Source organism: Rhinatrema bivittatum, chromosome 7 (assembly GCF_901001135.1).
Source record: "Rhinatrema bivittatum chromosome 7, aRhiBiv1.1, whole genome shotgun sequence".
Lineage (NCBI taxonomy): Eukaryota > Metazoa > Chordata > Amphibia > Gymnophiona > Rhinatrematidae > Rhinatrema > Rhinatrema bivittatum.
The window spans coordinates 37413356-38316855 of NC_042621.1; the positions used below are offsets into that span (position 1 = coordinate 37413356).

The following is a 903500-nucleotide window of genomic DNA, read 5'->3' on the forward strand; positions in this document are numbered from 1 at the left end:
GGTGTTTAAAATCATGAGAGGTCTAGAACGGGTAGATGTGAATCGGTTATTTACTCTTTCGGATAGTAGAAGGACTAGGGGACACTCCATGAAGTTAGCATGGGGCACATTTAAAACTAATCGGAGAAAGTTCTTTTTTACTCAACGCACAATTAAACTCTGGAATTTGTTGCCAGAGAATGTGGTTCGTGCAGTTAATATAGCTGTGTTTAAAAAAGGATTGGATAAGTTCTTGGAGGAGAAGTCCATTACCTGCTATTAAGTTCACTTAGAGAATAGCCACTGCCATTAGCAATGGTTACATGGAATAGACCTAGTTTTTGGGTACTTGCCAGGTTCTTATGGCCTGGATTGGCCACTGTTGGAAACAGGATGCTGGGCTTGATGGACCCTTGGTCTGACCCAGTATGGCATTTTCTTATGTTCTTATGTTCTTAGGGTGTCGCAGCTGCCTGTTTGCCAGTAATGAAAACTGCCCCCAAGTTTAACGGCGGCCGTTTCATTACTGGCAGACAGCTCCAGGCAGGCATTAATATCTGAGTGTATTGGGACTTGTATTGGGAGTGAATGAGTAATAGGCTCATTCTCATGCATTTGCATGTGATGAGTGCTATCTCATTCACTCCACGTTAGACGCATGTTAAATAGGCGCTAATCCCCTTATTGCATTGGGGGATTGATTAGCGCCTACTTTATCTGCGTCTAACTGCTCGTTAAGGTGCGCTCGGGATATTGCATCGGCCCCTTAGGGTGTTGTTACTTGCTCACTATCATGCCTGGGTAGTTAGGATATAGTTACCTGCTCACTATCATATTGCAGTACTTGGAGTTTGGTTACCTGTTCACTCTTCTTCTGGGGTTCTTATGGTTTTGATACCTAGTCACTCAAGGTTTGTTACCTGCTCACTAGTGTGCTGGAAGTAGCAAAGGACACATTCACAAGCTGTGCCCTGTCGGTGCCGTACAATAATGCAGTGCCTATGTGCATCAGGGCTTCCAGGGATTCTTCTAGCACCTGCTCTGTCTGGAAGACAATCACAGAATTTAGGTTACACAGATACCCTGTTGCTTCTCTCCCTCAACCCTTTTGAAGCCATATGACATTGAGAATCCTTCTCACCTGGAATATCCTTTCTATGCCCTCTGCTTTCCAAGCTTTCCTCTCTATCCTTCTCCACCCTCTCCCATGTTCTTCCCCCTGGAATGATTGATAGAGTTGAGCCCAGAGTGGTGCCTCTTCTACCTGAGTGGAGTCTGTGTTCTTGTTGGTGTCCTTCACACCCCTCATCAGATTGCTGAATGCACGGAAGAGATTAGTAGCTGCAGGAAGTCCCGGCTCAGACAGACTGTTGTTCTGGGATTGCATCACCAGTAACTGTTTGCTCAAGTGCAAGAGAATACTGCTGGCGTTCACCTGTAAAGCATACATACACATTGCCACACTTCCCACCATAGACCTTCAGGCACCTCCGATGTGCCTTTTGCACTTACAGAAAAGTAGACAGAAGAGCTCACTTACAACAGGTGATGCTATACACCCCCTTGAGCAATGTGGCACTGTGCCCATAGCCCAGGGAAAACCACCCCAGTCACCATTCACCAGCTGACGCTCAGTGTGACACTGTGTCCCCAGACACCAGGGCAAGCCCACAGTCACCATTCATCAACTGATGCTCAGTGTGGCACTGTGCCTGGAATCCAGGGCAAATCCCTCAGTCACCATTCACCACTGAAATATAGAAAGATGATGGCAGAAAAAGACTGTATGGCCTATCTAGTCTGCCCATCTGCCCAACTAATATAGCTTTACAATTACCATCTCTCCCTCAGAGATCTCTGGAGTTTGTCCCACACTTTCTTGAATTCAAATACCATTTTTGTCTCCATCATCTCCACCAGGAAGCTAGCTATTCCATGCATCCACTACCCTCTCTGTAAAGAAATATTTCCTTAGAATACTCCTGAGTCCATCCCCTTTCACCTTCATGCCATGTCTCCTCATTCTGGAGCCTCCTTTCGTTTGCATGAAAATATTGGAGGAATTTAAATGCCTTTGTCATATTTCCCCTATCTCACCTTTTCTCCAGGGTATACATGTTTAGATCTTTAAGTCATTCCCCATATGCTTTGGAACGAAGACCACTAACCATTTTAGTAATCACTGTATGGACAGACTCCAACCAGTTTATATCCTTTTGAAAGTACAGTTCATTCACCAGCTGATCCCACAGTGTGGCACTATGTCCAAAGCATAGTATAATCCCCCAATTACCATGCAATGCTTACGTATGTGACTTAGAATCTCTTCCCTCATGGGGGGTGTCTGGTGTTGAGGAAGATAGAGCTGGTGGGAGTTTTCTTTCCTCCCCCCCCCCCCTCCTATTCCAGCTGAGTGCCTGCCTGATGTCTTCATATGTTGACTGCAGGGGCTATTTAACATAACAAATGTGGCATGCAGCCACTGGAGAGCAGCCAGCTGTGCACCAAAGGGGCACACTCCTGGGAGGAGTTTTGGAAGTTTGTGCAGATATGGCAGATATGTTCATCTTCATGGGAAGAAAAAGGAAGGGTAAGAGGACTACTTTTTCCTCTGCTTCTCCTTGGGTTACCGTGCATCAACATGTCCGTCAGTTATTGGCATCTACCCTTGTGGACAAGAGTGGGAAGGCTTCTATGGGCTCAGGAGACTCCTGAGTCCAGGTTTAGTTTTACCCCCACCCTAGCCTATGGGAACCAATGAAGTGTTTGATGCATCCAGTGAAGATGGGGATGCTGTTAATGCTTCAGTGATAAATGGGAGGGAGCCCTTGGACATTCGCATTGGCTCTTTGGATGTTTCCCTCCCTCGAGCCTCTTCTCTTTTGACTTCTTCTGGAAGGCTGCCCTTTAATGCTCCTGAGGTGACTGATGAGCCATTAAACATTTCTTTGTCTGACATGTGTGGTCACTAAACTAGATCAAACTATGTCTTCTTCTATGCTGCAACTGTGTAAATTTACAAAGGATACTAAATCTAAACTACAGGAACAGGATATGCAGTTGAATGCTCTTGAGACTACATTTTGTAATGTTAGGGGCGGATTTTAAGAGCCCTGCTCGCCTAAATCCGCCCATATCCGGGCGGATTTAGGCGAGCAGGGCCCTGCGCACCGGTGCGCCTATGTTCAATAGGCCTACCGGCGCGCGCAGACCCCGGAACTCGCGTAAGTCCCGGGGTTTGGCGAGGGGGGCGTGTTGGGGGCGGGCCCAGTCGGCGCGGCGTTTTGGGGGCGTGTCGGCAGCGTTTTGGGGGCAGGCCCGGGGGCGTGGTTACGGCCTGGGGCGGTCCGGGGGCGTGGCCGCGCCCTCCGTACCCGCCCCCAGGTTGCGTCCCGGCGTGCTAGCGGCCCGCTGGCGCGCGGGGATTTACGTCTCCCTCCGGGAGGCGTAAATCCCCCGACAAAGGTAAGGGGGGGGTTTAGACAGGGCCGGGCAGGTGGGTTAGGTAGGGGAAGGGAGGGGAAGGAGAGGGGAGGGCAAAAGAAAGTTCCCTCAGAGGCCACTCCGATTTCGGAGCGGCCTCGGAGAGAACGGGGGTAGGCTGCGCGGCTCGGTGCGCGCCGGCTATACAGAATCGATAGCCTTGCGCGCGCCGATCCAGGATTTTAGCGGATACGCGCGGCTACACGCGTATCTGCTAAAATCCCGCGTACTTTTGCTGGCGCCTGATGCGCCAGCAAAAGTACACGGGATTTTACAAAATGTAGTCTCAAGAGCATTCAACTGCATATCCTGTTCCTGTAGTTTAGATTTAGTATCCTTTCTAAACGGGACCTGCGGTGAACTGGGCCTGCGCAGCCGGCGCTGAAAGCCCGTCGGGGTAAGGCCTTTCTGTTCCGCCTTCCCCAATCGGGCTCCCACGCCGGCCACCAGCCTCCTCTTACTCCGGCCCGACTTACCTGCACGCCCTGAACCCTCGCCGCGATCCGGCCTCCTCCACATCGACTCGGCCTGCCTCCAACACGATCCGGCCTCCTCCGCCCGCACGGCTGCGAACCCCCACCCCCACCAGACACGCCGCAACGAGGTACGCCCCGCCGGGCGCAGGGGTGACGTCATCGAGCCGGGACTTGCAGGATTTAAAAGGCCCTGCACTTCCCGGCGTCTTCCTCTTCTAAACGGGACCTGCGGTGAACTGGGCCTGCGCAGCCGGCGCTGAAAGCCCGTCGGGGTAAGGCCTTTCTTTTCCGCCTTCCCCAATCGGGCTCCCACGCCGGCCACCAGCCTCCTCTTACTCCGGCCCGACTTACCTGCACGCCCTGAACCCTCGCCGCGATCCGGCCTCCTCCACATCGACTCGGCCTGCCTCCAACACGATCCGGCCTCCTCCGCCCGCACGGCTGCGAACCCCCACCCCCACCAGACACGCCGCAACAAGGTACGCCCCGCCGGGCGCAGGGGTGACGTCATCGAGCCGGGACCTGCAGGATTTAAAAGGCCCTGCACTCCACGGCGTTGCGCGCCGAAGGAGCGCGACAAAGGGGCCTGCCCCTTTGTCGCGCTCCTTCGTGCAGCCCCCGAAGTGCCAGAGTCCTACATCACACCGCCCGCAGCATCCACAAGACACCAAACTAACTACTAGAACCAGCACAAGTGATCATTGAAGACAAGCAACCTCAACCAACCTGGACCTCCATACCTCCACCGGCACCAACATCCCCACACCTTGACACCACGACAGAGACTAGAACGGGTGACACTTCCTCAACCAACGCTGAGGCCATCCCAACTATACAACCCTAAAGCTCACCCAGCTGCAACAGACAGGAGAACGCTGGTAAGCATTGTTAATGCAGTCCTACTCAAGCACTTTACCACTCCTCTGACACCAAACCAACACAATCTCTTCACACCGCTTCCACCGCTCAGACGGCCATGACCCTTTGGGATACCTGGAGGCCCACCTTAAGGCATACCTGGAGATTGTCTTGAACCACGCGACAAAGACTTCACTTATCTCTAGACGCTCCCACATTACTCCTCCACCCTCCACCCCACTCCTCATCCCCATTCCTCATCCCTAGCTCACCCAATATCTCTATAGCATCCTATCTACCCCCACACACTCACACACTCACCATCTCTATAGCATCCTATCTACCCCCACACACTCACCACACCACCAGCCATGCACACATACCCCATTGCATCTATCAAACACTACCCCCTCCCACCGAGACCCCCTTACCCCAAAACACATCACATACACCACAGAAACCTCATCCCTATCATGGCCACACCACTCACCCAAATACTAGGCCTCACCACATTTACCATACTCCTAATCAATGCCCAATCCATCATCAAAAAAACCCCCCTCATCAATGACATTCTACTAGACGATAACCCCGACATCCTAGCCATCACAGAAACTTGGCTAAAGGACACAGACACAACACTACTCAACCAACTCCCACTCGAAAAATATGACATTTTCTCCATACCACGACTTAAGAAACGAGGAGGAGGCCTCCTCCTCGCATCCAAAAAGAGTTTTAAACTCACCAGAAAACCCATCCCCACACCCCCCAGACTCAAAATCAGCACCTTTCTCTCGCACAACCTACAAATCTGCCTAGTGTATGCCCCACCAGGCCTCCTCGAGGCTAACCCCTCCCCCCTAATTGAATACATTTCCAAAAACATAAACATACAAATGCCAGCAATCATCCTTGGAGACTTCAATCTCCATGTAGATAATGTCCCCACATCTCCTGCCTGCGACTCCCTACTAACAGCATTAGACGCCCTCGGTTTCTCACAAACTATCACCCAACCTACTCACAAAGCAGGCCACACCCTCGATCTCTTATTCACCAACTCACAGATCCAAACCAACACCCCCTCTTGTACACCCATCCCCTGGTCCGACCACTATCGCATCGATGTGACATGCTCTGTTATTAAAACCCATCAGCCCACTCAAGGTAAAAAAGTCATACAGTTCAGACGTAACTGTAAACAAGAAGAATTAATATCAGCCATGTCCACTGATATCAACTCACTTGATTTGACAGACGTCGATACTGCTCTCACATCCTGGAACCATATCACCAACACGATTGCCAACAAGATCTGCCCCATACAAGAACACACAATTGACATGTCTCAAAAACACAAACAACCCTGGTATACACCAGAACTAAAAAGCATGAAATCCAATTTAAAAAAGCTCGAAAGAGCGTGGCTCAAAGACCCTACCGCCACCCAACTAAATAAATTTAAATCCTACATGCACTCCTACCGAATTAACATCGACAAAACCAAAAGAGACTTCCACTCACAGCGCATACACCACCTGCAATTCAATCCTAGAGCCCTATTCCAACTAGTAAACAATTTAACTAAACCTTGCACTCCATCCATACCAGACATAGACAACCAGACAAAATGTGAAGAACTAGCCCTATTCTTCCACAATAAAATCAGCAATATCATGTCACGCTTCCCCCCCAAGCAAACATCCATAGATACTACACAACACCAATCTAATACTAATCTTTCATCATTTGACACCACCTCATCCCTAGAAATAGAATCTATCCTTATAAAAATCAGACCCTCTACACACCCTACAGATACCATTCCCACAAAACACCTCCTCACCATCCCCGGCATCATCGCCAAACCTATCTCAAACATTATAAACAAGTCTATTGAACTTGGCAGTATCCCTAAAAAACCTCAAGCATGCTATTGTGAAACCTATACTGAAGAAGCCATCCCTTGACCCCTCTGATCTCACCAATTTCCGTCCTATTTCCAACCTCCCACTTATCACAAAAGTTCTTGAGAAAGCTATAAACAAACAGCTATCAGACTACTTGGATGAAAACAATATTCTCGCCCCCTCACAGTTTGGCTTTCGCAAACATCATAGCACAGAGACCTTACTCATTTCACTCTCCGACCAAATATTGAAAGGTCTTGACAAAGGTCATTCACACATACTCATTCTCCTAGACATATCCGCTGCATTTGACACCATAAAGCATCAAATCCTATTAGAACGTCTCAGCAGCATTGGTATCTCAGGCCTGGCTCTACAATGGTTCCACTCATATCTAGCTGAAAGACAATTTAGCGTACAAATGGGAAACTCCACCTCCAAGCCCCACAACCTCTCTCAAGGAGTACCACAAGGTTCATCGCTATCGTCCACACTTTTCAATATATATCTCCTCCCCCTCTGCCATCTCCTTGCTAAACTTGACCTTCCGCACTTCATATATGCCGATGACGTGCAGATACTTATTCCGATTAAAGACTCAATACACAAAGCCATTGAAACCTGGAAATCCGCCCTCTCTGATATTAGCAGCCTCTTATCTAACAACTTTCTCGCCCTCAACACTACTAAAACAGAACTTATCCTAATATCACCCCCCAACATATCCCCCACCCTCCTTATGACCCCCACACAAACACACAACAATGGCCCTGCCACTGACCACACCTTCCCCACCCATGTACGAAGCCTCGGCGTACTCATTGACTGTCATCTTAACTACAAGAAATTCATTAATAACACCCTTAAAGACTGCTTCTACAAACTGCACACCCTAAAAAGACTCAAACCTCTCTTACATCTCAGCGACTTCCGCACCATATTACAAGCCCTCATATTATCGAAAATAGATTACTGCAACTCCTTGCTACTAGGTTTGCCTAAAAACACCATCCAACCTTTACAACTACTCCAAAATGCAGCTGCCAGGATTCTCACCAACACTCACAAATATGATCACATAACCCCTGTACTCAAACATCTACATTGGTTACCCGTCGCATCTAGAATTACCTTCAAAGCCCTCACCCTAATACACAAATCCCTTCATAACAACAACATGCACTGGTTCAAAGAACACTTCTCCTTTCACAACAGTAGTAGACCCACCAGAAAACAATATCTAGCCACACTACACACCCCCTCACCTAAGCTTACTAAACTCCGCACCACTAACGAAAGAGCCCTCTCCCTAGCAGGACCGATAATTTGGAATAAACTACCCACTTCCCTCCGCCAAGAAACCTGCCCAAAAATATTCAGGCAAAACCTGAAGACTTGGTTCTTTAGACACTCATACACCTAACATTCACACATTCACTAGCCCCCCCGCTCCCTAACTCCTAACCTCCCTCCTCCCTTCTCCCCCCCCCCACCCCTTTTTCCTTCCCACCCCTAACCACCCCTTTCCATCTTGCCTAACAATTAGCTTTCTACTATGCTTCCCGGAAAGCAAATTTATCAAGACAGCTTACTGTAAATAAGACATTTTTACTCACAAACGTGTATATATTCCTCGACAACCATTGTATATACAAATTTATTCCTCCTACAAATGTTGATATCAATCATATCTAGCAGAATCTCCCTGCCCCTCTTCTGACTAACCACTATCATGTATCCCACTTAGTTAATTATTACTTGTATAACTTCCATATTATTCGTATGTTATTGTTTTTGTTATTATTGTTATTTCTACTATTCCTATTATAATCATGTGACAAATGTAAAGCCTGTTGCTAAGTTCTGTTCTCTGTAAACCGATGAGATGTTCCCAACGTTCGTCGGTATATAAAAGATATTAAATAAAATAAATAATAAATAAATTTGCGCTGTTTGTAAATCTACCCCAGTGTGACTTAAGCGGCTAGAATTTAGGCACATAATTCGGGGGCATTCTAGGGGCTGGTGGGGGCATTTTGGGGAGGAGCAGTGTTAGCCACATACGTTAAGCGGCAATTAACTTATGCGGCTAACTTTAAGATAGGTATATTCAGCAGCATGACTGTTCTGCTGAATATACCTATCTGGCTAACTAACTGAGCTGCTTAGCGACTGAATATTGCCCCCAGAGAGTCCTTCTCTATCTGATTTCCTTGAGGCTTCTTTCGATAATATTCCTGTGACAGCACCTCTCCTGATTTTCTTTTTGTTCAGAGCAGGATAAAGACAGGTGTTTCAGAAGTTCTGTAGGAATAAGGATATTCAATTCTGTGGTAGGATGATGCAAGGCTTCCCAGATGTTTCCCACGTGACACGATTTCAAAGGAAGCAATTTTTGCAGTTGAGCTATGAATTTCTGGAGTTAAGGGCCACTTTCTTTCTTAAATTTCCATGCAAATTTGTATTTACTGACCCTCTTCACCTAGAGACCTTAATTAGAGTTAAGGGTTTGAGATGAATTGTCACTTAGTCGGTAAAATGTTTTAGATTTGTCTCTTCCTGTTATTACCTCATTTCCTTTTAATATATTCCTCCCCCTGTTGGAAATGACAACTAGTTTATGGTAATGTTCAAAATTGTATTTTCTTAAAGAAATTACTTTGAGTATATTGTCATTAGCATTTACATGATTTTATTTTTATTTCACTGATTATAAATGGAATAAATAAAATTCAATCAAATGGAAATGGAAAAAAAAAATAATTTTCTCCCTCATGTCAGTAGACCTCCACATTATGACAACTGGATCCATAACAGGTAAACATTTCTAATGTTGCTGCCGACCTCATATTGTATTGTATATTCCAGTGGCTGCTACCTGAAATGATAGCTCATTTTTGATCTCATGTTGTATGTCTACTGTGAGACAGTGGTTGACACACAACAAATTAGCACTTAAACTAGGGAGAGGAATAGTCAGCAGAAAAAGAGAAATGATATCACCCCTGTCTATATAGATCCCTGGTAAGACCTCACTTGGAATACTGTGTATAATTCTGGAGACTACATCTTCCAATGGATATAAACAAGATGGAGTTGATCCAGAGGGACGCTACCAAAATGGTTAGTGGTCTTCATTCTCAATCATATGGGAATAGATTTAAAGATCTAAACATGTGTACCCTACAGAAAAGATGAGATAGGGGAGAAATGATAGAGACATTTAAATACCTCCAAGATTTCTATGCACAGGAGGCTAGCCTCTTTCAACAGAAAGGAAGCTCTAAAACAAGGGGTCTTGGGATGAAGGTGAAAGAGGATTGACTCAGGAGTAATCTTAGGATACAGATGGATGCATAGAAATGGCCTCCCAGTGGAGGTGGTGCAGACAAAACAGTATCAGAATTCAAGAAAGCATGGGATAAACACAGGGGATCTCTGAGGGAGTGATGGGAATTGTAAAGCTAAATTAGATGGGCCATACAGTTTTTTTTTTCTGTAAATATTTTAAATCAACTATCATCACATCTGAAAAGTCTGGGAGTACTGATTGATACTAATTTAACTTTTAAGAATCAGATTGGGAGATCACGTGATGCAGTGAGGGGAGCGGATGTAATTCTCCCTTCTCGGCTCCCTATTCGGACATCCAGCCCCATCCACTGCAGCAAATGCCACTTTTTGGGTCAGTGAGGATATTTTTTAATTTCTCCTGCGCTGCTGTTCTCCCCAACAGCCATTATGTCGACCCGCACTGCCAAAAAGGACAAAGAGAAAGACAGGGAAAGGCTGTGGCCTTCAGATATGCCATCCAATGATGATGCTGTGGCAGCAGAGCCACATGTGCCCATAAGTTGGGCTGACAAAAAACCACCGCAATGGAAGCCCTGGAGCCAGAATTCAAAAAAATCTCTAGCCAACTAACTGACCTTACCACTTCCATCGCAGGCTATGAGAGGCATTTTACTGATCTTGAACAGAGGATTTCGGATGTTCAAGATGGCCGTACCTCGCAATCTGAGCTGGCTGCACTGAAAACTGTCATCGCCCAACACACAGACTGTCTGAGGACCTAGAGAACAGGCCCGATGGTCGAACCTCTGCTTTGTGGGCCTACTTGAAACGCTGGATGACAAGGAGCTCCCTAGCATGTTGGAAGCTTGGATTACCCGGGAACTTAATATCTCACAAACGGGACCTCTGCGAATCGAACGCGCCCACAGGTTAGGTCCCAAAAGAGCCCAGCAGGATCGACCATGAGTTGTAATCGTCAAGCATAAATCTGAAATTTTGCAAGCGTTACGATCAAGGAAGTCCCTCACGTACAACAACAACAAAAATCCTTGTATTTCAAGATTTCTCTGCGACCCTATCTGCGCAACGGTGTGTGCTTTCCCCATACAGCGCCAAACTACACACATTGGGCCTGCATGCTGCAGCTAGAATTCAAGTGTCGGCTCCTGGAGGCCCGCGCTGGTTTACGGATGTAGTGGAGATCCAGAACTATATCAATATGTTGGATGGACCCTCGGCAAGCTATTGCGAGGCAGATGGTGACCACGGCAGATGAACATGGGCTGGAGGCCCTTGGTAAACTTGGATTCACTGCAGCAGGGAGGAGGCTGCGATCCCTACAGTTTCTTGTTTCTTGCCAGTTGGTTTTTTTCTGAGCTACTGCACTGTTTATGGGTGCCATCACCAGATTTGTTGTACTATTGGGAACATGTACATAACTGGCTGCCCCAATTTTGTGATTTGTTTTTATTAAGAGGCTAGCTGTTATGGTTAAGCGGTGTTTGGGTGGATTCTTGGGTACTGTGGCAGATGACCACTCCCACGGGGAGGGGCCCCGTGGGGAGCCACAGTACTGGGCTAGACTCAGGACGCACAAACACAGAGTTAGTTCTTTATTTATACAGCTTGAAGTATACCACCAGAGGTGGCAGTAGTGAGGTAGTCTGGATGTAGCAGTCTCAGGACCCTCGGCAGAGGGGACCCTTCTCACCCCATTGGTAAAGAGAGATTCCGGTGTGGGTTTCCCAGCAAGGCAGTACTGTGGATGAGATAGACTGAGAGTTAGATTACTCACTAGATGGTTGCTGTAGGTATGCGATTCCACCAGGTTGAAGTAAATGGTACAGGCACTGAGGCAGGGAGAGCAGGCCCTCAAGGAGCGAGGAGTAAGGCACCTGAAATAAAACAGAGGGCCCCAGAGGAGCAGGTACCCAAGTTGGCAATTACCCCAAAGGGCAGAGAGAGAGCTTTCAGCGGCAGCACGGAAGCGGCAGAGTAGCTTAGACCAGCCAAAACCAATCCTTTGCTAACTCAGGGCCTCATTTTCCAAAAGCATCGCACGCGGTAAGGGACGTTTCGCACGCAAAATGTCCCTTTTCGCGTGCAATACCAAATGGGGGCGGAGTCGGGGCAGAGTCGGCCCCGGAAGAGGAGGAGTCAGGGTGTCACCGGGGCCGACTCTGCGCCAACGCCGCGGACAGCAAAAAGGTAAGTGTCTTTCGCGTCAGCTTTCGCTCCCAATAGCTACACACCTCCTATGGTGGCGCATTGGGTGCGAAACCGGCAGCGATCGCACCACGACGGTGCGATCACTGCTGGCTAGCGCAGGCCCTCCCCCCGTTTCGGCTCCCCGCCCCTCATCTTCTAAAGTATCGCAGGCCTGTGATACTTTAGAAAATGAGGCCCTCAGTGAGCTAGCAATAAAGTACTGGCTATATACCCGGATGGCGTGACGTCAGTAGAGGGGAACGCCCCCGAGGTTTGCGCCAATGTTGGAATAAAAACATGGGTGGCGCGCGCGCGAGCACCCTAGTAGGTCCTTGGGAGGAGCATGGCGGGAGGCAGCACCATAGCCATTCCGGGGATGCCGGAGAGGGAGGCTAGTAGACGCGGTGGTAGCCATTTTCCCAAGGTAAGCAGGAGGAGCCATGAACAAGGTGAAGCAAACAGGGCGAAGCCGTCTAGCACTGACGGACGCAACAGTACCCCCCTTCCATGCTTCCTACCTGGTCTTGGTTTCTGAGGATGCATTCTGTGGAAGTCTTGAAGCATCTCTTTATCCAATATATTAGCCAAATGTGTCCAAGAATTATCTTCAGGTCCATAACTTTCCCATGACAGGAAGTATTCCCATACTCTACCTCTTTTTCTTACATCAAAGATAGTGTCTACCTTGTATTCAATGTCTTCTTCTGCATCTATTGGTGTAGGTTCAGGTGTCTTGTTAGAGAACTCACTAAGTATCAATGGCTTCATTAGTGAGACGTGGAACGCATTATGAATCTTCAATGTTGGTGGTAGCTTTAGACTATAGGTGAGATTGCCTAATTGTCGGAGAATGGGAAAGGGTCCAACAAAGCGCGGAGCAAAGCAAGCTGAAGGTAATTTAAGTCTTAAGTGCTTAGTGGATAGCCAGACTTTGTCACCAGGCTGGAAATCTGGAGCCTTGCAGTGGTGAGCATCGTATCTTTTCTTAGCTCGTAGTCCTGCTTTGAGAAGCATCTCTTTGGTCTGAATCCAAAGTTGTTGAATATCTTTGGCAGTAGATTGAGCTGCCGGGGACGACACTGACAGTGGAAGTGGCAGTGGTGGCAATGGTAGTCGTCCATACACCACTTCGAATGGTGATGATCCAGTGGATGTTGCTGGATGAGAGTTGATGGCGAATTCCGCCCAGGGCAACAGATCAGCCCAATCATTCTGGCAAGTGTTCACATAGGCATGAATGAACTGCTTGAGTGTCCTGTTCATTCTCTCTGTCCATTAGATTGTGGATGGTATGCTGAGGTGAAGTCGAGAGAAATATCAAACTTCTTGCCAAATGCCTTCCAGAAAGCTATGAATTGGGCTCCTCGATCAGAGAGCTATGTGCTTAGGCATGCCGTGATGAAGAGCTTAGCAGGCTCCATGGCTGTGGGGTAAGCCAGGGAGAGCCACAAAGTGAGCCATCTTTGAGAACCGATCTACAGTTACCCAATCGTGTTGTTTCCTCCTGAGAGTGGGAAGTCTACCACGAAGTCCGTAGCAATATTGTGTCCATGGCTCATCTGGAACTGGCAAGGCTTGGAGTAGACCCCAAGGATGACCGGGTGGCGTCTTCTGTCTGGCACAATTAGCACAGGAAGCAACTTAGGAGAATATGTCTTCTTTCATGGTGGGCCACCAGTAAAACTTTTGCAGTTTAGACAGAGTTCTGCGTTGACCAGGATGTCGCAGCAGTTTGGAGTCGTGAGCCCATGCTAGCAAACTTTTTTCTGTGGTTCTTGGGTACAAATGGTTTTTTCCCACAGATACTGTGATTAGCTGCCAAAATTAACTCTTTTCGGGTCAATGATATGTTGCGGGTTCCTCTGGGATGTCCTCAGAGAGGAATGAGCGAGATGGGCATCTGCTCTGATGTTCTTATCACCAGGGCGGTATTTCAGCACAAAGTTGAAGTTGTTGAAAAACAGAGACCATCTCGCTTGGTTTAGGCACTGTGCGTGGCGGAGGTACTCCAGATTCTTATGGTCTGTAAAGACTGTGACCTGATGTTGCACTCCTTCGAGCCAAGGGCGCTACTCCTCGTAATGCCATCTTTATAACCAGGAGCTCTTTATCTCCTATTCCATAATTTTTCTCTGCTGGTGAGAAGTGACGGGAGAAGAATGAGCATGGGTGTAAGGTCTTGGAATCACCGGCCTGGCTTAGTATGTCCCCTACACCAGACGTCTGAGGCATCGACCTCAACGATGAAGAGCTTAGTGGGGTCCCGGGTGCCGGAGACATGGCTTGCTCGAAAAGGCATCTTTTAGTTTCTGGAATGCAGTTATTGCCTCCGTAGAACCAATTAGTGACATTGGCACCTGTCTTCATCATAGCTGTAAGTGGAACAGTGAGTGGGGAGTAATTCTTGATGAAAGTTCTGTAATAATTGGTGAAACCTAAGAAAACGTCTGAGAGCCTTTAGACCAGTGGGTTGTACCCAATTCTTAATGCTCTCCAGATTCTTGTGAATCCATCTGGAAACCTTGGTTGGAAACAATGTAGCCCAGGAAAGGCACCGATTCCTTGTGAATTCAAACTAGACAACTTGGCGTATAGATGATTCTCACGGAGTCCTTTGCAGCACTCTTTTGACATCCTCCAGATGAGTTGGCATGTCTTGGAGAGAATATCAAGATGTCATCTAAGTATATAACGACACATTAGGAGGTCGTTATATCTAAGTATATAACGACACATTAGGAGGGTCCCGGAAAATGTCGTTCATTAAATTTTGGAAGACAGCCGGGGCGTTGCATAGGCCAAAGGGCATCACTAAATATTCAAAGTGACCGTCCCGGGTGTTGAAGGCCGTCTTCCACTCATCGCCAGAGCGAATCGAGAGTATGGTTGTAGGCTCCCTTAAGATCAAGCTTGGAGAATATCTTGGCTCTCTGTAGTCTGTCAAATAGCTCTGAGATAAGGAGCAAGGAGTAACTATACTTTCACAGTTATCTTGTTGAGACCCCTTGTAATCTATATATGAGACGTAACGTTCCGTCCTTCTTCCCCATAAAAAAAGAAGCCTGCACCAGCTGGAGACTTGGAGGTATTATGAAGCCCTTTTGGAGGTTTTCCTGAATATATTCGGACATGGCTTTGTTCTCTGCTACGGAGAGAGGGTATACCAGTCCCTTGGGTGGTTCAGTGTTAGGCTTCAGATTAATAGCGCAGTCATAGGATCTGAGAGGCGGCAGTACGTCTGCAGTTTCTTTAGAAAAGACATCTTGAAATGATGCATATTGAGGCGGCAACCCCAGCATCACTGGGGTAGTTGGCATGCAGGATATAGGAGCGACCTCCTTCAGGCATTTACCATGGCATTCTGGACCCCAACGTGAAAGCTCCAAAGTGGCCCAATTGAATTGAGGCATATGCTGCTGCAGCCACGGTAGCCCCAGTACTATAGGGTGCATGGCCTTCTCTAAAACAAAGAAGGAGATAGTTTCAGAATGGAGAGCACCGGTCCGTAGACATACTGGTTCGGTGAGTTGGATTACTTCACCCGGAAAGGGCTCTCCATGAATTGAAGATAGGAGTAGCGGAGACGTCAATAGTGGGTAGTGGGAATCCGCAAGTGCTCCACTAATCGTTGTAGAATGAATTGCCTCTTGCCCCTGAGTCCCACTAGGGTAAGAGTCTGATACTCTAAGGGTCCGTAGATCAAGAATAGAGGAAGAGAGAGTGGAGGAGAGGGGGCAGTAAGACCTAAGAAGAGTCCTCCCACAGGACTTAGGTCTGCCAGTTTCCCAGACATATAGGGCATGTTTGAACAGCATGGCCAGCTTGTCCACAATACATGCAGAGGCCCAATTTCTTCCGTGTTTTTCTCTCTTTTGATGTCAGATGGCTGCGGCCTAATTGCATTGGTTCTTCTTTGCCAGCAACTGGACCCGGAACAGGAACAGGCCTGGGTGTGGACTTAACTCGAGCTTCACCCTGAAAGGGTCTTCTGGGAGTCTTGGTCTCATGAACCTTGTCACGAAGTCGGCGATCAATCCTTATTGCCAACTTCACTAGTTCAGCCAAGGTCTCAGGCATTTCACGAGCAGAGAGCTCGTCCTTCAGACGAGAGCTCAGTCCTTCAAAGAAGAGGGTCCTCAGTCATTTAGGGTCCCAATGTAATTCAGACGCCAGTATCTTGAATTCGATAGCGAAGTCAGCTAAAGGTTTAGTACCTTGCTTCAGGTGAACCAATGAAGATCCTGCAGTGGTATACTGGGCAGGGTCATCAAAAACTGATTTGAATAGCTCGAGGAATCCTTCAAGGTCATGTAGAATAGGATCCTCGCACTCCCACAGCGAAGAGGTCCAAGTCAAAGCTCTTCCGTCCAGATAAGACAGGATATAGGTGGTCTTGGCATAAGCTGTGGGGAAATGGCTAGGTTGCAAGGAAAAGTGCATGCAACACTGGTTAATAAAACCTCTGCATCTCAAACTTCCCCCGAGAAGCGTGTAGGAGCAGATAGAGGTACAATAGTCTTAACCGTCACTTCAGACGGTGTACTTCTTTACCTGTGGTGGTGGGTAAGTTCATCTGTGTGTGCAGCAGGTTGAATGCAGCAGTTAAACGCTCCAATGCATTCTGCTGTTCAGAGGTTCACTGGGCCAGGCCTGGAATGGCCTGCAATGCGGTGAGCTGAGCCGAATCCATGGAGTTAGCAATCTGTTATGGTTAAGCGATGTTTGGGTGTATTCTTGGGTACTGTGGCAGATGACCATGCCCACGGGGAGGGGCCCCGTAGGGAGCCACAGTACTGGGCTAGACTCAGGATGCACAAACACAAGGTTAGTTCTGTATTTATACAGCTTGAAGTATACCACCCCTAGAGGGCCCCATATATTTGGGGAGCTCAGGGATGTGTATACGGAAGGTGTGGACTCTGAGGAGGATCTCGGGGAATGGATCATGTATTTGAGGGACTCAGGGTGGGATGAGTATGGGGTGAGTCTATGGAGGCTCTCTGGGGGATTGATCATGTGATTTGGAGGTGCTTAGGGATGTATATGGGGCCTCTGGATGGGTGAAGGATCCCCTGGAGCAAAGCTTCTCAACCCGTGTGCCATAGCAAAATCCTCAATGCACTATGGCAGTCGCATTCATCATCAACTCTCTCCCTCCCTCTGCAGGGCTGGCAGAGGGAACTTCAGGCACTGGCACAGAAGTACCTTCAGCACTCCTATTGCTCCTGCCAGCAAACGAGGGGCCCAGATTGCCACTGCTCCAGCTGGTGAAAAGATAGCCCCGCAATGCTGCTACCTTTGCCAGTGAAAGAAGGCCCAGACTGTCACTGTCAGTGCCTGTACTGTACAGTGCTGCCCGTGTTATTACTGGAGTCGACTGAGAACCACACACATTTCTCATGCAGCCAGCAGCCAAAGAGGTCCTGCAGGGTTGCCAGTGTTTCCCCTGCAACTGGTGGCTGACGAAATTCTGCAGCCAGCTGAAGAAGAGAGGGAGAGGCCAGAGCAAGCCTGTGTGTCAGCCTGTGTGTCTGTGTGAGAGTGAGAGAGCCTTTTGTGTGAGAGAAAGAGAAAGTGCCTGTGAGTGTGTGTTATGGTTATTGATGTTTGGGTGGATCCTTGGACACTGTGGCAGCTGACCACACCCACGGGGGCAGTCCCGTGAGGGACCATGGTGTCAGACTAGACTCGACACACAAACACAGATTGAATCTTTATTTAAACAGTTTTGAAAACCACCAGAGGTGGCAGTAGTGAGTAGTAGATGTTGAGCCCGGCTGGGCGAGTATCCCACAGGACGCTGGAACAGCGAATCCTCTGCTTGGCTGTGCTGTAGTGGAAAGAGACTGAGAGTTATGAGGTCACAGTGAGAAACCTAGAGTCCCAGGTAGAATAGGAGAAGCTCCGAGACAGGGAGAGCAGGCCCTTGAGGAGCGAGTACCTGATCCCTTTAGAGCAGGGAGACTCAGTGATATTGTACTCACACAGCGATTCCACTAGATGAGAGGTCTGGCACTGGAACAGAGGGCAGGCCCTTGAGGAGTGAGTACCTGATCCCTTTAGAGCAGGGAGACTCAGTGATATTGTACTCACACAGCGATTCCACTAGATGAGAGGTCTGGCACTGGAACAGAGGGCAGGCCCTTGAGGAGCGAGTACCTGGTTCCAGGGAAGCAGTACTGTGGAATAGATGGTAGTTGTACTCACAGATGGAAACTGTTAGTGAAGTGTTCCAAGTAGAAAAGGTTGTAGATGCAGGCAGCGACTCAGGGAACATGGGCCCTCGAGTAGCGAGTACCAGTTTCCTGATAGCACCTGAAAGAAGCAGAAGAGGCCTCCGAGGAGCTGGTACCCCATTAGCAGTAAGAGTTCCAGATAAACGCTGGAGTGGCAGAGTAGCTTCGGTACGGAGAGCGAATCCCATCCGTAGAATTCCGGGAGAGTTGCTAACTCGATTAGCTAGCAAAAGTGGTAGGCTTAAATATCCTGCCAGCGTGACGTCATCTCAGGGGGACGCCCCTGAGGTTTGCGCCAACAAGGAAATAAAGATGAAGGTGGCATGCGCCCTATGGTACCTTGGAGGAGCATGGCGGGAAACAGCACCAAATCCGGTCCGGAGACGCCGGAGAGGTCAGCAGAGAGACGCCGCAGCAGCCAGTAGTCCGAGGTGAGCGAGAGGAGCCGCAAGAAGAATAAGGTAAGCGGGGCGAAGCCGTCGTAGACCGACGGTCGCAACAGTGCGTAATAGTCTAAGTGTGAGAGAGAGCCTGTTTGTGTACATGTATGAGAGTGCTTATAAGAATGTCAGACAGCCTATTTGTGTGTGTGCGTGAGAGAGAGTGTTTGTGTGTCAGAGGGCCGGTTTGTGTGTTAGAAAGCCTATTTGTGCATGTGGGTGAGAGAGAGAGGCTGTGAGTGTGTCAGAGAGCTTGTTTGTGTATGTGAGAAATAATGAGAGAGTCTGTATGTGTGATAGTGAGAGAAAGGCAGAGTGCTTGTCAGTATGTTAGAAAATGAATGTGTGTGTGTGTCAGAGGAAGGATAAGGCTTGTGTGCCCCCTAGCAATCCATGACAATTTCAGGGTGACAGGAAATCTAAAATTCCAAGGTATGGAGCACAAGGGATATTTTAAATCCTTATCTGTTTTAATTATTGGATGTTATTAGATGTATCTGCTCTTTTGAAATATTTTATTGGTGTTTGGTAAATTTGTAAACATTTTTATATGCATTATTAATTGCTAAGTCTTATTCTATTTGTCAGCTGATTTGAAATATCTTTATTAGTATGGTTGATGTTTTATATTTCTTGATTAGGTGACACCAGTATTTGATGTTTAGGTGATATTTCTGTTTTTTCCATTGTTGCACTGCATATAGAGTCTGGCTTGTTGCAGTGTCTAGTTCAGTTTTTGTCTGCATGTTTCTATTCATATTTTATGCTCTCTTTATTCTGTATTTGGCGAGTATCTGTCTTTGTTCCGCAATTGTGATTGAGGTGAGGGATTCTGCTAGCATGTAGGGATCTGTTTTCCTAATAGAAGGTGTAATGGGTATTAGGACCTGGTGTAATATTTGCAGTGTTGCCTTTTCATGGGTAGAATTATTACCATGAGTCTGACAGTTAGTGTGTTTTGGTAGGTTTGCTGTAGGTTCTGAGTACATTTTTTGCAGGGCATTGAATTGTTATACAGTGCTATTGAAGTTTACTAATTATTACAGTGTTACAATAAGATGACACCAGTATTTGAATATTATTTTTCTATGATGAGTGGTAAGGGGAAGTGTCCTAGTTCTGCGCTGCACCCTTTATTGACGGAGCTTCTGTGAACGCAGGGTATTGTAGAACTTGAGGTGCAGGGTTTATATTGGGATTCTGTGCTATCCTATATAGACCCTAGACTTCATTCCCAGAGAGAAAAACTTTATTGATTGATACTCTTGCATAATTTTAGTGGAAGTTTTACTAGATGGTTGAAACTGGACAGGGGGTTTTTTGTTGCATAGAAGATCCACTGGCATACATGGCCAGCATTTTGTGACAAAAGTTTGTAATGGTGCCTCCTCTCTCTGCATGGACAATTTGGCAAGAGGCGAGCACGGGAGAGAGCCATGGGACCCCCACTAGGATTAAACTAATTAACTACATTTTTTGGTGTACCACCAACTTCAATATTCATTCTACGCCCCTGGCTGGCACAATATAAGATAGAGAATCGGGGCTTTGTAACAAGGATGTAAATAAATAAAGGTCAAATGAGGCTTTCCAACTGCATAATCTGTGAAAGAGAGTACATCTCGTTTTTTAAAACAGTGCAGTGATGTTCTTGTATCTTTTTGCAGAAATGAAAAATGTTGTAGATGTTTGAAGTGACCCAAGACATATTTTGAAATAACAACGATGCTATATATAGAATTCAATAATTTATGTGTGTATTTTGAAATTATACGTAATAAAGAATGATATAAATAATTTTAATAAAATCTATGGGCGGCATGCTCTCTGCTTTTTTTTTTTTTTTTTTGTAAAAGATGTGAATACAAAACAAATCACAGACTTTTTGTTGACCCTCTATTGGCCAACTCCAGTCCTCAAGAGCCACCAACAGGCCAGGTTTTCAGGAAATCCGCAATGAATATGCATGAGATAGATTTGCATACGATGAAGGAAGGCAGCGCATTCAAATCCATCTCATCAAACCAGTAGGGTCACTTTCTAAGGTGCACGCGATAATGCCCTAACACACGCGATAATGGGCTTATCGTGGCAGTAGAATTAAAAATAAGGGGAAGAGGTGGAGTTAGGGAGGAGTTTGGAAGGGGCTTAGGGAAATGGGGTGGTGGCATTGCTGCCGGCGGTAATGTTTTGGACATTTTCGCCAGCAGTAGCAAGGGAAATAGCACCACTTTTTAGCGTGGTGCTATGGGGCGATAGTGTACTACACAGCCACACCACAGTAGGTGAAACCACACCACTGTGATGTGGCCGGCTATACACTAGTGCTCCCCGCCCCTTTTTTGCTCCCCGCCCCCTATACCGCAGCAGCTCATCATTTCATGGGACTGATAAATGTAGGCCCAGGTTTGTGGCTCTCAAAGTCTGGAGTTCTCTTTTACTAAAGACAAAACAAAGCATGCTGAAAGATGGAAAAATAGACTAATAGACTCTATGTGCTTCTTTATAAAAGATGTGCATTTTATGTGATAAACAATAAAACATAATTAAATTCTCAGATTATGTAACAAAATTATTTTAATCTGACTCTCTGTTTTATACACTTCAGTTTGTTGTAAAAGATGTGAATAGAAAATGAATCACAGCTTCCAATTCTCTTTTTCCAAGAAGTTCTTGCATCTATTTTTTCAGAAATGAAATGTATTTGAAATAACAACACTACATGTATGGGGAAACCGTAATCTGTTTTTGCAATATGTGTAATTTTGAAACTAACTGTAATAAAAATGATATAAACACATTATAATCAAAATATATTCTGGCTTGGAGGAGGGGTTAGTGGACAGGGCTTAACTCTAAGTGAATGCTGATTGGCTGAGCCGCCTCTCACTCGCCTGTCAAAATAAAGTTTGACAAGTAGTGTAGCCCTAGACTATTGAGGGGCAATAAAGAAAGTCTGATTATTGCACTCCCTCTAAGCAACTCAACAAACTTTATTTTTTAATATCAGGAAGGCAGGAGAGAGAAGGGGAGATTATGTGATGGACTGGCTTTATTGTTTAATATTGGGAGGGTGGACTGGATGCCCGTTGCTGTGAACAGTTTTTATACTTTTAATCAAGGGGAAAAATGGGCAGGATTAGGTCTAGGGAGGGAAATTACACACCAAGTTTCTGCTATGCACTTTATGTCAGCTTCAGTGTAGATTCAAAGTGTGTGAATCCCTTGTACCTGCATGTGTGTGCCAGCAGGACTTTCGAAGGAGTTTGCCTAGCCATGTGTATAAACACCCATGTAGAACTCCAAAATTGCTCTTTATAAATGTGCTAGTGAACATACGATGCAAAATTATCAACTGGTCTCCCATTTTTGTACGGTTATTGCTGTGTAATTATTTCTTTATTGTGTAAAAAAAAAAAAATCAAACATATTTGTAAAAATATCACAACTGATGGTCATGTATTATTAGCAGTGTTCCAATCTAGCTACAATTGTCGCCTGATTGAAATCTTTCTGCCATGCAGTGGGCAGTAGGTCAGATGCTGCAGATTGCAGTTCTGACTGACACTGACCTGGGCTCCCAGGGATAGCTGCGAGGTGAAGTTTGTCAGCTGCATCAGAATCTCGCTGGATCTCAGTACTGATGGATAATCTCGTATCCTTTTTGCAGCATCTTTAAATCTTCCAATCAGGTCTTCTGTGGCCTATTGGGAGAAAATTAAGAACATAAGAAATTGCCATGCTGGGTCAGACCAAGGGTCCATCAAGCCCAGCATCCTGTTTCCAACAGTGGCCAATCCAGGCCACAAGAACCTGGCAATTACCCAAACACTAAGAAGATCCCATGCTACTGATGCAATTAATAGCAGTGGCTATTCCCTAAGCCCAGCATCCTGTTCATACATTTTAACAGGCGCTGCATCTACAACGGCATTTTGATGACAGGAAAGAGGCAATGCTTAAGGCTTCCATTCCCAGACTCTCTCATACGCTGGACTCTTATCCTGTGTTGGATCCTCAGCCTATGCTGTCAAATGCTTATTCCCAGAGCACTGTCTTACACTGGATATTTACCGTTCTTTGGACCCTCACCCTATAGTGTCACACGCTGATTCCCAGAGCACTCTCGTATGCTGGTGTCATTCTCCCATTTGCAGCATGCACTCATATGCTGGACCCTCACCCTTGGACATGTGCCCATAACTAGCATGGCCTTGCACACTGGACTCTCAATCCATCGTTTTAGGCACCCATTCCAAGAGCATCCTCATATTCTGGACCTGCTCTCCTTGATTTTGTATGCCCATTCTTGACGTGCTCTTGTACACTATCCATCTTCCATCTCTATTTCACTTTCACTACTCCTAACCCTCCTCTCCATCTTCTTCCCTTTCACATCCCCCACTCCTCTCTTCTCCTTCCCTTTCATATCCCCCACCCTCTCGTCTCTCCTCCTTCCCGTCCCCATTCTTCTTCCCTTCTTTCCTCTTTACATAAGAACTTGCTATACTGAGTAAGACTGATGGTTCATCAAGCCCAGTATCCTGTTTCCAAAAGTGGCTAATCCAGATCACAAATACCTGGCAAGATCCCAAACAGTAAATAGCCTCTACTTATCACTGCTATTGCGTAGTGATAAGTAGTGGCTATTTCTTAAGTCTACTTGGAGGCTATTTAGTGCTACTTAACCAGGTAAGTCTCTATTTATACGGCTAAGTGTGGCAGCCACTGACCATTCAGCTATGTTTAGTGGCCGCCACTTAGCCAGATAAGTATTTATCCAGCTAAGCAGATAGCTGGATATCTTGGGGGCGGGCAATGGGTGGATCAAGGTGGGGCAAGTTATCCAATTATCTTAACTGGATAAGTGCCTATATTCAGCCTTATCCAGTTGAGTTAACTGAATAAGTTAGACTAAAGATATCCTGATATTACTTATCCGGAAATCACTTATCCAGCTAACTAGAACTTATCCAGTTATATTCAGCAGCAGCCACTGAATATCCCTTCTACGTTAGCTGGAAAAGTTATATCCAATAACTTAGATAACCAGCTATCTTTGAATATTGGACCATAGCAGACTGCTGCCCCACTTCTGATGCCTATCTGAAAAATGGACTCCCTAGGTGCCCATTTTGTTTTTCCCCCTTCCTGATTAATTATGTTATTCTCCTCTTTTAGTAAGAATGATGCAATGTTGTTCTCTCCTTTCATTTGACTGTGTATATTCATATTGTACCTTGCTCTGAATGCAGGAAGGGTGAGTAATAAATGCCTTTAAATAAATAAATAACAGTTTATTGATTTCTCCTCCAGGAATTTGTCCAAACGTTTTGCAAACCCAGATACGCTAACTGCCTTAACTACATCCTCCAATAATGAATTCCAGAGCTTAATTGTGCATTGTTTGGCTTTCAGTATGTTTCCTGATATATCTTTCTTTATCTGTCTATGTCTACTTTTCTCTTTATTACCCATTTGGGAATACTCTCCAGTAATACCAAGTGAAACTAGGGTGAAAGAATGTGGCTCCCACCTTGATGTGGTCTTGCAAGGAAATGTTCTGGGCTGAGGCTTGAGGATTGACTGTGAACAGATCCATATTAAATGCTGTAGTCCTGGAAGGTAGAGAATTGCTGACTGGGTCTCCGGTTTCCACTGGAAGCTCAGTGAAAGGATTGTGTGTACTTTGATCAGGTTTTCTGGTTACATGCGGAGTTTTGTTTTTACAAACATTACAAGACTTCCCCTAAAAGACATAAAAAGGGTAAAAGAAATTTACAATATGTTCCAATTTGCTACACTGCAAGCATAAGAGAGGATCCCATACTACCTAAGTCCTCCTCTTATGTACAACAGCCCTATGAGAGGGTCTCACACCCTCTGTAGTGCCTCACTGTACTACAGCCCTATGTGAAGATCTCACACATGCTATAGTGCCTTGCTTAACTACAGCCCTATGAGAGGGTCCTCCACTCCCTGCCATGCTCCTCAGTACTTCAGCCCTTTATAAGGGCACCTCCCCTCAGTGCCATATTGAAAAACATTTAGGTGCTGGAACTGACTGTGGGATGCAACTTTCTGTTATCAAAAAAATAGCATTTGAACTTATTTATGCTTTTCAAATACACTGAAGAGGTTGAATCTTGAAAAGAATCTAAGAATTGAACAAGAAAATTAATAAGAATTGAACAATCAAAATGTTGAGATTACTTACCTGATAATCTCCTTTTCCTTAGTGTAGACAGATGGACCCAGAACGAATGGGTATAGTATGCTCGTGCTAGCAGTTGGAGACGGATCTGATGTCAGCACCGGTATATATACCCCCACAGGAAGCGTAGCAACTTAGTAATCTTCCTTGCAAAAGCTGTTATGGATGTGTGTACTGACGCTCAGTGAAATAGTGGAAATAGGATTCCCCTGACCGATTGATAGTAGCTGGAGATCGCCAGCAGTCACAACCGGAAGGCGTTGACACCTGGTAGAGTGTACGCTCTTATGTAAACAAATGACATGGCTTACCTTGAATCGGTGAAACCCATGTACACAGGCAGCTGGGCGGGATGCTGAGTCCATCTGTCTACACTAAGGAAAAGGAGATTATCAGGTAAGTAATCTCAACATTTCCTGGCATGTAGCCAGATGGACTCAGAACGAATGGGATGTACAAAAGCTTTACTCCCAGCCTGGGCGGGAGGCTACCTGAGGACCATGTAGTACCGCCCTCGCAAATGCTGAGTCCTCCCTGGCCTGGACACCCAGACGGTAGAATCTGGAGAAGGTATGGAGGGAGGACCATGTCGCCGCTTTACATATTTCTGCAGGCGACAGCATCCTGGATTCCGCCCAGGATGCCGCTTGTGCTCTGGTAGAATGGGCCCTTGACTTGTAGAGGCGGAGACTTCCCAGCCTCCACGTAAGCTGCTCTGATAACTTCTTTAATCCAGCGGGCGATGGTGGGCCGCTTCTTCCCGCTGTGCAGGACGAACAGATGGTCTGTCTTTCGGACGTCTTCTGTCATTTCCAGATATCTGGGCAGTATTCTGCCTATGTCGAGATGGCGTAGCAGACGCCCTTCTTCAGATTTCTTCAAACCCGCCGTAGTAGGCAAGGATATAGTTTGGTTAAGGTGAAACTGTGAGACCACTTTAGGTAGAAAGGAGGGAACCGTGCGAAGATGGATAGCCTCTGGAGTGATTCTCAGAAAGGGATCACGGCAGGACAGTGCTTGTAGCTCTGAGACGCGGCGTGCTGAACACACCGCCAATAGGAACACCACCTGGCTGTACTGCGGTCTTGACGGAGCGCAGAGTTTCCATGCGAAACCTCGGGACCCTTAAGTATCGATTGACTGACTTGAGGTCCAGTACAGGCCGAAAGGTGCCCCCTTTCTTGGGTACCATGAAATAAATGGAATAGTGTCCAGAATTCACTTCCCAGGCAGGTACTGGGATGATGGCTTTCAAGGACAGGAGCCTCGCCAGGGTAGCTTCCAATGCTGCCTTCTTGTGTGTGGGACAGGAAGATTCCACAAACTTGTCCGGAGGGAGGTGATGAAAGTCCAGATAATACCCCTCTCGGATGATGGCGAGGACCCACTGGTCCGACATAATCTCGACCCATCTGGGGTAGAAGAGGGTTAACCTGCCCCCTATGGCTCCGTCCCCCAGATGGATCGGCGGATTCTCATTGTGAGGTGCGGCCGGGACCTGAGCCCGGACCTGCTCCCCTCTTGCGCTGCTTGGTCCGAAAGGACTGATTCCGGGCCTGAGGACGAGGTGGCTGGTAGCGACTCCTGTAGGGAACGAAGCGCTGGGAGCTTCTACCCCTGGAGGGCCTTGGAAAGGCGCGCTGGTTCCTCCTGAACCGATCTTCCGGCAGTCGAGGTATTGGAGAGGCGCCCCATGTGCTGGCCAGTTTATCAAGGTCGCTGCCAAACAGGAAAGAGCCCTTAAAGGGCAATCTGGTGAGGCGTGTCTTTGAAGGCGCATCGGCTGACCATTTCCGGATCCAGAGCTGCCTCCTGGCAGCTATGGAGGATGAGATCCCCTTGGCTGTTGTTTGGACTAGGTCTGATGCAGCATCCGTGAGGAACGAGAGAGAGGACTCCATGTCTGCTGCTGGAGCGTTGTTCCTGACCTGTGACAAACAGGCACGCGTCACCACTGTGCAGCAGGTTGCGATCCGCAAAGATAGAGCTGCCATCTCAAAGGTCTGTTTCAGAATGGCGTCCAGTCGCCGGTCATGAGGCTCCTTGAGGGCCGTCCCCCCTTCAAGTGGAATGGCAGTGCACTTGACCACAGCGCTAATCAAGGCGTCCACCTGAGGGCACGCCAGCAGGTCCTGGATAGCCGGTGCCAGTGGGTACATGCCCGTCAGGGCCCGGCCCCCTTTGAAGGAAGCCGCTGGTGCAGCCCATTCTAAATCTATCAGTTGTTGTGCTGCTTGCAAGAATGGAAAATGGCGGGCTGTAGGACGAAGACCTTCCAGCAGGGGGTTCTGCGCAGAGGGTACTGTAATGCTGGGACCTGTAATATCCAACTCCGCCAGACACTGAGACACCAGGTCGGAGAGATCCTCCTTAGGGAAGAACCGCCTCATGGTTCTATATGGCTCAATCCCTGGGGGAAGTTCCCCCTCGTCCGGGAGTTCGGACTCATCCGGTGAAACCTCCTGGTCTGACTGATCTGGACTGTCCAGCGGCGGGAGATCCCGCTCACGATAAGGGCGTGAGGGTCCAGGAACAGGATCCGCAGGAGCCGCCCCCACAGCGGCAGCCGCAACAGCCGCCGCAGTCGCCGCCACCGCAGGAACCGCAGAAACAGCAGGAACCAATGGAACAGCAGGAACCGCAGGGCCTGGATGGGAAGCCGTTTGCATCTGTACAAAAGGCATGAATCCCCTTAAAGAGATCCACCCAGGAAATTGAAGCAGCCTCTAATCGCCGGGGTACAAGATCCCCCGGGATTCCCGATTGGTCGAGACTGACCGCTAAATCCGGGGTAGCCCCTGGGGAACTGTCAGCAAATCGTGGCTGAGACTGGTCCTGGCCCGAGGGTCCCACGGCCTCCTCACATTGGGCACATAGGGAGTCTGGCTCTTCACTGTGCGTGGCTCTAAGCTGGCATGCGGAGCAGAGGCCGAGGGCTTTAATGCCGGAGGCAGGCGGTGCCCCCGCTGAAGACGCTGAGGCGTTCTGTTCCATTGAAAAGTATGTGCTGAATGATAAGCGGCAACAATATACGCTTAATAGAACAGGCGCACAATAATAATATGCGGCAGCAATATGCGCTTAGTACAACAGGCGCTTAATAATAATATGCGACAGCAACATGCGCTTAATACAACAGACGCTCAATAATAATAAGAAGAAGAAGCGGCAGCAATATGCACTTAATACAACAGGCGCACAAAAATAATATGCGGCAGCAATATGCGCTTAGTACAACAGGCGCTTAATAATAATATGCGGCAGCTATATACGCTTAAGACAACAGGCGCTCAGCCAGATGCGGTTAACAATATACGCTCAATGATGTGCAATATGCTTTCAGCAATATGTGGCCATGAATACACGCTCAATTGTATGCAGTATGCTCTTAGCAATAGGCAGTTAGCAATACACGCTCAATGGTATTCAATAGGCTCACAGCAATAAGCGGGTAACCACACACGCTCAATGGTATTCAATATGCTCTCAGCAATAAGTGGTTAGCAATACACGCTCAATGGTATTCAATAGGCTCTCAGCAATAAGCGGGTAACCACACACGCTCAATGGTGTTCAATATGCTCTCAGCAATAAGCGGTTAGCAATACACGCTCAATGGTATGCAATATACGCACAATGAGGAATATAATATGCGCTTAGTCATAGAGCTGCGCCTATTACGGGCGCTCAATACCTGAACAAGGCCCACAAAATGGCACCCTCCACGGCGTGCCACGCCGCCGATCCTCTGTTCCTCAGAGACCAGAAGTAAAAGACGTACGCCTTACCTGATCCTCGGCGCTTCCCGGCTGGAACCCGGGCGGTCTCCGGCTGCGGGGAAAGAGGGCAAGTACCTTCACCGCCCCGTTTGAGGATATGCACCCGCTGCCTCGTCCACACCGGGACCGAGGCGCCTCGTATGCCTCACCCGAACCTCGCCCGGGGGCTACGTCCCTGCCGCGATTCGGCCACCGGACCGAGGACTTAAACCTCCGGGGGATCACGGAAATCACCCCAGGAAACTCTACTGGGGGAGGGACCTTAGGGTATCACCGCAGGAGTGCGGGGCTCGATGCTGTAGAAGTTTTAGTTGAAATAAAGTAGAATGTAGAAAATAGAAAGTAGATTTGGAAAACACGCTCAGCGGGCGTGCAGGCTCTCCAAACTGCTCTGGAGACGGAAATTACTAAGTTGCTACGCTTCCTGTGGGGGTATATATACCCGTGCTGACATCAGATCCGTCTCCAACTGCTAGCACGAGCATACTATACCCATTCGTTCTGAGTCCATCTGGCTACACGCCAGGAAAAAATAAATTCCCTCTCTACGCTATATAAAATCGTGAAGAATCTTTCAAATATCCCTGCAATTAAGTCAGCCTGATTCTGAAAGCATGCAGATACTATTCTAAACACTGTTCTTCTAGCTATAAATAAAACAAAAAGTCAAGAAATATTTAAACCTCACGTTCTTTTGCCTCACTATAAAATAACAAACCACTGCGTACTCAGCACTACTGTATAATTACTATTCTACAGGATATGGCTATGAGGAACACTTCCATCTACCTGCAACTGCTCTTTCCTTTGTGGCTGGGACAGAAACCTCACCTCATTGCTACATCCTTCTGTCTTTTCCTCGCTCTGCCTGTCTGACTTTAAACAAAAGACAACCTTTCCTTTATATCTAATTTAAAAAAAATCATTAGCAATAGATCTCCTGCTCCTCATTGGCTCTAGGCAGGGATTACACACCCCAAGTTCTGATTCCAAGAACTGCCATAGGTCCGTTCAGCTCAAAATGTTCCTTCTGTGGAAATATCCATTGAATCCTAGCAATTGTAGCCAGGTCCACTTGGCATTACTGCAATCCAGGGGATATTGCTACTGGCTTCCAGCCTTAGCACACCCCTCCACCCGGCATTGTAGTGGAGACAGAGGGTAATTTAACATTTGCATAGGTGAGGATGTTTCGGGCCGATACAGTAAAGTCCGCAGAAGAGCGGGTGAACACCTGCTCTCCAGGCACGCACACAGGCCACGCTCCTGTGTGCGCGATTCAGTATTCAAATTAGGCTCGGAGGTAAAAAGAGGTGCTAGGAACACCAGCGCGTCCCTAGCGCCTCTTTTTGGACAGGAGCGGCGGCTGTCAGCGGGTTTGACAGCCGACGCTCAATTTTGCTGGCATCGGTTCTCGAGCCCGCTGACAACTACGGGTTCGGAAACCGGACACCAGCAAAATTGAGCGTCGGGTTTTCCACCCGCGGGCCGCGGCCCGACTTCAAAGTAAAATGTGCGGCTTGGCCGCACATTTTCCTTTCTGAATTGCGCGGGAATACCTAATAGGGCCATCAACATGCATTTGCATGTTGCGGGCACTATTAGGTTCGGGGGGGTTGGACACACGTTTTCGACCCTTTACTGAATAAAGGGTAACGCTAGCGCGTCAAAAATGCGCGTCCAATCGCGGGTTAACAGTGCGCTCCACCGGAGCGCACTATACTGTATCGGCCTGTATGTAGGCGTCAAAGGAAATAATTTACATTGGCATCTCTGCTTCAGCCAACAAAAGTACTGTCAAGAAGGTCACCATTTGTTTTTACAGTTCTTCCCTGGCATTTTAGACTTCAAACAGGAAGTGAACAGGGGCTCTCTCCTTTTCAATTTAATTCACCTTTGCTAGGCAGAGCAATAACAATATCTTAAGCTTCTGGCTTACAACAGAACTCTTATCATATCACTTCTCAGTCATCTCTTCTCCAAGCTGAAGAACCCTAAACACTTTAGCTTTGCTTCGTAAGACAGGAATAAATGCAGGAGTAAGAATAGAATGGCTCTTCAGGAAACAGATCCATGTTGCTCATTGCACCAGCAGGGAGCCAGGGCTGCAGAGGGGTTGGCAACTGGCGAGCCAATGAGCTGGCGGCTGACTGGAGCATTGACAACCATCAGAGAAGGTAAATTTACCAGGAAACTCTGCAGCCTGCTCTTGAAATTGTGGCTCCCTACTTTTTGCTTCAAGGATTGCTGCTTCAAAACCAGTTGGGCCTGACAAAATGACAAGTAGTGCTGGCAATCCACAGCTTATGCTTGGGAGTGGTCTGTAGTTGGGGTTTTAGATTCATCTCACAAGGTTTTTAGTGCTGACAAAATCTTAATAGAGTTTGCGGACTGGAAAGAGAGATTTATGCACTAGCGGTCTATTTTTCCGTGCATGTACACAGACTGGCAGGTCTCAGCTGCTCTTAAGATTACTCACATTCTTTTCTTTTTGGACATCAGTGTCTCTTCGATATTTAGGAAGCCCTGTTAAGCAAAAGAAAACACGCCTGAGCTGACTTTAGACAGAACTATCCACTTTCCGTTTTCAAACAGCCTGCATAGGCTGACGTCTGTGGATGCTTTACACCCGGAGCTGCCACACGCAGGAAAGTACACGTGCTCAGGAGCAGGTGAAACTTTGTGCACGTAGATTTGTGCACATAATTTTGAAAATTAAAAGTATGCACAGAAAATGTCTCTCCGCCCTGACTCCACCCACCTGGAACTCCTCTCTCTAGCACGCATAAAAGGATGCACAAAATGGCTTTTACATGCATCCCCCTTCCTCAGGGAATTATTAAAAGGCCATTTATGCACTTAAAACCAGGTTGTATTCACATAAATCCTTTTGAATATTACACTCCCGAAAACATTGCCTATTGTAGGAATGACCAGGCAAGATAAAAGAATAGAGTCCAAGCAAAGCACCATGGCAGTCTCAGCTCCCGCCCCAGTCCAGCTCATCCTGTAAATGTTACTAGACAATGTCTCTGTCAGCCTTGACATATAAACTGGAGATTATGTATGCAAGAACAATGAACTCTGGAAGTCTTCTTAGGTCTACAGAAACTCCCAGCGACCATAAATTTCTGTTATCAATATAAAGTTGTGTAATTGCCATGTTATTCCACATGAATGCATGGAAATAAAGTTCAGCAAACAAAAAAAAAAAATAATAATAAATAAATATATATATATATATATATATGGTGATACTTTATTGGATTAACTTAATACATTTCTTGACTAGCTTTCAGGAGTTAATCTTCCATCTTCAGGTCCAAACAGAATGAGTAGTTCTTTTACTCTGACTTGCTCATTCTGTTTGGACCTAAGGAAGAGAGCTTTATCTTCCAAAAACTAGTCAAGAAATGTATTGTTAATCCAAGAAAAATGCATTACCTTATTTTTTTGTTTGTTGACCTTTATTTTCTATTGCAAATACAATGGAAGGTTCTACTGGCCAATATGGTGCCTATACCAGGATCTCGAATGCACTATGGAAGGCAAAAGTAATTTTGTCCTGTTAAACTGAAAAACAGAATCATAAATTGGAGGGAATTACGTGGAGTGCAGGGAGGGTGAGAGTGGTATGAATGTTAGAGGTGACCCGCACCCCTACTAATTTGTTTTGGTCATCTTCTGGGGTCATGTGAATTTTCAAGTGCTTAAATGGAGTCACATTAGCTAAAAGTTTAGAACGTCCTGATCTATATCCTTATGGAAGTACATGCTCCAGAATTGGACACAATACTCCAGCACCTTCTTCTCCTCCTAATTCGACCTTTCTCTATGCATCCTAGTATTCCTCTGAAACCAAGCAACAACCAAGGTCTATGTCCTTTTGCAAAACAAGCAAGAGAGAAGAAGAAACAAATCCATGCCAAGAGTGAACCAAAAAAAGTGAAAAATCCAGCACCAATAGAGAACTGAGAGAAAAATTCAGCATCTAGAGCAAAGCTTCCAAACTTTTCATGATGGTGACACACTTTTTAGTCAAACATAATTTCACGACACAGTAATTCAGTCTACTAGCAAACCAGAGGTTAAAGGTTAAACGAACGAAACGTATTTCGACAATTTATGTATGTTTCCTTAAATATATTCATAAAATGTTTCACCACACAACCTATCTCATGAAAACCTTTCATTTATATTAAAAATATATAATATTCCAAGATTAATGTTATTGTTATAAATTATGAGCAACAATAATAAAACAAATTGTCTGTCCCCCACACACTCATCTCTCTCCCTCCAGCACATGTCTGTCCCCCACACACTCATCCCTCTCCCCCAACATGTCTGTCCCCCACACACCTCTCTCTCCCTTCAAGCACATGTCTGTCCCCCACACACTCATCTCTCTCCCCCCAAGCACATTTCTGTCCCTCACACACCTATCTCTCCCCCAAGCACATGTCTGTCCCCCACACACTCATCTCTCCCCCCCCCAGCACATGTCTGTCCCCCACACACTCATCTCTCTCCCCCAAGCACATCTGTCACCCACACACTCATCTCTCTCCCCCCAAGCACATCTGTCCCCCACACACTCATCTCTCTCCCCCAAGCACATCTGTCCCCCACACACTCATCTCTCTTCCCCCCCCCCCCAAGCACATGTCTGGCCCCCACACACGCATCTCATCTCGCCCCCAAGCACATCTGTCCCCCACACACTCATCTCTCTCCCCCCCAGCACATGTCTGGCCCCCACACACTCATCTCTCTCCCCCAAGCACATCTGTCCCCCACACACTCATCTCTCTCCCCCAAGCACATCTGTCCCGCACACACTCATCTCTCTCCCCCCAAGCACATCTGTCCCCCACACACTCATCTCTCTTCCCCCCCAAGCACATGTCTGTCCCCCACACACTCATCTCTCTCCCCCCAAAGCACATCTGTCCCCCACACACTCATCTCTCTCCCCCCAAGCACATCTGTCCCCCACACACTCATCTCTCTTCCCCCCCCAAGCACATCTGTCCCCCACACACTCATCTCTCTTCCCCCCCCCAAGCACATGTCTGTCCCCCACACACTCATCTCTCCCCCCAGCACATGTCTGTCCCCCACACACTCATCTCTCCCCCCCAGCACATGTCTGTCCCCCACACACTCATCTCTCTCCCCCAAGCACATCTGTCCCCCACACACTCATCTCTCTCCCCCCAAGCACATCTGTCCCGCACACACTCATCTCTCTCCCCCCAGCACATGTCTGGCCCCCACACACTCATCTCTCTCCCCCAAGCACATCTGTCCCCCACACACTCATCTCTCTCCCCCCAAGTACATCTGTCACCCACACACTCATCTCTCTTCCCCCCCCCAAGCACATGTCTGGCCCCCACACTCATGTACCTCTTCTTTTTGATTGTTGCCAGTGCTTCACTCCCTTCAGGGTTCAAGCCTGCCGTGGTGCATAACACTTTCCATGATCACCAGACACTGTTGCTTGCAGTCATGGCCAGGCCTCATCGGCAGCAGCAGCCAATGACAGGGACAGCTGGGCTCAAGTCCCACCCACCCAAGCCCAAAAAAAACCGCGATTGACAGCAAAAATCACCAATAATAAGCAACCCACGAATTGAAAAAAAAAAAAGTGAATCGCTAGAATAAGAAGCCCAAACTCGCATTGGAGTTGACCGGGATAGCGCGACACACCTGCACACTGCAAGCGACACACTAACGTGTCACGACACACAGTTTGGAAAGCTCTGATCTAGAGACTAGAAAACGACATTCAGTGTGAGAGAGAACAAGAAAATACAAAGGTAGACAGAGAACCTCACTGAAAGAATAGAAATCAGAACCAGCTTTGGAGAGAGGAGCTAGCACCAAAACCCAGAGAGAAGATCAAGAAAGAATTCCAACACTAAGAGAAAGGCAAAGAGAGAGGAAAGAAAACTGAAAAGCAGAGAAAGTGTGTGAGCTGAAATGAAAGACGCATACAGGCGCATTTTCCAAGGGTTTAGGAGCCTAACTTTGGGGACGACGCAATAAGGTACACATTAAAATGGGCGCTTGTATTGAGCGCCCATTTTCCTAATGAGCGCACAGCCACATCTCCTGGGCGCCCAATGCAATATTTAAAGGAGCTGCTGAGGTAAAAAGGACGTGCAGGGAAGAATTGTGTATCCCTAGCGCTCAAATGCATCGGGCACCACAATTGCAATGGGTGCTCAATACGAGTATCCGTTTTAGCCCACTTCAAGTCGTTTTCATCCAATATACACATACAATAGCAAGGGGCGAAATCGGCCTGGAGTGTGTCTATTGTGCGTGTATATTGTGCATCCAGAATTTTCTTTTTCATAAAGCCGTTGCATTATACCACTATTCTTATACACTGAAAGCAATAGATTTAAGTGTATCGCAATGATACTAAGTAGGAGGAACCACAGAGGTCAGTATTTTTTAAATTTTTCCTGAGCCCTTGATTCGTGGATTGACTTAACGCCAGCTCCAGGCGTTAAGTCAATCCGCTGGGTTAAAAAGTGTATGTTGGACGCCCAGTGATTTTCGGCATCAGGGGGGTAATCCTCATCTACATGGAATTTACATGTAATGAGCGTTATCAGCTATGCGTTTGTTTGGGTGTGCGCTTTGGATGCATTAATCTCCTTATTGCATCGGGTGCTAGTCTAGTGCGTCCAATCCAACCGTGCATAAATCTGTGTGCTAGGCTGGGTGCACTTTATTGCATCGGCCTGCAAGAGAGATAGGAAGCTAAACTGGCCCCTATGAAAATAGATCAGGGCTGCATCCTTAAATTTAGGTGCTTAGTTTCACTAAGAGCCTACATTTAGGGTGCTAAACAGTAGGTGGCTACAGGGGCAGAGATAAGGCAAGGACACAAAGGAGCTTAGCACTGATTTTCAGCACTTAGGAGCCTAAATCTCGGCAAATGAATAGCAGAAGCCCAAATTTAAAGGAATTTTCAGCTGAATACTTAAATTCTGCTGAAAATAGGCACCTAACTTATGTACATAACTTAGGTTCCTAAATTTAGGGGCTCGGCTTTGTTTGAATATTGGCCTCTAGCGAGGAGCAGTTCAGAGAGACATGCAGAGAGATTTTCTTACTTGACAGTTTTCTGTTCTGTCCTTCAGAGATTTCTCCTGGGTCTATCTTACTATTCCTGGCTCCGTGATTAAGTTGCAAATCTTGTTTCTCTTCTGTAGGTTTCTCCTGCAAGAGAGCTGAAGTAGAACAAAGGATGGCCATCTGTGCAGTGCAGAGCTTCATTACATGTGCAGCGCAGACTTTAGCTACCCAAGCAGTGTAGAGCATGGCCACCTGTGCAATGCAGAGCTTCATTGTAAGTGCAGTGTAGACTTTAGCTACCATGCAACTCAGACCTTAGATACCCATGTAGTGCAGAGTTTCATTACATGCGCAGCCCAGACCTTAACTACCCATGCAGTGCAGAACTTCATTACATTTGCAGCGCAGACCCGTGCAGGGCAGAACTTGGTCACTCGTGCAGTACAGACTTCATTACATGTGCCGTGCAGACCTTAGCTACCTGTGCAGTGTGGAGCTTCTTTACGTGTACAGTGCAGATCTTAATAGTTACCCATGTAGTGCAGAGCTTCATTACACGTGCAGCGCAGACCTTAGCTACCCATGCAGGGCAGAGCTTGGCCACGCGTGCGCTGCAGACTTCATTACATGTGCAGCGCAGACCTTAGCTACCCATGTAGTGCAAAGCTTGGCTACCCATGCAGTGTGGTGGAGCTTCATTACATGTGCAGTGCAGACCTTAACTATCCAAGCACTGCAGAGTTTGGCTACCCAAACTGCAGAGAGGTTCTCACTTCCTGAATAACATAATACAGCTCTCTATACATTGTATTAAAATGTATCTAATCTCCTGTTTCTTGTCATGTTCTTGGCTTGTCACACAAAGATCTCCAGCATTCCCTTCTCACTGCACCAGAATCAGCGGGATGATCATCAGACATTACAGAAAATTTATCAGAATGCCAGAACACCTTCAGTTTATCACTTACCAAATTCGCAGATGAAATAGAATTCCTGTGAGCACTCTTCTGTCACAGACCATAAAAAAGGGGAGTTACTGAAGATATAAGTGCATGGAGCAGAGAGGGAAGCCAGAGAGCTGACATACCAGGCAGAACTTCCTGTGGGGAAAAAAAAAGAAAACAATAGGAAATTCCTCCTTGGTTTAGAAAATTGCTTATAGTTGTTCCTGAAAGGTGACTATTGTAACTGCTATGCTCATCCACTTACAGTAACAGAGAGGCAGGCAAAGTCCTGCCTCCATTCTATGCAAGTCTATCTCATGCATATTCATTGCAGATATCCTAAGAACCAGACCTGTTTGTGGTACTCCAAGACAGAAATTGCCTACCAATGACTTAATACATATAAATAAAGATGAACAAATTAAGCCAGTGGCTTGTAGAAGCAATTTATTAAACTATCGGGGAGATTTTCAACTGCCTGCGTGCATAAAATCTGGGCTTTACACACATGGCTTGGCCTTGCGGGCGCCAAGTCAATTTTCGAAGGGGCCCAGCCACACGTGTAAAGCCCGGTACGTGCACAAATGCCGGGCTTCTTCGAAGGGGCGGGCCAGGAAGTGGGGAGGGGCAAGGTGGGGGCTGGGCTGGGACATCACCACCTGGCTGCTGGCGCACGCAAATTACTTCAGGAGCTGAAACAAAAATATAAAAAAAGAAAAAGGTAAGGTTTAGGTGGTAGGGAGGAGAGGGGAAGGGAGTTTAGGTGGGGATAGGGAAGGCCAGAATACATCACTGCGCAGAAATTGCAAAAATCCCCTCCCCCCCTTGGGCACTCCGCCCGCACATATGCGCACGGATTATAAAATCCGGCACGTGGCTCACAAATTTTCCACCATGCATGCACCAGTGCAAAGTGGAAAATCTACCCCTAAATATTTCCACCTCTGCCAGCAAATCCTAAGTTCAGAAGAGAAACGGTGATATGGAAACTCTTTGCAATCTTTCTGTTTGTCAGTCACAGAAGAAATGCCTTAGCCTTGAAGCTAGTAGATATTCATGTTTTAATTAAAAAAAAATAGTATAATCACCTTATTATGACGGGTACTTGAGTGTTGTATTTCCCTTTAAATTGTTAGTAAGTGAGGGTAAGTGTAATATAATTGCAAGTTAAGAAGCATGTGTTCCTTTTGGCAAAGTCATCCATTGGCCAACAGAGGCACCAAGTGGACATTACTCAACAGGGGAAGATATTAGAATCTTATTATTCTTACCTTTTCTTGACCAGCCTATAGTACACTATTTTAATTCAAAATGATCAATTGTAGGCTTTTGCATCAGAGCTTGCGATACCTGCCTGGAACCAATGAGAGGCAGCAAACTGAATGCTGATACCGATCTCTACTTCCCCTTTGAAAAAGTGATGTTTGTATAGAAGCAAAGAAAGGAACTTAGGCAGAGAGAGGGAGATATACAGTGATATGGCTAATTTATGTTTAGGAAAGTGTTTATAGAGGGCATGGGGTAATCTGCATGGACTAGCAGACTGCAATTGCAACCCAATAGGATTGGATTCCATGTGGGAATTTGATCTACTTTGAGTAGATGCACATAATGTCACTACTGGGAAGACAAGGTAGGCCTTTTAGGTCTTTATCTATCATCATTCAGCATAGTACTATGTTACAATGTAGTTATGAGGTGAGATTTTAAGTGCAAATTCCAGCAGTTAATTATTCTGAAGAAAATTACTTATTTAGTGGTACTGAGACAGATAGGGGGTTATTTTCCAATCTGCATTATGGGCTTTTCGTAAGTGTTAAGGCATTTTTTGCATGCAAAAAATACCATAATGCATGGTGCGATGCTAATTTTGAAAGGGGGTGGAATTTCTGGCCAAGTGGGCAGGCTTAGCAAATTGCGAAGCCATATCGCACAACGGCAAGCTGTGCGACGTGGCTTTATCACATTTTGCAATGTTTTCTCACATAGCATTGTTAGTCTTTTAAGCTACCTACCACCACTGGGAGAGAGAGAAAAAAAGAAAGAAAGAGATGAGATGAGAGAGAGAGAGATTGTACAAATCTCATCTTTGGTTGCGTTTCCTCACTGTGAAGGACATCAAATCTTCACAAGAGTGCACTATTCTGTTCGTACATCTGTCTCTGAATGTCAAAGTGGCTCCTAACCCCTACACTAATACCTAAACCTCACCTCGAGTAACTAGGTAGGCCTCCTATAGAGGTATAAATACCTTACTACTATAGCGAGGTGCTCTATCTCTCTCTCTCTCTCGTGGTTGTAGGTAAGAATTACAATTGTGGCACTTACCACAAAGTGCGAAAATAACTATGTGAAGCGCTAAGATAGCTTATTTATCACAAAGTGTGCTATTACCATACAACATGCCCCTCTTCCTATTGCATGCAATAGTTTGATGAACCTAGCCCATAGTTGGTTATTTTGTGGAAAGTTAAATGAATTTTTTTAGATAAACTGCCGTTTATTTTCAAGTTAGCTGAACTGTGTCTACATTCGGCTTCATAGCATTTTCTAGTATTATCTGGTGTAAAGGAAATCCATCTTCAAGAGGTCTGCAGCTGTACCATCTCCATAATTGGCCCTCTCTCCCCAATGAGATTAAGTCTATAACTCATTTAAAGGATTTCTGAAAAAAATTAAAAGCAATACTTTTTCAGGAAGTTTTTTCTGTTACAGTAGAATGATGTCATTGTCTAATTTTAGGATGTTTTATTGTTATTTTATTGTTTGATGTATTTTAAATATGAACCTGTAATCCACTTAGCAAGTGCCATTATGGTTGGAATATAAATATTTTAAATAAATAAATATTGTATTTATTTGGCAATATGCAAGATGTTATCATGCTGACTACCATAATTACTGGCATTTCTTTTCATGTTATTTCTACTTTGGGCGTTCAAATTGACTCAGTTCTTTCTCTAATCATATTTCACATTTATTATAGAGCTTGTATTTCTTTTTGCATTTTATTCATTGTCTTAAACCTTTTCTTTATTCTTCTGATCTTAAAACACTAACTCATCATCTCATTTTATCACTTTTTTGGTTATTGCAATGCCCTTTTCATAGTTTAACTTCGGCTCAAGTGAGGAGATTGCAAACAGTACAGAATACTACAACCAAACTAATTTTTGGAAAAAAGAAATATGATCATGCTACCCCTTTATTATTTGAACTACATTGGCTTCCAATATCTCTTATTTTAAAATAGGATGCTTGATTTTCAAGGTCTTGCATTGGGGAACTCCGTCGTACCTTTTTAGTTTGATCATTCCTTACAAACTGGGTCAGTTATTGCGTTCTTCTCAACAAGAATTGCTTGTTTTACTGTCTACTAGAGATATTAGGTTAGAGAGTACCAGAGAAATAAGTTTTTCTTATCTTGCTCCTAGTCTTTGTAATTCTTTTCCTTTGGATCTATGTCTAGAGAAGAATTATTTGAAATTCAAGAAAACTCTGAAGACTTCTTTTTCTACAAGCTTTTCCATCCAATTAACTGTTTTATGTTTTAGCCAGTTCACTTGATGATTGCTATTAGAGTTTGTTTTAATTCACTTATTATGTATATTATCACTATTTTACTGTTATTAATAATTTATAGGATTGTGATTTATGATTTACTTCTTTTTAATGCATTATTTTATAAATTTACTTTCTGGTTTTATTTATTTAGTTTTAAATTTCATGATGTATGATTAATAATTATTATTCTATTATTTTATTTAACATTGTGTTTGAAATTGTATTTTGTTTTATTGCACATCACTTAGGTTACAATTGTAAGACAGGTGATCAATCAAGTGTGTAAAAAGAAAAAATAAATAAATTCAAAACTGTTGCTACCTTGCTGCTTGACCAGGATGGTATAAAGTTTCACTATCCCAGTTCTGATTTCAATCTCATAATCACTTTGCACAGCATTCCAGGTTTAACAAAATTGTCCAAGAGTCAATTCACAACATTTGCAGACTTTCTTGTTAGTACTCACATAAATGTATTCCTCAGCAGAGATTCCTCTACCTGGAAATTCATATAATGTTGTGCATGATCCTCTCTGAAGGCAGTTGGAATCTCTATCAGAGAGCTGGGTCTGATTTACTCAGCTTCCTTCCTCCCCAGTTCTGTTTCACAGTCTGCTCTCATTCCATGCAGGAGCATGCCCAGTTCCCTCAGACTTGACCACATTTGTCTTCCATCTTGAGATGACTGGATTATACCAAAGGGGTATAGTAACAGTGGGTTACATTTTCATTTATTTAGTGTTAGGCAAATTTATTTTCAGAAGATTTGTTGCAAGGTTATTCAGCATAGAGAGGGTTTGTTTTTAATTCAATGTGATAAGATTTTGCTGACATCTCTGCAAGCTGATCCTGTTGGACAGATTCCCCGAGCATCGGTAACTGCCTTTCTCACCCATCTGGATTGCAGAGTTCATCTAAAGTATTCAATAATCATGTGAGACTGAACCACAAACTTATGCTAATATTGAGATCAGAATTTACATGGGAATTTTGAAAACTTATTTTTTTAAATTTGAACTGAACTGAAAACTGAGGTACAGGGCAGTGTGGAAACGTGAACAGTCTTAGAGTGAACAGAGGACAGATTCAGGCTGTCAGAAATTTTGCATAAAATTCTTTATTAGTGACAAGAAAACAAACAAAAGCAGCTCTGCTATTCGATGCAGTTCAGCCACACAAAGGTAATATTACCACTGACTAGTTCAGCGTGGTGGCGACACTGAGAGGGCGAATGGTCTACCTGGCCATCTCAACTGGATCCATCGACTGGCACCAGGGGTAGCGCTCAGGATGTGCTGAGGGTCCTCCCCCCCCCCCCCTCAGAACAATAATTCCCAACATTCTGTTTGCTTTTTTGACTGCCACAGCACACTGAACCGATGATTTCAATGTGTTCTCCACTATGACGCCTAGATCTCTTTCTTGGGTGGTAGCACCTAATATGGAACCTAACATTGTGTAACTATAGCATGGGTTATTTTTCCCTATATGCATCACCTTGCACTTATCCACTTCTGTTTACGCTGCCCCTATTAAATGTTCAATCTCTGTAAAAAAAAATCCCTTTGATTAATGATCTGCAGCTAGAGGATTTGCATCCCACTATTTTTTTCATCTCTGAAACCTGGCTGATTGACAAAGATAATGTACTCTTAAACCAAATTTCCCATCCTAACTATGAGGTATTCTACTTTCTAAGACCTAAACGAAGAGGTGATGGTTTATTAACAATATGTAAAAAAGAATTTAAGCTAGTATCTTACACAGTAGAGATAAACCCTCCCTATGAAGTAGCAATTCTAAAATCTCCTCAACTAAATATAGGACTGGTCTATTGTCCTCCAGGTTTACTACAAAAAGATTGCTCACCATTGATTGAACTATTTCCTATATGTTTCCATCACCAGATTCCACCTTAATTGTTAGGAGACTTTTCTTAATCCGGTTTTTCTTAAAGAACAACTTAGGCAGTCTTCTTACAAGTAAAGAACTTTATTATCGAGAGGAGTAAAGGAAAAGAAACTCCGAAAAGTAAATTTAAAACACTGCACAGTCATTTTCTGAGGTACTGGAATCAGATCTCCACCAGCTGCTTGTAAAGTAGCCGTTAGGGAATGTCAGTTTAGTGGACCCTTGGGCCGACCTACAGGAGACTGGGAAAGGTATTCTAAAGTCTCTAGTATACCACAGGCCGGGAGGCAGATGTTCAGGCAGGACGTAAAGGTGCTCTTTACCCTGGAATCTGGTACTCCCCCGGGAGGAGCCCGTAGGAGCCCAACCGCTTGGACTTAGGTGGCTTCACCCTTGGAAGCCGAAGCCCCCCCCGGGAGGAGCCCGTAGGGGCCCGGCCACTGGGACTTAAGCGGTAGTGGATCAGGACTGGGAACTGGAACCAGACTAGGACAGTAGGTCAGTACTGTAACGGGGCTCGGGTTCTGGAACCAGGCAGGAACTGTAGCAAGACTTGGGTATGGGAACCAGGCAGGAACTGTAGCAAGACTCAGGTACTGGAACCAGGCAGGAACTGTAGCAGGTAAACAGGAACCAGGCAGGTACTGTAGCTGGCAAGCAGGAACCAAGCAGGCACTGTAGCTAGCAAGCAGGAACCAAGCAGGTACTGTAGCAGGCAAGCAGGAACGGAGCGATTAGCAAAGCAGGACGCTCCGGGGCACAGCGTAACAGAGATCCGGTAGGTAAGCCCGTTGCAAGGCAAAGACTGGGTGGTCGCGGCCAGCTTATCAAGGCCGCGGCATCTGACGTCAGGATTTGGGCGGAGTCACCACTGGCCGGAAACGGCCTAGAAAAGCGCCCAAGTGGCGCGCGTGCGCGCCTAGAGACAGGGCATCCATGGAAGGCTTCCCGGCGGCGCGGCCCTCGCCGGGACGCCGCTGAACAAGACAGGACTTAGGCCGGTGAAAGCGGGAACAGGTCCAGAAACACGGAGGTAAGGGTCTGGTCGCGGCGCTCACGGCCAGAACCGCAACAGTAGCAGAGAAAAGATGCCAGTCAAATCTTCTTTGTTCTAACCAAAACTTTATGCTGTTCTTATCTCTGTCATGTCCATTTCCCCTTTGCCCTTATTTGGTATTACTTCTCATAGCTGCTCTGGTATCTATAACATTCCTGAGCCTGAGCACACCTCACCACAGTGCTTTGGTATTTATGTGTTACTTAGCATACACTTTAACCTCCATGTTGATAAAACACCAAGAACCGCAGCCTGTGAAAAGTTTCTGGAGACAATGGAAGCTTTGAGATGGACACAATTTGTTCAAAAGCTACTCATAAAGCAGGCCATATTTTAGACATAATATTTGCCAATACCAGTAACTGTCTAATCAATACTTCTCACACCAGATTGCCATGGTCTGATCATCAATTAATAAAGGCAGAAATAACCTTCCTCAATCCAACTCATAAAAGTATATAGAATAATCATACTTTTACCCTCAGGAATAAGATATATGCAGGTATACTTGCAGAATCAATTGAAAATAAGCTCCTTGAACTAAATCAATGCAATGCCTCCTTGGCATTTGATTCTTAGGATCGGATTATCAATGACTTAGCTGAAAACCTCAGTCCTTTCCAGATGAAAACTATCAATAAAGAAAGGAATATCACTAAAGAAATGAAGCCCTGGTACAATGAATGTTTTTAGGCATGCACAGCCCCCTCACTTTCTTACAAGGACTCCAGCTTCTGGTTCCTCCTCACTAGTGGCGGTAGGCCACCAGCTCCGACCTCAGTCACCCCTGAAGCCTCTGGCTCCGCCATAGTCCCCAGCATTTCAGGTCAGGACACCATTGCTCATCAGGCCTCTCTGCGTGGTCCGCGGAGAGATGCCACTACCCGCGCCGCGCCCCTCCCTAGGCGCGTGCGAGCACATCACTGATCCCTATGAAGGGCTCGCAGCGGGAACCTGGCCGCAGCCCCGGATGATGACATCAACCTCTTCTTAGTATTTAAGCTCATGCCCCGCTCCATAGCATTGCCTTTGCAACAGGTCTCCTCGCTACTCGAGTACTCGTTGCTGCTTGAGATTCATCTCTACTCTACGTTCCTGATCCTCGTTGTTCCTGTTTCCTCGTTTCTGCCCTGCCTATGCTTCGGATTGATTACACGAACTTTGACTTCGCTTCACCTGACTACGCTACAGCCTATCTCCAGACCCAGACCTCCGCTTTGCCTGACTGACCTTCGCTTTATCCGACTACGCTACTAACTTCTCTGTGATCAGACCTCAGCTTTGATTGACTACGCCTTTGACTATCTCAGTGATCAGACCTCAGCTTTGATTGACTACGTTATTGACTATCTCCGTGTTCAATCCTCAGCATCGCTTGCCACAGCCCTTGGATTGCCACCGGCCCTGACTCATGCCTACCATTGGACGCCTCTTCAGCCTACTCCTTGGACGTGGACTTAGGCTTCAGCCTACCTTTGCTCAAGCATCCTCAGTCTGCCTTTGTTTCATTGGTGCCCAAGTTTCCAGAACTTATGTTATGTTTCTATATATATATGTTTCATACCCAGTCCAGAGAGGGACTACACCATCCCTTGCCTCTGTCTCTGGGCTGAACCAACCTTTCTTGCTATTCTATCTCGAGCCTTTGGGTGCCAGCCCCGGCACCCAAAGGCTCAACCCGCGGGAAATGAGGGCTGGTATAGGTGAAGCTTCAGCCTATCAGCCCACTCCAGGTGAAGCTTCAGCCTATCAGCCCACTCCACCTGCGGACAGTGGGGACCCTTGGTTCCTTACCTATGGGTTAAGTCAACCCCACCACGGCCCAAGGGTTCACCTCTGATGCAACAATCATCTTCCATTTCAAGAAACTTTAACTTCTCAAAGATCGTGAGCAATGAATATGCAACATCCTTTTTAGATAAAATCAATAGGTTAAAATCTCAATTCCATATCTGTTCTCCGACCATAGAACCTAAAAATTCACATGGCCGGGTTAAGTGGTCCACATTCACAGAGTAATTAATCTTGAAATCAGTCAAATCTTTGCTAAAATTATGCCTGCTACCCACTCACGTGACCCAATTCCAGCGTGTTATCACTCCGACAATCACAACCTTAATTAATCTTTCTCTTTCAGAAGGAATTGTACCAAATGTGGATAACAGTGAGGCAATGGTAGTGAGGCAGACTTAATTACATCACAGAGGTTGGAAAACATTGAGAATATTCTGAGGAGCTGTAATTTGCGTGTTGTAAACTTTCCAGTTATAAAATCTTTGCCTACTATTGATTTATTCAAAAGCTACCTCTTTCATGTTCTGAAAATTCCTGAATCAGCTTTGTTGGTGATTACCAAATCATATTTTCTTCTCAAGTCCGATGGATTGGCATTGACTGACTATCCTGAAGAAGCCTCACTGAACTTAACTCAACTTTTGGAACAGTCGCATGAGATGGTAGTTTCTCGAAGAGGAACTTTATTGGTCTCATTTACCTTTCTTGCTGATCGAAATACTATTCTTCGATTTTTCTTCCGAAACCGTGAATCCATGTTTTATGGCCAGAAGTTATGGATTTTCCCAGATGTTACAAGGCCAACACAACTTCGGAGGAAAACATTTCTATCAATGCGAGTAGAAGTTCTTTCAAGGGGGGGCTTACTTTTTAGTACAATATCCATGTAAATGTCATGTCAAATTTGGGAATGCTAATTATCTCTTTTTTGAGCCTTCGCAACTTTGGGTATTTTTAGACATGCACACCTAATAAGGCTTTGAATGTTAGGCAATAGTGATAAACGGGGTGTTTCCTCATCTATTTTTTTTAAAATATTTCAGTGTTTATTGCTCTTTATAATCCTCCCCTCCCCCTCTTTATTTTCCTAAATCTGGCACAGATTACAAATTTTTTTTTTACTGCTGAATATTATTCCCTGGTGAAATACGTATATTCAATAGTAAAGCAAATGTTGCTTACCTGTAACAGGTGTTCTCACAGGACAGCAGGATGTTAGTCCTCACATATGGGTGACATCATCAGGATGGAGCCCAATCACGGAAAACTTCTATCAAAGTTTCTAGAACTTTGACTGGCCCCTACTGGGCATGCCCAGCATGGCACTAACCCTGCAGCCAGCAGGGGTCCCCCTTCAGTCTTATTTGATAGCTACAGGCAGTGCCGAAAAAATAAAACAACAAAACATTACAAATCCAACACCGCGGGGCGGTGGGCGGGTTTCGTGAGGACTACCATCCTGCTGTCCTGTGAGAACACCTTTTACAGGTAAGCAACATTTGCTTTCTCACAGGACAAGCAGGATGGTAGTCCTCATATATGGGTGAGTACTGAGCTGAGGATGTCTGAACATGCACAACAACTGGGGTGGAATTTGGTAGAGGGCATCCTGAACCCCACTGGGCAGATGCGGATCCGTTCCCAAGGGAATGTGCCTGTGGATGGAGAGATCCTGAAGTATGGGAAACCACACTTGGCATGGCTAGTGAGGTGCTATCAGGATCATGGTTCCCTTGTCCTGACGTAGCTTCACGAGAGTCTTCGAGAGAAGAGGAAGTGGAGGGAATGCATAGAGCAGACCGGTTGCCCACGAGAGTGAGAATGCATCTCTGGGCGGAGAGCGCTCGCTCCGAATGAGGGAGCAGAAATTGTCGACTTTGTGGTTCTGAGGGGGCGCAAAGAGGTCTGTCTGGGGGTATCCCCATTGTCAGAAGATTGAGGTTGCTACCGAGGGGTTGAGAGACAACTCGTGTGGTTGGAAGACGCGGCTCAGTTTGTCTGCCAAAACATTGTCCACTCCCGGCAAGTAGGTGGCCCTGAGGTACATCGAGTGGGAGAGCGCTTCCGTCCAAATCTGCGCAGCTTCCTGACACAGAAGGAAGGAGCCTGTGCCTCCCTGCTTGTTGATGTACCATATGGCCACCTGGTTGTCCGTCTGAATCAGGATGACGTGATTTGATAGGCGTTCCTGAAAAGCCCTGAGAGCATATCGCATTGTTCGAAGTTCTAGGAAGTTTATTTGATGTTTGGCTTCCCCTGGAGACCAAGACCCTTATGTCTGTAGATTGTCCACGTGGGCTCCCCACCCGAGGTTGGAAGCATCGGTGGTGAGAATAAGTTGAGGATCTGGCACTTGAAAGGGCAGTCCCTGGAGGAGATTGTTCTGATCTTTCCACCAGGCGAGAGACAGACAGAGTGAGTCAGTGATGTGGACAATGGTCGACAGAGGCTGAACAGCTTGAATCCATTGTGATCTCAGAGTCCAATGCATGAGTCTCATGGCCAAGCTGGCCATTGGTGTGACATGGACTGAGGATGCCATGTGTCCCAGAAGGACGAGGAATTGGCGAGCCGTTGCTGTATGTTGAGACTGCAACTGGTGAGCGAGAGACACGAGTGTTAGCGCTCGTTGTTGAGGTAGAAAGGCTTTTGCCTGCAAGGTGTCCAAGTCTGCCCCAATGAACGACAAGGTTTGAGATGGGATTAAATAGGATTTTCCGTAATTGACGAGAAATCCTAATGAAATTAGAGTGTGTAGGGTGAAATCGAGGGACATCCAAGCGGCTTGCTGGGTTGGAGCCCTGATTAACCAGTCATCCAGATAGGGGAAGACGTGAACACCTTGTTTTCTGAGGAAAGCTGCGACAACCACGAGGCATTTGATGAAGACTCGTGGTGCAGATGCTACGCCGAACGGAAAGCACTTGGTATTGATAGTGCATGGGGCCTGCTAAAAGCCCGAGGTATTTGCGATGAGTAGGAGTTATCGCAATGTGTGTGTATGCATCCTGGAGGTCCAGAGAGCAGAGCCAGTCTCCTCTTTGTGGAAGAGGTAGAAGCGACCCCAAGGTTACCATCTTGAACTTTTCCCGCTGGAGGTACTTGTTGAGAGCACGTAGGTCCAGAATTGGACGAACTCCCCCGGATTTTTGGGGGATCAGAAAGTACCGGGAATAGAACCCTAGGCCTTGCTGTGAGAGTGGGACCAGTTCTATTGCTTTTGCCTGGAGAAGGAGGGAAACCTCCTGATCCAGAAGGATAGAGTGGTCAGATGTCTCCCACGTCCACAGAGGTGGTGAGTCTGGTGGCAGAGCGAGAAAGTTCAGGTGGTAACCCTGAGCAATGATTGCTAGCACCCATTGGTTGGTTGTGATGGATTGCCACATGTTGTGAAAGTGGCATAATCGACCTCCTACTGGCATGCTTGGCAAAGGAATAAGGCTGCTGCTCTCCAAGTGGAAGTCAAAAACCTGAAGCAGGCTCTGGCTGAGGAGCTGCTTGTGATTTTTGCTTTCGGGCTTGGCGAGGCTAAGGCTTTTGATAAGGTCCCGTAGTTCGTGACCTTGCTGGTGGAGGATAGGCCTTCCTCGGACGGTAGAATGACTTCTTAGGGTCCTTCCTGAAGGGCTGTCTTAAGGAGAAGTTGGAAGGTATTGATGAAAGCTGTTTAAAGGTCTCATGATGGTCCTTTAATTCAGCCACCATTCGCTGGATCTGTTCACCGAACAGATTGTCTCCTACACATGGTAGGTCAGCTAGCCAGTCTTATACTTCTGGGTGAAGGTCAGAAGATTTGAGCCAGGCCCATCGTCTTGCCGAAATAGCAGCTGCAGACACTTTAGTAGAGGTATCGAAGATATCATAAGATGTCCTAATCTCATGTTTTCCTGCCTCAAAACCCTTGTTTACAAGGGTTTGAAGCTGGTATTGGAATTGTTCAGGCAGGGTTTCAAAGAAGTCCTGTATCTGCTTGAAGATGACCCTACTATATTGGGTCATATAAAGTTGGTAAGCCGCAATTCGGGAGATGAGCATGACCCCTTGGAACACTCATCGACCAATATTGTCTAGGAACTTCTGTTCCTTAACAGGTGGGGTAGATGAGTGAGGCTTCGACCTTTTTGCCTTCTTTTGAGCCGACTCTACCACAACTGAGTGGTGGTCAAGCTGAGATTTTTGAAAGCCAGGGGCTGACTGCACTAAATAGGTAGTGTCAGCCTTTCTGTGTACTGGAGCAATGGATCCAGGGTTCTCCCAGTTCTTTTTGAGGAGGTCAAGAAGAACCTGATGAATGGGAATAGAAGAGATCACTTTGGGGGCATCCAGGAGTTGGAGCAACTCCATCATCTGGTGCCTATCATCCTGTTCCGTCTGAAGTTGAAAAGGGACCAACTCAGACATTTCCTTCACAAAATTAATGAAAGAAAGGTCCTCTGGAGGAGAACGCTTTCTACTTTCAGTAGGAGAAGGAGGTAAAGGTAAGTCATCGGTGTCTGTGGAAGTATCATCACCCCAGGTGTCATAAGAGAATCCCTACAAGTACCTCACTTCAAAACCACTTGACACATATCCGCCAGAGATAGGGCTTTCTCCACGGCAAGACCAACACTATGGAACTCCATCCCACCAGATTTGCGACAGGAACCCTGCCTTCCCACATTTAGGAAAAGACTCAAAACGTGGCTATTTTTGAAAGCCTTTCCAGACCTAATCTGAACCTCAATTCATCATTAACTAATCACTTAGAATTTACCATAACACAGTAATTAACAACTTCACCTCACTCGGGTAATTCATTAATGCCATAAATGCCGCTATTGGCACAGATGTTCTCTCTGTTAAAATCCTATCTTCTTTTCTCTGTTCCAAGTTGTATAACTCCCTTGTCTTATTGTAACTGCAAACTTTCGCCTTCACTTGTTTAATGTTTACTATTATTAATTATTATAATCATTATATTTATTATCTTCTTGTTCCCTCTACACTTGGTTAATTGTAAACCGATATGATACAATATTCATTGCGAATGCCGGTATAGAAAAACATAAAATAAATAAAAAAATAAATAAGGATCAGCAGACTGACCTGTAGGACGAGAAGGGGGTTGGATACCTGAAAGCCCCGGTCGAGGCTCCAAGAAAATCGGAGGAATCACCGGGTGCACTGAAGATGGCGCAGAAGGCATCGGTGCCAGCATCAACAGCATCGATGGCGCCGATGGACGTATCGGCACCGAGGGATGAATCGGTGGCAAGGGATGAATTGGCATCGATGGCTGAGGCAGAACTCCCGATGGAGGGATGTGGAACGGTGTTTCTCCTCCCGATGAAGTTGTCAACGGGGAGGGCACCAGAGCCATCGGAGACCCAGGAACCACCAGTGGAAGGGCGGACATGAGCGCCTCCATCCAGGATAGCAGCGGTGCCAGCGCTGCTGCAATCGGGTCGGTGACCGGTTCCACCCTCGGTGCCGGTGTCAGTGCCGGAGGAACCTGGAGCTGTTGCATCGCCTTGTCGATGGCCTCCTGAACCAGCCGGTCCAGTTCTTCTCGGAGACCTGGAGCAAGCAGCCCCGGCTCCGGAACAGAAGAGGGAGACAGAGCAGGAGGGATCACCTTTACAGGCGGAATCGTGACTCCAAAACCCCGATTGGGTGAGGGTGGCCTCGGTGACCCGGTCGCAGGAATGGTCGGTACCTTTCCTGGACGGGGCTTCTTCGACGGTAGCTCGGACGGTGGCGAGGTCGATGATTTCGCTCCCTCGACGGTCTGAGTCCTACGATGTCGATGGCGATGTTTCTCCCTGCAATCCCCTTGATCCTGAGGGGGAGTAGCGGGCGTCTATGGCGGATGGTCACCGGATGGTGGACAATACTGGCGTGACATTGACGGTGCCGGTTCCGATGACATCTATGCAATGGATGGCATCGGGATCTGAGCACGAAAGAGGAGTTTCATCTTCTCCATTCTGGCTTTGTGACCTTTTGGTGTCATGAGGGCACATTTGGTGCAAGTCAGGACATCATGCTCACGGCCTAAACACATTACACAAACTCCATGAGGGTCTGTGATAGACATGGTGCGAGTACAGTCCGGGCACCGATGGAACCCTGACGCCATGGCCATAGAAAAAAATCGAGCCGCAGTCCGGTTGACGGCCAGTAGGCCGCGAGGGCCAAACCCGACAGTAATCGACAGAAGACGGTCAAAAAACTTACCGGAGTACTGCGGCATGAGAAAAGTTAGAGGAGGGACCCCTGTGGGGCAATTTAAGTTTAATTAATTCCGTGAGGAAAATTCCTGTCAGGAATCTCTTCAGAGCTCCTAAACCGCGAGCCTACTGCTGGGCGGAATAAAGAAGACTGAAGGGGGACCCCTGCTGGCTGCAGGGTTAGTGCCATGCTAGGCATGCCCAGTAGGGGCCAGTCAAAGTTCTAGAAACTTTGATAGAAGTTTTCCGTGATTGGGCTCCATCCTGATGATGTCACCCATATGTGAGGACTACCATCCTGCTTGTCCTGTGAGAACAGCAGATACCAGTCCATCTGTAGCACCCCCTGCACAGCTCTTAAACCACCCCAGCTCTCAGAAAAAGTTCATGGTTAACCAGCAACTTAGCTTCAGGTAAGCTCCAGGGAGCTTGCACAGCCATCCTTAGTGACCCTGTCACAAATATACTTTCAAAGCCTGGAATGTAGCTGCCGCAACAAGAGACCCCTAGACGCCCCTGAGTTTGGATTCTGCCCAGAAGAGCCCCTTCTTCACAGCCCCGTTCGGGTTGTGAAGGCCCTGGAGTTCCCCTGATGGCCAGGGCCAGTGCAAGGGGATTGGGTGCCCTAGGCACCTTCAGCTTTGCACTGCCCTCAGCCCCACCCCCAGTTGCAGCCCCGACTCCAGGGGCAGGGACCACATGCCGCCACTCCCCCACCCTCCCAACCTCCCCCTCCACCCCAAAAAAACCTCTCACAAAACACCTGGTCCAGCGGGGAGCCCGGGAGCAATCTGCTGCTCCCGGGTCATCGGCTGCCACTAATCAAAATGGCATTGGTGGCCTTCAGCCCTTACCATGTGACAGGGGCTACCGGTGCCATTGGTTGGCCCCTGTCACATGGTAGGGGCTAAAGACCACCGGCGGCATTTTGGTTAGTGGCAGCTGAGGCCCTGGGAGTGGCAGATCATTCCCGGGCCCTCTGCTGGACCACCAGGGGGGCGTCGGGAGGGTGGCACGATGGGGGGGGAGGGGGGGCAAGCAGGGTGAGGTGGGGGCTGGGCAGAATTTTGAAGGGGCACATTTGGCTCTTTCAAAATTCTGCTGCCTGAAGTGGCCGCGAGCGGCGGCGGCGCCCCCTAAATCTCGGCGTCCTAGGCACAGGCCTAGTTTGCCTAGTGGTTCCTCTGGCCCTGCCGATGGCTCATAAGAGTCCGAGACCACACAGGTCGGCAATGACCAGCGGCATTCGATGCCCTCTGAAGTGCTAGCCTGGCGAATGGGCATGAGGTAACCACATGTGGCCCGTCGAGTGCTCAGAGATACTGGGCCCTTTTTTTACCACCCATCTCCTCCAACTTGCTCGAGGAAGTCCTGCAGGCTGAGAAAAGCCACCTCTGGCCGCCCTCACTCCCTCCTTTCTCTCAGACCTAGTTCTCGGTCCCCACAAATTCCCCATAGCCTGAGCAAACCGAGGTCATTCGAATCGGTGCATTTCTGCACTGCACCGAGGAAGGTGATCGCCAATCTCATACACCATTCAGCACATTGATTCACCCTCACTTCCCCGATAGATACACCTTGGCAAGGAGAGTTAGGCAGTGAGAAGAATCCCTGGTGGAAATATTCTATTCGGCAGCCTTCTAAACCATATAAATCAGACCAGAAAAGAGTGCAAGTTTTGCATGGTGAAGAACACTGTATCACATTTCCCTTTATTGCCTCGCCTCACTACTTTCTTTTCATTTCTTAAAACCCCTTTTTTTTTTGCATTTTTGGTTACACTTCAGTCCACACACTTTCATTCTTGGATGCAATATATTAAGAAACCCCAGAAGACTTGCCCGGGACCTCCTCATGAACTTCCTCATAGCCACTGCAAAGCTGGTTATCCACTGAACCAGGGTGGAGAGACTTGAAGGAGGTAACCAGGGGGAGTGTGGGGTTCTTTTTAGGTCATTGGTGCATTCTCATCACCAAGCAGCACAGGGGTCTGCAATGTTCATTGACTGCACCGAGGAATTCACAAGCAAATGGGCAATAGAAGAGGTGCTCATCTCAGTACCCTCTCTACCAACCTCTCTCTTATATTCATTTAAATACTGATTAGCATAGCTGGGAGCTCTCAGGATTTCACCCTGAGACTCAGGGAATTTGCATTAATTGCAGAGTCTCAGGGGAAACACTACAAATCTCAGGGCCTGGCTGTATACAGCTCAGCCCCTCCTCTTCCTCAGTAAGCCTGCAGAGAACGGGAGAAGTGGGTGAATCTGGAGTACACACTGCAAGCAGCATGTGGGGAGAAACTGGAGAGGGGCTGAAACACACACAAAATTACACAAAAAACTCAGTCTGCAGCTGTGATTCCAGGACTTGGGACTCACTCAGCTAAAGGTAGAGTGAAGATGCATAAATCATGGAGCAGAGACTTATAGAGGGAGGGAGCAAAGAGAGTGCTGGGGAAATATGCTGGGATAATCTCTGGAGGAGGAACAGGTTATGGTTGTGGGTAGAAGAGAGAAACTGGGGGGGAGGGTGGAAGAGAGAAAGCTGGGGGGGGGGGCAGCAGAGAGTGGAAGAGAGAAAGATGATACATATTATTCCATGCCTACCGCCCCCCCCCCCCCCGCCATCTTCTATCAACAGAAATCTCAGGGTGACCACAACTCAAAAGTTCCCAGGCATGCTGATTAGGTAAATGTTTTTATATTCACGGCAGTAGCCATGTAGAATGGGCATGTACAGGAAGTGTGAGATGCTCCCACCCTTAGTTGCCTTAGCCTTGGGTTCATGCCTTGAGCAGGCGGGAGAGACCCCAAAGCCTCCCTACCAGGGTTTTGGCCTTTAACCCTCTTCTCTGGCCCATGAAGACGGCCACTCCCTCCCTCCTGATGCCAACTCAATTAGGCATTACAAGGAAGGCCTAACAGTGGCGTAACTTATCCCTCTCCCCTTTACAGCCAAGTGCTCAGGAGATGAAAGGGTTATTCCCCTTCCAGTTACCCATCCTGTCTGAGTCACGGAGTCACAATAAGCACTGTTACTACAGTTAGAGGCATTTTTAGCGTGTGCAACCTGCGGGATACAGTGGCCGCAATGTTGAGATTACTTACCTGATAATCTCCTTTTCCTTAGTGTAGACAGATGGACTCAGAACGAATGGGTATAGTATGCTCGTGCTAGCTGTTGGAGACGGATCTGACGTCAGCATGGGTATATATGCCCCCACAGGAAGCGTAGCAACTCAGTAATCTTCCTTGCAAAAGCTGTTAAGGATGTGTGTACTGACGCTCAGTAAAATAGTGAAACAGGATTCCCCTGACCGATTGATAGTAGCTGGAGACCACCAGCAGTCACAACCGGAAGGCATTGACACCAGGTAGAGTGCACGCTCTTATGTAAACAAATGACATGGAGTACCTTGAATCGGTGAAACCCATGTACACAGGCAGCTGGGCGGGATGCTGAGTCCATCTGTCTACACTAAGGAAAAGGAGATTATCAGGTAAGTAATCTCAACATTTCCTGGCGTGTAGCCAGATGGACTCAGAACGAATGGGATGTACAAAAGCTTTACTCCCAGCCTTGGCGGGAGGCTGCCTGAGGACCATGTAGGACCGCCCTCGCAAATGCTGAGTCCTCCCTAGCCTGGACATCCAGACGGTAGAACCTGGAGAAGGTATGGAGGGAGGACCATGTCGCCGCTTTACATATTTCTGCAGGCGACAGCATCCTGGATTCCGCTCAGGATGCCGCTTGTGCTCTGGTAGAATGAGCCTTGACTTGTAGAGGTGGAGACTTCCCAGCCTCCACGTAAGCTGCTCTGATAACTTCTTTAATCCAGCGGGCGATGGTGGGCCGCGAGGCCGCTTCACCTTGCTTCTTCCCGCTGTGCAGGACGAACAGATGGTCCGTCTTTCGTACTTCTTGTGTCACTTCCAGATATCTGGGCAGCAATCTGCCAATGTCGAGATGGCGTAATAAACGCCCTTCTTCAGATTTCTTCAAACCCGCCGTGGTAGGCAAGGATATGGTTTGGTTAAGATGAAACTGTGAAACTACTTTAGGTAGAAAGGAGGGAACCGTACCAAGATGGATAGCCTCAGGAGTGATTCTGAGAAAGGGATCACGGCAGGACAGTGCTTGTAGCTCTGAGATGCGGCGTGCCGAGCACACCGCCAGCAAGAACACCACCTTCAAGATTAGAGAATGGAGAGACAAGCCTCGAAGTGGTCTGAAGGTGGATCCCGCGAGGAAATCCAAAACAAGGTTGAGGTTCCATAAGGGCACAGGCCACTTCAGTGGCGGACGAATATGCTTGACTCCTTTCAGGAAGCGAGAGACATCTGGGTGTTTGGCAATGGTCTTGCCATCCCTCCTGGGACCATAGCAAGACAGCACAGCCACCTGAACCTTGATGGAGCTGAGGGAGAGACCCTTCTGAAGTCCATCCTGCAGGAAATCCAACACAATAGGGATTGTGTTCGCATGTGGATTGGTGCCATGAGTGTCGCACCATGCTTCAAATATTCTCCAGATCCTTACGTAGGTGAGGGATGTGGGATTTGCGAGCTCGGAGGAGTGTATCTATCACGGGTTCCGAGTAACCTCTTTTCTTCAGTCTAGCCCTCTCAATGGCCAGACCGTAAGAGAGAATTGAGCCGGATCCTCGTGAAGGATGGGACCTTGACGTAGAAGGTCCCTGAGAGGAGGCAGGGGAAGAGGCTCCCCTGCCAGTAGTCTACTCATGTCTGCGTACCAGGGTCTTCTTGGCCAGTCTGGTGCCACCAGAAGAACTAGGCCCCGGTGCTTCCAAATCTTGTGGATGATGGCGCCCAGCAGAGGCCACGGAGGAAAGGCATATAGCAGAGTCCCTGGAGGCCATGGCTGAACAAGGGCATCAATTCCGTGTGAGAACGGGTTGCGCTTTCGGCTGAAGTATCTGGGTACTTGAGCATTGGACTTGTCCGCGAGTAAATCCATGTCCGGAATCCCCCAGTGATCCACAATCATCTGGAAGGCTGTGGGTGACAGCTGCCACTCTCCCGGATTTAGGCTTTCTCTGCTGAGGAAGTCTGCCGTGGTGTTCTCTTTCCCGGCAATGTGGACGGCGGAGATGTCCTGAAGATTCACCTCTGCCCAAGCCATCAGTGGGGCGATCTCCAGAGATACCTGCCGGCTTCTGGTTCCGCCCTGACGGTTGATGTATGCCACCGTGGTGGTGTTGTCGGACATCACTCTGACTGCTCTGTTCTTCAGTCTGTGAGCAAATCGAAGACGTGCCAATCGGACTGCCCGAGCCTCTAGACGGTTGATGTTCCACGCGGACTCTTCTCTGTTCCACCGCCCTTGTGCGGTGAGTCCTTCGCAGTGTGCTCCCCAGCCGCTCAGGCTGGCATCTGTGGTGAGCAGAGTCCACGTGGGGGAGGACATCTTCAACCCCCTGCTCATGTGGTTGGACTGCAACCACCACTGTAACTGGGTCCGTACTCTGGCTGGCAGAGGTAGGTGCGTGGAATAGTTCCGTAGACGGGGGCTCCAGCGAGAGAGCAGGGAGCGTTGTAGAGGTCTCATATGGACCCTTGCCCAAGGTACCACTTCCAGGGTGGATGCCATGACACCGAGAACCTGCAGATAATCCCAAGCTATGGGCCGACTGGCTCCCATCAGGTACTGGATACGCGTCTGAAGTTTCAACCTTCTCTTGGCAGTGAGACTGACTGTGTCTGCCTGGGTGTCGAACTGTACTCCCAGGTATTCCAGTGACTGGGAAGGCTGTAGACAACCCTTGCTTAGGTTGATTACCCAGCCCAAGCTTTCCAGAAGGGTGATCACTCTGTCGGTTGTCCGATGGCTCTCCTCTCGAGATTTCGCCCTGATCAGCCAGTCGTCTAGGTAGGGATGGACCAGAATTCCTTCCCGTCTGAGTGCCGCCGCTACCACTACGACCACCTTGGTAAAGGTCCGCGGTGACGTGGCCAACCCGAAGGGCAGAGCCCGGAATTGGAAGTGGCATCCTAGAACCTTGAAGCGTAGGTAGCGCTGATGATCTGGATGGATCGGGATATGCAGGTAGGCTTCCGACAAGTCTAATGCCGTGAGGAATTCCCCTGGCTGTACTGCGGTCTTGACGGAGTGCAGAGTTTCCATGCGAAACCTCGGGACCCTTAAGTATCGATTGACTGACTTGAGGTCCAGTACAGGCTGAAAGGTGCCCCCTTTCTTGGGTACCATGAAATAAATGGAATAGTGTCCAGAATTCACTTCCCAGGCAGGTACTGGGATGATGGCTTTCAAGGACAGGAGCCTCGCCAGGGTAGCTTCCAATGCTGCCTTCTTGTGTGTGGGACAGGAAGATTCCACAAACTTGTCTGGAGGGAGGTGATGAAAGTCCAGATAATACCCTTCTCGGATGATGGCGAGGACCCACTGGTCCGACGTAATCTCGACCCATCTGGGGTAGAAGAGGGTTAACCTGCCCCCTATGGCTCCGTCCCCCAGATGGATCGGCGGATTCTCATTGTGAGGTGCAGCCAGGACCTGAGCCCGGGCCTGCTCCCCTCTTGCGCTGCTTGGTCCGAAAGGACTGATTCCGGGCCTGAGGACGAGGTGCCTGGTAGCGACCCCTGTAGGGAACGAAGTGCTGGGAGCTTCTACCCCTGGAGGGCCTTGGAAAGGCGCGCTGGCTCCTTCTGAACCGATCTTCCGGCAGTCTAGGCACTGGAGAGGCGACCCATGTGCTGGCCAGTTTATCAAGGTCGCTGCCAAATAGGAAAGAGCCCTTAAAGGGCAATCTGGTGAGGCGTGTCTTTGAAGGCGCATCGGCTGACCATTTCCGGATCCAGAGCTGCCTCCTAGCAGCTATGGAGGATGAGATCCCCTTGGCTGTTGTTCGGACTAAGTCTGATGCAGCATCCGTGAGGAATGTTCCTGACCTGTGACAAACATGCACGCATCACCACTGTGCAGCAGGTTGCGATCCGCAAAGATAGAGCTGCCACCTCAAAAGTCTGTTTCAGAATGGCGTCCAGTCGCCGGTCATGAGGCTCCTTGAGGGCCGTCCCCCCTTCAAGTGGAATGGTAGTGCGCTTGACCACAGCGCTAATCAAGGCGTCCACCTGAGGGCACGCCAGCAGGTCCTGGATAGCTGGTGCCAGTGGGTACATGCCCGTCAGGGCCCGGCCCCTTTGAAGGAAGCCGCTGGTGCAGCCCATTCTAAATCAATCAGTTGTTGTGCTGCTTGCAAGAATGGAAAATGGCGGGCTGTAGGACGAAGACCTTCCAGCAGGGGGTTCTGCGCAGAGGGTACCATAGCGCTGGGACCTGTAATATCCAACTCCGCCAGACACTGAGACACCAGGTCGGAGAGATCCTCCTTAGGGAAGAACCGCCTCATGGTTCTATATGGCTCAATCCCTGGGGGAAGTTTCCCCTCGTCCGGGAGTTCGGACTCGTTCGGTGAAACCTCCTGGTCTGACTGATATGGACTGTCCAGCGGCGGGATGTCCCGCTCACGATAAGGGCGTGAGGGTCCAGGAACAGGATCCGCAGGAGCCGCCACCGCAGTGGCAGCCGCAGCAGCCGCCGCAGTCGCAGCCACCGCAGGAACCGCAGAAACAGCAGGAACAACAGGAACAACAGGAACCGCAGGACCTGGACGGGAAGCCGTTTGCATCTGTACAAAGGCATGAATCCCCTTAAAGAGATCCACCCAGGAAATTGAAGCAGCCTCTAATCGCCGGGGTATAAGATCCCCCGGGATTCCCGATTGGTCGAGACTGCCCGCTAAATCCGGGGTAGCCCCTGGGGAACTGTCAGCAAATCGTGGCTGAGACTGGTCCTGGCCCAAGGGTCCCACGGCCTCCTCACATTGGGCACATAGGGAGTCTGGCTCTTCACTGTGCGTGGCTCGAAGCTGGCATGCGGAGCAGAGGCCAAGGGCCGAGGGCTTTAATGGCATGCGGATCAGAGGCCGAGGCCGAGGGCTTTAATGCTTATTATTATTATTGTGCGCCTGTTGTATGAAGCGCATATTGTTCCCGCATATTATTATTGTGCGCCTGTTCTATTAAGCGTATATTGTTGCCGCTTTTTATTCAGCGCATACTTTTCAATGGAACAGAACGCCTCAGCGTCTTCAGCTGAAGGCGCTGAGGCGTTCTGACGTCAGATCCGTCTCCAACTGCTAGCACGAGCATACTATACCCATTCGTTCTGAGTCCATCTGACTACATGCCAGGAAATGGAAACGTTTGTTCATGCAAGAGAGACCGCCTTGCGGATTTTTGGAACAATGCCTTTAAATGGGTGATTTCTGGACACGTTTATAAAGAGAAGAAAAAAACCCCAAAACCTCCTTCACAATTATGTGCACCACTTCCCAAAGCTGTCTGTTGTGCAGAAACTAATAGTAATACCCCTAAATCATCATACACATAAATCTGCTTTGAAAATTTGGGTTAAAGTCTTTGAGTAGAAAGTACCTGCAAGACTTTGGTCCTATGCACGCGGTTATAAAATTACTCTCCCTGTCGGCTCTGTTAACCTCTGAGTTTATGTATTTCAGGAAGTTTATCATCATTTCTTTATGTCAGGCTATTCCCCCAGAAAGTTCATAGCCTGTTACATCGGCATTAGAAGAGACAGATATTTATCCAGTTGCGAGAACAGCATGCAATCAAAAGTAAACACATATAGAAAAAATCTGGTGGGAAGCAGAGTGAGGGAACAAGAGGCAATACTAATTATAGATATAAAAAAAATTATAAAAACACAAGTAAGGCATAGCAGACAATTTTCAGAGGGCTGAGACTGAACATTAAGGGAGATCTGGTAGGGTAGCAACTTATAGTCCTCTGGTCTGGGTAGAGAGCAGGATCTAGTCAGGAGTCCGGGGCTCAGGCTGTGTTTATGCAACAACTATTTATCTTTTTTTTTTTTTTTTTTATTGTAAGGTTTATTTTTATCAACAAATAAAGCAATGTTCATCATCATTTACATATTACGCTATACAACAAAAAGGCATTAAAAGCAATTAATCCCTTGCCCCTCTCCCAAATAAACATAATTGTAGCTAGTGGGAAATTTCTAATCAAAATATAATTCAACTATCTATAATAAATTTGTTAGGCGTATATACCATTAACAGAGACAAGCACAGCCAGCTTACAAAGTTTGTGTACAATAAGCATTCTTTGCCTGCCATTTACAGAAAGGATTCCAGATCTTATAAAACTTAGTTAGCTGGTGATTTTTAACCGCTGTAGGTTTGCATAGAAAATATGTCTTATCAGTTCTATTATCTATAACATTGTCCAAGGTTGGGATATCGCTTGATTTCCAAAACAAGGCTAATTCACAACGAGCAGATAATATGATTTGGTGAGTAAGTGACCACACGTGAACGGGTAAATCTGGAGGTAAATTTAATAAAACATTAATCGGAGTTGGTAGCACTTGCCGGTCCATGACCTCTTTTATAAAGGCAAACACTGCCTTCCAGAAGAAGCCCCACCATAAATGCCAGAAAGTGCCCCCTCTCCACACAATTTCTAACAAAGATCATTCGTATTAGGGTGAAACTTATGTATGCGGACTGGCGTAAGATGCCACCGAAAAGAATCTTGTAGCTAGTTTCAGATAGAGTAGCAGAAATGGAGCATCGTTTTGCAGATTGAAAAATTAAATCCCACTCCTCAGTCAAAAGTTGTCTTTCCAAGTCTTTTTCCCAGGCTTCAATAAAAATTGCTCGGGATCGCAGGGCATGACATAGAAACCGTATAGATTGGAAATCACACTGCCCCCTTTATCCACTGAGTTGCACCAGTGTTCAAATTGAGTTTTCCCTTGACTCAAATCCTCTATCACTTTTTCCGCTGCCAGAATATGTCATACTTGTAGATAATAAAATAGGTCTCCATCTCGCAAATTATATTTCACTTTCAAGTCCAGGAATGATAGGGGCCACTCCTTTCACCATATATTTTCTAATTTTATTATTCCTTTAACACTCCAAGACCGTGAAGAGTGCTGGGAGATCCCCGGAGGAAATCTAATATTATGATTGATTGCCGAGCTATAAAAATACCGGCGAGTGCCTACAAAATGCACCCCCATTTCTTCCATAACAATAGGGTATGTTTAGTAGTTGGGGCAGCATTCCCCAGTGGTCTCCATGAATTTCGTGGCTGCTAAACCATTGCCCACAAGGGCATATGTCCCACTAATCTCTGTTCTGTTTGGACCCAGCTTGCTGCCCAGCAAGTTTTGCACTTTTTTTTTTCTCTCATACTTATCTGTTACTCATGGCTCTTAGTAACCTTTTGGTTCTATTTCCCTTCCACCCCCACCATTAATGTAGACAGCAGTGATGGAGCTGCATCTAAGTGAAATATCAAGCTTAATTAGTTAGGGGTAGTAACCGCTGCAATAAGTAAGCTACACCCATGCTTATTTGTTTACCCAAATTCATGCCTACCAAATTCCATGCAAATGAATTTACATGGCTTTCCAAAAATAACACAAGCCTTGTTAATTACCAAAAAGTTACCTACAATTCAGGAGCTGTAGCTAACTTTTCTCTGGAGCACTGGGACAATAACGCACGTCCCAATGCTCTGGCGCTGATATTTAAAGGGACAGCAGCAGCCCAAAACAGTCCCACCCCACCGTGTAAAATCCCCTCTCCCCAGTGGTCTGGGTAGAACCCTGCCTAGCAACCTGCTATCTATAGAGGTGGCCCAAGGGTATAAAAAAAATAGTTCAAACCCCTCCTGTTGAACCAAAGTCACCCACTCCCCTGATCAAACCCTTCCCAGTACTGACCCTCCCCTGTTCCACTCCCCCACCCTAGCTCATCCTCTGAAACCCCAGCCCCACCACCACATACCTTTCAATAGTACCCTGGTGATAGGTCAATGGCCAATCATCAGCATTTTGGTAAATGGAGGTGACTGGCTCAGAGACCAGGGGGTGCTCCGGGCCCCACCAGACACCAGGGATGCCCACTACACCACCAGAGCACTACTGAAAGGTATGAGGGGGTCCGGAGGGTGCACTAAGGTGGGACAGTTGGAATGGGGGGTTGATAGGGAGAGGGCTGGATTGGGGGAGCAGGTGATTTTGGTTCAAAGGGAGGGATTTGGGAAGGGCCGTGACGTCGTTGTGTGACTTACAAAATTAATTTTTTTTCATTCTTATACTTGTGGGCTGCCTCTACAGGCAGGAAGGGGGAATTTTACACGGTCGGGGGAGATGTTTTGTGCCGCTGCCAGCACTTTGACATAATGGCAACCCCCAGGGAAAGGAGGCCAGCCATCGTGTGTTTTTGATGTTTCCCCACAATCATTTTTTTCTTGCAGAGTTTTTCCATGAGAAAAAATATTGCAAGAGACACCATGATATTTTTCTTTGGGAGGGGAAAAATACAGCGGGAACGCCTCCTCACGATATTTGTCCCCTCCTGCGTTGAAATATCTTGGCTTAGGAAATGACCCCCTTTGCCAGCTAAATGGCACTGAATATCAGCCCCCCGTTTCTGAAAATGTAGGTCCTTGTAACTCAGTCTCTTACCTTGGTTCTGTGGTCTTTGAACACTTGCTGGTGCCAATCTGATCCACCAGTTCACTCCCACATCCAGGTGGGTCCACAAAAAATCTTGAGCCTCTATAGTCCATATCAGTGCAAGGGTCCCTCCTTGAGCTTTGCACCAGCTCTCTGCCCTCCAGAAGCTAAAATGAAGTCTGACAAACTCATAGCAGGAATGTTCCACCTGCTGCTGGTGCTCTAAGCACTGCGGTCTGGCTTTTCTTGCAACGATACTCTGACTACTGCAGAAGAGGAGCAGGAAAATCACTCGGAGTTTCATCCTGTCCTTGTTCAGCATCTGTTGAGTTCTGCTTCTCCCACCTGTCCCTCTTCTTTTAATGCAACCTCGGTGCTTTGTATTCACATGCAACCCAGCTCCAGCTCGCAGGACTGCAGGGTGGCAGCTGCACAGAGGACAAAGCAGGGCGGAGGGGTCCCTGTGCTCTTATGTAATGCCATACACTACACCAGCCAGCCTGGAAAACTGAATCCGTGTTTACACTGTCTATTCAGTGAAAATAGCTATTCAAAAATATTCTTATTAATTGAAAGCATATTTAATTTCTCGATTGCCTTATTCTTCCCTTGCCTTCCCTATGCTGTTGCTAACTGAATTGTAGCAATGCGTTATCAAGTCCATGAGCCTTTTGCTGGGGTACTTTCACCCTACCCAGGTGTGTCTCATAGCAATTTATTGGATCTGGTTTTTGGATTACCTTTCCAAACCCATGCTCAAGGCATTGCAGTTCAGGTACAGTAGGTATCTTGTCCCAGAAGGCTTACAATCTAATTTCGCACCCGAGGCAATGGAGGGCAAAGTGATTTGCCTAAGCTCACAAGGATCGTCAGTGGAGAAGCAGAATTCAAACCCTGGCTTCCCTAGTCCTCAGCCCAGTGCTCTCACCACTAGTCCACTCCTCCACACCTATTTGGACAGTAAGTTTTACAAACAGTTTTTTAGTTAACTTATTTTGAAGAAGTTGTTAATGATCAGTGCACCTCTGGGCTCCAAAGCATCAAAGGGTGTCCGTATGTATCTAAGTCACATGAGATCACTGCTAACATTGTTGTGTATATATAGGGCCCTTCATTTTCTGTTTATATATTATCTATCAGCATTCCTGCTTCCTGCTCTACCCTATAGAATTGTGAGACATGTTTGTGCAAAATGTGCTCATCTGAAGCAGTTTCCATAGGACAATTAAATTTAGAAAGGCTATGAGTATTTAATTTGTTATCAGGAAAGGATATATAGCTTTTCCTTGATTCTGAATTAAAAAGTATTCCTAGGGGAATTAATTATTGATTGTTTCTAGTGTATTAAGCATATTCAGAAAATGACAAAAAGAATAGGTGTCCTTTTGATTTTAATGCTGGGATCTTGTGTAAGTCTAGCACTACTCCCGGTGACCAGGCTTTTGATAGCATGTCTGGCTGGACTAGTTACGAAGACTTTAATGTTCCAGCACAATTACTGAACCAAATAGACACTGCAGATTTAAGGGACCTTATAGCATTAGGACAAAAACTCTGATTTGATTTCAGAGATTGCTAACTGACTGTCAGGCCGATACAGTATAGTGCATTCCTGCGGAGCCCACTGTTAGCCCGTGTTTGGCCGCGCGTTTTCGACACGCTATTTTTACCCCTTATACAGTAAGGGGTAATAGCGCGTCGAAAACGCGCGGCCAACCCCCCCCCCCCCCCCGAAACTCAATAGCGCCCGCAACATGCAAATGTATGTTGATGACCCTATTAGTTATTCCCACGCGATACAGAAAGTAAAATGTGCAGCCAAGCCACACATTTTACTTTCAGAAATTAATGCCTGCCCAAAGGCTGGCGTTAATTTCGGCCGGCACCGGGAAAGTATACATAGCGATATTAAGTTGGAGGCCCCAAAAGTAAAAAAAAAAGTAAAAATTAAAAAAAAAAAATTTTAAAAATCTGCCCGTGGCCCGGAAGATGGACGCTCAATTTTGCCGGGGTCCGTTTTCCGAACCCATAGCTGTCAGCGGGTTCGAGAACCGATGCCAGTAAAATTGAGTGTCGGCTGTCAAACCCGCTGACAGCCATTGCTTCTGTCAAAAAGGAGGCACTAGGGACGCGCTAATGTCCCTAGCGCCTCCTTTTACTGCGGGCCCTCATTTGCATGTTGTTCTCTTCTGAATCACGCACACAGGAGAGTGGCCTGTGCGTGCGTCGGGAGAGCGGGCTCTCGCCGGCTCTCCCTCGACTTTTACTGAATCGGCCTGATTGTCAGCAAAAGTTGGCAAATGTCAGGAACTGTTTGGAATCAAGTCTGATTATCCCTGCAGTGAAAAACTACTGTCTGCCCAAATTCTGGAGCAGGGAATGGCTCCAGATCCAGGAATCACAGCCCAGTCTCAATTTATACTTATAGTAGACATGCACAATTGTATAGGGATTCAGAATTGGGTCATGGGGGAACTCGGGGGCTCCTCTATTGGGGATATTGACAATTTGATTGCTGTAGAAGAATTACTAGTGTTAAGTTTTAGAACTTGAAAGGACACAGCAGTTAAGTGGTTAGCAGCAGAGAGAAAGGAGGGCAGGAAAGTGTTTCCTGTACAAAGATACAACCGGAGGGGAAAACTCCTTTCAATGAATTGATCTTTCTGTTTAAAAGTTATGAACAGACTGGTGGGGAATTAAAGATATATGCAGAAAATGAACTTGATTTAGCAAGAATGTTTAATTTTGTTTACAGTGAATTGAAATCTGTATCTTGTCAGACCAGGGAGTGTATAAGAACATAAACATAAGAACATAGGAAGTTACTATACTGGGTCAGACCAAGGGTCCATGAAGCCCAGTATCCCATTTCCAACAGTGGCCAATCCAAGTCACAAGTACCTGGCAAGTATCCAAACATTAGATAGATCAAAAGTTACTAGTGCTTATTAATTACTGTAATAGCAGTTTCTGAATTTAACCTGTAGGAACGTATCCAAACCTTTTTTAAACCCAGTTACAATAACTGCTGAAACCACATCCCCTGGCAATGAATTCCAGAGCTTAACTATGCGCTGAGTGAAAAAGAATTTTTCTTCAATTTGTTTTACATGAGCTACTTGCTAACTTCATGGAGTGCCCCCTGGTCCTTCTATTATCTGAGAGGAAATAACCAATTTACATTAACTTGTTCAAGAATTCCAGAGTACACCCCTCTTAATGACTAGCATTGAATTTGTACAGAAACTATTAATAAGGTTTGGTTTCTTTAAGCGTTGGGTAACTGTACTTGTGTGAACAGGATCATCATTGCTTTATGGTTCTGATCTGGAAATAGAGAGAGAGAGAGCCCAGCTCTCTTGTTTTTTCAAACCTTCTTTTTAATTTCTGTATCAGGCATATGGGCAATGTAGTCTGTATGCCTGATAGCAAGGATCCCGCTACAAGAAAGGGAAACAAGATTAAAAGAAAATTCTTTTGGTCCTGAATCAACAGACCGGAATGCCTTTCACGCAACTATATGTGTTCTTAAGTTTTTATATTATCCCTATTATATGTAATGAAATATTATTTAGAGAACAAATTTGTATGGCAGAATGAGATGAAACATGCAATTAGTTTTCTGAGTGCCTTGATCTTTGAACAAAGCAGATGTTTGTAGCTGTTTATACAGAGATCTGATATAAAAGATGAGATAAGCTTCCTCCTTGTCTTATTGCCTTTTGCTTTGGAAATTATAGAGGGGGATTTCTTCCTATTATAGAGTTTCTTTTATTTAATCTGAATGTTTATTTATCTTATATGCACCCATTTAAAATTACTGTTTGTTACCCTGTCCAGTAAAATGTCAGACATCTTGGTAGACTTCAAAATGAACAGTTTGATATTGTTATGACCGTCGGCTGCGGCCTTCCACGGCTGACCCAACTCACATCATGTCATGCCTGGCTCTCCACTCCTGCCGCCGCATTCCTCCTGGCTCTCCGTGCCCCACATGGCGGCTGGGATGCCGCCGACCTACGCTCCGACTTTGAGCCTCCTTAGGCCCAATGGCGGGAACATCCCCGGCTGATGACATCACTAGCCTGAGATATTTAAGCACCTCCTTTGGCCTACGCTAACCGACTTGGCAACGAGTTCCCTGAGCTCCTCTGGTGCTTGTTCCTGTTTCTCCGGACCTGCGGTTCCTGCCTTGGATCTCTGCTCTCTGATTGAGGACTCTGGCTCTGGGTACCCGCTCCTAGGGGGCCTGCTCTGCGCTTCCATTCCTGGAACTCTGTCTCCATGCTACCCCGCTCCTCGGGGTAGTCGCTGCACTACTTCGCCAGAGATCCTGCCTCTACACTTCCCCGCTCCTCGAGGTAGCCTCAGCGCTACTATGCCAGAGATCCTGTCTCCACGTTTCCCCACTCCTCGGGGTAACCTCAGCATTACTACACCAGAGATCCTGTCTCTACACTTCCCTGCTCCTTGAAGTAGCCTCAGTGCTACTACACCAGAGATCATGTCTCTACGCTTCCCCGTTCCTTGAAGTAGCCTCAGCACTACTATACCAGAGATCCTGTCTCTATGCTTCCCCGCTCCTTGAAGTAGCCTCATGAGAGGTCTAGAACGGGTAGATGTGAATCGGTTATTTACTCTTTCGGATAATAGAAAGACTAGGGGGGCCCTCCATGAAGTTAGCATGTGGCACATTTAAAACTAATCAGAGAAAGTTCTTCTTCACTCAATGCACAATTAAACTCTGGAATTTGTTGCCAGAGGATGTGATTAGTGCAGTTAGTATAGGTGTGTTTAAAAAAGGATTGGATAAGTTCTTGGAGGAGAAGTCCATTACCTGCTATTAATTAAGTTGACTTAGAAAATAGCCACTGCTATTACTAGCAACGGTAACATGGAATAGACTTAGTTTTTGGGTACTTGCCAGATTCTTATGGCCTGGATTGGCCACTGTTGGAAACAGGATGCTGGGCTTGATGGACCCTTGGTCTGATCCAGTATGGCATGTTCTTATGTTCTTAACCTAAATCTTCATTTCCCTATTAATGATTGTGGACAATCATCACACTCAGGGCCATGCGACTGTCTTAGGTTGTCAGAGGGCATACTCTGATCTTACCTGTCATTGTCAACATGACTCATCCTGAGGAGGTCCCTTTCCAGGGAGGCTGCTGTATCAAGGGAAGCATAGAGGTTCTGTGTCATACTTGACCTCTGAATGTTGTCTGTATTCAAGGTGATAGGAGACATTGTTTAGGCCCATAAAACAATAAACAGGTAGGCAAACACATTCACACTGCTATCACACCTATAAGTTGAAAAGAGCAAACCACAAGAAAACCCCTGCAATTTCTCCTAAGGATGTGAGCCAGTTTACCAGTTGTTCCCAGCAAGTAGACCAAATCCATTACTATTTCAAAATTATCAATGGAAACACAACCTTGTCCTTTTACAATAAAACAATCATTTGGTTCTGCATATGGCTGTGATAATTCATTAATAGTATAGTTAACGTATACTCATACTCATAAACCATAACTTCTACAATGGTTTGTAAGCGCTGTATTTTTGTACCATAAATTGAAAAAGGAATCCGTGTAATTAATGGAATGACACCTGTAATGGCTAAACCTACATTTTGGCCTTCAGTAAGTAGGGAGGTTTTTTGTTAGAATTAAGGAGATCTAATGACTGTTGCAATTCTCTCTTCAGTCAGGAATAATTAGAGTAAACATTTGGAATTACAGACAAAATCGGATAAATGTGTGGTAGGATAAAACACTTGCACTGAAGTGCTTGGTATGCTTTGCGTCCACATACAAAATAATGTCCTTGTAGGGCTACCAAACCAGAAAGGAAAGAAAGTCAGGAAAATAAAAACAAGAAATAAGGGAGAAAGAATTATATATCTCTCTTGAGCCCTCTTGAACCTTGAATGTGATCAGACTAGCTTCCATAGATAAAGGTAAAGGAGAACATATCAAGCAATCATTTATCTGACTCAGTAGGACTGGAAAAATGCTACAAAACACTTGGAATGTAGGGACTAATAAAAACTGCATTAAATTCAAACCGTATAATTAATTTGAAAATCTAAATAATGGCATCTGCAAATAGGTACCTAACCAGGTATTGACTAGGTATATCATAAAAATATTTTTGTTATAACAATTAGAGATGTGAATCGGAACCGGTATCGGTTCGGATTCCGTTTCCGATTCACATCATGAAATTTTTATCTTGCAGTCTGATTGGGTTTTTTTTTTATTGGCTGCGCCCAAGCCGATAACCAAAAAATACAGCCGACTCTTTAAAATGAGATTGTTAGTATCCGCCCAACCTCCGGACCCCCAAAAACATTTTTAAATACCTGGTGGTCCAGTGGGGGTCCCGGGAGCATTCTCCTGCGCTCGGGCCATCGGCTGCCAGTAAACAAAATGGCGCTGATGGCCCTTTGCCCTTAGCATGTGTCAGGGTATCTGTGCCATTGGCCAGTCCCTGTCACATGGTAGGAGCAATGGACGGCCGGCGCCATCTTTAAAAATGGCGCGGGCCATCCAGTTTTTAGGTTGTGTCCTTTCTTCCCGCCCCCCCTCATAACGATAAGAAAACCCACTAAATTAATCGTGGGGTTTCCTATCGCTATCAAGGACCCCCTGATATCTGACGATATTGAAAATATCGGACAATATTTTCAATCGTCAGATAAACGATTCACATCCCTAATAACAATCAGTTATCACATGTCAAATAAGGGTACATTGACTCATAAAACAAAAGAAACAGCATCTAAGTAAGGTATAGAACAAAACAAACAAAGAGAAAATCAGGCAAGAAGTATGAATATTTCAGTTCATATAATGAAGCGTTCAAGATGGCTTCTGTGGCAAAGGATGGCATGATTTCTGAAATCAATGACACATGGTGTATTCAGTTCTCTCAGTATGGTGCATTTCTTTGACATCGAAGCATAGCCTCTTAATTCATTAGTAAGTGAGATGTGTATGTTACGAATCAAAACCTAATATAAAATCAAAACAATTTCAAATTAATCAGTGAGAAGATCCCATCATGCCCATAACTCCCTACACATAGTAATCTCTACATATATACTATTACATAGTATTCCGACTTTATTATTAGGTAGCATGCAATAGTCAGAACCACTTACAACTTAAGTGTTCAGACAACACATAGAAACATATATTTCACTGAACTTACACATAAATTCTTCAGATGTCATGACACACAAATAACTCAAAAGACAAACAACAATTAACACATATTTGAGCTCAGAAATTAGACCAAAACTTGTTTGGGAAGTGTTTGGAAATGTTTGGATCAATCCAGGGTAAAACAAAAGTCAGAATTAAAATAGATCTGTTTAAAAATGAAAAGAAATTAAACTGGGAAAAATGTCATCTTCAAACGTTACATCTCCTATGGCAGGATGGCTGTCAATCTGGAAAATATAAAATCTGGCATACGACATGATTAATGTAATGGTTAAAGTGAAATTTTAAAGTGACATTACAGTTTTCCTTGAAACTAAACATTCTGATATGCCCTAATTCAGCAAATAGCAGTCATAAAGCTACTTTCTTGTTTCTATTGTTATGCCTCTAGGAGGCACTACCACAAGTTGTGGTGGAATAATACCAGTTTTAGTTTTTAATCTTGGAATAAATTCTCTCAGCAGAATCTTAGCAACAGAGATATCGGTCTTCACTACTGAGAAAGCCTCCTCCACCCTGAGGAACAGCAAATCATTGTTAGTGCGTACTTGTAATTTTGACATAAAGGCATTTCATAAACAATTTGATAAAAACAATTTGGATTTGCAAGAAAGGGCCTAGGGGGTGCTTTAAGTGTACCGGTGTGATAACCAAATTTTTGGAAACTTTATAATAGCCAGAACCCTGACTGCTGAGACAATTCCCCACCAATGATACCATGTCATTATGAACTTACCATTGTTTCCACATATAACCGACATGACTTTTTTGGTTCCCAGTTACATTTAATTGACTTTATGAAAGTTCTCTTTAATAGTTTTCCTGTATACTTGTGTTAATGTATTCTGCCTTGAGGCGACTGTTTTAATGTATTTCCGCCCTGGAGGCGACTGTTCAGTTCCTTGTAAACCGATGCGATATGTATTCTTTACAGGAACATCGGTATATAAAAATTAAAAATAAATAAATAAATAAATGCACTAATTCTTCAAGGGGGGAATGAGAATAACCTGGATTAAATAATGAAATAATAGAACTGCTTTGCACAAGAAAAGAATGTATTTTGACTTTATGAGCAAGCAAAACAACCTTGGGTGAGAAACAGAAGCAGTTTGTGTAGAAACTTGCCGACACCTCAAGGCCTAGCTACAGAACAGGGAAAGAAGGAAGTGTACTAGATAACGGTACTTGACATCATTAGTTTTAGTAAAGGTTTTAGTAACTTTCCACTCCAAATAAGGGAGCCATCCCAGAAAGAAAAAAAAAACAAAAAAGTTGTCAGCCATACATGTATATAAGACAATAATGTACTATTTGCCTTTATTTTGGGTATTATCTATTGGCATTCCTACTTCTTGCTCTGCACTATATAATTGTGAGACATGTTTGTGCAAAATGTGCTCATTTGAAGTTATGTTCATATAATAATTAGATTTAGAAAGGCTATGAGTATTTAATTTAATATCAGAAGAAGATATATTGTTTTTCCTTGTTTCAGAATTAAAAAGCAATCTAGAGGAGTTAACTACTAGTGTTAAAGTTTAGAACTTGAAAGGACACCGCCAGTTAAAGGTTAACAACAGAAATGAAGGGGAGTGAGTGAGGGAATGCAGGGAAAGTGTTTTTCAAGAGAAGAAAACATAAATGGAGGAGAAAACTCCATTCAATGAATTAATCTTTTAGTTTAAATTGCAGATTGGTGAAGAATTTAAAGGTATTAAGAATAATAATAACCTTGATTTAGCAAGAATGTTTAATTTCATTTACAGTGAATAAAAATCTGCATCTTGTCAGTACAGGGAATACAAAATTGAATGAACTTTTCCTTTTTGGAAAGAGTTTTGTTTGTTTAAACAGAGCGTTATTACTGTAAGTTGTTTTGAAGGTGTGCATAAGTGAATCTTATAGAATGAGTTGTGACATGGTAATGTTAATTAAAAGGAAAATGATTACTAAGAGAATTGAGGCTGTTTTGAAAATACAGGTTCCTATGACATTGAAAAAGTTACGAGCATTCCTTGGCATGGTATCATTGGTGGGGAATGGTCTCAGCAGTCAGGGTTCTGGCTATTATAAAGTTTCCAAAGATTTGGTTATCACACTGGTACACCTAAAGCACCCCCTAGGCCCTTTCTTGTAAATCCAAATTGATGTTATCAAATTGTTTATGAATTGCCTTTATGTCAAAATTACAAGTACGCACTAACAATGATTTGCTGTTCCTCAGGGTGGAGGAGGCTTTCCCAGTAGTGAAGGCTGATATCTCTGTAGCTAAGATTCTGCTGAGCGAACTTATTCCAAGATTAAAAACTAAAACTGGTATTATTCCACCACAACTTGTGGTAGTGCCTCCTAGAGGCATAACATGACCGCTATTTGCTGAATTAAGGCATATCAGAATGTTTAGTTTCAAGGAAAACTGTAATGTCACTTTAAAATTTCACTTTAACCATTACATTAATCATGTCGTATGCCAGATTTTATATTTTCCAGATTGACAGCTTTCCTGCCATCGGAGATGTAACATTTGAAGACGACATTTTTCCCAGTTAAATTTCTTTTCATTTTTAAACAGATCTATTTTAATTCTGACTTTTGTTTTATCCTGGATTGATCCAAACACTTCCAAATACTTCCCAAACAAGTTTTGGTCTAATTTCTGAGCTCAAATATGTGTTAATTGTTGTTTGTCTTTTGTGTTATTTGTGTGTCATGACATCCGAAGAATTAATGTGTAAGTTCAGTGAAATATATGTTTCTATGTAATGTCTGAACACTTAAGTTGTATGTGGTTCTGACTATTGTATGTTACCTAATAATAAAGTCGGAATACTATGTAATAGTATATATGTAGGGATTACTATGTGTAGGGAGTTATGGGCATGATGGAATCTTCTCACTGATTAATTTGAAATTGTTTTGATTTTATATTAGGTTTTGATTCGTAACATACACATCTCACTTACTAATGAATTAAGAGGCTATGCTTCGATGTCAAAGAAATGCACCATACTGAGAGAACTGAATACACCATGTGTCATTGATTTCAGAAATCATCCCATCCTTTGCCACAGAAACATCTTGCACCCTTCATTATATGAACTGAAATATTCACACTTCTTGCCTGATTTTCTCTTTATGTTTGTTTTGTTCTATACCTTACTTAGATGCTGTTTCTTTTGTTTTATGAGTCAATGTACCCTTATTTGACATGTGATAACTGATTGTTATAACAAAAATATTTTTATGATATACCTAGTCAATACCTGGTTAGGTACCTATTTGCAGATGCCATTATTTAGATTTTCAAATTAATTATACAGTCTGAATTAATGCAGTTTTTATTAGTCCCTACATTCCAAGTGTTTTGTAGCATTTTCCAGTCCTACTGAGTCAAATAAATGATTGCTTGATATGTTCTCCTTTACCTTTATCTATGGAGGCTAGTCTGTTCACATTCAAGGTTCAAAAGGGATTATATAATTCTTTCTCCCTTATTTCTTGTTTTTATTTTCCTGACTTTCTTCTCTTTCTGGTTTGGTAGCCTTACAAGGACATTATTTTGTATGTGGATGCAAAGCATACTGAGCACTTCAGTGCAAGTGTTTTATCCTACACACACATTTATCCGATTTTGTCTGTAATTCCAAATGTTTACTCTAATTATTCCCGACTGAAGAGAGAATTGCAACAGTCGTAGATCTCCTTCATTCTAACAAAAAACCTGTTATTATTTAGGAGAGTTGTGGGTGGATCCTTGGACCGGTGGTAGATGACCACGCCCCCAGGGGAAGTCCCGAGAGGGATCACCGGTTAGGCTCAGAGTTAGGAGACAGCACACACTAGTTCTTTTATTAGACAGTATACTGAACCACCAGAGGTGGCAGTAGTGAGCTGGAATCCCTGGAGGCTGAGCTGTAGAGAAAATGAAATATAGAGAGTAGGCAGGGTATGCAGGGTTCATGGACAGAACCTGATGGTAACACTCACACAATGTCTCATAGAAGCCCAGGAGCTGGAATGAAGTAGGGCCTCGAGGGGTGAGTACCTGGTTCCAGGGAAAGCTCTGATAGAGCGATGGTAACTCACAGATGTAGTAGGCACCGATGACTTCCAGGCAGAAGTGAATTCTGAAGAAGTCCGGGAACAAGGGCCCTCGAGGAGCGAGTACCGGTTCCAGACTGCAATCTACAGAGTAAGAGAGAATGAGGCCCCCGAGAAGTTGGAACCCCTGGTTAGTCCGAGGAGGCAGAGTAGCATAGATAGAACGAATCCTTATCCTTGCTAACTCGAGTTGTTAGCAATTCAGAGACCTTTAAATATCTGAAATGGATGATGTCATCTCAGGGGGGGCGCCCCTGAGGTTCACGCAATTCTGGTACTTGAGACGGGGCTGCGCATGCACCCCTAGGCATCAGATCAACATGGTGGATTGCAGCATCGGGCCAGTCCGGGGATGCCGGACAAAGATGGCCGAAAGACGCCATGGCAGCCAGCCTTCCATCAACCCCGGAGGGAGTCACGAATGCAGTAAGGTGGGCAGAGTGGAGACGTCGGGCAGCGACAGTCGCAACACCTCCCTACTTACTGAAGGCCAAAATATAGTTTTAGCCATTACAGGTGTCATTCCATTAGTTACAGGGATTCCTTTTTCAATTTATGGTACAAAAATACAGCACTTACAAGCCATTGTAGAAGTTATGGTTTATGAGCCAAGATGGCCGACTCATAAGACACGCAGGAGGAGCTCTCTCTCAGCGTTCCTTTGAAATTTCCTTAAATATTGCTTTAACTACTCGCTTTGTAGGATGCCACATACAAAGCGTAAAGCTAAATTGAAGAACATTTTACCTCCGAAATTCGATGACATCCAACAAAGTAGAATCGAGAGTTTTTTCGATACCAACACGAGGACGCCGGAAACGAGGGCCGCGACGAGCGAGGGTCAGGAGCTCGGCTCTACCTCAATGGCCGAATTGATCTCGTTGAGCCCGGGGGCGCCGAATACTCCCTCCCAGCCGCGGATACAAACGGAGGTTGGAATTGAAGATCTATCGCAGTCCCCGGAGGTGGGTGAGAAGGAGCTGGTGACCTCCGGTTTGGATGAGGCGAGTGAGGAAGGAGTAGACGAGGGGGATGTGAATGTCCTGGTTAGAGGAATCACATCGACACCCAGAACCCCAACGGCTCCACCGGCAATAAACATCGAAGGACCCGACTTGCCCCACATGGTGGAAGGATTAATGTCAGGTAAAACTTTTTCTTTGAATAAACCCGCGATTGTGACATTAGACACTGGTCAGCCTTAGTGTCTATTGAATCAGCGATAATAACTTTGACTCGGGCGTGTATGGAAACAAATAAGAGAGGGCAAAAAATGGAAAAAACCGTGAAGCAACAACAAGAAAAATTAGAGAAAGTACAAGAGAAGATAGTATCGATGGAGCAGATTCAGACAAATCTGATTAAATCAAGTATTGTGACTGAGCAAAAACTTGAGAATGTTGAAAACTCTCTACGTATATTAAATCTTCGGGTGGTGAATTTTCCTGAGTTAAAAAAAGTATCACCTATAGATATGTTTAAGAATTATATGAAAGAGTGTCTTAAGATGCCACAAGAGATTTTTCCTGTGATAACAAAAGCTTATTTTACATCAAGGAAAATTGGACTACAAAAGAGCCCAGGAAATCAAGAACAAGCTACAATGAATATAACTCAGCTATTGGAGATATCAGTTCAAGATCAGATTACTACACGAGGAACGTTGTTGATATCATTTGCTTTGGAATATGACAGAAATTTAGTACTGAAAAATGTCTTTAGGAATAGATTAGCCTGCTTCCATGGCCAACAGGTCTGGATTTACCCAGACATTGTACGTACTACACAAGAACGTAGGAAAAAATTTATAATGATGAGAGCAGAGGTCATGGAAAGAGGGGCTAGCATGATACTCAGATATCCCTCCAGATGTGTGATAAAATATAATAATGAAAAATATATTTTTCTTGAACCAGAACAATTAAGGGGATTTTTGGATGGGAAACCTAGTGGGGTATAATGGGCGGTAATAATGTTGGTACTGTCTTATGAGTGGTAATACTTGTAATTGTATTGTAAATGAGCTCCTATTTTCCTGTAATAGTTCTTGGCTCTCACATTTCCTTGAACTTGAGATCTTGATTTTTGAATATTCCAGTTTGGTTTGCCTTGTATGTGTTGAAAAACAGAAATGATGTATGATCTCTTATTTCCTTTTATTGTGATATTGTGTTATATCTGAAAATGCAAAATTAAAAATTAAAAAAAAAAAAAAAAAGAAGTTATGGTTTATGAGTATGAGTATACTTTAACTATACTATTAATGAATTATCACAGCCATATGCAGAACCAAATGATTGTTTTATTGTAAAAGGACAAGGTTGTGTTTCCGTTGATAATTTTGAATTAGTAATGGATTTGGTCTACTTGATGGGAACAACTGGTAAACTGGCTCACATTCTTAGGAGAAATTGCAGGGGTTTTCTTGTGGTTTGCTCTGGTTCATCTTATAGGTGTGATAGCAGTGTGAATGTGTTTGCCTACCTGTTTATTGTTTTTTGGGCCTAAACAATGTCTCCTATCACCTTGAATACAGACAACATTCAGAGGTCAAGTATGACACAGAACCTCTATGCTTCCCTTAATATAGCAGCTTCCCTGGAAAGGGACCTCCTCAGGTTGAGTCATGTTGACAATGACAGGTAAGATCAGAGTATGTCCTCTGACAACCTAAGCATGTCCCTGAGTGTGATGATTGTCCACAATCATCAAGAGGGAAATGAAGATTTAGGTTAATTAATGCTTTAAGAAAAATGCCTCATGTTGACTAGTAATTGGAATAACAAGGCCTAGAAGAGGGAAAAAAATGTAATTGTCAGCCCAAGGCTGGGAATGGCGTGAGAGTGCAGAAATGAATGTGAGATAAGGAAGGTACAAGAAACAAAGTACTGAGAAGCAGAATGTATGATGTCTGAGAGGCACATGAAGGAAAAGTACCAGCAAATGTAGGGGATGAGCGAGGGGAGGGGTAGAAGATTATGAGAGCCATGTTTAACAGTATATAAAAGGGTAATGCAAATTTACAACGAAGAGCAAACAGCATAGCACAAGAAGCAGTATATTCTGTAATCGTCTCTGTTTACTCCCTGAAGGAAACACAATCTCGTTCCTTCGGTTTCCACTATCTTGATTTTTGTATGCATGCATGAAATAAACAGATACTGCCAATTCTTATAAGATCTCTAAGCTACTTAATAAAAGATATTCTTTTAAAACTGAAAGTCTATTTCATTACTGGTAACTCTGGGGAGGAGAAGGCGGGGAAAGTTTCAAGGTATTTTAACATTTTTAGTAGTAGAGGATGGTTGAAACAAGCCACTGTTAGGCAGATAGTGAACTCCCTGAAAGCTCAGGTAATGATTCTTTGAACTCCCTGAGTGACGCAGCCCTCAGGTAATGAACACCCCTTAGCCGTCTCTTCTCCAAGCTGAACAGCCCTAACCTCTTTAGTCCTTCGTCATAGGGGAGCTGTTCCATCCCCTTTATCATTTTGGTCGCCCTTCTCTGAACCTTCTCTATCACAACTATATCTTTCTTGAGATGCGGCGAACAGAATTGTACACAATATTCAAGGTGCAGTCTCACCATGGAGCAATACAGAGGCATTATGACATTTTCCGTTTTATTCACCAATCCCTTCCTAATAATTCCTAATTTTTGTTTGGTACTGAATTGGTAATTATACTCATGATGAGTACACCCCTTCCCCCATGTTCCTGCTTGCCAAGGCTTAAATTGAAGCACAGGGCTGCTCGGTATTGGGCCTTCCTGTTGTCACCGGAGGAAGCATTTCAAAGGTTACTTTGTTACCTCTGAATTAAGAGGAAATGACAGCAGGCTATATATGTTTATAACACTTCAGGACTGTAGTTCTTTGCACCATGGGGAGCAGTAAAGACTATTTCCTTTAACACTACTGCTCAATTTTTCTTCAGATACATTGTCCCATTTATTTTCCCTGGATAAATACCACCAGAACTGATTTACTTCTAAGAGGAGATGAATGTTGCGATGCTGTTCACAGGGGGCTGTGTAGGGCGCCCTGAGGGGCAGTGCCTGCCTAAGTCTCCAAGTATCTCGTCTTGTCCAAATCTCCAAGTATCCTCGTCTTGACCAAGTTTCCAAGTGTCCACGTCTTATTTCAGTGCCATCGCCTGTCCTTGTCCTCTGTCCGTCCTGTCGCATCTGCTGTTTCCAGGCGGCAGGTCTGAAAGGGCTATTGAGTGGCCGGAGGGCTACCCCAGAGACCAGCATTGTGTTGTTGGGTCTCTTCCGGTGCGTTTGGGTTCAGCAGAGGTCAGGGCTCCTGGTCTTCAGTCTGTCCACCTGTGCTTGGACATGTCTTGCCTGCCTCGGTACTTCCTCGGAGCTCCTCTGCAGTCAATCCGTGATCCAAGGGCACACTAACCTCCCCAGAATTGGGACCACTCCCTAGCGCTCCCACAACAATGAAGGTCCTTATTTGATTTCCAGTTGGACAATGATCCCTTTTATCATGTTTTAAGAACCTTTTTCCCTGGTTTAGGAGTTTTTGAATTTGAAAGTATTTTAAAAAATCTTTCTGCCTCTGTGGAAGTCATGATGAATGAGACCATGAAGATTATGGGACTAATGCAACAAGAGATAGTCTCTTAAAGAAATAGTTTTAGATAATCATATGGCATTGGATATGTTACTTGCTGACAAAGGAGGGGTTTGCCAATTCATTAATTCTCCTTGCTGTTCTTATATCAATAATGCACGCCATAGGGATGTGAATCGTGTCCTCGATCGTCTTAACGATCGATTTCGGCTGGGAGGGGGAGGGAATCGTATTGTTGCCGTTTGGGGGGGTAAAATATCGTGAAAAATCGTTAAAAATCATGAAAAATCGAAAAATCGAAAAACCGGCACATTAAAACCCCTAAAACCCACCCCCGACCCTTTAAATTAAATCCCCCACCCTCCCGAACCCCCCCCCAAATAACTTAAATAACCTGCGGGTCCAGCGGCGGTCCGGAACGGCAGCGGTCCGGAACGGGCTCCTGCTCCTGAATCTTGTCGTCTTCAGCCGGCGCCATTTTCCAAAATGGCGCCGAAAAATGGCGGCGGCCATAGACGAAAAAGATTGGACGGCAGGAGGTCCTTCCGGACCCCCGCTGGACTTTTGGCAAGTCTCGTGGGGGTCAGGAGGCCCCCCACAAGCTGGCCAAAAGTTCCTGGAGGTCCAGCGGGGGTCAGGGAGCGATTTCCCGCCGCGAATCGTTTTCGTACGGAAAATGGCGCCGGCAGGAGATCGACTGCAGGAGGTCGTTCAGCGAGGCGCCGGAACCCTCGCTGAACGACCTCCTGCAGTCGATCTCCTGCCGGCGCCATTTTCTGTACGGAAAATGGCGCCGGCCATACGCGTATGGCCGGCGCCATTTTCCGTACGAAAACGATTCGCGGCGGGAAATCGCTCCCTGACCCCCGCTGGACCTCCAGGAACTTTTGGCCAGCTTGTGGGGGGCCTCCTGACCCCCACGAGACTTGCCAAAAGTCCAGCGGGGGTCCGGAAGGACCTCCTGCCGTCCAATCTTTTTCGTCTATGGCCGCAGCCATTTTTCGGCGCCATTTTGGAAAATGGCGCCGGCTGAAGACGACAAGATTCAGGAGCAGGAGCCCGTTCCGGACCACTGCCGTTCCGGACCGCCGCTGGACCCGCAGGTTATTTAAGTTATTTGGGGGGGGTTCGGGAGGGTGGGGGATTTAATTTAAAGGGTCGGGGGTGGGTTTTAGGGGGTTTTAGTGTGCCGGCTCACGATTCTAACGATTTATAACGATAAATCGTTAGAATCTGTATTGTATTGTGTTCCATAACGGTTTAAGACGATATTAAAATTATCGGACGATAATTTTAATCGTCCTAAAACGATTCACATCCCTATACACTGCTATCATGCATCACCCACTTCAGTAACACAGAAAACCCCTCCTGGGATATCATGGTTTTGGGGAATATACTAGGGATTTGGGGGTCAAAGGTTACCAATGATGCTTATTACCGTAATAGTATTTCTTCTTATATTGTGTGCATCAGATCAATGTATCTTGAAACTATGTAAAAGAAGAATTCCTAAGATAATGTTCTTAGCGACACTTGCAGTACCTCAGAATATCTCCCCAGTTGAAGAAGTTAGTAAGTTATGTGCTATGAGTGATTGTATATTAGAAGTCCCTTAGCTTAAGCTTTCCCTCTGTTCCTGGGCTACAAGTGGACAATACTGATAATTTAAAGTTGCAAATGAGGCCCAAGAAACAGAAAGAATTGTTTCTTACAAGATGAGGATAGACAAATGTTTCATTGCTTCCCTTGTGATTAAAAAGGTAATCTCCCTCAGGATTTTTTCAAGGAAATGAGCTTTCACAGAGTAGTTAGAAATGCAGATGCCTTCACCCTTTCATCTTCAAACAAAAAGTGCTTATCTCAACATTTCATCTTGTAAAATAAATATATTTAAGTATGGCACATCCTATGTGTAGACAAGTCAGTCCTGCAATTTCAGCAGCTGGTTTCTTTATGTGCAAGAAAGAGAAATAAAAGCTTTTAATTGGCGAGGAACATCAAGTGTCTGTTGGTTTCTGTGTCCTTGGTATAACTTTTACATTTCAAATTATAAAAAGCCCTGCACACAAAGCAGGTCACACTCTGGACCTTATTTTCATCAATCAGTGCATCTCGCTCCCAACTACAATCTCTTGTTCACCTGTGCCTTGGAAGGATCATCAAATCATCAACACGACCCTCAAGATATCAAAACACCCTCCTCTTTCGTTTCCAAAAACCACTATTCAATACAGGAAACCTTGTTCTACAGACCTTCTCATCAACCAGCTCTCTAATGAATTATCTCAACTCGATCTTTCCAATGCAACTACCGCCACCACCTCATGGTGCAACATTACCAAAAAGATTGCTGACCTAACCTGCCCTTCCATTACAAAAGTAGTACAACCCTCGCCAGACAACAGGAAACCCTGGTTCACCCCAGAACTGAAGCTGCTTAAACAAGAGCTAAGAAATAAAAAACACACATGGAGGAAAAACCCATCTCCCACAACATTAGCTATTTATAAAACCTCCCTCAATGCCTACAGGATCACCATACTTAGAACAAAGAGAGATTTCTTCTCGAAAAAAATACATCATTTCATTTTTTATTCGAAAGCACTATTCTCCTACGTTTCAGCCCTCACTAAACCATCCCCTCCTACTATCCCTGATGATCAAGCGCTCAACAAAGCCTCTGAACTAGCTGATTATTTCAAGGAAAAAATTGATAAATTGATTGGCCCCTTTGCATCATCTAGTTCATCTCCCCCACTTCCGCTCTCTACCCCACCTCAATTAAATACGACTCTGGAATCTTTCGAGACCACATCAGCTCTTGAGATAGAAAACATTCTCAAGAAAATGAAACCATCCTCTCATCCATTAGACACAATTCCAACTAACCTCCTCATCGCAATAAGGAACACCATATCAAAGCCAATTGCAGACACCATTAATTGTTCTCTTTCCCAAGGTCTAGTTCCTGACCAACTTAAACTAGCTATTCTCAAACCTTTACTAAAAAAACCGAATCTACCGACCACAGATCCAGCCAACTTCCGCCCAATAGCCAATTTGCCAATGATCACCAAACTTATGGAAAAGATAGTCAATAAACAGCTATCCGAGTATCTGGAAGAAAACTATATTCTTGCACCATCCCAATACGGCTTTCGTAAATCATTAAGTACGGAATCCCTACTTATCTCTCTTACCGACACTATTCTAGCTAACATGGACAAAAAACAACCACATCTCTTGATACTTTTAGATCTCTCTGCGGCCTTTGACACTGTCAACCACTCATCTCTATTAACAGGTCTGGCAGACATAGGCATTAAGGGTACAGTTCTCAGCTGGTTCAAGTCCTTCCTGGCAAATAGACAATTTAAGGTAAAGATAAACAACAAAGAATCTCATCCGGTCCCATCCAACCAGGGGGTCCCTCAAGGTTCCTCACTCTCCCCAACCCTTTTCAACATTTACCTCTTACCTCTCTGTCGATTACTTTCTAAACTAAATCTAACCCACTACCTCTATGCGGATGACATCCAAATACTCATCCCAATCACAGAATCTCTACACAAAACCCTGATTCATTGGAACAATTGCTTGCAACAGATCAATCATCTTCTTGCTAGCCTTAACCTTATTCTTAACAACAACAAAACCGAGATCCTAATCATCAATCAGGACATCAACAACAAGTTGCTAAACCCAGCTAACCCACTCACTGCAACCATTCCTTTATTAAATCACTCACCACATGTACGAGACCTAGGAGTCATTCTAGACGATCAGCTTAACCTTAAAAAATTTATAAGCACCACCACTAAAGACTGTTTCTACAAGCTACAAGTCCTGAGAAAGCTGAAACCTCTTCTTCATTTCAATGATTTCCGGTTGGTTCTTCAAGCCATTATACTATCAAAAACCGACTATTGCAATTCGCTCCTCTTCGGCCTCCCAATCTCATCCATCAAACCCCTCCAAATGTTACAAAACTCTGCAGCTAGAATCCTTACAAATACGAATAAAAGAGATCACATCACCCCCCATTCTCAAACTCCTCCATTGGCTTCCAATTAAGCAAAGGATTATTTATAAAGTGCACACAGTAATTCATAAATCAATTCACAATATCTCCCCACTTCACCTAAGCACCCAACTACGTCCTCACTCTTCAGCTAGACCCATCAGAGGAGCATATAAAGGCACACTCCATGTACCCTCAACAAAATCTTCGCTTCAGAAACGTGCCATATCTACTGCTGGCCCCAGTCAATGGAATGCGCTCCCGCCAGATATCCGGCTAGAGATCTGCCATTCCACATTCAAAAAGAAACTTAAAACCTGGCTCTTTAAACAAGCTTTTGCAGGACCATAAGCACTTTTTTCCCCTACAGCCAGTAAGAGTTCCTCACCATCGCATTCCCCAGGCTCTATACTTCTTCTTGACTCTTTATCCAATCTCTTGCTGCAGGACTCATGTGACATTTACTGTTTTGCTTTTATGTTTTTGTTTTTTTTACTGCTCAATGAGACTTGTTAGCCAATATGTTTTCATCACAATGTTAATTTTGATCTAGTTTACCCTGTTCCAAGTTCCATAACCTTGTTCTATGTAATGCCTCTAGGCAAAAATTTATGTTCTGTTTCAATGTAAACCGATGTGATCTGTATTTCAAACAGGAACACCGGTATAAAAAAAATCTAAAAATAAATAAATAATATCATTGTGTCTTTAAATAGATAAAAAGAGTTGTCTGAAGTTGATGTATTTTTTCAACTTTTGCTATATATCTAACTATACAAAGCAGACTCATAAAAAGATAAATCAACAAATCTGAATGGCTGGATAGCTGGATAAGCCTGGCTGGCTGATGACTCTTGATCCTGTCAGAGAGATGAGTTAGGCAGCATAGGAAATAGACAATGAATTGATTGTAAGCATGGATAGAGAAGGCTTGAATTATCAAAACTCTTTTTCCTATTCTGCATTTATGGACAAAGTCAATTAGTGGTGAACAGAGTTGGGGCCTGGCCCAGTGGCTCAGTGCTATGCATTGCTACATAGAGGAACTGAGGTTAATTCATGGCTCAGGCCTTCTTGTTCCCTAAGCTGGGGATACTGCAAAGGCAGCATTCCCAGCCCTTTGAGGGAAGGGAGGACCAGACATCAAGTAACGGCTGGATATGGGGGTCCATGTTTGCAGGGCACTGGAAAGAGCCCCTAGTCAAGAACTGACACCACAATGACTGTGCAGTGTGGCCTGGGAGGAAAAGCTCCCCAGGTAGTTGTAAAGGAAAGCTCATCTGGATCCCAGCCCTGGTTCTGATTCAACTGGAAACCAAAAGGAATAGAAGGAAATTGCCACACCCCTCAAAAAAAAAAGCTGAAAGACAGAGCTGGATATTTGGATAATGATTACTTCTCATGAGTGAAATAGTTTTCTTGGTTGTACACTCTATTAAATGTCACAATGAAAACTTTAGAGGTGATTGATGGAGATTCCTTTTTCTTTCCAAATGTTCTGTGAGATCATAAGAAAGACTGATTACTTCATTATCTGTTGGTTAAAGTCTTGATTCGTTGATGTGCTGCTCTCTTAGTACTGCCAAATCTGAAACAATTAAAGAGTTGAATTGCTATTGTCTGCTATGTTAGGAGAGCAACCTCTCTATTCACAATAAAAGGGGAAGGAGAGGAGAGAGAATTATTTCTCGAGGAGATCTGCAGTAAGAAAGGGGTCAGGGATGAAGCTGGGGAATCATTACATCATTACTCATTACATCATTACTGGAGTAGTGATGGAGAAGCTTTGTTAATAATGAAAACAAGGCTTAGGGCAGCATTGCTACTACAGACATGGAATTCTTTGCTGCTCGTGGTGCTGTTTATTAATGAACGAATAATGCAAACATGTGGTAGGACTTTCATTTCTGAGACCACATAGGTCTCTTTTTTCAGATGTGAATGCAAGACTGAAGGGATGAAGCAAATCTATCTTGAAAGGGTGCCAGAGAATGGAAATTCTCACTATAAAGGTCTTCTAGAGATGTTACTAGATGATTGAATTAGCTTCAACCACTGGAAATGCTATAAACAGTAGAGAAAGGGGAAGGTGTTAAAAATTAATACATCCCCAGAGTTATGAGGAAATGATCTTGAAGGCTATCCTCTACAGTGTTATACGACCAGCTCTCAAGATCTATTGCAGTCACATCTGAAGAACAAAAGAAGCTATGTGGTTTCAGAAGCCAGTGAAAGGTATCACGACGTGAAGACTTTTTTTTTTCCTCAGGACTCTATGGTATCTCGAGCTCTGACCAGCTTGAGGGAGCCGAGGTTCATTTCTGATCAGGGCAGGGTTACTGTTCTGACAGTTTTTGCTTGAATATGAAAGGAAGAGCATTTGCAAAGGTTCAGTCCACACTAACCTGCCAACATTGGCTCAATCTCCAGTTCCTCTTCTTCATCTACTTTTTTCAGTACTAAAGCAAAAAAGATGGCAAATCCCATAACCTGATGATAAAAAAAAAGAGAGAGTGAGGGAATCAGAGATACGGAAAGATGGTAAGTGAGAAAATGTAGCAGCAGAGAAAGACAGAAATAAACTTGCAAATTGCTATTGTAGTCCTCGTGTTTAATATTCTGTCAATTTTTATTTGTTATTTGGATTTAATTCAGGCCTTTTCATTGGTAGCTCAAGGTGGGTTATATTATGATACAGTAGGCATTTCTCCATTCTCATAGAGCATTTTTCCCATAGACACAGCATGGATGTATGTGAGGAATGACGTGCGTTGACTTTAACTGATTTGAAGGAGACAGAAGTACAAAACTGTCAGGGCATTTATGTACTGGTATTTAAATTTGAATCCTTAGTTTTTTGTTATGCTTCCTTCCCTGGAAAACATTCTGCAGGATGATGCAATGGAAGTGAAGGTATCCCCCAGAACCCGCTCCTCGCGTTCCTACCTTGAGTGGCTGCAGGATGAAAATGCTCTGCAAGAGGGAAAGCGTCATGGAGATAATCCAGCGAATGGAGCTCTGACGTCCATACATGAAGCCATACAACATGGTGAAATAGACTGAAATGCCACTAATGGACAAGAGCAGAAACCAGCCAATGAAGATAAACCACCAGGGCAGGAACTTCTGCACTTTCACTTTCTGCTTGGGCACAGAGCTAGAGCTAGAACGGGAGCAGAGAAACCAGAGCAGAGAATTAATATGATCCAACTGCAGGAGAAAGTCAGTTCGGTTTTATGTACTGTGTTCTCCCTCTTGCAATTATAAAGGAAAGATAAGAACACCACAAACAAAAAGGAACAGACCTGGTGGGGTTTGAGATACTCTTGTGTGCGCGCTGCTCACGGTGCTGATCTGGCAGGCCTCTGATATCTGTGTGTGTGTACACAGCATAAGGTGCTGACCTGGCAGAGGCTTTCATACCTGTGTCTGTACTGCACAGAGCGCTGCTCATGGTACTGACCTGGTGGAGCTCTCATAACCGTGGGCACTGCACATGGTGCTGATCTGGCCTGGGCTCTGGTACCCACACATATGAAGTACAAAGTTGCACTGTGGCCCTGACTGTATAGCCTTTACAATTTGTAGAAACCAAAGACAGAGTGGTGGAACTATTTTAGTTGCAAGTGAACCCGACCACCTTCTTGTTAGAATTGCTAGAGGAAGGGCTGCCCTGGGAGGACGTGCATAATAAGGGTGTGATATAAAGAATGCCAGCATTGGTGAGATATTACATATTCATGATGACATGGAATGCACTTCACGTGTGTGCTGAAATGGGACATTAAAATGTCTGATACAAGACTTTATTACACACATTTACATGGCAAAGTCTACCTGGCATGGGTCTGAGAGCATTACATACAATTGCGAAAGGTATTTATTTGGGTAAAGTGGCCTGACTGGTAACCACTCTCCTCAAATGCACTTAAGAGATATGTGGTTTCCATAGCATGTGTGCTCTTATGCAGGCTAAAGAGATGTTTTCTTGTGGGGATATTTAGGTCAGGACAGGAAAACAGTGTGCGACCATTCATTTTCCCAATTTTCAGATGTGTTATTTTGCCCTTCCTCTGTCATCTGCATGAACAACATATGGCTGATTTTAACACATAAACTCTGCACATGCTCCCTTCACATGGAAACCATGTGAGAACTGTTGCTTGAAACATCTGATTAATATGTTACAACTGTCCATGTAATTTGCAAACTATGCATGTTGTTGAAATGTTGCTCCCTTTGCTGCATGGTACGGGACCACATACCAACACTGGAGGAAGATACCTCTGTGTAGACACGTGGAGCAGGGGGATGGTTTTTTCCAGTGTGTGTATCAGTGTCTGTAGCTGTATCAAGGCTTGGTCATATTCGGCCACATTAGGAAATCCCTCTGGCCCCAGCTGGTGGATGTCTTTTGACACCTGCTGCAGCTTTTGGTAGATGTAGTGTCCACAGTACAAACGATGCAGGTTCTCTAGTGAGGTTTTTTCAGAAGCCAATGTTACTTGTAACTCTGAAGAAAAGATGAGTGGATTGCAACAGAATGAGAAAGCTATATGCAGTCACATGTGAGCACATCAAACAAACTAAGTGTTCACTCATGCAGAGTCCCATGCACATCACAGTCCAATAGTACTATGCAACCTCAATAACACAGAGTCACATACAACAAATTCCCAGAGTTATATACTACTGCAGAATTTGACACTAACACACAACTGCTTTGTTTAGGGGTTTTTTGGGGTTTGTTTTTTTTTACATATTAAGGAAATTATGACCTTGACAAATATATAAATTGATCACTAGCATTTGCATATACAATGTACAACCACACAGTGACAAACTTGATTCTTATCAACATATATTCTTATCAACATATATTCTTATCAACATGGAATGCGCTCCCACCGGACCTACGACTAGAACCATGTCCTTCGGCTTTCAAAAAAAAACTAAAAACTTGGCTCTTTATCCAAGCTTTCCCTGACCCTTAACTTTACTTGGACTGCCCGCGGACTTCCCCTGGACTTACTTCTCTGCCTTATTTTTTATGATAATCTTTCAATGCATGTTAATCAATATTCAAGGGTTGCAGGCTCCCCGCAGTCTACCTTAATCTAAATTCAACAATATTTTCTCTCTCATGTTCGGGTTTCTTATGTTACCTCTCATGCGCTATTATATTGCTCTTCTGTCTTCACTCACCTAGTGTCTTTCCTCATCCTATAGCTCTATGGAGGTAACTATTTCCCGCACTCTATACCCGTTTTATTTTTTGATTGCATATATCCTCCCTTTAATTCACTGTTCGCGGTCTTCTAGACCGTTTCATATTATAGATTACTTTAGTTTCAGTTCCTTGTTCTAGTTCTTGTATTCTCTTGTTTTATGTACTGCCTATTGGGTGAATTTGCAGTTTTATGTAAACCGGAGTGATTTGTATCGCCTACAGGAACCTCAGTATATAAAAATAAAAAATAAATAAATAAATACATAAATATAATCATACAATAGCACACACCAACATAAAACCACACAGCAGTAAACTAGAAAGTAAAATGGAAAGAAGACAAAAGCAGGAGAAGCAGTGGTTGATGCAAAAGAAGTTAAAGGGGAAATGATCAGAAGAATATGTGAAATAATGGAGAAAGATGATAAAAAATATATGGAAAATGAGGGATGATGGTGATAAGAGAAGTAATCAAAATTCAGAATGTCATGGGGAAAACAGTCCTGGATTCTGTATGTAACACTAACTATCTGTGTCTCCGTGGTTGTGAACCATCTGCGTCACCAACTGCAAGAAGCTGTTTACGCTGTTCGCAGACTCCAGCCAGTCTTCCATGTCTGGAAATTTATTCATTTCAGCTTTGCTCAGAGAGTGCACCATCCCCTCCAAGTTCTATGGATGATGAAAAATGGGAAAGAAAGAAAAGAGAATGTATCAGACTAAATACAATGAAAACTGTTATGATCTTGTGAAGTTCACGTGGAATGACGATATATAAAACATTTAAATAAATAAATAAATAAATAAATAAATAGATAGATAGATAGATAATGTTAAGTTCACATACTATGGTGAATTGACATCAATATGGGATCTTTTCTATGTTCAGCCGAACAACTTCATGGACAGACAACTTATCAATGGATATGGAGGGTTTTACAGTGACATTGATAGTTGCAGTGGTACATTATAGGGATAGTACTTGGTTTTTTGCACAAGCTTTCCCAGGAATCTAAAAGCCGGAAGAAAACAATATCAGCCTGGCCTCTGACCCAACTCACCTTATGTACATTGTTTACTGTATTTTGTATATTTAGTTACCTCTATTTAGCTATTTATGCTTAATCTCTGTATCCTTTGCCAAGTTCCGCTGCCCCCCCCCCCATATTATCTGTTATCTTGTTATCTTGTTGCAATGTAAACTGCCCACTGAGGCGTCAGTTTGAGTTCCTTGTAAACCGGTGTGATATGTATATTATACAGGAACATCGGTATATAAAAACTAAAAATAAATAAATAAATAAATAAATAGTAATGGATATGATGCACAAAGATATACTCCTTTGGTTGCTTTAATTACCTTCAGTCATCAGCCAAAGGTTTGTTTCAAAGAGCACAGGATACTCACTCACCAGAATACTGCATAATGCAAAATATATCAGGTGAGGTCTTCACTCGTGCAATTAGTTTTTAAAAAAATGTTTACATTTTAGTCATGTGGAGTGATATCAAGGACAAACATTTATAATGTCTTTTCCTGTCTCTGCCCTTGAGGAGGGACAATGTATCTGTCACTTTATCAACAAAATACTGTTACAGCTGTTATGATCAGGAGGTTCGTGAACCCTTGGACTGACGGGAGGTTGAATTACCTTAGGAGATGGTTCGTTAGGTTCCCTGTAGGGTGGCGAGGCGGAACAGGAGATGGGACTGGCTGATCCTTCTATGCTGAAGACTGAGATGGCCATTGAGAGGACGAAGAGATGAGACGTCGGGGTAGAGCCAACTGAATCTTCGCGACTGGAAGCCCGTGGCCCCCCCAGGAGGAGCCCGTAGGGTCCCGGGCCGCTGGGACTTAGGTGGACCTTTGAGAGGTCGAGGAGTTGTGAGGTCGATGCAAGGGCCAACTGGATCTTCACCACTGGAAGCCCGTGGCTCCCCCAGGAGGAGCCCGTAGGAGTCCGGATCGCTGGGACTTAGGGCCCTTGGAGGCGGTGGTCCGGAAGAAGTCCGAGGTCGAGTACCAGAGGGTCATCGTTTACCAGTCCGAAGTCACACACCAAAGAATCACCGCTTGCCAGTCCGAAGTCACACACCAAGGAATCACCAAGAAGAAGCAGGAACCAGGAATCAGGAACCCGAGGCACCAGAAGACTCACCGAAGCAAGCAGACTCGTAGCAAACAAGTTGCCGAGGAGTGACCGGAGAAAGTCTCCTTTTCTACTTCCCCTGGTCTAGTCCATTGGAAACAGGTGCAGGCAATTTGGAGGATGAGGCCCCTTTAAATCAGCCAAGGAGGCGCGGCCTCACGCCTAAGGACAGAGTGGCCATCTTGGATCCTGGAAGCCCTGCAGAATGGCCCGACACCGCGAGGGGAAGCCTGGGGCATCTCCCCCGCCGGCCATCACCGTGGGGAGGTGCGGCAAGGTGCGGGGATGAAGGGCTTGGGTTCCCCAGCACTGCCGCGGCGGGCCAACGCCATGGCTCAGGTAGGGGGTTGCAGCCGTGGGCGGCCGCGGCACACAATATCTTCAGCTTTTGATCTAGTAGATTACACTATTCTATTGGATAGATGTTCAGACACTGTTCTGTGATGGTTGACTTCTTTTTACAGAATAAAACTTTTATGGTCTGTATGGAAGGTGCTTTTTCTGCTCCCGAAGTGTGGGGGTTCCACAGGGATCTCTAATATTCCCCTTTTGTTTAATCTTTTTATACGGCCATTGGGTATGTTGTTTCATTCTTAAAGCTACAAGAATATATGTATACAGATTGTATTCAAATTGTGGCTCCATTGAGTGGGAGTAGATCAAAGGACATGCTGGAGTTAGAATCCAAGTTGACAATAATATCAAATTGTTTTTTGAAGAATAAATTGAAATTAAATATAAAGAATACCTAATTGTTGGGAATTGGAAGGGGTTAGTAGAGATTTCCAACCTTTCACCATGGTGACTGGATCTGAAAAGGTAATCTCAGTTGTAGAGGTATGGGATTTAGGTATTAGATTAGATTCTAATTTTTTAATGTAATCTCATATTTTGCAATTAATACGAGGACTTTATTATAAGTTGAAAATCGTAAAGAGGCTTCACCATTTTTAGAAACATCTGTGTTTAAGACAGTGATTCAAACTCTGATTACTTCTTAGTTGTATTATTGCAATAGCCTCTACGTGGCCTTCCAGTTAGGCTCACTAGTAGGCTTCAAGTTGTTCAAAATATCATGGCCTGGCTGGTGATGGGGACATATCATAGGACTGCCATTCTGCCAGTCTTGTTCAAATTGCATTGGTTGCCAATAAAACTATGATTACAGTTTAAGATCTTTATCGCGGGATGTGAGCCCTTCTGCTGTGGTGGGATTGGTGCTGCCTTGCAGTAAACCAACTAGGCCCCCACTAATAATAGGCAGACTCGCTAGAACTGGGACTGGAGCAAGGCTTCACCTTTACCAGCCTCTTCCCACACAGTTTGAGCCCTTGGGTTCTGAGGCCAGCAGGACTTAAGATGAAGGTCCCGTGGTCAGGCAAAGTCAGCAACCAGACCAAGATCATGGCAGGTGGAGATCAGGCAGCATCGGTATCCAGTCATAGACCAGGGCAGGCAAAGATTAGGCAATGTCAGAATTCAAGCAGTGATCAAGACCAAGAAGCAGTCAGAGAAGAAGGAAAGAAGGGAACGAAGGAGAACGGAGAAAGACGGAGAAGAAAAGGAACAAGGTAAGGCAGACAGGAGATGGACTGGAGCAGGTTAGGCAGGACTTGAACAAGGCATAAGTTCTTGGAGGAGAAGTTCTTGGAGGAGAAGTCCATTACCTGCTATTAATTAAGTTGACTTAGAAAATAGCCACTGCTATTACTAGCAACAGTAACATGGAATAGACTTAGTTTTGGGGTACTTGCCAGGTTCTTATGGCCTGGATTGGCCACTATTGGAAACAGGATGCTGGGCTTGATAGACCCTTGGTCTGACCCAGTATGGCATGTTCTTATGTTCTAAGGCAGGCAGGAGCTGGAAACAACATATACTGCAGGATGTTGGGCATGGCAAGCTACCTGTTCCTGAGGCACCAACTGAGAGCGCTGCTGGGGTGTTTAAAACCCTGCCAAGTGGTGTCATCAAAGAGCACCACTGCTCCTGTTTCCACGGCGGGGCCTTTATTTTCTGGTCAGCAGTGCACGTGTGTGCCTAAGGAACAGCACACGAGGTGAATGGCGTCAGGGGAACTCGATGGCAGTGTCTTTGCCACAGGTGGAGCTGACAGTGCCTTGGGATGAGTGAGGCTGGTCATAGGGCATCCCGCAACCAGCCAAGCATTACAGTACCTCCTTTCTAAGCCTCCTCCCCAGGCCTCCAAGCTTAGGCTGTGAGGAAGGAGACAGTCGAAGTCTGCAGCAAGGAGGAAGGCTTAGACATTCAAGGCTGGCTCCAATGTGTCTTCTCGTGTCCGAATCCCTTCCAGGCAATAAGGTAACACATTTTGCCCTGGATGCTTTTGGAGTCCAAGATGGTTTCCTCTTCATATTCTGTATCCTTCTCCACAACAACATTGGGAGGCTTAGGGATAGGTCGAGACAGCCAAGACAAGATCAATGGTTACAGCAAAGAGACATGGAAGACATCATGAATCCTGAGGTTAGAAGGCAGCCTAAGTTGATAGCTGACAGGTCCCATTTGGCAGATGAGTGGAAATGGGCCAATGAAGCATGAAGAGAACTTCATATAAGGGGATTTCAATCAAAGGTTTCAAGTGCTAAGCCACATCTTATCAACTGGTTTGAACAATGGTGCTAGATGGCGGGGGGTTTTTTCAGCCTGATTCTTGTATTTCTCAGCAACTGCAACAAGGAGTCATTGAGTCTTCTGCTAAAGTTCTAGAGACGCAGAACTGTCAGGGGAATAAGAAATGGCAGTTGGGGATGCCTGCCATTTATTTATTTATTTAAGCATTTTTATATACCGAGATACGTTGGGAACATCATCTCAGTTTACAGTTAAATTAATACAGCAAGAAGCTTTACAAAGAACAGATAAAAATATGTAACATCAGGATACTGAATATAGTATTGATTAACTGTGTATGAGGGTGGTATTTACAAGGAGGATTTACAAGGCGTATTTACAAGGGGGGCAGTGAGAGAAGAGAGGGGGTACATCGAGAGAGGGTTTAGTTGTAGGCCTGTTAAAGAGCCAGGTCTTGAGGTTCTGTTTGAATCTTTTTGGGCAAGACTCCTGGCGAAGACTAGGGGGCATCTTGTTCCAAAGGGCGGGCCCGGCAATAGACTATATAGAAGGGCGAGGTGCCTGCGGATTCCCCAGCGTGGTTGTTATGACAGAATTTTGCCCATGGTAGTAGGTCATTTACTTATGCCTTCAAGAAGGCCATGAGAATCTGGTTAGTCTGCTCCATCTGGCCTTTAGTCTGTGGATGGTAAGTAGATGAGAAATCCAAGGTTACCTTAAATTTATTGCAGAGGTTGTTTCAGAATTTTGTGTTGAACTGGACTCCCCGATCTGAGAGCACATATTCAGGTAGGCCGTGGATAGAAGAGACGGGCCAGCTCTGGAGCAGACGGCAACCCAGGAAGAGGAGCAAAATGGGCCATTTTTGAGAATTGGTCTACTACCACCCATGCTGAGAAAGAGAGCCCAAAAAATTGAGAAAAAACATCTAGGTAGACAAGTACATGGGACTGGAGGAGGTCTCGAAAAATGTCATTTATCATGTCCTGAAAAACTGTGGAGGCGTTACATAGGCCAATTGGCATCACTAAGAACTTGTAGTGGCCATCTTGTGTGTTAAGGCCAACTTCCACTCATCTCCATCATGTTTACAGATAAGGTTATAGGGCCCCCCAGAGGTCCAGCTTGGTAAATATCTTTGCACACTGCAGGTGGTCAAAGAGCTCCATAATCAATGGTAAGGAGTACTGATTCTTATTTGTGATGACATCTAGCCCTCTGTAATCTATATATGATCTAAGTGGCCCATCCCAATGAAGAAGAAACCAGCTCCTGCTGGCAAGGATGAGGGTCGAATGAAGCCATGCTCCAGATTTTCCTTAATATATGACATCATGGCCTTGATCTCCATAACATAACACGTGGACGTGGCCTTGGGGGGGGGGAAAGCTTCCCTAATAGAAGATCGATAGAGCAGTCATATGACCTATGAGATGGCAGCATTTCAGCATGTTTCTTACTAAACACATCAGAGAAGAAGGCATACTAAGGAGGAAGTCCAGGAAGAGTTGGCACAGTTGTTCGGGCAGCAGACACCAGTGGCGATACTGATAAAAGACACTCCTGTTGGCATGAGGACCCCTAGCGTGAGATTTCAAGACCTTGCCAGTCAATGATGGGATTGTGTTTAATCAGCCCGGGTAGGCCTAGAATAACCAGATTCACTGCCCTGGGTAGAACAAAGAAGGAAATTTTGTTCTTTATGCACTTCCCCAACCTGCAAGGTCAGAGGAGCCATCGTTGTTGCCAGATGGCTGGGGAGAGGTTCTCCATACACCATGGAAATTTGTAACATAGGAACTAGAGGAAAGAGGTATATTGTATTGTCGCATGAAGACCTCTTCAATTAAATTGCCCACGGCTCCAGAATTGAGGAAGGTCTCTGTGGTGACCTCCATCTAGGTAGTTACAAGGAGGACAGGAACAAGTAATTGGGGAGAGGAAGAGCTATGACCTAGGACTGCCTCCCCAACCAGCCCTAGGCTCAGAAGTTTCCCGACTTCTCAGGACATTGTCTAGCATAGTGCTCTTGACAGGCACAGTAGAAACACAGATTGAGGCGTTGACATCTCACATTCTCCTTATCGGTTAACCTGGCTCTCCCAAGCTACATGGGTTCCTCAGGTGTGGAGACAGAAGCAGATTCCTTGACTGGGGTCACCAGAGATTGCTGGAACCTGGGAGCCAGTCTTAATTGGCAACAATAAACATCTCACTCCTTTGTTTGCTTCTGAAACCAGACATCAATTTTGATGCTGAAGGTGATAAGGTTGTCTAGACCAGCTGGTACCTCTTGTCCCACAAGCTTTTCTTTAATATAGTCCAACAATCCCTGCCAGAAGATGGCTGTAAAGCTCTCTTTGTTCCATCTAAGCTCAGAAGCCAGAGTCCAAAATTGTATGGCGTAGTCACTGACAGTTTTAGTCTTCTGTTTGAGGCAGAGCAAATCTGAGGCTGCGGACGAAGATGAGGTAGAATTTCTTCAGGAATTCATCCAGGTTCCTGATGAGGCATTTGTTATGCTTTCAGAGAGGAGATGTCCATTTGAGAATCAGACTGACCAGCAAAGACAGGATGAAAGTTACCTTGGTCCGGTCGGAAGGGAAACTAGTGGCTTGCAGTTCAAAATACATGAGGCACTGATTGATAAATCCTCTGCAGGATCGAGGGTCTTTGTCATACCTGGGAGGCAGAGCCAGATGAGTCATGGGTGCAAGAGCATCATATGGAGCTGGCAAAGGGATGGAGGAGACACCTGTACCAAGTGGCATGGCATCCAAGTGGACAGCCAGGTCTGGGAATAGGCCTGCAATATGATTCAGCTCCTCTTTTGTTGTTGGATGCGGTGGCCAAATCAGGGATGGCCTGAGCCGAGGACAATTCCACTAAGCTTTTGGCCTCAGTAAACTGTCATGGAGTGTGAGCCCTTCAGCTGTGGTGGGATTGGTGCTTCCAGGCTAGTGAACCAACTAGGCCCCCCACCAACAGTAGAGAGATTCACTGGAACTGGCACAGGCTAGACTTCACTTTTACCAGCCTCTTCCCCCACAGATTGAGCCCTTGAGTTCTGAAGCAGGTAGGGCTTAGGGGAGGATCCTGTGGACAGCAATCAGAGGATGCCAGCAACTAGACAAGATCAAGTTAGGCAAAATTGTTATCCAGGCAAGGGTCAGGACAGGTGGAGATCAGGCAGAGTCAGTATCTAAACAGGAGTCAAGACCAAAAAACAGTCAGAGAAGAAGGAAAGCAGAGAACTGATTAAAGAGAAGAATGGAGAAGCGGAGAAGAACAGGAGCAAGGTAAGGCAGGACTAGGACAAGGCAGGCAGGAGCTGAAAGCAACTCATACTGCTGGCAGCTGGGCACAGCAGGAGGACCTGTTGCTGAGGTGCTGACTGGGATTTAAATACCCCACCACATGGTAATCCAAAGGGTGCCACTGCTCCTATTCTCATGGTGGAACCTTTATATTCTGGCCAGCAGCAAGTGCATGTGCATACCTAAGGAGCAGTATACAGGAATAAAGTAAATGGCATCAGGAGAACTCAATGGCAGCATCTCTGCCTTAAGTGGAGCTGGCGATGACTTGAGGTGAATGAGGCCTGTCGAAGGGCCATCCTGCAAATAGCCAAATGTTATAATCTTAGCAATGAACTTTTGGGTATTGAGAGGATCAGGGCCTGGTTATTTGTTGAAAAAACTCCAGTGGTATATATCTGTATGATTGCTGCAGTCTAGTCAAGAGGTCTTACTGGTTATACCAACTTTTAAAGATCTAAGACATTTATTTATTTAGATTTATATTCTGCTTTTTGCACTTTTTTTTCAGTACTTCAAAGCAGATTACATTCAGGTACTGGAGGTATTTCCCTATCCCCAGAGGGCTTACAATCTAAGTTTGTACCTGAGGCAATAGAGAGTAAAGTGACTTACCCAAGGTCACAAGGAGCAATGGTGGGACTTGAACCCTGGTATCCTGGTTTATAGCCCACTGCTCTAATCACTAGGCTACTCCTCCACTCCTATATTTGCTTGCAGACCAGGGCCTTTCCACTTTTGCCCCTGTATTATGGAATTCCCTCCCAGTTGATGTTAGATTGGAGAGAAATTATATGACCTTTTGTAAAAAAAAGTATAAACATGGTGTTGCACCAGAGGTGGACCCTTGGGCCGAGGTGGGGTTGACGCTACCCATAGAAGGGAGTCTACTGGTCCCCACCATCAGCAGGCGGAGTGGGCTGAAGGACGGAGGCCGGCTGGCACTTCACCAATACCAGCCCTCGTTCCCCACGAGTTGAGCCTTTGGGGATGCCGGGGCTGGCTGGAAGGTGGGCCTCTGTATATCATCGTCGATGGAGAGATCGAGAGGTCAGCCCAGAGGCAGCAACAATGGAGATAAGAAGTCTGTACTGGACGAGGCAGAGTCCCGGAGACCCAAGCGCCAATAGAACCAAAGTCAGACAGGGGGCACCCGAGCAAGAGCAGGCCGAAGCCTGAATAGGCCAGGTTCAGGACGTAGACTAAAGAGGCATCGTAAGGCAAGCTGGAGTCAGGGCCGGCGGCAAGCTGGAAGCAGTGGCAAGCAAGGCTGAGGTCTGGATGAGGAGAGAGTCAAGAGCGTAGTCAGGCAATACAGAGGTCTGGGCTTGGAGAGAGGCAATAGTCAGGCAATGCAGAGGTCTGGGCTTGGAGAGAGGCAATAGAGTAGTCAAGAAATGCAGAGGTCTGGGCTTCAAGAGAGTCAATGGCGTGGTCAGGCAAAACAGAAGTCCGGGCTTGGAGAGAGTCAACGTCATGGTCAGGCAAAGCAGAGGGCTGGGCTTGGAGAGAGTCAACAGCGTGGTCAGGCAAAGCAGAGGTCCAGGCTTGGAGAAAGTCATCGGCGTGGTCAGGCAAAGCAGAAGTCAAAATGCGAGGAGGCAATCCAAGAATAGGTTAGGGATCAGGAACACATTAACGAGGAAACCAGGAACAGGAGTCAGCGAGAATTTATGTTGAGCGCCCTCTAGCCATGGGCACCATTCTTCTAGAGCCAATTTGATGGCAAGTAACTCACAATCTCCAATGCTATAGTTTTGTTCCGCTGAAGAGAACTTGCGAGAGTAGAATGAGCACAGGACTAAGGATCCAGAAGCAGAATGTTGGCTCAAGACCGCCCCAGCCCCAATAGCAGAGGCATCCACCTTGACCAAAAAGGGGCAGTTTGGGTCTGGATGGTGAAGGCAGGATCCAGCTAGGAAAGCCTCTTTGAGGCGATGAAAGGCTGTAATGGCTTCCAGGGTCCAGTTTCGGGTATCTTGGCCCTTACGGGTCAATGCAGTAAGAGGAGCCACCAGTGTAGAGTAATGTGTAATGAAATGGCAGTAATAATTCATGAATCCTAGAAACCGTTGTAGCACTTTAAGACCCACGGGCCGTGGCCAATCTTGGATTCCTTTGAGCTTTTAAGGATCCATAGAGAATCCCTGCTGAGAAATTATGTACCCAAGAAAGGGAAGACTGGACTTTTCAAACAAGCACTTATTCAGTTTCGCGAACAGATGGTTTTCATGGAGACGTTGAAGAACTGTGCGAAAATCGGTGCAGTGCGTAGCCAGATCCTTGGAGAAGACAAGGATGTCAACGAGGTATGCCACAACCTTAACGTATAATAGGTCTCTGAAAAGATCATTAATCATTCGTTGGAATACTGTTGGCACGTTACAGAGGCCAAAGGGCATCACCTGATATTTGTAATGCCCATCTCTGGTGTTGAAAGTTGTCTTCCAGATGTCATCAGGGCGAATACACACCAAGTTGTAAGCTCTGCGTAGATCCAACTTGGTAAATAAAGACACTCCGTGTAGTTGGTCAAATAACTCAGAGATTAAGAGCAATGGGTATTTGTCTTTGTGGGTGATAGCTTTTAAGCTGCGGTAATCAATACACGGCCTTAGAGATAAGTCTTTCTTCATAACGAAGAAGAATCCTGCACCGGCAGGAGTTGTAAAGGGACGAATTAACCCTTTCGCAAGGTTCTCTTGGATGTACTCTGTAATGGCCTTGGTCTCAGGAAGGGACAGAGGATAAGTACGCCCTCGAGGAGGTGTGGTCCCAGGCAGGAGTTCGATGGGACAGTTAAACCTCCAAAGAGGTGGTAGAAGGTCCACCTTTTGCTTTGAAAAAACATCTTCACAGTCTGCATAGGGAGCTGGTATGCCTGAGGAAGTAGTCGCCAAAGGAATCACAGGGAGTGGCACCACTCTTTGTAGATAAGTCTGATGGAAGGTGGAACCCCTTTCCACCAGCTGGAGCGACCCCCAATCAAATTGGGGGGGGGGGGGGTTGATGTTGGAACCAGGGTAGTCATAAGACTACCGGGTGAATAGATTTCTCTAGTACCAACAGTTCGATTTCTTCGGATTGAAGGGCGCCAGTAAGAAGTTGAACTGGCTCAGTGGTCAGGGAAATTCAACCAGGTAACGGTTCTCCATAAATAGAAGCAATGCACAAGGAGGTCTCCAAAGGACAGGTATTTATACCCAGAAATTGAAGTAGATCCTAGAGATAAAATTGCCTTCTGCTCCGGAATCCACCAGAGCAAGAACCGGAAAAGACCGGGAGTTCCAATTCAAGGTGACAGGCACAGATAACTGAGGGGCCGGTGACCTTGCGCCCAAGTTCAGGACCCCAACTGAACTTAGGCCGGGTAGTTTCCTGGACAGACTGGGCAGACCTGTAGGTGATGGCCAGGCGTTCCACAATACAGATACAGGCCTGTTTGTCTCCGCCAGAAGCGCTCTTCCGGGGACAGCCGCCCATGGCCCAACTGCATAGGTTCTTCCATCTTGGCCACGATAAAGACCCTACCAGAGGCAGGGCTGGTGGATGGTGGCGAGCGGGAGCAAACCAGAGAGGGCTTCTTGGGCATCTGATTCTCCCGATGATCAATTCGGCCAGTGAGATCGATAAGATCCTCAAGAGAGGAGTGGAGCTCCCAAGCTGCCAATTCATTCTTCAGCTGCGGGAAGAGTCCATCCAGATAGATAGCTCGCAGGCAGTCTTCCTGCCAGGAGAGTTCTGTGGCTAGGGCCTGGAATTCAATCGTATAATCAAATAGGCTTCTTTGGCCTTGTCGAAAGTGTAGCAAATTAGTGCTTGCCACGGCATGCTGCCCAGGATTGTCAAAGGTTCCTGTAGGAGAGAATTTGATCGCTCCCACAAGGGCGAAGCCCAAGCCAGTGCTTTCCCTTCTAGATGAGACAAAATAAAGGTGACTTTCGTGAGTTCATCTTGATAGATGGATGGCTGCAGAGCAAACTGCATGTAGCATTGGTTGATAAACCTTCTTCAGAGCTTGCTGTCACCATTGAAATGAGGTGGAGCTGGTAGGGCCAACAAGGCTCTAGGAGTGGAGGGAGACGGCTGTTGATGAGAGGAAGCAGGTACTGGAACTGAGTTGCTGGATAGGGCATCAAGCTAGGCATGTAGATGCTCCAGGGAGGAGGCCAGTGCCTCAAGAAACTGTTGCTGTTCTTGAACCTTTGAAGCCAGGCCAGGGATAGCCTGGAGGGTACGAGGCTCCGAGTCCATGGCCTTTGCAACCTGTTGCGCCAGAGGTGGACCCTTGAGCTGAGGTAGGGTTGATGGTACCCGAAGGAGGGATCCTATGGGTCCGCACTGTCGACAGGCGGAGTAGGCTGAAGGACAGAGGCCAGCTGGCGCTTCACCAATTCCAGTCCCCGTTCCCCGCGGGTTGAGCCTTTGGGTGCCGGGGCCGGCTGGACTTAGGTGGGCCTCCATATGTCACTGTCGATGGAGAGATCGAGAGGTCAGCCCAGAGGCAGCAACAAAGTCTGTACTGGATGAGGCGGAGTCCCGGAGACCCAGGCACCAACAGAACCAGTCAGACAGGGGGCGCCCGAGCAAGAGCAAGCCAAAGCCTGAATAGGCCAGGTCCAGGACGTAGACTAAAGAGGCCTCGTAAGGCAAGCTGGAGTCAGGGCCGGCGGCAATCTGGAAGCAGTGGCAAGCAAGGTTGAGGTCTGGATGAGGAGAGAGTCAAGAGCGTAGTCAGGCAATTCAGAGGTCTGGGCTTGGAGAGAGGCATTAGAGTAGTCAGGTAATGCAGAGGTCTGGGCTTGGAGAGAGTCAACGGTGTGGTCAGGCAAAGCAGAGGTCCAGGCTTGGAGAGAGTCAACAGTGTGGTTAGGCAAAGCAGAGGTCCAGGCTTGGAGAGAGTCAGGCATGGTCAGGCAAAGCAGAGGTCCGGGCTTGGAGAGAGTCAACGGCATGGTCAGGCAAAGCAGAAGTCAAAAACCAAGGAGGCAATCCGAGAGTAGGTTAGGGATCAGGAACACAGGAACAAGGAAACCAGGAACAGGAGTCAGTGAGGATTAGGAACCAGGAACGAAGGAGGCAACGAGCACACAATTAAGCATAGACACAAATCAAATCATTACTGCTCTGTTCAAATCCCTCTCTCCTCACTCACTATCATCCACTAAAAAACATTATACCTGTGAAAACAACCATGTGTTACGAGTGCCAGCCCCCTCACCTCTCTCAGACGCATCCAGTGCCTGGTTCCTCATCCCTGGCGGCGGTGGGAACCTAGCCGCGGCCCCGGATGATGACGTGAGCGGAGCTCTGGTGCTTAAGGCCGGGCTCCACTCCTAAGGATTACCTTTGCAACAGGTCTCCATGTTCCCACTGCGGTCCCTACTTAAGACTAAATGATGCCGCATGCGCGCCTAGGGAGGGGCGTGGCACTGAGTGGCAGCGTCTCTCCGCGGGCCACCGGAGAGGCCCAACACGGAGCATAGGGATCAGTAGCTGAGCCGGAGGCACCAGGGGCAGCCCGAGGACGGAGCCGGCGGCCCACCGCCGCCAGGGACGAGGAACCAGGCACTGGATGCGTCTGAGAGAGGTGAGGGGGCTGGCATGCGTAACACATGGTTGTTTTCACAAGTATAATGTTTTTTAGTGGATGATAGTAAGTGAGGAGAGAGGGATTTGAACAGAGCAGTAATGATTTGATTTGTGTCTATGCTTGTGTTATATTATTTTATTATCTTTTTTTAATTAATTATGCATGTTATTTTGTATACCATCTTGGTCAAATTTTTTTAAATTGGGGAGGCAGGCAATAAATAAATAAATAAAAAGTGTTAATTTAATTTTCCTGTCGTGTAGCCAGATGGACTCAGAACAAGTGGGTATAGTGTGCTCGTGCTAGCAATTGGAGACGGATCTGACGTCAGCACGGGTACATATACCCCCACAGGAAGTGAAGCTCTTCAGTAATTTCCGTCTCCAAAGCAGTTTGGAGAGCCTGCACGCTCGCTGAGCGTGTTTCCAATCTACTTTCTATTTTCTACTTACTAAATTTCTACAGTAACATCGAGCCCCGCACTCCTGCGGTGATACCATTCGGTCCCTCCCCCAGTTGAGTTTCCCGAGGTGATTTCCGTGATCCCTCGGAGGTTTAGGCCTCGGTCCGGTGGCCGAATCGCGGCAGGGACCAAGCCTCCGAGCAGGAAGGACTTGGGTCGGGCTAAGAGGTGCCTCGGTCCCGGCGTGGACTTGGGAGGCAGCGAGTGCATTCCTCAAGCACGGCGGAGAAGGTATTTCCCCTCTCCCCCCGCAGCCGGAGACCGCCCGGGTTTCAGCCGGGAAGCGCCGAGGATCAGGTAAGGCGCATAACTTTTACTTTTGGTCTCCGAAGTTAGAGGATTGACGGCGTTGCCTGTATGCGGCATGCCGCGGAGGTCGCCATTTTGTCGGCCCTGTTCAGGTATTGAGCGCCCATGATAGGTGCCTGTATCGTATTAAGCGCTTCTTATTTGAGCGTATATTGCATATTGTTGAGCATATATTGTATTGAGCGTATATTGCTGACCGCATATTATTGAGCGCATATTGTATTTAGCGTCTATTGCTGTCCGTATATTATTGAGCGCATATTGTTTTGAGCGTATATTGCTGACCGCATATTATTGAGCGCATATTGTATTAAGCGTATATAAGCTTCTGCTTACTATTGAGCGCATATTATTAAGCGCATATTGCTGCCGCATATTATTCAGCGCATATTCTTCAGCGCGCAATGGAACAATCGAATGCCCCGGTGTCCCCGGCGGCGGCGCCTCCTGATTCCGGCGTGAAAGCTCTCGGCCTCTGCTCAGCATGCCAGCTCAGAGCTACGCACAGCGAGGAGCCAGACTCCCTTTGTGCCCAATGTGAGGAGGCAGTGGGAGCCTCGGGCCAGGACCAGTCTCAACCGAGGTTTGTTGACAGTTCCCCAGGGGCCACCCCGGATCTCGCGGGTAGTCTTGAACAACCTGGGATACCGGGGAACCTGGTTCCCCGTAGACTTGAGACCACCTCCATTTCCTGGGTGGATCTCTTTAAGGGGATCCATGCCTTTGTACAGATGCAATCAGCTTCCCGTCCAGGCCCTGCTGTTGCTGCTGCTCCTGTGGCTGCTCCAGCGGATCCTGCCCCTGGACCTTCGCGCCCTTCTCGTGGGCAAGCACACCCGCCTCCGGGCAGTCCGGTTCAGGCGGACCCTGATGTCTCGGAAACCGAATCAGAACCCTCCGAGGAGGGGGAACTTCCCTCGGGGACTGAGCCATATCGAACCATGAGGCGGTTCTTCCCCAAGGAAGATCTCTCCGACCTAGTATCTCAGTGCCTGGCGGAGTTGGATATTTCAGGCCCCAGCACTACGGTGCCATCTACACAGAACCCTCTGCTGGAAGGTCTTCGTCCTACAGCCCGCCATTTTCCTTTCTTGCAAGCCGCACAACAACTAATAGATCTGGAATGGACTGCACCTGCGGCCTCATTCAAAGGGGGTCGGGGCCTGATAGGCATGTACCCCTTGGATCCGGCAATCAAGGAGATGCTGGCGTGCCCTCAGGTGGACGCCTTGGTTAGCGCAGTGGTCAAGCGCACTACCATTCCAGTTGAGGGGGGGGCGGCCCTCAAGGATCCTCACGACCGGCGACTGGACGCCATCCTGAAACAGACATTTGAGGTGGCAGCTCTGTCTTTGCGAATCGCAACCTGCTGCACAGTGGTGACACGTTCCTGTTTGTCACAGGTCAGGAACAATGCTCCGGTGGCAGACATGGAGTCCGCTCTCTCGTTCCTCACGGATGCTGCATCCGACCTAGTCCGTACAACAGCCAAGGGGATCTCATCCTCTGTAGCTGCCAGGAGGCAGCTCTGGATACGGAACTGGTCAGCCGATGCTCCTTCGAAGACACGCCTCACCAGAATGCCCTTTAGGGGTTCTTTCCTGTTCGGCAGCGACCTTGATAAACTGGCCAGCACATGGGGTGCCTCTCCTATACCTCGACTGCCGGAAGACAGGTTCAAAAGGAACCAGTGCGCCTTTCCAAGACCTTCCAGAGGCAGAAGCTCCCAACGCTTCACTCCCTATAGGAGTCGCTACCAGGCACCTCGTCCTCAGGCCAGGAACCAGTCCTTTCGGCCCAAGCAGCAGAAGAGGGGAGCCGGCTCGGGTTCAGGGCCCGGCCGCGCCTCCCAATGAGATTCAGCCGATCCATCTGAGGGACGGGGCCATAGGGGGCAGGTTAACCCTCTTCTACCCCAGATGGGTCGAGATTACGTCGGACCAGTGGGTCCTCGCCATCATCCGAGAGGGTTATTTTCTGGACTTCCATCATCTACCTCTGGACAGGTTTGTGGAATCTTCGTGTCCTGTCCACAAGAAGGCAGCATTGGAAGCTACCTTGGCGAGGCTCCTGTCCTTGAAAGCCATAATCCCGGTACCTGCACGGGAAATGAATTCTGGGCATTATTCCATTTATTTCATGGTACCCAAGAAAGAGGGCACTTTCCGGCCCGTATTGGACCTCAAGTCAGTCAATCGATACTTACAGGTCCCGGGTTTCGCATGGAAACTCTGCGCTCAGTCAAGAACGCAGTACAGCCAGGAGAATTCCTCACGGCCTTAGATTTATCAGAAGCCTACCTGCATATCTCGATTCACCAGGATCATCAGCGCTACCTACGCTTCAAGGTGCTGGGACGCCACTTCCAGTTCCGGGCTTTGCCCTTCGGGCTGGCCACGTCGCCGCGGACCTTCACCAAGGTGAACGTAGTGGTAGCAGCAGCGCTCAGACGGGAAGGAATCCTGGTCCATCCCTACCTAGACGATTGGCTGATCAGGGCGAAATCGCGAGAGGAGAGCCATCGGGCAACCAACAGAGTGATTGCCCTTCTGGATAACCTGGGATGGGTAGTCAACCTCAAGAAGAGTTGCCTACAGCCTTCCCAATCTCTGGAATATCTGGGAGTCCAGTTCAACACCCAGGCAGACACAGTCAGTCTCACCACCAAGAGAAGATTAAAACTTCAGACGCGTCTTCGGTCCTTGATGGGAGCCAGTCGGCCCACAGCTTGGGATTACCTGCAGGTTCTTGGTCTCATGGCATCCACCCTGGAAGTGGTACCCTGGGCAAAGGCCCATATGAGACCTCTACAACGCTCCCTGCTCTCTCGCTGGAGCCCCCGCTTCCGGAATTATTCCGCGCACCTACCTCTGCCAGCCAGAGTGAGGACCCAGTTACGGTGGTGGTTGCAGTCCAACCACACGAGCAGGGGGTCGAAGATGTCCTCCCCCACATGGACTCTGCTCACCACAGATGCCAGCCTGAGCGGCTGGGGAGCACACTGCGAAGAGCTCACCGCCCAAGGACGGTGGAACAGAGAAGAGTCAGGATGGAATATCAACCGTCTAGAGGCACGGGCAGTCCGGTTAGCCTGCCTACAATTTGCTTACAGACTGAGGAACAGAGCAGTCAGAGTGATGTCAGACAATGCCACCACGGTGGCATACATCAACCGACAGGGTGGAACCAGAAGCCAACAGGTGTCCCGCGAGATAGCCCCGCTGATGGCTTGGGCAGAGGCGAATCTTCAGGACATCTCTGCCGTCCACATTGCCGGAAGGGACAACACCACGGCAGACTTCCTCAGCAGAGAAAGCCTAAATCCGGGGGAATGGCAGCTGTCCCCCACAGCCTTCCAGATGATTGTGGATCACTGGGGGATTCCGGACATGGACCTACTAGCGGACAGGTCCAATGCTCAAGTACCCAGATACTTCAGCCGCAAGCGAGATCCGTTCTCTCAAGGGATCGACGCCCTGGGTCAGCCATGGCCCCCAGGGGCCCTGCTATACACCTTTCCTCCGTGGACCCTGCTGGGCACCCTTATCCACAAGATTCGGAAGTACCGGGGCCTAGTTCTTCTAGTGGCACCAGACTGGCCAAGAAGACCCTGGTACGCGGACATGAGAAGACTACTGGCAGGGGAGCCCCTTCCCCTGCCTCCTCTCAGGGACCTGCTACGTCAAGGTCCCATCCTTCACAAGGATCCGGCTCAATTCTCTCTTACGGTCTGGCCATTGAGAGGGCTAGACTGAAGAAAAGAGGTTACTCGGAGCCAGTGATAGATACACTCCTCTGAGCGCGCAAGTTCTCCACATCCCTCACCTACGTCAGGATTTGGAGAGTGTTTGAAGCCTGGTGCGACACTCATGGCACCAATTCACATGCGACTGCTATCCCTATTGTTCTAGATTTCCTGCAGGATGGGCTTCAGAAGGGTCTCTTCCTCAGCTCCATCAAGGTTCAGGTGGCTGCGCTGTCTTGCTATGGTCCCAGGAGGGATGGCAAGACCATTGCCACGCATCCAGATGTTTCTCGCTTCCTGAAAGGAGTCAAACACATTCGTCCGCCACTGAAGTGGCCAGTGCCTTTGTGGAACCTCAATATAGTTTTGGATTTCCTCGCGGGATCCATCTTCAGACCCCTTTGGGGCCTGTATCTCTGTTCTCTCACATTGAAGATGGTGTTCTTGCTGGCTGTATATTCAGCACGCCGCATCTCAGAGTTACAAGCACTGTCTTGCCGTGATCCTTTTCTCAGAATCACTCCAGAGGCTATCCATCTTCGCACGGTTCCATCCTTCTTGCCTCAGGTAGTCTCACAATTTCACCTCAACCAGACCATATCTTTGCCAACCACGACAGGTCTGAAGAAATCAGAAGAAGGGCGTTTGCTACGCCATCTCAACATTGGCAGATTGCTGCCCAGATATCTGGACATGACAGAAACAGTACGAAAGACTGACCATCTGTTCGTCCTTCACAGCGGGAAGAAACAAGGTGAAGCGGCCTCTCGGCCCACCATCGCCCGCTGGATTAAAGAAGTTATCAGAGCGGCCTACATAGAGGCCGGGAAGTCACCGCCTCTTCATGTCAAGGCTCATTCTACCAGAGCCCAGGCGGCATCTTGGGCTGAATCTAGGATGCTGTCGCCTGCAGAAATATGTAAAGCAGTGACGTGGTCCTCCCTCCATACCTTCTCCAGGTTCTACCGGCTAGATGTCCAGGCCAGGGAGGACACAGCATTTGCGAGGGCAGTGTTACACGGTCCTCAGGCAGCCTCCCGCCCAGTCCGGGAGTAAAGCTTTTGTACATCCCACTTGTTCTGAGTCCATCTGGCTACACGACAGGAAATGGTGAGATTACTTACCTGATAATCTCGTTTTCCTTAGAGTAGACAGATGGACTCAGCATCCCGCCCAGCTGCCTGTCTACATTGGTTTCACCGATTCAAGGTAAGCCTTACCACTTCTTACATGAGTGCGTCCACTCTGCCAGGTGTCGACGCCTTCCAGTTGGGAATGCTGGCGGTCTCCAGCTACTATCAATCGGGCAGGGGACTCCTGTTTTCACTATTTCATTGATCGTCAGTACACATATATCCATAACAGCTTTTGCAAGGAAGATTACTGAAGAGCTTCACTTCCTGTGGGGGTATATGTACCCGTGCTGATGTCAGATCCGTCTCCAACTGCTAGCACGAGCACACTATACCCACTTGTTCTGAGTCCATCTGTCTACACTAAGGAAAACGAGATTATCAGGTAAGTAATCTCACCATTAATCATCTTTGATACTCAAATCATGTTTGAAATGTTAAGTGACATTAAAATGATGACATTTCCAGAAGCAAATATGTCTTCTATACAAATATTTATTAATCATGAACCTTTATAGATCTTATTTTTACCAATTAACTTCTTAAGAACGATGTTTGGATCATGAAATTCTCATGTTAGTAGCACTGGCACTAGGGCTGGTCTTCTTCATCCATAATGCAAACTCCAGAATGACCAACTTGGGAAGGATCTACAAGCCTTAGAATAATTCCTGAAAGTTGGGCCATATCTGTCCTATTCTCCCTAAAATCTGCTCTCAGATTTCTTCCCTTATTTTCTCTATTTTTTAAATTTATAACAAATCTTGATATTGAATGATTCCATGAAACATTTTACTGGAGTTAGACAAGGCATCCAAGAGCTAAGAGACTTTGGCGAACAGAGGCCTTTGTAGAGAGAGATGGAGCATCACCTTTACCATGGAGCAGGGCGTGGGACTCTGTGTACAAGGGGACTTGCTGGCCTCAGCAGTGACCTGGGAGTTGAGGCAAGGCTTGGCAGGTCGTGACTTGGTATTACGGAAGATAAAAATGATGAGAAGATTTACAGGGAACATCAGCAGTGCACTTTCAAAGCCAATCATAATGTCTTTCCAGGTGATGCTGAAAGTGCCTGTGAGTAGAAGGAAAGGGTTAGAAAAAGCAGCACAGGGCAAGAAAAGAATAACTTAGTAAGAATGAGCCCTCACCAGTAATACAACTTCATTGAACCCACACTCACTGTCACCAGTCGGAGCCCTTCCAAATACTACAGCCTCATGAGTCCCACACTCACTGCCACCAAGCTGAGCCCTCACAGTACTACATCCCATGGGTCCCACACTGAGCCCTCCTCAGTACTACAACCTCATGGGTCCCACACTCACTGTCACTAAGCTAAGCCCTTCCTAGTGCTACAGCTGAGTCCTTCCCAGGTCCCACAATCTCATTTTTTCAACAGAAGAAAGATAAAAATTGAAAATTTCAAGCTTTAAACCAAAACTTTATTACTGCACTAATATCTAGCTCAGTTAGCGGGGGATCTCTGTATCTTATCCAGATTGCCCATTCTTTCTCCATTCCTTCTCTTTTCCACAAAGCAGAAAAATTTGTCAATCTATGATAATGGAGCAACACACAAGACAGAGGATTTTCTCTTGGCTTATAGCTATATTTGATTCATAGCTATGGGGAATTCTCAACATAGAAGCTCATATGTAGTATTAGATCCTCTTACCAACATGGATAAGATCAGGATAGGAACCCTGGGGGAGTTCCCAGAACATGAGGTTGATCACTATGGTACAGAGAAGGAGGCACATGCAGCAGGACACTCGCTGCACCCGTGTGAAAGGACTGCGTATTGGATGGTTAAGTATAGAAATCCAAACATGTTCATCCCGTAGTCCATTCATAGTCTTTTTCATGAAGATATTTCTGAAAAAAAGAATGTACTGTGTGGACAAACATTGAGCAGAGAAAATGACTGCACCTCACATGATCAAAAGCAAAGCCTGACGAAAGAGCATGATGATTCCTCACACAGGATAAAGGAATGAGAAGTTTATTTATTTATTATTTATTTATTTACTATTTTTATTATACCGCGTTTCATGATATGAATCACATCAACCCGGTTTACAATTAACAATGTGAATAACTGCAGAGAGTAACATGGTAGAAACATTTCCCAATTCGACATCAAATATAATAAGAAACTTAACAAATAAAAACATTGTAACAATATTTAGGATGTGAGAAAGTTACAAAAAAACAAGGAAAAATAACTAGGATCTGAAAGGGGAGGAAATTAAAGAAAGAATATTAACATTTTAGCAAACTGTATCAATTAATAAATATGTATAAAATTATAAAATATAGATGGGTAGGAAAGATTGACAAAATATGAATTGTTGTGAAGTATAATAATATGTTGTTGTCACTGCGTGTGAAGTTAGTGGGTTTTTGTTACAGTTCACTAACTTTTGTTTTATGCTGATGGGTGGACAATTTAATCCAGTTCTGGGAATGCTTTTTTAAAAAGCCAAGTTTTTAGTCTTTTCTTAAATGTTAGAGCGCATGGTTCTTGTCTTAAGTCCGGGGGGATGGAGTTCCAAAGGATTGGACCTGCAGATGAGAGAGCTCTTGAACTGTAGGATTTGTGTTGGTAGGTTTTGGCATGTGGAACCTGTAGTGATTCTTTGTAGTGTTCCCTGATGGGTCTGGCAGATGTGAGTTTTTTAAAAGGGATTTGTAGGTCGAGTTGAGTGTGTTGATGGATGTTTTTGTAGATAATCATAATGGTTTTGTACATAATTCTGAAGTGGATCGGTAACCAATGAAGGTCTTTGAGGATGGGGGAGATGTGGTCAATTTTCCTGGAGTTTGTGAGGATTCTGGCTGCAGTGTTCTGTACCATTTGTAGAGGTTTGGTGTAGGAAGCTGGGAGGCCTAGTAGTAAAGAATTGCAATAATCTAGTTTGGAGAAGATTATTGCTTGTAGGATTGATCTAAAGTCATGCGCGTGGAAAAGTGGCTTTATTCTTTTCAGAATATGTAATTTGTGGAAGCAGTCTTTGGTAGTTTTGTTAATGAATGGTTTGAGGCTAAGACGGTTGTCTAAGATGGCTCCTAGATCTCTTACATGTGTGGTTTGTAGAATGGTTGGAGGCTTTGAAAGTGTGTTGTTGTTTTCAGGTGAAATAATTCTAAACAGATACAAATGGTTTTTTTGCACAGTACATTTAGAAGTTAGTTTTAACTGTCTTCTAGTCTGGCCAGACTCTGTCTAATGTCTGTGTGCACACACGTATCTTTAGTTCTTATGGCTTGAGTGTGTCGTTTGCTGTCCTCGTTTCACTGTCAAATCCAGTCTTCTTTGTTTGTAGCTTTCCTACTATGCTAATTTTAACCAAAATAATAAAAGAGGCTAACTCCCTAGGACCACCAAGCTTCTGAAATGTAAAAACGTACCATGGTGAGTGTATCCAACATCTAATTGAATTTAGAAATGAACTAATTAGAAATGAACAGATAATTAAGTTTCCCTGACTTTTCAGCAAAGGGGAAAGAGTTCACTTCGACTGTATCTCTCACAATACCACTGACAGCTAGTATCTTAATGTTATTTCATCTTCTCAGAATTTTGAAAAAAAAAAGAGTATCTTGGTTTAAATGTGAGACAGTTTAATGGCTTTTCTCTCTTTTCCTTTAGAAGTAACATAGCAACTTTCTTATGGTATTTATTTTTACTCCACTGACTTTTTTTTAAGGTATAATGTCTGAACTTTTTCAGACTTTTATCAAAAACAGTAAGATAGACATGGTTTCTTTAAAAGATGTTATCATCCTTCTAGAGCTGGCACATGCCATCGGGTTTTTTTTGTTTTCTATCTGGCTGGCAAAGCTGTGCACAACAGGATCAAGACTGGGTTTGGTTCCTTCACTTATTATGGGCAGATTTTCATTGTGATTAAGCAATTTAGGGATGATATTGTCCTCTTAAGTGCAGAATGTGCATGCTTTCTCAGGGACTTACAAGGGATAATACAGAACTGACATTTGGTAAAGATTTCATTTTTCACTTCTTTAGAGTTCATATTCTAAAAATGAACAGGAGTAATGTCCATGTCTTCAAATACTTTTAGATATTGTCTCTCTTAGCTTTTACAGAGAATAATAAAACTCTGAATGAAATCTCATTCACATATATGTGAATATAATGTTGTGTCTTATCACTGTTTCCCCCAATTTGGTTGGTATATTAGAGAACTTTTAAACTCTCTCCAACAGAGTGTTCAGCTGTACCTCTGCTCACTTCATTCACCAATATCACCTTTTAACTGCCCTAAAAGTGTAACTCTCACTTACTGACAGTAGATCCCTATGCTGATGATGATACTGTACAAGCAATTCCTTTCAAAAGTTCTTTCTTCTTAAGTCTCATTATCCTTTCCTAGATGGCTAACCCTTCTAGTTTAATCTAATGACCTTAAAAGCGATCAAACTGCCTTTATTTATTTATTTTTATATACCGACATTCATTGGAGTATATCACATCGGTTTACATTATAACTGTTGGAAATAGTAAGACAAAGGTGTCTTACTATTGATACATTTTAACATTGAAAAACATAATAACTTACAAACTAAGGTGACTTATTAATACATTATAACATATAGGCATTTAACTAAAGATTAAGGTGACTTATTATTGATACATAGTAACATTGAAACATCAAAACATAGTAACATTGAAATATCGAAAAAGTATGAGTTGATGACTTTGATTGCTGAGAGGATAGAATACTTGGATCTGCTATGGGGCATGGGAGGAGAGGAAAGATTATTCTGTGTGTTGGTAGGCATTTTGGAATAGTCAGGTTTTCAGGTATTTTTTGAATGATTGGGTGGAGAGTTCCATTCTTAGTTGGGTGGGCAGCTTATTCCAGAGGGATGGGCCCGCTACTCAGATGGTGCGTTTTCTGGTGGAGGTGGGGTGGGCTAGTTTTGTGTGAGGGATGGCTAGCAGGCCTGTGTTTTGAGACCACAGGTTTCTCTGGGAGTTATGATGGTAAGAACATAAGAACATAAGAAAATGCCATACCGGGTCAGACCAAGGGTCCATCAAGCCCAGCATCCTGTTTCCAACAGTGGCCAATCCAGGCCAAAAGAACCTGGCAAGTACCCAAAAACTAAGTCTATTCCATGTTACCATTGCTAATGGCAGTGGCTATTCTCTAAGTGAACTTAATAGCAGGTAATGGACTTCTCATCCAAGAACTTATCCAATCCTTTTTTAAACACAGCTATACTAACTGCACTAACCACATCCTCTGGCAACAAATTCCAGAGTTTAATTGTGCGTTGAGTAAAAAAGAACTTTCTCCGATTAGTTTTAAATGTGCCCCATGCTAACTTCATGGAGTGCCCCCTAGTCTTTCTACTATCCGAAAGAGTAAATAACCGATTCACATCTACCCGTTCTAGACCTCTCATGATTTTAAACATCTCTATCATATCCCCCTTCAGTCGTCTCTTCTCCAAGCTGAAAAGTCCTAACCTCTTTAGTCTTTCCTCACAGGGGAGTTGTTCCATTCCCCTTATCATTTTGGTAGCCCTTCTCTGTACCTTCTCCATCGCAATTATATCTTTTTTGAGATGCGGCGACCAGAATTGTACACAGTATTCAAGGTGCGGCCTCACCATGGAGCGATACAGAGGCATTATGACATTTTCCGTTTTATTCACCATTCCCTTTCTAATAATTCCCAACATTCTGTTTGCTTTTTTGACTGCCGCAGCACACTGAACCGACGATTTCAATGTGTTATCCACTATGACACCTAGATCTCTTTCTTGGGTTGTAGCACCTAATTTGGAACCCAACATTGTGTAATTATAGCATGGGTTATTTTTCCCAATATGCATCACCTTGCTCTTAACCACATTAAATTTCATCTGCCATTTGGATGCCCAATTTTCCAGTCTCACAAGGTCTTCCTGCAATTTATCACAATCTGTTTGTGTCATCTGCAATTTTGTGTCATCTGCAACAATTTTGTGTCATCTGCAACAATTTTGTGTCATCTGCAACAATTTTGTGTCATCTGCAAATTTGATTATCTCACTCATCGTATTTCTTTCCAGATCATTTATAAATATATTGAAAAGTAAGGGTCCCAATACAGATCCCTGAGGCACTCCACTGTCCACTCCCTTCCACTGAGAAAATTGTCCATTTAATCCTACTCTCTGTTTCCTGTCTTTTAGCCAGTTTGCAATCCACGAAAGGACATCGCCACCTATCCCATGACTTTTTACTTTTCTTAGAAGCCTCTCATGGTGAGGAGAGACCTTTAGCCATTTGAGGATTTTATTGTTAATGGTTTTGTGCAGGAGTTTTAGGATTTTGTATTGTGACCTGTAGGTTACGGGAAGCCAATGGCGTTCTTTTAGTATGGGGGTGATGTGTGAGGAGCGATTGCTGTTTGCGAGAGATCTGGTTACTGCATTTTGCAGAAGCTGGAGGGGTTTGGTGGAGGAGGCTGGGAGTCCGAGGAGGAGGGAGTTACAGTAGTCAAGTTTGGAAAGTATGAGGGACTGTAGTACAGTGCGGTAGTCGTGGTTGAATAGTAGGGTTTTGAGTTTTTTGAGGACTTGGAGCTTGTAATAGCCCTCTTTGTTTGTTATGTTTATGTGTTTCTTCAGGTTGAGTTCAGAGTCCAGTGTAATACCAAGGTCTTTTACTTCATTGGAGAATTTAATGTTTGCTTGCGTGGACGTGATGTCTTGGGTGATCTTTGTGGTGGGTTTGTTGGAAATGTGTAGTATTTCTGTTTTTTTGTGGTTGAGTGTGAGTGATATCTGAGTAAGAAGGTTTTTTATTTGGATGTAGAGGGATTCCCATAAAGAAATGGTGTTTGGTATGTTTTCTTTGATGGGGAGAAGAATCTGGATGTCGTCTGCGTAGATTTAATAGAGGTCCAGGCTGGAGAGGAGTTTGCAAAGGGGGAGCATATATATATTGTACAGAGTGGAGGAGAGTGAGGATCCTTGAGGTACGCCGTGGGGGAGCGGGAATTGTTTTGATTCGGAGTTATTGAGGTGAACTTTGTAGGATCTGTTAGTTAGGTAGGAGCCAAACCATTTAAGGGTGTTTTCTCCTAGCCCAATCTCCATTAGTCGGGTTAGTAGTATGTCGTGATTTACGGTATTGAAAGCGGCAGAGATGTCCAGTAGAATCAGAAGGTAGGAGTGACCAGTGTTGATGCCTCTTAGTGCTGTGTCTGTGAGGGATAAGAGGACAGTCTCGGTGCTGAGAGATTTCCTGAATCCGTGTTGGGAGGGGTACAGTAGAAGCCCCAAAGGAGTTGATCCCTCTAGTTCTCTGGTGTCCTTTTGTCTGTAAATCACCATTTAAAAGAAAAACAAAACAAAACATGGACATGGACATCACAAGCAGAAACAGTGCACTGATGCAGTGCAGCCCTGCTTCCATAGCCAATTTCCTTTCTCTTTTTAAAAGAATTAGCTCTCCTCCATAGCCCTGAAGCTATGAAAACCCCCTTTTTCTTTACTTCCTCTAGCTCTGGACATTGCTGTGGCACTAACAGCACTCTTCTCAACCACGTGCTGGCCCACCTAGGTATTGGGCATAAATGGGGCATTCCAGGTATGACCACATTCATTTTCTTACATTTGTTTACTCCTTTGCATTAGTGAGCTACCCAGACAAACCTGGTTACGTGACCACCTGCATTTCCACTAGGACTTCTAGTTAATTACAGAACTTGCAGCCTGCCAGACAGAGCTAAATGCTAGTTTGATTCTACTATTGTAGGATGTCAGAAAACCCAGCCATGTGGACACCTGTATTATTGCTAAGTCTTCTTACATTTCACATTAATCTCTTGGCCATTCACAATGACAAGCGAGTACGGCACTATGAACACTTAAAAATGTGTTGCTAGACTGCATTTTCTGATCTCTAGATGTCAATATTAAAAAAAAAACATACAAAAGATAAATTACCTGATATTAGCTAGATAGGTTATTTGGCATATTCAGTGCGATAAACATCCTACTGAATATCCCTAATTACAGTTAGCCAGATAAAGTCATTATCCAGTTAACTTTAAACCCAACCGGATATCTTCTAAACATCACCAGTTAGGTTTAAAGTTATCCGGCCCTGTGTGGCCATATAACATTAGCCTTAACCTATATTCAAAAGAATATAGCTGGTTAAGTGCCAAGCTGAAGATAAAGAAAAAAGAAATTCATGGGCCTAGTTGCCCATTCACAGCCCCTGCCCACCTAACTTCGAAATACATGGCCTTGCCAGGCCACACATACAGCACAGACCCCTCCAGTGCCTCTCAAAGTCAACTCAATGTAACCCCATCCCCGGGTGTGGATTGCTACCCAAAGTGGCCATAAAAGTATTTGTTGTGCTGTTTGAGGCAGGGATCTTCCCAGGCTAGCTATACACGGTCTCTGTTTCAGGGCCTGCATCATTTAGCAAGGGACTACTCCCATGGCCCCGGGTGCTAAGGGTGACTGCTTGTGTCTTTGTCCCAATGTGTGCTGGATATGCCAAATAAACGACTGCAGTCACTGTGCTAGGGCCCAAAAACAATACTTTACTGATAACAACGTTTGAAAATGGCACAAATCTTGATCCACAGTGGCACAATGTATTGGTTTAATCTGTGCAGAAATGTCAAAGGCCAGCCAGGGCATTTCCTACCTTCTAGGGTTTGGAAAAATAGGGTCCCCAGGTAGGCAGGGTATCCTTTAGATCAGGGGTGGGCAGTTCCAGTCCTTGAGGGCCACAAACCAGTCTGGTTTTCAGGATATCCCTAATGAATATGCATGACATAGATTTGCATACAACTGAGGCAGAGTGCATGCAAATCTCTCTCATGCATATTCATTAGGGATATCCTGAAAACGACTGGTTTGTGGCCCTCGAGGACCGGAACTGCCCACCCCTGCTTTAGATGGACAGAGCCACCTCTCCCAACTAGCAAGGATACAAAGTTATTGTCTCTGCACAGAGAGAGAAACTCTCTCTCCCCAGGGTTCGCAGAAACACTGGTAGGGTGCCCTCAAGATTGTTAGGCTTGGCTTTTACTCACAGTTTGTTGATTTGAACTTTCTTTTCTCTAATACAGTCCTTTGTTCTTCTTTTTTAATCCCTTATGGAAGGGATCCCCCTGAAGCCGTTTTCTCTGTGCTTCAGTTAGGAAGGAGGGGCAGTCAGAACCTCCTCCTGAATCTTGAACTTAATTTCTTCAAAACTGAGAATCACACCAGAGTGTATCCTTACAGCAGGTCACCACCACTTCTGGGGCAAGTCTTCCCTAATCTGCCCAGGCCCAGACCCAGACCCAGGGTTCCCTATTCCCTTGGCCCATGAGCTGAGCAGGCTCAAGTAAGGCTCCTACTAAAAAGTTCAAATTAAAAAAAAAAAGCACCCAGAGGGAAAAATCCAGACCAGCCAGGTTATGGACTGGAACAGATAGATCCCTCCTGATCCTGGTCAGGACCACCAAACTGGGCTTGTTCGGCTCCTCTGACTGGGCCTGCAAAATAACTAAAGTTAAACACCTATCTGCCTCTGAACTCTTGGTCAACCTAAAAGGAGTACCTCCCTAGCTGTAGCCAGGGAGCGGTTATATAGCACTACCAGGGGGGGGGGGGGGGGGGGGGTGGCCATTCCAGATCCCACAGAAGGAGGGGCTGTATTGGAATGGAATCGCTCCACACTTCACCCTGCACTAACTGGCTGACAATAAACACAGGGCTTACTGGTAACAGAACTGAGTGCCTGTTATATTAATAAAGAACATTTAAAGGGCCTGGTGCCAGCCTCCCCCACTTCCCCTGCCCATGCTCCAGTCCTACAAAAAGTATTCTTCTTAGGACCCTCTCCCTCCCCTCCCCCACTCCCGGTATCTTTAGTCTTCTTATCTTCAGCCCTGGTCACAGCAGCAGCAGCTTTACAACAACTGCTTCAATTGTTGCCAAGGAGCTATTCTGGAAGAAAGTTAAAGCTAACGTTATCCGGCGGCACAAAGCCAGATAACTTTAGACCTGCTAGCCAGCAATCTTGAGTTAGCCAATTCATTCATTCATTCATTTGGCTAACTCCGAATATCAGTGTTAGCCGAAAAGGTTATACAGCTAACTCAACCCCACCTCAGATCGACCCCAAAACACCTCTTTCTTATTCAGCTAAATCTTAGCTGGATAATGACTTATCCAGCTACTCTTTAAGCAGATAAGCAAAAGGAATATTCAAAACTTGCCATTCAGATGAGTTATGCATCCAAATGGCTTTTAATATTGACCTCTCAGCAATTAAGGATCCTCTGTGTTTATCCCATGCCATCTTACACTCTTATACTGTTTTAGCTGCCACCATTCACCCTAGAAAAGCATTTTACACTTCCACCAGCTTTCTGTGCAAAAAATGTTTCCTGATGTTTCTCATATCATGACCGGCTTGTTCTAGATCATTCTTGTCCTTGAAACAGGTTTGCTTCTTGTTTTCAGCTTTTTAAATGCCTCTATCATATGGAAACATGATGGCAGAAAAAGACCATGCGATCTATCTGGTCTGCCTATCCACACTAGTTATTCAGCTTTGTAATCCCCCTCCATTCTCTCAGAGATTCTTTGTGTTTATCCCATGATTTCTTGAATTCAGGTATTATCTTGCCTTTCCGCTAATGGATACATGTTTAGATTTCTAAGTCTCATCTCGAAGGACTTCTATCATTTTCTAGACCTCCTCAGTTCTATCTATATTCTTCCAGAGGTAAGGCCTCCAGAACTCATATTGAGGTTTATATTCAGTGCCTTTTATTTGACTAAGTTAGGACTTAGCTGGACAAATGGCAGGATTTTAAAATCTTGCAGCACTATCTGTGTTATTCAGCAAAAAAGTTATTTGGCTAGCTTGGGGGCAGAGCAGATCATTCTAGGATAGAGCCAGTTATCCTGCCAAGTTAGCCAGATAAGTGCCGATTTTCAGCACTATCCAACTAACGTAGCTGAATGGATTTAGGAATACTGAATAGCAGTCCTAAAATTAGCTAGATAAACTTATCTTGCTAGCTTTAAGATAGATTGGGATATTCAGTGGCACAGGCATGCCACTGAATATCCTGACAAAGTTAGCAGGATATGTTGCTGGCTGGACATTGGCTGAGAATGGACCACTTCTTCTATTCTACTAGTTATACCCTTACTTATGCATCCTAGCATCCCTCCAGCTCTGGCCACTGCTTTCTCATACTATTCCCCTTCCTTGAAAAAGAAAATTATTCCTTACCTGCTAATTTTCGTTCCTGTAGTACCATGGATCATTCCAGACTGTGGGTTATGTTCCCTGTCCAGCAGATGGAGTTAAAACCAAAAATTCCCAGGGGAGGACCTATATAGCCACGCCTCCCTCGCCTCAATCCTCAGTAACTGGACTAGCAAAGCCAAGACGAGAAGAGACAGAACCAGAGGAATCAATTAATCTCAAAAATATAGAGAAAAAATAACAGCTGTAAGTGACAGCAACTAACTTGCACTCAAAAAACTGTAACTGAGAACTTGCAAACAGCACTGTGTTCAAAGACACAGCTCGCAATAACTAGAGATACAGAGTGAAAATATTGTGAAGACAGGAAAGCAGGGATGGCCCACAAAGAACCCCCAAAACCAGGGAGGGGTCTGGAATGATCCATGGTACTACAGGAACGAAAATTAGCAGGTAAGGAATAATTTTCTTTTCCCTGTACGTACCAGGATCATTCCAGACTGTGGGATGTACCAAAGCTTCCCCATCATGGGTAGGTCGCGAACAGCCCTGCCCGTATGACCCTGTCTCCAAGCTGACCGTGAGACGGCGCGCGAATGTCTAGACGATAATGTCTTGCGAAAGTGTGGAGAGACTTCCATGTGGCCGCCCTACAGATTTCCTGAGAAGAAACTGCAGAACTTTCCGCCCACGACGTTGCTTGAGCGCGGAGAGAATGCGCCTTAACAGCTAAAGGTGGAGACTTACCCACTCCGATGTATGTGGCTATAATCGCTCCTTTCAGCCAGCGAGCGATTGATTGTTTGGATGCCATGCAACCCTTCCTGGGTCCCGACCAAAGGACAAACAAATGATCGGAGAGTCGAAATTCATTAGTGACCTCCAAATAATGTATCAAAGAACGTCGGACATCCAACCGACGCAGGTCAGAAGAATCAGAGGATAAAAATGACAGAAGCTCTATCGATTGGTTGAGATGGAAAGTCGAGACCACCTTCGGCAGAAAAGATGTAACTGTCCGCAGGGATACTCCCCCTGGCGTGAAACGAAGGTATGGCTCCCTACATGATAGAGCTTGTAGTTCAGAGATTCGACGTGCTGAGCTGATCGTCACCAGGAAGATGGTCTTAAGGGTGACATCCTTGAGTGTGGCCGAAGTCAGAGGCTCAAAAGGCGGTGCACATAGAGCCCGGACTACCAAATTGAGATTCCAAGAAGGACAAGGTGGTCTAATTGGAGGCTTCAAGTGTTTTACCCCTTTAGAAAACGTAGGATATCTGGATGTGAGGCCAGGAGCTCCCTGTCATTACTACGTAGGAAGGCTCCCAACGCTGCCACCTGCACACGAAGAGAATTATAGGCAAGGCCCAAATCCAGACCAGCCTGTAGGAAGGAAAGCACATGCGTCACCGAGGCCTGCGTTGGTAGAATCGATTTTGACTCGCACCATTCCTCAAAAACCTTCAATACCCTGACATAAGTAACCGACGTGGATGTCTTCCTAGCTTTCAGGAGCGTGGAGATGACAGATTCTGGATATCCGCGCCGTCTCAATTGACGCCTCTCAAAAGCCAAGCCGCAAGACAGAAGCAATCTGCCTCCTTGAAAAATATTGGTCCTTGGCGAAGAAGACGTGGCAGATGACTGAGCCGAAGAGGGCCGTCTACTGCCAGATTGAGAAGATCTGCAAACCATGGTCGACGAGGCCACTCTGGTGCAACTAGGATCACCGGACCTTGATGCGTCTATGCCCACTAGATAACCTTGCCCACTAGATAACCTTGCCCACTAGATAACCTTGCCCACTAGAGGCCACAGAGGAAAGACATACAGGAGACACTGTCGAGGCCAGGGAAGAACCAGCGCGTCGACTCCTTCCGCGCCGCACTCTCGCCTGCGGCTGAAGAACCGGGCGGCCTTTGCATTTGTTGCGGTTGCCATTAGAATCACATCGGGTCTCCCCCAATGCTGTACTATCCTTCGCATTGCGTCCTCCGAGAGTTCCCACTCTCCGGGATCCAGGTGTTGTCGACTGAGAAAATCTGCCTGAACGTTGTCCACGCCCGCTATGTGCGAAGCCGCTAGCCGCTGTAAGTGTAGCTCCGCCCATGTCATCAACTCGTCGGTCTCCAACGAGACTAGATGGCTTCTGGTGCCCCCCTGGCGATTGATGTACGCCACTGTGGTTGCATTGTCCGAAAGAATCTGAACCGCTCGACTGCGTACCAGTGGGTAGAACCCCTGCAGCGCTAGACGGACTGCTCTGGTCTCCAGCCGATTGATGGGCCAAGTGGACTGTTCCATCGTCCATCGGCCTTGGAGAGACCTGTCCTGACAGACCGCCCCCCAGCCGGTGAGACTGGCATCCATGGTGACGACCACCCAATCCGGGTTCTGTAGAGACACTCCCTAAGCTAACTGTTGAGGGTCCAGCCACCACTGTAAGCTGAGCAAGACAACATCCGGGATGGGCAGTACTGCTTGAAAATCTCTCGACACTGGGTTCCATCGTGAAAGCAGAGACCTCTGGAGAGGCCTGAGATGAGCAAAAGCCCACGGAACCAAATCAATTGTTGAGGCCATGGTTCCCAGTACCTGGAGATAATCCCACGCCGTGGGAGCAACTAGTGCCATGAACCGTGTTACCTGAGCACGCAGAGCCCGAGCTCTGTCCGGGTGCAGAAATACCTTGGCTCGGCTGGTGTCGAAGTGTACTCCCAGAAAATCCAGCGATTGGGACGGTATCAGTTTGCTCTTTGAGAAATTGACAATCCATCCCAGAGACTGAAGAAGCTGTACTACCCTGTCTACAGCACGGTAACCCTGCGTCCTCGACTTTGCCCGAATGAGCCAGTCGTCTAGATAGGGATGTACAAGGATACCCTCCTTGCGGAGCGCCGCTGCCACCACTACCATGATCTTGGTGAAGACACGCGGAGCCGTCGCCAGACCAAAAGGGAGAGCACGGAACTGAAAATGCTGTCCCAAAATCTTGAAGCGTAAGAAGCGCTGATGATGGTGATGGATCGGGATGTGAAGGTATGCCTCTGTAAGGTCCAAAGAGGCCAAGAATTCTCCCGGATGCACGGCTGCTAACACTGAACGGAGCGTTTCTATACGAAAACGAGGAACTCTGAGACACTTGTTGACCGTCTTGAGATCCAGGATAGGTCGAAAAGTGCCCTCTTTCTTGGGAACCACGAAGTAGATTGAATAATGACCTTTTCCCAGTTCGGAGGCCGCTACCGGTACTATCGCCCCCAGCTGTAGCAGACGATCGAGAGTCTGTCGGACTGCTAATTGTTTGAGACGGGAACCGCAAGGAGAAAACAGAAAACGATCTCGGGATTCGTGTACAAAATCTAATACGTAGCTTTGTCTTAAGATGTCCAGCACCCATTGATCCGACGTAATTTGGGCCCACTCCTTGCAAAAGAGAGTAAGGCAACCCCCCAGGTGGGGGATCCCCTCTTGGGTCCTTCTGGCATCATTGTGAAGCCTTCAAGGAAGGACCTGCCCCTTGAGTATCCTTACCGTGGCGGCGCCCTCGAAAGGACCGGTTCCAGGTGTGTGATCGTGTAGAAGGAGCCCGAGGTGTCTGCTGTCTAGTAGGACGGGACCTCCGTTGATTCCGGTACCTATTTCTGGAGGAATAAAAAGATCTAGAAGAACGTGGACGATCTTCTGGTAGCTTGTGCACTGCGTTCTCATTAAGAGATTTGATGATCTGATCCAAATCTTCCCCAAATAGGCACCTACCCTTGAAAGGAAGGGAACTCAGGCGCGTCTTAGAGGAAGCATCTGCCGCCCAGTTGCGTAGCCACAAAAGACGACGAGCGGACACCGCCGCCACCATGGAACGAGCAAGGACCCTTAACAGATCATAAAAAGCATCAGCTCCATAGGCAACCACCGCTTCAAGTCTATCAGCCTGAATAGTCTCTGCCTGTGGCAAAGATTGGGAAGTGAGAAGCTGTTGTACCCAACGCAGAGCTGCTCGCTGTGCTAGGGAACTGCAGATAGCAGCCCTCATCCCCAACGCTGAGACTTCGAAGATACGCTTGAGGTAAACCTCGAGTTTGCGATCCTGGACATCCTTCAACGCCGTCCCGCCCATGACCGGGATGGTAGTATGTTTCGTGACCGCGGATACCGCTGAATCAACAGCAGGAACCTTAAGAATCTCCAAGAAATCAGTGGGGAGAGGGTATAACTTTTCCATGGCTTGACCGACTCGAAGATTGGCCTCAGGAGTATCCCACTCCCTTCAAATCAATTGCAAGATGTTGTGATGCATGGGAAAAGCTTTCACTAGAGGTCATAAGCCCGCTAGGAGAGGATCCCCTTTCTTAATCTTCGGATCCTGAGCCACAGGATCCGGAGGAGGGTCAATGTCCATTTCCTGGAGGATGTGGGGGATGAGATCATCCAATTCCGCTGCTTGAAAAATACGGAGGACCCTCGGGTCGTCACCTTCTACCTGGGCCGCCAGGGAGGGATCATCCGCATCTGGATCTTGCCATGGATCCCCCGACGGTTGTTGCAGTGGTATAGGAACCACGGGGGGGGGGGGGGGCTGAGTGGACCCCGCACCCCCTGTGGGCAAAGAAGCCCTCCCTAAGGGAGGGTCTGCCGTCGAAAGCTGTGTCAAGCAGGCCAGTTTGGGGGGAGGGGGACCCCAAATTCCAAGATTCGGATCCCTGCTCTGTAAAAATGCCTTGTGCATTAAAACAATGAATTCTGGCGAAAAAGCGGGAAGTGCTGATGAGGGGCCCCCCGAGACGTCGTCCCCTTGCCTGCCCTGGTCCATTGCGCTCCGAAACTCCATACTGTTAGAGGAAACCTGGAGAGGAGCGTCGACGTCCTCCTCAGAGAGAGCTGCCTCCGAGTCAGCTGAGAAAATGGCCGCCGTTCCCGCGCTGAGGGGAAACGGGGCATGCCGCTTCCTGCCAGCGCGGTCCGACTCTCCTCCAAGCTGCCTACCAGGTAAGCTATACTCCCCCTCAGGAAAAGCTGAAGAAAATCCCTCTGAGGTCTGCTGAACCCCGTGCCGAGCTCCGGAGCCGTTCGGCGATTTCTGCATCGTGGCGGGAGGGAGGGGGAGGGGCAGCTGCGGCGCGCGGCAACAACTGAAGCGGCGAATTAATAAAACTCTTCGGCCTCCGGACCCCTCACCGTCCCCAAGAGACCGTCGGGGAAAAACGCCGTCCCAACAGTGAGCAGCTCCGGGGAATGGGTCGTCGCAGAGCTGCAGGGCGGGAACTCCAATCACTCCCTGAAAGGGAGGAGGGGAAAAGGAAAACTCTGGGGCTAGGGGGAGCGGTCAGCACTACAGACTTCCACCCCTCAAATTCCTGTTCCTACCAATGACTGTAAATGAAATAAAAATAACACTTACCACACTCTAGCCAGGCAAGGAAGAGGAAAAAAACAAAGAGATAGGAAGAGAGAAATAAAGTGACAGGCAAAAAACACAGCCTGTCAGCAAGTTCCTGACTGGAAAACAGTGTCTCTCTTTGAACGGAGTGGTCCTGTCAGAACACTACAGAACCTATTCCTTAGAAGAAAACCTTTATCTAATATTATTTAATTGATTCCTCAAAGAGAAAATAAAACTAGAAAAGTGCTGGGGACCACCGTGTCCCCTGCTCAATCTGCTGGAGTTAGAACTATACTGAGGATTGAGGCGAGGGAGGCATGGCTATATAGGTCCTCCCCTGGGAAGTTTTGGTTCTAACTCCATCTGCTGGACAGGGAACATAACCCACAGTCTGGAATGATCCTGGTACGTACAGGGAATCATCAGATATAGGGAAGTACCTGAATGGAATCCGCTCTGATGTAGACTTTGAAGTGTCGAAAGGAGAATGCAAAAATCAAAACAAATACATAAATAAATATAATCAAAGTCTCTTTTCTGCTTCACAGACATTAGTATTGCACCCCTTGATGTGTACCACTCCCTTGGATTTCTACACACAAAATGCACAACTGTCTTTTTGTATTGGAGCTCAGCTGCCAAGCAGATGACCAGTCTTCAAGCTTCATCAAATCACTTATTATTCGATTTATGCCCTCATGTGTTCCCACTATGTTACATATCTTAGCACCTTTCGCAAAAGACATATTTTTCTCCTATTCTCTTCACAATATCACTCAAAGATATTGAACAATATAGCCACAGAACAAGACCCTAAGGTTGTATCTCTCTATCAAGGCCTCTGAAAGAGAAGCTAGTTCTACTGCTTTGATGGATTGGTAGTATTTGTAGTAATCCCTGCACAAATAATATACTGGTAGACAGGATTTAACTATCTGTCAAAATAAAGGAACACTAAGATTGCTGCTAATGAGACTACAATTCCCAGATTCCCTGGTACCCAGTCTCTGGGAGAGCATGAGCAAGAGTAGGCAGAGTCAGAATGGCTCAGTAGGTTTCCCATAATTGATGGTCAGGTGCTATAAATGAGGAAGTTCTCTGACAAGAAGGAGTTCCAGTTCAAAGACTGAGAGCCTGATCCAGAGCCAGCAGCAATCCCACTACCAAAAATCAATAGAAGGAGAGAAGGAAGCAGAGGTGGAGGGGGGGGGGGCTATCTTTAGGCAGAGCCCTCACACAGAGTTAAGTTAGAATGGTCTGCTTCTCTATAATTTATTATAGCTTAAAGGGATCTGGAAAAGGAATAAAATATAGGTGGGGGTGTTTAATGTTTTCCCTTGTTAGGTATTTTGATTTGGGAATGTTAAGAGATGTAGAAAACTGCCTTGAATTTTCTAAGAATTAATTTAAAGTTACAAAGTTCAATCTGCCACCGCTTGAATGTTTGTTTGTAGTAATTGATTCCCTGTAAACTTTAAGCTGCTGAAAAGTATCAGTCCCTGATTAGAATGGTTGAGGAGCCAGGTTAATCAGTGCTTAGATGTTGCCTGTATTAACCAATCCCCTGTAGGTCTTAAATGAGTTGAGAGGGGAAGAAGACTTAGTGGTTAAGATTGCTTAAGCACCATTAGCAGTTGAGCTAATAAAAGCTTCAGATAAAGTATCTGTACTTGTTGTCAAGCCAGTTTAAACCATTGATATCTGTTGGCAGTTAAAGCTGGGAAGAATTATTCAGCCTGTAGGTTAAACCAGGAACCTTTCATAAGAATTTGTCTGTAGCTAGCAGAGACTTAAGGATCAGGCACCCAAAACTGTCACCAGTTAGTCAGTCCTAAGGATCTCCTTATACAGGCTCTGGGTACCAAGGTGAAATATTGAAAGTAGCAGGAATCACACTTTAGGGCTGGTTTGAAGATGGAAAAGAGAAAATTATTAGGAGCTAAGCAAAGTGGTGTTTTGGTTGCACATTTGTTATTGTTTCTCAACCCGTGGAAAATTGCATTTTTTTAAATGTAATTTTTATTGAAGCAACAGGAGAAAAACCAATACAATAAGTGGCAAAACAATAGACAACGCAACAGAGAGTACAAGCAAGAAATACAAAATACCAGCAAATTATGTGTCGCTTCTTCATTTTCCAGTTTTCCCACCCCACACCCCCCAAAAACCACAGTCACACATTCATCCACCATTTACACCAATGAATTAAAGCTATAAATGCCATTCCCCATTGTGATGTACAAGGTCAAGGGATCAAAGAAACAACTAAGCGATCTTCTATCTGGAGACTTTTTCCCAAAGCATGAAATAACGCCCCAGGTATAAAACACAACATTTATTACCAAGCTCTTTCCTTCTCATTTGATCAAATATGGCAATTTGGATCATGGCTTGTTGCCAGTCGCAAAAAGCCGGACCAGCTGCAGTATTCCAAGTAACCAAGGTTAAGGAGACCACAATAAACCTCTGACCTCCTCCAGGTAATACATGAGCCTCTTCAAACAGATATAAATAGAGGAGGACACCATCCCATGTAATGGAGCTGCCCAATACATGCTAAATAGCCGAACAAACGTTTTGCCAAAAAGGTTGTAGCATTGGGCTTTCTGTGAACATGTAGCAGAAGTCCCAATGATGGGAACATTTCAAACATTCATCAGATGACCAGCGACGCGTTCCAGCTGGAAACTTGCATTTTGAAACTATAAAATATTGTATTAAACTACAGCTTGCTGGTCATATTGTTTTTTCTTTTCTCTTTTGCAAGAGAGAGCCTATTTTAGGCCTATCAAAAGGGTTAGGCAATTAGAGTGAGAATCTTTGTCAGAACTCTAGTGAAGCTGCAAATGAGGAATGAGATTAGGGCCTGACTCTACAACACCCCTTTATTGACAGCCCCAGCCTGGTCAACATTAACCTACAGCCCCTGCATTTTATAAGCAGGCAGGAACAGCACCACTCACTGGCCAAGAGACAGCGTCCATCGCTACAACGTCACAACTGCATAGATATCCCCAAAAAGTGTTTTATGCCCATCGGTCGCAGACGACTGTGACCGTGCTTACTTACATCCTGCACCGTTCTCCAGCCCTCCCCAGGTCTGCTCACGGCACAGGCCAATCTCTACCGCCGTGTTCCCCATGGCTTCTCGTGGCGGCCGAGACACCGCCGCCATCTACGTCGACTGCGGGCCTTCCTAGGCGTGCTTGCGTGCCACCGGGCCCTCCTTTGAAGTCTCTTTGGCGGAAACCTCGGGGGCGTCCCTGTTTGATGATGTCATCGGATCAAGGTACTTAAGCTCTACCTTCGCCCTCAGCTAGCGGACTTGGTAACAAGTTCCATCCGTCTCTACTAGCTCCTTCTCGGTGTTCCTGTGGCTACGCTATTGGACTCTGTTGGACTTTGGACTCTGTCTGGTACCCACTCCTCAGGGGCCAGTGGGCGCTCTCTATGGGGACCTTGTCTCCTGGCCTCCCCTGCTCCTCGGGCTGGCCCTGCGCTTCCTGAAGTCCTACTCTGCAAGGTTCCCCACTCCTCGGGGCTGCCCCCTGGAACACCTTTACCACTCAGGAGTTTACTCTAGTGCTTCCCCGCTCCTCAGGGTTGTGCCTACATGCTGTGTTGGACTGTCAGCGCTTCCCCGCTCCTCAGGGCTGCGTCCTCCTACTTTACAAGAGTCTCTCAGCACCGTCCTGCTCCTTGGGGCAGTGTCCTTGTCCTTTACTGTGACTGTCCACGCCTCCCCGCTCCTCTGGGTCGCGCTTACATGCTACTAGACTGTCAGCATTTCCCTGCCCTTCGGGGCTGTGCTTCTCTATCATACAGAGACTGTCTGAGCTCCCCGCTCCTCGGGTTTCTACCTACATTATCCTCAGAGACCTGACTTGGGCTTCCCTACTCCGCAGGTTGGCCTACATCACTACAGCTGCAACTCCCCCGCTTCGCAACTCTGCCCCTCGGGGGTGTCTCTCTGGTATACCTCCTGCACGCCAGTCTCAAGCCTTCCCACTCTGTGGCCTGCCTGGCGCCTTCCCCCTCAGGGGTCTCAGTCCAGATATTATCTTCAGCCTTCTTGTCAACTGGGGAATTCCTCCTGACTCCTCGGGACCTCTCCCCAGTCTCACTCAGAGCTCCCTGTCATTCCTGACCTTGCCTTCCGACAGTGTGGGCTTGTGGGCCTCCTCCCCACAGCTGGTAACAACTCATACCTCGGGCCAAGGGTCCACATACCCACAAACCATAACAAAGTGGATGATGTTTCCTTGAACAGAAACCACTAGACAGGGGAGACTGACTCTTGGATGACTGTCAGGAAAGGTCCCCATGAAAGGAAAAGCAAATACTCTGCTTACCTGAAGCTTGTCAACTCCTGTTTCTCAGTTGCAAGGAAGGACTTCCTGAGTGAGTCTCCCTTCGGATGCAGAGCTAACCATGTTTTACACATGAAATGCCAGTGCTGTCGCTGCTCTAGGTCCTGTATAGTGACTTGCAGAACATACCTTGGTGAAAGAACACAAGAGACAATCAACCAGAACAACTTAATAAGAGTTGGTATGATCTGTTCATTTTTAAAAACTTGCTGGAGGTTAGATTTCAATCTAACAGTGATCAAACAGAAACTTTTCTACATGGTATGAGGGGTCCAGTGGTGTGCATAAAGGAGTGAATAATAGTGAGCCATGTAAGCTTTAAGAACTGGTATTCAGAATACAGACTGTTAACAACCCCATCCACCACCTGCAAACAAGGCATGTTATAAACTTCCCAGCGCAGAGAGAGCAGAGTTGGTAGAATCCTGGAGCACTGTCAGCCTGCAGGAGTTGTATGTGCAGAGTATTACCCTAGAGAGCAGGGCCCTCAGCCCTGATAAGTGGTTTATTATTTTTCCCTAATAGATGTAATTAAACATCCACTAACTATTGGTGGTTGCTCAATAAGGAGAACTTTTAAACAATTGTTAGTGCCCAAGTGTGGTCTGACAGTTTTCTCAGAAATTTTGCAGCAGAGAAAGGATATATGAAGATCATCTCCTCTTCTGACAGGAATCTGTTGGCCTTCATGAAGAGGATAACTCCATTCATTCAGTGACTATGAAGTAACTGCTGAAATTAAAAGAAGTTGTCTTGAGGACTGGAAGTCAGAAGCAGATGAATCTGTTGCTGTTCTGTGAGAGCTGTAATAGGTCCTTCCTTGCCTATGTTTCCTTTTTCAAATTACCTTTATCCTGATGAGCAAGTAGGCAGGAAAGGGGAAGATCTATCCCTTGGAGATTCAGCCTTCTTCTCCCAGACTGATGACTGTATTCACTCGTGAGGACCTCTGTACCCTCAGCCCCATCAGTGAGCGAGGCATCCCTGAACCTGGAAGTGAGGTCCCTGCTGCCACTGTTGTCTGGAATAGCTGCACCACCAGCATCTGCTGACCTGCTTGGGGCCTTCTTTTTATTTCTGTTGGCATTTGTGGCATCTTTGCTATTGCTGGACTCAGATATGGCCTCAGCTGCTTTGGCATCAGTGACTACTGAGTGCTCCCCCCAGAAGGACCAGCAATGCAAGGAAGTGAAAGAGGAGCTGTGGGATTGGGGGGGTCTGCTGCTGGTGGAACCCCACCCCTACCCCCGTCCCGAGATTGTTTGCTGTTGTTTGAATGTTTTCAGTGGCTTTCCTGAGCCAAGGTGATTTAGAACCTTCCGGGTGGTCCATTTCTCCTCTGCGCCTGCAGGAAGCTGCTCATTCACTCTGATACTCAAGCTAATGTAAAGAGTTTTACTATAAATATGGAAGGATGTAGTTCTTAAAAGTATTATTTATTTACCGGATCATACTCTGTTCAAAAATATCTGATCTGACAAGATAAAACTAATCGGAGAAAGTTCTTTTTTACTCAACGCACAATTAAACTCTGGAATTTGTTGCCAGCGAATGTGGTTAGTGCAGTTAGTATAGCTGTGTTTAAAAAAGGTTTGGATAAGTTCTTGGAGGAGAAGTCCATTACCTGCTATTAAGTTCACTTAGAGAATAGCCACTGCCATTAGCAATGGTTACATGGAATAGACTTAGTTTTTGGGTACTTGCCAGGTTCTTATGGCCTGGATTGGCCACTGTTGGAAACAGGATGCTGGGCTTGATGGACCCTTGGTCTGACCCAGTATGGCATTTTCTTATGTTCTTATGTTCTTAAGATTTAATGTAATTTATTAAAAGTTTTACCTATGAAGCATAATTAGCTAATACATACAGATATATATATATTTATTTATTTATTTAGAATTTTTATATACCGACATTCTTGAAATAATATCAAATCATATCGGTTTCCATTATAACAGAATAGGAGGGAGATCACGTGAGCCAGCGGGAGAAACGGATGTGGGTTCCCTAGCTCCTGGGCCCGATCCCCGATCCAGTCCCATCCCGGCCCCGCTGTTAAATCTGGCGTGCTAAAATCATCTCTTTGATTACTACTGCTTCCTTCAGCATCCTTCGTGAGAGCGCACATGGCTACTAGAATGATTCGCAAGGAGAAAGACCGGGAGAAGGTGAAGTGCACCGAGCCGCCATCTTCTCCAGATCGCCAGCAACAAGGCTTGGTGGGGGTAGGCCCAGATATTGAGCAGATAAAGTCGGCGGTCACCGCGGCAATTGGACCCGAACTCAAAGCTATAGCCGAGCAGTTGGCGGAGCTTAAGCAATCATTAAGTGGCTATGAGGTGCGATTCAGCGATTTAGAGGCGAGAGTGTCTGAGACGCATGATGACCTCGTGGCGGCCCGAAACGATATTGCCGTGCTCCAAAACTCCGTCGGTCAACAAGCACAGAGGTTAGAGGACCTCGAAAATAGATCCAGGCGCTCTAATGTTCGTCTGATCGGCGTCCCGGAGTCGTTCAAAGATGTAGACTTACCTGCAATGCTAGAGAAATGGCTCTCGGAGCAACTGAATATCTCTGCTCAAAATGGCCCGCTACGTGTGGAGCGTGCACACCGTCTTGGCCAGCGATCGTCGGAGAACACCCGTCCGAGACCGGTGATAGCTAAGTTATTAAATTATGCGCATAAAATTGAAATTCTTCGGCCCTTCGTGGGGGCCGTAGTCTGTTACTAGACGGCCAGAAGATTTTACTTTTTCAGGACTTCTCATCCGGGGTCTCCCAGCGTCGGCGTGCCATGGCCCCGTACTGCTCTCAATTAATTAACCGGGGGCTTCGCGCTACATTGATTTACCCGGCGAGGATGCGGGTGGTGGCTGCCGAGGGGGTTCGTTGGCTGGAGACCCCCGACCAAGCTAAGGAATTTGTGGAGGCATTGGCACCAAGCGGCGCCGCGAAAACCTGAGTGGGTGGTGTGAAAATGGAGCGCCATTGTGGAGGTTCATGGCATGGCGTGGCGTGGCACCATGCAGGAGAAGCGGCGTTTCCGCAATTTTCCAACTGCTTCATTTTTTTTTTTTTTTTTTAATTCTCTTTTTTTTTTTTTCTCCCTTCGACGAGAGACTTGAGTTGGGTCTCCCCGATTCACTGACTGGTGGGACAGGAACCAGTGAGATCGCCAAGTAGCACTTGCTCAGTTTTCCCGACTTCAATATCGCGTCCATTTTATTATTAATTATCGTTTCATTACATTATTTACAAGGTTTTGGGGGCTCACTTTGAAGCTCGGGGAGCCGAGTCTGGGGACTCCTGTCCAGGTGTCCCTCTACTGATTTTTTTTCTCTTTCATTATTTGGGGGAAATTACTCTCAGAGCCCCGCGTGCAGACTTATGCAGAACGTGGCGTGCGCAGTTAAGCATGGCAGGATTTTTCTTTTTTGTTTTTCTTTTTCATTCTAGTTTTTTCTTATTTTCTTTTCCTCTTTAGGGTGCCCGGGGATCCTGGTGACCTGTATCAAATAGTTTTTTGTTTTTTTTTTCTTTCTCTCCTTCTTCTTTCTTTCTCTCTTATCCTTTTTTATCTCCTTTCTTTTTCATTCTATCTCTCTGTCATTTGCTACCTGTTGTTGTGTGTACCCACTGGGACTTACGATGACCCCCCTTGTCTGCGACAGGGGGATTTCTTGTGGGTGGCTAGGCCGCATTTGCTGACACCTCCAGCCCAGTTCTGAATATTTTTGCCTCACAGTTGCTATGATGTTTTCGCTGGTATTTTGTTTTAACCTGTGTTTATAGCCAAATATGGGCTTGACCCCACGTTGTAATGTATCCCTGTTGATCCTGTTCAGGATGCTGTTACTATACTGCTGATTTGTATTGTATGTGGTAACTACCGTTGTTTGATTTGGCGGGGGTTGGGGGGTGGGGGGGAGGGGGGACGGTAGGGAAGGGAACCCACCCGGGCCAGGAGGAGGCTCCGTGATCTCCTAATCGCAGCACCCGGGAGCCTTAAGTATGAGTGCTGTGTGTATACAGGCGGGGGATTCTATGGGGATGGGGGTACGGAAGTTGGGTGGTTGGGGGGAGGGGGATGGGTGGAAAGGGGGGAAGGGGGGTGGGGGGGAGGGGTTCTTCGTTGACCAGTTCTTGATGGGGTTTAGTCCTGAACTACAAGGTTGTGATACCTCTAGTATATCTTATGTTACTGTGACTCGAGCCTGGGCTCCGGCTGGGAGAGTTCAGGCTTGCTTTGTTCTGTATTTTCTGCTCTGTATGGTCGGCTCCCTTCGGCCTCCCTAATAATCTCACTCGTGTAATATCCTGGAATGTCGGAGGACTACATTCCCCTATCAAGCGTACCAAGGTTTTGTCCCATTTGAATAAGAAGGAAGTCCAAATTGGATTTCTGCAAGAAACACATCTTACTGATAGTGAACACTTGAAACTCCGTAGACACTGGGTGGGCCACGTGGCCTATGCATCGGCGACAACCCGGTCGGCTGGAGTGGCGATACTGTTTCATAAAAACTTACCATTGCACATTATCCGTGAAATTAAGGACCCGGGCGGCCGTTTTATTCTTGTCATAGCGGATGTTTATCAACGACGAGTAGTGCTGTGTAATATCTATGCCCATAATACCTACAATGCTAAGTTCTATCAGACACTCGTACGGCATCTGATGCCATATTCCACAGAGGTAATTCTAGTAGGCGGTGATTTTAATACTGTCAAGGATCCTCAGGTAGATGCTTCGCAAGCGAATAGGCGGGAGTCGGGGTTGGGTAAAGGTCTTGAGACGTTAGAATCTTCCTTTCAGATGGTGGATGTCTGGAGGGCACTTAACCCAGGGGTCAAGGAATTCACACATTTATCTAGAGCGCATGCGACCTTTGCCCGTATAGATTATCTGTTACTTAGTGGTCAGGCCTTTCATATGGTCAGTGAGGCGGGTATAGAAAATATTTTATCTCTGACCATGCCCTGATATGGGTAGACTTGCAGTTAGCGTCATTAACAGAGGGGGGTAGGTCCTGGCGCTTTCCCTATTTCCTGGCGGATGACCCTAAATTTCAACAGTATCTGCTGGAGAGATGGTCGGATTATGCTACCCTTAACCACGAGCATATGACGGATCCCTCTCTTTTCTGGTACGCGGCTAAAGCGGTGCTACGTGGGGATATTATTTCTTATGTTGCGCGTCGACGGCGACTTCTCAATGCTCAAGTATTACAGCTTAATGACCAATTGCGCCGTCTTAAGGGGCAACTCCTTCGCAACAATACTCGCTCTCTCCGGGATCAATACCACTCAGTGCAATGTAAATTGAATAGTGTACTTCATTCTCGTGTTAAACGTAGTATATTATATTATCAATTTCAGCTATATAGACATGGGAATAAAGCGGGTAAAATGATGTCCCATCTCATTCAGGTCTCTAAAGGGCCGCGATATGTGGCGGGCTTAAAGAATCCATCTGGTCAGGTGGAAACCCAGACTTCGACTATTTTAAATCTGTTTAGAGCCTATTATGTTCGGTTATATGATGCTGGGGATTGGAATGAGGAGCGGTGTGAGCAGTTTTGTAACACGCTCTCACTACCGGAGCTTACTGTGGAACAAAAACAGGCGCTTAATGCTCCAATATCTGATTTGGAAATTAAAGGAGGGATTATGCATGCGAAGCGGCTGAAAGCTCCGGGGCCCGATGGGTTTACCGCAGAATTTTACCGTTGTGTATTGGATAAAGTCTGTGGACCCCTGAAGGCTTTCTTTTCTGCTTTAATCACGAGGGGCAGTTACCCCCCACAGATGAATCTAGCTCATATTACTTTGATTCCAAAGTCCGGGAAAGACCCCCAGAGGGTGGAATCATATCGGCCGATTTCCTTGATCAATTACGACCAGAAGTTGTTGGCTAAGATACTAGCAGATAGATTAGCGAAGGTCCTCCCTGAATTAGTGGGGGAACATCAGGTGGGGTTTGTACGGAAGAGGTATGTACTGTCTAACATTAGAAAGATACTCGCGGCATTGGAAATTGGTCACTGGCAGCACACTCCATCCCTCACGATCAGCTTTGATGCGGAAAAGGCGTTTGATCGGGTGGAGTGGCCGTATCTCTTCTTTGTTTTACGAAGAATGGGCTTCGAGGGTTTTTTTCTGCGGGCTGTTCAGCTGCTCTATGCAGATCCTCAGGCGGTGATACTGGCGAATGGAGGACGTTCTGCTCCTTTCTCGATTTTGCGGGGCACGAGACAGGGGTGTCCCCTTTCCCCCCTGTTATTTGTCTTACAATTAGAACCCCTTCTTTTGACGATACACCGGACGCCAGGCATACGAGGGGTGCGACTGTCTCAAACCATTTTTAAATGCGTGGCATTCGCAGATGACTTGCTGGTCTATCTCACTAATCCGCATACTTCCCTCCCTAAACTGCTAGAGGTCATGGCTGTTTTCGGGGAATTTTCGGGCCTTCGACTTAATTGGGGGAAGTCTTTGGCGCTCGCGTATCCGTCGGCCCTGCAGGAGACGTGGCCGGGTTCCTTTCCCTTACAGTGGGCAACGAATGAATTCCACTACTTGGGGATTAATCTCCCTGTGAATCCCGCCCGGGTATATTCGGTAAATATTCCTCCGCTTCTCAAGCAGACACGGGATACCATGACAAGGTGGGGACACTTACCTCTCTCTCTTAGTGGGCGGGTACACCTTTATAAAATGGTGATTCTACCTAAGTGGCTCTACATTATGCAAAACTTGCCTATTCACCTTACACGTACTGACGGGCGCCAGTTGGATGGAGCCTTACGGCGCTTTCTTTGGAAGGGGGGGAAGGCGAGGTTACCCCTGGTTTGGCTGCGGAGGAGATGGGGACATGGGGGCCTGGGAGTGCCGGATATGAAGCTCTACAATTTGGCTTGTAATATGCGTCTTATCCGAGACTGGTTGTTGGGGGAGGCCACTTATACAGCCCTGGAGGCGGATGGGGCGGTTACGTATCCCATAGCGCTCACTTGTGCGCTGCAGGAGGAAGGCCACTCCTTACCTTGTGTGTTCCTCCAATCGGTGTTTGTCTCGCCTCTTCGGAAGGCATGGGTTGCTCTTACAAAATTATTACAGCTCCCCCGGGTCTGTGCATACCTATTGGCGGTAAAAGGGAACCCGGCATTTACGCCGGGCAGCCAGTCTCGGGCCTTTCAGAGGTGGCACAATCTTGGTATTACTTACTTGGGACACATTTACCACGCGGAGGGTCACAGACTTTCCTGGTCAGAGATACGGGAACTTTATGGGGTGGACCGTAAGGATTTCTTCCCTTATCTGCAACTCGACCACTATGTAAGGTCGCTACCGCCTGCCTTTCTGCAACATAGAGTGTTTCAGACCTTGGAGGAGAGGTTACATCTATCGCAGTCTAGGGCCCCGTCCCTCTCTTTTTATTACAAAAGTTTCACTAAAACCATTGCCAGTGATTTTTTTGAGGTTATGGCTGCTAGATGGAATGTGGATGGGGAATTTCTGATAACAGCGGAGGTGTTACGCACTTGCTACCGGGGAATATCTCAGATCTCGCATAGTAGCTCCTATCGGGAGATGTTATTTAAATTCTTGGGACGGGCCTATATTTCGCCTATACGGGCCTATCAGCAGCAGATTGCGAATTCCCCCTGCTGTCTCCGATGCCCCGGCCATACTGGCACTTTTACCCATGTGTTTTGGTCATGTCCCCTGGTCCTGCGCTTTTGGACCCGTATTGCCAAATACCTAGCCGGGCTCCTGGGGATTTCGATTCCTATTGCGCCTCGGTGGTTGCTGTTTGGGTACATCCCGGATTCCCGGCTTCGAGATCTGGGAGTTCGTCTTTTTCTCCAGAAGGCAAGTGCGGTGGGGAAACAAGTAATCCTCCTACAGTGGAGGGAGGTGGATCCACCCTCCTTTTGGGTGTGGAGAAACCTCTTATACAAAATGATGCACATGGAGTCTTTTTCCGCCAAGGGACCTCCTCACTTACGGAAGAGATTCTTAGACGTCTGGGAGCCATATCTACAATCGCTTTCTCATCAGGCTCGGAGTCGTATTTTCAACAATTGACATTACCATACCTCAAGATTGGTACGACATTCTTATGGATTTCTTCACTTTTTCTTTTTACATCCCACGCTGGGTATGAACTTACGAACATTTGAGATGTACTGGGATTCCTTCAGAGTGGCAATTGGACATGAGTCAACGAAGGAGGGGGGGTGGGTGGGGAGGGTGGGTTGGGGGTTCCTGGTTTGATTCTATCATTGTTGTATGTGTTGTCAGTATTGCTGGGGGTAGAGGCAGAACAACCTGCGCCCAGACGAATGTAACCTGATCCTTTGTAAACCCTTAATAAAAATGTTTGAACATAACAGAACGATCGCGGGTATGGCGTTACATTAAACAAGGCGTCTGATAAAATAAAATAAAATAAATAGAACAGCAAAACAGTGGTAATAGGCGTTACATAAAAATAAAACGTCTAGTAGGATATCACTAAGAACCTGTGAACCGTCCAAATCGGGCGTAAACGGGGCCCTAGTGGATGTAAGTACATTGAAACTTATATGTATAGCAATTGCTTTAGTGATTAAAGACATGCACTTTTCACAGTTTCTAAAGTAGCACAACAGATCATTAACTAAAAGTCTGCCACGATTAGTTAATTATGGGCTAACAAACCCTTGATTAATTAGGATAAACTCTCTGACCTTCTTAATACAATTGGGAGTCACAGTTTATTTCTCTTACTACAGCGGTAAACAACCAGTGATGAAGTGCGATCAGCGATGAAGTGCTGCCTCTGTGCTGGTCAGGAAGGTTCAGTGGCTCAGTGAGGGCATCTCAAGCCAGCGTCCGTAGACTGGTCGCAGGAGATCAACAGAGATGCGGCAGCTTCTGTGTCAGAATCTAAGCGATGTTGAGGCTGGTCCTCAGGCTGTTCATGGCCATTGGTAACTGTGGCTGCTCTTAAGGATGGTGAGTTCCTGATAATGGAGGGGTTGTTTTTTCTTTGTCTGCCCTGGCTTATCTAGTAGCCAAACTGGCATAGTCAGTGCATATAGATGAGTGCCAGGGATAACTATGATTGGAAGATTCCCATTTTTTTTCCCTAAAAGTGAATAGTTCATCTTTTCATAGAGATGTCTGCTTATCTCAGGAATGCTTAAAGATATGCAGTGTCCAATCAGTGTCTAAGTTCTTCATTTCAGGAAAAGCTTGAATGTCTGGCAACACTGTGAAATAAGGTTTTATAACCTAGGTATATTTCTACAATGTTTGTATTTTTTTAGTCTTAAAACATGCAGAAGAATATCATAAGAACTTAAGATATGCCATGCTGGGTCAGACCAAGGGTCCATCAAGCCCAGTATCCTGTTTCCAACAGTGGCCAATCCAAGTCACAAGTACCTGGCAAGTACACAAACATTAGATAAACCACAAGCTACTATTGCTTATTAATGTTGCATGTGCTGGCCGCGGCAGGCCCGCAGCCAGGCCCTCTTACCCTCTTTTGCCTGCTCCACCGTCTGGCTCTACTTCTCTCACGGCCATGGGCCATCGCCTACGACCTTGGGCCACCCCTGGTGCTCCTTTCTCCGTGATGGACGTCCATGCTCCGCGGCAGGCCTCCACGCACGGTCCTCGGGGAGACGCCGCCATCCCGCGCCACGCCCCTACTTAGGCGCACGCGCGCGCATCTTCTCTCCCTTTAAAGGGGCCGCGGTGGGAATCCAACTCGCAGCCCCAGATGATGACATCACTGGGTCCTGGTATATAAGGCCGGGCCCAGCCACAGTTAGTTGCCTTTACAACAGGTCTCTACACTGGACATGTACTTCGTTGCTTCCTCTGATGATTCCTTCATGTTCCTGGTTCCTGTCTTGTTCATGTTCCGATCCTAGTTCTGGTGTTCTCCCTTGTTCCTGTGTTCCTGTGATACTCTATTTGTTCTACGGACTGACTCCTGGACTCGACCTCTGCTTTGCCTGACTATGCTATTGATCATCTCCTGGACCGACCTCTGCTTTACCTGACTATGCTATTGATCATCTCCTGGACCCGACCTTTGCTTTGCCTGACCACGCTATTGACCATCTCCTGGACCAGACCTCTGCTTTGCCTGACCACGCTATTGACCATCTCCTGGACCAGACCTCTGCTTTGCCTGACCATGCTATTGATCATCTCCTGGACCCGACCTCTGCTTTGCCTGACCACGCTACTGATCATCTCCTGGACCTGACCATTGCCTTGCCTTACCATTCTACTTTGCCTGCCACCTGCCCTGACTTCAGCCTGTTCAGTGATGCCTCAACTGTATTTTTTCCTGACTTGGCTTCTCAGGCTTCAGCCTGTCTTACTTGGGCGCCCCCTGTCTGCCTCTTATTCCAATTGGTGTCCGGTTCTTTGGGACTCTGCCCAGTCCAGATCAGACTCTCTACCCTCACCGCTGCTGGCCCCTGGCTAACCTCCTCCTCGTCCATCAGAAGACCTCGGACGGCGGCTCACCTAACTCCAGCCGGCCCCGGTATCCAAGGGCTCAACCTGCGGGAACGAGGGCTGGTATTGGCGAAGCTCCAGCTGGCCTCCGTCAGTCAGTCAGCCAGCTCCGCCTACCTATGGTGGGGACCAGTAGGGCTTTCCCTGCAGGTAGCATCAACACCACCTCGGCTCAAGGGTCCAACAATTAATTAATTACCATAATAGCAGTTATGGATTTTTCCTCTAGGAACTTATCCAAACCTTTTATAAACCCAGTTACACTAACTGCTGTAACCACATCCTCTGGCAATGAATTCCAAAGCGTAACTATGCACTGAGTGAAAAAGAATTTTTTTCAATTTGTTTTAAATGAGTTACTTGCTAACTTCATGGAGTGCCCCCGGGTCCTTGTATTATATGAGAGAGTAAATAACCGATTTACATTAACTTGTTCAAGTCCTTTCATGATTTTGTAGGCTTCTATCAAATCTCCCCTCAGTCATCCCTTCTCCAAACTGAATAGATCTAACTTCTTTAGCCTTTCCTTATGGGCAGCCATTCCATGCCCCTTATCATTTTGGTTACCCTTCTCTGCACTTTCTCCAGTGCAGCTATATCCTTTTTAGATGTGGTGAGCAGAATTGTACACAGTGTTCAAGGTGCAGTCTCACCATGGAGCAATAAAGAGGCATTATGACATCCTCTGTTTTATTTTCCAATCCCTTCCTAATAATTCCTAACATTTTGTTTGCTCTCCTTTCTTCCATCTGGTTCAGAGAGAAGAAGCTCCTTTAAGATATGCTTAGAAAATGGTGACCTGAATTGTCCCGACCAGCAGCAAGATCTCCTACTAATGCCTGCCCTACCACATCGCTTCATAGGCAGTCACAAATGCAGTATTAATTACTTATGTTGTCATGAGGAAGCTCCTGAACAACTTCGAACATGTTCTTCCTGCTATGATTTGGTGGTACAGAGGGCATTTTAATGACAGCCCCCCCCCCCCCCACACACACACACACACACACAGGGCCCCCTTGGATTTGCTCTAGCCACCACCTTGAAGGCTGCATGATGCAGCACGGCCAGCCCTATAAGGACCTCCATCACAGAATTCTCTCTGCCTCAGTGTGGAATCTCCTTTTTGCCTTTGGTCTCATCTTTGTACTTTTGCCTGCATAACCTTGCCCTTGTTCTGTGCCTAAGTCTTCCTCTGTTTAGACTTTTCTAGCCTTTCTGTCCTGCCTTTGCTTTGGCTCTTGGCCTGTGCTCTTTGTCTTGTCCTTGCCTTGTTTTGGACTTATCTTGTCTGTGTGTATTTCCTGTCTTGTCTGGGCATTCCTGTGACCTCCCTTGTCTGTGTGTTTCGTGAGTACCCTGTTACTGATCCAGTGCATCACCCTTTAGAAGACCTGCCAACCATCAGCACCAGAGGGCCCAACCCGAAAGAAAGGTGGCTGGTCAGCTGAAGATCTACGCTGGCCCTGCCTGCTCCTGATCCCAGTAGAAAACCACACTCCTGACCTGCCTGCTATCCCCAAATCATCACCCATGACCATAACAAGTGTCTAGTGTTGCCTTCTTACTCATTTGCATATGAGCTGACCAAATATTTCTGTGTTGATGAAAGGTACAGCATAAGGCTAAGGATCTGTGGAACTATGTTTTTTACTCATGTCCCCTTAGTGGGTGCGAGTTACCATGATTGCATGTAAAAGTGGCTACACCTGACATTTGCCTGCTGACCATCCATTGCTGCACAGTTCAAAGAATGTGCCTTTGACGTTTCTCTCAGACTACATCACCTGCACTCTTTCCAAGTATTTTAGCTGATCACATTTATTTATTTAAAACATTTAGAATCTACTGCATTCAAGGTTCTACATGGAATACAAAAAAAATCATAAAATAAATAAACATGCAAACAATATCATCTAGTAATACATGAGCCACTGCTGTAGGTCCCATTAAAGCGATATTCTTTTTGAACACAGTGCCAGCATCATAGACTTGAATTTTCATCAACTCAGCAAGGACCAGTAGGGTCAGCTTATCACAACAGTCCAAAGTTCCAACTGTAGCCTCATAAACTTACTATCTGGGAGACAGATACCTATCATTCCCAGAACTGTCCTTACAATTCAGAAGATGGTCACCCACTAATCCCAGAATGCCTTCTCTTGGCTTCTGATAGCTATTTAGGTTCAACCATAGAAATTAAGGAACCAAATACAGCTAAAATCTTTCAGTCATGAGGGATTACATTTAAAAACCTTTGCACTTGATCCTGTATTTCTTATACCTGTTTGGTCAATGCAATCTGGAAACATGCTAAAGGATCTTCTTTTATGATAGAGGGGATTTAGATAATACCGTTGAAACTATAATTTCTTCACAATTAATCTTTTGTGCCTCTTCTTCTCTAATTTCTCTCAAAAATTCAGAAAGTAAGAGTATTTTTTAATTCTGTCTTAGCATGCTTTATGAATAAAGAACAATGTTATCATAGTCAATATCTTATAGAATATGTTCAATATGCACCATGTTCATTAGAACATGTCCAATTCCTTCTTTGAGCATCATTCTAGATCAGGGGTGGGCAATTCCGGTCCTCGAGGGCTGCAAACCAGTCGGGTTTTCAGGATATCCTTAATGAATATGCATGAGAGAGACCTACATACACACTGCCTCAGTTGTATGCAAATCTATTTCATGCATATTCATTAAGGGGTATCCTGAAAACCCGACTGGTTTGCAGCCCTTGAGGACTGGACTTGCCCACCCCTGTTCTAGATGCTAGATGTTGTAAATGAAAAAAAAGAGCGCATGGGGGTAACCTGCACAGAGCGGCAGTTACTACCCTTAACAGAAGGCATGGGGATAACCTGCATGGAGTGGCAGTTACTATCTTAACAGAAAGCATGGGGATAACCTGCATGGAGTGGCAGTTACTATCTTAACAGAAGGCATGGGGATAACCTGCATGGAGTGGCAGTTACTACCCTTAACAGAAGGCATGGGGATAACCTGCATGGAGTGCAGTTACTATCTTAACTGAAGGCATGGGGGTTACCTAAATGTAATGGCAATTACTACCATTAACTAACAGAAGGCATGGGGATAACCTGCATGGAGTGGCAGTTACTATCTTAACAGAAGGCATGGGGGTTACCTAAACGTAATGGCAGTTACTACCCTTAACAGAAGGCATGGGGATAACCTGCATGGAGTGCAGTTACTATCTTAACTGAAGGCATGGGGGTTACCTAAATGTAATGGCAATTACTACCATTAACTAACAGAAGGCATGGGGATAACCTGCATGGAGTGGCAGTTACTATCTTAACAGAAGGCATGGGGGTTACCTAAACGTAATGGCAGTTACTACCCTTAACAGAAGGCATGGGGATAACCTGCATGGTGTGGCAGTTACTATCTTAACAGAAGGCATGGGGGTAACCTGCACAGAGCGGCAGTTACTACCCTTAACAAAAAGGCATGAGGGTAACTTGCATGAAGCAGAAATTACTACTATGAGCAACTTGTAATCTATACCACCCAACTTGTAATCTATACCACCCATATGTTTATTGTTGTGCCCCTATGTAAACCGTTGTGATGGTTAACCAACTTAACGACGGTATAGAAAAGTTTTTAAATAAATAAAATAAATAAATAAACTTGCTGGGCAGATAGGATGGATCATTTGGCCTTCATCTGCCATCATTACTATGTTACTATGACAATGTATAACTCACCTTATCAAAGGAGTGTCAAGGGCAAGGATCAATAAATGGGTGATTAAAATAACTTCTAAACAATAATATCAATAATATATCATTACAAAAACATCTTTAAATACATAATAACATAACCTCTAAACAATAATATTAATAAATACAGCTTTATAAAACATCCTTAAGTACAGGTTCAACCCATCATATATTAGAGAATTTTTTTAAAAAGAAGACATACATATTATAATACAAAAACCTAAATATAAAACAGGAAAACAAAGCTAACAAAGTAGAACAAAATCACAAAAAAAATAAGTAAAAATATTTTCATACATCTCCCTCAGCCCCCTCAAGCTACAAACTTAATGAACCCTTTAAAACTAAATAGTTCCTCAAAGAAAAATATGCATCTCCTAGATTATGAAATCAGAATTAGGTATGGTTAGATATGCCATATTGTTCTTTCTCGATTTGATGATATTGGCATATCAGGATCCATAATAAGTTGGTTTGGTTCTTTTCTCCCTGACAACACCCAGCAAGTAAGAATGTCCTTAAAGGTGAATTTTAAAAGCCCAATGCTCACCAGAATTAGGAATCCACGAATATGTCGGGCTCGCAAGCAGCAAGGGATTTTAAAAGCCTCCCAGATATATGCATCAATGCTACTGTGCGCACATCTCGAAACTCCTCAAAAAGGGGTGGGGCATGGTTGATACATGGGCGTTTTGGGACTTTTAACAAGAAATCTGCGTGTAAATACTTATGTGATCTGGTACATGCCGAGGCTCCTTGCCACGTAACTTTACTTCTGTTATGGATGGTGTATAAGTAAAAAAAAACCAAGCCATTTCTGAGAGGTTTAAAGAGTCTGGGGGTAATTGGGGGGTCTACAGGATATCAAACCAGGGGGATTGAAGAATCTATCTGGTAAATGGGCGAACTGGGAACGAACTGGTAAAACTAGCAAATGCATCGGCGCGCATCCCCTATATAATCCCCCCGCTTATGTTGTAAACATGGGATTTGTGTGTACAGGTGCATGCCCACTTAAAATTCAGGACACATGTGCGCACAGCCAGGCTATTTTACAACATGTCCATATATACGCGCTTATGTTATAAAATAGCTGCTTCCCTGGGCGTGAGCTGACAAACATGCACACGGGTGCCCACACACCGGCTTAAAAGTTGCTGTCCCAGTATTTTCATGGAAACGTATTCCTACTGGTGTCCATCAGGGCTCAGGTATGTCTGCTGTCTTATTTAACATCTGCCTTACGCCACTTTGTTGACTGCTTGCTGGAGTAGGGATTTATTATAAAATAGAGTATGCCAACAACATCCAGTTTTGTGTACCAGTAACTTCTTCATGCTCTACTACTTTTGGGTTCATTTCAATCTGTTTATCAATCAATGGTTACATTGTAACAAATTCACCCTTAATGTTAAAAAAAAAAACAACAAGATTCTCCAACTGATTCTCCAGCTGTGACTACAAAGAGTCTCTTTCCATTTTGTTGGTTGCTGGCCTAGAACTGTAAGTAGGGGTAGGGATCATCTGTTTTCTGTGGTTTGAAGCCATTATCCCATGCCTGAAGATAATAAGTAATGGCAAAATTTGGGTTACTAATTTAGAGAGGTAGAAGAAATTGTTAAATGTATCCAGTCTTTAAATTCTTTCATCAGTTACTCATATACAATTTTTATGTATTTTAAACAAGGAACTATAGGTCAGATCTACTAGAAGACTTTCCCATTTTGTTTCTATGGGAGAGTACATAGGCCCCAGTAATAAACAGGGACCAAAGATCTTCAAGCAGCAAGAAAGGCAATTTATTGTTATTGTGTTACAAATATCTGCTCAACTGTAAAAGTCCACATACTCGGAAATAATAAGGGACTTTTGGAATATAAAGCTACAAACTAAGTTGAATGTAACATATACAAATGTATGGAAACAAATGCATTTGCAATGGATAGCAGATTAAGAGACAATGTAAGATGATAATTGATTGTGAGAAGTTTTAAAATGTATTATCTTCGGATGGCAGAATGCTCAAAGAAGCCAATATTGAAAGGATTTATGCGGGTGTGATGGGAGGCCCAGCTTTAGCGCCCTTTACAAACATGGAGTCAGAGGATTCAGCTGGTCTAAATGCCCTCAGAGGGACAGAGGCCTCATTAGACCTTGCCTTCATGTGATGTCACTGTAGTGTCAGTGTAATAGGGAGGAACATCGCGCCTCATTGGGAGCGGTTCTAAGAGGGTATAAAACCCCTGCACACACACACTGAGATCCGGAGTCATGGATATGTGTGTGTGGTTGGAACTCTCTCCTCATGGAGTGGCGGCATCTTGGCCTATCTCTTCACAAAGAAGTTTCAGAGGAGATTGAGGGAGAAGGATTCCAGGAGTGGAGGACCTGAGGGTTCAGAAGGAGTGAAAAAGAAAAGAGTCCTGAAGGGCATTAGATCCTGGGGAATTCTGAGAAGGAAGGGATTTCCTGGAAGCTGGGGATGAGTGTACTGGGAGGTACCAAAGGGGAGGTATCCAGCCTAGGAAAGTCCACCAGTCAAAGGCTGATTCAACCAAAAATCAGCCAGACACTCAAGAGAGAAAAGAAAAGGAAAGGAACCCTCGAGGAAAAAGATTTCAGCTATCCATCAGGTACTGGAAGGGCCCAGGATGGATCCAGGAATTTGTGATTAGAAATGAGATCTGTTAAGGCCTTATTTTAATCATATTGTACGGGGAGACCACCTGAACTGGCTATACCGGGATGAATGCAGGTGTTTCTGCTCCCTCAAGTAACAAAGCAATATCATTTGCCTCTTAATATCCTTTCCAAATTATTATTATTCCATGTTTGGACTATGCACATTTACTAGTGTAAACTAGACTGAGTAAACAGAGCACAGCATAATAAAGCACCTGCCTTTCTTGTCCTTAGTGATGCTATGTACACACCTCTCTGCTCTTAGAATTAAAAGTGGACTATAACACATGAGCCATCCACCTTAACTTCAATTTCTGATGTACAATGCCACTTAACTGAATCTCCTGCAGCATGACAATCTGAGCTGAATTTTTTTCCTTTTAACAGGCGAAGACATACCTCAAGCATTCTGCGAGAGTATTTATTTATTTATTTCCACAATTTCTATTACACTGATCCACCAATCTCAGCAGATTACAGTCAACAGAGTATTCCCAACCAGTTCTGACCAGGGACCCCAGGTACTCTCATCCAGTGCTGGTCATAAGCCTTGACACTTGCAAACAAGGGACCCGAGTATTCCCCACTAGATCTTATTTTTGCACTTCACTGAAAGCAAGAAGGGAAACTCACCAGGATTTCGCATTTCCTGAAGCGTCATGCCACAATGTAATGCTCTTGAGATCCCCTAGAGGGAAGGGTGTGGTCAGTAGAAAGACGTCCACACTGCCACCTTGGAAGACCTTCCTCTTTGATTCTGACAGATGATGAGTTTCACTCTGTCCCATGGACCCATGGAGGATAATGAAAACCTGTAAAACAGCAGGGCGTAAACTTTCACCCAGATGTACCAAGACAGACATAGAAGCCTAGAACCTTTTACATGATACATTAAATCTAACCCCATCTAATAAAGGGAATATTGGAAGAAGCATCGTAACATGAGTAAAAGGTAAAAGAAGCATAGAACCTGCACAGAACCGGGCTCCATTTCCCCAGCACTGGTGGACTACCCGAAAACTATGCTAGCCACTTACTTTGGAGGATGTAGCTGCTCTTCTGTGATGCCCAGTACAAACCGTGACTAGATAACGGTAAAGGGCGCAGGGGTCATTGTCTGAGAGGATAGTCACACTGCTCTGAGAAAATGATATAAAACACGTCTTAAGAAACAAAAAAAGGAGAGATACTTAAACCAAATTTCTTTCTTTGACCCCAGAAATTATCAGGGATAGGAGAAGCAGGAGAGGAGGGTCAGAGTCACCCTTAGACGTTTCAGGGCTTTATGCTGATATTCTTGGTTTTCCCTTAGTAATGGTACAACTGCTTTATGCTTCCAATGCACTCAGGTAATCCATATGGAGCAGCAATTACAGCCCTAAACAGCACTGAGCAGACTGCACGGACCATTTTGATCTTTATCTGCCATCATTTAATGCATTAGCTGTAAAGTGGTGAGACATAGTTAGACATGTATACAAAAGTCTTCCCAGACTTTTGTATACATGTCTAACTATGACAGAAGGCACTGATCCCTGCGTGACATTCCCAGAATATACTAATCCCTGCATACCACTATGAGAAAACACTAATCCCTGCGTGACACGCCCAGAACACATCTCCCTGTGTGACAGTTTCAGAATGCATTGATCCCTGCGTGACACTTTCAAAATACACTCATCCCTGCATAACAGTGCTCCCAGAATACACTGATCCCTGCATGATACTCTGAGAATGCAATGATCTCTGCGTGACAATCCCAGAATACACTGATCCCTGCACGACACTCTCATAATCCAATGATCCCTGAGTGACACTCCCAGAATACACTGTGTCTGGAGAGCAGCAATGTTCCCAGAATGCACAGCACCCAGGGTAGAGAGGCATTCTCTAAATGAGCATGAGGATATGCCCAATATATATTGCACAAAGAAGGACACCTTTGAAGCATCTGTCTTGTCCAGTTTTCTTGCCCAGATCACGACCACAATATAAATTCCAAAGAAACAGGAGACCAGAATCACAATCACAGGGTTTTCAGTGATACGGGAGAAATACTCTGCTGTCTTTGTGACGTCCACCTGTGCAGGTAACACAAAGAAGGAGCTCCCGAAGAAAGAGAGATGATTGCAGAGACAGTGCACCTGCAGCAAGTGCGTCTGTGGCCCCACCTGAAACCCAAAACAAGAAAATTATGAGTGCCGCTTGTGAAAAATGTTTTAATTTGATCATCAACCAAACCTCAGCATTCCAAAGTTGTTTGTGTGCTGCAGGAGGGACTCACCCTGCACCCATCAGCATCCATGTTCGGGCACTGTGTATGTGTATTTCATCAGGGACTCATCCTGCACCCATCGGTCATCCAAGCTTGGGCATTTTGTGTGTGTGTGTGTGTGTGTTTTTGTGCTATAGGAGGGACACACCCTCCACCCATCTACCTCCATGCTTGGACACTATGCATGCATGTGTGTTTGTGTGGGTGTGTGTGAGGCAGGAAGGACTCACCCTGCACCCATTAGTCACCCAAGCTTGGGCACTCTCATTCCAGTAAGCGCAGCGTGCACTATATGTGGATATGTTGAACATCACCTTCTGAGACCCAGATATATTTATAGGTTTCACGAGGAACTGATGACATCTGGTTGGATCTTTGAGGGTTTCAGGATAAATAATCCATGTATAATCATCTACAGGCAGAAAGAGGATGGCACTCAAACTTTAATTTTTCAAAAAATCAAACACTGGGAATTTGGCTCCAGATCACTCTAAACACAAAACACAAGATTTTGCCGCTCACACAGTGGTGGTTCGTGAGTGTATACGTTATCTGTGCTTGTTCTGACAATATCCTTCTTGTTATTGTGTATCATGCAATTGTGATGATGATAATACCTTGGTTGTTACTGAGTGTGTAAGATGTGTAATAGGGCCAGTCACATGCTGATTGTATGAGAGGGGTATATTTATGAAGATCATACCTTGGTTGTTACTGAGTGTGTAAGATGTGTAATAGGGCCAGTCACATGCTGATTGTATAAGAGGGGTATATTTATGAAGGTCACACCTTGGTTGTTACTGAGTGTGTAAGGTGTGTAATAGGGCCAGTCACATGCTGATTGTATGAGAGGGGTATATTTATGAAGATCACACCTTGGTTGTTACTGATTGTGTAAGGTGTGTAATAGGGCCAGTCACATGCTGATTGTATGAGAGGGGTATATTTATGAAGATCACACCTTGGTTGTTACTGAGTGTGTAAGATGTGTAATAGGGCCAGTCACATGCTGATTGTATGAGAGGGGTATATTTATGAAGATCATACCTTGCTTGTTACTGAGTGTGTAAGATGTGTAATAGGGCCAGTCACATGCTGATTGTATAAGAGGGGTATATTTATGAAGATCACACCTTGGTTGTTACTGAGTGTGTAAGATGTGTAATAGGGCCAGTCACATGCTGATTGTATGAGAAGGGTATATTTATGAAGATCACACCTTGGTTGTTACTGAGTGTGTAAGGTGTGTAATAGGGCCAGTCACATGCTGATTGTATGAGAGGGGTATATTTATGAAGGTCACACCTTGGTTGTTACTGAGTGTGTAAGGTGTGTAATAGGGCCAGTCACATGCTGATTGTATGAGAGGGGTATATTTATGAAGGTCACACCTTGGTTGTTACTGAGTGTGTAAGATGTGTAATAGGGCCAGTCACATGCTGATTGTATGAGAGGTGCGTATTTATAAAGGCCACACCTTGCTCTATGCTGAGTGTATAAGGGGTGTGTGACTGTGCATTTTGTACCTTGGTTATTTCCATGTCTAGTAGACGTTTGATTATTTTCTCTTACACTGGGGATATATCTGGGCCCCAGGAAGAGGTGGAGCACGATGTTGTAACTGCTTCTTGCAGTTATCACCAGGGTACTGTCTGATGAGGGGGCAGTGACAGTCAGGAGCATGGAGTTCTCATGGGACCAGGAAGTGCTGCTTATGGATGCTCTGCCCTCAGTGGCAAAGGTCTCTCTGGGTAGAAAAATCTGTGGAGATAAGAAAGAGCGGTGAGATCCTGGAATGCTTCCCTTGCATTATATTTCTCTGCAAAATCCTGGCTTTCACTCATTTTGCTGTGGTAAGACTATTTTAAAAAAGAATTGGTATGCCTTCGCCTTCATAATTCCTCTTGCCAAATTTAAAGGGGTTTTTGGGGGGTTTTTTTGCATTTTTCAGTATTTTGTACTCTTCGTAGCTGAATGCTGCTAAATTTGCAACAGGTTAACTCCCAGCTTGGACATTTGCATGTTGAAATGTATCAATTTATTTCCAGTTCTTGTATGGTGCTTTCACCAGCAAGAGAAATCAAGGCAAAGCACATAACGACAAAGTCATGGAACCAATATACAAAGAAGTGTAATGATCTGAGGCCAAGGAAGGCGCGGTGGATTTCTCTTACTGGTTAAGTCCTGGAAATAAATGAATGCATTTGAACATACAGAAGTCCCAGCTTCGGGTCAACCTATTCCAAATTTGGTGGCATTGATCTATAATAAGTACAAAATGCTTCTGAAAAAATATAAAAAGGTTTCTTGTACAACATTTCTTCTTCTAATTTGTCCTGTGCATCATAATTGGTAAGAGGCAGAATATCAAATGAATATAAATACGACATTACAGCTCTTGCCTGCACCTGCATTTTAAAAGAACTTGCACTGCATGCTCTTTGAACTGATTGCTGCTATGGGTGGTATAGTGGTGTTCCCGGGGTTCTGCGAGACCCGCCCCTTCCTGGAACAATGTCAGATCAGTGTGTGACACCTCACCCCCCGAAAAGGGCCACACTGATGGTGGGCCTTTGCTCACCCCTTCGCTCGGATGTTCGAGAAGATTTTCGGGATTATGTATTATAATTGTTTAAGTATAGTTTGTTTTTTTTTTTTAATGTTAAATGTAGCTATGGTCTCAACAGATAATAACCATATTTCAGAAGTTAATGGAATGGGAATGCATAGCTCATTATCCACGTCTGGGTCTAAGTAGCTCCTGCCCTAGATATTCTGTGCTATCAAATTTGGTACTGGCTAGTCTTAAAAATGAATTCTATTTTTTCAGCCCCTTTTCAGTTGCCTACGTTAATGCTTGTTCTATTGGTAATAAGATTGATGTGCTGTTTAGTTTGATAGTCGATTCTAAGTTAGATCTGCTCTTGATAAGTGAGTCATGGCATTCTGACTCAGCTCTGCCCACCAGGCTATGTTTATTTTGAGCATGCAAGATCAGGCCAGAAAGGTGGTGGTGGTGGTGGGTGGGTGGAGGTTTTAATTTATTGAAGCTCTTTACTTATACAATGTTCTCCACACCACTTAGGAAGAGGAAGTGAGAGCTTAGTTAGGAGGATGGGCAATTGGTAAAGGAGGAATATCTATAATTGGTGATTTATCATATACATAGATAATAGCTCCTCTGGTCAAGGTAAGGAATTCCTGGATGCCATTAATGCAGTTGGTTTAGTCCACCGTAGGGGACATTTATTTTATTTATTTAAAGGCTTTTATATACCGGAGTTCATGCACTAGTGCATACCACTTCGGTTTACACAGAACAAGGAACAGAAAATTACATCAAACAGACATACTTTAGATCTTGTTTTAGTCCCTAAGGATTTAGCGGAAAATAATGCCATAATTAATTTACAATTTGAACACGTATTATGGACTGATGATTTTATAATATATTTTGATTTTTCCTTAGAACGAACAGTACTAGCTTGATCAAAGAATAATAGGCAGATTAGAGGGAGTATTGACTTAGTTAAGTTAAATGATTTATGGGAAGATATGAAAGATATTCTAATTAATAATTCAACTGAAGCCATCACTAATTCATTTACAGCTGCCTTAGAAATTATTATAAATAAGGACATCCCCTTCATGAAAATTGTATGTAAAAAGGCATTGTGTGACTTAGCTCAATACCTCTTTGATTCTAATGAAGTGAGAAATGTGTTGTGCCAAGTGGCAGTGGCAGTGGCAGAAAAAGTGCAATGTAACTAGTGAACAGAATTTTTAATCATTAAGGCACTGTATAAAAAGGAATTTGTAGACACTAGAAAAGCATATTATAACAATTATTTGAAGACAGGTATTCATAGCACAAGAGTTCTGTATGATTTGGTCTCCAGACTAACTAACCCACCCAGAATCTGAGGCGATCACAATATGTTAATTGAGGAGCAATTTCTGGGTTACCAGCAGAATAAAATAGCATAGATCTGTTGGATGGGAAAAAAAATGAGGAAATATCGTATGATAATGTAGAGTTGGGCTGGAACCTTTCTGAACTGGAATAATAGAATTTTTTCTCACTACTCTGGCTGAGGAAGTATTTAGAGGTAAGGCTGTATGGATTCAGAGTTCTCACCCAGACACAGACTAGTTTGAAGGTCACAGGCCAACCTCTTAGTGAACTCATATTTATTGTTTTGCACTGTAAAATGCTCACGAACAGGCAAGAATCTGTTTACTATAATTATGCCAGTAATTCTATGGTGAGAAAGTAAGTAATTAACTGATACTAAAGCCTAAGAGAGTGAAGGCCACACAACTGCACCTTAAATTGATAAGAACTCCGAGGGAGGGAACATCACTGATTTTCCCCAGTATATAGGGGTATATTTTAAAAAACAGCGCGCACATACTTTTGTTCACGCACCAGGTGCAAACAAAAGTACGCCAGGGTCGGCACGCGCAAGTGGGTGCAAGTGGGTGCACATTTGTGCAACTTGCGCGCGCTGCCCGTTCCCTCCGCGGCCTCGGAAGGAACTTTCCTTCCGCCTCCCCCCACTTTCCCCTTCCTTTCCCCTATCTAACCCACCCCCCAGCCCTACCTAAATCCCCCTACTAACCTTTATCCGCGAAGTTACGCCTGCCTCTGGCCAGTTGTAACTTACGCGCGCCGGCTGTCTGCTGCTGCGGCAGGCCCCGACACAGGCCGCTGTGTCGGAGCACTCAGCCACGCCCCCGGACCGCCCCCAAGCTCCCGAACATGCCCCCAAGCCGACACCACGTCCCCTGGCCACACCCCCGACCGCCCCTTTTTGCAAGCCCGTAACTTATGCGCGTAACCCTTTTAAAATCCGGCCCATAGTGTATAAGAAGATTTAGGATAAAAGGGGAGGATAATAATAATTCTTGAGCAAGCGAGAAAGCAAAACGTCCCTTCTACTCTATAGGATGGTATACTGTGGGGCCAACAACCCCAAACTGCCAAATAATAAATGTTCTTGCTATCTTGTAGAAATATATATAGTTGCATGGCCTGAGACTACTAACCATGAGTAGATTATTGTGCTTGTTGGCATCCTATTACAAATGGAAATAGTCATGTAGAAATGTATATACTTGTATGGTCTAATAAACCTGTATATATTTGTACATACTGCCAGCCTTGTTCACACAGTCTCATTTGTTTTCCTGGGGTGAAGGGAGGGAAATCCCACCCACTGACACCTTCTCCCCAGGTGGAGGCACCAGACACCAAGAACATGAAGACCGATGGAGTCTGCCCTAGGGGGCTTCCAACAGGTCGGTCCCGAACCCAGGAATGCCCCGCAAGGTAAGCGGTAAAAGGGGCATTACAGAAACACGTAAGCTTTAAATATATGTGCCAATTGTTATCTGCATCTCATTTTTTTCTGTATGATCTGATTCAATCCTCTTATTGCTCAAATAAACTTACTTTCCTAAATACCTGGAACCATTTCTGTGTGGCTATTTGTGTGGGGAATAAACTCTTGGCTTCAAGCTCCCAGGTATATTCACAGTAATTGTGTGTGTTTATATTGGGTAAGCCCCTGAGGCAGTCCTCTGTGCATGCAGGTGACAAGCCCCTCTGGTAACTCCCAGTGTAGATCCCAGCGAGATTAGTCCCCAGGTCAGAGCCCTGGGAAGCATGGCAGTGTGCATGGTCTGAACCCAGAACAGCTGGTTGCTTTGTCTGAAGTTGGAATGGTTTAAGGTCAGGTTAAATCTTTGTTTAGCTGCTTAGATGGTTGTCCTCTGTGGGTATTACATGCATTGCAAGATAACTTTCTGGGGTGCTTGACTTAATTAGTAAATTCCTCTTTAATAGAGGGTAAATTGCTGGAGAAATTTTAAAAAGTAATTGTTCAGCCAATTCTGAAGAATCCAGCTTTACTAAAGTCAGAACCATCTATTCCTTCTTTGTCCAAGTTCTTAGAAAAATTGTTTTTTTGCTCAATTAGTTGATTTTTTAAAGGAAAAGCAACTCCTTAATATATACCAGTGTGGATTTCAGGCTTGACGTAGAACAGAAACATTATTGGTTTCCGTGATGGATTTTATATTAAAAGCTATGGACCAGGGCCATGCTGTTATAGCAGTGATGCTCGAGGTGTCTGGAGCATTCGATTCTGTATCTCATTCTGTTTTGCTTCAACATTTAATAGAAATGGGTATTGAGGGAACAGTTGGTTTCCATCTTTTCTATTAGGACGACCCGACAATTCTCTTTTTGGGCACCGATTGAGAGGGGTGTCCCGCAAAGGTCTTGTTTATTCGCAACATTATTTAATAACTACTTGCACCCCCTCTGTGATAGGTTGCAAGCTTTAGGCATACATTTTAAAATATATGCAAATGGCGTGCATTAATTGTTTTCTGTTGGGCCAAATATATCCGATATGTTTTCTCATTTCTCTAATATCTTAGATATGACAAACTCCTAGATAAAGCAAAATAACCTTTTGGTGAATTTCTCTAAAACAGAGGCAATGTGTATTTCCCTTCTCTCTATGATAGCTCCTATGTCTGCAATTGTACTTGATGGTGTAATTATCCCATTTACTGAAGTATTCAGAAATTTGGGCATTCAATTTCATGCCAACTTCTCCTTATGTTCACAGGTGAAAAGTAGTTAGGAATGTTTTTTTGTTTTTTTAGACTGAGAAAACTGCAGAAGTTAAAATATATATGAGATAGGAATAATTTTAGGAGTGTTGCACAGTCCTTTGTGATATCAATGATAGATTATGTTTCAACAATTTTTATTGCATAAGTAACAACACCGCCGGCTGAGGGATATTCAGCCCCCAGCAGGTGATCACAACACCAAAGCAATTTGCAGTTTACAATATGTAGTGATCCTACAATGTAAACAAACCCTCCCCCTCCCACCCCCCACCCACTCCCACACTCTTGCAGTTAAATGAGTACTCTTCAGTTAAGAAAACTGTGAAACACAGCATCAGTCCACTGTAGAAGAGGGGTCAGGCATTCATAATAAGACTCCAGGAACGATGTGGCAATGAGTGAAGACAGCAGTCCCAAATCAACAGGAATTGCGGCCGATGAGATGGAGTCGCTCCGGACGCCATATGTTCCATGAGCACTAAATGATGCAACGAATTCCTCCTCATCCAAAATGTAGGGACTTCAGATCCCTTCCAGAGCACTAGAATGAAGCGTTTCCCAACCAAACAGGCCTCCCGAACTAGCTGATGGAGCTCCCACCCCCATAGAATTGAAAGGGGGATACAGTCAAATAAGAGTGCCTCCGGGGTAACAGGAACATCCATGTCCAGTAGGTCCACCAGATATTGTGTTATACGGCCCCAAAAGGTTTTAATCGGGGGGGTAGCCCCAAAATATATGGAACAGGGACCCAAGGGCCATGTTACATTTGGCACACAGCGCTGTCCTTGATAACTTGGTGAGATGCATGACATGGGGAGGAATTTAAACTGCATTTCTTGGTAATATTGTACATATTTGTAGTTGCCACAGATATACACCGGAAGCCTGACTGGAAAATAGAGGGGGCAAGAGCCACTGACCCTCCTTGATCCATCTCTCGGCCAAAGTGGTACCAACATCTACTCTTACAAGGTTCCTTAGGCCTTTGTAATAGGTTGACCAGGAGACGGTACTAGATCGATCAAAAAAGAAGAGCGAGTCCAACGCCTGAAACACGGTTGGTTGACGTGCCTCAGAGGGTATGGATTGAATATAGTGTTGGACCTGTAAGTACGAAAATACCTGGGAGCAGTGGATATCATCTAGATCCTTTAAATGCTGAAAGGTAAGGGTCTTTCCCTCCCCATTTAGCATGTGACCCAACTGTACCAAACCCTTTGCGGCCCAAAGGGCAAAAACCCGTGAATGCAACCCCGGTGTAAAGGCAGCATTACCCTGTATAGGCAGAAAGTAGGCACACTGACAAGGGTTCCCCATCCTCTTGGTTAAGTGGACCGAAGTCTGGCAGATCGGTTCCACCAACACGTGGTGCTGTAGGGATTCCGGAAGACCGCCGGTAGATGTCTGCAAAACATACCGCAAGTCCAACGGGGCCACTAATGCCTCTTCTGCCGAGACATTAACATATGCGGAGCTGCCTACTATCCACCCCCTTATAAGCTGCAAGCTCCCTGCCAGATTATAAGTGGTCAAATTCGGGATGCCCAATCCTCCTCGCTCCCAGCGTTCTTTCAACCGAGTCAAAGGTATACGAGCTTTCCTGCCATGCCAAATAAAGGAGCGTAAAGCCCTATCAAGGGCCATCAGGTCCCTATATTTCAGCTGTATTGGCAGATTTTGGATGACATAGAACCATTTGGGGAGGAGGATCATTTTAAAAAGGTTAATATGCCCCCCTAATGAAAGTGGTAAATCCCGCCAAGCCTGTAACTTGCTCAGCGTATGCTGTAATACTCGGGGTATATTGAGCCAATAAAGTTGGTCCAGTCGAGGGGAGATATATATCCCACGAAAGCATATAGATTCATTGGCCCACTGTAATGGAAAATCGGGGCCCCAGTCCTGTTTCAATCCCTCTGGAAAGGCTAGCGCCTCTGACTTATCCCAATTCAATCTAAGGCCCGAGATTGTCCCAAATGCTTGAAACAATGTTAGCAAGGGTGGAAGGAATGTAAGGGCTCTGTCAGAAAGACCAAAACGTCATCAGCAAATGCTGCATATTTGAATATAGTCTCTTGGAATTAAATCCCTCTGATCTCTTTGGTAGCTTGAATCAATAGGAGGAGAGGCTTTAGGGAGAGAATAAAAAGCAGTGGCGATAGAGGGTAACCCGGTCTGGTCCCCTATAAATCAAAAAGGGTTCAGACTTTTGACCATTCACAATAATAGATGCCATCAGTCCCATGTATAATAAGGCCACTGCCCTGTAAAACAGCCCATCAAATCCCATATCTTGCAGGCATTGGAATAAGTAATTCCATTCGACCCTGTCGAATGCCTTTTCAGGGTCAAAGCTAACAACCAAATAGGACGCTGCCACCTGGTTACAAAGAGCCATTGCATTTACAACTAGCTTAATATTAATTATTGCGTAACAATGCCACACGAAACCCACTTGACCTTAAGCAAAAGAGGCATAATAGTAGCCAAACAGTCTGCCATAATCTTGGCCAGTAGCTTTTGGTCAAAATTCAATAATGAAATGGGTCGGTATGAGGCAGGAGAGACGGGGTCTTTGCTGGGCTTGGGAATGAGGGTAATATGAGCCAAATTAGAATGTGGAGGATATGCACCCCTCTGAATCAGGTCATTGAAGGCCCGTGCTAAAGGTGAACTAAAGAGGTCAATCAGGGTCTTGTAAAATTCCGCTGTATAGCCATCTGGGCCTGGAGCTTTTAGGCGTGGTGCACAGTGAATTGCTCCCCTAACTTCCTCAACGGAGATGGGTTCATTTAAATAGTCCTGCTATGCAGCAGAAAGCTGAGGGAGTGGCGCCTGCGGTTGAAAACTGCCAAGGCACACTTTCTGACCCCCCTCCGAGGTATAAAGAGCCACATAATAGTGCCTAAACTGGCCATAATTGTTGGAGTATCATTAATAATTCACCCCGAGGTATCACGGAGGGCTGTAACATGTCTGGAGCCACGCGCCGATTTGACCAAATTCGCCAGTAATTTCCCGGCCTTATTGCTGTACTGAAAAAGCTTGAATTGGTAATAGCCCAGACTTTTTTTTGTCCTTTGATGTATTAAGGGCAATTTGGATCGACATATACCTTTCCCTGTTTGTTCTGGTGTGAGCGATCAAAAGCTCCCGTTTTGCCCTTTGCAGCAGGGCGCTAAGCGCTAATAGGCGTTTGTCCAGTGTCTTTCGTCTGTGCGCCAAATAGGAGATAATATCTCCTCATAAAACATCTTTGGCCACATACCAAAACAAGGTGGGAGAGTCGGCTGACTAACTATTGAACGACACATATTCGTGCCACTTAGTACGCAGATGGTCTTGGAATTGGGTATCTTCAACCACATAATATGGATATCGCCAGGGCGGTCGCACTGAAGAGGAATGAGAGTCCATAAATTCCACCCAGACTGGGGCATGGTCGGAAATAATAATATCTTCAACGCCCATGGCCATAATAGAAGAAAAAGTGTGTACACTGACCAACAAATTGTCCAGTCGGGCATGGGAAGAGTGAGCTCGGGAGATATGTGTAAAGGCTCTATCAGTGGGATTCAGAGTCCTCCAGGCATCCACCAAATGAAGGGACTGCTCAAGAAACAGGATCCCCCTACCCGGCTTCCGCCCCAAGGAAAGAGACTGGGAAACATCTAATAAGGGTTCCTTACCAGCGTTAAAGTCATCCCCTATCACCAAAGTATTGTTATGTGAGAGGTGTCACCGCCCACAGGGAGTAGCCCTGTGAGCCTCACCATCGGGAGGTGTGGTCCCAGCAGACGTCAGAGATAGCTGTGGAATAGAGTCTTTATTAGATAGATAGAAGAACACAGCCCGCGGAGCGGGAGTGCAGAAGTGGTGATGTCAGAGTAGAGGGGTACACCCAGAGGAATACCTCAGAGAAAGAGATCCGGTAGTGGCCTGCAGGGCGGGGTAGGCTGAGGAAGTCTCTTCGTAGTGCTGATAGGTCATGACCTGCAGCACAGGTACACTGAAGGAGTCTCTCAGTAGTGACGATATGGTAGTGACCTGTAGCACAGGAGATTCCCAGATAGTCTCTCCGTAGTGATGTATTGGTAGTGGCCTGCAGCGCAGGGTACACCAAGGATTCCCCACAGAGATGGTATGGTGGAGGTCAGAGGCACAGGAACATGGAGAGAGTCCTGGAGATGAAGCGGTAGTGGCCTGCAGTGCAGGGTACACCGGTGTAGCTCCTACTAGAGAGATTACGGTAGTGGCCTGAGGAACGGGGTACACCGGAGAGGATCCCACAAGAGTTGGTAGAGTAGATCCATGGAGATAGGTACTCACTAAAGGGAAGGATCCCGAGGAGCGGGACAGGCAGCAGTCCAAGGCAGAGGGCCCTCCGAGAAGCAGATAGCCAGAGACGAGGAAGGGCCCATGGAGTGGGTACCCAAAGCATCTCACGCCGAATGCAGGAACAGGAAGTCAGTGAGTGAGAGCGGATTCAGCAACAAGGGAACTCCTTGCTAACTCGTCGATAGGCAGGGCCAGTCAGGTTAAGTACAGCAGAGCGAAGACGTCATCAGGAGGGGACGCCCCTGAGGTTCCCGCCATGACGTGTACAAGAGTGGCCTTGCGTGCGCGCCTATGTGATTCCTGGGGCAAGATGGCGGTTGGCAGCGCCCACGCTGTCCCGGAAACGCCAGGCAGGTCGGCAATCGCTGGCAGAGGTTGCCATTCTTCCCAATACTGACAAGGCACCAAAGAAAGAGGTGAGCATTAGTGGTTGCAGCAGTCTGCGACCAACGGGTGTAACAAGTATGAATGATATAGGGTAACAATATACCATAAAGGTTCTTAAAGAAAGAGTGATCGTAGGTATTGGAGGCATACAAATTACATAAAAATACCGGGACTTTATCTAGGTCTGCTATCAACACGATGTAGCGACCGAAGGGATCCTTTATTTCTTTCTGGACCGTAAAAGACAAGTTTTTATGAACCAGGACTGCGACTCCTGCAGACCTAGAGGTCGCTGAAGCGAAGTGCACAGCTCCTACCCAACTTTGCCTTCATTTTTTATGCTCCATGTCCATGAGATGTGCTGCTTGTAAGAATACTATGTCCACATGCTTCCTTTTTAAGGTACCTAAAATCTTAGCTCGCTTAATGGGAGAGTGAATGCCACCAACATTCCAAGAGACTATTCGAGTTCCGTTCCAAATCATCTATTTGCCTGAAACCACATGGGCATCCACAAAAAAAGAATTGACAATGGAAGAGCGGGCCCACCCAGCTGAGGCCCACCCTTCAATCAGGTGAAGAGATGAGGACAAGAACCCTGACCACAGAAAGTAAACATGAAGGCTACTCAGCATAGCAAAGCACACATGAGCGTTACCCCCTCCCTCGCCTCCCCTCCACTCCCCCCCACCCTATCCCCTTTTCCCACGTTCAAGTTCCCCAACAATACCCCGAGGGGTATTTGAGATCACCACCAGACATGCTGGATACTAATCCGAGCCCCAGCCTCATCCTTACTGTACATACCCAGCACTGCCTCCAACAAGGAGGGCAGGTATTTGTACCACTGATTTGGCTCCTCTGAGAGGGGGATTTAAAACAGCAAACAGGGCTCATCGCACCAAATCAGGACAGAGAGAAAGAAAACTGGGATATACCCTGCGGATAAGCACAGGGAACCATTATCCACCCCAGCAACATTAACAATGAGTAACCAAGTTAACCTAACGGAAAAGTCCAATGTCCCAGCTGAAAAATACCAGGAACATGTGTCCAACCTGAGGACTTAAGGCAAACACAAAACCGAAGCTCCAAGCCAGTTAGTAGGAAGGCGGCTATGACATGCTGGCGGGTCTAAGGTCCAACTCTTGACTGGGCTCCCACGCTGCAAGCTGTATCCATTGTAAGGCGCCCAATCAAGCAGCAAAGAGATTAGGATAGGGAAAAAAACCTCCCATCCCTCTACAGAGACTCTCTCGGTTGCTGAGTCAAGCGTGAGTTGGTGTTTTCCTGTTCTGACACAAAGCGCTGCAGGGTTTCAGGGTCAGTGAACCAGCACACACCACCGAGGGTCTGTATCCTCACCTTAGCTGGGTAGACCAAGACAGCCCGCTTCCCCAGATTGAATAGTTTGCTGCAATAGGGTGCGAGGGCACCCCGCTGGGCCACCAGTGCGGCAGAATAGTCTTGGAAGACTAGTATTTTTTTATTATTGTATACCAGTGACTTCCCAGAGCGGGCACTGTGAAGAATTTCTGCATTATGGGTGAAATTAAGTATTTTAGCAATGACCACTCTTGGCTTGTCTGCCAGCGCTCTGCTAGGCCCCAGCCAGTGCGCCCACTTCACGCGGAGAGGGCCATGCTTCAGGGAAAGGCTCAGTTCTCGAGACAGTCATGTCTCCAAAAAAATCAGTGAGGTCCCACTCAGCCGTCCTCCGGCAGTCCTACAAAACATAAGTTGGACTGGCGGGAGTGATTTTCAAGATCTTCGAGCCGCTCCTGCTTCTGCATGGACGCTTTAAGCTGCAATATTTCTGCCTGGGCTGCGGCAAGGCCATCTTGGGTGTCCAACACCCTCTGCTCCACTTCCCCGAAGCGCTTCTCGTAGCCGGCCAAAGCCCCGGAGAGCTCGAGCAACTGCGCTGAAATCTTTTGCAGCTCAGGGGCCAGCGCTTCCACCACGGCCGTTTTGATTTTGAGCACCACCGGCGCCACATCCGGGGAGCCACCATCTTCCTCTGGTGCGGCCTCCGCGAAGTGGGCCTTGTCTCGCTCCCTTTCTTTTTTAGCCTGCCGAGCTGCCATGTGAGCCCCAGAATTAAACTGTGCGGTGTACTCACTTGCACAGAAGTGCCCAGAAATTGCAAAAGAGTTGGTAGACCAACTTGGATGGGGCTGGATGCACGGATCAGGACCCGAGAGGGGAATCTACATACATTCCCCTCAGTGCATCACGTGATCTCCTCAATGATAGATTATTACAATACATTATGTATAGAGTTACCTGCTTGTCGGGTGAAGGCATTGCAATTATTACTAAATGCAGCTGCCAGATTCGTTTCTGGATGCCCACTTAGAGAACATATCTCTCCAGTTTTACAAGCCTTACATTGGCTATCTGTTTTACAATGGATCCAATTTAAGGTTTTGGCGTTAGCTCATCGCACACTATATAGAGAGGCCCCTATATATTTAAGACAACTGTTACAGTGGCATCAGCTGCATGAGTTTTGTGCTCTTCAGATTCTGAGTTATTGGCAATACCCAGTTTTAAAACCAGAGACCAATAAACATGCATTTTCAATAGTAGTTCCACATTTCTGGAATAAGTTTCCGCAGTATTTTCTTCAGATTCAATAGCACAAACCTTATAGAAGGGCATTAGAGGCCCATTTGTTTTCCAAAGCATTTAACCTGTAATTTGTAACTTTTAAATTTTTATAATCCTGAATTATTTTAGTATTATGTTGTAGCAGTATTTTTGGATGGACTGTTTGTGAGTTTTATGTTTATGTTTATCTGTAATCCGCCAAGAATGGATGTCTAGTGATTTGGCGGAATAGAAATCTTTAAATAAATATATAAATAAACAAATAGATATTTTCAATTTAGCTGTAAAGATAAAAAAGTGGCATGTTGGACATGAATACACACACTTTAAAGAAGTTCAAATGTCACAAATTGTGTTTTTTACCTATCAGACAATACAAAAAGCAAGATTTCTTCTTACTGCAAAAATATTTTAAAGTTATTTTGGGCAAGATGTGCTAAAGGGATTTCCCATTGTGTTTCTATGGGAAAAGACGTGTATATGGAAAAATGTTTAGGACATTTGGCCTCTTGCTTATAAGGCTTAGGATCAACATGCTCACAGCCATCTTGCCACCTTCTCTTTGCTGGTGCCGAGATGTATCCCATAATGCACCTCCATGACAACATGCAGTCAGTGAACTACACTGTTCATCAACTGCCTCCAGCCACCACTCCTAGCCTCCTCTCCCCTCCTCTGGTTGCCACTTCTCTTAAGCTTCAAAGCCTCCAAACAAAGCCTGTTCCATTCCTACATCCCCCTCACCTCCAGATCAGACAACAGATGCCTATTTTAAGATACTAGAGTGTCTCTTGCCAGGACTGTTTTGCTCAAGGTTGAGCAAAGTGATAGAGTATGGAGTACATAAATCAGTTAGAGTCAAGAGTCATATGGCTATCATTACTCCATTTTCAGTCAATGATTAGTAAGTTTACTACACAATTATGAATCAGCAGTAGCATACATAAACAAGAGAGTACCCAAAGAGAATTTTGGAGGAAGCGGAGCTACTATTCACATGGTCGGAGAAAAATCTCCTACAGTTTTCAGCATTACACATTGCAGGTCAGGAGAATGGGCACCAGAATGGCCACGAAGACCATGGTATGCTGATCTAAGCAGACCATTGAATTTTCAAGGCATAGGAGGTCTTCTTCACAAGGGATCAATAGTAATGGGAAGCACATCATCATTCTCGCTTATGGCATGGCTATTGAGAGGGCAAGATTAGCCAAGAAGGGATACAAAACATCAGATATTAGAGCAAGGTTAAGTTCTAAGAAGGATTCCACAAAAAGAGCTTATGTGAAGGTGTGGTGAGTTTTTGCAGTACATTGTAGACAGATTAACTATTTGCCATAGTGTTACAAATAGGAGATTTTCTGACATTCTTACAGAAGAGACTGAACAAGGTCTTGGCTTTGAATTCTTTAAGAGTACAGGCTGCAGTGATTTTTTTTGCATTAAAGGGAAAGTTTAAGGGGTCATCTCCAGTACCTGAATGTAATCCACTTTGAAGCGCTGAAAAAAGTGTGAAAAGCAGAATATAAATCTAAAATAAATAAAATAAAATAAAAGCATCTATATTGTCTCACAAAGAGGTGTCACGTTTGTCATCAAGGAGTTAAACGCATTAATCCTACATTATGGTCTATGATACTGTTATGGAATTTGAATTTGGTAGTAAGTGCATTAGCAAGCCCTTCTTATGAGCCATTACAATAAGCAACTGAAGGACTTGACATTGAAAACTGCATTTTTATTGCCAGTTACCTCAGCAAGGTGTATTTTGAAGTTGAAAGGCTCCCATTTTAAGGTTTAGTAAAGATTCTGTATTGCTGAGATTATTACATAAGGTAGCTTCAGCGTTCCATTTAAATCAGCACATATTATTATTTTATTTTATTTATTTAGCAAGTTTTATATTTCAGTCTCCGTAACAAGATTGACACAGAGTGTAGTATTTCAGACATAAAACAGTAATAAAAACATTAAAACAATGCATCTTTTGACGAGAAAGATTGCAGGGCCCTGCAGTTTTTAAACTTATTTATTTATTTGTTTATATAAAACTTTTTATATACATTATAATAAATGAATTTGAACAAAACAGTTTACAATTATTTCAAAATAATCAAAAGAAAATAAAAGAAATTAAAATAAGAAATTAAAATAACTAAAACTTCAGATAGTAATAAAAAGTGGAAAATAAAATAGTAAATTCAGAATAAAAATACATTGATATCAATCAATATAATATAAACTCTGCATATTTTAATTTATATTTACTTTAATAAAAATGAACAGATAGAAATAAAAGTAGTTAAATCTACTAAAGAAGAATAGTAGAAAAAATATTTAAAGATGAGAAGTGAATTTCGTAATTCTGATAGAGTGTGTTATTCAGTGGCATACGTAAGGGGGAGGCCGCCTCAAAGGCGACCATCTCAAGATGAATTAAGAAAACCATAGGACCGGATCTTAAAAGGGTTACGCGCTTAACTTAAGCGTGTAACCCTTAAAACCCCCCCTGCGCGCGCCAAGCCTATTTTACATAGGCTTGGTGGCGCGCGCAAGCCCCGGGACACGCGTAAGTCCCGGGGCTTTGCTAGGGGGGCGTGTCCGGGGGCAGTGTGATGTTCGGGTCGTTCCGGGGGGCGTGACCGAGGCCTCCGGACCAGCCCCTGGGTCAGGTGATGGCGCGGCAGCGGGCCATCTGCCCGCACGAGTTACGCCTGCTTCGAGCAGGCGTAACTTGTGCGATAATGGTGGGGGGGGTTTAGATAGGGCTGGGGGGGTGGGTTAGGTAGGGGAAGGGAGGGGAAGGTGTGGGGTGGGGGTGGAAGGAAAGTTCCCTCCGAGGCCGCTCCGATTTCGGAGCGGCCTCGGAGGGAACAGGCAGAGCGCGCAGGGCTCGGCGCGTGCAAGTTGCACAAATGTGCACCCCCTTGCGCGCGACGACCCCGGATTTTATAAGATACGCGCGGCTACACACGTATTTTATAAAATCCAGCATACTTTTGTTCGTGCTTGGTGTGCAAACAAAAGTACGCATGCGAGCTGTTTTTTAAAATGTACCCCATAGTGTCTGCATATTTACTACAGGTACTACAAATGCTGGAGGGCATCAGGGCCCAATCGACTAGAGCACAGTCTCCATTGTGAGCAGAAATACCCACAGTAAATCTGATTGATATGGGTAAAGCTGCAACTTATAGGTTGGATGTTCTTGTGAGATAAGATGCTAATTTTAGGACAGCTGTCTTAAGATCAAGTTTGCAATCTACCCACCCGATATAATGGGGCTTTGATACATCCCACATGTTCTTGACTGTGGAGCAGAAGGACAAGGAAGGTGAAATTAAAACTTATCTGATAATTTATTTTCCTTTACTTCTCCTATGCCAGTCAAGAAGCTCACCCTGGGATATGCAAATTGGGCTACTTCTATGAGAATGAGATCTGATTGACTAAATGTTATAAAATGTAATAAGAAAAGAAAAAGATTAATAAAATGGGGAAATGGTTTGAGGAGATTTTTCATTCTTCCAAAGATTTTTAAGACTAGATTTCTTAGTTAAAGTGCTTCTCATAGTGTAAGCTGATAATTTATCTCAAAGAGAGTATAGACATTATGTTTTCATGTGTTTTTGTTGAGCTTAGGTCAAAGTTTTAGATTTCAGTTATTACATTTTGTGTTTGCTAGTTGGTATAATTTAAATTTAGCTGACCAACCTGTCTTGTAAGGGAGCTCCCATGAAGGACTGGCCGGTTGTGTTACGATCCCCCCTGTTGCTGCGCTACAGGTGGTCTCTCACCTTCCACCGGAGGCCACTCCGAAGCCAGGGTCTCGCCTGTGTTCCATCCGGGACTTGCTCCAAGGCCTGAGAGGCCTAGCTGTGCCTGTGGCTTGCATGCCTCTGCGTTTGGACTTCCTGTTGGGCGACGCCCTTCCCTAGGGGCCGGCCCGCAGCTCTCCTCCTTATTTATAGGGCCAGCGGTGGGCGGTCCTGGCAAGCTCCTCCCAGGGAGTTGCCTTCTACCTCCAGTATATAAGGACTTCCTTGTCATTTGCAACTTGCCTTCGGATTGAGCATTACAGTCGCCTGTAACCTTGCTGATCCAGGTCCTCCATGTTTTGATGGCTCCTTGTCCTGTCTCTGTCCGGATATCCGCTGCCTGATGTTACCTGATGTCTGCCTTGATGTGTTCCTGATGTCCTGATCCAGTTCCGCTCGCTTCTGTCCTACGTCCTGTCTGGTTCCTGAGCCTTCTGTCCTGTTGGGCCCTGGAGTGGCCAACAGGAGGGATTCGTCCCACGGGCTCTTGAGCTTCCCTGCCTGCCAGCCGATGGGGCTTCGGATGTCAGTATCCCAGCATCGGAGTCCCTGCTCGCCTGGATCTTCCGCTTCAGCCTTGCCCTGATGTCTCCAACGTCTTGCTTCAGCCTGTCTTAGATGTCTGCTTCAGCCCCGTCTGACGTCTTCTATGTAAGGACTCTGTCTGCCCTCGCCTCTGTCCGGCCTGCTGCCCATTGCCGTTCCCAGCGGCAGGTCCGAAAGGGCCAGGAACAGTCGGAGGACCGTTCATCAATCAACTTCCAGTGTTGGTTGCCATGGGCGTGCAGGTCCGGCTGAGGGTCAGACTCTGTGCCTGCTTCTGTACCCGCCTGGCTCACCATGCCTGCCCAGCTCACCTCCCACGGTGTGGCTGGGGCTCCTCCCTAGCTTTCGCCGTGGCCCAAGGGCTCACCACCAGCTCGAGACGACCGCGCCCGTAACAGGTTGAAGCCGAAGATCATTCCAGACTTTAAAACGCGAATTCCTGCACCGTTCCTGCCTTCACCACTCGGATCCCTGGCTCCCCTTCGTCACTGAAGTAGATGCCTCCTCTGAAGGAGTCGGGGCAGGCCTAAGCCAATTTAACCAGGCCGGGTCTTTACGTCCAAATGCATTCTTTTCTAAGAAATTCACCCCAACTCAACAGAACTACACCATTGGCGACCAAGAACTCCTGGCGTTTGAAGAGTGGCACCAGTGGCTCGAGGGTGCTCAGCACCACATAATGGTCTATACAGACCATAAGAACTTAGAGCATCTACAACAAGCCCAACGTCTCAAACCCCGCCAGGCTCGCTGAGCCCTCTTCTTCACATGCTTCGATTTTGAGCTACGCTACCATTCAGCGTTCAAAAACCAGCGCGCAGATGCCCTCTCTCGTTCCTTCTCCTCTGAAGAGTTACCTGAAGCAGCGAGACATATAATTGACCCTGCCTGGGTGATCGTCGCAGGAACCCAAACAGCCCAGCAGGGAAGACAGTGGTACCCCATAGGATCCGAAATCGAGTTTTGACTTGGGGGCACGATTCCCCTTCTTCCGGCCACCCGGGACGGGCAAGGACATTGGCTCGACTACAGCAGTACTACTGGTGGCCCGGTATGCGCCCGGATGTCAACACATATGTGGCCTCTTGTCTGACTTGTGCCTAACAAAAACTGCCTACGGGCAAACCTTGGGGCCTGCTGCAACCTCTACCACCTCCTAGCAAACCTCGGACATATCTTTCTATGGACTTCCTGGTGGATCTACCACCCTCCAGAGGGAACACTGTCATTTGGGTCACTGTTGATCGTTTTTCCAAGATGGCTCAGTTTGTGGCTCTACCCAGCCTCCCATCAGCTCCTCGACTAGCACAGCTCTTCACTTAGCACGTTTTTCGACTCCATGGACTGCCGCAGCATATTACCTAGGATCATGGCCCTCAATTTACTGCCAAGTATTGGCAAGGTCTCTGTAAGAAGTTCAATATTACCTTGGACCTTACTTCAGCCTACCACCCACAAGCAAATGGCCAAGCAGAACAGACCAACCGGTCTTTCAAACAGTTTCTTCAAATGTATACCAACACTCGCCAGTACGACTGGGCCGATTTGCTCCCATGGGCCGAATTCTCTCACAACTTTCATCCCTGCACAGCCATGGGGGCCTCCCCATTCCAGATTGTCTATGGCAAACAACCACTTCCCCCTTTGCCGCTGCCTCTTTCTGTTCCTTCTCCCGCTGCCCAGATGACAGCTGAGAATTTGAAGAGTCTGTGGTCCCAGGTACGCAAGATGCTTCTGAAAGCAAGCAGCTCAGCCAAAAAATTTGTGGATCGCCATAGTTGACCTGGTCTCCAATACCGAACGGGCCAGAAAGTCTGGCTCAACACCCGCTTTATCCGGCTGAGGGTGCCATACATGCTGCTTGTGCCCCGCTATATTGGGCCTTTTCCCATTCTCCAGCAACTGGGGACAGTGACCTACCAACTCTGCTTACCGTCCTCCCTTAAGATCCACAATGCCTTCCACACCTGCTTGCTGAAACCTTTGAGCTGACGTAGCCCTCCAGGAAGACACCCGAGACTCCACTAGTTGCTGCCGAAGAGGAAACCACTTATCAAGTACGAGAGATCCTCGATGTGTGGAAGCGAGGTCGAAAGTGGGAATACCTGCTTGCTTGGGAGGGTTTTGGCCTAGAAGAGAACTCCTGGGAGCCCTCTACCAATATCTTCGATAAGAGCTTGATCACTCAATTCCACAAGGATCACCCCAAGAAACCCAGACCCCCTAGGATGGGGCTTAGAGGAGGGAGTACTGTTGCGAGAGCCAGCCGCGGAGACCTGCGGCTGGACTCCCTCATCTACCCACGCGGCCGGTCCTGCCTCCTTGGTCCTGGAAGTCTCACCGCGGCCGGGAGCCACAGCAGGGGCACTCTGCCGGCGGTCTCCCTCCCAGGCCTCCACGCCGACGCTGCGTGCAGGCCGGCATGCTGTCGGCTCCTGCACTGGCCTTCCTCCTGACCCCCGATTTCCCAGGCACACACGCACATCACCTGACCCCTTTTCAGGGGTCACTGCTGGAGGGGCCAGGACTCCTCCCAGTCCTTCAGCTATTTAAGGCAAGGTCTGCTCCTCAGGCCTTGCCTTGGCTACTCCTGGCTCCTGTTCCTGCTTGGACTCTCTATCGCCTGGTTTCTTGGTTCCTGTCTTCTGCTTGCTCTGTGCCAAGACCCTTGCTTCATCTGACTATGACTTCGCCTGCCTGCTCCGTGCCAAGACCCTTGCTGCCTGACTATGAGATACGCCGCCTGCCAAAACCCTTGCCTGCCTATGAGATACGCCGCCTGCCAAGACCCTTGCCTGCCTGACTACGAGGTTCACCGCTTGCCTGAGACCCCATGTAAGTCCAACCAGCCCCAGTACACAAGGGCTCAACCTGAGGGGAATGAGGGCTGGTAGTGGTGAAGCCCCAGTGGAGTCTCAGGTCACTCCAGCTTTGCCTGCCGACGGAGGGTACCTCTGGGGCTCCTCCCCATTGGCTTTCACTCCCGTCGGCCCAAGGATCCACTCTCGTAATACGTACGGCTGCTGCGGGTACCACCGGACCATCGGATATGCCAGCTGGAATCAGGAACAGCAGCACTGCAAACATAGGTGAGCGGAGCTGATGCCGATGATGAGAATGCTAATGCCAATCCAGCGCTGCCAGGTAGTGCAGAACCCAAGGGGGGCTCGGAGAGGTTAGAGCAGGCCGCGCCAGTAGCCAGCTCAGAGGAAAGTGGGAAAGTCAGGAGGCAGGACAAGGCTAAGCGCAAGCGCTATAGATCTAGCTCTCGGATTCTTCAGCATCCTCTTCCACCTCGTCACAGTTTTCTTCCGGATCATCCTCTTCTGATGGGGCGGGAAAAAGGTCTAGGAGTCAGGATAGAGCTGCGCCAGCATTAGTTACATCCTCTGAACTTTGGGAGGAAGTGCCCAGGGCCCTGCGCAAGAAAATCAGGCAGAGAAAATACATAGACATATTTTGGCTGCTCGAAGGTAGGAGAGGTAGGAGAAAGGAATTAAAGAAGAGAGGGATTGAGCGCTTTCCCAGCACACAAAAGAAGGTCGCCCGGAATGTTTTAAATTGGATCCGCTCCTTCCTGCGACTCACGAGCGTGATAGGGCATCGTGACAGTTCCCAGTATGGCCCGATGTTAGCATATGCTGACGCCATATTGTCCAGCAGTAAGGAATATGAAGGCTGGTCCTGGCTAAATTACAATGAGCATTTCCGGGACCGTATGGAAGAGAATAAATTTATGTCCTGGGGCACGCGGGATGTCGGATTGTGGCTTACGCAGATGAATGCGAAGATTCCTTCCTCTGTGTCGGGCGGTTCCCTGGGTTCAACTCCGGGGCAGGGCGACGTTCCTTTCACGCTACCGGTCCAGGACCAGCAGGAGCAGATTTGTCGGACATATGTTGGAGCTTCAACTGATCGGCATGTAACTTTCCCGATTGTAAATTTTGCCACAGCTGTTCCAATTGTGGAGCGGGGCACCCGGCGTCCAAATTTATTTATTTATTTATTTTTCTAAACCGATGTTGGTATAAACCTTCACACCGGTGTACAATGTTTCTTTATAATAAAATCAACATAAAATACAATAGTACATAACGATGAGGAAAACAATCATAAAAATCTAAAACTAACTTAAAATTAATTGTACAAAGGAATTTGATTAAGAACTAAACTGTAGGTATGCCAAATAAAATAACACATTAAAAATTTAAAATAAAAATGTTAAACATCATTAGTAAAATAACAAGGACAATTTCTAACTGGCTTCAACTTGAAATGCTTCTTAAAAAGCTTTCTCAAAATCTTTCATATCACTCTGGAGTCTTAATTCAGTAGGTAAAGCATTCCAAAGGCCTGGGCCTGCCAATGAGAGAGCCCTATCCCTGACAGAAGTAAGTCTGGCCGTATTAACGGAGGGAATGGTAAGAAGTCCTTTTCCGGCTGAGCGTAAATTTCGTTGTGGCGTATGTATGCGTATAACAGCATTCATCCAGTCTACTTGATCTGCGTATATTGCTTTATGTAGAAGGCATAAAGCCTTAAATTTAACTCTGTATTCTACTGAAAGCCAGTGTAGAGCAGCCAAAACGGGAGTAATATGATCTCTTTTATTTGTGCCTGAGAGTAGCCTGGCAGCCGAATTTTGCAGAACCTGCAACGGTCTAGTAGAAGCCTTTGGGAGACCAAGCAATAAGGAATTGCAATAATCTATATTCGTAAATATACAGCTCTAAACTCATCATGGTGTAGTAATGGTTTCAAATGCCTCAGAATTGATAATTTATAATAGCCTTCCTTTATCTTAGTTGAGATATGTTTTTTTAACGTAAATTCAGGATCCAGCCATACGCCCAAATCTCTTATTTTATTTTCTAAAGGGATGGATACACTTTCCATATTAAAAGTTTTTGATTGATCAATTGATGAAATTTTCCGCTCTAACAACATCATTTCAGTTTTCTCACAGTTGAGACTTAATTTCATTTGTTTTAATAATTGACTAATAATGTTTAAATACATCTTAGCAAATTTAAAAGTGTTTTCTATGGAATCATTAATTGGCAAAACGATCTGGATATCATCGGCATAGATATAGCGGAAAGCGCTCTGGAGAAGGGAGTACAGGCACGGGAACCATCTCAGGAAGGGCACCTACGCCCGAACAAGTTGAGGCATTGAGGCCTTAGCTGCTCAGATATCCGAACGCAGAGATGTCCTTGTTCTTGTTGCAGGGATTTTCGGAAGGTTTCGTCATTCCATTTATGGGTCCTTCGGCAGTCGGGGGAGAAGACAATTGTTCCTCGGTACGCAGTATGTCCAAGATTGTAAAGGATAAATTAGTGTCCAAAATTGGTTTAGGTCACAGCGTGGGGCCATTCAATGAGCCACCTTTTCCGGACCTGGTCTTATCCCCACTAGCAGTGATCCCTAAAAAAAGAACCAGGAAAGTTTAGGCTCAACCATAATTTGTCTTTTCCAGAGGGAGGATCAGTCAATGACTTCATCCCTTATGAGCTTTGCACAGTCAGATACGCTTCATTCAGCTCAGCCGTGCATTTAGTTCAGCTCTGTGGTCCGGGGGCCTTGATGGCCAAAGTAGACATCAAATTTGCATTCTGTCTTCTGTAAATCCATCCGGAGAGCTTTCCTTTATTGGGGTTTCGCTTTCAGGGTTGCTATTTAGTGGACAAATGTCTACCAATGGGTTGTTCTATCGCGTGCACCTTTTTCGAAGCTTTCAGTTCGTTTGTGCACTGGGTGATCAAGCAGGAGTCTAGGTCATCTAATGTGGAACATTATTTAGATGATTTCCTGTTCATTGGTCGCCCTGATCCGGGTGCTTGTGAGGATCTTTTGTGCTGTTTTTACTATGTCGCGGGCAATTTTGGCATCCCTATTGCCAAAGACAAAACGGTTGGGCCTTCTACACGCCTGGTATTCCTCGGCATAGAATTAGATCCAATAGCCATGATGTCAGCGGTTAACCGGAGGAGAAAGTGAATGAGCTCAAAAGACTGGTGTCCCAGGCTCTAAGTGCAAAAAAGCTGACATTGCAGCAGGTGCAAACACTGGTAGGCAGTCTGAACTTCGCGTGTAGGGTCATCCCAATCGGAAGGGCCTTTTTGCATAGATTGTCGGCCGCAATGTCCAGCATCAAAAAAGGTTTCCATCATATCAGGATATCATGGGGAATGCAAGATGACCTGCTTCTCTGGCACAGGTTTCTGTCCAATTTTAATGGCTCATTGTTGTGGCAGACAGGAACAGTCTCTAGTTATGATCTTGATTTGTTTACCGATGCACGGGAACAGACTGCAGTCCAAGGCAGAAGGCCCTCCGAGGAGCGGATAGCCAGAGACGAGGAAGGGCCCCCAGGGAGCGGGTACCCAGAGTGTCTCACGTCGAAGTGCAGGAACTGGAACAGGAAGTCCGTACGAGAGAAGCGGATTCAGCAATGAGGGAACTCCTTGCTAACTCGTTGATAGGCAGGGCCAGGGAACTTAAGTACAGCAGAGTGTAGATGTCATCTGGAGAGGACGTCCCCGAGGTTCCCGCCATGACGTGCTTAATACTGGCTCGTGCGCGCCTAAGTGATCCCATGAGAAAGATGGCGGTCGGCAGCACCTACGCTGTCCCAGGAATGCCAGGGTGGTCGACGGTAGCTGGCAGAGGCCTCCACTTTCCACAATGATGTCAGGGCTGCATAAAAAGAGGTGAGCATTAATGGTCGTAGCTGTCTCCAACTGACGGGCATAACAGTACCCCCCCTTTTTAGGGCTCCCTCCAGGGGGTTTTGGTTTCTGAGGATGAGAAGTGTGGAACTGTCTGATTAGTTCCTTGTCAAGGATGTTGGCTGCAGGCTCCCAACTATTCTCCTTGGGACCAAATCCTTCCCATGATATGAGATATTTCAAATGCCTTTCGTGCTTCCTTACATCTAAGATGTCTTCTGCCTAATAGGTGATATCCTCTTCAGCCAATAGATGTTGGGGTTCAGGTGGTTTTTTTGAAAATTCAGACAGGATGAGCGGTTTTAAGAGAGAGATATGGAAGGCATTGTGAATCTTAAGTGAAGTGGGTAATTGAAGGCTGTAAGTAACTGGACCCAGGCGGCGAAGTACTGGAAAAGGCCCAATGTATCTGGGCACAAAGCGAGCTGAAGACAGTTTTAGGCAGATGAAGCGGGTACTGAGCCACACTTTATCTCCAGGGTTCAACTGCGGAGCTGCCCAATGATGAGCATCGTAGAACCTTTTAGCCTTTTGACCGGCTTGTTGGAGAAGTTGTTTGGTGTGCTCCCAGAGTTGATGTAGTTCTTACGCCGAGACCTGACTGCAGGAGATGACACAGACAGAGGCACTGGAAGAGGAGGCAGAGGCTGGCATCCGTAGACAATTTGGAAGGGCAAACATCCAGTAGAAGCAGACTGGTGAGAGTTTAAAGCAAACTCGGCCCAGGGAAGCAAATCGGACCAGTCACTTTGCCTTGAGTTTACGTATGCCCGGAGAAACTGTTTTAAAGTACAGTTCATCCTCTCTGTCTGTCCATTGTCTTGTGGATGGTAGGGTGATGTGAGGTCCAGAGCATAATGACCTCCAAAATTTTGCCGTAAATCGTACGCCTCAATCAGAGAGGATGTGTTTTGGGAGGCCATGGAGGGGAAAGATGTGGCGGATGAATAGTTTCGCTAATTCTGGAGCTGAAGGTAGACCAGGTAGCGCCACGAAATGTGCCATCTATGAAAAGCGGTCCATGGTGACCCAGATGGTGTTGTTGCCACAGGAAAGAGGTAGATCAACAATGAAATCCGTGGCTATGTGTGTCCATGGTTCGCTGAGTGCAGGGAGTGGTTGAAAAAGCCCCCAAGGACGGCCTGCCGGTGGCTTTTGACAGGCGCAGGTAGGACACGATTCCACGTATGCATGAACGTCTTTCTGCATGATTGACCACCAACAGAATCTTTGCAGAGTAGAAAGTGTTCTAGCTTGTCCGGGATGGCTTGCGAGCAGAGAATTGTGTGCCCATCTAAGGATCTTTCTTCTGAGTGGTCGGGGAACCACTGTCTTCTCAGCTGGGACCGTGTGTGTAGCAGAGAGGAGCACCCTCGTAAGGTCAATGATATGGCGTGGAGTATCTGGAACATTTTCCATGGTAAAAGAACAGGAGAGGGCATCGGCTCGGGTGTTTTTATCAGCTGGCCGGTATCGCAAAAGGAAATTAAACCAGGTAAAAAGTAGAGACCAGTGGGCCTGTCTGTGATTCAGGCGTTGAGCATGATGTAAGTACTCAAGGTTCTTGTGATCAGTATAAACCATGATTTGGTGCTGCGCTCCCTCGCGCCATGGACGCCATTCTTCGAAGGCTAATTTAATCGCCAGCAATTCCTTATCTCTATTCTGTAATTATGCTCCGCAGGGAAGAAGCATCAGGAGAAGAATGAGCATGGGTGCAAGATATAATTGGCTGAGTGTTGACTGAGGACTGCACCAATGCAGACGTCAGAAGTGTCCACTTCGACGATGAATGGTCGTCGGGGATCTGGGTGGCGCAAGCACAGCTCTTGTAGGAATGCCTCCTTGAGCTCTTGGAAGGCGGTCACTGCTTCAGGAGACCACTGTGAGGGATTGGCTCCTTTTCGAGTCATGGCTGTGAGTGGGGTGGTCAGTGTAGAGTAATGGTGGATGAATGAACTGTAGTAGTTAGTGAAATCCAAGAATCTTCGCAGTGCCTTAAGACCTGTGGGTTGCGGCCAATCCCGGATACTCTTGGTTTTTTGTGGATCCATTTGGAACCCTCAGCTGGAGACCACATAGCCTAAGAAGGGAACAGACTCCTAGTGAAAGGAGAATTTTTCCAGTTTGGCATATCTCAATTTTTGTAAGACGCTGGCGACGTCCAAATGAAGGCTCTGTAGGTCTTGCGAGAAAACCAGAATGTCATCCAAGTATACCACCGTACAGCTGTAAAGCATGTCCCTGAAGATTTCGTTCATCATACTTTGAAATGCTGCTGGGGCATTGCAGAGGCCAAATGGCATTACTAAATATTCAAAATGACGTCACAGGTGTTAAATGTGGTTTTCCATTCGTCGCCCCGGCGTATCCTGACCAAATTATATGCTCCTCTGAGGTCCAATTTAGTGAATATTTTGGCCCCCTTGGAGCCTGTCAAAAAGCTCAGAGATTAATGGCAATGGGTAGCGGTCCTTCAGGGTGATCTCATTTAAGCGCGGTAATCTATGCACGGCCGAAGGGAACCATCCTTCTTTCCCACAAAAAAGAACCTGGTTCCAGTGGGAGATTTAGAAGGCTCGATAAGCCTTTCGCCAAATTCTCTTGTATATACTCAGACATTGCTTTGGTTTCCATCAGAAAAAGTGGGTACACCCTTCCTCTGGGAGGTTCAGTATTGGGTAACAAGTTTATGGTGCAATCAAATGAGCGATGAGGTGGTAGAGTGTCTGCCGCTTTTGAGAGCATGTCACTAAAAGAGGAATACTGCCGGGGGAGACCCAGAAGAGAAGTGGTTGTCAGTAGACAAGGCATAGGAGTTACGACTTCTAAGCACTTCCCATGGCAGGATTTGCCCCATTGGGATAGTTGTAAGGTGATCCAATCGAATTGTGGTGTGTGCATTTGTAGCCATGGCAGTCCAAGCACCACAGGATGTATAGCCTTATATAAGATCAAAAAGGAAATGGTCTTCGTGTGTAGCGACCCTGTGCGAAGTTGAATTGGTGAGTTGGAGAAAGTAACTTCTCCTGGTAACAGCTCACCATGAATTGAGGACAGTAGCAAAGGTGTAGGCATCTGGATGGTGGGGATTAGTAGGTGTTCCACTAGTTGTCCGAGTATAATGTTTCCACCGGCCCCGGAGTCGACCAGAGCTAGAGTATGAAACTCTAAGGTGTCCGCATTAATGAAGACAGGTAGTGTTAGTGGAGGAGATGGTGTGGAGGAGTACTCCGGTGGGTCCTAGGCCTGGGAGTTTCCCGGACAGAGTGGACAGGAGGGTACCGCATTACCTGGCTGGCCATAATACATGCAAAGACCTGATCTTTGCCGATGAGGTCTTTCTTTTGCAGATAGATGACTGCAACCTATTTTCATAGGTTCCTCCTCTTCGGTGCTGGGTGATGGAGCTGTCTGAGGGGTAGGTATTTGGGGAATGCGTGGAACACCTGACGACATCCTCTTGGATCCTCTAGTCTCGTGCGATTGCTCACACAGACGATGATCAATGCGACTGGCCAGGTCGATAAGGGAGTCCAATGCCTCAGGAAGTTCACGTGTGGCTAGTTTGTCTTTAATGCGAGAACTTAGCCCTTCCATGAATATGGCACGCAGGCAGCCCAGATCCCAGTGTAATTCTGAAGAAAGAGTCCTAAACTCAATGACATATTCGGTCAGTGACCTGGAACCTTGTTGCAAATGCAGGAGTGCAGATCCAGCAACGGTCCTGTGAGCGGGGTCATCAAATACAGAATGAAACAGGGCAAGAAAGCCTGGCAAGTGATTGAGAATTGGAACTATTCGTTCCCAGAGGGGTAACGCGCAGGCCAAGACTTTTCCATCCTGGAGGGATAAGATATACTTAGTTTTGGACACTACGTCGGGAAAATATGCAGGCTGCAAAGAGAAGTACATGCTGCACTGGTTTGAAAAGCCCCTGCATAACAAGGGGTCACCTGCGAAGCGAGGGGGTGCCGGCAAGGGCACAGGAAGCCAAAATGGTGGTGCAGGTGAAGCAGGACTTGGCTTGGCAGGCATCGAGGCAGGGTTCAGCCAACTAATTGATTGATGGCGTTAGCCAAAGTCTCTAATACCTTTTGCTGCTCTGAAATTCGCTGGGCCAGGCCTGAACCGCTGAGACCTGTGCTAGGTCCATGGAGTTAGCAATCTGTTATGACTTGTAGGTGTGTGGGCCCTGGGCCGAGGTGAGAGATGGTACCGAGGCGGTTCCTCACTAGAGCTGGCACAGTATTGGCCCGAGACCCAGGGTACACCGGAGAGGTTTCGGTAGCGATGACGTGGGAATGGCCTGTAGCACAGGGTACACCGAGGTGGCTCCTCACTAGTGCTGGCATGGTAGTGGCCCAAGGTACGGGGTACACCGGATAGGATCTCACAATAAAGCTGGTTCATTAGTAGTCCGTGGAGTCAAGGGACTCACAGAGTGATAGTTCCAGGAGAGGTCCCGGGGCACGGGAACAGACCACAGTCCAAGGCAGAAGGTCCTCCGAGGAGCGAATAGCCAGAGACGAGGAACAGCCCCCAAGTAGTGGATACCCATAGCGTCTCACGTCAAAGTGCAGGAACTGGAACAGGAAGTCCATACAAGAGAAGCGGATTCAGCAATGAGGGAATTCCTTGCTAACTCATTGTTAGGCAGGGCCAGGCAGCTTAAGTACAGCAGAGTGTAGACGTCATCCGGAGGGGACGCCCCCGAGGTTCCCGCCATGACATGCTTTACTGGCCCGTGCGTACACGCCTAAGTGATCCCATGAGCAAGATGGCGGTCAGCAGCGCCCACGCTGTCCTGGGAACTCCAGAGAGGTTGGCGGTAGCTGGCGGAGGCTGCCACTTTCCCCAATGATGTCGGGGCTGCAGGTGAGCATTAGTGATCGCAGCCATCTGCAACCGATGGTGTAACACCCGGGTCATCAATAACCAATGCAGTATACTAACGCTACTCTCTTTGCGAGTCCTACAAGTCAGATGAGGTGAGTCTGGATCATGGGACACTCCTACGTCGCATGGGCTTTCAAGCATGCCCGGGAGCTTCCTCATGGGGTTCACTTGGACTTCTTGTGGCATAATGTGACCATTCGTTGGTTGGGACGCAGGAGTATGCGTTGGGATGAATTAATTCCCTGCCTACAGCGCAGTGTCTCATGTTTTGGGCATCCGCATATTCTAATTATCCATTTGGGAGGAAATGATTGGGGTGCAATGTCCGGACACAAATTCATCGGTATGGCTTGGAAGGACTTGATATCTGTTTCAGTTTTGCTACCTACTGCTGTAATTTGTTGGTCCGACATCATTCCGAGGCCTGCTGAAATGAATAGAAGAATTTGGCAGCATTAAGAACGTAAGAACATAAGAAAATGCCATACTGGGTCAGACCAAGGGTCCATCAAGCCCAGCATCCTGTTTCCAACAGTGGCCAATCCAGGCCATAAGAACCTGGCAAGTACCCAAAAACTAAGTCTATTCCATGTTACCATTGCTAATGGCAGTGGCTATTCTCTAAGTGAACTTAATAGCAGGTAATGGACTTCTCCTCCAAGAACTTATCCAATCCTTTTTTAAACACCACTATACTAACTGCACTAACCACATCCTCTGGCAACAAATTCCAGAGTTTAATTGTGCATTGAGTAAAAAAGAACTTTTTCCGATTAGTTTTAAATGTGCCCCATGCTAACTTCATGGAGTCCCCCTAGTCTTTCTACTATCCGAAAGAGTAAATAACCTATTCACATCTACCCGTTCTAGACCTCTCATAATTTTAAATATCTCTATCATATCCCCTCTCAGCCGTCTCTTCTCCAAGCTGAAAAGTCCTAACCTCTGTAGTCTTTCCTCATAGGGGAGCTGTTCCATTCCCCTTATCATTTTGGTAGCCCTTCTCTGTAGCTTTTCCATCGCAATTATATCTTTTTTGAGATGCGGCGACAAGAATTGTACACAGTATTCAAGGTGCGGTCTCACCATGGAGCGATACAGAGGCATTATGACATTTTCCGTTTTATTCACCATTCCCTTTCTAATAATTCCCAACATTCTGTTTGCTTTTTTGACTGCCGCAGCACACTGAACCGACGATTTCAATGTGTTATCCACTATGACTCCTAGATCTCTTTCTTGGGTTGTAGCACCTAATATGGAACCCAACATTGTGTAATTATAGCATGGGTTATTTTTCCCTATATGCATCACCTTGCAATTATCATCTGCCATTTGGATGCCCAATTTTCCAGTCTCACAAGGTCTTCCTGCAATTTATCACAATCTGCTTGTGATTTAACTACTCTGAACAATTTTGTATCATCTGCAAATTTGATTATCTCACTCGTCGTATTTCTTTCCAGATCATTTATAAATATTGAAAAATAAGGGTCCCAATACAGATCCCTGATGCACTCCACTGTCCACTCCCTTCCACTGAGAAAATTGTGCATTTAATCCTACTCTCTGTTTCCTGTCTTTTAGCCAGTTTGCAATCCACGAAAGGACATTGCCACCTATCCCATGGCTTTTTACTTTTCCTAGAAGCCTCTCATGAGGAACTTTGTCAAACGCCTTCTGAAAATCCAAGTATACTACATCTACCGGTTCACCTTTATCCACGTGTTTATTAACTCCTTCAAAAAAGTGAAGCAGATTAGTGAGGCAAGACTTACCCTGGGTAAAGCCATGCTGACTTTGCTCCATTAAACCATGTCTTTCTATATGTTCTGTGATTTTGATGTTTAGAACACTTTCCACTATTTTTCCTGGCACTGAAGTCAGGCTAACTGGTCTGTAGTTTCCCGGATTGCCCCTGGAGCCCTTTTTAAATATTGGGGTTACATTTGCTATCCTCCAGTCTTCAGGTACAATGGATGATTTTAATGATAGGTTACAAATTTTTACTAATAGGTCTGAAATTTCATTTTTTAGTTTCTTCAGAACTCTGGGGTGTATACCATCCAGTTCAGGTGATTTACTACTCTTCAGTTTGTCAATCAGGCCTACCACATCTTCTAGGTTCACCGTGATTTGATTCAGTCCATCTGAATCATTACCCATGAAAACCTTCTCCATTACGGGTACCTCCCCAACATCCTCTTCAGTAAACACCGAAGCAAAGAAATCATTTAATCTTTCTGCAATGGCCTTATCTTCTCTAAGTGCCCCTTTAACCCCTTGATCACCTAACGGTCCAACTGACTCCCTCACAGGCTTTCTGCTTCGGATATATTTTTAAAAGTTTTTACTGGGAGTTTTTGCCTCTACAGCCAACTTCTTTTCAAATTCTCTCTTAGCCTGTCTTATAAATGTCTTACATTTAACTTGCCAACGTTTATGCTTTATCCTATTTTCTTCTGTTGGATCCTTCTTCCAATTTTTGAATGAAGATCTTTTGGCTAAAATAGCTTCTTTCACCTCCCTTTTAACCATGCCGGGTAATCGTTTTTGCCTTCTTTCCACCTTTCTTAATGTGTGGAATACATCTAGACTGTACTTCTAGAATGGTATTTTTTAACTATGACCACGCATCTTGGACATTTTTTACTTTTGTAGCTGCTCCTTTCAGTTTTTTCTAACAATTTTTCTCATTTTATCAAAGTTTCCCTTTTGAAAGTTTAGCACGAGAGCCTTGGATTTGCACACTGTTCCTCTTCCAGTCATTAAATCAAATTTGATCATATTATGATCACTATTGCCAAGCGGCCCCACCACCGTTACCTCTCTCACCAAGTCCTGTGTTCCACTGAGAATTAGATCTAAAATTGCTCCCTCTCTTGTCGGTTCCTGAACCAATTGCTCCATAAAGCTATCATTTATTCCATCCAGGAACGTTATCTCTCTAGTGTGTCCCGATTGCCGGGCTAAAGCGAATAGACAAATTGGCTCGTGGTTAACTTTGTTCGGGGGACATCTTGTTACGAGCGCACGTGGAGCGTGGTCGTCTCGAGCGGGTGGTGAGCCCTTGGGCCACGGCAGGACTCAAGGAGGAGCCCCAAGCCACACCGTGGTAGGTGAGCAGGGCAGGCATGGTGAGCCAGGCGGGTACAGAAGCAGGGGAGCAGGCACGGAGTCTGACCCTCAGCCGGACCTGCACACCCCATGGTAGCCAACACTGGGAAGTTGACTGATGAACGGTCCTCCGACTGTTCCCGGCCCTTTCGGACCTGCCGCTGGGAACGGCAATGGGCAGCAGGCCGGACAGAGGCGAGGGCAGGCAGAGTCCTTACACAGAAGACGTCAGACGGGGCTGAAGCAGACATCCAAGACAGGCTGAAGCAAGACGTTGAAGAGGAGGGCTGGAAGGAGACATGGCACTGTCCAACAGGGCGCCCTACTCAGCCCACCCACGGGACTGAGTCGCGGACCACCCCGGCCCAGACGCGCCCTACACAGCCCAGAAAGGCTGGTCGCGGACCACGCTGAGGAAAGGAGGGGTGCAGGAAAGGTCCAGACGAGCAGGAACTCCGATGCTGGGATACTGACATCCGAAGCCCCTTCAGCTGGCAGGCAGGGAAGCTCAAGAGCCCGGGGGACGAATCCCTCCTGTTGGCCACTCCAGGGCCCAACAGGACAGAAGGCTCAGGAGCCAGACGAGGACATCAAGGAAAAGCAGGAACTGGATCAGGCACAGGATCAGACATCAGGTAACACATCAAGGCACGGACATCCGGACAGAGACAGGACAAGGAACCATCAATACATGGAGGACCTGTATCAGCAAGGTTACAGGCGACTGTAATGCTCAATCTGCAGGCAAGTTGCAAGTGACAAGAAAGTCCTTATATACTGGAGGTTGTAGGCAACTCCCTGGGAGGAGTTTGCCAGGACCGCCCCTCGCTGGCCCTATAAGTGGGGTAGAGAGCTGCGGGCCGGCCCCTAGGAGAAGGGCGTCGCCAAACAGGAAGTCCAAACGCCGGCATGCAAGCCACAGGCACAGCTAGGTCTCTCAGGCCCTGGAGCAAGTCCCGGATGGTGCACAGGAGAGGCCCTGGCTTCGAAGCGGCCTCTGGGAGGAAGGTAAGATACCTCCTGTAGCGCAGCAACAGGGGGGATCGCAACACATCTCATTCATCACAAGTGGTCTTGGGACTGCGAGCAAAGGCTCTTTCACCCTGATAGGGTACATCTATCTTTTATAGGAATGGATCTATTCTTAAATATATTTCAGGACGCCTTGGAAGAGCTGTTACAATAGGGATCTAGGCTTCATCTTTGGGGGGGTCACAGGATGGGTCCATTCTGTGCCTGTGGCAGGTGGCCCAAGCCGATTGAGATGCAACTTGGTGTTTAACAGTGTGATAACCCGACAGGAATGACGGTAGGACAATTGGGCGCAGTTGTCCCATGTGTGGCTCTTTGCTGGAGGGTGGCGGGGGCTTAGTGTCGTGACTCCTTGCTGGATGATGGCGGATGTGAACATTGCAAATACCCTGGATCGGTGCACCGTGCTGGCAGATGGCGGGTGCACAGTGCAGACTATGTACATTACTTGAGCTCGGGCACCTGATTGTTGATAATAAAACTGCGTCCTGTTTGATCCCCTTGACTGAGTTTTCATTGCTACTAATTGTGAGAGGGTGGGTGCTGTGAGAGGAGTTAGTCCTGGCTACCCATATTACACTGGTTCCTCAGTAAGACAGAGGAAGTTCCCTGCTCTACCCTGAAACTAAAGAAATTGTATGTTTATAATTAAGGTAAGAAATCATTCATATCTGCATTCATGTGAATTGTGCTGGAGTTGGCTATGTTTATTCAGGAGCCTTGTAATGGAGTTTCATCATTATTTTGCCTTATAGTACAAGTTGTTATGATTTAAAAATGTGCAAACTATTGTTATTAGCTGAATTACTACAAGCAATGTATTTGCCCTTGAAAAAATATTACATTTAAATGTTGATTATGTGATAACAAAGAGATGTACATATGAAAGAGGCGTGGTCAGGCAGATCACTGTTTCCTCAGCAAGACAGAGGAAGTTCCCTGCTCTGCCCTGAAACTAAAGAAATTGTCTGTTTATAATTAAGGATCCATGCTGTGAAGGACTTAGAGTCATTTGAATTGCCTGAGACTGAGGGTTCCCGTGGCTGGAGGCTACTGTAAGGAGGGATCAGCAGAAGAAACGCTGACATCATAGAAACATAGAAACATAGAAATGACGGCAGAAGAAGACCAAACGGCCCATCAAGTCTGCCCAGCAAGCTACGCACTTTATCCATTTTTTTTTCCCTTCTTCTCTCTCCCACCTGTTACTATTGGCTTCCAGTACCCTCCAGCCCTAATTCCCCTCCACCCAATTTAGAGAGCAGCTCTGTATCTGCATCCAACTGACATCCAGCTCAATTAGGGTAGCAACCGCTGTAACAAGCAGGCCACCCCCTTGCCCCATACTCTTACCCACCCCTGTTTTTATTTTTTGTTTTATTTTTTTTTTTTTTTAAATAGCAGCCCTCCATCCTTCCGCTCCGTGAAGGTGGAACACCAACTACTGGCCACTGGCATCCCGCTCCGTGAATGCCTCTGTGGCTACTGCCGCTCCGTGCAGTGTTTGAATGCCTCCACTTTATTCACGCCCTCTAGACTTGATGGATCCACAGTGTTTATCCCACGCCCCCTTTGAAGTCGTTCACAGTTTTAGACTTCACCACTTCCTCCGGAAGGGCATTCCAGGCATCCACCACCCTTTCCGTGAAGAAATACTTCCTGACATTGGTTCTTAGTCTTCCTCCCTGGAGCCTCAGCTCGTGACCTCTGGTTCTGCTGATTTTTTTCTGACGGAAAAGGTTTGTCGTTGTCTTTGGATCATTAAAGTTTTTCAAGTATCTGAAAGTCTGAATCATATCACCCCTGCTCCTCCTTTCCTCCAGGGAGTACATATTTAGATTCTTCAATCTCTCCTCGTACGTCATCCTATGAAGACCCTCCACCTTCCTGGTCGCCCTTCTCTGTACCGCTTCCATCTTGTCCTTGTCTCTTTGTAGATACGGTCTCCAGAACTGAACACAGTACTCCAGGTGTGGCCTCACCAAGGACCTGTACAAGGGGATAATCACTTCCCTTTTCTTACTCGATATTCCTCTCTCTATGCATCCCAGCATTCTTCTGGCTTTTGCTATCGCCTTGTCGCATTGTTTCGCAGACTTCATATCGTTAGACACTATCACCCCAAGGTCTCTCTCCTGCTCCGTGCACATCAGCCTTCCCCCCCCCCCCCCCATCGAATATAGTTCATTCGGATTTCCACTCCCCATATGCATGACTTTGCACTTCTTGGCATTGAATCTCAGCTGCCATATCTTCGACCACTCTTCCAGTTTCCTTAAATCCCGTCTCATTCTCTCCACTCCTTCCGGCGTGTCCACTCTGTTGCAGATCTTAGTGTCATCCGCAAAAAGACTATCTATCTATCCCGTCCGCAATGTCGCTCACAAAGATATTGAACAGGACCGGTCCCAACACCGATCCTTGCGGTACACCACTTAAAACCGCTCTCTCTTCAGAGAAAGTTCCATTTACCATCACGCATTGTTTTCTGTCCGTCAACCAGTTTTCAATCCAGGTCACCACCTCAGCACTCACTCCTAAGCTTCTCGTTTTCTTCACCAGTCTCCTGTGCGGAACCGTATCAAGAGCATCTCCCGCCCTTCAGCATTCAAAGGGCTCCACAGAAGAACACAAGCTGGGATTTTGTTATCAGTGCACAGACTGTGTAAAGATTGGTGTTAGCTGCTGATTTAAGAAATCTTTGAGCAGGATTTAATTTCTAAGCCTCTACAGTATTCATGTGTTTGGGGAGTGAGCAGATTGATCAAGTTTGCTAATCACTCAGTAAAGTTTAATGCTTTTACATGCTAATGAGGTGTGTAGTTTCATTACTGTCATGTTGCCGGTCCTGCGCTCCTACCTCGGGTCGAGTCGGCCCTCCCCGCGCGGTCGGCGTTGGCCCATCGGGGCCAGGGGAGGTGGACTCGGGACAAGCCTCCCGCGAGGCCTCCGAGGTGGTCCCTTAAAAAAATTAAATCCAGCGCCACTGAAAGAGAAAAAAAAAACAAAAAACGGCACGGCGGCAAATAGAAACTAAGGAACCTAAAGAAAAAAAGAAAAGGAACCGGTAAGCCCGCCCCGGAAGCCCCGACGGCTCTCGCTGCTCCCTAGAGCCCCATAAAGGACTCAGGCGGATCCAGGCGTCGCGCGCCTAAGGAGCCCCTTTGTGCGCCCCTTAGTGCGCACCAGATCTTTGAAGCAGAAGCCACCCACGCTAACATCGTCGGGTTTTCCACCCACTCTTAACCTAAGCGCTCCATTCAACAGCTCTCCTCAAACACTCGCCCAGTCACTCCAGCATTCATCCAGCCTCATCCAGCATTCATCCAGCCTCATCCATTCATCCAGCCTCATCCATTCATCCATCATTTATCCAGCCTCAGCGAGCCTCATCCAGCATTCATCCAGCCTCATCCAGCATTCATCCAGCCTCATCCAGCATTCATTCAGCCTCATCAGCAGTCCATCCTCTCACCTCTACCTTCCCCCAACCTACCCCCTGCTGGCTCTATCCTCCCAACTCTTACAACAATCAACATGCTACAAACCTTCCCAATCCCTATTATCCCTCACCAGAGTTAATTCACCTTTATTCAAGCTTCAACGTTCTAAGAGATCCCTGATCCCCCATCATGATTTCCCCTCTAACCCATTTCCTAGGCCCATCCTTAATCACACTAACCCCCCTCAATTCCCAATCCCTGTCTAAAAAATCTCACTTGCTCAATGACTACCTACTGGACACCCAACCGGATCTATGTGCTATTACTGAAACATGGTTGAAAAACACAGATACACCCCTAATCAACCAATTACCAACACAATTATACGACTTTTTCTCTATCCCCAGAACTAAAAAAAGAGGGGGAGGTTTACTGCCTGCCGCAAAAAAAGAACTAAGACTAGCCAAGCACGCAATTAAAACTTCGACCAAACTTGAAATCGGACTATTCAAATCCACCCAGCTCCAAATCTGCCTCATCTACGCCCCGCCTGGCTCCTAGACTCCGACCCTTCACCTCTCATAGAACTTGTAGTGAAACACATCAATACCAACTCACCAGCGATCCTGCTAGGAGACTTCAACATTCATGTTGACTCCCCATCTCCCTCCGCCAACTGCGAAGCCCTCCTCTCTTCCTTCCTGGCCATGGGCTTCAAACAAATTATTAACAAACCCACGCACCAAGCAGGACACATGCTAGACCTAATATTCACAAATGATCCAATCTCGCCCACTTCTCTTCCTTCCTGTACCCCCATCCCATGGTCAGATCACTCGATGATAGAAACGGAACTATCCATAAAGAAAAAAACGACCACCAACATACCTAAATCCTCTATCCATTTCAGAAAACCATGCTCCATGGAAACCCTCAGCAACACTCTCACCAAGGACCTAACTAACCTGGACCTCACAAATGCGGACACCACCATGAACTCTTGGCTAACTATCACCCACTCAGCAGCTGATAAAATATGCCCCTTGACATCCAAAAATATCAATCCTGCCCGTACTAACAAAAAACCCTGGTTCTCATCAGAATTAAGAAAACTCAAACAAGACCTACAACATAAAGAACAACACTGGCGGAAGGATCCCACCTCCACCGCTCCGGCCTCCTACAAAACCGCTATGAGCTACTATAGAGCCACCATTCTTCGTACCAAAAGGGACTTCTACACCAAAAAAATACACGGCTTCCTATACGACCCAAAAACACTTTTCTCATATGTTGCAGCACTCACCACCCCTATTCCTCCTATCATCCCGGAAGAAGAAGCACAAAACAAATCCTCGGAGCTGGCAGTTTTCTTTAACAACAAAATCAAAAATTTACTTATTCCGTTGACATCTTTCAACCCCACTCCAAACTCCCAGCCCCCACCTGACCAAAACCACGCCCCATCGATACACAAACGGTCTCTAGAATCTTTTGATCCTACATCTTCCTTGGAAATCGAATCTATCATCAAGAAAATGAAGCCCTCATCGCACCCAATAGACCAAATCCCGACCAAATTCCTTCTCACAATTCCAAATATCATCGCCAAACCTCTGGCCAACATCATAAACTGTTCCCTCACTCACGGAACAGTCCCAGACGCTTTAAAAACAACATCTCTGAAACCATTACTAAGAAAACCTAACTTGGACCCATCCAACCCCACAAATTTCCGCCCCATTGCCAACCTACCTTTCATAGCCAAGCTAATGGAAAAACTGGTCAATACTCGACTCACAGACTACCTCGACTCCCACGACATTCTATACCCATCTCAATTCGGTTTCAGGAAACGCAGAAATACAGAATCTCTCCTACTCTCATTAACGGACAACATCCTGATGGGCCTCGACAAAGGTCAATCATACTTGCTAGCTCTGCTAGACATCTCGGCAGCATTCGACACAGTTAACCACACAATCCTCATCAACCGTCTGATGGAAATAGGCATCTCAGGTTCTGCACTCCTCTGGTTAAAATCCTTTCTAAGCGACAGATATTACAAAGTAAAAATAATCAACAAAGAGTCTCACCCGGTAACAGCCAAGCAGGGAGTTCCCCAGGGTTCCTCGCTCTCGCCGACCCTATTCAACATATATCTTCTCCCCATATGCCAACTACTCAATAACCTCAACCTCATCTACTTCATTTATGCGAACGACGTGCAGATCGCAGATCCTAATCCCCATCAAGGATCCCGTTTCCGACACTCTAAACTATTGGAATAGCTACCTGCACGCCATTAACCTCCTTCTCACAAGCCTCAGCCTTGTTCTCAATATGTCCAAGACTGAACTGATGGTCATTTCCCCCAATGATAATAACCCACTAACCAACACTACTAATACTCCATTAGTAAATCAAGTGAGAGACCTTGGAGCCATCCTAGACTCCAGAATGAACCTTAAAAAATTCATTAACAACACCACTAAGGAAGGTTTTTACAAACTGCAGGTCCTAAAACAGTTAAGACCTCTCCTACACTTCTATGACTACCGCTCGGTCCTTCAAGTCATACTATTCTCAAAGATTGATTATTGTAATACGCTGCTGCTTGGTCTCCCGTCCTCTGCTACCAAACCTCTTCAAATGCTGCAAAACGCTGCAGCCAGGATCCTCACAAACTCTCGCCGTATGGACCACATAGGAAAATTGGTTCTTATCTGCTAATTTTCGTTCCTGTAGTACCACGGATCAGTCCAGGACAGCTGGTTTTGCCTCCCCACCAGCAGATGGAGACAGAAGAAGACTTTGTGGACTCTGTCCTATACCCCTGAGGTGCCACCTAGTGTCTGCCAGTATTCTTCTGTCTCCAGCAGATGATGGAGGTGCAAAGCCTAGTGTCTCTCGGTGGTACTAAGTTAGGGAGTTGGTTCTTTAGCTTAGTGCTGCTGTTGTTCTTCAGGTTAGGGATCTTGGTAGGGTTCCTTCCATTTGGAAAAAAAAAAAAAAAAAAGGCAGTGCAGCATTTAGCCTCCCAGGGGTTTGTCAGGTCCTGGTGGGACCATCCCCCCTGGTATTTGAGGCTGCAGAGCAGAGGGTTGGGGACCCTACTTCTGCCGTGGTTTGAGGTGATGCCGGGGGTCTCGGCCACTCATCCTCGCCCAGCCTGCCGTTTTCTTCAGTTTAAGGTAAAGTTTCAATTTTTTAAAATTCGTTTTTTGTACTTGCCTGGAGTTAGGGCCTCCGCCGACCGGGCGTTCGTGCCGTTTTTTGCCACTTTTTTGCCGTTTTTTTGGCCCGGGGGACCGGGAAATCGCGCCGAACGCCGCGGTTCTTTTTTCGGATACGCAAAAATCGAGCCCTGGGATTTGCCGTGTGGTGTGGCCTACTTACCGGGAAATCGCGCCGAACTCCGTGGTTCTTTTTTCGGGTACTCATAAAATCAAGCCCGGGGCTTTGCTGCATGGTGCGGCCTACTTACTGGGAAATCGCTCCGAACTCCGCAGTTCTTTTTTCGGGTACTCAAAAAATCGAGCCCGGGGCTTTGCCGCATGGTGCGGCCTACTTACCGGGAAATCGCTCCGAACTCCGCGGTTCTTTTTTCGGGTACTCAACAAATCGAGCCTGGGGCTATGCCACGTGGTGCGGCCTGCTCTGCCGGTGGCAGTGCGCGCGCAGCTGAGCTGTATACAGCCAGGCCCTGAGATTTGTAGTGTTTCCCCTGAGACCCTGCAATTGATGCAAATTCCCTGAATCTCAGAGTGAAAACCTGAGAGCTCCCAGCTATGCTAATCTGGACGCAGACAGCCTGTTCACTAGATGGGGCAGTTAAAGCTGCACCTGAACACAGGTCTGTCTGTGAGTACAGATCTGCTTAGACACAGGACTTTTAATAAGTAGCAAGTTAACATAGACTAACATGCTGATTGCTTGGTGAGTAAAACCCTAACAGAACAGTTGTGCTCAGGTTTGCAAACTTTTGAGTGTATAAGCTGATTGTCCTCCCCTTATCTGGTGCACCAAAGAAGTTGGGCAAACAGTTGTGAATTATCTAGCCTGGAAGAACTCCAGGCATTATAGAGCGGGAAGACTGCAATTATTTTGACATTTGGAACTCAGTTAAAGAGACTATGTTTTGTGTGGAAAGAAAACCTGGCTTTGTACCTGAGAACCGTGTCCTTTTTTTTTTTTTTTTGAGCTTAGAAATAACACTCGTGAACAGTAAGAAATAAAACCCATTGGAACCTGCTCTTTTGTCCTGCTTACATTTTGACTACCTGATGGCAGTTACCTTGTGAAATCCCTTAAAGACTCTAGACTGCTGGAAAAAGGGAGCAGCTGAGGTTTGCACTGTATGTCTGAGAAACTCCACTGCAGGGAGTTTCTGCAGGCTAAAGAGGTTGCAGTGAAGGACAGCAGTGTCTAATAGCCCAAGACGGTGTGATTGGGACAGCTCTAAGCTCTCCCACTGCATCTGGCACTGTACAGGAGGTTATGGATCCCCACACTAAGAGGGGGAGGTAGATCTTCAGAAGAAGAGAGTGTGGTGCCCATGAGCCATGCAGGCACTGATATCTAGCCACTGAATTACTATGAGGAGGCACCATATACTCAGGTGTAAAGGGGAGCGCTCCATCCCACAAGTGTAAGGACAGGGAAGCTTCTCCATACCAGAGGTAGTTTTGAAACTCCCTGCTCTCCCACTTTTATATTGTACCAGCATTAGCCTACATTCGAGCCTTAGGCCAGCACGATCACCAGCCTGGGGCACTGGAACATGACCAAGGCCTCACCCGCCGCACAACAATGAATAAGAGTAGGCCTATCAATGAGATAACAAGTGGAGGCATTTGGAGGTTAATAAGTGAGACTGCCTGAAAAGCTAGAAAGTCAGTACCTGGAAATCATTGGTCAAGTTGTAGAGGTTCAATTCTTGGTTACCAGAGAAGAGGCTCAACTGTAGTACGGCTCCACTAATGTTCAAGGAGCTGCGGGAAGGAAAAGGGTTCTGTACAAAGCTGAGCATCTACAGAGAGAGAGAGAGAGAGATAATCACTGCCATGGTGATACAGAATACTCACCATTGTAAACCGGTATGATATTTTAGCGAGAAGTACTTCCATCAAGACCATATTCTGCCAAAAATCTCCCTGCTGCCACCCAGTAACTCCATGTGTCAAGTAGAGATGAGATCTCGGGATGCCATGGGATACCTGACAGCTCGATGCGGGCACTATCAGTACATGGTGGCAGTCTCCCTAAGATCCCTGCACCAGCTCACAGGACAGACCACAAACTACATTCCCTCTAGAGTTTTCTACTGGAAGCCACAGAAATGTAGCAAATGTTAGGACGGGTAACACTACCTTGAACTGGAGCCAATGTAAGCTTAAATCTTCATAATGGTCAGAGGGTGATGTGGTTTCTACTCAGAAAATGCTATCCCATTTAAGAAGAACGTAAAAATTTTTTATTTTTTTTTAGCTATTCTCCCTAGTTCAGAGAATAAAACACCCTTAAGCAGCAGTGTGAAGGTCTAGTACCTGGATGCTACTCACCCGTATTTGAACCATTTCTTGCTCCTGAGCCTTCTCCTGGAAGGTCTCCTGTGCTGGAAAGACCACACCAGCTGCCTGCGTGTTGGGGGAAAAGTGGATCGTCCTACTGCCCAGCTCTGTCCACTTCACACTACAAAATTCAATAGAACAAGCAGATGAGGACAGAGGCCGTGAGAAAGGGAAATGGGGAGGGGTGGAGGGAGGAAAAGTAAGGAAATAAAGGAGGCAATCTTCATACTGTCAGCTTTGGACACTATAAATATGAAATCCAGGCAAGTACCCGAGATCTCAGGTATCCCATGGGATTAGGATATCTCAGTTCCTATCTCTTACATGGGTCGTGTTGTCTTCTTTCTACTATAGCCTGCTGGCATCTGGGATGATATACAACATGGGTAATAATGTGCTGCTTCACTGTTTTTTTATCTTGTTTCATCTGCAGGCAAGCAGTCTTTGTATGGAGGTCTCTGCTTTTAGGTTATTTATCACATATTACTCTATGTAAGGCTAATACGTACTCTGGGTCATTATATCTCTATGTCCATGCTCATGTATTGCTATTTAATTTGCTGTACACACCTCAGGTGAGTTTCTTTCAAAAAAGGTAGGTAAAGAATTACAATAAATAAATAGATGATGATGATATCCTGCTCCTCATTCATTTGATACTTGAGAATGTTGGGAAGCCATAAAAGCTATCTTGAGAGGTAATATTTCTTGTATTAAGTTTTAAGAAAATGCAAAGTCTATTTCTAACAAAACTCATGGATGGCTAAAATTAAAAAACTGGAAGCGCAGCGTAAAGTGAGAGCTGTTTTAGGCATGTTTACAAACCTCTGTTGCTGACTTATTAGGAATTAAACTCCTCAGACTTCCCATATAACAAGTTCAATGAGAAACATGAGACCATTCTACCAACATGGCAATAAAGTTGTTTCTTTCTTGGCTACAGCCATTTTACTCTGTGTGGTATCTATGATAGATCTGGGGCAGTTAGAAATTACTCCAAGGAGATCAGTGCTGTCTTTTAAAAAAAAAATTTCTTCAATCTGTGCTGTTGGGCAATTGCCAACAGAGACAGAGCTGCAGTCTTTTTTTTTTTCATTGATCTCTCCCTGCTTAGTCTTTTTCTGCCATCATCTACTAAGCAATGAGGTTCATTATCTGGTTGCATTACTGTGACTGAGACCATTTAATGCAACCAAGCTTTTTTCAAAAGGTAAATTAATGCTGTTGCCAGATGTTTTTTATGCATATTTTTATAATATCTTAATAAATGTTCTTGCCACAATTCTTAGTGAGTTATATAACTTTGTTAACCTACCCACTATGGGGCCGATTTTTAATTCCTACGCGCGCGGGGTACATTTGTGCTCGCTACCACAGCAATGGTTTCACCCATTATGGGGGGGGGGGGGGGACAGAATGCAGTAAATATGAGATGTGGTAGCCTAAGATGGTGGATTCCAGCATATCACAAACAATAAGCCCAGTTTCCAAAAACCAGGAGTACGCATACACAACAATATAGAATGGTTTTTGGACCTATTTTTTCAATTTTTTCACGCCATAAGTCAAAGACACATTCTTAAGATCATTGTTATAGTTTGTAGGACCGCTACCAAAGGGATCTGTATAGCAATCAGACCCAGCACAGGAGAGGTCACTTTACTTTATTATTAATATCAAATTTTCAAAAACTTCTTCAAAAGCACTGTTTGCCACGGGAAAATGTATTCATAGATGCAAGCAAAAATTATAGAAACTTTCGTCTCAAAAAATAATCATTAGCAAAAACATTGCAGTACTTAGCTTCAAGCCGAGAAACCACGATGAAGTCCCGACGTGATCACGTTTCGGACCACCCAGGGTCCTGCTTCAGGGGTCAATTCTTGATAATCCTTTAAACTAGATCTCATTCCCAGAACGGCAAGAACTGGCGTTATTCCATCTCAAATCTTCATTGGCGGTCCGTCTTCGAACCCGCTTAATTTAAAATGGCGAACTGCCAGGGTATATATACACATTTCCTGCGGAGGTGACGTCAATCAGATGTCAATCAATATTGTGGGTAAATGGAAAGTCCTCTACCAGGTCGTCTGCTCCGTGTCTTCTACCAGGTCGTCTACTCCATGTTGTGATCATCCATGTTGTAAATACTATCAAGAAATCCTTTTATTAAATTAAATGTATACTATCCGGTAGTCTTTTAATTGTATTTTACCCTTCTCCATAAAAAACCACGTCTTAAATCTGTCATGTAATCCCGTCAGTTAACACTAGTAACAATACCTCTGAAAGGCCATTCGATGCATATTTCCATCTTACACATTCAAGTATCCTATCAGGTCATTCCAATTCTTTTTTCTGACAAAGTCCACAAACTCTGTCAGGTAATCTGTTTTCACCTTCTCTATAATCAAACTCATCCTCAATACACCATACAATCCCACAGATTGACACACTGCTGTCTTTTATGCCATGAAATTTTTTAAGTTAAAGTATACCAATTAATTTTCTCGTTCAATCCTCCTGGATCTACTGTCTGCAAAGTAAAGATCCAATACTGTTCCCGCTGATTGAGGCGCTGTTGTATATCACCCCCTCTTGTGCCCAGATGTAGTTGCTCAATAATAGACCATTTAAGATCTACAAAATCATTATTATTTGGATTTTTTTCTAAAACCATATGTGAAAGAGGCTCCTTCCTTTCTTCAGGATACATCGCATGCTTTGCGACTAATTCAAGATCTCCCGGATCTACCAGAACAATGTTTTATTGTGACATTGGACATCACCGCTTTATATACCAATATCCCTCAGGGTGAAGTATTTGATCTTTTGAAAAGTATATTTCAATCCCGTCCACGTCCACACAGGGTACCTACAGGTTTTCTGCTGCAACTCCTCGAATTGGTACTATACAAAAAAAATTTCAAATTTGATAATAAGTTTTACCTTCAAACTCAGGGAGTAGCAATGGGGGCCACAGTGGCCCCTGATATTGCTAATATTTATGTGGCACACTTTGAAGCAACCTGTCTATATACGTCTCAATGGTATAATAAAATGATCCTGTGGAAACGTTATATAGACGACGTATTATGCATTTGGTCTGCTTCTGAATTGGAACTTGTACGATTTTTGGACTGGTTAAATGGACAAAATTCGCATTTAAAATTTACTGCACAGTACCATCAGATGAGAGCTTCTTTTCTGGATATCAATTTGATTCGTGATGGGGGTAGGATTGATACCACATTGTACAGAAAAGAAACAGACAAAAATCATTACCTTAGAGACACCAGTTATCTTACCAAAAGACTGAAAGATGGTCTGCCGGTGTCTCAGTTTTTGCGTCTACGACGGATATGCACTAATGTTGAAGAATATCGCCATCAAGCTATGGACTTAAAAACTAGATTCACACATAAAGGATATCCGCGTTCCGTCATCAACAAAGCTTTCAAAAGAGCACTATATGCTAATAGAGATCTATTACTTCAATACAAACAACCGTTGAAGACTCAAGATGTGACATGTGTTTTGAAATTTTCTGCCCATTCTCATAATGTGGTTCAAATAATAAAATCTCACTGGCATGTCTTAACATTACATCAAGTTTTTGATGCCTTGCCTAAATTTGCGTTTTCTCGAGCCCAGAACATTAGAGATATGGTAGTAAAATCTGCCTTTAATTCTTCTCCTCCGATTTCAAAGGGAGGAGGCCACCAAGCGTGTGGGAAATGTGATTTCTGCAGTCAAACGCTTACGGGCCAACATTGGACATCCCCCACCTCACAAACTATCATTAAATTAACAGCTACGACTTCGTGTGAGTCTGAAGGGGTTATATATGTTCTACAATGTCCCTGTGACCTTGTATATGTGGGCCGAACAAAAATAAAAATAAAAACGAGGCTCATAGAACATCGTAGCTGCATTAAAAATGCCAAGATCACAGCTCCTGTGGTACAACATTGTATGACAGCCAAACATGATTTTGTAGATCTTAAATGGTCTATTATTGAGCAACTACATCTGGGCACAAGAGGGGGTGATATACAACAGCGCCTCAATCAGCAGGAACAGTATTGGATCTTTACTTTGCAGACAGTAGATCCAGGAGGATTGAACGAGAAAATTAATTGGTATACTTTAACTTAAAAAATTTCATGGCATAAAAGACAGCAGTGTGTCAATCTGTGGGATTGTATGGTGTATTGAGGATGAGTTTGATTATAGAGAAGGTGAAAACAGATTACCTGACAGAGTTTGTGGACTTTGTCAGAAAAAAGAATTGGAATGACCTGATAGGATACTTGAATGTGTAAGATGAAAATATGCATCGAATGGCCTTTCAGAGGTATTGTTACTAGTGTTAACTGACGGGATTACATGACAGATTTAAGATGTGGTTTTTTATAGAGAAGGGTAAAATACAATTAAAAGACTACCGGATAGTATACATTTAATTTAATAAAAGGATTTCTTGATAGTATTTACAACATGGATGATCACAACATGGAGTAGACGACCTGGTAGAAGACACGGAGCAGACGACCTGGTAGAGGACTTTCCATTTACCCGCAATATTGATTGACATCTGATTGACGTCACCTCCGCAGGAAATGTGTATATATACCCTGGCAGTTCGCCATTTTAAATTAAGCGGGTTCGAAGACGGACCGCCAATGAAGATTTGAGATGGAATAACGCCAGTTCTTGCCGTTCTGGGAATGAGTTCTAGTAACCGCATTTAAAGGATTATCAAGAATTGACCCCTGAAGCAGGACCCTGGGTGGTCCGAAACGTGATCACATCGGGACTTCATCGTGGTTTCTCGGCTTGAAGCTAAGTACTGCAATGTTTTTGCTAATGATTATTTTTTGAGACAAAAGCTTCTATAATTTTTGCTTGCATCTATGAATACATTTTCCCGTGGCAAACAGTGCTTTTGAAGAAGTTTTTGAAAATTTGATATTAATAATAAAGTAAAGTGACCTCTCCTGTGCTGGTCTGATTGCTATACAGATCCCTTTGGTAGCGGTCCTACAAACTATAACAATGATCTTAAGAATGTGTCTTTGACTTATGGCGTGAAAAAATTGAAAAAATAGGTCCAAAAACCATTCTATATTGTTGTGTATGCGGATTCCAGCATATAACATCCTAGCTACCATTATAATGTGTGGAAGCTGGAGTTGACCCTTTAAGGCCCAGCATATTCATTCTCTATTTTTCTTTTACTAAGAGAGAACCATTAGATCACCAGACACCAACGTCATCTATGGGAAGAAGGAGAGAAATGGGAAGGAGAGTTTGTGGACTCACTTTAAGGTTCACTTCCATATCAATATGATAATGGCACTGATACCCCTCTGATACCATGATCAGGATGAAGGAGAAAGGAGCAATACTACAGGAAAAGTAGGGAAGACTGGTACATTTAAGACTGTGTTTGAGGTATGGTTCCTGGGACCCTATCCTGGACTATCAGCCCCGGTGTTACATGTGTATAAAGTGTGTTCAGGAAAATGGAGGTTTGAATGAATTTCTATATGTCTATAATATCTGTTAAGGAAAATAGAGGGTTGAATTCTTTTCCATATTGCTATAAAGTTTGTTAAGAAATAGTTATAGCAGATTTAATTTTTGTATGTCTATACAGTGCATTAAGAAAAACAGAAGGTTGAATTAATTCTCTGAGTGTTAAGAGTTTGTAAAAGTAAATTTTTTTGCTGTGGGAAGGTGTGAGAGCTATTTCCTGAAGAAGAAATTAGCAGTGATTGATCTTCCCACCCACCCCAGTCACATAGTTTCATACATAAACTGCTACCCAAACTAAAAGGTTAGAAAATAAATTTTCATAATAATTCAATTAGGGATTTATATCAATGAATAATTAACTTTGATCTTAGCAATTGACTAATTTAAGTCCTATAGCAAGTAACTGACAAACTGATTAATACAGTCCCTTAAATTCATGAGGGTATTTTAAATTGGTTTAAGTGGTAATGGCCTGCTATAAAATTGATCACCCAATATATGGGTAAACTTACTCTTGTAGGTCAGGCATGCACATAAATTTACCCAGATTTAGTGAAGACATTCCCAGGAGTGGTGGGGGGAGGGGTTTGGCTTAAGTGCAAACTTTGGGATTTTCAAAAGCATTACTTGTAAATTTCCTGCACACATATTAACAGATGTTATTGGTGGGATACGTCTCCGAGTTTCACGGGGGTTGTGTGCATAAAAATTGTACATAAACATGTTAGCATTTACATACTACAACAGTGGGTCGACCACAGGGCCATCCTGCAGCTGGCCTCACTAACCCTTGAGCTCACCTGCATCGTAGCAGTAAGACACCACCATAGACAAACCCAACGCTGACCCCTAGTGCTGTGGCCAAAGGCCACTTTAGGCACACAAGCTCACACAAGACCATCTGAAGAAGACCCCATGGCGGGAACATGGCCGAGGTGCCTACAAATGACGTTAGCCTGACTGGGCAATTTAAACCTCTTCACGCTGCTCAACTGATGCCTCAGCAATAGGTCCTCCTGCCGTGCCTTTCTGCCTGCAGTGTGTTGCTTCTTCATTCCAGTCCAGCTCCTGCCTGCCTTATTCCAGTCCTGCTCCTTGCCTTCCCCTTGCTCCTGCCCTGCTCCCTGCTTTGTCTCTCTCTGACCTCTCCTTGTCCACTTCTTTGCCTTCCTTTCTCTCTCTGTCTGCCTCTTGACCAGTGCCTGGACACCAACACTATCTGATCTCTGCCTTCCCTGACCTGTGCCTGGATACTGACGTGCCTGCTTTCTGCCCACCCTGACCTTGGCCTCATTACTGACACTGCATGGCCGCTCTCTAAGGGACTCTCACCTAAGTCCCGCTGGCCTCAGAAACCAAGGGCTCACCTGTGGGGGAAGAGGCTGGTACAGGTGAAACCTAGTCCTAGTTCCAGTGTGAGCATGTCTGGTACAGCCAGCTGGAAAAACAGCTAGGCCCCCGCCAACAGCAGGCAAACTTGACACATATGTATATTGTATTTCTTAAACCTTCAGAATCATGTGTGCTTGCAGTATTGCACATAAATTTTAACAGGGGCGAAAAGGAATGGTCTAGGGACATTCTGGGGCGAGGTTCAGAAGTATATGCGCAAGTTGCTGTTTTGTAAGAGATATATGCCTGTACATTACCAAACATGTATGAACAATTTTACAGCAGCTTATTGACTCAAGCAATTAAAACTGGACTTGTCTTTCATCTGCAGATTTTAGGGAGGGAATTCTGAGTGAACTGGTGGGGGTTCAGGGTGAAGTCCTAGAGGATCTAAGTGAACTGGACAAGGACTGGATGAACTGGTGGAGGTATTGGAAAACTAATGATTCCAAGTATGCGCGTAACTAAGTATTATCAGAACGTTGTATGTGCATACCTTATAAAATACCTACCTCCGCGTATAATTCGGGGTTATAATGTGTATTGTTACTATTTTTTCACATATAAAATATACATACATATCTTTAAAAAATGGGTACAGAAAGTATGCATGTTCCTACATTACAAATGTATGCGTGCATTGAAACATATTCATGAAACATTTGTACTTTTGGGGAAAAAATATGTGGTATTTTATAAACTCTGCGGCTCCTGTAAACATGGTCATCTGTACCTGCTTTTTTCTGCAGGTAGAATATTGTGGAAAAGTTTGTGTGAAGATTTGAAAATACAAATCTAGGTGAGTGTCTTTCCTCCCCTACCTATACTAAACACGCACCCTCTTACTGAGGGAGTGCAGTTTTCAGGCAGCCAATTAACATGGGGGAAATGCTTAGAAAATTGATCTCTAGGAGGGTATTCATTTATTTATTTAGTGTATTTAGGTCTCGCCTTTTCATTGTAGCGCAAGTGAGTTACATTCGGGTACACTAGGGTAAGTCTGTAATTGCCTGCACTCGTGTAAAATCTAAAACTAGTTTTTGCCCGCAGACTTTAAAACAGTTTTCAAAGGGAAAGTATGCAAGCATTTTTCTTTGTGAAAATTATCCTGTCAGCAGTACCCACGCACATTGGACACCTGCTAATGTGTGTGCAGGTGTGCAGAATAGTTTTTTTGGTGGTGGGGGAGGGGGGATTCCTTCATATTTTTGATAACACAAAAGTATGCATGTAAGCACAAACCCCTCCTCAGCCTCACTCCCAAGAACACTGTTTTCTTGCTGCAGGTGAAAGTACAAAAATACAGACCCTACCTGCATACTTTTATCCACATAACGGGAGAGCAACTTTATAAAAGTTCATTTCCATGCTTGTCCTATGCCCTCTTAAACTCCATTACTACTTTAGCCTCCACCAGCAATCCTGGGCAGGCATTCCATGCATGCATCACCCTTTCCATGAAAACATATTTCCGACGATGCTCCTCAGCCTCCCTCTTACAAGCATTATCAGGCCGATACAGTACAATGCGCGGAAGAGCCGGCGCTCCGAGGCGAGTGCCCGCTCTCCCAACGCACGCCCAGGCCACTCTCCTGGCCGTGCGATTTAGTATTCAAGTGAGGGCCCGCGGTAATAAGGAGGCGGCTGTCAGCAGGTTTGACAGCCGACGCTTAATTTTACCGGTGACGGTTGTCGAAACCGCTGACAGCCACGGGTTCAGAAAACGGACGCCGGCAAACTTGAGCGTCCATCTTCCAACCCGCGAGCCGCGGTTTGATTTTTTTATTTTTTTTTATTTTTAGGCCTCCAACTTAATATCGCTATGATATTAAGTAAGGAGAGTGTACAGAAAAGCGCGTCGAAAACGTGCGGCCAAACGGGGGCTAACGGTGCGCTCAGTCGAGCGCACCATACTGCATTGGCCCGTATATCATAACTCCTTATTACCTCCTTAAGACTCGTACAGGATGGATTTGTGCTTCAGTTTCTTTCTCCCCTACCCACCTGGGGTCTGTTTGTTTCTTTCCTTTACCTTTGTTGTCTCGAAAGGTAATGTGTAAAATCAAGTTTGGATAGCTGTTTGACATTAGAACTAGTTACCTGCTCAGGTGAACAGAGAACATCGGAGTATCCATAATAACTGGGGAGTCACTTGTAGCTGCAAATGCTGTTGCTTGTTCCAGGTTGTGAAGGATCATCATTGAGGAGTTAGCAATATTCTGTATCTAGAATAAAAAATCTCCACAAGAGCAAAATATTAACAGAATGTGAAGGAAGAGGAGCAAAAACAAAAAGCAAGTCAGGCAGAAGACTACGATGGAGATCAACAGATCAGCAGCCAAAAGGACAGCAGACAGACACAGCACCTAAAGAGGGGAATTAACTAAAGCAAGCTGGAAACTGTCCCTCCCCTCCTCCTGTATTAATTAGGGGCAGGAGATAGCTGTATGCAGGGAACCCACCTCTTCTATGCTCCTGTTCTTCCCATAACAGGTGGACATCACAGACTGCAGGATGCTGCTGGTTCCAAAGAAGGCAATTCTAGTCAGGTTCTCAAAATATAGGGAACTCCTCACTCTTTTGTCCTGTAAGCTCTCACTCAACTCCAGCAGGCGAGAAACATCTTCCACCTACAGCATATACCAGAAAAATCATCCTTGTGCGATTAATCTTACCTTCTCACAATCTCCTCCTACCCACCGCCTTCCCCATCATCTCTGCTTACAACACCTGCCATGCTTTTCTAGATAATTCCCCATCTCCCTCTACCGCCACTGAACGTGTATAATTCCTCCATGGCAGAGTCATGTACATTGAGCTTGCATTGCGTCTGTATGGGGGAAGGGATCTGCTGAGAGCATGGTTTGCTTACATTAAGCTTATAGTCCGCATGTATGGATGGGGGGAGGGAGACGGGGTGTTTCACCCAATGGCAGGGGTCAGTTACACCAAATTTGCAGAAAGTTGCCATTATTTTTTACTGTTGGAACCTTTGAACATGCTGCATGCAGTGAGGCCATACCAACTGTGCAGATGTGCTGTCCTCTTCCTCCTCCTGCAGCATGTCTGTGATGTCACTCACCAAGTTCTAGAAGAAAACTTTTCTCAGTTACTTTGCCAGTAAAATGTACTCCCCCAATCTGTGCCTGAAGTTCACCAAAAAGGAGAAGGAAGCTCTTTGCAAATTTTCATACAAAAAACAGTATCAGATACAGTTATGTGGCATTAACTAGAACCCTGGAGGAATACCTAGACTGAAGTCTAGAGGGGCAGCCGTGTTAGTCTGTAGTAGCAAAATAACACAGAGGCTGGTGGCACCTTATTGATTAACAGATTAATTGAGATATTAACTGGGCAGCCCCGACACCTTGGGTTCCATCATACACCTGCTCAGCCGAGCCGGCCACCCCATATTACACAGACACAATGAAAGCCTCAGTCATAACTGGGATACAAAATAGCCACAGCAGTTTATTAGAGGACCCTAACAGGGGAATCTAATTTAGGCACCGACTCCCAATATTAACCGCAGGGGAGATGCCGATGACGCCACCCCTTCCGCTCTAGCGGAACTGGAAGGGGCGGGAGGGAGTATTATGCTCCCTGTGAGCCGCCTGTTCGGTGGCGGAGTGCCGCTACCAGAGGGGGTACCGTCAGGCCGCCATGCAGCAGGCCCTGCTGGAACCCCTTGCAAATGTGCCCTCAGGGTTACATTAATCTTCCAGTACTCGGTCGCCGCCGCCATCGGGATCCCATCATGTGCAGGCTAGGAAGTGCCCCCTGGCCACCATAGGACGGGCTCCCCCCATGCTAAACGGCTACAGCTCCTGCATTACACCAGTGAATACCTTTTGCAAAGCCTGCAAGAACAAATCATTTCCCATGTCAGACAGATGCACTCCGTCCAGAGCATACAGTTCTGCACAATGCGCGTCCACCCACACATGCCTCAGATAATGACCGCCCAGGCACTCCATGGCCTTGGCTATCTACCGGTTGAACTTGGCGAGGTATCTTCCCCACCATCCAATGCCCAAAAGTTTCCGCTGGGATATGATTTCTGACCAGCAGATTCTGGAGGACGGCCATGCTGACACAATGCGGCTCAAGTCATCTCTGATTGTATTCAGCAGTGCGAGGCCACCGCTGCTCCCAGGTTTTTACTACCAAGGTGTATGATAACGAGGACTGGTGGTGTAAAACTGGCTCTCTCAGACTGCAGCATGGGCCAGAGTTGGTGCCAACACATACCACTCTGACTCAGCCATTTGATGGTCCAGCCTCATCCAGATGTTACATTCTGTGTGACTTGAACTATAGTGGGCCCCTGGGTTGTGGTAGTGTAGACTCCACCGACAGGGAGGAGTCCTGTGGGCACTCACCACAACAGGCAAGGTCTCAGCAGTGATGGACAACAGAGGAGAATAATCTTTTTTGTACAGCCAATAGTGATCCGAGGAGCAGATCAACAGAATGAGTCCATAGAGTATGACCTGAAGTCTAAGGCTGACTTAAAAACTTGGCTTTTTAAATGTGCATATTCCGAAAATAATCAAACATCGCAAGGCTAGCTACAGGTATTAAGACAAACGCTCCAAAATTCCAATTTTAAAGGCAGAACTAACTTTTATGTTTTATGAGTGTAATATTTAATGTATGTTTTATTACTTTGTCTTAATTGTCTTAATTTTACCCTTGAAAACCACACTGAGGAATAGCAATCTATAATTTTTATCGTTACTTGTACAGCTATAATATTTCTGTGTGCTTTTAATTAATTTTAGCTGTCATCTTTTATTGAATTGTTTTACTGTATTATCTCTAATTTGTATATTGTAAACCGCTGTGAAGGCTAACGCCAATACGGTGGTATAAAAAATCTAATAAACTATAACTATAAACTATAATGCACAGGGTGTCGAAGAATGTAAAGGTGACTCAGAAGAGTGCAGTCTCAAACTCACTCGACGCTACCAAGAGCAAGATGTTACACAGTGGCATCAGGAGGTCATGAGTTAGCGGTCTTTGAATGTTGTGCTGAGGTACGGACTCCCTTGCCCCGCCTAGCATCACTCTTTTCACCGCAAAGTACTGCTCTGCTCGGCCTGTTTCCAACTTTGCGAAGAATACCAAGGTGGCTAGGTGCGAACAAACCATGTTCCTGCGCAATCCCCGCTGCTTGACATGCACAATGTAGCTAATCAATAGATCCTCAGGAACCCGGCGACCAGACCAATCGCTCACAGTAGGAATGCCTTCACATTGTAATAGTTGCGAATATAGGCATTCCAGGTGGATGGAGTGAGTGATCTTTGCAGCATCTCGTACACTGCCCAGTTCCGAAGGACCATAGCTGCTCTGGGACCTCTCTGCCAATCAGGTCCACTTGTGGCGCCAGCTTCCTGAACAAGGACCACTTGCAATGAGAGAGAGAATATGCAGTCTCATTGCGCATACCAGGAACGTGCTTCGCCCGCACCACAATGTTCATTTGCAAGCAGCATAATACAAGCTCCTCAGCAGCTCTAACACCAGGAGGCATTTGGAGGTCTGCTTGTTATTGACTGGATTCCTGATGCGTTGTTGCACCATAGCACCACCCGTTGGCAACTGAGGACCTCGCCCCAGATGCGTAAGGTAACCGCTATAGGGAACAGTTCAAGGAATGTGATACTCCTGGTTAAGCCAGTCGCTGCCCATTGGTCGGTCATTGCACTGTGCACCAAGTGCCTTTGAAATACACACCAAAGCAGATACCACCTGATGCGTCAGAGAAAAGCTGAAGGTCATCACTGCTAATTGGCCTAGGAAGCTGTGCTGAAACACCATTGAAGTCCCTGAAGAACTTGGACCACAGGGCTAAGTATTCTTTGATTGACTTGCTTATATGCAAGCGGTGGTAATCCCAAACCAGGCCCATCTTAGCCCAGATTAATCGGTGCAGAAAGATCCTGCCTATGGGAATAACTCGCACTGCGAAGGCCAGACTGCCTATGAGGGACCTCAAGTGCTTCAGTGTGACTTTCCTACTTCTCATGATGACATGCACACCATATCGGCCAGTTTTGCCAGCTTGTTGCTGGGGAGTCTAGATTCCATCCGTGTGGAATCAAGCTCGATCCCCCAGGAAAGTAAGGAGTAGAAGAGGACCGGAAGGCTCATCTGCATACTGCTCCCAGCATCCCCCGGGAGAGGTCCAGAGGTCACCGCAAGCGATCCAGGGATTGAATTCCATAGTCCCAGCTTCCAGAGGCCCCACACCCTTTGCAGTAGAAGAGGACCGGAAGGCTCATCTGCATACTGCTCTCAGCATCCCCTGGGAAAGGAGTCGAAAGGTCACCGCAAGCGATCCAGGGATTGAATTCCTCAACCCCAGCTTCCAGAGGCCCCGCACCCTTTACAATAGAAGAGGACTGGAAGCACGTGCCTACTGCCGCGCAAATCCCAAACCCTTCAATTAACTGAGTGAAGACCAATTTAATGGTGGTTAAAGAGGATTGGTAAGTATAGCTTTGGGAAATCTTTGGACTTATAAAAGTTTGGTGAAAGGTGAAATAGAGGGATATATTCTTTAGAGTTTGTAATTCTAGTGTCTATCTTTCCCACCCACTCAACCCTTGATTTTTAGGCAAGAGACACTTTCTCATTAAAAATCAATCAGGGTCTTATCTATATCATACTATTGTACCAGCCCTTATTGAAAGTTTAATCATCCCCTTGTAAGACACTAGCTGATTAATTAGTAGGGATGTGAATCGTTTTTTGACGATTTAAAATATCGTCCGATATATTTTAAATTGTAAAAAATCGTTAGGGCCACGATACAATACCAATTCCCCCGATTTATCGTCAAAAAATCGTAAATCGGGGGAAGGGGGAGGGCAGGAAAACCGGCACACTAAAACCCCCTAAAACCCACCCCCGACCCTTTAAATTAAATCCCCCACCCTCCCGAACCCCCCCCCCCAAATGCCTTAAATTACCTGGGGGTCCAGCGGTGGTCCAGATCGGCAGCGGTCCGGAATGGCCTCCTGCAATTGAATCGTGTTGTCTTCAGCCGGCGCCATTTTTCAAAATGGCGGCGGCCATAGACCAACACGATTCGACTGCAGGAGGTCGTTCCGGACCCCCGCTGGACTTTTGGCAAGACTTGTGGGGGTCAGGAGGCCCCCCCAAGCTGGCCAAAAGTCCCTGGGGGTCCAGCGGGGGTCCGGAAAACGATCTCCTGCCGCGAATCGTTTTCCGTACGGAAAATGGCGCCGGCAGGAGATCGACTGCAGGAGGTCGTTCAGCGGGGGTTCCGGACCACCGCTGAACGACCTCCTGCAGTCGATCTCCTGCCAGGCGCCATTTTCCGTACGGAAAACGATTCGCGGCAGGAGATCGTTTTCCGGACCCCCGCTGGACCCCCAGGGACTTTTGGCCAGCTTGGGGGGGCCTCCTGACCCCCACAAGACTTGCCAAAAGTCCAGCGGGGGTCCGGAACGACCTCCTGCAGTCGAATCGTGTTGGTCTATGGCCGCCGCCATTTTGCGCCGCCATTTTGAAAAATGGTGCCGGCTGAAGACAACACGATTCAATTGCAGGAGGCCGTTCCGGACCGCTGCCGTTCCGGACCGCCGCTGGACCCCCAGGTCATTTAAGGTATTTGGGGGGGTTCAGGAGGGTGGGGGATTTAATTTAAAGGGTCGGGGGTGGGTTTTAGGGGGTTTTAGTGTGCCGGCTCACGATTTTCACGATTTTCACGATACTTTAAACACCCAAACGGCAACAATACGATTCCCTCCCCCTCCCAGCCGAAATCGATCGTTAAGACGATCGAGGACACGATTCACATCTCTATTAATTAGTAAATTCACCAGCAAATTTAAAGTACTCTAATTCCAGCTCCCTTAGTATCCTAAATGTAACTAGGAACTCAATAAAACTAAGATGAAGGCAGCAGTCCAGCAGCAAGATGTTGCGTTCGTGCCTCTTCTTGCCCCTCGCTCCACCCTCTCTACCTTGGGAGCGACTCCCTTCGGCTCTGATGGACAGTTACAGCCGCAGCTTCTCTCTGCCTCTTGGTCCCGGTGTCCCCGGGCTGGCTTGACGCTACGGATCTGCCATGTTCCTGATGACGTAAGGGCGTGCATGCGCGCTCCAGACTTTGTACCAGCAAGTGTGCGAACCTCGGGGGCATCCCCCCGTAGTGACATCATCCATTTCCACTTTAAAAGGTCTTTGTTTGCTAACCTCTAACGAGTTAGCAAGGAACTCCAACAGGACTTACTTCAGCAGTCCACAATACTTGCAACAACTATCCGAGTCAGCCAGTGGAATCCTTCCCCACTGCTCGACCTTTTCAAACTTACCAGGAGTACCCGCTCCATGGGGGCTCCGCTCTCTCTTCTTGATTTCAGATTGCCAGAATCCTCAGAAGACTCCTCATTGCCTGGAGGCGATCGCAGACGTGAACACAGTGAGTTCTATTGCAGATAGGAATCGGTACTCTCTCCACAAGGGCCTACATTCCTATAGCTCTGAAGACTCCCTTCTGTCCTAGATGTTGTCACAGGTATAGGAGATCGTGAGTTACATTGGCAAGATTACAGATAGGAACCGGTACTCGCTCCACGAGGGCCCATGTTCCTGGAATCCTTTACAGACTCTCTTCTACTCTAGAAGCCATTCCATATACAGCTATTGTGAGTTCTTATTACCGACTGTTTGCAGGAACCAGCGCTCGCTTACGGCTCCTGTTCCTATATATACTGAAGACTTTCTGTGGCATAGACACCATTGCAGACATCTACTATTGTGAGTGTACCATCTTGTATCCAGTATACTCTGTCTACTCACTACTTCTAGTCTCTCTCTAAAGCTCAGCGACCCAGAGATTATATTCCAGTATCAGAGGGACTTCAGCCTGCCGAACACATCATCTCACTACTGCCACCTCTGGTGATCCAGCTTCCCGCATAATAAAGAACTATTGTGTTTATCTCATATTCTAGCCTAGCCGGTGGTTCCTCTCAGGATCTCCTCCTGGGGGCGCTGTCATCTGCCATCGACCCAGGGATTCACCATTTCCTCTACGTGGTCATTCCTTACACTACTATCACTCTGTGGGAGCCAACCACTACAGACCATGGAAGTATTATGTAGAATAGCTAACTCCTCTTTCTATGGGATTGCCAGCAGCCTATATATAACAGATTACTACTCCATAGCGGAGGCATGATAGATTGCTATCTCAGTAACGAAGTACAATATATCTATTGTTAGCACCTCTCCTTAGAAGAGAACAGATTGCCAACACCTCTGGGGAGTTGACCCATAACAGATTGCCACCTCCTTTCCTTATAGGAGAATCTAACAGCAGTTCGCTAACAGATTACTAACTCCGACTCCCTGCCAGGGTAAGCATTACAGATAGCTAACTCCTCCCTTCTAGAGGAGTAGATCATGCCAGATCACTAACTCCTCCTCCTTTCAAGAGTAAAGCAGAACAAGATTGCTAACTCTGTCCTCCTGGCAGGGTAAGTGATGACAGATTGCTAACTCCTCCCCTCTGGAGGAGGAGAGCGTTATACAAGAAGGGGGCTTTCCAGTCTTTTGCATTGAGTGTCACATGTATGATTTTTTACCCACTGGTGAGATATTATATGTGTGCACTCGATGCAAAGAGCTCCTGGCTCTCAGGGAATGAGTCCAATCTCTGGAGGCTAGAGTAGCAGACTTGGAGGAGCTGAGGCAGACAGAGAGGTACATTGATGAGACCTTCAGGGACATAGTAGCCAAGTCCCAAATCCAGTTTGGCAGCCCCAGTGCTGCCTTGGATCAGAAAGGTCTCCCAGTAGGAGAACATCACCCTAGTATAGAAGGAAGTGATCCTGAGCAAGGACCTGCTCTCCAGGTGATGTTTTGTCCTCTCGCACCGAGGACAAGTCTCCCAGGGCTACTGCCCAGGAGGGAAGGGTTAGGCCGGCCATCATAATTGGTGATTCAATTATTAGAAATGTAGATAGCAGGGTGGCTGGTGGATGTGAGAACCGCCTGGTAACTTGCCTGCCTGGTGCGAAGGTGGCAGACCTCAAGCGTCACCTAGATAGGATTATAGACAGTGCTGGAGAGGAGCCAACTGTCATGCTACATGTGGGCACCAACAACATAGGAAAATGTGGGAAAGAGGTTCTGGAAGCCAAATTTAGGTTTTTAGGTAGAAAGCTGAAATCCAGAACCTCCAGGGTAGCATTCTCTGAAATGCTTCCTGTTACACGTGCAGGTCCCCAGAGGCAGGCAGAGCTCCAGAATTTCAATGCATGAATGAGACGATGGTGCAAGGAAGAGGGATTCAGTTTTGTAAGGAACTGTGGAAACTTTTGGGGAAGGGGGAGACTTTTTCAAAAGGATGGGCTCCACCTTAACCAGAGTGGAACCAAGCTGCTGGCACTAACTTTCAAAAAGGAGATAGAGCAGCTTTTAAACTAGAACAAGGGGGAAAGCCGACAGTCACTCAGCAGAGCATGGTTCGGAGAAATGTATCCTTGAAGGATACTAATAAAACAGGAGAGTTAGGGCATATCTTCCCTTAACTCCTTTTCCCCTGACATTTGCAGTGGCTACATGACGACACCTGATTATTGTTTTGATATGTTTGATTTAATCATTGATTATTGTTTTTGATATGTTTAGTTTTTTGATAAATTATTAAATTTATTTTATTATTATGAGATCTATGTAAATTTTTAGCTATTACTTTATTTTATGATTTATATTTATGTAAACCATTTTGACTGAACTTTGTAAAAGCGGTATAAAAATACTTTTAAATAAATAAATAAATCCCAACAGAGAGGGTCCAATAAAAGCAAACATAGTCCATGTGCCTATTTGTAAAAAATCACCAAAGCTAATGATTTCCAAATTATCCCTAACAACTGAAAAGCAGGTTGTTAATACAAACAAAAAACACACTTTGAAATGTCTGTATGCCAATGCAGAAGTCTAAGAAGTAAGATGGAAGTGTTAGAGTGTATAGCAGTAAATGATAAGATTGACATAATTGGCATCACAGAGACTTGGTGGAAGGAGGTTAACCAATGGGACAGTGCTATATCATAGAAACATAGAAACATAGAAATGACGGCAGAAGAAGACCAAATGGCCCATCCAGTCTGCCCAGCAAGCTTCACTCATTTTTTCTCTCATACTTATCTGTTTCTCTTAGCTCTTGGTTCTATTTCCCTTCCACCCCGACCATTAATGTAGAGAGCGGTGATGGAGCTACATCCAAGTGAAATACCTAGCTTGATTAGTTAGAGGTAGTAGAGGTAGTAACCGCCGCAATAAGCAAGCTACACCCATGCTTATTTGTTTTTACCCAGATTATGTTATACAGCCCTTATTGGTTGTTTATCTTCTCCCCTGCCATTGAAGCAGGGAGCTATGCTGGATTTGCGTGAAGTATCAGTTTTTTTCTTCTCCCCTGCCGTTGAAGCAGAGAGCTATGCTGGATATGCATCGAAAGTGAAGTATCAGGCACATTTGGTTTGGGGTAGTAACCGCCGTAACAAGCCAGCTACTCCCCGCTTTGTGAGTGTGAATCCTTTTTTCTTCTCCCCTGCCGTTGAAGTTATGCTGGATATGCGTGAAGTATCAGTTTTTCTTTTCCCCTGCCGTTGAAGTAGAGAGCTATGCTGGAAATTCGTGATGTATCAGTCTTTCTCCCATGCCGTTGAAGCAGAGAGCCATGCTGGATATGCGTCGAGAGTGAAGTATCAGGTACATTTGGTTTGGGGTAGTAACCGCCGTAACAAGCCAGCTACTCCCCTGCTTTGTGAGTGCGAACCCTTTTTTCTTCTCCCCTGCCGTTGAAGCAGAGAACTATGCTGGATATGCATTGAAAGTGAAGTATAAGAATGGAGTGATCAAGCTAGTTGAAAGGCATCAGGAATAGAGGAAGGTGGAGGTAGTAATTTGGTTATTTGGTTTGGGGTAGTAACCGCCGTAACAAGCCAGCTACTCCCGTCTTTGTGAGTGCAAATCCTTTTTTCCACATTTCTTCTTGCTGTTGAAGCTTAGAGTGATGTTGGAGTCACAGTAACCATGTGTATGTTTATTGAATAAGGGTATTGTCTCCAGGCAGTAGCCATCATTCTGGCGAGTCACCTACTCTTCATTGGCGGCCTCTTGACTTTATGGATCCACAGTGTTTATCCCACGCCCCTTTGAAGTCCTTCACAGTTCTGGTCTTCACCACTTCCTCCGGAAGGGCATTCCAGGCATCCACCACCCTCTCCGTGAAGAAATACTTCCTGACATTGGTTCTGAATCTTCCTCCCTGGAGCTTCAAATTGTGACCCCTGGTTCTGCTGATTTTTTTCTTATGGTAAAGGTTTGTTGTTGCCTTTGGATCATTAAAACCTTTCAAGTATCTGAAAGTCTGTATCATATCACCTCTGCTCCTCCTTTCCTCCAGGGTGTACATATTTAGATTCTTCAATCTCTCCTCGTACGTCATCCGATGAAGATCCTCCTCCTTCCTGGTCGCCCTTCTCTGTACCGCTTCCATCTTGTCTTTGTCTTTTTGTAGAATCGGTCTCCAGAACTGAACACAGTACTCCAGGTGAGGCCTCACCAAGGACCTGTACAAGGGAATAATCACTTCCCTTTTCTTACTCGATATTCCTCTCTCTATGCAGCCCAGCATTCTTCTGGCTTTTGCTATCGCCTTGTCGCATTGTTTCGCAGACTTCATATCATTAGACACTATCACCCCAAGGTCCCTCTCCTGCTCCGTGCACATCAGCCTTCCCCCCCCCCATCGAATACAGTTCATTCGGATTTCCACTCCCCATATGCATGACTTTGCACTTCTTGGCATTGAATCTCAGCTGCCATATCTTCGACCACTCTTCCAGTTTCCTTAGATCTCGTCTCATTCTCTCCACTCCTTCCGGCGTGTCCACTCTGTTGCAGATCTTAGTGTCATCCACAAAAAGACAAACCTTACCTTCTATCCCGTCCGCAATGTCGCTCACAAAGATATTGAACAGGGTACAAATTATATCGCAATGATAGGGAGGATCAACTTGTCTGGCTAAGGTGAATTAAACTACAAAGAAGATAGGTAGCCCCAGTTCTCTTCCCTTTTTTTAAGCATGAAATGCCAGAGGAGAATATTAAAACAACCTAGCAACAGTAACATGGAATAGTCTTAGTTTTTGGGTACTTGCCAGGTTCTTATGGCCTGGATTGAGCACTGATGGAAACAGGATGCTGGGCTTGATGGACCCTTGGTCTGATCCAGCATGGCATCTTCTTATGTTCTTAAGGTATAGAGTCCAACAGGATAAAGATCATACAAGAGACTAAATACTTAATAGAATCTATATGGGTAGAAATCCAATGTTTGTTGGGTAAGAGTATAGTGATAGGAGTATACCACCGTCCACCTGGACAAAATGGTCAGACAGATGATGAAACGCTAAGAGAAATCAGGGAAGCTAACCAATTTGGCAGTGCAATAATAATGGGAGATTTCAATTACCCCAATATTGACTTGGCAAATGTAACATCAGGACTTGCTAGAGAAATAAAGTTCTTGGATGTAATAAATGACTGTTTCATGGAGCAATTGGTTCAGGAACCAACAAGAGAGGGAGCTATTTTAGATTTAATTCTTAGTGGAATGCAGGATTTGGTGAGAGAGGTAATGGTGGTGGGACACTTGGCAATAGTGATCATAACATGATCAAATTTAAACTAATAACTGGAAGGGGGACAATAAGTAAATCTACAGCTCTAACACTAAACTTTCAAAAGGGAAACTTTGATAAAATGAGGAAAATAGTTAGAAAACAACTGAAAGGTGCAGCTGCAAAGATTAAAAGTGTTCAACAGGCATGGACATTGTTTAAAAATACAGTCCTAGAGGCGCAGTACAGATGTATTCCACGAATTAAGAAAGGTGGAAAGAAGGCAAAACGATTACCGTCATGGTTAAAAGGTGAAGTGAAAGAGGCTATTTTAGCCAAAAAAAACATCCTTCAAAAATTGGAAGAAGGATCCATCTGAAGAAAATAGGATAAAACATAAGCATTGTCAAGTTAAGTGTAAAACATTGATAAGACAGGTGAAGAGAGAATTTGAAATAAAGTTAGCCATAGAGGCAAAAACTCATAATAAAAACTTTAAAAAATATATACGAAGCAAGAAAGCTGTGAGGGAGTCGGTTGGACCATTAGATGACTGAGGGGTTAAAGGGGCTCTTAGGGAAGATAAGGCCATTGCAGAAAAACTAAATGAATTCTTTGCTTCCTTGTTTAGTAATGAGGATGTTGGGGAGATACCAGTTCCGGAGGTGGTTTTCAAGGGTGATGAGTCAGATGAACTAAACCAAATCACTGTGAACCTGGAAAATGTAGTAAGCTAAATTGACAAACTAAAGAGTAGCAAATCACCTGGACTGGATGGTATGCATCCTAGGGAACTGAAGGAACTCAAAAATGAAATTTCTGATCTATTAGTTGAAATTTGTAACCTATCATTAAAATCATCCATTGTACCTGAAGACTGGAGGGTGGCCAATGCCCCAATATTTAAAAAAGGCTCCAGGGGCGATCCGGGTAACTATAGACCAGGGAGCCTGACTTCAGTGCTGGGAAAAATAGTGGAAACTATTCTAAAGATCAAAATCGTAGAGCATATAGAAAGACATGGTTTAATGGAACAAAGTCAACATGGATTTACCCAAGGGAAGTCTTGCCTAACAAATCTGCTTCATGTTTTTGAAGGGGTCAATAAACATGTGGATAAAGGTGAACCGGTATTTAGATTTTCAGAAGGCATTTGACAAAGTCCCTCATGAGAGGCTTTTAAGAAAACTAAAATTGTTGCGATCTCCCCTGCTGCTGCGCTACAGGAGGTCTCTTACCTTCCTCCAGAGGCCGCTTTGAAGCCAGGGCCTCGCCTGTGTTCCATCCGGGACTTGCTCCAGGGCCTGAGAGGCCTAGCTGTGCCTGTGGCTTGCATGCCTCAGCGTTTGGACTTCCTGGTGGGCGACGCCCTTCCCTAGGGGCTGGCCCGCAGCTCTCTACCCTAGTTATAGGACCAGCGGTGGGCGGTCCTGGCAAGCTCCTCCCAGGGAGTTGCCTTCTACCTCCAGTATTTAAGGACTTTCTGTTCACTTGCAAAGGGCCTTCGGATTGTGCATTACAGTTGTCTGTAACCTTGCCGATCCAGGTCCTCCATGTTTCCTGATGTCTGCCTTGACGTGTTTCCTGATGTCTGCCTGCGGATCAGGTCCTACAGTTGTCTGTAACCGTGCTGATCCAGGTCTTCCGTGATCATCTTATGCTTTGATGGATCCCTGTCCAGTGTCTCTGCCTAGATGTTTGTTCCTGTGCCTGCCAGCCGTAAGGACTTCGGATGTGAGTATCCCAGCATCGGAGTTCCTGTTCGCCTGGAGTTTCCCTGCACCCTCCTTCTCAGCGTGGTCCGCGACCAGCCTTCCTGGGCTGTGTAGGGCGCGTCTGGGACAGGGTGGTTCGCGACTCAGTCCCACGGGTAGGCTGAGTAGGGCGCCCTGATGGACAGTGCCATGTTTCCGTCCAGCGTTGTCTACAGTGTCTGCTTCAGTCCTTGCCCGGATGTCTTCCTGTCTCTGCCTTGACCTACGTCCTCGTCTGGTTCCTGAGCCTTCTGTCCTGTTGGGCCCTGGAGTGGCCAACAGGAGGGATTCGTCCCACGGGCTCTTGAGCTTCTGCCAGCCGAGGGGGCTTTGGATGTGAGTATCCCAGCATCAGAGTTCCTGCTCGCCTGGATCTTTCCTGTGTCTCACTTCAGCCCTTGTCCTGATGTCTCCGTCTTGCTTCAGCCTGCTTCTGCCCCGTCTGATGTCTTCTGTTTAAGGACTCTGTCTGCCCTCGCCTCTGTCCGGCCTGCTGCCCATTGCCGTTCCCTGCGGCAGGTCCGAAAGGGCCGGGAACAGTCGGAGGACCGTTCATTAGTCAACTTCCCCGTGTTGGCTACCATGGGCATGCAGGTCCGGCTGAGGGTCGGACTCCCTGCTTCTGTTCCTGCCTGCCTGGCTCACCATGCCTGCTCAGCTCACCTCCCACGGTGTGGCCTTGGGCTCCTCCTGGGGTCCTGCCGTGGCCCAAGGGCTCACCACCCGCCCGAGACGACCGCGCCCGCGCGCGCTCGTAACATAAAATGTCATGGGATAGGAGGCGATGTCCTTTCGTGGATTACAAACTGGTTAAAAGACAGGAAACAGAGAGTAGGATTAAATGGTCAATTTTCTCAATGGTCAATTTTCTCAGTGGAAAAGGGTAAACAGTGGAGTGCCTCAGAGATCTGTACTTGGACCGGTGCTTTTCAATATATATATAAATGATCTGGAAAGGAATACGACGAGTGAGGTTATCAAATTTGCGGACGATTCTTCTTATGATCTTTTCTTATGCTCTTATTCAGAATAGTTAAATCACAAGCGGATTGTGATACATTACAGGAGGACCTTGGAAGACTGGGAATCCAAATGGCAGATGAAATTTAATGTGGATAAGTGCAAGGTGCTGCATATAGGGAAAAATAACCCTTGTTGTAGTTACACAATGTTAGGTTCCATATTAGGAGCTACTACCCAGGAAAAAGGCATCATAGTGGATAATACTTTAAAATCGTTGGCTCACTGTGCTGCAGCAGTCAAAAAAGCAAACAGAATGTTAGGAATTATTAGGAAGGGAATGGTTAATATAACGGAAAATGTCATAATGTCTCTGTATCGCTCCATGGTGAGACCGCACCTTGAATACTGTGTACAATTCTGGTCGCTGCATCTAAAAAAAGATGTAATTGCGATGGAGAAGGTACAGAGGAGGGCAACCAAAATGATAAAGGGGATGGAACATCTCCCCTATGAGGAAAGGGTAAAAAGGTTGGGGCTGTTCAGCTTGGAGAAGAGACGGCTGAGGGGGGATATGATAGAGGTCTTTAAGATCATGAGAGGTCTTGAATGAGTAGATGTGAATCGGTTATTTACACTTTTGGATAATAGAAGGACTAGGGGACATTCCATGAAGTTAGCAAGTAGCACATTTAAGACTAATCAGAGAAAATTATTTTTTACTCAACACACAATTAAGCTCTGGAATTTGTTGCCAGAGGATGTGGTTAGTGCAGTTAGTGTAGCTGGATTCAAAAAAGGTTTGGATAAGTTCTTGGAGGAGAAGTCCATTAACTTCTATTAATCAAGTTTAATTTGGGAATAGCCCCAGCTATTAATTGCATCAGTGGCATGGGATCTTCTTGGTGTTTGGGTAATTGCCAGGTTCTTGTGGCCTGGTTTGGCCTCTGTTGGAAACAGGATGCTGGGCTTGATGGACCCTTGGTCTGACCCAGCATGGCATGTTCTTATGAATGTTACCAGGCCTTGTGACTGACTTGTTTCCTGCCAGTGGGACATGAAAGCTCCATGCCAGCCTGCGAAACATGTCAAACAACTTGATGCATTCAGCCATACCTCCTCTTCCTATGAACAGGAAATCATCAAGGTAATGGACTAGCGACACCAGCCCAGCAGCCTCTGCAGTATCCCAATGTAGGAAGGTACTGAATGTTTCAAAGTAGGCGCAAGAGATTGAGCATCCCGTTGGCAGATACTTGTCATAATAGAAGTCCTCTTTGAAACTGAAGCCAAGTAGTGGGAATCTGCTCTGGTTGAACTGGAGTAACTGAATAGTGGACTCAATATCTGCCTCTGCCATAAGGGAGCCCTGTTCACATGACCTCAGCAGCTCTAATGCAGTGTCAAAGGATGAATACCGTATCAAGCAGTATTCCAAGGGGATATGGTCATTTACGGAAGCCCCCACCGGATACGATAGATTGTGTATCAGCCTGTATTTTCCCAGCTCCTTCTTTGGGATGACTGCCAGGGGAGACAAGACAAGATGGTCCAATATGGGCTCAGTGAAGGGACCGGAAATCCGCCCGAGCTGAACCTCCTTCCCGAGTTTCTCCCTGATGATGCTGGCCAAACTGCGCGCCGAAGGGGCATTAACAATCCTGCCGGTTTGTGGCTGGCCTGTGTGGGGGATGGGGAAACTATCTTGGAAACCATTCAGCAAAGTATTCGCCTCAACTCTGTCTGGGTAGCTCATTAACCATGGGAGCATGGCCTGCCACTTTATGGGGGTAGGGACGATAACCTGTGTCCACCCTCTACTTATCCTTGCGCGGGCATTTGTTCCCCTGATGAGGTATCGCGCAACGATTGCAGATGTGCTTATACCTGCGATCGGTGGCAGAGCAGGCTATCCGGTTGAATCTCCAGCAGATATTGTTGGGGATTTGCGAGTGCTTGGCTTGTCTGCCAGGCGCTTATTTGCTGCGAAAGGACCATGTGGCCAGTTTGGCATTGGGGGTGCGTGCGGTCATTTTTGTGAGCCAAAAGCTGACATCCTGTTTTCCCCAAGACATGGCAAACTTGCTGGCCATTCTCTCCCGAAAGGCTTTGTCATAATTCAGCCATTCGAACTTGCTGTACTCTTTGTAAACCCCCAAAATGGTGTCAAGATACGTGAACAAGGGCTGAACAGTGGTAGGCTCCACATGCACAACCATGGAAGCCATTTGAGTGAATGCCCAAACCCTGTTTACAATTTCCCTTTGTGAGGGCTTGGCTGCTTCCAACTGCTTCTTTCTTTCCTGCTTGGTCTACCCCACTTTCTATGCCCTTCCAGCAATCGGAACAGGTTGATATAATGCCTGTGCCTGATTTGATGCCAGATAGTTTTGGGTACAGATTTCCAAAGTTTGTGCTCCCCTTCGGGCAGTTCCAAGAGGAGTTGGAACAGTTGCCACAGAGGAGGAACATGAAGTTCCTGAAGTAGAGGAGACTGTGCTGGGAGACCCGCTGCTTGGGGAAGATGTCGACCTCCTGCGCCTTGCTCGCTTTTGTCTATCCCTTCCTCTGTGCTCTCCCCACGAAATCTTATCTGCGCTCAACGAAGCAGACTTACCAAGCTCCTTGGTTGGTGGTAACACCGGATCGGGGATATCTGATGGTGGCTTCGGTGTTTGGGATCTGCTATCAGCATTGCTGCCACGGAATTCGTCTCTGCGCCCAGGTGACAAACAGCAGCGTTGACTGTGTGTCTTCTCGCCGCCAGATGGATGCAGGCTGGGTAGAAGTGCCACAGGGCCCCCACCCACCCCATGCTCCCTGTGCCCACACCTGCACTTGTTGCGGCCAGCACAGTATTGACTGCACGCTTTTGATTCCCCATCACTATCGGGGAATGGTGAGAATTCCCAATAGGAGTAAGGGGAGTAGTGGAACCATCTCTTCCACATAGACCACTCAAAAGGCTTGTCCCTCCAATATTGCGTAAAGCTATCCGGATCCCTTGGGGTGTAAAAATAATTGGTGGGCTTCCGGAATGACCTGCGTCAAGGACCAGGACTTTCGTGGAGGCGCTCAGAAGATGAGCGTGAAGCAGGCCAGGATGGAGACCTATTCTGCAGATCCTCCCATGGGTTGCACCCTCTCGTAATGCTGGGCTCACAAGGAGGTACCGAAGCATGTTCCACACAGCCCACCAAGTTTTGCGCACCTGCTTTGGATACCAGATCTGGGGGGGGGGAGGCATAACCACTTCGGTCGAGAGACCCACTTGGTCATTGGTTTCCTCAACTCTGGGCTGCGGCATCTCGGTGTTGAGCTCACCAGAACTTCCGCTTCCACTCGCTTGTGCTTTTCTTCCTTGGCCCTTTTCCTGTGCAGAACTATCTGGATTCTGCTTGCTTTTCCAAGCCCTTCCCACCTTTGAATAATCTTTCCCAGCCTTAACGCACCTGCCATCGCTCCCTGAGGCAGCCCAGATGCCCTACTTCCTCCCTGTTGGCTTCTGGCTCCCCTCTGGTCAGAAACACCAGTGGGCAAAAGGGCCATGGGATGGGGACCTGAAGGTCCTGGTCTGATGGGCACCTCGATGAAGGAGGTACCTAGAAACTCCACAGCGCACTGTGCTGGGGCCTGCAGAGCTACAGCCGAGGAGTTGGACCTCAGGAACATCTGTAACAAACACTGGCAGCACCTCTAGTCACAGAGTGCTGGATTTCGTTTAATTGATTATTCATAGCCAAAAATTTTGGGAAGTATAATAGGTGGGACCACACGGACTCAAAAACGTGACAAAGTGCGGGGGCCAGGGCATGATTCAGCACATGGCATGTCACGTCTGCTGACCACGTGGTCCAGTAAAGACCAGGATTTAAATTATTTTGGAAAAAAAAAAAAAAAATATATATATATATATATATATATATAAATAATAATAATTTTTTAATCCTACTTTAAGCCAGAAGAATGCTTCAGCACTACTCACCTGGGTGATTGCGGCAGAACAAGGCCTGGGTCACCTTGCAATAAAGAAATCCATTTTTTTTGGACATTGGCTGCTAATCCTGTTTTGTTGCCCTCACGGCTTTGTTAGACAGCCTTCCTTGCTGTTTCTTCAGTCCTGGGTCTCACTGGGACACTGCAACAAGACTGTGAACGGAACAAAATGTGCAGCGCCAGGGCCAAGGAGGAAGAGGCCGAGGGGAGCAGGTGGATTTTAAATTTCCTGCCGGTCGCTCCCCCCCCCCAGCCAACGTCACTGCATCACTCCCCCCAGCCAATCATGTGGCCCTGCATCGGGGCGAGTTCTAATGGTCCATCAAGCCCAGCAGAGGTGGCCTCTGCTGGGCTTGATGGACCCTTGGTCTGATCCAGCATGGCAATTTCTTATGTTCTTATTTCACTTATGTTCTTATTTGTACCCAACATCTGACCAATACAAGGGCCCAATGTCACTGGCACCGCCCACTAACACTCTAGAAAGGCACCGCACATGTCGTCGGTCGCACACAGCTGGCGCCATCACCGACAGCTGCTGACACTTTGTGTCAGTGTGTAAAGGCTCTCACCCTGGCTTTCAAGTTGCCAGACTCCCTCGCAGTATGCGACCTTTGCAGATGTATTTAGCAAAAAAGAGACACCGAGACCTTGCTGCCCCACCAGGCGTATGATTGCCTAATTGACTTCCTCCCTGGGAAGATGCCTCCCAGGGGTCAAGTTTATCCCTTGTCTGCTCCAGAAACTCAGGTATTGATGTCTTCATTAAAGAAAATCTAGAGCAGGGTTTCATTCGTCCATCCTCTTTACTGGCCAGAGCTGGCTTCTTCTTCATTGGGAAGAAGGATAGGTTTCTCAAGCCCTGCATTGATTATCGAGGACTCAATGTGATTACCCAAAAGAACAGGTATCCATTACTTTTAATCTCTGAACTATTTGACAGGCTCTAGGGAGGATGAATCTTCACCAAATTAGATCTGCAAGGTGCCTTCAATCTGATCCATATATTTGAAGGGGATGAGTGGAAGATGGCATTTAATATCCAAGACAGGCACTACAAGTACCTTGTGATGCCTTTCAGATTATGGAGCGCACCTGAAGTCTTCCAGTCCATGGTCAGCAAAATCCTTCATGATCTACTATATTCTCACGTCATCTAGTTGCTTATCTAGATGATATCTTCATCTTCTCATGCTCCTTGGCTCAATATTGGGCACATGTCAAACTGGTGCACCATCTTTACCCTTTCTTGGCTATATTGCCTCATATCAAGGCCTGCACATGGACCCTGAGAAGGGCCATCCAGGAATGTCCAAAATCCAGAGGACTCAAGACCTTACAATGATTTATAGGATTCATTAATTATTACCGACAGTTTATTCATGGCTATTCTATATTAGCCATACCACACACTTCCCTCATCAAGAAGGGCGCGGACCAAAACTGGTCAGAAGAGGTCACTCAAGTGTTTACCTCAAAGAGGCCTTTCTCAAGGTTCTGTGTCTCCAGTATCCTGATCCCCACAAACCCTTCATCGTCTAGGTAGAAGCCTCTGCCACTAGCATGGGGGCTGTCCTCTCTCAAAATAATGATAAGGGATTGTTCAATATGCTTCTTTTATTCTAGGAAGTTTACAGCTACAGAGAGAAATTACACCATTGGTGATAGAGAACGTCTGGTGATTAAATTCATGCTCATTATAACAAAAATAACTGTTTAAAATAATGAGGCTGAGAGAAGAGAAAAAGGATAGAGGAGGGCAGAGAGGCATAGAGGGTGAAGTTAAAGGAATTTGTAACTGGTTTTTATTTAAGGAAGAAATCAAAACAATTGAAGAATAAAGACCAATGTGCTTGTCAGGGGTTCAATCAATGGGCCTGTGGAAGGTATGGTAGGTACTTGTGATCTGTGTAGATTGTAATGGGATGGGCTGCACCTTCCAACAAGTGGTGTTATTCTTCTATGGTGATTAAATTCTTCTATGAATTTAATCACCAGACATTCTCTATCACCAATGCTGTAATTTCTCTCTGTAGGTGTAAACTTCTTAGAATAAAAGAAGCATAGCTTGAACAATCCCTTATCATTGTTTTGAGAGAGGACAGCTATATTATTTTGAGCATTTAATAAAAGAAGTTTCTCTCCACAGCTGTTGCTCTAAGTGTCTATTTCCTTGAACCAAATCATAGCAGTGGTCGGGAAATAGGGCAATCAGGCAAGTTCAGCTTCAGGCAGTGTCAGAGAGGCAGCAATCAAGCGAGGTCAGGTCCAGGAACCAGGAAGACAAGCTGAGGACAGACAGGACCAAACAAGGAACACAGACCAGGCAAGGAGGACAAGGACTGGAACAACGGGAAGCACAGGCAGGAACAGAGAATACACCGGCAGGAGCAACGGGAAGATGGAGAAAGGCAACAAGCACTACAGGCAAGACTCACAAGAGGACCTATTGCAGAGGTAGTGACAGGATTGCAGCTGAGGTTTAAATCTCCAGTGTGTGACATCATTAGGAGGCGCCAGTAGAGAGGTTTCCCGCTGTGGGGCCTTTATTGTGTAGTGTGCTGTGTGCGCGTGCCTAAGGAGGCGCAAGTCAGGAGCAGCATAGCAACGTTACGGCCACATCAGCTTGGGGGTGACCTGGCCGGTTGCAGGAGTGGCCCGTGACCAGCCCGTCATTACAAAAGGCTACCCAGATTAGACAACTGAGAGGGGATATGACAGAGGTTTGTAAAATCATGAGCAGTGAAGAACAAGTTAATAGGGAACAGTTATCTGTCCTTTCAAATGGCACAAGGACTAGGGGACATTCCATAAAACTACCTAGTAGCAGATTTAAGAAAATATGTTTTCAGTCCAAGCACAATTAAGTTGTGGAATTTGTTGCCAGAGGATTTCAAGAAAGATAGTAGTATAGCTGCTTTTTAAAAAAAAGGAGGACAAGTCCAGGAACGATTATTACTCAGGTAAACTTGGGGTTAGCTAATTCTTACTTTTGGGAGTGAGCAGGGACTGGATATGATTTCTGAAATCGATCGGGTACTGCCAGGAGATCTGGACTGGCCATTGTCAGAGACAGGATGCTGGGCTCTCAACCCAGCCTGGCATTCCCAGGAGCCACAAGTAGCTCTTACTGCTTTGGATGTGTGCTGTGCTGGATGCTGGCACTTACTGTTAGATTGTTCTCAGCCACAATTATAGAGGAGTTGCCCAGGACACGTCCTACGTTCAGGAGATCTGTTGGAACATGACATGATAAACTTAGAGTCGCTGTGCCATCCTGAAATAACTGATGTCACTTTCCCCTTACCAAATTATAAATACATTCTGAGTTTTATTTGTATTTTCTGATCTGTCAGCTCCCTTGCGCTCCTTTCAACTTCCAGCTCAGCTGCAACAAGGACATCCTCCCCTGTCTGATTACCAGCATGCCTCCTCTGTTCCCTTATCGCCATGCTCCTCTCCTCCATCACCACCACTACCCATACTTTCCACTCTTTCCCCTCACAATCAGCACTCCTCTCCCTACCCTCCATCCCTCAGCAGTAGTGCTCCTTCCCTCCCTGCTAGTGCTCCTTTCCCCTCTATCTCTCGCTGCCTACATTCCTTCCCCCTCCCGCCATCTCTCACTGCCAGTGTCCCTTCATCTCCTCTCCACCCCACCCGGAAGGAAAGAACTTCTAGTGAAAATCCCAAGTCACAAACCTGTGAAAGGATCGTTTTCTGCTAAAAACCTTTTGCTTCTCAATAGGCCTGATTCCTGTGGAGAAGGGTGTTTTATTCCTTCCATCTAAAGAAAAATCAGAATTTACAGAGCAAGAAAGCAAAACATCTGCAGTAAAAGGAACTTTGGATAATACAGATAGAATTGGGGGAAGAAGGGAATGGATGAGGTACATACACTAAGCATGAAAGAGGAGAAGGAGATGCACGAGGTACCCAGAGAGAGTGAAAACTTAATGGCTTCCTCTTTCCTCTCATTTTATTATATTCCACTCTTCAGACACTTCAAAGCAGATTCCATTCAGGTATTGTAGGTATTTCCCTATCCCCAGAGGGCTTACAGTCTGACCCCTAGATGCATCAAGCCACGATGTTTTATCACAGGAAAGGTACCACTATCGCAGGGGGAGGGGGGGTTATCGCCACAAAAGTAGGGCCCCTCCCCCGAAAAAGCATCACGACTTTTTGGCGCGTTCTTTTGTCTCGCAGTCAAACACTGTGAGAGAAAAGAATGTACGCGCGGCCCCCCAACCTCACGGGAACGCCATCACAGTAAAGGGCCACTGGCCAGAGAAAAAAAAGTCACTTGCAAACGGCAAGGTTGAGAGGGGGTCAGCGCCAGTTGAGGTAGTCCCCACTCTCCAAAATGTAAAAAAATCAAAAAAAGACCCACATGGCGTCGGCTCTGGCCCCCCTTCTCTCCTCCCCCCTCCCCAAAGCACAAAAGTAAAATGTGACCCCTGATCCCGATCCCCCTACCTCCCAAGTGACATCTCAATCCCAATCCCCCCCCCCCCCGAGAGACAGCGATGGCCCCCATCTCCCCTAGCGATGACGGTCCCCCGATATGTGTAAAATAAAAAAGGATCCAGGGCCCTTGTCATCCTCTCGCCGTACTTAAAAATGGATTCCATGTCGGGGTTGGGTGCACCCTCACACCCAGCCCGGTCTGTGCCATTTTAAAAAATGGTGCTGATCTGACTTTGCCTCAGCCATGTGTCTGGGGTAGGGTCTGGAGATCGGATCCAGGGCACATGGAAAATGTCACCGACTGGGATGGCTTCAAGGTTGCACCCGGCCCCAACGTAGGGTTTGTTTTTAGGTATGAGGGGGTTGGGTGGGGCCCAGGACTTTTTTTTTTTTTTTTTAATAATCAGGGAGGCTGTCGTCTTCACTTGGGTGTGGGGGGAAGGGGAGGTCTCTGTCACTTGGGGGGAGTGGGGAGATCGGGATCGAAATGTCATTTGGGGGGCAGGGGCACTGGGAACAGAAGCCAGGGCCACATTTTACTTTTGTGCTTTGGGGAGGGGGGAAATGGGGCTGGGGGCGCCATCAATGGGTCTTTCTTTTATATTTTACGTTTTGGGAGAGTTTGCCGTGGTTTTTTTTTCCTACCGCTTTAAATGTGCAGCAGAAGCCTCACGATCCATGTTAAGGACTCGGGCCTCCCGCCACACATTTAACGTATTTCCAATAGGTGTTTTTATTTTACTAGGGCTGACCACCTTCTTGGTTGGCCGCAATAAAATATTTACATCAAATTGACTAGTAATGACGTGCTTTGCATGCATTTGCATTATTCATGCATTCAGTTTGCATGCAAAGAAGGTTATTGTAATAGGGGAGAGTATCTGAGCAGGAAGATGCAAAATATTGTGTATATCACACAATGTATGTGTATTAGAGCACTACTGCAGCTTAATGAATCCCCCCCTAAGATTTTATCTGAGGCAATGAGGGGTGAAGTGACTTGCCCAAGCTCACAAGGGGCAGCAGTGGGATTTGAACGCTGCTTTCTGTGGTGCTCAGCCCACTACTCTAACCACTAGAAAACTACTCCACATGAGGGAGCAGGGGAAGGGGAAGGCAATACACAAGATACCCAGAGGGAAGACACCCAAAGGGGGAGAGAGGAGCACACAAGGTATCCAAAGGGAGCCAGAGGGAGGGGTGGGGACTGGAAGGGGTACCCAGAGGGAGAGAGCATTAGGGGGAATACATGAACTACCCAGAGAGAGATCCTAAGGGGGAGTACTGACTCTTGTTTGTCTTGACTTGACTGCAGAGTCCATGGAGCAGGGACGGTCTCTTATGTGAATCTGTACAATGCTGGGGGGGAGGGGGGTAGCAGAGCTTTATAAATGATAAAGAGCAGAAGCAGTAGGGTGGATGTGGAGGACACACAGGAAAAGAGCCCAAGAAAGGAGTGAGGAATGAATGAAGTACCAGATGAAAAGATTGTGAGGGGGGAAAGCATGGGATACCCAGAGGGAGAGCTTGAGAGTGTTGGGGAAAACAGCACAAGGAAGGGAGTGGAAAAATGCTTGAGGAACGCAAAAGGAGAGAGACTGGAGGGTGGGGGAGGTGGGATACACAAGTTTCCCAGACGGAGACAGCCTGAGGAAGAAGAAATGCATGAGGCACCCAAAGGGTGAGACCCTGGAGGAGAGGTACTCATGTATAGGGAGATAACTTGAGGGGAGAATGGATGGGCAACACAGATGAAGACAGCCTGAGGGAGCAGCAGGGAATGTATCAGGTACACAGAGGGTGACAGGTACACAGAGGGCAAGAGCCTCGGGCAGCAGCCAGAGAATGAGGGCCTGAGGAAACAGGGGCAGAATGGGTGAGGTGGAGAGAAAGTTATGCTAAAGCAGGAAGATGAACAGTAGAAAAGAAAGAGAGACTTACCTCCCTGCTTGTCCTGGGAGACATTTCTTTCCAGCCTGGGCAGTTCTTCCCCTCCCATAAATCTGTAGACCAGATAGATCCAAGAGCCAATGAGTCAATTCTTTAGTAAGAGAGATTATGGCATTCCACTGTAATGCCCCTTGTCTATGATCAGTGTGCTGGCACAGTAACATTTTCACCATTTATTGGTAGTATAGTATACTTTAGGACCAATTTTTTAAGTCATTTTACCTGTATAAAATGTAGAGATTACTTACCTGATAATCTCCTTTTCCTTAGTGTATGCAGATGGACTCAAAACAAGTGGGTATAGTGTGCTCGTGCTAGCAGTTGGAGACGGATCTGACGTCAGCATGGGTACATATACCCCCACAGGAAGTGCAGCAATTCAGTAATCTTCCTTGCAAAAGCTTTATGGATATATGTGTGACTGACCGATCGATTAAATGAACAGGATTACCCTGACCAATTGATGGTAGCTGGAGACCGCCAGTGTTCTCAACCGGAAGGCGTCGACACCCGGCAGGGTGGATGCCCTATATAGAAAACATGGCTTACAGTGAGTCGGCGAATCCCCATGTATACCGGCAGCCGGGCGGGATGCTGAGTCCATCTGCATACACTAAGGAAAAGGAGATTATCAGGTAAGTAATCTCTACATTTCCTAGCGTGTAGCAGATGGACTCAAAACAAGTGGGATGTACAAAAGCTACTCCCGGACTGGGCAGGAGGCTGCCCGAGGACCGTTTAGGATTGCCCTCGCAAATGCTGTGGCCTCCCTGGCCTGGACGTCCAGACCGTAGAATCTGGAGAAGGTATGGAGGGAGGACCACGTCGCCGCTTTACATATCTCTGCCGGCGACAGCATCCTAGTTTCTGCCCAAGAGGCCGATTGCGCTCTGGTAGAATGAGCCTTGACCTGTAGAGGTGGTGGTTTTCCTGCCTCTACGTAGGCCGCCTTGATAACTTCTTTGATCCAGCGGGCGATGGTTGGCCTTGAGGCCGCTTCCCCTTGCTTCTTCCCGCTGTGAAGGACGAACAGGTGGTCCGTCTTTCGTACTGCTTCTGACATTTCCAGGTATCTGGACAGCAGTCTGCCAATGTCGAGATGGCGTAGTATTCGACCTTCTTCCGACTTCTTCAAACCTTCCGTGGTTGGCAAGGATATGGTTTGGTTGAGGTGAAATTGTGAGACTACTTTGCGTAAGAAGGAAGGAACCGTGCGAAGATGAATAGCCTCTGGAGTGATTCTGAGAAAAGGATCACGGCAGGACAGTGCTTGTAGCTCTGAGATGCGGCGTGCTGAACACACAACCAGCAAGAACACCATCTTCAAGGTTAACAACCGGAGAGACAGGCCTCGAAGGGGCCGGAAGGCGGGTCCCGCTAGAAATTCCAACACTAGGTTGAGGTTCCACAGGGGCACTGGCCACTTCAGTGGCGGGCGAATGTGTTTGACTCTTTTCAGGAAACGTGAAACATCTGGGTGTGTGGCAATGGTGTTGCCATCCCTCCTGGGACCGTAGCAAGACAGCGCTGCCACCTGAACCTTGATGGAGTTGAGGGATAGACCCTTCTGAAGTCCATCTTGCAGGAAATCCAAAACTATAGGGATTTTTGCAGCATGTGGATTGGTGCAGTGAGTGTCGCACCAGGCTTCAAATACTCTCCAGATCCTTATATAGGTTAGTGATGTGGAGAACTTGCAGGCTCGGAGGAGTGTATCTATTACCGGGTCCGAGTATCCTCTTTTCTTCAGTCTAGCCCTCTCAATGGCTAGACCGTAAGAGAGAATTGAGCTGGATCCTCGTGGAGGATGGGACCTTGCCGCAGCAGGTCCCTGTGTGGAGGTAGGGGTAATGGATTCCCTGCCAGTAGTCTTCTCATGTCTGCGTACCAGGGTCTTCTTGGCCAGTCCGGGGCCACTAGAAGAACTAGGCCTCTGTGCCGCCGATTCTTGTGTATAATGGCGCCCAGCAGGGGCCATGCAGGAAAGGCATATAGCAGGATCCCCTGAGGCCATGGCTGTACCAAGGCATCGATCCCCTGGGATAGAGGATCCCGCCTGCGGCTGAAATATCTGGGTACTTGAGCATTGGACCTGTCCGCTAGTAGGTCCATGCCAGGCGTCCCCCACCGGTCCACAATCATCTGGAAGGCTGTGGGCGACAGCTGCCATTCCCCCGGATTTAGGCTTTCTCTGCTGAGGAAGTCTGCCGTGGCGTTGTCCTTCCCGGCGATGTGGACGGCGGAGATGTCCTGGAGATGTGCTTCCGCCCAAGTCATTAGGGGGGATATTTCTAGAGATACCTGTCGGCTTCTGGTTCCACCTTGACGGTTGATGTATGCCACTGTGGTGGCGTTGTCCGACATCACTCTGACTGCTCTGTTTCGGAGTCTGTGGGCAAATCGCAGGCAAGCTAGCCTGACTGCCCGTGCCTCTAGTCGGTTGATGTTCCACCCCGACTCTTCTCTGTTCCACCGCCCTTGGGCGGTAAGTTCCTCGCAGTGTGCTCCCCATCCGTTCAGGCTGGCATCTGTAGTGAGCAGGGTCCAGGTTGGAGAGGACATTCTTGACCCCCGGCTCATGTGGCCGGGCTGCAACCACCACCGTATCCGATTCCGCACTCTGGCTGGTAGAGGTAGGTGTACGGTGTAGTTCTGTGATCGTGAGCTCCACCGAGATAGGAGGGCACGTTGTAATGGTCTCATATGAGCCCGCGCCCATGGTATCACCTCCAGAGTGGATGCCATAAGGCCGAGGACCTGTAGGTAATCCCAAGCTGTTGGTCGGGTGGCGCTCAGCAGGGCCTGCAGACGATTCCAGAGCTTTGCTCTCCTCTTGGATGTCAGACTGACCTTGTCTTCCTGGGTGTCGAATCGGACTCCTAGGTATTCCAGTGACTGAGAAGGCTGCAGGGAACTCTTGTTCAAGTTTACTACCCATCCTAGGCTTTCCAGAAGAGCTATAACTCTGTTGGTTGCCTAGTGGCTCTCCTCCGGTGACTTTGCCCTGATCAGCCAATCGTCCAGGTAGAGATGGACGAGAATTCCTTCCTTCCTGAGTGCCGCCGCCACTGCTACTATGACCTTGGTAAAGATCCGCGGCGCAGTAGCTAACCCGAAGGGTAAAGCTCGGAACTGGAAGTGTTGGCTCAGGACTTTGAAGCGTAAATAGCGCTGGTGATCCCGATGGATCGGGATATGCAAGTAGGCTTCCAACAGATCTAGGGAGGTAAGAAACTCCCCTGGCTGTACTGCATTCTTGACAGACCGCAGAGTTTCCATGCGAAAGCTGGGGACCCGTAGGTGTCGGTTGACTGACTTGAGGTCCAGGACGGGCCTGAAAGTGCCCTCCTTCTTGGGTACTATGAAATAAATGGAATAATGCCCAGAATTTATCTCCCCTGCAGACACTGGGGTTATGGCTTTTAGGGACAGGAGCCTCCGCAAGGTAACTTCTAGTGCCGCCTTCTTGAGGGGTGAACAAGGAGATTCCACAAATTCGTCCAGTGGGAGCCGAAGAAAATCCAGGTAATACCCTTCTCGGATGATGGCGAGGACCCACTGGTTCGAGGTAATCTCGACCCACCTGCGGTAGAAGAGGGTTAGCCTGCTCCCTATGGCTGCTACCCCCGGATGGGTCGGCTGATTGTCATTGTGGATTGCGGCCGGGGCCAGAACCCGAGCCGGTTCTCCTATTGTTGTGCTTAGCCCGAAAGGGCTGGTTCCTGGCCTGAGAACGAGGTGCTTGGTAGCGAGTCCTGTAGGGGTTGGAGCGCTGAGAGTTTCTGCTTCTAGATGGCCTAGAAAAAGAACGCTGGCTCCCCCTCGACCTGTCTTCTGGTAGACGGGGCAATGGAGAGGCGCCCCATTTATTGGCCAGTTTCTCGAGATCGCTGCCGAACAGTAGGGATCCCTTAAAGAGCATTCTTGTGAGGCGTGTCTTGGAGGAAGAGTCGGCCGCCCAATTACGTAGCCAAAGCTGCCTCCTGGCTGCCTCTGAGGATGACACTCCCTTGGCTGCCGTACGGACTAGGTCGGAGGCTGCGTCAGTGAGGAACGAGAGAGCTGATTCCATGTCTTCTCCCAGGGTGTTGTTCCTAGCTTGTGATAAACAGGAACGCGTCACCACGGTGCAGCAGGTCACAATTCGTAGGGACATGGCTGCCACCTCGAAGGCTTCTTTCAAAATGGCGTCCATGCGCCGGTCATGCGTATCCTTGAGGGCCGCTCCCCCCTCCACCGGAATGGTGGTGCGCTTCACAATTGCGCTAACTATGGCGTCTACCTTGGGGCACACCAGCAGCTCCTTGGACGCCGGGTCCAGAGAGTACATATCCGAGAAGGCCCGAACCCCTTTGAATGAGGCCTCCGGCGCATTCCATTCCAGATCGATTAGCTGCTGTGCTGCTTGTAGGAGGGGAAAATGGTGAGCCGTTTGGCGCAGGCCCTCTAACGGGGTTCATTTTAGGGTCCCCTGGGGTGTCCTGGCCCGGAATAGCCAGTTCTGATAGGCATTGTGAGACCAGGCCTGGAAGATCCTCTTTCCGAAAGAAGCGTCTCATGGTCCGATATTGTTCTATCTCCGAGGGAAGTTCTCCCTCCTCGGGGGGCTTCTCATCTTCCTCGGAGCAATCTGAATCCCCATAAGTGGGGCTTCCGGGTGGCGAGTGGCCGTGCCTAGGTCTCGAGGGTCCAGGGGCCAGATCATCCGGAACGGAAAGACCCCTTCGAGGAGCAGACTGCATCTGGACAAAGGCGTGGATCCCCTTAAAGAATTCCACCCAGGAAAGCGAAGCCGGATCTGGCCTTAGGGGCACCAGGTCTCTCGGGTTCCCTGGCTGCTCACCACGGCCTGCTAAGTCCGGAGTGTTCCCTGAGGAACCGCTGGGCTGGGACCGGTCCTGGCCTGGAACTCCCATGCCCTCCTCACATTGGGCACATAGTGAGTCTGCTTCCTCGCTCTATGTGGCTCTGAGGTTGCATGCTGAGCAGAGGCTTAGAGCTCTTATGCCTGAGTCTGGAGGTGCCGGCTCTGCGGACGTATGGGCTCTCTTATGCTCTATTTCGTCTGTTATTTCCTCCCAGCTGGAGTATGCGCCTTGTAATATGTGTCGCCTACTAATATGCGCTTACCAATGTGCGCTTATCAACGTGCGCCTATGAATGCGCGCTTATCAGCCTGCGCTTAGCAGCATGCGCCTAGGAACGGGCGTCTTATGAACATGCGCCTATCAAGGGGCGTCTTATGAACATGCGCCTATGAAAGTGCACCTACCAACAGGCGTCATATGAACGTGCGCCTATGAATGTGCGCCTACCAACAGGCGTCTTAGGAACGGGCGCCTATGAACATGCGTCTATCAACAGGCGTCTTATGAACGTGCGCCTATGAACGTGCGCCTACCCACCGGCGGCTAGTAACGGGCGCCTATCCGCGTGCGCTCAGCAACGTGTGCTCAGGTGGCGAAGGTGAGTAGACAGGCAAGATGGAGACCTCTCTCGCGGGCTGCCACGTAGGCAAACCCCGCTAATCCTCACTTCCTCTGAGACCACAAGTAAAGATGTACGCCTTACCTTGTCTTCGGCGCTTCCCGACTGCGACCCGGGCGGTCTCCGGCTGTGGGGGGAGAGGGTAAATACCGTCACCGCCGCGCTCGAGGAAGTGCACCCGCTGCCTCTAGGCCGCGCCCGGACTCGTCTCGCTCGGGGGCCAAGTCCTCGCCGGGACCGAGGCTGCCTCTATGCCACGCCCGAGCCCTTCTCACTCGGGGGCTAGGTCCCTGCCGCGAATTGGCCACCGGACCGAGGCTCTTACCTCTGAGGGACCACGGAAGTCAGCTCGGGAAACTCAACTGGGGGAGGGACCGAATGGTATCACCGCAGGAGTGCGGGGCTCGTCTTCAGGTAGGTTTCTTCTATGAATTTAGTCGTTAGAATTTGGAAACACGCTCAGTGAGCGTGAGGTAGCTCCAAACTGCTTTGGAGACGGAAATTACTGAATTGCTGCACTTCCTGTGGGGGTATATGTACCCGTGCTGACGTCAGATCCGTCTCCAACTGCTAGCATGAGCACACTATACCTACTTGTTTTGAGTCCATCTGCTACACGCTAGGAAAATATGGTTTATGTATGTAAATGTATCATTAGAGAATTTGCTGGTGTCTCCATGCAAATAGTATGCGTATAATTCAATTTTGGTCATAACTCAGTTTTGCACATACCTGGGACTAAGTCCCTGCACCCAGTCACAAGTCCAAAACAGCCCAGGCGTTGATTCTCTGATAGGGGGAAGGACAACCTCCAGAGTCCAAGGCACGGAGGAAGGGGGAGGGGGGGGGAGAGATGAACCTTCTCTCTGGGGGTACTCACAGTTCTTTGGACATTCTCTGTTCCTGTGCCAATAACCATGCTGGACACTCGGCCGACATGCTCCAAAAATTATGTTTGTTGTAGCAAGTCTTCAACGCTTAGCATCTGGCATCTGGCATCAAATTCACTATTACATCTGGAATTTGTGCACAATCTCCACTCTGCTTTCTCTGGTATGTGTTCCTCAGGGTGTCTGGCAGTGGGACAACCTTTTCCGCCAGGATTTGGAAGTATGGCTCCTAGTATGGAATGGGTCCCCTTTCTTGCAATGGGTCTCCCTTCCCAAGGTGGGAAAAAATACCTTAAGTACCAGATATTCACACGGACTCCAAACCTCGCAGTCCTTTTCTATTCCTTTTCTATTCCTTTTCTATTCCTGGCGTAAATCTCCAGTGGAGGTCTCCAGAGGAGCTCCTTTGCACTCTCTTTGATGTTAGACTGGATCTTTCTGGTTGAAAGTCCCAAAGATTAACACAGTAGCAAAAACTCCTTTTTTTCACACTCCTGGGCAGGAAGGGTTGGCAAAACTTCCTCCCAAAACCACAAAGGACAAAGATTTTCTCAAAGTGTCCCTCCAGTGTTTGTGAGATGGGAACAGCAGGTCTTCTCTACCCCAGTCCCTCCCAAGGCGGGCTCCTCCCTCCCTGAGGCAGGACCAGGGAGTCACAAAAGGGAAGAGAAACTCCAAAACATGGCTTTCAAAAAACGACTTTACTCAAATTGAGTGAATTGGAAGCAGACGGATTATGTACTGGAGGAATACATTGCTCACTGCTTTACTATGCCTTTCACCGATGTGCGTAAATCCGCAGACACGTTCTGCCATGCCAGAAGCCAGCATAACTTTGCATGGGGGAGTATGTGAGCATAATTTCTGAGGCTTTTCTAAGCAAACTGTGTGCGTACCTTTGCTTTGAAAATTTGTGTGTGGCAAGGTCACCATAAATAAATGTCCCGAACCCCAGGAGCTTACTTGGTTTTGGAGCTTTGCAGTGTAACCAAGGACATGGGATAAACACTGGGGTGGTTTTTTCTGTGTTTCAGAGAATGCAATAATAAAACTATTAGGCACTGTCTTCTCCCTTTCTCTGCTACTTGATGACTATGTTGTAACTAGACCAGTGTGGGACTAGTCACTAGATAGCCCTAGGTCCCTGTTTAGAATCTTCATTTCTGTGAGCCTTCCATCCTTTTCAGCCCCTCCCAACCTGGAGGACTGGGATTGGTTGCCCCAACCTATTTAGTGCAGCTAGTTCAGTATCAGGTGTGGTCAGTTTCAGTTCATCTCAGAGCAGTGAGGATGCAGTTTTTATACTCCCCGGTGAGGCCTCATCAGGAAATTTAGTTTGGAGGAGATTTCTCACTACCTGCCAGAGGATCTCCCTCATATCTTTCACAGTGAGAGAGATTTTTGCCGGATACCCCTTTCAGGACTCCCGTGAAGGGGCTGAAGACCTGCGAGCCTCACCATAGGTGAGGCAAGCACCAGTGACAGTACCCAACAGCATGAGATTTTTGATGACCAAGATGTATCCTAATTTTTCCAGAAGGAATGGCTGCTTAAACCATGCACCCTTTGGAAAAGGCTTCCGCGGACACAAAGGACAAGGGCTGAAGATCTCTGAACCCTAATCTACTTCCTAGATGGGGCAAGCACCAGTGACAGTATAGCAGCAGTCACTGAGAGACTTTTGAGGCAAGCAAGTATTCAGATATTGTTTTGTAGGGAAAAGTTATCTGTCTAAATGGCTAGTCAGGGATATTCAGTGCCATATGTGCCTAAATTCCAGGCACACATAGAACATAAGAAATTGCCATGCTGGGTCAGATCAAGGGTCCATCCTGTTTCCAACAGAGGACAAACCAGGCCACAAGAACCTGGCAAGTACCCAAACACCAAGAAGATCCCATGCTACTGATGCCAGTAATAGAAGTGGCTATTACCTAAGTAAACTTGATTAATAGCAGTTAATGGACGTCTCCTCCCAAAAGGTTTGGATAAAGAACTTATCCAAACATTTTTTGAATCCAGCTACACTAACTGCACTAACCACATCCTCCAGCAACAAATTCCAGAGCTTAATTGTGCATTGAGTGAAAAAGAATTTTCTCCGATTAGTCTTAAATGTGCTACTTGCTAACTTCATGGAATGCTCTCTGGTCCTTCTATTATCCAAAAGTGTAAATAACCGATTCACATCTACTCATTCAAGACCTCTCATGATCTTAAAGACCTCTATCATATCCCCCCTCAGTAGTCTCTTCTCCAAGCTGAACAGCCCTAACCTCTTCAGCCTTTCCTCATAGGGAATCTGTTCCATTCCCTTTATCATTTTGGTTGCCCTTCTCTGTACCTTCTCTATCACAACTATATCTTTTTTGAGATGCAGAGACCAGAATTGTACACAATATTTAAGGTGCGGTCTCACCATGGAGCGATACAAAGGCATTGACATTTTCCGTTTTATTCACCATTCCCTTCCTAACAACTCCTAACATTCTGTTTGCTTTTTTTGACTGCTGCAGCACACTGAGCTGACGATTTTAAAGTATTATCCACTATGATGCCTTGATCTTTTTCCTGGGTGGTAGTTCCTAATATGGAAGCTAACATTGTGTAACTACAGCAAGGGTTATTTTTCCCTATATGCATCACCTTGCACTTGTCCACATTAAATTTCATCTGCCATTTGGATGCCCAATCTTCCAGTCTTGCAAGGTCCTCCTGTAATCTATCACAATCTGCTTGTGATTTAACTATTCTGAATAATTCTGTATCATTTGCAAATTTGATAACCTCGCTCATCGTATTCCTTTCCAGATCATTTATAAATATATTGAAAAGCACCGATCCAAATTACCCTGAGGCACTCCACTGTGCTCCTTTTCCACTGAGAAAAATGAAGCAGATTTGTTAGGCAAGACTTCCCTTAAATTCTGCACCTAGAATTTAAGAACGTATGTTAGAGGCGTTCTGGGGGCAGGTGAGTCAGAGTTAACCAAATAAATTGAAGATAACTCCAAATATTGGCGTTAGCCACTTAACCAATGTGGCTAACTCTTATCGGCCCATAGAGCTGTCCTAAAGTTAGCCGGTTTGACATAACTGGCTACAAGCAAGGGGTTCTTAAATGTGGCATTGGGTTGGGGATGTAGTCTTACACTCTTAAAGATGAGCAAACTCAGGATTTATCATAATAATTTTATTCTATGGTTAACTGCCCCTCCCTTAGCCAGGGTAAATTAAACTACCTCATGTGTGTGTGTGTGTAGGGGGGGGGGGGGGGGTCACATGTGGAAAGGCTGTGGGTAAATAATACCTGCAGACTTTTCCATCTCTAAAATTACCCTTCCTGTGGCTGAGCTGCAGAAGTTTCACTGTTATCTTCAGAAGAAGTTTCTGCTTTCGGAAGAGGTTTTCTAACAGACAGCGGATGTGCCTGGAGTCTGAGACTCTTTTCTTACTGTGATGAATCAGGGGCACACAGGCAGAAGCAGCCTGAAGTGACAAGACCGTGAGAGTGTTCAGAAGAGGATGGGCATTCCAGAGGAATATTGCCTTAAGGCAAAAAGAAAACGTGAACAAGTGTTGACTAGGGGATTGTGAAGCCAGAAGGTGCAGGAAGCACAGGGCCCCTGGGAAATGTAGTTTAGAGCTCCTTCACAGAGATGCCATTTAGATCAACTGCTTGGAAGGCAGCCCTGCTCACCACTAGACCACCAAAGCTGGTTGGGGCTGTAGCCAAAGAAGGCTGTGGTAATAATTGTAAGACACCGTCAGAGCTAATTACCCACTTATTCTTGACAGTCTGCTATTTAGATCCACAGTCTCACAAAGTCCTCCTAAATCCTCATAATTTGCTTGTGTTTTAACTACCTTGAATAATTATGTGTCATCAGCAAATCTAATCCCTCTGCCCTGGGACTACCTCTTAGGAAAATAAATAAATTGCTCCCTTTCCCAGATCAGTAATAAATGTGTTAGACAACACTGGCACCAGTAAAGATCTCTGGGGAATGGTGATATTCCCAGTTTTATTCTCTGTTCCTTTCTCATTAATTCCTATCGTTCTGTTTGCATTTTGACTGCTGCTGCACCCTGAGCTGAGATTTTCAATTCATATATCATTTAAACATTTAGGGGTCCATATTCAGTAGGACATTTAGTGACAAGTTATGCAGCTACAGGAAGCTGAATAACTTGTCCCATATATTCAGTGGGATAAACGTCCCGCTGAATATACTTGCTTAAAGTTATCTGACTAACCATAGCCGGATAACGTTACGCAAAACCGGATATTATATTTGAATATCGCCGGTTATGTTAATTTTATTCAGCTACGGTTAGCCTTATAACTTGAGACTTAACTGGATATATTCAAAAAAGAATATATCTGGTTGGCCTCAACAGATTGATCCACCAGATAATTATAGAAGCTCGATGTACCATGGCAGCTCAATGGAAAAACTCCCACCCCCCCTAATATCAATGATATTGTTTTAAAGCTGGATAAGATGTGTGAGTTATATAAACTGACAGCCAGGAAACACCACAACGTGACTAGATTTAGTTCCGTATGGGACCCCTACAAGGAATGGCGGCGGAAGGTCTCACTACCATAAGCGTATATGACCTGACATAATGATATATTTGTTCAACCATCGACTATGCTTATTCTGTCTTTGCTACATCAATGAATACACCAGATTCAAATATTGTTAGAAATGATGTTTTATTATGCATTGTAACCTGAAGCATATTGATGCGATTTTCGAACCATTGTTGTACTGTTTATGAATACCTTAATAAAATATTAAATAAAAAAAAAATATATATATATCTGGTTAAGTTATGCTCAAGAAAAAAAAAATCCCAATGCGGGCCTCACACCCGAGTTGCAAAGGCCCTCGGGGGCCGCCCTTTCCACCCCCCAAAAACAGCCCATTTAAATAAAATAATTTAATAGCACTGGGAGAACGCCTCCCTTTCTTTTCTCCCACCCACCCACCCACCTCAATCCGTTCCTTTCTCCTACCCACCCTCCACCCACCCAGTACCTTTATTTAAAGGTGATGGCCAGGATCGCGGTAGCCTCCATCGTAGTTGTCTGCTTCTAGTAGGTCTAACGTTATGTGGCTAACTTGACCGGATATACCCGATATTCGGCCAAGTTAGACGGTAACGGGACCCCTCCCTGGAACGCCCCAAAACGCCACTTTTATATCCAACTAAATTATAGCCAGATAACAACATATCCAGATAAGAGGCTTAATATGCCGTTTAAGCCATTTACACGGATAGCTTGTGAGTTATCTGTTTAAATGGCTTTTAAATATCTACCCCTTATTTTCTACCAAGTGCAATAGAAGTTATTCAAAGCTGGCCTGAAGAAAAGAGTATTAGCTCTCAAAAACTGGTTGAGAAATGTATATAAATTTTATTTTTATTTGTTAACCTTTCTTTCTGTGCAACAGAAACATAGACATTGAAATATACATATATGACAAAGATATGACATTGCAAATAAAAGAAAATAATATGCAATTGAGAAATTCATATCTAATTAATCAATGGTTGCATCTAGGAAAATAAACCCTAAGGGGTAGATTTTTAAAGAAGCACGTGGGGTACATTTGTGCGCACTACCCGGCACGCACAAATGTACACCCGATTTTATAACATGCGTGCACTGCCGCGCACATGTTATAAAATCCAGGGCCGGCACGCACAAGGGGGTGTACACTTGTGCACCTTGCGCGCGCTGAGATCTAGGGGAGCCTCGATGGCTTTCCCCATTCCCTCCAAGGCCGCTCCAATTTCGGAGCGGCCTTGGAGGGAACATTTCTTCCGCTCCCCCCACCTTCCCCTCCCTTCCCCTATCTAACCCACTCCCCACCCCTACCTAAATCTCCCCACCTTATTTTAAGTATTTACGCCTGCCTCTGGCAGGCGTATCTTGCGCACACCGGCTAGCTGCCTCAGAAGCCTCAGTCCCGCCCCCGGACCTGCACCACGCCCCGCCCCCTTCCCACCCTTTTTTCAAAGCCCCGGGACATGCGCACGTCCTGGGGCTTCCGTGCGCCGCCAAGCCTATGCAAAATAGGCTCGGCGCGCAGGAGGGTTTTTAAAGGGTTACGCGCGTATATTATGCGCGTAACCCTTTGAAAATCTACCCCTAAGTGTCTGTAAATAAAAGATTGTATCTGTTTCTTAAAGAACATCACTTCCAATTCACCATTTGAGCATTCCACAAAGTTGTGGCAGATGCTGGAAAGTTTTAAAGGATGGAATAGTTAGTAGCAATTTTTCAGCTGAATAGAGTGATCTGGAAGGCATATTGTGAGGGTGGATTGGGGCTGGCAGTGGCTCTTGAGCTTGAACCATAGACCCTGGTAGTAAGAGGCAGGATTTCTGGAAAGAGAGCCATTTGTACCTGTGAGGAATGGGGAAAGCTGTAATGTTGGTATCATCCCCAGTATGCGGGGTTGGGCACCACCCCACCCAGAGTTCACTGGTGGAAGGTAAACCCTCCCTGTTTTGAAGCTGCTTCTAAGATGTGACCAGCATTAGGTCCCTTGCTGGTACAATGTGTCCCTGGGAGCGGTATTTTTTATAGGGGTCTGAAAAGACTGCAGTATTTCAACCTGGTATTGGGTCTCCTCTATCAGATTCCTGGTATGGGGCAACAGCATTGATACTTATTTTGGCAGCACTATCCTGCAAGTGTAAGCTAGAAAGGATTTATTTTTGTGAACTTACTATTTTTCTTACATTAAACTCTCTGTTGGCAAAGAAATACACAGACATTGTGTTGTTTAATGAGAGACCCCTGCCACATATATGCATGTATTGTCCACAAGGTCCTCCTAATGTGGAACCCACATGCTTAGAATTATTTTCCCCATATACATCACTTTGCATTTGTTTATATTAAATTTGCTATTTAGATTCCCAATTTCCCAGTTTGGGAAGGTCCTTCTGCAATTCCTCACAGTCTGCGTGTGTTTTAACTACTTTGAATAATTTTGTGTGAAATATAAATTTAATAGGACACAGCCGGCATGGATTTACATAAAGAAAGTTTTGCCTCACCACCCTGCCTCATTTTTTTGAAGGGGTTAATAAAAATAAGGATAATGGTGAGCCGGTGGATATAGTGTATCTGTTTTTTCCGAGGGCAGTGTGTCCCTGTCACTGGCCCTTCTTCACACTAAGGATGGGAGACTGGACATCCAAAATGGCAGATTAAATTTCATGTAGACAATTACAAAGTGATGCACCTAGAGAAAAGTAACCCACACTGTAGTTATACAATGTTAGGTTCCATACTAGGAGTCACCCTCCAAGAAAAGGATCTAGCATTCCTTATGGCAAATATGTTGAAATCCTTGGTGCAGTGTGTGGTGGCAGTAAAAAAAAAAGAATGGAAAATAAAACGGAAAATGTCCTAATGTCTTTGTATTGCTCCATGGTGAAACCACATCTAGAGTACTGTGTGCAATTCTGGTTGCTGCATCTCAAAAAGATATAGCAGATCTAGAAAAGGTTCAGGAAAGGGCGACCAAAATGATAAGGGCAATGGAACAATTCCCCCTAAAAGGAAAGGCTAAGGCTATTCAACTTGGAGAAGAGATTGCTGACAGGCGATATGATAGAAGTCCATAAAATAATGAGTAGAGTGGAACGGGTAAGTGTGACTCTGTTTTCTCTTTCAAAAAATTAACAAGACAGGGGACATGCAATGAAGTTACTAAGAAGCACATTTAGAACAAATTGGAGAAAATTCTTTTTCACTCAATGCACACTTAAGCTCTGGAATTCATTGCCTGAGGATGTGATAAAGACAGTTGATAGGGCTAGATTTAAAAAAGATTTGAACAAGTTCCTGGAGGAGAAGTAAATAAACCATTAGACCAGGTAGACTTGAGGAAAGCCACTACTTGTCCCTCGGATAGTAGCATGAGATCTATCTATCTTTTGGGATCCTGTTATGTACTTGTGACCTGGATTGGCCACTGTTGGAAACAGGATTCTGGGCTGACATGTTCTTATGATGTTCCCCTGTCCCATTGCCTTGAGAAAGTGCATTGCTCTCTCTTACCATATTCACAGATGAAGGCCTTCCTGCGCAGACAAGCTGCTCCAGTGAGCTGCTGTACTTCTGCCCTGCTAGAGATGTACGTGCATGATGGCTGAGAAAGGGCAGCCTCCGGGAACTTCATCCTACCTCTCTGCTGTGTCTGAGAACCTGTATGAAATAAATGAAATAAAACTACAGTGACAGAATAAAAGCCTACATCTTATGCAGACAGCAACCCTCAGCTCAGGTCAGAATGCAGGAGCACTCTCAGGATCCCTGTAATTCTTGGGCCATGTTTACGAATCGGGCAAAGAAACACAAAAGCATGCAAGCAAAGTCTTGTGCAAGTGGAAAGAAAAAAAGCACAGATAGAATCCTGCAAGCAAACCTTGTGCAAAAAGGACCAGACATCCTATTACACCAAAATGTTCAGCCTGGGCCTCCAAGCTCATCTGCAAAAGGAAACTCCCTGTGGAAATTTCGGCTGGTGGGGGAATACGGGTGCATAGATGTCCTCACCTGACCAAACCCTCCCACATTTTCCTCCCGGGTGAATAGTGCCTGTTACCCACATTAAGGAGAAAGAGAACATTGAGAAACTGATTTTAGCCACATAAAAAGGGTAGAATTTACTCTCAATAAATGCAGGAACTGAGTCCCTGGGGATGCCTTCTGTACAATAAGGGGCAGATCTTCAAACCTGAGCACGGGCGTAGATTTGTTCGCGCAACCTGGCACGAACAAATCTATGCCCAATTTTATAACATGTGCGTGCTGCTGCGCGCATGTTATGAAATCCAGGGTCGGCATGCACAAGGGGGTGCGCAATTGTGCAACTTGCGCGCACCAAGCCGCGCAGGCTTCCTCCATTCCCTCCACCCCTCCCACCTTCCCCTCCCTTCCCCTATCTAACCCACCCCCCAGCCCTATCTAAATCCCCCCTACCGTTATCGTTGAAGTTACGCCTGCCTCTGGGCAGGCGTAACTTGCGCGCGCTGGAAAGCTACCGGCGCACCATCCTCTGGTACGGTGGCTGTTCCGGAGGCCTTGGTCCCACCCTCGGAACGCCCCTTTTTCGGAGTCCCAGGACATACGCGCGTCCTGGGGCTTGCGCTCACCGCCGAGCCTATGCAAAATAGGCTCGGCACGCACAGGGGCAGATTTTCTCGGGTGCAGGGACGGGGCTCCTGATGAATAAATGCAGAGTTATCTCCTCAGTCCCTGGGAGATTCTGCCGTATAAATAAGTGCAGGGACGGGGCTCCTCGGGGCTCCTGCTTTCCTGTAAATGTAGGGAATTCGTCCTCTGAGATCCTGAGAGCTCTTGCAGTATAATAAGTGCAGGACTGAGTCCCTGGGGATGCCTTCTGCATAATAAGTGCGGGTACTGGGCTCCACAAGGCTCCTGTTATTTAAAAACTTAGGGACCTGGTCCTATAAGGTTGCCGGTTATTTTTATTTGTTTCCAAACTGTACAGATTTCTGGAGCACTGTCCGAAAAAAATGAGTATGGGGAAAATGTTGGGGAAAGGCTCTGATTCTAGCTCTCCAGATGCAGCTTAGCATCTGACCTTCCCTTATGATTATACAATGCATACTCCTGGGGGAATTCTCTGCATAACATTTTACCATTCTGCATACTGTATTTATCAAAATAAAAATAACACAATATAATCACTGCCTGACTAGTAATTTAATTTAAAGTTCAAAACAGGACAATAAGTTCTAACTCAAAGATGAAAAACTTTTAAGATTTTGGTGCAAAATTCTCTCTAGAGGACTTTAATAGTGCACCAGAACCAGAACTTCTGATTTGGGGAGATTATATTAGCAGTGCATGGAGTCGCCTACAACTAGGAGCTGAACCTGGACTCCATGCACTGCTAATATAATCTCCGACTTCTTGCAGCTGTCAATATTTGCAGCAACACAGCAGTGTCCATAGTCTAAAAATGTCATCAGTTGAAGAATACCAGTGCTGCCAGCAGCTCCTCTTGGTCTCTGTGGATTGCCAAATTAAAATCCCTGAAAATTAAAAGCCCTAAGCATAAAGCCATAGGGCCGTATTTTAAAACCTACATGTGTGGGATACATTTGTGCACGCTACCCGACGCGCACAAATATATGCCCCCCTTTATAACATGCGTGCGGCTTTCCTTCTGCGCCCCCCCCCCCACCTTCCCCTCCCTTCCCCTACCTAACCCGCCCCCCAGCCCTATCTAAACCCCCCAACCTTTGTTTATTAAGTTGTGCTTGCCTCTGGGCTGTGCCAGAGGCCTCGTTCCCACCCCGCCCCTTTCACAAAGCCCCGGGATATACGCGCGTCCCGGGGCTTGCGTGCGTCGCCGGGCCTATGCAGGAGCATTTACGCGCGTAACCCTTTGAAAATCTGGCCCATAAAGCACTCTTCTCCTCCCTCATTTCATTGCCTCCAATGCTTTCTCCCTCTCTGCCCCAGCTCTTCTCCCTCCAGTGCTCTCTTCCCCCCCCAACAGGTTCCTTTCCAGCTCATCCCAACATGTCCCTCCTCTCCAAACCTCAACCTGCCTCTTTCACCTGCTCATTGCCCTGGAACAGCTGCTTTTCTTCCTCAATCACGTGGCTTTCAGCCCCAGGTTGTGCTTTGTTTTTCTGCCCAGCACATGAAACTTCTGCTGGTTTAACTTCACCTCAGAAGGGTTGCTTTGGATATCAGCTGCCTTGTTGGTGTCACCTTGTCGCCCCCTTTCCACTTGTCCCACAGCTGCTGTCCATGGCCCCTTAACAGATGAGATGCCACCCAGTGCCTGAAATCCCACATCGTTGAAAGTTTCATGAGAACAGGCTGGAGGTAGCACCAGCACTGCAGCTGTCGGCCGATTGTCCAAAGCAACCTGTTGGAGGTGAAGGTGAACCAGCAAAATAAATTCACATTCTGGGGGCAGGGAAACTAAGCATGATGTGGGGCTTCCTGAGCCATCAGGAAGGTAAGTGGGAGGACACTGGTCTTTTTCTGCCATTACATTTCTATGTTTTACACTAACACAGATATAACGCAGGGTATCTGACAGACAGTTTTGAGTTGGGAAACCTTTGACCTCAGGTGTCTACAGACATACCCACTGAAAGGAAGACAAGTGTGACTAACTGAACTCTGCTGCTGTGGCTATTGGTGGATGGTAAGTTCTTGTGTCTATGGTCTATTGCATTTATAACCTGCTTTATCATCCCAATGGTTTGCCCAAAGCAGTTTACAACAAAATTTAAAATTTGTTGTATTTAATAAGCCTTAAATACAACACATAATGCATTTCAAAGAGACAGTAAATAATACAAAGTCAATAAATGAAAAAATTCATTCAATACAATCAACATAAATACATACATGATAACAGCACATGGTAGGTTCCTGTTTCCTATAAGGAAAGTAACTAAGTAAATGATTTTCTCTTACCTCTTCTATGCGAGTCCCCACTCCACCAGCCAGGCATTCTGTGCAGGTAACGTTTCAGAACGTTCCGTGTTTTGTTGTCCTGGATATACACCAGGTGCCCTTCACATGCTGCACAGATATTCTGAGCACTCCAAAAATCCACTCTCTTCAGTATAAATTCATGGCAGGAAGTATTAAGACCTGGCCATCCTCTCAGGCAGGGCACTCTGCCAGACCAGGCCAGTGGACACCACAGCAGAACCATGCAGGCAAGCATTTCTAGACATGAACCCATTCTCTGACACGTTTGCAAAGCACAGCCTCATGAACCGAGGTTTGGGAGGGGGTTGAATGAATGATGTACTCACTCAGAGCATCGCAGCTGAGGCCTCCCTGTATGTTGGGAGATGAGCATCGTATCAGGAAGTGGAGGCACCAAAAATATTAGCAAATGTATGCTGGTGTAAATAGGAAAATAAGGAGAATGGAAAGGGCTGACTCTGCTTCTTACCTCACACATCTGCCCTCCGAGCACCAGGGCTGACTCCTCATGGGATAGGAGGCAGGGTCTTGTTGTGGACTGAGAACTGGTTAAAAGACAGGAGACAGAGAGTAGGTGCAAATGGTCAGTTTTAACAGTGGAGTGCCCCAGAGATCTGTGCCCCAATGGAGTGCCCCAGGGATCTAGAAAAAGGAGCAATTGTGTTTGTGGCATTGTGGACCCTTGGTCGCTGTGGAGATGACTCCGCCCATGGGGAGGGGCCCCGTGAGGAACCACAGCGATAGGCTAAACTCAGATAGCAGACAAGGAATGAATGGAAGGCTTTATTGTACTACTGTAGATAGATCGTATGAAGCAGGAAGGTAAGGCACTGAGGTCCGTGAGGTGCCAAAACGTTCAACAGTCTCAAATGTAGAATCTCACCCAGATGTTCAAGAGAGGTGGGGACCCGCGGTGCGGGCAACGCCGAGCCTGGTGGGTGGAGTTGGAGTACTGGATCGCAGAGGTACTCACAGGAGTGTAGGCGTCTTCCTGGTAGTGAGATGGTGGGACCGAAGGTCCGTGGTACAGGATACATAGACTGAAAGGCCCTCAAGGAGCAAGTTCCTGATAGTCCGGAGATCCTGAGAAGAATAAGAGAGAGAGACCCCCGAGGAGCGGTTGTCTCAGTTAGTAGAGGCCCCGAAGGGTGATGGAAGCGAGAGACCCCCGAGGAGCGAGTGTCTTGAGCTTCTACAGGAGCGAAGTCCTTGGAGTGTAGAGCGGCGTCTAAGCGTGCAGCTTAGAGCAGTCAGAGTAGCTTAAACCGAAGTCCTTGCTAACTCAAAGGAGGTAGCGAAGCAGAGGCTTTAAATACCCGGAGGTATTGACGTCATGTGGTGGGGACGCCCCCGAGGTTCCTGCCATGACGTGTATTTGAGCATAGGAGATGTGCGCGCGCGCGCCCTAGGAGGCCACAGGAGTGAGAATGGTGGACTGGAACGCCCATGCTACATTGGAGACGCAGAGGCCCTCGGCCCTCGGCACTGGAGGCAGCCATCCTGCCCAAGGAGAAGGAAAATGGAAGAAAAGAGGTAAGGCAGAGCGGTCGCAGCTGTCTGTGACCAAAGGACGCAACAGTACCCCCTTCAAAGGGCCCCCTCCAAGACCTCTTCCAGGTGGTCTGGGTTTTTGTGGGTGTGCCAGATGGAATTGACATACCAGCTCTTTATCTGTAATGTTGGCCAGTGGTTCCCAGGAGTTCTCTTCTGGGCCATAGTTCTCCCATGAGATGAGATATTCCCATGTCTTGCCTCTTTTGGGTACATCAAGGATGTCGTCTACGACATATTCAATGTCATTTTCAGTATCCAGACTGGTAGGTTCTGGGGTTTTCCTAGAGAATTCGGAGAGCATCACTGGCTTTAATAGAGATACATGAAATGCATTATGTATCTTCATTGATGGAGGCAGTTTTAGACTGTACATCAGGTTCCCTAATCGCTGAAGGATGGCAAAGGGTCCCACATAGCGAGGTGCAAATCTTGCGGAAGGAAGCTTAAGTCGAAGGTACTTGGTGCTTAACCAGACTTTGTCTTCGGGCTGAAACTGTGGTGCCTTTTGATGATGAGCATCATAGGTTCTTTTTGCCCTTTGTCCTGCTTTGAGGAGAAGCTCCTTCGTTTGTCTCCATAGTTGGGATAATTCTGCTGCAGTAGACTGGGCAGCAGGAAAGGTCACTGTCAATGGAATTGCCAGAGGACGTAATGGTTGTCTTCCGTAAACAAGCTGGAAGGAGGAAGGCCCAGTCACGGGAGCAGGATGCGAATTAATGGCAAATTCTGCCCAAGGCAGTAATTCAGCCCAGTCGTTCTGTCTAGAATTGACATAGGATCGCAAAAATTGTTTCAGCGTTCTATTCATTCTCTCAGTCTGACTGATAGACTGAGGATAATAGGCAGAGGTTAAATCCAAGGCGATGTCAAATTTTTGACATAATGCTCTCCAAAACTTTGCAGTAAATTGTACTCCTCTTTCAGATAGGATATGCTTGTACATCCTTTTTCATGGTTGGGTACGACTCTGTCCCTGATGACCTGCCAGATGGGAATCATGTGCCCACTTCAACAGCTTTTTCCTTAAATTTCTGGTGACCACCATCCTCCCGGTGGGTACTGTGTGAGTGACTGCGAGGACCACTCTTTCGGGATCAATGATATGACGGGGTTCATCCGGCACATCTGAGGGGAGAAGGATCGTGAAAGGGCATCAGCTCGAGTGTTCTTCTCTCCTGGACGATACTTCAGAAGGAAGTCAAATCTGTTGAAAAACAGAGACCATCTTGCTTGATGGTGATTGAGTCATTGAGCATGTTGAAGGTACTCCAGATTCTTGTGATCGGTGTACACTACAATTTGGTGTTGTGCGCCTTCTAGCCAAGGACGCCATTCTTCAAAAGCCAGCTTGATTGCAAGTAACTCCTTGGGTTGCGAAATTATGGGATAGGAGTATCCCATAATTTCTCTTGGCAGGCGAGAATCGCCTTGAGAAGAAGGAGCAAGGATAGAGCACATTGGATTCACTGTACTGACTTAGAGCCACCCCCACACCAACGTCTGATGCGTCGACCTCCATGATGAAAGGGCGGTGTGGGTCAGGGTGGCGGAGACACAGCTTCTTCTGAAAAGCCTCTTTGAGCGACCGAAAGGCTGATATGGCTTCTGGAGACCAATTGGCAGGGTTGGCTCCCTTCTTGGTCATAGCGGTTAGAGGGACTGTTAATGAAGAGTAGTTTTTAATAAAAGACCGGTAATAATTGGTGAAGCCCAAGAAGCAATGCAGTGCCTTCAGGCCTGTAGGTTGAGGCCAGTCCTGGATACTTTCTAATTTCTTAGGGTCCATTTGAAAACCGTTCTTAGAAACAATGTATCCCAGGAAGGGTACAGACTTTGTGGAATTTGCACTTTTCAAGCTTTGCGTATAAGTGGTACTCATGCAGGCGTCTTAGGATTTTCTTGTCATCCTCCTGTTAAGTTTGCAGATCTTGAGAAAAAAATCAGTATATCATCGAGATATACTACCACACATTGATAAAGTAAGCCCATTAAGATGTCGTTCATCATATTTTGAAAGACTGCAGGTGCGTTACTTAATCCGAAGGGCATGACGAGGTATTCAAAAGTGTTAATCACGGGTGTTAAAAGCAGTCTTCCATTCATCTCCTTCTCGAATATGCACCAAGTTGTAAGCTCCCTTAAGGTCTAATTTGGTGAATATTTTGACTCCTTGGAGCCTATCGAACAGTTCAGAAATTAAGGGCAGGGGGTACCTGTCCTTGATGGTAATCTCATTCAGACCCCTGTAGTCGATGCAGGGGCGTAAGGTGCCATCTTTCTTCCCTACGAAAAAGAAGCCTACACCGACAGGAGATTTATTTATTTATTTATTTATTTAAAATCTTTTCTATACCGTCGTTAAGCGGGCGCCATCACAACGGTTCACAAAAAGGCACAAAAACTATGTTGTATAAAGTGTTTAGAATTCTAACTCTTAAACAGGTGCCATCAAAAATACTGTAATATAATATCATACGGGCCAATCCAGTACCGAGCGGTAGGAAGAGCTGCGTTAGTGCCTACGGCACCCGCGGTTACCGCCCGCACAGTGCAGCTCACCTACCGCTCGATCCTGAACCCTAATTATATGTAAATGTAAACCGCGTCCGAAAAGCCTTAGGCCCGCGCAACCCAGGATACTGGATAGAGCGCCTATACAGTATCCTGGGTGCGCGGGCCTAAGGCTTCACGCCACGCTGGTATCTGTCATTTCAAATGTCATTTGAAATGACAGATACCAGGAAGCAACGATGAAGACAGCGCAGAAGCAACGGCGAAACGACTTTTCAGTGTCCCCCCTCCTCTCGGAGCAGGGCGCGAAAAGCCGCCTTGCTCCGGGAGGAGGGAGGACACTAGCAACGGTGAAGCAACGCCGAAGACAGCAGCGAAGCAACGGCGAGCGACTTTTCGTTTTTTTTTTTGCTTCGCCGCTGTCAGTGTCCCCCCTCCTCTCGGAGCAGGGCGCGAAAAGCAGCCTTGCTCCGGGAGGAGGGGGGACACTGACAGCGGGGAAGCAACGGCGAAGCAAAAAAAAACCACGTCTTCAGCGGCCAATTGTACGCTTCCCCGTGCAGGCGGCCATCTTTGTCTTCGTCGGGAGGAGCTACGATCGCATGGGTTCCTGATGATGGCTTCAGAAAAGTAAGTTGGTAGGCGTCCAAAAGCGACTTACTTTTGAGATCTTGACAGATCCCAAAAGTAAGTCGCTTTTGGAAAAAAAAAAAATTGTCGCTTTTGAAAAAAAAAAAAACCAAAATTGCTTTTGGTTTTTTTTTGCTTCCCCACTGTCAGTGTCCCCCCTCCTCCCGGAGCAAGGCTGCTTTTCGCGCCCTGCTCCGAGAGGAGGGGGGACACTGACAGCGGCGAAGCAAAAAAAAAAACGAAAAGTCGCTTTGCCGTTGCAGTCTCCGTGGCAGCCCCAGTCCGGACATCGGAGGGGGGCTGCAACGTTTTTTTTGCTTTTTTTTTGGCTTCGGGAGCAGGGGAGAGGACTGGGGCTGCCACGGAGACCGGCACCCATGATCGCGGCCGGGGCAGGTGAGCGGGGGCTGGGGGAAAGCTTGCCACCTAGCCTTACCCCTGCCTCTACCGCCTGGGTCAGGGTAGGCGGTAAGTTTGCAGGTTAAACGCGCGACAAAACGGCGCGGAAAGATAGCGATAGTCGGGGCGCGGGTTACGGGATGCTAGGGAATAGCTAATTGGCTCGTTTGCATGCAATATCGAGCTAATTCGCTCGTTTGCATGCAATATACATGCCGCGGGCGGAAGGGGTTGCCCGGGGAATTTAGGACACGGTAGGAGTAGGTTAAAGGGGATTCGGGATCGCAGGAAGGGCTAACGCAGCCGAAAATGGAGTAAAAAGCGGCTTAGGAGCAGGGTAAACGCGGCCGCACTTTACAGGATTGGCCTGATAGTAAATACTATTTGGTGAGTGTTATAAGTCATGTCCAGTTTTTTTAACTCTGTTATAAGATTTGTGTTGCTTAACTCTAGTTTTTTTTGTATAAGGTAAAAAGAAGAATTTAGAATGTAGGAGAGAAGACACACTATAAGAAGAAAGGTGTGTGTGTGTGTGGGAGTTTGCCTGACTGCGACTAACATTTCCCTGGGTTCTACTCTCGATTCTCTTTGTGGTATGCTTGCTTAAATAGCCATGTTTTTACATTTTTTCTGAATGTTTTGATGTCTTTCCAATCTGATTTCTACCGGCATGGTGTTCCATATTATAGGTCCTGCTAGGGATAGGGCCCTGTCCCTTACTTGTGTTAATCTGGCCGTTTTGACTGACGGAATAGTTAGCAGTGCTTTGTTTGCTGACCTTAGATTTCTGTGGGGGGTATGTACGCGGAGGGCTGTGTTCAGCCACTCTGCTTTTTCGTCGTGTGTTAATTTATGAATGGTGCATAAAGTTTTGTATTGTATTCTTTGTTCAATGGGTAACCAGTGTAATTCTATTAAGGTTTCCGTGATATGGTCTCTTTTACTTTTCCCAGTTAGAATTCTTGCCGCTGTGTTTTTGTTAGATTCGTGGACCCTTGGGCCGATCGGAACCAGAGGGTGAGCCGCTGAGCGAGGTGGCAACGGTGGTCCCAACCGGGAGGCGGCAAGGACGGAGTTGTGGGTGGCCGGAGGAAGATCCTAGGAAGCCCTATGCGACCAAGGGCCTTGGCAAGGAAGGATGAAACGGTGGAGCTGGCACAGTGGTGAGAAGATCTTCGCCCTGGAAGCCGATCCTCCCCCGAGAGGAGCTCGTAGGAGTTCGGCCGCTGGGACTTAGGAGATTCACCCTGGAAGCCGGAGTCCCCCCAGGAGGAGCCCGTAGGGACCCGGCAGCTGGGACTTAGGAGGGCCCGCGGGGGCTGAGTCAGACGGAGTCCAAGGTCGTCGCTCACCAGTCCAGAGTCATGTACCAGAGAATCGTCGCTTGCCAGTCCAGGATCAGAAGCCAAGGGATCGCTGTAAGCCAAACCGGGGTCAGAGACCAGAGAGTCGTCGTAAGCCAGTCCGGGGTCAGAAGCCAGAGGAATCACCGTAAGCCGCACCGGGGTCAGAAGCCAGAGAGTCGTCGTAAGCCAGTCCGGGGTCAGAAGCCAAGGGAACACCGTAAGCCAGTCCGGGATCAGGAACCACAGGAGATCGAGACGACACAGGAACGCAGCAACTGGAGACAGGTAAACCTGGGAACCTCGTTGCAAGGCACTGAAGGGGAGCAGCTGCAGGGCTTAAATAGCCCTGCAGCGTCTGACATCATCGGAGGCAGACCTAAGCATTTCCCGCGCTGGCCCCTTTAAATTAGTGGCTGAGACGCGCGCGCGTCTAGGGGGCGGGGCCAGCCGCCGAGGGACGCCGGCTGCTCCGGCGGGGCGGAAACGCGGTGGTAGAGGGGCCTGCAGGCCCGGGTGAGATAGGCCGACGTCGGGGCTGTGATGGTGGAGGTCCCTGGAGGCCCGGGAAGCGCGGGCTGGTGCCGGAGCTGCGACCGGGTAGGCGCCGATCCAGGGGGCCGACCCGGGATCGCAACAGTTTTATAGAATTGGAGGGTCTGATGAACCCCCTTTGTAGATTTTCTTGTATGTAAGTAGACATCGCTTTAGTTTCAGCTACTGACAGAGGATAAACTCTTCCTTTGGGAGGTTCTGAATTAGGTTTCAGATTTATGGCGCAGTCAAACACTCTAAGCAGTGGAAGAACGTCAGCTGCTTGTTTTGAGAAAACATCCTGGAAGGAGGTGTATTAAAATCATGAGAGGTCTAGAACAGGTAGATGTGAATCGGTTATTTAGTCTTTCAGATAATAGAAAGACTAGGGGGCACTCCATGAAGTTAGCATCTGGCACATTTAAAACTAATTGGAGAAAGTTCTTCTTCACTCAACGCACAATTAAACTCTGGAATTTGTTGCCAGAGGATGTGGTTAGTGCAGTTAGTATAGCTGTATTTAAAAAAGGATTGGATAAGTTCTTGGAGGAGAAATCCATTACCTGCTAATAATTAAGTTGACTTAGAAAATAGCCACTGCTATTACTAGCAACGGTAACATGAAATAGACTTAGTTTTTGGGTACTTGCCAGGTTCTTATGGCCTGGATTGGCCACTGTTGGAAACAGGATGCTGGGATTGATGGATCCTTGGTCTGACCCAGTATGGCATGTTCTTATGTTCTTATGTATTGTGAAGGTAAGCCAGGTAATGATGGAGTGGTGGGCATGCAAATGAGCAGTGAACCTTTCGCAAGACATCGACCATGACAGTCTGGTCCCCACTGGGACAGTTCCAACGTGGCCCAATTAAATTGCGGCATATGGTCTTGAAGCCAAGGCAGACCTAATGCCACCGGATGCATGGCGTTTTCCAATACTAGAAATGGATTCTGAATATAGAGCTTCAGTGTGCAGGCCAATGGCCTGGGTGGTCAATGAAACTTCTCCAGGAAGTGGTTCTCCATGGATAGAGGACAATAGCAGCGGCTTAGCTATTGGTGTGGTAGGAATCCATAGATGTTCACTATGCGCTTCAGAATAAAATTACCTCCTGCGCCGGAGTCAATGAGAGCGATAGTCTGAAATTCAAGACCTCCACAGAGCAGCAATACTGGTAAGAATAATGGAGGCGTAGGAGAGGTGAGGCCCAGGAGAAGTCCTCCTGTAGATCCTAGACCCATCAGTTTTCCGGACAGATGGGACAGGTTTGGACTGCGTGGCCTTACCTTTCTGCGTGGCCTTACTGAAGATTGAGCAAAGCAGATCCAGTGACAGTCTAGCGAGCCGGGTCATCAAAAACAGACTTAAAAAGTTTTAGGAATCCTGGTAAGTCATTCAGGATAGGATCTTCACATTTCCATAACGGTGAACCCCAGGCCAGGGCTCGTCCTAGGAACGATAGGATGTAGGTGGAAGCTTCAGTGGAAAAGAGGATAGGCTGTAATGAAAAATGCATGTTGCATTGATTAACAAACCCTATGCACATCTTGGCTTCACCCGTAAAGCGGGTAGGTGTGGATAAAGGTACAGTGGTCTTGAGGGTTACCACTGGGGACAGCAATTCCTTCACAGGAGGAGCTGAAGAATTCAGTTGAGCATGTAACTGATTGAAAGCAGTAGCTAGGCTCTCCAAAGACTTTTGTTGTTCCCTGATCCGCTGGGCTAGGCCAGGGATGGCCTGCAGGGCTGTGAGCTGAGCCGAGTCCATGGAGTTAGCAATCTGTTGTTTGTGGCATTGTGGACCCTTGGTCGCTGTGGAGATGACTCCGCCCATGGGGAGGTGCCCCGTGGGGAACCACAGCAATAGGCTAAACTCAGATAGCAGACACGGAATGAATGGAAGGCTTTATTATACTGCTGTAGATAGATGGTATGAAGCAGGAATGTAAGGCATGAGGTCTGCGAGGTGCCAATACGTTCAACAGTCTCAGATGTAGAATCTCACCCAGATGTTCAAGAGAGATGGGGACCCGCAGTGAGGGCAACGCCGAGCCTGGTGGGTGAAGTTGGAGCACTGGATCCTAGAGGTACTCACAGGAGTGTAGGCGTCTTCCTGGTAGTGAGATGGTGGGACTGAAGGTCCCTGGTATAGGATACATAGACTGGTAGGCTCTCGAGGAGCGAGTACTTGATAGTCTGGAGATCCTGAAAAGAATAAGAGAGACCCACGAGGAGTGGTTGTCTCAGTTAGTAGAGACCCCAAAGGGTGATGGAAGCGAGATACCCCCGAGGAGCGGGTGTCTTGAGCTTCTAAAGGAGCGAGGCCCTTAAAGAGTAGAGCAGCATCTAAGCGTGCAGCTTAGAGCAGTCAGAGAGCTTAAACCAAAGTCCTTGCTAATTCAAAGATGGTAGCAAAGCGGAAGCTTTAAATACCAGGCGGTATTGACATCATACGGTGGGGACATCCCCGAGGTTCCCACCATGATGTGTATTTGAGCGTAGGAGATGTGCGTGCACGCGCCCTAGGAGGCCACGGGAGTGAGCATGGCGGACTGGAACGCCTATGCTACGCTGGAGACACCGAGGCCCTCAGCACTCAACACCGGAGGTAGCCATCCTGCCCAAGGAAGAGGAAAATGGAAGAAAAGAGGTAAGGCAGAGCGGTTGCAGCCATCTGCAACCGACTGACGCAACAATTCACAAAACCCTGTCATGTTTTTGGATCCCCAGAAAATTAGAAGGTTGCGGAGGGGGTGTTCCACACGAGGTTCTGCAGCTGCAAGGGGATTAGGATCAGAAAGAGGTGCTTGCTACGATGGTGTTCCAGCAACCTCAGGGAGAGAGTTTTGAGTAAGCACAATAACTTGCTGCTGCACACATTCCAGACATTTGTTCAGCTCCCCCAGGAACTTATCCTGATCTGCCAAACATGCAGCCTGTTCAGTGGGGTCCATATTGGCCAGAGCTTAATGTCATCTGTGGGCTGCCCCAGAAACGAATGGTCTAGTGGCAGGAGAGCCAAATTCGGGCAGTCTTTTGCCTATGCCAGCCACCTTCCCTTCAGATTGAGTCCTATGATGCTGGTGGCCAGTGAGGCATGAGAAACTGAGGTAGCCTCTCCCCACCTGATATAAACAGGGAGGGAGAATCCTGCAATGAAGTGATAAACTGGACAAACAAGGGATCCAGGAATACAGGGAGGATAACAGGCAAGAGCACTGAATGAAGAATCTACAGATGAAGTCTTTTCGAGAGAGGAACATAGCCAGAATACAAGGACCAGAAGGTAGGATCAAGCTTTGGCAACTGACTGATTTATTGATTTATTTAGAAACTTTTATATACCGGTATTAGTGGGGACATCATACCGGTTCACATATTAACTGAAAGCTTGGAAAATACATTTCAACAGGGAGAGTGTAAAACTGGGCGGGGGTTAACCAAAATGCAGTAGGAAGAATAGAAAAACAAGAAGTCATAACAAGAAAATAACAATTTACAATTGTTGACTGATGAAAACTGATGAAACTTCTTCAGTATAAATACAAGTCTATACAGGAAACAACATGGCCACCAGTAGGTAGTGAGGGCACTGGGTTCGGAGGACTGGATCGGTAGCCCACAACAACTCACAGTGCCACCTGCAGACCGGAGGAGAATCCAGCAACAGATTCTTACAGTACAAGAAGGCTAGTTCTATCAGTTTTCCTTACTCGACCTTTCCAACAAAGTTAACATATTTTAACTCTCCAAAAAAATTGGGGAGACACTGAATTCTTCCCTGTGATTTCTTCCACTTCCTCTCCTGGGAAAGAAAAATAATTTATTAACAGGTGGATAGGCCGCATGAACAATGCAATAGTAGTTCCCGAACATGTCTTGGGGAATCCAGTGTATGCAAATCTCTCTCAAGCATATTAATTACAGATATCCTGAAAACCCGACTGGTTAGGTGTGCCTCCAGGAGAGGGTTGGGAAACACTGTGCTGGGCAACTCCAGCCAGTCGGGTTTTCAGGCTTTCTGCAATTAACAGGCATGAGATAAATTTGCTTGCAATGGAGGCAGTTCATGCAAATCTATATCATGCATATATCCTGAAAACTTGACTGGCTGGGAGTCCATCAGGACATGTTTGGGAATCATTGTACTAGAATTATTATTTGGATGTGTTTTGATAAGAACATAAAAGAAATGCCATGCTGGATCAGTCTAAGGTCCATCAAGCCAAGCATCCTGTCTCTGATAGTGGCTAGTCCAGGTCACAAGTATCTGGCAGATCCCCCAGTAGTTGATCTATTTATTATCTCACTCCCAAGGTTAAAATCTGGCATTCCTAAGTCTACCTGGCTAATAACTGTTTATGGACTTTTCTTTCAGAAATGTGTCCAATCCTCTTTTGAACTCCACTATGTTAGTTGCTTTGACCACATCCTCTGGCTTTATAATGTGCTGTTAAAAAATACTTCCTACGACTTGCTTTAAATCTGCTGGTTGCTAATTTCATTGAATATCCCCTAGATGGATATATTTATTTATTTAGTTAGTTAGTTAGTTCTAGCATTGTTTGAATGATAAATAACCGTTCCCTATTTTCCCATTCCACTCCACTCATGATTTTATAAATTTCAATCACATCCCCTCTCAAACTGAAGAGCCCTAATCTGTTTAGCCTGTCCCCATAAGGGAGCTTTTCCATTCCCTTTATTATTTTTGTTGCCCTTCTTTTCTATGTCCGCTATGTCTTTTATTGAAATGGGGCGAGCAAAACTGCATACAATACTCAACGCAGTAAAACCATGGATCTATACAAGGGCACTATGATATTCTCAGTTTTGTTCTCTAGAAACATAGAATTATGATGGTAGAAAAAGAACATATGACCCATCTAGTCTTCCCATCCATCCAATTAATTTGGCATTATAATTCCCAATCACCTCCTTATTATTCCCATGCTTTCTTGAATTCAGATACTCTTTTGTTGCGGTCCGGTCCGTGAAGCTCACGTCCCGGCCCTTACCTCAAGGGTTCCTACCGGCTGGGAACAAAGCAGAGTCAGGATCTGGGCGTCCCCACGGGGGAGACGCCATTACAGGTCTGCCCCTAGACGTGCATGCGCGAGCGCCCCGCGTTTTTCTAGACAGTTTCCCACCGGAGGGTGGCTCCGCCCCGAGTCTGACGTCAGACGCCGCGACCTACTTAGGGCCACCGTGGACACCCGACCAGTGCCTTGCAACAGGGTTCCTTCGGTCCCCCGTTGCCTTGAGCTCCAGAGTCAGCCAGCGGTTTGACTACTCCATTCCTGCCTGCCTGCCTGCCTTCAGCCCAAGCCGGGTTTTTGCTAGCCAGCCCAAGCCAGGTTCTTGCCAGCCAGCCCAAGCCGGGTTCCAGCCTGTCTTCAGCCCAAGCCGGGTTCTTGCCAACCAGCCCAAGCCGGGTTCCTGCCAGCCTACAGCCCAAGCCGGGTTCCAGCCTGTCTACAGCCCAAGTCGGGTTCCAGCCTGTCTATAGCCCAAACCGGGTTCCAGCCTGTCTATAGCCCAAACCGGGTTCCAGCCTGTCTACAGCCCAAAGCCTGGTTCCAGCCTGTCTACAGCCCAAGCCGGGTTCCAGCCTGTCTACAGCCCAAGCCGGCTTCCTGCCTGCCTACAGCCTAAGTCGGATTACTGCCCGCTTCCTCTCCATTGACCGCCTCGCCTAAGTCCCAGCGGTTGGGCCCCTACGGGCTCCTCCTGGGGGGGCTCCGACTTCCAGGGTGAATCTCCTAAGTCCCAAGTATCCTGCAGGTCGGCCCAAGGGTCCACTAGCCCCGTTTTCACAACACTTTTTGTCTCCAACACCTCCACTGGGAGGCTGTTTCATGTATCCGCCACCCTCTCTGTAAAGACATTTTCCCTAAGATTACTCCTGAGCCTACCTCCTTTCAACCTCAATGTATACCCCTCGTTCTAGAGCCTCCTTTCCATTGAAAGAGGCTTACCTCCTATGCATTGAAGCCTTTAAGATATTTTAATTTTCTATCATATCTCCCCTGTCTCACCTTTCCTCCAGGATGTACATGTTTAGATTTTTAGCCCCATGTGCTTTAGAACAAAGATTGTTGACCATTTTAGTAGCCACCCTCTGGACCGACTCCAACCAGTTCAAACCTTTTTAAGGTGCGGTCTCCAGAATTAGTATTCCAAGTGAGGCCTCTCTCCAGGGACCTATATAGGGACAGTATCACCTCCTTTTTTCTGCTGATCATTTCTCTCCCTATGCAGCCAAGCATCTTTCTGGCTTTTAACATCACTTTATCCATCTGTTTGGCCAACTTAAGATCATCAGATAGTTACCCCCAGATCCCACTCTTCCTTTGTGCTTAGAAGAATTTCACGTCCAATATTGTTCCTTTCCCTTATTTTTTGCATCCTAAATGCATTACTCTGCAATTTTTAGCATTAAATCTTAGCTGCCAGACCTTAGACCATTCCTCGAGCTTCACCAGATCCCTCATGTTCTCCACACAGATTTTAGTATCATTGGCAAAAAGACAAACCTTCCCCAACAATCCTTCAGTTATGTTGCTCAGAAAAATGTTGAAAAGTATCAGTCCCGTTGCACACTGCTAATAACAACCCCCTCCTCAGAGAAAACTCCATTTACCACTATCCTTTGTTGCCTCCCATTCAGCCAATTTCTAACCCAGTCAGTCATTCTAGATTCCATACCAAGGTTGCTCAATTTATTTATGTCTTCTGCGCGGAACCGTATCCAAGTCCTTGCTGAAATCCAAGTACACTACATCTAGTGTTCTCCGTTTATCCAACTCTCTGGTCACCCAATCAAAGAAATTGATCAGATTCATCTGACAATATTTACCTCTGGTAAAACCATGCAGCCTCAGATCTTGCAATCCATTGGATTCCAAAAATTGCTCTATCCTCTGTTTTAGCGGCAATTCCATTAGTTTGCTCACCGCAGAGGTCAGACTAACCGGTCTATAGTTCATAGCTTTCTCCTTCCACTTTTATGAACCACAACTGCCCTTTTCCAATCCTCTGGGTCTACTCCAGACTCTAAAGAAGCATTGAAAAGGTCAGTCAGCGAAGCTGTAAGGACATCTCTAAGTTCCCTTAATACCCTTGGATGTATCCCATTGCCTTACCTACTTTTTTAGTTAGTGCCTCATGAATACACTTTTCTGAAAACAGATTGAGATTTACTTCACTTCCAATATTATTTGTGTTCATTTTATGTGGTCCTGCTCCAGGCCCTTCCACAGTGAACACCAACAAAAATATTAAGTAATTTTGATTTTTCCTCATATTCGTCTAGATATTCCTTCTCGTTACCTTTGAGTCTCACAACGCCACTTTTGCACTTCCTTCTATCCTTCTTCCTCTTTCTCCGATCTCTTGTAGTTTATGAATGCTAATGTTTTCTCCCTTAGCTTTTCAGCTGCTTATTTAGAAAACCATAACAACTTCTTTTTTCTCTTCCCTTTATTTATTTTCCTAACAAAAATATTAGTTGCCCTTATGATATCTCCTTTTAGTTTTGCCCACTTCCCTTCTACTTCCCCTAGATTATCTCATCTATTCCGTTCCAAATAATTCCAAACATTCTATTTGCCTTTTTGACTGCTAGAGATGTGAATCGTGTGATCGATCGTCTTAACGATCGATTTTGGCTGGGGGGGAGGGAATCGGATCGTTGCGGTTTTGTTTTTTTTTAAATCATGTAAATCGTAAATTGGGGGAGGGCGGGAAAACCGGCACACTAAAACAACCCTAAAACCCACCCCGACCCTTTAAAATAAATCCCCCACCCTCCCAAACCCCCCCAAAATGTCTTAAATTACCTGGGGTCCAGTGGGGGTGTCCCGGTGTGATCTTCCACTCTCGGGTCACGGGTACATTAATAGAAATGGCGCCAGCGCCATTTTGGTTCCTGTCCCCTGACGTCACGAGCGCAGGAGATCGCTCCCAGACCCCCGCTGGACCCCCAGGGATTTTTGGCCAGCTTGGGGGAGCCTCCTGACCCCCACAAGACTTGCCAAAAGTCCAGCAGGGGTCCGGGAGCGACCTCCTGCACTCGAATCGTATTGCCGTATTGCAAAATGGCGCCGGCCGTATGGCCGTATTGCAAAATGGCGCTCGTGACGTCGGGGGACAGGAACCAAAATGGCGCCGGCGCTACCTTTGCCCTGTCAGGGCAAAGGTAGCGCCGGCGCCATTTCTATTAACGCACCCGTGGCCCGAGAGTGGAAGATCACACCGGGACCCCCCCACTGGACCCCAGGTAATTTAAGACATTTTGGGAGGGTTCGGGAGGGTGGGGGATTTATTTTAAAGGGTCGGGGTGGGTTTTAGGGTTGTTTTAGTGTGCCGGTTTTCCCGCCCTCCCCCTTCCCCCGATTTACGATTTTTGACGATAAATCGGGGGAATTCCTATTGTATCGCGCCTCTAACGATTTTTGACGATTTAAAATATATCGGACGATATTTTAAATCGTCAAAAAACAATTCACATCCCTATTGACTGCTGCTGCACACTGAGCCAAAGATTTCAAGGTATTGTCCATAAGATCTCCAGCATTCTTTTCCTGGGTGGAGACTCCTAACACAGAACCCAGTATCATGATCATTGTTGTGTACCTTATTTGTCTTTTTAATTCTATGACAAGGTTTTGTTTTTGTTCACTAATATAGTAGAATGGTGACTTTCAAATCGGCATATGAGCCTGACTTCTTTGCACATCCCTTAATTGATACACAGGCCGGGCTTTTAAAATTCACCTGTATATGTTTTCTTTGTACATCGCCCTGCATTCCTGGGAAGACTGGGTGGCTTATAAATATATATAAATTCCTGTCCCATAACATCCTCTAGATACAAAGAGTTTTTTCTTGCAGCATTACGGTCATATCTTAAGAAAGGACCTGTGAGGCTTTCACAGTTCATACACTACAACATCTTTCTTGTGGTTTCCTTAGAAGGTTTCACAATGTATTAAAAATCTAGTACAAATAAGGCTACTCTACAATGGCACTCCAAAATCCCTCTGAAACAAATATGTAGAGCCAAGTCACTTCCATTCCTGCAACACATCAAGAGCCATGGGACTTGCTTTCAAACACAAAGGCTGACTGCACTTGGGACCACTGTGTGAATCCTTTCTGCTCCCTTCTAGCAAGAAAGAAATAGAAGCCAGAAATCTAAACCAGTTTTTCATGTGACCATTTGCAAATCTCTGGACTGATTTATTCAAATAGGAGCTAGCGTGTCCTATTACATAGGTAATGCAGCAGCTACAAATATTTACTCTTTCCCAAGCTGAAAAAAAATACAAATACATATTTTACAACAGCTGTCAGTCTCAGTCAAATTTTTTTTCAGCTAAGAAGACTCCAATGTCACGACATTATAGTATAAGATTTGCCGTACTGGGTCAGACCAAAGGTCCATCAAGCCCAGTATCCTGTTTCCAACAGTGGCCAATCCAGGTCACAGATACCTGGCAAGATCCCAAGGGGTAGACAGATTCTAAATTGCTTATCCCATGAATAAGCAGTGAATTTCTACAACCTCACCTTAATAATGGTTAATGGACTTTTCCTCCAGGAACTTGTCCAAAACTATTTTAAATGTAGTTACAGTAATAGCTTTCACTACTCATTATTTTATAGACCTCTATCGTATCGCCCCTCAGCCTTCTCTTCTCCAGGCTGAAGAGTCCTAACCTCTTTAGCCTTTCCTCATAGGAGGTCTTGAAGACTCCTCTGGTTCTTCATCCTGTAAGCCCCCCACTTGATCCCGAACCTTCACACTGTGCTGAAAGCCCTAAAACTCAAGATCTCTAGACTTGCTCCTCATCAGGACTAGCAGGAAAGTTGTGCGGATAACACGCAGATGCACACCATGGTCAGCTTTTTTTTAAATTTGGAGTTACACGACTAAGTCTTGTCCCCTCCCAGGAATGCCCATGCCCAGTCCCTTTTCTGCCCGCTTATTCTTCACATACTCATGGGTATGTACGCGCGTACTTCACGCTTCTTAAAATTTGCTTTGCTCGTATGAGACCTGCAAATGCGCGTGCGGCCATTTTTGTGCGAGCAACGCTTTTAAAATCTACCTCTTAGATTGTAAGCCCTCTGGGGATAGGGAAAAACCTAAAGTACATGAACGTAATCCCCTCTCCAATGTAGAGGCCAGGAGGGCAGGGGCACATGAGGGTCCCAGGACCAATCCTTCACCTTTCTCCCACTCTGATACAGTCCAAGGGCCCCAGGGCAGGGTTCTTTTTCCAATGGGGGGGGGGGGGGGGGGACTAAATCCTCCAGGGCCCATTATGGCCGGGCTGACTCTCGGTTTGTTGCCCTGGAGAGATTACCGATCTTTATCAGCCTTAATGGATATAAGTACCACAAAAGACTATAGAGGCTCTGACTGAGTGTCCAAAATGAAATCTTTACTATCAGAGTTATTAAATATCAAATGGCACTTTCACAACAGTTCTTGTCTTGATAAGATGAAATTTACAGTTCTCCAGTTTATCTGTGGATGCATCTCTGAGTATTAGGCAGGGAAACTCTCACCTTGTATGGTTTAGACAAGCAGGATTCCCAGTCGGGCAGGGTATTCTTAGATAGGATGGAAAACCCCTTCCAAAAATACTGATTGGCAAAAACAATTCAGTCTATGCACAGCATCCCCTAAGTGTTTCTCTCCCAGGGTGAAGACTCGGTTGGGTGTCCTCAGACTAGAAATGTAGGTTTTACTCACAGTTCTCTTCTTCAGTTGTCTCAATAAGATTTTTCTTAGGAAAAAGTCCAGTACCAGGGAATATGGAATTTCTATATAGATGTTTCCCCCTCAAGCAGGAAGGATGGCCAAAAACTTTCTCCTGGGAACTTAGAAAAAATCTTCACACAAAGATAGAAAATCTGGAATCCTCCTGCAGTGGGTCATCATTCAGAATCTTCCCCTACCTCCTGATCTAAACTAACTGGCAGATGCTCCAAATTCCTCCAGCTAGGGATACCAGGGCTCTCACAGGAGAAAACCCAAAAAGGCAAAAACATCCAAAAATCAAAAGCAGAACCAGCACCTGTTGCGGTCGTGGACCCTTGGGCCGGTTGGGACAGTGGATGGTATGCTATGGAAGACCACAGCAAGCGTCCCAGCCGGGAGGCGGCACAGTAGAGACTCGGAAGAGACTTCACCACTGGAAGTCCGAGGTCCCCCCAGGAGGAGCCCGTGAGGACCCGGACCTCTTGGACTTAGGTGGGATCCTATGCAACCAAGGATCCAGGCAGTGGCTGAAGAGATGGACAAAAGCTGGGCCCAGGTAGCTGAAGAGTCTTCACCCTCGGAAGCTCGCAGCTCCCCCGGGAGGAGCCCGTGAGAGCCCGAGCCACTGGGACTTAGGAGAATCCTCTGGGCCAGCAAGTACCGGATACCTGAGGTGAGGAAGAAGCCGAAGTCGGAGTCCAGGAGTGAAGCTGGGTCAGAAGCCAGGAGTCAGAGATCCAAACCAAAGCCAGGGACGAAGCAGAAGATGGAGACGTGGATGGAGCCGGATCGGAAGCCAGAGGTCAGAAGTCAATACCAAACCCGGAACAGAAGCTGGAACGAAGTCGTGGGATGGAGCCTGGTCGGAAGCCAGAAGTCAGACGTCGATACCAAAAGCAAGGGGCGGAAGCTGAAGACGAGTCAGGAAATCAGAAGTAATCCAAGGATACAGCGGCAACTTGAGACTCAGACAACTGAGGAACCTCGTTGCAAGGCAAAGGCTTGATCAAGCTGCAGGGTTTAAATACCCTGCAGCATGTGACGTCATCCGGAGGCCGTCCTAGGATTTCCAGCGCTGGCCCCTTTAAGGGTTGAGCACCCGCACCTAGGGGGTGGGGCCCAGCGCGTCGGGTTGGCGGCGTCTCCCTTGAGTAGGGAGAGATGCGGCAGGCTGAAGATTGGGCTTATGTGGCCAAGAAGAGCTTCGTGCAGGCCGGGCCCAAGGTAGGAGGAGGGACCGGGGCACGGCCTGGTCCCGTAACAGTACCCTCTCCTCCTACGCCCCCTCCCTGGCGGCCTAGGTTTACCCAGATGATCCAGATGGGTTCAAAAAAGGTTTGGATAAGTTCTTGGAGGAGAAGTCCATTAATGGCTATTAATCAATTTTACTTAGGGAATAGCCACTGCTATTAATTGCATGAGTAGCATGGGATCTTCTTAGTTTTGGGGTAATTACCAGGTTTTTGTGGCCTGGTTTTGGCCTCTGTTGGAAACAGGATGCTGGGCTTGATGGACCCTTGGTCTGACCCAGCATGGCAATTTCTTATGTTCTTATGGAACTGGTGGAGGAGGCCTTTGTCCAAGATATTGGCGGCTGGCTCCCAGGAATTCTCTTCAGGGCCATAACCCTCCCAGGAGAGGAGGTACTCCCAACGCCTGAGACGGAACCGTACATAAAGTACATAAAGTACCTCTGGCTTCCGATCCGGCTCCATCCACGTCTCCATCTTCTGCTTCGTCCCTGATAGTGTCCTCCTGCGCCTCAGGCGTGGCTGGTGTAGGTGACTTCTTGTGGTAGGGAGAGAGAACCAGGGGTTTCAACAAGGAAACGTGGAAGACGTTGTGGACCCTAAGTGCGGGAGATGGAGGCAGTAGGAGACTGCCCCTATCCTATCTTTGACCACGAAGGGGCCAATGTACCTAGGGGGCCAAACGCATTGAAGGAAGCTGTATGTTGCGATTCCGGGTCGGCCCCGGAATCGCCGCTCACCTCGGGGCAGTCCCGGTTCCTGGCCGCCTTCCCCGCGCCTCCGGGGGCCTCTGCCGCCGCAGGCCTGGCGCGTTTCCATCTCGCCCGGGCCTGCAGGCTCCCCTGCCGTCGCGTCCTCGCTTCAGCGGAGCAGCCGGCGTCTCTCCACGGCTGGCTCCGCCCCCTAGACACACGCGCGGCTGAGCTCCCTTCTTAAAGGGGCCAGCGCGGGAGAAGCTGGGGACGGCCTCCGATGACGTCAGACACTGCAGGGCTATTTAAGCCCTGCAGTAGCTCCTCTTCTCTGCCTTGCAACGAGGTTCTCAGGTCCTGCCTGCTCCCAGTTGCTCCGTTCCCTGTTTCTTCTCTTCGTCTCCTGGTTCCTGACTCGGATCGGCTTCGGTGACTCCCTGGTTCCTGACTCGGCTTTGGCTTTCAACGATCCTCTGCTTCTGACCCCGGACTGGCTTACGGTGACCCTCTGGCTTCTGACCCCGGACCGGCTTCCGTTGACTCTTCGGCTATCGACCTCGGACTGGCTTAAGGTGATCCTTGGTTCCTGACTCTGGACTGGCGAGCGACGACCCCTCGGTACTCAACCTTGGACTCCATCAGATTCGACCCCCGCGGGTCCTCCTAAGTCCCAGCGGCCGGGTTCCTACGGGCTCCTCCTGGGGGGACTCCGGCTTCCAGGGTGAATCTCCTAAGTCCCAGCGGCCGAACTCCTACGAGCTCCTCTCGGGGGAGGATCGGCTTCCAGGGCGAAGACCTTCCCGCTACTGGACCAGCTCCGTCGTCTCCACTCTCCTCGCCAGAGCCCTTGGTCGCATAGGGCTTTCCGCAGTTCCATCCGCCAGCCACCCTCGAGTCCGCTTCTGCCGCCTTCCGATCGGCACCAGTGCTGAGTACCGCTCAGCCACCTTCCATCCTTCGGTTCCGATCGGTCCAAGGGTCCACGAAGTTAACACTGTAAGCGGAGGTGTTTGGTACTTAACCACACCTTCTCCCCGGGAAGGAACACTGGAGCTGGCCGTCGCAAGCGGTCCGCAACTCTTTTCATAGTAACCGCCGTGTGCTGGAGTCTCTCCCGGGTGGATTTCCAGATCTGGTGCAACAGTCGGGCGGTGGTCTGTACTGCTGGAGACAGCACTTCTACTGGTAGTGGCAAAGGAGGCCGTAGGCATCTGCTGTAAACCGTGTAAAAGGGAGACTTGCCGGTGGCGGAGTGCTTGTGGTGATTGTAAGAGAACTCTTCCCATGGGAGCAGAGCCACCCAGTCATTTTGCAGGTCTCCTACGAATGAACAGAGGAATGTCTTCAAGGTCTGGTTTACACGTTCTACTTGACCATTGGAAGGCGGTTGTGAAGCCTAGTTGGACCCCAAACTTTTCACAAAGTGCCCGCCAATACTTTGCCGTAAACTGAGAGCCCCTATCCAAGGCTAAGTGTAGGGGGAGCCCATGAAGGCGAAAGATATGCTGCATAAACAAGTTCGCCAGTTCTGGAGCTGAGGGCAGTTTGGCGAGGGGCACAAAGTGAGCCATCTTTGAGAATCTGTCTATGGTAACCCATATCACTGTTTTCCCCTCTGAAGCAGGCAGATCTACGATGAAGTCCATGGATAAGTGGGTCCATGGTTCTGTGGGAACAGGCAGAGGCTGAAGAAGACCCCAGGGGTAGCCGGTGGGAGTCTTCTGTCGGGCAGGAGTTAACGTAGAGACAGACATCCCTCTTAAACTGAGGCCACCAGTAATACTCCAAGAGTAACTCCTGGGTTCTGGCTACTCCCGGATGGCCAGCAGTTAGGGGGTCGTGGGCCCAGGAGAGGTCCTTCTTCCGCAGTCGGAGGGGCACTACAGTCTTCCCCATCGGGACCGTGTCGGAGGCCGCGAGGAGCACCTTGGCCGGGTCAAGGATGTACTGTGGTGAATTAGGGATGTCCTCCATCTCCGCTGTACAGGAGAGGGCGTCTGCCCGGACGTTCTTGTCTGCCGGCCGGTAGCGGAGAAGGAAGTCGAAGCGGCTGAAGAAAAGAGACCACCGAGCCTGCTGGGGATTAAGGCGCTGAGCACGGCATAGGTATTCTAGGTTTTTATGATCTGTGTACACAACCACTGGTTGTTGGGCCCCCTCCAACCACTGATGCCACTCTTCGAATGCCAGCTTGATGGCCAGCAATTCTTTATCCCCTATGCCATAGTTCTTTTCTGCAGGTGAGACTTTTCATGAGAAGTAGGAGCAGGGCAGGAGCTTACCTCCTGGGGATAATTGGCTTAGGACGGCCCCGACAGCAATGTCGGAGGCGTCGACTTCCACGACGAACTGTCATTGGGGATCGGGGTGCCGGAGGCATGTGTCCTGGAGAAACGCCTCCTTCAGTTTCTGAAAGGCTCATATGGCTGTCGCCGGCCAGTTTTTGGTGTCTGACCCCTTCTTGGTAAGGGCCGTCAGTGGTGCCACCATCTGGGAATAATGTGGGATAAACTGCCGGTAGAAGATGGCAAACCCGAGGAACCTCTGAAGCGCCTTGACCCCCACAGGCTGAGGCCAATCTTTGATGGCGGTGACCTTCTCTGGGTCCATATGGAACCTTGTGGAGGAAACGATGTACCCTAGGAAGGGTAATGATTCCTGTTCGAATAAGCATTTCTCGAACTTGGCGTAAAGCCGATTATCTCGTAGCTTCTGTAACACTCGACGGACATCATGGCGGTGTGTCTGCAGGTCCTTGGAGAAGATAAGCACGTCATCTAGGTAAACGATTACCGAGGTATGTAACATCTCTCGTAGAACCTCGTTCATGAGGTTCTGAAACACTGCCGGGGCATTGCAGAGATCGAAGGGTATGACCTGGTATTCATAGTGGTCATCCCTTGTGTTGAAAGCAGTCTTCCACTCGTCTCCTGGCCGAATTCTCACTAGGTTTTATGCCCCACAAAGGTCCCCTGTAGGCCCCCTGTAGTCTGTCCAAAAGTTCCGGGATCAAGGGCAGAGGGTACCGGTCCCGCCAGGTAATACTGTTCAAGCCATGGTAATCTATGCAGGGTCTGAGGGATCCGTCCTTCTTCGCCACGAGGAAGAAGCCTGCTCCAGCCGGAGAGTTAGATGGTTGAATGAACCCATGGTCCAGGTTCTCCCGGATGAACGCAGACATGGCTTGTGTCTCGGGAAGGGACAATGGGTAGACCTATCCTCGTGGCAGGGTGGTACCCGGGAGCAAGTTGATTGCACAGTCGAACGGGCGATGCTCCGGGAGAATCTCGGCTCTCTCCTTGGAGAAAACATCGCTGTAGTCCTGATACTGGGGCGGCAACGCCAATGATGTCAACAGAAGGGGTATCTGTGTTCGCAGAACAGCTGTCAAGCAAGATCCGAAGCACAAAGGCCCCCAGGACGCCAACTGGAGGGTTTCCCAGCAGATTACGGGAGAGTGCTTCCGCAGCCAAGGTAGTCCCAGAATGACTGGGTGCATAGACCTCTCCAGGATGAGGAACGAAATCTCCTCTACATGCAAAATACCAGTGCTTAGCGTGAGAGGCCTGGTACAAGTATCGATGGTCCCTGGAAGAAGTCTCCCCTGGATAGAGGAGACACGAAGCGGGGGTCGTTGGGGTTGAACTGCGATCTGGAGTTGCTGGACCAAATCCTTGAGGATGAAGTTTCCCCCGGCTCCTGAGTCAATCAGGGCCAGCATCTCGAACTCTCCCTCGGGAAGGAGTAATGTCACCGGGATGGTACACGGGGAGGCAGACGGGGTGTTACCTAGGGTTAGCTCCCCGGACGCGTTTCCCAGACGCTCGCTACAGTGGGCAAGGAAATGGCCCTTGCCAGCGCAATACAGGCATTGGCCCAGGGATCGACATCTTCTCCTTTCCTCCTGAGAGATAGGCCCCCGGCCCACCTGCTTGGGTTCGGGATCTGAAGACCCTGGCGGAGCAGAAGGAGGCTGCCCGCTTCGGGATGAAATGACTCCGGCACTCCCAGGTCTGTGAGCAGGCCTCCTTTCTCGAAAGTGACGCTGGATCCGGCGGTCCATACGGCCCGCAAGATCAATTAGCTCGTTCAAGTCGTCCGGGAGATCTCTAGCCGCCAATTCATCCTGGAGTCTTGGAGAAAGACTCTCCAAAAAGATACCGTGCAAGCTGTCACTTCCCCACTTCAACTCGGCGGCAAGAGTCTGGAAGTCCACGGCGTGTTCTGCCAAAGGGCGGTTACCCTGACGCAGCTGGAGTAGTTCTGATGCAGCAGTGGGCTTGCGGGTGGACTAATCGAAGACTCGTCTGAAGGCAGTGATGAATTGCACCAAGTTGTCCAGGCGGGAATCCTGGAGCTCCCAGAGGTTGGAGGCCTACTCCAGGGGTCTCCCATCCAACAAAAAGATGATGAAACTTGTCTTGACCCGGTCTGTCGGAAACGGAAGTGGAAGAAGATTGAATCGAATATAACACTGGTTCGGGAACCCTCTGCAAAGCTTTGCGTCTCCCGAAAACCGCGAAGGTACTGGCATTTGTATGGGTGCGGTAGGCCCGGAATTCGTTCCAGCCCTGGGTACCGGGGAACTGGCAGCCGTGGCTCCACCGACGCAGTTGGCTAGTCCCTGTACTGTCGCCATCAGGGTGTCAAGCAGTGTTGCCAACCTCGCTTATTTACCGCGAGATTGGGCTTCTTTTCCTAGTCATTCGCGTTTTTTTTTTCCGATTCGCGGGTTGCTTTTAATTGGGCTATTTTTTCTGCCAGTCGCGGTTTTTTGGGCTTGTTGGGCGGGACTTGTGCTCTGATGTTACAGTGATTGGCTGCTGCTGCTGCTGCGATGAAGCCTGTCCATAGCAGGCACACCCTATCCCTATATTGCAGCAGTAAGCCAATCAGAGCAGGATTCAAAGAGTGAGCTGCAAGCCTTGTTGATGGATACCTCGCCAACACATTTTTGTTGGCAGACCTGGAACAGGAAGGCCAGCAGCACGGCATTGAAGGGCAACAGCAAAGGAATCTTCAGACTGTGCAGCTACAGCCAGGTATCAGGAGGGGAGGAATTAGTATGTTGGGAGGGGGGAATGAGAGTGTGGGGGGCCAGAGATGTGCTTGGAGGGGGTGAGGAGAGGGGAATGAATGAGAGTGTGGGGGCCAGAGATGTGCTTGGAGGGGGGGGGGGAGAGGGGAATGAATGAGAGTGTGGGGGCCAGAGATGTGCTTGGAGGGGGGTGGGGAGAGGGGAATGAATGAGAGTGTGGGGGCCAGAGATGTGCTGGGAGGGGGGTGGGGAGAGGGGAATGAGTGAGAGTGTGGGGGCCAGAGATGTCCTGGGAGGGGGGGGGGTGGGGAGAGGGGAGTGAGTGTGTGGGGGGGGGAGAGGGGAATGAATGAGAGTGTGGGGGCCAGGGATGTGCTCGGAGGGGGGTGGGGCGAGGGGAATGAGTGTGTGTGTGTGGGGGCCAGGGATGTGCTCGGAGGGGGGTGGGGCGAGGGGAATGAGTGAGTGTGTGGGGGGCCAGGGATGTGCTCAGAGAGGGGAATGAGTGAGTGTGTGGGGTGCCAGGGATGTGCTCGGAGAGGGGAATGAGTGAGTGTGTGTGGGGGGCCAGGGATGTGCTCGGAGAGGGGAATGAGTGTGTGTGTGGGGGCCAGGGATGTGCTCGGAGAGGGGAATGAGTTAGTGTGTGGGGGCCAGGGATGTGCTCGGAGGGGGGTGGGGAGAGGGGAATGAGTGAGTGTGTGGGAGTCAGGGATGTGCTCGGAGGGGGGAATGAGTGAGTGTGTGGGAGCCAGGGATGTGCTCGGAGGGGGGTGGGGAGATGGGAATGAGTGAGTGTGTGGGGGGCCAGGGATGTGCTCGGAGAGGGGAATGAGTGAGTGTGTGGGGGGCCAGGGATGTGCTCGGAGAGGGGAATAAGTGTGAGGGGTTGGTATCTTTTATTTCCTAGCGTGTAGCAGATGGACTCAGGACCAATGGGTATAGTGTACTCCTGTTAGTAGTTGGAGACAGATCAGATTTCAATCTGACGTCAGCCCCTAGTACATATACCCCTGCAGGAAGTGCAGCTCCTCAGTATTTTCCGTCTCCAAAGCAGTTAGGGACTATCTGCATGCTCTCTGAGCGTTAGAACCAAAATTCAAGGAAAAACCCAAATTTAAGAAGAAAAGTTTACCTGAAGACTAGCCCCGCTCTCCTGCGGTGATACCCTCGGGTCCCTCCCCCAGTTGAAATTCCTGAGGTGATTTCCGTGGTCCCTCAGAGGTGAGCCTCGGTCCGGTGGCCAAATCTCAGCAGGGACTTAGCCCCTGATTTCGGGCACGGTTGAGAGGCAGCGGGTGCATTCCTCGAGCGCGGCGATGAAGGTATTTGCCCTCTCCCCCCGCAGCCGGAGACCGCCCAGGACGAAACCGGGAAGCGCCGAAGACAAGGTAAGGTAGAAATCTTCTATGTAAACAGTCTCCGAGGATCGAAGAGGAGCACAGGCTGCTGATCGGAGCCAGTGCCGCTGGGTTGATCCACCCTAGCAGGGCTAGGCCCCGGCTGTTCCCGAGGGTCTACCCACGTGGAGACCCTCCGAGGAGGTCGCCATCTTGACCCGCCTCGCCGTTCAACTCGAGCGCACAAGTCCCTTGTGCGCATAAACTTAGGCACACATAATACCTCACGAGCATAAGTTGCGCGCACGGAACAAGGCGCATATCTGCGGCTAGGCGCACATCTCAGCGCATATCTGAGGCGCACTGGAGCGCACAAGAGCTCACGCGGCCACAGTCATGGCAGCTCCAGAGTCGGGCATAAAAGCGCAAGGCCTCTGCCAAGCATGCCACGTCAGAGCCGCACAGAGCAAGGAGGCCGACGCCCTGTCCGTACATTGGAGGAGGCCCTGGGAGATCCAGGCCAGGGCCATTCCAGCCAGGGCCCAATGCTAGCTCTTCAGGGGGCACCCCGGACCTAGCAGGCCCCAGGGAGTCCACCCCGCACTCGGGGACTCCCAGAGAACCAGCGCCCCTCAACTTAGACCCAGCTTCGATATCGTGGGTGGAGCTGTTCAAGGGGATTCACGCCTTTGTCAGGATGCAAACTGAACCCCGGGAGGTCCAGCCACAGGTGCCTCCAGAGGACCCTCATGCCCCAGGACCCTCTAGGCCTAGGCACAGGTCCACACCGTCCAGAAGTTCCGCCTACGAGGACACAGACCACTCTGAAGAGGAAATTGAGCCCCTGGAAGAAGGGGAACTCCCCCCGGGGACAGAGCCACACCGAACCATGAGACGCTTCTTCACAAAGGATGAGCTCCCGGACCTAGTATCCCAATGTCTAACGGAACTCGCTATCCCGGGCCAAGGGCCCTCAAGGGAACCTAGAATGAACCCCCTGCTGGAGGGCCTTCGTCAGACGTCTCGCTATTTTCCTCTCTTACAGGCGGCACAACAGCTAATTGACCTAGAGTGGAATGCTCCAGAGTCCTCATTCAAAGGGGGTCGAGCATTGTCGGCCATGTATCCCCTGGACCCAGCGACCAAAGAACTGGCGTGCCCTAGCGTGGACGCCATGGTCTGCGCGGTCGCTAAGCGCACTACCATCCCAGTGGAGGGAGGAGCGGCGCTCAAGGACGCTCATGACCGGCGCCTAGAAGCCTTGCTAAAGCAGTCATTCGAGGTTGCAGCTCTGTCCCTTCAGATTGCGGCCTGCTGCACCGTGGTGACGTGTGCCTGCCTATCTCAAGCCAGGAACAGCACCCCGGGAGAGGACATGGAATCAACTCTGTCCTTTCTCACCGACGCGGCTTCCGATCTAGTGCGTACAACAGCCAGAGGAGTCTCGTCCACTGTGGCAGCCAGAAGACAGCTCTGGCTCCGAAATTGGTCGGCAGACGCCTCTTCCAAGACGAGTCTATCAAAGATGCCCTTCAAAGGATCCCTCCTCTTCGGCAGCGAACTAGAGAAACTGGCCAAACAAATGGGGTGACTCCCCATTTACCGCGCCCTGCCGGAAGACAAGACGAAAGAGAAACCAGCGTCCCTTCCACAGATCCGCCAGAGGCAGAAGCTCACAGCGCTTCAACCCTTTCAAAAGCAACTATCGAGCACCCCACCCTACGAAGCAGGAGCCAGTCCTTTCGGGAACAAGCACACCAAGAGAGGAACCAGTGCGGTGCAGGCTCCGGCCGCACCCACAATGAGAATCAGCCGACCCATCCACGGGAAGATGCTATAGGGGCAGACTAGCCTTATTCTACCGCATATGGGTCGAGATACTACGGACAAATGGGTCCTGGCCATCATCCGGGAGGGGTACTACCTGGACTTCATTCGAACTTCCCCCGACAAATTCGTGAATACCCTGCCACGACCCCCTCAAGCGGGCGGCAGTGGAAGCTACACTGAACAGGCTTCTGACCCTCGAGGCCATAACCCCAGTGCCTATACGGGAAATGAATACTGGACATTACTCCATTTACTTCATCGTACCCAAGAAAGAGGGCATATTCAGGCCCATCCTGGACCTCAAGTCGGTCAACCGCCACCTAAGGGTTCCCCGCTTCCGCATGGAAACCTTACGATCCGTCATACGGGCAGTACAACCAGGAGAGTTCCTCACATCCCTGGATCTGTCGGAGGCCTACTTACACATCCCAATGCATCAGGAACACCAGCGCTTCCTACACTTCAAGGTCCTGAATCGTCACTATCAGTTCCGGGCACTACCCTTCGGGTTAGCCACAGCACCCCGGACGTTCACCAAGGTAATAGTAATAGTGGCGGCAACACTCAGGAAGGAGGGAATCCTCGTTCATCCCTACCTGGACGATTGGCTGATCAGGGCGAAGTCACCGGAGGAAAGCCACCAAGCAACCAGCAGAGTCATAGCACTACTGGAAAGCCTAGGATGGGTAGTCAACATAAACAAAAGCTCCCTACAGCCCGCACAGTCGCTGGAATACCTAGGCGTCCAATTCGACATCAAGGAAGACAAGGTCAGCCTGACCCCCGCGAGGAGGTCAAAGCTGCGGGGCCGGCTTCAGACCTTGCTGAGCGTTCCTCGTCCCACAGCATGGGATTACCTGCAAGTCCTCGGACTGATGGCGTCCACGCTGGAAGTAGTGCCATGGGCGCGAGCACAAATGAGACCTCTACAGCGCTCACTTCTAACGCGGTGGAGTCCACGGTCCCAGAACTACACCGTACGCCTTCCACTCCCGGGCAGCGTCTGGACCCAGCTACGGTGGTGGCTGCAGAACAGCCACCTGAGCAGGGGATCAAGCCTATCCTCCCCAACCTGGACCCTGCTCACCACAGATGCCAGCCTACACGGATGGGGAGCACACTGCGAAGAGCTGACCACCCAAGGGCAGTGGAACGCAGAAGAGGCGGGATGGAACATCAACCACCTAGAAGCGCGGGCAGCCAGATTAGCCTGTCTGCGGTTTGCCCACAGACTACGAGGCAAAGCGGTCTGACTGATGTCGGACGACGCCACGACGGTGGCCTACATCAACCGACAGGGCGGAACCAGAAGCCAACAGGTGTCCCTAGAAATAGACCTCCTGATGGCGTGGGTGGAAGCAAATCTTCAGGAGATCTCGGCCGTCCACATTGCCGGGAAAGACAACATCGCGGCAGACTTCCTCAGCAGAGAAAGTCTAAACCCAGGAGAATGGAAACTGTCATCCACAGCCTTCCAAATGATAGTGAATCGGTGGGGGATCCCAAACATGGACCTTCTGGCAAGCAGATCCAACGCTCAAGTACCCAGATACTTCAGCTGCAGACGGGACCCGCAGTCCCAGGGGATCGATGCCCTGGCCTCCGGGGACCCTTCTATACACCTTCCCGCCGTGGCCCTTGCTGGGCGCAATCATTCACAAGATACAGCGACACAGGGGACTAGTTCTCCTGGTGGCCCCGGATTGGCCAAGAAGACCTGGTACGCAGACATGAGAAGACTGCTGGCAGGGAACCCACTACCCCTGCCGCCGCACAGAGACCTGCTCCAACAAGGCCCGATCCTTCACGAGGACCCGACTCAATTCTCGCTTACGGTCTGGCCATTGAGAGGGCTCGACTGAGGAAGAGCGGATACTCGGAGGCAGTAATAGATACTCTCCTCCGAGCACGCAAGTTCTCCACATCTCTAACGTACATAAGGATTTGGAGAGTCTTCAAGGCCTGGTGCGAAGACCACAACATCAAGCCACGCCCCTCCAGAGTTCCCGTAATCCTGGAATTCTTACAGAATGGGCTACAGCAGTGTCTGTCCCTCAATTCCATCAAGGTACAGATAGCAGCATTGTCATGCTATGGCTCCAGGAGCGAGGGCAACAGCATAGCCTCGTACCCGGATGTATCACGCTTCCTGAAAGGAGTCAAACACATTCGCCCACCTCTAAGATGGACGGTACCTCTGTGGAACCTCAACCTCGTCTTGGAGTTCCTAGCGGGATCCGCCTTCAGACCCCTCCGAGGCCTATCTCTCCGTCTGTTAACCTTAAAGACAGTGTTCTTGCTGGCCGTGTGTTCGGCCCGCCGCATCTCGGAGCTACAAGCACTGTCCTGCCGTGAACCATTCTTCAGATTCACCCCGGGGTTCATCCAACTACGCACAGTTCCCTCCTTCCTCCCTAAAGTAGTCTCACACTTCCACCTCAATCAAACCATCGCACTACCAACGATGGACGGCGTGAAGAACTCGGGAAAAGACCGTAGCCTACGTCATCTCGACATCGGCAGACTCCTAGCCAGATATTTGGAAAGGTCGGAACCGGTACGAAAGACAGACCACCTTTTTGTCCTTCACAGTGAAAAGAAGCAAGGGGAAGCGGCCTTGCGGACAACCATTGCCCGCTGGATCAAAGAAGTCATTAAGGCGGCCTATGTAGAAGCAGGAAAACCACCACCTCTACAAGTCAAGGCCCATTCAACCAGAGCCTAGGCGGTGTCCTGGGCAGAGACTAGAATGCTGTCACCTGCGGACATCTGCAGAGCGGCAACGTGGTCCTCTATCCACACTTTCTCCAGATTCTACCGTCTGGACGTACAGGCTCAGGAGGACACGGCATTTGCAAGGACAATTCTAAGTGGACCCCGGGCAGCCTCCCACCCGATTCGGGAGTAGCTTTTATACATCCCATTGGTCCTGAGTCCATCTGCTACATGCTAGGAAATGGAGAAATTACTTACCTGATAATTTCGTTTTCCTTAGTGTAGACAGATGGACTCAGCATCCCACCCTGGGCTGCCCTGAGGCACTGTGCCAATGAGTTACGGGTAAGCCATGTCTTTATTTACCTAAGACGTCCACCCTGCCCGGTGTCGACGCTTTCCGGTTGAGTACACTGGCGGTCTCCAGCTATAGTCAACCAATCAGTTCAAGTTAATCAAGTTTAATCGAGTTTAAACGTTCTAACAAGTTAGTTAAGTTTAACCATAATATGAAGTTAATCAGTCAGTCACATATATATCCACAACGCTTTTCAAGGAAGAATACTGAGGAGCTGCACTTCCTGCAGGGGTATGTGTACTAGGGCAGTGATGGCTAACCTATGACACGCGTGTCAGAGGTGACACACCGAGATTTTTTGCTGACACACGCAGCCTTTCGTGGACTATCGGGAATTTTTTTTAATCGGCTGCGCCGAGCCTTTAAAACTAGTTTTTTAGTGTCCCCTCCACCTCCCCAATGCCCCCGGGCGCAGCGACAGGCAGATAGGCAGGGCCACGGCCCGAAGAAAAAGATCACGTTTAAACGCGCTGATGTTCCTCCTCCTTCCTGCCTGTGCAGCCCCGGAACTAAACGTTGCCGGAGCCACGTGGGCTGGAAGGAGGTGAAGCATCGGCGTGTGCAGAAGAGGAGCAGCACTTGCGTTTACGGGCAGCCGCGAATCCCAAGTCGCAGCGGCCCGAGAAGAGAAAGAGGCCTGGTAGCAGGGCTGCCGCAGAGCCCATCCTGTGACTACCCGCAAAGAGGAGTCCCAGAGGTGAGTGAGAGGCTGAGGGTCTGTAGAGGGTGTGTGTGTGTGTGTGCGTGTATGAGATGAGTTGAGAGATTGTGTGTGAGAGTGAGGACTTGAATGTTTGCAGAGACAGCATGTGGGAGTGAGAGAGAGCCTGTGTGTGTGAGTCAGACAGCATGTGCCAGTGAGAGACTGTGTGTATGAATGATTGTATGAGAGAGAGCATGTGCCAGTGAGAGCCTGTGTGTGTGTGTGTGAGAGAGAGAAGAGCATGTGAGAATGAGAACCTGTGTGTTTGAGGGAAGAAGATGGAGAGAAAAGAAAGAAAAAAAAGACAATATAAAAGGAATTGGCAAAAAAAAATAAGAAAGGAAAGGTGGGGGAAAAAAAGCCTGTGACCAACCAATTAGAAAATGAAGATCAGACAGCAAAGGTAAAAAAACAAAATAAATTACTTTTTAGTGATTGGCACATGTAATCTTTGGGAATGTGCAAGAATAGCACTTTCTCTATGCGGATCTCACAATGTACGAGATCAGCATGGAGAAAATGGAAGCCCACGGGGCCTGCACAGAGGCGGCAGCAGAATGGGCATCAGTGTCAGTAGCAGCAATCGGCACCTCCCCAATAGCCATGTGGCAGCAGTGACAGTGGCAGCAGAGGAATGAGAGAGGTTCTGAGGTTGCTGGCAAAAGAGAGGGGGGTCTGCCTTTAGTGTGTGCATGTGAATGAATGGGACTCTGCATGGGGGTGTATGTGTGTGAATGAATTGGTGCCTGCCTGGAGGATGGAGTGGGAGTGGTGTGAGAGTGACTGGGAGCCTGCATGGGGTTCTGTGTGTATGAGAAAATCCAGGGGAGTGAGAGTTTGGTGGAGGGGGAGAGAGTGTTTTAATTGAAGATTTAGCCAATGAAATTCAGCAGAAAAAAGTCACTAAGCAGGTAAGGCAAATAATTATTTGTTTTTGCTTTATTAATAAATACAGAACATATATTAAAATTATAACTTTGTTATTAATATTAGAACATAAGAACATAAGAAAATACCATACTGGGTCAGAACAAGGGTCCATCAAGCCCAGCATCCTGTTTCCAACAGTGGCCAATCCAGGCCATAAGAACCTGGCAAGTACCCAAAAACTAAGTCTATTCCTTGTAACCATTGCTAATGGCAGTGGCTATTCTCTAAGTGAACTTAATAGCAGGTAATGGACTTCTCCTCCAAGAACTTATCCAATCCTTTTTTAAACACAGCTATACTAACTGCACTAACCACATTCTCTGGCAACAAATTCCAGAGTTTAATTGTGCGTTGAGTAAAAAAGAACTTTCTCCGATTAGTTTTAAATGTGCCCCATGCTAACTTCATGGAGTGCCCCCTAGTCTTTCTACTATCTGAAAGAGTAAATAATCGATTCACATCTACCCGTTCTAGACCTCTCATGATTTTAAACACCTCTATCATATCCCCCCTCAGTCGTCTCTTCTCCAAGCTGAAAAGTCCTAACCTCTTTAGTCTTTCCTCATAGGGGAGTTGTTCCATTCCCCTTATCATTTTGGTAGCCCTTCTCTGTACCTTCTCCATCGCAATTATATCTTTTTTGAGATGCGGCAACCAGAATTGTACACAGTATTCAAGGTGCGGTCTCACCATGGAGTGATACAGAGGCATTATGACATTTTCCGTTTTATTAGAGCTACAAATATCACAAAATTATGGATTTTTCTAGAAGTGACACACCACCCGAGTTATGCTCTGTCTTTTTATGAATTTTGACACAGAGCGCAAAAGGTTAGCCATCACTGTACTAGGGGCTGACGTCAGATTGAAATCTGATCCGTCTCCAGCTGCTATCAGGAGTACACTATACCCATTGGTCCTGAGTCCATCTGTCTACACTAAGGAAAACGAAATTATCAGGTAAGTAATTTCTCCAATTTGTTCTACTCCACTTGATTTCATCTATTTTTTTTTCTCATTTCTTCCCTGTAGCTGATCACCTTTTATTAAAAAAAAAAAACAAAACCCTTATTTTGACAAAAAGAAAGCTTGTCCATACCTGCTGACTACAGGTAAAAAAAGTGTGACATGGAAACTTGTAATGCTATTTTTCTACACCACTTTTGCTTTCCTCTAATTTTGCCTTTTTTTTTTTCTCTTTCGTTTCTTCTCCCTGCAGAAGATCATCTCTGTAAGAAAGCCAGTCTATACCTACTGTTTCTGTCCTTGGCTGCTACACTACTAAATGGTTTTGATCTACTATGGCTACAGTAAAGAACTGGGCTAAATACAGTAAAGTACTGCAAAGCATGGGAAGAGGAACGTGAACTAAAAGCATGGATTCAGCCTGTTTTCAGCAATGAGAATAAGGCTACGTGCAAATTTTGCAAGTGTGACATTCGTGCACATCATGCAGACCTTCTGCAACATGCTAAAACAGAGAAACATGCAAAAAGCTAAGCTCCTTTGTCATCTATGCGACTCACAGACATTGGTGTTTCAATTTCACGTGTTTTGGGCTTTTTTTGGGCTTGTTTTTTTGGAAAAAAGTGCTTGTTCTTTCATGAAAACCTGGCAACCCTGTTGCCGTAGCATCCGGTCGTCTGATGACGATGCTTTTGGGTGCCACTTGCTGTACACGGCCCGCGATTTATGATCGCGGAGTTGCAGGAGTGGTTTGATCGAGCTGGAGGCGCATATCGGCTAGAGAAGCACCATGTGATAAAGGGGTGAGAAATAAGAAGGGAACCAGTGCCGGAGGGCGAAGAGACCCGGATGCTGGGGATTGATGTAATAAAACCTGTGCTAAAATCAGTTAGAGTTTAGCGCAAGTTCTATTTTACCCCGCGGGATGCAGGAAGCTAACAACATGCAAATGGGCCAGGAGTAAAAAAAAAAAAAATGCACAGAAGTGAAAAAACAAAAACCAGCTTTTTGTCAATCAGTGCTTTAAAACTCTCACCTTAAAAAAACCCAACCTAAAAATTGATCTGTATAGAACTCCAACAGGAGAGTATTGATCCTTTTACTGACAGTGGAGAGACCAATGGGCAAACAGTGAAGGCCTAAATATATTCTCTTTGCCAATTGGTCACTGAATGGACCAATCCCGTTTCAGAAGACTGTCCTTTCAGTGAAAGCGCCAATCAGCTGTCAATCCTGCCGGAGGAAGAACCTGGAGTATGACACTGGGAGGAAAGAGCACTCCATATTCTGAGTTGGGCCAGGAAGGTTATGGAGGAACTCTGTGCTTCCCTCCCAACAAGCTAATTCTCCTTGGACAAACTAGGCAATACACCCATAATCTTGGCCATGTGATCTAATGAATAAGACATCTGACTTCGGATCAGAAGCTTAAGAATTCAAGTCCCTTCATGGTCGATTGAACAGCCACACATTTGGTTGATATCATCCAATGACACAAAGTCAAAACTGCTTCTCGTGCCAACACTGCCATATGAGCCTATCTCTGTCTACTTTTGTCTACTGCCCGAACAGTCAGAAAAATGTTGCTCTTTCCAAAATTTACTTTGTTTTTCTTTTAGTTTCAGTTTAGTTCTTCAGTAGTTCAACTACTAGATTCCATTACTTTCACTTCTCAAGAACCGCAGTGAACAGAAAAGACCATTTCCAAGTTAAACAATCAACTGATCTCTACTTTCTCCAGCATTTCGAAGCTGCAATGGAACTCTGACAGCATTAATTACACCAAAAAGGAGACAGTGTGGGAAAAATTATTTAAGGAGCTATTTAGTTAATGTTAAGAATTTTGTAACACTATAGAAATTAGTGGAACAAAAATAATTACTAATATAGCTGGTGTAATTGCTTGACATAAGGCCTATAAGTTCTGAGAATAAATATGCCATTTTTCTTAATTTGCTTGTAACAAGAAATAAGTCATGAGATCAGAAATATTAATGAGCAGCTACTCATGAGGCTAACTGCAGATATCAGGGAAAACAGGGCATCGATAACCTGACCACACCAACTGTTGCTAATGTGCTCAGCACAGATAGCGAGGTCTCAATAAATGGCAAGAACATATAACAACATAAGATACGCCATACTGTGTCAGAGTAAGATTCCATCAAGCCCAGTATCCTGTGTTCAACTGTGGCCAACCAAGTCACAAGTACCTGGCAAGTACCCAAAACATTAAATAAATAGTTCCCAAGCTACTAGTCCTTATTGGTTAATAGCAGTTTATGGACTTCTGCTCTAGGAACTTATCCAAACCTTTTTTAAACCCAGTTACATTAACTGCTGTAACCACATCCTCTGGTAATGAATTCAGAGCTTAATTATGCATTGAATGAAAAAGATTATCTCTGATTTGTTTTAAATGTGCTACTTGTAACTTCATGGAGTGCACCCTAGTCCTTGTATTATCCAAAAGAGTAAATAACCGATTCACATTTCCTAGTCCCAGAGAAGAAATTGGGACATTGATCTTTTATGCTAATTTTCTTGACCTAAGTCGTCAAAGGAAAAGCTTGGTGGATATTACAGTGGTTAATTAATTGACTGATGAACTGTTCATGATCTCCAGCGCTATGTTTCCGATTTAGCAAGATATATAAGACTCACACTGGAAACTGTGAGGGAAAGCATCTTTGTATGTATGTGTGTATATATATATCAGTGTGTTGTGTATTCTATGACATAACCACCATTCAGCCTACCCACTAAATTGACTGTGCCATGGACAGATTCATATGCATTTTATAAAATGCCGTACCACTGCCAGCACACAAGGTTCAGTTTTGTAAGGGCACAAAAGCCATGCGGTTAACAGATATTTATATAGCATTTCATGTCTACACTATAGGATGTGTGAGCACTCTTATCAAGGCTGACAGATGGCTTAAATATCAGGTGATGCCGAGAGTCAGCTAATTCAGTGACGTATTTATACCGCCTCTTGGTACAGTATAAGCAGTTGGCCCCAAAATACGGCATGGCCAACATCATCAGCACTGACACACAGCGCAACCAAAATTATCAGCGCCAGACCTCAGCGTGGCTGAAAGTCCCAGCACTGAAGCATGGTGCAGCCATAAGTACTGCCACCGAGACATGACATGGACAAAATCACAGTGCCAAACGAAAATTATCGGCACTGAAAGTCACATGCCAGAGAGCGCCAAAGCACAGTGCAACAGGCATATTGGCTCCAATCAGCAACTGAGGTTTTAGCGCAGAGACATTTTCACCATAGAGCTATTGTCACACCAACAGGCAGGAAACAGCCTTCCTTTCTCCCATTTCAGTGTGTTACTCCTTTCTGAAGGAACATAGAACTCAAGTTGTATCTCCATAAATGTTGCACAAAAAAAAAACAAAAACCAGCAACTTCATTTCTCTCCTCGTTATACATTCACAGCGAAGTTACTGCCATTCAAAGTGTTGCTCGCATAATCTGTTATAAAACTAAATATAGAGCAGAATCACAGGGATTTTAGCCTCTTGATTATTTCATAGCTGATATCATTACTTAAATATTAGCTAGCTTTCCTTTTCTTAATGCTTCAAGAGGCACAGGATCAAGGTAACATCTAAACAAAAGATAACTTGCTTAAACAGACAGCTTTTTCCTCTTGTTAATCTGGTTTCATTTCAACAATTTTATAGGAGCTCCAGGAACCATGATTCGAATAGACGAAATTCACTGCTTATCCACTGAATGACAAGCACATATATTTTCAGTCTTTGTGATCTTCCCAGGTGCTTGTGTTCTACATAGGCCATGGCGGAAATAAGGATGCTGGAGTTGATGGAGGAATTGCTTTAACCCAGTATGGCATATCTTGACTTCTTGTTCTACCTCTATCTCTGTTTACAGATTATAACTGTATTTTAATACTTAAGGTATTATCATGGCCTCATAAGAACATAAGAACATTTATTTTATTTATTTAAATTCTTTTACTATACCGGTACTCCAGACGAGGTCTTATCGTACCGGTTTACAATAGAACATGGGGGAAACCAATTAACAACTATATAGAAGGTAAAGTTACATTAAACAGGGAGCGAAAAACATGGGAGCTGGAAGACAGGAAAGAATTTAAAACTATAACTTGAGTGATAAAATAGTGATAAAAGATAAAATAGTGGATAACACATGAGAGTGATAAAATAGTGATAAAAGAACATGCCATACTGGGTCAGACCAAGGGTCCATCAAGCCCAGCATCCTTTTTCCAACAGTGGCCAATCCAGGCCATAAGAACCTGGAAAGTACCCAAAAACTAAGTCTATTCCATGTTACCGTTGCTAGTAATAGCGGTGGTTATTATCTAAGTCAACTTAATAGCAGGTAATGGACTTCTCGTCCAAGAACTTATCCAATCCTTTTTTAAACACAGCTATACTAACCACTAACCACATTCTTTGGCAACAAATTCCAGAGTTTAATTGTGCATTGAGTGAAAAAGAACTTTCTCCGATTAGTTTTAAATGTGCCACATGCTAACTTCATGGAGTGCCCCCTAGTCTTTCTATTATCCGAAAGAGTAAAAAAACGATTCACATCTACTCGTTCTAGACCTCTCATGACTTTAAACACCTCTATCATATTCCCCCTCAGCCGTCTCTTCTCCAAGCTGAAAAGTCCTAACCCCTTTAGTCTTTCCTCATTGGGGAGCTGTTCCATTCCCTTTATCATTTTGGTAGCCCTTCTCTGTACCTTCTCCATTGCAATTATATCTTTTTTGAGATGCGGCGACCAGAATTATACACAATATTCAAGGTGCGGTCTAACCATGGAGCGATACAGAGGCATTATGACATTTTCCGTTTTATTCACCATTCCCTTTCTAATAATTCCCAACATTCTGTTTGCTTTTTTGACTGCCGCAGCACACTGAACGATGATTTCAATGTGTTATCCACTATGACGCCTAGATCTCTTTCTTGGGTAGTAGCACCTAATATGGAACCTAACATTGTGTAACTATAGCATGGGTTATTTTTCCCTATATGCATCACCTTGCATTTGTCCACATTTAATTTCATCTGCCATTTAGATGCCCAATTTTCCAGCCTCACAAGGTCTTCCTGCAATTTATCACAATCTGCTTGTGATTTAACTACTCTGAACAATTTTGTATCATCTGCAAATCTGATTACCTCACTCGTCGTATTTCTTTCCAGAACATTTATAAATATATTGAAAAGTAAGGGTCCCAGTACAGATCCCTGAGGCACTCCACTGCCCACTCCCTTCCACTGAGAAAATTGTTCATTTAATCCTACTCTCTGTTTCCTGTCTTTTAGCCAGTTTGTAATCCATGAAAGGACATCGCCACCTATCCCATGACTTTTTACTTTTCCTAGAAGCCTCTCATGAGGAACTTTGTCAAATGCCATCTGAAAATCCAAGTGCATTACATCTACCGGTTCACCTTTATTCACATGTTTATTAACTCCTTCAAAAAAGTGAAGCAGATTTGTGAGGCAATACTTGCCTTGGGTAAAGCCATGCTGACTTTGTTCCTAGATGTATTTGCAATCTGCCATGATGATGTTCCATTTCATGTGCTTTCAGCCAGAAGCACCAGTGGTTATTATGTTCCTGTTTCTGTTTCTTCCATAAGCCATACTTCTCTATTATGCTTGGTCCATGAGCGATTATTCTTTTAGACTGGCATAGAAGATGATACCCGATTCAGACCTGACATTGGAAACCTGACAATCTTCGGGATTGTTCAGGGTGAAACTAAATTTCTCTTCATCCACCTTACAAGAACAGATTTCTAAAGTGACAACTATGATGGTGCCACATAATTTTAAAGAATGAGCACTACCCGTTGTCGTGAGCAGCGCCTGCTTTTGCCTCTGGTTCCTACTCCTCCTGCCGCCGGTTCTCCCTTGGAACCTATATAGTTGGGCCACAGCCTCCTAGCCCCTGAAGAGAGGCTCCACCGCAGGCAACTAGGCTTGTGCTTGTATTGTGCGGGTAGAAGCCATCTCCTAGCCCAATGCTGTTATGGTTAAGCGGTGTTTGGGTGGATCCTTGGGTACTGTGGCAGATGACTACGCCCATGGAAAGGAGTCCCATGAGGAGCCACGGTACTAGGCTAGACTCAGAATGCACAAACACAGTTAGATCTTTATTATACAGCTTGAAGAGTACCACCAGAGCTAGCAGGAGTGAGGCAGTCTGTTGTAGCAGTCTCAGGGACCTCGGCAGAGGGAGCCCTTCTCACTCCGTTGGTATAAGAAGGTTCCGAAGCAGGTTTCCCAGTAAGGAAGTACTGTGGATGAGATAGGCTGAGAGTTAGAGTACTCACTAGGTGTTTGCTGTAGGTATTAGGGATGTGAATCTTTTTTGACGATTTAAAAAATCGTCTGATGTTTTTTAAATCGTCAAAAATGGTTAGAGTGCGCGATACAATAGAAATTCCCCCGATTTATCGTGAAAAATCGTAAATCGGGGATTTGGGGGGAGGGCGGGAAAACCGGCACCCCTAAACCTACCCCGACCCTTTAAAACTAAACCCTTACCTTCCCCCACCCTCCCGAACCCCCCCAAAACTTTTTACGAGTACCTGGTGATCCAGTGGAAGCCCCGGGACCGATCTCCCGCTCTCGGGCCATCGGCCCCATTTTGATGCCACTAATAAAAATGGCGCCGATAGCCCGATAAAAAAAAAACCCGACCCTTTAAAAATCAACCCCTTAGCTTCCCCCACCCTCCCGACCCCCCCCCAAAAAATGTTTTAAAATTACCTGGTGGTCCAGTGGGGGCGCGGGGAGCGATCTCCCGCTCTCAGGCCATCGACTGTGCTAATAAAAATGGCGCTGATGACCCTTTGCCCTTTCCATGTGACAGGGTATCCATGCCATTGGCCGGCTCCTGTCACATGGTAGGAGCACTGGATGGCCGGTGCCATCTTTAAAGATGGGCCATGGCCCGCACCATTTTTAAAGATGGCGCCGGCCATCCAGTGCTCCTACCATGTGACAGGGGCCGGCCAATGGCATGGATACCCTGTCACATGGAAAGGGCAAAGGGTCATCAGCGCCATTTTTATTAGCACAGTCGATGGCCTGAGAGCGGGAGATCGCTCCCCGCGCCCCCACTGGACCACCAGGTAATTTTAAAACGTTTTTGGGGGGGTCGGCAGGGTGGGGGAAGCTAAGGGGTCAGTTTTTAAGGGTCGGGGTGGGTTTTTTGTTTATCGGATCGAGCACAGCCAATAAACAAAAACCCAATCGGGCCAGACGATAAAAATTTTAAGATTTGAATCGGAACCGGAACCGATCAGATTCCGGTTCCGATTCATATCTCTAGTAGGTATGCGATTCCACTAGGTTGAAGAAAGTAATGCAGGCACCGAGAGCAGGCTCTCTAGGAGCGAGTACCTGTTCCCTGTAAGGCACCTGAAATAAAGCAGAGGGCCCCCGAGGAGCGGGTACCCAGATTAGCAGTTACCCCGAAGGGCAGAGAGAGAGCTTCCAGTGGCAGAGTAGCGTAGACAGGAACGGATTCGAGTCCTTGCTAACTCGACGAGCTAGCAAATTAGAATAGGTTATATACCTGGATGGCGTGACGTCAGCAAGGGGAAACGCCCCAGAGGTTCGCGCCAAGGTTGGAATAAAGACGTGGGTGATGCACGCGCACCCTAGTAGGTACCTGGGAGGAGCATGGCGGGAGGCTGCACCATAGCCGTTCCGTGGATGCCGGAGAGATCGGCTTGTAGTCGCGGCAGTAGCCATCTTTCCTGGGTAAGCGGGAGGAGCCGTGAACAAGGTGAGGCAAACGGGGCGAAGCCGTCTAGCACTGACGGATGCAACAGTACCCCCCTTCAAAGGGCGTCCACGCTGTTTCCTACCAGGTCTTGGTTTCTGAGGATGCAATCTATGGAAGACCTGTAGCATCTCTTTATTAGCCAAAGGAGTCCAAGAGTTTTCCTCAGGTCCATAACCCTCCCATGATAGGAGGTATTCCCATACTCTGCCTCTTTTTCTCACATCGGGAATAGCGTCTACCTTGTATTCGATGTCTTCTTCTGCATCTATAGTGTAACTTTGGGTGTCTTGTTGGAGAACTCACTAAGGACCAATGGCTTCAATAGTGAGACGTGGAATGTATTGTGGATCTTCAGTGTAGATGGTAGCTTCAGACTATAGGTGAGATTGCCTAATCATCGGAGAATGGGAAATGGTCCAACGAAGCATGGAGTGAAGCAAGCTGAAGGTTGTTTAAGTCTTAAGTGCTTAATGGATAGCCTGTCTTTGTCACCAGGCTTGAAATCTGGAGCTTTGCAGTGGTGAGCATCGTATCCCTTTTTAGCTCGAAGTCCAGCTTTAAGAAGCATCTCTTTTGTCTGAGTCCAAAGTTGTTGAATATCTTTGGCAGTAGATTGAGCTGCCGGGGACGACACTGATAGTGGAAGTGGCAGTGGTAGTCATCCGTAAACCACTTCGAATGGTGTTGATCCAGTGGATGTTGCTGGATTAGAATTGATGGCAAATTCAGCCCATCATTCATTCACTATGCCTATGCCTATGTGAACACTCACCAATCATTCTGGTGAGTGTTCACATAGGCACAAATTAACTGCTTGAGTATCCTGTTCATTCTCTCAGTTTGCCCGTTAGATTGTGGATGATATGCTGAGGTGAAGTTGAGAGAAATATCAAACTTCTTGCAATAGTGCCTTCCAGAACTTAGCTGTGAATTGAGCTCCTCGATTGGAGACTATGTGATTAGGCATTCCGTGTAGGCGGAAGATGTGCATGATGAAGAGCTTGGCGAGCTCCATGGCGGTGGGGTAAGCCAGGGAGAGCCACAAAGTGAGTTATCTTTGAGAACCGATCTACAGTTACCCAAATCATGTTGTTTCCTCCTGAAGGTGGTAAGTCTACCACAAAGTCAGTGGCGATATGTGTCCATGACTCATCTGGTACTGGCAAGGGTTGGAGTAGACCCCAAGGACGACCGGGTGGTGTCTTCTGTCTGGCATAATTTGCGCAGGAAGCAACGTAGGCGAATGTGTCTTCCTTCATGGTGGGCCACCAATAAAGGTTTTGTAGCTTAGACAGAGTTCTGCATTGGCCAGGGTGTCCTGCCAGTTTAGAGTCGTGAGCCCATGCTAACAACTTCTTTTTGAGATTCTTGGGTACGATGGTCTTTCCTGCAGGTACTGAGTGAGTAGCTGCCAAAATAACCCTTTTCCTGGCGTGCAGCCAGAAGGACTCAGAACAAATGGGTATAGTATGCTCGTGCTAGCAGTTGGAGACGGATCTGACGTCAGCACGGGTATATATACCCCCACAGGAAGCGTAGCAACTTAGTAATTTCCGTCTCCAAAGCAGTTTGGAGAGCCTGCACGCTCGCTGAGCGTGTTTCCAATCTACTTTCTACTTTCTTCTTACTAAACTTCTACAGCACCATTGAGCCCCGCGCTCCTGCGGTGATACCCTTGGGGTCCCTCCCCCAATTGAGTTTCCCGGGGTGATTTCCGTGATCCCCCGGAGGTTTAAGTCCTCGGTCCGGTGGCCGAATCGCGGCAGGGACGTAGCCCCCGGGCGAGGCTCGGGCGGGACTAACGAGGCGCCTCGGTCCCGGCGTGGACGAGGCAGCGGGTGCATTTCCTCAAAGCGCGGCGGTGAAGGTACTTGCCGTCTCCCCCCGCAGCCGGAGACCCCCCGGGTTCCAGCCGGGAAGCGCCGAGGATCAGGTAAGGCGTACATCTCTTACTTTTTGGTCTCCGAGGAACGAGGATCGGTGGAGTGGCCTGTAGGCGGCATGCCGTGGAAGGGCGCCATTTTGTTGGCCTTGCTCAGGTATTGAGCGCCCATGATAGGCGCCTGTCTATGACTACGCGCATATATATATATTATTAAGCGTACATTGCTAAGCCGCATATTGCTGAGAGCATATTGGATAACATTGAGCGTATATTGCTAGCCGCATATTGCTGAGAGCATATTGGATAACATTGAGCGTATATTGCTAGCCGCATATTGGATGTCATTGAGCGTATATTGCTAGCCGCATATTGCTGAGAGCATATTGCATATTATTAAGCGTACATTGCTCAGCCGCATATTGCTGAGAGCATATTGCTTTCAGAACTATTCCACGCACCTTCCTCTGCCAGCCAGAGTACGGACCCAGTTACGGTGGTGGTTGCAGTCCAACCACACGAGCAGGGGGTCGAAGATGTCCTCCCCCACGTGGACTCTGCTCACCACAGATGCCAGCCTGAGCGGCTGGGGAGCACACTGCGCAGAACCCACCGCACAAGGGCGGTGGAACAGAGAAGAGTCAGCGTGGAACATCAACCGTCTAGAGGCCCGGGCAGTCCAATTGGCATGCCTACGATTTGCTCACAAACTGAAGAACAGAGCAGTCAGAGTGATGTCCGACAACGCCACCACGGTGGCATACATCAACCATCAGGGCGGAACCAGAAGCCAACAGGTATCTCTGGAGATAGCCCCGCTGATGGCTTGGGCAGAGGCGAATCTTCAGGACATCTCCGCCGTCCACATTGCCAGGAAGGACAACACCGCGTCAGACTTCCTCAGCAGAGAAAGCCTAGATCTGGGAGAGTGGCAGCTGTCACCCACAGCCTTCCAGATGATTGTGGATCACTGGGGGATTCCGGACATGGACTTACTAGCGGACAGGTCCAATGCTCAAGTACCCAGCTACTTCAGCCGCAAGCGCGACCCGTTCTCACACAGAATCGATGCCCTGGTTCAGCCATGGCCTCCAGGGACTCTGCTATACGCCTTCCCTCCGTGGCCTCTGCTGGGCGCCGTCATCCACAAGATTCAGAAACACCAGGGCCTAGTTCTTCTATTGGCACCAGACTGGCCAAGTAGATCCTGGTACGCAGACATGAGAAGACTGCTGGCAGGGGAGCCTCTTCCCCTGCCTCCTCTCCGGGACCTTCTGCATCAAGGTCCCATCCTACACGAGGATCCGGCTCAATTCTCTCTTACGGTCTGGCCATTGAGAGGGCTAGACTGAAGAAAAGAGGTTACTCGGAGCCCGTGATAGATACACTCCTCCGAGCTCGCAAGTTTTCCACATCCCTCACCTACGTAAGGATCTGGAGAGTATAAGAACATAAGAACATAAGAAAATGCCATACTGGGTCAGACCAAGGGTCCATCAAGCCCAGCATCCCGTTTCCAACAGTGGCCAATCCAGGTCATAAGAACCTGGCAAGTACCCAAAAACTGAGTAGAATGAGACGGGATTTAAGGAAGCTGGAAGAGTGGTCGAAGATATGGCAGCTGAAATTCAATGCCAAGAAGTGCAAAGTCATGCATTTGGGGAGTGGAAATCCGAATGAACTGTATTCGATGGGGGGGGGAAAGGCTGATGTGCACGGAGCAGGAGAGAGACCTTGGGGTGATAGTGTCTAATGATATGAAGTCGGCGAAACAATGCGACAAGGCGATAGCAAAAGCCAGAAGAATGCTGGGATGCATAGAGAGAGGAATATCGAGTAAGAAAAGGGAAGTGATAATCCCCTTGTACAGGTCCTTGGTGAGGCCTCACCTGGAGTACTGTGTTCAATTCTGGAGACCGTATCTACAAAGAGACAAGGACAAGTTGGAAGCGGTACAGAGAAGGGCGACCAGGAAGGTGGAGGGTCTTCATCGGTTGACATACGAGGAGAGATTGAAGAATCTAAATATGTACACCCTGGAGGAAAGGAGGAGCAGGGGTGATATGATTCAAACTTTCAGATACTTGAAAAACTTTAACGATCCAAAGACAACGACAAACCGTTTCCAATAGAAAAAAATCAGCAGAACCAGAGGTCACGAGCTGAGGCTCCAAGGAGGAAGACTAAGAACCAATGTCAGGAAGAATTTCTTCACGGAGAGAGTGGTGGATGCCTGGAATGCCCTTCCAGAGGAAGTGGTGAAGTCCAAAACTGTGAAGCACTTCAAAGGGGCGTGGGATAAACATTGTGGATCCATCAGGTCCAGAGGACACGTATAAAAGAGCAGGTAGCAAAACACTGCACGGAGCGGCAGTAGCCACAGAGGCATTCACGGAGCGGGATGCCAGTGGCCAGTGGTAGGTGTTCCACCTTCACGGAGCGGAAGGATGGAGGGCTGTCATCTCCCAATTAAATAAAAAAAAACAAAAAACAAAAGAGGGATGGGATCCATCAGGTCTTGGGACCCTCAAGTATCGATTGACTGACTTTTGAAGTCCAGTACGGGCCGAAAGGTCTTGATGGATCCCATCCCTGTTTTGTTTTTTGTTTTTTTTTATTTAATTGGGAGATGACAGCCCTCCATCCTTCCGCTCCGTGAAGGTGGAACACCTACCACTGGCCACTGGCATCCCACTCCGTGAATGCCTCTGTGGCTACTGCCGCTCCGTGCAGTATTTTACTACCTGCTCTTTATATGCGTGCACGGAGCGGCAGTAGCCACAGAGGCATTCACGGAGCGGGATGCCAGTGGCCAGTGGTAGGTGTCCTTATAAAGAGCAGGAAGTAAAATACTGCACGGAGCGGCAGTAGCCACAGAGGCATTCACGGAGCGGGATGCCAGTGGCCAGTGGTAGGTGTCCACCTTCACGGAGCGGAAGGATGGAGGGCTGTCATCTCCCAATTAAATAAATAATAAAAAAAACAAAACCCAGGGATGGGATCCATCAGTTCTAGAGGACGCATATAAAGAGCAGGTAGTAAAACACTGCATGGAGCGGCAGTAGCCACAGAGGCATTCACGGAGCGGGATGCCAGTGGCCAGTGGTAGGTGTCCACCTTCACAGAGTAGAAGGATGAAGGGCATCCATCAACCCAATTAAAAAAAAGAAAAAAACAGGGATGGGTTCATGGGCTAAAGGTATTACCAATTATTAGGCTTTTCAATATTTGATGATAGTTAATGTGACTTTCAAGGCATGCTTCACTTTCGGTGCATGTTCGGCATGACTCCCTGCTTCAATGACAGGGGAAAAGAAAAACTGATACTTCACACATTTCCAGCATTGCCCTCTGCTTCATTGCAAAGAGCTATGCTGCCACTTACCCAACTAATCAAACTTAATATTTCACTTGGAAGCAGCTCCATCACTGCTCTCTACATTAATAGTGGGGGTGAAAAGGGAATTAGAACATTATTTATTTATTTATTTTTATTTATTTATTTAAATTCTTTTATATACCGAAGTATAGCCGAAAGCCTTCACCCCGGTTTACATTGTAACAATTCATACATGTAACAGCGATTAAACTTGAAAGTAAGTAAGGTTACTAAGAGCCAAGAGAAACATAAGGTTACTAAGAGCCAAGAGAAACAGTTAAGTATGAGAAAAAATAAGTGTAAAGCTTGCTGGGCAGACTGGATGGACCGGTTGGTCTTCTTCTGCCATCATTTCTATGTTTCTATTCCATGTTACCATTGCTAATGGCAGTGGCTATTCTCTAAGTGAACTTAATAGCAGGTAATGGACTTCTCCTCCAAGAACTTATCCAATCCTTTTTTAAACACAGCTATACTAACTGCACTAACCACATCCTCTGGCAACAAATTCCAGAGTTTACTTTTGCGTTGAGTAAAAAAGAACTTTCTCCGATTAGTTTTAAATGTGCCCCATGCTAACTTCATGGAGTGCCCCCTAGTCTTTCTACTATCCGAAAGAGTAAATAACCGATTCACATCTCCCCGTTCTAGACCTCTCATGATTTTAAACACCTCTATCATATCCCCCCTCAGTCGTCTCTTCTCCAAGCTGAAAAGTCCTAACCTCTTTAGTCTTTCCTCATAGGGGAGTTGTTCCATTCCCCTTATCATTTTGGTAGCCCTTCTCTGTACCTTCTCCATCGCAATTATATCTTTTTTGAGATGCGGCGACCAGAATTGTACACAGTATTCAAGGTGCGGTCTCACCATGGAGCGATAAAGAGGCATTATGACATTTTCCGTTTTATTCACCATTCCTTTTCTAATAATTCCCAACATTCTGTTTGCTTTTTTGACTGCCGCAGCACACTGTACCGACTATTTCAATGTGTTATCCACTATGACACCTAGATCTCTTTCTTGGGTTGTAGCACCTAATATGGAACCCAACATTGTGTAATTATAGCATGGGTTATTTTTCCCTATATGCATCACCTTGCACTTATCCACATTAAATTTCATCTGCCATTTGGATGCCCAATTTTCCAGTCTCACAAGGTCTTCCTGCAATTTATCACAATCTGCTTGTGATTTAACTACTCTAAACAATTTTGTGTCATCTGCAAATTTGATTATCTCACTCGTCGTATTTCTTTCCAGATCATTTATAAATATACAAGCCGTTAAGCCCGTAACAACGGGCTACATTAAAATTTTTTTTTTGGTCCATTTCCTTTCCACTCCCTCCCCCCACCTCTCTCTCTCTCACCTCCCCCCACATCTCCCTCTCTCTCTCCTCCCTCCCTCCCTCTCACCTCCCCCCACCTCCCTCTCTCTCTTCTCCCTCCCACCCCCCACCTCTCTCTCTCCTCCCTCCCTCTCTCCTCCCTCCCACCTCCCTCTCTCCCCACATCACTCTCTCCCTCCCCTCCCATCTCACTCTCTCCCACCTCCCCTCAGCTCACTCTCCTCCCAGCTCATCCACAACCGGCAGACAGGGGGTGTCCCTCCCGCGCGCGCGCCGCCGCCGTTACTGCTCCTCCCTGCCTCTCGCATGCTGCCGCCGCTACTGCTCCTCCCTGCCTCTCTCTCTCGTACGCGCGCGCGTCGCCGCCACTATTGCTCCTCCCTGCCTGCTCCTCCCTGCCTCTCGTCGTCGCCACCGCCGCCGGTCCCGCTCGCTGCCGGTCCTGCTCCTAAGGAGCAGGCGCCATTTTTTTTCCTGACACGCTGCGCTCTGGCCGATGTGCGTGCATGCGCAGTAGAGCTGCTCTCTACTGCGCATTTGCGGCACCTCGGTCAAGCTTCGTTTATTAGTATTTATAAATATATTGAACAGTAAGGGTCCCAATACAGATCCCTGAGGCACTCCACTGTCCACTCCCTTCCACTGAGAAAATTGCCCATTTAATCCTATTCTCTGTTTCCTGTCTTTTAGCCAGTTTGCAATCCACGAAAGGACATCGCCACCTATCCCATGACTTTTTACTTTTCCTAGAAGCCTCTCATGAGGAACTTTGAAGCCTGGTGCGACACTCATGGCACCAACCCACATGCCACCACAATTCCGATGGTTTTAGATTTCCTGCAGGATAGGCTTCAGAAGGGTCTCTCCCTCAGCTCTATCAAGGTTCAGGTGGCTGCGCTGTCTTGCTATGGTCCCAGGAGGGACGGCAAGACCATTGCCAAGCACCCAGATGTTTCTCGCTTCCTGAAAGGAGTCAAGCATATTCGTCCACCACTGAAGTGGCCTGTGCCCTTATGGAACCTCAACCTTGTTTTGGATTTCCTCGCGGGATCCACCTTCAGACCCCTTCGGGGCCTGTCTCTCCGTTCTCTAACCTTGAAGATGGTGTTCTTATTGGCGGTGTGTTCAGCACGCCGCATCTCAGAGCTACAAGCACTGTCCTGCCGTGATCCCTTTCTCAGACTCACTCCGGAGGCTATCCATCTTCGCACGGTTCCCTCCTTTCTACCTAAAGTAGTCTCACAATTTCACCTTAACCAAACTATATCCTTGCCTACCACGGCGGGTTTGAAGAAATCTGAAGAAGGGCGTTTACTACGCCATCTCGACATAGGCAGAATGCTACCCAGATATCTGGAAATGACACAAGAAGTACGAAAGACGGACCATCTGTTCGTCCTGCACAGTGGGAAAAGACAAGGGGAAGCGGCCTCTAGGCCCACCATCGTCCGCTGGATTAAAGAAGTTATCAGAGCAGCTTACGTGGAGGCCGGGAAGTCTCCGCCTCTACAAGTCAAGGCTCATTCTACCAGAGCACAAGCGGCATCTTGGGCAGAATCCAGGATGCTGTTGCCTGCAGAAATATGTAAAGCGGCGACGTGGTCCTCCCTCCATACCTTCTCCAGGTTCTACCGTCTGGATGTCCAGGCCAGGGAGGACACAGCATTTGCGAGGGCGGTCCTACATGGTCCTCAGGAAGCCTCCCGCCCAGGCTGGGAGTAAAGCTTTTGTACATCCCATTTGTTCTGAGTCCATCTGGCTACACGCCAGGAAATGTTGAGATTACTTACCTGATAATCTCCTTTTCCTTAGTGTAGACAGATGGACTCAGCATCCCGCCCAGCTGCCTGTGTACATGGGTTTCACTGATTCAAGGTAAGCCATGTCATCTGTTTCCATAAGAGTGTCCCCTTTGCCAGGTGTCGACGCCTTCCGGTTGGGAATGCTGGCGGTCTCCAGCTACTATCAATTGGTCAGGGGAATCCTGTTTCACTGAGCGTCAGTACACACATCCATAACAGCTTTTGCAAGGAAGATTACTAAGTTGCTACGCTTCCTGTGGGGGTATATATACCCGTGCTGACGTCAGATCCGTCTCCAACTGCTAGCACGAGCATACTATACCCATTTGTTCTGAGTCCATCTGTCTACACTAAGGAAAAGGAGATTATCAGGTAAGTAATCTCAACATTCTGGGTCAATGATGTGTTGCGGTTCTTCTGGAATGAGCGAGATAGGGCATCTGCTCTGATATTCTTATCTCCAGGGCGGTACTTTAGCACAAAGTTGAATCTGTTGAAAAACAGAGACCATCTCGCTTGTCTATGATTTAGGCGCTGTGTGTGGCGGAGGTACTCCAGATTCTTATGGTCTGTAAAGACAGTGACTTGATGTTGCGCTCCGAGCCAAGAGCGTCATTCTTCAAATGCCATCTTTATAGCCAGGAGCTCTTTATCTCCTATTCCGTAATTTTTCTCTGCTGGAGAGAAGCAACAGGAGAAGAATGAGCATGGTTGTAAAGCCTTTGAATCACCGGCCTGGCTTAGTATGGCCCCTACGCCAACGTCTTGGGCATCAACCTCAACAATGAAGGGCTTGGTGGGATCCGGGTGTTGGAAACACGGTTTGCTCGAAAAGGCATCTTTTAATTTCTGGAATGCAGCTATTGCCTCCGGAGACCAATTTGCAACATTGGCACCTTTCTTTGTCATAGCTGTAAGCGGAACTGTAAGTGAGGAGTAGTTCTTGATGAAAGTCTTGTAATAGTTGGTGAAACCTAAGAAACGTCTGAGAGCCTTTAGACCGGTGGGTTGTGCCCATTTCTTAATACTCTCCAGCTTCTGTGGATCCATTTGAAAGCCTTAGTTGGAAACTATGTAGCCCAAAAAAGGCACTGATTCCTTGTGGAATTCGCACCTGGATAGCTTAGCGTATAGATGATTCTCACGGAGTCTTTGCAGCACTCTTTTGACATCCTCAAAATGAGTGGACACGTCCTGAGAGAATATCAAGATGTCATCTAGGTAGATAACGACACTCTTATAGAGGAGATCCCGGAAGATGTCGTTCATTAAATTTTGAAAGACAGCCGGGTCGTTGCACAGGCCGAAGGGCATCACTAAATATTCAAAGTGACTGACCCGGGTGTTGAAGGCCGTTTTCCACTCTTCGCCAGCGCGAATGCGAAGTAAGTTGTAGGCTCCTTTCAGATCAAGCTTGGAGAATATCTTGGCTCTCTGTAGTCTGTCGAATAGCTCTGAGATCAGAGGCATGGGATAACGATCTTTCACTGTTGTCTCGTTGAGACCCCTGTAATCTATAGATGGACGCAATGTTCTGTCCTTCTTCCCTACAAAGAAGAAACCTGCGCCAGCAGGAGACTTGGAGGGTCTTATGAAGCCCTTTTGAAGATTTTCCTGAATATATTCAGACATGGCTTTATTCTCTGCCACAGAGAGGGGGTACACCCGTCCCTTGGGTGGTTCATTGCCAGGCTTCAGATTAATAGCGCAGTCATAGGGTCTGTGAGGCGGTAGCATGTCTGCAGCTTTTTTTGAAAAGATATCTTGGAAAGATGCATATTGAGGCAGCAACCCCGGCATTACTGGGGTGGTTGGCATGCAGGGAAAAGGAGAGACCTCCATCAGGCATTTACCATGGAAGTCTGGACCCCAATGTGAAAGTTCCATTGTAGCCCAATTGAATTGAGGCATATGCTGCTGCAGCCACGGTAATCCCAGTACTATAGGGTGCATGGCCTTCTCTAAAACAGAGAAGGTGATAGTTTCAGAATGGAGAGCACCGGTCCGTAGACATACTGGTTCGGTGAGTTGGGTTAATTCACCCGGTAAGGGCTCTCTGTGAATGGATGACAGAAGTAGTGGAGACTTCATAGTGGTAGTGGGGATCCATAGGTGCTCCACTAATCGTTGTAGAATGAAATTGCCTCCTGCCCCCGATTCCACTAGGGGAAGAGTCTGATACTCTAAGGGTCCGCAGATCAAGGATACAGGAAGAGAGAGCGGAGGAGAAGGAGCAGGAAGACCTAAGAAGAGTCCTCCCGCAGGTCTTAGGTCTGCCAGTTTCCCGGACATATAGGGCATGTTTGAACAGCATGGCCAGCTTGTCCACAGTACATGCACAGCCCTAATTTCTTCTGTGTTCTTCTCTCTTTTGATGTCAGATGGCTGCGGCCTAATTGCACAGATTCTTCTTCGCCAGCAACTGGGACCATGGGAACAGGCCTGGGTGTGGACTTAACTCGAGCTTCACCCTGAAAGGGTTTCCTGGGAGCCTTGGTCTCTTGAACCTTGTCACGAAGTTGGCAATCAATCCTTGTTGCCAATTTCACTAGTTCAGCCAAGGTGTCAGGCATCTCACGAGTGGCGAGCTCGTTCAGTCGAGAGTTCAGTCCTTCAAAGAAGAAGGTCTTCAGGCATTTCGGGTCCCAGGATAATTCAGACACCAGTGTATTGAATTTGATAGCGAAGTCAGCTAATGGTTTATTACCTTGTGTAGGTATGCACTGTCTGTCTGACATCCATTTGTGCTGTATTCCTGTATACCAGTGTTAGACAAAGAATGCAGAGGACTCTGACTATGTGCTGGAATACAGCCAGCCAACACTGCAGACCCATTAGCGGATTGGTCTAATACATTCCCAGATCAGATGCCCTGCACTTATCTACAAAACAACACTCTGAATATGCTCTGATTGGTCAGTATGAAGGGTATATAAGGTTATGCATATTACTGGAACATTGAGTGAGTGGGTGATTATACAGTTGTATAGACCTGTTACTCCCTGGAACAAACTATTTTCCTCGTACTTTGTTCCGGTCCTTGTCTCTATCCCCTTTGTCTCTGTCTCATTAAAGTTTTATATTACATATTGCTGCAGTGATTTCTTTAGAATTAACATTTGCTTCAGGTGAACCAAGGAAGATCCTGCAGTGGTATACTAGGCAGGTTCATCGAAAACCGATTTAAACAGTTTGAGAAATCCTTCAAGGTCATGAAGAATCGGATCCTCGCGCTCCCACAGCGAAGAGGCCCAAGACAATGGTCGTCCATCTAGATAAAACAAGATATAGGTGGTCTTGGCATAAGCTGTGGGAAAATGGCTGGGTTGCAGGGAAAAATGCATGCAGCACTGGTTAATGAAACCCCTGCATTTCCAAACTTCCTCCGAGAAGCGGGTAGGAGCAGATAGAGGTACAATGGTCTTGACCGTCACTTCAGATGGTGTAGCTTCTTTACCTGTGGTAATTTCATCTGTGTGTGCATTAGGTTGAATGCAGCAGTCAAACCCTCCACCGCATTCTGCTGTTTGGAGATTCGTTGGGCCAGGACTGGAATGGCCTGCAATGCAGTAAGCTGAGCCAGATCCATGGAGTTAGCAATTTGTTATGGTTAAGCGGTGTTTGGGTGGATCCTTGGGTACTGTGGCAGATGACCACGCCCATGGGGAGGAGCCCCATGAGGAGCCACAGTAGTAGGCTAGACTCAGAACGCACAAACACAGTTAGATCTTTATTATACAGCTTGAAGAGTACCACCAGAGATGGCAGTAGTGAGGCAGTCTGGTAATAGCAGTCTCAGGGACCTCGGCAGAGAGAGCCCTTCTCACTCCATTGGTATAGGAAGATTCCGAAGCAGGTTTCCCAGCAAGGAAGTACTGTGGATGAGATAGACTGAGAGTTAGAGTACTCAGTAGGTGTTTGCTGTAGGTATGCGTTTCCACTAGGTTGAAGAAGGTAATGCAGGCACCGAGGCAGAGAGAACAGGCTCTCTAGGAGCGAGTACCTGTTCCCTGTAAGGCACCTGAAATAAAGCAGAGGGCCCCCGAGGAGCGGGTACCCATTCACCTCTATTTCTACAGAGCTGTTAGATTCAAACTTCAGTATGGCCCCCACAAATGTCTTTCACGATCTGTCCACAATCAGTGAAACCTTCAAGTACTCCTCTGATCTTTATGTTATTTCTTTGGGATCTCTTTTCAAGATCCTCCAATTTATTGATAATCTCAGCATTCAATAGCTTTAGCTGCTGCATTTCCTTTGCTTGCTGTGTCACATATTCGGCATGTTCATCTGCCCTTTGCTCCAAGTTAGAGCACTCTCTGCCCCAGATCATTCACTTCCCACTGGAGCTCCTCCACCTTTTGATTATGAAGATAAGCAAATCAAGAGAAGAAAGCTGGAAAGTTTGTTTAAGCATGGAACGTAGTGCTGATTGATTTTGTTATTATATACGCTCACTTCCTATATTGCTTGGGGATGGCATTCCAATTTCATTGGCCACCTTCTGCCACTTCCATCCTGAAGATTAAATGCCTGATGATGGATGACCGGCATTTTTCACTTGGGATCTTCTTTCCTGCCACTGTCAAATGTAGGCCATCTTTAGTGTGGTCTTTTACTGCTCCATACACAACCCCTGCCTCCAATGTAGCCAAATCCACTTTCTTTACACCTTATTTTGAGCCATGTATTGCAATTACATGTATGTAATTTCTACTTGTATGTTGTCTTGTGCTAACTTAAAAGTGAATTTTTAAAGCCCGGCACATGCCAAAATTGGGAGTTACATGCGTATGTAGGACTTACACACTCCCACCATATTTTAAAAGCCATCTACATGTACATGCATCTCCTGCTGTGTGCACATCTCATTCAGAATCAAAAAGGCGCATGGTGTGGGTGGGGCATGGGCGTTCTGAGACAGGGCCGAGATATGCACACAAATACTTGCACGCCTGGACACACACTCATGTCTAGTTCCTCATAACTTTACTTCTATGTAGGAGATGCAAGTTTTAAAAACAAAAACACAGCCATTCCTAAGGCGTTTAAAGGATCTGGGGTAACTAGGGGGAGTGCAGGCTATGAAACCAGGGGATTTTGGAGGACCTAGCTCTACACTTGGTGAACTGGTGGATGAACTGGCGAAACTGCTTAGTGTGGACGTGTGCCAGTTATATAATTCCCTGACTTACACAGCTGAAACCCAATGTGCACGGTTGGGAGTGCCTACATACAAAATTAGGCGCATACATATGCTCGCCTAGGCGATTTTGTAGCATATGCGCATATGTTCACTTATGTTATAAAATTGCTGCATCCCTGGGTGCATGCCAACGCACCCGCATCTATGTGAGCCCCTTTGAAAGTTACCATCCCTGATTGTACACCATTTTAGAATTTTCTTTGAAAATCAGTATAAGAAATAAACATTATCATTACAATTACTAGATTAATTAACAAAGCAGATATGACTAATGTCGTAGTGGACTTTTCTGTTTTTCTCTGTATGTATTAACTAGAATTCGAAAGTTTATTTTCATTTTGCAGAATAAGAGAGCGAAAGTTACGTAGCTAGAAGAGAAATTTTAATTCCCTATTCTATCAAAACTATATGAAAAGTAATTTATTAGAAGATAAGAGAAAGAATAAGAAGTGCCAGATAGATTAGCTAAAAGAAAACTGAGCCTTGCTGGAAAAGAGTAAGGTGCGATACTGACTTAAAACTGAATTAACTTTTTATGTGAGAATTTATGCTACAGAAAGAAAAAAAAAAAAAAGCATTTCTCCAACATTCTTCTATGAAAGTGGCAAGAATGAAGAAGCGCTCCCTCCTTTCTCTTTACACAGAACTTGAGATGAGAAAAATTATTGTTTTGTTTTATTTTTCTTTCACAGATAGTTATTTAATAAATGAATACAGAGGTGGAATGGAATGGAATTACTTAGCCTAAGTCTGACAACCTTGACAGAGGATGTGTTCAACAGTTAGGCCTTTAGTGGACTCGGGGTTCTCACACTAATAAACATCACGTGACTGTAACAAATGAAGAGGTAAACAGCAGATGTGCAGAATCACAAGAAAAAGCTAGTTGTTTTCTCACTCTGGACCATTTTTGAGAAAACTGCATGCAGGCTCTCAAAACATACTTTCAAATGCGCAGACAGAAAGGGGATGTAAATGAAAGCGAGAAGATTTTTCAGTGATGAACTACTAGAAGTAGCAGAGCCGTGTTGCTCTTTTGGGCTCTTGTGACAACAAAGAGGGAAGTATGGCATTGCTTTATTATTATAACTATTGTCTTTGATCTGTCTGTGTAATATCTTTGCTGCATTATTTCTGCTAAGTATATAATAAAACACTGAAATTCTGAAATCTACCAGGTGCTGAAAAAGCATGAGTAAGTACTGGTTTGGGTTTTATGTGCAGGGCAGGAGGTCTTAACAGGGAGGAACTGCTTGGGGATACAGGCTCTGTTTGTGTTTCAGAGTAAAGTATCTTCCCAGGGAAGGGGACTGGTGGTTCCGGCCTTATATTTTGCTTTACATACACAGAAAACCTGTACGCTTGTCCTGAGACTATATGCTAGCGAAATATACTTATGATGCTTTATAAATAATCATTGTTCTGAAAGCGTTTTATAAATAGTCACTGTTAAGGGACTGTTCGCTGGGTTTGCTTATGGTGCTTTATAAATAATCATTCAGTGACTGTACACTGAGCATGTTAATAGCCCTTTATAAAAGATCGTTGTTCTGTGACTGTACACTGGGTATGCTTACAGTGCTTTATAAATAATCATTGTTCAGTGACTGTATGCTGTGTTTGCTTATGGTACTTTATAAATAATCATTGTTCTACAACTATACTAGCTGAGTACGCTTATGGTGCTTTATAAATCATTGTTCTGTAACTATACTGGCTGAGAATGATTTTTCCAATGCTTAAAATTTATGATTTAGTGTAGCTATAAGATTTATCGGGTTGCCTCTCACCCGTTCCTTGAGCCTCCCCACAGATTCTGTCCCAGAACTCCAGCCATACCTGACCTCGCCACCCGCAGGTGTGGACCTGTGGGGCTTCTCCCCACAGGCAGTAACAACTCTCACCTCGGGCCAAGGGTCCATGAAACCCACAAACCATAACAATTCCATACATTGGAAAAATTGGAAGGAAGGCTAAATGACTCCCGGCATGGTTAAAAGGTGAGGTGAGAGAGGCTTTAATAACTAAAAGAACTTCTTTCAAGAAATGGAAAAGGAATCCAAATGAAGAAAACAGGAAACAGCATAAGCACTGACAAGTTAGAAGCAAATAATTGATAAGGAAGGCAAAGAGAGAATTTGAAAAGAAACTTGCCATGGAAGCAAAAACTCATAATAAAATCATTTTCAGGTACATTCGAAGAAGAAAACCTGCGAGGGAATTAGTTGGACCATTAGACGATTAATGGGTAAAAGGGGCACTTAGGGATGACAAAAGCTATAGCAGAGAGACTAAATTAATTCTTTGCTTAAATCGTCACTGAGGAAGATTTAAGAGATACCTATGCCAGAAATGATATTCAAAGATAATGATTCAGCAGAACTGAATCAAATCTCAGTGTGCCTTGAGGATATAATAGGGCAACTGACAAATGAAAGAGTAGCAAATCACCTGGACTAGATGGTATACATCGCAGAGTGCTTGAAAAATGAAATTGCAGACCTGCAATTAGTAATTTGTAAACTATCATTAAAATTGCCTATGGTACCTGAAGACTGGAGGGTTGTCAATAAAACAATTTTTAAAAAGGGAACTAGGGGTGATCCAGGAAACTACAGACCAGACAAAATGGTAGAAAATATCATAAAGAACAAAACTGAATATATAAATAGGCATAGTTTAATCGGACAAAGCCAACATGGATTTAGCCAAGGGATGTCTTGCCTCACCAATCTGCTACATTTTTTTTGAGGGCATAAATAAACATGTGGATAAAGCTGAGACAGTTGCTATAGTGTATTTGGATTTCCAGAACATGTTTGGCAAATTCTCACACGGAAAGACTTAGGAAATTAAAAAGTCATGGGATAAGGGATAGTGTCCTGTTGTGGTTTGAGAACTAGTTAAAAGACAGAAAACAGAAAGTAGGGCAAACTTGTAATTTTTCCCAGTGGAGAAAGGTAAATAGTGGAGTGCCTCAGGGAGCACTGCTTTTTAATCAACCTAATAAATGAAGGTTGACCGACGTGCCGCAAATGCGCAGTAGAGAGCAGCTCTACTGCGCATGTGCGGGCGAGCACGTCGGTCTTAGGCAGCGTAAAGAAAAAAAAACCGGGCGGCGGCGGCAGCGGCCAGTAGCAAGGGAGGGAGGGAGGAGAGAGAGAGAGGGAGGGACGGACTGAGTGGGAGGGACGGAGAGAGGGAGGGAGGGATTGAGTGAGGGGGAGGGACTGGGAGGGAGGGACTGAGTGAGGGAGAGGGAGGAGTGGGTGAGTGTGTGGGAGGGAGGTGGGGGTGGGGAAGAGTGAGGGGAGAGGGAGAATGAGGGAGAGGTGAGAGACAGGGATGTGAGTAAGTGGAAGGGGGAGAGGGAGAGGTGAGAGACAGGGATGTGAGTAAGTGGAAGGGAGAGAGGGAGAATTGAGAGACAGGGATGTGAGTAAGTGGAAGGGTAAGAAGTTGTGGAGCAGAGAAAAAGGGAGTGGAGGAGGGCTGAGGGGGAGGGGATGGGATTGAGAGAGGGTGGGGAGTGACTGAGGGAAGGGGAGAGAGGTGGGAGTGACTGAGGGAAGGGGAGGGAGGTGAGAGTGAGGGGAAGAAGGCAGTGGGAGACAGAGGGTGAGTAAGACTGAGTGGAGGAAAGGGGAGGAGTGAACGAGGGGAAGGGGGAGAGAGGGAGAAAAAGTGTAGATGGGTGCTGTGTTAGAAAATGGACTGAAAACAAAATGTAATGTAGCCCGTTTTAACGGGCTTAACAGCTTGTATATTTATAAATGACCTGGAAATGACCCATTTTTTTTGCTGCCCTGTGCGAACAATGGCTTTTCTGCCCCTACCCCTCACCCTTGTTCATTCATTGTCTGTATCATAGCTCCCTTCAGTGATATAAACTTTAAAAACTGACACTTACCCTGGTAAACCTTATAGCCTTGCACAACACCCTCCTCCAACCCCCCTCCTTTGGCCCGCTTCTCATACACAGTTAAGCGTTTTGTTATCAAAATTCTGTATTCTGAGGTAAAAATATAAAAAACTATATATACATGCAGTACTGTGATGCCAACCTGAAATCCCTGCAAACATACACTTGGAACCCATATTGTATTAGACCTGTTGTAACATGTGTTGTAATGTGGGCTTGACCCTCGAAAGCCCTAAAACACTAATACACTTCCTATTTAGGAGAATACCTCACCCTCAGTTACAAAAGCAGAATATAAACAGATCCACAGCAGATATAGAATAGAGCAACCATGAAGTAGAAATATAAAAGTCACAACACCTGAACTGGAAACCATAAGAAGCCAGACTCTCTATGCAGTACAACAAAAAAACAAAACAAACAAAACAGGACCATCACCATTCCTCAAACATCAAACAATAAAATCAAGAAATACATAATTATAGTAAAAATATACTAATAATAACATTCCAAAAACAGAATGCAAATAAAAGATTGAATAATTAAAAACTCACATACGATTTTTTTTTCTTAAATGCCCCAAGCTCCAATAAAATATTTCAAAACAGCAGACACATTAAATAACACCTGAAAAATAAAAAAAAGGATTTTAAAAAATTCATGCTCTCCTTTCCTGGGAACTTTTGATTTCCAGTCATCCTGAGATTGTTGTGGATTAGTGGGAGTGGGATGCACAAACATCTCCTCTCTTTCTTACACACACACACTCAACCATCCGTACGCTCCCTCTCAGACAAACCCCCAGGTATCTCCAGATCTTCTTTGGTTGGAATCTACCAGCAGCCCCGGGCCCTCCTCTTCATTTTAGCTGCTGGCAGGTTGGGATCCATCTGCAGTCCATTCTCTCTCTCTCTCTCATACACACACACACACACACATACATACACTGCTTGTTCCAGGAAGGCTCCCATGCATGCATATGCACACACCACACCCATCCCAGGCAGCCTCCCACTCACTCTCACACACACACACACCCATATCCATCCCAGGCAGCCTCCCATTCACACACACAGACCCACACCCATCCCAGGCAGGCACCCATTCACTCACACACACACACACACAGGAACCCATACACATGCACATACCCATCCCAGGCAGGCACCCATACACACACACATGCACACACCCATCTCAGGCAGGCAACCATTCACACACACATACCCAGATCAGTCCAGACTCCTGAGTTTTGCATCACTGCCAGAAGATGGAGACAGAAAACGTTTCACGTACTGTACATAACCGAGTGTACCACCTGCTGTCCTTCAGTATTGACCTATACCTAAGCCAAGATGATTGTAGCAATAACAACTTTGTAAACAAATTCCTTCCCCTCACAAGCAGGAGGAAGGTAAAGTAACCTAAACAAAGGAAACCTCATTTCCCAGAAGTAAAGTAAGTGAACAACATTGGAAATCTCCATGGATTATGTGCAGTGTCAGAGAAACTATTTGTCTCCATCTGCTGGCAGGGATGCAAAACCCAGGAGTCTGCATTGATCTGTGGTACTACAGGAAAGAAAATTAGCAGGTAAGAACCAATTTTCCTTTACTTTTCCCTAAATGTATCACTATGCACTTGTCCACATTAAATTTAATTTTCCATTTGCATACCCAGACTCCCCATTTTGCAAGGTGGTCTTGCAATTTCTCACAATTCTCATGATTTAAAAACTTTGAATAATTTGGTGTCAGCAAATCTGATCACCTCATTTGTTCCCATTTCCAGGCATGGTGCCACTGGGTGTGCAAACCGTGCAATTGCACAAGGCAGCACACCATGGGGGGTGGGGGGGGGGAAGGCATCAAGAGTAGGTAGAGGCCCAATCTACCGCAGTGGATCCAATCCCACCAGTAGTGGAAGAAGCAGGCCCATGTGGCTGCTGGTTAACTCCATCCCACTGGTGGCAAAAGAAGCAGGAAGCCCATGGGGCCACTGGTGGACCCCATCCCATTGGTAGCAGAAGAAACAAGGCCCATACAGCTGCCAATGGGCTCCATTCCGCTGGTGGCAGAAGAAACCTGTCCTGCAGCTCCTCCTCGGGTGCTGGTCCCGTGGTAATTCACGGCGCTAGCCCTTCCTGTATTCTCACCTCATGAGAGATGAGAATGCAGGGAGAGCTACTGCCGAGAGTGTTGAATTACTGCAGGCCAGCATGCAGGAAGAGCTGCAGAATGGCTGCTCCTCAACAAAGATGGCATAGGCTGGTGGGCACCCATACTCCCCCCATTCCAGGCAGGCACCCATTTACATACACACACCCCTACATCCCAGGCAGGCACCCATTCACACACACATACTCCTCCATCCCAGGCAGGTACCCATTCTCACACACACACACACACACTAGTGTATAGCCTGCAAAGCATTGAGTTGTGCTGGATCCATATAATTACCCGAACTCTGGAGTCAAGCCGAATCCTTGGAGTTAAGCCGGAACCTTGGAGCCAAGCCGGATCCCTGGAGTTAAGCCGGAATCATGTAGTCAAGCCGGATCCATAGAGTTAGCAATCTGTTATTAAAACTGTTAACAGAGCTCTGTAGAGGAGTAGCACTCTGTCAATAAAGCTCTGCTGAGAGATAGCAATCTGATGTCAGAGAGCTCTGTTGATAAAGCTGTTGTATTTAGAATAGTTGTGGGTGGATCCTTGGACCAGTGGCAGGTGACCACGCCCTCGGGGGAAATCCCAAGAGGGACCACTGGTCAGATTTAGTGTAGGAGACAGACACACGCTAGTTCTTTTATTAGACAATATAGTAAACCACCAGAGGTGGCAGTAGTGAGCTGGAAGCGCCCGGCTGGGCTGTAGTCCCTCAGGTACTGGAACAGCGATCCCCAGATGGCTAAGCTGTAGAGAAACTAAAAAAGTGAGTAGGCAGTATATGCAGAGTTCTGGAACAAGTCCTTGATGGTAACACTCACCAATAGTCTCTTAAGGCAGCCCAGAAGGTATGCATTAGGCCCTCGAGGAGCGAGTACCTGATCCCAGGGAAAGCTCTGAGAGATAGATGGAAACTCACTAGTGTTGTAAGCAGCTATGACTTCTTAGCAGAAGTGGTATTCAGGAGCAAGTCTGGGACGTGGGCCCTCGAGGAGCGAGAACCGGTTCCGGACTGCGACCTGTAAAGAAAAAGAGAGAGCGAGGCCCCCGAGGAGCAGGTACCTCTAGTGAAGTCCGAGGAGGTAGAGTAGCTAGGGTTGTGGAGAGCGAATCCCATCTGCAGCAACCAGGAGGAAGCTAGGTAATCCAATCCCTTGCTAACTCATCTTGTTAACAAAAACTGAGACCTTAAATATCTGGAGCTGGTGACGTCATCTCAGGGGGACGCCCCTAAGGATCGCGCCAACGCTGGTACATCAGTCGGGTCGCGTGCGCGCCCTTAGGCATCTGGTCAACATGGCGGCTTGCAGCGTCAAGCCGGTCCGGGAACGCTGGAGGAGGACGGCATAGAGATGCCGCAGCAGCTAGCCTTCCAGCAACCCCGATGAGAGTTGCCAACGAGGTAAGGTGGGTGGACCAGAGACGTCGGACAGAGATGGACACAAGTATTAAGGAATAAAGTGTAAAATGCTGAAGAAGCAACCCCTCTGTGAACCCCCCTTGCTTGCTTAAGTTTTGTGCAGAAACAGCAAATTAGAGAGCCTGCCACCGTGGCAAGAAATAGGATAGAGCTAAAATGCTGACCACAGGGATTAGCAGAAGGGTATATAATCTGTGAGCTGATCAATGTTTTGTGGTCACCCAGCTTGCAAGTTCGTAACAATAATAAATAATAATTGTTTCACCAAACTTTTGTGTTCACTATAAATTTTCTAAGAAGGTGCAATACCGTTTCTTACAATCTAGGCCAGCAGTTGAAGACAGAGCAAAGCTGACATCACAGTACATATACCCCCCGCAGTCATATCGGCCCGCCAGTATTCTCTGCAAAAGCCAACTGTGGACCGACTAACAAAAACTTGACATTATTAATCAGAACCCACGTGGTTTCCTGAAGGATTACATTTCATTTTGGGATAAAGTCATCTTGGTCCAGTGATCTCTACCTTTTGGGTGGGGATGGGGGGGGGGGGGGGGGGGGGGAACTCCTGTGATCCGTGTACTATATTATAGTAACGGCAAAGACAAGCGCATCCACCTTCTGAAAATGCAGTTGCTCTTCTGCAAAGGGATCCAGGGGGTACAGTCCATCTAAGACTCATCCCCCTTTAAAATTTGCTTCCTGGGTGCCCAATTAATTCTTGAATAGCCTCCATAATAGAAAAGAAACATGAGGTTTTAAGCAAGGAAATCTGAATGGCTCAGACATGGATTCAGCTCCAGGTACTCCCTGCATCTTCAATGTTTAGTTAATGAGATCCGGTAATTCATCTCTATGTAAGAATTGCAACATAGTTCTATAAAGTTCCAATCCCGGAGGAATCACCCCATCTTCCAGGGTGTAAGGATTAGTCTCATCATCCATGTCATGTGGATCCCTATCGGGAAAACCAACTTCAGGCTACTCCAACATTTACCCTCAGTTCCAGGCATGAGGAACTGGATAAGGTTGGCAGGGGCCGAGGACTGTGCTTGAAAAAAAAGACTACAGCCCTTGCACAAATTCCAGCCAAGAAAAGGCTGAAGGATCCATGCCAAAATCCAGGGACAGATGTCCTGTGCCCACTGAACTACCTTCCCCTGCTAACGAACCAGTTAGGGGAACCCCAAGCTCAGGTGACCCTTCTGCTCTCTCTTTCTTGATTCCCACATCAGGCTGGGAAGAACCTGGCTTAGTAAAATCAGAGGGGGGCAATTCCCCCTGAGCTTCCAAACAGCGCTGACACAAGTTAGAAGGATCGATGCCCGAATATAACATGCCAAACATAATGCAAGGTGCTTAGGTTTCTTTGCTATAGGCGCCATCAGATAAGGTGCACAACTTGAGCTCATGTGTGCATGTAAAAAAGGCGCAATGCATGCGTGCTCAAATAGGCACCCTGGTAGACACTCCTATGCCCCTAACTAGGCGTCCAACTAAGCACACAACCAAATGCACAACAGGTCACACAGTCCGGCACCCAAGGCACAATCCGACAGAACTGAAGAGGGCAGTATACGGCACACAAAAAGTGTGTGAAGGTGCCGCTGCGGCCTACCATGCGGCAAACCATCCGAGCTGCAGAGGGCTGCTCAACCTGCCAGACTGCCCCCCGATCCCCTGACCACCAGAGGTGGGAACAGCCATCAGATCACTCGTTGAGCACAGAGACCGGGGAGGAAGGGTGAGAAATTCCTAGTCAACCCCCCTTCTCAAGAAATTTTAAATTTATTTTTCTTTTATCTTCACCTGAGCTCAGCCCGTCCTGGCTGAGTACAAGCACGGTCTCTAGGAGTGGTAGGAGAGGGTATATACCTTCACTGCCACGCTCTGCTTCCTGCACCCGCTTGCCTTTCAGCTGTTTATTTTTTCTTTTTTTTTAAACAGCTAAGTCCATGCCCACTAAAAAGCCAGCTACCTGACCATGGAAATCATCTCAGGAATTTTCAACTGAGGGAGAGACCTTAAGTTATCACCACAGGACAGCAGGACAAATTAATTTCCTTCTTTTCTCCTAAACTTTAAAGCAATCTCCAGTAGGAAGATGTACATCCACCATCTACTGGAGACGGAGAATACTGACGGGTTGATGTCACTGTAGGGGTATATGTTCTGTGATGTCAGCTTTGCTCCATCTCCATATGCTGGTAGAGGTACATAACCCACTAGCTCTGGATTCATCTGTCTGGATGCTAAGAAATTCCACATTAGGAGTTGTCATTCTGGAAAAGGATCTTTGCTCAGTGTGCAGCAGCAGTCAAGAAAGCAAATAGAATGCTAGGGATTATTAGGAAAGGAATGGAGAATAAAATAGAGAATATCATAATGCCTCTGTATTGCTCCATGGTGCTACCTCATCTTGAGTATTATATGCAGTTCTTGTCACCACATCTCAAAAAAGATACAGCAGAATTAGAAAAGTTATAAAGAAAAAGCGACCAAAATGATAAAGGGGATGGAACAAGTCCCCAATGAGGAAAAGTTAAAGAGGTTAGGACTCTTTAGCTTGGAAAGAGATGGCTGAGGGGAGATATGTTAGAGATCTATAAAATAATGCATGGAGTGGAACAAGTAAACATTAATCGGTGGTTTACTCTTTCAAAAAGTACAAAGACCAGGGGACACACAATGAAGTTACTAGTTGATGCACTTAAAACTAATAAGAGAAAATATTTTTGTTTTACTCAATGCATAATTAACCTCTGGAATTCGTTACCAGATGATGTAGTGAAAGCTATTAGAGTAGCTGTGTTTCCTGGAGGAAAAATCCATAGACTTTTAAGACAGAGTTGCAGAAATCCACTTCTTTTCCCTGGGATAAGCAGCATAAAATCTATCTACCCCTTGGGATCCTGCCAGGTACTTCTGACCTGGATTGGCCAACACTGGAAACAGGATACTGGGCTTGATGGACCTTTGGTTTGACCCAGTTTTTCATGTTCTTATGACAACCGTAACTCCTGCCAGCGTTTGTTCATTAAATCCAATATCCCTGATTTTCACATCAGAGAAGCTCCATCGGTGTTTATTGGTTTTAACCACTCATCAGAAGCTCTGTTTATAAATCATTAGTTTACCACTGAACAGAGCTTTATAAATCATTTATATGTATACATTGCTTCTGCATTAACAAAGCTTCAGAAATGATTGCTATGGGATAGTATAGGGCTGTGTACAATACTGGTACCAAATACCTTTTATTATAATAATGTGGTATTAATCACAATGATTTCAAACACTGCTGTAAGGTGCCAGATAAGAACAATATTGATTCATCAGTATCATCCACTGGAGTTCTACAGAGGGTTGTCGTTTTTAATATTAGGTAGAGCAGTTCCATGATTCTGGAATAGTCTGGGATCTGGATTTTCACAATTGATTTATATGGTCAGCATCTGTAGTGATGTTTTGAGCTGCTGGCACAGAAAACACAGCAAGTCTCTTGAGTTGCAGGAATAAAACAGAGTGTGACATCTCTTTCCAACTGCAGTCAGACAGAAAGATGAAATAGTCTCAGTGCTCGGTCCTTCACTTTCTGTGATCTGCCCCAACAGCTTCACCAACACTGTTAAACCCTTGTTTTCTGCAGAGAGGAAAAAAGGATTAAATCATCAAACTGTTAAAAAACAAACAAACAAAACCTCAGACAAAGCAAACAGGTCCCTAGCACCCATGACTCTGTCTTTTATTGTTCAGTATTTTTCATCACTTATGTATGTTTTTACTGTAAGCCGCTTAGGACCTCAGATAAAATAAAGGTAGCAGATTAGTAGGTACAAGCACAAAACCTAATCTAGGAGCCTGCACTGGCCTTTAACAGCTATGGACTGTCTTTAACCTTCTCTTTCACCACAGCCCTGAGATACTTCATGCCTTGCACTTACTTCAGCAGTTCTTGTAGTTCTCGCTTGACTCTACCCACCACAGGAGGTCCCTGATAAGCAAGAGCAGCATAGAGCTGGACAAGTGATGCACCAGCCCGAATCTTATCCAATGCATCCTGTCCACTACTAATTCCCCCAACACCAATGATCAGAATCTTCCCTGAAACAAGAATGGAAAAAAATAAGTTCTTATGAGTCATACAGACATATTTCAGGAATCAAAGTAGGTTACTCAAGACTTGTAAAGAGCAGGTATATTCCCTATACTGAAAAAGGCATCCAACAAATTAGCTTCACGTATTTTCCCCAGAACTGACATAAGGCTAGGAAAAAAAAAAAGCTGATAATTCTTTTTAATGGAGAAGAAAAGAATGGTTAGCAAGAATCAACTTTGCTTCAGGAGGAATAGGTCCGGCCAGACAATCCTAAGTTTCCTTGAGCAATATTTAAGTAAAGTGCATATGGAAAACTTCATTAATATAGGTTATCTGAATGTGTTCAAGCTTTTAAATCAATATCACATGAGTAAGAAGGAAGATGGAGTTTAGAATAACAATTGTGATAAGAACTGATTTGCCTGAAAGGAAGTGACATCACGGCTGGATATGGCGGCCTGATTCCACAGCTCCTGACCAAATCCACCTTCATCCATGATCTATCTACCCCAATTGATTGCCTTTTGGTCAGATATAAAAAAGGAGGGTTCCGAGAGCCGGCCAATGGCCTCTCAAAAGAAAAAGGTGGACTTGAAGCAATATTATGTGAGCACATTGATGCATGACGTGGAAGGCTCTGATGGCTATGCGTATGTGGAGCACGATGATGCTGACTGCAGGGCAGGCTCTCTCGCGTCAGTTGTAGGTGATGTGCCGTCTAGAAGTGAATTTAAGACATGGTTCTGGGACCTTAGAAACAAGCTGCCAGCTGCTTACAAAATTAAAATTAATCCACTACCTCTATGCAGACGACGTACAGATTCTGATCCCCATAACAGAATCGCTCTCTAAAACGCTCTCATACTGGGAAAGCTGCTTTGAAGCTATTAACTGCCTACTCTCAGGTCTAAACCTAGTCCTCAATGCATCCAAGACAGAACTCCTTCTCATCTCCTCTGACCACTCAGCCCTAACCCATCTGACATCATCCAACACCCAGATCTCACAAGTAAGGGACCTAGGAGTCATCCTCGATAACCACCTGAATCTAAAGAAATCCATCAACAACACCTCCAAGGATGGTTTTTATAGACTCCAAGTTATGAAAAGGCTCAAACCTCTCCTCGATTTCAGAACCGTGCTCCAAACCATGCTCTTTTCCAAAACAGATTACTGCAACGCTCTCCTTCTCTGACTCCCTTTCTCCTCTATCAAACCATTACAGATGCTCCAGAATTCGGCAGCCAGAATCCTAACCAACACCAACAGAGGTTCGCACATCACTCCCATACTACGGAACCTTCACTGGCTGCCAATAAAATATAGAATAATGCACAAGGCCCTCACCACAATTCATAAATCCATATACAATCAACAACAACTAGACCTCCAGATTCCTCTCAAATTATATTCATCCTCAAGACCTATAAGAGAAGCGTACAAAGGTACCCTGCAAGTTCCCCCAACAAAAGCCACGCGACTATCATCCACCAAAGAACGAGCATTCTCTACAGCGGGTCCTACCATCTGGAACAATATGCCCACTGACCTCAGACTAGAACCTTGCCCTCGAACTTTCTGAAAAAAACGTAAGACCTGGCTCTTCCTCCAGGCCTTCCCCTAACTTTCTAAGCCATTAATTGTCAACCGGACAGGACTCTGCTTTACCGGCTAATGCCTCGCCATGTTTAGACACTATAATTAAGCCGCCGTTTCTTTTGTTTCATTGCCTTTTCTAGTTCTCCTCAGTTACACTGTCCTTTACCTCTGACTAGCCTAGCCCCAAGTTATCTACCCTGTTATATGTAACTTTTGCTTCAAGTGAATTGTTCTTGTTTAAGTTATACCCTTTGTTACATGTAAACCGATCTGATATGAAATTTTTCATGAAGGTCGGTATAGAAAAATGTTAAATAAATAAATAAATAAATAAATATGTTAATGATCAAACAAGAAATCATTGATATTGTTACTGAAAAGCGATTTACTCGACCTGGGACACAGGTAGAGGAGGCCAAGACTAGGCTCAATGATCATGCTGCAGAGATGATGCAGTTACATTCTACATGCAACAAGTTCACCCTCTCATACTCAGAACGTAATGGCTGCTTAGAAGATCTTGAAAACCGCTCAAGGAGAGCGAATTTGAGATTCCGGGGAGGGGGGGGGGGGGGGGGTGTACCAAAAGAGATGGACTTTGGAGACTGTTTTCATTTTGTGGCCAGTATCTCGATCGCAGTTCTGGGCCTTGACAGTCAGGAAGCTGAGTTACTGCAAGTGAAACTGGAACGAGCTCACCATTCACTGGGTACTCCCCGGGGAAATTTACCAAGGAATATTGTGGTTTGTTTCTATAGCTTTCCTATTAAGGAACTGATAATAGCGAAAGTATGGAAATATGATCCTGTCACCTGGAGAGGTCAAAAAGTTGAAATCCTTCAAGATCTTTCTTTCATCACAATCCGTAAGGGGACAGAGTTCTTTCAGCATTACACAACCAGGCTGTAAAATACAGGTGGCTATTCTCTTTCAGCCTCAGTTTCATCACTGAGGGAATTACAAGCTGCATGAGGACAGTCCCGGAAGCGATTGAGATCCTGAGCGCAGCAGGGATGAAAGTGTCAAAAGTAATGGGTAGAGCCAGATAATCAACCATTGTCCATCCAGGATTGACACCTTCCAGATGGCAGCGAGTTTCCAATGGAGGAAAGAGACTGAGGCAAGTAAGGTCTAAAATGTGATACATGTGGTGGGTTCTCTTTCTGCAGCAATATTGGATGGCAAAGTAAAAGGGTATTCCCTGTACGTACCCGGATCAGTCCAGACAGTGGGTTGAGCCTCCTTTCCAGCAGATGGAGAGAGAGAAAAACTCAAAGGATATCCTGTATTAGAACAGAGCCCACCTGCATCCCTTCAGTATTTCTGTCTCCAGCAGATGAATATTTAGCTGTTTTTTCTCTCTGTGAGGGTTTTTCCCTTCCTACCTCTTGTTTCTCAGCAAGCCACATCCACCCCAGGAAACATCTTATGCAACTTAACCGGTGTTAAGTTCCATCTATAAAGCACTTTGTAGCTGTTTTCCATTAACCTAGCAGAAACAGACACTTTTTCATACTTATAATGCGCTGAGACACCCGATTCCGAACAGGCATTCTCAAAAACTTTCCAAATGCGAACATAAGCCAAGGAAGTAGAGGACTTGCGCGCCCGCAGGAGAGTGGTAATCACCTCCTCTTTATAGCCTTTCCGTCTCAGACGTCTCCGTTCAAAAGCCAGGCCGCTAGACAAAAGCGATCTGCCTGGTCGAAGCAGACGAGGAAGATGGCTGAGTCGAAGAGGGCCGTCCGACGCCAGGTTGATCAGATCCGCGAACCACGGCCTGCGGGGCCACTCTGGAGCTACCAGGATGACCAACCCCCTCGTGAAGTTCTATTCTTTGGAGCACTTTGCCCACGAGAGGCCACGGAGGAAACACATAGAGGAGGACGTCCGAGGGCCAGAGGAGTGCTAGAGCATCCACTCCCTCCTAACAGTGTTCCCTCCAGCGGCTGAAGAACCTGTTGGCTTTGGAATTGCCCAAGGTCGCCATGAGGTCCAGCTGATGATCAAATCCATGGCTTCGTCCGAAAGCTCCCACTCTCCTGGATCAAGACGCTGGCAACTGAGAAAATCGGCTTGCACATTCTCCTTGCCCGCTATGTGGGAGGCCACCAGGCAATCCAGGTGACGCTCCGCCCAAGCAAGGAGCTGGCTGGCTTCCAGGGCCATCAGGCGACTCAGAGTGCCCCCCTGCCGGTTGATATATGCTACCGTAGTGGAGTTGTCGGAGAGGACCCTCACTGCCTTGCTTTGGAGCAGGGGCAAAAAATCCTGGAGGGCCAAGCGAACCGCCCGGGCTTCCAGCCAATTGATGTGCCAATGGGAATGGACTGGGGACCAGTATCCCTGAGTGGTCTGGGACTGACAGACTGCTCCCCAGCCGGAGAGACTGGCATCCGTAGTGACTATGATCCACTGTGGGATCATAGTCACTATGATCCCACAGTGGATCATAGTGACTATGATCCGAAGAGGCATTCCCTTCAGAAGATGTGGGAGCGAAAGCCACCATTGTATGTCAGCGATGATAGAGTCCGAAAGCGGAAGAACCGTTTGAAACTGTTCCGACACCAGCTACCAACGGGATAGCAAAGCTCTCTGTAACGGTCGCATAGGCGCAAAGGCCCAGGGGACGAGGTCGATGGTGGAGGCCATAGTCTCCAGTACCTGGAGGTAGTCCCACGCCGTTGGGAGCGGAAGCGACATGAGGTTGCTTACCTGGCCGATGAGCTTGAGCGCCCGGGAACGGGGCAGAAACACTTTGCCGACCCGGGTATCGAACCAGGCCCCAGAAACTCCAACTCCTGGGAAGGCTGGAGATGGCTTTTGGGGAAGTTGACTATCCACCTGAGAGAGGTAAGAAGAGCTAGAACCCGGTCGACTGCCTACCAGCAAAGAGCCTCCGATTTGGCCCTCACGAGCCAATCGTCCAGATAAGGATGGACCAAGACTACTTCCCGGAGAGCCGCCACCACCACCACCATAACCTTGGTGAAGGTGCGCGGCGCAGTTGCGAGACCGAAAGGAAGCGCCTGGAACTGAAAATGCTGGCCCAAGATGTGGAAGCAGAGGAACTTCTGGTGGTCGGGGTGAATCGGGATGTGTAAGTAAGCCTCCGTCAGGTCGAGAGAGGCTAAGTATTCGCCAGGATGCACTGCCGCTATGACCGCCCTCAGGGTCTCCATCCGGAAATGAGGCACCTTGAGGGCCCAGTTGACCCTCTTGAGATCCATGGAATACTGGCCTGCGCCAAGCTCCTCCTCTGGGACCAGTACAATGGCTCCCAGCAGCTGGAGCCTGGTAAGGGTTTGGGCTACCGCATCCCGCTTAGATGTCCACAAGGAGAGACTACATAAAGGTCCGGCAGATCTCGAGAAAACTCAAAAGCGTAACTGTCTCGGATAATCTCAAGAACCCACTGGTCCAATGTGAACTTGACCCATTCCTTGAAGAATCAGGAGAGGCGACCCCCTAGATTGGGAACGGAGGAATGGGTCGACCGAATCTCATTGGGAAGTGGACTTTGGGGTGGAACGCTGGGAGGCCCTCTCGCGGAAGGGGCGGCGACCTCGAAAAGGCTGAGACCAAGACTGAGACCTGGAAGGATAACCCCAAGAAGTAGCACCACGTCCTCTAGCCATATACAGACGCTGGACCTGCAACCGGGACCGGGAAGGCACAAAAGCTCGGGATTGTTTCGGTCGGTCCTCCGGCAGCTTATGCATCTTGTTCTCACCCAAGGAATCAATGAGCTGCTCAAGGTCCTCACCAAAAAGCAACTTACCTTTAAAAGGCAGAGTGCCTAAACGCATCTTGGATGCCGAATCCGCCGACCAATTGCGTAACCAGAGGAGCCATCTGGCAGAGAATGCCAAGGCCATCGCTTTCGCCTGGACGCAGAGAAGATCATATAGAGCGTCCGCTCCATAGGCAATAACACCTTCCAACCTTTCAGCCTGCTCTGCCTCAGCAGCCGGGAGGTCTTGGGTGCCGAGTAACTGTTGGACACACCTAAGGCCTGCCCGCTGCATGAGACTGCTGCAAATAGTCGCCCGAACTCCCAATGCCAGCACCTCGAAGATACGCTTGAGGTGGAATTCGAGTTTGCGATCCTGTACATCCTTTAAAGCGGTAGCACCCACTACCGGAATAGTGGTGTGCTTGGTCACCGTGGAAACTGACGAATCCACTGTGGGAATTTTCAGCATTTCCAGACAGTCCTCTGGGAGAGGGTAAAGTTTGTCCATTGCCCTCCCGACGTGAAGCCCTGCTTCGGGAGCCTCCCATTCCCGAAGGAGTAGCAATTTGTGCATAGGATGAAAAGGAAAAGCGGCCGCCGGAGCTCTGAGTCCCGCCAGGACCGGGTCCATGTGCTTTGGTAGCGCAGCAGTAAGAGTGTCAGCCGGGGGACCCTCAATCCCTAACTCCTGAAGGACAAAAGGGATGATGGGATCCAACTCCTCTTTCTGAAACAGGTGGAGAACTCTGGAATCATCCCCTTCCAGAGGAGGAAGCGTCTCCGTCAAATCCAAATTCGGATCCGGATCAGGGGTCCCCAAAGGTGCCGGAGGATCCAGGAAGGGAGGGGCCCCTTGGACCACCTGGACAGACCCTTGCGCATCAGGAGCCGCAGGAACGAGTGGAGGGTCCAACCGCAGGAGTTTAGCTGGCAGGGAACCAGGCGAGGGGTCCTCCTCCTCCTGCAAGCTGGCCAGATAAGATTTGTGCATGAGGAGCACAAATTCCGATGAAAAACGAGGCCTAGGGGGGTCACGTGATGTGGTGAGCGGAGGCGGTTGTGTGCAGGAGAGCTCCGGGTGCCTCGATCCGTTTTGCGTATAATCTGCTACTAAATCGGCACAAAAACCCCTCCCAATCAACATTTTCTTACTTGCTAACTTCCTCTATGTCTATAACTACTTATATGCAGCGCTCACCTACGGGTATGCCGATACGCTCAGGGAGACGAGACAAGGACAAGGCAAGTGCGGGGGATCCTAAAATGGCGACGGCTCCGTCGACCACAGCGGCGAGGGGCCTTGAGCCAGATCTCACGGAAAACTTTAAGGCGATTTTGATGGAAGCCCTGGATTCTAAACTCGGGGCCATCTCTACACAGATCGCGGACGTGAGAGCCGCGCTGGACCAAATAAACCCCCGTTTTGACCGCTTGGAGGGCAGAGTGAACCTCGTGGAGGACGATACACTTGCGCTCACGGGTAAAATCGCTACTCTGGAAAAAATTGTGGAAGCGCACTCCTCTAAACTTGAAGATCTGGAAAATAGGGCAAGAAGATCTAACATTCGAGTCATGGGTTTGCCGGAATCCCTGGTAGAAAGTAACTTGGGTAATTTCCTGGAGAGCTGGCTCCCTGAGGCCCTCCATCTCCCGGAGCTCGCCTCAGCCTTTCAAGTAGAAAGAGCGCATAGGCTGGGTCAACGTAAAGATGGGGATAGCAGACCGCGGATGGTAATATTAAAAGTACTTAACTTTGCCCACAAACAAATTCTGCTGCAAGCATATCGTAAAGTTCCGGACTTGGCTTATGATGGCGCCAAGATTCGTTTATTCCAAGACTATTCAGCGAAAGTATCTGGTCTCAGGAGGGGTTTCTCCCCTATTTGCTCTACCCTTTTTGAAAAACAGATCAGATTCACGTTGCAGTTCCCTGCCCGATTAAAAATTTGGCATGAGAACAAGATCTCCTTCTTCGAATCACCGGAGGAAGCTCAGAAGTTTTTGACAACAAACCTGAAATAGGGATGCAAAGAGTTCGGCGGCCATTTTGGAGGGTTGGCAGACAACTGCCAGGTTTAATTCAATTTTTTCATCGCAGCGTGGTGGACTGAGTTCTGAAGAGGTGAAGACAGCGAGACAGTAACTTTTATTAACTGTTGCTTCAGATCATACCGCTTGGGCTCATCTGGATGCGAGGAACAGATGACTGAGACACGCAGCATTATTGGACTTTCGGACCGGTTGAACGGGACCATCAGAGTTCTGGGCTGCAAAAGTCTGTTTTGTTCTCCTTCGCCTTCCTGCCCATTTCTTTCCCTTTTTTACTTTTGCTTTATTTTCATTATGTGCTTTTGGGGCAGAGTTACAGAGCAGCTAATTTTTCATTTTTACTTTTTCATGTTGCATACGCTGCTAAGCGCCGTTTTGGGGGAGCCCAGGGAGCATTAGTCATTGTTTTCATAGTTTCTCTGAGAAACTGCTGCTTACAGGGCTCTCTTTACTTTTGTCCTTTCTTTTATTAATTTTTTATGGCGTACAATTCTATACTTTTCTATTTGTGCTGTAGATAGGGAGGGGGGTAGGAAAGGGGCACCTGATCACATGCAGAAGTGATCTCTTCCCCATTTTCAAGGGGATATATACATGAGGAATACTACTTTCCCGAGGATGGGGAATGTAGTTAGGACTATGGAGTGTTGTTTTGGGTTTTTGGGTTTTTACGGGGTTGTGGGATGGGGGGGTAAAGGGGGGTGGGTTGGGAAATGGAGGGGGACAGGGGGGCTTGGGGGACCCTGTGTGAGGTTATTGTGGTTTCTTTGTCAAAGCATTTTACTGAAGTGTGTGGGTGACAAGGGTGGTGGACGGGAAGGCATGTTTGATCTGCATAGTATGGCTCAAGGTTGGTTTCTTTTAGAATCTTTCTCATTTGGTTATAGGGTTGTGGGGAATTCACATATTTCTTTGACATGTGGGTGTGCGGGGAGCTTCCGGCCCACTGGCGCCATAGTATGGTTTATTTATCCCAGCTCATGTCAGCCACTCCAGCCTGATGATGGATAATACCAGAATAATTTCATGGAATGTAAATGGGCTGGGGTCACCAGTCAAACGATATAAAATACTTCAACAACTTAAATCTCACAAACCTACGGTTGCCTGTATTCAGGAGACCCACCTCACGGCCATAGAGAGTGGCAAACTTAAACGGGACTGGGTGGGAGAATGTTATTATACTCCTGCGCTGGGGAAAAAAGGTGGCGTAGCCATACTGGTCAATAAAACTGCCTCCTTCACAGCCGCCAATATAGTGAAAGATGAGGACGGCAGATTCCTTATGGTGACTGGTTTTCTTAATGGCCAGGAAGTGTCGGTGTGCAGCATGTATGCGCCAAATGCCTACTCTCACTCTTTTTTCACCTATGTTTTGGAGCAGCTGGTTGAACATGCGAAGGGATACGTGTTTCTGGCTGGGGACTTTAATTTACCGGCTGATCCGAGCATTGATAGGACTCCCCAAGGGTCCGTGGTCCCAGGTAGACGGGGGAAGGGAGTTTCTTTTCTGTGTTCGGAGCTTTCTCTCCTGGATGCCTGGCGCACGCTTCATCCGTCAGAGAAAGACTATACACACATTTCTAGGGCCCATGCATCACTCTCACGTATCGACTATATACTAGTGCCCAGAGAGGGGCTGCATCTGGTAGCAGATGCGGTGATTGGGCCGCAGGGGGCGTCGGACCATGCGATGATTTGGGTGGATGTAAGTTTTCATGCCCAGGATAGGGGGGAGCGGTTGTGGAGATTCCCAGGTTTTCTTAGCTCTGATCTGCCTTTTAAAACTTTCTTGCAACAAAAATGGACGGAGTTTGCCCATAATAATTGTCAACACACATCGAACCCAGAGTTATTTTGGGAAACGGCGAAGGCCGTTTTAAGAGGTGAGATTATCTCATTTGTGGCAGCACGATCGAGGAATCTTAGTAAGCAAATTCTGGAATTAGAAGCTAAATTGGGTACCCTAAAGCGGGACTTGGTTCTCAACCCTACTCCAACAGCCCAAAGGGAATACTTTGCAGTTTTGCGGGATCTGAATAATGTCTTACACCAGAGGGCACAGAGGGTGTTCCAGGTGGCGGAGCGGAACTTCTTCCGCTATGGAAATAAGGCGGGGAAACACCTAGCCAATCTGGTAAGGGCCCATAGGGGAAAAACTTTCATCCCGGCCATGAGAACTCGATCAGGCACTAAGGTTACCACTCGCACAGATATCTGTGAAGTGTTCCGCCAATTCTAGGAACAGCTCTACACTGATGATGTGAAGGGAGGGGCGAGGGAAGAGGATTCCTTCTTCGAGGGTCTCTCTTTACCCAGTCTGACTAGGGCTCAACTATAGTTCATTAACAGACCCATTATATACCTTTGGAGGTCATCACCGCCATCTCCACAAGTAAAAGGGTGAAGGCGCCTGGCCCAGATGGCTTCTCTTTTGATTTCTATAAGGTCTTACAAAATCAACTTGTTGACCACCTGACGGATTTCTATAATGACGCTATCACTAGAGGGGGGTTCCCTAGTCGCTTTAATACGGCCTATATCACTGTTCTCCCCAAACCTGGTAAAGACCCGCTTTATCCGGCCTCTTATCGCCCAATATCACTGTTAAACTGTGATTTAAAGTTGTTGGCGAAGATTCTAGCCAACAGATTAAACTTGTTGTTGCCACATCTCATTTCTGTCCATCAGGTTGGGTTCGTTAAAAATAGGCCAGCTTGCACGCATATCATTAAATTGCTGACTGCAATGGCATCCTCCCTAGCTCGAGGTTCACCAGCTTTAGTGATAGGTCTCGATTCAGAAAAGGCCTTTGATCGTGTTTCCTGGCCGTACCTTTTCTCGGTTCTGCAGAGATATGGTTTCGAGGGAAATTTCTTGGCCTATCTCCATATGTTGTATGCTCAACCCAAATCCCACATTACGGCTAACGGTACCAAATCAGGGGAGGTGCTAATTCAGAGAGGTGTAAGGCAGGGATGCCCGCTATCCCCGCTTCTGTATATCTTGGCCATTGATCCCCTCCTAAGAAAAATTGCTTCCTCACCACTCATTCGCGGTTATGGGACGGACTCCCAGGTGTTCTCGATCGCCGCATTTGCGGACGACATATTAATCTACCTCACGAATCCACAACAGTCTCTAATTCCTCTGTTGACTGTCTTGGAGCATTATGGTGAATTTGCCGGGCTAAGGATCAAAGACAAATCAGAGGCCCTTGATGTGGGGAGTCGGGTTCAGCCGAATTGGCGGGGTCCTTTCCCTCTCAAATGGGTGACCACCACCATGAAATACCTAGGTATATGGATATCTCCAGATGTGCGAGATTTTCATAGATTAAATATAGACCCACTTATGGAAAAGACGTCCTTACTATTAAAGAAATGGCAGGGGCTTCCCTTATCATTATCCGGACGTATTCAGCTGATCAAAATGATGATCCTACCTAGATGGCTTTATGTTCTGCAGATGTCCCCACTTTGGTTAACGGGTAAGGAGTGCAAGGGGATCAACGCCTTATTTAGGAAGTTTATTTGGAATGGGCGCAAAGCTCGTCTTTCATTTACTATTCTCACGCAACCCTTACACAAAGGGGGCCTGGGTTGTCCTAATCTGCGTAGATATAATTTAGCCTGCCTATTAAGGCATGTAAAAGACATGTTAGGAGACACATCACATTATACTCCCCATCAAATTCTCTGCTCATGGTGGAATCAGCAAACTTTAAACCCGTTACTTCAACTCCCTAGCACGTATTTACCAATTGGGCTTGGGACACAACCTCTCTTACGGGCCTGCCGTCAGGCTTGGGCTTACTTATGCACGCAGGCGAAGCTACCCTCAAGGCTTACTCTATTTTTACCGATTTGCGGCAACCCTTTGTTTATGCCGGCAATGACGCCCTCCTCATTCCACAAGTGGAAGGAGAAGGGATTGATATGGCTATATCAATGCTTCTCTATGGAACAGAACCAACTCTATTCCTTCCCTGAACTACAACAACTTTATAGTTTATCCCCCTTAGACCATTTTGCTTATCGGCAACTCCGAGGTTTTTGTCAGGGGCACAAGCTGATACCAGGGGGATCTATTTCATTTGAGGTAATTCACAAAGTCCTCCCAATACATAAACCACAAAGGACCACCGTTGCAGCTTTTACTCAATCTTTATTATTGCATTTTCCGATAGACACTACAGTTCAGGGTTGGCGGCAGTGGTCCAAGTGGTCTGAGTTCACGCTCACTTGCCAGGAATATGTGAAATGTTATGAGCGGCTGCATGACTGGTCAGGGAGTGTCTTATACAGGGAGATTCAATTTAAGTTTTTATGCCATTATTATGTAGCCTCTGATAGAGCTTTTATGGCTCATATAACGGACTTGTCGGTCTGCCCGAAGTGTAAAATGGAGACAGGAACTTATGTCCATCAATTTTGGACTTGCAATGTAATCCTGCTTTTTTGGAGGGAGCTTATTGCAACTTGTGGTTCCCTGCTCTCGTTGAATCTCCCTGTTGACCCACTTCTTTGGTTATTTGGTGTTGATCGAAACCCTATACCGGGTTTGGGAAAATCAGAGCTGCAGTTTATCCGTCGAGCGAGCCTGACAGGCAAGAAGGCCATCCTGGCCTGTTGGATATCGGATGAAGCCCCACAACATGAACTGTGGTTCAAGAGTCTGATTAAATTGTTTACCTTAGAACATCTCTGTATGCAGGAGGCTTCAGCTACAAAAATGAAACTTATGGGAAAAGTGTGGAATCCTCTAGAGACTTATTTACAGCCCTCCACAATTGCTTGAGGGGGGTTTGGGTCCTGGAGTGTGTTCCCAGGCTCTGGGTTGATGAGTTAATGGGGAGACAGTTCCTAACCTCATCCTTCTGCCTTACCTACTTTCTAATTATTGACATGCCTAACCTCATGGTCTTTGTGTACCTCATGGTCTTTATGTACCGGCTAGTTTCACTCTCACTTCATACTGCACTCACACAGTTTCTCACGGGGGGGAGGGAGGGATGGGGGGGAGGTAGAGAGGGGAGTAAGGGGAACAGTTCGCTGGTTGTTCTATTGTTCCAATGTTCTATTATTTCATTGTTCTGTGGTCCTGTTAGGTGAGGACGAGTTTGCAGGTTCTCACTGGGAACTACGAGGGAGTGGGGTTTGCTCTGCCTAGCTGAATAGATCATATTGGGGATTTTCTCCTGAATCTTGATTAGGTATGGAGCTACCCGAACTTCTGTCATGAGGATTGTACTTGAACTTTTTTCTGACTTTGGGTGACCAGACGCCTCTGACGATATGTGGACCAATTGTGGGTTCAGCTGTCATCTGATTGGGTGGTCAATTCTGTGCCCATAACTGTACAATCGTGATTTATTGCATGTTTTGTTATATGTTCCTAAAATTCAATAAAAACAAGTTACAAAAAAAAACAAAAACGAGGCCTAGACTTGCCAGAGAGGGGAGGGAAGGGGGTCAGGGACCACGTTGAGGGGCCGCACGGGGCTCAATCAGGGGGAGATCCCAAACAATGACTCTTCTGCGCCCAGCAGCTCCGAAACGGGAGCTGCTGAAATCCCCAAGATGGCCGCCATTCCCGCAGTTTGCCAACCTGAGAACGGCCTGGCCATACGTTGAGAAGAGCGACCCCGGGCTTGCTTTGCAGGCGCTGCCTGGGAGGGACCTTCCCCACCTGGCAAACAGGAGGAGCAGAGCCCCTTGTGCAAAAAACACGTCGAGAGCTCCCCACAAGCGAGACAGCAATTGGATCGCGGCATAGGCGATGCAGGGAAGCCGCGATGTGAAATCAGCTGAGAGAGGTAAAACTTGCTGTCGGGAGGCGTGGAGGCAGAGGAATGAACCCTGCACGCTCTTCTGTCAATCAGACCGTGGCTGCCGGCTGAGAAATAGGTTTTTCTCCCTCTGTTGGGTTTTTTTTTTTTTTTTTCAACAAGTTAAAGACAGGGGAATGTGCATCCCTGAGGGCACTGCTGGGGAAGCAGCGTCCCGGTCCAAAGGCAGCCAGGCAAGGGGGGAGTGACTGGACCACCAGTTTCACCCCACAACAGGACCACCGGGAAAAAGGGGCTTAGGCTATGAAACACAAGGAGCCAAGCCCCCCTAAGTCCCACAAGTGCGAGGAGACAGATCTGTCTCCTAAGAGAAAAAAATCATCAGAGCCAATACCCTTATTTTTTTTTTTTGGATAAAGAACACAGACAATTTAAAAGTACTTGCTTGATCCTGTCAAGGGGAAGAAACCCAACCGGGAAAAGAAAAAAGGCTAGCTAGCCCAGATCAGGGAACCGCAGGGTGAGCTGTACCATCTGCTGGAGACAGACAAATACTGAAGGGCTGCAGGGCAGGCTCTGTCGTGATATAGGATACCCTTTTCAGTTTTAGTCTGTCTCCATTTGCTGGGCAGGAGGCTCAACCCACGGTCTGGACTGATCTGGGTAAGTACAGGGAAACTTTCATTTAGCAAAAGATTGGGTTAAGTATTTTGGGATGCGCATAGGTCCGGAAAAAGATCAGCTTTTCAAGTGGAACTATGCATGCCTTACTAAAAATATTGATAGAGATCTGTTTAAATGGAATAGATTAGCATTATCCTGGTTGCGCTGTACTGCTGTGGTAAAGATGAATGCACTGCCTAGATTTGAGAGTGAGATGGTGAGAGTCTGAAACAAGTAACAGACTTGTTTCAGACTCTCACCATCTCAATCCCTGATCAAGTCCTGATACTTTGGCAGAGGAAGATGTTTAGCCTTATTTGGAAAAGGAGACAGCCTAGAGTGGCTAGAGGGTTTCTATATTAAACTAAATTGAGAGGGGTCTGGGAGTATCCCATTTAGCATGGTATTATGCTGCCTCTCAACTAAGAGCCATATTTGATTGGCATAGAACTAAAACTGTCAAGCCCTGGGCTACTCTGGAACAATACCAGGCAGGGAAGGTGCCTTTGGACATGAAAGTGTGTGGAGAACTGGATTTGGGCCTCTTGTCTCCTTGCTCTCAAGTTACCTTGGAGGTTTGGAAAAAACGGCGATCTGTGTTGATGGGAAAGTGGAGTTTCTATTACCGATCCACCTTGGAGATTCAGTAGTAGCTAGTTCTATATGGAAGGCATGGGGAGTGACCCGGTGGGACAAGCATGGGGTGGTCAGGGGTTAGTCTCATTTTCAGAACATAAGGAATGGTATTTGATTGAGGAGAAAGACAGATTCACATTTGTTCAGCTGTTTCATTTTGTCAACCAGAAGAAAGTTCTGTCCAATCTTAGAAAGGGCAAGACAATATTTGAAAATTTTTGTGAGCAAGCTGACAAAATACAAAAACCTATTTTAAAAATGTATGCATTGTTGAATGCAGAATGGGATTTCAAACCAGTCCACTTGTGTGCATGTGGGAGGAATTGGAAGATGAGATTTGGGAACAGTGCATTATTAGTACGAAAAAGTGTCTGTTTCTGCTAAGTTAATGGAAAACAGCTACAAAGTGCTTTATAGGTGGTACTTAACACCGGTTAAGTTGCATAAGATGTTTCCTGGGGTGGATGCAGCTTGCTGGTGGGGCTGTGGGGGGAGAGGGTCATATTTTCATCTGTGGTGGGTCTGCCTGGAGGTTAGGAAAATTGGGACAGAGTTTCTCAATTATTCAAGTTGATCTAGGGGTCGACGGCGCCACAAGATCCCAAAAGTTATTTGTTTAGGGATTCCAAACCAACGGATTCCTGAGGTTTTCCAAAAGCTGTTTCTGCAGGTAGTATTGGCAACTAAATGTGAAATGTTTTTTAAGTGGCGTAACTCTGAGGGGCTGAGTATCCATTCTATTGTGGTCAGACTGGGCAGAATTTATTATTTGGAGAAATTAATAGCACTTTATTTATTTAAGCAATTTTATATACCGTTGTATGGAATAATCTGTCTCAACGGTTCACAAGATTCAAATATAATAAAAACAAAAGAATAGTTAGAAGAATGAAACAATACATAGTATAATATTATAAATAACTAAAAACTATAATCTAAAAAATATAAAATTACCATCATTAGGAATAAAATGCTACCCTTAAAAAGATTAAGAAAGTGAAGAATAAAAGTTAGAAATATTTGAAGTCTCTCAAGATCTATCTATGCCTAAGGATTCTTTTGTGTCCTCTATTCATCTGTATACGCTTGCCGGAATAACCAGGTTTTTAAATCCTTCCGAAATTATTTTTCATCAAGTTGCACTCTCAGACCCGGTGGTAATTTGTTCCAAAGCTTCGGACCCGCAATTGATATGGTTCGTTCCCTGACTTCGCATAAGTGGGCCGATTTAATATTTGGAATTGTAAGGAGTCCCTTATTAGATGATCTCAAATCTCGTTGCGGGACATGCACTCTTATTGTCGCATTAAACCAATCAGTTATATCGCCATATAGAATTTTGTGGATAAAACAGAGCACCGTAAAGATTATTCTCTGTTCAGTTGGTAACCAGTGTAATTTATTTAGTACTGGAGTTATGTGCTCTTTCTTTTTCGTACCTGTCAGTATATGTGCTGCCGTATTTTGTAAGATCTGTAAAGGTCTAAGTCCAACTTTTGGTAGACCTAGAAACATTGCGTTGCAGTAGTCCAATCCTGTGAATAACATTGACTGTAATACTAATCTAAAATTCTCTTGTGATAACAATGGTTTGAGGCGTTTCAGCATCATTAACTTCCCATATCCTTCTTTAACTATCTTTGAAATGTGTTTCTGGCAATTAAATTCAGTATTGATCTGAAAACCTAAATTCCTTGTTACATTTTCAAATTTCACATCCTTAATATCAGTGGTCAAACAGTTTTTGTTCATCATAAAACCTTTTCCTATCTAAAATAATAAATACAGTTTTATCAAGATTTAAAATTAATTTCAATTGTGTCAGTAGTTGTCTGATAATTTTTAAATACATTTTGATAAGTTTGATAGTCTTGTCCACATCATTCTCAATCGGAAACAAAATCTGGATATCATCAGCATAAACAAAATATATTAGATTAAGACCAGCTAATAAATGGCACAGGGGCAGCAGATACACATTGAACAGTGTTGCCGACAACGCTGACCCCTGTGGGACTCCTGTTAATTGAACACTGATATATTCTCATTTATTTTAACAGCGAATGTTCTATTTCTTAAAAAGGAACTAAACCATTTTAATGTTAAGTCTGTTAAACCAATTTCCTCAAGTCTAGTTAACAGTATCTTATGGTCTACCGTGTCGAACGCCGCCGATAGATTGATAAGATCTGGGGCCCCTTTTCTCAATGGATGAGAGTCTATAAGGACAAAGACCTTGGTGATGTTCATACAGTGGGATGATGACTTTAATGGCCCTAATATTATATCTCATAATAAATTTTGCTGCTGTACTGGTTTAGCTTATGAGGGGGGATTTAGATGTAAAGATCACTTGACTTCTGAGTTCATAGACTCTGAATATCTTATTCTATGTTAGTGTGGGGGGGGGGGTGAGGGGAAGGGTTGGGGGGGCGGAATGTAGGAGGGTATATGATTTCTGAAAATAAGGACGGGGTGTTAGGGGGATATATGAGTAATTGCAATTGTATGATATACTCAGACAATTGTTTACCTTTGGTTGGTTGTGTCTTTTGCATTTGTGATTTGTATTGTATGGATACTTTGCCAATAAAACATTTAAATGTAAAAAAAAGTGATCTACCTAAAGGGGAAGAACCAATTAGATTAAGGAAGAGTCCTATCTCTCCCTCATCCCTTTTTCACTGTTTAACTTGTTCCCCATGACAGGGAATTTACAAAATAAACATTAAAACTGTGTCATAGTGAAATGGAAGAGAATGGGAAGGGCCCATCCCTCCAGGAATCAAAGCCTGGCCTCTCGCTAGGAAAAAGGAGACACCCCCTTCCCATCTAATAACAAAACTAGGCCTTTCCCAAGGGAAAAGGATACCCCTCCCAATTCCCAAAACCTTAAGGACAATGGTGCTCAAACTGGTCCTTTAGCCTCCATAGGCATTCTGGTTTTCAGGATACCCAAAACAAATATGTATCAGAAATATATTGTACTGCAGATGTAGATATGCATCTGTAAACACATCCATGCATATTCATTCTGGATAAAATGCAAACCTGATAAGATGAGGAGCTAAAGATTGATTTGAAAACCACAGTTTCAAAGACCAAATACTGGCCCCAGGCCAGGGAGATATAGTAAAAATGGTTGAGGGTACCTTTAGTGAGCAAGTACATGTCTTGGATAGTCTGCGTTGCTATGTCTCGGAGGGGCCTACCACTCAGACCTCCATACTCAGATTTTAGGGAACTCTGAAGATCATCTGGACGTCTGACTGTGGAGTTGGTAACGATAATTCCATCAACACCTAACTGGAGGTGGAAGGATGTTCATCAGGTTATTAGGATTTATAGTGTGGTTGCCAGGTTAATTCAGTTAAATGCATAGAAATAAAGGTCAAGAAACAAAATTAAAAAAAAAAAAAAAAAAAGGTGATACATTTTTATTAATTAGAGTAACTAGCTTTCAAGAGCTAATTTTCTTCAACACGTCTGAATAAGAGAGTTCTATATAGATGCTGAACGAGGGCTGCCTGTAGCTGAGCCCAAGCAGGTCATATGATCAAATAGCTCTTCCACTTTTCACCCAAGAGAAGTCAAAGGATAAAATCTAGCTGTGTTGAATTCCTCTTTCCTGCACATCTGCAAATAATAGAATCCCTACTCTCTATCAAATGACTATTCTGCTAATACACCTGTCAGCTCAACATCATCTCCTGTGCCTCCAGCAATCATCAAGCTCTTTCTTTACCTCAAGCACAGCACTGGCAATATCCTGCTTGTCCTGGTCCGTAAGGTCCGGGGCAATCTTCACAAGTATAGCTGGCTTATGGTCACAGTTCAACGCCTCCCTCTCCTTCAGCACCTGCCAAAAGAAAGCCAAAATCTCTACAGCACAAACCACCAACAGGGAAAAGCAGAGCTCAAATCATTCAAATCTCAGCCCCTGCAGCTTTCCATAAAAGAGGTCAACATTAAAAGCCTTTCTAAGCGGTTAACTTTTTGAGTTTTGCATTCAAAAACTGAGCTTTGAATATTTTCCTCCATCAAAAGCATACATTTTGTGTGCATCAAAAGGAATGTGAATGGAGACATTCTAGGGATGAGTTTAACTTTACCCGGTGAGTGTGCCTATTCAGCGCTATCCAGGCACAAGTCTGGTTAGAAAAATCACAGTCCTAAATTCACCTGGAAAAGTTATGCATCTCACTTTAGCAGGAGTCCCGCTAAATATACTTGCATAAAGATGCAGCACAAGTTATGCACATAACTTACCTGCTTGCTGGCTCTGAATACTGATCTCAAGATTTCTGGGAGGGATTAATGGATCTACATTCTGTCTGTTATTAGAGGAGCTTTACATCTGCCATAATAAAAAGGAGTGAGTGCGATGAGATATAGATCTGATTTGGTTTACTTGTTTTTGGTGTTCATTACCTGTTAAGAAGTGTTCCCCCCTTTTGAAGGCTTATTACATATAGGAAAATTAGGTTCTTACCTTTGCTAATTTTCGTTCCTGTAGTACCAAGGATCAGTCCAGACAGCTGGGTTGTGCCTCCCCTCCAGCAGATGGAGTCAGAGAGAAAACTGAAGACACCCCCTAGATATACGGGTGTGCCACCTACGATCCTTCAGTATATGTGATATCAAAGCAGAAATAACGACAGGACCACTGTAGCCACTGTCAAATTTTATCGATATATTTTAGAACTCATTGACCAGAACAAGCAAAAACTTCCCTGAGGAATAACAAGGAACAAGTATGACAACAGCCATGACAACCTAAATTGTGTAGAACACCACAAAACAATGACAACTTACCGCCGAACCTTGGCAAGTCGCTTGAAAAATTAGCTTGAAAAAGAATCAGTCATCGAGAAATCGAAATATGAGCGGACTCCCAGACACCATGGGCGGGCGTCTGGACTGATCCTTGGTACTACAGGAACGAAAATTAGCAAAGGTAAGAACCTAATTTTCCTTTCCCTGTACGTACCAGGATCAGTCCAGACAGCTGGGATGTACCCAAGCCGCCTTATCTGGGGTGGGACCCCGAGAGTCCCGCTCGAATGACACTGCTCCCAAAGGACTCCGCAGGCGGACCGTGAACGTCCAAGCGATAATGCCTGGCAAACGTATGCCGAGATTTCCAAGTGGCCGCCCTGCATATCTCTTGGCAAGACACCAACTGATTCTCTGCCCACGAAGTCGCCTGAGAACGCAACGAATGAGCCTTAAGTCCCTCAGGAACAGGCTTACCACAGGCAATATACGTTGACTCAATCGCGCCCTTCAACCAGCGAGCGATAGTAGTCTTTGAAGCCTGAAGCCCCTTCTTGGGACCATTCCACAACACAAATAGATGATCGGACCTGCGAAACTCGTTAGTAATCTCCAAGTACCGCAGGAGAACCCGACGGACGTCCAAACGCCTCAATTCTCGACCTTGAGAAGACTGCAGCTCCTCCTCCGAAAAGGAAGGCAATTCCACTGTTTGATTAACATGAAACGCTGAAACCACCTTTGGCAAGAAGGAGACTCCCGACGACGAAATCCGCAAGAATGGTTCCCTGCACGAAAGAGCTTGCAGTTCCGAAACCCGACGAGCTGACGAAATGGCCACCAGAAAAACCGTCTTGAAAGTTAGGTCCTTCAGCGAAGCCGACTTAATAGGCTCAAAGGGAGCCGAACACAGACCACGGAGAACCAGGTTCAAGCTCCAGGTAGGACAGGGAGCTCTCACCGGAGGACGCAAGTTCCTAATGCCTCGCAAGAAACGAGCAACATCAGGATGACATGCAAGAGAGAACCCCTCGACCTTACCTCTCAAGCACCCCAGTGCTGCCACTTGAACCCTAAGCGAATTGTATGCCAAACCTTTCTTCAGACCGTCCTGAAGGAACGTAAGAATATGCCCCACAGAGGTACGCCGGGGCGCAATACCTAGAGTACCACACCAGGTGTGAAAAACTTTCCAAACCCTAGCGTAAGCAAGCGTAGTAGAAGATCTGCGCGCCCGCAGAAGAGTGGAAACCACCGCGTCCGGATAACCTTTCTTCCTTAGCTGCCGCCGCTCATAAGCCAAGCCGCCAGACAAAAGCGATCCGCCAGATCGAAAAATACCGAACCCTGACGGAGAAGATTTGGAAGATGGCCCAGACGCAGTGGACCGTCCACTGCTAGATTGACGAGATCCGCGAACCACGGGCGACGCGGCCACTCCGGAGCTACTAGAATAACCAGACCTTGATGGGACTCTATGCGCCTTAACACCTTCCCCACTAGGGGCCACGGAGGAAACACATAAAGGAGTATACGACGAGGCCACGGAAGTGCTAAGGCATCTACGCCCTCCGATCCGTGGTCCCGCCTGCGACTGAAGAAACGCGCCGCTTTCGCATTTAGCCGAGTCGCCATCAAATCCAATCGCGGAACCCCCCCCAACGCTGAACGATGAGGTTCATTGCTTCCGCCGACAGCTCCCACTCTCCGGGATCTAGATGCTGCCGACTGAGGTAGTCTGCCTGCACGTTGTCTACCCCTGCGATGTGGGTGGCCGCGATGGGTGATAAATGACGTTCCGCCCAGGCCATCAACAACGCCGCCTCTATCGCCACTGCCCGGCTTTTTGTGCCGCCTTGTTGATTTATGTACGCCACCGTGGTCGCGTTGTCTGACAGAATGCGTACTGCTTGACCGCGCACAATCGGTAGGAGGAGACGTAAGGCCAGACGTACCGCCCTGGTCTCCAAACGATTGATGGACCAGGTGGATTGGAGGGCAGACCATGTCCCCTGAACCGCTGGGACTGGCACACTGCTCCCCAGCCATACAGGCTGGCATCCGTTGTCACCACCCTCCAAGACGGAGGCTCCAAGTCCACTCCTTGCAGAAGATGGTCCGGGGTTAGCCACCAATAGAGACTGGCACGGGCCGGTTCCGGCAAAGGTAACTCCAGTCCGTAATCCTCGGATGTGGGATCCCAGCGAGAGAGGAGAGCCCTTTGTAACGGTCGCATATGCGCAAAAGCCCACGGTACCATCTCCAGAGTAGACACCATATGACCAATGACCTGTAAATAATCCCATGCCGTAGGAATCTTCTGCCGGTCCATCAGGTTCCGCACTTGTGTCATTAGATTGACCATGCGTTGATGAGATAGAAACACCCTGCCTAACAAGGTATCGAATCGGGCGCCCAAAAACTCCAACTGTTGGGTCGGTTCCAGTCGGCTCTTTGCAAAATTGACTACCCAACCCAACGCCTGGAGCTGCTGCACCACCAAGCCGATCGCCTGTTTGCACGCTGCTTCCGACTTCGCCCGAATGAGCCAGTCGTCGAGATAGGGATGTACCAGGATGCCTTGACGACGCAAGGAAGCCGCCACCACTACGAGAACCTTGGTAAACACCCGTGGAGCGGTCGCCAATCCGAACGGAAGGGCACAAAACTGGTAATGGTCCCCCATTACCATGAACCTCAAGTATTTCTGATGACCTTCTCGGATGCCAATGTGGAGGTATGCCTCGGTTAGATCCAAAGAAGCCAAAAACTCTCCCTTGTGGACGGCCGCAATAACAGACCGGAGCGTCTCCATATGAAATCGAGGCACTCTGAGAGCCTTGTTCACCGCCTTGAGATCCAAGATTGGTCGAAACGTGCCCTCCTTCTTCGGAACCAGGAAGTAGATGGAATACCGTCCCGTCCCTTGCTGGGCCGGCGGGACCGGCACCACCGCCCCCAGAGCCTGCAAACGGTCTAGTGTTTGAGCGATTGCCAGCCGCTTCTCCAGGGGACCGCATGGCGAAATCATAAAGAGATCCCGGAGGGGACGTACAAAATCCAACTCGTAACCGTGGCGCACCACATCGAGGACCCATTGATCCGAAGTTATTTTGACCCACTCCTCCCAAAACCGGGACAACCGACCTCCGATAAACTGAACCGAGGAGTGGGCCTGCGCGCCTTCATTGAGCTGGCTTGGTGGAGGCGAAACTCTGCGAAGCTCCCCCTCGGGGAGGCTGCCTGCCACGAAAGGAAGAAGACCAAGAAGACCAAGACTGGGACCTCGCCGGTTGCTTCTGGGAAAAGGAGCCACCTCTCCCCATTCGGAACCGTCGCTGACCCCGAAAACGAGCTCTGGCACCTCCAAAAGCCCGAGACTGACACGGTTTGTCCTCTGGCAACTTGTAAACCTTATTATCTCCCAGGTCCTTAATGAGCTGATCCAACTCGTCACCAAACAATAGCTTACCCTTAAAAGGAAAAGAACCCAGGCGCGCCTTGGAAGAAGCGTCCGCCAACCAACGATGGAGCCACAATAATCGTCTCGCGGAAACTGCGGAGGACATAACACGAGCCGAGGTCCGCAACAAATCATATAAAGCATCCGCTGTATAGGCCACTGCCGCCTCCACGCAGTTGGCTTGCTCCACCTCGCCGGGCGGTAGCTCTTGCGAAGTAAGCAGCTGCTGAACCCAGCTCAGGTTGGCCCTCTGCACCAGGCTGCTGCATGCCGCTGCCCGGACCCCTAGGGCTGCCACGTCAAAGATGCGCTTTAGCAAAACCTCCAGCTTGCGATCCTGAAGATCTTTAAGAACTATCCCCCCCGTGACGTGGATGGTGGTATGTTTGACTACGGCCGTCACCGCCGAATCCACCGAGGGGGTCTTTAGGAGATCCAGGGAGTCCGCCGGTAGGGGATACAGCTTTTCCATTGCCCTGCTCACTCGCAGCGAAGCTTCTGGGACCTCCCACTCCTTGGAAACAAGTTGTAACACCTTATGATGAAAAGGAAACGTCTGAGGGGGGGCTTTCAGGCCCGCCATAGCCACGTCCCCCGTGGAGGTGTCCGCTTCCTGATGCGGGGTCGGAAGCTCCAACTCCTTCAGCACATGAAGGATTAAAAATCCTAACTCCTCTTTGCCGAACAAGCGGCGCACCTGGGGGTCGTCCCCCTCAACTAAACCCGGATCGCTCCCTACGAACGAATCCGGGTCCCCCGGAGGATCTGGCAAGAAACTTTGGTCTCCATGACCTGTGGCCCCCCCCCCCCCCCGTGGGCTGGGGCTCCCAGCCCCCGCGTTTCCTGTAGCCGGCGGACGGGGGTCATGAGCCCCCTGGTCCCCGTGATCCCGCGGACGAGGGTCACTAGCCCTCACGCTCCCCTGATCCCCCACGATCCTGGGAAGTTTGGGAGAGGGGGCCTTCAGCTTCCCATCCTGCCTCTGCCTGCAAGAAAGCTTTGTGCATTAAAAGCACAAAATCAGCCGAAAAAGGCACCGATCTTTTTAAATCTGCCCTACCTGCACCAGAAGGGGGAGGGGCTGCATCCTCCTCCAAAACAGGCGACGTTAGTTCGGGCAGAGAGGGAGGAGGGTAAGAATCCTCCTCCGATCCAGATAGCTCCGACCGCCGCGTGGCCAAGATGGCTGCCACCCTCCTCCCCGAGGGAGGAGGGGCAGAAGATCGCAAGCCCGGCGGCTTGCTCTGCCACGAAGAGGAAGGAGGAGAGAGACAGCTGCGGGCAGCGCTCGGCCCCCCCGAGGGTCCCTCGCCCCCGGGAAGACATCTGGAGCAGAGACCCTCGTAGGAGAGTCGCGCCCCCGCCCCCCCGCAGGCCGTGCAGGCCGAAGATCGCGGCATCCCGGGCCAAAAACGAGGCAGACAGCAAAAACGCGCCAAAATGCAGGTAATAGAAAAACGTGGCTTGCAATGCGCGCCGGGTGACACAGCCACCCCCTCCGGAGTCCACAAAGGCACGGCAGGCCGGGGCTACAAAAAAGAGCTCACTGCCTGTCACCAACGGGTCTTAAGTGGCTCGAAGGCAGGAAAGAAAAAAAAAAAAAAAAAAAAATTTAAAGTTTAACACAAAAACCCCCTTCAGGGCAAAGGGACCCTGGTAAATAGGGGGGAGGGTGACCGGCCCACCGGTAATCTCTCCCCCAACCTACTGGGACACAGCAATCCGGGAATTCAAGGAGGGCAATGCCCTCTGTGCCTGCCCTGCCACTTTGCTCTCGCCGTCGCTCTGCGCTGTCGCTGCGCCAAATAAAACCGACAAACCTGACGGACAACACTGAACAACAACGACCAGAAGGTAAGTAACCACTTGTTCCAGCCAAAAGAGTAATTCCCAGCACAAACAACCTGACCAGGACAGGACCGCAGGTTATGCCTCTCAATCTGCTAGAGTCAGAGAAAATACTGAAGGATCGCAGGTGGCACACCCGTATATCTAGGGGGTGTCTTCAGTTTTCTCTCTGACTCCATCTGCTGGAGGGGAGGCACAACCCAGCTGTCTGGACTGATCCTAGAGACTTCTAGGAAAATTAAAAAGTCATGGGATAGGTGGCGATGTCCTTTCGTGGATTGCAAACTGGCTAAAAGACAGGAAACAGAGAGTAGGATTAAATGGGCAATTTTCTCAGTGGAAGGGAGTGGACAGTGGAGTGCCTCAGGGATCTGTATTGGGACCCTTACTGTTCAATATATTTATATCTATATATATATATATATTTATATTTATAAATGATCTGGAAAGAAATACGACGAGTGAGATAATCAAATTTGCAGATGACACAAAATTGTTCAGAGTAGTTAAATCACAAGCAGATTGTGATAAATTGCAGGAAGACCTTGTGAGACTGGAAAATTGGGCATCCAAATGGCAGATGAAATTTAATGTGGATAAGTGCAAGGTGATGCATATAGGGAAAAATAACCCATGCTATAATTACACGATGTTGGGTTCCATATTAGGTGCTACAACCCAAGAAAGAGATCTAGGTGTCATAGTGGATAACACATTGAAATCGTCGGTTCAGTGTGCTGCGGCAGTCAAAAAAGCAAACAGAATGTTGGGAATTATTAGAAAAGGAATGATGAATAAAACGGAAAATGTCATAATGCCTCTGTATCGCTCCATGGTGAGACCGCACCTTGAATACTGTGTACAATTCTGGTCGCCGCATCTCAAAAAAGATATAATTGCGATGGAGAAGGTACAGAGAAGGGCTACCAAAATGATAAGGGGAATGGAACAACTCCCCTATGAGGAAAGACTAAAGAGGTTAGGACTTTTCAGCTTGGAGAAGAGACGACTGAGGGGGGGGGATATGATAGAAGTGTTTAAAATCAAGAGAGGTCTAGAACGGGTAGATGTGAATCGGTTATTTACTCTATCGGATAGTAGAAAGACTAGGGGACACTCCATGAAGTTAGCATGGGGCACATTTAAAACTAATCGGAGAAAGTTCTTTTTTACTCAACGCACAATTAAACTCTGGAATTTGTTGCCAGAGAATGTGGTTCGTGCAGTTAGTATAGCTGTGTTTAAAAAAGGATTGGATAAGTTCTTGGAGAAGTCCATTACCTGCTATTAAGTTCACTTAGAGAATAGCCACTGCCATTAGCAATGGTAACATGGAATAGGCTTAGTTTTTGGGTACTTGCCAGGTTCTTATGGCCTGGATTGGCCACTGTTGGAAACAGGATGCTGGGCTTGATGGACCCTTGGTCTGACCCAGTATGGCATTTTCTTATGTTCTTATGATATTCATTTCTATTGTTATACTGTTTTTCCTGTTTTGTTACTTAGGACAATCCATTTATTTTATTTTTTTTCAGTATATGCATACACTTGAAATGAATGATAAAAAAGTCTTTGAATCCAACTCTGACATCTTTCTTTCAGCCTAGGTCTCTGTCTCTCTCCTAGCCTCACCATCTCTTCTGCTTTCTCCCACTGCAGCATAGCTTTCCCTCAACCTCAGCATGACCAAACAGAAAGTGGGATAATGGTGCAATGTCCTACCTTTGACAGGAGGTGGCGCAATTGCTCTTTTCCCTGTAGATCTCGTAGTCCTGGGGTATTGGGGCTGGAAACATTTATTACCAAGTAGTCAGCCAGCAATCCCAGCGTCCTAACACCCTTTGTATAATCAGCAGCAGCATCCTCCGATGTCTTGTTCTTCCCCAGGTTTATTCCAAGAGGCATCCCAGCTGAGACAAATGGATACCGAGCATGTCAAGGGGCTACAGCACATAATCCCTGCTAAGTCAAGCACAGCTTCTCTGTTTCCTCCCACCCTGGAAATGGCAGAGAAGGGGCTGTGAACAGTGGTATTCAGCCACCCTCATTTTCCCTCCGGTGGTCCCTCATCTTCCTCCCACATGGTTTTCCTTTCTAAATAGAAAGCCTACTGGAGGAGAAGCCATCACCAGTACAGGGACTTTGAACAGTAAATAGTTCCTGTGCTTGGTAACATACTGCTCCTTCTGTGATTCACTCACTGACAGGATTCCTTGTATTCTCTGCTATGATCAGGTCTAGCCATTCAGGACATGGAGCTGCAGTATTGCTGTCTTTTCAGACCTCCCCGCAAGTCTTATCAGGTACACAGCCAGAGCCAAACAGCCACAGCCCTTTCCTTCCTCTATTCCACCACCACTGGTACAGCTTCTGAATTTCCCAGCAGTACTTCCTAGCCTAGCTCCAACTTTCAGAGCTGGAATCCGCCCTGGTCCACCCCATTCTACCCCCCAAAAAACTGGCATGGCTTGTCCTCTCCCAAGCCAGTTGCCAGAATTCGACTTGCCAGAAACTGCATTGTGGCTAGAAGTGAGTCTGATTTTCATTGCTTCTGCCTGGCAGAAGTAGGTCCACTGGGGCAGTCTATCATGCAGGCAGAAGAAAATTAGTTTCTTACCTGATAATTTTCGTTCCTGTAGTACCAAGGATCAGTCCAGGACACCTGGGTTGTGACTCCGCACCAGTAGATGGAGACAGACTAAAACTTGTGGGCGGAGCCATATATGCCCCTGTGCCAGTCACAGCCCCTCAGTCATACGGAATGTCAAAGTAGAACATAACCAGAGAACCAAACTAGCTATTAACCACTAATAAAACGGGGAAAGAACACCCCTTCTGGAAACAGACTCCCCAACCGAGAGAGCGAACAAGCGGAACAGAGTAATTTAGAACAACGAGCGGACTCTCCATTACTTCAGCGCAGCACTGCGGGCGGGATCCTGGACTGATCCTTGGTACTACAGGAACGAAAATTATCAGGAAGAAACTAATTTTCCTTTCCCTGTACGTAGATCAGTCCAGGACACCTGGGATGTACCAGAGCAAACCTACTGAGGGTGGGAAGCAGAGAGTCCCGCTCGGAGTACCCTCTCTCCAAAACCCCCGGAATCGGTAGCCCTGACATCCAACCGGTAATGCCTGATAAAGGTATGCAACGACTTCCAGGTAGCCGCCCTGCAAATCTCTTGAGGCGACACCTGCGAAGCTTCCGCCCAAGACGTTGCTTGAGATCGAGTCGAGTGAGCCCTCAGGCCGACGGGAAGTGGCTTTCCACGCAACAAGTACGCCGAACCAATGGCCTCCTTGAGCCATTGGCCTCCTTGAGCCAATGGCCTCCTTGAGCCATTGGTTCGATCGGGCGATCGTGGTGCGTGACGCTGCGGCCCCTTTCTTTGGACCAGAGAACAGGACAAACAGATGATCCGTGATCCGAAACGGATTAGTGACCTCCAGATATCGAAGGAGGGATCTCCGCACGTCAAGCTTCCATAAGTCCCTTGCTTCTGGAACGGAGGACTCCCCACCCGCAAAAGCGGGGAGCTCCACCGATTGATTCACGTAAAAAGACGACACAACTTTCGGAAGAAAGGAAGGAACCGTCCGCAGAGAAACACTGGAATCTGAAATACGCAAGAAAGGTTCCCTACAGGACAGGGCCTGTAGTTCGGAAACACGCCGTGCCGAGGCAATCGCCACCAAGAACGCCGTTTTTAAAGTGAGATCCTTAAGAGTTACGCGTTTCAAGGGCTCAAACGGCGCCGCACATAGAGCGGAGAGAACCCAATTGAGGTTCCAAGCCGGACAAGGGAAACGTAAGGGAGGGCGAAGGTGCTTAGCCCCCCGAAGGAAACGAGAAATATCCGGGTGAAGCGCCAAGGACGCACCACGGACCTTACCTCGCAAACAACCAAGCGCCGCTACTTGAACCTGTAGAGAACTGCACGCCAGACCTGCCTGGAGGAACGCCAGAATGTCGGAAACTGAAGCCGAAGTGGGGTCCACCCCACGCTGCACGCACCATTCCTCAAAGACCACCCAGACACGGACATAAGCCAGAGACGTCGACTGTTTCCTGGAACGCAGCAACGTAGCCACCACCGCATCCGAGTAACCTTTACTCTTCAGGCGCCTCCTCTCAAAAGCCATGCCGGGAGACAGAAGTGATCCGCATCCTCCAAACAGACGGGGCCCTGATGGAGTAGGCCCGCCATTCCTTGGAGCCGAAGGGGTGCAGTTACTGCCAGCTGGACGATGTCTGCGAACCACGGCCGGCGCGGCCACTCCGGTGCCACCAAGATCACCTTGGCCGGGTGCAACTCTATGCGCCGTAGAATCTTGCCAATCATCGGCCACGGGGGAAACACGTAGAGCAACACATCCGTCGGCCAGGGAAGCACCAACGCATCGACGCCTTCTGCCCCCCGTTCTCGACGTCGACTGAAAAATCGCGGAGACTTCGCATTGTGCCACGTGGCCATCAGATCCATGTGGGGCACCCCCCACGTTTCGCAAACGAGAAGGAACGCTTCGTCCCCCAGCTCCCACTCTCCGGGATCTAGACGATGACGGCTGAGAAAATCCGCCTGAACGTTGTCAACTCCCGCAATGTGAGATGCTGCTATGTTGCTGAGATGCAGCTCCGACCAGGCCATCAAGCGGTGAGCCTCCTCCGCCACCTGGGGGCTCCTTGTCCCGCCCTGGCGGTTGATGTATGCCACGGTGGTCGCATTGTCCGACAACACCCGGACTGCCTTTCCCCGCAGCAACGGTAGGAAGTGTTGTAGGGCCAGACGGACCGCTCTGGTCTCTAGGCGATTGATAGACCATTGGGCTTGCGACACTGACCATTGGCCTTGGACCGAGCTCCCTAGGCAGACCGCTCCCCAACCGGAGAGGCTGGCATCCGTGGTTACCACTGTCCAATTGGGGACTCCAGAAGACAGATGACTGGGATCCAGCCACCAGAGCAGGCTGGACCTCGCGTGTCCCGCTAGAGGAAGCGGTAGATGGAAATCCTCCGAGACCGGCTTCCAGCGGGCCAGTAAGGAAGACTGTAATGGTCGCAGATGAGCGAACGCCCAGGGGACCAGCGCCAGCGTGGAAACCATAGATCCGAGGACCGTAAGGTAGTCGCAGACCCGCGGTCGGCGGAGCGACAGTAAACGCCGTATCTGAGATTGCAGTTTGCATACCCGGTCGTGCGACAGGAACACCTTGCCTTGCTTCGTGTCGAACACCGCTCCTAGATATTCCAAGGTCTGCGTGGGTGCCAGATGACTTTTGCTGAAGTTGACCACCCATCCTAGGGACTGCAGGAGATGGAGGACCCTGTCCACTGCCATTCGACACTGATTCTCGGACTTCGCCCGAATCAGCCAATCGTCCAGATAAGGATGGACCAGGAGACCTTCCCGGCGCAACTGCGCTGCCACCACAACCATCACCTTCGTGAATGTACGGGGAGCCGTTGCGAGCCCAAACGGGAGCGCCCGAAACTGGTAATGCCGTCCTAGAATGCAGAACCTGAGGTAGCGTTGGAACGCCAGCTGAATGCCTATGTGAAGATACGCCTCCGTGAGATCCAGGGAGGCCAGGAACTCGCCGGGCTGTACCGCAGCGATGACCGACCGAATAGTTTCCATTTTGAAGTGAGGAACACGCAGGCATCGGTTTACCCCCTTGAGATCCAGAATTGGTCTGGACGTGCCGTCTTTCTTTGGGACGATGAAGTAAATGGAGTAACGGCCCTTGCCGTGTTGGCTGACCGGGACGGGGGAAATGGCTCCCAATGCTTCTAAGCGTCGGATGGTGTCTAGCACCGCCGCCTTCTTTTCGGGGGCCTTGCAGGGCGAGACAAGAAACTTGTCCGCTGGAGTGCGAGCAAAATCTAACGCGTAGCCGTGTCTTATCACGCTGAGGACCCACTGGTCCGACGTTACACCGGCCCATCTCCCGAAAAAGGACATCAATCGCGCCCCGACGTTGGGAACGGAGTGCTGGGGCTGCGGCGGGAGATGGGCCGACCGCTCTTCATTGCGACGACTTGGCCACCATAATCGCCAGGGGTCCTCCTTGCCTTCCGAAGCGCTTTCCCCGAAAGGACTGCTGCTGCCACTGCGGAGTACGGGAGGAAGCAGACCTATATGCGTGCCCGGACGACCTTTGAGGACGCGACTTCCGGGGACCCCGAAAGCGGGACCTAGCCGAAAAAGAAGACTGCGCCCTGGATCTATCCTCGGGCAGCCTGAAGCCCTGTTTTCCCCCAGGGAAATCATCAAGTCATCTAACTCCTTGCCAAACAGCAACTTACCTTTGAACGGTAGCGCCCCGAGGTGAGCCTTGGAGGAGCCGTCTGCCGCCCAGTTGCGTAGCCACAGGAGTCGGCGCGCCGAAACAGCAGCCACCATGGATCTCGACGAAGTGCGCAGCAGATCGTGGAGCGCATCTCCGCCATATGCTATTGCTGCTTCCAACCTATCCGCCTGCGCTGCCTCGTCTGCAGAAAGATCCGCATTGGCCTGGAGAACTTGAGCCCAGCGCAAGCTAGCTCTCATAGCGAAATTCGTACAGATGGCGGCTCGAATACCGAGCGCGGACACCTCGAAAATCTTCTTAAGTTGCAGTTCCAGCTTCCTGTCCTGAAGATCTCTGAGGGCTGTCGCACCTGTGACTGGAATAGTGGATCTCTTTGTTACCGCAGACACCACCGAATCCACCTTGGGAAGCTTAAGAAGGTCCAGCGCATCCTCCGGGAGCGGGTAAAGCTTGTCCATGGCTTTGCTGACCTTCAGACCCAATTCTGGGGTGTCCCATTCCCGGAACAGGATGTCCGTGGAAGAAAAATGAAACTGAAAAGCCACTGCCGGGCCCGTGAGGCCTAACAGGACCGGATCCATGTTCGCCTCCTGCCGAACCGCTACCGGAGGTGCTTCTATTCCCAGTTCCTGGAGAATGGCCGGAATTAAGGGTGGCAGTTCCTCCCTGCGGAAAAGCCGGACCACCTTGGGATCGTCTCCCTCCGCTGCCTGTGATGCCTTTCCTACGCCGGACGGAGCGGATCCGTCCGCTGCCACCTCATCGGCCCCCTTTAGGGGCTCTTCAGGGGAATCAGTGTCCGCCCCCGTGGAGGAATCTGAGTCCGCCTCCTGTGGGACGCCACGTGGAGGCCGTTTCCCCCTGGAAGCACTCGGGGGCACATCCGTAACCCCCGATGGCCTGTTGGACTTCTTTGGCGGTGGAGCCCCGCGGGATTCCCTCCGGCCACGCTTGCTCTTGCTTTTCTTACATTTCAGGACTTTGCGCAGCAAAAGCGCAAAGTCCTCAGAAAACGAGCCGGAATCGGAAGAAGCCTCAGCGGGGCTCCCCGGGGACCCCGGGTCCCCCGAGGGACCCCCCGCCGGGACGCGTTGAGGAGACAGCGCGGGAGGCAAGGCCGCAGGCCCTGCCGTTTCCCGCGCCATTTCGCGGCCCGTGGCTAAAATGGCCGCCACTCCCGCACTGAGCGGGAAAAACTCCTGGGGCCTCTCTATCGCGCCCCCCCCCCGCTCGGCGGTGGACGCGCGGGCTGCACCCGAGCCCCCCGAGACGCCCCGGACGACCCTTCATCGCCCGGGATGCAGGCAGCGCACAGGCCATTGCGCGAGAGGCGCGCGCGCGCCGAGCCGCAGGCCCGTCAAACGGAGCCGCGAGGCATGCCGGCAAAACGGCGCGAAGACGGCAGCAAAGGAAAATAAAAAATTAATAAAAATCGCGCGAACGGCCTCCCCCCTGTCAGCGGCGCCCCCCCCCCCCGAGAGCGGCGACGCAAAGGAACAGAGAGCCAGCACAAAATAAAAGACAAACTTTTTTTTTTTTTTTTTACAAAAAACGCCTGTCGCTGTCCGCGGTCCTGGAGCCCTAATCCAGCAGGGGTGAGTGAACCGGGCTCCCCGGTGTCACCCCTGACGCTGCTACTAGCAAAGCCGGGTCCTCAACCCTAGCAGCGGCCTCAACCGGGGGGGGGGGGGGGGGGGTAGTCCCCTCAGGACCTCTCAACCCCCCTGGGAGGCAGGGCGGACGGACGTCAGTGACAATTTGGCAAAAATTCCAATTAAAAAACACCGTAGCCTAAACTGGCCTAAAACCAAAAAGAAAGAACCGACCCTGACGGAGTACCAGAACCAGGGCAGGAAGGAGCTGTGACCGCACCTGCACCATCTACTGGAGACAGAGTAAGACTGAGGGGCTGTGACTGGCACAGGGGCATATATGGCTCCGCCCACAAGTTTTAGTCTGTCTCCATCTACTGCTGCGGAGTCACAACCCAGGTGTCCTGGACTGATCCTGGTACGTACAGGGAACATATGATATTTGGAATTCAGGCATCAATGTGGATTTGGGCACTTTTTACTGCCAATGGTCACCCTTGCCAGCCCTGGGAAAAAGGCTGCTATTCCAGAATTCCCTTTTGCATATAGGTGCTCCAGCTTGGAGGTACTATGTGTTCCTTTCATTCTTTGTTTGAAGCTTTTAGAGACCAATGTTTACTCATCTACCTTTTGTAAGTCGCATTTGTCTCTCATGTCGTGCCCGAAGCCTTTCTGCAACTGCTGCATGACCCTGGCTGTTAAATCCATATCTAAGCAGGGAGAAGGAGCACAAGAGATGGAGGTAAGAGCACAATGGAAATGGAACAAGAGAGAGATAGGCCATAGGAAGGAGGGGGAGAGAAAGAGATAGGAGACCGGGCATTCACTGTGTAAATAATCCGTAATTTTTTACTGAAGGACAGAGGCTTTTCTAGTTTACATAACAGAGCAATTTAAGTTCCTGTAACCAAAAGGAAGGATATTGAGAAACCCTCCTGGGGCAAATGGAATATGCAGGGCATTTGAAGGGGGCCATCCCACTTCCCAGGACACTGGGGGCCCAACCTCCTCTTCAGTACTGCCAGATTTGCATTTTCCAAAAGCCTGACTTGTTTGCTCTCCCCTCTCCTTGTTTATCCACATCCACACATTTACATTTTCTTCCAACACAAGCAAACAAATCATAAACAAGTAACTGCCTGCCTGCCTCCCCACCACCAAATTCATGCTCTATCCTGATGGCAGAGCCTATAACCACTGTGCCCTCCACTTCACCTCTCCCCTACCAGTCCAATCCTGGGATCTGTCCCCAGTGCGCCTAATCTTGCTAACTGCTGAACAACATCTTTCGTCCTGGCATTTAGTTTCCAAATAAATCCATGATCCCAGCGACGCCAGGGTGCCTCAGAGGTGCAGATGCTATAGAACTGCAAATACTCCAATATTCATCCACCTGGCTATGAGGATCAGTAAGAATCAAGTCTAACACTGCGGCAAAAAAATCCCAGAGAAGTAAATTCTGCAAGGAATGGGTTTAATATATTCATTAATGATTTGGAAAAGGAACAGAGAATAAAATGGAGATTATAATAATGGCTCTATATCAATCCATCACACCTTCAGTATTGTGCACCATTCTGGTCATTCCATCTTAGAAAGATAAAAAAGGTACAGAAAGGGCAACAAAAAGATAAAGGGGATGGAACGGTGCACTAGGAGGCCTTACTTCTAGTCCTTCCTTATTCTACTATTAGACCCCTGCAAATGTTATAGAATACTATGGCAAGAATCCTTACAAATACACGCAAAGCCGACCACATCACCCCTATTCTTAAGGAACACCATTGGCTTCCCATCTCCTCCCGCATCAGATACAAAACCCTCACCATTATTCACAACTCCCTGCACAACCACAATCACTCCTGGCTTGAGGATGCTCTTCGATTCCACTCCTCCAAACTTCCTATTAGAACCGCACTTTCAGGAACCCTCTACACCCGTTCCCTTAAATGTGCTCACCACACCTCCACCAGAGAAAGAGCCCTATCCATTGCAGGCCCCTCCCTCTGAGACACTATGCCACTTCAGCTCAGACTAGAACCATGGATTCGGAAATTCAAAACAGGGGTTAAAACATGGCTCTTTAAAATGGCCTACCCTGATCAGGATCCTACGTAGTCCCCCTGCTCCTCCTTCAGAGAAAGAGCCCTTCTCATTAACATACTCATAGCCTTCTCCTTTATTCCTTTAATTATACTCTGTTTTGTCTCCCATTTCTCTGCACCTCCTTATATACCCCATTTATACCCCTTTCCCCCTTCCCCTGTCCTTAAACCCTACGTTTTCCCCTATAGTAACCCTTTTATACCCCTTTTATTTACCCCCTCCGCTATCCTTTAAATCTTACTTTTCCCTACAGCAACCCTGCTAGTCTATATATAGTTGCCTTTCTGAATGCATAATTTGTAATGTCATATATAGTGTCTCCTGTATGTACTAGTTAAAGATAATGTATATTATTGTATATAATACTTTTTGGAGTGTATAATTTATATAAGGTTATTCACAGTGTATAAGGTTATACACAGTCCCTTACTGAGTGTATAATTTGCAATGCTACTTATGTTCTTCTGTTGTTTTTCCATCAGGTACTGTTCCTTTTCTCCTCTTCCTGTTTTTCCCTCTCTTCTCTCGCCCCTTCTCTCTTCCTATCTGCTCCCTCTCCCCCCACCCTGGTTTTTTGTAATTTCCTCCTTCAGTTATATTGTAAACCGGCATGATGTACCCATGAATGTCGATATATAAAAGCTAATAAATAAATAAAATAAATAATAAATAAAATAAAGCTGAACAGGGTAGGCCTCTTCAGCTGGAGAAAAGATGGCTGAGGTCTATAAAGGAGTGAGTGGAATGGGTAAATAGGGGACAGTTATTTACCTTTTCAAATAGTAGGGATGGGCAATTCGGGTGCTCAAGGGCTGCAAACCAGTCAGGTTTTCTCTTTGTTTATTGGTTGAGTTATTAATTATGAATGTTACTTTGTAAACAGTTGTGATCTACATATGGAATGACGGTATCTGAAATGTCCACATAAATATATAAATAAATCAATATTTATTTATACCGACATTTGATCTGAGATATCACATCGGTTTACATTCAGGTACTGTAGTTGAGTCCCTATCCCCAGAGGGCTTACAATCTAAGTTTTGTACCTCAGGCAATGAACATAAGAACATAAGAAAATGCCATACTGGGTCAGACCAAGGGTCCATCAAGCCCAGCATCCTGTTTCCAACAGTGGCCATAAGTCCATTCCATGTAACCATTGCTAATGGCAGTGGCTATTCTCTAAGTGAACTTAATAGCAGGTAATGGACTTCTCCTCCAAGAACTTATCCAATCCTTTTTTAAACACAGCTATACTAACTGCACTAACCACATTCGCTGGCAACAAATTCCAGAGTTTAATTGTGCGTTGAGTAAAAAAGAACTTTCTCCGATTAGTTTTAAATGTGCCCCATGCTAACTTCATGGAGTGCCCCCTAGTCTTTCTACTATCCGAAAGAGTAAATAACCGATTCACATCTACCCGTTCTAGACCTCTCATGATTTTAAACACCTCTATCATATCCCCCCTCAGTCGTCTCTTCTCCAAGCTGAAAAGTCCTAACCTTTTTAGTCTTTCTTCATAGGGGAGGTGTTCCATTCCCCTTATCATTTTGGTAGCCCTTCTCCATCGCAATTATATCTTTTTTGAGATGCAGCGACCAGAATTGTACACAGTATTCAAGGTGCGGTCTCACCATGGAGCGATACAGAGGCATTATGACATTTTCTGTTTTATTCACCATTCCTTTTCTAATAATTCCCAACATTCTGTTTGCTTTTTTGACTGCCGCAGCACACTGCACCGACGATTTCAGTGTGTTATCCACTATGACACCTAGATCTCTTTCTTGGGTTGTAGCACCTAATATGGAACCCAACATTGTGTAATTATAGCACGGGTTATTTTTCCCTATATATGGAGGGTAAAGTGACTTGCCCAAGGTCACAAGGAGCAACAGCGGGACTTGAACCCTGGTCTCGTGGTTCGTAGCCCACTGCTCTAACCTCTAGGCTATTCCTCCTCATGAGAGAGATTTGTACTCTGCCTCAGATGTACACAAATCTATTTTATGCATATTCATTACCCCTGGACTAGGGAACACTCTATGAAACTAACTGGTAGCAGATTTAAAACAAATGTAAGATATTTTTCCAGTTAGTACCCAACTAAAGTGTGGAATCTGTTGCCAGAGTCTCTGGAGGAAAGGTCTATTAACAATTATTAGTAAGGCAGACATCAGGATTGCCACCTCCAACTTTTTGGAGTGGGCAACACGGACTAACTCTCCTCCTTGGTACCTGTTGGGTACTTCCAAGTGATCTGGGCTGGCCACTGTTGGAGAGACAGGATGCTGGTCTCAATGGACCTTGGTATTGCCTAGCATGGCACTTCTTATGACTCAATAAATCCTGGCAATATTCATAGGATTTTAATTCCAGTGGCCCTGACATCAATCACCACCCACCTGTTAATAATCGCCTGGTCCTCCGTTAGACGAAAGACTCTAGGTTTGGGGTTGCCCTCCTGGGGTTCTGGGGTGATGCTCCCCACCTCCACAAAGCCAAAGCCCATGCGCAAGAGGCCATCCACCGCTTCACCATGTTTATCAAATCCAGCTGCTACCCCTACAGGGTTCCGGAAGGTCTTCCCAAGAGCGCACACTTCCTAAGGATAAGGCCCGCACCCCATGGCAGAGATTAACTGCATGCTTCCAACATCTGTATCAAAGAAGCACAGCTGGCAGAAGCAGCACACATGGAAAACATTACATACATCTCTCTAAATAAAACTAGCCATGGCTTCTGACAGGGCACTGCCAGATCCCATCCTGTCCCTTTCAGTAACACACAGCATCGTAGGCAATGCTGCCCCCAATATGTAGCACATTGAATCTATCAAGTTATCACCCCAAATTTCTCTTAGCACTGGAAGGGATACTGCACTAGGGAGGAATATATTCAAAACAATACATACCAATGCCTTTGAATCCTTCTGCCTGGAGCGCGGCACCAAGCCCCAGGAAATCATCTTAATGGAAAGAAAATGTGCCAGCTCAGGGTCCACAAGACGCTGTAAGGTGGGCATCAGATGATCTGCATAGAACCGTTCATCCCCAGCTGCGGTTAGATAGGACACAAAGAACACACCCCCTCCGCCCAGCACCAGCAAAGCATCCTTCAGTCGCTTCTGCCAACAATAACAAACAATCAGCATTCTGGAAAACGGGGAGATGGAAGTAACACAGAAAAAAGATGCTGTATGTTGTGAACATCACCTTTCCAACAAACTTAATCTGGGTCAAAAATATCACTAAGGGGGCTGTTGCAATATTTCTGCGCAGAAAACGGGTGCTTAGTGTTGGATGCCCGTTTTCTTATTGTTCGCCCAACCAATTCTCTTGGGCACATGATGCAATATTTAAAGTAGGTGTTGCGCAAAAAAGGAGACACTAGGGAAGTTTTGTGCGTCCCTAGCGCCTCCTCAGCATCGGGCGCCCAAGAAAGGTAGCTGCTAAGCGGGTTGGGAAAACGGACGTTCAATCTACGAGTGTCTGTTTTCTCCCGCTACCGGCATAGACACGCACAAGATGCACAGCCTGGACCATGTATTTTGTATTTGTATATTGGGCGTCCAGAATTTTTTTTTCATAAACATTTATTTAATTTTTCAACTAAATCTGCTTTATTTGGTTCCTCCTACTTAGTATTGCTACAATACTATTAGGAGGAATCACAGAAAGCATGATTTTTTTTTCAACGTGCCCTTGAGTGTGGTGTACCTTTACGCCAGCCATTTGCAGCATTGCAATGGGCATATTGGCTGCATGGGAAATTGTTTGCATCATGGGGATTAGCTAATAACCTCATCTACATGGAATTTACATGTGATGAGCTCTATTAGCTACACAGTGATTTGGACACGCTTTTTGGATGTGCTAATCCCCATATTGCATCAGGGGTTATGGACATGCGTCCAAAATGTGCATCCAATTGCATGTTAAACCGTGCACTGCCCACTGCCAAGGTATTGCATCGGTCCCTTAGTGACTAAGGAATAGAGAATTAATAATTGCCCATTAGATACAATATATTCTGCTGAAATTAATGAGCCAGGCAACGAGGCTTTCTGGACACGTACACAATCCATGGACAGGACGCCAAGCTCAGTTTCTTAAGAGTTAAGCTCTGGAATTCATTGTCAGAAGATGTGGTTAAGGCACTTAGTGTAACTGGGATTAAAAAAGTGGATAAGTTCCTAGAGGAAAATCCATAAACGGCTATTCATTAATAAGCAATAGTAGCTTGAGATCTATTTAATGTTTAGGTACTTGTGACTTAGATTGGCCACAGTAGAAAACAGGATGCTGGGCTTGATAGTATGGCATATCTTAATGTTCTTATGACCATGAGAAATCAAGACAGGAGCACGGTCACTGTCGTGTGTGGGAAGGAATCAGTTGCAGTATTAATGTGAATCATTCTGTGGCATGCTGGGAACAGGCTCTTAATTACCTGTGCTGCGGGGTGGTGGGTGAGGGTACAAGGCAGTGGTCATGCTGGAGGTGAAAGGAGGATAGAATAGGATATCCACTATCCGTGCGGGAGGGGAACAGCCTTTGGCGATTCAGTAAGGGTTTCTCAGTGGAAACAGGGAGCTTTGTCAGTGGCAGTGCTGAAAGTCTTGGGAGGAGGACGGGAATTAGTAAGTGGAAGAACCGGGAATATGGAGGAGGTAGGAGGAAAAAAATAAATCAGTAGCAGTTTCCAATTTATGTACTTCTGCCGCCTGCGCGGTATCGGAGATCCCGTGTTCCTCACCTTCAGCCCCGCCATGCGGCTGCTTTAATCCAGAACCACCTTCTCCCCTTCCTATGCCAGAAACTGCGTTCCAAGCCTCGCTCTGACGAGAAGTCCACTTCCGTTATGTCACTGGTGGAGTGCATTAGGTGACCTCACTTTGCAGAGTTTACCAGTTGGGCGAATCGTGTGTGGGAAATTTGGGGCTTTTGTGGGTTGCGGGTTTTTGGGCGAAATATTAGGTCTCCTTGCTCACTTTCCTTTTTTTATCCTTCCACCCGTGCTTGCTTTAATCTTTTGAGCACCCCTCTTCTGTTCTTTGCACCTCGACTGTCTCTTTTTCCCCTCATCTCTCTCCCTCCTGTCTCCTGTGCTCTCCCGTCTCTTTTCCAGGCCCTGTGCACCCTCTGTCTCTCCCCTCATCTTCTGTGCATTTCTGTCTCTTCATCTTTAGCCCCGTGCCTACACTCTCTTCCTCCAACATTTCCTGTGCCCTATTCTCTCTCCCTCTTAAGAACATCTACTAGATTCTATTAGATAAGGGAGCCCGGACCGACGTGCCGCAAATGCGCAGTAGAGAGCAACTCTACCGCGCATGCGCGGGCGAGCACGTCGGCCAGAGCTTGCCCATAACAAAAATGGCGCTGGGAGTAGCGGCGGCAAGGCGCAGTAGCGGCAGGCGCGCGCGAGGGACCTCCCCCGAAGATCTTCCATTTGTGCTATCTGGAAGGGGAGGGGAGAGAGGAGGAGGGAGTGACTGGGGGGGAGGAGAATGAGGGAGGTGGGAGGGATAATAAAGGGTGAGGGGAGAATGAGGTGGGAGGGAGGAGAAGGGGGGGAGGAGGAAATGGACCGAAATTTTTTTTTTCATGTAGCCCGTTGTTACGGGCTTAACGTCTAGTAAGAACATAAGAAAATGCCATACTGGGTCAGACCAAGGGTCCATCAAGCCCAGCATCCTGCTTCCAACAGTGACCAATTCCATCCCCTGTGCCATCCTTTGTGTCTCTGTCCCTCCAGCCCCTGCACCCTCTTCTTTTTCTCTCTCAACTTCATTTCCTGTGTCCCGTCTCTCCTCTGGCATTTTCATCCAGCCTGTGCACCTCCTTCTCTACCTACCCCCTCCATCTCCCTTCTCCATTCCCTGTATCCTCTTCCAATCCTTCCTTTTTGCCTCCTCTGTGCCTCTCTTGGGCATTCCTGAGATGTGCAAGAAGCACTGCTAGAGCAGCTGGGAGGAGGGAGAGACTAAGTTGTGTTCTCATCTCCTCTTCCCACAGCTTCCAGTCACACAGGCTGATGCAATATTGGGCGCTCAGGTTAGTGTGCCGCTTAACATGCGGTTGGACGTGCGTTTTGGACACGCTAGATTTATACCTAATACTAGACGTTAAGCCCGTAACAACAGGACACGTTTTCAGGAAACGGTAGCTCAACTGAAGGAGCAGTCAGTGACCGTACAATCTCTAGCCACCCCTCAAACTTACACTGCTTCACGCCAATATTCTACGCTACCCCGCAGACAAATATTCCAACGCCGACCTTATCGACCATATGCCTCATACCGTCCCCCGTCCTATCAGCAGACTCCCCGTCCGCAGAATCAACAGAACCAAAACCGCAGGGGATGACTGCGGGGCCAGCGTCCACAGGCTCAGCAACCTACTGCCCCCGCCAAGCCGAACAATCCCTGCCACCACTGCAGCCGGTGCTAGCGGGAGGAATCACGACACACATCCAGGAATGGGAGAAGATCACAACCGACCAATGGGTACTGGACATTGTTCGTCATGGTTACAAAATTCATTTCCAATCCCCTCCACCACTCCCTCACTCAACACTACAGGGATCCAGACCCCACCAAACCTGATTGGAACAGGAGGTGACAGCGTTATTACAACAGCAAGCAATTCACCGCATTCCTCCGACCAACCATCTTACGGGATTCCACTACCCCTACTTCCTAATTCCAAAGAAGTCCGGTGACCTTTGTCCAATATTAGACCTCAGAGAACTGAACAAATTCATAGTCAAGGAAAAGTTCAAAATGATCTCTCTCAAATCTTTACTATCCTTGATCCAGCCTCATGCTTGGATGTGCTCCATAGACCTCAAGGATGCGTACACTCACATTCCTATGCATCCTTCCTCCTGGCGATACCTGTCTTTCCAAGTGCATGGCCAACACTTCCAATACAAAGTCCTTCCTTTTGGCCTGTCAACAGCGCCCAGAGTGTTCACCAAGTGTATGGCAGTGGTGGTGGCATTTCTCCGTCAACGGGGGATGATGATTTTTCCTTACCTCGACGACTGGCTGCTGATGGCCGCCAGTCCGGACATTCTTCAACAACATCTCCGGGATCCAATTCAGTGCCTAGACAAGTTGGGGTTGATCATCAACTATCAAAAATCCAATTTATGTCCTACACAAATAATACATTTCATAGGGGCTCATCTGGATACAATCAGATGCAGGGTTTTTCTGCCAGAAGACAGGAGACACAACATGCCTCCTCTTTCGCCAATTAAAATCGACTGTATCGCCGACGGCGCATCGAGTTTTGCAAGTGTTGGGACATATGGCAGCCTCAATCCACGCGGTCTCCAACACGAGACTCCGCATGCAGCACATACAATGGGGTCTCAAGCGGCAGTGGAAACAACATTCTCAGCCACTACACTGGAGAGTGTCCTTGACAAAAACCATGATACCAGACTTAGACTGGTGGTTACGCAAACCGACACTCACCAAGGGAGCTCCTTTCACTCTTCTACCACACAATGCAATCCTTACCACAGATGCCTCCCACAAAGGATGGGGGGGCCCACCTCAATCACCTCCAGACGCAAGGCCTCTGGACTCAGCGGGAGCAGTCTCTCCACATCAATCTCCTGAAATTGAGAGCAATCTGCTACGCCCTGCGTACCTTTGTCTCTCACCTCCAGGGCCACAGAGTCATGGTTTACACAGACAACCAAGTAGCCATGTTTTATATCAACAAACAGGGAGGCTCGGGCTCCTGGAGCCTGTGCCACGAAGCCCTCACCATCCTGAAGTGGGCAACCCACCACTCCATTCAATTGCAAGCCACTTACCTGCCGGGAATTGCCAATACTCAAGCGGGCAGGCTAAGTCGGATATTCCATCCCCACGAATGGTCCGTCGATAATGACGTAGCAGAAACCAGCTTCCAACGGTGGGGATACCCATTCATAGACCTTTTCGCCAGGGAGTCCAACCGGAAGGTAACTTGCTTCTGCTCTGTATGGCCGACCCCACACAGAATCGCTCAGGATGCCTTTCTCATTCCATGGATGGAACCCCTGATGTACGCGTTCCCTCCAATTCCCCTCATCACAAAAATGCTACAAAAATGTATGCGAGATGAGGCACAATTAATCCTAGTGGCGCCGGCGTGGCCACGCCAACCATGGTATGCACACCTCCTACAACTGTCGGACACACCGTTTCGATTACCCAATCAAGAAAACTTGCTGTCACAAGAGGAAGGAATTCTCCTCCACCCATTGCATTCCTCATCTCACAGCTTGGAGGTTGAATGATGCCTTCTGTCAGAACAAGGGTTTTCCATCACAGTACAAGACGTAATCTTGGCATCCCGCAAGCCTTCCACAAGGAAAAACTATAACTTCAAGTGGAAGCGTTATGCCACATGGTGCGAATCCATTAAAGTTGACTCACTCACCTGTACACCAGAGACGTTGCTGGACTACCTTCACATGTTGTATGTAGCCGGCCTCGCTACAGCTTCAGTCTGGGTCCACCTCAGTGCAATAACGGCCTTTTACCAGTTACACAACGGCCAACCCATCTCTATCCATCCGATAGTCTCTCGATTCATAAAGGGGCTCACACACCTTCACCCTCCGGTCTCAAAACCACCAATGCCGTGGAATCTAAACCTAGTTCTCGAGCAACTGATGGTCTCACCAGTCGAGCCAATGGAATCCTCCCATCCAAAATACCTCACCTGGAAAGTCGTCTTCCTTTCCTCAGTGACCTTGGCATGATGAGTTAGCGAGTTGCAGGCCTTAGTACATTATAGCCCATACCTTCAATTCTATCACCACAAGAGGCTCCTACGTACACACCCCTCGTTCCTGCCGAAGGTGATCTCCCAATTTCATCTCAACTAATCAATTGAGTTACCGACTTTTTGTCCAAATCCTCACAAGAACGAAAGAGAGAAGTTACTACATACCCTGGACTGTAAAAGAGCATTAGCCTACTATAAACAAAAGACCCACTCGCCCCACAGGGCATCGCAGCTGTTTGTATCTTTCAACCCGAATGCCCCAGGCCTTCCAGTAACTAACTGCACCATATCTAGCTGGATTACATAGTGTATACAATTCTGTCATGACAAACGTCATTCCACATTACCGTCTCGCCCCATGGCTCGAGTGGTGGCAACCTCCATGGCACGAGTGGTGGCAACCTCCATGGCCCACCTAAGACATATTCTACCAGTAGACATTTGCAAAGCAGCCACGTGAGCTTTTCTTCACACATTCACTTCCCATTACTGTCTTGATCAACAAATGGCGGATGATGCAAAGTTTGGTAAAACACTTCTACAGTCATTCTCATTGTCCACGGACTACACGGGGTCGACTGTCACTTAACCTTCATCATGCTGTATTAGACACTGACTACTACTTTTCGGTCAGCTCAATGGGAGCTTTGGACTCCCATGACAGCATGGCTAATTCAGCCCTGCTATCGACGGGAAAATGCAAGTTTGCTTACCGTAAACGGTGTTTCCGTAGATAGCAGGATGAATTAGCTATGCTGACTCACCCACCTCCCTGATCAGTTGACTAACTCTACAACCATACTTGCTTTATCACAGACTGAGGAGAGTCGTTAGCAGCGCGGGAAACCACGCGCAGTCTCAGAGCAAAGCTCTGACATCACTTAGGAAGCTTCGCCTCCCGAGCCTGATGGACAGTTCCCATGACAGCATGGCTAATTCATCCTGCTATTTATGGAAACACCTTTTACGGTAAGCAAACTTGCTTTTCTTGCAGCATTCACCACCATCTGGCAACACTATTTCATTCAGAAAGAGGCTTGAAACGCAGTCGTCCTGGGTGCAGATGCCTCTGTGCTTTACGTTTGCGGAAGGCCCAGGGTTTTGTGATTGAGGTTATTTTATTATTAATAATGGGATGATAATGACTTAAGGAATCTTCAGCTGCAGAGATTCAAATGCCCTTCTTTTTGGCTAAAAGTTATTTCAAGGCTTGCCAGTGAATGTCTTTGTATGTTTTTCAGCACAGTTCTACTACTACTTAACATTTCTATAGCGCTACATGACATGCAATGCTGTACAAACACAAAAAAGACTGTCCCTGCTCATTGAGCTTACAGTCTAATAAGATAAACACACAGGACAAGCAACTTGGGGCATTTCATAAAGCAAAGTGATGGTTGAAAAAGAAAAGCAGACACAGGCCTAAGATTTAAAAGCAGCTTCAAAAAGGTGAGTCTTTAGATGGGATTTAAACATGGCGAGAGAGGGAGCATGATGTACCAATGCAGGAAGAATATTCCAAGCACTTGGCGCAGCCAAGTAGAAAACACAGAGTCGGGAATTGGAAATAGAAGAGAAGGGCACAGATAGGAGTGACTTGTTCAATGAGCAGTGTGCACAAGGAGGGGTGTAGAGAGAAGAGAGGAGAGGTAGTGAAATGCTGTAGTGTGAAAGCATTTGTAGGTGAGAAAGAGGAGCTTAAACTGTATGCAGGAGCAGAAAGGGAACCAATGCAGTGACTTCAGAAGAGTGGTTCCTCTGCATTCAGGTAGGCCAATCCACATGAGTGGATTATGCACCTCTGTCAGCAGATGGAGACAGAGTAAAGCCAACATCACAGACACATAGCCCTGCCCCATCATCAGCCTGTCAGTATTCTCCAACTCCAGCAGATGGTGGACATGCATCTCCCTACTGGGCATTGCTTGCAGTAAAGAAAAAAAAAAAATTAATTAAGAAGAAAGAAGTTTGGAAGCACCGCTTGAGCTCCTGAGGTGACAACAATGGGTCGTTCCCCCCCCCCCCCCCCTCAGTAAAGCATCTGGAATCCAGCAGCCTAGTCAGGCGTGGACTTAAAAAAAAAAAAGGAACACAAGAGAGGCTCGGTGGTGAAGGCTTTTGTCTTTTCCCCCTGAAGCTGGAGACCTGTTTGTGCTCTCAGCCAGGAAGGGCTGAGCTCAGGTAATGGAAAATTAAAAAGAAAAAAAAAGAAGAAGAGTAAGGACATTTTATTTCCCCTATTCCTTTCCTTACCAGGTCTTCTTCCGGCTGCCGGTTATGAAGACCGACGGTTACTGGCAGAGCGCCAGTTATGAAAACCAATGCCGAGTTTACCAGCGTCGGTCTTCATAACTCGGCAGTCTGCCGATGTTTTTTTTTGTTTGGTTGGTTTTTTACTAAACAAATACAGAAAAGCAGTTTTTTCTGCTTTTCTGTACTTCTTTTTCCTGTTGATAGCAGGGCTGAATTAGCCATGCTGTCTGGGGAAATGTCCATCAGGGCCCAGGAGGCAGAGCTTCTAAGTAGAATACAGAGCTTTGCTCTGTGCGGCTGCGCGTGCCTTCCTGCGCAGAAGAAACAGTTTCTCCTCAGTCTGTTTTTTCCGCGCACAGGAGCACACGCGGAGCTAGTTTATCCTCAGGCTAGTTTTCAAAAACAGAGAGAAAATGTCCCAAAAACAAGCGCCCAGGCTTCCGGGTTTTAAACCTTGCGGTTGCGGCAAAATCATGTCCATCACCGACATGGAGCCCTCCATGTGCAGACCGGAAAAATGGAGGGTGGAGATAGAGCTCGGAGTCTAGGCCTTCATAGCCATGACTCGATGAGGCATACCAGACAGTGGCACTCAAAGGAGTCGAGGCCGCAAGACACCAGGGACACTATTAAATCTGCATCGTCAGCGTCGACGCTAATTCGCCGTGAGTCGGGGACCCGACCGAACCAGGCTGCCCCATCAGCGCCTAAACCGGCGCACTCCGGCGCATGTGATGAGTGCTATCTCATTCACTCTGCGTTAGATGCGGGTTAAATAGGCGCTAATACTCCTATTGCATTAGGGGGTGGATTAGCGCCTATTTAACCCATGTCTGACAGCGGGTTAAACAGTGTGCTTGTGTGAGCGCACTGTATTGCATCGGCCCATAGGTGTGGCACTTTGGTTAAGAGTAGAGAGAGTAGGAGTGTTTTCCTTGAATTGTTCTCCTGCTTGGGTACTGGGTTTCTCAGCCTGGACCAAGATCCTAGTGGGAAGGGTATTGGCCTCAGTGTCTGTCAGGGTGCTGTTATGGGACCAGGCCATGCCCCGGTCCCTCCTCCTACCTCGGGGCCGGCCCGGCCCGCACGGAGCTCTTCTCGGCCGCATAGGCCCAATCTTCAGCCTGCCGCAGTTCTCCCTGCTCGAGGGAGATGCCGCCAACCCGACCCGCTGGGCCCCGCCCCCCTAGGCGCGGGGGCTCAACCCTTAAAGGGGCCAGCGCTGGAAATCCTAGGACGGTCTCCGGATGACGTCACATGCTGCAGGGTATTTAAACCCTGCAGCTCGATCAAGCCTTTGCCTTGCAATGAGGTTCCTCAGTTGTCTGAGTCTCAAGTTGCTGCTGTATCCTTGGATTGCTTCTGATTTCCGACCCGGCTTGCTTCCTGACTCGTCTTCAGCTTCCGCCCCTTGGTTTTGGTATCGACGTCTGACTTCTGGCTTCCGACCCGGCTCCGTCCCACGACTTCGTTCCAGCTTCTGTTCCTGATTTGGTATTGTCTTTTGACCTCTGGCTTCCGATCCGGCTCCGTCCACGTCTCCGTCTTCTGCTTCGTCCCTGGCTTTGGTTTGGATCTCTGACTCCTGGTTTCTGACCCGGCTTCACTCCTTGACTCCGACTTCGGGTTCTTCCTCACCTCAGGTATCCGGTACTTGCTGGGCCAGAGGATTCTCCTAAGTCCCAGTGGCTCGGGATCTCACGGGCTCCTCCCGGGGGAGCTGTGGGCTTCCAAGGGTGAAGACTCTTCAGCTACCTGGGCCCAGCCTTCATCCATCTCTTCAGCCGCTGCCTGGATCCTTGGTCGCATAGGATCCCACCTAAGACCAAGAGGTCTGGATCCCCACGGGCTCCTCCTGGGGGGACCTCAGACTTCCAGTGGTGAAGTCTCTTCCAAGTCTCTTCCATGCCGCCTCCCGGCTGGGACGCTTGCTGTGGTCTTCCATAGCATACCATCCACTGTCCCAACTGGCCCAAGGGTGCACGAACCGTAAAATGTTATGTTTTTTACTAATACTTTAATACAGTTCCTATATATATTTTTTCTCCCTATTGTATTACAACCTTTGTCCTTCACGCTACCTATGCGCTTGCTATCACCTGCTCCCCCCTCTCTCCATTTTCCTACTCCTGCTCCCCTTCCCCTCCCCCTGTTATTTGTAATTTCTCTTTCTGTACCACAAAGTTGATTGTAAACCAGCATGATATGTCCTGTGAATGTCGGTATATTAAAAGCTCATAAATAAATAAATAAATAAATAAAGGTGCTGATTCTGTTTTTGATGTTGGATGTTTTTGCCTTTTTGGGTTTTCTCCTGTGAGAGCCCTGGTATCCGTAGCTGGAGGAATTTGGAGCATCTGCCAGTTAGTTTAGATCAGGAGGTAGGGGAAGATTCTGAATGATGACCCACTGCAGGAGGATTCCAGATTTTCTATCTTTGTGTGAAGATTTTTTCTAAGTTCCCAGGAGAAAGTTTTTGGCCATCATTCTTGCTTGAGGAGGAAACATCTATATAGAAATTCTGTATTCCCTGGTATTGGAGTTTTTCCTAAGAAAAATCTTATTGAGACAACTGAAGAACTGTGAGTAAAACCTACATTTCTAGTCTGAGGACACCCAACCGAGTCTTCACCCTGGGAGAGAAACACTTAGGGGATGCTGTGCATAGACTGAATTGTTTTTGCCAATCAGTATTTTTGGAAGGGGTTTTCCATCCCATCTAAGGAGTCCTTGCCCGCCTGGGAATCCTGCTTGTCTAAACCATACAAGGTGAGAGTTTCCCTGCCTAATACTCAGAGATGCATCCACAGATAAATTGGAGAACTGTAAATTTCATCTTATCAAGACAAGAACTGTTGTGAAAGTGCCATTTGATATTTAATAACTCTGACAGTAAACATTTCATTTTGGACACTCAGTCAGAGCCTCTACAGTCTTTCATGGTTGCTTGCTTTGGTCTTCCATAGAATACCATCCAATGTCCCAACCGGCCCAAGGGTCCACGACCGCAACAGTTTGCAAGGCCATGGACCCGGCGGATCTTGCTGGCTTGAAAGCTATTCTGGGTATTGCCCAGAGACTGCAACAGCAGCAAACTTGCCTTGACACCAGGGTTGCCAGGTTTTCATGAAAGAACAAGCACTTTTTTCCAAAAAAACAAGCCCAAAAAAAGCCCAAAACACGTGAAATTGAAACACCAATGTCTGTGAGTCGCATAGATGACAAAGGAGCTTAGCTTTTTGCATGTTTCTCTGTTTTAGCATGTTGCAGAAGGTCTGCATGATGTGCACGAATGTCACACTTGCAAAATTTGCACGTAGCCTTATTCTCATTGCTGAAAACAGGCTGAATCCATGCTTTTAGTTCACGTTCCTCTTCCCATGCTTTGCAGTACTTTACTGTATTTAGCCCAGTTCTTTACTGTAGCCATAGTAGATCAAAACCATTTAGTAGTGTAGCAGCCAAGGACAGAAACAGTAGGTATAGACTGGCTTTCTTACAGAGATGATCTTCTGCAGGGAGAAGAAACAAAAGAGAAAAAAAAAAGGCAAAATTAGAGGAAAGCAAAAGTGGTGTAGAAAAATAGCATTACAAGTTTCCATGTCACACTTTTTTTACCTGTAGTCAGCAGGTATGGACAAGCTTTCTTTTTGTCAAAATAAGGGTTTTGTTTTTTTTTTTTTAATAAAAGGTGATCAGCTACAGGGAAGAAATGAGAAAAAAAAATAGATGAAATCAAGTGGAGTAGAACAAATTGGAGAAATTACTTACCTGATAATTTCGTTTTCCTTAGTGTAGACAGATGGACTCAGGACCAATGGGTATAGTGTACTCCTGATAGCAGCTGGAGACGGATCAGATTTCAATCTGACATCAGCCCCTAGTACAGTGATGGCTAACCTTTTGCGCTCTGTGTCAAAATTCATAAAAAGACAGAGCATAACTCGGGTGGTGTGTCACTTCTAGAAAAATCCATAATTTTGTGATATTTGTAGCTCTAATAAAACGGAAAATGTCATAATGCCTCTGTATCACTCCATGGTGAGACCGCACCTTGAATACTGTGTACAATTCTGGTTGCCGCATCTCAAAAAAGATATAATTGCGATGGAGAAGGTACAGAGAAGGGCTACCAAAATGATAAGGGGAATGGAACAACTCCCCTATGAGGAAAGACTAAAGAGGTTAGGACTTTTCAGCTTGGAGAAGAGACGACTGAGGGGGGATATGATAGAGGTGTTTAAAATCATGAGAGGTCTAGAACGGGTAGATGTGAATCGATTATTTACTCTTTCAGATAGTAGAAAGACTAGGGGGCACTCCATGAAGTTAGCATGGGGCACATTTAAAACTAATCGGAGAAAGTTCTATTTTACTCAACGCACAATTAAACTCTGGAATTTGTTGCCAGAGAATGTGGTTAGTGCAGTTAGTATAGCTGTGTTTAAAAAAGGATTGGATAAGTTCTTGGAGGAGAAGTCCATTACCTGCTATTAAGTTCACTTAGAGAATAGCCACTGCCATTAGCAATGGTTACAAGGAATAGACTTAGTTTTTGGGTACTTGCCAGGTTCTTATGGCCTGGATTGGCCACTGTTGGAAACAGGATGCTGGGCTTGATGGACCCTTGTTCTGACCCAGTATGGCATTTTCTTATGTTCTTATGTTCTAATATTAATAACAAAGTTATAATTTTAATATATGTTCTGTATTTATTAATAAAGCAAAAACAAATAATTATTTGCCTTACCTGCTTAGTGACTTTTTTCTGCTGAATTTCATTGGCTAAATCTTCAATTAAAACACTCTCTCCCCCTCCACCAAACTCTCACTCCCCTGGATTTTCTCATACACACAGAACCCCATGCAGGCTCCCAGTCACTCTCACACCACTCCCACTCCATCCTCCAGGCAGGCACCAATTCATTCACACACATACACCCCCATGCAGAGTCCCATTCATTCACATGCACACACTAAAGGCAGACCCCCCTCTCTTTTGCCAGCAACCTCAGAACCTCTCTCATTCCTCTGCTGCCACTGTCACTGCTGCCGCATGGCTATTGGGGAGGTGCCGATTGCTGCTACTGACACTGATGCCCATTCTGCTGCCTCCTCTGTGCAGGCCCCGTGGGCTTCCATTTTCTCCATGCTGATCTCGTACATTGTGAGATCCGCATAGAGAAAGTGCTATTCTTGCACATTCCCAAAGATTACATGTGCCAATCACTAAAAAGTAATTTATTTTGTTTTTTTACCTTTGCTGTCTGATCTTCATTTTCTAATTGGTTGGTCACAGGCTTTTTTTCCCCCACCTTTCCTTTCTTATTTTTTTTTGCCAATTCCTTTTATATTGTCTTTTTTTTCTTTCTTTTCTCTCCATCTTCTTCCCTCAAACACACAGGTTCTCATTCTCACATGCTCTTCTCTCTCTCACACACACACACACAGGCTCTCACTAGCACATGCTCTCTCTCATACAATCATTCATATACACAGTCTCTCACTGGCACATGCTGTCTGACACACACACAGGCTCTCTCTCACTCCCACATGCTGTCTCTGCAAACATTCAAGTCCTCACTCTCACACACAATCTCTCAACTCATCTCATACACGCACACACACACACACACACACCCTCTACAGACCCTCAGCCTCTCTCTCACCTCTGGGACTCCTCTTCGCGGGTAGTCACAGGATGGGCTCTGCGGCAGCCCTGCTACCAGGCCTCTTTCTCTTCTCGGGCCGCTGCGACTTGGGATTCGCGGCTGCCCGTAAACGCAAGTGCTGCTCCTCTTCTGCACACGCCGATGCTTCACCTCCTTCCAGCCCACGTGGCTCCGGCAACGTTTAGTTCCGGGGCTGCACAGGCAGGAAGGAGGAGGAACATCAGCGCGTTTAAACGTGATCTTTTTCTTCGGGCCGTGGCCCTGCCTATCTGCCTGTCGCTGCGCCCGGGGGCATTGGGGAGGTGGAGGGGACACTAAAAAACTAGTTTTAAAGGCTCGGCGCAGCCGATTAAAAAAAAATTCCCGATAGTCCACGAAAGGCTGCGTGTGTCAGCAAAAAATCTCGGTGTGTCACCTCTGACACGCGTGTCATAGGTTAGCCATCACTGCCCTAGTACACATACCCCTGCAGGAAGTGCAGCTCCTCAGTATTCTTCCTTGAAAAGCGTTGTGGATATATATGTGACTGACTGATTAACTTCATATTATGGTTAAACTTAACTAACTTGTTAGAACGTTTAAACTCGATTAAACTTGATTAACTTGAACTGATTGGTTGACTATAGCTGGAGACCGCCAGTGTACTCAACCGGAAAGCGTCGACACCGGGCAGGGTGGACGTCTTAGGTAAATAAAGACATGGCTTACCCGTAACTCATTGGCACAGTGCCTCAGGGCAGCCCAGGGTGGGATGCTGAGTCCATCTGTCTACACTAAGGAAAACGAAATTATCAGGTAAGTAATTTCTCCATTTCCTAGCATGTAGCAGATGGACTCAGGACCAATGGGATGTATAAAAGCTACTCCCGAATCGGGTGGGAGGCTGCCCGGGGTCCACTTAGAATTGTCCTTGCAAATGCCGTGTCCTCCTGAGCCTGTACGTCCAGACGGTAGAATCTGGAGAAAGTGTGGATAGAGGACCACGTTGCCGCTCTGCAGATGTCCGCAGGTGACAGCATTCTAGTCTCTGCCCAGGACACCGCCTAGGCTCTGGTTGAATGGGCCTTGACTTGTAGAGGTGGTGGTTTTCCTGCTTCTACATAGGCCGCCTTAATGACTTCTTTGATCCAGCGGGCAATGGTTGTCCGCAAGGCCGCTTCCCCTTGCTTCTTTTCACTGTGAAGGACAAAAAGGTGGTCTGTCTTTCGTACCGGTTCCGACCTTTCCAAATATCTGGCTAGGAGTCTGCCGATGTCGAGATGACGTAGGCTACGGTCTTTTCCCGAGTTCTTCACGCCGTCCATCGTTGGTAGTGCGATGGTTTGATTGAGGTGGAAGTGTGAGACTACTTTAGGGAGGAAGGAGGGAACTGTGCGTAGTTGGATGAACCCCGGGGTGAATCTGAAGAATGGTTCACGGCAGGACAGTGCTTGTAGCTCCGAGATGCGGCGGGCCGAACACACGGCCAGCAAGAACACTGTCTTTAAGGTTAACAGACGGAGAGATAGGCCTCGGAGGGGTCTGAAGGCGGATCCCGCTAGGAACTCCAAGACGAGGTTGAGGTTCCACAGAGGTACCGTCCATCTTAGAGGTGGGCGAATGTGTTTGACTCCTTTCAGGAAGCGTGATACATCCGGGTACGAGGCTATGCTGTTGCCCTCGCTCCTGGAGCCATAGCATGACAATGCTGCTATCTGTACCTTGATGGAATTGAGGGACAGACACTGCTGTAGCCCATTCTGTAAGAATTCCAGGATTACGGGAACTCTGGAGGGGCGTGGCTTGATGTTGTGGTCTTCGCACCAGGCCTTGAAGACTCTCCAAATCCTTATGTACGTTAGAGATGTGGAGAACTTGCGTGCTCGGAGGAGAGTATCTATTACTGCCTCCGAGTATCCGCTCTTCCTCAGTCGAGCCCTCTCAATGGCCAGACCGTAAGCGAGAATTGAGTCGGGTCCTCGTGAAGGATCGGGCCTTGTTGGAGCAGGTCTCTGTGCGGCGGCAGGGGTAGTGGGTTCCCTGCCAGCAGTCTTCTCATGTCTGCGTACCAGGTCTTCTTGGCCAATCCGGGGCCACCAGGAGAACTAGTCCCCTGTGTCGCTATATCTTGTGAATGATTGCGCCCAGCAAGGGCCACGGCGGGAAGGCGTATAGAAGGGTCCCCGGAGGCCAGGGCATCGATCCCCTGGGACTGCGGGTCCCGTCTGCAGCTGAAGTATCTGGGTACTTGAGCGTTGGATCTGCTTGCCAGAAGGTCCATGTTTGGGATCCCCCACCGATTCACTATCATTTGGAAGGCTGTGGATGACAGTTTCCATTCTCCTGGGTTTAGACTTTCTCTGCTGAGGAAGTCTGCCGCGATGTTGTCTTTCCCGGCAATGTGGACGGCCGAGATCTCCTGAAGATTTGCTTCCACCCACGCCATCAGGAGGTCTATTTCTAGGGACACCTGTTGGCTTCTGGTTCCGCCCTGTCGGTTGATGTAGGCCACCGTCGTGGCGTCGTCCGACATCAGTCAGACCGCTTTGCCTCGAAGTCTGTGGGCAAACCGCAGACAGGCTAATCTGGCTGCCCGCGCTTCTAGGTGGTTGATGTTCCATCCCGCCTCTTCTGCGTTCCACTGCCCTTGGGTGGTCAGCTCTTCGCAGTGTGCTCCCCATCCGTGTAGGCTGGCATCTGTGGTGAGCAGGGTCCAGGTTGGGGAGGATAGGCTTGATCCCCTGCTCAGGTGGCTGTTCTGCAGCCACCACCGTAGCTGGGTCCAGACGCTGCCCGGGAGTGGAAGGCGTACGGTGTAGTTCTGGGACCGTGGACTCCACCGCGTTAGAAGTGAGCGCTGTAGAGGTCTCATTTGTGCTCGCGCCCATGGCACTACTTCCAGCGTGGACGCCATCAGTCCGAGGACTTGCAGGTAATCCCATGCTGTGGGACGAGGAACGCTCAGCAAGGTCTGAAGCCGGCCCCGCAGCTTTGACCTCCTCGCGGGGGTCAGGCTGACCTTGTCTTCCTTGATGTCGAATTGGACGCCTAGGTATTCCAGCGACTGTGCGGGCTGTAGGGAGCTTTTGTTTATGTTGACTACCCATCCTAGGCTTTCCAGTAGTGCTATGACTCTGCTGGTTGCTTGGTGGCTTTCCTCCGGTGACTTCGCCCTGATCAGCCAATCGTCCAGGTAGGGATGAACGAGGATTCCCTCCTTCCTGAGTGTTGCCGCCACTATTACTATTACCTTGGTGAACGTCCGGGGTGCTGTGGCTAACCCGAAGGGTAGTGCCCGGAACTGATAGTGACGATTCAGGACCTTGAAGTGTAGGAAGCGCTGGTGTTCCTGATGCATTGGGATGTGTAAGTAGGCCTCCGACAGATCCAGGGATGTGAGGAACTCTCCTGGTTGTACTGCCCGTATGACGGATCGTAAGGTTTCCATGCGGAAGCGGGGAACCCTTAGGTGGCGGTTGACCGACTTGAGGTCCAGGATGGGCCTGAATATGCCCTCTTTCTTGGGTACGATGAAGTAAATGGAGTAATGTCCAGTATTCATTTCCCGTATAGGCACTGGGGTTATGGCCTCGAGGGTCAGAAGCCTGTTCAGTGTAGCTTCCACTGCCGCCCTCTTGAGGGGGTCGTGGCAGGGAGATTCCACGAATTTGTCGGGGGAAGTTCGAATGAAGTCCAGGTAGTACCCCTCCCGGATGATGGCCAGGACCCATTTGTCCGTAGTTATCTCGACCCATATGCGGTAGAATAAGGCTAGTCTGCCCCTATAGCATCTTCCCTTGGATGGGTCGGCTGATTCTCATTGTGGGGTGCGGCCGGAGCCTGCACCCGCACTGGTTCCTCTCTTGGTGTGCTTGTTCCGAAAGGACTGGCTCCTGCTCGTAGGGTGGGGTGCTCGATAGTTGCTTTTGAAAGGGTTGAAGCGCTGTGAGCTTCTGCCTCTGGCGGATCTGTGGAAGGGACGCTGGTTTCTCTTCGTCTTGTCTTCCGGCAGGCGCGGTAATGGGGAGTCACCCCATTTGTTGGCCAGTTTCTCTAGTTCGCTGCCGAAGAGGAGGGATCCTTTGAAGGGCATCTTTGATAGACTCGTCTTGGAAGAGGCGTCTGCCGACCAATTTCGGAGCCAGAGCTGTCTTCTGGCTGCCACAGTGGACGAGACTCCTCTGGCTGTTGTACGCACTAGATCGGAAGCCGCGTCGGTGAGAAAGGACAGAGTTGATTCCATGTCCTCTCCCGGGGTGCTGTTCCTGGCTTGAGATAGGCAGGCACACGTCACCACGGTGCAGCAGGCCGCAATCTGAAGGGACAGAGCTGCAACCTCGAATGACTGCTTTAGCAAGGCTTCTAGGCGCCGGTCATGAGCGTCCTTGAGCGCCGCTCCTCCCTCCACTGGGATGGTAGTGCGCTTAGCGACCGCGCAGACCATGGCGTCCACGCTAGGGCACGCCAGTTCTTTGGTCGCTGGGTCCAGGGGATACATGGCCGACAATGCTCGACCCCCTTTGAATGAGGACTCTGGAGCATTCCACTCTAGGTCAATTAGCTGTTGTGCCGCCTGTAAGAGAGGAAAATAGCGAGACGTCTGACGAAGGCCCTCCAGCAGGGGGTTCATTCTAGGTTCCCTTGAGGGCCCTTGGCCCGGGATAGCGAGTTCCGTTAGACATTGGGATACTAGGTCCGGGAGCTCATCCTTTGTGAAGAAGCGTCTCATGGTTCGGTGTGGCTCTGTCCCCGGGGGGAGTTCCCCTTCTTCCAGGGGCTCAATTTCCTCTTCAGAGTGGTCTGTGTCCTCGTAGGCGGAACTTCTGGACGGTGTGGACCTGTGCCTAGGCCTAGAGGGTCCTGGGGCATGAGGGTCCTCTGGAGGCACCTGTGGCTGGACCTCCCGGGGTTCAGTTTGCATCCTGACAAAGGCGTGAATCCCCTTGAACAGCTCCACCCACGATATCGAAGCTGGGTCTAAGTTGAGGGGCGCTGGTTCTCTGGGAGTCCCCGAGTGCGGGGTGGACTCCCTGGGGCCTGCTAGGTCCGGGGTGCCCCCTGAAGAGCTAGCATTGGGCCCTGGCTGGAATGGCCCTGGCCTGGATCTCCCAGGGCCTCCTCCAATGTACGGACAGGGCGTCGGCCTCCTCGCTCTGTGCGGCTCTGACGTGGCATGCTTCGCAGAGGCCTTGCGCTTTTATGCCCGACTCTGGAGCTGCCATGACTGTGGCCGCGTGAGCTCTTGTGCGCTCCAGTGCGCCTCAGATATGCGCTGAGATGTGCGCCTAGCCGCAGATATGCGCCTTGTTCCGTGCGCGCAACTTATGCTCGTGAGGTATTATGTGCGCCTAAGTTTATGCGCACAAGGGACTTGTGCGCTCGAGTTGAACGGCGAGGCGGGTCAAGATGGCGACCTCCTCGGAGGGTCTCCACGTGGGTAGACCCTCGGGAACAGCCGGGGCCTAGCCCTGCTAGGGTGGATCAACCCAGCGGCACTGGCTCCGATCAGCAGCCTGTGCTCCTCTTCGATCCTCGGAGACTGTTTACATAGAAGATTTCTACCTTACCTTGTCTTCGGCGCTTCCCGGTTTCGTCCTGGGCGGTCTCCGGCTGCGGGGGGAGAGGGCAAATACCTTCATCGCCGCGCTCGAGGAATGCACCCGCTGCCTCTCAACCGTGCCCGAAATCAGGGGCTAAGTCCCTGCTGAGATTTGGCCACCGGACCGAGGCTCACCTCTGAGGGACCACGGAAATCACCTCAGGAATTTCAACTGGGGGAGGGACCCGAGGGTATCACCGCAGGAGAGCGGGGCTAGTCTTCAGGTAAACTTTTCTTCTTAAATTTGGGTTTTTCCTTGAATTTTGGTTCTAACGCTCAGAGAGCATGCAGATAGTCCCTAACTGCTTTGGAGACGGAAAATACTGAGGAGCTGCACTTCCTGCAGGGGTATATGTACTAGGGGCTGACGTCAGATTGAAATCTGATCTGTCTCCAACTACTAACAGGAGTACACTATACCCATTGGTCCTGAGTCCATCTGCTACACGCTAGGAAATAAAAGATACCAACCCCTCACACTTATTCCCCTCTCCGAGCACATCCCTGGCCCCCACACACTCACTCATTCCCCTCTCAGAGCACATCCCTGGCCCCCACACACTCACTCATTCCCATCTCCCCACCCCCCTCCGAGCACATCCCTGGCTCCCACACACTCACTCATTCCCCCCTCCGAGCACATCCCTGACTCCCACACACTCACTCATTCCCCTCTCCCCACCCCCCTCCGAGCACATCCCTGGCCCCCACACACTAACTCATTCCCCTCTCCGAGCACATCCCTGGCCCCCACACACACACTCATTCCCCTCTCCGAGCACATCCCTGGCCCCCCACACACTCACTCATTCCCCCCTCCGAGCACATCCCTGGCCCCCCACACACTCACTCATTCCCCTCGCCCCACCCCCCTCACACTCACTCATTCCCCTCGCCCCACCCCCCTCACACTCACTCATTCCCCTCGCCCCACCCCCCTCCGAGCACATCCCTGGCCCCCCACACACTCACTCATTCCCCTCGCCCCACCCCCCTCCGAGCACATCCCTGGCCCCCACACACACACACTCATTCCCCTCGCCCCACCCCCCTCCGAGCACATCCCTGGCCCCCACACTCATTCATTCCCCTCTCCCCCCCCCCACACACTCACTCCCCTCTCCCCACCCCCCCTCCCAGGACATCTCTGGCCCCCACACTCTCACTCATTCCCCTCTCCCCACCCCCCTCCCAGCACATCTCTGGCCCCCACACTCTCATTCATTCCCCTCTCCCCACCCCCCTCCAAGCACATCTCTGGCCCCCACACTCTCATTCATTCCCCTCTCCCCACCCCCCTCCAAGCACATCTCTGGCCCCCACACTCTCATTCATTCCCCTCTCCTCACCCCCTCCAAGCACATCTCTGGCCCCCCACACTCATTCCCCCCTCCCAACATACTAATTCCTCCCCTCCTGATACCTGGCTGTAGCTGCACAGTCTGAAGATTCCTTTGCTGTTGCCCTTCAATGCCGTGCTGCTGGCCTTCCCGTTCCAGGTCTGCCAACAAAAATGTGTTGGCGAGGTATCCATCAACAAGGCTTGCAGCTCACTCTTTGAATCCTGCTCTGATTGGCTTACTGCTGCAATATAGGGATAGGGTGTGCCTGCTATGGACAGGCTTCATCGCAGCAGCAGCCAATCACTGTAACATCAGAGCACAAGTCCCGCCCAACAAGCCCAAAAAACCGCGACTGGCAGAAAAAATAGCCCAATTAAAAGCAACCCGCGAATCGGAAAAAAAAAACGCGAATGACTAGGAAAAGAAGCCCAATCTCGCGGTAAATAAGCGAGGTTGGCAACACTGTACGGCAACCCTGGTGTTGTGTTAGCTTCTTCGTCGCTGATTGGGTGACGCGGCGTGCGTGGCAGCCATCTTTGATGTGGGGAAAAGAACTTGGAGCGCAGGGAAAGTTTGTTACGAGGCGGCCTGGGGTGGCCGCGCGGCTGAGGCTTGACGTTCCTCTCAGAACGGGCCGCTTGGAGCAGCGCAAGGTGGGACGGTGAGTCCGTTGGGCGGATGGTAGGGCCTGTGTTCCCGAACTGCTGGGGGAGGAGCGGAGCCTAAGAGCGTCCGTCTGTCTGCCGCTACTCCTGCATATACGGAAGCGAGATCCAGGAGTGTTTCCCGGAGTACTCTCTTCCCCGCCTCCTCCCACACCTGCACTAATCCGCAGGAAGCTCCCCTCGGAATACTCTACACTAAATATCTCGAGATCTTTCACCTTAATAATAACAAAAAGTCTCCCCCCTAGAATAGCCAGAAACGTCCCAGGACCCCGCACTCCAGCACAATATCCAGCACTGTTAGTAATTTCTAACTTTTCATCATATTGGCCAGGATTCCTGAAGATGGAAGGTGGCCAATATGAGGCCAGGTCTTAAAAAAAGGTTCCACGGGTGATCTGGGAAATTACACACCGATGAACCTGATGTCGGTGCTGGGCAAAATGGTAGAAGCCATTCTTATAAACAAAATCACTGGCTGTATAGATAGATCTGTCATGGTTTTAGCAAGTGGAAGTCTTATCAGTTTTTTAGAATTATTTGAAGGTGTAAATAAGCATGTAGATAAATGTGAGTCGGTTAAAATAGTGTGTTTGGATTTTCAGAAGGCATTTGACAAAGTCCTGCATGAGAGACTCCTCAGGAAATTACAAAGTCATGTGATAGAAAGCACTGTCTTTTTGGTAATGGGTAACTGGTTAAAAGGCCAGAAGCAGAGAGTAGGACTAAATGGTCAGTTTTCCAAATGGCGAAAGTTTGCTAGTGGAGTGCTACAGGCATTGATATTTGGACCTGTGTTGTTTAACATTCATAAATGATCTAGAAAAGGGAGCCTTTAAGTGAGGCGATCAAATTTGAGGATGACACATTTTTCAAAGTTTGTTTAAAACATCAGTAGATTGTGAGGTAACGCAGAGGGACCTTGTGAGTCTATTTATTTATATTCTACCTTTTAGACACTTCAAAACAGGTTATTTTCAGGTACTGTAGGTATTTCCCTGTCCCCATAAGGCTCACAATCTAACAGGCCGATACAGTACAGTACTGTTAGCTGGCATTTGGACGCGTGTTTTCGACGTGCTAGCTTTACCCCTTATTCAGTAAGGGGGTAATAGCGCATCCAAAACATGCGTCCAACCCCCCCCCCCCGAACCTAATAGCGCCCGCAACATGCAAATGCATGTTGATGGCCCTATTAGGTATTCCCGCGCGACTCAGTAAGTAAAATGTGCAGCCAAGTCGCACATTTTACTTTCAGAAATTAGCGCCTACCGGGAAAGTGCACAGAAAAGCAGTAAAAACTGTTTTTTTGTGCACCCTCTGACTTGATATCATGGCGATATTAAGTCGGAGGTCCTGAAAGTTTAAAAAAGTTAAAAAAAAAATAAAATAAAATTTGAAATAGGCCCGCGGGTTGAAAACCGGATGCTCAATTTTGCCAGCGTCCGGTTTCCGAACCTGTGGCTGTCAGCGGGCTTGAGAACCGACGCCGGCAAAATTGAGCATCGGCTGTCAAACCCGCCGACAACTGCCACTCCTGTCCGAAAAGAGGCGCTAGGGACGCGCTAGGGTCTCTAGCGCGTCCCCTGCTCTCCCGTGATTTTTACTGTATCGACACGTAAGTTGTACCTGAAGCAATGGAGGATAAAGTGACTTGGCCAAGGCCACAAGGAGCAGCAGTAGGATTTGAACCCTGGCTTCTCTGGTTCGCTCTAACTCACTTCTAGGACTAGGAGACTGGGCAACTGAATAGCAGATGAATGTAATGTGAAAAGTGCAAAGTGATGCACGTAGGGAAAAATAATCCCAACTACAGAGGTACACAATGTTGGGGTCTGTTTTGGGAGTTCCCACCCAGGAAAAGGACCTTGGAGTCCTTGTGGATAATACATTTGAAATCTATGTTTGGTTTGTGGTGGCAGTCATAAAAGCAAATAGAATGTTTGAAATAATCTGAAAAGAAATGGAGCCATGGTCTGATTGCAACTGGAGTATTGTGTGCAGTTCTGGTTGCTGCATCCCAAAAAAAGACAGTGAAAGTAGAAAAGGTGCAGTGCAGAGGATGGTGGCAAAAATGATAAAATGGGTTGGAGCATCCCTCCAATGATGAGAGGTTACACAGGCTAGGGATCTTCAGCTTGGCTGAGAGGGGACACAGTAGAAACTTCTAAATCATGAGTGGAATGGATAAATAGGCAATCTTATTATTTTTAAGTACAATTTTAGATGCTTTTCTAATTCTTAAAATTCGTTTTAATAGATGCTCTTAGATGTTTTAGATGTTTCACTCTTTTAAGAATTATTTTATCTTATTGTTTTGACATGATAGTATTTTTATTTAAATGTTTTATTAAGTATCTTATGTAATTTATTTTTCTTAACCTTTTGGAAGTCCAACATTTTAATTACATTTGACGATCCTTTGTAAACCGATGTGATGTCTGTTTCGAACGTCGGTATAGAAAATGATTAAATAAAAAAAATAAATGGTAATTTACACTTTCAAAAAATACTAAAATAGGGGGACACTCCATGAAACTAACAATCAACAGATGTAAAGCAAATTACAGAAAGTACTTTTTCACTCTGCACACTATCAAGCTGTGGAATCTGTTGTCAGAAGATGTGATCAAAGTGACTAGCATACGGGCCGATTCAGTATGGTGCGCTCGGCTGAGCGCACCGTTAACCCCCGTTTGGCCGTGCATTTTCGACGTGCTCTTTTTACTCCTTATACAGTAAGGGGTAACTGTGTCGAAAATGCGCGGCCAACCCCCCGAAACTAATAGCGCCCGCAACATGCAAATGCATGTTGATGAGCCTATTAGTCCCGCGTGATACAGAAAGAAAAATGTGCAGCCAAGCTGCACATTTTACTCTCAGAAATTAACGCCTACCCAAAGGCAGGAGTTAATTTCGGCCGGTACCAGGAAAGTGAACAGAAAAGCAGAAAAAACTGCTTTTCTGTACACCCTCCGACTTAATATCATAGCGATATTAAGTCGGAGGCCCCAAAAATAAAAAAAAAATAAAAAATCTTAAAAAAAAAACAAACGGAAGCTCAATTTTGTCGGCATCTGTTTTCCGAACCTGTGGCTATCAGCGGGTTCAACAACCGACGCCGGTAAAATTAAGCATCTGCTGTCAAACCCGCTGACAGCTGCCGCTTCTGTCAAAAAGGAGGTGCTAGGGACGCGCTAGAGTCCCTAGCGCATCCTTTTTACCGCTGGCCCTAATTTGCATACCTTTCCTTAGTGAATTGCGCGCCCAGGAGAGTGGCCTGGGCACACGTTGGGAGAGAGGGCTCTCGCCTGCTCTCCCACGTGGTTTACTGTATCAGCCCATGTGTGAGGTTTAGACAAGTTTCTGGAGGCAAAGTCCATAAAATATCATGAGCCAAGTAGAGTAAAGAAAGATATTGTGATCCCTGTCCATGAGTAACAGGAAATAAATCTACTTTATGGGATCTGCTGGGTGCTTGTGACCCAGACTGGCCACTGTTGGAGTCAGGCTCAATGAACCTTGGTCTGACCCAGCACGGCATTTATGTTCTTATGGTCCTGGATCTTCCAGCCCTGCAGTCCCCTTCTGCCAGCCAAAATCCTAATTAAGTAGGCCACAAAAATAAGCCCTTAGATGAATTTATAAGCCTAAGAAATGAATGTATGATCTAGGATTCACATCTCCAGTCCTTAGGGCTGCAAATGCATCTGGTTTTCAGTATTACCAAAATGTACTAATTACTTGGGTTTAGACCATTCCTATGTAAATGCTTCTCATGAATATTCAGTGTGGACAGCCTGGAACCAGGCTTGTTTGTAACTCACAGAACTCCTAAACCTAGGATGCCTGACTTTAAATGCTGTTGACAGTAATAGGTCTTTATTTTTATGTTTTTGATTTATATTCCATCTTTTTTGACATTTCAAAGCAGATTACTTTTAGGTACTGTAGTATTTCCCTTTCTCTAGAGGGCTTATGATCTGACTCTGTAGAGGAGACAATGGAGGGGAAAGCGACTTGCCAAAGGTCACGAGTTTTGGTGCAGTTTGAACCCTGGCTTTCCTGGTTGGCCAACCACTAGGCTACTCTTCCTCATCACTCTGCTTTCATAATTATAACGTGCACAATAAAATAGATGACAGGAAGAAGAATACTAATTGGCCTTTACAGTCTGTCCAGTTATTCTTGTCCACACTGCTAAGGATTTTTTTTTATCCAAAACAGTTTGTCATCTTCCTTATTGGTGCTCTACAACCTCAGGCAGATGGGTGTACAAGGTGACACCCAGCACCCCTTCCTCCTGTGTGTCTTCACAAACCTTAACTTGGGCATACTTTAGCTTCTTGGAATCCCACTCCTGTCCCTACCCTCGTTACCAACAATGACACAATACAATTCCCATAATGCTCTTTATTAAGTGGATAAAAATGGCCACAGCCATACAAGCGAGAACTTAAACACAACAATACAGAAATACTTTATGCTAACTTAACATTAACCTTTTATAAGAGACTGACCTACACTTTGCCCCACTGGCAAAGATTTCATGCTGTTATCCTCTCCTTGCTGCCGCTATCCCAGTGAGGTGGCAGCCCTCCAACCTTCCGCTCCTTGAAGGTGATACCCACTGGCATCCCACTCTGTGAATGCCACCATGGCCACTGCTGCTCCGTGCAGTGTACTGCCACCTCACCAACCCCCTGGCTGTCCTTGCAAGCCATGCCTATTTATTTACGCCAGGCCTCCATTTGGCCACCCCCAGACCGGCCACCATCTGTCTGCTCCATGATTCCAATGCCTCTGCCTATTAATAGGCTGAACAATAACACCCTACTTCATGCAAGCTTCTCCCTATGCATAATCCTTGGTGTCTGGACCCTTCCCCCGCCAACAAACACCAAAGCATCTCCCTTTGGGCCGGTGAGGGTCCTGTTGCTGTAAGCTTAAGGCTGTGACAAAGTCCCGCCCACAACCTGTGCTCTGTAGCGCCATGGGGTGGAGGGAGGGTTGCTTCCTTGTCCCTCTGCCGGTAAATGTGCTGCACTCCTTGCCTTACCCTGTATTGCTTCTGAGCCCTTGCTGCTTCTCCCCTTCTCATTGGCTCCTGTCTTATTTACAAATCAGCCAGGAAGCCCTGTTGGCCACTTGCTCCCCACCCTTCCCCCTTTCGAGCTGGCTGTCATACACCTGCTCAGTTATGAGGCCCCTGCCTCAATCAGCTGGCCTCATTTATAATAATCAAATTAGTTGTCTCAGTTTTTGGCTTTCTGTGTAGCCCGCTAGACAGACCCAGCTACATGAGCCCCTGCTGTTACCTTAATAGGATCTTTTACTTCTGGGACAATTCTGTATAAAAAAAAATTTGCAAATTCTATGCCCAATATTTTAAAGTTCTGCACATATTTTATTTGTTCAGATAATATAATCATTGTCTTTGAGTAATTACTTTTTCTATATTGCATTATACCATATTTTTCGCTCCACGTCGACGCAGGATTAACAAAACAAAAACAATCGACGCAGTTGATGCACCCGAAGCATCCTGCGCCCAAAAAACATATTTCTGGTCACAAAAAGGCCTAGGGAGCACTTTCTTTTCCCCCAAAAGTGGGAGGGAAATGTCTGTGCATCTTATGGCGCGAATATTAAAAAAAAAACAAAAAACTAACTAACTACAACCAATGTTTTTTTGGTCCCCATCCCAACCCTTTAAATTTAATTAACTACAACTCCCCACCCTCCTGACGACACCCCCCCCCCAAGACTTGCCAAAAGTCCCTGGTTGTCCAGCGGGGGTCCGGATTGATCTCCTGCACTCGGGCCGTCGGCTGCCAGTATTCAAAATGGCGCCGATAGCCTTTGCCCTTATTATGTCACAGGGGCTACCGGTGCCATTTGTTGACCCCTGTCACATGGTAGGAGCACAAGATGGCGCCACAACCTCTGCCGTCTACACCATCAACATCTAGACTGGCTTCACAAGCTATGACACAGATAATAGACATCCTATCGCATTTCTTGAAATCGATAGAACAACAACAAATCCTGCCTTCACTACCTTCTGCAGTGGAAGTGCCTTCTGTACCGGAAGACCCATCTGTTCCAGGGCCTTCACCAAAAGAACAATCAAAACAGCCGTCAACACCCCTAGAAGAATTTACTTTGACATCTTCCTCAGATGATTTTTCCACAGGATATCCTTCAGACCCAGCTGAGGTCCCACCTGAATGGCATACCCACCGGTGGTTTTAACCTACTCCCAGTTTATAGAAAAAGTAGGTCTATTTCTAAATGTGGAGACAAGAAAACTCCAAGACCCTAGGCAGGAGATGATGGGCTTTTTAAAAATATTTGAAAATCCAAGCGAACCAGTTGCACTGCCCCAACACCAAGTGCTCAATGCCCTCATGGAGAAGTCTTGGGACACACCTCTAACCACGCCATCCACTTCATGAAAAACAGATATTAAATATCGCATGAGGGACTTCCCCTATTATGCGACCATACAATTACCACATCAATCAGTTGTGGTAGAATCAGCAATGCAAAAGGCAAAGAAGTCTAGATTGCATTCTAATACACCACCATCCAAAGATGCCAAATTATTAGACGACTTTGCGAGAAGATCGTATCAATCCAGTATGATCAACATCAAAATTCAAAACCATTAGTTTTTTTTTATTGCCCAGTACCTCTTCGAAAATTTACAAAATCTTAGAACATACCTGATGCAGGCCTCTTTAGATTCTACCCTGCCTCCTGAATTCCATAACATAGAGGAAGGTTTATGATATCTGTTAAGATCCATATATGAAGGGTTCGAGATGTCTTCTAAAACATCTGCAAATTCTATAGCTGCGAGATGCTTAGCATGGTTCCGGTCGAGCGCAATAAGGGACTACATCCACGATAAACTGGCTAACCTCCCATGTTGACCGGATAATTTATTTGGTGACAGATTGACTGAAACGGTCACAAAACTGAAAGAGCAGAAGACTGCTGTATTGTCCCTAACATCTCCACATCAACCTAGATCGTTTAGGGGACAATACCCAACATACAGGAAACAAAATTATCACCACAACTACAGGCCATATTCTTATTACAGGCCTCAGCCAACTCGACAACAACCTTACCAGCAACAGGGTTCCCATCCTTGGCCAAGAGCCCTTAGACAACCACGTCCAACCACAGAATCACAACCAGCAAAAACACAACAATCTTTTTGAGGATGTTTTTGCCACCGGCTTTGACATTAGCAGTAGGATGAAGATTGACCAAATTCCTTCCAGCATGGTCTATAATCACATCCGATCAATGGGTTCTAACAATAATAAAAGAAGTTTATTCTCTTCATTTTACTTCTATTCCAACCATACCACACTTAGTTCCACAGAAACATCGAACAGCACACAAAGACCCTCTCCTACGGGAAGTAAACTCTCTTCTACAGCAGAACTGCGTTCGGAAACTATCTTCCACGACACAGCACATCGGTTTCTATTTCCAATACTTCTCATTCCCAAAAAATCGTGAGGTCTATACCCAATTCTAGACCTATGTGTGCTCAACAAATACATTCACAAAGAGAAATTCAAGATGACTTCTCAAGTCCATCCTACCTTTTCGTCATCCCAAAGATTGGATGTGTTCACTGGACTTGAAGGATGCATATGCCCACATACCAATGCATCCCAATTCCTGGTGTTACCTCTGTTTCCAGATGGACATCGGGCATTTCCAATACCAGGTACTACCATTTGGCCTCTCCTCTGCCCCCAGGGTATTCACCAAATGTCTAGTAGTAGCAGTGGCACACCTTCGTTGTCAAGAAATTCAAATATTCCCTTACCTAGACAACTGGCTCCTAGTAACACCCAACCAGTCTCTCCTGCACAAGAACTTACTTTGCACGATTTCTTGCCTCGACAATCTAGGTCTCCTGATCAACTACGAGAAGTCAAACCTTCAACTGACGCAAACCTTGCAGTTCATTGGGGCCTATATAGACACCATTCAGGACAAAGCGTTTCTACCTCACCCAAGGGCACTAGCTATTCACACATTATCTTCAACCCTGCTACACAACACAACTGTCCCAGCCCGCCAAATTATGACAATTCTGGGACACATGGCAGCTTCTATTTATGTAATTCCACATACCCGTTTACACATACGCCGATTTCAATGGGGCCTCAAACATCAATGGACTCAGTTCCTGCATCTATTATCGACCCCTGTACAAATAACAGTCAGCATGAAGAAAGATCTACAATGGTGGCTATTACCATCAACACTATCTACAGGATCGCCTCCCCCACGGGATGGGGAGCTCACCTAAACCATCTTCAGACTCAGGGGTTATGGTCCACGATAGAGCACAGCCATCATTATAAACCTATTGGAGCTTTGAGTGGTACGAAATGCCCTTCGAGCCTTCGAACACTTCTTAAAAGGACGAACGATAATGATCCACACAGACAATCAAGTCACAATGTTCTACATAAACAAACAAGGAGGGTCTGGTTCCTGGAACCTTTGCAAAGAAACAATACAGATCCTGGAATGGGCACACAACAGATCCATTCACCTACAAGCAACTTACTTGCCAGGAATCAACAGCTCCAGAGCAGACAAACTGAGCAGAATATTTCACCCCCACGAATGGGAGCTACATCAGGAGACAGCAGATCACGTATTCTCCATATGGGGCCTCCCATGCACCGATTTGTTCGCAACAGGAAAGTAGATGCCTTTTGCTCAGTGTACCCAAGCGCTTCCCGACTAGCTCTGGACGCTTTCCTAATAGACTGGTCGCAAGGCCTTCTATACGCGTTTCCTCCAATACCACTAATTTCTCGCACGATTCAACGATGCATCGAGGACAAAGCACAGTTGATTCTCATAGCAACAGCTTGGCCAAAATAACCCTGGTACACCTATCTCATACAACTATCAATAATGGACCCTGTTCCTCTGGGCAACAACCCCCAACTACTTACACAGGAGAAGGGATCACTCCTTCACCCTCTACATTCCTCCCTGCGACCTCACAGCATGGAGACTGAGTGCTCGCTTTCAAAAACCTAAATATTGCTCCTCCAGTGCAGGACATTTTAGTCTCCTCTAGAAAACTGTCCACTAGACTCAACTACAAAAGAAAGTGGTCACGCTGTACTTAATGGTGCGCAACGATGGGTATTGACCCATTTACCTGCCCTCCAGAAAGCCTTCTCTCCTACCTTCATCTACTCTACACAGAAGGCTTAGCGATAGCCTCTCTATGAGTACACTTAAGTGCCATAGCAGCTTATCATAATCCTTTGAATGATGAACCCACATCCTGTCATTCTCTCGTATTGCACTTACGTCCACCAATTCAAAAACTGCCAGTGCCCTGGGACATCAACATAGTCCTAGAACAACTAATGCTACCGCCCTTCGAACCAATGGACACTTCTCACTTGAGATACCTCTCCTGGAAAGTTCTCTTCTTGACTGCCTTAACTGTCAGCCAGACGGGTTAGCGAACTTCAAACCTTAGTTCACTACCCTCCTTATCTACAATGTTATCATGACAAGGTAACATTACGTACACATCCAGATTTTCTGCCAAAGGAGGTTTCCAGTTTTCATTTAAACCAAACCATCACATTACCCACTTTTTCTCCAAAACCTCACGCCAATAATAATGAACGAAAATGCCACACCCTTGACTGTAAACGTGTGCTTGCCTATTATAAACAGCGCACCCTCACAACGCTTCCTTTCCTTTAATCCAAATGTATCAGGACTTCCAGTCACAAAGCTAACATTATCTGCCTGGATATCAACGGAGGAGGAATAGCCTAGTGGTTAGAGCAGTGGGCTACGAACCAGGAGACCACGGTTCAAGTCCCACTCTTGCTCCTTGTGACCTTGGGCAAGTCACTTTACCCTCCATTGCCTCAGATACAAAACTTAGTTTGTAAGCCCTCTGGGGATAGGGAAATACCTATAGTACCTGAATGTAATCCGATCTGATATCTCAGATCGAATGTTGGTATATAAAAATAATAAATAAATAAATATCCAATTGCATACAGTTCTGCTACCAGAAACGTTCAGAACATCTATCATCAACGCTTAAGGCACATCAAGTTCGTGCAATGGCTGCATCGATCGCTCACATCCATGAAGTGCCTCTTATAGATATCTGCAGAGCGGCGCTAATGGTTACATGGAATGGACTTGGTTTTTGGGTGCTTGCCAGGTTCTTGTGGCCTGGATTGGCCACTGTTGGAAACAGGATGCTGGGCTTGATGGACCCTTGGTCTGACCCAGTATGGCATTTTCTTATGTTCTTATGTGGTCATCTCTGCATACTTTCACATTCCCATTACTGTTTAGACAAACAGACAAAGGACGATGAGTAGGGAGAGCTGCTGGAGGGGGTAAGTAAAGGTGGCTTTTAAAGTTTATTTTTCTTGATTGACTGCCATTTTAATTATTTAATATTATGTGATGTCTGCTTTTTTTGAAATATTTTATTGATGTTTGGAGAATTTTTAATAGTTTTTATGAGTTTTTAATTGTTGGATGTTATTCTGTTCATAGTTGTTGTGAAACATTTATTCTGCTTATTAGTATAGTTTTACAATTATTTCTGTGTGGGGATCTATAGCTGCTTGCTAGTTCTGTTTTCCTAATAAGAGGTGTATTGGTTTTTAGGGCCTGATTTAATATTTGTAGTGTGGCCTTTTCATAGATAGGGTTGCTCCTGTTTGAGTGTATTCCATAATACAGGTGTAACTGTGTGCGGATTAGTTTATGTGCATTACTACAGATCCTGGGAGTATGTTAGGTCGGTTCTGTGTCTGTTACAGAGATATTTTACTAGCATGTAAGCGTTTTATCAGTCTTATTTGTTGTGTTTTCTCAAGAGGACATGCATTGGTGGTAAACTGCTGTCTTTTCATAAGTAGGGCTATTGAGCCTGGAAGTAGAAGGAGTTTGAGTTGCTGTTACTGAGATGACACCAGAACATCTTTTTTGTAGGGTGAGTTGTATGGGGAATGTCATAATTCTGCTTTACACCCATTATTGTGGGTCAGGGGGGTTCCCGTGGATGCAAACTGTACTTTTACATCTAGCCCTGTGACGATCATGGGTCAGTGTGTCATGCATGTGAGAACCATCTGTCAGGTGTGTCCCGACAGAAAAAAGGTTGAGAACCACTGGCTTAACGCTTCTTCTTCTAAACTTCCAGGTTACTTAGTTGTTTATTGTACACCCCTGTTTATATGTAAACCAGCATGATGTGATTGTATCATGAATGCCGGTATATAAAAATCTTAAATAAATAAATAAATAAATAAATTGAAAGAGGTGTTATCATTTTCGGTGTTTAAAACTGTGCGATATTGTGCGTTATGGCTTCGCAAAGGGCAAAGCCAGCCCGCTTTTTCGGAAATCCTGCCCCAGACCCCCAGTCCCTCCCCCTTTAAAAATTTGCATCACTCCATGCGTTATGGTCCTTATCACGTGGTGCTTATCGCATGCGAAAACGCCTTAACGCAAGTGAAAATTTCATAACGTGATTTGATAAATGACCCTGTTAGATTGTAATCCTCTGAGGGGAGGGATATACCTACAGTACCTGAATGCAATCTGCTTTGAAGTGCTGAAAAGCGAATTATAAATCAAATAGCTAAATAAAATCTTGCTCTTTATTTTCCGTACACAAATAAGTTCTGCCATTTCTATCCTCTGAACACGTTATAGCTCCATATGACCTTTTCTCATTCAGGAGACTCACTGAGCCATGTCTTCATGATGGCAGTCATTTTATAGGTCTTCCTATAGGGCTTGCAGATTTGTCATTTTATTCCTTAGACTATGAGCATTTGTGCTCATATCTTTCCAGATCTTTCTTTTTGGTTTGGTTAAATTCTCCATAGTTTCATACCTGTTCCCCTGTCTTTCCCCCACAGTCTCTGTTTGTTAGCTGGGAGTGGCACCTCTGATCTATTGGCTTCCATTTGCTATCCCGCTTTACTAATTTAAACACCTGTCAGCAAATGAATTTCTCCCTTGGAATCCTTTTTCCTCTCACAGAAAAATGTAGATCATCATTACAGTATAGCTTTTTATTTTTTCCTTGAATGGTCCCAGTTCCTAATATTTCTAAATCCTTTTTTTCCTCTTCATCTTGACGGACCATTCTTCACAGTGGGTTTTGTCCTCGTACCAGCAGATGGCAGAATTCTAGACTTCTCTGACATCTCTCCCTTCGTCATGCCAGGTGGTAGTGAACCCTTGTGCTGCTATTAGGTTTGCTCTACCTATCTTTTGCGAACACCAGATAGGCCTTAATAGGCAGTGATTATCACACCACAGTCTTCTGCCTGGCTAACCACCTTCCCCTTGGGTTGAGCCCTCGGGTTCTGGTGGCCAGCAGGACTTTCCTTTTGTGATCCAAAGGTGGTGGCAGAGATTAGACAGCTGGCTGAGCTGAGTGAGACTGGAGTCTGGTCCAAGGCTGAGGCGAGAAACACAGGAATAGGCACCAGGGCAGACAAGAACAATGGAGTGTGCAACAGGTAACCACAAGATTAATAAAGAGGACACCAGGAGCAAAGCAGGAACAGCAGCAGGAGCACACAAGAACACACTACAAAAGGAAGCAGGAGACCTGTTGTGAAGGCCCTGGGAATAGTTCGTTTTTTTTTTTTTTTTATTTGCATATTAAACAAATTAACAAGAATCTTTCTTGCATTAGGAAACATGAGGTTTACAGAAAAAGAAATAGCATATAATAAACTTTCACTACAAATCCAAAGTTAAACCTAACCCCATTCATATAGGAAACTTGGGGGAGAGACATTAAGAAAATGGAGCAATCCAATGCATATTCAAAAAGAAAATACTGGACCCCCTGCATTTTAATTATCAGAGATTTGTACTGTTGTTCCCCAAAGCCCCTTTAGTTGTTCCGGGTCTGTGAAAACATACTTTTCATTCAAATAATTTACCATACATCTGCATGGATATTTCAAGGTAAAACTACCCCCCTTCGATAACAGATCCTGTCTAAGAGCAATAAATTTCCTTCTACGCAATTGCATACTCCTTGCGAGGTCAGGATACAACCATACTTTTTGTCCATAGAATGTAGATAGTCTCGATCGAAAAAAGAATCGCATTACAGTATCTCTTTCAGAAATAAAGGCAAAAGTTATCAAGAGTGTTTCTCTCTCTTACTTCTAAATCGATAGAGCTTTGTAATATTTTGAAAATATTCAGTGGTGCTAAATCTTTGGGATTCTGTTCTTCTAGATTTTCCTGCTTACTCCTAAGATCTTTTTTTGCCCCAAGATAGTATGCCTTGACAATAACTGGAAGACAGGTTGATGGTATTTTAAGAGTATGCGTCATACATTCTTTGAATAATTCCACTGGCGAGAGTTGATCCATCACAGGAAAGTTGAGTGCTCTTAAATTCATTGCACATGCTGTCTTCTATAAGTTTTTTTTCAATTTTTTTCAACATTTCTCCTTCTGTTTGAATTTGATGCTGTATCTTCTCTGCTTTATTCAATCGCTCATCCATACTCAATATTTTCTTTTCCTATTCTTCCAATTTCTCAGTATTATCTTTTAAAGATTTGTTTGTCTCCACCACAGCTTCTGTTAATGAAGTTATAGAAGCCTCTGATTTCACGATTACATTCCATATGGTGTCCAAAGTAATTTATCATGGGTTTAATAATTATGTTTTTACTGATCTTGGGCTTTGCTCCCTGGTCATGCTGGATTTTCCGGCCTAAGTCCTCAGCAGTTGGTGTGCTGGCTTCGAAGGGCACTTTAATAGCATTCCCAGCCGACCCTTGCTTTAGGTCTGCCGGTTTTCTCTGCTGTTCGATTTCCCTTCTCTGCACGGAGCTCTGGCTCCTTCATCGTCTTCCACTGAGCTTCTGGTTCACTTGCAGCTCCCAGGAGTTCCTCCGATATGTCCCCTGGTCTCAACAGACCAGTTCTCGATGGCGACGGTGTTTCCGGCGCCCCGGGACTTAGTGATATTTCGTCGACCAGGACTGGAGAGATCTGCTCCTGTCCCTTGCCCATCAGCGGTCCTCTCAATGGCAGGAGGTAAGCCAAAACACTCGGTAATGCTTCTTTGCGACGCTTCTATTGTTAAGGCAACAGGCAGGCTCTTCAGCTTTGCTTTTCTCTTTGTGTGGGGCATTCTCCGTCAGCATGAAGCAAAGTTTTCACCGAGGAAACTTGAAAAAGGTAAGAGCAGAGTGTTTGCCGTGCTCTCAGTAGGCAGCCATTGGCCCTGGGAATAGTTCTGATGTGATATCGCCTGAGCATGTTGCAGGGAGTCCTGCCAGCAGAACCTATAAAAGGGCTTGAGCGGCAGGAAATTCAGTAGTTTCTTGGATGCAGCATGATGCCAGAGGCGCTTCAGACCAGATGGTGAGAGGTGTTACACCCTATACAAGCTATGCAGTGGGCAAGGATTCAGTAATTCTCTCCCTCTAGCAGATGGTAGGTGAAACTAGTTCAGGAAGAGGAGGAAGCAGGGAAGAGTGATGGCCTCCCAGAGGTCATTTTCCCTAGGGAGCACTACAGCCAGGTTAGGGGGTCCTTCCACAGGATGACAGCCCTCCTAGAATTGCTTTTCCTCCCCCCCGGGCGATCAGGCCTCTCATTTCTCCTTGGAATTGCAGAGCTGCATGCAAAACAAAGAGAGAGACACAGAAGTGGTAAACAGGTGGGAAATAAACTGCAAGATCTGGCCTGAAGGGCTTCCCCCCCCCCCCCCCCCCCTTTGAAGTGGCAAGAGTGGGATAGATCGAGGTAGAAAGTGCCTGAGCTGTGGGGCTCTGTGTGTCATGGGTGTCGCAGGCTCTTTTTGCCACAGCTATGATGGCCCAGAGAAGGAAGTTGTGGTGAAGGCCTTCCCTGCGATTCTGGAGGAGGGAAATGCATCTGATAATCTCCCCATTCATGTGCAGATAATGCACAAAGCATACTGGCAGATGAAGGGCAAGATTGCTCAGGCAGGGAGTCCTCCTGCAGGATGCCCCATTGCAAGAGCCTCTGCAGGTAAAAAGCGGAAGCTAGATATTGAAAGGGGGGCGCTCTGAGGGAAACAGAGGAGCTAGCCTTGGAAATAGTGAGGGACTCTTCCCAGAAAGACTCCCAAGAAGAGGGAGGTGCTGGAAGGCTCGGCAGTGAGACTATTTAGGTCAGAGGAGCTAGGGGCCCTCATTGCCAAAGTCTCACAAATCTTAAGACTAGCGGAGGAGCACCCTAATGAGCAACCTCATCCTCGCAGGGATTAAGAAGCCAGTGAAAGCTTTCCCAATCCATTCTGTTATCCAGGATATGATATCAGCAGTCTCCCCAGAATCAAGATTAAGAAGCAGGAATAATATGGAAAAGATGTATGTGATGGAACAGGCAAGGAAAGGCAAGTTTCTGTCCCTGCCTAAGGTGGATGTGTGTGGATGGCGGGAAGGTAGCCCTAGAGGACCTTCAAGATAGAAAAATAGAAGTGCTGCTCAAAAGAAATTCTGAGCTGGCTAGTTTAGCATTGCGGACTGCGGTTTGGGGTGTGTGTGTGCGGCAAGGGCTTTGCTTTGTGCAGTGCAGCAGGCCCCACAGGGAGGAAATGGAGAGAGCTCCCAGTCCAGTAGTACAGAAGTGCCATAGTCATAATCACTAGTAGTATATGTGGCCAGTGCACTGCATGATTTAATATGAATAGCAGCAAAGCAAGCAGCAACAGGTATGATAGCCAGGAGAATGCTATGGTTTAAAGAACTGGGCAGCGGACTCAGCCTCAAAGGCAAAATTGAGCAAGCTTCTGTTCAAAGGAAAGCTACTCTTTGGAGAGGATCTGGAAAAATTAATGCAAAATTTGGGGGAGTCCAAGCCACAAAGGTTACTGGAGGATAGGGAGGCAGTGGGCCAGGGATAACTGTCAGTACCCCAGGGCAGCAAGGGGGCAGTCCTTTTGAGGAGCTAGGTCATGGTACCAGAGATGCAAGTAATAGAAACCAAAATGCAATTAAAGGGACCCAGCGATGGTATGCTGGCCCACTTGGCACTCCCACCAGTGGGGAGGAAGTTACAGAAGTTTTTTCAGGAATGGGCCAGATGAGAAACCAGTATTACCCAGAGCTAAAAGGAGGAATTCATCCTATCACCATATAGTAAGGGAAAAAGGGCAGTACAGGAGACAATCAGTAGGTTACTCAGCCTACCAGCAATACCGGTAGTACTGGTCCCCCCCACAAAAAAGAGGCAAAGGAGCCTACTCCATATTTTGTGGTACCAAAGACCTCAAGAGGATAAATCTGGCTTTAAGGATACCATATTCAGAATGGTATTTCTGGGGATGGTGAAAGCAGCAGTAAGAAAAGGTGAGTTCCTGTCATCACTAGATTTGATGGAAGCCTATTTACATATATCGATGAAGGAAAGTTTTCAAAAGTATCTATGTTTTGAGGTACTAGGACAACACTACTAGTTCCAGGTGTTGCCCTTCAGCTTGGCAACGGCACCAAGAACTTTCAGAAAGGTGGTGGTTGTGACAGCCGCCTTGCGCAAAGAGGGGATCAGGGTGCATCCCTACCTAGAAGACTGGCTAATAAGAGCGAATTCCTTCTAGGAAGGGCCACAATCAACAGCAAGAGTAATGCAGCTATTGGAGGAATTGGGGTGGGTGGTGAACAGAAACAAAAGCTGTCTTTAACCATCCCAATCAATGATTTATTTGGGAGCACACTTCAACACGAGAAAAGGAATGAACAAGCTGCAGCAGCATATGAACGCGTTATTGACCACCACAGATCCCAGCGTGAGAAGGTACTTACAGGTATTAAGGTACATGGCAGTAGCCATCGAAACAATACTGTGGGCAAGAGCCCATATGGGCTCATTCCTTTTTTGTCTGCCAGACCAGTCCATTACAATAGGGATTTCTCCCCTCCACGGCTTGATGGAGACAGAGGACATGCCTCTTTCATGACCTCACTCTGGGCTATAAAGGGGGTGTGGTCTTGGTCCAATATCAGTAGTTTCTGTCTCCATGGTTGCAGATACACAAAGAGGATGTAGCTTCCAGAGACATGACCTGGTTGAGCCCCTAATGCTCCTGGGACAATAACTTTGAGGGGTTGATTTTCCCTGCCCTGGATGAGCTTCTGGAAGTCTGTTCCAGTACCCTTAGAGGCCTGTGGAACCTCCAGAGAAAGGTGCTGGAGCCAGTACCCTTAGGGTTCTGTACAGCCTACACAGCATAATGGTGGTCATAGTACCTTTTTGTTATGGATTTGATAGTGGAACCAAGGTAGAGAACAGCCTTACCTTATTTTGTGAGATGATCAGGGTTGTCCGAGAGGCAGTCCGGGTCAGGGCAGGCAGCAGATGAGTTCTGAGACAAACAGATCCGAAGGCAGGCAGCAAGGCAGGTCCGAGAGGCAATCTGGGTCAGGACAAGCAGCAGACAAGAATCCAGGCAGGAAACCACCGAAGCTTCAGCACAAGCAAGCCTGTAGCCGAGGCAATGCTGTGCTGGAGAGCTACCTTTAAATACAGCTTTTTCCCGCGCTACTGCGGGAACTTCCGGCCAGGCTGCTGATTGACAAAAAGGGGGCGGAGTCAAGCTGCAGGTTGCCACGCCGAGCCTGCCAGACTCTCTGTCTTTACCCCTTGCTCCCCCCCCCCTTCCTCTCTTTCACAGGTGGAGTAGCAGAAGTAAGTAGAAGCTGGGCCTGCTAACAGCAGGCGGTGGCTCTCTAGAGGTGGTGAGTAGCAGCTGTGCTGTGTTTAAGCTGGAGATATGCATATGGCTGGGATAAAGAGAGAGAGAAAAGAAAACATAAGAGCTGACCAGGCTCATTTACCACATAGGATGACCAATGCCCAGTTTTGATTTGACAGTCCGGTTTTTCTGTAAATTGTACAGTGTCTGGTTCTGAGTGGAAGAATAGCCTAGTGGTTAGAACAGTTGGCTGCAAACCAGGGTAACTAGGGTTCAAATCCTGCAACTTCTCCTTGTGACCTTGAGTAAGTTACTTCACCTTCTATTGCTTCAGTTACAGACTTAGGGGTCAATGCAAAAAAAAGAAAGTTCAGTGCTTGCTTTCCTAGCGTGTCTCCAGGTACTTCTCCTGGGTGCGCCATGCAATATTTAAATTAGGGATCTCATTGTGAAGGAGGTATGAGGGTTGCACATCCCTAGCGCCTCCTTGACAGCAGGAGCCTGCGTGCGGTAGGCTGTCAGCTGCTGTCCACCGGTTAAGAAAACGGAAGCTGAATTTATCGGCATCCGTTTTCCTAATCGGCACACAGCCACAGGTTTGGGAAATGGTTGCTTGTTAACTGAGTGTCCATTTCCCGAATCTGTCTGCCAGCACCGTTTAAAAAATTATTTTTTTTTTTTTTTACTTTTTTAATGTTTTCCCTCCTCCTACTTAAGGGTGTACAGAAAAGCAGTATTTTCTGCTTTTTTGTACAACTTTTGGGAGTGCTCAGAAATTAACGCCTGCTCTAGGCTGAGCGCACTGTATTGCATCAGCCGCTTAGATTGTGAGTCCACTGGGGACATGTAAATATGCAGAATACCTGAATGTAATCAGCTTTTCAGGCACTTTAGAACAGAATATAAATAAAATAAAAGTGTATCCAGACACTGTAAAAATCCAGTTAAAGGCAGCTGGCAGGACACAACAGAGAGAGGATGAGCTGCACATGCTCAGAAGAGGGCTGAGTGCTCTGATCCACCCCCTTTCCTGCAACTTGGCAGCAAGTTTAAAAAAAACCAGCAGCTCAACGTGGTAGCCCTTTTTGCCACCAGACCTCTTCTTGTCTGCTGGCTTCCACTGCTGCTAAAGCTTCTGCTGCTGGCTTCCTGCTGGTGCCTGCCAACACCTGAGTAGTTGTTGTTCACCCTGTGCTTCTTTCACCTTTTCCCCAATCCCCTTCCATGTCCCAGTGCATCTCCATGGGAATGGGGAACGCTTCTCCTCGGGTGCTTAGTAATAAAGCAGAGCTAAGCCAGGAACCTCGGAGAGGGTGAGGAGAGGTTGTCAGTGTTGCGCTATCTGTGTAGTGTGTGGGAGTTTGGGGGGCACCTGCAGCTGTTGCTCTGTCAGTACCACTTTCTCCAGATAAAGAGAGATCTAGGCATCATAGTGGATAACACATTGAAATCGTCAGTTCAGTGTGCTGCGGCAGTAAAAAAGCAAACAGAATGTTGGAAATTATTAGAAAGGGAATGGTAAATAAAATGGAAAATGTCATCATGCCTCTGTATCGCTCCATGGTGAGACTGCACCTTGAATACTGTGTACAATTCTGGTCACTGCATCTCAAAAAAGATATAATTGCGATGGAGAAGGTACAGAGAAGGGCGACCAAAATGATAAAGGGAATGGAACAGCTCCCCTGTGAGGAAAGACTAAAGAGGTTAGGACTTTTCAGCTTGGAGAAGAGACGGCTGAGGGGGGATATGATAGAGGTGTTTAAAATCACGAGAGATCTAGAATGGGTTAATGTGAATCAGTTATTTACTCTTTCGGATAATAGACTAGGGGGCACTCCATGAAGTTAGCATGTGGCACATTTAAAACTAATCAGTAAGTGGAGCGAATTCCCAGTTCCTCGATTGCCGGAGGATAAGAAGCAGTTGCTGCGTCCCTTTGGTATGAGGGGACATCTCAGGGGTTCCAAGCGATTTCATTCCTACAGAGGGGGGCAACCTTTCAGAGGGCTTGGCCTTTCAGTAGGTCTCAGTCCTTTCATCCCAGACAGCCCAGGTGGGGTGTGGACTCGGGTAGTGGAGCCTCCCAATGAAGGTTTACCGACCCACCCCTGGGAACAAGGAGGTAGGTGGATGTCTCTCTTTCTCTTATCAGAGGTGGGTCGTAATCACATCTGATCAGTGTGTCCTGAAGGTGATGCGAGAGGGATATGCGCTGGAGTTTGCAGTGTTCCTTGGGATGTGTTAATGGTTTTTCCCTGCCAATCCCTGCAGAAGAAGCAGGCAGTGCAATGTACACTGTCAAGACACCTCAGTTTGAGGGCTGTGGTTCCAGTACCCACATCTCAAGAAAATACGGGTCGATATTCCATTTATTTTATTGTGCCCAAGAAGGAGGGCATTTGCAGGTGACACATTTTCGCATGGAAACATTGCACTCAGTGATAATGGCCATGCAGTTGGGGGAATTTCTAACATCCTTGGATCTGTTCAAGGCATACCTCCATATTCCCAACTGATTGGAGTACCAATGTTTTCTGCATTTCGCGGTGTTGGGGTGCCATTATCAGTTTCGGGTGCTGCCTTTGGGTTTGGCCACAGCTCCCAGAACGTTTTCCAAGGTTGTGGTGGTGACAGCAAAGTTGAGAGAAGATGGGATCCTAGTACACCCATATTTGGACGACTGGCTGATTCAGACCAAGTCCGTGGAAGAAAGCTGCCTGGTGGACCTAGCCAAGAGCAGTCTTCAGCCATCTCAGTTGTTAGAGTATATGGGTATTTGGTTTGACATGAAGCAGGGCAAAGTTTTTTCTGCAAGAATCACCTGTGTAATCAACTTTTGAATACGAGCATCTCTTGTTGAACACTATATGCCTGACAGCTTAGTCCTATTTACAGGTACTCTGGCGGTAACCTAGGAAGTGGTGCCATGGGCGAGAGTGCATATGCGTCCTCTTCAGCACTCCCTGCTGTCTCAGGACTATGATTCGGCTCCACCTGCCGATGGAAGTCTGCTCTCAACTCCAGTATTGGTTGTAAAGTGGATAATCTGAGAAAGATAGTTTCCCTGACATTGCCGTACTGGTTGGTACTCATGACTGTGAGCTCCTCCAGGGTTGGGGAGCTCCCTGTCAGGAACTTGAGGCACTAGAATACAGAAGAGTGTCTCTGGAACATCAATTGGTTGGAAGCCCGTGCAGGCCGGTTGGTGTGCTTGCAGTTCAGCGGCAACCTGCAGGTTCAAGTGGTCTGGGTAATGTTGGACATCACAATGACTATGGCTTACATCGGTAGGGAGGAACCAAGAATCAGCAGGTGTCACAGAAGATAGACCAACTTTTAGAATGGGCGGAAGTGCATCTTCAGTTCTCGGCCTCGTACATTGCAGGCAAAGACCATGTAAGAGCAGACTTTCTCAGCAAAATAAGTCTGGACCCAGGAGAATGGGTTTTGTCAGACGAGGTATTTCAGTGGATCGCTGGGGCCTTCTGTTTCTAGACCTGCTGGCGACTTCTTGCAATGCAAAGGTTCCTCAATTCTTCAGTCGCAGGAGAGATCCAAAGTCCTTGGGTATCGATGCTCTTGTGCAGGTCTAGCTGAATGCCTTTCCCCCATGGCCCGTGTTAGACAGAATAGGTTGGAATATCGAAGGTCACAGGGGGATGATTTTGGTGCCACCGGATTGGCCCAGGAGACCATAGTCACATCCCTCTACCTTCCAGCACACAGGAATCTGTTGCAGCAGAGACCTGTCCATGAAGATCCAACTCAGTTTTGTCTTACAGTATGGCCCTTGAGAGGGCTAGCTTGCTGAAGCATGGATATTCTGCTGTGGTGATTGTCACCTTGCTATAAGCACGAAAGTTCTCCACTTCCTTAGCTTATGTGCGGGTTTGGCGAATGTTTTAAGCTTGGTGTGAAGATCAAGCATGCTTCCTTGTTCAGTTAAGATCCCATTCATTTTGCAATTTTTGCAGGATGGGTTGAATAAAGGGTTGGTCCTTAATTCCTTGAAGGTACAGGTAGCGGCTCTTGCCTGTTTCAGGGGCCAGGTGAATGGTGAGTCCTTATTGGTTCATCCAGATGTGGCCTGTTTCTTGAGGGGAGTGAAACATCTTTATCCTCAATTGCGGTTACAGGTACCCTTGTGGAGTCTTAATCTGGTGTTGGATTTCTTGGTGTGCTCTACGTTTCGACTGTTTCAAAGCATTTCTTTGTGGTTACTGATCTTGAAAACGGTGTTTCTGGTGGCAGTGTGTTCTGCGCATCGAATTTCCAAGCTGCAGGCCTTGTCTTGCTGGGAGCCGTTCCTTCAGGTGACTCCAGGGGTGATACAGCTGCGGACTGTTCCTTCTTTTTTGCTTTAAGTGGTCTCAGATTTTCACTTGAATCAGTCCATGTCCCTGCTGTTTCTGAATAGGGAAAGAGATGTGAAAGAATATCGCCTGTTGTGTCCTTTGGATATCAAAAGACATGTCGTGAGGTATCTGGAGGTTTCTAAACCTTTACGAAAGACAGATAGCTTGTTTGTCCTTCATGGTGGAGGTATACAGGGTGAGCTGGCTTCGCGGGCTACAATAGCTCACTGGATTAAGGAGGTAGTCATGGCCAAGTATGTGGCTGCTGAAAAGCTGTTGCCTACTCAGGTTAGGGCTCATTCACTAGGACTCAGGCAGTGTCATAGACGGAGGTTAGATTTTTGTTTGTCGACATTTGCTGAGCTGCGACGTAGTCCTTAATGTTTCAGATTAAACTGTTATGTATCACAGATAGGACAATCATTTAAGCAAAGCATAGCAATAAATGAAATAAAAAAAAAATGGTCCTGTTCAAAAGTTTGCATTCCCTTAATTCTTAATATCGTGTATTGCCCCCATTTGCATTAATGACGACTTGCGGTCTTTTGTGATGGTTGTGAATGAGGCCCTTTATTTTCTCATGTGGTAAAGCTGCCCATTCCTCTTGGCTAAAAGTTTCCAGATCCTGTAAATTTTTTGGTTGTCTAGTATGAACAGCATGTTTGAGTTCTACCCAAATTAGCTCAATGATGTTGAGGTAAGGAGGCTGTGATGGCCACTCCAGAATCTTCACTTTCTTCTGCTGCAGCAAATTAAGGGTTGACTTGGCATTATGTTCAGATCATTGTCATGTTGGAAAGTCCAAGTGCGCCTCATGCGCAGCTTCCTGGCTGCTAAATGCAACTTCTCCTCCATTTTCTGATTAGATGCTGCATTCATCCTGCCATCAATTTTGACTAAATTCCCTGTACTGCTGTAGCTTACATCCTCTCGAAACAGCAGAGATCCTCCTCCATGCTTCACGGTAGGGATGGAGTGCTTTTCTTCATAGGGCATTGTTGACTCATTTCCGAACAGTGTTAATGGTTGTGATCATAAAGTTAAATTTTGGTCTCATCACTCCAAATTATTTTGTTCAGGAAGTTTTGAGGCTTCTCTAGGTGCTTTTTGGCCTATTGTAAGTGGGCTGTTTTGTGGTGTTGGTGCAGCAATGGCTTTTTTCTGGCAACTCTACCATGCAGCCCATTTTTGTTCAAGTACCTCCTTATTGTGTGTCTGTATGCCAGTGCCAGAAGTCTAAGTAAGATGGGAGAGTTAGTGTATAGCAGCAAATGATGAGATTGACATAATTGGCATCACAGAGACTTGGTGGAAGGAGGATAACCAATGGGACCGTGCTATATCAGGGTACAAATTATTTCGCAATGATAGGGAGGATCAACTTGGTGGGGGTGTGGCACTTTATGTCTGGGAGGGTATAGAGTCCAACAGGATAAAGATTATACAAGAGACTAAATGCTCAATAGAATCTATATGTGTTATGCTCCAGCTTGTGGACCCTTGGGCCGACGAGGGGATGTTACACCTTGCGGAGAATCCGTAGGTTCTCTCGTCGGGTGGCGAGGCAGGACAGAGGAGGAGAGCAGCTGACCCTTGGCACTGAAGACAGAAGCTACTGAGGAGACGGACAAGGAGATGAGCAGAAGGACGGTCTTCACCACTGGTGGTCTGCGGTCCCCCCGGGAGGAGCCCGTAGGGACCCGACCTCTGGGACTTAGGTGGACCTCGAGAGGTCAGGGTAACGGTGCAAAGGCCAACTGGAGCTTCGCCCTGGAAGCCCGCGGTCCCCCCGGGAGGAGCCCATAGGGACCCAACCGCTGGGACTTAGGTGGGCCCTAGGTCGAGTGCCAGAGGATCAACGCTCACCAGTCCAAGGTTGTGTACCAGAGAGTCACCGCTTGCCGATCCGAAGTCAGGAACCAGAGAATCACCACTTGCCTATCCGAAGTCAGGAACCAGAGAATCACCACTTGCCGATCCGAAGTCAGGAACCAGAGAATCACCACTTGCCGATCCGAAGTCAGGAACGAGAATCAGCACTTGCCAATCCGAAGTCAGGAACCAGGAACACCAAGACGAAACAGGAACCAGAGTCCAAGCGCAGGGAACTCACCGAAGCAAGCAGACTAGACAGCATAGAAGGACGTTGCCAAGTCGAGGAATGGTCAGAGGAAGTCTCCTTATATACTTCCTCTGGCCCTAGAAGTAAGAACCAGCTGCAGGCAATTAAAGGGGTGAGGTCACTTTAACTCTGGACTAGGGGGCATTCCATGAAGTTAGCAAGTAGCACATTTAAGACTAATCGGGGAAAATTATTTTTCACTCAACGCACAATAAAGCTCTGGAATTTGTTGCCAGAGGATGTGGTTAGTGCAGTTAGTGTAGCTGGGTTCAAAAAAGGTTTGGATAAGTTCTTGGAGAAGCCCATTAACGGCTATTAATCAAGTTTACTTAGGGAATAGCCACTGCTATTAATTGCATCAGTAGCATGGGATCTTCTTAGTGTTTTGGGTAATTGCCAGGTTCTTGTGGCCTGGTTTGGCCTCTGTTGGAAACAGGATGCTGGGCTTGATGGACCCTTGGTCTGACCCAGCAAGGCATGTTCTTATGTTCTTAAGTTGTGCATGCTGAAATACCCACACCACTTTGTTTCAGAGAAGCCTGTATTTCAGTAGAAGTTGCGTGTGGGTTTTTCTTTGCATCCTGACAAATTTTCCTGGCAGTTGTGTCTGAAATCTTTCTCAGTCTACCTAACCGTGGCTTGGTATTAACAGAACCCATAATTTTCCACTTCTTGATTAGAGTTTGAACAGTAACTGGTTGGCATTTTCAAATCTTTGGATATCTTTGCATATCCTTTTACTGATTCATAAAATTGAACTACTTTTGCTTGCTGATCTTTGACAATTCTCTTACTTTCCCCATGCTTCAGTAACCACTAAAGTCAGAGCAGCCCTGGATGAAATGCACAAGGGTTTCTCAAGAGCTAAGAAACGCGTAGGCTATTTACACACAAACTCTAATTACAATCAAACAAGGTACAGGTATGAATACCTACTGTTCATTGCCATGTCAACCTGTGTGTGTCAACTTGAGTGTATATTATCAGCCCAAACAATAAAGGGTATGCAAACTTTTGAACAGGACCATTTTATTATTTCCTTTATTATTATCGTTTGTTTAATAATTGTGCGGTTCTGTGTGTAGGGTAGTAAGTTGGTGAAGGTTTCTTTGCATAGACCTAATGGAAGTACAGAGAGCATCAAAGCAGATATTCTGCAGTTGTAGGGCAGAACCATGGGCAGACATGTATTCATGTATCCATGGCCAAAGCTCAACCTGCTCTGGGCCCCACCATTGGCAGTTACATGGTGGACCATCCATGTTTATCTGGCTGGAAAAAAAACCACGCTGGTTCATGAATCTGATAATTCCAGTATGGAACCCTGTCGTACTTGCCTAAGGAATAGAGCCTTGTTTGGCAGTACCCAAGGCTGATAGAGGATCCACCTGATTTTGCTGATAGTGTGGTCTGTGAAAGGGGACACTGGCAAAAGATGGTATAATTTACCTCAGTACTACCAACTAGATTAAAAGCGCAGATGTTGCATCCCTAATGAATGATAGGTATGAGGGAATTTCTTGGTGGATGACTACTCTCAACAGGATATTCCCTTCAAGGAAGCAGTGTCCCACAGACTTCCTACAAACAGGCCTGAATGAAGGGCTGGCAATTGTTCTCAGACTGCTCAGATAGCAGCCTTTGCATGGATGGATGTTTAGTTAAAGGCCCTCAAGTAGTGGTGCACCTGGTTACAGGTGGTCTCCTGTGAGGGATAGACCATATTCCCTGTACGTACCCGGATCAGGCCAGACTCCTGTGTTCAGAGAGTCTCTTCCCGCCCGAAACTCAGACCACACAAAGACCACAGTAATTCAGCTGCGTGGGAGCCGCTCCACATGTGCAGCAGGCCGACCCCCCCCCCCCCCCCCCCCCCACCACCACCACCATCGAAACCCCAACCGAAACAAGTCCCCCCAAGAAGAAAAAATGCAGACATCCGGGGTGGGGGAGAGAGCTGTCCTCTCTGCTGCTCCTTTCTTTCTTTTTTTTTTTTTTTTCTTTGAACAAACTTAAAACAGCCTCACTGTAGTTTTCTGCTCCTAGCACTGAAGAGAGCTGTCCAGCTCAATTCAGCAAGTTAAGAAAAGGAGAGGAAAAGTGAGCAGAGAGAGCCAAAAGCTCAGTCACCTAAGTGACCTCGTGAAATGGAGGGATCTGGACCACCAGATGTGCACACCACAGCTATCCCTGGACTGGGCATACAAAAGGTTTGCCAACCCCCAGCCCGTCTGCCTCAACCAAACAGGGTAGGGATCCCTCACAAGGAACCTTGACCCTGGGAGGAAGGCTCAAAGCAACAAAAAGTTAGAAAAAATTATTGGGTACACTGAACAAACTGCAGGTTTATGCATCAGCCACCGTCTGCTGGAGACATAGAAATACTGAGTGGCATCAGTGTATATGAAGCAGTGTCAGTTTTACTTTCTCTGTCTCCATCTGCTGTCACGGATGAATAAACCCAGGAGTCGGGACTCCGTGGTACTACAGGAACAAAAATTAGCAGGTAAGAACCAATTTTCCTTTATACCATTAATCGGGCCATTCGTGGCCTAGCGGGATCTGAGTCAGGCGCTAAAAGCCTTGGGCAGGTGGTCTTGTTGAGCCACTAAAACAGACTGCCATTAAGGGCGTATTTCTGAGGATTTGATTCCTCAAAGAAGTTGGTGGATTCAACATCTATCCCAGGGCTTTAGGCTGTGCTCTGCAGAAAGCCTTATCTAAGAGCTCCACAAGGTTTGGGGCCATCATTTTTGCCCAAACTGGTATAGCCGTCTGGGGGAAGTAATCAGAATCCCCTCTAGTCCTTTGCAGTTGTGATATAAAAAAAAAATGTGTATATATATATGGGGGCGTTTACAGACGCGAGCAGGAGGTGAACTGCAAACTCGGAAGAACTTGTTGCTGGTGCCTGTCCTTCCCCCTGCTTGCGGCATGACTGACTCATCCCCGAGTGCTGAGAGAGACAACATAAGCAGCAGACCTGTGGCATGCCACCACCGGTGCGCTGAAGCCTAGGGTCTAAGTGGGTGTATCCCTTAGAGAGGATTTTTGATCATTGAGCCTTTCCTCAGTGGTTGTTGGAATTTGGACCATTGAATGGGGAAGAAGCGGAAGGGTAAGATCCTGGCATACGCAGTTGCATCTGTTGGACCCATGGATAACCACGTTGTGTGGACACTTAATTTAGCCAATAGGGGCAGTGATTTAGAAGATTCAGTTCTGTTGGGAGCCTCTCTTGGCCCTAGCTGTAATCTACCTCCCATTCAGCCCTATATTTCTGGGGGAGATCAGTCACCCCCGCAATGTTGATGGAGGGGTACAGGCTATCTTCTCAATTCCTAGAATGGTCTCTTCTGCGACTCTTTCTAATTTAGCCGAAGGTGTGGACTCACTCACTGAAGGGAATGTTGACCCCTCACAAGTGGAGCAGGTGGGAAAAGAGACGCCAGTAAAAGGAATTTCCTTAGAACCTAGTGTAGTGTTTCTATCAATCTCTTGCGATTCTGAGCTAATGTTGGGATTATAGGAATTTAGTAATATTTCGTTGAGACTTATGGAGGATAATGACTAGGATGGAACAAATGCTGACCAATTACTGAACAATTTGTTTGGTAATGAGTGTTGAAAATTAAGATTTTCTAAATAAATAAATTGACAGAGGATACTAAAGAAAAGTTTAACTGTGAAAGTCAAATAGGAAGTATTGAAAAGGATTTAGGTGAAATTAAGAAGCAGCCACTGATTTAGTTGTTAGAACATATATTAAAAATAGCTTGCTTATGCATACTAGATTGGAGAATATCGAGAATTTTCAGCGAGGAAAAAATCTGCACTTTATTAATTTCCCCAAGACTCAACTACTCTCTCCCTTTGAGTTGATTAAAAAATATTTAATTGAAATATTGGGATATCCAGTTGATAAAATTCCTGTTATCGCCAATATATATTATGTTCCAACTAGGAAGAAGCTTGTGCAAGAAGAGGTGGGGGAGGGGCCTGGATTCTCTTTAGTTGAACCTAATCTTTCTACTTTTCTTCAGTCATCTGTTGATGACACTTTCTTGAGAGCAACATTATTGGTTTTGTTTTTCTTCGAGAGAGACAAAAGAGATCTTTCGTAAATATTTTCTTAATAAAGATTCCCTGTTCTGTGGGAAGAAAGTCTGGGTTTTTCCAGATATCTATGTCACTCAAACTCGAAGAAAGCACTTTCTTTTGTTAAGTCAGGTTTTAGCACTTGGGGCTACCTTCTTCCTAAAATATCCTTGTAAATGCTTAGTCACTTGTCAAAAGAATAAGTTTGTTTTATCTGATTCCATGCATTTGGAAACCTTTTTGAATGCTAAGACATATAATATTTGTCTAGGGGGCTTGTGGGACATGTTCCTTTTGTAGATTAGAATGTAAATGGACACTCCTCCTTTCGCTATATTGATGTGTTCTTTATGACTATATTTTTATAATGTGCTCTTGTGTGGGTTAGAAAATGAAATGTTATTGAAGTGATTGTGTATGTGGGTGATTATCCTTTTGTATTCATATTTCCTTTAGTTTTTCTTGACATTCCTGAAGGTGGTAGCCCACGATTTTAGTAGAACAGACAGACTGTTCGTGGTGTGTAGGGGTGACTGGAAAAGGGTCACTGAGGCTACTATAGCTATAGGGTTCAAGCCAACATTATTGGTCTACCTAATTGTCAGATCAGCAGCCCCGGTAGTGTTCAGAATTCACTCTATAAGGACACTAGTCTTATCCTGGGCAGAGGCAGGTTGGCCTCGCAGGAAGGAATTAGAAAGGAAGTGGCTTAGTCACCCTTATCACCCTCCTGGTTAGCACTGTATATTGGGCACATGGTCAAAGGCAGGTGCTGCCTTCGAGGCAAGGTCTGGGATTGCTTTTGTATCTTTGAAGGATACTAATGAAATAGTTAGAGCATTCCCAATAGAGAGGTTCCAATAAAAGCAAAAGTAATCCATGTGCTTACAAGTAAAGAATTGCCTGAGCTAAAGGATTCTAAATTAAGAACATAAGAAAATGCCATACTGGGTCAGACCAAGGGTCCATCAAGCCCAGCATCCTGTTTCCAACAGTGGCCAATCCAGGCCATAAGAACCTGGCAAGTACCCAAAAACTAAGTCTATTCCATGTTACCATTGCTAATGGCAGTGGCTATTCTCTAAGTGAACTTAATAGCAGGTAATGGACTTCTCCCCCAAGAACTTATCCAATCCTTTTTTAAACACAGCTATACTATCTGCACTAACCACATCCTCTGGCAACAAATTCCAGAGTTTAATTGTGCGTTGAGTAAAAAAGAACTTTCTCTGATTTAGTTTTAAATGTGCCCCATGCTAACTTCATGGAGTGTCCCCTAGCCTTTCTATTATCCGAAAGAGTAAATAAGCTTCTCACAGGACAAGCAGGATGGTTGTCCTCACAAATGGGTGACATCAAGGATGGAGCCCACCACGGAAAACTTCTGTCAAAGTTTAACAGAACTTTGACTGGCCCCTACTGGGCATGCCCAGCAAGGCACTGACCCTGCAGCCAGCAGGGGTCTCCCTTCAGTCTTCTTTTTTCCACGCAGCAGTTGCCACGCGGTGAAAGGAGCTCTCGTACCACGTTCCTGACAGGAATTTGGAAATTAATTTCCTAAGAAAATTTGCCCCTCAGGGGTCTCCTTTCGACAAATTTTTGTCATCTTTACGGAATCCGGTAAGTTTTTTGCCATTTTCCATCGACTACCGTCGATTTTGGCCCTCGAGACCTGTTGGCACTTACCGATCCCCAGGCTAAATTTTGGCTTACAGCCATGGCAACGGGGTTCCGTCGTTGTCCGGATTGCACCCGGACTATGTCAATCACAGACCCCCACAGGGTTTGTGTTATGTGTTTGGGTAGTGAGCATGATGTCCTGACTTGCACCAAATGTGCCTTAATGACACCCAAAGGTCGCAAAGCCAGGATGGAGAAGATGGGGCTCCTCTTCCATGCACCCACCCCAACGCCATCGATAGCATCGACGTCATCGGAACCGGCACCGTCGAAGTTGCACCATCACAGTCAACCCTCAGGTGACCGTCCGCCATCGATCGCTTCTCGGCCGTCGACTCCCGTCCCTTCCCCGGATGGGCGAGGGGATCGGAAACAAAAGCATCGCCATCGACGGCACCAGTCTCGGCCTGTCGAGGATCCACAGCCATCGACCTCCGCTCAAGCCGAGCCACCGACTAAGAAGCCGCGATCAGACCGGACACCCTCCACGTCTCGTTCGCAGGCACCGAGGAAACCCTCACCCTCTCGGGGTGTGGGGGCCGTGATCCCACCGGTTACGGTGGTCCCTCCGGCCTTGCCTCAGCCTCCCTCTCCCGTCGAGCCGGGTATTGTTACCCCTGGTCTCCGGGCAGAACTGGACCGGCTGGTCCAGGAGGCCATCGAGAAAGCGATGAAGAAACTACAACCCCCATTGGCGCCGTCTCCAGCACCGCTTCCGGCACCGATGCCGGCACCGACTTCGCCACCGAGGAGGGAATCGACCACCGAGCCGTTGGTGCAAGCTCTAGCACCTCTACTGCACCGCATGGAGGCACTTATGACGGCCCTTCCATCGGTAATTCCAGTACCTTCGACAACACCACCGTCTCCGACTGGATTCTCATCGGCAGGAGAAACACCGTTCCGGATTCCCCCTTCCGGGGTGGTTCCATCGGTACCTTCTGGTATATCTCCACCGATTTATCCTTCGGCTCCATCGATTCCGCGTCCGGCACAGATTCCATCGGCAGCGCCGAAGCCCTCGATGCCATTCCTAGTTCCACCTACAGCACCGATTCCATCTAGATTTCCATCGATGCCTTCAGAGCCTCAACCAGGTCCTTCAGGGCTTCAAGTCCCACATGATCCCTACGATACCTGGGGTGATGATGATGATACATCTTCTGACACAGATTTGCCTTCACCACCATCTCCTACAGAGAGTAGAAAAAGATCTCCTCCTGAGGATCTCTCTTTCATTAATTTTGTAAAAGAGATGTCAGAAGTTGTACCTTTTCAGTTACAATCTGAAGCCGATGACAGACACCAGATGATGGAACTACTCCAATTTCTGGATGCTCCAAAAATCATCGCTTCCATCCCTATTCACCAGGTGTTTTTGGATCTGCTAAAGAAAAACTGGGAATCTCCGTCATCTATTTCACCAGTTAACAAAAAAGCTGACTCCACATATCTTGTCCAGTCAGCACCAGGTTTTCAAAAGCCTCAACTGGATCATCGTTCTGTTGTGGTTGAGTCTGCGCAGAAGAAGGCCAAACGTCTTAAGCCACACTCTTCCACTCCACCTACCAAGGACAATAAATTCCTGGATAGTGTGGGGCGAAAAGTATATCATGGAGCTATGTTGATTTCACGCATAGCTTCATATCAACTTTACATGACTCAATACAACAGAGCCATCCTTAAGCAGATGCAAGACTATGCTGACACGTTGCCGGACCAATACCAACCACAGCTTCAAGCCCTTCTTCATAAAGGATTTGAGGCAGGGAAGCACGAGATTAGAACTGCCTACGACATATTCGATGCTTCCACAAAAGTTTCAGCCACAGCCATCTCAGCCAGACGTTGGGCTTGGTTAAAGGCGTCTAACCTTCGCCCAGAGGTCCAGGATCGTCTTGCTGATCTACCCTGCTTAGGCGACAATTTGTTTGGAGAACAAATTCAACAGATTGTGGCAGAGTTAAAAGATCACCATGAGACGTTGAAACAACTCTCGTCTGTCCCACCTGACGTGTCCTCCAAGCAACCACCAAAGAAGGACTCTAAGAAGTCGTTCTTTCGACCACGTCGCTATTATCCTCCATCAGCTAGGCCTCGTCCTGCACGGTCCTCCAACAGGCCTCAGCCTCGCCAGCCAAGAAAGCAAAGACCTACTGTAGCCCCACCTCCTGGGCCTGCGGCGGGCCTTTGACTTCCCTGTACTGAGCACATGCCAGATCCCTCTTCCATACATCCCTGTGGGGGGTCGACTGTTCCACTTCTTACACCGTTGGAAACAAATCACCTCAGATCACTGGGTGTTAGCAATTATCGCACAGGGTTACCACCTCAATTTCATGGCTCTCCCGCCAGATTCCCCGCCCCTTCAGGCATGGAGTCTAACCAGACAGTTGGTTCAATTACAACAAGAAGTATCCCTTCTTCTACAATCAAATGCTATAGAACCCGTCCCTCCCTGTCAACAAGGGACAGGATTCTATTCCAGATACTTCCTAATACCAAAGAAATCAGGGGGGCTACGTCCCATTCTGGACCTTCGGGCCCTCAACAAGTACCTTCAAAAAGAAAAGTTCAAGATGGTAACCCTGGGCGCGCTGCTCCCTCTGCTGCAAAAGGGGGATTGGCTGTGCTCTCTCGACCTCAAGGACGCTTATACCCACATTGCCATAACACCATCTCATCGCAAGTATCTGCGTTTTCTGGTAGGCCGCGACCATTATCAGTACCGGGTACTACCTTTCGGTCTGGCATCTGCTCCACGAGTCTTTACCAAATGTCTCGTAGTGGTAGCAACATTCCTCAGGAAGGAAGGTGTCCACGTCTACCCCTACCTGGACGATTGGCTAATCAGGGCCTCTACCCCTCAGATTGCTCAATCCTCCCTAAAATTGACAATTCACACACTCCTTTCCTTAGGGTTTCTTGTCAATTACGAGAAATCTTGCTTAGTCCCATCTCAAACCTTATCCTTCATTGGGGCAGACTTGGACACCTTACAGGCAAAGGCCTACCTTCCACTTCAACGGGTCCAAACTCTCATGTCCCTAGCTCGCCAGCTCCAGTCTCAACACACTGCCACAGCTCGCCAATTCCTCATTCTCCTAGGACACATGGCATCCTCGGTTCAAGTCACTCCCATGACCCGACTAGCCATGAGAGTAACACAATGGACTCTGCGACACCAATGGATTCAAGCTTTTCAGCCTCTGTCCTCCATAGTCACAGTTTCACAAGCGCTACGCCTGTCTTTAACCTGGTGGACGACTCAAGTCAACCTCCTTCAGGGTTTACCTTTTCTCCTACCAGATCCACAAGTAATCCTAACCACCGACGCTTCCCACATCGGTTGGGGGGCCCATGTGGACGATTTCCAAACCCAAGGGTTATGGTCACCACAGGAAGCCGAACACCAGATAAATTTCTTGGATCTTCGAGCAATCCGCTACGCGCTCAGAACTTTCAAAGATCATCTATCCAATCAAATAATCTTAATCCAGACGGACAACCAAGTGGCCATGTGGTACATAAACAAGCAGGGAGGCACAGGCTCCTTCCTTCTGTGTCAGGAAGCTGCGCAGATTTGGGCGGAAGCCCTCTCCCACTCCATGTACCTCAGGGCCACTTACCTGCCGGGAGTAGACAATGTATTGGCAGACCAGCTGAGCCGTGTCTTCCAACCACACGAGTGGTCACTCGATCCTCTGGTAGCGACCTCTCTGTTTCACAAGTGGGGTTCTCCCCGCATAGACCTCTTTGCGTCCCCTCAGAACCACAAAGTGGACGATTACTGCTCTCTCATTCGGAGCCAGCACTCTCGGCCGAGGGATGCCTTCTCCCTCAAGTGGACGACAGGTCTGCTCTATGCATTCCCTCCACTTCCTCTTCTGTCAAGGACTCTCGTGAAGCTTCGCCAGGACAGAGGAACCATGATCCTGATAGCACCCCACTGGCCACGCCAGGTGTGGTTTCCCATACTCCAGGATCTCTCCATCCGCAGGCACATCTCTCTGGGAACGGATCCGCATCTGCTCACTCAAAACGGCGGATGCCTCCTCCATCCCAACCTCCAAGCCTTGTCCCTGACGGCATGGATGTTGAAAGGTTAGTCCTTCAGCCTTTCAACCTTTCAGATTCGGTTTCTCGTGTCCTGATAGCTTCACGAAAGCCCTCCACCAGAAGATCCTATTCATATAAATGGAAAAGGTACACATCATGGTGCACTTCTCAGTCCCTTGATCCCCTTTCCTGTCCAATCTCTAAGTTCTTGGACTATTTATGGCATCTATCGGAATCAGGTCTTAAAACCTCTTCCATTAGGATGCATGTCAGTGCGGTAGCCGCTTTCCATAAAGGTATAGAGGGTGTCCCTATTTCAGTACAACCCCTGGTAACACGCTTTCTTAAAGGCTTGCTCCATCTGAAGCCACCCTTACGTCCTCCGGCCCCATCTTGGGACCTTAATCTGGTTCTTGGTCGTCTAATAAAACCGCCTTTCGAACCTCTGCACTCCTGTGAATTGAAGTATCTCACATGGAAAGTATTATTCCTGTTGGCTATCACTTCAGCTCGCAGGGTTAGTGAGTTACAGGCCTTAGTCACCTATCCGCCTTACACTAAACTCCTGCAAGACAGGGCGGTACTCCGCACTCATCCTAAATTTTTACCTAAGGTAGTTTCTGAGTTTCATATCAATCAATCCATAATACTACCTATCTTTTTTCCCAGGCCCCACTCCAACTCCGGAGAACAGACTCTGCATACCCTAGACTGCAAACGGGCTCTAGCTTTTTATCTAGACCGTACAGTTGCTCACAGGAAGAGCACTCAATTATTTGTCTCCTTCCATCCTAACAAGTTAGGACAACCTGTGGGTAAGCAGGCTCTTTCCTCCTGGCTGGCGGACTGCATCTCCTTCTGCTATCAGCAAGCTGGCATTCCTTTTCAAGACCGTGTGAAAGCGCACACTGTGAGGGCCATGGCGACTTCGGTAGCACACCTTCGATCGGTGCCGCTTCCTGACATCTGCAGGGCTGCAACCTGGAGTTCTCTCCATACTTTTGCAGCCCACTATTGTTTGGACAAAGCTGGAAGACAGGACTCCATCTTCGGCCAATCTGTCTTGCGTAACCTTTTTCCAACCTGATGTACCAACACCCTTCCACCTTCCCGGTAGGGTGCGGATGCCCTTCCCCAAATTCCACCCCAGTTGTTGTGCCTGTTGCACGTCGTTGGGTGCATTTGGTGCAAGTCAGGACATCCTCAGCTCGGTACTCACCCATTTGTGAGGACAACCATCCTGCTTGTCCTGTGAGAAAGCAAATGTTGCTTACCTGATGTAACAGGTGTTCTCACAGGACAGCAGGATGTTAGTCCTCACGAAACCCGCCCGCCACCCCGCGGTGTTGGGTTCGTTTTAGTTTTTACTTTTTTAGGCACTGCCTGTAGCTTTGAAAATCAGACTGAAGGGAGACCCCTGCTGGCTGCAGGGTCAGTGCCTTGCTGGGCATGCCCAGTAGGGGCCAGTCAAAGTTCTGTTAAACTTTGACAGAAGTTTTCCGTGGTGGGCTCCATCCTCGATGTCACCCATTTGTGAGGACTAACATCCTGCTGTCCTGTGAGAACACCTGTTACATCAGGTAAGCAACATTTGCTGATTCACATCTACCCATTCTAGACCTCTCATAATTTTAAACATCTCTATCATATCTCCCCTCAGCCGTCTCTTCTCCAAGCTGAAAAGTCCTAACCTCTTTAGTCTTTCCTCATAGGGGAACTGTTCCATTCCCCTTATCATTTTGGTAGCCCTTCTCTGTACCTTCTCCATCGCAATTATATCTTTTTTGAGATGCGGCGACCAGAATTGTATACAGTATTCAAGGTGCAGTCTCACCATGGAGCGATACAGAGGCATTATGGCATTTTCCATTTTATTCACCATTCCCTTTCTAATAATTCACAACATTCTGTTTGCTTTTTTGACTGCTGCAGCACACTGAACCGACGATTTCAATGTGTTATCCACTTGGACGCCTAGATCTCTTTCTTGGGTTGTAGCACCATCAACTGAAAAGTAGATTAATACAAACAAAAAACACACTTTGAAACGTCTATATGCCAATGTTAGAAATCTAAGTAGTAAGATAAGAGAGTGTATAGCAGTGAATGATGAGAGAGTCATAATTGACATCTCAGAGACCTGGTGAAAGGATGATAACCATGGGACGATGCTATACCAGGGTACAAATTATAACGTAGTGATAGGGAGATCAACTTGGTGGAGGGGTGTCGCTTTATGTCTAGGAGAGCATAGAGTCCAACGGGATAAAGATCACACGAGAGACTAAATGCACAGTAGAATCTTTATGGGTAGAAATCCCATGTGTGTGTGTGACTGTGTGTGTGAGTTGGGTGAGAGTATAGTGATAGAAGTATGCTACTGTCCATCTGGCCAAAATAGTGAGATGGATGGTGAAATGCTAAGAAATTGGGGAAACTTACCAATTTGGTAGTGCAGTAATAATGGGAGATTTCAATTACCAACAACATGATAGTGCAAGGAAACATCAAAGTTCCACAAACAGTTCATCAAAAGGTGTATATTTATTCACAAAGATTCATCCGGCAACTCCACTTTCACATAGCATGCATCTTATAGAAGGGGCACTGTCGTGTTGTTGATTACTTGCTTAAGTGCAGGTTTATTGCTTCTTGTGGCTTTAGATTTCAATTACCCCAATATTGACTGGGTAAATGCAACATCAGGACATGCTAGAGAGGTAAAATTCTTGGATGGAATAAATGACTGCTTCATGTAGCAATTGGTTCAGGACACTATGAGAGAGGGAGTATTTTAGATCTAATTCTTAGTGGAACACAGGATTTGATGAGTAAGGTTATGGTGGTGGTGGGGGGCCACTTGGCAATAGTGATCATAACATGATCAGATTTGTACTAATGACTGGAAGGGAGACAATATGTAAATCTACAGCTCTAACACTAAACTTTCAAAAGGGAAACTTTGATAAAATGAGGAAAATAAGTGGGAAAAAAAACCCTGAAAGTTGCAGCTGCAAAAGTTGTGTGTACAATAGGTGTAGACATTTTTAAAAATACCATCTTAGAAGCACAGTCTAGATGTATTCTATGCAATAAGAAAGGTAGAAGGAAGGCCAAACGACTGCCAGCTTGGTTAAAAGGTGAAGTGAAAGAGACTATTTTAGCCCCCCAAAAAAAAAGTCCTTCAAAAATTGGAAGAAAGATCCATCTGAAGAAAATAGGAAAAAGCATAAGTATTGACAAGTTAAATGTAAAATATTGATAAGACAGGCTAAGAGAAAATTTGAAAAGAAGTTGGCCATAGAGGCAAAAACTCATAATAAAAACTTTAAAAAATATATCCAAAGCAGGAAACCTGCAAGGAAGTCGGTTGGACTGTTAGATGATCGAGGGATTAAAGGGGCTCTTAGGGAAGATAAGGCCATTGTGGAAAGACTAAATTAATTTTTTGCTTCTGTGTTTACTAATGCAGATGTTGGGAAGATACCAGTTTTGTTGACGGTTTTCAAGGGTGATGATTCGGATGAACTGAACCAAATCACAATGAACCTGGAAGTTGTAGTAGGCTAGATTGACAAACTAAAGAGTAGCAAGTCACCTGGACAAGATGGTGTACAGCCCAGGGTTCTAAAAGAACTCAAAAATGAAAATTCTGATCTATTAGTAAAAATTTGTATCCTATCTTTAAAATCATCCTTTGTACCTGAAAACTGGAGGGTGGCCAATGTAACCTCAATATTTAAAAAGGGCTCCAGGGGAGATCCGGTGAGTTAGACTTCAGTGCTGGAAAAAATAGTGGAAACTATTGTAAAGAACAAAATCACAGATCATATAGAAAAACATGGTTTAATGGAACACAGCCAGTATGAATTTACCTGAGGGAAGTCTTGCCTCATGATTCTGATACATTTTTTTGAAGGGGTTAATAAACATGTGGATACAGGTGAACTGGTAGATGTGGATTTTCAGAAGGCGTTTGACAGAGTCCCTCATGAGAGGCTTTTAAGAAAACTAAAGTCATGGGTTAGTCTGTGATGTCCTTGTGGATTGCAAACTGGTTAAATAACAGGAAACAGACAGTAGGATTAAATGGTCAGTTTTCTCAGTGGAAAAGGTTAAATAATGGAGTGCCTCAGGGATCTGTACTTGGTCTGGTGCTTTTTAGTATATTTATAAATGATTTGGAAAGGGATACGACAAGTGTGGTGATCAAATTTGCAGATGAGACAAAATTATTCAGAGTAGTTAAATCAGATGCACATTGTGATAAATTACAGGAGAACCTTGTGAGACAGGAAGATTGAGTGTCGAAATGGCAGATGAAATTTAATGTGGACAAGTGCAAAGTGATAATATAGGGAAAAATACCTCATGCTGTAGTTACACGATGTCAGGTTCCATATTAGGAGTTACCACCCAGGAAAAATTCTAGGCGTCATAGTAGATATTATATTGAAATCATTGGCTCGGTGTGCTGCGGTGGTCAAAAAAGCAAACAATGTTGGGATTTATTAGAAATGGAATGGTGAATAAAATGGAGAATATTATAATTCCTCTGTATCGCTCCTTGAAAAGACCGCACCTAGAGTACTGTGTGCAATTCTGGTTTCCACATCTCAAAAAAGATACAGTTGAACTGGAGAAGGTACAGGGAAGGGTGACCAAAATGATAAACGGTATGTAACACACCCCTATGAGGAAAGGCCAAAGAGGTTATGGCTGTTCAGCTTGGAGAAGAGATGGCTGAGGATAGAGGTCTATAAAATCATGAGAGGACTAGAATGGGTAGATGTGAATAAAGGAAGGACTAGGGGACACTCATGATGTTACAAGTAGCACATTTAAAACAAATCAGAATTTTCTCTTTCACTCAATGTATAAATAAGCTCTGGAATTCGTTGTCGGAGGATGTGGTTAGGGCAGTTAGTTTAGCTAGGTTTAAAAAAGGTTTGGATAAATTCCTGGGGAGAAGACCATAAACTGCTATTAAGTTGACTTAGGGAGTAGCCACTGCTCTTACTGGCATTAGTAGCATAGGATTTATTTAATGTTTGGATATTTGCCAGGTAATTGTAACCTGGATTGGCCACTGTTGGAAACAGGATGCTGGGCTTGATGGACCCTCGGTCTGACCCAGTATGGTACCTTCTTATGTTGTCTCCCTGTTGTAATGGAGTAGTCTAGCACAGTGGTCCCCAACCCTGTCCTGGGGACCCACCAGCCAGTCGGGTTTTCAGGATATCCACAATGAATATGCATGAGAGAAAATTTGCATTTTATGGAGGCAGTGCATGCAAATTTTCTCTCATGCATATTCATTGTGGATATCCTGAAAACCCGACTGGCTGGTGGGCTTCCAGGACAGGGTTGGGGACCACTGATCTAGCAAATGAAGAGGAAGGTGAAATTACTTACTTTATTTTCTTTCCTTAAGCAATGCTAGACCAGTCAAGACCCTGCCCAGGAAGATCAAGGCAAGGACTATCGTGGGAACTATGGGAAGCTTTGGAGGGATGCCTGAACGCATACTCCCTGTTCAGCCTCTTGCTCTCCTTTGAGTCCGCCTATCTTTGGTCTTAACTCGGTGGTCATAGTACCTGGTAGCAGATATTGTTTTATTAAAAAAACAAAAATGAGAGCATGGTGTGGTGGGGAATTTCTGGTGGTTGCCTCGCTTTGTCAATAGGTTTCTGGTATTGGACCAGGATCACACCCCCTTTATAGCCCAGAGTGAGGTCATGAAAGAGGCTTGTCCTCTGTCTCCATCAAGCTGTAGAGAGGGGAAATCTCTATTGTAATGGACTGGTCTAGCAGTACTCAAGGAAAGAAAATGATCAAGTAAGCAATTTCACCTCTGAGGGCTTCCTGCTAGCTAGCAGGGCCCCTCGGGCCAAGATTTTGAGGAAATTACTGTTATGCTCGCAAGTGAGAGAGCCTCAAGCGGTGGTTGGAAAAGAACAACCTAGCCCTCAACCCCCTTGGATACTGCTATTCACAGATGCCAGCAGCAGAGGGTGGGAGGTGCCCTTGGAAGTGCAGGTGATGCAAGGCTCATTTTCAAGGAATTTAAGAGTGTACTCTTTAAACAGGTTGGAAACCAGATCAGTCAATCTAGCACTGAGGCACTTCAGACTAAAAGTAGAAGGGAAAGTAGTCAGGATTCTATCAGAAAGTGCCACAATAGTAGCCTATGTGAACAATTAAGGGGGAACACAGAGTTTGCAGGTGAAGGAGGTGACTAGAAAATTGGCCTGGGCGGAGAAACATCTCCAAGAGATTTCTGCAGCTCATATAACAGGGACAGACAATGAACAAGCAGACTTCCTTAGCCGCCAGGAGTTGGACCCAGGGGAGTAGAAATTGGTGAAGGAAGCATTTCAGCAAATACTCTGGTGAGGATATCACCAATGGGTCCTGATGGCGACAAGGAGCAATACCAAGGCAAACAATTTCTTCAGCTGGAAGAGAGAATGGGTCTCCAATGCGCCAACTCAGAGATGGCCCAGACAGGCATTGCTTTATGTGTTCCTTCCATGGCCTATGATAGGAAAACTCCTGAGAAGGATAGCAGACCATCAGGGCCAGCTAATTCTAGTAGCCCCGGATTGGCCAAGAAATTCCTGGTATGCAGACCTGATGAAACTAAAAATAGAAGAACTGGTCAGTTTCAGAGCACAGCTGGGCCTCTTAAGGCATGAGCCATTCATGATGTGAAATCCAACTCAATTCTCACCTATGGCATGGCTATTGAAAGGGATATGAGTAATTATAACTCTGCTTAGATCAAGAAAGAGGTCTACATCAATGGCTTACACCAGAATTTGGAAAATCTTCGAGACCTGATGCAAGCAGAGAAAGATACGCCTAAGGAGACCAGAAGTGACGTCTATCCTGCATTTCCTGTAGGATGGCTTAGATAAGGGACTGGCAGTAAATTCAGTAAGAGTCCAGGTTGCTGTGATTGTGTTACATGGTGCAGGTGAAAGGAATCTTTAAAGGGGCATGGGATAAACACTGTCGATCCCTAAAAGCCAGAGGATGGGAATAAATAAAAAATAAAAAGCTTAACCGGCACGGAATGGCAGTTACTACCCTTAAGAGAAACATGGGGGCAACCTGCATGGAGTAGTAGTGGCTGCCTTGGGAAGCTTGCTGGGCAGACTAGATTGACCATTTTGGTCTTTTTCTGCTGTCATTACTATGTTACTATAGCAACACCACTAGACACAAAACACCTACGTCCTTCCTAGAGACCCCTGATACTTACATGGTATTTGAATTTAGTCTTGAATTTTCTATCTAGTGTACCTTTTGAACCCCTTAATCAAATTCAGTTAAAGGACTTAATGCTGAAAATGGCCTTTTTGGTATGAATTTGCTCAGCAAGGAGAATCTCAAAATTATAGGACCTCTCATGTCGCAAGCCTTTTCTCTCTTTTTTTTAAGGGAAAGGTAACAATCAGGCCAATACCTTCATTCCTTCCGATGGTGGTAACGGAGTATCATCTTAACCATGCAATTTCTGGACCAGGTTTCAGGAAGGCAGAATGTATCAACAAGAGAAGAGAGCTGCATTATTTAGATATTAGGAGAGCCATTTTAAGATACTTGAAGGTTACCAATGACTTCAGGAAATCAAGCACATTTTGTACTCCGGGAAGCATAAAAGGCAGGCAACCTCAAAGGCTTCCATTGCAAGGCGGATCAAGGAGACCACAGTTTCAGCCTATTGCTAATAAATGGAAACGCAGTGCCTCGAACTAAGGGCATAAGTCAATAGCACCAATTGTCATCTGTAGAGCAGCTACATGGGCATCTGTGCATACATTCACGAAACAAAATTTTCTACGGGAGTCCTGGAAACAGCTCTGGGGCTTTCCCACCTGGGATGAATACAGCTCAGGTACATCCCACTGTGAAGACTAGTCTGGCAGGATGAAGAAGAAGATTCAGTTAGATCTAATTTTCTTTTCTCAAGTCCTGACAGACCAGTCCAGATCCCACCCTGAGAATAAAGAAAGGGGTGGAAAATGTACAAGAATAGCAGATCCTATAAAGGTGTTCTCTTGTTTAAGAGAGCATGAATACTGCCACCCCACAGGGGTAATTTCAGCTAATGTGGACATATCCATTTATTTTGTATTGAGTTCTCAAAAAAAAAAAAAAAAAAATTTTGAGTACAAATAAGCGCTCAGAGGGGATGCAAAAGCAGAAGGGCTGCTTGATCAAAAAGTCGTTCCCCCCCCTGCCTAGAGGTATTACTTTGTTAAATGAATAAAAAAGGGGTGGGGGTGGGGGGGGATTACATGCTATAACAATAGAAGAAATTGGAAAATCCTGGGAAGAGAAGGGGACCAGCTTAGGTAGGAACTACTGATTCCTTCCCTGCTGAGCAGCCTATATAGGAATGGACATCAGAGGAGAAGTCTATAACTCTGCCTCCAAAACCCACTGTGAAGAGTGGTCTGCTAGGACTCCAGGAAAGAAAATTAGCAGTAAAATTTGCACTAGGCTTTGAGCACTAGTCTTTGAGCCACGTATTGAAGTTGTCATATGATCTAGCCTTTCCTCGTCCTTAACATGAACAGGTAATACCAGGTTCCTAAGTCCATCTCCTAAATTCTGGAACTCTGCACAACATTGACTCTTTCTAGTCAGTTCGCTGGTCTCAAGTGGACTTCCACCCACCTTATTGCTAGATATCCTCCCTATACTATGACCTATCAACATCAGAAACCTATCTTTTCTAATAGTACTAAAAAAAAGCTGGTTTGTATTCCTGCTAGCTGATGATCCTGGAAGGCATTCAGTCTTTTCGTTTCCTTTGAAAAATGTCCTCAATGTTTTACCAGTCTATTACCTATTCCCATAATATTAAGTAAGTACTTATCTGCTCTTTATTTATTTTAAAATCTTTAGCCCGAATCTTCCACAACATACTCAGTGTGGGATACACATGAAAACTCATTTAGCTAAAACAAACAAAATATGCATATTGGTTGCCCAGGGTCCCCTAATCCCATAATACTTTCCTGTCAGAAAAAAAACTGCCACTAGCCCCTCTCTTGACTACCTGTGAATTTTCCAGCCCTGAAATACTCCTGATAATACTCAAAACTAATTCTTCCTAATAATCAGAGGCTTCTTATCCCAATAACACCTGAGAATCTCTTTCCAATACTCAGAAGTTTCCCTCACTCAAATAAAAAGCCAGAAGTCTCTCATAATAATCAGAAGCTCCATCCTGATAACCTAGGATCACCCTACCTCAGTAACACACAAGAGACTCCTTTTGGAAAACTTAACTGCTCTCCCAATACATAGAAATTTACCAGCTTTTTAATACACAAGGTTCCATAATAATAGATTTGATATCTCAAATATTCTAAGCTCCTGTGAGGAGTCTCATCAGAAATTGCACTGCTCTGCTCTTCAGAGTGCTCAGGGATTTGCACAGGAAATACCCTTTTCTGTTTATAAGCCTGAATTAGTGATGTTCTGTGGTAGTGAGCCCCCAGGCATCACTGGATGGAACGCTTTCTTCAAACTATTAGAGCTTTTAGCTCTACTGGGTACCCACGGGAGTTCCCATGTGGATGTTATCAGACTTTTTTTTGTCCATGCTCCACATCAGTGATATTACTTGTCTTTCTATTTTTTTCAATGTCATCGCACCTATTTTCTACAGCACTTTTCAAAAAAAAAAAAAAAAAAGTCAGAGCCACCAGCAGGTTTAAGGCCTGCTCATGTGGCTAGATCATGCCCCTCACTGATGGGCATGACATCTGCTACTTATGCTTGGGGCCGGATCACGACAAAGCTAATTGCCAACCCTGCAGCCAGATGTCGTTGTGGTTGCAATGGACAACAGTGGCGAAGACTGAGTTTCTTCGACCCAGCTCTCCTGCCACCTTTGGTAGCAGCAATAATAAGTCATCTGGTGTTAGTGACTCTGAGTCATGAAGGCAGAGTTGTCTCGACATCGCACCGGTGTGTTTTTGTTTTTTTAAACATGCCATACTGGTCAGACCAAGGGTCCATCAAGCCCAGCATCCTGTTTCCAACAGTGGCCAGTCCAGGCCATAAGAACCTGGCAAGTACCCAAAAATTTAGTCTCTCCCATTTTACTGTTGCTAGTAATAGCAGTGGCTATTTTCTAAGTCAACTTAATAGCAGGTAATGGACTTCTCCTCCAAGAACTTATCCAATCCTTTTTTTAAACCCAGTTACACTAACTGTGCTAACCACATCCCCTGGTAACAAATTCTAGAGTTTAATTGTGCGTTGAGTAAAAAAAAATTTCTCGGATTAGTTTTAAATGTGGTACATGCTAACTTCATGGAGTGCCCACTAGTCCTTCTATTATCCAAAAGAATAAATAACTGATTCACATTAACCCGTTCTAGACCTCTCATGATTTTAAACACCTCTATCATATCCTCCTTCAGCTGTCTCTTCTCCAAGCTGAACAGTCCTAACCTCTTTAGTCTTTCATCATACGGGAGCTGTTCCATCCCCTTTATCATTTTGGTCGCTCTTCTCTGTACCTTCTCCATTGCAACTATATCTTTTTTGAGATGTGGCGACCAGAATTGTACACAGTATTCAAGGTGCGGTCTCACCGTGGAGCAATACAGAGGCGTTATGACATTTTCGGCTTTATTCACCATTCCCTTTCTAATAATTCCCAACATTCTGTTTGCTTTTTTGACTGCCGCAGCACACTGAACAGACGATTTCAATGTGTGTTGGAGGAAACAGGCCAGAAGCCCCCAAAATCCAAACATTGGGATGGGTTGACACATTCAACGCGTGTTGCTTCTGTGTCACCAAAAAAAAGGCTAAACCAATGACGCAACATCAACCAAAGGATGCATCAAAGCATTCTGTGTCGAGTCACCCGATGCCTCGCCCGCTGCACTCTGCGTCAAAGAGGCCAAAACAAGATGTGCTGACTGAGTCGATGCATGATCTGCTGAGACCAGCCGGTGTATTGGTGCACTGTGGTGAGACATGCCAAATCACCTTGAAGGTGACACCTTCACATGCTCTGGAGCATTTGACTCTTCTCTCAAAGCAATCAAAATCAGTCTCAAAGTCCTTAATTTTCCCCACTCCAGTTTCTACATTGACCCAGGTGTAGTCACTGGAACCTGCCTTTCTGATTTCTACCAGCTCTAACAATGACCCTGAGCTGTATCTGCCTTCTCCCAGGGAGTCGCAGTGACAGGATGTGCACTTTCCAGGAGTAGAGGCTGCAAGAGAGATCCTGTGAGCTGCATTACCTACACAAAGTTGCACAGCTCCTCGGGGTGACCCATTCCTGCATCTACCCCCACCCATCACCAAGGCTCTGCCAGTACAACAATTCCTAACTCAAGGTCTGACTCCAAACTTTGGATCTACTGTGTTTGCTTCTTCCTCTATCATCTCGTGAAGGTGAGCCCATTCTGGTTTCGGAGGAAGATGCCCTGCCTTTAACTCTGGAGCAACTCTCCCAATAGGCGATGGAGCAAATCACCGATATTGTCTGCTCTGTCTACTCCTTGCTTTTTTCCTTACTGGAACCTCCAGTTTTTCCTCCAACTTACCCGCTCATCCCATCCTCACCAGAGAAGATTGGACTGGGTGCACCACCTTGGTCTCCTTCACCCTGCCCGGTTCACCATTCCTCCTCATCGGGGGCATTGAAACAGATCATGTCTCCACTTCCACCTCCGTGAAGCCATCGTAGATCTCCTTTGGCAACATGATTGGCACTGGTCTCACCTGGGGAGTCCTCTTCTAGTTCTACAGGCATTTCTTCCGATCCTGTCCTGGAACTGTCGGACCACTCTTCCTTGCTGGAGGATTTAACATTCTCATTGAAAAGATGTGAATGGTGCTCAAAGTGGAAGATCAGAAGGATCAGGACCCTTGAGCTCAAGTCCTGAGTATACTCAAAATCCTCCACATTCCATCAGAACCCAAAGCCTTTCCCAGCCATAAGGTACTAGAATCCATCTTGCTTAAGATGTGGGAAACCCCCTTCTAGGGACCTACGGTGACTCAGAAGCTGGACCTCAAATTTGGAATGAAAAATGCACCTGGGTATGGAATCGTCCAACTTTCCCCACAACTCTGTCATTGTAGAATTGGCCATGAAGAGAGCTAAAGAGGCCCATCTTCACTCCAGCACACCGCCTGGAAAAGATAACAGGTTACTGGAAGATTTCGAGAAAAAGGTATTCCAAGAAAAAAAACCCTCCAAGGAATAATTTTTTAGATACTATCTAAACACTGGTGACCATAATATTTATATAATTTCTAAACATTATTTAACACATTGAATCCCGCTCCCAGCAGAATATTAATTTATAGATCCAGAAATCTTTTAAGGAACAAATTTAAAGAAACATGTCATAATTAACAAACCGCTCATAACAACACATCCATTTTTATCACTTTAGGTTAAGATGTTAATTTTCCTAGCCTCGATAAACTCCCTTAATTGCTCAGGAATAAAAAAAACATTACGTTCATTTTCTTTCATGAGAAAGCATTTGCAAGGAAACTGAATTTTAACAGTATAACCCAACGCTACAGCCTCTTGTCTTAGGGTTAAAAACCCCCGATGCCTGGCCTGTGTAGCGGGAGCTAAATCAGGAAAAATTTTAACTACAGCCTCATGAAAGTTAAGCGGATATTTCCGAAAATATGCTCTCATAACAAGACGGATATCTTTAACAGTAATAAATGACACCAAAAGTGTTCCCCTATTTATAACTTCTAATGTAGAGTCCTCAAGGAACCCAGTTAAGTTCCCTGCGAAGGGAACATTTGCAGGGTCTCCTATACGCGATGATGTAGGTAGAAAAAAAAAGGAGTTTATAGATGGTGAATTTTCTTCAGTTATCTCCAGATTCGTTTGTAGGAATCTCTTCAAAGTTGTGTATGGGATTTCCCCCACAACTTTGGGAAAGTTGGTAAAACGTAGATTCAAATGTCTAAATTTATTTTCTATAAATTCCATACGTCTGGAAATAGCTTGAGAATCTTTAATCGCTGTAATTTTATACTGGTGAAACTGTTTATTTTCTTCTTCCAGTTCACTTATTTTCCCTTTTAAACAGTCTAGTTGTGTTTGCACAGCAACAGTCTTATGAACGCTCTGTGTATTAGAAATCTCCATTTTTTCATTCATGGAGTTTATTGCCGAGGCCATTCCAACCATAAACTCCCAGAGGGAGTCTAAAGTCACCTGCGCAGGCCTCTCAGGAATGGCAATTAGATCTTTCTTTGTGCTATTGTCTGTGGACATACCTTCTCCCAGGGTTATGCTGGTTACGGTTAACCCCTCAGACCTTAGCTTCTCCGCCGGGCTCGATGTAAAAGGACCGGCTGTTGCCCCGTCTGAAATCAGTGAGGTGAGCTCTGGAGTTTGGCTGGCTTGAATTGCTGCCGCGCCACCGCTCCCCGTCTCCTTGACTGCGCTCTGCGTAGGTGGCTCCCTCTGCTCTGGGCTTAGAGACACCTCCCCCGTCAGCAAGGTTAGCTGTTCCACGCTCTCCTGCACATCGGTTTCCTCAGTTCTCTGTTGAGGTGTTGGACTCACAAAGTGGGTAATCTCTGTCTGAATAGTTAAGGAAGGGTTTGTTTCGGTCGGGTAAGTCCGAACTTTGCCCTTCCTCTTAGCAGGCATTTTTTCGTCCAAGAATAACAGCAAAGGCAGAGCACTCCCGCTTAGGTCTTAATACGAGCAGCCATCTTGGATCTGATCTCTCTAAGTGAACTTAATAGCAGGTAACGGACTACTCCTCCAAGAACTTATCCAATCCTTTTTTAAACACCGCTATACTAACTGCACTAACCACATCCTCTGGCAACAAATTCCAGAGTTTAATTGTGCGTTGAGTAAAAAAGAACTTTCTCCGATTAGTTTTAAATGTGCCCAATGCCCGTTTTATTCACCATTCCCTTTCTAATAATTCCCAACATTCTGTTTGCTTTTTTGACTGTCGCAGCACACTGAACCGACGATTTCAATGTGTTATCCACTATGACGCCTAGATCTCTTTCTTGGGTTGTGCACCTAATATGGAACCCAACATTGTGTAATTATAGCATGGGTTATTTTTCCCTAAATGCATCACCTTGCACTTATCCACATTAAATTTCATCTGCCAATTGGATGCCCAATTTTCCAGTCTCACAAGGTCTTCCTGCAATTTATCACAGTCTGCTTGTGATTTAACTACTCGTGCTTGTGAAGCCCAGTGCCTGAAGGAGCTCAATGGTGGAGTGTGTGCATTTTCTGCATTGGAAAATGAAGAAGCCTCAGCAACAGAATATGAAGTGATGTCTGAAAAGGAAGTACTTACTCAATATATCCAGAAACCAACATGATCAAATGTCATAAAAGAAAGCTGCTTCTGCTGGGAAACTGTCATTAGAGAAACCAAATTAGGAACTCATTTTGAAGGAGGACACTTCCAGGAATCCTCACTAATAGAAATCTAAATCAGGTGGTCCGTGCAATTATAGAAGAAAATAAGAACTCTGAAATCAATGTTATCTATCTGGGGACCAATGACTTCACTAGAAATAGTGTCCACAAAGTACAGGAAGATTTCCAAAATCTAGGGAAGAAGATTAGTCAATAGCAAAAACTATTGCCTTTTCAGAAATATTGCCTGTTATTGGAAAGAAAAAGGGAAGGTTGTGCTATGTAGATAACTTCAATGTCTGGCTCAAAACTTGGTGTAAAGAAAGTGATTTTGGATACATTGGAAGCTGGGTATGGAGCAATAAAAGATGATATGGTAAGATGTCCTACTTTTGTCTGTGGCCTGAAAGAGGATGCTCAGTAGAAAAATTCAGATCATATATTATTGGGCATTTAAACTAGGGAGCGGTGGTGACAGGAGGTGGTCAGTGAATTTGGCATGTCACCCCCAAGCAAAATGGAAGAGGGAAAAGAAAGTAATAAAATCAATCAGTTCAAAAAGGCAGAAAAGATACTAGGAAAAGCATCTGGAAAGCTGGGATTACAACAGAATCCCAGACCTGCAGGCCCTAATGGTAGAGGTGGACTTGGACATTGTTGCTGTTACAGAGACATGATTCATGGATTCTCATGATTTGTATATGGCCATCCTGGACTATAACTTGTTAAGTTATAACAAGTTATAACAAGTCTTCTGCTCTTCAATCCTCGCTGGATCCTCGTTGGAGCGCTGCATCGGGGGAAGGCCTGCGCGATCGGCGCCAAGCCCCGTCGGGGGAAGGTCAGTAAAATTAACCCCCACCCGGACGGGCTCTGCCCCGATCGCGCGACCGCTCCGGCTCCGGCAGAACCTACAAAATTAAAACCTGAAAAAAAGAAAAAAAACCGCGCCGAGGCCCGCCCACCACCCAGCGGCCACCAATCAGAGCCAGCCCCGCTGGGATTTAAACGGGGCTCTGCGGGCGCCATTCCTCCTCTTCTGCTCTTCAATCCTCGCTGGATCCTCGTTGGAGCGCTGCATCGGGGGAAGGCCTGCGCGATCGGCGCCAAGCCCCGTCGGGGGAAGGTCAGTAAAATTAACCCCCACCCGGACGGGCTCTGCCCCGATCGCGCGACCGCTCCGGCTCCGGCAGAACCTACAAAATTAAAACCTGAAAAAAAGAAAAAAACCGCGCCGAGGCCCGCCCACCACCCAGCGGCCACCAATCAGAGCCAGCCCCGCTGGGATTTAAACGGGGCTCTGCGGGCGCCATTCCTCCTCTTCTGCTCTTCAATCCTCGCTGGATCCTCGTTGGAGCGCTGCATCGGGGGAAGGCCTGCGCGATCGGCGCCAAGCCCCGTCGGGGGAAGGTCAGTAAAATTAACCCCCACCCGGACGGGCTCTGCCCCGATCGCGCGACCGCTCCGGCTCCGGCAGAACCTACAAAATTAAAACCTGAAAAAAAGAAAAAAACCGCGCCGAGGCCCGCCCACCACCCAGCGGCCACCAATCAGAGCCAGCCCCGCTGGGATTTAAACAACCCTCTGCTAGGCGCCGCGCGCCGAGCGTCGCGCACCGAAGGAGCACGACAAAGGGGCCTGCCCCTTTGTGCGCCCCTTAGTGCAGCCCCGCAGGGCAGCACCTCCAACTTTAAATCGAATCCAGAGATCTTACCCTCTCTCCTAGAGCCAGAGCTCAGGCCCCCTGGTAGGAGCTTTAGGTCCTCACTCAACGTCCCCACATTTCAGGCCTGCACATCTCATCCGTCCTCCGTCTGTGGAAGCACATATCCCGGGACATCCAATCACATTGGATACAACCTCTTTCAAGACACAACCACAAGGAGCCATCCGCATACACATACGACGTCTCCAGCCACAATGCAACTCCGTACAATTCCCATTATCCATAAACACATGTGGAGAGCACCTAAGCCCCCTCCCCCACCTCCCATCCGACAACAGAGGCTCAGGCCCATCTTACTGACACCCGTAACACAACTACTGGGCATGTCTTTGATTTCGCTTACCCTATTCAATGCACAATCCATCTCCAAGAAAACCCATATCCTCAATGATTTCCTATCAGATTCAAAACCAGACATCTGTGCCATCACAGAAACCTGGCTAAAAGCCTCAGACACTGTCCTAATAAACCAGCTACCCACTCAGGTCTACGACTTCCTATCTATCCCTAGACTCAAAAAAAGAGGAGGAGGTCTTCTCCTCGCAGCTAGAAAAGGCCTAGGTCTAACCTTGCAGACTTCCAACAACCTAGGAAATATAGAATTTGCCCTATTCAATTCAAAACACCTGACAATCGGACTAATTTACGCTCCTCCTGGAGCACTAGAAGAAGACCCATCACCGATCATAGAACATGCAGCAAAACACCTTAACACCGGTAAACCAGCAATACTGATGGGAGACTTCAACCTTCACGTCGATGTACAACCACACTCTTCTAATTGCAAAACACTAATCTCCTCCCTCAGCCATATGGGCTTTAGACAAATTGTGAAAGAGCCCACTCACAAAGCAGGTCATACCTTAGACCTTATCTTCATTAACGAAGGAATACTACCCCACACCACTCCCTCCTGCTTACCGGTTCCGTGGACAGACCACCAAATCATCTCCTCCATACTAGAGATCAAGGAGCACCCTCCACAAACAACTCAAACAATTACTATCTCCAGCAGGAAACCGTGCACCGGAGATCGCCTCAGTGAATACCTCTCCAAAGAACTAGAGCATCTGGACCTATCGGACGCCAACACGGCCACGTCATCTTGGATCAACATCACCAACAAAACTGCAGATCAAGCGTGCCCCTTGATGACAAAATCACATAATCCAGAAAAAGACAACAGGAAACCATGGTTCACTCAGGAACTGAAAGCACGCAAACAGGAACTCAGAAGCAAGGAAAACAAATGGCGGAAAAACCCCTCTAAGACAGCCCTACTTACATTTAAATGCTTATAGAAAAGACATCAACAAAACCAAGAAAGAATTCTTCTCCAAAAAGATACATCACTTCATTTTCGACTCAAGAGCACTTTTCTCCTACGTATCAGCCCTCACCAAACCATCCACACCCATTATACCAGATGATCAAGCGCTCAACAAAGCCAACGAACTGGCTGTCTTCTTTGACAAAAAAATCTCCACTCTGGTCGCCCCCCTCAAGGTTCCTAATCACTCTAATCACTCAGCTTCCTACAGTACCCAACCATCGGACCCATCCAACCAACAACCTAATACTACCCAAGTCACACTCGATACATTCGAACACACTTCCACCATAGAAATAGAAAACATACTCAAGAAGATCAAGCCTTCATCCCATCCTTTGGATCACATCCCCTCCAATCTGCTGAGCTCCATCCCCAACATCATTGCCAAACCATTGGCAGACATCATCAACTGCTCCCTCACTGAAGGCCATGTCCCTAATCAACTCAAGCTGGCAATGCTCAAGCCTCTCCTCAAAAAACCTAACCTTCCCACTACTAACCCAGCCAACTTCAGACCTATAGCAAACCTACCAATGATTGCCAAAATTATGGAGAAAATTGTAAATAGACAACTTTCAGAATTCCTCGATGATAACAACATCCTCACCACAAACCAATTCGGTTTTCGTAAAACCCGGAACACCGAATCCCTACTAGCTTCACTATCAGACACCATTATATTCAATCTGGAGAAAGGTCAACCCTGCCTCCTCGCTCTACTGGATCTATCCGCAGCGTTTGATACAGTGAGCCACCCATGCCTACTTCAGCGTCTTTCAGATATAGGCATTACAGGATCAGCGTTCAAATGGTTCAAATCATTTCTAGACAACAGGTTCTACAAGGTCAAAGTGAACAACAAAGAGTCTCACCCCATAGAATCCAAGATGGGAGTACCGCAAGGATCCTCATTGTCACCCACACTTTTCAATATCTATCTTCTCCCACTCTGTCACCTACTTACCAATCTCAAGCTAACACATTTCCTTTATGCGGATGACATTCAAATACTCATTCCTATAGCTGAATCTCTTCACATAACTATGGCGTACTGGAATAAATGCCTCACAGCAATCAATAACCTACTCGCCAGCCTCAACCTGGTACTAAACACGAACAAAACAGAAATCCTACTCATAGCTCCTGAAAATCACTCTCCACCCATCGCTCCAACGGCTAGCCAAGGTCCAGTCACTTCTTCCGCCCCACAAGTAAGAGACCTGGGTGTACTGCTGGACAACAGATTCAACCTCAACAAATTCGTAAATAACACCACGAAAGAATGCTTCTTTAAATTGCAGACACTAAAGAAACTAAAACCACTACTAAACTACAGAGACTTCCGCCTGGTCCTACAGGCCATCATACTCCCAAAACTGGACTACTGCAATTCTCTCCTTCTGGGACTTCCCGCCTGCACCACCAAACCACTCCAGATGGTAATGAACGCCACGGCCAGAATTCTCTCAAACACCAAAAAAAGGGAACATATCACCCCCATCCTTCAGCAGCTCCATTGGCTACCGATTAAATATAGGATTCACTTCAAAACCATTATGATGATACACAAAGCCCTTCACAACATCGCGCCTCTCAACTTAACTTACCAACTCCAACTACATACTTCCAAGAAACCGACCAGAAGCGCATACAAGAACCTGCTAACCACCCAGCCGGCAAAAACCGCTCTAAGGAAACGCGCAATATCCACAGCGGGCCCCACACTCTGGAATTCACTCCCTACAGACCTTCGCCTTGAATCCTGCCATAATACATTCAAAAAGAAATTAAAGACTTGGTTCTTCACACAAGCTTTCCCGGAGAACTAAGAGCAGGATGAGCTAATACTATTTCAGTTTAGCCTTTGACCAGACTCACTTGTTGCCCATAGTCCTTGAAGAGCATCATTGAATCTTAATCAACCCCGATGGTTTACTGTAACCTCTCCTCTAATCTTTATGTTATCTGTTAAAAATGTTAAATGTATTTATAATGTTATTTAAATGTTAATTGTTATTTGTTATAATGTAAGCCGCCCACGTGGCGACAGTTTTTTACTTCACTGTACACCGGTGTGATATGTATTTTATACAGGAACGTCGGTTTATAAAAACGAAAAATAAATAAATAAATAAATAAGAAAGGACAGAAAAGAGGGAGAAATAGCTTTTTATGTCAAAAACAATATTCAAGCAACTGAATTGCAAGGGACGTGGGGTCAAGAAGCATTATGGACTGTCCTAAAAGATGATGGTGCTTCCATTTTTACTGGTGTGATCTACAGGCCATCGACTCAAACTGAAGAACTGGACAGAGATCTAATGGAAGACATCCAAATGAAGGAAGAAGTCTTGCTCTTTGGATATTTTAATATGCCAGATGTGGATTGGAGTATCCCTTCTGCTGAATCTACGAGAAGTAGAGAGATAATGGTCGGTTAGACCATTAGATGACAGAGGGGTTAAAGGGGCTCTTAGGGAAGATAATGGTCGGTTGGACCATTAGATGACAGAGAGGTTAAAGGGGCTCTTAGGGAAGGTAAGGCCATTGCAGAAAGACTAAATTAATTCTTTGCCTCCGTGTTTACAAATGAGGATGTTGGGGAGATACCAGTTCCGGAGATGGTTTTCAGGGGTGATGAGTCAGACGACCTGAACGAAATCACTGTGAACCTGGAAGATGTAGTAGGCCAGATTGACAAACCAAAGAGTAGCACATCACCTGGACCGGATGGTATGCATCCTAGGGTTCTGAAGGAACTAAAAAATGAAATTTCTGATTTATTAGTTAAAATTTGTAACCTATCATTAAAATCATCCACTGTACCTGAAGACTGGAGAGTGGCAAATGTAACCCCAATATTTACAAAAGGCTCCAGGGGCGATTCAGGTAACTATAGACCAGTGAGCCTGACTTCAATGCCGGGAAAAATAGTGGAAACTATTCTCAAGAACAAAATTGTAAAGCATATAGAAAGACATGATTTAATGGAACATAGTCAACATGGATTTACCTAAGGGAAGTCTTACCTAACAAATCTGCTTCATTTTTTTGAAGGGGTTAATAAACATGTGGATAAAGGTGAACCGGTAGATGTAGTGTATTTGGATTTTCAGAAGGCGTTTGACAAAGTCCCTCATGAGAGGCTTCTACGAAAACTAAAAAGTCATGGGATAGGAGGCGATGTCCTTTCGTGGATTACAAGCTGGTTAAAAGACAGGAAACAGAGAGTAGGATTAAATGGTCAATTTTCTCAGTGGAAAAGGGTAAACAGTGGAGTGCCTCAGGGATCTGTACTTGGACCGGTGCTTTTCAATATATATATAAATGATCTGGAAAGGAATACGACTAGTGAGGTTATCAAATTTGCAGATGATACAAAATTATTCAGAGTAGTTAAATCACAAGCAGACTGTGATACATTGCAGGAGGACCTTGCAAGACTTGAAGATTGGGCATCCAAATGGCAGATGAAATTTAATGTGGACTAGTGCAAGGTGTTGCATATAGGGAAAAATAACCGTTGCTGTAGTTACACGATGTTAGGTTCCATATTAGGAGCTACCACCCAGGAAAAAGATCTAGGCATCATAGTGGATAATACTTTAAAATCGTCAGCTCAGTGTGCTGCAGCAGTCAAAAAAGCAAATAGAATGTTAGGAATTATTAGGAAGGGAATGGTTAATAGAACGGAAAATGTCATAATGCCTCTATATCGCTCCATGGTGAGACCACACCTTGAATACTGTGTACAATTCTGGTCGCCGCATCTCAAAAAAGATATAGTTGCGATGGAGAAGGTACAGAGAAGGGCAACCAAAATGATAAGGGGAATGGAACAGCTTCCCCATGAGGAAAGGCTGAAGAGATTAGGGCTGTTCAGCTTGGAGAAGAGACGGCTGAGGGGGGATATGATAGAGGTCTTTAAGATCATGAGAGGTCTTGAACGAGTAGATGTGACTCGGTTATTTTCACTTTCGAATAATAGAAGGACTAGGGGGCATTCCATGAAGTTAGCAAGTAGCACATTTAAGACTAATCGGAGAAAATTCTTTTTCTCTCAACGCACAATAAAGCTCTGGAATTTGTTGCCAGAGGATGTGGTTAGTGCAGTTAGTGTAGCTGGGTTCAAAATAGGTTTGGATAAGTTCTTGGAGGAGAAGTCCATTAATGGCTATTAATCAATTTTACTTAGGGAATAGCCACTGCTATTAATTGCATCAGTAGCATGGGATCTTCTTAGTGTTTGGGTAATTGCCAGGTTCTTGTGGCCTGGTTTTGGCCTCTGTTGGAAACAGGATGCTGGGCTTGATGGACCCTTGGTCTGACCCAGCATGGCAATTTCTTATGTTTTTATGTTCTTATGGATGCCCTTCAAGGGGCTCTGAACAAACACATGGTAATGGAACCATGAGGGAGGGTACAATACCCGATCTGGTGCTCACTAATGTTTCTAATATTCAGTTAGGGGCTCTCCTGAGCACCCGTGATCATCAGATGGTATGGTTCGATATCTCAAATAAAATACAGAAAAGTCACACGAAGACCTAAGTTTTGAATTTCACAAATACGGACTTTGTCAAAATGGGGATGTATCTGGAGGAAGAACTAGAAGACTGGGAAAAAATGGGTGAGGTGGAACAAAAGTGGGCCAAACTAAAAGGAGTTTTTACAATGGCAACAAATCTATATTTAGGAAAAATAAACAAGTAAGAGGAAAAAAACAGATCCGGTTCTCTAAGGAAGTGGCTGAAAACATAAAAGCAAAAAAAACAGCATTCAAGAAGTATAAAGGATCATAAAGGGGAACACAGGGAAGAATATCTGTTAAAACTGAAGGAGACTAAGATAGATACAAGGAAAGCAAAAGGTTAAGTGGAAGAGAGCATTGCCAAAAAGGTAAAGCGAGGTGACAAATCCTTTTTCAGAAATATCAGAGAAAGGAGGCCGGAAGTAGTATAGTGAAATTGAAAGGTGACACGGAGCAATGTGTGGAGAGAAGTACATATTTAATATTTCCGTCAGAAATGGTGGAAATATTAAACAAATACTTTAGTTCGGTGTTCACTAAAGCAGACCCTGGAGATGGACCGTTGCTGGTGGACAAAACCATAAATAGGGATGGGATAAACTAGTTTTTGTTTACAGAAGAGAATGTATGGGAAGAGTTAGCAAACTGAATGTGGACAAGGCCATGGGGCCGGATGAGATACATCCCAGGATATTGAGGGAGCTCAGATGTTCTTGCTGGTCTGCTGAAAGACCTGTTTAATAGATCCTTGGAAACAGGTTGTGATGCTGCAGGATAAGAGATGAGCAGTGGTGGACCCCCTTCAGAAGAGGAGGCCACTACAGGCTGGTTAGCTTTACCTTGGTGGTGGGAAAATGAATGGAGACTCTGCTAAAAGAAAGGATAGTGAACTATCTAAAATCTGGTGGGTAGGAGATGTTCCTGTCAGACAAAACTGATTGACTTTTTTGATTCGGTAACTAGAGAATTGGATTGAGGAAGAGCGCGCGATGTGATCTACCTGGATTTCAGCAAAGTTTTTGATATGGTCTCGCACACGAGGTTTGTAAATAAAATGAGAAGCTTGAGAGTGATTGCCAAGGTGGTGGTGTGGATTACAAACTGGTTGACTGATAGGAGACAGCGTGTAATGGTAAATGGGACCTACTCTGAAGAGAGAACAGTGTTAAGTGGAGTGCCATAGAGATCGGTGTTGGGACTGGTTCTGTTCAGTATCTTTGTGAGAGACATTGGAGAAAGGATAGAAGATAAAAAAAAGTCTACTTGAGGATGATACTAAGATCTGCAACAGAGTGGACACCCCTGAAGGAGTAGAATGAATGAAATGTGATTTAAGAAAGCTTGAAGAGTGTTCGAAAATTTGGCAGCTGGAATTCAATGCCAAGAAGTGCAGAGTCATGCATCTGGGGTGTGGTAATCCAAAAGAGCTTTATGTGATGGGGGATGAAAGACTGATGTGCACAGATTAAGGGAGTGATCATGGGGTGATAGTTTCTAGTAATTTGAAGATGGTGAAGCATTGTGACACGGAGATAGCTAAAGCTAGAAGAATGCTGGGCTGCATAGAGAAAAGAATAACCAGTAAGAAAAATGTGTTGATACCCTTGTACAGGTCTTTGATGAGGCCTCACTTGGACTACTGTGTTCAGTTCTAGAGCCCATATCTCAGAAAAGATAGAGACAGGATGGAGCCGGTCCAGAGAAAGGCGACCAAAATAGTGTGGGTTCAGTATCGAAAAACTGAAGGATCTGAATATGTGTACCATGGAAGAGAGGAAGTGCAGCGGAAATAAGATACTTAAAGGAGTGGGGTTTTTCTGTTTTTTTTTTTTTATATTGAAATGTTTTTATTGTGGTTCTCTCAGGAAAAAGCCAAGTATCAGAATACAAAAATGACAATCATTATTAACATTACAATCCATCCTCAATGGTACAGAAATGCCGCAGAGCAGAACAATAAGGACATGCAAAATAACCAGGGGATAATAGCAATCAAAGAAAATGAAGAGCATATATATACCACATACCATCGTCACAAATATATCAATTGTGTAGAAGAATGCCAAAAAAGGTACTCTGCCAGCACAAACCAAACCTAAAAGGATTTAATATGTATAACATATCCCAAACCAAATAAAACTACCCAACCCTCCCCACCCACCTATCTAATACGGATCAACAGTCACCACCAAAATAGTAATGCAAAAGACCCTTCAGACATTGAAAAGGGAGAAAAGTGTTCATTGGGTATCAGCCGTAGACTGCCTCCATAGAACATAAGGAGATTATCTATACCTGCTCAAATTTGTGCATACATTTATTTTAGCAGCCGTGATCCTATTTAGGAAATATACCTGCTCAAGTCTATTTTTTTTTTTTAATTCTTTATTTCTCGTTTTCAATAATACAAACAAATCAAAAACATTTGCAGTAGAAATACATGAACAGAATATATATTTATAATACATCCAGAAATTCCTTATTTTCTTCAGATATCTGAAGTAAATGAAACAAACCATAAGAAAAAGAAATCATACTCCATTTCATTCAGCATTAATCATTATTAAGGGCATATGCTAGTAAAGAAAAACATGGGGAGTTTTTTATAACATAACATACCATATAATAAAACATCATATTGCTGCTATTTCCCTATTCTCCCCTAACTCGTAATTGGGGATGATGCCGGGATTTTTTTCTGTTGTAGAAATTCTTTAAGTTGTTCAGGTAGGAAAAAAATATATACATCGTTTTGTTTTCTTAGTACACATTTGCACGGAAACCTTAAAGTAAATGTATAAGCCAAATCTATAGCCTCCTGGCGCAAGGCTAGGAAGGCTTTTCTCCTTATTTGTGTTGAGTATGCAAGATCGGGAAATATCTTGATTGGCTTTTCCATAAATTGGACAGGATACTTTTGGAAGTAATTCTTCATTTTGTGAAAGAAAATTAACCAAGAGAGTTCCCCAATCTATAATTTGAGCACTTGTCTCGAGAAAGTTTGTAAGGTCTCCCTGAAATGGTTGCTCTAATCTATCATTTTCATCACTCTTTTTAGGTATAAAATAGCAATTGATTATATTTATTTTGTCTCCGAGTTCAGTGCCAAGAATTTCTCTTAGGAAATTTTTTAAGGTGGTCAGGGATAATTCCCCAATCACCCTTGGAAAATTTAAAAATCTCAAATTATGTTTCTTGGCCTTGTTCTCTAAAGACTCTAATCTTTTTGAAATTACTTCTCTGTCTTTAGCAACTGCTGCATGAAACTCTAGATTTTTCTTTTGCTGTTTTTCTAAATCTTTAGTCCTGTCTGTTAAGTCTTTTATCTGTTTCTGTGTGTGTAATGTGTCTTGCTGGTAAACATTTATTAAGGTATCAACTTTCTTTTCCAACCCTTTTATATTTCCACACATACCCTCCATCATTCCCCAAAGTGCCTCGAGTGTTACCACTGCCGGACGGGTGGGTAAGCCAGGGCTACTAATCTGAGTTATAGATTCTTTATTCCCATTCAAGGGATTTGTTATTTCCAAAACCTCTCTCCTTACTCCACTTTTTGGAATAGCACCCAGAATATTAGAAGCACCTTCACTGATAGTCTCTGCTTCAGCTCCTTCAGAGCTTATTTCCACCGGTCTTTGTGCAGGAGGCCTATCGACATTGGGGCTTAAAGACGCCTCGTCTAGGAGCACACTCATCCCTCCCTGGATGGGTGGTTCATCAGAGTCTTTAGCTTTTCTTTCATTTGTAGCTGGAGAGAGTAAGAATCTGCTAATTTCTTGCTGAATTGGAGAAGGCAAGGGTAGTGTGGGAAACACCCGCACTTTACCCTTGCGCTTTGGAGGCATAATAAGTCAATTGGAAACAACAGCAGATTCCCTCTACGATATGATGAAAACAATTACTAGCAAGATGGTCAGCAGAGACTAGATTAAAGTTATAAGGAAAAACTATAACAGTACCTGGAAGTCCACCATTCGATATTCCGGTCGACTCTCGATGATTCCGGGCGAAGCCGGGCAAAGCCGGTACTGCGCGCGCACCTTGAGCGCGCGCGGCTTTAGCGGCGCGCCGGCTCTGCAGCGCGCCGCTAGGCGCCCCGTTTAAATGGGGCACTTCCGGGTTCTGCCCCTGGGACCGCCCCTCACGTCTCGGCGTCGGCAAGCACGGCTGGAGCACCTCCGCGGGTAGGCAGACTTCCACCCCGGTTCCTCCACAGCGGCAGGATGGTGGTTAGTGTCTCCTCTCTGCGCCCTCCCAAGTCTATTTTTTATGTCACTTAACTGTGGAACCCTAATATCATGAATTGGCCTAGCTATTTCACGTTGAGCAGCCACACAAATGTGATGAACCAACAATCGCACATAGTTATTCCCTTGAGAGATGGGAACATTAAGTAAGGCATGTTGAGGAAGTACAATTATATAAATTAGAGGTACTACTGTAATGCACTGCTACTAGGCTTACCAAAAACCACACTACAACCATTGCAAATGTTACAAAATGCAGCGGCCCGCATTATTACTGACACACGTCGTCACGAACACATCACTCCTGCACTTCAGTTTCTACACTGGCTTCCCGTTTCATCCAGAATAATATACAAAACCGTAACACTAATGCATAAAGCCATCCACAACAGTAATATGCTTTGGTTCTCTGAACACCTACACTTCAAAGAGTCAAACCGACCAACCAGACCCCAGCATCTAGCCAGACTGCCGATCCCCTCTCCTAAAATGACCAAACTTGCCTCTACAAAAGATCGATCTTTCATCATAGCTGGTTCTACAATATGGAACAGCATGCCCTCGGATCTACGCCAGGAAGAGTGCCACAAAAAATTTAAGCAAAACCTAAAAACTTGGTTGTTTCAAAAAGCATACTATTAACTAACTGAGTCTTCTACAACCCAACTATGTCGCCATCACCCCCTTCCCTCCTCCCCCCCCCCTCTCTCCCGGAAATTCTCCCTCTTGTTAATTTATTACTCTATGTATTTTTTTATTTACCTAGTTTACAGGTAAACCTTGTTGCCTATTATATCAGTTAACATGTTGTATTGTAAAGCGCCTCGCTGAATTATTGTTATCTGTAAACCGAGGTGATGTGACACACGTGCCTCTGTATATAAAAATCTTTAAATAAATAAATAAGTAACAAAGCACCCTCGTTCCTCAAGGAGTTGAACATCCTAGTCGGGGGTGGTATTAAAAATTTAACAAATTTCTGATAGAATCGTGATGTGTAACCATCAAGCCCTGGTGACTTCCCTGGTTTTAAGGACTTGATTGATTTATTTATTTATTTATTTATTTATTTAAGGGTTTTTATATACCGCGGTTCGTTAGCAAACATCACCTCGGTTTACAATGAACATAAATTAGCAACAAGCTTTACAATCCAAACATAATTAAATAGGGATACATCGCTGATAACATTAAATTATAATATAATTTAAATAAATTAACGTAAACTCAATTGACGGGTGTAAGGAACCGGAGTATCAACTTAATGGTATATTATTAACAGTACAGATCTCACAAGGTCAGAATTAGATAATAGCTAAATAACAATATTAACAATAACAATTAAATAATTAAATAACTTAAATAAATAAATTAAATTTATTTTGTATATAGCCTATGTACATATCATTTCCCCATTGATTCCCTGTACATATTTTTTCCTCATGTATCTGTTCTCACCCCCCCCTACCCCCTCCTTTGTCGCAATCACCCCCACCCCTCCCTCCCTTAGTTATCAACTTATTTACTCTGTTACTATTGTTTGTTACACACTGTTCCTTGTAAAGGCTTTGCCTATATATTTTTTGGTTTGTAAGTTATCTGTAAACCGGCACGATGTGCAAACGGCTGTCGGTATATAAAATTAAATAAATAAAATAAAATAAAAAAAAAAATAAAGGAGTGATGGAGAAAGGAGGGTGAGAAAGAGGAGAAATAGTTTAGAAATGAGATGGAGTAAAGGATTGGAGAAAGTAGAAGTTAGGAGAGTGAGAGGAGTATTTATATAGTAGTGTATATTGGATATTAAAAGTAAAATTATAAATTATATTTTTATAAAATGATATTTTATAAATTATTTATAAATTATTTATAAATTATTATAAATATATTATTTAAATTTATTTAAGTTAAACAAATTAAATAAATTAATTAAACAAATTAAATAAATAAATTAATTAAAAATTAAATTAATAAATAAATTAATTATAATAACAATTAAATAACAATAACCTATCCAAATTGGACCTCGCAGATGCTGATACCGCAATTAATTCCTGGCAAACAATCACACACGCAGTAGCAAACACAATATGCCCATTATCCTCAAAAACTATCAACCCAGCACGCACGAACAAAAAACCCTGGTTCTCTACGGAATTAAGAAAACTCAAACAAGACCTACAACACAAGGAACTACGCTGGCGGAAAGACCCCTCCTCCACATCATTGGCTTCTTACAAAACAGCAATGAGCTTCTACAGAACATCGATCACCTGCACCAAACGAGATTTTTATGCCAAAAAAATACACGGTTTCTTATACGACCCTAAAACGCTTTTCTCATATGTGGCAGCCCTCACCACTCCCACTTCCCCTACCTTCTCAGAAGAAGAAGCCCAAAACAAATCCACAGAGTTGGCGATTTTCTTTGACAACAAAGTCAAAAACCTACTTGGCCCACTGGCAACATCCAACACTTCATCCATAGCATTACAACCCCCCAGCCAAACTCCTAGCCAAAATCCATCATCTACTATCCTTAAACAGACGCTAGTATCTCTTGAACCTACATCATCACTGGAAATAGAATCAATTATCAAGAAAATGAAACCCTCGTCTCACCCTTGGGACCAAATACCAACCAAACTTCTCCTCACCATTCCTAACACCATTGCCAGATCTCTGGCAGACATCATAAATTGTTCCCTCAATCAAGGATCTGTCCCTGACTCCTTAAAAATTGCTTCGCTGAAACCCTTACTAAAAAAACCCAATCTGGACCCAGCCAACCCAGCAAATTTCCGCCCCATCGCAAGCCTACCTTTTATAGCTAAAATAATGGAAAAACTTGTCAACTTCCGTCTCACCGACTACTTGGACTCCCACAATATCTTATACCCTTCTCAATTCGGATTCAGGAAACGCCTAAACACAGAATCCCTCCTTCTTTCTTTAACGGACACCATCCTGATGGGCCTTGACAAGGGACAATCATACCTTCTAGCCCTACTCGATATTTCTGCGGCGTTTGACACAGTAAATCACGACATCCTCATCAGCCGTCTAATGGAAATAGGCATCTCTGGCTCCGCACTGCTCTGGTTTAAATCCTTTCTGAACAACAGGCACTACAAAGTTAAAATAAACGACAAAGAATCCCACCCCATCCCGTCAAAACAAGGAGTACCACAGGGCTCTTCTCTTTCCCCTACCCTGTTTAACATATATCTACTTCCATTATGCCAGCTGCTCAATAGCCTCAACCTCACCCACTTTATATACGCAGAAGATGTGCAAATCATAATCCCCATCTCAGACCCCATCTCCTCAACTCTAAATTTCTGGAACGACTGCCTACAAGCCATCAACCAGCTTCTCTCGAGTCTCAACCTGGTCCTAAATACGTCCAAAACGGAACTCCTGGTTATCTCCCCTAGCGATAACCACCCCTTCACCAATAACACAATAACCCCACTAGCAAGCCATGTCAGAGACCTTGGGGCCACCCTTGACTCTAGAATGAATTTCAAAAAATTCATTAACGCGACAACTAAAGAATGTTTCTTCAAACTACAGGTCCTGAAGCATCTAAGACTGCTCTTACACTTCCAGGATTTCCGTTCTGTGCTTCAAGCAATACTGTTTTCAAAGATAGACTATTGCAACGCTCTTCTACTCGGTCTCCCCGCCTCTTCGACCAAACCTCTACAGATGCTGCAAAACGCAGCGGTCAGGATCCTTACAAACACACGGCGCAAGGACCACATCACACCTATCCTAAAAATCTTACATTGGCTTCCTATTCAATATAGAATACTTTTCAAAGCTCTCACTATCATCCACAAATCGGTCTACCAACAATCCACTCTCCAACTCACCTTCCCTCTGGAACTACATACATCCTCAAGACCAATAAGAACTGCCTACAAAAGTAAGCTCAAGGCCCCTCCCAACAAATCATCAGTCCACAACTCCATTCACAAGCGAGCACTTTCGACAGCAGGTCCGCTACATTGGAATTCGCTTCCTCAAGACTTACGCCAGGAACAATGCCATTTAACCTTCAGAAAAAAACTTAAAACCTGGCTGTTCACACAAGCCTACCGTTGAAGGAATCCATTTCAACCAACTCTGTCTCTCACCCTTCAACCCACCCTTTATCCCTCCCCCCACTCCCCCCGCCACCTCCCATCTGACATACCAAGTATATATCCGCTGATTATAATCCATGTTTCTGTATTACTAATTTATTGTTTTTTGTTTTTTTTTGTTTTTTTTTTTTTTAATTTTTAATTTTGAATTTTCAAACATTACATGATAGCAATACACGCATATCAAGAGATTGGGATAAAGGTATACATATATGTTTGTGAAAGAAAAACATCAAATTCCTACTGGAATATCTTTTTTAAATTTACACAAAAGAAATTTAGCAAAAATTCCCAACTATTAATCATCCCTTTATAAGGAAATAAGAGAGAGAATCCTATTTCTTTGGGAGTAAATGAGGAAATCACCATTATCAAATAAAAAGTAAAAAGAGAGGCACAGCAATATAATATTTCTAGATCCCAAAAACGGAAATTTAGTTAGAGCTTTGTTTAGTCAAGGAATGCGTATCTAGAAATATTCTTAACTGAGACGGGTCAAGAAAAATATATCTCATATCATTTAGTCTAAGAATACATTTACACGGATAACGTATGGTAATCTGTGCACCTATACCCCTGGCCTCCTGACACATTGCCAGAAAGATTTTTCTTCTTTGCTGGGTCGTTCTAGTCAAGTCTGGAAACATCCACAACTTATATCCCAGGTACTTTTTTTCTCTATTCCTAAGAAAGAGTTTCAAAATCATATCTCTTTCTGTTACCAATGAAAAACTTATTAACAACGTCCCACAATAATCAATCTGTTCTTCCGACGGTTGTTCAAGGAATTCTGTCAGGTTTTCGATTCCTGGGTTTGGAAGCTGGTCACCTTGTGTATCCTTCCTCTCCATTTTTATGAAGTATATTTTTGTGATTGATGGCATTAAATCTCTTGAAAGCTGCAAAGTCTCCAAAAGATACTTCTTAAATTGCTCCAGTGGTGAAATTAGAGCAGTATGAGGAAAGTTTAACACTCTTAGGTTTTTGGCTCTAAGTTCATTTTCTAAGTTTTCAATTTTCTTAGAGTTTATCAGATCCCCTTGAATCAAAGCATTTTGTGTAGTTTGTATCTGGGTAACTTGTTTTTCCAGTGTTTGTATTTTACTTGACTGGGAAGTTAATAAAGGTTCAATATGGCAAACTCGTTGTTGTGTGTCCATCATTATTTTAGATAAATTCCCTATGGCTGATACCAGGGAGGTGAGAGTTTTCCATACGAGGTCTAAGGTCACGTTTTGAGGATTAGTCTCAGTTATAGCAAAAGAAATAGCTCTTACCATTCCTTCTTGTTGGCTTTCCTTCCCTTTTCCTGGGTCAGCCAACAGTCCTTCTTCCCCAAGATGTAGCACTGCTGCGTGATTAATTTCAGGATCTCCTCCTGCTGCACTCGTTTCCAGCCGTGGCTGGCCTCCGTGCTGCACTGAACTTCCAATCCCCGCAGCATTGGCGAGCAGCTCTGCCTCTGCCGGTTCCCTCCCGAGGGACAGAAAATCGCTCGGCAACTCTGGTCGAGCTTTCGTACCCGGATCCTGCAGCGGGTCTGTTCGCGGGGGTGGAGGCGTTTTGGGAGCCCCGGGGCTCAATGATGTCATCTCATCCATAGGCGTTAGGCCTAGCTCCCCGCCTAACGCCTCCGCGGATCTCCCCTCCGGGGTTGAAATTGCCGTTGGTGCAAAGAAGTGTTCTATATTCTGTTGCGAAAGGGCCTGTATCGGGGTGGTCGGGATATCCACCCGGAGCTTGCCCTTTCGCTTCGTATGCGGCATATCTGATAAGGTAAATCGACAACGCAGGAGCTCCTCTGCACACGTCCTCTCTCACTAATTTATTGTTTTGTGTTAATTTATAGTTTGTAATTTTGTTAACTTGTTGTTTGATTCTTGATCTCCCATTTCTGTTATAGTTTAATTCTGTCCTATCTTCCGACATCCATGTTTTTACTCTCCCTGTTTTAATGTAACTTCTCATTTCTACTTATACGTTAATTGGTTTCCCCATGTTTTAATGTAAACCGGTACGATAAGACCTGGTCTTGAGTGTCTGTATAGTAAAAGAAGTTAAATAAAATAAAATAAAAATAATAATATTGCAAGAAAATATATCGCCAAAGTGTGTTTAATGTTATTATACAATAGATAGACTGGAATGGGAAGATAAATTATATAAATGTCATATTATAATTTTTACAGAAGGGACAGGATCACAGATTGTAGTCTTGTATAAACAGCCATGTTTTTAAGTTCTGTTTAAATTTTTTGTGGCAGTGTTCCAGGCGCAGATCAGTGGGCAGTTTGTTCCACAAGTTGATTCTAGCTATTGTGAATGTTCGTTCTCTCGTTGAGACATATTTTATCTGTTTAAGCGTTGGAGTAGTTAGCTTAGCCTGGTGCGTTTTTCTAATTGGTCTGTCTGAAGTATGGAATGTAAAGAACTCGGATAACCAATGCAAGTATTGGTTATATAATGTCTTGTGAATAAGGGTGAGTGCTTTGAATGTTATCCTAGATAGGATTGGAAGCCAGTGCAGGAATTGTAGAGCTGGAGTAATGTGTTCGTAGCGGTGCGTGTTAGTTAGCAAGCATGCAGCTGCATTTTGTAGCATCTGTAATGGTTGTATTGAGTTCTTTGGTAGACCTAGTAATAAGGAATTACAGTAGTCCAGTTTAGATAATATAGTAGCCTGTAGTACTGTCCGAAAGTCGTTTGGGTGTAGTAGTGGTTTTATCCTTTTCAAAGTATGAAGTTTGTGGAAACCATTTTTAATGGTGGAATTGATGAATTTTCTTAATGTAAGATGATTGTCAATTATGACGCCAAGACTACGGACTTGTTGTATCGTGTGATGGTCAGATATTGATAGTATAGTCGGGCTAGTATGGTTGTTGTTTTGTGAAGAGATAATGAGAAGCTCTGTTTTGTTGGTATTTATTGCCAGTGAGTTTTCGGTTAATAAACTCTCGATTTCCATCAGTGCAGTATTCCAGGTTTTGAGTGCATTGGGTAGGGTGTCATTGATAGTGATTAGGATCTGCACATCATCTGCATATATAAAGTGCGGGAGACCCAGTTTTATTAACAGTCGACAGAGAGGAGTGAGGTATATATTGAAGAGTGTGGAGGATAGGGAGGAGCCTTGGGGTACTCCCTGTAGCAGATTTTTGGGTTTGGGTTATTATTATAACCATAGACACCTCTGACTCAGATATCTCCTTATCAAGAGTACCCCTCTGCGAATCAGATAAAATGGGGAGGGGAACACTTTCCAGGAAATGATCTATCTCCTCAGAGAAAATTGCAGGATTTGGGCTATACAGTTCCGAATAAATTTGTAAAAAAAAGTCTTCATATATATTTATTCTCAGTCAAGATTTTCCCTGAAGCATTCTAAGTTTGACCACATTGTTTTGCACCATACGCTTTTTCAGTTGGCCAACAGTTTCCTGGCCTTGTTGTCACTCTCAAAAAATGTTTGGCACACCAATTCCAGAGAATGCAGAGTCCAAGCTGGCTAGGCAGGTCCGGCACTCTACCAATTGCTGGTATTCTGAGGAGGATAACGCTCGCTTATGTGAAGACTCTAAATACATAATTTAGGCCATTAACACCCGCCTCTCACCCTCATTTAATTTCTTTACATAAGAAGCTCTTGATACAAGTTTTCCTTGCGCTACAGCTTTTAAGCAGTCCCAGACCACCACCGGGGACACCTCGCTATTATCGTTAAGGGCTAAATAATCTTGAATATCGGCATTAGGTTTTTCAGTGAAAGCTTCATCCTCTAAGAGAGATTAATTTAACCGCCAATACCTGTGACCCTGGTCATAGCTCCAGAAAGAAATTTTGAGCCACACAGGAGCATGATCAGACCACGTTACAGACTCTATATTAGTCTCCAGAGCCCTATTAACAACCCCTTATCAACCAATGAAAAGTCTAAGCGCAAGTAAGATTGATGGGGGACATGAGAAAAAAGTTAAACTCCTGGATTTAGAATTACAGGATCTCTATAGACATCTACCACATTCCCCTGGGACATTAATAATTTTAAGGCATCTCTGGAATGCTTGGGCTCATGGCTGCAGCTCGAGGATTTGTCCAAAGCAGGGTTCAGGGTAACATTGAAATCTCACACTATATAAGTAAAACCCCTTCAGCCTTTTCCTGTAAAACAACCCTAAGGGAGTCAAAAAATATCTCCTGTTGAGAATTAGAGCATATATACTAACTAAAGTTCCCCACCTATTATAAGAACAAGAATAATATATTCCCCCCCCCCCCCCCCCCAGGATTGGAATAACAGGATTTATACTCGAAGATGATATCCTTACTGATCAAAATACCTACCCCAATATCTGGATGGAAATTTATCAGAGTACATCAAAGATTCATACCTACATTTTAGATGCATCTCTTGCAAAAACACTATTGCAGCTTGGAGCCTGTCTTATTCTTTATAAAGGAGGTGTCACTTTCTGAAAGTATTTAGACCCTTACATTCAATGATACAACCTTAAATGAAGCCATGAGAGACAGAAGAAAAAAACATAAACTACAGCTCCAAGTCAATGACTCCTATTGCCCTACATCCGCAAAGAGAACATCCTCTTCCCCCTTCCCCAGGAGAAAAAAGACCACAGTGAGTACTCTCCCCACACCAACCCGACTAGGAATCTGTGTGATGACAAGGCCCATAGAAAAGTTGCACCAATAGATCCATATTATAGAAAAGGAAAAAACATAACCCAACTTCCTCCCCCCACTAAGATTTGCAGATGGAAAGCCGCAAATCCAGAGTAACCATAGGAGGAATTGTCACGAGAAGCTAACAGCTTCCCCGCCAAACGAGTTTTGTATATACATCAGATAATGCTACAATGCAATACATTATAAGCTTAGACAAAAACTTACTCTGAAAACAAAAAAAAAAAGAGGCCCAAGACCCATAACAGAGAATGTTAGCAGAAAAAGCAAAACACAAAGTAACAACACCAGCCTCTCATCCAAAGTCATACGAGGCTGTGCCACGATCTGAAAGGATGTCTATAATAGATATAGCAATAATAGGTCCCTCTGCTATTCAAGTTGCGTCCTTAGATAAAGTCGATCCCTCAGAGTTGCGCCTCAGCCGCCTGCCATCTTTCTCGACATGTTGCCAATGGGGGAAGTCCTCTCGGGGCTGCAGTGGCATTTTCGATTTAGGCCAGATGGTGGTAACAGAAAAGCCCATGTCCTGTAGAAACACTGAGGCTTCCTTCAGTGTCTTCACCCAATGTGAAATTCCATGTAGAGTGGACCGAAGACCAAAAGGGTGAAGCCATCATTATCACACGTTTTCTTTGTGCAGCAAGCTCGTGATTTCGTGGAGCTTTTGGTGTTTTCGCAATATAATGGGAGAAATATCGGCAAAAATGGCAATTTCTTGCCCATCCCACTGCCAAGAGATTTGCTTCAGTGAGATGTTGTAAATTTGCTCTTTAATAGCATAAGAATGAAACATGCTGTTATGTCCCTGGGTTTATTAGCCATTTTGGGACCTAATGAACGGTGCGCGCTCTCCAACTTGACAGGTGGTGGCTGGTCATCATTCGAGCCATCTCCAGAGGAGAGCAAGCTTTGGCAGATCTTAGTAACCACAGTGTCACAGTTGGAGTAATCTGAAGACTTGGGCATGCCACAAAAGCAAAGAATGCTCCGGCAAGACTGGTTTTCAAGGTCTTTCGATTTTTTAGTCAGGAGCATGCATTCTGTTTGTGTGATGGCTTGCTCTTTTTGTAAATGCTTCCAATCTTCTGCCTGCGAATCGACTCTGAGATCTGTTTCATCAATCCTTCGTTCTAGGTCTGAAATTTCTTCTTTCATCTCAGATATCAAAGCCGTTATTTCCTGTTTATGTGCTGTGATATCTTGCTGGAGGTTGCAAAATCAGCCACAACTCCTCACGAGTTGGTAAGTCAGACCCTGTAATAGGAGACGCAGTATCCTATTTCTAACTCTGTTCCATCGCCAGCCGCCATGTTCTCAGGGTCAGCCTCGTGGCTCTCCTGTAGTTCCGCATAGGAAAATTTGCAAAACTAGATGTCTTCACTGACATTTTCAAATAACAGAGGTCAGTTCTGGAAGTAAAGCGAATGATTGCAGAAAGATGCCTAAGATATCATCTAGATTAGCCCGCTTGACGGAGGAGCTAGATTTCGAGCTGCTGACCACCATGAGGATGACATTCCTCCTCCCTGAAAGGTTTTAATGATGCACGATCTTTGAACCTTTTCTTTTGGAAAGTGCTTTGGAAAAAAGTTACTAACATAGCAGCATACAGGAGACTGGTATTTCTTTATTAGTTAACTCTTTATTGACATTCGCACGGTAAATCAATAAGTCACTGATTTCAAATTGACATGGCATATGCAAGCTTTAAATATACCTTCTTACAAAGATAAACTATGATAACATGTTTAAAGATGAAAGGGTGGTAACTTGTACATTCCTAAACCCCCTCTGGGAAAACTAAATTAACCTTGAAAATATTTACAGGGAGGTTAGTTTTGCAGCTTTATTTAATCACACAGAGGAAATGATACATTTGCTCTTATCTTTGTACCAGACTCTCCCGCTGTTTGGGCCTCAGTCAGCAATATATTTTACCCTAACATTTTTGCTTGAACAAAGGCTTTAAACCATTTTTAACTATACAGTACCTTCTTGAGGCCCAGAGTCACGAGAAGGGGACCGTAGGACTAAGAAGCTTCTATTATATATTTACTCATGGCACATAATTTATCAAGCTCTTCATCCATGTAGGTATTCTGGGGCACTGCAAGAGTTGCCTGAAGCATTACTTTAGGGATGCTTCTTTTACATAGCTTTAATATACATTGACCTGATACACAAGATGAGAAGAAATACAATCATAGTAATAAGCATCAATAATAACCTTTGACCCCAGAGTCTCCTAAGTCCCAGGAGGGGTTTTCAGTGTCAGTAAAGTGAGTTAAATGTGATAGTAAAGAATCTATGGCCTGCATGTGATTTCTAATGCTCTCATCATTATTAATATAGTAGCAGCAAGAAGAGTTGTTAAATTGACTGACCCCTCCTTTGTCAGCAAATAACATATCTAAAGCCATACAATTATCTAAAACTACTTTGAGACTTGATTTCTTGTTGCATTAATCCTACAGTTTTCATTGACTCATACTGTGGCAGAAAGATTTTTAAAAAATATTTTCAAGTTAAAAAAAACCTTCCAAACCAGGAAAAAAGATCCTCAAAATGTGATGAAAGGGATCGTCATCCAATTGAAAGTCAAGCAAAGCCCGCTGTCTTCTCTTAGAAATAAGCCAGTTCAGATGATGCTGGTTCAGGGAAAACAGAGGAACATCATATCAAAAAGAAAATTGAGCAGTAGTATTAAAGGAAATAGTTTTTATTGCTCCCCATGGTGCCCTAACTCTCCTGTTTCATTAGTATGCTTCAAGGATACAATTCTCTGAACCATGCACTGCTGAGTGACTGTCTGTTTTCACCCTTGTTCTAGTTTAAAAGCTGCTCTATCTCCTTTTTAAAAGTTAGCGCCAGGAGCTTGGTTCCACTCTGGTTAAGGTGGAGCCCATCCTTTTGGAAAGGTCTCCCCTTCCCCAAAAGTTTCCCCAGTTCCTTATAAAACTGAATCCCTCTTTCTTACACCATTGTCTCATCCACACATTGAAACTCTGGAGCTCTGCCTGCCTCTGGGGACCTGCACATGGAACTGGAAGCATTTCAGAGAATGCCACCCTGGAGGTTCTGGATTACAGCTTTCTACCTAAAATTCTAAATTTGGCTTCCAGAACCTCTCTCCCACATTTTCCTATTTCGTTGGTGCCCACATGTACCACGGCAGTCAGCTCCTCCCCAGCACTGTCTATAATCCTATCTAGGTGACACGTGATGTCTGCCACCTTCACACCAGGCAGGCACATCCACCAGCCACCCTGTTATCTACATTTCTAATAATTGAATCACCAACCATGATGGCTGGCCTAACCTTTTCCTCCAGGGCAGTAGCCTGTGATACTTGTCCTCAGTGTGATAAGATAGTACATCACCTGGAGAGCAGGTCCTTGCTACAGGATCACTTCCTGCTACACCAGGATGATGTTCTCCTACTGGGAGACCTTTCTGATCCAAGGCAGCACTGGGGCTGCCAGATTGGATTTGGGACTTGGCTACTATGTCCCTGACGGTCTCATCAATGTACCTCTCTGTCTGCCTCAGCTCCTCCAAGTCTGCTACTCTAGCCTCCAGAGATCAGACTCATTCCCTGAGAGCCAGGAGCTCTTTACACAGAGTGCACACATACAATCTCTCACTGGCAGGTAAAAAAATCATACATGTGACACTTAATGCAAAAGACTGGAAAGCCCCCCTCTTGCTGCTGGACTGTTGCCTTCATCTTAATTTTATTGAGTTCCTAGTTAAGTTTAGGATACTAAGGGAGTTGGAATTAGAGTACTTTAAATTTACAGGTGAATTTACTAATTAATCAGCTAGTGTCCTACAAGGGGATGATTAAACTTTCAATAAGGGCTGGTACAATAGTATGATTTAGATAAGACCCTGATTGATTTTTAATGAGAAAGTGTCTCTTGCCTAAAAATCAAGGGTTGAGTGGGTGGGAAAGACAGACACTAGAATTATCTATCTCTGGCTTGCTTATTACCTCAGACACACACAAACTCTAAAGAATATATCTCTCTATTTCACCTTTCACCAAACTTTTATAAGTCCAAAGATTTCCCAAAGCTATATGTACCAATCCTCTTTAACCACCATTAAATTGATCTTCACTCAAATAATTCAAGGGTTTGAGATTTGCGCTTCCGGTCCTCTTCTACTGCAAAGGGTGATGGCTATATGTTGTCTGCATTGGATTTCTGAGCTGCAGGCCTTATCTTGCCGGGAGCCGTTCCTTCTGGTGACTCTGGGGGCGTTACGGCTGCGTACTGTTCCGTCCTTCTTGCTTGAGATAGTCTCGGACTTTCATTTGAATCGGTCCATCTCGTTGCCATCCCTGGATAAGGTCAGGGATGCGGAGGAGGTTCACCTTTTGCATTCCTTGGATGTTAAGCGTCTTGTCATGCAGTATCTGGAGGTCTCGGAGTCTTTTCAAAAGACGGATTGCCTGTTTGTTCTTCATGGCGGAAGAAGCAGGGCGCTCCAGCTTCGCAGGCTACCATAGCTCGTTGGATTAAGGAGGTGGTCACGGCTGCGTATGTGCATACTGGAAAACCGTTGACTACTCACGACAGGGCTCATTCCACTAGGGCTCAGGCAGTGTCATGGGCAGAGGTTAGTGTGTTGTTTCCTGTCAATATCTGCCGAGCTGCAAAGTGGTCCTCCTTACACACTTTTTCCAGATTTTATCATTTGGATGTGCATGCCTGGGAGGATGCAGCTTTTGCACGTGTAGTGTTGTCTGGTCCGCGGGCAGCCTCCCACCCTGTTGGAGTAGCTTTGGTATATCCCACTCGTCCTGAGTCTATCTGTCTCCATGCTATGAAATGGAGAAATTACTTACCCGATAATTTCATTTTCCTTAGTGTAGATGGATGGACTCAGCTTCCTGCCCTTGGCTGCCACATGAGTGTGTCAATAGTCCTCCTGGTTCCCAAGGGATTACTGGTACGTGTTCATCCAGTCCCTAGCTTGGGGTACCTAGAATCTTATGTGAGTTCAGGGTTTATGGTTGGTTAAGTACAGTTCTGGTTACCTGTTTTTTATCATGTTTTTTTAATCAAGTTTTTTGCTAGTCTGTTCACAGTAGCTTTTGAAAAAAATACTGGTAGGCTGAGGTCACTGCATGGGCTATATATAATGTAACACACTCACAAAAATAATAGGTTTCACTGGTCAAAATTTTGTTTTTTCAATATAATGTGACATCCGCTTGTTCCATCTCTGTCTGCTGGCAGGGGAACATAAACCCACTGGTCCTGAGTCTTTCTGTCTACACTAAGGAAAATAAAATTATCAGATAAGTAATTTCTCCAATCGCAATCATGAGACTCTGTGAACCAGGTCCCTGTAATGGCAACTATGTCCAAGTCCGCTTCCACCATTAAGGCCTTCAGGTCTGGGATTTTATTGCCCAGACTGAGCATTTGTGGTCATAGCTTTCCCACTTTTTTCCTTTGGTTTGCTGCTCTTCCTAGATTTAATTTCTGCTATTTTGAGCTGATTTATTTTCTTGTTTTCTCCTCCCAATTCCTGTATTAATCGTGGGTGACATGGCAGTTTCACTGGCCACCTCCTGCCACCTCCTCCCTCTAGTTTAAAAGCCTCATAATATATGATTTGAACTTTTCGCTTGGCATCCTCGTCTCTGCCAATGATAATTGTAGATCATCCTTACCATATAACCTTTTGCTGTTCCATATACGGCCCCAGCCTCCAATGTATCCAAAACCACTTTCTTTACATCATGTTTTGAGCCAGAAGTTGAAGTTTTCTATATGGCAAAGCCTTTTCTTCCCCTTCCCATGAACAGGTAATACTTCCGAAAAGGCAATGGTCTTTCGCATAAGTTTAATCTTCTTCCCTGAATTTTGGAAGTCTTTCTGTACTGGAAGGATACCATTTCTAGCAAGGTCATTGGTTTCCAGATGGATGATAACTGATATTTGAGTCTCTACTTTCTTCTATAATTACATTGCTATCTGGTTGGTGTTTCTGCTGGCTAAGGAATCCTGGAAGGCATTTTAATTGTTGCCTTCTCATCAAAATTATTTCCCAAATTGGTTCCTCTGATGTTATCCTCCCAGCGGAAGCAGCTTCCTTTTATGACCTTTAATAATGTTTAAGGGTTTCTGGGTACTCTAGGTGACTACATCACTTTCAGACATCACCTCATTTTCCATTGCTGGAGTTTCTTCATTATCCAATGCAGATAAGATGTTATGTAAGGGTAACAGCGTGGAGAGTGAGTGTCTCTTAATCACAAATCTTATTCTGCCAGAGCCAACTGTAATCCATTTATTCCTGGATTTCTGAATCCTGGATGTGTGACTTCTCTGTGGGAGAGGGGGTTGGTACACAGGATGCTCCACAGTTGGGGAAATTGGGTGTCTTCTTGTCATTTGTCTTGTCCAGATCCCACTGTAAACCATTCTTTCCTGAGTTTCTGAATCCTCTGTGGCGTTAGGAGAGAGATACTTGATGGTGCAAGGAAGGGGAGATTAATAGAAACTTGGACTATTTCACTCTCAGATGAGTCTGCTCCTTTTTCATTTCAGACAGCTGAAGACAAAATGGATAATCTTTGGTTCTCCAAATGATGGGTCTTGGGAGATAAACACCACAATTGTTGCACTGAATGTTATAGTGCACAGGATAGTGCAGGACGTTGAACAGGGGAGTGGCTGGCTTGTTATGATGATGGTGGCCATAATCATGCTGCAGGGGAAGTACTAGTTGTGGGTTTTTTTGTTTGTTTTTTTTTTTGAGTGCCAGAGAAGCCAGAGAGTGATTAGATGGTGGACTTGAAAATGGTAATGATAACAGAGCATGGGAAGAAGTTTGCGCTGTGTTCTACTTGAGGTCTGTGAATGGTGATGCTGGGAGGGCAGTTCAGGCTCTGCAGGGAAAACAGCCATAAAGGGAGAAGTGGCTGCATGTGAGTTTTTGGCAGCAGGGGGTTGCAGAGAGGCTGAGGGGAAATGTTTGGTAAGGAGTTTCTGGTCTGGGGAGCAGATCGGGCATCTAGTTTGGGGCAAGGAGTTGGCTCTTCTCTGATGCTGGAAAGCAGGACAAGTGGTGGTGGTGGGGTTTCACTTCCTTGCCCTGCTATTGCAGCACTACCAGTCCAGGGTACAGGTATAGCTACTCTTTCCCTGTCTGGAAATATTTTAGGGGCTACAGGCATTTTGTAATGAGTCTTTCTGTGTGGGTGGGGAAGGTGCTTCTTCATGCGGCGCCATCGTTCCCCGGGGGAGTTAGATATCCAGACCCAGAGGGGTCAGGGAAGGAGTCCTATCATTTGGACAACTCCTTGGAATTGTTTCCCAGGGCTTCCCTCAGTGGATGGCCTTGCGGACTTGGAAGAAGGAGAGCTTCCTTTGGAGGGGGGAGCTCACAGAACCATGCTGCGGGTATTTCACAGAGGCAAATTATCTTCTCTGATTGGGCAGTCCCTTCATACACTGTAGCTGGATGACAATTCTGGTAGAGGAACTGAGGTTGCTAGAAAGAATCCTATTATGGTGAGCTTGCAGAAAGCATTGTGGGGTTTTTTCCCCCCTTTATAAGGTGGTGCAGGAACTGATAGATTTGAAGTGGAGTGCTCTGGAGGCTAATTTTAAAGGGGGTCGGTCCCTGGCGGGTAGGTACCCCCTGGATTTTTAGGTGAGGGAGAGGTTTTGGTTCCCAAGGGTTGATGCCCTAGTGTACTCCGAGACTATGAGGACCACTATCCTGGTGGAGGGAGATACCGCCTTTAAAGATATGCAGGATAGCAGCTGTGCTTAAGCAAGCCTTTGATGTGGTGGCCAGATATTGGCAACTTGTTGCATCACGGTGCACTCGGGCATGCTTTTGGCTCAGGAAGCAAAGGAGGAGTTGGGAGAGGATTCTCCTCACTTGGAGGCAGAAGTGGCCTTTTTGGCTGATGCAGGGTACGATTTAGTCCATTCAGCAGCCTGGGATGTGGCATCCATTATTGTGGTGCATTGGCTCCTGTGGTTGTGCAATTGGTCGGCAGATAACATTTCTAAGACCAACTTAATGAAGCTGCCATTTAAGGGGTGGTTATTGTTTGGTGATGAGTTGGAGAAGATGGCTAAAGTCTGGGGTGACTCCAAAGTTCCCAGGTTGCTGGAGGATAGAGTTAGGACTTATTGCCTTTTGTTGGCTTCGCAGGGTCATCAGCTGGACTCCGGAAGGTATCACTCGAATAGCGAATGGTTGGTCAGAGGTCACGTACCTTTTCCCGGAACCAATCCTTTCGTTACAAGAAACCTTCCAAGGATGGAACAGCGAACACCACTGCCTCCAAGGCTTCACCATGAGTCCTTGGGGCCTACCTACCCTTGCCTGAGATAGGAGGCTGTTTATGCTGTTTTTATCACAAGTGGGCCAAGATAACATTGGATCAGTGAGTTCTTGAGATAATTCACCATGAATACACCCTGGAATTTGAGCACCCGATCTCAGATGCTTTTATGGCTTCCCCTTATAACTTCCGGGAAAAGTGAGAGAGTATAGTCAACGTTGTGTTGAAAGCAGTGATTCAGTTGCCAAGTATCAGGAAGGGCAAGGCTGTTATTCCATCTACTTTGTCGTACCAAAGAAAGGGTCCTATCCTAGATCTAAAGCGGGTGAATGGATTTTTAAGGGTCATCATTTCAGGATGGAGACCTTACGGTCAGCGGTCATGGTAAGGCAGAAAGAATTTCTCACCTCCCTGGACTTGATGGAGGCTTATCTTCACATTCTGATTTGGGTAAAACATCAGATTCCTGCATTTTGGGGTGTCGTCATCAGTTTCTAGCGCTTCCATTTGGGTTGGCCATGGCACCACGAACCTTTTCCAAAATGATAATAGTGGTGGCAGTGGCTTTGTGGAAAGAAGGCATCCTGGTGCACCCGTGTCTGGATGATTGGCTGATAGAGGTGAAGTCCTGCCAAAAGAGCCAGGCAGCCACCAAATGAGTGGTTTAGATGTTGCAGGAATTGTGTTGGATAGTCAGTCTGAGCAGAAGAAACCTGCAACTATTGCAGAAAATGGAGTTCGGTTTGACAGGGCTTCAGGCCAAGTCCATCTTGCAGAGGAACGCATCTGGAAGTTGGGGAGTCAGATTAGGGTGCTTCATGGAGCCGGATTCTGAGGATTTGGAGTTAGACTCTAGGATCTATTGCGGCACCCTTGGATGTGGTTCCATTGTCTAGAGCCGACATGCGTCCTCTCCAAAGGACCTTGATTCCTGGGTGGAGTCCCCGGTCCCTTGACTACATGGTGTGATTGATGCTCCCAGGAGTAGTTGCAGAGAATTTACTGTAGTGGCTGGGCAATCACCATCTGAGATGGGGAGTGGAGCGGACTCTTCCAACCTGAGTGGTGGTGACAGTGGGCATGAGTCTAAAGGGATGGGAGCTCATTGTTGGGAAATCTAGGAGCAAGGACAGTGGTCCTCAGTGGAGGCCAGTATAGCTATCAACTGCCTGGAGGCACGAGCAATTTGGTTGGCCCTCCTCGAGTTTGCTCACTGGATGTGTGGGAAGGTGCTGAGAATATTATCAGACAATGCCACGGCACTGGCATACATAAACCATTAAGGAAGGACAAAGAGCTCGCAAGACTCCTTGGAGATGGATCTACTTCTTCCCTAGGTGGAAATGCATCTACTGGCATTGTTGGCCTCTCTTATAGTGGGAGTGGAGAATGTGCAAAAAGCCGATCATCTCTGCCAGCATTCCTTGAACCCAGGAGAATGAAGTCTTTTTTGGATGCAGTCTTCGACCTCGTAGTGGCCAGGTAGGGGTTGCTCATTTTGGATTTGATGGTGGCTGGCGCAAATGTGACAGTGGACTGATATTTCAGTTGCAGGAAGGAACTGCGATCGGGCATAGATGCCATAGTACAAGAGTGACCAATGAAAGGAATATTGTATGTATTTCCTCCTTGGCCCATGGTAGGTAGGGTAGTTCAAAAGATTGTGAGACACCAGGACCAGGTTCTGCTGGTGGCTCCAGATTGGCCCCAGAGACCATGGTTTGCGGATATATCCCAGCTGTTATGTGACAGTCCTCTTCACTTTCGATCTTGTAAGAAGTTGCTTTGTCAGGGGGACTGGTGGCTTGATTCTCTTAAAATCTGGCCCTTGAAAGGATTGGTAAAGAGAGGTTATTCTCAGGTAGTCATAGCCATGCAGTTGAAGGCCACGATGTTGTGTGCGAGTGTGGATAATTTTTGAGGATTGGTGCTCTGGCTGTCAATTTGTGCCGAGCCACTCCTCTGTGCTGTTGATTTTGGGATTTCTTCAAAAGGGCCTTGCCTAAAGGGTTGGCTCTCAATACCCTAAAGGTGCACATGGCAGCTTGCTGATATAGGAGCCGAATTCAGGGTAGGCTCCTGTCCTCTCATCCAGATGTGAATCAGACAAATCTGGCCACCTGTGCAGAATCCCATTCCTCTTTGGGATCTTAATCTGGTTCTTTCCTTTTTAGTGGGGCCACAGTGCTTCCCTCTTAAGAGTATTTCACTATGGTTGCTCACTTTTTAAGTCAGTATTTCTGGTGGCCATCTGTTTAGTGAGATGAGTGTCTCCCTTTTCTAACCATTACTCCAGATAAGGTACAGCTTCGCACAGTACTTTTCTTTTCTCCAAAGGTGGTGATAAGCTTCCACATGAATCAATCTATTTCTTTGCCTTCTGTGGAGAAAAAGAAGACTATGCGCTTCTTCAGCCACTAGTTGTGCGTAGGCATTTGTTGCGCTATCTTAAAGTGACTAACGAGTTTAGAACTTCAGACCATTTCTTTGTTTTATATTGTGGTGTGTGAAAAGGGGTCATGGCCGCTAGAGCAACATTGGCACGATGGATTAAGGAAGCGATTACAGCAGCATATGTAGAGCCTAAGATGCCTGCCTCTAAGCAGATTCATATGCATTCCATGAGAGCGCAAGCTACTTTGTGGGCTGAGCTGCAATTGGTATCTCTGTTGGGGATTAGCAGGGCAACTACTTGGATGTCTTTGCATACGTTTTCTAAGTATTATTGTCTGGATGTAAGCATGAGGAAGAAGGCTTCATTTTCCTTGGAGGTGCGTGGCAGACTGGCCTGACTGGGTGAAGAGGAAGGTGAAATTACTACTTACCTGATAATTTCCTTTCATTTAGGACAGTCAGACAAGTCTGTACTTCCGCTTATTGCTGATTTAAAGTTACTGTTTCATTACATACTTGATGATGATTTGTGCCTCCGTGCAATACAGATTGATAATGGAGACTCGAGAATGGCTCAGAAATCCCGTACTTATTGAATATTGGGGGGGTGCGGGGCGGGTATTCTTTCCTTCTTATCGGGTGTTGATGATTTGCTGTGTGACGGTTATTACCCTTAACCAATAAGCCTTCATACTGTTGATACAACTTCAGTGTTGCTCTCTGCTCCAATATTACTCTTTGCTTTAATGGGGGGGGGGCGGAAGGAATCACTCGGACAGCAACCAACAAGAACACTATATTTTAAGATCTGGGAAAACAAATAAGAATATGGGTAACATGCTGATGCAGCCTTTACTATGCTTAACCAATAAACCTGTTACTGTTGATGCTATCACAAACTTGCTGGGCAGACTGGATGGACCATTTGGTCATTTTCTGCCGTCATTTCTATGTTTCTGTACGTTTCTATGTTGTTCAAGAAGCTTAAGAACAAATTAGTTAAAGAAAATAAATTTGGGGGTATTCTTGATCCTAGTTGTAATAGTTTAAAGTTGTCCACAGCTTTTGCAGAATTTACTGGCAGGCAGATGTCAATAGAGAGGTATATGAGGAGTGTCATCAGTGAGCTTTGATCTGTCTCTATCTGCTGGTTGGCTTTCAAAACCCATCTGGAACAGACTGGCCTGACTCCTAGAGGAAAGGAAATTATCAGATAATTTCTTCTTGTTCGCGCGTGAGAGGAACAGCCGGGGAAGGCCTGCGCATTCGGCGCCAAAGCCCCGCTGGGGGAAGGTCAGTCAAATTCACCCCTCACCCGGGCGGTTCCAACGCCGACTGCGTGACTTCTCACGCCGCCTAAAGCAAAAAAAGACGAACTGAAAATCCGCGCCAAGGCCCGCCTACGACTCGAGCGCCCAGCCAATCAGAGCCAGCCCCGGTGGGCTTTAAATCGGGGCTCTGCTAGGCGCCGCGCGCTGAAGGGAGCGCGACAAAGGGGCCTGACCCTTAGTGCACCCCTTTGTGAGCCTTTTGTGAGGATTCAGAAGAAAGTCCCTCCTTTAGCTACTCAGCCCCGCCACAGCAGAGTTACACGCTAATCTAAACCAACATACTTGCACTCCTCCCGCCTCGGCCTACTTCTGTCCAGCTCTCATCCGTCCACGTCCAGCACTCATCCAGCTCTCATCCGTCCACGTCCAGCACTCATCCAGCTCTCATCCGTCCACGTCCAGCTTTCATCCAGCTCTCATCCGTCCTCGTCCAGCTCTCATCCGTCCTCGTCCAGCACTCATCCAGCTCTCATCCGTCCTCGTCCAGCACTCATCCAGCTCTCATCCGTCCTCGTCCAGCACTCATCCAGCTCTCATCCGTCCACGTCCAGCTTTCATCCAGCTCTCATCCTTCCACGTCCAGCTTTCATCCAGCCTTCCAACACTCAGCCTCTTCTGCCCTCGTCCAACCTGCCTCTTCCCTTCACGTCCAGCTCTCACCCAGCTTTCTTCCGACTGGTGGACCGCAGACCACACGCCTACGCGACGACCTTTGTGCGCTTCTCCCTGCAGACCCTAAGGGTTTCATCCCATTTAGTTAACACTTTTCTGCAGAGACAAGCCTCATCCAGTCATCATTAACTCACCCTCTTCTTCAATATCCTTTGGGGCTTCAATCATGCTCATGTTACCTATCCCCACCATCAAAAACCTCTACTATAACCGAAAAAAATGCTCTGACCCTACAATCCCCCAACTTAAGTGCCTGATACCAATTATGACTTCCCCATTCACTCAATTCCTTGGGCTTTCCTTATTCTCACTAACACTCTTTAACACCCAATCAATTTCGAAAAAAACACATTTAATCGACTATCTCCTGGACTCTCAACCGGATATATGTGCAATCACAGAAACCTGATTGAAACCCACAGACCTAGCCCTTATCAATCAACTACCCCTTCACCTCTATGATATCTATTCAATACCTAGACCTAAAAAAAGAGGGGGGGGGGGGGACTCTGCTTAGCGGCAAAAAACGAGCTGAGACTATCCCTACAGATTACTATTCATACCTCCTGTCTGGAATTTGCCCTCTTTAGCTCAAAACATCTCCAAATTTGTTTACTCTACGCTCCACCCGGCCTCCTTGACTCTGATCCATCTCCACTCATTGAGCTCATTGCCAAACACATAAAAAATGACACCCCAGCAGTCATCTTGGGAGACTTTAACCTTCACATTGATGTGATCCCCCTATCTTCCAACTGCGAAATGCTATTATCCTCCTTCAAGGCTATGGGCTTCTCACAAATCGTTAAAAGTCCCACGCACAAAGCGGGGCACACACTGGACCTCATATTCATAAATTCTGGCCTTACACCATCTTCCCCGCCTCTTTGCTCCCCTATCCCATGGTCAGACCATCTAATGATCACAACGGATCTCTGTATCAAGGACAACCCTGTGTCAACAATCACCAAAACCACAATTCACTACAGGAACTCTTGCTCCATGGAAGACCTTACCTCCCACCTTTCTTTGGAACTCACTAACCTTAACCTTTCAGACGCAGAAGCAGCCATCTCTACATGGCATAGCATCACAAACAAGGTGGCAGAAAAACTATGCCCCTTAAAAACTAAAGAGCTCGACCCATCCTGTAAAAACAAAAAACCTTGGTTCACTCAAGAACTAAAAAAACATCAAACTAGAACTGAGAAAAAAAGAACACTCATGGCGAAAGAGACCATCCCAATGCTACACTAAATGAGTACAAAACCCTCATACACAGTTACAGAAACAACATCCTTCGCACAAAGAGAGATTTTTATGCCCACAAAATTCACAATTTTTCCTTCGATGCCAAAGCACTGTTCTCTTATGTCTCAGAGCTCACAAAACCCACCTCTCCAGTTATCCCTGATGATCAAGCTCAATCCAGATGCATTGAACTTGCTCAATTCTTCGAAAACAAAATCCTTAAGCTGATAGCTCCTCTGGCTACGTATAATATAGAACCTCCTTCTCACTACTTCCCCCCCCCCCCCCTCCTTCAGCCAGAAAGCAAACCTAGAATCCTTCGAACCCACTTCCTCATTAGAAATAGAATCGATACTCAAAAAGATGAAACCCTCCAATCATCCGATAGATGCCATTCCATCTAAATTACTACTCGCCATCCCAGACATCATTGCGAAGCCCTTAGCAAAGATTATCAACCGTTCGCTAACCCAAGGATTAGTACCAGACACGCTGAAAATAGCCACCCTCAAACCTCTCCTCAAGAAACCCAACCTGAACCCAGCAGACCCAGCCAATTTTCGCCCCATCACCAACCTTCCGTTTGTCGCCAAACTTATGGAGAGAATAGTTAACAAAGAGTTATCAGAATTCCTAGAAGACTACAAGATTCTCACAACAGCCCAATTCGGATTCTGCAAATCCCTCAGTACGGAATCCCTCTTAATCTCATTGACGGACAGAGTCCTCTCCGGACTGGAGAAAAAGACCCCCTACCTCCTGGCACTTCTCGATATATCTGCAGCATTTGACACCGTAAAGCACTCTATCCTCATCACCTGGCTCTCAGACATAGGCATCTCTGGATCAGCCCTTGAATGGTTCAAATCATTCCTTAACAACAGGACATACAAGGTTAGAATAAGCAACAAAGATTCTCACCCGGTCAAGTCCACTCTCGGAGTCCCTCAAGGATCTTCCCTCTCCCCAACCCTGTTTAACATCTATCTTCTCCCCCTATGTCATCTGCTCTCAAGTCTAAAGATCACACACTTCATATATGCCGACGATGTCCAGATCCTGTTGCCAATTACTGATTCTATCTCCAACACCATCAACTTCTGGAACAATTGTCTACAGTCCATAAACTCCCTCCTCACTAGCCTCAACTTATTTCTCAATACTTCAAAAATGGAACTTATGCTGATCACCCTGGATGACAACTTTCAGGCTGCCAACAATCTAATCACACCACTAAGGATCTCCCCCACACACGTAAGAGACCTTGGCGTTACCATCGACAATAGGCTGAATCTCAAACAATTTGTCAAACACAACGAAAGAATGCTTTCACAAGCTACACGTATTGAAAAAGCTGAAACCTCTCCTCCATTTTCAGGACTTTAGAACAGTCCTCCAAACAATTCTATTTTCTAAAATTGATTATTGCAACTCTCTGCTAATTGGCCTCCCAGCTATCACCACCAAACCACTACAAATGTTGCAGAACTCGGCTGCCAGGATTCTAACCAACTCTAGTAGAGGAGAACACATCACACCTATTCTAAAAAACCTACACTGGCTCCCTATTAAATCTAGAATCATATTCAAAGTACTAACCATAACCCACAAGGACCATCCATTCCCAAACTTCGCTAGATCTAAGCGACCCACTTCGTCCGCATGCATCACTGAGACCTATCAGAACCAGATAACTAGGCACCTTACATGCACCTCCACCCAAGTCACTGCTAAAGAAAGGAGCATTCTCGACTGCTAGTCCCTCTCACTGGAATGCCCTCCCCACGGACCTTCGTCTTGAAACTTGTAGTTGAACGTTCAAAAAGAAGCTCAAAACTTCGCTTTTCACAAAAGCCTTCACTTAAAGGTCTCTCCCTATGGGATTGATTCACGCACTTCAAACTCCAATACGCTAGCTGTCCGATTCTATAACCATAAATTCTCCTGTCAGTTGTACTTTGATACGCAACCATGCTTATTAAGCCTGTTGTAAATCCGAGTTTGTTGTCTGTTATTTGTTATTTGTAATAATTTTAAGTCGTTCTCAGCTTTATCTATAAGTTCTTACGAAATTAGCCCTGTTATTTGTACCCTCTTGTTCGATGTAATTTCCAACTTTGGTTCTATGTAAACCGACGTGATATGTATTAGTACATGAACATCGGTATATAAAAGCCTTTAAATAAATAAGTAGTAATTTCATCTTCTCACCCTTCCTTCATACCAGCTAATTCCATCCCTTCAAGAGAACTTCCTTCCCCCTGCGGACCCTATCTTTCAACCTCTGCTCCTGTCACCTCTGCAACCCATCCAACCCTTTTCACATACTTCCAGCTAATCTTCTTTCATCACCAAGCCCTTCTTATAACCCTCAGCTGATCCTCTGTCATCTCCTCCTCATCATCCCATCCCTCATCTCCTCTCTCACCTTCCAGCGTCACCTCCTCCCTTCTGACCCTTCTTTCACATTCCATCCAGTTTATTCCTATTTACCCACCTCCTTGTATATCCCCCCATAAGATCTTCTGTCACTCCTTCCCCTCACCCCCGCCCCTCCACAGCCAGTCCCTCTTCACTTGAACCAACCCTCAGACCTCTCCTGCATCTCATCCACCCCTTCAGTGAGCCCTTTCTCTAAACATCCCCCTGGCCAGGGTCAGTGGCAACATTTCTCTTTGGGTCTTGGCCAAAAGTGACAACTGGTGGGTTTAGAGGGCAGGCAACATTTTACTCTTGGGTAGATTCAGTGGTGGCTGAGGAGAGAGGAGCAGTAACAATCGCTTCTCCCATCATGGAGCCTGAGTAATCTGCAAGCAGTTGCAGAATTACTAATGAAAGTCAGCATGGGATCTGTGAGCCTACAGTGGCCCTGATTTCTCTTCGTGCAGCGCCTTCAGTTACCAAAGAAACTCATACAAAGGTAGTGCCACTGCAAGGCCTGTGAGCATGTGCTCACTTGCAGGCTTCATGCTAACTTCCACTACTAAATGTTGCTGTTATCTGACAAGTGCTGACATTTGAGGGACTTGTGACCCCAGCTGAAGGTTTGGCGACCCCCATTTTGGGTCTCGTCCCATAGTTTGGGAAGCCTTGTTGTAGGGTCTGGTTACCACATGTGTTTCTCCCAAACTTCCACATTTCCTTATATTCAGCTTTCAATTCAAATCCCTTTCACTCAACTCAATCCTGCCTGGAGGTAGAGTTACTACTTTCACAGCTGGCAATAGAACCTATTTTGCCTGATCAACGGACAGGAGTTCTGCTCCTGCTATTTTCATATCCCCTATATAATCCAGGGGATTGAATCCTATCCTGGATTTAAGAAATCTGAACAAGAATATACTTTGGGAGAAATTCAAGATGAACTCCCTCCATGTTTTTTAGTTTTTGAATTTCATTTTAACAGCTAATTTATGCAATTTCTATGCTTTTCTTTTTAATTATTTTGCTATTATCACTTTTATTGTATTATTGTATTTCTCTTTTAATTGATTGTAATTGATTTCACTTGGATGCAGCTCCATCACTGCTCTCTACATTAAAACTGGGGGTGGAAGGGAAATAGAACCAAGAGCTAAGAGAAACAGATAAGTATGAGAGAAAAAATGTGTGAAGCTTGCTGGGCAGACTGGATGGGCCATTTGGTCTTCTTCTGCCGTCATTTCTATGTTTCTATGTAAACCGTTGTGAAGGCTTTGCCGATGTGACAGTATAGAAAAAAACAATAAACCATAAACTATATGACTCTACCTTTCATCCAGGCGTACGAGAGGGTATGTGCCTTGGAATATTAAAGATGCTTATGCTCACATACTCATCCATCCCTCCTACTGGAATTATCTACACTTTGTGGTGGAATCCTCTCACTATTAGTTTAAGGTTCTCCCCTTCGGTATTTATCAAATACCTAGCTATAGTAGTAGCACACCTCCATTAACAAGGCATCTAGCTCTCCCCTTACTTGGACGATTGGCTAGTGACCGCAACTTCCCAAAAGGAATGCTGAAGTCAATTCAACTCCTACAATCACTAGGATTTCTAGTGAAATTTGAAAAGTCTATTCTAATTCTGTCTCAGAGAGTAACATGGATATACTGTCTACAGGAGAGCGCATTTTTTTCTGACAGATTGAACGCATGCTCTGTTTCCTTGTTCATCGATTTGCTGAACACAGACAGTAGCTGGGAAAGTGTTCATCGTTCTAAGCCAAATGATGGCAGTTCATATGCTATCACTATCTCACCTCCGCTCTCAATGGGACCAGTTGATTCAGCCCTTGATTACCTCTGTGAATATTTCACAGGAAATGAAACAAGAACTTCGCTGGTGGCCTAGACTCTTATACCTTATAGGAGGCAGCACCACTCCATCTACTTACTCACCAGGTTACATTAGCAACAGATGCCTCCATCAAGGGATGGTGAACTCATATGTGTCCCTTCTGAACCCAAAGGACTTGTTAGCAAAAAGGTAGTTTCAGATCTACTTTCCAAAACTGTGAATGATCAGACATGCCTCAACTTGCATGCATCTTTTCAATTCTCATTCAGACAATCAAGTAGCCGTGTTTCTTTGTCTACAAACACGGAGGCACAGAGTCATGTACTCTACCAAGAGGCAATAAAAATATGGAAATGGGCATGCAATCAAGCTATTTTGCAAGCAACTTACCTTCTGGGCATCGCCAACATGTTAGACCGCTTTAGCAGGATATTTCACCAACATGGATGGCCCCTGCAACATCAAGCTGATACACTGTTCAGTCTTTGGGGACATCCTTCCATCAACCTCTTCAATTTGAAAAAGAACAGAAAAGTGAAAAGATTTTGTTCCATTCTTCCCAGCAAACTTGGATCTGCTCAGGATGCTTTTCTGTTCAACTGAAATGTAAATCTTGTATATGCTTTTCCACTGATTCCACTGATAGCCAGGATGGTACAAAAAATGTTCAAAGACTGGACCTATCTGATATTTATCACATCAGCATGGCTCAGACAAGTGTGGTTCACATTCCTGGTACAACTATCTATCAGCCCTCCAATCTGTCTCTGTGCCAATCCATCCTTGCTAACTCAAGAAGAGGGATGTCTGTTTCATCTGAACCTTCCCCCTCTCAACTTGGTAGCCTGGATGTTGAGCGCTCACTAATTGCCCCACTTTCCTTACCCAGAGAAGTTGAGGAGATAATGGTGTCCACCAGAACACTATTATGTTCTCAACAAGGAGAGCTTATAGCTTTACATGGAAACTGTTCTCTTCCTAGTGTCAACACAGCTCCTTGGACCTGTTCACACTGCTTCAATACTTACTGTCTGTTTTCCTCGGGTCTCAGTACCTTGTCAGTGAAAGTACTTCTCAGTGCTATAGTGGTCTACTATATTGAGGGTAGGCCAATCTCCACTCATCTTTTGGCATCGAAGTTCATGAAAAGCTTATGGCATACTAAATCTTCAGTTGTCAAACCACCTATTCTGTGGGACCTTAATGTCCTACTGCAACTTTTGTAGCCACTTTTTGAACCATTGTAGTTAGCTTCTCTTAAATTTCTCACATGGAAAGTATTATTCCTTGTCGAAATCATCTCAACCAGAAGAGTCCAAGAACTTCTAACCTTTGGCTCATTATTTGCAATTTATGCAATTCTTCCACAATTGAGTGGTGCTTATTTATTATTATTTACAAATTTTTATATTCGCATATATTAGTAACACCATTTTAAGTGGATTACAAAGTAAACACACACTATTGTGTTTAATAACAAACAAAAATAAGGCAAATACTTAAACATTTTAGAAAAAGGCTTGTGCAAACAGATAACTCTTCAGTTTTTTCTGAAGTGTCTTATAATCTCAGCTTTCTATGTTAATCAGGCCATTGTGCTACCTATATTCATCCTGAGGCCACACACATATGAAGATGAAAAGGCCCTTCATTCCCTAGACTATAAATTAGTGTTTGGCTTGTTACAGGAAAAGATCTCAGCCGCATAGTCAGGCCTTGCAACTATTCATTATGATCCTAATCGGCTGGGCATAGCAGTTGCTAAACAAGCATTGTCCAATTGGCTGGCAGATTGTATTGCACATGATTATGCCTTGCAGGCCTCCAGATTAGAGTCTTATCAAGGCTCATCAAGTGAGAGCTATGGCTGTATTGGTGGTGCATCTGAAAACAGTACCTACTGAAGACATCTGCAGAACTGCAAGATGGTCGATGGTACATACCTTTACGTTCCATTACTATATGGATAATTTATCAAAAAGTGACAGTAAATTTGGACAAGTAGTTTTGCATAGCTTATTTACCCAGTAGTCTACTCTCCACGATAGGGTCCGGATTGCTCATTCGGTAAATGTTCCACTGCAGCCCTCAGCTTGGGACTTCCCATGTGTCATGGCTATTTCAGCCTTGCTTGTTGATGAAGAAAGCAAGTTTGCTTACTGTAAATGTTCTCTATAGACAACAGGATGAATCAGCTATGCTAAATACCTACCCCCCTCTCTGGAGCATCAGCTACTTAGCTCGATTTAGGTCTAAAATCGACTGAGGGGGCTCTGAAAGTGGTGCCTGCATGGGAATTCCTACATTTATATATATATATATATATATATATATATAGCACTTTTCTATACCAACCTTCATGAAAAAATTTCATATCACATCGGTTTACATGTAACAGAGGGTATAACTTAAACATAATTAACCAGAAGCGGAAGTTACATATAACAAGGGTAGATAACTGGGGGGCTAGGCTAGTCAGAGGTAAAGTACAGAGTAACAACAAACAAGATTAGGCATTGAGACAAAGAAATAGCGGCTTAAATATAACGTCTATGCATGGCGGGGCGTTAGCCAGGAAAGCAGAGTCCTGTCTGGTTGACAATTAATGGTTCAGTAAGTTATGGGAAGGCCTGGAGGAAGATGTGCTCTTCCTCCAGGAGGAAGCTTTTGGTCTATGAGCTTAGAAAGAGGTCTGTTTGGCATCATCAGATGTCATGACTAATTCATCCTGCTGTCTATGGGGGACATGGTTTATGGTAAGAAAACTTGCTTTTCATATGTGAAATAGTTCATGGTTAGTAATTGAGCAAAGGAGGTGAGAGAGAATCCACTGAGTGTGCTGTACCTCTCACCTGCGTACTTTAGAAGCATGGGCCATGTAGCTTGTAGCCTAAAATTATTTTTTAACACTTCTTACTTGTGGGGCTTCTAGCCCTTTAAGATGTCAGGCCTCAGGCTCAGATTCTCTCCTGCCACAAAAGCAAGAAAAGGGCATGACAGAAGTCAGGCAATGGGGTCTGGGAGCTAGACTACAGTGACAACAGCATTATCCAGTGTGGCAGGATAGAGATCTTTGTGAAGGTGGTAGGGGACCTGTTGGGTTGCTCAGTGTGACAACAGAAGGTGCAGGTTGGGGTCTTGGCGAAGGCAAGAGTGAATTGAGGCAGTGAATATGTTCGCTTCCAGATGTAGCAGCTTCTGTAGTAGGCTGCGTAGGTGGCAGTATCAGAATGATGCAGGTGCTATAGGAGGAGGCAGTGTCGCTAGTATTTTGCTGGCATTTGAGGGGACTGCATCAGGGAAAAGTACCCTGGATATTGCCACAGTGCCGGCTGAAGCTGCAAGGGTGTACTTTTGGCCACAAAGGTTGTGGTTTGCTTGGCAAAAACCAAGGTGGAGCCAGCATTAGGGGTGGAGAGGGTGGAAGATAGGGAGGTCTCAGCAGGGATTTTTGTTGACTTGTATCAGTTTGTGCACACACATTCACTTAATAGCTGTAGTCTGCTCCTGAGCACACACTCAGCTGATGTAACACAGCTTGATTTGTTTTGACCTTTAAGAAAGCTACTAGAATTTGCCCAATAGGTAGTCTCAAAGAGCATTAGAGAGACATACAATACTGTCTTATTTTATTGAGTATCCCAGTATACTAATATTGCAACCATATTAATTTACCTTTTAAAAAAAAAAAAGGAATCAAAAAAGCACAATCACTCTTAGAATATTTGCTGGCTGAGGTCTCAGATCGCAGGGCTTCCTGTGCTCTCCTTTTACTTCCTTCAGATGGTGCTAACTGTGCAGTAATAGTTCTAGATCTAATTAGACAACCTGTGAATCTAAACCTAATTAAAACTGAGCGCTAAAAACTAAACTCAAGAGTAAACCAATATTGACATTAAACTGAGTCTAAAAACAGAGTCAGGAAATAAATGGACTGATAAAATTAACTGTACTGATTTCTAATTTATATAGAGTGTCCCAGAGGGCTGAGGAGGATCATCAGGACAGAGTGACCCTGATCATGCAGATGGAGGAGGATTTCTCCATCCACCGCCTGGCGGGCAGCAATCCTGAAGAGCAGGTTGGTGGGCTGGTGATAAAGAAGAAAATTGCTTCCGCTGAGCAGCATGTCTTTAAGACACCAGCCCCCAGAACCTCTCTGCTGGGACTGGACCTTCTAGCTGTTCAGAAGAGAAAGGAGCGGGAGGAGAAGGAGGACAGTGACAGGGAGGAGAAAAAGAAGTCTAAGGTGTCCTCGTACAAAGATTGGGAGGAAGTCAAAGAGGAGCTGGGAGAGGAAGAGAGTGACCAGGTCAGCAGAGGTAGCCGGAAAGACAGGTAAGAAGAGCACAGCTCTGCTTTGTGTATGATGTGGGCTCTTCTTCAGGGCTCCTCACATTCCTGCTTCATGAATCATCCAGTGATGTTGCATCTGGTACAAGGCACTTTCTCAGATGTTTCATGAAACTATAGCCCAGTCCATGTGGTGTTCTTCTCCCATCCTCCACAAGAAATCAAACCAAACCGCTTCATTCATCCCTTCATCTTTGTATGACTAGGTGATTGTAGAAAGTGTTCTTACATGGACAAGTACAGAGATACTATTGCAGCAACTGAGGCTTTGAATGGATCCTCAGGCCTGCAGAACTGCTGGCATAACAGAAGCATGAAAGGGAGCCACCATGATAGTGACAGGCCCTCCATTCTGACTGGACTATAGCAGAAGGCAGAGAGAGAGTGACCTTGGTAGCAGCAGGTCCACATCCCAGTCAGCCCATGGCAGAGCCATAGGAGAGAGTCTTCATAACAGCGGCAAGCTCTTTATCCTCATTGATCTATAGCAGAAATCACTGGAGGGAGCCACAGCAGGAATGGCAGGCCATCTGTCTTGACCCATCCATTGAAAAAGGCACTGGAGGGAGCTGCCACTATAGTGGCAAGCCCTCTGTCTCCAGCCAGCCCTTCAGAGGAAACATCACACAAGTCTTTTGATTCTGGCAGCAATGAAAGTCTGTGGCTTGTTCAGTGTGCTGCAGGGTGCCGAACACTTGCAATGAACTTTTAATTTCAATCTTTTGCATTTTTTAAATCAGCAAATTCCTATCCCAAAGGCACAAAGTGATATACAATGCAAAAATATAAAAAATCAGCAAAATATACATAATAAAAATCATATAACAAATATACAAAAACATGTAAATACAGAAAACAGTATAACAAAAATATCAAAAGCCAAATAAAATGTTTCGAAACTTCAAAATCATCAAGTTGCCATTAATGTTTCCTAGTCTGTTAACAATAACCTGTAATGAAAGCAGTTATTTTACAAGTATACATCAAACTAAACACAAGACTAAATACTATTTTTGGCATAGTTTGTGAAGGTTTCAAAATATTAGACTCTTGTGAGTATTGTATATTTTCTTGCATAATTTTGGTTATGTCTATAATAAGGGATATGCTTATAAAAGGGTTTAAAGAATTGGAAGTAAAACCTAAGAGCATTAAAAAAAAAACAAAAAACAAACACACACACACATGGTAAAACCTAATATTAAGAAATGAGAATCTTTTATACATCTAAAGATGTAAACACAGAACTATGTCCTATCACTCAGGAAGCTGCAGTCGTTTAGTGCTTCTTTATTACCTGTAGAGTTGATTACATGGATATTTAGATCAAGAAATATTAAAATACATTTCTGGAAAGTGCAAAAGGAAAATCAAATGTTTGTAGGACTCTGACCTAGATTTAGAAGAGTACTCCTCCAGGAATCTCAGGGATACTGATGAAAATAATTTGTAAGTATTGGAAGGTTTTGATTATTGATCAGATGTGCAAAAATATTTTTCAACAGTCTAGGTTATTTAATGAAGATGAGATGCAAACTAGTCATGTCTATATTGTTCTGAAGATAATCTCAGCAGGATTACATCCAGCTTGTAGATCAGATTCTTTGTGGCTCACAAGATTTAATGGTACATTAGCAAAGAAATCATGGTGAATGAGTAGAAGGTTTCAAATTTCTTTCTGAGTACAGCGTGGGAAAATGTCTTCTCCCTGTTTTGATGGACACAGCTCTGACACTGGTTATGGATACAGTAATGGTGGTGTATTGCTAATGTGGCAATTTATATTATCTCCCCCGCGCTGCTTCTGTTCTATAGGCAGTATCGATCGGTGCATGTGGAAACTCCTTCTTACACTGGAGGGGTTAGTGATGAATTCTGGGATCGCTGTAGACAGAGAGAACGAGAGAGACGGGAACATGGTGTGTATGCGTCATCAAAAGAAGATGGAGAAAGGAAGAGGGACAGGCATCGTGAGAGAGACTCTGGGAGAAAAAAGGACAGAGGTAGGTAGTGGAATCCAGTATGAGAGAACCTTTGGTGCTTGAGGTGCCAACGTGTGTGCTGAGGAGACAGGGCTCTAAAATCTCTTTAATGCATCTCTGTAAAAATCTGTAGTGCATCTCTTGTTACAAATGTAATGCATAGAATGTTTTTTCTTTGATATCCCTCCAGTTTAATACAGTTTCACTCAGGCATTCTGTATTTTTGTATGCTGTGTCCCAAAAAGTCATCATTTGAGTCCACTGTTTTTGGTGTGTAACAGAATATAGTTATCACTAGAATCTGCTGTAGTTCAAGCCCTTCAGCTACTCTTCCTATCTTCCCAAGTTTTACGAAAGCTATAATTGGAATTCAGTTTTTATTGCATTTTTTTACCAAGATTTTATAGCTCTTAGAAAGCAGAATTTTCTTTTCATCCCACTGAATTTTATTTATTTTTACATTTTGTTTATCCTTTCAAAAACATCCAGGGTTACAATACCTACATACAAACATAAAACAGTAAGACATTTCTGCCAACATATTGACCTCTCTCCCCTAGGGAACAGGTAAGTAAGTCTTCAAACAACACCTAAACTGCCTCAATTCAACCTCCTGGTGCAACTCAAATGGCAAAGTATTCCACATTTATGGTTCTTCACAACAGAATACCCAGGCATGAGCCCTAGCATGTATGCTGAAATGCAATGATGGAATATCCAAATAACCAGCTGTCTCGAATGTAATGTACAGCCTGCCTGATATAACAGTAAGTTCTAGCCATATAACTTGGGCTTCTACTATTTTGAGCCTTAAATGCCATAATTGGAGCTTTGAAGGATACCAGCCTCTCCCTATCCCAATACTGAGTCATCTACTCACACCCCAGTATGATTCCCTGGTTCTTGTTTCCGCCATCCACCCACCCTCTGCTCGCTTCCAGTGGTACAGAAGGATTCACTCAATAAGAATTCATACTTCTGTCCATCAAAATAAACCCTAATAATTACCCAGAAATATTAATCCTTTTTTAAGAGCATAACAGGGCTCAGGCTCCATTGAACCCAGCATCCTGTCTGATTGGCCCATCCAGGTCAAGAATAGATCCATTCCTCATTGCTGACTCCCAGGAGAATAAGTGGTTGATTTCCCAAATCAACATGACTAATAATAGCCTCTGGACTTATCCTCCAGGAACGTTTCCAAACCCCTTTTAAATTCTGCATCTACTGTTCCCTCGGACTTCTCGTCTACCACCAAAAGGCCATTTAGACGAGAACCTAGGAGGCTAACCTATAAACCACGTAGGTATTATCCTCCTCCATCCTGGACTCGACCGACCGGACCCTACCAAAGAGGACAGCCTCATCAACACAGGGCCCCAAAAGCCCAACCAGCTCCTCAGACTGGTCCTGCATCGGGGTTTTGACTCCCTTCTAGAGAGCAGCATTCTACCCCAGCCTCAGACAATATTTCCCGTGGGAGGCCATCTGTGCCACTTTGCCAACACATGGCACACAATCACCACCGACCAATGGGTCCTTTCTCTGGTTGCCCATGGTTACCATCTAAATTTCCTTACACTGCCACCGGACTCTTCTCCGCGTCCGGCGTGGAGTGTAACTGACCACACTCCACTTCTCGAGGCAGAACTCTCGATTCTCCTGCTGTCCAAGGCCATGGAACCGGTTCCCCGACTGCAGCGAGGAAAAGGGTTCTACTCTCTGTATTTTCTAATTCCAAAAAAGTCAGGCGGCATATGTCCTATACTGGACCCTCCACGCCCTAAACAAACATCTTCACAAGGAAAAGTTCAGGATGGTTACCTTGGGCACCATGCTCCCTCTCCTACAAAAGGGAGATTGGCTCTGCTCTCTAGATCTTCAGGAGGCGTTTGCCCATATAGCCATAGCCCCTCATCATTGAAAATACCTCAGATTCATAGTAGGTCACAGACATTTCCAATACAGAGTGCTACCGTTCGGTCTAGTGTCTGCACCCCGTGGGGCGGATTTTCAGCGCCCTGCTCGCCTAAATCCGCCCAAAACCGGGCGGATTTAGGCGAGCAGGGCCCTGCGCGCCGGGAAGCCTATTTTACATAGGCCTCCCGGCGCGCGCAGAGCCCCGGGACTCGCGTAAGTCCCGGGGTTCTCGGAGGGGGGCGTGTCGGGGGCGTGTTGGGGGGCGGGCCCGGTCGTCGCGGCGTTCCGGGGGCGTGTCGGCAGCGTTTTGGGGGCGGGTACGGGGCGTGGCTACGGCCCGGGGGCGTGGCCGCGCCCTCCGTACCTGCCCCCAGGTCGCGGCCCGGCGCGCAGCAGGCCCGCTGGCGCGCGGGGATTTACGTCTCCCTCCGGGAGGCGTAAATCCCCCGACAAAGGTAAGGGGGGGGTGTAGACAGGGCCGGGGGGGTGGGTTAGGTAGGGGAAGGGAGGGGAAGGTGAGGGGAGGGCAAAGGAAAGTTCCCTCCAAGGCCGCTCCGATTTCGGAGCGGCCTTGGAGGGAACGGGGGGAGGCAGCGCGGCTCGGCGCGCGCAGGCTATACGAAATCGATAGCCTTGCGCGCGCCGATCCAGGATTTTAGTGGATACGCTCGGCTCCGCGCGTATCTACTAAAATCCAGCGTACTTTTGCTTGAGTCTGATGCGCAAGCAAAAGTAGGCTGATCGCGCTTCTTTTAAAATCTACCCCCGTGTGTTTACAAAGTGCCTGGCAGTAGTAGCAGCTTACCTAAGGCAGCGCAGTATCCATGTCTATTTGTATCTAGGCGATTAGCTGCTCAGAGGTCTATCCAAGGAGGTAGTTCTTCAATCCCTCAGTTTTACCATAAGCCTGCTACAATCCTTGGGGTTTCTCATAAACTATCCCAAATCTGACTCCATCACACACCCTCTCGTTCATTGGAGCAGATCTCAACACCATTCAAGCCAGAGCGTTCCTCCCGAAGGACTGAGCATGCACACTGTCAACCTTAGCCAAAGCAGTGCAGACTCGCCGCACTACTACTGCTTGTCACCTGCTAACCTTGCTAGGACACATGACTTCTACAGTTCACATTACCCCAATGGCTCAACTAGCCATAAGAGTAACACAATGGACTTTATAGTCCCAGTGGTCCCAATCACACCAACATTTGTCCCACATTGTCCACGTCACCAGCCAGCTTCGATTCTCACTAGCTTGGTGGATACAGGAGTCCAATCTTCAGATAGAACTACCTCTTCAACCTCCAGTTCCTCAGATTACATTAACCACAGATGCCTCCAACCTGAGTTGAGGAGCCCATGTCAGCAACCTACAAACCCAGGGAACCTGGACCACAACAGAAACAAACCACCAGATAAATAATCTGGAGCTCAGGGTGATACGGGATGCTCTATTCGCTTTTCAGGATTGCCTATCCAACAAGGTAATCCTAATTCAAACAGACAACTAGGTAGTGATGTGGTACCTCAACAAACAAGGGGGCACAGGCTCTTACCTACTGTGCCAGGAGGCGGCGCAGATCTGGGCCTGGACTCTCTCCCATTCCATGATACTGAGAGCAACCTACCTGGCAGGCGTGGACAATGTGATGGCGGACAATCTCAGCCAGACCTTTCATCCCCACGAATGGTCCCTAGATCCCATTGTAGGGAACACGATTTTCCACCAGTGGGGCTGCCCACACATAGACCTTTTTGCGTCAATTCACAACTGCAAAGTAGACCAATTCTACTCTCTACACCGCAGCCGCAAGACACCTCCAAGGAATGCCTTCGCCCACTCATGGACAACGGGTCTTCTATACGCATACCCTCCGATTCCACTCATCAGCAAGACTCTTGTGAAGTTATGAAAAGACCGGGGCATGATGATTCTCATAGCCCTATACTGGCCGTGGCAGGTTTAGTTTCCCCATCCTTTGAGACCTCTCAGTCCAGCAACCAATTCGCCTGGGCACAGATCCAACTCTAATAACTGTTGCATCATCCAAACCTCTACTTCCTGTTGCTGATGGCATGGATGGCATGGAGGTTGAAAGGTTGATTCTGCAATCACTTGACCTTTCTAACGATGTGTCCCAAGTCCTCGTAGCTTCACGGAAGCCTTCTACTAGGAAATTTTATCGTTCCAAGTGGAAAAGATTCTCCTTGTGGTGCACGACAAAGGTTCCTGGACTACCTCTGGCACCTCTCGGAGTCTGGCCTACAAACTTCCTCCATCCGAGTGTATCTAAGTGCCATAGCCACTTACCATAAAGATGTAGGAGATGCCCTGATTTCGGTGCAACCCCTTGTAGGGCGCTTTATGAGAGGCTTACTCCAGCTGAAGCCTCCTTTGCATCCCCCAATTGCGGCATGGGACCTCAGTGTTGTACTAGCACGGCTCATGCGATCTCCATTCGAGCCCCTACCCTCCTGCGAGCTCAGACATCTCACTTGGAAAGTGATGTTTCTAGTTGGTATAACGTCGACTCACAGGGTCAGTGAACTAGTAACATACCCACCTTATACCAAATTTCTCCACGAATGTGTGGTACTCTGCACTCACCCTAAATTTCTGCCAAAGGTAGTTTCGGATTTCCACTTGAATCAGTCCATAATACTTCCTACCTTTTTTTCAAAGCCTCACTCACACTCAGGTGAGCGGGCACTGCATTCCTTGGACTGTAAACGTGCACTCGCCTTTTATTTGGACCTCACTACAGCCCATAGGAAGTCCACCCAACTTTTTGTCTCCTTTGATAAAACCAAACTGGGAGTTCTGGTGGGCAAGCAGACCCTGTCCACTTGGCTGGCGGACTGTATTACCTTCTGCTACCAGCAAGCAGGCTTTCTGCTACAGGGACGCGTAAAAGCGCATTCGATCAGATCCATGGCAACATCAGTGGCGCACCTCCATTCCGTACCTATTGCTGAGATCTGTAGAGCTGCCACCTTTGCAGCTCATTATTGTCTTGACAAGGCTGGCAGGCAGGATTCCGTCTTTGGCCAGTCTGTCCTACGTAATTTGTTTCCAGTTTAATAACCCAACTTCCTTCCTCCGACCCACTGTGAAATTCAGGCTACCCTCATACCCAACAGCACCCCTGTTGTTGTGCCTGTTGCACGTCGTCGGGTGCTTTTGGTTAACTCTGTTCGGGCATCCTGTAGCTTGCTATTCACCCATATGTGAGGACTACCATCCTGCTTGTCCTGGGAGAAAGCAGAGTTACTTACCTGTAACAGGTGTTCTCCCAGGACAGCAAGATGTTAGTCCTCATGAAACTCACCCACTACCTCGCGGAGTTGGGTTTGCGTACGTTTTATTATTTTATTTTTCGCTCATACTTTTTGCTACAAGCGAGACTGAAGGGGAATCCTGCATGCCACTAACCCTGCATCCAGCAGTGCCTGCTGGATGCAGGGTTAGTGGCATGCTGGAGAGGGACCCTGGAGAGGGACGTGTGGTATAGGGCATGCTCAGTGTGCCAGCAAAGTTTTAGAAACTTTGACAAAAGTGTTCCGTGATAGGGCTCCATCCAATGATGTATATGTGAGGACTAACATCCTGCTGTTCTGGGAGAACACCTGTTACAGGTAAGCAACTCTGCTATCTGGGCAATGCTGCCTTCCTCCAAAGCATAAGAGAAAAGAAAAACAACCTTAAAGGACAAGCAGGATGGTAGTTCTCACACATGGGTGACATCATCAGATGGAGCCCTGATGCAGAAAACATGTCAAAGTTTCTAGAACTTTGACTAGACACACTGAGCATGCTCTATACCATGTGTCCACACAGGGTCCCTCTCCAGTCTCTCTTTTTTACCACGGAGCTGTAAGCCTCACAGTGTGATTGAGCTCACTTTGGTTGTTTTTTGGCCTTGTGGAAACGTTCCTTTTTTTCTCGTGTTTTTCACAGGTTTTTTTCTCGTTCTGTTGCCGGGTCCCTCTCTTTGCCTCCCTATAATGTTCCTAGTCAGGGTTTTCGGCGATTCTGATAAGTTTGCTTTTGCGGTCGATTTCCCTGCGGCAGCAGTGCCTCTGTGCCCGCCAGCCATAGACGCCTGCTGCCATCAATTTCGATTTTTGTGGCCCTTTTGTTTCGTCCTGACATGGCCACATCCGGTTTTCGGTGATGCCCCTGGTCTCCGAGGACCATGTCCATCACTGATTCTCATGAGATATATGTCCTCTGCCTAGGGACCTCGTAAAACGTCCGCGGTTGCTACTTATATACCCAAATGACCCTGAAGGGACAAAGTGACAAGAAATTATACAAAAACATTAAAATAGACCAAAATTATAAAATAATGTAACATATTAATAATCATCCCAGGATAGTAGCACTGAAAAGCAATCCACCTTTGCCCCATTACAATGATTCCGTATTAAAATCAGTACTCTGTATATATCTATCTGATTTTAAGATTATATGCCAACATCACCAACCCCTTGAGCCTAAGTAACTTTCCCGGAAAGTTAATTTGGAAGCTCCGTTAACAGCCAAGTTTTTACTTTGCGCCAAAATTTTAGGAAGGAGCCTAAGCAATGGCTTGAGGAAATTGAGAGTATTATTCAGATGTATAATCCTACCTTTAAGAAGGATGATCAATTATTGACACTTTTCTGCTTTTTTATTCTAGCAACATATCTCATTCATCAATATCTATTTTTGTTCCATGCATAATTATGTATTCAACTTTGGAATATTTTATCATTTGCACAACAATGGAAAGTCAGAACATCCTCCTTTAACCTTTAACCTCGTTCCCTTTTTACCCTGTCTGCAAAGCCAAATGTCAGACATACAGTTGTGAGCAAAGTTTCCACTACAGCAGCAAGATACCATACATTCTAAATATATTGTGCTAATGACTAGTTTCTACTTTGCACAATCAATCACTTTTGGCCTGATTTTGAAAATTAGACTGAAAAGCTTGGCTAATCACCACAATTCCTCCCTAGTTTAAATATCAGAAATGGGTCGCATTATTAGTTATCCCCACAATCTTTTCAGCTGTCAGTGGGAGTGATGGGGCAGATTCCATTCTCAAGATAGAATGAGAAGTCCCTGTATTTTTGAGGTGTGGTTTTCTAGAGACTGTCAGGGTTAACATGGATTCAGATCAAAGGGAAGAAGATACAACAAAGACAGGAAGATTCCTAGCAGTCTCCATGCACCCATAATAAGCATATGGCATTTTTACTGTATCAGGACTGTATGGCTTGGCTTCTGGTGACCATGCTGAATAACTTTGTTCTGTTGGAGGCAGAGGAGGAAGAGGTGCCAAAAGCGGGCAATCTCTTTTCCAATGTCCAATTTTATGACAAAAATTACAAGGGACAGGACCCTGGGTCTCTCCTCCTCTACCTCTGAATCCTCCTTGACCCCTTCCTTTTCCACCTCCCCTTGCTTCCCTTTCATTTTCAGGTTAATTTATTTGCAAAGCTAACCTATCTGTTTGCACTGATTTTGCTGCAGCCATCTGATCATAGCAAGCCTGTATCACTGCACATTCTTTAGATGGAGTTTCAGTTGCCCAAGTAATGCCACATTCTTTCAACTTAAGGGTAAGCCCAACATAAAAATGATTTGTCAAAGCTACCTGGTTAGCTTCTTTTCCAGGATCCTCAATCTCTGAGAGTGCTACAAGCACTTCCATTAACCTACTCAAATAATCAGCCGGCTCTTCTTAGCTGTCATTTTATACATAGTAATCTTAGACCAATCTGTCTTGAGGGGAAAAATCTCTAAGGCTACATGGGCAAATCCTTCACCAGTTGACTGGTAGAGAGTGCCAGATTTACTGGGATATTGGCTCCTGAAGGCCATTTAGCTTTCTTTATCAAATGATCACGCACATCATGGCGCAAAAGCAGTGTCAATAATTGAATAACATCCATAAAGATGTTTGAATAATACTCTCATTTTCCTCAACCCATCACTTAGGCTCCTTCCTAAAATTTGGTAAAGAGTTTTTAATAGCCAATAAATCAGTATGTGACCAGGAGACACATACTGTTTGAACCCCATTTACAGCTGCTGTAGTTGCACTTGGCACCTCCCGTAAAGGGTACAAACCTTGTTCTTTCTTTCTATTCTGCTGTTGTTTACTAGTATTAAAACTCACCTGGTGAAAGCAATTTGGATAGTCAATACAACACCTAAACTTTCCCATAAGTGAGTTATTAATAACCTCCTTCAAGGTAGTTTGTGTCAGCCAGAGCACTACTAATTTTCTGAACTGCTGGAGTCAAGGGTTTTGATACTGGGTTCAGCTATGATGTAGAAATATTACTCCGACTCAAGGCATCAGAACGTGCCACCATGCTAGATTGAAAGTCTGAGTCTCCTCTTTAGATGCAGAAGGCTCTGAACAATATCCTCCTTGGTATGTCGGGTCATCTAATAAATTCACTTCAGAGGTAATCATAGGAGATTTAGCAGATTCGGACAGGGCCTCTAATTGTCTACCTAGATACAATGAAGTGTCAGAATATCATGGAGGCAGAGGGTTTTCACCTTTTGGTCCCATGGGCTTATAAATCTTAGTTTGTAACTCATTTAACTGAGTCTTGGTGGAAGCCAAAGTCTCTTTTATTATCCATTCTCTAAGAATACATTTGCGCACCACCAGTAGTACCAATGACAGAGCAAATCTCCTTTAGAAATATTTGATGTAGTGGACTTTATTGCATTCATATCCTCCAGTAACAGAAGGTGACCTTGAAATGGCAGCATCACACCTATTCATTTATTCACCTGTAGCATTTCTTCTTGCCAGAAAGAGTAGTTCTTATGACAAGTAAGAAACACATGTACAAAGGTACCCTTTTCAATTTTGCACTTATGGCAGTTATCTATCTCGACCATTTTCATTTTATGTTAAAACGTTTTTATTGGTATTTTCCAACACAAATACATCAACTCGGGACTGTTTTGTTCTGATACAGTCCCCGCTCATACAACCAAATTATTGACCCAGAGAATTACCCCCAAATAGACAATCCCACTTATAGGCAATGTTTGACAATCAAGTGCAAAAGCAGGTAAGAATCCAACTTTTCATACAGCATTAAACAAAGAGTCATTAGTCATTTAAAACACGGCTCCTAGGTCTGTGTGGAAGAGCTTGTATGTACGCGTCCCACGTTGATAAGAAACGCTGTCGGTGTAAAGGTGAGCTGCAAGATTGCAAATTGTCCATATTCATCATAGAGTGAAGATAATTCCTCCAAGTCCAAAAAGAAGGTGGGTCCTCGCTCCTCCAACCCAAGAGAATCAACCTCTTCCCCACCAAACTAGCCTTCTGAATGAACAAGCGGGACCCCATATCTCTAATTTGCAAGGGGGGATACAACCAAACAAGAGCCACAGTGGAGCCACTGGTATACAGACACCCAAAAGGCCTGCCAGATATCCAGCAAATACGGCTCCAAAAGCGCTTGATGGGTGGACATGACCAGAAAGCAAGCGATAGAGTTCCCACTTCTCTCTTACATCATCCACATAGAGCAGAGGGAGAAATTGTCAGGTGATAGGCTTCTTGAGTGGACACATGAGCCCGTCCCAAAAATTTATATTGTAGCTCACGGTAATAGATATTCGGTGAGATCATGGCCACTTTCCCAAAACAGACTAAGAATTGAGTGAGTCACAATAAACTCCCCGTCCTTGTTCCATCGATCCACCAATATAGAACAAACATCCACCTGCATAATATTCTTTATACATTTATAGTAGACAGCGAGCAAGGGAGGCTGTTCCTTCTCAAAGCCAAAAATCTTATCCAACTGGTTAAAGGTCGTTGGTTGTAGGAAAGCCGGAGGCAACGATTGCAAATAGTGACGAATTTGCAAATATGGAAAGGTATTATGTACCCTTAACCCATGCATAAGAACATAAGAAATTGCCATGCTGGGTCAGACCAAGGGTCCATCAAGCCAGCATCCTGTTTCCAACAGAGGCGAAAACCAGGCCACAAGAACTTGGCAATTACCCAAACACTAAGAAGAACCCATGCTACTGATGCAGTGGCTATTCCCTAAGTATAATTGATTAATAGCCATAATGGACTTCTCCTCCAAGAACTTATCCAAACCTTTTTTGAAACCAGCTACACTAACTACCTCCTCTGGCAACAAATTCCAGAGCTTTATTGTGCGTTGAGTGAAAAAGAATTTTCTCAGATTAGTCTTAAATGTGTTACTTGCTAACTTCATGGAATTGCCCCCTAGTCCTTCTATTATTCGAAAGTGTAAATAACCGAGTCACATCTACTCGTTCAAGACCTCTCATGATCTTAAAGACCTCTATCATATCCCCCCTCAGCCGTCTCTTCTCCAAGCTGAACAGCCCTAACCTCTTCAGCCTTTCCTCATAGGGGAGCTGTTTCATCCCCTTTATCATTTTGGTTGCCCTTCTCTGTACCTTCTCCACCGCAACTATATCTTTTTTGAGATGCGGCGACCAGAATTGTACACAGTATTCAAGGTGCGGTCTCACCATGGAGCGATACAGAGGCATTATGACATTTTCCGTTCTATTAACCATTCCCTTCCTAATAATTCCTAACATTGTATTTGCTTTTTTGACTGCTGCAGCACACTGAGCCGACGATTTTAAAGTATTATCCACTATGATGCCTAGATCTTTTTTCTGGGTGGTAGCTCCTAATATGGAACCTAACATCGTGTAACTACAGCAAGGGTTATTTTTCCCTATATGCAACACCTTGCACTTGTCCACATTAAATTTCATCTGCCATTTGGATGCCCAATCTTCCAGTCTTGCAAGGTCCTCCTGTAATGTATCACAGCCTGCTTGTGATTTAACTACTCTGAATAATTTTGTATCATCTGCAAATTTGATAACCTCACTCGTCGTATTCCTTTCCAGATCATTTATATATATATTGAAAAGCACCGGTCCAAGTACAGATCCCTGAGGCACTCCGCTGTTTACCCTTTTCTACTGAGAAAATTGACCATTTAATCCTACTCTCTGTTTCCTGTCTTTTAACCAGTTTGTAATCCACTAAAGGACATCGCCTCCTATCCCATGACTTTTTAGTTTTCGTAGAAGCCTCTCATGAGGGACTTTGTCAAACGCCTTCTGAAAATCCAAATACACTACATCTACCGGTTCACCTTTATGCACATGTTTATTTACCCCTTCAAAAAAAATGAAGCAGATTTGTTAGGCAAGACTTCCCTTGGGTAAATCCATGTTGACTGTGTCCCATTAAATCATGTCTTTCTATATGCTCTACGATTTTGATCTTGAGAATAGTTTCCACTATTTTTCCCGGCACTGAAGTCAGGCTCACTGGTCTATAATTACCCGGATCGCCCCTGGAGCCTTTTTTAAATATTGGGGTTACATTGGCCACCCTCCAGTCTTCAGGTACAATGGATGATTTTAATGATAGGTTACAAATTTTAACTAATAGATCAGAAATTTCATTTTTTATTTCCTTCAGAACCCTAGGATGCATACCGTCCGGTCCAGAACCAAAGGATGCATACCATCCGGTCCAGGAAGTCCATAGTGCGCACTTCTGCAAAGACAGGGGCTTCCCCTCCCCCGTAATCAATCGTCCCAATTAAGTAGTACCCTTGGACTCCCATCCATGGAAAGCCAGAGACTGAGAGCCGGGGGAAAAATCAACATTCCCCACAATGGGTAATAAGTGTTAAAAACCTTGAAACTTACCCCGCCTGGCTTCCTTCCCAGTGATAGGCAGTGATGAGACAGACTTTGTTTCAAAACATAACATTTATTAAATAGCTTAAAGATCTTATAAAAGCTGGCAGGATCTGTTTATTTCATACATGCATACAAAATTAAGATAGCGGAAAAGATAAGGAATCCGACCGTGTTTCCTTATGAAGTAAATGGAGCCCATCTTACAGAATATACTGTTTCATGAGCAACGCCAATTTACTCAACATTTTAAATTTGCCTTAGTCTTTTAAGCACCGGTAACGAGGCTTGCACGTCCCTCCCCTTTCTCATCCCTTACGTTTTCTGGTAACTTTCCTTCATGAGCCTTTCAAACATCACACATTCTGCTTACTCAGTACTTTCTTTTGTTCCTTATAACTTTCTTGGCACCTTTCCTAATCTCTCATTCATCCTGCACTCCCATGCTGTTCCCTGTACAAGGGAAGTGATGATCCCCTTGTACAGGTCCTTGGTGAGGCCTCACCTGGAGTACTGCCCTCATTTCTGGAGACCGTATCTCCGAAGAGACGGACAGGATGGAGGCGGTCCAGAGAAGGGCGACCAAAAAGGTGGATCGTCTTCATCGAATGACTTATGAGGAGAGATTGAAGAATCTAAATATGTACACCCTGGAGGAAAGGAGGAGCAGGGGTGATATGATACAGACTTTCAGATACTTGAAAGGTTTTAATGATCCAAAAATAACGACAAATCTTTTCCGTTGGAAAAAAATCAGCAGAACCAGGGGTCACGATTTAAAACTCCAGGGAGGAAGACTCAGAACCAGTGCCAGGAAGTTTTCTTCACGGCGAGGGTGGTGGATGCCTGGAATGACCTTCCGGAGGAAGTGGTGAAGACCAAAACTGTAAAGGACTTCAAAGGGGCGTGGGATAAACACTGTGGATCCATAAAGTCTAGAGGGTGTGAATGAAGAGTGAGTGGTGGCTCATGGGAACAGTGGCTACTACCTGGTGATAATACCCTTATTCAATAAACCTACACACGGTTAATACGACTCCAACATTGCTCTAAGCTTCAGCGGCAATGAGGAAATGTGGGGAAAAAAGGATTTGCATTCACAAAAAAGCGGGGAATAGCTTGCTTGTTACAGCGGTTACTACCCCAAACCAAATAAGCCTGATACTTCACTTTCAATGCATATACAGCATAGCTCTCTGCTTCAATGGAAGGGGAGAAAGTCTGACATGTCATGCATATCCAGCATAGTTCTCTGCTTCAACGGCAGGGGAGCAAGACAGATACTTCATTTTCAATGCATAGCTAGCATGGCTCTCTTCTTCAGCGGCAGGGGGCAATGAAGAAACGTGGATCTATATTCAGGCAACAACCAACAAGGACTGAATTACATAGTCTGGATAAACATAGGAAAATGTGGGAGAGAGGTTCTGGAAGCCAAATTTAGGATTTTAGGTAGGAAGCTTAAGTCCAGAACCTCCAGGATGGCATTTTCTGAAATGCTTCCTGTTCCACATGCAGGTCCCCAGAGGCAGGCAGAGCTCCAGAGTTTCAATGCGTGGATGAGACGATGGTGCAGGGAAGAGGGATTCAGCTTTGTAAGGAACTGGGGAAACTTTTGGGGAAAGGGGAGACTTTTCCCGAAAGGATGGGCTCCACCTTAACCAGAGTGGAACCAAGCTGCTGGCACTAACTTTAAAAAAGGAGATAGAGCAGCTTTTCAACTAGCACAAGGGGGAAAGCCGACAGTCACTCAACAGTGCATGGTTTGGAGAAATGTATCCTTGAAGGATACTAATGAAACAGGAGAGTTAGGGCATCCCAACAGAGAGGTTCCATTAAAAGCAAACATAGACCATCTGCCTATATGTAAAAAATTATCGAAGCTATTGATTTCCAATCTATCCCAAACAGCTGAAAAGCAGGTTGTTAAAACAAACAAAAAACACACTTTGAAATGTCTGTATGCCAATGCCAGAAGTCTAAGAAGTAAGATGGGAGAATTAAGAGTGTATAGCAGCAAATGATGAGATTGACATAATTGGCATCACAGAGACTTGGTGGAAGGAGGATAACCAATGGGACAGTGCTATATCAGGGTACAAATTATATCGCAATGATAGGGAGGATCAACTTGGTGGGGGTGTGGCACTTTATGTCCGGGAGGGTATAGAGTCCAACAAGATAAAGATCATACAAGACACTAAATGCTCAGTAGAATCTATATGGGTAGAAATCTCATGTGTGTTGGGTAAGAGTATAGTGATAGGAGTATACTACCGTCCACCTGGACAAAATGGTCAGACAGATGATGAAATGCTAAGAGAAATCAAGGAAGCAAACCAATTTGGCAGTGCAATAATAATGGGAGATTTCAATTACCAGAATATTGACTGGGTAAATGTAACATCAGGTCTTGCTAGAGACATAAAGTTCCTAGATGTAATAAATGTTTGCTTCATGGAGCAATTGGTTCAGGAACCAACAAGAGAGGGAGCTATCTTAGATTTAATTCTTAGTGGAATGCAGGATTTAGTGAGAGAGGTAATGGTGGTGGGGCACTTGGCAACAGTGATCATAACATGATCAAATTTAAACTAATAACTGGAAGGGGGACAGGACAATAAGTCGATCTGCAGCTCTTACAGTAAACTTTCAAAAGGGAAACTTTGATAAAATGAGGAAAATAGTTAGAAAAAAACTGAAAGGTGCAGCTGCAAAGGTTAAAAGTGTTCAACAGGCTTGGACATTGTTTAAAAATACAATCCTAGAGGTGCAGTCCATATGTATTCCATTACCATCCTGGTTAAAAGGTGAGGTGATAGAGGCTATTTTAGCCAAAAAAAATCCTTCAAAAATTGGAAGAAGGTGTTAGGACCGCCGGCCGCAGCAAGCCGCAACCGGCGTCAGCTACTCACCAGCGCGGCATGTTGAATCACCGACGGTAGTCGGCGTGGGTGGATTTCCCTTTTGCTGCCATCATGGCCGTGGCGTCGGCCGTCCCTCGGCGTGCTCTGGCTCCTCCCCTGCCGAGGTTTCCTGAGCCATGCGACGCGGCTGAAGATAATTAAAGGGCCATACAGGAAGTGGACTGGTTCCTTCCTGTAGGCTCCAGCAGCTGGAGACTATTTAAGGCAAGGTCTGCACCTCAGACCTTGCCTTGGCTTCTTGGCTCTTGTGGTTGTTCCTGAGTTCTGTTCCTGTGTTTGATCCTCCGTGCCTGATTCCTGGACTGGCTGCTGTTCATCCCTGGTATCTGATTCTGGACTGGTTGCTGACTTCCTCTGGCTCTCGACCCCTGGACTGGCTGTGGAGTATTCTTTGGCTCTTGACCCCTGGACTGGCTGCGGAGTTTCCCTTGGCATCGATCCCTGGACTGTGCATAATGATCCTTCGACCTGCTGGAGGCGCCAGCTATCTGGACCACACAACCTGCAGAAAGCGCCTGCATCCAGATTACCCTCTTCCACTTCTTGTGACCCCCGGAATTGGCCTCGCCTTCCGACGGTAGGACATTTTCGTTCATCGCCGGACCAAGGGTCCACCTCCCAAGTCATAACAGAAGGATCCATCTGAAGAAAATAGGATAAAACATAAGCATTGTCAAGTTAACTGTAAAACATTGATAAGACAGGCGAAGAGGGAATTTAAAATTAAGTTGGCCATAGAGGCAAAAACTCATAATAAAAACTTTTTAAAATATATCCGAAGCAAGAAACCTGTGAGGGAGTCGGTTGGACCATTAGATGACCGAGGGGTTAAAGGGGCTCTTAGGGAAGATAAGGCCATTGCAGAAAGACTAAATGAATTCTTTGCTTCCGTGTTTACTAATGAGGATGTTGGGGAGATACCAGTTCCGGAGATGGTTTTCAAGGGTGATGAGTCAGATGAACTGAACGAAATCACTGTGAACCTGGAAGATGTAGTAGGCCAGATTGACAAACTAAAGAGTAGCAAATCACCTGGACCAAATGATATGCATCCTAGGGTACTGAAGGAACTAAAAAATGAAATTTCTGATCTATTAGTTAAAATTTGTAACCTATCATTAAAATCATCCACTGTACCTGAAGCCTGGAGGGTGGCCAATGTAACCCCAATATTTAAAAAAGGCTCCATCGGGCGATCCGGGTAACTATAGACCAGTGAGCCTGACTTCAGTGCCGGGAAAAATAGTGGAAACTATTCTCAAGATCAAAATCGTAGAGTATATAGAAAGACATGGTTTAATGGAAAACACTCAACATGGATTTACCCAAGTCTTGCCTAACAAATCTGCTTCATTTTTTTGAAGGGGTTAATAAACATGTGGATGTTCAGAAGGCATTTGACAAAGTCCCTCATGAGAGGCTTCTACGAAAACTAAATAGTCATGGGATAGGAGACTATGTCCTTTCGTGGATTACAAACTGGTTTAAAAACAGGTAACAGAGAGTAGGATTAAATGGTCAATTTTCTCAGTGGAAAAGGGTAAACAGTGGAGTGCCTCAGGGATCTGTTCTTGGACCGGTGCTTTTCAATCTATACTAATAAACGAAGCTTGACCGACGTGCCGCAAATGCGCAGTAGAGAGCAGCTCTACTGCGCATGCGCGCACATCGGCCAGAGTGCAGCGTGTCAGGAAAAAAAATGGCGACCGGCAGCGAGCAGGACCGGCGGCGGTGGCGACGACGCGCGCGCGAGAGGCAGGGAGGAGCAATAGTGGCGGCGGCGACGCGCACGCGTACGAGAGAGAGAGGCAGGGAGGAGCAGTAGCGGCGGCAGCGTGCGAGAGGCAGGGAGGAGCAGTAATGGCGGCGCGCGCGCGGGAGGGACACCCCCTGTCTGCCAGTTGTGGATGAGCTGGGAGGAGAGTGAGCTGAGGGGAGGTGGGAGAGAGTGAGTTGGGAGAGGTGGGAGGGGAGGGGAGGAGGAGAGAGTGAGGTGGGAGGGGAGGGAGAGGGTGGGAGGGGAGGGGGAGAGAGTGAGGTGGGAGGGGAGGGGGAGAGAGTGAGGTGGGAGGGGAGGGGGAGAGAGTGAGGTGGGGAGGGAGGGAGAGAGTGAGGTGGGGGATGGGAGGGGAGAGAGTGAGGTGGGGGATGGGAGGGGAGAGAGGGAGGTGGGGGATGGGAGGGGAGAGAGGGAGGTGGGGGATGGGAGGGGAGAGGGAGGAGAGAGGGAGGGAGGAGACAGAGAGGTGGGGGGTGGGAGGGAGAAGAGAGAGAGGGAGGTGGGGGGAGGTGAGAGGGAGGGAGGGAGGAGAGAGAGAGGGAGGTGTGGGGGAGGTGAGAGAGAGAGAGAGAGGTGGGGGGAGGGAGTGGAAAGGAAATGGACCAAAAAAAAAATTTTAATGTAGCCCGTTGTTACGGGCTTAACGGCTTGTATGTATATAAATGATCCGGAAAGGAATACGACGAGTGAGGTTATCAAATTTGCAGATGATACAAAATTATTTTTTAACCCAGCTACATTAACTGCACCAACCACATCCTCTGGCAACAAATTCCAGAGCTTAATTGTGCGTTGAGTGAAAAAGAATTATCTCCGATTATTCTTAAATATGCTACTTGCTAACTTCATGGAGTGCCCCCTAGTCCTTCTATTATTTGAAAGTGTAAATAACCGATTCACATCTACTCGTTCAAGACCTCTCATGATCTTAAAGACCTCTATCATATCCCCCCTCAGCTATCTGTTCTCCAAGCTGAACAGCCCTAACCTCTTCAGCCTTTCCTCATAGGGGAGCTGTTCCATCCCCTTTATCATTTTGGTTACCCTTCTCTGTACCTTCTCCATCACTTCTATATATTTTTTTGAGATGCGGTGACCAGAACTGTACACAGTATTTAAAGTGCGGACTCACCATGGAGTGATACAGAGGCATTATACAGACCCATACCATTGAGGTTTGGTAATAGTAGATTGAACTAGAAAGGTCGGGAGTTTATTCGCCTCAGCTTGTAGAACACATTTGAGGTTTATCGGGTCCACTATGGCTTGGTCTGCTGGGACATTGATATGGGAGGATTTGTTTAGTATCCAGTCTCTAGCTATGCGCAGATTATCGACCATTTTCATTTTAAGTAAACATTTTCTGTCTGCTTGACAGTGATATGTATTTATTTTATTTACTTTTATATACCGTCAATCTGTAGACAGTCTTAACAGTGTGCAATATCTAAAATGCAATTTAAGATACAATAAATAACCAAAATATATTTGTTTTGTTTCCTTATAATGTACTGCTATAGGTAATTAGTGTATATCTTGAAATAAATATTAAAATGATCAAATATATACGTCACTCCCTCTTCTCTTGACCAATATGCTAGCAAGCCTTTGAACCCGTCATGACCCATATGTGACTTACAAAACCCATACCATTGAGAAATAGTTCTTTCCTCTTGCTTTTTGTTCCATCTCCAAAACAACTTTTATCTCTCTCTTCATTTTTTCAGGAAAACGACCAAACTTAAAATGTAGTGATGAACTTGTAGATGGCCAAAAAAATGTTTGAGGCATATGGTATACTCTGAATAACTGTGGAAAACTGAAGACATGACTCATTTTTCCCATTGATAGCAGGGCTGAATTAGCCGTGCTGTCATGGTAACTGCCAATCAGGGCCCGGGAGGTGGAGCTTTACCAAGCAGAGTACAGAGTTTTCAGTCTCTGTGGCTGTGCATGTGTTCCTGTGCAGGAAAGTAATGGATTCTCCTCAGTCTGTTTTTTCCGTGCGCGAGAGCGCACGCGGAGCTTGATTCTCCTCTCTCTTTTATTTTTTCAACAAACGATGTTGAAGAAACCTTCTGGTTTTAAACCATGTCCATGCGGAACTTGGCCCGGACCACATTGAGGTGGACTGTGAATTTTGCAAAAAGATGTCACCTCGAGCCCGGCATCATCGGGCCTATAAGATGAGGGACTTATGGGGGGAAAATCCTCCTTCCGAGGCACATTCATCTCCAGGCCTATCTAAACAGTTGGGCCCATCAAAGAAAAGAGCCTCGTCATGGGATCCTCAGGCCTCCAGGACTGGAGGTAAGGATAACCGACAACATTAGGAGCTACGCGGAACCCAGGGATCTGGGCCGAAAAAGTTGATTACGCCCGAGCTCACTGCTTCGCAGTATAAAGAGCTGAGACAACTACAAGCGTCCCCTAAGAAAAAGAGGGCACCGGAGGTGCAACTATTGAAAAAAGACATAAAACAATGAGATACCGAGCGAGGGTGCAATTGGCGCAACTGGCTCCGAAAAAGAGCAACCTGGCGCCAAAGATGGCGCATTTGGTGCATCCGGTGCTGAGGACGAAGCATCCGACGCCGGGGACAGCACCCGAGTCACAGGAATCATCCATGGCAAAGCTGTCAGCCAATCAACGGCAGACAGAGGCAAGGCATGCGCCTCATTTGAAGCGAAAACATTCTTCCTCATGGCGTTCCACTTCGATTGATTCCTCACCAAGGCACCCACCTTCAGTGGGGCACACACATATTGCTCCCAAACGTCCGAGACGTCACGATCACAGTTCATCATCTTCTGGACTTTGCCACAAGCATGTCCATCAGCATAAACGCAGACATCATTATAAACACTCGCGGGTTATGGTGTTTAATGTAAGCCCGTCTGCATCGGGCTCATCCGGGCATACAATACCGTCAAAGGCTGCATGCCATTCAGAACGGGAGGTAGTACATATTCCATCATCTTCTACCTCCTCACATTCTCGCAGCATGTCGGGTTGGACAGGAGACACCACGTTAAGACTGTCAGGTAACTATCTTGATCCCTCTGACGTTGTTAGCAGTTCACGGGACAAAACTCCGCAGTCTGACCATCTCAAAATGGAACCTCGACCTGTGTTACCACCGTTGGAAAAATATGAAAAACCACAAATGACGCCGCAAACTCAACAAGCTTTTTGGGATCTATCTCAGTCCCTAGCAGGTTTCTTTGAGACTCTACTGTCATCTTTTACCTTACCTCCGGAAACACCATCCAGTCCTAAGGAACTGACAAGGGCTGCACGTGTGTCACCTGTGGAGCCTATTCCATCACTGGCACCTCCACTCCCCACATCTCCAACTCACACACATTCATCTCATGGAGATTCCGTGTCCCCTCCAACTTCCCCTACCACCTGAACCCTATTCCCCTCCGGAGGATCTTTCTTATCCAAAGTTTTTGGATAAAATGGGGGCCATATTACGCCTAGAGGTGCAAAAGCTTCCGGAACCCAGAGCTGAGACACTTGGCCTATTAAAAATTTTTGATACCCCAGGGGAACCTACATCCCTCCCACCACAGAGTGTTTTACACAGTGAACTACAAAAGTCCTGGGAAACCCCCTACACGTTACCAGTGGTTTCAAGGAAAATAGATTTAAAATTCAGAATGCAAAAACCTTCACCGTATTCTACTCCACAATTACCACATGCATCCATCGTGGTCGAGTCTGCACTTCAATAGTCCAAAAAGTCGAAGACACACACCTCCAACCCACCTGGATGTGATAACAAGTGCTTGGACGAATTTGCGAGGCGCATATATCAAAACGCAATGTTGACTGCCCGCATCCATTATCACCAATTTTATATTGTCCTGTATATGTATGAATTCATCCAGGTGACCAAAGGTATGCTCACCTCAACTAGAGAAAATATCCCATCTCCACTACTAGACATGGAGGAGTGCTCTCGTCATCTTTTACGAGCTGTATACGAAGGATTCGAAACTTCGTCCAGAGCATCAGCTACAGCGATCGCAGCGCGGAGATTGGCTTGGCTAAGGGCTAGTGCCATAAGAGAAGAATTGCACGACAAACTGGCCAATTTGCCCTGTACGGGAGACAATCTGTTTGAAGAGCGTTTTCATGAAACAGTGAGCAAGCTTATAGACCAAGCTCTAGCGGTACAATCACTGACGATTCTTACTACCTTCCCGTCTTCCAGACAATACTTTAATATTTCTCGTCGGCAACAGTTCTCGCGCAGACCCTATCGTTCTTACCAACAGTTCAGAACACCATCATATTCTGCGTATCAAAGGCCACAACCACATCAGCCTCAACAGCAACAAAGAAGGGGCAGCCCCACTAAAAACGACACAATCTTTTTAAGTTCCCAGCTGCCACCACTCCCTGCAGGAGCGCCCCTGAGAAGAATCAGGGCACACTTCTCCGCCTGGAAGATCATAACGTTGGACCAGTGGGTACTAGAAATTGTAAAGAACGGCTATCAACTTCAATTTATAGCCAAGCCCACAGTTCCTCATTTGTCCATTTGAGTGCCACAAACTCACCCAAGAAATAACCTTACTTCAAAAACAATGAGCAATCAGACAGATTACTCCGGCCCGTTTCAAGGGCTTCTACTCCCCATATTTCCTAATTCCCAAGAAATCCGGAGGCCATCGTCCAATTCTGGATCTTCGGGAATTGAACAAATTGCTCGTCAAAGAGAAATTCAAGATGGTATCATTAAAATCAATTCTTCCCCTCTTACAACCCAACGATTGGATGTGCTCCATAGATCTGAAGGATGCATATACTCATATTCCAATCCATCCATCCTCATGGCTTCGAGGCCCTCGGTCCCGGCGTGGACGAGGTAGCGGGTGCTGTCCTCAATCGCGGTGGTGAACGGTACTGGCCCTTTCCCCCGCAGCCGGAGACTGCCTGAGTTCCAGCCCGGGAGCGCCGAAGATCTGGTAAGGCGTACGTCTCTTCGCCCAGGTCTCCGAAGCCTAGAGGATCGGCGGCGTGGCAAGCCGTGGAGGACGCCATTTTGTGGCCCTATTCAGGTATTCCGCGCCCGTAATAGGTGCGGCTTTCTTCCTCCTTGTGCGTATATTGTATTGTTTTCGCATCTTGGCTGCCATTGTGAGTATTTGCCGCATATTATTGAAAGCCTATTGCATGCCATAGAGCGTATATTGCTAAACGGCTTACTGCTGATTGCCTATTGACTACAGTTAAGCGTATATTGCTAACTGCTTAAGTGCTGATTGCCTATTGAATGCCATTAAGCATATTATTGCTATTGTGCGCCTGTTGTATTAAGCGCCTATTGCTGCCACATATTATTACTATTGTGCGCCTGTTGTATTAGGTGCCTATTGCTGCCGCATATTATTACTATTGTGCGCCTGTTGTATTAAGCGCCTATTGCTGCCGCATATTATTCTTGTGCGCCTGTTGTATTAAGCGCCTATTGCTGCCGCATATTATTACTATTTTTATTTAGCATTTTTTATATACCGAGGTATAGCAGAGTTGCCTTCACTCCGGTTTACATACAGAAACAACATGTTACATAGAACGATGTATGAAGATTACAATTTAAAATTAACAATAGTAAATACAACAGGAGAATGTATAACAAAATAACACAGGATAGAACCCTGAATAGATGTACATATATCTCATGAAGCATTGAAGGGCATCTGTGTCATTGTAACAGGGAGAATGAAAAATGGCAGAATATATAAAAGAATTTTAGAGTCATTGAGTGCTATCTTTAAAAGATTGGCTGAGAAGCCAGGGTTTTAAGTCTTTTTTGAAGGATTTTAAGTTATCTTGATTGGTGAGGCAATGAGGAAGCGAGTTCCAGAGCTTAGGGCCGATGATGGAAAAGGCTCTGTTTCTGGTGGAGGATAATTTAGCCTGTGGAAGAGAGGGAATCACTAGATTAATTTTGCTGGCGGTTCGTGTAGTACGTTGGGAGCAATGGATGTGAATGATGTCATCAAAGGCGGAATAGTCGGCATTGTATATTGCTTTGTGGAGTATGGTGAGGACTTTGAATTCTGCTCTTTTTTCAATAGGGAGCCACTGTAATTGGTTGAGAACAGGTGTAATGTGATCAGCTTTTCTTGTACCTGTTAGAACTCTGGCTGCAGCATTCTGAAGGAGCTGCAAGGGTCTCAAGGAAGATTTTGGAAGGCCGATCAATAGGGAGTTGCAGTAATCCAAACCTGAAAAAATGAGGGCTTGAAGGACAGTTTTGAAATCATGGGGGTGGAGTAGGGGTTTTAGATGTTTAATTATTTGAAGTTTGTGAAAGCCTTCCTTTATTTTTGTGGAGATGTGTTTTTTGTAGATTAGGTCAGTGTCTAACCAAACACCCAGGTCTTTAACGCTCTCTTTGAGAAGGACGAGGGTCTTGTCAAAGTAGAAGGGTGGAATTGTTAAATGTCCAGGATATTTTTTGGCAATTAGGATACATTCGGTTTTGCTTGTATTTAGACATAATTTAAGATGAATTAGCAAGTTTCTGATAGTATCCAAGTGTGAGGCTGCTTTAGACATAGCATCTTCTATCGAAGAAGAAATAGGAATGAGTAATTGAATATCGTCTGCATACATGTAATACGTTATGTCAAGACTAGATAAGAGATGGCAAAGAGGGGTCAGGTAGATGTTGAATAGAATTGGTGAAAGTGCTGATCCTTGAGGCACACCTGTATCGAGGGGGACAGGAGAAGAAGAGCTATTGTTGTGAAAAACTTTGAAGTGTCTGTTACTGAGGAAGGATGAGAACCAACTGAGAGTTTTGCCAGCCAGCCCAATGGATTCTAGACATGAGATGAGAATTTTATGATCCACTGTATCGAAGGCAGCAGAGAGGTCTAAGAGAATCAGAAGGTATCCTTTTTTGTTGTCAAAACCTCTTAGGATGGTATTGGAGAGTTTAAGGAGGAGGGTTTCAGTGCTGTGGTTTTTTCTGAAGCCGAATTGGGAAGGAGAAAGAATTTTATTATCGTCTAGATGGTCGTTGAGTTGTTTCAATGCCGCCTTCTCAATCATTTTTGCAAAGAAGGGTAAGTTGGAGATTGGGCGGTAGTTGTTTAGGTCATCTGGATTGAGGTTTTTTTTCTTTAATAAAGGAGTGACGGTGGCAATGTTTAACTTGGGAGGCAGCTCGCCTTCCTCGAGCGATTTGTTGATGATTGCTGAAATTGTTGGGGCTAAAGGATAGGCAATTTCTTTAAGAACTCGGGTGGGAATTGTGCGCCTGTTGTATTCAGCGCCTATTGCTGCCGCATATTGTTCTTGTGCGCCTGTTGTATTAAGCACCTATTGCTGCCGCATATTATTACTATTGTGCGCCTGTTGTATTAAGCGCCTATTGCTGCCGCATATTATTATTTTTGTGCGCCTGTTGTATTAAGCACCTATTACTGCCGCATATTATTGCGCGCTTGTTCTATTTGGTATGGATCAGCATGCAGCCGCATCCTCAGCGGCGCAGCCGCTTGTCTCAGGCTTTTCAGCCCTTGGCCTCTGCTCTGCATGCCACCTTAGAGCCACACGCAGTACTGCGCCAGACTCACTATGTGCCCAATGTGAGGCGGCAGGGGGACCCTCCGGCCAGGACCAGTCTCAGCCGCAGTTTCTTGACAGTTCACCTGGGGCTACCCCGGATTTGGGGGGCAGTCTTGACCATTCGGGAATCCCGGGGGAGCTTGTACCCCAGCGATTAGAGGCTGCTTCCATTTCCTGGGTGGATCTCTTTAAGGGGATTCATGCCTTCGTCCAGATGCAGACGGCTTCCCATCCCGGCCCTACTGTCCCTGCTGCTCCGGTGGTTCCTGCTGTTGCTGCGGTTCCTGCGGTGGCTGCATCTGCGGCGCCTGCTGCGGCCGCCGCTACGGTGGCAGCGCCTAGGGATCCTGTGCCTGGACCCTCACAGCCTTATTGGGAGCAGGACCTCCCGCCACTGGACAGTCCAGATCAATCGGACCAGGAGGCTTCGCCGGACGAGTCCGACCTCCCGGATGAGGGGGACCTCCCCCCGGGGATTGAGCCATATAGAACCATGAGGCGGTTCTTCCCTAAGGAGGACCTCTCGGACCTCGTGACTCAGTGTCTGGCGGAGTTGGATATCACTGGTCCCAGTGCTTCGGTACCTTCTGCGCAGAACCCCCTCCTTGAAGGTCTTCGTCCTACAGCTCGCCATTTTCCTTTCTTGCAGGCAGCTCAGCAACTCATAGATTTGGAATGGGCAGCGCCGGCGGCTTCCTTCAAAGGGGGCCGGGCCCTGAAAGGCATGTACCCGTTGGCACCGGCTCTCCAGGACCTGCTGGCATGTCCTCAGGTAGACGCCTTAATTAGCGCTGTGGTCAAGCGCACTACTATTCCAGTGGAAGGGGGGACGGTCCTCAGGGAGCCCCATGACAGACGAATGGACACCATTCTGAAACAAACTTTTGAGGTGGCAGCTCTTTCTTTGCGGATTGCAGCCTGCTGCACGGTGGTGACACGTGCCTGCTTGTCTCAGGTCAGGAACAACGCTCCAGCGGCTGACATGGAGTCCGCTCTTTCCTTCCTCACCGATGGCTGGCGGTCTCCAGCCACTGTCAATCGGTTGGGGGAATCCTGTTTTCACTTTTTCACTTTTCACTGAGCGTCAGTACACACATCCATAACAGCTTTTGCAAGGAAGATTACTGAATCGCTGCGCTTCCTGTGGGGCTATGTACCCCGTGCTGACGTCAGATCCGTCTCCAACTGCTGGCACGAGGATACTATCCCATTGGTTCTGAGTCCATCTGTCTACACTAAGGAAAAGGGGATTACCAGGTAAGTAATCCAAACATTTTTACTGCTTTTCTGTGCACTTTCCCGGAATTACTCATGGACTATCCATTCCCTTTACATGACAGGCTTGGCAACATTGTCCATTAGAGTTCATCTAAGTGCCATATCAGCTTACCACAGGCCAGTTAATAATTACCCAGTCACTGGACATCTTTTGCTATCTCGCTTTATCAAAGGCTTAACACATCTTCGACCGCCAGTTGCTAAGCCACAGGTTCCATGGAACCTCAACATACTGCTAGAACAACTCATGCTTGCACCATTCGAACCATTGGATTCTGCGCACATCAAATACCTCACATGGAAAGTTGTTTTCCTCATAGCAGTAACATCCGCAAGACGGGTTAGTGAACCTCAAGCATTAGTTCACTACGATCCATACCTGCAATTTTACCACGACAAAGTGGTACTCAGAACTCATCCAGCTTTTCTGCCAAAGGTAGTCTCTCAATTTCACCGCAACCAATCCATAGAACTTCCAACTTTCTTCCCAAAGCCTCATTCTAATGACAGGGACCGCTTATTACACACGCTGGACTGTAAACGTGCATTGGCATATTACAAGAAAAGAACACACATGGCTGCTCGTGCATCTCAGCTTTTTGTCTCCTTTAACCCGAACGCCCCTGGCTTACCGGTAGCCAAATGCACCATATTCAGCTGGATTGTACAGTGTATCCAGTTTTGTTATAACAAACGGAACTTATGCCTCCCTTCTATTCCCCGTACTCATCAGGTCAGAGCCATATCAACTTCAATAGCACATCTCAGGAATGTGCAGCCAGTGGACATCTTCAAGGCGGCCGCATGGTCATCTCTTCATACCTTCACTTCCCTTTACTGCCTAGACAAACAGCAGCGGATGCGAAGCTAGGACAAGCAATACTGCAGGCTTTCTCAACTTAACATACTCGACTACCACACTTCAATGATCATGCAAACTTAATGCAACTCTCCTAACGCATGATCGGGAGCTTTGGACTCCCATGACAGCATTGCTAATTCAGCCCTGCTATTAACGGGGAAAAAGCAAGTTTGCTTACCGTAAATGGTGTTTCCGTAGATAGTAGGATGAATTAGCCATGCGGACCCTCCCTCCTCCCTGGTAGTGGCCTTCTATTCAGCTGTGCTCAAGCTTAGATACAGACTGAGGAGAATCCATTACTTTCCTGCGCAGGAACACACGCGCAGCTACAGAGACTGAAAACTCTACACTGCTTGGTAACGCTCCGCCTCCCGGGCCCTGATTGGCAGTTCCCATGACAGCATGGCTAATTCATCCTGCTATCTACAGAAACACCGTTTACGGTAAGCAAACTTGCTTTTCTCATCAATCAACTATTGTATATTAATTAACCCAGAATTGCCCCAACCTTTAAATATACTGTTATCTATCCCTGGCAAAAAAGGATTCGCCTGACTAGGGGACAAAATTGAAACACTTGCTGACATTCCCAGACTCCTTTTCATAAATCTCCATAGTAATATGAAAGTCTTTCATAACATATTATCCCTTATTTTTGATGCAATTTGATGGTAGAGCAATCCCTGGGGGGGGGGGGGGGGCATAAGCTATACTAATCTCTTCTAATAGTTGTAAACTATCATATTTAAATTTCCTACTAATTCGTTCCCCAAGATATCTCAAATGGCAAGCACAATTATGTAGTTTAAAGTTAGGGGCATCAATTCTTCCCCAAGCTTTATTTGACATATGCTGTCTTAGGTTGTCGACAACTCCATATAAACTGTACATAATTTCCTACTAATTCGTGCAGTGTTTGAATGCCACAGAGGCATTCAAACACTGCACGGAGCGGCAGTAGCCACAGAGGCATTCACGGAGCGGGATGCCAGTGGCCAGTAGTTGGTGTTCCACCTTCACAGAGCGGAAGGATGGAGGGCTGCTATCTCAAAAAATAAAAAAATAAAAACAGGGGTGGGTAAGAGTATGGAGTAAGGGTGTGGCCTGCTTGTTACAGCGGTTGCTACCCCTAATTGAGCTGGACGTTCACTTGGATGCAGATACGGCGCTGCTCTCTAAATTGGTGGTGGGGTGGAGGGGAATTAGGGCTGGAGGGTACTGGAAGCCAATAGTAACAGGTGGGAAAGAAAAAAAGGGGAAAAAAATGGATAAAGTGCGTAGCTTGCTGGGCAGACTAGATGGGCCTGGAATGCCCTTCCGGAGGAAGTGGTGAAGTCTAAAACTGTGAACGACTTCAAAGGGGCATGGGATAAACACTGTGGATCAATCAAGTCTAGAGGGTGTGAATAAAGAGGAGGCATTCAAACACTGCACGGAGCGGCAGTAGCCACAGAGGCATTCAAACACTGCACGGAGCGGCAGTAGCCACAGAGGCATTCACGGAGTGGGATGCCAGTGGCCAGTAGTTGGTGTTCCTCCTTCACGGAGCGGAAGGATGGAGGGCTGCTAGCTCAAAAAAATAAAAATAAAAATAAAAACAGGGGTGGGTAAGAGTATGGGGTAAGGGTGTGGCCTGCTTGTTACAGCGGTTGCTACCCTTAATTGATTAGGGCTGGAGGGTACTGGAAGCCAATAGTAACAGGTGGGAGAGAAAAAAAGGGGAAAAAAATGGATAAAGTGCGTAGCTTGCTGGGCAGACTAGATGGGCCGTTTGGTCTTCTTCTGCCGTCATTTCTATGTTTCTATGTTTCTATATAATTGGATTTAAGAATAGGTAGATCCTCATTTTTCAACCTGCATGGGAACATTTGTAATCTATATAATATCTTAGGCAGTAAAACCATTTTAGAAAGTGCATTTCTCACCAACATTGAAATCAGTAATTCCTTCCAGAAGTGTAATTGTTGTCCCATCCCCTCTCTCACTACTTTTATATTCAGCTCATATAATAAAGGCAAACCATTTGGTATCTATACTCCTAGATATTTGATCTTCCGAGGAGTCCAACAAAAAGGAAAGGGATTATGCCACAAATTCGGCATATCGAACAGAGAGGTAGAGCTTATGATTTGTCATAATTTATGGTGAGACCTATAAAAGATTTAAATGTTGTAAAAAGGACACTGTAGGTTCTATAGCTTTCTAGGCATCTGCTGAAAACATCAAAATATCATCTGTGAACAGACACATTAATTTCCAGCTTACCAATCGCTATGCCCCATATTTTCGAATTTTGTCTTACTTTAGCTGCCAAAGGTTCCGGAGTCAACATGTATAAGAGTGGGGACAATGGTCACCCTTGATGTGTGCCCCCTTGTAAGACTAATTCACTAGAAAGGGACCCATTCACCAAAATATGTGCCTTTAGGTTGGTATATAGTAACTTAATCCAATTTACAAAATGCCCTTTAATGCCAAATTTAGCCAATACCCAGAACATGTAGGACCAATTTACCTTGTTGAATGCTTTCTCTGCGTGTAAGATCAAGACCAACCCCCCCCCCCCCTTTCTTTTTTTGCTTTAACATCAGACAATACTGCTAGTAATTTTTGAATATTATTCACTCCATACCTTCCGGACACAAAACCGGTCTGATCGAGCTCTACTAGAAAGGATAACACATTACCCAATCTGTTTGCTAAAATGGAGGCTAATATCTTCGTATCCACGTTGAGAAGCGAGATTTCTCAATAAGAAGAAGGGGACTCTAGATCTCTGCCCTTCTTTGGCAACACTATTATAACTGCCTGATTCATATAGGAAGTATAGAAACCATGTGCTAAGGTGTAATTGAACATTTGCTTAAGAGATTTCAACAGTGGAAATTTTAAGAATTTTGTAAAATTAAGATCCCAATCCGTCTGCTCCTGGGGCTTTACCAAGTTTTAATCTGCCAATAACTCAGAAAATTTCTGCCTCTGAAATAAGCATATTAAGTTTGTCCAGAAGCTTTCCCAGTAATTCTGGAAGGGAGAGACCCTAAAAGAAAAAAACAAATTCTCTCTGGAACATCCGTGGAACCCCCAGAATATAGTTCCTGATAATAGGATCTGAATACACTGGGCAACAATGAACATGTTACTGACCTAAAAAGGTCCTACTCTGTAGTATCTTGATGTGCTGAACACGAATATGACCATGAAAAGTTTTTATTGGCTCTTGTTTTGAAGATATTTAATATAGTTCACTTTCTATGTTTAGTCATGTAAATTTATCCAGTAGGACTGTAAATAAGCCTAGAATGATGTAATATTGCATCATATTGCATAATACCATCATGCACACATCATCCAGAGTTTATTACATCATTTTCTGATGCAATGCAGTTCTACTGCCATGCTGCTGCTGAGTAAGCTGATGTCAGCAGTGTACTATATGAAGCCCAGTCAGAAAGGGTGAGCATTTGAAATATTCATGCTGGCTGACTACTGCTGGACACTCCGCAGAGATGCTCCCGAACAGGTGTACAAGAGACAAGCAAAGAAATCTAAGACGTAGTCTATGACTTCATTTTTCAAACGGTATTAACCGTAGGTCTCCTACTATTGGCATACAATTCAAGATGTAATTATATTATTGCATATTACAAAAAAACTAGAGCCAATTTTGCATTTTCACAGTCACATTCATGTTTAGCACATGGAAATTTATAAGAATTGACTAATTTCATTTCAGTAACATAACTTTTGTGAAAATTTGTTGCCCAGTGAGCTATTGGCATACAGTTCAAGATGTAATTATATTATTGCATATTACAAAAAAAACTAGAGCCAATTTTGCATTTTCACAGTCACATTTGTGTTTTAGCACATGGAAATGTATAAGAATTGACTAATTTCATTTCTGTAACATGACTTTTGTGAAAATTTGTTGCCCAGTGATATCTCCAAAATGTTTTTTGTGTCCATTACTAGGGAATCCTTTCCATATCTAAGGCCTGTAATATAAGTTTTTTTGTCTCATGCCCTTTATTAAATGTCATCAATTTCCTAGCCTTATTCCCAAACTTATAAAATTGAAAACTAAAGTGATTGCTTTTAAATGAAACAGATGGTTCAACAATGCTTTGGTCTCATCTATAGACTTTAACTCTGCAGAGAGGGAAGAAATGTGTTCCTTCTTTAATTATTGTAACCTTCTAGAGAGTTACAGGATCTCTGCATCCCTCAGTTTTGGTTTTTTTTATCCTTCACCACATAGGCTATGATCTCCCCCGAATTACTGCTTTCCCCACTTCCCATAAGTGTCGTAGATATACTGGGAGCGTCATTAAAATCCTTGTATTCCTTCCATTTTTGTCATAAAAAAAATCACAAAACTCAGAGTCTTTAAAAAGACCTGGGTGCATATGCCATGCAATAGTTTTTCTAGTTTCTTTAATTAGTTTTAAAAGACATTGGCTGCTATTGAGAAAAAAGTTATAAAGGATGAGGATGGCAGATACTATATATAATGGGGCAGATTTTAAAAGCCCTGTGCGCCGGCGCGCCTATGTTGCCTAGGCCGCCGGCGTGCACAAAGTCCCGGGGCTTTGCTTGGGGGTGTGTCGGGGGCGGTGCCTCATTCGGGGGTGTTCCAGGGGCGGGGCCATGGGCGTGGTGCAGGCCCGGGGGCATTCCGGGGCGTGGCCGAGGCCTCCGAACCAGCCCCTGGGCTGGGGAATGGTGTGCCAGCAGCCTGCCTCGGGCATGCGTAACTTCCTTAAAGGTGGGGGGGGGATTTAGTTAGGGCTGGGGGTGGGTTAGGTAAGGGAGGGGAAGGTGGGGGGGCGGGGGCGGCAGCGCACGCATGTTATAAAATCGGGCGTAGATTTGTTTGTGCCGGGTTGCGTGAACAAATCTACGCCTGCGCATAACTTTAAAAATCTACCCCAATATGTGTGGGGAAAGTGTTTGAAAGATTGGGAATTTGTGTTTAATGGTTATAATCATAAATTATTTTCAGTGCTACTAGCCATCCTAACTGAGGAGGGAGACATTCCTTTAATAGTCGGGGTGACTTCAATAGTATAGCAAACCCTCCTATAGACAAAGAGTGGATCAGGTGGTAGGGACCTCGAAAGGGAATTCTGTTTCTCTGCAGCAATTTGAGTCTTATCGATTCTTGGAGCACACTTCATCCTGGGGTGAAAGAATTTACATGTGTCTAGATCCCATTTGTGTCAATCGGATAGACTTATCTATGAAAATGTACTTTGCAGTGGTAGAGATTGGGCCATTAACCATCTTGTATCATGCTTCTGTGATATTACAATATCAGTTTGGGAGAAGAGGTAAAACATTTATATATGGCGTATGATATCTCATCTTCTAACAGATGAGGAATTTAAGAAATTCCTGTCTGAGAAATGGCAAGAATTTTCTTCTACAATATTCCACATACAAAAATGCCACAATTATTCTGGGAGATTGCCAAAAATTGTAATGCATGGGGAAATTCTCATATGTCATTTGGAACAAATTGAATAAGGAATTACTCAGGGTGGAAGAGGCTTTGGAGGAAGCAAGGAGGAGACTAGCTAGGAATATAATGGAGGCTAATAAGGAATCATTTTTTGCTTTGCAGGGACAGGGTAATACTTTAATTCACCAAAGAACCTTGAATAACTTAGTTTATCAGAAACCTAGATTTTTTAGATTTGGCAACAAAATAGGTAAAGGCTTAGCACGATTGTTCAAAGCTCCTGGGAAGATTCCCAATTTATAACAGCATTGTGGGATTCTACTAGCATAAGGCTGACATCTAATAAGCAGATAAATGACTTTAAAACTTTTTTATGCTCAGCTTTACATAGGGGAAAGCCTGCTGCCTGTGGATGCGGGAGAATATTGAATTTGAATCTCCCTTGGGAGATGAGCATTTAATGCAGTTCAATTGCCCCATAATAAGTGAAGAGATATTGCATGTCATTAAAAATCTAAAAATATTATAAGACCTTGGGACCTGATGGCTTTATGGCAGAGTTTTTTTTAAATTCTGCAAGCAAAGGTGGTAGTTCCCATGTGTTTGCTTTTTAATGGAGTGGTTCATTTAGGGGAGCTACAGAGATCAATGATGGAAACTCTAATAAGTTATTCTTTCAGGCCAATATCCCTGAATACAGATATAAAAATGTATGCTAAAGGCTTAGCTAATAGGTTAATGGGTTGATAGCTAATAGGTTAATAGGTTGATAGCTAAAGAACAAGTGGGTTTAGTCTCTGGACGTATGACAGCAGCAAATGTGAGGAGAATATTGGTGGAATTGGAGTGTGGGATACAGAGTAATTGCCATCCCCCTTCTTGTAAGTTTTGACATAAAAAAAAGCCTTCAACCACTTATCTTGGGATTAACTCTTTGAAATCTTAGGTAAATTTGGTTTAGAGGACTCTTTATTGATATGTTGAAAGTTCTCTACCATTCCCCTAGAATGGCAGTTATAGCAAATGGCCTAGTATCTGAATATTTTCAGCTGGAAAGTGGTACAAGGCAGGGTTGTCCTTTCTTGCCCTTTTTATTTATTATAAGTATGGAACCTCTGGTGTGGCGTTTATTACAGGAGGACTCTATTGAGGGTATCAGCTGGGGAAGTAAAATCACCATTGTTTGCAGACGATCTCTTTGTTTGTTTGTCACAGCCGATGGAGACTCTAATGTGGATTTTGCATAATTTTGCATTATTGTCTGGACTTGAAATTAATATGGGGAAATCTTTGGCATTGGATGTGACCAACTGTCTTCAAGCTCACTGCATAGGTGACTTTATGCTTAGCTGGGCAGGAAGGGAGCTCATATATTTAGGGTCACGAATTCCAAGAGATTTATCCCAAATATATTCCATGAATGTAGACTCCTTATTGGGAAAGATGAAAAGGTTGTTGGGCATTTGGCAACATCTCCCCCTTTCCTTGTTTCAGCATATTCAGTTAAAATGATAATCTTACCCAAATGGCCCTGTGTTGCAAACATTACCAATATGGTTACTTCAGAGATGTAGTCAAATGGAATAGACTGATTTGAGTTTATTTGGCAGGGTAAAAAGTTGTGTATAGGCCTCACAAAACTACAGTTATGCCTTGATGATGGGGGTCTAAATCTTCCCAATCTTAGGGCATATTATGCAGTTTGTCTTTTGCAAATAGTAAGAGATTAGATGTGTGGCGCAGGAACGATAACAGATATTTGAAGTCTTTTGCAGCCTCTAGCGCTGACCTATATTTTGCATGCAAAACCTTCAGAGATACCACTGGTTATTAAGAGAAGTCATCTATATATACCTGTTCTTAAGGCGTGGAGTTTGACAAGGAAAAAATATGGACTCTCTCCACAGGTGTCTATTTTCTTGCCGCTGGGACTAGAAACTGCAGTTTTTCATGTGAGGGAGACCAAAGGTCTCAAATCAATAGAACAGGTTTTGGTGGAGTCCAGACAGAGGGGTCCATGCTTTCCATCACCTGAAAGGCAAGTATTGGTTAGAACAGAAAGATTTTTTTTGCGTATCAGTATCTGCAATTACGCCACTATGTGGATTTCCTCCTCCATTTAGATGGATATATTTTTGTTGCTGCTAATTTTGAAGGTGATTTGCGCCAGTTAAATCCCCAAACTGGATTACTTCCTCAATTATATAAGAATTTGGTGGATGAATGGCATACAGATCTTCTCTCTGTGGTGGCTCAAAGATGATCAAGAGATATAGGTATGGAAACAGATTTGGATGATTTCAGATCTGCTTTGGCACATATTTGTGGCCTACTAGAAAGTGCAGAGTAGCAAGAAAGGCAGTTTTAAATTGTTGCACAGATTGTATATTTCACCTGGCCGGGCTTGCACAATTAAGATTACTTCTTTGGGTCATTGTTCTAAATGTGGTAGCCATCCACAAATAGATCTAGATCAGGATTAGATAACTGCTTATCATAGAGATCTGGTGGGGAAGATAAGATAATCATGAGCGGGAAAACAGGATCATTGTCTTCTGGTTCTGGTAAAAGTGTAGCAGGGTTTAAAGAAGGACAACGGGTTAAATTTACAGAACCATCTAACTGGGCAAGTTCCCATTGACAAACGACTTTGTGTGCAAACTGAGTGCAGCCTTGTGTGTTAATGGCATGCACAACATGAAGGGTATAATACAGTTAAAGGATGTAATAACATCCTTTATTAGCTGCTGCTCTGATAGCTGTAAAAATAGCAGCCATTCACACAAGCAGGAAGGCATGGCATGTGCCACAGAATCCAACTTAGAAGAGAAATATCCTATAGGATGCCATTGAGTCCATGGGACTGGGTGAGAATTGCCAGAGAACAACCATTACGTTCGGTTACATACAGATTAAATGGTTTACTATAATCTGGTAGGCCTAGAGCCAGAGCAGTTTTTAAGGTATCAAAAGCTTTCTGAAGCTCTTCATTCCATTCGAGTATCAGATGGTGCTGGAAATCCCTGAAGTAGGGCCTCCAAAGGAGCTGTCATGAGGGCATACTCACTAATCCACTGACAGCAATACACCCAGTAAGCCCTAAGAAGGCTCTGAGCTACTGATTGTTTTGGGGGATGGGACCCGTAAAAAAGCGGCAATTCGATTAGAGGCAACAGCACAAGCTCCAAGAGGCAAGAGATATCCTAGGTATATCGTACTGTTTCTTGAACAAGTTGCAATTTCTTAAGGTCCACCTTAAGGCCTTTGTGAACTAAAGCAGTAAGTAATGTGGTTAAAATTTGTAAATGGCTTTGTTGATCTGTAGAACAGAGCAAAAGATCATCTACATATTTACCAATATGCTCTGGAGGATTACATCAGCCAAATCTTGATGAAGCTGATTGAAGATAGAGGGGCTTTCAGTGTAGCCCTGGGGTAAATGGGTCCATGTAAATTGTAATCCCCTATATGTACATGCAAAGAGAAAATAAAACTAGGGGTGTAGGGGCACTGTAAAAAAAAAAAAAAAAAAAAAGGCGTCTGTAAGATCTATGACTGAATAGATCATCATTATGGATGGTATGGTGAGGTACCACTTACTATTATGCTAAGGCACAGGCCAAACCTGGGTGTTAGTCACTGTGGGTACGAATTAGAATTCCTTGTATACGCAAGGAATGTATTTTGGGTTCAATTCCTTCCTCTGGGCAAAGGGGATATTGACATATACGCAGGAGTTTGGTTGAGTCCACTCTGATAAATCAAGAGCAGCAGATTTTATTAATCCTACTTCTCTGTTTTATGTTACCCACAGGCAAGGCATCTCTTTCTTCCTGAGTTTGCTCAAGGTATACTGGAGCAAGTTCAATGCAGTTTTGGTCTCTAGGGGAAGAAAGCTGTAAAGCCTTTGATGGAGTCAGGGATATAGTTCCCTTATGGCAATCAATCTGACACTCTAAAGCTTGGAGAATATCCAAGCCTAGAAGGGAAATGAGAAAGAAGGGGGTGACTAAAAAGGGAATAACTATTTGAGAGGGACCAATTGTAACTGTCAATGGAGGTGCATGAGAGCAAACAACGCTTTTATTCCCCACTCCCTTCACAGGTTGGATCTGATCTGACAATGGAGCTCCTATCTTATGATGATCCCTTACCATGAGACGAGACTGCTACAATCGTGCTGAGAGGAACACCTTCTAGATCTACTTCTGAAGTTAGACCATTAGAAGTAAAGGAACCAGATAACACACAAACAGCACTAATAAGAGAAATGCTAGTGCATGCCACCCTTTCTAGTCAACTATAACTATTAAAATTTTGGGGCTGTATAGGTGGAGTAGCCCAGAGAAAAATAGGCTGACCTCCTTGGCCCACTACAGGAGACCACTGTCTGGCACTTTGTGAGGGAATTTGTGGCTGAGGACCTGGTTGTTGCCAATTTGGTTCTGGCCAAGGAGCAGTGTTCTAGTATTCTGGCTCCCTAACATTTCTATCAGCTTGCCTCCTTTTATATTCATTTTTCCAATGACCTTTCTTCCCAAAATAATGACAATAGTCATTCTCCCAGGACAAGCAGGATGGTAGTCCTCACATATGGGTGACGTCATCAGGCAGAGCCCTATTATGGAACACTTTTGTCAAAGTTTCTAGAAACTTTGTTTCTAGAAACTTTGGCACACTGAGTATGCCCAGCATGCCATGATAGGGGTCTCCCTTCAGTCTAATTTTTTCCGTGCTGCAGTTTGCCTCGCGTTTAGGAGCTCTGTGAGATTTTTCTCACAACTTTTCCTCATGGAAACACTTGAAACTTTACTTCACAAATAATTTCCCTACACGGGTCTCCCTTTGCATACATTTTATCGACGCTTTGTGAGTACTATGCCCTGTTCTCCGGTCGGTTCTTGTCACCTCACTATCGGTTCCCCTGGGTTACCAACCGAATTGCGGCCCTCTTTCTCCCTATGTCTATCACCCTCGGTCCGCCCCACGATGCCCGCGAGTGTGTCCTTGCTGCGATCTCCCATCGAGGCTAGAGGGATTGGGATGTCTACGGTTCCCGTTGTGGTTGCCGTTGAGGCCTCCGAGGCCATTGATGCCTCCGTCTGTGCTTCTGTTATTGCCCTCGACTAAAGAAAATGCTCCATACTTCGGGTTCTCAACCAGAGCCCTGTGCAATCCTTGGGTGAGAAACAATGCCAGGAGCAGTAGAGGCACGGTGACCGTCCGTCGCCATTGCCACCCGGGACAGCGAGGACATCTTCATCTGTGCTGGAGAATGACCGGGCCGAGCACCGAGGGGAAACATTGTCACTGCCACGGTAATCGTCCGTTACCGTCGCCATTCTGGATATCGGTGGTAGCTTCCTCTGTGCTGGAGAATGACTGGGCTGAGCACCGTGGGAAACATCGTTGCTGGCACCCATGTGGTTCTGTGTTCGGTGCCGACACTGATACCGCACCGGCATCAATGTCCATTGAGCCAGTTGCGAAGCGGGCCCAGGTACAAGAGTCTCCATGCTCCTCGGCACCGAGGCGTTCCCCACCGACACCGGTGTTGGGTACTGAGCCACCACAGGTTCATGTGGAAGTGCCTAGCCTGTCTCCCCCTGTAGCTGCGCTACCTATACCACCTTCCAGGGAGGAACTGGCTGTCCTCGATACCTTCCAAAATCTACTAACACCGGAGCCATCAATATTCGCACCGTTGTGGCACCGCCTCGTTGTGGCACCTACCAATGACAGCCTAAGTCATCGATGCCAACTCGTCCTTCTGAGCCTCCATGGACCCCTATACCAATCCCGGAATCCTCGAATGGCAATGGGCACTCTGATCCTGCTTCGGCACCGATCCCATCGAGACCTAAGTAAAGGATGTGTCTGAAACCATAACTTTCGACCTGGTCACTAAAAAGGACCAGAAGTTTTCGGGATGGTCTAGGTCGTAACTTCTTCCAAGAACTATATTGGTTCTTGGTGTCACATATTGCTATTTGCCGGCTATATTTGACACAACTCCAAGGGAACCTTTCTGCCATCCACATGAAATTCGAGCAACATGTGATTGCTTCGAAATGTCCTCCCGTTGCCAGCAACAGGACTCAGTGCTAGATGGTGAACTTGGCTTATGGCCTCTGATTTACAGCCCGAAGTCCAAGATAAACTAGCTGATCTGCCATGCACCACAGATAATCTCTTCGTGCACAAGGCCCAGCAAACAGTGGCTCAATTGCAAGACCACCGCGAGACCCTGCGACAGCTATGTTTCTTGCACAGCAAAGAGGATGCTGGAAGGTCCTTTTACTGCTCCCGCGTGAGACCAACTGATATCCAGATCACACCAGCTCCGCCAGTCGGGCAAGCTCCTGGATTTTTCAACTTTGCAGAGAACAGAACGGTCCATCCCACTGAGGACCAGGGCTCGGGATACCGTTCCCTGGACGCAACAAGGCAGAGGATTTTAATCCCGCTATTTCCTACTTTCAAAGAAAACTGGCGATCTCCGCCCATCCTGGGCCTCAGAAGTCTCAACAAATTTCTTCAGAAAGAAAAGTTCAAAATGGTGTCTCTCGGCTCCATGCTTTCCTTACTACAACAAGGGGGTGCCTCTATTCTCTGGGCTTTCTATTCGCTTCATAGTGAGTAGTCAACATTTTCAATACCAAGTTCTTCCATTTGAACTACCTTCGACACCTTGTGTATTTCACCAAATGCCTAGCAGTGACTGCCGCTCATCTACAAAGAACAACAGCATTCACGCATTTCCTTACCTGGACTGCCTAATAAGGAGTCAATCCAAACAAGGAGCTCTAAATTCTCTAAGACTCACAATAAATCTACTACATTTGGCTGGGAATTCTGATCAACTACCATAAATCCCATATGGAGCAGATCTGGGCACTACAGTCGCAATGGCCTTCCTGCCCAACAACCGAGCAGACATCCTATCAAATTGTCCACATCTCTGCGCGCATGCAACATAGCCTCAGCCCATCAATTCTTCCATTGCTGGGCCATATGGTTTCCACGATCCATGTCACTCCTATGGCCAGACTAGCCATGAGAAAAACTCAGTGGATTCTAAAATTTCAGTGGCTCTAAGCCGTTCAACCGCTTTTGTCCCTGATCCATATCACCGATCCAGTAACCAAATCCTCAGATGACCTTGGCACGGTCACATTCAACTTGGGTTGGAGAGCTCGTATCAACACCCTCCAAACCCAAAATGTGTCGACTCCGCTCCATGAAAAGACTCAGATCAATGGAGCTTCAAGCCATGCATTATGCCCTTTATGCCTTCAAACACTACCTCTCACACACAACTTTGTGGATACAGACAGGCATCATAGTGGCAATGTGGTACTCGAACAAACAGGGACACCCCAGGCTCTTATCTGCTCTGCCAGGAAGCCGCACAGTTCTGGGCCTGGGCCCTTGCACACTCCATGCATCTCTGGGCCAGTTATCTAACAGGCATACCGAACATAGTAACAGACTATCTCAACTGATGTCTTCATCCCCACAAGTGGTCTCTGAATCCATGTGTAGCAAGCAAAATCTTCTAGCGCTGAGGTCAACCAACCATCGATCTCTTGCGTCTGAATCGAACCACAGACTGGACAGATTCTGCTCCCTACACAGGCTTCAAAATTCGTTAGCCATGGACGCCTTTGCTCGCCCCTGCAACAAAGGCCTTCTATATGTGTCTCTTCTGCTCATGGTCAAAACTCTCGTGAAGCTACAGCAGAACAGGTTTTCAATGATTCTCTTAACCCCGTACTGGCCTCGACAAGTATGCTTCCCCATACTTCTCAACTATCACTCCAGGAACTAATTCGCCTGCCCACAGGTCAACCTCATAACACAGACTCACTGATATTCTCAGGTACTTGTAACTTCACGAAAACCTTCCACACATAAATCTTACCATTCGAAATGGGCAAGATTTACCAAATGGCATGCACAAAAAGGTATTGGCCCTTTTCCTGCCCCACTCCATCTCTGTTAGGCTATCTAGGATACCTTTCAGATTCTGGTCCCCAGACATCCTCCGCACGGGTACACTTCAGTTCCATCTCAGCGTACCACCAGGGAGTAGGGGATGCCCTGTTACCGGCTCTACCCCTTATGAGTCGGCTTATCATGGGTTTTCTACAACTTAAACCTCCTCTACTATCACCGGTTACGGAATGGGGCCTAAATGTAGTGCTTCCAAGGCTCATGCGTTCCCCGTTCGAACCTTTGCATTCCTATAACATTAAAATTCTAACATGGAAAATTCTTTTCCTCGTAGCCATCACCTCTGCTAAAAGGGTCAGTGAGTTACAAGCCCTTGTTGCATACTCACCCGACACTAGGTTCCTGCGTGACCGAGTGGTCCTCCGTACTCACCCTACATTTCTTCTTAAAGTGGACACAGCCTCTCACCTTACTCAGTCTATAGTCTGCCCACTCTTTCCCAAGGCCTCACTCTCACCAGGGCGAGAGGGTTTTGCACACCTTGGACTGTAAGCATGCACTTTCTGTCTAGAACGTACTGCATTCCATAGGAAATCCACCCAACTCTTTGCTGTTTGACAAAGACAAGCTGTGAGTTCCAGTGGGCAAACAAACTCTCTCCAACTGGCTAGCAGACTGTATCGAATTCTGCTATGATGAAGCAGGCCTTCCTCTCCAGGGGTGAGTGCAGGCACAATTTGTAAGGGCCATGGCAACATCGGTATCACACTATCGTTCAGTATCAATTGCCAACATCTGCTAGACTGCGACATGGAGCTCTCTTCACACATTCGCAGCCCTCTACTGCTTAAATAAGGAAATCCGTCAAGACTCTGCCTTTGGCCAATCTGTCTTGAAAAACTGTGTTCCAGTATAAACCCCAACTCCTTCCACAACCACCTGCTGTGATTTCAGAGTGCCTCATCATTGCCAATAGCACCCCAATTATTGTGCCTGCTGCACGAGTTGTCTGCTATTGGCCTGTTGTAATATGTCAGCCTGTAGCTTGCTAATCACCCATATGTGAGGACTACCATCCTGCTTGTCTTGGGAGAAAGCAGAGTTGCTTACCTGTAACAGGTGTTCTCCCAGGACAGCAGGATGTAGTCCTCACGAAACCCACCCGCCACCCCGCGGAGTTGAGTCCACTTACAGGGATCATGGCTCCGCCTGATGATGTTATCCATATGTGAGAACTACATCCTGCTGTCTTGGGAGAACACCTGTTACAGGTAAGCAACTCTGCTTTCCAGTGGTTAGGGGATACTCTGCCTCGGTTACCTCTTCCTCTTTCATCATTACTTGGGAGAAGAGGTGGGAGTGATGGAGCTATTACTTTGCTACATCTGTGGTATTGACAGTTCTTTCAGTTTGGACAGCAATTCTTACAAAGTCCTCTTAATTAATGGGATTATAAGTAATCAAGGCTTGATCCACACTTGCTTTAATGCGTGGTGTGAACACACATACACATTGGGTAATTAAAGGGTCAGCAGGAACTACATCTGTTCCACCATTAATTTTCCATACTTCAAAAAATTGTGCACAAAAATCACTAACAGATTCTTCTTTTCCTTGATTTGTAGCTCTAATCACATTCCAGTTCGGTTTAGAGGGGTAACAAGTTACAAGAGCTCCTATAACTTGTAAAATAAATCAGTTCTATTATTTAGTGCTATCCAAGCGTTAACCAGTAAGCAAATTATTTATATGTTTAAATTTTCCTGCTAAATCTGCTACTGTAGCCTACTTTTCAAATTGCTCTTTAGTTAAATGTAATCTTAAAATATGTATCACATCAAGTGTGAGCTCTCCTATTCGTACTCCTTTTTGGAGTTCATCTGCTAATTGTTTACCCCAGTGTATGCCAAGTTTAGTTAACCATTCATGGATAAAACAAATTTCTATAGCTGTCAAAGACTCTCTCACTTTATAAGTCATAACCTGTCCTGGCCTTTGGGGACAGGACTGAGGTTTTAATCTCATAGATTGCTAAGACTCTTGTGTAGTTTAATCAGAGTGTCCACTAAAGGGCGATAAGTCTGAGGATGGATCTAAAATAGGGAGAGGAGGAGGAGGAACTGGTTCTGGAGCAGTAGGAATGGATTCAACAGAATCTTTCTTAACAGATAGCTTTTGCAATTCATTCTGCAGTGACCTCAGTTGACTTTGATATTTCCTTAACCATTTTTCTTGAGGAAAGTAAACTAATAGCATTTTAGCTGTTTTCATTTTAGTTTCAGAATCTTTCCCCTCTTGGTCATTGGGATGATCAAGGAAAGATTAGACAGGATGTAACCACTTGGGAGACAGCTGATTCGCACCAAAAACTACAGGAAGGTATAGGCAGGGCACAAAAAAAATAAATTAGGGGTCCCAGGAAGCCCCTAAAACCTCTCAAGACTATATTTTCCAGGGGGCCTAGCCTCTCCCAGGACACCTGGGAGCCTAAACAGGAAGTGACCAGGCAGGAAGGGCATGGCCAGGTCTTCCTGGGGATAGCCTAGGTGACTTTGGGGTAGAATGGAGGCCCAGGTGGAGGAAGGAGAGTATGGAGAACAACCAGAGCTGATGGAGATAGTTAACCACCAAAACAAAGGAAAAGCCGGAAGCTGATGGACACTTCAGAGTAAACAGGAGTGAAGGTGAGACTTCAGGTTTGAGCCCCTAGAAGCCAAAGCCTAGAAAGTTACAAAACGCCAAGGGAATTTTCCAGTTGAATGATATCTTGGTTCTGCAGAAGGTGTGGGGAGTTTGAACCCAGCAGAAACTCTTAAATTGACTCTGTGAAAAAAACCCAAAAAAACCTGTTTTGTCTCCTACTTTAAACTTGATTGATAAGAGAGCCGCTTTATAGCCATGCCCTGAGCCTTTGTAGGCACTGCCGTTTTGTTGGGACAAGCAGGTCTGTAAAGAATTGTATTCAGGGTTTTTTTTCCTTTTTGCTGCATGAGACTGGAAGAGGAGTAACTCTACATCATTGCTCTGGATGTTTGTAACTCTTGTCATTACATTAAGCCAGGTCCCATGTGAGGAAAAACTGTGTTTTGCTTTCTTTGTTCCCAAGCCAGGCAGGTAAAGATGTTCTATTCTTGCACCCAGCTGAAAAGGGGGCTAATTCTCAAAGATATGCTAAGCCTGTGAGCAGCTCAGTGGGCTCCTTTAAGCAACCCAGGGCTGGAGAAAAGCAAGGTTGGGGGCTTCCTCAAGGAAAAGTTTGGCCTTGCCTCTCACTCTCTCGCTCTCCCTAGGAAGTCTGTCTCAGGGGGTTTTGTTTTTGTAGATATCTAACTAGCCTTGCTGTTACAGTCATCAGTGAGTCTGGGGAATGAGGAGCCGCTGCCAACAGCCCAGCGCAATAGTGCCCATTCCACCCCTTCCCCAGGAGGAGGCAGTGTTGCCCATCTGGACTATCTACCTGGCTTTGGGGTAAGCCGAAGGCTTTGGCCAGAGGATGTAGAACTAACGTTCTCACTTGTTCCACCTCTTATTCCCTGAATATAGAGGAGTCCAGAGGTCTGCATGGGTGACCGCTAGGATGCATCACTCCATGATTATCACACACAAAGAGAGAAGTTTTTTGCAAAACTTTTGTAATCTTATAAGCATCAAACGTTCCCTCAGCCGCGATAAAGGTCCTAGCTTCTTATTAATTCATTTTGTAATCTTTTCTATATCAAAAGCTTTCCCATATCTTAACTGTATTATAATTGGGGTTCTTTTCTGTGCCATCCTTTCTATTTGTTTTTCTTTTTTGAACATGTTTCACAATCCCACAGAGCTAAAATGTACAGGGATTTTCACATCAGCAGCAAAAATAATTCAGTATTGAATCTAACAGTTATACAAATTGCATGGTACAGCACAGGCTTTCTCCTAGGACAAGCAGTATGGTAGTCCTCACAAGTGGGTGACATCATCAGATGGAGCCCAGCAGGGAAAATTTTTGTCAAAGTTTCTGAAAACATTGGCACACTGAGTATACCTAGTGTGCCCAACATGCCACTATCCACGTGTCCATGCGGGGTCCCTCTTCAGTCTCTTCTTTTCCGTGGAGCTGTTGTCTCGTGGATGTGGAGCTCGTGCTGTTTTTTCTGGAAAACTTTCCACGTTCAAGTTTTTCTTGGTTCTGTTCCTGCGCCGGGTCCCTCGACATCGTCCCAACCATAGTTAGTAGGTGTTGCGGTGAGTTTTTGCGCTCCTTGGGGTCGATCCCCAATGGTGCCTGTTCCCGGTGACTGCTGACCATTGACCCACTTTTTGAAATGGCATCGGGGTTTCACTGGTGCCCCCAGATCGTGTCCATTACAGACCCTCACGAGGTCTGTATCTTGTGCCTGGAGGCATCGCACGATGTCGGGGTATGCCACTTTTGTGTGCACCTTGACAAAATGGAGAAGCTGTTTGGCCCCAGGACATCTAGTCCATCGGCCTCAACATTGGGGGCCTCAACACCTTTGGGGAAAGGGGAGCTGGTAGCTGCAGGCCCAATGTTTTCTTCTCCTATGCCGGGTCCCTAGGTCATATTGGGTGCTGGGGACCGGCCTACTTCCATTTCTTGTTCCAGGTCCGGGCCATCTCCATCTCCCTCGGCGCCTGGGAAAGACCAGGCTGAGCACCATGGGAAATTGAGAAAGCATCATCATTGGTCTCTGTCCTTGCATGAGACCAGGCTTGGGAAGGCACCGGCACAGACAGAGATGCCACCGAAGCGGCCCCAGCCTGAGGCGGCGTCACCCTCCATCAAAGCCGGAGGCCCGGGGCGGTCCCTACTGATTCCGGTGTCAGATACCAGTCTTCCTTGGGGCTCCGGGGGAGGCCAGGTCACGCCTTCTCCTCCTCTGACTGTCTTTCTTCGGCAGCATTTGAGGAGGAAGTTAGAGCACAGAGTGCGGTTAGATAAGCCCTACAAGGCATCGAGCTGCCAGCCCCATCGGGGCCGCCACCAGTGCTGGAGCACTTGGATTTGCTTCTTGGTGCTCTACAGACTCAGCCGATGCCGGTGCCCCGGGCACTGCCCATGATGGAGTCCATTCCCATCGCAGATTACTCAGATAAGGTTGGGCCGTCAGGACCGATGGCTCCGCTTTCATGGCTGACCCTGCGGCCAGCATTGCCCGAGCCCCTGCCGGGTCCCTCGAAGCCCCTGGGGCTCTCGTTGCCCTCGGTGCCTCGGGCCAAGGGCATAGTCTGGGCTACCTGACTGGTGTCCTTGGGCGACCTGAGTGAGGAAGACACCCCGTGCGGCCTATGGGGGGATGACACATCCGAGTCCTCCTCAGAGGAGTCAAAGGACCTGCCCTCTTGAGCTGTCTCCTCCAGAGGAGAGGCATTGATCCTCTCCCGAGGACCTAACTTTTGTGGGCTTTGTATGGGCCATGGTGGAGTCTGTCCCAGCTCCTGACAGAGTAGGACTCCAGACACAAGATGCTGGAGATCCAGTACCCTGTCTCTGTAACCCCGGTGAACAGGAAGATAGATGCGGTGTATCTGGTTCAGCCCAGCAAGGGGTTTGAGAGGCGTCAGTTTCCGCATCTGTCTGTGGTGGTGGAGTCTGCCCTAAAGAAAGCAAAGCATTCTTGAGCACATGCCTTGGCTCCCCCGGGCCGAGATCATAGGGCCCTGGATGCCCTAGGGAGGAAGGTTTTCTAGGGCTCCAAGCTAGCGGCTCATATTGCCTGTTATCAGCTTTATGAGCCAATATTCCAGGAATCTCTGGAGATGGATCCAGGATCTGGTTGAGCGCCTGCCTCATCAACTGCAGGAAGACTTCCTGAAGGTGGTTCAGCAGGGTTTGGAGTGCGACAAGCATGAGGTCCGGTCTGCCTATGATGTCTTTGAGACGGCGGCGAGGATGGCGGCAACCGGCATCGGTGCCCGCCATATGGCTTGGCGCCGCACTTCTGACCTCCATTTGGAGGTTCAAGAATGGCTTGTAGATCTGCCCTGCACTGGAGAGAATCTCTTCAGTGACTAGATTAAAGAGGCAGTAGTGCAGCTGATGGTTCATCATGAGTCACTCCAGCATCTCTCGGCCAGAACCTCGGACCAACAGTCCTTGGGCAAGAAGTCCTCACGGCAAGGGCCTAGGCTCCCTGTTTACCATCTTAGGAAGTACTATCCTCCGGCAGCCAGAGTGAGGTCTCAATGGGCCGGCCCTAGAGCTTACCCTCAGCAAACAAGGGTCCTAGGCAGCCGGTAGCCCAGCAAAGCCCTGCCATGGGGTTTTGATTGGCTGCGAGGGAGTGTAAGCCAGTCACTGGTCCCCTCGATGGCAGACCCTCCAGTTGGAGGTTGGCTACAGTTCTTTGCGGACTGTTGGCCGTCCATTACCATGGATCAGTGGGTCCTATCCATCGTTCAGGGGGTTCAGTGTGAATTTCCAGGTGTCCCGCCAGACTCTCCCCCATGCCCTGCTTGGGATCTTTTGGCGGATCAGGAAATACTTTTGAAGGAGCTCTCCATCCTTGGAATGCCAGGGCGGTCGAACCCATTCCTCAAGGCAACGAGGGAGTGGCTTCTACTCCAGGTATTTTCTGAGTCCAAAGAAAACAGGGGACCGTGCGCTCATCTCAGTGGCCTTGGTGGGAGCGATCTCTCTGAGTCGCCAAGTCTCAGCGTGCCATATGTTGTGATTGTTGGGACACATGGTGGCGACCGTCCATGTCACTCCCTTCGCTCGTCTGCACATGCGCAGGTCTCAGCGGATCCTCTGATCCCAGTGGCAGCAGACCAACCAGGACCTTAGAGTATGCATCCAGGTTACTCAACCGCTCCAGGTCTCCTTGTCATGGTGGGAAACCCTATCCAACTTGGAGACAGGAGTAGCCTTCCAGACCTCCTCTTGCTCAAATTGTGTTCACCACAGATGCCTTCCACCTCGGCCCATGTAGGTCTCTGCACCCAAGGTCGGTGGTCCGCTCAGGAAGCGCAACATCAGATAAACTTCTGGAGTGCTGGGTGATCTGATACGTGCTTTGGACATTTTGGGTGCATCTAGCCAACAAGGTGGTCCTCATCTGGACCGACAACCAGGTGGCAATGTGTATCTCAACAAGCAGGGAGGCACAAGATTGTTCCTCTTATGCCAGAATGTGGTCCAGATCTGGTCGTGGGCTCTGGCCCTAGGCATCCTGCTCCGTGCCATGTACCTTCCAGGGACGGAGAATGTAGTGGCAGACGGCCTGAGTCTCTCATTCCACCCCCACAAATGGTCCCTGAAGCAGGAAGTTGCGGAACGGATCTTCCATCTTTGGGGAACCCTGGATGTAGATCTGTTGCCTCTCCCTGCAACAAGAAGGTAGCTCGGTTTTGCTCCCTGATTGGGCGAGCTGGCATCAGATTCCTTTGCAAACCATTGAGGCAGGAGCCTCTTGTATGCATATCCTCCGCTTCCACTACTGTTGAAGACCCTCATGAAGCTCTAGCAGGACCCAGGGGACCATGATCCTCATCGCTCCTTATTGGCTGTGGCAGATCTGGTTTCCACTCCTGCAAGAACTCGCCCTGAGGAAGCCAATCCGTCTGGGGGCCTCTCCAGACCTTATCACACAGGATCAGGGCAGGCTGTATCATCCCAACTCCTGAGCCTTATCCCTCATGGCATGGATGTTGAAAGGCTGATTTTACAGCCCTTGGACCTCTCGGATGCAGTGTCTCAGGTCGTGTTGGAGTCCAGGAGGCCGTCTACTAGGATGTCTTACAGCCTGAAGTGGAAGAGGTTCTCCACATGTGTGTGAGTCATGGTTTAGATCTGTTCTCTTGCTCTATTCCTAAGTTGCTGGACTACCTGCTACAACTCTTGGAGACTGACCTAAAAACCAACTCAGTCAGGGTGCATCTTAGTGCTGTTGGGGCTTACCACCAGGAGGTGGATGGTGCGCCCATCTCGATAAACCCTATCGTGGGTCACTTCATGTGGGGTCTTCTTCAACTGAAGCCTCATCTGAGGCCCCCTGCAGTGTCCTGAGACCTCAACATAGTCTTGGCCCAGCTTATGAAGGCTCTTTTCGAGCCTCTGCGCTCCTGTGCCTTAAAGGTCCTGACCTAGGTCATCCTCCTAGTGGCGGTCACCTTGATGCACAGAATCAGCAAACTTCAAACTTTGGTGTCGTACCCACCTTACACGAAGTTCTTTCACGATAGGGTGGTTCTGCGTACACATCCTAAGTTCTTGCCAAAGGTGTTAACGGATTTCCATCTGAACCAATCTATCGTCTTACCCACCTTTTTTCCAAAGCCCCATTCACACCAGGGTGAAAGGACTCTCCACAGCTTGGATTGTAAGAGAGCCTTAACCTTTTACCTGGAGCGGATGGCAAGTCATAGGCAATCTACGCAACTCTTTTTCTCTTTTGACAGAAACCGATTGAGAGTTGCGGTAGCCAATCAGACACTGTCCAACTGGCTGGTGAATCGTATCTCTTTCTGCTATGCGTAGGTGGGACTACAGTTGGGAGGCCTTTGTTCGATCCATGGTAGCTTCAGTAACCCACTTGTGAGCAGTTCCCTTGGACAAAATATGCAAGGCAGAGACGTTTAGTTCCCTCCACATCTTTGCCTTGCACTACTGTCTGGACAGGGACAGGCGACGTGATAGAAATTTCGGCCAGTCTGTTCTCCAGAATCTCGCAGATATAAAACGCAACTCTTCCTGCCTCAGGCTCATTGTTTGGGTTCAGGCTGTCTCCCTCTGTTACCAACAGCACTTGGTTGTTGTGCCCGTTAGCACCTGGTTAGGTGACCGTTGGTCCCCTTGTTTCTGGAACAGCCTGTAGATAGATATTCACCCACTTGTGAGGACAACCATCCTGCTTGTCTTAGGAAAACGCAGAGTTGCTTACCTAAAACAGGTGTTCTCCTAGGACAGCAGGATGTTAGTCCTCAGGAAATCCGCCTGCTACCCCGCGGAGCTGGGTTTTCTCCTAGTTTATTTTATTTTTCTATAATTCTATATTATGAGACTGAAGAAGGACCCCACGTGAACGCGTGGATAGTGGCAGGCTGGGCATGCTCAGTGTGCCTGTCAAGTTTTCCATGCTGGGCTCCATCTGATGATGTGACCTACTTGTGAGGATTAACATCCTGCTGCCTAGCACAGCACCCATTTTAGGTAAGCAACTCTGCTCTCTCAAGTGTCAACACAAGCGAGGTTACTGCTTTTTGGCTCTCACGTCTTTCTCCCCCCACCACCCTTCTTTCTCCTGCTAACAAGTGAAGGTCATCAGAGAGATATAGCATTCTAGACTGAAAGTTAATCCGTACAGTAAACTCGTTTATTCACACACTGAGGAACAGCATTATCAAATGAAAGCAGAGAGTTAGATTATCACAGAAGCAACACACAAGCACTGCTAAGCATGTAGAAGATCCCAGGTGTCTATTCAGTTAAGCAATTGTATCTATATTGTATTTATATTTCATGACATCCATCTGCAGGTTAATCTTATCTGGATAAAAAGCTCATTATTTATCACTGCATTTTGATCCGCTAAGTAAGGTATCACTAAAGGATCTTATACTGAAGGTGGTCTTTCTGGTGGCGATTTGTTTGGCCAGGAGGATTTCAGAGATTCAGGTATTGTCTTGTAGAGACCTTTTTCTTTAAATTTCAGAGGATGGGATTTCTTTGCATAGTGTCTTCTTTTTTACGAAAAGTAGTATCTCCTTTTCACTTGAGTAAAACAGTGGAGCTTCTGGCTTTGCGAAATTTGGACTTTTCTGCTTTGCATGCATGGGAGCTTCATTTGTTGGATGTGTGTCAAGTGCTGTTGCGTTATTTGAAAGTCACCCAACAGTTTTCAAAGATCCGACCACCTGTTTGTTCTGTTTGGTGATGGGTCAAAAGGGAACAAAGCTTCTAAAGTGACTATTGTGCAATGGTTAAAGGAAGCCATCATCTAAGCCTGTATTTGCAAGGGCTGTCTGATTCCAGTGGTCTATGAGCCCATTCTTCTCAGGGTCAGGCAGCATCCTGGGTGGAAGGTCTGATTCCCTGTAGGAGATCTGCAGAGTGGCGACCTGGTCTTCTCTACACACTTTCACCAAGCATTACTGGCTGGATGTTCAGGCACTTGAAACATCTAATTTTGGGGAGAGTATGCTGTGAGCGAGTCTTTTGGGTTTCCGCTCAGTTTAGGGGAGCTGGAATACATCCCATGCATCTGGGATATGAACAGGAAAGGAAAATTGGTTCTTACCTGCTAATTTTTGTTCCTAGAATACCACAGATCAGTCCAGAGCCCTACCCTTTTGGAATAGACCGCTCTATTCTAGGTGTAGATAAGAAGTGGTCTTAAGGTTGGGAGTTTTCAATCTCCTTTATCTGTTGAAGGGCTCCAAATCAGAGCCCACCTTTCCCTTGCTTATTTTGGTTGGGGAAGTTGTTTATCACATCTTTGCTTGGATTCAGGGCATACTGAGAGACTGCAGGTGGCACGCTAACTTACAGAGCACAGTGTCAGTAAATTTTTTTTCTGTCTCCATCTGCTGGTAGGAGAGAAAAATCCATGTGTCTGGACTGATCTATGGCATTCCAGGAACAAAAACTAGCAGTTAAGAACCAATTTTTCTATATTAAACTTTTGTAGTACTTCTAGACTACCGGAAGATTGACAAGCAAAAATATAAATTTTGGTGTGGGACCATTTCCTGTTTTGAGCACATCCAGAAAGACAGGATAAAAAATTAAATAAAGATATTGCTGTCCATCCCCTGAGCTCTGTCCTCAGCTGTATGGGTGTTGGTATTTATTTATTTATTTGTTTTTTATATACCGTCATTCGGTTTAGCCATCACAACGGTTTACAGAATCAATGTAGTGTCCCTCACGGAGTGCTGTTAGAGTGTGTATGTGTGCGTGTTTATGTTCTCAGCTTTGTGGATGCTGGTATGTATGCCCTGTCCTTCACTGTATGCTGTTAATGTGTGTATCTATCCCCTGAGCTCTGTCCTCAGTTGTGTGGGTGTAAGTATATATGCACCGTCCCTCATTATATGTTGTTAATGTGTATCTCTGTCCCTGAGCTCGGTCCTCAGCTGTGTGGAATTTGGTATGTATGTGCTGTCCCTTACTGGATGGTATTAATGTGAGTGTGTCCATCCATAATTAAGTGGGTTTCTGTGTCTCTAATTGAACTGTTTTTTGTATTTGTATTGGTAGAAGACCGTGACAGAAGCAGACACAGCAGCAGCCGGGTTGAGCGGGAAAGCAGTTCTGAGCGAAGCAGCAGGAGGAGTGAGCCAGAGAGCCCTAGACACAGACCTAAAGGTGAGTTATATGAAGTAAAATGAAAGAAACATTTTAAAGATGATTGAAATATGAGGGTGGGGCTTGATTAGTTTGGGGTGGTGCACTGGACTAGTTGCCATGTGTTGGTATAATAATTAGTATTTAAGTGACTGAAAGAGGAATGGGAAGTGCTGTATTGTATCAGTTGCTATGCTATGGGGAGAGGCAGGGCATCAGTGCAATCTAATAGAATTGAAGCATTTTAGTGATAGAGCTTTTATGGAACTTTTTTTCTTACTGTATGTGAATGTACATGTGTATATTTATGTAATTTTGGGCTCCTTCACCTCTAGTCTAATCTGAACTGGCATCTGTGTTGGGTTATGCTACTGAGAGCCTTCATGCATGAGAACTCTGGGTTCTAGTCATTATTTTATTTTTCACGTAGATAAGCAGCATGAGTTAGCCATGCTGTCTGGGTACGTCCTCCGTGCCACTAGGTGGCGGAACTCTCAAAGTCTATCATAGTCTTTAAGCTAGGAACTCCCTCCCTCCTGTATAGACAGGATTACCTCAGGGTCCCTCACTCTAAAATTTTCCGCGAAACACAGTGCGAGGAGCTCTCTATTCTCCTAACTTTACTTCAACAAACAGCTATATTTATAAAAAAAATAATCTTATCAAAATGAACAAAAGAAGATGAAGATTTTACAAAAAGAAAAAAAATTTCTCCTCAGGATGCCCTCACGAGATTGTTTACCATCTCAGGGCACTACCCCCTCCCCCACTTTCACCGGACTACTGGCCTGTTCATCTCCTCAGTTACCCCCCGGGTCTCCCGGGCTGGTACCGAGTGGAGACTGGGGGGGAGCAGCGTTTGACTTGTATGGAGCCGTTGCTCCACTTACCAGGCTCCTGGAGGAAGCAGTGCAAGACTACAAACTCTGCACACTGGGAATCCCGGTCTTGCCATGGCGCTAATGGCTACCTCTACTTAAAAAAAAAAAAAAAAAAAAAGGTGCACGGCAGAGCTGTAGAACCGGCGCATCCAGCTCTGCATAGACTGCCCAGCTGAAATCGCAGGCCCAACGCACTAACGAAGCCAGTGCAGAGAGAGGACGTGCGTCGTGCAGCCGGCGCATAGTCGACGTGCGTCGAGCCAGCACATCGGGCGCCTGCATCATGGAGCCGGCGCATCGAGATTGCGCTGCTGACCTGAAGCACTGGCGCGTGCGCCGTGGAGCCGGCACATCGGGTGCGTGCGCCGGGGAGCGAACGCATGGGCGCATACGCAGAGACCGGCACCTGCGCTGGGAGCCGAAGCATCGGCACTGCGCCGTGACAGTGACACGTTGGTGCTGCCTGCCCCGTAGTAAGTCAACATGCAAAAAAACCCCCCAAAAAACCCCGACACAGGTTGGAATTCAGAATGTAGATATAGATCTCCGGCTATTGACCCTCCTAATGCGTGGGCAGATCCAGCTGAGCATACTCTCTACCCATCTCACCATGCAATACTCTGCGACTGATGTGGGTTCCCCTCCCCTATGGGATGTCGTCAGTCTGCACCCAACAGGACGGAGACAATGCCCCCTGTTCTAGTGACGGAGTGGATGGTATTCTCTCCCCCATCTACTGTACCATTGCAGACTGGGCCGCTGCGTTGGAGGGAGTACCAAACATGCCAAGACATTGATGTGGCTTCACAGGGCCACCCGCAGTTGTGCTTGTTGAGCCCTCCTAGGACCAAAACGTATACAAAAAAAAAAAAAAAAGAGGTACATCATGGCTGGATTGTGACTGCAGGGCTTGGCGGACACGCAGAGGAAGACACGGGCACACGAGGTGCCAGAGCTTTTATGCAGGGATCAAGTGTTTACACACACTTATACCCACCAAACGCCTGCTACGCAAAGACGTAAAAAAAAAAAAATGGACCCTCAAACTGCTTTGAAGCCTACCACTAGGCATTAAAAAAAAAAAAAAATTATTGATTATCTTTCTGCTGACATAGACGGTCATACTGCAGCACAGTTCGTCTTTCACCATATATACCACCAATGCAATTGACATGGGTCGGACGATGGCCATTGTACACACCACCAGCATTCCGTTTCCGCGTCCGGGACTGCGGATATCTTGCAATTGGAGGTTTCCTACTGACCTGCAACTCCCATTGCACAGTATTGTGCAAATATCCCTGAGGGAGTCCCTTCTGGGATTCTCCAGTTATTCTAACATCGATAACAGTTTTCAACGGATTCATGGGGTCAACGATGCAAGCATCTTCTGCTTGGGGACCCGTCCCAATGCACCACTGAACATAACTCAGTGACCCCCCCCAAATATAAATAAATATTTATTTTATTTAATTTATTTATTTAAAAACTTTTATATACCGGTATTAGTATGCATACATCATACCGGTTTACAATGTAACTTTAAAGGTAGAAATTACAATGAATAGGGAGGGCGAACAAGGAGGAGTATACAAAGAGCAGGAGGTGGAGGAATTAAAGCAATAAATAAAAACTGCAACGGACTATTTACAGGAATATACAAGGCGTAGGCAAGATACTTGCAGAAGTCGGTGTACTTAATCAGGGTAGGCTTGTCGGAAGAGCCATGTTTTAAGTTTTTTTCTGAACTTGGCGTAACATGGCTCTAGCCTGAGAGTGGTAGGGAGGGCGTTCCATTGTTTAGGGCCTGCAATGGATAGTGCACGGTCCCTAGTAGAGGAGAGGTGGGCTTTTTTCAAAGGGGGAATGGAGAGGGTGCCTTTGTTGACAGTGCGAGTGGGTCGTTCAGTGCGTATAGGACGAAAGGGTTCATCCAACCAATTGGAATTGTGCGAGTGGATGGACTTGTGCACTATGGTTAGAATTTTGAAGAGAATTCGGGATGCGATGGGGAGCCAGTGGAGTTCTTTGAGTATTGGGGTAATGTGATCAGCTTTCCTTGAGTTGGTGATGACCCTGGCGATGGCATTCTGGAGCATTTGTAAGGGCTTGGTGGTGGAGGAGGGTAGGCCAAGGAAGAGGGCATTACAGTAGTCCAGCTTTGAGGAAAGGGTGGCTTGGATGACGGTGCGGAAGTCATGATAGTGGAGGAGGGGTCTGAGTTTCTTCAGGATGTGAAGCTTGAAGAAACCTTCTTTGAGGATGGAGTTGATCTGTTTTTTGAGATTGAGTTGTTGATCTATGATAACCCCAAGGTCTCTTACTGTGGGTTAGGGTGTTATGACGTTGAAAGCTGGATCGTTGGAGATCGGTGGTTTGGGAGGGAGGTGAGGAGAGATAAGGAGCAGCTCTGTTTTGGAGGAGTTTAGAGCGAGGTGGATGTTGGTGAGGAAGTCATTGATGTTGGCAAGACATGTGTTCCAGAAGGCAAGGGCATCTGAGAGAGAGTTGTGAATGGGAATGACGATTTGAACGTCATCTGCATAGAGGTAGAATTTGAGGCCGAGGTCTGTGAGGAGCTGACATAGAGGTGTGAGATAAATGTTGAAAAGGGTGGAGGAGAGGGAGGAGCCTTGTGGGACACCTTGAGACAAGGGATAGAGTGTGGAGTTGGCGTTTCCTATCTTGACGGAGAACTTTCTGTTAGATAAGTAGGATTTAAACCATAGTAGGGCTAGGCCTGAGATGCCTATTTCGGATAGCCGGTTGATGAGGAGGTTATGGTTGATGGTATCAAAGGCAGCTGAGATGTCGAGTAGGGCGAGGAGGTAACAGTTGCCTCGGTCCATGCCTATGAGTAAGTGGTCCGTGAGGGAGAGCAGGAGGGTTTCTGTATTGAGGTATTTACGGAAGCCGTATTGGGCTGGATGCAGAATGTTGTTGCTTTCTAAATATTCTGTAAGTTGGATGTTTACAATCTTTTCCATAATTTTGGATAGGAAGGGCAGGTTAGAGATAGGGCGGAAGTTAGCGGGGTCTTTAGGGTCTAGTGTTGGTTTTTTTTTAGGAGGGGCTTGACAATAGCTTGTTTAAGAGCATCTGGGACAGAGCCTGAAGAGAGGGAGGAGTTTATGATGTCTGCGATGGGTTTGGATATAGTGTTCGGGATGGAGAGGAGGGATTTTGTGGGAATGGTGTCTGAAGGGTGGGAAGCTGGTTTGAGTTTTCTGAGAATAGATTCCACTTCTTTAGCGGAAGTCAGGTCAAGGGTTTGGAGGGTGGGTGAAGTGGGGGAAGGTTGGAGGGAGGGGGAAGGGGAGGTGGATGGAGAAGGGTGTTGAAATCTGCGGAGGATGTTGGTGATTTTTGTGAGGAAATACTGGGCGATTTCTTCGCTCTTAGTGGAGGCATCATTCTCAGGGATAGTGGGCTGAGAGGATTTGGTGAGGTTGGCAACATAATTGAAAAGGGCTTTCGGGTTGTACATGTATTGGTGGATCTTAGCTGAAAAGTAGTCTCTTTTTGTTTTGAGGGTGGTTATTCTATATTGGTGAAGGGTAGTTTTGAAACTTGAGGCGAGTTGGGGTGAGGGGGCTTTACGCCAGTTTCTCTCACGCTGCCTGAGGGTATTTTTTAGGGATCTTAGTTCAGTCGTGTACCAGGGTTGATGATTTTTTGTGGGTTGGGTAATGTTACGTCTGGAGATGGGGCATAGTTTGTCAGCAATTTCAAGAGTCATGCTGAGCCAGGATTTGATGGCAGTCTCTGGACTGGAGCAGTCAAGGCTAGTGGATGTGTTTGAAATGGCAAGAGCCAGTTCATCTCCAGAGCAGGGTTTCCTGAAGGTGAAGGTGGTGTTGTTTGAGGGAGTGGGGGTAGTAGGGAAGTTAAGGGGGAGGAGGGCTTTTATGAGGAAGTGGTCGGACCAAGGTACAGGGGAGCAGGTGGGGGGGTGGGATGGTAGGAAGCAGTGGTTGATGAATATAAGGTCAAGGGAGTGACCAGCTTGGTGCGTGGGGGAGGCAACAATTTGTCTAAGGCCTAGAGCTTGGAGTGCAGTAAGGAATGCCTCACAAGAAGGGGTAAGGGGGGTGGCATCGACATGGAGGTTGAAGTCTCCTAGTATGATGGAAGGGATTTCAATGTTTATGTTGGCAGATAAGAATTCAATTAAGGGGGAGGGGTCCCGTTCGATGGATCCAGGAGGGGCATAAATGAGACAGATTTGCAGTGAGGGGGCTTTGAAGAGGCCAATTTCTAGCTTGGAGGGTGATGTGGTGTGGGAGAGTTTGAGATTAAGGTGTTTCTTGAAGGCTAGGAGGATGCCACCTCCTCTTTTCTTAGGTCTTGGAATGGATAGGAATTCGTAGGATTGTGTAGGTAGCTGGTTCAGGAGGACAATGTCTGTTTCTTTGAGCCACGTTTCTGTGATGGCACAGATGTCTGGCTTGGTGTCAGTGAGGAGGTCATTTAGGATGGGGGTTTTTTTGGAGAGTGATTGGGCGTTGAACAGAATGATGGAGAGGGTAGTGAGTCCAAGGAATTGGTTGAGGGGGGTAGTGAGGATAGGGAGGAGGGATTTGTAGGGGGGGGTGGGACGGGGGGGATGGGAATGGGGGAGTCTGTTGTGGGGGAGGTGGATGCGGTTGATGTGTTGTGTGGTCATAGTGGGTGAGTAGGCAAAGGAGGAGGGAGGGAGAGGGGGTAGGTAAAAAGGAAACTGAGAGGATATAGGGTAGTACAAGGCGGGGATTAAGGTATCAAGGAGTTAAACTGAGAGAAGGGCACTGAGGGAAGGGCACAAAGCTGATTAGGTAGGGTAAGAGGTGTAAGTAGTGTACCATGCAGGTTATACAGCTTAGATAACATGCACAAATAACAGAATAGAGCAATTTAAGGTGTTAGGGGGAGTAGTCCAGTGGCTGGGAGGCAGGCTCATGAGCACCTGTGAGAGGTGAGATAGGCACTTTGAGGAGGTGCCCACTCACTCGGAGGTCCTGGAGCTGGATGGGTCTTGGCTGAGAGGCTGGCAAGTGAGCAGCGATACCTCAGGGTCAAAAGGGACTGCTGGGTGAGAAGGAGGTCCGTGTAGTACTTTAGGGTCTTCCAGGGTCCTTCAGGGCGGTCCGAAGTGGCTGCCCGAAGGGGCGCTCAAAGGGGCAGGCCCCTTTGTCGCGCTCCTTCGGCGCGTGACGCTAGGCGCGTGACGCTTGACCAGGTTAGATTTTTATAGATGACTCTTTTCTGTGTCGCTCAAAAGTGATGTCATCAATATGGGTCTTAGCATCCAGCACAGAGATTTAAAAGCGGAGTCGTTAGAAGCAGGGCAGTCTTCCAGCTGGGGGAGGGGTCAACAGCCACGAGGTGGAGGAGGAGGAGAGGGTCCAATGGAGGGCTGGGTGCAGGAAACAGCTCAATCCAAGCCCTGGATCCTGGCTTGCAGAGAAAAGAAAGGCAAGTACCTGTACGGAGATTTAAAAGCACATTCGTTAGAAGCAGGGCAGTCTTCCAGCTGGGGGAGGGGTCAACAGCCACGAGGTGGAGGAGGAGGAGAGGGTCCAATGGAGGGCTGGGTGCAGGAAACAGCTCAATCCAAGCCCTGGATCCTGGCTTGCAGAGAAAAGAAAGGCAAGTACCTGTACGGAGATTTAAAAGCACATTCGTTAGAAGCAGGGCAGTCTTCCAGCTGGGGGAGGGGTCAACAGCCACGAGGTGGAGGAGGAGGAGAGGGTCCAGTGGAGGGCTGGGTGCAGGAAACAGCTCAATCCAAGCCCTGGATCCTGGCTTGCAGAGAAAAGAAAGGCAAGTACCTGTACGGAGATTTAAAAGCACATTCGTTAGAAGCAGGGCAGTCTTCCAGCTGGGGGAGGGGTCAACAGCCACGAGGTGGAGGAGGAGGAGAGGGTCCAATGGAGGGCTGGGTGCAGGAAACAGCTCAATCCAAGCCCTGGATCCTGGCTTGCAGAGAAAAGAAAGGCAAGTACCTGTACGGAGATTTAAAAGCACATTCGTTAGAAGCAGGGCAGTCTTCCAGCTGGGGGAGGGGTCAACAGCCACGAGGTGGAGGAGGAGGAGAGGGTCCAATGGAGGGCTGGGTGCAGGAAACAGCTCAATCCAAGCCCTGGATCCTGGCTTGCAGAGAAAAGAAAGGCAAGTACCTGTACGGAGATTTAAAAGCACATTCGTTAGAAGCAGGGCAGTCTTCCAGCTGGGGGAGGGGTCAACAGCCACGAGGTGGAGGAGGAGGAGAGGGTCCAATGGAGGGCTGGGTGCAGGAAACAGCTCAATCCAAGCCCTGGATCCTGGCTTGCAGAGCTTGCAAATAAATAGCTAAGAACCAAAAAAGGGTTTCTACAAGCAGAGACACAGTGGGTGGAGTCTTTCTTGGGAAGAGCTCATAACCCCCATGCTATCCACCAGAATTTGCATCGCATCTCATACTACACGCCATGCTCTAGGAACCACGTTTCCTAACAAGCCTTGCCTCAATACCCTCACCTCACAAATGTGGAAGCACTTCCTGAACTCTGTTTTTTGTTTCGGTAGTTAAGTCTCTTAAGCATTCAGTAGCTACTTGGCAGCCACCTTTTATGGGCCAGTTCTCGCGCCATATTTGATGATATTTCACGACTGCGGGACATTTTCCAGGTCCACCAAACAAATTCTTAGCAGATCAATTCACCGATACTGTCAATAAACTTTCCTGCCATGACTGTCTCGGATTCCTATTGCTCGCTAGCCTTGCAAACTACCGAGCAATAACAAAATAAAATAAAATAACCTCCAAGCCTTACTCAGCTTGTAAGCATTCTCTTCTCAACCATCGAGGCAGCAAGCTGAAAAGCCTGCCTACCCACGGCATACTTCGGATCCTCAACCTCCAAAACCCAGTGGACTTGAACCATACATATTCTCACATACCAGTGCACCCCAGTTCCTGGTATTACCTTTGTTCCAGACTAACAACCAACTTTTCCACTACGAGGTTCTTCCATTTGGCCTGGTTTCAGAACCACGGTCTTCACCGATTCTATGACAAGCCGTGGGCGCACCTTCCTCGTCAGGGGGTGTGAATATCTCCTTTCTCTAAATGGTTGGCTCCTATTAGCATCCAATCCCATACTACTATGGCAGAATCTTCTACAGACAATCTCTTGCTTACACAATCCAATCCAGGTCTTATGATCAATTACGACAAATCAAACCTGGAACCCACTCAAACTTTACAATTCATATAAGCCTATATCGGTACGATCCACGACAAGCTTTTCTACCTCACCCGAGCATTAGCTCTCTCCACACTGTCTACGACTCTACTTCACAGTGCATCAGTGCCAGCTCAGCAAGTCCTCACTGTTCTAGGACATATGGCGACAACCATTTATATGGTTCCACACACACATACACACACGTCTTCACATGGCCACCTATGATAGAACCTCAAACTACAATGGACTCAATATCTGCAGACACTGTCCACACCGGTTTTCCTTAACCAACAGCATGCAGCGTAACCTACAATGATGGTTACTTCTATCAACATTTTTTCCGTGGGTTCCCCACTGGGACCCCTTCGACATCAGGTGATACTAACTACAGGTGCATCTCCTTAAGTTTGAGGAACTCATCTGGAACCGTTACAAACACAAGGTCTGTGGACCTCGTACTAACAGACACTTCATATCAACCTTCTGGAGCTCAGAGCAGGGATCAACACCCTTCGAGCCTTCCAAAGTGCCTTACAAAGACAGTTAATCATGGTGCACACAGAAAACCAAGTGACCATGTTATAGATCAATAAAGCAGAAAGGTCCGGTTCATGGAACCCCTGCAAGGAGGCAGTACAAATATTGAACCGGCCTCACCAAAGATCCCTTTCACTACAGGCAACCTACCTGCCACGGATACACATCTCCAGAGCATGCAAGCTCAGCAGATTTTTTTGTGCACACGAATAGGAGTTAAATCCAGAAGTAACTCAGGATCTTTCGGCAACGGAGGGTCTTCCCACAGTTGATCTGTTTCCAACACAGAACAACAAAAAACTAGAGAACTTTTGCTCAGTTTACCCAAGCCCTCTCAGACTTGCTCCAGACGCTTCTCCCATCGATTGGTCGCACGACCTGTTCTATGCTTCCCCCCTGATATCACCCATCTCTCGCACAATCCAGAGATGCATCGGGAACCAAGCAGATTTGATCCTAGCTGCGCCAACATGGCTGCGACACCCATGGTACAGTTACCTGCTTCGACTCTCAATCCGCAACCCGATTCCCCTGGGCGACATTCTAAACCTTTCACCCATGGCGAAGGCACACTACTACATCCTCTTCACTCCTCACTACACCTCAGGCCATGGAGATTAAAAGGATCGCTTACTAGCATTTGAACATTTCTCCTACCTTCAGGACATACTATTGTTCTTTCAAAGACTATCTACCAGATTCAATTCTCAAACAAGGTGATCACGCTGCACTTCCTGCTGTACATCACTGGGCACCCATTGTCTTGCCCATCTGAACGGCTTCTTCCTTATCTCAATCTACTGTACAACACAGAACTTGCTGCGTCCTTGCTACGAGTTCACTAAGTGCTATAGCTGCTTACCATACCCCTCTACAGAGAGAGTCCATTTCATATCATACCTTACTATCCAGGTTTCTAAAAGGCGAATTATACCTCCGTCCACCGGTACAGTGGGACATTCACATAGTTCTCGAACAACTAATACTTCGCATTGGTATTAGAAGATACTAAAAAGGCCTTATTTTCCTGTTCTCGGGGCTGTCAACATTAACTGAGAAGAATTTTTTAAAAAGGCAACATCGTGAGAGATATGTAAAACATCTGCATAAGGAATCTGATGTTGTGTTTTCTCCCTGGCAGCAGCCACTGCCACTATACCTCGCTCACATGAAGTCATGTCTTTCTCAACTGGGGAAAATTTGCCTGACAAAAACATGACTGTTTTATCTGATTGCAAGCCCATGGCTGCCCATGTATCAGTCCCCTTAATCTGCTCGTCCAACCCACAGACTGGTTCTACAGGTATACATTTCACTCGTCCTGCAATATCAAACCATGCCTGTTCATCACTTCCCTCTACGCAAGCGCTGGAAACACTCAAGGGTTGGGGAGTGCACTCAGCAGGACAAGGAATGCCTATAACTCTGTCCTTGCCAACTTGAGGAACATCTGGATATAAAGATTTATATCCAACTGCTGTAATAGGCAGATCAGGAGCTATAGAATTGGGCGGTAATGACTGAAACCCGGAACCTGGCAGCAGAACCATAATGGTTTGTGGCGGAAGGATGTCCTTCCGTGGTTCTAAAATCAAACTAAGTTCATGTTCCACATTGGACTCAAGTTTAACATCCACAGGCACCTTATTCTGCTTGTCCAAATATGTTTTGGTCATAATAAACCAGCTGTGTACCTGTACATGACTGGCTAAACTCTTATCCTTATTTTTATACCTATTCTGTATAAATTGTAACATCTGCATTAAGTGGGATGTCTGGAATGACCCTCCAGCTGGCCAGGCTAAGAAGGCATCCGCTTCTGCCCACTTAATCCATTTATCTCATTTGGCTTATGGAACTCTCGCCTTCTGCCCCGCGCTGACCTGCCGGGGTCAGGGGCACCTCCGGCCGCTGTGTGGCCAAAAGAAAAGGGAGCGCAGGAAGCCAGCAGCAACTCGCACCAAAGGCGGTAGGTCCCGCCCATCGCCCCGACGTCACCCGGACGTCTAGGAGGAGCCCCGGAGCCCTTTAAAGGCCAGAACACCTACCCGGCTGAGCTCTCGCCTTCTGCCCCGTGGGATCGGCGCTGACCTGCCGGGGTCAGGGGCACCTCCAGTTGTGTTGGGGTGGAGTGGAGTGTTTTCTCCATTTCTTTTCAGCTTGGCGGAGTAGTAGCTTTGTTTTCTTTAGTTCAGAAAACACCTTGTGGGAAACACCCACAAGGTGCCTTGTGGGTGTTTCCGGTTTTGACTTCTTTGGTGATGACAGGGCAGTTAGATTTTGCGATTTCTGTATTGATATTGAGCCATGAGTTTCTGGCTGAGTTTGCTGTGCCGAGGTTAAGGTTTTTTAATGCCGTGGGGAGTGCTTTAACGATGATTTCGCTGGGGCATGGTTTGTGAAAGGTGATGTATTTTTTGTTAATGTTGATTTCTGTGTTGTTGGTTATGAATTGAAGGGTTGTTTGGATAAGTTTGTGGTCTGACTATGGGATGTTGGTTGATGTGAGTGGGGTGTTAGTGCATGCTGTTTTGTTGTTGATGAATATGAGGTCAAGAGTGTGTCCGGATTTCTGGGTTGGTGTGTTTACTATTTGTTTGAAACCAATGGCGGTCATGGTGTCAAGCAATAGTTTGAATATGGGGGATTGGGGGTTGGAATCTATGTGGAGGTATTATTGCTGGACATAAACAAAGCCAAACGTGAGTTCTACACGAAGAAAATACACAACTACCAATTCAACCCAAGAGCACTGTTCAACCTCATCACAAAGCTAACCCAACCTAGCCAAAACTCAACCGACAATGAAAACAACGCTATAAAGTGTGACACGCTTGCACAATTCTTTCTGGACAAAACCGCTAAACTAATAAATAACAACCCCCAAATCTCCAATGAAACATGGAACCACCAACACAACACAGTCCCCACCTGGGATACATTTGAACCTCCACTGAGATAAAAGCCATCAAAAAAAAAAAATCAAATCAACCCAGCCTCACACCCCCTCGACCCCATTCCTGTCAAAATCATGAAACTAATCCCAGAAACCATAGCCAAACCCATTGCCGACATCATCATCATCACTAGAACAAGGATACTTCCCAGATGCACTAAAGTGCGCTAATATCAAACCTATACTCAAAAAAGCACATAGAAATCATCCCAACTCACATCAATATGCACACCCCACCACTCCCACCAACTACAGACCCATATCAAACCTCTCCTTCATCTCGAAAATCCTTGAAAAAGCAGTAAACCACCAACTCTCTGAACACCTGGAAAACCACAAAATACTCTACCCATCCCAACATGGATTCATAAAAACACTCAGCACCGAAACACTCCTACTCTCCCTCAATGACATATCACTCAGAGGTCTAGACACAATCATACCTTCTTATACTCCTTGACATCTCCGCCGCCTTAGACACTGTCAACCACAATACCCTCATCGCCAGACTAAGAGAAATCGGACTAGTAGGTACCACAATCCAAATGGTTCATCTCATACCTCTCGAACAGAACCTACAAAGTAAACTACAACAACAAAGAATCAAAACTATACCCACTCGCACATGGCGTTCCTCAAGGATCCTCACTCTCCTCCACTCTCTTCAACATCTACATGCTCCCTCTCTGCAAACTCCTCACCAACCTGGGTCTCCAATACTTCCTCTGCACCAATGATGTCCAGATTCTCATCCCTACAAATGACAACATACAATACCCTCACTAAATGGAACAACTACCTCTCACAAATACATAAGAAAATGCCATACTGGGTCAGACCAAGGGTCCATCAAGCCCAGCATCCTGTTTCCAAAAGTGGCCAATCCAGGCCATAAGAACCTGGCAAGTACCCAAAAACCAAGTCTATTCCATGTTACCATTGCTAATGGCAGTGGCTATTCTCTAAGTGAACTTAATAGCAGGTAATGGACTTCTCCTCCAAGAACTTATCCAATCCTTTTTTTAAACACAGCTATACTAACTGCACTAACCACATCCTCTGGCAACAAATTCCAGAGTTTAATTGTGCGTAAAAAATAGCACTCACCCTCAACCACTCAAAAACAGAAATATTACACATCTCCAACAAACCCCCAGAACAGATCATCCAAAGCGGACCATCCATACCAAGCTCAAACAACCTCATCACATCAGCAAGAAACCTTGGAGTCACCCTTGACGCACAGCTAAACCTTAAAACCCACATCAACACCATAATAAAGGAAGGATACTACAAACTACAAGTCATCAAAAAAATCAAACCGCTACTACTCACTCAAGACTATCGAATTGTACTACAAGCACTCATATTTTCCAAACTTGACTACTGCAACTCCATACTCCTTGGACTACCACACAACACCATCAAGCCCCTCCAACTATTCCAAAACACAGCAGCCAGATCCCTAACCAAGAGCAAACGCTCCACACACATCACCCCCATACTAAATGAACTCCACTGGCTCCCCATCACACACAGAATTCAATACAAAACCCTCACTCTCATACACAAGTCCCTCCACAGTGAAAAGATTGACTGGCTAAAAGACACCCTCCACCCCTACACCTCACAAAGACACCTACGCTCCAGTAACACGGGACTACTCGCCATCCCCTCCAACAAAAAGTCCCACCTCGTCTCAACCAGAGAACGAGCATTCTCACAGGACAAGCAGGATGGTTGTCCTCACAAATGGGTGACATCGAGGATGGAGCCCACCACGGAAAACTTCTGTCAAAGTTTAAACAGAACTTTGACTGGCCCCTACTGGGCATGCCCAGCAAGGCACTGACCCTGCAGCCAGCAGGGGTCTCCCTTCAGTCTTCTTTTTTCCGCGCAGCAGTTGCCACGCGGTGAAAGGAGCTCTCTTACCACGTTCCTGACAGGAATTCGGTTTTTTTCTTTCCGAAGAAAATTTGCCCCTCAGGGGTCTCCCTTCGACAAATTTTTGTCACCTTCGCGGAATCCGGTAAGTTTTTTGCCGTTTTTTATCGACTGCCGTCGATTTTGGCCCTCGAGGCCTGTTGGCACTTACCGATCCCGCGGCTAAATTTGGCCCTAGGCCATGGCGACGGGGTTCCGTCGTTGTCCGGATTGCACCCGGACTATGTCAATCACAGACCCCCATAGGGTCTGTGTTTTGTGTTTGGGTAGTGAGCATGATGTCCTGACTTGCACTAAATGTGCCCTAATGACACCTAAGGGTCGTAAAGCCAGGATGGAGAAGATGGGGCTCCTCTTCCATGCACCCACCCCAACACCATCGATAGCATCGACGTCATCGGAACCGGCACAGTCGAAGTTGCACCATCACAGTCAACCCTCCGGTGACCGTCCACCACCGATGACTTCTCGGCCGTCGACTCCTGTCCCCTCCCCGGATGGGCGAGGAGATCGGAAGGATAAACATCGCCATCGGCGGCACAAGTCTCGGCCCGTCGAGGATCCACAGCCATCGACCTCTGCACAGGCCGAGCCACCGACAAAAAAGCCTCGGTCAGACCTGGCACCGTCCACGTCTCGTTCGCAGGCATCGAGGAAACCCTCACCCTCTCCGGGTGTGGGAGCCGTGATCCCACCGGTTACGGTGGTCCCTCCGGCTCTGCCTCAGCCTCCCTCTCCCGTCGAGCCGGGTATCGTTACCCCTGGTCTCCGGGCAGAACTGGACCGGCTGGTCCAGGAGGCCATCGAAAAAGCGATGCAAAGGTTCCAGCCTCCACCGGCACCGTCTCCGGCTTCGATTCCGGCACCGCCTCCGGCACCGACCCCGGCACCGACTCCGCCACCGAGGAGGGAACCGACCACCGAGCCTTTGCTGGACGCCCTAGCACCGCTACTACGCCGCATGGACGCACTTATGACTGCACTTCCATCGGTGATTCCAGTAGCACCGACTACACCATCATCTCCGACAGGATTCTCATCGGCAGGAGAAACACCGTTTCTGATTCCCCCGTCTGGGGTAGTCCCATCGGTGCCTTCGCATACCTCTCCACCGATCTATCCCTCGGCTCCATCGATTCCAAGACCGGCACCGATGCCGTTCCCAGTTCCGCTTGCAGCACCGATCCCATCGATGCCTTTGGATCCCCAACCAGGTCCTTCAGGGCTGCAAGCCCCACATGATCCTTATGATACCTGGGGTGATGATACATCTTCTGATACAGATTTGCCTTCACCACCATCTCCTACAGAGAGTAGAAAACGATCTCCTCCTGAGGATCTCTCCTTTATTAATTTTGTAAAGGAGATGTCAGAAATTGTACCTTTTCAGCTGCAATCTGAGACCGATGACAGGCACCAAATGATGGAACTGCTCCAATTTCTGGATGCTCCAAAAATCATCGCTTCCATCCCCATTCACCAGGTATTTCTGGATCTTTTAAAGAAAAACTGGGAATCCCCTTCATCTGTGTCACCAGTTAATAAGAAAGCTGACTCCACATACCTCGTCCAGTCAGCACCAGGATTTCAGAAACCTCAACTGGATCATCGCTCTGTTGTAGTTGAGTCCGCGCAAAAGAAGGCCAAGCGCCTAAAACCACACTCTTCCACTCCCCCTGTCAAGGACAATAAATTCCTGGATAGTGTGGGACGGAAAGTGTATCATGGGGCTATGTTGATATCTCGCAAAGCTTCATATCAACTTTACATGACTCAATACAACAGAGCCATCCTTAAACAGATGCAGGACTACGCTGACACGTTACCGGACCAATACCAGCCACAGCTTCAAGCCCTTCTTCACAAAGGATTTGAGGCTGGGAAGCACGAGATCAGAACGGCCTACGATATCTTCGATGCTTCCACAAAAGTCTCAGCTACTGCCATCTCAGCCAGACGTTGGGCTTGGTTAAAGTCATCCAACCTTCGCCCAGAGGTCCAGGATCGTCTAGCCGATTTACCCTGCTTAGGGGACAATCTGTTTGGAGAACAGATTCAACAAATTGTGGCAGAATTAAAGGATCACCACGAGACGTTGAAGCAACTTTCGTCTGTTCCATCTGAGATATCCTCCAAACCACCGCCTAAGAAGGACTCTAAAAAGTCTTTCTTTCGGCCACGTCGTTACTATCCTCCGTCGGCTAGGCCTCGTCCGGCTCGATCCTCCAGCAGACCTCAGCCACGTCAGCCTAGGAAACAAAGACCTGCTGTAGCCCCACCTCCTGGGCCTGCGGCGGGCCTTTGACTTCCCGGTACGGAGCACATGCCACATCCCGCTTCCCGACATCCCTGTGGGAGGTCGTCTGTACCACTTTTTACAGCGTTGGATACAGATTACCTCAGATCAGTGGGTGCTGGCCATTATCGCACAGGGTTACCACCTCAACTTCATAACTCTTCCGGCAGAATCCCCGCCTCTTCAAGCATGGAGTCTATCCAGCCATTTGACTCAATTACAACAGGAAGTGTCCCTTCTTTTGCATTCAAATGCTATAGAACCCGTCCCTCCCTCTCAACGGGGAAAGGGATTCTACTCCCGGTACTTTCTAATACCAAAGAAGTCAGGGGGGCTACGTCCCATTTTGGACCTTCGGGCCCTCAACAAGTACCTTCAAAAAGAGAAGTTCAAGATGGTAACCCTGGGCGCGCTACTCCCTCTGCTGCAAAAGGGGGATTGGCTGTGCTCTCTCGACCTAAAGGATGCTTATACCCACATTGCGATAACACAATCCCATCGCAAGTATCTGCGGTTTCTGGTAGGCCGCGACCATTATCAATACCGAGTACTACCTTTCGGTCTGGTATCTGCTCCACGAGTCTTTACCAAATGCCTCGTAGTGGTAGCAGCATTCCTCAGGAAGGAAGGTGTCCACGTCTACCCCTATCTGGACGATTGGCTAATCAGGGCCTCCACCCCTCAGATTGCTCAATCCTCCCTAAAATTGACAATCAACACACTACTCTCCTTAGGGTTTCTTGTCAATTACGAGAAATCTTGCTTAGTCCCATCTCAAACCTTATCTTTCATTGGGGCAGACTTGGACACCTTACAGGCAAAGGCCTACCTTCCGCTTCAGCGGGTCCAAACTCATGTCCCTAGCTCGCCAGCTCCAGTCTCAAGACACTGCCACGGCTCGCCAATTCCTCATTCTCCTAGGACACATGGCATCCTCGGTTCAAGTCACTCCCATGACCCGACTAGCCATGAGAGTAACACAATGGACTCTGCGACACCAATGGACTCAAGCTTCTCAGCGTCTGTCCTCCATAGTCACAGTTACATAAGCGCTTCGCCTGTCTTTAACCTGGTGGACGACTCAAGTCAATCTCCTTCAGGGCTTACCTTTTCTCCTACCAGATCCACAAGTAATCCTAACCACCGACGCTTCCCACATCGGTTGGGGGGCCCATGTGGACGATTTCCAAACCCAAGGGTTATGGTCACCAAAGGAAGCCGAACACCAGATAAATTTTTTGGAACTTCGAGCAATCCGCTACGCGCTCAGAACGTTCAAAGATCATCTATCGAATCAGATAATCTTAATCCAGACAGACAACCAAGTGGCCATGTGGTACATAAACAAGCAGGGAGGCACAGGCTCCTTCCTTCTGTGTCAAGAAGCTGCGCAGATTTGGGCAGAAGCCCTCTCCCACTCCATGTACCTCAGGGCCACTTACCTGCCGGGAGTGGACAATGTATTGGCAGACAAGCTGAGCCGTGTCTTCCAACCGCACGAGTGGTCACTCGATCCTCTCGTAGCGACCTCTCTGTTTCACAAGTGGGGTTCTCCCCGCATAGACCTCTTTGCGTCCCCTCAGAACCACAAAGTGGACAATTACTGCTCTCTCATTCGAAGCCAGCACTCTCGGCCGAGGGATGCCTTCTCCCTCAAGTGGACGACAGGTCTGCTCTATGCATTCCCTCCACTTCCTCTTCTGTCAAGGACTCTCGTGAAGCTTCGCCAGGACGGAGGAACCATGATCCTGATAGCACCCCACTGGCCACGCCAGGTGTGGTTTCCCATACTCCAGGATCTCTCCATCCGCAGGCACATCCCTCTGGGAACGGATCCGCATCTGCTCACTCAGAACGACGGATGCCTCCTCCATCCCAACCTCCAAGCCTTGTCCCTGACGGCATGGATGTTGAAAGGTTAGTCCTTCAGCCTTTTAACCTTTCGGATTCGGTTTCTCATGTCCTGATAGCTTCACGAAAGCCCTCCACCAGAAGATCCTATTCGTATAAATGGAAAAGGTACACATCATGGTGCACTTCTCAGTCCCTTGATCCCCTTTCCTGTCCTATCTCTAAGTTCTTGGACTATTTATGGCATCTATCGGAATCAGGTCTTAAAACCTCTTCCATTAGGATGCATGTCAGTGCAGTAGCCGCTTTCCATAAAGGTATAGAGGGTGTCCCTATTTCAGTACAACCCCTGGTAACACGCTTTCTTAAAGGCTTGCTCCATCTGAAGCCACCTTTACGTCCTCCGGCCCCATCTTGGGACCTTAATCTGGTTCTTGGTCGCCTTATGAAACCACCTTTCGAACCTCTGCACTCCTGTGACCTAAAATATCTCACATGGAAAGTGTTATTCCTTTTGGCTATCACTTCAGCTCGCAGAGTTAGTGAATTACAGGCCCTAGTTACCTATCCGCCTAACACTAAACTCCTGCAGGACCGGGCGGTACTCCGCACTCACCCTAAATTCTTACCTAAGGTAGTTTCGGAGTTTCATATTAATCAATCCATCATACTACCTATCTTTTTTCCCAGGCCCCACTCCAACTCCGGGGAACAGACTCTGCATACCCTTGACTGTAAACGAGCTCTAGCTTTTTATCTAGACCGTACAGTTCCTCACAGGAAGAGCACTCAATTGTTTGTCTCTTTCCATCCTAACAAGTTAGGACAACCTGTGGGTAAGCAGGCTCTTTCCTCCTGGTTGGCGGACTGCATTTCTTTTTGCTATCAGCAAGCTGGCATTCCTTTTCAAGACCGTGTAAAAGCACACTCTGTGAGGGCCATGGCGACTTCGGTGGCACACCTTCGATCGGTGCCGCTTCCTGACATCTGTAAAGCTGCAACCTGGAGTTCTCTCCATACCTTTGCAGCCCACTATTGTTTGGACAAAGCTGGAAGACAGGACTCCATCTTCGGCCAATCTGTCTTGCGTAACCTTTTTCCAACATGATGTACCAACACCCTTCCACCTTCCCGGTAGGGTGCGGATGCCCTTACCAAATTCCACCCCAGTTGTTGTGCCTGTTGCACGTCGTTGGGTGCATTTGGGGCAAGTCAGGACATCCTCAGCTCGGTACTCACCCATTTGTGAGGACAACCATCCTGCTTGTCCTGTGAGAAAGCAAATGTTGCTTACCTGATGTAACAGGTGTTCTCACAGGACAGCAGGATGTTAGTCCTCACGAAACCCGCCCGCCACCCCGCGGTGTTGGGTTTGTTTTGTTTTTACTTTTTAGGCACTGCCTGTAGCTTTGAAAATCAGACTGAAGGGAGACCCCTGCTGGCTGCAGGGTCAGTGCCTTGCTGGGCATGCCCAGTTAGGGGCCAGTCAAAGTTCTGTTTAAACTTTGACAGAAGTTTTCCGTGGTGGGGCTCCATCCTCGATGTCACCCATTTGTGAGGACTAACATCCTGCTGTCCTGTGAGAACACCTGTTACATCAGGTAAGCAACATTTGCTATCTCAATAGCCAATCCAACATTATGGAACAAACTACTTGAACCTCTCAGAACAGATCCCTCACCACAGAACTTCAAGAAATCACTAAAAACATGGCTTTTCAAAAAAGCATACCCAGCCGACATCTAATACCGCGACATCTGCACCATTCAATGCTTGCACCATTCCTCCCTCAAAATCTAACCCTAGCCCACCCTCCTCACCACTCTAAAAAAAAAAAAAAAAAACAACAACGGACCATCCAAACGAATCTACACTGCCAAAAGCCTAGTTTTTCTCTACGCTGCCTGTATATAAATGATACACCAATGGAGCTTGTTTATCCAGCCCTACTTTCTGTAACTATTTTGTTACTATCTATGAACATACATTAATCCACCACTATGTTTTATGCATGTATATACAATGATCATGTAACAGATTAATGCCTATTTAACAGTATATTACAATATATCATGTAAACCAATGTGATACCCTGAGTGAATGTCGGTATACAAAAATAAATAATTAAATCAACTTCCCCTATCTTTCTTAAATCGTTTCATAATAACAGCAAAACAAGAAAATAAACACGGCATCAGGCAAAAGAAAATTAAAATACAAATCAAGATAGCTAAACACAAACCAGAAATATACGTAGCATATATAACACTATTACTTACCCCTATCACGGCGGTCTGGTAAGTGCTATCTTACCCGTATTTCGTGATCACGTCGGGGGCATCAAAATGTTCGGGTATGCGCTTAATACCGACTCAAAGATATTTGTGAAACAAAAATGTTGTTATAGCAAGAAAGGCAAGTAATACAGAGTTTCTTGGGAGTAGCGGGCTTCGCCAGCAAACAGGGGAAGTCCCAAACTACTCAATTCTATCTACTTTACTTATATGCATTTTATCTTTACATCCTCTTTGTTTTTCACTTTGTTCTTCACTCTCCACGCCTTGGCTGGTTTCAACATTCCTCCAATCACACGTTGTTAGTTTCAGCTCAGGTTAATGTGTGTACATGGAGCTCTCCTTGTTCCTGCTTGTGCCATTCTTTATCATGCACAGCGTGCAAAGTCCAACAGTTCAGTCTCTTTTAGTTTTTCAGCATAAGCAGTTATATACAGCTGTCACAATGGAATCCAGTGTCCCAGAACTGCTCAATTCGCCTACTGACAGAGGTTCGGGAGCAGCTTCAATGGTGGCTACAGGAAAAACACCTAAGCAGAGGCATAAACCTATCCACACCGCAGTGGATCTTGCTCACCACGGATGCAAGCCTGCGAGGGTGTGGAGCCTACTGTCAGGGACTGACGGCCCAGGGACAATGGAACAAGGAAGAGGCGGGATGGAACATAAACTGCCTGGAAGCTCGAGCAGTCAGACTAGCCTGCCTACGATTCAGCCACAGACTCCGAGGTGAGTCCATCAGTCATGTCAGACAATGCAACGACCATTGCCTACATCAACTGACAGGGAGGAACCAAGAGCCAGCAGGTATCTCTAGAAATAGACCCCCTCATGGAGTGGGCGGAAATAAATATACAATTTTGGCCTCCCACATAACAGGAAAGAACATAAGAACATGCCATGCTGGGTCAGACCAAGGGTCCATCAAGCCCAGCATCCTGTGTCCAACAGAGGCCAAAACCAGGCCACAAGAACCTGGCAATTACCCAAACACTAAGAAGAACCCATGCTACTGATGCAATTAATAGCAGTGGCTATTCCCTAAGTATAATTGATTAATAGCCATTAATGGACTTCTCCTCCAAGAACTTATCCAAACCTTTTTTGAACCCAGCTACACTAACTGCATTAACCACCTCCTCTGGCAACAAATTCCAGAGCTTTATTGTGCGTTGAGTGAAAAATAATTTTCTCCGATTAGTCTTAAATGTGTTACTTGCTAACTTCATGGAATGCCCCCTAGTCCTTCTATTATTCGAAAGTGTAAATAACCGAGTCACATCTACTCGTTCAAGACCTCTCATGATCTTAAAGACCTCTATCATATCCCCCCTCAGCCGTCTCTTCTCCAAGCTGAACAGCCCTAACCTCTTCAGCCTTTCCTCATAGGGGAGCTGTTCCATCCCCTTTATCATTTTGGTTGTCCTTCTCTGTACCTTCTCCATCGCAACTATATCTTTTTTGAGATGCGGCGACTAGATTTGTACACAGTATTCAAGGTGCGGTCTCACCATGGAGTGATACAGACATTTTCCGTTCTATTAACCATTCCCTTCCTAATAATTCCTAACATTCTATTTGCTTTTTTGACTGCTGCAGCACACTGAGCCGACGATTTTAAAGTATTATCCACTATGATGCCTAGATCTTTTTCCTGGGTGGTAGCTCCTAATATGGAACCTAACATCGTGTAACTACAGCAAGGGTTATTTTTCCCTATATGCAACACCTTGCACTTGTCCACATTAAATTTCATCTGCCATTTGAATGCCCAATCTTCCAGTCTTGCAAGGTCTTCCTGTAATGTATCACAGTCTGCTTGTGATTTAACTACTCTGAATAATTTTGTATCATCCGCAAATTTGATAACCTCACTCGTCGTATTCCTTTCCAGATCATTTATATATATATATTGAAAAGCACAGCACCGGTCCAAGTACAGATCCCTGAGGCACTCCACTGTTTACCCTTTTCCACTGAGAAAATTGACCATTTAATCCTACTCTGTTTCCTGTCCTTCAACCAGTTTGTAATCCACGAAAGGACATCGCCTCCTATCCCATGACTTTTTAGTTTTCGTAGAAGCCTCTCATGAGGGACTTTGTCAAACGCCTTCTGAAAATCCAAATACACTACATCTACCGGTTCACCTTTATCCACATGTTTATTAACCCCTTCGAAAAAATGAAGCAGATTTGTTAGGCAAGATTTCCCTTGGGTAAATCCATGTTGACTGTGTCCCATTAAATCATGTCTTTCTGTATGCTCTACGATTTTGATCTTGAGAATAGTTTCCACTATTTTTCCCGGCACTGAAGTCAGGCTCACTGGTCTATAGTTACCTGGATCGCCCCTGGAGCCCTTTTTAAATATTGGGCTTACATTGGCCACCCTCCAGTCTTCAGGTACATTGGATGATTTTAATGATAGGTTACAAATTTTAACTAATAGATCAGAAATTTCATTTTTTAGTTCCTTCAGAACCCTAGGATGCATACCATCCGATCCAGGTGATTTGCTACTCTTTAGTTTGTCAATCTGGCCTACTACATCTTCCAGGTTCACAGTGATTTCGTTCAGTTCGTCTGACTCATCACCTCTGAAAACCATCTCTGGAACTGGTATTTACCCAACATCCTCATTAGTAAACACGGAGGCAAAGAATTCATTTAGTCTTTCTGCAATGGCCTTATCTTCCCTAAGAGCCCCTTTAACACCTCTGTCATCTAAAGGTCCAACTGACTCCCTCACAGGTTTCTTGCTTTGGATATATTTAAAAAAGTTTTTATTATGAGTTTTGCCTCTATAGCCAACTTCATTTCAAATTCTCTCTTCGCCTGTCTTATCAATGTTTTACACTTAGCTTGAAAATGCTTATGTTTTATCCTATTTTCTTCAGATGGATCCTTCTTCCAATTTTTGAAGGATGTTTTTTTTGCTAAAATAGCCTCTTTCACCTCACCTTTTAACCATGACGGTAATCGTTTTGCCTTCCTTCCACCTTTCTTAATGCGCGGAAAGATATGGACTGTGCCTCTAGGATTGTATTTTTAAACAATGTCCAAGCCTGTTGAACACTTTTAACCTTTGCAGCTGCACCTTTCAGTTTTTTTCTAACTATTTTCCTCATTTTATCAAAGTTTCCCTTTTTAAAATTTAGTGTTAGAGCTGCAGATTTACTTATTGTCCCCCTTCCAGTTATTAGTTTAAATTTGATCATGTTATGATCACTGTTGCCAAGTGGCCCCACCACCATTACTTCTTTCACCAAATCTTGCGTTCCTCTAAGAATTAAATCTAAAATAGCTCCCTCTCTTGTTGGTTCCTGAACCAATTGCTCCATGAAGCAATCATTTATTACATCCAGGAACTTTATGTCTCTAGCAAGTCCTGATGTTACATTTACCCAGTCAATATTGGGGTAATTGAAATCTCCCATTATTATTGCACTGCCAAATTGGTTTGCTTCCCTGATTTCTCTTAGCATTTCATCATCTGTCTGTCCATTTTGTCCAGGTGGACGGTAGTATACTCCTATCACTATACTCTTACCCAACACACATGGGATTTCTATCCATATAGATTCTACTGAGCATTTACTCTCTTGTATGATCTTTATCCTGTTGGACTCTATACCCTCCCGGACATAAAGTGCCACACCCCCACCAAGTTGATTCTCCCTATCATTGCGATATAATTTGTACCCTGATATAGCACTGCCCATTGGTTATCCTCCTTCCACCAAGTCTCTGTGATGCCAATTATGTGAATCTCATCATTTGCTGCTATACACTCTAACTCTCCCATCTTACTTCTTAGACTTCTGGCATTGGCATACACACATTTCAAAGTGTGGTTTTTGCTTGTTTTAACAACCTGCTTTTCAGTTGTTTGGTATAATTTGGAAATCATTAGCTTTGGTGATTTTTTACATATAGGCATATGAACTATGTTTGCTTTTGATGGAACCTCTTTGTTGGGATGCCCTAACTCTCCTGTTTCATTAGTATCTTTCAAGGATATATTTCTCCGAACCATGCACTGCAGAGTGACTGTCGGCTTTCCCCCTTGTTCTAGTTTAAAAGCTGCTCTATCTCCTTTTTTAAAGTTAGTGCCAGCAGCTTGCTTCCACTCTGGTTAAGGTGGAGCCTGTCCTTTTGAAAAAGTCTCCCCTTTCCCCAAAAGTTTCCCCAGTTCCTTACAAAGCTGAATCCCTCTTCCCTGCACCATCGTCTCATCCACGCATTGAAACTCTGGAGCTCTGCCTGCCTCTGGGGACCTGCATGTGGAACAGGAAGCATCTCTGCGGACTACCTCAGCAGAGAAAGCCTAGACCTGGGGGAATGGTCGCTGGCGGACACAGCCTTCCAGCTGATAGTAAATCGATGGGGTCTCCCAGCCATGGACCTACTAGCAACGTCGCAATGCCCGGGTCCCCAGATTCTTCAGCCGCAGACGAGAACTACAATCTCAGGGAATCGACGCTCTTGTCCAGAACTGGCCAGAGGAACGCCTCCTGTACACCTTCCCACCCTGGCCACTATTGGGCAGGGTCAACCACACCACAGGGGACTAGTACTACTAGACACCCTGGATTGGCCAAGAAGACCATTGTACGCGGACATGCGAAGACTATCTGTGGGGAATCCTTTATGTCTACCGCCATCCAGGGGCCTTCATCAGGGACCGATCTCCCAAAAAGACCCAATTTGATTCTCTCTTATGGTATGGCCCTTGAGAGGACTAGCCTAAAGAAGCACGGCTACTTAAAAGCCATGATTGACACCCTGCTTTGGGCATGCAAGTTCTCCACATCTCTGTCTTCCATACGCATCTGGAGATTATTCGAAGCTTGGTGTGAAGACAGCGGTCTCCTCCCGAGGACAGCCGAGATTCCCACGATTCTAGAATTCTTACAGGATGGTATGCAGAAGGGGTTGTCCCTCAAGGTTCAAGTCGCAGCACTGGCCTTACTCAGGTCCGAAGTGGACGGCATCAGACTATCAACTCATCCTGATGTGTCCCGCTTCCTGAAAGGAGTCAAACAACTCCTACCAGTACTAAAGTGGCCAGTTCCTCTATGGAACCTCAACCTAGTTCTAGACTTCCTAGCAAGGGAGTCCTTCAGACCAACAAGCGCACTGTCTCTACGTCTCTTGACCTTAAAGACAGTGTTCTTGATCGCAGTATGCTTAGCCAGGCACATCTCAGAACTTCAAGCATTATCCTGTCTGGAACCGTTCCTCAGGTTCACCTCGGGCACCATACAGCTACGTACGGTACCATCCTTCCTTTCAAAGTGGTTTCCCAGTTCCGTATGAACCAGACCATATCCTTACCATCACCAGATGAGCACAGGGATTCGGAAGACTCATGCCTCCTCCCGTACCTGAATGTTGGCAGAATCCTAGTCCGATAACTGAAGAGATCGGAATCCTTGCGCAGAACTGACCACCTGTTCGTTCTTCATAGTGGGAAGAAACAAGGGGAAGCGGCATCGCGGGCCACCATAGCCTGCTGGATCAAAGAAGTAATTAATGCTGGCTACATAGAGGCGGGAAAACCATTACCTCTACAGGTCAAGGCACATTCTACAAGGGCCCAGGCAGTCTTCTGGGCTGAAACCAAGCTGCTGTCGCCAGCCGAGATCTGTCAGGCGGTGACATGGTCCTCCCTACACACCTTCTCCAGGTTTTACCGCTTGGATGTTCAGGCCAGGGAGGATACAGCCTTCGCAAGGGCAGCACTAAGTGGGCCACGGGCAGCCTCCCACCCGGTAGGGGTAGTAGCTTTTGTGCATCCCATTGGTCCTGAGTCGATCTGGCTACACGCTAGGAAATGGAGAAATTACTTACCTGATAATTTCGTTTTCCTTAGTGTAGACAGATGGACTCAGCATCCCGCCCACGGCTGCTCCAGAAATCAAGAACCTTGGATATCAAATCTCGAGACTGAGCATTTCGGGTAAGCCACGGCCTACCCCTAGTTCAAGACACCCACAGTTGCCCAGGTGTCGGCGTTTATTGTTTGAGTGCACTGGTGGTCTCCAGTCCAATGTTTAAATATATATATATATATATATATATATATATATAATCAATTGAACCAGGTCAAGTGTAATCAAGTATTAAGCAACATATATCCACACTGGCTTTTCGAAGAGAATACTGAAGAGCTAAGCATGCTGCACGGGTATATGTAGGTTGACTTCAGCTTTGAAATCTGACTCCATCTCCCATCTGCTATCAGGAGAGCACAGTACCCATTGGTCCTGAGTCCATCTGTCTACACTAAGGAAAACGAAATTATCAGGTAAGTAATTTCTCCAATGTTATTGTTCTAGTATATTTTGAAGCTTTAGCAGTAGTACACTGACTAATACTATACTGGTTCCATGCATAGCATTCATTCATGCTAATAATGTCATTAAAAGAACTCTGTTTCTAGCTGCTGGGTGATGGGTCTAAACCCATATGTAGGAAAGGAAATTTAACAGGTAAGTCATCATTTCTCCTTACTCTTTTTCTATGATGCTTTACAATTTTTTGTGTTGTGCTGGTTTTATATTTTGTAACTTCTTAGTGTGGTTTGCCTTTTTTTTTTCCTCTTCCTGTATCTATATTCTCTGTTCCTCCTGCTAGTTCACAATTACTTTTATTAGTCTCCAGCTAATTGCACTGATCATGCAACAATTGTGAGCTAGGCAGAACTGAATTTTAACTTTGCTTGTGGAAGTAAATTAGCCGAAATATGGGTATGAAGAGATGTGGTTTCATATGGTCTAGTGCTGACTGGGAGGTGCCACATGACACTAGCTGGCATTAAAGACTGTCTGTTTAATTGCATCTGACAAAGTGGCCTTTTGTCCTTGAAAGCATGTGCTTCAATAAATTGGTTGGTCTGAAGGTGTCACCAACCTCTTTCCTTTGTTTCTGCCAATAATCCTGCCTTGTTTACTTTTACCTCAGATGCAGCTACTCCATCTCGTTCTAGCTGGGAGGAGGATGACAGTGGATATAGTAGCTCTCGGCGATCTCAGTGGGAGTCACCTTCACCCACGCCATCTCAACAAGACTCTGAACGCAGTAACAGGAGCAACACAGTCAGAGACAGTGAAAGACAGGACAGCATTAGGTGAGGATGGCTGGTAGGACGTAGTTTGGAGATTTCTAGTTTTCCTTGTCAGTGAAATAGCTATGGGGGAAGGCTCGAGACTGGTGGTGAGAATATCTGTCCCTCTATATCTGGCTGTGGGGAAGAGCTTTTGAACTGATCTTCATATTTTGTAGGTCAGGAAAGAGCCGATACACGGATGACACTCCACTACCAACGCCATCGTACAAGTATAACGAATGGGCTGATGACCGCAGACATCTGGGCTCCACACCCCGACTGTCTAAAGGGAAAGGTAAACTAGAACGGACACTGTTGTGCACTGTGAATTTGAGGTCTATGACTTGCTTCTGTAATCTGGCATGACCATGTGTTTTCTGAGTAGACTTAGAAGGACTTTGGGAGTAAGTGCTAGGCAGAAGTAGAAGTGGGAGTGAAGACGATGCTGGAGCTAAAACAGATATCTTTTTTCTCGTTTCTTATAGGTAAGCGAGAGAATGAGGTGGATGGCATTGCATTTGAGACAGAAGAAGAACGGCAGCAGTGGGAGGATGATCAGAGGGTTAGTATTTCTCATGTTAATTCATTTCAGCAGTTCATGTGACAGCTGAGGACACTTTAATCCTTTAATTATTTTTAGAGAATTATAGAAGTAAGGGGGCAGGCTTAGAGGAGCCATATACAGTGTACCAGCGCATTGTATGACAGTGGACTGGTGTGGTGATACATAAGGTGCTTAATGGGAGGTGTGTGACAGTATACCAGGATGGTGATCTTCTTAGTGTGTAAAGGAAGATTTGTGATAGAGTAATGATGAAGTTATATATGTGGCATGTGACAGCATACCAGCACAGGAATGTATGTTGTATATATTGGAAGACAAGTGACAGGGTACTTGTGCAATGCTTTGTGGTGCATGACGGGACTGGTGCAGTGATTTGTATAGCATGTGACAGTGTATTGATGTGATGTATGCTGTGAGTAATTGAAGGCATGTAATGGTACTGATGTAGTGATGTATGTGGTGTTTCAAAGAATCCACACACATTTGTATGCTATGTTGCACATGAGAACTTTTTTGTGCAAATAGCCCACAAACAATTAGAGGGAACATTGGTCAGGCTGAACTGGTGAGTGGATTTTAGAGCCCATGGTATGGGGTTCTAGAAGGATCTCTGCTGCATGGCTCTGTCTGCAGTGATCAATGAAAAGAGTCTATTAAAATAGGGGAAAAATCCCCAGGTAGCTGTGAATGAAGGCTGCTGGTGCCAGATCCCAATTGGGCCAGAAAAAATGGTATTTAAGATATGTTCTCTTGCTTTTCAGTTTTTGTGTTTGTATTTAGGGAGCAGGTTTCAATAGCCTGTGGCTATTTTACCTGCATTCTTTGCCTTTGAAAATGAGCAGGTGTAAAGTGCCTGGTTCTTTGCATCTGTCTGTGCAGGTTGTCGAGCCGGGGCAGAATAGCTGCATGCTTTGGGAAAACCCTTCTATACGTGCCATTTTCTTCCCTGCCCTGAACGCCCTCACAAGTATGAAAGTGGTAAAATTACATGTATTGTGGCTGCTGTGCATACATTTCACTGTCTCAGAATGTTGAGTCAGGTCATTTTACATGTGGAAATGGCTTTGAAAGGGCAGTAATAAAAGCAGTTTTATTATTCCCACCCTATCTATGGGTGCAGTAAGCTTCAACACACATACTTCCAGACAGAGGATGGTTTCCTGTGGCCAGGGATCGGATAGAGCCACAGGATGGAGCCATATATGAAACTTACGTGCGGTGTTTTGAGACACAAAGTTACCTGCAGGGAAAGCATGCACTAACCTGCTTTCATTATTGCTGCAAACCTCACGGATTAAAATTACATGTGGGATTTGCAGGACCAGGACCAGACTGATTATTGCTACCTTAATGTCACTTCCTCTTCTAGTTGTGTATTGGTGTCATTGTCTCATGGTTCTTTGGTCCATTCCTGTTCCATGTTGAGGTTTTCTGTTTATGCTCATTGTGTTCTTTCTCTTTCCCTGTGCTCCACTCCAGCAAGCAGACCGGGACTGGTACATGATGGATGAGGGATATGATGAATTCCATAATCCACTTGCTTATTCCTCTGAGGATTATGTGAAAAAACGAGAGCAGCATCTACAGAAACAGACACAAAAACGTATCTCTGCACAGCGCAGGCAGATCAATGAGGTATGATGGGAATGGGCAGAGGTGTCTGACTGAATGTAGTGAAGTTTCCTATCTGGGAGGGAGAAGTTTATCTCGGATTAGTTTGAGGAATATTTCTGCCTTGGGAGGATGTCTCTCACCAAGGTGGGGAAGCATCCTGCTGTTGGGGCCACCTCATCTGGAGAGCTGTCCTTGTTGCCAGAGGATCAAGGTATGGAAACGTTCAAGCTTGTCTGTGTGGAACTGTTAAGGGCAAAAAGGGAGATGCAAAGCAAATTGCATAGAATGGCAGTATGACTGCATCAACATCCCAAAAAAGGAGTAAAATTCAACCAGCATGCAACAGTGTTGGGCCTTTGGTACATTTTTCAGATATGAGTCTCTAGCAAGGGCATAAATCATAAGTATTGATCTCCTATAGGTGGAAAACTTGTACACGTGACAGCTGTGACATATCCTTAGCTGAATGGGTGGGGGTAAGGGCAGTGGAAGGTACTGATGATCAGAACTAGAATAGTATAGTCAATCAAATTTCTATAGTCAGTTAGGAAATATCTCGAGGCAATGCATTGTATACATGGACAACTAGGTACGCCAAATCTACCAACATTTACTATGCAACTGTTCCATCATCTGGAGGGCAGGTCCCATCTAAAGCATTCTCCATGGACAAACAAGACAATAATCAGCCACCTAAGTGGGTGATGTCATCTGCCAGTACCAAGATGGCAAAGTTCTCTTCGTGGTTAGAAAGACCGTCTTGGTCTTTCGAGCATGCCTGGGGGTTCCCACGCAGCCACCACTGCTCGAGTCTTTTCAGTCCTTTTTCCTTGCACTTGTGTAAAAGGACACAGTTTTACTCTCTCTCTTCTACCTGCTTGCTGAACCTTTTGCTTTGGTATTATTTTCTCTCTCTGTTATTTTTGTTTTCCGAATCTTCTCCAAAAAAACCAAAACTCTGTTATAAAAATTGTTTGACTTAGTTTCAGCCGTTTTTTTGTTTTTTGTTGCAATGGTGGACAAAAAAAACAGGCTTCAAGAGATGTCCCAGATGTTTCTATAAAATGTTTCCAGTGGATTTCCATGACCACTGCCTTTGTTGTTAAAAACCAGTGCATGATGATCCTAACTGCACTACTTGTGCTAAAATGTCTCTGAGGTCCTTAAAGTTGAGAAGTTTTCCTTCTCAACCCTCTGGGGCAGCGAAGAGGAAACAATCACCTGTTGAGTTATCACTGCCTAAAGCAAAACAGGCCAGAATGCTCTCGTGCTAAATGCCATGACTTGGGAAATTCTTGGCACAGATGACATTACCCCTCTATCAAAAAGGAAGAGAAATTGCATGCGTTGGTACCAAAACAGGTAGGTGCCTAGGGAGACCTGTCGGTGCTGATGGCTCCTTGGCATACGGAGCCAAAATGCCTCTGCTTCTCAGCACAGAAGTCTCGTTGGTGCCATTGACAAGGAAAGGACTCCTATCCTTGTTAGCATAATCACCTTCTCTGTGCCAAGACACAGATGTCGGCACCAACCAACCAAAAATCTTAATTTCGTCAGAATTTAAGCAGACTCTGCTAATTTTAATTCCAAAGCTGGATAGTTCTGCTGTAAGAATCCCTCATCCTTTTGAGGAATAACAGCCAGAAAAATGTGGTTTGGCTTTGTCGAAAACTTTCTCACATTACAAGCAGGATGGTAGTCCTCACATATGGGTGACATCACAGGATGGAGCCCAATCACGGAAAACTTCTGTCAAAATTTCCAGAACTTTGACTGGCCCCTGCTGGGCATGCCCAGCATGGCACTAACCCTGCAGCCAGCAGGGGTCCCCCTTCAGTCTTCTTTTTTCCGTGCAGCAGTAGCCTCGTGGTAAAGGAGCTCTGCACAGATTCCTGACAGGAATTTTCCTCATGGATTTACTAAAAGTTAATTTGCTCCACAGGGGTCCCTCCTTTAACTTTTTTCAGCCCGCGGTACTCCGGTAAGTTTTTACCCATTTTCCGTAGATTACCGTCGAGTTTGGCCCTCGCAGCCTACTGGCCATCGACCATACCGCGGCTCAATTTTTTGCCATGGCGTTGGGGTTCCATCGGTGCCCGGACTGTACTCGCACCATGTCTATCACAGACCCTCATAAAGTCTGTGTAATGTGTCTAGGAAATGAGCATGATGTCATGACCTGCACCAAATGTGCCCTAATGACACCAAAAGGTCGCAAGGCCAGAATGGAGAAGATGGAGCTTCTCTTCCATGCTCAAACCCCGACTCCGTCCATTGTATCGATGTGGTCAGAGCCGGCGCCAGCATCGACCACCGGCTGGTGACCGCCCGGCATTCACGACATCTCGGCCTTCGACACCCTCTACTCCCCCTCAGGACCGAGGGGATCGTAGAGACAAACATCACCATCAACACCGTAAGTCTCGGACCATCGAGGGAGCGAAATCATCGATCTCACCATTGTCCGAGCCACTGTCGAAGAAACCTCGTCCAGAAAAGGCACCGACCGTTTCTGCGACCGGGTCACCGAGGCAACCCTCACCCGACAGGGGATCAGGAGCCGCGACTCTGCCTTTAATGGTGGTCCCTCCGGCTATGCCTCTGCCTCCTTCTTCTGTTCTGGAGCCGGGGCTGCTTGCTCCAGGTCTCCGAGAAGAACTGGACTGGATGGTTCAGGAGGCCATCGACAAGGCGATGCAACGACTCCAGGTTCCTCCGATTGTGGAACCGATCACCGACACGATTCCGGCAGCGTTGGCACCGCTGCTCTCCAGGATGGAAGCGCTCATTGCCGCTTTTCCACCGATGTATCCCGAGTCTCCGATGGCTCCGGTGCCCTCCCCGCTTACATTGTTATCAGGAGAAGAATCACCGTTCCACATCCCTCCATCAGGAGTTCTGCTTCAGCCATCGATGCCGATACGTCCCTCACCACCGATCCAACCATCGGTGCAGATACGTCCATCGGCGCCACCGAGCCATCCATTGATGCCCTCGATGCCTGCGCTGGTGCCTTCGATGCCTTCATCCATGCCTCCGATAATTCCTTCGATTCCTTCGGAGCCTAGATCGGGACCTTCAGGTATCCCACCACCCTGTTCCCCTCTAGTTCCTAGAGGGACAGGTGCTGATCACATTGCGTTTTATATAAAAATACCTGGATTGATGATTCCTCGCCAGACACCGATGATTTACCTTCACCACCTTCACCCACTGAAAGTAGGAAGCGTTCTCCTCCAGAAGACCTCTCCTTTATAAACTTTGTGAAGGAAATGTCTGAATTGGTTCCCTTCCAATTGCAGACTGAACAAGATGATAGGCACCAGATGATGGAGTTGCTCCAATTCCTGGATGCTCCCAAGGTAATAACCTCTATTCCTATCCACCAGGTCCTTCTGGATCTCCTGAAGAAGAACTGGGAACATCCTGGCTCCATTCCTCCAGTCCACAGGAAAGCTGACACTACCTATTTGGTGCAGTCAGCTCCAGGTTTTCAGAAATCACAATTGGATCACCACTCTGTCGTGGTAGAGTCTGCACAGAAGAGAGCAAAGATGTCAAAGCCTCACTCTTCTGTTCCCCCTGGCAAGGAACCAGGAAGATTCAGAACCAATGTCAGGAAGTATTTCTTCACGGAGAGGGTGGTGGATGCCTGGAATGCCCTTCCGGAGGAAGTGGTGAAGACCAGAACTGTGAAGGACTTCAAAGGGGCGTGGGATAAACACTGTGGATCCATAAAATCAAGAGGCCGTCAATAAAGAGTGGGTGGCTCGCCAGAATGACGGCTTCTGCCTGGAGATAATACCCTTATTCAATAAACATACACATAAACATACACATGTTCCAGCGCAGATGCTAAAGTTTTGTTGAATGTGAACCGACATGATGTTACTAAACGAATGGCGGTATATAAAGAACCTCAAATAAATAAATAAATAAATGGTTACTGTGACTCCAACATCACTCTAAGCTACAACAGCAAGAGGAAATGTGGAAAAAAGGATTCGCACTCACAAAGCGGGGAGTAGCTGGCTTGTTACGGTGGTTACTACCCCAAACCAAATAAGCCTGATACTTCACTTTCAATGCATAGCCAGCATAGCTCTCTGCTTCAATGGCAGGGGAGAAGAAAAACTGATACTTCACGCATATCCAGCATAGCTCTCTGCTTCAACGGCAGGGGAGAAGAAAAACTGATACTTCACGCGTATCCAGCATAGCTCCCTGCTTCAACGGCAGGGGAGAAGAAAAACTGATACTTCACGCATATCCAGCATAGCTCCCTGCTTCAACAGCAGGGGAGAAGAAAAACTGATACTTCACGCATATCCAGCATAGCTCCCTGCTTCAACAGCAGGGGAGAAGAAAAACTGATACTTCACGCATATCCAGCATAGCTCTCTACTTCAATGGCAGGGGAGAAGAAAAACTGATACTTCACGCATATCCAGCATAGCTCTCTGCTTCAACGGCAGGGGAGAAGAAAAAAGGATTCGCACTCACAAAGCGGGGAGTAGCTGGCTTGTTACGGCGGTTACTACCCCAAACCAAATAAGCCTGATACTTCACTTCAATGCATTTCCAGCATAGCTCTCTGCTTTAACGGCAGGGGAGAAGAAAAACTGATACTTCACGCATATCCAGCATAGCTCTCTGCTTCAACGGCAGGGGAGAAGAAAAACTGATACTACACGCATATCCAGCATAGCTCCCTGCTTCAACGGCAGGGGAGAAGAAAAACAACCAATAAGGGCTGAATAACATATTCTGGGTAAAACAAATAAGCATGGGTGTAGCTTGCTTATTGCGGCGGTTACTACCCCTACTACCCCTAACTAATCAAGCTAGATATTTCACTTGGATGCAGCTCCATCACTGCTCTCTACATTAATGGTGGGGGTGGAAGGGAAATAGAACCAAAGAGCTAAGAGAAACAGATAAGTATGAGAAAAAATGTGTGAAGCTTGCTGGGCAGACTGGATGGGCCGTTTGGTCTTCTTCTGCCGTCATTTCTATGTTTCTGTCAGGTGTATCCAGTACCGAGCGGTAGGAAGAGCTGCGTTAGTGCCTACGGCACCCGCGGTTGCCGCACGCACAGTGCAGCTCACCTACCGCTCGATCCTGAACACTAATTTTATTTAAATGTAAACCGCGTCCGAAAAGCCTTAGGCCCGCGCAACCCATTTTACTGGATAGAGCGCCTATACAGTATCCTGGGTGCGCGGGCCTAAGGCTTCACGCCACGCTGGTATCTGTCATTTCAAATGTCATTTGAAATGACAGATACCAGGAAGCGAAAAAACCAAAAGCAAAAAGTAAGTCGCTTCGCCGCTTCACTCTTCCCTCCTCCCGGAGCAGGGCGCGAAAAGCAGCCTTGCTCCGGGAGGAGGGAAGCGGCAAAGCGACTTACTTCTTGCTTTTGGTTTTTTTGCTTCGCCACTGTCAGTGTCTTCCCTTCCTCTTGGAGCAGGGCGCGAAAAGCAGCCTTGCTCCGGGAGGAGGGGAGAATAGACACGGACAGCGGCGAAGCGAAAAAAAACCAAAAGCAATTTTGGTTTTTTTTTCCAAAAAGCTAAAAGTAAGTTGCTTCGCCGCTATCAGTGTCCCCCCTCCTCCCGGAGCAAGGCTGCTTTTCGCGCCCTGCTCCGGGAGGAGGGGAGAAGAGATGACAGCGGCGAAGCAAAAAAAAAGCGAAAAAACCAAAAGGGGACCCGACCCGACTTACTTTTGCAGCCGTCCGGCATCGTTGCTCCCCCGCCTCGTCCGGCATCGTTGCTCCCCTGCCTCGTCCGGGAAGATGGCTGCCAGCACGGGGGAAAGCGGCCCCTGTGCATTCAATTGGCTGCCGTGACGCCAAACGTCGTGACGTCACGTCTTGAGCATTGCAGCCCCCCTCCGGACATCGGAGGGGGGCTGCAATGCAGGACCGGGCACTCACCCTAAGTTCTTGCCTAAAGTAGTATCGGAGTTTCACATTAATCAATCCATTATACTACCTACCTTCTTTCCCAGGCCCCATTCCAATCCAGGAGAACAGGCTCTGCATACCCTTGACTGTAAACGGGCTCTAGCATTCTACCTAGACCGTACAGCTGCCCACAGGGAAAGCACTCAATTATTTGTCTCTTTCCACCCTAACAAGTTAGGGAAGCCTTGTGGGTAAAAAAGACTCTCTCTCCTCCTGGTTGGCAGACTGCATATCCTTTTGCTATCAGCAAGCGGGCATTCCATTTTAAGACCGTGTTAAAGCACACTCTGTGAGGGCCATGGCGACTTCAGTAGCACACCTACGATCGGTGCTGCTTCCTGACATTTGCAGGGCTGCCACCTGGAGTTCTCTCCACACCTTTGCAGCCCACTATTGCTTGGACAAAGCCGGAAGACAAGATTCCATCTTCGGCCAGTCTGTCCTTCGTAACCTCTTTACAACGTGATTGTATAATTGATGAAGATAACTTAAATATTGTCTTTATCCATTACATACCAAAATCACCAATTTAAGGGGGGATCCAGAAAACTAAGAGGAGAAATATACGAAATAAAGAAAAGAAACGAGCATAGCATAAAAAGACCATTTCAACCAACGCCCAAACTTCTCTAGGTTGACATTGGGGAGGATGTTAATGGCTTCTTAAAATTCAAAAATGCTCTAAGTTGCTCTGGAGCAAAAAAGATGAAATAATCTGTATTATGTTTAATAAAACATTTACAAGGCTAACGAAGAGAAAAGAACAGACTAAAGAAATAGCCTCTTGTCGATACAAAAGAAAAGTCTTTTTTCTTGTATTACATGTGAAATATCAGGATATACACGAACCAGCGGACCATAGAATAGCGAGGACATATTCCTAAAATATTTTCTCATGACATTACTCACATCTTGAGATGATACAAATGTAACCAACAAGGTGGCACATTCTAAAATTTCAGGTGAAGAACTCTCTAAGAAATTAGTCAGGAGGTGCCTGCAACTGAGAGGAGAACTGAGAAGGGAAGGGTTTTGGCGGTCTTACCGGGGGTGCAGCTAGCAAGCAACCCCAATGGAGGCACAGCTGAACCCTAATCAGTGACGTCATTGCTGCGAGACGCTTGGGACTATAAAAACTGTTCCTGACCAACCAGTAATTGAGATGCCTGCAACTGAGAGGAGAACTGGGAAGGGTTTCGGCAGTCTTATCGGGGGTGCAGCTAGCAAGTGGCCCCGACGGAGGCACAGCTGAGCCCTAATCAGTGATGTCATCACTGCAAGACGCTTGGGACTATAAAAACTGTCCTTCAGCAGTGTGCAGCTGCCGCCGGCGAGCTGCCTAAGCTGCACGCGCCAAAGGGGTGTACGCAGCTTTCTTCAGCTTTCTTCAGATTTCTCAAATATTATATTATGAAAAAATAGAGTATCCTCCCTGGGACTGGTACCTTCAACTTTGACTTGGATCCAAGGTAAAATCAGCTAACAAGTCCGTGCTTCTGTCCTTGAATATTTCTTTTTTTTCTTAAATGTCTCGTTCAGCACGTAAGAGAAGGGCTAGAGAGCGTCAGGCCTCAGACGCAATTGAGTCGGTCTCCTACCGTAGGACCAATGGATTTGCACGTGCAGCGTGGGATACAATTAGGGGATGCAGGTTCGCTGAGTGCTAGAAGGGGAGAAGAGGAGCCCTCCAGCGTTCCTGAACTTTTAACATCACTCTCCCCTGCAGAGAGATCTCCCCCGACTAACCCTGATGAGAAATTCCAGCAAACCCAGGAAAATTGAGCCCAGCCGAAAGGGCAGGGGAAGGATCTCCCTTGAGGCAAGGAGGACAACTGGAAGAACTCTCAGCTAATGAAGTCTTCTCGGCAGTGGTCAAACTTCTATCGGAGCTGTAGATGTGGGTTATGTGGTAAGAGAAGTGGGACCTTCTATAATCCAGTTTAAACCCTTAGTAAAACCACAGACTTTTTCACTTGAATTTATATGGGATGCTATAAATGAAGTAAATAAAAATATGGGGGATCAATTGCTTGTAATATTAAGTACTGTGGGTGTAACTAAGGAGTGTGGAAACAATAGAAGTGGAAAATAAGAAAATCAAGAACAAATTAATTAAGGTAAAAGAAGACGTGGGGAATATAAGACAAGTACAATCAGTGATGGTGCAGGAAAATTTAATGCTACAATCTAAAATAGAAAAACTGGAAAATGCTGCCAGAATAAAAGATATATATTGTATAAATTTTCCTAAAACCCTTACTGTTACACCATTGCATTTATGGAGAAGGTATTTAATGGAAAATTTAAATATTCCAGAGGCAACTTTGCCCATACTTTCAAAGATATTTTATTTACCACCAATGAAAAATCAGTGGAGGTAAGAGATATTGGAAATTTACAAGTATATGAATTACAACAAAATCAACCTCCCCAAGATAAAGCTTTGAATGTATCAGAACTACTTGAGCAAACAGATTTAGATTTAGTTGAGACTTAGATATCAATAATATTGTTTATGCTAGAATCTGATAAAGATTGGATTTTTTAAAATTGTTTTGCTATGGGAGGTAAAGTACAGCTTTTCCCAGACTTTGCACCAGTAACTCAGATGCAGAAAGCAATTTCTGTTAAAACCTCATATACTTCAGATGGGTATGTATTTCATACTGAAATACCCATGTAAATGTTTGATAAAAAGTGAGGGTAACATCTATGTCTTTTTACAACTAGAGCAATTAAGTCAGTTCATCGACAAAATGAAACCCACAATTAGTTCCACACCGAAACCCACATAAATACAGCTTTAAGATGAGAAGGGATCTCTCAAAGTATATAAATAAGTCCCTAGGTTAGCTGAGAATTAGTGTATGTTTAATAATATTAAAATGGTTTGGAATTGAGTACCTTGGAACCATTTGTGAGCTAAACACAGGTTATGTTGTACTACTCTAGTATTAAATGATTAACTGTCGATAGAAATTTTCTTAAAAATTTAGAACTATGTAAAAATATTTTGCTTATTGTTTATTGTAATTCCTGTGAGAAATTCAAGATGTTATTGCTTGAACTGTAAGGTAAAAAGTTATAAATAAAAAATTAAAAAAAAAAAAAGAAATTAGTCAAATTAGGAAAACCAGACTGGATATGAAATATTAGCATTCACAGAAGGAACAAGAGGAAGGAAAGATTTACTAATAGAAGGCAAATGCTCAGAATCAAATTTTAGAGCTTCTAAGAAATATTTCTTTAAGGTAATTCTCCTAAAATCTTGGAGAAATTTAATAAAAGAAGATTCAAATGTCTGGAATAGTTTTATAATTGTTCAATCCTTCTTAACAAGGTGTTTCTGTCCTTCACTGAGACAGACTGAAAAGTTTTCATATCTTTAACATCACCTTCCAATTTAGAAACTTTTGTTGTAAGGGTACTATATTTCCATTATATTTGTCCCTCATCTGCTCCATTTTTAAAGTAAGAGAGTCTGTCTTCAAAGAGCAAACATTTGAAGAATTATCAAATCCTGCCATCAGCTCCCACAGTGAGTCCAGAGTCACAACCTCGGGACGAACAGGGACTGCTGAAGGCCCACTGGTAGATGATGACAAATCACCCCAGACCAAATCCAAGTGGGACATCGCCACATTCAAATCCACCCCAGCAGTGGTAGAAGAACTCAAGGACTAGGGCAGAGTTGGTGAAAGAAATTCACCCCAATGATCATCCAGTGGTGGCTCCACTCCCTGAGAAGCTATCTCCAGTGTTCCACAAGCCCCCTCCATCGTGTCGCTCCAGCAACATTGTAGCTAAGTGCCACGGAGCTGAGAAACAGGAGTTATTGCTGTGCCAGGGGAAGCCATTGGTCTAGCCGGCTGAGGGACACCTCTGCTGCAGACGCCGGTACTGCTTCTTCCATGCGGGCACCATCAGACTCCTCTGCTCCCTGAAGGTTGATCGATGAGGCGATGAAATTTGTGATCAGCTGCTGGCTCGAAGGGAAGAGGGCTTCGGGAGGAAAAACCCTCACCCTGCCCTTTCTTTTGGAAGGCATCACAAGCAACGAAAGGTAGCAAGTAGAAAGGAAGGTATAGCAAAGCTGCTGAGCACTGTCTCTAGCATGACGCCATCTTGGACCCCCCACCCGGTAGAATCAGCTTTGAAGAAAGCAAAGCGTAGTAAGACTCATTATCCCAGGACAAGCAGGATGCTAGTCCTCACATATGGGTGACGTCATCCACGGAGCCCTTAAGCGGGAAAAACTTCTGGCAAGTTTCTAGAAGCTTTTAACTGGCTGCCTGAGGCTACTGAGCATGCCCGGCATGCCATGATATTCCTTGCCACAGGGGTCTCACTCCAGTCTTCTTTTTTCCGCGCTGCTAGCTGCATCGCGGTTTCCAGGAGCCCCGTGAGTTACCTCACAACGATTAACTTAAATTCTCAACTTTTTACCCTTTACGGGTCTCGCTCGGTTTGTCACCGGCTGGTGACAAACACCATACTCTTTTTTCGAAAAAAGGAATCCGAATTCATCGACGGATGTCGACGGAGAAAACTTCCGGATTCAAAAAATGTCCGGCCTGCAACCGGACTATGTCGATCACAGACCCGCACGTCGAGTGCGTACGCTGTTTGGGTGGAGACCATGACATCGCCTCTTGTGCCCAGTGTCAAGAAATGACGGCGAAAGGTAGGAAACTTCGCCATGAAAAGATGGCTCAGATTTTTCAAATCCGAGCATCGCCGTCGCCTTCGTCATCGACTAAATCTTCACCGGTAGGCTTATCGAAGAAAATACTTCTCAAAACAAGAACCCCAGAAGGTTCGGGAGACGCTTCATCGCCAACACCATCCGTGGCATCATCAAAGTCCGTAACTGAACTTCGCACAAAGCATAAGCACCGTAGACATCACTCGATTCCTCCATTGCCACCGCCGGAGGAACCGGTATCCAAACAGCGGAAATTGTCATCGACCTCCGTTACACCTACAGAGGAACCGATACCAACGACTTCGGTGACAGACTTAACAGCATTGATTAAGAAAATTGTCACTGATGCCCTAAAGGAAAGCATTCCGGCAACACTGCCGATGCCGACCTCCGGGTCGATGCCGACTTCTCAGTCGATGCCGGCCATCGGGCCGATGCCGATAATTCCATCGATGCCGACTATCGAGTCGATGCCCTCCTCGATATCGATGCCGGTGCCACCATCGGTGCCACCGTCGATCTCCATGCCGATATCGATGTCGGTGCCACCATCGGTGCCACCATCGATACCGATGCCGGTGCCATCGTCCATCTCGATGGCGAGGACGACTGCAGCGTCTCCGCCAACAACGCTCTCTATGCCGATGGAGGCGGCCTGCTGTTCTTCAGTGATACCGACTGATCCAACGATACAGCTGTCACAGCCATCGATGGAATCGACTATTTTACAAACCTCGATCTCCACGATGGCTTCCAGGCCTATCTCCTCATTGATTCCCATTTCAATGTTCTCTTTTCTAACCACAGCACTTCCTACTGCTGCACAAACAACACCACATTACACCCTAGCTCCATCCAGAGCTCCAGGACAGGGAAAGAAGGCATCAAGAAAGTCTAAGCACACATCTTTGCAGGCTCCAGAAGTTTCTTCTGAGAGAAGACTACATGCAATGCTAACAAAAAGATATCAGGATCTTTTAGCTTCTTTGCCTTCACAACCTGAGGAGGAAAGTGATGCCAGTGAGAATGAACAAGACACCCAAGATCCCTTACAAGGGCCATCTGGGATATCACCATCGCAAGGGCTGGACCATCATGCATACCAGCCACCTACTGATACTTGGTCGGATACACAATCGGAGCATTCTTCAGAGGATTTTTTATCAGAAGATACTCCACCTCAGGCCAAGAAACAATCCCCTCCTGAGGATTTATCCTTTGCTTCTTTCATTCAAGAGATGTCAGAATCCATCCCTTTTCAGCTCCAAGCGGAGAAGGATGAAAGGCAGCAGACATTAGAGATACTACAGTTCGTAGATCCCCCAAAACATAACCTAGCTATCCCAGTGCATGAAGTGCTACTACAACTTCAACAAAGGATTTGGGAGCACCCGTGTACAACTCCTGCAGTAAATCGTAGAGTGGACTCCACTTATTTAGTCCAAGCAGCCCCAGGGTTCGAGAAACCACAACTACCACACACCTCGTTAGTAGTGGAATCTGCACAAAAGAAGTCACGTAGGTCTAGAACGCACGCCTCTATCCCTCCAGGGAAAGATAACAGATTTCTAGACCTTATGGGACGGAAGATTTATCAGGGAGCGATGCTGAATTCTAAAATAGCAGCTTACCAGCTGTATATGACACAGCATCAAAGAAATCTGTGGAAGCAGATTGAGGAGTTCCTCCCATCTCTACCTCAACAACAACAGGAGGCAGCTCAACAGATTGTGCAGAAAGGTCTGGATTCGGGAAAACATGAGGTGCGAGCGGCATATGATGCGTTTGAGACTTCCTCCAGAACGGCAGCATCTGGCATCAGTGCCCGTAGATGGGCCTGGTTGAAGGCTTCGGACTTACGTCCAGAAATTCAAGATAAACTGGTGGACTTGCCTTGCCAAGGTGACAACTTGTTCAGAACAAAGGTGCAGGATGCTGTAACGCAACTTAGAGAGCACTCTGAAACATTAAAACAGCTCTCCACTCTGTCCCATGACCCTTCAACTCACCCTGCTCGCAGGCCGCCGCGTAGAGACACCAGACGACCTTTCTACCGGCCGAGGAGATATTACCCTCAAACCTCTAGACCACGCCCTACAAGGCCTCAACAACGGCCTCAACAGAGACAGCAGAGAGCTGCAAGGCCGCAGCCTCCGCCCCAAACAGCTTCCACCTCTGGCTTTTGAAAGCAGTCCCGGAGAACAAAGACCAAACCCCTTTCCAGAGTTACCAGTAGGGGGAAGGATTTCCCAGTTTTACAACGAATGGGAAAGTATCACCACAGATCAATGGGTATTATCCATAGTTCAACAAGGTTACCACTTGGACTTCACAGCTTCCCCGCAGGAGTTCCCTCCACAAAACTCCTATCTCGAACACATTCCTCAATTACAGATGGAATTATCTACTCTTCTGAAAGCAAACGCTGTGGAACACGTACCACACTCCCAGAAGGGAAGAGGATTCTATTCCCGGTATTTCCTCATTCCAAAGAAAACAGGAGGACTTCGTCCCATTCTAGATCTCAGAAATCTCAACAAATTTCTAAAGAAAGAAAAATTCAGAATGGTATCATTAGGCACCATGCTTCCTCTCATACAAAGGGGGGATTGGCTTTGTTCTCTGGATCTCCAAGATGCTTATACTCACATACCTATTTTCCCACCTCATCGCAAGTACCTAAGATTCAAGGTGGGACACCAGCATTTTCAATACAGAGTTCTACCATTCGGCCTCGCCTCAGCTCCCAGAGTATTCACCAAATGCCTAGCAGTAATAGCAGGACATTTGCACAAACAAGGGGTTCATGTCTTCCCTTACCTAGACGATTGGCTAATAAAAAGCCATTCGCACCAAGGAGCACTAACTTCTCTACGTTACACAATACAGTTACTTCACAAGCTGGGGTTTCTCATAAACTATCAAAAATCCCACCTTCAACCGTCTCATCTGCTACAATACATAGGAGCAGAATTAGACACAAACCTAGCACAGGCTTTTCTTCCAGAAGATCGTGCTCAAACACTGTCCCGGTTGGCGTACTCCATGTCCATACAACCACAAGTGACAGCTCATCAGTTTCTCATCTTACTAGGCCACATGGCGTCAACGGTTCACGTCACTCCTATGGCAAGACTTGCCATGCGACTAACCCAATGGACTCTTCGATCACAATGGATCCAAGCAATTCAACCACTTCACTCTCGCATCCAAGTAACCCACCAACTACGCTCATCACTACAATGGTGGATACTCAAAGACAATTTGCGCAAGGGCCTACCCTTCCAAAAACCGGTCCCTCAGATAACATTAACTACAGATGCATCCACCTTGGGCTGGGGAGCTCATGTGAACTCTTTCCAAACACAAGGAACTTGGACAAAACTCGAAGCCACTTATCAAATCAATTTTTTGGAACTTCGAGCTATACGTTATGCGCTGCATGCGTTCAAGGACTGCCTTTCACACAAGACTGTGCTAATCCAGACAGACAATACTGTAGCCATGTGGTACATCAACAAACAGGGAGGTACGGGCTCGTATCTCCTTTGTCAGGAAGCGGCACAAATTTGGGACTGGGCCTTAAACCACTCAATGTTCCTACAGGCCACTTATCTAGCAGGGATTCACAATGTACTAGCAGACCGACTCAGTCGCCAGTTCCAACCTCACGAGTGGTCTCTGAATCCCTCGATAGCGACAAAGATATTCCAACGTTGGGGACAACCAACAACAGACCTCTTTGCGTCGCAGCTGAACCACAAAGTGGACAACTTCTGTTCTCTGCACAAACAGAAGAACCAGCCAGCCAAGGACGCCTTTGCTCGCCCTTGGAATTCAGGCCTACTATACGCATATCCTCCAATACCGCTTATCACCAAGACGCTGGTGAAACTACAGCAGGACAAGGGGTCCATGATTCTCATAGCCCCCTATTGGCCTCGACAAGTATGGTTTCCCACACTGCTAGACCTGTCAATCAAGGATCCAATACGCCTGGGAGTGGCTCCCACTCTCATCACTCAGGATCAGGGCCGGTTGCGCCATCCCAACCTTCAATCCCTATCCTTGACAGCATGGATGTTGAAAGCTTGATCTTGCAATCACTTAATCTCTCATCTAATGTTTCTCAAGTGCTTATAGCTTCCCGCAAACCGTCCACAAGAAAGAATTATTCTTTCAAATGGAAACGATTTACTTCCTGGTGCAAGCAAAACAATACAGATCCTTTCACTTGCCCCACAACTACTCTTCTAGATTATCTGTACTATCTCTCAGACTCTGGTCTTCAGACATCATCAATCAGAGTACATTTGAGTGCAATCTCAGCTTATCATAACAAGATAGGAGACGCTCCTATCTCCACACAACCTCTCGTCAGTAGATTCATGAGAGGTCTAACTCAACTTAAACCACCAATTCGGGCCCCAGCTCCACAATGGGACCTAAATCTGGTCTTAACAGGTTTAATGCGTTCTCCCTTTGAACCTATAGATACCTGTGAACTTAAATTTCTCACATGGAAAACTATTTTCCTCATAGCCATTACATCAGCTAGGAGGGTTAGTGAATTACAAGCCCTTGTCACATATGAACCTTATACAAAGTTTCTCCATGACAGAGTGGTTCTCCGAACACATCCAAAATTCCTTCCTAAGGTAGTTACGGAATTCCACTTAAATCAAACTATAGTTCTACCCACATTCTTCCCAAAGCCTCACTCTCATCAAGGCGAAAGAGCTTTACACACTTTGGACTGTAAACGTGCGTTGTCCTATTACTTAAATCGCACTACGTCCCTCAGAAAATCCAATCAGCTTTTTGTCTCTTATGACCCTAATAAGCCAGGTAAAGCAGTGGGAAAGCATACTCTATCAAATTGGCTAGCAGACTGCATACAATTTTGCTATACAAAAGCAGGCCTTCCTCTCCAAGGGCGAGTAAAAGCACATTCAGTAAGAGCAATGTCAACCTCAGTAGCACATTTTCGTTCAGTGCCACTCATTGACATTTGTAAAGCAGCAACATGGAGTTCTCTCCACACCTTTGCAGCTCATTACTGTTTGGACAAGGAAGGGCGACAGGATTCAGCCTATGGACAATCTGTCTTAAAGAACTTGTTTCCAGTTTAATCCCAACTCCTTCTACATCCAACCTGCTGTGATCCTCGGCTGACTCATTCAACAGAAACATTGCACTACACAATGACTCAGCCTCTAGCTTGCTAATCACCCATATGTGAGGACTAGCATCCTGCTTGTCCTGGGATAAAGCAAAATTGCTTACCTTGTAATAGGTGTTATCCCAGGACAGCAGGATGTAGTCCTCACGAAACCCACCCGCCACCCCGCGGAGTTGGGCATCAGACTTTATTATATCATTTTTAGCTAACGCTTATTGCTACATACAAGACTGGAGTGAGACCCCTGTGGCAAGGAATATCATGGCATGCCGGGCATGCTCAGTAGCCTCAGGCAGCCAGTTAAAAGCTTCTAGAAACTTGCCAGAAGTTTTTCCCGCTTAAGGGCTCCGTGGATGACGTCACCCATATGTGAGGACTACATCCTGCTGTCCTGGGATAACACCTATTACAAGGTAAGCAATTTTGCTTTCCAGTATTCCTCTTGGTAAGAATGCTGAATTACTAGATAATACAGTGAAAAGAATTTCCAGTCAGTTTTGTTAACATCCAGAATAGCTGCTCATCAACTTTACATGGTGCAATATATGTATAATTCCTTACAAAAGCTACAAGGCATGACCCGCCAGCTTCCTATAGACACCATGGATAGTTTTACTTCAGTATTGCAAGATGCAGAAGAATGTGGAAAGCATATAATTCAACCAACCTATGACGCATACAATACTTCTTCCAGGGCTTCTGTGGCAGCCGTTAAGAGTCAGAAGACTAGCATGGCTTCAAGAATCAGGCTTTCAATGAGGATGTTTATGAAAATCTGACTGATGCTTCATGCACTAGAGATTAATCTCTTCAGAGACAAATTGAAAGAAACAGTAGATCTCAAGATTCTTACCCTATCAGCAGCTACAGTGGAGCATCCATCTATAAGTAGAAAAAGTCAACCTCAACATTTCATAAGAACATAAGAAATTCCATGCTGGGTCAGACCAAGATCCATCGAGCCCAGCAATTTGTCTCTGACAGTGGCCAGTCCAGGTCACAAGTACCCATCAGATCCCAAAATGTAGAAATTGTTACTTGCTTCCAGGGATAGCAGTATCTTTTCTTACTCTACCTGGTCAATAATGTTTTATAGACATTTCCCTCCAGGATGTTGTCCAAACCTCTCTTTAATGCCACTATGTTAGTTGCTTGACCAAATCCTCTGTTTTAATATCAAAAAAATATTACAATAGAAAACCTTTTCAAATCCTCTTTTTTACTTCAAATATACAAAGGGAATACATGTATAAAGCTAACATTTACTACTAAAAAAACATTCATGCTTCCATCCACACATACATATTAAAAACACATTTATAACTTTCTCTTGCGTAGTGAAATTTCTTTCTCCGTTGTTACCAACGATGACAATCTCTTCTCTTCTTTTCTCGGGAAAGACAGGAAACAGAGAGTAGGATTAAATGGACAATTTTCTCAGTGGAAGGGAGTGGGCAGTGGAGTGCCTTAGGGATCTGTATTGGGACCCTTACTTTTCAATATATTTATAAATGATCTGGAAAGAAATACGAGTGAGATAATCAAATTTGCAGATGATACAAAATTGTTCAGAGTAGTTAAATCACAAGCAGATTGTGATAAATTACAGGAGGAACTTGTGAGGCTGGAAAATTGGGCATCAAAATCACAGATGAAATTTAATGTGGATAAGTGCAAGGTAATGCATATAGGGAAAAATAACCCATGCTATAGTTACACAATATTAGATTCCATATTAGGTGCTACAACCCAAGAAAAGAGATCTAGGCGTCATAGTGGATAACACATTGAAATTGTCGGTTCAGTGTGCTGCGGCAGTCAAAAAAGCAAACAATGTTGGGAATTATTAGAAAGGGAATGGTGAATAAAACGGAAAATGTCATAATGCCTCTGTATCGCTCCATGGTGAGACCGCACCTTGAATACTGTGTATAATTCTGGTCGCCGCATCTCAAAAAAGATATAATTGTGCTGGAGAAGGTACAGAGAAGGGCTACCAAAATGATAAGGGGAATGGAACAATTCCTCTATGAAGAAAGACTAAAGAGGTTAGGACTTCTCAGCTTGGAGAAGAGACGGCTGAGGGGGGATATGATATAGGTGTTTAAAATCATGAGAGGTCTAGAACGGGTAGATGTGAATCTGTTATTTACTCTTTCGGATAATAGAAAGACTAGGGGGCACTCCATGAAGTTAGCATGTGGCACATTTAAAACTAATAGGAGAAAGCGCTTTTTTACTCAACGCACAATTAAACTCTGGAATTTGTTGCCAGAGGATGTGGTTAGTGCAGTTAGTATAGCTGTGTTTAAAAAAGGATTGGATAAGTTCTTGGAGGAGAAGACCATTACCTGCTATTAATTAAGTTGACTTAGAAAATAGCTACTGCTATTACTAGCAATGGTAACATGGAATAGACTTAGTTTTTGGGTACTTGCCAGGCTCTTGATTGGCCACTGTTGGAAACAGGATGCTGGGCTTGATGGACCCTTGGTCTGACCCATTATGGCATGTTCTTATGTTCTTAGATTGTGGATTCAGGCCTATTTTAGGCATAGATCTTCATTCATTCATTTATTTATTTATTTATTTATTTATTTAAGGATTTTTTTTATATACCGCAGTACGTAAAGATATACATCATCGCGGTTTACATTTAACTGTAACTTAGCAACAGGCTTTACAATTGACATTCTTAGCAGTTATTAATTAGAAAAAAAAAATTACAATTAACAGGATTGACGGAAAACAGGCTGTACAGACCGTGTCACTTCAGGTTCCTGAGGTGACAAACTAGTTCTCCCTTCCACAGTTGAGCCAGATCCTGCATGTGGTGTTTGTATTGGGGGAGGGGGGATCCACAGTTGACAACCTGCTGCTTCTTTCCTCTATTCAGGAAATCTAGGGGATTTCCAAAATGGTAGCTCCCCCCCTTCACATTCCTTCCACCCCTCTTTCTCCTCTGCCCAGGTCTCTCACTATTCCCTCTGGTGAGTCTGTCTTTTATCTTTGGTGGCTGTGTTTCGTTAAGTGCCTTTGTTTCTCCATCAGTGGACAATTAAAAAAAAAAAAAGTCAGGGTACAGAAAGGGAGAGGTTCCCAGAGTTTCTGTTTTTGGTGGTGCAGATGGCAGCACTGTGAATAAGGGAACTCAGGAGTTGTTCAGGCAGATGGGCATGTGTTTGTGAGGTTTTCTACCGTGCTGGGAGTTTGTGTGGGAAGCAACCAAGATGCTAGCTAATTAGCACGGGAGAAAAATTGGTTTCCCAAACAGAAGTGGGATCACTTAACAGTGTCTGGAAAATCTTGTCTGTGTCCATTTCAGCCACCTCTCATTCTCTTGAGGCCAGCAACTGTTTACACCTCATGCACCATTCTATCAGTTGCCTACATATTGTATTCTGTGCAGTAAACTGCAGCTGGATTTCTGTCTGCATCTCTTCATGCTAGATGAGTTTTATGAAGTTTGTATGAAATGAGAATGTATAGCATGCACATGCTGTTATTCTGTCCTCTTGAGTTGCACAATTCCTGGGTGATACAGGTCTTACAAGGAATTTCTGGTACTCGCATTTTTCAAAAGGTTAAAGTGCTCCAATGACCTCTATCCCTATAGGACAATGAACGCTGGGAGACAAATCGTATGCTGACTAGTGGTGTGGTTCATCGGTTGGAGGTGGATGAAGACTTTGAGGAGGACAATACTGCTAGGGTTCATCTGCTGGTTCATAATCTGGTGCCGCCGTTCTTGGATGGGCGCATTGTTTTTACGAAGCAGGTGAGGGGAGGAGGTTCTATGAGATGTGGGGGTGTGGGTGTGCTCGGGGGATTTCTGAGAGGCATGACTGTAAGTGCTCCTTGGGGAGCAGTATGTACATGGATTACTGGATAGTATGCTTGCAGTGATAGGCAGAGGCCTCTCTGGATTACTTACATGTCCCTTTTCTATTCAGCTTTGTACAGTGCAATCTTTATGGTATACTGTGGAATTGTGAACCCACACTGGAGGCAATGCATGGAAATCTGTCTCATGAATATTCATTGTGGATATTCTGAAAACCCAACTGGCTGGATGTGTCCTGAGGACTGGGTTAAGAACCACTGTAGTACTTGTACAAAGTTCAGTTGTCAGCAGGGATTGATACTGTTTGTGTTTTGTTCTGTTGGTTTTCTTTTCAATGTCTTACTCCAACTCTATCAGCCTGAGCCTGTTGTTCCAGTGAAGGATCCTACTTCTGACCTGGCAATCATTGCTCGTAAGGGCAGTCAGCTGGTACGCAAACACAGGGAACAGAAAGAACGCAAAAAGGTGAGTTCAGGTTTGCATGTTCCTGTCTAAATCTTAATTTATGTATTCTGCTTTGAGACTAAACCTGGCAAAAAGCGGAATATCAAATGTTCATAAATACATGAATAACATAAATATTTCCTGCTTTGTTTGTGTATCCATTATCTTTAAATCTTTTTATTGCTTTTTAATACACATACAAATTCTAAGTGATGGTGAACTCTTATCCACCAAGTTAATACAAGATAACACATAAACAGTGAATGAAACCTTAACTCCCCAGCTCTCCCCCTCCCCTTCCCCTTATCATATTCACCCTTCAAGAAGTTTTATTTTTATTTATTTATTTAAAAACTCTTCTATACCATCGTTAAGTTAGATAAACATCACAACGGTTTACAGTAAGGCACAATAATAAAAAAAAATGGGTGGTATAGATTACAACTTAATCATGTGCCATCATAGTACAGTAACAATTTAATATAATAAACTATATGTGTAAGTTAATCTTGAATATTAGGAACATATTAAGCGGATTGTATTTAACATTACTATGCATTTGTATGTTATAAGTAACAACTTCTAGTTTGGTGTGTTCTTATCATCAGCTGTTTTTCTCGTTCTCTTTATCTTTATAAAAAGCTTGTTTAAAGAGCCAGGTTTTCAGATTTGTTTTGAAAATTTTCAAATTTCTCTGCAGTCTTAAATCGAGAGGCATGGTGTTCCATAGCACAGGACCAGCCAGTGACAGTGCTCTTTATCCCAGGACAAGCAGGATGCTAGTCCTCACATATGGGTGACATCACTCACGGAGCCCTAATGCGGGAAAACTTCTGGCAAAGTTTCTAGAAGCTTTTAACTGGCAGCCCGAGGCTACTGAGCATGCCCGGCATGCCATGATATTCCCTGCCACAGGGGTCTCACTTCAGTCTTCTTTTTTCCGCGCTGCTAACGACATCGCGGGTCACAGGAGCCCTGTGAGGTTTTTCCTCACAACTTCACAATTTTTTGTGTAAAATTTGCCCATCGCGGGTTTCATACACTTTGTCACTGGCTGGTGACAAACACCTTAATTTTCGCTAAAGAAAATTCCTATTTTCCATCGACGGATGTCGACTGAGAAAACATCAGGCTTCAAAAAGTGCCCGGCCTGCAACCGAACAATGTCCATAACGGACCCGCATACTGAATGCGTTCGGTGCCTTGGAGGAGAACATGACATCGCTGCCTGTTCAAAATGCCAAGAAATGACGGTAAAAGGCAGAAAACTCCGCCAAGAAAAAATGGCTCAAATATTCCAAATTCAACCAGGGCAAAATCATCGCCGGTAGGCCTCTCAAAGAAGATACTGATTACGAAAAGACTTCCGGAGGGTTCGGGGGATGCCTCCTCTCCAACACCCTCCACATCATCGACAAGGTCAGTATCTGAACCACGTTCTAAGCATAAACACCGACGGCATCGATCGATTCCACTGCTTCCGCCGCCGGAGGAACCGATCCATAAGAAGCAAAGAATTTCCTCCGCTTCAGTGCCATCGGTTCCGGAATCGATACCATTGACATCGCAGCAAGTATCAACTCCGATTACCGACTTGACTGCTTTAATTAAACAAATAGTCACTGATGCCTTGCAGCATCAAATTCCGGCATCATCGCCGATGCCGACCACCGTGTCGATGCTGGCGGAATCGCCGATGTCTCTACCTTCGATACCTGCTTCGCAGCCGATGCCAGCGACTCTACCGATAATGCCGATACTTCAGTCAATGCCGGCATATACGCCGATGCCAGCGATGACTTCATCAATTCCGCTGATGACTTCTTCGATGACAGTTCCATTCTCATTACACGCACCATCGATGCCATTGGTTCCTTCACAAATTCCGATGCCTTCGATGACTTCCAGGCCAATTTCATCGATGATTCCAATATCGATGTTCACCTTCAATACTTCATCGATTCCACCTATTTCACAATCGATGTCTCTCTACACAATGGCACCGTCTAAAGCACCTGTGCCAAGAAAAACATCTTCAACTCAAAAGTCATTGGGAAAATTTAAACACTCTTCATTTACAGCTCCAGACACTTCCACTTCTGAAGCACAGTTACATAGCATCCTCACTAAGAGGTATCAAGACCTCCTGGCCTCATTGCCCATAGCACCTGGACAAGAAGAAGAGGACAGAGAGCATTCACCGGATCCTCAAGATCCCTTACAAGGACCTTCAGGGGTTCCTCCACCTCAAAGGCCGGAACCTCCTCAGTATCATCTTCCTACTTCGGATACTTGGTCAGACACAGAATCTGAGCATTCCTCAGAGGATTTTTTGTCTGACACTTCTCCACCTCAAGCTAAAAAGCAGTCACCTCCAGAGGACCTTTCATTTTCCTCTTTTATTCAAGAAATGTCTGAGTCCATACCCTTCCAACTCCAGGCTGAGAAGGATGAGAGGCAGCAGACGCTTGAAATTTTACAGTTTGTAGATCCTCCTAAGCACAATCTAGCCATTCCAGTGCATGAAGTGCTATTACAGCTTCAGCAGAAGATATGGGAACACCCATGCACAACCCCTGCTGTAAACAGGAGAGTAGACTCTACTTATCTCGTTCAAGCAGCCCCAGGATTTGAGAAACCTCAACTTCCTCACAATTCCCTGGTTGTAGAATCTGCTCAAAAAAAATCCCGCAGATCCAGAACTCATGCCTCAATCCCTCCAGGAAAGGACAGTAGATTTTTAGATTTAATGGGCAGAAAAATCTACCAGGGAGCCATGCTGAACTCTAAAATTGCTGCATATCAGCTCTACATGACGCAGCACCAGAGGAATCTCTGGAAACAAATTGAAGAGTTTCTACCATCTCTGCCTCAGCAACAACAGGAGGCAGCACAACAGATTGTCCAAAAGGGTTTGGATGCAGGAAAGCATGAGGTAAGGGCAGCCTATGATGCTTTCAAAACCTCATCTAGAACAGCAGCATCCAGCATCAGTGCAAGAAGGTGGGCCTGGCTAAAGGCTTCAGATTTATGCCCTGAAGTCTAGGACAAATTAGTAGACCTTCCCTGTCAGGGAGATAATTTGTTTGACACAAAGGTGCAGGATGCCGTAGCCCAGCTTCGAGAGCATTCGGAAACATTGAAACAACTCTCAACGTTGCCTCATGACCCTGCAACTCACATAACTCGCAGACCACCACGTAGACAGGCTAAACGTCCCTTCTATCGACTGAAGAGATATTATCCTCCGGCCTCTAGGTCAAGACCTCCAAGGTCTCAACAACGACCGCAACAGAGACAACAACGGTCTGCAAGGCCACAACCACCTCCTCAAACAGGTTCTACCTTGGGCTTTTGAAATAAATTTCAGAGCACAAAGCCAATTTCCCAATCCATATCCCACCTTACCAGTTGGAGGGAGAACTTCCCATTTCTACAAAGAATGGACAACAATAACAACCGATCATTGGGTCCTGTCCATAATTCATCAAGGCTACCGCCTAGACTTCTTATCTCTTCCTCAGGAGTTTCCTCCACAAAACTCCCATATCAATCACATACCTCATTTACAAACAGAATTATCTGTTCTTCTGAAGGCAAAAGCTATAGAACACGTACCACACGCTCAGAAGGGAAGAGGATTCTATTCCCGGTATTTCCTCATTCCAAAGAAAACCGGAGGCCTACGTCCCATTCTAGATCTCAGAAATCTCAACAAATTCTTAAAAAAAGAAAAGTTCAGGATGGTTTCACTAGGCACCATGCTTCCACTAATACAAAAAGGAGATTGGCTTTGTTCTCTGGATCTTCAAGATGCTTACACACACATTCCTATATTCCCGCCTCATCGCAAGTATCTGCGATTCACAGTAGGACATCAGCATTTCCAATACCGAGTGTTACCATTCGGCCTGGCTTCAGCTCCCAGAGTATTCACCAAATGCCTGGCAGTGATAGCGGGACATTTGCACAAACAAGGTGTTCATGTTTTTCCTTACCTCGACGATTGGCTAATCAAAAGTCAATCACAACAAGGAGCAGTAAATTCTCTGCATTACACAATAAAGTTACTTCACAAGCTGGGATTCCTCATCAATTATCAAAAATCCCACCTGAACCCTTCTCATCTACTCCAATTCATAGGAGCAGAATTAAACACAAGGATTGCACAGGCTTTTCTTCCAGAAGATCGTGCAGTCACACTGTCCCAGTTGGCACACTCAATTTCCATGCAACAACAAGCGACAGCTCATCAATTTCTAATCTTACTAGGCCACATGGCGTCAACGGTACACGTCACTCCTATGGCGAGACTGGCCATGAGACTAACCCAATGGACTCTTCGATCACAATGGATCCAAGCCATTCAACCACTACATTATCAAATCCAAGTAACCCACCAACTACGCTCCTCGCTACAATGGTGGACAACCAAGGACAATTTACGCAAGGGCCTACCCTTCCAGAAACCGGTCCCTCAGATAACATTAACTACAGATGCATCCACCTTGGGGTGGGGAGCTCATATAAACTCTCTTCAAACTCAAGGAACTTGGACAAAACTCGAAGCCACGTATCAAATCAATTTTCTGGAACTTCGAGCTATACGTTATGCGCTGCATGCGTTCAAGGACTGCCTTTCACACAAGACTGTGCTGATCCAAACAGACAATACAGTAGCCATGTGGTACATCAACAAACAGGGAGGTACGGGCTCATATCTCCTTTGTCAAGAAGCTGCACAAATTTGGGACTGGGCCTTGAACCACTCAATGTTCCTACAGGCCACTTATCTAGCAGGTATTCAAAATGTGCTAGCAGACCGACTCAGTCGCCAGTTCCAACCACACGAGTGGTCCCTGAATCCCTCGATAACGACCAAGATATTCCAACGTTGGGGACAACCAACAACAGACCTCTTTGCGTCGCATCTCAATCACAAGGTGGACAACTTCTGTTCTCTACACAAACAGAAGAACCAGCCAGCCAAGGACGCTTTTGCTCGCCCTTGGAACTCAGGCCTACTATATGCATATCCTCCAATACCGCTTATCACCAAGACGCTGGTGAAGCTACAACAGGACAAAGGGTCCATGATACTCATAGCCCCATAATGGCTTCGACAAGTATGGTTTCCCACACTGCTAGACCTTTCAGTCAGGGATCCAATACGCCTGGGAGTAGCTCCCACTCTCATAACTCAGGATCAGGGTCGGTTGCGCCATCCCAACCTTCAATCCCTATCCCTGACAGCATGGATGTTGAAAGCTTGATCTTGCAACCATTCAATCTTTCAACTAATGTTTCTCAAGTGCTTATAGCTTCACGCAAACCTTCCACAAGAAGGAATTATTCTTTCAAATGGAAACGATTCACTTTCTGGTGCAAGCAAAACAATATTGATCCCTTCACTTGCCCCACGACTTCTCTTCTAGACTATTTGTACCAACTATCAGACTCTGGTCTTCAGACATCATCAATCAGAGTACACTTGAGTGCAATCTCAGCTTATCATAACAAGATAGGAGATGCACTTATATCCACACAACCTATCGTCAGTAGGTTCATGAGAGGTCTAACTCACCTTAAACCACCAATTCGGCCTCCAGTCACACAATGGGACCTGAATCTGGTTTTAACAGCATTGATGCGTTCTCCCTTTGAACCCATACATTCCTGTGAATTTAAATTCCTCACATGGAAGACTATCTTTCTTATAGCCATCACATCAGCTAGAAGGGTTAGTGAGTTACAAGCACTTGTCACGTATGAACCTTATACAAAGTTTCTCCATGACAGAGTGGTTCTCCGAACACACCCTAAATTCCTTCCTAAGGTAATTACAGAGTTCCACTTAAATCAATCCATAGTTCTACCCACATTCTTCCCAAGACCTCATTCTCACCAGGGGGAAAGAGCTTTGCACACTTTGGACTGCAAACGTGCGTTATCTTTTTATTTGAATCGCACTACGTCCCTCAGAAAATCCAATCAGCTTTTTGTATCTTATGATCCAAATAAGCCAGGTAAAGCAGTGGGAAAGCATACTCTATTCAATTGGTTAGCAGATTGCATACAGTTTTGCTATGAAAAAGCAGGCCTTCCTCTCCAAGGGCGAGTAAAGGCTCATTCAGTAAGAGCAATGTCAACTTCAGTAGCACATTTTCGTTCAGTGCCAATCATTGACATCTGTAAAGCAGCAACATGGAGTTCTCTTCACACCTTTGCAGCTCATTACTGTCTGGACAAGGAAGGACGACAAGATTCAGCCTATGGACAATCTGTCTTAAAGAACTTGTTTCCAGTTTAATCCCAGCTCCTTCTACAACCAACCTGCTGTGATCTTCGGCTGCATCATTTCCTCAACAAAGCATCACTGCTACCTGCATGGACAATGACTCAGCCTCTAGCTTGCTAATCACCCATATGTGAGGACTAGCATCCTGCTTGTCCTGGGCTAAAGCAAAATTGCTTACCTTGTAATAGGTGTTATCCCAGGACAGCAGGATGTAGTCCTCACAGAACCCACCCGCCACCCCGCGGAGTTGGGCCTCAGACTTTTATTATTTTAGTTTGCTAACGCTTATTGCTACATACCAGACTGAAGTGAGACCCCTGTGGCAGGGAATATCATGGCATGCCGGGCATGCTCAGTAGCCCCGGGCTGCCAGTTAAAAGCTTCTAGAAACTTTGCCAGAAGTTTTCCCGCATTAGGGCTCCGTGAGTGACGTCACCCATATGTGAGGACTACATCCTGCTGTCCTGGGATAACACCTATTACAAGGTAAGCAATTTGGTTTCCCTTACTTGCGTGAGGTGTGCTGTTTTAACAGAGGGGACAGTTAGTAGAGCCTTATTAGCAGATCTCAGGTTTCTTTGCGGGACATGTACGCGTAGTGCAGTGTTAAGCCAGTCAGCTTTTTCGTCGTGGATTAGTTTATGAGTTATACATAAAGCCTTATATTGTATTCTTTGTTCGATTGGAAACCAGTGTAATTCGGCGAGTGTTCCTGTAATGTGGTCACTCTTTTTTTTTGCCAGTCAATATTCTGGCAGCTGAGTTTTGTAATATTTGCAGGGGCCGCATTGTAGATTGAGGTAGTCCTAATAGTGGGGAGTTACAGTAATCACTGCTTGCGAATATCAGTGCCTGTAAGACTGTGCGGAAATTATTTAACATTAGTAGAGGTTTTAGTCTTCTCAGGATCATTAATTTTGCATATCCTTCTTTTATTTTTAATGAGATGTGGTGTTTCATGCTTAGCTCAGGGTCAATTATTACTCCTAGATTCCGTACTTTTGTTGCTAGCACAGCAGCTTGAGTATTTTTGACTGTGGGTGTTGGTTGTATGTCGTGTATGTTTTTACGTTCTAGGTGTAAGAATTCTGTTTTGTCGATGTTTATTACTAGTTCCATTTGATTTAAGAGCTGTTTGATTATTTCAAGATACATATTGGCAAGTTTCATTGTTTCATCAATGATGTTTACAATGGGTAGCAGTAGTTGTATATCATCTGCATATATGTAATGTATTATTCCAAGTCCCACTAGTAGGTGACATATAGGGAGGAGATAAATGTTGATTGCCGACATGGCTGATCCCTGTGGGACGCCTGTTACCAGTGTGACTTTGTCTGAGAGTGTATTTTTGATTTGTAATTGAAACCATCTATTGTCTAAGTAATCCTTAAACCATTTTAATGTTTTATTAGTGAGTCCTATTTCTTTAAGTCTATTAAGTAATATTTTGTGGTTTACCATGTCGAAAGCTGCGGAGAGATCTAATAAAACCAGAATGTAGTGTGTTCCTGTATCAAAACCTCTTAAAATGTTATCTGATAAAGCTAATAGTAGAGTTTCAGTACTGTAATGTTTGCGAAACCCGTGTTGGGTATAGTATGTTACTTTCAATGTGGTTTGACAATTGTTTTTGTACAGTTTTTTCAATTAGCTTGGCTAATAGGGGTAAGTTTGAGACTAGTCTATAGTTATTGAGATTTAGGGGGTCAAGGCTCTTTTTCTTAATTATTGGTTTGATTATTGCTCCTTTCAGAGTATCCGGCATTACTCCTTCTAGTGAGAGGTTGATGATCTTAGTTAGAGTTGGGGTTATTGTGTTAGCTAGTTTTTCTTAGTTCTGTAATGGGAATGGTGTCAATTGGTGGCAGGGTTCATTTGTTTTATCATTTTCTCGACTTCAGCATGTGATACCTCTTCAAATTCTGACCAGTTATTGACGTCTTTAGTGGGTATCTTAATCTCTTGTTTTGTAGGGTTAGGAATTTTTTTTTTCAGGTTCTCAATTTTTTCTTTAAAGAATTGGGCTACCTCATTGCATTGGTTCTCTTGTTAGGGTTAAGTGGTTGTGTGTATTGTCGCTTGTTAGATTTTTTTTACTATGTTAAATAGGATTCTGGCGTTATTTGAAGTCTAGTGATATAATGATAGTATATAGTTGATAGTAATGTCGTCCAACCTATGCATTTGACAGATCATTCCAAAGCATACTACGGGTTCGATGTGAGGCTTAGGCTGCAGACTTGCAGTTCCTTGTACGTACCTGGATCAGTCCAGACTCCTGGTTTATTCATCCCTGCCAGCAGATGGAGACAGAGAAAAGCCTCGCTGACACTGCTTGATAAGCCCTGGTACCACCTGCAGTAGGACCAGTATTTCTATGTCTCCAGCAGATAGCTGGTGCATAAACCTGCAGTCCTTTGTTTAGCCTTTTTAGCCTTTTCTTTTTCGGGTGAGCCTTCCTCCCAGGGGGTTCCCTTAGGGAACCATTCCCTGTTCGGTTGAGGTGGACCAGCTGAGGTCCAAATTGTTCCGTAGGGTGTAAATCTGATGGTCCAGATCCCTCCCCTCACGAAGGGGTTTCTTTCCTTTTTGTTTTGTGACTGATCTGAGCTGGACAGCTCCTTTCAGCTCTAGGAGAGGAACTTCCCTGCTATTTTTTAGTAAAGTTTAAAAACAAAACAAAAAAAAAAGAATAGGACGGCTGAGTGCTAAGGCTCTGGGGTGACTCCCCCCCCAGCCCCATTAATCGTGCCGGTTCTTCGTTTTTTGTTCTTTTTTTTTTTTTTTTTTTTACTTCTTTCTCTTTACTCGGGGACTATGGTTCGTGGCTCGGCTTGCCGCACTTGTGGGGCAGTCCCGGCGTGTCCGAGTTGTGCCAGCCTCTGCTCTGCCTATGTTTCGGGGGGGAAGGACTCTCCCTTCTCCCGGGAGTCTCAAAATGGCGGTGCTTCAATAAGCATGCAGCTGCCATGGTCGGGCCGGTTATGCATTCCCCTGCTGGCTCCCTTGTGGCGGGAGTGGCAGCCATTTTGGCGCCGGATTCGCGCGTGCCACTATTTTTGGAGGGGGATCTCCCTCCACGGCTCTCCCCGGTCCATCCGAGACCCCTAGTGGAGCAGGGGCTCTCCGGAGGGGCTAACAAGCAGGTCCCTTTGCCTCAGGGGCCCGGGGGAGACCAGGTTCCAATTTTACCTCCGGGTTCGCGCCCCTTCTCCCCTGATTTTTTTCTCCTGCTTCATCAAGCCTATCTGGCACAGCAGGAAGGTCTAGGGTTCCCACAGTTGCCCCTGGCACCTCGGCGTCCATGCCTTCAGCCTCTGGGGGCCGCGTCAGGGGGGCCCGCATTTGCCCAGCCTGGGGGGGGGGGGGGGGGCGCAGGGCTTAGAGGTCCCGGTCCCACTGGCAGGGAGCGACAGCGTTGGCAGCACAGGATCTGGCGTCCCCGGACTTGGATCAGGGAGATGACCTGGGGACACCTTCATTTGCAGAGGGTGATGACCCCAAGATTCTCTGTTTGTTCCGGAGGGAGGAGTTGAAGCCTCTGCTTCCTCAATTCGTGAGGAGCTGGGTTTGAAAGCTCCTCAGGAGGTTCCGGAGCTGGATGGGGCGGACCCTGTCCTATATAGCATTAGGGCTCCTTCTTCCGCCTTTCCTTATCATAGGTCTGTGCGGCAGTTGGTAGAACGTGAGTGGGCTTCCCAAGACTCAGGCTTGAGGGTAAGTAGAGTGATGTTGAAATTCTACCTCTTGCCGGAGCAAACCTTGGAGCTTTTGGCGCTTCTGCAGGTTGATGAGGCAGTTTCCGCAGTCACTAAGAAGACTACTATTCCGGTTGTGGGTGCCGCGGCCCTTAAGGATGTTCAGGAACGGAAGTTGGAGCTTCATCTCAAGAAGATCTTTGAGGGGGTGGCCTTGGGGCTGCGGGCCACCATTTGCTCCAGCTTTATGCAAAGAGCATGTTTGCGCTGGGTTCAGAATTTTCAGGACGGGCAAACGGAACCTGGATCCGACACGTCTAATGCAGCTCGTGTGGAGGCATCAGTCGCATATATAGCTGATGCTCTTTATGATTTGGTGTATTTGCTATCTCGAATTATGAGTTCTGCTGTAGCGGCCTGACATTTGCTGTGGCTCCGTCATTAGTCTGCGGATGTGTCTTCTAAGGCCCAGTTAGGTTCTTTGCCCTTCAAGGGTCTGTTGTTTGGGGAGCAGCTGATAAAGCAGTTGAGTGAAATGAAGGTACCCAAGTTGCTGGAGGACAAGCCTAGGAATCGTCAGGCCTTTCAGCCTCGGTCGCGTTTTAGGGACGGCAGACGATCTTGTCCTCCTAGAGGTCCCGTGGTATCACAGTCACAGAAACCTTTTCAACCTCAGGGTTCGGTCAGTCCTTTCGGGGTGGCCGGAGACCTTTCAGGGCCCCCACGGCTGGGGGTGCTGCTGGGGTCAAGTCCTCCCAATGAAGCGAGGCCGGTTCACTCCGCTGTTCCCTAATTAGGGGGCCATGTGGCAGGGGTTTACGGGGAGTGGACCAAGGTTACGCAGGATCAGTGGGTCCTCTCAGTGATGAGACAGTTACGCGTTAGAGTTTGCATGTCCCGTTCGTGACCTATTCTTAGTCTCTCCATGCGGGTTTTTGGCGAAGCGTTGCGCATTTCGGGAGACTTTGCGCAGGTTGCACGAGTTGGGGGCGGTCATCCCAGTGCCTCCGAACGAGCAGGGCAGGGGTCATTACTCCATCTACTTCGTGGTGCCGAAAAAGGAGGGCACGTTTCGGCCCATTCTGGACCTCAAGTCAGTCAATGCGTCCTTAAAGATACCGCGTTTTTGAATGGAAACTTTACATTCAGTGATTGCAGTGGTGCGCGCTCGGGAGTTTCTGGCTTCCCTGGATCTGACGGAGGCGTATCTACACATTTCCGTTCGTCCGGATCTTCAGCGCTTTCTGAGGTTCGCAGTGCTGGGTCAGCATTTCCAATTCCAGGCTCTCTCCTTCAGACTGGCCATGGCTCCTTGCACGTTCACCAAAGTAATGGTGGTGGTGGCAGCAGCAGCTCTTCGGCGCAACTGGTGCTAGTGCACCCTTATCTTGACGATTGGCTGATTCGGGAGAAATCGTTGGATGACTGCCGTTCTTCGGTACAGAAAGTTATTCATCTGCTAGAGTCTATCGGCTGGGTGGTCAATCGGGCAAAGAGTCATTTGGAGCCGTCCCAGACACTCCTTCAAGGATACATTTCTCCGAACCATGCACTGTTGAGTGACTGTCTGCTTTCCCCCTTGTGCTAGTTGAAAAGCTGCTCTATCTCCTTTTTGAAAGTTAGTGCCAGCAGCTTGGTTCCACTCTGGTTAAGGTGGAGCCCATCCTTTTGGAAAAGTCTCCCCTTTCCCCAAAAGTTTCCCCAGTTCCTTTCAAAACTGAATCCCTCTTCCCTGCACCATAGTCTCATCCACGCATTGAAACTCTGGAGCTCTGCCTGCCTCTGGGGACCTGCACGTGGAAAAGGAAGCATTTCAGAGAATGCCACCCTGGAGGTTCTGGATTTCAGCTTCCTACCTAAAATCCTAAATTTCGCTTCCAGAACCTCTCTCCCACATGTACCATGACAGCCGGCTCCTCCCCAGCACTGTCTATAATCCTATCTAGGTGACGCGTGAGGTCTGCCACCTTCGCACCAGGCAGGCAAGTTACCAGGCGGTCCTCACATCTACCAGCCACCCTGCTATCTACATTTCTAATAATCGAATTACAACTATGATGGCCGGCCTAACCCTTCCCTCCTGGGCAGTAGCCCTGGGTGAGTTGTCCTCCGTGCGAGAGGACAATACATCACCTGGAGAGCAGGTCCTTGCCTACAGGATCACTTCTGCTACACCAGGGTGATGTTCTCCTACTGGGAGACCTTTCTGATCCAAGGCAGCACTGGGGCTGCCAGACTGGATTTGGGACTTGGCTACTATGTCCCTGAAGATCTCGTCAATGTACCTTTCTGTCTCCCTCAGCTCCTCCAGGTCTGCTACCCTAGCCTCCAGAACATAAGAACATGCCATTCTGGGTCAGACCAAGGGTCCATCAAGCCCAGCATCCTGTTTCCAACAGTGGCCAATCCAGGCCATAAGAACCTGGCAAGTACCCAAAAACTAAGTCTATTCCATGTTACCGTTGCTAGTAATAGCGGTGGTTATTATCTAAGTCAACTTAATTAATAGCAGGTAATGGACTTCTCGTCCAAGAACCTATCCAATCCATTTTTAAACACAGCTATACTAACAGCACTAACCACATCTTCTGGCAACAAATTCCAGAGTTTAATTGTGCGTTGAGTGAAAAAGAACTTTTTCCGATTAGTTTTAAATGTGCCACATGCTACCTTCATGGAATGCCCTTGGTCTTTCTATTATCCGAAAGAGTAAAAAAAAGATTCACATCTACCCGTTCTAGACCTCTCATGATTTTAAACACCTCTATCATATCCCCCCTCAGCCGTCTCTTCTCCAAGCTGAAAAGTCCTAACCTCTTTAGTCTTTCCTCATAGGGGAGCTGTTCCATTCCCTTTATCATTTTGGTAGCCCTTCTCTGTACTTTCTCCATCGCAATTATATCTTTTTTGAGATGCGGCGACCAGAATTGTACACAATATTCAAGGTGCGGTCTCACCATGGAGTGATACAGAGGCAATATGATACTTTCCGTTTTATTCACCATTCCCTTTCTAATAATTCCCAACATTCTGTTTGCTTTTTGGACTGCCGCAGCACACTGAACTGATGATTTCAATGTGTTATCCACTATGATGCCTAGATCTTTCTTGGGTAGAAGCATCTAATATGGAACCTAACATTGTGTAACTATAGCATGGGTTATTTTTCCCTATATGCATCACCTTGCACTTATCCACATTAAATTTCATCTGCATTTAGCTGCCCAATTTTCCAGCCTCACAAGGTCTTCCTGCAATTTATCACAATCTGCTTGTGATTTAACTACTCTGAACAATTTTGTCTCATCTGCAAATTTGATTACCTCTCGTCGTATTTCTTTCTAGATCATTTATACATATATTGAAAAGTAAGGGTCCCAGTACAGATCCCCGAGGCACTCCATTGCCCACTCCCTTCCACTGAGAAAATTGTCCATTTAATCCTACTCTCTTTTTCCTGTCTTTTAGCCAGTTTGTAATCCACGAAAGGACATCGCCACCTATCCCATGACTTTTTACTTTTCCTAGAAGCCTCTCATGAGGAACTTTGTCAAATGCCTTCTGAAAATCCAAGTATACTACATCTAACCGTCTCACCTTTATCCACATGTTTATTAACTCCTTCAAAAAAGTGAAGCAGATTTGTGAGGCAAGACTTGCCCTGGGTAAAGCCACGCTGACTTTGTTCCATTAAACCAGGGGTCAGGAACCTTTTTGGCTGAGAGAGCCATAAACGCCACATATTTTAAAATGTAATTCCATGAGAGCCATACAATATGTTTAAAACTAAATATAAGTAAATGTGTGCATTTTATGTAAGATCACACTTTTAAAGTACAATAAGTCTCTGAAAATATTACACCAGGCCTTAAGACACCAATACATCTCCTATTAGGAAAACGGACCAAGTCAGGCTGCTATAGAGTCCTACACAGAAACTACACGCCAGCAGAAAACCTCACCTGAATCACATGCTGTCCCTCACCTAACATAGAATAAAGAGACCAAAACGCATAACAAGAAGCATACAGAAAAAAATGAATTGGAAACTGCAACAAGCCAGAGTCTCTGTATGCAGTGTAACAAAGGAAAAAAGAAACATCACCCATCCTTATAAAACAAATCAAGAAATATAAAATCATCAGCAGTAAAACTGTACTAACAAAAAGAACATATTTCGAAACAGCTAATGAGTGGAATATCCATTAATTAAAACACATATAAAACATTTCCAGATACCAACAAAATATTTCAAAATAGCAGACACAAAGACCCAGTAATGAAAAATAATAAGGATACAAACATTTTTTTTGCTCTGCATACCTGGGAACGTTTGATATCCAGGTGTCCTGAGTTTGTTCTGAATTAGCAGGAGGTGGGGTGGTTTGCTTGGAACTTTCTCCTCTCTCAGTCACATACCAGCGCTCTCTCTCACACTGGCTCTCAATGACACACCTATACACACATGCTCTCAGTACTCACATATACACGTTTTTTCTCTCTCGCTTATATAGGCTCTTAATTACACATTTACACACATGCTATCTTTTCACGCTTACACACACACACAGGCTTTCAATCACATAAATACATGCTGTCTTTTTCTCTCACACACAGACTCATTCACATGCTTACAAACATGTCCTCTCTTTCTCTCATTTACATACAGGCTCTCAATCACATACTCACTTGCTCCATCACCTAAACCAGCTCTCAATCACACACAGACACACATGATCTCTCTCTTACTTATACACACAGGCTCTTAATCATACATACACATGATTTCTCTCACACACAAAGGATCTCAATCATACACACATACTCTTTCACACAAACAGGTTTTCAATCACAAACTTACACATACAGGTTCCCAATGGTAAACTTACATTCATGTTCTCTCTCTCACAGGCAGGCTCTCAATCACAGACATACTCTCTTTCACATGTACAGGCTCTCAATCATTCACATACATGCAATCTCTCACTCTCTCTCACACACACACACACACACACACACACACACACGCCCCCCCTCGCGGCCCGGAAGAGGAAGTGAAGAGTATCGGGTGCCTGTGCGGCAAGAAGAGGCCACGCTAGTGCGCTCGGCATCGGCCCGAAGAAAAGAAGACTGCAGCGCGGCTCGGAGGAAAATGAAGAGGTTCAGCCGCGGCCGATGGGACTCCGCTTCCGCGAGGGCTGAAAATGAAGAGGTTAGTGTTGGGAGGAGGCTGCTGCTGCCGCGAGTTCCCGGGGTGGGGGAGAGAGAGTGAATGAGCGAGCAAGCATGTGTGTTTGAGATCCTGTGTGTTTGCTCGCTCATTCACTCTCTCTCTCCCTCACCCCGGGAACTCGCGGCAGCAGCCGCCTCCTCCCAACGCTAACCTCTTCATTTTCAGCCCTCGCGGAGGCGGAGTCCCATCGGCCGCGGCTGAACATCTTCATTTTCCTCCGAGCCGCGCTGCAGTCTTCTTTTCTTCGGGCCGATGCCGAGCGCACTAGCGTGGCCTCTTCTTGCCGCGCAGGCACCCGATACTCTTCACTTCCTCCTCCGGGCCGCGAGGGGGGGGGGGGGCGAAGAGAGCACGCCGGTGCCGCTGACTCCAGCTGTCCTGCCGCGTTCCGCCCGGGCTGACAGCATTTTAAGCCCGGGCGGAGGAGGACCGGGGAGCAGCTGGGTCAGCGGGAAAGTGTGGCGACTGTCTGCGAGCCAGATGCAGCCCTCAAAAGAGCCATATCTGGCTCGCGAGCCATGGGTTCCCGACCCCTGCATTAAACCATGTCTTTCTATATGTTCTGTGATTTTGATGTTTAGAATACTTTCCACTATTTTTCCTGGCACTGAAGTCAGGCTAACTGGTCTGTAATTTCCCGGATCTCCCCTGGAGCCCTTTTTAAATATGGGGGTTACACTAGCTATCCTCCAGTCTTCAGGTACAATGGATGATTTTAATGATAGGTTACAAATTTTTACTAATAGGTCTGAAATTTCATTTTTTAGTTCCTTCAGATCTCTGGGGTGTATACCATCCGGTCCGGGTGATTTTCTACTCTTCAGTTTATCAATCAGGTCTACCACATCTTCTAGTTCACCGTGATTTCGTTCAGTCCATCTGAGATCGGACTCATTCCCTGAGAGCCAGGAGCTCTTTGCACTGAGTGCACACATACAATCTCTCACCAGCAGGTAAAAAATCATACATGTGACACTCAATGCAAAAGCCTGGAAAGCCCCCCTTTTGCTGCTGGACTGTTGCCTTCATCTTAGTTTTATTCCTAGTTAAGTTTAGGATACTAAGGGCGTTGGAATGAGAGTACTTTAAATTTACAGGTGAATTTACTAATTAATCAGCTAGTGTCCTACAAGGGGATGATTAAATTTTCAATAAGGGCTGGTCCAATAGTATGATTTAGATAAGACCCTGTTTGATTTTTAATGAGAAAGTGTCTTGTGCCTAAAAATCAAGGGTTAAGTGGGTGGGAAAGACAGACACTAGAATTAACTATCTCTGGCTTGCTTATTACCTCAGACACACACAAACTCTAAAGAATATATCCCTTAATTTCACCTTTCACCAAACTTTTATAAGCCCAAATATTTCTGAAAGCTATACTTACCAATCCTCTTTAACCACTGTTAAATGAATCTTCACTCAGTTAATGGAAGGGTTTGAGATTTGACGCGCGCTTCCGGTCCTCCTCTACTGCAAAGGGTGCAGGGCCTCTGGAAGCTGGGGCTATGGAGGTCAATCCCTGGATCGCTTGCGGTGACCTTTGGACTCCTCTCCCGGGGGATGCTAGGAGCAATATGCAGATGAGCCTTCCGGTCCTCCTCTACTGCAAAGGGTGCAGGGCCTCTGGAAGCTGGGGCTATGGAGGTCAATCCCTGGATCGCTTGCGGTGATCTCTGGACTCCTCTCCTGGGGGATGCTGGGAGCAGTATGCAGATGAGCTTTCGGTCCTCCTCTACTGGTGGTAGCACAGCTGATGAAAGCTCCTTTTGAGCCACTGCCCATCTGTGACCTGAAATACCTGACCTGGAAGGTCATATTTTTGATGGTGGTCACTTTAGCATGCAAGGCCAACAAACTCCAGGCCTTAGTGACATATACAACTTATAGTAAATTCCATCATGACAGTATTTTTTTCCAGGCTCCATTCGCACAAAGGCTTACGAGCACTGTACAGTGGACTGCACAAGCGCCTTAGCTTTCTATCTGGAGCGGACAGAAGCCCATAGACAATCCACCCAAGTTTTTGTTTCTCTTGATAAGAATAGGTTGGGTGTTGCCATTTGCAAACAGACACTATCCAGTTGGCTAGCAGATTTCATCTCCTTCTGTTATGCCCAGGCAGGACTGCATCTTGAGGGTCATGTCCAGGCTCATTCTGTCAGAGTCATGGCGACGTTGGTGGCCCACTTGCAAGCAGTTCCCATGGAGGAGATCTGCAAGGCTGTGACGTGAAGTTCTCTGCACACATTCACATTCCATTACTGTCTGGATAGGGATGGCTGATGTGACAGTAGGTTCAGCCAGTCTGTCCTCAGGAACCTGTCCGAGGTATAGAATCCAACTCTCCCAACCTAAGTCCCATTCTTTGGGTTCAGGCTGTCTCCCCCTCTGTTACCAACAGCACCGGTGTTGTGCCCGTAGGCACCTACTTGGTGCTTGTTTGGTCCCCTTTTGTGTTGGGGAGCAGCCTGTAGCTAGGGATTCACCCATTTGTGAGGACTACCATCCTGCTTATCCTTGGAGAAAGAGTTGTTTACCTGTAACAGGTGTTCTCCAAGGATAGCAGGATGTTAATCCTTATGAAACTTGCCTGCCACCCTAGGGAGTTAGATTTCTCCTATTTTTATTTTTCATTGTAATTCTATGTTACGAGACTAAAGATGGACCCCATGTGGACACATGGTATAGGGCATGCTGAACATGCTCAGTGTGCCTAGTCAAAGTTTCTAGAAACTTTGACATGTTTTCCACATGGGGCTCCATCTGATGATGTTACCCATGTGTGAGGACTAACATCCTGCTGTCAACACCTGTTGTAGGTAATCAGCTCTGCTTTTCTGGTGGTATTTATCCATATTGTCCTGCAAATGCTTGTGATTACTGGGCTAGATGCTTGAGGTTCCACTTTCTAGAAGGCATTCGTGATTATGCAAGTGTGGCTACTGCAGTTCATTTTCTATAAAGAAGCTGTGCTGATGCTTGTGATTGTGTGAGGGCACTGATATATGCTGAATATTCAATGGATGTGGTATTTCAGGCTCAGCATAAGCACTGGGAGCTGGCAGGAACAAAACTTGGGGATATTATGGGCATCAAGAAAAAAGAGGAAATGGACGTGCCACGTTCAGAGGATGGAAAGGTGGACTACAGGTAGGACCATTCTGATAACTAAATGCATAACACTGCAGAGGGGAAAGAGTGTGTGATAGCATGATGTGAGGCGTAGGGGCTTGGAGGAGGAGATCAGGAGCTTGTTGGTAGGGGCTTAGGGAGGAGGAGTTAGGGGAATGTGGTGGGATGGGGTGTGTGTGCTAGAGAAGGCAGGAGTAAGGTGGAGGTGTGTATTTGCTGAGATTTTAGGATTTTGAATGCAGAGTGTATGTGAAGTCGGGAAGGGGAGGATGAAGTGGATGTGTGTGTGTGTTTGTGTCATTGTGCAAGAGCAGTATGTGTATTCTTGGAGTCCTGGGGATGTGAGTATATGTCATTGTGCCGATGGAGTGGTCATGGTGGGACGAGTATTTCCTGTGTCCTGGAAGTATGAATAAATGTTAAGAACATAAGAACACGCCATACTGGGTCAGACCAAGGGTCCATCAAGCCCAGCATCCTGTTTCCAACAGTGGCCAAGATCCTGGGGAGGGGAATGCGCTGGGTATGGGGTATTTTACATGAGCTGTGGTATCTAGTAATAGTAGTAGTTGTAGTAGTAGTGTGTACCCTTGGTTTAAGGCTGTGATTATGTATGCTAAGTTGTGCAGCAACAGCATTATGTTCTGTGTTTTCAGGACAGAGCAGAAGTTTGCAGATCATATGAGAGAGAAGAGTGAAGCCAGCAGTGAGTTTTCTAAGAAGAAATCACTTGTGGAACAGCGACAGTATCTGCCCATCTTTGCTGTTCAGCAAGCACTACTCACTATCATCCGGTGAGTGCTATGCTCACTACTGCCATGTGCACGAGTAGCATCCAGTCAGTAGCATGCTCCTAACCTCAGCATTCACTACAGCCACACATATGTGTGCACAAATACTATCATCTGTTGAATGCTACATTCACTATGTCTTTGTTATTGCCACATGTTTGAGAGTACCATCATCTGGTGCATGTTGCATTGTCTAGTGAGTACCACATATCATTTGGTGAGTGCCATGCTTGCTGCCACCATGTGCACTCATGTATTGTCATCCAGCAAGTTCTGTGGTTGCTACTGCGACACTTTAACCATCATTCAGTGAGTGCTATACTTCCTGTTATGTGCATGTTTGTACCGTTGTCTGAGTTCCATATTCCACTTCCACATACACACTGTTATTGTTCTCTCTGCTGTCATGCTCATGCTGTGCTTTCCACACCCCTTCCTCTGCTCTCACATGCACTCTCATGCCATTGTCTTTTCTCTTTTGTGTTTCCTTGATCATGTACTTGCACTGTACTCATCTCCATCATCTGGCATCTTCTCTATTCGTGCTCTCTCTCCCTCTCCCTCCCCCTCCCCCATTCTCCATACAGGTGACAGAAGATGAGAAAAGAACAGGGGATAACCTGCCCTACCCCCCTCCCTCATCCTCTTGCATACATGCCTTTGCCAATTCCCATGCATAGACTTTCCTTCTCTCTCCCATCTCTTTACATCCTTTGGCACCTACAATGCTGTTCCTCCTCCCTGTCCCACATCCTCTGGCACCCATTCATCCTTCACATGCTTTGATACCATTCACTGTCAAGTAGACTGTTGTGCAGTGTGTTATCATCCCAGTGCGATCTGGCAAGTATCTCTGCTACCACGTGCAAGCACTCGGTCACCATTTTCCAGACGTGTATTCCTGATTCTATCCATACAGTATCTGCCCTCCTGCTGACACCTACCACGCAGTCACTATCATTCAGTAAGCAAACATAAATGTACTATTGGCCTGCAGCCCATACCAGTGGAATCCATACTGAAGTTTATTGGTGACTGAGTGCCGCTGTCACAATCTTCCCTCTCCAGAGACAACAGCATAGTGATTGTAGTGGGTGAAACAGGAAGCGGAAAGACAACACAGCTGACCCAGTATCTCCATGAAGATGGATACACAGACTATGGCATGATTGGTTGCACTCAGCCCCGCCGTGTAGCTGCCATGTCTGTAGCCAAGCGAGTGAGCGAAGAGATGCAGGTCGGCCTTGGAGAAGAGGTGAGTGAGGATCAACGGCACTGTATTATGAAATGGAGACAAATGAATTGAACAATTGTTAAAATTCAAAAATCTTGTATGTTGAAAGTGGAAGAATAGCCATGTGTTAAGGTTGTGAGTTCATTAGAAATCCATTTCTAAGCTTGTATTGGTGTTGGCTAGTTATTTGTATTTCTCTTTGGGCTACCTGCACTGCTGAAAGATTTTTCAGCTTTCCCTTAAGATCTAGAGCTGTACAGTTCACAGGTGGTTTGGCGGCCCCTCTAAACCATTGGTACCTACACTGATATTTGTATAATCTTTATGTATTTTAATTGTAATGTTTTTTCATCTTCAACCAGCCAGATCAGTTCAAACATATGGGTTTATGCTTCCCAACCAGCAGGTATTCTGCCTCCAGCAGATGGCAGGCAAGCATCCTGTCCTGTGAGCTGAGGCCTGGTTAGGCCAGGTGAAGAAAGACAGAAATTTGGATGGGCAGCTCCTGAGGTGAAAGTCTTGTACTTCCTCCCTCGACTGAGCACAAGTGGACCAGAGGGCTTCCAGTTATTGGAACAGGGTTCTTCAGGCTACGGTTGTTGGAATTACCTCTCTTCCCTCTCCATCCCCAATTTTTCTCGTCTCTTCCTTGAAAAATAAAACAAGGCTTCCCTCACTATATTTTACTCCCTTCTGAACCCAGTGGTTGCACCTAGTTCCTATTTATTAAAGCTATATAAAAAAAAGGCAAAGTTAAAGTTGAAGAACAGTTTGCCATTGGAGGGTGAGTTGCAGTTATTGGGTGTGGTTTTTTTCCCTTGGCTGTGTGGTCAGGGGCTGAAGTAGGGAGGGAAGTGATAGCGCCTCTTCAGGAGAGCAGGAAGCACTCAGTAGTTTAAAGCAGATGCAGGTAATGCTGTCAAGCACTAAAAAGAGGAAACTTCTATAAATCTTGTGGGGGAGAGAGGGCAGCACGAGGAATCTCTCCTGAGGCAGGATAGAGTGGAAAGGGCCACATCAGTGGGGTCATCTACAGGCTGTTCCCGCCAGCGTGTTTGTTGCTATGGCGGGAACCTCAACCACACTGGAACTACAAGAAGGGAGTAGCTCAGAACGAGGGCCTCCTACAGTTCTGGTCTTGGATGCTGCAGTGGTCTGGTTTGTGTCTCCTTTTAGAACATAACAAATGTCATACTGGGTCAGGCCAAGGGTCCTTGAAGTCCAGTATCTGATCTCTAACAGTGGCCAATCCAAGTCACAAGTACCTGGCAAGAACCCAAACATTGGTGGAGATCCAAGAGAAACAGCTCCTTTTTCATTATGTGGAGATGTGATTCCTTCCTCTTCTTGGGAGTCTATGTCCATGGACTTGTGAAGTGTTTTCATTAGGCCTTTGTTCTATAGTGCTGAGTGCAGCTCCAAGTTTCTCATCTTCAGGAACTCCTGGGAATCCAAAGCAGAAGAGAGGAGGTTTGGGAGGGGAGAAAGTCCTGTGGTTTCACGTCTATCATTTAAGGTTAAGTGGCATGGAGGGAGAGTTGGAAGAAGGGGAATGTTCCCTAGGGAAGATGATGTTTCAGGTATGGTTTAATTGTCCCACAAGGGAGGAACCTTCATCCATAATTCCATAGTCTCTGGGAATGGTTAAAGTAGGAGAAGAAAAAGGAGAGGTGTTTGTTCACTCCAAAGAAGACCATAAAATGAGTTTAAGGAAACCATCCAAAGTGTTTCAATAGCATAGATCAGTTAAGAATTTGATATTTGTGTTATGGATACCCCAGAGATAAATTTTAAAGGAAGTAAGATTACGGCAAGGCTGAGTCCCCTTCTGATTTAGGAAAGGAAAAGCTAAAAATTCCTAAAGATGGGTGCATTCATTTGTGCTACCTTAGGAGGAGGACTATTCCTTAGGTAGGGGGTGGGGGTCTGTCCTCAATGATGCTCAGGAATGGATGATAGAGGCTATGCTTAAACAGGCATTAGAGGCTGCTAGTTTGGTGCTACAGGCTGTTGTATGCAGTGGTTTTGTTGCTAGGGCAGGATTGCGTTTGTCTCAACATGTTCAGGAAAGCCCCTTGAGATGTATGGCATGGTCTTGGAGAATGCAGAGCAGGGGATGCCCTTTTTGGCTTCAGCTAGGATTAGGGCTTTCATTGTAAATATCTGTTCCCTGTACGTACCCGGATCAGTCCAGACTCCTGGGTTTGGCCCCCCCCCCTCTAGCAGATGGAGACAGAAGTTTACAAACAAAAACTCCGCCTATATCTAGGCTGGTGCCACCTACAGTCCGGCAGTATTCTTCTGTCTCCTAGCAGGTGGAGAGGGTGCCAAACCTACAGTCTGTGCTGAGGCCTAGATTTAGGTGGTAGTTAGTGTGTAAAAAAAAAAAAAAAAGGAAAGAAAGCAGTTTGAGAGTAGGAAGCAGACGGATTGGGGTTCGGACTGCAGAGGCTTGCCTGCTGGTCACCGAGCCTGCCTCCCAGAGGGTAGTGAGGTCCTGAGGGGACCATCCCCTCTGGTTGAGGCCGCTATTACGTGGGGGAGCTCCACTGCCAGCGTCTATCAGGGCTGGGGGTGACATCGGGGTGCCCGGTTCCCTCCCCCCAGATGGACCCGGACCTGATTTACCGGTAACTGTGTCTGTGTGTTAAAAAAAAAAAAAAAAGTACTGCCTGTTTTTCTTCTTTTGTCTGTGCCTCGTCTCTCCTGTCCTGTTCCTGTGAGGGGGGAGGTAGAGGACCGCCGTCGCCGGGGAGATCTTTTCTTTTTTGTACTGTGCCTACCCTTTTCTCCTCGTCGGGGCCGAGCTGCATGTCAGGCCTATGGGTCCGCGGCCACCCGGCTGTCAAGGGACAGCCTGTGTTCGTCATGCGTTTCCGGCGGGGAGGGGGGGGGTCCGCGACGCCGGCAGGGTCCCGGGGCAGCAGGCAGGTATGGAGCCGGTCCCGAGGTCGGCAGGCCGGCGATTAATGCCGGGAAGGCTTCGGGGACACCAGGTCCAGGTGCCATTTTGTTTTCTTCGTCGGCGTTTTCGGCGGGAACAGCAGCCATTTTAGGTCCGAGGGAAGCCGCGGCAGGCGCGTTGCCGGCATGTGAGGCGGAGGACGACCCTCCGCCGATGTTATCCCTGCAGCGGGGGGGGGGGGGGGGGTCCCAAGGGGGACAGTCGCGCTTCAGCCATGGGGGCTTTCTCTCCACATCCCTCTGAGGGGGAGGAAGAAGAGGCCTCGGACTCGGATTCGTCCTTTGGGTCCGCATTTGTTCTGCTTATGCATAAGGCCTTCAAGGCCCGTAGACGGGCCAAGAAGAGGGCATGGGAGCCCTCCACTCCAGATTCGGGGCTCGGGTGGAGAAAAGGTCCAAGCCAGGTCCGGGGTCGGAGGGCCAGAGTAGGGCTCGACCACTCCTGTCCTCGGTTTCCAGGGGGGAGCTGGAATCGGCCACTGACACGGATGAGCCGGAGGACCCGTCCGGGCATACAGAGCTTCTGTCCCAGCCCCCGAGGGGGGTTGATGGGGACGGAGACTAAGGAGCCTCGGGTTCCCGAGGGGCCCATGCTACCGAGGGGGATTACCATTTGTTTCAGGAGGAGGAGCTGGGACCTCTTATCCCGGAAATTCTGGGGGAATTAGGGATCTAGGTGCCGCAGGAAGAGTCCCGGCTCGGAGTAATGGACCCGGTCGTTTTGGGTCTCCGGGGGCCTCCTTTAGCCTTCCCTTTGCATTTTTCTGCCTCGGATTTACTGTTTAAAGAATGGGACACTCCGGATTTGGGGCTGAAGGTGGCGAAGGCGATGGATAAACTCTATCCCTTACCGGAGGACGCCCTGGACATGCTGCGCATGCTGAAGATGCTACTCAGCAGTAGCGGCGGTCACAAAGAAAACCACCATTCCGGTCACCGGAGGTACTGCTTTTAAGGATTTGCAAGACGGGAAGCTGGAGGTGCAGCTGAAAAAGATCTTCGAAGTCTCCGCATTGGGAATTCGTGCGGCGATTTCTAGTAATTTTTCCCTTCGGGCAGGTCTCCGCTGGGCACAGCAGCTCTTGGCCAATGAGTCTCTGTCGCCGGAAGAAGCACGCCAAGCGAGTCGCTTGGAGGCAGTGATCGCTTATAGTGCGGATGCCTTCTATGATCTTCTTCGCACTTCGGCCAGGACGATGGTTTCGGCGGTGGCCGCGCGGAGGCTATTGTGGTTACGACATTGGTCGGTGGACGTGACTTCTAAAGCATGGCTAGGTTCCTTGCCCTTCAAGGGGAGACTGTTGTTTGGTAAAGAATTGGAAGATTTGATTGAATCCCTGGGGGAGAATAAGGTTCACCGTTTACCGGAGGACAGGCCGCGGTCTCAGGGGGCTGGCCCTTCCAGGTCGCGTTTTCGCGGTAGTCGTCGGCCTCGAGGCTCCCGGGGATCCGTTTCTTCTTTTCGTCACAGTGCACAGCGTCAGCAATCTTATTCGCAGTCATTTCGCGGATGCCGTTTCAGTCGTTCGGGCGCTGGTCAGCCTGTGCAGGGGGCAAACCTGCACAATGATGGGCGGCCAGTCCATTCCTCCGTTCCCAGAATTGGGGGGTGTCTCGGCCGTTTTTACGAGGAATGGACCAGGATCACGTCGGACCAGTGGGTCCTAGATGTGATAAGACACGGTTACGAGTTAGATTTTTTACACCGGCCGTTTCCGTTTTTTCTGGTATCCCCTTGCAGGTTCTCAGCGAAGCGACGGGTGATACGGGCCACACTAGATCGTCTCAGGGAGCTCGGCGCGATCGTTCCCGTTCTGGTCAACAAACTTCGCAGGGGCCAGTATTCCATTTACTTCGTAGTACCAAAGAAGGAAGGAACGTGTCGGCCCATCCTGGACCTGAAGGGGGTCAACAAATGTCTGCGGGTTCCTCATTTTCGAATGGAAACTTTACGGTCGGTAATCGCGTCCATGCATCCGGGGGAGTTTCTGGCCTCCCGGGACCTCATGGAGGCGTATCTCCACATCGGCATTCGGGCAGAGCATCAACAGTTCCTACGGTTTGCAGTGCTGGGGCAGCATTTTTAATTCCAGGCGCTCCCGTTCGGTCTGGCCACAGCGCCTTGAACGTTCACCAAGATTATGGTGGTAGTGGCAGCGCACCTCTGGAGGGAAGGTCTGTTGGTGCACCCGTATTTGGACGATTGGCTAATCCGTGCCAAGTCTGAGACGCTCTGCCGAGCAGCGATCCAGCGGGTTCTCCAGTTGTTGGACAAGCTCGGTTGGATAGTCAATGTCTCCAAGAGTCAGTTGATGCCATTGCAGTCCCTGGAGTTTTTGGGAGCGTTGTTCGACACGCGTCAGGGAACGGCTTCTCTTACACAAGACTGAATGTTCAAATTGCAAGCGCGCGTTCGCAGATTGTTATCCAAGCAGGTGCCCATTGTCTGGGACTATTTGCAGGTGTTGGGGTCCATGAGGTCAACACTGGAATTGGTACCTTGGGCGTTCGCTCATATGCGGCCCTTACAGTCAGTGTTGCTCTCCCGATGGAACCCGGTCTCGGAAGAATTTCATCTACCACTGCCCCTGACTCTGGCAGCCAGGGACAGCTTGGATTGGTGGTTGTGTCTGGCCAACTTGAGTCACGGGGTTCCTTTAGAGATCCCGTGTTGGACGGTCATTACCATGGATGCCAGTCTGCTCGGCTGGGGAGCGGTGTGCTTACGGTGTTCAATACAGGGGCAGTGCTTGCCTCAGGAAGCATCGTGGTCCATAAATCGTCTGGAAACCAGAGCAGTTCGGCTGGCTCTTCTGGAGTTCCTACCACTCATTCGCGGCAGGGCAATCAGAATGTTGTCCGACAATGCGACCACAGTGGTGTACATCAACCGACAAGGGGGAACCAAGAGTCAGGCTGTAGCGTCCGAAGTTCGTCTCATGTTCGCCTGGGCGGAGCGTCATCTCAGTTGTCTCGCAGCCTCCCACATAGCTGGGGTAGACAATGTTCAGGCCGATTTCTTGAGCCGAAATTGGCTGGATCCAGGAGAGTGGGAGCTAGCGGAGGATGCCTTCCGGCTCATTTGTGCTCGGTGGGGCACACCTGCGATCGATTTGATGGCAACCTTCCGCAATGCGAAAGCGCCTCGGTTTTTTGCTCGAAGGCAGGAGACGGCAGCAGAGGGAGTAGATGCTCTGGCTCTTCCATGGCCAACGGACGTACTACTCTGTGTTTCCTCCGTGGCCACTCATAGGAAAGGTGTTGCGGCGGATCGAGGCACACTCGGCGGACGTTGTTCTGGTGGTGCCCGAGTGGCCATGATGGCGCCCGTGGTTCGCAGACCTCCTGAACCTGGCGGTAGAGGAGCCTCTCCGTTTCCCGTATGTTCCGGATCTTCTTCACCAAGGACCTGTGTGTTTCAACCAGGTCGATCGCTTTTGTCTAGCGGCCTGGCTTTTGAGAGGCAAAGGCTGAGATCTAAGGGCTACGCGGAACCGGTGGTTGCTACTCTACTACGCTCCCAGAAGACGTCTACTTCCTTATCTTATGTTAGGGTCTGGAAGTTGTTTGAATCGTGGTGTCTGGACCGGGACGTGATTCCTACGCGATGCGACCGTGCTGGATATCCTTCTGTTCCTGCAGGACGGTTTGTCTAAGGGTCTTTCATGTAGTTCCTTGTGGGTTCCTTACGTGGTTTGATTCAGGGGAAACCAGTGGCGGCTCATCCTGATGTAGCACGTTTCCTGCGAGGGGCGAAACATCTGCGGCCTCCGATTTGTCAGCCTTGTCCGTCCTGGAATTTGAATCTTGTTCTTCGGGCCTTGTGTGGCGCTCCGTTCGAGCCTATTCGCAAAACCACCTTGAAGGATTTGACACTGAAGGTAGTGTTCTTAGTGGCCATTGTTTCGGTGCGTCGGATTTCCGAGCTTCAAGCTTTGTCGTGCAGGGAGCCCTTTTTGAGGATATCTGAGTCAGGGGTATCCTTGCGTATGGTTCCATCCTTCTTACCCAAGGTGGTTTCTTCTTTCCATGTCAACCAGTCGCTTGAGTTACCTTCGTTCTTGCAACTCGATGATTCGGATCCTTTGGCTAAGGACCTCCGTAAATTGGATGTGCGGCGCTTCCTGTTACGTTATCTGGAGGTAACTAATGCGTTTCGGGTTTCCGATCATCTGTTCGTGCTCTGGAGTGGTCCTCGAAGGGGCAATGCGGCGTCCAAGACTACCATTGTGCGATGGTTGAAAGAGGCCATTAATTCGGCGTATATGTTGCAGGGTCGGTCCCTGCCCTTGGGGCTGCGTGCCCATTCTACTCGCTCTCAGGCCACTTCTTGAGCGGAATGTCAACATATCTCGGCGGAAGAGATTTGCAGGACAGCCACGTGGAAATCTTTGCATACTTTTTCCCGGCACTACTGTTTGGATGTCAAGGCTCCCGGTGCGGGAGGGTTTGGAGAAGGTGTGCTTAGAGCGGGCCTCTCTGGATCCCATCCCAGGTGAAGTGCGCTTGGGTACATCCCAGGAGTCTGGACTGACCCGGGTACGTACAGGGAAAAGAAAATTAGGTTCTTACCTTTGATAATTTTCGTTCCTGTAGTACCACGGATCAGTCCAGAGTCTCACCCGGATAAGTGCTACTATTGGGAGAGGCCATAGTGTACGTGCTGCTGTCTGATATTTTGCTCCTTTTCTGTCTGTTATCGGTATCTCGGGTTCGTTTTCCCAGTTGGGCATTGAGAACCGGTAAGGAGGATTCTGTTGGACTGGTGGTGTTGGTCCTGGTTAGAAGGTTCGTTAGCCAGTTTGATTTGTGATTTTCCTGCTCTGACATTAAGTAATACTACCGGACTGTAGGTGGCACCAGCCTAGATATAGGTGGAGTTTTTGTTTGTAAACTTCTGTCTCCATCTGCTAGAGGGGGGGCCAAACCCAGGAGTCTGGACTGATCCGTGGTACTACAGGAACGAAAATTATCAAAGGTAAGAACCTAATTTTCTTTTGTTTGCTGTGGCTGCTGTCCTAGGATGTCTTTGTAGGTCAGGCACTGGAGTTTTCTGAACACCAATCAAGTAGTATGGGTCTTTTGTATCCATCTAGGTAAATAATTCTTTCAGTGCAGTCTTGAGATCTGTAACATTCCAGGCTTCTTCCCAGGAGCAACTGGACTTCAAGAGGGTGCTTTTTCTCGCTCTATTGTGCTCTCTTGCTCACTGTCTTGCTCTTTCAATCAAGAATGATGGCTCAGTGGATAAAAGAAAACAAGTTATCAGTTCTTCTGTTCTGCTTTTATTTTGGAAGTCCAGTTTCCCTAGTTTCATTCCAATGTAATTATTTTTGCCATAATACTGTCAACAGGTATTCCTGCTGAAACCAGGGAACAGCTAACAATCCTGGCTTTTCCCTTTAACAACCATTTCAAGGCAAAGACCAAAAGAAAGAGAAAAGAAAACTTTCAGAAACCAAGGAGCAGCGATTACCTTTATCTCTGAAGGTGAAACAAAAGTTCAGAATTATAGCTGCTTAAGCCTAAGGGTTGTGACCTAAACCTCCCCTTCTCCCTTCTGTTGTGACATAAACTTTCCCCTTCACCCCCTTTGTTGTGCCAAAAACTTGCAAACTCTTTGCAGATTAAGAAAGAGAAAAATAAAGAACCCTCTTTTCCTCAGGGAAGTTCCTCCTGTTAGGCTTTTAACAGCATTTAAATGCTCGGAAGAAAATATTAGGGCATAGTCCTGTTAATCTATATCCATGCCCACCGGTTCCTCTAATTCTGTGGCTTCCTCCTCCATAAGACCTGGTAGCTTAAATTCCCCACTGACAGGATGCAGCCTGTCTGACTCTGCTACCATTCTCCCATGCACACTTTCAGGTGTGTTCAGTAGACTCTTGCCTGGCCAGTCTTCCCTAAACTCTGGATCCTCCCCCGAGGCCCATTGGCCTCTTCCTAGCTTGGGTGACTTGGGAGATGTAGTTCTTTCCCAATCTCCCCATGTTCGAGGTACTTTGGGTCTGGCTCTGGCTCTACTTTTGTATGCTGTTTCCTACTTTCAGTCTGAGGTATGGGGCTTGCTTTGTCATATACTAGCTGTTCCCTGCTTTTCATTAGAGGCAAGGGGCTTGCTTCTTCACACTCCTCACTTTTTGACCCCTTTTTCACCTCGGCTTCCAGATTCCTTCGTCATCGTGTCTAGATAAAAAATCTGCATTGGTATGAACCTTACTAGCTTGATTGCAAACCTCTAACTAATAAGATTATAAAACTAGGGACCACCAAGTTAGCTAGACATTGTTTTTCATTACATTCAGACACCAGAGAGGGGCATGATCTGTAACGAGATTAAAGTGTCTTCCTAATAAATATTTTAAGGTTTATATGACCCACTTTGTTGCCAGACACACCTCCTTGCTCATGGCATATCGTTCATGGGGTGTAATTTCCTACTTAGGTAATAAGAGAAGATATTTTTTTTACTCAATACATAATTAATCTCTGGAATTCATTGCCAGAGGATATGGGGAAAGCTATCAGTGAAGTTATGCTTAAAAAAGGTTTGGACAAGTTTCCGAAGGAAAAGTCTATAAACCTTTATTCCCTGTACGTATCCGGATCAGTCCAGACTCCTCGGTTTTGCCTCCCCTCCAGCAGATGGACACAGAGAAGTTTTGACGGGCTCTGCCGTATATACTCTGTCTCCAGCAGATGGTGGAGGTGCAAAACCTACAGTCTGTGTGGTTACTTAGTGTTGGATTAGGGATAATTATTGCCTAGTCAGTTTTATATGAAAAAACCAAAAGAAAACCAAAAAAAAGTGATCATCTGAGAGAGAAAATAATTTGCTACAAGGCGACAGTCTTCAGCCTCCCAGGGGGTTGCTAGGTCCTGAGGGGACCATCCCCCCTGGTTGTGCAGGGTTGAGAACCCTATTGCCAGCTAAGCAGTACTGGGGGTGATACCGGGGAGCCAGGCTCACTCCCCCCAGTAGGACCAGGGCTTTAGGGCAAGTAAAAAAAACAAAACCACAATTTTTTGAAATTTTGCTGTTTTGTTGCCTTTTACTTTTCTGGGCTCTCCCTTCCCTTCTAATCGCCTTTGGGCTCATCTCGTTCCGTTTCGCCACGTTTTTGTCTGTTTTTTATCCGAGGGAAACTTGTAGCCTGCTTTACAGGCAAATGCTGCGGCGAACTGCGTGTTGGGCTTGTGGTGCCGTGTGAGCTCATCTCTCGCAGGAAGGTCTTTGTTCCTCTTGCCTCTCAGGTGGAGAGGGAGCCTCCACGACCCCCAGGAGGGTCGTTTTGTAGGTCCAGACTGTCTCCGGGGCCTTCGGGGAGCTGCAGCCCCCGGCTCTCAGCCCATTCCCACTGAGCGCGGGAACATGCGCCATCTTGGATTTGCTCATGGCAGTGAGTTCAGCGGCAATTACAGCGGAGGGGGAGGGAAATCTCCTGCTGCAGTTGCCCCCGCAAAAGGTGGTCCCCGAGGGGGGGCAAGTCGGGGAGGGCTTGGTCCACAAGGCGCAGTGAATGTCCCTGAGGGGGATACCGATGATTCCTCTTCTGCTTTGTCTTTTTCATCAGATTTTGTGCTTTTGAAGGTTCTGAAGGTGTTCCACTTCAGGATACAGACTCTGAAGTATGTTTATAGTAGTAGTGTGATGAGAAGAATTTTTAATGTTATAATGGAGGTGTTCCTACATTTCCTAGTAAAAGAAGGACCAGAGTTTGCTTTGCTGTAACTAGGGGGCACTTTCAATGTCAGGCTTTACCTTTTGTGTTGGCCATGGCTCCAAGCTGATGGTTGTAGCGTCAACCCTCTGTAAAGAGAAGGTATTTTGTTGCATTCCTGTCTGGACCATTGGTTAATCTGAGTCAAGTCAGCCCTGGAAAGTGAATTGGCGACAGCCAGAGTGATGCTGTTATTTCAGGACCTGGCCTGAGTTTTCAGTTTCTGTGAGCAATTTATTACCCTCTCAATCCCTGGAGTATTTAGGGAATTGATTAGACACAAAGGAAGGCTCAATCCTGTTAATAGATGTAAGAATCCAGAAGTTGCAGAATCAGGTGCATGATTTATTGAGGATTCAGATATCTTCGGTGTGTAAACGCGAATCGGTTGTTTACTTTTTCGAAAAATACAAAGACTAGGTTTCTATTGAACAAGTCTTTCAGTGGATGACCTGTTCAATAGATCCCTAGAAACGGGAGTGGTGCCATGAAAGTAGAGAAGAGCAGTATGTATATATTGTCTACTATTATTTTTATTATATTAATTTTAATACTTATTGTTGGATATTATGTATGTAAAACTGTAACAAGCAAGCAGAGCAGTTGAAAGCTGGTATGGTCTTTCTTGTCTTTATTATTTAGATGATTTCTTAAGGTTGGCAGCCAGGCACATGTTTTCGGTGAGGGGGTCTCATTTGGTGGTGGGGTCTCATTCGGTGAGGGGTCTGAATTGGGTGGTGGATGTCTGATCCAAGTTGCAGCTGGGGAATCTGCTGTTCAAGGGAAAAACTGCACTTTAGTGAGGATCTGGAGAAGTTGGTCATGCATCTTGGGGAGTCCAAGGCCCAAACGTTGCCTGAGGATAAGCCCAAAGCTTCTTGTAAGGCTTTTCCTGGCAGGCTGAAGTTTCATGAAGCAGTATATTACCATCCATGGAAGATTTTTTTCCAGAGGCAGTATCCTGGAAATCCCCAGTCCTTTTGAGGGAGTTGGAGTGGTTCCAGGGATGGCTCCAACTCTGTTTCTGGGAGGGGGGGAGGTTTAAGAGCTCTCAGTGAAGGCCAATTGGTCCATTCCTCATTGGTTTGGCTAAGAAAAGGTTTGGTTGTGATAAGAGAAGGTTTTTCTTTAAAATTTGTATGCCATGTAGTCACTGCATTTCTAGTTCCCCCTGTGCTTTTCTTGTAAAGAGGAAGGCCACAAGATCCATCCTGGACTGTCATTTCCACTTGGCTGAACTGGTTCTGATACTGGACAGAGAAAAGGTCAGTGATGCTATTCCAGAGATGGAAGGAACGTTTGGTCTTATTCTAGATTTGCAGAAAGTGAATGTGCCTTTGCACGTGCCTTGTTTTTGTATGGAGCCCCTGGAGTCTGTGATTGTAGCTGTAAGGAAGGGAGAGTTTTTGGTATCCTTGGATCTCTTGATGGGCATGCCTGGACATTCCCATTCTCAAAGATCATCAGAGATTTCTCAGGTTTGTGATATTAAGAACATAAGAAAATTCCATACTGGGTCAGACCAAGGGTCTATCAAGCCCAGCATCCTGTTTCCAACAGTGGCCAATCCAGGCCATAAGAACCTGGCAAGAACCCAAAAACTAAGTCTATTCCATGTTACTATTGCTAATGGCAGTGGCTATTCTCTAAGTGAACTTAATAGCAGGTAATGGACTTCTCCTCCAAGAACTTATCCAATCCTTTTTTAAACACAGCTATACTAACTACACTAACCACATCCTCTGGCATCAAATTCCAGAGTTTAATTGTGCGTTGAGTAAAAAAGAACTTTCTCCGATTAGTTTTAAATGTGCCCCATGCTAACTTCATGGAGTGCCCCCTAGTCTTTCTACTATCCGAAAGAGTAAATAACCAATTCACATCTACCCATTCTAGACCTCTCATGATTTTAAACATCTCTATCATATCCCCCCTCAGCCGTCTCTCCAGTTTCAGGCATTTCTTCACTGGTTAGCGATGAATCCTCGCACCTTCTGCAAGATAATTGTGGTGGTTGCTGCAGATCTTCAGAAGGAAGGACTTTTGGTTAAGCTTTACCTAGACAGTTGGTTGATTTGGCCAAAGTCCCAGGAGAATTGTCAACACCCAGTCAATAGGGTACTTCACCTGTTGCAGAGTCTCTGCTGGATGATCAACCTTGCCAAGAGCCTACACAGGTGTTGGAATATTGCAGCACTCGGTTCGTGAAGAGAGAGGGAATGGTCTTTCTGTTGGAGGAACAACTGTTCCCTGTACGTACCCGGATCAGTCCAGACAGTGGGGTTGCGCCTCCTGTCCAGCAGAGGGAGACAGAGAAAAACTGAAAAGATATCCTATATAAGGATAGTGCTCGCCCTGCGTCCCTTCAGTATTTCTCTGTCTCCCAGCAGAGGCAGGCAGTTGAACCTGCAGTTCCCTAGCTTTCTCTGTTTTCCACACTGTGGTGATTTCTTTCTTTCTCCTTCTGATTGTTTCCAGGATCAAGCAAGTATTGATTAATTTCTATATGTAAAAAAAAAAAAAAGAATTTGAAGGAAATCAAACCTGTCACACAGATCGATACTCTAAGGCCGCGGTAGAAACAGTGTGGCAGTGCCGGGCGCACCCTCGTTCCCCGCACGCACAGTTCTCTTCACCTACCGCTCGATATTCTCTTCAAATTGCATGCAAATGCATGCCGCGGCTGCGAAGCGTTAGGCAAGCGTTAGGCCCGTGCAACCCATTTTACTGTATAGGCGCTAATACAGCACCAGGAAGTGGATGGTTCCCCCCCCTCCCGAAGCAAGGCGCAGGGCGAAAATTAAAACGGGAATAAAGTGTAAAAAATGGGGGTAAAACCAAAGGGAGTAAAGTGTAAAAAACCATGGACGACCTCCATATTAATATTGCAGCGTAAGTTGTTTATATATATTTATAAATACCTGTCACTTTCCTGTCACTTTCCGAGTCCCCCAGGCGTGCGGTCATCGAGGCAGCTGTGGGAGCCGGCGGGCGGATGGGCGCCCGTTCATCCAGGCGGCGGCGGCGGTGGGAGCCGGCGGGCGGGTGGGCGCGCGTTGGATCCAGGCGGCGATGGGGGCAGGTGGGCGCCCGTTCATCCAGGCGGCGGCGGGAGCCGGCGGGCGGGTGGGCGCGCGTTGGATCCAGGCGGCGGTGGGAGCCGGCGGGCAGGTGGGCTCGTGTTCGATCCAGGCCGCGGCCAGGTGGGCGAGCATTCATCCAGGCAGAGGGAGCTGGCGGCGAAAGCGGCCTCCGGAGGCCGCTTTCGCCACCGGCTCCCTCTGCCTGGATGAATGCACGGCCCCCGCCAGCAGTGAATGAATGCCCGTGCGATTTTGGCGCTCAAGGCAGTCACATGCCGTGACGTCAAGCGTCGTGACGTCACGCCTTGAGCGCCGAAATCGCACGGGCATTCATTCACTCTCAAGTCTAGATGGGGCAGTCCATTGGTGAACTTGTTAACAACAAGGCAAAATGCCAGGGTACCAAGATTCTTCAGTCAGAAGATCTGGATGCCCTAGTTCAACTGTAGCCTCAGGATGTATTCCTGTATGCTTTTCCATCATAGCTGTTGATCAGTAGGGTGCTAAGATGCACAGAATTGGGGACAAGTGATTCTGGTAGCACTGCAGTGACTCGGATACCCATGGTCTGCAGTCTTGTCTCAAGGTAGATGATCTCTTGAGGCTCAGCCAGGTGTCCAACCTGTTGTACTAAGGTCTTATTTATTTGGAACAGATGGATTGCTTTTGTCTCCCTGCTTGGCTCTTGAGAGGAGACAATTGAGGTTTTAAGTTTGATTCTGAAGAGTGATGTCTGTGGCCTATGTTTGGGTCTGGAAGGCTTTTAGGACTTGGTGTCAGGAAGCAGGTTTGTATTTCCATTATTCTTTTTTTTTTTTATAGGCTGGGCTTGAAGGGTTTAGCCCTGAATTCTCTCAAGGTGCAAGTGTTTATGTCCGGGATGGCATAGAGTCCAACAGGATAAACATCCTGCATGAGACTAAATGCAAAATTGAATCTTTATGGGTAGAAATCCCTTGTGTGTCGGGAAAGACTATAATGATAGGAGTATACTACCGTCCACCTGGTCAAGATGATGAGACGGACAGTGAAATGCTAAGAGAAATTAGGGAAGCTAATCAAATCGGTAGAGCGGTAATAATGGGAGACTTCAATTACCCCAATATTGACTGGGTAAATGTATCATCGGGACATGCTAGAGAGATAACGTTCCTGGATGGAATAAATAACAGCTTTATGGAGTAATTGGTTCAGGAACTGACGAGAGAGGGAGCAATTTTAGATGAAATTCTCAGTGGAGCACAGGATTTGGTGAGAGAGGTAACGGTGGTGGGGCCGCTTGGCAATAGTGTTCATAATATGATCAAATTTGAATTAATGACTGGAAGAGGAACAGTATGCAAATCCACGGCTCTCATGCTAAACTTTCAAAAGAGAAACTTTGATAAAATGAGAAAAATTGTTAGAAAAAAACTGAAAGGAGCAGCAACAAAAGTAAAAAGTGTGCAAGAGGCGTGGTCATTGTTAAAAAAAAAAAAATAAATAAAAAATACCATTCTAGAAGCACAGTCCAGATGTATTCCACACATTAAGAAAGGTGGAAAGAAGGCAAAACGATTACCGGCATGGTTAAAAGGGGAGGTGAAAGAAGCTATTTTAGCCAAAAGATCTTCATTCAAAAATTAGAAGAAGGATCCAACAGAAGAAAATGGGATAATGCATAAACGTTGGCAAGTTAAATGTAAGACATTGATAAGACAGGCTAAGAGAGAATTTGAAAAGAAGTTGGCTGTAGAGGCAAAAACTCACAGTAAAAACTTTTTAAAACATATCTGAAGCAGAAAGCCTGTGAGGGAGTCAGTTGGACCATTAGATGATCGAGGGGTTAAAGGGGCACTTAGAGAAGATAAGGCCATCGCGGAAAGATTAAATGATTTCTTTGCTTCGGTGTTTACTGAAGAGGATGTAGGGGAGGATGTTGGGGAGGTACCCGAACTGGAGGATGTTGGGGAGGTACCCGAACTGGAGAAGGTTTTCAAGGGTAATGATTCAGATGGACTGAATCAAATCACGGTGAACCTAGAAGATGTGGTAGACCTGATTGACAAACTGAAGAGTAGTAAATCACCTGGACCGGATGGTATACACCCCAGAGTTCTGAAGGAACTAAAAAATGAAATTTCAGACCTATTAGTAAAAATTTGTAACCTATCATTAAAATCATCCATTGTACCTGAAGACTGGAGGATAGCTAATGTAACCCCAATATTTAAAAAGGGCTCCAGGGGCAATCTGGGAAACCACAGACCGGTTAGCCTGGCTTCAGTGCCAGGAAAAATAGTGGAAAGTGTTCTAAACATCAAAATCACAGAACATATAGAAAGACATGGTTTAATGGAACAAAGTCAGCATGGCTTTACCCAAGGCAAGTCTTGCCTCACAAATCTGCTTCACTTTTTTGAAGGAGTTAATAAACATGTGGATAAAGGTGAACCGGTAGATGTAGTATACTTGGATTTTCAGAAGGCGTTTGACAAAGTTCCTCATGAGAGGCTTTTAGGAAAAGTAAAAAGTCATGGGATAGGTGGCGATGTCCTTTCGTGGATTGCAAACTGGCTAAAAAACAGGAAACAGGGTAGGATTAAATGGACAATTTTCTTGGTTGAAGGGAGTGGGCAGTAGAGTTGCTCAGGGATCTGTATTGGGACCCTTACTTTTCAAGATATTTATAAATGATCTGGAAAGAAATACGACGAGTGAGATAATCAAATTTGCAGATGATACAAAATTGTTCAGAGTAGTTAAATCACAAGCAGATTGTGATAAATTGCAGGAAGACCTTGTGAGACTGGAAAATTGGGCATCAAAATGGCAGATGAAATTTAATGTGGATAAGTGCAAGGTGATGCATATAGGAAAAAATAACCCATATTAGTTGCTACAACCAAAGAAAGAGATCTAGGTGTCATAGAAGCTAACACATTGAAATCTGTTCAGTGTGCTGCGGCAGTCAAAAAAGCAAACAGAATGTTGGGAATTATTAGAAAGGGAATGGTGAATAAAATGGAAAATGTCATAATGCCTCTGTATCGCTCCATGATGAGACCGCACCTTGAATACTGTGTACAATTCTGGTCGCCGCATCTCAAAAAAGATATAATTGCGATGGAGAAGGTACAGAGAAGGGCTACCAAAATGATAAGGGGAATGGAACAGCTCCCCTATGAGGAAAGACTAAAGAGGTTAGGACTTTTCAGATTGGAGAAGAGACAGCTGAGGGGGGATATGATAGAGGTGTTTAAAATCATGAGAGGTCTAGAACGGGTAGATGTGAATCGGTTATTTACTCTTTTGGATAATAGAAAGACTAGGGGGCACTCCATGAAGTTAGCATGTGACACATTTAAAACTAATTGGAGAAAGTTCTTTTTTACTCAACGCACAATTAAACTCTGGAATTTGTTGCCAGAGGATGTGGTTAGTGCAGTTAGTATAACTGTGTTTAAAAAAGGATTGGATAAGTTCTTGGAGGAGAAGTCCATTACTTGCTATTAATTAAGTTGACTTAGAAAATAGCCACTGCTATTACTAGCAACGGTAACATGGAATAGACTTAGTTTTTGGGTACTTGCCAGGTTCTTATGGCCTGGATTGGCCACTGTTGGAAACAGGATGCTGGGCTTGATGGACTCTTGGTCTGACCCAGTATGGCATGTTCTTATGTTCTCATGTTTGGTTTCAGAGGAAAGGATGTGGTAAGATTTCTGAAAGGTGTACAGTGTTTGTGGCCACTTCTTTGGATCTTGGGGCCCCTGTGGAATTTCAATTTGGTCTTAAGAATCTTGTATAAGCCTCCCTTTGAGTCTCTTAAGAGGATATCTCTGGGAGATATCACTTTGAATGTGTTGTATGTGGTGGCGATTTGTTCAGCTAGGTGTATTGCTGAGCTACAGCCCTTGTTGCCTAGGGATTCTTTCCCTCCAGTTTTCAGAGGATGAGGTCTTGATACTTACGGTCCCGTCCTTTTTGCCAAAGGTAGTATTTTCCTTTCATCTCAGTCTACTGGTTGAATTGCCTGCATTTAAGCATTTGCAGTTGGATGCTACTGGATGGTCTGAAGATCTGCATGTGTTGGATGTGCATAGAGGATTGCTGAGATATTTGGAGTACACAAATGCATTTCGGAGATCAGACCATTTCTTGGTTCTCTTTCGTGATTGCAATAAGAGGGAAATGGCTTCAAAAGCTTCTTCAGTTGCTCCTTCCTCTGGTACCCTACAGAACGTCTTCTACCTAGTCCTTATTCAAGTGTTTATACTGTCAAGGGACTTTGTCACCCCCTCAAAAAATAAGACACTCTAATTCCACCATCTCAAGCACCCTATGTATATCAAACGAGAGTTCCAAAGTGCCAACTAAGTTACTCTGTTACATTGTATATCTCAAGTGCGCCTTATATATCAAATGAGAGCTCCAAAGTGTTAAATAAGTTACTCTGTAACATTGTATATCAAACTAGACTTCCAATTCATTAAATAAGTTTCTCTGTTGCTTTGTAAAAATAATGTGACATTGTTGTCACATTATTCCAAGAGTTAATCTGTAAACCGATGTGATATGCCATATCGAATGTCGGTATATAAAAACAAACAAATAAATAAATGAAATAAATATTGCTCAGTGGATTAAGGAGGCACTTGTCTGCTTACATTTACAGAGGTCTAGAACATAAGAACATAAGAAAATGCCATACTGGGTCAGACCAAGGGTCCATCAAGCCCAGCATCCTGTTTCCAACAGTGGCCAATCCAGGCCATAAGAATCTGGCAAGTACCCAAAAACTAAGTCTATTCCATGTAACCATTGCTAATGGCAGTGGCTATTCTCTAAGTGAACTTAATAGCAGGTAATGGACTTCTCCTCCAAGAACTTATCCAATCCTTTTTTAAACACAGCTATACTAACTGCACTAACCACATTCTCTGGCAACAAATTCCAGAGTTTAATTCTGCGTTGAGTAAAAAAGAACTTTCTCCTATTAGTTTTAAATGTGCCCCATGCTAACTTCATGGAGTGCCCCCTAGTCTTTCTATTATCCGAAAGAGTAAATAACCGATTCACATCTACCCGTTCTAGACCTCTCATGATTTTAAACACCTCTATCATATCCCTCCTCAGTCGTCTCTTCTCCAAGCGGAAAAGTCCTAACCTCTTTAGTCTTTCCTTATAGGGGAGTTGTTCCATTCCCCTTATCATTTTGGTAGCCCTTCTCTGTACCTTCTCCATCGCAATATATAGTCTTAAGGCTTATTCTACTAGAGCTCAAGGAGCTTCTTGGGTGGAGTGTCTGTTGATGTCTCCACAAGAGATTTGTAGGACAGCATCACCGTCATATTTGCCCACTTTCATCAAACATTTCCATCTAGACATCCATGCGCCCCATGATGTGGCTTTTGAGGCATCCATCTTATGAGCGAGTCTTTCGGATTCCCTCCCAAGTTAGGGTGTCTTGGGTACATCCCATCCATCTGGACTGGTCTGGTAGACAGTCAGGAAGAAAAATTGGATCTTACCTAATTTTCTTTCCTTTAGTCCTACCAGACCAGTCCAGAATCGCACCCTTATTAGCTAAAAACTGCTAGACTGTTTTTATGTTTTTTCTATGAAAAGTGCAGTCTGTGTATGTTGCTTTAGACATTCAGAGCCTTTTTTTTTTTTTTTTAAAGGGGTGGTTGCTGATTTGAGTTTCACCAGAACTTTGGAATTCCCTTGCTCATGTCGGGGTTGGTTTGTAAGCTTTGTGTTAGAAATACTGGCAGACTCTAGGTGGCACAGTAGTTATGTACCTAGAGGTACAGGAAAGCTTTTCTTCTTTGCCTCAATCTGCTAGTAGGGGAGAAAACCCCATCTATATGGACTGACCTAGTAGGACCAAAGGAAAGAAAATTAGCAGGTAAGAACCACTTTTTACTTATTCTAGTTGTGTAGATGTCACACTGTTTACAGAGAAGAGTGCATGAAGCTTTTGAAACTAAAAGTAGACAAAGCTATGCGGTTGGATATTATACATCCAAATATTAAGGGAGCTCAGTGGGTTTCTGACTAGTCTGTTCTAGGATTGCTCAATAGATCTTTGGAGATGGGATTGGTTTTGTGGCATTGGATAAGGAGGATGTCCTCCTTTAGTATTGGGAGAAAATGTGAACACCTCTCACCTCAATGGTAGATAAATTAATGGGGACTCTGCTGAAGGAAAGGATAGTTAAGGATCTTGAATCCAATGTGGAGTAGGATCTAAGGCAGCCTGGTTTTACCGTAGGAAAGTTGTTAGGTAGCTGATCAATTTCTTTGATTGTTTGACCAATAAATTAGATCAACGGGGTGCACTGAATGTGATGTACCAAATCAAATTTACCAAATCTTTAGATACATTCCCACACAGGAAGCTCATAAATAAACTGAGCAGCCTGGGGATGGTGGCCTGGGTTACTTACTGTTTTATTTATTTATTTGATTTATATTCTGCTTTTTCAGGCTCTAGAAACTAATTGAGTGGTAGACAACAGAGGGTACTGTTACGTGGATTTCACTCTGTGGAAAAAAGGATGATTAGTGGATTGCTTTAGGGATCGGTCCTAGAGACAGTTTTGTTTAATGATTTGTAAGAGATATACTGTGTTGGGCTAGGAAGGAAAAATGTGCCTTCTCCATCAACAGAAAGGCATGCATTTGCCTTTACATGTGTGATGTCATCTGATGGCACTGACAAGGACCCAGCTCTCAAAGCTTAGAAAAGCTTTACTGAACATGAGCAGGAGTTCCTGTGTGCATGTGCTGCCTCATGAGTACTTCAGTTTTTCTTTGTTGCTACCGCATGACGTTTCCTATCTCTCTCTAAAGTTTTCTAACTTTTTGAGACTTTCTGCCTCTATTCTGCCTATTTTCACTTCTATCTCAGTAGACCCTCAACTTTTAAGTTCTTAAAAAAAAAAAAAAAAGAGAGAGAGAGAGAGAGAGATGACTAGGCTTTAGGCTTCTCTGACAGAAGCCTAAAGCCAAGAAACAAGACCATCTGCCTTTGATGATTGGGCCTGGACTAGGACTCGATGAACTGTGGTCACATGTCTCCAAGGGTGCAACAGTAGCATGCCTGGAAGATGGAGGCCTTTTGGAAGGTGCTGGTGGCTAAGATCACTAAGCCTTGGCTGAGCTGCTCTTATCCTAGGAGAAGAGCATCTTGGGCTCCTGGTGCAAGTAGTTGAGGCTGGACGTTTCCCTTCTCTTTTTCCTTCAAGCACAGGAAGGCTCCTTCCCCTTGTGGTGCTGGTTTCTAGATCTATCTCTGGTCAGGGGTGGAGAATGGCACAGAAGCTATCGGTGCCAGAAGAGGCGCAGAGGAAGGCACCTAAGCAGCATGGAGGACCTCCTGGGCTATCCCCTTCAGAATCAGAGAAGATGCTGCCAACAGTGGATGGCCTCTTGGAGCGGGTCCCTCCTTGACACCAAGGCAAGATGGAGCTTCATCGGCTCATGTGCCATCTTCATTCATGGCGCAGAACAGCCCCATGGTGCCTAATAACCCTTTTTTATTTTGTTTTTTATAAACCCAGATCCTAGGCCAACCAGGGCACCATTTGTGTCATCAGTGCCTAATAGGCTGCTGCTTAAATCCAGGATTGGCAGTGGCTAGAGCCAGAGGGATGCTAGAGTTATAGGAAAGGCATTACTAGTAGGAAAAAAAGAGGTTATAATGCTTCTGTACAAGTTCTTGAGGAAATTTCAGCTAGAATACTGTGTCCATTTCTGGAGGTCATTCAGGTATTATAGGTGGAGGCTGTCAAGAGAGAGGCTACCAAAATAATGCACGGTTTATACCAAAGACCATATGAGGCTTAAGGAGCTAAGTATGTATACCTTAGGGGAGAGCAGAGAGAGGAGTGGTGTAATGGAGATCTTCAAATACATCAAAGATATAGGTAATGCACAAGAAGAAACCATTTTTTTTAGAGGAAAGAATGCTGTACAAGAGGCCACAAAAACAAGCAGGTGGACTCGGGAGCAATAACAGGAAATATTTCTTCATGGCAAGGTTGGTGAATATAAGGAATGGCTTCCTAGTGGAGGCAGGGGAGATGAAAATGGTAACAGAATTTAAGAAAGCCGATGATAAACAGAGGCTCTCTAGTTGTGAATAAGAAGAAAGCTAGATTTCAGTGAGGGTCCTTGACATTGCACTGGATGTGGAATTGGGCAGACTAGATGGACTTAATGGTTCTCATTTGCCATAATTTATTATGTAATAAGAGTCTGCTTTCCACATCTGCTAAACTTTTCCTTGTTCCTTTAGGTGGGCTATGCCATTCGGTTTGAAGATTGCACCTCGGAGAAGACCATGATTAAGTATATGACAGATGGAATCTTATTGCGTGAGTCCCTGAGAGAGGCTGATCTTGACCATTACAGTGCCATCATTATGGATGAAGCCCATGAGAGGTCCCTTAACACAGATGTACTGTTTGGGTTGCTGCGAGAGGTGAGCACATGCATGCATACACAAGGTAGGCTGTTTATTGTGGTACTGCAGGCTTCTGTGAGAGGTGAACATGTGTGTGTACATACAGTAGCCTGAGTCTATACTGGCACTGCAGGATGCTGTGAGAGGTGTGCACACTCAGGCCAAGATGAGTCTACTGTGGCACCACAGGATGCTGAATTTGTTGTTGACATTGGAATCTGAAGTGGTGGCTGCTTTTTTTGTATATGTAAATCCAAAGGTAGGCAGAATTTAAAATTAAAAGCCAGCTGTTCTTTCCAACAAGCTAAAGTCAACTTTATTGCAAAAATTTAAATTAGGGAGTCGAAAAGTCACAATCTTATCTTGCTAGTTATTTTTAAATTCCTTGTGTATTGTTAAGGGAGAAATTCAGGGCTCTTCTAGACTTTTGGGGATTGGTTTGTGATCAGTTGCACAACGGGATATTCAACAAAGCCCTCCTAATCCTAGTTGGAGATAGAATTCAGGCACATGTTGATTGGTTGAGGATTAACAGCTTAGCTGGTTCCTGTTCCTGCTTGGACAAATTTAAAGTCTAATTTTAATATAACTTTTATTCTTTACTTTTTCCAGCATATATTGCTCTTTTCTTGCTGTTTATTTTCTGCATTGGAAAATAAGGATACCCCAGCATTAGACTATGAAGTGATGTCTGAAAAGGAAGTAGTTACCCAATCCACCCAGGAACCCTTCAACTTGGTCAAATGTCATTAAATAACTCATTTTGATGTGAACACAACAGTTAAATGCCTTCCAGATCCTCAGCTAATATTCAAAGCAATTATAGAAGAAAGTAAGGATTCTGATATCAATGTTATCATCCATCCAGGGACCAATGACTTTGCTAGAAATGGTGTCAATGAAGGTACAGAAAGATTTCCAAAATCTAGGGAAAATGATTTGACACATGGCAAAGGCTGTTGCCTTTTTGGAAACATTACCTGTTCATGGAAAGGGACAGATATAGGCTGTGCCTATAGATAATTTTAATTCCTGGCGTAAAACCTGGTGTAAGGAAAGTGGTTTTGGATACATTGGAGGCTGGTGCTGTGTATGGAGCAATAAATGGTTATATTGTAAGGGTGAACTACGTTTGTCTAAGCAGGAAAGAGAATAGTAAGTGAAAAATTCAGATCCTACATTATCAGGCATTTAAACTATTGGTGGAGGCGGACTTGGATATTGCTGCTCTTACGAAAACATGGTTCACTGAGTCTTATGATTAGGATACAGCCATCTCAGGTTATAACTTAAGGACAGAGAGGACAGAAAAGGGGGAGGAGTAGCTTTTATGTCAAAAACAATATCCAAGCAACTGAATTGCTAGGGACATGAGGTAGAGAAGAAGGATTATGGACAGTCCTTAAAAAAAAAAAAAGATGATGGTGCTTCCATTTTTACTGGTGTGATCTACAGGCCATTGACTCAAACTGAAGAACTTGACAGAAATCTGACTGAAGTTATCCAAAAGGTGGGAAAGAAGGGAGAAGTGTTGCTCGTTGGAGATTTTAATCTATGAGTAGTAGAGAGATAGTGGATGCCCTTCAAGGGGCTCTGCTCAAACAAATGGTAATGGAAGCCACGAGGGTAGGTATGACACTCGATCTAATGCTCACTAATGGGGATAATGTCTCTAATGTTTGGGTAGGGACTCACCTGAGCACCAGTGATCATCAGACAGTATGGTTTGATATCACAAAATAGGATACAGAGAATTCACACAAAGACCCAAGTTTGAATTTCACAAATACGAAGTTTGTCAAAATGAGGACATACCTGCAGGGAGAGCTGGAAGCCTGAGAGAACATGGGAGAGGTGAATCAACAGTGGGCCAAATTAAAAGGAGCAAAAGGCAAAAAATCTACCGTATTTTTCGCTCCATAAGACGCACCTGACCATAAGACGCACCTAGGATTCAGAGGGGGAAAATTAAAAAAAAAAAAAAAAATTGTGCTAAACCGGCTCTGCGTCTGGGCGTCTTATGGAGCAAATTAGGGGAGTGCATAGCTTTTTTTTTTCTCCCCATTTTGTTTTCGGGTCTGGGGAGGGCCATTTCGGTCCACTCCCCAGATCAGAAAACTTTTCTTTCTCTGGGAACCCCTCCCCCCAAAACCCCCCCCCATCCCAACCCTTTAAATTAACAACCCCCACCCCCCAAGACCTGCCGACTTAATTTCCTGCAAACCCCCACCCTCCTGACTCCCCCAAGACCTGCCAACTTAATTTCCTACAACTCCCCACCCTCCTGACCCCCCGCAAGACCTGCCGAATTAATTTCCTGCAACCCCCCACCCTCCTGACCCCCCCAAGACCTGCCAAACGTCCCTGGTGGTCCAGCGGGGGTCCAGGAGCGGTCCGGGAACGATCTCCTGGGGGTGGGCCGTCGGCTGCCAGTAAACAAAATGGCGCCGACGGCCCTATGCCCTCACTATGTCACTGAGACCGACCAATAGCAGCGGTCGGTCTCAGTGACATAGTGAGGGCATAGGGCCGTCGGCGCCATTTTGTTTACTGGCAACCGACGGCCCACGCCCAGGAGATCATTCCCGGACCCCCGCTGGACCACCAGGGACGTTTGGCAGGTCTTGGGGGGGTCAGGAGGGGGGGGGGTTGCAGGAAATTAATTTGTCAGGTCTTGGGGGGGTCAGGAGGGTGGGGGGTTGTAGGAAATTAAGTCGGCAGGTCTTGGGGGAGTCGGGGGGGGGGGGGGTTTGTTAGATTTTTGTTTGGTTTTTTTTTTATATTCGCTCCATAAGACGCACATACATTTTCCCCCCACCTTTGGGGGAAAAAAAGTGCGTCTTATGGAGCAAAAAATACGGTATATCTTAGAAAAGTAAATGAGTCAGAGAAAAAAGAAACCAATTTTGTTTCTCAAAGAAGATGGTTGAAAAAATAAAGGCAAAAAGAACAAGAAGTATAAAGGTTCCCAAAAAAAGGGACCACAGGGATGAATATCTGTTAAAACTGAGACACAGTGAATTAAATAAGGAAACCAAAAGGTCTAGTGGAAGAAAGGATTGCCAAAGAGGTAAAGTGAGGTGACAAAACATTTTATAGATATATCAGAGAAAGAAGAGAAAGAAGAGAGGCCAGAAGTGGTATAGAGAAATTGAAAGGTGATGAGGAGCAGTGTGGAGAGAGATGATGAAATGGCAGAAATATTAAACAAATACTTCAGTTCAGTGTTCACTACCATGGAAAAGGACCTTTGTTGGTTCAGAAGGCTGTAGATGGGGATGGGATAGATGAAATTCCATTTATAGAACAGAATGTCTGGGAAGAGCTAGGCAAACTGAAAGTGGGTAAGGCCATGGGGCTGGATGAGGTACACCACAGGATACTGAGGGAGCTCAGAGATGTGCTGGCGGGTCTGCTGAAGGACCTTTTCAATAGATCCCTGAAAATGGGAGTGGTGCTGCAGGATTGTAACAGAGCAGTGGTGGTCCGCATCACAAGCATGGTAGCAGAGAAGTTGCAAAATACAGGCTGGTTAGCCTCACCTCAGTGGTGGGAAAATTAATGGAGATGCAGCTAAAGGAAATGATAGTGAACCATCTACAATCGGGTGGGTTGCTGAACCCAAGGCAGCATGGACTCACCAGAGGGAAGGTCCTGTCAGGCAGATCTGATTGATTTTTTTGATTGGGTGACTGGAGAATTGGATCAAGGAAGAGCACTCGATGTAATCTACTTAGATTTTAGCAAAGCTTTTAATACGGTCCTGCATAGGATACTTGTGAATACAATTAAATTCTTGGGAGTGAGCACCAAGGTGGTGGCGTGGATTACAAATTGGTTGACTGATAGGAAACAACATGTAATGGTAAATGGAGCCTACTCTGAAGAGAGAACTGTTAAGTGGAATGCCACAGGGATTGGTGTTGGGACCGATTCTGTTTAATATCTTTGAGCAACATGGTGGAAGGGATAGAATTTAAAATGTGTCTATTTGCGTATGATGCTAAGATCTGCAACACAGTGGATAATGCCTGAAGGAGTAGAAAGAATGAAAAGTGATTTAAGAAAGCTTGAAGAGTGGTCAAAGATTTGGCAACTGGGATTCAATGCCAAGAAGTGAAGAGTCATGCATCTGGGTTGCAGTAATCCAAAAGAGCTTTATGTGATTTTTTTTTGGGGGGGGGGGGGTGGGGGAACTGCTGTTCATGGACCAAGATAGTGATCTTCGGGTAATAGTGTCTGGTGATCCAAAGATGGAAAACAATGTGAGAAGGTGATAGCTAAAGCCAGAAGAATGCTGGGCTGTATAGAGAGAGGATTCAACAGTAAGTAAAAGGAGGTGATGATGCCCCTGTATAGGTCATTGGTGCGGCTTCACCTAGCTACATGCATTCAGTTCTGGAGATTGTATCTCAAAAAGGATAGAGACAGGATGAAGGCGGTCCAGAAAAAGGGGTCAGTATCGAAGACTTATGAGGAGAGGATGAAGGATCTAGATATGTTTACTGTGGAAGGGAGGAGGTACAGGGGAGATATGATACAGATCTTCAGATACCTGAAAGGTTTTAATAATGCACAAACTTCAAACCTTTTCTGTTGGAAAGAAATCAGTAGAAATAGGGCTTATGAAATGAAATTCCAGGGGGACATCAGGAAACATTTCTTCACGGATGCGTGGAATGCTCTTCAGAGTAAGTGGTGAAGACGGAAATAGTCAAAGAATTCAAAGGGGCATGGGATAAAGGCAAGAGGATTCAAATGAAGAAAAGCGTGCACGGGGGTAACTTGCTGTTGTGGCATTTACTATCCTTAACAGACGTTATGGGGATTACTACCCTTAACCATCTGCAACATTGTTCTCTGCTTCAATGACAGGGGGAAAAAGGGAATTGGATTCAGACAAAAACCAAAGGCTCCAACTTTTACGGTCTGGGGAACTGATAAGCATGAGGATAACCTGCACGGAGTGGCAGTTATTACCCTTAACATAAAGCATGGGATTACTACCCTTAACCAATAAGCCATGATTCCTTTGACATAACTGCAACATCACTCTCTGCTTTGACGGCGGGGGTGGGGGGGGGGTGGAAAGAGGTATTGAATTCAGACGACAACCAACATGGACCATGACTTTTATGGTCTGGGGTACTAATAAACAGACATAAGGGAAAAACCACAAGACTGCTTCTACAGCCAAGTCCATAAGCAAAGTACATCAAGCAGCAATGTCTGAATTTTCCAGAAGGCTCCTCTCCCAGTAAAAGAGAAACATGGGGGGGTAACCTGCACAGTGCGGAAGAATACTATCATAAGAAGCTTGCTGGGCACACTGGATGGACCATTTTGGTCCTTTTCTGCCATCATTACTATGTTATATATTACAATAACATATTTGTAAAAGTTAAGAAACAACCAGCAGGGGAGTTAAGATGGCAGCATAGAAGTGTCCTTGTTTGTTTGCTTTCCCTGATTTTGAGTTACTTTTGGAAGATTTCTTTGAACATGCCTTTCAAGCGAAAAGGGAAGATTAGGGTTTTTCCTCCTGATCCCTTTCTTTCCCCAGGACAGCAAACTATTACTACTGCAGCAGAAATTCAGAGAACCGAAGAACGCAATGTGTGGAGCAGCATGGGAGAGTCGTGACTGCCTGTGGGGGAGGTGTCTCTAAGCCCTGTGCTGAGTTTATGTCCGGCTTACTGCGGCGTGGTTTCTGCTGGTTTGACATTGAGATGCTCCTCTGTCATTGCGATATAATTTATACCATGCTTGCGACAGCAATGGAAGTGTTGTCGTGGTGATGGAGAAATCCTCAACTGGCTCAGTGTCTTTTTTGCAGAGCTCCCCTGCCTTTTTGGATACAGCTGGTCCTGGTCTTGCGGGTGTTTCCTCTCCTTTGAGGAATGATAGGAGACTGCTGGGATTTCTGGCATCCTGGCTGCACAGACAGGTAACCATGAAGGAGACAACAATGATACAACCAGTGAGCTCTTTAAAATTCCTTCTCCTCCGGAGACTATGACTTTAGATTCTACCTAGGATTTGGTTGTAGCATTTGGGAACACTCTCAATGTAGTCAATAAGAAGATTGATCTCCTTTCTACTTCCACTCAGGAAAAAGTTCAGGATATTCGCAATCAGATTTCAGGCGTTTCTACAAAGATTACAGGACTTGAAAACTCTGTTAAAGAATTACAGGCTTTCAATTCGGCTACTGTGAAAGATCGCAATATGCTTTCTAACCAACTGGAACATCTTGAAAATAAGGCTAGATATCTTAATCCTCGTTTATTGAACTTCTCCAAAGTTTTGGGAGAAATCCCTATTTACACTTTAAAAAGATATTTTTCAAGAGGTCCTAGGTTTCTCATTGGATCATTTGCCTTCTGTGAACTTTTGCTATTTTCTTGCTATGAAGGCTTTTGTTTCTTTAGTGATTCCTGAGGCTCAAGTTCTGAATTTGACTGAATTTTTGGAAACTACTTCTCCTGAAGTTACTGATAGATGCACTATTTTGGTTTTTTATTTCTTCTTTTGATCTAAGTAATGTAATGTGAAGTTATTTTCGTCATTTTTTCTGTATTTCATGGTCAGTCAATGAGAATATTTCCTGATTTTAGCTCAAGTTACTCAATTGAGAAGGAAATATTTCTTTGCTTTTAGACAGGAAACAATTTCCTTAGGTTTTTCTTTTAGTCTAAGATACCCTTGTAAGTGCATCATCAAATGTAGGAATGAATGCTTTATCTTCTTTTCTCCTGAACAACTAAACTCTTTTCTTCGTTCCCGGAACCCTCCCACTTCTCCCTCAAGGACTACAGACTCTTAGTGGGCTATATATATATTTGTTCCGCTAAATGTAATCTATGCTAATGGTCAATTTTCTTAACTTTTTTTTCTTCTTTTCTCACTTAAAGGTTTTCCAGTTCTCCCCCCTTTTTTCCTTTCTTCCTCTTTTTGCGCTATTATATATTGGATTTGGATATAAATTTATATTGTTTCATATTTTCATTGTTTTGTTAATTAATCCATTGTTTTTCTGAACAAATGATTTTCTTTTATTTTGTGTATTTTGAAAATTCATAAATAAAAATAAAAAGTTAAGAAACAAGTCTCTTTCCACTGGCTAGAACAGGTTGTAAATGCCTTCACAATTGCTTATTTTTGAAGTAACAATCCTTCATTGCAAGGCACTTTATTTTATTTCCCTCCATTCTGGTTGCAACATCTGTTGATCAGTCATGAGGAAGAGAGTTTTTGACAGCAATAACAGCCTGGAGTAAGGGATTTAAGTGCCACTGCTGGTGTTAGTTGGAAGTGAGGATTATGCGATAAATTGGTGGAAATGTTGCTCATCTGTATGTAGAAGCCAATGCTAGTTAGGGTTCAAGGAACCCATAGATTTCAGTAGCAAATGAAATGCTGCTGTTGGTTGAGAGCCTGTGGACAGCAAGGTATATATTTATAGCTGCTCCTTAGGAGGTGATGAGTTAGTTTAGAGGGGAGCAGTTATGATAGGTAGGAATATTGAGAGAGTCTGGAAGAAGGAATATACAGCTGTCTTGTCACTTGAGAGCTATAATTTGGCTGCAAAGGAGTGATTTGGTAATGAAGGTATATGCAACTTTTTGAGGATAAGGTTCCCTGCAGTTCCTTTCAAAATGCTGTAACTTTTACTATCAATCCATATTGGGCAGCCAGAGATAGGGGTACAGTCAAATATACTCTAACAATATTTCACTTGAAAAAGTGTGTTTCCAGCTAATGTTGCAGGGCAAAAACAAAAAACAAAGGGGGCAAAGGACATAAGAATATAAGACTTGCCTTACTGGGTCAGAACAAAGGTCCATCAAGCCCAGTATCCTGTTTCCAACAGTGGCCAACCAGTCTCACAAGTACCTGGCAGGATCCTAAGGGGTAGATAGATTCCAAGCTGCTTATCCCAAGAATAAGCAGTGGATTTCTGCAACTCTCCCTTAATAATTAATGGACTTTTTCTCTAGGAACTTGTCCAAACCTTTTTTTAAACGTGGCTATACTAATAGCTTTCACCCCATCCTCTGACAATGAATTCCAGTGCTTAATTATGTGTTGAGTAAACAAATATTTTCTCTTATTAGTTTTAAATGTATTACCCAGTAACTTCATTGTGTCCCCTGGTCTTTGTACTTTTTGAAAGAGTAAACAACTGATTGTTTACTAATTCCATTCCACTCATTATTTTATAGACTTGTATCATATCTCCTTTCAGCTGTCTCTTCTCCAAGCTGAAGAGTCCTAAACTCATTAGCCTTTCTTCATAAGGGAATTGTTCCATCCCCTTTATCATCTTGGTCATCCTTCTCTATACTTTTTCTAATTCTGCTATATCCTTTTTGAGATGTGGTGACCAGAACTGAACACAATACTGAAGATGAGGTCGCACCATGGAGCGATACAGAGGCAATATGATATTCTCTGATTTATTCTCCATTCCTTTCCTAATAATCCCTAGCATTCTATTTGCTTTCTTGGATGCTGCTGCACACTGATTAGAAGATTTCAATGTATTTTCGACGATAACATCTAGATCCTTTTCCTGAGAAGTGATTCCTAATATGAAACCATGTATTTCCTAGCATGTAGCAAATGGACTCAGGACCAATGGGTATAGTGTACTCCTGATAGCAGTTGGAGACGGATCAGATTTCAATCTGACGTCAGTCCTAGTACATATACCCCTGCAGGAAGTGCAGCTCTTTGTTATTTTCCGTCTCCATAGCAGTTAGGGACTCTATGCACGCTCGCACAGCGTTAGAGTAATTCTACCAAAGAAACCCCAAAACAAGAAGAAATTTTACCTCTACAGACGAGCCCCGCTCTCCTGCGGTGACACCCGTTGGGTCCCTCCCCCAGTTGAGAATTCCTGAGTTGATTTCCGCAATCCCTCTGAGATAAGTCTCGGTGCAGCGGCCGACCCTCGGCGTGGACTTAGCCCCCGACATCAGGTGAGGCTGAGAGGCAGCGGGTGCAACTTCGAGCGCGGCGGTGAAGGTATTTCCCTCTCCCCCGGGAAGCGCCGAGACAAGGTAAGATAGAAATCTATTTAAAAGTCTCCAGTCTTCGAAGCTTGAAGAGGTGCACAGGTCATCAGCCGGTGCCATTGCCACCGGATTGATCTGACAGGGGTCTAGCCCTTCATCCACATGCAGCCGGGGATGCCGATAATATGGCCACAGCCTCTGCCAGAGGACCTCAACATCCCTATGCCCAGAGAAGTGATCCCACCGTCCAGAAGCTCCACCTTCGGGGACACAGACAACTCAGATGAGGATTCAGAACCCCTGGAGGAAGAGGAATTCCCCCCAGGGACCGAACCATGAGGCGCTTCTTCACCAAGGATGAGCTTCCAGACCTGGTCACACACAGCTTGAAAGAGCTCGCTATCCCAGGCACATGTGCCTTGGGGGAACCTAAGATGAATCCCTTGCTAGAGGGACTCCGTCAGACCTCCCCTCATTTCCCACTGTTACAAGCCTGCAAAGCAGCTAATTGACCTGGAATGGGAAGCCCCGGAGACTACATTCAAAGGGGGGCATGCCCTGGCAGCTATGTACCCTCTGGATCCAGCTGCCAAAGATCTCCTGGCATGTCCGAAAGTGGATGCCATGGTCTGTGCGGTCTCGAAGCACACTACTATCCCAGTTGAGGGAGGAGCAGCACTCAAGGACACTCAGACGTCTGGAATCCATCCTCAAACAGTCTTTTGACGTCTCCGCTATGTATCTACAGGTCGTGGCCTGCTGTGCCGTGGTGACACGCGCCAGCTTATCACAGACCAGGACAACACTCCCGGGGAAGCCCTGGTGCGCACCGCAGCTAGAGGCGTGTCATCAGCTGTGGCGGCCAGAAGACAACTCTGGCTCCGAAGCTGGTTGGCCGACGCCTCATCCAAAACGAGACTCACAAGGATGCCACGGACACCAGCCTATGAGGATGGGGCACACACTGCTAGGAGCTAACCGCCCAGGGGCAATGAAACAAAGAAGAGTCGGGATGGAACATCAATCGCCTAGAAGTCCGGGCAGTCAGACTAGCCTGCCTACAGTTCGGTCACAGACTCCGAGACAAATCAGTCAGAGTCATTTGGACAATGCCACAATAGTGGCCTACATCAACCGTCAGGGTGGAACCAGAAACTAACAGGTGTCTCTGGAAATAGACCCTCAAATGTCATGGGCGGAAGCGAACCTTCAAGAGATCTCGGCCATTCACATCGCTGGGAAAGACAACGTCACTGCGGATTACCTCGGCAGAGAAAGTCTAGACCCTGGAGAATGGAGACTGTTGAGCACAGCATTCCAATTGATAGTGAGCCATTGGGGAGCACCAACCATGGACCTCCTGGCAAACCGGTCCAACGCCCAAGTGCCCAGCTTCTTCAGCCGCAGATGGGAAACTCAGTCCCAGGGAATCGACACCCTGGTACAGACCGGGCCACAGGAAACTCTATTATACGCCTTCCCACCGTGGCCCCTATTGGGCGCAATCACCCACAAGATAGAACACCACAAGGGACCAGTACTTCTAGTGGCCCTAATCATAACACTGCCCCTCATATTTATGATGCCATGGGGAATCGAAAATATAAAATCATATAAATATATATTCAATTAGCTTATGTAAATATATTTGGAATAATTCTAATACAGATTATAAATATAGTTCATTTTTCTCAAATATACTTGCTTTATATAAAATTCAACTCTTGTATGTGTATGTGTATTAAAATACTTAACTGCATCTATATGAGCTTGAAACGTAGTCGTCTTGAAAGTACAAATACATATACAGTGTATTTGAAATTAGAATTCGTTTCTGATACTTTATGTTATGTATAAAAGCAAGGGGTATTATCAAATACCATTGTGGATAGATGCTAGTGTATTCTGCTTAAATGTTAGCATTTTGTGGAATAATAGGGTAAGTTAATAAGCTTTTTGTTGTATAGCAAATGTTGCTTACCTGATGTAACAGGTATTCTCACAGGACAGCAGGATGGTAGTCCTCACAAATGGGTGACATCGAGGATGGAGCCCAACCACGGAAAACTTCTGTCAAAGTTTCTAGAACTTTGACTGGCCCCTACTGGGCATGCCCAGCACGGCACCAACCCTGCAGCCAGCAGGGGTCCCCCTTCAGTCTTGTTTCAAAGCTACAGGCAGTGCCTAAAAATAAAATAATAAAAATGAACCCAACACCGCGGGGCGGCGGGCGGGTTTCGTTAGGACTAACATCCTGCTGTCCTGTGAGAACACCTGTTACATCAGGTAAGCAACATTTGCTTTCTCACAGGACAAGCAGGATGGTTGTCCTCACAAATGGGTGAGTACCGAGCTGAGGATGTCCGAACATGCACCAAAAGTACCCAACGGCGTGAAACAGGCACAACAACTGGGGTGGAATTTGGTAGAGGACATCCGCACCCCACCAAGTAGGCGGAAGGGTGTTGGTACGTCATGTTGGAAAAAGGTTACGCAAGACAGATTGGCCGAAGATGGAATCCTGTCTTCCAGCTTTGTCCAAACAGTAGTGGGCTGCAAATGTATGGAGAGAACTCCAGGTAGCAGCCCTGCAGATGTCAGGAAGCGGCACCGATCGAAGGTGTGCTACTGAAGTCGCCATGGCCCTCACAGAGTGTGCCTTAACACGGTCTTGAAAAGGAATGCCAGCTTGCTGATAGAAAGAGATGCAGTCCGCCAACCAGGAGGAAAGAGCCTGCTTACCCACAGGTTGCCCTAACTTGTCAGGATGGAAAGAGACGAATAATTGAGTGCTTTTCCTATGGGCAACTGTGCGGTCTAGATAGAAAGCTAGAGCACGTTTACAGTCGAGGGTATGCAGAGTCTGTTCCCCGGAGTTGGAGTGGGGCCTGGGAAAGAAAATAGGTAGTATGATGGATTGATTAATATGAAACTCCGAAACTACCTTAGGTAAGAATTTAGGGTGATTGCGGAGTACTGCCCTGTCCTGCAGGAGTTTAGTGTAAGGCGGATAGGTAACTAGGGCCTGTAACTCACTAACCCTGCGAGCTGAAGTGATAGCCAGAAGAAATATCACTTTCCATGTGAGATATTTAAGGTCACAGGAGTGAAGAGGTTCGAAGGGTGGTTTCATAAGGTGACCAAGAACCAGATTAAGGTCCCAAGATGGGGCCGGAGGACGTAAAGGTGGCTTCAAATGAAGCAAGCCTTTAAGAAAGCGTGTTACAAGGGGTTGTACTGAAATAGGGACACCCCCGATACCTTTATGGAAGGCGGCTACCGCACTGACATGCATTCTAATGGAAGAGGTCTTTAGACCTGATTCCGACAGATGCCAAAGATAGTACAAAAAGTTAGGAGTTGGACAGGAAAGGGGATCAAGGGACTGCGAAGTGCACCATGATGTGTACCTTTTCCATTTATAGGAGTAAGATTTTCTTGTAGAAGGCTTTCGTGAAGCGATGAGGACACGAAAAACTGAATCCGATAGGTTAAGTGGTTGAAGGACTAACCTTTCAACATCCATGCCATCAGGGACAAGGCTTGGAGATTGGGATGGAGGAGTCATCCGTCGTTTTGAGTGATCAGATGCGGGTCCGTTCCCAGGGGAATGTGTCTGCGGATGGAGAGATCCTGGAGTATGGGAAACCACACTTGGCGTGGCCAGTGCGGTGCTATCAGGATCATGGTTCCCTTGTCCTGACGTAGCTTCACAAGAGTCTTTGACAGAAGAGGAAGTGGAGGGAATGCATAAAGCAGACCGGTTGTCCATGGGAGGGAGAATGCATCCCTGGGCCGAGAGTGCTGAGATCGAATGAGAGAGCAGTAGTTGGCCACTTTGTGGTTCTAAGGGGACGCAAAGAGGTCTATGTGGGGATAACCCCATTTCTGGAAAAGAGAGGTCGCCACCAAGGGATTGAGTGACCACTCGTGTGGTTGGAAGACACGGCTTAGCCGGTCTGCTAAGACATTGTCTACTCCCGGCAAGTAGGTGGCCCTGAGGTACATGGAACGGGAGAGGGCTTCTGCCCAAATCTGCACAGTTTCCTGACAAAGAAGGAAAGAGCCTGTGCCTCCCTGTTTGTTGATGTTACCACATGGCCACCTGGTTGTCCGTCTGGATCAAGATTATATGATTTGATAGGCAATCTTGAAAAGCTCTGAGAGCGTATCGGATTGCTCGAAGCTCCAGGAAATTTATCTGGTGTTTGGCTTCCTCTAGAGACCAGAATCCTTGAGTTTGTAGACCGTTTACATGGGCTCCCCAGCCGAGGTTGGAAGCGTCGGTGGTGAGAATTATTTGAGGGTCTGGTGGGTGAAAGGGCAAGCCCTGTAAGAGGTTGGACTGATTTTTCCACCAGGCAAGAGACAGACTGAGTGCATAGGTGATGCGAAGAATGGTCGACAGAGGCTGAATTGCTTGGATCCATTGTGATTTCAGAGTCCATTGCATGACTCTCATGGCTAAACGGGCCATTGGAGTCACATAAACTGAGGAGGCCATGTGTCCCAGCAGAATGAGAAATTGGCGAGCTGTTGCTGTGGGTTGAGACTGCAACTGGCAAGCTAGGGACACAAGGGTTTGAACACGTTGATGAGGAAGGAAGACTTTTGCTTATAAAGTGTCCAAGTCTGCTCCAATGAAGGATAAGGTTTGAGATGGGAGTAAATAGGATTTCTCGTAGTTGACAAGAAATCCTAGAGAAATCAGAGTTTGGATTGTCAGGGTCAGAGAAGACCGAGCTGTTTGGGTTGTGGCCCTGATCAACCAGTCGTCCAAATAGGGGTAGACATGGACGCCTGCCTTCCTGAGGAACGCTGCAACCACTACGAGACATTTGGTGAAGACTCGTGGTGCGGATGCTAGGCCAAATGGGAGCACTCGGTATTGATAGTGGTTTTGGCCTACTAGGAATCGGAGGTATTTGCGATGAGACTGAGTTATCGCAATGTGGGTATAAGCGTCCTTGAGGTCTAGAGAGCAGAGCCAGTCCTCTTTTTGCAGAAGAGGGAGAAGCGAGCCCAGGGTTACCATCTTGAACTTTTCTCTGTGAAGGTACTTGTTGAGAGCTCGCAGGTCTAGGATTGGTCGAAGTCCTCCTGACTTTTTTGGGATCAGAAAGTACCTGGAGTAGAACCCTAGTCCGTGTTGTGAGAGAGGAACTGGTTCTATAGCGTTGGACTGGAGGAGAAGGGAAACTTCCTGCTCTAGAAGAACAGAGTGGTCGGTAAGTCTCCACGCTTGTAGAGGTGGAGAGTCCGAAGGAAGAGTTAGGAAGTTTAGATGGTAACCTTGCGCAATTATCGCTAGCACCCATTGATCTGTGGTGATGCGACGCCATTTTTCTGTAAAGTGGCTTAGTTGACCTCCTACTGGTATGCTTGGTAGAGGGACTAGGCATCTGCTCTCTAAGTGAAAGTCAAAACCCCGACGCAGGGCCTGGTTGCGGAGCTGTTGTGGGCTTTTGTTTTCTAGGTTGGCGAGGCGGAGGCTTTTGATATGGCCTCGTTGATCTAGACTTGTTGTGTGGGGGATACTTCTTCCTCGGACGGAAGAATGACTTTTTGAGCTCCCTCTTAAAAGGTTGTTTAGAAGGGAGGTCAGAATGAATGGATGAAAGCTGCTTAAGGTTCTCGTGATGATCCTTTAATTCATCAACTATTTGGTGAATTTGCTCACCAAACAAATTATCCCCTAAACAGGGCAGGTCAGAGAGCCTGTCCTGAACCTCCAGGCGAAGGTCAGAAGACTTAAGCCAAGCCCAGCGTCTTGCTGAGATGGCGGTAGCAGATAGTCTAGTGGAAGCATCGAAGATGTCGTAAGATGTTCTTATCTCATGCTTTCCAGCTTCAAATCCTTTAAGGGTTTGAAGGTGCTGTTGGAACTGTTCTGGTAAGGTATCTGAAAATTCTTGTATCTGCTTAAAAATGACCCTGTTGTATTGGGTCATATACAGCTGATAAGAAGCTATCCTGGAAATGAGCATGGCTCCTTGGTATACTTTTCTGCCTATACTATCTAAGAACTTACTCTCCTTGGTAGGAGGTATGGATGAGTATGGCTTCATTCTTTTAGCTTTCTTTTGAGCGGACTCTACCACCACTGAGTGGTAGTCTAGCTGTGGTTTTGAAAAGCCAGGTGCTGACTGTACAAGGTAAGTAGAGTCAGCTTTTTTATTTAGTGGAGCAACAGATCCAGGAGTTTCCCCAATTCTTTTTAAGAAGGTCTAGAAAAACCTGATGAATTGGTATGGAAGTGATGACTTTTGGGGCATCCAAAAATTGGAGTAATTCCATCATTTGGTGCCTGTCATCTTGCTCAGGTTGAAGCTGAAAAGGGACCAATTCCGACATTTCCTTCACAAAATTTGTGAAAGAGAGGTCCTCAGGGGGAGAACGCTTTCTGCTTTCAGCAGGAGAGGGTGGTGAAGGTAAATCATCGGTATCTGTGGAAGTATCATCACCCCAGGTGTCATAAGGGTCAGGATGTTGACCTTTAGGACCACGAGGGGGTTGGATACCTGAAGGTCCCGGCTGAGGCTCCGAAAATCCCGAAGGAATCACCGGAGGCATCGAGAATACCCCTGGAGGCATCGGAGGCATCGATGGAGCCGAAGTGCGTATCGCCCCGGAGGAATGTATCGGTGGCGATGGACGACACGGCACCGATGGGACTACTCCCGAAGGAGGAATTCGATACGGTGTTTCTGCACCCGATGAAATTGGCATCAGAGAGCGCACCGGTGCTGTCGGTGACCCAGGTATCACCGGTGGAAGGGCGGTCATTAGCGCTTCCATCTGGGCGAGCAGCGGTGCCAGCGCTGCTGGAATCGGGTCTGTGACTGGTTCCACTCTCGGTGGCGGAGTCTGTGCCAAAGGAGTCTGGAACCGTTGCATCGCTTTATCGATGGCCTCCTGGACCAGCCGGTCCAGTTCTTCCCGGAGACCTGGGGTAACAATACCCAGCTCCGCGGAAGAGGGAGGCTGAGGCTGAGCCGGCGGGACCACCGTCACCGGTGGAATCGCGGCTCCCAAACCCCGATGGGGTGAGGGTTGCCTCAATGTCTCAGAAACAGAAGTGGACGGTGCCGCTTCTGATCGAGACTTCTTCGGTGGTGGCTCGGACGGTACCGAGGTCGAAGACTTCGATTCCTCGATGGTCCGAGACTTGCGATGTCGATGACTATGCTTCTCCCTCCAATCCCCACGATCCTCGGGGGAAGGGACGGGGATCGATGGCCGTGGAGACGTCAATGGTAAACGGTCACCGGGAGGTTGCCGACGATGGAAGGACTTCGACGGTGCAGGTTCCGAGGACGTAGAATCGATGGATGGCGTCGGAGTGTGAGCATGGAATAGGAGTCCCATCTTCTCCATTCTGGCTTTGCGACCTTTTGGTGTCATAAGGGCACATTTGGTGCAAGTCAGGACATCATGCTCACTCCCTAAACATAATACACAGATTCTATGTGGGTCTGTGATAGACATGTTGCGCGTACAGTCTGGGCACCGACGGAACCCTGACGCCATGGCCATTAATCAAAAAATTTAGCCGCGGGACGGTCGACGGCCAGCAGGCCGCGAAGGCCAAACTCGACGGTAATCAGCGGAAATGGGCAAAAAACTTACCGAAACACCGCAGACTAATTTTGGGTAGAAGAGGGACCCCTGTGGGGCTAATTTTACTTCAAAGAAGTTTAAGAAGAATTTCCTGTCAGGAATGTGGTAAGAGCTCCTTAACCGCGTGGCTACTGCTGCGCGGAAAAAAGAAGACTGAAGGGGGACCCCTGCTGGCTTTAGGGTTGGTGCCGTGCTGGGCATGCCCAGTAGGGGCCAGTCAAAGTTCTAGAAACTTTGACAGAAGTTTTCTGTGGTCGGGCTCCATCCTCGATGTCACCCATTTGTGAGGACAACCATCCTGCTTGTCCTGTGAGAAAACCATGTACCTTAGTCAAAAATTTATATTTCTGAGTGTTCTTTGGTCCTATAACTAAAACTTAGGTGTAATACTTTGTATACAACAAACTGTATACATGCCAGAAATTGATATATTCAGAAGGGAAAAAAATATGTGTAATATAGAAGGTATGGTTATTTTCCCTGTATCAGTATCTCTGAATATAGAGGCATAATATGTTCCAAACATTAATTGTAATAATGTACATTGGAGCACTCAGAGGAGAGGATCACTTTGCTGGTGGCTGGAAAAAAATCAGTAAGTACTGCTTATAGAAATTTTTAAAAATTAAAATTAATGGGGAGAAGTAAACTATTGGGGTATATCATTTAGTGTTTGTGTGTTTTGCTTTAAATAGGTAGTCAGACAGTCAGGCAGCAAACAGAAGTTTGTGTATTTTATTTTAAATAGATAATCAAAGTCAGGTAACAAACAGAAGTTTGTGTGTTTGTATTTTCCAACCCTCTCACCCCTCTACCACTCTAGCTCATCCTTTCATTTATAGGCAGGTGCCATTTTCACACTTAAAAAAATAAAAAAATCTGCCTTTTAACTTAAGCTCAGAAATTACCCACACCTTATCAAGAGTTTGATCATTCCTTTGGAGATCATTACCAGATATATAGTGAATACACTAATACATTTAAAGGACCCTAATTGTATGCAATCCTACACCCATAGCAACTTAAAACATAACTAGGAACTGAACAAATTTAAGATGAAGGCAGCAGTCCAGCAGCAAGAGAGGAGCCTCCTGGTGTTTTACATCGAGTGTCACATGTATGATTTTTTTACCCGCTGGTGAGAAGTTGTATGTGTGTGTCCGATGCAAAGAGCTCCTGTCTCTCAGAGAATGAGTCCGATCTCTGGAGGCTGGAGAAGCTGAGGTAGACAGAGAGGTATATAGATTAAACTTTCAGGGATTTAGTAGCCAAGTCCCAAGCTCCAGTCTGGCATTCCTGGTGCTACCTTGGAGGAGGAAGGTCTCATAATAGGAAAGCATCAACCTGGTACAGCAGGAAATGATCCTGTAGCAAGGACCTACTCTGGAAGGTCCAATAAAACAAATCAGAAGGCGGTCCCATGTAGCCAAGGCAACAAACAACAAAGGGACTACCTTACACCGTGGAAGTATTTTATTAAGAATGCCCGACTCAAGACTCAAGTTGAGTTTCGCCCAAAAGGCTGCATCAGGGGCTAAAATGTTAAAAACAACAAATATATTTTTTATAAAATTAACATAGATAAATGATGGTAACCAATATTATAAGGCATCTCATATTTACAATATAAGAGCGTTTCTTTACAACAATCATAATATAATATTAAAAAATAATTATTAAAAACAGAATGCTTAAAAACAGAACATATGTGTAGAATTATTAATATAAAAGGCAGAAATAATTACCTTCGTATTGTGAAATACTCTCAACGTTGCAAAAGTCAGTCTATCAATCTGAGTATTGGTTTTCAAAATATAACTAAACAGAAAACAGATTTCAATAGTGTATTCACAACATGTACAATCCATAATCACTTTATATACCAAAGAAACTGTATGTCATAACTAAACCAATTTCTAACATCATATACTATACATATTAGTTCAATGAAAGAAAAATGGTATCATATTCTAATAGCACAGATGGTTAGCGGTAGAGTGTCTATCACTTAGTCTTTCAAAGTTCAGTAATGTTCCCAGCATTTAAATGTGGGAGGGAGGTTCTGGAAGTCAAATTTAGGCTTTTAAGTAGAAAGCTGAAATCACAAACCTCCAGGGTAGCATTCTCTGAAAAGCTCCCTGTTCCACGCGCAGGTCCCCAGAGGCAGGCAGAGCTCCGGAATCTCAATGCGTGGATGAGACGATGGAGCAAGGAAGAGGGTTCCAGTTTTGTGAGGACCTGGGGAACCTTTTGGGTAAGGGGGGGGGGTCTTTTCCGAAGGGCTGGGCGCCACCTTAACCAGGGTGGACCCAGGATGCTGGCGCTAACCTTTAAAAAGGAGAGAGCAGCTTTTAAACTAGAACAAAGGGTAAAGCCAACAGTCGCTTAGCAGTGCATGGTTCAGAGGGAGGGATCTTCAAAGGATACTAATGACACATTAGAATTAGGGCATCCCAACAGTGAGGTTCCAATAATAAGACAAGTAGTCAAAGTACCTGTAATTAGAAACTCACCTGAGCTAGAAGATTCCAATGTATCCCTATCAATTAAAAGGAGAATGAAAATACAAACAAAAAACACACTTTGAAATGCTTGTATGCTAATGCCAGAAGTCTAAGAAGTAAGTTGGGAGAATTAGAATGTATAGCAGTAAATGATGAAATAGACTTAATTGGCATCTCAGAGACATGGTGGAAGGAGAATAACCAATGGGATAGTGCTATATACTGGTATAAATTATATCGCAATGACAGAGGAGCATCTAGGAGGCGGGGTGGCACTTTATGTCTGGGATGGTATAGAGTACAACTAAATGCACAATCAAATCTTTTTGGGTAGAAATCCTTTGTGTGTTGGGGAAGAGTATAGTGATAGAGGAGTATACTGCAGTCCACCTGGCCAAGATGGTGAGATGGACAGTGAAATGCTAAGAGAAATTAGGGAAGCTAACCAAATTGGTAGTGCAGTAATAATGGGAGATTTCAATTAACCCCTATATTGACTGGGTAAGTGAAACATCAGGGTATGTTAGAGAGATAAAGTTCCTGGATGGAATAAAAGACAGTTTTATGGAGCAATTGGTTCAGGAGCTGACGAGAGAGGGAGCAATTTTAGATCTAATTCTCAGTTGAGCACAGGATTTGGTGAGAGAGGTAACGGTGGTGGGGCTGCTCGGCAATAGTGATCATAATATGATCAAATTTGAATTAATGACTGGGAGGGGGGACAGTAAGTAAATCCACAGCAGTAGTGTTAAACTTTCAAAAGGGAAACTTTGATAAAATGAGAAAAATAGAAAAAAACTGAAAGGAGCAGCTACAAAGGTAAAAAGTGTGCAACAGGTGTGGACATTGTTAAAAATACAAAACAAAACAAAAAAACATCCTAGAAGTATAGACTAGATGTATTCCATGCATTAAGAAAGGTGGAAGAAAGGCAAAACGATTATCGACATGGTTAAAAGGTGAGGTGAAAGAGGCTATTTTAGCCAAACGATCTTCATTTAAAAATCGGAAGACGGATCCAGCAGAAGAAAATACGATAAAGCATAAGCATTGGCAAGTTAAATGTAAGACATTGATAAGACAAGCTAAGAAAAAACTTGAAAAGAAGTTGGCCAAAGAGGCAAAAAACTCATTAAAAAAAAACCAAAAAGCTTTTTAAAGTATGTCCAAAGCAGAAAGCCAGCAAGGAAGTCGGTTTGACTGTAGGGTGATCAAGGGGTTAAAGGGGCACTTTCAGAAGATAAGGCCTTCGTGGAAAGATTAAGTGATTTCTTTGCTTCAGTGTTTACCTTAGAGAATATTGGAGAGATACCCGTTCTGGAGAAGGTTTTCATGGGTGATGATTCAGATCAACTGAACCAAATCACAGTGAACCTGGAAGCTGCGGTAGGCCTGATTGACAAACTGAAGAGTAGTAAATCACCTGGACCAGATGGTATTCACTCTAGGGTTCTAAAAGAACTAAAAAATGAAATTTGAGACCTGTTAGATAAAAAAAATTTGTAACCTATCATTAAAATCATCCGATGTACCTGAAGATTGGAAGATGGCCAATGTAACCCCAATATTTAAAAAGGGATCCAGGGGTGATCCAGGAAAGTATAGACCGGTGAGCCTGACTGCAGTGCTAGGAACAATTGTGGAAACCGTTATGAAGAATAAAATCACAAAACATTTAGATAGACATGGTTTGTTGGGATGCAGCCAGCATGGATTTACCCAAGGGAAGTCTTGCCTCCCAAATCTCCTACACTTTTTGGAAGGGGTGAATAAATATTTGGACAAAGGTTAACCAGTAGATGTGGTGTATTTGGATTTTCAGAAGGCATGCATGCAAGTTGGTTAAAAGACAGGTAATAGAGAGTAGGATTAAATGCTCTGTTTTCACAGTGGAAAAAGGTAAACAGTGGAGTGCCTCAGGGATCTTGGAGGAGAAGTCCATTAACAGCTATTAATCAAGTTTACTTAGGGAATAGCCACTGCTATTAATTGCATCAGTAGCATGGGATTTTCTTAGTGTTTGGGTAATTGCCAGGTTCTTGTGGCCTGGTTTGGCCTCTGTTGGAAACAGGATGCTGGGCTTGATGGACCCTTGGTCTGACCCAGCATGGCAATTTCTTATATTCTTATGTACTTGGACTGGTGCTTTTTAATATATTTATAAATGATCTGGAAAGGGGTACAGTGAGTGAGGTGATCAAATTTGCAGATGACACAAAATTATGCAGAGTAGTTAAGTCTCAAGCAGATAGTGATGAATTGCAGGAGGATCTTGAGAGGCTGGAAGATTGGGCTTCCAAATGGCAGATGAAATTTAACTTGGACAAGTGCAAAGTGATGCATATAAGGAAAAATAACCCTTGCTGTAGTTACACAATTTTAGGTTCTATTTTAGGAGTTACCACAGAGGAAAGAAATCTAGGCGTCATAGTGGATAATACATTGAAATATCAGCCCAGTGTGCTGGGTGATCAAAAAAGCAAACAGTGTTAGGAATTATTAAGAAGGGAATGGAAAATAAAACGGCGGATATCATAATGCCTCTGTATCACTCCATGGTGAGACTGCACCTTGAAATACTTTGTGCAGTTCTGGTCACCGCATCTCAAAAAGGATATAGCTGCACTGGAGAAAGTGCAGAGAAGGGCGACTAAAATGATAAGGGGCATGGAATGGCTGCTCTATGAGGAAAGGCTAAACTAGTTAGGGCTGTTCAGTTTGGAGAAGACAACTGAGGGGGGAGGATACGATAGACGTCTAGAAAATCATGAAAGGACTTGAACAAGTTAATGTAAATTGGTTATTTACACTCTCAGATAATAGAAGGACAAGGGGGCACTCCATGAAGTTAGCAAGTAGTTCATTTAAAACAAATTGAAGAAAAATTATTTTTCACTCAACATATATTTAAGCTCTGGAATTCATTGCCAGAAGATATGGTTACAGTAGTTAGTGTAACTGGGTTTAAAAAAGGATTGGATTAGTTCCTAGAGGATAAATCAATAAACTGCTATTACGGTAATTAATAAGCTTGTGATCTATCCTAATGTTTGGGTACTTGCCAGGTACTTGTGACTTGGATTAGCCACTGTTGGACAGGATACTGGGCTTGATGTACCCTTGGTCTGACCCAGTATGGCATTTCTTATGTTCGTATGTGTGTGTGTATATATATGTGAGTGTGTGTATGTAATAAACTTCTTGTAATGTTCTGGTTTTTTTGCAAATAACATAAGACATTTCAGTCAAAAAAGCAAATAGAATGTTAAGAATTATTAGGAAGGGAATGGTTAATAGAACAGAAAATGTCATAATGCCTCTGTATCGCTCCATGGTGAGACCGCACCTTGAATACTGTGTACAATTCTGGTCGCCGCATCTCAAAAAAGATATAGTTGCAATGGAGAAGGTACAGAGAAGGGCAACCAAAATGATAAAGGGGATGGAACAGCTCCCCTATGAAGAAAAGCTGAAGAGGTTAGGGCTGTTCAGCTTTGAGAAGAGCTGGCTGAGGGGGGATATGATAGAGGTCTTTAAGATCATGAGAGGTCTTGAACGAGTAGATGTGACTCGGTTATTTACACTTTTGAATAATAGAAGGACTAGGGGGCATTCCATGAAGTTAGCAAGTAGCACATTTAAGACTAATCGGAGAAAATTCTTTTTCACTCAACGCACAATAAAGCTCTGGAATTTGTTGCCAGAGGATGTGGTTAGTGCAGTTAGTGTAGCTGGGTTCAAAAAAGGTTTGGATAAGTTCTTGGAGGAGAAGTCCATTAATGGCTATTAATCAGTTTTACTTAGGGAATAGCCACTGCTATTAATTGCATCAGTAGCATGGGATCTTCTTAGTGTTTGGGTAATTGCCAGGTTTGGCCTCTGTTGGAAACAGGATGCTGGGCTTGATGGACCTTTGGTCAAACCCAGCATGGCAATTTCTTATGTTCTTATGTTCTTAATTTCCGTTTGTGAGAATTTATGGAAAATGTTCCTGTAACATCTGTAAATTTAGTAAGTTGTCCAAAATACTAGAGCAAAACAGTTAATTCATTTGTCATTCCTCCTATTTGCATAAAATTCAAACTTCCATAATTGTTCCCATACCTTCAAGCTCTAAGATGCTCCCTTGTATCTATCACTATGAAACTTTAATATTCTATGTTAGAGAATTTTACCCTTAGGTTCCCATATTTTAGGAACTTTTCTGCTCGAAAGCGAGCTCATTGTTTGAAAATATGGTAGAAAAGACGGGATCGGTGGAGGAAGAGCCCTGTGTGAAAGACTAATTTATTTATGTTTTCAAATTATTTATTCAATTTATTTATTTGTTTGTTTGGGTGTTTTATATGCTGTCGTTATCACAACGGTTTATAAGATCAGCATACATATTCATGGTCATCGATCACATACTGTGTGTTAGTATACACCACCTAGTTCGACACCACTCTGTAAACATGTTCTTGTTCAGAATCATAAGCATTTTAGAAAATTACACTTTCCTAGCGTGTAGCCAGATGGACTCAGAACAAGTGGGTATAGTGTGCTCGTGCTAGCAGTTGGAGTCGGATCTGACGTCAGCACGGGTACATATACCCCCACAGGAAGTGAAGCAACTCAGTAATTTCCGTCTCCAAAGCAGTTTGGAGCTCTCCTGCAGGCTCGCTGAGCGTGTTTTCCAAATCTACTTTCTACTTTCTACTTTTGACTTCTAAATTCTTGAGAAGATACCGACTAGCCCCGCACTCCTGCTGTGATACCCTCTGGTCCCTCCCCCAGTCGAGTTTCCCGAGGTGATTTCCGTGATCCCTCGGAGGTTTAAGCCTCGGTCCGGTGGCCGAATCGCAGCAGGGATCTAGCCTCTGAGCGAGAAGGGCTCGGGCCTGGCTGAGAGGTGCCTCGGTCCCGGCGTGGACTTCGCCCCGAGCGTGACAAGTTCGGCGGCTTAGAGGCAGCGGGTGCATTTCCTCGAGCGCGGCGGTGAAGGTATTTCCCCTCTCCCCCCGCAGCCGGAGACCGCCCGGGTTACAGCCGGGAAGTGCCGAAGATCAGGTAAGGCGTACATCTCTTACTTTTGGTCTCCGAGGTACGAGGATCAGCGGCGTTGCCGGTGGACAACACGCCGTGGAGGTCGCCATTTTGTTAGCCTTGTTAAGGTATTAAGCGCCCAGGATAGGCGCCTGTGGAGAGGCGCACAACGCAGCACATACATTACTAAGCGTATGTTTTTGTGCGCATATTGTTGAGCGCATAGTGCTGTATGCATACTTTGAGCGCATACTGTCTATTTGAGCGCATATCGTATGTTCTTGAGCGCATATAGCTGAACACATATTCTTAAGCGCATGCTGTATATTATTGAGCGCGTAGTGCTGAACGCATATTCTTGAGCGCGTATTGTATATTTGAGCGCATATTGGATATTATTCACCGCATAATGCTGAACGCATAGGCTTGAGCGCATATTGTATATTGAGCGCATATTGTGCGTTCTTTGAACGCTTAGTGCTGAACGCATATTCTGGAGCGCATATGTTATATTTGAGCGCATATTGGATATTATTCACCGCATAATGCTGAACGCATAGGCTTGAGTGCATATTGTATATTGAGCGCATATTGTATATTATTAAGCGCATATTATTGATATAAGCCGGCGCCCTGCATTCGCAGCGATGGAACACTTGAACGCCCCGGCGTTTCCAGGGGAGGTGCCTCCTGCTTCCGGCGTGAAAGCTCTTGGCCTATGCTCAGCATGCCAGCTTAGAGCCACGCAGAGCGAGGAGCCAGACTCCCTTTGTGCCCAATGTGAGGAGGCCGTGGGAGCCTCGGGCCAGGACCAGTCTCAACCGAGGTTTACCGACAGTTCTCCAGGGGCCACCCCGGATCTAGCGGGGTGCCCTGACCAGCCAGCAATTCCGGGGGACCTAGTACCCCAACGGCTAGAGACCGCTTCCATTTTCTGGGTTGACTTATTTAAGGGGTTCCACGCCTTTGTACAGATGCAGTCAGCGTCCCGTCCAGGCCCTGCTGCCGCTCCGGCTGACCCTACCCCTGGCACTTCTCGCCCTTATTGCGGGCATCCGCCTCCGGGCAGTCCCGCTCATGCGGACCCTGATGTCTCGGAGGACGAGTCCGAACCCCCCGAGGAGGGGGAACTTCCCCCGGGGATAGAGCCATATCGAACTATGAGGCGGTTCTTTCCCAAGGAGGATCTCTCCGACCTGGTCTCTCAGTGCTTGACGGAGTTGGCTATTCCAGGCTCCAGCACCATGGAGGCATCTACACAGAACCCCCTGCTGGAGGGTCTTCATCCCACAGCCCGCCATTTTCCCTTCCTGCAAGCGGCGCAACAGCTGATCGATCTGGAGTGGAATGCGCCGGAGGCCTTATTCAAAGGGGGTCGGGCCCTGTCCGGCATGTACCCCCTGGACCCGGCAATCAAGGATATGCTGGCGTGCCCTCAGGTGGACGCCTTAGTTAGCGCTGTGGTCAAGCTCACCACCATTCCAGTGGAGGGGGAGGCGGCCCTCAAGGACGCTCATGACCGACGCCTGGACGCCATCCTGAAACACACCTTTGAGGTAGCAGCTCTGTCTTTGCGAATCGCAACCTGCTTCACCGTGGTAACGCGTTCCTGTTTGTCACAGGTCAGGAACAATGCCCCGGCAGCTGACATGGAGTCAGCTCTCTCGTTCCTTACGGATGCCGCCTCCGACCTAGTCCGTACGACAGCCAAGGGGGTCTCATCCTCAGTAGCAGCCAGGAGGCAGCTCTGGATACGAAACTGGTCAGCCGACGCCCCTTCTAAGACACGTCTCACTAGAATGCCATTCAAGGGGTCTCTTCTGTTTGGCAGCTACCTAGATAAACTGGCCAGCACATGGGGTGCCTCTCCAGTACCTCGACTACCGGAAGACAGGTCCAAGAGGAACCAGCGCACCTTTCCAAGGCCCTCCAGAAGTAGAAGCTCCCAACGCTTCACTCCCTATAGGAGTCGCTATCAGGCGCCTCGTCCTCAGGCCAGGAACCAGCCCTTTCGGACCAAGCAGCGCAAGAGGGGAGCCGGCTCGGGTTCGGGTCCCGGCCGCACCCCCCAATGAGAATCAGCCGATCCATCCGGGGGTCGAAGCCATAGGGGGCAGGTTAACCCTCTTCTACCCCAGGTGGGTCGAGATTACGTCGACCAGTGGGTCCTCGCCATCATCCGAGAGGGGTATTATCTGGACTTCCATCACATCCCTCCGGACAGGTTCGTGGAATCTCCGTGTCCAATCCACAAGAAAGCAGCATTGGAAGCCACCCTGGCAAGGCTCCTGTCCTTGAAAGCCATAATCCCAGTACCTGCATGGGAAATGGATTCTGGGCACTATTCCATTTATTTCATGGTGCCCAAGAAAGAGGGCACTTTCCGGCCCGTATTGGACCTCAAGTCAGTCAACCGATACTAAAGGGTCCCGAGGTTTCGCATGGAAACTCTGCGCTCAGTCAAGACCGCAGTACATCCAGGAGAATTCCTCACGGCCTTAGACTTATCAGAAGCTTACCTGCATATCCCGATCCATCAGGATCATCAGCCATCAAGGTTGAGGTGCCTGCGCTGTCTTGCTCCGGTCCCAGGAGGGATGGCAAGACCATTGCCACGCACCCAGATGTTTCCTGCTTCCTGAAAGGAGTCAAGCACATGTGTCCGCCACTGAAGTGGCCAGTGCCCCTGTGGAACCTCAACATAGTTTTGGATTTCCTCGCAGGATCCACCTTTAGACCCCTTCGGGGCCTGTCTCTCCGTTCGCTAACTTTGAAGATGGTGTTCTTGCTGGCAGTGTGTTCCGCACGCCGCATCTCAGAGCTACAAGCGCTGTCCTGCCGTGATCCCTTTCTCAGAATCACTCCTGAGGCTATCCATCTTCGCACGGTTCCCTCCTTTTTACCTAAAGTGGTCTCACAATTTCACCTCAACAAACCATATCTTTGCCGACCATGGCGGGCTTGAAGAAATCAGAAGAAGGGTGTTTGCTACGCCATCTCGACATCGGCAGATTGCTACCCAGGTACCTGGAACAGACAGAAGCAGTAAGAAAGACAAGACCATCTGTTCGTCCTTCACAGCGGAAAGAAGCAAGGGGAAGCGGCCTACCATAGCCCGTTGGATCAAAGAAGTTATCAGAGCGGCCTACGTAGAGGCCGGAAAGTCACCACCTTTACAGGTCAAGGCTCATTCTACCAGAGCACAAGCAGCATCTTGGGCAGAATCGAGGATGCTGTCGCCCGCAGAAATATGTAAGGCGGCGACATGGTTCTCCCTCCATACCTTTTCCAGATTTTACCGTCTGGATGTCCAGGCCAGGGAGGACACAGCATTTGCAAGGGCAGTCCTACGCGGTCCTCAGGCAGCCTCCCGCCCAGTCCGGGAGTAAAGCTTTTGTACATCCCACTTGTTCTGAGTCCATCTGGCTACACGCTAGGAAATGCTGAGATTACTTACCTGATAATCTCCTTTTCCTTAGTGTAGACAGATGGACTCAGCATCCCACCCGGCTGCCGGTGTACATGGGTTTCACCAATTCAAGGTAAGCCGTGTCAGTTTCTTACAATAAGAGCGTCCACTCTACCAGGTGTCGACGCCTTCTGGTTGGAAACGCTGGCGGTCTCCAGCTACTATCAATCGGTCAGGGGAATCCTGTTTCACTAATTCATTGATCGGTCAGTACACATAGGATAGGGCTAGGGGGCCAGGAGGGTTAGGGGAAGGGAGGTTAGGCTAGGGGGTTAGGAAGTTCCCTCGGAGGCCACTCCGAAATAGGGAAGCTGTTCGGAGCGGCCTGGGAGGGGAGAGGGGAAGGCTGCGGGCATCGGCGCGTGCAAGATGCACTAGTGTGCACCCCCTTGTGCGCCGGGTAGCGCGCGCACATGGACGCCCATGCGTAGGTATTAAAATCTACCCCACTGTGTGTTAGTATACACCTTATTCGACACCGCATTGTTCATTCAGAATCATAAGTATTTTAAGAAATATATTAATTACTGTATATTCTAGTTCAGATTGTTTTGACTTTAAACCAAACTGGATCAGGTTTTAGATTTGTTTCCCATGGTAGTATATATGCGAAGGTACTTTCCTGTAACTGGTGTTCTCCATGGACAACAGGATTAGCAGTCCAACATGTGGACGACAACATTGCATGGCCTCATATACAGAGTCCCATGTTATTGGCTAGATTTAACTTAGACTTGCAGTAGGCACTGCAACAAGCAGGCATCAGCGAAGACCTCTCTGTCAAAGCTGACGGCATGCAGAGTAAAGAGATCATTTCCTGGCGTGTAGCAGATGGACTCAAAACAAATGGGTATAGTGTGCTCGTGCCAGCAGTTGGAGACGGATCTGACGTCAGCACGGGTACATATACCCCCACTGGAAGTGCTGCAAATCAGTAATTTCCGTCTCCAAAGCAGTTTGGAGCTACCTCACGCTCGCTGAGCGTGTTTCCAAATTCTAATGACTAAATTCCTAGAAGAAACCTAGGTATCACCGCACTCCTGCGTTGATACCTGGCAGTCACTCACCCAGTTGAGTTTCCTGAGCTGACTTCCGTGGTCCCTTGGAGGTAAGAGCCTCAGTCCGGTGGCCGGTTCGCGGCAGGGACCTAGCCCCCGAGTGAGAAGAGCGCGGGCGCGGCTTGGCCCCCGAGCGAGGCGAGTTCTTGCGCGGCCTGGAGGCAGCCTCGGTCCCGGCGTGGACTTGGCCTCCAAGCGAGACGAGTTCGGGAGCGGCCTAGAGGCAGCTGGCGCACTTCCTTATGCAGGGCGGTTGAAGGTACTCTCCCCCGCAGCCGGAGACCGCCCAGGTCGCAGCCGGGAAGTGCCGAAGACAAGGTAAGGCGTATATCTTTACTTGGTCTCCGAGGAAGTGTGGATTCGCTGGGCCTGCCTACGAGGCAGCACGCCAAGGAGGTCGCCATTTTTGCCTGCCTACTCATCTTCGAGCCGATGAGCGCACGTTGCTAAGCTAAGCGCCCGCGATAGGCGCACGTTGTTCGCACATTGTACGCCGCCCACGTATAGACATTTATAAGCCGCCCGTGTATAGGCGCACATTTATAAGCCGCCCGTGGATAGGCACACATTTATAAGCCACCCATGGATAGGCGCACGATAAGACGCCCGTGGATAGGCGCACGATAAGACGCCCGTGGATAGGCGCACATTACTAAGACCCCCGTGGATAGGCGCACATCTATAAGACGCCCGTGGATAGGCGCACATCTATACAACGCCCATTCTAGGCGCATGCTGTTACACGCACTCGTTAAGCACACATCATTGGGTGATACCGAATTTCAGGCGAATGGAGCATAAGAGATCCCATGCGGCCACAGAGCCGGCACCTCTAGAATCTGGCATGAAAGCTCTAAGCCTCTGCTCAGCATGCCACCTCAGAGCCACACAGAGCGAGGAAGCAGACTCACTATGTGCCCAATGTGAGGAGGCCATGGGAGTCCCAGGACAGGACCGGCCCCAGCCCAGCGGTTCCTCAGGGAGCACACCGGACTTAGCGGGCTGCGGCGAGCAACCAGGGAACCCGAGAGACCTGGTGCCCCTATGGCCAGATCCGGCTTCGCTTTCCTGGGTGGAATTATTCAAAGGGATTCACGCCTTTGTCCAGATGCAGTCTGCTCCTCGAATGGGTCTTTCCGTCCCAGTTGATCCGGTCCCTGGACCCTCGAGACCTAGGCGCAGCCACTCACCACCCGACAGCCCCGCTTATGGGGATTCGGATTGCTCCCAGGACAGTGAGGAGCCCCCCGAGGAGGGTGAACTTCCCTCGGAGATAGAGCCATATCGGACCATGAGCCGCTTCTTTCAGAAGGAGGATCTTTCAGGCCTGGTCTCGCAATGCCTATCGGAGCTGGCCATTCCGGGCCAGGATACCCCAGGGGGCCCTAAAATGAACCCCCTGTTAGAGGGCCTGAGCCAACCGGCTCACCATTTTCCCCTCCTACAGGCAGCACAGCAGCTAATCTGGAATGGAAGGCACTGGAGGCCTCATTTAAAGGGGGTCGGGCCTTGGCAGGCATGTACCCTCTGGATCCGGCATCCAAGGAGCTGTTGGCGTGCCCCAGGGTAGACGCCATAGTTAACGCAATAGTGAAGCACACCACCATTCCGGTTGAGGGGGGAGCGTCCCTCAAGGATTCGCATGACCGACGCATGGACACCATTCTGAAACAAGCCTTTGAGGTAGCAGCCATGTCCCTACGAATCGCGACCTGCTGCACGCGCTCCTGTTTATCACAGGCGAGAAACAACACCCAGGGAGCAGACATGAAATCCGCTCTCGCATTTCTCACTGATGCAGCCTCCGACCTCGTTCATATGGCAGCCAAGGGAGTCTCCTCTTCAGTGGCAGCCAGGAGGCAGCTTTGGCTACGTCATTGTTATGACTGGGCTCCGGTTAGGAGTTGTGAACACCACCCAAAAGGGTGGCTCCAGGTTGAGAGAGACAAGAATGGCTAGAACAGAGTCTGGGTCCAGGCTGGGTCAGGGCAGGCGGCAAGTAGCAGTGTCTGGGTCCAGGCTGGGTCAGGGCAGGCGGCAAGTAGCAGGGTCTGGGTCCAGGCTGGGTCAGGGCAGGCGGCAGATGGCAGTGTCTAGGTTCAGGCTGGGTCAGGGCAGGAGGCAGAAAGCAGAGTCTAGGTTCAGGCTGGGTCAGGACACAGTAAGCAGGACAAGGCAGGTCAGAAGGCCCGTAGGCCACACACACACAGAGGGCCCGTAGGCCATACACCGTAAGCAGAGCAAGGCAGGTCAGAAGGCCCGTAGGCCACACATACACAGAAGGCCCGTAGGCCACACACCGTAAGCGGGGCAAGGCAGGTCAGAAGGCCCATAGGCCACACACACACAGAAGGCCCGTAGGCCACACACACCGTAAGCGGGGCAAGGCAGGTCAGAAGGCCCGTAGGCCACACACACACAGAAGGCCCGTAGGCCACACACCGTAAGCGGAGCAAGGCAGGTCAGAAGGCCCGTAGGCTACACATACACAGAAGGCCCGTAGGCCACACAAGGCAAGACAAGGAAAAGGCCCGAAGGCCGCGCAGGGCAAGGCAAGGAAAGGCCCGAAGGCCGCGCAGGGCAAGGCAAGGAAAGGCCCGAAGGCCGCGCAAGGCTAGAGCAGGGAGCCCAGGTGAGCTCGATGCCGAAGCACCGAGGCAACTGTCAGGCAGGGTTATAAGGACACACCCAGAACTTAGAGTGGACAGAGGAGATGGACTGGGCCTGTCAGGAAAGCCAGCACTAGAGGGACCCCTGGTGGTGAGGCGGTTGCACTGCAGCCAAAACTGTAACAGTCATTGGGCGGCCGACTCGTCCTCCAAGACATGACTCACAAGAATGCCCTTTAAGGGTTCCTTACTGTTCGGCAGTGATCTCGAGAACTGAGCTACTAAATGGGGTGCCTCCCCATTACCCCGTCTACCAGAAGACAGGGCGAGGAGGAGCCAGCGTTCTTTTTCTAGACCAACTAGAGGTAGAAATTTGCAGCGCTTCAACCCTTACAGGACTCGCTATCGAGCACCTCGTTCCCAGGCCAGGAACCAGTCCTTTTGGACTAAGCATAACAAGAAGAGTACCGGCTCGGGTTCCGGCCCCGGCCGCAACCCACAATGACAATCAGCCGACCCATCTGGGGGTAGCAGCCATAGGGGGCAGGCTAACCCTCTTCTACCGCAGGTGGGTCGAGACTACTTCGGACCAGTGGGTCCTCGTCATCATCCGAGAGGGATATTACCTGGATTTCTTTCGGCTTCCGCCGAACAAGTTTGTGGAATCTCCTTGTTCACTGCTCAAGGCAGCGGCACTAGAAGTGACCTTACAGAGGCTCCTGGCCCTAAAAGCCATAATCCCAGTACCTGCGGGAGAGGTAAATTCTTGGTATTATTCCATTTATTTCATAGTACCCAAGAAGGAGGGCACTTTCAGGCCAGTCCTGGACCTCAAGTCAGTCAACCGACACCTACGGGTCCCCAGCTTTCGCATGGAAACTCTACGGTCGGTCAAGAATTCGGTACAGCCAGAGGAGTTTCTCACCTCCCTAGATCTGTCGGAAGCCTACCTGCATATCCCAATCCATCAGGATCACCAGCGCTATTTACGCTTCAAAGTCCTGAATCAGCACTTCCAGTTCCGAGCTTTGCCCTTCGGGTTAGCCACCGCGCCGCGGATCTTTACCAAGGTAATAGTAGTAGTGGCGGCGGCACTCAGGAAGGAAGGAATTCTCGTCCATCCCTACCTGTACGATTGGCTGATCAGGGCAAAGTCACCGGAGGAGAGCCACCGGGCAACCAACAGAGTTATAGCTCTTCTGGAGAGCCTAGGATGGGTAGTCAACTTAAACAAGAGCTCCCTACAGCCGTCCCAGTCGCTGGAATACCTAGGGGTCCAATTCTACACCCGAGAAGACAAGGTCAGCCTGACCTCCAAGAGAAAATCAAAACTCCAGAGTCATCTGCAGGCCCTGCTGAGCGCCAGCAGGCCCACAACTCGAGATTACCTTCAGGTCCTCGGCCTCATGGCATCCACTCTGGAAGTGGTGCCCTGGGCGCGGGCTCATATGAGACCGTTGCAACGCGCCCTTCTATCTCGATGGAGCCCACGATCACAGAACTACACCGTACGCTTACCTCTACCGGCCAGAGTGCGGTATCAGCTACGGTGGTGGTTGCAGCCCGGCCACATGAGCCAGGGGTCAGGAATGTCCTCCCCAACCTGGATTCTGCTCACCACAGATGCCAGCCTGAACAGATGAGGAGCACACTGTGAGGAACTCACCGCCTAAGGGTGGTGGACCAGAGAAGAGTCGAGGTGGAACATCAACAGACTAGAGGCACGGGCAGTCAGGCTAGCGTGCCTGCGATTTGCCCACAGACTTCGCGACACAGCAGTCAGAGTGATGTCAGACAATGCCACCACGGTGGCATACATCAATCGTCAGGGCAGAACCAGAAGCCAACAGGTATCCCTGGAAATAGCTCCCCTGATGATTTGGGCAGAAGCAAATCTCCAGGACATCTCCGCCGTCCACATTGCCGGGAAGGACAACACGACGGCATACTTCCTCAGCAGAGAAAGCCTAAACCCGGGGGAGTGGCAGCTGTCACCCACAGCCTTTCAGATAATTGTGGATCAATGGGGGACACCAGCCATGGACCTCTTAGCGGACAGGTCCAACGCTCAAGTACCCAGATATTTCAGCCGCAGGCGGGATCCTCGGGCTCAGGGGATCGATGCCCTGGTACAGCCGTGGCCTCAGGGGATCCTGTTATACGCCTTTCCTCCATGGCCCCTGCTGGGCGCCATTGTCCACAGGATTCAGCGACACAGAGGCCTAGTTCTTCTACTGGCCCCGGACTGGCCAAGAAGACCCTGGTACGCAGACATGAGAAGACTACTGGCAGGGAACCCTCTACCTCTACCTCCCTACAGGGACCTGCTACGGCAAGGCCCCATCCTCCACGAGGATCCGGCTCAATTCTCTCTTACGGTCTGGCCATTGAGAGGGCTCGACTGAAGAAAAGGGGATACTCTGAGCCGGTTATAGATACACTCCTCAGAGCACGCAAGTTCTCCACATCCCTAACATATATCAGGATCTGGAGAGTTTTTTAAGCCTGGTGCGACTCTCACAGCACCAACTCGCATGCCGCTAAGATTCCTATCATTTTGGACTTCCTACAAGATGGACTTCAGAAGGGTCTGTCCCTCAGCTCCATCAAGGTTCAGGTAGCAGCGCTGTTTTGCTACGGTCCCAGGAGTGACGGTAACACCATTGCCAAACACCCAGATGTCTCACGTTTCCTGAAAGGAGTCAAACACATTCGCCCGCCACTGAAGTGGCCAGTGCCCTTGTGGAATCTCAACCTAGTATTGGAATTTTTGGCGGGATCAGCCTTCAGGCCCCTTCGAGGCCTGTCCCTCCGTTTGTTAACCTTGAAAATGGTGTTCTTGCTGGCTGTGTGTCCGCACGCCGCATCTCAGAGCTACAAGCACTATCCTGTCGTGATCCATTTCTCAGAATCACTCCAGAGGCTATCCATCTTCACACAGTGCCATCCTTTTTACCCAAGGTGGTCTCACACTTTCACCTCAACCAAACCATATCCTTGTCTACCACAGAAGGTTTGAAGAAGTCTGAGGAAGGTCGAATGCTACGCCATCTCGACATCGGCAGACTGCTGTCCAGATACCTGGAAATGTCAGAAGCAGTACGAAAGACAGACCCACCTGTTCGTCCTGCACAGCGGGAAGAAGCAAGGGGAAGCAGCCTCACGGCCAACCATCGCCTGCTGGATTAAAGAAGTGATCAAGGCAGCCTACGTGGAGGCGGGAAAACCACCACCTCTACAGGTCAAGGCTCATTCTATCAGAGCACAATCGGCCTCTTGGGCAGAAGCTAAGCTGCTGTCGCCTGCAGAGATATGTAAAGCAGCGACGTGGTCCTCCCTCCATACCTTCTCCAGATTCTACCGTCTGGACGTCCAGGCCAGGGAGGACACAGCATTTGCGAGGGCAATCCTACACGGTCCTCGGGCAGCCTCCCGCCCAGTCCGGGAGTAGCTTTTGTACATCCCATTTGTTTTGAGTCCATCTGCTACACGCTAGGAAATGTAGAGATTACTTACCTGATAATCTCATTTTCCTTAGTGTATGCAGATGGACTCAGCATCCCGCCTGGCTGCCGGCATACATGGGGATTCACCGACTCACGGTAAGCCATGTTTTCTTATAATAGGCCATCCACCCTGCCGGGTGTTGACGCCTTTCGGTTGTGATCACTGGCGGTCTCCAGCTACTATCAATCGGTCAGGGTAATCCTGTTCATTTAATTGATCGGTCAGCTACAGCTTTTGCAAGGAAAATTACTGATTTGCGGCACTTCCTGTGGGGGTATATGTACCCGTGCTGACGTCAGATCCGTCTCCAACTGCTGGCACAAGCACACTATACCCATTTGTTTTGAGTCCATCTGCATACACTAAGGAAAACGAGATTATCAGGTAAGTAATCTCTACATTAAACTCTAGGGGGAGGTGGGAGGAAATGAGGGACTGTTCATCCTATGATGACACCACACACTTGTGGGACTATTTATCCTGCTTGTCCATGGAGAAAGCAAAGTTTCTTACCTGTAACTGGTGTTCTCCATGGACAGCAGGATTAACAGTCCAGTATTCCCTCCTTTCTCCCCGCATAGAGTTTAATTACCACCCTACTCTGCATGCTGTTAGATTTGACATAGGCTGAGGGCTGCTTGACAACATGCACGTATGGGACTTTTCATCCTGCTGCCCTAGAGGATAACTTCTCCTCAGATGTCTTCTCTTCTACTGACCTATTGCCAGGATCTAGTCAGAAAGGTTTTGTTATTGGAAGATTACAATTTTGCTGTATTTGAATTCTACTCATGTGCATGTTGTATTTTGATGTTTGACTTTCTGTATCTATGTTAAGTTTTAAAATATATAAAAAGGACGTGTGTGTATTTTGGAGGGGAAGTATTTTTTCCAAGCAAAATGTTGTAGTGTCGCTTTGGGTAACCGGTCTTTTACTACCCAATATGCGCTTCAAGAAAAGATGACACCTCATGATTTCTGGATAACTTTGAGCAGTTGTTACACTGTTTAAGCTTGAGTATTTGTGTGGCTTTTCTGCCTGCAGTTAAGCTCCGTCCCAGGAATTGCTGTAGGTATTTTCTTCAAATGTGTTCCTATGTATTTGGTTTGTAGGTGGTGGCCCGACGCTCCGACCTGAAGCTGATAGTCACATCAGCCACTATGGATGCTGAGAAGTTTGCTGCATTTTTTGGGAATGTTCCAATCTTCCATATTCCTGGACGCACGTTCCCTGTGGATATTCTGTTTAGCAAGGTAAAAATGTATGTGGTACCCTACAAGTTTACTACATAGAGCTACTCAAGTGCAACTGGTACCCACAAAACAGATGTCTGTGTAGTATGGTGCTCAGAGTTGGTGGGGCTCTTTCAAAGTCCAATTTGTAACACTTTGGTGGCAAAATATGCAAGTCGTTTGTTTTATCTTTGGTATATTAAATAGCAGAGCATAAGATCCTGTCCCTTAGGCTGGATGGAGATAGGGAAGCTGTGGTAGTAGTGTTCATAGCCCCTGTGAGAAAGGAAATCCCATTCATTGCTCACTAGCACTTTCTGGCCAGATTCGTGGTCCATGTGTACTAGACTCCAGAGGGAAGTGCTTGTCTCTGGCACCTAGCTGAGGATTGTCCTAATGATTGTACTTAATGGGATAGGGTTAAAGTGAGGAGCCCACCCTGCAGTAACACTACTGTGCTGCCATGGGAATGGCGAGAGAGAGGAAAAGAGTCCATGCATTGAGAAGCCTGCTCTAGCAAATGGAAGCTAGCAGGAAAAATTCTAGGTTGTCTTGTCATCTTTGAGTACAATGAACCAAACTAGAGGCTGGGTTTGTGTGCGATTTGAGCTTCCTGATGATCACCTAGTTTAGTCTTCCTGTGCTTTCCTTGTTTGATTGAGGTGGTGTTGTCTGTTGTGTCTCTGTGTAGGTTTCTATAGCCGTGTAACTTTGTTTACAATCTGAGTTTTTCCTTGGAAGGTAGATTAGCATGTATGTGTACAATAATGGAAGTTCTGTGGCTTTATAGGAGACATTGGTTTTCTTGTCTTATAAGTTGTTCTGTAACTATATCATGTGTTGTCAGCATCTCTGTCACTTGGAAGTATCTCGATTTAGTGCATCATGTCTGAAGTTTCCCTTCTCCTTGTTTCAGACCCCCCAAGAGGATTATGTGGAAGCTGCTGTGAAGCAGGCACTTCAAATCCATTTGTCAGGTGCTCCAGGCGATATTCTCATCTTCATGCCAGGGCAAGAGGACATCGAGGTAAAATCTTACAGGATCGGCGCAGTCTCTGCATAAATTTTCTCCTCCTCCTTTTTTCCTTCTGCCCCCTATTTAAGAGAATGGACTACTGAGCCCTAATCCTGGTCTAGTTTGTTTTTTGGGGTTTTTTTTGTTCCTTCTTCCTGCTTCAATCTGCCATTCACAATTCTGAGGTACAAGCAGGCCGATTGAGTACAGTGCGCTCCAACGGAGCGCACTGTTAACCTGCCCTTAGACGCGCGTTTTCCCTTACCTCTTATTCAGTAAGGGGCGGAAAACGTGCATCCAACCCGCCGAACCTAATAGCGCCCTCAACATGCAAATGCATGTTGATAGCCCTATTAGGTATTCGCACGCGATTTAGAAAGTAAAATGTGCAGCCAAGCCGCACATTTTACTTTCAGAAATTAGCACCTACCCAAAGGTAGGCGCTAATTTCTTCCGGCACCGGGAAAGTGCACAGAAAAGCAGTAAAAACTGCTTTTCTTCCAGCATCGGGAAAGTGCACAGAAAAGCAGTAAAAACTGCTTTTCTGTGCACCCTCCGACTTAATATCATGGCGATATTAAGTTGGAGGTCCCGAAGAGTAAAAAAAGTTTTAAAAAATTAAAAAAAATTGGAAGTCGGCCAGCGGCTGTTGGGTCGAAAACCGGACACTCAATTTTGCTGGCGTCCAGTTTCCGAGCCCCCATGGCTGTCAGCGGGCTCGAGAACAGATGCCAGCAAAATTGAGCATCGGATGTCAAACCCGCTGACTGCCGCCGCTCCTGTCAAAAAGGAGGCGCTAGGGACGCGCTAGTGTCTCTAGTGCCTCCTTTTGCCCGTTTTTACCGCCGGGCCTAATTTAAATACTTAATCGCGCGCGCCGGCAGAGCGGGCATTCGCCCACTCTCCCACGGACTTTACTGAATTGGCCTGAATGTATTGAATTAATTTCCCTTTCCTTCTGGTTTTGTGCCACTGTCTTTGTTTCTTACAGCACATATAAGGGGATCAGTGTGCTCATTCTAAGGGTTAAATAGGCCGTCACTTATCCCAGGTGGTATATGCCAGTACTGGCAAGAAGAGGTTTCATCATGTTCAGATAATGTTATTAATTACTAATATTTAGTAGTTTGTTACATATTGGCCTCTGACTCAATTTTATCACTACCATGTGGGTTTTGGTTTCTTTTCCTTTCCCTGTACTCCATTCTTGGCCTCCTTTTTGTGTTTTCAGGTAAGCTCTGATCAGATTGTGGAAAGACTGGAAGAGCTGGAGAATGCCCCAGCTTTGGCAGTGCTTCCTATTTACTCCCAACTGCCATCGGACCTCCAGGCTAAAATTTTCCAAAAGGTGAGAGAAGAAAATGACCTATAAGCTATTTTAATCTGTTCTGCAACAGAGATGGAGGATGAGATGCCTTTTGATGTTGTGTGGTCAGAGGTAGCAGAATTCAACAAAGGTTTGGATGTGGGAGAAAGATGGCAAAAACTTGGAAGTAGAAAGAAAGATGATGAATCTCTTATTAGACAACTTATATTCTATAAGGATCCTCTGAATTTCCGCTTACCAACTCTATATGACCCAATATAACAGGGTCATTTTTAAGAAGATGCAGGAGTTAACAACCTCCATGCCTCAGTCACTTCCAGAACAACTCCACACCCTAATTAACAAGGGTTTGGAGGCAGGAAAACATGAGATCAGATCATGTTATGACATCATAAGAGACTGCTATTTTAAGCTACAAACGATTAAAAAACTCAGACCTTTACTTCACTTCTTTGACTTTCGCACAGTCCTCCAGTCTATTATTTTTTCTAAAATAGACTACTGTAACACCCTCCTCCTTGGCCTCCCTTCTACGCATATCAAACCTTTACAACTCTTATAAAACGCCGCTGCACGTATTCTCTTAGGCTCCAAAAAAAGGGACCACATCACACCTACGCTTATTGAACTTCACTGGCTCCCAATACAATCACGAATACATTACAAAGCCCTCTCCCTCATCCATAAAAGTCTTACAAATGAAATTCTCAACTGGATCAATCCTCCACTCATTCCTCGCACTTCCTCAAGACCTACTCGTACTGCACTCCAAGGAGCTCTCCGCACACACTCAATCAAATCAGTCAGGGCCCATGTTGGTTGCCGTCTGAATCCAAATCCCCTGCTCCCCCCCTCCGTCTAAGTGTAGAGCAATGGTTCTCAACCCTGTCCTGGGGACCCCCCCAGCCAGTTGGGTTTTCATGATATCCACAATGAATATGCATGAGAGAAAATTTGCATGTTATGGAGGCAGTGTATGCAAATTTTCTCTCATGCATATTTATTGTGGATATCATGAAAACCCGAATGGCTGGGGGGGTCCCCAGGACAGGGTTGAGAACCACTGGTGTAGAGTGATGTTGCAGTCGGTTAGTTCTGGAAATATTCCTTCATGGAGAAGGGTGTCTTCTGGTGGTGAAGACAAAAACATTCAAAGAATTCAAAGGCGCATGGGATAAACACTATAGATTCCTAAAGGCTAGAAGACAGAAATGAAAAGAGTGCATGGGGGTAACCCGCTCGGTGCGACAGTTACTACCCTTAGCAGAAGCATGGGGATTATTATCCTCAACCAATAAATCTTGATACTTTTGACACAACTGCAACATCATTCTATGCTTTGACGGTGGGGGGTAGGGAGGAGAATTGGATTCAGATGGCAACCAACATGGGCCCCTAATTTTATGGTCTGGGGATACTGATATGCATACATAAGGGAAAAAGCACAAGACTGCTTCTACTGCTGTCCAAAAGCAAAGCAAGTCTTTATTGCCAGAATTTTCAGGAAGGCTCGTCACCCAGTAAAAATGTTTCTTGCGGTAACTTTGTATAGGTTTGACAGTTGCTTGGTTTTTGATTGTAAATATTACTACTCTTATCATAAGAACTGGGGGTAACTGCATGAACTACCCTTAAGAGAACCTGGGACTGACTTACATGGCACAGTAGATATTACCATAAGAAGCTTGCTTGGCAGACTGGATGGACCATTTGGTCCTTTTCTGCTGTCATTACTATGTGTCTATATTTTCCTCTCTGTTTTTTTTTTTTGTTTGTTTGGCACAGTCTGTAGCTAGGAATTCTCCACTGGTGAGGACTTGCATCCTGCTTATCCTTCGCTAAAACAAAAATTGATTACCTGTAACAGGTACTCTGAAAATCACAGGATGCAAGTCCTCACAAAACCTACCTGTCTTTCTTTGGAGTTGGTTCTTCACATTTTTTTAAAGAGGTGGCCCTACATGAATCGGAGACATAGGTCATGCTGCAAATGCTCAAACAAACATGCCAAAAGCTTCTAGAAGCTTTTGAGTCCATCTTCGACACTAGGCTCTGTCAGATGACATCATCCATTTATGTATTTATTTGTTGCTTTTATATACCATTAGTCTGAAATACATTCATAACTGTTTACAAAGAGATAAAACATGATTAACCAAAATATTCATAAAAGAAAACAATCAATAAAGTAAAATAATTACATCAGCGAATTAAAATACTCTAATGTAATAATACAACACAAGATAAAATAAAAGCAATAATATAATAAAATATTGTAAGGGCTTGGATTCTACTGTCTTCTGAAGCTACTGGTAAGCAACTTTCGCTTTTTAGGTGGCAGCTGGGAAGCAGACATGCAGGAGGGGATGGTGGAAAAGTGATCTAATTTTGGTTAGAAATTGGAAACTCTTGGTTTTTCATTTTATTTTTATTTTGCTAGACTTAGTTTAAACTTATTTTAATATTTAGTTATGTGTGTTAGATATCAAGATTTGTTTTCAGAAGAGATATGGGACCTTTTTTTTTTTTTTTTTTTTTTTTTAAATAGTATATTGTTTTATCCCAGGACAAGCAGGATGATAGTCCTCACATATGGGTGATGTCACTGGACAGAGCCCTATTATAGAAAACTTTACAGAAAACTTTGTCAAAGTTTCTAGAAACTTTTGACTGGCATACTGAGCCCATTTTCGCATTTTTTCTCTTCACATGGCTGTCGACAGCTGTCCGGCCTTTAAATTGACAACAGTTTTCAAAAAAACCCGAATTGCCCTCGCACTATGTCCATCACCGACCCGCATGTCGAGTGTGTTTTGTGCCTGGGCGAGGGACACAACATCTCGACATGTCCTCAGTGCGCCGAGATGACGGCCAAAGGCAGACGGGCCCATCTGGAGAAGATGGAACATCTCTTCCATCTTCAACTACTTTTGTCGACATGACTCAGTCGTCTCCGACTGGAGCGGCAAAGAAATTAGTTCTTAAAACTAAACGTCGTCCGGATGGTAGCGGTGACCGATCATCTACAAAATCTACGTCTGTGCTTGAGAAGCAGGCCTCCGATCATCGAGAAAAACATCACCACCGTCATCGAAGGACTTCAACGCCCGATGTCAGTTCAACTCCTAGAGCTCTCTCGGTGCACGTCGAACCATCACCAAAATGGTCTTGAGTGGAAGAACCATCAATACCTTCGATGTCTCTCACTCCAAGGCAATCCCCACCGATATTGGTGCCTGGTACCACACCATCACAGGGACCTGTGGAAGAGCCGGTTCCGCCTTCTCTGCCACCTCCTATAGCTGCTCTGACCTCACCAGCTATATGGGAGGAACTGGACTGTTTCATCCACCAGGCAGTAAAAGATGCTCTGCGAGACCTGGGACCATCGACACTGATGCCTGCACCAATGCCTACATCGATGCCGACTCCGGACCTTTCCCTGTTAGCGCCAATCCTCGATAGGCTCGAAGCCCTTATCGGTGCCTTTCCAAAGCAACCATCGCCATTGGGTACAAAAATTCCGGTTTCCAACCCCAGAGACTACGATGCCTCGAGGGATTCCTCGATGCCCAAACCAATCCCGAGACACTCAGGTATTTCACAGCCGAGACTCCCGAGTTCTCCATCAATTCCCTTCCTTCCGCCATCGATGCTGCCGATGAAACCTTCGATACCTCTTTTTATTCCTCACTCCACTCCTCCATGGTGGCCTTCTTCAGACACCTGGGAGGAAGAAAATACTGATTCTTCCTCGGAGGATATTTTATCAGATCCATTCCCACCAGAAGAGAGGAGGACCTCTCTTTTTCAAACTTTGTGAAAGAAATGGCAGATACCATACCATTCCAGTTAGAAGCAGAGGAGGACACCAGACAGAAAACCCTCGAGGTTTTGAAATTTGTAGATCCTACTAAAGAAGTTCTGGCAATCCCTGTGCAATGACGTACTTGTGGATCTTCAGCATAGGTTATGGAAGCACCCTTGTTCTATACCACCAGTGAACAAGCGGACTGATGCCACTTACCGGGTTCAACACATATCAGACTTCCAGAAACCTCAGTTTCCACACCAGTCTGTAGTGGTGGAATCTGCCCAAAAGAAGTCAAAGAGAATTCGTCCTCACTCATCGATGCCTCCTGGGAAGGAACAAAAATTTCCAGATTCTCTTGGCCGGAAAATGTTCCAAGGGTCAATGCTGGTCTCAAGAATTGCATCATATCAGATGTATATGACTCAATATCAACGCAATTTGTGGAAACAAATACCAGAATTGACTGAGTCACTTCCTCAACAATACCAAAATTCCCTTACTAATGTCATTCATACGGGTCTAGAGCAGGGGTGGGCAATTCCGGTCCTCGAGGGCTGCAAACCAGTTGGGTTTTCAGGATACCCCTAATGAATATGCATGAGAGAGACTTGCATACACACTGCCTCAGTTGTATGCAAATCTATTTCATGCATATTCATTAGGGGTATCCTGAAAACCCAACTGGTTTGCAGCCCTCGAGGACTGGACTTGCTCACGCCTGGTCTAGAGGTAGGAAAGCACGAGGTCCGTACAGCTTATGACTGTTTTGAAACATCGTCCAGGATGGCTGCAACAGGAATTAGTGTCCGTAGATGGGCCTGGTTGAAAGTTTCTGACCTCAGGTCTGAAATTCAAGACAAACTGTACCTTGTACAGGCGAGAACCTCTTTGGAGACAAAGTACAAGCTGCAGTAGTACAATTAAAAGAACACTCTGAGGCTCTACGACAACTCTCAGCTGTTCCAACAGACACACCATCTTCTGCATGAAGAACAACCAGGAAAGACACTAGAAAATCCTATTATAGACCACGAAGATACTATCCTCCAGCACCTCGTGATAGGGTTTCAAGACCATCCCAGAGAGGTCAATCTAGACAACCGAGGGCACCTAGGCTGCAACCTCCCCCTCAAACTGGCCCTGCCACAGATTTTTGAAAATCCCGCCAGAGGTCAGCAGCCACTCCATCAATTAGGCCCCAAATCTACCAGTAGGAGGTCAGATCTCCTTTTTCCTTCCCAGTTGGTCAAACATCACAACAGATCAATGGGTACTCTCCATTATCAATCAAGGGTACTATCTGGATTTTCTTACAATACCCAAAGATTTTCCACCAAACTCACCTTGGGTACACAAGGATCATTCAACACTTCTGCAAGCAGAATTGTCCACCCTCCTGAGAGCCAGGGCCGTAGAACCAGTTCCCCGACCTCAGCAGGGCAGAGGATTCTACTCCCGATATTTTCTCATTCCAAAGAAAACAGGAGGCCTACGTCCCATAGACCTCCGAAATCTCAACAAATTTCTACGGAAAGAAAAGTTCAGGATGGTATCCTTAGGCACCATGCTTCCCCTTCTTCAAGCAGGAGATTGGCTCTGTTCTCTGGATCTTCAAGACGCTTAAGCTCACATTCCAATATTCCCTCCTCATCGCAAGTTCCTGCGCTTCCTGGTGGGTCATTAACACTTTCAATACCGGGTACTGCCATTCGGACTTTCCTCAGTACCCAGAGTCTTCACAAAGTGCCTAACAGTGGCAGCGGCCCATCTATGCAAAGAAAGCATACATGTATTTCCTTATCTAGACGACCGGCTCATCAACATAAGACAAGGAGCTCTCAACTCAATCAAGCACCCAATCAAACTACTTCACTCATTGGGATTTCTAATAAACTACCAAAAATCCCATCTTGTACCATCTCGTCGTCTTCATCGGAGCAGAATTGAACACCACCATGTCCAAAGCCTTCCTACCAAAAGACCCCGCAGACTCTCTATCCTCTTTAGCCAACTCTCTGTGCACAAAGCGAACAGCGACAGCTGTCCTAACTCTGCTCGGCCATATGTCTTCCACAGTTCATGTCACTCCTATGGCCAGATTAGCCATGAGAATAACGCAATGGACATTAAAATCTCAGTGGCTCCAAGCCATTCAACCTCTGTCCGCTCCAATTCAAATAACTCACCAGTTACGTTCATCTCTCCTCTGGGCGAACACGAGCAACTTGCTCACAGGTCTACCTTTCCAGCAACCAGTTCCACAAGTAACCATAACTACAGATGCATCCACCTTGGGTTGGGGAGCACACATAGAAATTCTTCAGACTCAAGGTACTTGGACGAAGCTCAAACTATTTTCCAAATCAACTTCCTGAAACTTCGAGCTATACGTTATGCTCTCTATGCGTTCAAGGACTGCCTTTCATACAAGACTGTACTAATACAAATAGTCTACACAGTTGCCATGTGGTACCTGAACAAACAAGGGGGGTACAGGCTCTTATCTCTTTTGCCAAGAAGCCGCACAAATTTGGCACTGGACCCTGTCACATTCTATGTTTCTCCGGGCCACTTATCTAGCAGGCATACACAACGTAGTTGCACATCGCCTCAGTTGTCAGTTCCAACCCCACGAGTGGTCCCTGGATCCTTTAGTAGCGACCAGGATATTTCAACGTTGGGGTCAGCCAACAATGGACTCTGCTTCCGAGCTGAATCACAAAGTGTACAGATTCTGCTCCCTGCACAAACAAAGAAACCAGTTAGCCAAGGTCGCCTTTGCTCGCTCCGGAACTCAGGCCTTCTGTACGCGTATCCCCCCATACCACTAATAACCAAAACTCTAGTGAAGCTATAACAGGACAAAGGGTCAATGATATTCATAGCCCCGTATTGGCCTCGACAAGTATGGCTTCCCATACTTCTCGACCTCTCGATCAGGGAACCAATTCGCCTGGGCACAGCACCCACTCTCATAACTCAGGATCAGGTCAGGTTGCGCCATCCCAACCTTCAAACACTATCCCTCACAGCATGGATGTTGAAAGCTTGATCCTCCAACCACTCCATCTTTCAACTAATGTCTCTCAAGTGCTTGTAGCTTCACGAAAACCTTCCACACGAAAATCCTAACGTTGTAAGTGGAAAAGATTCACTACGTGGTGCATGCAGAAAAGTATTGATCCCTATTCCTGCCCCACATCATCTTTATTAGACTAACTCTGGCATCTTGCAGATTCTGGTCTACAGACTTCATCGGTACGGGTACACCTGAGTGCTATCTTAGCTTACCACAATGCAATAGGGGATGCCCCAATATCAGCGCAACCCCTTGTCAGTAGATTTATGAGAGGTCCCTTTGTGGCCACCAGTCACAGAATGGGACCTTAATATGGTACTAGCACGGCTCATGCGTTCTCCTTCTGAGCCCATAGATGCATGCGATGTTACTTTCCTTACATGGAAAGTTCTCTTCCTAGTAGCTATTGCATCTGCTAGGAGAGTTAGTGAGTTACAAGCACTTGTAACATACTCACCCTATACCAGGTTCTTACATGACCGAGTGGTACTCCATATTCACCCTAAATTCCTTCCCAAGGTGGTTACTGACTTCCACTTGAATCAGTCTATAAATTTGCCCACATTCTTTCCCAGACCTCACTCTCACCAAGGCGAAAGAGTTTTACATACCTTGGACTGTAAACGTGCGCTAGCATATTATCTAGAACACACTAAAGTCTATAGGAAATCCACACAGCTCTTTGTTTCTTTTGACAAAAACAAATCAGGTAAAGCAGTGGGAAAACAAACACTCTCTAACTGGCTAGTAGATTGTATAGACTTCTGCTATGAAAAAGCAGGCCTTTCTTTTCAGGGACGAGTAAAGGCGCACTCAGAGCAATGGCAACCTCAGTAGCACACTATCGTTCCATACCGATTGCTGACATCTGCAAAGCTGCAACATGGAGCTCTCTTCTCACATTTGTTTGGACAAGGAAGGAGGACAAGTTTCAGCCCTTGGACAATCTATCTTAAAGAACTTGTTTCCAGTATAGTCCCAACTCCTTCCATGTCAAACCTGCTGTGATTTCAGGCTGCCTCATTTTTTTTCCAACAGTTCACCAGTTGTTGTGCCCATTGCACAAGTTGTAAGCTGTTGATCCAACACAAAGGTGACTCAGCCTGTAGCTTGCTAATCACCCATATGTGAGGAATATTATCCTGCTTGTCCTGGGATAAAGCAAAATTGCTTACGTGTAATAGGTGTTATCCCAGGAGAGCAGGATGTAGTCCTCACGAAACCCACCCACCACCCTGCGGAGTTGGGTCCGAAACGTTTTATTATTTTATTTTTTGCCTAAAGCTTATTGCTACAAATGAGACTGAAGGGAGACCCCTGTGGCTCGAGGGATCATGGCATGCTCAGTGTGCCAGTCAAACGTTTCTAGAAACTTTGACAGAAAGTTTTCTGTAATAGGGCTCCGTCCAGTGACGTCACCCATATGTGAGAACTACATCCTGCTGTCCTGGGATAACACCTATTGCAGGTAAACAATTTTGCTTTAATCCAATTCTGTTTTATGATGTCATTTTTGTTTTTTATTATGAATGTTAATTTTATGAACATTGCTTTGATTTATATTAGGAAAGTGGTATATTATACAAATTAAATATAAAGATTGATTTATGTGCCATTGTTGTACAGATTGTAGTTATTTAAATCCAAAGGAGTTGATATTTCTGGAGACAAGTGTGAAAGAGCCAATGAAAGTGACAGTGAATAGATACATAGAAAAGAACCAAGACAGGGTAGAGTTAAAGATGCCTTGATAATGGCAGTATTGAATTTAAGGAGAAGATGAGGATGGATAAGTGATCACAGGATTTACTTGGGAGGCCGTCACTGGATATTTGATTAAATCAAGTTCCATAAGGACCAGCTGGAGGAGGAGAAGATAGGGAGAGTTGAAATGGTAAAATTTGAAGATGTAAGGCACTAGATGATGGAAAAAGAATAAAACATGAGTTTATGACATGAGTATTCTAACATGTATGGAACATGTTAGAATACTTAAGGGAGAAAGATAAAAGAGAACGATAGGTTGAACTGGTGAGTGAGAGTGGAGTTAACAGAGTGCCAAGAGGAGTGGTAGAGGGATAAGGTGTGAAGGGGGAGAAAAGAAATACTTTTTATTCCAGGACAAGCAGGATGCTAGTCCTCACATATGGGTGACGTCAGTAACTCAGCCCTAGTGCAGGAAAAACTTCTGTCAAAGTTTCTAGAAACTTTTGACTGGCCCTGTGAGGCCACTGAGCATGCCCAGCATGCCATGGATATTCTCTGCCACAGGGGTCTCACTCTAGTCTTCGTTTTTCCGCACCGCTGTTAGCAGCACGGTCACCGGAGCCCTCTGAGATTACTCTGTTTTTGACTAAAAAAGTCATTTTTTCCTAATCTCTCCCGCACGGGATCTCACTCATTCTCACTCTTCACCGGCTGGTGAAGTAATAATAGCATTAAATTTTATTAAAACACTTTTCAATTTTTTCAGTCATCGATGGCCGTCTGTGACATCATGGCGTCGGGATTCAAAAAATGCCCGACTTGTAATCGCACAGTGTCGATTACAGATCCGCATCTAGAGTGCATACGCTGCTTGGGTGATCAACACGATATCTCCTCTTGCAGCAATGCCAAGAGATGACGCCCAAGGGAAGAAAATTGCATCAAGAGAAAATACAGCAACTTTTCAGCCTACAGTTGATTCCCTCTCCATCGACTTCATCGAAGTCATCACCGGTAGGAGCTCCCAAAAAAGTTCTATTAAAAAAGCGCCGACCGGACGGTTCGGGAGACAGATCCTCGCCTACGCCATCGACGGCATCAATACGTTCGGCTACGGAGGTAAGGCCTAGACATAAACACCGTCATTGGCATGCTTCGGCTTCTTCCCGCGAAGAACAGAGCGAAAAGCGGCCAGGCGTACTGACATCTCAATGCCTACTAGGCCTACCGAAGAATCAGTTACACCACAGGTAGTGTCGTCCCAGCCTCCACCGGTGCCACTCGCTTCCCCGATACCGCAAGACTTAACATCGTTTATAAAGGAAGCGGTATTGCAAGCCATTAAAGAACACTTACCGGTGACTACACCGATGCTGGCGACATCGCCGATGCCGGTGACGTCTTCTTTACCTACGACGTCACCGATGCCGGCACAACCAGTGCCGATGTCCGATATACTGCCGAGGATGGCACCAAGTCTGGGAACTCTCCCGATGCCGGGCACCGTCCCGATGTCAGGCACCAGCCCGATGCCGGGAACCTTCCTGAAGCCAGGACCCTTCCCGATGCCGCAAGAAACATCGATGCAGCTCACATCAAGCATTTCCTCAATATCGATGTCGATGCCTCCTCTTTCCTCGGGGATGACATCGATGCTATCTGCAGCCTCTGTTCCAGTGTCGATGCTGATCGCTACTACTGCTGCATCATATACAAGTATTGGAAGGTCGACGATACTATAGATTCCAAAACCAAGATCCTCGATACCATCAATGCCACGTACAACACAGACGATGCCACTTCCTTCTGGAGATACAGTATCATCTGAAGCAGCACTGTATTCAGTAATCCAAAAGAAATACCAAGATTTGCTGGATTCCTTGCCTTCAAACCCACTGGAAGAGGACTCTTCTCCTCAGGAACCCGTACCAGGACCCTCTGGGTTTGGCTCCTCCACCTACAAACAGGCCCCCCCCCCAGACACTCCAGACTACGACACATGGAGTGATACTCAATCAGACACTTCTGAAACCTTCATGTCTGACCCTTCCCCACCACACCCTAGGAAACAATCCCCACCAGAGGATCTCACTTTTTCTGCTTTTGTTCAAGACATGGCTGACTCTATTCCTTTTAAGTTAGAGTCAGAACAAGATCTCTGTCGCCAAACAGTTGAGGTGTTGCAATTTGTCGACCCTCCTAAACAAATTATGGCAATACCTATACACGATGTTCTCTTACAGCTTCAACACCGAATGTGGGAACATCCTTGTTCTGTTCCTTCAATCAACAAAAGGATGGACTCAACATACTTAGTACAAGCCACACCAGGCTATCAGAAATCACAACTGCCACATAATTCAGTAGTTGTCTAATCTGCACAGAAAAAAGCAAAGAGGACAAGAGTGCACTCTTCCAATCCTCCTGGGAAGGACAACAGATTTCTAGATTCTCTAGGCCGCAAGGTATTCCAGGGTGCAATGCTAAACTCCAGGATAGCAGCTCATCAATTATATATCACCCAATACCAGAGAAACCTCTGGAAGCAGATGGAGGACTTTATCCCATCTCTTCCCCAAGAATACAGAGAATCTGCACAAAACCTCATAAACAAAGCTTTTGATGCTGGTAAACATGAGGTAAGAGCTGCATACGATTCTTTCGAAACAGCATCAAGAGTTGCAGCTTCAGGTATTAGTGCCAGGAGGTGGGCTTGGCTTAAGGCCTCAGACCTTAGGCCAGAGGTTCAAGACAAACTTGTGGACCTCCCATGTACAGGGGACAATTTGTTTGGTACAAAAGTACAGGAAGTGGTCTCCCAATTAAAGGAATATAATAAGACCTTACGACAGCTATCGTCCCTTCCTCAGGACCCCACTACACATACTACCTAAAGAACTCAAAGGAGGGAAATGAGGAGGCCTTATTATCGTCAAACGATTTTATCCTCCTGCAACTAGGCCTAGACAATCAAGAACTCAGCACAGAACACAACCTCGTCAGCAGAGAGCACCTAGGCCCCAACCTGCTACACAATCAGGTCCTGCTGCTGGCTTTTGAAGCTATATCCAGGGAACTAAGCCTTTCCAGAAATCCTCGACCAGAACTCCCAGTAGGAGGCAGATTATCCAAATTTTACAACAATTGGATAACAATAACAACGGATCACTGGGTTCTGTCTATCATATCTCGAGGATATGATAGACTCAATATGATACTCAATTTTCTCTCAATTCCCACAGAGTTTCAACCAATTCAGCTTTATTTCAACAAGCATCACATGCCTCAACTACAAATAGAATTATCCACCCTTCTGAAATCCAGGGCTGTAGAACCGGTGCCCCGGTCTCAGCAGGGCAGAGGATTCTACTCCCGTTATTTCCTCATTTCAAAGAAAACAGGGGGGCCTACGTCCCATCCTAGACCTCAGAAATCTCAATAAATTTCTCAAAAAAGAAAAGTTCAGGATGGTTTCTCTGGGCACCATGCTTCCACTTCTTCAAAAAGGGGATTGGCTTTGTTCTCTGGATTTCCAAGACGCTAATGCTCACATTCCAATGTTCCCTCCTCATCGCAAATATCTGCGCTTCATAGTAGGTCACCAACATTTCCAATACAGAGTTCTGCCTTTCGGACTCGCCTCTGCTCCCAGAGTATTCACAAAATGCATGGCAGTAATAGCAGCACACTTGCACAAGCAAGGTGTTCATGTCTTCCCATATCTAGACGACTGGCTTATCAGAAGTCAATCTCTACAAGGAGCTCTCACTTCTCTCAATCACACAATCACCACACTCCATTCCATGGGTTTTCTTCTCAATTATCAGAAGTCCCATCTCAACCCGTCGCATGTACTACAATTCATAGGAGCAGAGCTCAACACCATCCTGGCAAAGGCCTTTCTACCCGAGGATCGTGCAGAAACACTATCCCTATTGGCAAACTCGATGCATTCAGACAAACAAACAGCTCATCAGTTTCTAACCTTATTAGGCCACATGGCCTCCACAGTTCATGTCACTCCTATGGCAAGGTTAGCCATGAGTCATCCAATGGACTTTAAGATCACAATGGATCCAAGCCATTCAACCACTGCATTCTCCAATTCAAGTAACCCACCAGTTATGCTCATCTCTACTTTGGTGGACGAACAAGGACAATTTGCGCAAGGGCCTACCCTTCCAACAACCAGTCCCACAGATAACGTTAACTACAGATGCATCCACCTTGGGTTGGGGAGCTCACATAGACAATCTCCAAACTCAAGGGACTTGGACAACACTCGAAGCAACACTCGAAGCAACATTTTAAAAAAGGAATCAAGACATGGCTCTTCAAACAGGCATACCCCAATTCCTCTCAAACCTAGTCCTTTCCCTCCTCGAACCTCCTTAGCTCCCGCTCAGCCTACCTACCTTCTCCCTGACCTCCCCTATACCTTCCCTGTACCCCCTCCTCCCTCCTCTAGCCCCCCTCATCCTCCGCCTACCCCGCCCTCTTCACCCCGTAGCAAGCTCTCCCTGAAAATACCCTGGCTCAATTGTACCACTGTTTCTTCCCTCCACACCCCCCTGCTCCTTTTCCCTTTCTCCTCTCCCTTCCCGCTCCCTCCCTCTCTTCCTCCCCCCTGCACCAGCATTTATCTGTACATACGTGCACTTGCCTCCTTCATACTGTAAATAAGTTCTATATGCTAAGTTCTTAAGTGCACATGCCCCCTTAGCATTGTATATATTTCACTTGCATATCTAACCCTAGCATGAATGCAAAAGTTGTAACTCTGCTCGTTGACTCTCCTCACCTGTACTTTTATACATTATCCTGCTAGCCCCCTTCCCCGTTCGTTGTAATTTCCTTTCCTAGTTACTTGTAAACCGACATGATGTGTCCTACGAATGCCGGTATAGAAAAATGTTAAATAAATAAATAAAAATCAATTTTCTGGAGCTTCGAGCTATACGCTATGGGGCGGATTTTAAGAGCCCTGCGTGCCGGTGAGCCTATTTTACATAGGCTTACCGGCGCGCACAGAGCCCCGGGACTCGCGTAAGTCCCGGGGTTTTCTGAGGGGGGCGTGTCGGGGGGCGGGCCCGAACCTCGGGGCGTGTCGGGAGCGTTCCGGGGGCGGACCTGGGGGCGTGGCCGCGCCCTCCGGACCCGCCCCCAGGTCGCGTCCCTGCGCGCTAGCGGCCCGCTGGCGCGCGGGGATTTACATCTCCCTCCGGGAGGCGTAAATCCCCCGACAAAGGTAAGGGGGGGGGGTTTAGACAGGGCCGGGCGGGTGGGTTAGGTAGGGGAAGGGAGGGGAAGGTGAGGGGAGGGCAAAAGAAAGTTCCCTCCGAGGCCGCTCCGATTTCGGAGCGGCCTCGGAGGGAACGGGGGTAGGCTGCGCGGCTCGGCGTGCGCCGGCTATACGGAATTGATAGCCTTGCACGCGCCGATCCCGGATTTTAGCGGATACGCGCGGCTACGCGCGTATCTACTAAAATCCTGCGTACTTTTGCTTGCGCCTGATGTGCCAGCAAAAGTACGCCAAATCGCGCGGTTTGAAAATCTACCCCTATGCGTTACATGCGTTCAAGGACTGCCTTTCACACAAGACTGTTCTCATCCAAACAGACAACATAGTTGCCATGTGGTACATCAACAAACAAGGAGGTACGGGATCGTATCTCCTCTGTCAAGAAGCTGCACAGATTTGGAGCTGGGCCCTCGACCACTCAATGTTTCTCTGTGCAACTTACCTGACAGGCATTCACACCGTCCTGGTAGATCGCCTCAGTCGTCAGTTCCACCCACACGAATGGTCCCTGGATTCCTCAGTAGTAACCAGAATATTTCAACATTGGGGACAACCAATCATAGAACTCTTTGCGTCACATCTGAATCACAAAGTGGACAATTTCTGTTCTCTAAACAAACAGAACAACCAGCCAGCCAAGGACGCCTTGCTCGCCCTTGGAACTCAGGCCTACTATATGCGTATCCTCCGATACCGCTCATAACCAAAACTCTAGTGAAGCTACAACAGGACAAGGGGTCAATGATACTCATAGTCCCATATTGACCTTGACAAGTATGGTTTCCCACACTTCTAGACCTCTCAGTCAGGGATCCAATTCGCCTGGGAGTAGCTCCGAATCTCATAACTCAGGATCAGGGTCGGTTGCGCCATCCCAACCTCCAATCCCTAGCCCTGACAGCTTGGATGTTGAAAGCTTAATCTTACAACCCCTCAATCTTTCAACCCATATCTCTCAAGTGCTTATAGCTTCACGTAAGCCTTCCACACGAAAGAACTACTCTTCCAAATGGAAAAGATTCACCTGCTCCACCATATCTCTGCTAAATTACTTATACCATCTTTCGGAATCTGGTCTCCAGACTTCATCTGTAAGGGTACACTTAAGTGCAATTTCTGTTTACCATAACAAGATAGCAGATGCACCGATCTCCACACAACCTCTTGTCAGCAGGTTTATGAGAGGCTTAACTCATCTCAAACCGCCAATTCGGACCCCTGTCACAGAATGGGATCTGAATTTGGTATTGACAAGGCTCATGTGTTCTCCCTTTGAACCCATTGATTCCTGTGATATTAAATTTCTCACATGGAAGACTATCTTCCTCATAGCCATTACATCAGCTAGAAGGGTTAGTGAGTTACAAGCACTTGTCACTTATCCACCTTACACAAAATTCCTACAAGACAGAGTGGTTCTCCGTCCACATCCAAAATTCCTTCCCAAGGTGGTTACGGAATTCCACTTGAACCAATCCATAGTTTTACCCACATTTTTCCCAAGGCCTCATTCTCACCCAGGAGAAACAGCCTTACATACCTTGGACTGTAAACGTGCACTATCCTTTTATTTAAACTGCACTACATCCCACAGGAAATCCAATCAACTTTGTATTTCCTATGATCCAAACAAACCGGGTAAACCAGTGGGAAAACATACTCTATCCAACTGGCTAGCAGATTGCATACAGTTTTGCTATGAAAAAGCAGGCTTCCTCTCCAAGGGCGAGTAAAGGCACTTTCAGTAAGAGCAATGTCAACCACAGTAGCACACTATCGTTCAGTGTCAATCCTTGACATCTGTAAAGCTGCAACATGGAGTTCTCTTCACACCTTTGCAGCTCATTACTGCTTGGATAAAGAAGGAAGTCAAGATTCAGCCTATGGACAATCTGTCTTAAAGAACTTGTTTCCAGTTTAAACCCAACTCCTTCTACAACCAATGCTATATGATCTTCGGCTGACTCATTTCATCAACAATACTTCACTGTTGCCTCAATCCAAAATGACTCAGCCTCTAGCTTGCTAATAACCCATATGTGAGGACTAGCATCCTGTTTGACCTGGGATAAAGCAAAATTGCTTACCTTGTAATAGGTGTTATCCCAGGACAGCAGGATGTAGTTCTCACAGAACCCGCCCGCCTCCCCGCGGAGTTGGGTAGGTTACCTTTTATTATTTTATTTTGCTAAAGCTTATTGCTACATACGAGACTAGAATGAGACCCCTGTGGCAGAGAATATCCATGGCATGCTGGGCATGCTCAGTGGCCTCACAGGGCCAGTCAAAAGTTTCTAGAAACTTTGACAGAAGTTTTTCCCGCACTAGGGCTCCGTTACTGACGTCATATGTGAGGACTACATCCTGCTGTCCTGGGATAACACCTATTACAAGGTAAGCAATTTTGCTGTATTCAGAGACAAGAGAAAAAGAATCTGATGAATTTGACAGAAGAATGGTCAAAAAGAAGGCCACAGAAGAGAAGAGAGCTGCTGTCAGCATGTGCCTTGCCCATGAAAGGATATTAGTTTTGGGCTGTGAAAGAATGGGGAGAAATATGAGGCAGGCAGAGACAGGATTTAGAGGAGGGTAGACTGGCCAAACGATGAAAGAGAGCCATTTAGTTTATTTAAAGATTTTTGATATCCTGCCTTTTTTTCTAAATGTAGACCAAAGGTGGATTACAGAAAGTAGCAAGGCATTGAGTACATAAGTAATTGATACATACAGATATGGTGTTCAGATTATTAGATTACAAATAGATAATAAATGAAGCATATTAGGAAGGAAGAAAGAGGTAAAAATTAAATATATATCATTAAGAAGTAAGTTAAACACCAGCAGTATGAGGGAGAATAGAGGCAGGCCATCTTCCGAGTTGGCAGTTTTACAGAAGGGGTGGATTTATATGCTCTTGTCATACAGGGATAGTTACTATTTCAAAAGGAGTTGATATTTTTAGGGACAAGCATGCTGTGTGATAGACTTTCAGAAGCACTCAGACTCGTAAACAGGCCTTCCATGATTGAGATTTTCCTTGTGCATGATTAACCCTTTCTCTCTTGTGTCCTTCAGGCTCCAGATGGCATTAGGAAATGTGTTGTTGCTACTAATATTGCTGAGACATCACTGACTGTTGATGGCATCATGTTTGTCATTGACTCTGGTTACTGTAAACTAAAGGTAAGTACCATATGTGTTTGGAGGAGTGACGGCTGGCACTGTGTGTGTTGGGAAGAATGTATGTACTAGGAAGATGATTAGGCCTGTTTGCTCTGGATTGAAGGTAGGATTGACTGCAGTATGTACAACAAATGGTGGTAGTGCTTGTGTGCTCACTGAGGGGATTGGGTAGACTTGTTTGCACTGTGTATGTATGGGGGGGGGTAGTACTGCTTGTAGTATTGATGTTGGGGAGATGAGTTGCACTGCATTGTGTGCACAGGGGTTTAGTGAAATGGGTAGGCCTATTTGATTGATTTGTATGCTGGGGGTAGAGGGGTAGAGCTGCTTGATGGGCGCACACTGCAGAGTGAGGGGTGTATGGAAATGGCTGGGTTTGCTTGCTGTGTGCAGGGTTTGAAGATGAGGTAGTGCTGCTTGATTGATGTACACTTGGGGAGGAGGGGTGTGGAGATGAGTAGGCTTGCGTGCTGTGTGGTTTGAAGATGGTAGCATTGCTTGATTAGTGCACACTGGGGAGAGGACATGGAGGTGACTAGGTTTGCTTTATGGTGTACACTGGGGATGGGGCATAAAAATGTCTAGGCTTGCTTACTGTGTACTGGGGTTGGAGCTGGTTAGAGCTGCGGATGCTAGTGGGGGTGTGTGAAATAGGAGTAGCATAAAAATAAAATTGCCATTAATAAGGAGCTTATAAAACTAATGCAAAACAGTACAAACTGATGATAGCAGAAGCAAAGAAAGATTTCCTAGCGTGTAGCCAGATGGACTCAGGACCAATGGGTATTGTGCTCTTCTGCTAGTAGATGGGAGACTGAGTCAGATTTCAAAGCTGACGTCACTCTAGATATACCCCTGCAGTAACCTCAGATCTTAAATATCTCTCTATCTCCTAGCAGATGCGGACACTATCCCACACACTAGAATAGTGTTAAGAATTACAGCAAAGAAGAAACAAAATTTACCTTAAGGAAGATCAAGCCCCGCTCTCCTGTGGTGATACCTAAGGGTCCCTCCCCCAGTCGAGAATTCCTGAGGTTGATCTCTGATATCCCTCAGATGTGTGCCTTAGTCCGGTAACCAGTTCCCGACATTTACTTAGCCCCCAGTGTGGCTGAAAAGCAGCGGGTACAGAAACGAGCACGGCGGTGAAGGTAATTCCCTCTACCCCCGCAGCTGGAGACTGTCGGACACAAGATCGGTAAGCGCCGAGACGAGGTAAGAAAAAATCTTTAAATTCAGGTCTCCGGTTTCCAGTGCTCGGATTGCCGATTCTAATCCGTCCGCGGCGAGGTTAGAAGGGAGCACCGATCGGGTTGAGCAGCCTTGGTTGGGCTAGGCCCCGATCCGGTGCAAGGGTCCACATACATGGAGACCCTCTGGGGAGGCGCCATCTTGCGCGCGGGCGTCGTCGGTGCCATCTTCCCTTCTCAACCGGCAGTACGCACGGGGCAAGCAGGGCGGCCGATGCGCCTAACTTGCGCGCATCCAATACAAACATGCGCATAGCTGCGCGCAACTGAGCGCACCCGAACGCATATCTACACTCACAGCCGTGTTTACAACTGCACACGTGCAAACACATAGAGACAATGGCACCGGCACCCAAGAAGGCCAGAAGGCACGCGCTTTGCACAGCCTGCCACATAAGAGCCGCGCAGCCTGAATTGGAGTCCTGCCTATGTCGACATTGCGATGAAGCCTGGGGGAACCAAAGCCTGGCCCCCTACTGTTGGGAGATGGTTCTGGAACTACTGACTATAGCTCCCCGGACCTATGCATCTCCGAGATGGCTTCCCCACAGGAGGGTGCCTCTGGGGCCCCTACTCCGACTCCCCCTGGGGTTAACGTGGACCCAGGGACCTTCTCCTGGTTGGAATTTTTCCAAGGACTGCAAGCCTTCGTTCAGGCTCAATCAGCCCCAGCTGCGCCCCAGGCTCAACCCCTGCCGGAAGCACAAGATCCTCCCAGCCTGGCTCAGATGCCTCAAGACATGCTCGCCTAACCAGGACTCAGACACCTCAGATGATGAGAGAGACTCCCTGGAAGAAGGAGAAATCCCTCCAGGAATGGAACCATACTGAACCATGCTTCTCTTCTTCCACAAGGACGAATTACCAGCCCTTGTTTCCCAGACTCTTAAGACACTGGGACTCTATGGCAAAACCAAAGAAGAACCCTATTTTGGTGTCCCTTCATAAGGCCTCATGCTACTTTCCAATAATGGAAGCCATCCATGAACTGATTGACCTGGAATAGGATGCCCCGGAGGCCAGCTTCAAAGGGGGTTGGGCCTTGGAAGCCCTATACCCTCTAGAACCAGCGACCAAGGAACGCCTGCATTTCCCAAAAGTGGACACTATGGTCTGTGCCATCTCAAAGCGAACAACGATTCCCATTGAGGGAGGGGCTGCATTGAAGGACACTCAGGACAGACTATTGGAACCATCCTTAAGCAGGCCTTCGACACAATAGCAATGACACTGCAGATTGCTTCCTGCTGCGCACTGGTGGCACGTTCCTGCTTGCTCCTCTCGAGAGAGGCAAATAACTCCGGAAAGTATACCGGTGAGACGATGGAACCTGCAGCAGCCTTCCTCATGGACGCAAGCTCAGACCTGGTGTGCACCTCAGCCTGCAGACAATTATGGCTATGGAATTGATCTGCGGACGTGACATCTAAAGCAAATCTCACAAGAATGCCTTTTAGAGGAGCTCTCTTGTTCAGAAGCGAATTGGAGAAGTTAGCCAGCAAATGGGGCAAATCCCCAGTGCCTCGGCTACTGGAAGATAGGAGTAAAAGATCTCTGCATCCTTCCCCAAGAAGAACCAAGGGCAGAGGATCGCAGCACTTTAGAACCCTACAGGAACTCACAGATCCAGGCAGCTTGTCCCTCCGGAAGGTCCCAGCCCTTTCGGAACAGACAGACCAAGAGGGGAGCAGGCCTGGGGGCAGGCTCCTGCCGTGATCCTCAATGAGAATGGGCCGACCCATCCCACAAGAAGAGGATATAGGGGGTCGACTTGCTCTCTTCTACCAAAGATAGGTCGAGATAACGTCGATCAAATGGGTTCTAAACATCATTCGAGAAGGTTATTCTCTGGAGTTCCGCAGCATACCTCGAGACAAATTTATGATGTCATCATGCCACTCCCACTTCAAGAAACTGGCAGTAGAAACCACTCTAAGAAGACTACTCAGTCTGAAGGCAATAACCCTGGTTCCCACGCCCCAACAAAATACGGGGTGCTATTCCATCTATTTTATTGTTCCCAAGAAGGAAGGATCATTCCGGTCCATATTGGATCTCAAGAACGTCAACCATCATCTGCAGGTTCTACACTTCTACATGGAAACTCTTCGCTCCATAATAATGGCAGTTCAACTGGGAGAGTTCCTAACCTCCTTGGACTTTTCCGAAGCCTACCTTCATATCCCAGGCCATCAGGATCACCAGTGCTTCCTGCACTTTGCGATACTGAGTCACCATTACCAGTTCCAAGCGCTACCCTTCAGCCTAGCAACCCCCCCCAGAACCTTCACCAAAATCATGGTGGTTGTGGCGGCAACACAGAGGAAGGAAGGGATCTTGGTACACCCTTACCTGGACAATTGGCTAATCAGGGCAAAGTCTTCGGAAGAGAGCCGGCAGGTGACCAGCACAGTCAAGAACTCTGTTGGGTCATGAACATGGGCAAGAGCAGTCTGCAGCCCTCTCAATCGCTAGAGTACCTGGGGGCCTGTCTCGACACCAAACAGAACAAAGTCTTCCTCCCTCCTCAGAGGAGAAGGAAACTGATGGATCAATTATGACAATTGATAACCAATGCATGCCCCAAGGTATGGGACTACTTCAAGTCCTCAGCCTCATGGCATCAACCCTGGAGTTCGTCCCTTGGGCAAGGGCCCATTTGCGACCACTCCAGCACTAATTACTGTCACGATGGAACCCACTGTCCCAGGACTACTCAATTCACCTCCAACTACCAGCAGAGGTACGTTCTCAGCTCCACTGGTGGCTACAGGAAGACCACCTAAGCAGAGGAGTAAGCCTATTCCCACCAAACTGGATCTTGCTCACCATGGATGTGAGCCTGCAAGGGTGGGGAGCCCACTGTCAGGAACTGACAGCCCAGAGATAATGGAACGAGGAAGAGGCGGGATGGAACGTAAACTGCCTGGAAGCTTGAGCAGTCAGACTAGCCTGCCTGCGATTCAGGCACATATTCCGAGGCAAATCGATTCGAGTAATGTTGGACAACGCTACAACGGTTGCTTCCATCAACCCCCAGGGAGGAACCAGGAGCCAGCAGGTGTCTCTGGAGATAGACCCTCTCATGGCATGGGCGGAGATAAACCTACAAGGGATCTAGGCCTCCCACGTCATGGGAAAAGACAACATCTCAGCAGACTTCCTCAGCAGAGAGAACCTGGCCCTGGGGGAATGGACGCTGTAGACCACAGCCTTCCAACTGATATTAAATCGCTGGGGCCTCCCAGCCATGGATCTACTGGCCACTCATCTCAGTGCCCAAGTCCCCAGGTTCTTCAGCCGCAGACGAGAGCCGCAATCCCAAGGAATCGATGCTCTTGTCCAGAAATGGCCAGAGGAAGACTTACTGTACGACTTCCCCCCCCCCCCCCCATGGCCACTACTGGGCAGGATCATCCGCAAGATAGAACATCACAGGGGACTAGTTCTACTAGTGGCTCAGGATTGGCCAAGACGACCATGGTACGCAGACATGCAAAGACTCCTTGCAGGGAACCCTCTGTGCCTACCTCCACACAGGGACCTTCTCTGGCAGGGCGTGATTCTCCACGAAGATCCTCTTCTCGATTCTCTTACGGTCTGGCCCTTGAGAGGACTCGCCTGAAGAAGCACGGTTACTCAAAGGCTGTGATTGACACCCTGCTCCGAGCGCGCAAGTTCTCCATATCCCTGTCATACATACAGATCTGCAGTGTATTCGAAGCCTAGTGTGAGGACTGTGGAATTTTCCCGCGGACAGCCAAGATTCCCATGATTCTGGAGTTCCTACAGGGATGGTATGAAGAAGGGTTGTCACTCAGCTCCCTCAAGGTCCAAGTAGCCACACTGGCCTGCTTCAGAGTCGAAGTGGACGGTATCCGGCTAACAACCCATCCGGATTTGTCCCACTTCCTGCAAGGGGTTAAACAACTCCAACCAACCCTAAAGTGGCCGGTGCCTCTATGGAATCTCAATCTAGTATTAGACTTCTTAGCTGGGGCTTCCTTCAAACTAACACGTGGTCTTCCACTACGCCTCTTTACATTGAAGACGGCATTCCTGGTGGCAATATGTTCAGCTCGTCGCATCTCCAAACTACAGGCACTATCCTGTCGGGAACCATTCCTTAGGTTCACACCTGGAACCATACAACTGCACACTGTCCCCTCCTTCCTACCGAAAGTGGTTTCCGAGTTTCACTTGAACCAAACCATCTCGCTACAATCTCCGGATGAACATGAGGACTCGGAAGACTCATGCTTTCTTTGCCATCTAAATGTCAGTAGACTCCTAGTGCAGTACCGGGAAAGATCGGAACCGGTGCGCAAAACGGACCGCTTGTTATTTCTTCACAACGGGAAGAAGCAAGAAGCGGCGGCCTCGGGGCGACCATAGCCAGCTGGATCCAAGAAGTAATCAAAGCAGCCTACATAGAGGCAGGAAAGCCCTTACCTCTACAGGTTAAGGATCATTCTACGAGGACCCAGGCAGTCTCTTGGGCAGAAACCCAAGCTGCTGTCGCCTGCTGAGATCTGTCGGGCGGCGACATGGTCCTCCATACACACCTTTTCTAGGTTCTACCGCCTGGATATTCAGGCCCGAGAAGATACAGCCTTCGCAAGGGCAGTATTAAGTGGGCTACGGGCAGCCTCCTGCCCTGTCCGGGAGTAGCTTTTGTACATACCATTGGTCCTGAGTCCATCTGGTTAGACGCTAGGAAATGGAGAAATTACTTACCTGATAATTTCGTTTTCCTTATTGTGGACAGATGGACTCAGCATCCCGCCCATGGCTGCCCCAGAAAAGGAGAACCTCGGATAGCAAACCTCGAGACTAAGCAAATACAGGTAAACCGAGGCCTACCCCTAGTTTAAGACATCCAAAGTTTGTCCGGTGTCGGCGTTAATTGGTTGAGTGCACTGGCGATCTCCAGTTTGGAAATTAGTTGAACCAGTTCAAGTTTTACTCAAGTTGAATCAAGTTATTTAAGCAAAGATATATCCACAATGGCTTTTCGAAGAGAATACTGAGGTTACTGCAGGGGTATATCTAGAGTGATGTCAGCTTTGAAATCTGACTCTCTCCCATCTGCTAGCAGAGGAGTAGAATACCCATTGATCCTGAATCCATCTGTCTACACTAAGGAAAACAAAATTATCAGGTAAGTAATTTATTCATTACTTTGCTAAAAAACTAAAATTAGTAGAGATCTGGCCAGGCAAACTGTTTCAGATAACAAAGCAGTTAACTCAAGTTCAAGGTAGGGATATAACGTAATAGTGAAAATTTTATAGACTGTTTTAAAAACCAAATGAATTCCATTAGGGTGAGTTTTGAACTTCTGGTAGAATAGGTGGAGATAATCCTCATTACTATCTTTTGATGAAATGGTTAACTAGGAAATTCTTAGGGATGCCAGGGCCTAAATGTTCATTCCTCATTGTCCCAGCAGATAGAGGCAGAGAGCAAAGTTCTGTTGGTACTTAGTCCACATAAGGAACTGTGCCACCTCCAGTCGCTCAGTATTTTTCTGTCTCCAGCAGATGGTAGAGGTATAGGAGTGCCAAAAGTCCTCTGTTTTCAGTTACAGAAGAGAACTGGGGTCTATAGGCCTTGACACTCTGACCAAGCATGGCCACAAGGGGATCTGCTATATGTATTTCTGTCTTGGCCGATGAGTAATCCAGAGGATATATTGTCGTCATGATTGATTGGTTTTTGTGGCTCTGGAATGGCCCAATCAACCTTGGTTTGTAGATTTGATAAGACTTGGCATGTAGGAACCATTGAGGTTTGGGCATGTGCAAAATTTGCTATAACAGGGCCTTGTTACCATCTCGTGGACATTTATAAATGTTAAAAAGCAGTGTTCCAAGTACAGATCCCTGAGAAAATGGACCATTTAGACCTATTCTGTTTTTTGTCTTTAACCATTTCTCAATCCACAATAGAACATTGCCTCCTGTCTCATGTCTTCTTAATTTCCTCATGAAGTATTTTATCAAATGCTTTCTGAAAATCTAGATAGTGTGTCAACTGGTCATTTTTATCCCTGTTTGACACTTTCAAAAAAACATAGCAGATTCGTGAGATGAAATGTCCCTTGGCTAAATCCTTGTTAGCTTTGTCCCATTAAATTATTATTATATGTTCAGTAATTTTGTTCTTTATAATAGTTTCAACCATTTTTCTCAGCACTGACGACAGGCTCAAAGGTCTGTAGTTTCCTGAATACACCCTTTTTTAAAAACCAGTGTTACATTGGCCACCCTCCAATCTTCAGGTACCGTAGCTGATTTAAATGATAGTTTAAGATTACTACGAGTAGGGCCACAGTTTCACTTTTCTCTTCTTTTAGCTCTCTGGGATGTATATTTGGTCCAGGTGATTTGCTATTCATTAGTTTTCAATTTGTCCTATTACATCTTCCAGGTTCACTGAGATTTATTTCAGGTCCCTTGACTCATCACTTTTAAATATTACTTCTGGCATGGGTATCTGTCTTACATCTTCCTCAGTAAAAACCGAAGCAAAAAATGCATTTAATCTCTCTGTTTATAGCCTTGTCCTCCCAAAGGGCCAGATTTTAAAAAGCATTTACATGCGTAAATCTGGGGTTTACGCATGTAAATGCACTTTACTCGAGTAAGTGGGCTTTTGAAAATTGCTACAATATATGCCATTGAATCGTCCATAGGATTTATTCGCAAAAGTGCACTTTACGTGAGTAAATGGCTTTTGAAAATTGCTACAATAGTAGTTACATTTATGCGCGTAACTCCTTTGAAAATTACCCCCTTAGTGTCCCCTTTTACCCCTTGATCATCTAATGGTCCAGCTGACTCCCTTTTGCAAGCTTTTTCTTCAAATGTACCTGAAAAAGATTTTATTATAAGCTTTTGCTTCCACAGCAAGCTTCTTTTCAAATTTATTTTTTATTTTATTTATTTAAAAGCATTTATAATCTGCCTCTCCAAAGCAGTTTGGGGTGGAGTACAAGAAAACATTCATAAAATAAAACTAGCAAGACAAACTAAGTTCATTTATCTGCATGGAGAAATGTCCAGCTGGAGAGGGAAACATAATATTACTAAAACGTTTTAGTAAATAAGTGCGTTTTTAATAATTTCTTAAATTGTTTGGGATCCTGTGTGAGCCGCAAGATGGGAGAGAATTCCAGAGCATAGGGCCATGGATAGAAAAGGATCACTCACATGAAATAGCTAAACTAATAGAAAAAAAACAGTACAGAAACAGCTAGCTGAACACCTAGATAATAACATACTGTATCCATCTCAACATGGATTTCGAAAGCACTATAGCACTGAGACACTACTTCTCTCGCTAACAGATAACATTCTAAGAGGTTTTGATAACGGTAAACATTGCATTCTAATAATGCTAGACTTAGCAGCCTTCGACACAGTAAACCATAAAATACTATTAAAAAGACTAGAAGAAATCGGATTACACAGCAAAACAATAACCTGGTTCAGTTCATATCTAAATAGGTTCTTTCAAGTTCAGATCAACTACGTATTATCAGAAAAAGTCAATCTCAAAACAGGAGTACCGCAGGGATCAGCCCTGTCTGCAACCCTCTTTAACATATACATGCTGCCTTTATGCCATCTGCTAGTAGGCCTAGGAATCATACATTACATTTATGCAGACTATATTCAACTAATTCTACCAATCGAGGACATATTAAAGAAAATGTTAAACCTAGCTAACATGTACCTAGACATTATAAAACAACTGCTAAACCGAATGGAACTTGTGATTAATATTGAAAAAACAGAATTTCTACACTTAGAACGGAAAAATATTGAAATCATCCAAACTCCAATAAACCTCAAAGACAACCAGAAAATTGAACTAGCTGAAAAAGTGTGAAACCTTGGAATAATAATGGACCCAGAAATCAACCTAAAACAGCACATATCGCTAAAAGTAAAAGAAGGCTATGCAAAACTCATGGTATTCAGAAAACTAAAACCACTACTAACACTAGCTGATTTCAGAACAGTACTTCAGGCACTGGTTTTCTCCAACACGGACTACTGTAATGCCCTTTTACTAGGACTCCCGAATACAACATTAAGGCCACTTCAAATACTTCAAAACACAGCAGCTAGAATACTAACCAGAAAAAGGAGGAGGGACCATATAACTGAAACCCTGGCGGAATTACATTGGCTACCTATTAAACACAGAATTAAATACAAAGCCCTATGTACCATACATAAACTAATACATGATGAAAAATCGGACTGGCTAAACGCAGCATTACAAGTACACGTCCCACACAGAAACCTTCGATCAGCAAATAAAGCACTCTTAACCATTCCCTCAGTAAAACAGCAAGACTAACTCAAGTGAGAGAAAGGGCCTTATCTTTAGCAGTCCCCTCACTTTGGAACACAATGCCTCTAGAGATCATATTACAAAGAGATCTCAAAACCTTTAAGAAAAGTTTAAAAACATGGCTTTTTAAACAAGCATTTTATAAAGAGACTGGAGAATAGAAAATATACAGGAATAGGCAGAAGAGCACCAGCACACAGCACTATTCTAAGAATGTGCTTTTTAATAGTCTATGAACTCTACATCACAATAAACGTAATTGTAAACACTATAAATATGATTTTTACCCGTGAACAGTACCTTTCAGGTACACTTGGTCATGACCTACTTCACTAAACAATTGATTGTCTTTAACGATTTATTGTAACTGAACCTTTTGTGGCACCTGTTAGAACGCATCCACCTACATTAATTTATGTGCCTACATGTAAACTGCGATGGTATATAACTTAGCGACGGTATAGAAAAGATGTTAAATAAATAAACAGCTAGATGAGCAGCATTGGGGGGGGGGGGGGATATCCAATAGGAATTAACTTGAAGAGCAAAGGGTCTGAACTGGTGTATGAATATATAGAGTGAAACTGATCTATTATAGAGGAGATTGTGAATGGAGGTGGCAACTTTATATTTAAATGTGCCGGATATTGGTAACAAATGTAAACATTTTAGAATAGGAAAAATGAGATCTTGAATTGGTGTCCAATGAGTAGATGTGCTGCAGAATTCTGGTTGATCAGTAAAGAGTGCAGTGTGTTTTGAGGTAGACCTGCATAAAAAGAATTACAGTAGTCAATGGAAAGAAAAATGAGAGCTTGGAGTACAGTGCAGAAATTAGGTTGTAGTATCTATCAGCTTCAGGTGTCTTAGTATCCTCAATTTTTAGAAGGGGCATTTAACAACTGACTTAAAAAAGGATTGGATAAGTTCTTGGAGGAGAAGTCCATTACCTGCTATTAATTAAGTTGACTTAGATAATAACCACCGCTATTACTAGCATCGGTAACATGGAATAGACTTAGTTTTTGGGTACTTGCCAGGTTCTTATGGCCTGGATTGGCCACTGTTGGAAACAGGATGCTGGGCTTGATGACCCTTGGTCTGACCCAGTATGGCATGTTCTTATGTTCTTATGACTTGATCTGTTGAATCATGGAGAGATTTGTATCAAGAGTAGCACTGAGGATAAGAACTGTTTGAGATATTGGAAAAGTATCACCAAAGATTTGAAAAGAGTCAGGGATTGAGATGGGGGGGGAATGACTGAGGATAAGATTCAAGGAAAGCCTATTAGCAGAGAGTCAGCACCATATAGATTGAAGACAAATGGAAGCAAAATGAACTGTGGCAGACTATGATGAATACAATGGGAAGAAAAACTGTCATCTGCATACATTTTGTATGTGACACCAACCTATACAAGGAGATGGCATAAAGAGATGAGATATATATATATATATATACTAGCCGTTAAGCCCGTAACAACTGGCTACATTTAAAAAAAAAATTTCAGTCCATTCCCTTCCCACTCCCTCCCCCTCATTCTCCCTCCCTCCCCTCCCCTCACTCTCTCCTCCCTCCCCTCTATTCTCCCTCCCTCTCACCTCCCCCCCTCACCCTCTCCTCCCTCTCCTCTCTCCTCCCTCCCCCCTCCCCCCTCCCCTCACTCTCTCCTCCCCTCACTCACTCCCCCTCTCTCATTCCCTTCCCCTTTCAGCTCATCCACAACCGATAACGGAAGCTGTCCCTCCCTCCCTCACGCGCGCCGCCGCTACTGCTCCTCCTGCTCGTCGCCGCTGCTCCTAGCAACCCAGCGCCATTTTTTTTTTCGGGCACTCTGGCCGACGTGCTCGCCCGCGCATGCGCGGTAGAGCTGCTCTCTACTGCGCATTTGCGGCACGTCGGTCAGGGCTCCCTTATCTAGTAGATTTATATATATATATATATATATATATATAAAAGTGCAGAGGAAATTGCAGATTCTTGGAGTACTCCAGATATAAATGGGTACTGTGAAGTTGTTGACCCATTTACGTTAATCAGTTGTGAACGATTAGAGTTATGAGGAAAACCAAAAAAAGACAACCAGATATGCCATTCTCAGAAAGTCATGATAGGAGGATAGTGTGACCCAGAGAGTCAAAAGCTGCAGAGATGTACAGGAGAGATGGCCCGGGGGGGGGGGGGGAATTTCATGGGGGTTTCTTGTTTTCTATGACTTTGTGACTTATTGGACTACTTGTTTCTACATATGTTTCTGAATATATTATTTCTTGAAAATAGCTTATGTAGCTATAGGCTGTTATGATCTTATATTTGGTCCATCGGTTATGTCTTAGGTCACATCTATTTATATGTTGAGAACGATCAATAAAATTAATTGAAGAAAAAAAAAAAGCTGCAGAAAAGTCTTGGAGAAGATAGCAAGTACAAGAATCAAAACTGAATTGAATAGTGTCCTGGCTGGAGGAAAGTAAAGTTTCTGTTCTGTGATATTTGTGGAAGCCAAATTGGTGCTGATCCAATATGGAGTGCTCATCAAAAAATTGCTTTTTGGCACTTCAAAGCAGATTACATTCAGGTACTGTAGATATTTTCCTATTCCCCGTATGTTCCCGGATCAGCCCAGACTGCTGAGTTTTATGCCTCCTTTCCAGCAAATGGAGACAGAGAAGAACTTGAAGGGCACCCCTGTAAGTATGGTGTGCCACCTGCAGCTCCCTTCAGTATTTCTCTGTCTCTAGCAGATGAAGGTGGCAGAACCTGCGGTCCTGGTTGATTGACTGGAAAAAAAAATAGTAGAAAGAGTTTGTTTTTGGTCAGGAATCCTTATTTGTTTGGTTAAAACAAAGTTTGCTTAAAAAAAAAAGTCAAGGAAGTTAACAGCTGGGCCTCCCGAGGAGATGTTTTCTTTTTCTCCTCGGTGGCAGACCAGCCGGGGAGCTCCTCTCGCTCCCGTGATTCAGGAGCAGGAATAGCCGGTGACTGACTGGGGGGGATTTACCAGTGGTCCGGCCCCCCCCCCCCCCCCAGCCCAGAGACAACCGCAGGTCGCAGGTTGTGCTCTGGTGAGGCCTGCGAGTCTGTTAAAAAAAAAAAATCAGCTGTTTCCTCGGTGGCGCTGCTTTCTTGGCCTCCCGGGCTCCGATTTTTGATTTCAGCACCTTCCTCTCCCTTGGAGTATGACGATGCCGTGCGCTTCAGTGGGCTCTGCCTGTGGGGAACCAGCAACCTGGCTCTCCAGGGACAACCTCTGCTCGTGGTGTCTCCCCGGGGGAAAGGGTCAGTCTGCTTCTGTAGCAGGAGCAAGGGGGAAGCAGGTTGATCAGTCCCGCAGAGCGAGCAACCAGATCATGCCTCGTGGTGCTCGAACTGCCATGCTCCCGTGGATTGCGGGAGCGGCGGCCATTTTGGGGGCTGTGGATGTTGATGCAGATGGCTCGGCAGGGAGAGGGGATTTGCCTCCCCAGCTTTTTCCACATGATATATGCCCCAGGTTTCCCCAGGAGTCCTTTCCCACCCCCCAGGGAAAATTTAAAGGGCCAGCCTTCATTTTCGTCTTATTTCATATTGCTTATGCATATAAGGCACATTTGGCTAGCCTTATGCCTATGGGGGATCCGGAGCCTCCTCCGGGTTGGCCTGGGACTGAGTCCTCTCTCCTGCGAAGGCTCCTAGGCCGAATCCTCCTGACGTTTCCCGAATTCGGGTGGTCCGAGAAGGATCCGGTTCCGGGACACAGGGGACAGTGGTGCAGGGGGATCCGCTTCAGGTGGATGTGGATGAGGAGTCCGACCGTGTAGCGCAGGTGGAAGGGGATGATCCTTGAGTCCTTAGGCTCTTTAGAAGAGATGAATTAGAACCCATGATTCCGCATGTCCTGGCGGAATTGGGTATACCAGCCAGGGAAACACTTCAGGATCAGAGCACGGTGGATCCGGTGCTATCTGGTCTTCATCCCCCTGCTAGGACTTTTCCGTTTTATCCTATGCTGCTTCAGCTTATGTTTCGGGAGTGGGATACTCCAGAAGCCAGCCTTCGTATGGAGCACGCCATGGACAAATTATATCCGCTGCCGGAGGACTCTCTTGATCGCCTTAAGGTTCCGAAGGTTGATGCAGCAGTGTCTGCAGTCACGAAGCATATGACTATTCCAGTGGCGGGGGCGGCTGCCCTTAAGGACCCCAGGATCATAAGCTTGAGGTTCTCCTTAAATCTTCGAAGTGTTGGCCTTCGGGGTTCGAGTGGCCGTTTGCAGCAGTTTGATGCAGCGGGCGAGTCTCAGGTGGGTACAGCAGTTCCTGAGTGCCCTAGAGCTTTCCCCGGAGGAGACGGAACAGGCGGGTTATCTAGAAGTGGCAGTGGCATATGGGGTGGATGCCCTGTATGATCTTCTGCGTACGTCTTCACACACGATGACTTTGGCGGTGTCGGCTCGCAGGCTTTTATGGCTCCGTAATTGGTCGGCCGATGTTTCCTCCAAATTGCAGCTGAGGGCGTTTCCGTTTAGAGGGAATTTCCTTTTTGGGGATGATTTGGAGCAGCTTATTAAGTCTTTGGGGGACAATAAGGTGTACAAGCTCCTGGAGGATAGGTCGAAAGAGTCCAGGGGTTTTGGTTCCCCTCATTCGCGTTTCAAGGCCAGCACCATTTTCGCCAGTCTAAGCCGATGCATTTTAGCCAAAGGCAGACGTCTGGGAGATCTCAGACTTTATCCCATTCCTTTCGCGGCAGTAGGCCCATCCGCGATGGCGGTACCCCAGGTGCGACAGGAGCCAAATCATCCCAATGAGTTACTGTCGGCCCTCTCCCCTGTTCTGATCATCAGAAGATGGCTGTCCCTCTTTTACGAGGAGTGGGTCAGAATCATGTCGGACCACTGGGTTCTAAGCATTATAGAACACGGCTACGCCTTAGAGTTTGCTCGTCCCTTGCGTTATCTATTCCTCTTGTCCCCCTGTGGGTCCCTAGAAAAAAGGCATCATGTGTCTCTGACTCTTCGTTTGCTGGACCTAGGAGTGGCGATCCTGATGGCTTCGGATGAAGTAATGACTGGCAGATATTCGATTTACTTCCTGGTGCCGAAGAAGGAGGGCTCCTTCTGTCCGATTTTTGGATTTAAAGAAGGTCAACAGAGCTCTATGCGTGCCCCGTTTTCGTATGGAGACACTGCGTTCTGTAATCACCTCTGTCAGAAGCAGGGAATTTCTGGCGTCACTCGATTTGACGGAAGCATACCTTCATATTGCGATTCGGGGGGGGATCATCAGCGGTATCTTCTGTTCATGATCCTTGGCAAGCATTACCAGTTTCAGGCCCGTCCCTTCGGTCTAGCTACTGCCCCCTGCAACTTTACCAAGGTGATGGTGGTTGTGGTGGCAGCTCTCCGAAGAGAGGGGATCCTGGTCCATCCCTACTTGGACGATTGGCTCATCCGAGCAAAGTCAGAGGAGCTATGTGTGGCGGCGATAGCCAAGGTGGTGCAGACTCTTCAATCCCTGGGATGGATAATCAATTCAGCCAAGAGCCAGTTGTCCCCTGCTCAGGTCCTGTATTTTTTGGGAGCCAGGTTCGATACGCGGATAGGGAAAGTATTACTTATGTAGGAGAGGATAGACAAGCTCATGTCTCAGGTTCAGCGGCTATTGTCTCTACCTCTTCCCAAGGCATGGGACTACTTGCAAGTGCTTGGTTCTATGGCATCTACTCTGGAGTTGTTCCCATGGGCCTTCACCCACATGAGGCCTTTGCATAGGCTTTGCTCTCTCGGTGGGTCCCAAATAGGAGGAGTTTCAGGTTCCCTTATCACTCCAGGAGCTGGCCAGGTCCAGTCTAGCTTGGTGGTTGATCCCCGAACACTTGTCTTGGGGAGTGGATCTGGAAGTCCCTCAGTGAGTCATTGTGACGACTGATGCCAGCCTTTCCGGTTGGGGGGCAGTTTGGTGCAAGGCCAGTGGACACAGCAGGAGACGTAATGGTCCATCAACCGTCTGGAGACAAGAGCGGTACAGTTGGCTTTATAGAAGTTCTTGCCTCTGGTTCATCGTCGGTCGGTGAGCATTCTCTTCGACAACGCAACAACGGTGGCGTACGTCAACCGGCAAGGAGGAACAAAGAGCCGTCCTGTGGCTACAGAAGCGGACGAGCTCATGGCCTGGGCAGAGGTACATATTCTCAGGATAGTGGCTTATCATCTAGCCGGGGTCGACAACGTTGAAGCAGATTTTCTGAGCCGTCAAAGATTGGATCCTGGAGAGTGGGAACTGTCCGACAAGGCGTTCCAGTTGATCACTTATCAGTGAGGGTTTCCCCATTTGGATTTACTGGCAACAAGGGGGAATGCCAAGGCACCGCGCTTCTTCAGTCGCAGAAGGGAGCACGGGACGGAAGGAGTAGATGCCTTTGTCCTTCCTTTGCCTAGAGACATTCTGCTCTACGCATTCTCTCCTTAGCCTCTGGTAGGCAAGGTCGTGAGAAAAATAGAAGCCCATCCGGGGACAGTGGTGCTGGTCGCTCCGGAATGGCCAAGGAGTCCTTGGTTTGTGGACTTCGCAACCTAGCAGTGGACGGCCCGCTCCATCTGGGTCACCTTTCGAATCTCCTGCAGCAGGGTCCAGAATTTTTCGACCAGGTGGATCGCTTTTGTCTAGTGGCTTGGCTTATGAGAGGCGGCAGTTGAGAAAGAAGGGGTATCCGGATTCGGTTATTTCCACTCTTTTGCGGTCTCGCAAAACGTCCACCTCTCTTACATACGTTCAAGTCTGGAAAGTTTTTGATTCTTGGTATAGTAGATTGAAAGTTTCCCCTAAGAGGGCCTCGATAGCCCACATTCTAGCCTTCTTGCAGGAGGGTTTGGCAAAGCGGCTAGCTTTCAGCTCGCTATGGGTTCAAGTGGTGGTGTTAGGCTGTTTGCGTGGAAAAGTGGATGGAGCTTCCATAGCCACTCATCCAGATGTGGTACATTTACTTCGAGGTGCTAAGCACTTGAATCCATCACGTCGGGCTGTTTGTCCATCCTGGAGTTCAAATTTGGTCCTTCGGATGTTGTTGCACCTCCATTTGAACTGCTCCAGTGCGTTACTCTGAAGAATCTTATGCTCAAAACGGTGTTTTTCATGGCTATCTGCTCGGCTCGGAGAGTTTCTGAGATTCAGGCTCTGTCACGAACCTTTTCTTCGATTCTCCGATTCTGGCGTTTCCCTGAGAACAGTACCATCCTTTCTTCCAAAGGTTGTGTCGGCTTTTCACGTGAACCAGTCCGTTGAGTTGCCAGCTTTTCCGAATTTGGATCAAAGTTCTCCGCATGCACGGGAACTGAAGCGTTTGGATGTCAGGTGGACACTGCTGCGTTACTTGGAGGTCACTAAAGACTTTCGCCTGTCAGATCATCTCTTTGTCTTGTGGAGCGATCCCAAGAAAGGGAATAAAACTTCCAAAACTACTATAGCTCAGTGGTTGAAGGAAGCTATTGCTTCAGCGTACCTATGTCACGGGCGAGCTGTTCCAGATGGTCTAAAAGCTCATTTGCTTCGTTCTCAGGCTGATTTCACCCCAGAAAATCTGTAGGGCTGCGACTTGGAAATCTTTGCATACTTTTGCTTGGCATTACCGTTTGGATGTGGGGGCTCCAGCTTCCGAGAGTTTTGGTAGCAGGGTGCTTCAAGCGGGGCTTGCCAGGTCCCACCTCATTTAAGGTGGCTTGGGTACATCCCAGCAGTCTCGGCTGATTCGGGTACGTACAGGGAAAGGAAAATTGGTTCTTACCTGCTAATTTTTGTTCCTGTAGTACCACGGATCAGCCAACTTGCCCGCCCAGTTCTGAATTCACTCGACAGTCTTTCTTCCTCTTTTATTGTCCAGTTATATAGCAGGCTGAAGATTTGGTAGGTGCTCCAAATATTGTGTATAGTAGATTTCTTACATTGTTAAATGTTGGATTCCTGTTACCAGTTCTATTATTCTGCTTTGATAGTGATTATACTGAAGGGGGGCTGCAGGTGGCACACCGTACTTACAGGGGTGCCCTTCAAGTTTTTCTCTGTCTCCAACTGCTGGAAGGGCGGCATAACCCAGCAGTCTGGGCTGATCCATGGTACTACAGGAATGAAAATTAGCAGGTAAGAACCAATTTTCCTTTCCCAGAGGGCTTACAATCTAAGTTGGGTAAGTTGTTTCAGTATAGAGGATTCAGTGATTTTGGCAAGAAATGGTAGAGGAAATGGATGGTAATTGGAGAGGTTAGAGCAGTGGTTCTCAACCTTTTTTCATTCAGGACACACCTGATAGATGGTTGTCATATGCGTGACACACTGAACACATGACCGTCACGGGGCTAAATATAAACATATACTCTGTATCTACGGGATCCACCCTGACCCCCCAACAATGGGTGCTGAACAGAACTAGGACATTCCCCTTTCAATTTACCATGCAAAAAAGATATTTTTGGTGGCATCTCAGTAACAGCAACATAAACACTCTCTCCTACCAGGTGCAATAACCCTCCTTATGAAAAAACAATAATTTACCACCAATACATGTCCTATTGAGAAAACACAACAAATAATATTGATACAAATGCCTACATGCTAGTAAAATACTTCACATCGGTCACACACATAGAATCGACCTTCACCAAGTACAGAAAGACCGCAAATTACAAATATGGAGCCAAACTGGAATGGAGATCCAAAAAAGCTACTCTGCATGCAGTACAAAACTGAAGAAATGGAAACAGAAATATAGCACCTAATAGACTCCCAGGATCTGCAATAATGCACACAAACTAATGCGCAAAAAGTTACACCTGCATTATGGAACTCATTCAAACAGTAACAATCCTATCTATGAAAAGGCAACACTACAAATATTTAACCAGGCCCTAAACACCAAAACACCTCCTATGAGGAAAACCAGAACAAGCCAAGCTGCTATAGATCCCTACACAGAAACTACAAGCTTGCAGAATACCTTTACCTGGGTCACACACGCAGAACACAGATAGACCATCCCCAAATACAGAATAAAGTAACCATTAAGTTAATGATTTTGTTTTCCCATTGTTGCTCTGAATACACTCAGTCTGGCTTCTTGCTGTTTCCAATTCAGTTTTTGTCTCCACATTTCTATTTATACATTTCTCAAGAAATATAAAATAATAATTATAAAACTAGAATAATAAATATAAAACAGCTGATAAATAGAATAATATCTGATCATTAAAAACTTACAAAATTATTAAAAATTCCCTAACACCAATAAAATATTTCAAACAGCAGACACATCACATAATACCCAACAATTAAAATGGCAGTCAATCCAAAAAGATAAACATAAAAAGCCACCTTTACTTACCTTTACTAGAAACTCTCCTACTCCTTTCCCTTGTGGACCTTAGCACACACCAGAAGCAGCAATGGCTGGTGAAGCTCTGTTCTGACGTTCCTCTTCCTTAAGGTCCATGACTTGTCTGTCTCACACACACATACACACTTTCTGTCACACACACATGTCACCTTCCTGACCAATCTTTCTCTCACACACACACACCAGTCACACCCCTGACCGATCCCTTTCACTCATATGCACCAGTCACCTACCTGACCAATCTCTCTCTCATACACACACCAGTCACCTCCCTGATCAGACTCTTGCTTTCACACTTTTTTCTCTTACACACACAGTCTCAATCACATACATTCTCTCACATACTTACACACATGCTGGCACTCTCTGTCTCACTCATCCCCACTCCACATGGCAGCTATTGCACAAGGCAGCCGGTATTCTGCTATTAAAGCAGTCGTGACAAGTTGAGAACTGCAGCAGGAGTGACTCCCCCGGCCCTGCAGCGGTAAGAAGGCAGCACTCAGCTGTCTGCCTGTGCTGTGATCATCGCAGCACAGAGTAGTCAACTGAGAATGTGGCCGTGGGGATTTCCTGCCATGCGGCTATTTGGGAAATCCGAGTAGCCATGATGTGCAAGGGCTGCGGGAGTCAGTGACTGTCTCTCTCTGTGGGCCATTGTTGGTCGCACAGGTGAGTGGCCAAGAGCAGAAAGGCCACGATTCTAGCTACCGGAGCCAGGGGAAGTTCACGTGGTACGGAGGGTGTAGGGAGGAGGGGCTGAGAATAGCTGCTGTAGGCTGTGGATGTGCAGAGCCTCGGGAAGCCAATGACAGGTTCCCCACGGTATGAAGAGGCTGCGTTTTAATTTGCAGGAGCCAGTTGATCGCAGCCTGAGGAGAGGCAGGAAGTGTTCCCGAGGGAAAGGGCTGGAACGGACATGAGTCGCTGAGCCTAGTGCCACTACGAGGAGAGAGGGGAGCTGCAGAAGGCATTTGGGGGGGGGGGGGTGTCTTACAATTTAGGCCACAATCCTGTTGACATCAGTGGGACCCGTAGGGCTGGAGCAGGGACCATATAAAAAAAAAAAGTTAAACGCCGCAGACCCAAGGCAGCTAATCGACAGATTTCCCAATCAGCTGCGCGGCAGGAAATTGCCACGACCACATTCTCAGCTGACTGTACTGCGTAGTGATGATCGCAGCACAGACAAACAGCTGATTGCTATGTTCTTTCCACTGGGGGGGGGGGGAGACTTGGGACATGAATTTGACAGCGGCAGCATGGCCCTTTCTTCTTCCCGCGTGCCTGGTAAATATCACTTCTTCTTCCGGGCCGCAGGGGCGGGACAAAGAAAAGGCCATGCTGCTGTTGCTGGCTTCCACAAACACTGCTGCCGTTCTACTCTGAGCTTGAAAGTGCTGATAGCACGGGCAGGAACAGCAGCAGTGTTCGTTCAAGAACTGTGCGCGTCTCGCTGGGGGTCAGGAGAGGGAGGGAAGAGCGGAGACCAGGAAGTGCTCGACACACCTGCCTGTGCTTGGCGACACTGGTGTGCCGCAACACACTGGTTGAGAACCGCTGGGTTAGAGGGATCTAAGGTAAATTTGTTTAGTATGAGTTTAACAGGTGTTCGCTTGAGGCAAGTAGCAGATGCCCAGTGGAGATGGAGAGATTAGTAATATCGACTAGTAATGGAGCAATTTAATTGCGGAAGCATTTTAACAGGGCAGTAGCACAGAGATGAAAGGAGCATGTAAAGCTGCTGTTTATTTATTTTTTTAATATACCGTCAATCTCGGACAATCACGACAGTGTACATTTAATCATAAAAAAGGAAATACATAATACATCATAAACTTGAAAATATATAAAACAGTAAAATTGGTAACAATTGCACATAGTAAAATAAATAAAGTACAAAAACTTAAAATAACATTACTATTAAAAAATGATAAAAATGAAATAAAAACAGATAAAGCCAGATGTTATAACTTTAAACTCAGGAACAGATAGTAAGGACCGCACAAACATATTGATTTTGTTCTCTGCCGCTAATACATAGGCATTTCTAAATAATAAAGCTTTCAGCTGTTTTGTTTTGGTTTTAAGATTTTCAGGTCCTTTTGTAATCTTAGTTCTTCGGGTAACGAATTCCATAGTTTGGGGCCTGCAACCAAGATAGCCCGTTCCAAGGAGGAGCTGGATGTCCTCGTCTGCCAGGCTGTCCTCGATGCCTTCCAGAATCTACAACCTCAATCGATGCTAGCCCCCATACTGCCACCAATACCGGAGCCTTCGAAATTCGCACCATTGCGGCACCGCCTCGCTGTCCTCATCGGTACCCTACTAACGATAGCCTAAGTCATCGCCGCCGACTCATCCTTCTGAGCCTCCTCGAGCCACTATACCTATCTCGGGATACTCAAAGGGCGATAGGGACTCTAATCCCACTTCAGCACCAATCCCATCGAGACCTAAACCAACCTCCTCTCGGAGCCTTCTCCACCAGAAGGGTGGAGATGATCTCTCCAAATAACATCCCTTTCAACCTGGTCACTAAAGACGTTTTCAGGAGAGTCTAGGTCGTAAATCTTCCAAGGATCCATGTTGGTGTCACATATTGCTGTTTACCAGCTATGTTTGACACAACACCAAGGGAACCTCACTACCATCAACATGAAGTTTGAATATGTCATTGCTTTGAAACGTCCTCCCGTTGCCAGCAACAGGATTCAGTGCTAGATGGTGAACCTGGTTTATGGCCCCTGATTTACGGCTCGAAGTCCAAAATAAACTAGCTGATCTACCATGCACCGCAGATCATCTCTTCGTGCACAAGGTCTAGCAGACAGTGGCTCAATTGCAAGACCACTGTGAGACCCTGCGACAGCTCTCTACATTTCTTGCAAATCCTCCCTCCTCGGCTAGAAAACCAGCGAAGAGGGATGCTAGAAGGACCTTTTACCACTCACACGAGGAGTATCCAGCTCCTGCGAGAGATCAACCAGTTCACTTCAAAAAGCACCTACTCATCAGCAACTGATATCCAGATCACACCAGCTCCGCCAGTCGGGCAGGCTTCTGGATTTTGAAACCTTGCCAGAGAACAGAACAGTCCATCCTATTGAGGACAGGGCATGGGACACCGTTCCCCAGACACAGCAAGGCAGAGGATTTTAATCCCGCTATTTCCTACTTTCAAGGAAAACAGGTGACCACCGCCCATCCTGGACCTCAGAAATCTCAACAAATTTCTTCAGAAAGAATAGTTCAGAATGGTGTCTCTCAGCACCATGCTTCTCTTACTACAACAAGGAGGTTGACTCTATTCTCAGAACCTTCAATACGCTTCATAGTGAGTCAATAGCATTTTCAATACCAAGTTCTGCCATTCAAACTAGCTTCGACACCTCATGTATTGCACCAAATGCCTATCAGTGATTGCCGCTATTCTACGCAAAAACAGCATTCACGTGTTTCCTTACCTGGATGACTGCCTAATAAGGAGTCAATCCAAGCAAGGAGCTCTAAGACTCACTATAAATCTACTAAATTTGCTGGGATTTCTGATCAACTACCATAAATCCCATATGGATCCGATTCACCTCCTTGCCTCCATCGGAGCAGATCTGGGCACTACGGTCCAAAAGGCCTTCCTGCCCAACAACCGCACAGACATCCTATCAAACTGTCCACATCTCTGGGCGCATGCAACATAGCTTCAGCCCATCAATTCTTCCCTTTCCTGGGTGACATGGCTTCCACAGTCCACGTCACCAACAATATGTGATGGTAAATGGAACTTACTCTGAAGAGAGAGCGGTGTTAAGCAGAGTGCCGCAAGGATCGGTGTTGGGACCAGTTCTGTTCAATATCTTTGTGAGCGACATTGCGGACGGGATAGAAGGTAAGGTTTGTCTTTTTGCGGATGACACTAAGATCTGCAACAGAGTGGACACGCCGGAAGGAGTGGAGAGAATGAGATGGGATTTAAGGAAGCTGGAAGAGTGGTCGAAGATATGGCAGTTGAGATTCAATGCCAAGAAGTGCAGAGTCATGCATATGGGGTGTGGAAATCCAAAAGAATTGTATTCGATGGGGGGTGAAGGGCTGATGTGCACGGAGCAGGAGAGAGACCTTGGGGTGATGGTGTCTAACAATCTGAAGTTGGCAAAACAAAGCCAGAAGAATGGTGGGCTGCATAGAGAGAGGAATATAGAGTAAGAAAAGGGAAGTGATTATCCCCTTGTACAGGTCCTTGGTGAGGCCTCACCTGGAGTATTGTGCTCATTTCTGGAGACCGTATCTCCGAATGGACAGAGACAGGATGGAGGCAGTCCAGAGAAGGGCGACCAAAAAGGTGGAGAGTCTTTATCGAATGACTTAGGAGAGATTGAAGAATCTAAATATGTGCACACTGGAGGAAAGGAGGTGCAGAGGTGATATGATACTGACTTTCAGATACTTGAAAGATTTTAATGATCTAAAGACAGTGACAAACTTTTTCCGCTGGAAAAAAAATCAGCAGAACCAGGGGTCACGATTTGAAACTCCAGGGAGGAAGACTCAGAACCAATGTCAGGAAGTATTTCTTCACAGAGAAGGGTGGTGGATGCCTGGAATGCCCTTCCGGAGGAAGTGATGAAGACCAAAACTGTGAAGGATTTCAAAGGGGTGTGGGATAAATACTGTGTATCCATAAAGTCTAGAGGATGTGAATGAAGAGAAGAGGTATGGGGGTGGCTTGCAGGAATGACAGCTACTACCTGGAGATAAATACCCTAATTCAATAAACATACTCACTGTTAATGCGACTCCAACATTGCTCTATGCTTCAATGGCAAGAGGAAATGTGGAAAAAAGGATTTGCATTCACAAAAAAGTGGGGGAGTAGCTTGCTTGTTGAGGCGTTTACTACCCCAAACCAAATAAGTCTGATACTTCACTTTCAATGCATATCCAGCATAGCTCTCTGCTTCAACGGCAGGGGGGAAAGAGGAAAAGAGGATGTATATTCAAGCAACAACCAACAAGGTCTGAATTACGTAGTCTGGGTAAACAAATAATTATGGGTGTAGCTTGCTTTTTACGTCGGTTACTACCCCGAATCAATTAAGCCTGATACTTCACTTGGAATACATATCCAGCGCAACTCACTGCTTCAACGGCAGGGGGGAATAAAGAAAAGAGGATTTATATTCAAACATCAACCAGCAAGGAGTGAATGGCACAGGCTGGGTAAACAAATAAGCGTGGGAGAAGCTTGCTTATTGCGGCGGTTACTACCCCTAACCAATCAAGCTAGATACTTCACTTAGATGCAGCTCTATCATTGCTCTCTAGATCAATGGCAGGGTTGGAAGGTAACTAGAACCAAAAAGTTACTAATAAGGGCCAAGAGTAATAGATAAGTATGAGCGAAAAAAAAAAAGTGTGAAAGCTTGCTGGGCTGACTGGATGGGCCATTTGGTCTTCTTCTGCCATCATTTCTATGTATGTTTCACTCCTATGGCCAGACTAGCCATGGGGAAAAACTCAGTGCACTTTAAAATTCAGTGGCTCTAAACCATTTAACTGCTTTCGTCCCTGATCCATGTCACCGATCCAGTAACCAATTCCTCAGGTGACCTTGGCCACGGTCACATCCAACTTGGGTTGGGGGGCTCGTATTAACAACCTCCAAAGTCAAGATGTGTAGACTCCGCTCAATGAACAGTCTCACATCAACTTCCTGGAGCTTCGAGCCATATGTTATGCCCTTTATGCCTTCAAACACTGCCTCTCACACAAAACTGTGTGGATACAGACAGGAAACATAGTGGCAATGTGGTACTCGAAAAAGCAGGGATGCACAGGCTCTTATTGGCGCTGCCAGGAAGCCGCACAGATCTGGGCCTGGGCCCTTGCACACTTCATGCATCTCCGTGCCACTTATCTAACAGGCATACCGAATGTACTAGCAGACCATCTCAATCGATGCCTCCATCCCCACGAGTGATCTCTGAATCCATGTGTAGTGAGCAAAATCTTCTAGCGCCGAGGTCAACCAACCATCGACCTCTTTGCGTCTGAATTGAAACACAAAGTGGACAGATTCTGCTCCCTACACAGGCAACGAAACACGTTAGCCATGGACGCCTTTGCTCGCCCCTGGAACAAAGGCCTCCTATATACGTCTCCTCCGATACTGCTCATAGCCAAAAATCTCTCGTGAAGCTACAGCAGGACAAGGATTTAATGATTCTCATACCCCCGTACTGACTTCAACAAGTATACTTCCCCATACTTCTCGACCTATCAATCCAGGACCCAATTTGCCTGTCCACAGCTCAATTTGATAACACACAATCATGGCAATTTATACCATCCGAACCTTCAAATCTTTTCACTAATGTTTTTCAGGTACTTGTAGCTTCACGAAAACCTTCCCCATGTAAATCTTACATTCAAAATGGACAGGATTTACCAAATGGTGTACACAAAAAGGTATTGGCCCCTTTTCCTGCCCCACTCCATCTCTATTAGGCTATATATGGGGTTCCTTTCGGATTCTGGTCTCCAGACATTCTCTGCACAGGTATACCTCAGTGCCATTTCAGTGTACCACCAGGGAGTAGGAGATGCCCTAATAATGGCTCAACCCCTTATGAGTCTGCTTATGATGGGCTTTCTACAACTTAAGCCTCCTTTACGATCACCTGTTAGGGAATGGGACCTAAATGTAGTGCTCACAAGGCTCATGCGTTTCCCGTTTGAGCCTTTGAATTCCTATGACATTAAAAATTCTAACATGGAAAATTCTTTTCCTCGTAGCCATTACATCTGCTCAAAGGGTCAGTGAGTTACAAGCCCTTGTTGCATACTCACCCTACACTAGGTTCCTCCGTGACTGAGTGGTCCTCCGTACTCACCCTAAATTCCTTCCCAAGGTGGTTACTGACTTCCACTTGAATCGGTTTATAGTCTTGCCCACTCTTTTCCCAAGGCCTCCCTCTCACCAGGGCGAGACCTTGGACTGTATGCATGCACTTGCATTTTATCTAAGACCACATTGCAGTCCATAGGAAATCCACCTAACCCTTTGTTTCTTTTGACAAAAGCAAGCTGGGAGTTGCAGTGGGCAAACAAACTCTCTCCAACTGGATAGCAAACTGTATCGAATTCTGCTATGAGGAAGCAGGCCTTCCGCTCCGGGGGTGAGTGAAGGCACATTTTGTAATGGCCATGGCAACGTCAGTAACATACTATCGTTCAGTACCAATTGCCAACATCTGCTAGGCTGCGATATGGTGATCTCTTCACACATTTGCATCCCAGTACTGCTTAGATAAGGAAGACTGTCAAGACTCTGTCTTTGGACACTCTGTCTTGAAAATTTTTTTTCCAGTATAATGCCCAACTCCTTCCACAATCACCTGTTGTGAATTCAGGCTGCCTCATTTTTCCCAACAGTACGCCAGTTGTTGTGCCTGTTGCACAAGTTGTACGCTGTTGGTCCAAACAAATGAGTCAACCTGAAGCTTGCTAATCACTCACATGTGAGGGCTACCATCCTGCTTGTCCTGGGAGAAAGCAGAGTTGCTTACCTGTAACAGGTGTTCTCCCAGGACAGCAGGATGGTAGTCCTCACGACACCCACCCGCCACCCCGCAGAGTTGGGTCCGAAACGTTTTATTTTATTTTTCACTTGCACCTTTTTCTACAAATGAGACTGAAGGGAGACCCCTGTGGCTCGAGGGATCATGGCATGCTGGACATGCTCAGTGTGCCAGTCAAAAGTTCTAGAAACTTTGACAGAAAAGTTTTCAGTGATAGGCTCCGTCCAGTGACGTCACCCACATGTGAGGACTACATCCTGTTGTCTTGGGAGAACACCTGTTACAGGTAAGCAACTCTGCTTTCTCCCAGGACAGCAGGATGTAGTCCTCACGAAACCCACCAGCCACCCCGCAGAGTTGGGTCCGCTTATGTTTTGTTATTTTATTTTTCGCTCGCACTTTTTTGCTACAAACAAGACTGAAGTGAGACCCCTGTGGACACAGGGGTCATGGCATGCTGGGAACTTTGACTGACAGGTTTTCCCCAGCTATAGTCCTCATGAAACCCACCTGCCTCCCTGTGGAGTTTGTTTCTTTTTTGGGTTTCTTTTATTTTTTGCGAGCTCTATATTATAAGACTGAAGAGGGGACCCCGCATGGACGTAATGATAGTGGCATGCTGGGCATGCTTAGTGTGTCAGTCAAAACATATGTTTTCCGTGTTGGGCTCCATTTGATGATGTCACCCATGTGTGAGGACTAACATCCTGCTGTCTTAGGAGAACACCTGTTAAAGGTAAGCAATTCTGCTTTCCCTAATTCAGAGAATATTTAAGAACAACCTTAACAGAGTGCAAATGTTGCAAAACACAACTGCCTGGCCTAAATTTTTTAATTTTCTACTTACACGCCATCCATAGCAGAAGTAAAATAACGCGGCAGGGGACCATGGCGCACATCTGCGCATACATCTCTTGACCTTCCACTGACACACCTATTCCCTTCCCAGACCATGCCCACTTCCGGCCCCTTTTTGCAAACTATTTCCTTGTGCATGCAGTGGGAGATGCACGTGTCCATGAGTGGCTTATAAAATCCATTCAGCAAGCACCGGCCCATCTTGTGCACGTATCTCCTGGCTTTGGTGCATGCAGGGCTTTTAAAATGCACCTAAATAAGAGAAAATATTTTTTTTACTCCACACATAATTAAGCTAAGGAATTCATTGCCAGAGGATGTGGTGAAAGCTGTTAGTGTTTAAGAATGGTTTGGACAAATTACTGGAGGAAAAGTCCGTTAACCATTATTAAGATGGAGTTGCAGAAATCCACCGCTTATTCTTGGGATAAGCAGCTGGGAATCTATCAACCCTTTGGGATCCTGCCAGGTGCTTGAGAAATGGATTGGCCACTTTTGGAAAGAGGATACTGGGCTTGATGGACCTTTGGTCTGTCCCAGTATAGCAAGTCTTAAGTTCTTATATATAGACAAGCATAGAATTAATATATTTCCCTGTACGTACCCGGATCAGTCCAAACAGTGGGTTGAGCCTCCTGTCCAGCAGATGGAGACAGAAAAACTGAAAGGGTATCCTATGTCAGGACAGTGCTTACCCCTGTGTCCCTTCAGTATTTCTCTGTCTCCAGCAGATGCAGATAGCAGAACCTGCGGTTACCCCTTTCTAGACAGTTATTCGCCTGGGAAAGTTTTTTTTATTTCTCTCTCTGTCTGTTTCCTGATCAAGCAAGTACACCTAATTTTATAAAGTTAAAAAAAAAAAATCTTAAGGGCGACAACTTTGCTCCTTGCTCTTATCTGGGCCTAGGGGGGCTTGCCCCCTTGATGTGATCAGCCTAGGACCCTACCCGGTGACCTGCCTGCCTAGGGGTGACAATGATGGTCCAGTCCCTTCCCCGTGCAGACCCAGAGAAGTAGCATGCCTCGGGTCTGCTGACAGAGAAGCTTCATTCCTCTGTCTTGCAAGCAAAACTAAAAAAAAAAAAAAAAAAGATACAGGAGGTTTTGTTTGGCTCGGCTAACATCTGATACCTCCGGGGGAAGGAGTAGTTAGCTGAAATAGCTTCTTCGCGCTCGCAGCCATGCACTGCCGACCTTTGCCGTTCTCAGCGGCAGTTCTGTTCCCCCCCTCCCTCCATGCCTCGATCGACCTTTTGTCTTGCGTGCGGAGAGCCTGCCTTGAGGCTCTCCCACGAGGGAGTCTGTTCGTGTTGCCTAGCTGGCAGGGAAGGTCCCCCTGAGTTGGATAAATCAGCGACTCGTTCGCGGCCCTGCAAGCGTGCAGCGAGGTTGGCCCCGTTCCTGCAAACCGCAAGAACGGTGGCCATTTTGTCTGCAGACCTAGTTTCAGAATCTGAGCCTGTTGGGGAAGGGGACGAGAATTTTCCTCACTCCCTACCAGATTTGAGCCCCGTGGACCCTTCAGGCACAAGCTCAGACCCTCTACAGCTCGTTGATCCCCTCTCCCCCGATGCCAGGGAAAGCACCTGGACATTTTACTTCAGAATTTCTTCTTCTGATGCATAAAGCATATGTGGCCAGTCTGATGCAGCAGGATGACCCACCTTCAGACCCTTCGCCTCCTCGGCCTCCTATAGGCCCTCCTCCTGCTAAGGCCCCTAGGGCATCTCCGGCTCAGGGACCCACTATCCCTAATGCTCAAGGAGCAAACTGGGTTCGGTTGGTACCAGGGGTCTCGGTCCCTTCGGCCTCCGCTGGTACAGCCCCTCAGCTTCCGGACCCCGACCCGGATGCCGATATTCTCTCCCAGAATCCTCCAGTGGAGGGGGAAGATCCACGGGTATTGTGCCTGTTCCAGCGTGAGGAGCTGGATCCCCTCGTACCCTTCGTTTTGGCAGAGCTGGGCATAGATGCTCCTCCGGAGGACAGCTCGGGTGCCTCGACTTCTAGCAACATAGTCCTAGTCCTGGCTGGCCTGAGGGCATCTCCGTGCACCTTCCCCTTTCATCCAAAGCTGATAATGATACTGCTGCGGGAATGGGAAGCACTGGATGCCGGGTTGCGAATGGGCAGAGCTATGGAGAAGCTCTATCCTTGATATGCTCAAGATTCCCAAGGTGGATGCTTTGGTTTCCGCGGTCACAAAGAGGACTGCCATTCTAGTCGTGGGGGCGACCGCCTTGAAGGACCTTCAGGACCGCAAGTTAGAAGTCTATCTCAAGAGGATATTTGAAGTTTTGGCGCTCGGGGTCCAGGCGACAATCTGCAGCAGTCTCATGCAGCAGGCAAGCCTTAGGCGGGTTCAACAACTACTCAGCACCCAGGACCTCCCGTCTGCAGAGGCGGAACAGGCAAAACGGTTGGAAGTGGCGGTTGCATACGGCGCATATGCCCTCTATGACCTCCTCAGGGTGCAAGCCAGAGCCATGGTTTCAGCAGTGTCAGCCTGGCGTTTCCTCTGGCTGCACAATTGGGCTGCGGACTCCTCTTCTAAATTGCAGTTGGGCACTTTCCCATTCAAGGGTCAGTTGCTTTTCGGAGAGGACCTGGAACAGCTTATTAAATCTTTGGGGGAAAATAAGATCCATAAGCTGCTTGAGGAGCGCCCTAGACAGTCTAAGTCCTTCTTTCCGTCACACTCTCGTTTCCAGGGGCAGCGCAGGTACAACAAGCCGCAGGGGGCTGCCCAAAGACCTACCTCCTCTAGGTCCTATTCTTGGTCTCACTCCTTTTGTGGACAACATCCATTCCGAGAGGCTCACCCCCAAGGATCCACCACTAAGTCCTCCCAATGAGATGCGGCCGGCCCATTCCTCCGTTCCCAACTTAGGTGGACATCTGTCCCTTTTTCTCGAGGAATGGGTCAAAATCACTACGGATCAGTGGGTCCTCGAGGTGATCGAAAACGGCTACGCTTTAGAGTTTGCTCGGGATCTCCCGAACCACTATTTAATCTCTCCTTGCAGGAGCCAGAAGCATCAAGCAGTGTGCCAGTCTCTCGACAGGCTGCAAAAGCTAGGAGCTATAGTCCCGGTCCCCTGGGAGGAACAAGGGTCCGGCCAATATTCCATCTACTTCGTCGTTCCCAAGAAGGACGGCTCCTTTCGGCCAGTCCTGGACCTCAAGAGTCAGTGTTCGAGGTTCCCCATTTTCGAATGGAGACCCTGAGGGCGGTCATAGCTGCGGTTCACTCCGGCGAATACCTGGCCTCCTTCGATTTGTTGGAGGCCTATCTGCATATCCCAATCCATCAGGAACATCAGAAGTGTCTTCGCTTCAACATCCTGGGGCCACTTCCAGTTTCGGGCTCTTCCATTCAGGCTTGCCATCGCTCCTCGCTCATTTACCGAGGTCGTGGTGGTGGCAGCGTTCCTCCATCGGGAGGGAGTCCTGGTCCACCCTTATCTGGACGACTGGCTCATTCGGGCAAAATCGGAAACGCTCTGCAAGTCGGCGATCAACAGAGTTTTGTCTGTCCTCACTTCCCTCGAGTGGATCATCAATTTCCCCAAAAGCAATCTCAAGCCCTCTCAGGTCTTGGAGTTCTTAAGAGCACGCTTCGACACCAGCATGGGCAAGGTTTTGCTTCCCAAGGCGTGTGCGATCAAACTCTCTCGATTCCCACTGCCTGGGACTATCTTCAGGTTCTGGGAGCTATGGCTTCCACTATAGATTTGGTTCCTTGGGCTTTTGCGCATATGCAGCCTTTGCAGAAAGTGTTGCTGACACGCTGGAAGCTGGTCTCTGAGCAGTTTCAGACTCCTCTACTGCTCTCCGAGTCTACCATGCCAGCATGCAATGGTGGCTTTCTCTCACTCACCTGTCAAAGGGGATGCCCCTAGAGACGCCCCAGTGGATTATTGTAACGACGATGCCAGCCTATCTGGCTGGGGAGCAGTGTGTCAGAACTAGTCTGCCCAGGGTCTGTGTGGTCCCGAGTCCAAGCCCGGTGGCACATCAATCACTTGGAGGCGCGTGCGGTTTGTTTGGCTCTCAAATTTTTTTTCTGCCCTCACTCCGTCGCAAAGCTGTACGAGTCCTTCCTGACAACGCCACCACGGTGGCCTACATCAAGTGCCAGGAAGGCACCAGGAGTTGTCTGGTGGCCCTGGAAGCCAGCAAGCTGTTCTCTTTGGCGGAGCACCATCTGGATCGTCTGGCGACCTCCCACATTGCGGGGAAGGAGAATGTTCAGGCCGACTACCTGAGTCCCCCTGCGAGTGGGAGCTGTCAGAGAGAATGGATCTCGTCGTGCGCAGGTGGGGAACCCCCCCTCTTAGACCTCATGGCCACTCTGCAGAATGCGAAGGCTCCCAGATTCTTCAGCTGCAGATGAGAGCACTGCTCTCATCTGCAGCTGAAGATGTTCCCACCCTGGCCTCTGGTGGGAAAGGTACCCACCCTGGCCTCTGGTGGGAAAGGTACTCAGACGTATAGAGCTTCACACAGGGCCGGTCATTCTTGTAGCACCAGAGTGGCCCCGGAGACTATGGTTCTTGGATCTGGTGAACCTTGCGGTGGACAGGCCTCTTCATCTTGGTCATCTCCCACATCTGCTGCGGCAGGGTCCCATATTTTTCAATCAGGTGGATCGCTTTTGTCTAGTAGCCTGGCTTTTGAGAGACGAAGGTTGAGAAAGAAGGATTATAAGGAGGAGGTTATCTCCACCCTGTTGCGAGCGCTTAAGACGTCAACATCTCTTACTTATTTTTGCGAATAGAAAGTGTTTGAGACGATGTGTGCTGATTCAGGAGTGCCTGCGTGCAAGGCCCCAGTGTCCCAGGTACTAGCCTTCGTACAGAATGGCCTTTCCAAGGGTTTGTCTTTCAGTTCACTGTGGGTTCAGGTTTCGGCTCCCTCCTAGGGCGGGTTGATAGTTATGCCATGGCGTCTCACCCAGATGTCATGCGATTCCTCAAGGAGGCTAAGCATTTGAACCCGCCTGTTCAAGCTACTTGTCCGTCATGGAGCCTTAATCTAGTACTTCGATTTCTCTGCAGGGCTCCCTTTGAACCCCTCCGTCGGGCCACACTTAAGGACCTGACTCTTAAGATGGTTTTTCTGGTTTTTATTTGCTCGGCTAGAAGAGTGTCGTACAGGGAATCATTTCTTCGTTTTTCTGATTTGGGTGTTTCCCTCAAGACAGTACAATCCTTTTTACCGAAGGTCGTGTCCTCCTTTCATTTATATCAGTCAGTGGAGCTTCCTGCTTTTTCTTCTGATGACATTGCCAACACGCCTGGTGGAGACCTTAAGCGCCTTGATGTTAAAAGAGTGCTCATGCAGTACTTATCAGTCACAAATGAGTTTCGGGTCTCTGATCATCTCTTGTTCTATGGCGTGGACCCAACAAGGGAAACAAGGCCTCTAAGGCTACCATCGCTCACGGGCTAAAGGAGGCGATTGCGTCGGCCTATATCTGTCGGGGCCAGTTCTGGAGGGCTTAAAGGCCCATTTGTTGCGCTCACAGGCTACCTCTTGGGCGGAGAGCCAGCTGGTCTCCCCACAGGAGATATGCAGAGCAACTACCTGGAAATCTCTTCATACTTTTGCTCGGCATTATTGCCTCCATGTTCAGGCATCAGTCTTTGGTTCTTTCGGCAGAGAGGTGCTTCGAGCAGGACTATCTCGGTCCCACCCTACTTAGGGAAGCTTTGGTACATCCCACTGCCTGGACTGATCCAAGTACATACAGGGAAAGGAAAATTGGTTCTTACCTGCTGATTTTCATTCCTGTAGTACCACGGATCAGTCCGTGGTACTACATTTACCTGTGATATCTCTGTTCGAAATTTTTTACAGCCTCTGATTGAGAAAGGTCTACTTTATCTCAAAATTCTAAGGCACCGGAAGTATCTACTACAGATATGTGTGTATAAGAACACTACAGATATATGTGTATAAGATATGTGTATAAGAACACTTATACTACATACTACAGATATGTGTATAAGAACATATATCTGTAGTATATATGTTCTACAGATATGTGTATAAGAACACTTTTTTGAATGGTTTGAATTTCAGATTACAATTTCAGAGTTACAGTTGTTTACTTGATCTTTCTCGGGTTATTGAGTGCCGATGTGGTGACCTGGATTGCAAATTGGTTGACGGACAGAAGACAATGTGTGATGGTAAATGGAACCTTCTCTGAGGAGAGAGCGGTTATAAGTGGTGTACCGCAAGGATCGGTGTTGGGACCGGTCCTGTTCAATATCTTTGTGAGCGACATTGCGGACGGGATTGAAGGTAAGGTTTGTCTTTTTGCGGATGACACTAAGATCTGCAACAGAGTGGACACGCCGGAAGGAGTGGAGAGAATGAGACAGGATCTAAGGAAACTGGAAGAGTGGTCGAAGACATGGCAGCTGAGATTCAATGCAAAGAAATGCAAAGTCATGCATATGGGGAGTGGAAATCCGAATGAAATGTATTCGATGGGGGGGGGAAGGCTGATGTGCACGGAGCAGGAGAGGGACCTTGGGGTGATAGTATCTAATGATATGAAGTCTGCGAAACAATGCGACAAGGCGATAGCAAAAGCCAGAAGAATGCTGGGCTGCATAGAGAGAGGAATATCGAGTAAGAAAAGGGAAGTGATTATTCCCCTGTACAGGTCCTTGGTGAGGCCTCACCTGGAGTACTGTGTTCAGTTCTGGAGACCGTATCTTCAAAAAGACAAAGACAAGATGGAAGCGGTACAGAGAAGGGCGACCAGGAAGGTGGAGGATCTTCATCGGATGACGTACGAGGAGAGATTGAAGAATCTAAATATGTACACCCTGGAGGAGAGGAGGAGCAGAGGTGATATGATACAGACTTTCAGATACTTGAAAGGTTTTAATGATCCAAAGACAACGACAAACCTTTTCCGTAGGAAGAAAATCAGCAGAACCAGGGGTCACGATTTGAAGCTCCAGGGAGGAAGATTCAGAACCAATGTCAGGAAGTATTTCTTCACGGAGAGGGTGGTGGATGCCTGGAATGCCCTTCCGGAGGAGGTGGTGAAGACCAGAACTGTGAGGGACTTCAAAGGGGCGTGGGATAAACACTGTGGATCCATAGAGTCAAGAGACCGCCAATGTAGAGTGGGTGGCTCACCAGAAAGATGGCTACTGCCCGGAGACAATACCCTTATTAAATAAACATACAGATGCTTACTGTGACTCCAACATCGCTCTAAGCTTCAACGGCAAGAGGAAATGTGGAAAAAAGGATTTGCTATCACAAAGAGGGGAGTAGCTGGCTTGTTACGGCGGTTACTACCCCAAACCAAATAAGCCTAATACTTCACTTTCCAAGCATATACAGCATAGTTCTCTGCTTCAACGGCAGGGGAGAAGAAAAGAGGGTTCGCACTCACAAAGCGGGGAGTAGCTGGCTTATTACGGCGGTTACTACCCCAAACCAAATGTGCCTGATACTTCGCTTTCGATGCATATCCAGCATGGCTCTCTGCTTCATGGCATGGGAGAGGCTGATACATCAAGCATTTCCAGCATAGCTCTCTGCTTCAACAGCAGGGGAATAAGAAAAGCTGAGGCTTCACGCATATCCAGAATAGCTTCAACTGCAGGGGAGAAGAAAAAAAAAAAAAAGGATTCGCACTCACAAAGCAGGGAGTAGCTGGCTTGTTACGGCGGTTACTACCCTAAACCAAAAGGGCCTGATACTTCACTTTCAATGCATAACCAGCATGGCTCTCCGCTTCAACGGCAGGAGAGAAGAAAAACAACCAATAGGGGCTGTATGACATAGTCTGGGTAAAGGGAATAAACATGGGTGTAGCTTGCTTATTGCAGCAGTTACTACCCCTACTACCCCTAACTAATCAAGCTAGGTATTTCACTTGGATGCAGCTCCATCACTGCTCTCTACATTAATGGTGGGGGTGGAAGGGAAATAGAACCAAGAGTTAAGAGAAAATGATAAGTATGAGAGAAAAAAATGTGTGAAGCTTGCTGGGCAGACTGGATGGGCCGTTTGGTCTTCTTCTGCCGTCATTTCTATGTTTCTATGTTTCTATGTCTTTTACATGTGTGACCAAAGGGGCATATTCTGCTGCATGTAGTTTCTGTGTAGGGATACAGCAGCCTGGCTTGTTTTGTTTTCCTAACAGGAGGTATATTGGTGTTTTAGAACCTGCTGTCATAGTTGTAGGTAGGTTTGTTACTGCTTGAATGTTGGCATTTAGTGCTGTTTTGGTATGGGAGGTTTATTTATTTAAAATATTTCTAGGATGCTTATAGCAAACATATTGTATTGAACAGATTACAATGTTCCTGGTCGCCCTGGAGAAGGGCGACCAGGAAGGTGGAGGATCTTCATCGGATGACGTACGAGGAGAGATTGAAGAATCTAAATATGTACACCCTGGAGGAAAGGAGGAGCAGAGGTGATATGATACAGACTTTCAGATACTTGAAAGGTGTTAATGATCCAAAGACAACGACAAACCTTTTCCGTAGGAAAAAAATCAGCAGAACCAGGGGTCACGATTTGAAGCTCCAGGGAGGAAGATTCAGAACCAATGTCAGGAAGTATTTCTTCACGGAGAGGGTGGTGGATGCCTGGAATGCCCTTCCGGAGGATGTGGTGAAGACCAGAACTGTGAAGGACTTCAAAGGGACGTGGGATAAACACTGTGGATCCATAAAGTCAAGAGGCCGCCAATGAAGAGTGGGTGACTCGCCAGAATGATGGCTACTGCCTGGAGACAATACCCTTATTAAATAAACATACACATGCTTACTGTGACTCCAACATCGCTCTAAGCTTCAACAGCAAGAGGAAATGTGGTAAAAAGGATTCACACTCACAAAGAGGGGAGTAGCTGGCTTGTTACGGCGGTTACTACCCCAAATCAAATAAGCCTGATACTTCACTTTCAATGCATATACAGCATAGTTATCTGCTTCAACGGCAGGGGAGAAGAAAAACTGATACTTCACACATCCAGCAGAGCTCTCTGCTTCAACGGCAGGGGAGAAGAAAAGAGGGTTCGCACTCACAAAGCGGGGAGTAGCTGGCTTGTTACGGCGGTTACTACCCCAAACCAAATGTGCCTGATACTTCACTTTCGATGCATATCCAGCATGGCTCTCTGCTTCATCAGCATGGGAGAAGAAAAACAACCAATAAGGGCTGTATAACATAGTCTGGGTAAAACAAATAAGCATGGGTGTAGCTTGCTTATTGCGGCAGCTACTACCCCTAACTAATCAAGCTAGATATTTCACTTGGATGCAGCTCCATCACTGCTCTCTACATTAAAGGTGGGGGTGGAAGGGAAATAGAACCAAGAGCTAAGAGAAACAGATAAGTATGAGAGAAAAAATGTGTGAAGCTTGCTGGGCAGACTGGATGGGCCATTTGGTCTTCTTCTGCCGTCATTTCTATGTTTCTATGTTTCTATTAAGTTATTCTTTCTGCTTTGATAATGTTTATACTGAAGGGACGCAGGGTAAGCACTGTCCTGATATGGGATACCCTTTCAGTTTTTCTCTGTCTCCATCTGCTGGACAGGAGGCTCCAACCCACTGTCTGGACTGATCTGTGGTACTATAGGAACGAAAATTAGCAGGTAAGAACAAATTTTCCTATATGTGTGTGGATTGTAAACACTCAAAGCCAGCGCTGCACAGCTCCTTCACTCATCCGGCTCCTAGGTCACCTCTCCTGCAGGTCACTCTTCTCCCTGTATGCCGTCTAGCTGCTTGTAAATGCCCAGGCCTTGGTCCAGACCTGCACTGCCCTACTTGGCTTGAGGCTTAGCTTAGAGGGAGTGGGTGGTAAAGCCACTCCTCTCCAAAATATTACAAAAACACAGTTTTTACAAAACAGTTTGTATTGCAATTCAAAAGTTCTGTTCCTTTTCTTCTTCACACCAACCGCCACCAGTTTCCAGGAACACAGTCACAAATACTTGGCTCTCTAGCCAGCCGCTACCGCTCCCTTTTAGGGAAATGCACAACACTCCCCAACTCCCCTCTGTTGTGCTGCGGTTAGGGGCCTTCCCAAACCAAAACAGCTTGTGCACAACAGGTTTCACAACTTAAGGCAAAAAGCATTCCTTTAAACTATATGTCATTTACCATCCCCCACTCGGGCCACTTACTCAATCTCCATAGCAGAACCTGAGGATTCCTCTGTCCGGGAGTCTACCTCCATGTCCTGCTGCTCTTCCTCTGAGGAGCTGGGCTTTTCTGTCCAACTCCACCATTCTGGCACACCCTCCTCCTCTATACCATTGATTCAGCTGTGTCTGAATCACTGCTGCTTAATTCATGCACCTGTTCCAGCTCTCCCTCGGTCCACGGGTCAGGTGGTACCTCTAAAAACCTGGGAGTATAGTCCTCCCTATCCCCTTTAGCGCCCTCTGCTGCTTACCTATGGTTTGTCTTGTCTATATATATATATATATATATATATATATATATATATATATATATATATATATATATATATATATATGATTCATGCTTGCTATGTGGTTAGATTAAGGTATACAGAAATGTTTTCTGTACTCTGCCATAATTTACTAACTGGGTTCAAAAAAGGTTTGGATAAGTTCTTGGAGGAGAAGTCCATTAATGGCTATTAATCAAGTTTACTTAGGGAATAGCCACTGCTATTAATTGCATCAGTAGCATGGGATCTTCTTAGTGTTTGGGTAATTGCCAGGTTCTTGTGGCCTGGTTTGGCCTCTGTTGGAGACAGGATGCTGGGCTTGATGGACCCTTGGTCTGACCCAGCATGGCAGTTTCTTATGTTCTTAACATGGATAGTGGAAAATCAAGAATAAATAAATAAAATACTGCTGCTTGCGGTTTGAGTGTTGAGTGAAAGTGGTTGGGTGGGAGTGCTGGCTAGGCTTGTTTGCTGTATGTGTTGAGTTGGGGTGAGATCGGTAGCACTGCTTGCTAAGTATGTGCTGGGGTGGCTTTTGCTGTAGGCCAGGTACTATAATCATTTTTCTCATAAAAACAAGGCCCTGTGAGTATGGGTAAGACTGCGTCCTTTGTGCATATGCTAAGGGGCAGAAGTAGGCTGGAAGCAGAATTGTCATTTGTTTCCTAACTTTCTTCCATTTTTCTTCCCTCTTTTTGTGTTCCTGCTTTCCTTTCCACTCTTCTTTTCTCTCTTTGGCTTACTTGCTTTTCTTTTGCTTCCTCTTCCCATCCAATCCCACATTCCTGCTCTCAGGTCTTCAATCCTAGAATAGGAATGGATGCTTTGCAGATTTACCCCATCAGCCAGGCCAATGCCAATCAGCGGTCAGGTCGAGCAGGCAGGACAGGGCCTGGTCAGTGCTTCAGGTATGAATTATGCTTTATTACATGTGAGATCTTAGTTTTCCACTCTATCAGCATTATAAAGGGGAATTGTCAGCAAGGTGCATGAATATGCTTTCCAATATGTCCCACATGTAATGGCTGACTGTTAGGCTGCTGGAAGCCTTGTATACTTGTGTTGCCGTCCTTAGAAAAAGTGCCACTTTCTTCATATTGTTTGAGTGTACTCTCTTCTGCCACCCTCAGGCTGTACACACAGAGTGCCTACAAGAATGAGTTGCTGTGCACTACTGTCCCAGAGATCCAACGTACAAACCTGGCCAACGTGGTATTGCTACTCAAGTCCCTTGGTGTCCAAGACCTGCTGCAGTTCCACTTCATGGATCCACCCCCAGAGGACAACATGTTAAACTCCATGTACCAGCTTTGGATTTTGGGAGCTATGGATAACACAGGTATTATCCTGGGAGGGAGAGTAGCAGGTGTTGTGCTAGGGGCTGGTTGGGGGAAAGTAACATGGATAATGGCTGGGGCTGGGCATTGGGAGAGGTGAACATGGATAACAGACAAGGAGTGAAGGGCAATATTGAGTTAACTTACGATGGTTGAGGACTAGGAAGCTGATTATAACTCCAGTAACTGGTGAGATGGAAATGAAGTAACACAGATAATGTACTGAGGGATGTGGAGGCAGGCTCAGTATGGGAATTGTTTTTGCTGAAGGTGATAGTCTTTGCCCTAACGCTTGAGATGCTGGAGGACACAGGTAGTTTGGAGGGGGGAGGAGCAGGGAGTAACCCTAGTTACTCCCACTGTGGAGGAAGGTGAATAACATAAGTAACACTAAAGGCAAGGGATGCAGATTGACACAGGTAACACCAGCTTGAGAGAATGGGAATTGCCTGGGAAGCAGATTAACATAGGATACATTCAGAGTGGGGGAATATGTATATACCGTATGTATTTAAAAAAATGTATATTCTTCTCATATCCACAGTACCTGAATATAATCTGCTTTGAAGTGCCTGAAAAGCAGAATGTAAATCAAATAAATATTTAAATGAAGATTGTTCTTTGGGTGAAGGGGCATACAGACCCTTTGATAGAAAAGAATTAACTCTGTACTATGTTATTCAATAGTAGGGTTACTATGACTGGATGGGTCAAATCAATGAATTGTCTAAATATGGAAAAAAAAATGAATTTCAGTTGAAGAAAACCCTTGGTGTCTGGTACTTTGATTAGAAATACCTTTTCCAGTGACAGCATGAAAGTATACTGATCATGCTGTACCATTATGATCAGCTGCACTGTTTCTAATTCATGGCATAAATATAGAAATCACAAATTAAGAAGAGTGCAAAATAACCCCAATCCTAGGTCAAAAGATTCTTAAAAAAATTCTATTTCACTGAATCACCAGACTTTAAAATAATTTCGTATTGGATCCCTCAATTTGCTTGTGTTGATAAATATAGAAATCCCTATAGGTGCTTAAGACTAATTTTAATAAATACCATATCCTGTTTTGTTATGTAATTAAGCGACCATTTATTTATTTATTGGTTTTTATATACCGGTGTTCGATTTAGAATATCACATCGGTTTAAATTGTAACTGTGTTCCATTTTGTAACCATTCCCTGTACGTACCCGGATCAGTCCAGACCATGGGTTGAGCCTCCTGTCCAGCAGGTGGAGACAGACCAAAACTGAAAGGGTATCCTATATGAGGACAGAGACTACCCTGTAGCCCTTCAGTATTTGTCTGTCTCCAGCAGGTGGTACAGCTCACCCTATGGTTCTCTGTTGTCTTCTTCTAGTCCCTTTTGGGGATTTTTTTCTTTCTGTGTGTCTATCGTTTGGATCAAGCAAGTATTTACGCTTTATTACTTTAAAAAAAGAAAAAAAAAGTTTTGGTTGTGTGAACTCTGTGGATCCTCTCTACAGGAGACAGTCCCTGTCTCCTTACTCTTGTGGGGGCCTAGGGGGGCTTGGCCCCTTGTTTTATATAGCCTAGGCTCCCTATTCCTGGTGGTCCTTGGCTGCAAGGGTGGAAATTGGTGGTGCCAGTCACTCCCCCTGTTCAGCCCTTCTCTCTCTCTCTCTCCTTATACTTGTCTCCCTTCACTGGGATGCTTTGTCTCCGAAGCTGCTGACAGGACCATTTTTTCTCCCTTGTCTGGGGTTAAAAAAAAAAAAAGAAGTTCATTCTGTGCCTCCGCTCCTTCAGCCCCAGCAGCTCAGCTGATTTCTATTGCTGCCCGTCCTTCACCTCAGGGCCATGCCACAATCTCCTCTGTGCCTAGCCTGTGGGGATTCCTCTATCCGTCTCTCTCGGAAGGGACTTTGCTCTCGATGCTTACCGGGGGGAGGAGGTTCCTCCGAGTCTCTGATGCCCTCAGGACCCTGAGCCAGGCCTCCCAAACGTTTAGCCACGCCGTTCCTGGGCATCAGACCGTGGGAACGGCGAACATTTTAGGTTTTTCTCCTTTCCCGGAGCAGCCTGAAGCTCCAGACCCGATTTTTTTTTTTTTTTTTCGGTGCCCCCCCCCCCCCCCCCCCCCGATTTGAGCCCCGCGCACTCTCCCCTTGCAGATCCCGAAACCCCCCCCCCCCCCCGATGCGCTAGACCCCATTTTTCCACTGAATTTGTGCTTTTACTGCACAAATCCTATTTGGCAAGTTTGCAAGAGGAAACGGACCCCCCCCCCCCTGCCCCCCCTCCAGCTAAGGTCCCTTGGCTCCCTGTTCCTCCCTCCCCTGTGGCTCCTGATGGGCAGGGGGCGATCCGGGTCCGCGTGGTTCTGGGGGCCCCTCCTCCACCGGACCCGCCCCCCTGCCTGCCCAGGATCCGGATTCGGACCCGGATTCGGCTGATGCTCCCCCCCCCCCCCCCGGAGGGGGATGACCCCCGGGTTCTCCGTCTCTTCCGCAGGGAGGAATTGGAGCCTCTTCTCCCCTTCATCTCACAGGAATTGGGGATTGACTGTTCCCCAGTGGACGAGTTTTCGGCAGCAATGCCAGCTTCCTCGGACCTGGTCCTGGTGGAGCTCAGGGCCCTGCCGTGCTCCTTTCCCTTCCACCCCATGCACAAACTAATGCTCCTCAGGGAATGGCAGGCCCCCGAGGCGGGTCTTTGGGTCGGGAGGGCCATGAAAAGCTTTATCCCCTCCCGGAGGAGTGTTTAGAGTTATTGAAAATGCCTACGGTGGACTCTTCTGTGACGGGAGTCACTAAACATACCACCATTCCGGTGGTGGGGGCTATGGCCTTGAGGGATGTCCAAGATCGTAAGCTGGAATTCCATCTCAAGCGCATTTTTGAGATCCTGGCCTTGGGGGTTCGGGCGTCGATCTGCAGTAGTCTCATGCAGTGGGCAAGCCTTAGGTGGATCCAACAATTACTCAGCACCCAAGACCTCCCGTCTGCAGAGACAGAGCAGGCTGACAGGTTAGAAGGCACTATAGCTTATGGGGCAGATGCCCTATATGACTTGTTCCGGGTGCAGGCGAAGGCGATGGCTTCGGCGGTCTCAGCCAGACGGCTCCTCTGGCTCTGACACTGGGCAGCTGATTCGTCTTCCAAGGCACAGCTGGGAACTCTCCCTTTTAAAGGTAAGTTGCTTTTTGGCGAGGATCTGGATCAGCTTATTAAATCCTTGGAGGAAAACAAGTTCCATAAGTTGCCTGAGGACCGCCCGAAACAGGCTAGATCCTTCTTCCCTCTTCATACCCGCTTCCGGGGCCAACGGCGATATCATCTAAGAGCAAGGGGCGCCTTCTCTAGGGGAAATTCCTCTAGGTCCCAGTCTTGGCCCCAGTCCTTTCGAGACCGTCGGTCCTTCCGAGATGCCACTCCCCACCGTCCCATGCCCAAGCCCACCTCCCAATGAGAATCTGCCGTTCCATCCCTCTGTTCCCAACTTAGGTGGTCGTTTGTCTCTGTTTGTGGAGGAATAAGCCAAAATCATGCCGGACCAGTGGGTCCTTGAAACAATAGACAAAGACTACACCTTAGAGTTTGCTCGCGACATCCCGGACCTGTACATGGTCTCTCCGTGCGGCCAGCAGAAGTGGGCCTCTGTGACTCAGACTTTTACCAGACTCCAGAGGCTGGGGGCCATCCTCCCGGTTCCGGTGGCGGAACACGGCGCCAGCCAATACTCTATCTACTTCGTGGTCCCGAAGAAGGACTCCTCCTTCCGTCCCATCCTGGATCTCAAGAGGGTCAACCGGGCCCTCAAGGTGCCCCGTTTCCAGATGGAAACACTTCGGGCAGTGATAGCGGCGGTCCATCCCGGAGAATTTCTGGCCTCACTCGATCTGACTGAGGCCTACCTGCACATACCAATCCGTCCAGAACATCATAGATTTCTCCGGTTCCACATCCTGGGCCAACACTTCCAGTTCCGGGCCCTGCCCTTCGGTCTCGCCACGGCACCACGCCGTGATGGTGGTGGTGGTGGCAGCCCTTCGGAAGGATGGTGTGCTGGTTCACCCGTACTTGGACGATTGGTTAATCCGGGCCAAGTCGGTGGACCGAGTACTTTCTCTTCTCTCGTCCCTGGGATGGATCATCAATTTTTCCAAGAGCAATCTCCACCCGACCCAGGTCTTGGGGTTCCTGGGGGCTCACTTCGAGACCCGCGTCGACAAGGTTTTTTCCTGCCAGACTCGAGAGCTTTCAAGCTGATGGATCAGGTTCAGAGCTTCTTCTCCATGCTGCTTCCCACGGCGTGGGATTATCTGCAGGACCTGGGGACCATGGCTTTCACGATCGACTTGGTCCCTTGGGCGTTTGCACATATGCGTCCTTTACAGAGGGCTTTGCTGACCCGTTGGCAGCCGGTATCGGAACAGTTTCAGATGCAGTTCCCGCTTTCCGACTCTACCATCAGCATCTTACAATGGTGGCTTTCTCTCAAGCATCTCCTTCGTGGACTGTCTCTTTGGACCCCGCAGTGGATGGTAATCACGACTGATGCCAGCCTTTCCGGTTGGAGAGTGGTTTGCCAGTCCCAGACCACGCAGGGGCACTGGTCCCCAACTCAGTCTCGCTGGCACATCAACCGCCTGGGGACTTGTGCGGTTCACCTGACACTCAAGGCATTTCTCCCACTACTTTGGCGACTAGCGGTCCAGGTGCTCTCGGACAACTCTACCACCGTGGCGTACATCAATCGCCAGGGGGGCACCAGGAGTCAACTGGTGGCCCTCGAAGCAAGTTGGCTTCTCCCATCCAGGGGAGTGCCTCACCTCCCCAGCCCCTCTTATCTGGCCACCTGCTAGTTAGGGTTCTATGGTTTTGCTCACCCCCACATCTCAGGGAAACCTTAGACTTCCCTACCAGTGCCCAATGTACTGCCTGCACCCCCAGTCCTTTAACCAAGTCTCATGCTGGCTCCAGGTTCAAATTCAACCTCAGCAGAACTTCTTGAACTAAATATAGTGTCTCCCTAGTTGATTCATCTGGTATCCCCTCAGCGCTGTCTGGCCACTTGCACTTGCCGCTCGCTGGCTCCGCAGCCAACTCACTAGGGTCTCCACAGTGCCACCTTCTGGGCTCTCCACGGTGCCTTCCTCTAGGTTCTCTGCAGCCTCATTCTCTGGGTTCTCCACAATGCCACTCTCTGGGCTCTCACTGTGCCACCCTCTGAGCTCTCCGCAGTTCATTCCTCTGGGTTCTCCTCTGCAGCCTTACTCACTGAGATCTCCACAGCACCACCCTCTGGGCTCTCTATGGCATCTCTTGCTTGCCTTTCTGTGCCCTCTCTCTCTGGGCTTCTGTTTTTGGACTCCCGGTAGTATTTGGACACCCTAGAGGGTCTTCATCAGGATCTCTTGTAGCACCACCGTCTGACCGATTGGTGCTGCAGCCCGTAGGTCACTCAGTACTGCCTCCTCTTGGATAATCTGTGTCGCCCTCCCTAGGCTCTCTGTGATCCCCTCTTTCAGGGTTCTTCTTCACTATTCCCTTCTCTGGGCTTCTCATGGGAGCTGTTTTTAGACTCTTGGTAGTATTTGGGCAGCCTACAGGTCTTCCTCAGAACCACCTGTAGCACTAATCTCAAGACTGTTGCCACGACTCAGTCACCCACAGGACATCACTGCCAGCGGTTCCTCCAAGAATTGGTGGCACTCTTTGTCCAGCCAGTCTAGGTATTCAGTCTCCTGTCTGGCCTGGAGACTTGGGAGTGGGTTCCCTCGCTCCATTAATCTGGCTGGCCTTTCCAGCTGCTAAACCTTGAGCCTCAAGTTCTCCATCTGACCCGGCTCTTGGGACTTGGGAACTCCTTCTACACAGAAGTATATGGCTGTTTCTTCACTCCAGGTTTTTTTCGTAGCTGCAGAGTAGCTTGCTTGCTGGAAGAGGGCCCTGCTCACCAGACACACAGACAACTCTGGCAGCTTTTCCAGGGCCACACTCTGCTCAGCACAGCCTTGCTTCACCAGTAGTTTTCAAAGGAAAAAAAAGGTTTAAAAAAAACCCTACATGACCAGCATTAATTTGCTTACTATTAAATCCTTATCTACCTCCAGCAGAGCTTCTCACTTTAGCAGGTTCCAAACTACTACTTTCTGGTTGTCCCTGCAACCAGACCCATTCATAGTTTCCTTTCTATCTGAAACTTTTTATTTCTTCAGTGCAGCTTCTGAGCCACACCCTTTCACAAGCCAATGTGCTCTGTGCAACCCTGCGCTCTGTACTTTGTTTTAGAATCACAGGTCCTCTTCACAACTCTTTGTACTCCAAACAGACACGTCCATCTCTCTTCTGCAAACTGGCCTCCAAACTGCTTCTGTAAGGCCACACTTACACCAAACTTTTCTTTGGAGGCTGGGTTTTCCTCTGTACTAGGTTTAGAGAAAAAATTCCACTAAAAACCGAGGAGTGATCCCCCAGGCCTGGATTCATAAACATAGCCTGACTCCAGCCTTTCTTAAAACTCTATACCTTTATTCATAGCTTGGACATATCAGTAGACTGCCTTCACCTTCAGACAGGAGGGTACTCTCTTTACTCACAATTCAGTACTTCTTCCCTCAGTACTCACACAGCTTTATCACAGCTCACTGTTTGGACAGTGTTATTCTGCAGGAACTGCCTTCCTCCTGGAGACCTGGGCTTGGACTGACTAATCTACCTGGGTCCCAGCTCTTATTCCTTCCCTGTTGGGCCCTGCCCACAGAGCTCTCTCATAAGGGAAATTAAAGGGACCAGGCACCTCAGCAGGAGAGTGTTTGAGGCCTCGTTTGAGGATCGAGGTACACTTCCTTCCTTGGTCAAGATTCCACTCATTTTGGAATTTTTGCAGGATGGCTTGACTAAAAGCTTTCTCTCTTAATTCCTTAAAGGTACAAGTAGCGGTCCTCGCCTGTTTCAGGGGTCAGGTAAATGGTGGATCCTTGTCAGTTCATCCTGATATAGTCCATTTTCTGAAAGGAGTGAAACATCTTTGGTCTCCTTTGCGGTTTCCGGTGCTCCTGTAGGGTCTTAATTTGGTTTTTGGCAGGCCCTACATACTCTTTCCTTGCGGTTGCTGACCTTGAAAACGGTTTTCCTTGTGGCAATTTTTTCTGCACATGGAATTTCTGAACTGTAGGCCTTGTCTTGCCAGGAGCCATTTCTCCAGATTACTCCAGGGGCAGTACAGCTGTGTACTGTTCCTTCCTTTCTACCAAAGATGGTCACTGAGTTTCCCTTAAATCAGTCCATCTCCCTGATGTCTCTGGACAGAGAGAGAGATGTAGGGGAATATCATCTGTTGTGACCCTTGGATGTCAAGAGACATATTGTCAGGTATCTGGAGGTTACTGAGCCTTTGCGGAAGTCCGATCGCCTGTTTGTCCTTCACAGCGGTACTAGACAGGGAGAGCTAGCCTCATGGGCTACAATAGTTCGCTGGATTAAGGAGGTATTCACAGCTGCATGCATGGATGCTGGGAAGCTGTTAACTAGTCAGGTTCAGCTCATTCCACTAGGGCTCAGCCAATGTCATAGGCGGAAGTTAGATTGTTGTCTCTTATCGACATTTGCCGAGCTGCAACGTGGTCATCCTTATACACCTTTTCCAGGTATTATTGTCTGGACGTTCAGGCCCGGGAGGATTCGGCCTTTGCTTGTTTGGTTTTGACTGGACCGCGGGCAGCCTCCTGCCATATTCGGGAGTAGCGTGAGTACATCCCACTTGTTCTGGATTCAGCTGACTGGACGCTAAGAAATGAGAAATTACTACTTACCTAATCTTTTCCTTTTCTTTAGGACAATCAAATGAATCCAGTTTCCCTCCCTTGGCTGCCAAACGATTACATTTTGATCCTCCTGTGTGCCTACATGTTACAGGGATTACTGGTAAGTGTTACTCCAGCCCCTAGACTAGTGTTGTTCCATTCTTGTCTGAGCTTTGTTCGCCTGTTGGCTGAATATTGAAATGGTTATCTGTTTTAAATCAAGATTTTTGCTAGTCTGACCACAGTTGCTTTTGAAGAAATTACTGGCAGGCTGATGTTACTGCAGAGGTATATATACTATGACATCAATTTGCTCCGTCTCCGTCTGCTGGTAGAGGTACATAACCCACTTGTTCTGGATTCATCTGTCTGTCCTAAGGAATAGGAAATTATCAGCTAAGTAGTATTCTCCCAGGACAAGCAGGATGGTAGTCCTCACATATGGGTGACATCATCAGATGGAGCCCTGTCACGGAAAACATTTGTCAGTTTCTAGAACTTTGACTGGCACACTGAGCATGCCACTAACCCTGTAGCCACCAGGGGTCCCCCTTCAGTCTCTTTTTTTTTTTTTCCGTGCAACAAGTTGCCTCGCGGTTAGGAGCTCTGTGAGAAACTCTCACAACTATTTCTATTTCCTCACAGAATGTTCGAAGTATATCTTCTTAAAATTACCCTCACCGGGGTCCCCCATCGACATTCATTCCCTCCGGCGCTCGGTAAGTGTATTCCCCATGTTTTGCGGTTGATTTCTGGCTGCATTCCTTCAGTGCCAGACGGTCATCGATTGCACGCGTGCCAATTTTTGTAATGGCGACCAGATTTAGAAAATGCCCCGAATGTCTGAGGACCATGTCCATAACGGCCCCGCATGAAATTTGCATTTTGTGTTTAGGACACTCGCACGACGACCATCGATGCCCGAGTTGCGTGCAGATGGATCCCTAAGGGACGTCATGCTGGATTGGAGAAAATGGCGCTGCAGACCAAAAAGGGTCCATCGACCTCGGGGACACCTACCCAGCAGCATCGCGGAGCGAGTGACTGTCTGTCACAGACCCCCTCAAGTACATTGGCGTCATCATCCTCAGCGCCGGAGAAAGACTGGGCCAAGCGTCGAGGGAAGTTCCAGCACCAATATGAGTCACCATCCGGTGCCGGCACCGACCCGCAGCGGCATCGACTGCTATTGAGCCGCCTGCGAAGAAGACCCGGGGAGAGGAGCCCCCATCCTCCTCTGGACCCGGGTCCCAAAGGCGTTCTCCACTGATATCGGTGCTGGGTACTGAGCCTCCACAAATCCCTGTGGAGGAGTCAGTAACGCCTAGCCTGCCTCCTACCCCAGGCACAGTGCTACATATGCCAGCCTCAAAGGGGAATTGGATGTAATAGTCCAAGAGGCAGTTCTTAAAGCCCTTTGGGACATCCATTCGCCACCGGTGCCGGCCCCCATACCGACACCTGGATTGGCACCCTCAATGTTCACACCGCTTTTCGAGCGCCTAGATATGCTCATCGGTGCCATATCGACATCCTATGCCGCCTGACACGCCAGCATCGAGTCATCCCTCGAGGCCTCCGCAGATCCCAATTCCCATATCGGGTTCCTCGGAGGAAGATGAGGCGGTTCCCCGCCAGATCCCTCCATGGGAGCCACCAATGCCGGAACCTACACCGGGACCATCGGGGATATCGATGCCTAAGCGTATCTCATTCGCTTCGACGCCATTGATACCAACACCAGTTCCTTCAATGCCGGTACAGCCTCCATCGAAGCCATTCACCATTCACCATCCATCGAGGCCTTCCCGACTTCTTGATTTTGACATTCTTCCTCCCTCAGGAGGTCCACAAGGAGAGGGGGAAACTCCATATAATCCTTGAGAAGATCCTCCGATGACTCTTCACACACTTCTGAGGAATTGCTCTCAGAGCCCTCACCTCCGGAAGAGAGGCAACGTTCTCCTCCAGAAAACCTCTCCTTTGCCAGTTTTGTCAAGGAGATGTCTGAAACTATTCCTTTTCCATTAGTTACGGAGGCAGATGCTCGCCACCAAATGTTGGAGGTTCTGCAATTTGTGGATCCTCCAAAGGAAATAAGGGCGATACAGTACATGAAGTACTTCTGGATCTTCTACACCGACTCTGGGACCACCCAGGTACTATACCACCAGTCAACAGGAAAACTGCGACGTACCTGATGCAACAAGCCCCTGGCTTTCAGAAAAGTCAACTGCACCACCACTCTGTAGTAGTAGAGTCGGCCCAGAAAAAAAGCTAAATGGTTGCGTCCACATTCCTCTGCTCCCCCTGGTAAGGACCAGAAAGCATTGGATGCATTAGGACGCAGAGTCTTTCAAGGGTCAATGTTGATAGCACAAATAGCGGCATATCAACTGTATATGACACAATACAACAGAAATCTGTGGAAAAAGGTGCAAGAAATTGCTGAAACTTTACCACAGCAACAACAAGAGTCCCTAACTTCCATCCTACAGAAAGGACTAGAAGCAGGTAAGCACAAGGTCAGAGCTGCTTATGACTCATTTGAAACAGTATCTAGAGTCTCAGCAGCAGGCATCAGTGCTAGACGCTGGGCCTGGCTTAAAGCTTCAGACCTATGCCCAGAAGTAGAAGATAAACTTGCTGATCTTCCCTGTACAGGAGACAACCTGTTCGGGGACAAGATTCAAAACGCAGTGGCCCAATTAAAAGACTATCATGAGACCCTGCGTCAATTGTCCTTTGTTTCCCCAGATGTTCCCTCCAAAGCCCGTAGGGGAACACAAGAGGACGTCAGGAAACAATTTTACAGACCACAAGGTATTATTCCCCTGCGTCCAGTACTCGAGGGGCTATAGCTCCTCAGAGGGGAACTACACAACAAGTAAGGGCACCTAGAGCACAGCCAGCTTCACAGGCTCCTCCTTCTGCTACATTCTAAATTCTTCCAGAGAGCAGTTCCATTTCTCACTTGAATTCAGTAGGAAACCGTAAAACATTTCACCTAGAACCTGAACTCCCCACCTTTTCAGCGTGAAGCAGTGAACCCCGTACCTTCGGTGTCTTAGAACCATACACCAGTTCCCTGAACAAGTAAGGGAAAAGGTTCTGCTCCACGTATTTACAAAAAAAAAAAAAAAAGAAGACAGTCGGACGCCGACTTCTTCTGCACTTCTGTGCCCTATACACATCTCCTTGTAAATAAAAAGTATATGTTGATATCCTTTGGCACCGGGCTTCCTCTGCTATTCAATGAGAACGGATCTACTCTCTGGACTTTCATAAACATGAGTCCATTTCATATGCGCACTACTGTTCCTAAAGAGCTTGGCAGTAGTGGCTGCTCCACTACTCCTCAGAGTCATTTCCAGGTTTCGATTCTGGATAACTGTCCTGTAACAGCCAGTCCAGACATGGATCTTTTGACTCCATTAACTCATTATACACCTCCTATACTCTCTGGGATTTTTAATCACCTATCGAAGATCCCATGCGATATCACCTATTCATCTCTCCTCTTAGAGATCTGATATAGGCTTCACAAGTAGCCAAACGGGTATCCCTAATAATTGTGCACTCACGCTATCCTCAGTCGAAGGATGATCACTCATGGAACTTAGTTATGACCTGAAATGACCTGTTATTTTCCGCCTCCTGGTGTTTTCGGAAGACTCGGGATGTCCTCTGTACATCCATGGAAAGCCTCTCCAGCATAATGGTTTTCTTTCTCGTAGACCACCACATTACATTCCAATGAGTGAACGCACAACACAGCTCAAGCTCTTCTCGGCTTTGCCAGAAGACTACATAAATTTGAGCCTACACCATATAGCACTCCATTGTGCTGTGCACCACTTTCTGGTACGTACAGTGACTGCACTGGACAACCGACTCAGCCAACATTTCCAGTACAAGATCCCTCTGTTTTAAGCAGAATTCTACACAGATACCGTCAACTGACCATCGGTTCTTGTGTCCACCCTAAATTGCAGAATGGACGCTTCTGCTCCCAACACAGGGACCAAAGAAGAACCTTCCATGGTTGCTTTCATCTGTCCCTGAAACATAGGTCTGCTATATGCATGCTCTCAAATGCTGCTCATAGCAAGCTACACCAGGACAAAAGCTCCATGACAATCATGGAGTATTTAGCCGGCGGCAAATTGACTTTCCATCCCTCTACTGCCGTGTCTCAAATCCTTGTAGCTTCTCGGCAGCCTTCAATAACGAAAGAGTTTACCATGTGCTATACATCGAAGAATTTAATCCCTTCGTGTCCACATTGCACCTATTATGCTATTATAGCACTTCGTGAACTCGCATTCACTTTGTACTATTTTTTCCTATATTTAAAAAAAAATATATATTATATATATATATATATATATATATATATATATATATATATATAAGGGATGCCCCATAATAGTTCCATCCTTGGTGAGTTGATTGTAAAAAGCATATCTCTGCTTCAGCTTCTTCTACAGCCACAGGTCATGGTATAGCACTACACTGTCGTGCTTACACTACATTCCTGTGAACTAAGTTACTTATCAAGGAACCTCATTGTTCCTTGTAACCATTCTGTTTATTCGCAGAATCGGTGCGTTACAACCTTTCATGGCAACTCACCCTACCCAACATCACTCCATGACATGGTCTTTATCCACACTCACCTACATTTCTTTCTCAGAAGGTAACTGATTCCATCTAACTCCATCCATACTCTTCTAGGTCTGTACACTCACTTGAGTGCTCGACTTTACATATCTTGGACTATGGGAGTGCACTTGCATTTTATATGCACACTCCGCATTCCATTAAAAATCCACCCAACTCTTTGTCCCTTTAATAAAACAAGCCTAGAGTTGTAGTGGATGTGCAGCCCATCTTCATTACTCTGCACCATGAGTTACATTTTGCCATCAGCAAGCAAACCTTCCACATCAGAGACGAATGAAGGCATTTTGTCACGACCATAGCAAAGTCAGTAACACTTTTTTGTTCATTACCGACTGCTAACATCTGCACACCTGCGGGGTGGAGTTCTCTCCACCCTTCACAACCCACTATTACATGTACAAGGCTGAACGATAGTACTCTGCATTTGGCCTATCTGTTCTTAACATTTTATACTCAGTGTGACAACCCAACTCGTCTTCCACCACCTGCTGTGAATTTCAGGCTGCCTCATTGTCGCCGACAGCACCTCAGTTGTTGTGCTTGTTGCGCATGTTGGGTGCTCCTTGCCTGGATTTTTCTCAGGCAGCCTGTAGCTCTCTATTCACTCATATGTGAGGACTACCATCCTGCTTGTCCTGGGAGAAAGCAGAGTTGCTTACTTGTAATAGGTGTTCTCCCAGTTCAGCAGGATGTTAGTCCTCTCAAAACCCACCCGCCACCCTGCGGAGTTGAGTTCGCTTACGTTTTATTATTTTATTTTTTGCTCGTACTTTTGCTACAAACGAGACTGAAGGGGGACCCCTGGTGGCTACAGGGTTAATGGCATGTTGGGCATGCTCAGAGTGCCAGTCAAAGTTCTAGAAACTTTGACAAAAGTGTTCCGTGACAGGGCTCCATCTGATGATGTCACCCATATGTGAGGACTAACATCCTGCTGTCCTGAGAGAACACCTGTTACAGGTAAGCAACTCTGCTATTACTCAATCTCTTCATTACAGAGGCTAAAAATACTGTGGTGGCAGTGGCGGTAAATGCTGCCCCTTTAAAGAGGCCTGGTGTTTCTAGCTGCCTTTGTGACTGCACAATCTGCAGCCTGTTGGTTTTGTTTATTTACAGAGCTGGAGTGGGCGTAGTCTGGGGCTTATTTGAGCCTTATGTTCATGTTTAGCCTGATCATGTTTAATCTGCTGTTTAATGCCAGCAGTAGTGAAGAGCTGGAGAATGCTGGTAGTCTCGCTGCACCCAGCAGCAGTATGCAGTGCTGTGGGGCCTGGCGTTAAACCACTGCAGGATATTTTGACCCAGTGGTTTAGTGCAGTAGAGAATGTCCCACTTGTGGTTGCAAGCAACATGCGGGGAGCAGGTACCTCTGCAGTGCAGAGGGTAGCTGTAGTCTGGGTCTGCTTCCTCCTGCAATGACTGCCACTCTGCAGACTGGCAGAAATACTACGAGGGACCAGTGATTGAGAAGCCTTCACTGCTGTGGTCACAGAACTCTCAGAAAGGCATTCCTTGATCATTTGCTAAAAATACTGGGATCCTGTAGTACTCACCAAGTCACTAATCAGTCACAAAGCACTCTGTGTCAGTAACTGCTTTGAGTGTGTCCATCTCTTGCAGGTAGCTTGACCTCTACGGGGCGATTGATGGTAGAATTCCCACTGGACCCAGCACTCTCTAAGATGCTGATTGTTTCCTGTGACATGGGCTGTAGCTGCGAGATCCTCATCATTGTGTCCATGCTGTCTGTGCCTGCCATCTTTTACAGGCCAAAGGTGAGACGATACAGATGACTTTTCTTACGACTCCTATACCACATTCATTTTGTTATTGTTCGTTTTCTATTGTAGGTAAACAGTTAAGGGCATTAAGTTTATACAGCACTGATAATTCAGGCAGCACTGTTCCAGGCATTACATGTCTATAGTGCTATGCTTGGTATTATGTTTATACAGTGCTGATAGCTTGCCCAGCACTGTGCTGGGTATGAATATATTTCCAAGCACTGATGGTATATACCATGGTTGGCAAACTCCAGTCCTTGAGGGCCACAAACAGGCCAGGTTTTCCAGATATTCACAATGAGCATGCATGAGAAAGATTTGCATCCAATGGAGGCAGTGCATGCAGATCTTTCTCATGCATATTCATTGTGGATATCCTGAAAACCTGGCCTGTTTGCGGCCCTCAAAGACTGGAGTTCACCATCCCTGGTATATACGGTTGTGTGTCCAGGTATTAATATTTCCTTATCAACCCACCAAACCAGTCGAAATGCATGGTTTTTCTCTCCTACCAGCAGAAGGAGACGGAATGTAAGCTTTGCTGGAAGCAGCCTACATAAGGAACTGTGCCACCTGCTGCCTTTCAGTATTTATCTGTCTCCAGCAGACGGTAGTGTTGCCAAACCTTCAGTCTGAAATAGTTTAATGGATGAAGAATTCCTGAGGGGGTGGGGGTAGGGGTGTTAAGTCAAATTAGATCTTCCCTGTGGTTGAGTGGGGGGGGGGGGAGGTGACACTTATCTATCTTGACCTTGTTACTGAGATGGGACTGAAAATCAGTGGCACTAGTTCCTTCTTCCTCCCCTCCTCCTCTTAATCCCTGAGTGAGGTGGCTTGACATGAGGCTGGGACAAAGATCTTTCAAGCAAGAGGTTCTACATCAGGGAAGCACCTTTATTTTCCTAAAAAAAAGACTTACTGCAGTGACAGGAAATTTGAAGCTAGGGGAGCAGTTAATTGGAGGTTGACTGTCTTGCGAGCGGGTGTTATTTGCTAGGGGCTCGGCGGGGAGAGAGAGTGTAATCAGCAGTGCAGTGAGATTTGATTGCTGGTATGCGGTGCAGGTAGCATGGCCATCATCCGTGGAATGTGGGGAAAAAGTGTACAGCTTATGGGGGTCAGCGCAGGAGTGTGCTGCCATCTGGCCTGTGCTGGTTCTGTTCCAGGGGAGGAGAGCCCAAACAGGTGAAAAAAGGGCCTTGGGAAGTAAAGTAAAGGCATGCACTCTCTGGGATGGTGTAAGGGTATTAGGTGCCCTGGCCAAACCTTACACCTTTGTTTGCATCTGCCCCAGCTCTCCACAAACAAAAATTATGCAATTATTTGTTTTACAGTTTCTTATTAACAGCTTTCATGACCCAAAAAGGGATAGTTTACATTTAAAAAAGGGATTAAAAGTGCAAGATTCTGAAGTTAAAAAACATACAACAACACGTACATGGATGTCAGGATGGGCCAACCAAATTTTGGACTGCTGGAAGTGCTATTACCAGGACTTCGTGGCCCACCCTATTCCAATGCCTGTGACTCATTCTGCAACACACATTTAGCTGAATGTATGCCTCGTTTATGTACAACTCCACCAATGATAAACAGAAAGATGGGGCCCACTTCCACCGTACACTGTAGGCACTGTTTTGCACAAGAAGCATGTACTATAACCTGACTTTGCCCACTTGTGGGTAGAGTCTGCATCCAAGGAAAGCCTTACAAGCTACCTTAGGGGTGAGACCCTTTTCCGGGGTGAATCTGACCCAGACTCTGTCTCGTGGGCCACTCCTTAAGGAAATGGCAGTCTGAGGCTCCCGACACTGCCCATTCTGGTGTAAAGGAAGATGGCGGGGCAGGTGAGTGCATATGTGCAGCAGCATGTCATTAGTGTGCCTTAGCAGGGGAATGCTCCTGGGCCTGTCTGTCACCATTCAGATAGGAAGTGGAGTGGCATTTTCAAAGTATTTCATGTTGTAAAACTTCCAGAAAGTATTTGTAAACCACATCTCTCTCCGCCCCCCCCCCCCCCCCCTTCCCACTACACTACTTCTATGTGCCCAGTGCCTGGGTTATTTATTGTCCTTTTTTCAGCATACATTAACTGCTCACTTAGCCTGCCTCCCTTCCTCCACTTCATTAGCATTCTGTGGGATCACTTACTTTCTCTATGCACAAGCTTAGGCTGAGCTTTAATGGCAGAAAAGGGGTGGTCAGGTGTGCTATGCACTGTCAGGTACACTGGTTGCAGTCTGCAGAACTAAAATAAATCTGTGTACCTGGAAGATGAAATAGGGCATATTGACAAACTGAAAAATTGCAAATCACCTGGACCAAATGGTACACATCCCAGAGTGCTGAAAGAACTAAAAAATGGAATTGCAGACCTGTTATTAGTAATTTGTAAACTATCATTAAAATTGTCTATGGTATCTGAAGACTGGAGAGTTGTCAATGTAATGCCAGTTTTTAAAAAGGGATTAAGGGGTGATCCAGGAAACTACAGACCACTGAATCTAAAGTCTGTGCCATGCAAAATGATAGTCTCTATCATAAAGAACAAAATTGTTGAACATGTAGATAAGCATAGTTTAATAGGACAATGCCAACATGGATTTAACCAAGGGAAGTTTTGCCTCATCAATCTGCCACATTTTTTTTGCGGGTGTGAATAAGCATGTCTATAAAGGTGAGCCAGCTGATAGTGTACCTGGATTTCTTGAAAGCATTTGATAAAGTCCCTCCTGAGTGATGACTTAGGAAATTAAAAAATCATGGGATAGGGGGCAGTGTTCTATTGTGAGTTGGGAACTGGTTAAAAAATAGAAAACAGAGAGTAGGTTCAAATGGTAAATTTTCCCAGTAGAGAAAGATGAATAATTGAAAGCCCCAGGGATTTGTTCTGGGGCCACTATTGTATAACATATTTATAAATGACCTGAAAGTGGGAACAATGAGTGAAGTGATCAAATTTGCAGATGACAACATTATTCAAAGTTGTTAAATCACAAGAGGATTGAGAGAAATTTCAAAACTGGCAGACTGGACATGCAAATGGCAAATGAAATTTAATGTGGACAAGTGAAAAGTGATGCACTTAAGGAAGAGTAACCCAAATTACTGCTACACAATGCAAGATTACATATTAGGAATCCCTATTCAGGAAAAGGACCTAGGCATCATCGTTGATAATATGTTGAAATCTTCTTCTCAGTATGCTGCAGCAGCCAAGAAAGTGAATTGAATGCTAGGAATTATTAGTAAAGGTATGGAGAATAAAACAGAGAAATTAATAATGCCTCTATTGCTCCATGGTGGGACCTCAACTTGAGTATTGTGTGCAGTTCTGGTTACCACATCTCAAAAATGATATAGCAAAATTAGAAAAGGTAAAGAAAAGGGCGACCAAAATTATAAAGGGGATCAAACAATTCCCTATGAGGAAAGGCTAAAGAGGTTAGGACACTTCAGCCTGGGGAAAAGATGGTTGAGGGGGAGATATGACAGAGGTCTATAAAATGAGTGGACTGGAACGAGAAAGCGTGAATTGGTTGTTTATTCTTTCAAAGAGTACAAAGTCTAGGGAACACACAATGAAGTTACTAGGTGAAATCATTTAAAACTAATAAGAGAAAATATTTTTTTTACTCTGCATAATTAAGCCTGGAATTTGTTGCTAGAGGATGTGATGAAAGCTATTATTAGAAAGTTTGGACAAGTTCCTGGAGGAAAAGCCATAAACCATTAAAGTACAGTTGCAGAAATCCACTCCTTAATCAACCATTAAGGTACAGTTGCAGAAATCCACTCCTTAATCTTTGGGATAAGCAGCATGGAATCTCTCCATCCCTTGAGATCCTGCCAAGTACTTGTTTTACCTGGATTGGCCACTATTGGAAACAGGATACTGGGCTTGATGGACCTTTGGTCTGTCCCAGTATGGCAATTCTTATGCATTTTTGTATGTACTTACTGTTGCCAGAAATTAAAAGGGGTTTGTAGCCCAAATTTATCCAGAAAGCTTGTAGGATGGGCTCCTAAATAAGTTCTAAATGAATGAGGGAGAAGGTTGTTGAAAATCTGGATTTAACTGCTTTTTTGGGTGCATGGCATGACCTCGGCCTCCCTGCTTTGTGATGGGGACGCCCATCCCTCTTCAGAGGATTCCTGTGGGCACTAAAGATCTAAATCCAGCTTTGATGACATCATGCATATGATGACATACATGGAGACATAGTTGTCTCAGAGGATGTAGCCCAAACTTAGGCCAACTACATAGCAATACAAAAAAAAATCTAGCTCATCTGGACATAAAATGCCCAGACTGGCAACACAGACTGTAAAACTGGTTCTCAAATATGTCCTTGGGACTCCTACTTGAGTTTTTAAAGATATCCACACTGAATAGGTATGTGTGAGATGTGCATGCACTGACTGTTGTATGCAAATATTTTATTCATATTCACTGTGGAAATCTTGAAAACCTGATTGGCTGAAGGTCCCTGATTACAGGTATGGGAACCACTGAATGATAGCCTTTATTTTTTAATTCTTAGAGGACAAGCAAGATGTCAGTCCTCACACATGGGTGACATCATCCGATGAAGTCCATCACAGAAAACTTATATCAAAGTTTCTAATATTTTGAGCCTCTCTGAGCATGCTCTGACATTCAATATACCACAAGTCCAGGTGGGGTCCCTCAGTCTCTTCTTTCTTGTGGAGCCCAGTGTTTTGTGGCAAAGTTTAGCCTATTTTTTTCTTTGCTTCTTCTGAAGTTTTTGCATTTTCGGGATCGTGCAGTCGACATGGTTCTCCCTTATTGTCTCAGGTTTTTTTGATGTTTTGGTAAGTTTCCTTTTGCAGTCAATCCCCTAGAGCAACAGTGTATTCTGTGCCTACATCCATCGATGTATCGATCTATCGCCATAGATTTCAGCATTGCACCCCTTTTCTTTTGCAACAACATGTCATCGACTAGTTTTAAGCCATGCCATCTGTCACAAGGATCATGTCCATCACAGACCCCCTGCTAGATATGTCCTCTGCCTGGGAGCATTGCATGACAACCGCGGTTGCAGAAAGTGTGCCCAGATGACCCCAAAAAGACACTGGGCCTGGCTCAATAAATGGGCTGGGGAAGTCTGATCCATTGGCATCTAGGGACCTTTGAGCTGTACTGATGTCCAACAAGTCATCGACATCGGTGGGGCCATCGTCTGTCGGTGTTGACTATTTCAGAGATGCTGGAGCCAGGTTGAAGACATTGGGTTTATTGTCTTCGGCCTTGGCACCAGAATCCGAGCATCGAGGGAAACCAAAGAAGCATTGGCATTGGTTCCTATCGATGTATGGTGCTAGGCAGGAGGATGCACCAGCTTCAGTTGTGATGTCCCTGAAGCTCCCCCATGGCGAGGACTCCAGTTCTTCATGGTTTCCAAGGGTTCGCCATGGCCTCCACCAGTCACGATGTCCACCGTTCCTCTTTTTTCCAAAGAGGATTTAGTCATGCTTCATGGATCCCAATCAGTTTCTGGCATTGGTGATCTTTGAAGAGCTGGACAAGTGCATGCAGCTGACAGTGGAGAAGGCTTTGCGGAGCCGTTGCCCGAATCCCTACACGTATTCATTGGAGTGCCTCTGACACCTTCACCATTGTCTGTACCCGGGGCGGCATCAATGCTTGGTGGGGCATTGAGACTGCCACTGACTGATCTGGTGGTCAACTCCAGTTCCTTGGAGGAGGAAGCTCCCCCAACAATGGGGGAACCTTTAGGGTCCGTCATGGTCAGGCCCACATGGTCAGTCAAGTCAGTTCCTATACCACTGGTTGGGAACCAAGCGCCTTGGGACCCGTCCTTTGCATACTCAGTGAGGATGAGGGCCCTTATAACTTCTGAGGACATGGTTCCTCAGATGTTGAGGACATCGTATCGGATGGTCTCCCTTCTGATCCATCTCCCCCAGAAAAACTCTCCACAGATTTCATCAGATTGACGGTGGAAGCCATCCCATTTCAGTTGGAAATGGAAGAGAATACCCGGCACAAGAAGCTGAATATTCTCCAGTACGTGGAGCCTCCTAAAGTGATCATGATAGTACCACCACACAAATATCTTATGATGACGATGTGGGGAAACCCTGTTTTGGTGCCTCCCATAAATAGGAAGGCGGATTCAATATGTCTCGTCCAGAAGGCTCCCGGATTCAGTAAGCAACAGCTGCCACACACCAATCGGTTGTAGTCAAATCTACTCTCAACAAGGCTAAGTGAACTCGTACCCATTCCTCTGCACCCTCGGGGAAGCATCAGAGGACTGTGGATGCTCTTGGGAGAAAGGGGTTTGAGTGCCATGTTCATTGCCTGCATAGTGGCCTGCCAGCTCTTTATGGATCAATATATGTGGGACATCCTGAAGCAGGTGCAGAACATGGCTGAGCAGCTGCCTCAACAGCAGCAGGATACCCTCCAGTTACTGGTACATAAGGGGTCTGGAGTGCGGAAAATGTGGGGTCTGGCTGACTTACGATATCTTTGAGGTGGCATTGAGGATTTCTGTAGCGGGGATTGGTGCCTGCAGGCTTGCTTGACTGCGGGCCTCAGATCTCCATCAGAAGTACAGGGAAAAACTCACTACCATGCCATACACAGGAGAGAATCTCTTCAGAGATAAGGTGAGGGGCACAGTGGGCCAAATTCAGGCCCACAATGCAACACTCCAACAGCTCTCTGATGGTACTTGAGATCCATCCTCTTCATCCAGGAGGCCTTCGAGGTATGGCCACTATCTTCTGTCCTTTCCCTCCCTGTCAGCAACAACCAGCCCCTCATAGACATCCAAGGCAACAGAAGGCTCCAAAGCCCCAACCAGCTTCCCAGTTAAATCCTGGGATGTGTTTTTTGACTGGACAAAGGGAGCATAGCCAAGTCCACTTTACCCATGATGATGGACCTTCCAGTCTGAGGCAGGCTGCGGTTCTATGCAAACTGGTGGCCCAGTATAATTCGGATCAGTGGGTCCTTGCCATTGTCTGCAGAGGGTACAAATTAAACCTATTTACTCCTGGGGAAATTCTGCGCAAAAAATTTGAAAATTCTGCACGCACATTTTCTAAATTCTGCAAAATTCTGCACATTTAATTGTCAAAAATAATATAATATTTTTTTACAAATTATTCCTCATTTCAGTGCAATCCAATATTTTCATGAGAGGAGGTAAACAGAAGCAGAGGTCAAAGGAGGATTCACAACATCACCTGCTTTAGGTCAAGGGCAGCAACTCACAGCACTAGACAGCTGAGCAGACAATGACAGTCATCACTACCTGGATCAGGAAGCTAAATCCAAGCCTCACATGCAGCAGCAGGAGTCACATTTAACCAAACATCTCCCGCTGCTGTGGGACCAGTCTTGCGCAGCAGGAGATGTTTGTTAAACACAACCTCTGCGGCGGAAGTCAAAGTCTGCTCCGCTGTCCAGTGCCAGGGCACATAAGTCAAAGGCTGCAAACCTCTGGCTCAGAACAAATGGAAATTTGTTCTGAGCCAGAGGCTCAGAACAAATTTCCCGGCGCCATTTCCTTTCGAACGCTGCTGCTGCTTGTTGCTTCAGCCTGCGCGATCGGCGCCGAGCCCCGCCGGGAGAAGGCTTGCAAAAGCACCCTCCTCCCCCAGGAGACCCAGCGCAGACAGCGAGGCAAAAAGATAAGTACCTACAGGGACTTTACCATCTCCTCTCCGCGCCAAAAATCGCCGCGAGAGGAAGCCCCGCCCGCCGAAGCCAGCCTCCAATAGGAGCCAGCCCAGAGGGGCTTTAAATCAGAGGAAGCCCGGCGCCATTTCCTTTCGAACGCTGCTGCTGCTTGTTGCTTCAGCCTGCGCAATCGGCGCCGAGCCCCGCCGGGGGAAGGCTTGCAAAAGCACCCTCCTCCCCCAGGAGACCCAGCGCAGACAGCGAGGCAAAAAGATAAGTACCTACAGGGACTTTACCATCTCCTCTCCGCGCCAAAAATCGCCGCGATAGGAAGCCCCGCCCGCCGAAGCCAGCCTCCAATAGGAGCCAGCCCAGAGGGGCTTTAAATCAGAGGAAGCCCGGCGCCATTTCCTTTCGAACGCTGCTGCTGCTTGTTGCTTCAGCCTGCGCGATCGGCGCCGAGCCCCGCCGGGGGAAGGCTTGCAAAAGCACCCTCCTCCCCCAGGAGACCCAGCGCAGACAGCGAGGCAAAAAGATAAGTACCTACAGGGACTTTACCATCTCCTCTCCGCGCCAAAAATCGCCGCGAGAGGAAGCCAGCCTCCAATAGGAGCCAGCCCAGAGGGGCTTCAAATCAGAGGAAGACCGGCGCCGCGCGCCGTGCGTCGCGCGTCTAAGGAGCGCGACAAAGGGGCCTGCCCCTTTGTTTCGCCCCTTCGTTGTCAGCCCCGAGGAGGCCAGAGTCCTTCCTGCGGAAGTGTTCTATCTACAACAAAGGTAGCAACTATGAAAGGTACGGAGCTAACCGTTTCATCCGTATGGAATAAAAGTACCACTCAACCATTTTCACCCATTCCAGTCTCCACAGCGTCATAACATACATCTACAACAAGACCCTCCACCCCTTCAGGACGCGAGTCAGGTTAGACACTCGTTGTGCATTCACATACTACCTCTCCACCAACGCACCCGGACCTCGATCCATCCCCCTTCCCACCTGCATTTTTCCAGCATTCATCCACCTGCACCGGCAATCTACAAGCATTCAGCCAGCCTGTCCTGCAAGCTTCCAGCATTCATCCAGCCTCACCTGCAAACAAGACCAATTCATCCAGCCTCACCTGCAAGCTTCCAGCATTCATCCAGCCTCACCTGCAAGCTTCCAGCACTCATCCAGCCTCACCTGCAAACAAGACCAATTCATCCAGCCTCACCTGCAAACAAGACCAATTCATCCAGCCTCACCTGCAAGCTTCCAGCATTCATCCAGCCTCACCTGCAAACAAGACCAATTCATCCAGCCTCACCTGCAAGCTTCCAGCACTCATCCAGCCTCACCTGCAAACAAGACCAATTCATCCAGCCTCACCTGCAAACAAGACCAATTCATCCAGCCTCACCTGCAAGCTTCCAGCATTCATCCAGCCTCACCTGCAAACAAGACCAATTCATCCAGCCTCACCTGCAAGCTTCCAGCATTCATCCAGCCTCACCTGCAAACAAGACCAATTCATCCAGCCTCACCTGCAAGCTTCCAGCACTCATCCAGCCTCACCTGCAAACAAGACCAATTCATCCAGCCTCATCCAGCCTCACCTGCAAACAAGCCTCACCTGCAAGCTTCCAGCACTCATCCAGCCTCACCTGCAAACAAGACCAATTCATCCAACTCATCCAGCCTCACCTGCAAGCTTCCAGCATTCATCCAGCCTCACCTTCAAGCTTCCAGCATTCATCCAGCCTCACCTGCAAACAAGACCAATTCATCCAGCCTCACCTGCAAGCTTCCAGCATTCATCCAGCCTCACCTGCATACAAGACCAATTCATCCAGCCTCGCCTGCAAATTTCCTACAGTCATCCAGCCTTAACTGCAAGCCTTTAGCACTCTTCATGACCCACCTGCAAGATTCTAGCACTCATACAGCCTCTCCTGAAAGCCTCTAACACTCATCAAACCTGCACAGACAAGCCTCCAACTTTCACATAGCCCCTCTCACTATCCTTCTAATCGCGCAACATAGTTCTTACAAATGGCTCCATTTTTCACAATTCCAATTCTCCAACATAATCCACCACCTAAAAGAATTTCTTTCCGACATGCCCAACAACACAACCTTAAATCCCTCTCTTCAATTTTGATCACTCCTACCACGCAATTGCTAGGCCTCACCCTTTTCTCTTTAAGCCTTTTCAATGCTCAATCTCTAACGAAAAAGTCTGTAATCTTAAACGACTACCTCATCGACGTGAAACCGGAGATATGTGCAATCACTGAAACGTGGTTAAAACCAGCAGACACAGCAATAATTAATCAATTACCTACAGAGGCTTACGACTTCTTCTCGCTACCTCGTCATAAAAAAAAGGGAGGAGGTATTCTTTTAGCAACTAAAAAGGACCTCAAATTCTCTCTACAGCAATCCAATTCCAATTCTAAACTTGAATTTGGCTTCTTCACCTCAGACAAGCTCCAAATCCTTCTCGTATACGCTCCCCCAGGACTCCTGGAATCAGATGCTTCACCACTGGTCGAACTAACCTCTTCCCTCATCAACTTTGACTCGCCAGCTATCATACTAGGTGATTTCAACATGCACGTAGATAACCCTACCCCATCACATAACTGTGAAACACTACTCACAGCCTTCTCAGCGCTAGGCTTCACTCAACTAGTTAACAAACCTACTCACAAAGCCGGCCACACGTTAGACCTGATCTTCGTTAACGCTGCAATCAAGCCCGTATCTATCCCAGATTGCACAAAGGTCCCATGGTCAGATCACTACCTCATAACAACTTCATTCTCTATAAAAGATACTAGCCCGGCTTGTATTCCTTCGCCCTCCTTCACATACAGGAAAACTTGCTCCCCAGAAGACCTCAATAATCACCTATCACCTCAACTCCACAAACTGGACCTTACAGATCCGAACTCAGCACTTCGATCATGGAATACAATCACCGAAACTATAGCTAACAAGCTATGCCCTTCAATTACAAAAAAACCACACCAGAATTCCTCCAAAAGACAGCCCTGGTTCTCCTCAGAACTAAGAAAGCTCAAACTCCAACTAAGGCAAAATGAGGCTAAATGGCGCAAAAACCCAGGAACCAACACCCTTTCAATCTACAAATCATCTCTGCATCTATACAAATCAAGCACATTAAGATCCAAGAGGGACTATTACGCCTCGAAGATACACGACCTTGTATTCGATGCCAAAGCCCTCTTCAGCTATGTAGCCAACCTCACACAATTAAACCAACCAGAGATTGCACATGACCAAGCTCAATCGAAAGCGGAAGAATTAGCTCTATTCTTCAGCAACAAAATCAACACTCTTCTATCTCAGCTCCCCACTAACCCCACTGTGCCACTAACCACTCCTCAACCCTCAATCAACTACACCCAGCTAGAAGAACTTGACACAACTTCATCCATGGAGATCCAAGGAATTCTAAGGAAAATGAAACCTTCCTCCCACCCTTCAGATCACATCCCAGCCAATCTACTACTATCAATTCCGGATTCGATCTCCAAAACCCTGGCAGATATCATAAATTGTTCCCTCTCACAAGGACTCTACCCTGACAACCTTAAACTAGCATCACTCAAACCCCTTCTCAAAAAACCAAATCTTGACCCAAACGATCCTAACAATTTTAGACCGATAGCCAACCTCCCCTTCATAGCCAAGATAATGGAAAAATTGGTAAACTCTCGACTCTCAAACTTCCTTGAAGACAATAACCTACTATCCCCATCTCAATACGGATTCCGTAAAACCTTAAGCACGGAAGCCCTCCTCATCTCTATGACCGACCACATCATCTTAGGCTTAGACAAAGGACAATCCTTCCTTCTGATCCTACTCGACCTTTCATCTGCATTTGACACGGTCAATCACGCTCTTCTCATCAACCAACTAACAGCCATAGGTATCTCTGGCACTGCCCTATCTTGGTTTAGAACCTTCCTCAGCAACAGAGGATATAAGGTTAAGATTCATAATAAAGAATCCTCTCTTCACCCTGCGTCAGTAGGAGTCCCTCAGGGCTCGTCCCTGTCTCCAACCTTGTTTAACATTTATCTGTTACCCTTATGTGAACTTCTCTCTGACCTCAATCTCAAACACTTCCTCTACGCTGACGATATTCAGGTACTGATCCCCATCAAGGAGTCACTCGCAAAAACACTATCTCACTGGGAAACCTGCCTCCAAAATATCAAACAGCTTCTCACAAGTCTCAACCTGATACTAAATTCATCAAAAACGGAACTTCTAATCATCACACCAGAAAACAGCTCCCTCACACACACTCATCCAACCATACCAAACACCACACAAGTGAGAGACCTAGGAGTTCTAATTGATAATCACCTAAACCTGAAAGCGAACATCAACAAAACCACTAGAGACTGCTTTTATAAGCTCCAAGTGCTGAAAAGAATACGACCTCTCTTCCACACACATGACTTTAGAACAATTCTACAATCAATCATTTTCGCAAAGCTGGACTATTGTAACTCCATCATGCTTGGTCTACCTTCATCACACACCAAACCATTGCAAATGGTCCAAAATGCCTCCGCCCGTATACTCACTAACACCAGGAGAAGAGAACACATAACCCCTATCCTGATGGGCCTCCACTGGCTACCCATCCACTTCAGAATAATCTACAAGGCCATTCTCACCATTTTCAAAAACATCCATCAATTAGCCCCAATCGACCTCCATATCCCCCTCCGATTACACCACTCAACAAGACCGACAAGAGATGCCTACAAAGGTTCACTTCAAGTTCCTCCAGCCAAAACGACCAGACACATCACGCTCAGAGATCGGGCCTTCTCCACAGCCGGTCCAACTTTATGGAACTCCATTCCCCCGGATCTCAGAATGGAACTCAGCATCTCAACATTCAAGAAAAGACTAAAGACGTGGCTGTTCACGCAGGCCTTTCCTAACTCAAACATTACTTAACTCCCTTAAATCATCAATCATTAATAGCCACCTCTTATAATGTTTCTGTATATATATATATATATATCTGATCTTCATTTCCCTTCTTACCCCAAGTTATTGATTCCCTGTTACATGTAACTGCTTCTCTGCACCATTGTTCAAATTGTAAAGTTTATTTGAGTTTCACCCCTGTTTCTTGTGAACCAGCATGATGGGACTACCGTCTTGAATGTTGGTATATAAAAAACTTAAATAAAGAAATAAATAAAAATAAATATGAATCCCCTTTGGCCTCTGCCCCTATCCCCATTCTGCTTTCCCCTCATACCTCGAGCCCCTACTAGAAACACTCTCCCCCTCCCCTCTCTCTCTCTCCCCTCACTCTCCTCTCTCTCCCACCTCACTCTCCTCTCTTACTCTCTCACTCTCCCCCTCCTTCCCCCTCTCCCTCCCCTCCCCTCCCCCCTTCCCTCTCATTCTCTCTTGCTCCCTCTCTCTCCTCCCTCCCCCCCCCCCCCCTTGATAGAGGGTCCTGGCCTTTGCACAGTGCAGCTTGCTAACCTCACACCTGCCCCGCTGCCTTGCTCTTCATGCAGAAACCTCGCCTGCGATGCCTCTTATCTCCATGCGCGCGCTCATGACGTGATGCTTCCGCTCTCTGTGCACGGTGAACTCGCTCGTGCCCCGATGCTTCCGCTCTCCATGTGTGGCAAACTTGCTTGTGCTGTGATGCTTTCGGTTTTGCTTCCTCTTCCAACAGATCATTCGGAAGGGAGAAGCATTCAGCTGCGATGGATTCTGCGAGGCAAGGGAGGGAAATCTGCATGAAGGTAGAGGCTGCAGTGGATTCTGCGGGAAGGGAGGATTCTGCGCAAATCCTGCTTTCTGCAGTAGCGCAGAATTCCCCCAGGAGTACCTAGTGCATGCCCTGCCAAATTTCCCCCCCCCCCCCCCTCAGTCCATTTTGGGGATCATTAGCACATCAGAAGATGCTTTTAGTGGAGTTCTTCTGCCTCTTAATGGCCATAGTGGTCGAGCCCGTTCCACCAGGACAAAGAGGGCAGGGATTTTACTCCCAGTACTTTGAGTCCAAAGAAAACAGGGGGACTCCATCCCATCCTAGACCTAAGGGCCTTGAACAAGCTTCTGAAAAGGGAAAAGTTCAAGATGGCTTCCCTGTGCACCTTGATCCCTTTTCTGAAATGGGACTATCTATGCTCTCTTGATCTGAAGGACATATATACCAACATCGAGATCTTCCCCAGCTACTTGAAAGTATCTCCAATTCATGGTGGAGAAACAATACTTCCAGTACCATGTTCTGACATTTGGGCTAGCGTCTGCCCTGTGGGTCTTTACCAAATGTCTGGCCGTGGTGCTTGCATGCTTTTGCAGACTGGGAGGCCATTTTTTCTCCTGTCTGCACAAGAGCACCTCTCGGGCAGGGGCCGGAAAGGTCCACGTACTCAATCATCTGGGTGTTTGAGTTGCTAGGGTTCATCACCAACTATCCCATCTCAGCCTGTCACCTCAATTGCATTTCATAGGAGCCTGCTAGACATGGCTCAGGCCAAATCTTCTTGCCTCGGCAATGGGCCATCACACTGATGTCCATTGAGGCAGAGATTCAACAGAGCCAGCAGGTATCAGCTCAGCACATGTCGAGACTGTTGGGCCACATGGATGCCATAGTACATCTTATTCCCAGGCACATATGCATAGCTAAGTGCCCAATGGACCTTATGATCTCAGTGGCTTCAGGCCACTCAGGATCTACAGGACTGCATCCAAATCACTCCAATCCTCTGGAACTCCTTGTTCTAGTTGTGGGAATTTTCCAACCTGAAATGGGGGGTACTCTTCCAGAATCCTCGGGTTCAAATTGTCCTAAACACAAATGTGTCTAGTCAGGGCTGGGGAGCCCATGTAGATAGGCTGGGCACCCAGGGTCATTGGTCTTCCTAGGAGCATCTCTGTCAAATCAACCGTCTGGAGCTCTGGGTGATCCGGTATGCTCTATGGGCTTTCAGAGAATGGCTGTCCAACAAGAATATGTTGATCCAGGTGGACAATAAAGTGGCCATGTAGTACATCAATAAGCAGGGAGGTTCAATCTCTTAGCTCCTTTGTCAAGAGGCAGTCCAGATATGGTCCTGAACTCTCTCCTGTGTGATGGGCTGCAGGGCCACATATCTGGCCGGTTCAGAGAATGGGATTGCGGGCAGACTGAGTCACTCTTTCAGACCCCACAAATGGTCTCTGGGCCAAGGGGTAGCGAATCGGATCTTCTGCCTCTGGGGAAGCCTGGAGGTGGATCTATTTGAGGATTCTTGGAACAGGAATGTTCCTCAGTTTTGCTCCATGTACAAGACACACAGCAAGCTAGCCTCAGATGCCTTTGCCCTTTAGTGGGGCCAGGGTCTCCTGTAGATATATTTTCCAGTTCCACTGGAGGCGAAGACTTTGTTGAAGCTCAAGGCGGAGAAGGGGACTATAATCCTCATAGCCCCCCATTGTTCAAGGCAGGTCTGGTTACAACTCCTTCGGGAGTTGTCCATCTAGAAACCAATCAGACTGGGGACTTCCCCAGATCTCATCACCAAGGACTGGGGTAGATTGTGACATCACAACCTTCAGGCCCCGTCGCTCACAGCTTGGATGTTGATTCTGTATCACCTCTGTCTCCTAGACGATGTGTCTCATGTCCTTGGTTGGCTTCTAGAAAGCTTTCCACCAGAAAGTCTTATGGACTGAAGTGGAGGAGGTTTTTCATGTTGTGTGAGCAAAAGGCTCTAGCACAAAATTTGCCTTGATATCTTCTATACATCTCCAAAGCTGGTCACAATACTAACTCTGTTAGAATTCAACTGAGTTCAATTGACGCATATCACCATGGTGTAGAGCAGGGGTCGGGAACCTTTTTGGCTGAGAGAGCCATGAACGCCACATATTTTAAAATGTAATTCTGTGAGAGCCATACAAGACCTACCAAATTAATTTACTACAACCCCCTACTCTCCTGATGCCCCCCAAGACCTGCCAAATTAATTTAGTACAAACCCCCCACCCTCCTGACCCCCCCCCCCCCCCCCCAAGACCTGCCAAAAGTCCCTGGTGGTCCAGCGGGGGTTCAGGGCTCGCAGACAAATCTTTAATAAAAAAGTAAAAATCTAACAAAACCCCCCACCCTCCTGACGCCCCCCAAGACCTCCAAAATTAATTTACTACAACCCCCCCCCCCGACCTGCCAAAAGTCCCTGGTGGTCCAGCGGGGGTCCAGGAGCGGTCCGGGAGCGATCTCCTGGACTTGGGCTGTCGGCTGCCAATAGTCAAAATGGCGCCGACGGCCCTTTGCCCTCACTATGTCACTGGGGTCGACCAATGGCGGCGGTAGCCCCTGTGACATAGTAAGGGCAAAGGGCCGTCGACGCCATTTTGATTACTGGCAGCCGACGGCCCTTTGCCCTTACTATGTCACAGGGGCTACCGCCGCCATTGGTCGACCCCAGTGACATAGTGAGGGCAAAGGGCTGTCGGCGCCATTTTGACTACTGGCAGCCGACAGCCCAAATCCAGGAGATTGCTCCCGGACCACTCCTGGACCCCCGCTGGACCACCAGGGACTTTTGGCAGGTCTTGGGGGGCGTCAGGAGGGTGGGGGGTTTTGTTAGATTTTTACTTTTTTATTAAAGATTTGTCTGCGAGCCAGATGCAGCCATCAAAAGAGCCACATCTGGCTCGCGAGCCATTGGTTCCTGACCCCTGGTGTAGAGGATACGCCCATTTCTGTATAGCCTATAGTTGTAAGTTTCATGTGGAGGCTGCTTCAATTGAAGCCTCCCCTAAGGCTTTCTGCTGTGTCCTGGGACCTCAACATGGTATTGGTTCAGCTGATGAAAGCTTCTTTTGAGCCACTGTGCTCCTATGACCTGAAGTACCTGACCTGAAGGTCTTGTTTTTGGTGGCAGTTACTTTAGTGCACAGGGTCAGCGAACTCCAGGCCTAACTGACTTATCCAACTTATACTAAGTTTTTTCATGATAGGATTATCTTGTGCACACACCCTACGTTCTGCCTAAGGTGGTGTCAGTAATAAGATGCAAATGAATGAATAGAACTCCACGTCGCAGCTCTGCAGATCTCCTCCATGGGGACTTCTCGCAAGAGAGCCACCAATACTGCAATAGTTCGAACAGAGTGAGCCTTGACATGACCCCCGCCCCCCCACCCCCCCCCAAGATGCAATCCAGCTTGGGTATAACAGAAGGAGATGCAGTCTGCTAGCCAATTAGACTGCCAATATTCTTTCCCAGGCCCCATTTGCAACAAGACAAACAAGCCCTGCACAATTTGGACTGCAAGAGAGCCTTAGCCTTCTATCTGGAGTGGACAGAAGCTCATAGATGGTGCACCTGGCTTTTTGTTTCTTTTGATCAGAACAGGCTGGGGATTGCCATTGCCAAGCAGATGCTTTCCAATTGGCTAGCAGACTGCATCTCCTTCTGTTATACCCAGGCTGAATTGCATCTTGGGCGTCATGTCAAGGCTCACTCTGTTCGAACCATTGCAGTATTGGTGGCCCATTTGCGAGCAGTCCCCATGGAGGAGATCTGCAGAACTTCAATGTGGAGTTTATCCATTCATTCGCATCTTATTACTATTTGGATAGGGATGGTTGACATGACAGCAGGTTTGGCCAATCTGTCCTTCAGAACTTGTTTGAAGTTTAGAATCCAACTCTGTTCCCGCCTAGGGCCATTTCTTTCTATTCATGCTGCCCCCCCCCCCCCCCCCCCATACTAACACCTGTTTTGTTGGTCCCCTTTTCTGTTGGGGGTGGGGGGGGAAGCTGTCTGTAACTAGGGATTCACCCATCTGTGAGGACTGCCATCCTGCTTGTCCTAGGAGAAAGCATGGTTGCTTACCTGTAACTGGTGTTGTCAGAGGACAGCAGCATGGCAGTCCTCACAAAAACTTCTCACCTCCCCATGGAGTTAGGTTTCCACTTCATGGGTTTGTTCTTTTTTTATGTTGTAAGACTGAGGGGACCCCACGTGGACATGTAGTATATTGCATGCCGGAGCATGCTCAGAGAGGCACAAAGTTCTAGTTAATTTGACATACGTTTTCTGTGCTGGGCTCCATCAGATGATGTCACCCATGTGTGAGGACTGACATCCTGCTGTCCTCTGAGAATATCTATTACAGGTAAGCAGCTCTGCTTTCTGCCTTTTGTGACTAGTCAGTCACTTCAGATTGGATTGTGTTCAGGTACAGAAAAAGTATTTCCCTTTCCCCAGAGGATTTATATTCTAAGTTTGTACCTGAGGCAATGGAGGGTGAAGTGATTTGCCCAAGGTCACAAGGAGTGGCAGTGGGATTTGAACCCTGGCTTCCCTGGTTCACAGCCTGCTGCTCTATCTACTAGGTGGCTACTTCGCTTACTGCCCTGAGAAAAAATGACACCAACTTGTCAGTAAGAAATTGGCAGTGGGAGCTGGGGGTGAAATTTGGTTGATTTGCTTGGGCCCCACCTCCAACCAAAAAAAAATGTTTTGCTGACCATGAACATGTATATTATATTTATAAACAATGCTGTGCCCCCAGTCAGGAAACCCTGCAAAAAAGACACTTGGAACCCATACAATAGTAGGCCCATTGTAAAGTGCATTGAGTGTGGGTTTGGCACTCAAAAGGTCATGAATAAACTGAATTATAGCTACAATATAGTAAACATCCCATACCAAACAGCATGACTGCCAGCACTGCAAATATTACACCAGACCTTAAAACACCAAACATGTCCTATTAGGAAAACAAAACAAGCCAGGCTGCTAGATGCCAATATTCTGAATGCCTCATGTAGTGCATAGACAGACCCTCACCACTTACCAGTATAAAGTAACCATAAAGTATAAATAGAAATGTGCAGACAAAAACTGAACTGGAAACTGCAACAAGCCAGACTCTGTATGCATTGCAACAATGGAAGAATAAATATCACCATTCCTCATGAAACATCAAATAGTAAAATCAAGAAATAAAAAACATCAATCATAATAGTAAAACCATAGTAATAAAAATATTTCAGAACTGACAAATAAAATAACATCTAATAATGAAACTTATAAAAATTTGTAAAATTTTCCAAAGCCCAATAAAATATTTTAAAATAGCAGACACGTCAAATAACACCCAATAATTTATGTATTTATTTATTCATTTTTATATACCGACTTTTGTAGGAAACATCACATCGGTTTACAATAAAATGTCAAACAATTAAAATACAGTTGAATTACAGTATTATAATCATAAAATACATAAAATTCTTAATAAAATATCTAAAATTCAATAAGAAAAAGTTAGTTACAAAAATCATGGAACTTGATATATAATATTAAAACTCATAAGGATAAAAAAAAGTTCCCCGCATCTTCATACATGAGTACGTTTGATTTTCAGTCATCCTGAGATTGTTGTGGATTAGTTGGATGGGGGAAGGGGAGGTTGCACAAACATTGTTCCCCCACTCTCATATACACACACTCTCTAGCACACATGTTCATTCTCACATGATTGCTGTCACATACACCCCCTCTCCATCCGGAATACAGATGTGACAGCAACCTCCTCCTCCAGCACATGCGGCCAATGGGACTACACTTTTCTCCTTGGGCATGGGCTGACACTGCTCCATTTACCTTTGGCCACGGTGGTTGCACTTCCTTCCCACCTGCACAGGCCCACACAACCTGACTTCCTCTTACAGGCCTACATGGGCGGGAAGAATAAAGAGTAGCAATCACCATGGTTCTGCCACAGCTGTGCTGCCCCCAACATTGTGAAACTCTAGGCGTCAGTCTGCCTAGTGCTTCCGCCTGCCCACTCTCCCACTCACCCCGTACAATTTTGCTCAGTCTCTGCTTCCCACCTTACTCACATCCCACTTCTGTTTCCTTTTCTTTCCTTCCCTTCCCTCCCCTCTCTCTCATGCACAACCTCCCTTTTCTGCCATTCCCGCTCACTCATGCCACTATCCCTTCCCTCTTACTTTCACTTTCCCTTCTCCATACCTCCTGCCAGTGGGGTTTGGGAGCCTTTCTGACAAATTATTAAACCCATGTTGGCATTTGGATATAAAATGCAAACCGAGATGGCTGCCGCAGGGTTGGTTTTTTTGGGGAGGGGGGTGGCACTTGTTGCCACCCCAAAATTTTGCTACTTGAGGTGGCCATTTTTCTCTCCCTATTGATAGAACTGCACTTGATTCTAATCCTTCTCCTCACAGGGCCGTGAAGAGGAAAGTGATCAGATCCGAGAGAAGTTTGCTGTACCTGAGAGCGATCATCTGACTTACCTGAATGTTTACCTGCAGTGGAAGAACAACAACTACTCTAGTATTTGGTGTAATGAGCATTTCATCCACACCAAGGCTATGAGGAAGGTGTGCCCGGGGCAGGGGACATGTGCATGAGAAGGGTCTGAGGAGGGAGTTTGGAGAGAAATGTTAGGGGAGGAAGAATGAAGAGCATGTGTGTTGGGGAGATGAGGAAGTTTGCTTGGAAGAGGGCATTGGGAATGTGTGTCTAAGAGAACAAAATAGGCAAAACTAAAGAAAAGTTGAGGAAAATATTTACAGGGCTTCTAAAATTTCTCAGCTAATGCCCAAATTTTCTAAATATTTTTAACACAGGTCCCAGCTAGACTTGAGGACATTGCTTGTGTTAGGAGGCAACATATTTTAAATTTTTTTTTACTCTTATTTTTTTTTTCTATTATTTGATTTGATTGCTTCTTCCTAGAGAGAGTAAATTTCAAACAGATGTACATATACACATGTCTGTGCATGCTCAGAGATGCATCAATTTTATAATCTGCATGCACATATTCACGCATGTTATAAAATAGCCTAGGCATGTGTATCTGAGAGCCTAATTTTAAGCTTGCATGCACCCAGCAGTGGAAGTCTGCTTATTGACACGCAACTGCCTGTATTTTATAACAGATTTGCATCCAGCTGAGAACCAATTTCACCAGTTAGTTCACCAGTTTGCCCAGGGTTCTGCTAGATGATCCCAACCCCGCTGATTTTTTAGCCTATGTACCCCCCCCCCCCAATTCCCCAGACCCCTCCAACACCTCACAGATGCCTATAAATTTTCTTTTAAAACTTACACCACCTCTATAGCAGAAGTAAAGTTACGCAGCACTAGACCTGAGTGTGCAGCCAGGCACATATGTACTTGTGAGTACATCTCTTGGCTTCCCCACCACCACCCCCAAATGCCAGAATGCCCACGCCCCTCCCACACCATACCCTTTTTTTCTCCAATGCGAGAAATTCGCACATTGGCACTTGGGCGTTCAGCTTTTAAAATTCCCTTTTAAGTGTCTACCATTTTATCTGCAATTGGAAAACACTTGAAAAATATTTTTAGACATTATCTCCACACACAGATTACTGTTGGAGTAAATAAGATCTGGCAGCCATGGTAGCTATGCTAATGATTCTTGTCTTTCTGATACCCTAACTTCTGTAATCATTTTTCAATACTGCTTGTTATGGTATCTCCCTTTCCTGGTGTTTTCTATTCCTGTGGTGAAGGCTGATTGCTTCTTTTATCTAGTTTCATTGTTTGTTTTGTGCATACCATGACAGGAATGAATCTCACTCATAATGCTGGCTAGGATCTCAGTATCTCAGATTTACTGCTAGTGCATATATTATATCGGAGAACTTCCTTCTGCAGATTACGGGGTGTAAGATGTACAGGAAACATATCAAGGTGCATGTAGTTCTTTTTAATTAGACTAGTGGCGCCCAATACAATTGGGTCTATTTCTGTATATTTCTTCCATTTTTTTGGTCTGATTGCATCTTTTGGTACTTTAGGATCTTCTCTTTCTCTGTGGACAAACAGGATAAAGTCAGTTATACAAGTGGATAATGTCATCTGATGGTGCTAAGGTGAAAAATCTAAGTTCAAATGCGTTTTTTTCAGAGCATGCATGGGCCTTTCCATGCAGCTGCCTGGCATGTGAGTTTCCTCAGTCTTTTTTCCACTCATGTAAACACTTTTACACACTCTCTCACTCTCTCTCAGCCAATCATTTAATTTTTTGTGTTGCCTTTATTTTTTCTTCTCAGTGCCTCGGTGCCACTGGCTATCGCTCACTGCCATGTTTTGATTTGCGCCCCTTTTGTTTTGTCCTGACGTGGCCACATCCAGTTTTAGGCGATTAACCAAGTGCCCGAGGATCATGTCCATCACTGATCCGCATATGTGTCCTCTGCCTGGAGGCATCGCATGATATCCTGGATTGCTGCTTATGCACCCAGATGACTCCGAAGGGATGTCTGCTTCGACTGAACAAAATGGAGCATCTCTTCGGGTCAAAAAGCTCAGAGCCATCGGCATTGGCAGCATCAACATTGATGGATCTGGGAGCCGCACAGATGGACATATCGCCATCGACATTGGCAGGGCTGTTGATGCTGAAGTATCCATCTGTGCGGCTCCCAGGTCCATTGACTAGTCGATCTCCTCCAGGGCGAGGATGTCTGGTTCCTTATCGGCCTCAGCACCGGAGAAGGACTGGGCCAAGCATGGATACCGGTCTCCGTCAATGCACAGTGCCAGGCACAGGGATGCACCAGCTCATGCCGCAGTGCCCCTGAAGCGACTTTGCAGTGAGGAGCTGTTAGTCCTCCATCGGTGCTGGGGGTCCCCGACGGTCTTAACCGGTCCTGATGCCAGTCTCCAGTCCACCTCTCAAGTTTGAAGAAGATCTGGCCACCCCTCCTCCCTCCCTCCCTGTCGGTGTTGGCATCAGCACTGTTTAAGGAGGAGCTGGAGCGCCAAGTCCAGCTGGCAGTGGAGTGAGCTCTGCAGCTGGACTTGGTGCTCAAGCTGCAGAGCCCACTCCACTGGACCTGGTGCCATCTGTCCTCATACCACTGTTGGAGAAGCCCAACATGCTCATTGGTGCGTTACCGACCCAGCTGGCATCTGTTCCTGGGACAGCATCAGAGTCTGGTAGGGCATCGAAGCCTCCCCCAACCAATAGGGTGGATATTGCCAGTTCCTCTGAGGAGGAAGCTCCACCTAGGCCAGCAGAGATGCCGAGGCCTGCAGTCCCTCGTCCAGTTTTACCATTGCCTGCACTTCTGGACAAAGGCCGAGCACCTAGTGTCCCATCCCCTGTAGCTTACAGTGAGGATGTGGAACCCTATTACCCCTGCAGGGGGGTGATGCTTTGGAGTCCTCCTCTGAGGGGTCTGACGATGTCCCATCAGACCCTTCTCCTCCATAGGAATGAAAGAAGTCTCCGTCAGAGGACTTGACCTTCGTAGGTTTTGTGAGGACGATGGCAGAAGCCATTCCATTTCAGTTAATGGAGTAGGATGCCAAGTACAAAATACTTGAGATCCTCCAGTTCATGGAGCCTCCTAAGGAGATCGTGACCATACTAGTGAACAAGATCCTTAAGGAGCTGCTGCTGAGTATATGGGAACAACTCAGTGCTTCCCATTAATAAGAAGATGGATGGGGTCTACCTCGTCCAGCAGGCTCCCTGGTTCAATAAGCATCAGCTGTCCCACCAGTCAGTGGTGATCAAATCCACCCTCAAGAGGGCCAAGCGTTCTCGGACTCGCTCCTTGGTGCCCTTGGGGAAGGACCACAGAGTGATGGATGCTTTTGGGAGAAAGGTGCCATGCTCATTGCCCACATTGCTGCCTACCAGCTCTACATGAGCCAGTTCACATAGGACATCTAGAAGCAGGTGCAGGAGGTGGCCGAGCAGCTACCTCAATAGCAGCAGGACATCCTCTTGTTGCTGGTTCATAAGGGCCTGGAGTGCAGAAAACACAAGGTACAAGCATCCTACGATGTTTTCGAGACATCTAGAATCTCTGCAGTGGGAATCATCACCCGCAGAATGGTATGGCTGTGGGCCTCGGATCTCCGATCAGAGGTACAGGAATGACTCGCCAATGTGCCATGTACTGGGGAAAATCTCTTCGGAGATAGTGAGGGACGCTATGACCGAACTTCGAGACCATCATGAAACCCTCCAACATCTCTCCTCCGGCACTCCTGACCTATCATCCTCTTCGAGGAGGCCGCCGAGACAGGGACAAAGGAAGTCTTTCATTCACCAAGGGAAGTAATATCCTCCTCCTCTTTGCTCCCATCAACACCATCAGGGCTCCCACAGCCATCCCAGGTAGCAAAAAGACCCCAGGCCCCAGCCGTCACCTTAGTTAACCCCCGGGATGGGGTTTTAACTGGGTTGTAAGAATAGGCCAGTCACCCATACTCGGAATGTTGGACCCTTCTGTCAGGGACAGACTGTGGTTCTTTGCGAACCAGTGGTCCGGTATAACCTCGGAAAAGTGGGTTCTTTCCATTGTCTGTCAAGGGTTCCAATTGAATCAATTGGATGTTGTTTTGGAGGCTGGTAGTGCATTAGGAGGTACTGTTAATGGTGCTTTCTTCCCTGTTAATGGCCAGAGTGGTTGAGCCCATACCACCAGGGCAAAGTGGTGGTACTTCATGATTCTGAAGAGAACAGGATGACTCTGTCCCATCCTAGATCTAAGGGCCTTGAACAAGTTTCTAAAAAAAGAAAAGTTCAAGATGGTTTCCCTGGGCACCTTGATCCCACTTTTACAGAAAGGGAACTGGCTATACTCACTCAATCTAAAGGACGCATACATTGAGATCTTTCCCAGTCATAGGAAGTATCTCCGATTTGTGGAGGGAAAACAGTACTTCCAGTACTGGGTGTTGCCATTCAGGCTAGCGACAGCCCCTCATGTCTTCATGAAATGTCTGGCCGTGGTGGTGACACACCTCCGCAGGCTAGGAGTGCATGTTTTCTCCTATCTGGATGATTGACTGGTCAAGAGCACATCTCAGGCAGGGGCCACCAGGTCCATGCGCTTGACCATCTGGGTGTTGAACTCACTATGGTTCATGATCAACCACCCAAAGTCCCATCTCAGCCCATTACTTCAATTGGACTTCATTGGAACCCGGCTAGACGTGGCTCAGGCCAAGGCTTTCCTGCCTTATCAAAGGGCAGTCACCTTGACAATCATTGTGGCAGAAATTTCACAGCCTGGCACATGTTGAGACTGTTGGGTCACATGGCCACAACTGTCCATGTCAATCTCTTGGTACATTTACACATGCACAGAGCACAATGGACTCTGAGGTCACAGTGGTGCCAGGCCACTCAGAGCCTCCAGGATTGCACCCGAGTCACCCCGTCTCTCTGAGACTCATTGTCCTGGTGGCAGGCACTTTCAAATCTGGGTTGGGGGATCTCTTTTTGATGATCCCATAGCCAAATTGTCCTAATCAAGGATGCATCCACTGTGGGCTGGGGAGGTAATGTAGATGGGCTCAGCACCTAGGGTCTCTGGTCCACTTTGGAATGCTTTTGTCAAATCAACTTCCTGGAGCTTCAAGTGATCAGGTACGAACTATGGGCTTACAGAGAATAGCTGTCCAACAAAGTTGTCCTGATCCAAACAGACAACTAGATAGCTATGTGGTATGTCAACAAGCAGGGAGGCATGGGATTGTACGTACCTACTGTGTCAGGAAGCAGTCCAGATTTAGTCCTAGGCTCGTCCCTCGGGATAGTGCTCAGGTCCATGTACTTGGCTGGGACAGAGACCATGGTAGCGGACAGGCTGAGTCAAGCCTTCAGACCCCCACGAGGGGGTCTGGACCACGGGGTAGCATATCGGATATTTCATCTCTAGGGAGCCCGAACGTTGATGTATTTGCATCCCCTTGCAACAGGGAAGGTGCCTTGGTTCTGCACCCTATACAGGTCAGAAGGCAAACCAGCCTCGATTGCCCTTGCCCTTCACTAGGGCAAGGGTCTTCTGTATGCATATCTTTCGATTTCCTTAGTGGTGAACACTCTCTTGAAGCTTTGCCAAGGACAAGAGAACTATGATCCTCATTGCCCCTTATTGGCCGAGACGGGTCTGGTTTACACTCCTACAGAAATTGTTCATTCGGAGAACGATTAGTCTGGGGACTTCCCCAGATCTCATCACACAAGATCGAGGCAGGTTGCAGCATCCCAATCCCCAGGCCCTGTTGCTCACAGCCTAGATGTTGAGAGGTTAATTTTGCAACCACTCGATCTTTCGGAGGATGTGTCTCGGGTCCTGATGGCTTCTAGAAAGACTTCCAATTGAAATCCTATGGACTGAAATGGAGGAGGTTTTCATTGTGGTGTGAGCAGAAGGCCCTAGATCCGTTCTCCTGCCCCACACAAAAACTGCTTGATTACTTTCTACATCTGTCGGAAGCTGGCTTAAAAATAACTCCGTTAAAGTTCATCTCAGTGCAATTGGCACAAACCACTAAGGTATAGATGGTATGCTCATCTCTGTGCAGACTATAGTTGTTCGATTCATGCGGAGCCTGCTTCAAATGAAGCCTCCTCTAAGGCCTCCCGCTGTGTCTTGGGACCTCAATGTGATGATCAGCTGATGAAAGCTCCTTTTGAGCCTCTGTGTACCTGTGATCTGACGTTCCTGACCTGGAAGATCATATTTTTAGTGGTGGTCAGTGATTTATCCAACTTACAGTAAGTTTTATCATGACAGCGTGCATACTCAAGACCACCCTACGTTCGTGCCTAAGGTGGTGATGGACTTCCATCTTAACCAGTCCAATGTTCTGCCAACATTCTTTCCCAGGCCTCATATGCACCAAGGTAAACGAGCGCTGTACAGTTTGCTGTTGTGACTGTCGCTGCTCAATGCCCTCACTCCGCCCTCTTTACCTCTGTGGCGACTCCCTCCGGGTCTGATGGATGGCTGGCTGCCGCGGCGTCTCTATACCGTCTCCCTCCGGCGTCCCCGGACCGGCTCGACGTTGCAGATCCGCCATGTTGCCTGAAGACTTAGGGCGCGTGCGCTCTGATTGAAGTACCAGCAAGAGCGCGAACCTCAGGGGTGTCCCCCTGAGATGACGTCATCCGCTTCCAATATTTAAAGGTCTCTGTTATCGCTAACAAACTGAATTAGCAAGGATTTGCCAAGGATTCGCTATGAGGATTCGCTAAGGACTCGCTTTGGCTATCCAAGCTTCTCTGCCTCCTCGGACTTACCAGAGGTAAATGCTTCTTGGGGGCCTCGCTCTTTTCTTTACTTTCAGATTACAGATAGGAATCGGTACTCACTCCTCGAGGGCCCATGTTCCTGGACACTCTGAAGATTCTCTACTGCCTTGAAGCTATCGCTGCTACAAACAATTGTGAGTTACCATCACTCTCTCAGAGCTTTCCCTGGAACCAGGTACTCACTCCTCGAGGGCCTAAACCTTTCCAGCTCCTAAGCTTCCTTGAGACCTTACGTGAGTTTTGTCATCCAGTTCTGTTTATGAACTCTGCCTACTCACTTTCTACAGTTTCTCAACAGCTCAGCCATCCTGGGATCTCTGTTCCAGTACCTGAGAGACTACAGCCCTGCCGGGCATATCAGCTCACTACTGCTACCTCTGGTGGTTTCAAAAACTTGTTTTATAAAAGAACTAATATGTGTCTGTCTCCATACTCAAGCCTAACCGGTGGTCCCTCTCAGGATATCCTCCCGGGGGAGTGGTCATCTGCCACCAGCCCAGGGATCCACCCACTACTATATCAGAATTCAGATTGCTACTCCCAGCTCTACACAGAGCTTTCCTAACAAGATTGCTAACTCCTCCCTCTTCAGGGGCCTGCAACACAGATTCATTACAGATTGCTAACTCCTATCTGATTGCTCTGCCCATCCGGCATCAGATCATAACATTTGCACTGCAAGTGAGCCTTAGCCTTCTACCTGGCATAGACAGAAACCCATAGACAGTACATCCAACTTTTGATTTCTTTTGAATGGAATAGGTTGGGCGTTGCCGTTGCCAAACACACTATCCAGTTGGCTAGCAGATTTCATCTCCTTCAGTTATGCCCAGGCGGGACTGCATCTTGAGGGTCATGTCAAGGCTCATTCTGTTAGAGCCATGCCAGCATCTGTGGCCCACTTGTGAGCAGTTCCCTCGGAGGAGTTCTGCAAGGCTGCCACATGGCGTTCTCTCCACACATTCACATCACACTGTTGCCTGGATAGGGCTAGCTGATGCAACAATAGGTTTGGCTAGTCTGTCCTTCGGAATCAGTTTGAGGTATAGAACCCAACTCTCCCCGCTTAGGCCCCATTGTTTGGGTTCAGGCTGTCTCCCCCTCTTGTTACCAATAGCACCAATGTTGTGGTGCCCTTTGGCATCTGGTTGGGTGTCTGTTGGTCCCCTTTTATGTTGGAGCAGCTTGTAGCTAGGGATTCACCCATGTGTAAGGACTACCATCCTGCTTGTCCTCTGAGAAAGCAGAGTTGCTTACCTGTTGTAACGGGTGTTCTGCAAGGATGGTAGTCCTCACAAAACCTGCCCGCCACCGCCACCCCGCAGAGTTGGTTTTCTCCTATTTTCATTTTAATTATAATTCTATTTTACAAGACTGGAGAGGGACCCTATGTGAATATATAGTATAGGGCATGCATTCCTATTTAGATTTACATTCTCATTCCTAATTACCTCCTTTATGGAAGCTGGTTAAGATAACATTAGGCGAAACCTAATAGCACGGCTTAGTTTATATTTGACTCTTTATTACCTTGGATGTAACTGCCTTATTTATTTCTTGGTCTCCCATGATTGCCTTAGAAAATATTCAATATAGATATAGATCAGAATTTGATATTTGTTTACTTTTTAATATGTAATTGTTTCTTTTTGTTCATTTTCAGTTTTGGACTAATACATATTGTAAAATATTTTTCTGTAATAAAGTTTAAAATTCAATTTAAAAAAAAGAGTATCTGGGCTTCCAGAGCACATTTATTTATTTAGATTTATATGCCACTTTTTACAGTGCTTCAAAGTGGATTACATTCAGGTACTGTAGGTATTTCCCTATCCCCAGAGGACTTACGATCTAAGTTTGTACCTGAGGCAATGGAGGGTAAAGTGACTTGTCCAAGGTCACAAGGAGCGACAGCAGGACTTGAACCCTGGTCTCCTGGTTCATAGCCCACTGCTCTAACCACTAGACTAATCCTCCATATTTGCCAAAATCCCTCATAAAATTGAAAAGTCATGGGATAGGAGTCAATGTTTTGTTGTGGTCTGGTTACTGGTTAAAGGATAGGAACAGAATAGGGCTAAATGGTCAGTTTCCCTAAAGAACAGAGAAAAATTGTAGCACGTACCAGGGATCTGTACTGAAACCAATGTAACATTTATTCATGATCCTGTGGATCATTTGATCATTGGTACTTCCTCTCATGAACACATTACTCCTATACTTTACAGTTTGCATTGGCCTATTTCAGCCAAGCTGCACAATTTACTTTCAGAAATTAACGCCTGCCCAAAGGCTGGCGTTAATTTCTGCTGGCGCCGGGGAAGTATACAGAAAAGCAGAAAAAACTGCTTTTCTGCACACCCTCCGACTTAATATCAAAGCGACATTAAGTCGGAGGCTCCAAAATTTTAAAAAAATTAAAAAAAAAAAAATTAAATCGGCTGGCGGCCTGCGGGTCGGAAGATGGACGCTCAATTATGCCAGCATCCGTTTTCCGAACCCATAGCTGTCAGCAGGTCTGACAACCGACGCCGGCAAAATTGAGCATCGGCTGTCAAACCCGCTGACAGCCTCTGCTCCTGTCAAAAAGGCAGCGCTAGGGACGCGCTAGTGTCCCTAGCACCTCTTTTTACCGCGGGCACTTATTAGCATATTCTTCCCCCCTGAATTGCGCGCACAGGAGAGTGGCCTGTGGGCGCTCACCCGCTCTCCCGCGACTTTTACTGAATCGGCCTGATTGTTAATCATGTTCCTATATTATTTCTGGGTCAGAAGGTTGGGAGACTTGGGCTGGATTGGGTTGGGAAGAGGATGAATCTTCCTTCATGTGGGAGGAATCTACAAATATTAAGAAGCAGATAAGAGTTGGGAAGTGGGAGGGAGGGGGAGAGGAGAAGAGGAGGATGGGGAGGAGGGACAGGGGGACAGCATTTGTTATTGCTAGGATGCAAAGAAGTGATTTTTGGGGGGAGTGGTGCTGATGTTGGGGGTGCCGAGTGTGTTCCCATGGAAATTTGAGCAGAGGGCTATCAATGTAGAGTAATAGATTTTACAATCACTGATCTATTAGTTAAAATTTGTAATCTATCATTAAAATCATCCATTGTACCTGAAGACTGGAGGGTGGCCAATGTAACCACAATATTTAAAAAAGGCTCCAGGGGCGATCCCGGTAACTATAGACCAGTGAGCCTGACTTCAGTGCCGGGAAAAATAGTGGAAACTATTCTCAAGAACAAAATTGTAAAGCATATAGAAAGACATGATTTAATGGAACATAGTCAACATGGATTTACCCAAGGGAAGTCTTGCCTAACAAATCTGCTTCATTTTTTTGAAGGGGTTAATAAACATGTGGATAAAGGTGAACCGGTAGATGTAGTGTATTTGGATTTTCAGAAGGCGTTTGACAAAGTCCCTCATGAGAGGCTTCTGCGAAAACTAAAAAGTCATGGGATAGGAGGCGATGTCCTTTCGTGGATTACAAGCTGGTTAAAAGACAGGAAACAGAGAGTAGGATTAAATGGTCAATTTTCTCAGTGGAAAAGGGTAAACAGTGGAGTGCCTCAGGGATCTGTACTTGGACCGGTGCTTTTCAATATATATATAAATGATCTGGAAAGGAATACGACGAGTGAGGTTATCAAATTTGCAGATGATACAAAATTATTCAGAGTAGTTAAATCACAAGCAGACTGTGATACATTGCAGGAGGACCTTGCAAGACTTGAAGATTGGGCATCCAAATGGCAGATGAAATTTAATGTGGACAAGTGCAAGGTGTTGCATATAGGGAAAAATAACCGTTGCTGTAGTTACACGATGTTAGGTTCCATATTAGGAGCTACCACCCAGAAAAAAAATCTAGGCATCATAGTGGATAATACTTTAAAATAGTCAGCTCAGGGTGCTGCAGCAGTCAAAAAAGCAAATAGAATGTTAGGAATTATTAGGAAGGGAATGGTTAATAGAACGGAAAATGTCATAATGCCTCTATATCACTCCATGGTGAGACCACAGCTTGAATACTGTGTACAATTCTGGTTGCCGCATCTCAAAAAAGATATAGTTGCGATGGAGAAGGTACAGAGAAGGGCAACCAAAATGATAAAGGGGATGGAACAGCTTCCCTATGAGGAAAGGCTGAAGAGATTAGAGCTGTTCAGCTTGGAGAAGAGACGTCTGAGGGGGGATATGATAGAGGTCTTTAAGATCATGAGAGTTCTTGAACGAGTAGATGTGACTTGGTTATTTTCACTTTCGAATAATAGAAGGACTAGGGGGCATTCCATGAAGTTAGCAAGTAGCACATTTAAGACTAATCGGAGAAAATTCTTTTTCACTCAACGCACAATAAAGCTCTGGAATTTGTTGCCAGAGGATGTGGTTAGTGCAGTTAGTGTAGCTGGGTTCAAAAAAGGTTTGGATAAGTTCTTGGAGGAGAAGTCCATTAATGGCTATTAATCAATTTTACTTGGGGAATAGCCACTGCTATTAATTGCATCAGTAGCATGGGATCTTCTTAGTGTTTGGGTAATTGCCAGGTTCTTGTGGCCTGGTTTTGGCCTCTGTTGGAAACAGGATGCTGGGCTTGATGGACCCTTGGTCTGACCCAGCATGGCAATTTCTTATGTTCTTATGTTCTTAACTGATAGTAAATCGCTGGGGCCTCCCAGCCATGGATCTACTGGCCTCCCATCTCAGTGCCCAAGTCCCCAGGTTCTTCAGCCGCAGACAAGAGCCACTCTCCCAAGGGATCGATGCTGCCATCCAGACTTGGCCAGAGGAATACTTACTGTACACATTCCCCCCATGGCCACTACTGGGCAAGGTCATCTGCAGGATAGAACATCACGGGACTAGTTCTACTAGTGGCCCTGGATTGGCAAAGATGACCATGGTATGCAGACATGCAAAGAATCCTTGTGGGTAGCCCCCTGTGCCTTCCTCCACACAGGGACCTTCTCCGACAGGGCCCGATTCTTCACGAAGATCCATCTCTATTCTCTCTTACGGTCTGCCTAAGGAAGCGCAGTTACTCGAAGACCGTGATTGACACCCTTCTCTGCACGCGCAAGTATTCAACATCTGTGTCATACGTACGGATCTGGAGAGTATTCGAAGCCTGGTGTGAGGACCGTGGGATACTCCGGACGGCCAGACCCCTATGATTCTGGAATTCCTACAGGATGGTATGAAGAAGGGGTTGTCACTCCCCTGAAGGTCCAAGTAGCCGCACTCTCCTGCTTCAGAGCCAAAGTGGATGGTATCCGGCTATCAGCTCATCCGGATTTGACCTGTTTCCTAAAAGGGGTTAAACAACTCCAGCCACCCCTAAAGTGGCCGATGCCCCTAAGGAATTTCAATCTGGTATTAGACTTCCTAGCAAGGGCTTCCTTCAGACTAATGCGTGGTCTGTCACTACGCCTCTTAACTTTGAAGATGGTATTCCAGGTGGCAATATGTTCAGCTCGTCGCATCTCCAAACTACAGGCTCTATCCTGTCGGGAACCATTCCTTAGGTTCACTCCTGGAACCATACAGCTGCGCATCATCCCCTGCTTCCTACCGAAAGTGGTTTCCGAGTTTCATTTGAACCAGATCATCTCCCTACCATCTCCGGAGGAACATAAGGACTCTGAAGACTCACGCCTTCTTCGCCATCTAAATGTCGGCAAACTCCTGGTGCAATACCTGGAAAGATCGGAACCGGTGCACAAAACGGATCGCTTGTTCGTTCTTCACAGTGGGAAGAAACAAGGAGAAGCGGCCTCACGGGCGACTATAACCCGCTGTATCAAGGAAGTAATCAAGGCAGCCTACATAGAGGCAGGAAAGCCCTACCAGTACAGGTTAAAGCTCATTCTACGAGGGCCCAGGCAGTTTCTTGGGCAGTAACTAAGCTTTTGTCACCTGCCGAGATCTGTCGGGCGGCGATGTGGTCCTCCCTGCACACCTTCTCCAGGTTCTACCGCTTGGATGTTCAGGCCCGAGAAGACGCAGCCTTCGCAAGGGCAGTCTAAGTGGGCCACGGGCAGCCTCCTGCCCTGTCCGGGAGTAGTTTTTGTACATCCCACTGGTCCTGAGTCCATCTGGCTACACGCTAAGAAATGGAGAAATTACTTATCTGATAATTTCGTTTTCCTTAGTGTAGACAGATGGACTCAGCATCCTGCCCACGGCTGCCCCAGAGAAGGAGGACCTCAGAAGCGAACCTACCCCAGTTCAAGGCACCCACAGCTTGTACGGTGTCGGCGTTAATTGATTGAGTGCACTGGCTATCTCCAATTTGAAATCAGTTGAACCAGTTCAATCAAGTTTAATCAAGTTATTTAAGCAATACATATCCACAATGGCTTTTCGAAGAGGATACTGAACAGCTAAGGTTACTGCAGGGGTATATCTAGAGTGACGTCAGCTTTGAAATCTGACTCCGTCTCCCATCTGCTAGCAGAAGGGCACATAACCCACTGGTCCTGAGTTCATCTGTCTACACTACGGAAAACAAAATTATCAGGTAAGTAATTTCTCCATTTGCCTTTATCAGCTTTTTTGCAAAGTGTTTCAACCCAGAGGACAATCCTTGTGGAAATGCCAAATTGTGAAATAAGGCTGAATAGAAGAAATAGTCCTGTTGGTCCACTGTCCTGTCTTTCCAAATAGCCCAAACTCTCAGCATGTTGACAGTGTATAGTGACATTTCAACAGTAGGTTACCAAGTACGTTTGGGTTGCCAGATTACGGTTTCTATAGGCATAGACCTCATTATTTGTTACTCACTGTCAACCCATTGTTTTCTCTCTTAGCCTATGCCAATCCACAATCGCCCGTAACTAGGAAGCTGCATAATACCACCCCTAAGCCCTCTCTCACCCTGGATAAATACATTACTGCCTGTGCCACTCTAGGTGGTCTCTGCCTCAAAATAAAAAATTTTTTTCTGCCATAATTTAAGTATTTTATTAGGTATCTGTATGGGCATTGTCTGAAACAAATAGCTTAGATGGGGTAGAACTTTCATTTTGATGGTGGCTATTCTGCCCAACCAAGATAAATCATGGCCCTCCCACTTCTGAAGATCTTTACCTATTTGCTCTAGCAGAGGCATATAATTTAAATAGAATGGTTTTTCGTTAGCTATGCCAATATTAATGTCCAAATATTTAATCTTGTCCTTAGCCCACTTGAAAGGGAACTTCTTCCTTGCAACATAATCTAGGTCGTTAACCAAAAGAATTTCCAACACTTCTGATTTGTCAGTATTTGTTGTGAAATCGGAGATCTTCCTAAATTTATCTATTTCTGCCAACAACAGAGATAGCGAATTTGAGTCTATCAATATAAATACGATGAAACAATGGGTGTGCTGAAGAAAGAGACACTTATGGTCTGGTAACTCAAAAGGTTCTGTAGAGATATAATCAGTTTAATCGAGAACATAGACATTGGAATCTCAAAAATTGACCAGTTGGGATATTATGTCTCAAGGGTCGTGGGTGGTCGTTGGTAAATTGCAGAAGGGAGTTTCGCTCAGTGGGTTTGCGTTAGATAGCAGTGACTACTTACTTTTCATGAAAAGAGACCGGAATGTCTAAAAAGAGTATTTGATTGCATGATATACTACGAGAAAAATGTAAATTGGGATCACAATGATTAAGCCAATCTAATAATATATAAAATTGGATGGTAGAACCAGTCCATATGAGAAATATGTCATTAATGAATTGTAACCAAATGGGAATAAAGAGCTGAAAAAATGCAGAAGGATAAATATATTGAGACTCAAAATAATTTATTTATTTATTTATTTAAGGTTTTTATATACCGGCAATCATGAGCACATACAGTCAGGCTACATCTGGTGCCATGGTAGCATCCATGGCGGTGCCTTTGATTTGTTATTAAAAAGTGTCCTGGAACAGAAAAAATGTTTTGGTAAGGGCAATCGTGGCTAGAAAAGTATGAAATCAGTAGGTATATGGGTAGGCCAAGGGCATGAATTAAGATGGGATTCAGCAATAACGAGGACTTGTTCCTGTAGGACATTGGTGTATAGAACCTCAATGTCAAGGGTTACTAGATAAAAAGGTTGAGGTGTGAGTGAGATCTCTTGAAGCAACGTAATGAAATGTGCAGAATCCCTTAAACAAGAAGTTCCAAAATAGAACTAATGCCTGAGACAATTGGACAACCTGGGTGTGTTAGACTTTTTTGAATTTTAGGGCGAATGTAGATTGTGTAGGGGTGGTTGGGTGAAGTTCCACAAGTAAACAGGCTTCACGGTTTGTCAAAAATTGGCCATCGACACCTTGTTAGCTTGTGGCACATTTAAAACTAATCGGAGAAAGTTCATAAGAACATAAGAAATTGCCATGCTGGGTCAGACCAAGGGTCCATTAAGCCCAGCATCCTGTTTCCAACAGAGGCCAAACCAGGCCACAAGAACCTGGCAATTTCCCTTTTTTACTCAACACTCAATTAAACTCTGGAATTTGTTGCCAGAGGATGTTGTTAGTGCATTTAGTGTAGCTGTGTTTAAAAAAGGATTGGATAAGTTCTTGGAGGAAAAGTCCATTACCTGCTATTAATTTAGTTGACTTAGAAAATAGCCACTGCTATTACTAGCAACAGTAACATGGAATAGACTTAGTTTTTGGGTACTTGCCAGGTCCTTAGGGTGTGGATTGGCCACTGTTGGAAACAGGTTGCTGGGCTTGATGGACCCTTGGTCTGACCCAGTATGGCATGTTCTTATGTTTAACACTTGATGAAATGAAAGAGTGTAATTCCTCAGTGGGGTCCTGTAATAGAGGTTTATAAAACCGTGCATCAGCTAACTGGCATTGGCAATCTGCATTATAATTAGCTTTATTAAGAGTGCCTTGCACTCCTTTCCACATTCTTTTGTGGTAATGTAAATATGATGTCATCTGCAATTAGTTATTACCCTCTATTGACACCATCTGTATTCCTGTATTATTGTGAACATGCTGTGCAAAGGGTTCCAGGAATATAGAAAATAAGAGTGGAAACATCCCTGGTGAGTTTCCCTGCAAACTGGGAATCACCCAGAATATCTCTCACTCACCCAAATACAAGCTTCAGGGCTATCATATAGTTTCTTTATCCAAGTACAATATTTAGGACCAAAAAACATCTTTTCTAGAGTCTTGAAAAGAAAGGACCAATGGACACTATCAAATGCCTTCTCGGCATCTGGTTATTAAGAGGCAGGGAATCTTCTCTTTCCTCACCCACCATATTAAATCATATATTTTCCTTACATTGTCGACTGCCATATACCCCGTAATAAACCCTACCTGTATTAGTGTGCCTATCACTTTATTCAACCGATCCGCTAATAGCTAACAGTTTTAAATCAATATTAAGAAGTGAGATGGGTCTATAGGAATTAGAATTGGGTTAGGTCTTTACCTAGAATGTAAGAATATAAGAAATTGCCATACTGGGTCAACCAAGGGTCCATCAAGTCCAGCATCCTGTTTCCAACAGTGGCCAATCCAGGCTACAAGTACCTGGCAAGTACCCAAACACTAAGTAGATCCCATGCTACTGATGCCAGTAATAGCAGTGACTATTCCCTAAGTCAGCTTGATTAATAGAAATTAATGGATTTATTAACTTATCCAAACTGTTTTTAAACCCAGCTACACTAACCACACTTACCTCATCCTCTGGCAACAAATTCCAGAGCTTAATTGTATGCTGAGTGAAAAAAATTTTTTTATTAGTTTTAAATGTGCTACTTGCTAACTTTATGGAGTGCCCCCTAGTCCTTCTATTATCTGAAAGAGTAAATGATTGTTACTCCTGCCCGATTGAATCCTTTAGGTAAAAAGTGCTCTTCCCTCATTGAATTAAACATTTTAGTAAGTGGGACTACTAAATGGGAAGTAAATTGCTTGTAAAAATGCGCCATAAACCCATCTGGACCTGGTACTTTATTAGGCTTCAATGCTTTAATTGCTTGTATGACCTCTGCAGTGGTTATTTTAGCATCTAACCAAACTTAATATTTTGGGGATAATTCTGGAAAGGGAATATCAGATAAGTAATCTGCTATTTTGGAATCCTCAATCAAATTGTCAGTCTTCTACAAATCCTTATGAAATTGGAGGAAACTCTGCCTAATCTCGGTATTGAAAGGAGAGAAATCCTTTCCAGGAGTTTTGATTTTTATGATTTGATTTTGAGAGAATTTATTTTTAAGGCATCTAGCTAGAAGTTTGCTCACTTTATTCCCATATTAAAAAATTGTTGATCTAAATCCAATTGGTAAGCTGTTCCATCAGATTCCAACATCAGTAAATCTCAAGTCTGAAGTAGTTATGCAAAAACCTTTGGGGATAATGTATTTTTGTGTAATGTCTCTAATCTAGCCAATTCTCTCCCCAAGTCTAGTTTTTTTCTTGATCTTTTCCTTCAATGTCATTGAATTTCCTCCCCTAACTGCTGGCAGTAAAACTCATCAATCAACAAACTATCATTAAGATTCCAATATTTGTCTTGGGATGAGGCTTGAATTTCTAACTCAATGGGAACATGGTCAGACCATGTAATATTATCCACTGTGGCTTTACTGACCTTGGAAACCACATCTCTATCCATCAAGACATAATCAATACATGTGTAAGAGAAGTGAGGTTTGGAATAAAATGTATAATCTTTTACTGTGGGGTTAAATACCCTCCAGATATCCACTACCAACTAGAGAAAAAAATCATAAAAGTTGCACCTCACTCCCTTGGTAAGTGTCTCCACTCCTGAGGAGCTATCTAACTTAGAACATCATGTGCAATTAAAATCCCTCCATGATCAAAACCCCTCCTCTCTCTATATTGCTACTGAGAGATTTGACAGAAAAGCACCCTGCCCTTTATTTGGTGCATAAGGATTCACCAATGTCTATTTCTTGTTTCCCTCTTTTAACTGTACTAAGATAAACCTCCCCAACAGATCACCAAAAAGCAAAAGAATTTCACATGGGAAATTCTTTGCTATAAGAGTTCTCACCTTCGCATATTTATCTCATTGTGGGCTTGCAGCTAAAAACCTGTGTGGATATTGATAGGATCGTAACAAGTTCTCAAATCTTTTTTTCAAATGTGTCTCTTGAACATACTTGTAGCACGCTGATACATTACCTTCCTGAAAAGTAGTTTTCTTTTCTGAGGGGTATTTAAGCCTTTAATATTTAAGGAAGTGATTGTAAAATCTATTACTCTACATTGATAGCCCTCTGCTCAAATTTCCATGGGAACACACTCGGCACCCCCAACATCAGCACCACTCCCCCCAAAAATCACTTCTTTGCATCCTAGCAATAACAAATGCTGTCCCCCTGTCCCTCCTCCCCATCCTCCTCTTCTCCTCTCCCCCTCCCTCCCACTTCCCAACTCTTATCTGCTTCTTAATATTTGTAGATTCCTCCCACATGAAGGAAGATTCATCCTCTTCCCAACCCAATCCAGCCCAAGTCTCCCAACCTTCTGACCCAGAAATAATATAGGAACATGATTAACAATCAGGCCGATTCAGTAAAAGTCGCGGGAGAGCGGGTGAGCGCCCACAGGCCACTCTCCTGTGCGCGCAATTCAGGGGGGAAGAATATGCTAATAAGTGCCCGTGGTAAAAAGAGGTGCTAGGGACACTAGCGCGTCCCTAGCGCTGCCTTTTTGACAGGAGCAGAGGCTGTCAGCGGGTTTGACAGCCGATGCTCAATTTTGCCGGCGTCGGTTGTCAGACCCGCTGACAGCTATGGGTTCGGAAAACGGATGCTGGCATAATTGAGCGTCCATCTTCCGACCCGCAGGCCGCCAGCCGATTTAATTTTTTTTTTTTTTGATTTTTGATTTTTTTAAAATTTTGGAGCCTCCGACTTAATGTCGCTTTGATATTAAGTCGGAGGGTGTGCAGAAAAGCAGTTTTTTCTGCTTTTCTGTATACTTCCCCGGCGCCAGCAGAAATTAACGCCAGCCTTTGGGCAGGCGTTAATTTCTGAAAGTAAATTGTGCAGCTTGGCTGAAATAGGCCAATGCAAACTGTAAAGTATAGGAGTAATGTGTTCATGAGAGGAAGTACCAATGATCAAATGATCCACAGGATCATGAATAAATGTTACATTGGTTTCAGTACAGATCCCTGGTACGTGCTACAATTTTTCTCTGTTCTTTAGGGAAACTGACCATTTAGCCCTATTCTGTTCCTATCCTTTAACCAGTAACCAGACCACAACAAAACATTGACTCCTATCCCATGACTTTTCAATTTTATGAGGGATTTTGGCAAATATGGAGGATTAGTCTAGTGGTTAGAGCAGTGGGCTATGAACCAGGAGACCAGGGTTCAAGTCCTGCTGTCGCTCCTTGTGACCTTGGACAAGTCACTTTACCCTCCATTGCCTCAGGTACAAACTTAGATCGTAAGTCCTCTGGGGATAGGGAAATACCTACAGTACCTGAATGTAATCCACTTTGAAGCACTGTAAAAAGTGTGAAAAGTGGCATATAAATCTAAATAAATAAATGTGCTCTGGAAGCCCAGATACTCTTTTTTTTAAATTGAATTTTAAACTTTATTACAGAAAAATATTTTACAATATGTATTAGTCCAAAACTGAAAATGAACAAAAAGAAACAATTACATATTAAAAAGTAAACAAATATCAAATTCTGATCTATATCTATATTGAATATTTTCTAAGGCAATCATGGGAGACCAAGAAATAAATAAGGCAGTTACATCCAAGGTAATAAAGAGTCAAATATAAACTAAGCCGTGCTATTAGGTTTCGCCTAATGTTATCTTAACCAGCTTCCATAAAGGAGGTAATTAGGAATGAGAATGTAAATCTAAATAGGAATGCAATTGTTCAGGGTCATTAAATACATAGTTTGAATCTTTATAGAATATCATACATCTGCATGGAAAACGCAGTATACATTTTGCCCCTCTAGCAGTTACCTCCCCCCTCATTGCTATGAACTTTTTTCTTCTTAACTGTGTGATTTTTGCAATATCCGGAAATATTTGTATCGGATGACCATAGAAATTTAACTTTTGAAATCTGAAATAAGATCTTAAAACAGCATCTCTGTCCGTGATGAATGCAAACTGGACAAGCAGAGTTCATCTTGTATTTATATCTATATCAAAGGATTTCTCCAGACAATTTATTTATTTATTTAATAGCTTTTAATATACCGGCGTTAGTAGGGCACATCACGCCGGTTTACAATTAAATCAGAGAAGGATGAATTACAATGAACAGGGAGCAGGGGTCGGGAGCAGGCTAGAAAGGGATGAGGGGAGGGGGAGATAGAGAGAGGGTACAGAAAAGAACGAGAGAATGATAGAACAAAAAACCATAACAGCAGAAGGAAAACTTATTTACAACATTTGATTATATTACATAAGCTTATGGGGAAGATAAGATAGATTGGAGGGGAAAGGCTCCAAAATCAGTCAGGTTTAGATTTGTATCCACCTGATTAGCCTGCTGTGAAGTAATTTCTTCTGAGGATGCTTGTTGGGGCAAATAATACATTTTTTTATATGGCTGGCATAGCTTTCTCTGGATATTTTAGAATATTTAAAAGGTAGCTTTTGAATAAGTCGAATGCTGGTAACATTTTCGTTTTGGGAAAATTTACTATTCTTAGGTTTGCTCTCTTCATTTGGTTTTCAAATATCTCCAATTTATTTTCATGCATTTTTTCAGATTTGATTAAATTTACTTGAACCTTCTCAATATCTTTTACTTTCCCTTCCATTGCATTCAAATGTTTTTCCATATTTTCCGTCTTCTCTGTGATTTGTGTCTTTTTAATCGCCTCTTGTACTGTAGTAGTCAATGAATTTATAGATTGTTGCATAGAAATCAAAATACTTCTTATTTCCTCCAAAGAAGGTGCAAGAGTAGGGGTGGAACAGACTACAGATATATTATCATTCTCTATTCCTACCTCCATAAGGCCTTCCCCCACGGTGGTCCGGGCATTGTTGTGCCATTTCCCCTTGGCTTCTGGAACCCAGTACTTCCGGGTTCACCGAAGAGTCGGACAATCCCTCCGCTCTTCTCTGGACACCAGGGCTTAACGGGTAAGTATCCGTAGTAAATTTTTCGAAGAAAATACTGTCTTCTCTCAGCCCCATCGGGGGATCCGGAATCGTTGGAGCGCCCAGGCTTAGAGATGTTTCAAAAGTCAAGGGGGCTCGGTAACTGCTCCTTACCTACCCCAGCGACCTCGCCTCCAGGCTGTATCGTCTGCATTATCGCAAAAGCAGCTTCTATCCTCGGTTGTCGAGAGTCATAACGGACATTGAGGGAATTTCTCTTAAGCGAGCTTTTCTCTTAGTATGGGGCATGTTTAAAGCAATTTGCCAAGAAAATATCAAAGAAAAAGCTCGAAGAAACAGCGAAAAACTGGGAGCTGCTGCTTTCACCACCTCACAGCACAGCAGCTATCTTGGTCTCCCGCTTTCCGCCCAGATACACTTTGAGTAATCCTTATCCACATGTTTGTTTACACCATCAGAGAACTCTAATAGATAATTAAGGCATGATTTTACTTTGCCAAATCCACACTGGCTCATTCACCATTAAGCCATGTCTGTCCATATGACCAGTTCTTCATAATAGCTTCCACCATTTTGTTGCACGCTGATAGCAGGTTCACTGGTCTGTAGTTTCCTGGATCACCCTGAAGCCCTTTTTATAAATTGGTGCTACACTTGCTACCTAAGGTACAGTGGCAGATTTTAATGATAGATTTCCAGTAGCAGGTCTGCAGTTTCAAATTTGAGTTCTTTCAAAACTCTGGAGTGAATATCATCTGATCTTACTATCCTAGTGATTTGCTGCTATTTAGAACATAACGTAAGAGGTGCCATGCTGGGACAGACCAGTTGTCCATCAAGCCCAGTACCTATCTTCGACAGAGGCCAGTTTGGGACACTTGAATGAACCCAGCAGCTCCTAATAGGGATAGTCTGTTTCCTTTTGCTCACTGTCAGACGTACGAAGTGGAGAGTCTCAAGTCTGTCCTCCAGAAACGTGTCCAAATCTTTCTCATAGCTATTCTTCTAGCTTTGACAACACCCCCCCCCCCCCCCACCCCCCAACATTCTCAGGCAACTAATTCCACAGTTTAAATTTGGGTGCTGACTAACAAAATATTTTTTTTAGGTTTGATTTTAATCTGCTTCAAATTAGTTCTATGGAGTGTCTTCTAGTCCTAGTATTGTTTGATAAAATAAATAATCTTCCCCGATTAACTTGTTCTAGACCACTCATTATTTTTTAAACCTGTTATGTCCCTTTGTTTCTTTTTCAAGTTGAAGAGCCCTAAGCTGTTAAGCTTTTCCTTATTAGGGAGCTGTTCCATTCCCTTATTTTTGTTGCCCTTCTGTAATGGAACACCACCTCTGCACTTCTTCTAGTTTCCCTATCTCTTTTTTGAGATATAACCACAAATGTACACAATATTACAGGTGCAGTCGCATCATAGATCTATAGAAGCATTGTATAGTCTTTTTTGTTTTCTCTTCCTTTAAAAATAATTCCTAACCTTCCTTTTTGGCCACTGCCAAACATGGATGAATTCAATGTATTTTCCACAAGGACTCCAAGAGCCTCTTGCTGAGTGGTGATACTTAATGTGGAACTCAACATTGTATATATAAAGTTAGGATTTTTTTCCCCATGTGCATTACTTTACACTTGTCAAGATTAAATTTCATCTGCTGGGATTCCTTCTCTAGGCGTACATAGGTGCTTGGTATATATGTGTTGATATTCCCCCTCCAGTGGTGAGTAGATGCTTAGTATAAGTGTGCTGGGGTTCCCACTCTGGGAGTAGGTATGTGCTTGGTATTTGTGTGTTGGGGTTCTCTCTCTGGAAGTAGGTATGTGCTTGGTATTTGTGTAATGGTATTCCCTCTCTGGAGGTAGGTATGTGCTTGGTATCTGTGTAATGGATTCCCTCTCGAGGTAGGTATGTGCTTGGTATGTGTGTGCTGGGATTCCTTCTTTGGGGTAGGTATGTACTTGGTATTTGTGTAATGGTATTCCCTCTCTGGAGGTAGGTATGTGCTTGGTATCTGTGTAATGGGATTCCCTCTGGGGGTAGGTATGTGCTGGTATGTGTGTGCTGGGATTCTCTCTCTGGGGGGGGTAGGTATGTGCTTGGCATATGTGTGTTGGGATTCCTTCTTTGGGGTAGGTATGTATGCTGGGATTCTCTCTAGTATGTGTGCTGGGATTCTTTTCCAAGGGGTATGTGCTTCATATTTAATTTCTTAGTAGTTTTTAAATTTGAAATCTATGGAATATTTCTGTTGGGACGAGATGTAGAGGCAGTCGTGATTGTGTAGTGCATTGTGCAAGACATTGCCCTCACTGAACTTGAGCTGCAGCAGAAGGGAGCCTCCCATGAAGCCCAGACAGGTGGGGAACCAATAGAACAGGAATTGGAGGGAAAAACAAATTCTCATTTGTGTTCTTGGATTTCTCTTACAGGTAAGAGAGGTGCGAGCCCAGCTAAAAGATATTATGGTGCAGCAGAGAATGAGTCTTGCCTCATGTGGCACCGACTGGGACATCATTAGGAAGTGCATATGTGCAGCCTACTTCCATCAGGCTGCCAAACTGAAGGTGAGTTAAGTATATCCTGTGGGATGTAGAGCATATGTGTATGGAAGGGTGTTAGTTGGAAGTGTGCGTGTGTTATACTGCATGAGTGGGTGTGCCTGAATGATGGTGGAGAGGGGGTGTAGATATTACAAATGATCTGAAAAGAAATAGAGACTAAAATAATACTAAAACAAGAGAACTTGCCATGCAATGAACAACCAGCAGATTCAAAACAAATCATAGAAATCACTTTTTCACTCATAGAAAACACTTTTTCACTCATAGAAAACACTTTTTCACTCTGGAATTTATTGCCAGAGCATATGATCAAGGCGACTAGCCTATTGGGGTTTAAAAGGTTTCAACAAGTTCCTCGAGGAAAAGACCATAACACGTTATTAGCCAGGTAGACTAAAGAAGGCTATTGCTATCCCTAGGAATGGGTAGCAGGAATTAGATCTACTCTATCGGATCTGCCAGGCATGGCAACCTGGATTGGCTACTGTTGGAGAGAGAATGCTGGACTTGATGGATCTTGTTATTGACCCAGCATCAGGAATGCAGGCAGCTCCACCACTTCTTTTCAGAGCAGTAGGGGTGTTCTGCCACTGAATTAGTGCACATTTGAAACTTATGAGCAGTAGTACCAGACATCCAGGCTTCAGCTTAGCCTCAATAATTAACACTACAGTTCACAAGTTCCAAATTTGTGCTAATTCAATCCCTTTTTTGTGGCTGTTACCCAGAGCTTAATTTCTGGTGAAATAACCCAGAATGGAATTTTGCCATCTTCCTCTTCATCCATTCAGCCAGTTCAGACGAATGGATTATGCTCACTGATGAGCAGATGGAGACAGAGATCAATAGGCTCTCTGTACTGGTTCAGGGTCAGATTGCTTCCATGTTAAAGCTGTTAAAAATAAATGGCCAAGTGAGGAGGTTTCTTTAAGACTAGCGGCCTGTTCTGGGCCTAGGAGTGCGGAAGGCAGCTGCAGGGAATCAGGTACGGTAGGTGGTGGCTGCGGGTAAGTTATTCTGTTTGACTTTCTCTCTGGCAGCATTGATGGGGGAAGTATGGCTATACAGCTGAGCATGGGAAGGAAAAGCATGGGCTCTGCTTCATGTGCGGGGTTAGTAAATAGCTCCTAGGGGGCGCAAATCATTAACCGGTGGTGTAACTGTTTGGAAGCCAGAGCTGAGAGAAGCTCCTCTAATTTAGGCATTTGGGATGGCTGGACGGCTCTTGATCTGCTGTTATCCCAGGACAAGCAGGATGCTAGTCCTCACATATGGGTGACATCATTGATGGAGCCCTATTGCAAAAAACTTTCTGTCAAAGTTTCTAGAAACTTTTGACTCGCCCTGTGAGGCCACTGAGCATGCCCAGTATGCCATGATATTCTCTGCTACAGGGGTCTCTCTTCAGTGTTCATTTTTCCACGCTACTGAAGGCATCGCGGAGCAGGAGCCTTGTGAGTTTTCTCACAGTGTTTTGCTGACGAAAAGTCACTTATTTTCTCGTTCATTTTCTCCCACAAGGGATCTCTCAGATTTCCACCGGCTGGTGAGTAATCGTAGTCTCGTTTTTACTTCTTGAGTAAAAACTTTTTCTCTCATAATTTTTCCCTCATTTCATCGACGGCTGTCAATTTGGAAATGGCTACCGGATTTAAAAAATGTCCTATCTGTAATCGGACAATGTCCATTACAGACCCACACCTTGAGTGTGTCCTTTGTTTGGGGGACAAACATGATGTCACAACCTGCCCTAAATGTGCAGAAATGACTCTGAAGGGAAGAAAACTTTGCCAAGAGAAGATGGTGCATCTATTCCATCTACAGCTTTTGCCTTCTCCCTCGACATCGACAAAATCGTCTCCGGCCGGAGTCTCAAAACAAATAATATTGAAAAAACGTGGTCCGGAGGGGTCGGGAGACCATCCATTGCCAACGACATCGATAGCATCGACGAGGTCAGTGGTCAAACACCGATCGAAACACCATCATAGACATCGACACACATAGACACCGACAGCGCTTCTCTCCCCGGAGGAACCGACCGCTAAGCAGCCAAAACTTCAGGAAACACCGTTATCCTCGACGCCGGGGCCTTCACCTTGCGAAGAAACACCAGTGGTTGAACCTCCACAGGGCTCTGTGGAAGGAGTAACGACGCCTCCACCGCCACTGCGTTCAGCTGCTCTGCCTGCACCAGCTGTTCGCAGGAATTGTCGGATTTCATCCGACAAGCGGTGCTCCAGGCCCTTAAGGAGCAGATGTCCATTCCGGCGCCTTCGCCGATACCGGTGTCTACCCAGATGCCGGTGCCTTCACAGATGCCGGTACTACTACCGATGCCGGTGATTCCACCGAAGCCGGTGACTACACCAATGCCGACTACTCAGTCGATGCCGGTACCTACACCGGTGCTGACGATTCCGTCTATGCCAGTGACTACACCGATGCCGGCACCACAGCCTAAAGTGATACCGGCATGACCATCAATGACACAGACGCCATCTTCGATGCCGGTCCTGATGCCATCAATGCCAAAGACGCCTGGGGACCCAGGGCATCCAGAATTAGCACTATATCAACTCCTAATGAAGAGATTTGATGAAGTAGTCGGTGCTCTTCCTCCCAAGCCCCGAGAAGAACGGCCTGAAGGGATACCCCTCGATGACCCACAACCAGGTCCTTCAGGGCTTCCTCGTCCACCTAGATCTTCTCCAATATCTCCTCATCAAGAAGATCCATACGATACTTGGGACGAGGGGCATGCAGACACTTCCTCTGAAGATTTTATGTCAGATCCTTCACCTCCAGACCCAAGAAAGAAATCTCCACCAGAGGATTTATCCTTTACAAATTTCATCCAGGATATGGCGGACACCATACCCTTCACCTTGGTGACGGAGGAAAATTCAAGGCAACAAACGTTGGAGGTTCTCCAATTTGTGGATCCTCCAAAGCAAGTAGTAGCCATACCTGTCCATGACGTCTCCTGGGCTTACAACATCGGCTTTGGGAGCATCCATGCTCAGTGCCTGCTGTAAATAAAAGAATGGACACAACTTATTTGGTGCAGTCTGTTCCTGGCTACCAAAAGACACAGCTTCCATACCAATCGGTGGTGGTAGAATCCGCACAAAAGAAGTCAAAGAGGATAAGACCACACTCCTCCACTCCCCCAGGAAAGGATCACAGATTCTTGGATTCCCTGGGAAGAAAGGTTTATCAAGGAGCCATGTTAAATACTAAAATATCATCTTACCAATTATACATGACTAAATATCAAAGAAATCTGTGGAAACAGATGCAAGAATTTATACCATCATTGCCACAGCAACATCAAGAAGCAGCCCAAGCAATTATTCACAAAGGACTTGAGGCTGGCAAGCACGAAGTCCGTGCTGCCTATGATGGATTTGAAACAGCATCCAGAGTAGCGGCATCTGGAATAAGTGCAAGACGTTGGGCATGGCTTAAAGCCTCTGACCTCAGGCCTGAAGTCCAGGAAAAATTAGTTGACCTCCCATGCCTTGGTGATAACCTTTTTGGTTCCAAGGTGCAAGATGCGGTTGCTCAATTGAAAGAGCACACAGAAACCCTGCAACAATTTTCATTGATTCCGCAGGATCCAGCTACACAGTCATCTCATCAGCCTCAAAGAAAAGAACCTAGAAGGCCCTTCTATCGACAGAGGTGTTATTACATTCCAACATCAAGAGTAGATCTACTAGGCCACAACAAAGAGCTCAGCCCAGACAACCTAGGGTGGCTAGGCCTCAACCTCCGCCACAGATGTGACTGGCTGCTGGCTTTTGAGGCCTTTCCCAGAGACCAAAACCATCTTTTCAATCCTCATCCAGATCTCTTCCAGTAGGAGGCAGAGTATCCTCCTTCTACAACCATTGGTTACAAATAACAACAGACCAATGGGTACTTGCAATAATATCTCGAGGTTACCAACTCAATGTCCTCTCAATTCCAATTCGCTAACAGAAAATCACATAATCCAATTGCAAGTAGAATTATCCACTCTTCTGAGAGCCAGGGCTCCGGACTCAGCAGGGCAGAGGATTCTATTCCTGCTATTTCCTCATTCCAAAGAAAACCGGAGGCCTATGTCCCATCCTAGACCTCAGAAATCTCAACAAATTTCTAAAGAAAGAAAAGTTCAGGATGGTTTCTCTAGGCACCATGCTTCCACTTCTTCAAACAGGAGATTGGCTTTGTTCTCTGGATCTTCAAGACGCTTACGCTCACATTCCAATATTCCCTTATCGCAAGTATCTGCGCTTCATGGTGGGTCATCAACATTTCCAGTACAGAGTACCTCCATTCGGACTTGCCTCTGCTCCCAGAGTATTCACCAAATGTCTGGCAGTAACAGCAGCACACTTGCACAAGGAAAGTGTCCATGTCTTTCCCTATTTAGACGACTGGCTCATCAGAAGTCAATCTCAACAAGGAGCTCTGGCTTCTCTCAGTCGAACAATTACTCTACTTCACTCCGTGGGCTTTCTCATCAATTATCAAAAGTCCCATCTCACTCCGTCTCACCTGCTTCAATTCATAGGAGCAGAATTGAACACCATCCTCTCAAAAGCTTTTCTACCCGAGGATCGGGCAGAAACACTTTCCCTACTGGCAAATTCGATTCACTCAAGGAAACAAGCAACAGCTCATCAGTTCCTAACCTTACTAGGCCACATGGCATCCACAGTTCATGTCACTCCTATGGCAAGGTTAGCCATGAGGGTAACGCAATGGATCCAAGCCATTCAACAACTGTCCTCTCCAATTCAAGTGACCCACCAGCTACATTCATCTCTACTTTGGTGGGCGAACAAGGACAATTTGCGCAAGGGCCTACCCGTCCAACAACCAGTCCCACAGATAACTTTAAATACAGATGCATCCACCTTGGGTTGGGGAGCTCACATAAACAATCTCCAAACCCAAGGTACTTGGACAAAACTCGAAGTAACATTTCAAATCAATTTCCTGGAACTTCGAGCTATACGTTATGCGCTGCATGCGTTCAAGGACTGCCTTTCACACAAGACTGTTCTGATCCAAACAGAGAACACAGTAGGCATGTGGTACATTAACAAACAGGGAGATACGGGTTCGTATCTCCTTTGTCAAGAAGCTGCACAGATTTGGGACTGGGCCCTGACACACTTAATGTTTCTCCGGGCCACTTATCTGGCAGGCACTCACAATGTAGTCGCGGATCGACTCAGTCGTCAGTTCCAACCACACGAATGGTCTCTGGATCCCTTAGTAGCGACCAGGATATTTCAACGTTGGGGACAACCAACAATAGACTTCTTTGCATCACACCTGAATCACAAAGTGGACACATTCTGCACTGTATACACACAGAATCACCAACTAGCCAAGGACGCCTTTGCTCACCCTTGGAACTCAGGCCTTCTGTACATGTATCCTCCGATACCGCTAATAACCAAAGCTTTAGTGAAGCTACAACAGGACAAGGGGTCCATGATACTCATAGCCCCATATTGGCCTTGACAAGTATGGTTTCCCACACTTCTAGACCTCTTGATCAGGGATCCAATTCGCCTGGGTGTAGCTCCCACTCTCATAATTCAGGATCAAGGTCGGTTGCGCCATCCCAACCTTCAATCCCTATCCCTGACGGCATGGATGTTGAAAGCTTGATCTTGCAACCACTCAATCTTTCAACCAGTGTATCTCAAGTACTTATAGCTTCATGTAAACCAGGGGTCGGGAACCTTTTTGGCTGAGAGAGCCATGAATGCCACATATTTTAAAATGTAATTCCGTTAAGATTTTTACTTTTTTATTAAAGATTTGTCTGCGAGCCAGATGCAGCCATCAAAAGAGCCACATCTGTGTCATGAGCCATAGGTTCCCGACCCCTGTCCTAAAGCTTCACAAAGAAACGCACTTGGTCCACCCCTCGATAGAGTCGGGAAAAGCCTGGCACACTTTTACGAGGAGTGGACCAGTGGGTCTTCTCTATCATAAGAGACTGTTATGCCTTAGAGTTTGCATGTCCGATATGCGAGGCCTCTATTGTTTCCCCTTGTACTGCAAGCAAGGTGGCTGCAATTTATTCCTGCGGTATCACCTGCTCAGCTTGGGGGCAGTGATTTCTGTTCCCCAAGGGGAGCAAGGGCAGGAATGGTATTCCATTTACTTCATTATTCCAAAAATGGAGGGTTCCCTGCGGATGCCCTGGTTTTGCATGGAAACTTTGTGGTTGGTCATTGCACCAATTAGAAAGGGGGAGTTCTTGGCTTCCCGTGATCTCACCGAGGTTAATCTGCATATTCACATTCGGAAGGAGCACCAGAAGTTTCTCATATTTGTGGTTCTAGGGGAGCAGTTTCAGTTATTTGGTCTCACGATGCTCCTCGCACATTCACCAATGTCATGATTGTCGTGGTGGTGACCCTCCGCAAGGAGGGCATTTTGGTCCACCCATATCTGTATGATTGGTTTATTCGGGCAAAGTCAAAGGACCTGGGCCAGCAGTCTGTTCAGAGGGTGTTAGTGTTTGCAGTCCCTAGGTTGGTAGGTGAATTTTGCAAAGAGCCAGCTGATGCCATGTCAAACACTAGATTGTCTGGGGGCCTATTCTGAGACCGGGATATGCAAGATGTTCCTGACTGACAGGATTTGGAAATTGAAGGATCAAATTCAGAGGTTGTTTCTACTTCGATCTTCCAAAGTTTGGGATTATTTGCAGGTTCTAGGTTTCATGGTGTTGGCACTAGATCTGATTCCATGGGCCTTTGCAGATGTGTCCACTTCAGAAGGCATTTCTGTCACACTGGAGTCCTCAATTGGAGGATTAAAAATATTACCTGCCTCTGCTTGAGGATTCTAGGCTGTTTGTCCTGGTGGCTGTCATGGGCCAACATGGAGAAAGGAGTAGGATTGGAGAACCCAGATTAGGTGGTGGTGGCCACGGATGCTAGTCTGACAGGATGGAGGCCATTTGCCAGAACCAGTCTGTGCAGAGACACTGGTCATCAGCATAAGCATCCTAGTCTATCAACTGGCTTGAGACTAGGGAGATTCGATTGGTGTTCTGCCCCTTAGACCGTGAGTGGGCAGTGAGAGTACTATCAAATAATGTAACAGTGGGGGCTTACGTCAATGCCAAGGAGGCACCAAGAGTCAGGCGTTGTCTCTAGAGCCTAAGGAGTTGTTTTGCTGGGCAGAGGAATCTATTGATTCTGTTGGTGTCGCATGTAGAAATTTCAGGCCTCTTTTCTCAGCAAGCACACGCTAGATCCCAGAACGTTCGAATTTTCGAGCAAGACAATGTCCCTTATTCATTCAAGATGGGTTGTTCCTCAAATAGATCTAATGGTAACCGTGGCAAATGCCAAGGCTCAAAGATTCTTCAGTTGCAGACTTGAGTTAAGGGCGGGTGGTCTCGATGCTGCCTCCAGGCCATGACTGAGCAAGATTCTGCTATGTGTGTTTCTGCCTTGGCTACTGAAGGGTAGACACTCATCACAGGCAAGTGATTCTGGTGGCTCTGGTGTGGCCACAGAGACTGTGGTTTGCGGAACTGGTAAATCTGGTGCTCGATGACCCATTGAGGCACATGCATCTCCCCAGCTTGCTTCGTCAAGGTCCAGTCATCGACCTCAGTAGGACAAGATGGCGGCGTAGAGGGAACACTGAACACACGCTGCGATTTAGCGCTATATTTTTCCTGAATCAAATTGTTGATAATGCCATCAAAAAGAAAGGGGAAAGTGAGGGGGTTTCCCTCTGAACCCCTACCTTCCCTGACACAGCTTGAGATTTTGCGGTTTTTGTCCCAGCCGGATTTGGAGGGAGTCGGTGAGCCCGATAGAAATCCCAGCAGAGTAGAGCGAGAATTTCTCATGGAGGAGGCGTCCCTCAGCCCGGACCAATGCCCACCTCTGGCACAGCATGACCCTGGCAGAGATGCATCACAGTCTCAGATTGGTGACGTGGTATCTGCGACTGAGTTCGAGGGGGCATCTCTTAGTGTGCAGGATGTGGAAAGATCCATCTTAGCGGGAGAGGGGACAAACTCCGGCGGGGGAAGCAACCTGGCGGTACAACCAAAGGAACCTCTGGGGAGAGAAAATGCTGGGTCCCTTGTGGGTGGGAACCAGGAGAGTCCAACAACCTGCACTCAGGGTGAGTCTTTGCTGCTACCCCACAATCCTGAGGCAGTAACCCTAGAAGGTACTCTGGGACTTGGTGGCAGGCTTCAGCATTACCCTGAATGACTAGAAAGCAAGATGGACTCAGTCGCGTATAATTGCCAACAAAAAATTCTGGGGGTATAGGAAATTACTTCTGCAATTACTAACAGAGTCGCTGAGGTGGAGAATAAAATCCAGGCTGCTCAAGCTTTAAACATGGCTATAATTAAGGATCAACTTGCATGTTCTAGGAGACTAGAGACATTGGAAAATAATACTAGACAGTTGAATTTGAGGATCCTAAATTTTCCACAAATTGTTGGGGAAATTTCCTATATTACTTTGAAGCGTTTCCTAACAGAAGCCCTGGGATTTCCTGAGGATAATATACCTTCTATAAACATTTGTCGTTTTCTTAACAAAAGGGCTTCTAGTTTGGGGGACACTCCAGGTTTACCTATTTCAGCTAATTTAACAAATTTCCTAGAAAATTCAAACTTGGAGGTAATAGATAGGAAAACTTTGTTAGTTTCCTTTATCTCCACTAGGAATGTTAATAATGTAATGAGAACCTTTTTTAGGAAGTTTCCTGTTACCATTTACGATCAATCAGTAAGAATTTACCCTGATCTATCTCAAGCCACGCAGTCTAAGAGGAAGGAATTTTTGTCTTTTAGACAAGATGTTATTTCTTTAGGTTTTACTTTTACACTGAGATACCCATGCAGATGTATTTTAAAAAGAGGTGATGAGTCCTTTGTCTTCTTTCAACCTGACCAAATACAACAATTTGTATTAGCCCGTAAGCCATCCACCTCTTCTCCAGTGGCTAGCTAGGAAGTGGGCATATAAATATGGAAATACCAGTGAAAATCCTATCTAATGCCATAAGAGTGATGAATTTCCTAAGATAACTCCTATAATTTTGGCTTGTCTTACTTTGATTTAATTTTTCTTGTTTCTTACTGTAACACAAATTGGATACGAAATGTATTGGAATATTTTGGTTTATGATATATATATGATGTATCTGACTGTGATAATTGAACAGAATTTATTCAATTTGTAAAAATTTAAAACTGATAAAGAATTTTAAAAAAAAGAAAGGCCCAATCATCTTGGATCAGGCAGCTTGCTTTAATCTCACAATCTGGCTTTTAAGCAGAGGCAGTTGAGGTTGAAAGATTACTTGGAGGAGATTATTACAACCTTGCTTCGGGTTAGGAAGACATCAACTTCCTTTGCATATATGCAGGTCTGGAGGGCGTTTTGAACAGGGGATAATGATTCTGTGGGCTTCTATTCCTTGGATTCTCTCTTTTCTCACAGGACAAGCAGGATGGTAGACCTCACATATGGGTGACATCATCAGGATGGAGCCCAATCACGGAAAACGTCTGTCAAAGTTTCCAGAACTTTGACTGGCCCCTACTGGGCATGCCCAGCATGGCACTAACCCTGCAGCCAGCAGGGGTCCCCCTTCAGTCTTCTTTTTTCCACGCAGCAGTAGCCTCACGGTTTAGGAGCTCTGAAGAGATTCCTGACAGGGATTTTCGTGACGGAGTTAATTAAACTTAAATTGCCCCACAGGGGTCCCCTCCTCTAACTTTTCTCAGACCGCGGTACTCCGGTAAGTTTTTTGACCGTCTTTCGTCGATTACTATCGAGTTTGGCCCTTGCAGCCTACTGGCCGTCGACCGTACTGCGGCTCGATTTTTTTCGAAGGCCGTGGCGTCGGGGTTTCATCGGTGCTCAGACTGTACTCGTACCAAGTCTATCACAGACCCTCGTGGAGTCTGTGTAATGTGTTTGTTTATTTATTTATTTATTTTTTGTTTTTTATATACCGATCTTCTTACATAGTATGCAAATCAAATCGGTTTACAGAGAACATTTTAACTTGCTTGAAAGCATTACATATAACGAAGAACTATTAAATAACAAATAAATATAAGAAACATGTAAGAACAATAATTAACATGGTGATTAGGAAATAATCCTATTATACAGATGCCTTGCAGAGAGGCTAATGAAAAAATCCTAATTAATTAACTAAACATGTGGAGGTATCGGATGAAGTAGGGCTGGGGTGCAGGGGAGGATAAGCATTGGGAGGACAACGTGGATGGAAGGAGGAGAGGGACAATCAGGGGGTCTAGAAAGGTGGAGGGTTTAATAGGGAGGGTAGGGTGGTGGAATTGTACAATTAGAGCGGAACAGAGACATGTATGCATGTGGAAATGGCTTGAAGTTTGGAAATGGCTTGGGCGTAATCAAGGAAATGCTTGGCTGAAGAGCCAAGTTTTCAGTTTTTTCTTGAATGACTGGTGGCTGGGGTCTTGTCTGAGGTCAGGTGGAAGTGAGTTCCAAAGAGACGGGCTTACAGTGGAAAAAGCCCTGTTCCCTAGCGGGGTTTTGGCTTGGGGGACGAACAGGGTGCCTTGGTAGGCTTTTCTGATTGGTCTTGTTGATTTGATGATCCGTAGCTGATGGGTAAGATCGATTGTGGCTAAATTGTTTAAGGATTTGTGCATGAGGGTGAAGACTTTGTAGAGGACTCTGTATTTAATCGGAAGCCAGTGGAGTTTGTAGAGGATGGGCGTGATGTGGTCTCTCTTATTAGAGTTGGTCAAGACCCTGGCTGCAGAGTTCTGAAGCATCTGAAGAGGCTTAATAGTGGCAGCTGGTAGTCCGAGTAGCAACGCGTTACAGTAGTCAACTTTGGTGAGTATGATTGATTGCAGGACGAGGCAGAAATCGTGTGCGTGTAGTAAGGGTTTTAACTTTTTCAGAACTTGTAATTTGTAAAAGCATTCTTTAGTTGTGTTATTTACAAATCTTTTGAAGTTCAGCTGATTGTCCAGAAGCACTCCTAAATCTCTTATATAGGATGTATTTTTTAGTTTGTCTAGAGAATGATTGTAAGTGGATTGGGTAAAGAGCTGATGTCTTGTTGTGGTTGATCAATTATAATGGAGGCAATCTCTCTGGGGATGAAATTGTCTTCCTGGGAGATGAGGTATTCTGTTTTGTCCTTGTTGATGACTAAGTTGAGTTTGGTGAGGAGCGAGCTAATTTCTTGAAAGCAATATTCCCAGAATATTAAAGATTTTTGAAGTGATTTCTTAATAGGGATGAGGATTTGTACGTCATCCGCATATACTAGATGTTTGATTTTCAGCTTAGATAGAAGGAAGCAGAGCGGTAGAAGATAAATGTTGAAGAGGGTTGGGGAGAGAGAGGAACCTTGCGGGACTCCCAAGTTTGAACTGATTGCCTGTGATTCTTTGTTGTTGATTTTGACCTTGAATGATCTGTTGTTGAGAAATGAACGGAACCAGTCTAGGGCAGTGCCTGAAATACCAATGTCAGCTAGTCTGTCGAGGAGGATTGAGTGGTTGACCGTATCGAAGGCCGCTGAAAGGTCGAGGAGAATGAGAAGGTGAGGTTGTCTTTTTTCTGATTTTAAGAAGACTCAGTCCGTGAGAGAAATCAGAAGGGATTCTGTGTTTAGTGCTTTTCGAAATCCATATTGAGATGGAGCCAAAATCTTGTGTTCTTCAAGGTAGTCTGTGAGCTGTTTGTTGACTATTTTTTCCAAGATCTTTGAAATGAAGGGTAAGTTGGCAATGGGACGAAAGTTTGCTGGTTCTGCTGTAGACAGATTAGGTTTTTTTAGGAGAGGTTTCAAAATTGCTTGCTTGAGAGAATCGGGAACGAGACCTTGATTTAATGAACAGTTGATGATATCTGCGATGGGTTTCGCTATGGAGTTTAGGCCGTGAGCATGATGTCCTGACTTGCACCAAATGTGCCCTCATGACACCAAAAGGTCGCAAAGCCAGAATGGAGAAGATGGGACTCCGTGCTCACACCCCGACGCCGTCCATCGCATTGACGTCATCGGAACCGGTACCGTCAGTCGCACCAGCATCGACCACCGTCCGGTGACCGTCCACCATCGACGTCTTCACGGCCATCGACTCCCGTTACTCCCCCTCAAGATCGAGGGGATCGTAGGGAGAAATATCGCCATCGGCATTGTAAGTCTCGGACCATCGAGGGAGCGAAATCATCAACCTCGCCACTGTCCGAGCCACCATCGAAGAAGCCCCGTCCAGGAATGGCACTGACCATTCCTGTGACCGGAACATCGAGGCCACCCTCACCCGATCGGGGTTTGGGAGTCGCGATTCCGCCTGTAAAGGTGGTCCCTCCGACTGTGCCTCTGCCTCCCTCTTCCGTCATAGAGACGGGGCTGCTTGCTCCAGGTCTCCGGGAAGAACTGGACCGGCTGGTCCAGGAGGCCATCGACAAGGCGATGCAACGGCTCCAGGTTCCTCCAACACCGGCACCGAGAATGGAACCGGTCACCGACCCAATGACAGCAGCGCTGGCACCGCTGCTATCCCGGATGGAGGCGCTCATGACCGCCCTTCCACCGGTGATTCCCGGGTCTCCGATGGCGCCAGTGCGCTCCCCGTTGACAACTTCATCGGGAGGAGAAACACCGTTCCGCATTCCTCCTTCGGTAGTACTGCCTCAGCCATCAATGCCAATTCGTCCTTTGCCACCGATTCATTAATCGGGGGCGATATGCACATCGGCGCCATCGATGCCTTCGATACCGGCACCAATGCCTTCCAGGCCGTCCACGGTGCCCCCGGCGATTCCTTCGATTTTCTCTGAGCCTCAGCCGGGGCCTTTGGGTATCCAACCCCCTTCTCGTCCTACAGGTCAGTCTGCTGATCCTTATGACACCTGGGGTGATGATACTTCCACAGACACCGATGACTTACCTTCACCTCCCTCTCCTACTGAAAGTAGAAAGCATTCTCCTCCAGAAGACCTTTCTTTCATTAATTCTGTGAAGGAAATGTCAGAGTTGGTCCCTTTTCAGCTTCAGACGGAGCAGGATGATAGGCACCAGATGATGGAGCTCCTCCAATTCTTGGATGCCCCTAAAGTGATCACTTCTATTCCCATTTATCAAGTTCTTCTTGACCTCCTCAAAAAGAACTGGGGAAACCCTGGATCCGTTGCCCCAGTCAATAGAAAAGCTGGCACTACCTATTTAGTACAATCAGCCCTCGGCTTTCAAAAATCTCAGCTCAGTGGTAGTGGAATCGGCTCAAAAGAAAGCAAAAAGGACGAAGCCTCACTCATCTACCCCTCCTGTTAAGGAACACAAGTTCTTAGACAATATTGGTCGACGAGTGTTCCAAGGGGCCATGCTCATCTCCAGAGTTGCTCCTTACCAGCTGTATATGACCCAATACAATAGGGTCATTTTCAAGGAGATACGGGACTTCTCTGAAACCCTGCCTGACCAATTCTAACAACAGCTTCAAATCCTTGTCAACAAGGGGTTTGAGGCAGGAAAGCATGAGATAACAGCTTACAATATCTTCGACACCTCTACTAGAGTGTCTGCAGTTGCCATTTCGGCAAGACGATGGGCCTGGCTCAAATCTTCTGACTTTCGCCCAGAAGTACAAGACAGGCTATCTGACCTGCCATGTGTAGGAGACAATCTGTTCGGTGAACAGATCCAGCAAATAGTGGCTGAATTAAAGGACCATCATGAGATCCTTAAACAGCTCTCATCGATACCTTCCGACTTCCCCTCAAGACAGACCTTTAGGAAGGACTCTAAGAAGTCATTCTTCCGTCCAAGGAAGGTACTATCCTCCACTAGCAAGGTCCCGAACTACGAGGCCTTCTCAAAAACCTCAGCCTCGCCAGGCCCGAAAGCAAAAGCCGCAAGCAGCTCCCCAGCCGGGGCCTGCTTCAGGTTTTTTACTTTCACTTGGAGAGCAGCAGCCTGAATCCTCTGCCAAGCATACCAGTGGGAGGTCGATTGTGCCACTTTCACAGCATGTGGCAATCAATCACAACCAACCAATGGGTGCTAGCAATCATTGCTCAGGGTTACCACCTAAACTTTCTTGCTCTTCCACCGGACTTACCACCTCTGCAAGCATGACCATTCTGTCCTTCTGGAGCAAGAGGTTTCCCTTCTTCTCCAGTTAAGAGCAATATAACCCATCCCACTCTCGCAGCAAGGCCTAGGGTTCTATTCCCGGTACTTTTTGATCCCCAAAAAATCCGGGGGAGTTCGTCCAATCCTGGACCTACGTGCTCTCAACAAGTACCTACAGCGAGAAAAGTTCAAGATGGTAACCTTGGGCTCACTTCTACCTCTTCTGCAAAGAGGAGACAGGCTCTGCTCTCTGGACCTTGAGGATGCATACACACACGTTGCGATAACTCCAGCTCATTGCAAGTACCTCAGGTTTTTAGTAGGCCCAAAGCACTATCAATACCCCGTGCTTCCTTTCGGCCTAACATCGGCACCACAAGTCTTTACCAAATGTCTAGTGGTTGTCGCAGCTTTTCTCAGGAAAGAATGTGTTCACATCTACCCCTATCTCGTCGACTGGTTAATCAGGGCTCCAACCCAGCAAGCCGCTCGGTCATCCCTCAATTTGACCCTACACACTCTAATTTCTCTAGGATTTCTCATCATTTACAAAAAATCCTATTTAGTCCCATCTCAAACCTTGTCGTTCATTGGGGCAGACTTAGACACCTTGCCGGCAAAAGCCTTTCTACCTCAACAACGAGCGCTAACTCTCTTGTCTCTCGCTCACCAGTTGCAGTCTCAGCATACAGCAACAGCTCGCCAATTCCTCATCCTTTTAGGACACATGGCGTCCTCAGTCCATGTCACACCAATGGCCCGCCTGGCCATGAGGCTCATGCATTGGACTCTGAGGTCACAATGGATTCAAGCTGTTCAGCCTCTGTCGACCATTGCCACATCACAGACTCACTCCGTCTGTCTCTCGCCTGGTGGAAAAATCACAACAATCTCCTCCAGGGACTGCCCTTTCACGTGCCAGATCCCCAACTCATCCTCACCACTGACACTTCCAACCTCGGGTGGGGAGCCCACGTGGACATTCTACAGACAACAAGGGTCTTGTCTCCAGGGGAAGCGAAACATCAAATAAACTTCCTAGAACTTCGAGAAATGCGATATGCTCTCAGGGCTTTTCAGGAACGCCTGTCAAATCACATCATCCTGATTCAGACGGTCAACCAGGTGGCCATGTGGTACATCAACAACCAGGGAGGCACAGGCTCCTTCCTTCTGTGTCAGGAAGCTGCGCAGATTTGGGCAGAAGCGCTCTCCCACTCGATGTACCTCAGGGCCACCTACTTGCCGGGAGTGGACAATGTCTTGGCAGACAAACTGAGTCGTGTCTTCCAACAGCACGAGCGGTCTCTCAACCCCTCGGTAGCGGACTTCATCTTCCAACAATGGGGGTTATCCCCAGTCAGACCTCTTTGCGTCCCCTCAGAACCACAAAGTCGACAATTTCTGCTCCCTCATTCGGAGCGAGCGCTCTCAGCCCAGAGTTGCATTCTCCCTCTCGTGGGCAACCAGTCTGCTGTATGCATTCCCTCCACTTCCTCTTCTTTCGAAGACTCTCGTGAAGTTACGTCAGGACAAGGGAACCATGATCCTGATAGTACCTCACTGGCCATGCCAAGTGTGGTTTCCAATACTTCAGGATCTCTCCATCCGCAGGCACATTCCCTTGGGAACGGACCCACATCTGATCACTCAAAACAACGGATGCCTATGCCATCCCAATCTTCAGGCCTTGTCTCTGACGGCATGGATGTTGAAAGGTTAATCCTTCAACCACTTAACCTTTCAGATTCGGTTTCTCGTGTCCTGATTGCTTCACGGAAGCCTTCCACAAGAAAATCTTATTCCTTAAATGGAAAAGGTACTCATCATGGTGCACCTCACAGTCCCTTGATCCCTTTTCCTGTCCAATCCCAAGATTTTTGGACTATCTCTGGCATTTGTCGGAGTCAGATTTAAAGACCTCTTCAATCAGAATGCATGTCAGTGCGGTGGCCGCCTTCCATAAATGTGTCAGGGATGTTCCTATATCAGTAACAACCCCTTGTAACACACTTTTTAAAGCTCCATATCAAGCCACCTTTACGTCCTCCGGCCCCTTCTTGGGACCTTAATCTGGTTCTTGGTCGGCTCATGAAACCACCATTCAAGCCTCTTCACTCCTGTGCCCTAAAATATCTCACATGGAAAGTGATTTTCCTTTTAGCTATCACTTCAGCTCGCAGCGTTAGTGAGTTACAGGCCCTAGTTACCTATCCACCTTACACTAAACTCCTGCAGGACCGGGCGGTACTCCGCAATCACCCTAAGTTTTTACCCAAGGTAGTTTCGGAGTTTCATATTAATCAATCCATCATACTACCTACCTTCTTTCCCAGGCCCCATTCCAATCCAGGGGAACAGGCTCTGCAAACCTTGACTGTAAACGGGCTCTAGCGTTCTACCTAGACCGTACAGTTGCCCACAGGAAGAGCACTCAGTTATTCGTCTCTTTCCATCCCAACAAATTAGGGCAACCTGTGGGTAAGCAGACTCTCTCCTCCTGGTTGGCAGACTGCATATCTTTTTGCTACCAGCAAGCAGGCATTCCTTTTCAAGACCGTGTTAAAGCACACTCTGTAAGGGCCATGGCGACTTCAGTAGCACACCTACGATCGGTGCCGCTTCCTGACATTTGCAGGGCTGCCATCTGGAGTTCTCTCCACACTTTCGCAGCCCACTATTGCTTGGACAAAGCCGGAAGACAAGATTCCATCTTTGGCCAGTCTGTCCTGCGTAGCTTATTTCCAATGTGACGTACCTACACCCTTCCGCCTGCCCGGTGGGGTTCAGGATGACCTCTACAAAATTCTACCCCAGTTGTTGTGCCTGTTGCACGCCGTTGGTGCATGTTCGGACATCCTCAGCTCGGTACTCACCCATATGTGAGGACTACCATCCTGCTTGTCCTGTGAGAAAGCAAATGTTGCTTACCTGTAACAGGTGTTCTCACAGGACAGCAGGATATTAGTCCTCACGAAACCTGCCCGCCACCCTGCGGTGCTGGGTTCGTAACGTTTTGTTATTTTATTTTCGGCACTGCCTGTAGCTTTCAAATAAGACTGAAGGGGGACCCCTGCTGGTTGCAGGGTTAGTGCCATGCTGGGCATGCCAAGTAGGGGCCAGTCTAAGTTCTGGAAACTTTGACAGAAGTTTTCCGTGATTGGGCTCCATCCTGATGATGTCACCCATATGTGAGGACTAACATCCTGCTGTCCTGTGAGAACACCTGTTACAGGTAAGCAACATTTGCTTTCTGCAAAAAGGCTACAGAAAGGTCTGGCTTTGAATTCCTTTTGGGATCAAGTGGCAGCCTTGGCTTGTTACAGGGGAAAGGTGAATAATTCCTCCCTGGCATCTCACCCGGATGTAGTTTGGTTTCTCAGAGGAGTGAAGCACTTACGGCCTCCGATGAAATGAATATGCCCAAGTGGAATCTATGGGCTTTGTGTAAATTGCCCTTTGAGCCCTTGAAGATGTCTTCATTGAAGTATTTCATGTTAAATACGGTCTTTTTGGTGGCTGTCTGTTCTGCAAAATGCATTTCTGAGTTGCAAGCTTTTTTGGGTAGGTATCTTTACCTTCAGTACTTAAAGGAGATGGGTCTCTCTTTGCACTGTTCCATCCTTTTTGCCGAAGGTGGTATCCACCTTTCATCTGAGCCAATCATAGTAATATAGTAATGACAGCAGAAAAGGATCAAATAGTCCATCCAGTCTACCCAGCAAGCTTCTTATGGTACTATCTGCCATGCCATACAGGTTACACCATGTTTCTCTTAAGGGTGGCAACTTCCGCTCCAACTGCAGTTATTCAATGAGCCTTCTTGAAAATTCAGACAATGCTGACGTGTTTTGCTTATGGACTTGACCTTAGACGCATATGTCTGCATATTGGTAAAAGTCTGTGTTGGTTGTTGTCTGAATCCAATTCCTCTTCCTCTTCCAACCCCCCGCCGAAAGCCTTCATAACGGAGAGTGATGTGGTTGCGTCAGTAGCATCAAAGCTTATTAGTTAAGGGTAATAATCCCTTGCCTTCTGCTGCTTCGTGCAGGTTACCGCCATGCTTATCAATTCCCCAGATTGTAAAAGTCAGGGCCCTCGTTGGTTATTGTCTGAATCCAACTCCCCTTTCCCCCCCTGCCATTAAAGCGGAGAGCGGTGTTGCACTTGATTCAAAAGTATCAAGGCTTATTGGTTAAGGGTAGTAACCGCTGCACCAGCAAGTTGTTACCCCCATACATGTTTTTCTTCATTTCCATCCTCTAGCCATTAGAGATCCACAGTGTTTATCCTATGCCACTTTGAATTCTTTGACTGTTTTCGTCTTCACCACCACCTCTGAAAGGGCATTCCAGGCATCCACCACCTTCTCTGTGAAGAAATATGTTCTGGTGTTGGTTCTGAGTAGTCCCCCCTGGAGTTTAATTTTGTGACCCCCTAGTTCTACTGATTTCTTTCCAAAGGAAACGGTTTGAAGTTTGTACATCATTAAAACCTTTCAACTATCTGAAGGTCTGTACATTATCTCCCCTGCATACCTTCCAGGGTATACATATTTAGATCCTTCAGCCTCTCCTCATAATTCTTCCAATACCGACCCCACTCCATTTTCGTCACTCTTCTCTAGCCCGCCTCCATCCTACCTGTATCCTTTTTGAGATATGGGCTCTAGAACTGAACACAGTACATAGATACATATATACATAGATACATAGAAATGACAGCAGAAAAAGACCAAACGGCCCATCCAGTATGCCCAGCAAGCTCCCACACTTATTTTCCAATACTTATCTGTTTCACCGACCATCAAGCTCAGGGCCCTTGTTGGTAATTGATTCAAATTTCCTGCCACCCCCTACCGTTGATGCAGAAAGTAATATTGGAATTGCATCAAAGGTGAATCGTAAGGCTTAATGGTTAAGGGTAGTACCCACCATGTCAAGCAAGTTACCCCAATGCTTGTTTACCCCAACTGCGCAGATCAATGCCTTGTTAAGAACATAAGAAAATGCCATACTGGGTCAGACCAAGGGTCCATCAAGCCCAGCATCCTGTTTCCAACAGTGGCTAATCCAGGCCATAAGCACCTGGCAAGTACCCAAAAACTAAGTCTATTCCATGTTACCATTGCTAATGTCGGTGGCTATTCTCTAAGTGAACTTAATAGCAGGTAATGGACTTCTCCTCCAAGAACTTATCCAATCCTTTTTTAAACACAGCTATACTAACTGCACTGACCACATCCTCTGGTAACAAATTCCAGAGTTTAATTGTGCATTGAGTAAAAAAGAACTTTCTCCGATTAGTTTTAAATGTGCCCCATGCTAACTTCATGGAGTGCCCCCTAGTCTTTCTACTATCCGAAAGAGTAAATAACCGATTCACATCTACCCATTCTAGACCTCTCATGATTTTAAACACCTCTATCATATCCCCCCTCAGTCGTCTCTTCTCCAAGCTGAAAAGTCCTAACCTCTTTAGTCTTTCCTCCTAGGGAAGTTGTTCCATTCCCCTTATCATTTTGGTAGCCCTTCTCTGTACCTTCTCCATCGCAATTATATCTTTTTTGAGATGCGGCGACCAGAATTGTACACAGTATTCAAGGTGCGGTCTCACCATGGAGCGATACAGAGGCATTATGACATTTTCCGTTTTATTCACCATTCCCTTTCTAATAATTCCCAACATTCTGTTTGCTTTTTTGACTGCCGCAGCACACTGAACCGACGATTTCAATGTGTTATCCACTATGACACCTAGATCTCTTTCTTGGGTTGCAGCACCTAATATGGAACCCAACATTGTGTAATTATAGCATGGGTTATTTTTCCCTATATGCATCACCTTGCACTTATCCACATTAAATTTCATCTGCCTTTTGGATGCCCAATTTTCCAGTCTCACAAGGTCTTCCTGCAATTTATCACAATCTGCTTGTGATTTAACTACTCTGAACAATTTTGTGTCATCTGCAAATTTGATTATCTCACACGTCGTATTTCTTTCCAGATCATTTATAAATATATTGAAAAGTAAGGGTCCCAAAACAGATCCCTGAGGCACTCCACTGTCCACTCCCTTCCACTGAGAAAATTGTCCATTTAATTCTACTCTCTGTTTCCTGTCTTTTAGCCAGTTTGCAATCCATGAAAGGACATCGCCACCTATCCCATGACTTTTTACTTTTCCTAGAAGCCTCTCATGAGGAACTTTGTCAAACACCTTCTGAAAATCCAAGTATACTATATCTACCGGTTCACCTTTATCCACATGTTTATTAACTCCTTCAAAAAAGTGAAGCAGATTTGTGAGGCAAGACTTGCCCTGGGTAAAGCCATGCTGACTTTGTTCCATTAAACCATGTCTATCTATATGTTCTGTGATTTTGATGTTTAGAACACTTTCCACTATTTTTCCTGGCACTGAAGTCAGGCTAACCGGTCTGTAGTTTCCCGGATCACCCCTGGAGCCCTTTTTAAATATTGGGGTTACATTTGCTATCCTCCAGTCTTCAGGTACAATGGATGATTTTAATGATAAGTTACAAATTTTTACTAATAGGTCTGAAATGTCATTTTTTAGTTCCTTCAGAACTCTGGGGTGTATACCATCCGGTCCAGGTGATTTACTACTCTTCAGTTTGTCAATCAGGCCTACCACATCTTCTAGTTTCACCGTGATTTGATTCAGTCCATCTGAATCATTACCCATGAAAACCTTCTCCATTACGGGTACCTCCCCAACATCCTCTTCAGTAAACATCGAAGCAAAGAAATCATTTAATCTTTCCGCGATGGCCTTATCTTCTCTAAGTGCCCCTTTAACCCCTCGATCATCTAACAGTCCAACTGACTCCCTCACAGGCTTTCTGCTTCGGATATATTTAAAAAAGTTTTTACTGTGAGTTTTTGCCTCTACAGCCAACTTCTTTTCAAATTCTCTCTTAGCCTGTCTTATCAATGTTTTACATTTAACTTGCCAATGTTTATGCTTTATCCTATTTTCTTCTGTTGGATCCTTCTTCCAATTTTTGAATGAAGATCTTTTGGCTAAAATAGCTTCTTTCACCGCCCCTTTTAACCATGCCGGTAATCGTTTTGCCTTCTTTCCACCTTCCTTAATGTGTGGAATACATCTGGACTATGCTTCTAGAATGGTATTTTTTAACAATGACCACGCCTCTAGGACATTTTTTACTTTTGTAGCTGCTCCTTTCAGTTTTTTTCTAACAATTTTTCTCATTTTATCAAAGTTTCCCTTTTGAAAGTTTAGCACGAGAGCTGTGGATTTGCACACTGTTCCTCTTCCAGTCATTAAATCAAATTTGATCATATTATGATCATATTGTTGGATGTTGTCTGAATGTAAATCCTCTTTTCCACATTTCCCTCTGCCGTTGAAGCAAAGAGCAACGCTGTATATGCCTTCAAAGTGAAGTATCAGGCTTAATTGGTTTAGGGTAGTAACTGCTACCATAAGCAAGCTACCCCTACGCTTATTTGTTTACCCAGACTGTGTAGTTCAGTCATTGTTGGTTGTTTTCTGAATGCAAATCCTCTTTTCCACATTTCTCCTTGCTGTTGAAGCAGAGAGCAATGTTGGAGTTTCATTAACTGTGTGAAGGCTTATTGAGTAAGGGTAGTAACCACCATTCCAGCAAGCAACCCTCATGCTCTACTCTTCATTCTCATCCTCTAGCCTTTATGGATCCACAGTGTTTATCCCATGCCCCTTTGAAATCCTTCACAATTTTAGTCTTCACCACTTCCTCCGGAAGGGCATTCCAGGTATCCACCACCCTCTCCGTGAAGAAACACTTCCTGACATTGGTTCTGAGTCTTCCTCCCTGGAGTTTCAAATCGTGACCCCTATTTCTACTGATTTCTTTCCAACGGTACTCCTGGTGAGGCCCACCAAGGACCTGTATAAGGGCATTATCTCCTCCCTTTTCTTACTGGTTATTCCTCTGTCTATGCAGCCCAGCATTCTTCTTGTTTTAGCTATCACCTTGTCACATTGCTTTGCTGCCTTCAGTTCATCAGACACTATCACCCCAAGATTCTTCTCTTGTTCTGTGCATATCAGTATTTCACTCCCATCACGTACAGTTCTTATGGATTACCGCATCCCAGATGTATGACTCTGCACTTCTTGGCATTGATTCCCAGATGCCAAATCTTCAACCACTCTTCAAGTTTTCTTAAATTTTCTTGTTCTTCTGGAAGTCTACTGGGGGGGGGGTGACATTAAAAAAGAGGTTGATTATTGATTATTTTTAGCTAACGTCTACAGTTTAGCTTTTTACAGAAATACTGGCAGGCTTCTGTCAGCACAGATGTATATAAAGGGTGACAGTGAGTCTGTTAAGTCTCCATCTGCTGGTCAATGAGCATAACTGATTTGTCTGGACTGGTTTGACTGTATTTAAGGAAAGGAAAGGAAATGATCAAGTAAGAAGTAATTTCACCTTGTTCAAGAAATCAAAGCAGAATGGTGTAAATTAGTTATGACTCCCCTGTGGAAACAGAGCAGAGCTGGTAGTGTAAATTAGTTCAGCCCACTGCAGAAACAGAACAGAATTGTTGGTGGCATAGATCATTTCTGGCTCCCAGGCTCCAGAGAAAGCAGAACAGATAGTGCTGGAGCTGCTTACCCTGAGACAGAAGCAGCTACATGGCATTGATTTTTGCACAGTTTCCTGGTACAATTGTATGCCATGAGGGAGAATGACCAAGGACAAACACACGAGATGAATGCCTGTCAGTCCACTGCTTCTGTTGCTGCTGGGTATGTCAACTTCCTGGTCCTGTTACTCTTTACCTTGCTGGCTTTCCCAGGCCCTGCCATCGCTTCCATTGGTGTCTACATTGAGAGCGGGGAAGGGGAAAGAGAGTGAGAGTCAAGATAGTAAGGAGATCAGAGGGGAAGAGAGGAATGGAAAACAACTGAATGAGGGGAATGTGGAAGACAAAAGTGAGTAAGGGGATCGAAGGAGCTGTGAATTTTTTGGGGAGGGAGAATGAGATTTAAGGAGCTATGGAGTATGAGTGAAGGGATCTAAGGGACTGAGGTGTGACTGAGATGATCAGAGTGTGGAGGGCTATTGGTGAGGCAATCAAAGGGTGGGGAAAGAGTGAATGATAGAGAAAGGGATAGGAGGGAGAAAGAAGAGAGCAAGTGATGTGGTTCTGCTCCCTTCTTTTCTTTCTCCCCTAAGGAGGCAAAGAGCAGGATATGCTTTTGAATTACAGATCCTCCCCCCAACCCATCTGAGGAGGCTGAGGAGATCAGGTGGTACATGCTAGTCTGCCCCTGCATGGCAGAAAATAGCTAATTTTGACTCAGAGGGTCTGGGCCTTGCTGGTCAAGGAAAGGCGTTACTGGAGAGAATAACTTTGCATGGAGGGGGAATTAGTGATTGTCAAAGGTAGGGACTGGTTGAAGACCACCAAGGATTGGGGATGAGACTTGGGAGTTCTATGACTACTGTGGGAAGAGAACTATTCAGTGAATCATGGGACGTGGACTTGGGATGGAGAACCAAGATCACCAGGGCAGAAAGGAGAACAGAGAAAAAGGGACTCATTCTCTTTATCTTATTTCTCTTCCTTACCTCTGTGACTTTCCATCCATAACCCCCAGTTATTTTTTGCCCACCAGTACCTATTGAGTACTGGTGGGTGAAGACTGGCTGGGGATGAAGGATCACAGGGATAAGGAAGAATGTGAAGCGTGTGTTCACATGTGTGTGTAAGAGAGAGCGTCTGTTTAGCAGGTCACTCTTGGCCCTGCTCCCCACAGCCCCACCTCCCCTCCCCACAGTTCTACTTGCTTTTTGTATACAAATTAAACACTGCCCAGCATGGCAGTTCATATGTTGTGTGCTTATGTGATTCTGTAGTAAAGGGGTGGACAGATGTTTGCCTGCTTGATGCTGCATTGAAAATAATAAAGATTTGGCTATAGGAAAAAGAACTCAATATGAGATGGAGTCTAGCAACCGTCATATATTGCCACTGTGAACTCTATGGCTTATATCATCAAGCCCGTGAGACACTGGGCTTGTCTAATCATAGGTTGCTGGACAACAGCAGGTGCAGGCACTGTGTAGAATACTACTATGCTTGCACTTATCTTATTCCACCAATGACAGGATAGTATATGCAGTCCTGAAGTGCATGCTCCGACACAGCGGTGTTTCGGAGTGTCTGACTCCTTCCTCAGGGACCTCCAGGTGATGATATACTGACTTGATAATTCTGTGTGGAAATACAAAAAAGTTCTTAATAATGCCTGTGTGGCTAATGCATCAACAATTCACTACAGACTGAAGGATAAAAACTTACTGAACTAGTTGAATGCGGTCAGTCTAAGAAGCTACGGAACCGCTTGTGTAATATCGCTGAAAACAAGAATTACAATGAATGCCCAACCTTCTTATTGTTTATCAAAAAGTGCCGGCATAAAAAACGGTTACCTGATGGATATAAGTACTTACGTGCACAATGAGAGTGCAGCCTCACAGCGATTTGTGCCGCTAAATGACAGGAGGGATGCGGACAAAAACGCCGGATTTAAAGGGAATTCCTCCGACTGAAAACGGAGCCGGCAGGAAATGACGTGTGTCACCCCAAATATGGTGGTGACCATATATGGAAAATGACGTTTCTGGGGGATTTCTTGCACTGATTGAAATGCCATAAAAGGGCAATGATGTCACGATGGCGGCCATTTTGAAAAACAGAGGGATATCTGGGTGGATAATCCTTATAAGGAAAGTGACGTAGATAAAGGTTGACTGATTGAAATGCCATAAAAGGGCAATGACGTCACGATGGCGGCCATTTTGACAACACAGGGGGGATATCGGAGTGATTAATCCTTATAAGGAAAATGACGTAACAGAGGCAGACATATTAAAAGCGCTGTCAAATAAGAGAGAACCATTCGACTTTTTCATTAAGCCCCAGTGGTTCTATGGAACGTAACGAAAAATCCAACAATTTTCTTTGTAATTTAACTGCGACAATCTGTCTCCTCCTCTCCAATGGGGGGGAATATGTTCCAGAATAATCCATTTGTAATCATCGAATGAGTGTGCATGTGAAATACTGTGTTGTACCAAGGGGGCTTTGATGTCTCTATTGTTGATTCTGCTACGGTGCTCGATGAGTCGGATCCGAATTTTGCGCCGTGTGCGCCCTACATAGATTTTATTGCATGGACATTGTAACGCGTAAATCACAAAATCTGTATTACAATTGACTGCATGTTTATTTATGATTTGAAAGCCTGTTTGAGGATCTTTCCATCGAGTGCCTACAATGGCTGAAACACAAAACGAGCATTTGCCACATACTGTTTGTCCTCCTTGTTGTAAAACAGAACGGGTTTGAGGTGCAGCTCTAACTACTCTTTGCTTAATGTTCAAGCCACGGGTATATGCGAACAAAGGGGGTTCACGAAAAAATGAGTGAGGACTGAGTACATGCCAATTCTTCATGATGGCTTGTTTGATGTGTGATGTAAGCTCTGTATATTGAAGAACGCAAATTAAACTTGGAGTCTCATTATGTTGTTTGTATTGTAACAATTGTGTCCTATCTGAAAAAGTCGCTCTCTTGTGTGCTCTGCGAATGACGCGGGGCGGATAACCTCTTTCTAAAAATCTGTTGTGTAGTTGATCAGCTTGTGCATGAAATTCACTGGTATCTGAGCAGAGTCTGCGGAGCCGAAAAAATTGGCCCACAAAAAATGGCTGCTGGATGTATGTGTCACCGAGGAATCAGGTTAATCCACATCTTAAATTCAGTTTCGTGTACAATCAAAATCAGCTTTCTTTTTTGGATATTCAAATCACAAAGAATCATTTGGGCATTAGTACAACTCTGTTCAGAAAACCCACGGATCAGAATAACTACCTCCGTTTTGAGAGTCATCATCCTAGAAATTTTAAAGAAGGGTTACATGTTGGCCAATTTTTTCGGCTCCGCAGACTCTGCTCAGATACCAGTGAATTTCATGCACAAGCTGATCAACTACACAACAGATTTTTAGAAAGAGGTTATCCGCCCCGCGTCATTCGCAGAGCACACAAGAGAGCGACTTTTTCAGATAGGACACAATTGTTACAATACAAACAACGTAATGAGACTCCAAGTTTAATTTGCGTTCTTCAATATACAGAGCTTACATCACACATCAAACAAGCCATCATGAAGAATTGGCATGTACTCAGACCTCACTCATTTTTTCGCGAACCCCCTTTGTTCGCATATGCCCGTGGCTTGAACATTAAGCAAAGAGTAGTTAGAGCTGCACCTCAAACCCGTTCTGTTTTACAACAAGGAGGACAAACAGTATGTGGCAAATGCTCGTTTTGTGTTTCAGCCATTGTAGGCACTCGATGGAAAGATCCTCAAACAGGCTTTCAAATCATAAATAAACATGCAGTCAATTGTAATACAGATTTTATGATTTACACGTTACAATGTCCATGCAATAAAATCTATGTAGGGCGCACACGGCGCAAAATTCGGATCCGACTCATCGAGCACCGTAGCAGAATCAACAATAGAGACATCAAAGCCCCCTTGGTACAACACAGTATTTCACATGCACACTCATTCGATGATTACAAATGGATTATTCTGGAACATATGCCCCCCCATTGGAGAGGAGGAGACAGATTGTCACAGTTAAATTACAAAGAAAATCGTTGGATTTTTCGTTACGTTCCATAGAACCACTGGGGCTTAATGAAAAAGTCGAATGGTTCTCTCTTATTTGACAGCGCTTTTAATATGTCTGCCTCTGTTACGTCATTTTCCTTATAAGGATTAATCACTCCGATATCCCTGCTGTGTTGTCAAAATGGCCGCCATCGTGACGTCATTGCCCTTTTATGGCATTTCAATCAGTCAACCTTTATCTACGTCACTTTCCTTATAAGGATTATCCACCCAGATATCCCTCTGTTTTTCAAAATGGCCGCCATCGTGACATCATTGCCCTTTTATGGCATTTCAATCAGTGCAAGAAATCCCCCAGAAACGTCATTTTCCATACATGGTCACCACCATATTTGGGGTGACACATGTCATTTCCTGCCGGCTCCGTTTTCAGTCGGAGGAATTCCCTTTAAATCCGGCGTTTTTGTCCGCATCCCTCCTGTCATTTAGCGGCACAAATCACTGTGAGGCTGCACTCTCATTTTGCACGTAAGTACTTATATCCATCAGGTAACCGTTTTTTATGCCGGCACTTTTTGATAAACAATAAGAAGGTTGGGCATTCATTGTAATTCTTGTTTTCAGCGATATTACACAAGCGGTTCTGTAGCTTCTTAGACTGACCGCATTCAACTGGTTCAGTAAGTTTTTATCCTTCAGTCTGTAGTGAATTGTTGGTGCATTAGCCACACAGGCATTATTAAGAACTTTTTTGTATTTCCACACAGAATTATCAAGTCAGTATATCATCACCTGGAGGTCCCTGAGGAAGGAGTCAGACACTCCGAAACACTGCTGTGTCGGAGCCAGTGGCGTAGCCAGAATTGATTTTTTGGGTGGGCACAAGGTTAACATGGGTGGGCTGTAGGCATGCAGGTCTACTAGTTGTTTTTTTACTGATAAATAATGCCAAATTATGCAGCATAGCATTCACATCTACGCCTAAGTATGAGGTTTACTTAATGATACAAACATAATTCACGGTGATTTGTGGTACTTTAGCCTTCTTATTATTACGATTTTATACACGGCTCCTACCTGTCCATAAATTTTGAGAGAGCGGTTGTGTTGCTTATATTTAAATTGCTAACATCTCAAAATATAGATATATATTTTTACCTTTGTTGTCTGATCTTTGTATTTTTCTAATCAGTTGGTCCTGGTCTCTTTTTCCTATTTTTTCCCTTATAGCTCATTTCCTAATACCTTTTCAGTGTCTTTCTTCTATTACTGTCTTCTTCCCTTCCACACACACACACACACACATACACAAACACGCTTTCTGTCACAGACTCCCTCTCACACACTCAAGCTCTCACTCTCATATGCTCTCTCCCCCCCCCCCCCCAAGCTCACATTCTCTGCAGACACACATACAAGTTCTCACTTTCTCACCCCTCCCCAGGCTTATATTCTTATGCACACACAGACGCACATCCAGGCACCCATTCTCACCCACACACATAAACCCAGACTCCCATTCTCACCCACAAACCCATGCTTCCAGTCTCACCCACACATATTCAAGCTCCCATTCTCATCCATACATATACACATTTAAGGTCCTATTCTCACCCACACATACACACATTCAAGCACCCATTCTTATCCACATATTCAAGCTTCCATTCTCACCCACCCACACAAACCCAGGCTCTCATTCTCACCCATATATACACACATTCAAGCTCCCATTCTCACCCACACACAAACCCAGGCTCCCATTCTCAACCACACATACACACATTCGAGCTCCCATTCACCCACATATTCAAGCTTCCATTCTCACCCACATACACACCCAGGCTCCAGTTTTCACACACACACACACTCCCATTCTCATCCACACATACACATTCAAGCACGTGCACAGCTTCCGCTTCCTCCCCCCAAAGCAGGAAGATCAGCTGCCTCTCCTGCTGCCACCGGACTCCTGCTATCTTCGGGCGTCGGGCGGTATGGCCCGCCGAACTTCCTGTTTTGGGGGGGGGGGGGAGCGGAAGCGCAGCGCACAACGTCCGCTTCCTCCCTCCCTCCCCCCCCAAGCAGGAAGATCGGCGGGCCATACGGCCCGACGCCCGAAGATAGCAGGAGGCCGGTGGCAGCAGGAGAGGCAGTTGATCTTCCTGTTTTGGGGGAGAACGCGGAAGCTGTGCGCGGCGCTTCCGCTCCCCCACCCCCAAACAGGAAGTTCGGCGGGCCGTTTGGCCCGAAGATAGCAGAACGGGTGGCAGCAGGAGAGGCAGCTGATCTTCCTGCATTGGGGGGAGGAAGCGGAAGCTGCGCGCGGCGCTTCCGCTCCCCCTCCCCCCCCCCTCAACAGGAAGACCGGTTGGCCATACGGCCGCAGCAGCGCTTCCCCATGTGTGCCGTGATGGCGCGCGAGGCGTGGGTTCTCTTGTTCACTGTCGCGGGGATGGGATCCCGCGACAGCCTTGCAGTTCCGGTGCCAGTTGGGTGGGCCTGGGTCTAAGTTGGGTGGGCACCTGCCCACCCAGGCCCACCCGTGGCTACGCCACTGGTCGGAGCATGCACTTCAGGACTGCATATACTATCCTGTCATTGGTGGAATAAGATAAGTGCAAGCATAGTAGTATTCTACACAGTGCCTGCACCTGCTGTTGTCCAGCAACCTATGATTAGACAAGCCCAGTGTCTCACGGGCTTGATGATATAAGCCATAGAGTTCACAGTGGCAATATATGACGGTTGCTAGACTCCATCTCATATTGAGTTCTTTTTCCTATAGCCAAATCTTTATTATTTTGATTGTTTCTTATTTTTGGCTATCATTGAGTCATAATTATATTACTACTGATGGTGCATTGAGGCATATGAGTGATGGTAATAAAACAGTGCATTGATTGTAGCAAGTGACGGTAAGGCAGCACTTTTTTCCTGCAACTATGTTAATAATGGTTCAGGGAATCACTCTTCTGTAAGTCATTGAGCACCCTCAAAGGGAGAAATCTTTAGAGGGCACAAAGAAATTTAGCAACATCACTTTAATGACTGCCAGCTATATTCAGTATTGACATCTCTAGGGTTAATAGTTTGTTTTTCAGTGGGTATTATCTGAGTTAGACAGCTTGTGCTATGTGAGGCTCAGGAGGCCTGCGTTTTTGTGGTAGCAGACCTATATAAATGAACACATTTTTGTATTGCTTCCTTTCTTTCCCAGGGCATCGGTGAGTATGTGAATGTCCGTACAGGAATGCCCTGCCACCTGCACCCCACCAGTTCCCTTTTTGGCATGGGTTATACTCCTGATTACATTCTGTACCATGAACTGGTCATGACTACAAAGGTAAGCTAAATGCTAGCCTGTTCGTCTTCTCTCTCCTGGCTCCTGATGCTTCCTCCTTTCCTTCTATACCAGCCATTCCTGATGGTTTCTTTTTCTTCCATCCCCTGGGGGGGGGGATTTACCTCTCTACCAGTTCCTTGGAGACTCCCCTCTTGCCTAATCTTCCAGCGTGGGGGTGGGAGCTACCCTCTTCTCTCCAACATGCTCCATGCACCTGTCAGAGGCTCCCTCCTCCAGGGGCTCTCCTGTCTCCCAGCATGCCTCTTTCCTTTTCCTTTATGGCTCCCTTCTCTCCTAACCTCTCGGAGCTCCCTTGTCTCATCCTGGGTTGTGTATCCCATGACTCCTTCCATTAGTGGCATATCTCGAATTCTCACATGGTGTCAATGGGCTGTTTTATCCCATGCTTAGTATACATATGTGCAGTGGTGGAAAGAGAGTAATGCAGCTTGATGTAGCAGTCTTTGAGATTTCTTTTTCTATAAATGCAAAGTGTTTTTACTTTCCTTTGTGCTGTCTAGGTCCTACTATATTGGTGTTTTCTCTCTGGGCTCTAGGGATATATCACAGTATGTTACCAGTCTAGAGGAGTAATGTCTTCCCAATCTCAGGAGATCTGCTAGTATAGCCACTAAAGTGCCTCCTCTTCACCTGTCCAGTGCTGATCTCTGCAGGATTGAGAAATGAATCTTGAGTTCCAGATTCGTGTCTCAAGTCCTGCCAGCCTAACCATGAAATTTTTCTTCGGGCTCTGAGCAGGTGATAAAGAACCCTCAGGACAGTGGCTTGCAGTGCCCTGGGGAGGGTGAGTTGTGCACTGGCAGGAGCTGATTTCTTTGTAGCCAGCTGAGACTGACTTGTTGCATAACAGATGCAGTTCATAATTTTCTTGACCTGCTTACCTGGAACAGGTATTGGGAGACCCTCCCATCTGGTCCCCATTTGGCAGACTTACTGGAATCATAGTGATGGGTTGCCTTCCAGATTTCAGGCAAATTCATGGATGGGGAAGGCTTCCAGTTTATGCCTACTGATTACAAAAGCAGTCAGTGCCTAGCACTGGTAAAATGCACCTAAAAATGGATCTGAGGAAAAAGCCAACAACAACTACAAGCTCTGGGGTTGCTCTCCCATTGCTGCTCAGACCCTTGGCACTTCCTCCACTACATGTGAGCATTGGCTCCTGCAAGTAGCGTAACTGTATCATGGTGAGTGGAATCAAATTGGCAAAAAGCATTTTGTTTTTGAGTTGTATTTTTGAAAGAAAATACTATCTTGATTTTAGACTTTTATTATCTTGGCTTTGCTTTATTCAGTTTTGTGTTTCTTTGCCTGCTAGCTGATACCTAATTGCATGGGAGAACTGTAAAGGCTACTATTTCCAAGGGAGATATGCCTGGGAACTGTAGTACCAAGGAGAGATTCAGCCTGTGAAAGGGCTCAACCTGTGTTCCTGCAGAAAAGATTCATTTTGGGACTTCTGCAGACACCTAATGTCAACTTGTTGCTTCTGGATAAAACACTGTTCTCCTTTACGCTTGAATGCAAGGGTTTTTATTAACAGGACAAATTTATCTACAATTAGTACTGAATTTACTACAACTAGTCTGCTGCTCACTGTGAATATTTTGTCTAGATCTGATCATGTTACGCAATTTTACCAGCATTTTGGTTAAGTCCAGCTCCACCCTACAGCCCTCAGCCATTCGCTGACCCAACACTGGCCTTTCCCAGCAAGCCCTTTTCAGCCGCCTGAGGACCAATCAGGATCCTCGGGGCATCGCTGTTTCAGGCTGCCTTAATTTAAGTCATCCTGTGGCACAGGCCTCTGGCCAGGCAGACCCTGGTTCAAACCATGTCAAACCATCTTTTTTTGCACAGACACCTATGACTGTTTCCCCCTAATCACAGAGGGAACAGACTAGAGGCAGTATCTCTACTGCCAGCTTGCAGATCCTCACAAGAACTCTCAAAACTGGACTGCAAGATGAGTGAGAAAGACAAGACCCTTCTAGAAAGATGATGCTGTTTGACATGCAGTCAGAAATGTCATCCTTCTATGACTGTATCTTTGCAGCAATGACTAGTCCAGAGTCAGCTTTAGGGGCCCGTCATAGATGCTGCAGCTGAACAAGGACAGTTTTGGGCTGAATCCTCTACTGGTAAGCTGGTTCAGTAAGCCTTGTCAGGAAGACTACTCTCAATTTCCTTGACAGGAAGGCAGCCCCCAACTCCTAAGCATTTCCCAGCAGAGTCTTTTCATTATGTCAGGGTGATCTGTTGAGTCAGAAGAAAGTGACTGACTCTGTATTACTTGAGTTGAATTTGGGCCCTCAAGTTCTTGCGTTCAGAATTGAAGGAAGCAGTTCATTAGCAGATGCAGCATGGGTTGGGTGAGGTTGATATCTGGTGCTGACCAAACATATGGCTATTGCCCTTGATTTCTTTTTTATCAGGTTTTACATTGACACTTTGCAATTGAAACAGTTTGAATAATAGTTTACATAATAGTCTACTAAGAAAACCAAGAAAATATTAACTCCATACAAAAGAAAAGCAATTTCTCAGGGAGAAAAGACCAGAAAAAAAATTACAAAATAGAAACAGGCTTTACATATGGTTAGCAGCAATTTACTTTAAGCCTCTTAAGTAGACACTGGAGAAGAAGTTACAGGCTTTATAGCTTCCAGAAACCCTTTCAGTTGCCCAAGAAAGAAAAATATGAAACAGTCATTTAATCAATGTAATTATACGTTTATAAGGGTAGCGAAGCATAAAGGAGCAACCTAAAGTCCAGGTCTCCTGTGTTACCTAAGCTAAATCGAGGCAAATCCTGACCAAAAACCAATGAGGCCATATTCCTAAAGTTATATCGCATAACTTTACTTAAATCTAAAAAAAGAGACAAAAGTAACTGATAAAGTGCCATGCTTCATAACTTCCAAATAAGAATTTTCTAAGAAACCAGTCAATTCTTGTATTATAGACTGAGAAGCAGCAGTAGAAGTCTTAGGCAGAAAAGGCTAATGCCCTTCATTTCTCCACAAATCAGTCCTTCCCAAGTCATTCCTCAGACACACCTATCCTCAATGAATATGAATGAGATAGGTTTGCATACCGTGGAGACAGTGCAGGCCGATCTATCATATGCCAAATTATTGTGGATATCCTGAAACCCTGACTGGCTAGGTGTGTCTGGAAGACTGGCTTGAGAACCCTCCCTTAGAGGAAAGGGCAAAACCCAGCATCCTTTCCTAGTAGCACTAAAGAGTGAACACAGAGTCATGCCTGTCACAATATAATTCAACTACAAATAGCCAAAGAATGGAGTCATCCTGATAGGACATTTCATATCCTAGAATGATCTCAGGAGTGACAAGAATCCAGATCTCTGCCACTAGCTCTAGCAATGAACTTTGTGATCCCCGAAGTATCAAGCACCATATCATCCCTGCAACAGGACATGTCCAGGTTTCAGTGTCTGAAAGCTGCAGAAGATGGTGGAAACATTAACATAGGGCTATGATTAATTGGCTTCTGCCACCAGAAAGGGGAGAACCAACAGGATGTTTTTAAAACAAAATGATAAACCCCACAAAAGTATGTATTTTTCTGCTTTTAGTGCACGCTTTCTCCTAGGACAAGCAGGATGGTAGTCTTCACATATGGGTGACATCATCAGATGGAGCCCTGTCACGGAATACTTTTGTCAAAGTTTCTAGAACTTTTACTGGCACACTGAGCATACCCCTTCAGTCTCTTTTTTTCCGATCAGCAGTTGCCTCGCGGTTTAGGAGCTCTGTGAGAAATTTCTCACAACTTTCCTCACTGAAATATTTGAAGTTTAACTTCTTAAAAAATCCCTCACTGGGGTCCTCCATCGTGCTCCGTTCCCTCTGACACTCGGTAAGTGTTTTTCCCGTACTTTGCGGTTGGTTCCCGGTGGCTTACCACCTCAGTGCCCAACGGTCACAAACCTCATGCCCGCCATTTTCGGCATGGCGACTGGATTTAGGAAATGCCCCGAGGACCATGTCCGTAAAGGACCCGCATAATGTTTGCGTTTTGTGCTTAGGCCCCTCGCATGATGTCCGATGCCCCAGTTGCGCACAAATGACCCCCAAATGCCGGTGCGCTCAACTGGATAAGATGGAGCATTTGTTTGCGTCGAAACGCTCTGCTCCATCGACTCCAGCTCAAGTGGCTCTGACTGGAGAGGGTCCATCGACCTCGGAGATGCCTCGCCAGGAACATCGTGGAGCAGGTGACCGTCCATCACCGACACCCTCGAAGGCATCGGCGTCATCATCCTCGGTGCCGGAGAAGGACCAGACCGAGCACCGAGGGAAACATAGTCACCAGCACCGACGTGCGTTCCCGTCTGGTGCTGGCACCGATACCACAGCGGCATTGATTCCCACCAAGCCTCCTGCAAAAAGGCCTGGGGAGATGATCCCCCATATTCCTCTGGACCTGGGACCCCGAGGCGTTCCCCACAGATATCTGTGCCAGGTATTGAGCCTCCATAGATCGCTGTGGAGCGTCCAGTAATGCCTAGTCTGCCTCTTACCCCAGGTGCAGTGCTATCAATGCCAGCCTTCAGGGAGGAATTGGACAAACTAGTCCAAGAGGCAGTTCTCAATGCCCTCCAGGGCTTTAAGTTGCCACCGGCGCCCTCAGTGTTTGCACCACTCCTCAAGCATCTGGACACCCTCATCGGTGCCCTGCTGACTCAACCCGTGCCATCGGACACACTGGCACCGAGTAGACCATCGACTCCTCCGCAGGTCCTGATTCCCATACCGGGTTCCTCAGGGGAGAAAGGAAGGGACTTCCGGCCCGATCCCGGCATGGGATCCACCAATGCCGAAGCCCGTTCCAGGGCTGTCGGTGCCTAAGCGTACCTCATCCACTTCGGTGCCCTCAAGGCCGGCACAGACTCCTTCGATGCCGGTGCCGCATCCATCGATGCCACCTCGATATCCATCGATGTCTTCTCGCCCTCTAGGCTCTGGTATCTTTCCTCCCTCAGAATTACCAGCAGATGAGGAAGAAACTCCCTGTGATCCATGGGAGGATGCATCCGGACCATTCCTCATCCGATGAATTGCTCTCAGAGCCTACACCCCTGGAAGAAAGGCATCAATCTCCTCCTGAAGACCTCTTCTTTGCCAGCTTTGTCAAGGAGATGTCTGAAACTATCCCATTTCCATTGGTGACAGAGGAAGACGTTCGCCATAAGGTGCTGGAGGTCTTACAATTTGCAGATGCTCCAAAAGAGGTAATGGCGATACCAGTACATGAAATACTGCTTGACCTCTTGCACCGCTTGTGGGACCATTCAGGTACTGTACCTCCCGACAACAGAAAGATAGATGCTACGTACTTGGTTCAACAAGCCCTAGGCTTTCAAAAGAGTCAGCTGCCCCACCATTCTGTAGTGGTGGAATCAGCACAAAAGAAGGCTAAAAGATCCTGTCCACACTCCTCTGCTCCTCCTGGTAAGGAACAGAAGGCATTGGATGCATTAGGACGTAGAGTCTTTCAAGGGTCCATGTTGATAGCGCGAATAGCAGCATATCAGTTATGCATGACCCAATATAACAGAAATCTCTGGAAACAAGCCCAGGAATTTGCAGAGACCTTACTACAGCAACAGCAACAGACCTTGACCTCCATCCTACAAAAAGGATTTGAAGCAGGTAAACACAAGGTCAGAACTGCTTACAACTCTCTTGAGACGGCATCCAGAGTCTCAGCAGTGAGCATTAGTGCTAGGCGTTGGGCATGGCTCAATGCCTCAGACTTGCGCCCTGAGGTGCAGGACAAACTTGCAGATCTCCCTTGTACAGGAGAAAACCTATTCGGGGATAAGATCCAAGACGCAGTGGCCCAGTTACATAGAAACATAGAAATGACGGCAGAAAAAGACCAATCGGCCCATCCAGTCTGCCCAGCAAGCTTCCATACTTATTTTCCCATACTAATCTGTTTCATCAACCTTGTTAGTAACTGTTTGATTCAAATTTCCTGCCATCCCTTTTCATTGATGCAGAGAGCAATGTTGGAGTTGCATCAGAGGTGAGCATAAGGCTTATGGTTAAGGGTAGTAATCGCCACATCCAGCAAGTTACCCCGATTCTTGTTTGCCCAGACTGCACAGATTGATGATTTGTTGGATGTTGTCTGAATGTAAATCCTTTTTTCCACATTTCCCCGTGCTGTAGAAGCAGAGAGCAATGCTGTATATGTATTCAATGTGATGTATCAGGCTTAATAAGCAAGCTAACCCCACGCTTATTTGTTTACCCAGATTGTGAAGTTCAGTCTTTTTGGTTGTTATCTGAATGCAAATCCTCTTTTCTACCTTTTCCCTTGCCGTTGAAGCAGAGAGCAATGTTGGGGTTGCATTAACCGTGCAAAGGCTTTTTGAGTAAGGGTAGTAATTACAAGGTAGTAGCCAACATTCCAGCAAGCCCACCCCCATGGCTCTACTCTTCATTCCCATCCTCTAGCCTTTATGGATCCACAGTGTTTATCCCATGCCCCTTTGAAATCCTTCAAAGGACCATCATGAGACCCTGCGTCAACTTTCAACTGTCACCTCAGATGCACCCTCCGTAACCCGCAGGGCTATGCGCAGGGACACCAGGAAACAATTTTATAGACTGCATAGGTATTATCCTCCCACGTCCCGTGCTCAACAAGCTTGAGCCCCTCTGAGAGGACATGCACGCCAGCAAGGACACCTAGAACGCAGCCAGCTCCACAAGCTGGTCCTGCGACTGGACTTTACTCCTTTCCACCATCTCCCTATGATCCCAGTGGGAGGCCGCCTTTGCCACTTTGCAACCAATTGGCGTTCAATTACCACGGACCAGTGGGTACTGTCCATCATAACCCATAGCTACCGTCTAAATTTTTCAACTATACCCCTGGACTCCCCACCCAGTCTAGCGTGGAGCCAGAATGATCACATAACACTTCTCGAGTGAGAGCTCTCAACCCTTCTTTATGCCAGGGCCATACAACTGGTTCCCTTGACCCAGCAGGGGAAAGGATTCTACTCCAGGTATTTCCTAATTGCAAAAAAGACCGGCGGCCTCCGGCCTATTCTGGACCCCTCCATGCCTTAAACTGTTTCTTTGCAAGGAATGGTTCAGGATGGTGTTCCTGGGCACCATGCTACCTCTACTACATCAAAGGGATTGGCTCTGTTCTCTGGACCTTCAGGATGCATATGCCCATATTGCAATCTTCCCTCCTCATCACAAGGAGCTGCGATTCGTTGTGGGTCACAGGCATTATCAATACAGCCATTCGGCCTCACCTCGGCGTCCCGAGTGTTCACAAAGTGCCTGGCAGTAGTGGCTGCACATTTACGCCGCAAGGATGTACAAAATTTTCCATATTTGGACGACTGGCTCATAAAAAGCCAGTCCAGACAAGGGGCCCTCGATTCCCTCTGTCTCACTATAAGGCTCCTGCACTCACTGGGATTTCTGATCAACTACCCGAAATCCTACTTGACACTGTCTCACTATCTCTCCTTTATAGGATCAGACCTAGACACCACAGTAGCCAAAGGGTTCTTACCCGACAACCGTGCAACCACGCTGTCCAACCTCGCCAGCTCCTATCCACACTTGAAAAACAACCTCGGCTCGCCAAATTCTCAAGGTGCTTGGCCACATGGCATCAACAGTCCATGTCACCCTAATGGCACGTTTAGCCATGAGACTAACACAATGGACTTTAAAGTCTCAGTGGCATCAAGCCACTCAGCCACTTACGTCCCTTGTCCACATAACCAATCAACTTCGTTTGACCCTTACTTGGTGGACGCACAAGGCCAACTTACAAACAGATCTACTCTTCCAGCAACCAGCTCCTCAGGTGACCTTAACCACGGACGTCTCAACCTAGGTTGGGGAGTCCATATCGAAGGCCTTCAAACCCAAGGGACTTGGACAAAAACCGAAGTGTCTGTCAGATCAACTTCCTGGAGCTTCGGGCAATCCGGTACGCCCTTTATGCATTCAGGGACTGCCTATCTAACAAGATAGTCTTGATTCAAACAGACCTGTGGTACCTGAACAAACAGGGGGGCACGGGCTCTTATCTGCTTTGCCAAGAGGAGGTGCAGATTTGGACCTGGGCCCTGTCACACTCAATACAACTGCGAGCCACTTATCTGGAAGGCATACAGAACGCAGTAGCAGACCGCCTCAGCTGAAGTTTCAAGCCCCACGAGTGGTCTCTGGATCCCTCTTTTGCGAGCAGAACCTTCCACCGATGGGTCAGCTGAGCATCGACCTCTTTGCATCCTATCAGAACCCCAAAGTGGAATGCTTCTGCACAGGGACCGACAACCACCAACCATGAATGCCTTCGCCTGACCCTGGAACACAGGCCTGCTATATACATATCCTCTGATTCCGCTAATAAGCAAGACTCTCGTGAAGTTACAATAGGACCGAGGCTTAATGATACTCATAGCCCCGTATTGGCCACACCAAGTTTGGTTTCCCATACTTCTCGATCTCTCTGTCCAAGAACCCATTCGCCTGGGCACGTCACCCAACCTCATAACACAGAATTACGGCAAGTTACGCCACCCGAACCTCCAGACCCTTTCTCTGATGGCCTGGATGTTGAAAGGTTGATACTGCAATCACTCAATCTTTCTAGTGACGTCTCTCAAGTCCTCGTAGCTTCACGGAAGCCTTCCGCACAGAGGTCTTACCGCTCTAAATGGAAGAGGTTTACCTTGCGATGCACACAGGACTTGGATCCCTTTTTTTTGCACCACATTGAATCTGTTAGACTATCTCTGACACCTCTCGGAATCTGGTCTCCAGACATCATCTATCCGAGTACACCTTAGTGCCATCTCTGCTTACCATCAAGGAGTAGGGGATGTCCAATAACAGCTCAACCCCTGGTGAGTCGCTTCATGAGAGGCTTATTACAGCTTAAGCCTCCTCTACGGCCACCAGTCGTGGCATGGAACCTCAGTGTAGTCCTTGCACGGCTCATGCACACTCCTTTTGAGCCTTTGCACGCCTGCAAACTCAGATACCTTACATGGAAAGTACTTTTCCTAGTAGACATCATGTCTGCTCGCAGGGTAAGTGAGTTACAGGCCCTTGTGACCTACTCATCCTACACAAAGTTCCTCCATGACCGGGTAGTTCTCTGCACTCACCCTAAATTCCTTCCTGTAACGGATTTCCACTTAAATCAGTCCATATTCTTGCCCACTTTCTTCCCAAGGTCTCATGCTCACCCGGGTGAGCGAGCTCTGCACACCTTGGACTGTAAGCATGCGCTTGCCTTTTATTTAGACCACACCGCAGTCCATGGGAAGTCCACCCAACTCTTTGTTTCTTTTAATAAAAACAAACTTGGAGTTGCGGTAGGCAAGCAGACACTCTCCATCTGGTTGGCAGACTGCATGCCATTCTGGTACCAGCAAGCAGGCCTTCCACTGCAGGGACGAATGAAGGCACACTCCGTCAGAGCCATGGCGACGTCAGTAGCACACTACCGTTCAGTACCGATTGCCAACATCTGCAGAGCTGCGACATGGAGTTCTCTCCACAACTTCACAGCTCACTACTGTCTAAACAAGGCTGGATGACAAGACTATGTCTTTGGCCAGTCTGACCTAAGGAATTTATTCCCAGTGTAGAAACTTAACTCGTCCTTCCTCGACCCGCTGTGAATTTCAGGCTGCCTCATTATTGCCAACAGCACCACAGTTGTGCCTGTTGCACATTTTGAGTGCTGGTTGGCCTCTTTTGTTATGAGTCAGCCTGTAGCTTGCTATTCACCCATATGTGAGGACTACCATCCTGCTTGTCCTGGGAGAAAGCAGAGTTGCTTTCCTGTAACAGGTGTTCTCCCAGGACAGCAGGATGTTAGTCTTCATGAAACCCACCTGCCACCCCGCGGAGTTGGGTTTGTCACTGTTTTTTTTATTTTTCGCTCGTACTTTTGCTACAAATGAGACTGAAGGGGGACCTCTGGTGGCTTCATATGTGAGGACTAACATCCTGCTGACCTGGGAGAACATCTGTTACAGGTAAGCAACTCTGCTTTCTGAATAGCATGCACGATTCAAGAGTGGTAAGAAATTGCTGTACTGCTGGTTCTACATGTCTGATTGAAGACGATGGGTTTCTTTCACCAGGATGGATTGTGGGGGAAGGGAAGGTTTTTCCATATTTGGTGAGACTACCCTAGAATTAAAATATATTGGACTGAAATCCTTTTGTGGGTTTGTCATTTTCTCCCAGGACAAGCAGGATGCTAGTCCTCACATATGGGTGATGTCATCAGGCAGAGCCCTATTACGGAATACTTTTGTCAAAGTTTCTAGAAACTTTGACCGGCACACTGAGCATGCCCAGCATGCCATGATCCCTGTGTCCACAGGGGGTCTCCCTTCAGTCTCTTTTTTTCCACGCTGCAGTTGCTTTGCGTTTAGGAGCTCTGTGAGATTTTTTCTCACAACTTTTCCTCACAGAAAAACTTGAAGTTTTACTTCACAAATAATTTCCCTACACAGGTCTCCCTTCGCGTACATTTTCATCAATGCTCGGTAAGTACTATTCTGTGTTCTCCGGTCGGTTCCTGTCACCTCACTGTCAGTTCCCCCAGCTTAACAACCATTTTGCGGCCCTCTTTTTTTCTCTCCCTATGTCTATCACACTCTGTCCGCCCCATGATGCCCGTGGGTGTCTTTGCTGCGATCTTCCATCAGGGCTAGAGGGATCCCATTGATGCCGTGGAGGCCGCTATCAATCCCGTCGTAGCTACTGTCTATGCCATCAGGGCCACCATCGATTCCATCAGGGCCACCATTGATGCCGTCGAGGCCCCCCCATTGATGCCGTCGATGCCGTCATCAATGCCATCAACGCCTTCATCGGTGCCGTCGAGGCCGCCCTCTATACCTCTATCAATGCCTCAGTGCCCTCGACTAACGAAAACGCTCCATACTTCAGGACCTCAACCAGAGCCCCCATGTAATCCTTAGGCGAAAAACAACGCCAGGAGCAGTAGAGGCATGGTGACCGTCCGTCACCGATGCCATCCAGGACAGCGGTGGCACCTTTCTCGGTGCTGGAGAATGACCAGGCCGAGCACCGAGGAAACATAGTCGCCGGCACCGACAGGGTGCTGGCACCAATACAGCATTGGCATCGATGTCCATCAAGCCAGTTGCGAATTGGCCTGGGTACAAGAGTCTTCATGCTCCTCTGCACCCGAGGCACCGAGGCGTTCTCCACTGACACCAGTGCCAGGTACTGAGCCACCACAGATCCATGTGGAAGTGCCAGTAATGCCTAGCCTGCCTCCCCTGTAGCTGCGTTACTTATACCAACTCCAGGGAGGAGCTGGACGTCCTCATCCGCTAGGCTGTCCTTGATGCCTTCTGGAATCTACAATCTCAATTGATGCCAGCCCCCATACCGGCACCAACACCAGAGCCATCAATATTTGCACCATTGTGGCACTGCCTCACTGGCCTCATCGGTACCCTACTAACGACAGCCTAAGTCATCGACACCAACTCATCCTTCTGAGCCTCCACGGGCCCCTATACCTATCCCGGGATCCTTGAAGGGCGATGGAGACTCTAATCCCACTTCGGAACCGATCCCATCGAGACCTAAACCAACCTCCTCTCGGAGTCTTCTTCACCAGAAGAGTGGAAATGATCCCTCCAAATGACATCCCTTTTGACCTGGTCACTAAAGAGGACCAGAGGTTTTCGGGAGGGTCTAGGTCATAAATTCTTCCAGGGAACCATGTTGGTGTGACATATTGCTGTTTACCAGTTATGTTTGACACAACACCAAGGGAACCTCACTGCCATCAGCATGAAGTTCGAACAACATGTGATTGCTTCAAAACGTCCTCCCGTTGCCAGCAACAGGACTCAGTGCTAGATAGTGAACCTGGCTTATGGCTCCTGATTTACGGCCCGAAGTCCAAAATAAACTAGCTGATCTGCCATGCACCTCAGATCATCTCTTCATGCACAAGGTCCAGCAGACAGTGGCTCAATTGCGAGACCACCACGAGACCCTGAGACACAGCTCTCTACGTTTCTTGCAAATCCTCCCTCCTCGGCTAGAAAACCAGTGAAGAGGGATGCTAGAAGGACCTTTTACCACTCACACGAGGAGTATCCAACTCCTGCGAGAGATCAACCAGTTCACTTCAAAAAGCACCTACTCATCAGCAACTGATATCCAGATCACACCAGCTCCGCCAGTCGGGTAGGCTTCTGGATTTTGAAACCTTGCCAGAGAACAGAAAAGTCCATCCTACTGAGGACTAGGGCTCGGGACACTGTTCCCCGGACACAGCAAGGCAGTGGACTTTAATCCTGCTATTTCCTACTTCCAAGGAAAACAGGCGACCTCCGCCCACCCTGGACCTCAGAAATCTCAACAAATTTCTTCAGAAAGAAAAGTTCAAAATGGTGTCTCTCGGCACCATGCTTCCCTTACAAAAGGGGGTTGACTCTATTCTCATGACCTTCAATACGCTTCATAGTGAGTCAGCAGCATTTTCAATACCAACTTCTGCTGTTCGAACTAGCTTCGACACCTCGTGTATTACACCAAATGCTCAGCAGTGATTGCCGCTTATGTACAAAAAAACAGCATTCACGTGTTTCCTTACCTGGATGACTGCCTAATGAGTCAATCCAAACAAGGAGCTCTAAATTCTCTAAGACTCACTATAAATCTACTAAATTTGCTGGGATTTCTGATCAACTACCATAAATCCCATATGGATCCGTTTCACCTCCTTGCCTCCATCGGAGCAGATCTGGGCATTACAGTCCAAAAAGCTTTTCTGCCCAACAATTGCGCAGACATCCTATCAAACTGTCCACATCTCTGTGTGCATGCAACATAGCTTCAGTCCATCAATTCTTCCTATTGCTGGGCGACATGGCTTCCACGGTCCACGTCACTCCTATGGCCAGACTAGCCATGGAAAAACTCAATGCACTTTAAAATTCAGTGGCTCTAAACCGTTTAACTGCTTTCGTTCCTGATCCATGTCACCGATCCAGTAACCAATTCCTCAGGTGACCTTGGCCATGGTCGCATCCAGCTTGGGTTGGGGAGCTCGTATTAACAACCTCCAAAGCCAAGATGTGTAGACTCCGCTCGACGAACAGTCTCACATCAACTTCCAAGAGCTTCGAGCCATACGTTATGCCCTTTATGCCTTCAAACACTGCCTCTCACACAAAACTGTGTGGATACAGACAGACAACATAGTGGCAATGTGGTACTTGAACAAGCAGGGACGCACAGGCTCTTATCGGCTCTGCCAGGAAGCCACGCAGATCTGGGCCTGGGCCCTTGCACACTCCATGCATCTCTGGGCCATTTATCTAACAGGCATACCGAATGTATGTGCAGACCATTTCAGTCGATGTGTCCATCCCCACGAGTGTAGAGAGCAAAATCTTCTAGCGCTGAGGTCAACCAACCATCGACCTCTTTGCGTCCGAATTGAACCACAAAGTGGACAGATTCTTCTCCCTATACAGGCAACGAAACATGTTAGCCATGGATGCCTTTGCTCACCCCTGGAACAAAGGCCTCCTATATACATCTCCGACGATACCGCTCATAGCCAAAAAACTCTCGTGAAGCTACAGCAGGACAGGGGTTTGATGATTCTTATACCCCCCGTACTGACCTCGACAAGTATGCTTCCCCATACTTCTCGACCTATCGATCCAGGAACCAATTTGCCTGTCCACAGCTCAATCTGTTAACACACAATCATGAAAATGTATACCATCCGAACCTTCAAATCTTTTTACTAATGTTTTTCAGGTACTTGTAGCTTCACGAAAAACTTCCACACGTAAATCTTACCATTCGAAATGGACAGGATTTACCAAATGGTGTACACAAAAAAGGTATTGGCCCCTTTTCCTGCCCCACTCCATCTCTATCAGGCTATATAGAGTACCTTTCAGATTCTGGTCTCCAGACATCCTCTATACAGGTATACCTCAGTGCCATTTCAGTGTACCACCAGGGAGTAGGAGATGCCCTAATAATGGCTCAACCCCTTATGAGTCTGCTTATGATGGGCTTTCTACAACTTAAGCCTCCTCTACGATCACCTGTTACAGAATGGGACCTAAATGTAGTGCTTACAAGGCTCATGCATTTCCCGTTTGAGCCTTTGCATTCCTTTGACATTAAAAATTATTTTCCTCGTAGCCATTACATCTGCTCAAAGGGTCAGTGAGTTACAAGCCCTTGTTGCATACTCACCCTACACTAGGTTCCTCCGTGACCGAGTGGTCCTCTGTACTCATCCTAAATTTCTTCCTAAGGTGGACACAGTCTCTCCCCTTACTCAGTCTATAGTCTACCCACTCTTTTCCCAAGGCCTCCCTCTCACCAGGGCGAGAGGTTTTTGCACACCTTGGACTGTACGCGTGCACTTGCATTTTATCTAGACCGCATTGCAGTCCATAGGAAATCCACCCAACTCTTTGTTTCTTTTGACGAAAATGAGCTGGGAGTTGCAGTGGGCAAACAAACTCTCTCCATCTGGCTAGCAGACTATATCGAATTCTGCTATGAAAAAGCAGGCCTTCCTCTCCAGGGGTGAGTGAAGGCACATTTTGAAACTGCCATGGCAACTTTGGTAGCACAGTATCGTTCAGTACCAATTACCGACATCTGCTAGGCTGCGACATGGAGCTCTCTTCACACATTCGCAGCCCACTACTGCTTGGATAAGGACGTCCATCAAGACTCTGCCTTTGGACAATCTATCTTGAAAAATTTGTTTCCAGTATAATGCCCAACTCTTTCCACAACCACCTGCTGTGATTTCAAGCTGCCTCATCATTGCCAATAGCACCCCAATTATTGTGCCTGTTGCACAAGTTGTATGCTGTTGGTTCAATTTAAATATGAGTCAGCCTGTAGCTTGCTAATCACCCATATGTGAGGACTACCATCCTGCTTGACTTAGAGAAAGCAGAGGTGTTCTCCCAGGACAGCAGGATGTAGTCCTCGCGAAACCCACCCGCCACTCCGCGGAGTTGGGTCCGCTTACGTTTTGTTTTATTTTTCGCTCGCACCTTTTTGCTACAAACGAGACTGAAGGGACACAGAGATCATGGCATGCTGGGCTCAGTGTGCCAGTCAAAGGTTCTAGAAACTTTGACAAAAGTGTTCCGTAATAGGGCTCCGCCTGATGACGTGACCCATATGTGAGGACTAACATCCTGCTGTCCTGGGAGAACACCTGTTACAGGTTAGCAACTCTGCTTTATAGGTATTCAACTGCCTTTTGACCCGCTAGTTGTTTTGCTGGGTTTGCCAGCTGTACCCTCTTTTCCTACAAAGTGGGAAAGTGTTAGTCTAATTGTTCACATATTGGTTGCGGCTAGATATAACATAGCCTGCCATTGGAGAAAGACCTCTACATCATCAGTATTTGCATGGTGGCAGCTCTTATGCCAAATATACACCATGGATATATTACTTTTCAAATTAGGGAAGTCTGTTGTGATGTGCCTAAGATATGGGAGCCTTTCCACTAAAAGATTGGGTGCCTTATTTGAATCTATGAATTACCCCATTCCTTATAATCTTGGCAGAGGAAGCATCTCACCTGATTTTGTATTAATGGGTCATAAAGGGATATATAATGAATACAAAGCAACGGAAATAGGTTTCCATTTCATCTTGCTGCACCAGTTATATCCCCCCTCTCTCCCCCAGGGGGCAGCTCAAGATAATCTGCTGCCTGAGGCAAGGAAAAAAATGGTGACTACCCCTCTCCCAAGGCATGGCACAGGTGAAATCCGTGGGAGGTGTCCCCTTGGCATCTAGCTCTTTTGCCAATTTCAAATGCTGAGAAGAGGGGCAGGGTTCCAGAGGAGTGGCAGATAGTGCTAGTGATATTTCTAGGAAGCTGGTAACCTTGTCACACTTTCTGGGTAATAAATGTGTGAGTGTGTATGAACAACTCTGTCTGGGCTGGTGCAAGGGTATTTGGCACCTAGGCAAATCTTACAGCCTTGCTCCCACCCCACTTCCAACCCCCTGGCCACAATTACAAATTATACATTTATAATAGGTTTTTAATGAACAAGTTTATTCTGAGGTAAATACATCATTTACAATAGGTATATTCACATGCACTATTGTGCCAACCAGAAAACCCTGTAAAAAAGCAAGACATTTGGAACCCATATGGTATTAGGCCTATTGTAAAGTGAGAGCTTGGTCCTCAGAAAGCCATGAGTAAACTGAATACAAATTGCAATATAGCAAATCACCCATACCAAAACATCATTAGCTGCCTGCATTCAAACAGTAACAACACCTACCTATGGAAAAACAACACTGCAAATATTACAGCAGGTCCTAAAACACAAATACAGCTTCTATTAGGAGAAATAGAACAGACCAGGCTGCTCGAGACCCCTGTTGTGACATTGTTCTAATGTTATGATTATACTGCATATCGCTTTGAGATATACAGTCAGGAAGGCAACTAAAAAGTATTTTTTAATTAAATTAAATATACAAACAATTTGTAATCAGATGGGTTTTTTTTCTTTGAATTGTTGTTAGATACATTTGAGTTGGATTGGGACTCTGTGTGTGTGATAGAAAAGACCTTTACAGACCTATCAACTTGCCAGCTCTTTTGGTGGGAAGAAAGCCTTCTCCTTAAGTTCTGTGAACAGAATTCTTTGAGACAGGATCAAGTTGGACTTGGAGAAGTTGACCAGGAAATCCAGGGAGTGGAGAAGCCGGATGGTGGTTTTGAGGGACTCCTGCACTCATGTTTGAAATGGACCAGTCATAAACTACAAAACAATGGAAAATAGGTTTCCATTTCATCTTATGGGGACATGCTGACTCTTGCTGATGAAGCTGTGCAACTATGACTGCTAGACATTTGGTGAAAACTCTCAGGTCTGCCAAGAGGCCCAAAAGAAACAACTCTTACTTACTAGTGCATTTCCTTCATGAACCTGAGGAACTTGTGCATAGCATCCTTCAGATCCAGAGCGCACATCCAGTCCCTTGGTTGGATATAGGAAAGAATTGTCTGGAGGGCGTTCTTCTTGAACCTCTTGCAAACCAACAATTTCTTCAGCTTCTGCAAGTCCAAGATAAGCCTAAAATCCTGGACTTCTTAGGGGTTAGAAAATACCGGGAATAGAATCCTGGCTACATTCCTATGAAAGCACAAGCCCAAATCGCCTTCTACTGAAGGAGAGATGCTATTTCCAGCTGTAGCTGAACAGATTGGAAGGGGTTGGAACTGAAGACTGACATTTGTCAGTTCAGAGGAGAGCGAGAGAAGTGAAAGTGGTAGCCATATTCCACAATTTTCAGGACTTACCTGTCCTTTATGAATCGGCTCCATCATTACCCCCCACTGGAAGACATGGGCCTCAAAAACTGATCTCAGGCTTAGATCATGACTGCTGCTGGGCCTTTGGTTGATGGCTCTCCCTCTGCTGACCTCTAGCGGGCAGCATCTGCTGGTGGAGAGTGGGAGGAGCCTGATGACATTAAATGGTGGCAAGGACTGTCTTTGAAAGAATGGATGCTAATGTGATGGACTAATCCGCTGCTGCTGATGACTGTAGGGTGCACTGGTACTTCTTAATCAGTGCCATCGTCTCCTGCACATTATCGCTGAATAAGTTGTCCCCTCCAAAGGGTACATTGTTTGGCTGACTAGAAAGGATCTGCACCACTGGAAGAGCTCCGAGGATGAGAAATTTGTATTCAAAAGTTAGGTTCCAATCTTTTATTAGGTCAACTATTTCTTTGTCACAGAACAAGTGGTCTTCTGAGCATGGAGCAACAGCCAACTTGTCATGCCCATCTTCTTGCAGACCTGAGGCTTTCAGCCAAGTTATCCTTCTGGCTCCTATAACTGTGGCTTATGATCTTGAAGCTGTTTCAAAAACATCTTCAGATCTTATGGCACATTGTTCAGCTTCATTCAGATGAGGTGTAAACTGATCTTGTGTATCTGAGCGAAGATGAGATTTTCTGCAGGATATTGTAAAGATACTGAGCGATTTGAAATTAGTGGGCTGAAATCCTACTGTGAAACATTGCTGTTTGGAAGACCTTCTTTCCTGTGTTGTACAGTAATTTTGATTCTTTGCAGGAACTATAATGGAATGTGTGTTGGATTTTTTTTTTTTTTTTTTTTTGCTTTCTTTAAGGCAGATTCTACAACTACAGAATCATGAGGTGGCTGTACATTTTTATGCCCTGGACAAGGTTGTACCTTATATTTAAGGTCCAGTTTTCTGCCAACTGAAAGTGTGGAGAGAGAGGTCTGCCATATCTTTGTACATCTTAAAGGATTTTATGAATTGTGATGGACAAGGCCTGTTTAAGTGCTTATATGTATTTTAGGTCTTGTCTTGACTCCACCTCATCCTCTAATTTAAACAATTCTTTCTGCTATTTTTTATAGGAAGGCTGAGTAGGTCCTATCCTCCGGTGGAGTGGTGCTTCTAGTTGATTCTGGCAAGGGTTCTGAAGACTGTCCTGTTAACTCATTAAATGAATGTTAGAAATAAGAGCCATAAGATGAATGAGAGTTATTGTCAGAATCAGAGAGCAGTATTGGAGACTTTGTCAAAGAAATTCTATTTCTTGAGATGGACTTTAAAATTTAGCCTGATGAACCTGTTGATCCTTCTTAAATGGAGATATAGAAGACTGGGCGTCTAATTGGGTAGACATCTTTTCCAAAATAGGGTTCATGAGTGAATGAATGGATGAACAAATGTAAGTCATAGTTTAAGGATGAATTGAGTGTTGCTAAGGAGAAAGTGGAAATACAATTGAAGAGATGTCTGACTTCGGTACCAATATGGAAGGAGTGTTTTAAAAACAGTCTCCGTGCTGAGCTGAAGTACCTTCATTAGCGAGGCACTTGATGTCGATGGCACAGATATCTGTGTGCTGGAAGTACATGGTGCAGGTTTCATGCATGCTGTTGGAGTCTTGGCATGGTGACCCTTGTAGGGGTGCGTTGGCCCAAAAGGAGATATCTTCTCCTTTTTATATCCAGAACCTGAAGCTGGAGTGCATTGGCTTGTATCTAGGAGGCTATGACCTTTTCTTCTTAGGCACTGGTTCCTCTGAACTTTTTATTGAACACTTCTCCTACAAAGTGATGTACAAAGTGAAAGTAAATACAATTATAAAACACAAATTAACTGGTTAATAATAGACAAAATAAGCATTCAGAACCATGATAAAACAGATTTTCCAAGGTTAGTAATACATCGGGTAGCATTAAAGTCAGCTGAAACTTCTCTTCTTCTCTGGCAGAGAAGAGAAATGGAAGTTTATTTTGAGATCTCTGTATGAAAGTGCTTGAAGGGACAAATATGTCAACACGCTGTGTTGAGGGGGGCCCAGACAGTTACGATAGAGATCATGAAAGTCTAGGCTTGACCCATGTACTTGCATTTAGAGCAAAGCCAATGAAAGGGTGTAAAGCATGAAGAAAACTAATTTAAATATATATATTTATATAGAGAGAGAGAGATAATATAATTAAATTAGTTATGTATGTCTATATATCTATGTATACCTATATATATCTATATATCTATAAATATATATATAGATATATATGTGTGTATATAATATGAATATGTGTGTATATAATATGAATATATAAGTATCTATATATATATATATATATATATATATATATATATATATATGTATATAATATATTGATATACATACAGTGGCTTGCAAAAGTATTCAACCCCTTAAAAGTCAGATTTGTGTGGATCAGAAATGACACTTATTTATTTGGATTTATATTCCACTTTTTCACACTTTTTCTTTTCAGCAATTCAAAGCAGATTACATTCAGGTACTGTAGGTATTTCCCTATCCCCAGAGGGTTTACAATCTAAGTTTGTACCTGAGGCAATGGAGGGTAAAGTGCCCAAAGTCACAAGGAGTGTCAGCGGGACTCGAACCCTAGTCTCCTGGTTCATAGCCCACTAGGCTGCTACTCCACTCCATATATATATAGATTGTTCCAGACAGTATGTTGTTTGAAAACTAGTATGCTCTTAAAGTAAATTTTCAAAGTCACAATTCATTATTTCTCACAGGACAAGCAGGATGGTTGTCCTCACAAATGGGTGACATCGAGGATGGAGCCCAACCACGGAAAACTTCTGTCAAAGTTTCCAGAACTTTGACTGGCCCCTACTGGGCATGCCCAGCATGGCACTAACCCTGCAGCCAGCAGGGGTCTCCCTTCAGTCTTCTTTTTTCTGCGCAGCAGTAGCCACGCGGTGAAAGAGCTCTAAACCACGTTCCTGACAGGAATATAGAATTTATTATTCTGAAGAAAATTTGCCCCTCAGGGGTCTCCCTTTGGTGAATTTTTTCGTCCGCGGAATTCCGGTAAGTTTTTGCCGTGATTTCATCGACTTTTGTCGACTTTTGCCCTCGGGGCCCGTTAGCAGTCGACAGTCCCGCGGCTAAATTTTTGGCCTTCGGCCATGGCATCAGGTTTCCATCGGTGCCCGGACTGTACCCGGACTATGTCAATCACAGACCCTCATGGAGTCTGTGTTTTGTGCTTGGGTAGTGAGCATGATGTCCTGACTTGCACCAAATGTGCCTTAATGACACCAAAAGGTCGCAAAGCCAGAATGGAGAAGATGGGGCTCCTCTTCCATGTTCGCACCCCAACGCCATCGATTGCATCGACGTCATCCGAACCGGCACCGTCGAAGGCTTCCTACCATCGACAGCCCTCCGGTGACCGTCCGCCATCGACACCTTCTCGGCCATCGACTCTTGTCCCTTCCCCCGATCATCGAGGAGATAGGAAGGAGAAACATCGCCATCGACGTCATAAGTCTCGGCCCGTCAAGGAATCGACGTCATCGACCTCCGTACCGACCGAGCCTCCGCAGAAAAAGCCTCGATCAGAGCTGGCACCGTCCACGTCTGTTTCGCAGGCACCGAGGCAACCCTCACCCCCTCGGGGTTTGGGAGCTGCGATTCCACCGGTGAAGGTGGTCCCTCCGGCTCAGCCTCAGCCTCCCTCTCCCGTCGAGCCGGGTCTCGTTACCCCTGGTCTCCGGGCAGAACTGGACCGGCTGGTCCAGGAGGCCATCGCTAAAGCGATGCAACGGTTCCAGCCTCCTCCGACACCGGCTCCGGCACCGAGAGCGGAACCGGCTACCGAGCCGATAGCGGCTGCACTGGCACCGCTGTTACACCGGATGGAAGCACTGATGACAGCCCTTCCACCGGTGATGCCTATGTCACCGACACCGGCACGCCCGCTGTCACCGACGGATATTTCCTCGGGTGGAGAAACACCGTATCGGATCCCACCTTCGGGTGTAGTTCCGTCGGTTCCAGGGCGTCCCTCGCCACCGATCTATTCCTCAGCACCGATACGCCCCTCCGCTCCACCGAGGATTCCGATGCCGGCATCGATTCCATCGAGACCGACACCAGTTCCTTCGATGCCGACCCCGGCACCGATTCCGGCATCGATTCCATCGAGGATTTTCTCGATGCCCCCGGTGGCTCCTTCCAATTTTTCGGAGCCTCAACCAGGACCTTCAGGTGTTCAACCCCCTAGTGGTCGTAAAGGTCACCAACCTGATCCTTATGACACTTGGGGTGATGACACCTCCTCTGATACTGATGATTTACCTTCACCACCCTCTCCCGTAGAGAGTAGAAAGCGTTCTCCCCCTGAGGACCTCTCTTTCATAAATTTCGTGAAGGAAATGTCAGAGCTGGTTCCTTTCCAGCTCCAATCAGAACAGGATGACAGGCACCAGATGATGGAGTTACTCCAGTTCCTGGATGCCCCTAAAATTATAACATCCATCCCAATCCATCAGGTTTTCCTAGACCACCTGAAGAAAAATTGGGAATCCCCTGGATCTATTGCTCCAGTTAATAAAAAGGCTGACACTACATATCTTGTACAGTCAGCTCCTGGTTTTCAAAAACCACAATTGGACCATCGTTCTGTAGTCGTAGAATCAGCTCAAAAGAAAGCTAAACGACTAAAACCCCACTCTTCTTTACCTCCTACCAAGGAAAACAAATTCCTTGATAGCATAGGTAGAAAAGTATATCAAGGAGCTTCCAGCTGTACATGACCCAATACAATAGGGTCATTCTCAAACAGATACAAGAGTATTCAGATTCCTTGCCAGAACAGTTCCAGCCGCAGCTCCAATCCCTATTAGATAAGGGATTTGAAGCTGGGAAACATGAAATTAGAACATCTTATGATGTCTTTGATGCTTCCACGAGACTTTCTGCTACAGCAATCTCTGCTAGACGCTGGGCTTGGCTCAAGTCATCTGATTTGCGTCCAGAAGTTCAAGACAGGCTATCTGATTTGCCTTGCCTTGGGGATAATCTCTTTGGTGAGCAGATTCAGCAAATTGTTGCTGAACTTAAGGATCATCACGAAACCCTTAAGCAGCTCTCCTCCATTCCTCCTGAGGTACCTTCTAAACAGCCGTTTAGAAAAGACTCCAAAAAGCCTTTTATTCGGCCCAGGAAATATTATCCCCCTTCATCTAAGCCTAGGCCTGCACGGTCTTATCATAAGACTCAGCCTCGCCAGACTCGAAAGCAAAAACCTGCAGCAGCTCCACCTCCGGGCCCTGCAGCAGGTTTTTGACTTCAACTTAGAGAGCACATACCAGACGCCTCTTCCAACCATACCAGTGGGAGGTCGACTATGCCACTTCCTGGAAAGATGGCATCAGATCACCACAGATCAGTGGGTATTAACAATCATTGCACAGGGTTACCATCTCAACTTCCTGACTCTCCCTTCCGACTCCCCACCCCTGCAAGCGTGGAGTATCACAGATCATTCGGTTCTTTTAGAGCAGGAGGCTTCCCTTCTCCTACATTCAAACGCTATAGAACCCGTTCCTCTCTTTCAACAAGGACAGGGATTCTATTCCAGGTACTTCCTGATCCCAAAAAAGTCAGGGGGACTTCGCCCCATCCTGGACCTAAGGGCCCTCAACAAGTACCTCCACAAGGAGAAATTCAAGATGGTAACCCTAGGCTCGTTACTCCCTCTGCTACAAAGAGGGGACCTTTTTATGCTCTCTAGACCTAAAAGACGCTTATACCCATATTGCGATAACACCATCTCATCACAAATACCTCCGGTTTCTAGTAGGCCAAAGTCACTACCAATATCAAGTGCTACCTTTCGGCCTCGCATCCGCACCACGCGTGTTCACCAAGTGCCTCGTGGTGGTTGCAGCGTTTCTACGACAGAAAGGTGTCCACGTCTACCCCTACTTGGACGATTGGTTGATCAGGACCCCAACCCAGCAATTAGCTCAGTCCTCCCTGAACCTAACAATTCAAACTCTGCTTTCGCTAGGATTTCTAATCAATTATGAGAAATCCTGCTTAGTCCCATCTCAAACCTTATCCTTCATTGGGGCAGACTTGGACACCTTACAGGCAAAAGCCTTCCTTCCTCATCAACGGGTCCAGGCCATAGTGTCCCTAGCTCGCCAGCTGCGGTCTCAACACACAGCCACGGCTCGCCAACTCCTAGTTCTTCTTGGACACATGGCCTCCTCAGTTTATGTGACTCCCACAGCCCACTTAGCCATGAGAGTCACACAATGGACTCTGAGACTACAATGGACTCAAGCTATTCAGCCTCTGTCCTCCATAGTCCACATCTCCAACGCCCTTCGTCTGTCTCTTGCATGGTGGATGAATCCGTTCAACCTATTACGGGGCTTGCCCTTTCTTCCACCGGATCCTCAGGTAATTCTCACCACCGATGCTTCCAACATCGGTTGGGGTGCCCATGTAAACGATCTGCAAACTCAAGGGCGCTGGTCACGAGAGGAAGCCAAACACCAGATAAATTTCCTGGAGTTGCGAGCAATCCGCTATGCTCTCAGAACGTTTCAAAGTTGTCTATCGAACCATTCCATACTAATTCAGACAGACAACCAGGTGGCCATGTGGTACATAAACAAGCAGGGAGGCACAGGCTCCTTCCTTCTGTGTCAGGAAGCTGTGCAGATTTGGGCGGAAGCCCTCTCCTGCTCTATGTACCTCAGGGCCACCTACCTTCCAGGAGTAGACAATGTATTGGCAGACCAGCTCAGCCGAGTCTTCCAACCACACGAGTGGTCACTCAATCCTTTAGTAGCGACCTCTCTATTTCACAAGTGGGGTTACCCCCACATAGACCTCTTTGCGTCCCCTCAGAACCACAAAGTGGACAAGTGCTCTCTCATTCGGAGCCAGCACTCTCGGCCGAGGGATGCATTCTCCCTCACGTGGACAACGGGTCTGCTTTATGCATTCCCTCCACTTCCTCTTCTGTCGAAGAATCTCGTGAAGCTCCGCCAGGACAAGGGAACCATGATCCTGATAGCACCGCACTGGCCACGCCAAGTGTGGTTCCCCATACTCCAGGATCTCTCCATCCGCAGGCACATTCCTCTGGGGAAGGACCCGCATCTGCTCACTCAAAACGACGGATGCCTCCTCCATCCCAACCTCCAAGCCTTGTCCCTGACAGCTTGGATGTTGAAAGGTTAGTCCTTCAACCATTTAACCTTTCGGATTCAGTTTCTCGTGTCCTGATAGCTTCACGAAAGCCTTCAACAAGAAAATCTTACTCATACAAATGGAAAATGAACACGTCATGGTGCACTTCTCAGTCCCTTGATCCCCTTTCCTGTCCAATTTCTAACTTCTTGGACTATTTATGGCACCTATCAGAATCAGGTCTAAAGACCTCTTCTATACGGATGCATGTCAGTGCGGTAGCCGCCTTCCATAAAGGTATCGGGGGTGTCCCTATCTCAGTACAACCCCTGGTCACACACTTTCTTAAAGGCTTGCTCCATTTGAAGCCACCTTTACGTCCTCCGGCCCCATCTTGGGACCTTAATCTGGTTCTTGGTCGTCTAATGAAACCACCTTTCGAACCTCTCCACTCCTGTGATCTAAAATATCTCACATGGAAAGTGTTATTCCTTTTGGCTATCACTTCAGCTCGCAGGGTTAGTGAATTACAGGCCCTAGTTACCTATCCGCCTTACACTAAACTCCTGCAGGACCGGGCGGTACTCCACACTCACCCTAAATTTTTACCTAAGGTAGTTTCGGAGTTTCATATTAATCAATCCATCATACTACCTATCTTTTTTCCCAGGCCCCACTCCAACTCCGGAGAACAGACTCTGCATACCTTAGACTGTAAACGAGCTCTAGCTTTTTATCTAGACTGTACAGTTTCTCACAGAAAGAGCACTCAATTATTCGTCTCTTTCCATCCTAACAAGTTAGGACAACCTGTGGGTAAGCAGGCTCTTTCCTCCTGGTTGGCGGACTGCATTTCTTTTTGCTATGAGCAAGCTGGCATTCCTTTCCAAGACCGTGTTAAAGCACACTCTGTGAGGGCCATGGCGACTTCAGTAGCACACCTTCGATCGGTGCCGCTTCCTGACATCTGCAAGGCTGCAACCTGGAGTTCCCTCTATACCTTTGCAGCCCGCTATTGTTTGGATAAAGCTGGAAGACAGGATTCCATCTTTGGCCAATCTGTCTTGCGTAACCTTTTTCCAACTTGATGTACCAACACCCTTCCACCTCCCGGTTGGGTGCGGATGTCCCTTACCAAATTCCACCCCAGTTCTTGTGCCTGTTGCACGCCGTTGGGTGTATTTGGTGCAAGTCAGGACATCCTCAGCTCGGTACTCACCCATTTGTGAGGGCAACCATCCTGCTTGTCCTGTGAGAAAGCAAATGTTGCTTACCTGATGTAACAGGTGTTCTCACAGGACAGCAGGATGTTAGTCCTCACGAAACCCGCCCGCCACCCCGCGGTGTTGGGTTCGTTTAGTTTCCTTTTTTGGCACTGCCTGTAGCTATAAAAACAAGACTGAAGGGAGACCCCTGCTGGCTGCAGGGTTAGTGCCATGCTGGGCATGCCCAGTAGGGGCCAGTCAAAGTTCTGGAAACTTTGACAGAAGTTTTCCGTGGTTGGGCTCCATCCTCGATGTCACCCATTTGTGAGGACTAACATCCTGCTGTCCTGTGAGAACACCTGTTACATCAGGTAAGCAACATTTGCTTTCTCTCATGCTGCTTGCATAAGTAATCAACCCTTTTGTGCTGTGGAAACTCCAAATGTAAACAGTGCCCTAACAATTTGCTTACAATTGACCTCTACTTGTGAATAATTAAAAAAAAAAAAAAAAAAAAGTCAGTTTTTCTGGATCAAAGAGCCCTTAATTCCAGTATCACTGGTCAGACTGTGAATCTGAAGGAAAGCTGTGAAAATGAAGATCAAAGGGAGATTTAAGAAAATAAGATAAAAAAGGACTCTGACATGCACAAGATAGGAAAAGGCTACAAAATGATATCCCAGTAAGTGCTGTTGGATCAATTGTGATGCAATGGAAGCTGCTTCATACCACCCAGACGACATGTTGTGGGGATGCTTTTCCTCAACGGGGACTGGGCATCTTGTTAAAATTGAAGGAAGGTTGGTTGGAAGGTGCAACATACAGGGAGATACTGCAAGACAACCTGCCTCAGTCTCCAAAAAAAACTAAAATTTGGGAGAAAGTTCATCTCTCAGCAGAACAATATTCCTAAACACAAGACCAAAGCAACACAGGAGTGGTTGAACAACAAAAGTTGAATGTTCTACATTGGCCAAGTCAAAGTCCAGATCTCAATCCAATCAAGAATCTGTAGTACTATTTGAAAATTGCAGACTACCACCCTGGAGCTAATCTGCCAGGAAGAGTGAGCAAATATCACTCCCAAATAGTGTGCAAAGCTGGTAAAAACTTACCCCAACAGACTTACAGCTGTCATTGCAACAAAAGATGGTTCTACCAAATACTATTCTGAAGGGGTTGAATACTTATGCAAGCAACATTTTTCAGTTTTTAATTTTATTTAACAAAAAGTGCAGAGAAATAATGAATTTTGACTTTGAAAATTTACTTTGAGCATGGTGATTTGCAATAAACATAGTGGAAACTATTCTAAAGATCAAAATCACAGAGCATATAGAACAGGGGTGGCGAACTCCAGTCCTCGAGGGCCACAAACAGGCCAAGGTTTCAGGATAACCACAATGAATATGCATGAGATAGTTTTGCAAACATTGGAGGCAGAGCATGCAGATCTATCTCATGTATATTCATTGTGGATATCCTGAAAACCTGGCCTGTTTGTGGCCCTCATGGACCGGAGTTTGCCTCCTGTGCTATAGAAAGACATGGTTTAATAGAACACAGTCAGCATGGATTTACCCAAGGGAAGCCTTGCCTCACAAATCTGCTACATTTTTTTGAAGGGGTTAATAAACATGTGAATAAAGCTGAGCCAGTAGATGTAGGGCGGTCCATCATGAGAAGCTTCTAAGAAAACTAAAAAGGTCATGGGATAGGAGGCAATGTCCTTTCATGGATTACAAACTGGCTAAAAGACAGGAAACAGAGTGTAGGATTAAATGGTCAATTTTCTCAGTGGAAGAAGGTAAACACTGGAGTGCCTCAGAGATCTGTTCTTGGACCGGTGCTTTTCAAATTATAAATGATCTGGACAGGGATACGATGAGTGAGGTTATCAAATTTGCAGATGATACAAAATTATTCAGAGTAGTTAAATCACAAGCGGATTGTGATAAATTGCAGGAGGATCTTGCAAGACTGGAAGATTGGGCATCAAATGGCAGATGAAATTTAATGTGGACAAGTTGGAGATTCATATAGGAAAAAATAACCCATGCTGTAGTTACACAATATTATGTTCCGTATTAGGAGCTACTACCTAGGAAAAAGATCTAGGCATCATAGTGGATAATACATTGAAATTGTTGGCTCAGTGTGCTACAGCAATCAAAGAAATCAAACCGAATGTTAGGAATTATTAGGAAGGGAATGGTGAATAGAATGGAAAATGTGATAATGCCTTTGTAACTCTCCATGGTAAAGACCGCACGTTGAGTACTGCGTACGGTTCCGGTCACCACATCTCAGAAAAGATATAGTTACACTGAAGAAAGTACAGAGAGGGGCAACCAAAATGATAAAGGGGATGGAATGGCTCCCCTATGAGGAGAGGCTAAAGAGGTTAGAGTTGTTCAGTTTGGAGAAGAGACAGCTGAGGGGAGATATGATAGAGGTCTAGAATGGGTAAATGTGAATGGGCTCTTTACTCTTTTGGATAATAGGACTAGGGGGCACTCCATGAAGTTAGCAAGTAGCACATTTAAAACAAATCGGAGAAAATTCTTTTTCACTCAACATACAATTAAGTTCTGGAATTTGTTGCCAGAGGATGTGGTTAGGGCAGTTAGTGTAGTTGACTTAGGGAATAGCCACTGCTATTACTGGCATTGGTAGCATGGGATCTACTTAATGTTTGGGATCTTGCCAGATAGTTGTAACCTGGATTGGCCACTTTTGGAAACAGGATGCTGGGCTTGATGGACCCTCTGTCTGACCCAGTAGGCAGCTTCTTATGTTCTTATACTGTCTGGAACAATCTGTGTCTCATTTGTAATCCAAGTAAATTTGCTAACTTTTTAGGGGGGTTGAATACTTTTGCAAGTCATTGTATGAAAATAAGAAAAAAAAAAGGACTCTGAGAAAAGAAAATTAAACTTTCTTGTTTCCATTTGGTATACTTTATTAATCAAAAATGTCCTTTTGCTTTGGTGGAAGAAAATGATTGAGATTTGTGTGACAGCAGTTGTGCAGAAACTTTCATGCATGTTCAGAAACATTTTTAGTTCTTTCTGAGCTCTGAGAGAGTGCATTCCGTGTTAGCACCAGCCAATGATGTCATCCGCTTGTGTGGCTGAATTCAGTCCTGCTTGTTCATGCACAAAGTATTTGTCCATCAAGACAGTTTTTAATGGCCATATACTCTGCAAAAAGTGCATGCCAATGGGCCTTATCTGCTTTTTCTTGGTTTTCTTCAGCTTTTCCAAGATAAGGTTTTATTTCAAAGTTAATTCAGAGTTTCACATTAATCACCTTGTCTGAATTAAAAAATATGGAAGAGTCCATTAAATTTAAAGTTAAGACTGCTGAGGTATGTAGACTGAACAAAGAACGTTCATACATTTTTATTTATTATTCAGATCATCTGTTTGTTTTGTATATAGCTGAGAAGGGACAACTGTAATTAAGACCATCTAATTCCAAATGGCCCAGCTGCTGTATTTTGGAGGCTGCTATTTTTGAGCTTTGGAATTTCTTGAGCTTTATTTCTTTATTTATTTATTTATTTATAATTTTTATATACCGGAATTCCTGTATACAATACAAATCAATCTGGTTTACATTAAACAATAAGTTACCCTGGTTGGGACGTTCCACCCTGGGCTTATTACAAGGAACATTGAAAAGTAACCATAATAATTAACATAAAGTTAATTATTATGAGGGGAGAAAGAATGAGCTGAGGGGAGAAAGAATACCAGTGGCTTTACTAGCAGAGGATGAGTGGCGGAGCTTGTGAAATGGTATTAGCCCTATTGGGAGGACATTACCCTATTGTCCAGACTGGTTTGGAAATCAAGCTAAGCCAACGATTATATTTCTTCTGAGGAGATTGATTGATTGAAGTGTGCCACTGGGTCTCTTTCTTTTAGGAATACATGCAGTGTGTCACCGCAGTGGACGGTGAGTGGCTGGCAGAGCTGGGGCCCATGTTTTACAGCATCAAGCATGCAGGCAAGTCTCGTCAGGTAAGATCGCTTCCACTAACTTGTAAATGTGTGGGGGTGGGGGATGGCTTAATGATACACAGTGCCTGATCACCTTTTAATTGTACGCTGCGTAACTGCTAGCTTTTAAAGGTATGCGAAAGCCTTATTATAGTCCAGGGTCATATCAAATTACAGCCAAGTGATGCCTCTTATGGCTAGGGTTAATTTAAGAAGTTGTATATCTAAGGCTTGTAATTTAATTTTTATTTACGTTATTTATATATGGGCTGTTTGTACTCTGGTTTGTGCTGGTTGTAAAAGTGGTTAGAAAAGGCATTCATTTGTTTATTTAAGTCAGGGCTAAGGGGAAAAGGCTTGTCCAGCACTGACTTTCTTTGCTGTGCTATACAGGAGTCTCGCCGTCGAGCCAAGGAGGAGGCATCTGCTATGGAGGAAGAAATGGTCTTAGCTGAGGAGCAGCTGAGAGCACGCAGGGAAGAGCAAGAGAGGAGAAATACACAGGGTAGCACACGGTGAGAGTCCTGAGACAGGGAGAGGCCAGAGATGCAGAAAGACACAAGTTCCTTTCCGCTCAGTACAATAGAAATGAAGAGGAAGAGTCTGAGTGAATGAGAGGGGAAAGGAGTGTGTGTGAAGGGAAGAGTGGGTCGCTGGGGGGTGGGCAGGATGACTGTAGAAGGAGGTAGTTGGTGTGGAGATAAAAATGTGGTGGTACGGCTTGGGTGGACTCCCCTGCTCTGAAGTAGTTATGTGGCTAAGTGGGAAGACTGCTGCTTGCATACTCACTCTTTATACAACCTAGCTGTGGGTGAGTTGAGGCTTGTGTCCATCTGCCTAAGATGTGGTGTTGGACGCTCTTTCCGCTGCTGGGCAGCATTTGCCTGGGCTGTAGCTACTGCTCTTTTGATATTTCCGACTTCAGCATTTGCCAAAGGTTTTATTTCCTTTCTGTTGCTAGGTCTGTGAAGATTTACACCCCAGGGCGAAAAGAACAAGGCCAGCCACTGACACCACGCCGCACACCTGCCCGCTTTGGGTTATAACATGGCTGGAAATCTCTTCTCATTAGCTGTTGTGCCCTGGACTATTGACACTTTCCATTGGATTCATAGGAAGCAAAGGGCCTCATCCCTGCCCCGTGAGAGACTACGCAGACTCCCTCATCCTATAGACTAGACCAGATGTGGGCTGCAGTGCTGCCTTTGCCAAAACAGAGGTGGAGTCTGGAATATTTTCACAGCTGGGGCAATGCAATGGCTATCTGCCCCTCAGCCTATAATATGTGGCCTTTTAGCACATGGCATCGCTGTGAGACAGGCTCTTCTCCTGTGTAGCACATACAGTTTAGGACTGAATGGTGCCTGGCGCAGTGACTGTTTCATCAACAGAGCTGCCTCTGCATGAACAACTCCCCTCTTAATAACTGCTGGCAGTAACTTAGTGTCTTCTGTATCTTGTGTAAAAGTGCTAAATGACCAGCGAGCTTAGGCATTTCTTTACCATGCAACAGATGAAAGTGAAATATTTGTATTTTTAAATTTAAAAGGTATGGTTCTCCTGTCCAGTCCCATGAATGGTACATTGAGTTTTCCCTTTTCTTCCCTCTGCCACCATGCAATGCTTGCACTTAAGGAGCTGTCTAGCACTTTGGAGTATGGTGCCCTGTAGGTGGGAGCTGCTCGTGGCAAACAGTGCTGTGCTGCAGGCAGCATCCCTACCCAGCCTGGGGCCTGATATCTGCAAAGACTGCACAAGGCTCTTCCTACTGCACCTTTTCATGGCTAAAGTGGAGGCCTAGGCCACTTCTTTTATTTCTAGCCTGCTACAATTGTAGTAAAATTGATGAGGAACTGCTTCCTTGTTCATATCGGTGCTAGTTTCAGCAATGAGACAGAGCCAGGCTTGTGTACAGGGATGGAAGGGGTCTGGATTGAGTGCTATAGCCCCCCACCCACCCCGTTTAGAAAGGAATATGAAGAGCAGCCTTGGGCTCCAAAAATACATTCACCATCCCTAGGAAAGCCTGATGCAAGGGCTTTAGCCGCCCTGACCACCTTAAATGTGTCTAAATGAGCATTTTTCCTCTTAGAAAGCATTGACATTGTTATGGCCTGCTTTCCTGGGCTCCAAATGACACTGCCTATGTGCTGTACAACGTTGCATCTCAAAACAATACATCAAATAGAGAAAATAGTCATAATAAAAATCCATAACTGTGAAAGAGCAAAATATTACCCCATCATCACTACAGAACCCCCCCAGTACCTCCCTGTTCTTTTCGTGCTAGCCCCCCAAAAACTATCTATGCCCAGGCCTAACCTTCTTACTAAGTGACTAAACTCCCCCCCCCCCCCCCCCTTATTTGGAAAAATAGCTGTGACTTTGCATCAAACTGTACAGTTTAAAAAATGTCCCCATACTTTTAAATATTAAATTGTTTTGTATATAAATACATAATGCAAATGTCTCGGCAGCAATGGTACAGTGTTTGATGAACATGGCAATGTGATTTTTGGGATAGACTGCAAACTAAATTAATAAAATTTATAAATTAAAAAAAAAAAACCAATTCCATACTGCATGGGCTTAAGGCTGCCTCCCAAATGGTTGGCTGGCCCTAACTAGGATGTTTCTCATTCCTTCTCCCCATATAAAAACATTTCAAATTCATTTGTCTGATAATGGAGGGGGTAACACCAGTCTTCCAAAAAACAAAGTTCTAAGAATCTGCTCACTCATCTTGCCCTACCAAAACAGCTGTAATACCTAGAACCCAAACTAGCAGCAACCCTACCCGTCAAAAGGCAGGGCAAAGGAGTGGCCTCCTGCTTAGAGAATGGCCTGGGAACCAGCACAATCACATCCTCCACTGGCACACGTTTGTGACCTTAAGCAGCTTAATTTATATTCCATTCCTTCATGTACCCAGTTAGATTGTAAGCCCTTAGGGGCAGGGACTTATTGTTCCTGAAGTCAAAAAATGCTGAAAGCAACCTTGAGTAGTATTTGGTAAGATGGGCTAAAAATGAACACTTATTAGCAATCTATCTCCTGTTGCAAAAACACAAACTGTAACTAAGCAGAAAACATCATGCTGGTCCCACACCTGCTGCTCACCAAATGCAGCCAAAAACTGAACTTCACTTTAGCCATACCCCCTTCCCCTCCTGTTCCTTGCAGAATAGTAGCAAAAAGGGGAAACAGTGGTAGAGAAAAAAGTGGTAACTCTTTGCTTTGCTGCCAGCTCTAGCCTCCTCTCCTATCCTGTTCTCTGCAGCCAGGAAGAGAGGGGGAAATAGGAGGAGAGAGGCTGCATCCAGAAGCAAAATGGCTGCTCTTGTTCTTCTGTCTGTTTCAGGTCTGGCTTCTCTAGGGCTGAACCAGGAAATAGAGGGCTATTCTCGGCTGCCTGTGATTCACGTGGGCCTCGTTTAGCCATATATTACAAAGCCCCTGCTGGTGCTGCCCCCAAAACTGATACACACATAGTGATCACTTAAGTCTGCCTAATGGGAGAGCCAGCTCTTTCTTGCAAACATTTTTCAAAACATAATACGCACCCAATGAAAAAAGAAAACAGAGGCAGATGAATACCCAGGAACAACCTACTAAAGGTTCATTCCAAAAAAGAAAATTACAGAACACTAAAACCACTAAACGGTATTATCAAGGATTTATAACCCTCTAGGACAATGTCAGCCTCTCAGAGGCTTTAGTAGCCATATGCTGGTTTATGATAGCCTCCTAACCTCAACTGGATGTTTGTCAGCGGCCACAAAACACACAACAGCGACAATGAGACCAGGTAGAGAGCCTTCTACAAACCCACATGCCCACTCTAATCCCATCTATTTGGGCAGCACTGTTGACAGGACCCAGGTACAACAGCCAGGGCTCATGCACTTGCTTTTCTCTGATGCAGCATATGCTGTTATCTGCTAGCAATGCCACTGTATCTACACAGCAGAAACAGCTTTGTATAGAAGTGACAACACCAGGAACCAACATTTCACCCTCCTATGATACACGTTAACTGACTTTAAGGTTACCATACTCCCGATCAAGACGATACCATTGCTCTGAGCCTGATGAGGAATGCTTAACTATAGTAACATTATCATGTCCTTTCCAAATAGTGCTCTGCTCACTGTACTCATTTATTTCATTGTGGCTAGAGCCAGGGTTCAAATCCCACTGATGCTTCTTGTGGCCTTGGGCAAGTCACTTCACTCTCCGTTGCCTGAGATACAAACCAACAGGGTCATTGGCTGGGTAAAGAGTGCAGTGCACAAATCTACTTTTATTTCAACTCTCAGCACTCTGAATGATACCCAGTCTTACAGGTGTGTGAAGATTTATCTTAAACTGTCCCGTCCCCCCCCCCAAGCCTTCCTCATCCCGAGTTTTTAGTCTACCCTATTATAGTGCTATAAATAGCAAAATGACCTCATTTTGCTATACTGAGGCTCTTACTCTCTGTCATCGTGCAAAACATGATAAAAACGTTTCGGCTGGTACTGCAAATTGAGATCACAGTCCATGCTATTATCGCAATTTGCGATACAGGCCGAAAAAGTTATCACATTTTGTGATGAGACACACAGTGGGATCACTTTGCTATTTATAGCACTCTAATAGGGTGGACTTAAAACTTGGGATGAGGGATCAGGGGTGGGGAAGTAAATGGGAAATTTGCCTAGCCATGCCCTCTTTTTCTAACATAAATATATAGCAAAATGATAAATCTAGGCCTTAGATTGCAGACCCTATGGAGACACGGAAATTCCTACAGTTCCTGAATATAACTGATATTGAGCTAGTCATGAGAAAGGTGTGCACTAAATAAACAAAAAAAAAAAAAAGCTGCCTGTTTGAAACAGGTTTTGGACATTTCCACATGGTTTGGTAAAGTAGATTGGCCAATTTGGTCTTTCTCTGCTGTTATTTATGATGTTACTAAAATAATATCCTCTGTACATTGTTTCCATCCCACTTCTGCCATCCACTTCATGAATGTGTATTTATTCCCACTTCCTACACCATACTTCATCCACAGTAACACAGTAGACAGCAGAAAAAAGACCCAAGTGTGCCATCCAGTTTGTCTAGCAAACTTTTGTTTGTTTTATTTATTTTAGTCTTAGGGTAATTACTGCTTTGCACATATTACACCAGTTAGTATAGGTAACCCCTTTTCTTCATCGCCATCTTTTAGCTACTGGACACCTCTATATTTGAATTCCATTACCAGCTTTGTCCTCACTATCTCTTCTGTGAGGGGCATTCCATGCATCTACCACCCTTCTGTGAAAAAAATGCTTCCCGACCTTGATCCTGACTCTACCCCTTTGGAACTTCATAGTATGACCCCTTATTCTTCAGTGTTCTTGCCATTGAAAACAGTTTGATTCCTGTGCATCATTAATACCTTTCAGGTATTTAAAAGTCTGTATCATATCCCCCCCCCCCCCCCCCCATCTCTTCTCTTCTTCAGGGTATACAGATTTAGGAACCACATTAGATACTCCCCATAACAAATGCAACCTGGAAGCCACTGAGAGAGCTGTAGATGTTCTCCAGTGGCAGGCTATGTTACGCCTTGCAGCCATTAATATATGGATGACAAGTTTAATTCAGCCTTTTGTGGGTAATATTCCCTTAGATGATAAGCCAAGAAGGATAACAATAGGATCCAGAAATATAGTAGATCCAAGAGATAATTTCATCCCAGTATATCTGGATGACTGCACATGTAAACCAAATGTGAAAAAATGAACCTTTTTCTCCATAATCCCACCAACATCTATCATGAGGCAGGCAACCCATTTTAGATTCTCTCTCAGGTGGATAGTACCAGTGGTATAGCAATTTGTAACCATTTTCTTGGGTGGTTGCACATAAGAAGTTGCCCTTATTCTCAGAAACATTTTAGACCAATTGCTTTCTGATATTCCATCCTTTGTTCCTCTTTTTGAATGCTGCTCTTTTTACCCTTATTTTGTTGACAGCAAGGAAACACGTAGATGGATCGGTGTAAAACAGGTTTTTATTGAAGCTTGCCCGACTCTGGCCAAGTTTCGCTCAAAGAGCTGCCTCAGGGGCTAATATAAACAAATAAAATCACACACATACATATAAAATTGAGACAACATTTAAAATGTACATTAAGCCTGTATGAATTCTATAAATAAAAAACAATAATAATAAATCATATAAAACACACACTTAAAAACCATAATAAATCTGAGCAAATAAAATAGAATAAATCTTTCGTGTCAATATGAACAAAATGATAAATGGAACAGATCTTTAGTGTCAATATGAAAAAATAATAATAATAATCTGCTTGACAAATATTTGCTTAATACAATGTATCACAGATGTATGTGTGTACTCATTACATAGGCATACACTTGGATTGCAGATATGAGCATAAAGGTGTGTACATATAGACAAGGTAACTAGAACAGATATAAATCGATTTGAATAACTGAAACAACCAATAGGTAACAATGAAAAAAGGAAGAAAAAATCAAAATAGAAATTATGCAAATTAAAAGAAAATAAATAAATTAATACAAAATAATAATACAAAATAATAATATATAAATAAATAAAATTGACGTGTATTCAGATTTTGATAAACGATGTGTGGATGGTATCATGAACTTTATTTTAAATTATGTGGGGTGGAGAATAAGTAAATACCTTACAAGCCGCTCAATTTGGCTTGAATCATCGCAGAGTTGGCGATTAACGCACTCAAAGAGGATAGCAAAGCAAATTCCTCTAAAATACTGTTCAACTCAGGTCCTTTTAAAACAGATATTGCATAATCAAAAGGTGCTGAGGTTTATTGTGAAATATCTAAATACATAAATTTTAACTGCAAGGTCAGTATATTGTATATAAATTCTTTTAAATAATTTTTAGGATAAACCTTTTTACTTAAATGGGCTCGAGAATCGTCAGTGCTAAGCTATCTATTCAAATGATCTAGTTGGCACCAACTGCACAGTTTTGGTGCCAAATGTCGGCGTTTGATGAAGACTCATAGCAGTACGATGAAAACATAAATTAAAACAACACTGCCAGTTTGTTTAAAATTTGTATTCAATGAAATATGGTCGGTGTCAGCCCTTAAACTCAAAGTCTATAAACAAAGTTTGTGGAACTCTAGAGAATAACTTGCTCAATTGACAGACGCACACCTTCAGTACTACACAAACACATCACAAATTGGTGTCAGCACAATTGTAACTGTATGTATCGATTACACTTAAAAGAGGCTATAATTCCACTTAAAAAGGCTGTGATTACATATACAAAAAAGCATAAATAAAATGCGGAGTGGAACTAAATTGAACTGTGTATAACTGAGAATCTTTGAGATTTAGATATAATGGTACAGACGACTAGACCAAAAGTGTATTTATCCAAATAATATAGACCATATGCACCTCAATGAGTATATACCTGATATAGACCAATAAGAAATATAACCGGGTGTTGTAGACAACTAAACAAACTGAGTGGCCGTCAGAAATCGCAGTACAAAAATGGTGAAGATGCAATGCCAGCTGCCTGTATCAATTGAGAAGAAGAGAACTCACCAAATGAACGCTCAGCACGGATAATCGCCAAAAGTGAAATGGACCGTCAGGCAAGTGGCTTTATCCCTCCTTTTCCGCTCTAAATCTTGCGAGATTCATGTGTATTGGAAATCATAAAATGCTGCAATTGTAAATCTTATATATTAAATGTGCGAATTGAAATTATTTATAATCTAACCTTAATGATTATTTGTATGTATAAATAGAAACATTTTTTTGAAAGACCCGATCTTTTTGGAAAGACATCCGTCTATTAAGATGTCAAATGAAGCAAGACTGATTATGTGACTATCAGTATAAATGGATATCAATATGGCTCATATGATTATAACTATAGACTTATATGTAACAAACCACCACATAGTTCTATCAAGCTTACTGAATGGAATCAAAACAAAAACAGAACAGTAAACATAAATAAAAAAGATAAATGAAAAGGTAAAGAAAAAAGAACAATAGTAAGGTAAACAAATAATAACAAGAAAAAATTAATATGGAAAAAATGAAAAGAAGAAAGAAGAACAAAAGAATGTGTTTTTAAATAATAATCAAAACAAAAATTGTATGGAGTGGATCCAGAACCAGTTAATAAAGAACAATACATTAAGTCTTATGAAAAATAACCTGGATTGTCTATAGATACACACTCAGATCAGTATTTCCATTCAAACCAAGGGAAAAGAGAGTTTTAAAATAAAAAAAAATGTATTGTTGTTCCAACCGCAGTAAATAATTGTCAAAGTTCCCTCCTCTCCAATTTTTCGATGGTTTATTAATTGCACAAAATCTGTAGTCATTAAAATTATGGTGCATGTGTACCGAATGCGCAACTAGTGGTTTACCTTCTGCTTTCCTGTTGATAGCACTTTTGTGCTCCATAATCCTTGCGCTGAACTGTCTAATTGTTTTCCCTACATAAAATTTATTACAAGGGCAAATAGCCACATAAGTAACACCAACGCTCTTACAATTGGTGAAATTCTTGAGTCTGAAGATTTTGCCAGTGGTAGGAATAGTCAGGGACTTGATTTTTAAGTTCACTGAGCACACAGAACAATTACCACAAGGACTGTGTCCAATCAAACTATTATTAATTGATTTGACAATCGGTAAAGCTGACGGTGATAAGTATTCTTTAAGGTTTTTTTCTCTCTTGTTGGTTATCATTATATCCTTGAATTTGAAAGCAGGAAGAGTCTGTACTATGTGCCAATGTTTCTTAATGACTTTTGTGATGTCATGAGACAAACCAGTAAAAGTCAGGGGGCAAATAACCTTTTCAATTTTTTCATGTTTCTTATTTGATTTTAATAACAGTGTGCGTTTTTGCTTCGCTGCTCTGAAAAAGCAGTCATTTACACACGTCACCGGGTAACCTCTTTCTATAAATCTACCCATCATTTCAAGCGAACGTTGTTTAAATGTAACCTCTTCTGTGCATAGTCTTCTTAAGCGGAGAAATTGACTGTAGGGGAGTTGTTAAACATGTGGATAAAGGTGAACCGGTAGATATAGTATACTTGGATTTTCAGAAGGCGTTTGACAAAGTTCCTCATGAGAGGCTTCTAGGAAAAGTAAAAAGTCATGGGATAGGTGGCGATGTCCTTTCGTGGATTGCAAACTGGCTAAAAGACAGGAAACAGAGAGTAGGATTAAATGGGCAATTTTCTCAGTGGAAGGGAGTGGACAGTGGAGTGCCTCAGGGATCTGTATTGGGACCCTTACTGTTCAATATATTTATAAATGATCTGGAAAGAAATACGACAAGTGAGATAATCAAATTTGCAGATGACACAAAATTGTGCAGAGTAGTTAAATCACAAGCAGATTGTGATAAATTGCAGGAAGACCTTGTGAGACTGGAAAATTGGGCATCCAAATGGCAGATGAAATTTAATGTGGATAAGTGCAAGGTGATGCATATAGGGAAAAATAACCCATGCTATAATTACACGATGTTGGGTTCCATATTAGGTGCTACAACCCAAGAAAGAGATCTAGGTGTCATAGTGGATAACACATTGAAATCGTCAGTTCAGTATGCTGCGGCAGTCAAAAAAGCAAACAGAATGTTGGGAATTATTAGAAAAGGAATGATGAATAAAACGGAAAATGTCATAATGCCTCTGTATCGCTCCATGGTGAGACCGCACCTTGAATACTGTGTACAATTCTGGTCGCCGCATCTCAAAAAAGATATAATTGCGATGGAGAAGGTACAGAGAAGGGCTACCAAAACGATAAGGGGAATGGAACAACTCCCCTATGAGGAAAGACTAAAGAGGTTAGGACTTTTCAGCTTGGAGAAGAGACGACTGAGGGGGGATATGATAGAGGTGTTTAAAATCATGAGAGGTCTAGAACGGGTAAATGTGAATCGGTTATTTACTCTTTCGGATAGTAGAAGGACTAGGGGACACTCCATGAAGTTAGCATGGGGCACATTTAAAACTAATCGGAGAAAGTTCTTTTTTACTCAACGCACAATTAAACTCTGGAATTTGTTGCCAGAGAATGTGGTTCGTGCAGTTAGTATAGCTGTGTTTAAAAAAGGATTGGATAAGTTCTTGGAGGAGAAGTCCATTACCTGCTATTAAGTTCACTTAGAGAATAGCCACTGCCATTAGCAATGGTTACATGGAATAGACTTAGTTTTTGGGTACTTGCCAGGTTCTTATGGCCTGGATTGGCCACTGTTGGAAACAGGATGCTGGGCTTGATGGACCCTTGGTCTGACCCAGTATGGCATTTTCTTATGTTCTTATGGTAGTGATTTGTTGTGACAGCTAGCATACGCTAGAGGTTTATTCTTGTCGGTCGGTTTGCGGTAGATGTCTGTCAAAAAGCCAGTGGGTGTATTTGTAATAAGTATATCTAGAAATGACACCTTATTTCTATCATAATCCATTTTAAACTTCAAATTGATGTCTAGGCTATTGAGCCAACTCTGCGATGATTCAAGCCAAATTGAGCGGCTTGTAAGGTATTTACTTATTCTCCACCCCACATAATTTAAAATAAAGTTCATGATACCATCCACACATCGTTTATCAAAATCTGAATACATGTCAATTTTATTTATTTATATATTATTATTTTTTATTATTTTTTTATTTATTTTTTTATTTTAATTTGCATAATTTCTATTTTGATTTTTTCTTCCTTTTTTCATTGTTACCTATTGGTTGTTTCAGTTATTCAAATCGATTTGTATCTGTTCTAGTTACCTTGTCTATATGTACACACCTTTATGCTCATATCTCCAATCCAAGTGTATGCCTATGTAATGAGTACACACATACATCTGTGATACATTGTATTAAGCAAATATGTCAAGCAGATTATTATTATTATTATTTGTTCATATTGACACTAAAGATCTGTTCCATTTATCATTTTGTTCATATTGACACGAAAGATTTATTCTATTTTATTTGCTCAGATTTATTATGGTTTTTAAGTGTGTGTTTTATATGATTTATTATTATTGTTTTTTATTTATAGAATTCATACAGGCTTGATGTACATTTTAAATGTTGTCTCAATTTTATATGTATGTGTGTGATTTTATTTGTTTATATTAGCCCCTGAGGCAGCTCTTTGAGCGAAACTCGGCCAGAGTCGGGCAAGCTTCAATAAAAACCTGTTTTACACCGATCCATCTACGTGTTTCCTTGCTGTCAGCCACCTTGGATCGGCTACCGGTTTGTTTTCTTGGACCATCCCTTATTTTTTTGGCCACCTTAGAGGATCATACTGGTTTTTCACCTTAACTTATTTTCTTTTCTTACATAAAGTTTTGTTGCTTTTCTTATAGCTCTTTTAAATTTAGCCTACTGTTGGTTCCACTTCACACATCTTCTCCCAGCCTTCAAGCTCTTCCTGAAGGTACTCCTTCATTTTAACAAAGTCTGTATTTCTGAAATCCAGGACTTTGATCTGTGTGTGACTTCTCTCCATCTTGGCCACTATATCAAACCATACCATCTGATAATCACTGGTGCTCAAAAATACTATCTCTGTTCATGAGCACCATGTCTAATATCACTCCTCCCCTCATGGGTTCCATTACCTTTTGTTTAAACAGAGGCATCACAGTCTCCCCACTCCTTAGAGCAGGGGATACTCCAATCCACATCCAGCCGATTAAAATCTCTATCCAGTTCTTCTGATTTGGAGATCTGCAGACCACACTAGTGTATATGGAAATGCCATCATATTTCAAAACAATGTACAGTGCTTCTTCCTTCCCCCACATCTCTGCATTTCAGTTACTAGGATATTGTTTTTGACATGAGCTATTCCTTCTGCCTTTTGCCCTTTCTGGCCTCCTTCAACACGTTATAGCCATATCCCATACCTCTGTGACAGCAACAATATCTAAGTTTACCTCCACTATTAGAACTTTGTTACTCAGACTGTGAGCATTTGTGCACATGGCTTTCCAACCTTTCTGCCTTGGCTTGTTCTTTCTGGGCACCTTTTCTTTGCTTTTTCCTAAATGTGGCCTAATTTTGTTTTCTCCATCTACTTCCTGTCAGTTACATTGACTTCCTTCTGCCATCCCCATCCTCTAGTTTAAAAGGCTTATGACATGTTCTGAGTTTCTCGCTTAGGATCCTTTTTCCTGGCTCAGACAGATCCAGGCCATCTTTACTATATAGACTTATTATTTGATACACACTGACGCCAGTGTAAGCAAATCATCATTCTTTACTTTAGGTTTTGAGCCATGTATTAAAAAGTTTATATATATGACTTAACCTGTCTCTTCTCTTTCTGTGAACAGGTAACATATCTGAAAGGCAACAGTCTGTGCCATGTGCCCAAGCTGCTTCTCCATATTCTGGAATTCTCTCTTTACTTCTTGGATGCTATGTCTCGCGAGGTCCTTAGTCCCCAAATGGAAATTCCTTATTTTCCTCCTAAATAATACAGCTGCTTACGTACCCTATAAGATCAAGGGTAGGAAACTCTGGCTATCAAGTGCTGCAAACAAGTCTTTTCAAGGATAGCTACAATGAATATGCATATGAGATATCTACATAGAATGGAGGCAGTGAATGAAAATCTCTCATGCATATTCATTGTAGCTGTCCCAAAACCTAGAACTGTTTGTGGCACTCAGGACTGGAGTTGCCTACTCCTGCTATAGATACACATAGTTTAATGGTGAAGAGTTCACATGGCTTTAGCAAAGAAAGTTCTTAACCTTAAAAATCTCTCAGCTTTTTTTTAAGGTGTAAATAAACATGTAGCAAAGGGGAACTTGTTGATATACTGGGTTTGGCTTTTCAGAAGGCAGTTGACAAAATACCTCATGAGAGATTCCTTAGGAAATTACACAATCATGGGATTTGAGGAAATGTCCTAGTGTGAATTGCTCACTGGCTAAAACACAAGAAACAGAGAGTAGAACTAAAAAGGCAGTTTTCCAAATGAAGAAAGGTCATTAGTGGAGTGTTGCAGGGAGCTATACTGCAACCCATGTTGTTTAGCATATTCATAAATGATGTGGAAAAGGGAATAATGACTGAGGTGATCAACTTTGCAGATGACAAAAATTATTCACAGTTATTAAATTTGCACAAGAGTCACCACCTAGGAAATGGACCATGTAGTTTTTGTAGACAATATATGGACTCAAAATAAAGTGAGGAATTCAAGATGGTTTACACAAAGAACCAGGAAGCTGGTGGAGGTCAAAAAAGCAAATAGAATGTTAGGATTGATCCAAAAAGGAATGGAGAATAAAAAAATTATACTGACTCGATCAGTCCATGATGCAATTGTACCTTGAGTACTGTGTGCAGTTCTGGACACCTAATCTCCTATGAAGACTACTCAGGTAGGTCTTTTTTGTTTGCAAAGAGATGGCTGAGAAGGGTACATGACAGCAAGTTTATAAAACTTATGAATGGGGTGGAATGGGTAATTAAAGGATAGTTATTTCCCCTTTCATATAATATTAAAAGAAGGGGACCCACCATGAAATAACCAGTAGATTTAAAACAAATCATAGTACTTTTTCCCTCTGCATATAGTCATGCTGTAGAATTACCAGAGGATGTGATCAAGCCAACTAGTATAGAAGGGTTTAAAGAAAAATTGGTTCTTACCTGCTAATTTTCATTCCTGGAGTCCCACAGATCAATCCAGATTCATGGATTTTTCTCCTCTACCAGAAACTGGATACAGAGAAGAAAAGCTTTTACTTTACATTAGACTGTCATCTGCAGTTGCTCAGTATAACCTGTACTCAAATTTATATAGTAACTGTAAACAGACCATTCTTCCCTCAAACAAGAAGGGGTGAGGTAACTCCTAACAAGAGAAGAGATTAAGTATCAAAACTATGTACATACAGAATACAGTGGTTTTATATAATCCAGTGTGGGGCTCTGGACAGATCTGTGGGACTCCAGGAATGAAAATTAGCAGGTAAGAACCAATTTTCCTTTCCTTATCGTCCCCCAGATCAGTCTAATCGCATGGAATGTACCCAAGCTCCCCTAAACTGGGCAGGAATCCGAAAGACCAGCTTGCAACACATTCTTGCCAAAACCAGCTGAGTCTGAAACCCAATCATCCAGCCAATAATGCTTGGTAAAAGTGTGCAATGAAAACCATGTTGCTGCTTGCCAAGTCTCTTGTGATGACACAAGTTGATATTCAGCCCTAGTGGAATGGATTCTTTTGCCTATATGCCGAAGCAATGGTCTCCTTTATCCAACAGGAGACGCCACAAAGAGCACAAATGATTTATCCTCCTAAAACTGCTGGTAACCTTCAAATAATGCAAGAGGACTCTGTATACATCTAATAAATGAAGATCCCAGGCATGTGGAGAGGACTCCTCCACATCCCCACAGTGGGGACAACCTTCGGTATGAAGGATAAAACTATGTGCAGAGATACTGCAGACTGAAAATTGAAGGAAGGGATCCCTACGCAACAATGCCCGTGGAACAGATCGCCACCAGAAAGATTTCAAATTAATGTCCTTCAATGACACTGTACTGGCTCAAAAAGCAATTTATACAATGCCCTCAGGACCAAATCAAGGTTCCATAGAGGCGCACTTGCCTAACTGGTGGGCGCAAATGCTTCACCCCTTTTAGAAAATGCACAATGTCTGGGTATGATGTGAGAGAAGATTTGCAGACTTGCCCCCTGAAAGAAGCCAATGCTGCCACCTGTACCCAAAGACAATTCAGGGCTAACCCCCTTTAGAAAAAGGAAAGAAACAGGCTTGCAGTGGGGCCATCCTTCAAACTCCCACCACACCCGCACATAAGCTAAGGCCGTGGAAAGATTTCTTGCCTGCAGCAAAGTTGTAATATACTTATATGAGTATATTCTCAGTCTTAAATAGGTCCACTTAAGAGCCCAGCTGCAATCACCTGATCCAAGAAAATTGTGCCTTGACGCAGCAGCCTGTACAGGTGCCTGAACTTCAGCAGCCCATCCACTGCTAGGTTTGCTAGATCTGCAAACCATGGTCTCAGAGAGCACAAAAATTACCTTTCCTGAACGACTCTATACACCTGAGGACTCTGCCTATTAGCAGCCAAGGGGGAAACACATACAGCAGGACCCCTTGTGACCAGGGTTGGGAAAAGTGCATCATGCCCTTCTATCCCCACTTCCCGTCTACGGCTGAAGAATCTGAGTTTTGGCATTTGTTCTCAATGCCATCAAGTCCACCTAAGGCATTTCTCACTCGACAGCTCCCATTCTCTGGGATCCAGAATGTGCCTGCTTATAAAGTCCACCTGCACATTCTCTACTCTAGCCATATGAGATGCTGACAGAACCAGGAAATGCCATTCTGCCCACCAAAACAACTCCTGAACTTCCATGGAAACCACTTGGCTCCTGGTGCCCCCTTGCTCATTAATGTATGTTACTGCCATCACATTGTTGGAGATAACCTTCAGCACATGGCCAGAGCAACACAATCCAAATCGCTCTGGTTTTCTGAGGTTGATGGACCAGGACACTTCCTCTGATGACTATAGCCCCTACGTTGTTTGACCTTGACAGATGCAACCCCCCCTCCCCCACCCCCACCCCCACATTCTTTCAGACTGGCATCTGTCATTATTACCACCCAATCTGAAATCTCCAGCCTCTTGCCCCTCTCCAAATTGTTCCGCGAGAGCTACCAGACAAACTAACCTTTCCAGGAAGGGGTAAAGAGTCAAAAATCCTCCAACTTGGGGGTTCCAGCGTATTGGGAATTAGGGATGTGCAGAAGAAGAAATTTCATTTCGGTTCGTTTTTCCGTTTCATTGGGACCCCAATTCATTTCATTAGTTTAATAGCAAAAAAAAAAAAATTCATTTATTAGTTTCATTTGTTTTTCTTTTGCCATTAAAGTCATTGGGGGAAGTAATTGAAGCCTATTTTTGGCTGCAGAATTGGGGTTTTCTTATCAATTCGGATGAAACTTCTGGGAGCAATCATCAGAATGGGAAAAGAGCTCCAAGGTATTTAGACTCTGGCAAACTGGCACCAAAATGGCATGAATAGCCTAAGGCACCATAAAGGGGCAAAGGGGTACCAGGAGTGGCAAGTGTGCTTTAACAGAGGTGCAAAGCAGCAGCAAGAGTGTCAAAAACACCCCACAGCTTCAAAAGAGAGCACTGATAACAGTTGCATGAACTCTCAAAGGCAGCATGAGAGGAAAAGTGGCAAGACAAGTGGCATTAACATCCTACAGCACAATGTAGGGGGAACATAGCAAGCAGAAAGAGTGTCAGAAAAAAAACAAGGACTTCAAAGGGGCACGGGATAAATACTGTGGATCCATAAAGTCTAAAGGATGTGAATGAAGAGAAGAGGCATGGGGGGTAGTTTGCGGGAGTTACAGCTACTACCTGGAGATTAATACCCTTATTCAATAAATATACTCACTGTCAATGCAACTCCAGCATTGCTCTATGCTTCAACAGCAAGAGGAAATGTGGAAAAAAAGGATTTGCATTCACAAAAAAACCAGGGAGTAGCTTGCTTGTTGTGGCAGTTACTACCCCAAACCTAAGTCTGATACTTCACTTCAATGCATATCCAGTATAGCTCTCTGCTTCAGCAGCAGGGGGGAAAGACTGATACTTCACTTTCAATGCATATCCAGTATAGTTCTCTGCTTCAACAGCAGGGGGGAAAGAGGAAAAGACAATTTATATTCAGGCAACAACCACCAAGGAATGAATTACATAGTCTGGGCAAAGAAATAATTATGGGAGTAGCTTGCTTTTAACGGCAGTCTGCTTTTGTCGGAGAACCTGCCTCGCCTTCACACGTCTGTGGAAGAACCCTGCTATGTTCCTGCACTTGTGTACTAAGTTATGCAGGTATTCATTCGCTTGGTGCTTGGACTCCAACCCCAGAGCTGACTTCACTACCAGGTGCAGAGTGTGTGCAAAACATTGGATGTTTTGAAAGCCCCCGTCGGATATTGCCTTTACCATGTTTGCACCATTGTCTGTGACAAAGAACCCTGCCTGAAGATTCCTGTCTCTCTGGTGTATCTGCCAGCCCACCAGCATCTGTCTGATGCATGCTAGAATATTGGCTGAGCTATGGACCTCGTCCGTCAGGTGGGTGTACAGTAAAGCCCACCTCCACCCTGATACTTGTTCTCTAATAGAGCTTCTGCCTGCCCCTGCCTTAGCTAGGTCTTCACACTCCTACCTCTCCAGTCAGGAGTGTGAAGCATTCATGGCGGTCCAGATATCACAGGTAAAATGCACACTCCCCTCTGCCTTAGCTGGCAGCGCTTGGCTGCGACTGCAACACTGGTTGTACAGGCTAGGGATGACCTTGCTGCTAAATGTGGTTCTGGAGGGGACTTTGTAATTTGGAGCTAAGACCTGCAGCAAACGCTTGAAACCCACATTCTCCACTATCTGCAAGGGCTGGTCATAAAGGGCAATTATTTCACCGATGCTCCTGGTTACAACTTTTGAGGCTGCCTGCCTCCTTCCCCGGGATAGTGCTGCTGAACACCACCCCATTTCCTCCATGGTGGTGTTTCGCTTCTGATGCATGGCAGGGGCCTGCTGTCCTGCCACCTGACTGCTAGAAGGGGCTGAGGGCGTAGGATGACTCTGCTCCTTTTCAACCACTTTACACTGCCTGGATAAAGGGGTCCCCTGACTGGTACTGCCACCATCCCCAGATGTCAGTGCTGTTGGGTGTTGCTTCTGCATATGATGCATCATGCCACAGTTAGTTAGATGCCCCACTTGCCTCTGCTAATAGCCCTGGCACAGTAATTACACTGAGCAAAACGTGGGTCCTCCTTCACTTTAAAGTGGCTCCGGATTACAGATTTCTTTCGTGATCCCTTCTCTATAGCCTTTGGGCTGGATGTTGGCACTGGAGTTGAAGTAGTAGGTGCACCCTGATAAGCAATGCCAGGGGCATCAGTCACACTCTGTGCCTGCGCTGATTGCTCTTCCTCCTCCTCATCATCAGTTTCATCTCTCCCCTCCAGCACTGAAGTGGAGGCTAAGACAGAACTAACTAATCCTCCTAAACCTTCTTCAGCTATTAAGTTTTCCATTTTTGTTGAAGAGAATCCCATAAAGATGATTGTTCATCAGAATCAGATTCAAACACTGCCTGAACTACATCGACAGAGCTAACTACAGTCTGCTGTCGCACTGCTGCTTTTGGGTCTCACTCTTTTGTCTTGGATGGCTCAGCCTCCCCTTCCCTCACCTCCAAAACAACAGGATCAGAAATAGGTGGTGACGGTGCATCATGTTTAAATTTAATTTTTTTCTGGATGGAACTGCCTGCCTCTCCAGAGATTTCAGATTGGAACAGCTCCCTTTTTAACTTTAATGGGGGACTGGCACTGCCTTTTGAAGTGCCTCCTCTGCCAGTGCCAATCACTCGACCACATCTATCTTTCCCTGACATCATGGATTTAATGTCACAGCCTACTAGGGATTTCAATTACAAGGATTATTTCTTTATTGGTGACTGAACACCTCTGTACCAATACATGTGAGTGTGGAAAACTACACGCACACACAGTGCAGTGTCTTGCTGTACACTACAACTGAGACTGCTCTGTGTGCACAAAAAATGAAACTCCAGAGAAAAGACTGGAAGCCTCAGCAAGCCCAATTCCTACAGTGATGCTGCTTGTTGTTTAAAAATACCAACTCCCAGACAGCCACTGGAACTCTCACACTGTCTCCCACCCATACCACCCAAACCTTGCCTGCAACCTACCCCAGGGGGGTAAGATCAGCAGCAAAATGCCACTGTTGGCAGCTTGTCTCAGTGAGATAGACAGAGACTGTCTGAGTTCAATAATTAAAAAAAAAAAAAGTGCAGTAAAAAAGCCTGGCAGGCACAGCAACAAAAAAGAACAAATATCTTTTTCAGCAATAGAAAATTAATTGTAGGAAACTAGCAAAGTAGCAATAGCATTTTTATTTTTTTTACTTTATTTAACATTTTTATAGACCGACATTCATTGGGATCATCACATCGGTTTACAGGGAACATAAATGCAGCAAAACAAGACTTTACAGAGAACTGAATTTAAACTATATACTAACTTGGAACAATAACTTTACAGGGAACTGAGTTTAAACTTGGAATGATAATATAAGCTATCATTGATTAGGTTTTGACATATTAACGTAACAAGGCTTTAAAAGCCTTGAGACACTCAGAGAGAGCTCAAAAGCAACGACCTTCTCAGACCGAAGCCAAGAAGAAAGTGCACTGTGTGATATGCTTGCTTAAGGTAGAAATACAGCAGGAACAGCATCCCAGAACACTGAGAGCAGCAATTGGCTGAATTAGGAAAATGATTTGCTCTGATATGTTGGCATTCTGGTTTCCTTGCCAACCTGACTGGCCCACTCTATGACAGGGCTGTGAGGTCACTTAATACTCACAGGAAAGGGCTGGTTGTTGCTATGGATACTCCCACATGACCTAATTCAAAAGGCTGCTAAGAAAGCCCTGTGAACCAAACAAATTAAACTAATATATGTTATGTTTCATTTGTGGGGGATCGCCATGTGTTTCGCGGACCCCCGAATCAAATGAATAGGGACCTATTCATTGCAGATGTCACATTCGTTGAAAACGAATGCACATCCCTATTGGTAGTGCCCTCTGCAATGGACACACATGCACGAATGCCCAGGGTACTTACTACATCAACTGTAAATGCCATAGAGCCAAGCACCTGTAAGTAGTCCCAGACCTTGGGACTTCTGAGGCAAAGCAATTATTGCACCTGGTTCTGCAACTTGACTACCCTCTGTGAATATGAGAAACACTCTGCCTTCATTGGTCTTGAAATACTCTCCTAGATATTTCAGTGATTGAGAAGGAATCAGATGATTCTTTGTCATATTTACAACCCACTTGCAACACCTGCTACACTGACTGCTCGCAAATGTCCTTTGACTTTGCTCGAATAAGCCAGTTGTCCAGATAAGGGTGAACCAAAATGTCCTCGCTGTAGAGGGTTGCTGCCACAACCATCATCACACTGGTAAATGTGCAAGGCGCCGTGACCAGGCCAAAAGGAAGAGCCCAAAACTGAAACTTTTCCTAACACCACAAACCTGAGAAAATGTTGATGCTCTTCCCTAATGGGAAATATGCTGTAAGCTTCAGGGGCACGAAAAACTTCCCTTTTCTGACACAGTGATGACCAAACACAATATCTCAATTTGAAAGCGAGCATTCACCTCTTAAGATCTAGTAAGGGCAAAAAGTACCTTCCTTTTTGGGAACCGCAAAGTATATGGAATATCTTGCTTGGCCTCTCTCCTCCCCAGGCATGGGAATCACTGCTTACAACTCCAAGGGCACCCTGGCATGGTCAGGACCATGGCCTGCTTGGACTTTGAGGCACACAGAGTAACCATGCAGACCTCATGTAGTGGGCGCACAAAATCTAAGGTGTAGCCATCTTTTATCATGGAAAGGATCCAATGGTTCGATGTTATCTTGGCCCACTCCTCAAAAAACAGGGTCAAATGACTTCCAATGCTTATACTTGAAGAATGGGCCAGCTGTATCTCATTGTGATCCTCTGGTCTTTCCAGAGCCAGATCCGGTATCTTCCCAAGACAGTTTTCTGGATTCCAGAAAGGACTGCGACTTGACAGAAAACTAATACTGCAAGGAGGCCCCCTTTCTTGGCTGATAGTAGGCAGACGTACTGGGAAGCAAGACACTGAGAAAAGTTTTCTTGGCCCCTTTGGGTTTATCCTCGGGTAGCATGTGACCCTTGGATTTCCCCAGATGCTTGACCAGCTGTTCCAAGCCATCTCCAAACAAGAACTTATACTTGAACGGGTACCAAGTTGGGATTTGGATCAGACATTCGTTGACAAATTTCATAGCCAGAGCAGACACTTAGCGGAGACAGCAGACATCATATAGCAAATCATAGCATCCAGTATGAAAGCCAGGCCAGATTCTAAGCGTTCTGGCTCTTTGAGTGCCCTGTCCTTCTATTGGAATCTGTTGAATCCAGTGGACTCCTGCCATAAAACTACTGTACACTGCCACCCGAATTCACAATGCGGAGACTTCAAACATTTGCTTCAAATGCAATTCTATTGTCTAATTCTGCACATCTCACTACTGGAATGGTGGTCTTATTGGTCATCGCTGATACCAAGGCATCCACCTTAAGTAACTGCAGCAGTTCCAGAGCCTCTTCTGGTAGCAGATACAGTTTTGCCAAGGCCCTGCCAACCTTTAAGCCTGTCTCCAGGATATCCCATTCCCTAAAGACCAACTTCTTTATGGTATGATGGCAGGGAAAGGCTATTGTGGGGCCTCCTAAGCCTCTCTATGATGGGATCTTCATTCTTCAATTTCATCACAGATTCTTTTATCCCAAGTTCTTATAGAGCTTGAAAAGTCCTTGCTATTTCTCCTTGCGGAAAAGGTGAACCACTTTTGGGTCATCTCCCTCCACCACTGGGATCTCCCCCTCCTTACCTGTGGGAAGTTCTGGGACTGGGTTGCCCATATTCTCTTCGGATTCCTCATCCTTGTCTGGGTCCACAACATGCTTCTGCTTAGCGGCGTGACTATGACTCACAAGGAAGGCTACCTTCTGCACCTTAGGTGGCCTTGAAGCCCCCTTATTCCTTGACCTCTTGACTGATGCCTCCTTCCTTGCCAGAAAGGCCGTGTACATAAGAAGCACAAATTCAGCAGAAAAGGCATCCTCTGGATCAGAACACCCCTCTCCAGAGTATCATCGGACCCCTCCTAGGCCGAATCAGGAGGCTCAGCAGCCAGGGACAACAGCCAGGAAGATGTTTCTCCTGCCCTCGGAGCCGTATGAAGAGAATGTAAAATGACCACCGTTCTCACACTGCAGAGCTGCTCTGTCCTGTCTGCCTCAGCAACCTGTGGCAATGACTTCATTGCAGCTGCAGCACTCCCCAAGCCCAAGGGACCCTCCCCACCCCCAGTCCCCCACCTTCCCGAAGAAGCTTAGTGACCTTGTTGTCACACGCTGCAGTGCTTCCTGAACTCAGTGGGAGCTGCCCTCACCAGCACTCATGCTTTGCATGCTGACCATTGCTGCCTGAAAACCTCAAGGCTCTGCCCCAGCACCACAGTCCATCATCTCTCAGCTGCCAGCACTACTGACCTCACAGCTGGTGCATTTGCTCAGTCTGTCAAAGTCTCCCTCCAAGCAACTATCCCCTTGGCCCGTTTCTTTCTCTCTTGTTTTTTTTTTCACCCTGTTATAAAAACTTTAACAAAAGAACAGGTCCTTAGCAGAAAAAGAAAATAATTAAATACAATAAATATTTCCCAGAACCACAGAAGATCACCAGACTGGAGCCAGAAGGAGGGAAGGAGCAGGAACAGAGGAAACTAGATCACAGTCTATTGGTTCCTCTTTCAGGACAGGGAAAAGACGCTGAAAGGATACCAACCCCTTGCTCGCTCCTACTGTATCAGAAGTATGGTACCATAGAAGGCCCTAATGGCCCGGGAGCAATTTCTTCTATTAAAATGTCTGCAGGTTTTGCACTTCTATCATCTACTGGAGACAGAGAGTGCAGGTGAGATACTGTGTAATGTACATTATAAGCTTTTCTACTCTCCATCTGCTGGTAGGGAAGAAAATCCCATGCATCTGGACTGATCTGGGGGACAATACGGAAAAGTGGTTTGGAAAGGACTTTGGACTTTGGTCTGACCCAGCACGGCAGTTCTCATGTTGAAATGAATGATTATTTGCTTCACTTTCTATACTGGCTTTCCAATTATACCTCAAAGCTGCCTACAATAGATAATACAATAGGAATATATAAAATGAACAAAACATCCTAAAATTAAAAAAAATAAAATCATTAAGAAAATATAAAAATATTTATTAATCCCAATGTCTAAAGACTTCTTAGAAAGCTTATACTTAAAATAAAGCAGTTAATCTATAAAGTGTCACCAGTCTCATGGACTTAAAGCGGATTACAATCAGTAAGGATAGGTTAACATACACAAGTGATAACATATGTTCAAAGGGTTATATGCAGCTATTATAGGGAATATTTCTTTCTCACAAATAGAACAGGCTTCGGGAAGGCCTGGTTGAATAACCATGCCATTGCCTTTTTCTGGAATGTGAGGTAGGATGGATCAAGGTGAAAGGAAAAAGGTATCTTGTTCCAGATATTGGGTGCATGGCAGCTGAAAGCCGAAAATCTTGTGCAGGCCATTTTTGCAGAAGTTGGGAGTAGGAAGAAGGGAAAAGGGCCTTTTGGGAGGATCAGAGTACTCTGGTTGGGGTTACAGAAGACAAGATGATGGGAGAGATATTCTGGGTTCAGTTTATTTATACATTTAAAGATGAAGCAAAGTGTTTTGTATTTAATTCTGGTTTCTAGTGGGAGGCAGTGCAGTTTATGTAAGGTAGGTGTTATGTGAAATTGTGCAGCCAAGCTTTCCTGTTTTTTTTTTTATTATATTGACTGGCTGTCTTGAAGTGGTCGGACGTTGTTTGATAAAGTCCCTCATGAGAGGCTTCTAAGAAAACTAAAAAGTCATGGGATAGGAGGTAATGTCCTTTTGTGGATTACAAACTGGTTAAAGAGAGTAGGGTTACATGGTCAATTTTCTCAGTGGAAAAGGGTAAACAGTGGAGTGCCTCAGGGATCTGTACTTGGACTGGTGCTTTTCAATATATTTATAAATGATCTGGAAAGGAATACGAGTGAAGTTATCAAATGTGCAGATGATACAAAATTATTCAGAATAGTTAAATCACAAGCAGATTGTGATAAATTGCAGGAGGACCTTGCAAGACTGGAAGATTGGGCATCCAAATGGCAGATGAAATTTAATGTGGACAAGTGCAAGGTGTTGCATACAGGGAAAAATAACCATTGCTGTAGTTACACGATGTTAGGTTCCATATTAGGAGCTACCATCCAGGAAAAAAGATCTAGGCATCATAGTGGATAATACATTTAAATCATTGGCTCAGCGTGCTGCAGCAGTCAAAAAAGCAAACAGAATGTTAGGAATTATTAGGAAGGGAATAGTGAATAAAATGGAAAATGTCATAATGCCTCTGTATCGCTCCATGGTGAGACCGCATCTTAGGAACTGTGTACAGTTCTGCTAACCACATCTCAAAAAAGATATAATTGCACTAGAGAAGGTACAGAGACGGGCCACCAAAATGATAAAGGCGATGAAACAGCTCCCCTATGAGGAAAGGCTAAAGAGGTTAGGGCTGTTCAGCTTGGAGAAGAGATAGCGCAGGGGGAATGATAGATGTCTTTAAAATCATAAGAGGTCTTGAATGAGTAGATGTGAATCGGTTATTTATATTTACACTTTCGGATAATAGAAGCACTAGGGGCACTCCATAAAGTTAGCAAGTAGCACATTTAAGACTAATCAGAGAAAATTATTTTTCACTCAACACACAATTAAGCTCTGGAATTTGTTGCCAGAGGATGTGGTTAGTGTAGCTGGGTTTAAAAAAGGTTTGGATAAGTGGAGAAGTCCATTAACTGCTATTAATCAAGTTGAATTAGGGAATGGCCTCTGCTATTACTGGGTACTTGCCAGGTTCTTGTAGCCTGGTTTGGCCTCTGTTGGAAGCAGGATGCTGGGCTTGATGGACCCTTGGTCTGGTCTTAAGTTGATTATACCTAGATGTTTTTCTTATTTGGTAGTTTCCAGTTTTTCTTCAAATTGGTATGTGGCTAAGAGATTTGTGTTTGTTTATTTTAGGGTATTTTTATGCTACTATATAGCGCTAAGCTGCTTACAAAAGATAAAACGCTGTTCATCAAACTATAATAAATTTTTAAAAATCCATGACAAAGAAAACAGAATTAGACAATAAAGGAACAGTCTCTCAGTACCCCTCCTTATTGCTCAAAAGTAGTCAATGATGCCAGCTGAAAGTAGAGCTACATCCATTCTTCAGCCTTCATGAACTTGTGTTGTCTTCAAGGATGAGTTGCACAATGAGCACATTCTAAGGTCTTATGGCTCTTGTTTGTGTAAGTATTTCATGTACCACCTCTTCTGAAATTTGGTTTGTAATTATTATTTTATTGCCACTGCCTATTTTAGGTCTGTTACCTTCCCTTTTTGTAAATAATGAGGAAAGGAATTCACTTAAGATTTCTGCCTTCTGCTGGTTGTCCTCGTTAAAAATTCTAACTTGATATATATATATTTTAAATATATCCAAAGCCTGCGAGAGAGTCAGTTGGACCGTTAGATTATAGAGGGATTAAAGGGGCACTGAGGGAAGATAATGCCATCGTGGAAAAACTAAATTCTTTGCTTCTGTGTTTTCTGAAGAGGATATTGGGGAGATACCTGTTCCGGAGATTGTGTTCAGGGGTGATGATTCAGATGAACTGAACCAAATCACAGCCTGGAAGATGAAGTAGGCCAGATTTACAAACTGAAGAGTAGTAAATCACCTGGACCAGATAGTATATACACCAGGGTTCTGAAAGAACTAAAAAATGACCTATTACAATTAATCTGTAACCTATCATTTAAAAAATCCATTGTATCTGAAGTCTGGAAGGTGGCCAGTGTAACCTTGATATTCAAAAATGGTTCCAGGGCAATCAGGGAAACTATAGACTGGTGAGCCTGATTTCAGTGCCGGGAAAAATCATGGAAACTGTTATAAAGAATAAAATCACAAAATATTTAGACAGACATGGTTTAATGGGACACAGCATGGATTTACCCAAGGGAAGTTTTGCTTCACAAATTTCCTACATTTTTTTGAAGGGGTGAATAATCGTGGACAAAGGTGAACTGGTAGATGTGGTGTATTTGGATTTTCAGAAGGTATTCGACAAAGTCCCTCATGAGAGGCTTCTAAGAAAACTAAAAAGTCATGGGATAGGAGGCGATGTCCTTTTGTGGATTACAAACTGGTTAAAAGACAGGAAACAGAGTAGGATTAAATGGTCTTTTTTCACAGTGGAAAAAGGTAGAGTGCCTCAGGGATCTGTACTTTGACTGGTGCTTTTTAATATATTTATAAATGATCTGGAAAAGGGGTACAGTGAGTGAAGTGGTCAAATTTTTGGATGACATAAAATTATGCAGAGTAATTCAACCTGAAGTAGATTGTGATAAACTGCAGGAGGACCTTGTGAGCCTAGAAGATTGGGCGTTCAAATGGCAGATGAAATTTAACATGGACAAGTGCAAGTGATGCACATAGGGAAAAACAACTCTTGCTATAGTTACACAATGTTAGGCTCCATATTAGGAGTTACCACCCAGGAAAGAGATCTAGGCATCATAATGGATAATACATTGAAATCGTCAGCTCAGTGTGCTGTGGCGGTCAAAAAAGCAAACAGAATGTTAGGAATTATTAGGAAAGGAATGGCAAATAAAACGATGGATGTCATAATGCCTCTACCTGGAGTACTGTGTGCAATTCTGGTCACTGCATCTCAAAAAAGATATAGTTGCACTGGAGAAAGTACAAAGAAGGGTGACCAAAATGATAAAGAGGATAGAATGGCTCCCTTATGAGGAAAGGCTAAAGAGGTTAGGGCTATTCAGCTTGGTAAAGAGACAGCTGAGCGGGAGATATGATAGAGGTCTACAAAATCATGAAAAGACTTGAACAGGTAAATGTAAATCGCTTATTTACTCTCTCAGATGATAAAAGGATTATGGGGCTCTCCATGAAGTTAGCAAGTTTTCACTCAATGCATAATTAAGGTCTGGAATTCATTGCCAGAGGATGTGTTATGGCATTTAGTGTAACTAGGTTTAAAAAAGGTTTGGATATGTTCCTAGAGGAGAAGTCCATAAACTGTTTATTAATCAACAAGGAATAGTAGTTTGGGATCTATTTAATACTTGGGTACTTGCCAAGTACTTGTGACTTGGATTGGCCACTGTTGGAAATAGGATGCTGGGCTTGATGGACCCTTGGTCTGACCAAGTATGACATGTCTTATGTTCTTATTACATCACCTCCTTTTGTTGGGCAGTTTTTTCCTTTATTTGTTTAACTTCACTCTCTGCCTCTCTTTGTTCTGCTTGATAAATGTGCCTGTACTCTGCAGCTACTTTTTTTGTACCGTTTGAATGCTAGTTTCTTTATTCTTACTTGACTTGGATAAGAAGGAATATCCTACCAGCCAGCAAGTTTCCCTTGCAATATCTCTTGTGCTTCTAAGGTAAATTAATACAAAACAATCCTGGAAGCCGGGATAAAGCCTTAGTAGAAACACGGATCAGACTGGATAGGCCAATTAGTCTTCCTGTCATTTACTGGTGTTACCATTTTTGTTACCTCCTTAGAACCATATAGCTCTCTCTCTCCTGACTTACAGATTTTGTGTTTGCTTAATGATGCTTTCGTTGCTGACCAAAGTTTTTGACCACTCTTCAGCTGTCAGACTCCAAACAGGGCCTCTTCAACATTATCATAACAATGGAGTCTAAAGCCCTAGTCTTAGTTCAATTCAGGTTGGATTTTTAACATTCAACTATACCTTATAGTGAACACTAGATCCACAATTTTCCCTTACCATGAAGGTTAGTGACAATGTCTCTATTTGTCATCATCAGAGCCATCATAAAAGGCTGAAACGTTCAGTTACTCACCTTGGAAAGGTGTTAAGGGAGTGTGATTTGGTTTGATTAGGTACAGACAGTAGTGAGTCACTCAGGTTGACTAATTGAAGTATTAAAGTTGTGAGATTAACAAATGATGATGCCTAATCAAATCAATCAGAATAGCAGTGAGTTACTCAGAGCAACTAACTGTAGTGTAAATCTCCGAAAGGATTGTTTTGTACTAATTTACCTCAGAAGCACAAGCTATATTGCAAGGGAAGAGCTTAGTAACCCTCAATCCAGTGGGAGCACAGAGAGGAGAGGATCGCCTTGCTGGTGGCTGAAAAGAATCAATAAGTTCTGCTTGGAGAATTTTTTTAAAGTATTGGGGAGAAGTAAACCATTGGGGTACATTAATTAGTGTGATTGTTTTTTAAATAGTGGGGTGGGTTTTTTTTTTCCAAATAGTAAAGCAGCTAATAAACAAGTTAGTGTGTTTGTTTCCCAATCCTCCCACCCCTCTCCCAACCACACCTAGCTCAACCAAAAAAAAATAAATATATATATATTCTATAAAACCTTCATCTATTCCCTACACTTTATTGAGAGTTTGAACATTCCCTTGTAGGACACTACCAGATATATAGTAAATACACTAATACATTTAAAGGACCCTAATTAGGCACATGCCTACTCCCATAGCAACCTAAAACTGAACTAGGAACTGAACAAATTTGAGATGAATACAGCAGTCCAGCAGGGGACCTCCCAGTCTTTTGTATCAAGTGTCACATGTACAATTTTTTTTACCCACTGTTGAGAAGTTGTACGTGTGCATCCGATGCAAAGAGCTTCTGTCTCTCAGAGAATGAGTCCGATCTCTGGAGGCTAGAGTGGCAGACCTGGAGGAGCTGAAGCAGACAGAAAGGTATATAGACCTTCAAGGATATAGTAGCCAAGTCCCAACCTCAGAGTGGCAGCCCTGGTGCTGCCTTGGAGGAAGGAGGTCTCATGATCGGAGAACATCAACCTGGTGCAGCAGGAAAGGATCCGGTAGCAAGGACTTGCTCTCCAGGTGGTGCATTGTCCTCTCGCACCAAGGATGTGTCTCCCAGAGCTACTACCCAGGAGGGAAGAGTTAGGTCAGCCATCATAGTTGGTGATTCAATTATTAGGAAAGTAGACAGCTGGATGGTTGTTGGGTGTGAGGATCGCCTGTAACATGCCTACCTGGTGCAAAGGTGGCAGATCTCACAAATCACCTAGATAGGATTTTAGACAGTGCTGGGGAGGAGCCGGCTGTCATGGAACATGTGGGCACCAATGACAGGAAAATGTGGGAGGGAGGTTCTGGAAGCCAAATTTAAGCTCTTAGGTAGAAAGCTGAAATCTAGAATCTCCAGGATAGCGTTCTCTGAAATGTGCCATGTGCAAGTCCCCAGAGGTAGGCAGAGCTGTGGAATCTCAATGTGTGGATGAGATGATGGTGCAAGGAAGAGGGATTCAGTTTTGTAAGGAACTGGGGAACCTTTTGGGGAAGGAGGAGTCTTTTCCAAAGGGATGGGTTCCACCTTAACCAGGGTGGAACCAAGCTGCTGGTGCTAACCTTTAAAAAGGAGATAGAGCAACTTTTAAACTAGAAGAAAGGGGAAAGCAGACAGTCACTCAGCAGTGCATGGTTCAGAGGGAGGTATCTTCAAAGGATACTAATGGCGCTTAGAATTAGGGCATCCCAACAGTGAGGTTCCATTAATAAGAAAAGTAATCCAAGTGCCTATAATTAAAACTCACACGAGCTAAAAGATTCAATGTATCCCTATCAATTAGAAAGCAGAATGAAAATACAAACAAAAACCACACTGAAATGTTTATATGCTTATGCTAGAAGTCTAAGAAATAAGATGGGAGAATTAGAATGTATAGCAGTGAATGACGACATAGACTTAATTGGCATCTCAGAGACATGGTGGAAGGAGGATAACCAAAGGAGTACCGGGGTACAAATTATATCGCAATGATAGCAGCATCTGGGAGGCGGGGTGGCACTTTATGTCTGGGATGGCAAGGGTCCAACAGGATAAAGATCCTGCATGAGACTAAATGCATAAACACATTTTTATGGGCAGCAATCCCTTGTGTGTTGGAGAAAAGTATAGTGATAGGAGTATACTACGGTCCACTTGGCCAAGATAGTGAGATGGACAGTAAAATGCTAAGAGAAATTAGGGAAGTTAACCAAATTGGTAATGCAGTAATAATGGGAGATTTCAATTACCAGTATTACATAGAAGCTAACCTTGCACATAAGCAAGTACTCAGTTCAATCGGTGCAAGAAAGTATATATTCCCATTGAAGATTCAAAGTTATTTATTCAATATCAAAAGATCACAGTTCATTTATGAAAATCAGGCAACTCCATTTAAATACAATCGAGAAGGATTTAAAGTCCCCCGACACGGTCCGTGTTTCGCGGGAGCTGCATCGGGAGGGACCGCAGTAATTTATAATCTACAATAAAATAACATTTATAAATAATAGGACATACAAGGCTGCAAATCTCAAATGAAACGAAAAATATAGAGACTTCACAACATACCTTTGAATGTTATTTTAAGATTCACCTTAGGAGCGCGAGCGTCCTTTGACAGTGACAGCCATTTAAAGACAAAAAAGGCGCGAAGGTACAACCCTCGCGAGATGCTGTGACGGGCCTACTGACACATATGTTGATTAATTAATAGAACAAGTGCCATTCTATCTCTTTATTAAGACCATTAGGAGATACTGTGTTCAAAGTGAAAATCCAACGTTGCTCTTTTCGACCGAGAATCCCAGCATAGTCTCCCCCTCGTTGAGGGCTAGAGACCACCTCCAATACTAAAAAAGAAAGGGCACTAATCGAATGACTAGACTGGAGCCAATGGGAAACTAAAGGCTCATCGACTCTGGAAGACCTAATGTTGCTACAGTGTTCTATAATTCTAGTCTTAATCATGCGGGAAGTTTTACCCACATATAATAGCGGGCAGGGACATTTCACTACATACACTACCCCCCTGGTGGTACAGTCTGTATTGGAAAATAATTTAAATACCCGACCTGTCTGGGGATGTGTAAATTCTGTACACACTTCTGTGTGTTGACACATCGTACAATGGCCACAAGGGGAGTGTTGCCCACCTCTGGTAAGTCGTGGAACGGTGGACTGGTCCACTGTGTGCACTAAACGGACCCGCAAATTCGTGCCTCTTTTAAAGGTAAAGCGTAGTGACCCCCGCATTAAATCATTAAGAGAGAGGGCTGACCAATGTCTTTTAATCATCGTAGCAATCGTTCTTCCAACCACAGAAAAGGGGAGAATACAGTTCAGGGTTATTTCAACATCATCAGTGGAAGATGTGAACAACCATTCACGATGCGTATAGAGAGCTCTTTTAAATGCTCTTTTTATAACCCTGAATGGATAACCCCTCTCTAGGAAACGGGCAGTCAGGTGCTGGGCTTGTACAAGAAAGTCAGCACGGTCAGAACAGAGTCGACGGAGTCTTAAAAATTGTCCCGTAGGAATGTTGTCACGCAGAGCCCTGGGGTGACAGCTACTGTAAGCAAGTAAGGTATTCCGATCCATGCTTTTGCGGAATAGGGAGGTTTCAAAATGGTCAACTGTCCAAGTAATGAGGACATCCAGAAAAGATATTTGTGTGGGATGAATATTGAAATCAAATTGGATATGTGGATTGATAGAGTTAACCCAATCCAAAAAAATAAAAAACTGCATATCTGTACCCATCCAAATAATAAACACGTCGTCTATGTAGCGGAGCCACATATGGATGAATTGGGACCACTCTGAGGTGTAAATATGGGATGTCTCAAAATCATCCATATATAGGCATGCTAAACTAGGTGCCATCATCGCCCTCATTGCGGTCCCCCTAATTTGTTGGTAAGTTTTGTCCTGAAACTGGAAGAAATTTTTTGTAAGGGCAATCTCTGCAAGTTGAATTAGAAAAGAGGTGGTAACCCGATGTGGCATAGGGCGGGAGTTCAAGGATTTCTCAATCACTAAGAGAGCCTCATGTTGTGGAATGTTGGAGTAGAGTGATACCACATCCAAAGTTATGAGGAACATCGCAGGTTGAGAGAATTCCACCTGGGCCAAGATGGAAATTAAGTGAGAGGAATCCCTCACATAAGACTTAATATGAGGTACCATGGGTCTTAAAAAAACATCCACAAACTGAGACAATGGCTCCAGTAGGGATCCAATGCCGGATACAATGGGGCGACCAGGTGGACAAGTCAGGGACTTATGAACCTTCGGCAGGGTGTAAAAAAAGGGCTTGATAGGATGAGTGGTCACCAAAAATTTGGCTTCCTTATTTGTAATAATATGTGCATCTAAAGCCGTTTGTACCAGAGATTTGATTTCGAGCAATAAAGATTCCGTAGGATCTATAGACAGTGGTGTATAAAAAGAGGTGTCCCCCAATTGCCTCAGAGCCTCGGCCTCATAGTCAGATCTATTAAGAACAACAATTCCGCCCCCCTTATCCGCTGGCTTAATTACAATAGAGGGATCACTGGATAAGTCCCCAATAGCACGGGTCTCCTCTTTTGACAAATTATATCTAATATACTGTTTCTGTGAGCAAATTAAATTCACGTCTCTACATACAAGGTGTTCAAAGGCGCCTAAGGTTACATCACCAGATCCAGGCGGGGTCCATTTTGACTTCGGATGTACCACCGATAGATCAAATGTTGACGGAGAATCTGCAAAAAACAGTTTTAATTTCAGTCTTCGAAAGAACCTATGCAAATGGATCTGGAGGTCAAAAGCATCCCCTCTATTGGTGGGAACGAATGAAAGTCCTCTATGTAGAAGTTGACATTCAAATGAAGACAATTGGCGTGAAGAGAGATTAAAGACAGTGTCTTCCGTTATAGAATGGCACTTGTTCTATTAATTAATCAACATATGTGTCAGTAGGCCCGTCACAGCATCTCGCGAGGGTTGTACCTTCGCGCCTTTTTTGTCTTTAAATGGCTGTCACTGTCAAAGGACGCTCGCGCTCCTAAGGTGAATCTTAAAATAACATTCAAAGGTATGTTGTGAAGTCTCTATATTTTTCGTTTCATTTGAGATTTGCAGCCTTGTATGTCCTATTATTTATAAATGTTATTTTATTGTAGATTATAAATTACTGCGGTCCCTCCCGATGCAGCTCCCGCGAAACACGGACCGTGTCGGGGGACTTTAAATCCTTCTCGATTGTATTTAAATGGAGTTGCCTGATTTTCATAAATGAACTGTGATCTTTTGATATTGAATAAATAACTTTGAATCTTCAATGGGAATATATACTTTCTTGCACCGATTGAACTGAGAGATTTCAATTACCCCAATATTGACTGGGTAAATGTAACATTAGGACTTCCTAGAGAGAAAAAGTTCCTGGTTGGAATAAATGTCAGTTTTATGGAGTAATTGGTTCATGAACAGAAGAGAGAGGGAGCAATTTTAGATCTAATTCTTAGTGAAGTACAGGATGTGGTGAAAGATCATAATATTATCAAATTTAAATTAATGACTGGAAGGGGGACAGTAAGTAAATATATGGCTCTAGCGCTAAACTTTCAAAAGGGAAACTTTGATAAAATGAGAAAAATAGTAAGAAAAAACAGAAAGGAGCAGCTACAAAGGTAAAAAGTGTACAAGAGGCATGGACATTGTTAAAAATGTTGAGCCTACAGCGGCTCAACAAAGGATCAGGAAGACCATCTCCACGTGGCGGGACCGTCCGGGTAAGAGGCCCAATCCTGCCACTGTGCTACCGGCCAACCAACGTCCGCCGGCACCCAAACCGCGCCCTTACCTGCTTCAGCGGCCTATCACAGGCCGGATCAAAGACTCCTCCTCCTCCTCCTACAGCCCTTTAAATCAGGGCTGCAACTTCGGCGCCTTCCTACAGCGGCTCAACAAAGGGTCAGGAGACCCTCTCCACATAGCGGGACCATCCGGGTAAGAGGCCCAATCCCGCCCGCGCCGACCACCGTGCCGCTGGCAGACCAAAGTCCGCCGCTTCCCGGCACCCAAACCGCCCTTACCTGCTCCAGCGGCCTATCACAGGCCAGATCGAAGACTCCTCCTCCTTTTCCTACAGCTCTTTAAATCAGGGCTGCAACTTTGGCGCCGGGCGTCATGTGCACCAGTGCTCAGAAACCCACTAGTGGTAACCCTTACACCACCCGTACATCCTAGGCTTACAGGCTACAGCCCCTTTATCAGCACTCAAACCGAAAGACTCAAGCTCAGTCACAAAGGGATTGTCTTACAGCGAAGGTCTCCTCCACGCATTAGTCTTTCAGATGGAATCTCCATTCAGCTCCCCTACCCAGCTCATCTTAACAACTCTACTAATGTTGAGATTACTTACCTGATAATCTCCTTTTCCTTAGTGTATGCAGATGGACTCAAAACAAATGGGTATTGTGTGCTAGTGCTAGCAGTTGGAGACTGATCTGACGTCAGCACGGGTACATATACCCCCACAGGAAGTGTAGCTATTCAGTAATTTCCGTCTCCAAAACAGTTTGGAGCTACCTCACGCTCGCTTTATGGATATATGTGTGACTGACCGATCGATTAATCAACAGGATTACCCTGACCAATTGATGGTAGCTGGAGACCGCCAGTGTTCTCAACCGGAAGGCGTCGACACCCGGCAGGGTGGAAGCCCTATTATAAGCAAAACATGGCTTACCATGAGTCGGCGAATCCCCATGTATACCGGCAGCCGGGCGGGATGCTGAGTCCATCTGCATACGCTAAGGAAAAGGAGATTATCAGGTAAGTAATCTCAACATTTCCTAGCGTGTAGCAGATGGACTCAAAAAAATATGGGATGTACAAAAGCTACTCCCGGACTGGGCGGGAGGCTGCCCGAGGACCGCGTAGGATTGCCCTCGCAAATGCTGTGTCCTCCCTGGCCTGGACGTCCAGATGGTAGAATCTGGAGAAGGTATGGAGGGAGGACCATGTCGCCGCTTTACATATCTCTGCAGGCGACAGCAGCTTAGCTTCTGCCCAAGAGGCTGATTGTGCTCTGGTAGAATGAGCCGTGACCTGTAGAGGTGGTGGTTTTCCTGCCTCTACTAGGGATGTGAATCGTTTTAGGACGATTAAAATTATCGTCCGATAATTTTAATATCGTCTTAAACCGTTATGGAACACAATACAATAGAGATTCTAACGATTTATCGTTATAAATCGTTAGAATCGTGAGCCGGCACACTAAAACCCCCTAAAACCCACCCCCGACCCTTTAAATTAAATCCCCCACCCTCCCGAACCCCCCCCAAATGAGTTAAATAACCTGCGGGTCCAGCGGCGGTCCGGAACGGCAGCGGTCCGGAACGGGCTCCTGCTCCTGAATCTTGTTGTCTTCAGCCGGCGCCATTTTCCAAAATGGCGCCGAAAAATGGCGGCGGCCATAGACGAACACGATTGGACGGCAGGAGGTCCTTCCGGACCCCCGCTGGACTTTTGGCAAGTCTCGTGGGGGTCAGGAGGCCCCCCACAAGCTGGCCAAAAGTTCCTGGAGGTCCAGCGGGGGTCAGGGAGCGATTTCCCGCCGCGAATCGTTTTCGTACGGAAAATGGCGCCGGCAGGAGATCGACTGCAGGAGGTCGTTCAGAGAGGCGCCGGAACCCTCGCTGAACGACCTCCTGCAGTCGATCTGCCGGCGCCATTTTCCGTACGAAAACGATTCGCGGCGGGAAATCGCTCCCTGACCCCCGCTGGACCTCCAGGAACTTTTGGCCAGCTTGTGGGGGGCCTCCTGACCCCCACGAGACTTGCCAAAAGTCCAGCGGGGGTCTGGAAGGACCTCCTGCCGTCCAATCGTGTTCGTCTATGGCCGCCGCCATTTTTCGGCGCCATTTTGGAAAATGGCGCCGGCTGAAGACAACAAGATTCAGGAGCAGGAGCCCGTTCCGGACCGCTGCCGTTCCGGACCGCCGCTGGACCCGCAGGTTATTTAACTCATTTGGGGGGGGTTCGGGAGGGTGGGGGATTTAATTTAAAGGGTCGGGGGTGGGTTTTAGGGGGTTTTAATGTGCCAGTTTTGCGATTTTTTAGATTTTTAGATTTTTCACGATTTTTCACGATATTTTACCCCCCCAAACGGCAACAATACGATTCCCTCCCCCTCCCAGCCGAAATCGATCGTTAAGACGATCGAGGACACGATTCACATCCCTAGCCTCTACGTAGGCTGCCTTGATAACTTCTTTAATCCAGCGGGCGATGGTTGGCCGTGAGGCCGCTTCCCCTTGCTTCTTCACGCTGTGCAGGACGAACAGGTGGTCCGTCTTTTGTACTGCTTCAGACATTTCCAGGTATCTGGACAGTAGTCTGCCGATGTCGAGATGCGTAGCATTCGACCTTCTTCCGACTTCCTCAAACCTTCCGTGGTAGGCAAGGATATGGTTTGGTTGAGGTGAAAGTGTGAGACCACTTTGGGTAAAAAGGAAGGAACTGTATGAAGATGGATGGCCTCTGGAGTGATTCTGAGAAATGGATCACGACAGGATAGTGCTTGTAGCTCTGAGATGTGGCGTGCTGAACACACAGCCAGCAAGAACACCATCTTCAAGGTTAACAAACGGAGAGTCAGGCCTCGAAGGGGCCTGAAGGCGGATCCCGCTAGAAATTCCAATACTAGGTTGAGGTTCCACAAGGGCACTGACCTTTTCAGTGGCAGGCGAATGTGTTTAACTCCTTTCAGGAAGCGTGAAACGTCTGGGTGCTTGGCAATGGATTTGCCGTCACGCCTGGGACCGTAGCAAGACAGCGCTGCTATCTGTACCTTGATGGAGCTGAGAGACAGACCCTTCTGAAGTCCATCTTGTAGGAAGTCCAAGATGAGAGGAATCTTAGCGGCATGTGAATTGGTGCTGTGAGAGTCGCACCAAGCTTCAAAAACTCTCCAGATCCTGATATATGTTAATGATGTGGAGAATTTGCGTGCTCGGTGGAGTGTATCTATAACCGGCTCCGAGTATCCCCGTTTCTTCAGTCAAGCCCTCTCAATGGCCAGACCGCAAGAGAGAATTGAGCCGGATCCTGCTGCGGCAAGGATGGGACCTTGCCGCAGCAGGTCCCGGAGTGGAAAGGCGTATAGAAGGATCCCCTGAGGCCACGGTTGTACCAGGGCATCGATCCCCTGAGCCCGAGGATCTTGCCTGTGGCTGAAATATCTGGGAACTTGAGTGTTGGACCTGTCTGCTAGTAGGTCCATGGCTGGCGTCCCCCATCGATCCACAATTATCTGAAAAACTGTGGGTGACTGTTGCCACTCCCTGGGTTTAGGCTTTCTCTGCTGAGGAAGTCTGCCGTCGTGTTGTCCTTCCCGGTAATGTGGACGGCAGAGATGTCCTGGAGATTTGCTTCTGCCCAAATCATCAGGGGAGTTATTTCTAGGGACACTTGTTGGCTTCTGGTTCCGCCCTGTCGATTGATGTATGCCACTGTGGTGGCGTTGTCTGACATCACTCTGACCGCTCTGTCGTGAAGTCTGTGGGCGAATCACAGGCACGCAAGCCTGACTGCCCGTGCCTCTAGTCAGATGATGTTCCACCTTGACTCTTCTCTGGTCCACCGCCCTTGGGCAGTGAGTTCCTCACAGTGTGCTCCCCATCCGTTCAGGCTGGCATCTGTGGTGAGCAGAATCCAGGGTGGGGAGGACATTCTTGACCCCCGGCTTATGTGGCCGGGCTGTAACCACCGTAGCTGAATCCGTACTCTGGCCGGCAGAGGTAGGTGTATGGTGTAGTTCCGCGATCGTGGACTCCATCGAGATAGAAGGGCGCTTTGCAATGGTCTCATATGAGCCCGCGCCCAAGGCACCACTTCCAGAGTGGATGCCATGAGGCCGAGGACTTGTAGGTAATCCCGAGCTGTGGGCCGGCTGGTGCTCAGCAGAAGCTGCAGATGGTTCTGGAGTTTTGACTGTCTCTTGGAGGTCAGACTGACCTTTTTGTCTTGGGTGTCGAATTGGACCCCTAGGTATTCCAGCAACTGGGATGGCTGTAGGGAACTCTTCTTTATGTTGACTACCCATCCTAGGCTTTCCAGAAGAGCTATAACTCTGTTGGTTGCCCGGTGACTCTCCTCCGTTGACTTTGCCCTGATCAGCCAATCGTCCAGGTAGGGATGGATGAGGATTCCTTCCTTCCTGAGTGCCGCCGCCACTACTACTATTACCTTGGTAAAGATCCGCGGCGCGGTGGCTAACCCGAAGGGTAAAGCCCGGAACTGGAAGTGCTGATTCAGGACTTTGAAGCGGAAATAGCACTGGTGATCCCGATGGATTGGGATATGCAGGTAGGCTTCCGACAGATCTAGGGAGGTGAGAAACTCCCCTGGCTGTACTGAATTCTTGACAGACTGTAGAGTTTCCATGCGAAAGCTGGGGACCCGTAGGTGTCGTTTGACTGACTTGAGGTCCAGGACGGTCCTGAAGGTGCCCTCCTTCTTGGGTTCTATGAAATAAATGGAATAATGCCCAGAAGGTACCTCTTCCGCAGGTACTGGGATTATGGCTTTTAGGGCCAGGAGCCTCTGTAAGGTCACTTCTAGTGCCACTGTCTTGAGTGGCGAACAAGGAGATTCCACAAACTTGTTCGGCGGAAGCCGAAAGAAATCCAGGTAATATCCTTCCCGGATGATGGCGAGGACCCACTGGTCCAAAGTGATCTCGACCCACCTGCGGTAGAAGAGGGTTAGCCTGCCCCCTATGGCTGCTACCCTCGGATGGGTCGGCTGATTGTCATTGTGAGTTACGGCCGGGGCCAGAACCCGGGCCGGTTCTCTTCTTGGTGTGCTTAGCCCGAAAGGGCTGGTTCCTGGCCTGAGAACGATGTGCTTGATAGCGAGACCTGTAGGGGTTGAAGTGCTGCGAGGTTCTACCTCTGGCTCGTCTAGAAACAGAACGCTGGCTCCTCCTCGACCTGTCTTCTGGTAGACGGGGTAATGGAGAGGCACCCCATTTAGTAGCCCAGTTCTCGAGGTTGCTGCCGAACAGTAGGGAACCCTTAAAGGGCATTCTTGTGAGTCGTGTCTTGGAGGACGCGTCGGCCGCCCAATTGCGTAGCCAAAGCTGTCTCCTGGCTGCCACTGAGGAGGACACTCCCTTGGCTGCCGTACGGACGAGGTCGGAGGCTGCGTCAGTGAGAAATGCGAGAGCTGATTCCATGTCTTCTCCCGGGGTGTTGTTTCTTGCCTGTGATAAACTGGAGCGCGTCACCACGGTGCAGCAAGTCGCGATTCGAAGGGACATGGCTTCTACCTCAAAAGCTTGTTTCAGAATGGTGTCCATGCGTCGGTCATGCGTGTCCTTGAGGGCCGCTCCCCCCTCCACCGGAATGGTGGTGCGCTTCACAATTGCGCTAACTATGGCGTCTACCCTGGGGCACGCCAGCAGTTCCTTGGACGCCGGATCCAGAGGGTACATGCCTGACAAGGCCCGACCCCCTCTGAATGAGGCCTCCGGTGCCTTCCATTCCAGCTCGATTAGCTGCTGTGCTGCTAGTAGTAGGGGAAAATGGTGAGCCGGTTGGCGCAGGCCCGCTAGCAGGGGGTTCTTTATAGGGTCCCCTGGGGGTCCTGGCCCGGAATGGCCAGCTCCGATAAGCATTGTGAGACCAGGCCTGGCAGATCTTCTTTCCGAAAGAAGCGTCTCATGGTCCGATATGGTTCTATCTCCGAGGGAAGTTCACCCTCCTTGGGGGGCTCCTCACTTACCTGGGAATAATCCGAATCCCCATAAGCGGGGCTGTCGGGTGGTGAGTGGCTGCGCCTAGGTCTCAAGAGTCCAGGGACCGGATCAGCCGGAACGGGAGGACCCATTCGAGGAGCAGACTGCATCTGGACAAAGGCGTGAATCCCCTTAAATAATTCCACCCAGGAAAGTGATGCCGGATCTGGCCTCAGGGGCACCAGGTCTCTCGGGTTCCCTGGCTGCTTGCCACGGCCTGCGAAGTCCGGTGTGGTCCCTGAGGAACCGCTGGGCTGGGACCGGTCTTGTCCTGGAACTCCCATGGCTTCCTCACATTGGGCACATAGGGAGTCTGCTTCCTCGCTCTGTGTGGCTCTGAGGTTGCATGCTGAGCAGAGGCTTAGAGCGTTCATGCCTGATTCTGGAGGTGCCGGCTCTGCAGACGCATGGGCTTTCTTATGCTCCATTCGCCTGAAATGCGGCGTCGCCCAACGATGTGCACCTAATACGTGCGCTTAACCGCATGCGCCTAGAATGGGCGTCTTATAAATGTGCGCCTATAAACAGGCGTCTTATCGATGTGCGCCTCTAACGGGCATCTTATCGATGTGCGCCTCTAACGGGCATCTTATCGATGTGCGCCTCTAACGGGTGTCTTATCGATGTGCGCCTCTAACGGGCGTCTTATCGATGTGCGCCTCTAACGGGCGTCTTATCAACGTGCGCCTATAAACAGGCGTCTTAGAAAGTGCGCGTATCCTAGTGGCATGCGCTAACAACGTGCGCCTATCGCGTGCGCGAACAACGTGCGCCTATCGCGTGCGCGAACAACGTGCGCCTATCGCGTGCGCGAACAACGTGCGCCTATTGCGAGCGCTTAGCAAGCAAAGTGTGCTTAATTGAAAAAGATGAGTAGGCAGGCAAAATGGTGACCTCCCAGGCGGGTGGCCTCGTAGGCAGCCCCAGTTAGTCCACACTTCCTCGGAGACCAAGTAAAGATGTACGCCTTACCTTGTCTTCGGCGCTTACCGGCTGCGACCCGGGCGGTCTCCGGCTGCGGGGGGAGAGGGGAATACCTTCACCGCCGCGCTTAAGGAAGTGCACCCGCTGCCTCTAGGCCGCGCCCGAACTTGTCTCCCTCGGGGGCCAAGCTGCGCCCGAGCCCTTCTCACTCGGGGGCCAAGTCCACGCCGGGACCGAGGCTGCCTCTAGGCCGCGCCCGAACTTGTCTCCCTCGGGGGCCAAGCCACGCCCGAGCCCTTCTCTCTCGGGGGCTGGGTCCCTGCTGCGAACCGGCCACCGGACCGAGGCTCTTACTTCCGAGGGACCACGGAAGTCAGCTCGGGAAACTCAACTGGGTGAGTGACCGCCTGGTATCACCACAGGAGTGCGGGGCTCGTCTTCAGTAGGTTTCTTCTATGAATTTAGTCGTTAGAATTTGGAAACACGCTCAGCGAGCGTGGGGTAGCTCCAAACTGCTTTGGAGACGGAAATTACTGAATAGCTACACTTCCTGTGGGGGTATATGTACCCGTGCTGACGTCAGATCCGTCTCCAACTGCTAGCACGAGCACACAATACCCATTTGTTTTGAGTCCATTTGCTACACACTAGGAAAGGATGGTTTTTCACTTAATATCCAATACACAATCCAGCTACTACATCAAAGAAAACATGATTCAAGGTTACCCAATCCCCATTCTATACCACAATCTCTTCAGCCACAGAAAGTCACCTACGCTTTATCGGACATGCCCCACTAGAACCCTCATCCCTATAATGATCTCCCCCGTTTCACCACTTCTAGGTCTCGCGCTATTTTCACTGATACTTTTCAATGCTCAATCTCTTACCAAAAAATATCATATCCTCAATGATCTTCTCCTTGACTCAAATCCAGACATTTGTGCCATAACAGAAACATGGCTGAAACCCACAGATACAGTACTGATAAACCAGCTACCAACTCACCTTTACGATTTTTTCTCAATCCCCAGACAAAAAAAAGAGGCGGAGGCCTTCTCTTAGCTGCAAAAAAAGTTGAGACTAACCCTACAAACAATCAAGGCTCCATCTAAACTAGAAGTAGGCCTCTTCAAATCCAACGCTCTGCAAATCCTCCTCATATACGCTCCTCCAGGCCTTCTTGACTCTGATGCCTCTCCTATGATAGAAACCATAGCAAAACATATTAACTTGGATTCTCCCACGATCATCTTAGGGGATTTCAACCTGCACATCGATTCTACACCATTCTCGTCCAACTGTGAAGCACTGCTCACATCTATTGCAGCCATGAGCTTCAAGAAAATTATTAACAAACCTACGCATAAAGCTGGCCACACGCTAGATCTGATTTTCATTAACTCTGGTTTCTCAGATGCCACACTTCCCAACTGTGTTCTAGTCCCTTGGTCTGACCATTCATTAATATCCACCACTCTTAAACTGAAAGAAAGGACGTCATCCCAGCCTCTCCAAGCTACGATTCACTTCAGAAGAACCTGCACCTCAGATGTCCTCAGCGAACAGCTAGCCAAAGAACTTACCAACCTAGATACCTCAAACCCGAACACGGCCCTAACCTCTTGGCATAGCATCATCGAAGCGGTAGCTAATAAACTTTGCCCTCTGGCAACAAAAAAAATCAGTCCGACTTCAAAAAACAAACAACCCTGGATCTCCAACGAACTCTGAAAACTTAAACTAGACCTTAGACATAAAGAAAATAAATGGCGCAAGACCCCTTGCCCCAGTACACTAATAGCCTATAAATCCTCCCTCCACTTATACAGGAACACAACACTACGAACAAAAAGAGACTTTTATGCTTTCAGAATTCACAATCTCATATTTGACGCAAAGGCTCTGTTCTCCTACGTCTCGGAACTTACAAAAACATCCTCCCCGTCCATCCCCGATGACCAGGCACAATCTAAAGCCAATGATCTGGCATCTTTCTTCCAGAGAAAAATCTCCAATCTGCTAACTTGCCTACCCCTTTGTTCCACACCTCTTCCCCTGCCTTAACTCCTCTCACAAATACTGGAGCCTCGTTTGATTCATTTGAGCTTACCTCCTCCAAAGAGATAGAAACCATACTAAAGAAGATGAAACCTTCCACTCATCCCTTTGACCAAATCCCAACAAAATTACTACTACTGGTCCCAGACATCATCTCCAAGTTTCTGGCCGACATCATAAATAGCTCCCTGTCACAAGGAATATTCCCAGACGCGCTTAAACTCGCCACCCTCAAACCATTGCTTAAGAAACCAAACCTGGACCCTAAAAATCTGAACAACTTCTGCCCGATCTCCAGTCTGCCTTTCATAGCTAAAATCATGGAGAAATTAGTCAATCAATGCTCAACTTTCAGATTATCTTGAAGACCATAAGATACTCCACCCCTCCCAATATGGTTTCCGCAAATCACTAAGCACAGAATCACTTCTCATCTCTCTCACCGACCAACTCATCTTGGGCCTAGACAAAGGGCACTCCTTCTTACTAGTGCTACTCGACATCTCAGCGGCATTTGATACGGTGAACCACACCATTCTCTTAAAATGTCTAGCGGAAATAGGGATAACAGGAACAGCCCTTAGATGGTTCGAATCCTTTCTCAGTAGTAGAGGTTTTAAAGTCAAAATCAATAATAGTCACCTCGCATTACTTCATCTCTTGGAGTGCCTCAGGGTTCATCGCTGTCTCCTACACTCTTCAACATCTACATTCTTCCCTTTTGCCAACTGCTAACAAACCTTAAGATAAAACACTATCGGTACGCAGACGAAGTACAAATCCTAATCCCTATAACTGAATCCCTCACTAAGACACTCAATTTCTGGGACACTTGCCTCCAGTCTATCAACCTTCTCCTCACCAGCCTCAATCTGATACTGAACTCTGCTAAAACAGAACTTCTCCTCATTTCTCCGGAAAACAGCAATACACTTCAGCGAACCCAACCCAACACCCTAATCACTCAAACAAGAGACCTGGGAGTAATAATTGACAATCATCTGAATTTAAAGAAATTCGTCAATCACACTGCCAAGGACTGCTTCTATAAATTGCAGGTTCTAAAAAGACTTAAACCGCTCTTACACTTCCAAGACTTCAGATCAGTGCTACAGGCCATTCTGTTTTCTAAGATAGACTATTGCAACTCCATCTTGCTTGGTCTTCCTACCTCTACTACCACACCCCTTCAGATGCTCCAGGATGCGGCCGCTAGAATCTTGACTAACACAAACAGAAGAGAGCATATCACGCCCATTCTCAGAGAGTTACACTGGCTCCCAATAAGTTTCAGAATCCTTCATAAATCTCTTACCATCATACATAAAACCTTCTACCAACAGATCCCCATCGACCTGCAACTCCCTCTCAGACGCCATACTTCTGCAAGACCGATCAGGGAAGCCTACAAAGGATCTCTACACACCCCTCCCATTAAATCCACACATCTGACAACTTCCAGAGAACGGGCCTTTTCGACAGCGGATCCAGTCATCTGGAACGCCATCCCTCCCGATCTTAGACTGGAACCTTGTTTGTTGACTTTCAAGAAAAAACTCAAAACGTGGCTGTTTCAACAAGTCTTTCCCACAACCTAGAAAGATATAGTTGCGATGGCGAAGGTACAGAGAAGGGCGACCAAAATTATAAAGGGGATGGAACAGCTCCCCTATGAGGAAAGACTAAAGAGGTTAGGGAGTTCAGCTTGGAGAAGAGATGGCTGAGGGGGGGATATGATAGAGGTCTTTAAAATCATGAGAGCTCTAGAACGGGTAGATGTGAATCGGTTATTTAGTCTTTCAGATAATAGAAAGACTAGGGGGCACTCCATGAAGTTAGCATGTGGCACATTTAAAACTAATCGAAGAAAATTCTTTTTCACTCAGTGCAGTTAAGCTCTGGAATTTATTGCCAGAGGATGTGGTTATGGCAGTTAGTGTAACTGGGTTTAAAAATAGTTTGTATAAGTTTCTAGAGAAAAAAATCCATAAATTGCAATAGTAGCTTGAGATCTATTTAATGTTTGGGTACTTGCCAGGTACTTGTGGGTTGGATTGGCCACTGTTGGAAAAAGGTTGCTGGGCTTGCTGGACTCTTGGCATATCTTATGTTTTTAGAGCATCTGCACTAAGATGTCATCTAAGGCAGCAAACTCAGAACTGAACATTTTTGGTTTGACCCCAAATACCAATGCACCTTCATTATGGCGCCACACCATCCACCGACAGTCCTCTGCTTCAAGAGGTTGTGTGGCATCCTGAGAACCAAGCATCAAAAAGATATTTACAAGTAGGGAGCTCTCTGATTCTGCTTACTCACAGGCTGATGCAATATCACGCACATAAAAATATGTGTCCAAACTGGGTGCTCATTTTTTCAACGCACACACGCACATCCACCTTTCCTGGGTGCACAATACTATATTTTAATGAGATGCTACATTAAAAAGGACGTGCTTGGTTAAAATCATGCATCTCTAGCACTCAAATGCATCGAGCGCCAGGGAGACGAGGCTGTGTGCGGGCCAGGAAAGTGGGTGCTGAATACGAGTGTCCATTTTAACCCATCGTGGATAATTTACACGCACAATATACACACAATGAAATTGGCCCGGAGCATGTAGATTATACATATATATTGTGCCACCAGAAATTATTTTTTTTTAGCTCTTACATTTTTTTCATTTTAATCACTGCAAGCAGGAGATCTTAGTATTGCCAGGATACTAATTAAGAGGAACAATAGAAAAGAGCAGGAGTTTTTGTTTTTTTCATGTGCCTTTGACTTGCATATGATTTAACGCCTGCCCTGGATTTGGCATCACAGGAAATAGCTAATAGCCTCATTTACATGGAATTTCCTTGTGATGAGCACTGTTAGTTATAAGTTTGGGAGCGTGTTTTGGATGTTTTAATCCCTTTTTGCATTGAGGACGTCTGAGGGTACACTTTATTGCATCGGCCCCTCAAGGTGAGGAAATACCATTGTTCCACATTTCAGATACTCTCTGCTGCCATCACAAAGAAATATCAGTCTGGGCCAACAAAGTGAGGGTATTTTTCAACAATTTGCAACAATATTGTCTATGTCATTTCATGTTGTTTTTAAAACAAAACAAAAAAACTTATGACAAGCAACATTTGAAACTTGTGACAAGCAACATTTGAAGCCTCAGTATTGCAAACAAACAAAATATTGGCAAAATAAGGTTGAATGAAGTTGCTGAAACGCCTCATCAGTGAAGCAGAAAATAATTTGCAGACATCTGTAACTGTTGTCAAAAAAACAAATTAAAATTATTAAATGATGACAAACCTAAGACAGAATGGCAGACATCAGAGTAGGCCCAAAAAATGTAGAAAGAAAATGTTGGAGCTAGTGAGAAATGTATCCAGTCTGGTTCACAGACAAGAAAAGGACCAAGGAGGCCTGCCCAGCTGTTCTTTTTTGCTATATAAGAAAATACTCTGTGTTGGCAGTGGCACAGGCACCCACTTGTGTGGCTCATACCTATTTACTTGGGTAAATGGCTTAATAAATTGTTCTCATGATGACCAACACCACTTTCACCTTTGACCATACTTCTCTGTTAATGAATCATGAATACTATCAAATTTTGCCATCTGACACTTATGATAATTATCTGCAGAACTTGTGAAAGGGCACCCTAGAAGCATGTCAATGAAAATGGTCATTTATGAATGATGATCAATAGAGGAAAGGAAGTGGTCTATGCTGTACCTGTTGAACTACTTCTTCCCTCCTGAGCATGAATGCATTATTCTGTAGCTTTTAATAGGTTTTCATGAGAACAGTCTATAATATGCAAAAAGCTATATCAGATGAAGATGCATCTGATTAAGGTGAGGCGAGACTTCCCTTGGATTTAGCCAAGGGAAGTCTTGCCTGACCAATCTGCTACTTTTTTTGAGGGCATAAATAAACACGTGAATAAAAGTGAGCCAGTTTATATAGTGTATCTGGATTTCCAGAAAGCATTTGACAAAGTCCTTTCTTAGGAAATTAAAAAGTCATGAGATAGGGGGCAGTGCTCTATGTGGATTGAGAACTGGTTAAAAGAAAGCAGAGAGCAGTGCTAAATGGTAAATTTTCCCAGTGGAGAAAGGTGAATAGTGGTGTACCCTAGGGATCTGTTCTGGGACCACTGCTTTTTAATATATTTATAAATGTCCTGTAAATAGGAACGAGTGAGGTGATCAAATTTGCTGCAGATACCAAATAATTCAAAGTTGTTAAATCATATGAAGAGTAGTAAATCGCCCGGACCAGATGGTATACACCCCAGAGTTCTGAAGGAACTAAAAAATGAAATTTCAGACCTATTAGTAAAAATTTATAACTTATCATTAAAATCATCCATTGTACCTGAAGACTGGAGGAGAGCAAATGTAACCCCAATATTTAAAAAGGGCTCCAGGGGCGATCCGGGAAACTACAGACCGGTTAGCCTGACTTCAGTGCCAGGAAAAATAGTGGAAAGTGTTCTAAACATCAAAATCACAGAACATATAGAAAGACATGGTTTAATGGAACAAAGTCAGCATGGCTTTACCCAGGGCAAGTCTTGCCTCACAAATCTGCTTCACTTTTTTGAAGGAGATAATAAACATGTGGATAAAGGTGAACCGGTAGATGTAGTATACTTGGATTTTCAGAAGGCGTTTGACAAAGTTCCTCATGAGAGGCTTCTAGGAAAAGTAAAAAGTCATGGGATAGGTGGCGATGTCCTTTCGTGGATTACAAACTGGCTAAAAGACAGGAAACAGAGAGTAGGATTAAATGGACAATTTTCTCAGTGGAAGGGAGTGGACAGTGGAGTGCCTCAGGGATCTGTATTGGGACCCTTACTTTCCAATATATTTATAAATGATCTGGAAAGAAATACGAAGAGTGTGATAATCAAATTTGCAGATGACACAAAATTGTTCAGAGTAGTTAAATCACAAGCAGATTGTGAAAAATTGCAGGAAGACCTTGTGAGACTGAAAAATTGGGCATCCAAATGGCAGATGAAATTTAATGTGGATAAGTGCAAGGTGATGCATATAGGGAAAAATAACCCATGCTATAATTACACAATGTTGGGTTCCATATTAGGTGCTATAACCCAAGAAAGAGATCTAGGTGTCAAAGTGGATAACACATTGAAATCGTCGGTTCAGTGTGCTGCGGCAGTCAAAAAAGCAAACAGATTGTTGGGAATTATTAGAAAGGGAATGGTGAATAAAACAGAAAATGTCATAATGCCTCTGTATTGCTCCATGGTGAGACCGCACCTTGAATACTGTGTACAATTCTGGTCGCCGCATCTCAAAAAAGATATAATTGCGATGGAGAAGGTACAGAGAAGGGCTACCAAAATGATAAGGGGAATGGAACAACTCCCCTATGAGGAAAGACTAAAGAGGTTAGGACTTTTCAGCTTGGAGAAGAGACGACTGAGGGGGGATATGATAGAGGTGTTTAAAATCATGAGAGGTCTAGAACGGGTAGATGTGAATCGGTTATTTACTCTTTCGGATAGTAGAAAGACTAGGGGGCACTCCATGAAGTTAGCATGGGGCACATTTAAAACTAATCGGAAAAAGTTCTTTTTTACTCAATGCACAATTAAACTCTGGAATTTGTTGCCAGAGGATGTGGTTAGTGCAGTTAGTAGGGATGTGAATCGTGTCCTCGATCGTCTTAACGATCGATTTCGGCTGGGAGGGGGAGGGAATCGTATTGTTGCCGTTTGGGGGGGTAAAATATCGTGAAAAATCGTTAAAAATCGTTAAAAATCGAAAAATCGGCACATTAAAACCCCCTAAAACCCACCCCCGACCCTTTAAATTAAATCCCCCACCCTCCCGAACCCCCCCCCAAATAACTTAAATAACCTGCGGGTCCAGCGGCGGTCCGGAACGGCAGCGGTCCGGAACGGGCTCCTGCTCCTCAATCTTGTCGTCTTCAGCCGGCGCCATTTTCCAAAATGGCGCCGAAAAATGGCGGCGGCCATAGACGAAAAAGATTGGACGGCAGGAGGTCCTTCCGGACCCCCGCTGGACTTTTGGCAAGTCTCGTGGGGGTCAGGAGGCCCCCCACAAGCTGGCCAAAAGTTCCTGGAGGTCCAGCGGGGGTCAGGGAGCGATTTCCCGCCGCGAATCGTTTTCGTACGGAAAATGGCGCCGGCCATACGCGTATGGCCGGCGCCATTTTCCATACGGAAAATGGCGCCGGCAGGAGATCGACTGCAGGAGGTCGTTCAGCGAGGGTTCCGGCGCCTCACTGAACGACCTCCTGCAGTCGATCTCCTGCCGGCGCCATTTTCCGTACGAAAACGATTCGCGGCGGGAAATCGCTCCCTGACCTCCGCTGGACCTCCAGGAACTTTTGGCCAGCTTGTGGGGGGCCTCCTGACCCCCACGAGACTTGCCAAAAGTCCAGCGGGGGTCCGGAAGGACCTCCTGCCGTCCAATCTTTTTCGTCTATGGCCGCCGCCATTTTTCGGCGCCATTTTGGAAAATGGCGCCGGCTGAAGACGACAAGATTGAGGAGCAGGAGCCCGTTCCGGACCGCTGCCGTTCCGGACCGCCGCTGGACCCGCAGGTTATTTAAGTTATTTGGTGGGGGATTTAATTTAAAGGGTCGGGGGTGGGTTTTAGGGGGTTTTAGTGTGCCGGCTCACGATTCTAACGATTTATAACGATAAATCGTTAGAATCTGTATTGTATTGTGTTCCATAACGGTTTAAGACGATATTAAAATTATCGGACGATAATTTTAATCGTCCTAAAACGATTCACATCCCTAGCAGTTAGTATAGCTGTGTTTAAGAAAGGATTGGATGAGTTCTTGGAGGAGAAGTCCATTGCCTGCTATTAAGTTCACTTAGAGAATAGCCACTGCCATTAGCAATGGTAACATGGAATAGACTTAGTTTTTGAGTACTTGCCAGGTTCTTATGGCCTGGATTGGCCACTGTTGGAAACAGGATGCTGGGCTTGATGGACCCTTGGTCTGACCCAATATGGCATTTTCTTATGTTCTTATGAGGATTGTGAGAAATTGCAAGCAGACCTTGCAAAACTGGGAGACTGTGCATGCAAAGGAAATTTAATGTGGACAAGTGCAAAATGATGTACTAGGTTAAAAATAACCCAAATTAAAGCTACACAATGCAAGGTTCCACATTAGGAGTCACCATTCAGGAAGGGATGTTGATCATACATTGACATCTTCTGCTCAATGGACAAAAGCAGCCAAGAAAGCAATTAGAATGCTAGTAATTATTAGGAAAGGAATGGACAATAAAACAGAGAATATCATAACGCCTCAGTATTACACCATGGTGCTACCTCATTTGGAATATTGTGTGCAGTTCTGGTCACCACGTCAAAAAAGATATAGCAGAATTAGAAAAGATATAGAGAATGGCATTCAAAATGATAAAGGGGATGGAATGTGTCCCCTATGAGGAAAGGCTAAAGAAGTTAGGAGTCTTCAGCTTAGAGAAGAGACGGCTGAGGGGAGATATGATAGAGGTTTATAAAATAATGAGTACATGTTAATCGGCTGATTACTCTTTCAAAAAGTACAAAGATTAGGGGACACACAATGAAGTCACTAGGTGATACACTTAAAACTAATAAGAGAAAATATTTTTTCACTCAATGTTTGTTTAAGTTCTGCAATTCGTTACCAGAGGATGTGGTGAAAGCTGGTTTGGACATGTTCCTGGAGGAAACATCCATAAACCATTGAGGTAGAGTTGCAAAAATCCACTGCTTATCCCTGGGATAAGCAGCATGATATCTCTGCCTCTTAGGATCCTGCCAGGTACTTGTGACCTGCATTGACCAGTGTTAGAAACAGGATACTGGGCTTGATGGCCCTTTGGTCTGACCCAGTAGGCAAGTCTTATGTTCTTATATATAGGAAGAGAAAAAGAATGGCATTTGATAATGATGTAATATCAAGAAACATTGAACACACTGTAACATAACTAACCCTTTATACTGGAACGTATAGTACAGTTCAGTAGAAACTGTACGGCATGGCTAGGGACATTCGTTTTCAGGGTTTTTTTTCCCTGTAGTTTTCAATGTATTTAAAAAAAAAAATGGAAAAACGACTTTTCCACCAATGTTTTTTGTGTCCTATAACAGTAATTTTACCACTAATTATTTTTATCACATTGAAATTCCCAGGCAAAATAAACTAAAAATGAAAATCTCTACAGATATTGGCATCTCAACAAAGAGCTTAAAATCCAAATGAAACATTATTGCAGCAGAAAGATTACTAGAAAAGAAAATCTTACAGCAATGAAAAATGCATTATGTAATGCAAACAAGCATTTCCTGGCGTGTAGCCAGATGGACTCAGAACAAATGGGTATAGTATGCTCGTGCTAGCAGTTGGAGACGGATCTGACGTCAGCACGGGTATATATACCCCCACAGGAAGCGTAGCAACTTAGTAATTTCCGTCTCCAAAGCAGTTTGGAGAGCCTGCACGCTCGCTGAACGTGTTTCCAATCTACTTTCTATTTTCTTCTTACTGAATTTCTACTGCAACATCGAGCCCCGCACTCCTGCGGTGATACCCTTGCGGTCCCTCCCCCAGTTGAGTTTCCCGGGGTGATTTCCATGATCCCCCGGAGGTTTAAGACCTCGGTCCGGTGGCCGAATCGCGGCAGGGACGTAGCCCCCGGGCAAGGCTCGGGTGTGGCGAGCGAGGCGCCTCGGTCCCGGCGTGGACGAGGCAGCGGGTGCATATCCTCAAACGCGGCGGTGAAGGTACTTGCCCTCTCCCCCCGCAGCCGGAGACCGCCCAGGTTCCAGCCGGGAAGCGCCGAGGATCAGGTAAGGCGTACATCTCTTACTTTGGGTCTCCGAGGAACGAGGATCGGCGGCGTGGCTTGAAGGCGGCACGCCGTGGAGGGCGCCATTTTGTTGGCCTTGTTCAGGTATTGAGCGCCCATGATAGGCGCCTGTATATGGCTAAGCGCATATTATATATCATTGTGCGTATATTGCTGACCGTATATTGCTGAGAGCATATTGCATACCATTGAGCGTATATTGCTGACCGCATCTTGCTGAGAGCATATTGGATATCCTTGAGCGTGTATAGCTGCCGCATCTTATTAAGCGCCTGTTGTATTAAGCGCCTGTTATATTAAGCGTATATTGCTGTCGCATATTATTAAGCGCCTGTTGTATTAAGCGCCTGTTGTATTGAGCGTATATTGCTGTCGCATATTATTACACGCCTGTTGTATTGAGCGCCTGTTATATTAAGCGTACATTGCTGCCGCATATTATTGTGCGCCTGTTCTATTAAGCGTACATTGCTGCCGCATATCATTAAGCGCATATTTTTCAATGGAACAGAAAGCCTCAGCGTCTTCAGCGGGGGCGCCTCCTGCCTCCGGCATTAAAGCCCACGGCCTCTGCTCTGCATGCCAGCTTAGAGCCACGCACAGTGAAAAGCCAGACTCCCTTTGTGCGCAATGTGAGGAGGCCGTGGGACCCTTGGGCCAGGACCAGTCTCAGCCACGGTTTGCTGACAGTTCCCCAGGGGCTACCCCGGATTTAGCGGGCAGTCTCGACCATCCTGGAATCCTGGGGGACCTAGTACCCCGGCGATTAGAGACCGCTTCCATTTCCTGGGTGGATCTCTTTAAGGGGATTCATGCCTTTGTACAGATGCAAACAGCTTCCCATCCAGGCCCTGCTGTTCCTGCTGCTGCTACTGCTGCTGCGGTTGCGGCTCCAGCTGATCCTGTTCCGGGACCCTCGCGCCCTTATCGTGAGCGGGACCTCCCGCCTCCAGACAGTCCGGATCAGACGGACCCTGATGTTTCACCGGACGAGTCCGAACTCCCGGACAAGGGGGAACTTCCCTCAGGGATTGAGCCATATAGAACCATGAGGCGGTTCTTCCCTAAAGAGGATCTCTCCGACCTGGTATCTCAGTGCCTGGCGGAGTTGGATATTACAGGTCCAAGCGCTACGGTACCCTCTGCGCAGAACCCCCTGCTGGAAGGTCTTCGTCCTACAGCCCGCCATTTTCCATTCTTGCAAGTGGCACAACAACTGATTGATTTAGAATGGGCTGCACCAGCGGCCTCCTTCAAAGGGGGTCGGGCCCTGACAGGCATGTACCCCCTGGCGCCGGCTATCCAGCAGCTGCTGGCGTGCCCTCAGGTGGACGCCTTGATTAGTGCTGTGGTCAAACGCACTACCATTCCAGTTGAAGGAGGGGCGGCCCTCAAGGAGCCTCATGACCGGCGACTGGACGCCATTCTGAAACAGACTTTTGAGGTGGCAGCTCTATCTTTGCGGATCGCAACCTGCTGCACAGTGGTGACGCGTTCCTGTTTGTCACAGGTCAGGAACAATGCTCCAGCAGCGGACATGGAGTCAGCTCTCTCATTCCTCACGGATGCTGCATCTGACCTAGTCCGGACAACAGCCAAGGGGATCTCATCCTCCGTAGCCGCCAGGAGGCAGCTCTGGATCCGGAATTGGTCAGCCGATACTCCTTCGAAGACATGCCTCACCAGATTGCCCTTTAAGGGCTCTTTCCTGTTTGGCAGTAACCTTGACCTGGAGGTACTGGAGAGGCGACAGCACATGGGGCGCCTCTCCAGTACCTCGCCTGCCGGAAGATCGGTTCCGAAGGAACCAACGCGCCTTTCCAAGGCCCTCCAGGGGTAGGAGTTCCCAGCGCTTCAATCCCTACAGGAGTCGCTACCAGGCGCCTCGTCCTCAGGCCCGGAATCAGTCCTTTCGGACCAAGGAGCGCAAGAGGGGAGCCGGCCCGGGCTCAGGTCCCGGCCGCGCCTCACAATGAGAATCCGCTGATTCATCTGGGGGACGGAGCCATGGGGGCAGGTTAACCCTCTTCTACCCCAGATGGGTCAAGATTACGTCGGACCAGTGGGTCCTCGCCATCATCCGAGAGGGATATTATCTGGACTTTCATCATCTCCCTCCGGACAAGTTTGTGGAATCCTCATGTCCCATACACAAGAAGGCAGCGTTGGAAGCTACCCTGGCGAGGCTCCTGTCCTTGAAAGCCATCATCCCAGTACCTGCATGGGAAGTGAATTCTGGACACTATTCTATTTATTTCATGGTACCCAAGAAAGGGGGCACCTTTCGGCCTGTACTGGACCTCAAGTCCGTCAATCGATACTTAAGGGTCCCGAGGTTTCGCATGGAAACTTTGCGTTCAGTCAAGAACACAGTACAGCCAGGAGAATTCCTCACGGCCCTAGACTTGTCAGAAGCCTAACTGCATATCCCGATCCATCTGGAGCATCAGCGCTACCTATGCTTCAAGGTTCTAGGACGCCACTTCCAATTCAGGGCTCTGCCCTTCTGGTTGGCCACGTCACCGCGGACCTTCACCGAGGTGGTCTTAGTGGTAGCAGCGGCACTCAGACGGGAAGGAATCCTTGTCCATCCCTACCTAGACGATTGGCTGATCAGGGCGAAATCCCGAGAGGAGAGCCATCGGGCAACCGACAGGGTGATCGCCCTTCTGGAAAGCCTGGGCTGGGTAGTCAACCTCAGCAAGAGTTGCCTACAGCCTTCCCAGTCACTAGAATACCTGGGAGTCCAGTTCGACACCCAGGCAGACACGGTCAGTCTCACGGCCAAGAGAAGGTTAAAACTTCAGACGTGTCTCCGGTACTTGATGAGAGCCAGTCGGCCCACAGCTTGGGATTATCTGCAGGTTCTCGGCCTCATGGCATCTACCCTGGAAGTGGTACCTTGGGCAAGGGCCCATATGAGACCTCTGCAACGCTCCCTGCTCTCTCGCTGGAGCCCCCGTTTTCAGAACTATTCCACGCACCTACCTCTGCCAGCCAGAGTACGGAACCAGTTACGGTGGTGGTTGCAGTCCAACCACACAAGCAGGGGGTCGAAGATGTCCTCCCCCACGTGGACTCTGCTCACCACAGATGCCAGCCTGAGCGGCTGGGGAGCACACTGCGAAGAACTCACCGCACAAGGGCAGTGGAACAGAGAAGAGTCAGCGTGGAACATCAACCGTCTAGAGGCCCGGGCAGTCTGATTGGCATGCCTGCGATTTGCTCACAGACTGAAGAACAGAGCAGTCAGAGTGATGTCCGACAACGCCACCACGGTGGCATACATCAATCGTCAGGGTGGAACCAGAAGCCAACAGGTATCTCTGGAGATAGCCCCACTGATGGCTTGGGCAGAGGCAAATCTTCAAGATATCTCCGCCGTCCACATTGCCGGGAAGGACAATACCACGGCAGACTTCCTCAGCAGAGAACGCCTAGATCCGGGAGAGTGGCAGCTGTCACCCACAGCCTTCCAGATGATTGTGGATCACTGGGGGATTCCGGACATGGACTTACTAGCAGACAGGTCCAATGCTCAAGTACCCAGATACTTCAGCCGCAAGCGCGACCCGTTCTCACATGGAATCGATGCCCTGGTTCGGCCATGGCCTCCAGGGACTCTGCTATACGCCTTTCCTCCGTGGCCTCTGCTGGGCGCCATCATCCACAAGATTCAGAAACACCGGGGCCTAGTTTTTCTAGTGGCACCAGACTGGCCAAAAAGACCCTGGTATGTGGACATGAGAAGACTACTGGCAGGGGAGCCCCTTCCCCTGCCTCCTCTCCGGGACCTTCTACATCAAGGTCCCATCCTCCACGAGGATCCGGCTCAATTCTCCCTTACGGTCTGGCCATTGAGAGGGCTAGACTGAAGAAAAGAAGTTACTCTGAGCCCGTGATAGATACACTCCTCCGAGCCCGCAAGTTTTCCACATCCCTCACCTACGTCAGGATCTGGAGAGTATTTGAAGCATGGTGCGACACTCATGGCACCAATCCACATGCGACCACAATCCCTATTGTTCTGGATTTCCTGCAGGATGGGCTTCAGAAAGGTCTCTCCCTCAGCTCCATCAAGGTTCAGGTGGCTGCACTGTCTTGCTATGGTCCCAGGAGGGACGGCAAGACCATTGCTAAGCACCCAGATGTTTCCCGCTTCCTGAAAGGAGTCAAGCACATTCGTCCGCCACTGAAGTGACCAGTGCCTCTGTGGAACCTCAACCTTGTTTTGGATTTCCTCACGGGATCCACCTTCAGACCCCTTCGGGGCTTGTCTCTCCGTTCTCTAACCTTGAAGATGGTATTCTTGCTGGCAGTATGTTCCGCACGCCGCATCTCGGAGCTACAGGCACTGTCCTGCCATGATCCTTTTCTCAGAATCACTCCGGAGGCTATCCATCTTCGCACGGTTCCTTCCTTTCTACCTAAAGTGGTCTCACAGTTTCACCTTAATCAAACCATATCCTTGCCTACCACGGCGGGGTTGAAGAAATCTGAAGAAGGGCGTTTACTGCACCATCTCGACATAGGCAGACTGCTGCCCAGATATCTGGAAATGACACAAGAAGTACGAAAGACGGACCATCTGTTCGTCCTGCACAGCGGGAAAAGACAAGGTGAAGCAATCTCTCGGCCCACCATCGCCCGCTGGATTAAAGAAGTTATCAGAGCAGCTTACGTAGAGGCAGGGAAGTCTCCGCCTCTACAAGTCAAGGCTCATTCTACCAGAGCACAAGCGGCATCTTTGGCAGAATCCAGGATGCTGTCGCCTGCAGAAATATGTAAAGCGGCGACGTGGTCCTCCCTCCATACCTTCTCCAGGTTCTACCGTCTGGATGTCCAGGCCAGGGAGGACACACCATTTGCGAGGGCGGTCCTACATGGTCCTCAGGCAGCCTCCCGCCCAGGCTGGGAGTAAAGCTTTTGTACATCCCATTTGTTCTGAGTCCATCTGGCTACACGCCAGGAAATGTTGAGATTACTTACCTGATAATCTCCTTTTCCTTAGTGTAGACAGATGGACTCAGCATCCCGCCCAGCTGCCTGTGTACATGGGTTTCACCGATTCAAGGTAAGCCATGTCATCTGTTTCCATAAGAGCGTCCCCTTTGCCAGGTGTCGACGCCTTCCGGTTGGGAATGCTGGCAGTCTCCAGCTACTATCAATCGGTCAGGGGAATCCTGTTTCACTTTTCACTGAGCATCAGTACACACATCCATAACAGCTTTTGCAAGGAAGATTACTAAGTTGCTACGCTTCCTGTGGGGGTATATATACCCGTGCTGACGTCAGATCCGTCTCCAACTGCTAGCACGAGCATACTATACCCATTTGTTCTGAGTCCATCTGTCTACACTAAGGAAAAGGAGATTATCAGGTAAGTAATCTCAACATTCATTCCTTCACATGACAAATTCACAGAGTGCAACATGAAAGCAAATAGCATGTGCTTGTATTCGCAGCAATGCAAATAGTTCAGAAAAGTACTCTCTGGAATTGAAAATAAAGATACACCAAATACAGCCATCCTGTCAGACAGGCACCTTTTTACATCCTCTTGGGAAAGTTGAGGTTGACTCCAACTGTGTCTTCCTGAAAAACATAGAAACATAACAGCAGAAAAAGACCCATTCAGTCTGCCTATCCATCCAATTAATTTAGTATTATAATTCTCATCATTTCCTTTGAGATCTCCTGTTTATCCCATGCTTTCTTGAATTCAGATACTGCTTTTGTCTCTACCCCTTCCATTGGGAGGCTGTTCCACACATCCACAACCTTCTCTGTAAAGAAATTTCTCACAGGTCAAGCAGGATGGTAGTCCTCACATATAGGTGACATCACAGGATGGAGCCCTGTACGGAAAACTTTCTGTCAAAGTTTCTATAAAGCTTTGACTGACACTGGCACACTGAGTGCACTGAGCATGTTCAGCCTGCAATTATCCCTGTGACCACAGGTGTCTCCCTCAGTCTTCTTTTTTCTGCTCTGCAGTAAGCATAGCGGTTAGGAGCTCTGTGAGAAATTCTAATACTTTTTCCACACGGAAACACTTAAACCTTTACTTCACAAACACTTTTCCCTGCACGGGTCTCCCTTTGCGTACGTTTATTCGACACTCCGTGAATACTATGCCCTGCTTTTTCGGTCGGTTCCTGTCACCCCCCTGGCCTGCCAACCGACTGCGGCCTTCCCTCTCCCTATGTTTTCAGTTAGCCACACATAGTCTGCGAGTGTCCCTCTGTGACACTCTGCCTGGTTATTAGTGCTAGTGGGACAGGGAATTCTACGGTTTCCATTGCTGCCAGGGCCCCTGTCGTTTTCAGGTCCTTCGATTTCCTCGGTACCCTCGTGCAGTCGATGCCCCCATTGCTACCGTCAGTACCCCCTTTAGACTGTCCTGGATTCTTCGATGCCATCGGTACTCCTCCCCCCATGGTACACTGATGCCATCGGTCCCTGCATTGTTTCTATCAGTGCCATTCATGTTTTTCATCCATGGCACTGATTTTTCCTTGGGTTTCATTGGTGCCATCATTGCCTGGATGGATGCCATCGACGCACACCTTTGTCTCATCGGTGCCATCCATGCCCGGGTCAATGCCACCATTGCCTAGGGCACTTCCATCGATGCCAGGGTCATTTCCATCGATGCCATCCTTTACTTTATCGATGTCATCATTTCCCAGGACATTTCCATCGATGCCATTGTCCATGGCATCGATGCACAGATCAATTCGACCGATGGCATCCATGCCAAGGTCGATTTCATTGATGCCATAGATGCCAATGTCGATTCCACCGGTGGCATCAATGCCAAAGTGGATTCCATTGATGCCAATGTCAGTTCCATCGATGACATCGATGCCAACATCGATTCCATCGGCGCCCTTGTCAGTGCCATCGACGCCATTGGTGCCCGAGTCGATCCAATCGATACTGTTGATGCCTGTGGCCATGCCACCGATGCCGTCGGCGCCCTGCCTCCATACATCGATGCCCTCAATGTCCACATCATTTCCATCAGTGTCTTTGACATTCCTATCGATGCGGTAATCGACTGTCAATGCTGGTATCATTTTTCTGATGACAACGATGTTTTTCAATTATTCAATGCCACATTGTTTCCATAGATACCTACGCCAATGCTGTCATTGCTTCCGTCACTGTCATCATTGCTCTGCCCGGGTCATCGATGTGTTTTCATATATCTTTTGACGATACCCTCGATGCCGCTTCGGCCGCCATCGACACCATCAATACCAACATAGCACCTCCACATAATGCCCTCGCCTAAACACAGTGCTCCATGCTTTGGGTTCTTATTAAAGCCCTGTATTAGTCTGTGACACTACATAGTGCCAGGAGCAATGCAGGCATGCTGACATCCGTCATCAGTCGCCATCCAAGACAGCAAGGGCACCCATCTCGGTGCTGGGGAAAGACCGGGCCGAGCACCATGGCATGCATCATCACCGACATGGTGACAGTCTGCCACCGACGCCATCCAGCACATCGGTGCTATCCTTCTTGGTGGTGGAGAATGCCCGGGCCGAGCAACATCACCACTGCCATCGCCACTGTTCTACACAGTGCTGGCAGTCCTTGGTGCTCCAGAAACACCGGAATGAGTTCCGAAGAATTCTGAACTGGCGTCACGAGACATCGAGCCGCTGCGACGAGGGCCGGGTTCACGAGCCAAAGATGGCTCCCCTGTTCCTGAGGCATGCCCCACCGACATCTGTGCGGGATTGTGGCCCTCCACTAATTACAGTGGTAGCACCAGCCACGCCCAGCCTGTCTCCTCTATACCTGCGCCACCATACCAGGCATCAGAGTTGAGACGGACATCTACGTCTGACAGGCTACCCCTTGATGACTCCTGAAATCCACGGAGCCAGCAATCTTCACCGGCTTGTTCTTCGGCGATCCATGCCAGATGGTAAGTACCCGCTTCTGCGGCATTCCCATTGAGATGTGTTCTCTAATTCGGGCCATATGGTTCGAAAAGTTCTAGGTCCTGTACCTTCCAAGAACCTTATTAGTGTCACATATCGCTATGCCAGCTATGTCAGCCACAATACCAAGAGAACATCTCTATCATTTCTATGGGATTGCATCAGGACATCCTCCCATTTTCAGCAACGGGGCTCTGTACTGATTAATACTCTAGCTTCTGGTTGCTAATTTAGAACCAAAGTTCCAGATGCATTCACTGATCTGCTAAACATGAGATCCAGCAAATACTACCTCAAGTGCAAGTCCACCCCGAAGCCTGATGACAGGTCTCGATGTCTCCTTGTACAGCACACAGAAATGCAGGTAAGACTTTACCACTCACACTCCTGTGTGAGGTTACAGGATATCCAGATTACATCAGCCCCTCCAGTTGGACACCTCCTGGTCTCCCAACTGGCCGGATATCAGAGCAGCCCCCCAACTTTGTACCAAGGTTCCCGGTACACTCCCCCAGATGCTACAAAGCGTGGGGGGGGGGGGGGGTTTGGGGAGTTTTAATTTGTGGGAAATATAAGCTTTGCCAGCAAGCCATTTCATCAGGGTTTAAACACGTAACTTCCCTTCTCCCTGACCTTTGCCTGAATAAAAGCATCACTTGTGCTTAAGCCTCTCTGCCTAGGAGAGGATACCTGACTTCATGTATTTCTGTGGCTTATAATTAACCCTGCTAGCCTGAAAGAAGGGCTGGGTTTTCCCTAGTCAGAGGCAGGACAAAGTCAGGAGGTATCGAATTCAGCAGCCAATGAAATGATCCGTATACACCCCCTGAGCCAAGCCAATAGTGTAGAGACTCGTCTGTTGCTATGGGGAAAGTAGCCAATCATGTAATGACACATCATCTGCCTTTGTATGAATGTACAATAAAAGAGGGCGCTGAGGTGTGCTCAAGTCCCTTTCCTGCCTGCGATGAAAGCTGCCTGAAGTGTCTTCTTTGCCTCCATATTCAACATCTGGTGACCCCGACGTGATGATAAACTCCATGCTTATTTCGGCTGGACATAGCTTTAGGTACGTACCGTTCAACAGATTTGCAATCGTAAGTATTTTTAAGGTACTTTTTAGTATTTTTAAAGTATTTCTCAGTAAATTTGTTCCCCACATTCGTGAGCATGGGAAGTGATTTGACTGTACAGCAAAGGCTACATGCTAGAGAGCTGCAGCAAATCATCAATAATCATTATTTCATCACCAGAAGAAAAGAAAAAGCACAAATCAGCCTGGGGGACTTAGAAAAATTAATAAGTGAAATAGCTTGCCGTTGCCCTTGGTATTCAATGGAGGCTGGAACTCTGAATATCCAGGACTGGATTTTAATAGGCAATTGTCTTCATACGGCTCCAAGGTCCCCAATCAGGCAGTTATTGTTATGGCAAAAATGTACAGAGGCCATAGAACACATAGGAAAAAAAAGTTTCAAGGCAGCATTTTCAAACCATGTGCTTTTAGAAGCAGGCAAACTCAATCAGAATACCCTTCCCCCATCTTATGCTCAGTCTCCCTCAGAGACAGCAAATTCTTTGTATCAGCTCTCCATACCCACACCCAAGCCCATTCACACCTTCCCCACTTCTTTAGAAAAGCAACCCTTGAGAACAATTGAGCCACAACCTGGCCTGGGTGGGGCGATTAGCATTGAATTTCAGCAGAAACAGCAAAAAGAAAGCCTTACAGAAAAAGAATTGTTGGAAGGACTTCAAGCCTTCCCCATCACAGAAAAGAACCATGAACAAAGGGGGACAGAAAATGAAATAGAACATCTGGGGACACACACTCACATGGCTCCTGTGGCTTCCTCTGCGTCCACCTCAGAGAAAAGGCCCCAGGAAATAGAAAACACTGAGGTCAGAAAAACTAGCCTTCCTCCATCTTGCCTGCAACCCCCTTCCCCGACCAACCACTCCCTGTACCCCCATTTGCCATTGCCTGAGACAGTCATTGATTCTGCATCATCAATTTGTCCAGGTAAATTACCATCTCAAACCACTGCTCCCGGTAACAATTTATGTGCAGCGGTCAGCATGGGATTTCACCTAGAACATGGAAATCTCACAAGAGAGGAATTATTGAAAGGGATTCAAGCCTTTCCTATTACAAAAGGGATTAAAGAGCTGGGTGTGGCAGCAATAGAGTTGAGTGCCGCCCGGAGTGCCATGAGCAGTGGCTATGCCCCCAGGTCTTCAAAGAAATCAGCGTATAAGACCTTGGGCCAGGCAGCTGCACTCCTGCGTTACAGGCAAAGAAAATATCAATATGAAAAAAATGATTTAATTAGACTCCTGCGTTACAAGCAAAGAAAAAATCACTATGAAAAAAATGATTTAATTATACACTTCAATGACCTATTGCAGTCCAGATTAAACAGAGTAATTGAACAAACAGGACAAACTTGGAAAAAATGGTTTCTCTTAGTCTTTGAATTCAGTTACAAAAAATCTGCATACTTTGAGAGTATTTTCCCCCACAAAGTGAATGCAGAACCTTATGTTAAAACTGTACTGAAATTTGAACAATTGCTGTGTGAATTTCATGTGAAATGTTCACTTCTTGCAAAATTAATTTGGCTCACATTTAAAATGACTCCATTTCTCTGAGGTTTAAGTTTATAGCAATTGCTTGAATTGCCAGCGCACAGATTTTTATTGTAATTTTCCCTACAGGAGAAAGATAGAATCTGTCTGCAAGAAATCAGCAAGCCCTTGCCAGCCATTGTTTCTGGTTGATGTTATCTAAATTGTTAAACAATGCTATCTTTCAGTTCCTATTGACTGAAGGATTAATTCCTTGGGTGCAGTTCTTTTCTTTTGAGAAACACTGCTCCTCCCCCCCCCCCTTTACTGTCTTTCTGTTAACTCTTGCTTGCCATTCATGGGGGGGGGGGAGGGAGAACTTTTGAAAAGAAAAAAACTGGACTTAGTCCTGCAGTTTCTCTCTCTAGTTTCTATATGTTATAACTCAGACAGATCTGCTGATCCAAATCTTTTCCCTCAACCTTCAATGCATTCCTGCACTAGCCCTTCCTCGTCTCACTCTCTTTCTGTTAATCTTTTTAATACTTTCAAACATACTTTCAAACTTCTTTAATACTGAACTGAGGTTACTGACAAGGACATTTAATAGTAGTTACAGTCACTTTAGCGCGAACAGCGTGTTTAATTTCCTATTCTAATAATTATAAGAAGAAATTCTATTCTGATATTCCACATTGAAAGTAAGCTCAGAGTATTATTGATTGCAACCTGGAACAATAGTTGCAATCTATAAAGTAATGATGGGGTCTCCACTAGGAGGCGCTATGTTATTCTACCAGTTATATTATATTATTGTTTTAATAATTCTGTTGTATAATAGTTTCTATTTTTCAGGCCTACAGACCTTCTGTATTAAGGACACCTCATTAATTACACTATTCTTCCTTTCAACAGAAAGTAGTTACTCTCCGCCCATCCTGGACCTCAGAAATACCAACTTTCTTCAGAAGGCACAGGTAAAATGGTATCTCTCGTCACCATGCTTCCATATCGCAGTAAGTAAAGTTAAAGTCCAAGAAATGGTCAAAGAAGTTCTTTAGCTTTATAGAGGGCTGCCTGGTGAAAAACTACATGCAAAGGCCTCCTACGGAACAGCTTTTAAAACACCCTTTCATCCGGGATCAGCCAAATGAGAGGCAAGTTCGAATTCAGCTTAAGGACCACATTGACAGAACCAGGAAGAAGAGAGGAGAAAAAGATGAAACAGAGTATGAGTATAGTGGAAGTGAAGAGGAAGAGGAGGAAGTGCCTGAACAAGAAGGAGAGCCAAGCTCCATTGTTAACGTTCCTGGAGAGTCCACCCTTCGGCGGGATTTCCTAAGGCTGCAGCAAGAAAACAAGGAACGCTCTGAGGCCCTGTGCAGGCATCAGCTGCTCCAGGAGCAACAGCTTCGAGAGCAGGAAGAGTATAAGAGACAGCTGCTGGCAGAGAGACAGAAGAGAATAGAACAGCAAAAAGAGCAGAGACGGCGGCTGGAAGAGCAACAAAGGCGAGAACGAGAGACTCGACAACAAGAGCGTGAGCAGAGGCGGAGAGAGCAGGAAGAGAAGAAGAGAATGGAGGAGATGGAAAGGAGGCGTAAAGAAGAGGGAAGAGCGCAGGCGAGCGGAGGAGGAGAAAAGGAGGGGGGAGAGAGAGCAGGAGTATATCCGAAGGCAGCTGGAAGAGGAGCAGAGACACTTGGAAATCCTACAGCAACAGCTGCTCCATGAGCAGGCTATGTTGTTGGAATACAGATGGCGCGAAATGGACGAACATAGACAGGCTGAGCGGCTTCAGCGTCAGCTACAGCAGGAGCAGGCATACCTTCTCTCCCTGCAGCATGACCATAGGCAACAACCACAATCACAGCCTCCACCTCAGCCACAACCACAGCCTCAGCAGCCGCAGCCACCACAGCAGCCACCCCAACAGGAAAGGAGCAAACAAATCTTCCACACCCAAGCCCCATTATGAAATCTTCCACACCCAAGCCCCATTATGAACCTACTGAAAGAGCAGAAGATAGATTTAGAAAAAACAACCAAGGCTCCCCTGAAGCACAGTCCAAACAGACAGGCAAAACGCTGGAGCCACCAGTGCCTTCAAGATCAGAGTCCTTCTCTAATGGGAATGCAGAGCCTGCACAGCCCGCACTGCATAGGCCAGTGGAGCCGCAGGTACAAACACAAAAAAAAAAAAGTTCAGAAAAAAGCTAAAAACTTGGCTTTTTACAAAAGCCTTCACTTAAAGGTCTCTCCCTAGGTTTTTGACTCACCCAGGTCATACCCCATCACGTTAGAACCCTGACGCAGTAGCCCTTAATTCCCCTGTTTAGCTTACTTTACATCTATCTACACCCATGTTTAATAAGTCGGTTGTAATTTCCGACTCTGTTTATTGTTAATTTTATTTATTTGATATTTGACTCTGTTTATTGACTCTGTTCTTTCTTAATTTTATTTATTTGATATTGTAATAACAATTTGAATTTTAACCATAAGTTGTCCCCAGCTTCAACCATAAGTTCCCAGCATAATCTATAAGTTCTCATGATGTTTGACCTGTTACTTGTTACCTCCTGTCTGACATAATGTTCGATTGTTCGATGTAATTTCCTACTTTGGTTTTATGTAAACCGACGTGATATGTACCAGTACATGAACATCGGTATATAAAAGCTCTTAAATAAATAAAATAAATAAAGTACATTACCTCTAATCTTTCTATGTGCTTCATAGTGAGTCAACAATATTACAATCCCAAGCTCTGCCAGGTGCACCAGCTTCGGCAACTGGGGTATTTCATTGAATCTCTATCGGTGACTGATGTTTCTCTACGGAGTGCAAAATCATGCACGCTTTTCCTTGCATGGACTGACTGTGGTTATGCAGCTCTAACTTCTTCATTGCTCACTATAAATTTACTACCTGGGATTACTGTCACTGCCATAAATCCCTTATACAACACTTCTGGACACCACAGTCACAATGACCTTCCTGTCCAGCAACCGTGCAGACATTCTAATAAATTCTTATATGTCCCCTGCGTGCATATTCCATAACCTCAGCCCCTCAATTCTTCATTGTCGGGCCATGAGGTTTTTTCACTATGCACTTTCCTCATAGATCCAAAACTGCTGTGGATTACATTCAGTGAAATTCCATTATCAGTGGTAGACCCACTTTCATCCCTCATCCATATTGCAGATCTAGAACCAAAATCTAGTCTGATCCTGCTCATGCTCGCATTTACTCTGGGTTGTAAAGTTTGACCTAAAATCTTCTCAACCCAATATGGGGTAGATTTTCAAATAGCGCGATTTGGCGTACTTTTGTTGGCGCATCAGGCGCAAACAAAAGTACGCTGGATTTTAGTAGATACGCGCGTAGGCGCGCAAATCTGGGATCGGCGCGCGCAAGGCTATCTATTCCGTATAGCCGGCGCGCTCCAAGCCGCGCAGCCTACCTCCGTTCCCTCCGAGGCCGCTCCGATTTCGGAGCAGCCTCGGAGGGAACTTTCTTTTGCCCTCCCCTCGCCTTCCCCTCCCTTCCCCTACCTAACCCACCCGCCCGGCCCTGTCTAAACCCCCCCCCCCTTACCTTTGTCGGGGGATTTACACCTCCCGGAGGGAGACGTAAATCCCCGCGGGCCGCTAGCACGTCGGGACGCGACCTGGGGGCAGGTCCGGAGGGCGCGGCCATGCCCCCGGACCGCCCCGGGCCGTAACCACGCCCCCGGGCCCGCCCCTGAAACGCTCCCGACACGCCCCGAAAACGCTGCGCGGATCGGGCCCGCCCCCGACACGCCCCCCTCTGAAAACCCCGGGACTTACGCGAGTCCCGGGGCTCTGCGCGCGCCGGTAGGCCTATGTAAAATAGGCGCACCGGCGCGCAGGGCCCTGCTCGCCTAAATCCGCCCGGATTTAGGCGGATTTAGGCGAGCAGGGCTCTTAAAATCCGCCCCTATGCGTCTATTTCACTCCAGGCACAGTTTCATATGAACTTCCTGGAGCTTGTAGCCATGAGTTATACCCTTATGCCTTCCAATACTGCCTCTGCAACAAATCTTTGTGCATACAAACAGACAGCATAGGGACAATGTACTTTCCAACACACAAGCACACATAACCTCTTAGCTGCTCTGCAAGGAAGCTGCGCAGCTCTACCCTTGGCCCTTGCTCACTCCATGCATCCTCGGGCCACTTATCTAAGAGATTTACTGAATGCACTAGCAGACCTTCTCCATGTAGGTTTCCATCCTCTCAAATGGTCTCAGACTACATGTGGAGCGGGGAAAATCTAACGCTGAGGTCAACCGAACTTGCCCTCTGCGTCCGAATCGAACCATACGGTGCACAGATTCTACTCCCTACACATTTTCCAATGTGTTCCCATCAAGGGCCTCTTAAATGTGTCTCTTCTGCTGCCTCTCATAGCCAGCACTCTTCTAATGCTGGACTGGGACGGGGTTCACTGTTCCTCAGACCCACGTCCTGGCCGAGACCAGTATGCTTCCCCTACGTCTCAATCTATCAATCTATCACACCAGTAACCAATTCGCCTTTTCATCAGTCAGTCACAAATCGTAGACTCACTGATGTTCTCAGGTACTGGTAGCATCACAAAATCTTCCACACATAAATCCTACCATTCAAAATGGCATGATTTACCATATAACGCATACAAAAGGGTATTACCCATTTTCTTTTTTCTACACCACTCTTTTCTCTTGCTCCCTCGGATTCTGCTCCCCAGACATCCTCCACATAGCTACACCTCTGTTTCAATTGGTGTATCATTTGGGAGTAGGGATACCCGATTAACGGTAAACCCCTTCTGAGTCAGTTTACCATGGATTATCCACTGATCAAGCCGCCTCTATTTTCACTAGTCACGGAATGGAACCTATATTTCGTGCTTATAAGTCTCATACGTTCTCCGTTCGAGCCTTTCCATTCCTCTCATTTCACAGTTTGGCATGGCAAATTCTTTCCCTCATAACCGTCACTTCTGCCAACAGGGTCAGTGAGTTAAACACCTTAAGAACATAAGCACATAAGAAATTGCCATGCTGGGACAGACCAAGGGTCCATCAAGCCCAGCATCCTGTTTCCAACAGAGGCCAAAAACCAGGCCACAAGAACCTGGCAATTACCCAAACACTAAGAAGAACCCATGCTACTGATGCAATTAATAGCAGTGGCTATTCCCTAAGTATAATTGATTAATAGCCATTAATGGACTTCTCCTCCAAGAACTTATCCAAACCTTTTTTGAACCCAGCTACACTAACTGCACTACCTTCTCTGGCATGAGTTACATACTCATCCGACCCTGCATTCCTCCGTGACCGAGTGGTTTTACGTATTCAACTTCATATCCTTTTTAAGGTAGACATTGCATCTCACCTTACTCAGAATATACTCTGCCCATTTTTCCAACACATCTCTCTCACCAAAGCGAGAGGGTTTTTCCACTCCTTGGACAGTAATAGTGCACTTGCATTCTATCTAGATTGCACTAGACTGCATAGGAATTCCACCTAACTCTTTCCTTCTTTGGCAAGAGACAAGCTGCGAGTTCCAGTGGGCAAACAGACCTATTCCTCCTAATTGATGGTCTGTATCTCTTTTCTACCAACAAGGAAGCATTTCACTACAACACTGTGTGTAACCACACTCTGTTGTGTCCGTCCCAGCCTCAATAGCTTCCCTTCGGCCGGTGCTGCTTGTACATATTTATCAGGCTGCAACCTGGAGCTCTCTCCATACCTTCGCAGCCATTATTGCTTAGATATGACTAGCCGGCATGCTCCATGTTTGGCCAGTCCGTCTACTCCTATTCTTTTCGGTTTAACTACCCAACAACCTTCCACCAACCCATTAAGGGTTTCAGGATGCCCTCCGTTCCAAATTCCACCCCCGTCATTGCGTCTTTTGCGCGTCTTGGGTGCATTTGGTGCACTCTCGGGCATCCTCAGCTCGGTACTCGCCCATATGTGAGGACTACCATCCTGCTTATCCTGTGAGAAAGCAAATGTTGCCTACCTGTAACAGGTGTTGTCACAGGACAGCAGGATATTAGTCCTCACGAAACCCACCCGCCACCCCGCGGAGTTGGGTCCATATACGTTTTTACTTTTATTTTAGTTTCGCTTGCGCTTTTAGCTATAAGACGAGACTGAGGGAGACACCTGTGGTCACAGGGATAATTGCAGGCTGAGCATACTCAGTGTGCCAGTGTCAGTCAAAGCTTTATAGAAACTTTGACAGAAAGTTTTCCGTACAGGGCTCCATCCTGTGATGTCACCCATATGTGAGGACTAACATCCTGCTGTCCTGTGAGAACACCTGTTACAGGTAAGCAACATTTGCTATTTCCTAAGATTACTCCTGAGTAAACCTTTCAATCAGTATTGCATTAACTAAACAGTCATTACCTTCTTTAACAGATAGATCAAATCAACTATATATATTTTTTTTTTACCAATTGCTAAAATATTAAGCACACAACAGGAGTTGAGAATGCTACTTACAGGTTTGGGTAGGAGATTTTACAAGGAGATGCAACCCCCAACATAGTAGTGGTCCGGATAGATGAGGGAAAGAATTTGGGGGGATCCTTTAATTCTTCCTGCTGCAGCTTCTGCCAGAGTCAGGCTATGCTGAAACTGACATGTGAGTTTAAAAGACCTCACATGGCTGCTAATATGGTGGAAATGATGCAAATGGAGAAATTATTACTTACCTGATAATAATTCTTTTTCATTCAACTCACAATTAAGCTCTGGAATTTGTTGCCAGAGTATGTGGTTAGTGCAGTTAGTATAGCTGGGTTCATAAAAGGTTTGGATAGGTTTTTGGAGGAGAAGTCCATTAACTGCTATTAATCAAGTTTACTTAGGGAATAGCCACTGCTATAAATTGCATTAGTAGCATGGGATCTTCTTAGTGTTTGGGTAATTGCCAGGTTCTTGTGGCCTGGTTTGGCCTCTGTTGGAAACAGGATGCTGGGCTTGATGGACCCTTGGTCTGACCCAGCATGGCAATTTCTTATGTTCTTAATTTCCTTTTCTTTAATAAGGACAGGTGGATTCAGAACCAGTGGGCTTATGCACCTCTACCAGCAGATGGAGATGGAGTAAAGCTGACATCACGGAATAAATACCCTTGCACTGACATCAGCCCACCAGTATTCTCTGCAAAAGCCAACTGTGGACAAACTAACAAAGCTTGATTATTAACAGATAACCATTACAGCACTTGGCCAACAGGAAAACATCTGAGCTCAGACAATGAGTGTAATAACACTAGTCTAGGGACTGGAGTACCACTTACCAGTAACCCCTGGAACATGCAGCCACACAGGCGGACAATAGTGTAACCATCTGGCAGCCAAGGGTGGGAAAGTGGATCCACCTGTCCTTATTAAAAAAAAAGGAAATGGTCAGGTAAGTAGTAATTTCTCCTTTCCTGTCGTGTAGCCAGATGGACTCAGAACAAGTGGGTATAGTGTGCTCGTGCTAGCAGTTGGAGACGGAACTGACGTCAGCATGGGTACATATACCCCCACAGGAAGTGAAGCTCTTCAGTAATTTCTGTCTCCAAAGCAGTTTGGAGAGCCTGCACGCTCGCTGAGCGTGTTTCCAATCTACTTTCTATTTTCTACTTACTAAATTTCTACAGGAACATCGAGCCCCGCAATCCTGCGGTGATACCATTCGGTCCCTCCCCCAGTTGAGTTTCCCGGGGTGATTTCCGCGATCCCTCGGAGGTTTTGGCCTTGGTCCGGTGGCCGAATCGCGGCAGGGACCCAGCCCCCGAGCGAGGCTTGGGCGGGCTATGAGGTGCCTCGGTCCCGGCGTGGACTTGGGAGGCAGCGGGTGCATTCCTCAAGCGCGGCGGTGAAGGTATTTCCTCTCTCCCCCCGCAGCCGGAGACCGCCCGGGTTTCAGCCGGGAAGCACTGAGGATCAGGTAAGGCGTATATCTTTTACTTTTGGTCTCCGAGGTATGAGGATCGGCGGCGTTGCCTGTATCCGGCATGCCGCGGAGGTCACCATTTTGTCAGCCTTGTTAAGGTATTGAGTGCCCATGATAGGCGCCTGTATCGTATTGAGCGCATATTTGGAGCGTATGTTGTCTACCATTTAGCGTATATTACTGACCGCATATTATTGAGCGCATATTGTATTAAGCGTATAAAGCTGCCGCATATTGTATTGAGCGCATATTGTATTGAGCGTATATAGCTGCCGCATATTATTGAGCGCATATTGTATTGAGCGCATATAGCTGCTGCATATTATTGAGCGCATATTGCTGCCGCATATTCTTGAGCGCATATTTTTTTTTTCAGCGATGGAACATTCTGACGCCCCGGTGTCTCTGGCGGCGGCGCCTCCTGATTCTGGCGTGAAAGCCCTCGGCCTCTGCTCAGCATGCCAGCTTAGGGCCACGCACAGCGAGGAGCCAGACTCCCTTTGTGTCCAATGAGGCAGTGGGAGCCTCGGGCCAGGACCAGTCTCAACCTAGGTTTGTTGACAGTTCCCCAGGGGCCACCCCGGATCTCGCGGGTAGTCTCGAACAACCTGGGATACCAGGGGACCTGGTTCCCCGTAGACTTGAGATCACCTCCATTTCCTGGGTGGATCTCTTTAAGGGGATCCATGCCTTTGTACAGATGCAATCAGCTTCCCGTCCAGGCCCTGCTGTTGCTGCTGCTCCTGTGGCTGCTCCAGCAGATCCTGCCCCTGGACCTTCGCGCCCTTCTCGTGGGCAAGCACACCCGCCTCCGGGCAGTCCGGTTCAGGCGGATCCTGATGTCTCGAAGACCGAAACAGAACCCTCCGAGGAGGGGGAACTTCCCTCGGGGATTGAGCCATATCGAACCATGAGGCGGTTCTTCCCCAAGGAAGATCTCTCCGACTTAGTATCTCAGTGCCTGGCGGAGTTGGATATTTCAGGCCCCAGCACTACGGTGCCATCTACACAGAACCCTCTGCTGGAAGGTCTTCGTCCTACGGCCCGCCATTTTCCCTTCTTGCAAGCCGCACAGCAACTAATAGATCTGGAATGGGCTGCATCTGCGGCCTCATTCAAAGGGGGTCGGGGCCTGATAGGCATGTACCCCCTGGATCCGGCAATCAAGGAGATGCTGGCGTGCCCTCAGGTGGACGCCTTGGTTAGCGCGGTGGTCAAGCACACTACCATTCCAGTTGAGGGGGGGGGGGGCGGCGGCCCTCAAGGAACCTCACGACCGGTGACTGGACGCCATCCTGAAACAGACATTTGAGGTAGCAGCTCTGTCTTTGCGAATCGCAACCTGCACAGTGGTGACGCGTTCCTGTTTATCACAGGTCAGGAACAATGTTCCGGCAGCAGACATGGAGTCCGCTCCCTCGTTCCTCATGGATGCTGCATCCGACCTAGTCCGTACAACAGCCAAGGGGATCTCCTCTTCTGTGGCTGCCAGGAGGCAGCTCTGGATACGGAATTGGTCAGCCGATGCTTCTTCGAAGACACGCCTCACCAGAATGCCCTTTAGGGGTTCTTTCCTGTTCGGCAGCGACCTAGATAAACTAGCCAGCACATGGGGTGCCTCTCCAATACCTCGACTGCCGGAAGACAGGTTCAGAAGGAACCAGCGCGCCTTTCCGAGGCCATCCAGAGGCAGAAGCTCCCAACGCTTCATTCCCTATAGGGGTCGCTATCAGGCACCTCGTCCTTAGGCCAGGAACCAGTCCTTTCGGCCCAAACAGCAGAAGAGGGGAGCCGGCTCGGGTTCAGGGCCCGGCCGCGCCTCCCAATGAGAATCCGCCGATCCATCCGGGGGACGGAGCTATAGGGGGCAGGTTAACCCTCTTCTACCCCAGATGGGTCGAGATTACGTCGGACCAGAGGGTCCTCGCCGTCATCCGAGAGGGGTATTATCTGGACTTTCATCATCTCCCTCCGGACAGGTTTGTGGAATCTTCGTGTCCCATACACAAGAAGGCAGCCTTGGAAGCTACCCTGGCGAGGCTCCTGTCCTTGAAAGCCATTGTCCCAGTACCTGCATGGACACTATTCCATTTATTTCATGGTACCCAAGAAAGAGGGCACTTTCCGGCTCGTGTTGGACCTCAAGTCAGTCAATCGATACTTAAGGGTCCCGAGGTTTCGCATGGAAACTCTGCGCTCAGACAAGACCGCAGTCCAGCCAGGAGAATTCCTCATGGCCTTAGACTTGTCAGAAGCCTTCCTGCATATCCCGATCCATCCGGATCATCAGCGCTACCTACGATTCAAGGTTCTAGGACGCCACTTCCAATTCCGGGCTGTGCCCTTCGGGTTAGCCACGTCGCCGCGGACCTTCACCAAGGTGGTCGTAGTGGTAGCAGCGGCGCTCAGACGGGAAGGAATCCTCGTCCATCCCTACCTGGACGATTGGCTGATCAGGGCGAAATCACGGGAGGAGAGCCATCGGGCAACCAACAGAGTGATCGCCCTTCTGGAAAGCCTGGGATGGGTAGTCAATCTCAACAAGAGTTGCCTACTGCCTTTCCAATCACTGGAATACCTGGGAGTACAGTTCGACAGCCAGGCAGACACAGTCAGTCTCACTACCAAAAGAAGGTTAAAACTTCAGACGTGTCTCCGGTCCTTGATGGGAGCCAGCCGGCCCATAGCTTGGGATTATCTGCAGGTTCTCGGCCTCATGGCCTCCACCCTGGAAGTGGTGCCCTGGGCAAGGGCCCATATGAGACCTCTACAACACTCCCTGCTCTCTCACTGGAGCCCCCGCTTCCGGAATTATTCCACGCCTCTGCCGGCCAGAGTGAGGACCCAGTTACGATGGTGGTTGCAGTCCAACCACACGAGCAGGGGGTCGAAGATGTCCTCCCCCACGTGGACTCTGCTCACCACAGATGCCAGCTTGAGCGGCTGGGGAGCACACTGCGAAGAACTCACCGCACAAGGGCGGTGGAACAGAGAAGAGTCGGGGTGGAACATCAACCGTCTAGAGGCACGAGCAGTCCGGTTAGCCTGCCTGCAATTTGCTCACAGACTGCGGAATCGGGCTGTCAGAGTGATGTCAGACAATGCCACCACGGTGGCATACATCAATCGTCAGGGCGGAACCAGAAGCTGACAGGTGTCCCTAGAGATAGCCCCGCTGATGGCTTGGGTAGAGGTGAATCTTCAGGACATCTCCGCCGTCCACATTGCCGGGAAGGACAACACCACGGCAGACTTCCTCAGCAGAGAAAGCCTAAATCCAGGGGAATGGCAGCTGTCGCCCACAGTCTTCCAGATGATTGTGGATCACTGGGGGATTCCAGACATGGACTTACTAGCGGACAGGTCCAATGCTCAAGTACCCAGATACTTCAGCCGCAGGCGAGACCCGTTCTTACAAGGGATCGACGCCCTGGTTCAGCCATGGCCTCCAGGGACTCTGCTATACGCTTTTCCTCCGTGGCCTCTGCTGGGCGCCATCATCCACAAGATTCAGAAGCACCGGGGCCTAGTTCTTCTAGTGGCACCATTGGCCAAGAAGACCCTGGTACGCGGACATGAGAAGACTACTGGCAGGGGAGCCCCTTCCCCTGCCTCCTCTCAGGGACCTGCTACGTCAAGGTCCCATCCTTCACGAGGATCCAGCTCAATTCTCTCTTACGGCCTGGCCATTGAGAGGGCTAGACTGAAGAAAAGAGGTTACTCAGAGCCAGTGATAGATACACTGCTCCGAGCTCGCAAGTTTTCCACCTCCCTCACCTATGTCAGGATCTGGAGAATATTTGAAGACTGGTGCGACACTCACGGCACCAATCCGCATGCGACCACAATCCCTATTGTTTTTTATTTCCTGCAGGATGGACTTCAGAAGGGTCTCTCCCTCAGCTCCATCAAGGTTCAGGTGGCTGCGCTGTCTTGCTACGGTCCCAGGAGGGATGGCAAGACCATTGCCACGCACCCAGATGTTTCTCGCTTCCTGAAAGGAGTCCAGCACATTCGTCCGCCTCTGAAGTGGCCAGTGCCTTTGTGGAACCTCAACATAGTTTTGGATTTCGTCGCGGGATCCACCTTCAGACCCCTTCGGGGCCTGTCTCTCCGTTCTCTCACTTTGAAGATGGTGTTCTTGCTGGCTGTATGTTCAGCACGCCGCATCTCAGAGCTACAAGCACTGTCTTGCCGTGATCCTTTTCTCAGAATCACTCCAGAGGCTATCCATCTTCGCACGGTTCCATCCTTCTTGCTGAAGGTAGTCTCACAATTTCACCTCAACCAGACCGTTTCTCTGCCTACCACGGTGGGTTTGAAGAAATCAGAGGAAGGGCGTTTGCTACGCCATCTCGACATCGGCAGATTGCTGCCCAGATATCTGGAAGTGACAGAAACAGTACGAAAGACTGACCATCTGTTCGTCCTTCACAGCGGGAAGAAACAAGGAGAAGCGGCCTCTCGGCCCACCATCGCCCGCTGGATTAAAGAAGTCATCAGAGCGGCCTTCGTAGAGGCCGGGAAGTCACCGCCTCTACAAGTCAAGGCCCATTCTACCAGAGCCCATGCAGCATCTTGGGCAGAATCTAGGATGTTGTCGCCTGCAGAAATCTGAAAAGCGGTGACGTGGTCCTCCCTCCATACCTTCTCCAGGTTATACCGTCTGGATGTCCAGGCCAGGGAGTACACAGCATTTGCGAGGGCGGTCTTACACGGTCCTCAGGCAGCCTCCCGCCCAGTCCGGGAGTAAAGCTTTTGTACATCCCACTTGTTCTGAGTCCATCTGGCTACACGACAGGAAATGGTGAGATTACTTACCTGATAATCTCGTTTTCCTTAGTGTAGACAGATGGACTCAGCATCCCGCCCAGCTGCCTGTATACATTGGTTTCACCGATTCAAGGTAAGCCTTATCACTTCTTACATGAGTGCGTCCACTCTACCAGGTGTCGACGCCTTCCGGTTGGGAATGCTGGCGGTCTCCAGCTACTATCAATCGGTCAGGGGAATCCAGTTTTCACTATTTCATTGATCGTCAGTACACATATATCCATAACAGCTTTTGCAAGGAAGATTACTGAAGAGCTTCACTTCCTGTGGGGGTATATGTACCCGTGCTGACGTCAGATCCGTCTCCAACTGCTAGCACGAGCACACTATACCCACTTGTTCTGAGTCCATCTATCTACACTAAGGAAAACGAGATTATCAGGTAAGTAATCTCACCATTTCTTAGCATACAGACAGGTGGATCCAGACCCAGTGGGATGTAGCAAAGCTACTCCTGAACAGAGCGGGAGGCTACCAATGGTCTGATCAATACCGCATGCACAAAGGTTCTTTCCTCCCAGGTGTGCACATTCATGTGGTAATGTCTGGAAAAAAATGTTAAGGACCACGTTGCAGCTCAGCAAATGTCAAAGTGAGACAAAAAATGTAATTTCTGCTCATGACACTGCCTGAGCCCCAGTGGAATGAGCCCTAAGGACCAGGCAATAGCTGCTCAGCATCCACATACGCGGCTGTGACTGCCTCCTTAATTCAGCGAGCTATTTTAGCCCGTGACACCGGCTTGCCCTGTTTACTCATCCAAAGGAGAACAAACAGGCAAGCCATCTTTCTGAGAGATTTGGAAACCTCCAAATATCGCAAGATATGCCTCTTCATATCCAAGGGCTGTAACAGCTGATCATAGTTGGTGATTCAATTATTAGGAATGTAGATAGCTGGGTGGCTGGTGGGCGTGAGGATCGCCTGGTAACATGCCTACCTGGTGCGAAGGTGGCGGACCTCACGCGTCACCTAGATAGGATTTTAGACAGTGCTGGGGAGGAGCCGGCTGTCGTGGTACACGTGGGCACCAACGACATAGGAAAATGTGGGAGGGAGGTTCTGGAAGCCAAATTTAGGCTCTTAGGGAGAAAGATTAAATCCAGAACCTCCAGGGTAGCATTCTCTGAAATGCTCCCTGTTCCACGTGCAGGTCACCAGAGGCAGGCAGAGCTCCGGAGTCTCAATGCGTGGATGAGACGATGGTGCAAGGAAGAGGGATTCAGTTTAGTTAGGAAATGGGGAACCTTTTGGGGAAGGGGGAGTCTCTTCCGAAGGGATGGGCTCCATCTTAACCAGGGTGGAACCAGACTGCTGGCGCTAACCTTTAAAAAGGAGATAGAGCAGCTTTTAAACTAGAACAAAGGGGAAAGCTGACAGTGGTTCGAGAGAGGTATCTTTAAAGGATACTAATGATGCATTAGAATTAGGGCATCCCAACAGTGAGGTTCCAATAATTAGAAAAGTAGTCCAAGTGCCTGTAACTAAAAACTCACCTGACCTAAAAAATTCTAACTTATCCCTTTCAATTAAAAAGCAGAATAAAAATACAAACAAAAAACAAACTTTGAAATGTTTGTATGCTAATGCCAGAAGTCTAAGAAGTAAGATGGGAGAATTAGAATGTATAGCAGTAAATGATGACATAGACTTAATTGGCATCTCAGAGACATGGTGGAAAGAGGATAACCAATGGGACAGTGCTATACCAGGGTACAAATTATATCGCAATGACAGAGAGGAGCAGTCGGGAGGAGGTGTGGCGCTTTATGTCCGGGATGGCATAGAGTCCAACAGGAGAAACATCCTGCATGAGACTAAATGCAAAATTGAATCTTTATGGGTAGAAATCCCTTGTGTGTCAGGGAAGACTACAGTGATAGGGGTATACTACCGTCCACCTGGTCAAGATGGTGAGATGGACAGTGAAATGCTAAGAGAAATTAGGGAAGGTAACCAAATTGGTAGTGCAGTAATAATGGGAGACTTCAATTACCCCAATATAGACTGGGTAAATGTATTATCGCGTCACGCTAGAGAGATAACGTTCCTGGATGGAATAAATGGTAGCTTTATGGAGCAATTGGTTCAGGAACCGACGAGAGAGGGAGCAATTTTAGATCTAATTCTCAGTGGAGCACAGGACTTGGTGAGAGAGGTAACGGTGGTGGGGCCGCTTGGCAATAGTGATCATAATATGATCAAATTTGATTTAATGACTGGAAAAGGAACAGTGTGCAAATCCAAGGCTCTCGTGCTAAACTTTCAAAAGGGAAACTTTGATAAAATGAGAAAAATTGTTAGAAAAAAACTGAAAGGAGCAGATACAAAAGTAAAAAATGTCCAAGAGGCGTGGTCATTGTTAAAAAATACCATTCTAGAAGCACAGTCCAGATGTATTCCACACATTAAGAAAGGTGGAAAGAAGGCAAAACGATTACCGGCATGGTTAAAAGGGGAGGTGAAAGAAGCTATTTTAGCCAAGATCTTCATTCAAAATTGGAAGAAGGATCCAACAGAAGAAAATAGGATAAAGCATAAACATTGGCAAGTTAAATGTAAGACATTGATAAGACAGGCTAAGAGAGAATTTGAAAAGAAGTTGGCTGTAGAGGCAAAAACTCACAGTAAAAACTTTTTAAAATATATCCGAAGCAGAAAGCCTGTGAGGGAGTCAGTTGGACCGTTAGATGATCGAGGGGTTAAAGGGGCACTTAGAGAAGATAAGGCCATCGCGGAAAGATTAAATGATTTCTTTGCTTCGGTGTTTACTGAAGAGGATGTTGGGGAGGTACCCGTAATGGAGAAGGTTTTCATGGGTAATGATTCAGATGGACTGAATCAAATCACGGTGAACCTAGAAGATGTGGTAGGCCTGATTGACAAACTGAAGAGTAGTAAATCACCTGGGCCGGATGGTATACACCCCAGAGTTCTGAAGGAACTAAAAAATGAAATTTCAGACCTATTAGTAAAAATTTGTAACTTATCATTAAAATCATCCATTGTACCTGAAGACTGGAGGATAGCAAATGTAACCCCAATATTTAAAAAGGGCTCCAGGGGCGATCCGGGAAACTACAGACCGGTTAGCCTGACTTCAGTGCCAGGAAAAATAGTGGAAAGTGTTCTAAACATCAAAATCACAGAACATATAGAAAGACATGGTTTAATGGAACAAAGTCAGCATGGCTTTACCCAGGGCAAGTCTTGCCTCACAAATCTGCTTCACTTTTTTGAAGGAGTTAATAAACATGTGGATAAAGGTGAACCGGTAGATATAGTATACTTGGATTTTCAGAAGGCGTTTGACAAAGTTCCTCATGAGAGGCTTCTAGGAAAAGTAAAAAGTCATGGGATAGGTGACGATGTCCTTTCGTGGATTGCAAACTGGCTAAAAGACAGGAAACAGAGAGTAGGATTAAATGGGCAATTTTCTCAGTGGAAGGGAGTGGACAGTGGAGTGCCTCAGGGATCTGTATTGGGACCCTTACTGTTCAATATATTTATAAATGATCTGGAAAGAAATATGACGAGTGAGATAATCAAATTTGCAGATGACACAAAATTGTTCAGAGTAGTTAAATCATAAGCAGATTGTGATAAATTGCAGGAAGACCTTGTGAGACTGGAAAATTGGGCATCCAAATGGCAGATGAAATTTAATGTGGATAAGTGCAAGGTGATGCATATAGGGAAAAATAACCCATGCTATAATTACACAATGTTGGGTTCCATATTAGGTGCTACAACCCAAGAAAGAGATCTAGGTTTCATAGTGGACAACACATTGAAATCGTCGGTGCAGTGTGCTGCGGCAGTCAAAAAAGCAAACAGAATGTTGGGAATTATTAGAAAAGGAATGATGAATAAAACGGAAAATGTCATGCCTCTTTATCGCTCCATGGTGAGACCGCACCTTGAATACTGTGTACAATTCTGGTCGCCGCATCTCAAAAAAGATATAATTGCGATGGAGAAGGTACAGAGAAGGGCTACCAAAATGATAAAGGGAATGGAACAACTCCCCTATGAGGAAAGACTAAAGAGGTTAGGACTTTTCAGCTTGGAGAAGAGACGACTGAGGGTGGATATGATAGAGGTGTTTAAAATCATGAGAGGTCTAGAACGGGTAGATGTGAATCGGTTATTTACTCTTTTGGATAGTAGAAAGACTAGGGGGCACTCCATGAAGTTAGCATGGGGCACATTTAAAACTAATCGGAGAAAGTTCTTTTTTACTCAACGCACAATTAAACTCTGGAATTTGTTGCCAGAGAATGTGGTTAGTGCAGTTAGTATAGCTGTGTTTAAAAAAGGATTGGATAAATTCTTGGAGGAGAAGTCCATTACCTGCTATTAAGTTCACTTAGAGAATAGCCACTGCCATTAGCAATGGTTACATGGAATAGACTTGGTTTTTGGGTACTTGCCAGGTTCTTGTGGCCTGGATTGGCCACTGTTGGAGACAGGATGTTGGGCTTGATGGACCCTTGGTCTGACCCAGTATGGCATTTTCTTATGTTCTTATGTTCTTATTCCTCTGCATCTCTTTCCCTGTCCAACAACGGCAGGGAAATTTATTTATTTATTTTATTTATACAGTTTTCTATACCGTTGCACAGAAAAAACTATCTCAATGGTTTAGCAGAGTTGCTTACCTGTAACAGGTGTTCTCACAGGACAGCAGTATGTTAGTCCTCACATATGGGTGACATCATCAGGATGGAGCCCAATCACAGAACACTTTTGTGAAAGTTTCCAGAACTTTGACTGGCACCTATTGGGCATGCCCAGCATAGCACCAACCCTGCAGCCAGCAGGGGTCCCCCTTCAGTCTCGTCTTATAGTAAAAACTACATGTGAAAATAAGAAAACGTAAACGAACCCAACTCCGCGGGGTGGCGGGCGGGTTTTGTGAGGACTAACATGCTGCTGTCCTGTGAGAACACCTGTTACAGGTAAGCAACTCTGTTTTCTCACAGGACAAGCAGGATGGTAGTCCTCACATATGGGTGAGTACCAAGCTGAGGATGACCGAGCAATGCACCAAATGTACCCAAAGACGTGCAACAGGCACAAGAACTGGGGTGGAATTTGGTAGAGGGCATCCTGAACCTAGCGGGTTGGCGGAAGGATGTTGGTACCCCAGTTCGCAAATAAGTTGCGTAGCACAGACTGGCCGAAGATGGAATCTTGTCTGCCAGCCTTGTCTAAACAATAATGGGCTGCGAAGGTGTGGAGAGAACTCCAGGTAGCAGCCTTACAGATGTGAGGAAGCGGCACCGAGCGTAGGTGCGCAACTGATGTTGCCATGGCCCTGATAGAGTGTGCTTTAACACGGTCTTGAAGCGGAATGCCTGCCTGTTGGTAACAAAAGAAAATACAGTCCGCTAACCAGGAGGAGAGAGTCTGCTTACCCACAGGTTTGCCCAATTTGATGGGATCGAAGGAAACAAACAGTTGAGTGGATTTTCTGTGGGCAACTGTACGGTCTAGATAAAATGCTAGAGCACGTTTACAGTCAAAGGTATGCAGAGCCCGTTCTCCTGGGTTTGAGTGGGGCCTGGGAAAGAAGGTGGGTAGTATAATGGATTGATTGATATGAAACTCCGATACTACCTTAGGCAAAAATTTAGGGTGAGTGCGGAGTACTACCCTATCATTCAGAAGTTTAGTGTAAGGCGGATAGGTAACTGAGGGCTGTAACTCATAACTCTGCGAGCAGATGTGATTGCCAAAAGAAAAATCACCTTCCAGGTGAGATGGCGGAGATCACAGGATTGGAGAGGCTCAAACCGTGGTTTCATGAGCCACTCCAAAACCAAGTTGAGGGCCAAGGAAGGGGCCGGAGGGCGCAGTGGAGGTTTAAGGTGGAGCAAGCCCTTCAAAAAGCATGTTACAAGGGTTGTACTGAAATAGGTACATCCCCGACACCTTTATGGAAGGCGGCTATCACACTGACATGTACTCTGATAGAAGAAGTTTGGAGACCTGAGTCTGACAGATGCCAGAAATAATCCAAAAACTTCGGTGTGGAACAAGTGAAGGGATCGATGGACATGGAAGTACACCATACTGTAAACCTGTTCCATTTGTAACGATAAGACTGCCTTGTGGAAGGCTTTTGTGAAGCTACTAGGACTTGGGAAACTGGCTCTGAAAGGTTAAGAGGTTGAAGTATTAACCTTTCAACATCCAGGCAGTCAGGAAGAGGGCCTGGAGGTTGGGGTGACGAATGCAGTCGTTGTTCTGAGTGATCAGAAGTGGGTCCTTCCCCAGAGGAATGTGCCGGTGTACTGATAGATCATGGAGAATTGGAAACCAGACCTGGCATGGCCAATGAGGGGCTATGAGAATCATTAGTCCCTTGTCCCTTTGCAACTTCACGAGAGTCTTTGAAATGAGTGGAAGTGGATGGTACGCATAAAGGAGACCGCTGGCCCACGAGAGGGAGAAAGCATCTCTTGGTTGAAGGTGTTGGCTGCGAGTGCGAGAGCAGAAGTTCCCTACTTTGCAGTTGTGAATTGAAGCAAAGAGGTCTATGTGAGGATAACCCTAATGTTGGAATATTGAGACCGCTACAGTGGGGTTGAGAGATCACTCGTGCAATTGAAAAGTTCAACTCAGCTTGTCTGCCAACACATTGTCCACTCCCGGCAAGTAGGTGGCCCTGAGGTACATTGAGTGGGAAAGGGCTTCTGCCCATATCTGTGCAGCTTCCTGACACTGGAGGTAGGAGCCCGTTTCCCCTTGCTTGTTGATGTACCACATGGCCACCTGGTTGTCTGTTTGAATCAGGATGACCTGATTGGAAAGGTGATCCTGAAAAGCCCTGAGAGCATATCTGATTGCATGAAGCTCCAGTAAATTTATTTGGTGTTTGGCTTCCTCTGGAGACCAAATGCCCTGAGTTTGCAGGTTTGCAACATGTGCACCCCAGCCGAGGTTGGAGGCATCTGTTGTCAAGGTTATTTGAGGGTCTGGAGCCTGAAATGGAAGGCCTTGAAGCAGATTATATTGGTTTATCCACCAAGCCAGCAATAAGCGGAGTTGGTTGGTGATGTGGACAATGGTGGACATAGGCGGAGAAGACTGAATCCACTGCGATTTTAGAGTCCACTGCATTACTCTCATGGCCAGGCAGGCCATGGGAGTGACATGCACCGAGGAGGCCATATGACCCAATAAGATCAGAAAGTGACGTGCAGTTGAGTGTTGTCGAGATTGCAGTCGATGGGCCAGAGAAGCGAGAGTGAGAGCTTGATCCTGAGGTAGGAAGGCTTTCGCTTTTAGAGTGTCCATGTCGGCCCCTATGAATGATAGGGTTTGGGAGGGAACTAGCCTGGATTTAGGATAGTTTATGAGAAACCCTAGGGAGATCAGGGTATGGCATGTAAGACTTAGAGATGTCAGTGCAGCTTGCTGAGTAGGAGCCCTGATCAACCAATCGTCGAGATAGGGGTAGACGTGGACACTTTGACTCCTGAGAAAGGCAGCTACCACTACAAGGCACTTGGTGAAGACTCGTGGGGCAGATGCTAAGCCGAATGGTAACCCTCGATATTGGAAGTGTTTCGGGCCTACTAAGAATCGCAGGAATCTGTGATGTGACAAAGTAATGGAAATGTGTGTATAGGCATCTGGAGGTCTAGAGAGCAGAGCCAGTCTTCCCTTTGGAGAAGGGGAAGAAGAGAACCCAAGATCATCATCTTGAACTTTTCTCTTTGAAGGTATTTGTTTAAGGTGCGAAGGTCCAGTATTGGGCGAATACCACCTGACTTTTTTGGTATAAGGAAATACCAGGAATAGAACCCCTGCCCCTGTTGGGAGAGGTAAAACAATGTGTATAACGTTTATTTGACAAAATTACACACTCACCTATATAGACACTCTAAAAGCTAAACTAACACACACACACACATTTCATCCATACCTTTTAAAACAGCATATTGCACTTGAAATAAGTGTATATAAATTACGAAAATTCACAAATCATTATATTTCCAAATTTAAACTGCGAATATCCATTACTTAAAAAATATAGGTCAAGATAATAAACTTCTTCAAGTGGATCCAGATATTTTAATTATTTCTAAACATGAGTCCTGGGTCCGGGTGTTTGACTACTTCTAAACATGGGTCCAACAAAAAATATCTTCGTTTCGCCTTCCAAGAAGGCTTCTTCAGGGACTGAATATTGTCAAAGATGTTTTACTTCCATGTCCATCCACTCATGTAGATACAAAGTAACTTAAATTTCAATCTGTTACTTTTATAGCACAAACAGGGAATTTCTTTTGCATACACACCGGTAAGAAATGCACACAATTACATTCAGAGGCATGCGTTTAAACCATTTATAAACCAGTAGATTTGACCTCTTTCCCCCAAAAGCTGAAAACTGGAAACAGGGGTGCTCGCCTGCCGCACTGCACCACAGGGTCAAGAATTCTACTCACATATTCGAATTGAAGCCAATTGCATAACCGGACATGACGTCATATTCCGTCATTTACTAAACGTCATTCCATCATATTCCGTCATTCACTAAACGTTTAGTGAATGACGGAATATGATGGGAGTTGACCACAAGCAGGTGAAAAACTTACTGTTTGATCGCGGAGCAAAGATATCGATAAGAGGACCCCTGTGGGGTAAAATGTTTTGAAAGCTTTTGATGAAGTTCCGTGAAGAAAAATTCCTGTCAGGAATCTATGAAGAGCTCCTTAACCCGTGTGGCTACTGCTGCATGGAAAAAAGAAGACTGAAGGGGGACCCCTGCTGGCTGCAGGGTTGGTGCTATGCTGGGCATGCCCAGTAGGTGCCAGTCAAAGTTCTGGAAACTTTGACAAAAGTGTTCCATGATTGGGCTCCATCTTGATGTCACCCATATGTGAGGACTACCATCCTGCTTTTCCTGTGAGAAACAATAAAATTATATTAAAAGAAAAATAGATAAAATACATAATGTTCACAAAATTATCCAATATACATTATCAAAAGCAAGATAAACTAGAACTAACTAAAAACTCCATTAATTAATTAAAAGATAAAAAGTAGGAATCATAAAAGAATATAGGTTTCTGCTTGGGGCTACCGTGTTTCCCCGAAAATAAGACCTAGTAGAGGTTTTGCCAAATTGCTAAATATAAGACCTCCCCCGAAAGTAAGACCTAGCACATATTACATGTAAACAATCGAATTAGCTACGGTATTCCCTCCCATACAGTAACGTGCGCCCCTGCTGTTTTGCCGCGCGTTTAACCTGCTAACTTACCGCCTACCCTTACCCCTGCGTTAGAGGCAGGGGTAAGGGTAGGCGGCAAACTTTTCCCCAGCCCCTGCTCACCTGCCCTGGCCGCGTCCATGGGTGCTGGTATCCGGGGCAGCCCCAGTCCTCTCCCCTCATCCCGAAGCAACGAAAGCGGAAAAAAATCGAAAAAGCAAAAAAAAAAAAAAAAGCGAAAAAAAAAGTTGCAAGAGAGAGAGGGGAGAGAGGACGGGCAATCCTACGCTCGGGATTGCCAGTCCTCTCCCTTCCTCCCGAAGCAAGGCGCGAAAAGCAGCCTTGCTCCGGGAGGAGGGGAGAGGACTGGCAGTGTAAAGCAACGAAGTGACTTACTTTTTTCACAGCCCTCCTCCAGAGACGGACATCGACGGACACGGATCGTGGCTCCCCTGCCTCCCGGAGATGAAGATGGATGCCTGCATGGGCGAAAGCGGCCCCTGTACGTGCGATTGGGCCGCTCAATGCGTGACATCACATGCCGTGACGCCAAACGTCGTGACGTCACGCATTGAGCGGCCCAATCGCACGCACAGGGGCTGCTTTCGCCCGTGCAGGCATCCATCTTCGCCTCCGGGAGGCAGGGGAGCCGCAATCCGTCTCCGGAGGAGGGCTGTGAAAAAAGTAAGTCACTTCGTTGCTTTACCGTACACTGCCAGTCCTCTCCCCTCCTCCCGGAGCAAGGCTGCTTTTCGCGCCTTGCTTCGGGAGGAGGAGAGAGGACTGGCAATCCCGAGCGTACCGTAGGATTGCCTGTCCTCTCTCCCCTCTCTCTCTTGCAATTTTTATTTTTTTCACTTTTTCGCTTTTTTTTTTTCTGCTTTCGTTGCTTGCTTCGGGAGGAGAGGAGAGAGGACTGGCAATCCCAAGCATAGGAGAACCGTCCACTTCCTGGTACCTGTCATTTGAAATGACATTTGAAATGACAGATACCGATACCAGCGTGTCCGTGAAGCATTAGGCCAGCGCACTCAGGATACTGTATAGCACTCTATACAGTAAAATGGGTTGCGCGGGCCTAACTCTTCACGGACGCTTCTTACCGTAGATGCAGCTTGCATTTTTTAAAATTACTGTATAAATAGCGTCACTCTTCTTTTTCAGTCAATCTGTGATTCTGTGAGCACGCAAGCCCAAAAGGGAAGAGAATGCAAGCTTTGTTTTGTTTTGTTCAGCAACTGCCCTATATATTGGTGATATAATTGGACATCTAGATTAATAAAATCTCATACAAATTGCTATAAGAAGGAAGGAATCAAATTAATCAGATTAGTCTGAGTTTCCTTTCTTCTGCATTCTCTCAAAGATCATCAAATGAATGGAGAAGAATGGATGGAAATGGACAATGTGCTCAACGCCCCGTTCTCTCAGGATTCAGTAACATCAGTGGTCATTTTCTAGGTTTGAGTCAGCAGTAGCCTCCACCTTTCAGTTTTTCCCAATGGAGAAAAGGAAGCAAGTTAAAAATGATCCCAGCAGGCAGAAGTAGTTGAATACAGGCATCGAGGCAGGGAGAGCAGGCCCTCGAGGAGCGAGTTCATTTTTTTGTTCAACAATATACCAGTATGTGAATTCTTCTTCATGGAAAAATAAGACATCCCCTGAAAATAAGGCCTAGTGCATCTTTGGTAGCAAAAATTAATATAAGACACTGTCTTATTTTCGGGGAAACAGGGTAGTTATCAATCGAATATGCCTGTTGGAAAAGCCATGTTTTTAATTCTTTCCTAAACCTTTTCTTATCTGATTGGTCTTTGGAATCAACTACCACCAGAACTGAGTTTCGGTCCTGCTGTTGAAATAGAGCGATCTCTCACTTTGCTTAGATGGGCGGATCTTATTGTGGGAACTGACAGGAAGCCTTTATTGGCCGACCTTAAGTCGCGTTGTGGTACGGTAGTCTAACTGCGGTATTTAACCACTCTGTCAATTCACCAGAACAATATCTTGTGTCTAATGCATAATGTTTTATGCATTATTCTCGGTTCCACAGGAAGCCAATGTAGCTCTTTCAAGACTGGAGTAATGTGCTCTTTCTTTCTCGTATTTGTTAAAATGCGAGCTGCAGTGTTTTGAAGTATTTGCAGAGGTCGTAATGTTGATTTTGGGAGACCTAACATCGTTGAATTGCAATAATCAATTCCTGTCAATAACATAACTTGCAAAACTGATCTAAAATTCTCTTGAGAGAGCAGAGGTCTCAAACGCCTTAACATAATTAATTTGGCGAATCCCTCTTTTACTTTCTTTGCGATGTGAAATTTCAAGTTTAACTCTGTATCTATAAAAATACCTAAATTCCTTGTAAAATCA

General features: G+C 46.2%; 3 protein-coding genes across 12 annotated transcripts; 1 reads left to right on the forward strand and 2 right to left on the reverse strand.

Moving 5' to 3' along the window:
• Positions 1–84381: 84381 nt before the first annotated feature.
• Positions 84382–116802, reverse strand: LOC115096091 (polycystic kidney disease protein 1-like 2). Of its 2 annotated transcripts, none has more exons than XM_029610627.1 (8): positions 116576–116802; positions 109171–109370; positions 108368–108567; positions 88718–88862; positions 87245–87473; positions 85907–86123; positions 85366–85450; positions 84382–84548 (listed from the first exon to the last, which is right to left on the reverse strand). In XM_029610627.1, the coding sequence occupies exons 2-8, from the start codon at positions 109358–109360 to the stop codon at positions 84502–84504; spliced, it is 1113 nt and encodes a 370-aa protein (XP_029466487.1). In that variant the 5' UTR covers positions 109361–109370; positions 116576–116802; the 3' UTR covers positions 84382–84501. The 2 variants fall into 2 exon arrangements, with proteins under 2 accessions (XP_029466487.1, XP_029466489.1); XM_029610629.1 differs by lacking the exon at positions 116576–116802 and adding an exon at positions 114645–114818.
• Positions 116803–308290: 191488 nt separating this feature from the next.
• Positions 308291–367638, reverse strand: DHODH (dihydroorotate dehydrogenase (quinone)). Of its 6 annotated transcripts, XM_029608267.1 has the most exons (11): positions 367466–367596; positions 358411–358491; positions 357390–358304; positions 346659–346871; positions 346150–346349; positions 342260–342342; positions 335448–335635; positions 327384–327497; positions 326791–326944; positions 309007–309166; positions 308291–308705 (listed from the first exon to the last, which is right to left on the reverse strand). In XM_029608267.1, exons 4-11 carry the CDS (start codon positions 346767–346769, stop codon positions 308651–308653), a joined length of 1065 nt encoding a protein of 354 aa, XP_029464127.1. In that variant the 5' UTR covers positions 346770–346871; positions 357390–358304; positions 358411–358491; positions 367466–367596; the 3' UTR covers positions 308291–308650. The 6 variants fall into 6 exon arrangements, with proteins under 6 accessions (XP_029464127.1, XP_029464126.1, XP_029464128.1 ...); XM_029608266.1 differs by lacking the exon at positions 358411–358491 and having other exon boundaries at positions 367466–367601; XM_029608268.1 differs by lacking the exons at positions 358411–358491; positions 367466–367596 and adding an exon at positions 358564–358586.
• Positions 367639–367814: 176 nt separating this feature from the next.
• Positions 367815–818708, forward strand: DHX38 (DEAH-box helicase 38). 4 transcript variants are annotated; one of them, XM_029608270.1, is made up of 27 exons: positions 367817–368046; positions 459470–459835; positions 461666–461853; positions 512561–512668; positions 539583–539748; positions 539904–540022; positions 540213–540289; positions 541772–541927; positions 561378–561539; positions 561963–562070; positions 580319–580431; positions 581070–581207; positions 582273–582459; positions 604494–604679; positions 640587–640727; positions 641623–641733; positions 642953–643069; positions 660026–660133; positions 698826–698938; positions 699161–699369; positions 713454–713608; positions 733562–733717; positions 756971–757105; positions 787175–787300; positions 817067–817162; positions 817535–817656; positions 818103–818708. In XM_029608270.1, the coding sequence occupies exons 1-27, from the start codon at positions 367925–367927 to the stop codon at positions 818185–818187; spliced, it is 3870 nt and encodes a 1289-aa protein (XP_029464130.1). In that variant the 5' UTR covers positions 367817–367924; the 3' UTR covers positions 818188–818708. The 4 variants fall into 4 exon arrangements, with proteins under 4 accessions (XP_029464132.1, XP_029464131.1, XP_029464130.1 ...); XM_029608272.1 differs by lacking the exon at positions 733562–733717 and having other exon boundaries at positions 367815–368046; XM_029608271.1 differs by lacking the exon at positions 642953–643069 and having other exon boundaries at positions 367816–368046.
• Positions 818709–903500: the final 84792 nt, after the last annotated feature.

What these genes read in the sequence shown, in the direction of transcription:
- DHX38 (XM_029608270.1), top strand. Translation starts at nt 367,925, where the DNA reads ATGTGGGGAAAAGAACTTGGAGCGCAGGGAAAGTTTGTTACGAGGCGG. An exon ending in AGAGGTAGCCGGAAAGACAG is followed by an intron (nt 459,836 to 461,665) that starts GTAAGAAGAGCA and finishes TCTGTTCTATAG; the next exon opens with GCAGTATCGATCGGTGCATG. An exon ending in GAAAGACAGGACAGCATTAG is followed by an intron (nt 539,749 to 539,903) that starts GTGAGGATGGCT and finishes CATATTTTGTAG; the next exon opens with GTCAGGAAAGAGCCGATACA.
- LOC115096091 (XM_029610627.1), bottom strand. Translation starts at nt 109,360, where the DNA reads ATGAAAAAGACTATGAATGGACTACGGGATGAACATGTTTGGATTTCT. An exon ending in CAACCACGGAGACACAGATA is followed by an intron (nt 87,474 to 88,717) that starts GTTAGTGTTACA and finishes TCTTTTCTTCAG; the next exon opens with AGTTACAAGTAACATTGGCT. An exon ending in GATTGAGCCAATGTTGGCAG is followed by an intron (nt 84,549 to 85,365) that starts GTTAGTGTGGAC and finishes TAATTGTTTCAG; the next exon opens with ATTTGGCAGTACTAAGAGAG.
- DHODH (XM_029608264.1), bottom strand. Translation starts at nt 367,576, where the DNA reads ATGGATACCTCGCCAACACATTTTTGTTGGCAGACCTGGAACGGGAAG. An exon ending in TGCGCCACCTCCTGTCAAAG is followed by an intron (nt 327,498 to 335,447) that starts GTAGGACATTGC and finishes TTCTTTTGGCAG; the next exon opens with GTGCTGAAGGAGAGGGAGGC. An exon ending in CATGTACTTGCTCACTAAAG is followed by an intron (nt 309,167 to 326,790) that starts GTACCCTCAACC and finishes TTCTTGTTTCAG; the next exon opens with GGAAGATTCTGATCATTGGT.